Here is a 1153433-nt window from a genome sequence, read left to right on the forward strand (position 1 = left end):
TGTTATGCTTTTAAAGTTTAAGTAAAACGTATTTTAAAGACTATCTTAAAGAAGAAAAGATGAATCTGATATATTTAGTACGTTAATATCCTCATATATCACCTTGATTGGAACGTGATGCAGGATAAAACTTCGAAAGGAATGTAAGACATAAATTCGTTACCAATATTTAGATCCACATTTGCGATGATAATGATTCTTCATAATCCTCATACACGTGCCATGAATTAAATGCAATCACATACTCGATGCTGATAATTAATTACAGACAATATTACATAAGAATCATGAAAAAAGTCGATCCCTGCTTTTATGCCACATATCTTAAAATATTTCATTTTCAATATAATTTTATTATATTTTATTACACAGTAAGAATAAGAATATTAATTCTTTTTTAATTTACCTGCATAATTTTTAAATTGATACAATTTAGAAGTGACAACGTATCTCTAAGATTTATAGAAATATTTTCGTTTCTCTCATGCTTTTGAAGCGCGGATGAAGCAACAACTAATTGGAGTTAAATATTAAATTTAAAAAGTTGTCTTTGCTACAGGATGTATCAAAATAAAAATAAAAAGCTATCATAAAAAATTAACATGTACCTAACGAGGAGTTCATATTTTGTATAACCACTTACCCTACTTTCACAGTGGATATAGAAGAGTATTATTCAGATAAGAATAGAGCGACTTAGTCATCCCGAATCTCTGCGGCAATGTCGAAAAACTTTCGTCTGAGTTTTTCGTGACAATTTTGGACGATGATTCACCATTTCGAAGAATTACAAATGTTCCAGTAAATAAATTAATATTTCATATAAAAAAATTAATATTTAATTTTCAATACTAAAAGATAAAGAGTTTATATAATAGACAATGTTTAACTACTATTTATATATATATATATATATATATATATATATATATATATATAACGCAAATGAAGTATTTTATATTAAATTAGATACATTTATTAAGGATTATTAGAATTTTTAAAAGAACTTAAAATTAACTAGGAATTTATAATATAAAAATTGTATATTCTCTTCATGTTCGATAATATTATATCTGGCGCAATTATATGCAATTTATAGTATGGCAACTCGATTCACATCTTAAAAAAAGAGTAAGTCGTATTGTTTACAATTGTGAAATTATTTTCGAAAATCATTGTTATATAAATCGTCGGTTATTTAAATAATTCTTGCGTATTATTTTAATAATTACTAATTATGTTAATTACTAATTATGTTTATGTTTATGTTCATATGTTATGTTTTATGTTTATGTTATATTAATAATTATGTTTATTACTATAACAAATTCAAGTCTATTCTTAATCGCAAAATATAAGTGATAATGATAGAATAAAATGTAATTGTATCCAATTTTGATTTTCTCGGCCAAATGCAGTTGCATGTTTTAATAAATTTTGCAACTTCATCTCATTAGTAAGAAGTTTCTAGCGATCACTTAAAAAGCCACCTGTTGACCTCTTCCTGAATCTTAAACCGATGTGTTCTCTATAATTATATGCGAAATGCGTATAACAGGTGTGGAATTGCAAGAAACAGTCGAAAATGTTATAATATAGGACATGATATTAATAAAATGGGACATGATATTAATAAATTATGACAAATTCAAAAGCATGTCTTATGTGCATTTTATTACTTATTGTTAGACATTAGTATTCAGATAGTGAACAAAAGAATTTTATGTAAACACATTTATAGAATTTATCAGCTTAAATTTGTTAAAAAATTATTTAAATATTATTTAAATTCTTCTAAGCGCAAAAATATTTTAATAAGAGGAGAGAAGTATTTCAGTTTTTATTATAATAATAATAATAATAATAATAATAATAATAATAATAATAACAACAATAAAGAAGATGTAATCACATCAGAATAATACGTTATAAAATGATAATTATCATATAAAATAAAGAATTTTACGACTTATTCTGAATGAAATAATAAAATGAGCAACATATAATCTTAGAATGACAAAGCAATTAATTCCATCAGATTAAGATTATAGATTGGTGTAAAAATAAAAGCAATGCAATTATAATAAATAAGGTAATAATTCAATTCAAACTATTTCACAGACGAGTAAACGATAACACTAATTGCAAAAAAAAGATGTAAAAATAAATGGAAAGAAGAGATCAAATAAAAATATTTAATAATATAGTACATAAAATATATAGATTTACTATTAATTTTTTAAGAAATGTTTATAAATTTAAGAAAACTTTATAATTTTTTGTAAGGAGACATTTTCATATAAATAAACTAGTTCTTGTAGTCGTGTAAAAATAAGAATATATTCTAAAGGCTCAAAGCAGATATGACTTCACATTTTTAAATATCATTGACTTGCTCCTTAGTTTATAAATGATGTTTTCATTTAAATCCTAAATAAACAAAAAATTCTCTAAATAACTCTCTAGGGTATCATTTTATCATTTAAAAATACTTTTTTACTGCTTTTATTAAAAATGCCTTATAAGTGAACATCTATATATTTATTCTTTTAATTTGCATGCATCGAAATACAATCGACATATAGTCTTTTTAGCAGGTAGAAGTACCATATTTATTGTTCAATGCTATATAAATTTCTATCCTCAGTTTCTTAAACAACTAATTTGCTCAGATCCTAAAATTACCTCGAATTTTTTTATTCCAAATTTAATTTAAAGTAAATATTACAAATTTGCACCCCTAAAAGAATTAATAAAAAACTATATATGTAAATAAATAATAAAATTAGAAAAATATTACATATAAAATTAATGTTACAAATATGAAAAAAAGAACATAAAAAAAATAAATATTTGTTTATAAATATAAATAAAAAATATTTAATAGGTAAATAAATTTCTTTACAAAAATAAGAACTATATTATTTTTAAATATCATATTGGGAATAGATAAAATAATGATTGAGAAATTTAGAAGGAAAAAATGAGGATGCGATTAGCCTCCTTGGAAAAAAATAAGTAGAGAAGAGAGAGTGCACACATGAGAGAGTTATTTTCGCGTTTGATCTGACGATGTGCTACCTCTTCTCTCTATCACCTGAAATTCTCCACCAGATCGAGCCACATACTCAAGAAAAGTGGTGGCGAAGGATGAGGAAGGGGATGAACATGCAGAGAAGGGGTCAATCTCAAATTACTGAGCTCCGGGCTAGGCCGACCAAGCATTTTTGCCACCATCGCCCGGCGACCTTTTATAGACACTCGCCGGTAGTGGGGCAAAGTGGGAGGAAATTGTGTGAAAACTGGCAATCCGACGGAAAAAGAAGCACCCGGAACGACTGCGATTTTGCTCTGACCGATATCAGAAAACAGAAATTTTATTGAAGCGCAGATATTAAAGCAGCATAAAGTAGTTTTTACTTTTTTTACTTTTTTCAAATTGATTTTATTTTTTGCAATAGAAATTGTAAAATAGGGAAAATCATTTCTGTATCGACGAAAATTGCATTATAATAGAAGAAAATTTTAAAAATATCAGAATTGAATACCTATAAAAATAATTAACAATCTCGTCAGGAAAAAAATAGAAATATAGAAATTATATATTTTTGTCTTTTTTTGATACGTATTTATTTTTTGTGATTTTACTTATTAGTTCACTAAATAAGAACAATATTTCAATAAAAAATTAAAATGTACAATTGTTTTACGATATTGGTTTTCTTTTTATATAAAACATAAAAAATATATATGTTACGATCTTTAATTATAATTTTATTATAAAAATGTTAGTTCATAAAAGACAATTCTAAGAGAGAAGAAAGAAAAAGAAAAAGAAAGAAAAAGAGAGAAAGAGAGAGATGAAATTATTTGTAATTTTAATCATCATTTTAATAAAGAATTAAAAAATTTCAATCGTTTAATTTGTTTAATTGTAGTATAACTGCTCGCCCGCGTATTCGCGTTTTTCTTTGTCACATTGTCAACAACATTGTCTGTAAATACCAAAATGTCTGGCGCGATTTTAGGTTTGCAAGAAGAGCAACAGGAAATTCTAACAACCTCATGAAAACCAATTAGTTAAATGCAGAAGTAAAATAATAAAGTTATAACTATTTTTGTAATTTATGTTATACTATTTTAATAAAATGCATAATGTAACATTAATTTATTCAACATAATATAAAAATTTATTATTAATATGAAAAATAAAATAAATTTATTTAAAATAAGTTTTTTTTATTAAAATATAATTTATTTCATGCTGTTATTAATAATTTATAGCATATTAATTTTATATAATAATATAAATATTTATTATTGCATACATTCTAAAGCATATTGTAAACAAACTAAAGCATATAAAATTATATAACATTTATTAGATATCTACATCTTAAAAAAATTTTTCTGTTTGTTTATTTAATCATTTTGCAATATTTATAAACATTAAATATTATATTAACAATCAACTGATACACATTTGTTTACCATAGGATTATTTTTAATTAAACTTATATGTTTATATATATTTGTACATATGTATACACATAAGTATATATGCTAAAAAATATATACTACTTTAAAGATTTTACAATTTTCGTCCATTTTCAATAAATGTACCTAAATATCCATATCGATTATAATGTACGCCACTGTAGAATTACTAACAAAGGAATCTCTGATCTAAAAATATCTAATATGTTGTTGTGATATTCTGGTATCTAAATGTTAAATAAATTCGATATCTTTTTCTTCTCATACGACTTCTCTACATCTTTAAGTAGATAGATCGTTGAATGAGTCGGCATCTCGTTTTATCATTGACTGAACTAAGAATATTCTACTAGATATATCTTTCTTTTCAAGTACACAATATTAAGTTAGTTCGGGCAATTTTATGCATAAGAATTCAAGAAACCACCTTTGGAAAATAGTTACTGAATGAATATCAACTTATAGGGATAAAAATTAATTTGAGATTATAATTGTAATTGATTAGAGTATTTTTTTTAAATAAAAAATAATTATATTTACCTATAGTATCATATGTGTAATAATATAGAATATCATATATTATATTTTTATATTAAACAGAAAATGAAATTTTAAATTATTAATAACATTGTCTGTTTTATATTAAACAGAAAATGAAATTTTAAATTATTAATAACATTGTCTGATAAAATTTGACCTTTTTTTTAACATAAATATGAATAACTTCTAAGATATATATTTTGCCTGTTAAACATGAATTTGGTTATTATAATTTTAAGAAAAATGATGTTAAATAGACAAATACATCAGAAAGAACTCTTTATATCCATATTAAAAAATAGTGTAGTATAATAAGTAACAAAAACTAAGTTATACATAATACAAATAGATGCATTTTAAATAATGTTCTGAAAATATTTATTAATAGGAAAATGCAAAACGAGCCTTAAGTTTAAGGACAGTGAACTGACATATACATTTATATTCTTTTGAGAAGAAGGACAGCAAATGGAGCGTAACTAAGGTCTCTTGTCACATTCATCTAAATCTGCCTATGAACGAAACTTTAGTTGATATATTTCCTGTGGATTATTAATCATTTTCATATTGCTTTAAATACTCAACTCTCCAAACACGTATAACCAATTATTTTATAATTCAATCCATAAACTATTTGGAAACACTTAAATAATAAAAAATTCTTTTCTAATACAATATTTTGGAATTCATTAGTAACTAGTAAATATTCAAAAATTAATTCAGAGAATACTGGAGAACGCATTCTTTAATAACATAATTTGAAACTCATGTAACATAATAAAGATCATAAAAGAGTGACATTCTCTACTCGATATCTTCGCCACCGTAGTCGGCCAAGCCGAAGTCGATTTGGCAACTACCTTTAGACAACGTGGGCGTCCAGCGTGGTTTAGTGGTTTCCTCGGCGATGATGAAGATGACAAGAACAACGACGGTGACGAACATGTTCACCATTTCTGGTGGGGATCCAGCATCAATGCGCTTGCGTCGGTCGTCATTTTGACGAAGCCATGGAACAGCCGGCGCGCCATACGAACGACGACGAGTCGCGCACTACGAGTAGGGCGCTGGTCGGCTCCGAAACCCCGAAGAAGAGGAAGAAGAAGACCGTAGAAGAAGTGGAGTGGACGTATCAACGATTGAGGCCGAGGCGATTTGACTTAGCCAGCGGAAAGGAAAACCGTTATCGGCGAAGGGTGTCCAAACTAAAAATCCACGAGAGGACTTGAGTCCCAAAATACGAAAAAGGTCAAAACATTGTTGAAGACAAATAGAGGACAAAAAGAGAAAAATGGCCTCTTCAGCGGTTGCTAAATCCTCTAAGTACACGTATCGCTCTACCGGTGGTGCGGGTACTGCCGATGTTAGCATCGAATATAGCGCCGACCTGAGCGCTCTCAGCAGACTCGAGGTAGGTTCTGCGAAAAAGCCTCTGATATAATGTCCTTCGGTAGGAGAGAGAACAACAGCGATGATAAAAATTAAAAATAATACATATTTTTACAATTATTTATTACCAACTTTTAAATGCTTCTAATTATATTTTAAACAAATTAGATGAAATTATTTATAAATCTATAGTGCCTTTAAAAAGTTAAATTGTCTAAAATTAATTTAAAATAATTAAAAATAAAAATTAATTCGAAATAATTATTGCTTCTTCAAAGAGGAAGAAATTTGGTAATAGTTTAAATAAACTTGACGAAATTAAAATAATTAAATAATCCGGAAAATTTATAACCAGAGATGTTTTAAATAAATTTGTAGTATAATATACTTTCAACATATTTAATATTGAATTTCAACGAAAAATTTTTTTGCACAATACGAAAGAGTTACAAATTCTCATATTTCACTAAAATCGTATTACAATATAAATATATTTAATAATCGTAAAAATCGGAAGTTAACTATTTTTCTAAAAAATATGGAAAGCTAAAATCAGAATTTTAAATGAATCAACAAGATTTGTCAGTCCACTTAATTGATATTGCAACGATTACATCTATGTATGATGACGAGGTGAATGAAAAAGAATTGTCTATCGACAGACGTTCTCCTGAGGAAATGGTCGCATCTATTAATCACTATATTTTAATGAAGATAAAACTTTCACAATAGTTTCCGTATGTCATAAAAACATTGACTATCAGTGATACGCAATGGATTCGAACAATCGCGGAGCAGTGACCAATCGCGAAGGTGGTGAACTACGAAAGTTCAGTGACCATAAAAGATGTTAGTGCCAATCCAACGAGGAAGCAAAGTGTACGACGTTCTGTAGCTATCGGATTGCTCGTGCACAAAAATAGTCGGTGAAATATCGGTCTGAAATGACGATCATGCCAAGGCGCCAGATCGATACCGCTTTGATACCGTCTGCCAATGCTATGCTAAGTCCACAAGATACCTTGGCCCATCTTTCTTCAGACCTAAGGATATGCTTTTCTAGGACGTATTTCATTTCAAGAAAAGTATAAAGGAGAAGTATAATAGTCGTCTCTACAATGACCAAGTAAGATCGTTTCTTCATCCCCTTACAAGTGGCCTGGCATTTCTTGGCGCAATCTAACGTTAATACGCGCCCTTTCTTGAAATAATCTCAGCCAAACAGTTCAAAGACGCGCTAAGCAGACATCGCGACGTCGTTCTCTCCTTCTACCGAGGACGAATCTATTCTACGGAGGCCGTCCGTCTTTCCGAAATATCGAGCCTCCACTCTTAGATATTTTCGTCGAATGATTACGTAAAGTGTCGACCCTCTAAAACGGGCGCCATGTAATATCCTCTAATACTTATTGCCTCTCTTTTCAGGACAAAATCCGCCTACTACAGGATGACCTGGAATCTGAGAGAGAGCTGCGTCAGAGGGTGAGTTCCATGAATGTTTTTATACCCAGTATTTGAAACTTTTTAATCGCAATGACAAACATCGAATGCCTGCTGTGACGTTTGATATCAAATTCTTCATAACGTTAGGATTATATTTAATGAAACTCTGCTATATATAAAAGCAAATAAATGATTGAATGATTAGATTAACTGTTTCATATACATTCTTTTATTGAAAAATTATAGGACATTAAATTATTTAGATAAACTATTACAGATTATATTTTTGTTAACATATAATAATTCAATTAAATATTATTTAGTTTGTTAAATAATTAAGAATTAACGCAGGCTCTTAATACATTATTTAACTATTACATCATAATAATGTCAAAATGTAGCACTAATAATAATTAATAAAAAAGAACAGGTTTTTATTTACGTTTATTTAAAAAAATACTTATTGAAAGAACAGTGTATTTTTTTATAACAAGTATAATTAAATGAAAATATCAAGGAAGCTGATAAAAATTCGACTTGTAATTTAAGATTTATAATATAACACCAAAATGTGCTTGATCAAAAAGTTATTTTAACCGTTATGTGCTTGATCGAAAAGTTATTTTGACCATTATGTTGATCGAACAAAATTACAATCTTATATCTCACTCTTCAGATATTCATTAATTGAAAATGGAAAGGATATAAGAATGTTAATTCATTGCAGAATGGATCGCAGTAGGTCGAATTGTCCAGCTCTTGAGTTACATCTATTTTTAGGAACGTGAAGTTCTTCGAGATCGTTCCCGCATTCCTGCGTTGTATTCAACACTGTTCGCCTACTTTCAGAAACGAGGAAAACTTTATCATACAGAATCTTTACAAAAATTTGAACGGTTTACAATTTAAATGTTTCAATCTTATATAGAGAAGAGTCATACAAATACAAACTTAAAAAAGAATACAAAATTTTTACATAAAATTTTAAAATAATTTAATTCCATGTGCATAAACAAAAAGGTAACTTGTTTCTTATCACAAATTAGAACTAATTTTTTTACTTATTAAAAAGTTTTAATTAATTAAAAAATTGTACGTAGTAAATTTTATGAAATTTCATACATATCTGAGATCATACATTACAGAAATTACATTCTTTAAGTATAATATTTATCTGTAGTTATTTATCTATAGTTACATATGTAACAAAAAGGGCACAACTTCAAATAGAGAATTACATTTTATAAGAACTTCTCAGATTTCATTGCCTGTCAGAATTCCATAGAAATTGGATTGATATATAACGGATGCCATAATACGTGTATTGAACAATTGCCAAAAATTTTCCTCGAGTTTCAAAGCTATAAACCTCGAAAATTGATATGACGGGTTACATCGCATGATGTACACTTTCAAAATACCTTAAAATATCTTTGTTTAAACGTGTATGCATCACATTTAAAAATTGCAAATCTTTTGAATACTTGATCATTAAACAAAGGCATACAATTTATTTAATTTTTTATAATGCACTTACATGGATACATAAATACATGACAATTTAATTTTATCATCAGATAGAGTACATTATATAACTGTAATAAAATTTCAAAGAAACAAAATTTTAATTTTCTCATACATGTTTTATATTAAATTAATAAGTGTGTTTTATATTAAATCAGTTATTAGCAAGTATGTGTTATTGACAATATACACACATTGTGTTTATAACTGTTAATAACAGATGACTTTATTAAATATCTGAAATAATTTTAATTAAAATAATAATTAAACAACTTCATGTAATATTATGATAGTAGTATCGTGATCTTCCTTTTTTTCGTTAAACGCTTCGTTCGTAATATGAATAAGACTCCCAATATAGACACGCCGCGCTCAAAAATAGATCGTCCTATTCACGATGTGAAGTAACCTGACGTCAAGCTACCACTTAAGATACCGTGGCAAAGTACACTGTCATGCAATTTCTTTGATCAAAATAATAACCATAACTTTATTGCATTTGTCACCAAAATTCATTCCTGATTTAATTTCACATTTAATTATATAACACATACGTTATATAAGAGAATATAAAATATAAAAATGTTTTTAAACTTTTAAAAAGATATACTTTGATTTAAAAATTTTATCATTTATTATTTATTTCAAGTATATACAGAAGAAGTAGTATAAAATAATATACATAGAAGTATAAAAAGTAATTATATCATTTTTCTGAATTTTAATTTAAACATTGTTTTTAAATGATTGTAAAACATGTTGAAAATTTTCTTATTTTGACGTCATGAAAGTCAGACTGATGACTTTTGACTACAAAATTTGTTTGTTGATATTAAGAATTAAAATAAAATCACTTTAGTTTTTGTTAACTTTTTTATGTGTTCTTTGAGTATTAGTAACATTATATCAATATTATAATTTGCTACTTAACGATATATAGATGTAATAAAATATAATACATACTGTATGTAATATTGTTGAGAAAATTATAGGTAATATTGGACTTATAATGTCACTATTACTTTATTATTCAGAAAAATATCCTCATTGCATTCTTATTTAATTAATAATTTATTTTGAAAGTTAGTCTCTTTTAAATATAGATCTTATATAAAATTTAAATTTATAAATTTAAGTCGTAAATTAAAAAATTATCTATTCTTTTTTTCATAAGATTTTGCAATCTTACAGATCGAACGCGAGCGCGCTGATTTAAGCGTGCAAGTCATCCAATTGTCCGAACGTCTCGAAGAGGCTGAGGGTGGCGCCGAATCTCAAGTAAGTTTGAATTTTACAAAGATAACTCTTTTGTTTAGTATAACTACAGTTAGAAAAATTAGTATTAAATAATTAAACATAAATTATGCACAAATTAATGATTTTCTTGCTTAGTTTGAGATTAACAAGAAGAGGGACACGGAATTGGCCAAGCTGCGTAAACTACTCGAAGATGTACATCTTGAGAGTGAGGAGACCGCACATCTCTTGCGCAAAAAGCATCAGGAAGTCGTCGTCGACTTTCAAGATCAGATTGATCAGCTTTCTAAAGCACGTGCCAGGTTAGTAATTAATGAAACTCTGTCCATCACTTAAATATTAATATAATAAGCAGCTAATATAATAAGATAACATAATAAGTTTGTTTAAAATACATTAATAATTTTTTAATGAATACTTAACTTTATTATTTATTAGATTCAATCAGATACATTTCAATTAAATATATCTTAAGCTTTTAAATTTAACGTTTCTATTAGAAATTAATTGATCAAGACCAGAACTCCGTACATTTCAGAAAGTGCACGGACACGTGTACATTCGCGATTACAAAGCAGCCGCAATGTAAACGTTTGTTAATCTTCTATTTAAAACGGCAGCGCGCATAAGCGTGTTGCCAGGGAACATCAATAAACAGCTGAGAACTGGCCGGAAATTCGGCGCGTAGCAAATAGCGATTTCATAAGGAAGCGTCTCGCAATGTGGAAAAGACAGAACGCTAATAGGGAGGAAGCGTAATGAATCACGATGTCACGTGGGTAATTATAACGCGGCTCGTCACAAACGAGAGTGACTATATGTAAGAAAGTTTGTGCGAATTATACAAGTCGCACTGGCCACAGTCCAAACCAGAAAATGACTCGCAACTGAAATACACGAAGATTCAGTACCTCAGCTCTTCTAAACATAGTCGCTTCTTCAAGACGCCGATTTTGTCATCCGTACAAGAACGATGACAGCCCTGGAAACACGCGTTAATTAGATCGCTAATTGGCCGCGCAATGAAATGTCCATGATCGCTTTTAGTTCCGCTTTTTTTGATAGCTTTCGATTAAAAATAAAATGGTAAACAATTAAAAATTTAAAGAAAAATAATTACTCTTCAGATAATCGCATGAACTGTCTGAAAGGCAAAGCTTCGTGCTTCGCCAATTTAAAAACATTCTAAATAATATTCTGGAATAAAAAATAAGCAATCTTAAAAACATGCATAAAATATTCTAAAATATAATTTTATAATTAAAAAATATAAAATAAATTGTACAAGACAATAATCGAAACTTATATAATTAATTGCTATCAATATTTAAATCAAGAAATTTTTGGTACTCATCATCCTTTTCAAGGATGCAGACATATTTAAATATAATCTTAAATTTTGTATACTACTATTTCCCACACACAGCACTTTATATGAGGACGTCCTTTAAATGTTACGTTTTTAGATATTACGTGAAAGTCTGAATTGTATGAGTTTATAACGAATTAACTTTGCTTCAAGTTATATAATGAATAAAAATATGTATATGTTTAAAATTTTATTACATGAAAATTGGATTGTTGTAACATGATTACAACCCAGAGAACATACTTTATTCAATGAACGTCCTGGGAACATCCTTAGGATCTAGGATGTTTTTAGAATATTCTTTGGAAGTTTGTGCTGTATGGAAACACTTATGTTATTGTGTCAGAAATCCTTTAAAAGAATACTGATTTTCCAGAATTTAATTTGAAACAGCGACATAGTTGCTAAAAATAATAAGTAATCAGTACAGCTGTTACCTCGTTTCAGAAATCCAACGACGCAAGTAGTATCAAATATACCTCGGTTACATTTTCTTCATGATTTCACTGCCGATTATAAATCATAACCCACGCAACAACATTGACAAAATTTATGAATATTGTAAAAATAGAAGAATCAATTTACAAATATAACATAGATTATTCTCTCAATAATTTTGCACGATATTTTTTGATAATTTTTATTCCAACTATTGTCATCTATTGTCATCCATTATTGTAATTTTTTTGTCTTTAATCAATCTTTTAAGACATTTCTTCCCAAAATTAACTTCTTTAAAGTGTCTTAAATATGATGCCATTTAAAAAGAAGAATTTTCATCTGTTCATAAGATAAACTTGTGAAGGATGTATGATAAGTCTCACTAATATTTTTTTTCTTTCTCAGTACAAAAACATACTGTCTTCCTTTATTTTCCTCATGCGTTTCTTGTTCTCTATCTCGCTTTTGCTCGCACAGCTTATGACTATTTTTAACCGTACGAGTTGCGCGGTAATCCACAACCCCAACGTTGGCGCGCCATATTAGTACACGCGACCAGCCAGAGAACCCCCCCTCCCTCCCCTACTATCTTCAGAATCGGCTAACTGACATCTTGCACCCTTTATGGCTTGTATAGGAGTAAATCCAGATTACCCAATTTTTTTCATATTTCTTCTAGAAAAATGGAATTGCTCATAATGTTCTTTTCAATGAATTACATATGGAGAACACGACAAGGTGTTGAATTATACTTTAAACATATGTATTATTATTACAATTTAAACATTTATCAAGTTTCTCTTTCCTTTTATAATCTAATGTTACTAATGCATTTTTCAATTATTTTTAACAAATTAATAGGAGTATAAAAAATATTACTTTAACGTCTTTTAAAATTGTATATATATATATATATATATATATATAATTTAATTATATACAAAAAAACAGCTGTTTTATATATATATATATATATAATATAGCTATCTTAAGCCGCGTATACATCTAACGAACAAACACCGAACAAATAGCGAATTACATACTGCACAAGTTTAATCATGTAATTATGTAATTTACAAGTATATCAATATTAATTGTCTCAAGCAAGATTACAGCGAACAGTGATCCGAATATCGAAACAAGATCGAATGGGTGTTCGGCCTGTGTTCGATACAATCGAGAAAAAACGAATGAACATGAACGCGAATGTTCGAATGTTCATATTTGCTATTCGTTTGGTATTCGTTCGTTAGGTGTATACGCGGCTTTACATGTTCATGTAATATGTAAATTCGTTCTCTTTTTCTTTCTTTCTCTCTTCCCTCTCTCTTTAATTGAATTGTATCGAATTGTATCGAAATTTAATGTTGTTTTTTACACAACACATACCTAACACAATACACATGACACAACAACAACACAACAACAACACAACAACAACACAACAACAACAATAACAATAACAATAACAACAACAATAACAACACCACACACACACATATACACACACACGTATAAGTATTATATTTACATGATAAAATAAAAGTTTAAAAATTTTCTTAGAGAAATTATTTTATGATTCCAGAGCTGATAAGGAAAAATCGAAATTTCAGCAGGAAGTGTATGAGCTCCTCGCTCAACTTGACAATGTTACTAAAGAAAAGTTGATGTCAATAAAAACAGTCGAGAAACTCGAGATACACATATCTGAATTGAACGTCAAAATCGAGGAATTAAACCGTACGATTGTCGATATCACTAGTCATAAAACTCGGCTGTCTCAAGAGAATATTGAATTAGTCAAAGAGGTGCAAGATCTCAAGGTAAAGCGATAGATATTTTACAATTTAGAGAATATAATTTTTAATCTACTGTGAATCTCTAATTACTCAAATAAAATTCTAGGTGAACATCGAGAACGTTACCTATCTAAAGACGCAAATCGCGGGTCAACTTGACGATGCTCGTCGTCGTCTTGAAGATGAAGAACGTCGTCGTGCGTTGATCGAAGCTTCTTTGCACCAGGTATAATATTATCGATTTCGACAATTTCCTTTAAAATGAATAACTTATCTTAAATGTTTATATAATCTATCTTAAATATTTATATGATGTATACAAGATACTTTATTTTAATTTTGCCAAAGAAATAACTTACTCCAAGTATCTTACATAAATTTATTATATTAATGTAATATTCTTTATAAAAATTAAAAAAAAATAGAAAAATTAACTATTAGCATTCCATTTCTTGTTGCGAATATTGAAAAGAATAGCTGAAATTCTAATTAATAATACTATTTTATTAATTAAAAGAAATCTTTTCTAGAAATAAATACATTTAAATATAATTGTCACTATGCATTATAGGTCGAAGTGGAATTGGAATCCGTTCGCGTCCAGTTGGAAGAAGAATCTGAAGCACGTCTAGATATCGAACGTCAATTGGTCAAAGCTAATGGAGAAGTCTCAGTATGGAGGTCAAAGTATGAAACCGAGGCTAACGCTCGTATCGAAGAGGTAATAAGCATATTTATCAAATAAAAATATACTTTTGTCAACTTAATAATTGCTTTCATGTACCACATTAATATCAAAATCAGAAATTACTAATAAATACTTAACATAATTTTACACAGGTAGAAGAACTTCGTCGCAAATATTCTGCTCGCATCCAAGAACAAGAAGAACAAATCGAAACCTTGCTTGTAAAGATCAATAATCTCGAGAAGCAGAAATCGCGCTTGCAATCTGAAGTAGAGGTCTTGATTATTGACTTAGAAAAGGTAAGATTTTATTATATTCCAGCTTTGTACTGACATATCTTTTCTGAAAAATAAACATTTTACGTTCTTAAAATAGAAAAATTTTCCATATTATAACTTTTTTCTTTAAGGCCAATGGAACTGCTCGTGAACTTCAAAAACGTGTTGAACATCTTGAGAAGATCAATATAGAATTAAAGACTCGCTTGGACGAATCCCTCGCCATGTATGAGCAAAGCCAGCGCGATCTTCGCAATAAACAACAAGAACTGCAACGTGTAAATGCTGAACTCGATAAGACTCGTGAATTGAAAGATCAATTGGCCCGTGAGAACAAGAAACTTGGAGGTATTATTTTTTATTTTTAAAATATACAATCTAAAAATGCAGTAGCAATTATCAGTTGTGAATTTCTGTTAATAAATTATTATATTCTGAAAATTTATATGTTCTTAACAAAACTGAAGTTTCTCTTTATATTATTTAATTGGAGCTTTCTTTTGAGTAAAATAAATATTTTTTACAGAGGGTAAAAAACAATTCACATAATTATTTAGATAATTAAATTGTAACATTATTAATATTTATGTAGATGACCTTAGCGACGCAAAGAATCAATTGGCTGACATGAATCGCAGACTCCATGAATTAGAGTTGGAACTTCGCCGATTGGAGAATGAACGCGAAGAATTAGCTGCTGCCTACAAGGAAGCTGAAGCAGTGAGTAACCAATCATGTATATAAATATCGTGAATTTTAATATTATTCTGATTATAAGCAAAAAGATCTAAGACTATTAACAGTAATATTTATAACCAAAATTTTTTAGATAATTTTATATTTAAAAAAGTTTTAAAGAATTTTAGTTTTACATAATGAAATTAATTTTTGTATTATTATTTTATTTAAAATTAGGATTCTTCAAATATATATATATATATATATATATATATATATAAAACTAAAATGGTGTTGTTTGCTGCAATATAAAAACAAATTCTTTTATTAATATTTTTTTTAAATATTACATTTAGTAAAATAAATATAAACGTTACTAAAATAAATCCAAATCAAACTTCAAAAAACAATTCATTAAAGATAGAATTTAAAATAAGAGTTCTTAGTAATAAATATTATTCTAAAATTAATTAAATCAAATATAACATAAATCATAACAAATAAAATACTAAATAAGGGAAAATTTGATATAAGGGCCGCAAAATTGAAGAACAACGTGCTCAAAGATTGTCAGCCGAATTGAGCCAAATGCGTCATGAATTTGAGCGTCGCATTGCTGAAAAGGACGAAGAAATTGAAATTATTCGGTAAGTTTTTAACAATAACTAAATTTTTGCATTATTTTTTTTCATGAAATATTAAGTTTAAAGAAATGAAAAAATTTCCCATACATAATTATATATATATATAATTCAATATATATGTTTACATATATGACGTATAAACAAATTTTTCTTTTTTTCTTCAAACTTAATTTTTATAAAAAACAATGCAAAATTATTTTTTAAATTCTTTTTTAAATATTTTTATTATTATTATTTATTTATTATTATTTTTTGTAATTTTATAAAAAAAACAGAAATTTTATAAAAAAAAAGAATATGTAAACATGTATGGTCATATACAAACATGAACATATATTGTACATAATTATATATATTTAAATGTATATATTTAAATACATTTTATGTATATTTATATATTTATACATATTATCATATAAAAAAATTTTTATTAGGTAATATTAATTAATTGACCTTTTTACTTTTTTTTATTTAATAAAGTTGCAACAAATTATGTTATTATATATTGATTTTTTATTACTATTTCTTATTACTTTCATATCTGCTATTCTCTGTGAAACATTCTTCAATTAAAATTACATACTTTTTAAAGAGAGAAAGCTATATTTCTATTCTATTAATTTAAAATAAGATTTACTTCATTCTCTAATCTGGGAAGAAAAAGAAAATTATTTTTAAATATTGTGCCAATGCGCAGTTATGTCGATATGAAAAAAGTATGTCTCTTTTGCTTAGGTAAGTTTGCTTTAATTTTTAATAAAACTATGTTATGCTTATATTACTTGCGCATGATTTTTATTGGGATTTTATTAGGTGTTGGAATTAATTCGTAGCGTTTTACAAGTGATGGGAAGTACTTTCATTAATGTATTTTTTAATGCTCATGTGAAATAAATAACATTCTTTCATTAAAAACGCTACGAATTAATTCCAACACCTAATAATTTTATAATTACATCGTATAATATAGTAATATAATTACATCGTATAATATAGTATTGTATTTATATAATGTTTAATTTTCTAATAATTACATTATACAATACGTAATCATACAGTAATGCAAATTGCAAAAAGTATTGTAATGTATGTATTACACATATAGTAAAAGGTATAAACGCTAATTGTATTATTAAAGACATATAATTAATTTTAATTTTGACCAGTCATCGTAAGTCGAAATGTTATTATTAACATATATAGCAAAATGTTGTTAAATTTATCAACATTCATACATTTAATGACGTAAACAATTTCTTTACACGATTTTTACTTGCCTATTATATATATAAACACAATTTATTTTAAAAAATTTCATTTTACAAAATCAGAGTAAAGATCACAAGAGAAATCGTCTATCTCTCTCTCTTCTACTACAAATTATTCTACAAAGAGTATATATTTCATATAAACATATAAAGTATGCTTTACTATACATATAACATTAAAATTTATTATGATCATTTATTCTGGTCGCTAACATTAACGCTGAAATAAAATGGATGGTATAATAAAACAGATCAGAGATTGATATTAATAAGAATAGATGATGATAAAATATATGACAATACGATTCTATTAATAAATGCAAGAAATACGATCAGTCATGATCCAATTATTGAGAGATGCTGATTGGTTGTTCTCGATGTGGCAATCACAACGAAAACTACAAAAGATAGCACCTAACTATCGACCCAATTTTTATCAACGATCTTGTTGCAAGTGTCATCATCATCTCTACATCTGTTCATAGAAAGCATAAAATAATCACATAAATGCATAAAAAAATCTATCACGCAATAATTTAGATTAAAAATCGGAAACTTGACAATATCAGAATATAATCAAATTGTCAAGAAACAAAAAATTTTAAGAGACGACTATCTGAAAAATTGTTTACGTCAATTATATTTTACTATAAATTATATTTTTCTATAAATTTTTAAGAATCAAAAATAAAACAAAAAGTGAACGTCTACAACTTTATCAAAAATGACAAGTTATATGCCACCAAATTATATGCCGTTGGAATCAAAATGGCGGCATTATCCAACGTACATCTACTCAAAAAATTACGGATACGGAATAAATTATTATCAACCAATGATTGATTATATAGATTCCAAGCGAATCGCTTCAAAATCATCTTTACCAGAACTTGAAAAAAGAATAGAATTACCTGAATTACCCTGGTCTGACAGCAAAGTTTTGTGGGAAGACAAAAAAGTGCAACCCTATACGAGAGATGATCTTATTAAATATGCAATTGACGCTGAGGACGAAGCCAGAGATCACCTATCTCGTTTTAAGGTACGGTATTAGCGAGAAAGTGTGAAGTTGATAAGTTTTTGCAAAGAAAAATTTTTGGGAAATACGAGGCGATCCGTTCTCCGAGTGCTGTGCGCTTTGGCGACTGTTCGACCTTTTCGGTTTCTAAATTTGGTACCGCGAGAGAGGTTGCTTCGTTTCAAGTGGCAATCAAAGACATGTGCATAGAAGCTGTGCGTAATCCGTGTCATTATTGACGTCGTTGCATTTTCTTTCGTAACATAACTTATTTTTCGAGCAGAGATATGCAATAACAACGTATTATTTTTTCTTTTATTTAATTTTGTAACAAATAAAAATTAATTGCGTAAAATTTGCTTCTTTGATATATTCGTAAATTTTCTTTTAAATATCATAATTTAATGAAACGACATTGGGAATAATATAAAATTTATTTACAAAAAATAGATTTTAAAGATATATAAAAAAATGTAAGAAATTTTATAATTTAAATAAATTGTACTAACTTATTTATTGCAATAATATAAATAAATTGTTTATTTAAACGCATCGTTCTGATATCTGTTGTTACTAAATAAATAAATAATTATTATATAATAGTATATATCTTGACAATACAATTCTTTTAATAATACGATCATATAATAATATTAATAATAAGATTATATAATAGTATATATCTAAAAGTTAAATATATAACAAACAATATTTATAAAATAAAGCAGTTTACTTTTGTATTTATACTTTTAAATGCAACCGTGCATACTGTCTTAAAGTATTCTAGTATAGTTAATATAGTCTATAATACAAATCATATCTTTAATAATATTTATAATATTAGAAATATCTTCTCTAAAAAATAATAATAATTACATTTTCGTTGAACAACTAGCATATTTTAGTATTCTTTGGAACCTAAATAGAAAATTTGATTATATTAGGTGTTGGAATTAATTCGTAGCGTTTTACAAGTGATGGGAAGTACTTTCATTAATGTATTTTTTAATGCTCATGTGAAATAAATAACATTCTTTCATTAAAAACGCTACGAATTAATTCCAACACCTAATAACATAATACAATCTTAAAAGCAATGTTTATATATCCAGAGAGGATAGAGTTTTTCTATACTAGCATTTAATAAAACTTTCCTAAATAATTCACTGCAGAAGTTTCCTATATCAGTTCAGAAAAACTATCCGAGCTAATATAAAAATATCGCGAAATACTGCACCGAACAATTTCTTGGCATCCTATTATTTGAACTATATCTCATAGTCGTGATTAAGTCAGAATAGTTTGCCAAATCGTACAAAAGAACAAAAATCCATTTCTGTTCCCGGACGAAAGGAACAGTAGGTGTTCGGTGCATTGGCAGTCGCTCTTGAATCTCTCAAGAGGGTCGGTCATGAGTGGCGCCGATTACTATCGCATTCTGGACCGCTGCGGCTAAGTTTAGGTGACCACGTCGCACAAGTGCGCGTGCACGACGGAAAACGGTGGTGCCCGTTAAATGTACGCACAGAAAAACACGAGCGATCAACGTGCGACATAAAATTGACGCTGACCATCTGTCTGCCTGACGTGCCCGAAGATAGCAAATCGCTCGGACTTCAGCCTGGCCAAGACCGTGCAGGCCAGCCGCGTGACCAAGGAGATTTTTCCACGTACTGGAAAGGACCTGAAAAGACTACCCATGCCGTTGATGTTTGCCAGCACTCGTGCCCGCAGCGAGATGAAGGAGATCCAGCAAGAAGCGATAAGCAATATTAAGCTGCAGGCGTTGAAAGATGTTCGGATGATGACCGAGGTGAATGACGCGTTGAAGCATGCTAAAAGTCTTCGTGGAAAATCTGCGAAAGCAATAGAATTTCATCTGAGGACAGAAGCGCTGAAGAATCTGTCCAAGAGCCAGGAGTTGGCTGATATCCGGAAATTTCAAAAGGAAACCGTGAATTCTCTCTGGGACGACACGGTACGCAGCAGATTGATGAACGAAAGGGCCAAGGTTCTAATTGATGAGGACAAGTTGACGCAGCCACTTAATACGCTCAGCAGAGAGCTGCGCGGATTCGAGCAGAAGTCCAACAATTATTTTCTAGATAAGAGGTATCAAGATCGTGCGAGATGGGAACTTTTGTATGGTTGTCGAGGATGCGAGTATTATAATGTTAAGCGTAGTAGATAGATAAGAGTTGTGACGTTATCGAGTTCTCAGTAGAAAAATGGTACAATATTTTAATTTTTAGAAAAGAATAAAAATGCGTGAAATAGAAATAAATGATTTTAATAATTGATATTTGATTTTATGTCTAGAAGAAGTTTATTTTTCTTGTAATAGTTTATTTTAATATCCCTTTGTTCCATAATATTATATTCTTTTATTATCGATTAGTATTGATTTTAAAAGACGCGAAAAAATTGTGTAAAAGCAGTCAAAAATTAAATCCCAGAATGGATAAAGTAAATCGATAGACACCAAATAACAAGTAGGACTACATATTAAATATTAGATGTATCAAAATTATTTGGAAATAGTAATCAACAAAATGTGTCCTTAAATTCCGAAGAATAGCACTGTGATTGAAAATTTAATTGTTTAAATAATATTTATTAAAACAGAGAGAATAAAAAGTCTATTTGATATGTTTACATCGAATGAAATTAATAGTAAACAGACCAGCATCGAAATCGAGCAGCTAAATGCCCGCGTGGTGGAAGCTGAGACGAAGTTAAAGACCGAAGTTCAGCGTATAAAGAAGAAGCTCCAGATTCAAATCACCGAGCTCGAATTGTCCTTGGATGTCGCCAACAAGAACAACATTGATTTGCAGAAGACTATTAAGAAGCAGTCTCTCACTTTGACGGTAATATCGACACTTACATTTGCCAATATGTCTAAAACTATAGCAACCATTTTATACGTTTAATTATTTTATTTTTCAGGAATTACAAGCTCATTACGACGAAATACAGCGCCAGTTGCAAGTAACCCTGGATCAATTGGGCATTAGTCAACGTCGTCTCCAATCATTGACGGCTGAGCTCGAGGAAGTCCGCGGTAATTACGAATCTGTAAGTAGAGGAATTGATTTGAAGCACTTAATTTGAAAGAGATTGATTACAAAATCTGTGTTTAAAAAGTTTAGTTTATCTTCCGGATAAACGAAGGTACGAATAAATACCACATTATATAAGCGTTACGTAATGGTTATGTATAAAGCATGAAATTGTGTTGAAGGCCCTGCGTGCAAAGAGAACTGTTGAGCAACAATATGAGGAATCGGTTAGCCGCATCAACGAGCTAACTACAATCAATGTAAACCTCGCTTCATCAAGGGCTAAACTGGAGCAAGAACTAGCCACTTTGGCTGGAGATTACGAAGAGGTCACTAAAGAATTGCGAGTTAGCGATGAGAGATATCAGAGAGTACAGAATGAACTCAAGCATACCGTTGAGATTCTCCATGAGGAACAAGAGCGTATTGTCAAAATTGAGGCTATCAAGAAATCGCTGGAGATTGAGGTAAAAAATTTGTCCGTGAGATTGGAAGAGGTTGAGGCTAACGCCATTGTTGGAGGCAAGCGCATCATCAGCAAGCTCGAAGCCAGGGTAAGAAGAAAGATAAAACTTTTTTCATTTTAATATTATGTCATTCTCTTACTTCAAATGTAACACTAAAAAAAAAAATGATTTTCGTGTTATCAACATAAATGAATTAGATAAAAACTATTCTATCAATTATCAAAAGTAAACTAACTTAAATTCACAGTCTATATGTCTTTGTCAAATAGCACTTGTGTCTTAAGATTTTCAAAAAGTGTTATAATATCTTCTATAGAAAGGGCACATTTAGAGTTGTATTATTTTTATAAAGAAAAAAAAGAGAATATTTTACAGATAATATTTAGAATTAAGACAAGTTTAATGATCAAAGTTAGAAGAACAAATTATTTTATTTTAAATTCAATTATTTTAGCTGATTAAAATAAATATAATAATTAAACAGTTCATGATATTTTGAGTTACATCATTTTTAATTAATTATTCCGGATAATTTTGTAAGATGTCGAGAAATCGCAATTCAAAAAGAATGGTTTTTTAAAAATTGTAAAATTAATTTTCTCTATGTTAAAAAATAGTTTTTTCCTTTCTGAAAAACTTAATTTTTTTAGTCATTTTTAGTCATTTTTTAAGTAATAGATATATTTTTTAATATAAATTTATAATTAAAAAATAATTTAATCTTTTAAAATACTATTTTATACAATTAAATATTAATATAAAAGTTTTATACAAAATTAAATAAATTTAATGTTTTGTTAAAATATCTTTTAGATTTTGTTAACAATGCTTTCTTGATAATATATGTAATATTTATCATTATTATTATTAATTTTTAATACATTTTGTTTCTCTAATTCTTGCATAGATTCGTGATCTGGAACTCGAGTTGGACGAAGAAAAACGTCGACACGCTGAGACTGTAAAGATACTTCGTAAGAAGGAGCGTAACATTAAGGAGGTAATGATTCAAGTTGAAGAGGATGCGAAGAACATCGCTCTGCTGCAGGAATCATTTGACAAAGCATCCCAGAAAGTTAGCATCTACAAGAGACAGCTGCAGGAACAAGAAGGCATGTCCCAACAAAGTGTCACCAGGGTCCGCCGATTCCAAAGAGAACTCGAGGCCGCGGAGGATCGCGCCGACACGGCAGAGAGCAATTTGAGCCTGATCCGCGCCAAACACCGCAGCTTTGTCACCACTTCAACCGTGCCCGGTTCCCAGGTATACCTCGTCCAGGAGACGAGGCAGGATCTGTAAAATAATCACCGTCATCTTACCCTTTGCCACTTCGAACGTCGTCGTCTTTATAAACGTATGTTTAGTATAAAATGTGATACATAAAATAATATAGAATAATTGAATTTTTTAATAAATAGTACCCAGATAATAAAAAGTGTCTAAAATCAGATCATAAGACGTTTTTTGCGCCTAAAAAACAACTTAAAGAAGTCTTATATCATAATTTTAGACTTTGTGTTGTTTGGATAATTAGTCTTACAATTGAAGAATAAAAATTTTGTATGACTGTCTAATATTAATAGATAACAAATTATATTTTGCAATTATTTTTAAAAAATAAGAAAATTTAAAATGGTACTTAATTTTGTCAGGCACAATTGAACATCCTACGAGAAAAGAAGAAAGAAGAGGATGCGATCAATCATCACAAAAAGGCCGAGAAAGAGAGAGAGAAAGAGAGAGAAAGAGAAAGAGTTTTCAACGGGCCGCAAACGTGTTATTTTCAAGGGGTTTAAATTGGAGCAACCAGAATACGCACCTATAAACATATGAATATCGATACGAATATAGTGCTCACTGTCACGTAACGACCCGTCGTAAATTCGAAATTACTTGGCCAACGAAATGCGATACATCGCAACGAAAACATTACATTAAAAAAAAAATTAATGCTCACTATTTAAGAGATTTATTAAAGAGATTTATCAAAAACGTTAAAATTATAAGAATCAATATATTGTTTAATAAATGATTAAATAAAATTTAACGATCTTCTCGTCCCAATTATGTGAATATAATCGAACGTAAGAGCAGAGAAAATATAAAAAGTTCAAGAAGAAAACAATGGTAATTTACGTCCTTCTATACGCGCGTGTCGCAATTGTATTTAAATGAATAATTTTAATTCTATTCTATTACTATATAGATAGGTAACTATTGCCCATATACATGACTCTCACTATACAACATACACAATAACCTGTGTCAACATTAATTTAATAAATAAAGTGAAACACGTACGTACGAAAATGTTTGTGTACTTTATTTTCCACGTTTCTAAAAAATATCCTAAAACATTTTATTAACTACTACTTATTTTATAATAAAAAAAGAATAGATCAAAAGTTTTTTTGAGTTTAATAATTCTAATATATTTCCTATCGAATATTTTGACTGTAAAAGCACGATAACTATACATATACTTGGAGAAAAATCAATCAAACTTTGAACCTCAATCATTTTATTGGTACTTTTGGGATCAGAAAGTTAATCTTATAGCTATATATTTTGAGATAAAAAGAACAGTACTGATTAATTTGCAAAAATTTTAAAAATTCAAAAAGAGGAGTACATTTTATAGAAAAATTGAACATCATATGAAGAAAACTGATATTGTGAAATCCAATTTTGAAAGAGCAAGTTGGAGCAGTTGGATGAAAAACGTATAATTTCTACGTCCAATTTATCGCAGAATATTGAATCAGTAGCATAAATATATTTTATTAAAAAATTTTATTAAATATTTCTCTATTTTATTAAAAAATTAGTCGGAGTATGAAAAATTGATGTAAATTCTGACTACTGTAGCAATTGTAAGAGTGTATCATCAGATAATGTATCAGATGATGTATTTGATGATTTGAAAAACAAATGTATTGACATATGTGAAGCATTAAAAAAATGAGCGCTGACATTTAATATATGTCATAATGCATTAAAGATATTACTGCATATTTTAATTTATTCAAAAATATCTAATATGTCTCAAGATCTTAGGACACTATTGGAAACACCAAAAACAGTAACTACTACAAAAATGGGAAGCAGACATTATTGGCACAATGAACATATTTGCTTTGAAAGGTGCTTATCATGTGAAAATTCGATGTATATCTATTTTAATATCGATGGATTAACAATTAACAATAGTTCAGAGTACAGTTTTGGCAATATTGTTTTTGATACATTATTTTAATATTATTTCTATGATTATTGGAATTTATTGTGGGGAAAATAAACCTTTAACTCCTGATGATTTTTTAACTTCTTTTATTGACATAATTTTAACCATTTCAAATAATGATATTATCATCAACGGATATAAAATTAATATATGCATTCGATTTTATATGTGATACTCTTGTCAGATCTTTTATTAAAGATAATAATCTACAAAAAAATTTGATTTATTTATTATTAAACAAATATAATGAATGAAAATATTTATTAGAGTAATTATGTGCACTCTGAACATTTTTATGTGCATTATTTTTAATGTGCATTATTTTTTTTTTTATAATTATATTAATTGATAATCTTCTTTTACAGTACTCTTAATTTTAATGGTTATAGTTCGTATTTAACTATGGGTGAATATTATGATAAAGAACCTCGAATTAGTTTTCCACGTATAGAGATGCCTAATTGGACTGATGCAACTTTTCGCTCTCCATAGTATCGATTTTGACCATCATAAAATGAATTCACTTTTGGAAAAACTTTATACTACGATTCTCGCAGAAAAATAATGAAAAAAAATTAAGAAAAATAAAATAAAAATAGATAATTTAAGGTGTCCCCTGTGAACGTCAGCGCCTGTATGCATGTTGCCCGCCCTCACGAGCCAGGAGGACCCAGGATCCACTCGGCTTATCTGCAACAAAGTAACGGACGAAAAACGTTGCTGCACACGGGTAGAAATACAGTCAAAATAATTATAATCTAGAATAATCTAGATATAATTTGTATGCCATAGCAAAGACTAACATAATCAGTTTTAGGATAAAGTTAGCATGTGACAGCAAATAGTCAAACAGACACATGCGTTCATTTATGCGGCTCTAAAATTATTACTTAATGATCTATGCGTAGTTCTGTAATCAGCGCATTTATGAATTTGCGTATATTTGTCCGCGTTAGTATACTTATACATATAATATTATAAATTGTAATAAGTTGTAATGATTAATTAATCTTTAAATTTGATTTAATGGCAGAAATTTTAAGTTGTTATAGGTTCAATTAAAGCAAAAATTATTTTTTAATTCTATTATCAATATTTTTACATAATTTTAAAATAAAAAATTAACTTTAATCGAATATTAATTACATGTGAAAAACATTCTCCGTTTATTAATTTATCTTTATTAGAGCATCACACTGTTATAATATGAGGTTGTGATCACTTCTTTGTAGCAAAATACCTGTGCAGTCAAAATGGATGTGACATTGTTTTCAAAATCTAAAAATATCATCCCATTTTTGCTGTTAATGTTATTGAAACGTTATAATGATGTTGTGGCAGTAGCTGTAATAGACAAAAAAACTGTGATTTAAGTTGCAATAATGTCATTGCAGACGTTTTAAAGCTTCATGTGCTACTTAGTGTATAATTGCATTCTATCTGCAAAGAATTAATTACAATGAAATCTTGCGTGAATAATTTTAAACACTTAAAGTATATTTATAAAAGTAAAGTATATTTACAAAAAATTTAAAACTTTTATTATTATCTTTTAAATTTCATATTATAACAAATAAAAACTAAATAATAACAACTGACAAATAAAAAAATAAACAAGGAAAATTTGTTGTTTAATAAAAATAGAATATTATAAATCCAACTTTCCATGTGTATATAATTTATTTAAATATTAACACCATTTGTGAGAAAATGAGTGTGATACATCCTTAAAAATCTGATATGATAAAAGGTATCAAAGAAGAAAAAACAAAGAAATACATTAAAGTAAATTTAATTTATTCGAGCTAATTATTTCTTTTTCGGACCACTATGGCGTTTATTAGTAGGATCCGCTTAGAAGCCAGATTTGTGAAGCCCTAAACGTATGAGAATTCTATTTCTAATCGTACATCATATAAATGCCTTAAATTTATTTTATCAATTTGTTGTTCTTGTTAAATCTCATACGTTAGGCTTCAATAATCTCGCATTTCCAATTAAAAATCAAGAATTAATAATTAATAACATTAGATACGTATATCTATTAACAATAGTAAGATCCATCCACACCGCCAGGCACGCTTTATACAGCGGCAGTAATTAATGGTTGTGATTTAACATACACGTCACCGGTTTTATTTTATAAATCGTAGAAAACTTGATTCTAGTAACGAATGAGCGTATCGTAAAGAGTCGTGGAACGTGATTCGTTATTAACAAAAAAAAATGAAAAAACTTTATCGAGTTCGATAAAGTCACTTGCTATGTTTGAGCCACGAGACAAGTGAGATACAGTATTGCGATAATTATAAAAAACGGTAACTCATTGGATCGATGTTCTCGCAAGTTCGTGGCTTCTATTAACGCTACATTAACGCATTGAACACTAAGTAACAAAAACATAAAATTAATATTATGATATATAATTTCACACTCAACAGTATAAATGTAATATAACACACGTTTACGAAACTGTTACATTATTAGTTGTGAAATTATAATATTAATATTATGATCCTGTTACCTTGTGTTTATAGATCGTTTTAGTTCAAGAAAAATAAGCATCTCAGTCTTTAGAATATGTATACCAAATCAAGCAGCTCTCTAATAAAATATGCCCATAGAAAGAGTTGTTGCTCTCCATTTTCTTCTTTTGTTACAATTCTAATTTGCGATTTATGTATTTACTTTTTAGTATTTATAGCACATTATTTCACGATGTTTGATATTTTACAAACAACTTCATTCGATATAGATTTTATCCCACAATATACCTCGTTTTGTATAAGTTGAAATTCTCTGATTTATTATTTTTTTATTCTTATTACATTACAAGCCGTTAACACATTTCGCAAATTTCTTTTATTTCGAGATAAACCTTTAACAGCAACAACCTTCTGTGACACTATATTTATCGCGATATATTTGAGAGTAGATGGAAAAATAGAGGAGACGCGACATACCCAATTACAAATAATCAAAGTTAAAACGGTATCATTCATTAACTCAATCACCCTGCTGTTACAAAAATTACAAGTGCGCATTCTATCCATATATAAGTTTTTTCGATGAACATTTACACCATTATGTACAGAGTATTATACAATAAAATGGGAAACACAGAGAATAGAAATTGTGATATAGCAATAATGAAACGATGAACTTATCCTCGCTAATAGTATTACTAATAGATATTTCTTTTAACATATTTATAAAAGAAACAAAGAATTGCGTCTACAAGCAATTTAATTTGGAAGCTTTTATATTCTCTTCTTTATTACGCATTTCACTTGCATCAAAATAAAAAAAAAATAATAAATTATTTAGACAACAATAATTTAGACAACAATAAAACGAAAAAAATAGACGAATTTGTCAAATTGTTACAATTTTAAATTTAGAAATTTACTAATAATGCTCAAGCTGATTAAACGAATATCCGAAATTTTGTATAATATTGTACATTTAACGTAATCGTAAGAGCTGATCTTTTAAAATGTAATATAACTCTGCAAAAGAACAAACAACACAAAAAAGAATAGAACAATAATTAATTACAAACAAAATATCGCAATTATTATTAGAGACTTGTTTAATTATATAGAGAAAAATAAATAGAATAAGAGCTCTTTGTTAGAGGTTGCAAAAATATTAAAAATTTGCGATATCTTCTCCAAACAAATGAAAAATATTTTTGGTCTATAAACCTTTAGCAATCGCTAATTAACTTATTTATATAATATTTATATAATATAATGCGTAGTATTATATTGATTAAAAAATCGCACTGTTCTGATTAAATTACAAAAAAAAAACCACTTTTTAATTATAAAATTCAGAACAGTTTTCGATACTCTTTTTCTAACCTAATATTGTTTAATTTTGTAATTGTATTATGCTTTATAAAAAACATATCCTTTTTCTATAAAAAAGAAAAAGGAATTTTTTGCAATATTTGGGGTATTTTAAATTAATTATTTATACATTAAATATTAACAAAATATGACAAATAACTTACATTAGTATACAATTGTTGCGTTTCATACTATAGAAATAAAACATTTGCAAAGATAAATTTTATGCAGTTGCATCACACAGCAAATAGAGTATAAACACTACAGTTAACATTATTCATAACAATTTCAAAATTTTCTGACTTTCTGTTGACTTTAAAATGGAATATCTTTAAAATATATTTTGTTTAATAAATCCTTATATATACCCAATATGAAATATCAGAACAATGCGATTTTCTTCGATAACAAGATTTTTTCTTTACACCGGTAATTGTTATAAACACTGGTATCGCCTAAAGCGTAAAACAAAATAGACGGTAAATCGCCTTTAAAGGTACAAGTTTCTTCCTACTAGTGGAATTAACGCTGGCATTGCCGCCTGTGCAACGTTCTCTTCTAATTTATTGTTACTCTTTTGTACAAGTGTGTGTTACGGTTCAAACAATACGGAGCGGAAAAAGGTGCAGAAGATGAAATATTATTTGGCAGTTCGGCATTTGTCAGATGTAAGTCAGACTGTTCGACGGTTCGGCGACCCAGTTATAATCTCGATAATTCAATTGACATTAAAATGAATTCGGGAGTGACGTCCATTTATCGTTGCCTGGAAATATAGTTGGCAATGGCTATATGCAGAGGAAGAAAAATATCTTTTTGTTTCAGTAAATTCAAATTTTCAATCCATCAAGTTAATATATGTAATTTAAATTAATTTATTAATTCTTATATTAAATGTATTTTTTACTAAAAACATGTGAAAAAATTGATTTAACTAAAATTTTTCTACAATATGTCTTTAAAGTTTCTTAATGTCCATCAAGTACTTATTTTGCTTGCAACTGGTGTAGTAATGCACAAGAATTTACATCAAAGATATTTTTCCTCGTTTGGGAACGAATATAATTCATGGAAATATAATGTATATTGTTATCTTGTCTCTGTCGTTTTAGTTAATACTCAGTCAGATATTGGCACAGAGAATTGTACTAGTAGTATGGAAACAGTTATAGGGGAGACATCAATCGAGCTTGCGGTATTACGCTGATAGGTTGCAGAACCGCAAAGCTTCACCGATATATAGACTATATTATTTATGTATGATAAATTAACTTATATTGTAACAGGAATGTATGAAAAGTAAAAATAAATGAAGAAACGTAAAGCTGTCGTTTCTTTATAATGATAATTTGTTAAAACTCGCATGAAGTACACCTATTGCTATCAATTTATCTTATAGCAAAAATATTCCAAAATCTTGATTACTAATTGTAATCAAGAAGTTAAAAATTTTCTCAAGAATAAAAATATTTGTTTAAAACCGTATTGCAAGGAAAAAATTTAGAAAATGTAGAAATATCTAAATAGCTCTAAGCTCAGTCTTTTTTCTATTTTCTAAATAACAAAAAATAGGAAACAAATAATTATTAAATTAATCAAAATGTGAATTTTCAAATTAATTCCGATAACAAAATATAAATAAATGTTAAACATGGCTCTCTTAGAAGAATAGAATGAAGTTACAGTAGCAATAAAAACAAGTAAAAATTTTTGATGCAATACTTATCAAAAGTCTGTTTCAATAAAAATATACAAAAAATTAAATTCAAAACGTTACAGAATTTATTTTATAATTTTGTCAATCAAAAGCAATTTAAAGATTAAATTTTAATAATAAATTATATAAAAAATTAAATAAAACTATTTTGAAAGTTAATATTAAGATTTCGATTAACTTGAAGGTAAGGGTAAATGTCTTCAATCTTAATTATGTATTATTTACTAATCGTAGATTCTCAGTCTTTCGGCAAATTGCAATATGTCTGTAACGTCACTCCAGAATAAATGAATCGTATTTACGATTCATCGTTTCGTCTTATTTTATTCGACTTTTTTAATAAAAGATATTTGTCTGTGCTTGCTAATGTAAAAAATTAATTTTTAAAAACATATTCTGCTATGCCTATTACATTATTACAGTGCTGATTAATCTTAATTTGCGATACATTTATTAAACAATGTTTAAAATTCCCATAATATTTCAACACTGAAAAATTTTATTCAACCGAGATAGTAAACTGAAGATTTGTTGTTGTTTTAGAATAAAATGTTAAATAGCATTTTTTAAATAAAATATTTGCATTACAAATCTATCTTGATAGCAATCTGATGTTATTTTTGTCATCAACGATGTTAAAGAAGTATAAATACTTATTTTTAATATTAAATATTAGGTGTTGGAATTAATTCGTAGCGTTTTTTAATGAAAGAATGTTATTTATTTCACATGAGCATTAAAAAATACATTAATGAAAGTACTTCCCATCACTTGTAAAACGCTACGAATTAATTCCAACACCTAATAAAAATTTTATTTAATATTATTTCAATAAAAATGCTAATAAATATTTTATTTAAATTGTTGGTATTGATAAATTTTAATTCTGAGAAAATATAAAAAATTTTTTGTTGTAGTTATTTATAATTTGCTCCTATTAAAGAAAAAATTCTCCTATGAAATTATCTCTAATAAAATATATCGTTTAAATTGAATTATGTCACAAATTAAGAATTATCAACACTGATTTACAGACATATATAAAGAATTAATAAGTATAGTGTCATCGTTATGAAATTATATAACTGGGTCGGAACGTTGCGATCATGTAAAAACGGAAGAGGAAAATTAGAAAGACATTCAAATCGACGTCATCGGTATAAAATAATATAAAAATATGATTATGTATTCAGGATACAAAGGATTCTCCGTTATTTCTTCTATAATATAATGATAATAATTGTAACCTCGCAAACTTTTACGTTGACTATTGGATGACGAAGATTCTTATTTTCCTGTTCTCTTGTATTCTATCGCACGCTTTGCTCGCTTACTATCTTTCATTCCAAATTAATCGTCATATTTCTTTCTCATTTTGTCAAAGAAATATACACTATACACTATCGATATAATCCATTATTCATTGAAGAAAAGAAGAATCCGTTTGCAGATAAATAAAACGGTTTCTCCCGTTCTTCGACGAAACTCATAATTATGTTTCAAGGAGAGACGTCCCATACGCATACTCGTCGCATTCTTATCTTACAGTATATCAAAGTTATATTTACCTCAAGCACTACGATTGCTTTTTAATCCATCGAAATACAGCGCGTAGATGTAAATTCATCTGAAGACTTTATGTTCGGAGTTTTTGAAAAAAGTTTATAAAACAGCATTTGATAAATGGATGAATTTCTTCAACATCTATTTAACATAAATATGATAGAAATTATCCAAAGAGCACTTGGACATAGTAGAGCCAGAAGAAACCAACTTGAAAATATTATTTCTTTATTTAATTTTTCTTAAAAATGTTATTATTCTCTTATATACATAATCTTATATATTATCTTACACTTACTGGTTAAGAACTACATTTTAATATTAAACTTTTTTAATATTTCTTTTTGGTTCAATCATATGCAGAAAATTTGTCTGCGGCATTCTCCATTATTAAAAAGATCGCGTTATTAAAAATGAAGTAACAAAGTTCAAGAAGTTGTCTCAAAAGTTTACAACTATATTAGTATCAGTTGATTTCTTCTTGCCTAACTATATATGCGTCCTCTGATATACACAATCGATCCCATCTTTGCTGCATTTCGTACTTTACTTTATTCCGCGAAAAAATACCCGAAAATATGAATTCTCCAATGATTCTCTTTTTTTTTATCAAATCTGTTTTTCACTTTTTCTCTCCTTCTTGTACCAATTCTAGTTCAATTCACACGTTTCTACATTCTCACACGTTTCTCATACCCTCTTGCGTTTTTTTTTTCACGATATACGCGTGCTTTTGAGCTTAATATCAGCCTCAATTTCAATGTCAGCTTTCCTACATTACAAAGAAAACACATTTCAAAAACCTCGCGTATCCTTACGCTTACTTTCCGCATGATCTCGCAAAAATATTCATCTTGAGCAAAACATTCGTATGTATCTACTATATTAAGAGTATACGTATAGGGTCGACAAATAAAACCGGACGATGTGCCAAAATTTCACGACATCTCACACACTGAAGGAAAGGTGAGTATTTTTGTTAACAATTCATTAAGACTGTGAATTTTGTCAGTGAATGCAAAAATTCACTAGAGAATTTCTCGACGAGAAGATCCGCCTTATTCAAATTATCACTATTGGATACGTCAACATTAGTCACTCGGTTGTCCGGTTTTCCTATCTACCCTGTACAATCATTTTTATCAACTCGGCACTTTTTTCAGAAAAATAAAAATAAAAAGACACGTATTTTCTTTGTATAACATGATGTATGGCATATATAGGCTCCCTATACCACACATGTAATCATAATTTTTGCATTAAAATAGGAAATTTTCACGATAACACTTTTGGAAATGAAATTTAAAAAATGTTCCTGTATAGCTTTCTTCGCTTATAATTTGCCAACACATCCAGTCGGAGCTGAATTGATACGTTTAAATCTTGCGCGACATCCTGATTACTTTCGGCTAATCGATATACTTTGCACGAGCATAGTGATCATTTCACTGAGGTAACTTGTTTATAAGATCATCTAAACAATAGATGGTTCGGTTAATCGACTCGATTATTCCAAGATAACAGGAATATATATATATATATATATATATATGTAATATATAATTATATACGTGTGTATATGCGAGTACTGTTCCTCATTATTAATCAATAAATGTTGCTATATAATAAATTTGTATACTTCATTATCTTAATATTATGGTAATAAATATGCAGCGGTTTGAATTCTTTTTTTTATGTGTTAGTGTTCGCGTGTGTCAATGTAAGTGGCGTGTAATTGAGCGATCGTTCGATTAACCGAACGCGTATTGTGATTGCCTGTTGATCCATTCAACAGAGTCATCGATCATCAGGTCGCGATATATTAGGGCTGAAATAATGTTTCCTATAGCTCGCACGCTACCCATCGAAACAATCAACACGCGTAAAAATCCATTCTATTTTTTATCTCTTACAATTCCGCAAAGCGATATCAATCTATTCATACAGTATTTTATTCGATTGAGGCCAATCTCACATAAGAAAGAATCTCGTAACTCCATTTAGTCTGTTCCAGATTCTTCTCGACTACGCGAAATATTTCTTCATCCTGCCGGAAGCTCTATCGCGTCAAATTTCAAAATAGCAACATTTGCATATATGATTCAATCGACTTTTGTCGCTTTTCTGTTGAAGAGCTCGGCAACAGCTTAATCTATTTCAGGTCGTCTATAGCGCCATAATTAGCGAGCGATTTCTTGATCCTGAGTGCGGTTAGCCTGGCGGCGGCATTGTGATACCAACATTCCTTCATTACTTTCGATATTACTTGCAAAGCCTATGTAAATAATAAATTATTAATTAATTAATTTAACTTATCTAATATTTTTTTAGAAATTAATTTTATCTTTACGGAAAAAACAGTTTTGTTAAAATATCTAAAAATTTAGCTAGATACAAATCTAAAAATAATTTTGTTGAACCATCAGAATAATTATGTAAGACAAACTGATTGCTAGAATGTCAAAACATTTTGCAGCGTTGCTCATCATGCTTGAGTTTCCTACATACAATTATTTTGATGATCTAACAAAATTATTTTTAGATCTGTATCTATCTAAATTTTGAGATATTATATTTTAAAAAATCATTCTTTCTGTACAAACTTTCTTATTGTAGTTTTAATAAAATGTAATTTTAGTTGAAATAATATTTAAATTTTTAAAGTAAATACTATTTTTTTTAATTCGTTTTATCTTTCATTGCTATGAATTGCATTTTATAATTATTTAATTATTATATTTCTCATTACACTACATTTTCAAGTCATGTGAATGTTAATATACAAACATAAATATTACATAAACAAAATAATTTATTAATTAAAGCTGTATGTATATATATTTTATTTCTAATTTATTTTCAAATAATTCTAAGTAAAATTTTTTAATTATTCTAAGTAAAATTAGTAATCTAAACTATATACTTTTGTTGTTTTAATACTCACTTCGATCGACTGCCATCGATTCGGTATCGATGGCCGCTGTCGATCAGTGCACACGACTTTCCGCATTTCCTCGATAGTTGGATCGGAAGGCACCAAGTCGTAAAAGGGCAACTGATACTCGTCGTGAATTCCACCGACATTACAACGTCTAGCAATCTCCCAAAGGATCAGACCGAGTGCGTACACGTCGGCCCTCTTGAATGAGTCGAAGTGGTTCATGTTTATCGTCTCTTCAAGAACCTGAAAGCAGAAAACGTTAGTATGAATTACCGAAGAACCGTCTTCCTGACTGACAAGAGTGCAAACCATCGCGTCTTATCTTTTATTGCTATTTTTATTGTTTAATAATAGTGTCCGACAAATTTAAATTTTTTTTGAGACCACAAAATAGACAAAGTAATTCTTATAGATCTTCTTTTGTCATTGAAAGAGAATCCGCTAATTGTTCAATCACATCACATTTTTGAGAAAATTCTACTTAAAAATATAAAAATGACATTTTTAAACAAAAATAATACAAAAAATTTTCAAACAAATTATATTTGATAATTTAATTTCTAATTCATAATTGACGATTCCTAAAACCTTATATACAAGATACTTTTATAAATAATTTTGCTTTTTATCTTTCGAATCAGAAGAATCTTCTTTTACATGGCAATATAATTACTTCAGGCGCCATGTATCTCTTCGTGCCGACTCTGTTGTTGAGCTGAATGTCGACGGTATCCGTGATTACGTCGTGCCTGGCGGCCAATCCGAGGTCGCCTATGGCGCAGGTACCATTAGTCTTCACAAGGATATTTTTTGACTTCAGGTCCCGATGAGCGATGGCCGGCTTGCCTTGCGTGCCGACTATTTCCATGTGAAGATGTGCCAAGCCAGTGGCGATCGACAAGGCCATCCTTATCATACCGTTCGTGTCGACGGTCGATCTGTTGAGGTAATCGAAGAGCGAGCCCTTCTCGTGATAATCCGTTATCAGCCATAGCTGTGTCCACGTGCCGTTATCTGAAAAGGAACAAAATGACCCGTCATTCCAATTCACAATTTATTCAGAAGACATAATTCGATCGTAATAGCTCTCAAGTAACGTACAAGATGATAAAATATGTAAAGAAAATCGATAAAGAGAGCCTTTGAATGTTTCATATCAATCTGAAGAGCTCGTCCGTGCGCTCGAAACATTTTCAGAAAATAAATTTGTTAGATAAATTAAACCAGTTAAATTTAATTTAATTTTTTTAAATATAAACGTATTTCTTATTAATAATAAATTAGCATGTTAACTTACTTTATAATTATATATTTTTTATTTTGGCACAGAAGGTAACAATGATTCGTATTAAAATTCTCTTTTAAATTAATAAAACAAGCGTAATAAATATCCTAAAAATCATGGAAAGTTGAAAAAGCAGTAAACTATTTTTTAAGTACGATTTTCGATTTCACTAGAATTTTAAATTAAGTATATAAAAAAAATTCACACCTTTGTTATCGGCAGCGATAAAACCTAGAATATTGTCATGCCTCAGCATCACCGTCTGATAAATTTCGGCTTCCCGGAACCAAGATCTCTCCTCTCGCGAGCTGAAGATCTTTACAGCAACATTTTCGCCGCGCCAACGACCGCGCCATACCTCGCCGAAGCGGCCTTTTCCGATCGTTTCTACCAGCTGAATCTGGCGCGCTATGCTCCGTTGTACCAGAAGTGGCAGGCCTACTTGAGAGAGGATGGACATTGGAGAACGTAAATTTCAGTATTAAACATGACTCACGCATTACGTGTTTGTGTACCATGCCTGACGAAAGACGAGGGTTAACGTGTGTACAAATACATGACTTTGTAAAAGAATCTATTAGTAAACAAATCTGAGTTATAGATTCATTTAGCAATTTAAATTCAATGAGCTAATTAATGTAATGATGCATCTGTATTTTTGTGTGTATGCAAAAGGAGTATACTTATATATAGTTATATATTGTTTATATTCATATATTATTTTTTAAGACTAATGAAGCAAATTAATAATATTTTATAAAAATTTACTACACATTTACTAATGTTGTAATAAAAAACTGTAAAATAACAACTCTCTGTATGAAATCTGTATAATTTTTAATAATATTATATATATATATATATATAAAATGTAAATTACAATTATTATAATTATCTGCATCTTAATCATTTGCTAATAAATATGTACCCATAATAACTATAACAAAGAACGACTAATATATTTCTATCAAAAGATTTTTCTTTTCTTAAAGATTCAAAAGATATTTACCTATTATCTTATCATTTCATACTAGTTTTAAATGATGAACTTTAATTTAATTTGACCTACCTGAGCCACTCCCACTCGTAGTCATCTCCAACATGTCCCTGATAGTGACGCCGCCCAGAATTGGTCGGTCCGGAGCCTCCAGCGAGTCATCCGGAAAGTGCCTAGCCGGCCTCTTTTTGGTCATGTGTATATGATAGATTGCCATTACGACCACGCAGATCGCGCATATTGGTACTGCTATCGTCAAGGCCATTTTCCAGGTAACCCATGTTGCGTCATCACCACTCGACGATACTTTCGGCAAGATATATTCAGTTATTATTTGCACGTACGAGCATCGACGGATAAACGCTAATTCAACTTCGATGACGCTGTATTGTACACGTTATCATACTGAAGGTATGATGTACCAATATCAGAGACATTCAACTTGTAACGTGTATTCCTGGATGAGTAAACTATTGTTTCAAAATTTACAAATTACATGAATGCAAAAAAATTTTCTTAAACGTAGTTTTAGTAATAAGAGAAAAAAATCTAAAGCAATTGTACTTTTTTATGCGTTATTTATTTTTGTTGATATTTAGTAATATTATTTGTTCACATAATTAAATAAATTGTTTCATAATTTTTTCAATAAATTATTTTTTAAATTTACTCTCTCTAAATTTACAGCACATGACGTCGCATGGACATTTCGTGATGTGTTTAAACGACATTAGACGTCAGTAATATAGATATCCAGTAGTATAGATGTTATCCATGCGACATCGAATAAATGTGCTGTGTAAGTTCATATTTATTTAAAACAAACGTTGAATATATCTCTGATCTTAGAAGCAAAAAAACTTCGAATAAAAATACATGAATTGATTAAAATCACTATTATGCATTGTTGATTCGAAAACAAGCAAATGTGAGTAGAGATTTTCAAAGAAAAAAGCTATGAAATGTAGGCGTTAAAAAAAAGCGTAAAGCAAAAAGATATATAACTTATACAGAAGACCTACGTATACCAAAATGCGAAGACATTATGTTACAAAATGTTAATAAAACAGTTAAAGCAAAGCGATTTCTATACTGACAACAGTTAAACAAACACATTTAACAGATATAGTGCAACGTGGACAGGATTTCGGTCTGATCATTTTAGTAATCAATAGCTTGGTTCATGGCTAAACCTCTGAAACTCACGGGATTGAAAGATGTTCTAAGAACCTCTTTGAAATTGAATGATGCATCAACGTACAACTGCGCCTCGATAATTTGCTGTTATTTTAATCGCTAATCTTTATTATTTTCAGTTACTTTGTATATCTTAATTGTTAATTTCAAATTTTAAATTTTAATACTAGTTTAAATTAAGTCATCGTATAAATCAAATAAGATATGCAAAACAGTCTTAGATTTTTTATTTTTATAATCTTTTGACAGATATTAATGATACAAACTGTGACTAAAATAATCATTATTTGTCGTAGTTTTTATCCTCATTTATATATCTAAATAATGTTTTTTTCCACTGAATCCCTAATCATAGAATGTTCTATGTATTGAATCCGAAGTAATCCTTATTCTACCGTGATATGCAACGTAGAACAAAGATAGACATTTCTAACATATCTCGAGACGTCAGTAGCACGTTAAATACAAAATTGACTTACCTGCGAATAACGAAATTGAAGAGCATTACAGTATATTCTTTCAAGTCACACAAATGCTATTAATCAATTATTTATCAAAATTCATCACACAAATATTAAGTGAAAATGGTATTAAGCGATGTCTGAAACAGCCAATTAAATTGTTATAAAATGCTGAGCAAAAACTATTTATTCATTTGAATAAATAATTTATTTATTTCAAATCGTGTTAGTTCAATAATTCACAATTTTATGTTTACAACAAAATAAATTATTGCAACAATCTGAAAAAGAACTAATCTACTGTAAAATATATTGATAGACTTATACAAAAATGTAGTATAAATATTATTTTAAAATAAATATTATTTTTATATTTATATTTATATTTTACTTATACATATATTATATATCTTTAAAGTTAATTTTTTAATATGAAAATATTTGACGTAATGTATCAAAAAATTGCGATAGTTAAGTAATTTTTAAATAAATTTTTATTGAAAGTCATCTCTATAAATCTGAATTACAAAATAGATAACTAAATCCAACTAATAAATCCAATTAATAATTTTTCAAAAATTTGTAATTTAACTTTTTCTGAATTAAAATTATAATAGACGTATCGATATTATTCTCCAGATATAAAAGCTTTGTAAACCAGAGTTTTGAAAGATAAAATTGGATATACGTAGATATGTAAAACAAACTATACATTCATCACGAAATCAAACAATCACGAAATTCAATCGACAGGATTATCGCGATGTGTAGATAGATAGGACGAATCACGATATAATTGGATATTGATTCCTGTGAAGATTTCAATGAGATGACAGGCAACATGGCGAGAAACGATTCACTGATGAATGATCGCACAGCAACAATGAATCTTCTAATAATAATGAGAGAATATGCATCTTGGTAATATTAATAAAAATATTATTTATAAAAAATATTGTTTATAAAAGTATCGTACGTCATTTAAATAATAATTAATGTTTATAGGCTTCTGTTTCGTCACATAATGTTTTTATTTATAATCGACAGAAAGAAATGTATAATATTGTAATGTTGATATTTTCAGTATTACAAGAAAAAACACTAGACTTTTAATATATATATGTATAAATTAAATGTTATAATAATATACTTTAATTGAAAAAAAGTTTAAAAGTATTAAATAATGCAGCAAAATAAAAACACTATTATTATATTTTTGTGTTATATTATTTATTATTTTTTTTATCAGTACATATGTAAATTTAAAAAATTGTCAAATTTAATAGATTTATTACCGTTCCATCTCTCTTCCCCCTCCCTGCAATATATATTATTTTATTTAAAAATATATAAAACTAAAAATATGAAAAAACATTTATTATCCAACGGAAGTGTTACACTTTTTTATTTAAATTTAATCAATTTCCGTTTAATTTACTTTTATAGAAAAACAGATACTTTTTAATTAAATAGAACCAAGAATGTCAAATATGACAGAGTCGTATAGAATTAATGATGCTATACGTTTCAATATTGATAATGTTATAACTACTGGTCCAATGCGAAAATATTTTCCATATGCTAGTAAATTCTCATTGGAGCTGATTAAACTGCCACGTGAATATCAAATTCCATAAGTGAACACATAACGTATGCATCTCGGGCTAGTATCGATCAAATCGCTGCTGCAATGATATCCGCCGATATAACTGGATGTCCTCGCGGATTTATTAGACCACGTACAATCGAATATCGCTTCCAGCCTGTCCCGTCATCCCTTTGTCCAAATCGTGTTGTGCACGCCTCGTTACTTTATATTCCGGGAGAAGCTATTCGTTTGCGCTTGGCAAATTATACCTTCGTTCTCAATGTCCGCTTCTATTCGCGATCGAAATCCATTGGTATATGTATAGATATCAATGATATATTTTCCAAATAGTTCTAGGCTTATATTAATAATACATAAATAATTAAATTAGAAATATAATACAAATAAATAAATAAATGATTCTATTATTGTTAATTATTCAACAATTTTATTACTAAAAATTTATGATAGTTTATTATATTGCTTTCATTTATATAAAAACATTTAGCATAAAAATAGATGTATGAAAAAAATTCGCCCACCTTTAAATATACTGAGATAAGATATAGAGAATACGAGTCTAGATTATTACATAACACATCAAATTGCAATTTCAGCTGTCTCTTAGCTAAAACTACTTATTTATTATAATATTTCGCCCAGTTATCCTTTATTACAAAGTTTTGTAATCATATGTACACATGTGCAATTATTAATAACTCTATGATTTTTTTATAAGGATGGACCATCATTAATTAATTATTTTAAGAAGCAACACAAATTTTTAATTTAATTTATTAGCGTTTATGCAAACGTTTTAATATAATTAATTAAACAGAATCTTTTTTAAAATAGGAAATTCGATTTATATAGCGATTTTTAATATATAATTGGAACAATTTCAACCAATTGAATTATGATCGGAACTATGTGAGATTATTTGATAGTCTGAATGTTATCAGTAAAAATATTACAAAATTTCGTTCCCATTCAACATTATTTCATGAAATTTTCATTAAATCAATTATTTTTAATATGTTTGTTAAACTTATTTATCTTAAGGAACAACTACATTTTTATTTCTATGATTTAAATAAATCTTTTAATGAATAAGTCACATGTGTGTGTGTGTGTGTGTGTGTGTGTGTGTGTGTGTGTGTGTGTATGTGTGTGTGCACACAATTGCATAATATATTTATTTAATTTAAAATACATGAGTTTGTAAAAATTATAAAAATATTTTAACAATTAATGCAATACCAGAAAAGTATTTTAAGGTTAACGTACTCTCAATTGTATATGAAATGATAGACTGTGTGGAATGTCCTCGAATTTTTTATCAAATTTTGTTCGCGTTGCAAAATTCACTGGCACGTGTATAATTGTATATACATACAGACAGACTAGTATTATCTTATCTATACGTAACGTACACAGAACGTACGTTATCTGCATCCCCTCTTTATTACGAACAGGAGATGTACGAACAGAAAATGACAGTATACATATATGAGTGCACAATTCAATAACGCTGTCGAAATATATACATACATTTGAAATCTAATAGAAAGTAATTTTTTAAAATTCACTTTTGCCATAAATAAATAATAAAACGTTTAATTAAAATAAAAAATAAACGTCTAAATTAATAATTAAAGTTAAATAATTAAGTTTAAATTTAAATTGTTTAAATTTAATTGTTATTTGAATCATTTTTATTTAACGTTAGAATATTAAAAGTTAAATGCAATAAATATACATAAGTAAATAATAAATTTAAAACATTATAATATGTTATATATGTTTATATAATCTCAAACGCTGTCTAAAGATAATTACGAATTGCGTAATTTATATCTCGCATTATGTAACGAAACAGTAACACTATTCTGTAGTAATAACAAAATATCGATTTTTATTTGATAAAATAATCGTTTAAAAACAAAAAACCACGACGAACGCGATCAGGATACAGAGAACTGTCGGTTGATGGCAGCCATTCTGTCCTTTCCTTGTCTTGTCAGTTTGGCACAAGCAAGATAAATGACGCGAGAACATGAAACATGGGGGAATACAGAGGAGAGAGTGGTGTGAAAAGTGCGCGCCCAGACAATTCACAAAAGCGTAGAAAATCGATAATCGATACCCCGCTTTTCTCATCACTGTCGCACGCATGCCTTACCAAGGTTGCCATCGGAAAAGTCTTTTTCCCGCTAATTTATAATTCGCAAAACAAAAAGCTGAAGCGCCGTAAAACAATGACAAATTTATATACGGCAGAGAAAAAATATTTATAAACTAAATTAAGAAATTATAAAAACAGAAAAAAATTGTAAAAGCAGTAAAAGACCAAAATGTAATTAACTTTGTTTTGTAATCATGCATTATACAAAAAAGGTATATGAAGGATAACAATAGAATTTAATCATAGACTGACTTTGGAATATATAAATCTGCCATTGCTTCTAAGTGCTATTGACATTAAAGCTTCGAAAAATTTCGCAGATTGCATTTGTCAGGATTCAATGGCAAAATATAAATTTATAGTTTTTTTCTTACTTTCCGAACTTTATTGCGTCATTGAATACGTAAATCAAGAGTTTTAAATGCGTAAATTATTACATAATTTATTACATACATTATTATATAAGTTATATATAAGTTATACAACAACGTGCTCATAAAAATATCATAAGAAATAGATAATTTAACAGATGAATTATGACTTAATTGATTATAAACTTGTCAATTAGTCGATTTAGAATAATTTGACATCTCAAAACGTCGATACAATTTCAATATTTTTTAAAAATAAATTTATCGTTCATGTTTTAAATGCTTAGAATTCAATCAATAATTCATTTACTTAATTTTGCTAAGTTATCAGACGCAATTATACGCGATAGCTGTTGTTAGTTATCCGTGTAAATCATTTTATTGCAACTCAACGATTACAAAAGCAAAACCTATCGCTTGCATCATATCACGGATGGCTGATCCATTCAGAACGGAGGACAAGGCAGGAAATGCATCCGACCATAAGTTGCTTTGTCTCGATAAACATATTACAAAATAATCGACATAAACTATTTTCAAAATGTAATAAGTAATAGTTAATAATTTTATAAAAATAGAAATTTAAGACACAATAAAAGCTTTACAATATTAAAATAAAAACGAATCATTAATTTATTAATAAAAAATTGTAAAAACAAAATATAAATTTTTAACTTAACATTCTACTTAAAGCAAAAATATTTTATTTAAAAATGTTAATGCAAGATATTTAACAGTTAAATAAAAAATTTTAAACTACATTTATTAGCAATAATAAAATATTAAAGATATAAATAAATTTTAATAATAAAAAAGAAGCTTTTAGCAGTGAATAGCAATTAATATTATAACAAAATTATTCAATCTTTTATTACTTAGATTATATTACATTCCACACTAAATAGATATAAAAAACTATATCTAAATTTTTTCATTAAAAAATGTAAAAGTTTATATCGTAAAATTGTAAAGTTCTAATATAATAAATCTATCATTACATAATACTGGTTTCTTCCCAATAAAATTGAATAGATAAAAAGCTGGAATTTAAAGACAAATAAATATAGTCAAACCATATTATTAATCTATTAAATTGCTTACCAAATATTAATAATATTTACATTGTGCTAATACGATTAATCTAGTAGTAATAATCTCTAATAAAAACCCCCTTTTTTAAAAATATATTTACTACAGAAAAAATATCTTTAAATAAGCTATAATTATATTACACAAAAATTAATACAACAACTTTATTAATAAACACAATATAACTTTCCGTAATCATTTTACGAATTATCTTTAACACGTATTATTTTAATAAACAAATTACTATCAATTTTTTACTCGAATCACAGAATGTTTAAAATTTCCTTTCAATTTTTACTTAAAGAACTTATTTCTTTTATGACTCAAATAAATATTCAGTATTTCCGCCATTGAATCCTTCGAATTTAATGATCATTTTGTTTTTGCCAGTATCTCATTCAGCGGAGAAATGAACTTTGTAGCAGGAGCAACCTTGGAGGCGAGGAATCTCGCGGCAGCCGCTTTAGCTGCAATTTATTGTACCTCCTTCGAGGTGGTTCGCAAAGTGAGAATTCGACCGACCTCTGGACTCGTAAGTAGGAAAGGAAGGCCTTAGATCGCGATTGCAGTAGTCAGAATGATCGCAACAAGCGATCACGAATTCGATGCCATCTCGACCGCGCAGCGTACCGTTTGTGGTGCACCAGACAGAGTACTCAGTATCCGGAAAGAAGTTCATCTTATTGTAACACCTGGGAAAATAATTTACATAACGAGTACTGCCGCGGACCAGACTATGGCGTTCGTATCGCCGAAAAGTGGAAACAATCCACAGCTGCCGTAAACTGTAAACTGATGTAATATCTTTATGGAAATATAGCGGATAAATCAGCGGATGTACCAGCAAATTACTGGAATAAGATTTTGGTAGGATAATATCCAATTGAGATAAAGAGGAATAAAGAGGAATACTAATGGCAGCATTTTAATTGGCTCAGTATGCTACGACGCAGAGTTTAATAAGCTGCAGAAAAATAATTAGCATACATTAGACTTGATTGCATTAGACTTTTGATTGTGATTAATCTATTTCCTTTTTCGTTTATATTACAACTAAAAACGTAATTTAGAAACATAATACAACTCAAAACTTGTAATTTTAGTTTGTAACGAGAAGAGTAATTATTAATCAAAAAACTAATTAATCGAAGCAGTCAATGCAATTAAATCTTTAAAAAAGTCTATATAAATTTAAAAATGAGAAAAAATTATAAAAATATTGTAGGAGAACAAAAAGCAATCGTAAATTTAAAAAGTTTTATATTTCAATAATAATAAAGTATATTCTATTTAAAAAATTAAATATATTTAATAAAAAATTGAAAAACATTACATTTTTAAAAACACATATATACATATGTGTAAACTAGTATAATAAGAATATATACAGCATTATATAACTTTTCAAAGTTTCATAATACGTGCATATATTATCTAACAAATTTGAAAATTATTTTCAATCTCTGGAGAGATTAATTAGATATTTTTTCTTTTCAGAATTCATGAATTTGTAGACATTCTTCTTCTGATGATACATCTTAAATTAAATTTTTATCTTAACAAAATCAATTTAATATAAACTAAAAAAGTTTTGAAAAATAACAAAACTTTATCTTTCAGTTTATTTTATACTTCATTTGATATTAAACACTAGAAAATTTTTGCAAATTTTAATTTTGCAAAAAATTAATTTTGTCGAATAATCTTGAAAAGAAAGATATAGAACAATAAATAAAATAAATTATTAAAGTTTATCAGGAAATTCTAAAGCTCGACGCAATTCTTACAACATATTGTACTTAAAATCCGTAAAAACATTGATTATATTTTACGCTTTATAAACAGGAAAAAATATAATCTATTACCCTTTTAAATTTTGTAAAAATATTCAATATATACAAAGATAATAAATGTAATATATAAAGTCAGAAGGCATGCAGAAAAGTAAGTAATAGTATTTCAATCCTATCCCAGGCAGAACACATATTCATAATATTATACGACGTCTTCACTTTATTTGCCAGTATAAGTGACAATAACTTATTAATGACTATGTTCTTATGACTTTTGTGTTCTACTTGAGATTTAACCTCACAATCTCAAGAAAATTTTTTAATAAATTATATTGTAAAAATTAAAAAACTTGACATGAGTTGCAAAAAGGTGCATTATAATAATAAAATTAATTAAAATGATTTGAAAATAAATATACCAATGAGGGAATAAAATAATCATAATGTTCTTTTGTACAAAAATTTCTCATGTCAACTTTTTAAATGTTACTTGATATGATAATAGATAAAATCATTAAGTATCATTATGTATAATATATTTTTGTTAACATTAATAAAGAAAACTGCGAATTTTGCAGAAAATCTGAAGGTTATTACAGGAGGCGGGAAAGATATTTACAAAAGCCTTTCTCATGTGGGTCACGCTATCAAAGTTACTTGGGACAATACTATCGTTAAAGAGCGCAGAGAAGAGAGCTATGACAACATGCTACCGGTCCTTTCCGAGTTCACTCAGGAGAATTTCCGGTATACGAAAAAAAAATACAGGAAAAAAATCACCTTGAAGCGACTACAAGCTCCGAAGGTGGCAAACATATCGGTATCACAATAGCGTCACAATAGCGTATTATCTTATCCAAATTCATGATCTTGTTTATTATCTCATTTTTTTCTTATAGATGTTGTTTATTTTATATTAATTTCAACATGAATTTAATTTTGAGATCCATTAAGATATAATTTTTTAGTTTACAATGCATCAAATGTAAATATAATGTAAATAATGTAAGTGTGTATTACATAGAAAAACTGAAAAACTAAAGAAATAATAGAAAATAATAAATGCTAAATAATTATTAATTATATTTTTCGTACAACTCCTTACTGCTGTAAAACAAGCTGTATCGTATTCGTTTTAATGGAAACAATTTACGTATTTATACGCAATATAGTAAGAAAAACGAAGAGAAATAATTTACACACGCGAACGTAACAGAGAGCATAATAACATGTTAATCAAATACTATTAATATTGATAATATTGATATACTAATGTAGTACTTTGTAACTGACTGTGATATTTAATTAAACATTTAATTCTTTTACAGTAACAAATGGAACTTTATACTTCATTATAGTTAAAAAAATCACAATATAAAAAAGTTCGTTTTACGCTATATTGGACGTAATAAACGGCGAAAGAGAACGCGCAAAGCTCATCCGTGAATACGCAAATAGTGCGTCATATATACGCGTCTACGTCTACTAGCGTGTATAACAGCGTGTCAGGAGCTTTCTATTCTTTACACAATATATATAGTGTACATGGCTTTGTACAGATATAGAAAACTAGACAATGTGCCAAAATCATCAGTTGATATTTTAGGAATTAAATTCTTCAACTAACTTTGAAGTAATCCTTGACTTCTGCATAAACATACAAATATTTTTTAATTTGTAAATAATTAAAAATATAGAGTTTAATAAATTAAGATTCAAAAGATAAATATATAAAAAAAATATCGTTTTCTTATCGAATATCAAATAAGTTTCATTTAAGGATCTCAATTGAAAGATTATTTAATATTAAAAAATGTTATTATTTGAGTTTTCATTAAAAAAATGACAGATTAAAATAATCTACTCTTAAAATATCATCAAATAATTTTCATATACATGTCGTATAAAAGTGCACAGATAACAGTAGCGGGAACGCGACAGACAGCGTGTCAGAGAGAACTCAAAATGATAATGCTCGAGCAAAATAAAGATATATGCATTGGCAGGGACCGTGACATAACACTCTATTCCGATCGTAAAAAAATAACTCACAGCTAGGCTAATTCTCCGTTAAGCTATATAAAAACACTCTAACCATTGCTCGAGCCGCTTCTGCTTTATCATAGAACAGAAGAAGCTTCATATTGCGCACAAATTTTTTTGCAATGTTAATATTACTTCTTTTATAAAATATTGCAAATATTATAAATTAAATTTTTATTGTAATTCTTGAATATTTATTTTTTAATGAATAAGTTAGCTCATTTATAAAAAAAAGAAAGAATGTAAAATATCGCTACCAAAAATAGATTAATATAACAATATTGTTCCTTTGATTGCAAAGATTTTTACAAATGATTAAATTAATTTATTGTGAATAAAATATATAACCGTATTATTGTTTTAAATAATATATACTTTGAACTTACGATTAAGCGATTACTGACAATGAGTACTCTTATGCAAAATATATGTCCACGAAATTTAATAATTTTATTAAACATAATAACTTATCTTATTGTAAGGTAGCAATCAAAATAAAATAGCAAAATAAAAAAACATAAAAAGTTAATTAGAACCATTCATTAAATTATATATCATTCAATTATATATATAAGTAAAGTCAATATAATAAAATTAATTGAGCGTATATATCTATGAAGATGACCTTAATAATTTCGAACGATAATAATTACTGCGAATAGAGTTGCCCCTTTAATACTTTAAGTAAATAGTTGCGTGGGATAGGTCAAACTAGCTTCTAACTTGGAAACAGTTTCTTTGTCACATATACAACTGTATATTCCGCTTTCACTCTTGTTGTCTTAGTTTAGACATTTTTAGAAATTTTTCCATATATATGCTATATCTATACATTACTCGTACTATTATAAAATAACTAATATCACAAATATCAAGTTTATAAATAATCATGCAACTATATGTGTAATTACACTGTACGACAAAATTTGATCTCTTTTTACGTCACGAATGTGAATAATCATTTTCTATGTATTTTTGTCTTGCACATGAATCCGTCGCTAAATTTAGCTGTCACGTGACAATTTTCAAAAAATATAGTGTAAAAATAGCGCTGTAGCACTAGCAACAAATTTTTTCTTTAAAATTCGTTATTGCTACGCGAAAGTATCAACTTTAGCTTTCAAATTAATTTTATTTTTTTTGTATGATTTTTCATGTATGTATGTAATACATGGAAAAGACATTTTATTCCATCTTAATATTGCATTTTATAGAAGGAAAAAGTGTCTTCGTACTTACATAATATAATTAAATCATACTAAATCAAAATATGAAATTAACAAAATATAATATGAAAGATTGTAACAATCTCATGTTGCAAAATGATGTTGAACAGTGTTATTAAACATTGCCGGGACTTATTGGCACAATTTTTACAATTAAACTTTTAAACTTGTGATTAAAACATATTGATATGATAAAGAAAACCATTTTCGACATTTCCAGATACGATTCTGTGTACTTATATTATGTAGATTTTATGTAGTTTTTATGTAATAAATGAAATACAAACATGCTACATTGTAATCAGCTTTAGAATGCCTTTATAATGAGATAAATTGATAAATATCATAGTGTAACTTATTTATATAACATTAAATTAATGACTTCACATTAAATTAATAAAAATATAATAGATATGAAAAGACAGACAATAGACATATGTTCTTGATAAAGATTATATCTTTTAAAGTTATTTTGTAATGATCACATAATAAAATTACAAAATAATTGTTACAGAATAACAAATGTAAATTATTTTAAATGTCGCTTACTCTAATTTAGAAATATTAAATATAAAACATTTTGTCAGAGTTAAGTTGTACTTTAACTCTGAGTGTTTACGCACTTTTCGTGCATGCGATGCAGCAAATCAAGTTAAATATGAATCAAAGCCCATCCTTACATACAACTAATTTCAATTAGTTTATTGTAATTTAAGGTTATTACTTAAAATAATATCTCGTATAACAATAGAAACTTTTTTTTAACTAACACTTACATTTGTTTTCTCAAACTGAAAAATATTAATGAAAAATATTAAATAAACTTTGAAATACTTAAAACTACAAAAATTTACTTGCCTTCTCTTAATAAACTTTTTTCTTTTTTTATTAAAATACTTGTTTAATTAAATAAATCCTTAAAAAAGTACTTATATTATAAAAGAGACATAGGGGTAACTATTTTTTTTCATTGTTTCTTTCGCCATAAATACATAAACCAATGCCAACTTGCCTCTTATGCCAACAAGCCCCGATCTTTTCTTAAATTGATTAAGCAGATTGGTATGGATCTATAGATAACGAAAAATAACTAAAATTCCGAATTCAAAATACAGCAAGAATATTTTACAAATTGTTTTGCAGAGATAGAGACATATAGAGAAAAAAAAAGAAAGTGAGAAAGGAGAGTTGCAGTTAAAGCCCGTGCCACCTGCAGAGTTTTCGTAACTTCCAGGTCTGTTTGGACTATACCTTCATTGTTGCTAGGGTGTAGCCGAGGTTTGAGATCCTTATTGCAAAAATCCTTACTGCAGCACTCGATGACGAAGGTCGTGTTTCGCGCTTCGCTCGTCATGCAGAAGATGCGCGGCTCGGGCTGCGACGCCGGCAGGTGTTTATTCACGCACCTTCAAGCCGATTTTGCACCAGTTTCAAAAAACGAGGTGAGGAGAACTCGGGATAGCGCGCACGACGCGTTTGCATCGAGGCACGAGATATCAAGGAAATTTGTATTATGCGGTTTCACGGCAAAAACGCAAACGGGGATCCGATCCCCTGGTAGCATGACAAAAAAGGATTAGCACGCTTCTAAGGCTGCGTTCTAAGCCTGTTTCTATTTATCAACATTACCGATTATCTTCTTATGTTATTTAATATAATTTAAACACATTAAATGACACACACAAAAAATGAAATGTTCACAAATTAAACTTTTCTAAATTTTAAGACTTTTTTATGAAAATACTGTACGTACATAATTAGGATTTTTTTAAATTTTTTCTTGTTAAATAGTCTTTTTCTTTCACTTTTGGATTAGTACATTCTTTTGAAATGTCTTATCTTTTTAAATTTCTTATTTCAAATTTCTTATCTTCTCTAAAAATTTTTAATATTTTGATTTAAATTATATTGTTTTATCATGCTACCGAAACTATTGAGAATTTCTCCCAATTCGGTCAAATCTAATTTGTTTGATAATACCGACTTTTGTTATATTATTTGCCTATGTGATGGCAATTTGTAGTTAATTATTATTATTCTTAAGAATTTTCTTTTTCAGTGTTTGAATAGAATAAATTTTGCTTGACTCTTGTAATAATAGGATATCAATGTGAAATTGAAAGTTTTGTTTAATGATTTAATTATTTAATTGTATAATTGTATATTTACATATACTATAAATTAAATGATAGTAACGCGATAATATTTCACTAGGTACGTGCACAAGTTGGGAAACGCACCCATTTAGTTATTCCGCGTCACAATCCATAAATGCGGATATTATCGAGGGAACAGGAGATCACCGAGCAAACTCCAGCAAAATTGAAAGAAAAATACTCAAAAAACCGGGAGAGGATGCGAGAGCGGGAGCTAGTAGTCGGGAGGAGCAAATCCGCAACACCGTGCAACTCAACACACTCTCGTGATACCTGACATGTGGGGGTAGCCAGTGGTAGCGTATCTTCGTGATTCCTGAAATTCTGCGACTCCTGTCGGGGTAGCATTGGGGGCGTACAATACGGCGTATATAACGCGGAGACCCGCGTCGACTCGCGACGCGAGTCTTTCTATCGATCGGGTTTGTTCTACTACAGTAACCCCGGCGAACTCGAGAAAAGGACAATCTCGGTTCGTCGAGAAACGCGTCAGATCGCCGGAAACGATCTTCAAAGCAGGCACATCTCGCACATTCTGAACAAATTGAACTCGGCACAGCAAAGAAAATGTGGGTTAGGGGCAAACGGTAGACACTACAATGCAATGTGTGTTAGTTGGATCTGTCAAACTTGGCTATAATTCTACGAAAAAGCGCAGTATTCCACATACTTATAAAAACTGTTATTTCTTTATGTATTCTTTATGTCTCTTGCACTTTTGAACTAATAACTATAAAAGCAACACACGTATGTATGATAAATTATTATTGTTGCTATAGTTATTAATATATGTTTAAGTCTTATAAATTATAAGAAATTTATAAATAATTGATTTATCTAAAAATTATGTTCAGCGCAGAATAAATAGGTAATAATATTGTATAAATTAATAATTACTCATGATATAATGAAATTAATCTAATAATCTAAATCTATATATAATATTTGAACACATTGTTCAATGTAAGTTTATAACAAAATCGCAGTCATGCTTTCATATTCAATTTTATTGCTTTTACGTTGATTTTTCATTTCCAGTATAATTTTATAAATATTTTTTAATAAAAAAATATAATTGATTTCTTACTTATTGAGTAATTCAACTGCCATTACTATCATATTGAACATGCTTTTTTACGTAATAGCTCAATTATTACTGGAAGAACATTAAATAAAACTATCCATTTTATAATGCTCGAAACAATTGCAGTTTCTTTAATATTTCTCGGATATAAATGTGTATCATTGTCACGTAAAATTTTATTCGTAATATATGTATGTAAATCGTACTTCGTCGCGACATGCGCGTCAAGGTGAGCTACAATACGCGTCGTGATTCGATCATCGTGAATCACTTGCGGACTTGCCGGGCACGAAATATCTCAGACGGTCTCAGTCGTCATACATATCTTACTGACGCAAATACTTGCTGATTTGTGTATTCGATCGCGTGGTAATTAATTCCACGAGACGAGCCTCCAAACGGCATTAGTGTGCGCCAGTAACGCGAGAGCATGGAAAACAGAGTCAAAAGTTGCAAACATCATGTCATAAACGTATGAAAAAATATCGACTTAAACAAAAATCAGAATTTATTTAAAGAATAAAAACAAGAGATAAATGTCATCTTAATCTTTTATGCATAAATTTGAAGAGTAAAGTTAATTCGATAACTGTTTAAATGTAAAAAAATATTAACATTATTGCAGTAGTATTTTGTGCAATAAAAATTATTTTAAATGTATAATAATACGATAATTTTTAAATCAGATTCATATTTATATTAAATATATTAGAAAGTATAATTCTACTGTTATTAAAAAAAAACAGTCATGCGGAATAAAATTGTTAAAAAATTGATAAATCTTATTGTACATTATATAAATAAATTAAGTGTATCTAATACTTTTGCTCATTTTTAATTGAAAACAAATTGCATAATAAATATAAATAAAGAAAACATATTTTAGTTAAAACATATTTTACAAAGGGTATACAAAGAGTAAAAACAACATACGATTATTATTTAAAAAAATAATTAATAATATTATTCAAAAGATTTTCTCATTACATTTTTTGTTGTCTCTATTTTCACAGCAATTTCGCAAAAATTGGTATATTGTATTTAGTTAATTATAATAAATGCCTGTGCATAAAAACAAATAGATCTGATTCAAATTATAAATATAAAACTTTTCTAAAGATAAACGTATTAATATAGACATGAAATCAAAAAAAAATTGAATGGCCATTCAGTTATAAACATATAATAAATATTTTTATCACGTTGTTATTTCTATAAAAAATACGATAATTATATTTTATACAAGGGCATATTTCTCAATTGCAAAAAAAATTCATTACCGATATGTAATTTTATTTATTTAGAGACGTTATTTTTTTCTGTCGTTTATTCTTGTTATTTTAAAAATCATGCTGTTCACTCGATTTTTGTAGGGTTAATTTATGACATTACATAGTAATGAATAGTTAAATTATACACACAGGTATACAGAAAGTAAAAATCCTCATTGATCGCGAACCCTTGGAAGAATACCTGAAGATAATTCAGACGAGTTGGGAGATAGTAAAACTGGGTATAAATTCAGGTTGCAGAGGTCTTTATCGCAGCAAATCCGCGAGAGATAGATGCCTGGCTTGCTGTTGCAGAAACGGGGTGCTTCCGGCGGCAGCCAGTTGCTTCGATCGAGGCACCTTTTACAACATCACAATCCTGCTTTAATCCGAAAAACTCGCGCATCGATCTTGATTGATATGCCGAAATTCAGAAATTATACATGTATAGAGACATTTTCTTTTTGTGAATGATATGTTACAAGTCTTGCGCCGATTAATTTATAGTTTAAATTTTAAAAGCATTAATTAACTATCTTTTACAGAAATATAAAAATATTACAGAAATATAATTTATATTAGCATATTTATATTATTATTAATATAAAATGAATTTTAATGTAAAAAAAACTAAGGTTTGGCTTTTTAACCCAAGAATTTTATTATTTCTTCCTCAAGAAACTACGATTTACTTATAATGTTATAAACTGCAAATTTCTGGTTTTCCTTTGCGTTATAATTCCAATTTTCTACGATATGCATATATTGATTTTACACATATATTGATTTTCTACAATGCAGTATAATTCTATATATTTATATAGAATATTTATATTTATTATAGTTTTTACGTAATAAAATGTCTTTAAAAAGTGGTATTTCTTGTTCTATTTTATTTATCTAAAAAATAAATAAAAATGTCTGCGACTCCCTCTTTGACTTTAATTTATTTTTGTTAGATCGATGTATTTTGAAATTTCAACACATACGACGCGAATTCGCATTTGCGACGCGACACGTCAATTTATTTTGCATTCATGCGATCGCATATAAAATTGCCTCGTGCTGCTTTCACGCTATGGCCGGATCAAGTAATCTCGGTCGCGCTATTTTCAATGCGATCTCCGGCCGAATTATCCGAATTATCCGTCTGGCGCATTAAGCATTTAGGAGCCGTCCGCACGTCTGCGACCTCAGATTGTCGCATTGGTCGGACTGTCTCGGTCGATCCTGTTTGATTTTAAGAGTGCATCGTTTTCAAATCGGGATCTTATAATTTTGACAATTATTAAAATATAAATCCATATCGCGTCTTCGAGATTCTGTCGGAGTGTGTAATGCGTTTACAAAATTCAAAAGTACACACGATTGACAGATGAAACAAAAAATTTCTCGAGACTAATAAGTATCAGTATAATTAAATATTTATTTTTGAAGAATAAACAAAAATTAAATCAGAGAAATTATTCCAAATGTAACAGAAAAAAAATCCGAGTAATAGTTCCTATTTAAAAAGTCAAAGATATCAGAAATAACTTATATAAGTCACAATAATAACTTATATAAGTCATTATTAGTTATTATTAAACTACACATTTTAAGAATAGAATATGTAACTATTTTGACAACAAATCTTATGCTTTGTAAAATCATAAAAAGATACTGCAATAGAGAAGTTGAATTTTATATTAAGTTCTTATATAAATTATAAACTTTCTATATGTACATAAATATAGTCTCATAAAAACGCGTATAAAAAATTTTTTTATTTATATAAAATTTATATCTTATGTATTGATAGAACGTTTCCAGAAGTAACTGGTAAACAATATATCTAAAATCAAGAAAATATTTATATCGTGTAAATACAATGGGAATAGATTAAAATAATATACACTACATCACACTGATTTTATAAATTACACAACATATTTATATAAACTATCGATTTAAAATGGAAATTATAGAAATAATAAAAATGATGAAATTAAATGTTTAATATTTCTGAAATGATATTGCGAGACTTCTGCATAGCCACACAATATATTAATTACATATCCTCTATAACATTAGATTTTCGTCCTATATAATATACCATCGAGCATCATCCATGATAAAGAAAATGTCGATCTTCATAAGGTCGGAGGTCGAGTTTGCAGTATACTTCAAACACATATTGCGTTATCTTTTCAACTGTTGACCTTTTCGATCATGGCGAATGTTTGCAAGCTTTTCCAAAGCTATTGTAAATTTAGATAAATACACTTGTACATCATTTGCACATAAAGATACCAATAAAATTGCTCTGTAATGTCAGATGATAATAACGAATAAAATTGCAAAGCTTGAGAATTAACTTTTCATATTTGTAGAATTACAGTCTTTGGTATATTACACAATTTTTAAAGAGACAGAATTTTAAATTAGAATTGCAAACATATATTATTAAAATACAGATTTAAAAAGCTTAAATGATGTAGTTAAAGATAATGAACATTTAAAATATAATTCCACAGACATAATCCTGTATAATGTTACAGTGATTTTTTTTATAACAAGTACTTTTCATTATAATTGTTCCAAATAAAATTTGAAAGATTAAAGAAAGGTTATACAATACTTTTGTCGTACAATACTTTTATCTAAGTAAAGTTATATTGTCCTTTTCTTTCTTTTTTATCATTCACTCATAAATGTTTATTTCAGAATAAATTCAAATTAGATATCTATATAAAAAGTTTCATTTTAATATTTCGCATAAGTATTATAATACTTCTTTTTTATATTTATAAGGATTAAATTTATATAAATATATCAAATCATATAATTTTTATAATTAAATTATATGATTTGATATTCTAAGTAATTATTCTCGGTTTGTCAATTATTCAAGTAACAATATCATCAAAAGATCTTTTTTTCTTCACTTTATACTTCTTAAAAAAAACATTAAATTGCATTGACTAATACGTGTCACATTCGTCATAATAAAAATTCATTCATCCATTATAGTATTTAAATCGATATTTGGAACAATTGTTGAAAATGCATCGTATAAATTTCATTTTTAGAGATACCCATTCGTATTTTCTATAATGCATTTAAAAAATGACAGCCTCTAGTTACAACAGTGATGCAGTGTCGTCTCATCTGTTTGGATTGAATTGAAATTTGTATATGGCTACCCCCACGCTTGCGCGTAAGAAACTTCCTCGACGTATTCGAAATCGATACCGCGGAAGTAGGGAAGGTAACATCGAATTTCGCCCCGAGTTTGCCCTGCGATCGATCGCGACCAGAATTTCCTTGGCTCATAACAATCGAACTTAAAGTTTTGCCACGCATCGCAGCATTCTGTAGCGTTACCAACGCGACGACTAACCGACAACAATAATTCGTTTCCGCCGAAAAGGGCGCTAATCATGGCCCGGGCGAGAGCGCGGAGTGGAAAACCGGCTAAATGTTCATTCGTGGAAACCAGAGGGCATCGATCGCAATGTCGAATTAAGTGAAACCACCGAAGGCCGTCGTTCAATAGATATGCTACACGGAATTTCTCACGAATGATCAATGATCTGAACCGTTAAACGCATAAGTTTCATATGTAATAAACATTAGCGTAAGAAAATTCTAAGTTAATACTCTAGCTATTTAATATTTCGATAATGATCCATCAATCAGACAGGTGAAGATGTCTCTTAAGGATCGTTAATTTAAAATTTAACAAAAAAATGCTAAAACGAACTAAGTTCTATCGATATAATAAAATTTTAAAAAATATATACATATATATATATCTATATATATATATATGTGTGTGTGTGTGTGTATAATGATAAAAAATAGAAATTTATAAAAATAAGAATTAAAAATACATCATTTATATTCATGTGTGTAATTTTTTTTGGGATACGCACGCGCGTGTATATTATCTATAAATTTAAAATTTTGTAATAAATTCTAAAAGAAAAAATGTTTATAAAATATATTTATAAAATTCTCGACAAAATATAGAAATATATTTTGAAGGTAAAAAAATCTATTAACGCGAACAAAAGCTTATGGATGTATGAAAACATAATTTAATTAAAAAGGAATATAATTAAATGTCAAGAGAAAATATGTAAACATTTAAAATAAATTTATGCATTAATAAGTTAATAATTGTAAAACAAATAAAATAAAAAAACAACTTAATAAGAAAAAACTTTTGAAACAATTGCATATCTAATTACACAATTTTGTAAGTTTTATATTTACTTGATTGTACAGTGTTGTCGTAATGTATTATAATCTATCAGCTTATACAATAAATATTGCAGATAACGCGAAGAATCCGGATTTGTTTTATTGGAAAAATTTAAAAAAACCTGCGCTAATATTAGTGTCATTGATCGCTTACTAACATCGGTCCAGACTATTCGATTCATTATATACCATCAATTTATGTCAATTATGAATGTGTTGAACCTTTTTTAGAACGAATTATACAGGTTTTGCTACTAATTGATATTGTAATAAATCATTTTTTTAATATTCATAGTCTGACCTTAATTGATTAATCTTCTGAAAACTAACAAATTAAATAATAAGGTTTAGTAGTGGAGAAAATAAATAATTTATGGAAAATTGGAAGAATTTGCCGGTGTCCATCAAATCCTATTTGATTGACAGCAATCTATCGGTGATCAAGAGATGAGCCAATAAAAAAGGATTTCGAATGTAAATCGCGTATATGCTTATAAATAATATTAACATGCAAATACGTTACCTTCGAGCATACGAAATGACGTTATTTTTCAGGCTCGTACTGGCAAAACAATAACCATCGGTTTCGCAAGTGTAATTTGTTTTCGAGCATATATCGCAATAGCACTTCAGATTTCCTAAAATCAAAAGAAATGTATTTAAGTTGTATAAAATCTAGGAAAAATTTTAATTATCTTATTTTCTTATATAAAAAATATATTTTTTTCAAAGTTTTTATTATTAGATTAGATATCATGCTTTTCCATAATTTTCAAGTTTTTATTTTAAAGTTAAGTAGACAAAACGTTAGCGATGCCAATAATATTAAATTAACAACCGATTTGGGACGGTTACGATAACTGTGATTAATTAGTGGCCCCTCAAAATAGAAGTTATTTTTGAAAACATTTTTAATAAGGAACACCAGAAAAATAGTAAAATTCCATAATCAATATTTAATTTAATAATCATAATTCGATTTTATCATCAATTTGATAATAATTTTTTAATAAACAATGATTGTCGATTAAAATGTTCTGGCAGTTATTCAGGACATTGACCTTGACAGGATATATTAAGACTCACCTTATCTCTCCCCCCCCTCCCTCCCTTGCTATGGGGCGCACGACTTTCTACGCGAAGCGACTTCCATCTCCTCCCCTGTTACGGGGTGCACGACTTTCCACGCGAAGCGATGATTTTTTTGGTTTATAATTGTTAGTTATTTTAATATCTATTGGTTAAAAAATTTTTTACTATTTTTCTCGTATTCCTCGCTAAAAATGCTTCCAAAAATCACTTTTATTTTGAGGGCCATAGTTATCGTAATCGTGTCATGGATTTGATTAAACTAAGTATTATGAATAATTACATACTTTACTTTTTTTTTAAAGTTTGTGAAATTATAACTTCAGAATTTATTTTAAATTAGATATTACCAAATAGATATTACCAAAATTAATTTCTTTTATTAATTGTATTTTTTTAAATTTCTTTTATAAATACACGTACAATTATTCTATGTCATAATTTGTTCAAATATTGTTATTGGTTTATAATGATATAATCACATCAATAAATATTAATGTGATCATAAATGTACATGGATTAATATTTTCCTATTTTCCTTTTCTGACGTAGACTTTTGCTATTAAGTATATATATTATTTGACGATATCGAATTCTAGAAGTGAAATAACTTTCGCGAAAGAACGCTTGCATAGTTCAGTATGGAATGAAATAAATATAGAAAGAAAGATATTCTCATGAAACGCTACATATGGCACTTGTCACAATTGAGAGAGGCAGTTTATTTTACGATAATATAACATCGTGAGTTTTGCAAATATTGACACACAAATTTTAAAATACATTAAATACTTATCAATTCAAGTTACCCTTTGAGATAAATTTAAAAATTCTTACAAGCAATGTTTAGTATGTAGTCAATTCAAATCATCAGAAACATTTAAAAAGGAGGATACTAAAAATCCACAAATTCAAATACTGAAATTATTGAAATTTTACAATAATCAATTTGAAAATTGTATTATGTTTAATTTATATACAAAAATACGCGTTTAAAATATAACAAACTATAATATATAAGATATAAAAATCGAACACTAAAGACAAAACCAAGAGATTTTTAAAATATAGAAATTTCAAAAGAATATAGAAATATATATATATATATATATATATATATATAAATTTGACAATATTATATCAATTGATAGTCTTGATACTCTTTATATGCTTTTTGCTTGCCAAAATGAAAAGAAGAAAATAAACAACGCGTAAAAAATAACAGAGAAGAAAACCTTAAGAATAATTACATATATATTGCTACTTTATAGAAATTAATGTACATCTGCAATGAATGTGCGAAACTTTAGCATTATGTGTTATCATAACTTCTATTTGTATAATTATAATACGAAATGTAATTTTTATATATAATAATATATTAATATTCGCATATTATATTTATTAATTTTATATACACGATATAATAATAGATACTGTTATAAGATACATATTTAAACAAAATTTTATATGTCAAAGTTTAAGAAATAAAAAATCTAGTCAAATTGTAAATATTCACACACACGCGCACATGCAATAAATTCCTATATACATATCTTAAATGTGGTTGAAAGGATCCAATACATTTCCTTCATGAGTATATATGTTATTTACTTTATCATAAATGAATTATAATTTCTTTTTGTAATTTACTAACGCAAAATTTAATTATTATAAAGAATAACAAATGCTATCTGCATTAGTACTAATAAAAAAAATATAATATGCGTTTTAATCCACAATTATTGTTTTTACTATCAATTAATATAACAGTTTTGTGATAGGAAAAGTACTTTACCTATTAATAGATAATTAATTCAAGTGATACATAATTAATTCAATATGGTCGTGTTGCCGTCACACGATTTTTTTAAATCTAATTTACAATTCAGCACTTAATATAAAAAAAACACTGTCGCAATCTTAAATTCCGCACTTATAAAACGATCGTGTTTGAAAATGCAAAATAATGTTTCTATGCAATGATGTTCATAAAATTTTGAACTTTATATTTAACATCAATTGATGACATTAATATTAATTTTCTAATTAAATATTGATATCCATTAGAACTGTTTAAAATTTTATTTAAGTAAAATAATAATATGCATTGTGATACATGCACTCAATATTTTATGCAAATATGAATTGTAAACAAATTTCTCAAAACTGAACATTAAATAAAACAGTAAATAAAATCTCTTACAATTACTTTATATTATGTAAAGAGCAATGTAATTATTACTTTATATTATGTAAAGAGCAATGTAATTATCACATTTTTAATATTAAGCGACAAAATAACTACAGATTTTGCAGAAGAAAACCGGTCAATCGTACAGAAAGTGTCAATAGTAATGCAATTATCACGATGTTATGCAATTTATCGTAATAAATTCTTTAATGAAACTGAAATTATATACACACACACAAACACACACACACACACACACAATTTCCTGAAAACTTTTCGTAATATTCTAATTTTTAACATTCAATATAATGTTAATTAAATATAAGTTAAAGTTTAATTATTATTTAACTAATTTTAATTTGAGATAATTATTTTAATTCTTCAAAATCTTCCTTTATTTTTTATTTTTAAATCTGATTTAATAAATCAGATTTAATAAATCTGTAATTAAATTTGTTATCAAATTTTTATCGAAAAAGTGACAGAAAATCTACTTTATATTTTTCAAAGAAAATTCTAATTAAATAAAAATATAACATCTTTGTGATACAGTATGTTAATTTTTCCTTCTTAATAAATTTAATTTAACTAAGGATCTTATTAGAGACACTATTGAATAATAAATTATTCATCAATATCAAAAACATAAATTATAGTAGAAATAATTTGTTACAGCCGACAACCTTTTGTGGAACAATTTTTGGAATAATATGTATTTTTATTATAATGTCTCATGACAAGAGAAATAGGGATGAATATTTTTTTCGCTATTTGATATCGATCGAAATCGCGTCATTTAACCTCCCTCGTAGGAGAAAATATTATAACTTCGACGTTTTACTAGACAGTAAGTTGACGTGCTTGTTAAATATTATCTACGTATTGCATTCGATCACAGATTACAACTGAAAGATGTATATGCATGTATATGATAAGATATATATATATATACACATATTGTTGAGAATATGGCAACATTGTGCAACGTATAACGGTATTTATCAGACGTTTTGCGCTAATATGGTTTGATACGTTACTATAAATAATAATTGTTTGTCCTAGATTTTACAATGCTCTTACAATTACTATTGTATAAAGCTAAAAATCACATTTAAATTTATTTAAAAATGTAATATATGTACACTCTGTCACATATACACATAAATAAAATAATAAAATAGAAACTTTAAAATATTATATATTATTTATATATTATTATATTATAAGTATTATATTATTATAATATTATTATGTTATTTTATTTTGTTAAAAAATTTATGAATTTCCTTTATGTTTGGCTCATCTACAGCTGCTTTTACTAAAGCATCTTCTATAAGAGACATTAGTCAATATTTGCGTTTACATGCGCACTGCGTTAGGTCATTAACATCGTTACAACGATAGCCAGTCCTTTCCTCGAATCTTATGATCATTTTATCAAACAACCTGCAAACGCTAATGACCCGTAAGAATCTGCGGAATAACAATGCATCGATAGAACGAAGAAATGACTGTGCATGCCGCTTTGACTATCACTTGCAAGAACATCAGAGCGTGTGCTGCTTTTTTAATGAGATTTCAAGAGCTTGATTTACATGCACGACAATTACCAAACATTGAATCCATCAAAGTGGAACCGAGCATTGTAAGAGGAAAGAATATAACGAATATACTAGAGAACGAATAAAGTATGCGAGGGATGATTCAGAAAGATGAAAAGTATATATACATATGTACTTGCGTATCTAATTGTAAGAGATATAGAAACATGACAAGAGCACCTTTCATTATATCATATTGTTAACTCGAGAATGCTTCTGAACGAGATCTTTCTTACTGCAGCAATATAAAACAAGTATCAAGCATTTTTTAATATTATTTACATAATTCATTACTTATTTATATTAATATTTATTTAGGTAAATACTTTCTAGTTAAGCAAAAAGAAATATATTCTTGTTAGTAAATTGTGATAATAAAAATTCTTTAAAAGATTTAAATTAAATAATTTAATTATTGTACTATGGATAATGTAATTATTATAGTAAATCAATTTGATCGTAATAAATTAACAATATTATAATTAATGTTGAAAGCAGTAAATTAATAAATAGTAAATGTTATAAATTAATTTCTTTTCTCATTATACAAGCCTCATTATAAATATTAAAGTTGTAAATGGTATAAATTTTTTTCTGATTATGAATATATAAAATGTATACAAATTCAAATTAATTATATTCATAACAAGTAAAATATTAAAAATTAATCTTATTATTATAATATACACTTCTAATAAAAGTAGCTAACAATCTATATTTATGATTGTTAAATAAATATAATTAATTCACTCTGTGTTTCAGAAAATATAATTTCTCACGTGTCGGGGAAATAATAATACACATATCTATTAGATGCTGCTTAAAAGTTGGTTTACGAATACAAATAAAAATTGAATAGTATTTTCCTGCAGATTTGTTGATTAGAACTAGACAGCAAAAAAAGCGATGTACACAGATCTCGGAATATATCTTAATTAAATATGGATATGAGATACGAATGCAGATGAGGTAGCGATATGTACATATATGATACATAAATACGTAATATAAATAAATTTACGTGATCGCTGAGTTCACATTTCAAAAATAAGTTTGCTGAAAAATAATTCTCATTTGTCATATAATTATTTAAAATGTTACGTATCTACAGCAAATAATTAAATATTAAAATCTCTAGACATGAATCCTTTCTTAAATTCTGTCGTAAACTTAAGCAATATCACGATTGAATATCTTGATGATAACAGTACGATAACAAAATATCGATATCAAATTAAAAATATATTGTTTATACTTTATTTAATGTATTTTGTGTGACAAATAAGAGACTTTAAAAAAATTTTTAAATTATTATGATAAATCTTAAAACCTCTAGACATTAACCTTTCCTTGAACTCTATCTTAAACTTAAGCAATATCGTTATTGAAATACTTTGAGAATATATATATATATATACATACAAAAACACATTGCATTAACAGAATTTCGATATCGAATTAAAATTGAAAATAAATTATTATTCATTTCATATAAAAAAGAAATTATCATTATCTAGAGTAATTTATATATATATATATACATATATTAGGTGTTGGAATTAATTCGTAGCGTTTTTTAATGAAAGAATGTTATTTATTTCACATGAGCATTAAAAAATACATTAATGAAAGTACTTCCCATCACTTGTAAAACGCTACGAATTAATTCCAACACCTAATATATATATATATATTTTTGCAGATATTTTTAAAATAAAAGTAATATAACATATAGAATTTCTCTGACATCATATTTTAATTATTTTATTTTTATTCTCTTATTCATTTAAATTACCAAATACATTAAAATAATTTCAATATAAAATGACGATGTTGATTTTATATTACTTAAAAAATGCAATTTTAATTTTGAAATTATTTTGCAAATATTCTTTTGTAAATATGTTATCTGAAAATTTAAGAACACGCAGTACAAAAATTTAGCAATCTAAAAATTTCAAAGATTATAACAATGCTCACATACAATAAAGAATAATGGTTATCTGGACAATAAATAATAGGTCCAACTGCTAACATGCTTAATAATTCTCACGTCGGAATGAACACATGAGGCAGTTGTTTAACATAGTAAACAAGAATAATTACGCGAGGATAACCATCTTATCAAGCAATTCTATTTCTGAATTAAATAGATAATTAAGTCATGCAAAAAACAATATCTTTTAAAATACAAATTTTTCATTGGAATAAACAATTCTATTTTTTATAATAATTTTGTATAATTGATTCTGCTACTAATTTTGATTTTTATTTATGTTAATAATTAAGAATTAGTTGTAAAAGATGACAATTTTAATCTTTTTATAGTTTGACAAATAAGTCAAATTATAAAGATAAAATGCATGTACTATCATAATAAACAAATTTTACAAAAAGAGAACATCACATAAATGAAATTTATAAGACAATATTGAAAAAATGCAAAATGTAATAAATCAAACAATCATCATCTTAGAATAATAGAATACAATATGATTGGTTGGTAGCTTTTATTTTTCTTCTTCTTATTGTAAATTTCTGTTGTAAAACGAAGCATTATGATTTGTAATTATATTATCCAGTTATCTTAAGATTTGTTTTTGTTTTTCATTCTTATTTTAATCTCACAGTCGAATAATATCTTTCTACTATAAAAAGAAATTCTCTATATTATACTTAGGATCCGAGAATTAAACCTGAATCTTTCTTGATTGGTGCTTGATAGACTGCTCTATTATTAAGCTATCCAACGCCCCCAGTATACCGGAACACTGAAGGGGTAAATCGTGCTCCGATGCGGCATGGCTCTTGAAAACAGGGTCGCGAAGAACGTAAGAACCGAATGCACCGGCTGCTCACCCTTCCGCATGCTTTTCAGACCTCGTGCAGCAACGAGATTAAACGGCCCTTCTGTACATCACGGCGTGGCACGTTACTTACGCAACGTTATGTGCGCGCCGTTGAAAGGGAGAAAGAGGGAGACGAGCGAGATGGAGAAGCGAAACGGTGACTGGAACGGAGGGACAGAGGAAGAGACAGAGACGCGCGAGCTACATAGAGAAACGATAAAACGAGTACGAGAGACGAGGCTCGAGAAAAATATAGAAAGAGAAAAGAAAAGACTTCACGCACACACGCACGCAGAACGCACACCGTGGCCGAAGAATCGTCTACAAAGTACAACGCGTGGGACAAACAGAAGTGCGTCAACAAAGAGGCTCGCCGAAATCATTATGTCTTTTCTTTTTTAACATCGTGATTTTCCTTCATTCGTATTGTCTTCCAAGCTGACTTTTAAACGTGACTTAAAAATAACTTTGAATGCAAGTTTAGTTGTTCAGTAAAGTCAAAGTGTTCAAGTATACACATATTCAATTCCTTTTTTGTCATAACAGTGACGGTCGACGATCTGAGAGTATATATCGAAGGTTAACAAGAATCATTTTTTTAGAATGGATGTATTCCTTTTTTATTATACATTCCCCTTCCTCAATTTCAATACTTTTAATTTAAACTTTAATAAACTGTTTAAATTAATTCGTACAAATGTTATTAAGTTTTCTGAAACTGAATTGAACGTATCTATAATTTTTAAGTTATAAATAATAGAAAATAAAAAGTTTTTAATGTAATAAGTATTATTAATTTAAATTAAGAATTAAACTTTTTAAAATTTTTAATTAAAGTTTAATTACTTCTTAAAATTAGCGTAATTAGATGTTGCACAGAATATAAAATATATAATATCGAAAGAGGCATGAGTTTACGACTTAAAATAAATAAAAATAATAGAAGAAATTGTTTTCGTATAAGGTCTCGTTTTCAAGAAAAAAAAACTTTGAAAGTTAATCAAGTACGTATGCACTTGACTTATATTTAACGTAATAATATGTAATGTGATAACAGACGTACTGTATAGTTTTTTTACTATCAGAATTAACTGATTAAATTAGTTGACTCTTAGGAGCAGTTAAGTGAATTTGTGTCAAATGAAGAATAATTTTTTTTATTTCTTACACACTTATTTCTTATTTAATTGAAATATTGTTGAAAATGTTGGCCGTTGATATATGAAGTTGTTCTATGAATTTAATTAGAATAGATTGTTTCTCTCTCTCTCTCTCTCTCTCTCTCTCTCTCTCTCTCTCTCTCTCTCTCTCTCTCTCACTTATTCTAACATTTTTTTCTCCTTTTAATTCTTCTTTTAAACGTAAGAATAATTTTACATTTGATTAATTTTAAAATTCTTTTCCTCGAAAACAAAATTTCATTTGAAAAACAATTTATTCTAACTCTATTATTTCAACTTATTTTAAACTATAAGTCATTACTAGCTGTACCTCCTGTATAATATTTTGACTAAGTCATGTTATTTCAATTAAATTTTGTCAACATATTTTTTGCTGTCAAATTCAAATTTTATAAAAGACTTTATAAACAAATTTTCTAATTGGCATAAACAATTACAATTTTCACATCTTGAATCTACATTGTCACATTAACGCATTGAATAAACGTGACTTTGTGTTTAAAACTATCGCGTTCAAAATATATTAACTATGAAAACTCTTTAATCTCTGACAAAGTATTTTTACGAGATAAGAATTTCCACTTTTCCAGTGAGAAGAATATATACCTGCACCGTTCACAGGATACGACGCGTGGAGCAAATAGAGGAGCGCCAGGGCGAGGAGGCTCGCCATGCCACCGTCGCGGACGCCTCTCATCTTTCCTGAGCTTCCGCGGGAGCAGCCGGTGGTCCGCCGTGGTGATCGCGCAATCCGCTGTCGCGGATCCGCGAGGAATCGTTCTTGCGACCGAGCGTCGAAGACCGCCGGCCTTGGCCGCCGCGGCTCAACGTCGATCGCTGGATCGCGCGTGAGACTCGCGGACGGCGACGACCGTTGCCGCCGGCCACGGTATCATCCTCCGGCGACCGCGGGGGTGAGGCGAGGTGCCGCCTCGCCGATGAGACACTTGTCACCGCGGTCCGTGCCACTGCCGATGCCGCTGACTCGTGGCGCTCACTCGCATAAGAGCGCTCGCGTGAGAGCACTTGCCGCTTCTGGGAGCGAGCGCGACTCGCTATGCGTACCGCACGCACTACTCTGCCTTGTTGTTTTCCTGTAACCGTTGTTGTTCGAGCGTATATCCCGTACAATCTGTACACCGTTCATACATTGTCCGGAGCGAATGTCACTCCGGCCACACCGCTCGCGATTACTCCGCCAATCGAATTATGTGCGGAGATTGTCTCGCTTGAGACATTAAAAAGAAGGCGACGATTTTTAAAGATTCGGAGCGATTATTTCGCACGAACGACGATTTCTCAGATACACCACGTCGTTCGACGTCGCCGCTGCAGAAGGCGCGCCGCCATTTTCCTACCGACAGGCCCGGCCTATTGCAAATTCTCTTCGACGAACACGCCGAGAAACACGCTCGTGTAATCAAAGAATTTCACTAGTAATCCACGAGAATATCACTGATAATCGTACATCAACAGACTTAAAATTTGTGAAAACAACGCTTCGTCGTGCATCATTATCGCCGTCGTCGTTGTCGTCGGCACTTCGCGACTTCGGCGCAATCTCGACACAACTGTCATGCGGATCGCTCGCTAGAGCTCTTCGAGCTGATCGTTGGACAGCGACTCGTGCTACTATTGTCGCTACTGCTGTTGCTCCTAAAGCATTTCATGAAACACGTCACTACCTTCCTCAGATTCGTATATAGCTGCTCCATTTTCGTAACTTCATTTTATGGGCGTATTGAAAATTAAGATAACGCGAAAATCGAATGAATTTTGATTGAAGTAATGACAATAATTATAAAATCTAAAGAAACATCTTCTATCTATTATATTATAATAAACAAAAATATAATATCTATTTGTTTCGAATTGACAATTCTTTAAAATATCGTAAAAATTGTACTTCGCGCATAGTTTGAACATTGGAATAATAAATAATTTAAACTAATTAGAAATACAGATACTCTAAAAACATTGTTAATATTTTATAATTTGTATTGAAATGTACGAAAAGTATAAAAATGCGCACTTAATTTTTTAATCGATCTGTATTACAATTATTAAAAAATTAAAGATAAAATTATAGATATAAGAAAAAAGATATTAGTTACAATTTTAACAAAAATTATTAAACAATCTGTTGTTAACGATTTGATTATCAAGCATAAGTTTTCACACTTTTCTTTTTACAATTTAAATTGCAAAGCACAATAAATTTACTTTTCTATCAGAAAATTTTTATTTTCCAACATAGAAAATACGAATCTAATTTGCAGATGTAAGTTCTTGCATTTAATATTTCAATATATTTTATTTCTTCATAAAATATGCCACGTTAACAGTAGGGATCATCGAAAAATTGATACATCACTGCCAATTTGCGCATGCGCCTTTTTTAAGATATTTTCAGTTTCATTAACATCAAAATTTTGTAATTTATAAAATAAGATAATTTGACGTTTGTTTCTTGCAAAAAATATTGTTACAAATTAAATATTTCTAAATAAATTCTTCAAATATTTTTAACTTGTTATACATATTTCTTAAACTGTTCAGAAAGTATAAATGGGGAAAAAAATGTGTACAAAACAAATTTGTCTCTTAATTCTCCTTTTAATAAAATTTTTTTCAGTTAGGTGTTATTTTTTTTAATGATTATTTGATAAATTAAACAAATATGAAGAATTAATCACATCAAATGACTTTTCTAAAAATGTATTTATAAACTTTTATGCTATATACTTAGAAACTATGCACAATGTATGCACTTATATTAGATGCAATTTACATATGTATAAATGTGAATGTATGATTAAAACAACATTGGAACTTTATAAAAAGTAACATTTGTTAATTATTATAATATGTTTATAAACTAAAAGAAATAATTCTTTAATAATTTCAAAAATAGTGTACAATATGTTATGGTTACGACACATTTATAGGAAATATAATATTAAAATACTTGATTTATTACATGCATCCAACTTGAAAAAAACATTGAACTTAAATTGATACATAATACTGCAAACAAATTTAATAAATTAATGAATATAAATTCTTTCCAAGTTTTATTCAAAATACTTTTCATGAATTCACGTAATCTGTATTAATAAATTATTTCGTAAATATAATAGAGTAAATATAATCAAATATATTCGAACTGACACTTCAAAAATGTATTACAAATTTGATTATCACAAAATGCGTTTCTTATAACGTAGTTAATATAATAGTAGTGATATGGAAATAAAAGCTGTAACAGATATATAGATTATATATAGATTACAGTATATATAGATTATAAAGAATTTAAAGCATCGAACAAACAAGATATGTAAGGCAAGATATTAATACAAATATTTATGTAAAAGAGTTTGCAATAATTATATAATGTAAATATAATAGATACAAGTCTAACTTATAACGATGATAATAATAAAGTAAATGTTTCTTTATTATATATATTTTTATGTCTAAATACGCGTTGGAATAATATGTATGGAATATATTTTTATTATAGTTAAAATTAAATTACCATTAAAATAATCATTTATAACACTTTAAATTCATCTTCATTTGATCGCAATTTGATATTGCATACATATTCTTTATTCGATAATTAATTGTGTTGAAATTAATATATAGTATATCTAAATAGATAATTATGGTCATAAATAATCGGATGAGAATTCAAGAGATTTCATAGTGTTTCTTTTTAGGCAATAATGCAGTCGACTATAATAAAATTGGAAATCAATTACAACATTCTAGCTAATTTTAACACCGAAACATTATAAACGCGACGGAACTCTTTGACTATTACCAAAAATGTAATTGCAATTTCTTTATAAATTAAAAGTTATTTTTAAAAAGTTGATAAAGAAAGATCTTAATAGTACTAAAGGAAATATGATTCTATCGTATCTGCGATAAAAACGTTGCTTTAATTACGTACGTTGAAGCCCGTTATTAAAATGATGTGAAAGTCAATTATAACAATTATACACTTTATACCAGAGTTGCAATTTATTTCTAGTTTAAAATTATTCAGTGCCGCATATCTATTTGTCTTACGTTACTATTTAATACATTTGTTTGTCATTAATTATTACTAAACAATTTGCTTGCCTTATACTTTTTCCTTTCAGAATGGATTATTCTAAGAAAGATATTATAAAATCTATTGAGATTTCACACTCATATTAATAACATATACGATAAAAGAAGTTAAAATTTATACAATTTTATATTTGATACATAACTATATGAAATATGTAATATGTTTTCTTCATATAATCTCTTTTAAGTATTCTAAGAGAATTAAACATAATATTTAAAATTTAAATAAGACGTCATAAAAAGATCTAGTTTTTCTTGGAAAGAACTTAATTTTATTTAAAAAAAGATAAACTTATAATGGCTTAATAATAATAAATAAAAATGAATAATAAAAGCTAAGAGTCAAATTTTTCGTATATTTAAATTCTTAAAAAATTATTCTGGCTAAACCTTCACATTGAGGTATATGTACAATAATTTTATTTATCACGCATACTTTAATATCGTTGTCAATTAAATAAGGATTATATAATATATACTAAGAATTTTGAATATAACGATCATTCATTGTCAGATTAATTTTTATAATCTATGGTATTAATTTAATAACAGAATGTGTGCTTGCACAATTTTACGGAATAACTCTACATGTTCAACTAATTTTATTATCATTATGGACAAATTGCGACCGATAATAATAGAAGAATGTAACTACGAAGACTGAAAGCATTGCATTATTGCGACTGAAAAGAGATATGAAGAAATAGGTCCACCTCTTGTGTAATTATAATTTGCAGAAATTGTATTTAACAGTTTTATTTTTATTAAATTTGCGTTAATTTATGTGTACACTGAGAATACAAATAAATCGAAATGTATGTGTTTTTAAGAATTTAAATATACGAAAAATTTGGCTCTTAGCCCTTCTGTTATTGATTTTTGTTTATTTAAAAAATTAAATTAAATTATGATAAACAAATACCTCAAATATATAAAATATTTTTGCAGTGCAATCTAATTGTTGTTTGTTGTCCTTCTAATTGTTAAAATATATTTCTGAAAAGACAAATTCCATGCCATGATATTTTACTTTTTTCTAAATTCTTCAATTATAGAAAGTAGTATAAGATTATATTTTAAAATATAATAAACATCATATGTAAAACTGAATATTATTTGCATCACGATGCGCAGTCTATATCGATATGTCATTAGGAGACAAACGTATCTATTCGTTAAAAATTAAAATAATGAAATTCAATAGCTACGTTTTACAAATGCATCTATGTTTTTGGATTAACTAAAATTATTGCAATAATTGTTATCATTTTTTATTAAATTAGAAGTATTGCTTGGTCCGTTTTTTTTTAAATTTGTGTCTGGCTACCCCATGCTCTAGAAATTCCTGATCTTGTGCGTTTTTTACCGATAGTTTGAACAATAAAACCGATCTTTTGCAATCGATCAAAATTCAAAATATTCCTTCCGTCGAAAATATAGGCTGGCTTCATCATATCTGCATAAATCTGCGTGTAATCTAATTCCTAAAAATGAAATATTTATTAATTCTTTCTTTACGTTATATATATATATATATATGTGTGTGTGTATGTATGTATATTAAACGTATAAATAAATGCATAGAAAAATTAGACAGCATTAAGGATGAAGCCATTTTTATTATCTAGACAACACCCTCTTTTCTTACTTACGATAAATTCATCCCATTCGGTACATAAAACTATAGCATGAGTATTCTTCGTGGCGCTGTAAGCATCTTTATAAATACTGATTCTACTTTTTACATCTTTAGGATCGCTCGTTATGCTTGGATGAGTCAAGTCCTGAATAATCTGAGTTTCCTCAACCTGTGAAGCAGACAAATTGTACAAGAACTGTACACTCAGTCTATTACTGAATTTTTATTAAAATGCTTTTTAATTTTTATATACTAAGTACAAATCATTATCTGGTTTAAGAACACAACAATATAAAAAGTACAAAATACAAAGTTTATTGAATGAGGCATGATTCTTTTGTAATATTATATAATTTTAATGCAGAACAATTATATTCGTATTTTTTATTAATTATCAATTCTCTGATAAATTCTCTACATCAACTTTTTCAAAAATTTAAATTGCAATTTTTTCTATTATAATGTTGAATACAGAGGAAATTTAATATTTCTGTAAATAAAGTATATATAAGAAATATAATATCTATTAAATTAAAAAAATTTATCTATTAAATTAAAAAAATTTTTTTAATTTATATTAAATTACATATTTTAATAAAGTCTAGTTTTTTAAGTTAAAATAAGTTCTTTAAAAAAAAATTTTTTTAATTTATATCGAAATTAATAAAATATGAAACATAAAAAATTAATAAATACAACTTATGATAAACTGTAATGAAATTAAAGTATCTGTTATTAAAAATAAGTCTGATAGATCTTCATTTCTTCTATTATAAAAAAGAGAAAGAGCTGACCTTGGGATCATAAATGTGAAGAACGGCGCCTTCATCTAACAACGTCTTGGCGACATGAATTGCTGGTGATTCACGCGTATCTCCTGTATCTTTCTTGAAGGCAAAACCCAGCATAGCGATCCTCTTGTCTGTCACGGTGTTAAAAAGAGATTCTATGACCTTTGCGGAAAATCTGGACTTCTGATATTCGTTCATATCAATCACCTGTTGCCAATATGCCGCTACCTCGGGCAAATTTAAACACTCGCAAATATATACTAAATTTAGAATGTCTTTTTGAAAACATGAACCGCCGAAACCGACTGATGCACTAAGGAACTTGGAACCGATTCGAGAATCAAGTCCGATTGCTCGAGCGACCTCGGACACGTCGGCACCTGTAGCTTCGCACACTGCTGACAAGGAATTAATGCTAGAGATGCGCTGAGCGAGGAAAGCATTCGCAGCCTAAAATCAAATGAATATAAATGAATATTAAAATTTATTGTTGTACTTGAGATTATTCAAATTGAATTTTATTTGTAAGTTGTAAATTATTTAAATTTTTATATACAGGCGTATACCTAACATAGCACGTATGACATATGACGAAATAAAAATTCATTATGAGTCAATACTTGAACATACTACAAATACGATGAAATCATAGTTTCCTGAATATCTGACAACATCATTAAAATTATTTTTCTCTATTGTTCATTTTTATTAGTAAATATCATTTTGATAAAAATATTTAGAACTGCTATTTTCGTTGTATTAAATTTAAGTGTAAATAAATTACACTTAATGTGTAATTTATTTACACTTATACATAGTATGTTATGATACAATGCAATGAGAGATTTACACAGTTTATTTAACGGCACTGCTATTACTATAAGAATGTGAAATGTTCCATTATTCACCAGTTTCGACAGTTCTGAACTCCATGTGTTAGTCGTTAAAATTTTTTCTCTTGGAATCCAATGTTCATAAATTTGACATAATTCTTCGATAGCCACCTGCCCTTCTGGCGAATTTTCTCCGCCAATCAGTACTCGATCCGCGTTTACCAGATCTTCTATAGCAGTTCCTTCAGCTAAAAATTCCGGATTCGAAAGAATCTAAAAAACAATTATCTTAATATTCGACTAAATATAAAAAAAGACAAATCTCAACAAAAGTGCAAATTGATTATTACAATATGCGATAATAATAACAAACACTCGCTTGAACAAAAAATCGTGAATAATCGTGCAGTATGAAGCGAGAGCTTATCTTAACTGAACAACATTAATTTAAGTAACTATTAAACTATACGATTGCTATTGGCGATTTGACAATCTGTTAATTATAAACATAGCAAAAACGCAATAAAATTTTTAATACACTTAATACAATTGCAGATGTGTCGTATTGAATGTATTAATTTCAAAATTGCAACTTTATATTTTACAATTTCTACGCAACGTTATGTTGCAATGTCAAGAATATTTAAATGAATTAAAATAAAGTAAATATATTGAAAAAGATATAAGAGATCATGGAAAATAATTCATTCTAGAAAAGACAACTAAGAATTGTCACGTTTTTATATTTAAATTACAATTGTGAGAAATAAGTAATTACCTGATAAGAAACACCTGGCTTGTGATTGGCGCGGAGAATATTCATAATACTCTCGGCTGCTCTTACCGGTACGGTACTTTTTTCCACGACAATCTTATCTCCTGTTGCAACTTGCGCGATCATCCTGGCTGCACTTTCCACATATTTCAAGTCAGCTGCTCTTCCCTTACCATTGCCGAAGGTTTTCGTCGGTGTGTTTACCGAAATGAATATCAGATCAGCCTCCTTAATCGCTGTATCAATGTCAGTGGAGAAGAACAAATTCTTTCCACGACATTTTCCCACTACTTCGTCCAAGCCCGGCTCGTATATTGGTAACTTTTGTGAATTCCACTGCGCAATTCTTTCCTTGCTCTTATCAACAACGGTCACTTGAATTTCCGGGCACTTCAGTGCAATAACGCTGCAGGTGGGTCCACCCACATAACCAGCTCCAATGCAGCAGATTCTTCGTATTCTTGTCATTTTTGAATTGACTGTAATATTAATTGATAAACTCATTATAATTATATTTGAAGTTGTACATAAACAAAATCATGATTATAAAATATTATCATTAAAAATCTAATCAATTTTTAAATAAAAAAAAGAATGTACAGAATTACTTATTTGATTACCTCTTTAACTTATCTGAATTATTGAAGATAAAATGAAGCAAAAAGAAATAAATAACTTTTCCAGAGAGAATTTATCCTTCCTTCCCTTTACAATGATTATGTAATTATCAAATGGTAAATATACTACTTTTTTAGTATAATAATAATTTTTTATTATAATAATTTATTATATAATATTAAAAACACAAATAAATAAAATTACATGGCTCTATAATTTCAAATCATATAGTATTTATAAATAAATTAATCTTGATACATGCTTTGATAAGAGTAAAAGATAATAATAGAAACGTATGTTTTGATAAAAGTAATAGATAATAATAAAAATGTTTATAATATATAAACATTTATTTCACATTAATTTCACATTAAAACATTAACTCAAAAATTAATCACATAAAACAATTTATGCTAAACAATTCTTTTACACAATACAATATTAAATTAGATAAAAAAAAAGTATACAAGACAAGACTCCATATAAACCTAAAATAAAAATTACATTATATAAACATTATAATTACATTATAATGTTATTCTTGGTCTAATAAAATTCCAAGCTCCAAAAAAAGCTTCTTTTATCTTCATCACAACACATAAAATAATCTAAAATTTCATTATCCAAACGATACAAATGTCCGGAAGCTGATAAAAATTTATCTGCCTTTTTTTGATATGTGTCAAAATTAATGTCAACGAAACATCAACAAAAGTTTAAAAATTTTATCCACGTAACAAAAAACATTTTGTACTTGTGTTAAAATTCTTATTAAAATATTGTTAAATTTATAACAAGCATTAATTTGACATAACATGATGATTCTGTTATTGAAATATGCATTTTGTGTGAAATTGATATTCAACGGTTCCTAGTGTTATAAAATAACACTATAATATAAATAATATAAAAATAGCATAGTTTCGACACATAAATTCTAGGATAAATGAATAAAAGATAAATGTATGTGCTAATTTAACAAATAAAAAATAAATTTACTGAAGAAATATTCTACAATTTATTTCCAAGTTGTATTAAAGTGTTATATTTTTGTGTTAATTTTTACATACAATAATTGTGTTACTTTTTAATATATTCATCTTGTGTTGAATTAACATAAAAATTTGAATATACCTTTTAAAATACGTAAAATGTATTAAATTTAACACACAAATTTTTCCACTGTACACTTACATTTTATTTACTCCAATCATCATTTGGCAACGTCAAGAGTCTTTCATTTACATTCTTAATATTCAAAATATTACATATGGATTATCATAATACACAAAAATATATTCATATTTTTTAATTATCAGAAGATTAAAAACTATACATTTAGTTGAATATTGAAAAATAAACTGAAAAGTATTTATTCCTTTATGGAGCGTTTCGGAGTAGGATTGCCTGCTCCGAATCACTCGGAATGCTCCAAAAAAAGAATGAATATACTCCGTTTTGTTACCTGCTTAACTAAAATAATGAATAATTTTCTGATATTCAGCAGAAACGTGGCATGAAGACGGATGCAATGCAGAAGACAATTATAGTCTATCACAATCAAAGGGTAACTTCTACGATGGAAAAAAAATTGTTTATAAGAGAAAACCGCAATATGATGTTAAGTCGCGTTGCACAAATTTTTGTTATTCCAGATCCTCTGGACACTGTACATCCGTCATTTCATGATATCATACTATGAGAAGGAAACGTTGAGGCCGCAACAAGGCCGCATCATTGTGACCACGTTGCCATTTTAGAACATCACAATGGCGCATGCGTAAGTAAATGGCAACGCTGTTTCTATCCGAAAATCATTCGTCATGAATGATCACGATCATTTACAAGAGATCATTTTGAAAATATATATATATATATATATATATATATATATAAAAGTATTTATCAAAATATGAAAATTTCATTAATTATTACGTCTGAGTAACTTTATAAAATTTGAACTCTTTTATTGGTTTAAAAGTTTTTTAATTTTTTTTGTTTGTCTTGATTCTTATGTAGTATTGCGTTTTGTAGTAGATGCTTATTTGCAAATTTCATGAAAAAATAATTGCTATGTAAATCAAATTTATATACGTATACTAATAAAGCTCTGATTAATATATTTATGCAAAATTTTACGTTAGTCCAGTTATTCGTTATAATTAAAAGTCATTTAATTAAAACTACAGAAAAATATGATTATTGTCATATTTTTATTTTTATTTGCATAAGTCATTATCAAGTCAAATCAATTATTTGTTGTTTTGTTTTTTATAATTGATTTCAGAGCGTATTCACGATCAATATTTTTGGCTGATATTAGTTTTTTTAATTGATTTTTTAGCTGATATATTTATTTATCTGTTTATCACTATAAGGACCGATTATTCTACCTTTTAATAAATTTTACCTGTTGGGTAAGTAACAAGATTATCTAATCACATTTGGCACGTATTGCCAGATTTACCTAATAGGTAAAATTTACCAAAAGGTGGAACAACCCTAAGTTTAAAATAGTAATTTAATTAATCAATAAAATGTTAGACATATAAAACACTGTTAAATTAGTTGTTAAATAATATGTATAATATAAATGAAATATCAGCTTAATAGGAGATACTGCACTCAACATTATCTCAAAATAGCAAAACAAACATACATTTAAAGGTCCCTAGCCGATGATTCTTTTATCTCATATAAGGAAACGAATTTTCTTGTTAAAATACAGAGAATGACTGCATTTGGCAGAGAAAGCAGTTTTGCAACTATTGTAAAATTCTTCGATACGATATACATTTAGATCCATAAGAAATAAAAAGTAAGAACCAATCGTATTGAAAAATTTTACAATAGTTGCAAAGTTGCTTTCTTTGCTGAATGCAACTAATGTCATCGTCATCTGATTTTGTTACAAATGTTTCAAAGCATTTTTTAATTGACCAATTAGTAAAATTCTTTCTTTCGATTGGTCAATCAAACGCTGGGAAATTTTAGTATCAAGTAGACCTCTTTCTATGAATACGCAGTATGGACACTCCGTATTTCGGAGCCACTGTCACTGGCCGTTGGGATCCACCTCCGATCAGCTGATATTTCCGCACATTTGTTTTTCAGCTGACTCGTCCCCGGAAATCGGCGATTCGTGCGGGGTTAAAGGGGGAATGGAGCTCCGAACAACGGGACTTATCGTTGTTGGACTATACGAATTGTCGGCATTGTTCACTTGACGATCGTTTGCTCGACGCACAAACAGTATAGTACGACAGCAGCCTGAAGAAATTTATCTAATACGCTCGAACGTTGTTCTTCATCATCGTAATCAACAGAACAGCATCACATATTATATTCCTCTTCGTTGTATGCAACATGACTGTCCGGTATACTGTTAGTGATTTTCCGAGCATAAATTGAGCCACATCTAATCGAGCATAATCGCAATGGATAGCGTGATAGTGAGTAGACTAACCTCGTGGACCATGCGCGTTCCTATGTATTTTCATCCACCATAATCTTTGTTGGATAATCGGTATCTCTCTTAATAGATATCTCCTCTGTCACCATAAACAAATTAAAAATTTTCTTTCTTCTTGATAGAAATAATTTTTGTAAAATCATAACAATAAATTTAGATAAGCATTTTTTTGACAGAAGTTATTTAATTGTTATTTTTTTATTCAACTTTCACTGATTGATAACTGAGTTTTGAGTTAAAATTTTTTTTAACAAAGTCTACTCAGAATTAATTATACAACAAAATTTTTTGTTTCGTTTTAATTGCTTGTTATTTTGTTATTATCTAATTATGAAAATATGTGGCATTGGAAAGTAAAATTGTATTAATCATAATTTTGTAAAATCACAATATTTAATAAAATCATTATCAGAAGTTAATTCAAGATTATGATATTTCTAAATACATTTAAGATAATACATGTATTTTAACTCTTGTTATTGTATATAATTAAATTAATTTTTTATTTTCAGGGAATAATTTATGCAATATGTCGAGGCTTTGTAGACAGTTTGAAAGGTACCATTGTACTTTTTTACATGGATAAGCAAATTAATGAGAAATTGATTGAAAAAACTTCCAACCGAGCAGAGCTTAGGAAGAGAGATGTAGTTATGTCGAGTCCCTCCAAGCATAAGCAACGGTATCTTTATTATTTACAAGGAATGTTTATGAGAGACAATTTTAATAACAAAAATTTATTAGTCCATTCAATTTTAGGGAATCTAAGGTATTGAGAAGAACTCTACAATGTTGTGCATTGAATGGTGGAGTGTTTTGGGCTAGTATACTGATATTCGATTTTGGACTTCTGCCATTTGTTAAGTACTTATTGACTGTTATATTCGGCCATTCTCCTGGTATGGGTCTTACAGTATGGTCATGGATCCAACCATTTTTATCTCTTACATTTGGTACAATATGGGTGCTACCACTGTTCTTGCTCAGCAGAATAGTTAACAGTTTGTGGTTTCAGGTACAGTTTTTTATAAAATATAAAAAATGGTTTATTAAAACACTGAAAATTATATTGGTCTGCGATAAAAAATTGTTGTAACAATTGTAGTTATTTTTTAAATATATTTTTATTTGCTGAACATGAATTTATTTTTTAAATGTGGCAAATTTTTTCAAAATTGTGATCAAATTTGGAAAATGAATTTGGATTCATGTTTAATATCTAAAAAAACCTACAAGAAATAATTCCGTTCATTGATTCGTTCTGTCAATAACTCTAAAATGTATATTCGCAGACTAATGTTACCACATCTATGTATAACATAATACTAACAGTGCATTTGCAAATATATATAGGACATAGCCGATAGTGCTTACAGATATAGACAGGGGAGACCATTGCTTTTGTCAAGTGTAAGCAAGTTGATAGCTGACACGCTTTTTAGCGTATTAGTTCAAGCATTATTCTTGGGACAAGGAATGTTGGTGTCTAAAGTTCCACTTCCGCCATTAGGGGACATTCTTGCCCTTGTCCACATGTGCCTTTTATATGCTCTCTATGCCTTCGAATACAAATGGTTCAACATGGGTTGGGAATTGCATAGACGATTGACTTTTATCGAAGGCAATTGGCCATACTTTTTAGGCTTTGGTATGCCATTAGCAGTACTTACCCAAATGCCCAACTCGTACTTTGTAAGGTACAAAATAATTCCTACAATTGTTATCTTCTAAGTAACAATATCTTTAATGTTTAAAGATAGATGTCTATTTTTATTTAGCCAATTAAAAATCTCTTAGTAATTAAACTCCAAAAAAATTAATATTAAAACTTATTCAATTAATAATTTTTTTAAATTTTTTATCAGTAATACAAAAATGACGAATAGAATTTATATTCATTCAAACTGCGATAATTTTATAAAACCTATGAATTTATAAATAATTTTTTATTTTTTTAGTGGCTGTGTTTTTTCCATTTTATTTCCACTGTTTATTGTAAGTGGAAACGAAGCAGAACCTGTAACTGGAGTATGGTATATTTCTTTTATATTATAAAATATATATTTTATGATATTACTTATAATATTTAATTATGATTTAAATAATTGTTTCAGTGATTGCCAGCTGAAATTATTTTCTCCAGTAATTGCAATTGCAAATACGTTATTTAATAAAACTATCGGACGGGTCAATAAGCGGTGATAGTAAAAACAAAACGGAAGAATAAATGCCTAATTTATATTATTTGCATATTAGGATATGCATACCATTTACCAATTTGTTACAGAAAAGCTCATATGTGCATTAGTAATAATTATTTAAAATAATTATAAAAATATTTGGGTATCTATCATTCTTGCAGGAAATAATATTAATTTTATTATTTAGACAGATTACAAAGTGTTCAGGAAGAATGCAAGAGGGGTAAATTTATTTTTTTTATTAAATAAGATTATACAGTTAAACTATAAATTTTTTATATTTCTTTTTCTACTGATCGTTATGAAATATGAAAAGAATATTTAATCATTTTTTAATTGAAATGTAAGACCAATCAGTACAAATATTTATTTATGCATATGTAATAATGCATATATAGCTTAATTCGTACATACGATTTCCTGTATTTAATAATATCACTGATATACAAACGATATTACAAACCTGACTATATTTCTCAATTTTTATGAGAATTCATATTTCGAGCTTTTTATGCTGTAACTAGTCATTTTTCAATATCAATTTGAGATCTCTCATCGGCGCTGTGCTGTAAACGTATATTATAAGCATGTGCTGTAAAAATGATGCATTGTGTATGGCAGTTGATATATTTAAAAAATCTAGTGATGAAATAATCTTTATATAGAGTAGTTGAAATATTACTCCAACATTAAGGTAATTAATAATACAGTGCTACCATATATGATTTTTATATTCTTCCTTAGGAGTGTTGTATTTGAAAAAAATTTTTTTTAATTTAAGGGTACATTATAGATAAACGCCAATAGAAACATCTCGATTCTTAATCAATCTGTTGATTCTAATTATATATATATTGTGCCATACATATCAATTATATAGAGGATTCGTCCAAAAAATTCATGTAAAGTAAAAACGAACGAAAAATATCTATAACTATATGATAAATATTGCTAACAATACATGTAAGAATATTTCAATTTTGTATATGGTTAGGAAGGTGCACAAATGGTTACAGATTTGTCATATATTGATCATTTTATACATTACAATTTAAATAAATATAATAAAATTATTGAAAAGCAATGTTTACATTAGTAATTGTTGCAGTAAATATATTCGAACAAAAATGCAAGAACTGTTAGATGATTTCACTATTAGAGTAAAAGAAAACTAATAAATTATAATATAATAATTAATAAATATTTTGACTTAGATATTTTATTGGAGTTCTAATCAGTTCCAATCGAGGATGCGTTATTCGCGTATCGAATTAAGACGGTATTAACAAATTATCGAGGAAAAAGATAAGTTATTCAAGTTATTCAACATTAATTATTTAAATATTTTATAAAAGTTTAATTAATTTGCAAACAATTTTTGCATTTAGAATGCCTATGCATTGATCTATGAAATGTTTGCAAGTTTGTAAATTTTTAGTAATTTTATTCAGCATTGCATTTTATTTTGCAATTATTTTTGTAATATTTTCATCTTTCTTTCAATTCGTTGAAAAATATAATCATCATTTTAGGATTAATACAAATAGATTGTTTATATTCTATCATCTTTACTTATCACGACTCGTCAAAAGTTTCATACCCTATAACATTTTGACGTTTTACTATGTCACCAATATATTGCGGCGAAAAAAATTGCAATCAAAATATTAATTTTTATGAATGTCTTGTTAACTTTTTATTTTAATACAAATTGTTTGTTATTTTATATTATACTAATAACTATGCGAGGAGATCTTGAAGTGCTAATAGATCGTGATCTGAAGGTTCTTCTTTCACTCTATAAGAATTCAAAGCATAATGCCTGTGTAATGCCGCAAAGCCTAATCCTGGATCAGTTTCTGTTTCTGTTACTGGACTTGTAGCTCGATCAACATGCAGGTGATGATTTTTGCTTACCTATAAAATATAATTTCTGAATAAACTGTTTTAAATTTAAAATTTTGCAAAATATATTATCCTAAGTTCAAAATATTTCTTATCAAAGTTTTCCTTAAATTTGAAGTGAATGTATTACTTAAGAGAGAAATTGATAAAAATATTTTAGATTTAATTATTTCTAATCCTTTATGGTTAAGAATAAATACAATAATTTTAAAATGCTATGTACATACTTCAAAACGTTGTTGTTTATACATTGCCAATTTACGCGTTCCTGGAGAACTTTGGATTAAATTTTGTATAGTAGGATGAGAAATTCCAAAAAAATCCGCACCCTTTGGCACTATCGTACAAAGCACTGGAGAAATTGCTGCCAGTAATTTTAAGTGACATTCGTCAGGACTGGATCCGACTAACGGTTGATCTAGATCATTATCAGATACTATTTCAAATCTATAAATAACAAAATCATATGTTTGTATATCTGTATAATTTCTTTTAGAAATAATTGTTTTTAGTTGTATGAATAGTTTCATATACCTAGGTTTTGGACCACCATCTAATATCTTGCAGGTATATAAACTCTTTGTTCTTGGATCTCTCAAATTTGCGTATACTCTTGTACTGCAATAACCTACTGGAAATATAAGTTCTTCTGTATGATATGCGATTCTGTCTGATACCACATCACCAAGAGAATATATTGTAAGATCTCCCAAGGCTATAGGAAATAATGGCCTTCCATGTATATCCAATGGAATCAATTGCACCAATCTTCTGGCAGTTTTGTTATACCTTTTTGTCTTATTTTTCGATTCTGTGATAAATTCAAATTATAATTCTTATGTAAGAAAGACTTATACTCACTGCATTATAAATAATCCTTATTATATAAATGCTTAATACATAGTGCTAACATTGACATTATCAACCTTCATAAAGTTAAGGTATTAATTTTACAGCTAATAGTTATAGAGAAATACCTGATCCATCTGTGGATGCTCTCTTCTTTACTGTTTTTTTGGGCGTAGTACATTCTGGATTAAGTGATGGTGAATTTGCATTACTTGTTTGTGAACGAGCTAGACTTGTCGAATTAGATTCCATCTCTCCTTGTTGTTGGCATAATTTACGTAGAAGAAACAGCCTCTCCTCTTTAACCAACATCAAATTTTCTTGCATATGTGCAACTTGATCACATAGTGCTGCGTTTTCCTGTATTGGAATTAGGATTACAATCCTATTATACTTATATGCTTATACATTCAATTAGATATCAACATCTGCATATATCATATGTCAAAATTACAATATCAAAACTCACAAATACGGTATTTTTCACGATCCTCTTAAGTTTTCGGTATTTTTTCTTGTACTTTAAATTTTGCTGTAGTTCAGCATTTTTATGATAATCATTGTAATAACTGTCATATGCTTGGGCCATATTACATTTATTATTGTTAATAAAATACTGTGCTCATAAAGATTTTATTAAAAAGATCTTATATTGTATTGCTTTATACATTGTAAAGGATCATCTACAATGGTTACAGTGTGGTTAAAACGAAATTACCACTTATCCCTACCAAAATTATACAAAAATCCCTACAATTCCCTAAATAAAACGAAGTGAAGGGAAAACTGGCGCGAAATTTAAAAGTAAGTGAAATCACCGACGAGATACTATTAAAGACGATCAACGCCTATGAAAGTTGTATGACTGTTAAAATTTAAGTGATTAAGAATAAGAAACTGATAATATGATACTAATTTCATGATTTATTAGTTTTGTAGACATGTATATATATTTAATTCTTAATAATACTTAATTTTTATTAAAAACTGTGATTTAAAATGTTATCATATCCGAATTTGATTATTAATTAAAGAGATAATAATTGCAAAGAAAAATTGTAATTCTTCGGCAATATATAAGATATTATAGTATTAAAAGTATACATATACTTATTTATACAGCATTTATATTATAATAAAAAATCACGAATTTAATAATAAATTATCGAAATATTTAGGTTAATAATCAAAAATTTTTATTAATTGTCGATATAATGTTCTTCAATTATCCCCGAGTTCCTGAGGTCTTATTGATAGTCACGAAAATTTGCCCAGGGCCAATGATCTTTAATATAGTATCTCGCACCGATGAGATTTTTAATTAATTATTATTAATTAAAATTATAAATTAATTGAATTAATTATTATATATTAGTTATTATTTTTGGTACAATATATATTTTATTACATTTTTCAAAATTTGATAAAATATAAAATTGTAGAATACCATTTAATTATGTGCTTAGATTCACAATATTTTATTAGGTGTTGGAATTAATTCGTAGCGTTTTACAAGTGATGGGAAGTACTTTCATTAATGTATTTTTTAATGCTCATGTGAAATAAATAACATTCTTTCATTAAAAAACGCTACGAATTAATTCCAACACCTAATATGTAAAATTACATAGAAAGTTTAAAATACATAAAGATCGAATAAATACTAAATTCAGATTGTTCAGTTTTTATCGGATACAATTGCTACTAGACTTTAAATAAACATGAAAATTTTCTCAACAATTAAATATGTATGTATTTTCAATCTGATCCATTATTTATCTTTTTATTAAGAATATAAAATATGACGGAATTCAGCAACTCAAAAGTAACGAAAAGCAGGGCATCAACCTTTTATTAAAATGTTGTGTACACTGCGCGGACTTTGTGTAATATAAAGTTATTACAAACTAATAATCACTTATTGTGACACAATTGAACCAAGATATTCATAAGCTGTGTGAATGCGTAATGAATGTAAGAAATAAAGCAAAAACCGTGCAAAAATGCAAAGAATATATTGTATTATTTTACTTATTTTGTAACATGCGCGTAATATTTCGACAATTAGACAATTGACGCGCGGCCTTTAGGACCTTGGGAGTTTGTTTTACGGAAGGGAGGGTAGACGGCGCGTCATGATTACGCACAGTTACCGCGCAGTCATTTCACTACCGAGATTCGTGCATGTAGGTAGCCGTGCCACTCTTCTTCGTGTGAAACATCGAGAAACTTTCTCTTTGAAACGTACTTACAAGTACTTACAAGTAGGTAATGTCATACTTTAGATTTCAAAAACTTACTTAAATAAGAAATATTAAATTAAGAATTATTAAATAAGAAATAGTCAGAAAAAGTTGTTTAAAATAATTTAAATATAATTTACCTGTTACCTTTCCCGGAGTATGAATGCGAAATAAGACATAAATAACAATTAAATGAAATCAAAGTAACAAAAAGTCACAATGCATCAATGCATTTTGTTAAAAGTATTGCACACGTATATTGTACGGATTTCGTGTAACAATAAGTTAATACAAACTAATAACCGCTTATTGTAAAACAATTTGAAATATCTAAAAGATGAATTGTGTGCGTAACGAATGTAAGAAGTAAACCAAAAACCATGCAATAAAACCTATTAATTGGAGAATAAAAATGTAATAAATGAATTATTTTACTTATTTTGTAATATGCGTTAATATTTTTGCAATAAGATGATCGGCGCGCGGCCTTGAAGATTGTTTTGACGAAAGGGCGAGCGGCATGGGATGGTACGGGGTGGCACGGGGTGGAACGGGGTGGCGTGACGCGTCACGTTAATGCGAAGTTACCGCGCAGTCATTTCTTTACCGAGGCTCGTACAGGTAGGTAACTGTGCCACGTGCCGCTCTTCTTTTCTTTTTGAAACGTTATCGCGAAGAATGCTAAATATAATACAACGTTGTATTTTGAATACTCACAGAGTACACGATTGTTAACTTACACGATTAATTATTCATAAAAGGATTGAGATGATAAAGATAGTCTATCATGGAACAGATATTTCGTACGATTTATTCGTTTGGCAATCAAAAAGTGATGGAAAAGAATTTATTACCATTTCGCGATAATTACGGGCGACAATTATTTTTGTTTAACATAAAATTTTTTTCCTCTTGCTTGAGTAATAATTCTCGATTATATTTCGAACGGTATCGTACGAGTTATAAAATAGCAATGTTAATAAATATTCTCTAAATATAAATAACGCAATTTATGTGATTTTTACTTTCACAATTAATATAGTTTTTATAGTTAATAATTTAATTAATTTTTCTTTTTCGTGCACCTTTCGCGATATGATAACAAATTGAGCGTAACTTTGGAACTACTTGTCGGTAATAAAAGACATATTCCTCTTTTTTTATTAATCTATAGCTCGTTCTATTGATTTTGATATTGTATCTTACAAACATCGTAATAAGAGATTTAGTCCTTTTTTATATAAATTCTCTGAATTTATTTCTCAATGGTAGCAAATTGATATTCATTTCTAAAAGTTAACCGACAATTGTGTGTGTGTGTGTGTGTTGTGTGTGTGTGTGTGTGTGTGTATGTGTGAAGTAATAAATAATAGTATATTATTTTTTTCAGATGATATCTTCCCTCTCACGAGTACAACCTTAACGTGGTGAGAGAGCTCAGATACCCAGAGGATATATACGAAAAGAACAGTTTTCTTTAAGTATCTAAAAATTTTCAGATTTATCTGAATATCTAGGCAAATTTTTAGATATTTGAGTAAAATCGTTTTCTTCATGTAAAAATCCAATGACCAAATCCAGGGAAGCTACCCTCGCTGATTAAATTGAAAGGAAACGAGCAGCCGGTTCGCGCGTTGTGTGTATGTGTGTGTGTGTGTGTGTGTGTGTGTGTGTGTGTGTGTGTGTGTGTGTGTGTGTGTGTGTGCTTCGGGAGTGTCGTTGAAGTTATCGGACTAATAAACTTTTTATAAAATCCATTTGATAGAATTCTAGTTCGAAGTGAAAGAAACTTTTCTAAATAATTAGTCCGCGCGCGATTATAATGTATTATTCGCGAATGTTTTACGTGAGTGTCCTGCGCGAGAGGATGTCAACCCAATTCTGAGAGGAAGAGGAGGTCTGGGAGAGATATCGGGCACCGGCGGAGCAACCTTGCAGTAAATATAATTTTTTGCTTATGTAAAATCAATATCTTTTTTTTGTTTATTCTTGAGTTGCTTTATTTTATACTGACTTAAAAATGATGATTAAAAAAAAGAATGATTTCAAAATTATTTTAAAATTTTATAAATATGTATTTTCAAGATCTTTCTTAATGCTCGAGAAAAAATGTTTCATATATAATTATATATAATGGTATATAATTATATAAAATTATATCAAATTGGATATATATATATATATATATATATTTATTTATATGTAATATGTATATTTTTTTCCATTATGTAACATTTTATCCCGAATGTATAATTATTTTTATAAATATCTAACTGAATGATAAAAAATGTAATGCTTATAAAAATTAGATATTTTGGAGATTGTATAATTATTTTCAAAAGAACTTTGCGTTTAGTAAATATTTTTAAAAATATTGATTGATTTTTTCTGTTTTGTTTTAATTTTTTTTTTTGTTATAGAATCATCGTAGCAACTCCGCTGTTGCGCATCAGATTGGTGAGTGATAAATTAATGTTTTTATTGAGATAACGGATGTATGATTAATTTATTAATATACTATATGTATATCTAAATGCATATATGCATCAATTTAATAAAAATATACGGATAAATGTATGTATAGTATTCCATACATTTTTTACCTTAAAATGGGTAAATTATAACAGATTAGGATAATCCTAGCTGGATGCCTTTCATTACGGAATTTATCGTATATGCACTGTTAAATTTATAATAACACATTATACCCAGTTTGAATTATTTTTAATCATTTTTATAAGTCGCCACTGCTCAATATCTTGTTAATTAAATTAAAACAATAGAGTAAAATTATTTAATTTAAGATAACTATTAAAGACTCAAATTTTATTTACTAATTGTAAATTCGTAATATTTTAATGTAGCGTACATATCATACAATTTTTTGATCTCGCTTTTTTTTATAAAAAACGTTTTATGATTATTAATTTTTGCTATTTATCTCAATGCACTAACTTTAGCCTAAACTTTTATAATTTATCCATATGTAACGAGGTTTTAATTAAAGTAGTAATATGATGTAAGATCTAATATAATTTTGTCAAGGAATAGAAAAATTTTATCTCGTGATTATTTTAAAATCAGAATTTTGCATCATTTAAAATATTTAATTTTGAAATAATAAATTATATTAGGTGTTGGAATTAATTCGTAGCGTTTTACAAGTGATGGGAAGTACTTTTATTAATGTATTTTTTAATGCTCATGTGAAATAAATAACATTCTTTCATTAAAAAACGCTACGAATTAATTCCAACACCTAATACAAAAAATAATTCTAATAATTTACAAAATAAAAAGAAATATGTCTATTGATGTAAGGGAAAATTGTCCCTTTCGGATCTTATATCATTCATCTGAATTTCTCATCTTCTTTGAGATGAGATTCAGCAACGAATCGTTCGAATCCTCAAAAATGGGCCTTGAATTTTATTGAATGGTAATTGATTTAGTAATTTTCAGTTTATTTTTAAATTAATGTTTAGATTGTAAAATTTATATTAAAAAATTTTATCTTGTTTTATAATATTCGAAATTTTCGAAATCAAAACATTAAAAATATTCTATATAAAGATTTTTTTATTTAGATTTTTATTTTTAGTCGAATATTTATATTTTTCATTTCCAATAAACACGAATAGAAAATAAACGCGAAACTTATTTGTATATTAATTTGTAGAATTATTATTATTACTATTATTGATAATTGTTCATATTGATATTTAATCAATTTCATATGATGGCCTCTTCGCGACGCGTTCGTGTTTCGCGCATGTCATACGAAAGTGTAAAATCTTATTGCCGGCGATGTTGTCCGGCAGCAATCGGCAGTAAAAAGGAGTATTTCTCCTTATTGTCGATTTCTGGCACATGAAGTCAGAATATTACATACATGGCCAGGAGCAACGAAAGATTAAGAGTTTAATGTGGCCAAAAGAAAGAAGAAGGTCTATATGAAGTAGGTTGGTAATACCAATCTAAATTTTTAAAAGGTGTATGTATAAAAAGATAGAACTAAATATTCGGGAGGGTAACTTGCTCGCAAATTGCGAGTTCTTATATATTTTTTAAATTATTGTTTATATAAAATACAAAAATAACCAATAAACAACAGAGTTAATCAGAGTCATCGCAAGTTTCACAGATTAAAAAATCTACAAAACTTACGTTTCATTATCCGCTGACTCTCATTAACTCTGTTATTTGTTAATTTTATTACATTTTAAAGATTGAAATTATTATCTATTTTAATTATTATTATTTATTGCCTATTTATTTAATATAATTAGGTTATTCCGCTGAATTTATCAGTATGCGGTAGGACATGGTTAGGCATTAGCTGCGTTCAGCAAAAAAAGCAGCTTTGCAACTATTGTAAAATATCTCGAAATTCAGATTTAAGAGCACATTATATATATATATATATATATGCTAATATATTTCTTTGAAAATTCTAACAGATTTTCTACTTTTTTAAAGATTCTTTAAAGATCAATTAAAATTAGAATTAAAAGGTAGGACTGAGAGGATACATAAATTTATAGAACAAGATTTATTTCGAAAATACGATTTATTAACCTGTCGAACCTAAATTCTGTGACGCGCGCGCTCACACACGCATTTACACGCGTACATCTCGCTGTCATACATTCTCACACACAATATATAAAATCTAAAAGTTCGCTATGTATATATACATATACATATATATGTATATATATGTATATTTACTTAAACACCGTGACTCGTAGCTTGTCCGATAAATGTTACACTATCCTAGAAGTTGTGTTAATTACTATGTCGATGCGAGTTGCTCGATCATGTGCGATCGTCACCATCGTTACAATGATTACACAGAACTCTGCAGGACACCGTGATAGTACATACATTGAAGACACCCAACTTTCACTTTGCGACTCATTTTACTCATACTCTGTTTATCCTAACTTGTTTCTCATTTGTAAAAAATGTATATCATCGATAGCCCATGATCTTGATCGTCAGTGGAAATCTTATAAAGATGAAAAGAGAAAAATGTATCATTGGAAGATATTATTTTATAAACTCTAAATTTCAAATATAGATAACGATCTGAAATACATATAATATATCCTGAATTTATAAAAATTTATTAAAAATATCCAAGCGCAAATATCAATGATATGATATACTGCTTATATTATAATTATGGTAATAAAACTTTAATCTTTTCAATTACTAAACTGACATTCAAAAATAATGTAAATAGCATTTCTACTTATTATTTTAAAAAGAAGTTATTAAGGTATAAGCTGATTTTTGTACATTTTTCTATTAATAATTGGCTATATATATTTTTTTAAACTACATGTTTTTTTTCCACGAACGATCAATCTTCTCTCAATTGCTCGAGCGATGCTATTTCTAAAGTCCAACGGCAGATTTATGGATGTATAAGATATAACTTAATTTAATAAATTTACAAATCATAATTAATAAAGAGATTTTTCTTCCAATATTTTACTTCGAGTTAAAAATTCTTTTCTAAATTGGTATTTCTTTGTAAAAAGTGCATTTTTAGTAAATGTACTTACTAATATTTCTTTGCAATTCTGTAAAATGCTTTTGCAATTATTTTTGAACTCATGTTCATTAAATTGCCGTAAAAATTATTGCGACTGCAATATTACCTTGTAACTATGTTAATTAGAAACAATAAAGGCGAGTCTGAAACATCGATATTATATGTATATATAAAATGCAACACACACCAAAAATTTAAATTATTTTAAGTGTTTTGCATTTAATATAAGTGCTAGATGTTCGCGTTTATTATTTATAAAACATAGTTGTCACGAATGTTAAGATTATAAAACAATCTTTTTATTAAAGCTTAAAAACAATGAAACCATAAATCTGACGTTGTCGAAAACATACTACATATATGTGCGAATCTTTTATTATCACCCGTGTCAGCGTAAATTAAGCTAATCTAGAAATTTATTTTCCGACCTTAACAATCTCGCTATCAGAATAATTGTCTTGAAACAGAAAAAAAATCTATACACGCAAATTTATTTCTATTTGATCGAAATTACTCGTTTACATTTTCAATGTAACTTTCTTGATTAGGCTGCATCATTTAGGCGAATTTTTACAAACAAATAAATACAAATTATTGAAAAAAACTATGCCATTCAATAACGTGTATATAATCGAATTTTCATGAATAATAAATTCTTCATTACTTACAATAAACTGAAGTAAAATTAATATTTGTTATGGCGACAACAACAATTATAATTTTCCTTTATTAAATTTTATTATAAATAAAAATAATTTTTTAATTACTTCACGAATCCGCGCATAAATTCTCGAAAACATGATAAACTTTTTAATTAATCAAATCGTTTCAAATGTTACGACGTTTATAAAATAAAAATTATGTTTTGTTTTTCATCGAATTGATTAATTCGCGTTTTCTTTCGAATCAACCGAAATTACATAGCTGACTTTACAAGTTAATATAGTAATATTGGGTGAGTGCAAAAATTTGTACCCTATTTATTATTCAAAATTCAAACAGTTGCTATTTTTATTAAAAATAAAATAAAATCTAAATCTTATTCTATCTGATGAGAGAATTTAAGAATCTGTTTTTTAAAATTGTGATGGTTTGACGGAGTTATGAGTAATCAAAATTAAAATATTGTTTTTATTTAATTCGCAACAACTTAGTAACACAAATTTGTGGAGATATTTTTTAAAAACGATTTTATAAGGAAAACTTTAAACTTTTACAGTAACAATTCAAAAATTTTTGCAAATTTTTTGGACATGTGTGTGTGTTGGCCCATAAAGTGAAGAAAAAATTTCCCGTTTTATTTAATTCGTTTTCTATATATAAAGTTTTCTATATATAAAAATTACAAAACTCACATAAATTAAAAAAAATATAGTAACCATTCGAAAGTAGAAATTTCAAGCTTTAAAACTCTCTTTTTAAATTTAAATTTCAGTTTATTTTTAACAAAATTGTGGCAGCTGCTTGAACTTTAAATAATAAATCTGGCACAAATTTTTGCACTTGCAATATATAGAGTATATTCTAGACACGAGCGACGATAGAAAACAAATTCATACAGATAACAAAATAGTGACAGCATATGTTTAATGAAGAAAGATTTTTAATCGTTTTAAATATTAATAAATATCTTCTTCTTAATTAGGAAATTATGAATTGAGGACGTTATAAATTGAAATATTATACTTTCCAAAAGAAGGGGAGCGCCATTACCTTATCGGTTAATTAATTAATATAACTAATTTAATTAACATAACTAATTTAATTAACATAACACACATCTATCCAAATTGAATGTTAATTTATGTTTACATCTTGGATATATTTGTATATATTTGTTATTTGTATGAGTTTTGTCCACTTGCAGTCTAGAAAGAACCCTTATCATAAAAATCGAACATCGAGAGCGACACACATTTCAAAAATGGTTATCCTTGATTCCGGTTAGTCAAAAAATTTTTAATTGCAGATGCAGTTATTTCCTGATTATAATATAACTCTTTAGACGTCTAAATTAGCCAAATTCACCAAAAGTGAATTATGTTTAAGCAATGCGATTAATAATTTGTCGACGGTTATCGATAACGAGTTTCGTCGTGTTGTACCTCTTCTCCGTCGATGAACGTGATTTGCAAGATTCAAAGAACGGTTTGAAGATACACTTCGGGATACAAAAAAGAACATTAACGTGTTAACGTCGTAATCTCTCTTTCTATATGTATAATTCATTGTTTATTCTCTTATATGGACGTCGAACATTCACATATGAACCAATAGTCTGCGCAGAGAATATACAAAGTGTATTGTGAAGTAAGATCATAAAAATATTTTTCAGTAAGATGCTTGTTGCCGATAGAGGAAGTTCTACATAGAAAAAAAAATTAATTTAATATTATTTAATAGTTTGACTTGGATATCCATTCTGTGATAGATTGATATCAAAACATGTTCTTAAATAATATTTTTTTCACTGCTTTTAACACTTTTAGAATATTGATAGAGTCACTTTACATAGAATATTTAGTTCTAAATTACTACTTTGCTATTAAATTAAGTAATAGTTATTATATTTATCGCTAAATGTGGCAGTTCAGTTTCAAGTTTTATTTGTCTGAGTGTCGCATTTAATGTTATTACAGACTGAAAATTATATGACCACATTTAACACTAAATGAAGCACGAATACGAGCCATAATTTGCGTGAGTGACGCTTCAGATATTCTGCACGTAGACTATGCGTAGACTTCCAACACTCCTATATGCTTCCATGCACCCACCCGGGAATAATCGTTGACGCGTGTACACAGTGGCGGAGTTCCGTTAAAGGCGGGAACGCGCATCGTGGTCCGTTAAACGTTGCTATTTACAGTAGTTACATGGACTCTCTACAAGTTAAACACGTAACATTATGACTGGTATTTACATGATAAGAGTAACAAACTCAGCAGCCGTCGCTAATTTGTTCCAACCGATGCGTCGATGTTCAAAATTCTTTTGTTAAGTAGGGAACTATATCGATAGAGGATGTAATTATTTAAGAAATTTTTTTTATCAAGAATGCGCTAGAATTCTTCTTAATCACAATTTCTTTAAAATCTACCATGTCACAGTTAAAGTTTGAATTCAATAAAAGTATACACTTAGTGTACTGTAGTCTGATAGTCAATGTATACAATTGCTATATGTAAATGTATACATTGTTGACTAATAAGTATATATATTTATTAAAGTTAATACTTTGACTGTGACATATACAAAGAAATTAATTGCTCAATTTTTATGAAAATTTTATTTTGGATAATCGTATAATAAATAAAAGTAATAAATAGCCTCGTTTATCACTTCTTTATTTTTAAATAATATCATTAATAAAAACAATTGCGCTATTATATCTAACATTTAAAAATAAATTCGTAGAAGGATCAAATTAGATATACATTTCTAAGAAAATTTAATTAGTGAAAAAGATTAAACAAGATTAATATTTTATCATCATTTAAAAGGCAGTTTTTATTTATTCTTAATATATACGTATATATGTATCTGTGTAATCATTTAATAATAAATAAAGAATATAATATAACAAAAAAGAATTGTAATTCTGTAGGTTGATTTTTTGTGATTGTATTGCATGATATTCACAAAATATTGATGCATTATAATCCAACAAGTTTATTAAAATTAGTTTATTAAGATTGGATCTGAGCATCGGTCTTCTTTGCGCCACTGTGAACACACATTATTTTTCACAGAAACCATGGCAGACCATATAACGATACAATAATTCGCTCGGAATTCTGCTGCGTACAAAAAATATTCTTACAAACTAGGTACGGTCTATGTACAGTTTATCTACTAATTCGTCGAATGATTGTTGCGGGTGTGCGTGCGGATTCTGTACGACTCATTCTCTCTCTCTTTCTAGAGTGAGTGACGAAAGAAAGATCACAACTTGTGCATACTCATGTAGTCGAAGGCTTGACACAATCAAAAAAGGTTGTTAATGTCAGAAAAGGAATCCTAAAAGAAATTATATGATTTGAAATATTTTTGTATTTTGTTTATTTATAAAAATTCCTTTTACTCTCATTTTGTACTTTACGAATGTTCTTATCAACAGCTACAGCTTTTGCAATGCTATTAATATGTCTTGGCACGTAATCTTCCGTAATGAAAGATAACTTTCCAAAAATATAATTTATAGACGTTTTTTTATGTCAAGTCTCCAATATACGAGTGTTAAGTGTTGAATTTAGATTGCATCCCAACTTGAAGTAATACTGCTTTCAACGTCGAATGAATGCATTATAGGAACTTAATAAAATTTGCTTATATATTAACATAATATATATATATATATATATATATATATATAATTAAAAATAAACTGAATATAATCTTATATGTAATCTCTCTCTCTCTCTTCTCTCTGAAAGTCGCAAAAATAAAATTGTTTTCTGAAAGCAAGCATATTTATGTTTATTTGCACTAAATGATCATTTTACTAATTTATATACAAAACGTATATAATATGTAAAAATGACAAGATTATGATAAAAAAGCGATGTTCCCGGTTTTAGCTTTTATTCTGGTCAAGAAAATATCTAACAAATATTTTCAACATCACATTATTAGATTAAAGTTGAAACGATTTGTTTCTAAAAAAAGTTTTTAAAATCAATTATTTAAATCAATCATTCAAACGTTTTTACTTTTCATTTTTATGTCTATTAATCATAGTGTTTCGATTCTTGATATTTATATATAAATGAAACAAAATTGTGTCTGTAACAATCGTATATGTAAACGAAAATATTTAGATAAAAAACGGTGTAGAAAAAGTAAATTTTTTTATTATAAATTTTACGTTTGAATAGAAATCAAGCCAATATAAATAACAGATAAATTAAAAAAGTAAATTGAAAAACTAGAAGGATGACATACATCAAATGACATTGAAATATGTGATTCATTCTGTGTTTATTTTAAAAACGCTGTGCGTTGTATATCTGAACGAAAATAACGAAGTATTTTCAAAAAAAGATTTCATTCCACTGATAATCCGTAATCAATTTCAATTCACTGATAATCCATTCTTGAAATTGGCATAAGAAGTTAATCATGTGATATTTGAAGCCACGTGAACCAATAGAAATTAAAAATAATGGTTCCGTTTTAATATTTATATTTTCTTTAAATTTGTCGTCTTTCAAAATGGGATTTGTATTTGTTAATAGACAACTCCGCGTGAATATGAAAAAATTAACATGTCATACGACATTATATGAAGTTATGCTGCATAAAAAATTTAATTATTTGTATATAAAATTTCTTTTATTAGTTGTATTAGCATCTTTAGGATATGCACTATACATATAGTTATTTGCAATGAATTAACCGTCTAAGTTAGATACTCATTATGAAATTTCACTATTTGATGTTACAATTGTTAAATCGTTATTATCGCGATAATATTTGATAAATTATATTTGAACAAATTTAATTATTACTTTAGCCACTCATTTTTTATTAGGAGCACATTATTCATTTATTCATCAACATTTAATTTTTTAAATTTTGAAAAAGGTTTTGTCATTAAGAGGTTAAAGTAAAATTATAATGTATGTATAAAAAGTCAAATATTTTGCACAATTTTTATATGGCTTCCCACTAAAGCAGTGATCAAATATGGTAGTCAAGAAATCAGGATCACGGGAATGGTAGTAAAGCGAAGAAAAAACTTAAAACAACAAAATAAATATATATATTGTTATTTTCAACATGCTGGTTGCATTATAGATTAAACAAAACAGAAAAGAAAATATATTTAAGTATATTTAATGATATACGCCGACGATCTCCGTGGTTTCGCCATCGACCATTTAAAATCAAACAATAGTAATTAAAAAAAAAAGGAGAAAGAATAGAGAAAAATAAAAGAACTGAATGAAAAAGAAGATTAAGAATAAACGCAGAACGGCGTTACACACGGCGATAGAAGGCGAATACCATCGCATACGCACATTCACATCATATGTATACATATTTTGTACGTATACAGAGATGTGTACACATAAGAAAAACATACATTTAATGCCCGAACACAGATGCACTTTCATACGTGCTACGTACATACGCGTATTCGAAAAAACTGCCAATATGCATGTAAGATAATTACAGCGATGAGTCTTAATACTCTGTTCGCAATTCGATCATTCTTCGATCATTAATAATTAAATTGATCTAATTAAAAGAGTGGAATTAACGCGTCTGTCGGAGTATCTGGATGATCTTCGTAAATTTACATATCACATAGATGTTATATTTAATATCCATTCGGAGTGGAAATTTGTCTCTCATGTATATTTTGATATAATTATTGACAAATGGGTCAATTATTTGAGAATAAACATGAGAAGTTATAAATTTATAAAAATATCGGTTTAAAAAATTTGTTTTGTAATTAATTATCTTTCATATGATTAAGTACTGCAATTGTTTAAGTACTGAATACCGCATCATTTGCCTAAAGCGTTTAACATGTTGAGTGATAAATACAAATTATTGGAATACTGACCGAATTTCGATGTTCTACATATTGGCATACGTTACTCATGAATCGTATGAATACATTTTTGCTATTATCAAAGATTTTAATTAGCCAACATTTTAGTTAAACCAACCATTAATTTTTTTCCTGTGATTAATTCTGTTTTCCTTTTGTCCATAAAATTAAAATAAGACTTCAGCAATGTGTTTACATATAATAATCGACACTCAACATATTAAAATCAAGAGTACAGATTTTATATGCATTCAATTTGACATAATTCATCATCTCGACAGCGACACATTCCCATCTTTTAATATAAAATACATACATTTTGTTTCAGACGGAGAAACGCGGTGGACGAACAAATTAAAAAAAAAACAAAAATTTAATTTATAGCATATAAGAAAACAAAAATAAAAAAGCATGACAAAAGATTGTTAACGATGCAAATACCGCGTATATTCAACAGTATAACATTAATCTTACAAAATAATAACTCAAACATTTAAAAACAAAAACATATTCTACCAACAGAAATGTAAATTACACGCATAATTGTAAAAATCGAATAATAATAATTCGGATAGACGGTTGTCATTGAAATGTTGGTCGAATAGGATCACAGAATTGGTCGGCTCGTATGCGAAAGAAAAAAGAGAAAAGAAAATACTTATATTATTAATGCGACACGAAATTAGTTAAGTATTATTTATAATATTTTCATAAAATAAACAATATAAAAATAATGATAATTGTTATATAATAGTTAAGAATAAAGACTGATATTAATAATACAAAAATTGTCTATCTATTCATTCACATTTTTTAAGATACAAAAATCTTTGTGTTTATATCTCTTATACAAAAAAATAATAACATTTTATAAGCTTTGTTACTGAAATTTGCAAGTACTTGCAACTATTTTGACAAATGTTAAAAAACATTTCGTTTTTGCATTTTACCAACCAATTAGTATTCAATTAGGTAAATAGCATAATAATATAACGACTATAAGAAATAAAAATAAATCATTCGTTATAAGTACATTATACCGTACTGTTATAATAGAAACTTTGTTTATGGAAATAATTATCTCAAATAAGTGATCCTTATTTGACCATTCATTAATCGTATGCGATTCGTTTTTACAGTACATAATTCTTTATATATTAGCGTCCTGTAAAAACGGACATAAAAGTATTTAGATGATTCTGACCTAAACTGATAGTCTGCCATTGTTGTACTAAATTTGCGAGCGATCAATATTAGCAACAATAACAATAAGATGATAATCACGATTGCTGTCGCAAAATGCTAGTAATAATATATATAAAAGTAATAGAAGTCATAATAATAATAAATGCCAATGTAATATCGCCGTCATTGGCAGAAGTAGTAATAATATAAACATATAATACTAGTAATAAAATAATAATGACCATACAGTAATAATAGAATAGTAGCAATAATAAGAATTCTTATAATAATAATAATAATCAAATTAGAACAGATATAACTAATAAAGAGATAGACATAGCAATAATAATAGCCATAATAAACGTAGTACTAACAACAACGCACGTGCTGAAGAACAATGATGAAAATGATACGAACATAGAAGCATCTTTCAATCATTAAACGATATTTGTGACTAGGCTCTATTTGTATATACGCACAAAATTAATGTGTACGCGTGCTCATTTCCTATTGTTAGTTAATCGATTATTGATTAGTGTTAATCGTCTACGCTATTTAAGTTTAAATGTTAAATATCAAATTATTTCTCTTTTTATAAAATTTATAATATTTTACATATAATTTTGAAATAGTTATACAGCACAAATATTTAAGGGACATTCTAAAGACGTCCAGAATATGTCCTACAGCCTGAGAACGTCCCTAGCATATCCCTCAGATGAAGTATGCTGTATGGGATATATTTGCTATTTATATGTATAGCAATCATTTGTACGCATATCAAAAAACTATTTTGAAGCTTTATGTGGCTTTTGCCGATTGATTTATATACTGTCTGAATAGTTTGGAATTTATGATTTATAATTTCAAATATTTGTTAAAATTTATACTTAAATCGATTTAAAATATAACAAAATAATTTTTTAATTTTTAGCATTTTTATATATATATTAATAAAATATATAATTTAATGTTTTATGTTTTTTAAATACACATAATTCAATAATAAACTTAATAACTTGAATTTATCATTACATATGAGGCAATAATACGATATTCTATACGTAAATAGTTCTTATTCAAGCGTAGACATTTAACACTGGCTTGGGTTAATCATTAGCATTGTGTAAGTACATCAATTAATTAAAGACACATCTTTGGTAATCTGTATGGAGCACGACGTTGTCCACTACTCAAAGATAATAGCAAATGTTAAATAAAATTGTCCATTTGCATACGATTTACCTGTAATGACGCCAATGCTCCGTTTATTTGGTCTGACGTATGTGTGCATATTAATGTTGTTGATGACAAAACAAGACTATGTACACTTAATCGTAAATGACAAGTAATTATAATGCGAAATAACAGAAATTATTCTGTTTTCCAGGATATCTCAAACAATTATATGTAAATTCATCTAATATATATATATATATATATAATATAAATGATAAATGAGCTGTACGATAACATTATTCTAGCTCACTCATTATTCTAGCTATAAAATATTTCAAAGAAAAATATAGTGCAATATACAACCATTATTTTCAATCGATAACAAAAATAGTTACTGTCATTTAATAATTTAGTGTACGCAAACTTGTTTTGCTTAATATAGACAAGACTATGCGAGAAAAAACAAATCAAGGGCTATGTATTTTGTCAAAGTGAAAGTTGGATTGCAACTATAAAAGATGATGATAATATAGTACGAGGAAGTTTCATAAGATAGTAGATAACACAGCGGGTCGCTTGGATAATGTAGCGGACAAATTCCAAAAAAAAAAAAAAAAATTAAAAGTCTGAAAGATAAAGATATTTTATAGATGTTTTTCAGTAGTTTTTAAATTTCTTTCTCTCTTGTTTCGAATGTGTTTTCTATAAAATAATTAAATTTAGCATTTTATGAATCATTTTTATGAATCTCTAAATATTAATTGATCAGAACTTCAAGTAAATAAATTTTTTATAACTTAATATTATTTAAAATTGGTTACAAAACTATTTTAAAGAATCAAAATACTAATTAAACAACTTGAGTACAAATTTTGTTTATTTATATTTTTATCATAATGAGATCCAAATAAATAAAAAAATAATACTTTCAAAGAGAATGAATCATATATGAGAGAAGAAATTTTAACTCAGATTTTACAAAATATTAATTCTTAATATGTGATGTAATTCAATTACACATGATCGGTTTAAAACTGTCTGACATTTTAAATTAATATCCACGAAGACATTTTTAATGCCAATATTTAAATTAATTTTTTTTATAATCATCAATTCTGTATATATATTCTTGCTATGATCTTGATTTAATTCATTCGAATACAATCATCGTACAGTTTGTCATGAAACCAATTTTCGTGATGTTTGTCTAACTAAAAATAGTGATTTATCACGTTGAAAATATTTCATTCTAAATTTATATCTTATCTGCACTTAAAAGCAAGCTTGTAAATCTATTTTATTCAAAGTCAATTGTATTAATTGCAACATAAATATACATTTGTCTTCTTTCGATAAGTTATAATAAGAATTGTGATCATCGTTTTAGAAATAATGCAAAAAGAAATCTTACATAGAATCATGTTTGCTTGTTAATTCTTTTAATTATTCAAAATTAGTAAATCGATTCATGATCGATAGAACTTCCAAAAAAATCAAAATATATTTCTGTATACTTCCAAGAAGCAAATTCATATTCAATGTCAAGAATGAATTATCTTAAAATATCTTGCGTGATGCACTTATTCGAGTGCGTCTCTTCCTTCTGATTGCGAAATTATTTCGCAATTATTATAGCAATTCATTTTGTCTTTTCGTATTCAGATATCACTTGATAAGAGACTTTTACTTCGTTGAATCAATGCAGATAACCTGTCCGATCGATCTCATATCTAATTTTTCCTAAGATTAATTGCACAAAGTGCAATTTATTATTTCGACGAAGAAGACGATGCAAGTGTACGGTCGGGAAACTCGTCCGATATTAAAATTTATTAAAAGTTTGTCGCATCTTCTGTACTTGACTATATTCGTGAAGTGTCTTGATAACGATATAGAATAATTGAATGCACAAATGTGTGACGCCTGATGTGTTTATTCCTGAGCGATCCGGCCCAGTTTCAGTTTGAGACCACGGTCCCCTATACGATACAATCTTATCACAAAGTCATTACTACAAAATGTCTCTTATATTCGTTTCTTTGCTATCTATCGGTTTTTTTTGTTTAATTCTTTGTATCCGTTTCGTTTTTGGTATATTTGCACGATTTAAACCTAAGAAATCGCACGCGCGTCGGTCCCGCACGATCATTGTTCGTCCTTTCGCGTTTCCCTTTCCGCCTCCATCTCTCGTGCTTCTTCATACATATATTATCTCGTTTACACGCCCAATTTGCCGCGATACATACGCACATATGCATATGCATATTTATGTATAAACAGGCGCTGCGACAGCGATCCCGATAGTAGAGCCGATAAAAATAGTTCTCAGTCGATAATTCGATTTATGAACATGTATGTATAACTATGTATATGTATAGTTATGTATAAGAAAAATTTCTCGCACAGCTGATTCGCCACACATTCCTCGCTTGTCCTTTTGTCCGCTTTCACCGTGAAACGTAGAGCATCGCCTACCGTTAATTAACTATAAGAATCCTCATTGCGCTCTCAAACATACGCACATATCATACACACGTACACATATATGTGTATGTACATATATGCATGATATATTTATATATCTGTATATACATAAAGGGGAGGGGAGATTGGACAGACAGTTAACATAGCGCGTTAGCTTCGTTCGAGGAACCCTGGTCGGTCGTCGGTGCATCGCGTCCTCCTTTCTGTTCCACTTTCTCAGCCTTCTTCATCGCGCTCCTCCACATTTCATGTGCACTTTCTCGGCCACAACTTTCATTTGCCCAGCACCGTGAATTCTTCTGCATGTCCGAGGATTCGTCCAATGTTTTACATGCGCAGCTGCGATCGGGAGGCAAGCAATCGCTCGGTGCGATCGTGAAGTATGAACGATGTCGCGACTTTGTGGATAGGCGGTATGGGCGCAAAAGAGGTTGAGGAGATAAGATGAAGAGATAGAGAAGAGGTCAACAAGGCGGAGGATCTCACGGCAGAAGTGAGAGCGCGTGGGCGGGTGTTGTTCTTTGTACAGGCATCGACAGACACAGATAGACTGATCGAGAGACTGACCGGGGAATCGTGACTGATCGATCGACCGGTCGAGCGAACGACCGATACTGATTTGACTGAGACTGACATGGCACGGCGACTCCGATCGAGAGTACACGGTCACAACGTCACAGGCCACCTGCTGGCACACAAACAAACACACGGACATGTTAGTCACCACCACACACCAGATATGAAGATTCATCCCCGGGCAAACGCGCGCGGTGGCGGTTTTTTTCCGAGGTCCCGCAAAGACCTACCTATGCCCAATTGTCTTTGCAGACATGCATTTTAGATAATGGATAACAACAATCACATACGAATTTTTAATTCCTTAAAAAAGATTAGTTCCTTAAAAAAAGAGAACTTAACAGATTAAATATGTCATCAGAAGCTAAAGTTATAATTTTACTATTTTCTACGAAATGACTTTGAAGTATTGCTTTATTGCGTTATAATAACGCTTCGACAAAATATTTCACAAGCTGCATGTCTGATAAGAGAATTGCACACAGAAACAGAACGACGATTAGAATACATTAAAAAGTATATACATTTAAACGAATTATTTGCGGGACCTCCAAACCAATGACACCGTGCATCGTGTACACAGGTACTTTGCCGAATCGTCCTTTTAAAACACGAGCAACGAGCGTCCACTTTAATTCAGCTTGACAGACAGTCACAAGGAAAGAGAAACAAAGTGTTCGACAGCGCATTTGTGAAAACTCGTTGCTAATGTAATTAGTGAAATTCGCCAATGGTTTCCAGATTCAGATTACACAAAACGACTGTAACAATCATACAAATTACACATACAGTATTTTTTATAGCAATTTTATATTCAAAAGTTGTTTGTCATCAATTATACAAAACTTAAATCATGAATAAAATAATAATGAATAGAATGTTTGTATTGAACATAAATTACACTTTTTTACTTTCATGGAAACGATTGACTTCACCGCCTATGACGATCGGTTGCATATATTCCTCCCCCCTCCCCCCTCCCCCTCCCCCAAAAAAAATCACATGGCAATGTTAGTATTACTAACTAATAAAGCATCGTAGCGTGATTAACCATAGAAAAACTTAGTGATATTATTATCACGTGAGAACGTATCGAATTCTGTGCGTCTCGAACAATAAACGAAGGAGATACACGCGATATAATAGCTGCTGACATAATTACAATGAGTGAGATATACAGTTTTTTGTGTTTATCGCTCGTATTTGCTGGTTCAATTACCAGCTCAAACTACTATTATTGATATAAAGACCAAGGTAAAGAAATTAAAAAATTGAAAGAGATAAATTACAAAAAAATTACAGAAAGAAAAAACAGAGAGAAAAGTCAAATCGTCAAATGGTTACGAGGTACGGACTTGAACGCTGCGTGAAAATTCAAAGCGAACTAGTCTTACCCTCCTAGGGGAAAAGCTACGTTGTTAGTGAACTTCACGTACGTAATTTCACTTTGTGCAACAGTAAGTTAGCACAGAAAGCTTTACTGGCAGCCTTTGCAACGAAATGTAGTTTGATTGCATCATCTAGGAACGTGCCGCCAGGCTTGCACCTTCGAGATTCGAAGAGACGAATATATTTTCGAGATCGTGCGATAAGTACAGGCAGATATTACGGGTGAATATTTGAAAGATCCGTATTTCATTATCATTGCGCATTTAGCGTATAGACGTGGCTATTCGATTTCCACTGTGTGCTTATATTATATATATGTTCTTCGTAAGTAGATGAACCGAATTTAGAAGTGAATGAGCACGTTTAACGCTAAATGCGCACCGCTAAGGCCATTCCTAGGATAAGATTTTAACCCGACACAAACTTTAATCCGTAAATCGAGTTAAATTTAAACTCGAAAAATCTTTATATGTCTCGGTATAAACGAAGAAACGTCTAGAGCTGTTCTTTTTAAAAGTTAAATACGATTCTATATTTTGTGACGGCAAAAGTCGAATTAAGAGATTCAAAATGAATAGATATTTCACAATCACATTATGAAGCTTTTACATGCAAATTTCTGTCTTTTATGAAAGCGCAATAAAATATTCGCATATTCTTGCATGCAAAATCCCTTTTTTAACGAGAATATAAATAATACTCAACATATATATCAATTTTTTATAATACGCAAAAGCGCTTTTAACATAAAAAAACATTTCATTTAATTCATAAAAGAATTGGTTGCAAATGTTACTATTAATTTTGATTAATTATATCTCGTCAGATTCATTAAATCTGAACGAGCTCTAGAAATACCGGTCATAGTCTCTGAAATCGATCATCATTGGTTACGAAATCAAATGATCCGATATAATAATAAACTAATACTAATTCGTTAATCCTATTCCGTCTCCTGTTAAAAATTATTGAAATGGATTATCAAAAAAGCAGGATATCTATGTATATTTAACTCGGCACTGGAAGAGTTAACAGATGATATACGATTGCAACGTGGCACGGACGTGAACGGAATAAACAAATTGTTGGATTAAAAATGTACTGAGAGAAAGTATTCACACATGGGCGGACCGGCAGGTAGAAGAGAGAAGACAATTCGGCGGGACAGTTCGCACAAGCGACACGTTAAAAGAATAAATTACGTTCCTGCACCTCGGAAGAAAAGTCAGTCCGATGGAGACAAGAGAGTCTTCTGGATTATCACAGCCTCGTTTCGATAGGACGGCGAAGGTGTCGAGCAGCGACGTCTCCTCTTCGGCGTCCGAGAACGCTCGATTGTAGCCCGTTAACTCGCTACCTTCGTGGAAAATACTGCTTGACTAGAGAGTATTGTGGAATACGGCCACCTAATACTTTCGCTTGTCTACCTAGACCTATCGCTAGACGCGATTCCGCTGCGGAATAATCAACCATCGCGGTTGTTAATTAAATGCACGAGCGTCGTCCAGACTAAGGACGTCGTCGAGCCAAGGTGTCCGAGAAGTCCTTGGTATCTACCTACGAACGTTCTGTGACGTCAGCTAGTACGGCTTGCAGGCATCCTTGGACCGTTTCAACTGGACCTTCAGTCGCTTCATGCCAATCTGGAAACCGTGCATCGTTTGGATCGCCGCTTGCGCGCTCGACGCATTGTCATACGATACGAAACCTAAAACAATATTATAAAATATATAGATTTTATTCATATTATGTCGTTTCACTCGTATTCATCACAAAATTTATCTGTATATTCAAATATTCTTTTGTTATTCAATATTAACTTTTTTATCAACTTACCAAAGCATTTACTCATGTGCGTGTGCTTATCTATGAAAACTTTGGCGGATATGACATTGCCGAAGGGCAAAAAGGTAGAAATGAGGTCTGTATCGCTAAATTCTTGCGGTAGGTGATATATAAAAAGGTTGCAACCTTCGGGACCCTCGATTTGCTTGTCCGTGCTGGTGAACTTGGTCTTCTGCGCTGCCGCCGCCGCAGCGGCTGCAGCCGCCGTGAACGCGGGGAACCCTGAAATCCGAATATGTTGGTGATGCTCTCGCTATATCATCAATCGCGGGGAATACAATCCCAGTTGTATATTTTTTGAAGTGATATAAATCACATATTAAAAACTTAGCTAAAAACAATGTATATTTTTAAATAAATAATTTTAAATCAGATCTTAATTCTACTAACTATTTCTCAAAACTCGATTTATATTACTTCATGATGAACAGTTCCTATTCAATACAACTCTATACATTGGCTTGGCACGTCCCAGCTTACAGAGACACACCAAACAGACTTTGATTTGAATTTTATCTGATCACTTCAGTCTACTCTGAATATAATGAGTAAATAAGCACATTATAACGATAAATAAAATGAGAAATTAAATATCCAATGATTTATAAAATATATACAATGTTATATATATTAATATATATAAGATGCAATTTTATAAGCTCTCCAATATTTGCAACCGTGATGTTATAACGCACACATTTTCACTTGTTCAATTCTCCCGAGTGTATCTTGTGCGCTGGGATATGTGGATATTTCAATAGGCACATGCGAACCTATCGGTTGTTTTTCTTTCAAGCATTCATTTGGTTCACTTCCATATTCCAATACTTCCAGCACCTAATTTGCTTTAATCGCAAATTAATTGGTCGGTTTTAAAATCTCGCATATCCGTATTGATTTTATATAATGTTCGATAGGAAAGGTATAAAATTATATAATCCGAGCTGATGCTAAATGTGCAGATATTAAATGTGCGAAAATTAATATTAAACGCAAAAAGCTTCTATTTTTTATTTAAAAAGATAATTATTACCTCAATATCTCTTTCTCTTTCTCTCTCTGAAATTTTCTCAAATTTTAATATTATAATCGTATTTCGTAACGTTAATCAGATTGTCTTGCATATATTGTATGATAGTTTCCTATCGTGATACACAAACACATTAATGCGAAAGTCAACCATATGAAATACTTGACACTAAAACTTGGGACAATCCACAGAAATATATATTCAGGCAATCTACTTATTACTCACTATGCAACTCTTTCTTTTCCACGGTCACCGTCGTCTTTCCAATGAGAGCTTTAATGCGCACAGTTTACTTATTAGAAAGTAACCCTTTGCATGTTCACACGGATGCAGAAAAGCAGTGTGTGGACTGCGCTTAACGATTTTCTGTGTACATTGAAAGTTGCTTGACAAGCCAAATAATTACCTGCATACTGTTGTAAGCTAGAATAAGCGTTGCTCAGCGAATCCTGAAGTCCGTTTAACGGGGTTCCCGTCAAGGAATTGAGCGTGAGAGATGTTACAGGACTAAGACTGCCCCCGGTAGACCCTTGAAGACGAATACATATTATTTTTTATCTTTCTTAATTATTAAATTTCGATACGCAAGCTTAATTATTTCTAAGGCACTTCTCACGTGCTGCGACATCGTAAAGACGTCAGTCGCTCTGAGTTTGTTATTATTATTAAAGGCAGAAAGCAATGTATTTGTGCAATATAATATATTAATTCTATCAAGTATTATTATTCGGTATTTGTATGAAAAAATTTATTTAAAAGAGAAACAAGATCAATTTTATTCAAAGATATACTCCTTATGATAATCTTCCTCCCTGTCTATTATATTAATTAATTTAAAAAATTGAATTTACAGTTAAAAATTTAAAATTTTAATTATAAATAATTACATTTAAAATTAATACAATAACGAAACTTGTAATAGCAATTTGTCATACTTTTATTTGAATCTTAATTAATTAAATTATTTAAATAGTGAATAAATATTCATATTTTTAAAGTTATTTTTAAAAATAGGAAATATACAAAAAGAGTTATATAAATAATAATCGCAAAATCAGTGGACTTTCTTTGGTCCTGCTAGTTTAAAACTGAATTGTGTATCAAATATCTTATGATGAGACATCAATTACAAAACAATTTCAAGTTGAGACTAGAATTAGTTTAAGAGATAAGAGGGATTAAAGTTTATTAAAACATTAGCCCACATGCTTTGAAGCATGAATTTTTATGTCAGTTCCATATCTCTTAAACTAATTTTAGCTTTAACTTTAATTTTTTTGTGATTGATATCTCATCAATAATTCATTTCGACACATAATTCATTTCCAAAATTGCACCAAAAACAAGCTATATTTGCGAATACTATTTAAAATATGCATAAATGAATAAATTTACAAACGTTTCAGTATGACATATATAAAATACTTCGTTTGACAGGAACTTAATTAATATTTTAATAGTTTAAATTTTAGGGAGCAGAGTGTCATACTTCTTCGATAAAAATTCGCTACGTAACAAGATATTAATGATTTAAATATATTTTAAAAGTATAATACTTTCATGCACGATAATATATAAAAAATCACGCGCTACTATACCCGGGTTAATTGCGATAAGCGTTTTATAAAAAAATTGCTCTTCTTTTTTATTATGCACAGGTATTGTTATCGATTAAATTCTTATTATGGAAAATCGTGCACCCATTAATTGTAATAAGCGTTTGTGCAAGAATATATTCCCAATACATCTCAAATATACACACACAATAATTTAGATCATATATACATATTGTTAAAACTACAATTAACGATTGATAGAGAATAAAAATCTGTACGTTCCTAAAAGCACTGACAAAGTCCCGCCAATTAATGTATTAATTCAATATGTGAACATTTTTACAATTCAATGTGCAGTACCAATCAGTTACTAATTGACTCGATTATTCATATTCGTGGATGAAATATATACATATGTACAGGATGTATTCATAGAACTATCGTTGTACGATTTTTCAACTTACAAAATTCAATAATTTGACGTTCATTACAATTTGCTTTAGCGATTTTAAACGCTATTTCCTCATTATTTTAAAAAATATTTGTCATGTAATATCTTCTGATTTGTATTTGAATTAAATTTTAAAGTAAAATTCACAATTAAAAATAAGAATTTACCATTGTTTCATTTGCAAGCATTTTTGATCATAAAAATTTATAATTTTCAATTACATGAATTTATTTTAATGCCATAAATAAACAGATACGAGATTCCTCATACATTGAAAAACTTTTTTAAACTTTTATAATTCATATACAAACACTATGATGTGTACAAAATTCAAAATATTGCTTGAAGTAGGAGAGGCTCGTACGTTAATGAAATCTACAGCCAACAATCAATAATTATCAATATTGCATCACAATATACAGAAAACAATATTAAAAATATATAAATGAAATAGAAAGGGAAAACGACGAAAAAGGAATTCGAAAGGAAGATATATAATGTTGCGATATACGATAAAGAATGCGAATCAACCAAACAATTTCTCTTCCTATGAGTATCTCACCTGTATTTCCTGTTTTTCCCAGAAGAGCAGCTACGCACGAAAAAAAAATACGCAGCGTTAAAATTGAGATGTACATTCACATAAAAGAAAATAAAAAAACGTAAAATATGCAATTATAATATAATTTGTTATGACATATTTAATGTGATAATAATAATAGAATATTTCTGCCTGCAGTTAAGATTATATTGTATACAAATTTACATAATAGCATAAATATAATACAAACTTGAAAGTTAAACAGCAAATATCAATTTCTTTGGAAAAATATCATACAATATGCTCTTATGTAAATTTCTAATTTATGTGTAATATTACTATAGGTCCAACTTTAATCTATCATTCTTTTTCTTTTCATAGAATAAGGTTGGATTAAAAATATGTTTAGACAGAAAGATGTGTAGCTTTACAAAGCACAAATAATAAAATCAATTTTCAAAAAACTCGATTTTCATGGATGTGAAGATCATTTTTTAAAATGGAATTATATGATTTATTTACATATAATAATATTCTAATAATTGTTCTACGAATAAAAGTATATTAAGATAGAGAGATATTAAAAAATGAATAGTTAATGAGATATATATTTTATAGTTTATTCTGGAATATTCTGGGATATTTTGAAATAAAATATAAAATATTTCTATAAAATATAGTAAACTATTAATTTTTTAATAATCGTATCTTAATATTTTTATGCGTATAATAATTAGATAAATTAATTGATAAAAAAAACATATAATTACTTCTAAAAAAAATATGCAATTTGCAATATGCAATTAGAGGAAGGGAAAGAGTTACAAAATAATATTTTATTTTATTAAAATAGTTCAGTAGATTATACTTAGATGATACAATTAATTCTGTATAAGTTTTATCATAGGGTAGAGTGATACTAATTATACATATATGCAGAAGTTCTTATATATTACAGATATATTATATATAAATTATAGATATATAAAATTCTTATGCATAGAATAAAATAGAATACACAGGCACAATTAATTATTATCAAAAAATTAATAATTAATAGGATATTTTATATTTCATGTCAAAATGTATCAGAATAAAATATAAAATATTTTGTAAAGTATTGATTTTTTTATATCTCTCTATCTTTATATGCAGAATAATTAGAGAAATCATTATGTAAAAAAATCGTACAGTTTTATTTTAAAAAGCTATGATCTTCATATGATTATGCTAAATCGATTTTTTCGAAAATTAATTTTATCATTATTTGCATCCCCTCAAACCATACAACTTCTGTTGGAATATTTTTTATTAGACCTAGTTTATCATGCAAAAATAAAAGAGATAATAGATTAAAATAGGACACTGTATACTATGATTTTAATTTTTCGATAATTGTATACGTTTAATTCAATTATATTAAATTTACAAAATAAAAAACGTCATAATAAATATTTAACATTTTATGATAGGCTCTAGAGAAAGAAATCATTAGTAACAAATAGATAAGAAACTATTTAAAAATTTTTGACAGAAAAATTGATTATTAAAAATTGATTATTAAAAATATATACGTATATTCGATTTTTAATATCTGAAAATTTGTTATGTATTTAGTTCTTTATCGTAATTAGCTATTAATTATAGTCTTCAAATTTTAGAATGAATATCACTCCAAAGAGTGAAATCTCACTCTTAAAATTAAGCCACTTTTTTAAAGACTGGTTCGATTTTCACTCTTTAGAATGAGATTTCACTCTGATGAATTTAAAGAGTAATTTTATTGAAATGATGCTTCGATATCTCGAACTCGGAATAACCTTTAAATTACATTATAATCATACAAGAGAATCATAATCGAGTTCACATTTACCGTGAAAATTGATATGAAGATAGAAATAGAGAATATGAGGAAATTCAAGAAATGAAGGACAAGGGAGGGAAAGTGTAAGTACGTGCACATGCGCGCATGTGCACGTACACTATTAAATAAGCGAAATGGGAAAATCAGACCATCAACGGGATTAGGGCCCCTTTTGCGTGATCGAAATTAATTTAGTAATTGTTAATACTGTACCAGGCAATACGACACGTACATAGCGACATACCTGCTGTCGAATTCGCCAGACCGCTTAATGCTGAAACACAAAACACGTTCGCGATATTAGCAAAAGCAGAGTCGATAATATGTATACGATATGATCACGAGAAACACTTCGAAGCAGAATTTTTCCGATGATGGTGTTGATAATATTTTTAACTGCCACTAAACAATTTTTACAGTCAACGGCTTCACTTGTATCAAATTAATATGATGAATCAAATTGCAAGGTGAGTTGGATACGTCTGCAAAAAATATTTATAATCTTTATCTTTTGCTGCTATAGTGTAATATTATATATTACATAAGCAATTTAGTATTTGAATATTTTATTTCTAGGTAAAATAAGCCTATAAAAGCAATTTTGGATACAATAGTTGCAATAAATTGTGATAAAATTGACATTTAATTATAGATTACTACTATAATTTAGAAAACACACAATAAGATTTAATAATTTTTTAGCAATCATATTTTTCAGTATTTTCCATATTTATTATAATTTAATGTCTGGTTAATAAATAATTAAACTGTTATTAATTAAAAGATCTTATACACGATTTATTTTTTTGATTATATACTATATACATATATATATATATATATATATATATATATATATATATATATACACACACACACACACACACACACACACAGTTAAATATAAAATTAATTATTGAAAGAAATGCAAGAAAATACTTGTAATCACATTTCTGATCTCTTATTTTGCAATATTAAGATTTACTAATTCTGTTGACCGGATATAACTATTTGAAAAACTCGTTCCTGTAAATAACATTCTCTTTATGAGTGAAACGCAATGAAGCAACTTGCTACTTGACTTACTTTGTTGTTGACTTTACATAAATCATACAAAAAGCGTTGTAAGCATGCAAAATAATGAAGCTGTGTTTTCTTGATATAGGTGAGAGATAATTATGCAATTAATTACAGAAACGTACATCTTACCTGGTTTTCTACGTTTATGCAATTCAATATACACACATTGTATAGATTATTAAAAATTTTGATACAATCAATATCCTATCTTGGCCAATTTAATTATCATATTTAAATCACAAAAAAAAGTGATTAATCCATTCTTTCTTAATTTAGATTTAATCATTGAATTTGCTTAATAAATGGAAAAAAAACAACCAAATTTGGATATTTTTAGAGTATAATGTAAAAATAGATAACTTTTAATATATGTTCTTCTATAAATTTGAATTAAGTTTACTTATATATTATTTAAAATATATATATACAAGTTAAATATATATTGTTTAATTTTGTAAATATTTAAAAATTTAAATTACTTGACTTTTTCAACAAAATGTGCTTATATTAGACAGATTCGTAAATTTTATTCGTTTATTTGTAATTAATGATTAAACCTGATATATGTATAGTGTTTTCTTTGAAATAATCAACAAATATAAATGATATATTTTAGTATAGGACAATCGGAATATTATATTCACTTACTGATAGTATTGATATTATTGATATTAAAATGATACTTATAACATGATAATTCCGATAATTTCGTTGAAATGTCGTATTAAAATCTCGTATTAATGATTGCACCATCGTTTAATTAGTTAACCAAATTTGCTAAATATTATTTCGAAATTTCCTATTTTTCAAAACATAATACTTGTAAATGTGAAATTGAGATTAGATGTTCATTCATAGAACATTTTTTTCTCTCTTGACTGATTTTCTAGAACAAATTGTTTATTGTTTAATTATAGGTATATATTCTGAAAACACTTTACTCTTATATATAGTACCATCGTTATGATTAAAGGCTGTTAATACAATTTGCAAAGATACATGTACACGCAGTTGCGTTATTACTGCCATTATAATCGCGACACGACTTTGGCCGCTTTACCATGCATACCTATAAAAGCGTGGACAGTTCACCCGTTCGTCTGGAACTTTAACAACGCATGCAATCATTAAACTTCAACTATGCTCAAGCGGATTTACTGTCTACTGCAAGTAACATACGTGACGCATAAGCATACAGGTGTTTTGTACAATTGGTAGAAGGACAATATAATGTGGTCCGAAGTTATGCATATAATTTGAAGCATCGGACAGTTCCGCACGGAACCTACAGCTGTACATTAATGTACGATAATGTGTTCTGCGATTATGCGTCTCGTAAAATTCTCTACTCACTGTTTGGCGACACCTGGAGATTGCCGTTTCCGCCGGTCATAGCTGCCAGAGTGACAAGGTTCTGCATACTCATTGGCGACACACCCGCATTTGCTGCAACATAATCAAATATCAGAATTTATTGTAGAAATCCTCAATTCTCTAGATTTATATACCGCGATGATGAATATAGCGTACTATTTAATAATTCGTAAAAAGAGCTTAAATTTTGCCTAATTTGAAATATTTTAACAACACATAAAACAGTTTTAATTTTTCTAATGGAATTTTTTTTAGCAATAAAAAAACCAAATTTTGCCTAATTTGAAATAATTTAAGAGCACATAAAACAATTTTAATTCTTCTAGTAGCTTTTTTGACAATTAAAAACATTAATATTAATATGTTAAGTACAAGCGTCTTGAATATTTACTTTATTTAATTCATGTTTTAAGTTCTCTCTTCATGTATAGTTGAAAGTAAATTATACGTCATTCTATGCGTTTAGTTTGTGTATATATGAACTCATTGCGTGCGACACTGAAATGTCATCAAATGACTACGTTCAGCAGCAATAACTAATAAATACATGTGTTACAGTAAAGTTAATGATAGACTCGTATTGAGGTATGTATATCATCAACCTGGCATCTTTCTCGATCCCATTAAACGAAGAATTTTTATTTTTATTATTGTCATGGTAAACTGGTGCAGAACGTTTCGTTATAACTTTCGAAAAGATATGACCCATGGGACGCGATCATACGCGGTGGAAGTTGGAGAATATAAGCGTGAAATAATATAATTTATTCTGACATTGATATGACTGGCGCGGACGAGTAATTTTAGTGAAGAAACGGATAAAGTTTCATTTTGCTCAAGCGAATCGATCATATTCTATGATATTTTACGTAGAAATTTGATGGTGCGCAATCGAAATATTTTTGAACAAAAATAAATTATCTCTCAAGAGGAATTATATATTTAAATTTATCCGCGCTCAAGATTTACGTTTTTAACTTGTTCACGAAAATAGGTTTTCTATAAGTATCGGAACATTAGTATAGAGTAGGGTCAAAAGGTGACGCGATGAAGTTAAACTTACATTGAAAGGGATAAGTTTAAAGATTGCACACGTCAGTCATATTAATATTAGAAATGTGAAAGAATTGACGTAATGTGTGATATGAATGTAAATGCGTTAACGACTAGATACAGTCGTTAATGCATTTACATTTATATATCGCACATTACATCAAAATTCTTTCACATTTCTAATATTAAGATGACTGACGTGTGCAATCTTTAAATTTATCTAATTAAAGATACTTTTAAGAGTATTATATGATGTAAATCTTTTATTATTAATCATAAAAGTCCCTATTCATGCAAAATATATAAATAAAAAATGTCAGTAATACACATAAAAAGAACAAAATAAAAAATGTTATCAACTTCTGCAATATCATAATATAATATTTCATAGAATTTTCTTGCTATCTTAAAATAAAAAAGTAAAAGAACATGTAAATCTGTCATTACATAAATACTCACATAAACTAGCGCAAGACAATAGAGATTATAACTATTTATCAATTTCAATATATTTATATACGTACATACACTAACATTTCACCTATAATTCAATAAAAATTTTTAATGATCGTTATAATAACGATCAATACGATGGATAATATTTTCAATAATTTATATTTTGAAAATCATTATGTTGAAAATATTTAATCTCGTTTCAAGAGAGATTGGATTTCTACTGATCTTATTTAAATCGTCAACGAAAATTGGAAATCAAATAAGCGCAAATAAGCGAAAATAAAAAATTAATAATCGACACTAACCATACTCACCAGCAGTGTTGCTCAGAGACGCGAGGGTGGCTAAACTTTGCAAATTTGCAGGGTTGATTTCTGCTGGACTAGGTACAGCGGGGGGTGCTGCGTGTGCAGGTGTTGCCGCACCAAGGCCAAGGTGTTGTTGTAACAGTAACTGATGTTGTACATTCGACAGTGCATTAGCCGCTCCCGCGTTCGCAGCGACCGGAGTCGCGGCACTCGTCGTCGCCTGCAACTGTTGCAGAAGCTGCAACGATGCAGGCGCCAAAGTGTGCGCATCATTCTATGAGTACAAACGTGAATAATAATCATTAATCACAGTCGCTGTAATATCTCATAAATTCATCGTATCCATTTCAAAATTTTTATAAATTATTTGAGAATATCCCATTTTAATTCTACCATAATTCTAGCCATTAATTTAAATATAATTAGTATAAAAACTTTTATTTCTACAATTTAAATATTATTAAACTTTTAATCAAGCTTTTTATCAAATTTCTACTAAGAAAGGATTGACCGCAAATTTGCTAAAGGATACGCTTGTAGAGCTTTATGCAAATCTCATGAAACGTTCAATAGAAACAAAGCTTTGGTGTAGCCACTATACGTATTCGAAGAATACAGATCATGTTCCTCAAAAAAACGTCTGAGTTCTTTTTTTAAATATATTTTGCATAACAAAATTGAGATTGCTATGTAGAAAGTCACAAAGGATAGATAATGCATACGAATGTAAGGCGCTCAAACGATAGTGCCTCGTGAAGAGTTCTCGTTCTCGATGCAAATGGAATCTTTGATATCAGCCAAAGAGCTTTTATTATAAAATATTAAGTACACGTACGGCTAGGTAATGCGGTGTGATGTTGACTCCCGCGATGTTCCAGAGATTCGACTGAAGTTGCTGCATCCTCTTCTGGTCCTTTTCCTTTTGCGTATCGGCGAATTTTACGACTAATGGCGACGAACAGCCCTGAAAATTGCACAATGCGTTAATGCTGCGTAAACAATATATAAAATATAAGAAATATAAACAACGTTGATTAATGTCACAATTAAGATTTGATAAAACAAAAATTATAGACAAAAAATATAATGTATGCACACAGTAACAAATATTTAAACTATATAGAATTATTTAATAGACTGTCATTGTTTTAAAAACGTTTTTCATTGAATAGCTTATACCATGATCTATAAAAAAAATTTTGGTGTTATTATTATTCTTATGTATAATATATATTATTTTCTTGTGTTATTATCAATTCAATCCTAAAAGAATTGGGAAATTTATAAAAATAAATCTTGCCGTGTCATAATAGCAATTAAATATTTCAGAGTTCCAATAATATGATTGATAAAATGATTATGATTTGAATGAAAATAAATAAATAATTATTTTTCTCATTTAATTTCTGTTGAAACTCTAAAAAAATATTCATATCTCAAAACTATATTAATATTTGTGTGATAATGCCTTGTTTTCTGTCAATCCAAATTCTTGAACAAGCTTTTGCTATAATTTGACATTCCTTTCGTTAGTTCAGAATGTTAGCCGTATTTCGTACTGAGCATCGTTTTACACCTGAATCCGGCGTTGGTACATACATTATTGGTTCAAGTCCAAGTTCAACATTGGCGTGAGAACGGGATTGCCGACGATCGAGTATTACATTGGTGGAAAGAGAAACTCATTCGATGGTACGCGAGATGATATACACACGAATCGCGAGGTCGATGCACCATGTACAATGCGCCTGCAATTGGAGACGCGAAATCGGCGTGCCGGTTGTGCCGGTAGTGACGAATGAGCAAGTTCGAAGAACCTGCAGCCGGAAATATTCGTAATATTAAAGTGGAATTGCCTTCGTGCCCGCATGTCTTGGCACACTCGCATTTACCATCGAAATAGTACATTGCAAAGGCGTATCGTCACTAAATATATCTCGTGAAGTGATTAATGAAGTTGTTAAGTATTTCTTATATTAATGAAACAAAATATTTAACAACTGAATACCGCAAGGCTACGTTAAAGGAAATATCTTGATATTAATTAGATATTATATAAACAGATAATTGATATTATATAAATAGGTGAATCGAAAACTTTATGTTTTACTTTAAAATAAAAAAAAGTTATGTATCATAATCTATAGCGTAAAAATATTCGGAGAAAAAAATATGTTAACATATTTATGTGGAAAATGAATTAAATAATATAGTGAAAATCAAGTATAATATTTAAAAAAGTATCAGTTATACTTAGAGAAAATATTTATAAATTTTTGAGAAATCACAAATCAATATAGAATTCATTGTTTCCTTGTCAAAATTTTTGTAGAGACTATAGCAAAAGGGGCGGGAATAGAATATTCTTCTTATAATTTAATTATTATATTTTTAACATATAAATAGATAATATCACAATATAACATTGACAATATCGGTTTATGGTTTTCGAGCAATGCTCTAAGGAGATTCGATAATTTATCTGTCCAATTCTCTCTCTCTCTCTCTCTCTCTCTCTCTCTCTCTCTCTCTCTCTCTCTCTCTCTCTAGCGTTTGCGAAAGCTTAGATAGTTGTAGTAGTAGTATGGAGCAATGAAAGAAGGGGGAATAGAAAAGCTTGGCGAGCTTTGAATCGCCAAGGTGTCAACCAGTTCAGTCGTCTTTACTCTCTCGCTCGGTTTTAGTTACTCCGAGTTAAATCGGTATATTTCACTAAGGTGACTAGTCGGATTGTAGATGCACATGGATGTTTCGTCGAGTGACAATGGCATCTAGCCAATACATCTGACGACTCGGTTGAATTGCCATGAAAAGAAACGAAGACTTTGTATGCGACCCGCTTTGTGTCGTCATCTGCCCCCCAAGTCTTCCCGACACTGTTTTCTCCGCTTAAAAGATCGGAGTCCTCACGACCCAGTTCTTTCTTGCAACATAAATATGAGAGCAGATTGCATGTCCTCATGGATTGCTCATTATTTCCACAAGCAACTTTTCAAAGAAGTTTTCATTATTACCTTTTAGTTAATTGTAGAAAACGTAGATGCAAAAAAGTTAAGGTGGAAGAATAAAAGATGAAAGATGATTATCATTGAATGATAGATTAATAAACGGTACGCGATTAAAAAAGTAAGTAAATGAATAAAATTTGTCATATTCTTATAAAAGCTGCATCATCCCTGTACGAAAAGTTGCCACTGTATTCTCAACTTTATAAGAGATAGAATATTAGATGACGTTATTGCGATTATTAATCAAGATGTTATAGTAAAGCTGTTAAAGTTGTAGTAAACTATCTAATAATTTGAACACTAGTTACGATGCTTTACGCGCAAAACTTAGAAATTTCTGACATCAAGATTAACTTCAGTACTTTGATATATATATATATATATATATATATATATATATATATATATATATACATATAATAGATTAAATTACATTAATTATATAAAATTCATAATTTTTATTCATCAAAATTAGGAATATTAATTACAAAATTAATAACTCCAATCATTTTAAGATTAATAATACTAGGATCAAATTTTTATTTAATTTTCAAGTATAGGGTTGTATCTAAAAATATTATATAAAATGTCTCCTTCGTTTATAATTATACTCACCTCCATTGTCTGAGAATGATGCAGAGCTTTGATGGCATTGATTGCGTACTGCTTACTAGCGAAGGTAACGAAGGCACAGGCTTTACTTTTCCCGGTGCTGTCCCTCAGCACCGAGCATTCCTCGATCATTCCGTAAGCGCTAAACATGTTCCTAACATCGTTTTCTGTGAATTTTTTCGATAGCATCCCAACGAACAGTTTGCGCTCTGTAATGATAAAACATAACTTCCATTAGCAATTATTTGCAGTATCGCGTCATCATAGAATCATTATGAAAAGTGACGTATTTCGTTAATAATATGTGCGATCTTAATAATTCAATAATAGTACCCGGAAGACGACCTTAAAGATAATATATGATTATTCATCCTTGATATGATTGTGTATTTAATTAGTTAGTGAGAAAATGTCTGACTGAGTAATCATGCAATCGAATGATAGCTATAGTCAATTGTCATTAACAGAACGTATACTATTACAGAATACTATTACTGGAGAATTACGTAGTGGATAAATTAAGTGCATTACTCATTCTTATTGCGCTTCTTATAACTAGATAGTTCAATTAACTGATATTTTTCTATAATTACATGTTTTTATATATATATATATATATATATATATATATATATATACACACACACATAAGATATATATATATATGTACATGTACATATATATATATACATATAGATATACACATATAGATAAGATATATATATATATATATATACACCTTTAAATAATCGAAGACAATTCAAAGATATAATCTTCTCAAAGATCTTCTTTCTTTTTCTTATATTTATCATGACTATAACAGTTAGGATCATTATTGATTATTTCACAAGTAGCATCAGCACTTTACATGTGCCATTATGGTAATAGAGTTTGCATAACATCAAAAGAATTAGAATATTAAACATGAAAAAAATTTTTTTACCAAGCGTTACGTAAAACTAACTATTTTCCTATTCTTTATACCAAGTTCTGGTTATCTAAATTTTGTTAGCGAACTCATTAAAACTTTTATAAATGACATTTGTGACCAATTATTATCATTCGTGACATATTCTATGTCATGAATGAAGGAAGAATTAATATTCTGCAGATTAAAGGTTAACATCTAATTAATTACTATCTAATATATTCGGCTGCGAGCATCATCGATTAATTGAAAAAAAAAAAAACTATTTTAATCGTATAACGTATTTTATTCGATATAACGTTCTTAAACTTTGACTCACGTCGTCTCGAGCCGAGGTCACAAGTGACATCATGATTTCCCATTTCGCCCACCGTTTAATAAGCGTTTACAGATAATGCGGACAGTGGCTAGCTATGGGTCATTTGACGACGGTACAGACCACTAGAAGAGGTGACCTGGTCAATATTTGTTTAGGACCGGGAGAAAAGCTTCACCTAGAGAAAAGCCGCTTATGTAAATTCGGCATCGCGGGGGATAGGCTAGGCAAAATACTCGAATATATCTCTCGAGTCTATCTTCGCTTCTCTCATCCCTGTCACGTGTATTCAATTCTCTTATGGATCTTCTCGGTGTTAATGCATCGCTTATTCTGCGAGAACGTGGTGTACATTAAAAAAATCGAAATAACAAAAAATTTTGAAATTATGACGTATTATACACAATGCAAGTTTTTTTTATTTTTAAACTCAGATGATGCAGGATACAAATTTTTTTATCTTATTATTAAAAAGTTTGATACTCAAAACTGTGAATTAATGAAGTTGTATGCTTTAATTAATAATTTTATATGTATACATACCATATATCCAAATAAGTTTTAGGAATCAATATTTGCTCAGTAATTATAGAATCCATGTGATAATAATGTTTCGTTTTGTGCAATCTATTAGCATATGTGAATTTTTTTATTGCAAAGATTAAACCTGGCTTTGTATTATCATTCCTGAGTATTCACTTTTGCATAAATGCTGCGTGTATTAGATATGCAACAGTAACTCGCATCATATTAATTAATATTTCAGTGCCCTAATAATGTGGACTAATGTATTAATATTAATATCGAACTATGCAAATTCGCCGGCCAACAAGAGGGCTAAACATGACGAGTATTAATATGTGAAAATTGTGGCTCCCTGTCAAATGTTGCTATCCAATTCGCGCGATATCAAAGGAACTCGATGCTGCGTTTCAAGCTATGCGTAGCCATACTAGAGCGAATTGAAATCGAGAATACATCGATTTATAGTGCGTGGAATGTATCCATAGAAGTTGATATCAAATTCACGGTACAATTGCGTATGATCGTGTTTCCGGAAATCACCAATACGCTTTATGTGCAAATAATTACGGCCATAATGCTGACAAATAATGCCATGACTACATTTTGTAATGCTTACTGTACAATGAAATATAAGAGATATTAATAATATAAAATGTACTGCTTTGAAATTCATTTATTACATTTAAACAATAATAATAAGAATAACAATTTATTTTTATAATAAAGACTTGTACTAACAAATTATACGATAATATAAAATATATTGTTTTGTGAAATTCATTATTACATTTAAATAATGATAATATTATTAGTTTAATATATTAGTTTTTTATAACAAACTTTTTCATTAATAAAAGCTATAACGTTATAGCTTTACATGCCAATTATTCCCGATTATTTTTACGGTATTTTATAGAAGCGATACTGACACGGCGATACCAGTTTTCGAGTAACTGTAAATCCTAAAACAAAGCCTTTTGCTTGAAAAATTTGATTCCTACATCAATTCAATCTATCCGGATAAAAACTTCCTGTGACAATGATCCTCTTTGCGTTTAACGAGACGTATTTAAGGGGTTGTGTCTGACCGAAACGTCCGAAAAATAACAAAAAAAATATATATACTGAGACCAGGGGATCAAGGTTTGTCCAGAGGTTGATCCGTGCCGCGGGGAAGAGCAGAAAGGACGAGAAGAGCACTGAATATATCGGTCCAGACTACGGCAAACTCGTCTGCAGTTAACGATTTAATTAATTTCGCAGCCCCTAGCGACCGGATACCCGTGGTTGCCAACGACGGATCGGATTTCCCGCGGAAATCGAATGAAAATTTTAAGCCCTTTCCCTTCGCGGGGGAAATACGGTGTAAAAAGGCAACCAGTTGGGGAGGGGAGGGGAACGGAAGACAAATTCTCCTCTCTTCCTCACCCCTCCTGCGTTCCAGCGAAACTGCGGCTTTCGCGGAATGTTTATTAAATACCGAAGGTGCTGGTTTATGCCCTCCCTTTTTCCTTCTAAACGGACCGAAATTTTTCGCCCATTGCTACCAAGAGGGTTGGATATTATCAATGTGCGAAAGTCAGCGTAACGAATATTTCGAGATCGAGCAAGGGTGGAGTTATGATCAAATACGAAATAAAGAGGCAACCCGAACCAATTGCAATCGAATTCGTTTTAAAAATATATCAGTAGCTTTAGAATTCTTGGAGCTAGAACCTTATTAATTATATCGAAACTTCGAAAATAGAGTGCTAATTTCATAGGAATTCTACACACACACATACACACACCGCGCGCGCGCACACGAATACGCATACACACACACACACATATATATGCGAAATATCTCTACAATATAGCTATAACAATATATAGCTAATCCTAGATAATGCTTCTCCTACTATGTCGTCGGGATACTGTCGAGCTTATTGTAATCACATTTAAGGCTATTAACGTGGGAATAAAATAAGAGCGTGATACGGAGCCACTGGTCTCTGTAACTGCATTTGTAATGTAATTCACGTGCAAACTAGATACGACGCAACGTCGGATCATGCAGGCGGATATGAGATGCAGATCGCGCCTGCTGGAATGTTTGCATCGCACCGAATATTCCGTTAGGATGTCTGCAGCACGTCGTCGCGGAATACGTGCATCAAAGTATTGCGCATAGTCTATCGATCGAGCTTTATAAGATCTGCATAATAAACGAACACAATAATATTATAGAAGTCATTATAAATTACAAGTACCATGCAGCTTTTCATGCTGGCACAAAATGGTTTGCACAATTGTTCGATTATTAGTTAGAATTTTTCGAAAGATATGATATATATGTAATTTAAACATGTTTTTATGTAAAAAGCAATCCACAGAGAGAATACAAACTAACAGTAATATTACATCAATGTTACAATTTCCTATTTAACTATGTAATTATTATGTGCAATATGTGTTATATTACATTTACATTGTTGAGTGAGAAGTTATAATATTGATGTAATTACTATGAGTTTGTTTTCCACAGAAATTAATGCACTATTCAATTTTTAAATTCAGTTCTAAATTCATCTTACCTAAAATGTTCATAAAATTTAAAATAACTGAATAAATTTTGTATATTTATACGTTTGTACAAGATAATCTTACAAGTGTTGAGTAAAATGAAATTTATAATATATTTATGTATGATAAGAATATCATATAGATATAGATTATTAAATAATCAAATAATCTTTATCGTTATCAAAGTCAGCATCGGAGAATTATTGCTAACATAATGTTGCTTTTACTAATTTCGCTAATGAAAAGCAATTGTTTACATTCCGTACAATTAATCAGCGTTAATGATAACTTACTCGCATCCGCGAGGAAGCGTTTATTCGATACAAACAGGTGTCTGACTTCCACAAACGAAATGCTTGTGGCCAACCGGTGGCCAATGCGGTCACTTGTGTTCGATTCGATCTCCTTCTATGCATCTCACGGGCCCATTTACAACTTGTGCAATTAAATCGCAGCCTGCAAAACGTGATAAGTTTTCCAACGAATTCCGAGCCAGGCATTTCAAATCGATCGTCGTGCTCCGATATGCAACCAGCAACCTTCCACACCGTCGTTCCTTACTCGATTTCGCCTTTTTCGCGGCACGATGCGCCGAGGCGCGAGACGTTGCGAATGAACCAACGCTCTTACAGGCCGGAAAAAAGACCAATGCGAGATTAAGATCATGCATGCAAATGCGGACAAGCGAGGGAGCATTGGAATTTCGCGTTGCAAGACGTTTCGATGTGCCTTTTCGAAATGCGGAAGAAGAACGAGTTGTTGCACGCTATGCATCACCGGAAGCGCAACGTGTTCTTTGATTTTCATTAGAGCTCATTTTTAAGACTAAAGCTTCGTTTGTCGAAGTTCCTGAGTTATCACATCCGAATGGAATTTCAAAATTAAAAATGCTGCAGAAATGACAGTGAAATCGTCAAATAATCCTTAACTGTGTCCGAGAAATGTTACTTTCAATACTGGAAAAAAAATTGCATAATCAAATATGATTTAATCGTATCTGATAAAACTATTTGTTGTATAGATAGAATATATTAAAAAACTAGTCATATAACTTCCAAGAAATAAAAAATCAACAAATTTGAATTTTTTGTTTTTTAATTATTTTAAAATTATAATAGTTTATATTATAATAGCTAACTAAAAAAATCAAAATACATAAGATAAATTCAAAATCACTGAAAATATAAAATGTACACATCAGGATATATCTTTAAGAAATTCTCATTATCTCGGGTAGCCGATTTAAATTTGGAACATTCACTTTAAAGCTTGCTGGAATATCTGCGAAACGTATCTCGAGATTATCTCTATGGTGACTTTTTACGGCTACACCTAAAGCTATTCAGAGGAAGAGAAAGTTTGCAAAACGTGAGTTTTAATTAAAAACATTTTTCTCGAGTAGCGTAATCGTTTGCTTCTCTATGAATACTGATTATTAATAATCATTAAACCTGGCTTCTTGCCACTAAGGAGGATTAGATTTGTCTCATTGCTGGTTTCGTATTCACTGTGTAGTGTATAGCTTCGCCAGGAATATTCTCGCCCTCTTAGCGATACGGCTTTTAGGCCACGTGTTTCTTTCAAGAAATGAGAATTGATAACGTTAATTCACTTACAGATTCACATATGCCAGACGCATGAACTGCTTTCTATCGGTAGAATAAGCTACGGATTAGCTCTCTATGAAATAGCATTTGTGAAGTTATGAAGATAACTATCTGTAGAGGAAAAAGAATTTTATAAAAACATGGATTTAAAATTTTTTAAATAGAATTAAAAAAAGAGAAGATCTATATATTAAAATGAATTAAAATACTGATAAATTATGATCAGAACGCCTAAAAATAAATTATTAAATCGGGAATTGAAAGAAATTCACACATCTTGAAGCCAATCTGGCAACCGATGTGTCGACAGGTGTATCCACCTCGCGTTTGGTCACAATTATGCGGTCATTAGTATGTCGCAGACGAAGTTCCCAGGAAATGACGTCAGAGATAGGTAGCGATTTATAGACAGCTTGGAATTCCGATTAGCAAACACTTTGACGGTTGCAATAATAAAACTAAATTATGTTTTACGATGTACGGAATTACAAAGGAGACAATTATTGTTCTGTTTTATGGAGTGACATTTACGGACAGTAGTCATAATGCAGTGATGCAAACTTGGTCCAATGAAAATACAAACCAATCCTGTCACAGTGATTAATACGTAGACAGTGACAAACGAGTCAGTTAGAGAAGGCACCTGCGAACGAAACTGTCTTAGCATATGCATAGTGTAGCCTGTATAACTGTCCTCATTCCCGTTTAAATTATTTGCCGGGAAACCAGAGTATTATTTTTCATTTCAACCATGCGTAACATAATTTGCAGTATTATATTGAACTTCGCATTCTATTTCATAGCACATTTACTATCATATGAGTATGTTTAATTTTTTATTTACAAATTAGAAAGCAACACAATATGTTTCTTATAAAACACATTTCTATTAAGAAGACACGATACATCTGTTTTAACAATTTAATTTTTAAATAAAGCGAATCATTTTCTATTACGAAAATATATTTAGTTGTAAACAAACTTTTATGCGAATATAGAAGGCCTAACAATAAGTAGTTCTGTTCAAGAAATTTTTATAAAACAATCAAGCAAAATTAAGTTTATCAGAATGAATTTTACGAAGTTCTGAAAGAGCCGAATTCCCATTCTGAATCTTCTACTAGAGACTAACATACATTTCATGGAAACCCTTGTCACCCTCGTGACCACCAAATATCTTCCTCGCGATCGCACAACCGCCGGTGAGAACAAATGACGCCATAAATCGTGGATCGCGACTGCGAGAGCCAAGTATCATCGTTAAGGACGTATACGAAGGATACGAATGATGCCTCATACACGCCGGAATAGTAGATGAAGTTCATCAGTACCGCATTTATCCCTAGCAGACTACGAAGACCCATAAGCGGGTACATTAATTGGGCATTTGTATGGGATCCGGTGTCTCATGTTGCTTCCGGTTAGTTCCTGTAGTCAAAGCCATTGTGCTATGCTTGTCTTCTTGCACGTCCTTTCACCGGAAAAGACTCCCTCTTTCCGACATATAATTCGTTCTGCTTACCGCTTCTTCAAAGTTACCTTCTTTGTTCTTCTTGTAAAAATGTTCGCTTTTTTTTATTAAACAAGAGAAAATTTCTCTATACATATATTATACATATTTTTTTAGAAATAATCTTTATTAAAATAATTTAAAATGTCATTTAAAATAGAATAAAAATTTAAAACGGTGCCAAATTTTTTTAATCACAAATTTAAAATGTTTAAATTACATTGTATATTATTCTAAATGCTTTAAATTTGCTTAATTTATTATGTTATAATTATTTATTTAAATTATTATAAAGTCATCTTATTATCACACAAATTACGTTGTAAGCTACGTTATTCATAAGTCATTTTTATTTTAAATTTTGTTTATTTTAAATTTTGCATATTATAATATTTGATAACATTACATCATTAGTATTTTATTTTGTCTTCTAAGAATATACTTCTGCTCATAAAATCATCAGCGCATACATATTTGCCCGTTTCTTTTTATCTGACGAAACTCCGAAACGTTCTTTGCATACGAAATCGTCTACTTTCAAAGGCTTCAACAAAGACGATTTCTCGAATACCGAAATAATTTTTTGTGGCTTATTTTTCTTTACCGCTATTCATGCCGTTGCAATTACGTAAGTCTTGTTTTAGATATCACTCCCTTACTTTAAAAAATACAATTAAAAATAATTAAGTTTCATAGAAAAGAGGAAAATCTGTTTTCCAATTTGATAGAAAGTTATTGACTAATTAAATAATATTGACAAAAGAAATATATTTTTAATATGATCAATTGTTATTTTTGTTATTTTGATTTCATAATTTTTAAGAAATGTCTTTTTTTAAGTTGTAACAATTTTGATGATTATTTATAAAACTAAATTAATTCAGTTTTTTTTAATAGAATAATATATACTTAATTTATAATAATATTCGAATATCATGTTTTTGAATAATGTCATTTTCGAAGTGAAGATTGATATTTTTATCTTATTATTTTGCTTCTCTTTCTTCATTTATCTTTTTATCAAACTGAAAATGTAACCTAAATTTCTAAAATCAATGCACAGTTAGTTTCGATTAATCATATTAAAGCGAAAATACATGAAAGTCTTTTGAAAATAATAGATATATAAACGTATTTTGTAAATCAAATCTGTGACATAATTACAGAAATTCTCGCTTTCGATGCAAATACTATGCTCTATGAGCATAGTACATAATTTTCTCGTCATAAACTTAATTTTCTTGTTACTAACTTAATTTACATAAATTTGATTTTCGCAAACTCATAAATTTAATTTTGCTGATATAAATATCATTTATTCAATACGAGTAATAATATGCAAGTTTAATATTATTAATGAAATCAACTTACATTTATAAGTTTAATCGGATCTTTTCTATCAATAGTTGACGTTATATAAAAATAATCGCTGGAGTTTTTAAAGAGAATGGTATTACAATCTCAATATCTTAGCAAAGATTTGCATAATGATTAATATTTACGACATTACTCGATCTCCATAATAACAGTATCGATTATTTATGGTTACAAAAATCATTGATGTTAATTCCAATCTTATATGACAAATCTTAGAAAAATGTATTTATTTTAGAGACCATTATTTGAATTTTATTTGAATTCTTTCCAATAAGATAATTTCTAATAATATGCATTTAATATAAATAAAATTATGCAAATTTAAATAATTACTTAACTACATTGTTCAAATATATTAAATTCTTAAAATAACAGATATATATATATATATATATATAATAAAAAATAAGATGGTGCTTGTATAGAAACTGATTTATCATTAAAAAAAAGATGAAAAAATATTACACAAAAAAAAGCGTATTGCAAGTAATAACTGGAATCTACAATTGTTGTAAAATTAAAAATTCAGTTTCATGAGATAAGACCACGTTTTTCACTTTTATTAAAAAAAAAATAATATCCTATGTTTTTACAAGTGCAATGATTGTTTTTGCACAGTCTGCAGAGTTCTTTCAGCTGTTATTACGTCTGTAGGATCATGCAGACACACAGTGGACATTAATCTCTGCTTACTTATCATATGCATGTTGCTATGCAAAACCTTTATGAATATGTAAAACGTGGGTCAACCAGTACGTTCTTCGCAGAATGGAATTGTCATGAGAACAGCAGTGGCTGGTTTCGTGGCCACTCCTGACCTTCGAAATCTTCGTTCTCCATTTCTCTACTTTGCTCAAACCGCGAACAAGAACTCGACCGCCTTGATTACCCGGTAATCATCGGTTCGATAATCGTGTAATTATTCGACGCGTTTAACCGTAATCGTTCCTTAGTTGTTGCAATAGACGCATCAACGTGTTGCCACGTTGCATGCAAAATATGCCATCATCAAAAATCGTGTGAAAAAGCTTTTCCTACTTTATTTTTTTCCATCTTTTAAGGCTCCTGATCACTTACCACCGATCTTCAGATTGATGACGTCAGAGAGAAACGAGAAAACATATTTATAATAGAAATTCTTACAAAAAATATATTAAAATAAAAATATTTTTCAATAAAATGTTTGTATTTGATAGAGTACACTTGTAAAATGTATCAAAAACTCTCCTTTTATTTCGGAATAGAATAAAATATTTATTTCAATTCGACAGCTGTCATATAGCCTGTTTCGTTTTCTAGATAGATATAATTCAATTTCAAATATATGATTATTTATTGATTACTGGAACACAAGGGAAGTTTTACAATTCTATTCTATCGATTGCAAATGTTGTTTTATTAAACAATCCTTATATTTTAATATAGTTTGCAAGAATTTTCTTTATGTATTTTTCTCACTTCTGACATCACAGTCCAAGATGGCTTTAGTAAATAGAAAAAAGCAAGAGTCTTAAAGGAAAAAGCATATTAATAATAATGCAGCAGAAATAAAATCTTTTGTTATATACGTGAAGAAAATAACAAAAATATATTTTTACTGTCGTGTAATTATGTTTATGTATTTATTAGCATTTATTACAGAATCTAAATAACAAATAATTATGCTATTTCAAGCTTAATTAAAATCAAATTAACATAATCATCTGAATGAATTTACATGGTTCTATGATCTTCAACATTTTATTATAAATTACCATTAATGAATGTATAAAATATTCAAGATTCAGTGTCTAGCGAAAAAAAAAAACATTCAAATACAAAGTCCGAATATTATGCAATCCTTTATGTCCATTGCAACTATAATCGATACATCAAAATCCATGATTTACAATTTTTAATAAATTATATCTATTTTAAACATGTTTTTATTCACTAACGTCATTTAATATAAATTTACAATTATTTGATATATTTTGTATGTAATTATTCAAAGAAATATTATGTTTAATACTCTTAAAATACTTATAGAGCCTGTATTTTTTGGAAATTCGGAGATTATGAAGTTGATACATAATACAAATTACTACAATATAAAAGTATATAATGAATTTTTAATTTGTAAGACAATATAGAAAATTAAAGAAATATAATATCTTGTAAATTACATAAAATTATTTCGTACAATATGACAAACTAACACATTGTCTACCTAGCAATTAATCAATAATAGTCATGCGAATATAAAAATTTAGTGCTGCTATGTTACACATACAGTTGCAATGTAATGAATCCTAGCAACATAGATACCTACGTATGAATTCACAGCGCACTTCTACTCGACGTGGAAGCTAATATTCTTCACGGGCGGGCGAACATATGCGGCGCAAATGAGCACGTTGAAAATAAGTCGCGTAAAGTTGCTTTCGCAACGACTCGACAGACGACGGACGAGAAGGTACGCGCCTATATTGCAGTCAAAAGATAACGGCGTGACAACATTACGTGGCGCATTTATGTCCGTTGAGATCTCTAAATGATAGCTTAAAATCTTCTATACTTAAATAACTTTATACATATTACATAATAAATAATATAAAAATATATGCACACAGTACATAAAATTATATTGTATATTAACAATAATATATTTATACTACCACTCAAAAATTTGGAGCATCTCTAATTTTGGAAAAAAGTTTAATTCTACATTGCTTATGTAGAATAATGTAGGATTTCGCTCCAACATTATTATCTTAATTTTTATTGTTTCCTTTAATGATTCCTAATTAAATAAAAATTGATATTCTGTACACTTTTTAAATACAGATAAATAAAAAATAATTTTTTACATTGTAAAATAATTTTTACAAAAAATGTGTATAAATAGCATTCATTTATATATTTAATTTTGTAAGGTGGGGATGTTCTGGAAATTTCACACGAGTAATAAAGAATTAAATTCAACTTTAATTATTAACATTGTAAATGTATCAAAATTTATATTCAATCATAAATTCTATTCCGATAGTATATATTCAAAAATAAAAGTTGATATATTTTTAATAAAATAATTATATCACTAAAGAATAGTGTTTTTATTTAAAAACTATGTACGAATGCTTCAAATTTCTGAGGTAGTATACATCAGTAATGCCAACTAAAACTAACCTGATGAAATATAAAAGTAATTAAAAGACTGGATTGACTCCATTGAGATAATTTTCAATTATAAATTAAATAATTAATGAATTTTGTTTATTTATTCGTTAAATTTAATAAATTTGATCAAATTTAAAATGCAGTGTCTGTAAAAAATTATCATATAGCTTTTCGCTTTATTAATTTCAAATTGTGCTCGATGTATTTGAGACTAAATACCGAGCAATGTCGAGCCGGTAAATGAGTCGCTACAGGTAGCTGTTCCACGCATAGCTGTGTGCACAGTTGTGTACGACGGTATGCGGCTATTCCATCGTACGGTACCATCGTGCGGGACATACAGCAACGAGTCGAGAGCCTAACCAAAGAGTAATCACAATCTTGCGCAACCGGATAGCCGCTGATTTCTGCGAAACCGTTTGCCTCGTCGTGCAAGACAAAAGAGCAAAGCTCGTACCGGCTGACTCTCCTTGATTTGGCTGAAACGATTCGTTAGTATCGCTGGTATTCCCTTAAACGAAATTCCCCGATTGCATCTCCGAGGATAAAACGTTCCCTTTTTAGATATCATCTGAAGTTCCTTTCGTGCACGCTGCTTTTTATTTTCAAGACTCGTGCCATTATTATCTTCGACTTACCCGTCGATATTTTGTCGACCAGAGAATTATCTCAATAATTTTACTAATTACTTCCGCGATCGTGATAGATCTGTGTATACAGACTCTACGATCAGATTTGAAAAGTTCAAGATGTAAAAAAAAGATTTCTATAAAGTAAAATTTACGATTATTATGTTTCTTAATTTTATGAAAAAAATAAAAATAAAAAATAATTTCTTCAAAATTAAAAAATTTAATTACTAAATAATATACTTTTTTTAATATTTTGAAATTTGATTACTAAAAGATATTTTTATTGTTAATATGTTCGTTAATATTATTACTTTAATCTTCAGTCTGTTAAATTATACCTGATAAATTATATTAAAATAAATTTAATAAAAAATTCTTATTTTTATGATTACATTATTTCTTTGAATATGTTTCATTAAAATTAAAGTCGTTTAGATCAAATAGAGTTACGTTCGCTTATGAAATGCGAGTATCTTAAATATTTCAGGGGATATAAAGTCCTTTCCGTATGATAACATTTTTAATATCGAGACCGGTACGGCTACCAATTTTACTCGCGACGACTAAAATTACTTTGGAATATCGTTTACATACCACGACCATACTTTGCTTCGCTGCGATCATTAAAACTCGACGTACCTTTGAAGGATACGGTTTCGTCGTGACTTCAAACATGATTCCTGCGATGCATTGCGCAGATAGGTATGGAAAAATGTCACACAAGTTTCTTCAATATATATTTTGCTGCACTTTGAGTCGTCCGATTCTTAAATATTTTTGACCTACATTTTTGTTGCACAAAAGAAAGAATGTACGTTTTACGGTAAAGAAAGAATGTTGAATATATTACATACATAGTATTTCATATATTTTTGTCCAATATTTCGAGTAGAATATTTCAACCTTATAATTATTATTAAAACATTTATGGAATTTCACAAATTTAATTTAAATGTAACCTGTATGTAGAGAATTAAAAGTATTCGTAAATTGTATCAAAAAATAAATAAAATATGAGATATTATATTTAGATGTATCATATTTTATTTATAATATCTTTGGTAAATAAAAAATTAATTATATAATTATGAAATTTCTTTATACAGTTATAATCTTAAAAAAATCGACTAAAAATAATAAACGCTGTATATATTTCTGGATAATTATCCAGATAACCATCGGATAATCAGACGAGATATTCTTATAATTGTTCTACGAATTGCCGAGATCATGTCTGTTTCGCGCGTGGCGTTACGCAAATGCCTGCAGGTGCGTTGTTTCGCACAGGTTAACCAGTGTTATTACGAATGAATGTTCAAGGATAGGCCGTCAGTTTCGTGCACTTCGAACGGGGACGTAGTGCAATAGCATTGCGAATTCTGGAATCGTCGAATAAAAAAAAGGAATGATGATTCGTATACATCAGCACGGGCAGATAGAACGGAATGATTACCTTCCGTGAAACAACGATTCATGATTACTGGTGCTTGGCTATTTTCGGAACGCATAATCGCACAACGCGTAAACTAACTGCATTGCGTTCCGCGATACCGTTCTACAGTCAGATCCTCCTCGATATCTGTTTGAGAATTGTCTATACATTTGATTCTGGAACAATATGTTTTTGCTGTAACATCTTGTGAGATGTTACAGATATTAGAAAATTCAATTCCTGTCTTGTTCAGAAGAAATAATGAGCGATAATTATATATAATGTAATTCTCAAAAAACAGTATAAAAAGATTTCTTTGAAGACTTAATATGAAGCGGCGAGTTCAAACATTTTAATCTATAAATACTCGAGAACCTCGCGTCATAAGTAATACGAAGTCGTTAATCGAGTTTGATTGATGATCGATTGAATGTCTCTTTTCAATTATACTTCTGCTTATGACACAGAAGGGAAATTAATTAACCACAGATTAGTGTTAATTTACATCAGCGTAACCGATAGAGTACAGTAAAGCGACGCAGTCTCTCGAATGTAGACCTCAATAAACGGTGCGCGATAATATACCACGTATCCTGGAATTTCACACTAACCTAAGCAAGGAGGACGCAAAGGAAAAGCAATGTATACTGACGTCCATTTCAAGGTTGACGTTATCGTACAACTAAGATTGCAGTTTCTTCCATCAGCCAACGTTACTCGGCAGAAGGATTACTTGCGTAACGAAAACGACACGTGAATGCACGCAAGCGCGCGATATATACACGATGCCGACATCCTCGAGGATCCTTTTCTCATTATAATGCGAGCGTAATTAACGTCCTGACGTTAATTCGGCCTTCACCTGTTTTCAATCGCAAGCGATTGCAATTTGATTAGATAAACTGGGTCTGACGGTATTGCACTCACCTGCAATTTGCGCGTACTGCGTTACGAACGAGCGGGTTGTGCCGCGTTTATGCGACCGTGATCGCGAAATGTTGGCGGCCGTCGAGTTGAAATGCCGGGTATTCGTTATTGGGTCGATCAAATGAACATCCACGCCAGGCTCTCGTGTAATTTCTAGCTATTAGTTGCTACGTGCCTGTGGACGCGACTATGAGGCAGGAAATAGAGACAAAGCAAAGAACAGGTAAAACTGATACACAGCTGATTAGAGTTTAATTCTATATATTCTGATTTTCTTTGCATAAAAAGATGAATACTTATACTTCCAAAACACATAGTTAATATATTTAACCTATGATATGTTTATACCTATGTATATATATTGTTTATGTTTGCATCAAACATTTAAATGTGAAAATAGATGACAAATAATATAATATAAATGTAAACTATCTCATTGTCAGTACACTTCCAAACTAGCAATATTTTGTTACTACAAAAATTTTTTCGTTATATTTTACAGCAAAATTCATTATAAATTTTATTATGTTTAGTAATAAACGTGCAATAATTTGGCAACCTATTAAATATTATCGGGAATAAAAGGAATTTTTTAAATATATAACAAATATTTTATAAATTACATAATAAAAATTACCAAGTAATTTATAAATTGTTTTAAGATAAAATATTTAAAATTAACATCATCAAAATTTACATATTACATTTTAATACAGATTAGCTGTCATTATATCATTACATATAGGAGATATATCTTCCAGGAAATGTCCAGAATTTCTGAATTAATTTTTGTACAAAACTAAAAACTGTAGTACTGTTAAAATACATCTCTCATTTACTTTCGTCAATTTGAATTTTGTCGGTTTAATCTCATAATGTCTTTTATTCTATTCTATTATTAGATGATTTTATTTATATGAAAAATTGAATTTCGCTGCATCCATTTATTAGCGGTGTCATATAAGATTCATAGATAAGTAACATTAGTTTTTTTAATAAAAATAACAACGTTAATGAATATAACCGGCTACATGGTAAAATTATCATGAGCAATTAAGTGAGGGATTGAAAATGTTGTACTATATTAAATGAAATTTATATACTTATATATTTATTACTGTTTGGCAATTCTACTCTTTAAAAAGAATTATAAATTATTTAACATATTTTAAAATTATATCAAACATATTTTATATTTTATTAATATATTATATTTATATTTATACATATTTCATATTTGAGAAAATATAATAAATCAGAGAAAATCACACAAAATTCTTCGAAATATCATGTTATTCTACGATTACCTTTTAAGATAAATTCTAAGAGAAAATTCTTTCTGTGTAAAAAATGTGGAAAACTAGATCATTCAATTCATTTAAAATAAGATAATTAGATATAAAATATTTAAAACATATATTTAATACATAATATCTCAAAAGGTATAATATCAAATAGATAGTTGAATTATACATAATTAGCTGCATACTCGTACATTTATGCAACTATTTAAATCATTAAAAAGATTATTTAACTGCAAGTTATGATATTAACATTTATTTTAGTAATATAAAGACTAGAATGTAAGGGGAAATAGAAATCTCAGTGCGATACTTAGTGCAAGTAATGGAAATAATAATGGAAATGTTTATACGTCCATTTTTAATATAAAAGTATAAAAAATTCGTATAAAATCTGTACGCGTTTCGAGTCATTACTTCAAGTCATTCTCAACAATATTAATATAATTCTAATTCAGCATAAGTAGTGCATTAACCATGGTATCAACCATCCAACATCACAAAGAGGTTCCTTAGTTTCATCCCAGTTTACAGGCCAAAAAGAAATAAGTAATTCTTATAAAGTGAAGCGAATTGATGCAATTTTTGCGTACATACGCATTAGTCAATCCCCCTACTCAGTTGAATATAATATTAATTTTAACAATTAGATGAAGTAACAAAAGTGATCCAAATAATTTTTCCGTCAAATAAAAAGAATAAAATGTAACAATTATTCACTCTTTGGTTACATGGAGATAAATAAAAATTTATTTTAGTATTTACTTATACAAAAAATTATTAAAAATTTTTTTAAACTGATAAACTTTTAAAACGTATTAACAATGCATTTAATATTTTAAATATTTCGAAAAATTTATGACGATTTGATTCTAAATAAAATTAAAACAGCATATCAAGTTTTACAAGAAAATAATACAATAAAAAACTTGAGATAATTATGTTTTTCTCTAATATAATTTACATTATGTGTTTTACACACATTAGCTATGGTTCAAAGATTATAGTAAGATTTTATTTTTCAATTTTAATAATCATTCAATGTTAGTAATCATTCTCTGTATCGTGAAGTGCATTACCATGTAAACGTTAGACGATTGCGTTATTTATACATGATATATGACGCGAATATATAAGAGACCGTAAATATCTAAAGATCGGCGCATGTCATGGTCGACTTAAACGCGAGTTCATTAACTGTTATCGCTACTAGACTGGTATTTCTATATTTAGCAAACCTTTATCAACGATGACCCATTTAAGGATAACAAATATACTATACATGCGAATACACTCCCTTTGAGTATATCAAGATAAATGTCCCTTCGAGTATATTATCAGGTATTTTTACATAATTGCTTTACTAACCACGTATAGTACAAAAATAGCGACGAAATGCTAGAAATAGATCAAAATTTCTACACGCAAGATAAAGTTGACATACCAAGAATTCATTAATTATTCTTTGAAAAGAATTTTTCTCTTCTTCGCTATTTAAATTCCAAAGCAAATCACTGTACGTTCTTTATTACAAGATATATTTCTAAAAAGCTTTCAAATAAACAAATACAAATAACAAATATATCTATCTACATATATACAAATATATTTACATATACCTATGTCGTCGATAAATTTGAACATTTAAATTAGAGATGTATCTATATCTATGTCACAAAAAAAACTCAAAGCATTATTAAAACTTAAATAAATATTCGTACCAAAATTTTATTTGGCGTCACTTATTTGTCTAAAAGTTACGTATACAAATATAACAAAATATGGTAATTCCATTGCATAAATCATTAAAAATCAAATAATGTATCGTATTGCTTTTTTTCAAGGCGTATTTATGACAAAATTTTTTTACTAGTATTGATTGATATTTTTAGGTGATTTTTAGAAGGCTATAGCATACAAAAAACTTCAGCAGTAAGACGTAAACAGAAAACAGATTAACATTTTGGATATGTTATTACTTAGTTATTGCTTTACGTTTCAACTGTGATTGATCAATTCGCTAACTAATTATGCCTTATTACCTTACGATTTTTTGTGTGCTACACCTTGATATTTTTAGCTGGTATTGTATAGTCAAAACATATTTAAAAATAATCTTGAATATTTTTCTTCGTATATTATTTATCTTCGTATATTATTTTTCTTCGTATATTATTTTTATATAAAAAAATAAAAACAATTCAATGCAATATTAATTAACTCAAATTATATACTCAATATTTTATATCAATTTATTATGATTCTATCGAAAAAATTGATAAAATTCGTATATTATATACATAAAATTATCCGATGTAAATGATTTAGTATCTTTATTAAAATTGTAAAAAAATAATGACGATAACAAAACGTTCATTCTAATAAATTTGTACATCATCAACTGAAATGGATTTCACAAGGCCTTCAGTTTTTACTAACCTGCTTTATTAAGTACCCTCTCTCTTTCTCTCTCTCTCTTTCTCTCTCTCTCTCTCTCTCTCTCTCTCTCTTACGCGCGCGTAATAACGGTCTCCATTGATAAATTTCTGGAGCCTGTTAGCTGCAACTGTTGACCGACCACAAAAACAAGCATTACATACAAACGCCGTGCGGAGAATTATTTTTTCTTTTTTTCTTCTTCGTTACTCCCTTCTATCAAAATTTTTTGTTATAGATACATCATTGATCATCATTGAAATAAACTAATGAAAACTCTACAAAGCTTATACTGAGGAATTTGCGTCATATATCTAATGTTAAATATGAGTATTTAGTTTTTATCTCATATGTTGCAGATCTTTCATATCGCGTAAATAAACGTTAAAACTGACCTACCACATATTTAACGTTGTGCTGTTAAATAAAAATGTAAATAAAAATTTAATAAATGTTTCTTCTTGTTATTAAAAGAAAGAAAAAACACATAAATCTTTTTTATAAATTTTTATCTGCAGAAGATTACTTTGATCATCAAAAGCATAAATAAATAGTGCATTATTTATTTAAACATCTCCTAAAAAGTAATAATAATTTACTAATAGATCAATTTAGACTAATAGATTCAATTTAGACAAATTTTGATATTTTCTTTGTAGAAAAAATTAATAGTATTTTTTTTAACAATATATTTTATTAAAATTAAATTATCATTTTTATAATATAAATTCTTAACAAATGATTTTAAAAATATAATTTTGCTTATAATGAAAGATTGCCATCGAAAGCCGAAAATACGATCATGCAACATAAACTATAATCTATAAAATATGTTATAGATAAGCTGAAAATTAATGAATTCATAGCATTAAACGCGACAAAGAGGCGAATTCAATGCAGCAGATAAAGCGGAATGAATTATTACACGATCGAAATGGTTGTCGAATAACAGATGGAAATTGAAATTGCTATTTGCGATGGCTTGGAATAGTAAAAAAGCATGTCTGCAGAACGCTCTATTTTTCAGTGATTTAGTCGAGCTTGCTGGGTAGGAATTCACCAACCGTAACGAATTACGTGATTTTTCAGGGACGGCACGACTAGCGATACGAGTGAAAGCGGAACACGCATTCACATGTGAGTTAACGTGCAAAGAAGTGTCACAAGTGAAATCCCTCTCTACTACATCAGTTCGGATCATTCCCTCGATTATTTTATTTTCTTCGATGTGAGCTCCATCGATTTCCTTCGATTACAAATCGTTCAATATATGATAGTTCATTAAATTAATGTTAGTTATATTTGATGATGTGACAAAAAATAATTTCTTTTAAATTTGAATTTAAATTTAGGAAAATTATTAGCAATCTCATAAATATAATACGACATATTTTTTCCAACTATGATTCAATTAAGATACGTTATAGAATAGAATTTTGAATAAGAGATATGACTTTGATTTTTTTTACAAAAGAACAATTTTCAAATAGCTTTTCAAAATAAACTTGACTATATATCGATACGATTTTATCTAAACTGTAAGACGTGTACAGTAAGATATATCGAAATAAAAATTTTACAATAAGAATAAATCTTCACGGCTATATATTGAGAGTTGAAAGGGAAATTGATTAAAATTAGAAAAGTAAATGTGAAAAGTTAAATATGAAATAAAATTAGGTATATGTTATTGAGTTATTTCCTATATTACATTTCCTACAGAAATTTAACCAAGTTTATCCTTATCATTTGCATAATCATCAAGTCAAAGTCACAAAACAGACAAGGCACTTTAATCAAATGCAGCCGCTTATCGCACACGAGCCAAACGATGCGGAGACTGGGGCCAATGACCACATCTTGATCAGCTGAGACTAGGTCGCATGCAAATCGTAAAGCAACGAGGCGCCTTCTCCCTGTCATTGCCAATTCATTTCTCTGCGGAACGCAACCGACGAAACCGCGAAATTGCCGTGACTCCAACATTGACCTCGACTTTTAATTGATCGACCTTACACTCTCATTATCGTTAATTTTGAATTCATGAATTGACCTATGATACAATACATAAACTCTCAAATTGCGCAAGTTTTGAAGTAACAGACAATTCTACTTATTTAAGTATCTTATTACGTCTAATAATTGAAGTAAAAAATGAAATTATTGATTTATATAGTATATATTACTATCATTTTTTTAAATTAATCCATATGTTGCATAAGCATCTAATTAAATCAAATACATACAATAAGTTAGATACAGACTGATAAAAATGTGAATATACTTGTACATAATATACATATAAATATATATATATATGTATATTATACATATATATAAATTCATATTTTTATTTTATGTCTTATTCATTGTTTCTTAGAAATTGCATAACACATCAAAATTTGATTTATAATTTATAAGTTACATTTATATATTATATTGATATAATTACATGTTACATTTAATATGTAATTACATTTTAACATATAATTTGTATATGTACATATTCTACTTTGATTTCGTAATTTCCATTTGCTCTCAAATGCTGCAAATATGGACTATTGATAAAGAGAAGATTGAAGAGATCTAAGATCCAAATCGTGATAGCGAAGGAAGTCGTATCTTGCGGTTACGTTTAAATGCCGGGTAAGAAACTCGTTTCGTTGCCGGTCTACTGACACACTGACGCGATGTCGTTTCGCATCGCACGAAACCTTAACTTTCCTGAGTTCGTAAAGTTGCACTTTTGAGAGAAACGCTCGAGGGCTCTGTATTTCGCGGAATAGAAAACGACGTTGCGCTGCTGTAGGAAGGACACGATGCGAAACAAAACGATGTCTCGCCCTACCGCGCACGAGAAAATTAATTTTTTAACATCACTGAAGATATATGTGAATGCATATTATGTCCTGAAAAATATTATGACCGACGTGTAACTTCCTCTAAACATGAATTTGAAACACGAAACAACGTATACATACATATTATATAATGGAATGCAACAAAGTTACTAACATACATTAATAAGTGTAAAGTTACATGTAAAAAAATTTCCGAGTATGGATTTTTAAATGAGAAATTTTAGAGAATGTAAAAAAGGCATTTCTGGAATAAATATTCAATAAATTTATGAAAAATTTTAATCATTTCTTTTTATCGTAATATACATAATTTCAAGTTATATATTATTACGACTAGTTTAATAAATACTTTAAATTTCTATTATATGTAACCATATTAATTTTTCATAAATAGATAACGTGGATTCAGCTCTCTTAAGTAAGTAAAAATTAGATTAGGTATAATGTACTAGACAATGGTAGACTCGATTACAAATTACGGTATTGCGTCATGCTCCAATGTCTCAATCAACCAATTCTCAATTTTTTTGATCGCCTTGAGCGAATGGGACGTGGCGAATGTACTAAGTAGGACTGCGCAGTCTATATAAACGGAGTTACGGTGGAAGAAATATCGCGCCACTATCGCTGCTTGCTAATGCAACCAAGTACATTAGAAACGTGCAGTTTGTCAAGCATCGACGTACAACCGTAGCGACTCGTCTCGCTTACGCAACCCATTAGCACACACGTACGTCATACATGTACCTGACTATACAGACTATACTTAACTCTTCGCTAGTCGCCTCATCGCTGATGCGATCGCAAAGGATACAAGCAAGTCATCACAAAAAGTCATCATAAAAATGGCGCATTTACGATAACGCAATTCATTGTTCTTTAGATATTTGCGTTCATATTTTTTTGTTACAAGGCTACTTCCTCAGGAATATTCTAGTTCGTATTATGAGTCAATAAATAAAAATGATATTGACTGGACAACTTATGTAACAGGAACTTAGCTAATTTCAAAAATTCTTATCTTTGCATATAGAATGATTGAATATTAAATACATTAATTAGAGTTGATATTTTTAGCAATGATAAAAGTTCTTTGCAGTATTTTATTATTAGATTATTCGCATCATTATTAAATTGACGATCAATTTAATTTGTAATATTATTATTTCAGTTACAGTTTATGATTGCGTTTCAACTCTGACAGTAATCTGACAATAATAGTTTATTTAATTTTAAAAGATGTATTTAATAATTTATTTAACTTTAAAAGATGTATTTAAAATTTATATGGAAATATTATTACGGACTAAAATCTAATTTCGATTTGGCGCTTCTTACTTATTTATGTTATTCATATTGCAGTTTAATTTAACTTATTATTGTTGCTTTACTTAATTATTATTATACTTAATGTATATATATATACTTTATTATTATTATACTAAATTATTAAATAGATTCCAATTTATATTAATGAATACTATTGTGGGCAAAAAGTATCGATAATTTCAAATTTAAATTTCCCGGGGTTTCCGATAGGGACAACCGAATTTATTTTGAAATTGGCAATTCTGTCAGTGACAGCTGCGCCAAGGTACACGTCAAAATAGTCATTAGTGTTTGAGATAAGCGTCTGTTTGTAAGCACGTAAAAAGTGATTTATCGTTTTTTGAAATGTCTGAAATTATGGAACAACGAAGTGCGATAAAATTTTGTGTCCGGAATGGAATTTCTGCAGCCGAAACGTTGAGAATGTGTCAGAAGGCGTACGGTGATGGCGCTTTGTCACAAGCAAGAGTTTTTGCATGGCACAGAATGTTTAAAGAGGGCCGAAAGAGCGTTCAAGACGAGCCACGTGCCGGACGGCCATCCACATCAACTGATGTGATTCACGTCCAAAAAATCCGAGATTTGGTGCTCGAAAATCGTCAACAGCCAATACTATTTGGGTGTTATGCGTCGTTTGCGTGATGCCGTGCGCCGAAAAAGACCAGAATTGTGGGCCGACAACTCTTGGCTCCTTCACCACGATAATGCGCCGTCGCACACATCACTCGTAGTTCGTGACCATTTCGCCAAAAACTCAACTCATATCATTCCACAACCACCGTATTCGCCTGACTTAGCACCATCTGACTTCTGGCTGTTCTCAAAACTCAAAAGGCCACTCCGTGGACACCGTTTCGAGACGATTGAAGAGATAAAAGAAAAAACGACGAGTGAGCTGCGGGCCATACCTACAGACGACTATGCGGCATGTTTCGAAAATTGGAAAAAGCGTTGGCACAGTTGCATTGCAACCGGGGGGGACTACTTTGAGGGGGATGATACGAATGTGGATGAATAAATAAAGAATTTTTGAAAAACAAACAAATTATCGATACTTTTTGCCCACAGTAGTATATTATCAAGTAAATAAGGAAAATATTGTATAATAATTGTACATTTTTAAAAGAAAATTTGAAAAATCTATTTCTCTATTTCGCACATTTGCCATCAGTTCTTATATATACATATATATATATATATATATATATACGGTGCGTGTGTGTGTGTGTGTGGGGGGGAGTGTGTATATGTAGAGTGTCCCGAAACTCGCGACACGAAATATTATACTAAGAAAATTTTTGAAAAATTAGGTAAAAAGTTATTTATAAATTTTTATTTTAAATAGTTTGACTCTTTTTGTTCAAATACAAGGACCTACTACACACTACGTGTTTCAATGGTCGCCTGTGAGAGTTAGCGAGCGTGCCGAAGTGCTTATGTACCAACACTCACTAATATTAACGTACGCGTGACTCATGAACAGGTGATCATGTAAACGTATCATATTTAAATTTATTTATTTTTTCAAAATTTTTCTTGCTAGTATAGTATTACATATATATGTATACGTACATCAAAACTGTTAACTTATATTGATGATGCGATTTAAATTTGTGAAAATGAAAAAGAATTATTGAAGCAATAAAAGTTATATTTTATGCTGATATCTTTTATAACCTGATTTATATTAAAACTTTTACGAGAACTATCTACATAACTAGTTTGATATCTCGCATTTATAAGTTTAATGTGAAGTAAACACAAATTTTTTAAATTGTGATTCAATTGACACAAATTTTCAAGAATTAATTGACATAATAAATCGTATATTTTGTCTCTAAATTTCAATCCATACCATATTTATTATAATATTGATTTTATATAATCGTTTTTAATTTGCACTTCTTATTTCTTGATTGAGTTTTATTTATTTCAAGTTATAATTTATTAATGATTTTTTATTTTCAATCAAACAGCGATGACATGATTAAAGAGAATAGTTGGTATATTTTAAATTATTGTAAATCTCCTATCAAATAAACTTAAATTTATTTAAAAAATATGTAAATTTAATAAATTTAAAAGTATTGAAAATTAAAATTAGGATATTAAATAAACAAAATTTCGTTTCACTAGTTTTTATATTGGGCATTACAGAATTTTCACTTTATGCTTAAATATTCAAAATATTAAGTTTCAAAAATTTTAAGAAATGTTTTGATATGCAATAGAGTAATAAAATTTTCACGGATATCAATGATAAAAAGAGTATTTTTAATAAATCATTAAAATTGATAGTACGTGACTTTATAGTACGCGTAGTCCCTGTATATTTTACAAAATTTACAGATTTTACTTATGTACATAGCTGAACGCGTGCATTTTCCACTTCATTCCGCAAAGAGCTCATTAGAAAGATTTCAGATAAGCGACGATGCCATCGACGATTCCTCAAAGGAAGATTTCTAATTCCACGGGACACAATCTGACGTGACAGAAACATTGACAAAGGATTCTGTTACACGGTGATATCTCGTCTCGTTTTCTTGTCGTATCCTTCTTACTTGCTTTGCCGTGACTCGACGGGTTTCATTACGTAACTTCCCGCGTGCCTGCATATAAGGAAGTCAAGGATGTTTGAAAGTGTATTCGTTATTGTATTCTCCTCCCTCGGAATTCCATGCAATTCTCATCTGCACTTTCCGCCTCGTATACGACACCTGTTATCGATTATTTTGAATCGATGCATCGAGCCACGACATTGCTAACGTTCCCATTTATTCCTGATGAAAATTCTTATTAAGATCGAAGAAATTTATGTGGATCTAGAAGTTGTCATATTTTTTTATTATTTATATGAAATCTAAAAGTATCAATCTTTTCTTAATAAATATTTAATAAAACAATTTTTTTTATTAGTAAGTTTCTTTTAGACATCTCAATGAACACTTTTGATTTCTTCCTCTACAGTTTAATTACTTCTTTTTATATCATCTTACCAATAACTACCTCATCAAAAAAATTGCATGACAGTCATGCCTGTTGAGTTTTATTAGTTGAAGATACTCACGTTGCTGCAACCCGATATCGCTTGCGTTGACGTACACAACGCTATCGTTTTTCAACGTGGAGTTTGTTATTGTGAGACATATGTGCTTACGTTAGGTTAGAAGGTATCCGCAATATATTGATGAAGAAGAAGTCTGATTTAATTACATCGAAATTGCTATTTTATTTTATCAAAGTATCGAAATTTAATATTTTTAGGTGCAATATTGTTCCTCAATAACAAATAATTCATTGGTAAATTTATCATAATATTTATTATTTTTCTAATATAAGAAATTGTTCATTTTTTGTTGAAAAAACAGTTGAATATTAAATATTAATAGAAACTAGACTCAAACAGACCATATGATACAATTTTTGAATTTACTTTTGATATTCAGATAAACGATGTTAAGAGATATTTGATAAATGTCAAAGACATTCTTTCAAATGTTAATCAGAATTTCAAAATGACGAAACGATGTTCAAATGAAGCATATACGAAATAGCAGCAAATCTCTTGAAAAGTCACACACTACCAGCTTATTTGGATAACGGATGCCCGTCGAATCTTGATTAGCACCTTGTAAAACGCGTTAAATATTTTTACCTTGCGGACATCTAACAGACATGCTATAAGAATATTTATACGCAGCAGTATTTTTCCTTTCGCGACTTTATCCATGCAGAAAAGGTCAAAGACGAATTTAGTGGGCAATGCAAAAAAATTATATTAATATAGATAAATCATTAGTAATAGAATTAGTGGGCAATGCAAACCGTTGAAATTGTAATAATGTAGATAACTCGTTTGCAATGATTATTTAGAGATATGTGCATATACAAGCTTACGAAAAATTTCTTGTATGTCGTTTGACATATTAATTGAGTTTGTTTTTTCTGGTTGAACTTTTGTAACTTAAAGTAAGATAGGTAATATGTTTAATATTTAGCAAAAACAAGAAAGAGAATTCTAGTGCAGTGTAGGAATAAAAACGATCTAATGATAGCATTGAATTTGCGTGATTTGTCGAACAATTAGGTCGAGTTCAGCACATCTTTTTGCGTTTTTATGGAACAATCGATAGTCGATATCGAAATTGTATTTGGCTTCCTATCTTGTTTCGTACATAAAACTTTACTAGTAGATTTTCTGATTATTCGCTTCTATTTTAAATATTTGCGAATAAAGCGAATAAGACATATTCAACATTATATTAGGTGTTGGAATTAATTCGTAGCGTTTTTTAATGAAAGAATGTTATTTATTTCACATGAGCATTAAAAAATACATTAATGAAAGTACTTCCCATCACTTGTAAAACGCTACGAATTAATTCCAACACCTAATACTAAAATAATTCTATAGATTTATGAAGGTAAACTAAATGTGAAAGTATTTTTTCTAAAGTATTTTTGTATTATGCATTTCCAATTGCATTTCTATTTATCTTTTAAATAACATCACATTTTTCTAATATTCAATACACATGCTTTATATTACACAAAGTACAAGGTGTATTACTACAACAAAGATGGAATGAAGGATTCATTACTGTATAACAGTTGTTGAGTGATATATTGTATTCTGTTTCACATTGTACACAAAACTTTATGCGCGATTTCAATTTCCTAGCCCTTTGACTGACTGAGCGGTATTATAGGACATTATTATAATTTGCAACTGTTTCAAGGATGCTTGCATGTACGTAATACCAATGCTTAAGAACTAGGACAATAATATCATTTGACTTGGAAATCAAAGAAAGGAAATATTATATCTCAAAATGTAGGTCATATCGTCATGTTGTGTGTGTGTGTGTGTGTGTGTGTGTGTGTGTGTTTTGGACTTTTTGAGACATGCAAAAATGTTAAAAATAATATTTTTTTGTCTTTAAAAAAATTAAAATTAGCATTTTATTTTTTTTTACAGCGTACCCATTATAGTGTAATAATATAACAAGCATGACTTTTAATTTTTTTTAAGATAATTTGGACGTAAAAAATGTTAAAAAGTTTTTACGATTCTTATCTCCTGTATACATTACATGCGCAATTATATTTCATTATAGGGAGTAGTAATGGCGTAAATGGGAATTGTAGATATTGTCAAGGTCAAAAAATAGCAAATGGGTTCTATAACGTGCTTGAAAGTGAATGATTAAACTTTTACGTGTTATTTTTCGCGCTTATATATCGCTGTATATGTGGAAGCACCGTAAATTCCTTAGACGATAGCGCACGAATAACGTGTCGACAAATCATTGTAAATTATCTTCATCGCCGGGCAAGTCGTAAAGCGCTTCTGCTCGTGCAAAATCTATTGTCGAGTAAACGCTTGACGAGAACGCCCACGTGTCTCAAAGCTTCGAGAAATGGAAACTGCAAGAATAAAACGCTTGTTCTTTGCTGCACACGCTATGTTTGATGTTTGACGTTAAAATCATTACGTGTGATTCATGAAACTGTATTACTAAATAATCTCGAAAACACTTTGCCAATTTTAAAATCAACCAAATCTTTTTTTTAAGTCTATTCTTTGACTTGTCAATGTATTGGAAAATTAATATCCGCAAATTGAAATACGAGTTATATTATAGAGTTTGAAAAAAGATAATTGTTAGATAGAATCATAAAACATCACAATACATATTCAAGCGTATTATTCACTCCAAGCTAATAAAAGCAAGACGAAATATAACCTGATATCAAGTAGTTATTAAAGATACATAGAAGATTATATATGTCAAAGTACAATTTACAAAATTAAATATCATTCCACTTATTATAAAAGATGTATCAAATAAAATACACATAAAATTTAGAATTTATTATTTGGAGACAAACTTACATTTATAAAATTACGGATACAAAAGTATCACACATTTTCCTATGTCAAATATTTCAAGATTCGAATTAGATGGATCAGGTTATGCATTTAATATTTTCAGGCATTGAAATAATGTGTATTATTTCGATAATTATGTTAAGCATGAACAGCGAGTATGTGTATGCAGTCGATCAAGTTTGATGAACATGACCTTCTGATCATATTATGCGCACGAAATCTACGGAATGAGTAACCTCGTTTAGTAGCGACGTGATCAGTAATATAGCCGCTTTGCAATGACTGCTTTATAAGTGTGTTATAAACACACTTTTGCTCTTGCTAAATTCACGCTATTGTTTTAGCCGATTCTGTTAATATCTCCATGATTGTTTAACAATGTTGTTATCTTCCAAAAAAATTGACAGACATGAGCAATTTTTTAGTTGTGAATTTTCCGCCATCAATTGAGTGATTGGCATTCGTATTTTCTAAAAAGCTTTATTTAAAAAATTTAAAATTTTGAAGCTATTATTGATATAAAGTAAATTTTATCCTATACAGAATGTTTAATTTACAATTTGTAGATTAATAATGACACCTTGTTCTTTAATGATTTTAAAATCTATTTTTTCTAATATTTTTGATTATCTATACATTATTACCTAACATACTTCCTTTTGTGTGTTTTTTTTCTCTCATTTATTTATTAAGCAATAAAATTAAAGATAGCGTACAGCAATAATTAACAATTATTTGTCTAAAATAGAATTTAAAAAACAAGAAACGGAAGAAGCAAAACTCCTCTTTATGTTTATTCATAAACTGAACGATTAAAAAAATATGAGCATGTTAAGAGTGTTAAAGGGTTCAAATGTCAGCGATGAATGTTGCCATTTACGATCAGCTGAAAATAGCAAGAGAGGATACCTTCGGACATCTCGGAGGGACGCGGATATTGACTGGCGGCGCGCTGACACGTACATGTCCAATGCAGTCGGGGGATACCTTTATTTTATTAATAGTGATGGCTCAAGCGGTACACGCAACGCGGTCATGTATATTTATGCAAGTACGTATGTACTTATTCATTCTCCTCGACGATTCGCAAATCGCCTCTGACTATTCATAACGTCATCGACTTTGACGGACTGGTGTCACCTTTCCGAGTCTACCTGTTTCCGAACTGATAAATTAATTTCATGCCAATGCATTTTGAACGAATTGCATCGTGAACGAAAACCGTTTTCGGTCATTGCCATTTTCGACAGATAATCATTATCGAAGAGGAAAGTGACTCGAGATAGACGATTATTGCTTTCTCGGACTTGTATAGGCCGGGCTGCATTAACTATGCATGAACTTTGCGTGAGATGTTGCTTTCGCTAAACATATTTATATACCTATTATAATAATCTGTTGTAATAATTATTGTCACAACACTGACAAGATATTGAAAATATTAGTTGTAAATAAATCGCGAATCTATAAACTTATATATAAATTACATACACTTTAAATAAATTTATCTGAAAAGATATTATATTCAAATTCAAGTTTAAAACTTGTATAGAATCTAGATAATGATATCTTTTTTTTTCTCTCACATGTTAATCAATATGATTACGATATATCATTAAAACCAAAAAGATAAAAAATAGATAATTTGAGCGATAAGCCGTATCTATCGATAAAAAATTTTTTTCTTACAAATAAAGTATAATATATATTCGAAAAGTTTCCATTTCAAAATAAGTCAGATATATTATACAAGAAGGTAAACGTATTTTATTATATACCTTCATGTTAATGAAAGCACGTCAGTACTTAAATTTAAATATAATTTGAATACAATGGTAAGATAAAAAGTTTTTATTTTTGTCAATATCTTTTACGATGAATTCTTCACAGTGTATCTTTATCAGATTATATTTATTTTACATGATTCTTTTGATAAAATTGTTATTCATTGTGCCAACGAAATTAGAAGAGCGCATTATAATCACGTTATACAATGTAGATCACGTGTTCATATAAGTTAGCTCATAAAAAGATTCGGAGCACGTGGTCGTGTTTGAGAATCTTGGCACGGATTACTAAATACAAAGCTTCGGTTTATATAATTGGCATATTTTCTAATATTATATGAGTATAATAATAATGTTAATCCATATACCATGTTGCTATTTTTGATCTAGATAAATTATTGAATAAATTTATCCGCAGGAAAATTACGATTTTATATTATTAATTAACAGACACAGAAATTACATACAGTAAATATAAACTATAGTAAATACAATCTGTATGTAATAGCCATATTGTTAAACCTGAAGTTAAATCTTTTTATAAACACATTTAATAAATATAAGAAGTTCAACTATCTTAATATCAATTTTTCTAAAAGAAAAAAAAGAATTTTATTCCGAAGAATTTTATTTACAATACATTTATAATGTTTCCTCTGTTTGAGAAATTAAACTAATTATATGAAATATGATTAGTTTATCTATCTTTTTTTATCTAATAACGATTATTAACGAGGATAAAAACATGTTTATTTTTTAATGAGTCATTTTTATTTTCGATTAATTAGCTCTAGGTAATTGTTAATCACTGATAATTATATAATATCTATAGCATAAATATGAGTGTTCATTTTCAAAACAATTTGAAAGTAAGTTAAAAATTTCTATCTTTTAATTCAAATATTTTAATTAATCACATCACATTTAATTAATTATATACTCAATTTTACTAAGAATATTTTATATTCTTTTTTATATTTTTTTTGTTCATTACATTTACACTAAAAGTCTCGATCTTTTTTTAAAATTCAATGCATGGCATTATATTGAATGTAAATAAAAATCATAATTAATTCAATTTGAAATTCTATTTGTATGTATAGCTAATGTGAGATATCTCATTGCATAAATGATTCACATCTCATAAAACTTATTTATGAGATTTAAATACTATAAATAACATTATTACGAGTTGAAAATTGGATAAATATATTTGGTGCTAAAAATACAAACTATTGAGTACAACCTTTGACCTCGTATGATGAACAAACTAATCTTGGAACTCCTACAGTTATTCTCGTTTGATGAAACTAATCCCAAAGAACAATCATTCGGGCAGATTTATATGTTATCTGAAATTGATAAGTCAATACCTGGAACGGAGTAAGGTGCGGTTTGTGGCTGCGGTGCCCAATAAGCTTGGCTGATAGCGGGATAATGAGTTTTAGAGGAGCCGATGGTGGTACCGGTGCCATGCCGGTGTTTCTGGCTTTTCATTGCCATCGTGAATCACTTTCGGTGTCTTCGTCCTCGAAGTTTCCACTTCGCCGACGTGTTTTCCGTTCTGTAGATACTCTCAGATTATCGTCATGTCACAATCCATTAGGATTATTTTTCCTTTTCTTAGATCCCACGAACTTTTTATATGATAATCGGTTAGTTCGAATTTGAATAATAAAATTCAATTTGTTTTCACAACACGAAAGAACGCAAGAACACGCTACATTTGTCGGTATTGAAACTCCGACAGACTCCAGATCGAACTGATAAATATGAATAGGAAACCAAAATGTCCTACGTAACGCATACTCATTTCTTCTCGTATAATTATATTCTTCTTGAATAATTATCCTGAATTACCGATCACTATTAGATCATTATGCAACCGGCTACCATCCGGCAGTTATACAATCTCGATATGCGCACGGCAATTGAGATAACAATAACCGAGCATAACAATGGTAGAGACTATAGATGATACAGCGGTCTGTCCAGTGATTTCTATCGCCTGTGGTTTGAAATCAAAGCTTTACATTTATTCACGTTAACAAGCACTATGATGATTCTTGATAAAACAGGTGGCTTCACTATCACAGAAGGTGCAATTTCTGTAAGTGACACAACATATACAGTAACAGCAAAAGTTATGGACAGGAGAGTCAAGAATAATGATCTGTAAACTCCGAACGGTAGTCGGAGTTGTTCGACGAAGACTTTACCGTGTCGCCTTCACGTCGCACACAGGTATAATTCATCATTATGATACGACTTGTCTTTCATATCACGATGGGCACACGCTCGTCGACAGTTGCGCACGGTTGGCGCGCCGGCGGAAATTCTCTCGCTGGCACTCGAAAATAGCTGCGCCGCCTTTCCCGGAAGGCTCTTTCCGCGCTCTCTCGTGCTCTTTTATTATTAATAACGTAATACTGTCGTGCATACCGCCGTTACCGCCGTTCGTGTACACGCGCCCCGCACGCTGTTCCGCCTGCGGTCTGTCGAGTCGTAGAATCGTCGTATTGTGGTGCGCGCGTCGGTCACACGTGGTTGCGCCGCGTGTATACGAATCCCCACCACCTCGCGCCACCCCGCGTATCGACTTGACCGCGCGTGTTTAACCCCTCGATGAAACGATTCCCGCGACCTTTGCGCGTGTCCGCCGCGACGGGGTTCACCACCAAAGTCCGAGCGACCGCGTCGTCGTCCGCGGGCGATCCGTGGACTCTGCTCGTCGTCGTTGACTCGCCGCCGACTCGGCGCACTCAACAAGTGAGAGAACCGGCGCTGCCGACTCCCGAGGCTCGGGCCTCGGCCTCGCTCAGCCACCCGCCGCCCGCTCGTCACCGCGCCGCGCCACGCCGCGCGGCGTGCACTCGTGACTCCTACCTATTCGCTGCCGCGAACACTCCCTCGGAGCTCCTCGTAGTGTTTTCATTCTAACTCATATATAGCCGCCTCCTTCTGCATGTATGTGTGACTACGCTCGCACGCGCGCTGTCCCCTTCTACCTCCCACGCGTCTGGCATCAACTTTGAGAGAGTGTGCGTATTCCTTTCTTTCTCTCCTGCTCTTGTCTCCATATATCTTTGTCAGACCTGTCGGATTACTATGTGCCGAGTCAGCTTATGCACGTTTGCGAATAATAATCAATAATTTCTGATCTATCTGTTCCTAATTGATATTCCCGTTTAATTTGTTCGATTTGTTTGGTACCTGTTCCATATCTGTTTGAAATTTATCCGATAAAACTTTCTTACTTATTGTGAGTATTGTTTTAATGATTAACCTGATTAGTTGACAGCAATTTGAAAAGAGCATTAAACATGTTTGATCTTTATTTTCTTACTTGATTCCAAATTCGATTTGATGCCGTTTTGACACATGTAAATTTGTTTGGTGAATACTGTGTGCAGTGGTATTGATTCAATATTTACTTAAACGTTTTGACAGTAACTTTGTGTCTGTCTGATATTAGTTTGATAACCGTTTTACTTTTGAACTACCGTTCTATTTAGAACTAAGGTCATTGATCGCTAGATTTGGATATTAGATTTGCATTCGATTCGATACCAATTCGGTAGCACTCGGTAACCGTATAGTCGATCCTTCGCTTGGCAACTCGGAATTTCCTTGGAACGCACCGGATATCCGCTTTGTATGTTTCATTCGGGTATCTGTGATTCAGCGAATCCAATCTCTCTCACTCTCGCTCTCTTTCTCTCTCCCTTTGTCACAATTCATGCACTGTTTCGTTCGCTTCCGAAGCAGCACGATGGATCTTCGCAAATGGCAAAGGCTCAGCCAGCTGATCACAATGTAATGTACACGTGACTATCTTTGATGTAACGATCTCAAAGTTACACAGAATAGTAGAGAGAGAAATTTAATTTATGTTAATATAAATCCATGATTGTGCGTGTTTATTCAGTTTTTTCTGATTTTCAAAGTAAAATTATAAAGATGTAATTAGCACATTAAAAAGATTTCTAGTTGTTGTCAAATATAATATTAGATTGGGAAAAAAGTTTTTAATACGAAATTCGAAATTCAAGCAATTGCAATTTCACTAAAAATGAACAAAATTTAAATTAAAAAACGTTTTAAAAATCTCTACTTTTGAGAAGTCATTATTATGTTCTTTGAGTTTCTATGAATTTGGTAACTTTTACATATAGAAAACTAAACTGGACAAAATTTTTTCTTACTTTATGGATCTATTACGTGCCTCAAAAAAACTTACGAAAATTTTCGATTTTCTAATCTGAAAGCTTAAAATTTTCCTACTATTTTAAAAAAATATTTCTTATATTTTTTGTTATTGAATTATTCGGATTAAATAAAAGAAGCATTGCTTTTTACTTTGATTACTTATAATTCCGTTAAAAATCATCCATAATTTAAAAAACAAAATTTTTTAAAAACTTTGCTATATCAAATGGTATAATTACCAAATTAAAAAAAATATTTTTTAAAAATTTATAGACATGATAAATAGAGCTATGAACTTTTGTTCCAACTCAATAGTTTACCTAATATTAATTTATATTAGTATTAATATTACATTAGTTTGTGTTAATATTAATATAATAACAAAAACTAAATAAAATTACGTAAATTAATTAAAATGTCTTTTAATAATGAATATCACATCCATTATTTAGAATTATGAAATAAATATTCCAGCGTTAAGGAAATTTTTTTAACATATTAAAATTTAATAAAAAATTTAATTAAGAGTAAATCTATTAAATAAAATAATTTTATTTTCGATCAAAGTAGATCTTACTGTCCACTATTATCAGTATAATATCTGAAGAATCAAGAGGTTCAAACATTGGCTGAGATAATATTTTTCGCAATAAATTATTTATAGATTTTTAAGATACTTATTAGAGCATCATTATAATTAACGATCAATCTATTTTTAAATATTAATATTTCAGTTTCAATTTGTGATTGCGTTTCAAATTTGCGGCAAACTGAATCGACACACAGTCTATAAAAACCAAAAAATGTATTTACAAAAATTTATATATTAGTATTATTAAGCACTAAGATTCATTTTAAGCTAAAAATAGGATTATTTCTCTTAATTGATTTAGATATATATTCTCGTCAGTCAAATTTCGAATTGTAATTGTTTAATCGAGAAGGAACGGATTTTTGAGTGACCTTCGATCCATTCCCGTCTCTGAATCGAATGACAATTTGACCTCGGTAAAGCCGACTGTAAATTTATGGCATTCCGTCGTAACGCATCGCAACGAGGCGGACAAACGTAGCGTCGCGGCTCGCGTGCGCGAAACAATAGTCACTAGAGTGCGACGCAGCAGCGCGTACGTTTCGCACGTACGCGTACGCGATGGAAATCGTGAGTCAGCCAGACACGGAAACGGGAGATCTCGCCCAACGACGAAAATGACGAGTTCGTGATCGGGATCACCGAAAGAGCGTACTCGAGGTATTGCGCCTGGAGCACGCGCCGATGATTCGTTCCATTCGCGGAGGATGCACCGACGTGATGCACGTCGAACGACCATAGTCACGTCCGATAGGTTGTAATTCGCCACCGATCGAGTTGCGTGATTCGTCAGCGGGCCTCCCGTAATCCATCAAAGTCTTTGACGCGACAACTTTGATTATCATCCGGTACGATCGTCCGACCGCGCGATCTGATCACTGCTAACACGATCGTAGTTCTGACACAAGATAATTTACGCGCAAAATGAAACCAATATACATTGCAACATTGCCATTAGCGCATCACACGAGGAAGCAGATAATGATCGATAGATTTGAAGATAATGTAGACTTATAATATTTGAAAATTGAAGCAATTAATAGCGTGCACTCTAAAAGTAACATATTTTTATGTAAAAATAAATCTATAAAGAGTAACTTTATTGAAAATATTTTTAATTTTCATTCAATACGTTCTTGGCTTTATTTCTCAAGTAATTGCATGATACACTTGCTTCAAAATGCTGCAAAATGAAGGTTTCTAAATTTAAATTTAAAATAAAATATAAGAGAGGGAGGAAGAGAAAGAGAGAGAAACGATCTTTCCGAACATATATATAAATATATAAAATTTTATTAAATAAAAAAGATAATCTTACTTAAATTCTTTAAATACTGATAGCTGAAATGTCAACAATGATAGAGAAACTTTAATTGAGTTAAACATAACGAGCGCTAACGAGGTACACGAAAAATACAATTCGGGTCTAATCATTCTTATTGGCGAGAACCTCACGGTCCAACAGTCGCCAAACTTCGATTGCTCACGAACACTGTCGATTATCGTGAGTAATCCTCTGGGATATTTATTTGTTGCCCGTGGCGGCCGGATAGTCGCTTTGTTGCCGGAGGAAGTTGCACCATCGTCGAACCTGACGGAACTTTTCCCGAAACTGGTGGAAAACCTAAATTCCGCTCCGTTCCGCTCCGGTAACAAAATAGTTTCTCGCCTGTTGGATCATGTTTGGAGTTCACGACCGAAGCCAAAAACCGCAGATCGACTTTTACCAAATATTTACCAAATCCGTTCGCAAATTCCGTATACATACGGAAATAAATAAGCTCGTTCGAAATATGCATATGTCACAAATATTATTTATGAAATATTATTTATTTCATAAAATGACATTTTAAAATTAAAACTATAATATTTTGAACAAAGAAATAACAGCATTGTACGAAAAATTGAAGATAATTTAAATTATGTGTATGGATGATGGATAAATCGTTTCTTCATTTAATCTTAATTGTGCTATTAAATAAAACTGTATTTTTATCGCCTTCCGATTTTTCAATAGCTTTTTTATTAAAAAGCGATCTTTGCTTCGTCTTGTGCAATGCAATTCTTAAGACGTGGTATTGGATAGCTCGTGCCAAATATGCGTCATCGTTACCACGGCGTTTGCAAACAAAGCAAACATGTATGTTGTATGCGTGCAACATAAACAATTGGCTAAACATTGCGGCCAGACAACGCACTGTTTTTCTTGGTTTTATGCAAAAACACCGATAAATTGAATAACGGGATGCATAACCCTGTTTTTAGACGTCGCAATATTCCGTAAATTAGTTTCGATTCGCGCTATTTCTGCGTCAGTTCGCGAACTTAATGCACGTGCAAATTCTGCCAAAACTCGTCCACTTTTAGCCATGGATTTGCATGCCAGTCACGCTAAAATCAAAAGTCGGTTAACCAAATTTCATTCACGAGGTGAAAATATATCGATATATGCAACAGCATGAACTATATCAGTGAAAGAGAAACAACTAAATGACTAGAAATGACATGCTATATCATTTTACATTATCGTTTCGAGTTGAATAAAATAAGTGACATAAAAGATTAGCCTATTTTTAATATTTTTAATATTTAGAATAAATAAATAAAAGAAGAGAGAAAAAATATATGTTGATTATATATAATGACTAGAATAAATTCATGAATTAATTAAAACATGAATAAATAAGTAGAAATATGGATAGGTAGACAACCATATTGAAAATGATAAAAGATTTAATGGTCAATATGTGTAATAGTTAATATTTCCGTCACAAATATAAATTAACTCTTTCCCTATCATTTTCACTTAGAATTCGTAGATTTATAAAATATCCCAGATTAAAATGATAAATTCAAATGATTTTAATAATTGTTATTATCTCCATAAATTTATTTTTGAAGATGAATAAAATATACATTAGTCATTTGAATAATAGAATATTTTATATAATAGAATATTTTTTTATTCTTCTCAAATATAAATTTTTTCTGCTCCTTTTAAAAATTTATTTCTTGTATATATACACATATATGGTTTCATATTATTCAGTTCATATTATTCCCAGCGTTTCCAATTATCGATTATTAAATAACATCGTGTTAGCTTTTTGCAAATTAAAAACAGTGTGCAATATTAATTTTATTTCGCCAAGAATATCTTATGCCGAACTAAAAAACGATAAATTCGTCACAATATTCTTTACATGAGTATTTCTAGAGGCGACGAGCATTGAACGATAACTACCGATCCACGAGTGCCACGAGGTCATCGCTGCCATCGACGTTTCATGGATATTTGTGGGCTGCCTCCCTCGAACGACACGATGATGCATTATTTATACGCGCCCGCATATACTACCGTCGTCATGGTCGTCGTTAACCTGGCACATAATCGATGAGAATCCTCGCGTGCATTGGCGCGTATGCAAGCAACCGCGTGTGTTCGTCGACATTTGGAGAAATCTCCTTTGAATTTCTGACGCTGACTTCCATCGATCTCGGTTTCCGTCGTTCCAGACGAATATACATATGTGAGATCGTCCCAAGAAGAATTGAACCGTTCATTGGTATTCCATTTTGTATATCGCGAGATTACGTGCGCCAGACAGAAATTTTAAAAAATAAAATAATCAAATTTTTTAATGATTTTTATCAGCTTCAGATAAATAATATGATTAAAGTTAATGTAAATCTAACGTATTGTTTGTATTGTTAAATTATTAAACTAAAATGTAATACAGTTAATTCTCTTTCTTCAAAAAGTATATAAACGAGTTGTAAAAAAATGTTTAATATATTCGAGATTAAAACTCTTGAATCATATACATATTATTTCAGATATATTTATAAATTAAGCATCTCTTGGATATTATTTAAATATTATAAAGCTGATTTTAAAAGTGTGAATAAAAAAATCTTATAATCCGTAAATTATCGTAAAATAGATGATATGAATAACAGGAAACAAATAATTTTTCTAAGATAGAGCTCACATCTAATTTGTTGCAATAATAAGATAAATATAGCTATATTTATAAAAGTTGCATAAGCTAAATATTATTGCGGCTAAAGATTTAAATAAATAACAAACGGTTTTATAGCAATCTTTAAAATCTTATGTTTATATTACACGTGTATTATACGTGCTCCATTATTTCCGCTTGTATTATACTTCGGTATTTTAGAGTTTGTAAATCCTCATTTTGTCTATCAAATAGCACAGCGAAAGTAGACGTCAAATATCGTGAGCTGTGGCAATCGATACGAAATGTCGGCGTTTTGACACAAACAGTATTGGTCGATGCAATTGCTGCATCTAATTCCCGCTCCACCCCGCTGAAATGCCAGCGATTTGTGTTTACACGCACGTCGGAGTCAATAGCAACGGCAAATACCATATCTAATATACGTCTATGTATACTTTCTACCTCGTTTCACATTAAACCAATTTCATGACGGTCGCGATACAAACGATACCATTGGGACCTGCCGACATGAATATTAACGTCGGCGATTAATTTCTTGTAAATAGGTCGCATGTCCGGTTAGAGACTATTACAGTCGAATGGATACTGTTGCTTTGAATTACAAGTGCATACATAAAAACTTTTGTTACTGTTTATACGATTACAAGAAAAAAATGTTCCTTTAATTAATATCATTCTCGACAATTACACATTGATTCTTTTACTTACTACAGTAATAATATATACATTTACTTTATTTCGTCTATTTATTATCGCATTTTACCTATTTGGTAAGATCTCTCATTTCGCTATAAAAAAATTATTTTTTCTAACAGAGAATATTTGCAGATAATTCATTGTTTTTCATTTTTATTTATCTTCAGTAAAATAATCAGTCATTTATCAGATAGCAATGTTATCAAAATATCAGCAAGATATTATTGTTAATCTTTTTTAAACTTATATTGCATTAAATATATTACTATTATATCAGGCTGCTCCTCGTCTTGATGAACTGCAACGTTCACGAAACGTTGCCATTTCAAAAATGCATAGACATGGAGATAACACGGAGATAGCTTCTATATAGGAAGTATCCGTGGAAACTTCAACAGTATTATATTCTATTGTTTTGAAGAGAGTATTAATCTTTTCTGTGTTAATGATTGCATTCAGCAGGTAAAGCAGCTTTGCAATTGTTGTAAAATTCTTTAATATGATTGATCTTGACCTTAGTTCCTTATTGTATGTAAATATATAAATCAATCTTAATAAACCTATTCTTTTTAGCTGAACTCTCTCTTCTTCCTGGAGAGAAAAAGAAAAAAGAAAACTGGTGCAAAAGTTCAACCAAAAAAAAAAACAGGCCTATTATGATTGGTTTATATATTTAGATATAATAAGGAACTAAGGTCAAGATCAATCATATTAAAGAATTTTACAACAATTGCAAAGCTGTGTTTCTGCTGAACGTAACTAATATTTTTCCGATTTCTTATGCCTATCAAACGGATATTTTCGTATAGATCTTCGTGATATGTGTGTTTCGGAATTCCCCACTGGATCAAAGAAGACGAAAGACGGTGATGTAATCCGTAACCACAGCCTTACGCGGGAGCACGCGTCATGGCAACGAATGCAGTTCCTTCTACGCTTTGTACTTGGCAACGTTTCACAGTCGTTGAGCCGCGATAAACAGAGACGTAGACGAGTGTTGGGTTACCGGGATTCCTACCATGTTATTCGCGTCGCTATTTCCTCCTGGCAACACCTGCTTCATTAAGCCTCCATCTCCAGCATTCTCACCGGTTAACGAAATCCCGGAATCGAGATCGTCATTTCATGCTCGGATTTATGGTTGCTCGATAAAGGAAGATTACGGCTTCGGGCAAGTTTCATGTCGTCGTCGGTCTTCGAAAGGTCGTTAAAGGAAGCTCAAGGGAAGCATTGGAATGGCTGTTCTAAAGAATAGATTACGTCATGTTTCTCTAGATTAGACAAAAATCGCGAGCTTTTTTATGTTAGTGTAGAGACTTAATGAAATTGGAAAATAAAAACCTCGAAAAAGATATCCAAAGAATCTTGTTTATAAATTTTGAAAATTGTAAATTCTAGTAGTAATATTTAAAAATTTAAATTTCTCAATATTTTGGAAGAGATAGATATATAAATTCTAATAAATAAATAATTGAAAATTAGAAATTCATTGATTAAAAAGAATCAAATATAAATAAAAATATTTACATTAAATTTTTCTATTACAATTTCAATCATTAAAAGAAGTTACGAGATGAAAAAATTAACAGATCTCAAAGATTGCATATGCCTAAAAATCCAAATATTTTAAGAAAACCTTCAAAAATTCATTTAAAAAAATAGAGTGTACGTTAAAATACTTTTCATTGCCAAAGTAAAAAAACACATAACAATGTTACTTGATATTCAGAATTTACTCTAATATTAGGTCATTTAAAAAGTATCCGCGGTTTTTTGTTCAATTTTTGAATGAAAAAACTGCGGATACTTTTTAAATGACCCAATACATACATAGTTGTAAAAATATAATATTATTCTTATTAAAACTGGCAAATGAAAAAAAATTCTTTTAATATATTCTATTTTCATTATTGTTAGTCTTTATGTTTTTTCTGTTTTATATCATATTAATATGGAATAAATGTACAAGATATAAAATAAAGCTTACAATTCTATATACTTTGCAAATGTGACAAATAGAACAAAAAATTGCTTCAATTTATTTTTCAATATTGCTAATATTGTATTGGCAAGACTAGTAACTAATTGAACTTTCATGTGAATGTATATTAAAATTGTTAATCCTAAAACTCTTATATATATATATATATTATATGACGTATACAAATTTTGTAAGTAGCATCACAGGATTTCATCAAGAGTATTATTTATTCAATGAGATTTATATTGATTATTTTTGCGATTCTATATTTCTACATCCAAATATTTTTGCAGCACATTAAATGCCAGCTTTGTCAAAATGAATAATAATTCCGAAATGAATACGCCGTTAATATTATGCACAGTCAATATCCACTGTTTAAATGGTCAATCATTGTCGAGAGAATATATATCCGTCAAGTATAATAAATAAAATCAGTTAATACTCTTTAGTCAGAAGAGGATTGCGAACGATTACGAGAAATAAAGCTGGTTTGTATGTATTTATTGTAGGAAGATTATTATGTGAAATGGATTTTACATGTGCAAAATATATATAATTTATAACAATTGAAAGCTTTTCTCTGACTAAAACAGGATATAACATATAATATTTCTTTTTATTTTTTGTTAGATTAATAACAAAATAAATATTGTTTAATATATTAATCTGTTACGTAAACAATTAACATACAGGCTTGTCTTTGATTTAAAATCTTATTTTTTTATAGCTTATTTCGTTTTTAACTTATATAAAATATATATATTCTTTATTTTTTTTATGAATTAATTTCGTGTATATATATATATATGTGTGAGTGTGCGTGTGTGTGCAGATAGTTTAGTTACCTTTTGAAACTTTCAGAACATGGCGTAATTTATTAGCAATGCATAAAGAGCATGTTTGTCATTCGCTGGATGATGTACATGGATCTCGTGGTTAGTGATATTTAGTGTCCCGATGAGAGACGATTTTATTATGCAGCAAGCGTTAAACGCGCAGACTGTAATATAACGCGAGCATTGAGAGAAGGTGTTAGTAGACACGGCATATATAAGTGATTGGCCTGGTTCCAGTCGACTTGCTAAGCTTCTCTCTATTCCCGAGGCATCTGTTTTTCTTACACAGCTTGCAAAGCTAGCACGCATATATTCCTTCTGCGAATACATGTCGCATACAATAGATACACCATCAAATTGGTGGGGAAACTTAATCATCAGTGTTAAGAGATGAATCTTTTCAAATACATAAATATTGAGAGTTCGCAATAATTCAATAACTATGATCAAATAAAATTATGATATAAGTTCATGACTCCTTTATATTCTGTATACATGTAATAAAAAATATGTAAAGGGATTTAGTATTTACGATAAGATATCTTTTGAGAGATATTCCGAAAATATTTTTGACATGTTTCATATTTGTTAAAATGTTTACTCCGGGATATAACCAGTGACAGGGTTGACATCCTAGTTGCAGTACACCATTCGATGTACGAACGTAACAAAAATAATCTATGCTCGAACGATCAGAAATACCACAAAAAAAATCGTTGCCGCGTGATAAACCGGTCTGTTTTTATCAGCAGTGCGATATTTGTGTTCGGAATTCCGCTCTCCATTTTTACGCAGGTTTCTATTGGCGCGTCGAGTCATTACGGCGATCCACGCGACGTTATGGCAACGCCAAAATATTTCTCTGTGCGCGCGAAACGAATGCCAAACGCATATCCGAATCATAAATGCGTGGACACGCATTGTCGATCCGCAATAGGTCACGCCATTGCATACAACCATCGCTTTTAATCGCTTGGTCGGATTACCTGTTATACGGATTCAATGTGGTTCCCGATGTGCACACGCATCGTCAAACGCATTGCTGCGTATTATCTCAAAAGACATGACCTGCTAAATTTATCATTACAATTTTCATTAAATTTTTGGCACTTAAACATTTAACGTTTAACATTTGAATATTATATGCGAGGATAGCCTAAACGTGCCAAATGTTTTTTATCATGCGACCGTAGATTTTTCAATAAATTTGGAATTGAATTATCTTTCGTAAGTATAGAAAACCAACATTTTTATAATAATTTTCGACATTAATTCAAAGTCTAACATTTAAAAAAATTCAGCATTTTCCATCTCTATGCATACGTTTGTTTTTTTAAATATTGGTATTAAAATATATAAGATGGTATTAAAATATATAAGAACAAAGCATTCGTTTTCTTAATATAAAAGAAACATATTAAAATATATTAAATATATAAAATTATCTTTTTTATTATAAGATTTTTCTAATATATTATTCTAATATATTATTTAACAAGAAAAAAAAATGATAAAGTAAGAATAATATACGATTTTAAAGATATATTTTAGAATTCGAAAGTATATTTTAACACATTTTTATTAATTGACGAGGTTGCAAATCTACTTAAACTGTAAAGCGCAAGTGACTCTTGTCAGATGTTTTAAAATGATTGAGGTTACATCAAAATTCAATATTACATCAGAATTAAATATTCCAAATTTAATTGCGTTTGAGAATACATTCAAAATATTTAACTTTTAGATATATACCTGTTAATCTCACAAAGTAGGTATGCGACACTGTACATAAACTTCGATTCAAAGTCGTGATTCAAGCTAAAGTGGATTCTATTTACTCGGTGATCCTCGTGATCTACTTTCCAGCACTTGGTACGTTTCATATGCATATTCAGGAGTCCAAATACAGTCTCGTTAGCGCCAGATCAGTGGCCGCTGTGCGTACTGCTCCGAAGCGTTTAGAAACTTCAAAGCGATTGAGGTAACCGGTAAAACTATCCGAAAGACCTCGAAAAGCAACAGCCGAACAATGAGAAAATGTTTCACCATAGAGATTTTTTAGCCATAACATACTAATTGTTATACCGTTCTGTAACAGTTTATGAACATGTGTACGCAGACCTAAAGAATGAGAATTATAAAGCAGCTTTATTTCACTGTACGAGTAATTACAGACAGTAATTCATTCGTTCTCATTATAAAGTAATTTAATTTTCATATGTCAAATTGAATAAAAGCTTTATATTTTTCATAAAAATTGAAACAATGCTTAGCACAAAAGAAATGCTAGAAGATGATATGCGCTTTGCCTTGCATATTAATGTATAAAATTAAAGCATTTTTTGTAATATATTAAAAGTACATATATTTAAAAAATAAGATTAATTGCATTTGAATTTATCGATAAGAATTGTAGACTAAAGAAAAATAATTAATAATAATTATTTTTTTTATTGAGAGTATTATAATTTTTATATTAAGTAGATATTATGATAAATAGATAATTTCTTTTGAAAGAGAAATACATAATACAACGAAAATAGGATTTTCTCCTGTTTAAAATAGAAAAAGAGATCTTATTATATTTTTTCTAAATAATATTCATATATATATTAGGTGTTGGAATTAATTCGTAGCGTTTTACAAGTGATGGGAAGTACTTTCATTAATGTATTTTTTAATGCTCATGTGAAATAAATAACATTCTTTCATTAAAAAACGCTACGAATTAATTCCAATACCTAATAGATTTGATGCACTTTAGAGAGGAAAAAAATTAAACAGATCATATATGTTAACAAATATGTTAAAAAGTCGTCTCCATATTTTTAATAAAATAAAAACTTAACAAAAATGTATTCATAGATCAGTATTATTACAATATTCTCTCAAGACACATATGTCAAGAATTATTCATAAAAACAGCATATTTGAAACAAGACTTTGTTAAATTTTTATGAATATTTATAATTTATCACATACTTAAATGTAAAACATTATATATCGTTTGATATTAATATGAGCTTCTTCGTACATTTATGTGTTCATTTATACGAATATTTAATGTATAAGTCCGCTAGATACTTAAATGTGAAATATTATATTGTCATGTTGATATTAAATTTTCGTCTTTCCGTATATTTTGCATTTAATAAAACACTAACATTAACATATAATTATTATTATTATTATGACAATCTAAGTTTAGATTATTAGCCCAATACTAAAATTATATGCAATATAATTTTAATATATGACTATAATATAATCAAATAATTCCATTTTATAGTAATGAATAATATTAAAATTTCGAACATAGTACATTTGTGTGTATCTTTTCTTCCTCTTTTTAAAGCTAGATTATTTTGATCTTTGATCTTTACGTTCTCAACGAAATATATTTTTTTAATAAATATACAAAATACTTATTTTAAAAATGTTATAAAAAAGAGAAAGAAAAAATATAATCAATTAAATTAGAAAAATATTATCTTGTATTAAAGAGACTATAAAAAGAATTGTTGTTTGTGTTTGAAATTGATATCGCGAGAACTTTCAATGACAAACGAGAACAAAGTATGTTATAAGTTCCATCCGGTTCTCTCCTTTAATGCATGTTACAACAACCGCTCTTTTGCAAGTAGAAGCGTCGATTCGCCGGATGTTTATCGACCATGTAGTAAGCGCAGGAACACGTTCGAGAACGTATGCTTAGAAACAGCCGCTCGCGCTCGAGAGAATCTGTTCGTTGAGCACTTCTTTGAAGACGTTATCTCGAAAGGCTTAAAAATATTACTCGCGTCTCTCTTCTCTTCTCTTCTCTCTCTCTCTCTCTCTCTCTCTCTCTCTCTCTCTCTCTTCTCTCTCTAGCAGCGTAATGCAGCACGTGCCAATATGATTCTCAAGCTTGTGCACGCTTCATTGACTTTTCATTGAGGAAAGATAAACCAGCGAAAAGTTCTGACTCTCTAGAGAGAAGGCTGTTATCACTCAATGACCAAAATGTGGTTTGCTTCTGTATGTAATATTAATGCTAAGAATATTTTTGAAAATATTCTTGATATACTTAACGAAGAGACTTTCGCATTCGTTCATGAAATATTCTGCTCGGCAATCTTTATAATTGTTCTTAATACAAAACAAACCTCCAACATTCTCGATTCGTGAAGAAATAATTTTTGTTTGGTGTATTTTTCTATAATCTGGGATACTAACAAAAGTGTTGTTCAAGGCGTAATTGTAAGAGTATTTTAATATAAAAGTAATTATATAAATTAATTTATACTAAATAGCAATAAATTAATTAATAATGACAAAAATACGGCTAACTAATAGCAGTGTATTATTATAACATTTATAGCTTTTCGGAAACATTCTACACATTATATCGATAAATAATCAATGTGTACCTAATTTACGTAGAAAGATAATAAAATTTGCATAATCCTGTAAAGTATTTCGAGAAATTAAGAAAAGTATCGGTGCTTGAGAATGCAGCGACGAAGCGAAAATTCTGCGAGCGCTTCGTCTATTTCGCATGCTAATACGATTCCAGCATCGAGAACCGCCATCGCTGCAAATGCAAAACGTCGTGCCATACTAGGTTTTTGCGTGGATGCAATAAACAATAGATAAGGTATTCGACTGAGGTGAAAGACGAAGTACGATTACGGCAGGTACGTGTCTTACTTACGAATCAGCTATCGCTGACTCACTGAGCTTCTGTCCGATAAGATAAAGCTTATCACCGATAGTTGCGGTGCAAGACTAACCGCTTTCTTTGCCTCCACTTCACGTTGTTATTTTCCGCGATCGCAGAAACGTTCCTTGAAACACGTTTCAACTCGAACATAGCTAGTTGCTCCATAGAATCAGCAGTTCTTAATTTATTTCTTATTGATTGGTACAATCGAACGTGATAGTTTGCCAAGATAAAAGTTGATTAATTGAAAGCGTGTAATTATTTGTATAAAGAATTTGCTATCGATTAATTGTAAAATTTTTTTTCTAATTTCGTTCATGAATAGTGCTTAAGAATATATTTCAAGAAAAAAACTTACACAATGATTGGTATTATTGGAAAAATAATCAATATAATAACAATATATTTGTTTATAATAATAATATATTACTACAATTTAGAGAATGAGTCTGTTTTAAAGGTATGTTTTAAAATTTCGTGAACATGTTATAGAATAAAAAGGAAGAACAAATATTCCTACGAATATTAGGTTGCAAATGCTTATCGAAATAGTGGACATAAAGTGATACAACTGAATGCGCCAATCATACGTATTTCGTATTCAGATATATGTGAAAAATAATGGATGATATTTTGAGAATCTTTAATAAATAAAAAGATGTACACCTGAAATTTTAAAATAAAATCATTATTTGATACTACTGCTTCCATTACTTGTATCCATTATTTTGATAACAAAGCACATGCAATTTAATATTCATACGAACATTTCGTTCTTGCTTTTTATTTCGGAACATGACCACAAAATTTTAAAACTTACTTATGATGCTTATGACACTCTGTATAACGAGCAATTCAGTTCGCATGTGTAAAAGATGATGTAGGTACGTAACATTTCGTCATGTTTAATAAACGTGAATAGCGCAAAAAATAGTGAGTTGAATGCATGAGAATGACATAAATTTCATTACCACAATGTAGCACCGAGCAAACTATAATTTACGAAGCTATCATTTTCTCAATGAATCTTTGAAACTGGCAATCTTCGCTCGCATTACAGACAATTTCGACTTTAATGTAAAATTTTGTTGGCTGAATTATGAAATGTATCTACATTAGGATAATTACAGAGATAGAATTACTGACGAACATTGAGGTCGCACAAAACGAGATAATAAATAATATCAAAAAGATTTCCAATTAGACAATTGCATAAAACTCGAGGATATATATATCCATCCATTATATCCATCTCTCATCTCGTCAATGAAAAAGCTAGAACCTTTTATTAGAATTATACCTGGCTCAAAAAATAATCAAATTATTCGTCGCGTAAAAGGATAATAAAAAATCAATCGAAATGATAGAAAAATAAAAAAATGTGATATAAATTAGCTGATTAATTGTCATAATAACGTCTTAATAAGAAAATTTAAATTTGTTTAATTAAACTGTTTCTTCTTTCTTAAAAATCTTTAAATTCGAAACAAAACATATAAGAACAAAATGTTATAGACTTTAAAAATAAATTATATTCAAACAAATTTTTTTTATGAACGTATCAAAATCATCATAATTATTTTGATATTGTTTCAAAAATTCAAATCAATAACTCGTAAAGTTTATTTTTGTGTACATATCGATTGATAGCAGAATGAAGATAGAACACGTTGTATCCATGGTATCAGGTTCAAGCTAGAGGAATAGGCTGAAAAGTTTAAAGATTGAATTGCAGACAGATGCGTGTGTGTATAGTGTTAATGTGCGATTATTAGCGTCCGGTTATTAATTGTTTTCCATGAAGAAATCGACATCCAATTTATTTTCGAGGCTCATGTTTATTAAGACATTATGTAACCAATGACTGAAACAATGTCGGCATGAAATGGGACTCGTAAGGAAGGAATCAGCTAGAACCGTTACTAGCTAGAGCCCGGAGCAAGCCTAGTCTGTTAGCCAAAATAAACAGAATGTCACGGATATAAATAAAGCTTTCACTCTCTTCGTTCTTCTTTTCGTTGAGCTGTCGCACTTGACGTTGTGACAGAGGTCCGTTGATTGGTGTGCATCGGAAATACCACTAAAATGGTCCACCCATCGCTTCGTCATTGACAAGAATAATTATAGGACAAGACATTATGTTCGTCCTCCGTTCAGTAGTTTTCTCAATTGTGAAATTAGCAGTTTTTTACGATGTTAGCATTAAATAATATGAATTGGTAAGTAGAATCGAGTTTCACTTACATTATCTTGAAAATCTTATAGAATTATTTTTGAGAAGTTGCATTGATCGAACAGAAAAAAATTCCATCCTAGTGGAAACGTTCGTTTCGTTCATCACTTGTTGACCCAAATTATTTGGAAAAAATGCTATACCTCAAAATTTGTGACTGTATCTTAAAATTTGACTTGATGGAATTTTTTTGATGGCAGACTCAAATTTAATGTCTCAAGTCTCAACATATGTTAAAAACAGTTGATTTCTTTTCTCATATTTTAAAATTTATTTAAAATTTTTTAAAATTATTTTATAAATATATTTCTTTTTATTATTAGCCAAAATATCAAACGGCCTAAAAGTCCAGCATGGGTCATTGGTAACTCATGCGGCACGAACGTGATAAATAATATTCTACAACTACTATAGTTGCTATTTAATATCACTCTTCCACTGGAAGTTCATAAATTCATGCCGATAAATATCGGAAATTCATGAACAATGTTTCAAATAATTCACAATAAAACAATTTAGTTATATAATATCAATGTGCCACGTTTTCGAGAAAGTAAATTTTCAATTTCAGATTAATTTTGCGTTTTGTACGCAAACTTGCGAGTTGCTTTATCTGAATTCGGTTTATGTCAGTTGCGGTGTTCATGAGAGTCACCTAACGACAAGACAACTATAATACTCTGATACCAGGAAACGTTCTCTTCTTGTTTACTATTTTCCCGTTTTACTGGGATTTACATGTAGCTACGGCACTATTCATGTCGGCCGCCATCGCGCACGTTCTGCATCCTATATAGAAAAATCCTTTTCCGTATTGCACGTGCGCGTGGTTACGAATAGCCTGATCTCAGTTTCGGTTACACCACGTCGTGTCTATTCATTTTTATATATAACGGATGTTATGTACTTGTACCCCAGTTCCGTTCGTTTTACTGATGTCATAAAACGAAATTTTGCTGCTTATCAGTAATTCAACAATAATTCAGATAAATCAGATAATTATCATTATTCAGATCAATAATAACTAAGATAACCAGATCTTATATGATCTAATATCCATTATATTTTATAGAATTATTTTATATCTTTTTTACGATCATTCTCATAGATTTGTATGAACATTTTAAATTTAATTTAAAACGCATGAACGTTAATTCCGTTGGCTATTCTTGTGATATGTTGCAATGAATTTTTTAATTCTGTCTTCTACATTGTATTTTTAAGCGTCACATCCAAGTATTATACTATACATTTTTTTATCATTACACCTTTTAATAAATTTTAATCTCTGCATTCGTTATATTTAATTTTTTTCCCAATATAATAGAGACAATAATATATTATTCTTTTTATATTTCGTAATTTACAGATTTTCAATGAAAATATGAATGTAGAATAGAAAGCTTTTTTTTTTTTAAATTAAATGTAATAAATTTATATTATATGATCTAATCGTAACAATGATAAAAGTTATAAATTATTAATATATATATTTCCTACAGTCCTCAAGTTTCATTTTTATTATTTCGAATTTACAAATCTCTTTTCTCTACTTTTCTATGAATGATATTGTTATAAATTTTAATTTTGTTAGAAAATATATCATTTCAATAAGAATTACATTGGGAAGAAAAAAGAAAAAAAATCTACATTTACACCATTATGAGATAAGATTGTTTTTTGTTACAATTTATTCTTTTTTCATTCGTGTTATTATTTTATTTGTTGTTATTGCACTTTATTGTATTCTAATAATGCTCCATTTACTATTATGTATTTTAATACTTCTCTTATACGTTATTATGAAGAAACATATTTAATTGTATTAAGGAATTTTAGAAATTGTTCGTAAAATATAGATTTTATTTTTAATTGTATGATCAATTGGATTTCTTTCCTATGATCACGCTTTCATCATTCAGAATTATCTTTGCTAATTTGATTGAAAAATTAAAGCAAGTTCAACTGCGAAGCCGTGGCAATTGAATGGTTAACCAATGAAGTAACTTCTGTTTAACGCGTAACTGCTAGTAAACAAGATCGAGCGTCGGTCCATGTAACGTGGTTACTTGATCCAGGATCTTGTTCATGCAACTGCGCAAGCTCGACCGTAACAAACAAAGTGTCAGAATCAGGTTTCGGTTAACGCTAAACGCAAGGTGTAAAGCCGCTTGAATCTTGGCGTGATTACAATTTGGCATGTCATTTGCACACAGGCTGCGCCTGAAACGGTGTTGCGCTTCGATGTAAAAAACGACCGCGCATGAACATCCTTCGAGGGGGGGAGGAGTTCTTATGCGGCACAAAATAAAAAAAAAAGGAAGATAAACGAGATGAGTAAAAAGGGGGAAAAGGAGCGTAAAGGGTAAAGCATGGAATGAGAGAGTGAACGATCACGCGAGAGAGAGAAAGACAAGAAACAGAGAAAAAGGGAGAGAAAAGAGAGGAACCGAGCGGTCCAGCCCAGCGCAGCACGTGACGGGTGTCGTTAATATTTCATTAGCATTCGTTTTGCGTCGTCCCACCGACGTGGCCGGTTTTATGTACGCTTTACGTTACACCCCCGTCCAGCCGGTAGTCGAATTTTTATTGCTAACGCGGCGCAGTTATCCATAAAAAAATCGCGCGTTTTGCCACGTTCGTTGGCTCTCCTGTTGGTTTTCGGAGTACTATCCGCTGCGCTTTTCGACGTTCTCGAATTTTTACATGACCCTTTTTCGATCGATGGAAGAAAACTCAAAGTAAAATTACATGAATATCTAATATTCACGAGGGATGATTATCTTTCTCCTACTTTTTCAATCACATTTTTCACTTTTGATAAGTTGTTAAAAACATTAAATTGAAGTTGTTAAAAGTATTAAATTAAGTTTTGTTTAACTTTTCATTAATTCATAGTACATATATATTTATATCTAAAATGTATATAGCAAATAGAATTTATATTTTGAATTTATAAAATACGCGGATTTTATGGAGTGACAGAGAAGAATTAGTGTTAATTAATTTTCAAATAGTTTTATTCTTGTATCTAACTGTATCTAGTATTCTAGTACTCTTATATCATTCTTGTATAAAATACTGATTTTTCTGAATGGAATATTTAAATATTATCTACGTATTTAGAATAATACTTAGAGTAATATCTGGTATTATTCTGAACAGCGCCTATTCTCTCGAACCGTTCAATTTTTTTTTTATTGTACTTTCTATTTCCCTAGGTGAGGGATCGTAATATTTAAAATTTTTTAATATCTGGTATTTTTACAATATCTGTGATTTATCACGACATTTATGAACATACTATCCAAATAAATTTGTCAATGAAAAAAATCGAAGATTTAAAAAATCAAGTAGAGAAAGAACATGCCACATAAGAATTCGCTTGCAAATCGATTCTTAGTAATTATATGTTGTCGGCAAAATTTGTTCGCCTTTGCTCATTCTCACAATTCTCTTGGCCTACCTTATCATACTACCACTTCATAGCTCGCTTATGTCTTCTTTGACTATGCAATCTCGACAAGCCCCTCAATTCAGCCAATTAATTAGTATCTAATGAACGTGCTTTGAGCTGCATTCTCCGCCGAACGAAGAGAGTTAACTTTATCTTCGCGACCGTTATTGTTATCTTCTCTTTCGGTTATACCGTCATGCCACGTTGCTCGAAATTCCATCCTTAATCGTGCCAGAACTTCGAAGCGATCGAATGATCAAACAAGATATTCGAAAATTATATTTGATATTAAAAATTTATCTCTTCCTAAAATTCAATACACACGAAAAAAGTTCGGAGTTTGTTTCTAATGAAACGGATTGGAAAAATATGTAAGATTTGTGAAAAATATATTTGACGCAAGATGCTACCACATCTTTTGATTTCCTATTAAAATTATATGCTTTCTGTTGCTGTAGTGTATTATCACGCATTTTGCTTTACATAAATCGATCGATACAAACAGATTGTTACTATCTCAATCTTTGTTGAGATATGACAATAAAAGTGCAAATTTTTTTTCTCATGAACAATACTTTGGTTTCCTTGAAAATTAATTCAATGTCATTACTTACAATGCGGTCTGAGTATGTCGCAATATTAAAAATTTAATTAGCAATCTTAGCGCGTTTCAAAAAAATAATTAAACTTTTAACTCACCATTCCGATTCTCGCTGTCGGCTGGCTTCATTTGGATCGGATGGCGCATCTGAAAATAAAAGAGACAACGATATAGTTTTGCACTCCCGCATCTTGAAAGTGTCTGGACATACGTAATAAAATGACATTTATTATTGATAAGACTGCCGATATCGTCGGCGTTAGAGTGCGGGTTCGAGTGCAAAGTTCGTTTCGCGCGCTTTTTGAAAAATGCAACGATGAGAAGCCATTTTCCGCGGTTTGCGGTTTGCTCTCGTTGTAGTTACATAGAGATGAGTGTGAATGCAATTCGCCTGGTCTTATTCTAAGGATTCTTTCCTATTTCGTACACGAGACTGAAAATCGAATGCGATATAACACCGGAAATCGTTGGAATATTTTATAAAACGTCATATCATCACAAATACATATGTGTGTCGATGCAACGCGCTGTTTCCGGCAGGATTGAGAAAATTACTTTGTAAAAATAATTAATTATCGTTATACATTATTCTGAAAAGTATTACGTTACTACAGTTAATACTTAAAAAATATTGAGTCGTTACTTTTCTGTTAATTTTTTGCACTACTATTTTAAATACAAGATTTAACATACATTTTATATTCTAAATTATTTAAACACAAATAAGAGATAAGAAAACCATTGGGTCTGTTATTTTATTTATTATATTAAATGTTCAAATAAAGTAATTACAAAATATTATTCTTTAATTAAAAAAAAAGCATCTTTGATTCATTTTATACGAAATTATCATAAAATACATTTCATTAATATTTTTAAAATAAAAATTTAAATATAATTTATAATTTTAATAATTAATATTTATAATAATTAAATTTAATAAGTTAAATTTAGTAATTTATATAAAAATAATAATAAATTATAGTGCCTGCAATAGCGGTTAAACTAGGTGTTATAAGTAAATTTAATTAATTAATAATTGATATTAAAAAAGTTAAAAAAATTAAATAGAATTATTTTAATAAAACATTTCTTTATATGATGAAATATGTAAAGATTTAATTAAAGAATTATTTAATATTAAAGATAAATAAATTAGGGAAAGAAATTAGGATTAGAGATACCCTATTATTATAATTAAAAAGAATATAATTAGAAATTAAACATTGAGCATTAAATTTAAATAATTTGGCGGTAATTTAAAGAGTTAGAGGAACTTATTTAATAAAATTTTTTTCATATTTTTTAATGCTGCATTAGCGATTAAATATTTATCTATTTTTTAAATGAAATCAATGTTTAATAAATGTTAATATAAATTAACGTTTAATTGTCAAAGAATTTGATATAAGAATTTAAAAAATAGAGAACATTTAATGATTTTAAAAAAATTATAAAAATTCTAATATAATGTACTTTCCTGTAATGGCAGATATTACGATAGCGGTGTCCGTTACAACGATATATTGAGAGGTCATCGAAACAGGCGATTTTTTGGGGTAAACGATATTTATGAGTGAAATGCATGGAAATCGTGTTTGGAAAAGTAGATTCATGACCAATCGCTTGTGTGAATATGGAAATCATTTCGGCATATTCGTTCGAACGTGTGCAATGAGATTTTCTGCGCAATGAATTGATGACTGGCTATGTGCTCGCGACAAATACACTAGATCTTCATAAACAGATAAGAATTGAGAAGCATCAGTGCGTAGTAGTGCGATATACGTATGATTATTTATTGTTCGTTGTATTAAAATCGATTTGCGTCAAATTTAATTGTGCGGAATTTGTTGCGGGATAAAATTCATTACAAGTGAATGTTTTGGCGATTGAAATAGAATACATACGACTAAACGATTTTCAAGTAAATGAATGTTATCGTGATAGAACACGTGTGTAGGCTCTCATATATTTTTCTGTCTACGTTTAAAATACTCATATTATTTCAATAGTGTCAAAAAATTTTCGAATAAAAAGTGCGGTCAATTAATCTTTTTATTTTTAATTGCGATACGCGAATATAATAGCTGAGTACAATAGTCAATAGATCTCTATATCGTTTACGATGCTTTGTTCTGTAAATATCCATAGAGTAATTATCGATAATATTTAATTACTATGTATTGCTTTACTATAAATATATTTCTTAAAAGATTAAAATTTTTTAATGTAACATTCTTTATTACATGAATTTCTGGATATATGTATATCGTTTAACAGCTGCAACTACTTGTCTTATAAAGACTCATAAAAAATTAGTGAGGTGATTATTCTTGGCAAATAAAAATGCAATAGCTATATCATAAAGTTAAGCTCTTCCAACCAAGATGATGCATTATTGCGTCATAACAAAATAACTGCATGTAAAAGAAAAGAAAGAGAGAAAAGAATCATGAAAGGGAAACAGAAAGAGATATCATTTATAGGTATATTGTGAACCTCCCTTTCGAGAGAGGAAAATGGCAGCTAGTCTAACATTCCCATTTATTATGATGGTTATTACATGCCAGAAAAATAAGCCATCAATTTTTACGACGTTTGAATTATATCGATCGAGGAATTTATACTTCAACGAGAGCGATGAACAAAGAATTATGATCTCAGCCACTTTCGAAGTCCTTATTTTTAATTTAATTATTGGACTCGTTAAATTTAACACCGTCACTAAGTTCTAACGTCGATGAGAAACGACGATGAGAAAGCTCGAAGGAAACATTCAAGAGATCCTCGATGTGCCGCCAGTCGTAATGAATGACTCACGGCATTGCGAGAAACGGAACAAGTAGAGTATACTCGATCAACACGCCGTTGCTAATCTATTAAAGACGAGCAACCATATAATCATATCGTTTTAGAATGACGAAAGATACTGTGAATAAAAATAATCGATAAAAAGATATATTTACTAGAAATAATTGTAAAAATGTTAACATTTGATTGTTTAAACATAACATACATATGAATTAGTAAATTAGTCTAAAAGGAAGTTTCATTGTAATAAAATATTATTTCTCTCTTTGTTCTTTATACACTTTATTTATAATCCATTTACAATTCTTGATACTCTTTATTTTGTAAATCTCTCAATTGTACAAATGTTTATTGTGAAAGCTTTCACACTCTTCTTTAAATTTTTTATTATAATTTTTATCTAATAAGTCAATACATATAAAATGATGTTAGTTCAAGTATTTGTATCGCATTATAAATATTTTATCATATATTTTCGAATTCTCTAGATTTTGTATCCATAGTATAGACTTTTAGATTTCCATAAAATATCTGTATCAAGCTCAAATCACAAAATGTTTAGTTTTCGATCTTTCTGACATTTACATTTATAAATTCTTAATACTATAAATTTTCAATTTCATGAGCAATTGTTCTGTTCTATCTAGATCTATGTACATTAATATATCTAATTCCATCTAATTCTATTAAACATTTATATGTATATTCTTTTTCCCTAATTCATAATAATAATATAATAATAAAGATATATTCCATATATTTTTATTATTATAAAGATTGTGAATTATACGAACCTTTCCACAGATAATCACATTCATAGACAGTCTAATTGCGTAGATAGTCATTTTCATAATTCCTTACATTTGATGTAATCCGTTGAGCAATTACGATCGTTTTTAGTAGTGCACGGGTTAAGACTTCCCGCAGAGCACCGTGTTCTCTGAGAATTCCTGTGCTCATTTGCCATTCATTCCCGAAACTGGGTTGCTCGCAATTGTGCCTCCGGTTCTATCTTGCAGCCGTCTGTGTCGGGAAGGATCACCCCAAGATTCGAATTCGATATCCGTATCGACTAGTGGGATCGATATGCCAAGCCAGGTATAATCGGCCCACTAGCCACGATTGCGATCGAAGATTATGCGCATCGACTAACGACCCATATACCACAACGATGATGCAATCTGGAGGCACCAGATTCGCTATATAGAGTAGTAAGCTCGTATACCAATACGAAACATAACAGAGTACTATGCAATAACTTCAATATTTTAAGTATGTTATCTTATTGAAAAATTTAAATTTTCAATTTTTGATAGTTGACGTCGGAATGACATTTGATTAAAAAATATACATTAATTTATGAAAGTTAAATATTTTCAATAAGTAGTTTTAATGATTTAAGATATTAATTAATTTAATTTTTTAAGATTAATGAATTTCTTAAGATCTTATTAATTTAATTTCTGAAGAATTATGATATTTTTAACAATAACTTTCTCATAGTTTTCATTGTTGATTTAAATTGTGTGTTTTTGGAATTGTCCATTTTTATGATGTCCTCTAAATATTTCATATTAATTAATTGATAATTTATTAAAATATTTTAAACTCTATAATTAATATATATTTCAAATTTTATAACACCTTATATATATACATACACAGAATTTTCTCTTCTCAAAAGTTCTTTCAAAATATTAAATATTAACGTACATCACAGATCTGATATTTTATTTTTAGAAAATAATACAGCCAGATAATGAACATATTTTGCTTGTATGATTTCAAGACGTGTCATAATAATTTTTCGTTAATCCTTAGCGTAGCTAGCGATATAAATTAAATAATCCAACAGATCAAGACTATATTACACGCTCATAAATAGAGCATTGGATCGCTCAACTATGTTGCTTGGAGAAATGCCTGTTAGCCGACCTCTTAAATCAACGTGCGGAACGCTCGTAATACCGAAAACCAGTTGTGTAACTATCATCTGCAAACCATCTTTGAACGTTTGTGAATGTTTTAGTCTAATGGTCCAAATTCACGAAGCTTATATTTAGAAATTAACTTTAACATTAAAAAAATATGTAAAATAATAGTATAAAAATCAATTTGAAGCTGACATAAATCCGAAAATTCGCGAGATGAATTATAAGAATTTAAAAAATAGTTTCTAATATCGTGAAAAATACAGTATAAAAAGAATTCTGTCCAAGAATAAGACGAAGCATCCCGTTCAGGAGTGCGCGCTATCTTGTTGCGAGTGAGTTCAGAATATTCTATTTGCGAATCTCCTCGATACTCCGGACGCGAAAGAATTTCTCGTATCGCACTGTGTGAGAGCCAGCTTGAAATTCATATCTATGCTAAGCGCGTGGCGCGTTTGGGTTTAGTATCTTCCGCATCGTACCTTTATATTGCGGCCGATTCGGTAATTTCGTGCATAGCAATCCTGCTTAAAGTCGACGGATGGTTTGATCCATAGGCGAGGATAAACTTCTCCTGCTTGATGAGATTTTTATAGAAGCCCCCGTAATTTCGAGAAGCGCGAATTTCGGTGAGAAACACCGAGAATATTGATGAGAAATTTGGGAAAGCGTGGAACAATACCGCAATATCCGGCAAAAAAATTAAAACCCACAGGGTCTAAATGTTCCTCGAACCGTTGATATCCTTCGAATAATAAAATATCTAGAATAGGTGAAGCATAATCGGCTTTTAGTCTTCCAAACGTAAAATCTCCTTCTGACGGACTGCAATTCTCGATTTTTAATCTAGAGTCTTCCCAAGAAATGAAGTTCAACAGTTTTCGTGTAAAAGAAGGAGCCGCCAGCACGAGTTGGAGTTACACTCCTGAATTTCTGCCAACGTTCATCCTCATTTAGGAAGTGCAAGTTTTCTTTCGTAGAAATTCTTTTTCCACATCATAAGTCAGAGGCCAACCTTTTATCTTGCTAAATTTTAATCCAACCATATTAATAGAGAACTCTTGAAATACTCACAATGAATTGTAATATACATATAGTAGATTATACGAGTAGTACATAATTGTTTATAAAACTAAATTATTGTATTTAATCAATATCAAATATTTTTTTATTGCAAAAATAATATATAAATTGATTTATTTTATAGATAATATTATTTTACAGAAATGTCTCATTTTTTGATAATAATCGTTTTGAAATATTTACCATATTAAGTTACATGAATATATTTATAGTTTTTATTATCGTAATATTTAATCAAAAACTTTTGCACTTTTATATAGGAAATAATATTGTATATTAAAAGTTCTCTGACAAATAAGATCTCATTAATGATTTGTAATTTTTTCCAACTTCTGATTTATCAATATACTCCATTTTTCATGGAAGTCTTTTTATTTTATTTCGTTGCTATTTTTTTAATAATTCATTTGTATACTTATTATTTTTATTATATTCTACTTCTTTACATATATCAACAACATTTTTTTAAGATATTGAAAAAAAAGTAGAATTGTTTGGTTTCAACTATCTGTGTATCTCTTCCGTTTCGAAAGGAAGACGAAGGGAGAAGACTCGATTTAAAGTTACACCTCTGCTTACGTATTCTTGCGTCTCACTCATTTCTAGGATACGCCGAAGCTCCTTTTATCCTTCTTCGCTCAATCGCGTCCGGACTACGAAAGTAGCAGTTCCGCTTTCCTGCAGGAACGGTGCTGTGCGTCGCGACGCTCGCTGACTCTAGCTTCGTGACTTTTAATCTCGACCCATTGTGAGGTCGACGAAGGGTAATTTTTATAATCTTGGTGCAAGGATGGGGGGGATAGTGTGACGACTGGATTTAAAGTTGCGCCATCCTCTCTTATCCATAGCGTCACACTTAAAAAAAAAACTTCTTCACCTGATCTACTAGTCCTTTCCTTTCCTTTAGTCTCTCTTGTCTTCACCTTGAGTCACGTAAATTCTACCATCATCTTGACTCCAATCTCCTTCCTATGCTTTAATCGTCGACAAAATTACAAAAAGTGGTAGTCCGGACTTTCGCCATTTGCTGACTCCGACTTTTGCGACTTTTAATCTTCACCACTTGCGTGTTCGTATCAGAATGGTGATACTTTCCATGATATTTATGTAAAGATATTTAAATGATATTTATTTCATTTATTTTTGTTGAGATGTTTGAGACGGTTGAATGTTTTGTATGGATATAAAATTTTAAACAGAAATAATCATGCTTAAAAAATATAAAACAAGTCTCGGTATTTATAAAAATAAATATCTTTCATCATTTTATAATACATTTTCGAAATTAATAAACTAAAAATGTTATATTATTTTCTAAAATTATTCATCTGTTTTCATGAAAACTATTACTTTGCAGGAATATTTTATTGAATCTAGAATATGAGATGCGTACAAGTGCGGTTTCATATATTTTATATTTATACAGTTTCAATCTGTATCCTGTACGCAATAGTCGATTTTTATTTCAACAATATACAATAATAAATTGTGTATCTATTACTTGCGAAAATTTTATATAAGCACACCAGCACTTTTTATTTATAAAATGTAGTTTTTTGAAAAAAATATGAAAATATTTATCTATGCTCTAATTGTATATTTTTAATATGGTGGTCAAGAAATTTTACAAACAACATTGTAGTTGCAAGTTCAAAAGAATATATACAATATTTTTTTTCATTTACAATTTTCTATGTAAAAAGTCATGCATATTCACTGCATATTTTTAGAAAGTTCAATTCTATCAGAATCAAATATTTTATTTGTTTGATATTTTTATTTTGAATGCATGTTTGTTGCTTTTTGCGACTTTAGATATTTGCACATAGATAGCACAAACGCACTCATACTATCAGGAATATGAAAACACAAAGAAATATTTATAACCCATACTGTAAACTTTTTTATCTAACGCACGGAAAAACTCTCATATACATGCTGCAAAATACAAAATTGTCAACTTTGAATACTATCGGCAATGGCGATAGTACTCTCGATCAAGAAAAATTTGCTTTTGTTCATCCCTGCCCGCATATTTCCCACCAGATCTCTCGACTGTGCGGTATAAATTCAATATCCACACGGTAAAAGCCGATCGGCCAGGGTGCGCTTTGACATTCGAGGGGTTGCCGAAAGTGACAAGGGCGTGTAGGAAGGGGTGGTTGGGATGCGCGGCGTAGGTAGCGGGTATTAAAATCGACGTATTCGACTCAAGGGCTCGGCCGTCGTATCGCCAGTTATAAATTCGTTTCACGTACCGCCACGTCGGGCAGCGTCGACAGAATGAAAAAAGGCCACGGCGAGAGGACGGCGGGGGAAAGAGTGGCTGGCCGGAGGGATGCTTTTTTTCCCGATGGTTGGCGAACGCGCGCACAGCGAAGAGAACCTCGTGAAAAATCTGCATGGATTTTAGCGACGACGCGACGCGAGTCGACGCGGCGGGGAGAAAAAAAATGCGGCCGCCACGTGCATCCGCGCGAACCGACGCTTGGCGAGAAGGGTTGGGCGCCGCGACACGGCGAAACCGATGTTCTCAATGAAGGGAAACATGAAATACGAGAGCGCCGCGCCGATGCTCTGGCGCGGCAACCTGGAGTGAGAAAGGATCAATTTCTGGTCGATTTTGCGCGACGGGAGCAAACATGCTCATCAAATTTATAGCCACGCGAGTTTGGTAATTCTGTCTCTCAAGATCAATTTCATCAATGTCATTTATCATCAATCCCATTTCCCTTGATTCTTTATATTCCTGTAGTTTAATTTTTATAAAGAGATTTTGTACAAAAAATTGATCAAATTAATTTCAAAATTAATCAAGATCGACGAGTAAAATGACAATTGTTACAAAGAACGGTTTTGCTAAAGTATCTAAAAATTTAATTAAATAGATGCAATTTTGTTGGATAATCAAAATAATTATATGGAAGGATTATATCAAGTTTTATGTGTGTGTGTGTGTGTATGTGTGGTGGTTGCAAAAATGTTAAAACTAGAAATGTTGAGTTTTTCGCACAATTATTTTATGTCCAACAAAATTATTTTTAGATCTGTACTACTTAAATTTTTATATACTTAACAAAATCATTTTTTTCCGTAAAATCTTACTTAATAATTGAATCGGTTATAATATACAATAATAATTATTTTATGATAATTATTATTGTATATTATAACCGATTCAATTATTAAGTTAGCTTACAAATTGTAAAAAAATCGAATTGATATTTTACTGCGATTATTAAAAAGAAATAGGGTAAAATAAGAGAGAACATAACTGAAGATTTTCGAAAAAAAATTAATTTAATTCCGTGTTTCATCAAATGTATGAATGATAACTTTGTAAATGTTTCAATATTAACAAAATTGCGATTAGCCTTATAGTTGTTTCACGAATATTAAAATTTATCTGCTATCATTGTGCCGAAGTAATAAGAAGAAAAATAAAATATGGAAAAAGTTGTCTATGTAAAACAGATATAACCATTAAATGTATGAAATGTATGTTTGGTAATACAATAGCTTAAAACTCAATTATGATAACATTAGCTCAAGTATTTTACGGTCAGTGAGAATTGATTCTATACTGTAAGTATTGGAATGCTGCATGTGGTGGAACATTAATATTTTTTATTAACAAGTAGAGACTATTTTTGGACCAAGGATGTGCGGGTCGACAGGGACAAAACCAACGTTCTCAATGAAGGGAGGAATGAAATACGAGAGGGCCAATGGCGTGACATACTGGAATAAAAAAGAATGAAATGTTGGTAGATGTTATGATAGGAGCAAACGTGCCTATCAAATTTATGAATAATGGTTGTTTGGTAATGTAACCTGCCGAGGAGATGTAGATAAACATCAATATAGATTATAGATCATCAATTCAGGCATTTGCAAAAAGTGGTCTTTTAACCCTTTGCAACATCACGCACGTTATATATAGCTCAAAATAAATTTCCTGTAGTAACAAATAACAAAAACGATTTTCAGCCAAAATACACAATAAATCATACGCAGCACGTTTATTGGAAAACATAAATATATGCATTTATAAAACAGAAATTTATTTAAACATTTGTCAGACTTTATTTATAAACAGTTATTTAAATACCTATTGAATAATCAATCAAATTGTATGATTAAATATTACCATTAACTAGATTATAAGCATAAAGATTAAAATTTAATTGCTAACTGGTCAATGATATTAATTAATAAATATATATTGACATTTACATAAAAGGAATAATATCATTTGGATGCTGTAAAGTTATCGTATTATTTTACTTCTCGAGAACTAAATTCTTATTTCCGTTACATAAATAATTATTAGTTACGAAATCGTTTTGAAGCCACAAAAATATACTTTTTAGATGATTTTGAAGACCGATGCACTATTTACGAGCGATCAAGTGCACCAATACATATACGGGAAACGATATATTATCACATTTTGTGTGCCGCCATCGCTCAGACGTATTTCAGCGCCAGTCGCAGAGAATGCATAAATTTTTATCGCAACACGACGGCGGCGTCATCGTTATCACGACCGGAGACCCCGGACGAACACCGACGGTTTCCGGCGTAAGTTGTAAACGACGCGTCGTCATTCAATTTCCGCTACGCGGTTTTCTTCAGGGAGGGAAACCTCTTTCAAACATTTGGCGTGACCGTGAGTTTTTGAGAGTTTTCACGACTTATCTCGGTATACGATCTCGTCTTCATTTCCGTCGCGCGTGTCGCCGGCTTTCGTCGAGTCGCCAGTCCGGAAAGCTGGGGATGTCTGACGTCTTTTCATGAAAAATTAGCGAATGCACCCGTTTTGTCGAGCAGTTCGTAAATTCGGATGGATCGATTCGGTACACATTTGGTTTTTGCGACTTTACTCTTTCTCTCTCGTATTGAATGAACGGAAATTAAATGATACTTGCGGATGATATATTGAAAATAAATCCGTTTACTTCAGACTGGCAGAACGAATTTAAATCCACTTATATGTCTAAAATAAAGTGCGATGTAATAAATATAATAAAACTATCGATTAAAGTTCAAATGTGGGAGTTACATATAAAATTTATTTTCTTCTAAAACAATCCTGATTAGAAAGAAAATAGCTTGAATATCAACATTTTTTAAAGAATTCGTTTCGAGAATAATTTTATTTTTACTTACTTTTTAAAAGTTTTTCTACGCAATAGTTTTTTTTTTGCATAGCAAGTCACCTACAAAATTGGTACAAACTCCAGTCACAAATCTTTGAACAAAGCTCTATTCTGACGTACATCGCGTAAATCTTGATGCCCATAGCTAGTCAAAGGGAAGTGTTCCAGAAAATTGTAGGTATAATAAAAGCTTTATGTCTTCCGTGAGAGAAATAAAAAAATTATGGTCCCTACTCTTCATAGAAAATGCAGAGAATAGTTACGAGCCATAATTTAACGCGAAACGAGTGACGCGTGCAATCGAACCCGTTGTAGCGGATTTTCCGGATTTCCTATCGATTTTATCGAACGCGCGCGAAAAATTTTTTAACAACTCTTACGTTTACATTGGCTGGCCTATTCGTGTAGTACGTGAATAATTTTATTATTTGAAATATCAATCATCTTTTTTAATAACAATTGCAAAATGTTCGTGAAAATCTGAGATTAAAAAGGTTAAATTTTTATTTTAAAACGTACTTTCATATTCGTAATAAAACATGAAACTCACACTCTTGAACTAGGTCATTAAATAAAATTAATTAATAATTAATTTTTGTGTAGTTATAATTGAGAGGATAGGCAGAATAAAGGCACAATTCTATTAACTTAGGCTCTTTTTCCGGTAATTAGCTTTTTCATGTATTGATCGCAATAGAGAAGAAGTACTGTAACATATAACTTCTTAAAGACATTACATAAATTCATTTGATATTGTACCCATTTGCGTGTGATAAAGAAGTAGCAAGTTATTTTAATTTTTATTAATATCAAGATTTTGTAATTAGGCCTTTATTCCACCCATCCTCTCAATTGTAAGTGTATCTCCAGCATTCTATACATATTTCGCACTATTGAGTTACAACAAAATTGAAATGAACATAAATCTTAATGATTTGTATAAAATGTTTAGGGATAGAGAATTGTAAGTATTAAAGATTGATTTTTTTGGTGAGGATCATTCATAAAATAAAAAATTTAACATACTTTTGATAATTATGTTGATCGATATTTCAAATATACCGTAATATTTTGTCACAAATATGATTTTGCCGCAACTACTGAATCGATTGAAATAAATAATTAAAAATTGGTTCTTTTTCTCCGCATTTCGACAGCTAATCTTCTCACGCACGATTATAATTATAAACTTACAATGTAATTTAACGTTCAACAATTGGCGCGCGTTGCAGTCGACTGGCCGAATTTTCCAGAATACCAATAGGACACTAAAAGTGATTAAATTACTTGGCAAACCAGCATTCGGTAAACCAGGCGGTGATTGATACGCGTGGGTATGTGCGTGTGTTGCGCACGAGCGACGCGTAATCATTTATGCGTGACTGACATCTGTTTACTTGTTACAGATTTACTCCAGCATTGTAGGATCGTCCGGTTTTCGTCAGCGGTCTAGACATGATCATTCGGCGCGAAGGGATGTATCGGCGAGAATGTTTAAACAAGAAATGACTCTCCTTTTTCCCTCCGACACGTGAGTTCGTGTACATACGAGTCTTTTCGAGATTGTACCAAGATCTTCTTGCTTGATCAATTATTTTGTAAATAAACGGTTTTAAATATAATGTTAAATAACAGTTAAACAAAATGAAGTATCAAATTTAGATTAGTGAATCGACAAAAAAAACTTTGGAGAGTTTCAATTTAAGTTTTCTCGAAGCCTGATATAGTAAAACGATTTTCATGATTTCGATTCAGCACGTCAAAAATTATAAGAAACATTTATTCTGATTAGAGTTATTTGACCAAAAGTTCTTTATCAATCAATGTAATTAATGAACAATGAATAGAAATTTCTAAAATTCGCGAGATATACATGCCACATCGATCTGATTGTTATAAGGCACATCAAAGAAAGTTCCAATTAAATATTGCATTTGTTTGTCGTTTATATTATTTGTTTGCTCGTGTTATCAGCTAGTAAGTATATCAATTTTATATCTCTTCCTTTTCTCTCTTTAGTCTCTTTCTTTTTCTTTATTTATCACTATTTCGATTTTTGCTTGTCTTTCTCTCCTATTTTTTTTATAAGTGCGAATGTATTGCGGGTATCGTATGCGCATCACTTCTCGTGACTCTTATATTAAAACTCAAGAAGTTCACGACTCGCAATCTTTTGCTCGAAGAATACAATTGCAATTGATTACCTTCGCGATGACTTTCGTAGGAGCTCGTTTCGCGCTCGCGCTATCAATTTCCATTCCGCGATTCTATCCAGCATGGGCGGGCGTTTCCGTCAGCGTGCTGCATTTCTCAGGGAAATGGGAATCGATTTGAAGAACGCTGTTGCGAAACTGCAGTTGGCAACACGCCCTCTGCCTGTATGTCCCCGAGCGCCATCGGGTCATCCCTCTGGTGTCCCATTCCGGTGGATCAAACCTTCGCGCCTTTCTTTCGCCATCCCGATCCCCTAAACGTGCACTTTTTCACTGTCCACAAAATATCTTTACGACGGCATGTGCGATGTGTCGTTACCTTCCCTGTCTTCCTTTTTCTGTTTATCGCGATCGGAGAATTTCGATTATTCGATGAGCAACGGTTCATAAAGCGATATAATCGCAAACATAATAAAGAAAATTGTCATAATGCATTCGTATATTAAGCGATATTAGATTTTATAGCACATTACTGCAAATCTCATAATCCTCATCATTTTTGGTATATACATAATCGATACATGCAGCTCCATCGAGAATAAACAGGTTAGTACATATATAGATACAAATAGTAAAGTCAAATAACGATGACAGCAAGTAAACATGACTTATACAATGTTGCTGTTTAAAAAATGGTAACCGAAATATTTAGTTGGAAATATTTCTTTCAGCGAATACGTTTTGTTGAAAATTTTTATCGGATAAACATTGTTGACTGGACATTTTATCAAGCAGGCATTTTATTCAATGTTTATTCAATTTTACATCCTTCTTTCCCTTCGATTTGACACGCACTATATCGCGTATATATATATATATATATATATAATACATAATTCACAAGCATTATCCAAAAATCAGGCCGAATTTAAATTTATCGTACACTGAAGGAAAAGTATTTGGTATTTGTGACTATAAGTGCAAAAATAATTATGTAGACATAATAAAAATAATAAAATAATTATAATTTGAAGTTCTATTTTATAGTTTTTCTGTTGTAATGTTATTAATAATAAATATGGATATATAATTTAAAAAAAAAATATATATATATATATAATTAGCAGAATGAATAATTATAAATTATAATGAAATTATAGTAATTGCAGCCATTTTTTCTCTCAGTATAAGGAAATTTATATTCCCATTTTCTCTTAATTCTCTTATAACAATGGCTCGACGTTGATACTTTATCAAGAAACATATTACGGTTAAACAAGTTAGTATAACAAAGAAGACGGATATATGCAAAATAAACAGGATGTCTTGCATTCATGTCGAGATCGAAAAGTTATGAAAGATCGAGCGATTTTCACGGAAAAGAAAAAGGATCGATTGCCTGCAGGCTCAAGGAAAAATACTCAATAAAGCCGACGTTGTTGTATCACGCGTACTCGATGCTGCCCAAGAACGATATATCCGGAAATTGAAAGTTTCCTGCCGAGGAGACAGTGGGAAGGGCTGGTTCGCGAGCGACTGCCAGGAAGAAAGATTTGTCTCACCGTGTCACGGGAGATCACTGTTTCTTTATTTCGTCGCCACTGCGAGTGGGATAGGTCTTCGTGGTCGACGGGAATATTCGATGACTCGGGATAATACACCGCGTTATAATATCTCTCGGGAATTGGATTGAGGTCACAACGAGGTAGATGGGAACATACAGACGTATACATATATACCCACATAAATGCTATACAATTGTATGCGCTCATCGCGAGACAAATCGGTTATTCGTGGATCGTCGTATGACTAATTGTTTCGGAATCAGATTTTTGCGGGAATTGTGCTCGCGGATACTCCCACTCTTTCCGCCGAATAAGCGCGGAAGTAATCCCTCTCCTGAAGCGATTTCATCCCCCGTGTATTTCCATTTGCGTCCGACTTAAGCGTTTCATTTGTCATCGTGGAGTTGTAGTATACTTCCATACGGACGTTCTATGTTTTCGATTTGCTGCAGCTTACGCGGATTTCATGGTCATTAGAGATTTTCGTAAAACTCAACTTGAGGTAGCAGATATAAGTGTCCGGTTATGATTAATTCATCTGTTAAATTCATTGATAATGTAGAATTAATGAATGTCATATTTGAAACAGCAGTTCTGTGAAAGAGTATTAGTGGAACTGTAATGGAATTGTGAAGAAGATTATTTTGCTATCTTCTTTTAAATTTCAATTTTGAATATTTTGATAATTAAACTTTAATTTAAATGCCAGAGTTGATGCCGAAATCAATTAAAAGTTAAGTAAATATTTTACTGTTTTTACGTATCTAAAACTTCGCCCAGCGTTCTTTCATTTTAATATTAAATAATATTCTACAATTAAGTCTCTATTCTTGTGTGGGTGCATACACAACATGCTGCATATGCATGCAAACGCACAAGTAAAATTGATTGAAACTTTATTAAAGAATAGTCTAGAATTATTTTTGTATATTTAAAAGTTTAGAATAATTTATTGTATGTTTGAGTTTAGAATTATTTTATGTAATTTTTGTTCGCACACGAAACATAATTGCAAATTATCGGGTCAAAATCAACCACGGGAACACTTGTTTTACTGCGGATATATAATTAAATTAACGTGTTTCTATCTGTATCGTGTTGTTACACGTGCGTAACACGAACGCTATAGGAAAGTTGCTGACCTAGTTGCGAACTAAGAGATCGATCGAGGAGGAAGAACAGAGTGTCTTCTATGAAATTACATTCAATTCTAACAAAGGAAGCGGAGTGCTATTGCCGCCATTTCCGAGGAAAATAAAAACGCGCTGTAAAAACAACAATTGTCGGTAAAGTGCTCTTCATTCGTCAACGGACCAATAACGAAATAGAATTATCAGTTATTGTTGCAGCAATTATAGATCGCTATAATGTCATAAATTACTAATGCAATTATTTGAAGCATTCAATAATATTCAGTAATCGCACCGGATTATTCCTACAATTGGATCAAATAATTGTTAAGTTTGATAATTGGACTGGGATTTGACTTCACATATGAATAACAATTTTCATTCTAATCCACAAAAAAAATATATTCTAAATTTTTAACTTATTCGAATAAAAACTAAACAGATCTGTTTGAACAATTTTTTTAAGGTAAATTAGATTCCTTGATTTCCAACTTGCCGTTTGTATTTTAATGTATTTTTTATATTGTAGTTTCAGGAGATTAATTTTAGTAGAAGAAGATTTATGAAGAGATATATCTCTCCAATTCTTTTTCCTTAAAGTACCTCTGGTTTATCCGCGTTTCCAGTTCATTCTCATACGCAGACACGTGTGTACCTCTCCTCCCTTTCTCTTATACAATCTTCTTTTTTCCAATTTCTTTCCAGCAAATTTATCCGGTACTTGCTGTCTTCGTGTCACTCAGTCCAAGATTACACGACGTAAAGCCTAGCGGGAGTGCAGGTTCTCTCCTTTCTATTTGTGCGAAGAAATCTCGCGGTCCAGCTTGGCATGGAGACGCGACGCGACAGAACGGACGTTCATCTCATGCCAGGCACAACAAATCTTTCACAATGAAAAATCATCTCGAGGAAATGGGACGGAATTTTTGCTTCTTACGATTTATCAATGATGATATTGAAATGGACAAGTGAACGGATAAAAATGTCTTTCGGCATTGATATCGAGAGGCTTGAATTAATACTAGTAGAACTATTTTTTAAATTACTAAAAAATATCCTCGCACATTATAACTGTTTTTTATATATTTCGATTTCTTGGTCATAATAGTTTGCTATTAAAAGTTACCAAAAACAAGATATTAACTTATTTAGACGACTCCTAAATGCTTTTTTTGTTTTAATCTTTGTGATGCGATTTCTAATCAGAATTTTTAAAAATTAGTTTAATTGATTTACAGATATAAAAAATTATCTTTTTTTAAAAACCTAGTTGACAATAAAGTTAGATATCTAGAAAAAAATGTATAAAAGTTGAAAGTGTTAAAAAAAGTAAGTGATTCTTGCCTTTTTACTGACGAATAATAAATAATTTCTAATAATATTATAGATAATTTCATCTATCTCTCTTTGAATAGAAATAAATCAATATAATTATATTATTTGAATGATTTAATAAGAATTACGAATTCAAATGAAAGAAAATGTGAAAGAGGATGAAAAAGAATTTTTTCACTCCCTTGAATCCGTAATTTTTATTATGGATCAATATATTTTATAATGGACTCAAATAATTTTATTATGAACTTAAATAATAATTACATCGATTTATTCTAATCAAAAAGATAAATGAAATCATTTATTAAAATATTTATCAATAGAAAGATAGAAATCATTTTCCTTTTTATCTTTTTTTGCACTTTCAAGCTTTATATCTTTTTTCCAAACATTCTATCGTCGTTTAGATTTTAGATAAAGCAATCCTTAAATACGAATTACAATAAAAATTTGATTATGATCCTAGTTACAAAGATTTAGAACAGTAAAGCATGTAGAAGTTACTTTTTAATAGATACCTGAAATTAAAAATAAATTGGACAGAAAATCTTTTTAATTTGAACTTTTATTTATTATGACATAGTTTATCGGATGAAATTATTATATAAATACATTAAATTATAAAAAATAAAAAACTAATACTAATTTTATTTCTTTTTTTTATTAACAACAATATCAATCTTTAATCTATTGATGATAAGAAAATTAAATATTATATATTTATATAAATTTAAGACATTTATTCCGAAATAAATTGAATTAAAATATTCGAATAAAAAAGTTATTTTATAAGACGACGAGTTTCTTATTGCGGTATAATCACATTCTATATATTCATCTTTAAAATATTTAAATTAAAACAAAATTTTCTTTTTTTCGAAATATATCAATATTGCCAATGTTTAGTGATAAAAAATTCAATTTAAAAAAAGCAAGAAAATAAATCCTTATACATATATTCAAACAAAAGATACTTCACGATGATGTTTTCAATAAACCAATTTGCGTGTTATTGTAAAATTGTATCAGAGAAATTCCATTAAAAATAACAGAACATAGAAATCAGTATGAAATTACAACTGCAGTTATAACAGCGTGCAAAATAAATATTGCTATACAGTGCACCTTTGAGAATACTAGCACCATTTCCTAAATCTGAATTAAAGCGTAATAACACATAAACAGACATTGTCTTAGAAAAAGTATTTAAAACTAAAAAAAAAAAAATTACTTAAAATTATCTCAACCAGAATATTCTTATATTTTGTTTTGAGGGAATATTTCCATTATTTTCATTCATCTCTTTTCAATTCGCACGGGTGTAACGAGCAATCAACAAACTTCCCCACGAGCGCCGGCTTTGTACAAATCGATACTGCGAAACGTTAATCTCCAAAAAGCGAGCACGTCAATACCACGCATTTAACGACTCCACTGATAACAGTTACGGCACCTGCAAGCGTTATCGCCGTACCGGTCCAGTAAAAATCTCCCGTTCAATTCGCTCGCGGCCTCGCCAAGTCCGAGTAGACGTAATCAAACTGTCGCTTCGCGAGTTTCCTTTCTCTGTCTCTCTTTTTGTCTCATTGATTTCGCATCAAATGTGCCATTCGCACGTGGTCATGTCACACGATACGTCATACCAAGGTTGATGATCGCGTATTCGAAAAATCGGTCGGTCCATGCCGCGACATCGACATCGACATCGACGCCGTCGCCGTTGCTATCGTGGATGCTAAAGCCACCATCCGCAGCGAGGCAAAAGTCATTTTGGCCGGTAATTAGTTGCCCGAGCCGCGACAAATTGAAAAAGTTGCTGAGAAATGGGACGCAATTTAGCTCGCGGCCGCACGCGCACGGCCGCGCGACGTTTTCGTGACGATAATCGAGCCCGCTGTTGCTGCCCGCATAGCACCGCGACGCAAATCGAATTCTTCCGCGTTTCTTTTTTCGTTGCTTTCCGCCTTTTATTTATTTATTTTTTTCTCACACTCGTTAGACCACCTACCGACCAACTCGCGAAAGTTCACGCTACGTCTTGCAATCCCACCAGAATGTCAGGCAACTCGTTGCCACCTTCCATGATGAAATACTGACAATCAACTTTTAAACGTATAATTTTTCCTATTTCACCAATGCAAGCATTGGGTGCAAGTTATTTGATGGAATGAAAATTATTGAAAAATTATTGCTTGTGAGATATATATATATATATATATATTTAATTCTTAAATAATAATGCATTGAAAACTTGAATATTATTTTTCCCTCCATTTTGTTATTTCTTGCTTGCTATTTTTAGTATTCTGTATTTTAAATAAAATAAGTGCATGTTTTTGAGTAAAAAAAGTGATTCGCATGGTAATTTGCGAATACTCATAGCTATTAATTAATTAATTAGTGTTAATTAAATGCCTCGCAGAAGTGATTGAACAATTATTTATCCTATCCATTCTATCTTTTCTATTATTTATTTTAAAATTATTTTGCGATATCTAAAGATTATTTGTTGATTATATTATATTAATAATAACATTTAATCATACAAAAAATACAGTTTAATTTAGCAAAGTATTTTATATATGTTTTATATGGTTTGAGTAAGGGCTGTATTATGTGTGAGTTATACATGTTCAAAAAATTAATTTCACAAAAAAGCAAATTTGTTGTAATTTAAACAAGTTTTTAATTTAGATATTAATACACCTAGAAATAATCATTATATCAAGCATGATTATTTTGTATAATAATAATATCAGAAATGTTTAAACTAAATACCTCGAATTGAGCTTTGAATAAATGAACTAATCTCTTTCTTAAGTTTATATATTTTTAAGTTTGTAGTCTCTAGATATTATGCACTAAGTAATTAATAAATTCCGTTAGGACAGTTCTGTCCTAATACATCCCAAATTTTAAAAATCACACAGACGTTTCTCTTTTCCTCACCCGATTCAGTGTTGAGCGAGAATTTCGTGACGAGCTCGAATGCACAGTCTAGCAAAAAATCGAAACGATCCCAGGAACAGCGCGATTGTCGTTGGCATGGGCGTTTTCGCCGATCGGCATTTTCTTTTTTCTTCACATCCATCCGTCGATCGTCGTTTCGCGCTTCTCTTCCACCTGCTGCCCTTTCTCCTCTTCATCCGCGACCATTATCTCGGACCGATAATGACGTCCATTATTTTTTGTTACTGCAGCGTGCACAGGGTAATGGCAGGTCGAGGGTTGGAGTATAGAGGGTGTTCGTTAGCGCCTCGGAGAATCATACGATGTCGTTATGCGATTACGACATTCGCCTCTGCGAAGTGGAAGCGCTTCCGGTTCTTTGCGCCCGCACCAGACGGTCGATGACTCCGTTTTTCTGAGCCAACAATTGCGTTCGGCGTCGCAGAAGGACTGCGAACAAAAAAAAAAAAAAAAAAAAAAAAAAAAAAAAAAAAAAAAAAAAAAGAGAAAAGGCACGAGATAAACCGTTTAATTGGCGACAAATTATACACGCTCGGCCCGTCATCTTTCTCTCCAAGGTGCGACCGAATGCGACAGAAAGGTATAAAAAGCGTATAGAACGAAGAAGTTAATTATTCAGTTTACGACTTTTTTTACATTTATACGCATCTCATATATCTTCATTCTGATGTTTAGTACGTTTTATGATTCAATTTTCTTCCTTTGGATTACTGAACAATGAGATCAAATCATTATTGTCACATTTCTGAATTTGTGATGCATATAAAATTTCTGATTTTGTTTATTAATTAATTAAACTTGTGCAGAATGCTGTATGGTATAATATCATGTATGTATGACAACAAAGAGTAATAATTTTCAACAATTTCATTAATTCACGCTTTTAGATTATCAAATTTTCTTTTAGTTGTAAATTTTGCAATCATGACAATTTAACAATATAATTCATTTCCTTGGTGACTATTGATGGAAATTTATAATTCATTAAATTTTTGATTTTCAATATGAAATATTTTTTTAAATTAAGCATCAATTTATAATACAAATATTCATACGTTCCCTTATTGATGAATGTCTAATAGCAGATGTTAGTCGGTAGTGAAAATCGATTTCTTGGCACAGAAATGCATGATGGGTATAACGATTGAGAAACCGACTGACTAAAACCATTAGTGTTATTTAAGGCGGATATATGGGTCAAGCCTTCTTTCGTTCGCGTGTTATCGCCTCTCTTGTTCCTTTGCTTCATCTTTGAAGCTTTAAACAAAAAAGACATAGAAACAGTCAGAGTCCCCGTTACTTTACGAACATAGTTGATTTATTTTTGATTACCTGCTGGGCATTCGCTAATACTTGAGTCTGTCCTGTTTGTAGGTTTGTACCATAGTCATAAAGTCATATTATTCAATTGAAATATATTGATTGTATACAGTAAATGTCCGATTTAATTGCCTGGCAGTCGTGCTTCATTAAATCGCATATCCGACGAAATCCATGTGTCAATAAATCAAAAATTGACGATTAAATTGCCGCTGTTTATTGACTAAAATTGGATGATAATTTATGCTTAATATTCGTTAATATACGTAAAACATATTTTTCATAATTTGAAGTTTGCACTTGTAACTTTGAACTGCAGAAAATGTAACGCTCAATTTTTATATCACTTAAATATCGTAGTTTATCTAGTACAATTTATAATGTTAATTAAAAATTGGCAATTTAAAAATTATTATACATATAAAATAATTTGTTGTTAAATAAAATTTTTTATAAATCAATATTTCAAATATGATGTGAATACATAAAAAAATGAAAGAGAGAGAGAGAGAGAGAGAGAGAGAGAATTATTTGAATAATAAAATTTTATTTTGTAATACACTTTCGCGATTAATAATATAATAGTTAATTGCTTTATTTTTTAAAGTTGTTTTTGCGCACTGAAAAAAGTCTGGTAATAGCTATTAAATGTATTTTGTTTACTAAATATTGCAATATTTAGTAAATATTACTAAACATAATAGCAATCATTCAATAATTAAAAAAGTAAGATAATATTTAGAAAAACAAAATTAATGTTTATAGTTGGTTTTGGTTACATTAATCTGAATATCTAATTAAAATTATTTTACTAAAACTTTAATAACTATTTTTTACTAACCACCGAGGTTTAATTATTATTACAGACTTTTTTTCAGTGTGACGATAAATGATAAAATTACTTTGAACTGCTTCTAACCGCACGTGATAAAATAAAATCTATGGGTAAAAGTTTTGTGGATGACCAGGTGACTACCCAATCATATCTTTTTTCATTTATTTTTTATTGCTTGATTTAATAGATCAATGTAAGATTGTCCAATTTAATTCCTCGTTTCCGCGAAATAATATACAGTACAGAATATCGATATTCGAAGATTGCCTCACCGAATGTGGCAGGTGTCGTGAAATAAGCGGAGTCACCGCAATGCTCGCGCAAAGGCTGCATCGATTACCGTTATTTTACGGAAAGTGTCACAGCGTGACTCATCGCGTTATCGCGACAATACAGCTGTGCACGCATCATGCATATATCTGCATATGTGCGATCGAGCGAATGGACTGTATTATTAATGTGAATTATCGAGTGTGTCATAGCGGTTTATTGAATTTCCCTCTTGCTTCCTCTTTGTCCTTCTCTCAGTCGACTCTTTCAAACCCATACAACATATAGATGGTGCATTTCGAATTTCACTAGACACACAGTAGACATTCCATCGATATTGATCGTTAATGTCCGGCTGACTTCAGGGTTATCTTGAATATTTTAGAACCCTCCATACGAGACTGGTCGGCGTCGAATAAGGAAGGAAGGCTACTTTCGTTTCCGCCACCAACTTGGATGTCTTTTTTATTTTTCCATCCTGATCTTGATAGTTCTTGCAGACTTATTTTTTATTTAGAACGTTCTATGGAACCAAAAACAATTTCTAATATTTATAGAAATTAATAAAAGATGCTATTAAATTGCGTCTGTTTTATGTTAGATAATTAGATAATTATGTTCATATTTTTGCCATTCTTACATCTTTCAAAAGAATCACTAGTGATGTGTTAATATGAAAAATTATTTTTTTCAATAATTTTTTTTAATTTATTAAAATCTTAAAGAAGTATTTTTCCAAAATGCTAATTCAATTTCTTCTCAATGTTCTTTAGTGTATTTATCTAACGACTTCATCTAAATATTGAATAAAGAATGTAAAATTAGGATAACAAAATACATTAAATTAGTATAACAGAAGTATATTAAAAATATAAAATTCAATATATTTAAATATAAGAGACGTTTACTCAAATGCAACTGATATCTTAAAAAAAGAAGCTATTCTCTTCCACATTCCTATGTAAAAGCTGCAATATTTCTTATTCTTAAAATTCACATTCTTAAATTTATAAATCTTCCAAAAGAATGATTGATACGATCGATTACAAAGAATTTTCTGTTCACAATTTCCGCGTATTCATCGATCGCGACGGAGCGTTCATCGTATAATAGTTTCATTTTCCATTTGTACCTTGCCTACTAACGCTCCAATATCTCTCGTCCCGTCGCGCTTTAATAATATTACGCATTGTTGCGAGGGCGGTATGCATGCTTGTAAATTCGCCACGGTTTTCCGCCAATTTCGCGGCTGCGAGCCAGACGTGCTCCTCCCCCTTCTTTGCCGCAAAATCGCCACGGGGTACTACTCCGCTATTTCAATTATAGACGTGAATATTTTTTTCTCATGCAACGTAGATTTACACGCATGAAATTTTTACTCGCAACGGAAAGGTGGCAAGCAATATTTTTTTAACGAATTTTGCGAATATATGAAATAGAATTGACATTGAAGGAACAAAAATAGACAAGGATTTTTACAATGAATAATAAAACATATTTTTTCGAATACGATATTCGAAGTATTTCGAGTACAACGTGACATTTGAACATGATTTTGAGCATTGTACAGCAGATAGATATGTAGTTCTGAATTGTAAACCATTGTACCTAAAACTATCACAATACTATAGAAACCAAAATCTGCCTGAATCCTGTGTATGGGAACGACAGGATCTCTCGTTAGTTTCTGTACAAAGTAAATCTGCCGTTGGGCACTAAATAAGGATAGCGTCGAAACGCATTGATGCAGTTGGGTGGGAAGATTGCAAAAGAGTGACTAAAGGAACTAGCGGTGAGCGGAGAAAGAGAATGAGGGAGAAAGAGAAAGAGAGGGGAAAGGTTTCGCAGTCTCGAGTCATTTCTCCGAGCCAACACAGACCTCTCAACTCGACGCCACTCGTGGAAACGAAATCTGATACGAGAAAAGCTAAACTCCTTCAAATGCACAAGCCGTTCTCTATTCGCCCCCTATCTACCTTCTCCCACCTATACCACTGCTTCCCTCTTCATCTCTTTACCCCCTTCTCCACTCATTCGGAGTTTTCAACCCCCTGAGCGTCCTCCTCGTTCCGCCGCCTCTTTCGACTCTTGCTCCTTTCAGCTACCCACTTATACTCAGTCAACCCTTTTCATTGCGAAAACGTCGTTCTGCAATTCACCATTTCTCTTCCTTCTTATTCCTCTTTCTCCTTTCTTCTCATTCCTCCCTCTCCCTCCCCTTCGTCTTTCCCCTCCCTCTTTCTTCTTCCTTCCCCTTTCCTTCTTTTTAATGCGTCGTTCAAGGACGTCCCGCTTCCTTGTTTGCGCTCTCTTTTTTCTCTCTTTTTTTTTTTACATCAGAGAAACCCCTTTCTCCAAGTTTCTTTTCTATCACTCTATTTTCGATTGAATATTGCCATCGCGCGCTCTTTCTCGAAGAGCAACTGCTTGACTTCCGGCTATTTAATCCCCTTAATTAACAGCCGGCATAAGAGTCTCAGATTTGAACTCTTTCATGGCACGCGACCTTCTTTGCAAGGAAGCTCGAGTGGAGCCCATCGCGTTTTACTTTCGTGAGTAGATCGATAAGAAGTATTTTAATGTATAAAACATCGAGTAAACTGAACGAGTAAAATAATAAATAATTATCTCTAATATTATTCTTTATACATCTTTATCTTATCAGCATCTCTTTCTTATTTCCCTCATTATATTCTAAAATTTAAATGTAATAATTATAGTAATGTTTTTTATGTACTTACAATATTGCACTTGGAAATTGCAATTAGTATTTTATATTATTTTATATTGCTAATATTGTAAAAGAAAACGTCTGTTGGAAAAAATTTAAATATTATATGTAACTGCAATTAATTTTTTTTTTAAATAAAAAAGAAATTTGTAAAAAAGGTACATTATAAAAATATTACAATATTATTACGATGGAAAAATATACTGGCAGTTTTTTAGGGATTTTAATGCCATTGTAGTACAACTATTGTGTATTTATAGCTATTGTATTATAATCACAAAATTTGAAAGTAAAAAGCCTTTTTTTAAAGATAAGAAAAATAAGAAAATGAGCATAGCCTGTTTACTATTTCACTCTATTTGTACAAATTTATGTGAATCTTAATCTTATTCTTATTATTCGTATTCGTTTAAAAAAAAAAAAAATAAAATTTTACTTCAATTTTTGTCAACTATTTTTTGAGCTATTACTCATAAAAGTATGTAAGATTATATGATGTGTATGTGTGTTCGTAATGTATGAGCTCTACATATGGGTTCACTAAACTTGACTATAGAAGAAAAGATATCTGAAGCGATGCCAAGATGATGCTGCCGCCGTACGATGTGTAAGAAAAGCTTGTTGTTTCTCTTCGCTCGATGGGTCAATAAAATTTTTTTTCTTAAACATATTTTACAATGATGATTTCAAATTATTCGCATGTTCAAAACTGTACACGTAAGAAATGGATTTAATATGTGAAGTATCCGAGAATTCAGTAAAAGAAATTTAATATTCGTATAATAAGAGCATTAATTCAGTAATTTATTATTTCCGTAATTAATAAAACATTCCATTAACTTAATATTTCAAAAATTTTTGTTTTAACAATATACAAATGCTGAGTTAATCATTTTATGTGAAATATAATAATAATAATAATAATCATGCTCTAATTGTAACTACCATATTACGCACTGCAAAGCAATGTAATGAAATATGCTACATAAAAATGTATTATTAAAGTAATAATAAAAAGATCATGCTCATGGTAGATTTAAATAAATTACATGCAGAGTCTCTTAGAAAGTATAATATCCATAATTTACATAAATATACATACATAATTAAAAGAACAACTGCTGTGCATTGTTAAATTCATGCTGCTAATAGAAAGAAAAATTTTTAGATTTAATATAATGAAACACACACACACACACACACACACACGTACGCATGCACGCACGCACGCACGCACGCACGCACGCACGCACGCACGCTCACACACATATATATGTGTGTATGTAATTGATGCAATTTATTGCGATTCAGCCACATTTAACATATCGAACATTATTAACGATCCGCACGTGGCTTTGCAGGGATCGTCACACATTCAACACGCCCTTTCGCTCTTTCGATCGATAATAATTATTCTCGTAAATTCAGGCATAAGCACACGTATATGAGAGTTACAGGCTGGAAGCGGGGAGGATAGGAAGGACAGAATTGCCAGGCCTGCTCGGTTAAATGCTCATAATGACGTCTCGTAATTGCATCGAAAGTTTCCAGGGAAACTGTAATTATCGTGCAGGCTCACTTCCAACGATATCTTTGGCCTCCGGTCGCCTGTAATCGACGGGATGCCAAACCTAAAGAAAGGAAAGCTGCTTTTCTGACGGAATATTTTTCCAAGCGGGCGAGGACGACGTTATCTCGAATCGAAAAGAGGATCGAGAGCTTCATAATGGAGCCTGCCAGCTTCGGATATTCGAAAAAGAGAGAAGCTTAAAAATGCGTCATTTAAAATTTTCTCTAATCCATGTTCCAGTTAAATCAATTAGCGTTGACGAGAGAAGATTGTTCAAATTTTCTCATTTGTATACACTATGGTCCTTCTGTTCTATTTAAAATCGCCATTTTTAATACCAGATTTTATTAAGCTCTAGCACTCATTTTGCAGTTGATACCGTGCATAAATTTCGTAGCTTTACAAATTATTACTAGCTCTTAGTAGCATCGTAATGACGAATAATGATCATTTATAAATATGCAACATTTTAACATTCATTTGCTTACAAGTCTTATTCTTGTAATTTTAATTGGTGTTTTTATCGCACTGATAAAAACTAATAGAAACTAAAAAGAATAATGATAATTATAGATATGATTTTTCTGTCACTAATTTAATTTTACTTTATTTTTTATGTAATTAAGATTCCAGAGTTTTGATTTTTGATTTTAATATTGAAGCAATTACATTATTTTATTTTAGATCAAGGAAAGAATGTGTCGATTACTTAAAACAGACATGATTCCAATAATATAAATAGACATTGTTTGCGACAGACTGTTCACTTGTAGTGATAATTACTCGAAGATTCATCGAGCCGCCAGAATGATTTGAATAATTTATTCGAATGATCAACTATATTAATATTCATTATTCGGTCAATCATCAGCACTCGGATAATTATCTGCGTAAACGTTCATTATTCAGCTAAGCGAATGCGTCTGGCAATTGATTCGGTACTTGGCATACGTTGAAGCTATCTAAACATTTCTATCGTCAACAATATTGATACATGCAGCAACAACATGATTTGTGATCAGAGGTGACTAAACTTGCGTTTGGTTTGAAAGATAATCATCGTGAAGCCAACGCACATATTTATAATACAGGCATTGTAATACGTATCATAACTATGTTTTATAATATTCACTCACATTGCAAAATAATCGTTACGGTTCTTTCTTCACATTAAATTTGTAATTAATTTGCTACACGTAAGTTTTAATAGTTAAAAATTTATTGTAAATTTTATCATATTAATTTCACTCTTTGTTTAAACTTTTAACAAACTCATGCGCACGTGTATATATTTATAGTGATCTAGCGTTTTTTAATTCGTTATTTACTTACCCCACTGAAGGTTTTGACGTTATGAAGAGCGTTCTGTGCTGCCAAAGCCGCTTTTCTAGTGTAAAAGGTTACAAAGCAACATCCTGTAACAAAAAATTGATATTTTCGATTAGATGAGTACTTAACAAAAATTTTAAATTAATTTATCTCATTTCACTATGTAAAAATGCTAGCAGAATTTTATGCGGTTAAACTTTTAACTTTTATTCGAAGATTAATTATTAGTCATTTTGTCCTTTGTCTGTCAATTTATTTAATAAAGAAAAATATATTATTGAAAGATGTATAAATTTTCGTTTACATTACGATTAAGTTGACGCAAAACTTTCACAATGTGCTGTAAAAGAAAAGAGACAACAATGTTATCAAATCTCAAATGCTACTTTCTGGCAGTAAGCGAATGAAAAGTTCCGCACTTCGGGTCATACTCGATGTGGCTATCAACAAGAAACTATGATAGACACGAATGGTCGCAGAGTTCGTGTAACTGGTGACAGATTCGATATGGAAGAGACGATCGGAGGGGAAAGACTGAAGTCGACTCTCGGGGACCTCATCAAGGACCTTCCGTATCCCTCGGTTGTCGAGACTGGACACCATCTAAGCTTCAATCGATCGATAGTTACGAGTTGCCAAAAGTTTGATATGCCGTTCTATCGCTAAAGATCCGCGCCTCTTTCTCTACTGACTATTCAATCTCTGTCCTTCTTTGGTACCTTTAAATCATCCCGGATGAATCATTAGTTCATCTATAGACAAAATAAGAATTCTGCATTAAACAGAAATCAAAGGATAAATACTGTAACTAATCATTCAGTAACGTCTTAATACATAAACCTCATAACCAGATTCCATGAAGTCAATAGAGAAATCAAAAATTTATAGAAATAGAGATATTGCACTAAAAAATTTTGCTATTAAAATTGATGTAGAACAAAAATGTTTTAAAATCAAAATTTGTTAGATTTAATTTTAGTATTAAAAATTGAGATGAACATAAAAAGCTATCGAACTGAAAAAATGTATATAATCAAATAATATAGAAATCTGTAATATAATAAAATTTATATCAATTTTAATTATATTACACATTCATTTTTAATGTACAAATATGATAATATTTTCAATAATATGAATAAATGTACAAATCAAAAATGTGCAAAAATAAGTATCTGCGACGATTTTTAAAATTAAAAATATCTGACATTTTCTTAATAATTGTCAGCACATAAAAAGTAAGATAAGTAAATTATATTAACTGTAAGGGTTTTTCAAATATATTAAAATGTAAATATATAAATGTAAGAATCTAAGATTCTTTTTGTAAAATAGTAAGTATTAAAGATAATTAAGATATCGTAAAGTTAATGGCGTCGCAAGTTAATAACGGTCACGTTCAATTAACAGGTTTCCTATTTATGGCGTGTACGAAATTATGATAAACCTGCAACGCGGCACTGAGCATAGAGGGTGTAATTATAATGCGATCGCGGTAATAGTTTCGGTAACAAGCCTTCCAATTACTCGAGGAAATCCCGATATTCCGCAATGTTTTGTTTGGTAACGTGATATTCAATATCGCATTGAATAACGCATGGTACCGCGTTGAATGCATAATTGCGAATCGTGCAACCCGATACATAACGGAATGGTCTGGAATGTTAGAACCAACGTATTAAGTTTGTCTAATCAAAAAAGGAGTCTTGCTTCAAGCACAACTGCATATAATATTTCATTTTAAACCCCCATGTAACTCGAGATATACAGACTGAATCTTTATTAAGGGAAATAATTAGCGGAATAATTTTCCAAAGAATTAAAGAAGATAAAAATAAACGGAAACAAATCGAATACATGAAATTAATTTTTTTGTATGTCTCGTATTTCTTTACAATATAAATTAATCAATTAGATATGTGCGTGGTAAATATTAAACAAACTGACAAAAATTAATCTCTTATGTCGTTAAAGGTAATTTAGGGATTTTCGGAAATCGAGGTTGTTTTATTTGAAATAAAGTTTCTCGCGTGCCTTCCATACACGCAAACGAAGGAAGTGACATTCTTAACATGTTGCCAGCAAGCTTCTGTAAATTATAGCATGAAGACGCAGTCGGGAGCCGGGAAATTATGTTCCGGCGAGTAAGTAATCTTAAGGCATCATCGCTTCATAGACCTTTAAATCACCGTCTGCAAACTGCCCCCACGCATCCTTTCGCCGTCCATCGACCGGGTCGCTGTAATGTCTGTGTCTACAAATGACCTCGTTCGTCAAGGTGCTAACGTCAATCCATGTCTGCTTCCACATTATCACTGGCGAGTTATTTCGTCCCTTTTCGGAATCGATTTTGAAAATATATGTAGAAGATGTCTTCCGATTATTAAAACTATCGATCATCGGGAAATGTGATGACGCGCGTTAAACATTTATAATTTATTTAAACTGTGACTAGATTCATGAATACTACTTTATAATTATTAACATTTTCTAATTTTGTATTTAATAACTTTTTTCAATTAGATTAAAATCATAGTTTATAATTATTTTAAAATTTTAGCTTTAATTTAAATTGATTGTTGCAGCGATAACTATGCAGCTAGATAAGAAAAGCTATAAATATTTTCGTAATTAATAAATAAAATAAAATTATAGCAATGTACCAAATAAAAAATGAAATAATTTCAATAATTTGCCAGAACCAATGCACGCGTGAGACACAATGTAATTGTCGCGATTATTCCACACGTGTCGTATGCGAATTGAGATTAATAATTAATAAGTAAATTATTAAGCTCCATGGTAACACGCCCGGTATTCCCAAGTGTATCCGTAACATAGTCCGAATGGCGATAGTTTCTACGACTGTGTCGAGTCGCAAACCAGTGTAATTTCCTGAATTAGTTTAAACAGCATGTTTTATTCAAAGTAACTGCTTTGTCGGATCATTTTACAGAGACTTCATCAAAGCAAGTGACATTGTTAAACTGAAACATTATTTTAATATCTCGTAATAATACAAAATAAATAATAGCGAAATGATATCCGTAGCGCACTTTTATCAGACATTTTCACGATAAGTATGTACTGAAGTGACTAGTTTGTAATATATCGATACTTTTAAAAATTAATGAGACTACTCTCCAGTTACAGAAAGCTTACTCGTAATTCAGAAAATATAATAAAATCGAGGAGAAAATTAAAGAGAGATCTCGAAAGTAGGTTATAAACAAAATATCAAACACAAATTGATACGATACATATAATACGAAATATGCAATATGAATAGCCACACGTTTAATGTCAACCACGTATGCGCAAATCGAAGAGAATTATTCATAGGTTTGAACAAAATGATCATTGTTAGGAGATTTAATGCTAATGCCAACACGATATAGATTGTAAACCAATGCGCCGAATTATTAACCAATTTATACGTTAATTCTCCGTTGTTCTCTCCCTCCAACACCAAGGATAACTCACAATAGCAATATCCAAATCATGCGGAAGACGAAAATTAGCTTGAGTTTTAAATTGAAATACGACAACATTTTTTTCCGTATTTCGTGATTATGATTGCAGCTAGAAACAATCTCAAGAAACAACAAACATACAATATCGAGAGATAAAACGTAACTTAAAATTCTTTCAATTCGTGTAAACGAACGAATCGTTAGTATAAGCGAGGAACAAATTTAATTACAGCTTCGAATTACGCCGTCTACAAAAATCACGGTGAGCGCAAACGAACGAACGAACTAACGGGGATACCTACCATTAGGAATTCCCAATTCACGCCGTAATTATCGCTAATTGGACTCCGGATTATACTCGCGCGACATTCGTCGTGTGAAATGCTCGAGTCGTTCGAGACGCGAATTATGCATGCCCCATACGTAGGTATTTCTGATAGCTACGAAGGACATTGTGGTGCCGAAAGGCTGCATGGAGAATTGTAAAGGAAGAGTCAGTTTCTTATATCAAAAATAATCGTTCGCACACTAAAAATTTAAAATAGCTATTTTAAATTTTAAATAAAAAAAAAACTTATGAAAAGAAGAGCAAAAAAAAAAATAAATTAAGTCTTTTCATCGAAATTTTTTAAAATTTTCTCGAAAGTACGAGAACATATATTTTTTTTAACTATAAGCAAGAAAGAAGGTATGAAATGCATTATATGGTCGATTGATCGTCGGTAGCCGGAAACCTACACTACCTCTCCCATGAGCTTGCGGCTAATACCTCGATGCCAATGTGTGATTAGTGTCCGCGGGGAAATCTACCGCGGACATGTTTGAGAGCTAATGCTCGTTTCTGCCTCAGAACCCCCGTGTGCTTTTCCGCGCCCAATACGAATGCAACTAATTTCAACGCGATCCGAATCAATAGTACTTCTCTAAAATTGTCGATGGTCATTGCGAGTAAAGATACTTCCAGTTATAGTACAATTCCTGCATTCTCATCGATAGTACCGGCTGCTGTCAAAACTTTTTATTTCAGGTCCGGAATGAATTGGATTTCTTTGTGAAGATGCGGAACATAGGATCTAATGATACTGACTAGATGATATCTGCCATTTTTTTCGATGGGATGCTAGGAGGTAAGAAAAGCACTTGACGAAGCGCTGAATCAGTGAATTATGATGCTATGTTCTGCGGTCTGTAAGTTATGACAGCCCGGGATAAATTAGAATAGCCACCGTATTCCCTTCAGAATCATGGAAATATTGAGACTACGATGGATAATTTTATAGAATCTCGGAAAATGTAAAAAATTTCACATTTTAAGAGGAAGAACTATGATCACGGTCGAATTAACTTTCCTTTATTTAGATATTAGATAAGTCTTCTGTTATGAGAAAAAAGCTTTTAAATTTATTAATTATTGCAGACTTATTATTATTTCTAGAGATAAATTAACTCCAATTGAAAAATAAGAACAGCTAATAACATAATGTGTCGTGCATCCTCACGTGATGTAAATATCGAAATAAAAAATTTATCGCAGAAATAAAAGGAATGGAGGTAATTTGCACGCAACCACTTTGTTAAATGTCTTTTCGTTATATTAGTACTGTGTTATAATTTCAGTTTTTTTACTGTTTATATTCATGAAATCGATGTCAGTTGAATCGATTTCTCAATGGAGTAAGTAGTACAACCATATATCATAATCTACATAAAATGATTACTGTAGGGAGCAAAAGGCTTAATAATTATTTAGATACATAAATGTAGAAGGATAATAAAAAATGAATATCGAAGGAACAGGAAAGTATAGCAAAATGTAAGTGCTTAGCTCTTATACTATTATATAATTCTTATATTTTTTTTTGTTCAACTTGATGTTTTGTATATCCCACCTCAATGGAATATACAGTATTTTTAGCGGGCGAGATTTATGCCCAAATAAACAAAGATATAAATTGTTTAATGCATTAAATGCAATAAATGTGTTAAATAAAAACTCAATATAACACTTATATATACAAAAGATTAGAATTATTATCTATTACTTACTATATATATTTATCATCCTTATTCTTTAATAAAACTTTGTAAACACATTTTACATGTTATCTTATTTCTAAGCATTATTCGTACATTTTTCCTGAGCCGTATATTATACTTCTAAGAGATATACGCTAAAAATGCAAAGATCTTAAAAAGATTTTCTTTAAATATAAAAAAATATTACCTTTCTAATGTGTTGTTTATAGCAGTAAACAGTATAAAATCTTTATTGATATAGTATATTTATCTTATAATAATACTTAATAAATTAAGTTTTTAATTGGTTTTTAATAGGTGCATCATATATACCAAAGTTACCTTATAATTCATAATTTAATCAAATTGTTATGTACCTTTTAAAGCATTTAATAAAAAGTTAAGATAAAATATATAAACAATCTTCAAAAAATCATTTGTGTATTAATTATTTTTCAATTAGCTTTCAATAGTATTCTAATAATATCCTATAATACGATAAATCATAATATAATGGATGTGGATTTAATGTCAAATAGCGGAATTTGAATAAAACTTTTCCACTATGGTTACTTGGTAGAAATAAGTTTTATCGATAAAATGTGCGGTTTATAATACGCAAAGTATTTTCAGCGCACATACCTGTGCCCAGAAATAAAGACGGAGTCATGTTGACCAAAGAACATTCGCATTCGCGTTATGCGCGGAATTTATCCACGTTCCGAGGTAAAATACAAAGATTTTTAAATATTTTTGCTCTTGCATTTGTTACACAATTTGATACACAACTTGAATAAAGTTATGGAACTGAGTCACAGATTTGTCAAAGTGGAATATGTACGTAAAATGACCGATCGCAACAAAGAGGACTGCAATAATTTATTCAAGTTCTAATTAAAAAACTTCAATTGACAGTTTAACAACAAAACATTACAGTACAAACATTGTACGAGTAAAATATTTTAATATTTTACTCGAAAACGGTTCAAGGAAACATATTATGATCTAAAAGAGATTTTTAAAAACTTATTAAATTATTAAAATTTAATAGCAAATTCAATAAAAAAATTATATCTTAGTGAGATAAATATAATATATTCTCCAAAGATATATAGTACAATCAGTACTGTTTAAATATTCTCAGAAAAATGGTATATGGTGGTACTCGGATTACAATTTTATATTTTAAGAAATATCTTTTGATTGAAAGCTGTTGAAATGGTCATTTTACGCATTAAGTACTAAACATGATATCATGTTCGGTACTTGGTGTTACTATCCGAGACTCAGCCCGCCTACCAGGTATGCGTAAATTGGGTTTAACGAAGGAAGATAAGACTGAGTTATATCCACGGTTATCTCATGGCCACGTCGTACATAATGCTTGACCTTTGATATCAAGTGGGCGTCGCTGTGAGGTGCAAACAGCATCACCGATACCGGTACTCTGTCGAACTCAGGTGTGTGGGTGCGCAAGAGTGTGCACCCCAAGTTGCACGGCTACCTTTGACCGATCAAGCAACGTAAATTCTATGATTAGACCGAGAACAAAGCCGAGTCTCTAAGGAACTCAGTTCGATCACAATCAACTGCAGCTGCGTCGAAACGATCGAACTCGGATCGAAGAGAGAGATCCTTTTGTGATACAAATCTTTCGATTCAAAATATCTCTCCCATGCACTCTCCTACAAAAAGTATTCTTAGATTTGATTTGGAACAAAGATCAAACAGAGATGTTGCTTCCAAGATATTTCTCATGATGGTCAACATTTGTAGAGAATATATAATTGCTTTGTGTTCCAGTATTAAACAATTTTTATAAATATTTTGATAATTCATGTGTGTATATCTCAATTTATATCTTTCATAATTGAATTGTTATCTTGTATTATGTAAGTTATTTTAATTATTAAGTTTAATGATTCGCGTTATCAATATAACGTATCATTATTAATTATAAGTAAAATTGCAACATAGAATTATAGTGTAAATGATCTTTGATAAATAACACAAATAACAAAAAATTTAAAAATTTATATTTATAAATTTATTCTCGCTACATTTCATTCGCATCAAATCAATAACAATTGAAATCAATAACAATTCAAATAAAAAATGTTGAGTTGACTTATGATTGTTTTCATTCGTAAATCTCGGGAAGAATCAAACATATTATCACTCACGTACTGATTTCGCATTCGATAAAACTTCTTTGTCTACTGCACATTGGTTTCCGGATTTCCGGTGCTAAAGGGATAGTTGGTCAAGATCGGCATCGATTTGCGATAGTCTTTAAGAATCGAGGTTTCGATAAAATCTAATCCTTGTATTGTCGGTCATGATAACTATCTGACCAAGAGGGACGGCTCAGTGGCGGAAATAGCGTAACCGAGAACTACATAAGAAGACGACGACATCGGTAGACAGGACGGGCATCATTGTGACAAATCCGAGAGCTGCGATTTCTCAGCAATCCTAGAGATGCAATCGCGAGCAATGCAACCAAATTGCAACTTAGACAAGAATATTGGGTATTTCCGACAGAATATTTTACGCAATAAATCCTTAATGGATACGTATACTTCACAAGCTTAATAAAATAAAAAATTGCGGCTAAATAGAATAACAAGCAAAAATATTGGAAATTCTCTGACAATTCTCTTGGATAAATAATAATGCATTTATTAGGTCAGCAAAAATTAATACTAAAACTATTGTACACAGAAAATTATTTTCTTATATCTATTTACAATATACTATTTAAAATATAGTCATAATCATACACACACATAAATAAATAATTGCAAAAAGTATTTGGAATTACGATCTTCTAAAATATATGATTACATATTTAAAAATATATACATGTTTTTTTATTGTAGTTATACTTTATAAGTTTAATTTAACAAAGTGTTTTATAATTTAATATTTAAGCATTAAATAAAATGTAAATTTTTAATTTCGTTAATTTCAAAAACTTTTGTTGCCTATTCTATGTAAATTTTCGCGATAATTATGTGAAAATCTTTAAATACATAGTTATTTCTTTAAATATCTGTATAAGGATTACAGTATTATTTAAAGTTGATTGCATTTTTTTAAATAAACGAAGATTTCCAATGTATTTCAAATTACATCTTGTCTCGTTAACAGTGTGCCAGTTGCGCTCTGATGGTGCAAAATCGGGCGAATTGAGGCAATCAGGTGCGTCACGTGGGATTTTGCAGAGTCGTACGTGTGGAGGACACAACTCCCATGAGACTTTTTGTGTATCCGGTTTGCTCGAGAAACGTGAGGCTCTTTTTGCTACAAGATTACATACACGCCGCAACGTGCAGAAATATATATATATATATATATATATATATATATATTTATACATATATATACATATTTATATGTAGTGTATATAGTCGTGTGTGTGTATATCTAAGAATATAGATATATACAGGGTTACTTATACTTATACCCTGTATAAGGTGTTCTAAAGTTTCTCTTCTATACATACAATGCGAAACAATAGCAAACCAAAGTTATGATATTTATTCAACGGGTGCAATTTAATTCATAAGCTTAATTGCTTGTAGAAATAACACGTACAATCGAGGAAGTGTTTAATTATAACAGAAATTAATTACAAGCTTTTAATATCATGGATTTTCATTTATTTTCTTTTATTCATGGATCATTCAAAAATTGTCATCTTTCGAGAACTTTAGATTTAATATTGGAAAGCTGTCATTACGTTTGTGATCATTTCTTAATCAATATTAATAAAATTATGTTTATTATATTAGTAAACAAAATTTTTGCTTAACCAAAGTTTATAAAACATTTCATTTATTTAAAGAAAGAATGGTATGCATCTATCTTTTATAAATGCAAGCATTTGTTTTATGATATTTACGTATTATCTTTGATAAATATATACATATTTAACATGCATGAGCACAAGAAATATATTCATATTATAAATTCTTTTAACATAAAAAATAAAAGGAAAATGTAGCCACAGTTACTATGCAGCGCTTCATCAGAAACATCCGCTACCATGGTAACTAATTTAAAAGCACCCTATAGATACTCGTATGTAAATTCTGGGTTCCCAATACGCATTTGTTGGCTGGATAGTATCGCGATATACTTTTATCTGTTCGTCATTGATATTCCAACCACGTAAAAGATGGCTTCCTCCCACGGGATAATATCCCTCGCAAAGATCCGCTTGCAGCGCTCTGTTCCGGCCGCTTTCCACTCTGTTTCCTTACACGGTAGCCTGCTCCTGTCTATTCGTGCGCTTCGTCGTGCACGAATAGCAGGTCCAGCCTACAGTCGATAAGATTCCTATTTGTCGCTGGACTTATTGCGATAAACCGCTCGATCGTTTTGCCGTTCGAGCAATAAGTTCGCAATTGCTCGGAATCGATAACGCTTGATGTTGCCGATCTCGCACAATCAAATATCGTCTCGATAAGCCTCCGTACGATCGTTTCCACAGATTCGTTTCTACGGACGCTCATTCTACAAACCATGTTTGGGACAAAGCAGAACAAAGTACGGTGCAGCGAGTGCTGAGAAATGGCTAGGAACGGTGCGGACATTTGAGAGTTTAATTTAGCGGTCAGCTCAGGGTCCAGGAAATATGGCGGTCACAATTTTTCCTTGGCTTTTATCGGGATTTTTATTGCCGTTTGCAATATGTACCCTTATATACCCTTATTGGTATCAACCTAAAGCTTCTGAACTTTTATAGGGGAATATAAATCGCTTTATCATGTTATTTCAATAAAAACAGTAATTAAAATTAATGTTGCAAGCAATTAATTATACAATTAAGTATTTACTTTCATTATTATCTTTTATCCTTTTTTTTCCAGTCCTTTTCTTTTAATAATATTAATGTTTTTGAAAAACGAACTGCTGTATGCTGAAGAACAATCGAAATCCCAATTTAATACTCTAACACAATTGATTGAATTATTTTCAAAACTAATCGATAGAGATCAACATAAAGCCAATGCAGGTTGAAATAGCCAATAGAATATGTTCTTAAAGCGCAACATTTTAAAAAATGTGACAAAAAAATATTGTAAACACTATTTAAATAATTGTTAGTTTAAAAATAACATCAATACTATCGTTTTCAAGTTAAATTAATTGCATTATAAAGATTCGAGCGTCGCAACTAGCACAATGATTTTTCAGGAAGGGAGAAAGTACGTTTCGTAAGATACAAATATACCGGACTGATCCCAGAAAATCCCAGAAAATCGTGTTTACTCTAATATACGCGCGCGTTTCGATTTCAGGACTACCGGGAAAATTAATGGCAAGACTCCCCACAATCAGTATAGCGAAGAGAATAATCCAAATTGCTAGCAGCCAGTTAGTTAGTCGGCGCTCCCACTAATCTTGATGATATTAATTTCGTATGCGTGTGGGCACGCGTACGTACATCCTTGTTGTAGTCTGCTGCAAGGATCCTGTGAGCAAGTAATGCGAGTAAGCGTTAAGGTGGACCTGCTGGTGGGATCGCGTGATGATCAAGTGTACGGTATAATAAACGGATCTGTCGACGTCAACGCCAGAAGGGACCAGGAAGCAGGTGTCCCGTTCGTCCTGCGAGGTCGAGGATGGAGCGACTGAAGTTAAGATGTCCAAGATAACTGCACGCTAATCGCGTCTTTAATATTTCGTTACGAAATCGATAAAATAAGAAGAAAGTATTAGATAAAAAATAGGTAGCATCAATATATATTTATTTCACAAATAATATTAATTAAAATTAAGAAAATCGGCTTAATAAAAATCCTGTTAAATGATTAACTTATTTAAAAAGTCTAAGCAATATGTGATATTTCTAATTATTTTACATATATAGGAATATTCTAAGAATTCATCATTTTAAAAATGTTTAAAAATGTTATAAAAGAACTGTGTCACTTTAAAATTATAATATATTAGAGTTTAATGAAATTACATTAAAATCCTATTTTAATGTAATCTTATACTAAACACACACACACACACACACACACACACACACACACTAGATTAAAAAATTTATATAATAAAATCATTAATAAAATTGGATCATAACTGGATTTCTTAAATGTAATTCTACGCTATTGCATCAATATATATGGTATAAAAAACAAATTATTAAATAATAAAGAAAATAAGATTATTTATCTGTCTGTTAAGAAATATCGTAAAGTTTTTTTGATAACTTAAATATTACAAGATAATCAATAAAATTATCATTAAATTCGATGAGTTAAACAAATATATTATATATATATATATTAATGAGAAAGTTTATTTGTGTCTACTATTTTACTTTAAATATATATACGTATAAATGCGGTTTGATGTACATCGGAATATTGCAAAATAATGCATTATTATGTTCTGTTTATTATTATACGTGCCGTAAAAGATAACGTATGAACCATTTATAGTATAATAAACGAATCAGTCTCCGTCAACGCTGCAGAAGAGTGCCGAGAAACAGGTGTCCTGTCTACGATGTCGCGCGTAAATAAATGATGCAGTTCGTTCATTCTGGAGACCAAGTTTCGTAATATTTTCTTGAAGTTACGTTTTAGGATAAACAGCATTGTTTATAAAATCAATCGACTGAGAATTTAAAAAAATATCGTATTTATAGTTTTAATGAGAATATCTTACGTCACATTGTGTTCATAATTGATGTAAATAATAAAGAAATCATAAGGAACAAAATATTAAAAAATTAACAGTAATAAATAATAAAATGCCAAAATTAAAATTAAAGTATTAAATATTTTTTAAAAATCAAATAGGAAAACTGAATAACTTGTTAAACGTGCAATTATTTTCGTTGTGAGCAATATATAAAATATATCGAAAATCCAACATTTTATTGAAAAATTCAGACTTGACATGTATCGCGATCGTATTGAAGTGATTGTCAGTATCAGAATTTTATATCATTTTTGCAACGTATTCAAAATTTTATTAATTTTTATCCTGAAACAATCATTTATTTCTATGATATTACGTGAATGATCCCGTCAATTAAATCATCAAATTGTGCAATAAATGATTCATGCAAATTGAATCATGCAATCATATATGGTTAGTTACATATTCTACGCAATGTACCTAATACTAATATTTTATGATATTAGGTACATCTAAATCACGTATCCGTACAGGCACACACTCCGAGTAATAATTATCACTTAGAGATTGCATGGACAGAGACAAAGCTTAGATACATGCTGGATGTCTCGGCGCAGACATTTGTTATCCCACCTGTCACTTGACTCACGTCGCGACTCCTATCTGGCTCGTCTATCACCAGGATAGATATCTCGATTATGCTCCCTGAATGCAGCTCCCTGTATGCGGGTAGGTTTATGAGGCAAACGCGTACATGTGGATTTTGATCACACCGTGTGCGAAAGATCAATGGATCTATTCTATTTCGAATCCGTCTCTACGCAAAGGGTATATATAACTCTTGAAAAGGGTGAACTTTTGAAAACGTCCAACGCCCGATTATCATGAAATTTGATAGAAACACTCCAAATGACGTTAAATGAGTGCCCTTAAATGGATTTTCACTGACAAAAAGGTTTAATGTCAAAAATGTTTAAGTAAAGTTATATACTACCTAAATGCATTACCGTTACATAGCTCGCTGTAATAGGGCGTGTAATAGGGCCTGAAGCAAGGGGAAAGAAGAGTGAGAAGAGAGAGAGAGAGTCGAAGGCGAGAGTCGTGCGCCCCTTTGCAGGAAAGGAGGGGAGGTGAGAGTTGAAGATATTTCATCTTAAAAGATTGTTTAGAGAGAAACTACTGTAGTGGCATTTTGTTCCAAATAATCGATTAATGGGAAGTCATTACATTATAATGGTGCAAGTGGCCCATCCTTCCAGAAAGTTAAAATATTTTTTTATAAAGAAAAATTTGTCATATATTTTTAAATTCATCATCCATAAAATATATTTTTTAATTGCAATTAAGACTTCACTTTAGATTTGCTCAAATTCCAACTTTCTGAGAGTTGTCAATTTATAATGAATAAGTGAGTCAAGTGATAATGAGTTATATACTTTTTCAAGGGATAAACTTCCGAAAATGTCCAACGCCTGATTATCATGAAATTTGGCAGAAATATTCCAAATGCTGTTAAATGAATATTATAATAGCTCCTTTCTATACCTTGATTACGTTTCAATATTCGCTGCAAATGTTGAAAATTTATGATGAACATATATACTACAAATTTGTACTGACAGTAAATATCGGAATATAACCGTAGATTATTAGGTAGTTCTTAATTGTTTTGATCTATACTTATTTTGAAACAAAGCTGCGGTTTTTGAATCGCATTTCACGGTTGAATTATGCGATTAGATAAAGAATTGAAAAGGCATCTTTGGGCACATATATGAAAAAAATGTTTAGAAATATGTTGATGAGTGTGCAAGTATTACTATTATATATATATAAAATAAATATTGATAATATCACTCTTTCTTTTTATTGTTACAATCGTTATTTTCTCCCTTTATTAACTATTTTATTTATACATTGCTAATTTTTCTTTTAAAACGACAAATTCTTTGTAAGTTTTTCCGTAGTTAATCTTTCTTCTTTATTTTGTCATTTTTAATAATTATATTTTATTATCTTTGCGATACAATATTATATTTTGTCACAAAATGAATATTGTATCATAATAATAATAATAATATAATTAATAAAAATAACAAATGTGACAATATATACCACAAATTAATTTTCTCGACTTTCGAGAAATTTCTCTATGGTCACTATTACTTAATTACATACATATATACTCATCGTTCTCGTAGATATACGAGAATTGTAATCAAGATTAACGAAATTAGTTTCTAGGGCAGCATCATTTTCCATATTCTTCTCGCTATATTCTCATTCTCGGAACGATAATTGTGCGCTTGGAATTTAACGCGAGAAAAGAAGATAGTGACTCCATATCCGAGTGCGCAATTGGTCGGCATCGAGAGAGGTCAGCCAGACGACGGATAAGCACCAATTATTAGAGTTACCAGGACGTGTATCGTTCGTTATCCGATTAAGGTGGCTGAAAAGAAATCCGATAGGAATCCGATGAGGCTCGCCGGTCGGAGGTAAAGCCATTACCGCTGCGCGGCATCGAGAAACGTACGAACGTGGCTACTAGTGCAAGAATGTTTCAGTATTGGTACAGTAAAGTGCAATAATGGCGTTCAGTAGAAGCATTTTTAACATCCTGTCGAGTTTTTCCTCTAATGTTCAGCATTATGATATACGTATGTTCAAGAAATTTAATACGCCTCTAATGATATATCCCTCACACCATGTCAAAACAAACTCAAGTGGAAGGGGTATAGTATGTAGTTATTTATTTTGATTATATGACAAGAAGAAAAAGATAATTGTTTATAAAAATTTTTGACAACTTAATATGTAATATATTTCTCTAATCTTCCGATGAGAAGACGATAACAATTATATAAATTATTTTAAATTTTATAAATGTAAAATGTTTAAATCGTCATGTCAATAAATAATATACTTGTATCATTAGATTCACATTAAAATTTATAGATATTAGCAGGTTATTCGAGATATTCGAATTTGTTAAACTTGATCGTAAAATATAACGAGAAAAAACAATCACATCATACAATTACCTCGCTATTCTCAAATAAATATTTAAAAACATATTATAATGATGCAATTATTGTATTTACGTAGTTATACACGTATAAGCGCGTATAGCACTTATATCTTACAAATGGCATAATTAATCTGCGAATGAATATAGATATACCGTCTTATAGCGCCATAGCTAGATTACAGAGTATGCAAAACAGTAATACAGGGAAGTTGAGTTGGAAGCATAACACAATTCAGTGTACAAATTACACAAAGTACAGTCGTTAACTTGACAAATGTAAACGTTAATAATAACGTCAAAAACAAGTCAAAAAATATTCGATTTAACGTTATTTATTTTCGATTCAAATGAGATTAATATAATTTTATTCTCAAATATGTAAGTATTATCAATTATATATTACTTAAAAATATCGTATATCCTGTACAGCATTTAAAGAACATAAAAAAGCTATCAATAGAAAAAGAATATAATTTAAAAAATAGTAATTCTATTAATATAATAATTTGATATAAATTTTGATGCTATTTAAACATATCAATTGCAGCATCTACAAAAGTATACATATAGCTCACATTATATGCCATGTAGGAACGGTGAAGTAAGTATACGATAACATTACACGTTGTATAATCGATTCACGCTCACAAAGCTTTCGCCGCAAAGCTTTGGGATAATTGCTAAAGTCCCGCTGCCGTTCGAGCGTGCTTCAGTTTCGATAGAACGACGTTAAAAGCACGTTTTCTATCGGCGAAATTTGTAGCCCACTTCCTTGCGTCTTCCGCTTTTGTGGTTCCGACGTTTTCCTACGTTCTGTGCTTTAAGCAACTTCCATCATACTGTACTGGCATCGAAAAGTCGCCTCGAGAAAAGCCGGTCGGAAAAGCAAAGCGCAGACAAGAGCGTGCTTTGCTTCTGATTCCTCTACAACATCTAGTAGCATTGATTTCAGACCAGAAAGACGTTTATTGTTCGTTTCTTTGAGAGTTGGAAAGATTGTGGATACCAAAAAATAAGGAAAAATATTGTAGAAGTAATGATAACTTTATGCATACATTTTTTAGAGGACAAAAGAATTTTAAGATAATTTTCAATGTGTACAAAGAATAATTAGTGAATATCAAATTATAAAAATTACCGCCTTTTTAAATATTAAATGATATTAAAATTATTTTTCATAACAATACATAATTGCTCTAAGAATATAAATCATATCTCATCTAACGTTAACTAAATATTTTTTATTTTACAATGAGTTTACTAATTTATGATTATTATGACGATAATGTAATAAGATAATGTATTTTGTTGAGCCGTGATTCTGCACAATATTTATCTCTTAACACGTAACTTTCTTACGCTATGCTAGTTTAATTAGTACGATGAATGGGCGAAATTTATTACGGCCGGAAATAGTGGGTTAGGTAAATTCAGTGTAACCTTGTGACGAAAATGCGACTAAGAGTTAAATAATTTGTAACATTTGATATTCCCTAATTATATTTTTTATTCGGCTTTACTCTGTATTATTTCCATTTTGGCAATTAGATTAATGATTCGATATATATAAATTAATTTTCACATGTGTAATCATAAAGTTTTTTATACAATGTGGTTATAAAATTTTTATATATACTTTCCTTCAATATTAATCAAAAAGGAGTATATAAGCCAACGCAAGGTTTTTTTGCGAAAACAATCTTTATGAAATTCATTTCAATCTTTATCTTATACTTTCTTTCAATCTTAAAAATAATTCTAGGTGTTGAAAAAATTAAGTATGCCTGTCCATTTAGCAATGTGTTGAAATTCCTTAATGAACGTTTCAAAGCTTTCATGACATTTCATAATTTTAAATAATCGGTCTCATAAAAGAGAAAAAACGACATTAAACATCATTGCTTAAAAGTGTAAAGACGGAGAAAGTGCGAATTCTCGTCAATGTTAATACAAAAGCAAAGAAGCTCGTGAGAAAATAGCGTTTATTTCATTTTAAAGAAAGAACGCGAGAAAAGAAAAGAAGAAAATAGAGAAAAGGAGGAATAAGGAGTCGCTTTCTCTTTATTTTCCCTAAACGCAAAACCGCGCTAGTAAAAGAAAAGAAAGACGGTTATAAATCGTAACCTTGCATGAATGTGTGAAGGCCTTTGCGGCACGGTAGTAAAACGAATCTCCCTCTTCAACCTTTAGATCGTATTCTTCTTTCCCGTTTCTTTTCTTTTCTTGTTAGTCTTGTTCCTCATCTATCCTAGAAGCATTGATCCTTGAATTTATAGAAACGGCAAATTGACAAATGTCTCTTCATATGTTTTGATATTTTTTTAAGATATCACTGAATGAATAAAATAATATTACATATTTTTTTACTATTTATACATAAATTATATTACATTTATTACATTTTTCTTTTATGATATACGGAATGTCTGTATTAAAAAAAAAATTACTTTTTCTAATAATTATACACACGGCTATATTGCATAAAATATCATTAATAATATTTTGTTATTATTTTTGCATTAATAACATTTCAAATTTAGAAAATAATTATTATCTCAAGTATCTTATGACAATACCATGCACTTATCCCCCATTCTCGATGGTAAATGTAAGTAAGCAAAAAGATATCGGATTACACGACTAGACAGTTCGAGTGCTTCGGGTGTTTGCAATAGCACCCCGAAGTGTGCCGACCGAAAAGCAAGGGCAAAATGGGCGAGGGTGGCCAAGCGGAAAAACGGAGGGAGCGAGCTGCCTCGCGAATTTGTTAGGAGCACATGCAGCGTGACTGTTTCACTTCACCCCTGAAACTTATTCCCAGAGGGAGGACCACGATGAAACGAGCAAACACCACGGAAAGCCGCGGACGGTTATTGCGCTTTTCGGACGCGTTGCATTTATCAGCCTCAAGATCAACTTTTTATTTTCTCTTAATTCGTCGTACAAAAATAACTACTTTTATTTCTACAAAAATAACTACTTTTATTTCTACATTCCATAATTAAATTCTTTCTTAAAGTCAAGTTTTTAAATTGTCAAAAGATTTTATAATAAAATATGAAAGGACAATAAAATTATATAGAAAATAATATAATAATATTTATAATTATGTAACATATTTATATGTTATTGCACATATATTTAATATGTATATATAATAATACATTCATAAAATTACAGTTAAAATCAAAAATGTGTTTATATATATATATATATATTTTTTACTTTTCTTTTAAAGTTATTTAAAACTTTCATATTTAATAGGCTAAAGATAAATTAAAAAAGAATAAAATTCGAAATCCTATTCCTATTGATTTTTCAAGTCTTCGCAATAATTGAAAAAAATTATAAAGAACACAGATAATAAAATTAAATATACTGCTAGATCATACGGGCAAAATGGTTCGTGTGCATCGCAAAAGTGCCGACGTTGCGTTCCTGGAGTAAAACTGCCATTTCTTTCGCGACCGTAGAGAATAACGAGCCTGCGGACGCAAAAAACAGTAAAGACACGGTAATGTCTGAGGTGGACCAAGAGCTGGGGGGATCTCGAGCGAAGGAGAGACAGGATCCTGCACAGAGAGAACGGTGGAAGAAGGACGGCAGAAGGATGTGGCAAAAAGGCACAAAGGAAGAAAACTGGGCCGAGTGCACAAAGGGACGTGCAATCAGCTCGCTGCGGTTGACGAACGTGACTTTGGTTTCTTGCTTTTGATAGGAAAGAGGAAACGATTTTTCTCTAACGAGATGTTACAGATTACAGATCCTTCATAATCTATAGAAAAATCTTACGCGTGAATAAATTTAAAATTTAATAAGATTACATAGGATTCAGATTACTCGAAGAATCGTATTGTTGTTTGATGAATGAATTTCGTGTATAAATACGAGTATAAATTATATCATTATGTGTGCAAATTTTAAAAGATAAATAATTAAACAGTTCCAAGAATTCATTCTGAGTTCTCATAATTTTATTTACAAAAATGAACAAACTGATTTAAGAATGTAAATGGATAATGCAACTTAAAAATGTTAAATATGTACTTTATGCAAACATAATGTAACAGTTGTAAAAGTTTGGAAACTAAACTTTTTATATGCATTTCGAGTTATTCGAGATATATAACATATTTTTGTCGAGCATAAAAAAGTGTTCTAATGATAAATTCTCTTACTTCTTTTTTAGGAAACTTTTTAAGAAATATTTAAAAAATATGTTTAAAAACATCATTATTCTTTTTTAATAAAATGTATTAATTTAAATTTACCGACACGAAATCTATTCATCTTTCTTCATCGTTTAATTTTCTCATTAATACTTACAGTCTGTCCTCCATTGACTTTCAAAGCGTTTAACTTAAATTCAAATTCAAATTTTCAATTCAAACCTTTTATAATGTGCAGTGCGATATAGTTTATATAGTTGGATATTAATATGATATGATTTCATTTTAATGGTTTTTACGTTGGCATACAATGATTACATTTTCTTATAATACGTATTATATATATGTTCTCTGTTTTATAATTAAGCATCAACACATTATACATATGCTAACGTAGAAAATAAAATTGTTTTATAATCCATTTTGTATAAAATTTATTTTCTAAAATTTTCTTCATTCATGTATATAATAACGAAATATATTTTTATAATTACCTATTTCTCAGAAATTTTTATTTTTAATATTAAAATAATTCTCTCGTAATATTTCGATTTAAATTTTTTCGAAGAAAGAATTTCGTATTTGTAAAAGAATACGATAACGTGACGTAAGTTTTACGAAACCAGCCGGTACAAGATACATATGCAGCATTTCGTTTTATGTCGCAGAAAGAAATTTTAGACGGTAAAGTTAGGTACCTCATTCTGCGTATTACACGCTGGAAATGTAATCTCTCCTCGCTATCCTCATGTCATGAGTTTTGTAAGAGATTCACAACAACCTCGTACACTTTTGTATCTATATATGCACATAAATGCTCGCACAAGTGTGTATGATGAGACGCAGGCGTTTTCGATTTATATACATGCTCCTGTGTGCGAATTCGCACATATATACAATATATTTCGTACAGCCTTTGGCTCGGAGCTATTCGAAAGCTTTATTCGAAGAGACTCGCTTTTAACCCGCCTAGGGAAACCCGACGCCGGAGAAGCGCGATAGAATGTTGAAGCTCATATTACTGGCGCGTTTTCGATGCCAGTTTCGACGCAGTTGATCAGGAAAATGGAAAACGGATCCGATCACTCGTACAAGGTTACTGGGAGAAAATTTGAATTTTGAATTGTGGTATAACCTCGATGTTGCGTAAATTTGCCGCCATTAACGATAGCGAATGCATTAAATGAGGCTGTTACTGAATGTGATAATTATGCGGCGATAAATTTCATACGAACGCGAATATTCATCAAGTATCTATTATATATAGTTTTACAAATTTTCTATTCTTCCCATTACAAAGAAAAAAAATTAATAATAAATATAGCTTCTTGCAAAAATTGAACTAAAATCGAGCTAATAAAAGACAGCGATAACTTGTTTGTTTAATATTAAAGCTTTAAAAAGATATCCGAGTTACTAAATTTGGAAAAGTTATATTATTAGAATCATATTATTGAAAAAGTCATATTATTAGAAAATAAATGGAAATTCATATATAATATATATTTATTTTATATGCATTCTGTTATGAGCAATCGTTAATATGGCACATGTAAATAAGAAACAAATTCATATTTTAATTTTCTCGAGCAAATTTAATATTTAACCTGTTAATTAATTAGGCCAGTTGTCCGAGATTTTCAGCAGTATGATGGCAAATGATAATTGGATATGGACGGGATCCGCGTGAGTGAGCATTTGTTTTAAATTACTTGCCTTTCCGTGATGCATATTTAAATAACCTGCAGTCCGTATCATGTAGATTTGCGCTAATTTATATCATGACTGTTTCACATTAAAATAATTATATCGATTGAACAACGATCGGCAAGGTTGAATGACAATTAATAAATTGATTTTGACGTACGCTGTTATATTAATTTGTATATGAGCAAACGGATATGAACATATTTAAGCTTTTACCATAAAAATTGTATCACTAGTAATTGTACGCGCGCGTAATATATTATTTAATTTAGCTCCATCCCGCAATGAACAATTATAATGATATAATTATACAAAAGCCATTTTTTTGCATTTACACTTTTGTATAATTTGGCTTCATTATTTCGCAAAATGAGATAATAAATTGCAATTATATTAAATAGCTTTATAAAAATTGCCGACTTTGTATTTTAATATTGTAATAATCTGAATCTAAAAAATTTATAATAATTTCAACGAGCACTTTAATTAAAGATTTGCTTATATCCATTATTTTATTACATTAAAATAATAATTCTGGAAATAATCTATAGACATACACATACAATCATATGTATAAACATTATTTAAAAATTGACTGAAAATTTATTGAAAATTCATCAAATTGTTATTATGTGTATGTCGCGCCATTTCAATTGAAGGATCATTAAAACTTCATTTTATTACAGCGATAATTTAGTTTTCGAGCTTTCAAGTCTTCGACATGTCGTAGATCATGATAAGAATACAATTTAATTTTCTGTAATGTTAATTTCGACGATTGCTGTTTATTTATTGATTATGCATTTTTTACGTTCTTTTTTATAAAGAAAAACAGTTCTTCATTGAAAAGAAACAAAGAAGAAATCCAAAGAAGCGGAAATTGACAAGGTTACATAAAAAGTGATAATAAGGTTTTGAAAAGTAGTAGAGATGAGAATAGCTGTCCAGGCTTTAAAAAATAAGAAACGCAAGTAATTTTTGTTTCTTTTCAATCTTTTTTAATTTATTAAATTTTTTTGTGAGAAATATAAATGTTCATGAGTTATACAAGAAAGAGAGATAATCAAAAAGAGACTGCCGAAAAGATGTAAAGTATTACATTAAAAAAATGGTTGCAGAACAAGATCTCTGTAATAAAGCAGAAACGCAGCAGATGGCAAAAAAAAATGTGCGAAAACAATGGATAACGCTCGCAAACAGAAAGAAGAATGCGCATTACAGAGCAATAGACAGACTGACACAAAACAGCAGGAATGGCCGTGAAGAGGAAACAAGGGATAATAGAGAGGAAAATTCATTTTTGCTAATGCCAAAGGGAACGGCCAGGGCAGGCAAGCGAAGACAATCTCAAATCTATGAAGAGAAGAGACGAAGGCCGTGAACAATGATGATATTAACTTCCTTCAACAAAAGCAAGAGAGATGGGATACGAGGATTCTTTTGTCAGAATGAGAAAACGTAAAGTGAATCAGCAAAAGAGTGTCTGAAAACGTGGAAAATAAATGACCAAAAATACTAAGAATGGTTAAAATAATAAACTTTCGACACACACTACAGGATATTAAAGATGGACTGTACTTAATTAATTCTTATCATTCCGTGACTTAGATTCTAAAATTATATGCGGACGAGTATTCATCTTGACTCTTATAACTATAATAGTCGAGAAAATAATTTCTAGTTCAATTAAAAATACATATGTGTGTTGTTACCTCATATTATTTGGATTAAATATCATTTAATCCTAATAATATATGAATTATCTAAATAATACTTAATCCAAATAATGAGACAACATTTAATATTATCCTACCATTAGTAGAATTAAAAAATATAATATAATTGGAATTTTCTCTCAGTTATATTATTATATCTTTTTGTAACTCTTACTCTTTTCTGATACTCAAAAAATAACGTAACATGAGCAATACTAATGTTTTATTATTAAACAGTACTATATTCGTATATATTAATTTAGATTTCATAGCAGAAAAATGGAAGCTTAAAAAAATGGAAGAAAAGGGAACATATGATAAAGAATGATATAAATTACAAACAGAGCGAATCAGAAACTGCAAATGAAAAGAAGGAAAATAGAGGAATAATGCAGATATTCCATTTTATAGGGAATTTAATTAAACATTCAGCCAATATCTACATATATGCGCATGTTCATACGCGTCTGATGTCATTCACTTTGGCACATTTCTCACTTCAATGCGACGAATTCAGTAGATGAGCGCGGCTTTAGAGTCTATCTTGCGTGCATTCTCTGCATTCACATTGTCATTCTTGCCGAGTATTTCGTGTATATTATCCAGCTATGCAGTGCCTCGATCGAGCATTTACCAAGTCATTTGGGAGTGCAAGTTTCAACGAGGCGTCTGAAATATAGATCCATGTGCGACGTCATGTAATCACGACAAGAACTTTGCGTTAATAATCTAACTTAGCAAAATTTACTCTATCGATATTGAAATTCACGAAACTTATGCCATTTCTGAGTATTAGCAGTTGCATCACTCATATCGACGATTTCTAAATATATTTTTGATGGTCCGATCTCTATTTCGAGATATTTTTAATAAGTTTAAACTGTATTTTTTTAAATAATTAAAAATTTAATTAATTAAAATGTTATAATCAATAACTTCCAAGTTATATAAATAATTATGAATAAAACTTTTCATGATTTAAATTTCTTGAATTCAATTATTAATAAAACTCTTTGTTGATTTAAATTAAAACGAATTTTGCTTCTTTCAATTTTTTATTCATTCTATAATCACACATCATTATTTTTATAAATTGCAGTATTCGACATTTATTGTATCCACAGATCCAGTCTATCAGAATATATTTAATCATCCGATCAGAATTACAAAGCGTGTTAATCGAGTGAGCGGCAGTAATTAGGTGTTCAATTATGACCTACACTTAAATGTAGGTTTTCATCTCAAGAGACGGAAATCGATCGTGGAAACGTGCGAATTCCTTCAAGTTTGATCTCAAATTTTGGATAATGTTGATACATGTATACATATATACATATACGTATATGATGTCTCAAGATTTATCGAACAAATTAAGAGAGCATATTCTATAAATGAAAATAAGAAAAAATATAATATGATGTTTGACTAAAAGTGTTTTATTGCAATGTTATGAACAAATATTGAAACGGAACATGAAATAGGAAATAACAGATTTTTCATTGCGCAGAATATGAAAGTGTACATTTCGTGTATGAAAAGGTTGAACATTTATCGTGTGTATATTCACATCATATTTATTATCTTTAAACGATTCAGTACCATTTCGATCTGTGCGTGAATATGATATTCGTTCAGTCCTGAGACAATGCTATGCTATACTCGAAAAGAATAGCTGTTAGATTTTTATCGTAGATTTTTGAGAAATAATAATTGCCGTCACAATGCTAACATTCTACCAAAATGTTCTGTTATAATATTTGTGTACGATTTCACAATAAAATATTTCTAGTCAAACTTTATGTAACATTTTTTTCTCATTTCTACTTGTAAAAATATGCTCCTACAGTTTGTCCATTAAATCCTAAAACATTCTATATTCTTTCGAAAGTAGAAATTTTAAGCTTCGAAAACCTTTTTTAAATTTAGATTTCGTTTATTTTGAACAAAAATATTTCAATTTTGAAATTAATAGCACTACGAAAATTTGTTCCGACCCAATACATGTATGTGTGCGTAGGTAGCAATATATATATAATATGATATAATATATAGAATTTTCAGTCTCGCGAGCGATCCGAAAGCCGTAGGAAACAACTTTACAGTCCATCCAAGCCATCGGAGCACCGTAATCTCGTGAATTGTCTATCCAATCGAGAATTCAATGTACATCGCGAGATTTCGACAATGCTTCGCGTAGGTTCGGCTGCGTGCCGGAAGCAAGGGCCGACGTGAAAATGCTTCCGGAGTCGAACGGAGCTCCGGAGTCGACGAGCCCGACTTACGAGGTAATTTCGCGGAACAAGTTTTTAGTTCACGACTGGCAGTTACTCTGGGACACGAGTTAAGAAAGTTGCCTCCTCGAATCTCTTCCGGCATACGCGATGGGAGGAGAGTTTCGTCTCTTTCTAACGAGATTACGAAAATTTTTCAAATTTTCTAGAAGTATGCGCTGGCGCTCCGGCGTTGATTTTCACGCTAGTCTCTTTCGGAAAGGAAGGAAAAGGAAAGGAATCGATGAACACCAGTGCCAATTTATACTGCGAACAATATCTCGACAATGAAGCGACGATGCACGTTATGGGAGAAGTTAGAAACGACGAATAGCACGTGCGCACAAATGTTCAGGGAATAAACGTCAGAAAACTTTTTAAATAGACCATAGCTACTTTCTTGTGCTACGGCTTTTATTACGATTATTTGCTCGTAGAATAAAGCGAGTATTAAAAATGATTGTCTTACAAAAATTCTTCGTAAAAATTTTTAATAAATTTTAGAAAATTGTCAATGCTTTTGTTGTTCGAAATAAAATGAATATTGTTAAATGAAAAGATATAGTTCTTTAGTTTAAGTTATTACCAAATAACATTTGAAACTATATTATATTTAGTATATTTAATTTGTAATAATAAGACAATTTTATAAATTTAATAATGTAGCTTAGAGTGTCATTATTACATAAAATTGAAATTATTCTATTATATGATATATTTATCTTCAATAAAATTCGATTCCCAAAGTCAAAGTCGCTTCCATTAAAACTTGTTAAAATCCCATCGTTCCATTTTCAATTTTTTTCACAAAGTCCAATCTTCCTACGTTAATATTGCCATTACCTCGAATACGTTTTTCGGACATATGCTTCAAAAGTTCTCACCGACAAGCTCATGCTATCTTTTACAAGGTCTTTCTTCTTTTCCATTTCACCTCAATCCCTTCGAGCGATCGATGTCACCTTGTCGAGTACGCTTTTTCTTTGTAACGCAAAGGAACTTTTATGTAACTTCGTCGGGGCACGGTGCAGATGCAACTAAGAAAGTTTAATTACGTGTCTGCACTTTTCTTAAGAGCAAGAATTATAGGTCGCCTGTTTGGCAGAACATTTATGCTCTCCTTGGCCGAAAACGAGCATTTAGGATTAACACAATTACGTCAAAATTGAACTTTTTAAACTTTCCAATGAAGTTGAATTATTTACGTCATACTCGAACACTTTTCTGACTTTTTTTCTTACTTATTGACCATACTCAGAAAACTTATGCGGAAGTTATTATCGTCTTCAATTTACAAAAATTAAACTATACTACTTTAACTATTTGCATATTATTGTAATAAATAAATTTTTTATTTCTTTTATGCAAAAATATAAAAAAAACCGAACTTGTTTTTTTTTTCCTACTAATTTAAAGCAATTAAACAAATTAAAAATAATTTTATATTTTAGAAAATTATATAATATACGTATATAACAACAATAAAAATATGTATTAATGTTATTAAAAATGTACGGTATAATAAAACTAAAGAAATAATGTTTATGAGAGACGTTGGGTATTTCATTATTGACATTTTGTAACAAACAAGCATGACGATTGGTTTAAAATAATTAAAGGAGCTTGGTGGAATATGAAAATTAATTTCAACAGATAGCCGCTATATGTCCGACGATAATTAATTTGATAATTTAACGATGAAGAAATTAACGATGATGTAATTAATTTCGAAGATTCGCGTGAGTAATTAATGCTACGACGGGTGTAATGCACACGCGTCGCGTGCAAAACCGACTTCACGCCGAGGTGCGCATTTGGTTCATCCGTTCACATTAGATTATTAGTATCTGATTACTGTTGTAAATTAATTTCCGCGAAATAATACTATTCGATTGGCGGATTATCAGCAAATTCCAATATGCAAAAGTATATCTTCCTCTTGCAACTTGAGTTATCGAGATAAAATCTGCTCTGCGATGAGATTTTTTCATACGATGAGATTATATCTTCTTTTTATAATGGTCTTCTTTATGCTTTTACGCTTGACTTAATAACCGAACTATAACATGATAAAATGTCGATTCTAAGATAAAAATTACATTATGGATTAAATCCTGAATAAAGATTGGCTTTGCTACCAATAAAAGACTGTATCATTCAGAGGAAGTTTACAAATTACATATTTAGATTATAACAATAATCTTTGTTTATCTTTAATGCTTGTTTATCTGCGTAATGTATATTAAAAAAAATACTGTTTAGTTGCCTTTTAAATTAATTGCTAATTAATTTATTTTCTACATTTTTATTCTCTTTTGTTATTCAAAGAAATATATTCTTAGTATAAAAATAGATTGATTTCAAGGAAATAATTTCTTATTGCACATAATATGCAATTTAAATGGGATTAAAGCGATGTTTCGCATGTAATTATCACTCTCCTCATATTCATCGATTACTTTCGTCTATGATTCAAATAGAAATGAGATCTAATCCGTTCATGACTACAGACGTAGAACGATGAATACACTACCACAATTATATATGCTCACTACTTTAATATTGGCAATTTGATGTACAAGAGTTTTTTTTATCTGATATTATGAATTTCTTTTAATTAGTGAAAGATTTTAAAGATTTTATCCTCAGTACAAATTGATTAAAAACTATCATTTGTTGCAAATATTAATCGTCAACATTATAAAAATGCCTTAGTAACTAAATTCTGAATATAATTTAACTTTCCTTCTCTCTCTCTCTTTCTCTGTTAAAGTTATTTATATAAAAAAATAAAAATTTTATTAAACTTAATATTATATGCTTTTGTAATTTTCAATGATTTTACATTACACTATTGTTTTTTTCTGCTTGATAACTTATTGTTTGATATTCTGTAATTTCGAAGAAACATCTTGTAGGATAATTTATATATTCACAAAAAAAGGAATTGAAAAAAAAGCATAAGAGAAAAAGAAAGAGAGTGAGAAAGGCTAACACTAGTTGTGGTAATGGCGATGGCGATAGCGGGTTACAGAAAGGAGAAGGAACTTGGGAAGGGGTAGACCCGGGAGAATTTTCAAGCACGACGTCGCAATTACATCGGATCAGAGTGGAATATTTCATCCGGCACCCTTCATCCGACGAAAACGAGAAAGACGAGGTTGTGCAACCAGCCCCTCTACTTCTATCCTTTCGTTTTCCACCCACACCCACCCTCGTACGGATTATTAACGGGCAATTTGCTGCGTCTGCTGCTGACTGTATTGTCTCTCTATTCTCTGGTCCTCCGTCGGTCGGATGGCAGGCCGTCTTTCCTCTTTCTCGCATCCTTTGCCGTCTTCCGCCCGTATTCAGGCTGTCTCGTCGCCTCCACGTCAAGTGGTTTTCCCTCGTTCTTCCTCCAATCGACCTTTCGCCGTTTCTCCTATCCTCGTTGCGGCGCTTCATTTTAAGAGCGGTTCGAAGTTCGTTAAGATGGCACGAGCTGCACGAGGTTTCGGTCACTTGGAATCCCTTCGTCTGCAGAACCCTTTTTGTAGTATCTCTTCGAGGACATTTTCCGTTTCGTCCTTGGCAGGAAGACAGAAATTGAAATGGGAAAAGTGTAACTGATGCATCCGAGAAAAGGCGTTATTTCGAAGAAAATGATGACAATTGATAGGCGCAAAACACATAGCATTTCTAAATTATTGATTTATAACTAAATTTTTATTACAGCTGTATTTTAATTTATACATTAGTGATTTAAGCTGAAACTTTATAAACTCAACTCGTCTTTCAACAGAAAAGTTTTCTTAATAAAACAAGAGTACACTTTTGTTTTCCGAGACATAACATCTAACTAAAAATTCAAAATCTACAAGAAACGTTAAGATAACGAGGAGAGTCGCAAAACATAACGTTGAAACTTTACAAAAGATGATGAGTGACCTTATTACCAGCAAGCGTAAGTACAGCTTGATACATTAATGATCTAAGAGCTAAAATAACTCAAAGCAAGTTTTGAGTATATACATTGTAATTATTCTTTTATTACATTTTATAAAAAATATTTTATTTATTATAATGCAAAATATAAATACAAAAATACTATCCTTTTTTCTATTAAAAGAACATGACAGTTTTTATTCTAAAAGTTATAAAATGATAAATATCATTTTTCTTACATCAAAGTATTAATTTATAATAATTTAATTATATATATATATAATAATTTCTGAAATTAATTCATTTAAATGAATATATATAATAGTTCAACATCTTAACAGTCAGATCGTAGAAGCGCTTCGTATTTAAAGTAATATATATATGTATATGTATATATATATATATATATATATATATATATATATATATAGATACATTTACTATATAATTTTGTGTAATTTTGTAATAATTAATAAAAATCTATAAAACACATTTTCATTTATATTTATCTTTTAATAACGAAAAGGAGAAAATAGTTCGTCCTTTCAGGCAGAAATATGTAGATATACTATTTGCCTTTCTCTTCTTTTCCGCCAAAATAAATGTCAGAAACATCGGAAATAAGTGAATACATTTAAAGAATGTAATATTCGTGTTCGTTCAATTCAATATTGCGTCTTTAATATTGTACTATATCTCAGAGAAGATTGCGTCTCCACGTGCTTCATTTGCAAGGAATTTCTCCCACGACCGTGCCTAAGAATGTAACCCAGGTGAGAAGACCACTAACGATTTCTCCCTCTACCGACAATTATTTCTCGTAGGTAGGTAAACCCCTAAGGAACGAAACTGGTACTCTGGAAACGCTCTGCGGCATGACACCGGTAGATACTTGTATTTACGAGATATTCGCCGGGTAATATCGGACCTACGAACTCGCGTGGTGATACACGTGTGCGTAAACCCGAGAAAGGCGAGCAGCCCCTGGCACCACTAGCAGCGCTCTGGTTCCGACTGCAGTCAGTAAGCCAGTTAGGCGGGGTATTTAGGAGGGAATTTGGTGGTCCTGAAGTTGTACATTATACTCCGTCTACTGCGGAGAGAGAAGAGAGTCTGCAGCCGGTGTTACGCAGGCCGGCTGCGGACCCAAAATCCACCATTTCCCTGGGGCTGGAATTTGTGGCTCGGTAAATTTAATAAGTCGACAAGCAACACTCTCCCTTGAACTTCCACAATACTCACCACGACACAATTTTGTCAATTGTTCTTCAAGATTTCTTCATTAATCAAGATTTAGATAAAAATACGGAATTTTTTCCAACAAATTACAATATAATATTTTTCATCGTAAATGATTACAATTAGATTAATGCTGAATTAAAATTGTTACTATAAAAAATTAATATTTCATAATAAGACATTAATGTATTATAATTAACTCAAATTTTTTTATTGAGTAAATATTTATTTATTGTAAGTAAATGTTTTGTTAGTACTATTCAAATAAATATTTATTTATTTGAATAATAATAATTTTATTTATTAAAACTTAATACATTTTTTCTCAACGTGGATTAATACAACTATTATAATAATTTGAAAAAATATTGCGGCGTACTAAATCTTTCTCATCGTTTTTCATTCCAACTTTTTCGTACTCATCGAATTTTTTATTCTTATCCTCTTAAGACAAAATTTTGAATTGTAAATTTTTGTCATAGGCTAAATCAACTGAGACGACTACAAAGATGAAAGGAAAGAAAAAAGATCGACTTGATTTCAAGTAACTTACTTTTCCGTTTCGCCGAATCGTTCTTGCGATCTTAGTGCGCCGTTGAGTTTGCTACAAAGAGCGTTGAAGTAACATAGTTCGAGATTCCGTTCGTCACGAGAGTTTGAAATCACTCGCCTGGTATTCGCAGCTCGATGATGTAGTTGGAGATACAATCTTGAAGCAAGGAGAGACTACCGTCTTGTTTGCCTCGTCTTCAACGATACGTGAATGGCAGACAATGGCTTTTCGATGATGAAACGAGAAGCGAAACTTGGACGTTCATTGTTTAGTTGACTAACTCGACAGATAGCATTATATCGATGAAGCAACATGTGCATCTGCACGACAGATCGAACATTAAGATTGTTGTTGATTTATATTATCATGGAATACACAGCATATTACTCAGTCACAACAATGTGCCATATGCTTACGGTGACTATATTTTCTTAAAGAAAATAAACGACAAATCTGAAAATTTTAGGGCTTTGTTCTTATACGTTTTCAAATCAATTTGTGATTGTCAAGAATCTGTGCATTAAAATTTCATTGCATAGTATAATCAAATTGAAATAATGCGCAGTTTACTCTGTATAGTTTGAAACTGGTTCGACAAACTGTATTAGAACAAACTCTTGATCGGAAATAATAAAAGGTTTGAAATAAAAATAATTGTATTTGTATACATGAAACTGTAAAATATTTTCCGTAAAAATTTGCTCATTAATATAATTATATAGACATTTTATTATATAAACAACGTTAGTTAGAAAAGAATGTTCCGTAATTTCGAAATAAAAGACAATATTGGTGAACAAGAGACAAAATTGAGTTTTGAAAAAACAAATAAATCTAAAGAACAGCTATCTAAAATAAAGGATTGCCCTTTACAATAAAGAACGTATGGTCACGTACATATGCTGGAAGTTATATATCATCGAAAATTGATTTCTTGAAAATACAAGTCTTCTTATCAAATAACTATATACAAAATGCCTTAAAACAATCGTCGCTTGTTATTTATATTACATATTTATTTATTGTATTTTATATTATATTTCGATTTTTATAATATAAACTTTTTCAAAATTAATAATTATTCAATATATGATACCAAGTAAAAAAAAATAACATTTATTATTTTTAAAGCTATATAAAGCTTTATAAAGAGATTTCGTAGATTGATAGAGTAGAGTAGAAAATGGAAAAAGATTTTCTTTTATTGCACAGAAATACGGGTAAGATCAGATCGTTTCAATTAAAGGTCTTCACGAGAGAGAAAGAGAAATAGATCTGCTGTCTCCATTTTTGCCGAGTGAAATGGACTTTCCCACCTCGCACTTTCCTTTACATATTTCACGGTACAACTCATTCGGACACTGACGGAATAAAAGCGCCGGCGCGCGAGGGTTGGTTACGAGCGGTCAAACGTTTGCAGTACCGACAGGAGGGTAACTACGAAGCCGAATACCAGCGAGCCATTCTACAAAGTAAACACGATGAAGCCAGCCAAGGTTTATCCTCGTCTGAATGCAACAAGCTATTTCTACTCGTCCAACCCTTCTCCTTTCATTCGAGCTACTCTCAACGCTCCTTGTGCACAATTCGTGACAGTGCACTACGATAGTTTCCGGTACACTTCCTCGTTCCCCATAAAAGAGCCATAAACGAGTTAGCAGTTATTTAACCATAAATCTATATTAGGTATAAAGCTATATTAGAATAATATCTAATATATATTGTATAAAGGACATTTAAAAAATATAAAAAGCATTTCTAAAATTTGTTTCAATTATTGTATAATTCATAAAAAAATTTATCTTAATACATATATCAATATTTCAGCATAAATATCTGTTCTTCCAAATAAATTACAGCAAGTAATACACAGTAATAATGATGTGTAGAAAAGTCGCAGCATCCAAAACTCATGAAAAATAAATGACATTACGGTATGTATTAGGTGTTGGAATTAATTCGTAGCGTTTTACAAGAGATGGCACAAGCAGTACACTATTTCGTTGTTACCTATAGTTCTGTATACATTGTAAACATCTATCATAGGACGTCATTTGCCGTACATAACCTTTCTTGAAATCATAAATAACAATACTGTATAATTCATTGAATATGTCAAAATTTGTGCCAGATAAAGTGTTTTTGCGGGGAGTTTTGCTTCATTACTTTAATATGAACAAAAGTGCAGCTGAAGCTCATCGTATTTTAGTGGATGTGTATAGTGAACATGCTCTGGCTGAGCAAACGTGTAGGAAGTGGTTTGCACGTTTTAAAGCTGGTGATTTCGACTTGGATGACAAGGAGCGACCTGGTCAGCCGAAAAAATTTGAAGATAACGATTTGCAGGCACTGCTCAATGAAAACTCATGTCAAACACTTAAAGAATTATCTACGTCATTGGAAGTTGACTTCTCAACAATAGGAAAACGTCTTAAAAGTTTGGGCATGATCCAGAAGGAAGGACATTGGGTCCCATATGAATTGAAACCAAGGGATATTGAGAGACGTTTTCTCACGTGCGAACTGCTGCTTCAACGGCAGAAAAGAAAAGGTTTTTTGCATCGGATTGTTACCGGTGACGAAAAGTGGATCCATTATGACAATCCAAAGCGCAGAAAGTCATGGGTTAAGCCCGGCGAACCATCAACATCAGTGGCAAAGCCCAATATCCATGGCTCAAAGCTCCTGCTCTGTATTTGGTGGGATCAGAAGGGTGTCATATACTACGAACTGCTAAAACCGCATGAAACCGTTACTGGAGATCTCTACCGACGGCAACTGATGCGCTTGAGCCGTGCATTGAAGCAAAAACGGTCGGAATACTTCGAAAGACACGATAAAGTCATCTTGCTGCACGACAATGCTCGCCCACACGTTGCAAAACCGGTAAAAACATACCTGGAAACACTTAAATGGGAAGTGCTACCGCACCCGCCGTATTCTCCTGATATTGCACCTAGCGACTACCACTTGTTTCGATCATTAGCTCATAGCTTGTGCGAGCAGAAGTTCACATCTTACGAAGATTGTACAAAATGGTTCGATTCCTGGATTTCATCTAAAGATGAACAGTTCTTCCGACGCGGTATTCATTCACTGCCCGAAAGATGGTCAAAAGTAGTAGAAAGTGATGGGAAGTACTTTCATTAATGTATTTTTTAATGCTCATGTAAAATAAATAACATTCTTTCATTAAAAAAACGCTACGAATTAATTCCAACACCTAATATATTTCCGCGGATAAAACAAGCGGCTACCATTTTGCGCTATTGTCGTGCATCTCTTGCTCGTGTATGCATGGAATTTTTCAATGGTCGCTTCTCGAGCTGTTACCGGAGAACAAGGGTAGACTATCACTTGTATCATGATAACTATTCTACGTATCAAATTTATTTCATTCATTAGCCATATCGCGCCTTCATCAACCGTAATGCTATTGATTGCAGTTGTTTTAAAGCAAAAATTTTGCGTTATAAAGATGTTAATCCAATTTATTTAATAATATAGCGACAACAGAATGCGTCTTCAACTTAAAAAAAATATAATAATTTACTCTTGTAATTATGATTGATGAATTGACTGATTCTCGTGTTGTAAATAACAAAAAAGTATAGTGATGAATGTATAGTAATAAAGCAAATGAAAAAAAAAAAGAAGACGATATTACATATAACCACAGATTTTTAAACACGCTTTACCATAATTCGAGAATATAATTCATACTTGGTACGCTGCTCTGTTATTATGACACGCGTATTTTCATTCTCCTGCGAACAATTATGATTTGTCCAACTGACCATATCATCCGCTGAAACTGCAGTGACAATCATTCGCGATTTACATTGCTGATCGAACCCAACTATTATAACGCTATGTAATGATCAGATGCGTTGAACGACAGTAATATTACAACGGAGCAATAAATCATTTCGTTCTACAATAACAATAATTTTTGTTCTGCCATGAGGCAATTGCGAATCGCGCACATAATTGCATTAGTTTGCACATTCATTGTACAAGATAATTCGAAGAATTTTGCATTAATCTACATTTTTTTGTAATAAATTTGAAAATGATTCTTTATTAATAATATTTCAATACCATCTTATGTATACAATTTTAAACTTTTACATATCAGATTTTTAAGAAATTAAATATAAAATATTTATATATAGTTTGTTTAAAAAATTAATTAAAAAATGAAACATTTTAGGACCTTATATTTTTTAATTTAAAAAAGAAGCACAAAAAATTAAATAAATCATTAATTACTAATTTATATGTTACAAAATAAATGTTAAATTTATTTAAAAATAAATTTTTCATATTTTATTCAAACTTTATTAAATTATTTCATTATTACATAGAATAATACAATATTTTAACATTTGGTACGAATGTAAATTTTCTCTCCATTAAAAATGTATAATAACTTAATAATTTATTCAAGTACTCCTACTACATGATTATATATCTTTACTATATGATTATATGTCTTTATTCTCCGTTATATTAATTATTATTAGAACGTACCTTACTAACAAAAATGTAAGGAATAGCAATATTTTAGTTATAGAATCAAATCGTAAATAATATGTGTATATATATATATATAAAACGTTAAAAATATATATTTCATAAATTTATTTTGTAAATTGCTTTTTCCTAAAAGCAGCCTAAAAATTCCTAAATTACACATTTAATTATTGAGCAATGACAATTTTAATGACATCGAGATACAGTGTGAAAATATGGCTTTCGAATTACCGAAACCACCATAAATTTCAGCGTTTCACAGAGGCTTTGTAGAGCATAATTGATTTATATCGTGATTTATGAGACATTCCCTATACGAGGGATAGACCAGCCCTTTTCAAGAGAAAATAAATTGCTCTTAAGCACAATCCCGTAAATAAACAAGCGTACCATTTAGCGTATATCTCCAGTACCCATAAGAGCTATTAACTTCAACGATTTGGTTGACAAAAGGATATAAAGGTAAATGGCACGAGAGAGAATAACAGATCATGAACAATCACTGCTGAGGTAAATGAACAGTTTAGAAAAGTCAATATATTTCCTATTTTCGATAATTCAATAAATTTTAATCCTATCCATAACATATATCCATATTATTTTTAATATATTCCATGGTTTGCTTAAAATATTTTCTTGTGCAGAGTTTATTTTCATTGTGTTTCTTAATCAATCATATATAGTAACTTAAAATATAAAAGAATTTAGCAAATCAAGGATTATTATTTAGTGAAACCAAAAACTAGACACTAAATAAAGATTTATAATATTCAGATGTGATCTTTTCTTCTGTTTCATATTCCATTTATTCTAAGTTCATGATCTGAGTTTTCTCACCGACTGGAATATAGTACTCAGCAAAATCTTTACGTATTCTCGGAATTGAAAACTAAACGGGAAAGCGCGCCACTCAAAAGATAACGGGTGGCTTCGTGACTTTTTAAAGTATCATCTTGAAGTAATAGATGAGAAGATCCTCGCCTGAATTTATAGTCGCGTTCGCGAAGTTCAAAGTTCTCGCGAAGGGATTTTCTCGGATCATAAGTTCTTGAAATATGCGTGTAATAGAAAAACGCGATTGAAGATCTTTACGAGAACTGGCAGTCCGACGGACGAGCTGGCAGCAGACTTTTAATCCCATCTTGTTTCTATGCGGAATTCCGCACTGGAAGTTTCCCGAGAGGATGTCACGAATGAATATACGCGACGGTGCCATATCTACATCTCTCTACATTTTATTTTCATATAACTTGCTAGATCATTATTTTAAGATAGTATACAAAAAAGAATAAATATCGTGTAAAAAATGGAGATTATTTAAAATTAAAATCTTTGCTATCAAATAAAATCATAACATATAAAAGCATTTTTCTTTGCAAAAAAAAAACAGATGCAAAAAGTTAGTTGTACAGTCATGCTGTACGACATTCTCCATAAGAAATGTATCTTTCCTCCTTCATACACTTTTTTTAATTAACATAAATATATATAGACAGGATAATATATGTATACAGGATGCGTTTTCATCAAAATCCGCCAAAGGTTGTTGTGGCGTCCGAGAAAGCCTGATGCTTCTAGTAAACAGTTATATTCTCAAAGTGACCGCGATGTTGAAACCAAGTGCGGAGTATAATCCAAGAACCGCGATCATCGAAGACCTTCGCGCTGGGCACTCAGCAACGGAAATAATTCGGTTCTTTGGATACCCGAGATCAATCGTTGACGTGGCAAAATATACGGCTTTAGAACAGTCCAACGGAAGTTTCAGTATGCTACCAAGGAAGAGTTACTCGAAAGAACATACCACCAGGGCCCTCGCAATCGTTGAAAGAGCTCAAGCGCTGATTTTGGATGACCAGGGCAACCGTTGCGAAAGCATCGATTGTTGGTGTGAGCCAACAATGCGTCGAATTGTCAAGGAGGACTTTCGATACAAATCGTATACATTAAAGATACGACAAATGCTCTCTGAGACTGCCAGGACAAGAATGGAAACCGAGTTGCTAGCCTCGGCTCTCATTCTGGCCTCCTAACAGCCCAGATTTAAATCCCTTGGACTACGTATGGAGCATAGTTGAAAGAGTCACAAACTAGTCTCGGCATCCCAATGTGACGTCGTTAAGGACCCCTATTGAAGCAGCATTCGTTAGCATGGGCAGCGCTACATTACAACGTGCGTGCGAACGCTTCAAATCGAGAATAGAGGTCATCATTCAAGCTAATGGGGGATATATCGAATAATTGTGGTTCACAGGGATCCTCCAAGTGCCATGTAAAAGAATTTTTTGTAATATTTAATTTTTCATTAAAAACATATTGTTTAAAGAAATTGTTCGATTTGTTCGGATTTTGATGATGCACCCTGATGATAATTATATGTAGAATCTCTCTTAAAATCACGTCATATTATTTTTGAATATTAAACAGAAATTGATTCATAAGAAACTCAAATATTATTTCATATTATTATTAATATCTCAACAGAATACATACGTATACATTTAGAAATGTTAAAATAAACTTAGAAATGAAAAATAGAGTGAAATTAGAACGTCAATTAAAACTATACAAAACCTTTATGCATGAATAATTTTGAATGTCAATTTAATATGTAATAACACTAAATCACTTATTTTTAAATTTACAGACAAAAACAGATGAAATAAACGTCAGATCATTAAACAGTTCCATTCTTTTCGAAGAAAACAAAAAACGGTTAACAGAAATACATAGTTTTTAGCAATTGTGTTTGCTTTCTTCAAATTTAATTTGCTGATACAAAATTTAAATGCAATTACTAATCTGTGTTAAATGTATCCATAATTCGATATCAAATAAAAATGTAGCTAACGAATTAATCGTATGTAATATTGCATTTACAAAAAAATTAGTTTATTATCGAAAGAAAAAGTCGTTTATTTAATAATAAATAAATTTTAGTAATCATAAAAATTAGTTACCGCAAAGCACGTTGTAAAGCGACGACGTACGCCGATCACAATGGTAATAAAAAAGAAAGAAAGAACTACAAACTGATTCTCGAGTATAGCGTGTGCCTCTCCAAGCCACTTCGGTGTCGACTCCCGACTCACGTATTCGACTCCTCTTATCGCGAGAGCGGCCGCATGCAACCCCTCACGCTTCGATGCGCGATAAAACCGTGCCGTACCGTCTCGGGACGGTAAAGGCCGTCCGATTTCACGTGCCGTTTAGCGCACTTTAATTCCATTAAAAGGACATAACGACGGAGATCGAGCATAATTTCTCGCTAGCAGGGATAAGAGGAATCGACTTGAGAGAGACAACGAGGAAAGGTAACCGTGTGTTATCATATTTCCGGCCCTCATTGCCGACGGATATGAATTCATAAGAACGACTAACGGATAATGGATATTCGCGGCTCTGCTATTTCCACTGGAGTTTTCAACGCGTCCGAGAAATTTAAATAACGCCCATTCCTCTCGCGCGCCGGTATCGCGTTTTGTTTTACGAGCGGAAAGACGAGATATCTCGTCGCGTGATTCCATGAGCTCGTTTCTATGTTAAAGTTAAGACATTGCGAGATAAGACTTAACGCGAGAGATTATTACAAGCGACACTGCCAATTCTCTCGGGCACGCCTATCCCGTTATTAGTTCATTATTCCGTAATGCGATACGTTTTATCTTGTACTAAATGTAACATTACTTTGTACTTGTCATTATGACTACATTACAGTACATCAAATCGATGCAACTTTCCAATTAACCCTCCACCGACAATATGAGATCTTCTAAGAAATGTCGATTCTTCTATTATGAATTTTAAGGAAACGAATAGATATCGGAGAAATGAATCGATATCATCTCCTAAAAAAAACTTGATAATGTTGAGATTATGTGTAAGGATGTCAATATCTAGTTACTTATTTCGTAACAAGGACGAATAAAAACCGTGTTTGTGCCGTATGACTCACGTAGATCGCGTAAGATTTGGTGCAAATAAAAATTTGGATTCTTTTTCATGTTTTACGTCTTTTTAATGCAAAATTCAATAAAAATATAAATATAATTCAATAAAAATGTAATTCAATAAATATATAAAAATTTTACTTTTAAAATGGATTCTTTGGTGTTATCATTTCTTCACTAATTTAATTACAAAATCAACGTTTATGAAGATATGTCAGACATATATAATATAATTCATGAAATGTTCAAAATTGGAGACGAAACTTCTCCAGAAAGATTTGTTAAATTAGAGAAACGTAAAAGATTTTCATATTATCATAGACCAAATGATAATGTTATGCTATTGAAGGATTAACTAAATATGCAATTCACTACTTATAACTTTCTTTCTTTTTAATGGCAATCTTTTACGTTTCTCTTAGAAAATAGCGGACTTGTACACGCCTTCTTGTCTCGCACGGAAGTGACCCAGAGTCATCACTCTCTCTACCGTCGTGCTACTACGCATGTACATTCGCGAGACGACTCTCTCTCCCGGTAATGGGACTTATCATGCCGGGACTTACAAACTAACATGCGCGGGCGCGGAGCGCTTACGTCGAACGAATGAATAATATAAATAGATATAACTAACGCGCTAACACACCGCCCACCATGATTAATCAATTAATCTTCCTTTATGGAATCATTCACTGATAACTTGCAAAATTTGACAATTGCATGTTTAACGATACCAGTGGCCTTGCGCACCGTCGCGACGCGTATTAAATTGCCTTGCCAGGATGAACTTCGGTGACGCGTCCAGTTCTCCATTTTAACAGTGGAAGATTATCCTCCTTTAATAGCATGAGATCGTTAACTTGGAGATTTTTCTGGTGAGTTTTCCACTTGACGCGGCTTTGCAAATTGGACACGTATTCGGCCCACCGTTTTCAAAACTCTTGGCCCGAGCGTTGAATCTCCCACCTATCAAGGCAGTTGATTTTTATATCAGCTAGATCGTTGTCCGGAAGACAGGTTAGTGGTTCTTCTATAAGGAAATGTCCTGGCGTTAAAGATTCCAGATCGAAAGGATCAGAAGATAGGGATGACAATGGCCTCGAATTCAGGCATGCTTCAATCTGCACGAGAGACATTGCCAATTCCTCAAAGATAAACAAAGTATTGCCCATGATTCTGCGGAGATGACCTAACTTCTCCGTTGATGGATGTGCGGATAAAGGCGTAAAGCTCCTGCAACTCGCGTTTAGCACTCACAAAATTGGTGGCATTATCGCTGCAAATCTTTCGAATCTCGCCGACTAATGAAGCGACGTAAAGTGGCTAGGAAAGCCGTCGTAGATAACTCACTTGTAGCCTCGAGATGAATGGCTCTGGAAGCGAAGCATATAAATAGTGCTATGTAGGATTTGCATGTTTTCCGACCTCGTCCTTTGTTGAGGATAGTGATTGGGCCAGCAAAATCGACCCCGGTGACAGCGTTCTGGATGGCTGCACTCTATCGCGGGGAAGGTATCCCATCACTTAGATTAGTTCTCTTGGGTTATGTCTAGCACACCAAATACAGGAACGGCAAACCTGACGCACCGAATTTCTTGCGTTTAGCCAGTACGCTGGCGTATTGATGCCAACAATTGTGGACTAGCATGCAATAGAGCGCGATGTTCCCTTTTGATCAGCAAACGTATGATCCGCATTGCGCGGACAGCAAGATGGGATGTTTTCTTTCGACACTCCAAGGCGCCTGAAGTCGTCCGCCCACCCTGATTATACCATACTCGTCTAGAAATGGTATAACTGAAGTAATGGGCTAATTTTGTTTAATTTTCGTTTGTTTTATAGGCATTTTTGCTCTTCCAGGAAGTAGACACGTTGCAAATATTTGAGTATCTCGCGTCTTGATAACTCCAACTTAGGTAGGATCAATTTTTAGGGATAGTTTTCTGTCTTCATGTCTTTTGCGGCAGTTATGAATAAATCTAATGCAATAGACAAGTATCCGCTCAATCCTTGTGAACATTGAATAGTTCGTAGTGTGTTGATTGTCTCGTTGGAAACCAATAATTGAGGTACGCTGAGATTGCAAATGATTGCAAACTGCAGTTGCTTGATTTCAATCTCGGCACTGTATACGGCATCCTCGACAAATTCCAAAGTAGAATTTCCTTCGCTTACAACGAGACGAATATATAACAATCATTTAGGGCCATTCCATCATAAGAAATTATCCTTCAACTGAGTCGGTGAAACTCCTCTTGAGATCAGATCTGGGGGATTCTCCGAACCTCTTACATGGTTCCAATGAATAGCAGGCAGTATTTCGCCAATTTCCGACACATAGTTGGATACGAAAGGTTTCCAATGACGTGATACGTCGCCGCGAAACCAGTACAGCACGACCATGGAATCAGACCATGCCCATATTTCATCGATTTCAATGTGAATGGCGTGTTTTACATTATTGATCAACTTAGATAGTAACAACGTACTACATAGATTTAACCTAGGTATAGATTGCTTCTTTAAAGGGGCTATCCTCGTTTTCGTGCATAATCTAATCATCGTTTCTCCGCTAGATTTGCTTACCAATGTATGTATGTAGATATATGCGCCATGTGCCTTCTCGGACGCGTCGCAAAATCCAAACATGGAATATCGACAATTCTTTGACGCAACTACAACTAATCGAGGGACATGTAACTCGCGAGGGACATATAACTCGTATTATTTGCTAGACAAGTGGAAGGAATCTCGGAATTCCTTCCACTTGTTTAGCACCGAATCCGGAAGTGGATCGTCCGTTTTGATTTCCCAAAGACCTTGCATCAGGATTTTAGCTACAGTTAAAATGGGGCCTATCAAACCCAAAGGATCGAATAGATTACCAATTGTGGACAGCATCTCGCGCTTTGTGGACGCATGACCTATTATATTTGTCGTAAATTGAAGTCTGTCCGAATTTGGATTCCATTCGAGCCTCAAAGCTTGAATAATATCATTCGCATCAATCTTGAAACTAGAATCAGATTCACAGAGCTCGTGCGGAATTCCTTTCAATACGCCGTCAAAATTAGAACACCATTTGTGCGCTTCGAACCCTCCTTCCCGTAATAATATAGTTAATTGTTCTTGCAAAGAATGAGCATTTTCAATCGTGCTAGCCCCAGAAATTATATCGTCGACGTAAGTATCATTCAATAGAGTATGGGACACAAGAGGATAACTCTCTTTACCTTCCTTACCTAATTGTCTCAAGCAACGTACTGCCAGTACAATGCACAGATTTGGCTGTACGTAACAGTATTTAAGCGATAATCCTCTACAGGTTGCTCAGGCGAAAATCTCCATAAAATTCGTTGAAAATCACGATCGTCTTCCTGAACCAACACCTGGCGATACATTTTTTTTTCTATAAGTCGGCAGTTAAAGCGATTTTGTAAGTATGAAAACGAATAATTATGTCGATTAAGCCATCTTGTAAAACGGGTCCGAATCAGAAAAGCGTCATTTAAAGATACGCTTTTATTATTTTTAGTGGATACATCAAATACAACACGTAATTTTGTATTACTACTAAATTCTTTTAACATTCCATGATGAGGCAAATAAACTGCCCTTTTGCAATCGTCAAGTGAAGATTTCAAGTCTGACATGTGATCTAACTTGATATATTCTCGCATGAACTTAACATAACGATCTCGCACGATCATTGTTCTTGAGTGCGCGCTTCAAATGCATTAAACGCTTTAAAGCTATTTCTCGGTTATCGTCAATAGGTAAGTTTGCATCGTGAAAAGATAATTTTACCATAAATCTACCATGCTTGTTCGCGTAACGGTTTGCTCAAAATACTGCATCTTTTCTCGTCTATCGATAACGCTCTTGTTTTATCGCTGTCGTAGTTTTCCAATTTCCAGAATCTTTCCAGATATTCCTTTAACACATCGCAAGACTCCATCGAACAAACCAAGGCGCTTGTCGCTCCCCCATCGATGGTCGAATTCCTGCATGCCGTTATCGGAACGGAACCTGCTATGATCCATCCAAGTTTCGTATTTTATAAAATTAGCTGATCCTGCCCAAGCTCGATTTAACTCACGTCTAACAAGTCAAAGAAATATTCCGCCCCCAGCAGCATGTCTATTGGACCGTTATTGTGGAATTTCGAATCAGTCAATACAAAATTACCCGGTATCTGTAGTTCGTCGCGATCTATATTCATGGACGGCAAATTCTTGGTAATTTTGGGCACGATCAGACATTGGACACTAGCCTCGAAATTGGAGCACCTCGACATTACGTGAACTTCGTAAATACTATGAATCTTGTTTTCAACCTCGTTTAGACCGATCACAATCTCGAAAGCCCTATTTCTTTTCAGCCCTAGTTTGTTGTACGCAGCTTGAGTGATAAAATTTGCCTCACTGGCACTATCAAGAAGTACGCGAATCGGAATTAGCGAGCCATTGCATCGGGTTGCTTCTAACTTTGCAGTGCCATGAGAATTCGTCGCCTTTTTACCTTATGATATGCGAGATTAACCGCTACGTTAGCAGCTAATTGATGATTATTGTCCTGCGACTCTGATTTTGCTAAGTCCTTGTCAGCTTGTAGTTGATGATATAGTGTATTGTGTCTTCCATTACATTCTCGACAGGAACCCTTTTTTGCATGCTTTTACGTAATGGTCGTTTCTGAAGCAGTTTATACATAGCTTTAGACGCTTAACCTCCTTGATGCGATCGGCAACCGACAAAGCTAGAAATTTCTCACAAATAAATAAGAAATGTGATCCATCCCAGAGGTAACACTTACCCGTATTCAGAGAAGAGGTTAGAGAACTCGTTTTGAGATTTGCAACACCTTTGTTTACAGGCTGCAATTTAGAGTGCTCATGAGAGCCCTTACTACGCAGCTCCTTTTCCTTGAGAGTCTTGTCATTCGACTCGATACGCTCTAGAATGAGACTTCTATTTTTTAGAAATTCCAACATCGTCGTTTAACGTCACTGTCTCGCTAGACTTCATTTCCTCTTCCCATGATCAAAGTATTTTCACGTCGAACTTGTCTTCCATCATGTGCATGACTAGATCATCCCAAGTATCGGTAGGTAATCCTAGAATCTTTAACATGTGTAGGTGCCTGGAAGTATAATCAATTAACTCGCGAAGAGCCTTCGCTGACTCTTTAGCTACGATGGGCATTGTGAATAAACATTCAATATGTTTTTTCTTGAGCGACCTAGGATCATCATATCTACTTAGCAGTAATTCCCAAGCCGTCGAATAATTTTGACCCGTTAGCTCGATGGACCCAATAATTTTAGCGGCATCCCCTGAGATTGACGAAATTAAATACTGAAACTTTTCGACATCAGACAGTTGCGGTCTGGCGTGTATGATTGATCGAAAGCTGTCAGAAGCCCTTCCAATCCTCGATTTTGCCATCAAACCTCGATAGTTTGATGGTAGGCAACTTTATCCTAATATCTGTGCTAATTGTTCGCCACGCGGTCAAGTATGTCGGTTTGTCGCGCGAGAATGGCCGACGACGTCTCGTTATTACTATGCGGTGCCATAACGTCCGCGCCTTCGTGCTGAGCATTTGTTGCATTTGAGCTTGGTTTGCTATTGCAACAACCGCGTCTGTTTCTCGCGTTACAGCGTCTAACGCCGACGATAGCTTCATGCATCGCTTTAACAAAGATTTTACCTCAAAATACCTTTCTTTGAAACATTCTTGCTCTAGTGTGTCCTCGTCGATGAATTCGCCTTCTTTTTCTAGTAATTGCTTTTGTATGGACTCGAATTCGCTATACGTCTCTTTTAGTTTCTCCAGCCTTGCCTCTACTTGTTCCTTGTCAAGTTCAATGCCTGATCCATCATTAGCTTGTTCTCAATCTTTGCCTTTACATAGCCTTGTGCTCGGCGAAGATCAGCGATCTCCGACATCTTTCAAATAGTCTCTTTATCGTAACCTCGAGATTCGTTGATATTTCGTTTTATTATTAAGTTACTCGAACGTAATAATTTTGCGAATACTAGACGTAATGGCCAGATGTGAGATCCGGTTCGAAAGACCAAATATGTTATGCTATTGAAGGGTTAACTAAATACACAGTTCACCACTTATAACTTTCTTTCTTTTTGATGACAATCTTTTACATAGAAAATGGCGGACTTGTGCATGCTTTCTTTTCTCGTACGGAAGAGACCCAGGGTCACTCTCGCTACCGTCGCGCTACTACGCATGTACACTTGCGAGACGATTCCCTCTCCCGATAATCATGCCGGGACTTACAAACTAACACGCGCGGGCGTGGAGCGCTTGCATGTCGAATGAATGAATAACATAAATAGATATAACTAACGCGCTAACAGATAGGAAAACTTAATTTATACTGTATCTTATAAATCGATAATTTTAAGTGGTTATCAATAAAATAGATTAATTAAAAATCTATGTTTTTTGTAATATTAATTTTAAAATAAATAAAAGAAAAGTAAAATATTGTATATTATATCTTTTAAAATACAATATACAATAATAATAATAAAAATAATAAGATAATATCCAACGAATCACATTTTCGATAATTTTTCAGTCATTGAAGAATGGCTAATAAGTGCGAGTTTCAAAAATAACAGTGGCCGTGTAAGCTTATCCACGTGTGAACGCAGGTGCTGACTTTGTCATTACTGTGCGTGCGAAGACGACGCAGACGGTGACAATCGGGGTAACATTTTACAAGGACGTGAGGAGCTTTAACGAGCCGGCAGTTGACCTGTCTGAGGGCATAAAGACACGTGGTCCGCGAACAAATTACGCGCGTGGTATAAACCGCGCGCGGTCAAAACTTCCCTGAAACTTCTCGTCATGGCGTACGTGACAAATCTGATGTCACTTTGTGTAAGTGCATACAACGTGCTCGGGGCGTGTAGCAAGAGAGAACGGTGACGGTGAGATCCGGTAACTCGGGAACATTTTGCGGCAATAAGAGGAGCGGAGGGGATTAATGAGTAACAAAGCAGTATCCGCGTAATGTTAGGGAATGAAATGAATCGATTAAAAAAAAAATAGGATAAATATAAAACTTTCAAATGTAGTAGTTTTAAAAAATTTTGAAAGAGAAATTTCAAATGTTTTGAATCAATTAAATAAGAAAACAAATTCTATTTTCGATCAAAACGGACTGAAAAATGTATTTGCAAATTTGTAAATGAACATTGTCGAGCATCAAGATTCGCTTTAATCGAAAAAAAAGGATTCTTTTTTTATGTGATTTATTCTTATCGGTCTAATAAAAATGCATACATAATTGATTTAGTTAATATCTTTTTAATGGTTTTAATAGTATTGTTAGCAAATTCTATCTGCCAGAGCAATTCAGTGTAGTAGATAATTATCCGCGTTTTCCAAGAGATCCGAAATAAAAATGGATTATTGGTAAAAGCTGTCTCGTTATTCGCACGTGCGGCCGTACGCAGCTTAACGATCATGATTTATCGAGGGCAGAAATCGAATGACGAATCTGACATTATGCCACGATGCAGCAACGATGCGGGAGTGGATAATTTGACCGCATTTTGCGGCGACCAAGGGATGGTTAACGATTACGACGGGGAGGACCGGCAGTTGAGGCAGGCAGTTGGGAGTCGTGTAGAACGAGCCACCCGCGCCACCCTAGGTAACGATAGTTCGCGTTAACGACCACCGAGTACTACAAGCTTGCAGCTCGGAAACCGGACGGCGAGAGAGCAGCGTGCAGGACAACACGAGGCAACGTGAGAGAAGAGACAAGATGAAACGAGACGAGACGAGATGAGACGAGACTGCCGGTAGGCCGACAGCCCTAATTGCTGGCCAGGGATTTACAGGAGGATAGGTGCCAGGAATATAAATATCCTCGCAGGATAGCTCGCCACCAGGAATTTCCACTTGCACCACGGCTAGCCAGCCAAGCCAGCCAGTCGGCTGTCTCGCCTTTGCCCTCACCAACCACCGTTCTTCTTCGTCAAGCTTGGTAATCCCACCAGGGATTTTCTAACGTACCATGAATTCCTGCGGCACGTCCCGCTTGGCTGTGACCGTTTGCGACACGAGTCCGTACCGCGAAATTAAAAAGAATCTGTCTTTGTCGAATACATGGAAAGTGTCGATTCGGTCATGTGCCGACGAGCGTAAGCGCCACGCATCCCCCAAGTAAACCGATTCGCTAAATTCTATTGACGTGTATAATAAACGCGTCTGTGACGAGAGCCGTTCTCTAATAATCTAGCACACAAGGGAAATAGAACAATTTTTCTTTGTTTAATTTAGCTGATTGCGAGAATACACAACAATAGATATCAAACTCACTTTTATATTTTCTAATATTCTATACAGATTAAAATAAATGAGCGTAAGACTAAATTAAGAAGAACGTATGAAGAAATATAACTTTAACTTAGATAGACATAAAGTAAATAATGATAAATTTCAATTAAATTTAATTTCTAGCCACGTTGACATTTCGTTTGTCGTATACACTATGTGTAATAAATAAATATTGGTGCCGCGCGAAAATTCTAGGATGCATACTTTTATACCGCGCAATTGTTTCGAATACAGCTGAACAAAAACATTTCATGGTGCGTTTAAACATGCCGTGCAAAGCGCGAGATTTTATGCATCTACCACGCGCGCATCGGTCACATCGGTACGGAGATGTAATTTCTGCAGGACACGAGCGCATTAAGCACTGTTGAGAATAATCTACGGCACGCAATCACCAACGGGCCAATGAAAGTTACTGGCAGATCTAGAACGTTGCTTCGCCATTATTTTGCGGAACTGATGAGTATCGCTGTCTTTTTTAATAGTAAGCAATTAATTATTCATTTGAAAGTAATTATTTATTAAAAGTATTCCTAAATGTGTAAAAATACCTCCCTTCTTTTTGTAAATATATATATATATATTATATATATATATATATATATATATATATATATATATATATATATATACCTATTCTGTATAGCTAATAAATATATTTACTTAAAATATAATATGTACCCTATTTTTTTTACAAAAAAATCTAGAGTATTTTCATTATTTAATACAATAAATTCTATAAATTCTTAATAAAAAAGAATTGTATCTATGTTATTTTATATATTTACATATTTATGATTTATTCTTTATTATATTTTTCAATAGTTTATATTTATAGTTCTATATTTTTGAAATATTTTTCTTTGTAACTTTTGTTTATATTGACTGTTATACAGCTTTGCCGTAGATGATATATGTTGTTTGTTTTATAAACATGCCACTTCTAGGTTATATGATCGGTCGATGTATTTATGTCCTATGAAGCTGACGTTTAAAATGGTCTCTTACGATGTCAGAAATGAGCAAATGGCTGCACGACTCGATGCACACGTGAGAGTGTAAGGTAGGAAAATATCCCGTGTCGAGGGACAAGTTTTACGTGCGCACACCTCGTATATCGGTCACATTAATGCCATATAATTTTACGGTCCACCTACAGTTCCGGTGCCCCACCAATCGCTTAGCACTTTGATAAAAACTGGGACGTGTGGCTTGGAACACTGGAACACGAGCTTGAAACGATGCTTTGACAAAAAGCCGAGCGGACTGACGGCAAAAAATGAAATTTGAGAGGTTGAATAATTTTATCACAATTCAATAGTTTTTCGAATACGCGGAAGACAGCACTTAGTTTGAAAGTTTTTATTCTATATTCGCGATATTTCGTTCAATGATTTAAAGACATTATCTTTAATAAGCCAGATTACTCCATTTAACGCAATTGTTGAATAGTGCTTTACAAAATAATAGCGAAAGTAAATTGTAGCATTTTCGTAGAGATTTTTTTAAAAACATATGAATAGATATGTCCTAAAAATAATCTTAATATTGGCAAAATATAATGTCTATTTTATTTTCAATAACTATTTTTAATGATAACGATTGTAGGCTGTACAAATTTATAAGTTGATAACGAAGTTCACGATTGTATACTTAAAGGATTATTTCCGGTAAATCAATATAGCTGCGATTTTTATTTTCAGAGACATAAGGTTTTCCGAATTAATCATCTAGCCAGAGAACTTCATTAATTGAAAATGTTATATCGTAATCTCGTCTTACAACGACGAGTAAAGAATCATTTTACAGGATATTTCATCTAGGAGACGATGCACGCGATAAGAGGCGAAAGATACGAATTAATTACTTCGATGTCCTCTCGAGCAACTGGAGGTTCAAATTCCCTTAGGACAGTAGTTTATCTTGATTACCTTTAGTCCTTTAGACCTTAGTCCGGGATTAAGAGGGATGATTGAGTAGTCCGCAAGGGCCACGTCTGGCTTGGGCTTCTGGTGTTATATGAAAACAACCTGTCACAATGATTTGTTCTTATTGCATTAAAGTAGCAAGATTAAAAAGTGTCTAAAACTTGCTTTTAATAATGTATCCGCTTCTTTGCTTGGATTTATATAATCGTCAAAAAAAAAAAGAATATTATTCTGAACTTTTTAAAACAATCTTTTTACACGTATATTATGATTTAATGTTACGCTGACACAAATAATTACAATTAAAGAAAAGATTATATCTGCTTATTTAAAAACTATAAAATGGAAATATCTTGTAACACTATACAATTTTACCCCGTTTATACCGTGTTAACCCCCTACATCTATGCCAGCAAACTCAAACCTTAACTATCGACTTCCTGTCCGGTGACCAATCATCGAGTCCGCTTGCAACCACGAAGCGAAGCATCACGTTAAAGAACTTTCAGGAAACCTACTTTGGGATCCTTTAAAGGATTATCTTCGTCGACGTGTTCAAAGTCATCTTCAGAAAACCATTCAACCACCCATTCAAGTCAACCGATATTTGATGAACGTATGTTCTAAAGTGCAGGACTTCAAAGAACCGGCTTTGCGGAAACGACAAAGTTTTTGTCGTATTCAGCGAATCGGTTTCTTTGAGAAAGCTGTGTCGATTAATAACGATTTATCGCGATGAGCCATCTTACTCGAATACATCGGAATTATTAAAAGCCTTTCAAGGATGTATGTGTATGCTGTGGCGTCGAGTGCTTTCGCAAATGATTAATTATTTCTGCGACATGAAGTTTTGCTTAGACGCGCGATAATGGAAGCGACGAAAGCTTTTGTTCGTGTGACAGTGATAAAAAAGTTTAATCTTTGTGTATTGCACATTTAAAAAAATATTTCTTGCAAATGCAATCGGTCAAAAAGTTTTCAAATGTAGATAGTAAAATAGAAGATAATTTATCTGATTTAATGTTTTCAAAGAAAAAAAAGTACAAAATTTGCCAAGTAGGTTAAATATGAAATTGTAAAGATTGACACACAAATTCCGCTCGCGCGGAAAGTCTAATTTTAATCAAGATTGAACGATCCACGAAAATTTGGTTTCACGAAAGCTAGCTTAATGTTTCGTATTATACCTCGTGATGGATGCTACTCGTTAATTTTATAATTTTGCCAGTGAGCGGCATGATAATTGAGATAGAGTCGAATTTACGTAAAAGAAAAAAAACAAATGAAATTAAGTAGACAAAAAGAATGCGAAGAAGAATATAAGAAATGATAAAAAAAGAGAATGTCAAGTAAAATGGCAACTCCAGAAGAAAGAGTGGGAAGAAGAAGAAGATAAAAGAATAAAAAAGATAAAAAAAACGGAAAAAATAGAAGGAAGAAATGAGAGAGAAGTCAAAGAACGAAAGAATAAAAGGAATGCACAGGTGAGAAAGCAGGAAGAGAAAATGAGTAAGGGAGATGAGAAAGGTCGGTGGATGATTGGCTACCCGAGCCACCCCCGGTCGCGAAGTACTAATATCGGGTTGGGTGGGATATACTCTTACAAATTGTCTGCCGGCGCGTCGTAGGGGGTCGCGCGCAGAGGGGGATTTGTCTCCATTAAAGGGATTGAGGTTTTGTCGTACTCCACTTCCACACTCTCCTTTCTACACTCTTTCTCTCTCTCCGACAACGCCCTACTTATATTTCGCGCCTGCTTCTCGTCACGCTCTACCGTTCCTTTTTCCGGCGTTCTCTCATGCCTCACCATACACACGCTGTCTCATTGAGGCGAGCACCAGATTGGAAGACGAATCTTTCACCAGCAACAAGCTTCTTCGCAAACCCACATCCAGTTAGCGAGCGCGAGTACTTTGCTTTTTGCTTTTCAAGAGACGCAACCTAGTCAAACATACTAAATTCCCGCTAATGGTTACTTCTTCGTTTTACGGTTTCTGTATCCTGCTTTCTGTGACTTGTAAGTTCGTAAGGTGCTCTACATCTTAAAATTAGAAGGCTTATTGGATACTGTATGTCAAACAGAAACTGTTAAGATGCCTTACATTTTGAAATTAAAATATTTTTATAAGTTACAAAATTATGTTTAAAAATCAAGGTAAAGAAAAATAGTATATTTCTTATTAATTTTAATTAAACAAACAAATTTAATTTTAAAACAATTAAGTTATAAAAATACGGATAATGTTACTAGTTGAAAAAATGTAAAAGATGTTATTTTTATTAACTTTTTATTCAATAAAGAAAAAGAAAAATTCTAAATTCATCGAAAAATCTGTACATGCAAGAAAGATTCTGGGATGTTTCGTGTAAGAGGTCACAAAGAGACACACTGCGTGGCACGGCTTATGTCGATTCGATAAAAAGAAAAAGAAAACATTGACTCGATATTATTTTATCGGATAGTTTTCGCTCGAGACCGACTGAGGAAAAGAATGGGCCACGTAAGAGCAGCTGATCGAATTGATCTACTGTTTCCACTGTGGAATCGGGTCAACCCCGTTTTCGCGTAGGTATATCATCTTTTTCTTTATTCAAGCGATACCGTTACCATTCGCGAGAAAGGAGATCTTATAAAAAGTGTTGAGAGAATGATGCTGTACTATTTGCAAAATGGAATTGAGTCATTTGTCACAACAATTCACGGAACAGGAAAACAAAACTGATTAATTATAATATCTCGAACATATTTTTAAAAATTTTGCTTCCAAAAATACATTGAAATATCTTTCAAATTCAACCTGTATATAATAATTTTAATAAAGCTATATACGATGCCATGCAATATTATATGTATATTATGACAATTTTTCAAAAAAGGTCGGAATAATAACAACACTTTAATAAATTTAAAAAAATACAATCTTCCTTTAAATCAGAAAAAAAATACAAAAAATGAATATTCAATAACAAAATAAATGTCTGTAAATTTTCAAATTAATAATACTTAAAAATATTTGAAAAATTAAACAAAATATTATAAACAGAATCTCTTTTTTTTTCTTCTTTTTGTCATAATGCATATCTATTAATGTACATATTTATATAATTATTACTGTTATTAAAGTAAATTTATAATAGAATAATAGATATATAAAAAAAAAAATATATATATATATATATATATATAAATGAATAAATATCATGAAGAATTTCAATTCAATCTTAATGAAATTTTCTTTATTATGGTTCCCCCACAAAAAAAATATATCTCACTGCTTTTGTATTCGCATCACTTCTAATGTAACACGTTTGTTAATATCTGATTTAATTTTTGAATCGGCGAAACATGACAATGATACACTATGACAAAAATACGAGTACATCTACATGACCTTTTCGACATGTTATTTTAACCAGAAAAAACAAGTACAATTTTTCTACGCTTTGTAGTGCGTTAGATTTTATCGGGTTGACCGTTATCCATGCATATATGTGTATGTGTATTTGTATTTATATTCAGTACATAGAGTCACACTTGACCAGGCGAAAAACGTGTGATAAATCTGCGCAATTTGTTACGCCGGTCACCGTGCGATCTCATAAATTTAGAAAGAAGATCTTATTGCCCGGAAGATTCTGATATATGTCATAATGGAAGATAATATTGGGATCCATTCCAAGCCATTGTATCCGATGGTTCTCTTTGTGGATCGAGAGAAATATGGTGCAGTACAACTTTTATCGAAATATATTTGAATCGGTAAATAGGAAAATATACAGCCTCTGAATTTTTACAAGGGAGAAAAAAGTCTTCGTATAAAAAGCTGGAAAAAACATTGTGTGAGAGAAATATGCTCTTAATTTTATTAAAATAATAATGAAATTTCCTTTTGATAAAGATTTCCGTAAACAATGTAATTTCTCAAATAGAGAGAAGCTACCTGAAATAAACTTTATATAGTACAAATAGAATTCACCAAATTTTTTTCCTTTTATGAAAAGAAATTTGAATGTAATAAATTTGGATAAAACTCCTCCCTCTTCCCCCCCCCCTCTCTCCCTCTCTTTATATATATATATATATATATATATATATATGTGTGTATATATATATATATATATATATAGAAGCCCCAATCACTTTGACTTTAATATATATATATATTGTCAATAAGGTCACAATCATTGATATCTAGGGCTATGTTCAGATTCCCACCCGAGTGCCACACAGATATCATCTATCTTTATCGTTTACCGAACAACAAGGATAACATGATACTCGGGAACCATCTGATGGAAATCATTTGAACAAGCTCTAGAATGGACTACTGATGGGGATAGAAAGATGCGTAGAGTGAGAGGCAGATAAATAGATGATCCATTTCTCTGCCTCTCATTCTATGCATCTTTCTACTTCCACCACTGCCATCAGCAGTCCATTCTACATGTCGATGGTCATAACCCTTCAAACATTCAAAAGGTTTTAATCATCGTTCGTAAAATTGTATAGAATATATTATGCTCATATCAGTGAGTAAAATATTTCATCAATATATACTGAGGTTTTAAGTACAATGCATAAAAAAAGGAAGAAGTTAAAAAAAGGAATAAGCAAAATTTAGAATATTTCACGTCATAATTTTTGCTAATATGTACATTACAGCTTTACAAAAGTATCCCTCTGATCGTACACGTACGTCTACAGTTAAACAAAGTACATCTGCTCGTAAATATAAACCAATAAACCTGTTTGTTTGGCTTTCTCTAAAATAAGTAAGTATAGAAGGAATTCGAGGCTTCGAAGTCATTACAAAAAATCAGCATATTGTTGAATGCCAAACAAATAAAATCTCGCTTCTATCAAACTTGCATGTTCAATAAACTTTTTTACTAAATATCGATAAGTACTTTTTTGCTTAAATACTTATCTCCAAAAATGAAAAATTTTGAAAGAATTTTTTTCTCTTTAGAAAAAGTAATAAACATTTAAAGAAAATTAGCTTTTTCCTGCATTTTTATTCTAATTAATTCATCAAAAATAAAATATTCAATAAACAGTGACATTCGATAAATAAATTACAAAATCGTTAAATATTTCATAATTTTTTCAGATTTTTTTGAATACTTTAAGATAAGAGAAATAGCGTCGAATTTGACAGATTCATGTGTTCTGGAAATATTTTTTAAAAAACGTATTCACTCGGAGAGATATTTATATACACTGATATTGTATCTTTAATTATATTAAATATACCACAAAAAAAGTAGAAATTTGCATGTTAAATGTTATATTTTATAACTTTTAAATTTCATATAATTTTTACATTCGACACAAAAAAGCGTTTTCAATTGGAAGACTCAATTATTTATATATAATATCTCAAAATTTTGCATTGACACGCCAAAAATTGAACATAATAAAAATTACTTCAACAAATCGCTGCCAACGTGACATAATTCTTTGTTAAATATGCGTAATGGACGGAACTATATGGTGCCCTAGCCATAGCCGGATATCTTGAAGTCTCGAAGGTAGTCGACACCTGCCGTGGTTAGATAAGCTCCGTGCAAATTTACCCGACTTACTTTCAGAATCAGCCGAAATACGGTTACATTGCACTCTAGCTTGTACCTCTCTTTCTCTCTTCTCTCCTGTCTGCCCTCGCAGAAGCGCTCAAATATTTGCGCAATCGATGGCAGTTTTGCCGCGGCGTAATGGCAAGAGAAGCGAGAAATTTCCGCGGTCCTATATTCGAGAACAAAGAGACGCGAGAAGATAGAAAAGAAGTGAAGTGGCGAAAAAGGAGGGAAGAAGATGAACGGAAGTTAAGAGCGTAACGAAACTCGGGGAGACGGAAGAAAGAAGACAAAAGTACAAACGTAAAGTAAGAAGAAACGAGACTTTTGACAAGAATTCGAGAAATTAAACTTCGCAGTGCTCCTTGTAATCTTGGCTGCTAGCCAAAACTTTTGCCACATGCTATATTTATTGTCAGGCATAAATTTTCGCGTTCAATACTTGTAATGTAACAAGAAAATTATCACTATTTTATATTAATTGACAAATATAATTTGTAAAGTTTCGTAGCCGTTGCACGTTAGTATTATAATAAATGTGAAGACTTTAATCACGTATTTTTCTGACTACATGACATGAATGGGTATTATTCTATATTTCACATTAATCAATTCCTAAAAAAGATGTGTACAAAATTCTTATTAAAAATTTTTTCTTAGTATTGCAATTTTAAGTTCTGATTAAGAAAAAATAGAAATGGAATAAATAAATAATTAATAAGTAAAAATAATAAAAACCTTTTATTAAACTTTTAACTTTTAACTTTTTTACTGATATTTATATTTTTTCAGAACATATGCATAATCGAAATGATTGAATAGAAATTTAAGAATTGAATTAATAACCACTTCTTTTTGTAAAAGTATATTTCAAGAAACATTATCCGTTAACAATGTCGACGTTTATCAATGAAATTTTGAAACTGTACCCACTAGTAGTCGATGCCATGAGTTCCACAAGATTACGGGGATCAGGAGCCGTTTAGTCGCAACTCCGATGAGACTTTAACTGGCTTTAGTCAAAGTCGCGTAATTCCCTACGACGAAAATGTAACGAGTTCGCGGCAGGAGGATTCCGTAGGGGAGAACCGCCCTCGTCGTTGGGGGTAACTTGAAAAGTAAAAGTCTCAAATCCCGTACGCAACTTTAAATTAAAGCAGTTCGTTTTGTCCGCCTTTCGTGTTTTTATCATCCCGCTAGTTGGCATTTTCGTGATCCGCAGGAAAGAAATAAGAGGGAGAAAAGAACAGGATATTCGAACGCGTATATAACAACTCCTTTTCCTACAGGACCGCTACAATAAAATGAGAATTTCTCAAAGTAGAGAAGTGATAGATTTTATAAGTTTTTAAATTTGGTATTATATGTTTGTTAAGAAAAACACACACACACGGTCAGTTACAATTTTTGTCAAAAAATATAAAAATAAAAAGATACTCTCTAAATATCTCGTGTAAATATGAACCTATTTCTAAACAAATTTATCTATTTGCGAAAATAAACTATTTTAGAAAACTTATTATTTTATTCAAATTCTATAAATTAAATTGAAACAACACACTCCTCTCCGTAGCAAATTGACGTACATTTGTGTCATTTAAATGTTAAAAGAATAGTGAAAGTTATTCTAGAGATGCAAAGCACGTCACGAAGATTAATTCGCGCGAGATTTACCAACCGGTCTTTGTATTTACACGCACTTGCAGCACGGATGGAATCCTGAGTAGGATTCAGCACGAGGGATGAACAAAGGGCAGAAGGCGTCATTAAGGCTGAGTGATCGACGAGCGGACGTCGGAAATACTAAGCAAGTGCCGTTTGCCGACTAGAAGCACGTGCCAGTTCTTGGCGCGGGAGCAGTTTGCCAATTAATTAGAGCTGTTTCCGGTGGTGTCATCAGTAGGTATCGTCGATCCGCCTCCGCAATTAATTTCGGCACCGCAAACTCGTAAGCAAAGATAGAGCGTAACGCAACAGGGAATAAGTTGCATTAATCGTTAGAAATTTCATTTCTTCATGCTTGCATTGCGCAAAGTAAAATTAGATTATATAGTACGGGTAATTTTATTTGAATAAAAAAATATTTTTTGAATCTATTGAGTTAACACAATTAGTAAGTAACGAAAGGATTGTAAATACAATTTAAAATTAACAAATTATTTACACTGCAGCAAAATTGCAATTGATAATTTGTTAAAATAATTTATTTGTCACATTTTTACAATCAAACTTGATTTAAATATTGTTCTATATAATCTTTCAAATGTAAAAATAATTAATTTTATCGAAAAAAATATATTAGTTGCTCACGAAGTTTTTCTTTGACATTTTAAGAAAAATGATATGGTATCCTCGCGTTTTGAAATCCCTGTGCAATTATCTAAAGCTTTTTGACTTGCGATATATATGGCATACTCAGTTATCAGCTCGGCAGTGCCGTTATGGGACTTCAAAAATTTATCTGTCTTCGAAAAGTCCGTTACTCTCTTGCGAAAAGAACCAACAACTACCTTGAATCCAGCTTGCTCATGTTGGAACACAAGCTCGCTTGGAAGCAGCTTTGCGATACTTCCGCGCCAGAGTTTCGTTTAAAGTTTCTCGCGTAATCCTAAAGTGCACGGTGTACGACGACTCCGGCGTTCTTCACGATTTCGCTAGCCTTTGAAAAAGTTCGAAGACAAAGAGACACGAGAAAATAACCATTAGGCGGAAAATAAAGAATTATGACGGTATTGTTCGAAAAGACATATTTCGAAAATACAAAAATAAATAAACTAAAGAGATTTATTTTGTGAAATTTAGTAGAGGAAAATGGGAATTCCTATCTAAAGGGAATTAATTGCTATATATATTCTAAAAAATGTTGGTGAAATTTACCATCCATATCCCGTGTCTATATAATTCTTATCATGTTGGTATTAATTTAATATTGATGTGAATTTCATATCATAGATGTATAGATTTAAAAATGGTATTATTATATACGTCTTTTAATTGTTATTGTTTATTGAGTTAGATTAAAAAGTCTTCAAATAATCTTTTTCATATTAAATCAGTTAACAACTGGTAATTATGCGTGTATTTTGAAATGCGGTGTCTATATAATTCTCACTGTATTGATGTTAAATTAATATCAATAGTGTTAAATCCACACCATGTTGATATTAATTTAATATTAATATAGTGAAAATTATATAGATGTTGCATGGTGTTAAGTTCACTCCGCTATTTTTTTTAAAGAGTGATTTTTGAAGTTAAAATCGATATAAACGAAAAAAGAAGTCATAAACATTCTTCTACTATTATGCATTCTCATATTAAATTTTTCATTTAATAATATTGTATTTGGTAAAAAGAAAAAAAGCAAAATTTAAAAAATTTCTCACACGTCGAATAATTATACGTATGGATTTAGTAATAATGCGTAAATTAAAAAATTGTTGGAAATGAATAAATAAAATGAATATTTCATGGAACGTTAATAAGGAAATAAGAAAATATATTTATAAAGTCAATATTAATACAAGATTAATACAAATTTTGGAAAAATGATATAAAAATTGGAAAAATTATAACTGAGTCTTAGTTTAGACGCCTTGACAGACGCCAATTATTTTTACTTGTCTTTTTTTCGTAATTATGAGGTATCTAAAACAATACAAAGAAAAAAATAAAAGAAATAGTATTGTATATAGTATATGCAAGACGGATAATTGTGTGCATTTCAAAATCATGCGCACAATTACCAGTCGCGAAAACGCTTATTCGAAAAAACGATTACTTAAAGACTTTTTAATCTAACTGAATAAACAATAACAATTAAAAGACGTATATAATAAGACGTACTTTAGTACGTCTAAGATATATATATATATATATATATATATAAGATTAAATAAACAAATAAAAAATATAGACTTACTGTCTTATGTTCTGAACGCCAAAAATTACTTCGAAATACATGATTTCACTTTTTCTCATATTTGCCATTAATTACGTTTTTTAATAATATAGCCTATAGTAATATATATCTTAAAAGAACTATCTCCAGTCTACAAATTTCGGTATCTGTATTTATCAGAGGAGTTTCCAACTATAATGCGCACAATTATTTGCTGCGTACAATTACTTGCTGCGCACAATTATCCTACTTTTCCTTACTGATTCCTTTACAATTATATCCAATCATGAAGGTGACCTATTGCACATATGGCGGAGCTCCCATCACGTAATCTGAAAGCTTGATCAATCAGAAATTGAACTCAGTTCAATAAGTAATGTGGATTTCTGCAAATGTGTTCAAAACTTGATTGATTGACAGATCCCCCTACTACTTTCAATCTATTGTGTCCGTAACAATGGATCGCCTTATGTTTATACAGCACAGATTTCCAGGAATATTCTTTAGAAATGTTCTAAAGACATTCAAAAGGTCTAAACAATCTACAAAAATGTCTAAATTCTAATGACATTCCTAGAAAATTTATCAAATAAAATGTGCTTTGTTGGACGCATCTGGACCTCTTCTATTTTTCTTTTTACATCAATATTTTAAAAAAGCTCTTTTTTCTCAATGAAATATTAAACAAATAATTAAAGTATAAAAGAACGCGTAAAAATAAAATAAATGCATCCTTTTGTATGTAAGCTGACTCAGAACATCTCGGAACATTCAGTTTAAATATTGAATAGATGCATTGTATTTAACATGCAATGCTCACGCACATCTCATTTCATTTCTTTAAATTTGATAAATAACAAAATAAGTGAAATAGGAACCCTATAATGGACGAGGGTCATCCGAGATAATTATCCATGAAAGGAGTACACACAAGATAGGTACATACATGTATGTCTCAAGTATACCTTCTCCATAATTTTTGGTTAACTTTGTGTAGAGACGTTATTCTGTAGGTCGCTATTTTTTCCGTATACGCCCACTGATAGTTATTGGTACATATTTTGTACAGATATTTTGTATGGTAAAAAAAGCTATGCAAAGCACATACAATTCGATAGGCGTGTACAGAAAATTATTATTTAAAGCCTTCCAGATACACTATTTATTACAGTTTGCGCCAGTTTTGAGTTCTTGCCGAACAACTCTTCGATTATCTGGTTTTCCATATTAATAAGTTATTTTTCTCTTCCATCAATTATATATTTGTCTTTATCAGTCTTCATCGTATTTTTTATCAAAGTCACCAGTCTCATCGCAATTCGGTAAGTCAGTTGTCAGTTACAGTTGTTCTTAAATCTTTTTCATACTTCTCTTCAGTTTTATTTTTCATTATAATATCTTATAGGACCGTATATGTGAGAATGCAACTTATTAATCAATGCTCTAACTGGATCTGAAGTGCTTAAGATTTTAAAACATTTAAGTTTTTAAATATTTTTATAATAAATTCAATAAAAGTATCGTTATAACATAATGATTAAACAACACTCGCGGACACATTTAATCTCAATTGAGCATAACTTTGATTTTTTTCATGAAATTTAATGCTATTTGTAGTTTAGTAGAGTTTGCGTTTCAAGATCGAAAAATTATTTCGGCGCGCATTTTAAAGGACTACATACGTAATATATAAATTCTCATAGAATCATACAAACACTTAAAATCCAGCTAGACCGTTTAAGAGATCATAGATTTTCGTAGGTTTTTTTTTCATATCGAGCCATCATTATCTTAAAAAATATTAGGTGTTGGAATTAATTCGTAGCGTTTTTTAATGAAAGAATGTTATTTATTTCACATGAGCATTAAAAAATACATTAATGAAAGTACTTCCCATCACTTGTAAAACGCTACGAATTAATTCCAACACCTAATACCATTTAATAATTTTACTGTAAAATCACATAGAATCATAAAGTAAGATCAAAATAAATAATTATAACGAACGTTCATAAATCAAGCATATAAAAAGAGGAGCATGGAACCACAGCACTGGATGTTGTTTGTGAAATTTAATAATTCATTACATTAATAAAAAATCTTTAGATGTTTCGGCCACAATCTGACTATCTTCAGTAAAATCACAAATATTAGTAAAACGCAGAATTTACATATCTGATATTAAATTCAGCCGTCGTATAATATAAATATGTATAAACGTGTTCTTTCATCTTGTGAAGATGCATCGTACAACATCGTTGCAGCGCCGATTATTATATTGCAAATTATGTAGAACAAGAATTTCCAGATTCTAATTTAAAAATTAAACTATCGTTAATATCTTCTAGTCAATTTTATGAGAATTAAATCGTTAACTGTTTTATAAACAAAATGATGAATCTTAAGCACTTTCCTTACGCAGATGGAAATTCGTCGTGACATTGTGTATTATTATTTGTCATATCGTGATATGTTACTGTTATTTGTGTGTATGTCAAAAGTTTAGATTGTTCTAGAATTATTTTTAAGTATGAGAGAGATCTTTCTTTAGAAAAGGCAGATAAACATTAGGCAAACCTTCAGTGTCACTTTATTTATTAATACTATTTATTTAGCTTTTTATGTATATATCATTTCAGAAATTTTTCTTTTAAATAATGATTATTCTGTATCTAAAATTCTAATATTATCCCAATCCAATTCGTGCATTTCATTCACTTGATGGCGTGAAACCACTGACAGAGGTGGATCTTCTTATGTCAACCTTATGTTCTTCGATTCGAGTTTTTAATTTCCTTTTTGTTTGGCCAGCATAAGAAGACTCATAATCTAGACAATTTATCTTATATAAATCCCTCCAATGGTACTCCTTGCATACACGATCTTTTTCAGTTTTAATAAATCTATCTATCTAAGTTTATTTATAGGTTTGTAAGCAATATTAAAGCCCTGACTATGTGATAATTTTTTAAATTTTTCCGATATTTTATTTAAATATGGTATTACAAAAAACTTTTTCCTTAAATTGGAATTTAAATCGTTTTCATTATTATTACACTCACTATTTTTATCCAAATTCCATTCATTTTCTTTTCTATTTTTTTCCAAGTTCCATTTTCTAAAGTTTTAATTCTGTTTTTTATTGTTGAAAAAATGAATTCAAGAGGATAACCATTCATTAATTCACAGAGTGTGAACTAAGTCTGAAATATTTTTTTCTTGAAATTTTGAATGAGATAAAAACAAAATTTTGTCTAATTACTTAATAATTACATCTCTTTTATGCACCAATGGATGATTCGAATAATAATTCAAATATCTCCCTGAATTCGTAGGTTTTTTTTATAAATATCGAAGATAATTCTTCCTTTTTGTCTCATTAGTTTAACATCTAAAATATTAATATTTTCGTCGCCAAAGTCTACTGTAAACCTTATCCTTTCATGGTACGAATTAAACAATTCCAGAACATTCTCACTTTATCTTTATGCACGGACAATACAATGTCATCAATATAACGGAAATAAAAAGACGAAACAATATTATTGGTTATAATAATTTTTTGTTCTAAGTCTTGTAGAACAATATTCACTAATGTAGGGGACAATGGAGAGCCCATTGGCATGCCAAAAATCTGTTTAAAAATTTTTTTGTCAAATTTAAAAAATGTAGAGTTAATTATAATCATAATTGAAAAAAAATTAATTAAAAACTCGAATCAAAGAACATAAGATTAACATAAGAAAATCCACTTCTGAGATGTCAATGGTTTCACGCTATCAAGTGGATGAGATGCACGAATTGAATTGGGATAATATTAGAATTTTAAATACAGAACAATCATTATTTAAAAGAAGAATTTCTGTACATAAAATGTAATGAAATGATGTACATAAAAAGCTAAATAAGTATTAATAAATAAAGTGACATTGAAAGTTTGCTTGATGTTTATCTGCTTTTTCTAAAGAAAGATCTCTCTCACACTTAAAGATAATTCTAGAACAATCTAAACATCTTTGACATACATATAAATAGCGGTAACATATGATGATATGACAAACAATAATACACAATGTCACGACGAATTTCCATCTGCGTGAGGAAAGTGCTTAAGATTCATCATTTTGTCTGTAAAAGGTAACGATTTAATCCTCATAAAATTGACTAGAAGATATTAACGATAGTTTAATTTTTAAATTAGAATCTGGAAATTTATTCTACAATGTAATAATTGACGCTGCAACAATATTGTACGATACACCTTCACAAGATAAAAGAATACATTTATATATATTTATACATATTATACGACGATTCAGATATCAATTCTTTTTTATTAATATTTATTTTACTGAAGATAACAAATCCAGAAACAAATCCAATGATGATTTCATGCTCCTCTTTTTATATGCATAAAGTAAGATTTGAATATTAGACAATTAAAAAACATTAATTCCGAATTAATTCCAGAAACATTAATTTCAGTTGTTAACTAAAAGGATCATCTACAGATTCAATATGAATAGAATACTCCCGAACAGAAACGTTATAGATCATAATAATAATATTATTCCAAATAATGCGAACGACAACAACGCTAGACAAGATGAGCATAGACGAAGACAAAATGAGGAAAGACAACACAGATTAGACAGACTTGCTTTGGAGGAAAAAGAAAGACGACACGCTGAGGAGAGGCGAAAATGCTGAACGGTCGATTTATCGGAACCTGATTCACTCTCGAACAAACGACTTTTAAAAAATATATATAAGTTTCACGTATTTTCATAAAATCTTTTTAAATTAAAATCGTCCCAAAATTTAGATAGTATCATTATTAATCTTTTATTGAACATTGAACATTATTCATTTTTTGCATCTCGTATCTTATAATAAGTTATGCTTACTTTTCTATAAGAAAATATTTTTGAACATTTAATATTATTTTTATACTGTTCATTATGAAAATTTTCTTTTAAAAAAAAATATATAGCTAAAACTTGGTGTTTATACTTTAAATGTTTCTTTTTAATTATTTTAAGCATTATAAAAAAATTGTTGGCAATTATTTACAAATCTATATATAAAAAAAATAAAATCACTATTGCCATAATGACTTCTTTAATTTTAATCCAATTGAAATCAAAATTTTTAGATGTTCACAATATATTTTTATTTTGCAGAACAAATAACAGAAATGTGAACTTTTCAATTTTTCTCGTAAGTAAGAAACTTGGTAAAAAGATAAAAATAAATTTTTTTAACTTTTACCATTTTTACTAAAATCAATTTTTTAATTTGATTGTAGACAAATTATATTTATGTATATTAATTATGAATTTAAAATTTTTTGTTTCAAATAATTTCTATTTTTTAATCAAATAATTTATGGCTTTTAAATCGTGGTAACAGTGAAATATTTTTCAACATTTTTACTTGTGAATAATTGTTAAAAAATCTTTTATAATGTTTAAAAAAATTCGTAAAGAATATTTAAATATCAAAGTATAAACGTACCATGTTTCAAATATATTTATATAGCTTTTATATTTTTATTTAAAAATAAAATTCTTAAAATATGATAATACAATAAAAAAATATTTCTTTAAGACGTATAGATCTTCTCCAACTATTTCTAGACATTTGACCGATGAATAGTACACAACCGAACTTTAGCGATTTTTAAAGATAGTCATGTCAACAAAATCCATGAAGGTTTCTTTAGTGTGAAAGAGCGAGGTATACATGGCAAATCAATTAAAGATTAATAGGACTATGCGATTAATAGCAGGATGTACTTCTGGGCATATCAAGCAGTTGAAGGTCGATTCGCGTTTTCGTTTAAGACAAACAAATTCTCCGAGCGATCTACGCGCAGAGTATTCCGGTGAAGGAAGAAGATCTTAAAAATCCAAGAGACAAACGTTACAATGATACCATATATCTACACAGAGTAACAGGAAACTTGTTGAAGAAAAATTCGCAATCGACCAGGAAACACCGCCGCATGAGAGCTCTGTTAATTTAACTAAAACATTTCCCGACGTCTTTTCGCCGACGAAATTCCACGCGGAAAATTGTGTAACAGAAGACGGCAGTCCGTCCTTCCTATTTGCAGAGAATCCTTATTATCATTCTTGTTGTTTTCATATCGTGTCTCACAAAGTAGCGGAGTATCGAATTCCGCTACTTTGTGACAAGAAACGGCGCAGTCGGACACTTTCGAGATTCCGATATAATTGGTACCACAAAAGTCTCGAAAGTCTTCATTGCGAACACGATTCCGCACTTGTTTTCATCGGGCATAAAAGGAGTTTGCCATGAGTTCGTTGTCTCCTATTGACCCACTAAATTAAACATTTCATGGATTGTTCGCTTCTGATAGATTTCAAAGCAGATGACCGTTTAATCTGTTTCGTATAAATCTCGAATTTAAAAAGTGAATATATCTAGATTAATATGACAATATCTAATTATGTTAATGTTCCGTGAAATTATTTTAGGATAAGATTAGTTTAATATGCATATTGCAGTCGAAAACTATTAATGATCAATATTACAAACTGATTGTAAATATGATGATATATTATAGATATGTATAAAATAATTCAAAAAATGGAATTATTATGTATTTCATTATAAATATTGTTATTGCAGAGTTATTTAATTTATTAACAATAAAGAAAATCTATTTCAAAGCTGTTAATAAAGTTTTTGGTCTTATTTCTGGTCCTCCTCAATATGTAATGTAACTGATAAATATCAATATAATAAGTCTGATGCAATTAACATGAAATAAAATTCTACAAAATAACATTCAATGAACCATTATGCATAAGGTTATGAAAATGCGTTAAGTTTCACAGAATTCAGTAAATTAACAATTAAAATCAACAGCAACTATACTCTTTCTATATTTAAAACAAATAGATTTTTTTATAACAATTATGAATTAAATTCATGTCTTGTTTAATTATTGACATCCCCTCTCTCACTTGAATTGTAAGCGGAGATATGTATTGAAAGACTCCAGTAACATGTTAGTTCATTCCTTATCAATTGCAAGGGTGATTCACATAAAAACACAGAGTGAATATGATCCTATTCAAATATATGTAATTTGATTAATCAAGAGTGACATTTAAAAGAAATTCTTTTAGTTATATTATACTGCTTATATTATTTAATGCTTTCTATATTTAATTTTAATTAAAATATTTTTTATCAAAATAATAGTTATATTACAATTGTGGTTTTATAGAAAGCGCCTAAAATAAATGAGGATTAAAGTATTATAATTACCGATGGAACGGCCGAAGCAATTTTTTTCATTATGCGACATTACGAGTATTCCTGTGAATAATTTAAACTTTAAATTTATCCTGGCGTAAATCAAATATATTCCACAGGTACCTCTTGTTAATTTTTAGTAGAGCTCATACCAAGCTTGGCTCCGCGGCTTAATTAATATAGAATTTCTGGATTTTAGTGTTTTATTTCTACCGTCGAGATAAAACGCCTCGATGCACTGTGGAATTTACCTTCTGACTGTTTGGCCAGCGACAGACGAGCAAACTCACCCCATGTCGAGTTATTATTCCGGTATACATTTTACTTAAGTATTATAATTTATACCGACTGTGTGTGTGTGCGTGTGTGTTTTTATTGCTTACAGATGAGATTCTATTAAACTCCAGTTATGATTGATAAACTAATATAAAGTGATAATCAGTTCATTTTAAGACATTCTATATAACATTAATTGTAATTTAGTGAGGAGGAGATTGCCTAATATGACGATTTTCAACTAAAAGTTAATTGGCAAACGGTAATTAGCTCGTTTTATTGTAAAATTGAAACTCCACGTTGACAGAGATTTCGAATCTAAAATGCGGTGCATTAAACAAACGGCCCGCGAGCGGGACATTAATTCACCATTACGTCATGGTAATCAAGTTAAATTTTCACAATGGGGAACGAATTTCATCCCAGTTGTACTGCCTGCCGCCATCAATTTTGCAGGTGCGCATGACGTTTACAATTCGCTCACATTAATTATTCCGGAAGTTCTCAGAATCCTAACATTTCGCGCCTTCCGACTCGGATAGTGCATCGCGTACATTTTACATATAGATCTACTTATCTACGGAAGATTTCTAAAGAAAATACATGAAGAAAATTCGTTTAGATTACCAAGAACTACGAAATAACATATATTTGGCAATCGATTATTTTCAAAATTTAATATATAGAATTTTTTAAAAGTTAAACACACACACAAAACACGTATTATTTAAAAATTAGTTGCAAGGAAACGGTTGCTGACTTGAAATATTGTATCGTATATAATTAATAATTTTTTAATTAAGGTAAGGAAAGTAACTTTTTTAAAATTTCGTTGTCTGTGATCAGTGAAATTTAATATATTTATAAAAACCTAATAAAATTAAATATACAATTTCTTTAAATTTCTAGTATAAAGTATACTTATCATAAATCTAATAAAATTTTCTAAAACGATATATTGCTAAACGATAATACAATAGCATACTTCCTTTTTCTGTTCATACAAATAAACTCTACAGCGATTCGTAATTATACTTGGCAATCTCGTATCATGGTGACAGTATATCCTTTGGTCGTCTCACTCAGAAATCGATATTCCTAACATACACATTAGGCAATCAGGTTATCACACAATACCTAACTTTCACATCGGCCGCAAATTTGAAGTCATCTGTACAGTGAAAGTAATTGCATAAACTTTCACTAGTGCGGACGACGTTTAGCGAGCGTTAAGGCTCGTTATTAGAGAGCACGTGTATATTTCAGTGACAGCCACGTTACAAGCGCGCCTGTATTCCGACGTGGGGAGATATAAGAGGATCCCGTAGGGTTGCTTTCTCGTCCTCCGATCAATATACCGAGAAAGGCTTATAGCAATAACTGTTTCTAACTATATATTAATTGTATCCAAATTTGCCTTTCCTTATTTCCTTTATTTGATGTAAATATTTGTTGAAATCGATGTAATTTTCTTTCAATACTATGATCCTATTAATCCCATAAAAAAATTTTGAAATTAATGATTAATATTCTGAAATCATCATTCTCTTGTTATTTCTTTTCATTTATACTTATCTATTTCTATATTCATATTTTCAATTTAGAAAATTTGTAATACTTGATAAAAATTAAATAAAATTTATTACAATCATTATTTAATTATGCTGTATATAATTAATGTGATTAATAAATAGAATGGAATTTAAAAAAGTCAGATTATTCAGAATAATACCTAATTTCAGCATGCTCTATTACGAGAGTATATCAATAATAGTAAAACGCAACAACGTCAATTATAATGAAAATTCGATATAACGTTGAGGGATCAGTTTAATGGAAAATATGATTTCCAACGAATTAACCTATTCAGTGAATTTATTGGCATAATTCAACTTCAAGAACAGTTTCAAAAATAAAATAAATTGGAATTTCAATTATTTGATAATTGAATGGTATTATCATCATATTTGTCTCCTATACATAATGCGTATAAACTTTATGTATATGCACATATAATAGCATCTTCATAATGTATGCTTATCATATTATCGTAATTATATCGCAATTATAGCTGCAGGAAGTACGAAACAATAAGATACAAAAATCCATTTATACCTTCTATAAAGAGATATATTTAAACATATAAAAAAAAGGAGCATGAAACCACAGCACTGGATGTTGTTTGTGAAATTTAATAATTCATTACATAAAAAATCTTTAGATGTTTCAGCCACAATCTGGCCATCTTCAGTAAAATCACAAATATTAGTAAAACGCAGAATTTACATATATTTGATATTAAATTCAGCCGTCGTATAATATTGCAGAAATATTATTTCATCTTGTGTCATACAACATTATTGCAGCGCCAATTATCACATTACAAGTTATGTAGAATAAGAATTTCTAGATTCTAATTTAAAAATTTAATCGTTAATATCTTCTAGTCAATTTTATGAGGATTGAATCGTTACCTGTTTTACAAACAAAATGATGAATCTTAAGCACTTTCCTCACGCAGATGAAAATTCAGATATTCAGAAATTTACATATATTTAATTTATCGCAGGAACCGAATGTATCCAGAATTAATCTTGATCTATAATCTTGATCATGTCTCAACATTTTATCATTCTTTCTGATGTCGTAAATGCATTTTCCTAGATTTTTTCACTCTTTCCGTAATCTTTTACATATTTATTTTAACATGTTCTGTCAACTTCAAAATGTCAATTATCGTGATAATGTACATAAACCGATTTTCGTACTCGATTCCATTTTGTCATATAAATGTTGAAAAATGGAAAAAAGATAAAAAAATAAAAATTATACACAAGTCTGCATTTTCTATTCATTCATAATATAAAAAACAATCAAAGAAAATTATATTTAAAAAAGTAAACATAATGCAATAATCATAATTATCAGTCATCTTTTGATAAAAAAAAAAATGTATTATAAAAGTATTTTTCACACTTATAAAAGAGAATATTAAAAAATAATAATAAACTGATTAAATAAATTGGTTAAAAAATATAGAAATATATTAATATTATAATTTTTCTAATAAATACATACAATAAAATATAATTTTATATTCATTTGTTATAATTGAAAACTGTATAAATAAACTTCAACTAAAATAATAAAGAAATAGAAGTTAATTTATATCTATTTTTTTATTATTATTCCATTAAATACAAAAGTTTATTGCAACTAGACAACTTGAAGCATATAATCGTAAATGTGAAGAAGCTCAATCACTCACCCCTATGACTACCGGTGATCTTGTCCCGCAGGATATTTATCTGATGCACTCGACCATATTCCTCAAACATCGTCCTCAAATCATTCTCGTCCATATCGTGAGGAACCTGCCCCACAAACATCTTTATGTTGTCTGGATCCGGCTGTTCTACACTGTTGTTGTTCATTATGCTGCAACATGAAAAGAAAGTTTATGTTGTGTATGCGGTATATTAAACATGCGTGCCTGGAAAAAACAATATGCCGTTATTAATATGTTAACAGGTCAAAGACTTCTGTGTGCATTTTATCAGTTCGTACTCATGTAATTTATCGTAGTCGCGTGGATAATAGCAGAAATAATTCAATAGGAAATAGCTCTCTTTTCCATTCAATAAATAATATATATTCAAGGCAATGGTTCACGTTTGTTAATTCTAAAAATAATGAAAATAAAAATTCATACACAAATTATTATAAAATGACTTTGGCAAGAAGAGCTTTTAGTAATTTTACGAAATAAATTGCACTTATAGGCTCTTATACTCAAGGATTACATATGTTTGCGCAATAATATTTATTCATAAAATCGATGAATAAAACGATTTCGTGAGCGGATTTATTCAGTCGACTATTTCGCGACCCAGAACCCAATCGACTATTTTGATTGGACACGTTGCAAAGCGCGAAATATTCTCACGGGCATCGCACTCGTTAAACGAGCGATTAAAATATTAAGCACTTTATCTGTGCAAAGTGAAGCGGAGGATGATTTTATTGCGGCGACATATATACTATAACCGCGAATGGTCGCAAAGTGAGTTAGAAGTTATCATATCTCGAATGGAAAAATATTGGGCCGAATATTTTGTAGCATGTTCCCTATGAATATGATTTATTTTATATACAGACCATGTCATCGTTATTGAATATCGTTTCAGCTCCAGGCTGACAAATTTGAAGTCGATTTGCCGTTAGCAATAATTTCATGAAAATCCATCATCGCTGGCAAGTTTCCAACTTTCTATTTTCGATACACTTTCGACATACACAAATGTCAAATTTTTGTTAAAGTAACGTCGAGAAGAAACTATTTTTTTATATTATAATGATGACTATTTATCTCTGTGGTTAGTCAAGTCCGAATTGAATCGCATGAAAAAAAAAATGCGAGGAGAATATTTCTGAATATACGAACATATATTTTACACGTACTTATATTTAACCTACGTTACCCGACGAAATTTTTCGCAGTGAGGCTCGCGTGCTCCAGCCGAACGGCCGGATTAACGGCTGCATTTTGCGAGGCGTGGGCTGCATGCGACGTATGAGTATTTTAGCACATACAGCTGTGAGCGCGTTGCTCACGTATAAAAGACTACTGGTGTGTTTGGTTACCCCAGAGTACATATTTGATCGTGCACAGGCTCGTTCGCTTTCGAAACTTATGCACGGAGCTTTTCACCGGCACGCAGTAATTTCGTCCGGATTATGCGTGTTTGAGGTCCTACCCTTGGGACGTACATCGTTCCCGCGATCGCGTCACGCGAATTTTCCGTCGATTCATTTGATGCTGGACAGCTCGCACGCGCAAGTTTCTTCTAATTTTATTCTTCGCGTGAATCTGCCTTGTCGGCCAATATTTTCACGAGCTCTTGATTAAAGTCTGATACATAGGTCAATATTTTGCATTCCGGGCGTTTTCCCCACGGAAACGTATAAAACATTACTCTCGACTTTATTTTACAATCTCCCTGATTATTCCGACGGATGCGTGCACAACCATACAATCTTCTAAGCGATTTAGCAGGAGATCTAAATATCCTGCTTTGGTTTGGAGAGCGAATCGACGTAAGTGCGAGCTTACAATAACATAAGCTGGATGCGGATGCAAGCTTTTGCTAATGATTTGGAAACTATTCGTTAAATTTAATAGCGGAAGGGAAGCTTGTTATCTGTTAATGCGCTAAACTTAAGCGATACGTAGGTCTTTATAAAATTTTTTAAAAGTTACTTCATCAATTATCTAGCTGGATTAGTGTAACTTGCCTTGTGCATTATTATTATATATACCAAAGTTATACATTTAATAACAAGTAAAAACTGCCGTAGTAGAGTGGAAATAAGATAATTTATTTATATTTTTTTAAATTTTGTATTTTGTTTAAAATTAGCTAAAATGTGTGCCACAATAATAATATACAAGCATAAGAATATAAACTTAACACATCAAATACGCAAGCATTATTAAAAAGCAACATTAGTGTTGGATTACTAATAAAAAAATTCTAGTTCAAAATGATATTTCCAAATGCAAAAAGCGTTTCAATAAAAGCGCACGCGGAACTTTTGCTTTTTCACATATGCTCGCACGTACAGGATGCATATCACTTTAGCGGGCGGTTAGCTGTCTCGCGTGAATTATGCTCGTTGTAGAATGCGACTGGTTGTATGAGTGAAAAGCATTACTGTTTTACTGCGAGCGTGACAGTTTGTTGCGCCCTAAAATTGTTTGCATAAAGTTTGCCGGTTGAAATGGTGACCTGACGCACCGTTTCGCCAATCGCGGTTCTTTTCTCCTGCGTCTTTCCTTCTCCTCTTTTGCGCTGCTATAAATCATCTTAATTTTAATAATCATCATTCGTTTCACGGATCAAAAGTTGTAATCGATCACAACGGTACGTGCAAGATAGTTAATTACATGCGACCTTGGTATGTCGTGACTACCTCGGATCTCGTCGTGACTCGTATCGTTGATCTATTTGCTCGTTACGAAATTCCAGACATATCGATCGTGAAGGTGGAAAGGAGGAAAACATTTACCGTTTGCGGGATAAAACGAAGTTTACACAAAGCCGACCGTCCGAACGGCAAATAAGGAAATTTCGGAGCGCCGTCCAGCGTGCACCCCACGGGAAGGGAAAGCTTTTGCGATCCCGATGCGCGATGGAGGGAAAAAAAGAGTTCGGGAATTTCACGAAACGATAAGAGAAAGTTAATATTAGTCGGCGCGGTTTAAAGCGATTTTCCGACCGAGCGATCGCTCTCATCTCAGTCTATGGAGTGTAGGAGATCCTGTAAAGAGTAAGGGAACAGAAGAGATGGGGGGGGGGGAGAGGAGAGTGTCTACGGCAGGAAACCCTCCAGGGAATTGCACATCTCGTCGCCTTGTCTATCCCCTTTTGCGAACAAAGATGGGAATGGGTTAACTAATCAAAGAAGCGACTACGTTAACTAAACGGGAAGGTCTGTCCTGGAATCGAGCGGCGATTGGCAATCGCTTCTTCGGGGTCGGTCACGCGCAGCATCCGCGCGATGGCTCCTCGATTGGATTAATCGAGATTTATCGCAAAGTTCCGAAAGGGGAATAGTGGCTTCGGCCGAAATACGTAGATACGTAGATACGTACAACTGTATTTGTCGGATCTACCGCACCAATGAAATTGAAATGCATGTAATTAAAGTAACACGTTAAAATATTGCGAACGTGATAATATTATATTACGACGATGAAGAGGCAGATGATCAATTAAATTGTCGTCACTCGATAAACTGTTTCGATATCAGTCGGAAAGTTAGTCGGAAAGTTAGCCGGTGTCGCTGCAATAATTATAAACTGGTGGTGAGCTTTTACGTGAACGCGCTAGTAATTAAAACATGTTCCGCTTCGAAATAGAAACAATAAATAATTGCTAATTTTCACAATGGTGCTAAATTTTCATTATGCAACGTAACTAATTGCAAAACGCAAGCGACATTTTCCTTCGTAACAGCGAATTACAAATTAGTAGCTCAGTTTCTATTCAATTATTTTCGTCGTTTTTATTCAATTATTTCAATCGTTTTCACGTATGGTTTTCACTAAAAGTTATAGAAATAATTTTAATAAATTATGAGAAAAATAATTTAAAAAGTGAAAATTAGGTGAATTTTACACTAAATTAAAACTAAAATAATTAACATTCATAAATGTCAAAGCGCGGTAAATGCTTTAGATGTTTTATTACTGATTCATTTCAGAATCTAAAATTCTGCGCGCGACCTTCTTCACACAATTTGATACAAAGATTTATTGCAATTTATTATTTTTTAGCTCTATAAGAACCGGTTTATTTAATTTATATTCCCTCTACACATAAATCGTTAAAAAAACGACAATCTCTACAATATCGTATTTAATCTTTCGCAGAAAAAGTACATTGTTTTCACTATGGCTTTGTAAAATCGCGTCGATCCGGACACTTCCGGTGATTCCGGCGTGATTTGTGGGTACCGCAAATTGACCCTGGTTACGAGCAAGGGCGACCAACAACTCGTAATCCCGCATCGACGTTACTGTGACAGTAACGGCTGTTACGTATTTCCGGTGTCCAGCGTTCGCTCAATTATCAGATCACCGCGCGGATTAGTGCCAGTGGGTGTACATATATCGCGATCAGTATCTTATCGGTAATGGGGAATGCTACTCCTTCCTCGTCAAGCTGCGGGAAGGTGAATAGAATACAAAGATAGGACAGAGAGAGATGATATCCCATCCTGCGAGAACGAGATCAGGAAGGAAGAGAGGAGCGCGACCGTTTCGCTCTGATAGGCGAGGTACATCAAAGAAGAGCATTCACAATACACTTTGCTGTTCTTCCTTTCCAGCCGTCTCTATTTCTTCCTTTGGATACCAAAAATCTATCAACGTGCGATATTTACGCCAATAACGTAAATTAATAGATGTTTCAAAGCTATGATTACAGAGATAATGTACTATTGAAGATTTATAGTCGCCTTCCTCACTTTAATTTAAATTGTGATACTTTTTGAGAAAAACATTTCTAATTATGTACAACTTAAAGATTAATTAAAAAGATTAATTAAAGAATATATTTTCAAACAATAAGTGCATCGAAGTTTTACAATTTCCCAAATTTTGTTCGTTAGAAATAAGAGCATATCTTAATGATTCTAGATATGTGGTAATAAATAATATATTTTACTTTTAAATAATTAAAAGTATAAAAATTTAAAAGTATTAAAAGTAAATATATGCAAACTAAATTTTATTTGTCAAAACTAAGATATCGTAACAGTTTTAGGTAACAATAACAAATATTTTGCTTGCAAATAATTTTAAGTATCAAGAGGAAAAATTTCAAGAAATATTACGCGTATTAAAAATCAAGAAAGTGAAGATAGATAATGTCATAATAAAGTAAGGAATTATTCGTGTTTGAACATAATGTTCCTTTCAAGAACGCACCATTTACCACCTTTAGTGAGATGAGTGATGACTATAGAACGAACCATTAATCATAAGCAGTATAATTGACGTGTCGATGATTCACCGTTACAAACGAATTGAAGGCCAGAACGCGTATAGGCTAGAAATTAATGGTGGATACTTCACATTCGAAGTCAGCATTTTCGGTGATTGGAGCGGAGGTAAGAGATAAGGCTTAATATACTGTGGTCCCCGATAACGGTCGACAGTCACGCGAAATATTACGTACGAATCGGCGGAATGAAATAATTCAAGGAATTATCTACGAGTTCAACCGTGGTAGAAAAAGAAAATCACCGCAATTCCGCTGACCAAACCGCGTGTAACGCGTTACCGTAATCGATCTCATCCCTCGGTCCTTTCCTTTGTATTCCAACGTGCAATTTAGCTCAAGTAATATACCGTCAGGACGTCTCTTTACACATCACTAATAGCACGAGAGGGAAACAAGCAAAGCACTCGACGTAATATAGCCGTCAACGTAAATGAATATCGAGTACAGGTTCCGTCATGGCAACGACCTCTCTTTTTCTCGATTAATTAATTGACTCGGTACCGATCGAAGGAAGAATATTTGATGGTCATCACTTTATCAATAGACATACAGCAATGCAAACGTTATAATACTGTGTATTTTATGTCTGTACTATTATGTAATGAATACTTTAAAAATTCATACAGCTTTGGCCATAAATATACAGCACTTTCAATTTAGTGCATTTTCTTTGAAAAAATAATAAAAGATAATAAAGTTAATAAAAGTGAAACTGTAACAAAATATTAAAATTATTATAAATAAATATTATTTTTCAATAAAACTGTTTTAATTTATTTTTCAATATATATTGATATAGAGCGTTTACGTGTCAATGCTTTGTGCTTATAATACAGCCAAGGCCGAATACATTCAAACGTCTTTTTTTCGTATAATTTAAAAATAAATATATTTTAGTAATTAATAAAGAATAATTGAAAATTAATTTAAACTATATTAATAAAATGACTGATTTCATGTCTCTGAAACATTATATCTTTAATATTTGTTATTCTGATTTTCGAATTTATGTTATAAACATTCATTAATTTATTAAATATTTATTAAATTCGGTTTGCGAACAACAATTTACGAGATTGATGATGTTTACATCTACTAAATAATTACATATAAAGAAATAAAAAGAATTACACAAACATTATATTATTAATTATATGTGCTTTCTCGATACTTTATGGATGATACATCGTGGAATTTTACAACGATATATAAAAGATGTTTGGTAATTATATTTTATTTGACATTTTTAAAAGCAAGATATAATTTTAATAGAATCACGTCGCTATTGAACACACGATAAAAGCAGATTGGAAATGACCGTTATTGGCACCCACTAAGGTACCTGAAAAATGGTAGAAAGACACAAAGTTAAAGATACCTAGAGTGTCGCCCTTCGCCACTCGTTCAGATAATGTATGTGGCGATTCCGCGAAGTTACCGGCTTTGGCGAACAATGGTCTCCGGGAGTTTCGCTTCATGGCTCTCGAGGCCCGCTACTTTCGTAACTTCGCCGATATTTCAGAGGCCGTAGGGCTGAATTCTCTGACGGTGTTACACTACTACGGACGACCTTGTAACGCTATCTGGCTACGAACGGTTTAACTGTCCCGAAGATAGAGTGTATTGGAATCGTCTAAAAGAAGACGCACTGCGCCATTTCTACGGACAAGCCATCAACTTTACGATCGTAAATTGCCGAGCCATGCATATATTTTTTAGTCCTGGATCATTTCCGCTTTTTAATTTTTAAATAAATTATTCATTCGATCTGTGACATGAAAAAATGCTAAGTTATTTATTACTGCATATATGCACATATCTTGAATCATTTATTAGCTGAATAGCGTTCGGGCTTTTTTGGAATTATTGATACTAAAAAAAGAATACAAAAGTATGTGGTATATGATACCTTTGAAAAGTCTATTTTATAATTCATAAAACCTGTAATAGAATTTTAATATTTTCATTCTAGACTAGATTTTAGACTAGAATGCAGTGATACCTTTTTCGATAGACCATTATGTAACGACATACTATTATACGATCATATTTAATCGAATTAATTTGCATATTTATGAGTGATACAATTTTCACAAAATATGCTTATGAATATATTTTTAATTTACGTATTAACAGCTGTTTGTTGTATACACTCTATCAAAATATGTGTGTGTGTGAGAGAGAGAGAGAGAGAGAGAAAGAGAGAGAAAGAGAGAGAGAAAGAGAGAGAGAAAGCGAGAGAAGGGAGTTAAAATTTACATTGATTTCGAACATATGTGATTATATCATTTAATATAGTAATATACTGTAATTAAGCAATCAAATATTCGTATTAAACACGTTTGCAAAGAGGACCTGTATATTTATAAAATATTGTACACGCAATATACCGCAATATATACAATATAACTGAAACTAATAATTCAGTAAATTCATATTTATATTAATAAAATTATTAAATTTTTTATAACTTTTAAATTTTTAATAAATTAAAATTTTGTAAATTGTGTTAAAAATTTTTCTACATTTAGACATGTGTGTAAAATGTTATCTCCAAATTTTTTTATAAATACAACATTTTTACATGATGTACTATACAATGATATTTACTCGGACTTATTCAAATGCGATATAGTTTTGTATAAATGAACAACGTAAAAGCAACAAAGGATGTGTGCGAAATGTAATCCAGTTTATCGAACAGACTAATTAGAGGGCAAGGATGCGGCGAATGGACCCTAAGGGATGGCCGAAGGGCAAGGATCGACTGCAGACTGACGTTTTCGTCCTTAGAGCGTTCTAATTGGTATAAGCGTTCAGAAATCGGACGCTTGCTCGTACACGATATTGCCGTTAATTGAGATGCCATCGCGCCGTCACGTTGGTTAAAGTCACGACGATTGAAAATAATATGTCTACATGGATAAAGAGAATTCGTTTCGCGCGAATCAGTCCTTTGTACTTTGTATTGTGACTTGAGAAAACACGGCATTAAATGAATTCATCGATGTATTATATTTATTTTGTCGATGAACGCCCTCCGTCCAACGGCAGTGAAACGAAGCCAAAAGAGCGAGAGGAATGGGTGTCGTCGAGGGCAAAATATCGCTCTGCCTTTGGAATTTAACGAGGGACAAAGGTATCGCTCGACCTCCGACGTTCCGATGGGAAAGTACTGGGATTCAAGCACCCTCAGACGGGTCCGTCAATTTCCGCGCTCGTTAGGTGGGTATTTATTCTCGCTCCTTCTACCCGTCATGCACCTTATACCGTACCCCTTCATCCTCGCTCCGCCGATTGATTTTAATTATTTTTCCATCTCTCAGCACCCGCCCACGAGCTTCCGGCGTACACGCGATTTGTTCAACCGACATGATTAATTTTAAAAACTCCTAAAATTTTCGTATTTTTCACGTAATTTATATACACAATTCTTGCCAGCTTTTTATTCAGTTTTGCTGATTTTTGTAGATTTCAACTTGACGTAAATGTACACTATCTTATGTTATACAATATTAATATGATATTGATATGTTTAATCCGTAAAAGATATTATAAATAGTAATGATACAAAGTTATTATCTTCTTATTGCTTAAAACTGATTTAACTGATGCAAACAAACTGATGCAATGGAAAGTTCTCTCCCGTTATATTTCTTGCAATACTTTTTAACATCCGTAACTGTATAAATGTTAATTTACTGTAAAATAACATTTTCTAAAAAGCCAAATAGTTTCTTAAAATGATTAACTTTCTATTGTCCTAAATAAAACATTTTTAAATAAATTATTTGTCAAGTACATAAAAAAAAAAAAAAATTATCCTTCTCATTATGTTTGTCCTAATTCCACCAGTACATCCTAATCTTCTCATGCAACTTTGATTCCACCGTGTTTTTTTCGAGGTGATTTAAAAAATCTCGACCTAGTTTACGCCCTAGTAGTGAAACAGTCGAGTTGTAAGCTTGTAGTTTGCTATTGGTAAACCGTTTTCCACTTCTCTTACGATGAGTTGCACCGTGTTTCTCAACATCTTTTCCCTTGTACTCTCCTTTCTTCCTTATTTCTCTTTGCCACTCTCTCCTCTTTCTTCCTCTCTCATCTCTCTTTCACTATATCGACCGACCCTTTTCATTCGGTTGGCAACTTGCGCAACCATCCCTACCTAGAACGGCTCTGAGTAAACCCTCTCGCTTCGGCGATTAACTCGAGTTTTGAGTGTTTGAAATGTCGAGTGGGTAAACTGTATCCAGTCACGTGCGCAAGAGGGTAACTACGAGATGCAACTGCTGTACGCAGTGCATTCCACGACAACCATTGACAGAGTTATGCCTCTTTAAGGACAGCTCGTGAAGTAATTTTTCGTATTTTTCCTGAGTGCAGCTTTCATCCAACGTGACAAAAAACATCACGCCTATGTGAACGCGAATATCCTTCGAATAATCAAAATTTTTTTAAATTATACATTTCATTCAGCTAAATTCAGGTAAATTTTTGGATATTTCTGTAAAACTTGTTCTTTCTGAGTACTCATTATAGTAATGTACATTATCGTTAGTTTGTTACATTGTTAAGCGTCAATTTAGAAAGTAAAGTGGTTTTCTTATAAAAAAGTACGAAAAAGGAAAATGGTAATAGAGCATTAGATGGCATCTCTCTCATTAAGGGTGACGACGTCTAATTGTTTGCTTTGTCTCAGCGACTTTGTCAGTTGTTCGTTTGACGAGAGAGTACCCTCTTTCGTACAGCATACTGTAAAACTAGCCGATCTGAAGTGGAGCTTCCATCCCTGACTCACACACACTCTCGCTCTTATTACTCCTAGCCTGCTTTGTCGATCCTCTTTATTCGTTTCTCTATTCGACCTGTCAGGGAATCGCTTCGTTCGCTCAATTTATTTGCGAAGGTTCGCGCTTTATGCCCTCTGCCGAGTGTTCAGTATTAATGAACATGCTAACGAATCTGTTCGTAAAAAAACGCAGCGTGCGACATTTCATTTTGAAAAAATGAGAAACGCAAAAAAAGTCAAAGGTATTCAAATATCCAAGATCCGCCTTTGTCTTATATTAATGGATTTTATTTATGAGATAGTATGTTTAATTTTTTTATGTTATGCTTTTTCGTTATAAACCTAGTATCTATTCAAATATATATGATAAAATTATAAATATAAATAAAACTGTTACAAATACAAATTTTAAAATATAGGAAGAATATTTTATATTTGTAAATTTTTAGAATTTTTAAGAAAAGATAAATATTTTCAAAGATTTTTCACGAAATCTAAATGTACGTATATATGCATATGTATATTATAGTCCGTACAGTTGCAAAGAGTTTTTAAGGCCAGGATTTTAAAACAAGCTTTTAATACCATAGGGTTTTGTTGAAAAATTAATTGTTCGAAATTATTCATTAATCATGCCCGCGATAATTAAAGAAAGCACCATTATTCTTTTGTCTTCATCGAGGTTGTCCTATTTACGAGTCTTTTCATACAACATCACATTTACGTGGTCGGTTCTCTAACATATTCACGAGATACGTTTGCATAAGTATCGTCGAGCTTAAAGGCGGTCCAGAGAAAAATTTGAAAGCCTTTCTCAAGTGAGATTTCCATGACTATAACGAAGTTTCTGCATCGTTTATGGTCCGCTTTCCAGGTGATCCTCATTTGCATTCGGTGAAAAGGAACCATAATTTTGACTTACAGACGGTGACAAATTCAAATTATTATACCAAAAGTAATATTATGACATTTTGTGAACAAAGATCTATATTAAAGCTAACAACATATTATAAAAAGATTTTAAAATGTATGATAATAATGGATACTTCAAAAACTTATACATGAAAAATACATTCTGCTTATAATTGATATAATCAATCCGTAAAAAAATATTATAAAAGTAGCTCGTTCATACTCTATTGCCGTTGAAACTATGTTCCCGTTGAAATATGTAAACATTGATCGTTTTACGTATTACGTTGAATCACAAAATAACTCTCATGCAAAAACAAAAGAGAGTTTATTGAAATGAAATAAACGAGTGTATTTGCTCATCTCGCATTCACGGATTCATTTTTAATTCGGAAAGTTTATTTAAACAACAATTTGCATTTAAAGGAATGCATATCATCACACCGTTAAAAATAAATTACAGTTTTATTGATAAACGAGAATTTCTAAACATTTCGTCTGCAGCAAGAGAATATGTACACATGCAGGTAGAAGCATAATGGACAGGTAAATGCAATGCAGAAGCCGCAATCACAGCTGTACACAGATCATACTCAGAAGGGTAGTTCTGGGGAATCCAGGACCTATACCGTACGCATGGCGCCTGGGATTGACGTGAATGTGTTTCACGAAGCGTGAATGATGCGCGAGAGGGTCAGGCGCGCTATGCTTTGCCGCAACTTTGCTGCAACCTCTTCATTTCGTTTTTCAAGCACTCATATAGAAACTTTTTTTTTATTATATAACAAGAATTATAATTTTTGGTAACAATTTGTATTCTATTAGATTGGGGAGAAAGTAATCCGAATTTTTCGCCAAACAATTTTGTTAAAATAAAAAAATGTTCGAAAGATTAATATTTTCGATTAAAATAATTGCCATTTGAATCGACTATTTTCAGCTATTTTTTTGGCAAAAGTTTTCACGACGATAAAAGGCCCTTTTGCGACAAAAAATTATTAAGCTATTACAAAATTCGTTGAAATCGTTTGTTATTGAAATAATTGTTTAAATTTTAACATTATTTTATAATAATAGTATCATATCATTATCACAAAGATACTAAGGATGATTTAATTAAGGTTAAAACATTATTTGTAATATTAATCGTCATCTAAATATTAGCAAGTATTAAAATTCAGCTTAGCTTTTATGTTCCTATTTTGTATTTAATCCTTAAGTCTACTTGTTATTCATTATTTATAAATAAACCTTTCAAACAATATTGTTGTTTGTAAAGAATATCTAAACAGTTTGTTATGACTATAATAAGACATGGTTATGGAAAAAAATAAATATTTTGTACAAATGAGTTAAGGAAGGAACGAGTATTGAAAAAGTGGAATGTTTCATTCGTCAGATTTGCGCGGTGGACAATATTGTACGAGATGCGATGTAAATCTGACAATTCATTCGTTTTTATACTACTTAACTTTTATGCGGGATGAGTATTATGCGAGGTATGAGTGAAGCACGCGGAAGCTTTGACACGCTCGTTTCGCTGCACTACTCCACTCTCGGCTGACAAAAAAATCTCTGCTGCGGGCCCAGCACTCTCAAAGTGCGATTCTATCTGCAAAACCGGCATTACTAACGAACCATCAGCAGAGTAAAATTTCCTCTGTGCACCGAGTTCAAAGTTTTTCGCGGACAGATAAACTCGTTGTTCCACTTTTTCCACAGTCGTCTACGCAAGCGTCCCTAAATACAACTCCGTTAACCGCGTTTGTCTGCCCTCCTTCTGCTTCTTTTCCCATTTTTAAACGTTTGCATTTTTTAATCATATAAATAAACCGTTAAATAGTATATTTTTCAATATACTTATATTATTATTTCATATCACCAGTGCACAAATATTATATAACGCCATTTAATTTTCATGTAAATCTAAATGTTATGTAAATCTAACCTAAGGTACCAAGCAATAAAACGTGCACAACGACTTCGGGAACAATCAAATCGCGAATCTCCTTTCGGGACCTACCGAAAATCGTTTATCCCTCCTGCTGCCGTTCTTCACGGAGGACGTTCCTCTTGCGGATAAATATGCAAAGCACGAGGTGTGTTCCAGAAACGACATCTGCTTTCGAATCGAATGCTCTCCGTCACAATGTGCAGAGACACCGCTCTCTGTTTCCGTTCCCTTTTCAAACTCCCGTCTTTTCGAGCTCACCTCCCTCCTCTTAACTCACCGTACATGATACATGAAGCACATAGCTCTGCCATCCGATGGCATGACACTCACCCAACCACCGTCCCGTGAAATCATGCCCCGTGATCCCGTGACCCCCGTAATATGCCTTCCCTTTCTGCCCGTTTGGATTACCCTCTCGTTGCAACCCTCTTCTGTAACAGTATCTACGATAGTAGCACGTCTGTGCGCCGTCAAATGCAATCTTTCTACTTAAATCAGATACAAGAAACATTAACGAATATGGCTTAATAAAGTATGTAAAAACGTGTAAAAAATCATATAGATTTTAGATAATAAATATATCAAAGATGTACAAGTGTGTACATACACAGTTACTTTATTACATAAGAAATTTAATATTAATTTCTTTTCACTAATAATGATTAAAACCAAGCAAAAAAGAAATAAACAGTACAGATATTTTTATATTCACTATAAATAAGTAGTAAGTAGTTACTCTAAATAGTAATTAATATTTTAGAATATTATATTTATATATTGACATTTAATAAATTATTATTGTTTTAAAATTGAAAGAAGACTAAAAAAAAGTTCAAAGATGCAGGCGTTTCTGTAAAAGACAAGACAAAAGCGTGAAAGTCAGAATTGTCGGAAAAATTATTGAATTCCTCACAGAAGACATCTTGAAGTTGTGCTCACGGGGGGGGGGGGTAGTAATTCAATTTTGTTCGCGGAAATTCGCAAAGCTTAACCACGTGAAGCCCGCTTCCGTCTTTTTTCGATTTTCTGTCTCTCCACTTCCATGCCTGTTTTCTTCATTTTTAGCGTAATAACCGACGGCCGGATCTTTCTCGTTATAACTTTTGAGTGATTAGTCGCCGTCCGACGATTGGCCATCTTATAAAGTTTGTTTGCGATTTTTCGCAGGCTGTTTCCCGCGAAACCACGGCCCTTCCGCCGGACGTTAACGAGTAACTTAGCCATCTAACTGTCGGAACTTCGTTAAGAGTTCCAATAAATCGTCGAGAACTCTCGCTTTGCGGTAATGGTCCTGTTGGGTAATGAATCGGAAGACGTATCGAAAGATGAGAGATTACACGGACCTTTACTCTTTCTGTGTGTTCAAAATGAACTTTAAGATACATTAAATTATTGCTGCTTTGATATTTGAAGGAATGAGTGATGAATTATATGTATTATTTTGATAGATTAAATAAAGTTAGCTTCACTCAAGGAATCTATATTACTAATACGTATTACATGAGTTTCACTATTAACTTATAGTTCTAAACTTAGTAATTTAAAAGATTAAAATCTCATTTGACATCGGTTAATGTAATATGCTCGATCGATAAAATCAAGAAGTTTGACAAATCACACGTCAAATGTATATCGCTTGACGCGATATTTGCATCATACATTTATTAGTATTATGGCTATCTCGTTTATCTCGCGTTGACATTCGACAGGGTCCTGACATTAGATCAAATTCCGGGATCAGACAGACGCGACGAGAGTCAAATGGCAAAGTGTCATTCATCTGTATCCATAGAATGTTATATTTTCACACTAAACGAATGACAACGTAATTAAAACCAGACAATGCAATTTAGTGCTGAGCATATAATATATGTTTTGAACTAAATTATTAAAAAACGGAAGGTACGAGCGAGTAATCGATTGAAAAGTAACTGAAGAATGACTTGACGGCGGAAAGAACGTTACGTGCGCGTAGAGTGAATGGAAGTGGTTGGCCGGTTTCGAGAATTGCATCCCCTTGAGACGACATCCGACAAGACTTCTGGTTTCGCTGTCGTGCATACGCCGGAATCGCAGCGGGACCAAAAAGTATCGCGGCTACCGGCGAGGTATCGTCGCGCACGTTCCGACGTCGTGTCGTCTTGAAACGTCGTATGCAATTTTACGGACGAGTACGACATGAGATAAGAGCGCGAGAATCGTTGCGGAACACGAGTGGAACATATCAAGATTTAGATTTTCTTTTTGAAATAGCGTTGCGTTATTGTCGATAATGTCTCGTCAAAAACTTGTTGAAGTTTTAATTTTTTTATGAATAGCGTGACTATAAAAAAATAAAAAAATATATGTTTTAATATATTTTTTCTATTTCGCAGTTATATTTTTAATGGATAAAATGCATAAATAAGAATATTATTATATAATATGCGAGGTGTTTATGAATTGGTGATCCAAAGAGGAAGAAGATAATTCTATATGAAAAAATACGAAAACAATTTGATCAATGAATAAAATTTTTTTATACAATATATGACTTTACTTGCGAGAAAATTAATTTTAAACAATTACAATTACCGATTTTGAATATGCACCGTATGTATTTCATATCTCGATTTAATAGATTCTGCTCTTCGAAGTGAATTTCAATAAATACTTTCTAACGTATTGTGTTAAAATTTTTCAATTAAATCTATATATCTTGGCGAATATATTTAAAATCGATTTCCTTCAAAACAAAGTCTCATGTAAAAATTTTATTACGTTCTTGGATTATTTTTTTCATATATAATATAATTACTCTCTTGTATCACCAGTTCATAAATACCCTGTATATTAACTTTGAAAACTATAAATTTTGTTTCAAAATTAGATTCATTTGTATAAACTTAAACACGAACAAGAATATTTTTGTATTTTAACAATTTAATTTTGATGAATGAAATATCTTTTTTCAGAATAGTTGCTCATCAGGAGTTAAAATATAAAAAATAACAATGATAAATTGAGAAACAATGATAAATCGAATAAAACATTTTTCTATTTTGATGCTAACTGCGGATTTAAAAAATTTTAATTAAATCAAGTTGATTTGTCCCTAATTTTGAATTAAATGTTGTTTTCATTATTCGAACGTAGCGTTTGATGTAAATTGAGAGTTATTTAATGCCATTTCAGGAAAGTCTAACCCTCAACCCTTATCAAAGTCATCAATTGATTTGTTTGCTGTTCATCTCAGACATCTCTTCGATATCCAAATTTTGCTTCAATTGAAAATATTTCGTCGATGGGGAAGTTGTCAATCGATCCTGGCCCCGAGTGGCATCGAGGGTGAATGAAAGGAGACAGCAGAAAGCACAAGCCTTCTTGTGAAGGTCAGCCCGGCTAATAGACTGCCGGTGCTCCGAAGCGTGATTATATGCCGAAGTGACATTGAATTGGCAGAAGAGATTCCGAGACGGGAGATGACGGTCAGCGGCTGGTCCGGTAAGCAGGAGACATCAAAAGCATCGAGTCCCCATTCAAATCTTAGATGGTCGCCGGCTACCACGAATAGAGCTGCCTCTAGAGACGTGTTCTGTGATCAAAGATGTCACGAGACCCGGCGTGTAAGGTTGATGGGCACAGACTTGAAAAGATGGCGAGCTGGAGATAGAGTCTAGTAGATAGAATGGTTGTAGTTGTAGACACACTAACGTGGAGGAAGAGGTAGGACGGAGCGTAGTACAGTGGTGGTAGGACCTCCTTGAAAAGAGGAAGCGTCGGATAATCATTTCGCTACTGCAGAAGTGGAAAAGCAGCGCGGGAAACGGAATCAGACTGGAGAAAAAAAAGTTTCCACGCTACGGAAGCCTTTTCCGATTAGTTTCGTCTCCAAAGAACTCGGAAAAAAGTCACTTCCGCGAAAATGCATAAAGGCATCCGCGCCGCTGGCAACAAAAGGCGAATCGTAAATTCCGTCAACGCTGGCGCCGAAATTGCGCTTCTTAATATTATTCCCGGTCCGGCGTACAATGCCAAAGAAACGAACCGAGCCTCAAACGTTGACGTTTTAACGCGTACAGTGACAAAAGTCTAATTTCTCTCTTGCGTATTTTACAAGATTGGTCGTCGAGTCACGACAGCCATGAAAAATTTTCGAAAAAAGCTTGAACATAAAAGCGAATGATGTGTTAAATGGACCTGGGATTTCCCTGTTGGATCGTAAATTCCGAGATTATCTCTGATTTTTCTACCTTTTTATTCTTTAACTATAGGTGCAAACGAACTACTTACTCATTTTAATATATTATATATGTAAGCATAAAATAAAAAACATATTATCTTATTACATCGTAATTATTATATCATGGAAATTCCTAAAATTCCTCCTAAACTTACGTACATATATACATATTGTACATACATTTTTCTTTTAATAATGTATAAAAGTGTTTCATATAGCTCAGATAGACAAAATTTTTTTAACATCTCACATACATTTTTAGTATTTTTTTATTTTTCGAATATTAATTACAAAAAAACCTTTAGATATAGATTTGGACTTTCAGTAATAAAAATAGATATTTAAGTCCGTTACAAATATGTATAATGCACTTTTTATTGTTTCAATTTAGAAAATTATCATTTATAAAATTCCTTCAGACAGTTTCGTTTTATTGATCGGCAGTTCCATCTTTAGCTCATTAATTCCCCTCGCGGAGACTTTTACAGAAAATTGAAATCTTTCCGATAGTTAGTGCGTAAGTTGGGGAATGAGATAAAATACGGAAGTGGAGACAACACCCGGAGAACGTTATCGTCAGTAGAATACAGAATAGGGAGTGGATATCGCGGTGGGGCATGCGACGTATGTTGGATTTCCCTATCGGGTCGTACGTTTGGAGTCATCCCCTGCTTTCCGATGCTCACACTAGTCGCTCTCCCTGCATTTCCTTCGCCAATGCTTTCGCCCCCGCCCTTCTCTAGTCCCCCGGCGGGAGCTGCATCCATTAAAGGCAGTACAGGCAGTATGATGCAATGGTGTGCGTGGAATTTGTATGAATGGGGAGAACTTGAGGATTTGCATTGACGAATAGTCACCAACACGGCAGTAGATACCGTATAAATGACTATTGCGCACGAGGATCATCCATTTTTTTTAAATTACTATAGAATCGCACCACTAAGAGAAAAGTGTTCGAACTTATGTCTGCATGATAAAATTATTATAATTAGGAACTCTATTTTTATATTATCATTATTGTTAGTTGTAATGTTAGCAATAATAATTAGGGAAAAGTATGAAAATTTGTTAATTCCTAAAGAAGAGATTAAATAAAGCCGACGATTATTTGTCAATTAATAGAAGTTTTAATTCAAAAGATACTCTTTATTTTAAAAGATTGTCTTTATTCTAAAGATAATTATTTGACTCTACACTATATTAACATATTATATGTAAATTATCAATATATAAACTATAATTTTAAATAAGAAACAGAACTCTCGTCGAATGAAATTACCCGCCACTACACTGGCTGGCTTTACATAATATAAGAATCATCAATGATAATTAATGACAGCATATCGATTTTATATTCTGACGTTACAATTCAATGCGTTTAACCATACGGTGCATTCAAGCAACAAGCAAGACGTAAGAAGCGACTGATCGGGATACGGTCACGTAGATAAAGAAAAAAAAATATGTCGTCGGTGGCGCGCCGTGCATAATTCAAGCGGATGCGGGGTCGTTAAGGAAAAGTTTCGCCATTACAAGCACGAAATATAAAGCGTGCACTGGTGAGAGGAAACCAGCGGGGTGGCACGCCGAAGGAACAGGGAGAAAGGGGGCTACACGGAAGCTGTCTTCTTTAAATTGTATCGCAAATTGCCCGCCGCCCGCTGTGCTCGAGACACGACGCGAACGAGGCAACCGTTGCCGGCAGTAATGGCCTGTTACGCAACGTCGAGCCCACCGACGACGACTGAAGATTCTCACTCGATTCTATTTGACGTATGTATTTCCGTCTTACGAAACGAGAGCGGACGTGCATGCGTAAGCCACAGTTTTTTTATGTATTTGTTAACTATATATAAAATGTACCTATTCCTCCTTTAGTAAAAGTCACGATAACTCTGATTCTTTTTTTATTTTACATAGAATGCATATATAAGCATATTTCATTTTATATCACATACACTCTGAAAAAAAGGGTCTACACCTATGCGTACTTTTTTTTTGAAGAATATACACACACATACACACACACATACACACACACACACACACACTGCATATATAACTAAAATAACTTTTAAATATAAAAATAAACAAGAAATATATTCAAATAAATGTTTTATGTAAAGAAAAATGTTTTGTATAACATATAAACAAAATTAAAAACGTGATATAAAAAGACCATGCATCTTCAATTGAATGAATATACTTATTGGCGAATTATTTTTCAAATTTTCCATCAAAATATGGTATATATAAGATTTTGCAAGTGGAAGAATATAAAGATTCAATATAAAAAATAATAAATATAAAATCTTTAAATTTTTTAAAATAATATAAAAGAATCTGTTTTTATAAAATACACGTTTTTTATAAACTACATTTTTATACGTGAAATGGGATAAAAACTGATTATTATATCTTCTACATACGCGTTGGTGTAGTATTAATTGACAAGCAAGGTATCGATACGCTTGGTGCTGTTTTCAGTAATTATAATTCGCGAACGATCGATACGCTCAGTGGCGACATTAATTATTATGGTTTAATTTTATAACGGGCGATGTGGACTCGCGATGATATCATTGAACGTTGTCAGATTCATCTAAAATTTTTTTATAACCAACGCATAACACTATAATTTAGAATTTAAAAACAATATTGCATTTTTATTTATTTTTTATTAAACTATTGCAATTTTCGTTTTATGGATTAAGCTACTTTGATCATGAATGCATATACATATATACATATAGTGATGAAAATGATATAGAATTAAAAGTATGTTAACTTTTATTTGCAAAATGGTGCAGCTAGAATTGTATGTAAATTTTTTATGTAAACTTACAGAGTTACGCAATTATTCTTTTTTAACTTCCATTTTTTTATTAAAATAAGATGCTTTTAAAGTTTTCTACTCCAAAAATATCATCATCATATAATATACTTATCGGATAATTTGAAATCAATTTAAATTATAAAATGTCTCAAAATAAATAAATATGTCAAGATAATCAGATTTACTAAATAATTAATAATATGGTCATAATAAATAAAATAACATTTTGCATATTACTTTTGGTTTTGTATCATATATTTTTTCGGTATTTATTGAAGGAAAGAGGAATGCGATGGAAATTTTCATGCTTTGCGAACTCTTGTTGTACGTAATACGGCAACATTCTTGTCACGAAATAACGATGTCGGGAACGCGCTCAGTCATAATTTCGCCCATAATTTTGGACGTTTCCAAATTACGATGTCTCTATGTCGATCGGTTTTGCGTTCGCAACAATCATAAGGACGCTCGCGATAGAGTTGTAAAGCCACAACGAGGGCCACCATGGAAGGGCCGCTTAATTTGAAAGCACCTTCGATAACGACGTCGTCCACCCCCGCACCGCGCTCTGGCGTCGTAGACGTCGGAGCCCATCGCGAGATTGCCGAGCATAAACCCTAATCCAGAATTAGAATTTCGCTCTTCCCTCGAGACGATTTCCCATCCTTCGCTTCTACGATCTATCTCAACTTTAATCCTCGTCGTAGCTTCTCTGGATGTCACTTAACAAGTAACCACAATGACTCGTAACGTGTTAAAAGTGAATGAGCTTGGAAACTGATGTAAATATGTTTGCGCAAGATTAGAAGTGATATGCTAAAAAGTGATTAATAGCATAAGCTATACGAACTTCTATTGATATAAAAAATAAGATAAGAAAAGTATTATGTAAAAAATATTAGTGAAAAATGTTACACAGAAAATTGCGATATTATCGCAGCATTAAGTTAAATACAAAGAAGTTGAAGAAGCGATAAAAAGACAAATTAAATTTGCTACTTATAATAGACAACGATAAAACAAAATACTGAGCTGCAACAGTAAAATTTAAACGAGGTATTAGCACGAAACTCAAGATAGAAATAAACGTTTGTTTTTATATCTTTTATACCTGAGATTATCTTGCAAAGTATCATTACAATTGCAATGTATTACATCTTGCCATAAATTTAAATATAATTTTATTCGAACAATAATTTAGTTTATTTATTAATGTTATAATTTCTTTCTTCATAAATATAAAGAAAGTCATTGTGTTCATAAAAAGGCGCGATATTCACATATGTGCGCCAAGTGAAATGACACATAGTTGCGTTATAAAAAAAAGTTGCCTTGTAATACTATTATATTTTCCGTCAAAATAGCGCACCTATCCGATGAGTCATATTCGTCTAGTAAGAGTCCGATTTAGGTCGAACCTAAGACAACACGACGCTATCTAATGGAGAACACGGTACTGCGGTTGTATGCTAACGTGACTCATCGTATGTCCACTGCTTCGATCTCGATACCCTTTAGCAAACAGGGGAAGTTTCTTGCACGAGTAGTCAATAAAGGTTGATATTTGTGATAAAAATATTCATGTATGAGAGGAAACGCCAATTCATATTTTTACCATAATTTAAGTGTAGTATCATGTACAAAGATGTTTGTAACATACTTAATGCTCAATGAAGCATTAAAAAAATGTATATATGTAGAAAATAATTATGCAATTCTGTAAACATAAGGTTAAAAATATTTCAATATTTATTATTATATTTAGCATTTTTTCAATATTTTAAATTTATCATAACTTAATGTTTCAATAAGAAAATCAAAATTTTGTTTACTTATTTTATAGGTAATTAATTTATCAAAGTTTCAATAATTTTTTAATTTGCTAAAAGTAAATGCTAGCTCTCTCTCTCTCTCTCTCTCTCTCTCTCTCTCTCTTTCTCTCTCTTTCTCTCTTTCTTTTTACATATGTACATATTTAAATATGACGTATGACGAAATGAGATAAAAATTCATCTACCTTATTATATAAATATGTTTATTTTATTTTATATTATATTATATATACATTTAATAATTTAAACTCTTATAAACAATATGTTTTCTTCATATATGATACAATCGATATACACAAAAGTTGCATAAAAACTCATTTTAAAAGGTGATAATGGATTGATAATGGAGATTTTCTATATCCTTTATTCATGCATGTGTACACGTGTGCATTATTATATCTACATAAAAGAATGAAATTGAAACAAATAATTTTTGCGCCTACAAATAAGTCGGATTGACGTTATTTAGTTAGTTTTAATTCGTACTCCCTTTGTGTTCCATTTTACTCTTGCTCATATTATCTCAATGCAAGATCATTGGAACTGCACACGCGATTGTTTCATATATTTTCTATATTTTAACCCATATACTTATATAATTTATACCGAACATTCGTACATGTGACAATTTTAATGGAACAATACGGAGTTTATTTTTGATTCTGCAATTGGGAAGGGCATGAAGTTCATGGAGCTTGTGCAAAATTGCAGGTTTAGGTATTCCTAGTATTTAAGTGGCACATAAATATCAGTCGATATCGAAAATACAGTTCTGCTTTTCCGATATTCGATAGTAATAATGATTTATCGTACACGTTAAATATACAAAATATATCATTAAATTTCTACCGAACATATATTTAGTTATATAGATATATAAGACTTCTGTGAACTTGGTATATCATTTTTAGATATTTTCAATTGATAAAATTCTGAAAAATCAGAATTCTTTAGATAAGAGCAAGATTCTATTAATTATATCTAAATTCTAAAAATAAAGATAAGTAATCAATCACAAGATTGATTACTTATTAAATTTAAAATAATAATAGTAAAAGAAAAGCAGTACAAATCTGTCACTATTTTAATATTTGGTATTTATTTCAAAAAGATTAGTAATATCATTTTACAGAAAATTTGATGAAAAACTATTTGACATAATTTAGAACTAGCCATCTATTAATAACAAGAGTAACAGCAAAGTCGATACCCGGCACTTTGCAATCGTGAGAGGTGAGATTTATGACCGCTGTTGCCACTTGCCCCCGTTACATCGAATTCCATCTCCGTTTTTCATATATTATCCATTATGCCGCGCTTTAAGTGATCTCCGATAGTTTTTAAAATCGAGTCAAGTGTTTGCGCTGACCTGGTTGCAAAATTCAGCTGCTTTGGATATTTGATACTTATTTTATTATTTTTCTATTTTCTATATTCTATTTACTTTCATCATATACATATAAAATGAGCAAGATTAATCGTCAAGTTCTTCATTTACAACTTCTTTAATTGATCAAAATTAAATTTTTATCAATAAAACTGCAGACGTTATCCATATTATTTGCAAAGGAAAAGAAAAAAAGAATAGCAAAAGAGAAAGAGAGAGAGAGAGAGAGAGAGAGAGAGAGAGAGAGAAGGAGTAAGAGTCGGAAAAAAGGTAACTATAATCCAAAAAGATGTAATAAATCTTTTAATATAAATAATTTTAGTTTTCAATAAACTTTTTCAAATAGCTCCTTAACTTGAATATTTTAATTCAAGATTAACATGATATACCTATAACATAATACAGATGTATAAATATCTAAATACTATTTTGTATCTGTTTTATATACTTATATATAATAAAATCGTAATTAAAATTAATTTAATTACTTTAATTTGTAAAAAATTATTACAATTCGCTTTTTAGTCATGTAATAAAATAATGAGTCATTAATATGTAGCCATCTCTTTTCTGTAATAATAAAAGAATGGAATTAAATAATCTTATATAAAAAATGGGATTCAACTAAATTGTTCCTAAGAAAAAAAATCTGCAGACACAAAAAATCTTGTGTTTCACATTAGATAGAGAATGTATAAAGAAAGAGTTGGTATTTCCGAGACACCTTGTATACATAGGTGAATGCGTATCTCTTGCGCGAGTGCTGCCAGCAGATTACCCGCCGTTGTATCGCCGGTTAATTAGCTTTATGCGTTCAATCTCGCAAGACTCACGCCTCGTAGCTGAGGTAATAACGCGGTGTACGCTGGTATGCTGGTACATACACCGGATTACCGAATGAATGCGCGTCCTTCGTTGAACTTTGCGACGTCCATTCTCGTGGGTGAGTTTAATGAATCGGTCGGTCTTATTCATGAAGCAACAAGACAAGGCCAGATCCGTTAAGAAATTACAACATAGTAAAGAAATATATATAATAAATATTACTCTTATTACTCGTCTAATTTATTATTTAAATATCAATAAATTTAACAAGATTGTAGTTGTGTAGTTAGAAAGCAATGTTAATAAATTTCAATAAAAGAAATTTTATTAGAAAGTTATAAAATATTTTTTTAATTCTCCAAAATTACCATTTTCATTTTGTTATATCTTATATTTTATTTGTTTTCTGCTTATATCTTAAGGCTTGTTCGTACCGATTGGCATCAAACTAACTTTTTCTTTTTCTTTTATAAAATTTTTTATGCCGATTCGCACAATAGGTTTTGATGGGAAGAAATCTCTCGATAAAGTATAGGAATGAGAGAGAGAGAGAGAGAGAACATTTTTATGTTTATAAAAAAATTAAATTTTAATAACTATCATAATTTTTCCTCTTACCTTTTTAAATAATAATAAACTTATATCGATCTACTTTCTTCTTTCTTTTAAAAAACTTGAGCAAAATTGCTTCACTTATTAAAATAATAAGTATAATTATGAGAGAATAAGGATTTATTAACAACAATTTTGTCTTAAACTACTTTTTTTTAATAAGAGTAAGATTTTTTTTAATAAGAGAAATCATTGAAATTATTCCTCAAGGATGAGACTCTGAAGATGAACTCTGAACAGTCTGAACATGTTGCAAAATATCAAATAAATATTGGACCCATATTTTTGCTTATCTCAAGATTTTTCAATATCTCCTTCCAATTCTAGAATCAAAAAGAGATGAGAAACAAGTTGAACCTCAGTTAAGAATTAATCGTGAGTTGTGAAACTAGGCCTTAGGAATTGAAACAACTCTTCAAAAATGATGAATTTTTTTATTTTGGACATTTTTGATGAATGTGAATACACTGTTATTAAGAATAAATATACAATACCATAAAACTTTTGTATAAAATATTTTTTTATATACCTCACAATTTCGAAGATATTTGCACTAAAAAAAGAAAATCCATTATATTTGAGGGATTGTTTTGATCATTAAACCTTGAGATAAGCAGGTAAAAGTAGTGTGGGTCGTTTCTTTTTATGCTTTACAAAGTCCACAACATATTCAAAGTCCATCAAAATGTGATGGACAGTTCTGATGATTCCTTTGTAAGAATATAGAAAAAGTATCTTGGTACTGCTGATACTGCTTTCACGTAAATTTTGTGCAAGACACTTAGAGTACCGCACTTCACTGTAACCTGCGATGTAACGTTATACTACGGAAGAACTCGCGATCACATTACTCTTGTGGTAAAGCTCGACAAAACAAGGAAATCAAGGAAATTCCGCGATAGTGAGAACCTCGTGACCTGCGGGTGGTATGGCATTGTTCGCCAGCCGGTTGCCGAATAGAGGCGGAGGGTAGTCGCCCCGGGTATCGAATTCAATGCGCATTGTTATCAAAGACGCAAAGATGCGACTCAACCGCATTGTCTCGCCGGATTAGTTACAGCCGGCGACATAATTAATCGTTTGCGCGCGCCACATCGTTCGTTCCCTTTCTTCGCCGGACTCTGTTACGAAGACCAGAGGAAAGCTCGCCGAGCGTACCAAGCGGATGAGGAAGTGAGAGATAGGAATACTATATTTTGTATCGGAAAACATCACCGTTTCCTGGTTACGCAGGATTTGGTTATCGCCGTCTATCGAGCTCGCGGAAAATGGAATTCTCGAGGTGTACTATCGTCGAGAACGAAGTCTCCACTGCATTTATCAAAAGAATGAATTTGCACAAGGAGCCGCTCGATTTACAGGGAGAATAACGGACGAGGAAATAAAATTTTTCCACGACTTCGAATGTCAATTTGATTCAATGAATCGATGCAACGATGCCGATCATTACCTTCTATCCCGTATGATTTGAATCTTGGTCAAAGTAATTGTTTACGCCTTTATCCTTTCTGATTATATTATTGTCACTTATAAGTATAATGATACCATACGTTTACCATAAAAAGAGTCGGTGAATAAGAAATAGTAAATTTACTGACTACGTAAATAAATTGGAACTCTGTTCATAAATTCTATCATTATTAATCAAGAAATTGCAATTTTTCAACGGTAAAATAATACTATGAGACAATCTAAAATCTTGATACAAGATTGCGACAGTTCAGATCGTTTTACCTGGTTAACAATTTCCTTGGACCGATATGTCAATAGATTCACAAGAGGATTTTCTACCTCCGATAAGATTAAAGCGCGGATATTTACTTGGATTATTCGGATAGAATGTAAAGAAAATAAAAAGCGGAAAGCATAAAAAGAAAATATTTTCCAGAGGCTTCCTTCTTCTTATTTATTATTTAGATTATTACAACTATTTCAAAGTATAAGAATGTAAGCTTAAATTTATAAATCATTTAAAAGACAAAGTCGTGAGAAAAGCGAAAGCTTTTTGTTATAAATAAAATAAATAAAACATAAAATTTTAGAAAATATATTTATATTGCAAAAGTTTCAAAATGATTACAATAATTTTGCAGATGAAGAATTTCTTTATCTTAAAACCATTCATAAACTACTAAACGAGAAAACAAACTACGCATGATAAACACACGAAATCCGAAAAGTGAGAAGATATATAGCGACATATTGCATGAAACTCCGCGATCGCCAACGCCAGAGAAATTCAAACAAATAGCTACAAATAGAATTAACAACGGCATATGAGACACGCTTTATCGAACCCCCTGATTTCCCAACGGAGCAAAAATGCCATTTAGGCAGGAGGCTACAGAAACCTGTGAAACGAAGCCAGGATGCAAAATGCAAGGGTCCGCAAGTATTTTCTCCTAACTATTCTCTCATACCAGTCTTTGAATAATACAAACTATAATTATTTCTGTACACTAGGTAATTTGACTTATTTATAATAAATAAGCTCATTAGCTTACATCTATCTAGCTAGTCCTCCCCCCCTCACTTAATCAAATCTGAATAAATAAATTATATAATAAAACGCTATTTATGTGCTCTTAAAATACGCAAAAAAAAATTTTTTCTAGTTAAACGAAATAAGCGCAAAAATTTTTGTTTGTGGATATACAATATAATTGTATATACAATGTAATTTATTCATTAAGATTTGATTAAGTGGTCCAGCTAAGCAGACATTACTGGCTTATTCATTTGAGAATATAATTCTTATTATACATAAAACAACAAAAATATTTTTTATTAAAATCATATTAATTAAATTTGATTAGGTTTTTTAACAATTATTAGAGTTTATATTACAGTAACAATTGTATCTCTTAGATGAAAGGATTTTAAAAAAATAAAAAATGTTAATTCACACTTTTTTTTTTAAACTAATAAAGGAAAGAAACATACAAACTACTGATACATTCTATACTCTGAAAAGCGTAAAAACTTTTAACTGATGAAAGCAAAGCTATAATACTCGTATTACAGATAGGTATGTATCTTTATCCGCAATCCAGGCTGCATCGAACTTGCTCCATTTCTCTCGAAAAGTCTCTAAGTTCGATGAACGTGTCGCCTTTAACTCTACTCCGCTTGCTATGAAACAAGTAAACTTTTTCTAAGATGGGAAAACGAAATCTCATTGAGATTATCTATACCCTGAAAAGAATAGCAAATACCACTTCATATTACAATATATTATACTATTATTTTTTAAATCTTCTTCTAAATAGTATTAGGTGTTGGAATTAATTCGTAGCGTTTTACAAGTGATGGGAAGTACTTTCATTAATGTATTTTTTAATGCTCATGTGAAATAAATAACATTCTTTTATTAAAAAACGCTACGAATTAATTCCAACACCTAGTAGAAATATTTAAAAAAAAGAATCTATCTTCAAGCGTTTGATTTAATAACGTGGCAAATAGAAACTATTTTCTGACTATATTCTATCTGCTACATCTATATTTCTTCGGCTGACACATAAAACGCTTTCGAATGTGTCGTTGCTAGGGTGAAAATGGAATTATAGCCCTTACATTCACGCGTACAAAACGCGCCGCAATTTGTGCATTTTAGAGTTACTTCATTATTCTCTCCCCGTTTGTATAAGAATCATTTGATCGTGTGTAGGTATATTGGTAATGTCGTTACTTGAAAAGCGATTAATTTACCATGTCAGGGAATTTATATTCCCACGTTCTTAGCTCTTTTTCTCTCTCTCTCTCTCTTTCTCTCTCTCTCTCATCTTTTACAACTAGAATTGCAGTGGAATTTCGAACATTTGTATTTTTGTCGAAGATAAAATGGAATCCGTTAGGAGGAAAATTCTTAAGCTACAGAGAAGCATGATATTGAGCATCGTTAAGAATTTATAGGTTTGGTTTGCCTATAAACCTCGATCCATGCGTTATAACACGTTATTCGGCGAGCCCTTCTTACGAACAAGATTGAATCGATATAACAATACACCATAAAACGAGATTATTAGATCGTTGTCATATTTCTTAGAAGTGCTTTTTCTCTTTTTTGATCATCGCACCTCGGAGTCTGTCATTCAGGAGAACAAGAAAAAATACATTTGCGCGCGTCACATGGCCGAATTTATGCGCTCAGGTAGCCATAGACCGTTCATTCTCGGGTAACGTTCTACGTCTCTGTTTTATGACGCTCTTTGCATTCTACCACGGTTCGCGCAAAAACCATAAACATGGCATGCCATGGCACTACATAAATATCGGACAGGCTGGCCGTGGACATTCACTTTGCCGCAAAAGCAACGACTATTTTATACACTCGCCAGTTCTCCAGCCAACCCCCATAACGAAATATTCACTTCCATGTTCAACTTCTATACGCTTTTGACGTCTTTCCCTATCGAGTATTCATAATTTCATTACTGGTGATCGGTATTATGTGCCCAAAAAAATGCCATTTCAAATTAATACAAAAGTTATTTGAATTTTTATGATTTCGTTTTGTTAACAGAGAGTTAAATATTTTTTTTTCTACAATTTATTGTTTTATATAAATTTAATTTAACTTTCCCATTATTTTATAAAGTTTTATCTATTAAGCCATTCTTTTTTTTCTTAATTTGAAAAGATTATATTTTCTATATCAGTCTAGAGAATTAAATTAAATGTCTTCAAGAATTTTAGTTTTTGAGAGGTCTAATAAAGACCTCTCATAAAAACTCTTGTTTTTAATTTTCACATAAGATTGTAAAAATATTTTATCGGTGAACCAACGTGGGACTTAAGAAGAGCAAAGAGCTTGTTGCGCCCTTGCAAAGTACCGCAACCTGATCCAGGCTTCCTCCCCTTACACGCTGCGGTACTTTAAACTCACCTAACAAGAGAGCGAGAGTGCTTTACACGATGCGAGATAACTGCCGTTGAGAATAACAACTACGATCCCGTAAGACACGTGAACAGCTATAAAGATATAATAAGGAACTATACTAGCACTTGTCTTAATGATACTGCGCCGAATCACGTGGAGAAATTGCATGACCATCTTTCCGGCGAAAGTTACACGATAAAAACTAACTTATATAACGATCTTTTGTACTTTCGAGTTTTAATATCTACATATATTACATAGAAATTTTTCCACGTGTGTTTTTATATCTTCTTCAAGATACTCAAGTTATAATAAAAAAAAATCGTATTTAAAATCGTAAATGCATTCAGAAATTAAATTACAATTGGCATATATGTTCAAGAAAAAAGTATGCAATTTATATTTAATTTTTTATAATGCACCCTATATAATTTAATCTTTTTCCACGAATCTTTTCTAGAAGCTAACATAATATTAGCATATACGGGATGTCCCCAAATTAAATGGCAAAAAACTTCGAGAGAACGTGTAGAAGATCAATAAACTAAAGAAAAAAGTCGTTTTAGAGAAAATCGCAAAAAAATAATTTTAAAAAATGTTTTTATTCAAATTTTTTTTACTATATATCATCCGAAAGTGTTCAAAACAAATTTTCATTTTTTCATTTATTTATTACTTATTTATTTCCATACTGCCACTTCTTTAATAAAGGTATTGTCAAAAAAAATTTTGTTCGACTTCATTCTTATGTAAAATTGCGTTTTATGGTACTTATTTGCAAAGATGCAAAGATGAGGAAGTAGCATTACGAATTAAATCAAATTTGTTATACTAATAAAATTCTAATAATTATTCATGCAAAAGTTCTTTTGTGTGTGTTCGTGTGTGTGAATTTACTTACTCGTTTAAAAATTTACCTAAAACTACAACGAAATATTTCTTTCTTAATTTTAATTTCCCTTTAATTACAAACATACTTTATATATAATGTTACATACTATTATTAACACATCCACAAAACTATTATTATATATCCCATAAAATTTCTTGAGGGATACCAATAATATGTACTGTTTTATGCGCTGTGGTCAAAGTATCCATTATAAATAATGACAAAGAAAATCTATCGGTTCGGCGAGACAATTCATCGGTGATGAATCTTTGCGATCGAAATCACTGTACTCTCCATCAAGGAGGGCTACACGTAGAGTGACCGATGTAAAAGCTCACTGCATTAGGTGATTGCTTAAACCTGTCTACGTCCAAGACAAGTGGTAGCTTCGCGATGAGAAAAAGAATATAACGTTCACGTCCTTGCAAGTTTTATAGAAAGCGGAATCTCTGCGGCTCTCTTCGTAGACTCTGCTATTCCCGTACCATCACCACTCCTCTCGCCACCGCGAAGCATTCGCTGCGTGCAGTCGCGAAGGATAGTTGAAAAGTTAAACACAGATTGGAAATTGGTATTTCTTACTCTGCACGATGAAGTTAACGTAGCACAAAACTTTCACAATTCACCCTGATGCCCCGGGGTGCCGCGAATTCCGCCCTGCTCGTGAAACGAATTCAAATTCAAAATCGACCGTGACGCAGTAAAATATCGCGTGGAAGAATGCATTATATGTCCGCGCTTATTTTTTTTAATATTTAGTTAATGAAAATCTTATGTCTTTTGTAATATGGAAGAATTATATCTTATATTGTTAAACAATTAACTAACATTACAATCCGAAGCGCCACTACGGTCTAAGAATTAAGATGTTGAACTAATATATATATTATTCAAACGAATGAATTAATTTCAGAAATAATAATTACGTGTCGATATGGTTATCGACATTAACGCAATTAATCTGAAATATAATAATCCCCCCAAAAAACCGTAGTGGCGCTTCGGATTGTAATGTTATTTAATATAAACGGTCTTGTTTCCTATCTTATTGTAAACAATTAACATTAAGTAAAATAAGTCGAGAAATGTTTAAACACAAATAATAGGAGAAATGTCATATTCGGTCATAACAAGTCTTGATATTTTGTAATATATGTATTCATATGTAAATATACAAATATAATTATCAATTCTATAACTGTGCGCCAATTCGGTTTGTCGGACTTCAAATATAATCATGAATTGAAATAATAATCTCATAATTAAATTAATTGATTGTCAATTTGATAATAGTGTTACTAGCATTTCAAAGATTAAATAATTTATTGCGAAAAATATCATTTCAGCCGATATATTTTATATTATATAAAACATTTAAAAAATGGATTACCAGTTTTATGATATTCCTTAATTTGTTATTAAAAATGAATTATTGAATTAAAAAAACATTACTAAATTTTAAAAGAGAAATTTAATTCTCAGATAACTTATATAAACTTATAACCTTCTCCCCCAGATATCAATTTATCTAACTACAAATCTTCTCCTCTCGCATTCTATTTAATTTCTTTAAAAATTTCTATGATTTTCATATCCATTAAATAATATAAAATTTTTTTATTATTTCTCAATTTTTTTCAATTTTATACAATTAATATAATTCATTTCTGATTAATTTTACAATATTAATATATATTTGACATAACGTTAATACGTGTTTATTATTGAAATTTATACGATACTGTAGTCGCATAATAACGTTTAATATCGTCAAATAATTATGATATACAAATACATATTTTTATCGAGACAAGTATGAAATAACTTTAAATTGATACTTTTGCGAGAAGTGCGAAAATATTATTGTTTCATAAGTTCATTAAATTTCCATAATCAATTCAGCGCTCGCCGGGAATTCTTCCGTAGATGTAAGTCGATTACCAGCGACTTCCAATTAGCTGCGGCTTATGTTTATCTAAGTTTCATATATACCCACCCGAAAAATCCTTTTATATGTTACGAAAGTGTTATCAAAGATACTATTCTTAGATGTCTCAGCATAAAGGCTGTATCTGGGCCAGATCTACTGTAATAATCGTTAGCACGATAATTGGCGCCGAGTGAGAGGGGCGATAATGACAATAAACTCAGGCGATTGCGTTAAACGAAGTCGAGCGAGAATCGCTGAAAAGCGCCCTACGGGGTGCTACTGTCGTGCGTCTGCCTGACGGCAGGGTGCGAGCTGCCAGTAGCTCGACATTTACATACAAATAAGGCTGGTCCGTTGATATTCCAATCGAGTTTATCTACCAACTTGAACTATACTGCCGGCAACGGTAATCGGCTGCTAACACGACGATACAATCGTTCGTGGAGATTATATATTGGTATCTTTTGTCGTTACTAATAGGAATAACTCGTTTATAATTAAAGTCGGCTTTTCACGATATATAATCCCACAGGAACATTTGTACAGTCATTTTATAATTGTACAATGACTAACAATGTTAAATCATCCGTATGATTGCTCATCGTTTGCACATATATGCACATTTCTAATTTTTGTTTGCACACTTTTTTTTCTAGTAAAAACGTTATGAATAAAATAATTTGAGAGAGAAAGAGAGAGAGATAACTTTACACTAGTCCTTCTCCCTTCCCAATTACGAGGTAATTACAGTACATTAAAATATATAGCATTAATAGACAGATTTTTGTATATTTTCAAACAGGTCGAGTTTTCATTTGCACATTATTTAAAAAATTATAACAATTAAAATATATATATAATTTTTAAAATAATTATTGGTCGTAGAAGTAAAATATAAAATGTTGTCCTTTCCTAATTTGTTCTATTCTTAAATAAAAGAATAAATTAATAGACATAATCAGTTAAAACAAATTTATTTTATATGTTTAATTTTATTATAGTATAGATTTTTTTATTATCTCTTAGATTATATTTTTGAGTATCATTGTAAAACAATACGCATACAGGAATAAAATTACTGTATTATGCAAAGCTAAAAATGTTAAATTAAAAGTGGAATATTTAATAACAGGCCATTTTTCAAGATTATTTCTGAACGCAACAGTTTAATCCATAACCCAGTAAAAAACCATTATCCTATTTTTAAATGAATTTTTTACTCTATGCTTTTTTGACAATATGATCAATTTTAATTGTTAAAGAATAAAAAAAGTAGACTAAATTATACTAATTTGCACAGAAAATAATTTACCGTATTCTTGATTATTCAAACAAAATTAAAGCATTATTAATAAATGTAAAAAATATTTATGCGAATAAGCAAACAATTAGATAATCAAACGCTCGACAATTTTTTTAGATTATACCCATGAAACCTAGTCATATATAACTCGACGTTCGATCGTTTATCTCGTTGAACGCGCTTCTCAGTTGGCCGCGTTACTCGATTTCAGATTAATACTAGCGTACCACTGATTTCAATCGGTGCGCCGCGTTTCCTTAATTAAAGCCACGGGCATTCGCGCCATGTATACACGCACGTTCAGGACACGTGCTAATCATCAACGGGATTCCATGGCATCATCAGGATACGCGATGCCGCGTATTCGTGGCGTCGCGTCGGCCATTGGTCGGTTGGTCACGTATCTGCCAAAGGAATTTCGATTCTCACCGGTATCATTAAGTGATTCGAGTCGCAAAATGGCCCGATTGGAGAGATCCAGTCAATCCCTTTTTATTCGCGATTGCTCAGGATCGACGTGGTTCCGGATAGACGAGTATGACAAGACGCAACGTCCTTTCAATTTTATGTAATTTCCTGAAGGCCCGGAGTCTCGATCCGATTTAATAGGAGTTCCGTTCATCAAACGAGCAACAGGAACACCAGTTTTCCCCGGAGGTTATCTATATCTTGTCCCTCCTCACTCAAATATGCTTTAAGTAACTTGAGTTCGTTTGAGTCACAGTCGAACGACCATTGCAAAGTTTCTGTCATATCGCTGCCTTTTTATATTCTAAGGAGATAAAAGCATTGCATGATGTTTGGGATATTTAGAGGCAATTGTGGAAAAGACAATCGCAAGCAAAATTATATTTATCTCATTTATATCATACTTTTATAAGATTTGTATATAGTCTTAAATCTGTTATCACATAAAGAATTGAAAGAAAGAGAAAGAGAGAAAGAGAGACAGAGAGAGAGAGAGAGAGAGAGAGAGAGAGAGAGAGAGAGAGAAGAAAAAAGAAAAAGATTATAATGAAGAAAAAAACTGCTACAAATTAATAAATATATGTAATTAATATTCATACCCCATTAAATATCTAATTGTATGTTCTGCAAGATATTTTATTAAAAAATGATATTCAAAGAAACATAATTTGTATAATTCAAGAAAATAAAGTTTACTTATTTATTAACTAATAACATTATTAGTTAATAAAAATATATATTAATATACAATATTTACATGACAATTAAGTTATAGTTATTTCTTGTAACATAGATTTGCAAACGTCAAACGTCAAACGTCTTTATATCTATTGCAACATTCTCATTTCAAAAATGCACATTTATCGATTTAAAAAAATTATAATTTAATTTAAGACAAAAAGATATATAAAAATATAATTAAAAATGAATAATTTATCTCTACGTTTAATGTATATAAACGTATCGTATTGCTAGTTTTCAGACCGATTTAGAGAGAACACTTTATCGAGTCGATGCTTTTTCCGCAAATGTGTCGCTACGAGCGACACAAAAAGGCTGGATAAGGTAGGAAGGAGGACTTTAGCACTCTTTTTCCTACACCTATCCTATCGATACCGGTCGCGGAAACAAGGAAGGGAGCGTCCAGGAACGAGGTGGGGAAGTGGATAGGAAATTGATATCGAACAGACGCCCGACGGCTCGTAGTGCTCAGCAAGTTTGTTCGTAAATCACGATACATCCACCTCGCTCTCTACCCGCCTCGGGGCGAAACCAGCCCCATCCGCTTTGGCCCCCTCGTCGGTCCGCTTTCACACCGTTCCGTAGCCTCGAGCCGATCCGCTTCGCTCTCTTATCCCGCGCTAGAAACTGACGCTAAAAACGGGCAACGCGGGGAGCTAAGCCGTTTCAGACTCAGCCAACTTTCGTTTTACTCGTGAATTTTAATGACTGCGGTCTGCTTGCGCGTTATCCGCGAAGCTGGTTATCGTGCTCTTTTTCCGAAAAAAACGCCACGATGAAGAGCAATAGGCAGTTGCAGTCTAAGATCTGACACTCGACAAAGAGAAATTCCAGAAATATACGAGCGAAAAATGGTAACGCAAAAGTAAAAATTCAATGATAAATTATGATTTTTAAGTTATTATATGTTAGATGCGCCACAGAATGTTAGAATGAGTCGAAAAATTCAGTAAAGAACACGTTTAAATTGAAAATTTTTGCTAATTTTGTACATTGAAAAAAATATTCTAAATTTAAATAAATATTTATTTGAATAGTCAAACTTAACATTTACTTACATTTACGTAAATAAATATTCACTTGATGAATAGAAATTATTGTTAAATCAAAGTAATATTTTATGTATCTATAAATAAATATATCTTTACATTTAATAAATATTTAATTAGCACTTCAAATATGTAAATGATTTATTAAGATTTAATATTTTTTTCAGTATATATATGGGATATTTTCTATAAAATAGATTCTAAAAAAATATTCGTCTGGCATTTCAATTTCGAATAAGCAATTAAGGAAAGTGAAACTCTTAAAATATTTCCAATTTCTTAGACTACAAGAGATAGCGTATCTCCCAATGTTAACTGCGTCCAAAATAAATCCGGAAAAAACTGGCGGGATAAAAACTTTCTAATTAAGACAATTTTGCTAGTTAGCCGTTAACTATCCCCGAGAGACAGTTTACTAAACCTTTTGGAAGCTTGACCACCTGGATAAGTTCCAGAGGAAACCACGAGGATGGGGTGACTAGAGGATATGCTGGAGGGTGGTTTGAGGGGTAGGTCGTAAATCGACGAGAGAGTCCTGCGCTTTCACGGGGCTCTTACAGATATTATAGGTCGCGGAAAGTTTCGCGCGTAAAAATATCGCGGATTTATGAGGAAACTTGCCGGATTCTCCTCGTTGCCGTAGTAATTGTCGAAGATGTATCGTTGCCCGGTGAATTTTATCTGCTGGCAGGTTGAACGGTGCTGCTTACTGCCAGCCGCTATTTCACCCCTGAGACTCGAGATTCCTACACGTGCATCACGCGTATATACATATGTATTACACATGGTACCTGTTGTGACATTCTTAGTCTCTTTTAAATAATTTGATTAAATTTTGATGAATCTTTTTCTTAAGAAGAATTTATGTCAATCAAATTTTATCTATATATAATATATTTCCAAATTTTTTTAACTGAATTCTAAACTTACATTAAAAATCTTAATAAATGAAATTCAACTAAGACTTCATTAAGGATACATTGAAAATTTTATTTTAATTATACATTGAAAATTAAGTAAAAAAGATAAAAAAAGATTTTTACTTTTTAATTCGAGATGTAATAATTGATTTTCTTTACTTGCATATAATTCAAAAGGTAACGATGCTTTGATGCTTTTATTAGATACGTTAAATTTTACGTAATTAAAAAAATCTGCTTCCCAATTGATCACAGTTTATGAGTTTACGAAGTAAAAGTTGATAAATTAGATATTGGACACCCTATACAGTGCTGATGGCTACCCTCGATCGGTCGTAACAGGAAATTGCTTCGCCGCCTGCGGCGTTCCCGCGTTTAAGTACACGCACGCACGCACGTACGCATATTTTTCTTACTAGTATCGTCGGCCGTATTGCGACCGAGATGATAAACGAAGGTAATTCAACAAGGATTTTGACGAACGCGCAATTTTGAGCAACACTTCCGACACAATACGCTCTTTTTATCGTCAATATTCTGTACTCAATTTCTTACTTGAAGATATTTCGATTATAGAAGATTAATAACTAGAAATGAAGTTCTTTTGTATTTATCTCCTTTTTTAAAATAGGCTATGACGGGCTTCTTTTCTCACTAACATAATTCTTTAAGTTAACGAAATAATATAAATTGGATACATATACAAAACACGTATATATTATATCTACTAGCCATAATTATAAAATGTAAGCCCAACAAATAAAATAATAATAAATACGATTCTTAAATTATATCATATAAATATAACAAATAGATTAAAATTATTTATATGAGATTAATTTTCATTATTCCAATTATTTTCATTAAATTTTTTTATGTAAAAAATATTATGTTTTTTTACATGTAAAAAATTCTATTCTGAAACACCCATTTGGATTAAGATTTAGTGGTATAAAATAAACATATATAAAGGATGTAAAGAAAAAGAAATTTACATAAATTATCACACAATGATCAATAAAGATCCATCAGAGATCAAAGCGAATTTGGTCAGCAGAATTATATGCGCAATATATCTCCATGGATATTATAATAATTAACCAAATGTGTCAATTAACCGTACGTGTAAATGTACACATTAGGAACGTGAAATGCTTATAGAGAAGCGAACTAATTATCGAGTGGAACATACGCTAAACTTCTCCAATATTTGACAAGAAGCACGAGGATTTCGAACTAATAATGAAATAAAAAAATTGATAATAAAAAAGTACGCAGTTGACCGCGAGATACACGCGAAACAATCCAGCTGCTTGGAGGAACCCGAGGGTAGTTACCCAGCCTCCCTTCGACTTGTTCAATGTAAATTCCGAACATAGGGGTTTTGGGCCACCAGTTATGGCGGTGGTCGGCTGCGGCCATCAATTTAACGGTGTAAGTCCGTAATATAGCACGAGCTAGCTACGCGTACCGGCTACGCCAACCCCGCCGTAACTGCCCGACGGGGTAAGAGGATTAAGTGCAACTCGCGCGAGTACCACGCGAGCTCCGTTTTTATACAACCTCCCGATATTTTAGCCGTTTTTGCCGGGAGCCACGTTAATCAAGCCGAGAAATGAATTTAATAACCGCGAGGGCTCATCGGAGGCACGGCAAAACGGCTCCCGCGAAGGAAAAGGTCCCGTTAAGTACTTTATAAACGGAATATTTTTATGATCCTCAGAGAGTAAAATATATTTGAACAATGGAGAATATTAATTAGTCCACTTCATTAAATAAACGCGATGAATTATTTTTTACGGCATAAAAATATATTCATCTTGTAATGTGTGTAATGATTTAAACACAATCATCATATTTACTGATATCTATAGTCGTTATGTGAATCTTATTGTATATCGAAGATAAGTTAGATACTCAGAATAAAGTAAAGTTTAAATAAATTACGAAAAATATACTTGGCGCAAAATGCTCTCGCGTCTTTTAATATTTTAAAACAAACAAATTTATTTCGATTAGAAATCAATCAAGTGTATTCAGTGTACTCAGCTTATAAGAAATCTATAACGTTATTAAAATGTTGTATCTCTTGCAAAACATTCTGCAATATTATGTATAGGTACATAATAAGAATTATTTTTTATTTCTAGCTCTTTCTCCAAGTTTCCCTCCCTTCTTCTTTCGTTTTTTTTCTTCTTCCTCCTTCTCTTTTCTTCTTTTTCTTTCTCCCTCACACACATACATACACATCACTCATTGCTCTTGAGATTTTACATTGATAAATATTATTACTAAAGATAATAACGTAATTTCCCTAAATATTTTATAACTTTCCAATCAAAAAGTAATAATAAACTTTACTTTTCAAATAAATATGAATTTAATAAATTCAGACTAAATCTCAAAATAAACTTTATTCAAGTTTTTCAATCATTTAATTTTAGCTGAGTTCTTCTGTAAAAACAATTATGTATATTATTTATATCATTAAAAGCATCTTGTATTCGCTATTACAATCCAATAACTAGCCGTCATATGTACAGGATGCGTCTAAACCAAAATCCAGACAAATCGAACAATTTCTTTAAACAAAATGTTTTCAATGAAAAATTAAATATTACAAAAAATCCTTTTACATGGCACTTGGGGGATCCCTGTAGAGCACAAGCATTCGATATATACCCTATTAGCTTGAATGACTCTATTCTCGATCTGAAGCGTTCGCACGCACGTTGTAATGTAGCGCTGTCGCGTAGCCATGCCGACGAATGCTGCCTCAATAGCGGTCCTTAATGACGTCACATTGGGATGCCAAGACTTGTTTGTGACCCTTTCAACTACGCTCCATACGTAATAGTCCAAGGGATTTAAATCTGGGCTGTTGGGAGGCCAGAATGGAAGCCGAGGCGAGCAACTCGGCTTGTCCTGGCAGCCTCAGAGAGCATCTGTCGTATCTTTAATGTATACGATTTGTATCGAAGGTCCTCCTCGGCAATTCGACGCATTGTTGTCTCGCTTACACCAACAATCGATGCTAATTTTCGCAACGATTGCCCTGGATAATTCGAAATCAGCGCTTGAGCCCTTTCAACGACTGCGAGGGTCCTCGCGGTGCGTTATTTCGAATGACTCTTCCTCGCTGGCATATTGGAACTTTCGTTGGACTGTTCTAAAGCCGTATATTTTGCCACAACGTCATAAACGATTGATCTCGGGTATCCAAAGAACCGAATCATTTCCGTTGCTGAGCGTCCAGCGCGAAGACCTTCGATCGCAGCTCTTCGATTATACTCTTCACTTAGTTTCAACATCACGGCCATTTTGAGAGTATGACTGTTTACTAGAAGCATCAGGCTTTCTCGGATGCCAACAACTTCTGGCAGAGGCACAATATAGCGGAAAATTTAAATTGAAATTTATCCGGATTTGGTGACGCACCCTGTATATCTCGCGTGATACTTAATGCATATTATTAGCTCAAATTCAAATAAAAGTTGCCAAGTTATTAAATATCGAATATTTCATTGCATAAATTTCATTGCAATATTGATACCATTCTCCACACAGCAGAAATATTCCGAATATATCATATACGGATATCTTACATACGTTGTCATATTTTTAGAATGTTCGTGTGATATAATTTGAACATTTTTGCTATATAGATCTACGCTAGATATTACATTAAATTTCTCAAAGTAAAAAATATCAGTATTTAATGACATATTTATCAATTCTGTGCGCCTGAAATTTACATGCTTGTTCTACAAATTTTCGGCCAGATAAAGTTGATGAGTTCCGAAAGTGGGTCGTTAACTTTACAAGTCGAAATGAATGCAGATGCAGGCATCGTGCATTGTAAGTTCGATCGTATGCACGTGAATTATCGAATTCCGATTAATCGATCGACCGATCATTGAAAGTGCCACCGCCCGCTTGAACTATTAATAAAAGAGCTTCATGTAACGAAGAAGATGAGCTTGCTTCTCGTTGAAAAGCAACGAGAATGACGGCGACGACGAGCTTTCGTCAACTTCACGAAAATGAATGGACGCGAGAACGCGTCTCACACAAAAGGACTGGCTGACGCCTGCATTTCGCAAATTTTTCTCACCGTTGAGAGGTCGCACGGTTCTTCAGTCCCGATCCTTTATTTTCTTCTTTCTCTTCGTGAGTCGCCATTCTTGCTCGCCCAGCCATTTTTCCCTTTGACTCACACGAGAACTGCGCGCGCGGATGCACTCGTAGCTATCGCAATTTCTTAGAATTGCAAGTATGTATGCGCAACATGTGTGCGTGAACGTGTATTTCTCGTTTACAAGCGAGAACCAGCACTCGTATTCGCGACAAGTAGACAATGCCGAGCCGAGGAAGGACTGTAAACGCTATTCCGTTTTGCACAGACGTGAGTAATTGAAGACTAAAGACATAAGGTCTTGAATGCATGATCCTAAAGATCGGAAACAGTCGACTATAACCAAACGATCTATCATGATGATATATTTGTTCCCACCAAATATCATATAACATAAGTCTAATTTATCGGTCGTTTATATAGACTGAAGCACTCTAATCATATCTATCAGTTCGATAAAGATGATAACGAAAGCCTAATATGAAACGTATTAAAATGTCGTATCGAATCAAATTATCTATGTATGAATATTTGCATATTATTAGGTGTTGGAATTAATTCGTAGCGTTTTACAAGTGATGGGAAGTACTTTCATTAATGTATTTTTTAATGCTCATGTGAAATAAATAACATTCTTTCATTAAAAACGCTACGAATTAATTCCAACACCTAATAAATAATAGTTGATTTAGATATAGAATAGTTGGTTTAGATTTTCTTCCGTTATGTTTTCTTTGTTCTAACAGTGAATACATCTATGATCTTTCACTAGTGAATATTTACGAGTTTATGCTCTTGTGTTTTATGTTTAATAAAATATGTTTAATAAAATATGTACTTTTATATTCTATTTATGTTAAAATTCTTAGAGGAATAAAAACAGAGTTTCATAAATAAAATAAAATTAGCATTTTTATAGATATATAAAATTTTTATAAATTTAAACAATAAAAATATAAAATAATATATTCACCTTATTATTAATTCAATTTCAAGAAGATTAACTTTTAATTCGTTCGTTCAACTTAGATGTGGCTGATAAAATTTATTATTAATCATAATAGTTCTTCTTTGGTCGCTTCATTAAAGATTCCAGTGGATTGCTCAGCGAGAGAAGATAATTTCCGAGTTTATTTTGGCTCGTCAGCGTGGAAATGCGATTTCGTTGCCCGTTACATCGAGATTCGTATCGCTTGCGGCTATGTATACCGATATTAGAGGGTTCGATGTCCCCGGTCCTTAACTATCTTCGAACTTCATCGGAAACTTGAAGCATGTAATACCTTGCGCAGCTGTGAAAGTCGTGCAACATATGTATAGTTTATAATTCAGATACTCTCCCCCCTCATCTTGTTCTATGTATCGAAAAAGACTTTGCGTGTTGGAGATTGAAAATGTTATAGAATCTATCCAAACGCGATAGAGTTATAGATATATTTTATCAATTAAAATTCAATAGTGGAGTAGTTAAATAATATAAATTTATATAATAGCATTTGTTTTTTTTTAAATTTCATCGTTTTATTCATTTTCTATGTCTCTTTTTCTCGCAATCTTAACGATTCTTATAAATGCATTAACTATTAATTATCTAAAAAACTTAATTATCTAAAAATTATTTAATTCAACTTTTGTATAAGAAACTATTATAAACCCATGATTTGTATAACAACTACGCTAATATATATAGATCCCAAGACATTGCATGTGCTTTTGAAAAAAAATTAGATTACGTTAGATTCTCTTGGATAAATTGATTGAGTAGACCTATTGAAATTCTGCGTGTATCTCGTCCAATAATTAAGAAAAATCGCCCGGGGCTAAGCAAAGTGCGTCGCTTCCTCGCTTCGATATTGTCAAAGTTACTTAATCCGGAGGGTTGTTCAACTACATTGTGCGCGAGGACAACTACTGCGTGTGTTTCGGTGTGAGATGCGTATGTTCTTTCATTAGCCGCAGGAAATTAACCGAGAATGGCCACGAAGACCTCTCCATTCTCCGACCCTTCTCTCTATAGGACAGACTCTGGAAGCGTCACAGCGTGACGAAGAGTGAGGAATAATCGGCGAGAGGTCGAATTTCGAAAATTTCGCCGTTTCACGGTTGTTGCGTAGCGCTCCGGTGAAAATGACAGCTGGACTCTCTCTTTTGAGCGGCGAGGCCATTTTTTTTATACCTGTCGCGACACCCCTCTTTTGCACGGTCGTGCAACCCTTCACGCTCGCGAGGCGAGCACATTCTACTATTCTAAAGCGTCTCATCGGTGACAAGGGTGAATGTGACAGTGGAGCGGAGACTGAGAAAGTAAAAGAGTTGAATTTGCATAATTGTTTTCAGTTTACAGAGGTGCCTTGTGTTAATAAAGAAAAATACGATATGGTCTACTAACGCGATACGATAAAGTCTCGCGATTTTTCTACCGTTGTAAATATACATATATTTCGGTTGCTCATTTCTCTTCCTTTTTTCTGCATCCAGTAAATTTAGCCGAGCTTAATTTAACTGTCTTCACAAAATAATTAACTAATAATTTAAAACCGAGAAAATAGTTCCAAAATAATCAATTACTTATAAAAGAATGTAAATTAGCGATACTTACAATTTATAAAAAAAATTATTTAAATACATTGAAGAAGCAGAATTCTAATTTAGAACATAACAATCGTTATTTCTCTATATACAATCGTAAAACTAGTTCATTTCAATAATATATTTTTAGTTTAAATATTTTATTGAAATATGATTTCTGTACTACATATATAAAATACTACTTTAGCGTCAAAATTGTTTAATTGCTTGCCCTAGCAATCATCCGAATAACATGATCCAAGCTGTCATTACAACTACACATCTCGACACGCGAGAAATTTGATCTAGTTACAAGTTTAAAAATGTCGACGAAACTGCTATCCCGATGATGTGAGCGAATGTTGATAGAATAAGTTCGAACGGATATCATGAGAAAACTAATCATTCGAGAGCGGATCACGAAGAGCATTGACCCGAGCTCGCGGAACGTCAAAAATCGAAAACATTTATCGATTTTGCCGTCCTAGTGGCGGATGGAACACGACACGGATGATCACACACGTTTCAAACCCTCGAGCAGTTAGGCCAGTCACGTGTAGTGTCCGCTGATACGAGTGCTGCATACAAAAGTTTTTCGACCTCTATTTTGTGGGCCGCGTTCATCCTCGCCTCGACCATCTGAACATATACTCACATCACATCGAAACTTATACGTACTCTCACGTATATATCAGAAGTTACCATCGCACGTATACACATCTGTATTTCACGTCTACACTTATATCTATCTATTCACATCCATAGCAATATCTTCACGTCATGCTGGTATGGCTTATACCATCTCATACTTCAAGTTTTCGCCATATCTACAGAGAAAATAAGCTTTGCATCTACGCTTTACGTCCTACAACGAGCATACCACTACAATTATACATTTCTGTAGCGGCAACTCTACGTCATACTTAACGTTCTCCCACGCCTCCACATTTTCACCAAAACTTTCTCCTATATATATATATCTACATATATATATATATAATATATATATACAATTACTCGTTGTATCTACTTTATGCCTGCACATACGGCTACACTTGCGCTGTAGAAGCTTCAGCGTCATATAGCGTTTCAACCCTCTCATACATGCCAGCACGATGTCTTCGTTCTCGGGAGTGGCAGCTGCTCTGACACCGAAAAACAAGGAAAAGCTCCGTGAGCGGTTGGAAGGACACGTACGTGGTATGCTCTTGCAAACAACACTCCAATGAGAAGAGATACTCAGCTCGCCTGTAGACCCGACCCCTGTTGCGCTCACGTCGGACGCCATGCCACGTGGATATGTCTAATTCGTTTCGCGCGTCTCGCCACGTCGAGTGTGTAAAGGGAATATTTTCTCGCAAAATAATTTCGCCATGGTCGATGGTTTTACGCGATGTATATGTATAATTTATTCCTCCTATTTTCCTCTATGCATTCGTTGTTACCTTCTATTGAATTTCAACCAGACAGATTAAAGCTTGTAAATGATCCTTCTTAAAGATTCTATTAAAGATTCTGTTAATTGTGTACGTATAAAAGTCGAGACTGTTGTATGTAAAGCTTATCGGTGATCTAATTGTAACGCAATAAGAAAGATAGTCAGAAAAAAGATAAAGAGATCTAAGCGATAGGCAGGAAGAGTGCATTATGCGGTATACTTCAGTCTCGAACGGTTGTTTTTCGTTTGACAAAGTTGCTAATGAATAAACATGGACTTCTTATTATTTGTGATAGTACAATTTAACATATCCTAACGAACAAACTTTTTGCCTTTGAGGCAAACTAAGTAAAGTTCAAACAAGACAATTCTGATTTTAAAAAAGTGCAGTATTTCATAATAGTCGAGTAAGTAATAAACAATTATGCGGTTTTTAAAACCAAAAGTCAGAAAGAATTTGTAATGAGTTAAATAATTAAATATTCAGTTAGCAAGATTATCTTATCGCATTGTTATTTATTAAATATATTAAAGGTTTGTTTTCAAATTGCGATTCAAATAAATTAAATGCACAATCTTATCTGTCATATTTCAATATGGTTAAAGAAAAAAATCTAATTGTTATCTTTATCAACAAGCATGATATTCTTTTTTAATCATTCTTATCAAGTAATCAATCCTAACTATTATTTCAGATGCAAATATTATCGATTCTACTTCTTATATTCAAAATACAAAGACTTATGTAGACTAAGATAAAGCATAATTTCAATTACAAATTCTTATTTTACACATTACAAAATAATGGTACGATGCATAACTTAATCATGTATCGGTCAAAGATTCGCGGGGAAGTAACTAGCAGATAGGTATGTCTAGCAGTGTCCAATTACCCATCAGTAATTGAAGAAGAATTTTTGTTCAGCTCAAATTTTACGCATCACTGTTCGATCTGTCTCTACGGTCAATTGCTGACTCCATTATTCTTGGTTAATTAAATCGATCAACTTCGAGCTTACGATTACAGAATATTTTTACAATAATAATGTGAAATTTGTCAAATTAATCAATAGAGTGCATTACGGAAAGTATTACGTAAAGTTGCAAAAGTTAATGATAAATTTAATTACCTTTAATTCCGTTTATAAAATAAGTTAAATTTCAAGATTTAAAAATAATAATAATAATAATATACATATAATAGTAATTTATGTGTATTTATAAAAATTACATAGTCTCTTTATTGAAAGAGAGATACTTTACATAGCACTTATTTTTCTTGAATAATTTCAACGCATACGAAATGTTTCATCTGCACTGTGTAATATTCTACTAACATATCCAGCATATTCTCGAGTTAGAATCGAATTAATTAGAGTCGAAGGTTCTAATCAATCATAGCAGTTTCCAAATTACAAGTGATCAAATTTGATCAACAGTATCGCATAAAGTTTGAGCACTCAGTTCCGTTGCTGTACTTACAAGCATACCGAACTGTTACGTTATTTTCATAACTCGGGTAATATTGTTTGATACATTCAATCGACTTTACTTTTAGTTTCTTATGTAAAAATTTACATAGTTTATAACTAATAAATTAATATTAATAAATTTATTATTAATAGCAAATAAATTATTATATAAAATTATTTTAATATTCCGAATGTTACATATTATCTATAGAAAAATATTTCTTTCTATTTCCATATATTTTTAAAATAATTTTGTATTTTATCAACATAAAGTGATATAATAATTATTACCGTCACTTTAATTATCAAATTTTAATAGTAAACTTTGAATTATAAACATGCTATGCTACTGATTAAAATATTTAAATGCGGAATTAGTTATCTGTACAAACTAATTAATGATTAATTCGGACTCAACCTGTTACACACCTATGATGTTTCGTCAATGATTGAAAAATTGAAAAATATCAATAACTTTATTCTAATGTTGTCTCATGTATGACACAATTAATAAAGAAAAGTATAGCTTTAATAACTTTAAGCTTAATTAAGATACGAAAGGTCATGTAAAAGTAAATAATTGGAATTACATACGCTTCACTCACACATAGATTTCCAAATCGTGGTTTTTTTTGTACTTAAATTACTCAATGCAATGTTTCTCGTATTATTCTGTGCTCTCAATTCGAAACTGGTAAATTACATTTAAATTAGTGAGGAATTTAAAACGTGATGCAAAATATATTTAAATTAATGCATCACTAGAGAAAATTAATTACAGAGAATTAATTTAATTCGTAAATATCATAAAATGATAATTTATAATTTCAATTTTTCTATTATGCTTTTATTTCAACCGAATAAATTACGCAAAATATCTATTTGGCTAAATCATCGATACCCTTATTATTAATTGAAAGTATTAATCGTGCGAGTTCATTATTGTTAAATAGGAAATTATCGCGTTTGCTTCTGGTATTGACGCGATCACGTCTCGAGGGAGAACAACGACACAGTAGTGGGAACAGCTCCCGCCATTGCTCGATTTTCAAGAGTCGCAAGTCTTGCGAGTGATATCATGACTTTGTGTACATAACTGTATACAAAAAATAAATGTCGAATGCCAAGCACTGGTACTAAGCCGACCACAACATATTTAATGTATTACAAAGCAAATGTATACCAAATATTTATTTATTACGTTTTAAATTAATTTCGATAAATAATTGTTATAACATACATGTTATTTGAATATAAAAATTCAAACAGCAAAATCAGCTGAGCAAAAGTTACCATTTGATAAAAATCAAGACTAAATAAACGTACGAAATAATATAGAAATATAAGCTACATGTAATATTTACCGATTGCTCACAATTCTAAAAAAATATTGTAATCACAATTTTATCTAAAGTTTTCGACAAAGTTAATCTCCATAATATGTTATTAAAATATTCCATGGTTATGGTTATGAGAAACACCATGTAGATTCATGAATTTTTATGTTACCTTGATATCTCATGAGGTTTGAGAGATAATAGAAAGATGATTGAGAAAATTTCAAACCATCTATATATACGTATATACATATCTAGCTGATATATAGTAAATTGTGGTGATCCACTACGAAAAACAGTTCGTCGACTGTCCCAAAAAGATAAATCCAAGACGAGAACAGCTCACATAGGGAATTCTCTTTGAGCTTGTACCCGTCTCTAACCACCGTAAGACACTCTTCTTTGCGTTTCCGTTTCCCTAATTAAGAAAACTCGTCGTTCTCCCGGTAAGTATGACGATGTCGTTCGCTTCCTTGCGGACTTTGATGGCCATTAAGACATCTTAGAGCATCTTAATCCACGTCGGCAAGAAAGTTTGACGATCATATTCGAGAATTCGTTCCCACGCGCAGAGATGATTACATTGTCTCTGATTATGACATTGTTACGCGAATAATTTTAGAAATGTGTATTAAAACGTTAGCTTTTATGCTACGTAATTTTATGCTACGCTTTTATGCTATGAAATAGATATTATAAAACTCTTTAAAAAGAAGTAAAATTTTTTGATTGTTAAATTAAAATATGAATTTTTACATTTTATCGATTTATATTGTAATTTGTTATGTTATGTAACATAAAAAAATGTAAAATATTATTTTTTAATTTTGGGATGTTACTTTCTCCAATACTAAATTAGTTTATTAAACGTGTTATACATATCATATTTTCTTTGTGTTTACTAATATTGGATATTATAATCAAGCTTTTTACGATAAAAATATCAGTTTTATATTGTTTTAAAATTCTGTTGTCAAAAAAGTAATATAATAATGGCGATGTGTGTGTATATTGTGTTAAATAAATGTCAAATATGTTATTTAGTCATAGATTAAATTCATTTCTTGTAACAAATTCTTTATTGAATGATTTCCTCTTGCAAGCAGGATATTTGTTGTTTAATATACAAGCCTTCCAGTTATTTCATCCTATCATCAAGATATTAATGGTTTCGATTTTGTATAACATGAGTACACAGATTCAATTCTAGCGGTTGCTTGAATATTTTCGCAACGTGTGGGTATCCAATTAGTGTTAGCTACGCTCTGATGCCGTCGGAGTAATTATCCCATAATTGATACACTGCCGCCGCACGTAATCAAACAAAACGAAAAATATCTCGAATTAAGGAACGCTCGTGCTGGCGTGCTCATTCGAGATAGCTGAAAATTATTCCCGAATCAGCCGTTTTGCAAACCCTTCTCGCTCCCTTCCTCCCCCCCTCCCTCCTGTTCAACTAAATGTATGCGCGACGCTTAGGGTGAATTTGCCACGCGGTTAGTGTTTCGAACTGGTTGCAAAATGTTCCTTGCTGAGTGTATAACTCGGCTACAATTTAAGCGTCGCATTATCGTCGTAGGCTGAAGTCGGCGGATAACCACCGACTTCATCCACATGGGATTAGTCGGACATTCACATCCTCACATTGCTCTTCTGCTCTTTCTGGTTGTTACTTAATTGCACCAGATATTTAAATGACACGTTTTTACAAAGATAACAAAAACATAATTTTATCATGTATTTGAACAAATATGAAATTGATTGTTCGTCCAAATGTTTGTTAAGAATATTATTTATTCTAATATTTTATATTTCTTATAAAATTAAATATCTTTGTACTAATAAATATAAAGTTAACTTTTATAAGATGTAAAAATAAAAAATCACTAACTTAAAAATAATTGATTATAAATTCACTTTTATTAAATAGAATTTATATGTATGAAATTCTTTCATATTTTTAAAATTAAAATACCAATTAACATTTTTGAAGACAGAAAGATTATTTTATATATTTAAGTAAATGTATAAAATATTTATATATTTGAATAAACTTGTCTTTATAATTAAAAAAAATATATATAAAAAATATATAAAGAATTTTTTTAAATTTGAGTAAATAAATACCGATAATATCGATTATATGTAAATTATTTTAATCAGCATTTATAAAAAATTTATAATTATTTGCAATTTATTATGAACATAATGCAAATTTTATATGATATCTTTTATTACATTTAGAATTTTTTAATATATTCAATAAACCATTTTAAATTATTACGAAGAATAAAGATGCACGGAAAATGTACGTTATCGGAAAATTATTCAGGGACTCAATAGTGGATTTTCATTACGTAGAGCATAAGCTTTTGATAATTCCATTTCGCAATTCCTTTCTACGATTTCATCATCGGAATGGGAGATAGCGATGCAAAAAGCTTCATTAGACATTCCGTGCGCGAGGACGCGGTCGTATGTTGCAAAAGACACCGTACGGTTATAGTACGCGGCCGTGCGTTTATCGCCGATAATTAATCGTGGAAGAGCGGCCGAATCAAAGGAATCAAAGGAATGAGTCGATTCGGCACGAGCGTGGATTATACGAGGGGCACGAATTTAATTTCCTCCCTCTGTCTGCCAATATACCGGAGGGATTCGTAAGCGAACTAATTATTTTGCGAACCATCTACCCAGTGGATCGGCCCGATGAAGAAAAAAGGAGAGCGGAAAAGAGGAGAGGAAAACTGGAAAGAAAGTCATGGATGCCTCATATAGCCTTTGCTTAAAAAATTAACTTCATTTTTAAATCATTCATTTTAAAGATTAAAATATCAGTTTTTTAATACGATAATAATGTCATGAAGAAACAAAAAAAAAATATAAGATATTTGAAATTTAGAAAAATTGTACAAATAATGGACTTATAAAAGACAATTTTAAAATATTAAATTTACAGTATCATAATAGCATTTTTTTTTAATCAACAATTAAATGATCTTTAAATTTACTTATTTCATAAGCAAATGCAAATTAATTGCATGGCGTCATCGTAACATTGAGCTTATCAACGAGTTTAAAATATTAATTTACATTATTATTTCGTATTTCATTTATACGTTCGAAAAAACTTTTTACAGATTTAGTTATAATTTTATTTTACTGATATTTCCAAGGAGAATGCAACAATGGAAATTTTGTCGATACGATCCCGCCAGAAACGGATGGGCGATCGAACCGCGCAATAAGCGAAAGTTATTTTGCCGTTGCAAACTCGCGGGAGGGAGAACGCCAGCGATAAGCGGTTATCAGAGTGTAATTCAATTACTGGATCTTCACAGTGCCCCAAGCACTATTGTCCCGTTTTTCCCCTCTCCATTCCGATCCCTCTGTCCCCATAACGAACCTCTGACTTCACTACTCTACTCACACCCTCACGGGCATATAGGCGCTGATTCGTTATCACCCTTTACCTGCCACGACACAATGGCGTTAAACAGGAGATAACCAAACTGATATTGTGGGTCTGCCCTCGAGTTCATCGCGGTGACGACAACTTCGTTAACGTGGTATAAAAGAGAGAGAGAGAGAGAGAGAGAGAGAGAGAGGGAGAGAGAGAGAGAGAGAGAGAGAGAGGGAGAGAGAGAGAGGGAGGGAGAAAGAGGGGAGAGAGAGGGAGGGAGAAAGGGGGAAGAGAGAGAGAGGGGGGGGGAAGGGAGGAAAGGGGTAAAGGAGGGGAGAAGAAAACCGTCCACATGTTCTTGATAATTAACCGATTAAATGCACACTTATGTCTCAAGTAAAGGCGCATTGTCCACGATCTGAGCTAATTAATGAGAAATAAAATCTTACAACACACATAATGGCATAGTCATCGTGTATCGGATAATATTAAATAATTATTGGATATTAGATGGTTGAATTATGTAGATATTCAACAGTAATCAACGACTATATTCATTGTAGGTCGTATAGCGTGATTTCTTTCAATTATGATTGAACGCTGATTAATTTTTTAAAGACATAAACTTACTTTTAGACTGATCTTCAATAGTTTTTATTATAATCAAAATTTAAGTAAATAAGTAATTTAAATTTAATACGTAAAAATAAAATAAAATAAAAATATATAAGTGACAATATCATATTTTAACACTTAGAGTTACATAAAAAAAAAATCTTTTCATAATCACGATTATTAAAATAATTTCTTAAAGAAACCTTTGTCACATTTTTGTTTTAGCGCACTTCATATTTTATTTTGTCCTATTTCTACTCTATGTTGTCTTTTGAACAATGAGATATTAACTGGAAAATAATCAAATTGATAGATGCTTGCAGCCTTGCAAGTTAATGTCTGCTACCATTGCAATTGCTTAATGTAAGCGAGCTTTGAAGAAGAAAAGAGACGAGAATGGAATGACGAAATAGAAAGAAAGAAAGAAAGAAGAAAGAGAGAGAGAGAGAGAGAGAGAGAGAGAGAGAGAGAGAGACAACAAAAGTTGACCAAAACTTGATGGTGCGAAACTCTTTAACGACTCTTGCTCACGACTTCTCCTTCCACTAAAAGTATATAAGAAAGGACGGAACACTTAACGGCAACCGACGATTATATTATACGCATATTTTTTGCTCACAGCTCTTCGAGGGAAGATTTATTCTATAGGCTGAAATATTTCTGAACTATATATATAACCAATAGTTGTTTAATTCTAATCTAATCACTAAGAAAATGGATACAGGTGAATAGGTATAATGCTTAAAATGTGTAAAACATTAAAAATTAAACAGTGTATATCAAGAATAATTTTTTCTAATAAATTTTATAACGGACATCAATTATATGGTATAAATCTAATGCTGTATGTAACATTGCAAATTTAATATAAAAACAAATAAAAAATTTATTAAATTTATATAAAATTAATTAATTAAATTGTTGATAGCTTCATCCGCATTGATTTTAATAAGATTTTATATTGATTGTAAAATAAAAATCAAAGATGTTTAATCAAAATAAAAAAGAAAAAAATAAAAACGCTTTTAATCTAAAACATAAAAGCATTTAATTCATTTATATGAATATATATGTTAGTTCAACATCTCAACATTCAGACCGTATTGGGCTTCATATTTAAAGCAATGTTATTTAATATAAAACGGTCTTGTTTCCAATATTATTGTTTGTACACGCTGAAAAAATGCGTAACTCTCTATACATATCGGTTATTTCGAAGAATATTGCTAAGGTCTCGGTAGTCTAAAGGCTCAGGATGCTCGCACGGAATGCAAGAGATCCGGGTTAGGCAATATTTTTCGCAATAAGTTTATTACAGTTTTTAAGATTACTTTGGGAAATTTGGGGGGGATTATTAATATTTCAGATTGATTGCGTTGAAAATTCGATAACCATATCGGCACGTAATTATCATTTCTGAAATTAATTCATTTATATGAATATATATATTAGTTCAACATCTCAACACTCAGACCGTTAGTAGCGCTTTGTATTTAAAGTAATGTTATTTAACATAAACGGTCTTGTTTTCAATCTTATTGTTTATACACGCGCGTTGAAAAAATGCGTAACTCTCTATACATATCGGTTATTTCAAAGAATATTGCTAAGATCTTGATAGTTTAAAGACTCAGGACGCTCGCACGGAATGCAAAGAAATCCGGGTTCGACTCCCGGTCGAGGCAATATTTCTCGCAATAAGTTTATTACAGTTTTTAAGATTAATTTGGGAAATTTGGGGGGGGATTATTAATATTTCAGATTGATTGCGTTGAAAGTCCGACAACCATATCGGCACGTAATTATCATTTCTGAAATTAATTCATTTATATGAATATATATATATTAGTTCAACATCTCAACACTCAGATCGTAGTGGCGCTTCGTATTTAAAGTAATGTTATATAAAAGCATTTGTTTTTAATGTAACGTTTTTATTTAATTAATAACAAATATATAAAAAAGAAAACTCGCGATAAAAAATACGTACACATGAACAGGATACATTTTTTTTTCAAATATTACGTAAATATCCACAATATCTATGCAAATGGGAAAAGCAAGTCGATTAAAAATTTGCATTGAAAAAATTCTCGATGAAAAGATACCGTAGCATTTTTTGTAACGTACTAATTGGCTAAAGGGCCACGATGCTAGGCGGGTAACCAATTAAAAAGAGCTGAGCGCAAGGAAAAAAAGCTGAGCGCGAAAGTTGCCTTTATAATCGATTCTCTCAAACGAACTCGGTAAGAGCAAGAAACTTAAGCGAGACTGTCTTCGTTATTAATTATTAATTATCTCGTCCGTTTATTGATGCAGTTTTGCATTAAGTCTTTTATCCTACAGCTACTTTCTGATAAAATATGCTTTATAAAAGAGAAAATATATCCTCTGTCAAAGAAACTTTTAAATACATTAACTAGACTATTATATTAATTTTTAGTTAATTGTATTTTAAGTTTATCGTTATATATTATTATTCATTTATTTATTTAAGCAATTGAAGATTAGCTTTCGAAAAATTATTTATAAAAATAATTTAAAATCATTTTTACTACAGATACAGAACACAATTTTTAAACGTTAAATAAATAAGATGGTTCTACTATTTTATCAATGGATTACTTTTTCTAAAAAAGAAGAGAGCTACTCTCTTCTTTCTTTTTCTATTTCCCCATTTCTCTCTCTCTCTCTCTCTCTCTCTCTCTCTCTCTCTCTCTCTCTCTCTCTTCCTCCCCCTTTCTGTCTATATAGAACTGATCGTTTCAAAAGAATCAATTCGTTTCAATCATTAGATTTGATCAAAGCTTATACATTTTAATCAAGCACGTCACAATTCTAGAATAATCAAAATTTTCTGTTCAATCTGCTGTATTTAATTACTTTTACTAGTAAATGAGAAAAACGTATAGTTTAAATTAAAATTGAAATAGATAAAAATTGAAAAATCAATACATAAAATAGCAATTTTTTGTATTTTATCGTTGTACGTTGATATTACAGTTAGGTTCTAATTTAGTTGTAACATCAAGCGGAAATTAAAACACAAACCATAATATCTTTTTCTGTTCAATTGTATTCAATATATCTCATGTTATTGCTCTGTGTGTCGTGACCCAATCATAAAATAAAAATCAATGCGCGAGGTATACACAAGTTTTATATTTATCGATCTATACGGTTTACGATATTGCTACTCTGTTTTGATTAAAATTATAAAGTTAAATAACAATTTGGTGTACAAATATATACATTGATAAAACAATGTTAATTAATATTAACTGCAATCCCACTTTTTATAAGATTGCAGCTAATGTTAATTAAAATTCTGTTAAATTATGATTGAAAGGCACGTAGTATCTTCTTATCAGTACATCCGTTTCATGCTACTACCATTATCACTTCGATCCAGCTGCATATGTAAAAATATGAGTGATGTTCTCTCTTACCGATCTGGTTGCTGCGACACGTCGCTATTGTTGTTATTCTGATCCAACTGCATTGTCCCACTAGTGAACAACTTATAATCGAGCATAGTTTCCGAGTCTGTCGCATTCAATGGTGTGCTCGACGTCTGCACGCAGGACTCGAACATTGATCGTTCTTTCTCGAATTACACAATGTGTGCTGCAATCGATATAACAAAAAAAAATCTTCAAACATTTAATGTCAGTGATATCGATAACCGCTGTCGTTCGACGCTGCTCGTTTCGCCGCCAATTCGCGACGACGGAATTTGAAATTCAAATTTTATTAACTGGTGAACCTTATTGGAGACGAAGAGTGACCTGTTACGTTTAATTAACTTGAATGAACGAATTCGATGCGATATCGACGGAGATCTGACGCAAAGGACTCTTGCATGATCAATATTGAAGCAATACGCTGTATTAATAATATTAACAGAACTTCGTTATTTAAATATTAATATTACTTCAAACAATTCAATCATGTTGCACAAATCCCTTTCTCTTTTGTTTAACAAATTGTAAAATAAAATGGATTGAAAGAGAAGAAAAGAGCTCAATGAAAAATGAATATAAAACGTGAATTTAATATAATCATAAAAATATCTTAAAAAATTTATATTTATAATTTAATTAAAAATAATAGAAATTGTATAAAGTTAATTTATTTGGCATGTTATTGTCAAAGACTTATCAGGAAAAATATTTTAATTGTGAAAGAAAATTATCAATTTATAAAATTATATATATAATAAGAAATATTTTTTATAATTATTCAAATATATAATATAGACCAATTATATAATGCTACTTTTAAGTACAATATTAGATGTACAATATAAGTACAATATTAGACAATATATTAAGTTTCGAGAAGAAATAACTTTAGAAACAGTACATTATCTAAAAATGATCAAACGTTCTATAAAGAATATAGAGTATTAAGAATCATTATTAAACTTGCAAGGAGACTGCTTTAAGAAAATTTTAGTTATTCGATAAATCGAACGAATGAATTGAAGTTCTTCTACTTACCAGAACCAAAACACACTACTGATACAATCTAAATCGCGCAGCACACATAAATACTTGGATTTATTAGAACTGAATATAAACGATGCTTAGGAAATTGATGAAGATGTAAAACACAATGATGAAGGATCAAGCTTGAAAAGCTGTGTATCGATCCACGGCACGAGTTCAACTGTGGACTATTTTGGATATGTCCATAAACTAAGGTCGTAGCGTATTGTTATCTGCTGCCAGGCAGATCGTGCATGTAAACATAAACGAAAAAATTCCGCGTTCTTAGACAGAAATTTATTATCGTAAATACCTTTCCAATGTTACACAAGATGTCCTTGTCTTTGCTTCTATTTTATTAAGTAAAGTATTGTAAGAAAATGTAAAATTAAATATACAATTAATGTTATCTTATTATAGGATTTGTATTAAGATAGTATTTAATCTAGTTGTACATTCTCTATTATATTATTCTTACATATTTCACTATAATTTATTTTTTTGTAATAGTAAAAAATCATAAATTCAACATTGGATTATTTCCAAATAAAATTCGTATTTAGAACGAGAAGAAATTTATAATTGTTAAAGAGCATTACATTTTCATTCAAAAATATACAAAAATTATCAATCTGTATTTACATATGATACTACGTTACATAGTGTAAAATTTTAAGTCTTTGAGAATATCTTTAAAATAATTTATTATTTATACGATTACATCATTATCTATAATGAATAATACTTAATATTTATGATGTTTAAGAAATATCTCTTCAATTTAAAAATTTTACACACACATATAAAAGATAAATCTAGAATATTAGAGTAATAAAGTAATAAAAATGGTATAAAATTATAATAAAAGTTTTTAGGATGACTATAAGAAGTACATCTTTTTATATTTGAAGACAGATTGATATAAAAATTTCTCTTGTAGAAAATACGCAATTTATCAATCGATAAACTTCGAAACTTTTTTTTATAATGTAGTAATATTGTAAGTTTTTTAAATATTTTAAAATTTTAAGATGCTTAGCACTATTATTAAATCAACGATCAATTAATTCGTGATGTTATTTCAGCTTCAGTTTATAATTGCGTTTCGACAATAATCAGCGTACAGTTTATATAAAGAAAGACATATTTAAAATTTAGAAATTAGGTATCAAGATTTAGCCTTGATCAAATTTAACGCCTATTTACTTATTTATGTTAATCACATAACGATCTAATTTAAAATAAATAATTATAACAAACGTGGTTTATAAATCAAATATATAAAAAAAAGGAGCATAAAATCACAACACTGGATGTTGTTTGTGAAATTTAATAATTCATTACATTAATAAAAAATCTTTAGACGTTTTGGCCACATCTGACCATCTTCAGTAAAATCACAAATATTAGTAAAACGCAGAATTTACATGTATCTGATGTTAAATTCAACCATCATATAATATAAATATGTATACGATGTCAATACATAAATATGTATAAGACGTCAATGTATCCCTTGTTTTTCAAATTTTTTAATAAATTGCTAATTTCCGTTATTATTTTATTAGTGGAATCTTTATTTACTAAAATGTATGTGCTCTGGTCATAAGAATTTCATATATTTTACTTCTGTAACTTTCGTGATTCATAATTACAGTTGTATTACCTTTGTCAGCTCTGGTAATTAGAATTTCAGGATTCTCTGAGATGAATCGTTTTACCTCCCTTACACCTTCTCGTATGATATCATTTTCGTAGATTTAATCTCGCAGTTATCTGATTTTAATATTTGAATTGCTTCATTCTTTATCGTTTTACAAATTTCATCATCAGTTTTGAAAAGGTTACACTCAATATGTTTAATAAATTCAAGCATACTCTTTTCTTTACTGATGACATTGTTAGGTAAATTAAACTGCTGACCTAATTGCAATACAACTTTGGTTTTTTCTGGAATCTCCATCTCACTAAGATTTATCAGCCATTGTTATTCATAATTGCAAAATTTGTTTTAAAATTATCAGGGCAAATATTATTATATTATTGTAAGTAATTTTTCGTTCATTAGCCGTAATCTCTTTGGTTGAAATTTTTTGTAACATCAACGATGCGTTTAAGGTATCGCAATTCATCTCAGAGTCTAACGAATGCATTATATTCCAGCGAATATTTTTAATTTTTGTTCTTTCTTTAATTTTATGACTAGCTCGCAAATTTTTAATTTTGTTGTTAATCCTTTCTTGTTCCTTTATCCAAATTCTTAAAATCGGTTTCTCTCAGATACAGAATCAATCATTATTTAAACGAAGAATTTCTAAAATGATATACATAAAAAGTCAAATATCATCAAATAAGTATCAATAAGCAAAGTGACACTGAAGATTTGCCTGATGTTTATCTGCCTTTTCTAGAGAAAGATCTCTCTCACACTTAAAAATAATTCTAGAACAATCTAAACTTTTGACATATATATAAATAGCGGTAACATATACGATATGATAAATAATAATACACAATGTCACGATCAATCACAAATTTCCATCTGCGAGAGGAAAGTGCTTGATCAATATTTTGTTTGTAAAACAGGTAACGATTCGATCCTCATAAAATTGACTAGAAGATATTAACGATAGTTTAATTTTTAAATTAGAATCTGGAAATTCTTGTTCTACATAACTTGCAATATGATAATTGCGCTGCAACAATGTTGTACGATGTACCTTCACAAGATGAAAGAACACATTTATACATATTTATATTATACGATGGCTGAATTTAACGTCAGATATATGTAAATTCTGCGTTTTACTAATATTTATGATTTTACTGAAGATGGTCAGATTGTGGCCGAAAAGATTTTTTATTAATCTAAAAATTTTTTATTAATGTAATGAATTATTAAATTTCACAAATAACATTCAGTGGTTTTATGCTCCTTTTTTAATATATTTGATCTAATTTAAATTTAACTTGGTTTAATTTAATTAAGAGACAACATTATTGCATGAACACATACCGCATGACTTTGGTCGAAACAACTAATAGAATATTAATACGGATATTTAAAATAAAAATCTAGAAAAGGCAATATTCAATGTCGTTATTTTAAAGAACAGAAATAACCTAGAACAAGATATCGATACTTTTATAGTATAGCGAACTATCGTAAGATTTTTCCTCTTGCACGTAATTTAGCGATGGGCGCACAAAAGTGGAACTGAAACACTCGCAGTTTTTATTGGTAACGATATCGGATATGCCCTCGTGTTGTGCGAACATGGTGGGAGAATCTTTAAAAGATCGGCACGAGTAGGCGGCCATATTCTACAAAGGTAGAAGCTAGAAGAAGTGTGTTGAGAAGGTTCCGCGCGTAAACTGATATTCCGTTCGGAGCACCGAGGCGAGAAAAGTGTAGCCTGAGCTTAAGAGGCACAAAAAAGCGCTTTCCACCTTCGCGAAGTAAGCAACGTCTCTCTGGCTCGTTCCTTGGAAGAGATGGAAGCGCGAGAGGGTCCGGGGATTGGATTCAAGGACTGAAGAGCAAGTGGCAGAACGCGGAGGATCTTATTTACCGGTGGAGGAGAGTCAGTTTTTCTACGGATACATAATCTCTCTCCACTGGCACTGTCGACCGTCTGCGTCATATTTCATTCCGAATATAACTTCAACTTTGACACCATAGGCATATATTTCTTCAGAATATAGATACCTTATTCTGCCTCAAAAAATATTTTGGATGACAGACCAAAAATATCTGTCACAATGGGATCCTTGTTGAAATTTTTTATACCTTTTTATATTCTTGGATATAATATATCTCACAACTCATAACATTCTCTAAAACTGAAAATATAAATTCGATCATTATAAATATTAGGTGTTGGAATTAATTCGTAGCGTTTTACAAGTGATGGGAAGTACTTTCATTAATGTATTTTTTAATGCTCATGTGAAATAAATAACATTCTTTCATTAAAAAACGCTACGAATTAATTCCAACACCTAATAATTATGTATCGACTTCAAATTATACTGAAGAACGAGCACATTTACGTTCTATGTCTATAAGAAGCACGGAAAAATGTGAGAATTCAAATAAAGTAAAGAAGGAAGAACGAAGGAATTTAATTCACGAGCTATAAAAGAGGCAAAGGGCAACAATGTATAATTTGCATAAAAGGTACATGTAAATTTTTCTACGGCGTATACATTATACAAGACGTATTTTAAGATATTTGAAATAATACAGATTATTCAATCGGGAATGGGAATTATTTACATAAAATTGTTCTACAAGAAAGGTACATAGAAAAAGATTAATTATTGAACTTATGTATATAATAAGTAGCTGAGGGATATTTAGAAGGTAATTAATATTCTCGCGTGAATAGTTAAAACATATTGACACCATCCACCTCACATAACTTGTGCCTCCTCATCTTGCTACGAGTAATTTCCGCAGTTCAGTACTTCAACATGCAATGGCGCGGGAATAAACTTTGAGGGTTAAAGAGCAAGAGCGGAAGCGAACGACCGAAGTACGCAGTCTTCTTTCCTTCTTGTTTTTTTTTTATTTTTAACTACAGCTCTCCGCTTCATGGACGAACTGAGTCTCGACATACGTAGTACGACATCCTCCTTGCATCGCTTCAGTTTTTAAGTATTACGTGGCGCACTTGACTTCTTAACTTCTTCGGAAAAGTTCTCGACAGTGCTCGAAAGCGGAATAAGGATAGGGCGTTTTCATTACATAAAATGAGACATCATGTTTGGAGTGGACGTATGCTCTCAAACTTGCTTTTTCAATGGTGCAGATTCTGTAGCAGTTTCTTTAATTAAATTACTTATAAATAAAATAATATAATATAATATAATATAATATTTAAAAAATCTCTTATTATTATATGCTGAGTAATTATATCAGTTATTTATAAAAGAAATAAACCTATCAATAAATATAAAAAATTAAACAAATTATTGATATAACTTGGCATATCTTCCTTTCTTATTTAAATATTATAACATTTATCTATTAATTATTCGATAAATAATATTTATACTAAAATGGAATTTTTTAAAAAGTTTTTTTCTATGTTGTTAAATTGTGATAATTTCTCTAATAATTCTGTTTGTTTATTGATACTTTAAATAATTGATTCCATGACATGACAATATTATAGCTTTATGAAATATTGCACAAGAATATTAAAATATATTAATTCAGAGGGTGTTTACCTAATTTTATAAAAAAAATTCCCCTGAGAAAATTGGAAAATTTTTAATGCAACTTTGAATTAAAATGAAGTACAAACAATGCAATCAAACTATATATTATAAGTTAGTAGAAGGGATTCCACGAAATTATCTATCGTTTTCTACAAGTTCATTTTCTATGAAACTTATAGAACAGTACAAAGAAGGTTTTTATCAATGAGCTGTTTTGTTCTACAGAGTATTATCTTCTATTGTCAGCTTAATTTTCTTTACAAAAACTTTAAAAAGAAATTCCAAAAATTTCTTAGAATACCGATAAAATTCCATAAAAATTTCTTATTTTTTCGATAGTAAAAAGAAAATCCTCTGAGAATTCTAGGTTTTTTTCTTCAGATTTATTCAGATACCCTGTAATTGTATGAGAAAATTTAACATTACATTTTTGCTTTTACTCAGCAAAGTTGTCATTCATGGTGACGAAAGAATAACAGATGGGAAAACAATTCAAAGTTTAAAAGGAGTAAAGCAAATGCATTAGATGTGAAATATCAGAATATTGGGTCATTTAAAAAGTATCCGCGGAATTTTTTCATTCAAAAATTGATCAAAAAACCGCGGATACTTTTTAAATGACCTAATACATGCAGTGACGAGAATCTGCTTTTTACACATAAGTTTACCCAGACTTTCTTGGCCGTACAACAAGCTGCACTAGTCAAGCTAATTTAGAATTACAGTTTTAGGTAGCGAGTACCTCCCTTCCTTCACCACTTTTCTCGTTCTTGCGTTTTTTTTTTGCCTGGTCGACTATTTTCCTGTCCACCGTCGCGCTTGTCGCGAGCCAACTTGTTACAAAGGAACCTACGTCGCCAAAGGGCGAACATAAAATTGGCTCGAGGAAAAGTTTTGCAGACGCGATACGGTTTTACTAGAAAAAGAAAAACGCGAACCATTAACATTGGGTTGTGCCAACTCCGCTTAGCGCTACCAGCGAATATAATTTTCTTTCTGTATTGTAATGGAAGTTATAATCCAAAGAGAAACAAAGAATCACTAATGAAATAATTATCAAAAGAAACGAAACAAATTTTCAAAGTATCAGTTTCAGCAATAATTTTCTATTTGAAACTGTCATGATTGAATCAGTTCATTATTTTTTTCTGTAATATAATTTCTTGGCTAAAAGAATCAATAATAAGTATTTAATTATCTAATAACAACAATAATAATAATAATAATCGAAAAATTAATTTTTCTAAAGAAAATTAATAATCTTTATATGTAAACAACTAAAATAGAATAAATAATAAGATGTAGACCAGAAAGATATACTCGTGAATATAATTTACATTCTTGCTGCTTACGTGATGTGATATATGTATTAGTATACTTTTAAAAAAATGAAATTTTATGCATAGAAAAAGACGCATAAAGAATGTGAATAACTCAGTTACGCCTTTTTGATTGACATTGTGTTTCTATTCGTTATTCGCATGTGCTAGAAGCCGTAACAAAGTTAGATAGACCGTGAATTTTCAGTAAATTCGCTAGGTAATTATTTATTATGCTTACGCGCCGTTGCGCATTCCCCCAGAACATAGAGACAATGATTTATTGTATAATGAATGAAATCATAGAATAATCATTTCGGACGCAGTGACACGCGAACTTGGACTCGTTACAGTCGTTACATATTCGATTACAGTGAAAAGGTTATATAATTTGCAGCACAGTTCAATTGTTGCCTTTCAGAATTATGTAGTGAGTCCTTGAGTACCGATGAGTATTCGATCGACGTGCTGTTTTAATATTTCAGTGCTTCCAGGAACTACCATTGCTTTACTATCGTGCATCATTGCGACACGTAAAACAAATGGGAACCTACGTGAAGAAATGAAGTACGTTTCAATAAATTTCACCCAACCATAGAATAGTAAAACCAGACGTGGTTCGTCATTTCGATCGCGGTAACACACAAATTCGAGCTTATTACAGAACTGCGGTGAGCTGTTTCGTAATTATGACAGAGTTGGCAAATAATTTAACAAGACCTCAAGCGGGATCCCGAAGTTTGTGAATTCAATATTTTCTACTTTAACACGTTCCACTTCATGAATCTTTTTATTATCATTGTTTACAATTATTAGTATTAATTCTATTTATTATTAATGTTAAACTTTATTAAATGTCTAACGGTAATTTATTATCTTCTATCATCTAAATTATTATCTTTTCTTATTTTTAATTATTTCATCAATTTTCAACTATAAATCTGTATAATCGTACAAATTCGCATAAAACTTTTCTATTTTCTCACGATACAAGTTTTAGAAAGTTTAGCAGAACAATGTATTAAAAGATAAAATCGTATTGTAGAGAAAGAAATAATATAATTTCTAAAGATATATATTAAATTACATTGCCATTAAGAACTATATTTTAACACTTCTTGGAACACGCGTGCGATGCTTCGATATGCGTATGACACACAAAAGCAAATGTCAATACAACTGGCGAGGAACATTGTGGAACTGTATACAATATACTTTCGTAAATGTTGCAAATACATATCATCGACTGAAAGCGAGTGCGAGTGATCCAGAATTTCATATTTGCAGAAGCGGGCAGCGGAACGCGCGGATGTTTCGCGCTAGGCATAAATGTGAAAAAAGAACGAACGCGCCGAGCAAATGCATTTGATTAATTACGACGTGGACGTTTTTCAGTCGTAAAGCAAATAGAATCCGTCCCTGGCGTCATTCCGAGCCTGCCGAGCACCGGCAAAGCCCGGTACGTGTAAAGCCGGCGAACAATGAATAATATTGCGCCTGTTTGCATTTCATCGCGCTCGCACACATTACTAACGCCCCGTCTGAACCGGTCCGGTCTTTTCGATAGGGCCGCTCGGCTCGAAGGTTGGTGTGAAATTGCGGGGGTTGGACGAACCGTACTGGGCACTCAAGTAATAACGAAATTGACGCAGGAAACGCGAGCGCGTATTCGAGCGCGCGCGCTTATGTAAATGCGAGTGATAGCGGTCGGGGAGAGGAGGAGGAGAGGGAGGGGGGGAGGGGGTTGTAGACCAATTAATTTGCTCGATGCACAAACGCGCGGCGTGCGCGAGACTGCTCTTCTCGGCAACGATGATCGATCGATTTGCATACGTTATTCGTGAATGATCGGCTATGACGCAAACAATGTAACGTCAGAGTCATTCTTGAGAGAATTTTTGATTTACCAATAAAACCAGCCATAAAAATTACATGGAAGAATTTTAAGATCAACTTCAGAGCGAACTTTTACGTAACGACAATTCAATTAAACATTTTTAATAGCCTTTTAAGATTTGTTACGTCTCCGTTACTTATAGAAAAAACTAGTTTTGCATACATAGGTGAAAATTTTATATTAATGAGTTTTATATGTAGAATTGATGTACGTCGTTGGATAAAATAATATAATTATAAAGAACATTTATTCAATTATATACATTAATTCTACATAAAATTATAGTTATTATCTAGAGATAGACTGAGACGGATCAGATCACAGGACGAATCGTATCAATATCAGTTTTGAAATAGTTAGTCAACAATTGTCGTTAGTACTGTTAGGTTTTTGTTTCAAACGAGCTATTTTAGTGTGCCAGTTTCCGCGCGCATCCTCTGCGCCAGAAATAATAGACGACAGTTTTGTATTGCGTGTGATTCAGTGTCAGCTGACAATTTGAGCGCAGAGATCGCGAGGGTACAAAAAAATTTTGTAACTCACATAAAATCATGATCTCAAAAAATCATTAATTTTTGACTTTGTAACATAAAAGTATGTTAAAACTTACGCAAATTATAACGATTTTTACAGTGTATATATAGTTTGCTAAATCAATCTAGTAAACTTCACTTTGTCCCTCAATTTGGCATTGTCTCATAATTCCCTCTCTTCTTGATTTTTACGTTGTGAAATAAGAAATCCATGTGTGTATGTGATATTTTTTTTTATTACAAGACTTAAGCCAAAATCGAGCGTAAAGATTCAAAATGTATAATAAAATTTCAGGACATTTGTTTTCGATTACCAATAAAAAAAATTGATTTAATTCGCCTTGATTTATTCTGTATGATTGACTCTGTATTTTTCGCTGAGTGTATATTAAGATTTTCTTCTGAAATGAGAAAACTATTTAAAATTCAGTAAAGAATAAGATTACAAAAAGGCGTAAAGAGAGTAAATCATCTTTGTTTAAAGTATAAACCACAACATTATATGACAACATTTCTGACTACGGTACAATCGTATATATATTTTGCGTCTCCACAAGTGTACCAAGCGCACAAGTGTACCAAAATATTTTCGCATCTTGTTGCGTTTACAATTAGGCACGATCGGGTCATTACGCCGCGGCTCCGCGGGTATCACGCGCGGCCGTTTAATCACGCGTCGTTTCGTGCATTAAGTAAATCCGATTACCGGACAATGCCGCGCAAATTCGATTCCATTGCTGCCGCAACGTAGGAAAATTAATGTACGCCACCCGCCGCCCATCTACCCGCCGGCAGGTCGTCGGCACGTTCGACGTGACGAAGGAAACTGCTGGCGCAGAGGTCGAGGAATTTCCTCCGTTTTTCTGCTCGCCAAGTAGGTCTTCCCTACAATCTCTTTCTCTTTGTCGACGCGGCCACTGCCTTCCTCACTTCTCCGACGAGCAATTCGCGTTCTTACTGCTGCGAAGAAAAAAAAGAGAAGACTATGAGGAGCAAGGGGAGGAAGCGATAGAGAACGGCGGGTGCCCCCTTATTTGCAGGAGCTTAACGATAGATCCGTTTCGCGAACGGAGCAAAAGGTAATTTACATTCAATTCAGGAAATCCCAGATGTCTATTGGCTAAAGGACCGGAGAAGAATACCCGACTACCTACATCGGATATCCGGTATCTGCATAATTCTGGCTCCATTCTTTCTATTCCGCTCCAAACCCATCCCGGACACCACCACAGATCCTCCCCGTCTTCGCTCGTCTCTTCGCTCTTCATTGAATCGAATCGAACGCTTCGGGTTACCTACAATCTCTTTCAGCTACCTCCGTGCGCTTCTTTGGTGTCAGATCTTATCGATTAAAGACTCTCGGCCCGTTTGGATCGCAACCGTAAACGTCCAGATACGGAGGGATCGATCGAGTAGGTCCGAAGAGTACACGCAATTAAAGTTTCATTCCTCCCCTCTTCTCTCCTTAATTTCCCCCCCAGACGACTGGGGAAATCGAGCCACTCTCTTCGTTGATGTCGGAAAATACGAGGGAACGAAGTATCCAGGACGCTTCTATTCAAATGTTTTTGCTCCCTACTCTCTTCTTCAAGTGAAATCCTCTCATAGCTTCGCTCTTTCCCGCTATGCGCTTCTTCGTTTGCGTCGACCTTTTTTTAAGGTCTCTTAAAGGATTTTATCTGCCAAAGCGTAGAAACTTCCCGCCCGACGGAGATGTTTAACTTGGAGACGGCAGCCGCGTTGCTAAAGGTAGTAATATGATATCGATTGGTTTCACAAAATATGGCGATATCACACCATTTTCCGAAGCATTTTCGACGTACTCTGTTACGACATGATGTTTTAGCAAGGATTTTCAATTATTGAAAAACTTCTCAAAGCTTCAATTTAGTATATTTTTAAATCATAGAAATGTGTAATAATTACAAAGTGCACAAATTTATTAAATAATTACATTTATTTGTAGAATGCAATTTTGAAACTATCATTAATGATACGCGAGCACATATTTTACAAAAATGATATGATTCTTGAGTAATTTTCATTTTATATGAAATTATACGAAACATTTTACAATTTTTATATACATTTATAAAAATTGTCGTGAATAATCTATTTTGTTTCTTGGTCATATTTAGCAGAAGAAGATAACATCGAGAAAAATATATTTTCTTCATCAATTCATGTCAGTTCAAAGATAACTGAGAAGTTATTGCAACTAAAAGATCTGAGACAATTCTAGAAAAGTTACAAATCCTTTTCTGCAAGAGAATAAATTGTTTCTCAATATTTCATCTCTTTGCGCTTTTATCGTGTAAACTGCGGATCAGACAAAAGCTCAGGTATAATGAAAAATCGCGGGTCAGGTGTAAGATTTGTTCTTTGTAGCACGATATTTTCGCAGTCATCGTAACTTGTTTCGCGCGTGTATAATAAGCCGAACGAGATAAATCGAGTAATTTATTCCTGGCGTAAAGTCATACTTATTTGTGCGGATAAGTCTTAATGGCTACGGTATAAATCTCACGTCATAATTAGTAGGGTGGAACGAAAGTGGCTTCTGGACCGCGGGAACTTTCAGATTTATGTCCCCTTATAGAAGACCCCCTCTTATAGAAGAGAGTTATATTACATCCGTGTATCTTATTATAGAGGGTAAGAACGGTGGTGTACGCTGTAAGCCAAAAACTTATACAGACGTCAAAATAGTTCGTCTCACGGGATGCACAATGGCGAAAAGCAAGCAGTTTTTCAGGTACTCGCCGAAGAAGAATCACCGCGAGAAAGTCGAGGGAACTTTATGATTTGCGAAAAAAAGAGAAGTCGAGAGGAAGATGGAACAGAGATAAATCGGCTGGTCGAGCGACGAGAGGAGCGTGTTCTCCTTCTCTCGTTCCTTATGGTTGCGTCTTTTCCTCCTATTTTTTGTCTTTTTTTTTCCAGGAGACAAAAGCATCACGCGGCACATTCTAATTAGAGGGACTTCTATTATACCGCTGAAGACAGATAATGGAACCTACAGTGTAAAACTCTTTGCGTGCGATCTCTCTTCCCCTACGACGTAAATCGCGGTCTCTGCCACTCTTGTCTTGCCCCTTCTTACGTTAGTCGTGCGACCCACTTTCTTAATTGTTCCTCTATTAAAATACACTCTAATTAATATCCATTATGCCTGATATATATTACTCCGCTAGTAGCGCGCCAAGCAAGAGAGCGGCTTTGTACCTTACGAATATTTGAGGAAATCGCGTCTCAAGAAAACGCAAACTCTACCGTAACGGAAGAAAAGACATTTTAAGATGGGGAGAAATGATTTAAGCAAATCGGTGTTATTCCTTCGCAGACCAATGCATGATAAAAAAGGAAATTTATATTTATAAATAAAACAAAAAAAAAGGTTATTATTTATAAAATTAATTCTAATTAATAGTTTTATAAATATTATACATAAATACTAATTAACTTTAAATTGATATTTCTTATTCCAACAATGATGATAAAGAAGAAAATTAAACGAACGTTATCTCTTCATGTTAAAAGATGTCAGTTCAGTTAGCTTGAAAATCCGTACAAATTCTGAACGTAATACTTTCTGCGGCACGCATGTCATGTTGCGAGATTGTAAGATTTTTCTGTAAATGTCACATCAGCAACAAAATGAATCATCGTTACGTTTACGCGAAAGAGACAAATTGCATCAGGGTTGTACTTCAACGAGATACCCTGAAGACAGCATGTCTTTCATGTAACAGGAAATCATCGTTGCAATTATATATGAGCTATTTGCTTGGAAAATGTGGTAAAATAAACAGAATTAAAAAATTTCTTTATATCAGAAACACTATGACAATAATAAAATATGTAAAAAAAAACATTTTTTTCTTCAAATTAAAAAAGATAGATATTTCAACAGATTTTTATCTGTATATGATATAAAGTAATTTAATTATAAAATTTATTTGAATTTTTTAAAAATTATTTTGTAATGTTTCGTAGTTTTGATAAAACGTATAGTATATCAAGAGAATTCTATTATTATTGATATACACGTTCCAAAGATTACATTGCATTTTTTTTACATACATGTTTTTGTTTATACACAGTAAAAAAACATTTCATATTTGTGTTAAAACTAGTCCTTTGTAAAAACTTTCATGTTGAATTTTTAACATTCAAATATTAATTTAATGTAATTGTATTACTTGAATGCTTTGTGTTAAATTGATAGTCAATAATTTTTAGTTTAAAATAACACAATTTATGAATAAGTGAATAAATAATAATACAATAAGTGAATTAATAACGTATTAAACATAAATTCTAAGATAAATAAATAAAATGTGTTAACTTGACATATTATAAATGTTAATTTTACTAAAGAAATATGCTTACAAATTGTGTCGGTGTTACATTTTTTGTGTTAATTTTTCACATAATATTTTCATTATTTCCTGACATATTCATCTTGTGTTAACACAGAAATTTGAATAAACTATTTGGGGCATATAAAATATTAAATTTATTGTAACATAAATTTATACGTATATATTTATGCTAAATAATGTGTGAAAAGATAAAATCCTTCGATAGAACGCTCTACATTTACTATTAATCCTGAAACATAGTTACGACATCCTGAAAATAAACAGCTCATATCACCTTTTACTTGTCGGCGTACTTTCGCGTTATCCTTTCTTCCGACCTGTCGGCGCGAGATTACAAGACCCAACTCCAACAGGAAATCGGTTTGTGTGGCCTCGTCGGTTCGTGCACCGTTCTTCCTCTCTCTCTCTCTCTCTCTCTCTCTCTCCCTCCACAACCTATGCAAACCCGTTCGAGACTATGTAAAGCAATGCTAATCCGCCGATAAAACCCTTGCCGACGAGCGCACCCCGTGCGGCACATTTTCAACGACGTGTCCTTTCCCCGTTCATTCACTATCACATGCATGTGTGGCGGAGTGCACCGCAATGTAGCCTATCTTACTGTGTAGTCACTCCTGACGTATTTTCACGTAATCCGTGAGGACACGCATACTCTACGGTAACTCTATTAGATTCTTGCAAAAGGTTTATCCTTTGCTCTCAGCCATTTGCTTCTCCTTTTCGCTGATATGCTAGTAGCCCGCAAACCGACTAACCGCGACTCAGACGCTTCTGATAAGCTCTTGCAGTTTCGCGTTTCAAACGCATCTACGAACGTTGGATACGCTCACGAAGCGGTTAAGCTAGGTTTCGATAGCGGTTCCATCGGTGCGCCGAGGTTACCCAAACGACATGAATGATAAATCGTTCGCGTGCACTTAGTGGATTAAAGCGGAATAGACGTTTGTTTCGTGTGCTCTAAGTACTCTAAGACATTCGGTAGAATAGAAAAGTATCAAGAGATAGAATTAGAGTATATCAATAGTAATTTATAATAAGTAGATTACAGAATTATTCAGTATCGAAGAAAGTAATCACAAGTAGATAATGATCTCATGGGTCGATAGTCAAACTTATTGTGTGTTCTCTAATTTAATACAATTATTTATAACAGTAATAAAATATTTAGTATGAAATAATTTATAACTAAAGAACTTCACCCATTTTGAGATAATCGCATACCAATTGTGTACTATTTTGTAGATAATAATGGAATATTAAAAATTAAATAGTTTTAGATCCTCTGTAGAAAATATTTTTAATTTTTTAAAGCTGTCGTATTCGTTCAGTATCTCACCAATAGAGCTATTGAAGCTGACAAATGTGTCACTAATATCCTTATAGAAGATATCAAGATATTTGGCATATCTTAGATATCAAGTGAATAATTAACATAATAGAGACAGCATCTACATCATTCTTACATGTACCATCACTACGAGATGCCTTCGACAAATATATCTTGTGAGACAAATAAAAAACCATCAGTCTTTACTCAACCGAATATATAATCAAAAACCGTCAGTTACATTCAAAAGCTTCCTTACAAGCAAAATAGCGAAATCAATGTACTTTACATCACATTGATGAAATCTTATACTCTTCTATGATCTTCAATTGTTTTAGTTCTTTTGGCACTTAAGTTCTAATTTGCTCTTTATATATAATACTATACAATTTAAAGTATTATATATTACGGCTCATCTCTGTACGCGGATTGCTCTAATTTATATATGTATAAAATGAGCAAAATTTGTTTCGACATTCTCTATATATGTGTATATTATTTGGTTATAAATAATTTTTAATATCCGATATTTTATTAAATATTCCTGTACATGTTTGACAGATCAATTTATTTTTTAAAAGGATTAAAAACACAGAAAATTATTTTTAAAACGTTTCTCTTTGACATATTTATACGGACAGAACGAATTTGCTGAATCATCTAAAGCTAGATATAAATCTGAAAATAATTTTGTTGAATTATCAAAATAATTATGTAGGAAACTCAAGCATAATGAGATATACCGCAAAAAATTCTAGTAGTCAACTTGAGTATGCATAATAATTATGAGTATTTAAAAAAAATTATTTTCGGATCTATACCTAGCTAAATTTTCGGATAGCAAAATCTCTCTTTCTATATTTATTCATATTTATCCATAATTATTCATCCTGATATATTGCTACTATTAATGGCACATCTAAAATTTTCCTCAATTCCTGTTTGTAAATAGTGCTTAGCGGTAGGTTGAAAGTAATACGATTATTCTCTAAAAAGTTTTTCCCCTCGTGACATGCTGGTATAATCAAAATCTAAAGCGCGCCTTGAAGACGAGCGAATATTTTTGGCGGACTTTATCACGATGAAAGGAAACGAACCGCGATTTGGTGTGCGGTGCGACGAGAAGTTATGAACGTTTTAGTTGAAGCATTAACGAAGACGGCATTTAAAAGTTGAGACCCGCCTGAAGTTCCGACGCGTAAACATTAAAGTCAGCCGGCTAAGTGGCACCGTTACTTCTTCGTCGAGGAAATAGCTGCGCCCGGCCCGAGACCGAGTTCGTTCTTGATTACGGTATTTCTAGCCCGCGCTTCCAACGAAGCTTTCCCTCCCGAAGCGTGGATATGCTCCGGGAAAAATGTTAGTACTACTGGACGGTCGTTTCCTTCACCGGGTGACTTCATGCTTATTTCCGCGGAAGGAAAAGAAATCGCGTCAGCTTTATTCCGTTCTGAATACCCATGAAGAAAAGTTTCAGCGCTGAGAAGACAAATCGCTCTTGCGTCGTGTGAAAAGCGCTTTTCTCGATGTCAATTTTTTTCTCGTAATCGTTCTAATTCAAGTAAGTATTGCGTAAATATTTGTCGATAAATTCTAGGTACGCAGACATGTTCTTTTTACTTATAATTCAAACATTAATATCAATTTTGTATCATGTATATACTGAGAGTATCATCACCTTTTTGCGACCTCTTTTTCTTCTCGTGTTCTTTCAGATTTTCTTTTATCGTAAAAACGGAGAATTTTTTTGTTGCCAGTCGACTTTCGTTCAAGGTACGTATCGATTCCTTTGTACAAGACTTTCAAAGACATTTACGCAGCATTTTTTATTTTATGACATCCGCAGAGCAGACATCGAGTCGCGGCTGGTACAAAGCATTTTCTCTCATTCCATAGCGCGCCATCGGAATTTAATAAAACTCTCACTTGGCATACATACGCATTCAAGAGACAGAAATGCAGAGGCCTAAACGCATTCGAACGTACATACAAATCAATACCTCAGAATTGAAAGTTTTATTGGAATTTAATCGGTCAATCGCTCGATTAATTTTGCCAAGGCGTGATTATTTTTTAAGCTATCTAATAACAAACTAATTAATAAAATAATTTTTTTTAATAAAATTATAAAATAATAAAATCCTTCACTATTTTATATTATGAGTAACCGCGTGAAACGTATTACAAATTACGGGAATATCTTGCAATATGGAACAATTGTAATGAATTCAACTCGTGATATTACTGCGGTAGTTTAGTAGAGTTAACGTTTTCAAGACCAAAAAATCATTTCAGCGTGAGTTTCTGAGGACTACGTACGTCCATAAATTCACACAAGAATCATACAAGCATTTAAGCTAGACCCTTAGCATTTAAGACTTTGATTTCTGTAATTTGTGTTATCACACATATACGGTCCTATAATATATTATACAATTGTAATGAATTTATTGGTAATAAAGATACTTTTGACACTTACAGCTAAACGTTTTAAAGTCAAATTAATAAGATATACGTATTAATTTAATATCCTTAATTAAAATATTACAGAGAATAAAATGGACCATGTTACTCTTTTTTTTATAATTTCAGAGTGTATGAATTTATTATATGCCCGTCTAATTGCAAATATTCTATTTAAAAAAGTATCATTATCAAATACATATAATATAAAAAAAGCTGTTTAATACATATAACATGTAATAATAATAATAATAATATAATGTAATGATATATATATTTTCAAAATATTATTACATATATATCATATGGAACCATAAAGCAAAATACCTGATATGATGAGAAAGATCCGAGAAGAATCCGAACACACATAAAATTGGTCATCTTGGGAATTAAGGACGCGATTTAATGGATGGTTAAAGCGTGTTTCAGTTCATACCGACCGAGGATAGAATAACGCTGTTATGTTCACCGTTAACGTTTCACGGATTATAGGCTTGAGTTTTAGAACCTGTACGATCGTAACGCGCCGGAAAGCCGGCTGTGTATAAGTACCGCGACGACCAACGATGAAATCCGTTTTTCAACACCATTGCGAGTATAACACGGTACGAAATAAAGATCATAAAACAGCTCCGCGGTCGCAAAAGAAAAATAGGTCATCGAGCGGACAACATACGTCTAGTAAAAGTTCATTATCCCATGTGTACAAAATTTACAACTGCAGACAAAATGATGTACTAAGTTCATATATTTTGAAACTGAGTTACAAAAGTATTCCCGAAAAATATCACATGCAAGAACATTATTAGAATAAAATTTTAGCAGAGAAATAAGGAAATTGCTAAATATTCACTTGTTAAAACAAAATTAATTTATACAAAAATATTAAGTATAAAGTTAATTTAAAGATATTTTAATAAAAAAATATGTTTATACTGATCATTCATGATTATAGCTTCTAAAATCCTGCGTTATTTTGAATAATATTTCTTAAAAAATGACATTGATGAATAACAATGTTTGCATATTCGCTAAACATTTCAAATTCGTGTTTATTAATTTATTAGAAGCAATATGACTTACATATACAGCTCCCACAAAAGACTATCAATGATGGAGTAACTTACCTGAAACAAAAAATAACGTTATCATTAAAATGTGTAATATATATATATTTTTATATTATTCTAATCATTATTCCTATACTATTTTCATTCTGTTCATTTCTCTACACTAATGTATGTATTAGTATATTACATCATGTGTATATTCTCTACACTAATGTGTGAAATATATTATTCAGTATTCGATACAATTTTCGTTTACGATAGACGTAACGATAATGTTTAAGATAATCTGTTGGTACGTTCAATCGATCACTACTAGAGACGTGAAGCTGCTTGGAGTTTCAGCATAATGAAGAGTAAGAACTTTATTTTAACATAAAAGCAATGACGTGGTCATGACATGGCTTTGTTCGCGCGGGGCCCAAGTTTCCTCCGTAATCCTACGAAAGGATAAGGAAGGAGAGGACCTACAGAGCAACAACAACAACGCGAATCCTCGTTGGGGTGTGGAGGTAATGGTGGAGATGAGTTCGAGTTGTGCCGAGAAACTAAACCGATATATCTGGTGTCTGCGTAGTTTCCAGAAGCGAGCCGGCACTCTATCTGATAACTGCGTGCGAAATTAATTAATTAATTAGTTAATTAAGATTCGTCGGCTGCAACGACGCGGGCTTGCCCGCCTAGACGCGGCGCCTTACTTTCAAACTGTACACGAAGGATGGAAGGTAAAGCTGTATTTCCCATCCGAAGGGCCTGCGCGACTTTCTACTTTCTCGACATAATGCACGATACAGATATAACGGCAGATTGTCTCGGAAGTTCCTCGTTGGAAAAACCACATGCACTCAGGAATGTTCGTTGTTCGAGTGCGGCTGAGTCGAGGGTGGAGTGGCAGACAAGCCGTAAGAAGTTTTTAGCATGGAATTATAGTGGTGGACCAGGTGTAACGACGGAAAGTATAGCGGATGGCGATGGGTGCCGGCGCTTTCTTGTTTCGAGAAGATCTGATGCATTATAGATGAGCACGGTATATTTCTTAGTATTGATCGGATGCATATTTCTCTCGTGAACATAGCAACTACAATGTCACACGAAACATGCGGGAAAGCTGGATAATTCAATATTAATTAATAGGTAGAATAACATTTAATTCAAGTTAAATTATTTTTTATAAATTTAGTTAAGTTCTTTCTTATATTTATTTCTCCTTATTAATAAACAGATAACAAGAAGAGTATATTCTCTAAAACTTTTAGAGTGAAACTTACTCTGTAGAATGAAATCTCACTTTTAAAGATTGAAAATTGAGCTATTCTTTGTAAGACTGGCTCAATTTTCACTCTTTAGAATGAGATTTCATTCCAAAAAATTTAGAGAGTGACGATAACTTAATACTACTTGTCGATGTGCATCATTGATAGAATTCAAATTAAACATAAAAGACAATAAATAGAAAAACTTCATGTATTAAAAGAAAATTTAATTATCAATTAATTTTCCTATACAGAAAATTTCTGCAATCACATAATTAGTTAAGAATTTAAATTACAGAAGTAATTAAAAGATTCAATTAATATTTAATATTATGACGCAATTTTCAAGCCAAAATCTTTTTTCTGCTTTTTACTACATCAGCAGAAAAGAATTTTATATAAATATTAAATATATAACTTATTTATATAAAATACATTATACGTATATATAAAATATATACATTCAAATAATTTAAAAAAAAAACTATTTTTTCCATTGCAATTAGTATAAAAGCATTTAATTTACTAAGATTTTCAATTTTTAATCCAATGAATATTTGTACGTAAACAAATGTTCTGGAAATGGAGAAGCGAATGAATAAACCACGAACACCACAAATATCCGCTGAAACGCCAAAGTGTGTATATATATCTTTTTTCAGATTAAATTACTCTCGCGGGCAATATCAAAATAAAACGCGTCATACAACACGAACTACGTTTAAAAAAATGTTCTAAAGCGCATGTAGTTATTTAATTTAAAATTGTTACGCACATTACTGTAAATTTCCTGCAATAAGAATTATTGCAAAAACGTAGATTTATAAGTGTCTATAATACAATATCGACATCATCATTGCTCATATTACTTTTTTATAGCTTTTTATAAAAAAAAAATTAATTAATACTAAAATAAATAATTTAGTAATTATTAACATTAAGATCATATATCTAATTAATGTTAAAAGAAATTACATAATTTAGCTGTTTGCTATCTTGTGCAAATATCTCTAACTGAGAATATTTTACAAAAATGCCGAGATTTCCTTGCTTCCTGCCTTTAAAAAGTAAAAGGACATTAGTTCGCTGATCGAGGGTTCGCTAAATGCACGCTTAATCAACGTCGATTCACGCGTTTACAGACTATGAAGAGCGATTATCGGCTCGAGACGCGTAAGTGTTCGCCGGCCGAATCTTAATTTACCTGTCCGTCCTGGTTTCAATCGATTCGACCAGTCAGACACTTGCACACGCATCGAAACCTCTCTCATGCACCTCCATCATGCACGCTCGTGCAGAAAGGTGAGCTTGATTGTGTGATGCGCTCTCTTTTTCTCTCTCTCTTTCTCTCTCCCTCTCTCTCTCTCTCTCTCTCTCTCTCTCTCTCTCTCTCTCTCTCTCTCATTCTCACTCTCGTTCTCTTTCTAGCACACATGCTAACTTCACTCAAGAACTCTTTCATGACAGCTCGTTAATTTTCAACCTACGATCGTATTTGGCATCGAACGAGAGTCGGAGGGAGAGGGGTGTAAAGAGTGATAATTGAAAACGTCAAAATCATCAAAGGCTATGCGTTTAACGAGCAATTTCAATGGAACGTGTTCAGTAAAATTCATGACGTTTAAAAAACTGATGAATAGCTCAGTCTGATAATATTGAAAAGATCTCCGATGTTACTTTACTTTTCTTTCGTGATATTTTTTCCGCAATATGAACCAACAAGCGTTGGCATTTGTACGAGGATGCTTATAAAGTACTCATAACAGTCAAGTGTTTTAACCCTTGCGCTCAAAAGATTCTCTTCAGTCAAACTAATATGGATAGGGATTAAGTTGCCCCGTCTTTAGATGTTGAAAACTCATAGACCACCACAAATATGTTTTATAAAGTACATACATTTATTTTTAATTATATTATTATACGAATAAATATATCGTTTTATATTTAATTATATTGTTATATTCATGAAATTCGCATAAAGAATTTTTATTTCTTTATAAAATTCGTTTTGTGTAATAATAACAACGCGATATGTTATTATTATAAAAAATGAATTTCATAAAAGTTGTTTTCGCAAAAAGACCTTGCGTCGGCTTACATACGCCTTTCTAATTTACATTGATTCAAATATTTGTTCAACTATATAACATTTAATTGTGGGTAAAGATTTTTCATCTTTCGCGAAATAAACAATCGGCATTGATAAAGTTAAGCGAAACAACAGCCTCTCGTTGGCAGAATATCGAGCGTGTAAATATGCCGCGGCATGATCGCCGCTCAATTTCGCGGCCGCTTATTCATCGGTGGAATTCGATTGGCCGCATTCACGTGTACGAAATTTTAATTAACGAACCTCCGACCTCCCACCCCCGTATATGCGCGCGCGCAAAAACGTCCGAATAAAGTTACGGTTGGTGAAAGGCCATTAACCACGCAAAATGCCCACCGCGTTACGCTACGTAAAAAACTACGCGTCTGTTGGTGTACTTTTCTCTCCTCTTTCTCTCTCTCCATCCATTCAAATTCATGGAGAAATTAACATAAGGTAATTATCGACCTCGGAGATATCCTATCAGATGATAAAGAGTGATAATTATACGTACAATAGCAAATAAAAATTCTTTGTACGAGAGAAAATCAGCATATTATCACAGTTCTATATCGCGAATACATCAGTGCAAACATTGCATTGATACAGAACATGCTTTAAATTTACATTTTAAAATCATAACGTTCAATACATTGGAACAACATTGCTCAAATATAAATTCGAGCGACTATTTTATTTCTATTCAGAATACACAGTGAGTTACTATGTTCCTTTCTACTTATTATAACCTTTTTCTCGAAACAACAAAAAAACATATTTCAGAATTTATTAGTTCTTTTATCTTACACAAATATTTATTATACAAATATTTTTTATAAAAGATATGCGAGTATAAATTGGAAAATAATACGCTATTTATGTACGAGATAACAAGTAAATGTACGATATATTTTCCTTTAACTCACCGCGTACACACACACATATATATATATATATATATATATATATATTTCGCTAGACAGCCTCTTGCGCGGCCCACAATGCTTTCTTCAAGTTTGCCGTAATATATCCACGGCTGGTGGAAGAATAAGCCGTTAAAACGGACAATGGATCTCGTGTCCGGAACTCCACGTACGAAATCGTCGGGAATCAGGGCAAAGATGAGGCGTAGGTGGGTGGAAAACTTCGATCGCTACCGCTTGAAGGCTCGAATAAACCAGCGATTCGAATAAATCGCTTGCTCCGCAATTCTCTCGTCTTCCTCTCTTTACCCGCTCTTTCTCCGGTCACTATGAAATTTCAGGATCGGGGCTCTTCCGGCAGAAGCGCGCTCATACACCGAGGAATCTGATATAGGGCGCACGGGAGGTAGCTCGGACAATAGCCAGGTTTGTTGGTAGCGTTGGCTGCCCGCCAGGTACATTGTCCGCGGATTGTACGTTTAGTACAATCGAACTTCACCCCGTGTGTATGTATGTACACCACACGTGTGCATATATTATACGCGAGAGTAATGATAGAGAGACCACTTGGCAAGCGTGCTCGGTTATCCCTACGTAATAGAGAGGCGAAATTGTTTTCGCAGCTTCTATACAAACTGCATTTTCGTAGGAAAAGTTTCCGGCTTGAATCAATGTTCCACGTTGATCGACGCGATAATCGTACTGAAGAAGAGGTACTCCCGTGTGGAACGCGCGATAAAGTCTCTCAACTCTCGATCATAATGTGATAAGAGATGCCCGATTCATGTATTAAAGATCAATTTTGAATCAATTTTGAAATCAAAATGACTTATAAAATTCAAATCACTAGAGCAATTACATTGAAAAGATCGATCCTATAAAAATTGATTCGGAAAAAGAATCAATTTTTATAAGATGATATGCAACATGTAGAAGAAACAATAGTTATTAATATCTCAGGAACGGTTGAACTTTCGACCTTTGTTCACTAAAGATTTTTTTACTTACAATCAGCATTGTGTTGTATTATCTATCATATAAATGCTGAATAGTTTATTTTGTATATCCTATATATTGTATTGCGATATCAAAATTACGAGAATAATCGCTTAAAGAATACACGATAAAAAGGCATCGTAATATATGAGAATGTACTGGGTAACAATAGCAATAGTTATTATAATTATCTCTAAGTTTCATTATATATCTAACACGCGATGTATACACGAATTCGTATATGCGATGCTTTAGAGACTCTCTCGCTCGCTCGTATTTCTAACAAACGGTAGCGACGGTCCGTTTGCAACTAAACAGAGGCTAATTTATGCGGTAATCAAGGGCCACCCGTGGGCCCTCCATTTTCGTCCTTTGTAGGTATATGCCGCGTACTGCAGCCTGTATTTCTCGGGTTATACAACGACTCCTTTCTCTCAACTCCTATACCATCCCCACTGCTTTTCCTCTCTCCTCCCTCTCTCTCTTCTCCTCCTCCTCTCGTTCATCCTTTCTCTTTCTCTCATAGTTTTGTTGTCCTGTATCCTTGCCTACCCCACGCGCAACACGACGTATCTCCACCCTTGCGCCACCCAGGACATGTTCCCAATCTTGCGTCGCATTTCTATGAAGCAACACCCGCCGTGAGATCGGGGACACCTGCCCCTCCTGCTCTCCCGACTATCCGCACCAGAGCTCCATGAGCATACTTATGAATACGATTACCGTGCGGCGTTTATACGGACGGCGGGTCGATCGTAAATTTTAGATTCCGCAGTTATATGGCTGCGCGCGCGAACGCTTTGGACGAAAACGCATAGAGACGATCCCGGTGGTCACGGTATGTCGCTCGTAGGTGAAAACTTGGCGTGAACGGTCACCGGGTTTAATGCCGTGGGAATAGCACCGTCTTCATCCGCCATCGATGCGCGAAAATGAATGTATTCTAACAGGGGAAACGGTTACGTTCGCTCACATTTCAATTGCTGCAGGAACAGAGAAACTTTCTGAAGAAAATTTATTGATCACTAAAGTGTCAAGAGAATTAATAATTCTTCAGAAAACTAAAAGAAGAAAGGTAGGTACAAATATATATTTAAGAATTTAAAAAATAAATTCTTATATTCGTCGCTTATATATTTAGCACTAAATTTAGCTACATATAAATGAATAAATTTTTCAATATATCTTCATTAATTCGTATAGATATTAGAGGTCGAATTTTATAGATGCGATAAAAGATTTTATCGCTTTAAGAGTTTTTGACTTCAGAGACATATCAAGTTGTTGAGCTAAAGTAAAATGAAATTGTAACAGAAAGAGAGAAATGGAGATAGAGGGGGGGGAGAGAGAGAGAGAGAGAGAGATATTATAATTAAATAAACAGAAATTCCAACGTAAGTCTAATTAAATTTACTAAAATTAACTAAAACTATTTAGGTTCTTTTACACCAAAGAGAGTAAAATGAAAAAAAACTTCGTTTCTTTTATTTTATTCCAAAAAAAGTCAAATAAAAATTAAGAATCTTCTTACAGAAATAATTCAATTTTGGGTTCACGAATATGGTGGATTACTTGGTCGTGCTTTAGCGGAGTTGAGTATTTCGACGGACGAATAGACGTCCTCTTATATATTCTCTCCTAGTTGAGAGATCCGGTCCCTAGACGCGCTCACCGCATACCACGATTAACTAACTGGCAGAGTAGCCGCTAATTGCAAGGCTCCTTAATAATTCGTGGCGCGTGTTCGCTATCTCAGGGGAGCTCCACGCTCAGCGGCCGCGACGTGCAGCGATGGTACAAGAAGGGAAAAACGAGGATTCGGGTGGAAAATACGTGCTCCGTCACGACAAAATCTCAGAACATCCGAAAGTTCATGGCTACCATCAATTATAAGGGTCCGCGGAAAGTACTAATTCGTTAGAAAGGTCTAAAGCGCTTCGAGCTGTTTCGTGCTCGTTTTTAAAAAATATTAAAAAAATACAAGCATAACATAATCACGGGCTCTCGCTGCAATAACGCAATGGTAGTTTCCGGTTGACTATATTTTATTCTCGCGGAAATGTGGAAGTAAAACGTTTCAAAGCGATTTTCGCGAGCTTTATATTCTCTCTTTGTTGCTGTGTGCTCAAATGCGCTCTTAATCAACTTTGCGAACAAAGTCGGTACCTTTCGGGGTGTAAATTTTCCGATTTCTTGCTGAAGTCACCGTCAGCATAAATACAGGGGAAAGTCGACGGATACAAATCTCATTTACCGTCGCTTTTAAAACCCACGCGGTCCATCTTATGACAAAGGGCGGCGTGAGATCAGTATAGGTTCGAGAACGCTTTCGGAAGGTGCTTTCGTGGGCTCAGCCTGAACCGAGATCGCGGTGGGGTCGCGCTATCAGCACACCTCGCAGTAATTATCCCATCTGTCTACGGTGGAGCTCGGGGTGTCAGACACTGCACACGTAAGGGAAGTACCTTACCTCGTATTCCCGCATCTTCACTCACAGCATGCCAGGTATCCCGAAAGCTGTCGCTGTCTAAGACAAATTTATTACGTTCGTATCTTCGATAGAATTAACGAGCGTGTTCTTACACGCATTACGACTCGCGAAACCCTCATGGTTTTTCATGACACGGCATTTCAGTTTTTGGGGCAGTGGATTGTTTCGCAAAAGTTTTTTCGGAAACTGCATAAGGATTAGATAGGGGATCTTTCTCTATATTTTGTACGTATTTTATAGTTACGTTTTTAGCAATTTTGTTCTAAATAAGATTTGATTTTAAAATTAGCATTCTCTTAAATATCATGTATCAAGAAAGCACGGATAGGAATTAAGTAATCACCTCTATCCTAACTTTTTGAATAAATCTCTGGCTGTCTGGCGGACGAAAAATAAACTTCAGTTAACCAATTTAAATTTTGATATTCTTTTCTTAATGCAGTATATAGGTCACATTTAAAAACAGTACTAAAAATATAAAAATTTAACAAATTGTTTCATTATTACGTCTGAGTATCTACATAAAATTTGAACGTATTTCTATACTTGGCTTAAAAAAGTTAATCTTTTTGTTTGTCTTGATTCTAATGTAAAATCACATTTTATGATACATATTTGCAAATTTAATGAAAAAGTAATATTAAGAATTAAATCAAAGTTTATACATACTAATAAAACAATAATAAATATTCATACAAGAATTTATTTGAATCTATTTACTCGTTTAAAGGTTATTGACTTAAAACTGCAAAATAAAATATGTTTACTTTACTGTATAAAATCATTATATCAAATTATTCGTGTTTCATAGTTGGTTTTAGAGCGTATTCACGAGCTAATATCAAATAATATCCTCCAATAGGAGGACTATCGATCTCCAACGGAATACTAATCGTAAACTGATACTAATCATAGAAATAATACGTTACTTGTAACGCTATTATTGTTATTTTTTTCTAATAGTCCACATACTGAATTTCAATCCCTGTTTCCTTTAGTATTCTAACGTAATTGACAATCGCATACTAAAATTTATAAAATATAATTTTTATCATATTTATATTACGTTACTCAGTATAAGACGCTAAATTATCGAATTGGAGAAGACGTTATGCAAACACAGAAGTAAATAGATCAGTTTCGCAGCCGTAGCAAGCAGTCAACATACCAAAGCAACACTTCGCAGGCCGTTCGCGCGCCACCTCGTCGCATACCAATGCACTCCGGCAGGCTCGGCAGCTGGACATACCGGAAGGCCGGATACCGGATCCACAGACATCCGGGCAATGTCTATCTTTCCGGCAGACAGACCTCCGACAGACAACAAGCTGAGGCTCGCTTGTGGAATCCTAACGCTACATCGGTACTGCTATAACTAGCAATCGGATTGACATGTGTGCGCGCAAAGTACAAGAATAACTAGATAAATCGAGCAGTGCAAAATTGCAAGAAAATTTGACGATATAATAAATTGTGTAAATTTCTATAATTCTATTATATTTTTCATCTAGAAGTTTTTTAATCTGACTTTTACAGTTAAAAATTTTCATGGCAAAACTGCTTAGTGATGACATTATGTACATAATTTATAATTTCATTTATATCACAATTATTTATACAAGTCTTCAAACGTAAATTTAACATTCTGAATTGCAAACTTCATTGCCAAATTTTTTTGTTAAGAGTAAAAAATTAAAATAAATCAAAGTCTTTATTATAGAATTAATATAAATTTAATCCAATTCGAAGAAGTTTTTTTTTAATACTGGTGGTTCAGTATATTTCTCTACTCCACATAAGTGACATAAGACTTCAATAACATATATACATATTACATAGAAATAAACAAATGCTAAATATATCTCGATATATTTTTTCGAATATCATGTATCTTGGAATTATGGAAATGATTTATATAAAACCATCTCTTCATTTTGATTATCTCATTTCTTATGCAAATTCTTCTTAACTTCACTTGAGTGCTTCATTCTCCGGTTCTCTCTGTTTCACTTTTAAATTTAATAAAAATCAATGTGAACGATTTATATTATAGAGATGTCAAGTCTTATCCTCGAAATATCACCGTCAAATTGATTTGTCATTTCCTCTAAGCGGCTAATGCCTCCTTGTGACGTGTCTTCGTGCCAAAATGGGAAAGTCGAATCTCTCGGATTTTACGAAACATGGTCTGGCTGTTATCAACGAACAGCACGCATTCGACTGGGCTCACCTCGTCAAAAGGGATTCTCTTCCCCACATCGCGTACATCCCATGATCCAACACGTCTATCTCGAATATTATCTCCAAATTCTCTCTTACAAAATTTGTCTATGTATTCATATTGCTGAATAACTATGTCGCTATGTTTTCATCCAGAATTTAGGAAATAGAATTGGTAAAATACGTTTTTTTTTTCATATAATTTATTTTACTAGCGACGAACAAAATGAAACTTCTTTCCGATTATTGAAATTAAATTCTGCGATAAATAAACAGAATGTGGTTATATATAACTTAACTAAAACTTCTAGTAAATACATAGAGACGAAAGGAGGCGATTATGGAATATCACAATGGGGAATTGTGGAGTACCACAATATCTTGTACAGTTTGCGCTGCAGTCTGGGGACGACAGTCAAAATTACTTCTTCATAGTCTGCTTAGATGTTATAACATGGCCACTGGTCATTAGTGCACTGTCGTAAAAGCTACATTTCAGTTTCGCAGATAATCTGCAGTAGCGCATTTACATAAAGACTTTTAGGCCTGAAGCTTTAGGACGCAGAAGCGTACCAAAAAACTTAAAAAAAAATGATAAAATCAAGTAATTCAAACAAGCGTATCTGTGATGTAATTTTATGAATTGAAACGATAGACAACAACTGTCGTTGACAGTATATATACATTTGTCACTTATGCCGTCGCCTTTTTAATAAGATATAATTAATGACATGATTAAGATGATTTGTCACAAAATACTATTAATAATCTCGTCAGTGTATTTGTAAATCTAGTCAAAAGCATGCAAAAAAAAGGAGTTATATTAGAGAGAAGGGTTAGATTAAAGCACTCGAAAATTATAAGATCCTGAGCGCGACTTTGCAGGTAGCAGACAGTTTTACAGATGTGTACTCTTTATGAAATTTTGAAAAGTATGTTGGTTTTGAGAAGTAATTTTTTGTAACTTCAGTCTATCTACAAAGCCTTGTATGTGGCTTTCAAATGATATACGTATAATTGAGCTAAATTTTAACGAAATGTGTGCGTGTCTCTGATGCATAAAGTTTTACTAATTTATTTATTAATCGATAGCATTCCTTCCTTCATATTCCACAATTACAACTTTTTTCTCTCTCTTCAGTTTTTTATAAATTACGTTCGTTCTGCATGCCCAAAGAACTTCTACCTATATAATAATTGGTACCACTCTATGACTGATAAACTTATACCAAGAGAACTTATGTCACGTGAATATCTACTGGTTGTGAATTATTTCACGATAAAACAAAACGATATTTCATGTAACTCTCTGCTTTCCTCTACTCTTAATGATGAAAACAAGGACGTTTCTTGAATACACGTGTTAGAGAGAAATTTGACCGCTGTGCACATGTGAACGTCCGTAGCAGATGGTATTAATGTTCCTGTGTATATACAGCCACAATTTAACCACCGCTTTATTTTCACTCTCCCTTCAACCTTCTCTCTCCAACCTTCAATCACGCAGTCAGACCGAGCTCGTGTTTTAATCTAGGGGTTTCTCGGTTGGAGGGGGCGACAGGGAGAGAGGAAAGAGTGAGGGAACGATTGAACGAATGGCGCGGAATGTTTTAATCTAAGGTTCGACGTTATTCGGCAGGTTATCGAAAGCGAATGTCGGGAACAGCAGTCCCGGTTCATGGGTTTCCAAACTGCCGCAGGGACAGCTTCATCGTGCTGCGGCCGCAAAAAGCGCGTGTAAAACGAATCGCGCCTCCATTTATAATTTGTAACATCTGACAGTTGATGCAGAAACATCTCACATTTATTAAATTCAAAATAATGTTGGAAAATAGAATTCAAGATTAGCGCACAATTAATTCATACTGCATATTTATCACAAAAAAAGATTATAAAAAACAGGAGATATCTAAATTTCTTTAACACAATTTAATTTCATCCAGTTAAAAGCTTTTCTTCAAAATGAAAGAAAATACTAAACTGATTAATAATTCTAGATTCCAAATTTGATTTTTACGGAAAGATATTTAGAAGATTGAAATAATTTTGCTTCAGTAGGTACTTTTGAAAAATTTCAATATTATTTTTCAAACTCTCCAAGAAATATATATTTGAGCAGAGGATCTTCTTGCGGTTTACATAAAAAATTTAAGGGTATTTTCTGTTCAGTTACCGGAAGGGATCTTTCGATTTGATGATGATGTCCACTTACGCGAGAATTCTCAAAGGGCGATAATATTCTGGAGCGAGTCTATTATGTCAGATGTCAGATCGAGAAGTGTAAAACACACGAAGCGGACCCGATCATACTCAACGATGCATATAAAACGTTGACGATAAAAATCTTATGTTATGAGCGATTGTATTTCTTGTTCGCTCGGAAGGAGGATGATTCTAACAGAGAGAGCTCGAATAACGAAAATGTTCGGATTCAACTACGCGCGCGTAGTGTGGTATGGAAAGCACAATCCGCATTGGCGCTGGTAAAGCACCCGTCCGTAGAAAAGAGTTATCCGTATCCGATAAGGTTGAAAAAAAAAAAAAAAAGTTACGACGCGCGGAAACCGCGCCATAAATAATCGCAAATTTTTGCACGAATGCCGCCGCTGCCGCCGCTGCCGCCATCGTTGCCGCCACCATTGCCGCGCCGTAACCGTGAAATATGTTTGAAATTTTAATACGCTTCGGGGATTGGAAAGGGCGCACGCTCGCGCGATACGGAGGTAAATTTTTTAATCTACAGGTCGACGTATTCCGGCGGTTTATCGGATGCGCCAGACGGAAATATCAGGCGGCTTTTGCGCTCGGGCTCGCCCCCGCTCGCTCACTCGCTCGCTCGCGTTCGAAGCGTTTTGGTAGGTCGATGTCGCTTCTAGGAGAAAAGAGCGGTTTTATCGAGCACACACATACTCGTGGTCTATGAAGTCGGACGAGAAGCACGCGAAGCTCGCCGTAAATAACCACGCGCGTTCCGTCGTCGTCGTCGGGCCGAGACGACTCTGCACGGCGTAGTCGAGCTTGCAATCGAGTTTTCGACCGCGCGTGTTTCACATCTGTGCTTTCGCCAGCACGCACACGCGTACGTGTACCACGTACGTGTACCATGCACGACACATCGATAAATCATGACGGCAAAGGTAGAGATACGTCAACATTTGCGATGTCCATTTTTGATAAATTCTCGTAGCTTGCGAGAGCGTGATCGTACGAAATTCTAAGGACAGTGCTACAGAAAGTTGAGGAAAGCGTGCGGTATTAAGGGTCAAGAAAATGTCGGAGGCGTATATCGCATCTGCTGCAACATTATAATTTTAAGTAATTTCTTTTCTTTTTTTTTTTTTAAATTTCAGCTTCCTTCGTATAGCAAAAATACGCGATACATATATACGCATGTCATTGAGCGCTCCCTTTATTCTATACTTCGTTATTATTTCATCGATTCGGTAAACAACAGGCACAAATGTTTGCTAGAAAGCTTATGCAAATTTAATCGGTCGATTGGCGATGTCGCTCTGTTACTGACGCAAACGATCCTGAATTACTTTGATACACGCCTCGCGACACAACATGAAATTACAATGGAATAATAGATTATCGATCGTTTGTATCACATTATTTCCCGGCAAATAACTTTCTCCTACTGTCCTGGTTATGTCAAATACAAAGCGTTAGTGAGGGAGAAACGTTCAAAAGAACAGGATATCGATTTTTTCACTTGACGCAACTGACAAGAATAAGATTGAGATGCGATACAATATTTTTTCAGTTTTTGAATATGCTTGCACTGAGACACTATATATCTTGGCCTATCAATAAACTATGCATGTTAATCAATTATCTTTTTCTTGTTTTCTTTCATATTATATTATACGTATAATAGATATTATACATAAAAATTTAAAAAAATTTCTTGTAAAAAATGTTAATGTATTATTATTCTCTCATACTCGTAGATCTAGAAGTTTAATTCATTCACATTTATGATTCCATTCTCTTTAAAAAAAATCATATAAATTATCATATAAATATTATTTTATATATAGTATATAATTTACAAGAAAATTAGAATTATATGAAATTATTTCAATAATTTTATTAATAATAATATATACAAAAGAATTTTCCGTTTTAAATTGTTTAGGAACTTAAATTAAATGAATATTGATATTATTGGGTTCTAACGAACCACGTCAATCGATTAATTTTGCACAAATATTTAACGCTTGACAGTTTCATCTTTCCTAAAAATAAAGAATGCTTTAATTTCCAACATGAATCTCATTCTGGTTTTAAAAGCATTTTTTGCACACGGAAATAACGATTTTACTAAAGTATCTAAAAATTTAGATAGATACAGATCTGAAAGCAATTTTGTTGGATCGTCAAAATAATTATGTAGGAAACTCATATATGATGAGTAATTCTGCAAAAAGTTTTGATATTTTAGCAACCAGCTTGAGCGTCCTCTATAAGAGATTTTAAGTTTTAATAGCCTTGTTTAAATTTAAATTTTGTACATTTTTAACAAAGTTACAACTATTCGAATTTTGATGTTCGTAGTTCTACGAACTCTTACTTCAATCCAACATTATTTGTAAATAAATATTGGTTTCTTTTACTTGTAAAATAATATTGCTTTCTTAAATGGCACGGACATTAATTTATTGAGAGAAAGAGAGAGAGAAGCGGGGGGGGGGGAGAGGGGGAGAAGAAGAGAGACAATGTGTGTAGCAAATATATTATAAAGTATAATATAGAAAAGTAAAGTAAGCGTGTAAAAGTGAAATGAGTGCATAAAAGTATTTCTTAAACGTTCCCCTAAGGGTAGAAATGAAACGAGTAAAGTCACTTCCTCGAGCGTTGCTATATTAGTCGCAAGTCCAATTAACTGGGAGTCTTGTAATACACGCGCGCATCTAACGCAAGATAGTCATAAATCACGAAGGAATCGTCGCAGGCGAGAAGTCGCATCTGCACTATGTTGCTCAACGATATTTTGCATTTCTGAGTGGAATGCACAAGAATAATTAAAAAAAGAAAGCAATTAGCAACGTAGAAGATATATACATGCTTGGACAAGTTCAAAATTAGTTTTCTCTTAGCATAAATTTAATTGGCGCTTATTATTTATCAAAAGAGCATTGTTTCTTATTGTTTTCTTACTTTAGCATTTTAGATGAAATAATACAATTATTAAAAATATAATAATTTTCCGCGCGACCTAAAATAAAATTCAAAAGTCTCTCTTGTAAAAGTTCATATGAAATGAGATACAAAAAAAACTTTTCATTAGTTTCTCGGCGTTCAATTTTACAATACAGTTTTCATTTTAGCTGGATGATCCGTTCCAACTGGAGCGCGTTTTAATTCCTGCTAAGAACAGGTTGAATTTATCCAAAGTACATCTCGGATTACCGGTTTTCATTCTTTCTAGGTCATCCCTTTATGGGCATCGCCTAGTCGCCCGATTTCACGAACAATGAACCGAGATGTTTGCAATTCGACATGCAACGTGAGAAATACGCGTTGAGCTTCGACCGTTATTCGCGCTCCCAATTATTCAACAAGCTTCGTAATGCGTATGCAATTGTTGGATAAGTAATGGCATATTGCGCGAAAGCATAAATCGCGTGTACATCCGAAATAGCGAGGCCACAAATCATCGTAAATACGGTGATAGTTTTAGAACTTGCTAATGCTTCGTATCATACATATATGATAATTTTGATTGGGTGTTATCTATCTACATTAACTTCTCTTCGAATAATTGATGATAAACTATTACAGCTCTGCAAACTATGAAATTTTTGTTCAAATCCTTGACATTAGATTACAGAAAATCGTTACATTTTCACTGATACAAAAAATTTTGCTCGATATTATACTTTCATAACAGAATTTCAATTACCTCAAAACTTTTATCTATTATAGATTCATTAAATTAGATAATTAATACGCAATAATTTTTTCTAAGACCATAAATTTGCGTCTTTTTCGATAATCTTTCATTTTTTATAATTTCTTCATAATAAATTGTAAAAATGTTGAGACTCCAAAAAGGATCTTCTATGCCATTTATCTTTTAGTAAACAAAATCGAAATGACTAAAATTTCTCATCATAAGCTGCGACAGCGAGCGCACGTCTGTATAATAATCGTATAGCATAGAATAATCACCTGATTCGAGAATTACGCGCATCGTATGCTTCTAATCCGAAAGAGATTTAACGGCGAGCGGAGCAACGCCGCGTCGCGCCGCCACCTGTGGGAACTAGCAGGATTTCGCGTGCACCAGAATTACGTATTTACGAGGCGAAAGTCGGAGGGTTCGGATAATGTCGTTTAATCCCAGAGTCCCAGGATACGCAGGAGAGAACACCCCTGTGGTACGATTCCGTTTCGCGGGGTCGTCGGCGCGGCGGTTCCGCACGAGCAATTGGATTCTGTTACCCCGAGGGTCGTGGGCGAGCGTTTTCAGGCCCACGAAACACCCTTTCGAAAGCTGTCGAAAAATATTGATAACTCGCCGCGCACCAAAGAGATTCCTATTTTACATATGGATTTCCGAAGGGATTGGATTACGCGTTGTATGAAGTTACGAAACGAAAACGGCGGTTTCGACTAAGATCAAAGACGCCCAATCTGATTCACAGTGAAGGTGTTACGTGAATAATGTACCGTATAAAGAAATTGTTGTCGCACGTGGTTATGCACTTTTCTTTGTGTTGCCGATGATAACATTGGTTTGTGATAATAAGAAATGAAAACATGATTTCTATTGACATGGAAAAATAACGGCATTAAAAAAACATTTTCGAAATTTATAAGAAAGAATATGTTTAAAAAAATTATTTTTTGAAAGAAAAACGTAGTTCTATCTAAATAATCGAAAATTATTATTATAACATGAGTAATTCTTAGTCTTTATTTTTAATAATTAATAATTAAATCATTAATTAAAATTTGTAATGTATAATAGTAAACATAAAATGTAATTATTGAAAAATTAATTGTACTATGATAATAATATTAAAGCTAAGAGAGAGTGAGGGTATTGCACGGGATAAACGCGAACAATACTCTATTGCAGTATATTAGAGAACCTCTCACTTCACGCACCCAGTTCAATATACGCTTAGTGTCACACGATAACATATGTAGAACACACATGTCGTTCAAGATAAATATATTGCATGTTTTCAACGTTTTTGACACATAGAAGAGTGGGTAAATTGCAAATAACTAAAGAAAGTTATATACAGCCGAAAATTGTTAGTTATGAAAGTTTTTATTCAATGCACATTATCATCATTAAACTCTACAATAATTAATATTCATATATTCATTATCAATATAAACTATAATGTTGAACACAAAATCTTTTTCTGTAGTTTAAATTGTGACGTGACGTGATAAAACATAAAATTTGAAAAACGAATTCATATTTAGCATCCAAAATTAGAAAAAATAATTAGTTCTGATGTTTAAAAAAAATCATTTTTTATCGATTAGTGTAATTGATAAATAATCGTCGGCTCTTTTATCCATTTTTGTATTCTTGTAATAATCTAATCTGTGAGAGATAAATTAATTGCATGATAAAGAAGATATTTCTTCTATTCATGTAGTGGTAAGATAGTTATACTTCTGTATACCCTCAGAATTTTTGTTCCGTACATATCAACACATATTTTACGGCACATAAAATACTAGATAAGATGGAGTTCAGCACAAAATTGGAATTCATTGCCATTCCCCGAAGGTGTCTTTATATTCCGAAACGACATGACAAAAATGTCCTCCGGAGTTCGAAATCCGACAGGGCGCAAGAGGCAACGTTAGTATTACAACTTCAGACGTGAAGAGCATTAAGAGTATGCAGAATCGCAGTCGTGCTAACTTTCAAGAGGAAACTTCAGAACACCGATTTTCTTCATCCGAACAATATCAAATAACTTGCTGTATTTAACGAATAGTAGATGAGCTATCTTTGAAATAAAATTTCATTCCATTCTGTAATGAATAAAGTAAGTGTGCCAATAGATCATTTGAATGAGAGCACTGAATTTTATAAAATAATTTAATTATTCCATACTACTAACTGTAGGCAATTACTACTATTAGGCTTCGAGTGTATACGCATTTATTCTGTAATTAACAAAGGTTGTATATTGTATTTTAATACCATATATTCTCTCTAATGAATAACGTCATATTATTTATATGTATCAATAAATTAGTATCAATAAATTTTATTTAAAAAAGGTGGTGATGTACATATTAGTAAACTTAATAATCAAGCAAAGCTCTATAATTTTTATAAAAGCATCTCTTGATAAAACTTTTAAAAAAAATAGCAAAACCAAATTTTACTAAATTTTTCTCTTTTTAAGTATCTATCGCCAGAGTATTTTTACAAAATAAAAGCTTCATATTCCAACTAGACTATCGCAACGATATCGACTACGAACCGCGTGAGGGCATATAAAATCGTTTGGTATTTAGTTCAGCCGGAATCAAATGGTTACTGTTATTCTCTCTTTCCATATAATCCGGAATTCGTATGAAATTAACATTATTACGGCATGGCATTGCGGCCACTCGAAATACTGTCGTTTATTACAACACATCGAGCGTTCATCGCGAACGTAAATTTCGACGGACACATCTCGCTGACGTTACACTGCATTGAGATACAATGGAGGTCTCGATTGATATCGAATCGCTCTAATAAATTTTAGCGCACGACACACTGTTCTCAATGCTGTCATACGCGGATAAGCGCGATTCATGTTGAGGTGATTCGCGTCAAATGAGCGTGTCAGTAATACAAATGAAATCTTTGATAAATCTATGCTATTTTTAATAATAGCAATGTAACGTTAATAAAATACATTAAAGGAAGAAATAGAATTTACTTTCTACTCTTGTGTGTTTAAATAGAAATATCTTTGAATCCTATAAAAATAAATTTCTTAAAATATTAAATACACGATTTAAAACGTCTTCAGATGATGTGGCCAACGTATGCCAACATTAACAAATATACACATACATACATGGTGTACATAATTATCCATGTAAGTGTAGTTAATATTTAGCGAATGTGTGTAAAGTTGAGATATACATTAGCCATTATCTAGAAGCACTTTAAACAAAAGCAATCCAATCGTTTCCACCTCCATGATTGAATATTAAACAATAAAAATGATTTATAAAAAATGAATGGAAATAAATATTGATATATATAATTCAAGATTTTTAGAATAGTTCTGGAATATCATCAAAGAATAGCGAAAAATCAAGTAACGCTAAATTGTGGCTATTGTAACGAGCTGTTTTAGTGACATTTTTCGGAGCACTCCGACAAAGTAAATCCGGTACAATGTGACAAAGACGTTCGAGAGGTAAAAGGATTTCGGTTAAATCCGTATTCGCCGGGGACCATGTGAAAGCTCAAAAGTAAATATTTCTCGACGCGTGGATTTCGGGCCATGCCATCGAGGCCTTGAATTTTATAACATAAGGATCTTCTTACGAGCGTTTAGAGCAAAACGGTAAAGGCATATGATTTGATGTGAACGAAGTAACGTACATCAAAAAAGATTGGTATAAAATTTCTGCAACAAAATTCTGCGCATGAAAAGCACTGCCAAAAATGCGAAAGTATATTTATTGTGATATTCGTTTCAATCACAATTACAAAAATTCGAGGTTATTTGCTGCAATTTAAATTATTTAAAAAAAGTCTGTCACTTTGCTAAAGATGTACGTACAGATATAACATAAGAAAATATTACAATAAACTATTGCTCTAATATCATTTCATAATAACATTATTTGAATATTTTACATTTAATACCTAAGCATTTTAATCGCAAATTTTGCATGTTAAACACAAGTTCTAAAAGATCACTTCTAAACACTATTGCAATTGTAGAACTTTACTATTGTACATTTAGAGATTTAACGGAACTACAGCTTTTGTTTTAATGAATCAGCAAATCCAGAATTCAAGAGGAACAAAAGCAACTTAAATTTCTATAATCGTTAACACATTCTAGTAATAATTAATCATATTTATGTGGTCAATAATACGTTTGATGATCAAAGAGATTAATATTTTAATAATTTACAATATTATTATTAACAATAGGAACCATCGATAGCACAATTAATATATAAATAGCTTGAAAACAATCAGAATTGCCATGCCATACATATGTTACTTTACATTGCGTTAAAGCAAATTTCTTCGAAAGTGAATCGGATCGTTTTCGCAAGGAATGAACGTGCCGCGCGTGAAAATATGCGTGACGATAAAATCTACATCTCGTATCAGCGTGTTCAATCGTGCACTCCCTCGCACTTGTGTGTCCCACGAAATTGGTGGCTGTCAGAGAATGAGCTACACAACGAACATCGGGACTCTCATGGGAGAGAAGGAAGGAGAGAGAAGAGAAAGGTCGACAGGGACAAAGCTGACGCCATTATTACTATTTTTTTTTACACGAGCCGTATTCCCAGCTGGAAATTACGCGGACTTCCGTCGACGATGCGCCGCGTCGCGTCATTCCCTTAACACAGAACGGCTTTCGTTTACGAATTGTGCGCTATTCCCATTCCGTTCCGCGCCATAGCCCGAGTGAAATTCCGCCGCGATTTTGGACGACTGACGAAAATTATGCCCTCGACGATTAAGTCTCGACAGACACGTTAGGCACTCGATTTCTGGTATTTGCGAAGGCGGGACGAAGTCAAATGGAACAAGGGTGCGAGGGGTTGAAATACCGAGTGATTACTCTCGCGGGGTGAAGGTTAATGATACCGACACGTGCGGCGACAAGTAGTATTAGTCTCAGAAAATTTGTATCAAAAATTATCTCTGCTTTGATTTTACGTGAATAATATACGAATAACTGAATAATATTCGTGACATTTTTATAAAATTTAAATAATTTATTTAATAATTTTTTAAATAAAAATTGATATATACAAGTTAACTTCAAAGGAAGATAATGTACTGCTAATATTCTCTTATTAGAAATTCTTCTAATAATACTTCTAAAAGTTTAATAAAATGATATCATCTTGGCTTAAATGATATTTTTCATAATAAATTCTTTGCAGTGATTTAAGATATTTATTAACACTATTATTAAATTGATGATCAATTTAATTCGTGATTTATTGTACTGTTTCAACTTCAATTTAGAACTACGTTTCAAAACCAACTAGAAAATTTATTTGTATTAGTCACATAAATGGTCAAATTTAACTTATTGTCAGAGTAATCATTACATACCATAAAATCACAAATTACATCGTTTATAACCGTCACTGTAATCGTCATTATAATCATTATAATCGTCATTATGACTTTCTCATATCGCATATAATCGCCATTTCATACAAAAAGCTCATTCTACATCCCACCACACATACTGTCAGGCAATAAATTTCCTGTTGCTGCGGAGCGTTGTAAGTTACACAGGCGCAAGGGTTAACGTTGCAAATAAATCACGACAGAGGTTCGATGAAGGTAGGGGATTGTCAGGACGAGGTAATATCTCCGCAGGCCAAACTGTGGAACCAAACATCTCGGACGGTTGCGCCAACTCGTTAGTTCGCGCTTGGATAACGCATAGCAAGCCCTCGATAAGAGTGGTGAGGTCGGCGGCCGAGGTTATCTCGGTGCAGTAAACTCGGGTGGAACAACATCGGGGAGCGGCGAGAAGCGTAACGGACGGGGGTAGGGAGGAAGCGAAATAAAGGACGAGGCTAGAGGGAAGAGTCATGGAAGATCCCCGTTACCTTGGTGTCGGGGCGCGATTGTTTGCGCCACCAAAGTCGGGCGCTCTTACCGTGACGCCGGAACGGAATATCCGGTGCGATCGATTTATTGATATCGATGTTTGCTGTTCGTCCTGCCAATGTACGGAGAACAGGTGACAGACCGACACTCGGCATTGCCAGATAAGATTGGCGGTCTGTGGTAACGTTTACACATGACATATCCTATGGCGCATATCGATAACATATAATAGACGTATCGTGAATAATCAGATGATGAACGTTATTATGAGAGAATTAATTTTTTTTCCTAAAGAAGCATATTGCTTTTGTCACATATCTATTTCAGATAAAATATTAGATAATGTAATAATATGTGATAATATTGAAAGAGAATATATTAAGACTAAGCATTATATTTATATTATTTATGAAAAAATATTTACACGTTTTTTTTCTTTCATAAAAAATTTGTACATATAATAATTAAAAGCCTATATGTTTTTTGTAAAATGATTATTAAATATTACGCGATCTCTATTGTAAAAATTAACAACAAGCATAGAATGAATGTAACAATTAAATAAGCTTCAGTAGTCATTCATTCGTTATTTATTTGTAATATCACGTCTATTTTATATATATTCATAATTTCATATAAAATGCTTAAGTAGAATAAAAATTATCATAATTTTTGCCACTTTATCGAATGAAATGTGGAGACGCAATTTTAACATTTAGAAGCAATTTTATGGACGGTTACATATCTTTTAGATTTATTGCGAGCGAAAGCACATTTACGACAGGATGGTCGTGAACGCAGATAATATAAGTGACATGAGTTTAACTGTTGCATTATGATTCTCTCTCTCTCTCTCTCTCTCTCTCTCTCTCTCTCATACACTCATCTTTCCTTGTGATTTTATGTGACATAGAAATGCAAACTGTTGATTAACCGCGTTTTCGTGCATCGTCTCAACATTATCAAGTTATATCTATAAATGAGAATATAAATCAGATTAAAACGGCACATGATATTAATTTCATTTATACAATATCTTAGCTGTCTTATAAGAAGAGACACTTCTATACTTATTTTATCTTATGAGACTACACGCAATATCCGGAAATAAAATTAAACGATATTTATCCTAAAAGAGGAGATTTATTTTAATTAAAACTTTCAAATACATAACTGAACGGTAAAGTAGCACGAATTAAGAAGTAAAGAAATTTAAACAATGTCCGAATTTGTTAAATATTAAAAAATATTCAAATTTTTAAACATTTAAAAATATTACAGCTAGAAAAGAAAAATCCCAAGATATAAGTGTATAAATATAAGTATATAAATACTTTAACGAAGTAATCCGATTCGATCAATATCGCCCAAATGACAGAATTCTTTTGATTTAAATAGCGGCCAGATTGAGCCTGTTTGTACGTGCAAATTAATAGCTCAATAAGTGGCTCGCAGTTACTCCCACATTCGATCCGGTAAATCTCGGTAAGAAGCAGCCTCTGTTATTTGCATCTGTAATTTAGTTAGTCTCTCCCTCGGTCGCAGCCCTCTGATGCAAAGTGGCATTATCGGCACGAATTTGCGTTACCTCTGCGGGTTGCGTTCTATGCCCGACTGTTCTGGTTAGACCTAAACTTGCAGGAAGTATCTTGTAACTATAACTATCAACATACATGAATATTAATGTGAGCGCTTTGAATAATAAAACACAAATGTAGCTGCATCGTCTGGTGAGCATGACACACAAATTTAATATAGCCATACATGATCACTATACACGTAACAGGCTGAAAGTATAAATCCTACAGTCAACCATTGACAATAAGTGATATATTCGAGCTAGGTGAGATAAAATATCGATACCGAGATTTATCTTCAATAAAAACAAATAAAACAAAATGTTCTCGTTTCAACGGGTTGAAATACTCGCTTCTCGAAATTCTCTAATTTTTTCTCGAGATTTTCGAGATTCTATCGACTATCTCATCGTACATGTTCATATATAAAGAGAGAGAGCACATTATTTATGACTAACACATGGACATGAAAAGAAATAATAAAACGTGCAATAATCCTTATTATAAAAAGCAATGCTAAAACATCGTGTAAAATATGATCCTTATTGAAATATTATTGAAAATTTTAAAAAATTTCTGAAAATATCTTTATCTTTTATCAGATATAACATAATGAACAGAAGAGAAGCAAAAAGAGTTTTTGTTCTCAACAAATTCTATAATTTTCAATTTACTTATAAAAAAACGTAATATAAAATATAAAATTCAAAATGATAATTGTAACAGATTCTATACTAATCAAAATAAATCTGTAATTTATTGGATCGGCGATCAGAAAATGCATTTATATCTGAATACCGTGAAAATCAACGTAAAATTACAATTTTTAAATTATATACATCTAAAAAACGAAAATGAAGATGAAAAATAATAGTACTAGTGAAATGAGACAATATCTTTTAAATATGTTTATTGTCATATTTATGATTTGGATGAAAATCAAAATTTACATCATAAGAGACATCCCTTCCTAATACAATATGTCATTGAAATGTGATCATTGAAATGAATAAAAATTACATTTTTCATCTATATTTTTAACTCTCAACCGCCAACGTTAGACTTTAAAATGGATTTTTTATTGTAAATTTATTAAATAAATTTAAATCTCTAAAAAAAAATAAGTAAAATAAACAATCCAACTTCTGCGATAGTAAAAATTCGTTAAAGTTTTCACATACATAAATGTAAGAACTTTATTAGATTTTTATACAGTCTGGAACAATATAAAAATTTGCACTAAAATTCGAAAACCCAGTTTGCGGACAAAAGGTGAAATTTTTATATTGCCGGTGGAGCTACAGAGAGTTAAACGGTGCATTATATAAACAATCTAAATCCTATATAAAAAAAGAAATCCTATAGTAAAAAAAAAAATTTAATAAATAAAATGATACGAAAACTAAGATAATTATTTTTTACGATACGCATTTGATTAATTTTGCATTCTATAATTCTTAATCTCTCGAGGCATTTTTAATTTTTTTTTTTTTGCTTTCCTTCTTCATATAGATCAAAACAAACGTTTATTCGATTTACGGATTGATAATCAAGTATTTGATAAAATTTATACTGTCAAAAAACAAAGATAAATCGTATCAAATTGAAATGTTATATTCATTCTGCCGAATGTGACGTAGTGATCCAATATATAAAAAGAAAAGTAGAAGATTGGTGCTCCGTTATTTTCGCTGTTTCTTTTTTAGCAGGAATTGAGCAGAGGGGTAGGCAAAATCCGGGCGGCGTGAAAACCAACCGGAAATTCACGCTGGTAGTACGCAGGGTGGAGTGTGCAAGCGGGAATAAACGTGTCGCAGCTAATCCTACTTATTTATTTACTGCCATAGAGGCCAACTATACAAAACTGCACGAGAATGCGTCGAATCCAACCGATAGGAGAGACAGAGCCGGAAATAGGACCGCACGAAGTAGAAAGAGCGCGAAAAAATGAGAAATAAAACGAAAGAGTGAGAACGAGAACGAGGGTGACACTGCGAGATACAGGTGGGAGTATAGGAAAATGTATACCGAACAGCGAGATCACAATGGAAGTTCGACCACGATAGAATTTCGGAGATAAAACGAGAGAAAACATCCGCGACATACGATCGAGGTCGGCTACGGAAAAATATATAGGCGGATCGATAGAATATAGGAAAGTAAAAAAAGAGAAAAAAAAGAGGATGTTGACATTTTAAAAGTTTTGAAAAATATTAAGATATATATGAATAGATGTGAATAATCTTTTATGGTGAAATTATCTGCGAAAAATGCGAAATTATGAAGAATAAATAACTGTTATGATAAAACTGGTAATTTGTGAAGAATTGCTTCGTAATTTTTCATGTGATTGTTAACCTTTAATTAGTCGCATGGGATCGCCGTAATCCCAAGTCATTTTGTTTAACAACGTATTTTCACGCAACTAATTAAAGGTTAATAACAAACAATTTATCAAAAAATAATTGTTGCCTGCACATAAAATAATTATAAATAATTAATTCCAATAACAAATAAAAAATAATAATTTGTCGCGATGGTTGCTTCGCTGACGCTCGATATATCCGAGGTTTTCTCCTCTTCTTAAATTCATTTAAATCCGTTCGTTGCACTCGACAATGTAATTTTCACGAAAACGTAGTTAATTACGATCGCGCGATGTCAATCGCTAGAATAGAATAATCATGTAACATTTTATGGGACATTTTCAATGTTGCTTACACAACGGGCACTTTATTTCTACAATACATTGCGACGGAATTTCATCGAAATGCGAAAATAACGTGAAAAAGAAATGCGAAGATGATCGAATTACGTTTCAGATTACTGAAAAATTAAAAGCACAATGTGAGATATTCGAATCTGAACGTTAAAAAAAATCATTATTACCGATACAAATATCATGACAAAAATATCACGACTAATTACATTTCTATTCCACGAAATAATTTCTTCAATAAATGGTTAATCATGAGAGTTTATTAATACTTGTAGTACATGTCTCTGTGTCGATATTCTAATATTGTTTATGGTAAATCAGGTAAATAATTGGGTTTGATGTTGCTTTTGATACTTGTCGTGATCGCGAGGAACGATATACTTCAATACACGAAGGTGTGTTCGCAGGCACCTGCCTGCCCGCTCGAGTGTTGCCACATGAATGACAGCACGGTGACCTTGTGTAAACATAAAGCGTTGTAGATCAAAATAACAAAGACCAAGGCCGCTCGCCAGCAGTATTGATATCGTTTTGAAATATTTCATGCGTTACCACATAAAATCACGTCAATAAATCATGTAGAATATTTTAAATATTCTATCGATAAATAAACTATTATTGCCAATATTTTATAAATTTATTAGAGGCGCCTAAAATAGAGATAATAACTAATTTTCTTCTAGAAAGTTATTGAATAAAAATATTATTATTGAAAATCCTAATTCGCGAAAGTTTGATCGATAAATATACATAAATATATATAGATTATTGGTAGTAGCAGATACTTTAATTGTTATACATGAATTATCAAATTCTTATACATAATTTCATAATTTATTCATAATTTCAGATGATAATTTAAGTAGGTAATCTATATTACATTAATTTTTTTCATTTAAAAAGGATTATTAAACTGATTACTTGAAAAATATAATTTATCTATATTTAAATCGAAAGATTTCCGATTAATTAATTTATCGTTATTATTTTTAGATTTTTATGCAAAAAAGATTAAAACAAGAATATTCGAGTTTCTCGATTAAATCGCGATTATAAATATCAAATTGATTCTCAAGATTTAATAAACCGTGTTATATTTCAAGATTAGATGTTAGCAGAATTTCGATAAATAAATATAATTATAAATGAATTCTTATAATTACAGAAGACAGAAATTTTTTGCTGTTTTCATAAAAAGTAAATACGTGCTTAATAATTAGTATATAACTATAATAGCGTATATCAATATAATTATAATAGTGTCTACAAAAATCGATTTTCATGATAAATTTCATGATAAAATTATTAAATGCATATTATCTTTCATGAAAAACTTCTTCTGTTGGTCAAAACAAAAATCACGAAGAGCACGGAATAATCATCAAAACAGAAAACTCATAGAAATACCCATATCACGATAGAGCTTTAACAATAATAGAATTTCAGCGGTAAAATGCAAAGAACACGTACGCGACATACGATCGAGATCGTGCATAAAATAAAGTACATGAGGGAATAGAGCATAGTGCGAATGCAGAATGAAGTACGGACGTAAAAAAAGAAGTGATGGCAAGGCTGTGCGGGAGCGAGTCGGACAGCGGATAATTTCTCGGTGAAATTATTACAACGGAACTCCGTTATGCCGAAAATTACTGGCACGCGCTTTACGTTGCGAGAAAAAAATTCTTTCTCGCTCAACGAGAACGTTGTACAACACTTTTCGACTGAAATTTCAATGAAAGTTTCTTTTCTGCCGTTGATTTTATTAACTCGTCAAAGATATTTTTAAAGCACCAACATGTTAGACATATTTGCATACATATTTGCATATACAGAATTTTATATATATATATATATATATATATATATATATATTTAATTCACGTAAAAATTAAATAACAAAATTTATTATTGTAACGAATAAGGATTGTAACATTACAGTATGAAAATATTACAAAATTGTGCAATGCACAATTAAATATTAAAGAACTCTACACTAGTTTCTTCAGTAAAATAACCTTTTATTATTTTTAACTGCCAGTGTGTCAAAATGTAGATATTATTTTAATTTCAAATATACGGTTAAAAAAAGCGACCATAACTAATTTCCGGTAGAATTATTCAAAGTAAACAGCGTTCATATTAACGTATGCATATAGTAAATAATAAATTAAATTTAAGTCAAATTAATACATTTCTTGAGTTAAACAGTTTCACTTCACTATTTTAGTTAAATCAACGCATATTGAGTAGGACTAGTGGCAACCTATGAACAATTAGAAGTAAGTGAAATAGAATTTAATTTGAAATTATGAATTTAACATCGTAGAGTAATATTTAAACATTTAAATAAATTTTCCATAAACCTTTCTTATTTATAAAGTATAGAAAGTTTCAGTTTACGCATTCAGCATATGTTACCTTACAACAGATGTCCAGAGAATAAGATTTTCGTATCTAGTTTCAGAAATTCATAAAGAACTTGTAGAATATTTTTTCTCAGCGGAAATTTGGTTGAACGTTATCCTCCTTCACAACTTTTGCAATTTCAATATTAAGTCTTGGCGAAACTAAGCTTCAAATTAAAATTTTATTAAAGTAAGCTTTACTTGGTTATTAAACTTTTCTTTTTTTACTGCCATTAGGAGATTATTATTCAAAGCTCTAGAGAGTTTTATTCATCAGAAGTCTTTAATTCCCAAGGTTAAGTAATTACGCCTCTCTGTTTAAGGTTTAAAGCAAAGAGAAAACTGACTTTATCGAAGATTACGTCGTCGATACTTATACGAATTTCGTGTAAAAGTTTATTCAGTTTACGCATTTTTGCGTAACTTGCGTTAATATAATCAAGAAAGAATAACAGATATTACATTATTCTATGAAAAACGATTAAAACGAATAGATTAACATAATGATGTAGAGATCAATTTTTATTCGTTAATCATCTCACGAATAATGTGACGAATGCAAGTGAACAATTATGAGAGTTTCTAATCCTGTGCGGAATTTTTGGGAAGGAAACACAATTGGGGGCATTGATGTGGAATTCCAATCGATATTAAAGAGAAAGAGAATAACTGGGAGGGTTATTGAAGGCGATTTCAGGGTCGAATATAATTCTTTGCGCGCGCGATCAACATAGAAAGGTCGGTATAAAAACACCGGACAGAGAAAAATGGCTACCGAAGAAATCATTCCAAGAATAATAGGAATAGTCCAATGATCAAAAGAAAAATCCATTATATATAGTAAGCAACAATCAAATATTTGTCATAAAAATGCTTTTCATCATGTCGTATTTTCCATTTTGAAAATTTCCAAAAAATTTGCAAAATATAGGTAAATGTTATAATATTTTTATAAAGCTTTTCATTTTGTTCAAAGAAGAATAATTATTTAAAAAATTTTATGTAGAAAGATTTTTCATCAACATATTAAATAATAATGTGAAATTATGAGAATTGCTGAAAGTAGAAATTATGTAACGTTTCAATATATAAACAGTAGATATATAGAACAATATAAATATAAGTTTTAAAATTTGAAGAATAAATTTCAATCATCTATAATAACGAATTATAAAGTTATAGTTGATTCTATATTTAATCATGCGTGTAATATAAATATAACCTTAATCAATAATTTTTTTTATTCATAATATGAACGTCGATCCTTTTTAATAATATGATGCTTCTTAATAGTAATTTTATGTATTATTTACAATATAATACACGTTAAATGTATGCAAGTCAATTATGCAATTTTAAAATTCTTTTATTCATCAAGAATTTGTAAAGAGATATGAATAAAGTCTTTCAGAAATGTAAATGATTAAAAACGGTAGATGAAAAAGAAGAAAAAGTAATGCACGCTTATTGAGGTAGTACTCGTGGCAAATAATATCCCATTGCGAAAGTATGGCGGATTGGAGAAAAATAAAGCATTTTGATAGACCGGCGTAGTACAAGGACGACAATGCCGATGACGAAAAAGTCGAGAGGAATTGACAGGAGCGAAATGTCTCAATAATCGAAAGAGATTCTTAAGAGCAGACTCGCAAACCTAGCGATCTTAACCATACACGGTTACATATATATCTCGTGATCGGCTTACGTGGGATAGCATCCACGGCGATATTTTATTTCGTTCAGGGTGGTTTGTACGACTGCTCGGAGCGGCGGTCCTCTCCTCCTTCCCATCCTCCCAGTACCAGCAACCATCGGTTATTTTCCCGATTTCTTCCCAAGATAAATTCCAGATTCCACGGTCGTATTTTTAGAGTAGTCTTTTATACTGCGGGACGTAATCAAGATGATCGATTCGCGAACGAAGTATATACACGGGGCGTACTGAAAACACGACGTGCGATCGATCCCTCGACTGTCGGATACGAGCCAAATACCTTCAATAAAGAATGGATCCGACGGATTATCCGGGGCATGTAGCATCGATACGGGATTCTCCACTAAAATGTTTAAAACGATATGCTATTCCGGGTAACCTCAGTGAAACCGAATCCAATACGCTCTCGCGCGAGGGTTCAACAACCGCCGTTAATAAATAACTCGTACGACTGAGCGAGTTGCGCTCTAATATCCCTTCCAAATAGAGATACACTATGTGAAAATGAATTCTGCCTGGTCGCCAAGATGGAAGTAGAGATTTTCAGCAGTGGTAAACTTCCCTCACACTCTCATTAAGATAAGTAGGAGCGGATGAGTGATGTGAGTGAATGACAAAAAGAGAGAGAAAGAGAGAGGCGGAAAGAGGAATGTGAACGGGGAGCACTAGCTCGTAAATATTACCAGCAAGATCTACGACATATCCAGTACGATTATCGGTGGAAGACTGCACCCCCGAAATTCGCGTAGGTTGGGTCAGGAATAACCGGTAATATTTCGTGGGGCCACCCCCGACAATGGTATCGGCCATCCTTTCGTGCCATCTCCCTCACTTTACCGTTCCTGAATTCGTTCCTCGCGTCTTGTCTTCGTCCTTGCGCCTCGCTAGACGATCTTTTCTCTCCGTTTCATCCCCGTTTCCGCTCTTTGTTCGTCCGAAGAAGAATAATGGTTTTTCGTTCGATCGTCTTGTGTTGGCCAGGCAGGCGGAGGCAGATTGAATTGAAAATATGCGATTTGGTAGTGTGTAAAGTCGTCAGACTTCCCCGCGATTCCCACCACCGCTCTCTAGTCCTTCGTCGGAGAAATCCATTGCTTCTTATATGCTACCGATGTAGGCTGAAACAGTCTTTTCTCCTCGCGGCTGCAGTGAAATAGCAATCTCGTATCGAGGTCAGAATTTAGACGATGTATTTTTCTCTTTGTGCAAAATTCGAAATGTGATTTGAAAAAGTAATATTCTAATCATGAAATATAACTCTTGATAAAAAAAACTAATCCGACATGCTATTGGCCGATATACCGATGTAATATTGTTAAATATTGTTACGAATAATATTGCTAAAGTATCTATAAAATTTTAGCTGTAAATACAGATCTAAAAATAATTTGGATCATCAGAATAATGATATATAGAATTTTCAAACTGATTGCTGAAATATCAAAACTTTTTGCAGCGTTATTTAGCAATACATTCTATATGTAATTATTTTGATGGTTCAGCCAAGTTTTCAGATCAATACCTAAATTTGTAATTAAATTTTGCGATTCTTCAGCAGAACTCTGTTCTTTCCGCTAGTATTGTAGTATTGCTTTGTAATATATACATTTTTCGTATTTTTTGATGTTTCGTATTTTTCATGCACTTCGATCTCTTTTAACATATAATATTTAAACACGATGTTTACAGATATTTATACTTCAACTTGATCCAAACGAAGATGCAATCACTCGTTAAGTTTGCCATTTGGCAGCAAGTCATGGCGCCAGATGAGTGAAATACTCTGCAGTCTTATTTTTAGAAGATCGATATCCAACGAAAACGTCAATTCAGTCGCTAAACTATTTCCAGGAAATCAATAAAGAAGTGTCACCAACGTGCCAGTTAGACGAGCACTAAATCATACGTATCTTTGATGCCAGCCAAACCGTACCATTTTAGCGATGACCAATGTAAGAAACGCTTGCATTCGCCGATAGTCACTCATCAGGCTAACGTTTGCCACGTGTTTGTGCTATTCATGAAGTGTCTGACGGAATCCATCAAAGTCTCCTGTCTGGATTCATTATATGAATACACAATGCCTGCAGTATTTCACGGGTTGATTTTCTCGGAGAAACAGGTGAGAAATTTTCTTTGAGGGATAACATTTAATTTAAAGTTCCTCTATGACGCAAAGTCCAAAAATATTAAAGTAGGTCAGCACTTATAAATTGTATTGATTATCAGCAAATGCAAAAGTAATATGTATCTAACCGTATATTATATTAATTAAACATGTTCGCATATATGCATTTTAATTAATCTAATGCGTTCAAAATTATTTCAATTTATTGATATTATTTGTATACTTCATCGAGTGCTCGACACTCGTTAAGTAGTTAAATAGAGTCAACTGACAAATGCCAGTCATCACAATATGTTTACTCGTATGATATTCTTGTGTATGTCAGTAAATGATGTGCGCAACACGTAAGGTGACTATACAGCGTCATTCGAGTTACATAACTAATAATAAGAGGTTCTTATAATTGCTGTAAATTTCGTTTAATTTTTTTACTAATATATTTCTCTAATTAAATTATTGCATAATTTTTTTACATTTTATATACAAAAAAATAAAAAATATACGAGTTCTTCAACATTCATAATATAATTTTTTTTTAAATTTATATTTTTAATAGATTTTTTAATTAACAGATCCATCAAATCATTTTTAGAATGAAAATTCAGAAATATTTATTTCATGTTGTAACAATTAAAAAAATTATACTTATTTAATAAAATGATACCTTTAAAATATAATTCATTAAATGTTTTTGTAATATTGTTTTTTCTGAAATTCTAGGATATATTTAGTATCTAAATATAAAAATAATTTTATTTTATTATTAAAGTTCTGCTTTTGATTTAATACGGATCACTTCAAATCTTTTGTTTTACAAAACTATATTGAAATGTCCACAGATATTTCCAGTAAAGTTCTAAAAAATTATACGATTAAATTAAATATTAAAACGTATCACAGGTAATTCAATGATGTAACATTTTATATATTTTATTGTTGAAAATTCCAAGTATTTAAATCGAACGCTCAACAACAGTGTTAACTATTAAAGAATTCTCACAAACAGCACTCGAGCGATCTGTGAATATTTATCGGTAGTTCTCCTTCTCTCGCCGTAGGCGACGGCGTGAGAAAGTGAAGCTGGCTAGCTACATCAGAGATGGACTAAGGGTTGTAAGCCAATGGGGGAAGAGACGTGCAATGTGCAGGCAGCCGCGCAAGAGTCCAACCGGACCGACCGGAATTGAATAGTCACGAGTTCGAGCAGAGCCCGAGGCGGCTGTCACGTGCAGGTAGTTCACCGGTAATTCAGCACGGACGTTCTCGTGAACGCGTATATACCGATTCGCGAAGTCCAGCAGAGGCGGGGACCGTACGCGACCATCAAAATTCAGCCCCCCCGGGAATGCAGTCACATGATCGAAAGATCGTAGGACAGCAAGCGGCGAATTGGGTCAGTGGGTTTGCGTATGTATCTGTCAGCGCGACGTAGAAAGGTTTATTAAATTCCGCGGTCGCGCGCATTTCCACTCGCACGGTGATTCCGCAAACGATCGCGTATAATAATTGCGAGCGAGAGCGCGCGCGCGCACGACTGTGCCACGTTAACGTCAGCGGTTCAGCAGTACGTTAACGTTGCCATGTCGGCTGCGTAATCTGCCGGGACGCTAATAGCGGCGGGTGAGAACTTGCCGCGATAATTTCTAGGATGTCGGGGAGAATAATGCCGCTCGCGCGGAACGACTCGGAAGGAAATAGGAACTTTCTAGCTGGATAGGTACGCGGGCGCGGGATGCCGAGCGGTGACGCAACCGGCAACTGGGTTAACTCGCGCGAATCAGAGAATTTATTAAATTCTCGGCGCGCGCGTTACTCGGTGAAGTAATTTGTGCCGGCGCTACATATTGCTGGGTGCATTCGGGTGGAACGTTGCAGAGTCAGTGAGTGCGTCGGTGACCCCGGAAACGCGCGAAATCTTTAGCGTAGTAATTAAAGTCAAGGCCCAACAAATACTGATATTTCGCTGTTATTTAACCGTCGTAGCGGAAAAGGGTTGATTAATCTTGGTTAGATGATTACTTCGAGATTGGAAATTATAAAGCTGTATATAGTACATTTTGCGCATTGCAGAAACTCATAAAGTTGTCTACTGTATACCGCAAAATATTATGATTTGGTCAAACACCTTTGAATAAGAGTTGAATAAATTGAAACGAGCTTCATGAGCTCATGCAAAATTATCGCTCTGTAATGAAATTAAAAGTATGTCAGAAACATTAAATCAACGCAACATTCGGTTTTTTTTTATTGTTGTAGCTGGTAATCGACACTTCTCGGTAGAATACAAGAAATTTTCACAGAGAACATATAAGAAGCGAACGCAGCAGTTACAACAACGAGCGCACGCCACACTTGTTGCGTCGTGCAACGAGCGTACATCCCTTTCTCTCACTTTTATTATTTTCTTCTTTTATTCTGTCATGTGTAAGAGAGGATGTCATAGCGGGTACATCGTCAGCCATTGCTGCCCGTCGTATCCCCAGCACGAAACCGGTCCATTCACGCTTAATGCAGCATTATGTCGTTCCCTAGCAGGCAGAGAGTTCTGATTCGGTTGACTCCAGCATGAATACCGACGAAGGAGACAGTCGATGCTGGAACTTCATATAGGTAGTTGGAACTGCACACGTTTCTGTGCACGTGTACGCCCGCGCGCTCGTCGTTTTCTGCTCGCTTTCGAGCACGTCGCGTAAATTTTCTCCACCGACGCGCCCACCCCCTCCCCCGTGTTCAGCCAAGTTTGCGGGTAAATCATCGCAGCCCCGTGCATACATTCCTGGCGACCAGTGTACGTGACAGTTGGCGCCACGTTCAAGAACCACCACCGATCACGCCGATTCCACGGCGACCGTGTTTTATCGTGTACGAACGACTGTGCTTTATCCACCTCGCGTGTCAAAGTGATTTCCGAAGTTCCTGCGACAACCACAAATCTCACTGGCAAAGTAATTTCGCCGATCTGACGGGTTTCTCTTGCTACAATGGCTATCTCGGTCTCCGTGTCCTTTGTTGTAGACAATTGTATGGGATGGAGCATGCAATATAGTAAATTTCTAGGCTAAATTTGAGCATTAAACTTGGCGCACGGTCAACTAAATAGATCTTTTTCATGAAATTACCATACATATCACAGAAGATTAAACTAATTATTCGCCATAATAACGTTTACGTGCCACAAAAAGCACATTCATTCTATCTGCCAACTTACAGTGCAGAGCGTGCAATTTTGGTGATAAGAATGATATGGAATGTTCTGATGCAGCATTCACAGTTAAAATTCGTACCTTAAGTCTACGCAAGTCTAAAAAGACTTTTCAAGTTAAGATAAGCATAGAGCGAAGTATTAATAATTTATTTTTGTTTCAAAAATTTTATCACTTTATTATTATATTATTATATTTGAAATTGAAACGTATGTGATAAAATTTATGAGGCTTCATAGTTTTCAAGATTCGTTAGAAATGAAAGATTGTAAAACATTATTCTGGCATATTATTCCAGATAGCAGGCTTCAAGAAATTTTAAATTCCAGATAGTATCGACGAACTGATGCAAAGAATTGTCTTTTTAAAGTCATATTTCTTCGGAATCTCATATACTTTCCAATACAGATTCATAGCCATATCGTTTTCCAGAAAGTATCGAGTGTAGTTTACGCGAAGTTTCAGCATACCATCGATTCGACCAAACTACATCTCTCGCGATAACCGTTACTTCTTCGAGTGATATGTCAGAAATAGTCACAATAATTGTTGCTTTTTATAATATATCGTTTTTCCTATAAAACTACGGAATTTACAGTTTAGAACAAAAATTATTGTAGAATAAATTTATTAAATTACATTTATTATATTTATTAAATAGATATTATCGTTATATTAAATTAATTATAATCTATATGTATAATGTGTGATGTACCTATATTGCGAAAAATATTATTCATATTATGAAAAGAGCTTTCCTAAATATATGACCTTCTTTATGGAATTCTCGTTTCAGATTTTTTCTCGTTAAGGAAACTTAATATGAAAATGGAAGCGTAAAATGATAGGAGGGTATATATAAGCACGCTATACATATATTTACCGATGTATCGAGGTCAACTTAATCAGACGAAGCTATATCGGATCTAATCTAATATCACCATCATCTTCGAAACAAGCGATATAGACAACTTCGATTATGTAAGATGCATTTGCATAAACAAATTTCGTCAATGCAAGCAACGTCGCCAAGTACAATATTATTTAGAGCTGGCTAGCATTGAAATCTGCAAGTAACTTCGCGTTAACTTCTCTCTGAAGTTGCTTCCGTGTCTACGAGTTGCCTATTTAGGAAGTTCGCGGTAGGAACTTTCGAAACCGGTTCGACAGTATAAAAGAACTTTCCGTTCGGGTAAACGCTTTTAATGAGAAAATATGATGCGGCGCCTCCCTCAACGTAACCCACGATGCCAATTAGAGGAGAATAGCTTTCTCCCATTCGCCGATACAACGAGCTCTTCTCTCACCCGTCCTCGCAACGTCCTCCTATTATTACGGCGAGGACGCGCAGTAACCCGGTTGGGTATTCTGATGAAAATCGTAATGCAATAGGCATGTAATACAAAAGGGGATAAAATACACCCCGTCGAAGCCCCTCGATAAGACGATCGACCCTTCTTATTCGCGTGCATAACTACGTACTTCGGATCTGATAGGATGGTCGGGGATTTCCATCTTCGGGGGCCTCAGTCACAAGGGGTCGATACGTCCCCGGTCGCGACAAGTTAATCCTTAGATCTCTGGAAAATAATTTTCTGACGTAGATGACAGACGGTGAATGAAAAAGAAGATTCAAGAGATTTTCATAATCGTGACTGTAAACGTTCAAGAGAAATAAATGTGCAGTTAGATATTCATTTAAAAAAACAATTCTTTAATACAGTGACAAAATTTTATACAATAGACTTGCCATATCATTTATTTTGTAAGAATCATATCTATATAATTGTATAATAATTGGAAATTTAGAATAATTTTATTCAGTGTGTTTTAAAATTAATTATATCGCTTAAGTGCAAACTCACAAACGGAATTGATAAGCTATTCATTTCATGAAAATATATAGTTTGAAAAAGAAATATTTTTCCAAGTTCCAAATTACTTTTCGCAGGAATAGAAATATGAGAATCGCTATTGGCGAATCGTGGAACATTACGAAAGGGAAGAGAACCAACTCGATCGGTAGTTATAAATCAAGAAGGACACGCGAAGCTCGCCACTCTTTCTGCCCTATCAGGATGACCCCCTTCCAGAAGCGTGCTCCTACAGTATCGATCGACCGGATATAAGAGCGACCAAGAGAGAAAATTATTCTACGAATACAAACTAAGAGAAAATTCTGCTCGCTTGAACGTCAAATTTACGACGGGAACACTCGACACTTGCTACGATCTCAACACAAATTGTCAGGTTTCGTAGAAAAGAGGGATCATCAACTCGGGATTCAATCAAATGGGATGGAATCAAATGGTAACACGAGCACGGAGGAACCTTCTAATGAGGAACTTAACTCGAAAGCTTTTCAATTAGAGCGAGAATAATTGCCGCTGCCGAAAAACGCTGATTCGTCGAATCAAAGTCACTCAGGAAAACAACGTTCCTACCAGTTTTCTCGCCGAGATCGGAGAAAAAGCTATCGCGTCTAATTGATCCTCATTATGGATTTCCAATTCTTTTTAACAAAAAAGAACTATCTACGAATCCATCGACTTTTCACGTTAATTGTTATGACCGGTCTTCTATTTGACATTCTCTGTCATCATCTTCATCATACCATGCATAGTTACAAGGTAACAACATGCTCGACCGAGCATAGTAATCAAAACGTTTAATTAATCCGATGTACAACGCCAGCGCGATGCGGCATCGGGCGGTCCAGAAGTCTCTTGCACGCCACGCGGTATCCCGAATGCCGGATCTGCGAAATTGCGAATCAGGGACCCTCTGCGGCGATGAAGCGCGTCGAGTTGCCGACGACATTTTAGCCCTGTTATTAACTGTATCCCCGCCAGCGCGGCAACACGTCCAACTCTCCCTCGTACCAGGCCGCGTGAAGCGGCCTGCGTGTCCTCCTTCACCACGGGCACCGACACACGTCGACGATAACCATTCGGGTACCCATAGTCCGACGACAGTGACACATTACCGTTCCGCTTTAACCTCGCGCTATAGGCCGGGTTAGCGCGCGCCCTCCGACTCGTATACCATCGACGCATAACTGGTAATTACGCGAGCCGAGCGCCATTACCGCAGCCCGGGTCTTCCTTTATTGCCCGTACAGACCACGGGTGCGGAAACGGCAGATCAGACCATTGAAATACTATTCGTTCGTACATACACCGGAATCGGCCAGGTACCGGTCGAGAAGGAACGAGCCACTTGAATTCGCTCATTCTCCTTTCGTTCACCTGCGACCTCGTACCAACGGATGTAAAACATCGAACGGGCGGTTCGGCGAGAGAGAAATGGACACGATGCAGTTCGTGAGATAGTATTGCGTTTTAAAAAGCGGGGTGTAGCATACTTGCAATTCGATCAGTTCAATAATTTGTAACCTAAGCTGATTACTTAAAAGATATTCGATTTTTGATAAGATTGAAAAAATTAATGGAGCGATTCGTCTTGACATTAACATGAATTTAATATTACATTATTATGTCATTTTTGTGTTTTGTATTCTCTAGTAAATCTAAATTTAAATAAATTAACCTTCTTATGTGTATATATACAATACAACACTTCGCGTATTGACCCATATATTCTTTCCATATATTCTTGTAATTCTAAAATGTCGCTTAAAAACTTAACAACCAGAACAGTTTAACCTTGTTGGTTTAACCCTGTGCTAAACGTCAATACAACACGCTGCTCACAGTTGGACTTAAATAAATGGACTTAAAATAAATCAAAAAGTCAACTGTTACGCGGAAAGAACGGAAGGTTCTTTTTTGCTAATTAAAAGTTGCTTATCTAAAAATTTAACTAGATACAGATTTAAAAATAATTTTAAATTAGAATATCAAAATAATTATATAGGACGCTCAAACTTATTGCTAGAATATTAAAACATTTTGCTGTATTCTTCATTATGCTTGAACATCCTATAAAATAAAATTTACGCCCAACAAAATCATTTTCATATCTGGATCTAATTAAAGTTTTATAGATACTTCAAGATTGTTGCTTTAATTATCCGCAACTTTAATATAACAGGCAGAGGTGTTACCTCATTTGTGTTCTCGTGGATCTACTTGAGGCTTACATAAGATACTCAACATATATTGTTTTTCACTTTTTCATTCAAACTTTTTTTTATTGACATGATAAATTAATTATGCAAAATCACATGTATTTTCTGAATTAAAGAGAGAGGTAAATAAATAAATTATCAACAATAACGGACATTAAGTGTTTGAATGCGCGCATTGGCGGATCAACGCGGATTACCTTGTCGTGGTACACCATGAGATTTCCAATTACTGCGTAGTCGGTGAGACCGGTGACGTTTCAGTGGCTTCTAAGACGTCGATGGTCTCCACATGTGGCACCATATACGTATATACCACACGTGGACAGAGGCAGAGAGATCTGAGAGTGAGGACAAGGGATGTAATTAACGCGACCAGCTTACAGCGAGACACTGAGGTATCTATCTTCCTATCCGCCTTGTGGCGCACGGATGGTTATCCTTCTATCTTTACGTAATACGCGTCACGTAAGACCTACAAACGAGAATATACTCATCCGCGCAAATATACAGATTGTCCAATGACGTTTCGAGTCCGCAATGCAGTTCGCGATGCACTTGGGAACTTCCGTTCAGTGACCTAAAGTCTAGCGACCTAAAACATGTAATACAGTATGCCTTTTTCTTCAGAGACATGATATACATTCGTGAAGTCTTTTAAATGCTTTCGTAATTTATTGAGATTAATGAACATTTCGATTTAATAGGTCATTTTCATTCGATCTCTACAGACATCTCAATAATGGATAGAAGCACTTTGATTTTTTTTTTTAATTTAAAACAAATCGTTACAGACGTAATATAGATCATGTACTATTTATCTTCTTAAAGTTATTCAAAATAAAAAGAAAGCGACTATCGCAAGAATATCAAAATTTGTACAGACGATTGAGCAACGTGGTCGAGAGTCTGTGAATTGCGAACTTATAGAATGGCTCCGCGCGTTGGAATTTTGAAGCATAATGAAGAGGAGTTTATGCAGTATTTTTCCGCGACCATTTTCACAAGACCGTCCGAATATGCAGAATTATTCTTCTCGAAAAGATAAGCAAAAAGTGTGAAGTGCGGCGGGAACATCATTGAGAACACCGGTCGTCGCGCGACTTAATCTTCAGATGGACGATACGCCATCAAGGAAGAGTTTTACCTACAGCCTTAAAAAAAAAAAAGGAAACGACGTGGCACTCTAAGGGGAACGGGAGTATTAGGCAGCTGGAATCTCATAGAAATTGCAAATACGCCAACGTATAATCCTCAATTCGCCCGGAGATACGGATTACCGCGACGAAGCTGCGTATACAGGGAGAACTCGTGAACTCGAGAGTCATGAATGTAAGACGTTCTCGACGAATCATCAGGACCGACAAGAGCTAAAACCCGCCGATTCGATGTCAGCTGTAACTCGCGGCTCGCTCCCTCGTCTTACGCGACCACTATAAGAGACGTTATTACACGGAGTTACGATTACGAGTCGAACGCTCGTAGCTTCTTCATCATTTTGGAAGTTTCACGTTTGCAACCATCGGTTAGAATTCGTCCATTTGGCGACAATAAAAATATTGTTCCCCTCGATTTCTCTCGTATATTATCTCAAAGAAGTAAGTAACGAGCTATGAATTAATACTTTTTTCTATTTCTCTTCACTTCTTTACTTAAAAATTAAAATGATTTAAAAAATGTGAAAAATATTGACTTTCTCCATAATATATATATATATATATATATCTTACGTATAATTATATATATTTAATTCTTTACAAATAATATTATATTTATAGTTGTTATTGTATTAATGTTATACACAAATTATATATATGTAGATATATGGGTCATTTAAAAAGTATCCGCGGTTTATTCAAAAATTGAACAAAAAACCGCGGATACTTTTTAAATGACCTAATATATAATACATATATATGTTACATATATATGTTATATATATATATATATACATAAATAATTTTTTAAGGAACCTATTACTGCTATATATAATAATTATCCGAGATAGTCACCGCTACATAAAGCATCGCATTTTAATTAAATTTATGACGTAACGAGTAGCACATAAAATGGCATAAAGATATTACTCAAATGCAAATGAGATTTGAATTTGTTCACATCTAATTAATCATTTTTCTGTCTAACTGTTATTTGAATAATATGATAAATGATCGATCGCGTGTTAAGTCCGCTTCCTATTTCGCCATGTGAATATGAACATTACGAAACGGAAACGCGTACCGCAGCTGATGTACATACATAAATGTCATGCGAACTTGATGCACATGTCTCGATCTCTAGCAAAACCAATCACGCCACAGGTGTGGCCATAAACTCTGGAAAATTATTGCGCTTTGGTGAAAATGGGAGACGACGTTGCTGCATGTTATGTTGATGTTTTGTTACATGCCATTGATGATTCACATTCGTAAATCAGTTTTCCACTAGTTCAATATAGAATCGCAACATAACTATACGTATTTTTATCGCTTTTCTTTAATGATCAAAAATTGTAAATAGAAAATCTGTAAAAAATCTTCTCTAAATCACACTTATTATTAATTAAAATTTTTTTCCCGATTAAATTATTTTTATTTTATTTACTAGCTAAAAAGTGAACGTTTTAATATCGAATTTATTTATTAACAGCTAAGAATCTTTGTCAAAAATTTAAAACGAAATATAAAAAAAAAATGCTTTATTTTGAAATTAATAAAATCTATGTAGAAATAATCATATAAGTAAAAAAAGCTTATAAGAATGAAATAAAGTAATTCATGTTACTCATAAATATTATCTAAATAATTGTCGCAATGTTTTTTTAATAGAATATTTGATATTTTTAACAGATTTTGAAGAGATTTTTAAATTACTAGATGGGGTGAAAAGTAACCTCCTTGACCGCCAGAATGCGCCACTACTGCAAAAAAGTTTATGGTGCCTTGTAGTCCGTTCATATTTAGGCAGACATGCCAAGTGGCAGTGCGATACTGCCCTTAATTTTGTTTTGAGAGCTGATTGTTGTTGACGTGTTTGCGAAAACGATTTTCGTTCTCTCATAAAACATTATTTTTTGAGAGGCAAAACGGCGAAGGAAACAAAAGAAAAGTTGGATAAATATTATGTGGCTAATACTCCGTCAGATTACACCGTCAAATATTGGTTTCGAGAGTTTCGTGGTGGCCGCAACTCCACTACCGATGAAGTCCGCAGCGGCAGGCCCTCCGATGCGGTTACCGAGGAAAATGTCAAAAAAATACATGAAATGGTGTTGGCTGACCGGAAAGTGAAGGTGCGCGAGCTAGCAGATGCTACAAAGATTAGTACTGAGCGAACACGCCATATTTTGGGCGAGATTCTGCATAAGAAAAAAATTTTTTTCATTCCCAAGGAGGTTACTTTTCACCCCACCTAGTAATACTACAACTAATTCAATCCAATGATGTATAAAAAAGATTTAAGCAATTGATTTAATAATTTAAAGTTCAAAGATTCTCTTCAAATTAACTACTCTTATTAGCTTCAATTCGCAGCGATTATGATGTAGTATTAATTCCTGCTGAAGAAGAGATGTTGAAATTTCTTGGTGGATAGGATCCTGCTATTGGCATATGTCTCCTCTCGCGACAAACGCTTTATACGCGCATAATATTGTACAGGGTGAGCAGAACTGAACTGATGCATGTTGCACGCGTTCTGAAATGTTGGCACACAGTAAGATCGTGGGAGTGGTAGACTCGACATTCTTGGAAGCTTGGACGGTAATTTGCGCGATGCAATTCGAACTTGGAAGGAATTTCTCGAGAATCGTAGCTACTACCCTACTCTTTCGCAATGCCAGAGTAGGGTTGAAACACAACGAGCACGCGGGCGCGCGCGCATGGACGCAAACTTGGTTGGAGGCTTGCTAGCAGTGGCACCTGTCGTGCCCGGCTAATCTTGAACACGTGTTTCCTTGTGTTAGCTGGCCCCATGCCAATGCGCAGAGAATGGTCATTGTGCAGTATCATGCCCTATAGGAACGTGCATGTTTGCTTCGGACCTCAACCGTTATGGTCTCGCAACCGTATCCTTGCACGCCCTCTCCATAACGTCCAAAATTTCTTAACGGTCTATAAATTTAATGCACATAGTGTGTAAAAGCGCAGGAACGACAAACAACTGATAAATATCTTTCGTGAAATATTGCCGAGCGCTGTTAAAGTAGCGAGATTATTGATTTCACAAAATGCCGAATAATGGGAACCATCAGCACAGGTTCCCATTATTCAGCACAAAAATGAAAAAGACTGTCGAGACCGTTCAATGTCAAAATAACGATTATGTCAGATTAACGATTATTACTAAAATTGAACAAAATTTCTATGCAAATAAAAATTCCTTTAATAAATTACCGTAATATTAAAGTTTTAACTTTATTAACGTTTGCATGCTCGATTTAAACCTCGCAATTTCGCAGTTACGTTAATAACAGGAAACATTCAGCGATATATTCATCAAGTTGGCACTAAAGGCACATTCATATTGTACACACACAACTCGTTAGGCTGATGATATAGCCGGAACGTATGCGTGTTTCTTTAATCTTGAATGTTATGTTCATGCGATTTAAAGCTGTACATATGTTTTACGAGCTTCAAACTCGTAAAGCCCTCGCGTCTAATTTCAACGCCATATATTTCGTGAAAGTGTTATCGATGTCTTCGTTTCGTATATGACTAGAGAGAGAGAGAGAGAGAGAGAGAGAGAGAGAGAGAGAGAGAGAGAGAGAGAGAGAGTTAGTGTTAAAATTAACTAACCGCTTCGTTAGAGTTCGGCGAGCGAGCGACTTGTCAGTGCGGCGCGGCGCGGCGTTATGAAACACGCAGCGGGTCGAAACGCGTGCTGCGACGTAAATATAGGCACACGCCGTCACGTGTCAGGGAATAGTCATTAATGATGTAAGCGTTTGAAGTTTAATACTCAACAATTATCTTGCGAACATGACGTTTCAATAAAGTCGCGCTGTCGGTAAATGAACTAACAAGCAATCTGATATTTTTATATCGCTTCATAGGAGCCACCCTCTGTTGCCTACTAATTTCACCAGCGTTAAATGAAACAATGCCGTTTGAAATGTTTCCACAAAACATTTCATGTATTTGGACATTCAGTTTTCAGTTTTATAACCTTATAATAACTAAAATTTTTAAATGTCTTTTTAAATATATCAATGCAAACAATAATTGTTACATTTCAAAAATGAAAGAGAATAAAAAGGAATAAATTAATTTTATTATCTATTTGCTGTTCAACATCATTAAATAATTGTTATTAAAATTAATTAAAGCAACTGTATTATTTTCGGCAATGTAACAGTATAAATAAAAGCAACAATTTTGAGAAAATAAAGCGAAAAATAAGAAAACATATCAATATGTGCTACAAAACCAGCGATATTATTACTTTCTATAACTTAATATTATCAACAAAATTTTCTTCACAATTTATTTAATATATCTGAGATTTTATTTATAATTATTAAAATCAAGTAAATTTTTAACATGTTTCTTCGAAAAAAATTAGTAAACAATTTCTCTGATTAACACTTCATAAAATAATTATACATATTAATATTCCGAATATATAATTATTTCAAATACATAAAAATTGCATTGCCTACAATAATTATCGTAAAAATTATGCATTTAATTGCATCTGTACAAGAATCTATTACATCTTGTTAAATTGAAGAACAACAAGAGCAATTCACGAAGAGTAGATAGTAGATAACATACATGATTGCCTGGAGGGTATGCAGAATTCGCTGTTCCTCGCGTTTCAGACTTGCAAACTATTCTACATGAAATTGCCAATAAAAGTGTATTCTGCAACTATGATACTGGCCTAGCAAAAGATGCAACTCCATGTGTTGCAGTCAAAGTAAAGGAGATTTCCTTGCATTTTTCTAAAGAATAGCCATAACTAATAAGAAAAAATTATTATTGATGCTATCGTAAAGACATTAATTAATTCAAAAATACTTTAGAAATGGTGTGATTTTCACTTTGAAAATTTCATTTGATAAATAGGATCTATTATAAATTCGATTCAATTTTCCTTTAGTGATTTCTTTTGATATATTATATACAAATTCATATAATAAAATTATTATAATTATGTTATTAAAAAATTCACGTTTTCAGTTATTTTTATTTAATTACTTAATTATGCTACGTGTTTCACATTTGATCATGCATAAATGAAATAAACTGATTTAAACATTTGATAAAGGCAAACAAAACAATTTGAGCAAATGACAATTACCTTTTTAGCAAGGTATCCATCGTAATCCTTTTGATTTTACTAGATCAACTTATCTAATAAATACAAAAGTCTAACAAACGCAGTCAGACTAACGGTAGCGTATAGTTGGTTGGTATCGCAACCAATTTCTAGCGAGTAAAATTACTCGAGGTCAGACCACGAGGCGTAAAGCAGTAATTGCCATTTACCCGGGTCGGCCAGTGGGCACCGAATATTCCATTAATGATTTAGGGTGGCACTTTCACCAGCACAGAGCCCACTCGTCGAGCTACATTTCCGCCACGATAATTCATCGAGCACTTAACGATCTTTCAATAATGAGTGAGTCAGCAGCCGGGCAAACGAAACGTGTAATTTACGTTAATGATACGCGCGTGCTAATTAATTAGATATGCGATTGCATCGATTTTTCCAACATTCACACATTAAAACAAAACTACGGTCGTCTCGTCCATGAAGATCGTAAATAAAGACTCTAAGCTTTCGATCGATTGGAAGATTTGTTGAAATTAGTACTCCGATAATTTGTATAATTTTGCAAACAAGCTAGCGCATTATTCATAGTACAACCTAACGTGCACGGCTCTTTCTTGGATTATAATCTTATAAGATTAATATTGAGCAGGTATTTTTGTATGTAATAACTAGAGACGAAGTTCTACATCAAATCTTATCATTATTTGATAACTGATAAATTTGACGTGAAAAATTCCACGAAGAGCGAAGTGGTTATGCGATAAATGTTACCTAACATAAAATAATTCTCGTAAAACATTATTAAACAATTCTCATAAAAAAGCGAAGAACACTCCATCAATGTAATACTTCCTTCGCTCTTAAATTCAATTAATATATTACAATATTTAGATAGAGAAAGAGAGAGAGAGAGAGAGAGAGAGAGAGAGAGAGAGAGAGATTCAAAAGATGAGGACATATTATCGAAATAAATACGAAATGCAAGTCTATTTTTCACATATTGTTAAACTGACAACCAAACATCAATGACAATGAAAATAAAAGCGACAAGAGGCACTAACTGACAATAAATGACTGATGAGTAAACTAAAATGGTCAAGACTATATAATATTTTATTATATAATATTTTATAATTACGTGTATTAAACAAGAATTACAAATACAATTGCTTCTTGAAGTTTCCTGTTTGTTACAGTTTATGCCCGAGTTTGTTTGAAATTGTCGTATATTATAGATAGATATTATAACGCATCTCTCTCTATTCATATAATATCTCGAAATTTGCAAAGTTGCACGTATAAGATGTCATTACAAGGAACCAGCATTCATATTCCAATAAGACGCAAAACAATTCGTACGTTACAAACGGTTCTCTTTCGCGTAGATTAAGGGAGGAAGTGCTCGATGAAGGTGTCGTCGCAGGGCTCTGAACGCGTAATATCGTAAGTTAAGACACGCCGGAGAATTGGTGTAGAACTTCGTGAGCGCATACTCACACAAGCGAGAGGAGCGTTGTAAGAGCAAAGGCGCTACGCTGCAACGGTTATTCGATTATCCTATCTCGTCATCAACCCTCTGTCGTAACCGTTCTCTTCGTCTTCCCTCCGTCTACTGCCTACATACCACTTTTCATAATAACACTCCCCGCTGGCTGAATTCGCCGACGTTTAAGACCGATTTTTGCGGGCATTTTGTTCCACGCGAAAACCAGGGGGATCAATTTACAGGCGTCAGCTCTTCTTCCTTCAGAGAATTGATACTTTCTACATAGAACGCTGCAGTGAGTACCAACAAGAGGATAGAATCTTCATAGGATCGTTCGGTGCCTTTGGAAAAAATGTACGATAAAAATCTCAATAACTATCTTTTCATTAAATCCGATCGATTTAGTTGGTACTTGATTTTCATGCTTGATTTTCATTCATATTACAATCTATAAATTACAACTCATAGTTCCCTAAATAATCCTCTTTTTTCCATAATTTCCTAGCCCGCTAGAGAGGAAATGAAAAAAAGTGACTGATCGATCTCACCGTAGTGACATCGGGCAATGCATCTTTCCTGTAGGTGAGATGCAAAAGGCAAGTCACGCTGGATCAGAGAAAGAGGAAAAAGACGAGGCAATGGCACAGCAACGAAAGGAGAACATAGATAAGGATGAGGATGGAAAAGGAAAATATGGGACGAAGATGAGTAGGGGTATGGGGGTTAGACAGACCCTCACAAAGGCAAGTTAAGAATACCTTCGCTATGCAAGACCAGCTGCGTTCTTAAAAGCATATTTGGCTCGGTATTTCTGCTACGGTCGTGTATATAGAACGCCTTCGAAACAACTCGAATTTCTTCGCGCCGCAACATCGTTAGAATCCTCCCCTCAAGAAGATCTCGTCAGAGAAATAGTAGGCATTGGTACATTCGCCATTACAACCGTCTACCTAGCAGCAATACTCAAATTGAAGGTGTAAATTCCATTTCTTCCTTTCTCTCTTCAAATACAATTTAATTCTATTTTTTTAAATGAATAAATTATAATTTTTTCTTTTTTTTTCCATTTGCAATATAATAGTAATTTCTATGAAACAATGTAATCCTATTAAAATAGCAATATTAAAATAGAAAATGTAATCTCATTGTCATTAAAGCAAAGAAAATAAGACATATCATAATATCCAATTAAAAATATTTTTAAGCTAATATCCAGTTTTTTAATCCAGTAAAGTAGAAAATAATAATGAACGAGATAGATAATGATATAAAAATACTAATAATAATAATCATAATAATAACTATAATAATGATGTAACAAAACTTAAAAATGTTCGATTTATTTCTAAACATATCGCGTATATACTATAATAAAAAAATATATAAATAATCTGTATACATATACTGTAAACACAAATACACATATACACAATCAAATTATTATTTAGAAAAAATATTATTTAAAAAAAATTATTATCAGAAAATCCATTTTATTATACATAATATTTATTAAAATTTCTAGAAAATATTAATATACAGCAATGTACATTCACTTTATACAATATATGTTATTACAAATACCTACAGTAATATTTTTCTGAAATCTGCTTCGTTACTTGACTTATATTCATTTTTTTGTGATATCTTAAACTTGTACTTCAGAAACAAAGCATCTCCACATTCATGTACGTTGCAAACTTTTCTCATTATTTCAGTTAGTAAAACACGTTGGTAAAGTTAGAACTAACATCGTAGAAATATCCTGCATATTATAATAAAGCGCCTGCTGCATATGCTCAATCAAAAAAGTAATTATCAAAGGTAAATGTTAAAAGCCACAGTAATTTAATATCTCTCTATATTTTTCAAACTATGTATTCTAATAATGTTATATCTGAAAAAATATAGAGAAGAACATTATATATTTAAATAAATATGATCTTTTGTCAATATCTCACAGAATAATGCCTTCTTTAACAATTAATAAATATTATATATGTAAAATAGAAGATATACATAGTAAACTTTAAAAGTAGATATTAAAAAATCTAAAAAGAAAGAAACATATATATTCTATGTGGCACTTGAATTTTAGAGCTATATCATTTTAACAAAACTCAGAATCAAATCAGATCTGAAATCAAAATGTTAAAAAGGCGGCTGCACTTGTTGTGTCAAATATGTTTGTCGTTTAATATAAAATAATATATAATTAAGTGTGTGTTACATTCAGCAAAATCAAAAAGACAAACCCGAGCATATTTATGCAATGTCTATTTCAGTTACTAGTAAAATTCTCACTCTCATGTCGGTGCAGCCGCTATATGTTTATTTATCTTGCAAATGTGCCAACATGTGCAACAGAGCATTCGTATTTTGACATATATCGCTCAGTATTTCTGTGTCATATCTCTCAAAGTGAGTAGTGAAAAACAGAAGAATGAAAAATAATTAGTGAAGTTGATGACACCGTTAAAATGACATTCATCCGAAATGACTTTTGAAAATGTCACGCACATTACTTATTGCAACGGATTGACGTTATCTAATGTGGCATTAAAGTAGTCTTTTTCTTTATTGCAGATTAAAAGTAGTAGATAAATATAATATAATAGTTATAAACAACAAATATAATTCTTCAACTAATGATATCCCTAATACGGATCTCAAGAAAATTTAATTTGGAAAAAATCATATTTAAAGCGAATTGTACGGAAAGAATGGTTTTGCGTTGAAGTATCTAAAAATTTTATTAAATACAGATCTAAAAATAATTTTATTGAACGATTAAAACAATTATGTGGAACGCTCACAAATTAATTCCTAAAATTATCAAACCTTTTTACAATGTTACTCATTGTGTTTAAGATTTCTATATAATTATTTTAATGGTTTAACGAAAATATATTCAGATCTATATTTGGCTACATTTCTAGATACTTCAGCAAAATCATTCTTTTCTTACATCCTCTATTCACGAAATCGTCTACTACTAAAATACTCAGTACATCAAATAGCATGACTGTTTCAGCAATCGATAAAATTAAACGCTACAATATTTCAATCGTCAGAACAAAAGAAAAAAATTGCATGTGTGATGCCGGTACAGCTTTGAAAATAAAAGACGAATACAGTGCGTTATCTGTGCGATCCGATGTGGCCGGTTGCGATAAGAACCAAATGCATGGGCGTTATCTTATCGTCCCAGAGAACACATACGGATCCTGCCATATGCCATTAACGCCCCGTCGTATCACGCACGGTGGCCGCGTGTATGAAGAGTTATCGGGCGATCGTAACGAAGTTACCCATACGTCAATGTGCGGCCCGATAGCTCTCGAAATTTTTTCCGAGCGCTTCGCCCACCCAGGAAATCTGCGTCGCGCGGATCCTCGCATGACGAAACGGATCATTGCGTCCGGTTTTATCGGCGTAGCGGCGATATAAATCTGTCAGGATGTTCGAGGAAGTTATATCATACGTGAGGCTCGCGCTCCATCTCCTCTCAACAAGGATCCATTGGGATCGAATGGTGTTAAAATATCGGTGAGATACGTGACCCATTTTAAACACAATTAAGAAATCTATATACATCGGAAGTAGTAAGTTGAAGTAGTAGGTCCTAATAAAAAAGTATATGATTAAATCAGATTAGTTCAAATTATTTTAATTAAATTAGAAACTCAAAAGTGACTTATATTCAAGAATTTATGTTAATACCTATGTTGAAAAAAATTTTTTTAAACATATATGATACATCTATGTATATAATCTAAAATAGAAATGAATAGAAAGGATTATGTATATATCCTAGTTTAAATTAAATCGGGTTAATTCAAATTAATTTAACTATTCAAATGTTTTCATTAAATTTTAGAAATTAAGAGAATATTAATTACTGATAATATTATGGATCAATAACTGTATTAAAAATTTTTCCAATTTAAATCTGAAAAATGTCAAAAAGTTTAACACAAGTTAAAAAAACTCTCATTCATGTTTATTTAAATATTTTTCGGAAAAATAATTATCATTTTTAGATATATTGTAATATTTATATATAAAACAAGTTTCAATCAGTTTAAATCAGTTATAATAACAAGCCTTATAATTTAAAAAATTGAAAAATACCAGAGTGCAGCAACTATTAAAATTTTGTACTAAATTGAATTTTCTAGATTAAAAAAGCTAAATTAAATTTATTAAAATTTTTATATTGAGTTTTGAGAATAAAATAATTTAAAATTTAACATATTAACTAGCAATTTCACATAGGAAACCAACCCTGCTAACGCTGTCGATATTTATAGTCTTGGCTAGATGGGCTTTCATTAGTCGCCACAATAAACTTTTTTCCAGCTTACAAAACGAGTGATATAACACCTGATATTCTCTAACGTATCTGCTACGAGAGTTAGTCGATGCGGTTAAGGTTTATCGAGAACATAAGAGGATTTAGGAAGTCACCCTTACTTGCAACTAAATAGAACACACAGGAACAAAAATACCGTGCGCTATTCACTTTGATGATGTAGTTCTCGAGATAAGTACAAGCAGAGAACATGAAACACAGTACCCGCATTTATGTCGTGCATATCTAAAGTTTTGTACCAAAAACCAGCAACAATACATGAAGTACTAAAGCAACAATTAAAATGTTGAGCCAACAGTTAGAACATTAACGAATAATTTTTAAATATAATACAATTTTTATAAATAACAATTTAATCATTTTTTCTATAATATATTTTTCCATAATAGTCGCATAATCAAAAGTGATAAAATTCAAAAAATATAATTTTTGAGTTATTACTATGAATGAATTAAGTAAACATTGCCTAATCAATCATTAAAAGTAAACTTCTTCATAAAGAAATCATTTATAAAGAAATCAATAAAGTTTAGAAAAACGATAAATTTTTTAAATCTTCAAAAATTGTCACAACTTAAAAAAAGGTTTTAAAGGTAAAACAAAAAGGGCAAAAATAACATTTGACTTGTTAAAAATATATTCTTTTTATCAATATTATTTTATTACTTAATATTTTCCGTTAAATTGAAAAATAGTTTTTCTTCTTTTTTGGGAAATTTAATTTTTGGAGTTGTCTGACTTTTAAACTAAAGGAACGATATACTAAATATATGCAAAAGATAAAGTTTTTAGATAACAAAATTTAATTGAACCACGTAGTTAAGCTAGTTCACTTTCAACTAATCTTTTCTTTTCCTCATCTGTCGTCATGCAAAGTTTTGATATATTATTTAACATAAAAGCTCTTTTGTATTCTTTCATTTTCATGCTTTTCAGCACCGGACCTCCTAGTCTATATTTATTATGCTTCTTTATCGTGTAAAAGAAATTAATCTCTCGCGTTTAAAATATATAAATTTAAAAGTATTTTTGTGAGATGCCTCATACATTTTATGTTCCCTAATATAAAAACAAAGATGTCCTCTTATAATAGAGCGGCGAATCTTCTTATAGTTAGAGCTAAGTTTAAAGTTATTAAATTTCGATTTGATCAGTTTCAAGAAATCGCCAACAGTATATGGCCTTGATCCAAAAGGAAGCGACACAAGCGATCATGTATTCAAGATCGTTGCGGTCGCAAGGTACATAGAGAGGCGAACGTTAGCGGAGGTATTAACGTAACCGACGCTCGTTACTTTCTACTTAGGTGGTCGAGAGATGCGCAAGGAGTCTCGCTTTGGTTGGAACGACGAGCTTTCCCCGGGCTTGCCGGCTTCGCTACCATCCTTTAGCCTCTTCCTATCATCTTCTCTAACCATCTTGAAGTTTCGCCCGCATCCTGTACTCTTCTTCCGAAAAGTCGCTTCTATTATTTCAATTATTAAAACGCGCTGCACTGCGGCGCTCTGTTGCCTCTCTCTGGTATTTCCCAACGCTTTTAAGCCCACGCTAGTAGTCGGGGCGTTTTCCGATCAACTCCCCTTCCCTCCTCTTACCCTTCACCTGCAACTGCCATTACTATCTGCCGAGGTCGAGAATCGTGACGGTCGAAACGGTGAAACTTTTGACTCAAACGTTGCCGGCAAGCACGGAGGACATGACGAGTCTGTCCACGTGAATAGTACTAGGAACCAGTGAAGGTTTCGTGATTGTCGGCAATAAAAGTCACCGATTGCCATCTAAATGTATGCGAAAACGTAGCGGTGCTTCTGTTGTTCGATGAAAGGGACGAGTGCCGGTGACGCAAGTTAACTAACCTCGGATCAGAAGCAGAAGGGTGCTTTTCGACTACGTGCTTTGCGGTTACGTCGCGTTACGTTAAACGCGATGCACGTAATATTCGGCGATTACGAGTTAATTACGCGGCAAGGCAAAATTATCTGCCATTATCGCCGCTAATGAAGCAATTTCTGACACCTACTTAATTGCGCTCGGATGAATGAACGGGCGAGTAGATTTGGGTGTGCGCGGCCGCGGGATTTCTCGCGACGACAGTATAAAGCGACGCAATTTGCGGAAAATCTACGTTACACATTGCGCGCCACATAATTATAGATATTAATATTACACATGAAAGGCTTGTAAAGATAATTTAAAATAAACTCTCTACTCGTATCAAGAGGTTATGTCGCGTAAATAATATAGTATATTGCAATAATAATAATGATAGTAATAATAGTAATAATAACTTCTTGTATATACATAAGATTTATATGAAGGAAAAAAGAACAAAAAAATTATATAGGTACGCAAATGATGAGATCATTAAAACCTATTGTTACAATGCTTATTACATGGAAAGATAAAGAGATAATAGTTAATTAAACGTAAGAGAATACACGCTAGCAATATTATATACATTCGTATCCTACGCTCATATGCACTCATATGTAGGTATATGTATACAAAATCAGATATTAAACAGATAATGAAACTAAACTGTTACATAAGTAAGTATGAGCAACAAAAGTTAACTCAAGAATCGAATATATTATTTAATAAGAATATGCGGAAATAATATAATGTAAAATATTTGTACAATGGTAGATTGTTAAAACAACGATATTCCTCGAATTATAATTCAGTCAATTCAAGGTTTCGCGTCAATTTCGAGAACTTGTATTTATTTTTATTAATATAGATATTATAGATTAACTTTAATCTCGGTTTAATTCACGAGTTACTTATTTTTTTATCTTCTCTAGTTTTAAGAATTAGAAAAAGTTAAAGAATAAATTAAGAAAGACTAAAGTTAATTACATCATTAAAGACAATTTACATTAATCTTAGAAATAGATCTTAGACAAATAACAAAATGCATTAATTTTGAATGCAATTGTCTTCAATAAAGCTACTCCTACTTCGTTAAAATTTTGTTTTTTTAAATTTACTCTTTAAAAAAACATTATTTGCATAATATTATTAATTTTTATATAATCAAATAATAGATTAATAAATTCTTGAAATTCAATCATCGAAAATAATTAAATAAAAGCAATGAGAGCAATAAAACGAAGCGGTAATTAGTGTGCCATTAATAATCAATATATTAGTGTAATTACATTCAATATAGATATAAATGGGCAGATTTGTCGTTTCGGCTTAAAGAATAAGAAAAGTATGATAAACTTGACAGTTTGTATCTATATTAAATTAATTACATCAATATATTGATTATTAATAGCGTACTAATTACCGCGTCGTTTTATTGTTTTTATTGCCCCCATTTAATTATTTTCATTAATTTTCATATCTCAAACACACATTAGGTATTTTAAAAATAAATAACAATTGATAGTGCACGCGCCATGTGCAAGTCAATTTAAAACTGATAATAATTAAATTGAAATTGATTAAACATAGTTTAGCTATCTCAAGTTGTTTATTTGAATGTTCCTTTTCTGATGAAAACAGTTGTCATTTAGAAAGTACTGCCTCGCGACGCTCATTAGCATTCGATTTCCAACTACAATCGTCTTCGTGAGTCAGTATTTTCGATTGTTACGATGAAACGCGACTACTATGAATAGATCGTGGTAAGGACATATATGTACATATCCCGGCACACAGTCGAACCAGAAGCATAGGGGAATTGCTCCCTAATTTTGGAGCTGCCCGGCTTATACTCTCTCGCTCTTCTAATGACTATGCCTCACGCCATGCGATTACCATGGGATTTTTGGGGGTGAGCGATGCCATCGATTCTGAAGTCAGAGTATAATCCGCTCTGCCATCTAACTCGTGTCTGTGCGTTTCCATTTACATGTCGTAGACATACACGGTCGTCTGTGTTCAGTCAAAGTATCCAATGTAGTAATATGTAGTAATACTATTTTCCTGAGAAATATAGTTCTCAAAATTTGGTTTTCATAGAAATTAAATTATCAATTGGCAGATGTAAGTTATTAATTAAAAATAACATTTCTGAAGATAAAATTACAAATTCATTTCTTATTGCATCAGTTTATAATATTTCTGTCACAAAATATATGTTCATAAATATTCAATTGGTTATTTCAGTTTTGTACAGTAAATAATTTTTCAATGTTAATAAAATTATTCTGAATTTTTTCTATATCACATCTGTATACACCTTCAAGTAAATCGTGCATTAGATTTATCTTATATATCTCTTGAATATCTCTATCGTAGATATAAAAATGTGTGATATTTTTATATTTAAAGATTGCATAAAAATTAATGCGTATCTCTTTACATCATTGAAAATTATAATAACATAGAATAAATATGTATAGAGCAACAAATATATTTTTTATTTTGTATATACCCGCGTATTGTACTCGGCAATGTTCAGAGATGGCCGACAATGAAACTGTCACGGTGCAATATTTTCCCGACCCGTCAGTCCAATATCGCGCGACACGCACAGTATTTAATTCCCAACGCCGTATTTAATGCACATTGCATTAATTGAAATTTTGCGAGTCCGACGACGTGTCCTCAATTTTAATGTCGTTATCGCAGTAAACGCTATCGTTACGAAATCTGTATTTATCCTGACGCTTTCCTGCTGCACCATTAATTAATTTTACATTACAACACTAATCTTTCAATTACTTATAATACAAAATAATATATTATACACATTTATTACATTAATATATATATTCTTTTGTTTCAAAAGTAATACAACTCGAAAAATTAAGATTGCCAAAAAAGAAGAAACATTATTTTTTAACTCAACAGAAAGTTATTGACTTGGAAATAATATTGACAGAAAGAATATTAACATGTCATTTTGTCACTTTCATTTCACAACCCTCGAAAAATTACCTTTTTTAAATTATAACAACTTCGGCTTTTTAAATTACTCTTTTTAAGTTATAATGATTTTGACGGTTTTTGAAGAATTAAGTGAGTTCATTTTTGATAGAGTAAGTTTACTTGATTGTGTATGTGATTATAACTTAAAAATTACATTTATTAAATTGTATCACTTTTGAAGTAAGAAAGTGATATGTATAATTAAAAAAATCTACATAAAATTATTAAAAGCTATCATTTTTTTTGTAATAGAACAATATTTGCAATTTATACATTATGAAAAATTATTTTAAAAATTCAAAAAAAAACGAAAAATTTAAAAAAATCAATCTTGATCTAAATAAAAAAAATAAATTGTACCTCTAACCAAGCTCGCTAACATGAACGCGTAGAACTAATTTTACTCGTCGCTCACAGCGTCATCCGTCACTTGAAATTGGCAGATCGCAGTAGTAACCGCCTTCTCTACTTAATTACGTAAGCAGGTTGACATTTCTCGGTGACTTCACGACAGAAATATTTGGCCGGTAATAGCATACGACTCAACGTCGTTTTACATTTTACTGTAGATTGCCTCGGTCGAGGATGTCTATCAGTTCAAATTAAAATTTAATTATTTCACAGTACTTGAACGTAGTTTAACAGACGTTTGTATGAAGACAATAACAGTAGGCGACAAATTAATTTTATCAAAATTTATTTGAAAATGTTCAAATTTTCGTTCAAGTGCTTTGAAACTCGAGACGGGTTGCCTGCACAAACCGTCGAGTTTCTTGATTGAAATGTGAATCTGCTGGTAACGGTGTCCATTCCATTATTGTCATAAAGTCATTGAGATGGAGAAATAGATTTGTTAAATTATATTTGGAGTTCTGAATTATATCTGTTTAATAAGCAAAAATAAGTATAATGTATTCGTTATATACATAATTTTGTGCATACGTGTGTATAGAATAAAACTTAGAAGTATTCTGGGATGTATATTAATAGCAGATGTTAAAGATATATATTATCTTCCCAACGAATCTTATGCAAACTAAAAAGTAATTCATCATTCTACGACAAGGCAGAGATGAGAAAAGAGAGGTAGAAAAAAAGAAGATCGAGAAAGATCTCAAATGAGATGAAGACTTAATGCATATAAGGAAAAAAATAATAAGCAATGTGTAAAATGCTATAAGATAAATGATATTATCTATTACAGAAGATCAATATAATTATAAATTAAAGTTGCTTATGTAAATAGCAAGATGAAACATGATGAGGATATATATGAAGAAAATTTTGCAAAATTAAAGCAGCAGCTTCGCATTTTAAAGTAGAATGTACAATGCTACGTTAAAGGCGCTCTTCAAGCATCTTATGGTGGCATTGTGTGATATATAACCGACGTAGACCTTTCGAGAGCCCCGTCACGGTCCTTAGAAGCCAGCGCATAAAACCTTGGTAAATAGAACATAAATTTCTTGCCGGCGATGGGGAGACGCGTTCAAATAAGAGAGCAACGAGCGCGTCGTCGACCAGCCAACGTTATCTTCGCTCGCGCGTAATGTCGGCAAATCTGCGCGTGCACTCGTCTCAGTTCCCGGTACATTCTGAGTATATCCAGGGGATGATAATTCCTAGCAGTCTGGCAAACGATCAACATCGCACGCGCATTCGACGTATATCTCGTGTAAACTCGTCTGACTCCCGCTGGGGCTGCGATGCGGGCGGAGACAGATAGCACGGCAAAGGATTAGACTGGTACAGGTAGTCAAATAACTGTTCCGACAGCTCTCTCAACCCAGGCAATAAGTCATTTGCTATCCGTAAATTGTTTAGAGGAAGAGAAAAGTGTTCTATAGCAAGAGATCTGAAATTAATGTTCTTCCCGATTGTATTGAAACTACTTCCCAAGTATAACACATGTTGGTTTTACATTTTCTAATATGTATATGTCTTTTAATGATTATGAAAACATTAGATACGTTCAGAAAATGCGTTTATAAAATATACAAGCCAATACACGTTATCTGAGTTAGGAATCGCTAAGTAGAAAGAAAAGTAGAATTATATATATATATTTTTTTTTAATATTAAAGTTTTACCTAAATTTTTGTTTTATCTTAATTCTTAATAAGGTTCTTATTAGGAATTCAACATCTCTAATGATGTAATTCATTCGATATCTAAAAAAAAAACATTTCGTAAATAATTAAAAAAATTTAATTTAATTTTTAGAAAATTAAAGTAATTGCATTTTCATATTACTAAATATTAAAAATAATCCAAAAGAAGTTCGGAAGAACGATGCAAATCTTCTACGAAATATCCCAGAAAAGATTAAACTTCTCCGAGATAGTGAATTCATAAATGTAATCCTGTAATCGGGCTTCGTAAATGCTCTTAATGTTTAAGTAAAAGTAAGTGAAGTAAAGGCATTAGCATCAGAGCGAAAATTGGAATAGTTAATGGAAATGATATAAATCTAACTTATAATAAAATTAAATTAATATAACAGCTTCATCAGCGCTTTCTACACCTTTGATATATTGTATAATTTATTACTCTCCGCGTAACAAATAAGATATACAAGTACGAACGCTATTGTGTAGATTAATTAATAACGTTTATTGCACCCACGTTAATGTAGCCTGAAAAGGCCTAAATAGATCGTCGCGGTATACATCAATTGCACTAATTTAACGCGTTTCCCTCATTACGAGACTCGCGCGACATCGTAACACGGAACATAAGTTCGAAGGAGCGCGTGCAAAGCTGGAACGCGGTAAATGCAGCGCGACATTCTAGAACGACTGTGAGGAACGGGCGCGCAACTAATTGTCCTGATTTATGCACGTAGCGCGAAACGCTTAAGCAGCATCGGCCGACACCGCAACCACGCGAGGGGAACGCGATATTCAATTATATGGCCAGCTGGCGACCGTCCAATCGTACTTCGGTCGCTTTGATACCATTCGTTCGATCATCGGTCGTGCGCGCGGCTCTTCTCTACGCTACGTCGATAAGGGCGGACTAAGCGCGACCACGCATGAAACTACCCCATTCCCTTTCACAAGCATAAGCCTGCGAACGCGGAAGCTACATATACCGCTCGTGGTCGATCGATGGTATCCAAACGAGTAGTAAATGTACCTAGCCCTCATGACTCTCGGATTTTTTCGCCAAATTTACATCTTGCGTTACAAATTAACCCGAATAAAAAAGGGAATAGCCAGAATAAAAAAGTTGTTTCATTCAATTATTTTTTACCATGTAGGGATAAATTTTAAAAACTATTAATTAAACGATGATAATGTTAAAATCAGATTCTGTGTGTATCTATTATTTATATATCTTTTAATCCATGTATGCAATAATGTTCGAAATAATTATTATGTATAAATTGCGTTCTATAAATTCTATTCTATTGTACATATAACGGTACATAAGTGCGTTAAAAGTTTGACGTACTCTACTGCTCTTGCGATTCAAAATAAAAGGACGGTGCACAAACATAACAAAGAGTCATCTTGATATGCTTTAATAATTTTTGTAATAACGCTTTGCCTTTTTAATCTCCCGTTTACCTCCAATTTGCAAAAATATAAACACTACATATATCGAAGCTTAAAGAAGGAAAAATAAAAATAGTGACAATAAAATTGTATTTAAAAATGGTATTAAGTACGTATACTATTTTTAAATATAATTTCATTGTTGTTACTAATTTTGCTTTTTTTTTCCAAGATTTGATATAATTTACATTTTTGCAAGAGCAAATTGGAGATAAACGGAAAACTAAAAAGAACAAAACGTTAATATTGCAAAAATTAGTAAATCGTATCAAGATGATTCTTTGTTATGCTTGTGCACCGTGTTTTTATTTTTAATCGCAAGAGCAATAGCACGGCAAAAACTATTTTAACGCAACGAGCAAAACAAAAGCTGCGTGAGGTCATAAATCGATCTGGCTAGAAAATGTTGGCGTAATGACCGTGCTATATCTTACGGCCTCGCGTCTCCCTTTTGTGGTTGGGCTGCGCAGTTGAGGATGGCAGTTCCATCATTGTCACCTGGGGGTAGCGAGGAGCCAGTTTCAATGTAATGTCATTGCGCGTCTATTTATCATAGAGACGTACATATTTTTCTTTAGGACGTTTGCAGTATCGTGCAGCTTCATGAGCAGGGATTCGATAAAAACTCTGCTAGATTATTTCCGGAATCCTTTAATCTCTTTCCACGCCAGTTCCGCTGAAACCCATCGCTCTCCCATGGGGCGCCATTTCCTTATATCAGCAAAGCGCGTTGTAACTTCGGAGTAACGTTTCGTGTACTATATATAAAGGTTTGTACGCTTTTTATCATTACCAGCAGAATGCATTTTGCATTAAATGCAATAAACGTCAGTAAAAACTTTACGTTTTGAATTAAGGTTTTCAATCAATCAAGAAACATTTTTAATCTCATTTCATAATTCTTCATCTGAAAGAAACTATCCTTTTTTGTAAAGAAATGCCAAATCTACGAATATAACTAAATTAATAGAGCAATAATTAATGTAAGAAGATAATACGTTTCTGTTTATTTCTTTTATTTTTATCAAATATATAAAAAATAATTTATAATTTGTCTTTTTTTTTGTAAAATTAAAATATAAAAGAACACATTGTACATTACCGTTGTATTTTAATAAAAAATAATTATGTTTATAATTATATTATAATTCAATATTTATTACCGTTCAGAATACGTTTCTCTCTAATTGCGCGATTAACGCGTTCGTGCGAAAATCATTTAATCCACGATGAACTCAAGGAGAAGCACGTCAGAAGATCTTCGATGACATCAAAAGCCCTATGAAAGGAGCGTACCTTATGTACCATGTACGCAGACATGTGCCTTTTCACACCGTGAATTTCTATTATCGGAGATGCTCCGAATTACCGCATACCGGAAAGGATGCAGATTGGTACCAGTCTATTCCCCTTTTCCGCGCCTCTTTACTTACCCCATGTCCTTCCTAAGCGGCATCCTCTCATTCTCTCAAGCATGAACCATCAGTTTAGCTACCAAGAGGATATGCGCTTGAAGGATAAAAAAGGAAGATCGAACGAGAGCACTGGGAAAAGAGAAGCAGAGAGGAAGAGAAGGTTGGAAATGTGTAGATGGTTGAGAAGAACGGTAGGAGGCTAAAGTTGACAGCGGAAAAATTGGAAAACGTGGATTAAAGGGCCTTTTACGTGACGGAAATACCTCTGTTGAGACGACGAGATTCAAGAACCAAAACGAAGATGGCGTCCGATTCGGCGGTGTTCGGAGAGATCGAAAAACGGCCGGGATGGACGCGCGAAGCCCTACGAAAACGTCGCAGTTTGTTGGCATCCGTCACTAATTGGTACCATCAAAGCGCGACGATGAAAAGCCTAGATCGTTGGAACAATGAAGTATTAATCGAAGTTAGTAAAGTAGAATGCGCGTCATCGCGACCTCGCGATCCCAAAGACGTTTCGAAATTGAGACTCTATATGGAAGTCCGAGTTTTACGGTCGACGCGGGAAGTTCCTCATCGTTCTCTTTGGACTGCTCCACAGGATTAAGCTCCAACGTCAAGCGCATATACAGGGAAGTTGGGCAGCTACCGAGCCGCGGCACGGGCTTCCTTACTTTGCCTAGCTTGGGAAATTTAAAGGTGAACTCGCGGCCCCAGAGCCGCCCTCGGGGGTGGAGCGAGGAGTCGGCAAAGTTCATCGTCGAAAAGAAGAGATTTCGAGGAGAAACTTCGACTATGAACTCGGCCGCGGTACGCGTAGTCGGATTATCGATCATCTCTTCGTCGATGCGCCTATAATTCTTTTGGGATTATCCAACGTCCTCGATGGCCCGTGTGCGATAAGTTGGTTGTTTCTAATTAATGGAAGTATTACAAGCAAGTTAGTTCAAATGAGCTTCTCGCTTGAGTAAATCGAAGTTAATTTCAACATACAAAGTTCGTTAATGACGTCATCATATTAATCTTCGGTAAAAGCTGAAGAGAAACGTCAGCAGTAAATATAACTTCCTACTTTCTTCATATTTGTCTTAATTAAATTATGTTATAAAATGTTTGTATATTAATTTATAAACATTTCCGAATATTAAGTTTTTCAATAATATAATAAATAAAATCTATATAATAAATAAATATATTAAAGATATGTTACACATATAAAAAAATTTAAATAATTATGAAAAAATTCTCTATATTATATTTAAAAAAAAATACAAAAAGTTTAGCAGCAAATTGATTTTAGAATCTGGGTCAAAAATTGTTTCAATAAAAAATACACGTTTTTAAAAAGTAATTAAGATAAAATAAAAAAAAGGTCATTTAAACTATAAAATTGTATTATTAAATATTGACCTTATTAAACTATTTCATATATACATATATAACATTCATTTTTATACGGAAAAAGATAAATTTCCTATATACTTTACTTTTTGCAGAAATTATAAATATTACTTTAATATATTTTAATCTTGTATTTGATAATGCGATCAATACTCGTATAATCCTCGCAAAGAGAAGAAATTATCTTATAAATAAATATAATTTTCATATAATATATATATCATTAGTTAATAATATCTTTCAATTACCGTTTATTAAAGTTTAACAATGCAGAAATTCTAGAAATATCTCTCTCTCTCTTTCTCTCAATTTTATAATTATCGAGATTTAAAAAAAAATGGTACTTAATTATTTTATAAGAGGAATTATATTAAGGAACATTAAAATATACATAAAATCTTTCATATTCTTTTAACTTCGAGAACTTTCGAAGTTGATGTATTTTTATGAATGTCTGGCAATTACAATCGTATTCCTGTCCTCGATAAAATTTACCACAGCCAATAGCAAAAATCGTATAGCGTACTTGCGGCAAGAAAATCAATAGCAATCAGGAGCCGCAAGATCGGTGCGACAAGCGCCCGATTCTGATACGCGAACGACAGGTGGGTTTGCGGACGGCGACGAGTTCCAGGCCATTACTACTGCTGAATATTTCAGCAATGGGACGCGACAGTGGGGTGGTTGCCTGAAGGGGCCACCAAGGGAACGGACCACCCCCGCCTCTATTATTTATTACGTTACTCGAAGAGAGAGAGCGAGGCACTCCTCCACTCGTAGCACTGGCCAGATCCTCCTACCGTTTCCTTTTCCCCCTGCTACGACTCTAGTGCATCATTGCACATTATTCATACGACGAAATTTGAATTATACATTCGATAGGACGTCGCGACGTACGACACCGTCGCATTTCCAGTCTGAACGTGACGCCACGATGCTAAATACCTTGCCCGTTGCGCCCCGCGTTTAAGGAGCAATAACCGACAACGACTTTGAATGTTCGAATGCAACATGGTCCTTTATGAAATGTAAATGCTCGCAAATCTGCAATAGATATGCATTAAATAGATAAGATCTTTAATATAATGGAACTCTTAAAAATGTTATCTTGTCTTGTAATTGTTGCTTGAAAAAAACTGAGATATATAACTAGAAAATTGCTTTGTGTAATAATAGAAACGTTATTTAAAAAATGATCATAGGTATCGTTATTTTCAATTTCCTTTTCCTTCTCATCACAAAATTGAATTTAATAAATAATCTAATATATATTAGGTCATTTAAAAAGTATCCGCGGTTTTTTGTTCAATTTTTGAATGAAAAAACCGCGGATACTTTTTAAATAACCTAATATAATGTGTTTCTACATTTTGTCCTATTTTAGTATTTATTATTTTCAATCTTCTACTCACTTCTTAAAATCATTAATTAAAAATCAATAAGAAAATAATTATAGATTCAGTATAAAAACCCAATTCTTTTCATGTATCACAACTTTTTTTTAACTTGTCTCGCTTTCATTTAGCGCTGACTCTTATATCATGCGAGTGTATATTTGATCCTTTTCTTTCTGACAGAAAATATTGAGATTTATTTAGTTAAACTTCGCAAACCAGTCACTGAAAGAAGAGAAACTGGTATTAAAAAGATGTGATTGTCTATACGCGAGTATAAAAAAAAAGAAAAAATATGAATCGTTCCCTCGTAAAACGAGTCACGTGCACGCGTGTACCATATATACAATCGGTCGTAACGCGCAGTAGTCCGGCAATCCGGAAATTGAATCTGGCAATAGACTGCCTGTGCGAGTAATTTTTCCTCCTGCTCGTGTTGTGACACCAGCTCTTCAGGTATATTTACGCGAACAATTTTTTACATTCCTCCCATATACTGTCATTACCGATAACATTATTTCGGCAAATAATTTATCAATATTAATTAATTCTCGCTCACATACAATAATACAATATATGTACAATAATCGCATAAAAAATTAAACAATTTCTGTAAACGTAGATTTTATTAAAAAATGTTTCGTTGGTAAATAAGTGATTAATATATATAAAATAAATTTACTAATAATTTAAATCGAATAATCACAACAATGTGAAAAAACGATGTAACAGCTAAAGCTTATTTTGTAAAGAATTTACAATATAATAGATTATAGGAAAAAATAATAACTTTTTTATTCTTTGTTCATTTGATGACTAGCTAAGATAAAGAGAGTAAAACCATGATAATAAAAAGTACATTAGCACACAGGTAATTATAGCGTGAAGGAGGAAGAATAAGAGAATAAGAACAGATAACTGTGAAATTCAAGCGCACAGGTACGCATTCTAAAGAAATGTACATCAAAGTACCATTGGGATTCTTCCCTAGGGACGAAAAGTGTGAAAATCCAGAAATACTATTTTACACCTTTAGAAAGGACTCTCTAGAGATATATAAGGAAAGGTTAGTCGACTTCCTTTTAAATCGACATGGAATTAATCTGAAATTAATCTGAAATTAACTATTGTATAACCAAGGATTAAGCTATTATGTTTCTAAATAGTCGACTTAAAAATATAACGCTTCTTACGCTTTTTATATAAGAAATATTCCAATAGATGTAAAGTAATGAAAATTAATATTTGACAAAACATATAAAGAGACAATGCTTCTTATTAAATTAATAAATCAAAATTGAAGAAAGAGTTTTATGTAGCCTTTAAAATTAGATTTCATTAAAAAATAATCAAGCAAGATATTTAAAATTTGAATTTAAGAATAATATTTCTTCAGTAGGCTGTAATTCAACAAATAAAAATACATTTAAAAAATTTAATTGTTTTATGTAATATGGAAAATATATTTATATTCAGCTACCGCGTGATTAAGACATATTAATTTTATATATCTGAAAATATAATTACTATTAAATCGAATTTATATTAATTATAACAAAAACAATCGTCTTTTCGTGACGAAATAATTGTAACGTCTCTTTTGACTAATCGGATTTTCTGGATATTTTCCCTCTTCAGTCTGCAATTGAGTGCCAAGTCGTAACGATTAAGCTACTATTTTCTTGGCGGCACGCCCATCGTTTCCTTTGAACTTACAGCTTTCTAGCTCAAAGTGTAACAATTTCGTCTGGAATATACGCGCTGTGCACACGGTAACTTCTTTCACACTATCAAATGACTTAATGAAAATATCTACTGATAGAAATATAGAATGTAATGATTAAAAATTTAACTTCCGAAGTAATTAATTACACAAATATTTTTTTAAAACAATTATAGAATTATTAATAGTTCCGATTGATCGTGATAATAAATATTAGTAGCTAACGATCTACTATAAATTGCAAATTCCGGAACAGTCGTCTCTCAGCTCACGTTAGCTTTGTTTAAACAGAAAAGAGCGCGATTTAAAAATTCATAGGAAAACAGTCCGTGTGAGCGCACGAATAGCTCGGCTCTCACATATCCGCCATAAAACGGATCGCGTGTACCTATAGGATAGAAAGCATACTTCGACCGCCGGTCACGGTTCATCGTTGATCCGGAAATTGGATCTGCCAATAAACTAGTTGTGCAAATAATTTTTCTTCTTTTTCCCTTGTGGCGTCAATCAGAATTGTTCGTCCCGCGCGTGCATTCATGCGCTGACAATTCACGCTTTCTCATTTTGCGTGTCCCTAGAAACAATTTTCTTCCCCTCATCTCGCAATTTCCATGGGAAATAAAGTAATTTGAAGAATATGTCAGTAACAACTTAAAATACGTTCTAAATGTGTACAATTTTAGAATTGTTCGTTAATTTTCAATATTAATGCAAACTTATATGACAACTGACATGAAAAAAAAGTTGAAATAATTTATATGGAAATAGCGTGGCGCCCAAAAGACACGCAAGTTGATGCACGCGAGTTTTTAAAAGTAAAAGTTTTTATTAATTTGTCGTAAAAATGCATGTTTTTGAAAGTTCCAATGTACAAGACATTGCAATCATTTATCTATGTGATAAATTTGCAGTGAGTATATCAATTACTGACTAGAACGAAATGTTGTACTGTAACATTTCTCCATTTTTTCAAGACTTATTTTTTAATTAGATTACAGTTAATTTTACCTTATAAAATTGATTAAATACTTTTATAAATCTATTAATGTTTTAAATTTCAAAGCAATCCATTCTTACTATAATATAAAAGAATCATTTATTCTCATTTATTATTAATTTAACATATATTTAAATAAATAAAAAATGAAAGAAAGAAATATTTTATATTATATTAGATGTTTCGTAGTATTATTACATATACATATTACATATACGTAGTATTATTACATATATATATATATAATACATCAATTGAATAATTACTCACGATATCCGAATAGAAATAACTTCATTAACTTTTATTAAAAAAATAGATAATAGAGAAGAAGTGAATGAAAACATCGAAATTGTAATATTCATTTTTCTGACTATATGATTCATATTAATGTTATTATTGACTTACTAATATTATAATTAGTAAATCGCTAGCACAGTTTTAAATTAAAATACAATTAATTGTGATTAAATTAAAGATAAACGCAATTGCTATATATTATTTGTTGAAATAGAATCTATAAATTTTATGTCGTATATAGTAGAAATTTAATTTCATATGTTATATGCATATGTAATAAATTGCAATTAACATAAAAGATAAATATATTTTTGAAATAATAACTTTGTTTCAATTCAGTTTAATTTAATCTTAATTTATAATAAGAAATCAGCATTTTCTTAGTCGTATTACTAATTACCCAACATTCTCAATCTAGAACAAAGTTTGCGCTTACGTAGATAATTCCTCTTAAGGAATTATCTACACAAGAAATGTTCTCTCTGTGTTTTTCTTCTCAGCAGGTGCATTCAATCCTTCTAAGTGTTATAGTTCGAGAAACCTGCCTTTAGTTCAAGAAACTTATGTCAATAGACAGCTCAAAATGAAACGAGCGAAGCGTGAGCTCGACTATTAAACGAGACGGAAGAAAAGGGGAAGAAGATCGAAAAAAAAAGAAGAAAAATCGTCTTCTCACTTTCTGACTTTCTGAAGACGTGAGGAGAGATCAAGCCCTCGTTGTGTCGTGTCTGCAATGAATTACTTCTCATAAAGCAACTCTTTAGTACCTGCTATTCTAGTGGCTGTTCGTCTCTCCTCAGGGAACGGAGAGGTTTCCTTGCGCAAATAACAAATCGCCGCGTTTCTTTCTCCAGTTTTGAAAAGTGCTGCCAACGAGGAGTTTTGGCTTCTCTGGAAGGGACATCAAATGTCAGCGGAAGAAAAAGGCGCAGCGAAGGAGAAACAGACGGATAAGTTTCTTTTTATTTTTGCGGGGAACAGAGCGAAAAGATTGAGCTCTTACGTGTCACATGTCACACCCTCGACGAATTACATCTCGTAAAGTAACGTTACCACGCCGCGCCCTCCTCATCTTCCATCTCTTGCCATTGTTTCCGGCACCCTCTCTAAGAAAATGCTTCCTTTATTTTGAAGAAATCCGAGCAATAAGGGAACCACAAGAGCTTCAAGTTGCTCCAGGTTTTTATGAGACAGGGACTTAAATGCCGACTGTGCCGAATTCAACGCCCCTTCTGTTCCGACGATAATGAAAAAAGACGTTGCTGCCGCAGAAGGCAACGAAATGAAACGTTGTCCTAAACAAGTGCTATAATTTCTTATAATTTGTTTCTATCGATTTAAATATTTGTTTTTGGAATTATTGCGTTGTATAACGTAATAACAATTCTGGATAATAAACATGTAGAAAATAAATATTATAAATAAGATTAAAATCATGTATAGCAATAATTGTAATTATACAATTAATGTTGCGACGATATTTCATCTTAAAAAATTTTATTACTTTCATCAAATTGCCAAATCGGATTATTACATTATTCAAATACATCGATTATTCAGACAAAAAGAGTAACATACATCTGTTATCAACCATACCCGCAAAAATTTTTAAATAAACATAATTTAAATTACAAAATTTTAAATAAATATTTAAATAAAAATAAAAATAGAACATGCTTTAAACAAATAATATAAATATATAATATAAATATATAAAAGTATAATAACCACATTGTTTTAATATAAATTAAAAGTTTTTATTTACATATTTAAATATTCGAATATCGATTGAGAGATTCAATATTAAGATAATCGGTATTGGAATAATTGTGTTTTTATTGTAGTGTGTTAGTTATTGTAATTGTGCTTTATTTAATCATTTGATTGTATTGTATTATATCACAAAAGAAAATAATTTATTGGAAATATTTTGAAGATTAGATGTTAATTTTCAATCAATTTCAAATAAATAAACGTTTAATTAGAAACATAATTATCAAAACATTTCGTAGTAACGGCAATTTATAATAAAATTTTCTTGAGAAAAGATAAAGTTATTTAATGATGTTTTATATAATAGTAAAATTCTTTTCTAACGCAAGATATTGATATTTTTTTATACACATTTAAATAGAACTTTGATATTCCAGTAGTTGAAATAATTAGATCTATTTGTTTCTATTCAAACTAATATATATGATTACGAGAAATTGTAGTCTTAAAATTACGAATAACAGATTAAAGTGTACGAGAACATTGCGTGTTAAAACGATCGGTTTAAAATTAGAATAAAATCTCGAAGACGAAAACGCATATAATTTTATATCTATTCCTTTGCATCACAAAGAATAACTATATTTCTGCGCTCGTTTATAACGCAAAGATAGCGTAATGTCGTCGCTCCATTAAATTATTCATTTCCTGCAAAGAGAAGCAGTACACAGAAAATTAATTTATGAAATATATACAGCTACCTCATTATGTCGTCTAACATTATTGCACTCCGATGTTGTAAATTGAGAGGAAATATAATATTTTCCTTCGTAAACAAACATTATCTGTAGCTACAAACATTATCAAACCTTAGAAACTTTCAGTTACGTCGCGTAACAACTTTTACTTACTTTGCTGTAATAAAGTTAAGGAACGAAATGTCTATTTTGCGATACTATCGATCAAAGTATTACTTAACTAAATAGTATATTATATGATAAAAAATGCAATATTTTCTAAAACTTGTTAGAAGATTATCCATATATGTTTCATATATATCTGAATTTTTTTGTAAAAACTTTAGATTAAATTTACTTCAATTAATTTGAAAACAATTAGAAATTGATATGTCAAATTCATCAAAAAACGGCAGATTCATTTTTCCCATTCCTGTATTTCACCATATTGAAAAAGTAATTGGCTTTAAATTAAAAAAAAATTGTAACAAATATTTAATGATCATATGATGCAAGAAATGTCATTACGCGTATAGTTTATTTTTTATTATATCATAAAATCATCCTTTTGAAAAATAAGATTTGATTTGCAATCAAATTTTGAAACTATCACGGATATTCGACATACAAAAATAGTATAATTGAGATATAAACCGCAGATGAAAGTGATTTAATTTGTTTCGAAAGAGAGAATACTATGAATTCTTAATTAAGTCGGTACGCAATTGCCGCCCTCTTGGCAGTTCATACCAACTAGCTTCAGCTCATTGAGACACTGCGTAATATATTGAAACTTGGCCAGACTTCAACTACGAGTGATTGGGACGAAGGTAGCAGCGTTATAATAGCAACGGTTGCGTTCTCTCGACCCATTTTGGATCGGTGTGCAAATAAGTGAGAAAGAGATAGGAAGAGGAGAGAGAGAGAGAGAGAGAGAGAGAGAAAGAGAGAGAGGGGGGGAGGGAGGGAGGGAGGGAGGGAGGGAGGGAGAGAGGGAGAGAGAGAGAGAGAGAGAGAGAGAGAGAGAGAGAGAGAAAGCGAGAGAGAGAAAATTTTGATGGAAACGACGCAGGTACCATTCCACGAACGATAAAAACGCATTGAAATAAAAAAGGACAGAGAACTGTCTGGTTCGTTCGAGGGCGATTGTGCGAATGCCGTGAAGCGTTTATATTTCAAATTTTACAGCGGCATCGCATGACGTTTCGAAAATACAAATTTCGGCCTCTCGCTTGGTCGACATGCAGGGTTTCTCTCTCCGCTAAAAATCTCGCGCACTCACTAAATGTAAATCTATAGAAAAATAATAACGTCGCGTAAACATCTCTCCATACTTCGTGTGAGCAAAAAGAGAAATATACGTTTTGTACATTTACAGCATTATGCAATTGAATGTAAAATCAGCGCGTATTGAATACCAAGAATCACTATTCAATTAATAAAAATTTAGGTATTATATTTATTTTAAAAAATATATAAATTATTGAAAGTTTATGTGTAAATGTTTCGTTTTTCATATATGATTTATTCATATTTTATTATCGTCTCTTCATTATGAGTAATATAATATATTCAATAAAAAGATTACATAATTTCTTTAAATAAAATTCTTCTCAATTCGTTATATTCAATATATTTAGCTACCAATACATAAAAATGTAAATTTTTCTTTGAAATGATTGATATTATTTTATATTTCAATAAAGGCCAGTATTTATACAAATTCTAGTAATAGAAATGTTGAGATATGCTGTTTGAGATATGTCAAAAAATATTGCTTCCGCGAAAAAATACACTTTCATTTGCGCCTTAAATATCCTAAAATATCTTTGATGTCTATACCAATATCCGCAAAATGACGTACGTATGTTGCAATCGGTTTGATATCAGTTCTGTAGTTCGCTTTTGTCAGCTTGCACACGAACCGCAAACGCGATTCACGCTTGTACACTTACGAGAAGTTCCATTCGAGATGGCCGCACGAGTAAACGCCTTTCTGTCGAACAACATCGAAACGATGAAATCGGGGGAATTTCTATTTTCTCCAATTCTGGTGTTGGTTGCACCATGTTTACGAGATCTGGCGAAAGAAAAAGGAAGTGGTCGGCAGAATAAAGTGCTGCCGACTCTCACAGAATAGTGAAGGTGAAAAGACTAGTTTTATGCAGCCTGATTTTTATACGAAATGCATCGTGCAATTGATGTGCAACAATAGGATTTTCAAATATTTCAAAAATATAATTATTCCATTTGTAAGTGAAAAACCGAAGAAAAACACTATCTTATCACGTTTTATAATAAAGAAGACTATCATTACTCATTTTATTTATACATTATCTGATCAATTGACAAAATTCGATTTGGTTTTCTCGAAAATTGAATCAGCTATCCTTTTCCAATATTTTTTTAAAGTATTAGAACAGCAAGTATAAATTAATCAAATTAAAACTTTGACATGCGTGCCATTTTCAAAATATATGAAATATATCCTCAGAAATTATGTACTCTCATTAGATTTTTGTATACAGATTAACTTTGAAAGAAAAATATACAAGTATAGCTTCAGTAAAAGTACTAAAAAAATAGGTGTTGTAGCTTAAAAGATCTGGATGTGTTTCATGTTTACGCTAAGATGGTAATTTGACACTTGGCTACTCAGTGCAACGCTATTTGAAGGTAAGAAGGAGAGAGACATATATCTCACAGATTCTAAAGTCTAAACATATTCCCTGTGAAAGAGCGAAAGGGAGTAGACGAGGACAAAACGAAGACTCCTCAATGTGGCTGTGTTACGCGTTTCTCGCGTTTCGAGTGACTCAACTGCAGTGTCTCTCGACTAAAATAGTAAGGCTCACTGCATAATAAATAGGGTGCGTTAGATGCATCATGGAGTTCTCACAATTCTAAACTATCGGATTATTGTGAAGATATAGACATTACAACTAATTTATTAAAAATAATTGCGATATAAACAAAGCGTAAGAAAAATACTCGCGCCAAGTCAATACAATAATTAAACAATAATAAAATACCTCATTGCGCACATATCTCATACAATATAAAAAACTGTTAAATGTTTTTTAAAATAATATGATGTCAATTTGAGAAATGCTGGGCAATTTCTGCATGCGAAATACTTTAATATCATCATTTTTGAATAAATAAGTGTTACTCGATATAACGTGGAAAACAAAAATATGAAATGAAAATAAAATGAATATGGAAATAAAAACTATGACCCTGAGTGACTTTAAGTCATAAAATTTATTTCGTTACTTATAGTTTTATATTATGTTAAAAAGTTATAAACATATAAAATTAACAATAATATATGTTTAACTTTAAAATCTTAACTTTATTTAGTATAAATACCTCAACATTTGCATATTTATATACTTAGACGGGAGAGAAGAGTGATTCCGTCTCTCTTACTTTACTTCCATCACGAAAAAAATATAACTTAACCCAAATCAAATTTTAGTTATAAATTATAAATTGCTTCGCATGGCAAATCGAAAACCCATGTAGAACAGTATAATTCTAAACTCCGTTCCTCCTACAAGCGAAGAAGGAAAGTAAAACGATACTTATTTTGCGTGGAAAGTTGTAACAAACTCATAAGGAACCTCGCTTCGCATTGTAAAGTGTATATAGGGTACGTAGTAAATTTTACTTCCCCTACGGGAAGCTCTACTACCAAGAAATTAGACACATAGATTTGGGTTGAACCCCTCACTTTGTATGGGTTTTCAATTTTCCACGCAAAGTGAGGTTCAACATAAATATCTAGTTTGTTGGTAGTAGAGCTTTCTATAAGGAAGGGGAGAGGGGAGAGGAGAAGAACCTGTATTCACGCAAACACAATACAAAGCGAGGTTCTACAAGGTTCGTAATGTTCCACGCGAAAATATATATAGCGTTACAGTTTAAAATATCAGAGAAAATATTTAACTTTCTAAAAGTTATATTAGTTATTAACTTTAAATGTTTATAATTTTTTAATAAACAATGAGCGACGGCTAAAACCTTCCGAAGGTCATTCGGAGTCAAGACCTTGATAACACATGTCAAAAACAAAATTATTGAGGCTGGTTCTATAATAATTATCCAATCCTAAAAAAAGATATCTTAGATAAACATGTTGTAAATAATATATATATATAAATATATATATATATATATATATATATATAAATGCATTTATTTCAATCTGTTGTTAACTTCAGAATGTAACTTCACTTGCCATGGTGAAGTACCCGTAAAAATTTATGTGCACACCATTTCTCTTCATTGGCACTTTATTGGGATTTTATTCTGGTCGGAAATACAACAGTAAACGACGTCGATCCGGTCGGACTGTGACATTAAGCTGCTTCTATTCTCTATTCCATGTGCAAATGAATGCAAATACGAAGGAAGCGGTTGCGCGAATTTGTCCAATGGAGCTGTACTGAACTTGGCCGTATATCTCCAAAATACCAACTTCAAAAGTTACGGATATCGGAAATATTTTAAAGGATTACAAGATACTGAGCAAATTTATATTCACTTTTGCATACACCTACAAATTTACCGTATTAAATTCTAATGCTCAATTAGTTTAATTTTTAAAAGATTTTCGTGTAATAAAAACATTATTATCATCTTTAAACACTTTAAACACTTTAAAATTTTATTTTCATTAGTTTTTATTAAATAGACTTAAAATTAGTTAAAAAATAAAGTGGAAATAGACTATACTTTATGGTATAATATTAACGTTTTTACAAAAAATATATATTTTGCAAAAATCTTAAATATTATACAAGCGCTTTAAATATGCAAATCATCTAAATACGCGATTAAAACTACGCTACTTTCAAAATATTTTATAGATATATATAAAAAGTAACTAACGAACTCTTCACCATCACTTACGGAAATATCAAATGCAATATTTATTATATTTTTGTTGCAGTCGTTATTCGAGCCATCGGACACTACGATCACGGGATGATGTATGGTAGAGGAATAAAAAAACGGAGCGATAAAAATGTGCAATGGAATATCAACGTCGCTGTATGAATTATATGACGCCATGTGACGCGTATATCATATACTATTCACTCATTGAATCTTGTATAATTCAATATTTTTTCTCATTTATTAAACGAATGCCTATTTACTGAGTTTATACGCGTCGCATATTTTTCAGTTACATGATAAAATGCATTTTAATAAAACGCATCTCATCAGCTCCTGATAATCGATTATGTCAAATTATTTCAAGACAGTTTTTGCAAAACATATAGACAAATCGCCGATCTAAATAAAAAGTCGCCCATAATCTTAACTTACATTAAATGCCTGTGAGTTAAAATAAATGTTACACATTTAAATAAGATATTTTAGTTATATTATTATTCTACTTTAAGAAGAATTTCGACGAAAATCGCATGTTTAAAAAATTTAAGAAAGTATACAACTTTATATATATATATATATATATATATATATATATATATATTGTTTAAGAAAAACATTGGGCAGCATTATGATTAAAATGTAAAAAAATTAGAAAACAATTTAAAATAATAAATTTATGAATCTATATATTATTATTAATGAGAACGCGAGCACCGAATTCAGTTTCTGTAACCAAATACAAAAAATATTTTAGTACACAACTCAAAATTTAGTTCAGTTTGTTGCATTAAATACAAAATCATTGAATTCATGTTTTTACTTTCAAGGACTATTGTTGTAAAGTAATATTGCAGTTACAAAGTAATTCGCTTTTATAGTGTTGCTTTAGAAAACGAGGCATCGTCATCGCCGCAGGCCGTCGCTACGATTGTACTATTGCCGATCATAAAACGTCGATACCAGCGCACTTCACAGGTATAAAACAACGCGCGAACTGTCGCGAATGGGAAAACGTAACATGAAAGTTTTACTTTACTTCTCGCCTGCACGTCCCCGTCCGCTTTCCCATCTTGCATTCTCGACACGTTGGTTGAAAGAGGGGTTAGCGCCTCTTGACTGGACTATTAAATCCCTCCTGACGTTACAAAACTGTCAACCCCTGTTCGTCAGACACGTCCACCCTCTTTTCCAATGCGATGGCACCGGGGGCGTGACGAGGAAGGGCAAATCGCTCGTTAATGTCATAAGATCATTATCTTGTCGCGTTAACGAATTTCAAGTAGTTACATTCTCGAAGAATGGCTGTCATCGTAATTAGCCGTCAAATGTAATTCTTTTTGCCAGAAATTATCCTTACGTTGCAAAAAATTTCAATAAAGAAGTTACTTTAAAAAGAATACATCGAAAAGAAATAATTCATGGCAAAAAATATATATTTAACTTAATATTAAATATTTCTTTTCACGATAAAACTTTAAATTTCAAATTTAAATCAATTCAAATTATTTGAGAAATAATATAATTTTCTCCCAAATTGTAATATTGATTTAAAAAAATTGTAATACAAAATTTATTTATATCTTTTAGTTTTAAGCTTTAAATTTTATCAAAGAGTCATTAAATCAAAGAAAGATAGAGATATATTTCTGCAATAGTTATTTCAGGATATTACAAGTTACGTAATGTTACACATGTGTATTTTCTACATGTATACACGATTCAATCAAGAAAGCACTCAACCTCGTTGCTCTCGATTCGATTGCAATACACTCGTAATGAGATTGCGCTACTAAAGGTAGGCACTCACTCATAAATTTCATGCAACCCATATTATTATCATTACTAAACATTAATAAGTTCAAACAATAAATGAAATTTGCAGCGAAAGTAAAAAAAGGATTGCTTTCAATGAACTTTGTTCGAATAAAGCTCAGTCGTTGACATTATTAAAGTAAATGTCACTTTAATTGTTTAATTGCATCTTGCTAATTATATAAGTGCTTGTTATTAACGCTCAACGATCTTCCCAAGTGCCATGTGTACTTAGGCGAAAACCACTATGTTGGTGGATGCTTAAGATCCAATTATTGTTAGAAAGTTTGAGAGACGCAATAATTCGCAGCATACATATGCATTCCAACTGAGCTTAATGGAAAACTAATGGGGTTGAATCACGATGGAATTAAAGACATTTACGTTAGCCGTCATATTTGTTTACAACTTTTATTATCATTAATATAAATCGATGGTAAGTCTCAACGGTAGTGAATAATATTCTATGAAACACGATTAATAAGCTTTACGAACTGTAATGTAAAGGCAACAGCAAACAGAGAGTAAAGTAAATTAATAAACAATTATTACAAAACTACATATGAGATAAAGAAATTTTATTAAATATAGTTATTATATGCAATAACTTTCTAATTTCATTGTAATTATTTTGGTATAAATACGTCTATAAAACTTCTTGTAGTGCAAATGATTTTTCTACTTGTTTTCCATTGCACGTTAACGTAAAATTTAAATATACACATAGATAGTAAGACGAATCTTAAATCGATCATATTTTTTCATTATCAGTATTGTTCTCGCAACTGTTTCGTGCGATATGCTTGATTGTATTCTGTTTCTGTCCTTCTGCACGCGTTGGCACAAATTTACCCGTTAACGAAATTCAATCCTGCCATCAACCCCTCAATCCCCTTTTCACTTTCACATCATGACAATCTGTGTGAGCCATAAAAATGTCGGTCCATTCGATACGATGATATATTCTTACAAACGATCGCTTATTCTCTTGAAGTATGTATGTAGCTTATTATTGGAGGATACATATGTACAAAATTGTGTCAAGATGGCTATACTTCACAAAATCAAATTTTGTATAGTGTTGAAATAACTTTTATTTAAGAAGAAGTTAATTGTGCATTATCTTTTTTTCCTCATTTTTTTTATGTTCTATGGAATATGTCTTAACAAAACTAAATAAAATCTGTTTAGTATTAACACTCGTAAATGTTATGCAATGTTATACAATATAGACAAAGAAAAATAAATTACAAAAACAATTATTTGATCTTTTTTGTAATTTTATATCCAATTTAATATTCATTTCATGAGAATGAAAAGTAGAGTTATATTTTCGTTTAGCTGAATTCGGATATCTAAACTTTTCTAAAATAATTTCACGTAATACGCGATAAGTTAATTTGCATAAATAAATGATAAATTTGCATATTTAAAAAATGAAGCTTGCTAATTCCATCTCTTTTCGCATTTTCTTGACAAATGGATGTATCAATTATAATGCATGGGATGTTTAACACAACTTCGACAGCTGCGTGTACTTTTGATCTGTGACAACGTTTGACGTGCGTTCACGATCAAGTCGATTGCTCTTGCCATCCAATTGGCATGACAGTATTTTTCCAGCTTTCATGTATGAGCTTCCAATCAAACAATCCTCGTATGCGTACCGCCCATTGTTTTCGAAATTTTTCTGCCGCTTTTAACGAATGGCCAGTTAGTCCGGCAGATAAAACAGAAGCACGTACGTGGATGAGTTTGATAAAACTAATGATTTACGAAGCACGGGCGAGATCACGCTTTCCCTCTTATTTTCATTTGACGGCAAAAATAATAGAGCTAAATGCAAATTTATAAAACAGCGCACGGTTACTAAATCCTTTAGCGTTGATTAGACTTTAAACAGAAGCTGCGCGAGAAAATCTTTATATTCTCACTCACCCATTTGCAGGATACTTAAAATTTTCATCATAGTATAAACAATATTCGAGTGACTTACCTGTAACATAAAAAAGGTTTCATACATAACATACGAACAAGTAAAAAATTTATATATCATATATGTATAAATACATATTTAGCAAATAAAAATAAAAAGAAAGTTAAAAATATTGAAACTGTACAGAAAGAATGGTTTTGCTGAAAATTTAATTTAATAATTATTAAAAAATTTAATTATATATAGATCTAAAAATAATTTCGTTAGACAAGTTGAACCATGAAAATATAATTATGTAGGATGCTCAGACTGGTTACTAGAATGTTAAAACTTTTTGCAGTCTTGTGACCGCTTATATAGAAGAGTATTATATTAATAATTCAACAAAATTATTTTCAGAATTGTGCTAAATTTTTACTTTTCAAATTATCTAATCATTTTTCTTAACTAATTATTCATTAATGTGATTAAAATAGCAAGGTATGCAATAAGATCTTTTTATTATTACAGCACAGGTGCCGCGTTGTTTCCGTGAACCATCATTTTCTAAGTAAAACAATAGGTTTCTTTCTCCCCTCGTTTCCTACTTGCAAGTGGATTTGTACGGCACTGTCATATCCAATTCGCGTGTCTGCCGCTCGTGAAGGCGTTCAATCCGTCTATGAAAGTGCTCTCGACGTTTCATGGGCAACGTAGCGACTATGTAGCATGGCAGAATTAGGGGACTAAGGTAGCAATCGCGGATTTTTATAGCCCTACCGATTTACCATACCACGAAAGTATCCAAAGAGACTAATTTGCGGTTTCTTGAATTGCATGTCGGCGAGCTCTTTTCGCGGGGGCCAACGTTCTTGCTACAGGCGATTTTAAAATAATGGATCTTTTCTAGTTTAAAGATGATAATTTCTCGAGATAAAGAGTCTGTGCGAAAGATTCGTAAATCCAAAAGTGAATTAAATTTTTGCACTTTAAATTCGAATAAAGTGCAAAAATTCAATCTTCAATCAAAAAAACAAATGATTCCAAAAATATTTGTGAGATTAAAAATCTCTAAATGATAATTAGTGAAGCAAAAATTTATAGAATCATGACACAAAGAAAATATTAAGAAACATGCACAGCAATTCTAAATGTATGCCTACTAGCTGTTGATAAATAAAAATTCGATTGAACGTTAATTTTCTCTTTTCAGTCTCTTTTTTAATGTCTTAAATCTTCAAATAATTTGAAATCAACACAATTCGAGGCTATGGCAATTAATATTTTTATCATAAAAGATCTTCGCACTTTAGATAGCTTCAACGCTTTTTAATTAACGTACAACTGAAACGACGAAGTGTAATACGACGCTCCGAAATGTTCAAAGTATCGGCTCATTGCCGAAGAGCCACGGAGAACCATGACGAAGCAAAGGCATAGCGAGCAATAATGACAAACAGGATGAAAGGCAGAGGCAAAGGATCGTAGGACATCGCGTGCTTTCAGGCTGAGGGTGAGGAAGAATGGAAGGTGCAGACAATATGGTGTATATCTGCAACACTGAGTCGCTGAAAGAGAACCGGGGAGTGCGGTCGTGTTCTCTTGCTTCTGTACATTACTTCACGTACATTGCTCTTCGTTTTCCTGTGTTGTCCTCTTTCATCTCTTCTCTCTTCCTCACCCAACGTCTCTGGATTCCTCACCGAGGCTTTGTTACGTTATTTATTCGTTTAATTAACTCTCTATCCTTCCCCTGCTCGCTCTTTGCAGATTTTAACACCGGCGAGACACGCGACACTGTCTGCCAGGATTAAATCCGGTCGCGATTCATTTGTGACGTTACGATAAAAGAAAATCGCACGCCTGTTCGTTGGAATGTTTATTTATTAAAAACGCTGCAATACTTGCAAGTGGATAATTTTGTCTGACGCTACTATACTTTCGCGACAATTTTCCTAATTATCTTTTCTTGCAGCTCTTTCAGTTTCTTTGTTACTTCCATTTTAATGGATAAGATATGTTCAATACAATGCATATATTAAGTGCATTGAAAGCATTTAAAATAAAAGCACATTAAATCAATGTGTCAATTAATGACATTTTTTTCTTTCTAATATGAAAATAGTAAATTAATTATTATAGAATATTTATGTGAAACTGTGACTATGTCATAATATGATCTTACAGATTTGTATATATAAAATAAAGATTTCATTATTATATTTTCTCATTCAGTACTTACAGCTAAATATTGTATTATTGCCATATATAATGTACATACTTAACGAAATGAAATGCAACAATTATATTCGATACAATTGAAGGGCTTATCAATGGGCATAATTACTTATGACATATCGAACATGTAATATTGATAGAAATGGATGAGTGACAGAGCCTCTATTTACGCTTTAGAGATTTTTACAAAATATGAGTTAGTCCATTTCATATAAGCCTTTCAAATATTATCGCTGACTGTGCGCAAAGATATTCAGTATTACCTTCAGCTACTTAGCTATCTATTTTTTCTTGCCCTTTTAATTATAGATAAGTATATAATTATAGTGTATAAAGTCACAATTTAGTTTCCGTTAAATCTGGATCGTCAGCAAGTCAAAAAAAATTGCTCAATAAAATTCCTCTATTACTTTTCACCCGGTTGCCGTATCGTTGCCGCCAGAGGTGACGATTAACCCGAAGTAAACAACCGCCCAATAACATGCTAATGTGAACGGGTTCCCGGATTGAGCGTAGGTGAAGTCGATGTCAATGGATAGGGTAGAATTCGAAGGGACTCTTGGTAGGGGGTTGGAAGGGTAGAATTCGAAGGTAGAATTTGATACTATCGCGGTCTGCGACCCAACCGCATTATTAGCCCATCGAATAAATTTCACACCGATACTCACGAAACGTGCCGGTTAGAAACAGACTGCTCACGTATGATATTCCAAAAAAATATCACACTCCACCGCACAGAAGTATCGATCTCATACATATCATTCAATGGAAATATTATAAAACGATTATGGAAACTAATAATACGAATATACTATTCGATTTAAATAAAATAGACCTTACGAAGAAAAAGAAAATCTCTCTAAAAAAAATATTTAATTTATAAGTATTAAAGCTAAGATTTTACAAATATAATAAATATAAATAGACACTAAAATCTTATTTCTTGATACAATAAATACTCAACATATTCTTATTACGAAATAAATTAGAAATTTATTACCAAAATAATTAATATACATTTTTAAAGATCCGGAAAAAAATTAATCTGCATTATAATTTAAAAAAAATTAAATTCTTAATTCGTGAAAAATTATAACTTAATTTTTTATTTTTGGCATATAATTATATAATTTAATTTTTTTTTTACAAGTTTTTAATTTGTATGAAATCAATATTGATTACCAACTTTTATCTATGTATTATATGTCCATACAATATTGAATAAAGACTTTGAAAAGATTTTATTAACCACACACATAACACTTTTATTAATCATTTATAATATCCACATTAAATATCACAAAAAGAGTGATTAAATTAATCTTCGTTTAGTTCTACTTATTGAGCATCGTATTTGTGAGTTATCGTAAAATCTGCTACAATGGCTTTGTAAAGAACGGCAAGTGAGATGGAAGCGAATCGAAGAGATCTAATAGCGCAGCTTCAAGAAATACTTCCTAACTGGATTACAGACATTCCTCTACATTTCTCATCGAATCAACCGATACACAGTAAGACACCTGGCAGTTAAGGAAAATGAAAAATTACTTCGTAACTTAGTTTTCGCTAAGTGGTCGGAGTGGACTTTCGTGTAGCTGCTTTCTGTAGGAAGACGGATCTAAAACAAAAGGATAAGTTCTAGAAAAAATATCAAACCATGAAGTGCCTCCCTTCTAAAGCCAGTTGCTTATCTCGACCGAGGAAAAAGAAATACCAAAACAATGGCTCATTTTATTCCTGTATAATTTTTGATTACAGACTAAAGTTACAATTATCAAATAAATAATCAATATGCAAAATGAATAACTATGCAAATAGTATATTTTCCATGTTAAATTAATAAAAAGTTAAATACGTAAATATAATGCATACAACAAATTCCATAATTTATATTAAAGATAAATCGATTTCTTCGTAATTATGTCAACCGTAACATTCCCCGGGTTATCTGTGTGTGGGTAAATAATATATGGCAAAGATGTAATCGGAAAATATTATTCGTACGAACCGATTATTCATGATTACGTTAATGATGTGTTATATCATTACAAGAACGCGAATAGCTCGATAGGTCGGAAAGCTTGCGCTCGATCGATCATTCTCGTGTTGCATGGGCACAGTGCTAATCGAGATAAATTACGTGATAGTCATTATCACTAGACCTCGTTTAACTTGACCAGTAATATTTTGGGAAATGTTTAAAATAAAATTTAAATATATTTTCAATAATTCAATACAACATAAGTTGTGTTGCATGCGACGTGATAAATTATAAAAAATATACAAAGCTTGACAAATCAATACATGCAAATTATTCTAAACCCACAAACCCGCCAACTCTCTCTTTTCAATTGAAAGTATTAAAAATTAAAACAAAATATAAAATTTTAATATCGAGATTTTCATGGTTAAAATCATTTAATATTTGATAAATTAAGGCACACGCATTTTGTACAAGTATAAAAAGATAGCTTTCTAGATTCTACTCAGTTTCTTTCAATTTCTTTTTGTATAATAGAAATCCAAAAAAGTGTACTTTTATCTAAGTAATAAAATAATTATTTTTTAATGTAATTATTTAATATTTGATAAATTAAGATGATGGTAAATTAAAATTAAGAACACACACTCAATACACGAATGTGGAAAACTAATTTAATTTTCTCTAGATTTCACTCAGCTTAATTTAACTCATGTAGCAGAGAAAGAGAGAGAAGGAAAAGAGGGACAGAGAGAAATCTGTAGTAAATATAAAATTAATTTTCCAGAACTGACGCCAAAATTTGTAGCACGGTTGCTGGTGCTAGATCTATGACACACATTTCATTTATGTTGACAAAAAGATATTAATTAATTTCAAAAAACCAAAATGACAGAACTCGTACAAAAAAAAATAAATATTAAGTTTATTTTAATAACAATAATTTAAATTTGCAGACGTAACGTAAAGAATATAATTGAATCCAACAGATTCACCGACTCAACTCCAGAAAATTAAATTGCAAAAATATTTATTGTCGAAAAATTTACATTGACAATCAAGTTTCCTTCACATTGATTATAATTAAGTTTAAAAAACCAAATTGTCATAGAATTAAATTCGTGTAAATTAGATGTGGCCTAATTTCGTAGTGGATAGATTACATCCAAAACGGACGTTGAAGTAGGTGATAAGAATCCTTTCGTGCAAGTGGATATTATTCCTAAATGGAAAAGGTAGGTGAACTGCGAATCGATCGATCGCGCGAGGAATCGCGTGTCCTGGGAATCAAGTTCAAGCACTCTCTATGCGATTTAATAGACGGCTCAGTTGCCGAACTCGCGTAACGCGGGGAACGATGGCGCCGAATGATCCTTGTCGGTTCGTGCGTTCGTCTCGCGAGATAAAATTCAAGCTCGCGGCACAACGTTCTGGAATCACGGTAATTGTTACGGAGGTCAAGGGCTTGAGTCGCGGGAATAATTTACGAGTGCTACGACTACGGGAACTGCAGGCGTGCACTTTAATTTTACACGAGATCGATAGTACGTGTCGGCACGTGTTTACAGTACGTACGACCACGTACGTGCGCCGTCTCGACGTATGTTATGCCCTTATCCTTTATTCATACGGCTCCCGTAGCGTGTAAAGTCCTAATCGTCAAAGAGAAACGAGAACGCGCGGAGGCAGAGGCCGTTTTTCCGATACGATGAAATGCCGCTCGATGGGGCAGCGAGAGAACCGGGACAATAAAATCGTGTTAAAACGCCTCACTCCGCGGATACCAGTTATCCTTATCTCATTACACGTGATACTCCGCCTTCGCTTATCTTCAACGTCACAAAATCGAGGCTATGGCTCGTGGCAATTTGCTCTGGAAATTCATGGATTAAGTACAATGAATATACGCAAACGTATATTCGACCAATTTTTATATATCCTAGTAGCAAAAAGATGTAAATTGCTGTAAAATGGATATTGTTTAACATATTTTTTTTCTGTTTTAAACTTTTACTTAATAACTTTTTTTTTAGAAATTCTTAAATATCCAATTCCAATATCAAAATCCCATAATACGAAAGCGTTTTATTAATTAACATTTTTAATAAAAAAAATAATAAGCTACTTAATGTGTTTATTCCGTTAGTATGTAATAATAATGATTTTTAATCGGAATGTGACTCCAAGTGATCGTTCATGTAAAAAAAATAAGATGACTACTCAAGAGTTAAATATGAAATAGCATCAAGTATTGTAGGCTGCATAGTTCCTAATTTTTTAAAAATCATGTAATTTTACATTTTTTTACAGACCATTATATATCAATATCATTTTCACATTTCCAGTTTCCCTCAGATAGTTGCGGCTTTTTCCGCAATTGTTCGCACTTATGCATCACGATCGAACCATCACGCTGTAATTTATGCGTAGCTAATTGTGTCTCTCGCATAGTGGAGCTTCCATTTCTCTCACGATAACACGGGAAGAGATACCCATTGATACTATATACTCTGCGATATAGAACGCCTGTGGCAGTGGGGTGAACGCCGCTCGATTATAACAACCCTTTTACAAAGAAGCTCCTTGTTCGTTTGTAAAGGACTGTCGTTGTAAACAACGCCGAGCTTGAGAACACGAGACGAGTTGTCGGCGACAAACGCGATAGATGAGAAGTAGGTCGCTAGGACAAGTAACTTTTCCTTTCAACCCCCGCAGGCCTGCCTCGGAAACGCGTTTTACTGTTCGAGCGATTCCTAGCACGAACGCGGCGTTGATAATGAATCGAGGCAATGCGAAATGCGACAGCATCGACGGCTGTTACAACAACCGAATTCTACCGCGTTGCGAATTTGCACATTGTCGTTTCGCGAGTTTGTCAATGCATTTACGCTTATCGCGTAAATAGGACGCTCAAATGTGCGGTAAACAGTTGCGTTTTCCTTCAACAATTATAAATATTACATAGACAATTTAAAACAATGTTTCTAAATGTTTAAAACAATGTTTAAAATAAATTTACATACAATTTAGCGTGCCCAATAAGTTTAAATTTAAATTGTATACGATGCATTATCACAATACGTTTAAAAAAGTTAATGTTTTTGCTCGCGAAATTTATGCTTCCCTAACATTTTCCTAAAAATGATTCATTTATTCATCGATAAATTTGTAAGAATTTTTATAATATATGAAATATATTTAAATGCTTTTTCTCTCTCTTGCAACAGTTTTTTTTCTCCATAAAGTAGTATTTGTTTAAAACAATATTTATAAAAATGTAATATTTGTTTTAATAAATAATCAAATTCTTACTATATTCCTGAAAATTTTATAATTTGATTGAAATGATTCTATCCTATCCTCCTTCACGATTATTCTTGTACTTACAATTAATTCGATAATCTATCACTGATATAAAAATATTTATATAAAATTATTAAACGTTGTGTGCAATATAATTGTATCACTTGATTTGAGTTATATATACGTCATCGTCATATATAACTCAATGACATGAACAGGTGACAGTTTTAATTAAAATTTAATTAGCACTGTATAACAACGTTTGCATAACAGGACATGTAATTTTGTTTCTATAATTAATAAAAGTACTCGTTTCCCTTTAACGCGAGCACATTAACCAGCAATACGCGTTCGATGTAAAGTATAAAAGAAATAACAAATGCATATGAATATATTTAACAGAAAGAGTCCGCATTTTTGGACGTTTCGACAAATAAATTTTATTTTATCGTGACGAAGTCGCTTCAATTGATATTGCTTCTGTTCTAACGTTTAACATTGTTAATTTTAATTTCTATTGTAATAATACGTTCTACACATTTTATATGTAAGCTAACATAGTTTCGAGAATTTAATATCGTTGCCACAATTATGTTGTAATTTAAATTATTCTATACCACATATGTAAGTTAAGTAAATAATAAAAATATTGCATATTGCAGCAGAAGCTAATAACTCTTATTTCATTTTTACCAATAAGTCTTCTCTCCACATTTCTTAATTATTTTTGATACGATTGATTCTTCCACAAATTTCATTGATTATTTGAAAAAATCTCGAAATGTTTCTTATTATTTATATTTACGTAAAAACAATTCAAGATCTTAAATTGTATCCTTAATAAAGAAAGATTTCAAAAATAAGATTAATAGTTAAATTATTTGCGCGACGAATAAAAGGGAAAAGGAGAATTAGTTTATAATTCAATTTTACGATGTCAAAATGGCGAAGATGATGACGATGGGTTAGCACAATGGAAATATGTTATGAGTTATGAGTCATATTACCGCGCGCATAATTTGAATGGATGCTTATCCGTCAGTGGTTACGCTTACTTCGCGGTCGGTTTATAGATCCGACAAATTACATTGTTGCAAATCGACCTCCACCTTTCGCACACCTATTTCCATACCTCACTCGCAGTCCCGCTCTTTCGCGATTCTGTACCACGGCGGCAGCCAGGGAGGCTAAAAAGATTACCGTCGACAGATTACCGGATGTTAAAAGCGCTCCCGCGGACGAACCACCCCGCCGGAAGCTCGCGGATTAGCGAACAAAGTAACGACTCCGTTATCCGCTTAAGTAGATTCGTTGATAAAATTTTGCCTTCCTTCGTGATGAATTTGATCGGTTCACCGAAGGCGATGGAGGAATTGAATTATGATGAACGAATATCCGGTAAGTGTACTGATGTGGCACGAGCGGATAATAGCTTGTCATTGAAAGCATGACTAGTGACACGACGCTACACAAGATTCAACCATTACTCTGGAAAGTATCCTAAAGTGATGTAAAACGTATGTGGTCTCATATATCAATTTCAAAAAATTATTTAATTTAAAGCGAATATACATATATTTAATAAAAATATAAAAAATTAGCATCTTTGAGATAATGAAAATAATTGATCGTAAAGAACTAACATATTGCTTGGAAAAAGACAAAATTCTTAATATATTGGTTATATAAAAGTATCATAACTGTGAAAAGGAAAGAAATTTGTATAATTCCACAACAGCAGTGTTCGAATTTGGAAACTTCATGACATAGTTTCGACGAATTCATTATAATAATTGAAACTACAATATGGAAATAAAGTAAAATTATGCATATTAACTATCTTAATTCAAATGTTCCAATTTAAAAAGTATTTTTTAAATACTTTACTAAAATTCGCTTATTTTGACTTATGTCAATTTTCCATCAACATTTCCGCGATGATATATAAAAATAATTATTTAATATTGTATATATAAATAATTCAAAAAATTGAAAATTGTAAATTATTCAAAAAACACTGTCAAGATATTATCATAACATATTTCAGATCGTAAAAATATAATTTAAATAAATTAACAGTTCAAAATTTAATTAAACAGTTTAAGTAAACAGGTCTATATAATAACATTTTAGTAACATTTACAATTATAAGTGAAGAATTTGTACAATTTCAATAAAATCTTTTAATGAAACATACCGAATAAATTTCCTACATTCTAAAAGATTATGATCAATGACAATTTATCTCCCGATCCATTTTAATGTAAAATTCACGTAAACAATTATAACATAGATAGTTTAGAATATGCTATAACAGAATTCTATTATGAAGCAGTCACGAACGATTTTTTTTTTTTTTAGTTCAATCGCGCTCATTCTTACATTCTATGCTTTCGAACGTGCCGTTCCGATCGTTGCACGGTAGAGACGAGAAAATGAAAGAAGAAAAAGACACTGCAAGACAATGCCGTCAGCTCGAAAAGAGGAGGAATAGCTGGAGCGTGTCGGATATTATTGTCGTCGGTGTAAATGGTATGGGAAAATCGAAGGTGGGCCGGAAAGAGGAGAAGTGCGACCAGACGCACGCAGAGGAGAGTCGTCGGTCGCACATGCACCGCAGCGGCAGCGACGATACAATTTGGAGCTTTGCACCGGAGGCATGTGACAATATCACGGCTACGTGCTATGTGCCTCATGGGCGACGCCATGCTTGGGAACTGCTTACGCTTACAAGGAGAACGCAACCACCGACACGAGTAGAACGCCAGCGTCTGCACACGTGCCAAGGTGAAGGAAATAGATGGGTTGGGTGGTGCGGCCGGATGCGCGTATAGGAAGGCTAAGGAAAAGGAAGACGGCGTATCTTGAAGTGGCGGATAGGCGCGTGCTCGGCAGGATTTTCTGTATTTGGATTTGTCGGATTTGTCAGATTTTTCTCAGACGATGCCTCCCACCGTCCTTTCCTCCTCCAGACTGCTATCCAGCACTCGAGATCGCCTCTTTCCCCCGACTTCCTTATGTCTCTTATTCGTACGCTCGCCAGAAGTGCATGCCGAGCACTTTTGAAAAGATTTAGCGGAATTTCGTGTTGACGAACCCCTTCCGGAATACATAAATAAATCGAAAGATGAAAATCTGGAACTTTTACGATGTCTGATAATATCTTAATTCATATTTTAATAAATCTCACATAAAAGGACATGTATTTATTATTAACATTTGTAACACAAATTATTGTAATTTAATAAGGAACAATAAAATATATGTCCTATTATTATTATTATTATTATTAAGATTTATACAAAATTCCAATCTCTTTTACCAGAAGACATAATTACATATTGTGTTTTTATTCGCTTTTCTTCTTTCTGCAACATCTATCATATTTATGTAAAAATTATTTAATAATATACAGTTTGTATATTGATTGGACTTTTTTATTATTTTTCCAAAAAAAAAGAATGACATCGGTTTTATTTTATCAAAAATGAAAGCTTCAAGTTTCATACGTGTGTTATCCGTTTTATCTTTCTTTCGCAATCCAAAGAACGATCACGTTCGTCGCTAAAACGTTAGTCAATGCGAGAGATGCTGAAGTACCGAAGCCTAACAATGGTAGACTCTCAATGTCTGATGTCTTGATTTCTGTTAGTGGCTTTAGTAAATCTTTCCAATTCTTCCGACAGGATTGCACTGTCGTAGCTTCGCACAGATTTTAAGCGTTTCTCCCATTTCTGCTTTCGACAGAGCGCGACAACGACGATGTCTGTCGCGTACGCGCGATCGATTTTGTCGCGGGTAAAAGTGTGGAAAAGAGGACTCGGACTTTGCGTTCGACGCTTCATCGATACGGATTTAATTTTCGTGAAAGCGGACGCGACTAGCGAGTATGCGAGCGATCCGAATAGCCCATGGAACTTGCTACGAAGGCAGAATACGAGAATCTACGGCCAGGATACGTGACCGGATACGACAACTCGAAGATAGAAAAATGATCTATCGGTAAAGTTTGTTGTAGGAGGTGCCGATAGGAAGATGGATGGCGTGGTAATGCTGTTTGCAGAGAGTTCCAATTCCTGTTGGATAATATAATTTCCAATCTCGCAATGTTACTTTTGCGCCACAAGTATTGCAACCTCACGAATTAATGGCATGTGAATAGACGTGTGTTAATGACGTGACAGATCGAGATATGATCGATGTCACTAACAAAAGTCGGAAAAGCAATATGTTTTTGTGAGAGACAATCTGTATCTGTATTGCGAATTTATAAAATGACTAAAGTAAGTAGCGATGATGAATTATCAAATTAAATGTTTACAACAATCAAATGAAGTCAAATAACATGCAATTTCGGAATGCTTATGATAGCACTGCGTTGAAAGAAAATTCACACATCTTAAAATTAGCAACTTTTCGATAGAGCATTTTTCAAATTCTAAATTGAATCAACATTTTTAATTAAAACAATGAACATATATCTTTACTTTTTTCCATAATTTTTACTTCTTTCTTTGTTATATTGTATTTTTAATTATACATAATCTCTAAACTATATATCATGAGTTTTACAAATTCGAATGCAATCTTAATGCTAATTTTTGACGTGTATTATCTGGAGACACTGATAGTGTCTTGGCGCTAAGCTATGGCGCGAGACACTGACGTGCCTCCTTTGACTCGCGAACCGGCGAGTTGCGTCAGATCGAGGTTATCGGAAACTCAATAAGGGCTGAATCGATCAAGTTCTAAATATGTTCAATCGATTGCAACCGCTCGGAATATATAATGAAAGTGTTTTTATTTTTTCTCCACGTACCCTACAAGCAAAGATATCGCGACGCAAAGTTCCGAACTACCACTTTTCATTATTCTATCAACACGGCAATAATTTTATAATTAATTTCTATTTGTATATATCATTATTCTAAAAATTTATGTTAAGATCTTAATCTTAGTATCTATACATGGTGTTATCTTTCTTAAACGTATTATTTGATTTTATACAAACAGATTTTTAAATAAAAATATGTACATATTACGTAAAATATGATATAAAATAACAAGAATATTCGGCAAATAAAGCACGAGAAAAAAATTTGTGTCTTTCAAGATGGTGGTATACGATTTGATAAAAATTGTTATCAGCGTTTATCTAGATACGACGCGATAATACGACGAATGCGCGTAAATCTAGAACACTATTCACGTTGCTCGAAAGCGACAAATATTTACGTAATTTACAGTGAGTAAACTGCACAGGGTATCCTAATCGTTCTCCGAGGCAAGCAGATAGAAATCGTACCTGTCGACAAGTAGAAATTAATTTCTATGTGTTTCCCACGCAGTGAAGCATTCGAATGTAGATAAAGAGACCCCCGTACGACCTTTAGGGTCCACAGCGACCCTTTTGTTAAATGAATTCCTCCCTAGAGTCGCACATATCACTTAAACCCTACAATTGTCAAGGAACCTAGTATACCGTTAGTGTGTTAGTATACTGTTAGTGTGTGTGTGTGTGTGTGTATGTGTGTGTGTGCTCTTGTAAACTTATGTAACAATTTAACTTACAATCGTCCATCACATGATTTAGAAGGAATATAACGCGTATTGTTTATCTAGATAAAATTATTTATATTATTGTATTGTGCACCGCTTATTAAGGTAAACGATGCAATCGAGTTGCTCATTGTGGCAATACATAGCAGATAATGCTATAAATAATGCGTCATATAGCAATATCGACACATATATTTACATGGCGTAAAATTAAAATAAATATCATATGTCGTGCGCACATCGATATATCATTTATTTTATGTTACCAGCAATATACGTAACAATACGTTATGCTTTCTATTTAGCGATACTATTTTATATGATTTATCGGCAGCGCGTTAAATAATTATATTAAAAAAAGAATTTATCTCTGACAAAGTACTGTTACATTCGGCCTATTCAATAATTTACTTTTATTATTGTATGATATTTTTTTTCTATTTTGATAGCATACGATATAAAAATTTAATTTCATAGGAATAAAATGTATATTATTCATTTAATAAAAAATGGGTATTATTGGCATTAATAATTTAATATAAGCTTACTTTTTTATTATTTTTTTTATTACTTTTTTATTTACGTTATACAGAAACTGAATACGTTACACGAATGATTTACGAGCGTTTCATTCAAAAAATATGTTGTACTTGATAAATGGACACTATCAACTTTTTTTTAAGGGCCCTCTTTTGATGAATAATTTATTATTCACCGAGTACTAAGCAACTAGCTAATTGAAAATAAATGCATTTTAGTGTATATAATTCAATTTTTCGGTTTTACAGATTATTCGAATGCATTCGTTCATTATACTGAAATTTTAGCGAGTCTCAGCATATCTAAAGGAAGGAGAAATTCCGTTCTTCGAATCGCGCTCGTTTTACATAAGACGGGTACATATTTTAGTGACATTCACTCGGCAGGGGGTAGATGAAAAAGACTTAGGAGCAGCGATGAGAAAGGTGAAGAATGGCGCAATGTCGCACCGAAGGTTGAGGGAGAGGATTTAGCCCTCTCACATCGAGGAATGCCAGCGAGTTATTTTAGGCCTTCCCAACTTCTTTCCCATTCTACAGAGATGCGTTTACGTGACGTAACAAAATAATGAAGAAGAGCCCTTTGTCGCCGCGACAATACTCTCTTGACTTTCCCGTACTGAGAGAAAAATGTTTGGTATTTGTAATTATAATTATATATTACTATAATTATGATTATTATTATAGCAGTAATAATCATAATTATAATAATATGTAATTATAGTTACAAATACAAAACATTTTTCTCTCAGTGTGATGATGAAAAAAATCTTTTCCCTACAAACATTCCCTTAGCCTTCTTTTTTTTATTTTTTTTTTTTACACCACCTCTCTCTCTCTCTCTCTCAGTCTCTTTTATGATTCTTAAAAGAATAGCAGAGCTCACGCGCTAAAGGAAATACTTTTAAATACGATGATGAAGAACGTCGCGACATTTTCTGCACATAAATACTTTTTCCATTAAAAAGGAACATAGAGTAGAAACATGAACCCTTGTTCTAGGAGCCTCTTTGTCCTCGTAAACAGACTTTTTAAAGCCGTGCTTATGAAAAAGTTACGGGTTATCTATGATGACATAAGCAGGTCGCATTTTCGAGCGCTTTCTTGAAAGCCGTTGAGATGCAGTTAGTAGAATTTGGACCTCTACGTTGTTTATTTTAACGAAATCTTGTCTTTGTTGATCAAGATGTTCCGAAGGATTCTTGACTCGACAGGAAGGAAGGGGCAACACGCTTCAAAGCGTAATGTTTCTTATATATTGTGCCTCTAATATTATATGCTTCCTTTTCTCTTCCGTTTGACTTTTCGTTACGAAGGAAGTCTTGTATCCGATATTCTTATAGCACGTTTTTTTCTATGTCAAGAAGTATCTCATTTTCAGTTTTCACGAGCAATGAAATTATGGAAAAAGGAAGCGAACAACAAACGGTACAGAATAAGCGTTAAATTACATTTTCCAGTCGTTCGTCACGAATTAAAACAGAGAGAAAAATAGAAGTCTAAAGTTAACGATTACTCAAAACGCCACAGTATCTTCTCAGCGAAAATAAAAGAATTTTCGCAATTGTTACGACAGAAACAGCATTCTTTCAATCTTTTATGAATAAAAATGTCATAAGATATAATGAAAGTTTTCTTTAGAATGATACAATTATTATATAAACGTTATCATACCAAATTAATTAAAGTTTTTTCACAAAAACCGAACAGAAGGTTAAATTTACAGAAAATAAAAAAACCTATTCATGTTTAAACTGTTCGTTGCATAAATATGGTAATTTTTCTCCGAATATGTAAACGAAGTGTTAGACTTTAATCAATAATTTAAGTGAATCCATTTAAAAAATCTTTAGACTTGTTTGGCGGATATTTTATATTTGTTATCTATTTACATTTTATATTAAATTTTACATTTATTTTTTATAATATTTTTAATAATGATAAAATAAAAAAAATAGTATTATTTAAAATATACAGAGAGAATTTTCTCTTAGAATTTGCTTTGAAAATCACAATAATTAGAACAACATGGTTCGAAGAATTTTATGTGATTCTCTCTGACTTTATTAATAATCTCTAATTCCTGGAAGTTGTATGTGCTAAAATGTATATAATAACAATTAATCTTATTATAACATTAAAAAATGTAATTTGTAAATTTTACAAAATGCTTTGTAAATATTTTGTATTAGAGCAATATACAATTTTTTTATTATATTATTTATAAAACATCTTTTGCATATATTAAACATTCCTATCATTATCAATAATATTTAAATTGTCAAATTGTTCTATTTTTATATCACTATAAACACAATAAAATTTTCGATAAAATATAACAAAAATTTCTGTACAAAGCAAAAAAATTTTTTTAAATATTTATTTGAAAAATTTTATAAACTCTTAACAAAAACATTCTTTGCAAATATTAAACGTTTATTTTCCTGTTTTCTTTTGCTGAAACATTTGATTCATACTGAAACAAAATTGTTCACTATGTGACGTTACGAGTATGTGACGTCCGAGTATGTGACGTTATTAATAGAGAAAAATTGAACGTCATAATCCAGATAAAAAAAAATTTATTTGGTTCTTATGGGAAATCCTTCAATTGTATCATGATAATTTAAGATATAAGAGTATTTTTAATTTAGTACTTAGTTTTTTCCAAAAATTAGTTCATTATTCACAGTTAACAGTTATACTAGAATCAAATGTAATTTAAATTAGTGACGTAGCTCAAATTCATCAATAGCAGAACTGTTTCTCGCGTATTAAGTAACAATTGTTGGATATAATAGTGCTAGTGCTATGCTATGCTGTGTTATGTTATTAATATAAAGTAAGAAACTTTCAGTTATATATGTTACGTTAATATTAACATTGTTGCAACCACCTCTTGAATATGCTAATTAATTGAAATTAGGCGTAACACGGAGTTCTGTATGATATACGTAAGCTATATTAGTGTAAACAAAACATTTTAACAGATTGCTATGAGATTTGCCGATCTAGGATAATGTAGAAATTTTCCTAGCCTATTATTAGTGTGAAATGAGTAATTGCAACATGTGGGCGACCTACTTTCTGATATTAGTCAGTAATTATTCAGCAATATACAAATAAACATCATAGAGTTTTGTTATTGCAATTAACAATTTACCTCAATAGGAAATAATCCAACGTTATCCTTTATTGTTATATAATATTATAATATTTACTGAAAAACAATGATTTGCCCAATAACAGTTTATTCCTCAACTGTGAAAAATGTTTGAAAAAAATGACGAAAAATAAAAAAAGATCTCAAAAATTATCAACATGCAAATGTATGTGTAATTACACATTAGTATTTACAGTATTTACCAAAATTTAATAATAAAACGAACAAAATACTATCGACTATCTAAAAATAAGTTATCTCTCTATTATTCTAAAAAATATGATTGTATTTAACTTAAAATAAACAATACACAAAAATCCTTTTTGTAATTTTTTTTTGGACAACTTGCAATATAAAAACAATAGAAAAAAAACTCACGTATTTTCCTTTTGGTCGCCGTTGGCAGAGTGCGACGGGGACGGCTGGGTCTGCTGTTTGGAGTAGGGATGGTGATGCACGTTGTTGTTATTATTGTTGTTATTATGCATATGCACCTTGTTGGCGTTGCTATCGGTAGGAGAGCCTGGCGAGATTTTACCCGCCAGAGCGTTTAGCGACTGTAGCATTTTCATGGGAGTCCGTTTGGCAACCGGATGTCGGTGCCTCCTTCGCTCGGTTTCGTTTATCCTTGAGGAAGACAGGATTATTGTACGCTTGCGGTTTGAAGGCGTCAACCCTCAAACTCTACAGTACGTGCACGAACAAGCTACTTCTAGGGTTTCGGGCGAACTACGAACAGCACAGGACACTCTCGATTCACGAATCACGTTCGCGCTCAGAAACGAATTGAAATCTTAACACGAGGAGCACACACTCATCACGTGGATTAAGCACACCAACAACACGAAAGCACGCGGAAAGATTAGTCCCGTTGAAGTCTTGTTCAATTCGTTCCAGCGGTGACTGATAGCGATCGATATCCGACCTTTCGTTTCGTATACTTTAGAATCCAGACGGATATTGGAGCGTCTTTTGAGATCCGTTGCAATACGATCCAGCTGTGGGTGCGAATACGAAACCCTGTGAACAAGTATCGATGACTGATAAGAATCATATCTATATTCACATAATTGTATGTGATTATATTATCAAAGTGCGTCGTTAAATTTAATCAACGACTTTATACCGCAAGTTTGCTTTCAATTTAAGATTTCTTCCCGACTGACACAATACAATGTGCAATGTTACTAATACGGACTAATTGTTACAATAATAATTAAAAATATAATTAAATCATATTATGCATTTATTTTTGTTTTCACTTAATGTATTTTAATTCTCCGTATTATTTTTAAAGCCTCGTATTTAGAGATCGAATTAAAATTAATTTTCGATGGAATATATAATATTATTTTTTTATGCAAGTCATCAAAAAATTCATGATCCATCTTTATTCCCATAATATCTGCTTCTTAGTTTAATCTAACCAAATTTAATCAATCGTAGGTAAAAAAATTTTATAATTATATACAAATATTTTAAAATAAAAATATATCCACAAATATACTAAAAAAAAAGAAGCAGAAATATACTTTCCTTTATTCATTATCCAAAATTTAAGTGAAATTTTATTTTATTAAACTACTAAATATGACATATATAAATGTTAGAAATAATATAACTCATATAACACTTATTAGAATAATGCAACACGTCTTAATGAATATAATATTCATAACAAACGTGTAAAAACTTCTGTCAATGAATATAATATGTTCAGCTACTTTTCTTAATAAGATCTTGGCATATTATCGATAGCAAACTTCGGCATTGTGATCCATTCATGCGGTAAAACACGGTAAAGACGAGGGAAACGCGGAGACAAACGTCGAACTGGAGAACACCGGGACGACACCGTAGAGAAAAACTGGCTAAGCGGGCGCATGCGTTGTAAACTGCTTTACAACGAGTCAATTAAAAGTTTAAGTTTAATTAGAAACTCGAGTCATGTGCGATGCGCAAGCGAGGATGGGAGAGGAGGCTGATTTCGTTGCCCGTTCACCGCCCAGTTTTCGTCCTTCTCCTCTTTCTATCTTTCGCTTTCTCGCCTTCGCAGTCGCCTCACCTTTCCCATCTGCGTAACTCCCGAGTCCCAAATTACCGGTCCACGAACTCCCTTTTGTTTCGCGCATGTCTCACAGCAGGTCAAGTCCTTAGAAAGTCCCGGCGCGCGGAAGAACGAAGAACGTGGAAGATACGCGCAATAGGAAGAAATGGATAGAGCTCCAGCGAAACGATACGAATCCGTCGCCTGAGAATTCGAATTAGTTTCCGACTTGGCGAAGGAACATTTGCCGATTTCCCGTTGCAATATAGAACGAAACTCTATGGACGGAAACGTCTTCAACTTCGGCAAAATCAAAGCGGGAAAACTATGAAGCGAAAAGATGGATGGGATTTAAAATATTTAAATGTGTCAGATATCAGGAGCGTGTTTTTTAGAATTTGCATGATATATCGTATAGTTTGACTATTCCATTTATAAATGATACTCGTAACTTTAATCCTACAAGTATGGGTCATTAGTGACCGAGCGATTCCTGTTCGTGCAAGTTTCTTTGAGTCTTTCGGTAATTATTATATAAATTATACTACATTTAATTATTTTCCAAAATGTAGTTCCAATATTTATTCTAGAAACTTGAAAGTATGTTGGTGAATTTTTAGAGATTTCTTTTGAGCATTCTAAATAGATGAAAAAACGGACAGATCTAGTGACCCCCGTTTGTATGGATGAGGCACCAAATTGTATCTTATACGGTAAGGATTAATATAATTAAGAAGAAAGATCTAAAATTTAATTTAAAAAATAGAAAATAAAAGTTATACTTTATTTATTACTTATATACAAATTAAAGTCTACATAAATTTAAGAAAAACATAAAATTTTAAATATTATTGATTGTGTCTGACTTATTATTAAAAAAGACTGTTTGCGGCTTTGTAGGATTTTATCAAAAATAGATAATCCAATTTTTTATTTAATTGGAGCACTATATTTGCTGTTTTGTAGCTAAAATTTAATTAAAATTTAATTAAAATTGATTTTTCAATCTCTAGCAAGCAAAATCATGCAGAAATACGAAAGGAGAGTCGCTTTACATATAATATAAATTCACAACTTTTCTCAATCTATTATATTAATCGTTTTAAATTCAACATTGCGAGCGATTTAGTAAGAGCGTTTGTATGGTATTAATCATTAATTGTGAGATAAAAAAAATTTACCGTCGGTTGTATAAGCGAACTGAAAAAAGATTCAGAGTTAAAGTAATTCAAAGTAAAGGTTCGCGTCGGTTTTACTAGGTCTGTTCTTATAAAACCAAGAGAGAATTGAATAGGTACTTGCGAACCTGCCACTACGCAACGCGGAAGGAAGAAAAGTCGAGTCGACGCGACGGGTGTAAGAACTCACGGTGAAGAGATTTTAGCTTCTTGCGGATTACATTTGAAGGTCCGTCGAGGGCAAAAAGATGAGGGCGCAGAAATACGTTAGTTTGAAGGGAGCACGAAGTGGAGTAGTAAATTCGTGGTGACGAGGGATATAATTACCGGAACTACAGCGGTTGTCGAATGTCAAAGAGATCACACATAATTTAACACATGAGGCGGAAGCTGTACAAAGAGCATGATGCGGTGGGCGGAGAAGATAGGGAGAATAGAGGCGAAACGGGGCACCGTTCGCGGCTTGCGCCGTAAGCGACAGCGAAAAAATGAAGAGAAAAGGAAAAAAATGACAGGATGGAAGGAGAGCGGAGGACAGAGAAACCGTATCTTGATATGCTACACCTAAGCCTTTTGTCCTGTACACATTTTTGCCTCTCCAGTCTCCTCTACTCAACTTTCCCCTCACTTCTTCTCGCTCATGCTCTTCCGCGCCTTCAATGTACGTCGACGTTCTTTGTCGCCGCCCACTTAACGTGCTAAAGCGTCAAATTAAAAACTCGAAGTACCCTGGAAAACAACGATTAATCGCTCTCGCGGCATTGATTGCCCGTTACCGTTCTTGCTTCGTCGTTGCGACTTTATAGCGCGTTTCCCTCGGTTTTTCTTCCACTGTAATCGACTTCCTGTACCTTTTGGACTCACGTGACACCACTGGACACCTGGACCGGAAACAACACTTTCAAGATACCTCCTTGGAGCTGCAGAATGATGCGCGAATCACGAAATTACTGCGACCTGAGCGGCGTGACGATCTCGTCGACGGCACCTGAGTACTATGACTGACGAGTCGACGAGCGCAGTTGCCGACCATCGTATCTCCGGATAAGCCTTATCGGTAACCAAAGACCCCACCCTTTGTCTGTGAAACGCATCCCTCGCGTGCCTCTTTTTTACAGCACTCGTGTATTTTTCTGCCACATCGATAACGAATCTCACATTTGCAATCTTTTCGCTGGCGTTGTTGTCGTGTGTTGCGTTTTTTTTTTTTTTTTTTTTTTTTTATTAAGATACACCCGAATCTCTCCACCTACGTCAGACACTATTAGACGTTGGACACGTAGTTCGAATACCAGCTTATCTCGGATTGTCGACGTGTTGATTTTTGGAATGGCATGTAATCGTTCATGCGCGATCCAAACGCGTCATGACGACGCTTGGTTTGTTTTGGATAGATGGATCGCGTTTAGGAACACGTTTCTCACGGAGTCCCACAATGATAATCATTTCTCATCCGCGATATCACTTATGATCCATGAAGAATTTGGAGTTGCGTCGATTTTACGACGTCGCCATGTCAATCGTCATCTGCAAAGAATGTTCACCAGTTAAGAATGCTACTTTCTTATTTTAATCAACGTCGTTGAAGTCGTCTGTTTGAAAATCGCAAAGTACATATAACTTTTATTTACCTCAATTAAATTGAGATCATTAAAAATAAGAAATATATTTTCATTAATAATGTATGAAAATTGTTGAGATTTTATTTCCTGAATATCCACAAAAAATTAAAAATTAAAAAGAATTTTTTAAAAAAAGATAAAGAACAGAAAGAATTCCATCGATTTGAGAATAAATCAAATCGGAAGAAACGAGAATTCAATCTAATTAATATTCTTATGTACATACGTAAATTGTAAATTACCAAAGCAAAACCAGATAGTGGGTCCTAAAATGTCTAACAGTATGTTAAGAGCAAAAGAATGTTCGTCAATATTTTCTCACTACCAGGCCAAAGCGATGAAGCAGACACCGACCGGCGTTCTTAGAGATTAGATAAGACGTGGAACGCTTCACTGCAGTGACTTGCACAACGACACGGCGACGTGATTGCCTTGTGAAGACGCTGCCATCAAGTAAAGCAGCGCAGTGCATTCGTGGGTGCAACGGCACAAGAAATATTTGACGTTTATTGTATAAGTAAGTGTCCGACAATATGCGCGTCAAACTGCTAAAAGCAGCAGAAATATTCAGTGGACGTACAGCCTTACATAGCCGTTGTCATAAATTATAACATTAGTGCTTTGACGATCGACCGAGCGACACTCGTTACGTGTCTTTCAAATTAAACTTCCGTAATCCAAGCAGCTTAAGATTTTGTAACATTGTCCGAGGTTATCGCACAATATTATATACGTGCGTCATATGATATAACATTTGATTGATAAGTATAACAATCAATGCTGTTGCGGCACCATTGAATTGTATTGCGTAATACACAAGCATAATAAAATTGAAATATTTTTTTACATCCTAAATTACAATTATGAATACAGAATATAAAACGTGATAATCTTTTTAATATTGATTTTTTGAAAAAATTAAATTAACTGTATATCTAAAATAACTACATAATGTTAATAATTAGTGATAAAAATTTAAACAATTGTATAATGGAAAATTAGAATTTTCAAATTAAATCTATTATAATTCTAGTTGAGATATACAATAAAAATTCTTTGATTAGAATCTTTTGATTCATTCATTTTTAAGAAAAATTTTTCTTAGTGCTAACTTCAAAAGTAATATAACATAAAAAAATTTAATTTTTAGCTTATTGCCATAAACGAGTTAAAAAAATATTACTCAATCAAATACCAAAAGAAAACTAACTTAATTTCATTAAAAAATCGTATTTTTAAAAATCATCAAAATTATCACAAAAAAGAACTTTTTAAGAACTAGTGAAATGAAAAAGACAAAAATGATATTTGATCATGTCAAGAATATATTTCGATATGATTTGAATAGTCAATAATTCTCTGTTAAATTAAAAATAATTTTCCCTTTTTCTACGAAACTTCATTTTTTGAATTGTGTCACGTTTAAAGCAAAGCAGCGATATGTGTGCATGCGTGCGCGCGCGCGCGCGCGTGTGTGTGTGTGTGTGTGTGTGTAAGTATATAAAATTATTACTGCATGATTTTCCTTTTGATCTTCTTTATTTAATAATAAATAGCTTTCGAGAAAGACATAAACAAGATTATTTCAGATCGGAATTTGCAAGGCGAACATTTCTGCATATTTTATAACTTTATTACGTCATTTGACAGGTATAAATAATAACAGATCGATGAGTAATATCAACAATCAAAGGTCCACAAAATAATGAAATGCGTTATAACAGAGCATTATTCAATATAGCAATTAAAAATTCGTTGCGATTGATATTGTGCTCGTTCGCATATATGATGTATTTTATTTCGAAATTATATTATAAAGAGGAATTGATAATTGTTATAAAGGAATTGTTGTCGAGCCGATAAATACAGTAAATACGAGTAAATTTATATATTTAATTATACAATATTTTCATCGAGACAAGCCCTCTGAAAGTTTCTGCAGGAATGGCCGTTACATTCTAGCGCCGCAAGCTTCTGAAACGAGTTTCGGAAGCAAAATTTGTTCGTCGAAAAGTAAAATAAAGCATTGTATTTCAACAACGAGAAATTTTACGTCATGCTTGAGTTGATGGAACGATTCGCTATTCCTTTGTATGAAAACTTTTCTAACTAACTATTTAGAGTAACTGTTTAGAGAAGAATAATGGTAACAGTCTATTACAACGACAAAATTTAATCAAATCAATAAAATTTGTAGAAAAAATATAATAGAAAAACACTTAAATTGGATGTTAAAGTATGTATAATTTAAAAATAAATGCCAATAGAGCGTAATGTATCATAATAATAGATGTACAGTTACATGATACGAATAGATGTACAGTTGAAATTATTACGAGTTTATCGATCGAGAGTTATTCCATGTAATGCAATGTAGAGACATATTTGAAACACGTTAGGCGTAAATAACTGACAGATATAAGCAGGTCTGTAAGCGAAGTGTGCGTCTAGTTCTCGTCCGAAATAACAATGCAGGCAGTAGGATAGTATCGTTATTGCATAGCTAAGCAACCATCACTTGTTTGCCAGAGCGAAACAGTCCCGTTTGCGAACCGACAAAGAGGTATTGTTCTTTCGAGGGATCTCTCCAGCACGCTTGGTTCCTCTACTATTTACACGGCCTAACTCAACATCATATTCCAAAGTTCACGCGGCTCTCCACGAATAACGTATTTCAGGACAGTCACGCTTCGCAAGAGCATCATATCTCTGATATGATTTATTTAATTTATCTATTTAGCTCAAACTTTATAGGTACAATAAACAACATTTGTCGTAAGACAATACATTTATATACGAAAGAACGACTTTGCTAAAGTTTCTAAAAATTTAGCTACATATTGTATAGATCTAAAAATAATGATGATTTTTTTAGACCATAATTGGGTAAAAGAAAATTCAAACATGACGAGCAATGCTGCAAGAAGTTTTTACTTTCTACAATCGATTTGAGTGTTCTACATAATTATTTTGATGGTCCAAAAAATTTATTTTTAGATCTATACAATATGTAGCTCTAAATTTTCCAACAATATCATTTTCAAATGTATACGTAGCTAAATTTTTAAACAATTTCAGCGAAATTATTCTTTGCGTGTAGTCTAAATAATACTAAATATGTAATAGAAAATAATACTAAATAGGTATAATAGAAAATATTAAAAATATAAATAATACAAAACGAAAAGAAAATTTCCATCTTTTAAGTTCAAAACTGAGTTTAAATCAATTAAAAAGTTTTATTATCTTTCCTTAATTTTTCAGTTGTTATACATACAGAATACGTATATATTGTTATTTAATCAAATATTGTTTTATAAATACTTGCAAAAGAATGTTTGATTAAAATCTATGACTTATTATTAACGTTAAAATATATATAACAGTCGGCATTAATAAAATATATCGCTGCAATGAATTTGACACACAATTTCTATAATATCAGTTACACATATAAAATGATTGAAAAACATATTATAAAGATATTTTCTTCATTATTTGAACACAAATCATCGTTAACTCTTTCAGCACCGACTTCAACAGAATCGAGTGCAGAAACAATGAAAGTACAAGAATTCGTGAATCTGATGCCATTCACGAGAACTTTCCGCAGAGTGCCCTAAAGTCCAGCGAGTCCGGATAAGTCATCGTCCTAGTTGAATCTCGACAACAAATCTCTCGGGGGTAACAGCGTTTTATCCAACGCGAAAACGAACTGACCCACAAGCTTCTCGAAAGTAGAGGAATTTTCTGAAAGTCGTTTGCGAAAAGTACGATGGTTCAATAAGCATTTGACGACTCGACCTTACAGGATCAGTGATTTCATCGATTGTAGCGGAATTCTTACGAGAGAGATGCAATTTTTATTCTATATATTATATAATAGTATACTATTCTATATAGTATACTAAAAATGATATAGTCTGACATAAAATCTAATATACAGAAAAATCTGTTCATACTTCTCGATTCATAATTTTCAAAAAATACCACTAATACATATATTACTAAATTCTTGCGCTATCTATTTTGTAATTATTTATTATGTATAAAATACAAATATTATTTAAAAAAGTAAAATATTCATAAATATATTGCGAAATATTACTGTGAGGTTCGATCTAAATAAGATGTATCAGAACAATTATTAGAATAAAATTATATTACGATATATAAATTAATATTAGATAAATAATATTAAATTAAAATCGATAATAAAAAAGATAATAAACAGCAAGTAGTGAAATGGTGTGTTATTCGAGAGAGCGAGCAGAGCATCAGAGCGTTGAATGAAACGAAGGCGTTCAGACACAAATTTTGGAGTCAGAGTTTAATTAAGTGTAATAAATACTTCTTTCGTTTCTCTCTCTCTCTCTTTCTCTCTCTCTCTCTCTCTCTCTCTCTCTCTCTCTCTCTCTCATTCTCTCTCCAATTACTGACTTGTTCCTTCGGTGTACCGGCTTCAACTCTACATTACTATATTACCCACATAGCAAAAGTTAATCTTAGGTATGTATCTAAAGAGATTTCTGAGTTTATCTTCTTAGAATCGTGGGATATTACTGAAGATGTACATTCGCTTATCTATATGATATCCATAGAAGTCTCATGAGTAGATATCATTAGGATATATTTACATAATAAAATTTAATCTTTCAACTATATTTAATGGATATCTCTGAATGTTTTTCGTGAGCTACTTTAAATATATTGATAATATATAAAAAATATATAAAACATATAAAATATAACTATAAGTAGTGGAACACACTAATATTATTATAGATTCTAAAAAAATATTAAAAGAAAAGATAATTACGTTTTGACCATTTCTTTCTGACGCTTTAAAAAAATTTAATTTAAATACAACTAATTTGATTAAGTGTAGTTTTTATCCAGTTTCGACAGAAAACATTGTTTGTACGATGATAAGTCAAGTATATATATATGTAGCTTTATGTTACACATCTCTAATTTGCTTCATACTAAATAAAATAAAGAAGTAGTACCTAATTAAAGCGAATAAATTAATAATATTTTTTAAACATAAATGTTACTAAAACAGAATATTATATGTTATTCATATATATTATTTGAAGTAGTAAATTTTGTAGTAATATGGTATATTAATATCGTTTTATCAGGAGGCAAGGTAGTGTTTTAGTATTAACATATAAAGAGAGTAAGAACATATAAAGATTAGTTCATATATATAAATATCTAAAAACTTTTCTAGTTGCAATTATCTAGAAAAAATAATAGTAAAGGTTCTAAAATTATAGAAATTGCGAAAGTAGATAATCCTTTATAATCTTTTTTCATTATATTATTTTTAAAACCGATTTTAATTCGAAATAGAACATAATAAGGATATTACATTAAATGTATCACAACTATAAATATTCTCAGATAATTTTATGGATAATTTTTTAATCTGAATCAATGAAATCATTTCGATCAAATTAAACCATCCTAAAAAGAATCTATACTATATAAGTAGTCTTAATTAAATTTTAATAATTGCATATTTAAGAGTTGAAATTTAGAATGTACAGAATAATTGCATATTTTAAGAGTTGAAATTTAAAATGTACAGAATAATGTAATAAAATCTATCTTAACTTTGTTAATAATAAAAGAATTATTCATCTAAAATTATCTTTAAAAGTCGTATAGTGTAATAAAATTTTCTTATAGAATCTGCATTGTAATAATTAATACAGTCACATAGTTATATAGTAGATCTATGAGAAGCACAGCATTTGTTAGAACGACGATAAAATTATAATTATATGACATTACATTTATGTAGAATATTACGCGCGTTATATTATTTCGTTTTTGTGCGTCGTAATAGCGCGTTCATTTTTCCTCGCTCGGGCAAAATTGCGCTCATCGCGCCCCATTTAGTAAATGCGTCTCTGACCCGATTACAAATATTCCCGTGATCGAATCTTTTCCACCAACGTACCGTTTAATACATTAAATACAAATACTCGTTATGCAACTCACATTTACGTCTGAACGCCATGCAGGAATATCGTATATTTGCGATTGTAAAAGTTATAACTGTGAATGTCCGCGAGAATTCCAATGCGCACCGGAAAAGATACTTCACCCGATAGAAATACGGTGGATGGTACGGAGAGGGATGTAGAGTGTGAAGATGAAAAGTTACAAGAATGTTATTACCGCCATGAATTGCCAAAGGCAGGTTGCGTTTTCCAACCCGTCGGAAATGTTCCCCTGCGGTTCGCAGCTCGCGGCATGCTTTTTGCTCTTCAAACTTGTTCCATTTTCTATATCGAAATGCGATGCAAAATCTCATCGAGAGACATGGACGTAATACCATATAAAAATAAATATATACGTGCATATGTAGAGAAGTATTTGTACTTTCGAAAAGATTGACAGAGTATATCAAACCAATGTAATGGAAAACGGTTTTATAATATAACAATATAACGATCAATAATATTTAAGAAAATGTGTTGTAACATATTTTTATCATGTGTTCCTACTTGAAGATATTGTATATTATATTAGGTCGGGAAAAAAGTTTTTTCATATTTAAAAAAATTTTTTTGCAAAAGTTTTTCATTTGTTGCGAAATTTTCGTTACAATTATATCATTTGCTAGAGCAAGTAAGTTTTAGCTTTAAGAATCTGTTTTTTGAGCAATCAAAGTCAGAATGCTCCTTTACTTAACTCGCAAATAATCCAGGAACAAAAAATCATAGGAACATTAAAAAAATATGATTTTGTAGGGAAAGCTTCAAGCTTTCACGATAGGTAGTTGAAAATTTTCGTAAATTATTTTTGGGCACGTAAGAGACTCCCAAAGTGAAAAAAAAATTTTTCTTCTTTTTCAGCTCGTAGTTTTTAAAATTTAAAAATTACCAAACTCACAGAAACTCAAAAAATATAGTAACCTCTCGAAAGTAGAAATTTCAAGCTTTAAAATTCTTTTTTTAAATTTAAATTTCGTTCATTTTTGACGAAGATATTATATATACAATTTTGAATTAAAAAATACAAAGAAACTTTTTCCCCGATCCATATTATTTCACAACATATTAGCAAAAAATAACAAAAATTCTATTTGTTATAAAAAAAGAAATTTTTACAAATAAATAGAAAGTTACATGATCACAGCTTATTGTTAATGCTTAATATTTTCTGCGAGAATTTATATATATTTTTTAATTTTTCAAACTGCAAATTTTTTAAAACTTTTTTTTTATTAATCGGTCTGATATTTAAAATTTGTGTATTATTATGATCAGTTATTTGTATGATGATGATTAAACCACGTTACTCTATTAATATACGATTCTCATATTCCTATAAATTGCAATAACTAATTAAACATATATCTCTATGTCACAATTTATACTTGCTAATTCATGTTCGGTAATTACACGGGAGCAATAATTTACGATCAAATTTAATTATTATATAATTGTTGTTTAAGATTATACGTATAGCAATTATAAGCCATAAATTACTTTAACACAGTATCATTTTCAATTAAGTATCACTTTGAAGATATGGATAACGATAAAATCGCGCATAAGCTGAAGATAACTAAAGTTCGTCGATATAATGGCAATTATGAATACAACCATAACAGGAATACCACAGACTGAGCATTATAGTTCCGGATATGTCGTTGCGGATACTATGTAGCAGGTGTGCCGCGCTATTCGCCAACTCGATGACGATGTGTGCTCGTTATTAGCAAAATTGCGTGAGCTAATTGACTAATTAGAGATTAACGATGAATGCTAGTTCTGGATATATTGATGGATTACTGTTTTGGACCAGCAACGAGCGGCCATTATGACGTAGTTTATCAATATGTCTCAACTGTGATATTAGAATTTTTTAAATATGTGCTGCACAAACAATGTAGATAATTAATGCAACAATATGATATAATACTATCACATAAACAATTATATCCTCGTTACCCATTATTATATATTCTACTATTATAAGTATAATAGTAATTTATGTATGTGTACTATGATATTCCATCTATGTACTCTATTGGATATTTGAATGAATATTGTATTTCAGAATCTTAACTTCGTTTTCATTAAAAAATGATATAATTAAATTTCTAAATGTTTATCAACATTGCTACAAATATCACTGCTACATAAAAAATATTTATGCAGATATATATCACCCGTTAATAACGTGTATAATAAATAACTTTGATGGGGATCGACTTTTCTCTGATAAACGAGATATATTCATAGGTACAAGCTACCGAATGACAGCAATGCCCATTACCGATGACACAACTAATTAATTAGTGATTAGCGACGAAAGCTCGGTCGCCCTCTATATTGATGGATTGCTGTTTCCGGTCCGCTTCGATCATACATTATACCAGCGAGTGTTCCAAATAGTCGTATGAGTTGATCGATATCAGTTGAAAGCATTTCGCTTCATATTCAATACTCTGTATATTATGTCGAGTTTCAAGAAACAAATATATATATATAAAATATTTTAAACTCAATCAATTAATTGATTTAAAAAATGGATGATTTTTTAAATTATCTGTATCGTATAAAGCAAGACATCATGTGTATTTATTTGGTTATAATCTAATTAATAGATCTTTGATTTATAGACGGCCAAAATATTTAAATAAGAAAATATAAATAATAATTTTCTTTAATACATATTTAGATCTTATAATTCATTTTTGTACAATGACAATTTATGTTACGTTATATATTACTTCAAAGATTTGTCTAAAATCTGTAATCAAGAATAACTTTAATAAAAATTAATATTATTGATAGAATATTCAATAATATCGTAGAAACATTAGTTATCGTTCAACCAATTGATGGCAAAAGTAAAAGAGAGAGAGAGAGAGAGAGAGAGAGAGAGAGAGAAAGAGAAAGAATTTAGAATACTTTAAATTAAATTCTATGAAGTGCGAAATACATCCTCGATAATACGCAAAAGTTTCGCGGTATCTTCATCGCGAGATACAATTATTACTGAAATTTCGCGCTATGGCAGCTCATGGAGCAAACCTGCTTGCACAATTTAAAGTTGACTTAAGTTGATATGAGGTCGTGCTAAAAAAGCAACAGCTTCGCAATGGAACTTTTACAAAGTAAGGCGAATCTGGTGAAAGATGTGGTAGTCTGAAATCAGGGAAAAAGCTGCGACGAAAGAACGTTTCTCGTGGGATTGATCTCGAATGGGGATAAACGTTATTGACGTGGACACAACGTTACGCACAGCCTTCTACCGAGTATTTTCAATCACGAGATTGCTCAATTGCAGCCTGGTTTTCCCCTTCTCGGCTACGTTGCTTCTTTCTTCGGGAACATCGTTTTCCTCTTATTTGCTAAAGCGAAAAGACCGAAGCCAGATTAAAAAGCGCGACTACGACCCTCCAGAATGATTATCTTCAGTACCGACAATACAGACAAGGTAACAGGACAAGAGGGATGGATGGCTTAAATGCATCTTCCGGCTCAATCTGATTGAGTACAGTCGGAGTGAAGTAGACATAAATGTAATGGTCTCTGATTAAAAATTATTGTACAACTATTTTTTAATTTATTTTTTGTAGTCCTAAAGAAGAATGTTTTAGAATAAAATAAAGATTTTACAAAAAAATATGTCAATTATCTCAATGACAAATTTTTGTAATACTAATTTGTAACTTTCAATAAATATAAATAATAAAAAATTTATTTTTAACATTAAAAAAATGTTTATTTAGCTACTAAATAATGTATCATATATTGTTAATATATGTTATATATTATCACTCAAAAGCAAAATCAATACTTTTGAAACATTTGGCATATATATAAAATTGCGGTAATACTCAATTTTAATTTCGGAATTGTCGGAAATATCACTCATTTAATTAGATTGCTCTAAATCGCTTAATAAAAGAAGAATTCTTCAGTTAATTAGCAGCTCGCCGTACCTTCATATCCCTCATCGAAATTTTAATCTCCGGTGGGACAAAAATGAACGTGGATACTCCGCTCAACTAGAACTTCTCCGCGGAGCCAGAAGAAATGGCATTAATGCGCCGGAACAATTGTAAAAAGTAGATTAAAGCGGACAGTCACGACCGCAAATAATTCCAGCTGCGTCCGTCGCCGGATATCATAATAGTCCTGTTATTTAAATGGACGTCATCAACGGGCACGTGACGTATCATTAAACTAGGACATTAAACTGCAAGCGTTAATCTTTTCCCCCGCGCGTACGCTTAAAACTTTTGTCCCGTGGGGTCTGGTAGCGTCCCTCTTTCTCTGATAAACTACCTCTCTTGCTTCTTTTTATCCTCTTCGATCCTCTCGGACTCACCCCATGATTCCCCTGACTGAGCCAAGTGCTCAGTGACACGACAAAAGTCACTTAGCTCGGTGATGAGGTAGGCTTTGGCGATTTCCACTGCCATTCTGGTATCTGTTGTCGCGTGGCAAGGGTAAATGAAGGTAAAAACTCTATAACTGGGAAAAAACCTTACAGAATATCTGACAACGAAGTTTATCAACTATCCCCGTTTCTAGCATATAAGTAGTTCATGTGCGAAACCGGTACGAAGCAGCAAAAATGAAAGGGACGTTGCAACGTATAAACGTAAGCATTCTATAGAACTAGCTTTATCATGCGCTTTGTAAAAACTGTACTACTTATTTTTATGAAATGCTTGCCATACTAAATATAATCCGCCACCGCATAATATTACCTCTTTTAGAGTAATAAGCCGCTTTTACTTTCCTATAGTAGTTATACGTGTACTGCTAGAATATACATGTATATGAGAAAGCCAACGCAATATTAAAAAATTGTGAAAATGTAGATTTGTCATAATAACATACAATAATGTTGCGTCTCATATTCTGGCTAGACATAAAATTTAATTTTTGAAATACTATGTTACAAATATTGTATAAGTATTTACGTTATGAGCTAAATATCTTTAAATATATTTTGAATTCTGTAAAAATAATAAATTATATTGGTTTATATTTGTAAAAAATATAAACCAGAAATAACAATAATAACAGATTCAAGACTACTGAGAGTCGACGCGGGAGGAAGTGCGTAATTATTGTAGTGTAAAATATAAATTAATTATTCCATAGAGATGTCCTGGGATTTTCTTTATTTAAAGTTCATGGACTCTAAATGAAGACTCCAGGACATCTATGTAGTAATTAATTTATATTTTACATTACAATAATTGCTCACCGTCCCTCGCGCCGAGTCTCAGTAACCTTAAAATTAGTTGTCATTATCATTTTAAAGAGAGAGAATCCTACCTAAACATATTTATTTACTTTATAAACCAGAAATTCATAATGCATTGAAACTAAAATCATCATAAATTCAGTATTAGTTTTTTTGTTATAAATAACTGATTTAGAGTGCGCATATTTTGGACTTACAGCATTTATAAGCATTATTTGTCCTCGTTTAACTCTTATCCTACTAGATACAGTTTGGTGCCTCATCCGTACTAACGGGAGCACTAGAATCCATCCGTTTTTTCACCTATTCAGAATGATTAAAAATATCTCTAAAAATTCACTAACATACTTCCAACTTTCTAGAATAAATATTGGAACTTCATTTTGAAAAATAATAAAATGTAGTATAATTTATAATTACAGAAAGACGCAAAGAAACTTGCACGAACAGGAATCGCTTGGTAACTAGTGGCTCCTACTAGTAAGATAAGGATTAATATTTGATAGATAACAAAGATGAATTGATGTTTACAGCATGTAAGCGTGAAAACGGAACACTTTAATAATTAACAATAATTAAGACCTAGAGATTAAAACATGAAAATACTAAAGAAATATATTAAATAATTAAAATCGTTATGTTATTGATATTATTAAATCATTAGACTTACAAATTTACATTAAGTATCTGATGGTTATACGGAAAATTCATTGGAAGAAATGTACCTTGTAATGAGAATACGATTTGTGTTTGCGCGAAGAGTTTCAAATAGCAAATTTCCATGATACAATAATGAGCCAAGAAAACTTCTTGTGTCTCCTGCTTTTCTAATTTGCTCTTAAGTTCAAGTCATATTGTTGTCGCAATTTTCTTGTAACGACTTTCATTCGAAACACGACTTCGCGGCACGTATTTTAAACTAGTTGAGCACTTTTTAACCACCGAGTTTGGACGAGAGCTCTCGTAACTGGCTTTAAAGTGCCAGATTTTTGTGGCGTAATAATAAAAGGAATTTTCATGTCTCGCTGTATTTCGCTTTGTATGCATTCAACATTCTGAGAGTTAAATGCGAATGGGAATGCTACCAGGACAACGTTTTGTATCAATTTCTCACTTGGTATTTTTTATGTCTGTTTTTATGTGTTATGTCTGTTTTATATCTGTATTTTTATGTTATTTTATATTTCTCGTTTTCTCGAAAAAGAATTTTATTTAAAAAATTTATATTAAAAAAATCTTTGCTATAATTATAATGGATTGGATAAAAAGAGCGATACGTAAGGATTAAATCAGCGCTATTTATATAATTAACATAATTAATCATGCAGATGTCTGAACAGTACAGACGTACAGTGTAATCAAAGTTATGTCTGCAATTTAGATCGCATCAGTGATATCTATATTTGATTCTCATTAAAAATTAATGTACAAGTTTTCTATACTGATTGAAATTTAAATTTTAAATCAACCTTTATTTAGCAAAATTCTAGTAGAAAATCCAGCATTTCAATAAATAGTTGAAAAAATACTAGCGTATTGTGGGTATATAAAAAATAATAAAATATTATTATCTATTTACTTAAAGCAAACGTTACTTTCTGATGAAAATTAATTCGCTAAACATTTCATTAAATTTTTTTATTAAGAATTGACTTAAGAAAGAGTGAGTCCAAATAGGTTTAGAATTAGAAATATAATATACAGTATGTTGTATAGTACATACAAAATTATATGTAGTATGTTGTGTAATAACGAAATACCTACATATTCTTTCTTTGTATATGCATAAGAAACAGAACATCCTCTGTATTTTGTCCGAACAACTTCATAAATCGCGTCGATACTAGAATGAGCTTAAACCAATCACTTAAAAATATCGATAGCCTGCCTAACTGCTTCCAGCTTAAAGAAAATTAAGTGCATTCAGTGGCACATAACGAAAGGTATTTCAAGCCGGAGTTTCTGCTTTAATCTCACGTTACGAGCAACTAAAGTTCCGCGGAACGAGAATCGATACGGCGACAAAGTACGCAAATAAAGAAGCGCCCGAGAAATAAGGTAAATTGAGAAAGTGAATTGAGCAACCGGTGATTTTCATCAACCGAGCTAGCTTGATTTGGCGCGTGCAACAGGTCCTGCTATTTACTTTGAAGAGTAAGGACTAAATCAAATTTTAGTGAGCGTCACCGAGAGTGCCTCCTTGTTTATATATCTTATTTCATTTACGCAGTTACATATATGCAGTTCATAATTGAATTTTGGTTTATGATATGTGAGAATCGCGAAAATTATATTTTGCATCTTTATCTAAACTATAATATATCACAATATTGCCAGAAACATCACGTTGCGATCAAAATTAATTGCATATAAATTAAAGTAAATTAGATCGCGTTAAATGACATAATTTTATGCAAACTTCCGGCAAATATGAAATCGTTTCTAAACGCGCACTGAAGTCATACGTAATATATTATGCATTATTACATATATTAACATGTAAACTAAGTTTTACTAGCATATATGCGGTGATTCGCAATATTACAATATATCCAGTTATTATTATAAATAACAAATATGATTAATAATATACATGCATATAATTATAACATGATATAGTAATATAAAGTTATACTTATTATAAAGTTATATTTTTTTCGTGATATTAATGATATCTAATTCATCAGAAAATTATTGTTTTCATTTGATAATATAAAAAAATTGAAGCTAATTTAAAGTTTTCGTAAAGGAAAAATCGATTTCAAATGAAGAAGCTACTGTAAAAAAAAGAAATATTATTTTGGTATATGTCTTCTATTTAATTAATTAATAATAAGGAATATTATATGTAAATATAACAAGTAATCCACTTGTAATTATAACTATATATAGATCCGATTCAACAAAAAAGATTGTTTTACTCTTTAAATTTCAAATTGAGTCGATACAAAAAAAATATATATCTTAGACTTTTGTATTTAACAGCATAGTACAAAAATAACATAGTATAAAAATCTGGTTGAAAAAATGGATGAATCAGAAATTTATAATATTTCTGGTAAAATCTAGAATTCTTATTTGAATACCAGAATAATTATATTAATCAGAATTCTAGTTATCTCAATTAGAATTCTAATAGACTTAACCAGAAAATTCTGATTCGTCATCATTTTCCACCAGAATTACTACTTAATTCAACCAAACCATTTTTCTCAGTATTGTAGCATGCATCAATTGCTTTAAAAATATATCTAGGAGAAACATGACATTATGAACTAGTGATCAATTCTGTTTTTGTCGCAGAAAATCTTTGCGGAACAAAGAATGGTCAGATGACATGCCAATATAACTGTCAACAAACGACATATAACTCCGAACGCGATCGTTCACATATATATTTTATCAATGAATGGTAAACTTTATCGGACTGTTTACAATGAAAACAGTCCGGCACATGTAAGCTCTGCAGTAGTTACGCATATGTCGATTCTATTGTTGATCCAAGCAACGTTTACTGCCTCCATAAGCAATTTTATCGCCAGTATGTGAAAACTGTCAAAATACGCGTTCGTAGGATTATGATGTGGTTCGTCAGAGTATTCGATGTAACAAACTTCTCATACCTTCCACGAAAAGGAATAATCAGAACAATCATTCGTTAACAACTATTAATTGTTATTATGACCCGTGTTCACTCACCACCACTATCTCGGATTATGACATCAGAAATGAGAAAATAAAAATGCACAATAAAAATTCTTGCAAAATATATTAAAATGGAAATCTCTTTTAATAAAACAACAGATCATGCATTATCAAATAAAACTAATTTGTAGAATACATCGAAAACTCTTTTTTTCATTATAATTAATAAATAATCATATGAAAATAAATTATCCATAACAAAAAGTAAAGTGATATCGCAATTATGACAAACTGTCAAATTGATAATACATAGAAATAAATAAAATTTTTCCCCAAAACAAAAAGAATTTTTGGTATACAATATTTTGTAAATCTAATTTATTGATTGCAAATATCGTTTCATTAAAAAAATATATCTATTCAAATATAATTTACAAGAATTTTTATAATATTTTCTCGCTTCTGACGTCATAATTTAAAATAGTAATAATGAGTAGGAACTTACGCCATAAAAATTTTCTGCTCGAATCCAAAATTTGCTTTCTCGTTAACGAAGTAATAAAATGAACAAAATGTCCTCTTATATATTAAACAATACACGCCGAAATAATTACACATTAACTGCAAAGCGAAATTCATCTCTAGCACTATCCGTTTTAGAAATCTCTTTTCCTCTAAAAAAAATCTTTAAAAAAGTTTCTCTCTCGCGTCATCGTTATAACATATTATCTATAAATTGTTAACCGTTGAAATTTAAAGAATAAAGCTGATTCTCATTTAGCATTATATTTAAACACGTTTGAACAATATAACTGATATAAACAAATAATAATATAAAATACATTATGCTCGTTTTCTAATTCTTAATTCTTATTACTCCATGCATTATACTACCATCACATAATATTATTCGATAAATAAGTCGGAGTGTGTCGCGGTACGTTTTGCTATTGCAAACAATGACAGAACATTTTCTTACGCTCGAATTTGAAGAGTTTCAAACAAATCCAATAACACAAGATGTACAAGGCGCCACCACGGCGGAGACCAGAAAGGGAAGTGCAACGTATCTGAATTGTGAATTCGCTCGGGGTCTTTTCCGCGCGTATACTCGGTTGCTCGTGCGAACGTGCGGAGGAGCGCAATGGGCTGCTCCATGTGTGCCTCACATGTGTGCCTCACATGTGTGCACCTGCGCCTGCATATGTGATCCATATGTACGGCACAGGCACGTGTCTGTCGCGCGAACATGGTGTACAAGGTGTCACACATACTATGGATTCCTTGTTAAATTCAGTGCCGAAGTTCAGTTTTCTCTCATCGAATAAAAGAATTCGATTACGGTAATTAACCGTAATCTTCCGTGATTGTTTTCTTCTGGAAATAACTATAACGTATTAAGAATTGTGTAAAGAATTTGCAAGAATCAATAACTAATTGAAAATATTTTTGAGAAATCAACAAAGCTTAATGATTTTTTTATTCCATTTTTTAATACTTTAATCCCCTTGCACATGTTTTTTTTATATTTTCAGATAATCTTATTGACTTTGCGACAGTTATTGTTCTTTTGAGTTTAGACGTTAGCATCCGTGATTCAATGAAAACACATAGAGCTAGGAACAAGTATGTTTTACGAAGCCCGAGTTCTATGAATGCATCTTGCCACAAACATGAATACTTATCAATGCTCACATGCTGTACCATCTAGCATGATCTATTCTCCTCGTCCGGCTCTCAAGAAAGATAGTCAGCTTTATGCTCGCGCACGAACGAGTTTTAGACGTAAGCCCGCTGCTTTCATCGGTGGATGTATCGCGCATCACAAATCCGTCGCCGTCACATCCCACGATTCCGCGAAACGAAGAAAGCGGGAATGCGGAGTACGTGTATGCATCTGCACGTATCCGTGCTTGCAATAAAAATGGGTCGAAGAAGATGGAGTAGATTATCGAAACTCTCTTCCATGATCGGTCTAAAAAGCATTGAAGAGCAATGATACGCTTCGAAAGTGGAACTCTGATAGAGCGGTAGAAATATTACCTGATAAGAACCAAACGTTTTCACTCCTAGTAGTATCTATCATCGTTTCATGAGTTTGATTTAGGTGTGGCATTGCATTATAGCGTCATAAAATACGATAAAATAATGTACGTGTATGTGTGTACAGGATGATTTTTAGTAATTAAAGTACAACTCTTTTTTAAAATAAATTAAAATGGAAAAAAAATGGTAAAAGAAAATCTTTCATAATAAAAAAACAGATTTTGATTTTTAAAAATAACATAATTCCATTTAAAAACATGCAATTGCGTTTGACAAATGCATTAGTGCATTGTTAAAAAAATATTATCATAATAGAATGACAGATCAAAATTAAATAATAAAAGATTTTATATACAGTATGTCTCCAATTTTATATACAGCATGTTTCCATTTTATTAAAAAATCCAATTTTTTATGTAATTTTTGTGATTTCATTTATTAATTATTGAAAATACATTCTGAAATAATACAATCTTTATAGTAAAATAATCGTAAAAGTTATAAAAATATTTCTAATAAACTTTTTTTTTAAATAGGGGAAATCATTTCAAAACCTCTGTATCTCACAATTTTCGGTATCGTGTTAAAATGTTATCCTTTCAGCTTCATTTTCAACTTGGGGAAAAAAGTAATCGCAGGAAGCTATATAATCAGGTGAATACAATAGATAGTCAAGCATCACCTTCGAGACTAAACTTTTTATCTTTGCTTTTTGTTCCATTATTTTTTTCAACAAGCCTTAAAAACGTTCTCTAATTTTTATGGTCACAACAAATAAATAATATAGTATAAAGAACGTAACTTTATAAAGTTAGAAATAAAGTTTCATGAAAAATAATTTCATATTTTAATAGATAGCTTTAATTAGAAAATTAATTAGAAAAAAATTCAGAAACTTTTGAAATAAACCGTGTAAGATTAATGTAATTTTGATTAAAATAATCAGTAATATATGTAATAAAAAAATACTGGATGCTACGTTATTACAAATAAAAGATGCTGTAATCACACTAATCATACATCAATATAAAAAAGCAAAACAGAAAAGCTCATATATTCCATGTATTGTGAAATGTAAATGTGCAATAGCTTCATTTTTTATATTAAATAAAAAATAAAAATTTATTTAATCTAAATTAATATTAATTTATCTGATTTAATTTGTTATTGGTGTAGCAAGCTTCGAGAAGTCTGACGAAGCGAGTTCAGATTTGCGAATTAATGCCTGCACCCCAGACACGCGTTTACTGGTTGCAGTGACCAAATCGGTCCTATCTGCGTACACGCGTGGCAGCGCCAGCACAATGGGGGAGATTACAGGGACACTACCCTGTACGCTACGTCGAGCACGAAGATGGCAAACCTGTGCTCATATGATCAGGATACGCCGAAAAAACTATACACATGGATTTCCATTTTTATGACCGCGAGTCGTCTCTTTTTGTCCTATAGGAACGCCATCTCCATCGAGAGGTACCGAACGGTCGACCATTTTCACCAGGCCGGTTTATGTCATTCTTATCTTAACACATCTTCTGGTGAAAACAATAGCAAACAATGTCGAACGGATATAAAATCAACCACTGAACTGCGCGGATCTATGTCTTCTCTTTTTCAGAGTGAAAGATATTGATATAGTGTATAACTGTAAGATGAAGATGAGTCTCTTTTAGCTTTTTCAACGTTCCTTATGCGCCAACAATGCAATGAAATTCTAAATCGCAAATATACATGTATTAAGTTAAATAGAAATATTAGTATATACAATACTATCGAAAATAAATTTTTCAGTGAATGTAAAGCTAAGTCAATTATAATACAAATTTTATCACAATGATTTTTATATAAAAGTATAAAGATATTCAATATGCATATATTAGAAATTAATTAATTAATTAATTAATTAATTAATTAATATGTCCAATAATGATATAATCCAATATTGCATATTTAAAATAAAAAATTTGAAATTGTAGAAAGCCATAAAAGAGAAATATGAAATAATTTTCAAAAATAGAAAAAAAAGACATTATTTGAGTACATATATATATATATATATATATATATATACTCAGGATTAAATAATTTTCAGAGATTTATATTTTCGGATAGATAATTTTTAACCAAACAAGTCAAATGTTATCCACTACGGTTAGAAACGATTATATTGCACGGATTTTCTGAAAGAAACTTTCCATTCAACGTTGAAAACGCAAAAAAGGCTGTAACAGTTCTTAAATTTATCGAAACTATCATGTTACAAAGTAGTTGGACGAATCAACTCGTATGGCCGTTGCACTTGTCACATGCAGGTGAGGCATATCTGGAAACCGCTGGTTCTCGTTGCATCTCGCACATAAAGGTAAAGAGACGATGCCGAAACGCGGATGCAACTGTCTTCGGTGAGAGTGCTCTCGAGACGTGTGTTAGAGGAAAAGTTTTAACGAGACAGCCAGAGATTTCTCAGCTGAGGAGAGGGAGTAAGTCGGCGTATCGCTTTTTCCTCAGTGCTGAAGCCACCGAGGAATGTAGCCCTTCAGGGTTGAACTCTGCCGCGCGGAACGACGTTTCGTGTTACGCAACGATCCTTCAACACGCTCTATTCATTGCGCAGTGCCTGGTACCGTAAAAAGCTTTGCTGATTTATCAAAAAATTATTATGGCTAAGCGAAAAAAATCTTCTTGAATCTCTACGTCGCAAAAATATTGTTCAAGAGATCACATTTGCCGTCTTAAAAATAACATTTTTTAAAACAGTATTACTTTCTATATTCCATAATGATAAATTTTATAGTGGTATTTGAGAGATCGTGCAGTGTTCTTGGATGATGTTTTCCTTTTTTTAAAATCAAGATAATTTCTAACTGAAGAATTTTTTTAAATTATCCGAATTTTAAAGATTTCGTTTCCTCATCACTAACCTCAAGTTGTATCAGGAACAAGAAAATATACAATAAAAATTCTTACAAAATATACTAAAATGGAAATGTATTTCAATAAACAATACAATCGATAGAATCGATTTATAAAATATAGCGAAAAAAATATAACCTTCTATTTTAAATAATTAATAAATAATCATATAGATATCTACAAATAAATTATGCATAATTAAAAACAAAATAAACTATGTTTACAACTACGATGATCGTCAAATTAATACGTAAAAATAAATATAATTTAAGTCCTTATCGAAACAAAAAAGTCTTTCAGTATATTTTATAAATCTATTCTTTATCGATTGCAAATGTTGTTTTTTTGAAAATATTTATATTTAAATATAATTTGCAAGAATTTTTATTGTGTGTTTCCTCGCTTTTGATGTCACAATCTGAGACAATAGTGGTGAGTGAACCAAAGTCTTAACTCAACAATATATGCATCTTTAATTTAATTGTTAATAAAATCATATTATATAGAATGCAAAAATACAAATTAAAATCATCTATTCGACAATTATCAAATTATTAAAAAAAATATTCGCGAGATTGTAAACACTTCTTATGAGAAATACCGATTGGAATTTATGTCAGGTTAACCTTATATGTTATAAGGACTTGGTTTGATTGAACTAAGTTAACCTTGAATAAGATACAGCTAAGAAAATCCTCATCAGGTTTGAGTATGATTGACCTTTGTAAGGTTGTATGTTATAAGAACCTGATCCTTTTGGTTGACCTAAAATAATCCTGAATAAGGTATATCTAAGATTTTCTTACGTTAGGTTTGAGTATGGTTGACCTCGTTTCTAATACGCAGCTACGCTACGAGATGGACGAGTTCTTCGTAAGAAGAAAACGTCCACAAGTTCTATAAGAAGGCGTATGCAAGTCGATTTGAATAATCTCCTAGAGATTATAAAGTTTCTTCAGAGTATGCCTCCTAAATCTCTGAAATATATGTTTTTTGCTTCTTTTAGAATATGATGCTAAATTAATAGCATTTGAACAATTCTCGACTTAAAAATTTATCCAGTGATTTTAGCAGGTCCTAGCTAGATTGATCTTATTTCTTTATCAGGTTGTCCTGATGAGGTTCTGATAAGGACCTGATGAGGCTATCCGGATGAGGATATTCGACTACTGTGCTGCATTACATGACGAATCAGGTCCCGATGAACTTACCTTATCAGGATCTGATAACGAAATAAGGTCAACCTGATTAGGTCAACCTGCTAAATTCCTTGGATAAATTTCTAATCGAGTAGTATATTATTCTCTAATTGTAAGATTAATTTTATTTTCAAATTGATGACAACGCAATAGAATAAATTTTCTGTTATCACACGAGGTAATGGACCATGAAATTGATAAACAGTTCGCTAAAAAACTGCAAAATATTCAACTTGTAGCGAGTAAACGGCGTCGCATAGCAAAATTATTTGCCGCAATTCGCTGCACACTCGCTGTATCGTGTAGACAGCTGTTCGTCCAATAAATGTGACATGCGCGAAACGATTACGGAAGCGACAAGTGATAACAGTGAATTCGTTTTGCCGGGCGTTTACATAAAATTGCAGACTGCGAATGACAATACATACCGATAAATGAAATTTTATGCAGAACGTCGCACACGTGTTGACAGCGATAGTTTACAAAGTTACGCGAATTGAGATTCATAAAAAAAGAAGAAATAGAAAATAATTCGTTTAGAAAATAATTATTTACTCAATCATTCGCTCAATCGGCTGCTGAATAAACAAATTAAATGCAACATAAAAAAATTCTTTAATTATTTATAAAATGTCTTTGAAACGTACGTAATAATTTCTATTTTCAGTCTTCTGTAGTATATTTTAATAAACGAGGGAATTTGATCGACATCTAGTTCAGAAAGCCCATAATACGGAATGTATCCCTCTTTTCCAATGAAAAGTAGAATTGATTTTACCATCGTTGCAAACAGCGTACAGTGTACCAAGCTTGTCTCGATTTTAAATTAAAATCAAATGGAAACCAAATTATACGCCGTGGAAGGGATACGTAATTTATCGCGGGGAAAGATGCTGTACGCCGCAAAGCATTGAAATATTTATTAACGAAAGGCATTTCGTTCCAATCGATGTACAAAAAAGTACAATAAATTAATAAAACCGAAATGAACACAAACGGAAATATTTTTATAAATAAATACTGAATAAAACACGATTGAGAATTTAATCGGAGATAAAAAAAAATTATTTGTGGCAATACTTTTACGCTTTTAGTCAATAAAGAACAGATTACTTGTTCGTTACAAAAAATATTGGCCATTTATAGCAAATGCACCCGTTGCGTAGTCTATCTTATACGTAATTTACAAGAACAAAGTTAATAATACATGCAGTGCTCTGGAACGATCGATGTCGCCACTACTGCGGTGCTTTCTCTCTTCTAAACCGCAAATGCGCGAAGTTCGCAGATCGGACGGACCATGAAAACGATCCCGCAAACGTGGCGTTTGCGCGCATCGGACTTGTTAATTGTTAATCGTCTCGGCCGCGCTTGTACGTCACGTATACGGTACAAGCGTCACTTTATCCGCGGCTGAAGAGCATGGGCGCTCGGTCGCATTACCGTGATTGCAACGGCAGGAAACGCTAATTCACTAATGCGTCATTTCCACGCTCGCATGCCACATCGTTGGTTTCGTACGCTATTGAAGATAGTTTAGGATTATATACGTTAACGCGACGCAGTTGCCTTTCTTGCACCTGGATACGTCCCGTCGATTAACTGTACTGGAGAATCTCCTTCGCTTGCACATTCTGTTTGCACGTGTTCTTGTTGCTCGTTGTTCATATTTGAATTGCGAATAATTGCGGAAAAGTTTTGGTTTCCGTACACGAAGTGATTCAAAGTTTCCTTCAAACTTTTGAATACATAGATTAAACAAAAATATCTTTAATTCTACTAATTAAAATGTTATAACGATTAAATGGTACGTACGTAAATATGTTGCTATTTTACTATATATATATATATATATATATATATATATATATATATTTCCGTTTTCCTTCTGAAATAAGTTAAGAGATAAATAGTAGAAGAAAATAGATAGTAATTCTCAAATTATATACTACAATATTTATATACTTTTAATGAATAAATACAAATATAACTGTGATAACTATCAGCAGTACCATGAGATGCATGTATGATATAAAAGGAAATATATATGACATTAATCAAATTTTGATCACTGTTTGCTCTGGTGTAACAATGTAAACTTACGGTGGTTTCCAATGGATGCTCAATTATGGAAAAACTTAACAAGCTCGATCAGTACATGATCGATTTTGATAACTCAAACATGTGCAATAATCGTAAATATTTTATAAATAAAAAATCTTTCAAAAATAATGCCTTTCATAAAAAATCTTTTATATATTAAATTCCTTTCTTTTTACTTTTTAATTATAGTAAAAAAAGTTTTAAAATATTATTTAGTAAAAATTTTATTTATATTAATAATTTAATGTATACAGATTAGTAATTAAAAATAAAAATAAAAATTATATCGTGTATTATTTCTGTCCCTCTGTATTTCTTTATATATTATTATATATGTAAAATAACGTTCGTGTAAAAATATTAATATTTATTGCTTAAGTTAGATATTAACATTCAAGAATTAATTAGATATTAACTTTTTAATTTCTTTTGAATACTCTCTTTTCAATTTTTCGAATAATTTGTTCTTCAAATAAATCACGTAATTTACGTGCAAATTATTGATTTCTCTGGTAAATGCGCACATTTACATTATTCTTTTTCTGTATAATAAATGCTTTATACTTTATATTATTTTTGTATATTTTACACATAAACAATACCATCATTTTTAAAACTTTTACAATGTTCGATTTTCCACGATAGGGTCACGATTGTAGACCTTTGCGCATCGATCGTGCAAACAGAGAGGCATGCATGAGTGCTTGTGAAAACTCGGCAAAAGCACAAAGTAACGGTGGGGGTGGGTTAAAAAAATGTTTATCGCTCGACGAGTTCGATGAGCGCAATTAAACCGCTGTCAAAGACTCGAAACGAGGCCCGGATAGCATAGTGACGCGCTATAATGACGACGAGGGGCTATAAGTTAATCAACATTAACTCGAAACTCGATCCCGCTATACTATGCGTGCCGTTCGCTCTATTGAAATTCTACGTTGAAGTGTGTCGTACGATCAATCAATTGCAACGTAAAATTTGGTAAATATCTATAACGAGCTGTTACTAAAAGCGAAAATTGCACGAAAGATTTAAATTATATTACCTGGTAATTTATATTTGTCTTATAGACCAAATTTTGATAAATATATAATTCTTTATACGATAGACCAAATTCAATTATATTTATTTACTTGTTAAATATTGAAAAATAATTTTGTTAAATTTATTGTTAATGAAAATTCTTAATAAACATAAAATTTTTATAATTTCTGTTTACTTTTATATTAATCATAATACAAATCAATAATAATATGTAAGTATGTATATATTTTATTTTGAGCAAACGATTTATAAGTAATCAAGAGTCGGAGGAGCTTATAAATAAAATTTAAAAGTTTATAGAAATAACAAAGATGTCTTAATTGTTGTAATTTGCTAGAATATATTATTGCAATTTTCTTGTAAAATTCCTACCTATATACTATATATATATTGTTAAGCTATATAAAAATAAATGCACGTACCTACATACAGACATTTAATGAGAATAGAAAGTGCAATAATAGGGAATGCACAGACTGATGACATTAATCTGATTTACATAAATCGACCATTCGTGCCAGAAGCTAATTTGTCGTTCCGCTTCATTCAATTGCCGTTCAATTTTATAAACGGACTACAGATAATTTTACGTTGTGACGTTATCTCTTTTGGCAGCCCAACATTATTTCAATTTATTATTTTCAATTTAAAGAAAATCGCAAAAAAAATTAATTATTCATTTAGTTGTCGCAAATTAAATTATCAAAACATAATTAATCACCATGGATCTTTAATTTTATTTAACAAAATATATGTAAATAATATTATTAATAAAAATTATTAACATGTTTATATATTTCAAACTTTTTATAAAATCTGCTTGTAACAAGGATTAAATAAACTTATGAATAAATGTTTGAACTAAATTTAGATGACAAAGAAAAAAATGTAAAAAAATAAGAACATAATAAAAATCAGAATTTTCTAAATTTATATTAGTTTTACTCGATGATAAATTGATAAATTAAGTTAGAAAACAGACAATTTAATTTAATCTAAGAGTGTTCAGTTCCTAAAATGCATTTAAACAAAAAAAGCTGTTCTTAAAATTCATGTATATAGATATATATAATTATGCGATACTTAAACGTATTATTTTTCTAACTTTTAAGCATAAACATTTGTCTTGATTATTTATTCCTATTTAATCAAATAGATAAACGTATTGACTGCCCATTTTTTTCATTCAATAATATGGATCAATTATTTCAATACTAAAAAACACAAAATTGAATCGTTTGGCCTTAACATTCTCTTTATCGTGTAACTTTATTGTGCAGATTTGCACAACACGATATTCAACAGTCTAATTATCGAAGGACAGGCGATATGCGCAAGCAAGAGAACTGACGGTTCAATGATCGTTTCTGAAAAGACGTTCCACGGCTGCGTTGCCATAACGAGGCGAGTTTCGTAGACGACGACGCTGCGTTTTCGTGCTCCGGCCCCTTTAATGGATATATGCATAACGGTGAAACCGCAAATGCTTCAATTATGAAACAATGAAATAGTTAGGGGTGCTGGGGTTCGCCACCCACTTCCCTCTTCTCCTACGACTGCGCCGCGTTGGTGCCAACTGACGCCAACTTCTCGCGCTCTAACTTGGTACCGTTGTTTCGTCGAGTTAACCAGCTAACTTTATAGCAATCCACTCTGCCGTTTTCCACCCTCCTCGCACACGCCCTACTTGTACTATTCCTTTTCTACTAGCTCTTCTAATCTTGTGCGTCCGCGTTTATCTTCAACCAAAGTCATGGCGGTCTGCATTCGAAAATGCGACTACCAGAGCATTAAAGCAGCTTTTTCTTTGAAAGGGGATAAAAATTGCGCTAAAGCGATAATAAAGAATATATATATATATATATATATATATATATATATATATATATATATATATATGCAAAAGTCTCATTGCACTAAATAATTCTAGTAAAAAATAGATAAATCAGAATTTCATAGTTAAATCTATTACAATTCTAATCGAGATAACCAGACGTCTAATTATGATGATCGGAATTCTGATTGATATGATCAAAATTTATTGGCTTATTCATTTTCAACCAGACTCATAATCAGTGTAATATAAAAAAGAAAAAGATTTAAGCGTGATTTACACGGAGCGACTTTTATTCGCTAGAAGCCGCGTCTAGAGACTTCATAGTGAATTCGCTACTAAAAACTTCTTTTAGACGCGGGTTTGTTTTTGTTAGCGTACAAAAAAAGTCGCGACAAAAATACCGCTTTCGACGCTTGTCGCTAGCTTGTCACCAGCTTGTCGCTAGCTTCTTGCTGCTCTTCCAGAGCGAATTTTTAAGTCAGTGTGAAAAGAATTTTTCCAAAACGTCTCGGCCACTCAGACCATAAGCATCAGAGAATAATCATGTCATCGAATGACATATTTCGAATCGCTGTTGTGCTTTGTGCCCAGCTATTCGCTTGATCACTAGCGATCATTCAAAATTTTAGTCACTAGCGAATAAAAACCAAGCATGTAGAAGAAACTTTCATCAGCGAATTCGTTGACGAATTAAGAAGCTTGCTTCAAGCGAATAGCAGCAGAATCGAGAGAATTCACTGACGAATTAATGACATCGGCTTCTAGCAAATAAAAATCACCCCGTGTAAATCACGCTTTAGATAGGATTGTGCAGAAACCATGTAATACAAAGATTACGCTATACGATCTTGCTTTTTCTTGATAAAAGAAGAATTAAATATTGATCATGATTTTCTATTTAATATTGTTAAAACTAATTGTTCAATACTGTTAAAATTAATTGTAACTTTTTAATCAAAATTTACAAGTATTAAGATTCTTATAGCAATTTAAATCCATATAAAGTATACTTATATATATATATATATATATATATATATATATATATAAAATATCAAAGTATTATAAAAAGATACTTTGCTCTCTATTTATATCTTTCTATCTTATTTTACTATCTAACAATTTTAATCTCTAAGATACTTTGAAGGTACAATACTTGACAATTACGGTAAGAAATACTTCTGGAAAATATTGCAGAAGTTAAATTGTACCGACAGAGATAATATAACATCGGCGCAAATAAAAATTTTTTATAATTTAACTAATCTAGAAAGGTCAACTAGTTTCAATCAACTAACTTCAATTTTAATATGTATTATAATTGTACTTATCGATTTTTTTCTTAGATATTAGATCCTATTTTTACTCTCATATAATACATGGTTCTTTCACTTCATAGAAAATTTTCTTTTATACGGCAAAGTAAAGCTTGTTCGCTAAACAGTTTCCTAAACCGATTTCGCTTCCATAAAATAATAAACTGTTCTGATATTACTAAATATTAGTTACAAATTCTTTAACCTTTATAAAGCGGGAGTTTATTTTTTAAATCTTTCAACTTTGTATTAAGTAAGATTTGATAATTCATTATTTCATTATATTCTTTATCTCAAAATATAACATTGTTTCAGCACTATTATAGTAGCTTACTAAAATCAAAATTATAGTGACTAACAAAGAGATGAAAATATTGTTAGATAAAATCCTCTTCAATTAAAATGAACTTACATTACTTACACTTTAATAATTAAAATGTATTTCCACTAAAAAAAATCTGGTTGCATAAATTTAATCTATCTGTAGATTTCTAATTTAATTATGCCTGTTAGAAAATATGATAGAAAATAAACCAAAATTCTTTCTTTTTTAGAAATTATCAGGTAAATATAATTAATTCTATTCTGGCCAATAATACCAGAATTTCTTAATAGTGATATTACATTTATTTAATTCGATTCAACATAACTTTAGTAAAAAAAAAGTTTAGTGACTGTAGGTGGAAGTTTTATAGACCCGACTCAAACTAATCCTAATAATTAAATCTATCAAATATTCTAGATATAAAACATCAAGTTCAATTATGATAATTAAAAATGTTATCCAACCTTATCAAAATGCAATATATCATCTTGGTCATAATCAGAATATTTTTCTAATATCAAAGTTCCGAAAAAAAATCAATTTTGAATTGTCTAAAAAATTTATTAAAATCAATATCGGATATTTTAAATCGCCTTATATTGTTAATCGCAATATCTCTGATAATTAATCGTCCATCTTTTATAACGTCCATAGTAGAAGCATCATTAATCAGCCGCTGCATTCTTTATATCGCGCGCATTATGCCTATACAATCAGCTCGATAATTATCGAGCAAGGTTCAATATGCCATACGCTTTTAGTAAAATAATCGTTTCAATATTGAAAAAATAATGTGAAAGATTAAAAAAATAATAACGAGAGACAGTACCGCATATATCTACATAATGGTGCCGAATGATACAGCTTAAGTGATAATATACCGAGCTGCACAATCCGCCCATATAGTCGCGATAAGGCACCCCCATGCTACATGCCGCAAACGCCCCTTTTTAACGGTAAACACCCTTCGCACGTTGATAGTTTATGCTCGCACATTGCACGCCGGCTTGGCTCATTTATCGCGCGTTATTTATCGGCATGGTCGCCTCGTTTCTTCATCGCTCGTATTCTCTCGCTTCGAATATACAATAATCGAAGTTATAATTTACTAAAATACCGGTTTTTTTTTATAACTTATTGAATTTTACAGAAACAATAATATAAACAATACAACACAAATATACATATAATAGTATACAAAATGTACATTTATTCATCTTTTTTATTAGAAAGCGCGCGCAATAAATATAGCTTAGTTCGAATAAAGAAGAGACCACAGAAATGTCATTGTATCAAGCATCCTGCGCTATTTATCATTTACAAAAACGATGTAAAACCGTGTTAAAGGCAAAAAGTGGCGATCAGTGATGCAGTATGACGTACGCATATAAGCTAATCTACCGGCAGTAACGTGTAAACGTAACGATCGGAAACGATAAGCGGATATCATCGTCGCGTGTGACGGATTGCGTGCGATACGTTTTCGCGCGGATACGGAGAGGCGTAATCCGTTCCAGTACGCTTGAGCGCGGCGAACCACGACCCGATCATTTATTTCTATGATCATAAAGTCGCCGTGTGATACGTGCGTTCTACCCTCAGCTGCGTGATATATTTTCAACCGGTCCGCAAACGAACATCGTAGATTTGTCTTTCTCGTGGTAATCCGATTTTACAACTAATCTAATTGCCATAGACTGCCGGACCTTGCTTCAGTTCCGATTTACACATACCTCGTAACAAAAATATTATGCACGATTTTGCTGTAGGAAGTCCAAAAATAAATATGAATAATAAAAATTTACCAGTGAGCGAGAGTGAATTATTGATTATTCAATATATAATTTGACAACCGTCGAAATGGCAGCAAAATTCACAAACACAGAGATAAATGTTGAATAATTGCGTTAGCCATATATTTCGGATAAATTAAAATATAAAATTATTGATTCAGATATCAGATATCCGTGTTTTGTATTATATTACTCACATTAATTGGAAAAGTCCAATAATATAAGCTTTCTTTGTATACATTTCCTTTTAGTTCTATTATATAGATTTTGGTGTATGAATTTAAATATTCAATTCTTATTGATAATAACTCAGATGTTTATATATATATCCAAAATTCCGATTTCGTTTATAACTCAGATTGAAATAATTGTAAAGAAATAATTGGCAGAAAAATCGATGCTACAAATAAGCGAAGCTTTAAAAGACATTCTAAAATCAACGTAAACTAATTATACATTCAATTTTTTAATGCAAAAAACTTTTTTCAAAGAAAATTTTTGTGCAGTGCACAATTTCTGTATTGATTTGCAGCATTTCTGCTTATTGTGTATATTACATCTTTGCATTTTCTTCAATGAAAAAAAACTTACTTTACTCTAAATTCGTTTAGATTTTCAAATGTATATATTGTACAATGGTTAATTTGACAAAATATTTATCGGTAGGAATGTGCATGTTTAACAAATAGCGAATCTTCCGTAAAGTAAAACGCAAACGAGCAATTCCAAAGCGGATTGTACGGGTCATGTTAAATCGAATTATAAACGTCACGACCTAATTACATCTTTCGTGCCGCCATGCATATGTAGTAAATGCGACACCGCAAAAACGAAAACACCACGTGCGAGAACACAACTCTACGCTGAAATTACGTTTCTCGCAACATCGTCGACAAAACGTTACATAAATATGCTTCGCGTATTCTAGCTAGTGGCGAATGGACCACAAGAGTCAGTTTTCGTAAGAAAACTTTTTCGATTTTTCGATGCTGCAATAGATATTATTTATATTTGTAGTATTACGTCAATATTTTTTAATAATACATCTTTCAAAAAGTGACTCTTTTAATCTTAATAGATATATTTGTAATATAACTTTTTTGTACATTAATTAAAAAAATATATTGTATATATAATATATAAGCAACATAATAAATTTTTACTATAATATAAACTTATATATTATATATGCATGTATATTATAATTATATAAATATGTATAAAATTTTATATAATGTAATGTAAAAAACAATGTGTTCTCTAAATATTGTAATTAAACTAAACATTCTGATTTTAGATAATCGGAATTTCGGTTTCGACTATATATTAAAAAAGATATTTTGTTAAAAGTAGAAATAATTTTAGAGGTAGATAAACATTACAAATAATTTAATATATATTTTAAGAAAGAAAAATGTATTTAACTGCGTTATACCAAAATGAATAATCACTAATCAATTTGAATAGTTTACAATCTCTCTAATTTATATACTTAGTGAATTAAACGAGATTAAACCGGTTAATTATTCTCATATTCTTGTTTTTCATATTTATGTATATTTGACCTTCACTAGCATTACATAACAATCTTCGCATGCTTCTCAAGAATGCATTGTGAGTATCACTATACATATCGCTTTAATTCAACAACTTTTTATAAATATTTTAAATATATTTAGAAAACAAGTAGAAATGTCATCATGTTAACAATCTTGAAGTTTATCATATATAAAAATCAAAAAATATATAACTATGCAATCGGCGTAGGCGATATCGCAAAAACGTAAATTAAAACGATCAACTTGCGTATCGACAGCCCTTAGTTATAATTCTCTTTGAACATCTGTTCATCGAGTAGGATTCATTGAGATAATTATGTCAGGCAGCCGCGGGTGCGTTAATTCTCATAAACTCAAGATCGATACTCTACTAACTATTATTTATCGCTTTAAAGACGTTTCTCTAATTCGTAACTGTAAATTACATAAGTCGTTAATTAACACCATTATCTGCGCCTATTTTCCAGTATCTCATAACGACACGTGCAATTTAATGCACGTGTGTCGTCGAGAAGCCTCAAGATAGTGAGCATTTTGATATGGAAGTGGAATGATAAGCATCAGAAATATAATTTTCGAATAATAACCTTACGTAAACTTTAAGGCCTTGTTAAGAATTAAAATGCCATTTATATAAGATCGCGACTGTCGCAAAAGTATATAACAAGTGTATTTATATAAATTTCCAAGAAAATTTCATTTGAAATTAATTTAACATATTTGATAAGGAAATTTAACTGAATTATGTTTAATACTAAAATAAATTATGGAAAATTTTAAATTGCAAATGAGAGATCTGAGAATATAATTATATATAATTATATATAATTCTGCAGAAATAAAAAATTCAAACACTTTATTATCGCACATTTGTTACAATAATAACAGAACTGAAAAGTTATTTTTTAATTGCTTGCAAAAAAGAACATAAACAGAAAACATACTTTAAGAAAACATAATTTTATTTCTCTACAATCAATTATTATACCAAATTTGCATCTTAAATTTAATATTACAAGATTCTAATGTTTCAAAATATTCAAACTTATTTTCTGGAAATCTTTATTTTTTTTAATTGTAGTAAATGAGTGACATCGAGTAAATTGCTTTTATAGAAACTTTAAGATAACGTTTTAATTTTGAAAAGTAATTGCAGTTTTGCGAAATATTAAAAAAAAATAAGAACGGTAAAAAGAACAGAAAATCTTTTTTTAAAAACGCATTTCGATTGCACACGGCAAAGATTTTTATTTTGTTATGTACAATGATTACAATGATTACACAACGTGCGACGAGTTGTATAAATTCCTGTCGCGAAAATATTCCTTCCGTTCGGGTGTTATTTTAGTACGAATTGCGTGTACGTGTGTACGCGTATGCATGTATGCCTGTGTGTATATGTGAATGCAAACTCGAGAAAATGTTCGCATCTCGTCCTCTCGACCTTACCGTTAAACAAAGTGGTACGTCAATGAAGAAAAGGCGCGAGTGCTTTCTCTGGTTTTATCGGTGACCCTTCAAATCACCGCTTGTATTTGTATCTACGTTTCTCGCCACGCGTGAACTTCTTTGCTGGCTTATTGTCGACGAAATGGCGCGGCGCCTCGAGTAAAAAACAAACAAACTCAATAGCGATGACGGCGACGTCGGCGTCGGCAACGACTGGCCGCGGCGCAAATAAACTCTCGTCTCGACGTATGCATGTGGCAGTTGCGTAATAATATGATAAAGTCGGACGTTCTCTTACGAGTTTAGTACCTCTCCAGCGTAGCTTCATACCGTCTCCTTCCAATGCATAAGAAAACAATCAGTCAGGCGCTGATCCGTGCATGACCTATTTTTCCTTTTTATAGAATAGAGAACTTTTTTATTTCAAAAGAAAGAGAAAGAGAGAGAGAGAGAGAGAGAGAGAGAGAGAGAGAGAGAGAGAGAGTATATCGTGAATACCGGATATTGGATCGTTCTTGCGTCGGATCGAGATGTATGAGCTACGTTAAATTTTAAACGTGACGTTTGATATAGATCGAATTTATCTCAATAGAATGTATATGCAAAAGAAAGCTACAGAACAAATTTACTTTTTATTTTCGTATAAGTAAATTTGATAACCAGAGCGTCTAAAATTCTATAAATTATATTATAGTATTGAAATAGCAGTTTTTCATTATTCTTGCAACAGCCAAGTAAACATTTTTTCATATAAGAATAATTATACATGTATAAATAAATGTCTGCCTATCTGCCCTCCCCCCACCCCACTTGATCTTAATGAATGAATATATCATAATGCGCTATTTATGCGCTCTCAAAATCCACAAAAACAATTTTTGCGCTCATTTTGTTTAGCTAAAAAAAAATTTTTGTGGGAAGACTGAGTAGACTGCTACCAGTCAGCCCTTCCATATTTTGGAAAATCAAATATGCAGGATTTATGGGCTTTCATGTTCACATAGTTTCAATTTTTGCGCTGCATCCCTTAAGGCACTTTCCTCTTGGAGCAAATAGTCGCATATTCCCTAAGTCGTTTAAAATTGCAAAATTACGCTATCTAACTATGCAAAATATATCTTCGATTTATGCGCTACTATTTCCAAGCAATTTCAATTTTTGCGCTGCAAAAGGACTTTTCTCTTGACTTAATATGAAAGCGTATAAATAGCGCATAAATCCTGTATATTTGATTTTCCAAATCGGTTATTATTAACACGTAGGGAGAGAGGGGGACAGCCTGGTTCCCCTAAAAAATTTTTTTTAGCTAAATAAACACCAAAATTATTTTTGTAGATTTTGAGAGCGCATAAATAACGCATTATTATATAATTTATTCATTAAGATTTGGTTAAGTGGGGGGGGGGGAGACGCGTATAATTATATACAAAATATGCTCATACATAAACTTTTTTCTCCTGTAAAATTATACTGTTTAATACAAGAAAAATAATGATAATAATAAAAAAGACTAAAAAATATTTCTTCTTGAATTTTTGAAGAACAAATAAAGTAAAAATTATCATTTTAATTACTTTTTGTTTCTCATTATTATTATTCTGCATGTACTAAACAGTCATTTTACAAAATAAAGAAGAACGTATGAGCACATATAAACATATTTCATATATAATTATATATGTTTATATATGTTTTTATATGAAAAATTTTTTAAAGGGAGAAATTTCATTTTTTTCTTTTTTTTTATAAAATAGTTACTTGAAATAAAATTCTCAAAAGTTGTTTTCTTCTTTTCTACAACGATCCTTTTTCTATACTAGTGTTAAAATTTAATTGACGTTAATAATCGATAGCCAACAATTCTTGCAAATTCCTGCAAAAATGCTTGGCACATTTATGGCTTGTAGGCATTGGAGGACGTTGAAATACTCCGCACGCGTAACGTTCAACGACACAAAAATCTCTCGGCAACGCAATGTCGGCCGCGCTAGAAATGTTTTCCATTTTGGATGCAACGTAATGACGACGCTTGATACGACTGTCGCGAGGAAACGGGAAATCGCGTTGCCGCGCGAACAATGGCGACGTAATTCCACGCGTGTCAGTGGAGATTCACGCACACACTGCGATCCCGCCGGAGGGCATATAAAAATTTCGCACCAGCCGTGAAAGAATCGCGAACACGCCGACGTGATACACGCCCAAGTGGATTCTCCTCGGCCGGACATTTAGTTGACCGTCATAAATTCTGGGCTTTGACGCTCGCGGGTAGAGCCCGGTAACGCGCCCGGGCTCTCCCAGCTCGGCAGTGGCCGAGATTTTTCGAGTCGCGGCTAGTAAAATTCTGCGAGAATGGATCCCGGAATGGGTACGGGGAATAAAACTAGGAGATGCAGGAAGGAAACGAAACGGGCCAACGTCGCGGTAGCTCCGGCTCGGTTCCTACTCGCAGGCACCAGGAGAAGAGGTGTTGGTGCAAGGGGACGTGCTCGTATCCTGCTGCGGTTTCATAAGCGAGAGAACATTGAAAAAAGTAGCTTTCAAAGAATCACTAAATAATAGAATTTTGTAATAGAAATGCAAAAACAAGAGGAAAATGGGCAATAGTGACGGAAGTAAATTGATTAAATACTATAAACAATACGGGAAGAGAAAAGTATTAAAAATATGAAATTGTATGTGTACAAAAATATAAATATATACATATGTATATATATATATATATATATATATATGTATACTTTTATTATTATGTATTTATATATAATATTATATATTTATTCTCTAAATCTCGTGGAGTGAAATCTCACTGGAAGAGACTAAAAATTTAGCCTGTTTTGAAAATATGACTCTTTGTTCAGTGACAGATTTTCACTCTTTTTTCAAGACAGGCGAAATTTTCAGTCTCTTCGAATGAGATTTCATTCCACGAGATTTAAAGAATACATGTACACAATAATTGTATAATAGTGTGTACTCTATTCTGTTTGGTAAATTCAATTATATTATATTGCTCGTACTTTTTTCTAATTTCTTTCATGTTCCTTAGAAAAGTATCTACGGAAAATTCAACCGACATTTATTTTCGTACTCTCGGGAATGTACTTGTAGTAGTACTTGGAGAGAGAATGTTCCAGTTCGTGCCGATATCGCACACAAAAATATCCCGCTGAAATCTCGCTGGAAAATTCGGACTTCATTGTAGCTCTGAAGACCACGAACGATGGAGTCGATTTCGACATGCTCGAATAAATTGCACACGAAATTCGCTTCTCGCGGAACAGCAGTTTACCGAACAAACGAATTTAATTTCTCGATTTAGAACATTTCTGAAATTATTTAAATTGTAAATCTCTGACACGATCTATGATATGTTTTTGAACATATTTAAGCGCACAATATTGTGCGTTTGAAAAGTAAATAAAATCTATCATTCCAAAGATGCGTTTCAAAAAATTATTCGGAAACTGAATGTGAGCGAATATGCTATACATGACAAAATTTTATCCTCGTTAAAATTTCAAGCTCCATTACAACTTCGAAAATTACAAAATTTATGCAAACGAGATCATTGTAACCAATTATGTTTTGATCACTTTCTTTGATTTAAAAAAATAATATTTAAATTAAAAAGAAATTTTTTCACAAATCAAAGAAATTTTCATTTAACCGAAATTTCTTTAAATCGAAGCAATCTTTTCTCTGGATGCAAAAGAAAACAATTTTCAAGTAAGACTGGGAATTGTTTCCCTTTGCATAAATTATAATTTATATTGCAACGTAGGTATACAATCATTCAACACAAAAGAATAATATTAAACCTTTTAGTAACGCTAAGTTAAATCCAAGGAAAATCGGTATACGTTTCAAGTTGTTTGACCTAAATTTTTCGACTCTTCGGTTTCTTTGAGCGGATCAAACAGTTGGAAACCACAAGTCGACAAACTGTAAGCGGAAAAGACTTGTCGGCTTTACTCATTCACGATTCGAATAACCGTATTCTACAAAATAAACGTCTAATATAATCGTATGAACAGTAATAACAGAACGGAAGAGAAGTGCAAAACATTTGTTCCAAAATAATTCTCAAAATAAATATGTCATTTAAAACTTGAATTATTGTATTTATAAATTTGGAAAAGTGTTTAACAATTAGAAACAAAAGATAGATATTACAAATGAAATTAATTAAATAAAATTCGTTCAAAGGAGGATCTTAGTGCTTAAATGTTTCTTGTAAATTTACATACATATCTGATTCTGTATACTGCGCGTTGCAATTTTTTTGTCGCAATATTTTTCGCAATAAATTATTCGCAGATGTTAAGATTCTTATTAACATCTGATTATTAACATTTTTATAAAAAGATATTTACTAGCATAAAAAAATTATTATTATAAATTGCTTGCCAATTTAATAAAGCGATATTATTATTTTGATTCTGCTCATGATGGCGTTTCAAGATCGAAAAATTTCGGCGCGCAATATGCAGAATCATGTATATATATATATATATATAAAAATTCATTTTCACAAAATATTTAAATACTAAAATCCTGCTTTGACCGAATATAAGAATTTTTATATTTTAGATTTATTCTCATCAGTCTAAATTCGTTCATACTATTATAAGTAAGTTTCGTTGTACTGCATGTTATAAATAATGCACAATTCGTATTAATTACACATGTCGATATCGTGACGGTCTATAATTAGATAATATTTTATAATTCAGACTTTATTTATATCTTTAAAGACCACGAGTGATGGAGTTGATTTCAACACGCTCGAATAAATTGCACGCAAAATTCGTTTCTTGCAGAAATATAAGATTTAAAAATAAACTAAATAAATAATATAATACGTAAGAACATGCAGAAGCTTGATCTTCCTTAACGTCTTATTTTGATCAAGTTCGTATAAAAATAAAACTATAATAGCGTAAATAATTAATTATATCAATTTTGAGTGACTTCTGATAAATTTAATATACTCGTAGCTAAAGAAAATTTTGTCATAAATGAATCTTTATCATATAAAATTATCTTTCACGATAGTAATATAAATTGTCATTGACAACGGAAATAACTTACGTGTGACGAAATTTCACAGTACTAGAATTTTAGAGAAATAAAGCATGCAGTCTCTGGGGTTGGTCTGACAAGCTACTTGGCAAGAGAGACCGCACCGATATTACATATAAACCCTACCAGCGGCATTTAGATATTTGCAATTCATATCACGTCTCATGCATGCGCGATGGAGTGACTGCTGCGACCGCTCCATGTCATCGGTCGTGTCCCGCGTAACTGGTCACGGTACGTGTAAAGCGATCCTCCCCTGAAGAAATGTACCGGCTTACCAGACCTCACCTCCGGTCCGTTTCATACAAGTGCATTCATTGCTTTCAGAACACTGAATCCGACCTACTTCCATTGGCACAACTAAGAGAAACGGTGCTACATATTCTTCATTGCTTTCCTAACTAATGCAGCCAGACTAATTTCGCGTTTTTCATTTTTCATCATGTCAATCTTACTTTATTTGATAATATATCCAAATAAAGACTCAAATAAAATTCTTAAAGGATTTTAGTAATTGCAGGACTTTTTTATAGGATATCACTTTACAAGATTAGAGAAATCAGAAATACAGTATTTTGAAATTTAAAGATTTATTCGCATAATCATCTATGACCGAAATATTCAAGATGTACAATTTTAACATTCATGATTCCAAGCATTTGAAAACTTATGGAAACATATGGAAGCAAAATTTTATTTCTAATTATAAGACTATTACGAACAAAACGTAATTGTTTATATTAATTGCAATCTTTGCAATCTTTGCGGTATTCTCTTTGAGGATAGAAAATCTTTGCATCTCTTAGTATCGATAACATCGACTAGCTCTATGAATTTCAATGCAACCGATATCATCAGCGCGATTGTGTGTTTGGGACTATGGTGTTTCAATTTGGTGCCATGTAACCAGCCAAAGTCGATGCATCGTTGCATTGGAAAGTCATGCCTGTTGATGGTTCATCACAAAGCACGCTACTGACGACCGATACTCCATAAAAGCCTGATCATCCGCTTACGATCGTACCGGCGTGAAAAACTATGCGTCAAAAATATATTTTCGCGGGAACGACACGACAGTAATGTCCACGACAGAAAATTGAGTGAAGCAGCACTTCAGTAAATAAATTGATATCATATTTGCATTGTCTACAAAGAGGATCGATACGAAATCATTTTTAATTGATTTACTAGCTGGACCCGAGTGAAATTAATCTTGTGAAACATATATTAGTACTCATTTGAACCCCCGAAAAATTGATGGTGCCCCTTTATTGAACACATTTCATAAATTACAAAAATAAAATATAATAAATTACGGAAATGGAAATTATAATTTAAACATTATTAACAGAGAAATTGTAATTTAAATATTATTAACAGAAATTGTAATTTAAATATTATTAATAGATTTTAAACATTATTACTGAAAATAACACAAATCATGTAGAGGACGCTTTGCAATTCTATATGCAATTAACATAGCATAGATATTTCCATTTGCTTTCGTGCGATATTCGACATAAGCGTTATAATTAAAAATTCGAGCAGATTATTAATTTTATTAACAACTAAGCGAAAGATTAAACATACAGTTATATGAGACCACTTGTATGGTAGCAGAATCACGAAGCGCAAACAATTTTGTTAACGAGTTCCAACTATTAGGCCCTATCCGAACTGAATTCTTGGTACAGATGTTCCCATGTACGCGGAACTGGCTGGTGTGTGCTGCATAACCGGCATTAGCCTGCGTGTCACGTGCGATCACCTCCGCCCGTGCGTGTGCACCTTCCATCCCCCGTATGAATAGCACGAATGGAAATGTGCTTCTCTTCTTTGAGTCGGACAACACTCGGGCATGCCGCCCGATAATAATGTTGCATTCGTGGCACGTTGATGTTTCAACATCACTTTCGTTGCGTGTAAGAAGAAGTTCGAGATTTATTTCGCGTACAAAACCAGCTTTATCAAAGTAAAGCCAATCAAGGTAATTATTTCACGCAATGGGAAATAATTTTTCAGAATCGATATGTAATGGATCAATATATCGATTATTATAAATTTTACAGTAATACAGTAAAGATATACAATAAAGCGGTGATTTCAGTGATCTTCAACTACAGGAGGAATTACATTTCAATTACTATAAATTTTATAATAATGTAATAAAGATATGTCACAAAAACGCAACGGTTTTAATGATCTTTAACTGTAACAAATAGCCAGGTTTAGCGAACGTATATTCGGAATAACCTCGTATTCATTAGTCATAACGGTGCCTAACAAAGCCTACTTTGTAATTCTTAACAACAGTATCGTTATCATTACATGCTATTTCTTATCATGCTTTATACTCATGCAATGTAACGATAACGGCACTATTTTAGTTAAAAGTTATAGAAATGGTCTACTGGATCGCGTTTATTTTTTTAATTTAATAGATCATACTTTTTTTTTATTTAAATAATAATTTTTGTTAAAACAAAGGAAACTGGAGGAATTTTATATTTTAATAATATTGCCTCAACGCACAATGTGTAAAACAGAATTTGAGATGTTAAAGTCGTATTAATTATTTCATAAATGTAAAGGCAAAAGATTAGGTGGCAAACTAAGCGAGGTTAAAATTATAGATGAGACAGCTTCGCGTTCGATCGAACAGGAAGGACGCGACATGGAAATGAGAGAAGGGCGCGTGCACGACTCCCCCGCGCAACCCTTATACGCGCGCATGCACACACACACACACGCACACAGAGTTGCGTACGCCTCTACAGCTTGTTGCGGATTATGTAGACTCTCGTTGCAACATGTGTTCGTTATATCGCTCCGACGGAGTTACCAACTCTTGACTAAGGCTTCCCTCGTCTCGACGCTCGCGCGCATGACGCGGCACGTTTACGTACACGCGTAACAGCCCTGCGGCCGTGTGCGCACTTGTACAATGTAAATATTTTACGTAGCTACGCCATGAATTAAGCGGCTTAAGTAGATTAAGGCTGGGCGAGGCGCGGCGAATATCCGCCACTGCGGTTGCAATCTTAACTCGGCGAGTGTCGAGTTGCTCGAATGTCATTTCTGGCACTCGGATCAAAAGATTATCGAAACGTTCTCAATACACGTTATTTGCATCTGCGCGATTTTCCATTTCTCCTGCTTTTTTCATATCTCAATATTCACAAAATCGGATAGTATTCCGATTTCGTTCTTGTCAATTCTTGTTTATCTATCTATATTCAGAATTATGAAGCACCTTTAACAATGTTTAACCTTTTACTCTCTAAAAGTAGCAATCAGAATAATATTGCGTACACATTTTACCAATCAAATTTCCTTACCATTTATAAGTCAAAACTGAAGGAAATTTTGAAACGTATAACTTCGATATCTACATAATATTATCATATTTAACTTCATATCTAACCACAACTATCTCTGACAACTTTTCAATCTTCATTGCATGAACTGCGAAATGTATTGAATCTTTTGGAAGATCCTAATATCAACTGAAAAAAAAAAAATTCAATCAATTTTTGCAACTTGTTCTGTTTTTTTTTTCGTCACTATTTTATCATAAATCTGATACTACGAATCGTTAACAATATATCACAATACAAGTTAAATGATCGTAAATAATTTGAATTCAATCGGATAATTTAACAATACGAACGTATTTTCAACGTCAAATCATGCTGAGAAACCATCCGATGAAATCTCGAAGAGAGAGGTACCCGAATCGTGTCTCACATACACACGATCAATCGATTTCTCGTCTCGTTAATCTCACAGAACGTCGCTTTCATCGAATCGTCGAGAGAAGGTATCTCGTAACGAACCAGGCAGCTTTCCGTTTGTTTGCCCTGAAAACGTTAATGGCGAGATCTGCTTCTCCGTGTCCCAGAAACTGAGCGCCCGAAGGATTGACGGTCGCCAAAGTAAACTCGATGCCCGTGAGTTTATCCCAAACCGTGCTGGCGTATCCCGAAGGACACAGCGCGCGATGGAAAGGATGCGAGTTTCCGGAGCACGTCGTTCTGCCCGAAAAGTTTCCGCTCTTACCGCCGAGACTTCCTTTTTTTACTTTCAACGTGCATCTGCACCTGACTACAATAGTAAATACTTTGTGAAGATGTCTTCCAGTACACGAAGACTGAAGCACCATTTTCAGAATGAGCTTCTTAATCCTCTTTACTGATCTATTCTCGATTGCGATCCTTTATAGAGTTCTAATTACATTTGGCGGCAAACAACAGAGAAGGAAAGAGAGAAAGAGAGCTCTTAGCTTATTTTAAACAAACTATAACTATATATCGCTAGAAATAGAATTCTATTTGTTTTATTTCCCGTATATTTTGATATAAATGCAGATTTTACTATACATATGTACATTTTATGTGCGTGTATTTTGATTTAAATATTCTACTTTATTTCGTGGCATATTATAAATAGAATTCTATTTTAAGCCTTGAAAATTTAAAGCTTAAATTTAAACTAAGCTTAATTTTCAATTATTTTATATCACAATGTTATATGTACAAAAACTTCCTTTTTAATAAGATCTCTCCCTTCCTCCCTTCCTCCTAAATCTCCCTCTCTCTCTCCCCCTCCCTCCTTCCCTCCTTCTCTCTCTCTCTCTCTCTCTCTCTCTCTATTTATCTATCTATATATACACTTTGTGTGTGTATATAGTGCAGTGACAATGTAACTCTACGTATAATATTATAATATAAAATATTTTTCTTGTATGTATACTTTTTATAATTCATTGATTATAGAATTAATATTATAACTTTTTTTATTAATTTAGTAAAAGTGTGTTACATTCGTTTCGTATTGTTCCCATGAAAACGTTTAGTTTCATAAAATACGACTATAAAAAAAACTTTTGTAATCTTATAATTTATCGTTATTTTCTTTAATTTATTCTAGTATAATCTACTTTGATATTTAATCTTAAAAATGTTACATTCATTCATATAAAATTCGTATAAATTTCGCGCAAATTTAAAAATAAAACGTCATACAAAAAATTTTCTTTTAATACCTTTTCAATATCAATAATATTTTTTTATTTATTTATGTTACCGGTATCGTATTACATTTTAAATTTTCTGTTCGCAACGCGTAAATTCAAAAGATCCAGTGTTTTGTGAACGCATATGAAAAAACGCGTGCTTAAACGTCAATGTCCGGAGAAGCGTCAAATGCCTCTTCGCGTTGGAATCAATTTCGAGGATGTACGCTCGCGAGTGCTCTCGCGAAAATTTTCGGCCGAGCAGTTTTCAACCGTTTTCCCATTTTCATCCAGATCGTAACTCCCTAGAGCGGCTTCGGCCGCTCTGCTATACGCGAGCGTGGTAATACTCCGCGCATGGATGTATTCTCGTTAATAGAAATAATACTCGAGCACTGAAAGTAAACAGGTGTACGGTAGCGCCCGGTTAATACGCCCAGTAGACATAATATACGACAGAAGTACGTGGGATAAACGACGACCAACAGGGCGAAGAGAGGTCGGGCGTTCGCCGCCGAGCGTGTATAATTTAATGTTCAGGAGCCCGCGATTATATAGGACGTTTCAATTTATCTTTTCTCAATAAAATATTCACATAATGTCAAAAGCCTACAAGTATAATGATATGTATAATTTAAATTTTAAAAATATATTTCAATTATTATTTTTTGATTTTAAAGAAAAAAATAGAAAAAAAATATTTAATAAAACAACTGTAATTTGTAATTGCAGAAATATTTAAGTATGAATGTTTAATAATTATTAATAATTACTAATTAATTAAAAAAAAACGATAGCGAGTCCAGTGAAATTGTTTCTAACAAAAAAAAGATTTATCACATATCAAGGTATTCATCGGGAGCAAATAAAAGGAAGAAATAGCAAACCTGAAACAATCTGTATACGCCGCAGTTTCATCTCCCAGCTGAAGCTGATAAAACGTGCGTGTCAAGCCGTGAAGTCGTCGGCGCGGTGACTTATATTTTACGCTAACCGTGTCGTTAAACATCCTCGACGGGCCTCGCCATCGTTCGCAGATCCTATCAAGAATGTTACGACCCCTATATCTTTCTCGTTGCTCCACGTTTGCATCACGTAGACTTGCCCTGTATAAACGTGACTTATTTTCGGAAATAACCATATTAACATATTTAATAACAAGTTGATCCTAGAAATTATATTAACATATTTAACACATCACCACTTTTCACATCTTCAGTCACTGGGTCTCTAAAGAACGTAATCAAAGTAATTTTTTGAAAGCAATAATTCTTTCGACAGTCTTTAAATTCAAATTTAATTCCATGTTATATCAAGATAAGAATGAACATATTTTAATTCTAAAATATGTTTTTAATATCTTATTTACTATTGTAAATAAGATCAACAGCTCAAGTACAATTGATTCAGCCTTCGAAAAAATGTGAATCGCACGATTTAAAGTGAAAAAAAAAATACAAATTGCGCTTTCGGAGAGATCACACAAAATGCCTCGATCAGCGTCTCGGGACACCTCATTCGTTTATCAAAGCCCGCAAGACCGAATGCAATTAAGCGTCATATAGAATCCGTCGCGCCGCGTCGCGTGTGCACGCTCGATAGGGCGAGAAGCGAGTTCGTTTCGTGAAACTGCCAATAATAATTAACGTCGGCACGAAGCTTCGTCCACACCTAACGACGCATACGCGTCTCTGTGCGCCACAGGAAGTGCCTATGGTGAAGAAACACACAGTATAACGAACTTTCGCGAACGGACTTTGGCTTCGCTGACCTGCCAATAATTATCGATCGACGCTCTATACGCGTATATTCGCAAGGACATCGTGGTGCATTGGATTTACGAAGCGACCGCATCCCTAGGAAACATCTTTAACCTAGACAGAATACTAATCGTCTGCATGTCGAAACAATGATGGCAAACCGATGCACAATATCCTACGAAATGACGAAGTCACATCTGATTTTAATAAAATACATTTAATTTTTGTTTTTCCAAATAAGTTAATTAATTAATAGCGATAACTGAGTGCCTCGAGCTAATTGCGTAATGTGACATCTTCTGATACTTCAACTTTTTCGATAACGAAATGAATTATTATTTATTCAAAAATTAATAGATAGTCGATAGAGTGCATACATTCAATTTGATAATTTTGCATTTGCATATTATTTGCAATACATAACTAAAGTATTTGCATTAAACTTTCATGAATTAGTCAAAATCAATTTACAAACATATAATTAGGTATATATTTCTGATGCAATGTATTAAAATTTCATTATTTTTTTTTTAATATATCACTGTTTAAATCAAGAACAAAACATTCAAAAGCGAAAATAAGGTAATAATCAATATTTTCAAAATTTTTAATAAAAAATTTATATTACATTCTTTTCCATTATATTCAAAATATTTCAACGTAAGTCGTTTAAAAATATTTTAAGTACTGAAAAAATAGACGAACGTTTGCTAACGTTTCTAGCTTGTAGAGAAAATCATCTGATAAGTCTAATTAAATTTTCCGCAGATCCTTTTAGAGCAATATTTTAATATCCCCTTGAGTAACGAGTTCTTTGTAATATTTAGAATAAAACAGATTTATACGTTGTTAAATGTACATGTAGATCGTATTGAGAGCAGGACCAACCGTGGCGAGCACAAACGCGTTCGTGTTTATGTCGAATATATCCAAGGCGGACTACGTATTCCATGGAGAGTTGTAACACTGGATTGCGCGGGCATCTCTGTACGTACGTACGTATATACGTGCATGTAGAAACGTGGAAATGGGTGAAGAGTATTTTATTACGATGCAGCAGATAATGCTGAATGTGCTTCGTTTCCCCCGCGTGCACGGTGTGCGCTATTACGGTGGATATCTACCGAATGCCCACCACGCGACCAACTACGTATATATGTCGCTCGATATGGAATCGCAGGGAAATGCACTTGCCTTTCTATATATGATATCCCATAATTGTCACCATACTCCTCATTCGGAATTTTTTTAATGAACGTTTTCAATTTATATTTTAACGAAAACATTTAATAATTATGAATTATGAGTGATCCAAAACAATAAAATCTTCTATTTAACAGCTTCTATTTAATATCGCATGGATGTTTGTGTTAATACAATCTTAATTTTAAAAATATAAAAAGATATTAAATATTAAAAAGTTAGTAAAGTGGAATTGATCTCATATTAATTTTTGCTCCAAACTTGCTGAAAATGTTTTTGGAGAAAGAGTTTATAATAGTTTGATATAGATTTTGATGTAAAAATGAATATTGCTCGACACGAACAAACATACAATCGCAAGCACACATCCGTATGCAAATTAGTATAATTAGTAAGCGTTTCTTATTTTAATAATATACTTTAATGTACTTCATAATTTAGTCTTTATTTATGGATTAACAGCAACATGCGAAGCAAACATCTTTTACATTTTAAATTGATTCGCAAGAATGTTAGTTTTTACCACTTTAAAAATATGAAAAATGATAATTACTTATTCAATATAATTATAATTTATTCAATCAAATAAAGCAGAAGCAGAGGCAGATAATTTTAAATTACAATTAACAAAAACTTTCATAAAAATGCAACAATGCAGTGACAAAAATATAAAAATATGCAATGATTTTATATTTAACTTTTGACACATGTTAATTAACAGAAAAATAATTTTATCCCTATATTTTGCAAAATTAAATATGTTATCTTTCGTATGCCTTTTTTAATTTTTAATTTAATTTAATTTTAGCATATAAATAAATAAATCAAATATTAAATAAGTTTATTTAAATTCGTAATTTTTAAATTTTTATAAATATACATTTACTTACTATTTAGCTATCTTTAATCCCTCAATAGCAAATTTGAACATTCACGCTTTGTAGAATAAATGCAATTTGTTTCAATTATTTTTTGCTCTATATACTTATACGCTGATAAAATACTTTGTTCCGAAAATACATAAATTTGATTTTATTACGAAGTTGACATTAAAAAGCGCGAAAAACGAAATTCTCGGCATTGTGTTATCCGTTGTGAGCTACATGTATAACGAAGCGGTATGACACTCGTTTGTTACACGCTCTCATATTAGCTGCGCGGGTCAGGGAGATGATTCACATGACTACACGTTTTCTGTTGATGGTTTCGAATAGGAGTTAAAAAATCAACGAGAGATCAGAAAGAATAAAAAATAAACAAAAAAAAATGTGAATTGGCATACATGAACGTTTCGTTCTGTATATGTAGATAATAGTGATATAAAAATAAAAAAAAAGAAACAGTAATAAATATACTTATTCAATATATGTGACAAATACAAACAATAAAAAAATTTCTAGAAGAAAAAATCCAGAGAGTAATAAAAAAATAAAATCTGCCATTTAAGTGAACATATATGTATAATTAATATACACGATAATTATAAAATAAAATTTATTATTAACATTTTAATTATTTATTATGTATCTTTAATCATTGAACGTTAAAATAATTTAAATAAAATAAAACAATTACTTAAAATAAACTCAAACTATTATTAATTATGCTATTACAAATATTACTAATTTTCTTTGACACTTCTTTTTCTTTTCACGTATTATGTGCAAGAAACTTTAGGTGTTATAAAGAATTTTACACTGCGTAAAATGTAAAAAGTTATTGTTAAATAAAGTCTGAGGAGAAAAAGAAAAGTAGCTCGCAGAATTCGATTTACTTGAATTTCTTTTTCCTTTGACTTTTTGATTCGAAGGTCAAATGGAAATGTTATTGTAGTTTCCAGTGGTTTTGAACATTCTCTCGAACCTGTATTGCATTCAGAGCAGAAGCAATGGTCTGTGGCAAATGCGAAACTCGTGGTTGCACGTACATCGGTGATTAGGTTAACGCAAACTCGATTTTTTTTTTTACAGTACATACGCAGAATTGTTTGGAAAAGCTGCCACTACACTCACAAAGTCATTTTTTTTCTTCGAACTCTGATATCTGCAGTTCTCTTAAAATATTCAAAATCGTTAACCAACATCGATATTACAAATACTTTCAATAGATATTACAAAAACTATAGCATCGCGACAATATAATACAGCAATGTAAATTTAAATGTTACTTTTAAGAAAATATTCCAATCACAAGGTTTTGTTAAATCTATCTAAAGAAAATTCACGATAATTGTAGTAATTGTTTTTTTACAAATAGAATAAAAGAGATAAATATGAATATGAAAGTACTTTAAAGTCAATTTACTACATTAAAGTTTTCAAATACAAAAAATCAACATTATATAAATACTTTTCTACATAAGCTATAAATATCGCTTTTCTATAAAATATAGAAAATTAATCTTTAAGATCGAGTTCCTTTCATTATCGAAAAGATGTTAATTTTTACTCCTATTACTTTTCCATCAACGCAGCAAACCGGCATATCTAAGCCTGTTTATTTGATATCTTGTAACGCAAAGCGAAGTCACAGAAAGGATATGCAACCGTGCAGAATTTGATAAATTAAAGACGATACAGACATGATAAAAAAAACTACGTAAAAAATTATACATAATATCGTCAATTAACAACTCGAGTATAAAATTTCACAAATATATTGTACTCGTACTGGAAAGAGAATTAATAAAATGTTTATGGACAATTACGTATAAATGGCAATACCTATAACCATTTATATAGCCAACGCAATATTAAAGATACAAACATACTGTGAATTGCGGTGACATGCAATTCGTTTTTATTCTCTACCCATTCTATTACCCACCATTCGTAAAAACTTGGACATTTTTGCAATAAGCCTCAAATACACGTATCGGTTATCCACTTTCGCACAATTTTGTCCTACTTCGCGCGACCTACAGAAGTTCATTGTAGCAACTTTAATCATGAACCGTCGTGGAAATTTCGTCTCACCGCTACGTCTCATAATGAATTTCTGTACAACATTCTGTCGCGAAAGAGAAAGCGTAGTACAGAATTCGTAACCACGGCGAAGCCGCTCAAACCTCGACTCGAGCAACGTTAGCGTTTTCGCGTAAGAAACGCTTGCGCGTGTAATCAAACACCAACACAGGAAATACGTGATATGTTCGCAATAACTGTTGATAACTGCAACATTTGATACAAAAAACGATTTTATAACCGCTCATATTTCGATTAACTTTGTACAAATCTACCGGAAAGATGCGTATGTATATAACGTTACAGAAAATAGATTGGATTTTGAAATAGTTCATATCTTGTTCAATTTGTTTTTCTATCGTCTATCAATAATACAATATATATCACATATTTTCATTATTATGTGCAAAATCCGAATGAACAAAAAATAACATTTTAAATTTATACAAAAAACAAACAGAGACGTATGTTATAGAATATCATTGCCATGTTTATTTTTGGAAAAAGGTCAATCTCATTAAAAAAATGTGGAAAACATTGAGCGGATTTTCCATGGTGGATTTGTTGGTAGAAAATTCTCTGTTAAACCGGCAGCAGCGCTACCGCGAATTGTGTTTTCGCGAATGAGAATTAAAGTTGAGGGCGGTGGAGTGAAATTAGTAACTACGGCTTCGCCTTCCGACACGAAACGACGTAATGAGCGCTTTCGCGTGGGAAACAAAGGGCGAGAGAGTAACGTGGCTTCGGTTTCGAGAAGGGAAAAACCAAACCGCGCGAACGAAGCGAGATAGAGAGTAAGGGAAAAAAGCGGGGAAAACTTCAAAAAAAAAAAAAAAAAAAAAAAACTCGTACTCCGCAATCTCTTCCCGAACGCTTCTTCGTCGCGGCGACGTAAGCACTTTCGCGTGGGAAGAGAAGTGGTTTGCTCGCATACGTAGCCAGACATCGGCAGTGGCATTCGCGTGCTCACAGATGCACTGTAAGCCGCCGTTGCTTGTCGCAGTAGGCACCGTTGCATTTTTCAGCACGCCTCAGCACTTTCTACACTTCGCTCTGATCTTCGCCAAAATCTTTACTGTACGGAAACATGAGTATATATGTGTCGTATTCATTGTTATATGTCTGTTGTATGTGCATTGCAATTACTTAGCTAATAGCTAAGTAATTGCAATGAGTTTATAATTGTGCAAAAAATAATTGTGTTAATATATTATTATCATGTATATTGTTATGAAATTATACAACTAATTATAGATAATATGTTTTGAATAATATCAATAGATAAAGATATAAGTAAAAAGGCTTGTCTTATGTTCATGTTAATATTTTAATGTCACATGACTTACGTCCATATGTTTCGTAAGTTTAAAATGTAAAAAATCGTAGTAGGTATAAACTACACATTCCTTGATTATGGTTCCTATGGCCTCGTTAGAAAGAATTGAGAGACATATCTCTCTTCAACTCAATAGATTAGAAAGAGAGAAAAAGAGACAGAGAGAGAGCAATTTCAAGCTACCTTACTCTTTCTAAACTGATAGCAAGAACTTTATAGGAAATCTATTCTTATTACGTCCATGGTTTAAAAAATATCAATTGTCTCGTAATATAACTGAATTAAGTATGCTAATGCCAGTTCAAATTGGAAAATATTTTTGAAAATAATTCAACTTTAAATGTATTTTTAATTATTATGTTAAATACAAATATAGTTGGCCACATCTGCTTATAAATCATTATTAAATTCTTATCTCGGTATTCTTAAATGGTATATTCGAAAGATATTGAAATACCTTTATACACCTTTATAAATCTTGCATTTCGAATGTACTATTTAAGAATACCGAGAAAAGAATTTAATAAAAATTTGCAAGCAGCATAAATATTTTCCGAATACTGTTACCGAAATATCAATGAGACATAAAAGATTCTTATAGCCGATCTATAAATTATTTGTAGTGTATGGGCATATAAATATAGAGGCGTCGCGTCGTTGCGCCCTGCGTACCTCAAAGATTCTCGTTGAAAAGACACGGCAGATGTCTCACTTTATGTGCGATAAAAACACTTATGTGCTTGAATTCCGCCCACGATGTTGTTTACGAGAATACGTAGCCGCATTGTGTTACGTTCTGGCGATGCTATTGTTGGCACCATACTGTACGCTCATAATAATTATCAAACGCGAACCACGATAGACAGTTTTTGCAATAACGCATGCTGGATATGGTAAACGAAGTCACGTGCAATAAATGGTAAATATAAATCCAAAAGGGGAACTGCAACCAATAATTAACCCTCATCCGATGCAGAGTTTCATCATTTACCGTATGTATATGCAACTTATAATATCATAAAAGATATTTCTTGCTAAATACTACATTTAGAGAGGAATGTACAAAATTTATATTATTTTACGTATATACAGTTACGTGCATAGATATTGTATCAGCGCATTTATATTTATTTAGACATGTTTCTTGTTAATCTCCGATAACGAATAAACATAGCATGACGTAATAAAAAAGATAAAATAATAAAAAAGATAAATAACGAGAAGAGAAACAAACTCTTCTACTCAGGCAAGCATTTCGCAGCACGTATCTCGTTACAGCGATAGCAAACTAAAAATCCAATGTAATATGTCGAAGGTAATACATGTATATTTCTGTATTATGATCGCATGATATGTAGTTTGATAAACCATAGGGAGAATAATTTTGTTCAAAACATTTACATAGATAATCGATCAGAGACATTTGTCTCGCTGGTAATTCCGCTATCACAGTCATTACAAAAAGAAATAAAAATGATTTATCGTTACATAAAATCAAGCAAAATAGATATCCTTACTTTACTTTAATATACATATCTATTATAGATCAACGTAAGAATTGAAATACAATTATAATTTAAATTGTCATTTTTTAATTCTATCTTTTTAATTTTATCACACATGATTATACTTGAATCTTTTTAAGTTAACTATTATAATACAATTAAAAATGGAATTAGTAAAGGATTTTTAAACAAACAAACTTGTTATATGATTCTTATAAACCAGTCTTTCAATTAACTGTTCGTTTCTATACGTCGAAAATAATTTCCGCGACGTTCGACATACATATTTGCAACGAGCGCTGATAGGGATCGTGTAAAAGCGCAAAACCAACATGGCGAACACGAGCGCTGAACGAGCGAATGCGTTGTAATCAACTAGCGACGTAGTAGATTGGCTGTCTCGCAAAAATTGCGGCTATCCGAAATTCCGAGATTAAACCAGGAACGGCTGAAAAACTGTCGAAATCGCGAAAATACAGAATGCGTCGCCGGACGGTGCCGCGGATTATTTCCAATCAAAACGAATCGTTTTAAATCCCGAATAAACCAATCGCGTGTCCACGCGTTCTATCCGATGTCCGAAAATGAAGACATCAATCGCGGTGTTTGCGTCCGGCAAAACTAATTAACTAATTCCTCACCGTCGCTCGTCTCTCTTATCGCCTCGAATGAGATCTAAATAGAGTTTTTGCCAGTTAATGGCGACCTGCATTGGTAAGGATTCAGTTTTCTTGGGAAATGTCATTAAACTTCAGTTACGTGCGGTGTACTGAGAAACCATAAGCTTGCTATTGCGATTTGAAATTAAATTCATCCTCTAAAAGATGATCAACTTAAATTATTCCACTCGCCTATATACGAAGAATTATATTCCAATTATTAAAATCATCAATTTTTAACGAGATTTTTAATTATTTAATTGATTGTAAGAATAAAAATTGAAGATATATTTGCCCAAAATAATCCAAGATTCAAAACATATTTAAATAAATATTTAATCATAGAAATTTTCTTGCAACAGCTTACAAGATATAACATAATTAAGGAACCAGACAATATCGCAAGCATGTTACATCGCGTTCAAACATCTTATATACTTCACAAACATATATTTTCTAATGATAATAAATTAATAAATACCTTAGTTCCTTTGGTTGTACATGCAAAAGTATTTAATAAATAAATAGTTATTTGTTTACTATAAAATTCCTAATGCTCTACGGTTTGTATATACCTATCCTTTATGATATCAAAACCTTTTTTTTAAACTTTTTTTTCTCTACTTTGTCTTATTTCGTTAGTATTAATTTGCACGTATACACAATGATACGCGCGATTGGCAAGCATACAGAAATTGGTTTTTAAATAGCGCTCTTGTTTTTTCAAGTGCAAAGATAAATATAGTGCGTACAGATGCTACCAACGTAAGCGTTATATACTCGTGTTCTCTTCAAGGTGCGTTTTATTTGCATTTTGTAACGATCAGACCAATTGCGTCGCACAATCCGCTTGATTTCCAATATGCGAGTGCTTCGCGAATCTTCGATTCAATCGTTTTATACTTTAAAACTGGATTCCTGCCAAAGACGTATGCATCCCGCAACATTTTATGAGTCACATTACATTTGCGTGTAAATAACACTTTAACATTTATACGAGAACACGCGTCTGGAACTATGAAACAAAAGAGAGCACGTGCTAAAGCACAACTATGAAATAATAAGTTATAAAAATAGGTTATTCTATACATAATTCTGACGTAATTAAATCCCATTTGCATTATTTTTTTATAAATTACTATGTTCATTATTATAACAATTATCTTTCTTTTAATCTTTTTCGCGTAGCAAATCTCTTATAGACATGCATCTCATATTAAATGGACACATGAGAAATCTCATTGTTATCGCCTATAATTGTTCAGATTATTTATAAGTTATTTATAAATTATTTATAACTTATAAATAACTTTAACAAACTATTAACATATAATCTCATAACATATAATCTCGTTTAACATATAATCTCGTTTTATATATATATAACTACAAAATATTTAAATTACAATTTTTTTTTAACGAAATTTGGTATGTATTAATGATTGATTTATTTTACTGTAAAAAATTTAGCAAAAATTCACACTATATTTGAATACATCAACTTGTTTTCTAGAACATGAGATTATATTAGGTATAAAATTAAAAAAGATTATTTATTCAACGCATCCAATTAATCTTCAGCAATTTGCAAACTAAAATAACTGTATTTCGCCTCGAGAGATTTTGCTTCAAACTGTAAAATATATTTATAAAATTTCAGCCTTATTTCAGTTTGTATGCATAATGATGATTGATATGATAAGAAATAACAATCCCAAAAATAAATATTTATACAACTGAAATTCTTACATTTATTCTTGTTTTACAGATTAATTTTATCATATATTGAATAGAAATTTTGAAATTTTAAATATATATAAAAACTTCAGCATTATATTTACTTATAACTGAAATTTCAAATTTAAAACTTTCTTGATTCAATTTATTTCATATAGTATAAACAAAAGTACATAAGCTGAAATGAAGTTTTTATCATCAAGTATTCGATTTAAGTATATATAACTTTTAAATTCACCTGTCCTTGCAGCATTGATCTAATTATATTGTTTATCACTGTCGTAATAAAATACACCTATCTTCTTACTTATTGTAACATTGATCTAACAATATCACATAAACTATTGCAATAACAAATTGATACTATTCGTTATTATGTGCTAGTTATATATATATAATAGATTAATTTAAACAAAAACTGGAAATTGGAAAACGCATTCTAGTAAACTATATTGTATATTTCTATTATATAGCAACGAAATGCATATATACATACATGTAATATATAACATTATCAGCAATATATCAAAAGAATTTAAGATAGAAAAACATTTTATCATCGTAAAATTTTGAAGACGTCTATATAAGAACGACCAATACGGATCACTTTTCACGATCCTGTAACCAGGCCACGGTCTAAACTTTGCGTTAACAAGACGACGGTGGTGATGGGATAGTTTCGCGACTTTATGTTACGTAAACTTATTCTGGGTTTTCTTTCGGAGAGGTCGGTAAATTCGAGCGCCTAATTATAGAGGTGCCAGAGAGAACGCCTTTAACGCCTCCACCACCCGCTTGCTTCTTCCCAAGAGAAACTCCGGCGGTGCAGTGGTGTGAAGGGCGCTGAAGGAGGCACTTGGCTCACCACGAACTAAGAAGTTTCAATTTCCGAACATAGTCGCGATACGATGGTGTTATTAATGCAATTAAGCAGGATTTCCTTCATACGATATGGTCTTATAGTGTGTGACATGTGACCGATAGAGAGTAATCAAGCATTGTCATGTCTCTAATGTAGGAGTATCAATATTAAGACTTTAAGGAAATTCTAACGTTAATCATTAAAATCATTTTTTTAATCTTGGATTTTAATCAATTTGTAATTCAAATTCAATTCGTACATTATTTGCATTTTAAACGAAAAATTAAAAAATTTAGAAATAATGTAAAAGTGCTAAAAACTGACATACATTTAATATGCGTTTTAAAAAGAAATTTTATTTATTTAGATATTTTGTTTTATGGCATTTTTCAATGTTTTTTTCATTAAATACATAAAAGTAAATGAGAATTCTAGATAATAAAAAAATATGTGCTCAAATAAATTTCAACGCAAATCATAAAAGAATGTTTGGACATTATAGCTATGTATATCGTATAGTTTGGCGAAATCACAATAATGCCAGTTTATTTTCCTTTTATATACATTAATGATTAGAGCATAAATGCGATTCTGTCCTCCATTTGCGCGCGTCTGCATTTATCTACTCTTCCACGTCTCTGCTCACTGTAATTTCAATATTATTACTATCATCTATCTGTCTTATTACATAATATCAAACAGAGATGTATAAAATATAATTTTTTCACGCATCGGCTAAGCAATAAATATAAATTACATTTTACCAATCGACATTTCAATTTACATGTGTAGACTAATAATTAATCACTGTGATGTACGATTTTGAACATATATATATATATATATATATATATATATATATATATATATATATAATATATATATGCGCGCGTGCATTGCGTATTTTTACAAGTTGTTTACAAGTGGCTTGTAAATTGTAATAAGCACAATAAATTGTAAAAATGTTTCATTAGTAATCATATATTCCGCTGTTTAAAAACTTTTTGACGCTTTTATTTTGTGAATTAATTGGTCTAATTTCCCAAAAATATTTCATATTTTTTATCAAAAAATATGTTTTTTATAAATTAAACCCATATACATTCCATATTTTACTTTTATAATTTTATAATTGTAATTGTCAAAATATCTACAGAATAAATGCAACTGTGCGTTTACAAAGGTAATAATTTATAATGCTAAACATGTTTCTAATTTGTGTATCTCGTAGTACGTTGATCTAATTATTATTTTGTAATAACATCAATATTATAGCAGTCAGAAGAACATCTTGTTCTTAATGATTTTCTAATGCAAACAGACAGGAAGAGAAATAAAAAAAGACTGAAAAAGAACGTAATGGGAAAAAAGTAGTAACTTCACAGAATTAATCTCACAGTGAAGAATGAATTAACTTTTTGTATAATAAAAATAATTGTACTCATGTGCTATACGCATCAGTTGTCTACCATTACACTCTCTATCAGTATAAAATTATTATGTATTATAATATATAAATAGTTTAAGCCTTGGTGTTTAGTGCAAATGCATTCTTGTATGTCGAAGCAATTAGTTTGATTTGCAAACTAACAATCTTTTTTTTATTCAAAGTAAAAAACTCAGATTCTTGCAAAGGTTCTGCAAAAAGGAGCCACGTTGGAGACTAGGACGACACCACTTGTTTTGGCGCCATTTCGCTAATACCGTCGAGCCCGTGCTCACCTCTTCGAGTTCGTGCTTCGTCTACAAAGTGGGAAAATAGTAGCTTTGACGGGGCTCTTTCAAGCCGAGCTCGTCCTATGCGGACCTGCTCTCAATTCGCACCGCAAACGCGAGAACGAGCGCGAGAACTTCCGCGAACAACAATTCGGTCTTCCACTTCGCCGTGTCGTTTCTCACTATCGAAAGAAGGTGCCGAGCAGCGAGCTATGCACAGACAATACCGGCGAGCGTGGTGACTGCCACAACTTTGGCACAAGCATCACGTGCCGTGATAAAGCAACGTGCCCGGTCGAGACGCAAGGTCGGTCGACCTACAATGCAATAGGAGTCTTTTTTGGAAGACTCAACACGTCGAATCGTATCTCGTGGATTTAGCCCTATCTGGTACGTGTAACGACTATATATGCGACGCTAAATGCTCGTTATAACACATTTATCGGCTATTCTGAAGATATTGCGAAAATTTCACATGAACTTTCATATCTATTGAAGTTAATTCTTACATCAACAAAATTTTCATTATTTATTGAAATGCAAATAATATTTGAGTTGAAGTAAATGTTGTATTAAAATCAGAACTATTCTATATAAATATATAAAATTTATTAGAATATTGCAAGTAGTCAACCACTTCATGTGTTATCACTTATTGCACATACAAAATTACCAAGTATTGCTGATGTATCGCTATGTATCGTTATATATTGCTATATATTGCTAGCAATACATTACCAATATTTGACAATATTGTGTGCTCATATAATAAGTGATAATATACGAGATGATTGATCTCGGAATATTGTTTATTTCTGAGAAAAAAAATCTAATATATATAATTCAGTTATCAAGAGTATTTATTATCTATATAATGTCAAATAAATACTTGCTACAATACTTATATATATATATATATATATATATATATATACTAAAATATATAATGTCAAATAATAAAGATTTATGAATATAATTGACTTCCTATTAAACAGAAAAGCTCATCAACTTACATGTTGCGACTATAGCCAGTAGATATACAATTCAACATATATACTGTCTATAACCAGTAACTAAGGATCTCACTATGAAACTTTCAGTATTGCGATTATCTTGGGCTGTTCAATATTTAATTAATAGTCTGTTGTAGCTCCTAACGATGAGTAACAACACAACAAAGGCGTCCATTTGCTACATTTATTAAACTTTCGAAATACGATTTTAAGAATTATAAAAATCACAAATTAAAACGAAATAATGTTTTTAATAATTAAATACATTTTCGTTTTTCATATATTAATAAGACAACAGATTTTCATTGCAAAGCGTGTTCACTTTAATTTCCATTCCACAAACATTTCTACAAAATTAACTGATGTTTCATTGATTACCACACGCCGGCCTTTATAAAGATTGAATTAGAAAGAAACAGAGAGTCAGTTAAACGTCAGATATATTTCTAAACTAATATTTATGGGAATATAATACACAGCAGTTAGATTACCGAAATGTAAATTATGCCAATTTCGAAACAAACGGCTTATAGATGCGTGTTCATCATGATGCCCGGCGTGCCTGATTCATGAATGCGTCGCATTCATAATTCTAACATTGTCGATGTGTACCGCGCGTGACGAGGTCTAATGTAGCGTATAACGAAGCAAACGATCTAGCGACGCAATCGATACGACTTTGAGTAACAACTAACTCGTCGAACGCTCGCTATCAAGTAGAGAAGGTCAACGTCGACGTTTGCACGAACAATTGCGCGACGTTTACTATTAATAAGTATTATATAAAGGAAGAAAAGAATATATGTGACGTTTCGACAGAATGAGGGCCTTTGCAAACAACTTAAAGACTTGAAATAATAGTAACACGTGCGAAACGCGCGCTGTCTTTTCCACACACTTTGCGAGCTCAAGGACATCGTACGCTAATAATCAATAGGTCAGCTCGCCGTTCATTCGTTCAATTTCAACATAAATTGTCATATTCCGATAAAGTTGCAAAATATTTCCGCGGGAAGATGACACTCGTGTAAACAAAGATATTCACACATAATCAGCGATTTTTAATCGCGAATGCTAACCGTTTCCTCGTTTATTATGTCAAACTTTCCTACAATAATGTGATGCAAAACGCATCGTCGACGCCATGCAGCTCCGATAATTTTCCTGCATGCAACGTGCGACATACATTTTCATGAATGAAAAGGTGTGTGTTCGGCGAGATATCGTCGAATTTAACCGTCAACTAATTTTCTGGGAGAGAAAACAACGGTACGTTTAAAAAAAAAAAAAGATGTGGCTGCGATGTGAAAATTAGGAAAATGATAGCAATCGATATCCGCTAAACACGAAGTAACAGTGTACTGGAAAAAGTCTGGATGTATTGTGAAATTGTAGTAGTTGAGAACATCCGAATTTTCTAGTTGAATCGATTATAATTTTTTTTAATAGTTGAGATAACCAGAATTCTGATTGATGCGATCAGAATTTTCTGGTTCGTTCATTTTCAACCACAAAATTTCTCTCAGTATAACATTACATCAGTATTATAATTTCCCACTCAACAATGTAAATGTAATATACATACACACACGTAACAGTTAGGTATATTGTTGAGGAATTTATAACATTGATGTTAGTGTAACTGTACGTTAATATATGTTTAGAGGGAATATATCTTGATTTTCTTCTTCCAACCCTCAATGTTCCTGCAGATTCACAATGATTTGCGATTGATGCAAATTTGGAAATTCATGTGTAACGGAGCGAATATACGGTATGCCACTTTGAAGTCACATTAGACCGCTAGCGTGAGCTAAACGCTGTTAAATGTCACGTGTCACGTAGGAAACCGTTGGACGAACATAGGGAATGCACGATGTAAAAGCCATGTCGCACATTAATAGAACGATATGGAATGTAGGAATTTGGATACGCTGAATAACTCGAAAACGCTTGCACTTCTCTCGCTGCACATGTTTAGCCAAACAGCTGTCCGCAGTTACGCTTATCGAATCGACTCGACGACTTCAACCACGTTTACTGTAATCCCCAAAACAATATAGAATCGCTAATAGCCTACCTACCCAATAGTCATAATCCAAAGCTGTTTTTCACTGGTAATCAACGAGCCTTCCCAGAGTACCGTCGCCTCCTTCGTGAATTTCTCCTTTCAGGATGAATTTCTCCTTTCAGCTCTCACTAGACGACGTATCAACGGCACATTGGCACGTTACAAATCATGTGATCACGTTTAGATGGGAATTCCAGCTCTTAATCCTCCACGATGATTATCTTGCGGATCAATCGATACGTTACTCGATTACTATCAGGATTATCGGAGCACCGTCGTGTCCTTCGCAGGGAGGATGACTGCGCAAATAGAACGATATGAACAACGATCGCAATGACAAACCAATATAGATACAGTTCGTCTTCGAATAATAATCTCTTCGTTGAATCGAAAACGAGTCGAACACAAAAGAAATTTGACTAATGGATCACCCGAAGAACAGAGCCGTGTTCTTCGTTGAACGATGATAGAACGAAGGTACAATAACACAAGTCAGTTGTGCACAGAGGACTTTATGTACCCTTCGGCGATTCTCCTATTTATCGTGGAACGACCGAGACATTCGAACAGTTGTGCTTTTCATCAAGACTTCAACGCGACGCAGGTCAATGAGTATTCTTCGCGATACCCTCGGATAATTCTCGCAGCTACGCGCGTGAACGATTTCGGAGTAATCGCGAGCACTTGTTTGGAGTGAGGGGGGGAGGGGGTCAACCGGAAGAGGGGAGGACACACTTGTCGTGAAACGCACCGGGGACTGCCCTTCGTGATCACGTCCGTCGACGCGAACAGGTGGGCACACGCTCGACAAGTCACGTCGCGCGCGGAACACGCGAATCTTCGCGAGTCCCGTGATACGGAAGTAGAACAGAATACGCACGCGTCGTCGCGACGGCTTGACGTCGACTGAGGTGGCACGGGTATGGCGCCTCGCGCCTGTCCGTCCCTGCTTTGCCGCCGCCGCCACCACCACCACCCCACACCCCCGCCCGCGCCGCCGACCGCGCCGCCGGCACGCGACAGCCGCCGCCGCCGCCGCGCCGACGCGCAGACGCCGCCGACGCCGCCACCACCGTCGTCGCCGCCGCCGCTGCTGCTACCACCACCACCACCTCCGCCTCCGCCGCCGCGACGTTGCCCCTCCAAAACGCAGAACGCAGACCATGACTCGCCCGCGGCGACGCCTAACCCCAAAGGTTGATTTTTATTCCCCGAAGTCGTTCCAGGCCGCGAAAGCTCCGATACCGCGTCATTCGGTGTCGCTGCGACCACGAGGGTAGACGTCGCGATGCGATTCGACTAATATTGTTTATGATGATAATGAATAAAAAAGAAATAATTTAACATAAAGCAATATTACATATCTCATCCTATTCTATTTTTAAGATGTCTATTTTTAAAGATGCATATAATAAATGAAAATATTCTCTTGTAGATAATAATTGACTCAAACTTATAAGTTTTTTTAGTAGTTTGTAAATGGAACTGAGATATTCTATTATGCGTTTAATATTTAAATTTTAATATTCAAAAAGTGTATTATATATCAAATATAGACGATTAAAAATTTTATCCACAAATGTTTACTTCTAACTTTACACTCGCGGCATATCTTCGGTTCTACAAAGCGCCTTGTTCGTATAGAAATTTAATGTAATGTGCTCAATATTTGAATTCGTTATTATTTCGTTGATATACTAAAGTTGATCAAAATTGTAGTCGAAATGTTTGTAACAATTATTGGTAATAATATACATAAATGTTACATCCTATCATCCAATGTCGGCTTACACTGGCTTGCATTTTTTTCTTACTTTGATTTATTATAATAATTTCTAATCTCCAATTTCTAAATGGCTGTGAAACTTTTTACATTACTTTCAAACATACAGTACAAAAAATCTATAATTTTTAAATAATTCTTCATTTTATTAAAAAATACGTGTAAAATACTCTTAAGACGTCTTTTAAATATTTTTAAGACATCTTACATCTCATTTTTAGATTTTTGTATTATATGAGATATTCAACTTTTATGTATATTTTTTAAAGCATACATACACAGATATAAATATTATTTCTCTCTCACATTATAATTATACCAATTTAATTATTTCAATAACTAATATTGTTGTCATGGCACTAATACTGTATTATATAATAACAAATGCATCTAAAACTTTTAATTGCGATAATTATTTACAGATGACACGTTATATATCTTTCTTTATTTTATAAATAATAAATATTTTATTACGTAATATAACAGTATCATATGAGACTGCTACGCGTTTATATGAATATGATAATACGGTTATAAATACGGATGCGATATTCCTACAAGAGTCAGAACGATATTCGTGCTATCATCGCGAATGCAAACGAGTTACGAGAAATGAGACGGAGTAAATGAAACCACTGCATCGTGCGGGAAGCGACGTTAGCGTTCTCGGGATGGAAGCCGCATGCTCGTCGCTTAGCTCCGCTACCGCATCATTCGTCGTCGTTACCGCCCGGAGGAAAAACGCTGACGCCACCAAACGTAGCAACATGTCGCGGTGACTCCGAACAGCAAAAGAATCCCGTGTATCCGTTCTCTCGACAGTTCTCAACCACGTTTCGCGAATGGTTCGCTTGCCGGCGCGGATAATTTCTGTCGCGACGAAAGAACGTCCAGTCACTTTGCATTTTATGACACAACTTTGTAACGAGGATGTGCGACAGCAATCGGACAAGAGGCCGTAACAAGATATAACTGCGCAGGACGATTGTCCGTATCCGCGAGTATCTTATCCGTATCCGCGAGTTGCTGGAGATGGTTACGTGATAACTGGATGTGGACCACCGAGAGAGATTACAAAGAACCGTAATTATGCGGTAGGCGGTTTTTGGTAGCGCGCACGAGGAGTGAGAGCGTTCCATTATGACGTTAGTATGCATCCACGAATGGTCGCCACTTGGCCATTTGTCACGACTGTCGCAAGTTCGCCCAGTTTAATGCATCCGCGCCCTCGAGCCGTTCCCGCTTTCACCTGGCGTCGCCTTTGCCGCAATTTTGGAGTGGCAACGCCGTTAACAGGCGGCGTTTCCTTGGGCGCACAAAGCAACAGCAGTCGCGTTCTGAGGTTCGCGGCCGAGCTTGACTGATGCCGAGTTCCGGGTTTGGCTGCAAAAGACGTCGCCGATGCCGTTCAAGCAAGAGCGATCGATTCGTCTCTTCGATGTTAATGCTTAAAATGAGAAATAGATTAGCTCAAAGTCTTAAATATTTTTTTTTAAAGATCTATCATATTAAAAACGAATTATTAATGTTGCGTGTAAGTACATGTGTATGTATGTGTAAAAGAAATATCTTTCAGAGTTCAGTTAAATACATTAAGGATGTGCATTACACGTATTCTTTTAAAAATTGGAATTTTTGAACAAAAATTATTAAAAAACTACAATTTTTTTTCTATACTGTAATTATACTTGAAAGTAACACGAAAAATTTGGCGGTCTTTTATAATCTGTAACAAAAATTATTTCAATAGAAATATATTTTTTTTAAAATCCTTTAAAATAATTAGGATAATAAAAATAATTGAAAGAGAAAATTTTCATTTAAACTATAAAGCTGTAAAATATATATTCTTAAGTATAAATATTGACCTTATTGAACTGTTTCGCATATATATATATATATATATATATAAAATATTCATTTTTATGAAGAAGGTATAAATTTCCAATTCCAGCAAATAGTTTTTTTGCAGGAACTAGGTAACATCTGATAAATTTTTCAACTTTTTATCCCTTATAAACATTTATTATGAAAAGTCAATTTTAATCATTTATTAATTCAAAGATTAATTTGTAATGCATTTAATCTATACTATGACATTGACAAAGACTCGTAAAACAATCACAATTTGCACGTAAAACTTATTCAATATTACAAATTTGTGTAAATGGATTAATGACTCCGAACCACTAGATTATCACTCCTAAATTATTGGCGGTAACAGTTCTATCAATGACTTACTATTATTGGTGGCTATTAAAGTGGTAACAATAAATAATCGTTATTCTATATTGATAATCTATTGTACGCTTCGCGTAAATAATAATTTTTCTTAGCATACAAACAAGTCATTCTCTTCGAGAAGAAGAAAATATGCAAACGTTTTCAAGAGGAACAACTCTTAAATTTGTGCGTGACTGGACTAACTGATGCTTACGTCGGTCAGATCATAAAAATGTACGAAGAATGGGAATTATGATGATTAATTCGCATACATTTGCATCTTCTTCGCAAACATAGATTTTATAACTTGCAAATCATAGAAACAAAGACAATGACATTATTTTTTTGCCAAGAGTATTTTGCGTAACTACGTTTTAAATTTCTGAGTGAGATATTTCCGCATTATTACAAAGTTTTCTTTTCTTCATTACACAGTATTCACATTAATTTAACATAATTTCAAAATTATTTAAATCATCTGCAGTTTGTAATAATAAGCGAGGAAACAAAAAGTTAATAAAATTTTATGTATTTTGTTTATAATTTATTTATAAATTGAATTACTAATTTTCAAATTGTAAAAAAGCTAGCAAAATTAGAACCAATAAATTCTTATATTCTTTTTAAAGACAGTATACTATAAAATAATACATAACGATGATATAGCACACACTTGTGTTTGGAAAATGAGTCAAATACTTATCGTGACTTCACGTAGTGAAGTCATCTTTGCTGTGCACAGTTGTGGTAAATGACAACTTGATATTGATATTGGCAACTGAGCAAAGCAGCTTAAATCGTGTCAGTCTGTTTATTAATGAAACATCTAAAAAATCGATCTGTAGAGGAATTAAGTAAACTGCACTTCTCTTATGGAAAAATTTACTGGATTTTACTGGATTTAAAAAGCGATTAAAAAGTAATTGGAAAACCATTCGTATTTTAATATTATACACTATTCGTTCCAGTAGTTTATCCGCTAATCTAATAGTATTTTTCTGCAAAAGTAATGCTTGTTCACTGCATTATCCAGAAGACAAACTACAAAGAAGAGTGAAAAAACTTCATTAATAATTTATGATCTTAAAAGCTTGAATAACAATATTGCTCTATGTGATTTTCATGTTGTTGATTATTAATCTTTTATACTTAAAAAATTTTTTATACTTAAGAGATATATAACGTATGAATTAACATAATATATATTGTTACTACCGAGAATTAATTATTTTATTTAAATAATAACATAATAATAATCACGTTCCATATTTTATTTCTCACATACATGTTACGAGAAAAGTGACAAGAAACAACTTAATATTTTAAAACATTATCAGTGTTAATAGAATTATTTAGAAATATCGCATTAAGTATCACAATTTATATACTTAAAAGAGTAAAAATAGGAAAGACATAAAAAAATAACGTACTGACAAAAATGTATGAGCAGTAAAGTAATGAAAGCATTATTTTTATTTGTTCTCTGTAATTGTGCGCATTCTCATTTCTAAAATTTGCAGTAATAATCGATAATATGTTGCCATTTCATATTTAGACATACCTATCTTTTCCGAGAAAAGAAAGTAGATAATTTTATAACACTTTTTACATTTTTCATCAATTTATCTATTTTCTAAATATAGAAGATAATACAATAACATTTGCGAACGCATCGTGTCATAAAAGTTTAGTGAAATAACACTTTTGATGGTCACGCTGTGTTATTTATGGTTTATGAAAGGGTGAGAATGCATGGCACAGTCCAACTTGAAAAACCGACTGTTGCATACGAGACTAAATAATAACAACGTTAGTTGCGGTATTATTTATGACTCACCGAACTCTCGCGAATAAACGCCGCGTAAGCCAGTGGAAAACTGGAGTTTCGAATGCGTAACCAAGCGAAGCGATATTTTCTCAAGTATCGATTTTATATAAATGAGCACATATATATACATATTACTAATATAATTTAGCTGATCACGCTTTATCCGCATGCAAACCTTTTAAATCTCTAAGAATGTGCCGTTGACGGCAAAGTTGCCGCCCTGAGAGTGAAACTTTTTAGAACTTCACAGCGAGAAGCGGAGATTAGCCCTCGAGAGGTTTAGTTTCCGCTCTGACAATGAGTAGAATTCAGAAAGATCTCATTGCGGCTAAAAAAAAATCGATCGCTCGTTTAGGTCTCCCGTTCAATGAACTGTAAAGATCAAGTAAAAAAAGTCATATCAAAAGAAACCGTAAAACATCAGTTAAAACATAAATCAAATATTTCTTATACACAGATCTGAATTATGAAAATAAAAAGATCATCGTTATGAAAAAGGATAATTTTTATTATTTATTTATTGTTATTACTTTTAAATATTTTTCAAACGTTTCTTTTCTGAATTTAATTGTTGCAACGTAACAATTATTAGGTGTTGGAATTAATTCGTAGCGTTTTTTAATGAAAGAATGTTATTTATTTCACATGAGCATTAAAAAATACATTAATGAAAGTACTTCCCATCACTTGTAAAACGCTACGAATTAATTCCAACACCTAATAGTATTCTTAAAAGTAAATAATTAAATGTTTTTTAATAAATATAAACTTTATTTAATATATTATACTCATATTATAATGTATTATAGTTTAATATATTATAATCGCTTATATATAATAGGGAGTTTGCATAATTTTTGAAAAATATTGCATTTAATAATTTTTATATATATATATATATATATAACTTTAAATGCAATTTTTTAATAATTTTTTAATACAAATTGTGTAAGAAAATAAGTAAAAAATTGCATTATTTGAAATGCCAAAGACGATCCGGATATGACCGAGCCTTCCCAAACATGCTATTACATCACACTGCAACAACGAAACCACAATTATTCAATAAGAAATTAATTTATTTTAAAAATGAGCAAGGGAAACACGTACAAAACGTGTTTTGTACCTTTGTGTAAAAGCACAACAATTAAAACATTGGAAAAATTGTTCTTTTATGTGCCTCAAGTGAAAAAAAGTGGTTTAAAAGTGCATATCGTATTGATAAATCAGAAAAATGGAATTATTTTTGTTGTGAAAATACGTACACTTCGATGTACGTATTATATAAAATATGCTCTTTAATTATTTTTTTATGCTCTTTAATTATAACATTTATAAAAATATTAATCATGTTCATGTAAAAATATCCAACATAACTTAAAATGCTAAAATGTAAGCTAAAACATTGAATGTCAAATGTAAAGATATTTTGGAAATTTGTAAAATTATTCTACATCTAAAATTATTTTAAAATTATAATTCATAATTAATAAAAAAATATATTTTCAATGTGTAAATGCCATGTTTTAAATATTTATAATCTTAAATTAATAGAATTTATTAGAATAACTTGCTTCTTTAATTTTCAAACATTTTTTCTTCTGCAAACATTATATGAAATTATCAAGTGGCAATGAATATTTTTAGTACAAAAGTTAAACGTTAACTGATAAGTTGATAATGTATAACCTGTTCTTTTCTATTGACAATGTATACGTATAAACTATTCTTTCCTCTTTTTCCTTTCTAATGTATGTTTCGACAATTGATTATCTAATTGTTTTGCTTTGGCTTGTTTGATTACTTTATAAAATTAGAGTTGTCACCTAAATTTTCAGTAGATTCAAAATTCATTGTCATCTCATTAGATGTAATAAATTTTTTTGAAATTGCAACATTAGACAAGACTGATTATCTCCAATAATATTCAACTTCAGTTGGAGATGTAGACTCATATAGTCATGATCAAATATTATTTTTGTCACTTTTATTTGACAACTCTTAAGGAAATTACTCTTTTTAAGTTATGATAATTTTAATCCTATAAACTTACAACAAATTCGAAATAATTCATCAAAAGTAACATTACTCGAAATATCAATAATTACATTTATCTCGATCAGCTAAAATGATGAAATTCAAAATAAAACAATTTTTTCTTCAAACTTCGATTACTCAATTTCTTAACTCTAAATATTCTCTCTGAAACTCTTCGTTTTATTTACAAAAATGACACAACTTAAAATGATGTCACTTGTAGAAGATGTTATGATCTCTTTGAAATTCTTAAGCACAATATAAGTGCTATTTAACTGACGGTTTGTGAAATTATAAATTAGTTAAACTCTTTTAATGACTGATAGAGTAGTTTTTATCATTAATTCATTTACGGTAATAATATACTCAAAAATCATTTCTTGAGTTGGGTCATTTTTGAATTAAGAGAACGATATTGTCACGGCATGTTAATTCTCAAATTCACCTCCATTTCATTGGTCTGATTTCCTTTAGTCTGAGTCGCTTTTGGAACTCTCAAAGAGTATTTGCGCAATAAGCATGCGGTTCTATAGTGGTATTAATCTTTAATTGCATTGTCATGTAGGTGTATTACTACTCGAGTAATAATGCCCACCAGAGCACGGACTCGTGTTTCGCATTCTAATTGGATTCTCTAGAAAGCTTACGAATTCTCGTTTAGCGTCCGCTTCATTACTTCGCCGTTATTAATATTTACTTTACTTCTGTTTGCTATCGTTTTGTCGCGACGGTCGTAAGAAAGCGTCCTTTGTACTTAGTTTCAAATCGTTTTTAGTAAGACGCCGCTAGTTCGAACGCTCGCCGGCAATTACGTTAATAATGCAATCTCATTTACGTCAGTCGGGAATTACATCTAAAATAGCTAGTGTAGAACATAGCTTAAATGCGAGAATAAGCAGATTAACCAGCAGCCCTTCGTACATCTTACATCTCATCAGACAGTTGATTTGTCTGCTGGTGTAGATAGAATCATGATTATTGTAATTTTAATGAATGATTTCTGTAATGGTACATCGCAATTCATGCGCAAACTAAAATCAAAATAATACATTTATCAGGGATATAAAACGTCTACAAACGTCCGCAAACTTTTCAAATCTATTTCAATTAATGTAAAAAGTTAAAAAATTTTCTGAATTATATTAGTGCATGAATTCATTATAAAGATGATCATTATATAATTTTAATGTATTTCTGATAAATGAGGCTGATTTATCAATATGTTTGATAATAGAGTAAAAAAATAAATTACGTCTGTTCAAACTTATTGTAAATTTTATATAGAGGATACAAATTCTCGTAGGTATACCTTCTTGAAAACAATTAACGATAATCGTTATTGGTTTCTTTTAACATGCAAAGTCAGGTTACGTATTTAAAAAATTATATTTAAAAAAATATTTATAATTATGTCTTTAAAATTTTCTTTCATATTTAATAGTTCTAATAAGTTAAAACTGATGCGATGGACCAATAGCATCAAAGTTTCTGCAGAAACTTGTCGTATGGTAAAAGTCGTCCTATTCTCGATAGCCACTAGCTGGCTTCTGAAGCAACGACTTCGACCAGCAGTGAAGTTCGGGTTATCCTCGTAGCATTAATTAACCCAGTCGTGGCCCATGGCAAAGGAACAAAAGGCTCCTTTTTCCGTCGTTGCCGGAGAGCGAAGCCACAGCTTTTCGTTTTTTCTTGCGCGTCGTTGCACAACATTGCTGGATATACCAAGTAGAATGTAGATAGACCAAATGGAATTCTTTTTCTAGTAGTCTTTTAATTCTATTGTAGTAATTCATTGTTCTGACCGATTCATATAATTCGGTAACAATTATAGGAAACAAAAGACAAAAGTATTCTCCAAATTTATCCTATCGTAAACGCAAATTACGACAGATACAAAATTATTAACAAAATTTCGATTTAAGAAATTTCTAAAAAGTTATACTTCAGTTATAAAAAAAAATTAGTGCATTATTGCGATGTGCCATGAGCACAAAACTATTACAATATAGCAATTTGCTTTAATATAACTTTACAAATAGCATGATCTCCAAGTACCAACGCTTTAACAATCCAATGTAATTGTGCAATTTAATTAAATTGTCAAGATATAAAAGTATCATATGTATTCAAATATAAATTATATAGATTAAAATATGTCTAATCATTAATTAAATATCGTTGAAAACTTGATAAATATGATGATTATATGACTATAATTATTATCAGGGATATTTAAAAAGCTTCGAGAGGAGGAATATCATATCATCGTGAGTGGAATCGTGCGTTCAACGCGCTTGAATGAATCTGCTTGTTTCTACGGAGAATCAATCTCGCGGCAGCGTGTACGCGGTTGCTTGCGAACCTGCGCATATATCGATATATAGATAGCGGCATCAGGCGCTTCTAGAGCCCACTTAATATTCATGACGTCTTTCCCCCTTGGCAACTCCAAACACATTTTAATAACATTTTTTACGGCGCGCTCGACCTCGACGCCTCAAAAGCGTCGCGACGGAGCACAGCGTCGGCCTTTCCTCTCCGTTCGCGTTTTTCCACGATGGAATATTCTGTCCATCCCCTGACCTCTCCATCACGCTCGAACATCAACCCTTTCTCCAGCGCATCTATTTCTTGCGAAAGTCGGCCACGAAGCATTCAACTTGTCCGAAGTCACGTTGCGAAATGAATCACAAACGCTTGCACGCTTCCGATTGTTTTCGTAACGCAATATTTTCGACGAGAAAAGGCAATCATACGTGAAATATATGAAAGAGAGCTTTCGCGCTTTATTCCCATCTTCATACCTTTTTTGAACCTTCTTGTGTCCTAAAACCATAAAGTAACGCACCTTGTGCGACGTTTCCAAGTCAATGTCATGAATATTTCAAACGATTTGTGAAACTCTCTTTATATATATTGATCTACGTAAGACATTTGTGCTTTTCTGATTTTTCTCGACATTATTGTTGCAATTTTCATGAAAGTAACTGTATTAAGACAATTAATAAAATATTACTTTAAGTTACAGTTAGAGAAAAGATTTCTTTTATAAAATATAACGTTTCCAGGAAAAGATGCACAATGCGACCTGAATGTCATAGTTAAATTATAATAAATCACATTTATTAATATATCACTTTTCTTATTATATCACTTTTCTTATTATTTCTAGTTTTTATATTTTACTTGAGTAGAAAGTTATAGTTAATATCTTCATTTCTTATTATCATAAAAAAACATATTACGCTGCTTTTTATAAATTAATTTTATTTTATTGTATAAAAATACTTTTGTATTTAATAAGTAAAGAACTGCCAAATATGGTTAAAGACCTGATATTTAATAACATTTCTATGTAAATTTTAAATATATCTTTCAATTACATAAATTAAAGTACGCATCAATTATTATCAGAGTTGAAACATATTCGTATCTGAAGTTAAAGTAATAACATCACAAATTAAATTACTCGTCAATTTGATAATTAACAAGCATTTTAAAAGATCTTATTGTGAAAATATCACTTTTACGTATCCTCTTTAAAATTTTTGTCTCTCAAAAAATTACAATCTTTTCTCTTCTTTTCTGAAAACTCTATATATATATATAGAGATCTAAATTCTCTTAAAATTACTAAAACCAAAGTTTGGAATTGTTACGTTTTACACGGTTACTTATGACAACGAGATACGATTCATGCAATGAAGATTACGAAAACGTATTTCCAACGAACGACGCGCACACTGTCGGAACAATGTTGGATTATCATGAAGCGGAATAATCCGATCTTACGACAAGGAAGATCTTACGCGCAGCAGGATTCCACACGAGAGTCGCGCCAACCGCGTTTTTCCGACGTATACATACACGGGAGTCAGGAAGAAAGGTAAATCGGTTTTACATCTCGACTGCATGTCGACGGAGAATAATGCCGCGCCGTCGGCGTAGCGCTATAAGGAGAGAGATGAGAAATTAAGTGAACCGTGGCGGATCGCATCGCCAACGAAGACGCACTCGCTTAAGCCGCTCCCAACGCATTCGAGCGCGTGCATTCAGTATGGAAAATAATATTTGTTCACGGATATGCTATTCCGCGCGTTCACCGTCGTCCTTCCTCGAATCTTTCTGCTGAATTCTCCATACCAGAGATCGCGCTTGTCTGACTGACTCCAACGTATCAAATCGCTTCTGATTTTGCCGGCAGATCTTTACTGTGCAATCGGAATTCGGTTTGTTCATCGAAATCTCCTAGAGATTGTGCTATGCATAGATCAAATTTTATTATTTCCACAAAAATGACGTAATATTCGTAAAATTGTATATAGTATGACTCCTGGCGATTCAGATCATTCAATATTAAAAGCAAAAATTTCATGAAAGGACGGTTTTGCTGAAGTAAATAAAATACATACAGATCTGAAAATAATTTTGCTGGACCATGAAAATAATTAAGTACGATACTCAAACTGATTACTAAAATATCAAAACTTTACAGCATTACTTTTGCAACATGCTCGAGATGCCAACGTAATTCTTTTGATAGTTCAACAAAATTAATTTTTTGTATCTGGCTAAATTTTTTAATCAATAAAATCTTTTTTACCTTTCACACGAGATGTTATTATATCTATAAGATTTCACACAAATTATAAGTATAGCATCAAATATTAATAAGTGTATTTCACATGTCATAATATAGAATTATAAAAGTAAAAAGCATATCTTAATAAAAGCACATCTTAATAAAAGCTACGCTATAGAAACGTTAGACAGTGAAAAACGAAGGTACTTCAGATATTAATGAGGAACATTGTTAATGCGCATCGCTAAGTATATCAGTGCTTTGTATACGTCTATCCCTATAACTATCGCATTATTTCGATCTGGGGTGACACACGGGACATCGTAATAAAGATATTGATCCATATATACCGTGACCAATCTCCATCGAGGTGCTGTACTAATATATGTAGAAGGGTTACAATACGTGGCTCGTATTTCCCCAAACCCAAATACCTTTCCCCTCATCCACTCTATTCTCCTGTCTCCATTCTAAATGTACCGTGTGGGACAACGCGGCGTCGATATTTATCGACGCGGACCTACGTAGGACTCATGCGACATCGGGTGACCCTAATTCGCGACAGTTGTGTGCGCGACGAATCGCTTTGATGGAACGGCATCATATACTGCTCGTTCTCGTCTTTCGTAATCACAGCGATATTATTTCACGAACGAACCCCTACGCATGTTTACATGGAAATCCTTTCACTGCAGCCCCATGTAGCTATCCCGTTTTTAATCAGTTCGTTGCTCTACGATTTCAAAGGACTTCGGATTCAACTCCTGCGACTCATTCTGAATAGGATACTCTGTCATGCAGATCATTCACAAATATCTCAAATTTTTACGTTGCAAACTGATCTGATATTAAAGCAAATTCTGTTATTTGCAAATGAATTTAACAATTGGTAAAGTTTCATTTTAACAATATTGATTTTTTCTTATTTTTATTTTATATATAGTACACAGAATATTCTCAGATTTTTTGCACAAACTTTGACAGTAGGTAGTAACTTTTTAATAAAACATTTCAAGACCTATATTATATAAATATAATATTATCTTTTTATTTTAGTTTATAAAACATACTATTAAATAATTAAGGAGAAAAGAATACTATCAAAGTTTATATGGAAAATCTGGAGACATCGTGTATAAAATGAATTTATAATTACAATTATAATTCAAAAATTCAAAAATTATGTCTTGAGAATCGCGGAATATTATACGTAAGCATGAATAAAAGTAGTAGATACTTATTTGACAAATTACATTCGATAAAGTTTGAATATATATTACAATAGATAATGATAGATAAATACAGACATATAGCAGTTTTTGTCTATTATTAAATATATATTATTCTATTAAAAATACGTATATTATTCTACATTAACTAAAATAGTAAAAAAAATTTATTTGACCTAAATACAAAATTTTATTAATAAATTATAAACTTCTCCCTTTATTTTCACAATTGTTTAAAAGAAAAAAGAATTAATGCTTTAACAATCTGTTTCAAGAAAGCAAATTAAGAAGCAATTTGCTCTAAATTTTGGTCTTACTTTGGTCTTACCTTTATAATTAAAATTGAAATGGGCGGTTTGAATCAAGCAATGTAGACTATGTAGTCATTATTGAACACAATAACCGTGAGATCATTGTAAACAGATCGTAATACGCTATCAATAACGTTCATAGCATTTCATCTTGAAATGCGATGTGAATGTTAGAGAGCTGCATGATCGCGTTCTCGAGAGCAGAGGCACATAATCGTGCCTATATATCGATCTATTAGCAAATTAGTAATGATACGAGACTAATTACCAACGACCGTATATGTATCCAAGATCAATGGGATCCTGGATATGTGCGCCGTATATGTCTACGTATATGAAGGTGCATTCGTGTTTACCCAGCTTCGTATTGAGACGGGAAACAGCGCAATACCCGGGAGATCCTTGGTAGAATTAGTATTTAATAGTGAAAGTTTCAAACGTTACCACGCAAGGAAACTATCTTTTCCATGGACTTTAGAAGCACCACAACTGGGGCATTATAACTATATAGAGAGAAGCAGAGGGAAAGGAGAGGGAAATCGACGTGTTTCTCTCGCGGATATCTACTGAAAGAAATGATCTTCCAAATGAAAGACGACTGTTATTCCCAGATCGGGTTTCTGTTTCTGTCGGGTTAAAACTTCGTTCGAGTCGTTCGACCAGATTCACATTAGACTAATTGCGAAAGTTTTTACGTTGATTACTAAAGATATAGGTTTCCACGTAAGAAACCAATAAAAGTGCAAATTTGTTCTTAAAATAGATATCCAATTTGGAAAAAAATGTAGCGCATGTTTTGTCACTTTATGGATTAAGCGTCTATTAAGAACATAACTAAAATATTGTGTGTATAAACCTACAATACATTACGTAGGTAGTGCATATTAGTGCATTAATTTTTAAATGTTTATGTCTTACATAAAATAGTGAATGAAGTTAAAATGCTTATATCAGAGATAGATTTGAACTTTATGCATCATTACATCTTTCAAGTGCTCGTTGCCAATATTAATATTAAAATATTAAAACAGAACTCCTTTAATTTATTTCAGAAAAAAAACTAAATCATTGATCCTTTATCAATTATTATCAATCGTATATGCAACATATACAAAAATATTTATCTTTATGATCAGTTTCGATAATTCAGACAAATCAAATCCAAATTTATTACACAAATCATTGAAATTAAAATTGACGTTTTGAAAGGTATTTTGCACGTTGCATAATAACGCTAAATAAATTAGTTATGTGTAATCACTATGTAATAAATTGCAGATTATTACTTATTATTGATTTATAATTTTGTTTCTTTCTCTATATCAGCTATTATTTCTATTTATGAATATTGCGATTATTATATCAATTTAAGATAATGGAGCGTTGGTGCGTAAACCACGGTTATGTAATTAAATTCGCACCGTGTCGTACACCGGCAATCAACGACGCCACTGCGCGCTGTAATTGAGTCAACTGTTAAAAGTGCAAGCAAGCTCGAAAGCCCGTTCCTGACTGCAAACCGCATATTACGTTACACTATTCAATTTGACGGTTGACTTCCACGTGTAAATACAAACTCTCGTTTCCCGCACTTATCACGTGCTATGTGTCACTTGTCAGTTTTGTCTGTGAAATCGTAATTGGCGAAGAGCATTTATTCCGTTATCACAATTCGTGCACCGCCATGTGCTTACACTCAATGAAATATCTCCTCTCACATATTTTTCAACCGCATATCGGCGCACTGATAATTCGTCGAAAAATAAATTCAGCTGCAACTGAAAAGTGCGAAAACCACGAATCTCAAACAATTATACAATTTGCGATATAACATCGATTGAAACAATTTGTATGTAAAAGCATGCCAGAATTTCTATCTTAAATTGAGACAGATAAATTATTATCAACCCTCTTTATATAAAAAAAATCATATTTTAATATATCAATGTCAGTATTTAAAAGTACGATAGGCGAATCAATAAGCAATTATAAGTAATTAACTCTTACACACACACACACTCTCTCTCTCTCTCTCTCTCTCTCTCTCTCTCTCTCTCTCTCTCTCTCTCTCTCTCGACTATCATTTATATCCTGTACGTTTCTTTTTCTCGAAACTAAGAGATCAAGTAATTAGTTATAATATTTATATACAATTTTTTAAAATACGCAAACTTATAAATAATTTCGAATAATGTTGAAGTTACATGTAAAAATCACTTTATAATTTTTGCATATTTGAAAATTACTTTATTGATCCAGAACATGAATGACCATCATGCGTACAGAGATCTTAATTTTTAATCTTAAGTTTTTCTTAAAAATCATAGTAGTATACATTAAGGTTACTTATTGACGGATCCACGTATGTTATATGAAAAAATTGCAACAATAATAATGAAAAACTTAATTTATGCTTGACTTACAACATTAATTAAGCGTCCACAACAATGACGATTGTTACAAATAGTAAAAAATTTTTGATATTTTGAAAGTACTTTTTTCAAAATATAAGACAATTTCGAAAATTTAAGTTAATTTAAACTTAAAGTTGTTAAAACTAAAATTTCTCCCATATAATATCTCTTCATAATTCTTATTGTTTATTTTCATAGATAATTGTTATGGTGTTTCATATTTCTTTCTCATTCAAAGACATCGATTCTATCAAGTGTTGTAATGTTGTTTTATCCGTACACGAGGAATATACGGTACACCAGAATACATTTTTAACCAAAGGCAAGATTGCATGCATACAGGAAAAAGAAACCCCTACATGTCGCAAAAAGGAAAGGACGAAATAACGGAAGAAAAAAGTAGTCTCATCAACCTCGGCCGATTTCCCAACGGACCCTCGCGCCGATTCCCCTTTGACGAACCCTTCCACGATGATTCCGCATTCGTCACCCGATCACGCGACTCTTCGTCACAAGCAAATATTTTCCAGTGTCGACGTACTCTTGGAGCGGTAAATTAAAGGCGGCTTCGAAGACGACGAAAGCGAGCGGGATAGTGCAACAAATGCACAAAGGAGCGATATGCACGTAATATCCCAAGGAAGAACGAAAAGGATGACTGCTGCGGCTCGCGCCAATAATACGCACACCTGTTCGACCCAAGTAATAGATGGAGTGTGGGTGGAGAGAAAACGGCATCGCGCGACCGCTGCCAAGATTCGCGTCACGCTTATATTTATCCAGGTTATAGATGCATCAGAATACCGAGGAATTCGTACTTTTGCGAAATTTACAGAGCGTCGTTCCTACATAAAGTGATCGAAATTTTGAACTTTTAAAGTTCAAGTTGTCTGATAAAGAATTGCAACACTATCATTTTCAAGATTGTAACATTAGCAATAATATAAACAAAATATGAAGATTTATTTATTTATTTATAAGATTAAAATTGATATTAGAGTATGAATTATCGTTACTTCATAATTCTCATAAACAATATCGCATAGATTACATATGTATATCTGTTTTTTTTTTCTTATTATTTACGTTATATTATCAGAAAAAAATATTTTCTTTCAGTCTACTTCTTTTTCTTTTCGTCTTCTAATTGTTACAGTAATTTTGAATTATTGCAATATATGCAATATCCGAATTAAATCTTTCGCGAAAAATTGTTTCATCTCTCATATATTTACAAACAAATTATAATTTTGAATTTTTAGAATTTAGAACATTGTTTATGGAAGTAAACTTTTGGCTGCAATATACACGATATTTATAGATCCATAGTGCACATAATTAAATATATAACTATATAAAAGAGTGACATATTCACTCGCAATTAATAAAATTGTACAAAAAAATCTATGAAAAGTCAGCATAAAATTATTGTTACTCAATAATTATGAAAAAAATACTTTCGAGGCAGGTGTTATTTCCACAGAAACGAAAATATTAAGATATATCCAACACAAAGGATTTGACCTTTGTATACACAATTTGAGCAGGTCGATTTAATCTTGGGCCAGGACCAGCTTTCCCATTTATATACAGAAGTCGTCTCATTCTCCGTCCTCGACCAAATCACCTTTTGGCCTAGCTTTTCTTATCGATCATCTGTTGCCTCCGTGCACTTACAGTGCACGGCATCTTGAAAAAGAGTTGGAAGTGATTGCATTCCCATTGACACAAGTTTATAGAGTAGCAAGAGACGCATCACGAACGGAGGAACGGGTATGATGCCGAGGGGATGACGTAGGAAACGAAGGAGTTCGTAGGGTCGGTGCCAGGATGGATATGGAGCGAGCAGGTGCTCCCCATTTTCGCCCTCTCGACGTACAATCCTTATAGATAACGCATCGTTTGTAACTGTCACCGGGGTGGAAGAGAAAGATAGGCGTCAGCTACGTAAGTATGTGACACACACGCATGTATATGTGTATGTATAGCCACCAAGAGCAAGGCTTAAACGGAAAGAGAGGGGGAGAATAAGAGGAGGGGAAGGAGAAAGGGGAAGCAACTCAAGGTACTATCCTTGGAAGCGAGAGGGATAGTTGATGCCGAAAGCTGGTGTGAGTGTGAATGCATACTAGTACGAGAAAGGTTGATTCTATAGCGACGTCTCTCGAAGTCCGCTATATAGCACGGCGGGATCCACCGGCCGGAACATCACTGTGTGTCAGTGGAAGCGTAGAGTGACTAATGTTACCTGAAGGTGGATTTGTATACCGGCTGAAATCGATAAGGACTCGAGACGCGTGACCGAAGGGCTAAAAGGAACCAAGTGGTGGATGAGTGACGAGAACGAGTAATGGGAGAGATAGCCTAGCTATGGATTTACTAAAAGGTGTGTCGTAATATAAATAGGTAATAAGAGATCTGTTTATGAGTACTTGATAAGTTTACTTAGATACGAGAAAAATATTTAAATAAAGCATGCAATAATTTAATTGTTTTTCACATACAGTGCTCCTTAATATGGGGGTTACATACGCGACAATTGTCGTGAATACAGAATCCGCGAATATGGAATGATTGAATGTATGATGGGATTTCCAAGAAAAATTAAATAAAAATCTTAGAAAAGACATTATTTTTATTTATATAGTATTATGCAATAATATGTAATATATTTATGTTTATTACTACATCAATATTGCACATACATATATGCAGTGCACAAATCTTCAGGTATATTTTTCTCTTGTACTAAAACTCCTAGCTCATTTCTAAAAGCACAATACTGCTTTTTCATGTAATCGCTAAAATGGACTAATGTTTTATGCGTTCACAAAACTTTTATATAAAGCAAATGTTACAAATTGACGGTATAATGTGAACCTATATTTTTCGTTTTTCATATGATCTATTCTATCCGTATCACGTTGTACTCTTATTTTAAAAAAGAATTCATAATTTTTTTTCAGTTATCAACAAAAAAGATTTCCTTATTAAAAAAAGGCAAAAATTAAAATGCAATTGCGTGCATATGCGATGATTTGTATCCGCGAATATTGAAATATAATATTTATCGCGTACGAAGAAATGTGGTCACAAACATGTCGACCGCAAATCCGCGAATAAAGAGTGTCAATTGTATAGTGTATATTGTATACGTTACAATTTTGAAAAAAATTAAAAAGATAAAAATTTTTAATAAAAAATATATTAAAATTTTCTAAATAAAATACGCAGATATTTATCTACAATTAGAACAAGTAGCACATAGAAAGCACTAAAACCTCCGTGCATTGAGACTTAACTGTACTCAATATATCGACATGCTATCTTAATAGATATAAGTAGCCATTAAGATAGCACGTCAACATGAGCAAAATCAAGTCTCAATGCGGAAGATTTAGTGCTCTTTATATATACTATTTTGTTGCTCTAACTGTTTATCAAGAAATCGATCTAATCTAAATAGTTGAAAAAGTTATACAATATATATATACATATATATAATAGCATATGAAAAACACATAATTTGCATAAAATTATTGTGTTTTTTTTATTAATATCATATATATATTTTTTCACTGAGCATTCTAACATTTTGAAAAGTTAAAATAAATCAATTTCTTGATAAACGATTAGAACACTAAAATCAGGATTAGAGCAACAAGTTAGCCATAAAGAGCACTAAATCCTCCGTACATTGAGACCTGACCATGCTCATATTGGCATGCTATCTTAATAGACATGGCGTTTATTCACTTTTACTTTGCGACACATCCGGTGAAGTTGAAATCAGCTCGACAAGGTAGCGCGCTCGGAGGAGCTAACATCCGCTCGGCAGAAAATATTCGGAGCCGTACAAATGACTGCGAAGTGATAAATAATGTAACGGAGCCGAGCTCTCGTGTTACGTGTCGCGGATAACGTATCGTTCCCATTATACGTCCGTACCTAACGTCACGTCCGAATGGACATCGTATGGCTCAAAATATAGTGTTAGGCTATTGCATGAAAAACAAGTACGCGTATTGTAGTAGTTGCAAAAAAAAAACGTATATCACTTAGAAAACACATTTATAATAAACATCTATAATGTGCAATAGAGGAGCACTTATATAAGCTGCTGTATTTATCTGTATGATCGCCAATAACCAACATAACGTCCTTCAGATTTCGTAACAAAATTTTGGCAGTCATTTCGATGCAATTATCTACATGTTTTGCAACGTGCTGTTATAATCTGTTCAATACGATTTTAGCAATACGTCACGTGAATATCTCCATGCATAGAAAGATCAACGATTTTCTAACTAAAAGTACAACAATAAATTTTACATAAGAATGGCTATTTAAACAAAAAAGATTACTGTATTATATATTATTACGATTAAAATTGTAATAATTAAAGATATAATTACATTTCTTTGAAATTATATATGTAAAGAACTATCTTATATAATATTTTTTTCAGAATGCTCGAAATATCAACAGCTCATCACACGCGCGCGTTTAAAAGAAATCTTTTACATTTTGTCATTTAAATGCAAATTTATAAATTAGTAGCAAAAAAACACTAGAATCGTCAAGTTAAACCAGAATTAGTTGAAAAAAAATTTTTTTACTTTGTACATGCAATATTTTTTTTCATTGTTTCCATGATGACACATTCAAAGCGTGCCATTTTCCTTTGTTATATCATAAAGTAAATAAATTACCAAACGTATCGCAATACGTTTTGTTTCACAAAATTTAATGAATAGTAGAATGGTTCGAAAGAGAGTTTGTTACGATATATCCAATTACGATAAAGACACCCTTGATTTAATAAAATTTGTCGAATAAATTCGAGCAGTAAAATTCGCCATTTCAGAGAGGTAAACGGTTTCCCTTTTCGAGACGAAATTGTCTTGCAGCCGCATTTCGCGTTGAAGTATTTTTCATGGTGTAGCAATCTGGCTACGGGCGACACAAAACTCTGCTGGCGATATATTTTGGAAAGGGTAGAGATTCATTACGGTATTACGACCATAAAGCCTCTTTCATATTATTCATTCTCGCGTAGCGACATTACATTTTACTGAGCTAACTTTGAGTAAATCATGTAACTTGATAGAGAATTTTTTTATTTTAATTCGTAGTTTCGAAAAGCTCTTTGCTATAATAATTTTCCAGATGTTTTATATTGAATAATTATATTGAATGATTTGTGAAATTTGTAAAATTTGTAGAATATTTTTAATTATTAAAAAGAGAGAGATGTACATATAACAGATTACAATACTTATTTCATTTAAATATACATGTTACAAAAGATAAAATGATTAACATAATATTTTCTGTGAAAATCTTCATATTACATTTCAAATTTAATTAAAATTTGGATTAGTAAACTACATTATTAATTATGTTAGTAGTAATATCCTAGAAGAAGTCAGACATGTGACATATTTTACCTAAATTTATATCAAAACTATAAATTAATCGCATTAAACATGTCCGTCAAATTCATAAATTAAACGGATGTGTTACACACAATTAGTTATAATTGTACACAATTTAAATCAATATATATCAATATATTTTAATTATATTCTTTTGATATTTCTTATTGCGTAAAGAATAGTTAATAAAATTATATAAAAAATACTACCCAACCTAACGATTTTTTTTGAATCTCTGCCTGATATACTTTCGATCGTGTATTTCTTGTTGCTTGTCATCGCTCGATAAAAATTGACTGGAGCTGTCGTTGTGCTGCATCTCTCGCGGTAAACAAAATTACGACAATATTAAGAGTCTCCGTGCTCGGAGCGAAGTGACGGTCGGCCGCGCTGCGCCGCGCTGCCAGGAAAACTTTTCTAGTGCTCGTCGTTACACCTCGCCATACCCCGTCAGACCCAGAAAATAATGTGGCGTGACTAGAAGGCTCTCCCTTGATTCCCTGCCAGATACGCAATTTACGGCCACGCCATGTAGACCGATGGAAATTCCGCACAAATTTGTCGTTTTGGAATTCGTCCCGTGAAAATTGACATTTGAATTCTGAAAGACGAACGTCTAAAACGTATGAAATATGCTGGCTTGCTCAAGCACGAATAATTTACTGGAGTTAATTATTACTGACAGAGATGAAGAAGCATTGGCTGCGTTATCAGACGTAGAGTAGTAATGAGAACTAATATATGCACAGAACGCGGTTTAAACTAAAGGTGCGTTTAAAAAGAGGGATTTTTAGTGAGGAAATAAATCGAAAGCGTAGAACGCGAAAATTTTTTTCGCAGAAATCTTCGTTCCTAAACTTGATAAATATTTATATTGTAAATCCTAGTACCGCCAGGGAAAGGATGAAAAGATATTTTATCAGCATTCTCGAAAAATCCACGTTTATTCGACAAGCACGTTTTTTATCGGATATTTTCGCGGCCGGCTAAGTCGTTCATTCTGTAAAATCTCTCTATTCAGGAAGCTCTTCCGGCGACTAAAACTTCATGTCGGAATCCGGAAGCGAGGAGCGAGAGAGTATCGAAAGCGTATTAACCATCCGGCTTTGGGCGAGCCGATGTCAATACAAGCTGGAACGGAATCACGAAGTGAAAACGACTCGGAGATACTGGGCAACCGGCCAGAACGTCGCTGATATTGCTCGGTATAAGTTTCCCATCTAAGTTTCCTTGGTTCCTGTCTGATCTGAGATGTTGTATCGCGGTTTAGCAGTGAATTGAGTATAATCGTCTTGCAACAAAACTATTGTGATTGCAAATATGATTCGATTGAGGAAACAAAAGAAATCAATTGCTACATAGATTAATTTATTTTTATAAAGAAGATATTTTCTATTGCAACTCATACAGAGATATAATAGCAATCAATAAAAGGACAATAAAGAATCTATATTACGATACAACAAAGTACAATTTTAACTGCCTATTGACTATTGATTTAGTATAAATTGTGCTATTTTAATCTATCATTATTTGTTATGGCAGATAATTAAATTACTACTCTCATAACATAAATAAGAATATTGCAATATAATTTTCCACTAAAAAATATCAACGTAATATAACAGATATTGTACATAACAATAACATTGTTAAGTCGAAAATTATAACATCGATGTAATGTTACTGTTAATTTGTGTTCTGCGGATAAAAATGATTGCTTTGACATTTTTAAAACTTAAATTGATTTTGGATAAATGAATCCGTTTCTTTTTCGCAATTAAGGCTATAATCCATAAAGTCGACTAAACCAGGTTTATTCAATTCAAATTGTTGCTGCAACAAAGCGGTCGCGGTTTATGATCATGTTTTATTTCAAAACATTCTGACAGAAACCGTTACAAAAAAATACAGAAAAGCCGATGAGAAGTATGGATGTACACGAATGGACATATATCTTTAACTTTTGCTATGCAAATCAATCGTAAAAAAAGGGAAAATAGTACAACTCGGATTTAACGTCCGATGGTGAAATGCCTGGTAAGCCGACGGACTCCGTCAGGATCAAAGTTTACCGGATTCGTGTCGGAGAGCCGCAAACTTCCCAACGGAAAAGTTGTGCACATAAAAAATCAATCGGCGGTATCGTTTGACAGACATCAGGAATGAAACCGCGCATCGCCGGTAGTTTATTGTAGTATCAAATCGCAGGGTGCTTGGGGCACAATAAAATACCGCAGCCGATGTCGATCCTATATCTTCAGGGTTCATCCGTGGCACGGCCAGACGCATAAACCATAAAGACACGTGCTACCTATGAAATTCTCCAGCAAACGTACGATCCAGTAGAATCCATCGGGGAGTTTTACATACGGTCCCTACTAAAGAATCCCTAAACGTGTAAGATTCTATCGTCTTTCCTCCCTCCTTATAAAATACGTAGGCAGAGTATATACACGGTGTTCCAGAAGCACGGAATGCCTTGGACAACAAATTTCTATTAGGCCAGTTGTTGAAAAGATTCTAATTGCTCGAATAAAAATATTCTTATTGTTCGCATAAAAAATGGAAACTTTATCGTTAATTTAATGCCAAATTGCGTGGTTAATAAACATAGTTAATTATCACAATCTAGATTTATGATTTTTTAACTGAATAATTAATGATTAAACTTTTAAATTAAATTATTGTCTACAAGAAGTAGAAGATTGTTTTAATATTTTGTATATCTGATTTTATATTCTTTAAAATATAAATACAAAATACAAGGTTCTAATTTTAACAAATAATAATTTTAGCAAATACGTTATATTTTTCTTATTTCTCTAAGTTCTTTGAAATAGAATTTCATTCTAAAAATGTTTTAAAGAAAATATATTATAATTTTTTTTTATTCAATTTGTAAAATCTTTTTAATAAGTATTAATTGGTAGTGTCTGCGGGCTACAATAGAGAAAATAAAGAATACTAACGATATTTATCAATTCTTATTTCAAGACCGTTTGGCTATGTGATTGATTTATGACATCTTAAGACTGTACATAAGATGATCTTAAATATAAGAATCGACTATAAATATCAGTCTATGAGATGCTTTATATAAGTAGAGCTATTCTAAGATATACAGATTTGATATGAAGAGGTAGTTATGATGTCATTTGTTTGAGAAACGACGCGAATTCGCGCCAAATGCTAGCCAAATTTTTCGCCACGATAATCGATGACATAGGCGAAGGTAATAAAAAGAAACAGCGTCGCGACGAGTTTGTAACGAGGAAGCCGATAAATGCGATCGTAAATGCTATCGTTTCCTTGTGTTTTTTCCGCTAGTCTGTTTGCCGGATCGTTTCGCACGCGAAGCGTAATTACTTCTACCCAGCGTTGCTGGTAAATTAAAAAGGATGTAGCGATAGAGAAAAAGATAAAGCAACGTACAGAGAAAGAGAAAAAGAAGGAGAGAGAGAGAGAGAGAATCCGAAGCGTAAACGTGCACAGAAATTCAGAGAATTAGCAATTAGTTACAGGCGATACGTTAGTGAGTTTGATACTTTTGAGTTTATTCACGGATACAGTTTTACATCGACAAACATACGAGTATTTTCAATCAACGTACGAATTTTTCTCTTTTAGACTGTAATATAGAATCAAAATTAATATAAAAAGATTTGAATCAAAAGATGAATAATTTTAATACAATTTCCAATTGTATATTAGACCTAATCTATATAATACCTCAATGTGAAAGCTTGAAATTGATTATTCGATTATTCAATGAAAATTTGATTGCAAATTAATAATGAAGGTATTTAATGTTAATGATTAAATACGTCTGGCATAGTTCCCAGGCTGTAAATATTATAAATAATTAACATGTATTATTTTTTGACTGGTCTAAATTTTGTCAGAAGGAGGTGTAACTCTAAGACAGTAAATATATATGATTATTTTCTGAATAATTACTTCTTGATAATTTTTAATTATGGATATAAGCTAAAAAAGAAGATTTGACTTTAAACCTTTCATTCAACTTTGATTCAAGACTAATTATCTTATATTCTTGTGAATAGATAAACAATGATTATATTACAAAAATGAGAATATTGTTTTCGTTATTGCAATAGTTCAATCACTTTGAGATGTACACTTGAAAAACTGATTAAATATTATTTAGGTCAACAATAAATTTCTTTGACATCTTCTAATTCAATAACTACTTGATAAGATTCTATCTATTAAAATATATTATACTAAAATGAATCAATGTATTAATAAATGAAACGTGTTACGTAATTCTTAATTATTATTGAGCTTCTTTTATTTTATAACTTGCATTTTGGCACTCAGTCTCCTATGTAATATACATGCAGCACGTGTCTAGGACATGTTTGACGACAGTTGAATTCGGTCGTTCGTCTCTTTCGAAAAATATGAAATTTAGCTCCCGGTGAACACACTCTCGGATGTGCAATGATATATTGCTGGCAAAGGTATACGCGAACATTTAAACAAAGACCATATTTATTTTATAAGATAACGCTCGTTCTCGTAAACGCTTTTATTTTTCTTGTTGCAATATTCACTCCTGCATGTGGCAGTTTTACGTGGTGGATCGCGAATGAAAGTTTCTATTCCCACGCGGGGCATATCGTCGTATCGATAGAGATATGTATCGCGTATCGACATCGCGAAAATATTTCCGAAACGCCGAAACAGGGTGTCCATCTGACGCGGTGCGCGCGCGAGAACGGTCGCTCCGAAAACATTTTCGACCATTTCGAACTCGTTTGTCAGCACTTCGCCCTCGACGAACCCGCGCACTCGATGGATGTATCGATCATCCGAAATGTAAACTTCCGACGCAGAAATATAATTCACACGCTGTAGGTACTCGTCCCACACGCCGAAACATGATATTTCAAAATGCAATGTAAAAATCGCCACGTCGCTTATTGTTTTCGTGCGCGTATACTAATAACGTTGCTCGCGTTCTCGCGCTGTGTCGTGTCGCGTGCCAAATACAAATATTTCCGGCGAACAAAAGTAATTACCGGCCGATAAACTCTCGCGTGGCAAATTTTATGCAAACGCATGTTTATCGCACAAATGCAACGAATGCTGTCATCTGTTGTTTTCACTACGGAAATGCGTCACATTTCTATGCGCAGGTCGTTTATAGTTTTCGTCTCAATACGTACATTGAAAAAAAAAGATTAGTTGCTGTAACAATATATAATATGGCACAGCATTTTTATATGGCTGCAACAATCAATTTTCGCAATGTCAGTATATGATTTTGATAGGCTAACGCAACTAAAAATTTGCTGCAACCAAAAACTGATTGCTGTAGCCATGTAAAAAAATGCTATGCCATATTTTACTATCTAAATTGTTGCAGCAACCAATCTTTTCTTTCAGTGTATACAATTGTAGATATATCGATACAACGAAAAATCAACTGACATAAGAATATATTTCAAGTAATTTTTAAAAGAGAATCAGAAATATATACAGAGTAATCCATTTGAATCGAATATCTTGAATATTTCGCTTATTTTTGATGATACAAAAAAATTCAAACGAAAGTTTGAAATGGTTTCGAGAGAGATGTATTTTGGTCATATTGTTTTTTTCTAGGTAGAGGCATCAAAAAGATATGAAGGTCACCTGCACTTTTTAAAATAAAATTGTATGATTTTTTTTTATACAATCTGATTCTAATTATTCTGCACCTCGTAAACTATTAACTTTTTGATAATTGTACCTTAATACTTTTATGAATAGAATAATGAGATGAATCAGTTAGTGTAAAGAAAACATATCGCTGCTTTAAAAAAATAAGTATGCAAAATGAATAATTTTGAATAATTTTTTTTTAAATATACAACTATGTATTTTCTTTCCACCAACTGATTCATCTCATTATTCTGTTCGTGCAAGTATTAAGGTATGATTATCAAAAAGTTAATAGTTTACAAATTATTTAATATTTTATGTCAATATATGTCAGAATAAAATATAAAATATCTTGTCAATTATTGGTTTTTTGATATTATTATCTTAATACTTTTATATGCAGAATAATTAGAGGAATATTATCATATTATGTAAAAAAATCATATAATTTCATTTAAAAAAGTGGAGGTAACCTTCATATCTTTTTGACGCCTCCACTTAAAAAAACCAACATGACCAAAATGCGTCTCCCTCAAAACCCTTCCACTTTCATTTGAAACGTTTTTTTATATCATCAAAAATAAGCGAGATATTTCAGATGGTCAATTTAAATGGATCACCCTGTATATCAAATACATCTTAGTTTTCATTTTCCTAAATAAGTATAACTAGATGATAAAATTTATAAATTGCTTATGCATTTTATAAATCGTATCATCTTGTACTTTTTAGTTCACTAATCGTCAATTAATAATTTTAAATAAAGAAAAGTAATACCTTTTGTATTATCTGCCACTTAATAATACTTCGATTGTGTATATCTCCTTATATTGAATTCAAAGCATGAAAGTGAGTTACCTGAAACAAAGAAAAGAAGCTTAGGTCAGAAATAATCTGATGTACAGAAAATAAATACAAAATATGAAAAACAATATACGATGAAAAAATAGTAAAAAATAAATATCCATCATTTTCTACTGTATTTCTTTCCGACGAATTTTGTTGTACCTATTTAATTGCAAACCGTAAGCAGAAACACAATATTTGAACGCGACATTTATCAGACTTTAATCTGGAAACTTTCGTCGCCTCGCAACTTTATCAGTTGCGCAGCTAGCTTCTGTTCTATAGATTGGACAAATTAGCGATATACATTAGCGAAATTGAACAAGCACAGCCATATATGTGCGTTTGTGTACATTAAAATGCATACCTATTTTATAATTTTTGTTGCACTTTATAAACTTTTCGAGTTGCTACATAACTCTTCTACTTTTCTTACTTGTGGATATTTGTTTTAAAAAGAAAATCCTGTCATAATTTAATTATTCATTGCGTGTGTATATATATATACATATATATATATATAAAATATATATATATGTGCATGCGTGCGTGCGTGCGTGTGTGTGTGTGTGTGTGTGTGTGTGTGTGTAAATATAATATATAATACAATTAAATAATATATAAAATAAATAAGCTCAATATATTATATATATAATAAGTATATATAAAAAATACAAACCGTAATTGTAATACAATACAATTTAATGATAATTAATTTTATTGAACATAAAATTGTTTATATTCCATTATTTAAGATAAATAATTATATTTTTGTCCTAACGTTTTATATTAGTTAAACACTGTTTAAAAATACGACATGATAATATATGTATTATAAGCCCAACTTAAATTGTTAAATTTATGCCTTTGTCTACAGAAAATTTTAGTACGTGTCTTAACTATGTGTTAAAAATGTGTAAAAAGCTCTTTTATGCTATGACACGCTGTGTCATAACATATTTGTTGGCATACAATGAGAGCGCGTTATATTACTTACATTTACAAAGTTTCGCAAGTAACGCGCGACATACCCGACGTAATAAATTACAACGGCCCGGTTATAATTATTATAATGGAGCAGCAGGTGTTACGCTGCTAGTAATTCCCGCGATACGTTTTAAGCAAATGAGCCTCAGGTTCAATTTGTCGACTCGGCGGTCTACAATCGGTCATTAAGGATGTGAACATCAACGCAAGTACGTTGCTTCTACAAAATATGAAAAATATTTTTAGGTTACCGAAAATTCGTTGAATTTTCTAACGTTCATTTCATTATTTGTTCGCTTCTTTTTTCTTTACAAATGAAATAAATAAGCTCTTTATGTAATAAAATATGTTGTACAAAATTCAAAACAAATCGAAACTTTTGTTTAACCATAAATTTTGTAAAAACAGTGAAACTGCATTAATCATTAATAGATGTTTAAATATTATTTAGTTAAAAATTTATAAATACTGTCATAAAATTAAACTGTGGATAAAACTCTCTGTTTTTTAAAAAATAATTGCAAGTGTAACTTATTCTACTAAATATTTTATTTAACATTTAATTATCAGGTTGAGAATTATAAGATAATAAATGATTACTTAAAATTTTTCTTAGGCAGAATTAGAATTTGTAAAAAGTAATTAAAAAACATATAGTATTTTAAATGACTGTGACCTGTATACAACCAGCGTGTGCACTGGCATATGAGAAAAGTCACCACGCTCGGCTATGAGCAGTAGGACTGAAGGAGGAGAAGGATTTTAAATATTTTTAATAATATAATACTAAGAAAATAATTATAGAATTTAAAAATAAACGTAAATTATACCTCTCATTTACCACCTTTTATTAATTAAAAACTTTACTTGCATTTTTACATTTGCAATCAGTACTTTTTTAATAAAGAAGAATTAATAATGAATGTCGTGAAATTAATAATGAATCGATCTATTTACTATATACTATACTGATCTCATATTACTTGCAAAAAACTGAAAAAGAGTCTAATAATATTATAGCTAGAAAATATTGAGTAAAATGATTTAAAATTTTTGATTAATCATCATAATTAAATAATTTTATTTTTCTATGAGTATTTAGTAATTATTATCAAACAGTTAGTTGCATATTATTACTAAACAGTTGGTTAAACGTTATTATATTTGGTAGTACTTACTACCAAATATTTCGGAAAGTAAAATTATTTTTGCTTATATTCTGAACATATAATTAAAATTATTTCATATTGCTTTTAACTATGTTAATAGCTATTACCAGACTCTTTTTTCAGTACAGATTGAAGATTCGATTAAAATTGTATTGAACAAAAAGAAACTGGATACCGATTAATGTAATACGACACATTTAAACAAACGACAGCCAAATCTGTTTTTTTACCACAATGCCGAAGTTGAGACACTTGTAAAGTCTCGTTCGTAATAATTAGGGGTGGCTAACATTACGCACGGTGCGGGCTCGTTTCAGTCCGCGTAGCGGCGGGGATAAATTTGGGGTGCGGAACGTAACAAGCGTGGCTAACGAGGTACGGCAGATTTTATGGCCAGATGGAGATGATGCGATATCCGCGATTGATGCTATACGCTGAGCGTATTTCAAGCAGGGTTTCTCTTTGGCTGTGAGATGAATTTGTGCTCTTCTCTTATTATCATGCCACTGTCACTGTATAATCGGCAGACAGACCGTATATTGTACACGTATGAAGATATTCAAGATACAATGAGAATAATTATTACAATAAAAATTTATGAACTTAGTAACAATTATTTCACAACTTTAATCATTGCAGTTGCTTTTTGCTGAGATAGAATTTTGTAAACAATTATTTGTTATAATTTTTTTCAAATTTCATGTTAAGTATATTCGATAAATACATAAAGCATAAATTAGAATTCTAAGAAGTCAAGATTCATTTATTTAAGTGGATAATAAATATTTGTTGTTTAAAATTGTATGTAAAAAGAAAACGAAAATTTTGGCGATCTTTTCAAAGTTAAACTTAAAAGTACTAGATTGCATTATGATATTAAAAAAAAATTTCTAAAGTAAATATTATTATAAAATAGCTTTTAAATAACAACAAACGAAATTATAAATTATAAAATAAAAATCATTTTATGGATATAATTATTGAGATGGACGTTCTATAAAAATAGAATATTGCATACTTTTAAATATAAATCTATTCACACATTAAAAAAACTAAGCTTTTAAATTGATAGTAATACATTATTCTATAGAAATATAATTAACTTTTTTAAACTCAATTTTCTATCTTTCATATCCATTAAATCCACAATTAGAATAATCTGAAAAAAATTTAGCAGTGGAAAGCGTAAAGGCGAAACACAAATTTGATACTTGGATTCAATAGTTCATTTTTTTTATGGATGCGATCTCATAAAACATATACACTTACACACTGATTTTTATTGTTGGAGAAAGTATATCAATGACGAAGGCACGATCCCCTCTTGCGTAGGTCGAAAAATATTGTGATCGCGAAGCGTAGAAAACTGAAGTCAGCTTCCACATCGAACAACGAAGAGCAATTTAAGACTGTTTATTGTAGGATGAGCGGCCAAAATGACTGCTCACGAAACAAATTATTTCTAAATCTGTGTCGATTGTGTCATAAAAAGTAACTGTTCTCCCATTCTATTTCTTGTGCAAATATTCTTTGGCTGGCAAATCCACAAGCATTGAAACAAATTAAACTATATATATATTTAGACAATTGAAAAATGTTATACATATATGTTAAGATGCTGTAATATGTTTAAAATTAATTAAGTTAAATTGACTTGTCATGAACCAAAATAATAAACTTTTGTATATAATGTCAAAATACGTCAAATTTTCCATTGAAAGATTAAAAAATTTATTTTTTTTAATAAAACAAACTTATTATAAAAAAAATACATAAAAACATATATGTATTTTAATCTATATAAAAAAATATTTAAATCTCTTATCTCTTAAAAAGTAATTAGATTTGTATAGCGCTTATAAATAATTTAAATATTTACATGAATTTCTTAATAGTTTATGTCCAAATAGTTATTTAAAATAACAATAAGATATGTTATTTTAAATCAACTGTGTCTATATTTATGATAAAATGTTGGAATTCGGTTTTCATGAAAATAATTTGAATAAAATTTGAAAAGCTTTTAACAGGCATCTGTACTACAAATATCGAAATAATATATTAAAAAATATAAAAACATAGTATATGCAGTAAAATAGAAAGATTCTTGCATTTATATAGAATTTTAAATGATACAAAGCAATAGCTTTTATTTTAAAAAGTAAATAACTTTTTCGTATATCGTTAGTTAAATAATTTTAATTTTTTAAATTAATTGTTCAAGAATTTATTACCTTATAATTCAGTTAAATATTAAAATGAGTAAATCATTTTTCTATTACTTAATATATATCTACTCTAAATCCAAAACGACATCTCGAAATAGGTTTAAACAGGTACAATATATAAATAACGATGCAATTCACTTTATTAGGCATTTTTACAAAAATGTATATTGAGAGCGAAAACTGATTAACTATCGAATAATTAATCATTCTATTTTACTCACAAAATTGCACAAATTCATCGGTCTCGTCGTCCAAATGCTCATTATTCCTATAGAGAGGGTAAGCATTTATTAAAGCGAATAAAGTACATTACGCAACATATGATATATATAGTAAAAAATGTATTGATTTTGTAAATATAAGTATGAATAAATATATATAGTAAAAAATGTATTGATTTTGTAAATATAAGTATGAATAAATGGTGTATTATAAGTAAGAGATACATATTAAATATATAAAAATGACGAACTTTTATTGTCGGTTCTATCGATTTTTTATTTACTCAACAACAAAATGCGTTACACACACACACACACCACATACACACAAAGAGTTTAATTATTTTATATAAAAATTTTATATAAAAGTTTTTTATATAAAAGTTTTATACAAAAGTAGATTCTAAAAATTGAGAATAATTTCATAAAAATTTAAAGATAATATAATTGACAAAAAAGATCCAATTATTTTATTTATGATTATTTTATTTATGATTAATCGTAATTCATCTATCAAGACTAATTTATCAAAAAATTATCAAATTTCTATGTTTTTTTACAATTTTGAAAATTTATAGAAAAAATATCAATTGTTCTCTTAGAAATGAAAATTAAATTAAGAATTCGATTTAACACACTAGTGCACATTAGTGCATATTGAAACGTTGCACTGATTTAATCTGAGTATAAAAGTAAAATGCAAATAATTCTAATTATAAAATAAATATTTGACCTAACAAATTGTATTGAGGATTTCACAATTTAATCCATTTCTATTTATATTAAATATACACTTTTACGTCAATTTGTGTACGATGGCTTTAATGTGCATCAGTACACATTGAGGACATCCAATCAAATTCGTTATATGATATAAAAGAAATGAGTTTATTTTACATAAAAAACGGCGCTGAAAAAGGCCGAAAAAGGTTTCAACGAGTTGTAACGAAAGCCTGTCATTCGACAGCGCGACGACGAAAATGAACTGTCACCTCGCAATTCTCTGGAAATCTACAGATATCTGCCGACTCGCCATTGTTGCAATGTCATGCGTGGCCGGCGTCGATCTGCGTGAGCATTAAAGTCGCACGAAATGCCGCCCGCTCTGTCACGTCGATTCGACGAGGGTCGGCCTGCTCGGGCGCGATATGTCCATCATCGTCGTCGGGCGTGAGTCCAACGAATCGGTGGAACTTACACGCGCCGTGCGCGAGGGTGGCTGAACCATGCAGGATGTCGAAAGACAGGGGTTTGGTGGAATGAGAAGATACGCAGTAGGAAAAGGAGGAGGATGAGTTTCGTCGACGTTAATTACCGGATCGTGCCTTTCACGAAGCAAACTCATTCGTTCTTTTCGCCATGGCCATTAATTCCTTCCCACCCTCTTTCCCTATCTATTCCTTCTCCTCTTTCCTTTCACTTCATCTATCCATCTATCTATCTCGTAGACTTCGCTCGAAGAAGCCAGATCTGTGAAAGAGACGAAGAATAAAAGAGTACTTATCAGATGTGTGGAAACAAAGGTCATAGGAACCACGGCTGAATTCCGCGACTAGACACTTTCAAAGGTGCAGAGATGTTGGTCTTCGCCTTGCAGTCGTTCTTGCAACGTCAAGCTTGAACTCGGACGCATTTCATTACATCTTTCTTTGTTCCATGTATTTCTCTCATCACGCCACTTTTGTTGCGCAACGAAATAAGGGCGCGTGATACCATGACAAAGGGAATGCTTGTATGTATTATGTACAATGTCTTTCCCTTATATTTACTTTTTTAACAGCCAATTTTACATTGTTATTTAATATATTTATTCTGTATATTAATATTGTGCATAAAATGTTATCTACATTCGATTTCAAAAACAATAAATAAATCACGTCATGCGTAATTAGACATTGGCTTTAAATTGAGAATAATGACTTGATAATTTGATAATTGGATAGTAAAAATTTTAATAATATTTACTAAAATCGAAAAATCTCTTAGACATCTTTACAATATAAATAAATGCCTATACAACTTGCAGCAATATTGCTCCAATTTTCAATAGAATAATTTGTGCTGTATGGGAATTTAACATCAGATTTCTAAAGACATTTAAATTTCTAAAGACGTAAGCATTGCTGATTAAATATTGAAATCCAATATTTCTCACTCATTTCATAAATGTAAATATAAAGTGACTAAAAATTTTCATATATTAACAAGATAAATACATGTAATACGAAAATAGATTTGAAAACGGACGAACGTGAATTAATGCTTATCGATCTTTCCAATTCCTGCGAAACCTCTTTCCGGCCACATTCTCGTTTCTCCGATATTGCCGACTTTTACCGCGCACGATGGATTCGAAACGAATCGTGGTCAGCTCGCTGTATAAACGAATGATTTCAACCAACTGCCATATCAACGTGAGAGAGCTGATGCGCAAAAAAAAAAAAGATCGATTAGGAGCGTTTCAGCCAAGCAGAAAATGAGGCTGCATGCATAACGACGAGAAGAGAGGTACAGAAATGAGAGGATTGGACACTCGAAGACTGGCTTTTAATGCGGATATTCGAAAATAATGGAAAGAATGCACGTCGCGTTCACGACGATAGAAAAATAAGGTAAGTACGGTACGGCTGACAAACCGTCGCGTTCATACGCGTCGTGCAGTGCTCTACCGTTCAACTGGAGAAGTTATGTTCATTCGGTTTTTTTTTTTTTTTTTTTTAAATGCATATCTGTGTACTCAGATGAGCGTGTGTAGTCGCATGTGTAAAGGGGGTGTGCAAAGCACGAGTCTCAGTATGTGTATCTAACCACTCCGTCTCGTCGGGGATGGCTTGCGATCAATCATATTTTTTAGGAGACAATGACCGAGTTAAGTAAGTACATACAGCGGCGCTGTCGGCAAAAGAAAAGCAGAACGACGTCGCATCCAATCTGCTGGCAGTGTACTTTCCATAGCGGAAGAAATTCAACGCTCGTCTCTCGCGATGAAGGATCGATGTCCTCGGAGCAGCGAGCGTCGACCGCTTCTCCATCTTTTCCTTCGAACAAGTCACTACGATATGAAATTTTAATACATTGTAGACTTTATTTCCATCTTTCAGCTTCGATCAAACTTTATTTAACCAATGAAGATTATTACGTGTCATTTTCTTGCATTACTTAAGTATATCAATTTAAACAAAATGACTTTATTCCTTCCATTTTGAAATATCTCAACTCATTTATATTCGCGGTTCCGAATCTACAGTGAACATTTAAAATGCTAGCCGCGCTACTTATAGAATTGAAAAATGTATTTGCAAATTTGTATATGAATATTATTAAGTAGGTACATATCAAGATCCGCTTCAAAAATAAGATCTCTCTCTTATTTAATTTATTTTTGTTAATATAACTTCCACTTATAATTGTTTAAATATTTAAAAGTCACATTATTAATATATACATAATTATTTAAAATAAAACATAATTATTTTAAATTATAAAGAAATAATTTTAAATCGATCGAGTGCAGTACAAGCCTAATACATCATCAATCCTACTTTTTTTTTCACATTCTGCCTCCCCAAGATGAGACCACCTTGAAATGACTATTGATTCGCCAAAGGGGTTCATCCCTTGTTCATAGTTTCAATGTCACGTGTCTCTCCAATTCGGAGTCGGTCGTGTACGGCAACCCTCAGTCTGATGTGCTCGCGTCCACGTACGAGCGACTGGACGAACCGAAAGGGGATACACTAGTAACCAGTTGGTCTAATCTACATGCGGCACGTTTCAGCGTTTCAATTTGTTTTTGCACGGTGGATTACTTCCTGACAGGGCCAGCTTTTGATTTTGACGAACCGATCGTGCTTGAAACACGCGCGCATTGCGCGTCTGAAAGCGCCGCTCCGACCGAATGTCCCGCGACGATCTGAACGAATTCATTATATGCGAAGAGAATCGGCGCCTAGAGACAATTTACGTTGATTAAGATTTAAATCGTGTAACTAAACGTAATTGAAAAAGTTGTCGTCAAATTATATCACGCGAATTGCAAGGTAACGAGAGTAATAATTATGTTAATAGCGCTCTGTGAGTTTGCAATGTGCTTTATAGAAAAATAAAGTTTTACTAAGTAAACTGACTTATCTTTTATTGTAGAGCATTAAATTAAAGTTAAACAGGAACGGATTAAATCTATTTACGTAATAAGAAATAACGATATTTTATACAAACCTTAGAAAATCTATTAAAATTGTACAACAAATTGAAAAATAGAGAGCGAGAAAGAGAGAGAGAGAAAAAGAGAGAGAAAGAGAGAGAGAAACCGAATATACCACATTGAAAAAAATGAAAAAATTTATAATTATGAAAACATAGATATATGTATTAGTTTGTAATACATTAGTTTCTATTACAATTTATTAGTTTACTACGTTATTCTTTACATCTTGTTAAGAGACTATCAACAAATACATACACAAATTTAATTAAGCTCCTCTGATAGTACTTGACGCGTCAAAATTATCTGTAAACCATTTGCGTGCATTTACTTCACTTTCTCATTCAATAATTAACTCATCAATTTTATTCGGACCGTTGAAATTTTAAAAAATATCCAATGTCCGAAACACATTCGTTCGAAAAGCGGTTTCTGGAAGGTATGAGAGAAATTAAATTGTCCATACAACGCGCGCATTATATATCGTATTTTCTGGCCGCGCGATACGGGGGTGAGATGGGGACAGAAAGCGTACACTCGTGAGTGCAAGCGAGTCGTCTTGTCCGTTGCCCGACAAACGTTCCGGGATCGTTTTCACCCCGGGGTGCCGGTAAATCTCCTCGCCGTAAACACGGCGAGCTTCGAGCATGCACCGCTCGCATAAATTGGGGACGTCGCCCAGCAGATCAGCCGCGGCGATAACCTCTCGACAGGCTGTCCTACGTCCACGAGACTATTTGCATATATTTGCGAAAAATTATGCGTCGCAACCTCATATGCCCCGTATTTTTTACTTCCACGCCGAAATTTCCCAACTGCGAAATGAAAATACGAATTAAAGAAAATGTCGATATTTCTGGACTTTTATTAAATCCAACATTTATTCAGTAATTTTTTTCTTTTAGAGAAATGAATGTGTAACCTTGATAACAGATAATCTTTGTCATTTTATATGTAAATATATATTTAGGTTAATATTTGAATTAATAAAAATATGGTATATTAAAATTTTTTTCATAATGAAAAAACGACATTAACAATATCATAATTTTTTTACATTTTTATAAACATTTAGTAAAATCATAGCAACTACTTCTAAGATTCTAACAACTTCCTCATCAGATAATTTTTTTAACTCAAACTTATAAATCATTATTAGTTAAATATCATTTAATTATTATTAACATCTAGAAACACAAATAAAACAGTTTATACTGTACAAGTTTTAAGATTTTAATTTGGTGAATGAAGAAGCTTATTACAAAATAATTTATATAAAATAAAATAAGAGCTACTGATCAATGTGCAAATCTGATAACGTTAACAGTTACTTTATATCTAGATGTCTCAACATTCTCTTTTTCACGGCGGAAGGTAAAACGCCTTATCGATCACGATATGATTTCCTGTTTCCCGACGTAGACAACATCCGTATTTGTAGTTTTCTTCGTCTTCCGGCAGTACGACTAACGCGCTTCGTAACTTGCGACCTTTCGCTGTTACGACAATAATGTGCTGTATGAATTTCAGTTTCTCTCATATTTTATGAATTTCTTTGTAATATGCATCATAATTGCATTTGAGCTATATATATGTATATGTAGATGATAAAAAAATACAGATAGAGACAAATATAAGTAAATTAAAAGCAACACTTAGATAAACATCTTTAAAATAATAAAAAGAAAACCAATCAAAAATATGTGTGTTAGTTATATAAGTTTTCGTAAATTTACGTACATTATCTTGATATTTAAATAATTTTAATAGATAATATACAGGATGTAATTAAAATAAGAAGATAAACTTATATCCGCAACAAGCTTCTTATCAAAACATAAAAAAGTATATATAAACTTATATCCGCAAGTTCACATAGCTATTGAAATACAATTCAGTATTTAATAGTCCAATGTTGTCCATACGTATATTGAATCAAAAGAGGGGACGTTTATTTGTTGTAATAAAAAAATTAAAAATAAATAATATCAAATAACGATAAATATTATTTTTTTCATTTTCCATTGATAAATATTTGTTTGAATTGTATTTCAGTAACAGTGGATTTACGGTCACACATATATATGCTTATATGAATCTTTTTTTCCATGCTGTGATATGGGAAATACGTTCCCGAAATTTGTCCCTTAGTTACATTCTGCATAATAAAAAATAAGTCAATATTAAAGTAGCTGTAATTAACTATAATTATGAAATGTTTCCATTTCTTCAAAATAGAGTCAAATTTTTATATCCTTTAAATTAATCCAATATATAATATATCAATTTATTTCTTTTTCAATTCTATTATAAAAAAATTAACGTTAAATATTTCGATGTACGACATGTGTAAGCAGTTTTATTCCAGAAATAGAATATGTATTTGGTTTTAGCGTATTGAAATATGAACCAATATTAATAATAAAACAGGAATTAATTATAAAAATATGTAAAGTGTTGGTGTAAACAAAGGTAAGCGAAAATATTAATTTCCCATTGGAAAAAATAAAAACGGCAAAAAATACATAAAAGAGACAATGGACAAATAAACAAAATAATCATTTTCATTATATAAAGAAAATATTGAACGATAATATTTTTTTATCTCCAGGCTATATATTGATATATTATTCTACTAACGTATTAAATTATAATCACGTATAAGAAAGGAAGGAATTAATTATTAAGTATTCAGATTTCGGACCATATAATTTTAATCTATAAAACGCATTAAATTAAAATAATAATAGCGATGAAAAACGCGTGAGATAATATCCGTAATGTCTTCGAAGTATTGATGGGAATGACGTAATGTTCAATAGCAGATTCAACCGGTAGAAGCTTCCACAAGCAACGACGGATATGCAGTCGCCTCTTCGTGGCCACGGAAGGAACCAATCAAGCGAGCGGAGATAAGTCTTCCGATAATGGAGCCGAACGAATGAGCGCTCTGTCGCGTACCGATATTACGGAAGCCTCAGTCGACGTCCTACAGTATCAGGATCAGTGCGTCCAACGAGGCATAAGGAAAGCCAGTAAACCCAAAGATAACAAATGCAACGTTGTTTGTCGCGGACGCACCAGCTATGCGGCAGCTTCTAATGGAGTGAGCTTACGTATACCTCGCGAGAGAAACGCGAGTGTCTGAAGAAACAGTTTTCTTTAACCCTCCATGATGGTCGAGCATTTCCCACTTGCAATCATCGTATCAAAGTTAAGTGTATTACCGCAAAAGAGTGATTGTTACTACAGGATCATAAATCAGATATAAACAAAATGAATGAAATGCGCGTGTTGAAGAAAATACGACTCTTCACTTTGTTGAGCGAATAATAGATCTGATACCTATATAGGTATAGCTTCCATCAAAGATAATACGAAGCTAAAATTGTCGAAGAATACGATCACAAAATATTAATAATAAACCAGTCTGTACTCGTGCTACATCAGCAATTAAGATTAATCGGCAGAAATCAACGCAAATTGATGAATCCGAGAAGAGTGGAAGCCGATAATTATGAATTTTATTTCAATCCAGCGACTCCATTGCGTTGATCGATTTTAATGGGTTCTTCTATTGGACACTTCGTTACAATTTCTATCGTCGCACTCGCCCAATTATTACGAATGGACGACAATTAACTGTCCGACGAAGTTACGGTGGTGCTTAATGAAGAATTAAATTTTCTTATCGCGTGTCCCTCTTTCCAACGTCGCGATTCTGAGCCTTAATCACGACTGACGAAATTTCGCGAAGAAAGTTTGACCCGAGGTTTGATGTGTCTCGTTAGCGAACGCTAAGGATAAGGAACTCGAATCGACGAGAAGAAGGAAAGGCAGCAGACAGAAGAAAGTTCTGTTCGAAGACAGAAGAGTCAAGCTGCGCAACATCAGAATAATAAAGTCTTCTGCGCCGCGATACATTGTGGAAGATCCTCATCGCGGGATTGTTTAAATGTCATTCATGAGCTTTCATTTGACAAAGCTATTGCGCGAAGAATTATATTTTACAGACGCAATTCTGACAAATGAATCTTGTTTGGATTATTTTATTCTCAAGTGTAGTATAATTACGGCTTATTCATAATTGACTCATTTCACATCAAATTTATAATTGTATTCTCAACAATTGTTCATTATTTTGAGACGTACTGATATTTTTTTGCAAAAAAAAAAAAGATTATTCTGCATTGAAGCAAAAAGTTTAATTTTAATTTTGTTTTGTTCGTCCTAGTGTAACCACAGTTATTTTATTCAACAAAAAGCATTAAGATTAAAATCCGCAGCATTCTTGATAGTAATATCAGAGCATTCTCCTCTATTCATTGTTGCTTTTACGCAAAAACTTACGCATTTCGAAATATTTTGAGAATGAAATGAGGTTAAAATGGTCTTTAAATGACTTCATAGAAAGAGATAATAAAGGAAAGAATTAACGGAGAGAAAGCTTAATGCAATTATAAACGAAGCACGGTAAATCTATCACAAAAAGTTCATAGATATCTATCCGGTGCTCACACAGAATCCAAGCTAATTAATTTTTATTAAACGGCGCGGCACAGCGGTCGAAAGTTTTTTAAGTACTTCTCAGCAGAGACAGTCCTTCTTAGAGACAGCCCTTTCCCTTGTAAAAGACAGATTGTTGCGAAAAGTTTTCCAAGAATAGCAGTTATGAAATCTTTATTGCGTACTTGTTCGTAATTTAATATACCTGTAATGTACTTGACGTTTCATAAAATAAGACAACTCTCTGTCAAAAGACGTAAGAGTGAAACAAACGCCTTCCGATAGTAAGAGTGCTTAATACAAAGAGGTATCTTTAATGGTCGCCAGTGATGACGGTTAATATCGATATTTGTCAGCTGTCCTGACGAAATTACATTGCCGGGCGTGAATCTGACGAGAAAAGATTAATAAAGAAGTTCGCGCGAGAGCGGCGCACTTTTCTATAAGGTCCTGCCATCCTTTACTTCATGACTTTCCATTATCATCATCGATCAATACGTAATTATTGATTCTCGTAACCTGAATATCTGGATCGGGTTATACATTCTCGTGACAGCGCATTTATAAAGCCCGTGCTCTAATTTCACGATCGAATTTCATTTGTAGCTCAGTAATCCTCGGAGGCAGATCGCTGTGCTTTGGATATAAATAAAATTAGATGAAGTTGATTTAAGTAAGACACCTGATACCGTTTACAGTGAAACAGAATGGCCATCCTTGGCCCTTTCGTGACATTAAATTTTCAATATCCATCCGATTCTTTCGCCCAAGCTTTGAAAAATGAATGGAAGATGTATAAATTATGTCGCAAGCAAAATAACTAATCAAATATTTTATAGATCTGCTAGACAATTCCAAAATTTTTCATTCTTAAATATCATGAACTAGTTGACTCGTATTGATACTCATCATTCTTCTCACGCGCCTGCGAGACAAGACAAATTCCCCCAGATCTTCAAACGTGTCGTTCTAGACCTCGTACTCGTTCACGTCGACCATTAGAGAAAACTGAATCCACGCTTGTTACTCAAGATATTGAGTTTCACGATACGCCCGTTATCCCAACTCTTCCAATTCTGTTTGCCAGACAGGTCGAACGCCTGTGCTCGCTCACGGTACTTTGGCTTCGTTAAAGGGTAATGCACCGACAATACAGTCCTCTTCCCAATTCTCTAATTCCTACACGAAGTTTGTACCAAGCACAGCGCGTAAAATAGAGGAACATCTTTGGTGTGTGTTACCGCTTAATACATTTGTCGCTTATTTTATCATGCAAGTAGATATTATAAATAAAACTACTCAATAAAGAAAAAAATGTTTCCATAACAGTTCTTAATTTTTAGATTTTTCTCTTAATGTTTATTAAATGGTCTCAATAATTCTGTTTGTAATAATTTTTAAATCCTTGAGATTTTCATAGAAATTTCATAAGTTTATAGAATGATTTACTTTCAGACAGAGAGAGAGAGAGAGAGAGAGAGAGAGAGAGAGAGAGAGAGAGAGAGAGAGAGAGAGAGAGAGAGAGAGAGAGAGAGAGAGAGAGAGAGAGAGAGAGAGAGAGAGAGAGAGAGAGAGAGAGAGAGAGAGAGAGAGAGAGAGAAAGAGTATCATAAAAAGTTAACTGATGTTATTTTTGCACTGATTGATTCAATCTATTGTATCACGAAAATAATTTTAAATTTGAGGAAAGAGTCTCATTAATTTTTTATTCGTCTAACATGAGTGCGATAATTCGATCGAATAACCTGCCCGATCATGTCAACGTTCTAAAGGACTGCAACACGAGTTGCTTCCAGCGAGGACGTAGCCGGATTTGCTCTTGGGAAGAAACTTTCAACTCGTGAAATCCCGGAGCGGTTATGAGGAGCGTCTTATCTGCCGACGAAACTACCGTCACCTGGTTAGGAAAAGTTATACCGAAAGTTCTCGCTCTTAGCCTAAAAAGACGTCGTGCCCCAGAGAAAAAGCATCCAAAGAATTTCGGTTGGCGGAGGTTACGAGTGGAATAACGAAGAACGGAACAATTCTTTTCGAAGCACTATTCCAAGCGGAACTGCGATGACGCATGCTATTTGTAATAGTGAAAATTTCGAGCTTGCAATTCGTACAAAGTAATTCACATAAAGATGTGCAACTTTATATTAACATTAATTGCTTAAGAAATTGTTAATTGAATTAAGTATAAACAATGTTATTTTCTGTATCACTTAAGAGAGGAAAATGCAATTTGGCAGCCCATTGTTTTTTTGTATATCAACTTATGAACATAAATTTCATCAACAATCCAATTTATAATGCATCGCACATCACGTACTCTATCTCTTCTCTTTGATATTACACGATTACAACGCGCAAACAAGTATAAATTAATTATATACGCTAAATAGTAAACGTGGCTTAGACGAACTATAAACCAACTTTAAAACAATTAACCGTGCATTGTTATCTTACGTAGAAGGATGCAGAGAATACGAGCGATAATATCAATAGATTAAAAAAGAAAATAGATATTTAAAGAACAAACAAATTGAGAGAGAAAGATAAAGTTTATATAATTGATCTTGTCGTATATTTTACATTGTATATTCCTCAATTTTTTATAGAATTCATATTTATCAATTTGCTTTTATCATGAAATGTTTTCTATTACAAAACTTTCAAAACTTATTTCATGTTTCAGAATTTAACAATAATTGCTGCAATCACTAACAAGATCATATTACAACCGAACTTTCTCACGTTGCTGCCTCACTGCTCGACAAGACGTTAGAGTTTGCTGAATTCAGTTGGTCAGAGCGTTAAATCAGAAGCTAAGACTCCTCCGAACATCTGACTAGTATGATAACCAACACGTCAGCCAATTTGGATCTTGCCTCGTCACTTTAACACGGTAAGCAAAACTCCTCTAATATCTATAGCACCATATATATATATATATATATATATATATATATATATATATACATATATAAAATATACTGCGTCATTATACTCCTCTTACTTTTCTTTTATTTTATATAAATTAGAAGAGAATTATATAAATATAACTTTCGTTAATAATTTGTGCTTTTTCATAGCAAATATTCATGATTAATTATACGATAATTATCTAATAACTAATAACGTAAATACATAGACTAATAACATAAATATGTAGATAAATAAATGAATATAATATAACTTTCAAAAAAATATTAATAGATTCTATTATTAGGTGTTGGAATTAATTCGTAGCGTTTTACAAGTGATGGGAAGTACTTTCATTAATGTATTTTTTAATGCTCATGTGAAATAAATAACATTCTTTCATTAAAAAACGCTACGAATTAATTCCAACACCTAATATATTTTAAAAGTCAATCATATTAAACAATTAAATTAATTATATGAACAGTTTTTTTCAAAGAACCAATTTTCGAACCAATTAATCATTAGTTCGTTTCTACGAAAACATATTTTATGAACAATTAACTCATACTCATGCATACGTACTTTGTACTTGTATTGCACGCACGCACGCACGCACGCACACACATACACATACACATGTAGGAAATGAATTATTTAAATAATATTAAATATTCGCATTATGAATACTATTCTTTTAAATATATGAATAATACAGGGAATTTGTCAGAAATGACGGGGCGCCAAACTCCGGACAAACGAAAAGTATAAAATGATAAAAGAAAAATGAAAACGCGACGAAGAAGCTCGTGGTAGTCGCGCAAAGTGTTTCGCTAGTTATGGAGGTCGAAGTTCGTTACCGGACGCGTCACGGAAATGGCGAAACCTTGTCAGTCAGCCCTCGCAGAAACACTTCGCGAGAATGAAAGACAGAAGAAGAGAGAGAGAGAAAGAATGAGAAAAGGATGAGAAAGAAAGAGAAAGGTATAACAGAGACAGGAGAGGAGAAATTGCACCAATATAAACCCCAAGTCGTCCGCATCTCCGCCCGTCCGAGCGAATTAATTTAAGTCTAGCGGGGCTCTAGCAATTTCCGCAATTTTTCTAGCTCGCCTCAATTTGGCCTGCAACCGATTTGTAGGGCTTCGACATCATCCGCATCTACTTTTTCTCGCGTTTCTTTTCCATTACGTCGCAGTTGAATTACGCGCGCAATGTAAGGAATATGTCTGACTGTGTATTCTTCTAAAGACATTTAATACATTACGTCATCAGCTGAAAAGAAATAGACTTGCAAACTGGACAATTATGAAATCGAAGATAAATAAAATTAATCAAATCGCATATTCATTACATATGATTATTTTAAAATAATAACTAAACTTTTTCGAATACAAAAAATATTTGCGACATCCTCAAATGTATAAATTTAATATTTTAAGACTTAAAATGTAAATCATCTTAATCAAGTTTAAAAAAACAATAAATTTTTATAATTTTTAATTTTAATAACAAAATAAATTAATAGTTTTTTACTTTAAAATTTTTTATTTTTTGCAATTTTTCCTTTTAATGCTCTAACATTCAGCGAAGTATTTAAACATAAATTTAATTGAAAAATAATAATAAATAGTATGTTAAAAATTAATTAAATTTCCAAGATAAGTGTAATTGTATAATATATAAAGTCGACAATAGTATTCCGCGATTGCTATCATGCGTCTTCAAAGTGTTACTTCGAGAGTAATTATTTACTTTTATGAGTTGATAAAGAAACTTTTACGCTCTGTGAAAGCGTCGTAAATTGTTATTTAAGTAAGTTCGGTGGCGAGTTATAGCGAGCTGTCTGATCCAACGTGTCTAAAGCTATCGTGTTTCCAACTGAGTCAAACACGCGTTCCTCCGGTCGTAAGAAAGTTTTCGGGTTTCGCAAGCGGCGGATGTTGGAAACTGGATCGATTATACGAAAACTTGGATAATGCGTTTTTAGCCATCCGATGGTCGCGATTAAGCCGCTCTGCTTTTCGATCGGTAACGAGGCGAGTGAAATTTGAAACCAAATCCTCGAAGCGAGGTGGAAATCTGAGAGCTTTCCGCCTCATCTTGGCAGACGAACTTCGTTCCTACGTACTACGATAGAACTTTTGCAATTTCCAATTGATCGATAATATCAACATTACACTGCAATATATAAGAATGCGCGCGTACGAAATTCGTTTCTTCAGATTTGTATTATACATAAAGATAAATAAAATTCTCGTTCATTATACACAACATATGTCGTATTCTCTGTAATCTGTTAATCTACATTAAAATAAATATTAAACATATGTAAATATTTAATAATGTTATGTTATACATGACTGTTATAAATGTAGATATTATATATTTTATATAATTATGTATACATGTTTTATATATATATTATATATATATATATATATATGTGTGTGTGTGTGTGTGTGTTCTTGTGTGTGTGTGTATAAATAAAATCACGAACTTTATATGCTATATGATTATATGTTTCTGAAACGGCTTAGTTTCTAAAATATTAGATATCAAAGTCAAAAAAAAATTTTGCAGTAAGTTTTTTCAAAAATTTTGGAAACACCACTCGAGTTGTATTCATGTTCTTAAAACATACATAAGGTTTGAAAATAATTCAAGAAGTTTTTGAAATTTTGGAAAAAACAAAATTTTTCCATCAACTTTAAAAGTCATCATATAAAAAATGACATAAGCAAAACCATAAGACTGCTAGACCAATAAATATCTTATGTAAATCAATATGTCGTATTTATGTCGGATACTCATTGATCCAGAGATCTTATGCTATGTTTATGCAGCTTATGTCATTTTGTGTGTGATGGGCTTTATGCCCTGTGTCTTTGAAATTAAATTGCAGTTACAAACATACGAGGTCATATGAGGTCTTGAATTTAAAAAAATATGAAGAATTACCCTTCCCCTAAAATCTTTTAAAATACTTAAGAATGTATATATATATATATAAAATTTTATGGAGGAAGGATAATTCTTCATATTTATATATATATAATTTATATTTTCTTCAATACAATCACAGTGCGTACGAATCATAATACAATGATTAAAATTATATAATATAGTTTCTAAAAGCTTTAAAGCTTTAATAACAATATAAATCATTTGGAATAACCGTACGATACCACTATTATAAATATTGTCACAATGAAGTAACTGAAAAAGATAAAAATCTTCCCATTAGATCTTATTATAGACAGCGATTTCCTACGCGTCTTCTTCTAGAAGACAATCTGAAAGATATTGTTTTAAATGCTACGTTGAATGTAGCTTTCTTCGCTTTTCATTAGCTTCTTACAGAAAGCTTCGCAACCGTTCTTGGACCGATCGACGAATCAACCAATCTGATGCAAACGGGGAGGGAAGCACGCGGCTTTCTCTCTCGCTTCATTCTCTAGAGAGTATTTAATTTCCGGACCGCGAGAGGCGATGGTCGCGCGCGCGAAAACGTTGCGACGCCGTCACTCCCGCGAACAATGCATGTCTCCGATAGACGGATAGTATCCAAGCTCCAGCGGTGTGCTAACTTCTCCCGCAACATTACGCTCAACCGCTCTAATTATAGAGCGAAGTGGGTGTAGATATCAATTCAGTCTCGAGGGAGCATACTTACTTATCGATTGTTAACTGGCGAAACGAGAACGTTTCAAGAAAAATGTGAAGGAGCAGTAGCAAAATGGACAGAACTAAATAAGAGATCTGAGAAGAATCGAATGATGCCACAGTAAGTGTCATTAAAATAAATTTATTGATTGCGGTAGATCAAAGTAAATATTTTGTATATCGAATATTTTAAGAATTTCGAGATAGATATTGTTAAATAAATGTAAATGTCGATTTTGTTTTGAATTAAAGACATTTTAAGCATTACTTACTTTCTTAATTAGAATATTTTAGATTATATATAACAATTACATTGAACATATATATCATATATTTGTTAATTTTGTATTAAAATTATGTGATCGACTATTGTGTGTGATAGATCGAAGAGTAATAGAATTGAATCTTTGAAAATTTGTTTTATGGGTACCTATTCGCAAGAAAGTATTAAGTTATCGGACAACTTGCAGTTAAGTCGGCAATTTGCAAAAAAATCGCCTCACTTATAAATACGTATACCGCGGTTCGTTATCGAGAAAAGGAAATATTAAGATCTGCGTAAAGTGACAAGTACTAAAATCTACGAACATGAAGAGCTTGAGAACTTCGGCCAACTTCGTTCCGGCTATGATATCAGTGAAAACTTTCCAATTTGCCGACAATAACACAGATGGATCGATATATCGTTCCTTTGGGATAGATGAGAACAGTTCTCTACAGACGAATATCTTCTTACGTGTACACGTGCAACCTACACTTGAACAATTTTTTCTTGAATGATTGCTTATTCAGCGTTTTTAGATTTAATTCAACTAAAATGCATTATTTTTATTTTCATATAATTAAATCTTTCAATAAATATTTTTTAGAAAGAGATGTTAGAAATTTAATTAAAAAACAGAAAATGTTATTATCTATTTAATTCCTTAAAACTTAATTTAAGATTCTTTAACATTCTTTGATAACTGAATAATAATATTTCAGTTTCAGATTTCACAGAGAATTTCAAATACTATGATTTTTCTAAGTTGTTCTGAGACACCGTTTGTATGTGCCTGTATATAGAAAATTCAGGGCTTTCGGCATTATGGGCGATACAAACAGTGCGTATTTTCCGACTTCTAACTCCAGCCTTGTTCAACGACAGGCCAAGCACTTTCGAAGCTTTATGAGGTGATAATTTATTAAACGCCGTCCGAATAATAAGCAAATCCTCACCATGGACGGCTTCTTTCGACTCTTCAAACTCGACGGCCTGTTCGAGAGACCGTGCTGTCCCTCTCGATGCGCTCCACCATCCACCGAACTAGATTTTTATCGCCGTCACTTCCACGTCGCGCTCCGGCAACGGCCCTTTTGTATTCCCCGACCGAGAAAAGTAATCGAGTGGACACTCGAGGGACCGTCGTCGTATCGGTCTCGATCGAGACGATCCCACGTAGGCGTGCGAAACGCGATTTAAATGCAAATTTCGTCGCTCCTTGTGCAGTCCTCGCGAAACACTTTCGAACTCTTGCCTCGTTCCTCGCTTCTTGATTACGCCAAGTTTTGATAGAGTCTTGTAAATTTCTCTCTTCTGAAGTACTGCGTCTGGATTTTAATCGCGACCTTCCGACATTCTCTTAACGGCGACGACATCGTCGATCAGTCGTTCTAGTGGCCGTTGCCCAGATGAGGAGCAAAAAATAATTGACCCATTTACTGTCCACTTCTTAACGTGACAAGATATTTTATAGATTGTAATCGAAAAACGAATATCACCCGATTGTATTACCTTTACCTTTAAATAAACTCATTGTTCACGTTTTTGGATCGATAATGATTATTTAATGGCAAATCTAAAAGTCTATTTTTAAAATATTCAATTCCATTATACGATCTAAAGTAATAATAATATTAATTATAGTTTATTGCATTATCTAAAGTAAGAAGAGAATTTTCGATGCTAATCCTAAAAACACCATCGTGATATCTTATTCCAATAGCAATTTGTTTAATATATGCATTTTAATAATATATGAATAATAAAATTTTAAATTTTCTTTTCAAGTTATTTTTTTAAATAGATTGTAACATTAAGATAACACATATAGGTATTGAAAACTTCAAAAGGTTTGCAGATTTATTGTAATTATAAATGTACTCTTCTAACAGAAGCATTTGGTGTTCAATCGTTTACCGAAGAATCTTCTTCATTTGTTTTTATTTCGTCTAAAGTTAATAGTTTGCGTATTCTAAGCATAGTAATAGTAGAGCGTAAGCTTCTTTAGTATTGACTCTGAAGTCGCAATCTGCAGCTTCGCCGTGTTTACGGATTCGCAAGCGACGAGATACGTATACGATGGCGGTGAATTCTTCGGCGTAGATTTAACATGCACGCGGATTTCATCTGGTGCAATCGGAGAACCAATGACGACGTCGACTTTATGTATTCCATCCACGACGCGAACGACGCGTCAGGACGACGGTCGTGAGATAGCGGGTGGCGGTGCGAGCGATGGAGAAAGAGAGATTTCAATGGCAAGCAAATAGCACGAAGCGTGCGACCAATGGGCTTTCCCTTTGATTAAATGTAAATTGTGCGGGGAACGCGATTAGTACTCCCAGCACTTCGCCACCGGTCTTCAATTGTCCTATACCGTGATTCTAGCGCTTCTATATCTCGGAATAGGTCTCTCGCCGCATTTTCCGAAATAAAGAAGATCAAAGTAGTCGACGTGATTGTAACAGAGATCGCATTTGTTTCGTCTAAAATGTCACTCGTAAAGCTATGTTCGGAAATATCATCTAATAACTTCATGTATATTATTTTATCCCTGTTATTTATCGTATATTAAACAAAGATAAAATAATACATAAGACTATTCGAATGGTGTTTTCGAACAAAGTTCAGTTCAGTTTACACTCGAAAATAATAAATATTTAATAAAAAGATTTCGGATCAATATTTGTCTAATTTCATATAATTAATAGTGAAACATTCCACAATGTATAATTATAATTACAATAAAATTAAGAATTTACCTATCACAGCTACTAAAATCAATTTATATTTAATAATATTATAACTAAATAATTTCAATTATTGTTTAGAACTCAAGAAAAGATAGAACAACATTATGTCGAGTAAAGAATTTTCTATCATTGTTATTAAAATCAATTTATATTTCATAATATAATATTAATGATAAATTATTTCAATTATTGTTTGTTTATTCAAGAGAAAATAGAATAATATCAAGAGTTAAGTATCAAATAAAGAATTACACTAAACAAGAAACTTTACAAGGTGTCAAATTTTTATTTTAATAAAACTTTGTACATATATTTCTTATGCGTAAATAAATGAATTTAGAAAATACTAGTTGCGCCTAATATAAATGGTTCATGTATTTAATTCATATATTGCCGTAACGCATATGTATATTAAATTTTAACATTTATTAAAATTTAACATTTAGCGAGATTTTCTTTGTAATTCATAATTCTCCTTTCTCTCTTTTTTCTTTGTTACAATTTAATTGTCGATTCAATGTGAAAAATCGATAAAACTAGTATCATTTCGATATGATTAAATATTTGAAATGTATGCAAAGCGTTATTAGAAATGTAAGCTTAATTGACACGATTAATCAGATTTACATATTATCCATTTAATTTACTATCTTTCACAATCTCGAATATCTCGAATATCTCTTCAATCTCGAATATCTCGAATATCTCAATCTCGAAGATCGTCCATGAGGCAACTACGCGATTTGCATCAGACAGTTATAAAGCACTCTGTGGGATATGTAAAGACTATAGCACGTGTGAAAACTGGAAAGCGTGAAAAAAAAGGCGAGGCGGGGGTTCGCATACACTTTCGGTTACCTCGGATTTTCCGCTCGTTCCATGTCGACATTCACGTCCTCCCGCCTGGAGCGATGCGAATCTGTCCGATAAAACAGCGGACGGACCATTAGCTAATCCTCTGGAGGGTAAAACAGTGCCGCGGGTGAAGAGAGGGACCTGAACGTGATGGCGAAAGGAAGGAGAGAGGGTAGAATGAAAAGGGGTACGGAGGAAGTGAAACGGGCAAACGAAAGGGCGTCGGGTGCCACTAGGGAGATTTCTGGGTGCGCAATTGATTGGCGCGCTGACGACGCCAACGCTCAACCGACGTCGACGTCGGTTGATTAGAATGAAGCAACATGGAATCCCTCTCTAACCGCCTAATGGCACGCCGCAACCTATGTTTACTGTGATCTCGGACTTGGCTGTATGTTGCTCGCGATTTGCCATCTGCAATGCCAATGAAACCGATCTCCGTGCTGCGCCGCATCGCGAGCGAGCCGGATAGACAATCCTGATGACAATCATTCGAACAGCGCGATTTCAAGGAGTTTACACTGCACCGAAGACGTAGAGTCGTTTTTGACGTTGATCGAATGCGAGAGTGTTCGATTGGTTATACGCGCAATCCCGACCAACAGCCAAAATCGCTCTTGTTCACGCTCTGGCCTTTTCAGCGCGGAAGCGTCAGGTTTGAGCTGAAAATGCTCGTTGCAATGCTAAAAATACTATAGTGTCAAAGTGACGTGAGGTGCTGACTACACTTGTATCAACGTTTTACTATTTTAACACACAGAAAAAAATCGTAGAGAAGACTATTTGTTGTTACTTTTTTTTTTAGAATTTTTTGTAAGTCATCTTACAAGTCAGGTAGATATTGTAAAAAGATCTATCAAAAAGTGTACACATGTATTAACTCTGGTTTCCTTTATTGTGGCTACCATGAGAATGTTCACAAAAAAATTTATATAATACAATAGATAGTACAAATACTTAGTAAAAAGGCCTTACTAAATTATAGGTTGAAAATGAAATTGTTTCCAAGTATAAACAATTTTGTACATATATTAGTACAATAATTATTGACTTCTATGTGTCGCATGCGGCATCATTCCAGTGTTTACAAATCGCGTTCTGAATGTTCTCATTCACATACATACTTTATAATGAAAGATTTTATCGGAAATCAGTAAATTGACATCAGTCAGACTGCAATTGGATAGTCATTATAGAAGATCACCTCATTAGATCTATAATTCTCCTAAATAGGCTATCAGATATACTATTTATCTCAATTTCTCTCTCGTGCGATACGTAGAAAGTAAATAGCCAATTAGGATACTAACAAAATTGTTCACATTTCGGAAACGGTTCGCTTTTCGATCTATGTTTATTAAGATTTTTTTATTTACATATGTATGACGTATATGTATATACCATATAAATATTGAGTGCTTTTTTTACAACATTCTGTATAATGCATGTGTATTTACATTATACATGTAAATTACTATTTATATATTTGCTTAAATTTAATTTTTATTTATTTACTTTCTACGTACTTTTCAGATTTTTCCTTATTACTGACACATTTCTTTCAAATTTTTACTTCCGGAGTATTTAATTACTTATAGCTTGATAATAAATTATAAAACATGATTTCTATACATAAATTTAAATTTTTAATTAGATATGCTCAAATAATATATTCTAATGTTCATACAGTTTTCTTTTGATAAAAGTTCTTTTGATAAAGTTTAATATTATATTATTCAATTATCGAATAATAAAATTAAATTATCTCAAAAACTTGCTAATGGTATTATAATGAAATAAACTACGTCTCTTTCCGTTATCAAATTACCATCTACTATCTATTTGTAACAAGGCTAGACGATTATTATCGATAAGAATAAATTATTATTGAGATAATCTATTATTTGCGTATAACGTTCTACATTTACTTTCATGAGAGACATGAGTACTATTGACATTTCATGTTTCTATTTCTGCTATTATCGGATAGATAATTCGTATGGATCATGCATAAAATTAATAAACTTTATGCAAAATAATTCATAAACTAAATCATAATCTGCCTGTTCCGTGTCATTCCTTTCGGAAAATTGGTAGATTTCCATTGCGCACGAATATTTAAATATTATATGACAAAGTTAAAAATGTATATAATTTATGAAAGCATATTCACTATTGTCATTTATGCATATGCACAAATCGAATTGTTCTTGTTGTTTGGGAAAAGATCAAAAACGTAAATAAAAAATTCAATGTTAGAGTAGATGAAAAATTATATGATAAATTTTAGATGCGTTTCAAAACCGGAAGATTACAATATAATTTATAAATAACATATAAATATATGTAAAACATATTATATATGTATATCTTTTAAATCTTTCCATACATTTTTTAAAATTTTTGTAAAAAGATTCAGATTTTTCAATTTTCTGCCAATAGCAAATAATTATTGCGCATTATTATATTGTATATTATATGATAATTATTTATATCACTTTTCTATTAAGTAAATTTTTTCAGTTCATGTGAGACTTTTAAAGATTTGATACATAAATTTGTCTTTTTTATTTAACAATTAATAATTATGTTAATTTAAAGAAAAAAATGTAATTTAAAGAAAAAAAAGTGCAATTGTCAATTAATAATTTCAAATAATTTTATCGTTTAGACTATAAGATGCATAATAATAATGCGAGCATCGATGCAAGTGTTATTAAAATTGGGAGAGAAGACTCAACTATAAATTACAGGCACAAATCGAACTTGCTTTTCGCTAGCTGTCGAGACTCTAGTTTCTGTACTATGTCTGGGACAAGGGTTCAAAGGGTTGTCGTCGAAGACAAGAACGCCGACATTAAATGGAATTATCGAGCTCTTCATTTCCCCGTCCGACCTTCGATCATTTTCTGTCCTCACCGCTGCTTTCCACTCTTAGAACCGGTCCAGGCAAACATCATCCACTAGAGCTCAATCTCAATAACAATTATTTCCGTTATTAGAAATTTAATAAAGGACTTGTGCGAGGTCGCAGCCGTCATTGCTCTTTGACGACAGGATCGCCTCAATAACCGTTTTCGCTCTCCATAATGCCGCCAGCGCGAAGAAGTCGCCTCCCTTCAAGGATCGCCCCGGACGGTGGCCGGAACGAAGACGAAGGAACAAAGCAAAGATTGCACGGCAAAAGCTCGCGACGCAGGTGAACGAATTGAGAGGACTAGTCAAAAGCTAACGGGGGGGAGGGGGAGGGGGAGGGGGATGTAAATGAGGCGGGAATGACGAAGAAAAGGGTAATACGGTGTGCTTTGAAAGGATCGAATGAGCGCAAAGGAAGGAAGATAAAGGACAAAGAAAGATAGATTCAAAAGGACTATATTGCGTCCATCGGTAGAATTCGAGGAAATCAAGAAACTGTTCATCGGTGGGCGGAATTGGAGATCGAGAATCGGGGTTGCATGGAAATTAGAGCGACCAAGCGTGGAATGAGCCAAGAAAATCTCAAGATTATCGTTCGCGGCAAGGATTGTGGTGGGTTTTCAGTTTTAACCGCAAGGAAACTTGACGGAGACAGCAGGTGAATAACAAAATTGAAAGAATCGTGAAAACGCGCGAGGTTTGAAATGAAAGGGCAAATGGGTGACGGAATTGAGAGAATCGACTTGCCGACAAAAGAGACTAAGGGATGCAAATGAGACAATGAAGAAAATGGAAAGGGGAGGTTATGCATGACGTTGCAGGAAAAGGGAAGAATGTGTAAATTTATAAGAGGAATGGGAAAGAGAAAAAGAGAAGAGAGAGAGAGAGAGAGAGAGAGAGAGAGAGAGAAAGAGAGAGAGAGAGAGGGGGCTTGAAATAGCTAGAGATAAAAGGTATAAAATGGAACAAAGAAGAAGGAAGATGAGGAAAATGAAGCAAGTGCGCGGAAACGAAGAATGTTTCGCGTTCAAGAAACGCGACACTCATTTCTTCTTCTCCGTCCTTTCGTAACCGGAAGCCGACCGAGAGATTGAAATCGCGGGCATAAGTGAAAAGTGCCGATGGATTCATCTGTATTCTGCGAGGCGAATATCTTGAGATTATCTCTGCATTGCGGGGTTAGACGAGCGTGACTTCGTCGAAGATTTATCTCGAGTCTCTTCCGTCGACTTATTCTTACAAACGCTAGAAAATGGAACGGCCTTTTGCATTTTCCCAACTGGATCCTCGTTAAGATTTGAAGTTTTGAAAATAACTGACTATATTTAAGATCAATGTTTGATTTTGTCCCTTCGGATCCTAATTTGAAATAATCTTACTATTAACACGTCCCGTGCCAACAAATTTTACATGATTTGTGTATTTCTCATGCTGCGTGTGTTACTTACCTGTATGAACATGATTACTGTACTTCTAAAACAAAATGTGAAAATGTGAAAATTGCATATGACCAAAAAATTACAAAAAGTTATTATAAGGGAGAAAGTTTAATGTATAAAATGCAGTGCAGAGAACAAAACAAAAATACATTTTATTAAATATTTATTAAACTAATATTTAATAAAATTATTTCATAAAATTGATATTTTATTAATAATTAAAATTAAATATTTATTAATAATTATTTAATAAATAAACATTTTTTTTATTAGAAACAATATGTCAATGTTTTGTGTTGAAGCAGAATAAATGTGAAATAAATTTGTTTATTACAAAATGTTGCAATTTTTATCGTTTCTTGCTTTGTTTGTGCTTAACTTATTAACATTTGTTGTTAACATTTTTTCGTAAATATCATATGAAACATGAAATTAAAGATTATAATATTACAAGTAGTATCGCAATTCGATATCACAAATATAAAAACTGATCGCAATATCGCGTGATCAACAGTATTAATATTGCATACTATAATTATGCATTTACATGATATCACATAATGCATTAAAAATTTCATAATTTCTCTTAATAATAAAAAATCTGAATGTGAGATCCGTGGATTATCGGTAAACTATGCAACACGGAACGAGTAAAAAACAGGATAATTCAAGAGATATAATTGAATATGTTTAATAATAGGAATTAACATTAAATAATAATTTTTTTATCATTGTCATTATAAACTATATTTTATAATCATTGTCATTATAAACTTTCTATACTAAAAGTTAAAAAATTTGCAGCTTATTCTTCTGTTCAAAAATTGGAAATTTTTAAAAGAATATAATTCCAAAAATGATTATTATGATAATCTAAGAAATATTTTAAAGCTTAAAGTCTGTATTTTTCAAATCGTAATTTAGATGACAGTCTGATTAATTTTTTACAGGGCTACACGAATACAAATGAGACACGTCAAAATTTTTTAAGAACTTTGTAAAGTTTCATAGCGTGAAAAATCGCACGCAAAAGCAGTTTACATCTTTCAAAAGAATGAATCTTTATCTTTAATTTGCATATCTATTGTAAGTGTTGTACGATTTTTTTCACCGAGTTATTCAATATCGAAGCAAAAAGCATAACTTTTTAATATAAAAGAAAAAAATTATTATTTAAACTATCGACCTAAAAAGTGAAGACTTCAAACTTTTGAAAGGTTTCTTAAATCATCTCATTATCGTCATTTTATATGAAATTACACTTTCTTGAAAATTATCTATTTTTTTAAGGATAAAATAAGTAATCCCTTAATTTTTTGACATAAGAAATATAACATAATTATTTTTACTAATGTCAAAATCAAATAATTATGCATACTAAAGCCACATAAAGTTATTACACAAAATAAAGTTATTATAAATCTAATGTCACAATTGTCCTTTGTATAAATGTTTGAATCGACTTGTCTGTCTTTTGCCAACAAGCAAAACTTTTAGCATTAAAGCGCGGTCACTGCATTCGTCAGATGGCAAGAAAGAAAACGGTGGGACAAAGTCCAGCTTCGGACGAGAAGAAGTGTACCTTCGAGGATGGATAGTCCTCTTAATTTTTCCAATAATGGTTCTGCCGCAGCAAGGGTCGGCTGTTTATCAAGGCTGCGATAGGTAGGCCGCAAGTCCTTCTACACGGGCTTCTTGCACGAACGCTCGCGGGCCGTAACAGGGGTGCACAAAAAGGGAAGAAACGAGGGTAGAGAAAAGAAGAAACTAATAATTCGGAAGCAGTTTCCGAAGCTGCAATGGTTGTCGATTCGAAGTCGTTCGATGGCTTCCATATATACAAGATCATGGTTTTTTTGGTCGTATTAGCGGATTGTGATAGCAAGCACATATTTTCAAGTAATTGTACAATATGTCTGTTAACATTTTAAAGAAAATAGAATTTGTTGCACCACTGGATGTTTCAAGTTAGGAAGAAAATAAAACACAAAATCTCCGATATCAAAGTATTTGAATTAAAGATTATTTAGTTCCGAAAATTAAATTACTTTTTGTGATTATAAATTGCGGTTTATATTTAATTATTCGCAATAATTTATTGATTCGCAATTATATCTGGGATAAATTGATTTAATAAAAGAATATATAATGTATTATTTGTAACATCCAAAATTAGACCGATCTTGGCTTTCTTTATCCTATTTGTTATATTTTATTTCTCAAGTAATTGTATTGTATTTCTGTGACAAAAAATAAAAATTTCCGCAAAAATTTTAATAAATCCGTTTAAAAACTGTCACATTTATTGTTAATAAATATTGGAAAACTATTCCAATTGCATGTTATGCTTATTATAGTTCCATAAATCTTCCAATATCTAATTACAATAATTACATCTTGAAGTATTGAGAATAAATCTCGTTAAAAGTGTCTAACTGCAAAATTAGCATTTTGAAATAATCTCTATATCATCGACGGTTCTTACACTTCTCACATGTCTATACTGCAATATTCTTAACAGGTTGCTTAATTTTTTAGGCGTAAATTATGTATTAATGGCTGAAATGCAAATCCATTTCCGCAAAAAAAAAGAACAGCTTAATTATAATAACAGATCGCAATTTTTACGAAATTAAATCTTTATCATCTTCTCATGATACAATAAATTTTTAAATCCGTTTAAGGATCAATTTTTAAACATTACAATTTGACTAGACGTTACAATTTAATTTTACGATTTTTAGAAAGCAATATAATCTAATATAATAACGTATCAGTTCAAAATATATAATACATAAAAAAAATTGAAATTGAAAAAAGATTGTTGTTGAATTCTTCCATCTATAGAAAATTATATATTATATTGTATAATCAAATAACATATTTATTTAACAACATATTTATTTAATTATATATATAATTATTTAATTTAAAATAACTGTAATATATCAATACTTGAAAGCATACGTAATAAATAAAATATTATGCTATACATAAGAAACATTTCTCTCAAGATTCAACCGCTTTGAGAAACCTTGATTTAATATTTAATGGCGACGGGAAAGATCAACAAACTTTGTAACGCTTATTGCAGATGTCTCGAGGCAGAACTACGATTCTTTCGCGCATTGCTGAGACAAGATTTCGAATCCACAAGGCTCGATTTAATAGAGCAGGGATTTCTTATAGCGATCTGAATCTAATCAAAGAATCCGCATTCTGCAGCACCTTTGAATCCCCCGTTTCACAACCCTCTGAGCTCATCTTTCTTCCATGTTTGATTTGATAAGTACAAACGAGGGGCGACACTTCAAAGGAACTGCAGCAAGATAAAACAAACTGTCTCCCATGATGTGGGTTTGTTATTTCAGCATTACCGACGAAAGCGAAATATGCCGGCTGCTGACTTGTTTGTCATAGAAGAATACCAGATTGGCGTTTTGCGTCAATTGTCGTGATACACTCCTCTTTCCCATTATAACACCGACAAATTCCCGTTCCGACTGTCATCGTACATGGTCTTATATTTCAGAAAGCATCGTAAATAATGATGTACGTTGAATGTCTTCAGAGAGAAAATAAAAAGGAAGTCTAACGTGGATCGTTACCTTCAAAATCCTTCAAAGGATTTCTACCTCATTTCGACAAGGGTCGAAGATTTGCGAGGATTTTATATCCTTCGCGTCTTTTGATTTGTCTCTCCCTTTCTGTACGTTAAAAGCAGGTTAAAATATGACTCGGCTTTGTATTGACAGAATTGATACAAAACGGTTTATAATGTATATAACTTTTCTATAAAATTTATCTAATAATTATATCTTTATTTTTCATTCAGTACTTATTAAATCTTTTTCATTCTGAATAAAAATCTGTGACTTTTGATTTTTAAGCACTGCTAATTAATTCTATTTCGACGTGCATTGTATTTTTAAATACAATCGTTCTTATATAATTTCTACAATATCTTCTACAGTTCTTATACATCTTCTACAATTTCTTTATTTTATGCGGTAAGAACAAAAAAATTTTTACAATAGTTGATTTTTACAATAGTTTGATTTATGAAATTATCACACAAAACAGATATAGAGTAAGATATCTATAGATTTTATATATCGAGAACATATACGTGACTGCATATTATGTATAAGCATTTATTAGTATATTCAGTAGAATTATCCAATGTGTAATTAATTTTTGTTTTCGAACAAAACAAGATAACATGTGCTGATCGTAGCGTTAAAAATTCAATTAAATATTACAGTAGTTCCAAATTATATTAGTATATAATAGACTATATAATAGAGCCTAATATAAGTACTTATTTATGTCAATAAAATATAAGAAATAAATATATAATTATAATTTTTATTTTTTATAATAACCTAGTATTTTGTTCGATTTTGACTCCCTTTGTTTATTATGATAACTCGCGAAGAAATATCTTTCATATATTTAGTTAAATAATGTTAATATATAGTATCATTCTTTTTCTTGTATCATAATTTTTATAACAACTAAAATATTTTTAAAAGATATACGTAAATTAGGAAGTAATTTTTTACATAATCATAAATTGATCGCGTAGATAATTAATTACTGTTCTCTCTCTCTCTCTCTCTCTCTCTCTCTCTCTCTCTCTCTCTCTTTCTCTCAAGCTATAATTAATCTTTTAATTGAAAAATAATCAACGCTTTGAATCGATTCTAAATTTAAAATGTTTTAAAAAGTATCATGAATTTATTCATTAAATTAAAAATGTATAAAATTGCAATAAATGTTCTCAGAACTTCGCATGACTGATATCGAATAACTTTAATGTGAACGTCGATGGAACATAAAGCGCAATGAAGTACATAATATATTGTGAATGCTTTGATGAAACTTTTTTCTATGTACGTATGAATATGAAAGATGTAGTGCATATTAAAAAAAATTACACATTTATAATTATTAATTCATCATTTTTCTTTATATTTAAATTTTTGGTTTTTGTGTATGTAATTAGAATTAAGAATGGATAAAGTTAAAAAATCAAATACATGAAAAAGCAAGATGAAGAAATAATAGAAGATGGAATAAAATCAGAAAGCAATGGAACACTTTATGTATAAATTATATATATATGTGTGTGTGTGTGTGTGTGTGTGTGTGTGTGTGTGTGCTTATTTATCCGTCTCTCTCTCTCTCTCTCTCTCTCTCTCTCTCTCTCTCTCTCTCTTTCCTTTCTTTGCATCCTAATTGAAAGATACTTAATACATAATGACGCAAGTACTCACGCGCGCGTAACTTCATCATGCGCTTGCATTGTGCAAATTTATTTTATTTCCGCTCCAGTCTAAAGAGAAAAGTTCAATGCGATCACATTTTCGATCTATTTCAAAAGTTATCGTGACGTGGGTTATATGCGTAACGCGTGGTGTCCATTTTGGTTGCCAAGCGAGCCAATAGCTGTTCGACGAAGTATCTTTCGCGTCAGTATTCGTGACTCGCGAGGGGTTGATGGATCGATTTGCGATCGGTCGTAGCGCGGGAAGAGCCCATCGAGAGAGGGTCGCAGGAGGGAAGCGCATTCGGAATACGTGATCGATGCGTCCATTCAGCCGAAGCCCCGCAGGTACGACGACTCGAAAACTTCCGGGATGCATAACGTTCGCAACGAATGTGAGATGGACAGATTTACGAGATCGCATGCTTGCGAATGTTCCTGTATGCGTTCAAGCGTGTTTAAACGATCGTAGAAACGCCACAGCGTCAAGTAATTTGCATCGTAAGACACTTCGTGATTGTATTGTAACTACGGTATAACTGTGCGATAATTATGAAGTACAAAAATTCGTTTGCTCGTCAGCAAATGGCATATTATTTTTATGTTTAATGGATTTTAATTACCACGGCGAGATAGGATAAAGCTGTCACTGTTCGAAGCGCATGAAATCCCTGGGTGGGGACGAGTAAAGCGCGTTTTGAGAGGGTTTATATATCCCAGGCTCGTTTAAATAAAAAAGATGAAAGCGCTCAACATGCAAATCAGACTATCCGTTTTGTTAATGCAAATATGTAAATGCATAGCCCGCTGTTGTTTACAGCGCTCACCTGCATTCTACGAACGCCGGAGAGAAAAATCGGGCGGAACGATGACGCGCGAGAGAGATCGTGAGACCGAATAATCGAGTCTTCTTCCTGTGCACTTTTCTTTGTTGCGGTATAACTGTAACGCTTCTGTAAATTCATGCGATGTAACCGTCGTGATGTAACGCCGCTCTCAAGACAATTCAATTTTATAGTTTCTTTTTTTTTAATTATTGCGGTACACAGCAAGCAGCTCGACGGATTTAAAGCACAATATTAATCAAATGACATTAAAATATTATTTATTATCATTATTTGAAATCCAAATTTCAACAGTTGTTCCAATATGTAAATTAAAACGTAAATCATATTTTAGAAAAATTAGAATGTATAAATATTTATTTTATAAAATGCATTTAAAAAACTGTATAAATATGAAATTAAAAAAATACGTCATAATAATGTGTCCAAATATTTTTTATCTAATCTAGAATAAAGGATAAGATTACTAGATGCTATATATTTTATGAGCGTTTATTTTGTAATGTCAGTTTTTATATTTGTGGTATACTTAATCCTATATAAAGTACTACGTAAATTTTAGGTATAAGTGAGCGAGGTCAGATTACAAATATTTTATTATTAAAAGAATAAAATGTATGAAAAACTTGTGTTATCTTAATTAAGAGTGGCCTATATTCTTGTACTTAAAATATATCGATAGCAATACTCAATAGCGATGGCATTCTAGGATTAAATGAATTTCATGATTGAACATGCAGAGAAAACGAAAAAGAATAAAAAACAATATCCATGGCATCATGCGGTTTTCAAAGTATTTCTAGAAATATAAATAAAAACAAGAGAAGAGTTGAAGATAGCAATATATAGATAGACAGATAGATAAATAAATAGATAGATAGATAGATATATAAATAGATATATAGATAGATAGATAGATAGATAGATAGATAGATACATAGCTAGATAGACAGATAGATAGATAAATAGAGAAAGGGAGAGAGAGAAGTTCTTTTTTGATAAATATAAAAGTTATCTCTCTGGGGATCGTATCCGACGAGATCTATTTTTCTTTCGCCGCGGCGGAAGTTACCGTAGTATTCTTACACAACGAAAAGAGGACAGTAATCCACGATTTCCGATGGTTGGAGAAGCACCGGCCAGCTTTCCAAGAGGGTTCTCCGAGGCGGGAAGGAGCTAAGGATACCAAAATTGCTGCAGCTTCGCTGATGCTTCGATAGCATTAAACTTTCATACATTGATGGTACGGGTTATTAACAAATTCAAACAAGTTTTATAGCGTTTCTCTAACGCACAATGAATTAAAAATAAACCAAGTTTTCTCTTTATTGTTTTAATTTTTTTGTTCCAATATATATGCAAAGTTGAAAATAATTATATAAAGCTATTAAAATGTAATCATATTGAATTATATGTGTTTGTAGCTTATGAAAAATGGAGTCTTTCAATCGCTTGTCATATGTTTTACAAAGCTTATAAATCTTATATTAACATAAAATGTGCACTGTCTATCAATTGATTAAAGTTTCGCAAGCTTTTATATTTTGCTGCATGATTTCTCCAATTATTCGGTCCTTTCAATATAAAATCGTGTATATTCACGTAGAAATAAAAAACTTTATCGGTAAATTTGCATTTGTTTACTCTTTATACTAGTTAATAAACTGTGAATAAAATTAATTTTATGCTATATACAGTAAATAACAACAAATATTTAAATATAAATCACGTAATTCTTATCAAGAAAGAGTAATAATTTTTAAATTCTGACTAATACAAATACAAATGACTTTTATGAAGATAGTCGATTTTCACAAAGATGAAAAAACTTGGACGTAACAGCGCTTAAAGATAAGAGGTATGCCACAAGAAGTTTTTCATTCTTGTAGTCTATCGGATATTTTTGTCTCTGTCTCTTTCTAAAGTCTCTTCGCCGGTCTCGACGGCTCCTATTTTCACGTGCCTTCCGTAAAAAGGTATCCCGGCTTGCTTTAAAGAGCCGGAAGGTGCAAAGTAAACCGGTACTTGGCGGTTTAAGAGGCCGTAAGAGGAGAAGGTAACATTTAAAATTTCGAGAGCTACGAGCTGCTACGCCACTCCACGTCTTTTCCGATACGCCATTCTTCTCAATTCACTTTTCTTGCTGCCTGCCGCCTTCGTGAAATTTTTACATTTCCTTTCGTTCTTTATAATTAGAAGAACGAGACGAATCAATGTGAGAATAAAACATACGAAAGAAGCTGGAAATAGAATCGTACTTTACGGCATTATAAAAACAAATCTTGAAAGAAAAGTACTCGAGAGGGATGCGCATATAGACGAGATTTCAAGATGGACTTGCCCGAGGCTCTCGTTCGAAATCGAATAGAAGCTTCTCGCGGATTACGTGCGTTCTCCTTCGTCGAACGAAACGCCGTACGTGTTTTCGCAAAACGGACTAATCCTTGTCCCTTTCACGGGGGTAAATCTACACTCTGTTATAAGTATATATGAAAGGACACAAAAAACAAAGTATATCATACATACTCAATTTATATATGCGTGAATCCTTAAGTAAAATTGTAAACGGAATATTTTATTTATATAAAAGAGACTCTACTTTTTTGTTAAATCCAAAAATGTTATGTTTTCAATAACATAAGTTTATACTTTTTATTAAATTAAGAAAAAGAAAAAACTAGATTTAAAACCTTGCTGTTCTATTTAAATTTACTATATTGTTTGGGTTAATATGATTAAAAAAAAAAAAACTTTAAGAAATCAAAAATAAAACATTTTTGTAGAACAAAAATCTTACGTTAACGAAGTTGTCAAATATCAGAGAGAAGAAAGTTTTCAAAAATTATTAGTAAAAAAATAAATAAAGTACATTTTGGATTAAATAAATTCGAATAAAATAGCACGATTAAAAAAAATATATACAGAGTAGTTAATTAAATTAAATACAAAAACTGATACCAAATAAATATATGATTTATCAATCAAATTATTCTGAAATATTTTTTATATCTTTCAACGAGTAACTATCGAAACGTTACAACAATATTGAAAATTTTTTCATAAAAAGTATTCTGATATTCCGAATAATGATAATAATGTAGATTTTATTATATTCAATAATGCACACATACATTAAATATCCTTTTTCATTTTATTAAGTTACGCGCGAGGATGCTTTTAATTGACGACCATGTCTGGGAAAATTCTATTGCAAAAATGTCGAAGAAGTAATCAACACGAGGCAGTGACGCTTTTTATCGCACAATTTATCAAGCACCGTATTGACCGATTTGACGAAGGCCGCAGCAATGGCGGAACGTATCGACAACGTCAACGTCGTTGTTAGGATACAAACGTTGTCCGGTATCAATTTGTAGAGGAGCTTGACGTTCGGACGGCGGTATATTTCGACGTAATAGAGCGCGTATAGGCGACCAAAAGCCGAGGCAAACAAGTTACAGAGCGCGAGTTACGAATTTCGTGTATGTCGGAAACCGGCACGCTGCTGGGACGCGCCGCAATCGCAAAGTAGTTTAATTGGATTTTCAGTGAGATTAAAGCGAATGCGGGGCGACTCTGCGCTACGATCACGATAGTCGCAAACGGACTAGTTTTGCCCACATCGCGATATAATAACTTTTTATGTCATAAATAATTCTATTTTTCTACATAACTCATAGTTTCGTTCTTGGTCGTATGAAATGTGGCTACTGTTTTTAAGATATGTTTAAAGTCAGCCAATAAAAATTGATCAATTTTAATAAAATTTATGTTATTGTGATTAATATTATCATATACCTCGATAGTCGAATTGATAAGACATTCGCATGAAATTCGAGAGAATTACAGTTTACTTGAACTAGAAATTGTATAAGTTCATAGGAAACATTTATTTATAACATGAAGATCTGCCTTAATCAAATATGTCATTTTCCACTCATTTATGTCTAATACTTCATCGATCGATTTTCACTTAATATTGAAATTTATATATCTTTGCCAATTGAATTACACCGATAAAATGGATTATATCATTTATCCACAAATAAAATAATGTGAATAAACAATACATTTAACACAACTGTAAAGCTCTAAAATTCTCAAACCAGGACCCGTGATATTTTATTGTGTTATTTTATTGTTAGTTTTTATCAAATAAAAAATTTCAGCAATTTTAGCAATTTTAACAATTTTATTTCTCCCAACAGTTGTCATACATTTCTTGATAATTATTAAATATTAAAAAAGAGCAGAAATACGAAGATGAGTTATAAAACTGAGAGAACAAAATTTGAAAAAGTTTAAAATTATTGCTTCATATATCGCAATTAGAACAGTTTTAATACAGCAATTATTCACTAATAATTATTGTAGGAAAATATTTTTGAATAAATATTTAATATACATTCATACTTTTTTACAACTATAGTAAAGTATTTCATAGGTTGAAAGATGCATTTACCATACATGCTAGTCGTATTCAAAACTGAATTGACACGAGTAATGTGGGCGAACATACATAAACTCGATTAACGTGTGATTGCTCTTGCCTCAGGCCGAAGTCATAAATAACCGTCGAAACGACACGAAGTAGGTCGTTTGCGATCTCCGTTCGCGGAAAACCGCGTTTCACTGGATTCCATGCCAGTGCATTTTAATGGTACTAGAATTAGACATTGCGATAAAATTCACAGTATAACACAGTAATCCTAGCCAACATACAGAAAATAGAGCAAATCTCATAAAAATAACTCATCACTTTCTTTGAGAAGTCAGATTTATGTTTATCTTATGAGAATTTATTTTATATTATTTAAATAAATAAATATACAATAGATAAAATATAAAAATAAAAGTATAATGGCGAATACAAAGGCATAAAAACGTTCCCTAAATAATAGGGAAATAAAAAGCATAAATAATTATTCCTAAATAAAACTTAAACTTAAAACAGTAAAATATAATAAAATAAAATTGTTGCAACTAAAATATTAATTTCTCAAAGTTAAGTCTTTAAAAGCTCGACCTAGCTTTGTTGAAGCTAATTGAAAGCAGACCCATTTCGTACGTTAAGAAGCTTATGCCAAATTTCCGATCGATTAATTACTATCAATGTAAAAGAAGAAGACCAGTGCGGTGGTTGCTTTCTAGATTTGAAAAGAATTAAGAAGCTTTTCAGAAAACCTTGTGAAGTAATTAACGCATTTTATAATAAATTAATTTATAAGTTAAATGCAGATGCTCTTAGGAATAAACCATTAACTTGAATTACCTAAATGTATGTATAAATCGATTTGTAATGAACAGATTTTACGACAAAATGTCAAAATGTTTTATTGTTATCAACGTACGAGTATCTAACAAAATATAACAGCCTTTAATATATAATATCCAATCTATGTATCCATAATATCTAAAGATGCATACAGCTTGTCAGAAATGCACAGTAATTGTCGTTAACACTATGATTGTAGAGGATGGTTCATGTCGGGAACGGAGCTTTCTATGGATCAGCATAAGTTAAGTCACTTTAGGGCACTCCGAAAGAGGCCGGACAAGAACAGGTTAGTACTACTGGCCTCCAAGGTACCATTTACGAGACATCTTAGAAGCGACCCAAAATCCATGGAAACGCGTCTCCTGTCAGTTCGCAGATAGTAACACGTTGTAAAAGCATTGTAACGCTCTCCCTAATTCTCTTACCAGCATGAATTCCCGCACACACGTAAGATGTGAAAATAATGGTACTACGAACTTAGAAACGTTATAAAATCGTTCAAACATTCATTTATAATTTGCTCATTTATTATATTATAGTTTGAAAAAATTTAAGAGATTTCAAGAGATTTTTAGTGAAGAATTAAATTTATCATTTATTACTTAATGATTTAATGTAATGTGCTCTGATATTTTGTTCGAAAATAAAACGAAAAGTACCAAATTTTCAATGCGTGTTTTTCTCAAAGATTTGACTTGCACTGCAACAATAAAGAAAATTCAGGAAACAATTTCTCAAAAAATTTTCTTCTTTCTAAAGGAAATCTATTCCGAATTTTGCGCTTCACAATTTTCTCTACATGGACAATGGATATTTCCTGTCAAAGCAAATCATAATAATTAAAAAGTGATCTATGAAGATCTTACGAATCGACGACTATCAGTAGTACGATTTTCTACAGTCTCTAATTACAAAAATTGAAGACGATTCGTCGAAAGGTAAGAAGAAAGAGCTTTTGAGTGTAGAGAATAAGATTCATACAAAGTAAATGAAGATTCATCGATTTTCTCAGTTGAAATGTTTTCAGAGAACTTCTCTCTGATAAACACCTATTCTTATCGATGCTTTAAAGCGAAACAGCAGTGTACAAATTAATCTTCTAAAAGCATCAACGACCCTTCTACTGCTAGCCGAACTCCAATGCAAGCTTGTATAGTTAAGGAACTTATCGGAATATAGCGAAAGTAAGGTTTTCGCTTTGACAGCATTTGCAGGGTGACTTTGACACCCTAAGATTCGCACAAGGACGCACATGGGACGGACAAGGGAATGAGGTAGACAAAGGCGGAAGTAGCAACTCCAACGAAAGGAAACGAATGAACGAGGAACAGATTCCTGAATTACTTGCCAAGGCGACCTATGTCTGCCACCGGAATGATTTGATAAAGTAGTCTACGACAGATGCATCCTACTCCCTTTCCATCGTTCGTTTCACTAAAAGATCGTCCCTCTCGCGCTTTAAGTAACCGTAAAAAACTTTGTAAATATAATATCTGGTCTTATAACAAAAATGTGTTATCCAATATATATGTATATGTAAATTTACACGACATAATTATTGTCAAATTCTTTAAAAGTTGAAAAAAAAATGAGGTCAGTTGATGAATTTTTCATCCTGGTATTAAATCAGAGCAATCTGCACTATTTTATTTCTATAATTAATTTGATTCATAAAACTACAAACATAAATTGATTGAAAAAATGAGAAAAATTATCAAATGAAGTTTCTAGCGTACGTTGTTTTTTTAAGAATAAATATGAATTAATGTCAAATACGTCAATGTCAATATAACTTTAAAGGCACATTAGTTCATCAAAAGAGTTAAGTACTATTTGCATTTCCTTTCAAGGAAATCGCGGCGTCTGATTATTGTATTGTAATTAGTGAAGTAGAAACGCGCGCTCGGACCTAGGAATATGTATATAAGCAAACCGACGATAATTAATTACGCGGCTTAACAGTGGTGTTTAAGTTAATGCCCGGACTGTGTGCTTACTGCCGAGTTTCCGGACAAACTAAATTTAATATCGTGCCTATTACAATCTACCGGATTATATTTTGGTATGTGGATGGCGCCTCATAGATACGGGAACTGCATGTAAATTTAAGCGTGTGTGCGTGCGCGCAAAGGTCTGCGTTACACCGGACCCGAGGCAGCGGATGTGGCCAGAATTCCGGTCCGGAAGGGCGGTTTAAGAACATTGTTTCGGTTGCCCCTGTTATACCCCATTGCGTCGATTTTCGTTTTACTAATTATTCCCTCCCAAATAAGACCGGTCGAAAAGCACGAACGTTACGCCGTGAGTTTGCTCAACTTTTGTAGCAGCCTTCGGTAATTACGCATTATAAAGCAACGGATGCACATTTCACATTTTCCACACTGCATTCTTCTTTCCAAAATTTAATCATATAATATATAGTAGAGAGAATGCGTATTCTCATGTATTTGCGTACCAACAATACGCTTTAATTAGCTAAATGCTTTTTCACAATCAATTTTTATAAAATAGAGGAGAAGAATGCGGATATTTTTAATTTATACTCTCGAAGAGAAATATTTAAATATTTTTCTATTTAAAGAAATATTAAATTTACTTTGCTATATAATTTTTAAATAAAGAAATATTTAAATATTTTTCTATTTAAAAATTATGTAGCAAAGTAAATTTATTTTATTTTATATATTTTGAAAGATCAATTATATAATACTATTTTGAATGGTATAAAACTATTTAAAATACAGTTTAGAATAGAATATTTAGGATATATAAACACTTTTTACGTTTCTCAAATAAAAGTTTAAAATTTTCTAAAAATTGATTTAAAAGACGGAAAATTCTAATTCTATAAAATTCGCTCTGTCTTTGCATTCTTATGTTTTCATCATATCCTCATAATTACTACCCAGAAAATAAATCGTAGAGCATAAACACGATTTACAGCTCGTTACGTGGAACGTGTTAGAGAGTTAGGTTACCATCGCCCTTCGTTCTTTCCCGTTTGCGAGCTAGTTCGTTTTCTTTGGTCCCTTTGCAAACGCCCGGCGAGAATTACGACCTGGTTCTAACAGAACTTTCGCCTCCAATTCGAACGACAAAGTATCTGTCTTTCTCTTTCTCTTTTCCGAACTACTCGTCGTTCCAACTCCTTCACGTATACTTTCTTCCTTCACAACTCTATCCTTTTCCTACCATTAACAACCGAGGAAAACGGACTTAATCCCAGCCAGCTGGCCAGTAGCGTATCTCGATGTCGACCGTTACGGAACCCCAGGGATGAAAATGTTTTTAAAACATTCTCCATTCGCGATTAACTAATTCCCAGCGCAATTTTCTTCTACCAGCATGCCGCTAATTGGCATTGTCCTCTTTCTTGCAACATCGTACTTAATTTTACGTATGTAATGTCGAGAATCGATAATTTTTGTCCCGCAGGACGTTAAACCCACAAGTTTGAAATTTATTTTATCACAATAAAGCAAAATTATATTTGTGAGACCTATTTTGATCAAATTCACTTGATATTAATCACAAGTATATAACTAAAATTTAATTTTCTATTCTCTGCATTACAACGAAAGATATAATTCAGAGATAAAAGTTGGTGATATCGATGTCAGTTAATTAAGGGTTACATTAATATCAGTTAGATCTCCTCCTAATTGACTAAATCCTCTTCTCTTTCATTTATAATTGAAGTTACGATATAGATCGGAATGCTAACCAGAATTAATTAACTAAGCCGATTGCTGCGATTCATTTCAACTTCAGTTCATACAGAGCCGGACTTAGGTGTATTCAACCATGCTTTAATGAGCTGCAATAGTCTGCAAACACTGACATTTGCAGAACTTCTGGAAATCCCGCGTTCATAGCAAAGAGAATGAAGTTCTTTGAGGAAACCTTATGAACCGAAGCTATTGAATACGATGCGTTCTCCAACAGAACGGTCGATATCTATTGCGGTGGGCTTCCAATCTTCCAGTCGATAAATTACACATCCGTTGATCATACCGTGAGGATTCCATTCGCACCCGTTGCGCGAGCCGACCGGAAAAAATTCACTGGCACCAATCAAACCGCGGCTATAAAGTATCGAAATGGTGTCACATTCCTCCTCTCTGTCCGATACGAGGATGCAGGACAATACACGAGATACGATAGGCGAGGAAAGGGATCGGTGACTGCAACATAGAGGTGCAACCGATAGGGGTTTGGGGTAGACTCTGGATGTGTCGGCAACAGCTGTGAAATGTTTATGAAGGCCCGACTAATTTATCACACTCATACACAACAAAGTCTGGGCACGCGTGCCGACTTTATCACACTTGCCGATACAAATCGCGGCCGCCATCGGCTGTTACAATCGATACACAGTCGAACAAAACGATAGTGCATCTATGAACTCGAAAAAGAAACTCCGAAAAAGAAGCTTAAAAAAGAAATAGCTGCTGCTCAGAGAGAGGTTAATTTAGCAAAACAGCCGAGATAACTTTGTTAATTCATTATAAGGATTGAAAATTATGAAATCAAAGATTGTGATCATATCTCATATTTCTAACGAGTTGAAATTTGGCTTTGTGACCTCGTTCATTCTTGTTATGTTTAAGAAACTTTTTGAGCCAATTTTGTTTCCCTGATTTTATGTATATTACATACTTAGAAAATATTAAGATAGATTGCAAAAAGATTTAATGTATCTTAAAACAAATTAAATTTATCATATTCGTAATAATTTTAAATTACAACATTGCCTTTAAAAATTTTTCATAATAATTTTCATAATAATTTTGTTTTATATATCTAATAAAATTTATAACACATTTGTGATAAAGTTTATAATACATTTCAACTAAATTAAGTTACCATTCGAATAGAGAATCTAAAATTGTATGACCCGGCCAATGATGTATTGTCTAGTTTATTTCAGCCATTTTTTACAAGCGGCAGGATGAAAGATTGTCGCGATTTGCCGTAAAATGGTTGCAACGCCCAAGGGCGACTGAGCGAAACGGCAAGTTTTGAACAAACGATCATTCGAGAGGACCGATAGCATCGATTTTAGAAATGTGCTAGCTTTGCTAGTAAAATATTATAGAGTTTATAAAATAATTTAAAATTATTTTTAAAATATTGAAATAATTACGGTAAATTAATTATTATTAATCTAATTCTTAACTTGTTATTTTCAAATATATATTCTTTTAAAAAGAGAGTTATAACATATTATAAACATTAATATACTCTCAAAAATAATTAAAAAATTTTATACATGCCATAGTAAGTCCAGTGAATTTAATGAGTATCTACGAACTGATGTATTTCGGTTGCAACAAAAATATTTTATATTTGAACTAAACTTTCTAGATGTTCTCTGGATAATCTGTACTACATCCATAGCTTTTGGCTAATTTTCTTCACTCAATAATAATGAATTTTACATGTGAAGCCAAATTCTAACCAAGCAAACAAACGCGAATAAACATAAATAAACATTTTGCGTTAGTGTAAAGAAACCACTATATTGGCGGTGCTATTTACATTGATTGAAACTAGTTGTTCATCCATGTTTACTTGTGTTTATTTTTTAAACCCAAATTCGATAATTTATCAAAGTATTAAATTATTTTGAGTTTAAAATTCTTACAAAAATAATAATTTCTATAAGAATTTTAAACTCAAAATAATTTATAAGAACAGCGTCAAGCATATATTTAGAGAGTGTCATTAACGTGATATATACGAACGACAGATACTTTCGATATCCTCTCAATTCATAACAACTTGATGAAAAGGAGGACTTGCCGACAGAAGAGTAGGCTGCTGTATGTCTGCGAGGGTGCTTGATGGACGTCTTCTACGTGGGCACATATAGCGTTGTGCTGACGGTTACATAGATCGAGGTGTTCTTCGAAAGCATTTGTGCCTTCCCACAGGTATCAAGGGATATACCGCGGAGTGACAAGGGACCAGGACAATAGGAACCATATGATCCACGTACGTCCGTCGTACGTGCACCTATTCCCCGTACAATGCATTTACGAACGGCGATCCGGTTCAGCGGTTGCTTTTAAACCGCACGTAGCCGAATAACAGGCTTACCAAGGTACTGAGGGGTGGTTGTCGGACTAAGAGGTGTCGCGAACTTTATCCCGCGTCAACGGCGAAAATTTCGTGTTAAGCCGGAACGAGTTTGTTCACGGTCAAAAATGGAATTTTTTAGTTAAGCCAGAAGCATAGGCCGAGCGAGTAGCCGAGCGATAATTCTAGCACGCCAAAGTGCTAAAGTTCTGAAGTGTAAAGTGTCAGTAAAGACAATTAACGAACACGCGAAAGGGCTCTTTGTGTAACAGATCGTTACGTATATTATGTTTCTTATTATCGCTCTTGCAATGTATATGCGTTCAACTTTAAGAATTGATATTAATTCCTTTACTCACTATTACTATCTCAAATTATAACGTCAGAGGCGAAAAAATATATAATAAATATCTGAGAATAAAAGTGAATTGCAAATAGAAATCGAAAGGTTAAACTCGTAAAATATATCCAAAATTAAATTTTGTTTTGAGAAGGAAATAAATCATATATTTATGAATATATTATATTAATTTAATAATTGTCATAGCTGCGAACATAGCTTATTTTGTTTTGGTGCATAATTCATTTTCAGATATATGGTTATTTATTAATTAATGAAACAAAAGGGGAGAGTTTTCAGTATATTTTACAAATAAATTATAAATGTATTATTAAAATATATTTTTATTTTAATATATTTCTCAAGAATTTTTATCGTGTATTTTCTTAGTTTTGATAACATAATCTGAGGTAGTAGTGATGAGCAGAAACCGTAATATTATTTTTCTCATTGTCTGTCATTTAGCTGACAAATTATAAAATTAGGTATTAAAAATTATCCTGAACAAATTGTGTATTTTGCAGATTCGCGAAAACAATAGAATTAAAAATTTATAAATATATAGTTATCATTAAAAAGTTTGAATTTTTTAGGCTTGTGTCCGAAATATTTTATCACAAGTATACGATTATAGTCGTGAACGATACCTATTAAGATATTATTATACTATATCCGTTTAAAAATAAAAGTTATAACAGGCATAAATTTAAATCTTAATCAGCACACTGTTAACATATAGGAGAGGTGTAATCGTATTTTATACCAACTGAATCTACATTGCACCTTTGAAACATGCATGGCGTTAACCGTATTTCGCCAGACACTCAATAATGTAGGTTGATTACCCTAAATAATGCAGCATTATCATTCGATCCGTCTCGTAATCATCCGATTAATCAATTATTAAATGCTAGCCGATAGTAAATGTTGCGGCCGCGTATTCACGAGGGAACACGTCCATGCGTTCGATGTCGCGCGAAGCGTTTATCTAGTTTTGCAATTCGTCACTCGACACGCCATTTCGGCGTATGAGATGGTTTTCGCGAAATGAGCATGATACATCGTCCTGCGTTACGTTAATATTTCACCGTCATCGCGAGATATCGATGAAACCCATTGAATTTCAAACGTTAAAGAGTAAATTACGTTAATCTGACAAATAGCCCGCGTATCCGCCGACATGATTTTGAGCACATGTCAGACTACTTCCGATTCTGCTGATTACTAGCAATAAACTAGTATCAGTTGTTCGTTTAAGGAATACATGTTCATTGCTGTACGATAATTGATCGGTGACTGATGTAAAATGGTATACAAATGCACGATTGTTCGTTTGATTAATTTCATACGAGATATATGAGCTAAAATTCTGCTATTACGAGGATCGATATATATCTACAATTTCATATTAGTAAGTTTAAAAATTAGTAAAATAAATTTTTATTAATTGTTAGTATAAAATTGAATAAAATAATTCATAAATCTCATAGTATAATTTTAACTTATAATTTTAGCACTATAATTGTCCTTCTTCAAAAGAATGTTAAGTGACAAAAACATACATTGTGTTTGCATTTTCAGATAAAATATTGTTTTTAACTATGTAAATATAATAAGCAACGTGGAATTTTAATTGGAAATCTAAGCTCAATATTTATTCTAGTAATTAATACAAAAAATATATTTAAAAAATGCGTATACGCGCACGATACATATCTTGTTTTTGTATTATACTTGAGAAATGTTTCAAATATAGCACGAAACGTTGAGGTTCCTGAAAGCTCGGAGATTTCTAGAGATAAAAGAAAACAAGTGTAACCTACAGATCCGTATATGCTTTTCCAGGCGACGAGCTATCTTAAAGTGCGGAAATTGAAAAATATATCGAAAGTTTGCCGATGTTTTTATGCAAATAATGCATTAGACTCCAAAGCTTGTAGCAACTGAAATAAGGTATGATTTAAAAGCGTGTGATATACATATATAAAATAAAATATGTGCACGTTTTTAATATCATTGAAATTGTTTCTCTCGTTATTAAAATTATTTATATAAAACAAATAAAACTTTAATAAAAACAAAAAACAAAATAAACAGAACTCACTTCCAGGAACAATTACATTTATTCGATTTTATCGTTCGTAACGGATCTTTTATATAGATGTCATACTTGCAGTTCTAAGTAACATGCAAGCTAATTATATTTCCTTGCTTTTACATAGAGACGCGTTTGCAATTTCAAAATTGCGAGATGCAAACACGCGAGCGTTCGACCAACGTGCCACGTAGTTTCCGGTGAAAATCGATATAACCTTTTTTCTCTCTTTCTACAATCGCGTGTACTATCGTAGGAGGCACAATGAAACGATCACAGAGCCGTGTCTATGGACACTGGCGAAGCGTGAGCACGATCAAAAACTGAGCATGCGTTTATGTAAAAAGCTTTAACGTCAGCTTGTTCACGGTAGCTCGTTACACGTTAATCTTTCCGCAGTAAATACGCCTGCTTTTTTCAGACCGTCCCCTTCCCTTCTTGCTGCAGATCCCCTCCAGCCACCACTCGCTTGCCTCTTTATATCCGCGATATTAGCTACGCAGGTCGGTCGCATGGAAAAAATGCTAATTTTCGTTGCAGACCTCACAACTGATCCCTCCCTTCTCCTCCCCCCTCCCCCTCCCCCACCCCCCGTTTCCCCTCACCTTGGTCCTCCGCGCTGTTTTGCCCATCCGTGCCTCGTGTAGTGGCCATACGATATTACGCCGCCTCTTTATAACGGAATATCTAATACGCTTGTTCTCAACCTGAATACCGGAAGAGGATGAGAGAGAAAGAGAGGAAAAGTGAGAAAGAAAGGGCAACAGACAGAATACGACAAAAAGGATGAGACGGCGAATAGTTTATAAATAACGCGAAGTGCCTTAATATCGAAAACAGCTTGGCTTTTCCGAAAAGCGATGACAAGGCATCCGTTACATGCGTGGCGCCAGATGCGCCCATCTTATTACGTATGAATGAAATTGCCCTTGCGCTTTTGTAATACGCCGGTAGCGTAAAGCGCAAGTCTCGGCGATTCAATTTTTAAAATTCCATTTCGTTTGCAATAGATGCATATAGTGTGTATAGGAATGAATGTGTTCGTGAGCGTGCTGCGAAAGCGCAAAAGGTTCGAGAAAAAAAAAAAGTGATACGTCCCTCAAAGGGTTTGGATTTCTAAAGTCACATGTACTTCCAATTACACGTGCATTATTGCTTGCCCAATGTTCTATGCTACGTCAATTACATATGTGTAGTATTTTGAAGCACGACTCATGTCGATTAGCTATATTTAATTATAATGTTATGATCATTGATTAAATAAAATTTTAAAGTCAATGAATTCAAAATACTAGACTTAATGTTTAACACGTTATTTGTTTATTCAATAAATCAATTAAATTATTAATAATATTTTACAAGTATCAATAACAATGTGTTAGTTTTCTTCTTGGTAACTTCAGAACGCAATGCTTTTATAATACTTGCGCGAAAGTTGCATTAAACGTTTACACAAGAAATTTTCTTCTCCCTCTCCCTCTCCCTCCCTCCCCTCTCTCTTCTCTCTCTCCCTCTCTCTTCCTCACCCTCTCCCTCTCACACACACACACACACACACACACACACACACACACACACACACACACATTGCTTCCAACTGCAACGAAGCGAAGCAAATTAACTTGGCGACCACGTTGACTATTCTAGACCTAGAATTACTAATTAAAGTTGTTACAAGAACGAAGGACAAAAATGTGAAGACAGGACCAGGCGTCAATTACGGATTACTAGTAAAAAATTACTTTCTAGTTTAACTCGACTATTGTATAAATTAGAGACCGTAACTCGGCCTCTGCAACGCACTTGGCAAACGGGTCTCTTAAATCTGCGTCGCGCCTTAAGATTTACGCCTTGCGTGTACGTCGAGCACAAGCGAGCTAATCGCTCGTCGACAAACGTGCCGGCGCATTTTCCTGTGAAATAGTGCAACGCGATGATGCATTATCGAGCGCGGACGGCGTTTTCTCCGCTTCGACTATTTAATGATAGAACGCCGTTTGAACTCGATCTTTCATGCGTGTTTCGTGTTAGCGTGGCGAAACGTACCTTTACATCAAGGTACATAAATTAATTATCACATCATACATTTACAAAGGAAGCTTCCAAAATCGCTTAAAGATTCGACAGTTTGAACAATTTAAATAAAGATATGCAGAATAAATAAAATATGAGATATTCTATTCAATGTCTACTTTAATTAATATTTAAATTGGAAAAGTTTAAATTGTTTATTTCTATAATTACTTGTGTAGTACACTTTCATAATTTCAATTTAAATCGTTGAAATAAATAAAAATATTTGTGATAAAAATTTAGAGAGTATTTATACACGTTACAAGAAATTATAAGAATTTTTTTAACTTTTGTTGTATTCTTTTCTGGAAAATGTAGAAATGATAAATATATAAAGACACATTTTTTTAGACTTTATAATTATTTTATAGTTCTAAACTATATATAAATTATATTTTTACTAATCATTTATATCAGTCATTTATAAAGTTTATTCAAACTAATATTGAAAAATCTATCGTATTCTGTTATTGAAATTTGAATCAAGGAATTATAAATAAAAATAGAAAATATCTTATAGATCAGATATGCGACCAATTAATTTTTTATCTACTGATCATAATAAAGAATGCAAATAATTAAATTAACAATAATCAAAAATTATTTCAGTATGCAAAAGCAATTTCTAGAATAAACTCATCACTTACTGAATTACATATTATAATTAGTACTAATCGATATTATAGTTATTGACTTTGAATAATAAAAAAGAAGAAATCTCGTGTGGTTTATAATAAACACACATACACACACACACAATTTTAGAGGTCACTTTCATTCTACACTCAATAATAATTTTAAATTTTGCATAGTTTAATAATGGCAAAAAGATCATTAAAAATTCTCATAGTTTGATATTTTTCAATTTGTATTGTAATTATTACAACTTAATTTTAAATTTGACTATTTATGTATGTGTTAAAAAATTAATTTGCTAAACGCTTGAGTAGAATATATAAAAAACATTAAACTTACTTTTTTAAAGACAAGGTCTAAACGAAATTGTATATTTATGTATATGAAACTCTCAAATTTTGATTTGAATCGTATCTCTATTTTCACAATGCAGGTATTAATTAATTTAATTTAATTTATATAAATTGTTGAAAAAAAATCTTAATGAACAAGAGAGTAAAAGTTTGCAAATAAACACGTTCTGCGTGTGGCACGAACTACTCTTCGCGTACAGGCGTATAAATATCCCTCCCGCCTTGAAGAAAGTTGTGGCGTGATCCGGTGTGATTTCTTTCGGCGAGAAGTTAACGTTCGCCGGAAATTACAAGCGACTTTATCCGATATATCACCACAGCACCGCGGCATGCTTCGGGTAAATAATAAAAATACATTATTCAACTCCCAACTTTATAACGAAGTGCTCCGAAGTTAGCGCAGCGTTTCGCTTTACTCTGACTCAGTCACTTTGCCTCTTTGTAAGCGACTTAACCAAGTTTTTGCAAACTATCCGTCGCCGCGTCGGCGTCACCCTCTTCGCCTTCCCCTTCCTCCGCGAAACGCCGCGAGTCGTTTCACGCGCATTGCCCGCGCAAAATATATTCTAGCTCTTGAGCTCATTTCCGTGATGCTTACCTAGCGTTGCGGGACAGCGAAGGGAACGACGAAGCCTTAGTCCGAATCCAGTAGTTATGTGCCTCGCTGCGCAGTCCGATGCACTGAGTACACTACACACGCGATCGCGATCCCGAATTCGACCGCGAACGAAGAAATCGCGACGAGAAGAATTACGAATTCGATACGCGTACTCACTTTGATTGAAGGACGATAAGGCTTACACGAGGATGACATAAACAACGATAACGGTCGGGCACTGTAACAGAAAAATAAAACCATTGATTAAGTAAAAACATAGAAATAAAAGACAAAAGATTACTTTCTTTCTGTAACAACTAATTAATTTTGAACAACTCCTAGTTACGCAAGTTTAAATAATTTTATTATTCTACTAACTTTTCTTAAACCAACTTAGATTTAACTCTGCTAGCAAAATATATTTTCTTAATAACATTAATAACAACTCTCTCTCTCTCTCTCTCTCCCCCTGTTCTTCTTTACAATTTACATGCATAAATAATTATTTCAATGCTCTTTATTATTTTAGAATTATAGACTATTAGTAAGAATATAAAAATGCTTTCAGTGAAACGCGATATAATGGTTCGATCTGATACAAAGCTTGATTTGATCTAGTATATAGTGTTTGACTTGATACCGTTGTCATACATTTCTATGATAAAAGGAACAATGCCGCGTACCCCGCTCTGTTACCAAGCAACAGTGCTGTCGTCTCGGCCAATACGCTACCGCCGAGCAGAATGATAAGAGCAAATTTAATAAAATCATTCCAGGCAGAGGGAGGAAGGAAAAAGGCCATACCAGAGCCTCTGTGTCTCTGATACTACTCGCAGCACTCGGAGAGGGACGTCTTCTTGAGATGAAACACGGCGGAAGAAAGAAAGGACTTGTATACATCGAAGAGGGTCGTCCGCCCTCTGTCCTGTTGCAGGTGGCTAAATTTCGCGAGAATTCCACGAACGAAGATTGCAATAAGAGCCGGGGCAACTAGTGAATTTTTCATGCCGGCGAACCGAGGCTACGAGCAAGAAGCAGCTACCGCTTGCAGCCGTGTATTTTTTATGTACATTCTATTTTTGCTTTTCTCTCCCCTCCCTTCATCCCCTCCGACTTCTATATCATTCTTCCTTCTACTACCTTCCGTTTTCCGCCCCTTTACTCTCACCGTCCTTTCTCACCCTCTTTCTGGATCCTCTCTCTCCTCTTAGCTATGATCTTGGCCGTCCTCTACCGTCTTTCTCTCGCTCACGAAACTTGGGCATCGAAGGTAAAGGAAATTTAATTTAGAGCGCCCGAGGAAAAACGAAGGAGAACCAGCGAGAATCGTAGAGATGCAAAAATAAAGTTGTAAGGTCAAGCCAAGTTCTTTTATAACCGGTTGATTAAATTGCGAAAGAATAATTCAAGATGGAATGGCAGTGAATAGTCTTCAGCGCGAATGACGCAGGCGGCACGCGGCAGTTCGCAGATCGACGGAACTTTTCTAAACGAGCTTTCCTGCTTCGTTTCATGTCGGATAAACTCTTCGTAATCGAAACACTTTAACATTCCTAAACATGATATAATTTCACGATAACAATACAGAATAATAAGAGTATAATTAATACATTTTCAACAGAAAGGAATTGATTTTGTTCTCGATAAATGTTGCACGGATAATTTGAAATAACAAGATTCTATTAAATTCCGTTAAATTTATTTTAACAGAACTTTTTTTACTAAAACTTTTTTTTTTAATAGAACCAGATTTTACAACAGTTTTATTTTTATATGCATTTTTATATAAATCTAATAATAATAAAGGTAATAAATGCATTATTATCAAAGTAATAAATACAATTTGCTATGATAATCTATGCAATTAATGTGTTTCTAATAAATTAACAATTCTAAATTATTGCATTCAATAAGAAAATTGTATGTCAACCATTTGGATTATTTCAGTTCCGTGCATCAAATTCTGAATAGATACCATTGATGTATGATATATTACAGAAATGGCACAAACAGGTGTTTAAAAAGGATTGAAACGAAAAGCTAAAAAATACGTCAAAGAACGAGCGAAACGGCAAAAGCGGAAAGGATAGAATTGAAGGAAGATAGGATTTGTGAATATTTCAGGCGTGCTAGGAAGGCGCAGGGAAACGGGTGGAGAGAGGATATTTTTCGAGGCGCCTTCGTAATTGGCGAGTTGAATCATTGATTAGCTGGCAGGCAGACGGCTTATGCCATACCACCACCTTTACCAACCCCCTATCTTCCCGACTGCCACCCTACCAGTCGGTGTGGAGGGTAAGACCTAATGTAGCCTAAGATATTACTCTGCCAGATTAAAACTCGCCAAGTGGCAGAAACGGCCGTCCTCGTAATAATGCAGAAATTTAATTAGTCCGCCGACAACGTGTTTTCACACTTTCGCCATTCCGACGCGGACTTTTCCGGCCAAGCAAGCCCAATCGCGTAACAATTTCGTTAAATGATAATGAATCCTCTTGGCAAACATCGTCTTCATCCTTTATTGCATCGGCTTACAAGATCGCAACGCTTTTTTCGACAGACTAAAAAAGTTTACATAATATGAATCGCTCCAATAACAAAACAATATAACTTATAAAACAGCTGATTTTTTTAATTAGAAAATTTTGTAAATGTAATGACAGACTTCTAAAGATGTTATAAAATAATAGGTTGTATTGTTTTTTTCTGTAAAAATTATATAACGCTTACAACTTTTTTAATAGCAAAACAAAAATGTTCTAAAAAATAATAAACACATATTAACTAACAGATCTTTGTCTGCAATCAATATATTAATTGATTTTTTTCAAGAAAGCTTACGAGGCAAAACGTCACGATGCTAACCTTGTAATCGCCCTGAGTACGATAACGAACCTGAGTACGATAACGAATTTGATAACGTTAAAATCCCGGAACTCGATAACCGCGTTATTCCAACGCGCGGTTCTTGCGGTCCCCAACCGAGCCGCGAAAATATTATGTTACACCTCCGAGGAATCGGGAAAAGTTTCGCGAGCGGCAGCGGCGGCGGCGGCGGCAGCGGCAGCGAACAAAATAAGATCCGGAAGAAAGTGGAGAGGCTGGTCGTGGCGTTCAAACGAGTTGCCAAGAAGTTTCATCGAAGAATGGAAACTCTCGTCGCCCATCGTCGAACGGGGCTCTACCACAACCCTCTTCTTCTCTCGACTTCATCCCATCGTACAACCAACCGCAACCCTTCGCCTAGCGCAACAATCCGCAACGCCCCTTCGTGGCCCCCAATCGGACCGAAGTGCCACGAAATAAAACTTGTTTTCGACAGGCTGGGAATTTCATTTGCCTCCACTGTGCGTGTTCCCGCAAACGCACCAAGGACACGTCCGAGTCGCGATTCAATCAAATCGATCGGCCGTGTCGGATAGTGAATGCGCGTAGAACGTGTTGGAGAACATCGAAAGAATGGCTGCTCTTTTGGGGAATTATTTTATAGGATTACGTAACGGCTACGATAAGAGGGTGACCCATCGGAGGGTCTTACAAAAAGATGGCATTATCACGTATTGAATTGTGAACAAGTCAATATAATGATATCGTGGATAGAAACGTATTATCTTAGAATGACCGAATTTTAAAATACTTTCCGGATAGCTTCCGGATTACTTTCTATTTTTCATCCGTTTTGTTACATTTTATTTAGCTTTAAATTACTTATCACATATTTGATAAATGTCATAAAATGAGAACAAGAAGTAGTGATTTCATGTGTTAATATCGATATTTTATAAAATCTTAAACATGTAATAAAAAATATGTGAATCAGATATATTATTAAATTAGTGAAATTAAAATAAATTCGTTTTACCCTATATTCGAAATAGATTTATCTAGATTTATCTAATAATTTATCTGCATTAATATTTGCTCTTTTCCAATATTTCTATATTTTAAAATTTTATTTTATAAAAAATATATAAATTGAATTTAATATTATCAGTTACTGTTGTCTAATTCTTATAGTTATTTTAATTTTTTTAATGAATTGTGAATTATAAGTTTAGTAAATATATATATATATCTAAATCAAAACTTTGTATTATCTCTATATCTCTATCTTAATACTCTTCAAATAATCAAAATTATTTTAACATAATTATTTCGATCTAATTTAAAAAAAAATTATATTTATATAAGTTTAATTAAATTTAAAATAAATTTAATTAAATAATAAAAGTAAGTTTAATTAAATTTATATAAGTTTAGTTAAATTTAAAAAAATATAATTTTTCGCGTATATTATTTTTTATTTATACCTGATTGTCTGCAATGGTTTAATTGATAGTATCAATTTAAATACATCATTATATTCTATTTTAAATTAGTTTTAAATCTATGGATTTAGCATTATTAGACTCGTCGAATCGCAATTATTTTATAACCAATATTATTGCCAATATTATTATATTAAAATGTCTAGACTCTTATCAGAATTTAACTTATACTTTGCATATTGGCAGCATTTATTTGCTTTTACATGATTAATGCTTACGCAACAGAGAGAAACAAAAGCCAGAATGATATAATCGTATGCCCAGTACAGCTAAATATCTCAGTCGTTATGCGTCAAATTAACTGTCTACGTCAAATTCTGTATAGTACGATACTAATGGCACAGTAACACCAAATGAATTATTCACAGATCCTACTAATATTGCGATATCGAACTAGTAAGCCGGCTAACCTGTAGTCTCTGGAGACTTTGAGATTTTGTATTAGCTCGCTCTGTAACGCAATGCTGTTCGCCAATTATACGCAAATATTTAATGACAAACTCACTAGGAAGAAGCTAATTCACGTCGATCAAGCGCGACATCAGTAGCATCAACCAATCATTAATCGTTCACAGAGATGAATTTTACATTGTAGTTGACTATTTATAGCCACGCCTACGCCGTCAAATCTTTTTTATAATCAGGAATAAAAAATTTTTGAAGAGAAGAGATTTTCGATCTCGCAAAAATTTTTTTAATAAATTATAAAAATGTTAAAAATTGAAAATAATCTAATAAATACAATACCTTACATTTAATAAACTGTGAGAACATTCTATAAATGAAAATAAGGAAAAAATGTTAATGAAGTTTGACTAGAAATACTTTATTGCAAAATTATAAACAAATATTAAAATAGGACATTTTGGTAGCATTTTCGCAGAATATTGACATTTTTATGGCAATTACTGTTTCACGACAAAAGAATTCTAACAGCTATTCTTTTCAAGCGTAGCCATCTCATGGTTAAACGAATATCATATTCACGCACAGGTCCAAATGATAGTGAATTTAAAGATAGTAAATATGATAAAATAATGAATATACTCACAAGATAAACACGATCAACTTCTCGGTACACGAAATGTATACTTTCATATGCCGCGCAATGGAAAATCTGTTATTTCTTATTTCATGTTTCATTTTACATTTGTACAATAACATTTGTACTTTGTAATAAAGCATTTCTTTACAATTTTTCCTTATTTCCATTTGTATATAAAATATGGTCCTGCAGTTTGTCTGATAAATCTTGAAACATCTTGTATAAATAAATAAAAATAGAAAACAAGCGAAGATGGAGATAATATGGAGACTATATTAGATAATATAGAGAGTATATTAAAAAGTAATTAATTCCAATTTTATTTTCATTATTAAAAGTTATATAGGTGGAACACCCACTTTGCAAAGTGCCTGTGTGCAAGTCCCTATAGACTAATTAAACTAACCCGACTTTTACGATGATAGCGGTGAACCAGAACGATGGACGAAGGTACGAGGTTGATTGATGAAAATAAAAATCAATTGGCTTAAGAACCTCTCGACTCGAAGTAGAGAGAAATTAAGCGGATTTCGAACGCAATTAGTCTGGAACTAATTTAGAGTATCTAGACCATCCCACTGAACAGTCAATAATACTCTATGTTTCTAACGGTTCGAAGTATTAAAAATTCAGTTATTTTATTATAACGTTATTTGGTAGTATTAATTTTACTAATTACGTCTTGTCAGCAATGTCAGACACTATTCTTTTAAAAAAAATACTTCGAAATAATACTTAAAAGCCAATCAGTATCAAATTTTGTCTCTTGTTATATTTTATTTTCCAAAGAAATGATATTTGAATTTATATATATTAAAGATTTTTATTTAACAATATAATTAAATAAAATTATAAAATATAGACTTCTTATTTAATCTGACTTGAAGTTTATTTTTTATTACAGTTAAAATTTATTTTTTTATGTTTTTCTTTATATCTTATTTCAAAATGCAATTTTTAAGAGCATTAACAATATTAACAATTTATTGTCCTTATGAAATGTTGTTTGTGAACATTTTTATATGCACGTTTGAAGCATATTTATAATTAAAGCTTTTATAAAATGTTATTTAAATTCATACGAGAAACTATGAGATTAATAAAAAGAATAATTGATATATATGTTCAAATATAAAATGTTGATTATACATATAATGGGTATAAATCTATAAAGAGCTAAAATAAACAGATAAAATAAATATGTTAATATGTTATTAGCTAAATGCAGAAGATTCATGAAATATATTTGTTTGCAACATATTCTGACTGCTTGATTGAGATAATTAGAGATTGCAAAGGCCTCATTAACGCTTCATACTAGAATATTGCATTCGCGAAAGAGGAATTAGCTTGATTGCCGCGAAATTCATCGAGGCATACCATTCAGTGAGAGCGGAAGATTCACCAAATTGGAATCGTGCATCAAAGCGTTAAAAGCTTAAGACGCGCGACGCATTGTTGACTGCAGCCGCGAAGCTTGACTTAAACGATCCGCTAATTAGACGCTAGAAATAACGCAAATGCTAGGATTATTGAGCTGCCAACATTTCAGTGCAGAGCGAATATTATCGTCATAGCTAAAATATGAGTATAAAATATTTATCTAATAATATATACATATATAAAATAATTAATATTTAAAATATCTTTTACGTTATAATATATAATTAAGATAATACATATTCCGCTGCTGATATTGCGCGCAAAATCTATCTCTTAACCAATTATAATTTATTATTAAAAATTAAAAAGTCTGTCAAAATTAAATGCTAAATAATGTTAAAGATAATACATATTTATTAATGTAATAAAAATGTGTATTATCACAGTTTACTAACAATATAAAGAAAATAATTAAAATGTTATACATATATTTAGTACTGTAAAATATTACAACTTTCGCTTAAAGCGATTAAGATCGGTTGAAATCTGTTAATATCTTTAATAGGAATTTATTTTCTTTTTTTACTTGTTCAATATCATTTGTTTTATATTTTAACGGTCTTTCCCGGCTATTATTCGTAAGAGATTCGCAAAGCTAAAACCGGGGAGATAAATGCACGTATTCGTCCGCCGCATGGTTGGATAACAACGGCGAGAACGCAACGGTAATTAGTGGTGCACAATTCAGCGCACGGACGCTCCACACAAAACGACCCGTAATTTTATTCAGGTTGAAGTGATTAACGCTCGGTGACGCGTGGAATCGGCATCATTTTGCGAACCAACTGTGCATAATGTCGAAATCGATAAACGCGCATTTAATCTATTGAAATAGTAACTTTGTAATATGTATTTCGGTCTTTGAACTATTAATAATAGCGCGTATAGGTATAGCAAAATCCATTAATTACTGTATTAGAAATGGATTAAGTTGTCATTATATTACTATATTTTTTACTTCTCTCTTGTTTCATTAAATAATATACTTTTTAATTTTATGTAAAAAGCGCAATAATGAGAGAGAGAGAGAGAGAGAGAGAGAGAGAGAGAGAAATAGTTGCTTTTAATATTTATTTTATAATATTTACTTATAGAAATGAAAAAGTGAACTTATACGACTCAATTTTAGAATTATAAAATAGAAAGAGATTTAATATTAAAGTTATATATAAAGTTATATATGTCGAGAAAATATATATATCATTTTAAAGTTAATGGGTTGAGTCGGCAATGTGACGTTTTCCAGTAATAATTAAAATACGTCAGTAAAGTGAAAATGATATTTTCTCATGGAAGCGAAACCCTTAAACGCGTGTTGCTACAAATATCGGATTGTCGAAAACCGAGCGAGAAAAATGCGATGTTTTTTCGATGTACGTGTGACTCGCGCTTTCCAAGACAATGACGAATGACCGTGAAAAGTTTAACCAAAGATTTCAATTGGAATCACATTTCTTGTTGGACGTACCTTGTCACAAACAACCACAGCCTTTTCTGCTTTTCGATGCAGAAGCGATGATGCGAAGTACACGCTCCTCCCCACAGACCGATGTAGCGGAAATACGTAACTCGAATTTTGAAATTGTGCCGAGACCGTCGATCAAAAAAAAAAATATATAAAGACTAAAACATACAAAAAAACATAAAATAAAATATCACTTGAATTGATTTTGTCACATGGCTTGACCTATTAATGTCGAACGATATTTACCACTCGTGTCCCATGGTAACGGATGTCGGATAGTCTATCGACCACAAACCGTCACGAAATTGGCGTTTGATACTCGATTGAACGAAAGTCGAAATTGTCTCATAATTATGTTTGATTATTAAACACAATATAATTTGTATTTAACCCAGATATTTACTTTCAGATATTAAAACCGTCTGAATGTGGTTATATTTTTTAAAATGTAAATACTTCTTTTCTAATTTAAATATAGATTTTGACAGTCACATTTAGAAATACATAATAAAATCATACTTTTATTTATATAAAATTTATTGTGATTAAAATAATATCTTTAATTCAGCACGCTTATAATATCGCTTTGAAAGAGTGAAACTTTAAGAAAAACTTTAAGAGAGAAAAAGAAAGAGAGAGAGAGAGAGGATTTAAAAAAAACAAAATTACTTGAGAATCGATTTCAGAAAGCAAAAAATCCGAAGTCTTAACTACTAACTTTTCCACAACTCTCAATTTTCTTAATTCCTAATCATTTTAACTTACAACTCTCGAAACTTTCCGTTTCCACAATTCACAATTTTTTCAGTTTAAATTATCATAATTCACAATTATCCTAACTTTTAAATTGTTTTCACGTACTCGTCCGTCATTTTTGAAAACTAAATTGATGAAAACTAAATTTTTACATTAAATTTGCATAAAATATGTTTGTACAAATAAAGCTTTCTTGCATAACTAAATCTAAACTTTACTGGAATGTGTCTTATTATTAGTAACATCAAATAGAAAATGATAGCAAAATATAACTTTCACGCGATTCGTAAAATCACTCAAAATAACGAATTTGTGCATAAAATATAAGAATATCGCCAAATATGGAAAGATTTAAAAATATTTTCAAATGTCAATTTGTAAAATGACTACGAATGTTAATAAAAATAAAGAGAATGTAATAATCGTATTTTCTCTTTGGCAATCGTGTTATTCAACTTAACGAAATAAGAATAGGTAATGAGAACATCTTAACGCGCGTTTAAGAGATTTACTTAAGACATTCTGTCAGCATAAAAGTCTCTTATTATGATAAAGTTAGTCGTATACACAATATATGCATAATGTAATGTAACATCGATGGCAATGAGATTGGAAGCGAGCTCGGAGAAGCGAAATGCTGTAAAATCGATTTAATTATTGCTACGCGTCGAAACCCTTCGAGCAAGTTACTGCGCTTTTCAACTGAATCTCATTTCCTACGTTGAACGAATTGTCTGGAAAAGAACGATTCGACGTATTGATCGCGCAAATTATAGCGTCATTTATTGCGTGCCTCGTGTGCAATTGAGTCTAGTATCAATAATCCATGAATTTTAGGGAAAACATGAATGCGCACAAGTAAAGTTGCTGGAGAGAGAGAGAGAGAGAGAGAGAGAGATCATATTTAAATATAATATAATAAGAATTGTATAATAAATGTAATAAGAATTGTATATACATTGTATACATTATATTTAAATATAATTCTTTTCATATTTAAATATATCGATCTCGTGTAATTCATTTTTGAGTAATTCCATTTATCTATTATCAATCTAAAAATACAGGAACTTACCTACGTATTATTATATTAGAAAAGTTTTCATTATTATGTTTTGCAATAATGCTAAAAGAGATAGTATTCTGTAAATAGTAGAAGATAATATTTTAGAGAGATTTCTAATATTTTCAGCAATAATGCATTTAAAAAATAAAAGTTTATAATTACAGATATTAATTTTTGGTCATTAAAGATAAAATCAGTTGTTCTCTATTATATCAATCTAATTTATTCAAATTGATTTGAAAACATTTAATACATTTTATATACTCTGTTAAAATGGATAAAGAGCCTATTAATGCTTCAAGATCAAGAACAATAAATTTTAATTTAAAAGAAGAAAAAATAATAAAGAGCATTATAAGAAAATCATACTTATAAGAGATATATTTCAATATATGTACATAAAACGAAAAATATCCCAAAATATTGTCATAAATATCAAAATAGACTTTTTCGTTTCTCGATACTCACTCTGACATTTTCCCCGTGGCGTATTTTACGCGGATTCGATTCGCTCGTAAAAATCGTGGCTTACATGTACCACGGAGCATGTAACGATCGCCTATAACAATGATATGCGCCGGCGTAACACGCGCACAATACGTGACAAGCAAGTGAACCGCAGCCAGAGCGCAATTCGATCCAATTAAGACCACCGTGTACGCCGTCTATTCGATGTTTCTTTCCTCCCCTCACTATGCAAATCCATCAATAACCCCGGAGCTATGGTCAGATTAGGTTGGAACGGTCAGTCTGCGAAATCGCTGGCAGATGGGGCCCTTTAACTTTCGAAAACGCGCTATATCAGAGCCAATTTCCTCTATCTCTCTCTCTCTCTCTCTCTCTCTCTCTCTCTCTCTCTCTCTCCCTCTTTCTTCTTCCTGTATATACACTTCCTCCCCCTTCCTCTCTTTCTCTCTCTATCTATCTATCTTCCTCGCACCTTCCTACTCTCCGGCGAGTTACCGGAATCTCGCCCGCAGCAAGCGTTTTACCAAGCATAAGCGTTTGCATAACCCAAGATTGACTTTAAGTTCGCTAACCACCCGCACCATCGCATAAGCGAACTTCGAAGCGCGACGACGTGCGCCTTGCGAGGAGAGCGCACATTAAGCCGCAACTAAGCGCAAACCCTTCCGTCCGTGGGGACGGTGGAGAGATAGAGAGAGTCGAGAAAGTGTTGGAGGGAAAGGGATCGAGCGATGCTGCGTCGCTACGACGGAGACAACCCCTCGGGCTGTGTCCTCTGTGTCCGCTGTGTCCGAATGTCCGCGCGCGTTACCGCACCAAACTATCTTCTGGGAATTATTAACAAATACGCGAATGCAAACGCCCGCGCCGTGCCATGCCGATGCGAACAGTAGCGACGAGCCGAATGCGAAATGAGTCCGGAGAGCGGTCCTCTCCTCAAGGAGGTTGCCCTGCGGTCCTCTTTAAAGACATTTACATTCGCAAATCGTTCACGCGTAATATACTGACCGTAGGCGACAATATCGCATCGAATTTTAAGAGTATTCTAACATTTTCAAAGATAACTCACCGTTCAAAATTCACAAGTAATGGCAGCCGATGCGGCGCGCCGCGCGCGTTGCACTTGTCTGACAGGTAGCGCAATAGTCGATTTTAAAAAAAACTGCTGCCAACAAAATGGAGTCAAACGCGCACTATATTCCCGCGTTTAACTAAACTAAATTTAACTTTTTATCCAAAGAGTAATTTAGCTGAAAAAGCGTCCATCATGTGCGAAACGTAATTGCATATTAAATTGTAAATTGTAAATTGACCGAGAAATGATCAATGTTAATAAATAGAGTTCGGTAAAATAACTGATATGACTTGATTAAAATAAATGTATAAAATAAGTTCCAGAAACTTACTTAAAATATAAATTTATAGGAATCGGTAAAAAAAAACTTGACATAACTTATTTAAAAAAATTAAAAAATATTACATAAAGTAAGCTCTGAAAAGTTATTTAAAATGCTAAATAAAAAATAGGTCAAATGAAGTTATTTAAAATAATAAATACTATATATATGTAATTTTTTATTTTTTATTTAAAATATATATTTTAATTAATTTTATTTTAAATATGACCGAGCTCTTGAACACTGAGAGAAAGGATTTTTGTTAATTTAGCAAGCCACCAGTATTTTTAACCGGTGATCGGTAAATATGTGACAACAAATTTTGTTGTTGTGATTAGTGCTAGTCTGCTATACCAACTATAAAATTATTAATAACAGAAGCAAACTATATAGAATCTAATTTATCTTTTAGATAGACTTTAGGTTCGTTTACATAGAATTCGTAGATGATCGTGGAATCTTAAGTCGTAGGAAACCGACCAACCACAGTCAAATATAAGGAGAATACTTGACTAGAATTGGTCAATACATATATGTATATATATATATATATATGAACCTCTTATTTGCTAGCGATACTATTGATTATTTGTTACATTGACAAATTAATTTGCAATCGTAACAAATCGATCGTTTGTTTAACAAATATCACATTTGCTTTCCCTTGATTTGTTTCTATAACAAAATCATTTCTCTCAGTAAAGTAAAAATATTATTATATTCGTCAAAATAAATTTTGGTACCTAATAATATTTTTGCATTGACTTACTATTTCCAGTTCAACACTGTAAATAATTTATTGCATGAAATATCCCTACAACCTGAATTCGAACTGCTCTACATTCCATAACAAGTGTCTTATCAATTATTGAGGCACGTGATGATATTTTTCGTAATAACTAATTAAATATTAAGAGAAAACATCTTCTTTAGACAATAAATAAATAGTAATAAATGAAAGCACGTAAATCAAAAAATTATCTCAAAAATTACCTCCTAAAATATTAAACGATACTTAAGAAATATTTTATCAAGCAATATGTATTTTGCAAGTCTTGTATAAGAGAGTATTGAGTTATGATATTTCTGTTTTAAGAAAAGAATATATTATTATTATCTAAAGAATTGAGCGGGACTGAGAATTTACACGCTCCCTCGAATAAATTTGATGTGCTTATTACATGTAATAAATTTGGAGATTTATTACGTGTGGGAATAAAAGTTTCGAGCAACGTAGCGAATTCGAAGGACCCGGAGCATTGTGGGCGCGAGGACATTCGCGCAAGATTACCCAAGGATCTATATTCCGGGGTTGGCACGGCGAAATTTAAAAACTTACCAACTTCATTTCACCGGCAAACTTTACCAACGAATATTCCCTCCGAAAGCGGCTTTACGCGCCCACCGCTACCCTTTCGCGGCCTTTTACTTTACTTCGACCTCTATCTACGCGCTCTCGACTTGAATCCACATGTGGATATAGACGTATGTAGCGCGCCAGATCTAATCTGGAAAGTTACGCCGTAAATGCGCCACGTGACTACCCAGAATGTTGAACTAACGGATTTTGCCCAAATGCACCCGACGTACGCGCATGTGTTGCAAGCTAATAGAGCTTGCGCTGTGTATAACCTAAGAATTACAGTCACGCTCAAGAAATTGTGTAAAGTCGTGTTTCACGAAATACTACGAATGACAAACAGCTCTATCTTGCAAATGCCAAATACAGATACATCTCTAATTCCGTAATATTTTCATCATTCCTGATGATTATCTCTAATTTTGCTGCCTCATTAATCCTCTTAGCTTATATTAATATTAATTTATTTAAATCATATTATGTGCATACATTTAATAGAATTAGGTATAATACTAAAAAGCAACATAATACTGATTTATAACAAATTTTCAATTATAATATAATTAATAAATACATTACAAGTTCCTAATGATACAATCAATTAAAATTGAAGAGAGAAAGAGAGAGAGAGAGAGAGAGAGAGAGAGAACTTATAGATATGTAGAATATTATTATTGATTTTTAACATCAATTTCGAGATAATGTGTTGTGTTTCTGTATATTTAATATAGATTCATATCCAACTAATTGTGCAGTTTTTAAAAATAAAACATAAAAAAAGTAATTATCATGTTACCGTACACTAATTGAAAAAGCTAGTATATGCATTGTAAATGCATTACTTATATTGATTTACTCATATTGATACTTATAAGTTGGTATTTGTAGCCTTATTTCAAGAATGTAATGAAGAAAAAAAATTAAATCATTTTCTGCAACAAGTATTCGAAACATTTTACAATATATTAAATGACAGCAAAATAAAACACGCAAAATGCGTCTATCTAAAAAAGAAAAAATAATATGTTTCGAAACCTTTTAAAACTCAAATAACGTATTTAAAACTGAAATATTAATTGCATTTTGAAACAAAACAATTAAATATCTAAATGTATTATCAGAATATATGTAAGCAAATTGCATCTGATCTGCATTCTTTTGCAATGGATTGTACTGTCTTCATTAGTTATGCGTAATGATTAAATTGTGCGCCATAGATGCGTTCTATCGTCAACATGTTCATTGGGTTATCGAATTGGTGGCGTTTGAGGATGGTTACGTTATAGCGGCATGCGTGGCCCTTGGCGATATTACACGGAATTTCTGGTTACACCCGGGACTATCGGTTGACTCAAAGCGTTGCTCAATGAATACAACATATCTGGAATAGATGCTGTTAATTGAAGAGGTATTAATGTTAACCACTGAACTATGTGTCACGCTAGGATACTCTTGGCAGCATAGGTTCACAAATAGAAACATTAAGCGTAATTAACTGAGAGATATTATACTAACAATAAGATATTACTGAGAAACACTTTACACTTTAATTTGACTTTGAATCGTTAACATTACTATATATATAATTATAGTTCATAATTAATTGTTATAATATCTTCTTTAAGTAATTTTTATGATATATGATATAAAGTTATACATTTTAAACCAAATTTTGTACTGCTTAATTTATTCAAAAATATTAATAAGAGACAATTTGAGATAATACATGTAGGAAGGATTGATGTGAGTGATGTAACGGTCAGTAGAAAGTATATACAGCATATATGTGATGAGAGAACTGATATTGTTTGTATTGAATCAGGATTTTGATGAAGGTCAATAATGTAATTTGTAGCAAACAGTGTGATCCAGAGATGACACGTGGACACAAGACAAGTTGGAAACAAAGAAATATTAAAGAGAACAGAACACAGGCAATCGAAAAGGTGAGTCATTAAATATTTCATGACTTGAATAAGAGTATCATCTTGAGCTGCCAAAGAGAAGGAAAAGTCGGTCGGTTGCGAATGCTGCGGAAGACGGCGGTGTCGGTGGCCGGTAAGTGAGAGGATGAAATAACGGTTAAATAAGTAAACGACAGCATACGTTGTAAGGCACACTGTCCGGAAAATGGAAACTCGATAGGGCAGCCACCGCTACTTCTCCATGGCGCTCCCTTATCGTGGAATTGACGGCCATGCTCCATCATTGATACGAAACTCACGAGAAACACGTCAGAAATGTCCGCCGAATAAGACAAGGGTGGCATGTCATTCTCGATATACCGACGTGCACGCTTCGATATGAGGCGAACAAGACCGTCAGAAGTTTTGCGTTTGCCATGATAGAAGGCTCAGAGTGAAAAGTATCTGTCGGATAACTTATGCCAGCGAATTGCGAGAGCGAATATTTTGCAAGTACATGTGGCTTTTTTTAAAGAATTACTTTTTTATTTGCAATCAACAACAACAAATACAAAATAATAATGTAATTATGGATTTGACATTAATTTATTCTTTTTTCTTATTATCCATACTTTTTGCAAAAGTATTGTATCATAAATAAAAAATTTGGAAAAATATTACAAATATTGCAAAGAGAGGAATAATTAAAATTATTCATAAATAATATATTATAATATTTTGATAATATATCATAGTGCGTATCATCTAAATGTTTTACATAGGAAAACATAATTCATTTTTCTACTAATTAAAGATGACTTTACTTATATATATATTTATATATATAAGCTTATACATTATCAGAACGTTGTACGCTTTTACTAAATCAAGATCTTCAATGCAATAAAGAAGTATGGAAAAATTTAATAATATAAAGATAGTTATACGGACAGCTCCGAATTACAAAGATGAATGTGATGACTTATCTATATCTTATTTCTCACGGAAAATACAGAATTTTAATAAAAAAAGATAAAAACAGACACGCGGTACAATGATAAATGGAATTCATTCGTGCTCCCGCAAGGCACGGAAGTCGTCGCTTCCGCAATGCAGTTGTAGGCGGCGTGTTTAACGGCTGGACACGCATAAAGAGCGCCACTTTGTTCTCGTTCTATTTTTGCACGATCTTCGCATGCGACACGACGAGAACAGCCTTCGGGCCGCTGACCGCAGGCGTTGCCGCCGGCAATTTGGTCCGTAGCGGGTCTCGTGCATCGTTTCACAGTATAACACCTGGCCTTTCTCCTTTCGCCCTTATTTCAAATTAACCGCTTCGTTTGCTACGAAACAGTTGGAATTAATGCACTATCGTTAAAAATCACATTCTTTATTTTCTGAAAATTTGACTATTCGTAGTGCCAATTCTGTATGTTTTTTTTTGTATATCATCGTTTTGTAATAAATATAATTTTGTAATAATCTCTAAAGTAAGAGCTTTTTCTTTTCAGAATTAAAGAAATTTAGTTATAATATATCAAACTATAGAAATAATCGATATCCTGTAATCGCAATCGCTCTGCAGAATAACGCTATCGATCTTTTGTGGTCTTATTGTTGGTTGGCGTGATGAAGAAAAAAATATAAGGCATTCTATATCTGTGCGGAGGACATAACTCGATCTGACAGGCGAGCTCCATTATCCTCCTTTCTGTAGAAGAAACAATACGTCTTCTTCTTGTGTTCGGCTTTTTCCTGCTATCCGTTGCTTACATCTTTTCCCCTTCGCACATCTTTTATCTATCGCATTGTCTATATTGTTAAATCTACTTTATCCCTTATTATTTATCTTGATAATATTTTCCAAAGAATATCTAAAAATAACTGTTATGATTATATATGATTGCTATGTATGTATCTATATGTATCTATTCGGGAAAAGTGCAGGAAAATTGTAAATATTTAAGGGAAAAGTTAAATAAAGTCGACGATTATTTATCAATTTTATATAAGAAAAACTTCTATTTAAAAGATACTCCAGTTTTTGTATTTGTTTTTAAACTACAAAAAAAACATGCATATATTACCAAAATAATTATAATCATAAACAAAAAACGAAACCTTTGTTATTCAGAGTTACATATGCAGGGCAATACTGAATTGAGTTTTGTTAAAATTACAGTTTATAATAAAAACAAATAGATAATTATTACAGTTTAAAGCCAAAATTTTTTTTTAATAAAGTTTTCTATAATTGATAAATAATCGTCGGAATTTTTTTTATTTAACTTTTCCTTTAGATATTTGCAAAAATTCTCTTCTTATCAAAATCATAGAAAATATGTATGATATTTATTTTAAACGGCATATGTTTTATGATTACGTTCAAGTGTAGTGCACTACTAGCGTACATCCAATTGTTACTCGATGCAATGAAAGGTTATCACTATTCTAATATACTGCAATAGTATCGCTTGTGCACGTTTATCTCATGATCACAATTTCCCCATTCTCTTCTATACATTCTATACAGATTAAACTCCACAAACACAATTAGACGGACACTCTAATTATACTATACGATTGCCGTATTGTGGCTAAATAATTGGCCAACATTAAGGAATTATTCAGTACATGACAAAAGTCGGTTAATAGTTTTCGTTAATTCATTTCGGGGAACCATTGTCATTAATTGGCCAGTAATCCGAATCAGATGAGAAATTCTAGCAATATAACACGATCCACCGCAAATCTTGATTTGCACAGAGTATCTCATTACGACTTTAATGATGTATATCTAACTCTTGTATTACTTCAAATAACAGTTAAAATTATTATGATAATTGAACTGCTCTTTGATGTGTGAAAAAAAGTACTATAACAAATTATTACTATTATGACTTTCTCTTTGTATTGTCGACTGTTCTGCGATTAGATTATCCAAGATAATTTGAATATAATCTTAAAAAGGAAAAGATAAAAAATAAGTTTAAAAATATGTAATGTAGATATTTGAATAAGGCTACATAAATATAAACTTATAAAAACAGACAGAACAGATCTGAGACCGTACACGTGTACCAATATGTACATAAAAACCCAGAAAATGTAAAAATCCAGGAAGTTTCTCGATGTTTCAATCAGCATGGATAAATCTACAAAATTTCGTTAACGGTACGACGAAAAATTATAACAGCCCGGAGGTTATTGCGGAAATAAAACGGATGGAACGTGGAAATTGCGTTCGTGGCTTGCACCACGGAGAGTACACGGCCGCACATATCGGAAACAAGTGATTTTTCGAGAATTCCGTCGGGTTATTCGAAAAATTTGAAATTACTGCATACTTATTACGATGCCCACCGCTGATCACCGATGGGGAAGGGGAGGGGAGGAGGGGTGAACGAGCACGTATCGCGAGCAATCTCGGATATATATTATACTTATTGCCTCGATAATATTAGATCCTTTGCCACATGTTTTCTTATAAAATGAGATCGAGGCATGTACTTCAAAGGGAATGCTTCGTGGCATGGTTATACCATACAGGGACATTATACTCAGAAGATACATAGTATAGTAAGAAACCGTGTATGCACACATATAGCCTCGTTGATACCATAAAGCTCATAAGGTGCATTTACCGATAACATTACCGGTTCAGAGATCGTCGTGATTGCATCTTGAGATTCGTAACAAAGTCTTTTGCGTGATTCCTATAGACTGGATTTCGTATGATCAGTCATTGCCGTGATAGAAGTTTACCAAATCTTATTTTGAGAAGAACGCCTGAAGCAGATAAGAGATGGTAGCGTTACAAAAGTCATGACATCGAAAAGAATCTTGCGAAATAAAGAATCGCACGGTAAAACTTTTGAGCACTTAGTTTTGATCTGAGAATTTGTAAGATTTCAGAACAATTTACATAAGATATTAATAAAATACTATTACGATATAACGCAATTTTTAAATGTACTATTTTTTGAAAGTTATTGGTTAAGATTAAGATCGAAATAAAATTACACGAAGTAAATGTTTGCTAAAATTTATGTGATTTTTAGCATTTTTTAATAGTAATATACAGTAATATACTGTTACATAAGATATTAATGATATACTGCACATGCAGACACATAGATATGTATATCCTATACTAGAAAATTTAGAACAATAGCCGTGTGGTATCAAAGTGACCTGGTTTGCAAAGTTAACTATAGCGCCAGTTTAACTCTGTTGTTCTTGTGAAAATCAATTTAGAGCGACCGAATGCGATCTCGATCCACCATAAATTCGCGCCTGCCGATTGAAATCGCGTGCACGTTTCGCGATGCATTCTAATGCATTTTCTACGTTGCGAGGACGTGACAGTTGTTACAGTTCGATTGATTTGTCATCGTGCATGAACTTCTGCATATATCATATATTATACATATATGTACGCGCGCGCGCGCGCGCGAGTGTGTGTGTGTGTGTGTGTGTGTGTGTGTGTGTGTGTGTGTGTGTGTGTAGACACTAATACAAGGGCGTACGAAGGAAAGCTTCGTCCCCGGCAATCTCGCTCGATCGAATAAATTTTGCACGATAATCCTTCATTGCATTCGTGTAGTTTCTCTCTCTCTCTCTCTCTCTCTCTCTCTCTCTCTCTTCCTCTCTCGACGATATCCTTCTTCGCAGACACGTTAGAAAAGCTTGAACGTACAGTGAATAGTGCAAATTGAGACACGTTTCGCTCTCGTTCGGTGATAGTAACAGATTGACGAGAATTTTTCATTACGTGAAGATATGTCGTTCGTGAGAAACTGAGAATATTCGAGAAAAAAAATTTATCAATTTGTTTTATCGTTTGTGTTCTTTCTTAGGCGTTATAGCAGCATCATCGCGTTCTCTTAAAATAAAATTACAAATAATACGCTTTTGACGCGGTCTATCATTTAATCCGCTTTCACGCTCTCCTTTACAATACCGCAATTAATGAACAAATAAATTTCGTAATATAAAAAGGGTAAGCTTCGAAGATTGACACATGCCAGCGAATTCGCTGCCCCCTCAAATAAATTTCACACGATAATCTTTCAATGCCCGCGTGAGCGACGGCCTGCCAGGCTGCATTTTCTTTCTTCGCACGTTCGCACGAGTTGCATCGAGAAAGTTTAGTCGCGCGTGCGTGCGGTGGATTGAATGCACCAAATTGGCGTGCTATTTGATTGGCACAAATCACCGACGAACTTCGCGCTCGTATCGGAATCGACGAAGGAAGCCTGAGAGAAAATCACTTTTATTCGTGCCGCGCGCGCGTATAATCTAATTCGTTCCGTATAATCTATTCTCATTCAATCCGATAAGAATAGTAATTTGCATATGCCGTTGGTACGATAAGAATAGATTCTACTGAAAATACGAAGCAACTTCTCTAAATATGTATTATTTTACTGTTAAATTCTTTTAAAATGCCTACTTAATATGCAAAATTAAAAAATAGCAATTACTACATAGATTAAATTACTACATAGTATTATATTTATTATTATATAAATATTTGGATATTAAACAATACCTAAATATTTATATTTCTTACACATTAAAAGAAATACAGATCTTATTTTTTCAAAATATTTTAGGTATTTAGGTATCAAATTTGCCTTTGGAATATATACTCAAAACCTAAAAACAATAGCTACATAAAATAAAGAATATATTTATTTGACAATAATATAATTATTCTCTCTATACAATGAAAAGTCTTGTCAGTCTTGTATCCCTAAATTTTATATTAAAAAAATTATTAGATGCGCAACTAAGTTCTCGCTGGTATTTTGATGAAAATGCCATCAAAATAACAGCGAGAACTTAGTTGCGCACCTACTAATTCATACAAAATTATTCCGTTATTTATCACTTCAATTTCCTTCAGCATAAACTCTAATTCTTGAGAATTGTCAAAAATTAGAATTTATACAAGTTAATTAAAAATATAAGACATTTATGTATACTTTAGTTATTGCTTTTGTATTATATTTAGAGCATTCTCGAAAACATTGTGTGAAAATTGAGATAAATATTAAATACTTACACATTTTAATTTATTAGATAAATATGTGCACGCAATTTCTTAAAACTATTATTATCTCATAAAACTATCTCTTTGTGTTTATTCTAAGAATAATTTTATTGTAGTAAAAATATAATATTTATATTTGGGAGTAAATGTATTTTATTAAATGTAATCGTATTTCTTTGATGGAATGACAGAGATATATGTATATAATCATGATACATGTAAAACTGGTTTGGTTAGCCTATCGATTTTATGTTACTTTTTATATTGATAGCAATGGATTGGCATTCTTGTTTAGAATTGATATTCTGCCTTTCACGGAATTGATATTTCGCTCAAGGTTCGTTTGGAAATCACTAACGAAAAATGAATATATATGATGCAAGTATAGAATATTTTCTACGAGGATACATCAATGTCAATAGTGAGTGCGATCATAAGATGCTAAAAGTTACAATTATCGACTTATTAAAAACATTTAATGCTTAATTATCAAGATTTCTTAATTATGTGTGTTTATTAATTAATGCATAAATTGTGTATCGGAAATATAATAGATATTATAATAGAAAATATTCAATATATTTTATATTTAACCATATAGTTATATACATTCTTTTTTTCTATCCTTGATATACACATTCGGGACTCCGTCCATATTTGTTACTTCTATAAAAATGGACAGGTTTCAATTAATTTTTTTTTCAATCAATGAAAAATTGATTAAGGAACAAGTCCATAATGTGTCGACAGAATTAAGGAGCTTCGAGATATATAGATTCAAAGAAAAAGAAAAATGTAGAAATACGAAAAAAAATCTTGATTTAACAAATAGTACTGGGGTTTCTGGGACCTTCTCTCTCTCTCTAATGTGTATAGCTAGGATTAAAAAAACGGATAGATAAAAATATAACATTTAAGTTAGAGATTATTTAATAGTGCCTTGAATTTGAGAAACTATTACTTTTATGACACCTTTGACATCGTTATTAATGTAGTGACTGTTAGCCAGCTGTCGAAGAACGTATAGTAATAATATATAGACGATTAAAATAAATTATTTATAAGTTATTGGATTTTATAGTATTAAATATTTTTGTTTTAAACAAAGTTAGATTATTAATATATAAAGACAAGATTAAATAAGATAATCTTATAAGCTTTCTTATAAGCTTATTCATATAAATATGTATAATATTTAATCCTGGAAAGCGTAAAGAAAAATAAAATGTAAAATTTTTAATTTTACGTAAAAAATATTTAAAAGTACGAAAATAAGGTAATATAAATAAAGTTTAACAATTCTTTCTAAAGTTCCGCTATGTTTTATAGATAAACACGTTACAGTATACACAAGATCGCCGAGCTCCGTGTTGTCATTTGTACGGGGAGACTCGAGTTAGTTAGTAGCGATGTGTGTGCAGCTTTATATATTATTGTATAGGAGGACAATAATGGAATTATGAAGAGAGTAAATGTGAAATATTTTTTTATAGAAATTTTTTTATTTTTATAGAATGATTAAGTTAAGTAAATTATTATATCAAATAAATACAACAAAGTCAATTTTAGATTTTATTATCCAATATTTATTATATAATTAATTAAAAGTAAGGAAAAAAAAATAAAAGCTGTGAGTAGAATATTCGAATATAAAATTGTAATTTGCATTTCTTTATGGTGTTATTTCATGATAATGACTGGAATAAAATACTTATGTACTTTCCATATATTATTTATACAAAATTGAAATAAATTATTCATAAAATGCAAAAAGAAACATTATTAATTTAATCATATCGTTTTATTTCTCTCTTTCTTTAAATGTCTTATTTTTAAAAAGATTTGAGATCTGCATTTGATCTCTTCTATGCATTCAGGATTAAATATTATATAAACTTATATACAGGAAAACAATATTTAAAAACTTTTTCGATATGAATTTCACAGACATAAATAACGGATTGACAGAATATATTTCACAGTCAGATGGAATATTGTAACTGTAATTTATTAATATATAATATATAATAAAAAATGATATACCGCCACTTGATTATTAATCATATTTACGCTTATAACAAGTTTTTATTCTATTTTTTCATTCTAATTTTATCCTTATTTATCGACTTTATTGAATAATATAATATTTTATTGTATATATATTAGGTGTTGGAATTAATTCGTAGCGTTTTACAAGTGATGGGAAATACTTTCATTAATGTATTTTTTAATGCTCATGTGAAATAAATAACATTCTTTCATTAAAAAACGCTACGAATTAATTTCAACACCTAATATATATATATATATATATATATATATGCTCTAATAAAAATTTAGTATTTTTTTTGTAAATATTAAGAATTCCATATTAGTTTTTCATATCATTGCAATGGTTTAATGACATCAACTTTCATAGGAGTAATCTATTTCTAATAATTAGCTAAATGCACTTTGTTGATCTCTAACCAAAATTTTATTACTAAACTGTCTGTATTTTTAAATACAAATCTTTATTCTAAATATTTTATTTCTTCAATATAAATTTTTTTGTATATAAGAATCATGTTGTGAGTATAAATATCATCTTAAATGTTACGTAGAAATGTAAAGAAAGGATATCAACGAAATATTTAGATAGACCGACGTAATTAAGGTCAGAGCACACAATAACTTTGCGCATACACATAGAAATATTTGCTTAACCTTTGAATTATGTAAGTATTTTACTTGAGATATTAGACAATTCAAATATTCCTTTTTTACAAAATATAAAAAATGATAAAAATATTCTTTTCACAATTGCATAAAAAATACCCCTCTATCTAAAGTAATTAAATAAATAACTCTAAAAGATCCTATATTTTCTTTAAAGTAAAAAGAGGTTCTCCTGTTAAGACGTTTAAACGTAGAAATTCCAAAAATTATTAATCTCACATTTCTAAAAAATCAAAAATAGTTTTTTTTATTGTCATTCCAACAATCGTCTTGTATCGCTTCACATTTATTCTTTTCACCACAATGACAGTTGGAGACTCGCAGTAACGAGAAATTTTCAGCGAATGTAATAGAAATAAAAGTGGTTATTGAAATTCTTCGAGGGTAGGGCGAAATCGCTCCCGCGGGCCTTTTTCTCTCTTTCTCTCTTTTTCAAGCAACTCCAACGTCGCTTAGTGCCATTCTTTCGACAGACCACGTGCCTTCAGGCTGGGATTGAGCCGTTAAGGTATTCCTGAAGTGAACAACGTGCGAACGTCTCTCTTGCTCGTGACTCGTTCCACTTCTACGGCCTTTTCCTTTGTATATGCAGCCCTTTTCCTTTTCTCTGTACCATCGCTGAGCGTCGGTTAAATTTATTCGTGAGACTGAAACTGAATCTACCGCAATGAGACCGACGGGATTTACCGTATCGCCGTAGAAGACAATCTGGAAAATAGATGAAGCGCACTATTCCACTTCGCATGATCTTTCGTAACGTCCGAAGCGATCGCTGTCTTAAACAGAAGACTGATATTCCAGTAATGTGATTTAATTTCGCTAATGGATAAATGTAAGTCTGTTAGAATTTGTTAGATTAATTACTTTTATGTTTTAATATTTCTACATTTTCAGCAGATTTATATTTTTTTCAAAAAAATACTAAATATTAAGATAAAGATTCAATGTATTTCCATAATAACATATTCTTAGTTATAATGTTGTTTTTGAATAAAATGGAAACATTTTATTCGATATTACAATTGCTTGTACAGTTTCCAACAATCGTATACAATCAGACACATTACGAAAGTCGTATGCTAAACTGTTTTCTGCATATTTCTTGCAAAATTCTTCGAAGATGGTAGAAAGAATTGATGAGGAAGCGCGACGGAAAGCGCGCGGCGCAATTTACCGAGATAAAAGGTAATTCCGATTATTAATGACACTATTCCTTTTGCGCGTAAAGAATTCTGCAAGGATTCCATGTTTCGCTCGATATCTTGCGGGATTAATAATACAGAGAGGCGGTAGAAGGGGACGGCGGAGGATGGCACAGAGAGGCAGAAGGGGAAACGATAAATTACTGTACCTCCGCACTTAGCCTCGAGATACCGGCGGAACTCCTCGCTACCGATATCCTAAATTTACATCGTCGACCAGGAAAATCTTTCGTGAGAATTTCATTGCGCGAATCGCGCGAGAGAGGGTCGGAGCCGGTCGGTAATTCACTTCGCAAGCACGAATCTCGAGAAGGTTATCTTATCCGCTTTAGCCCGAGTCGTTTACTCCCAAACACATTCTGTAAACGCTCCGGGTACATTGATCTCCAGTTTTCTGCTGAAGCCCGCCAGGCCAATGTAGTCTGACAATAAAATTTTCTTATCCTTTTAACAGCCTTCTGGTGAACACCCTTGTTGAGATGGAGATCCTTCCGCTGTTAAACGAATTAATTAAATCTGTAATTTCTCTACCGAGAATAATTGATTTTAATATTATCATCGTAATAATATCCTCAAAAATCAAGCGTTCTAAATTTGATCGAATAATTAATTAGCGAAAATTGTTGAGTCGCAAGATAAATGCTGCTTCAATATATAACTGTTAATTTTGTTAAAAGTCGTTGACAAATTTTTGTACATATTTAATTTAATTGCAAAATATAAATATGTCACTTTTTATCTGTAATTTGTTACCTGTCAACACATTTGATTCATTAAAGCTTAATTCATAAATCTGCTTTTGTTAATGAACAATTATAATTACTAACTAGCTAGAGGCCATCAAATGATTTAGACAAGATCGCTCATAAGTCCAATAGTTTAAGACGGATTTTCCAGAAAACCGTTTGTTGCGCAATATCTCGCAATAGCCAATTTGCTCTGAAAATGATGATGGTCAGAGAGAATAAGAGCAGAGAGATGAGAGCGGTGGAAGAATAGGGGGATTGTCGGAAAGAGAGAAACTCTATATCGGAGAGTAATCGTACAGAGCAAAAGCGAGAGACGGTGAAAGAGGATGTGATACGGAGAAACGCCTGCAGACATCCCTTAGGCCGCCTTGCAGTGACGGGATATGCGATACATACGCTACGCCAAATGCAATTTCGCTAATTGCCAAGGATAATGCCGTTGGTGCCCATCTATGTTCGTAGTTTCGCTCATGCATGGCGCATGGTATTCCACTTGTGTATTAAATGGGTCGTACGCAGCTTCCACGAAATTCAAAGTGGGTGTATCTCGCCTCGACAGATTAACTCTTTGTGACTCGGCAATATAAAGTCCGTGTTAAAATATAAATTTAGAAAACGAGAACGATATGTCCCTCGGAAAAATCGGAAATTTTTAATAAATGATTTCTATAATTAAAAAAAATTAATAACTTAAAAAAATAAATAGCATATGATATGACGCTAAAATTATTTCCATGATTTCCATGATGATAATAAATAATGATCTTATCTAAAATTATGTACGTGTTAAAAAATATGTCAAAAAAAACTTAAAGAATTTCGAATGTTTTAAAAAAAAAACAAAATGTTATTATAGTGAAAAACATCGTATACCTTACAGCAAAACTATTTAATGAAAATAATACGACATTAAATTTTATTTAACGTTTGGCATAACATTAAATAACACAAAAAAATATACAAAAAAATTTTTATATCTGGAGATTAGACCATGATAGCCTTTTACGCTCTGAAACCAAATCTAATGTCTAAATTGCTTTATCACGTCACAATTTTTTAATCAGCGGAAAATAGCTCGATTTTTCAGTATTTTTAATCTATCAACTTGTATATTACCAGCTTTATAAACTTGCATGTTGAACTTATTTTCTCTGTTTTACCTCAGATTGCATATTAAAAGCAGCTAAGTCATAAATGACTCTAAAACTATTGGAAAATCGAGCTATTTTCCGTCGATAAAGAAAGTTGTGACGTGATGGAACAATTCGAACAATGAATTAAATTGATACATAAAAATGTCATAGATATCAGAATTTCTGGATTAAATATAAAATTTTGTTTCGTGTATCTGTGTAATTATTTGACATAAAATCAGAGTATAAACGTTTTTTTCTATTATTAATTACAATAACATGTGACAACTCACCAAAGCATCAGATCTTATGAAAACGAATATTTAGAGTATATTAATTCTGTTGCAACGTGTAACAAAAATATGTAGTACGCAAATTTCATTGACGATCTAGGCAATCTTCTGCGATTCGATATTTCTAACGAGTTTCGTTTTACCTGTCATCTACCAACGGTGCGTGATGTATCATAAAAAATTACGTACGCTTCGACCGACTCGTATATTTGCTGATGCGGACAGCCCTCCTCGTCGGTTTAAAGGCTTGCAACATGATGAAAAACGCGACTATAGAATCCAGATAGCGCGTATATTTGCCAAGAGAATCCATTTGGTAAATATTAGATTTCGAGATTCAATATAATGTATCAATGGAATCAATTGCATTTATAATAAGTAAGTTATGCGCAGTGTTTCGACATATTACTTTTACTATATTATAAGTATATACATGTAAATATTCACTAAAATAATTTTAAAAAACTAAAAAAATTCTGACGTTAAATATTGATGCGATTGTAGAGAGAATTGATAAAAAGCGTTTTGTAAATATTCTAAGCTATACATGAAAAACAATCTCAATTATTTAAAACGACGTTAAAAAGTTTGGAAAAAAATGATTTAAAACATTTTTTAGTTCAAAATTTTTAACTTAAAACGGACAATAACAATAAAATTTATAATATTAAATTATAATAAGCACATTTATATTTTACAATATATACTAATTCTTTTATTCTATTTATTTTTGAAAGTTGGTAATAAATAATTGCCGAACATTCTACGTTCTTCAGGAAATAGAGATTATTTTCTCTGCGTAAGAAATGACAAATCCAGAAAGTAAATACAATACTCTCTAAGAAAATTAAAATTTAAAATTTTATATTTATCTACCTTTAATCTTTCCTTTATAGCTTGATTTTAATATTTATGAAACAATATTTTATTCTATTTTGATTCTGCATTAAACTATTACCTTTACATGATGGATATAATGCACTTAACAATCCATTATATCGTCAATAACGAAGAGCCTCTTCCAACGATCAGTTCAGGTGTCGCTCTATGAATAGTCCATGAATATCAAGTACATAGATCTTGTGTCGATCATCTTGATTCACTAGTGACCGCATGGCATTCTGAGTGTTTCGGAATTGTCAAAGCAAGTGTGACCAAATACACTTATTCGACGATCGGTATGTAACTGTTGAAGTATTTGAAGGATATATTCTTTCAAATAGATCATATGTAAAACAAAAACGTCCGTTAAAAAAATTCAGCACATTTAAATAAATTATGGTAAGTCAAATTAATTTGTATTTAAAGATTAAATAATAATACATTTTTTGTTAAAGCAAATACGTTGAAATATAATGCTATTAATAATAAAACGATCTTTATTATAACATTTAGTTAAATATGACTAAAAATAGAATTGTTAAAAATTTAAATACGGTTTAATTAAAATTGGTTAAAATGCAAATCTAATAAAAATTTAAGAAATCCCTGATTTTTTCGTGAAATCTCTAACGTGCGTTAAATTATAAATCTAGCAAAATATGTTACATGGCGAGTTATTTTCCATATCGTCCCGCAGAAACGAGAGCTATTCTCTCTCTCTCTCTCTCTCTCTCTCTCTCTCTCTCTCTCTCTCTCTCTCTCTTCTCTCTCCCTCCCTCCTCCCTCCTTCTCTCTCTCTCTTCGCAATCATTCATTTGCAATTTTTATCATTCTTCGTATTTAATGAGACAAATGCCAACTTGATGCGACATTATAATAACTCAGTAAAATAATAAAGTTCTCCGCTCGCACTTCGAGGACGAGCAAGTCTCAATAAGAGGAGATGCTGATAACCGTGCGCAAGTTTACACAACGGAGGGTCGAAAGGTCAATATTGCCAGCCCATCGAACTTATCTCCATGTCACAGGTCCTCACCTCCGGTGTGCGTACGTACGTATATAAGCTTCCAAGAGGAAAATTTCTGAGGGAGTCACCGCGCCGATGCGTGCGAAGACTTCCTCGTTGCGTTATTATCTTATCCGTGCACTCATGCGTGCCTACGAATCGGCTAAGCTTTATTATGAACCCGAAAGTTACACACGCGCGTTAGCTACGAAATCAATACATACGCGGCTTATCTTGCTTCCGCATATTATCTTGAACGTATACGGTTGGCTGATATTATTGTGGATTGCTAAATCGCAAATGATTCAGAATAAAGTTCAAACGTAGGCAAAAAATTTGTTTAGGCCGCAAACTCTGATATTACGGCAATGAGTTTATACTTTTTGATAAATTTTAGAAAAAATATGTGTGTATGTGTGTCAATAATTGTTAATTCGTAATTATATATAACTATTGAATGTTATATTTTAAATAAGTTTTTAATTATTATATTAATTTAAACAATTCATAGTATGTTTTACAAGAAGAAAATGCACTAATTTTCAAAAGTAAATTGAAACTTTACTAAAAATATTCCAAAAAAATACACAATTTAAACAATGTAATAATTTATGTTCTAATAATCACAGAAACAAAATATTAGGAAACATTTTTGACACAATTTTATACAATATGTAAAATATATTTTTACGTAAGCTTATACTTTATCTTTAATACTAAGCTTTATTTTTTCAAGTTAGACAAAATATATATTTCAATTTAAATAAACTCTAGGAATCAAGCAATTAAAAACAAACCTATAACACGTAACTGTTAATAAGATTTTAATTATGTATTTATATTTGTATTTTAAAACAGAATCAAAATATGTTTCTCTTCGATCGTCCCCAAACTGTTCTTCTGAATATTTTCCTTGGCATAGTCGGCATGCCGGTACAATAGACAATATTTAGTAACACACGCTACATGATATTGTGCGGATATAATAGTGGCGCAGAGAAATAATTGGTTGTGGAAGTATTTTAATAAATTAAACAAATTTAACATACAGTGCAATTTTTGTGATAAAATTTATAAGTACGGATTAGAGATGACTCCAATAGCACACTTATACCAATCTCATAAAGTATATAATAAAGAAAACGTCTTAGATTGGATAAACGATATTCATCCGATATGGCAATATTTCTCTAAAGTAGAATTATATACTGTAAAATGTAAAATTTGTAGCGAGATATGGTGTGATGTATATAATAAATCATGGTTAGAGGAACATCTGATACAACGACATTCACAATTAATAATTGAGATACGAAATAAAATTACAAGTACCTGGCTGCCGCTACATTTCACATTGAACACCGAAAATTGTTCTACAAATTGCATGCATTGCAATTATTCTATTAGAACATTTTACGGAATAGATGTGTTAAAAAACCACTTGAGACAAACTCATAATATATGGGATTACGTAGAAGAATTGGAAATTGTAATGTAGATGCAAGGACACAGCTATCTATATAAGCTAAAGAAAATTATATGACTATACAAGTTCTTATTACGATAATATGCTTTAGAAAATAAAAAAACTCAATAATGGTAAATATCGCAAATATTAATGTTTTTAATATTAATGTTTTATTGTTTAAATGATTAATATATAATTCTACTATTTATAAAAAATAGTTTGAAGTATTGCATAATATATAAAAATATCATCTAATATAGCATCTAATATAGCATCTAATATATAAAAATATAATATCCGTATAAAGTTATGTTTTAATAATTTACCATCAATATATTACACGTATTTTATAAAGATTACAATCATAATCTAATTAAATAATTTTAATAATTTTAATCATATTAAGTTCTATTAATTTAAATTTGCAGTGATCTATATATATTATCTAAATATTCGATAATTGATATTCAGTGAGGAGTTCCTGTACATGTATTATAGAATCCAAATTGTAATTGCATTTGCACATTTTTTTTTAAGAAATATGAATAATAGAAGTTTTGATTCTATAATTAAATATACATAATTGTAATGCAATATTGTAAATTTAATTACATTAATAATATTCTGGTTTCTTAATCACTCTGTGTATACATACAGGTCAAATTACAGAAGCTAACAAGGATACACATCCCTCGACAGAATCTTGAGGTCATATTGTATGTAACATTAGTAACAACAATGTTAGCTTGGACACTACATAATACATATATAAATAGACGTACTTGATGAGTAATTTCTCGCTTTGAGTTATTACGTAATGTAAAAAAAATCAGTTCCACGACTAAATCAACTATGTATAAATTTATGATTTACTATCTGCTTTATTAATTACTTATAATTTATTATTACTATACCTTTTCATTATATCACATGTTCATTTACATATTTTATATAACATTTTGTATAGCATATACAATTATATTATAGCTATCCATATATTATATAAGAGTTGTAAAACTTCTTGATACTGTAGCATTGGAATTGTTCAAAATAATTATTATCCGCTTATTGTTAGTTAAATTCAAGTTAAATTCATTAATAATTTAAGTATTACTATTCAGATGATATATGTATGTAAAATCCGGATTGTATTTATAATTCTGTAATCTGAATATTAATAATTTTAAAGTAATTATAAAATTTTTAGAAATAATTGTCAAATATGTCATAATTAATTATAATGTAATTATTTAAATATCATACATAAAACTTGCTTTGAATTTTATATTAGTATTTATACAAAAGTTGATAAATGTAAATAGATCATGATATAATTGATATAAAATAGACGTATTTTAATAAAAATGATTTTGATAAAAATGATTTTGATAAAAATGATATTTAAAAAGCATATTTTATTTAATCTATAATTAATTAACGGTAAATATATATAACAATATATATGATTTGTATATTTATATATATATATATATATATATATATATGATTTATTTATTTAGTTTTCCCTTTATTTATCAGCTTATTTATTAATATTAAACGTTTTGGAAAGAAAATCTTTTTCTTGATATAATATATTCTTAATATTTTATAAATTATTATTAAAATATATTTTTTAATATTAGGAATATTTGAAACATTTCTTTAGCAATCATGTTTGTAACTATATTTATATATTTATATATTTATATCTTTGAAAATATATAATATTGTATAACATTTAATATTTACATCACATGTAAAATATATTGCATAACAAAGTATATTTTAATGGACATTAAGATATATTTTTAATATATTTTACATATTTTTAAATTTTTAAAGATTTGTATAAATTATGATGTATACCTTTATTATATTCATATTTTTATTACAATGTAATATTATTATAGTATTTAATTTACTTTTTTAGTTTTTAAAATTCATAGTGAAGCATATGTATGTATGTATTTATGTATATATTATCTATTCCAATTTTTATTAACTAATAACTTTTCCTTTTACAAATATAAATATACGTCCAAGAAAGACTATATTTAAGTACATATAAAAGATAAAATCGTTAAAAACTTAAAAATTTCATTTTTATAAATTATAATATATCTTTTATATATATATACTCTATATATATATGTGTGTATATATATTAGGTGTTGGAATTAATTCGTAGCGTTTTACAAGTGATGGGAAGTACTTTCATTAATGTATTTTTTAATGCTCATGTGAAATAAATAACATTCTTTCATTAAAAACGCACGCATAATTCCAACCTAATTATATATATATATATATCTATATATATCTGTGGTACGTAATATATTTATATTACTAAAATAGAATATTATTATAATATAATTTTAAATTTACTTAGACAGTTTTCAAAATTTATAGTCAAGTATCTCAATTCCACACGTATCTCAAAGCAACCCCAATCGTCGGTTTTACCGGTGCAATTTGCATCACCCCGTTGACAATTGCTACCAGCAAAAGCTCGCAGACAACGCGTGACTCTCGTCGTCTCTCGAGACTATACGGCATACATCTCTCTTCAATCTGGGGATTTTTGAATTTCATATTCCACGGAGTGCTCACACTGAACCTACCCTTTCCTATGCCTTCCTATGCCGTATACAACCCCCGCAAACCAAGCCAGCCGGCGTTATATTATGCGTAATTCATACCGCGACGTAGCGTATCATTGTTCCGGGAAACAGAGGAATCCCATTACCGGTTGGCAGCTGAACTCTCTCTGTCGCGGGGCCACGTTTTAGTTGCGGTCGACGAAGCGAATCCTCGCGCTCTCGTTCGCGCGACCACCTCCCTCACGTTTCCCATTCGCCACTACCACCTTCCTCGACGACGACTCGATTGAAAGGACGAAGGATCTCGCCAATCTTTGTTCAATGTCGTCTAGCATGAATATAAGATATCACGAATGTTGTCATGAAACGATCGCGATGTTTAATAAGATATCGTTAGGGATAAAAAGTACAACACATTTTTTAATTGATTTCAAATATTGCAATCGTGTACATTTATACCCAAATTGGAAAATTAATAACAAATTGGTTGCATTTAGCAGAAATAACAACTTTGCAACTATCGTAAAATTCTTTAACATGATTATATATTGTATTTAGATCCAGTGAAGAACTAAGAGCAAAAAACAATCATATTAAAAAATTATTACAGTTGCTCACAAACAAAAATGCTTTTTGTATTGAACACAACCAATATATCACATTTATTATATTGTTTTTGATGCACCAAGACTAACAACGCTACAAAAAATTTTAGAGTATGATAATGTTTTATGATAATGTTTTTAATGCACGAGTGCTTATTATTTAGAAAGCAATAATTTGTCTTAAAATAATATTATATTTTCAACTTCATATGTTTTTAAATCTTTAAACAATACAAAAAACTTGATGTGAAGAAAATAAATTAAAGAGTTCTATGACCTAAATGTTTGAATGATTGAACGATAACAAACTTTTTTCAAAAATGTAACTCGACGAATTAATCTGAGTATTTTGTTAGAGAAGTTTGTCTCTTCTCGACATTCCTATGCGTATATGTAATATCAAATATACGGTCGAATAACATGTCAGTGGATGTAACAGTGATGCAACAGTTGCGGAACAATCTACGTCATTCTTTTCGCTGGCTTTTGTCAGTGCGCGAATAGCCGGTACGATTGCAACCTTTATCGTGCGTTTCTCCGAGTTGAATGCGATGAATCAGAGCGAAAAGCGAACAACTCGCTAGGTCACGCCAAACTAAAATATCTACTCGAGTATCTATACTTTATGTGACACAATTCAATTGTGGGAAATAATGGAGAAATGTATATAACGAAGCATACATAGCTAAAAATCAGTGTTAATAAATTGTTCAAATATTATAAAATCTCTTTGAAAAATAAATTATATTGTAGAATTATAAATTAATTACAATTCTAAATTTGCATTATCTCTCGTTTCAATTAATTCATTTAACACTTCACAATCTAAATCTTTATATTTAAAATCATTATACATGACAGTATCTAGAAAAAGTAATACCACTTCATTTTTTTTTGTATCAATCTCTCATAAAAACTGATTCCTATCATTCTACGATAGTCGACAATTTGTTTTCCAATATATCTCCCACGCAAAAACCCGATCGATGTCTCTCTCAATATTTTCGCACACTTTGTTACGTTCGTTTCTCCCTATCCTCGAGATTCAATCTTTCTAGCGTCGAATAACAACCCCGGTTGGACCATCTCAATACCATATCGTAGAATGCAAATGAGTTGCTATCCGCCCTGTCTATGTCCTACGAGAGAGGTGACATGGTTCCTGAGTTTTCTATGGAGCTTTCGTATCATAGCGCAGCCGGTTGTAAACTCGAAAAGGAAGACGGTGGAGAGAATATCTCGCGTCGACGCGCCTCCATACGTCTGCGTAAAATAATGGAAATTCTACTCCGTCACACACGTGCAACCACATTCGTAGCTCAAGCTTGTATTCTTGTATCTCACCTTGCATACGAATGCGGATAGTATTTAATAGTTTAACGAGATCATACAATACTTATCAACTTGCTTCTGACCAACTCAGATGACCTGTTGCTCGTTAAACATTATAATATTATATTCTACTCTAGATGTCTCGATTTCGTTCTGTATGCATCGAAACATCTCGACAATTTATAAGATCAAGTACAATTATAGAGGCAGATTCGTCGATTACAGGTTCAGCTATCAGGTTAACGAAACAATTAAATATGATAGTTCCATTTATAAGAGCAAGTAAAGTTTAATGTTTTTCTCTATTCTTAATAACTGTAATTTTTGAAGCAATGAAGTCAGTTGTAATAATTATGAGGGATGTATAAAATCAATTTAAGAGAATTAATTGTTAAGTGAAATTGAACACTTATCCTATTATGCAAATTGCAATGTTAAATTATATTATATGCAAATTACAATGTTAAATTATATTATAAGATGTTATAATTTATGATAATTAAAGTTTGATTTCGAGGATAGAATTAGTATCAAAATTAGCCGAATGTAATAATAAATAGATTTTATAAGAGTAAATCATAATGTTTATCTCAACTTAATTTTTTCAAAGCATTTTTTTTAGGCACTAAATGCGTAGTTTGAATTAAGTTGTGGTCAAGCACACATTATCAGCGAGAAATAACCGTTAATTAAACATCGAAATGACATAGAAATCATTATATCGATGTAGATTCGACATTATAATAAGTTATTTCTCACTAGCTTATACATTCTTAATTATTCATTTTAAATTCTTAGAATATTGGATATACAAATATGACTTTACGGATTTTTTTTATAAAAAAAAACGCATTTCGATCGTTTTTCCTTCACAGCTCGGTTCAAATGTATTGGTACCCTTCACAGTGATAGTTTCAGACTTCAATTTCCAATTGTGCATCTTCAAATTTTTTCGGCTTTCCATGCTCTTTATCATTCAAATCAAAATCATTGCTTCTGAATCATTTGAATCACTTTTCACACATGCTTACCGATGGAGCATATTCTTTGTAAGCTTCCACAAACAAACGATGACTTTCAGCTGCATTTTTCTTTAGAAAAAAATAATAAAGTAAGACTTCTCACAAATGGCATTTTTCCGGTACAAAATTTGACATTTTCAATTTGATACTTTCTTACCACCTATCTTGACTCATATTAGAAATATTTAACTAAATAATATCAGATTTAACAAAATTCTCCTTCAAATAAATATTGAAATGGACAGGATAAGTAGAAGAAAATATTTAATGAAAAAAATAAATAAAAATTAAATTTTTAAATTAATCGAGTTCCATATTTAGACTTTCAGTAATGTTTTAAGGAATTTTAATTTTAAAGTCAAATAACCATTTCAAACTAACATTTGACCGATCGAATCTATCAATATGTTCAATAGAATGAATACTTGTTTACCGCGATGAAAAGTTAAACTCATTCTGATCTCGTCTTATGGTTTTTCCAACAAATTCCATGCAATTTATTCGCAAACTATTTTGCAATAACACTCTACGCTCGGGATTAAAAGCTCGATAATATTTACACGCGTAGTATATGCAGCAATATACCGGAGTTCCTCACGATCTTCGTTTCGCCCGGAGCAATGCGCGTTAAATGAATTTCAACTTCACTTCGATTGCTCCAATTCTTGGCGCTCGCATTTTCCATGCATATGAATTAAGGCCATGGATAATAGTTTAAACGAGGCAGTGGCATTCTCTTACTATGAAGTTCGTGACCTGTTGCACCGTGTCGAAACCAACGAGTCTTACAACTACTTTATATGTGATATGTTACTTGTTTTATAAGATCAATCTTCAAATTATGTAGATTGCTAGAATTGGCATGAATAACAAATAAAATTATCTTACAACTAACTATATGTTTAAATTATATGATTTAAAATGTCTTATCAATAATAATGCCTAAAATAATTACATATTTTACAACAATAAATACCGTTATAATATAAAGTTAAAATAACAAAAATATCATGTAATTGATATGTTAATGTAATATATATTACCACGTAATACAAAAAATATAAAATGCGCAATTTAAAAAAGAAACAAAGAGATAATTGCATATTATTCTGTCAACATAACTAATCGCGCATGCATATAAATTTCTCTGAAACATGATAGCTTAACGACTTCTTACTAACGAATTCGCGACCTGTTGCATCAGTAGAAGCTATGGCATTTATGAAGCCTTAAATTTCTTGTAGGGCGTATGCTATAGTGCGCCGCTCTTAAATCAGTAATTCTTTAATGTAAGCAAGCTTTTCACATTTTTCCTTTTTTACGTTTATACTTTTGAATAATTAATGTAATTATTTATTGACGTACAAATTTAAAAAGAGTTATAGAAAATACGAAAATAAATGTATATAGATAGAAAAATTAATATTTTGCATTCTGTTTAATTAAACTTTATTTTTTATTATTTTTTAATTTTTATCTCATCATACGTTATTAATTTCTTAAATAAATTTTTTTAAATAAAATGAAATATTTATATATAGAATATATTTGTGTTACATTCTGGTGCACAAAATAATTTTCATTATAAATTGTAATAATTTTTCGATGTTTTTTCAAATGATACGATACAAAGGTATTTGATTTCAACTCAGACAAACATTTATAAAATACTGAAACGTATTGAGTAGCTTCGCATTTTAATTTGATGCTTTTTATTATCACGTTTCTCTGCTTAGTTCGTTCGCGCTCATTCCAATGTTTCGCTTATTGTTGGCAATTTGTATAAAGGCGATACATCAAAGCGAACATCATCAACGCGCGAAATTCGACGATTTCAATTAGTGTCGTTCCGAGGGCAAAACTCGCAATAAAAGCGGTCCGCGAAATCTGCCTGTCCCACGGATAGTTTTACATTTCGGCGGACACGAAAGAGCGCTCTCCGTCGGAGCGTGTCATTCGTTTATGCAGAACAAAACGAACTTTTGTTCGCACCAACGAAAGTATTGTCGTCTGACTTCACATTGAGGCAATATATGTATAAACAATTTATTCGACGAAATTGTTGTTAATTTTATTTTAATTTAAAGTAATATTGATTAAAACTTAAGAATTTAATGTGCAATACAATACACAGGGACACGAAGAAGTATTATTTTAAGTAATTTTTGCACAAAAAAATGCATTATTTTCAAAAATTTTTAGTGCAAATTAAGAAAATTATATTAATGTATCTCTTAAGTATTTTTTTAAGAAACGTGAATAGAATTATATATACATATATGTATTCATTTATTAAATTATATATATTGTGCATACATATTGTGTATTTATTATATGCATTTATTAAATTATATATACAGATGTAGAAAATGAAAGATTTAATATGTTTGCTTGATATTCTCTGTTCGTTTAAACCTTAAAATATTTATATTTGCTATATTTTCGAAAAGAGCTTGATGACACTATTTGTTTGATACACACAAATACAACAGCAAATCACGCACATTTCATAATAATGAAACATAATATAAATAAACGTATTGTTGTATAATTAAGCCACGGATTCGAGAAACGCAAGATCAATAGGTACGTATATCCAATATAACTATTCCAAGGCTACTTCAATTTTTTAATTAAAATGTATATTGATAACATCTACAATAAAAAAGCTCTATATAATATTTAATTTTATATCTTTTTATTTCAAACATTTATATTTAAGATATAGATATCTATATGATATCTACATTTTCAAATTTATTAAAATAATATTAATAATTTTTTTCAATAAAACTGTATGACTTAAGAAATATTTAAAATAATACAATTATTTTTATTCATAGTTAATATTAATTCATTTTTTATAATAAGAGAGAATGTAGGAATAATGCAACATGTACCATAGTGTACATATAAAAAGTTACTCTCAATAAAAAAAAAAGAACTATTCGCGTGTGCCTATATTGTGTGCATACATGTGTATACGTGTGCGTGTATGTGTACAATATTATTCGCCGAAGCGGCAGACCCGACTACGAAACTCAATCAACGAAAAATTTAATTTACCTTTACAATGTCTATAAAACCAGGAATATCATTCGTATCGGTCAACACGCACAAATCGGTGAGAGTCTCGCGATTATACGAGAAGAGAGATATCATATGATCCCAGATAAAAGCTTCGTGCACAAGGTTCGCACACCATTCCCCTCGATGCGTCCGACGAAACGCTTTGTTGCAATTAGTCGTGATGCGACGAGCTCTGGTACTCTGTGCTCAGCCAACAACAATCGGAATCGCATAGTTCCGCGGAGTTCAATCACGGCCGACATGCGAAAGAGGACTTGCGCATATTGGATCATCGCGTTCGAAAGTTGACGTCGTTTTCGCATGCACGATTCTACAATTTAATGTTTTACTCTTTGAAAAATATTTGATTTCTCTACGTATATAATAGACTTTTAAAAAATCTTTGATTTCTCTATATGTATTGATAGACTTTACATGTATATTATAATAAAACAGCAAATTAATCTCAATTGAACGATATTGTACCGTTTCCAAATTACACTCTTTTATTTATGCATTCAAAGATAAAAAATTTTCAAACAAGAAACAATTTTTTAAATATTGTATAATGCCTTCTATTTCTTTAATAAATATATTATTGCAAGAAAGAATGCATATCATATAAAGTGAAACAATAAAAGAATAAATTTTCGTGCATTTATTTTCAATATAGTCATAAAACTACAAGTATCATCAACTTTTTTATTGAAATAAAGCAACATTTAATAAAACCGTTTTAAATGATATTAAACAAAATATTTTATTAAAAACAAAATATGTAAAAATGAAAACTGTGTAGATTTAAAACTCTTCTGTAATATTCGAAAAAAATGAGTTTTATGTGCACAAACGGTGCATGCATGCCACCACGAACAGGAAAACAAAGATATTTAGTCAACGTCAGCAACAAGCTAATAATCTGAAATGTCCATCAATCACAGGAGCATAATTAAATTATATCTTAATTATTATCGAACTGTACCACAAAATGATACTTTTATACATTGCGTTCGTATAGGATTGTGTCGAAATAGCAGAAACGCTGGATTGCAACGCGAGCATTGTGAAAAGCACAAGCATGTCTAGAATTCCTGCTGAATAAAATTTTAATGGAGAAATCAAGTATACGTTTGATCTCTCCGTTTCTACCCGGCTTTCGCACAGCCCGAACAATCGCGGAAAGTATGCCGTGCATTTCGATAGTGAATTCGTTGCTGGCGTCGCACTGGATATCGGGCGCCGCCGCCACCGCCGCTCGTTGTACAGAAAAGCCAATAATTCAGTGAATTTTTACACGGTCGAGCACCACACTCCCCAAATATTCACCATCGAAGTCCATGCGAAAACAACGTAATAATTCATACCGTGCGCCAGTTCAGCGCGCTTTACACAGCAACCCTTTTTAATATACATCTCGATCAAACTCCTCGATTATAGCGCGTAAAAATTATTTCACATTTGTATTGAGCAAATTTCATTGCCAAGATATACTGATTCAAGTACAATACACTACGAATATATGCAAAAAATGGAAGATGCGAAAGAGAGAGAGAGAGAGAGAAAGAATTAATAAAAATCTTAATAAAAATTTTAGAATTTATGAATTCTTCTAATAATATTAATATGAAATGCATTTTTTTTCAATATTATAGTACGCAATAAGTTATGGAACATGTCATAACAATTCATTGTAGTTCTCGCAGTATTTGAATGATTTTTAAATACGAATCTTCAGTATCTTCATTTTAACAGTAATCTTCGTTTTAAGATATTATCAAGTATAAAAGATATTGATTATTATAAAAAGATTTTTTAAATTATATTTCGCTTTTATGACTATGTATTTTTTTATAATGTTTTATTCTTTTATTTATTTATTATTTACTATCATTTATTATAATATATCCTTCATTATCTTAAATAAAGATTGAGTAATAATTTAACAAAGTTTTTATCATATTTCTATACCTTAATAATCAATACTTTAAATTAAGAATTACTTGTTACTCATGTCTAAAAACCGTTCAAATAACTGCGACAAGTACAACAAACTGTTACGACATCACTGTCGTAAATTACACGCACGGTACACATCCGGCCTCAAGTCTCAGACATAGAAATTATTACCCGAAAGTCCCACGAAAAAAAACGTCGATATCGGACATTTCCTCGGTATATTGCTTCTCGCCTGAGGGTGCTCGAAGAGAGCGAGGCGACAGTATCGTTGGCTCTCGGGTATCCAACGATTCCCCCCGAGATGGCTACGAACTGCGACGTAACTCTTGTTTCGCCGCAGCAAATATTTAATTCCGCAGTCCTGGAAAAACAGGATATTGCCAATGTTCCTCCCCGCGACTTGGACACCCCGTACCCCGTCATGAACCCCATGGCCTCAAGAGTAGCTTGGACGTAGACGCCGCCGTTGGGAAATCTTATTTCGACGAAGAGCTAATTCGATGTACTTCATTGATACGTTGGAGGCAAGAAAAAAGCAATGACCATCGTATTCCGTTTCTGTAATAACTTTACAATTTCCCCGAGTTATCATTTCAAAATTATAAATAATAATTAATAATTACAGCTGATTAAGTATCAATTTTTTATCTAAAATAATCAAAGTCAAAATTTAACTTTGTGTTGAATGACATTCATCCTCAAGACTTACAAAAATGAGATTAAACAATAATTAAATTCAATAAGATTTTTTAAATTTTTCTTTGCTTTTATTTTAAATCTGGTCTGTAATAGTAGATTCCGTTAGCTAAAAGATTGATTATATAACAATAAGATAAAATCTGTTTATAGATAAAATTTCTCTCTCTCTCTCTCTCTCTCTCTCTCTCTCTCTCTTTCTTTCAGAGTGAAAGTAACAGTGAAAGTAATTCTTTTCTTTCAGAGTGAAAGTAATCCTTTTGCTCTTCATACGCATAAAGAAGCGTGGTTATTCGCGACCGAGTGTATCCGATCGGAGAAATCAACGATGCAAATATCGGCGTGTAACAAAGCGCCAATGGTTCGCCACATCACACGCGATCACAGCCGCCTGCGGGACATGTAATGTTCGGCCGATATTGTGCGGTTTCAGGTGTTTAGCAATAAAGAGGCGCAACGTGTCTCCAACATTCCGGCGCGTTGCTACGCGAATACTGAATTCTCAGAGCTTGTATGAAAGTAATTTTAGCTAAACCTGGTTCTTATCGCTTATACAGGATTTTAACAATAAAGAAAGATGCACGCATGCTTAAAAACATATGTTTAAATGATAATAAATTTTTTATTCATATATAGATAGTTCAATATGTTTTAATTATAAATATTTTAATTTTTATTATAAACAGTATGTTAAATTTTCATTCCTTTAGACTAACTATATTGCTTTCTTTATGTATTTTATTAATATATATTTTTAGGTTTTCTTTAAATTTATTTTGTAACGTTATATTTTTTTGACAAAGTAATTAAAATTTTAAAGGTAATAATAAAAAGTCCAATTAATATCAGGAATGTCATATAAAGTTTCGCGTTTTATTATATATTCTCTTGTTAATCATACTTTAATGATTAAACGTGTGATAATTAATTGAGACGATTAAATTTTATTTTCGTTTAATTTAGATTAAAATCATAATATTATCTCTCTTGAAATGTAAAAATTTGAATGAAATTGTATTCCAATTGAGTAAAATTATAAAGATAATAATAGGAAATTAATTTACAAGTATATATTTAATTAAAAATGTGATTTACTCTTCAAATAAATTTTATATATATTGTATATATATATATGTATGCATAGATTTAGTGTAAGATGAAATAATCTATGTATCAAAATTAATTTGAAATGTAAAGAACATAACATTTGTTTTACAACAAATATATTTTATATAAAAAAAATAAAAAAGCTTTAAATTTTTTGTTGCAGCAACAAATGGATAATTGAAATTTTTCCTTTGATTGATAATCGACTGACAAATTGCCTTTCATAACGTATATGAAATTACCGAACTTTTTTTTCTAACAAAATTATTTTGATACTATTTTTCTGTGCGAAAATATTAGCGATTTTATTAATCCGCAATTTTTATAAAAATCCTTTATAAACAAAAGGTATAATCAATTTTGTCTCTCCATAACTAAATTAATACTTTCTTGCGAACTAATCGATCGAGATAAACATCTCTGCACTTTTAAACTAGTTTGAAGCGCTGTAGTTTCAGCTTTTTGAAACAAAATCTCGCTGCGATTTTTCTGTATGAAAATATTGGTGAACATGTCGATCTCAATTGATCTCGATCAATTAAGAAGTCGATTAGCGCTTATACTTCACTCGATAGCGGCGTATCGTATTTCGGAGCACATGTACTACACATGTTTCGCACCTTTTTTGATAACCTGTTAGCGTACCTGTCAAATTACAAGCAAAAAATACGCACATTGTTCTTTCTTTCATACATCGTGTTCATGCTGGATTTTCAAAATATAATATAGGTCTGTTATTTATCGTTGCATTTAGTTATACTAAAAATTCAAATATACATATAAGTAGATTCCAATGTATCTATTTTATTTTAAGTATAATACAATAAATATATATTAATTCAATCAAGAAAAGAGACTTTATAATTCTACGAAAAATAAATGTAGTAACATGAAATAAAAACTAGTCTTCGTATTCCGCAACCGCCTACGTGAAATGTCTGAACTCTTAATATAATACATAATATATTTATTCAATGTAAACAATATATTTAACAAACAAAATGAAATAAGATTCCTCAATATTTAACAAATTACAGAACAAATATATATAGGAAAAGTCAACACAATAATTAGTATGCAAGTATATATAATAATAAAAATTTAATATATATTAACACAACTGTATCTTCAATTTCGTATGCGTTTCGACTTACTTCAAGTCATTCTTAACGAATTAAATAAATTATTACGCTCTCTTATAAACCGCGCGTGCAACATTCACTATATATATTTATTCTTTAATAATATATTTGCCTTGTGTAACGAAATGTATTTATTTTTAATACGCACTGTTGTTTATTTCAATTTTTATTACATCCATACATACAAGATGGATATTCTAAAATATTTTAAGGAGTGATTTCTCACACACAAATTCGAGACAAAAACTAATATATAAAAAATTAATTTATCAATTTCCACAATTTATTGAATTATTCACTCCCTTCTTCTCTTCGATACGACAAGTCTTCATGATAGTAGATCCCAATGAATTGAGATATGAAATTACTAACCGACACAATAATTTCATCAGTCTATATATCAGATCATCAGCAATTCTTTTAGTCATTTGAATTTTTCATGAAATGTTCTTCCATTGCTTTTTAAACTTACGCAAAATTTTCTAGATTGTCCTCTCATCTCCATTCACACATATTACACAAAACCTTATAGTTCAATTTTACTACCGCATAATCTAACATCCATGAAAACTTATATACGCATATACGATCACCACACACGAACAATCCTACAAATATATTCACATCTCATAAATATAAATATATATACTTTTATGTATAAAACTTAAATCTATAATTACGTAGTTTAATTTTAAAAATAAATTAGATTTCAGTAAATAAATTTCTATTATAATTTAAAATATTGTCGTATCTCATCTCTAGTTTCTCTTATAAGATTGTACAAGGTCCGTTCCTTGGTGTGTGTGTGTGTGTGTGTGTGTCATATAGATTTCTTGACCTAAATTTAAAGGATTGACGAGCACACTGTTTCATATGAAGTCGTAGCATGTTGACCTGCATGGACCCTTACGCAAGTATGCTCGACTTGCAACGTCAGTGCGTTGACCTGCGACAGAACATTCTGAAATGTCCTTCCATATACTCTGATCCCCACGTTTTTCAAAATAAAATATAAAATTTAATTTATTTTTAACTGACTCAGTCACTTCTTCGCATCGTGCATCGTTGCATTTAAAAGTGCCGCAAGTAATCGGACTAAAAAAACTTTTTTTAAAGCCATTTTAATTAATATCCTTTGAGTTCAAACTGTAACCCTCATTTGATGAAACTGAATACTTTATTGTGAGCTTTATAAACCTAAGTGCTATTCAGTGTCGTGCAAAAGACTATTATTAATCATTAGTCTACGTAATTATCCGCAAATGCTTTCGCGAGTGCACTCTAAGGAGAAGGCACAGAAGAATATAATCAATACCAATCTTGCGCTAAAGGAGCAACTCTGAAGCAAATAATTTATCATGTGAATATTATTAATTACTAATTATTTATATAATTATTTATTTAAATGATTTAAATAAAAATTAATTAGAAAAAAAGTTTTATATATGAAATTTTCAAAAATTACTTTTTCTTAAAAGTATTTTTCTTAAAAATATATATAACTTTGTCAGATTAAAGCAATTCTTAAAAGAGATCGATATTTGAAAAATAATTATTTATACAAAAAAAACAAATTTTTTATTTGTTTTCTGAGTAAATATATAATAAAATAGTTATTTTTTTCTAATTAATTTTTATTTAAATCATTTAAATAAATAATTATATAAATAATTAGTAATTAATAATATTCTGACAATGAGCTTAATTCTTTGCGATCTGCTGATGGCACAATGAACGTCTGCCTAACTGCCCCCTCTCCCTTCCCATTTAACCAAAATCTAATAAATAAATTATATAATAATGCGCTATTTATGCGCTCTCAAATTCACAAAAAAAATGTTTGCGCTCGTTTAGCTGAAAAAAAAGTTTTTTATGAGGAGGGGGAGGCTGAGTAGGCTGTCAACTCCCTCCCCTTCCCCCCACGTATTAATAACCAATTTGGAAAATCAAATACACAGGATTTGTGTGCTATTTATGCGCTTTCATATTCATATAGTTTCAATTTTTACGCTGCATCTTTTAAGACACTTTCTCTTCCTCTTGGAGCAAACAGACATATTCATCCCTAAGTCGTTTAAAAATTGCACAAAACACTTTTATATTATTATAATTTTAACATTTTTGCATGTCTCAGAATTCAGAAAGTCCATTATACGACTATAAATTAAAATTAACATTTTATTTTTTACAGATATACAACTAATATTGCATGTAATTGTTACAGATAAAAACTAAAAACACAAAATGAAGTACTTTAACTTTAACTTTAATAGATGCTTTTATATTAACACGAGTTTACGATATCGTAAAAAAATATGCGGTTTAGTTTGTTCATGGCCGTAGTTTGTTTCAGCCAGATGGTACCAGTATAACAATAAATACACTGACCGCAAAGTATTAATTTGGATCTTATATCATTGTGTGTTGCAGAATCAATATAGTCAACATAACGTTATTCTGCTATTGCTCGGAATGTGAGTAAAAAATTAAGTTCAATATAATATTTTATACTAAAATAACAAATATCTATGAAATAAAATTGCATTTAACATACATATATGCATCATATAGTTAGAGAAAGAGTGCCAATATAAAAATACATCTCACAATCTGTATATATTATCTTAAAATGAGCTAGGATAAATTTTAAAAAGTTGTATATTTAATCCTGAAAAAATAAGAAATTATTTTATATATATTATGTTTGCTTTTCGTGATATATTTTCATATATATTATAAGATATATTGCGAATAAAATAATTTCTGTAAAACGTAACGAACAATAATTTTCATGAAAGAAATGTTATAATCTCTAAAATCTATGGAAAAGCTATTAAATGTTATAATTTCTTTTTATTTTTTGTCGAGCACTCATAATGAGATCTTCAATAAACTTGGAAACACCATGAAAAGATAAATAAAACAGGTGAATAATATCTGTGTGATATCTGTGTGATAGAAGAAGCAGTATATAAAAAGTCTAAGTTCTCTTGTTTCATGTCTAAAAACTTTGGCAATTCGTTAATTTCTCCGGTTTTTTATACTTGATTGACTTTATTAAAGTTATGAATTTATAATATATATATAATTTTTTATATTCGCAAAATGAGATTGCTTCTTTTTTAAACAATCAATACTGTATCAAGTTAATATAATTTAAATTAATTAACTGTAATTCAATCATATTAATAACAAATTATATTAATAATATGTGTAATAATGTTGATTAATATAACGCGAAATTAATTAATATTCTAATCGATGTCTATAGACATTTTTGATAATTTTGTATATGGTCAATTAATTAATTTGATAGCCTCTTTGAGAAGCGTTTGTGGTTCATGCATCTTACAAAGAAATTAAAATTTTTGTACCCTTGTCTGTTAGTGATAAGAACAAACCAATAAATAGAAAGAAGTTTTTCCTTTCTTTCCAATTTGAGGCTAATATTGTCTGAATATGGCTAAAAGTGACAAAAGTTAAATCTATATTTATAAGAAAATTTAAAAAATTGTGAAGACAAATTTATAATAAAGAAGAATAAAATAAAGAATAAAATAATAGATTATAAGGTTTTTGTATATCTGTGAGATTTTTTATTGTATAATATCGCATTTTCTTACATTTGCTAGATTCACACTGGATCCGACGTTCTACAATTAATCAGAAAGCAGAATTTTATTTCGTATCGATGATATGAAGCAAAATCCTGTTTTCTGATTAATTACAGAGCCAGTATGAATTCAGCAATTATTCTCATATCTCAGATGATCGCGAATAAGTAGAGAATTCATCCCCTAAATCATTAGCATGTAGGGCTTCTTATAAATCATTTGTATCTTGTGATTATACGTAATTATTTGATGCATTAGTAAAGATATGTATAAGTAATCCTAATAATATTATTAAAAATTCTATAGTCATTCTAGAATTATTGCCATTCATGGCGTGTGATAAAGAATTAAGATTCTTTAAATGGGAAATTAAGCTAACAAAAACATTAATGTTTAGCTCACAAAAAAATTCGTGCTTTTAAAGCAGAGAAAATTTGTGTTTTAAAACAGAATTTGTGTTTTCAAAGCAGAGAATAGTGCATGTAGACAATTGAGCTGTAGGCGATAATATATGTACGCAAATGTAACTCCATTTATAAAAATTTTATTTGTGCGGAAAAGTGCATGTAGGTAATCGAGCTATAGGCAATAATTTTTGTGTACAAAGAAACTGTCGGTAAAAGTGATATAGGCAAACGATACTGTAGACAATCAATTTGTAGGCAAAAGGAGCCATCTCTATGGAGCATTTCCTTTGAAAATCTCGAAGAACGTAATGTCGATAAGCGTTATCTCGCAGAACATAATATCTATGTGCTAGTAATTAAAATATTCTTTTGCAAATGAAAAAAATTATTGAGAAATTTATTAACGATCTTTTTGTTCGCGTTATATAAAGCTAAATAAGTTTTATAATTGTAAATAGATAATTAAAGGTTTTATTCATAAAGTGTTATCATATACATTTCCGAATATTTTCATCCGTTTAGAAAACCTTAATAATATAACTTATTAACTTGATTATAATATTAAATTCCATATATTATTTTATAATTTTAACTTTTCGTAGCCTTTTCATCGAGCTTTTCACTTATGTGATTAATTAGCTTTTTATGAAACAGAACACAATAATTTAGTACAAAAATTATAAATAAATATTTAGCAATATTAAAGCAAAGAAAATAGCTTAGAAAATTAATCATATATAGAAATAATAATTATATTATACATATAAAATAACTATAAACGATATCTTAAGATATATTCAATTGACATACATTATTCTTTTCTACATACAAATGTACACATGTAACATTCTTAGAAGAGAAAAAGAGAAACGACGAGGTATATATGCCATTACAAATAAAGCTACTTCTCTCGAAAGGGTCAAATGGAAGAAGTTTTACGAGGGTACGTGTTTTTAAAGCGTTTGTCGTCCACTTTATATTGTACGTCTATTTCAGTGAGTGTAGATACGAAAGGTTCGGATAGTGACCTAGGAAGTGGGCAAACGATGGAGACGATTTTAGGAATAGAGTGTGACGCGAAACACTATGGCAGACACGAGCATCAACCGGTGCACCAAACACCGTCTGCATTTTATGACCGGCAGTGAAACAAACTGTAGCGGCCACGCCGGTCGAACAATTTCGATCTCGATGCGATTGTCCCTCATGGATACTGCGAGATAGCCAAAGTTTTTGTGTCGCTATTTGATACGTCATTTTGATTAATCCTCTGTCCTAATTTCATACTAAAATTACGAATATGTAATCCTCTATAAAATTAATTATTTACATATAATACATTCACGCACAATACTTATTTTTTTATAAATGTAATAAGCAATTCAAAGAATGTGTAGAAAATAACTTTGTAATTTTCAAACTTAAATATTTTGAGAGTTATATTAAATTACAATTCTGTTAAAGTATGTTTTTAATCGCGAACTGTAATTTAAAATCTTCTATTTCTAGTAACTGCAAAAGTTATTTTTAATTATCCAAAATTAGTAATGTAAAAAAAATCATTTGTTTTTCTTAAAAGTTTTTTTATTTTACAAGAAAATGAGAATCCTTATGTAAGAAAAAAATTTTCTTTTTCTTTTTTTTAGAACATCATTCACGAAGTGAAAGTATAATAGTAAAATCAAAATTACTCATAACTACATCCAGCATGATCTAACAAAAGTTATATTGCCTCGTATTTTCGGTTAGTTGTGTAAAAAACGAACGAGAAAATACATTTCTTGGCAGATTACATTTTTACGAAGATCTAGCTCTTACGAAGATCTGCTCTTCTGATAAAATGGCAACATCGTCTTCAAGTCAATTAGATATATTTCATCGTTATTGCTAGTACGTTTTATTGTAATCGAAGAATCTGTTCAAAGATAGCATCAAGATGATGTTTAAATGGTCACTTTTAATATAAATCGATCTGCATTTTACTGAAGCCCTTTCTCAAATTGATTTACACAATTGATTACACGTTACAAAGTAGCTACGTAAAGTTGCTGAAACCTTTATATCAGATTTTTTTCTAGATTCTTTAATATTGTAATCATATTTATGATAATTGTAAAATATTTTATTTTATTTCGATTGTAAAAACAAATATCATCAAATTATTAAAATTATATTAATCTAAAATTATTTATAACAGCAAAATATACATTTGTGTTAATAATAACAAGATATTTGTGCATGTGTACTTTGCAATTATAAATAATCGATTGCATAAGCAAATATTATCAAATTATTGAAATTATATTAATCTAGAATTATTTATAATACTAATATATATATATATATATATATATATATATATATATATTAGTATTTATAATATAATAACAAGATATTTGTGCATGTGTATTTTGTAATTATAGTAAATAATTTTATAGATCATAATTTAATGCAATTAATGCATACGATGATTCTGCATCTTTTACTATACATACGATCATTTGTGTGTTGAGTTAATTTTTCACTTTTATGCCCATTTCTACCAATGCAGTTTAATTTTAATTTCGGTTCAACTAATTTTTCATCTTTTTCTAATTTTAAGAATAAGAAAAAGATAACGAATAAGTTGTATCGAGAAAGTTAATCTATATTGGTAAAAATGAGCATTAGTTTCACATGGTTAACTCTTAACTTAAGCAACAACAAAATTAAGTGCCTGATTCTTACATATATTTTAACAATTTTAGAAATTAATAACTTTAGAATTTAACAACTTTAACAATTATTTAGAAAGTTGCATACTTAAAAAATTATATATAAATATATAACTACTCGATGCTTCTAGCATTTCAAAGAAAAGATAACCGCTATTAACCTTGTAATTCCCACCATCGTAAATCAAATTGGTACATAGTCAATAATTTAGTACTATTTTGTTATTAATTTGTTGAAAAAAAAGCGCAGGATATAAATAGCTCAATTATGTATACTACTTAATATACATATTTCAAATATATATTATTATGTATTAGATTGTATTGTATATTAAAATTAATTACTTTATAATCGAATGGAAATGAGCATCTTACAGTTGATAAAATCAATTTGATAAAAAATTTGATCAAACATTGTCCCTCATCTGATAAAAACTTAACTAAGCGCCAAGAAAACGCTACGTCATACACGTCTACACAAAACACATGGCGGGAAAAAGATGTCCGGTTTCGCACATGGTAAATGCGAAGTTTATGACGTGACCCGTTTCTGAGTAGCAGCAACGATTTAATCCTATGTAGTGCTCCGTAATGACATTAGTCGGATTACGCCGCGCTTGCACGTCCGTAAGCATAGACGGTAAACGGTAACGTACATCATAACTGTTATGGGAAAGGGTACTAGGCGAGTGAGATTAACTAAAGTTACGTCGTTTCGTTGCTATAAGGGTTATACATGCACTCGTTAGCAGTTATACAACTAACAGTTTACTATTACCTACACCGAGAAATGTTCAAGAAAGAATTTATAAGTTTCACAATACATTTACTTCTATACCATACTCTATTATTCATAAGCATTTCTGATTGCAAACACAATATATATATATGTATATATATATGTATAACTGTTTTTTTATATGAATTATTAGATTATATATAAAAATACACAATTCATATATTCGTATATTTTTTTTATATTTATACATTTTTAATCATTATCATTTATTAAACTCGTTATTTATCATATCTGTGAATTGCATTTTTTTCAAAAACATATCTCTTTTATAAATGAAACTAAAGAATTTTATAACTTTATAAATTTATAAATTTTATTAAATATATATATGTATGTACACACCTTACCTACTTTATTTTTAGGTTATTTATAAAGTTAAATTTTTCTCTTCTTCTTTTGCTAATGTTTTCATTTATTTATTATTTTATGTATCTATTATCTGTATCTGTGTTTTATCAAAAATTTGCTACAATTTATACTTCTTGAAATCTACAAATATATATATTTACAAATAAAGATTAATCTAAGCAATATAATCATAAGCATTATCAAATATCATTGCGAAAATATCTTATACAAAATTCAAAAATAGTTTTCATCCTCGAGTATGTAAACATTTCCTAGTTTTTATTTTGCATAAGTTATGTCTCACAGCATGTGGGAAATATGTATATCCGTTTTCCTTTGTTATGTGACCGAGAAAACAGTGAACTGTATAATAAAAATATTGTCAGAGAAACAGCAAATGCTGAAATATTTTGAACAAAGTAAAACTGACGAAAATTTAATCCCTAGCAAGGGTTAACTGAAGCTGGTTCTATCCCATATACTAAGTAGCACGAACCTGATACGGAAGACCTAAAAATAATCTCCCTTTGTCCTCGAGCAGGTAAATATGCTCAGCCACTCAAGTTGTTGAAGATGCTACATGCGATTTTTGCACGATAAAAATGCCGCCTTACTGCAACCTGCAACGTAAGTAGCAAAAAAGCTATTCAAATATTTAGAATTTAAAACAATGATATCACCTTATCAGTCCGATGTTGCATATGTAATCATCAACGCTTTGAAAAATATAAGATCTATTTTTTAAATTCTATCAATTCTCTTTAATTATAATTACGATTAAATTAAAAGTTTTCAAATTAAAAAATAAATTTAAATTTTTTAAATACTTTAACTATATAAAGATTAAATATATTATTTAATCAATAACTTTTAAAAATAAAGTATATATAGGCATATATATTTTTTAAATATATTACAGATTTTTTTAAAACACTTTAATAAAATTTATAAAATTATAAAATTATAAATTTATAACGTTATAAAACTCTTTAGTTTTTATTTGTTTTAAATTTAATCTCGTTTAAAAAATCTGTCCGTTTTTACAAATAGCACTTCATGACTAAAAATCTCATATTATCGTAAAATTTTGTTATACAAACTTCGTATCTGTAAAATTTTGCATTGAAAAAAAATTAAAATCTTAAAATCCAAAAAACATCAATAAAATTGGAAACTAATTGAAGCGATGCTGTTGTTGGCAATCGTATCAACGTGCTTTATCAGTGTCAACAGGCAATGGACACCGCGCAATGTCCCGTGCCAAAAAGCGTCGCGTTCGCTTAGAGACGGCCATCCAGTTAATTAACAGTCTAGAATACCAAGTAATGACGCATTGGTAATCTTGGTCACGTTCTATAGTAATTTTCCGACATGTGCCTACGGAAGACATTCTGGCAAAGCCAATGCTGTCTCGTTGTTACATTGGTCACCATGCATTGGCTTTAATTATATGAGCAGATCATTAGTCAACACGAAGGAATATTTATCGCTAGCTCTACTTTACAATCGTCCTTTGTGTCTCAAAGTTCTGAAGAGAATGTATCTCATGATATGAAAATTCTACTAAAGGCTCACATATCACGTACAGATATGCTTTGTATTGATATTAAACTGCTTAAAGATAGAATCTATTCTGATTGTATTCTATATTTAATATTAATAATTTTATTCTTTGTAATATAATTAGAATTTAATAGTTTCCTTAAAATTCTTAAAATTTTAAGAAAAGTATCATTAAATTTGTTGAAATTTTTCTTGCATATAATTATACTTTATGTACTTATTATCTACTAAAATATTCATTTTATATTTACAATATTCTATATATATGTGTGGAATAATGTAGAAATATCAAAACTATACACAACGTATTTAAAAAAAAAACAGAGAGCTTTACATAACATTAAACTTATACTTAAATAATTATCATTATTTACTTTGTCAATTTCTTGCTGAAGCTACGTAGCAAACAGCAACTATTGCTCATGTAACAGAAGATATCTATTTATACGAGCTCATGGTTTATGTTGAGAAGTGCTGTATGTACATTATCCTACACTATACTACCGCGTAAGCATGACGTCGTCATAGCCGTCCCGAATAACGTATCTAAAAGGGCAAATACGCGAGCGAGCCAATTAGAGGAATTAGCTTTGAATTGTCGGACGAAAGAGGCGTATTTAGGCAGGTTCGCGCATCATTCAATGATGTACTCCGAGACGACGGGAGACGAAGCAGTCGCCGTTGAAAGGAACATGAGAAGGAAGGGGATCGGAGGGGATAGGATGTTGCTGCCAGTATATCGTGCCACGATGCAGTATGTTGCGCGTCTAGGGTAACACGTCGTGAATGTGACATACGGGGCTTTCAAGCCACCTAAGGCAACGAGCTCGCTTGCATGCTAATAAGCTTGCGGATAGCTGAATACCCGGCTTTAGTTTGGGCATAATGGCAAGTCCATCTCGGGGGTGTGTGTCACACCCCCCCGTTCCCACCTTACCCTTTACGACTCACCAAACCCATCCTTTCCACGAATCACCTGATACATCCAGTTGCAAAACGTTTCGATGTTCCAACCTTGCAATTCGTCTAAAATGTCAACCGTCTCTGTGCATTAAAACTGCTTTTCCAATGTGGTTGCTGATTAATATTTTTTGCGTACCATTAATAAATTTCAACGGTGTTTCCACTGCTTTCTGACTGAAAAGATACCGCTGATGATATCGCCTTACTTCGCTTAGTGTGACGTTTAAGCAACAGGTGTACGCCATAAGATTCAGAGAAAGTCGTGCTTTATTGATCATCGAGATCACGTTATGCGCATCAATAATATTGTCTTTTTTCTTTGCTTTAATAAAATTGAGATTAATTTTTTTAACTTTTGAACACTAATAGGTTTTAATACGTATATCATATACTCGAAAAATTAAATCTCAATTTAATGATAAATTCTTTAAGAATAAAAAAGCTATGAAACATTTTAAAATAAAATTGCGGATTAAACTTCGGAAGTTCAAATATTAAGCTTCATTTTTCATTTATAAGTATTAAAATGCTTTAAAGTAGACTTTAAAGTAGACAATATCTTTAAAATAGGAACGGATAAAACTGATTTAATTTTGATAATAATGTTTTCGCATTATTTACATATAGGAACAAGAGCATAATGATTTTTTTATATACATATAAAAAAGGATATACAAAAAAGTAATGTATTGGCACTTATATATTTTTAAAAAATTTCCCAAAAAATTGATTTCAAATCCGTTATATGTATATGAAAATTTCGGTTACGCAATCGCATCTACACATGCAATATACATGTAACGTTACCAGCCTGAACTTATTCGCAGAACGAATCGTTTTGGTTTCTCTCGATACCAGAAAAGCCGAAACCATCCGGAACGATGATTGGTTCTGTCAGTGCAACTCGCAGTTATTTCTCGCAAACGGATTTCTTTCCGTATTTTTCAAACTGGAGCAGTGCATATGAAAGGCACTATCAACGCGGAATTACTCGGCATAACGAACTGAGAAATGAAGAGACCAAGAAAGTAAATAGAATTTTTTTAAAATCATTCTCTCTGCTATACACAAACACGCGCACATACATATACACATTGAAAGAATGTGGGCAGAGAGAAATAGAAAAAAACTGATAAATTAATACATAATATTGAAATATAGAATTAAGAATCTCTGAAATATTACATGTTATCTCATTAATTTAATTAGCAATATTCTTTCTATTCAGTATGAAAATAATTTGCTATTTAATTCTAAGATTTTTACAAAGCGTTCATCAAAATAATAATTAATAAAATTCAAACGCATACTGAAATATCTTACAAAAAGAACATGCATATTTCAAAAATTTGATATCGATTTCCAATTATAGATTGATATCTATAATTTAAAATGCATATTTCAAAAATCTGATATCGATTTCCAATTATAGATTGATATTTATAATTTAAAAAATTTAATTGCGAATTCTAACATAAATTATAAACTTTTATTTTTTGGGGGGTTTTATTAAATATCTATAATAGTATTAACTTTTTTAAATTTTTAATAAAATCTAATTAAATTTAAAAAAAAATAACATTTCAATAATTTTCTCAAATTAATTTATTTAAAAATGTCTTCTTATTGCAACGCTTGAATATATTTGCAATTTCCACTTTAAGTTTTTGAATAATCTAATCAGTAAAGAATATATTTCAGTACTGACAGTCACTTTTGTTGTTTTAAAAAGAATAAAACAAAGTAAAAAAAAACTATTATATATTAGCTATACACACAACACTATGTCTTATTTTACGAAGGTATAGTTTTCTTGTTGTGTAATGAAAAATGCTTTGCCTTCTCTCCGTATACCAGTGGTATTAGGAATGGATGCCGTTATTCGAAGAAAGCTTCCTAAAAGACGAGCTAGATCCATGATCGGTCCGGTCAGGGTCAACAGCAGCAGTTATTTGTCGCCGGGATATATCTCACGATTTTTTACCTTTTCTCTCGCCAATCGTTGTGCCGTCTTTCAACGCTTTAGCCGTAAGAATTGCCGTCTGCTGTAAATTTCGCTAAATCCCATGACCTTTTATTTATCGATACTTACGAGATCTCGATTAACAATACTTTTCGTTTTGCTAATACGATTCTCACAGCTTCCTAAATATCAAAGAACACCTCTCTTATAAATTCAGCCGAAGATCCTTAATAACTCAACGTTTAAGTACATTCCATAGAATCTGGGAACCATAAATCTTTCGATATCTAAATATCTAAATGCGAAAAATTAATAATAGACGATATAGATGTATCTTTTTCAATGAACATAAAACGACGCTAACCAAATCGAAACAAATCTGAAAGAATTACTTTGCATCAAGACCATGGATCTTTTGTAAAGATGTGATATGAATAAATAATAGAAAAATATATAATTTAAAATGCAATCCCTCCCTCTTAACAAGTTGCAAATGCTTTATCGACCAAAAAAGAATTTTTCAGAAAAAAGAATTTTACGAATTAATCAATCAAAGAATCTTCAAAACATTTGCGGCGTTAAATGGATCATATCTTTAATTATTATAGGCTAAATTAATGTAAGAATTTTCCTAAATTAATAGTACAAGTTAAAGATTTTCGTTTGCATTATTTATATAATAGCCAGAGTAAAGACGATATTTATGATGCTCAATAGTACTACATGTAATCGTTTTACAGACGAGAGCCAATCGCAAGTGAATCGTGTGCTCGGACCAGAGCATTAGCATCATTAATCGTGACCACGTGGCCAGATATTTAGCTACATAATTAAACGTAATGTTTCCAATACGTGCGCGCACGTATGGCCCGAGTGGATGCAGGTTAACACTGAATTCTTTATAGGCAAACGGCGTCGTTAAGGGAATCGAACGACCCAGATCGGCCGATTCGTTTTCGTAATGAGTTTGTGGCGTGGTCCTCGCGTCCGTTATCGGGACACGTGTCGCCAGCACGCCACGCGGGTCGCCTATATCGTCGACGTTTTACCCGATAAATTTGGTATTCAGCAATTGGAGGATAAAGTCCAGCCGTGGGATGCTGTCTATTGCTACCAATCGAAAATACTTCTCGGATAACGAAGGGATTCGTGGAATCAATAATATACCAAAATTGAGTTTGAAACCGTATCTAATCCACAATTCGTCTGAGAGAATTAATAGAACATTTAATACATATAGGAGGAGTCTAAAAACTGGCTTAGAGATTGTAGCTTTCCAAATTAAGAAAAAAAAGTGTGAAGCAAAAAAAATCTTTTACTATTTAATAATTTACGATTTGGTAATCATATTTTTTTAAACAAATCATTGATAAATGCAATTATAATTTTTTCGAATAGAATCATATTCTTTTTAGCATAAACCAATCGTAGTTATTTTGCGTATTGTGTTAAGGTACAAACAATTTTTTTGTATAATATATAAAAATTTTTTTATCAAGTAATATGTATATTTAAATTTATTTCAAAAAATAACATTAAAGAACTGAATGACTTATTCTAATCTAACGATAAACTTAACAATATTATGACAAACATAAAAGAGTGTATTAGAAAATATTTAGAATGTCACGGTGATACATTTGAATTGATAATAAAATAATTATATAATAAATCAAAACATTAATTTGAATTTGAAATTGATATTTCTTAGGCTGTCTATCTTGCATAAACAAACATAAATCTTCCTCTCTGTCAACTTGTTTTGCACGGTCGTCTGGCAACTAACGCGCTTTAGTGCATTTAGTCGATATTCTATATTTAAGAAACTATAAGATGTGAGCAACAAGGGGATTACTTTCGAGCCGTATAAAAGTAGGATAGAAGTGGAAAATTATCCGCCACAGACTTGAAAATTTGAAGGGCGTATAATAGACAAGGCTCCATGGGAGAACCAAGTTTTACAGTCTACTTTATGGCAATTACGAGCTTAACATTACATGCAACGAACTAAGACGGAACGTCGGACGTCGCAAGTATTCACGTTCAACGAGCTTACAACGCGAAGTGCGCTAAATATCCCTCGCACTATGAGGCGCATTATCGCTGTCGACGTTTATTAAGGAAGAAACGCGACGGCGATGTGGCGTGCCGTAATTCCAGACAGGGCTAAGGGCGAGTAAACGATGAGTCGGTAAGGCGAGGGTAAAGTGAAAGGTGCGAAGAAAATAAGAAGACGAAAAGGATTGCCAACGATGAAAAAACTTCTAATTTGATTACATTGCTCAGATACAATCGACTGAAAAAAACAATTAATGGATTATCCACTCATAAAGCATGTAATTAAGACAAAATTGTTGTCTATTTATAATTTTAGAACGCCTCTATCCGCGATATTAGCGCATGCGTGTTTTCATGTAGATAATTAACTTTTAACTCTGACGTCCAATAAAAAAAAGCGGTTATAAAATTTTTAAACATTTCCTTAAAAAATTATAAATAGGATAAGTATTGAAATAAAAAGTAAGAAATTTTAAAGAAAAATATTTATCAAATATTGTCTTAAAATCGATATTTGAAGCTCATTAACTGTTTTCCTGTACATTGCGCATCTTCTAACTTCGCCTTCGATATTCTATCAAGGCTTTTGCTCTATCAGACTTTTGTTTCTCACGCTGTACATAATCTCAAGCTGTGTTACACGAGAATTACCTAGTATGAATGCGCCAGAAATGCAACGCCCTCGAAGTTTTCCAGCTGCATCTACAGGTCACCATCTTGAGTTTTCTTTCGGCTGTCTTCGTTTAGTTCAGCTGTTACCAGTATGACACAAACTTTCTCCTTCTACGCGGTATCTCCTTATAAATTTACAAACAGGACACGAATGCCAACTCCATAATAAGGGACACGCCGATTATACTGTAATTGACACATCGGATATATCCGCGTGCAAATTAAATGCGGCCGCGTACAAGGAAACTTAGTCAGAGACATTGATTCTCTTGTTAAGACACGCCATGAAACGTTGTGGAGGTGAAACGAGAAGGTGGAGCACTGAAGAGAGGCCATTCCGGCTCGTATCCGCCGATAAAAACTTGAGAGTCGGAAGAACGGAAAAGGAGGAAGAGAGGAAATTACAGGAGGCGGAAGCGATCGACGGTAGAGAAGTGAAGCGGCGGCATAGAAGTACGAAAAGGCTGCTTTGAGATCAACGCGTGCAAAAGGAAAAATCGAACACTGCTGTAACAGGAAGTAAGACGTGAAGGGAAAAATAAACGGTAGAAATGAGAAAATCAACGGAAGAGCTCGTTGATTACCATAAGGAGATTTGACCACAACGTTGACCATCCAAAATGAGATTGGATTAATATCTCACTGGAAAGTAAAAAAGTAGGTAAAAATAAATGAGAAGTAGAGATAAAAAGACTCAGTGATAGATAAAGCATAGCTTGTAAGAGATACAAAACAATTATACATATTTCATAAAACTTATCTTTTAAAGTACTATTTTTTTTAAAGTACTATTTTGTACATTAATAATATTAATAATGTCAACAATAAATATGTTTTATTATAATAAAAAAAATGTAATACAAGAATATAACTAATCGAAACAATTAATTAAATTTATATGCGCTACTAAAACCAGTTACCTATTTAAAAATTTTTTTCATGATGGTAATGCCTTTCGTGTCAATAATGCTTTATCCTTTATTTGAAATTATTTAAAAAATGTTTATAACAAAAGGAAAAAATATATGTATGAGCTTTTATTTCTGATTTGATAAACAAGAGCAATTTTTCAATAATTTCAATTTCGATTTCAAGAAAGAAATTATTATTATATTCCGCAATATAAAAGCAATATGATAAGATACATTGTTAATTGTTGTAAATTCATTCTTACAGTAAATATGCTTGATGAAATGAAACGAAAACGAAGAATGAGAAATAAAGATTGCAGCAAAAAGATTGACAAACGCACAGTAACATTCGACTTATAACGCATTACTTTGTATTCTATCGTCTACAACTACACTGTAAGTATATAGTGTCGGTGGGGGAAATAGGTGTAAAGTGCTTTTAACGTAATCACTTGCTCGTCGACCGAAGCTCCTAGCCGGCAACTTTCGAAAGTGAGAAGCTATAGCGCGTGTCTGATGCGTACCTGGACCCTTACTACTTACGCCATGCCTGACCGTTTTGGTGGTTTCCACTTTCTCCTTTCGTTACTTCGCACGCGCATGACCGCGCATCTCTCTCTCTTTCTCTCCCCCTCCCTCCCTCCCTCCCTCTCTCTCTCTCCCTCTCCCCTCACTCTCTTTCTCTTTATCTCGCTCTTTTTTTTGCCCTTTCTACTAAGTATCGAGCACGTTCGCTGGAGCAGCGACCAGCTTACAGGAAACCATGCTTAAACCCATTAGTGGTATTGCCTCGTTTTAAAGCCGCATACAAGAAGACTCGACTTACATTGTTGCATTAGAATGGCTGAACCACTGATTAAATAAATATGATTAAAAATGTTAACCGAATCTCATACTGCTAACTATTTTCATCTGTATCGTGTATAATTCTCTGCTGTTTCTGTTCAATTTTATTTGACGTTATTTTTGTGTAAAATAAAATTTTAATTATTATTTTACAATAGTTTAGAGATATTGTATATATCATAAAAACAGCATACATATAACTTTTTGTTTATAGTGGGATGATATTTCATTTATAATAGAATGATATTTGTTTTATAAAAAGAAAGTCAATTTGTTAATAATAAGAATATTGTTGAAGATCAAAGCCAAATTTGTAATTCTTCATATTAATTCTGTTCAAATTTTGTTTAGAAACATAATCAATGTTTTATATTTAATATATTATATATATAATATATATGGTACACACATATATATATATATATATATATATATATATATAATATTTATAATATATATGGTACAAACTGCGCGCTGATTACTGTTAGATTTGAAATGTAATCTTACACTAAAACGAGAGCATCACAAATTAAATTGATAATCAGTTTGATAATAATAATGTTAATAAGTATTGTTAAAATTCTTTACAGTATTTAAGATGCTTATTAGCATCATTATTATTAAATTGATTATTAATTTAATATGTGATATTACTACAGTCTTCAATTTAAGGGAAAAACGTCAAGATAATAAATTAAAAAATATTATCTTTTTGCGTGTAATTGTATTATTAAAAATAAAAAATAAAAAAAATATCTAATACAAAAGTTTTATAATAAAATTACTTCTATTTATATCTATTGTATATCAATAATATTTAAAAAAACATTACATTGTATTACATGCAATATGTACCTATCTCATGTTACAATATTGCAATATATTTAAAATATTCAAATTATTATCTATTACACTTCGTATACATTTATTATTTTTATTCCTTAATAAAACTTTGCAAACAAATTCTATAAGTTACTCTGTCACTTTATGTTTTATTTGTAAGCACTATTTGTAAATTTTTTGTGAGCTGTACATCCCACCTATGAATAGCAATATATTCTACCCCTATGAAACGTACGACAAAACTCTAAATGTTTTTTTCTTTTTTTTATATATATATAAAAAATAAATATTCCGTATTTTTAATTCCTTTTATAGTAGTAGACTGTAAAAAGTTTTTAATAATACAGTATATTTACCTTCAATATAATAAACAATACTTGATAAATTAAATTTTCGATAGGAGCGGCATATATGTATGCCGCTCCTATCGAAAACTTAATTTATCAAGTATTGTTTACTATGTTTACTATACTGGTATATTACCCTATTATATAGAGAATCTATTACTACCGTGCGCATATGCTACCCTCTTATAGATCGAGTAATCAATATAGTAGTCTGTATACATTCGATTTGTTGTTATAATACATTCGTTTCAGTAACGGATTTAATTGATAGTATTTACTTTTATTAATATTCTCTATTTGTCCGTAAATATTTTTTTAATACTTTCGTAAGTAATCACGCTTACGATATTGCGCAAGTAAACTATGGAAGAGATATCTCACACACCGAACAAATATGAGAGTATTTGCCCATTTAGAACATAGAAGATCATAACATGTTGGCCACTGCAATCCAATTTACTCATACGATATGAAATTTACACTGTTTGCGAAGAAAAAGAAAATAAATCTATAATTTTTGGAACTTGAAGAAACCAATTTACCACATAAAACAAACAATTAATGAGCGCAACAAACAAAATAAACTAAATACTTTAATACAAATATGTTAAGAATCGTGAACAAAGCACTGTAAAAAAAACATAAATAATAATTTGTGAAATGAAGAAAAAAAAATTGCAATATATACTTATTTTTATTAACAATAAAAAGTTCAATTTATATATATACAGAATTCTGTTATAAGTTTTACATTGTAAGATTCATTTTTTACTTTCCTTGTCTTTTATTATTTTTTTTTCCTTTTCTTCCAAATGTGATTATCAGTTTTGTCATGTATGTACGTCTTGAAACGTTGAACATTATCACTGCACGTAAACTCATTTTCCGCGATCGAGGAAATCTCTCTCGTGCGCATGAAAGGGCAACAGGGCCAGTCACGTGAGGGAGAGGATCCTCAGGAGGCTCGACCTAGCTCTCCGAAATCCCAATGCAATGCCACGTGTCGCCGAAGGTGGGAGTACAACGATGAATTTTTGACTTCCCCATAGAAATCTTGGATCCGCGTCACGCCAGGTCAACAGAAATCCTTTTGCCCGCCCTCTCGAACGATCGTTTATACTACCTCACCGATTTTAGGCGGTGAACGGAGGTTGTCGGGGGCGGAAGGGAGAGAGATGAAACGAGCGGCAAAAGAGACGCGCGTTAGAGCGGGAGATCCCGGGAGGGTGGTGGTAGTGGTTGCCGGCAACGAGAACGGGGGAACGGCATGGGGAGAGCACGGGGGAGCGGAGGTTAGCGGCAAATTGAATCTCGCGCAAGACGTGACCGCCCCCGGGAACACCGGCGTGTCTGTACGGTGAAAATCACGACACGACTGCGGGCCACAATACGTATTACTCACGCTTCGTGAAAGTCGTGGCATTAGGCAACGACGTATTTCTCGAGTGCCGCCATCGTCGCCGCGCAGACGACAAGATTTCCGACGTCGAGGGCTCCGACTACTTCGGGTTTTCATCTTCTCGTACGATGCGACGGTCGCGGATGCTCGCACACCAAAGACAAGGCTGATTTCACGATGCTCGATGGAAACAATCCTTGTTCGCAAGAACATTAAAGGGACTGCAACTGCCTTAAAGCGACTGTCAATTAATCGCGTTACTTATTTTCTGCAAGCACTCATTTTAAATAAATACTATTGAATTACAGAATTTGTTAAAAGAACTGTTACATATTTTAGTCTTTGATTATGCAAGCTACAGATGATTTTAGTATAGTGATATAAGTTCTTTAAAAGAAATTAAAATATTTTTCAATGAATTTTCTTGTAAAAACATTTTTAATTTTGGTTTTATATAATTACTCATTAAATAAAGCTTAATTTCACGAGCTATCTATGAAAAGCTAGCATACTTTTGTTTTCTCTGAGAAAATCATGTAGCATTTGCTTTGAAAATTGAAGCCTTTGATGTTTATGATAAAAGAGTAATGAAATGATTTTATATATAATATGTAAAATCGTTACTACCACGTGTGAGTTATATATGCTAGATGAAGAAAGTGGCGTGAGAACAATGACGTATACATCTCGACGTGTTATAGATGTCAACGACGTCACCGTCGTCATATCCACTACGACGTCTGCAACGTTGCGTGACGTGAACGAGATTAGCAAGACGTGTCGCCAAGTACTCAAATTTTCATCCTTGTGAAGCATCAAGGCTTTAGGATTAATAAAAGATATCAAATAAAGCGATAAGAAAATTGCAAGAAATTCTGAATCATATAAATAATTATTTTGTTTTAAATTGATAATTTCGATATAGTAAAAACATGCATCTTTACAATATAACAATAATAGAATATTTTTAAAGTTTTAATATTAATAACATTAAAACAACATACAGTAGTTAGTAAAAATAATAACTAAAAATAATTTCAGATATACGAATTATATTATAAATATATTATAATATTCACGTTTAAAAATATATATATGTATTATTAATATATTAAATTTTCAATAATTGATACCAATTTCTGACACGAATACCAAATATCCGTTTCGAACAGAAATATTGTATAATCAGTTAACAAAATTTTCGAGTATTCCTTATGAATTATCAATTTAATAAAATATGTTCTGTTATATTTAGTAAAATCTATATTATTTTCTTTATAAACTATAATTATAAAAAAATAATGCAGAACTATAAGTAACCACATTTTACGATAATAATTTTTTATTAAAATCCATTTCAAATAGAAATATATGCAGTTAATAAAATTTATGTTTATATCTCATAAATTCGATTTAATAAAATATTTTATTTTTTATAAATCACCTATTTAATGAAATATTAGATGTTTTGTTACATTTAATAAAATCTATATAAGTAATCTTTAATCTTTACAAATTAAGATTACAATATAATAATGCAATAACTATTGTATCATAATTCAACTTAATCAAAACTAAATTTCGTTTTAATTTTGCCATCATACAGGAGACGGATAAAATAATAGAAACATTTAAGCAATATATTATTTCTCTTATAATATGAATAAAAGATTGATCTATTTTCTTTTAATACAGATTTTATTCTTCTTGGAATCATATAATGCTCGAATAGTTACCAATAATAATGTCGTACTATTCTTTTAATAGAACATTTTTCCATTTCTTATATAAGTGATGTTATATAAGTGCTGAAGAAGGAAATTTGTTCTCATTCTATTTTCCAAAATTACTCACTTATTCTTCAAAATTTTATTTTTTTCCTAGCACAATTACCTGAATTAAATATTATCAAATCGTAGTAGCAGCTTTGAAAGACAGAATGAGAAGAGAGCAAATTTTCTTCTCCAAATTTCTTTCTCTTAGAAAATATTCTGCTAGAAAAATGATAAAATATATTGCATTGATGACTTGATCTATTTGATCACATTGTGATGATTAAGTATTACCAAATATACTAATATAACCATCTGGCTAATAATAATAATTACTGAATATTTAGAAAATCAAAATTATTTTTAATTTTATTAATGAAATATTTAATTAAAATTATTTCACTTAACATGTGTTAACTATTATCAAATTCTTTCTTCTGTATATTCTTATTAGAATAGCATTATACAATACTTAATTACTATTTCACTCAACACTTTGTAATTATTACCAAACTTTTTTTTAGTGATAGAAAGTCTGCATTAAAGACAAATAAGCCAATATTTTATTAATAAAATAATTAGTGTGTTTTCCATTTATTCCCTATATATTATAAGAACTTCAAGAAAATTAAACAATTATTTAGATTGCTTGAAACAAGTTATATAAAAAAATGTTTAGTAGCTTTATAATATGAAATATTCATATAAAATTAATTGAGTAAAGTTTATTATCGTTTGACATAAATATTCATTATTGACGTAACTAATTAAGCTGAGTTAAAGTAATTGAAAAAAAAAACAGAAAACATTCTAAGATTTTCATCCAAATAAATGTATTCAATATTTTATTTACTTATCATTTTGAAATCCTTTTCAGGAATGTTTACCTAACATGTAAATATCTGTCATCTTTCAATTTTTCATTAGCATATATGTATACGTTTCATCATATATACATTATTGACCATCAATAATTTTATATTAAATTTCTAATGGAAGCAATAAAAAAATAGTGTCTTGTTCGTGTACGCTGCGTACAAGAATTACATTTTGATACGTACTTTCTCGTATATGAACGTCGAATAAATTACATGCCTTCCGGTGACGTCCATCCGAATGAGACAGGACGTACTTGCAACGTGGACGATTTTTCCTCCGATTTTATTAAGCGCGTACCTACGCAATCGGAGCAACTCGTGCGGGTGCACTGTGGGATTTGCACGTAAAACGTCGGGTGCCCCGCGGGCTCTACTACGCCCGGATGAATGGAAAATTAAAAACGCCAATCAGGTGGCGGAATCCAGCCTGGAGCAATGCCGTCAGTAGTGTCACTCGGAAGGCACGAAAATAAATTTTTCCTCGTTGCCTATACTCGCGCGATGCACAAATAATAAAACTTATATAAATTTGTATTAAGTAACTTATATTAATATGTTGCAAATAAAATAAGTATATGGAGTATATGGTAAGAGTTCATAATTATTAAAAAAAAAACAGAGTTAAATTGGAAAACAGAAATGATTTAAATTGTAATATTATAAAAGCAAATATAAAAAATTATTATCCTTTTGAGTGAAATTAATAATTAATAATTATTAATATTGCAGTACTCGATCAAAATTCAATAGAAATCCATGATATTATTCAATTTAATATAATTTGTACCATACTTTAATGACATTAGAAAGATAATCATTCGATCTTATGATAAAAAAAATATTAAATTGTACAACTGATACTAGATAAAAGATGACAGTAACAACATTATCAACACCTTTATTATGGCAACCTAAATCAATTCACTTATGCAAACATCGATCAATAAGTCTATCGCGTAAATTTCATGCATTGATAATGAACATCTTCAACCAATGTGATGCAAAACTTGCTGGAATATCTGAAGCGAGTGTATCACCCCAAACGGATCCCTGCTGTTCGTTATCGCGTCCGCCCTTCCGACCCGCCTACTTATCAAGACTTGCCTAAATGCAGGAACCACCCTAACAATTAAAACGTGCAAGCAACACGTCACGCGATCTCCGCAATTGCAACACCTCTGTCTAAATTAATTACAAAACAAGCCTACAGAGTTCTATGTGTTGTGCGCATTCGTGGACATCGTGTTGCATTCGCGATCGCATTCTGAATTGCTATGCAAGACATGATTTACATGGGTAACAAATCATTAAAAACGATTTCTCATTATTCCTGTGCGGATTAGCATTCGTTACGTATGTTTTCTATTAACAAACAAGGAATTATCGTTTTATTGCTTTTACTATTAACTGTAATTATTGTGATATTAATTATTTAATAATACAACTACATTAAGAATATTATTATTATTACATTATTATCATGTTTCAATGGATTCCACATATCACATTCGAATGTTAGTCACATAAAAATATAAAAAACGTATATAAAAAACAGAGAGCATGGGGAGTCAGAGAGTTTAATAATCAATAACAACTCATTGTGACATATCAAAGTGCTTACCAAATGAATTGACACGGCGTGTCAACGTCAATGCATAACGTATGCGCATCGATCGCATAAGATCAATATGGTCTCCGTTCTAGTTTCATTCGAGATTAAATCGTACCAATCGCGTTTTTCCAGGAATATTAATACTGTGACCTCTTTCCGCCAGTTTTTTGTCAGCTCAGGAATTACTTTACCATAAATTGAGGAATTGTACAATTTCAATCCAATTTCTTACAGATATTGATGAAATATAGAGAGTCTGACCTGATAAAAAAATGATTAGAAATTGGATCTAATAAAAATAAAAATCGCAATTTTTCGATCTGCAAATAGAACTGTGTTTTATCATGTAACATATTTATATTCCTACTACTAAAATAAAAGATGATATATATAAAAAATATATAATTCATTGCATGTGTCTTTAGATATTAAATAAAAAAATTTCAAAGAAATTTAACATGTATATTATACAAAAATTCTGCGTTTTATTATCAATCTAGTTTTTGCGGTAGAAAAGTGCAAGATGTCATGTGGCACTTCGACCAATTGAAAAACAAAATGTTTACATTTGATCCATTTTCGACTTTCAAATCTTGGGTAGTAAAGCAATCGCAGAGCGACATACAGCAAGTGCTTTTCTAGAATGGCAAACAATACAAAACGTTCGATTTGATTTTACCAGGGATTTACACGAAAGGATCGCGCCGAAAAGAGAATATGGTAGCGCTTGGCTGCTTGAAACTCGCTAATCTTGTTACAGCGACGCGCACCGATGCATCGAGATGCCATTTCTGAAGATTGCAATTCAATACTACATTCTCGTCGTACCGGTATCCGTGCAGTTATCGTTATTGTGACTCACGATATCGCTGAACCTTGGCGTTACCCAAGGCGCGCGCGCGTTCTGAACTTCCCGTAATCATCTAAAACTCCAGCATCGTATAAAGAAACGGGATCGTTAATCTACTTCTTTATCGTATACTCCGTAAATAGGCTGGCCATGTGAATTAAAGCGTTCAGGGCCGCCATGATATGTAGTTCAATATCATCAAGTCATATTTGTTGTTATAGTTATTGAATAAATTTATTAATATATCGATTAAGTAATAAAAAAAAGTATAAACTAATACATATATATAATAACTGACTGCAATTATCTAATTTTAATAATTTATGAAAGAAAGGAATAATTATTTAATTAGTAAGAACCAGTAATAAATAAGTTTCAGTAATGGAAAGGTAAAATATTAAACTGGTCTAAATTTATTTTTGTAATTAATACTAACGTTGTTTAATATATTAATAATATAAAATATGAGGTCTAATTTAGGCAACCGGCATTTAGTAATTCTTCCCTACATAATCGTGTATATAATTCGCGTTTTTACCATTTCAATAGATTACTTCGTACAAGTAATATAATTTTATTAAAATTAGAGATAATATCATAATAATTTTTTTAATGTTTTCTAACAATTTTTTATAATATGCGACACAAAAAATTCTATATAGGATTAGCTTTAGTTAAAGAAATTTGGAAATATTATAGACAGATAAATTTAACTGATTACAATTTGACTCCATACAAGCATTACCTTGTCCTTAGACTACTACTCCAAGATTACCCTTAGATATGGACAAATTGATCACGCTGTGCAAACGAGAACGTATTCGCGCTCAAGCGGCATTAATTACGCATGCACGCAAGTTGAGCGCGTAGCTACATAGCGAATCACCTGGCGTTACCGATACCCTCAAGCGCTAATCACCGGAATAATCTCGTATTTATATCCGGATTAGGCATACATTACTGTATTTTACACAACTGATCGAGCTGCATTTATTTATCATCTAAGCTAAAAAAAATAGTTTTCCATAAAATTAATAAAATTTTCAAATTATATAACCAATAAATATCCAAATATAATAATATTTTCACTTTAGATAAATATTAAATAAATATTATATAATTCGTATTTATTTTATTAATTATTTAATTGTAACATTTTTTATATATTAGATATTAATACAAGATGTTTAATGTAATTTTAAATAATGTAGATGCTAAATTAATTAAATAATGTTATTATAAATACAAATATGTAATTTTGATATTTATGTATGATCAAATTAATCATCCGAAAAATTAACTGTGTAACAAATTCACCAAAAGAATAATTAGAGTTTCTCACAAGACTAGTGCATTTTTTTCTATGCTATCATCACGTTATATAAAAAAAAGATATCAAGAATAGCTTGATCGCGGATCAGAAAACAAACTAACCTTTCGTAAAATGTATCCTATTGATTCTGTATGTATGGCAGGTGGAATGATATTTAAGTTAAATCCAATTATGTGTTTAAGACTGCAAAAAGCGATCACTGGCTGCCAAGGATACAATGTGATTATATTATATATATTGACTCTTATTCTCCGTAGGCTTTCATCCGTAAGACGGAGCAGACGGCACGAACATCATTCATAAGTTACGAGATTCGGTCGATTAAATTGTCTCCCGCAATTAGAAAAAGGAGTTTCCGGTACGATACGAAATTCCACGATGTAACGCTGCGGCACGGAAGCCCCTACATGTCTTGACGGTTCACCGAGTATAGTGAACCGACCAAAATCGATTCGTATCCACTGAATTAATTACGCGTCCATTTTCTATCCTCGTATTGAAACCCCCTCCTCCATACCTCCCTACTATACCATTTCCACGTTCATCGATCCACAAATCGAGTGCGCGGAAATAAGGAGAACTGACATCCTTCTTGGTCTGAAAGATTACGTAGAAACCGAATGGATGGCACATGTCGCACGTTAGATAAGCGATCAATAACAAATTTGACAGATTTTCATAGACTATTAAAATACGTATTCAATTATCTTCAAATAATTAGGAACAGTTCCTAAAAGACATCGTCTCGACATGATCCTAAAATATTCTCTAAATTTTCGTTATCATGAAAGAAGTGTAATTACAAATTAATTAAAAAACATTTAAAGTACATAGAAAGATTAGAAAATCTAAAAATTGTCAATCAAAAAATATAAAAAAAGATAATAAAATAAAACAACCATTTTTACTGTTTATGCGGAAATTTTTGAAAACTTACCACGATATACAATTGAGTAAAGATAATCTGTGTATAATACTGTATATAATAATAAAAAAAAGTGTACAGAGTCAGACATTTCAAAAACATCATGCATCATTTTTCTTACTAATTTTTTTTTAATTAACCTCTCGTTATATATATATATATATCATAATATGTAAATTAATAATAATAATGTTATTATGATACAGACACATTCAAGTACTTCGACAAATATATTTATGTTAACTGTTATACATAATATTATATAGTATATACATAATAGGTTACTAGCTAACGTATTTCCAAGTATAATATTTGATGGTCGACGTAATAACATTATTATTATTAATGTACATGTATTATTATCCATGGAAAGAGAAAATAATTACTTAATATAGAATCACATTATACTTGCACCGTGTCAAAATGGATATATTATAGCGAGAGTAGTTGAAAATAATTGAGACACTGGCGCGAACAAAGATTTGGAACGCGCCTTGGAGCGCGTCCAAGAGAAGCAAGCGTCTCGTTTGTCTTTGCAATGGCTCTCATAACGCTCATCGCGCTTTGACTTGCCGCTTTTCGGAAGACAGCCATCGAAGCAACACGATCCCCCGCATCACTCGAACTGAAAGTTATTTATGGATCTGCATACGGCGAACATCACATCTCGTCGAAATGCAACAATATCGCACGGCTGAGCGCGTACCCGCGAATTATTCGAGGTTGCTATTTCGCCCCCGTTCCTTGATAGAAGGGGTAACGGACCTAGCTCGCCAAGTTATAATAGTAATTCCATTAAATCGCGCGAGCCATTACCCGAACGCATTACATTACTGCGATAATTATACTACGCTTGCTTTCAAGTAAATAACGTGACGTGTACCATTCGTATGACCAAACAAGCTTTACATTATACCGACCTTGTTTATAGAAAATATTAATATGAAATGTACATTAAAACAATGAAAATAAGACGCTTTCTCTTCATTTATAATTATTTCTCAGTTTCATCGAATTTAACAGTTCAACATAAACATCGGTAAATTTTTCGCTGAACCTGTAAGTATAAATTCGGCATATGAATAATTCCCATACCCACATTATACACAATTAAACAATACAATGAATGCCTGTATTTACGCTACAGTTACGTACAGCTACTCCTTCATTGAATGTATTATTTTATAGGAATTAGCAGGGTGCCGTAAATAAACGTAGCAACGGAGCAACATAATGTGAAAATAACTGTTGACAAAGCAATGTTTGAATTTCTGTATTGTCTGCATTTCTCTCAATATATACATACGTATATATTGTTCTTTCGAAAGATTAAAAGTTTCGAAACTTTATTCTAGGTCAAACTTACTTGCCGCATTTATTTTATGAGTATGAATATAGACACGCAAACATCTTTCAATATCGTATGAAAGCTTGTCTTATAAAAATTACAATACAGTAAGAATCAAAGCAATCAAATATGTAAAATAAATAATAACAGTCACTTTATGTAGATGCTACATTTATAATATAAAATGTAGATCAATGACATATGTAAAATATTTGCAGCAGCAATTATTGTACCTTCTCCAATAAATTATTGCAACATTTTAAAACTGCAATATCAGTAATTTAATCATTTTAATAAATAATTTTAAGTTATTTATCTATTTATTTTAGAAAAATAAAAATCTATTAATTTAATGATGTAAAATTACTAAAGTTGATAATATTAATTATTTATTGTTAACAGTAATTACTATTGAAATATAATCACTGATCTGACGTGTATCAAACATCAGTACAGCATTAAAAACAAATGTGTACTAAAGAAAATTTTTAATTAAAGATTAGTAGAGAAATTTTAGCAAAGAGATCTTTGAAATACGTAGATAAAAATAATTAGAGTAATAGTTAGAGTGCATATAAGCGGTGCGGGCGTAGAGATGGAAACACGAAATGGTAGGGGAATCATATTTTCGTGGCATAGGTAGCAACCGCGGTAATTAGAGCCGGGCTTCAAATAAGATTACATAGTTCCGACAGAACGTTATCGGTCGGTCGTTGCTTTAAACTTCCAGCACGGTGGATACCAGTGCCCAGCGCCAAGCGTCATAATTATTAAACGCATATGCAACTGATCTCCAGAACAATGATATTTGCGAAATCAGGATCAGAGATGTATACAGTATTTGCTACTGTATTTGTTTACAAATTAAAATGAGACAATAAAATAGATTTATAGAAAATAAAAATTAACTTCCAATGCTTGATTAACAAAACATATATATTTCCAGCTTTAGAAAAGAATTCATTGCATGGTAGAAATAAAATTATACATCTTAAATTTATTACATTAGACAGCTTCTCATTAGCTCTAATTAAAGTAATTATTATTAATTGCTATATAATAAGTTAAATATAATTAAAGTAAAAGTTGGAACTCGTAAACTTCTAAAGAAATTTCTATACAAGATTTATATATTTATTTAATTATTTAGTGTAAATTTTCGAGTAGTATAGATTTTCGATATTTTCAAATGTCAGCTGATGTCAGTTTTAGGACGTATCAGTTCCCAAACATAGTTAATCGTACGTACTTTATGAAGGCAACTATGTACCTCTAATCTGCACAAATACACTTAAGAGATAGCCGTAAATATGGTGGGAGCTAACCATAAACTCTGACCATGGAATTACGGATTCATGGGCTCATGGGTTTACAGCTTCACTTAACTCTCCCTCAGTGGTAGAGCGTGAGGCTTTATAGTTACTGTAGATTTATAGTGTGTATTCGTCCTAAGTCTCACTAGTTAGTAGAAACGAGATGTTCCAACGTGTCCTTCCGGTGATATGAAACACACCAAATGTTAATGTGCGACTTTTAGAAGAATAAGCGCAAATATAAATGTTGGAATTAAAACGCTAGAACTACTAAAATAATCAAAATGACTGATCTGTAATTTTTTAATTAAATTTATAGTAAATTTTTTAAAATTTTTTGTGACTTTTATTGTAATATGTAAACGATTAAGTTGATTAATTTACTTTCTTTTTTATTTCTTTTTCACAAATAAAAGGTAGAATAAATAATCAAATTATTTAGCTCAAATTATCTATTTAATAAGTAAATCTATAATTAAGAAACTTTAAATTAAACTTGGTTTTCTATCTAAACGTGTATATTTATAGTACTTGAATCGATTTTTAATCAATATTATTATACTTTTACTGTAATAATTCTTTTATTTTTTTGCCAGTTCTAGGAAGAATCAAAAATGTCAGTCAAATTAAGGTACAATTAATGTAGACTTATAAAGCTAACTCTTGAACTTGTCACCAGTTTAACTTTATAATTTACGCACACATATGCTATCATTTTTGCCATGTTACGTAGAAGAGACTTAAGGCCACTGCGGTCGTTTCTTATTAAGGCTCAAGAGGCACTCTTACCATCTGCTTCCATTTACATTTGCAGCTACAAAGGAAACTACTCTGGGGCGAATAAAACGCGTCGTACCTGGCTATCGTCCAGTTTACTACTCCGGTTTTAGGTGGGCCGTAAACGCGAAAAGCTTTTTTCCGTGGGATTTGAGAGCACCACTTTTTCATAGTGTTCGGTATCGCTGACAAAAGGTCCGATAAATTCGAACTGTGTAACATGTAATGCAAAATTATGTGTAAACTCGCTCAGCATCGAGATCGCTTGTCATAACTAATAACGAGAAACGACGTGTATTCGGGCTATAAACGTCGATCGATCGTTTTATTGACGTGTTCTGCCGTATCTAGTATCTATCTGACAGTAGCGATGTTCCCCCGGCGTCATCGTCAACCAATTTCCATTGCCTCCATTGAAAAAGATAAGGTTCGTGTGTCATTACAATGAAATCTGGCGCACGCAAGATAATAATGCCAAGTGCTTTATAGCTATGTGCAGAGATGCATCGATCATGTCAGCAGGATTGTAATCCAACGCAAGTCTCTAACGTGCAAATAAATTCTGAAGCTGTATTGATGTCGATATATATTTATACTTCCGACCGAGTTCAGAGACGGTCTTCTTTTCCTTCAAACTTTCATAGCGTAACCTTTTCATCGTCGATCATGGAATTGCTCCCAACCTCAGAGGAAGTTTTAACCGACTTAACGTCAACATCGAGATCAGTAGGCAAGAGGTAATAACGTAAAACGGTATGTATTCGATCCATAAATGTCGGGTAATGGTAAGCCGGACTATAAGTTCGTCTGGCATCCATTCTAACGAGGCTTACGTGGCCTAAGCCCAGTTCTATTGATGCGGAGTTCAAGGGCGTATTTGCATTTCCTTGGAACTACCATAGCCTGGCTTGGTTGCCAACGTGAATCAATTTCAAACCCGTCACTTCGAGACGCTAGTCAAAGTTATCGATCGGACAGCTTCGATAGAAAGAAAAACAAACATTCGATAAAGGAAAATATATAAAGAGAGAGAGAGAGAGAGAGAGAGAGAGAGAGAAAAAACGAAGGAAAAGAGGAAGGAGAAAAAAAGAAAAACAATTTGGATTGCTCATATAACTGCTATGCTTCTAGAGAAGCAATAGTATCCATCAGAGGATTTGTAGCAAAGGCAATTGTTGCAAAAGAGAAACCCAACAAACATACCTAACATGCAATATAAATGAGACAAAAATTTATTAATCTGTACAAAACATTACGGTTGATTTAATATTGACAGTTTTATGATAATATTGTAGGAACAAAATAATAATTTAACAAGATTATACTAAGAGATAATTTCACATTACAGTGAAAAAAATTGCACATGTAAAAAATTGAAAGAATTAATCGACATCAGTAACGTTCTCATATATATGGAAACTACATTTAATAAATCAATTTTTTATAATTAAACATTAGATGATTTAATGACTGTTTTCACTAAAAACATCTACTCAAGAAGTACATCAATTCAAGAAAAAATGACTTTATTTTGACGTCATGAAAGTCGAAATAATATTTTATTACAAAATTTATTTCTTAACGTTATAAATCAAAATAAAGTCATTTTCATTTTTTTATTGATTTTTGTGTGTTTCTTGGGTATTAAATATTACAGTAAAAAAGTGTTATTGCAGTAAATAATTTTGCGAGTATATATATATATATATATATATATATATATATATATATATATACATATATATATATAAACAAAAAATGATATATTATAAAATGTTTATACAAATATGAAGAAAAATGAATCTTCATGATGAAAGCTACGGCATGAGTTATATGAGTGAAGACTTGCGTGAAGTAAAGATTAGATAACAGCTTGCATTCAGACTATTTATGGGTAAAATCCCCATTTACTCATTTGTTATTATCATAACTGCACTTTGAAATGTAAAATATCAATAGAGAGTTGTACGAATATTTTAAGTACTTCTTTTCGTCATTTATGTACATATTATATATATTGCATATTTAATATATTGCTCTAATACTATACACTTAAGTTATAAATCTATCTAAAATATTACAAGAAAATTATAATTCTGCAAGGTTTTAGACCGACAATAAATGAGAGACGGTAATACATCTGTGTTACCAAGTCTTTAAATACATATCAAAATACGCAGTTTATACATACAAATTATATATAAGATTTTTTTTTACCTATCTATGGCCCGGTTTTTCATTATCTGGTTAACTTAATGTTTCACCAAATGGACTCCATCCATGACAGATGACTCCATCCATCACAGATGAAATCCATTGGATAAAACATCAAGTTAAGCTTAATTACAATTAGTTAATCAGGTAATGAAAAACTGGACCTATACAAGACTATAGGAAACTAATATGCATTCATAAAAATGTGAAAATATGTAAAACTTCAACAATGTCTGTATTTCATGATTCATAATACTTAACCATATGACTATATATGATATAGTAAAAAGAAAAGATTAAAATCTTATAGCCAATTTATTTAGGGAAAGTAATCGAAAGTGATCTGAAATTAAGTGAGTAATAATCAATTATTGGAAGATTTTAATTGTTTCTCGGTTAGTTTACCCATCAAACTGTTCATGACAACTCACCAATGTGACAACAGGAACATGGGACAAGTCAGAGTAACAATAAGCTCAATTGTATGTTGTATCACTCGTCCAAGGACCTGGTTTGCTTTTCATAAAGCCGTCATCAGAGCAGGACGCATTCGTTAATTGCCAGCAACAGGTGACGTCGGTCATATCTGTACTGACATTTAAGTCACACACGGAACATCGTGATACACGCGTGTTCGTGTTCGTGTACCCACATACAGATAACACTTCGTTAAAAACAGCGCGAATTTCGTCTCTCGAACTCCTGAAACAATTAATGCCAACTAGGTTGTTCAAAATCACCAACGTAACACGCGATAAGCCACAACTGGGCAAAGAACTCTGGAGCATGTCACTGGCACAACGCGGCACTAATGCAGTATTATGTTGTTGCAAAATCAATTGGCCGTGCATTTATCAGGACGCATACCTATCGGTCCTTTAGGTTCATTAACAGCACACACGATACGACCGACATCGACATCGAGCTTATCGACGGCTTTCGCCGGCGACACGATTCATGGAGCCACCGAGTTTGCGACAAAATTACCAAACACGTAATCGTTGTTGAAAACTTCACGAGAACGAGCTTTCACGTCGACGATATACGTCCACTGCTCACACACTCACATGATACACGCATATACACTCGCGCGCGTAAATTTCTGCATCTTCCCGGCTGCACGTCGTGATTGTTTCGCGACACCGGCGTTAGGCTAGACGAAATCTAAACGGGAAGAACAGTAAGACAACGGATGACAGAACGTCAACACGAACGAACAAGGAAAACACTCCGGAAATGAACGGACGTAGACTGTTCGCGTAAGGCTGCACTAATTATAAGGCGAGTTTCACGACGTTATCGCGCCACGGCCGTGTGTACGTGTCTCCGTTTTCTACGCGTGTGATGCAAGTTTATCCCCCCTTTTCTACGCTTCTCTTCCACCACTATAGTCGTGTGATACGTCCCCGATACGTCTTTCTCCTCTTCTGTTCGTTTTGTTATCTCCCTCCTTCATTTCTCCACGAAGCATTTACTACCAACGAGGAAAGCGACACTTCCACGTTTTTGCCTTAACTTTGTTATCGTTTTTTATTAATGACTGAAAAAAATGGCAAGGGCAGAGAGAGAGAGAGAAAGAGAGAGAGAGAGAGAGGAGAGGGAGGCAATAATCGCAAACGCGTTATCACAGCCATACTAAACGATAAGACTTTGCCAATGACTGAACTCTCTCTATGCTCTGATAACAATTGATTTAACTAGAATAATTAAGAATGGCATTTTGGCTCCGCTAATTATTTCAAATGTTTTCTTTTTTCATTCTTTTCTGTGATGATTTATGATTAAATAAAAATTGATAACATTTTATACATTCTTAGATAAAGATAAATGCAATACTGTTTTAAATTGTGAAACGATTTGCGCTAAATAATATTTATAATATTAATAATATATATTAATAATATAGTACAGTAAATACCATTTTCTTTGCAGATTTGTGATAAAAAATATTTATTAAATAAAAACACAAGATGTAATTCTTTCTACATCCTGTACTTGTCAATAAAAAGTAAATTAAAATATTAAAAAATTTATGAAATCTTTACTAATGCAATTTTTATAATGACGCAATACGAAATATTAATTATCAAATTTTTATTTTCTTCGTATTTCTTAATATTATTATAATTTTAATGTAAAATAACTTATGAACTTTAATAGTCTACATAACAATATTTAAATTAATCACAATCATTTTCTGTGTGCTAGCGCATATATAGCAAGAATATTGATAATATTATCCACTCCAGTCGTTACTCGCTTTCTTTGCAGAAGTTGCAAATGTGCTCGGAAGAATCCGGATATTCAAATTAATCCTTCGACAGAAACTGAAACAAGGCGCATTGTCATGAGCGTGGCTTAGAGCCGTGAAACATATAGCGGGCGCAAGATAGCGAGAGCAATGTTTCTTGCATCAGAGGAACGTATTGGAGGAGGGGTTTTAATTTAAGGCTGTACATCCAGCGAAGTACCTTGCCGGCTGAGCTCTTTTTATCCGGAATAAATTAACCCGTCAAATAAATAACCTTATCCTGCCGGGCACTGCCGACTGGCTAGTCCTGCTGCCTAATTGGTATTATCCTTCCGCGTTACATTGTCTCGTGCTATTAACGGGGATACTTTTATCTGCTCGACTGGCCACCCTCTGTCTTATACGAACTTGGCGAGATTTGTTACTAGCCAACCGCGTTGTGGCTAGTTTGTTATAAGATGATTAAAACTGTTGCTACTTTAAGTCATACATATGCTCCCCAAGAAAAGCCGATTGTTCTTGAATTTCTTTGTGTCTTTTATTTTATATTTAAGCTTTTATTTAAAGTTTCATCAACTTAATAAATATAAATAGAAATCTATTAGTATCTGTTATGTACTATTCATATACATATATGTATATATATATATATATAAATTTTAAATATATGTATAAAATGAATAAAACTAAAATTTGTAATGAGGAAATTTTAATACTTTTTAATTTTCTTAATTTGATTATTAATCTTAACTTTAAAATCTAAATTATTTTATGAAAGCGCAAATATTTTTGTTTCTCTATAGAATAGTGTTTGTTTTCTTACATTATAATTATAATGTGAAATATCTAGAGACAATGTCAAATTTTTCTGTATTTTTAGGTACCTGTATTATTTCTTGGGTTACCAATGAGGACAGTCCCTATTAATTTTAATTTTCACACATCTCTCAGAGGAACTAAATTCAAAACACTGCTAGCAGGCAAGTTTTCCCAGAGGTACTTCGTTAGAGATAAGGAGATTCGTTGCAAACAAGTTTTCGCCATTCACTGCAATGAATTTTTCTTAAATTTGTATGACCGTCATAGAGAAGAATAATATTTGCGAAAGAGAAATTTTCTGCTAATTAAGAATATTGTTCAGATAATACCGGGATATATTATACACAATGATTAAGTGTAAATATGAAGAAGATTATTATCACATTAGACAGTAATTATTTACTTAAAATGTAAAATGGAAGATCATTGAAAGCAGCTATTAAATCTTTAGCTGTTGTCATATATACATTATATTCTTTAATATTTAACTTTAATTTCTAATTTTTAATTTTTTTATTATAAAAAATTAAATTTTTATTCTTTTAACAACCAAATATCCTTCTGATACTATAAATTATTGTAACGTTTTAAATATTGATATTCTGGTTCTCTTATCACATACAAAATCGGTGAAGTAGGCAGTTAGTTAATATATAGCAATCTGTGCAAATATTTCTGCTTCAGTGCTACATTTTAAGCAATACAATGTCGTAATAAAACCGCAAGACGCAGGTTGTGCCAAAATGTTTTGCTGCGAACGTAAAACGTATCTGACAACGTGTGGCGTGCCAGTAATAACTAATAACAATTGCCGACTTTCTACCCGCCATACAATCGATAGAAATATCCATTGGAGCTATTCTACAGCGATAAATTTTCGGAAATGCGATAAAACGCACCGTTTCAACGGTTGGATTCCATTTGCTGCCAGCAATGGATTTAATTTCTTGTTCGTTCCTTCTCTATCGCGTAAGTGCATTGGGAGAATATGAGAGACATTTGCGGCGTATCGTAATATTCAAACGCGAAATCTCACAGCTTTCTTGAGGGTTAAGGACAAGCGAACATCGTCGAATCGTCTTACCTTGCCAAATTCACATGAGAGAGTCTTTATACCTCTTATTCACGATACGATTGCTCTAAGTTAATTCGTAAGGAGGGATTAACCCGGCCGATTGCACATACAGTAGCTTTATTTAAGAAAGTCGATGAAGTATGTTAAGGACACATAAGAGACGTAATTAAGCATGTATATAAGTTCTATAATATAATATGTATATTAAATGTATAAAAATTCAATAAAATGCGCCATCTTCAGATATTCGTTACAAATTTGCAGTCAACATATTCACAATCTTAATCTAAAGTAATATGTTGGCTGCACATTTGTAACAAGTATTTGAAGAAGGCTCAATGAAGAAGCCGAAACATGTAATGTAATGCGTATATTTTATCGAATTTTTTTATACATTGAATATTTAATATATATATTATAAAACTTATATACATGCTTAATTACATTCTTTTATATACCCTTCACATTTCTGTATTGTTTTTTAAAAATTTAAGTGTCCTGTACTTTTTATTATTTAATTATGAAATATGCTATTAATGGAGGAACAAAATCGTCATTCGCACGATTGTTAAATTAAATAATTACATATACTTATGGTGTAATGCAGTTCATTAAATTATACTTGAAAATCCGATTTTAATTAAAAATTGTGTTCTACGAAACAAAAATGAAAATTTATAAAATTAACATTTTTTGACGGGTTTATTAAATTCTCATTAATAAATATTATTATATGATTTATTTGACTTGAAATATGACTTTTTCTCGATCATTTCTAATTTTTTACAATTTTGAATAATAATATAACTTTATTAAATTTTTAAGAAACGTTGCAAAAAATTTATTACTCTTTTATACTTATTATGATTCAATAGAATTTATTTATTATGTTATTATTGCTTTGATGTCAAGTATACACATTATATTACGAATATGCTATAAAATAATTAAATAATTTATACATACTTTGTAAAAGACACATGTCAAGCGAAACTTAAAAACAAAGAAAAGACGAAACAAAATTAAATTTCTTTATACTTTTTATATATTCTTTCTGTCTCATTTGACATAATTATCCATATTTAATTAGATTAAATAAATTTATATATTAAGAATACAATATATCATTTTTTGTAAAGTGCATAAAGAATTAAATAAAATGTTACGTTATCAGTAAATACTAACAAAAGGGATGAAAATTAAATAAAAAATATGTTTTTATTTGCATGTAACAATTAATTATATTAATAATTATAATTTGTGTAATTAAATAAGTTTTAAATAAATATGATAGAAAGGGATTTTTTCTCATATGCAATGCTAATAAAAAATGTCTGTGGCTAGTTAATTAAAAATTGTGGTAGAAAGAGGAAATCATTTGACATTACTTAAACATATAAAGGTGCACATACTTGCGGAAAAGTCGCTAACATGGGCATTAATTAACTCAAAACGTATTATATGAATCATGTATCTCTGGTATCTCGTTACGTATGCGCGATATAAATTTAATTTAATTACTATGTAATAATGTGCGATTAATATCGGCGTTCATGTAATAATCGAGATGTATTAAAACGCATTACTAATTGCCATTTAAATTGCACGCATAGCAATATTACCATTACAAAATTGAACCAGTGTGCGCAATAGTGAAAGCATACTCAAAGTTGAGAAATAAAAACTATCCAGTACAGCTGCACCCGCACAAAACCGACAGAATCTCGCGACCTTCTCCCGCAAAAATGAGTTCTTTTTGTCAACCATTAGCTAGTTGAACAATGATAACTCTTGTGGTTATCGCTAAGCAAGGCGGGAGAAAAAAGAAAAAAAATGCGGGCATTTTGCAATTCGCGTATAGTGTATCTACAGAATGTCAAAGAAGAGAGTTCACTTTTAATAGATATAACATTTATGTGAAGTAATAAAAATATATTATATAGCCGATAAGTCTTCGTCGAAGTAATAGATATTTAATAGATATTAATTTTAATAGATAGTATGCAATACGTTCTTTGTGTCTGTAAAAGAATCAATTTCAAATTAATAGGTATATGAAAAAATTGTTTTTTAGAAATAGAAAATGTAAAAGAACATAAAATCTTAATATCATTAGAATTTCAAAAATATTATATTTTATACTTTAAATTGTATTATTATAATTATAGTTATACTGCCAATTATTCTTGCATTGGCAATGGCGCCTACAGTTACAATTATTTGTAAAAGACTTTAAATAAAATTTTCTCTAAATTCTCATTGGTTTTAAATCGTACTTTTCAGCGACGTGTAGATATATTTTTTCCAATATGTCGTACAAACTGCCGGAACGAGAACGCTTATAATAAGAGCGATCGTGGCGAAAGGTTTATTGCGCGTCGTAAATCGCGGCGACTGATTGTCGCGCGTTCTAACCGTTATTCTCACGGAAATTCACCGAAAGAGACGCTTTCGAGAGTAGAAATTTTGGGAACATGAAAGAACGCTCCGGGATTTTGCGAATGAATTGACTTCAGCTGTCTATTGTTTGTGCGTTGGTGAAAGTGTCGCAAGAATTATCGTACTGTAACGTCGCTGATTCGCCAGAAGATCGCCGGTGTATAGTAGTGACATTGATTCAGTGCAAATGGAGCGCACCAATTTCACCACTTGAAATTAACAAGTAGAAAAAGCGTTAATAAACGTTTCCAGCGAGGATATATGTTTGCGCGGTTTCACCGCTAAAAATATTGCGTTGACCGGAACGTGGCCCCTGTTCTCGGGACAGAAGAGCTCACTTTAAATCCTATATTACTATTTAGAATATTTTTTTGTATTTGATTTTAGCGTAGATTTTTATTGCATTTGTTTACATAATTCCTAATAATATTTTTATAAATAATGTAAACATTATTAATAACATATTAACGCTCAAACAAAAATTTATTATAATACTGTAAGCTTATGCCAGAACAATAGTTTAATTGATAATACTTTCCACGAATACTTCGTATATAGAAGTTATATTTCGCGGATTATCTCCGTGTCTATATCCATTCTTGAAATGCCAACGTTTTGCCAATGTTTTGTGAACGTTGCAGTTGATGAAATGAACTGCAATGTTCACGTTGGCATTCCAAGAATATATATATAGATAATCCGCGAAACACATATAGCTTTTAAATAGATTTAGATAGAGAATTTAATTGAAATATTATATATTTAATATAAATATATATATATATACACATATATAAATATTTTTATTAGTTGTTTGTTGTTATTCTTATAATTTATAATTTATATATAATATATATGTACATAAATATATATAAAATAATTATTATGTAGGTATATATCGTTGACACGCGAGTTACACGATATTCTGCGTTCACGTGCATTCACGTCCACCCGCATGAATGTAGTATACACGCAAGGTAATCCCTTCATCGGCGCAAAACGGAAACGCGTACCGGCAGTAATCCGGCAGACTGGCTGCATAATCGACCGTGGAATTGAATTCTCTCTCTGTCCTTGTCCTTTCGTCCTCTTCGCGTCCTCTTTGTCTTTCTCTGCGTCTCTCTCAGTCTCGTACCTTTACCCTTTGCACCCCTTCATCCGCTGTCATTGCACCCAACCACATACATATATACAAATACTCTTTCTCTCTTTCTCTTATGTATTTAGTTCTCTCATACTCCGCTCTTTCTCTCGCTCTTATTCCCTTTCTATCTCTCTCCTCTCTCTTCGTACGTCCCATTAAGTCAGCTGGATATGAATGCAACGAGATTGCTATTAATGCATCCGAGTATATGCATTCTGCAGACTGGTTGCATAAAATCTCGACCGTCTGCGCGATATTTCGCCGTTAAGAGAGTGATTTATTATTCCATTTGGTGACGACGTGTACTTGGTCGCCAAAGCGCGCCCGGCAGTTGCAGGCGAGGACGAAGACGGAAGCGGCTTTTTGAAAAGAGCGCTCTGATACCTCTGTACGTGCGACGTCGAAGTGGACGAGTTAATTGAATTGGATTTATTCTGATGTTCTCTGCAGACGCGCATGACGCGACGCCTAATACTGTGAAAAATATGAAGAATGTAAATAACGTGAGGTCCGATATATTTTCTAATTAGATTCAGATTCAGCAGAATTTAAATCAATTGAATTCATTACGATTATTGTTATTACGATTATTGACTTTAATTTTATTTCAATCTGCCTTCAGATTCTTGTACCATTTTAATAGCATTATTCACAAATGGAAATGCGAAACTTTAACAGTTGAAAGAAATGATGAATAAAAAGAAAAAAATTATATTATATCGATTATGTGTCATTGTAATTGTAATTATTGTATACTAAATATGTGTTTCTTAACTTTTCAACCTATGCATAAAGCAATCTTTTATTGCAATTTATTATTTATCTTGATTTATCTTGATTATTTATCTTGATTTGTAAAATTTATAGAATAAATATTGTATAAAGTTGAAAATGCGTTAATATGTCTATTTCTCTTAAAGCACACGTAGTCAACTGAAGATATAAAGATTTGATGAAGGATGAAAAAATTTGTCGGATGAGTTTTCTAGCAAAAAACATCATTTCCTCTTAATATCATTTTTCTCTTATGTAGACACTTGATAAAGTTGCAGCAAATTTTTTCCTACGTATATTATAACGCGATATTTTCTAACAACATAGGAAGAAAAAGAGCAAGGAAAAAAAAAGAGGACCCGATAAAATTACGGACTGATCAGAAAACATTTGAACAGATCCACATAGAAAGAATCTCAAAAATAGAAAAACAAGAGTACTCATTCTTCAGATAAGGAGCCGTCAACGCGAAATGATGTCAAGTGCCTGACCTCACGGGAGTATTTGAGAGAGATAGGAAACAGATTTCTTCCCTCCTCTCTTCCCCCCCCCCTCCCCGTCCTGTTCCCGGTTACCCGCCACAGTTCCCCAGCTTAAGTCGCAAGCACACCATAGTTGCACGCTATATCCACGATCGACCCGCGGCTGCGAGCCGAACAATTGGGCGCTCCGCGGAGAGGAGGGTTAACGGATGTGACATCAGCAGGCGCAATTTCCCGTGCAAATAGCAGAAACCACTAAACCCGAAATTGTCCCGAATTGCGCGCGAGTCGTCTTACGTGGTTCATAACACCCCGTGGTTTAGCGTAATCTTGCTCGTACGTCGAACCTGCGCTTGCGATCATCGGGTATCGATCGATCGCACGGTCTAACAGGAAAAGAGGATTTCCGCATTGCAATACTATGACAGAATAATGGTACGACACGAATGTACATCGTAATCCGATGTCGTAGAGTAGTAACGATACACGAACTCATTTCATTACAATGATAAGAGTATATACTGAATTTAGCAGTTTTTTTTTAAACATGAACTCTGTAAAAATATTGAAGTAAACAGATACACTCATTTAATAATTTCAAGAATGAATATCACAAAAATTTTTATAAGTTATAATATAATTTATAAATCCTATATATAAATATTTTTATAATATTCTTTATACATAATTAAAAAATATTACGTTAAATTAAATTCTTTTTTGTTGTGTAAAAATATAAATAGTAAACATTTTTATATTAAACATATAATTACTAACAACGTATTCTTCTGCAATTATTACGTGTAAATCTAATCAGAAATTAAAGTATAGATATTTTGTTTCAATTATGCGCAATTAATGTGCTCATAATATAATATTTATCGCTTTCGCCATGAAAAGCAAATCGCGTCGCATAGAAGAGATTCGAACGATATTGGATGCAAGCAGTTCCTCCCGTTTTCAGTGAAGAACACGAAGAGTAGGTCGGCACTATTCTCTGCTACGGTACACACTTGACAAGACGAGAACGACGACGACGACGACGACGACGACGACGACGACGACAACGACGATGACAAGGGCGCCATGCGCTGAGAATCGCAGATTACACGCGATAGTCGCTGACGCAGTCATAGCCTTTTGTGGTAGGATTAATGTCGACTGTATATCTGAACATCAATTGCTATCGCCGACGTTAAAATCATCCTAGCTATAACGCAAAACTCGCGACTGATCAATGCTCCGATTGATCACATTTTTTTAAATATTGAAAAGAATGTACAGGTGTTCAATACAATTAAATTGAAAAAAATTTATTTGTTAGAATAAAAATAGAAGAATTGTAAAAAAATTTTAATACTTAACAAAAGATATATTTTCGAAAATATGCAAAATTAAAAATTCAAATATTTAAGTTATGCAAAAATTAATTTTTGTGATTTAATAGCTATTATGAAAGATATATATTACACTTTAAAAATTAGAATTTAAATTTTAAAATCTTTTTATTTAAAAAATTTATTTAATCACTTAAATTATTTAGATTTAATCCTTAAATTATCCTAAGAAATTTTTTAAAAAACATTTTATAAAAAATAATTTGCTGAACAAAGACTAATTATATATTTAATTATTTTATTGTTTTAATTGTTATAAATAGAGGAAAATATGTATTAATTATTATTGACATTAATTAATATTGATTAAAATATAATAACTCTTTATACAAAATCAGCAATTACAAATTACATCTCTGCCACTTGTGATTATTTTAGAATTACAAAAAGTGCTAATATTAAAAGTCGCTCAGTTCGCAGCAATAAAATCGCGAGTATAATGCGAGGAAAAAAAGGAAAAGCGTCATCATCTGGCGTGAATCCAACCGAGCGAGAAAATGCTGAATGTCTGCTGCGAAGTCTTCTTCCCGTTTATTAACCCACGAAGGATGCACCCTCGTGTTATATCTGGTTATGTCAAGCCTTCCTATCCGTCTGATATTATACGAATTACATTATTCATGCTTTTCTTTATTCGGATGCTTTTTCGACGAGGACGATGCCGTTGACGACGACTGCAGAGAGAGAAAAGGAAAGACAAAATAAGAAAGAGATGTTCGTGGAATATGAAGAGAAACCATGACGGCGCCTTCACCGATTTAACGAAGCAATTTAAGAGTCTCAGTTGTCCGTTCAATGCATTAAAAAGGTTGGCGGAAAAAGGAAGTATAGTAATAACGGAAATACCCTGCCAAGAATGGACAGAGATAACTCAAGCTTAGAAAAACCAAAAAGTTTCTTTCAACGCTTGTATCTTTCCTCTTTCTACGATTTTACAAAAAGACCGTATGATTTTTTTGTACACATACGTTGAACATTCCAAAGCTTCCATAATTTACAAAGCATGGCTTCGCACTCAAGAACAGATAACAGGATATAAACTTTCTGAATGTGCAAGTAAGCAAACACATTATTTTTTACTTGAGTTATTCTTTCTTGAAAACGTCTGTACAGTGCAAAGTTTTTTTTCCAAGAAAATATTCTAATTAATTATCTAAAAAGTATGCGATATATAAAAATAATGTTGACAAGGAGCAAACTTAAGATGTCAAAATGTCAAAAATAATTTATTAATATAACAAAATTTATTAATAATAATTATAAGAATTCTGTATGTTTTAAAAGTCTTCTTCAGCATTGATAGTATTCATAAAGAGTATATATAACATAGTGAAAATACAAAAACATAATAAAATACAATAAAACATCATAGTTAAGTAATAATAATAATTCTCATTAAACTTTCATTTGATTACATTTTATCGTTCCAATTTATTATGTCGTATTTTCATTATATCACTGCTGAAAAAGACTATATAGCCGCTATAAAAATTTTTATTATCACTATTGTATTAATAAATTTTATTATATGATAAATTATTTTGACATTTTACATCTTCAATTTCTATTGAACTTATCTTTACATATTACGTTGTATATTACGAATTACATTAATATACTTATTTCTAGAAAATATATTTTCGAACCTGTTAAAGATTAATATCACGGACAAGAGCTATTATCACCGGTTTTATTCACGATTAACGCTTAAATTCTTTCACAGGCGAACGTCTTCAACTAAATGTTACAGATTCAAACGTAGCTGCTTATCGCAAATGGCAAAAGGAGACGAATCTTCCGTCCTTTCTTCCCTTGCTGCATCTCGCAGCCCGAGCCATTAAGTATGCCGCGTCGTACTCAGCTCAGATCATTGTTCTACTTGTAATAACTGAGAGTGCTCATCTCGCTCGGATGATCTCAAGGAAGAGACTCGTATCGTTGATATCCGCCATTCGCATATACAGCAAAAGCGAATGAACTGCTTTAGACTTGCAGTCTGTATGTAGCTATTATTGAAATGCACAGACGCTATTCACGCCGCATACATCGCCAACCTAGTAAGTTTTGAATCTGCTTTATTTGCTTCACTTCAAATTTAAGTTGGCATATCAGAGTGTTACATTTTTATTTTCTTCATAACGATAAAACAGGAAAGAAAAAATATTGTACAAAATGCAGAATTGATTTATTAGGAGAATAAATAATTTTACACGAAATCTTTTGCATGAAATACAAAATTTTTTTATATAACAACAAAAATAAATTAAATAATTATAATAAAACTTTTCCAGTGTATGTTACATATCATAGTTATAATGTAACAAATTATGTAAAATAGTTCCTTTTTGCTTTAATTGAAAATTTCTTAAAATTATGATATGTGGAGCAATTCGAAAATCGGATTTATATTTAACGTTCAAGAAACTATGGAAAATAGTCTCGTTCTGATGTTTCTTTGTCGAGCAGTGTTATTATTATTTTTTTTATTATTATTATTATTGTTACTATTGTTATTACATCCTTGTTTTAAGCATTGATTTATTTGAAATAAATATTGATTTTTATTTCAAAAATTATTTAACTATAGTTATATATTATTTTGTGATCTTATAATCCTAAGTGATTCATTTGATAATTTAGTAGATACGTTTGCAACTGATCAAAAATATACCGACACTTTTATAGAATAAAATGCTTAAAAGCCAGAAGAGAATTACCTCGAACAATATTCAACTCGATTTCGAACAGCGTTTTATTTAACGGGATAAAAAATTTATATTTCCTGTACATTATATAGATAGCGCATTCTTCCATAACTTAAAAGGATGAATATATGATAGGGATCAAAAAACGTAGATAGAGATGAATGATGCTGCCGATGAATAATTGAAGCAATCTCATTGTTCCTCATAATTCGGGTCACCGAAATTACTGCAGCAGTTCGGCATACGTAGGGTTTTATTATGCAAAATGCCGGCAGTTGTAGGGATAACGAGCGATAAGCTTAAGATGAGGGCGAGAATCGACCTAGCACCTTGTTACTATCGCGATATTGGACCCTCTTCTTCACATCTTAGTAGTGAAAGATTATGGAGCGAACGCAGGGCTGGATTTAGACGGCTTGGTCGAGGATGTCCCACACGGGTTTTAAGGAGACGTTAAAAGCTTCCATTTTCACGGCTCAATTCTCGCAAAGCCCTTGCGCGAAGTTTCTCAACTTAATTAAGTGTTGATCAATGCCATGAGTCTGCACGTAATTATCACTAATTACTATTGCGGGCTGACACGGAAAATTTAATGAAAGTTGGACTAGGAGAGATTAATGGATTAAAGTCACCGATCACGATTGTCTCTATAATCTAATTGGCAATTCTTCATTCGATAGCGAATCTGCGATAAAAGAAAGATAAAAAAAGTAATAAGGATTACTAATAAAATATCGATCTGAAAAAAAATTCTAATACATAATCTAATTTTCTTATCTTAGTAATCTGTTTGCTAATAAAATAAAAAATAAGTATGAATAAATATAAATTATGTACTGTATATTTAATAAATTAAATACTATAATCACTTTATTTAATCATAATAGTGTTATCTTAATTTATTTTGGTTTAATGTGTTCAAGAAGGTAATAAAAGAGAATATATTAGAATTACTTTCTTCCAAAAGAGGTAACATCTATTAATAAATGTAAATATGTATGCATTAATCATATGGATATAAGTTATTTAAAAATGTTTTCTATAAAATGAGATGAATCAATAAGATTGATTTTTTTCTATGTTCAACAGAAAGTATGAAAAAAGTCTTTACACAAGAGAATGATACTTCTTGTTAAATGACAGACCGACATTTTACTACTTTGACTATGAATTTCTTGGCGACAAAGACCATCCGTTTTTTCTTATAAGTCTTTTTTCCAACACCTTTTAAGGAATGACAGAAAATTGCGACTGGTTGTTTACTCTGAGGACGAAGTAGCTTTCCTTCGCAACGGTACGCGACCGCGGACCTAAGAACCCAAGCTCAAAGACGTGCAGCGACGACCAGTCACGACGTCGTAGTCTAAAGAGAAATTATTGAGATTCCAACGTCCACGTCAGAGCACCAACAGAAAAAGATGTCTTCGATTTAAGGTAACCCCGTGAAACAGTCGCAGTGATACACTTCTTCAGTGATACAAGGAGGCAAATCCTTTTAAGTGAAACTCGTTTCCGCACCCGAATTCCGGAGTCCCATTTCATCCAGGAATGTTCCAATTTCAAATAACATTATATCATTTCTATTTAATCGCATCGCAATAATAGTAAAGAAAAAAATTCTTTTTTTAATTTATAATTACTGTTATATCAAAATACCAATTATTTGACATCTAGTTTTTATTAAGCTGTTATTTTATCCATCCATTATAATATTACATAATAAATGCTATAAATATATTTTTTGTTAATAATCAAATCTTATTTTTGTTGCACAAACTAAAATTTTATATTTATAAAAAGTATGTCTTCAGTAATGGCTTACTATTATTATGGATTATCAAATGACAGTTTAATTAGTTTTTAAAATGTTTTATGTTATGTTCAAAAAAGAGAGAGAAAGAGAAAGCACATTTAATATTAAAAAGCACAATTTAAGAAGTGTAGAATTTTCAACGTAAATTTTTGTACTCGACGCAAAAATTGTCGAGATCATTATGCATGCAATATTTGTGCGAAATATAATTCTGGCCTCAAATATTATGTCAAAGGACAGCGTAGGATATTAGGAATAATGCTGGCATGCGTATGCGTACTAGGAATGCATCGCCTGCAGCACGTTCGAGGAATTACCAGACGAATTATCCTTCGAGCATGCGTTCGACTCCCTTCAAAACGGAATAAACAGGAATAGCGTAATAACGAAACTTTATTAACGCAAATACGGCTGAAATTAAGCGAATATAAGCTTTCCCTTTTGCAAACACGCTTGCTGCGCTTGAATTCACATGCCGCAAATCCATGCGCTTCACGATAGGAAAAGACTTCCATAAACCACGTTTCAAATATAATTTCAGCAAACATGTAGCATATCAAACGTTTATAATGGGTGCCCCAAATTTAGTCAGGTTGAAAGCTAAATTAAAATTTGACTCGTTTCATCTGTACGAGCTTTCATAATGTATATTTATATAATCGATTTCTCTTTAACAAAAATTAAATGGTAAACTGACATATTTACTCAAATTATTTAACATTAACAATTTATATTAACTTAACTTAAAAATATATATATATATATATATTAATATAAAATGTTAAATATTAATAATATATTACTAATGTATAATCTTTTACATACGTTATACATTCGCGTTAAAAAAAATTATCTTTTGTTCTGTTCTACTTACTGTAGATGTTCAAATTACGTTATAAAATTAACATTACATTATTTGTAGAGTCTCTTTCTTAAATTTCTCTATCTAGTATCAGTTCCGCATTGATACTTTATTTTATTCAGTTTCTATTGCACACCTCTATTCCCAACTGCAACACTTCAGGATAAGTACTTTTGCGATAAATACTATCACTATTTCTTTATCCAAAATATGGCTTAAATCATCTTCATTTAATTTTCCTTTTACAAGCGAGAGGCAATCATTGTATTCTGTAACATTTCACAAAATCTTTTGTATCATTTGTTTCATCTTTGCCACTTAATTTTCGCCACGGTGTATCATTTCCCCAATCTAACCGTATACAAAAATATTTTTACTTAGTCGTATAAGTATATACAAATATTAATATTCTGCATTATCTTTAGTTTTACGTTATTTATTATATATATTATATATAATGTTTTTAAATTTAAATTTAAAGGATTTCAAAAAAAGTATCAATCCCTACCTAAAAATTCTCAGCCATTCATGGTTACGCTTCTTGAAAGTCCCGATGTAAACATAATAGTCACACAAAATTAAAATCTTGATGTTTCTCGGTTCTGAGAGATGTTAATTTTATTATTTTATATTAATTCTTACTTTTATACGTTGTTATATCAATTTTCTAACGTTTTCAAGTGCAGTGAAGAGTTGAACCTAATCCAGATTGGATTAATGACGTCACATATGTCTAGATCCTACTTTGGTTTCTAATTGGATACAGCTACTTTTGGGTTAACCAACCTGAGTTAGGTTCAAACTCACTGCACTCGAAAACGCTATTAGTGTTAATTTAACACATAGTTCCTACTTACTACCATCTGTGTATGAACATTTGCGTTGATTTTATATAGTAACGAACAGTAAGGAAATTGCGAACACTAAAGATAAACCCGATATTATTGAAATATATTAGAATAGACCTATTATTGACCTATTATTTCTCGCATCCAGTAATAGTTCGATATATACGCTTAGTGTGCCATATTATAACAACCATAGAACAAACGCACTGTTTAAAATACCACATGGTTTCGATGATTTCGATATAAGAGAAAATGGGATTATTGCGTATGTCTAAAAGAAAAGTTAAATAAAGCCGACGATTATTTATCAATTATAAACGTTTTTGTTAAAAAAAAAATCAACTTTAAACTATAATACATATATTATTAATATAATACATATATTATTAATATAAATCAATACATATATTATTAATATAAATCAATAATTTGTAACAGAAAACAAAACCATTTGACATTGTTGTACGTGACAGCAGATAGTTCCAAACGGCCAAAAAATTTTACTTTTGTTTAGAATTATAATTTGTATTGATAATATAGTGTATGATAGTATTGATAGTATAGAGTGTTAATTACTGTAGTTGTTTTAAACTATAAATAATTGGAATTTCTTTTAAATACTTTCAATTGATAATTTATTGATTGAATTAAATAATTATTAATTTTATTTAATTTTTCCCTTAGCTGTTCATAGTTCCTCACTCTTCCCTATATTTTATATGTAAAGCCTAAGAAAGGTCTATTAATTTTGCCAAAGACTTTTTTTATTAAAAAACAAATTATATATTTTATTGAAATATGTTATATGTAAAAATTTACTTAAAATTTACTTAAAATTATATAAAAAATAATAGGGTAATAGTATACCATGATAATCGTATGTGATAATGAAATTCTGCAATATACTACAGTCAAAAAATAAATATGATCTGTTAACTTAAGAAAAGTTTATAATGTACCTACTTCCATCTTTCGACATATTATTATTAACTAAAACATTTTTCAAAAAATAATAAAAGACATTAAATCGACAAATAACATAAGTAGAAAAATATTTTATTTAGTCTGCGCTAAATCTTCCTACTTGATAATATTACAATGTAGATTTATATATATATATCCAGTTCTGTAAGCTACGGGATAACTTTTTTTCGAAAAATATTTTAAAATAAATTATTCGTATTGCCAAAAACCAAATTTTCTTTGCCTTCGATCTGTCTGCAGTTTACACTGTCGTGTTTGCATTTCGACTTAGCTAGCCTGTTGCAAGCGAGTCGTTATAATTGACGTCCGTTGGCCCACGGTAATTGGCTGCTCGCAATATTGCTACGCAGATAGTGACTGAAAGGGAACGCACGGCTATATACACGTTGGCAGCTGCGTCTGGGGGATTATTCTCTGTACGCTAATGCGAACGTATGAGTCTCGGTTTACTATTCAATCAGAAACTGCTCGCAAAGCCTATCTCGGACTTTATGCTTCAAGCGCCTCTGATCATTAGAGCATATTCTGTGAAAATGTAAAGCGCTTACAGACGAATATCATGAAAATTTATCGGTACATTTCGTTGTAATTGACTCCATTTCTCTTAATATTATCATAATAATTTTCCAATCAATGTAAAAACACATTTTCTTAATGATTATATATTAATATATTATTATAAAAGTTTAATGTTATATATCATCAATATTTTATATTAACGTATAAAAAAACAAAATATTATATATAATAAAACTTAATATATTTATAAATCAAATTGGTTTAAAGTAAGATCTAATTTAATAAATAATTGAATTGAAAACCTTTAAAAGCTTTAAATATCTTCAAAGGTAAATAATATTAGAAAATTGAAAAATCTTTCTACACCCACATGTATTTTTCTTAAGGTTAATGACGTGATGCGTTAAATTTACGGACGACATTGTATGTATCCAAGAAAAATAAAATTGATCGCTTCCGTGACTCTCTTTCCCACAAACTCTGATTTCAGAGTGCTCATTTCTCTCGCGTCATACCTCGTTTACATCGTCGATGCTCCCCTTAAGAAAGATCGATCCTTCAGAATAAAATTTCGTTATGAGCGCTCCTTCTACGAATCTCGATTTGTCTTTATTAAGATGTCGGACGCGTTGTAATGGCAACGCAGAGAATGGCGGGCACATTTCTAAATTAATATTTAAGGGAGGAAAAAAATGTTTCTGTTATTTTCCTTTTATTTCAAAACGCAGACCCGCTTATGTAATGCGAAACCTTCCAGCAATGTTTAATTAAGAATATACGAAAAGATCTGCTTATGAGGCTCGAGCAGATATTTGCACGATGTAAAATGTATTTTTATATTAATTAAAAGAAAATTTTTTACACTAAAATATCTAAAAAATTGTCTACATATAATTTCCGCATTTTTTAATTTCAATTTTTTTGAGCTTATTATTGTAATTTTTATACAAATATGTATTTTTATCGTCTATAAATATAACTAATTCATGCAAACATTTATTTATTTTACTTATTTTAAGTATGATTATACCTTTGCATTTGTATATTAAAGTTTAAATTTTTTATTTTGATCCCTAACATGCAACATAAAAAATATTAAACTTATTCAATATTTATTATTTCCTAAAATATTTTTAGAAGATTGCAATTCGCAAATATATTTAAATGCATTGTAAAATTGGAACTGTAAAAAAAGAATCTTTATATTCATCTTTCACACGTCGACAACATGTCTGGGCAAAGTAATCCAATAGGAATTCGTTTTTTGTGTGTCAAAATCTTTATTGAATTTTTCTACACATACCGTCAAGAACATCTTGAATGGAAGTACGCAAATATACTTCGGCTGGTTTGACCAAAGTAGAATATGTGAAATCTCTCAAAGATGACGTTATCACGTCAAATTCATCATAATCTAAGTAACAAAAATTTATTTGACATTCTCAGTTATGCATCAAAAAATGAAAATAAAATTCTAAACATACGAGATAGTGAGTATACCATATCTAAAAATAGAACATGACTTATAAGAGAAATTTGCATGAAAAATCTGGCTGCTTAACCTATCATCTGACACGGCCATGAATCTTTCGACAGCAGCTTCTTTATCCAACATAGACGGAATTCTTTCAGGCGAAAGATTTCTATAGTCATCCATCATGTTTGCGTTTATTTTAAATGTATTTAATGCATTTTACGATTTTCAAGATATTTCAATTTTACTATGTTTACGTATTTACACATTTTTATGTATGCAATAAATAGAAATGGTTTAAAATGAAAATTGGATTCACTCTAAAGTTTTCTTATATTGCATCTTTGAAATTTGATCAATGTTTGACGTTAACGCTGTATGTTAATTAAAATTTTTTTGTACAGCGTATATTAAAGCAATTTCTTTTAAAGTATTTTTAAATATTAATTATTAAAAGTTTAATCAAATCAATCAATACTCAAAGTTAAAGTCGCTATTAAATTAAGGCTGTCAAATTATAAAAAATAAATAAATTTTAAGTTCATAAAATTAATGAAATTTATTTAAAAAGTGAACTTGTTAGAAATAACATCATGCATAATTTTTAATTGCTTTACCAATTAATTTCACATTGATGCTGTATAATAACATGATTATGGTAAGTATGGTTTGAAACAAATTATTACTAACATACTAGTTATACAAACATACACTCCAACGATATTACTTATTTTAAAATACGTCGGCGTACATAGAGAGCTTACGGGATGGTTCCCTCATTTAGGGTGGCCTCCGCGTAGAGGGGATTATAAAGGATTATTTTCCAGCGTTAAATGAATTCACCAGCGGTGAGTGCCACGGTAAAATCTGCTAATGGATGCTGCAAACCGCCATGCATGCGATAAATGTAAAATGTATTATCTGTCAATCAAGAAAGAATTGCAAATGTTATCACCGTCTGACGCGAGCGTCCAACGACAAATTAATTAAGTTTCAACATATGCTTTATCAAATTGCGCTCACATTTTTTAGTAGAAAAAGCAATTGTGAAAGTGATTTTTGTCAAGCGAAACATTTTCATATTGTTTCCAATGTTTAATTTTTACTTTCTTAAAAACTTTACAATATAATATTAATTTAATATAATCTATATTATATAAATATTTCCAAAATGCCTGATTTTTCAGAAAATAATTTAAACTAATTTTCTTGAATTTTTTAATATAATATTTCTATGATTACAGAATAGTTTGTAACATCAAACATTCGAAAGAAAAAAGATGAGATACGTACATATACAAATATTTATACAATTTCAAAATCCACGTGCATGTAATAAAGTATTCGTTTGTCTATTCAGTATTTTTCTTTTAAATATCGACACGGAACATACTCGCGCCCTCTCGTTCAGCCGCTCATCCCAGCTCATTCGACTGCCGCATTTTCAGATTTTCCATCTGCCGTCACGGGCATTACGCTGTACCCGCGAAAAATACCTCGCCACAAGTCGCAACGGTTTATACGGGATTAGTGTGGACGGTACCGAGTTCCTCCTATTCCGCGAAATAATTCGGAAAAAGTCCCGCTGACGAGCCCGCACGGGATTTATTCCGGCGGCACCACAAGAGGGAATGCGTTATCAGCATAGGATATGGTACCCGGAAGAGAAGGACGCAGTGGAAAGAAAAAAGTTGACCCGATGCAGTCGGACACGCGGCGTAAAATACTAACGAGCATGGTCTCATTCACGTGAGTACATTGAAGGCGGATATACATGACGTATTCTTGAATCAAGATGCATCGGCAATTCAGGATAATTAACATTGAATTATCCTTTTATAAATTTCTATATTTAGAAATGTGTGTGTGTGTGTGTGTGTGTGTATGTGTGTGTTATAAAGTGTCATTAAACTGGTAGCAAAAGAAAATTCGTAAACCAAGGCTAGTGTTAAACATAACATTATATTTTAATAATCAATTATTCTACGACCTAATATCAATAATCACATTGTAGAAGATTTAATATAGTAATAAATAATAAATTTTTAATTAAAGATTTTTAATTAAATAATTAGAAGAATCTTTAATATTTCGATAATTCTGGCAATTTAACATAAAAAGATAGGGAGAGTTGAAGATTAAGTATCAATTTCTCATGTTTTTATTTTACAAAAATTATTAATGACTTCTCTTATTTTTATCAGAAACTTATATAAGTTCTAATACATTTTAAAAGATCTTTTTTTTGCGGAGTTATCCAGAATATGTCAATTTTTTACAAAATTTCTAACTTATATTACATGAACTCTGGAAAATATGTCCGCCGCTATCGCCACTATTATTTCTGCCGTCATTGCCGTTAAAAAGTTTTAATTCGTGAAAACTTAAAAAATTTTTACACGGGCTGAAAAATAGCTAAAACTTTTCCATTTTTATCATTTCGGATACTAATTGCTGCTCTTTTTGAAGTGCGTATCAGAAACTCTTCAGAAAAGAATGAAAAAAACAATTAATTATATTCTTAAAATGAGATATTATGAACTTTACAGATATCATTGTCTTAAATATTTAAAACTGAACAGATTTATATAAAAGATTTATATAAAAAATATTGCACTAAATAAAATTAGCCAGCGTTTATAAATTAAAACAATAAATTATACTAGTAGATTTATAAAATATATTAAATAACCATTTAACATTAATATAAATAAAAATTTGCTTTTTTCAATGGTGAACGTTGATTAAGAGATGCCTTATCATTATTTATTAAAAACGCTCTATACTTTTATTTGAGAAGATAATATGTCTTTTCTCCTGTGCAATTTAAAAAGTCTAAATAAAAACGCGTTCATGTGCAACGCATTCACTTTGGCCAATTCATCCGGGATGATCGTCAAGAGCGAGCAGTGTAAATTCGCCTTAAGGCACCGCAGGAATAATTAACGGCTCTTCGGCCGGCAAAGGGAATCGGCAAGCACGGGACTACGAGTTCCGAGTTCTTGTGCAAGAAACACCGTGCGTCGACCCGTCGACGAACAATCGAATTATCAGGCGGTTGCGAGCGCAACGAGGGCCATTTTTCTGCTTCGTTTTTCCGAGGCCCGAGGGCACGCAAAAGTTTCAGTACACGCATACACCTTTCCCCGTCCATGGTCGATCCGACCGAACCGCGCGCGGCAATGCGGATCACGGCTGCACCGAAAAAGCGGAAAACACGGCTTCATTAATCTAACAAGACTGATACGCGGAACATATCTCGCCGCGGCATAATGGCCGCCAGGACCGGTTTATATAGTGTATGCAACGGTAACATTCCTCAAAATTTCGAGTATAATTATACAAAATAATTAAAGTGTAATTCAGGACTCAGAAAATTTATATTTAAACAATATAAAAATAGACATGCAGCACGAACCAGATATGTATATTATCTTTCAGGAAATCGAGTTTATAAAGTAAATTAAAAGGAAATTTAGATATTTAAGAATATCAGTTTTAATATAAACCTTACAGAAGGTGAATCATAATTAATTACGCATTATTGAATTATTAAAAATTATTTTGATAACGTTATAATAATTCTAGCGCGTATAGCACTGTTATTATTTACGTAAATCAAATTAACTACTATTTGCGAATAAACAATATTAAAATATTCATACGTATATAAATGTTTAGGTATTTATTATATTTTTATTTGACATAGCATATCTGAATAAAATGATGTTATTTTAAACTCTTGTTTGTTTGTGATGTTAATAAACAAAATTTATTATTAATTATGTTATACACAGGTAATCCGAAAATAGAAAGATGAAAATATTCTCTTGTACCTTAACATTTTCATCGAATTATACAAAAAGCCACAATAGATGCGCATCCGACCTTTGCAGTTTTGCATCAGATTGCGCAGCGTATAAAGCCAGGCCCTAATGAGCACCTTGCTTCGAGAACTCGGAAATCTCTCAGTCGGCCCGCAAATGTAATTCTATGTGTGTAGAATGATAATGGCCGGGAAACTTTCAGCCGCGCTAATGCGATAATGAATTAAATTACGAGGATGGGTTGAGGTAACGTGTCTACCACGGTAGGTAATTACTTGCTTACTTTTTTCCCATATTGTATTTCGCGATGTATCAACGGATTTTGTGCGATATATATGATGTATGAAAATCCGTTGCTCCCTCTCCAGCCGCGTGTCCAACATCAACATATTTGCATTCGAACAGTGCAACGCGCAACGCGTCAATGCGCTCTGTTAAATGTAAGCCGATGCTTATGATCGGCCTTCAATTACATTATTCTCGTGTAATTAGCATCCCTTGTGACGGGAGAACGTCAATATTACGGGTCGGTACCTTCGTCAATATTAAACAAGTTGCCGGCCATTGATGTTGCGAATTAATTAAAAGTACGCGAAAAGAGTCTTCCGTTTTTAATTAAAACTTTCTACATTGTCGGCTGTAATATCATGCGTACGCGAGTATGCAGCTCTGATATCACATTATTTCAAGTATTAATGCTATAAAATAAGCTTTTTTGTCTTCATATTACTTTTAAAGTGTTATTTGTAAGAGATTAATGTACTTTTAAGTCTTCCTACTTTAATTTTCTAATATTGATACCTGTTTAATGAGGAAATCTAAATTATTAACAAATTCCTTTTTTTTACTAATTAAAACAACATATTATTAAGAAAGTACAGTAAATGAAGATAGATTAATATAATTTTGATGCTTATTATATAAATCAAATCTTATTTTTAGTAATAAATTAAATTAGATGCGTAACATCGCTAGATGAGAAATAACTAGTGCCAAATATTAAATCTTAAGACTAAATCTTGGTGTCCATAATGGTATTTTCTTTTCATTTTCTATTTATAATAAATTTGAAATACATTTTTTTTTTCTAAACTGCGCGCTAATACAATCGTGAAAAAGCAGTCTTAAATTGAAATTGAAATAGTAACATCACAAATGAAATACATCATCAATGTAACAATAGCGATGCTAGTAAGCATTTTAAAACACTGCAAAGAATTTAAAAAGTGAAAAATGTATTTAAAAATTTACATAAAAATAATATATATCTTTGAACTTTTTTAGAAGTAAAAATATCATCATTAAAAACCTATCGCATAATTCTAAAAGATCTTTTAGATAAAAGAATAGCCAAGAGTTGAAGAAAATAAACTCTAAGCTCATTTCAATACTCGTTTAGTTTAAAATTTGATGTTTTTATGGCAGAACAATAAATTTCGAATAGTACCATTTTTGATATATTACGACGAATCTTTCTATCCCATATCGAATCCGAAAGGGTTTACCTCTCTTCGTAGTATATCGAAAGGGTTTACCCTCGGTTCGTGGCGCACCAAAATTGACTCGTTCCGAGGGATTAAACGTGCACCCCGTTATGCCCAGAAACCATACGTATTCCATCCAGGGAAATTCGTGGCTTCTCTCGTCGTCGAACGGATTCGTTGGCCCCGAAGTAAGCGACCAACAGCCAATATGTGCATATACGTAAAATATCTATACAGATATAACAGCGTCTGCGATCAATCGCATTACTTTTTGTAAATGCAGATTCTGCGAAAATAACGTAGACTGTTAATAATTTCTGAATATTTCCTTTCTTTTTTAATAGCTCTATATTTATAAACTACATACTTCCTGTCAAATTTTTTAAAAGTTGAATTGATGAAAAAAATCTTTTAAAAGTAAATTTATATATATATATATATATATATATATATATATATATTCACAGATATATAAGATATTCAATGTAGTAATCTATCAACGTTTCGATATGCCGATAGATTTCTAACATCGCTTATGTAACGTTACTGGCTGAAGTCCATGCATTTGCTATCGCAAGTTGTTAACTACATGTAACATTAAGTATTTCGGCGCTCGACCAACAGTCGTGTAACTGGTAGACCGTTTAGTATAACATGAGATCCCATTTCTCCTTTCCGTTTTGCTCATTTATCAACCATGAAAGAGCTTCGCGTGCGCAGTTTCAGTCGCGTGCCGCTCAGGGAATCATGGTCTCGTGCTAACGATAAAAGGCTTCATGAATGAAATGTTTATGCTAAATTATTTTTACAAAAGGTTTTTACAGTTTATAATTATTTTAGTTATTACAACGCAAACCTCTTTTTTGTAAGACAATCTGAAGTGACTTTAACCAGAGTGACTTTTCCATCTTCAAGATTCGATTTTCTTTCAAAATATTAATGCATTTAAACATTTGTTAGTTTGCATTTTAAAGTAATGCATATAAAGGCATTGTTAATTTTCGTTTGTTAAAAATATTTTATTATGAATTTTATTGTAACACACATACTCCTTTAGTCTGACTTAAATTATATTATGTATAAAATTACATGAGAAACTAATATTTTATTTTCAGTAATATCAGTAATATCCTCCAACGTAGCAACAATCTCTCTATTTTATAGAAATTCTATAAATATATTATTGAACATAAGCGTGCTTATGTCTTTTAAAAAAGTAATCCTCTTTTATATTATCTACATTTTACATTTAAATTGCTTCAATAAATGCATGAAGTAATATTTGATTATACATGTATCAACATTGCTGAATACAAAATATTATACAATCCTCACGTAATTCCACTTAGAACCTATTTAATAATATCTTTCTCATTTCTATTATTATATATTTATTATAACCAAATACAGATCCTGAATGAATAAATTAATAAGCCAACATGATTCAATATTATGTCTTCCGTGTTACATGCAAATATACGTTATGTTCTCGTCCATACATCATATTAATAATTCTATTATATTATTATTGTTGCCATTATAATTCTTATCGCTATTGTCATTATTACAGTTATTATTACAGTACATTGATGTTACAGGTCATCCGATTGTACCATGAGTTATGCAAGCCATTAATAATCCATATTAATTCGACCGTACAAATGTTACAGCGCATTCTAAAATTTCATTAAAATTTGATTTAGAAATATTTATATGCAGACTAGACCACCCACACATCACACACGCGCACGGAAATCTGACGATTTTCTAAATAAAATAATACGAAATGCATAACTTCTTGTTTTATAATAATACATTTAATAATAATAATAATATATAGATTCAAAAATTAAAGGTAAAAACCAATCGTAATAAAGAATCACTGAGCACTGAGTTTTGTCTGTCAAACGTAATTATTACTCAAATATACTTAAATGTCATTCTATTTTCTATTATTATATACCAAGAAGTTAATATTTAAATTATATTTTGTATTATTATTAGATTTCCGTAGCTCTTCCGATACATATACAACATGAATGTGTTAAATGTTCTTCGTTTATTTACATAAAACAAATCTCACGAAAATGCTCGTAATAGTACATGTTAATGTAAACAATTATTTGAGAAATTTTTAAAGTCACATTTTGACTCGCTGTGTAAAAATGCAAAAGAAGAAATTTTAGAAATCATAAAAGTTTATAAGCTGCATAGAAATAAAAAGTTAGAAAACAGCATAATAGAAGGATGATTGGAAGTCGAATCGTCTACAACTAAAGTCGAAGTTTTTAATTTAGGGGCATATTCTGTAATTCTTAACGACTCTAATGATATCGTTAAATTATCGTTGCGCAATTTTTTTACTGTGTGCAAAATCTGCGCAATGACAATGTAACGATATCGTTGCATCATTAAATATTACAGAATAGGCCTCTTATATTGATGTCTTATATTGAATCTACCGTGACATTGTAAACGCTTAGGTAACTCCCCACGATCGCCCAATGATCCTCTTACAGTTTCGACTTCATTAGGCACTGTAATCATGTGTGGTAGTAGATACCGATTAAATATATAGACATAGTGCGTGATGCGCGCGCGTTGTAATCCGCTTACGGGCGCAATTGTGCGTGTATTTTAATGTAAAACCATCATTGGTTGGTGAGTCATTAGCGATTGCAAAGTAATCGGTGGTGCGCGTGTTTACAATATCTGTAATAGTAGTATTTCACTGTGAAAGAGCACATTGACTAATAGAGAGAGAGAGGAGAGAGAGCGAATATACATATAAAATAATGAATTAAGAATATACAAAATATTCCATAGACGTAATTCCAAATTAATTGCACTGGTAGCTTAAATCCTCCTACATTATTTTTTACTTGTTTGATACGCTGCAAACCGAATTCATGAAAAACATTTAAATAACTATTCGTATATATAATATCTATATTTTTATATATAAAGCTAAAATATCTGTTCTGTGTTTTATATTTATGTATACCAAAATAAACTGATAGCTTAATATATATTAATTCGTCAATCATTTCCAAATTGCAAGTCATTGGAAATTTCAATAAATTCTTTTATTTATATATCGCGTTTGCGATTAATTTCACATTTGACGAAAACAATAATTATTCATAAATATAATTTTTCTGAGTGATGTCTGATTATAAAAAGATTACTGTGTTCTTTTAAATTAATAATGAATTCTCTTATTAAAATGTTATAAAGATTATATAAGGCCAAAGATTAAATCTGTGTACATTTCACAAAATTCATTATACGATAACAAAAATATACTTTGCTAACAATGTTTTTATGTAATTTCACAATCTACCGCTGTTGTATTTTATCGACATTTTTCAGGTACATTATGTATCTATCTGTTTAAAAGAAACTTCTTTACTATATATTACATTACGTGCTGCAAACTTACATTCAGTAATCTTGCACTCACCGGTTAAATCTGTACATCTTGGTTTATAGGAGAAACATATAAGTTGAGTATGGATAAACACTAAGCGTAATATTTCAATGTAGAACATTGCAGCATAAAAATACGTACAATGCGTTTAATGTGTATATGTATGTTATAAAAAACGGAAAAATTATTATCTTCAAAAAATATCAGAATAGTCTTTGTAGAAGTATCTAACATGTATTTTATTTTAATCGATAAAATTTTACAACTATCTTGTATATTTATAATTCACATTATTACAAGTTTAACAATATCTTATAAAATAACATAGAAACTTTCGATCAATATTGCATTATTGCACAGTTAGAAGGAGATAAAAACAGTATAAAAAGAATACTCGACTTTATTATATACGTCAACTGCTTTGAAGCACTACAATAAGTTGTGAATGTCTTTAACAAAATTTAGAAAATAATGTGAATAAAGAAGAAAGAAGAATAAGATAAGAATTTCTCACAGATGGAAAATACGAAGGTGTCATTTCTGGCGATTGCACCGTAGCGACACTCGAGCATTTCCTTCGAGACGGGAAGATGTCTTGAGAGTCTTACCAAACTCCGACAAATATTTGTAGAGCTTTTGTGCACACGTGCGCTACGCTTATTATTGTTGCCAACGCTGCAATGAGATCTACCACATCCCTTAAATTTTGATATTAGTTTAACTCTTTCGTTTCGTGTTATCTCTATACATAAATGACATCTTTGCAAAAAGTTTTCATGTCATTTTTTTGCGGTGAATTTTTAATTTAAGAAAAAAAGATACATTTATTGGAATTTAGAATTAAACTAAACATATATTAAAATAATTTTTGAATGTCCATAAAAAATATTACCATGTTATAAAATAAATAGGACACAATAAAACTATTTCCAAAGCCGTTCTATAAATTATTTTCTTTTTAATTACAAGTAATTATTTTTATCAAATACATGTGTTTTACAATATTTCTAAGTAATTTATGATAAAAAGATATTCTTTTAAACATATATATGGGAAGATTTCTATAAACAGTTTCTCAAAAAAGTTTAAAATAAAATTGTACTGTTCTTTAATTTATTAAAATAAAAAATGTCGTCTATAAGTTTTTATTATTCATTAATTATTGTAACAAGAAGCGGGATGTGATAAAATCTAAATTTTAATTTGTTCTGGTTGAAACGAGCCAAAAGAAGTGCACTTGCTCTTGTCGAGAACATCTCGGCGAATATTTTAAACAATCTTCTCTGTCTGCCTTTCTGTCCTCAAGTACGTCGTCAAACAGTCGACGAGTAATTGCGCAAGCATCACCATCGTCTAGTAATAGATAGTAAACCGTCGTTCAAAAAGTGCCCTTCGGTCTGCTTCGTATTCGTCTGCTCAAGAATCAAGTAATAGCCATTTGCATTTTATTCGTGTCTTCACTTTCCCGTTCCTCATTTTCTTTTTTTATTCTCTTCTCTCATTCTACGAGTCTATCTGTCGTCTATATATACTGTGCAATTATTACATGAAAAAACGTACAGTTCTTCCTCTTCTATAATATCTTTGGTGAGATGTTGGAAATTATTTTTGCTTCACTAATGAAAAACGATGATCCGCACTTTACAAACAACGATGTTAATAAATGTTTTCTAATATATTAAATGTGCTTTCTCTGTTGACAATGTTGGACTTTAAAGACACAATAAATTTAAATCTGTAAAAAAAAATAAATAAAATACAATCCACTTTCTATAATAGTAAAAACTTATTGTTAGCTTTTACAAATATGTAAGAAATTTTTTAAATTTTTATACAATCTCAAACAATAAAAAAATCTGCACTGAAGTTCAAAGATTGCGAACAAAGGATGACAATTTCAAATTGTAATTGCTGACAAAGAATTAGTATTTAAAAAGAACTTTGAAACACATAGTAAAAAATATAAAATTTATTTCAAAACTTTAATTATATAATATTTTTTTAATATCTGTGACTAAGTTGAATATAAATTGACAATATCATGAACATAGACATGAAAAGTTATTCAATTATCAATGGAAATTCGTACTTTTGTCACGGAGAATACTTCGTTCCATTCTACATACGCGTGTATGCGTACACAATCGCGAGCTCGAATATCGTGGATGTGAAGAACTCATCCGAATCCGTACCGGGGATTGTGAAGTTGTAAATTGGAATGAAATTGCAGTCGCTAATGCGCCGATTTAAATGTAAACGCGCGGAAATGGAGACGTTATAGCCATTCGCAACATCGAATCGAATAGCGATGCCGCCTTTTTATGACCGATTCCTGTAGTTGAGAAGAATACCTCACGCTGACATTGACGTATACTTTTGGGCAGTTACAACAATTTCCATAGAGAATTTCAAGTGCAATCGAATTCTACATTTGACTGCGCATGTAAAGCGTGTGCGCTACTTGAATCCATAATTGATGAATATTGACATTATTATATTATTATACATACACAATAAATAAACATCAAAACTATTCTTATTAAATATATTATATATAATAAATAAAATAAACATTAAAAATTATCATTGTATAGTGCATTGTATAGCCTATATTTATTTCTGAATGATTAATCCAGGAATCGTTATCTGGAATGTTTTACCTCAACAGCGTGAAAATGTAAATTGTTATAAAATAGATATTATTTAACATATCTTCTTTCCTTTTTAACTGTTCTATTTTTTACTTTATAAATATATTTTATTGCGGGTTTTTGATTCCATCAATAAATTTCAGCAATAAAAAAAACATTTTATTAATTAGTATCTTTTTGTAGAAATATTGTTGTAATAAATTACTCAATATACTTATATGTAATGTTGATTTGATTTTTAATTACCTTTCAAAAAATTGTGAATAAATCCATATCCATAATGTTCTCAAATACTAATAAATCAGAAAACAATCAATAATATCCAATATATTGTTAATAAAAATAATTTTAATTGGGATATAAAAGCTCCAGATGATCGTTTATGTAAAAAAAAAATAAAATAAAATAGCTATCGAATTAAAATTGATAATTAGAATTGAATGAATAATATTTTAAGAAATATTCTATTATGAATAATCTTAAATGATCTGTATATGTAAAACGTTTTACTCACATTGATACTTCATTACAGCATTGTTACTGTGTCTAAAATGTTACTGTGTATAAAATTTATTTAAGGAACTATTTTTTTTACAAATGCATTTCTTTGAGTACTGAGCCATTGCATTCTAAGATCGCATATACAATATTATTGGAGTCGAATTGGAATTTTCTACTAGACAATACAATGCAAGGCCATTATGCAAATCAGTTGAAGCTTATTGTATTTCTCCCAGCATGCAATAAGCGGTATTATAATGGCTTTGCGATAAGCGTTCAATAAAGCAGGTCTGTTTGTACCAAATAACGCAGCTGATAGGTAAATCATATATGAGTCGATTGAATACAATTCGTATTAACGTAACAAGACTTTTAAAATACATTTAATTTTCTGCAAAAAATTTTCATGACTTCTTATCAATTTTCTTCTATTTTTTCATATTTTAAAAATAAAAAAATCTTTATTCTAATTTATTTAAGCTTGCATTTTCTTAAAATTTTAAATCAAGAAAATTCATTAGAATTCATTCATTATTTCTTAGAAATAATAATTCACTTATTCATAGGAATACTATTATTGCAAACATGTGTATGCATATTTTTGTATATTAAATTGTTTCCTGATATATTAAAGATAAATTCAAACTTTGGATATAATTTAGTTACGTATCGTTGTAAAGTACGAATCTATAGAATCCAATTCTATAGAAATTCTGAGCAGCTTCGACGAACTGCTTTGATCGGGTTAGACCCGCTGCGTAACATCCCGAGTTCGCGATAATAACGGGAGTACGATTTAACTTGGTTAAAGTGCAATTACTCAGCGGTTAACCCGAACTACTCCTTCATCTCTGTTTACTGTGTACTCAAGAAATCAGTAGCTGAGTTTAGTCACCATGCTCAGAAATCGTGCGCGACGGTTTGTGCATGCATTAATTAATTGACTTCCCTGACTACGGGTGTTTCCACCGAAATTATAGGACCATAGTAACGACGAATACCGGCGCCGAGAAAGCATTTAATAGAAATATAATTTGAATGTTCTAAATTTCTATAATTTAACTTATATTCATAATTTTTAATCGACCAATATGTGAATAACACAAATGAATAAAAAACCACTTTATTCGATCAAAGCTGAATGTTAATAATATTTTCTGCGTAAATTTATATACATTTTTTCTTCCTCTGATAAAGTAATCATTTTATTAAATTGATTATCAATTTAATTTGTAATACTATTATTCAAAACTATTATTTAAAACGCTTTATATGTTAAAGTTACATATAATATTTAATAACTTAATGTATAAAGACAATGAACTCCGCCGTAAAACAAACAGATCAGCAGCAATGGTAATTGATGTAATACTTTCGAACGCTATCTCGATGCAGTTGAATAACAACGTGGTGTTCCAAGTAGGGAGTATTATTAAGAAATGTACGTAATATAATTTATTATTAACATTATAGTCGGAAAGGATTACATTATCTATACTTTAAAAAATAGCGGTGTGAACCATGTAGTATCTATATAATTCTCACTATGTTGGTGTTAAATAAAATTGCCTCAATATAGTATGGATTTAACACCATGGGTTTTAAATCCACATCGACATTTTTCAGAATGTACATAAAAATTCATTCAATAAATTTATGTAAAAAGTATTTAATAAATTAAAGTATTTAAAAAAAATCTTTCTTTCATATTATTCCTATGTGACGATTGTGACGTAAAGATACACGTCTGCTCTTTCAAAGATTCGAGTTCAAATCCAATCCAAATATGTCATTTTAGTCGATCATCATCTCTCGAATAACAATGATAAATCGAGGAACATTTTTACAATGAGAACTTCTTCTAACAGACTGTTCAGAATCAGCATTAAAATTATAGGTCTCTGCAAATATATGCAGAAAAGATAACTAATCTCTGAAAAAAAACTATAAAGTACTCTTACAATTAGAAGAAGAAGAACAATATACGATAATTTCTATGGCAAATTTTTAATAATTAGTATCTCATAAACTATTGTCTTTTGATATGACTTATATTATTGTGGATTAATGGAAGAGATATACTATTACGTAATTTATTAAAAACTATATGTTATTTAAAATACCTTTGATACATATCGAGCGGTTAAAAAAACTTTTTCGATCGCGAATCAAGTGATTAGAGACCTGATTCTTGAAAAGTATCAAAAAACTAGGAAAACCTATAATATGTACAATATATACTATATAGCATTTTTAATTACTATTATTGAAATTAATATACAATTTAAATCAATATATAATAGCATTATAAACAATCGGATGCTAATAAAATCTTGCACATAAAAATTAAATTATTGATTTCAATATTTTTAAACAACGTTTTGAATAATATTAGCTTCTTTGTTCTACAATAACAAAAGTAAAACCAGGTCAAACGTGCAAAGCACAAAGACAGTCATTTCAAAATCAGTATTGCATCGTTGGCACTTCAATGTTCGCAAGTTGGAGCTTCAGAAAGTTGGTATATGTACTAGGTATATGTACGATGTGCCGGGTGTACGGAATGCGCTCATCTTTATTAATACGAGGGTGGACCGGCGAGAGAGTTTTAAGTTGGCCTACCCGGAGTAGCTCAGCCAATATTTACGTTTCATTTTGTTGAAGCTCCACGTCCACAGCCGTTCTCATTCGAGGTTTGATGAAAATGCGTAGCAACGTTACAACATCACGGATGGTCATTCCTCGTATGGTTCTTGTTTGATCAGCATCATTCTCTAAATTTGCACTTTGCATTTATCAGATTAAATTTTACTTTATTTAATTGCTTACAATTTTACGTCATTACTTTATATTGTCTATATGTTATAATATGTATTTGAAACTTAATAATAAATATAAACAATTGTAAAGAAATTTCATCCTTATTCTCTTCTGATAATGTTTCCATCCCTTGTCTGAGAGAGCAATTAGTAGACAACAGATTTAATAACATGACCCTTAAAATTTCTCTTGATAATCATAGACTCCAATTTACGCTTTGGATATATTTACAAAATTTAAGGTGCATTTGGCTGTTTATAATTTCTATATTTATTATAACATGATAAGCATCTAATAAATGTTTAAAATCACTATATATACATATAATAAAAACTTTTTTTTTAATCTTTTATTTCTTTCTTTATCTTTTATTATCTTATCTTTATACAATTTTGCAATCAAAATTAATTACATTTTGTCTTGTAAGTAGACTCATCAACATTAAGGTTGCTTGTCATCCGAAGATGACATAAAATTATATTGAATATAAATTTTTTTATTAAAATCTATTTAAATTTTATTTAAATCTATTTAATAATATTATTTGATAATATATTAATAATATCTATTATTAATGCAAATAACAGTAATATGTTAAAATATATTCTAGATATAATACAATTTTACATAAAATCTTATTTTGAATCCGATCTATTGTGTGTCAGAACAGATGTTGCAATTAATATTCAAGAAATATGTTTCCCGTTGCTGTGCTCTTTAACAATGAATATTGCTCACGGTATCAGCACGCGCATCGTAGTCCGAGACGCGTCCAAGACGGAGTTTTCCAATTAGTGCGTTTATATTAAATTACCCGACGGGAGCGCAGATAATGGCCTGCCCCGTAATGAGATTGTCCCGTCGAATGCTCGCTGGTTATATCTCGCAGCAGATAAGGCCACAGTCCCTAACAACGAGACGGTTTGACGGGTTAGAGCCCGTAGAGAAGACGCTCGGTATTCGAACGATCTCGTTTCGGAATAACCGGGAGCGACAGCCGACGAAGTTATTGGAAATTTAAGAAGAGATATTCCTCAATCTACTTAATGTTGGATAAAATGTCTTTTTCTACTAATAGATCGGAACGATCTAATTATAATATATGCTAAGTTAAGTATATAATTTAAAATATGAAATAGAAGGTTCTATTCGCTTCGACTAGTTTAAAATCGATCAAAAGATTCCGATGTAATTACTGAATACATATATATATATATATATATATATATATATATATACTCCTTCGGATAACAGCTGTAGTGTAGAAAAAGTGATATAATAAATCTCTCAATATCTGTTATGGATTTAGCAGTCGTTATACCGCCCGAGGGTATCCTCTACTCCGTAAGGGAGATCGAATTGGCACATTTTGATTTATCAATTTTGAACACTCTTCGATTTCACCCTTCGGGTTAAACTTGCTCATTCTTTGCGAACAAAAGAAATTCCGATTGACACATTCAATTTTTTCTTTATCTGCAATATTTCTCCTTATTATAAAAATAATGATTACTGTTGTATTGTCTTACTGCGCATTGTTGTTATTATTATTATTATTATATTTATCAACAATAACAATTTAAATTATTAATAAAGAATATATTTTTTAACTTTTCTATTTTTATATCTTCATTAATTTTATGTTAACACTACGAATTATATATAACAAACTGTTAATGTTACACCTGATTGTAATTACATTACTTATTTTCTTAAAAATCTGATAAAATTTATTTATGATATAAATTTATTTAACAATATTGAAAGTTTTGTTTAACGATCTACATTTTCTATATAATATATATTTTAAGAAATAAGTCCATTTATAATATTTCCAAAATGATTAAGCATTCGCTAGAAAAACGTATAGCAGAATGACCATTCAAAAAGCAATGTAATTGATGTATGAGAGAAAAGATCGTTGCTCGTGTGCAAGATCAGAATTATAAAGTTATGGCGACCGAAGTGGTCAGCCAGTGAGGTCCGATAATCAAGAATCTCACTGGTCTGAATTCGTAATTCCGTAACACCATAACCGCCTGTATTTAGGAAGCGGCGTGAGCCGCTTTCATACAGAACCGGGATAAATTATGAGCGGCGACCGCTGGAGGTACGATTTATGATGACCGAGTTGTTTGGCGAATGTGTAATGCGTACGCCTGGTGATTCAATGTGCATCCACCGGCCCGTTTGTGCATTAACGTGTGCTGCTACCGACGCCGACGACGCCAATGATTTTCGTTCTCAGCGTGGCACGGTCGTCAAATTGTAAATCTCCCTTCGACGTTCCAATTTGGTAGGCTTCCGTTTCATAAAACATCCAACGGAAAATGTGAACAACGCGCAAAAATGATAGAATAATGTCCGAATTATTCTCACAAATGCTGCCATTTAGGTTTCGCGAGAGATTATTGACTATTGAATCTGATTATTGACTATCAAAAATTAATTTGCACATGCATAATGGTTTACATAAAACAAAATATAATAACTGATATTTTTTTTTACTGCACATCTTGCATTTCAATTTAAAGTGTAAATTTTTAACAAAATTTTTATGCAACGTTTTTTAGAAGGATATTACGGAAATATTTAATTATGATGCAATATTGGTACCTTTTTCACAATAATAATTTTTGTAGTATTTTTAACCATTATGAAATACATTTTACTTAATAAATATAGTAACACTTGCAAAGATGCCACTGGTAATTCACGCGGCATGATGGACAGTCATCTAAAATTGCTGCAACACATGTTAAACAAATATGTAATATTTAATCTGTATGATATATCAATGTCTTGTTAAAAACAATTTTGTTATATCACAGTACATATTGATATAAATGAAAATAAATGTAAAATTATTATTATAATATTATAAAGTAATCTTATAAAAGGTCTGAGGTTAAATTAAGAAATAAATAGATATTATTACTTGACAGTCGTACTATAAGAAGTGTTGAATTATTATTTCGTAACAGAAATAGAAAATAGTATGTGAGAGAAAATATTGCTATTGGTTACTACAGAAATAGAGCTTTTATTATTGGTCATGCACCAATAAAGAAGCTCCAGATATTTCACGTACTGCCTATGAAAACCTAATCCACGACGATAAAGCGCCGTCGCAATATGTTACTGTCGCAGAGTCCGAGCTTCGATACCTATATTACAGTTGTATTTCTCGCCTCATGACAGTGAACGAGTGATACAAATGGAAACGTTGGAAACTAATTTCTAGATCGTACAATTTCACGCAATTCCATAATTTTACTACATATATCTGTATTAATAAGTTTCGAGTACTCTTACTATATATTGCTACGCAGCATATAGATATAATTAACTTGTTGTATATATTTTATTTGCATATTTTTAAGTGATGTAATTATTTATTTTATTAATTTTATTAATATGTTAAACACGAATAATTATTGATATTCTCATTACGTTATATTATATTTATATTTATATAAATAAAAGGTTAAAAAATTTATAAAATGAGTAACAAATTCAATCCTGCTTACTGATTATATAATATTACATTTATTTACCACTACGCATCTTTAAAATATTTATCAATATGATTGTAGCATTCCGTAAATAAAATCAAAATTTGAAACATAAACAGCGCAGGATTAAATTAAACATAATAATTGGATTCGTTCAGGGAGATGCCATTTACATCTCATTCTATCTTCATCGTTTATTCGATGTAAAACAAGGATACGATGTCACAAATAATACTAATAATAGTACGCTTTCAAACGCGCACGTTATTAGTGGATTAGATTCTGTTAGAATTAATTGTAAATGTTAAATTAATATATATATATATATGTGTGTACTATAATAAAAATTAAATATATTATAAATTAGAAGAACTTATTATTATAATAATGTTCAGTGATAAAATAAATAATTATTAGTATAAAAAAAACAATACATTAAAAATTAAAACTCAATTTTTTATTAAGATGTAAAAAATACAGATCAATACAAAATTATAAATGCATGTTGAACATATTATAAATGTATAATATCTATTTTTCCAAATCTAGATATAATAATAGTAGTTACAACAAACAAAATAAATTTTAATTAGTGTAACATTTGTACATTTCCTTTAATTTACAGCTTTTAATTTGTGATAATAATAGATAGAAATTAAAGGTATCTCTCCAAGTGATAACATCACACCGTACATTCAGCAACGATTCGTTCGTGGTAGATGTACAAACGGGGCGTGAAGCGAGTCTTCGTGATCATTGACGGGAGTATTGTAAGTGGCAAAGACGCTAGTGCGGGAGGAACAAGCAAGGGAAGGCATTGTGGACTGCGATTTATTTCCCCCTTTGTCTCTAACCAGCTCCCGAGGGACTGCACCGAGCGATACCGGAGAATGAGAGGATTGTGCTGTTGGCTCAAGGTGGTCGACTTCTTTGGATCTTACATACTATGCACATATATGTGCGATCAGATATAGTGTATCAATGGAGTAGAGTCACTTTTTTGTTGAAAGTAAGATAGTAGATAGTAGATATATTTAGACCAGAAATTCTCCCCTATATACATGATAGCTTGTGCACGTCACTTCTATCGATGAAAAAAACCAATGGGATTAACCGAAGCTGAGGAATGTCTTATCACAGACGAGGAGCGGTGGGTCGATCTTTTTGAGGTCGGAACTCGTGACGAAATCTATGTCGACGTTTCCCTTTCGGGTGCAATTGGATACAAATGTATAAATATTTGAGATTACACTTGATTCATTTTATCTTTAAGACAAGTAAAATATTCATGCTACATGAGATGCAGGAAAATATTCAATTGTAATCAAACGTTAATTAAATAACAACAATAATAAATTAATCTTGGACCTCTGTATGAATAAATTAAGTAAGTAAAAAAATTTAATAAATTCTCTCAATCGAAACTAGATCGTGCTGCCTATAATAATATGCTAAAATAATATGTAAATTTTTAATTTACATATTATTTTCAGTTTATGATTGTGTTTCAAGTTCAATCGCACTTTATATAACTAAAAGATATATTTTTAATTAACATATAAAAATATTGTTTAAAACCAAGATCCCGACTGTATTGGTTCTTTTTTTATTTATTTGATAAATAACAACCTACTCAAAAAGAACGGTTTTGCTGATCTAAAAATTTAGTTAGATAGAAATCTGAAAATAATTTTGTTAAATTATCAAAATAATCATATAAAACATTTAAGTTATTTACTAGAATATCAAAATTTTTTTCACATTTTATTGCTCATCATGCTTAAGCTTCCTACATAATTCATTAAATTATTTTCAGATTAGCTAAATTTGCAAATATTTTAGCAAAATTTCCTTATACATTTATAATATTTTAATATATTTTGTCATATATTTTCGGAAACAATAAAAATAAATGTATCTTATTAATTTTAAAATACAATTATTTTAAGCAACTTCTTTTTCATTGGATATATAAATCATATTATGCAGAATTACGACTATGTTCATACGTTAATAATATCGCTCTGTTATTATAGCATGGCAATTACAAAACTTACGCACCATCCTAATATATTGCGGGGTGCGACTTAAGAATTCGAAGCGTCGCGCGTCGCGTGCGCCGTATACCCAACACACACCGTTCGACGCAAAACTATCTACGCGGTCCACGGCGTAACTCCCCTGGCATGAGCCTCTCTTGCCAAAACTTTCTCAAGACTAGTAAACTACCCGAAGATAAACGAGCACGGCGTAAACTACAAGAGGAGACGGTACGGATATGCACGTACGATGAGACGCGGCGGGTGTTCAAAATTATCGTTAGACGGAAGAAGAAAGACAAGAAATAAAAAAAGACGTGCGAATAGAAAGACGAGAGAAAGAAACGTAATAATTTGACAATAAGAATAAAAATAAGAAATTTGGAAGTAAAATTTAAACAGGAATATTAAACGTAAGAAATAAACATAGAAATATTATAGTGCGGACAAACACAATAAGAAAAGAACAATTTAATTGAAATAAAAATGTACAAATTTTTAAGATTAATTTGTGATTGTGATATGTATAGAAACGAATAACTCTTGGAAAACAAAGATAAATTTAAACTGTAAAACATTTTAATTAAACAGTTCTTTTAGAGAAAACGTACATGCAAATTTCACAAATTAGCATACAAAAAATATATGAAAATTTCTGTAAATGCACAGTTAAAGAATGAATAAATAAAAGTGGAATTGAAAAAGATAGAAAGGATATTCAGAGAATACCAGATTGTACACAGCGTCAGACGTGACTTGTGAAACAATCTGAAAAAAGATCATCCGAGCAACAGATGAAAATTGCAAAATTGTCTTGCAATTCTAGAGAGATATATTCGCAACCATGTATCTTTTTATTTTATACATGGCGGGTAATGGTGTTGAGTAGCATAATGATATTTGGCGCACAAAAAGCATGCATAACTGACTCGAAAAGGTAGGTCTGAACTAAAGATAGGTTTGAGCTACAGATAGGTTAATAAAAAAACTTCCTATCTCACGATCCTCCTTTTAAAGTTATCTACTGCTGTTGATTTGCATTTCTCATTGATTTGCAATTCACTCACATATTTTATTCTAAAAAAAAAAGAAGCATTTTATTTCTACAGTCAATGAATCACGAGAAGAGAGAGAGAGAGAGAGAGAGAGAGAGAGAGAGAGAGATGTAGATAAACTTAAAACGTAGTGTAGCGTTAAGTATGAGTGCATATATTATACAGCTGCCTGACATACGAGATATTATGACACAGTGTGCATTATTAAACTGCACCTCACTTTCTGAGTCATCCATGCGTATGCTTTCTGTTCGTTAAATATTATTGTGCTACTCAATTTGCACGCTGTACAATTTGCTTCTTAAGAAGAATACATGAAAACAAAATAAATCAAACAATAAAATCTACAGATATATGAAAATTACGAGGGTAGTTTGAGAAGTTCTCAATCTGATACGCATCTGTCTAAAATTTTAACAGTAGCCCTAGTGAAAGAACTTGTCTAAATTATAACAGTTTGATATTTGTGGCGTCATTTCTGTGTCGAGAACTTTTCAAACTACCCTTTTATAAAAAATACATAATTAAAAAGTTAGATACAAGAATATTGTAAAAGTAGCCATAAAATCATGAACAATAAGAAACATAAAGAGCAAATAAAACTATATAAAATGAGGATAAGCAGAAATATAGATCGCCGCAATTTGCATCATAAATCGCAATGACTCCTTAAACCCCGCACAGCAGAGCGTAACGTAAAAAACAGATCAGCTGCAATAAAATTTTCCACCGCTTATTTAATGACTTCAATAACTGAGCATCTTCTTTTGCGAACGACACCCTATTGTGAGTGTCCAATCTTTTTGTCTTCTGCGACTGAATGACTCCTTCGCATTTCTGAATTTCTCAAACTTCAGTCGTGAGGCTCACGAAACTTTATGGCTAATAATGCAAGTTCCATTTCACCGTTTCAGCAATTGTGCAGATATATTGTACAATTTTGCCATAAGATATATCTAAAACATTTCTATCTCAAGACTATTAAAAAATCATTTGTTACTTTTTAAATGCGACTTATTATTTTTTGTAGCTATATAAGATAAAATGTATAAATAAATTTTATAAATAATATAATCCTTAATTCTAAGTTTTAATGTTCAACTGTTTTTATTTTTTAGATTAATGAATTATAATAAATTTAATACAAGGAAAGAAAAAAGGATGTACGATGCTATTATTAATAAAGAAAAATCTAAAATGTTGATCATTTATTCAGTTGTATATTTTTTTCGCATTTCCTCTCTCATTGTCACATTTACTTTGATTACTTGGAAGAACTGAGAAACCAAAGAGTACTCATATCTCTTTAGGATGAGCTATGTTACAAGGCGTAGGAAATGGGTCACTATTTATGTCGCCTGTAGAGACAAGAGGCAAACATCGAGTCATGTCCAACGTCGACGTCACTGACGTCGTCGGCTGCTTTTTTCATGCGCACGGCTTTGTGCTTCTATGCTGTTACATGGCAGTTCTTTATGAACTAGGAAATGCTTTATGCACGCACGTTTCATTGCATACAAAAAATTTTAGCTAAGGCCGGATACTGTATATGTATCAATTTCTTTGCAAATAAAACTGTATGAACGAATTGTTGGCAATGTGATGGCATCAATCAGTTGGTTCGTTTAAAAAAATGTTTCCATTCGTAAAGCTTACTTCACATTTCAAAAGCAAATGGTTCAGCAAAATACAGGACTACGAAAAACATCAAAGAGCCAACGAGAAAGGAATAAATTCTAGAGAAATACGTGACCGAGTTGCTTTTTAAAATGAAAAATTGAAAAGCTCGCTATAGAATTATTATTAGAGTCTGTAATGGTCTCATTCACGTTTGACGGAAATACATAATCTTCCCACACATAATCTTACACAGTACACTTTATTCGATAGACACATCCTGAGAACGTTCTTAGAACGTAGTGATATCTTTTAAACATCTTTAGATCATTTCTTGGAGGTTCTTGTTATATAAGTTCTAACGTGAAATTCTTAAAATACAATTACTTATAAATACCTATATAATAAAGGAGAGCATATAACTACAGCTAAAGATATTTTTTTAAAGATAAATAATATATTCCTAATTAATATGTTAACATATAATATTGTATACGTTTCGGTCAAGATTTGATCATCATCAATACAGAACGTTGATGGCAATATATCTCAGTTTCTGTCAGAGTAATTCTTTTATCATCATATATTTATTTAATTTTCACAAAGAACTAAACTTTATTTTTAAAATTGTAAGGATTTTTTAAACAATTGATTAATCTGCTTATCTATTTATCTCCACAATGTTTAGCAAATGAATTAGAATCCATAAAATATCGAAAATACGAAAAAAATATTAAACAAAAGATCACGATGTATATACTCAATACAACTTCCTCAATATGATTTCTAGGTTCCTAGTTGATAAAGAAAACTACTAAGACTGCTTCATTTTCTTGCTACTGGGATGTGAAAATCATCTCATGACTAGAGTCATTATAATAAGAGTCGATACATGAGCGATTCGCTCTTGGGATTAGTCAGCGACATATTCGGGATCGTGCGATGTGTTAGTAAAAACGTGAGTTTGTATAAATATACTGTATACGTGTAAGTTGTGTAAACGACGTCCCAGCAAGGATGTCCTTCCGGTCTCATGTCTCGACTCTCATTATAATGATTCTAGTTATGAGGTGATTTTCACACCCCTTATTAGAGAGATTCTACTCATGACTATTCCTTAAATGAAAGTAATACATGTGCTTCTAATATATTTTCATTTATCTTTGTTTTCTAATTTTTGCCACGATCTTTGACTAGAATAAATATATGAACATCTCTTTTCTGCATCAATTAAGCGTTAACAGTATCACGTAGTATCGAAATCGCTAAGCTATAAAAATGCACGACGACTTAATGCCCGCGGCGTGCTTAAAAATCTGTTCAGCTGGAGCAGAACAGGTGTATATTTTGCGGACGCCGGTCGCTCGGGGGTAAATTACGTGTAAAGGGAATCGCGGTGGAAGTGAAACCTAATCGGCCGGCAGCAAGATTCCGCTCTGTCGGAATTGGATCCACGAAACTCGACGGAGTCAATTTACCCGGTCGGTTTCGCGTGGAACCGAACGTCCCTTTCGTAACATAGCAATCCCTGGTCCGCTCATATTCGTACGTGCTGGTAAATCGTAAAGATAAAGGATTTCCCGTGCCGCTAATTACATTTCTCGCGTTGCTTCGAAAAAAGAATTTTGTGCATATTAGTGATCATTTATCTTATTAGTATACAAGTATGTTAAGACTGATCTGCTTGTATGCGAATTAAAACTTGAAGCTTGAACGTGATGTATCTCTTCTTGCTATACATATATTGTTTTAATACAATATATATAACTTTTGATATAATATGTCTTTAATTATGAATTGATGTATGAAAAATGTTATTTCATATATACGCATTATTATTACAGTATTGTTTTGTTAATGCAATATATGTCATTAATTATTACATATATATTCTTTTGTCAACAATTTATTATTCATACATTTTAAACAAGCCATTAAAATACATACGTATATGTAATATTATTAATTCACTTCTTTTAGTTAATCTACTTTTAATTATATGATACATTGATATAACTAAAATTCTCTCTAAAAGTCTCTAAATATTAATTATTATTGATTACTTACTATGTAACGTTACACTAAATTATACGTCTTCATAAGTTCGACCCGTTCTGTATACAATGTGAACATGATGCTGTAGGGGTGAACGTATTGAGAGACTTCACAGGGCTAATTACGTTGCAAATACCTCCTGCGAAAGGGAACGTAATATGGCAAGGAGACGGGCGAATTCCTCAGATGAATACTTTGAAGCTAATTACTGATAAATATTTGCAATCTGCTTGTGCAGGTTGCGGATATCCAATTTTAATTAATTATTTGTTAGGGAGTATAATATAGTCGTAGACAGCTAAGATCAACTTTACTTTACAATACCGGTTGTGTTACGCAAATTTGAGATGCTGCGTATCGCGAGGATAATATAGATTTTTTCTGATGTAAGAAATATTCCGAATGCCTATATTGCATTTACAAGTAATAATTTCATTGATGAATGTAAATCATGCGTACTATTAAACAACTACGTATTGGTTTCATAAATTAGTAGTTAATTTAGGAATCAACAGTTTTATTAAGAACGGTTTGCAAACACGAAGTAAGATATATCTATAATATTCTAAAAAAATTGAAACTTCTATAAAAGAAAATAAATGTGTTATTAATAATGGTAATTTTTTTGCAAACTTTTTAGAAAATGATATTTAAAATAATATGATTAAATTCATTACAAAGATGTTTTGTTATTCATTAAAAAATATTCTATTATTTGTAACCATATTGTTGTTATACCTTTATTAATAATTTATATTATTAATAATAATAATAATAATATAAAAGGCACGAAAAGGCAGAAAGAATTTTATTTATCATTATATTTATTAAATTATATTTATTAACTTTTTTGATAAAGGATTTCACTTATTTACGTAAATATCATGAAATATGATAAGTCGTATCATTAATATAAGCTTTATTCTTTATTTACCAAGAAATTCGCGGATACGGTTAATTTTATTGTGAACATGTCCAAAGAGCCCGATTTCCAGTTTATTAAATAGAAGAGGCATCCTAATGGCGTTCGTCATATCGTCATGAAAACGCGATATAATACGCCGATGAGCAGCCGCGTGCCTGTCAGCATTAGTGACAAGCACGAAGCATTATAATGCTGCGTCGCCTTAACGAGACCTGTCCTTTGAAAAGTCCTCCCTTCCTTCCTTCCCTCTAGAAACCCCTTCTGCTGTCTATCAACTCTCGAGAGAGATCCCGGATTTAATGAAGCATCGTTTAAATTGCGATATGCTATATACTGGATAAAATGTACGAATTTTCATTTGAAAAGAATTGGCGTTTTTTGATACCCCTGCTGGACAATTACAAAAGATGATGACTTTTACATGATGCAGGTATTACAATACAAGCTTATATTATCTCGAAATAATTATATGGTATTTATATCCAGGTAATCGGAATTGCGAAGAGAAAATATTGCGCATTTGTCAGAATTATTATTCGCAATTACAAATTTCCATTAATATAAAAAAAGGTATTACAAATGTATGCACCTGTTTGAAATGAATAAGTGAAAATAAACGTGTTATTAATAATGGGATGATTATATATTTAAATATATTAAAGCTGAATAATTTTATAAAAGTCAAATTTTTACGTAAATGTAAAAATGTTTCATTTATTTGCAAAATGAAAAAATGTACGCATATAGTCTGAAAGTATACAATATTATCGCGATGCTTTCGTAAATGGCTTGATTCTAGCGTAGCCTCCTGGGAATCCCAACTATCTTAGGGGATTCCGGTGCGGATCCCATTCACAAAGACCTCGACAGCCGATATATATTAAATTTGCATTTTCTGCGTAATTGAGATTGCACGTAATATATCTTCACTCATTGTCGATTAAATTCCATTTTGCCACTCTGCCTCTCCGGCATGCGTGGCCTTGGAAACGGAACGAGACAATATGGTTTGCTCAACCACATGAGAGACTTGCTTACCAACTGCGTATCTACTTGAGTAACTAATGCAATGTTCTGTTCTATTAAAGAGAAGATACCAAGAGCGATGCAAATGTAAACATTTGGATACTTTGAAACATTGTCGTGTATACTGCTGTAATTTTATTAAACAATTGTATGCAACAATTAAATTTATAAAAAATTATTTATGAGAAAATTGAAAAAATTATAAATTATAAATTATAAACCACTAGTTTTCAGAACAAAAACTGAAACGTTTCTTAGGCTTTAAAAATATTTGACGTATGGAAACTTACTTAAGCTGAATTGTTCCACCTTTCGATAAATTTCAGCTTACTTGTTCTCGCTCATGTTCTCTCTCTTTTTCGCTGTTTTTTTGTTCATTATATAAATTATTACATAATTTAACCAAAGGGCTGATGGATCCATTAGCCCTTAGTAAATAAAACTTAACTAACAGATGTACAAAAAAGTATTTCAAGTATGTAAATTATAGCAGCTAAAGATCTTCTCTGATTTCATATTGTATTACCAATTATAATCTACTTAGTTAACTTTAAATTTATTATTTATTCGATTTAAGAAGCCTTAATTTTCATCCTTCACAAAATAGATAAAATAAATTCGCAAATTTTGAAATTATTATGAATATTGTAATACAATTCGACAGTTATATATTCTATTTCTCCGTTCTCTAATTTCAATATTATATTACCAATTATAGCCTGTTTAATTAATCTTTAATTTATCATTCGTTTAATTAAAATTTGAAGTCTCTCTCTTTTCGTCTTTTACAGAATAAGTAAAATAAGTATTTTGAAATTATTATTACGATTCAATTTGACAGTTACATATTTTATTCACTTGCATGCGAATTCAATTCATGACAAGGACGTGACACTGAGCGAGACATCTTCGCGAAATATGTCGATCTAATTTTCGTCTTCAGCAAATTTTTCTGTGTGGCATGTAACGTCGACAGTCTCTGTGGATGAAGTGACACCTTTCTTCCGGCTTTTCAACAGAAATCCTACTACGTAAATCAGCGACCGATTTACCGTCGATAAACGCGGCTAAAACGACGAAAGTGGATGGCAGTCTTCACTGGAGAACGCGAGTGAGTTCTCGTGGCTTCTCTGTCGATTTCCGGAACACTCTGCGACTCCCACGTGGATCGGGCGCGTCGCGCAAAGTATAACTCGTTGTCGAACGTCCGTCCGGAAGATCGACAGGTAGGTGCGTTCCCCTGTATTCCCCTATTTCATCGCATCCCCTAGTTTCTTCACATAGCGTAAAGATGTTACATCGTCTCAGAGCCGTCGGGGACCAGCTTTCGCAACGAAAGATGGGAGAATTGTTTTAGCGCCTCGGGACATCGTTCAGAGAACATAATTGTGTTTTTCAAGTGTATCGATTGTGTCTTTAGTTGAATTGTTACAAAAAAGTAAGCTTTTTAAAAAAAAAACGTCTTTCATTTGCTGTAAAATTAAATAAATCCAGAATGTAGAATGACATAAGATTAGTTTACAATTAAAACATATAAAAACTATAATTGCTTTACAACAATTACGAGTTTCTATTTAAGTTATTTTCGTAATTATATTATTTTTTATTAAATCAATCTAATTATATCATTTTCTTTTCAGGAACTTTTTATGCTTACACGTATAAAGTCTGATTAAAATTTGCTAAGAAAAATTTGTTATGATTGTAAAATTTATAATAAATTTTTTGTAATGTGTGGAATTGTAATCAACAAAGCATTAGCGTTTATTATTTATAGTATGTCAATACTTATAAAAATATCTATTTCAACAATTAAAACTATACATAGAATTAGGCACCAAATTTAATTACAAATTTTACTGGGGAGATTAGGAGGATAACGAATTTAATTACAGCTTTAATTACTTAATCCTTTGAGATTCGCTCGTTTCGCAAGGAAGCCATCTGCTTGAATGCTCAGCTCTCGTGCACTACTGGCTTCCTTAGAAATTCATACCGTTAGAGGTGTTACTTTACGTACAAACTTAGTCCTAGAAACTTGTAATCTTCTGCAATTTAATCATTATGGTTTAAAACTTGTTTCTCAACATGAAACTCGTTTATGCAATTTTTCATGCACATTTTTCGTAGCATTGTAATTTACTCAACGATTGTGTATATACAATGTGTGTGTGTGTGTGTGTGTGTGTGTGTGTGTGTATGTGTGTATGTGATAACTGGAATATATTAATATATTCAATTTTAAATGCAAGTAATAAATTTTTAAAAATATAGATTTTTATATTAAATGAATGTTGTGTTTCGTAGTATTATTCAATTTTTTAAATTAAAATCAGCATATCGAAAAAAGTGATAATTATATCTTGAAAATTAAATATTATTAAAATGTATACATTATGTTATAATACTTCTACATTACTTTCTCTATATAATTAAAATTGATACCTATTAAGTATGTATAAGTGGAATCGTATTAATTGCATTGCCTTAAAAATTTCATATTTTGAGAGGTTGTAATAATTATTATAAGATTTTATTTAATATTTGCATAGTATTATTACAGACCATAAAGGTTTTCTAGAATTTAAAATAAATTAAAAGGTGATCTTAAACAGGTGTAATAACAGACTATAAATGATAGTCAAAGATTAAAGATTGAATACTTACGGAAATTAGGTCACAAATAGACTTAAAATGTAAAAAGTATATTTAATAAATATTTAATAAAAGTTACTAAATTAAAATTCATTGCTATTACTAAAAAAAAGTAACTGCAACGTACAGTAACGGCATTGCAATCGTTTCTCATCTCAAATAATATTATATGGATTTAATTTCTTATCTGCGTAATAAAAAATATTAAAAATTCTCTTTAGCACTTTATATTTTAAAAAAGATTCATATTTTAAAGTATTCCAAATTTACAAATGATCACCGATTTAAGAATATTAAGTTTTAATTAGCAAAAAAAAGAATGTATTTATATTTTTCATTGTTTTTTTTTTCAAAAAATCATATTTAAAAAGACAAATTTTTTACTTATGTAAAATCCTTCAAAAAAATCAAAATGCCGCTCGTAGGATTGTTGAAAAGGCGCGACTAAATTTGTATCGTTTCCTTATCTCTTTTTCTATAAGAAATCGAGTTTCTCCATACTTGTATTGACTGTCCATTCAATAGGCAGAATGTGACAGAATCCGAGAACTTCACAAAAGGAGAGCAAAGAAGTGCACAGCTATTATCCCCTAATTTGGTTTGATTTCTGATTATATTTTCACTACAATCTTTTTTTTGTTTGCATGCGCAATATAATATGTACAGAAAGGACATATGTAAATGGGTTTTTATAAAATTTTTTCGATTCTACCATAAAACAATTATTTGCATTCAAGATGAAAAATTCTCCAGAAATTAACGTAATTATTGTAATAATCACGAAATTCTAACCGTAATCAATACTATCTTATTCTTTATTATTTTTACAAAAAATAAATAAGACATTTGAGAAATCAAATCACGATCAATAAAGATAGAATATATGGAAGAATTCCTGTAAAATCAGCGTAATGTCGTTGACCCTTAATATTCGTACATACTGGATCATTCGTATCTTGCACATTTCTTTTCTCCGAAAAGCTAGGAACATCAAGTAATTGGTATTTATATTTATACAATAATTTTAAGAGACTTTACTATTATAAATACTTTTTAAGATTCATGTAAAAAAAAAGAATTACTTAACTTTCGTATATTTAAAATGAAATTAAAAAAAAATTAACCCAGGATACAAATGATCCATTATGTGTAATAAAAAACCGGAAAATCATCGTGTTTATTAAAGATTAATATACGTAATTATAACGTCTACGTATATATAATATACGTAAGAAATTGGAAAGATGAACTCCATCCTCGTATGCTTCGCTGTTCTTCTAAATATATTCTTATATTATGTAAAAAAGTGTTGTTTGCAATGGGACAAGAGTAAACCGACGATCTTAATTATACTTGATGACTGGTTTCTGTACTTTCCCGCCTAAACGCTTTGACATTTTATGCAATTAGCGAACCCACGGAAACCAACGCACTTCAAAGGGCCTTTTTTCGGAGCACAGCGGTAAAGGATACGGCGTGACATAGGAAGGACGAGCAGAAGGGAAACGGCTCGTCTGGAAAATAACGTATCCTTCCCATTTGGCTGAATAATTGGGTCCCGCACTTTCTCAGTGTAGGCGTCCTCATCCTTTCTACCTCCCTTTCGTCCTCTCGTCCTTCCTCACCCGACTTCACCAACCTCGCTCGAAAGACTCTCACTTTAATGCACTTATTGTTAATGCGATTCCGCCGGGTTTTCCGCCTGATGGTTACCTACCTTTCGTTGACAACGCAACATCGTTTACTCCGTCGCTGCAGCGACGTATGTATATCTACATGCCTTTTTCATCTCTATCCATTCCAGGTCTACACACGCCAGAAAAATTGGATTTGGAATGTCGAGAGTTCAGATATTCACGAGAAAATTCTCAAACCGCAAGAAATTACGCCACACCCAGATTTTTTATTTTTGCATAGATAATATTCTCTAATCCAGTAATTATGTATATATATGTATATATATATATATAAAAACTTTGATTATTCTTTTTAAATAATTAAAATGATATAAAATTAAAGAATTAATACATTCTCGCTAAACTAATGTATATCAAAGTTTTTTGTTTTAAAAAATTTTTATTTTGTTCTTTACTCTTTTCCTGTGATTGCTTTTTCTATAATGTTACAGAGAAAAAGAAACTTGCACATGTTGCATGGTGAATTATACTTTAAATAAAATTACTCTTAATTTTCTTTAGCTCAGAAATTCACGTGACACGTCGTTGCAGTCGACAAAATCCTAATAAAAATCATAATGTTTTATGCGAGACAAAACCGACGATTGCCAATAATGGGGAAAGCCCGAGAACAAAGGCTCTCGTCGGAGCGAAATAACAACGACCAAGGTTTTCCCTCGGCCATTCATTTTCCATTTTATAGCCGGCCGCAACGGTAAACGCGCGCGTGCCTGCGAAATCCGAACCGCATAAAAGCACTCCATTCAGTCTATAATGCGCTGTCATGGTCCACGCCACCGCGAATTCAGCTGCATTGACGGAACCTTTTTTTTTTTTAGCGGAACTTCGGGGCGCAGTGGAATAAAAAAATGCGTACCCGACGATAGGTGTAAAATATGTAGCAGCCGCGTCGTCGGAATAGAAACGAATAAAACGGCAGGACCGACGAGATCCGGTGTAAAATCGTTGGTCGACGCGCGCTTAGTGACAGATAATGCGGGTATTATACGAAACGGACGATGCTCGCCATCGATCTCGATCTGCCTCGCGCGTGATTGCGTTAATCGGCTTAACGATCGCCTGCACGCCGGCCAAACAAATTGCCCGTAAGCGACGTTTCCTCGTACATCCTGCATATAGTCCTGTACGTCCCGACGCGACGTCACCGCGATACTGACATGGCGAAAGAGGATTTTCGTTTAGAGTTGAGTAGGAAACTTGTATACACGATTCATCGTAATGCAAGCGGTGCATCTTAATCCAGAGTATCTTTTGTATATTTTCCGACCGTTCGATTGTCGCATTCAAAGATAGAGTATGAACTGCATCATCCATATTTAAATATATTAAATGTGATCAACAAAAATGAGAGAAAAAGAGAGAGAGAGATATACAGAGAGAAGTAGCATGAAGATGGCCAATCTCCTCCTCTTTCTAAAAAATTATGATTAATCGAATAGAATGAAATAGACCTTGGCCGTTTTTGTTATCTCCATTATTTTTGTCTTTATGACTAAACACTTAGCTAATTTTTTTTTAATCAATTAACAGTTTTACAGCAATACGTATCAGTAGCAAAAAAATTCAATTTTTTTCTTTTTATTTTTCTGTAAAATTGAAATTAGTGTTAATAAATATTATTTTGTAAAAAGTGCATTAAAATTAAAATATGTATATATATTGAAAGTTAAATGGCATATTCATATTTGCGTAAAATGTTATTCAAGTTTGTTATTCTATAAATAATGTTCTGTAAATTTCTTTTATTACATTTTAATTAATATTGTTAAGATTTTAATTAATTATCAACATACTTTCTTTTAGGAGAGAAATATTATAAAAGGCACTTTTGAAATTATGTGTGTATTTTAATATTAATACATTTAATACGTTTTGCAAAATTGTATTTATATTGACTCAATCCTTGTATATAAGGAACTAACATTTGCGTAATTGGACTAATGTCAAACTCGAAACTTGGAGTGTTAGTTGTAAAACTCATTAGCACGGGATGCCAACTAATTTTGATAGAATTTCTTGTTAAGCGATTTGCTAAACGGCTCTCATGATTTATGTCAAAAGATTTGTATCAAACGTTTTCAACAAGATGTCACTTCAGCAAATATGATTAAACAGTAATTAACTGCTATTATGACGGAATTATAAAAATTGATTGGATTAAATTGTTTGGATTTTGATTAATTGTATGAATCTTGTTTTTTTAATTTTATGTAACTCTTCAGTTCGATTTCAAAGAAATAAGAAAATTGAATAAAACTAAAATAATATTAGAATTAGAACAACTAGAATAATTCCTTTTTTTTATTAAAACTAAGAGCACTTGAATAATTTTTGACCTCTGAACCGTCATAAAATTAAATATTATATTTTCTATAAATTGTTATGTCATTTTATGTTTTTCTATTGCATTTTTATCACAAACAAACTCAAGTAATAAATAACAAATTTTTTTATTTTAAGAACATTTAATAGTTTATCACTATAATATATATGATCATGGTAACGATTATATAATTTTTTCTCTAGGGCAGAAACGTGAAAAATGGAAAATTTTTCCATTACCTACAATAATAAAAATTTTCATTTTTCACATTCCGTTTCATGGAAAAAGTTACATAATCACTATCCAGAATCGTAATAAAAAAGCTACTATATTAGATTATATTTATAAATTCATTTTATATTCAGAAGTAATTAAATTTAAAACATTTATATTCTCGATTCTGTATTATCAAGCATACCGTTAGATGATCCTAACATTCCTAACAGATACTGCTAAGACATTTTGGTAAATTAGACCAGTAGCAAGGATAGTAACTGGATCCTTTATTCGTGTATCGGATGCAAAATCGAACGCAGGAGGATGGTGGCAATATTTTAGGTGCTGACGGACGACAATATGATTTTGAAGGTAATCGTTGTGGACAAGGTCCAGCGATACATATAGTAGGTGGTCTTGGCGGCGGCTCTGGTTTTGGTTTACGTATCTTTAAAAATAAATTCTGATATTGTAAAGAATATATTGTTATAATTTCTTTATGTCTACCTATGTGTATAATGCATCCTTCTTTATTTGATTAAAAGCAAGATAAATCGTATTATTATTGTATCATAAAAATTGTAAAATAAAAGTTATTTGCGTCGATTTTACTTGCACTATATTAATTAAATTCTATTTATTTAATATTTGTTCTTAAATTTTATTTAAGGCAATTGTATAAGTTATATAAACTATGTAAAATTCATGATTTTAATATCTTTAAAAAATCAATGTTATTTATACCAATGGGCACGAAGGTGGAGAATATTTAGGAAGTCTTGGTTTTGAGGACAAACAGTTATTGTTTATACAATAAAATTGTTTGCGGTGATAACACGGTGGAGGCAATGTACTTGGTCGTTTCTTCTCATTGTAAGCAGTGAAGCAAGACATTTTTATTTTTTACTTGAAAAATTTAGACATTACATTTTATCAAAATTTCTAAATATCTTTGTCAAATCGATTAACAATCTTTTGTTTGAGAAAATCATTCCTTTTTATAATATACTCTGTGTAAAATTGATTTTTAAGTATGATCTTAAAATAACTTTTTAGAATTTTCTAAATTAAAATTTTTTTATATTTTTAAATTAATTACATTAAAATACTTTATTTCCTTTCTTTCGAGATAATTTCTTTTCTAGATAATAATAAATTTCTCACCTCTGATATAATTATTAATTGATTACTTATAATTATTTTGACATGTTAAAACTGCTTTTCCAGTACAGTCAAACCACTTGAGACAACAGCATGTTACTTTCTTCGACAGGAAAACGACAGCGTGGAATAGCAGGAAAATAACAAGGCGAATAAGAGATTCTATAAAGAATAAGTAAATATGAAAATCGTTATAAATATTTTTAATTCTTTTAATTTTATATTATTTTGTATAGCCTTAGTCTATTTTTAAACATTATCTAAATGCATAAAGCAAAATTGTTAAAAATTTAATGCAGCTATCAAGCTATTCGCTTAATATAAAATGTATAAGAATTTTATGTAACATACCTGTCACAAATATATGTAAGCTGGAATTGAACAGCAGATCCATAAGGACGAGGTGATACGTCAAATAAATATTTCGGGCATACATAATCATTACGGCGTAATTTTGGAGAACATTGCGAAGGAAGACTAGATGGAAATTTTGCGAAAGCGTCCTCAAGATATGTTAATTTTAATCGTAATATGTTGCACTTTTCTACAATCTAATTATTTTTTGAAAAACATATTAATTTTAATTGGACAAATATCATATGTCAATGTCAATTCATATTGCAGCTTGTGGTTTTGCATTATCATGAATTTGGCGAGATTGCATATTATATCATAAATTAATAATATCCCAATAATTTATTTTCAACATGAAAAAAAGATTCTTTAATTAAACATAGAAACTGTTGTCATATATTACTTTCTTATATATATCACTATCTATTAAAAGCTATACTTAAAATATATAGACTATATTAATCTCTGTATTTTTAGTGTATTATAATTAATGCTGTTAGTAACATATGCTGTTAGTAATAATAATTTATATTATCAATTGCTTAACAAAGTGTATTTTACAAAATGTAATCTTTTAAGTTTTATATTTTAAGGAGGGACAGCATTAAAAAATAAAAATATCTTAAACATGGAGCATTAAATAAATATTGATACTTGCATAATTGGAAAGAAAAAAGTCATCTCTTCTTCATCTCTTGTGTAATCAGTATAAAGATAAATGTATATCGAGGAAATTGATGAGATCGACACCTCTCGTTAGAAAAGTGCATATTTTGTGAAAAAAAAGGAAACAAAAGGCATATTCATAATCACAACAGATATTATATAATAAACCGTATTTTTACAGTGGCAGATACAATGTAAAATGAACAAGGATACCTTTACGAAATATACACGCATTAAGTCGTATGTTGATCCAGGAATCGACCGGCGATACTATGTACAACACAACCACGTAAGCGTGCGCGATGTACCATCCAGCTGGCAGGCAACGCGGTTGCACTTTTGAATTTGGCACGCGGTGCATCTATTCGCCTATATCCTTGTCCCGGCGTCTCTCTCTAAGTACATGTACGTGTATATGTATATGTATATGTGTATGTATGCCACTGTTGTCCGCTTGTCTAAATGCATTCGCCTTCAGTCAAACGAGACACCGGAACGCGTCTTGGCTGATCTCCTAACTTCCCAGAAATGAGAAGAAAAAGACGTCTAACACATTGAAACTCGTTGATCGCTTCGATTAAAAAGTTATAAAAAAGAATTCAACCTCCAAATAAATTATAGACGTCGTAGATGTAGAGACTAGCCAAGACGCCGCTATCGCTCCTCCTCGATCCTAGTCAAATGAACCGTGTAAGTTAGCGTACATCGACTAAGAAACGTAAAAGGAAAACAATAAGTACATAAACGTAATGTTACAACGAATTATGTTGTATTATATATATGTACACGTTTTTCTTTTCATACACTTCCTCGGGAAATGTACGAGGAAAATAACTGGAGAAACGGAAGAAATGTCAGTCCGAAGAAAATAAAAAAAACAATAAAAGTTATAAAGATGAATAAAGGAGAAGACATCGACAACGTGCGTCGATTAGCAACGATCTCGCTAACAACGATCTACGTGTGTTAATATTTAAGTACATTGATTAAACGACATTTTTTTCATAAGTACCACAATAAGTACCTAAGCGATCGCTTCCTTATGTGCTGCTTTACAATTATTCGTTTAACTTCCTCTTCTCGCTTAACTTTATTCCTCCTTGTTACCTTTTGATTTTCGGGACGGACGGAAGGTGGCTCGAAAAACCAAGTCCATTTTTGCCGAACAACTCGCAATGAGGACGGCGATTTTTCTTATCGTAGAAATCGTATCGTTCGATTTACAATTGCCAATAATAATTTCTTTTAATCGGTTATCCAATTTAGTTAATTACAATCGAAGCAATAATACTTTAACACTTTGTCTGTATGGAAAAATAGTAATATGCTTCGATATTTAGCATGACTAAATAAATTACGTTTCGATGCGAGTTAACGACATCAAAAATCGCGCAATCAAAACGATGCTGCATAAATAAATTTGTATTGCGGAAATATTTACATATATTTACGTATTCATTTGTTAAAATTACTACGCGTGACAATCTAGTACTCTTAAAAATTATCCAAGAATAGAGACCATCACCAAACATATAATTTATATAACTTATAATTTACAATTTATATTTAATTTATAATTTACAAGTAAGCTGCAGATCTCTCTTTCATGATGCAGAATCGTAACATCATCGTCTCTCCATATCGTTTTTATAAAATTATAAAATACTATTATATAGTACAATTCGATTATTCGCTTCGATTGAACTTGAGAAAGAATTTCTCTCGTCTCATTGCTGAGTCGCCGGCTTAACAAATGACATACGCTCTCTAAAACTTCTTCACTCTCCTCACTGTCGCATTACATTTTAAATAACTAATCTATATACAATGCATACATACACGCCTCAATTATCCCTCTTGTAATATCTCCCTTGGCCTTCCTCGACGTTTACCCTCGATCCGTTTCGAAAAACCGAAAGTGCAGCGATTAACTTGAAAGACAAAAAGCTGCGAGGCGCAATACTGATATCTCACGGGATACTATCAATTACTATATACACGAGACTGAGGAAACTCCTTCACTCGCTACGATGTACATAGCTGAGCGCAATCAGATCGTAGATATGAACTCACACTTGAGAATCGGCTCGATAAGCGATTTTCGCAACTATTATTATTACAGAGCGGAAGCACCGTCTAAACTCTCGAAAAAGGTATTGTATTCCGCAAGCGATTCTCGTGCGAAAATTTCTACACGTCTTTCGTCATCCCGCTCCTCGGTCCTCATGATAAATGCGACACGATCGTATGTATAATAGACAACGATAGTGTAAGACATATCTCCGCTAGTCTTTAACAACTAATCTTAAGTAATTTACGGGGTGTTTTTTACCGGCTAATACGGGACGATAGAGTCTGTGGTACCCGAACTCACGATCACTCATTCTGTACTACCACGCGGTGCGATGACCTTGAGCAAGTTCCTCACGATACTTCGTAATCCGTTTGACCCTGTTCGCTTAAGTACTAGCCACTTCACATCAATATCACAGTCTCCTCATAGATGTTAACCCCTACTGCATACTCTACGTTCGGTAGAACATATCTATCCGTTTGAGTCGGGTGAGCTTGTCGGAAATGCAAGTCTTCCTGTGGAAGGTACGGTTACCTCACTTCGTGATTCAGGTCACGATTCGATCACGAAGTGACAACTACCCTATATATTTTTCTTTTCTGTTTTTTGAAAAAAATAACAGTAAGGGTGCAGCGTAATCTTGAGTGCATACAATTTCGTTTTTCATGCAGAACGACGATAATCGCTCAGTTTGAGCCTAACTCTACTCAAGATAATTAGAATATCCAATTATAATATCGCGTGATAGACATTTAAGTGTAAGATATTATCCGTACTGTCGGGAATTCTGCTTATACGCGTACTTCGCGACATCTATTGCTTCTATTTAAACGGCTGACGAGATGTAGCCTGTTATTATCGGTGCGTCAAACTTTGTGTCCCGTGTCACGTCACTCGGGCGTTTGCTTATGCGTATATGCGTGTGTTATTTTTATTCTTACTGAGGTCGTTAAGGCTGTGCGCGTATATACTTATCTATCTATTAAGTATATTTTACGCTGATATTTTGTGCTGGTTTAGTTCGCTCCTATCGTCGTTGCTACTAAGCGCCAATTTGACAAGAAAAATCTATGCGCTCCTTCGATCCAGTTTCTAAATGGATCTCACGATAAACTGAGGTGCAATCAAAAAGTTCCCGAACTAATGCTGCGAGAAAAAAAAACCATCGGTAGTACAGGGATAGAGTAAAGACCGCAGACCTTATAAGTCAATATGCCATGTAGTAATGTTGTAATTATTGAATATAATATTGCTCGCGATTTTGTTCATGAATTTAAGTGCTGTATGAGAGAGACATAAAATTGGAGCAAAGCGTATATAGCGCCAAGTTTTGCATGAAAACATCTCCAAATTTGTCAAATATTTATCAAACCATTCGATCAAATTAATCTATTCTTTCGTGAAGACCGTAAGAGAACTAATTTGAGAACTGTAATTTTTAAAATATTTTTAAGAGTTGTCTATGCTACACACAAATTTTTTTCTAGTGCTTTGTTTTTTTTTCCAAAGACTTATAGAAGCATTTAGATGATTTTATAAATATTTTTAGCCTCATGGAAAACTTCCACTTACACTGTTTCAATTAAACATCATCAAACGTTTCCTTGAGCAATTTTTGTTCGCGTAAAATGTCCATGACACTATAAATTTACATTTTTTTCTAGTGATTGTTTCTAAAAGTTTGTAGAAGCATTTAACACCTTTAACACTTGACATAAAATTTGCATGCGTTACTTCAATTTTCCATTTATCACCACAATTGCAGATAGACATTTAAATTGTCGAATAAAATTGGCAAACAGCATAACGCTCAATAATTGCAACATCATATTATTGGCATATTGACTTGTGAGATTTATTTCCATGTTCTGGAACATTCTTGTACTATTGCTAGTTTCCTATACTACCTAACCATTATACTGGTTTTCCGCCTTGCGATATCAGTTCGAAACTTTTAATGACACTTTGCATACCCCATTGCTACCCATTCGGAAACTTGATCAGGTCGAGGATACGCGACTCACGTGTAATACTTTCGATTGTGTGCAAGGTCGGAGCGCGGGCGGACGTGTTGCCGCTATGTGCTTGAGTGGAAATACTTGGCGACACTATTGATAAACTCCTGACGCTACAACTGCACTTGGAACGCCTGGGTCGCGTTCGGCATAATAAAGGGATTCGTCGTGGTTGACTGCTGCATATTTCTGGAAGCTATTTCTGCCCATTCGACGTCAAAGGGATCAGAAGGTCCTCTGGAAGTCAGGCTCATTGCAGCCGAACCAAGCGAATGTGCCCTGGTATGAAGAGGAGGTGCTCGTCGAGGACTAACAGTTACTTGCTGTGGTGCCGGTGATGGTACAGAGCCAGTTATACTACCCAACCATTGTTCTGGTTTCGGTAAACCAGCTGCTGTGGAAAGCGGTTGCACCTGTTTGATGGAGAAACTCGTGAAAGAATGTCTTGGATCAAAAATTTACGTTGAAATTTACGTTATAATATAATAAATAGAGCCAAGAAGCTGATTTTTATATTGACACAGTAAAAAATGGAACGAGAAGCTTTAAAAAAGTAAAATTCAATACATTAAATATCCATCTTAAAAAGCTTTCAAAGCATAATGTTCTTAAAGAATATAATAATACTGTATTTCAACCAAATTTTTTTGTTTAAAAGTTTCCTGTAAAAATTTAAATAATTTTAATAAGGAATTTTTACTGTATATTTTAGATTATCAATTAATATTATGTATATATACTTATAAAATATTAATTGATAAATAATTTAGAAAAGTATAAGTAAAAAGTGTTTATATATTACAGCATCGGATTTTTATTTAATCTTGTTAATATAAATTTAACACAACTAAAAAGTACTTAAATAAAAAAACTTATTTATGTATATAGTAAGTGTTTAACTTACTAAAGCCGTCGGGATTCCAGTTGCCGATGAGACTTGAGCGACATCAGTTGGTACCGCCGGGGAAACGGATGCTACGCTGGTACTAGGAGAACTTGTTTTTGGCGTCATCGCGGAATTTATTGGGATCGGCGATCTGTTCACGGCCGGCGTAGACGTATTTCCTAAAGAGGATGTAGAAGCCGTGCTGAAAGCAGGACTTGCTGCCGATGGCGGCGTGCCAAAGGCACCTACACTAGAGGAAACAGGTGCCGGTGTGCTCATAACGACTGGAGTGGGCGCGTTCGTCCTTGGAAGAACGGGACTCAAGTTGCTCGCCTTAAGGATAGGCGTGAGCCTGTGATTCGACGTGAGAACGGGGGATGCGGACTCTTGCCAACTGGACGCTACATGATTCAAATTACTGAGCTCTTCATTCTTGTCGTTGTTATCGTTGTTATTGATATTGGGACCATTCTGCAGTTTCATCTCATCCAACGAGTTGCTACTCGTTACTAAAAAAGGATGATAATTTATTTATAAAAATTACAATGCGTATGATCTCTTGAAGGCGTCGTCTATATGAGATTATTGAGGTAGAGGATGAAATAAGTAACTCACAATTTTGTTAAAAAGTCATACCTGGAGGAGAGTTAATAGTAGTGGTACTGGTGAAAAGCTGTTTAGCTACGGAGCTCGCGGCAGATTGAGATGACGGCAATGGTCCAAAGTCATCGCTGCTCGAAAGCAGAGAAAGTCCTTGAGAAAGCTGCTGACACATCGCGGAAACGCTGTCGTGATCACCAGGAAATATTTCTGGTATTGGACTCACTACGAATAAACAGAAGATATGACGTTTATTAATATATTCAGGACATCTCAAATTTTGTGACATGGGTGCTAGGACGCATTCTACAAGAGGCATGCTACAGGACACCTAAATGAATGTATGTTGGGTTATATAGTATAAAGTGAGAGTATATAGAACGATGTAAGTTATATATGAATATTATTTCAAGCACAAACAAAATAAATACACGAGAGGCGAATTCAAATTACAAGGGTTCTAACTACACGCTCGTATAGTGTCGTGATACCAGTTTATGTCTGTTAATTTAATTATACAATGAACCGTGTGCATGGAAAACGAGCATGTTCAAGGATACATCGATAAGCAAGCAACAATAAAGAACAGAATAAGGAATAATGACCTTCGTCATATCCTTCGAATTCTGTTGTAAGACAAAGAAGTACATCGTTATTTATTGGTCAGATTGATTTAAACTAATAGCACACAATCAGCGTACTTGTGCGTATCATATGTTGTAACGTATTCTCTCACTCGTTAAAGCTTAATTTAATAAAATTGTAAATAAAATGGAAATGAGATGTTTCAGTGACGTGAATGCTCACCTGGGGGCTTCGAAGGTACAACATGAGCTGAAGGCATTCGCGCCAAATCTGTTGGCTCAAGACTGTGACTACGTGTGCGTTCAAGAGTACTAGGAAGATCGTTGACTCGTAGACTGAGTTGCCTTTTAAAGGGGGATGCTTGACTTAGCTGTGAAAAACCTCGGAAGGAACCTTGCCGCTCCAGCATAGATAGAGTAGCGTGCGGCCTCTCAATTGCAAAAGGATTGTACACTTGCCTAACTGGAGGAATTTCTGTAAAACATAAATATTTTATGTAAATATTGAAATATCAGAAAAAAAATATATTGCCAATGAGCAACTTTTTATGATCTATAAAAAGATAATACGACATATTAAAAGCAAAACATTTAAAACATTTGAAACGTTGAAAATATATTTAGTTTTAATTTGTTCGACAAATTTAAACTTTTTTTATATCATTAAATAAGCGAATAAAATGATCTACATTACATTAATTATGCATAGATAATTATTCAAATCGTATATACGGGCCATTATCATTTTCTGTTTTGTTCAATGAGATGATGAATAGGAGAAAGCATTAGTTTAACTCACGAATTAAATTTTAGACAATACTGAACTTCGTGCCTGACAAAAAGTCCAGTACTTCACGCTTTTGAAATGTATAGTACTATGAATGCGTTTCGAATTACGTGAAGCGCATGAGATATCATTTTTTTTCTTCTTTATTCTTTATTCTTCGGAACAACAAAGACAAATGATCATACGCTTTGTGCGTAATTGCACCCTAGGACCGTTGAATCATAAAACCATTGAGCATCAAAGAAGAAGAAGAAAGCTTCTTTTTTTTTAATTTGTCTATAACTTTATTTATAAAGCAGCCAACACAACAGATGACTTTTAAAAATTTATATAACCCACCTGCTGCACGATCACGCGCTTCTTGTAACCGCTCCGCGAGATTCGGTTGCCTAAAGCTGCCACTTCTCGTGAAGATGGAAGTCTTCGAATCAAAAGTCATTGTAACTCCGCATTCTTTGTCTCTTCGTTGCTTCCTCTCCAGACATGCAGCAAAGGCGCAACCTACTGCATGACTCAATCTTTCTCCCTTGATGATAAAGAATAAGTCCATTAAGAAATGCCTTCATTATCCTCATGTGAAAGTCTTTTAAAAACTAATATGCTATTTATATTTTTAAACAAAATAAGGTAAACCAAGATTTAAAATATACATGTTATATCGTAAACAGAAAGATGTATGTAAATTTCGACAGCAATAGATGATCCTAATAAATAAATTAATAATAAATTATTGCCGAGTTGACATTAAACTGATCGACTCAGAGTTGATGACAAATTCGCCAGCAATAAATTCGTATTTTGCTAGCAAAACCTGCGTATTAATCAGACAGCAAATTGACAGTAATCGAGCAAAACTTTAGTTGGTTTTGCTTTTGGTCGATTCTTGTCGTCAATTTGCTGTCAGGCTGTCAGTAAGCTTTATAAGATTTTATCAATTTATTCTCATAATACATCAGCAGATATCTGTTATCAATTTGCTGACATTATTAAATATAATAGAATTCACATTAAATTTGATGCTTTTTGATATTTATAGCAAGCATTTAATAAAATTTGTTTTTGATACACTTGGTTGACTGGGATAGGACGTATTACAATGAATTACAATTTAAAAATTTTCAATTACACAGAATATCATATTAATATATTTTTAATAAATCTATTAGTAATTAAGTACGCATTAAAATTTAATTATATTGAATCCTTATGTTGTTATTATATCATATACTATCTGATGCTGTGCAATGCTATATTCGCAATTATAAAGCCATAAGAAAAATACTCTCATTATTCACATAAAAGTGTTTTAAAAATTAATATTATTTATATTTTTAATCTCAAAATATGACTAAAATATACACATTATATTATAAATAGAAAGATATATGCAAATCTTAATAGCAATATGTAAAAATAGAACATATTTTACAATTTTTACAAAAACTTTCAAAATAATAATTATCAATAAATCTATCAGCAATTAGGGACGCATTAAAATTAAAATATATATCTTATATTTAGCTATTTTAGGTTATCATATACACATATTTATGTTATCATCACCGCACCGTTTGATGCTGCATATATTCGCAATTCGAATCAATGAACACCCCTTATCGACAGAGTATATAGCATCCCTTATATATATTGAGGATAATTTTCTATTAGAATGAAATGAAATGGCATCTGACTTACCGATTCCTTTAATGCTAAAAATCCATGACACATCCATCGCCTTGTCGTGCCATCCCTACAAATGTAACTAAATCCTTTCTCGTGATTCCTATCCGGCGCACAGAACGACACCTTTTCGATTGTCTGATCGACAATCAACCCTTTCGTTTCGTCCTCAACAACACGCAATCCGTCACCGGATACATGAAGTATCGCCCGTACTGGTCTTCTTCTTGAGTTCTGAAAATTCAGTCACGAATTAACTCGGTCGTCCGAAGTTGTCCTTTGACCTTTACACCGATTTATTTTCAGGTCGCTTTGGTGTCAATGTCGACTCTTTATATGTAAGCCGTGCTAAATATAGTCGAGGCGAAAGACTCAGAGAATATGACGCGCTTGACTTTCGCAAGGCTTATAAAACTTCCTACAGAGCTTCTTGAATATTGGAAATGGAAAGTGCTTTATAAAAGAATAGTTCAGTTACTTTTAGAAATTATTTATTCTTATATACATAAAAAATTTACTGGATAAACTATATATGACGAATGATCATATGCTCGCGTGATGTAGATGGTTAATTATAAAAGTTAATGCTTTCAACTGATCCACAAACAAATCGTATTAATTTTTCAACAGAATTATTTTATATAAAATACTTACACGGAGAACTTTAAGGGCCTCCTCGCAAACTTGCATACCCCTCGATTCAAAAACTTCTACACATCCTAGATACTGTTAAAAAATCAATTAAATTATTTATCTATTAAAGTAGAATAATTTTTAAGCTTAAAGTAGACTTTTGTAAGATTTTTATTTAGGAAAATTAATGTTTAATATTAATGTAGCAAATTAATATTAATTATAAAGAATTACTCTCTCTATAAAATTATACATTCTTGAAAAAGAAACTGAATTAATAAAAAATTTAATTATTTTAAACATTTATAAGTAATTCTATGTAAATAATGATTTCTGACAATATTAATCTGAGAATTAATTAATTAATGATTTATATTTCTAAAGCGGAGAATTATTAAATAACTAAAATGTTAGCCATAATGCTGACTAAATAAAGAAACGCCAATTAATTCTGAATCCATTTTGAATAAATCCCCCATCTTTTTAATAAATTATCATAATAATTCTAATACTGATTAGAGATAATTACTATAATTAGTGCGCACACTTGGTGTTGTTATTAACTTTTACCTTAACATGAAAAGCGCATGTAGCTGAACGCACTGCACTTTCATCCGCTTGCCATTGATGAGGTTTACTAGACTCGGGCACATGAGGGTCTTTCCGCCGCCGGAAGCTATCTCGGAAGCTTCGTCGAAGCCGATCCATTCTTTTCCCCGGCGACCTCTCGCGCTTCTGTAATAGCGAAATATAAAAACGTTTTATTTCCTACAAGCTTTGAGCAATAAATAGTATATAACAAAGAACTTTTTCTTAGATATGACAAAAAAATGATTTGTCCACGAATAAATATAGAGTTGTCAGATGCTAATTTTTTATTGTTCACTCGCACAAAATCATTTAATATTCGCAGAGATATAAACAAGATATTAACCTAAAACATTAACAATATATTTATTATTAAAATAAAAATAAGAATACATATGTAATATTATATAGAAAATATACATTTACAAATCTAATAACTTCTTATCTTTATACAAATATTAAAAGATATATTAAAGATTTAAATGTACATATACATATTAGGTGTTGGAATTAATTCGTAGCGTTTTACAAGTGATGGGAAGTACTTTCATTAATGTATTTTTTAATGCTCATGTGAAATAAATAACATTCTTTCATTAAAAACGCTACGAATTAATTCCAACACCTAATAATAATTTGAAAAATTGTAAATTATTTAAATATTTTGTAAATATTTTAATATATACTTAATCGTTTATCAAAAGAATTGAAAATATATTTCTTAAATTTTGTACGAGTTTTAAGTTGTGTGATAAATATAGTTAAGTAAAAATGTCTTTTAAAAAAAGTCAAGTAACATATTATGATTTATCAAAAAAAATTTAAATAAGTTTTAATTTGGATACAAATGTTAATAATGTTGCTGAGATTACGTATCATTTGCTCATGCATTGTCAAAATTGTAAGTAATTAACAAAGATCAGTAGGGAAGCCAAGTCAGTAGGGAAATCTCGAAATTGGATCAAAACAGCAAACACGATGCCCACAAGGAACGACATTTCTGTCAGTTCAAATTATCTTTTAATAACATTCAACATCGACAATGTAATCAGTCAAGGCAAAGCCGCGAGTAAATTCTCAAGGGATGTGTTCAGGATCCACCCGATGAATCGTTAAGAGTGGAGCTTGAGAAAATGTCCAAAACGGCCACTGTCTGGCAACCGTTGCGCCGAATCGCCAACTTGACAAAGCCCTGTGATCGAATCTTGAGACCCGTTCCCAAAGAATCCTTTATATCGGAACCCTCCTTTATATCGAGTCTCCCCTAACACCGACCGCGGATCTACCCTCCGAATTGGCGACACCCCTAAGAGCTAGTCGACGGATTGCGAATGGAGACACGTTAAGACCTTTCTCATTCATGCTCTATATTCTATTCTTTTCCTTCGTCATCGACATCTCCCTCTGCCATGTTTCTCTATCTGACTTTGCAAGGTTAATTGAACGGTGTTATTGATCAGAAATATCATGACTATACCTAGATTTTCATATTATTAAAAAATAAATACGAATTAAAATAATCGATTTTAAAAACGTCCTATTTACATTAATACCATACGATATGATACTCATCCTGATCATCATTTCCAATTTTTCTGATCGAATTTTTAAAAATCATCTAGATATATTACAATAATTTAATTACCTCTTTTTCCCTTTATTTCTGCGAAAACAGTACACATACAGTATACATACATATTTTCGTAAATTATGATTGTACTGTATCAAATTAACACATGTATATATGCATTTGCGCGAGGTACTGTTCTAGAGAGTTCGTAGACAGACGATGATTAATGATTGGCTTAATTATCTACTTGTGGAAGATACACTACGCAGTAATAGGTATTTATTAAAGCATACAGAATATATTAGTTAGACTATTCATTTTCTCTCAGGATTAAATATCTTTACTAATATCTTTTTAATTTTTAAAGTAAATTTTTATTAGCCAAAACTAAATAAGAGTTCTTTATTTGTCACAGTTATTTAATTTTAACAATAATTTTTTTAATAAATTCTCAAAATAGGTATATATTAAAATATATTTAGATTAGCACAGAAACAGAATTTAAATAACTACTTTTTAAGTTTTAAAATTTTTGCATCTTAAATATTAAATATACAATATTAAGAGTGTAATTTAATTATTTTATAAAATGTGTGCGCGCGCGCGCGCGCGCGCGTGTGTGTGTGTGTGTGTGTGTGTGTGTGTGTGTGTGTGTCAATAAGAGAAAATGTCTAAACTTTTCAAAGAATTTAAAATAAAAAGAAATATGTTAATATACGAAATTCTCCAGCGTACTCTATATTTGTGATATCACTCGCACGTGTTTTGCACAACTGGTCGTATAGATAGGATTCTACGAATGACATCATATTAGATGACATGCACATGTATTCTAACTTGGCGATGGATGTCTAGATATTTACTCAATGCAGTTAGGGATGTTACTCATTAGAACGTAATTAGAACTTTATCGAATTAGTTAGCGAACTAAACTAATAATGCGAAATCGTGAGACTAAACAAACTCACACTTATACAAGTGCACATAGATACATACTAATTTTCGCCTTATGATCCTATTCCTATTTGAATATAATCGTAAAAAATCAAGAAGCACTTAAGTCAACAAACTTAAAATCGTTATTGAATATATGTATCATTATAGAATATTATGCAAATCTTGCATATGTTAAATTTATTATTTCACATTATATTATGTGAGATAAATTTCTGAAAATCTTATGAAAATTTCTGAAAATTTCTGAAATCTTATATATAGCTTCGATAATAAATTAGAAAAATCGCTGTCTTATCTCACCCTCGAAATATACCTATAAGGGCACGTTGACCCAACTTACGCCGCTCCAGATAATGAATATCGGCAAGAAGATCTAAATACGTCCCCTACGACCGCATCTCCTAAATAACTCCTTCTGGATATGACATGGGAACAGTTATTAAAGAAGACGCATACATTTTGGATTCGTTCCATTTAAACACGTCTTTTAACGAATAATTTTTATTTAACTAATTCAGACGGTAAGTAGTTTTTAAAAGATGATTTTAGTAATTAAATATATTAAATCCAAAATTACCAACTTGATATACGCAATAAACAGAAGAAATAGCAGGTAAAAGGTGCTTCAATCTTAAAATATTTAAATTACTTCTTTCCAGAATCTGTGTGAATATCATATGAATTGTTGAATTATAAACTAGGAAATATAAAGTTTAAAGTTATTTTTTAATTATACAAAATAACACAAGTAATTACTGATCGAATACAAATAGAAAACGCGTTGAAATAGTATTTTACACACAATAAAAGAAGTAATATATAATAACTATTATTTTAGAATCGAGGCCAGACATACGCAAGACATCTTCTATAAAGGATACGATCTGCTCGTAAAAGTCACTTTCACTTCAAAGACCGCATATTGCAATCATGTGAGTCTCCATCGGGCAATCGAAATAGAAATGAAAAGAATTGAATGTGAGGTAAAGTACATAAAATAAATTTAATCGGAAAGAAGAAAAATCTATATAAACTTTTATATATATATATATATATATATATATATATATATATATATATAGTAAATTCTGAATTTATGAAGCCAAACAACTATGTCATATTGTATTTAATAAAAATTACAGAACAAAACCATATAAATACGCAATCAATAGGAGATGTATGCCTTTAAATAGTTTAGCTGGATCTTAAGCTCTCTCTGTTCTCTCTCTCTCTCTCTCTCTCTCTCTCTCTCTCTCTCTCTCTCTCTCTCTCTCTCTCTCTCTCTCTCTCTCTCTCGTATAATTCTATATAAATTTAGATACTACGTGTAGTCCTTTAAACTGCACCCCGGTAATGACTTTTCGGTAATGACTTTTCAGTAAAATGACTTTTCGGTATTGAATTGCAAACTCCATTGAACTACCGTAATAATATCACAAGTTAACTAGCAATTTAACAACTCGATGCTTATAATCATCTTAGAACGTTCGTAATAATTAATAATGCTGAATATTAAAATCTGTAAATAATTTTAAAAACCGTATAATAATAATCTACTCATGTAAATTTATTTGATGTAAGAACGTCTTCTATATAAATAATAATAATTAATAATAATTTCTTTTTATTAAAAAATGTAATTGCACAAAGAAAAATTTTGTAATTAAATAAAATAAGAATAACATGTCATATAGAAATTAAATATATTAAATGTATTAAATATACATTAAAATATTTTATCTCTATAATAAAAGTCATTAGAGTAAAGTTGTTATTTTAATGCAAATTATGTGAACAGAATTGTTAAGAACTTGGATAAACATTAAAAAAATTAATATTTTATAATAAGCTTTAATAAAGCTATTATCATCATGGTTATATTAAATCGAGAGCTATCACGTCAAGGGAGACTAACGAAGGTACGATAAAGCGCAGTCCATCAAGGACATCAGTAGATTTTAGATTGTATGTCACGTGTCTCCCATGAAGGACCATCGAGGGAACAAACCGGCATTATCACGTCCGAGTAGCTGCATCCCAGGTTTTTTTTCGAAGCAACACTTCTCCGTGAAAGCGATCGCATCTGGGGTCTCGTGCTCGATTAGAATAATATCATCCAATGAAAATAATCAAACCCCCATGCAACGGAGCGATACCGGCCATCGGTTATCGCACGATAAACTACTAATAGCTATAACGTGCGAAAGCAAACTCTCAACGCAATCGGTTTAGCGAGACTGTTTACTTAGAACGGTAATAGGCTTACCGTTGCGCTACAGTAAAACGATTGCATGCTCTACGCACCATACCGTTTTATTCATCATTTCAACATCGTCTGTCATGCGAGAGTTGTCTATCGCGTCTTTATCAAGCGAGTGACGATCGAGAGGCATCATGTCGAGCGAACAATACCATCGTCTAGCATCGTACTAAACGGCTTTGATCGACTAAATTAGTCTGCGGCGTTGTAACGCTTTGCAGAGATTTAATTTAACTGTGTGACGACGCATTTGAATGCACGCATAACTGCTTTTTAATTGGCATGATGGGGAACGTGGCGTTTCTACAGCGTAATGGTTTTGTTGCTTCCTTAATATGATGATTGTGACATAGTAATTTAGCAATTTGCAAATTATGTTCTAATAATTATAAACATGGAAGTAGGAAATATTACTAACAAAATAGGAAATTTGTTTAAACTCATATTTAAACAAATTCTGTTGTATGAATGAAAATAATATTTTGAATTAATAATACAGCTTCTTTTACAACTTTTTAAATGTCAACTGTACCTCTAAAATGTTCTTCGATGATGCACGGAGAAAAAATTGTTTATTTGACTAAAGTTAGTTTATTTTTATTATTTTTTTTGTTGGAGAACATATGTATTTAAGTGAAACATATTTAATGCATTCTTCAACAAAAGTAATAAAGACAAACTGAATTAATTCAATCAACTGAATAATTTTTTTTCAGTGTATATACCTATATTTATAAATGCAATTGTGTCAAAATAATATCTTTTTTCAAATAGATAATAGACATTTCTTTATTCTGCTTATTTTTAAGAGTTATTTAAAGTTAATTTATACATAATGTGTCTATCATTTCTATGTTCTAATTTAAATATTACGGAACCTTGTTATTATGTCATAATTTATTTGTGACGCAGAAAATAGGTTATGCCACTCACGAATAATATAATATGCATTTATAGTATAATAGAATAAATATACAACTATAATCAATAATTCACTAGATAATTCTGAAATAATTGAGTATGAATTGAGCTAAATTAATTATTCTTTATGCAAAATTATAATTGACACAAATATATGCACCCTTCAATTATATCACTTACTAATACTATAATATTCAAAGTAAAGAATATCACATAAAGATATTCGTCTTCTACGTAAAGTACTTACATGGGATAACTTTATAAATGTATTGATCGCGTTCCTTTTTTTATTACACGTGGATATACATCTCCAACGATCAGGGAGAGATTATAAATATTCTGCGCAAACATAGTAGTGAGGTATCATCATGGACAAACTAGAACTGTGTGAAACAATGTTCAATTCCAAAATCGATAAATAAATTCACTACAATATAATGCGATATAAGTAATCGTTACAATCAAAACAATTGATCTTTTATTGGTACATGAAATCAGTTTAAGTAAGCATTACATCAATTAATTCCAAAATCAGTTGTGTTATTCAACGTATTGTGCTGAAAAATCGATACCATAATCAATGCGCATATACACTTTCGTATATTAGCTGTATTAGAAGAACCGATTTGAAATAAGTACATAATAAAAATGATATAATTATTAATTACTAAATTTTAGTAATTATTAATTACTAAAAAACTAAGTAAAGTATTAAAATAAATTCTAAAACATTATAATAATAAATTTAGTATTATGATATATAAATATAATGTACGTATGAATATATATATTTAGTGCTTATGTAGTATATAAATAATAAATATATAAATACGTAAAACATTAAAATAATTTATTTTTTAATAAAATGTCCCTTTTTGCATCAATAATGTTAATTTTCAAAAAAATAAGAATATAATATATTTTTCACCATATATGTAGAAACAAATTTATTATTACATGACTATATTACACAACATATTTTAAGTATAAAAACGTAATACATATACGTCTTTACTATCTTCTATTATGTAATATACTTATTTCATTATTTTATCCTTTAGTTATTTTATATGTACAGTTTTATTTATTATACATAATATAAAATTAGATGATAATTCAATGACTTATAAGAATATATATATGTTATAAGATAAACGTAAGGAATAATAATGTTCTTCGTGGAAAGGCATGACATCAATATAAGAAACTGAATGAATCACCATCTAAACTTCTCTGATATATTTTCCTTATATTTCGTGAGAGTACAGCTTTCTTTTCTTTTGAACATCGTAACAGTAAATAGAACGATGACTAAAGGTATAAGAATTTGAAAGACCCATGAAGTTTATAAAATTTATATTTATCTACCTTTTGGTTAAAAATTTATTGTATTAATTTTATTGTATTAGTTTTATTGTATTAATTGTCTATTGAGTATTTATCTAAGTTAAGATTTTACATGTAAAAAATTAGACATAAGCAAAATAACTAAAAAACTGAAGGAAAAATTATTTATGCTTATGTTATATATGGCACGACTGTGAAAATAAGAAATTAAACAGGAAAGGGTTAAAACGGGAAAGCGTAGGTATAATTTGCAACTATACCTACAAGATTATTGATTATATCGTATAACATACTGACATAGGCCGCTTTTAATAGAAGGCTGTCTGTGACGTACTATTTTTAAAGATGGCAGAACAAAAACATGAATATATATATTCAAACAAAGCCTTTGTTTCGATACGTACTTATAAAAAAAATGTTATTCTACACTTTCAACTTATTTTTTTACGATTAAAATTATCTTCTTCCCGAATAAATCATTTCTGTCCATCATGTGTGTATAAAGTAAAGAAATTAAAAGACAATTTCTTTCAGAGTAAAAATATAGAAGATATATATTAAATAAGATCCAAAAATTTCTGACCCAAGGATAAGAGAAGTGATAAAATGAAACGACTATTTCCATCTTTTCCATTTTCAATCAATTATTTTTATTCCAACACGTGTTTTAGAACAGTAAATTAATTTTTTTTATACTAGCACAAAATTATTCTGAATTTTTGTTTTTAAAATGATTGAAAACACTGCGGAAATTATTTTAATTTAAAAATTATTTTTTATTTTCTACATTTTGAAATCCAATTTACGTAAAAAATATTGATTATGAAGAAGTAATCTCCACAATATTAGATCATTTTAAAAACAAAAATTCAGAATATTTTTTAATTACAAACAAAAATTAATTTATTATTTTAAAAGATATATAAAATAAAAGATAACTATAAAAATTAAAAATGTTTTATTTTATCACTTTTCCTATATTCATGGGGCAGAAACTTTTTCATCTTACATATTTTGTATGCATGCAGGATATTTGATGAAAATTTTCCCGGAAAGTTTCATGTATGATAATCGATGATCGGAACCTTGAGGCGTGAAAGGAAAGATGGTAGCAAAGAATGCATCTTTGCATATTATATGTGCAAGTAACGTGTGCACAGCAAAAAATATGTAAATAAGTACAAATCTTATATAGTTTCTGCAAGTTTGCCTAGAGCTTCTTTACTTATCATATATTTTGAAAAATTTAAAAATACTATTTAAAATGTTATTTTATGACAATATGAACGTATTGCATGAAGACAATATACTATACTTCAATGTGCATTACAGAATTGCTCGATGAATTTTGTAACTACCATATGCCAGGTCTGCAACGTATCATCAGAGAATGATTCCCATTAGAGAATGATAGAAATCCGATAAACTAAATCAGAACTGTAGCCTGTTTTTGTCAAGAGTGCTGTAATATGAAAAAATACAGACACACTATAACACGCGCTCTAATCGTATTTTTTCAAAGAAGTTCATTTCAATCAGTACGGATATATATATCTCCTTATCTGGTTACAATTTTACAATATAATTTAATTTTATTAAAAGGAAAAAAATAATTAAACAATGTGTACATATTAAATTTAAATATAAATATAAAATTGTATTTTTTTCTTAATATTCTAAATATTCATTTTAAATGATTAGAACAATTTCGTGAATGGCAGTGATCTAAAACAGTCTGCAAATTTTTGGCACTGCCTGTTGAAGCTATTGGCCTATTTTTAATCATAAAGCTATTGACCTATTTTTAATCATAAAGCTAAGAATGTCTTGAAGCCAAAAGTCTTCGGATTATCGTAATCGAGAGATGTCATGACCTAAAAGAAGTTAGTGAAAGTAGGTACGCGGAAGACTACAAATCATTAGCTCAATTTTTACAATTTCGAAATTCTACTTTTTAAATAACTAATTATTATAATTGAATTGCTTTAATATGCGAGAAAAAGAGTCTTTCTCTCCACATTTTCATGCCAGGAATAATTTTGCATACTATATGCTTTCTTTGTAGTAATTGTAATAAGTAAAATAACGAATTTATAATGACCAGAGCTATACTACTTACACCGTGATATGTATCAATTTACATCTTAGTAGTGACGTAAATTGATACATATCATTTAAGTTGACTACATGATAAAACTCCATACTGAATTAATGAAGATATAAAAATAGAAAAGCAGATCGTAAATATGTAGTTTATGATAAAAGATTGTACCTTTTAAAATTATTTTTTAATGATCGAATAGTAAAATACCGTTATAGAAAAATAAATGTAAACTATTTTAAATGTAGCTTACTCCAAAAATATTAAATATAAAGTTTATCAGAGTTAAATTGTAATTGAATGTTCACATACTTCTCACGTGAGCAGTAACAGCAAGTCAATCTAAGTTTATCTTAAATACATATCAATGTATTCCATCCCCCTACGTAACTAATTTCAATTATTTTATTATAACAAATTATTGTATAAATAATAACACAAAATAACATTTGTATAGTAATGAAAACTTTTCTTTTAACTAATAATGCATTTAGATTTGCTTTCTCAAACTAAAGAATATTAATATATATATAATATATATATAATTTTGAAAATTTACTTGTGTCCTTTTACATAAATGACACTCTTTTCTCTTTTTTTTATTATTATATTTGTTTAATTTCAATAAAATTAAAAAAAAAAGTACTTATGTTATTAGGGACGCAAAAATAGCGTAAAATTCAATCTTATAATTACTAATTACTATTAAATACTTACGATAAAATTTCGATAAAATGGTAATTTATTGGTAATTTTGATAAAATTTGTTTCTTATAATTTTATGCACAAATAGACTGTATTTTCGTTCTTATGTATAAAATTTTAAAATTAGATGATATATATTTTTTTCTTCTATTTCTATATTTAATTAATTAATTTATTTATTTAAAATTTAAAATTTAATAACTATAAAAATAAAAATCATATGAAGATAAAAATTATTTGTTAATATCTTGTGATTTTTTCAAATTTACGTGGATTCTTTTGCAGTAGGGTAAAAATTTAATCGATACAAAGCCTCACTAAAAAAGTTGTTCAATTAATATAAATATAATTAATATATAATATTTTTATTTGATATATGTGATTATATTATTTTTGTTTTTACTCTAGTAAAAACATAATCGCTAAAAAGTAAAATAGCAAGCAAATAAAAGTATTATAATAAGTTTATAAGGTATGAAAAATATAATATAAGATTATGTACATAAAAAATATAAAATTATATACTGTCACACTTTTTGTTTTCAAAATTAAAAAATTTATTTAAAGTTGTTCTTACTATGTAGATTATAAATTTAGAAAGTATGAAAAATGTTAACTTCTTAACTTTTAAGAACTACTATAACTGTCATACTTTTTGTTTTAAAAATTTTAATAAAAAATTTATATGAAGTTTCTCTAGTTATCACGTACTTATATGGTTTCTTATTCTATCAATATGTAATTATGTAGTATCAAAATAAAAATTTAAATTAAATAAAATGTTTTTCAACTTTTTAACTTAATGACTAAATATTCTTAAATCAAATTACTTTATCTTTATAATTTTTTTAAATTACCATTTTACCAACCTCCATAAATTACTGACTAATTTACCATAAATTACCGAGTAAATTATCGTAAAATTTGGTCATTTTCATTTCTATATGTTATAAAAGAGATATTTTCATTATTACTCTTTCGCCATAAGTACATAAATAGAACACACAACGCTTCTTGTGCCAAAGAATCCCAATCTCTTCTATTCGATTTATATAATCGTCCAATTACTATACGTTAGATCAAGTAAAACTAATAACTCCAAAAATTGAAAAGAACTGTTAAATACGAATTCGTTATCAGTAATGTATCATAAGCGGTATACATTTATGTTTATCAAAATTCCTTACATAAAAACATAATAAATTGCAAAACAAATTTCCGAAACTCTTTTTGATATAATAATATGATTAAACATAGTTTTTTGTTTCGAAGCCATATATTTTATTTTTTTTTACTAGCTGTAACTGATGTAAAATAAATATCTGCAATTTTCTGTACTTTTATAGGGTAACTCCGGTATATACGTCGCACCTATCAAAATCTTAATTTATTAAATATTATTTATTATGTTTATAGCAAACGAACTATATCAGTAAAAACTTTGTACTATCTACTAAAAATATTAGAAATTTGAAATATTTATTTTTCATATTAAAAAATAAACTTTTTAAAATCCTTGCATTTTTGCCGTATATCCCATAAGAGTGATATATGGCTACTCATAGGGGAAGGGGGGGAGGTATGTACGGCTCATGAAAAATTTACAAATAATGCACATAAATAAGACACAAGAACTTATAAAATGTGATTATTGTTAAGGGTTTTGATTTCATTTATAAATATGGCTGATGAGAACTTAGTATGGTCGAAACATGAAATGATAATAATAAAGAATAATAAAGATTTATTGTTTACATCTTTTAAAGCTCGTTTATTGTAATGACCTGATAGAAGTTCCTTATTTTATCATAAAATGTGTTTATAAAGTTTTATTAAGGAATAAGAAAATGGTAAATATGAAGTAATAATTACAGTCTTTACACTTGTTGTGTAGCACTTGTATTTTGCTACACAACATGTTTTATTATTAAACGTACATATCACAAAATAATCACTAAGTCTTTTACATGTCCTACAGTACATTTTATGTAGATTATAATTTATGATGGCGTTACTTATTACAGTGACAAATCGATTCAACTCACAAAAATTTCATTAATATTAACAGTAAGAAGCTGAAATCATAACACAATACTAATATAACATAAAGGCATGCAACAGAGTAGTTGCGGGAAAATTACCCTCACTCCTTCTATTTTTTCTGACTTCTGCAGCGTAAATCCTAACGCGGCGTATTTGCCAGAGTTACTCTATGTTGCATACAACAGCAGATTTTCCAGGCCAAGAACTTAATTCATAAAAATACCGTTTTTATCAATACGTTAATAATAATGCAATTAAGATTAGCTATATGCTTCATAAATTTTAGTATAGTAATAACATTTATGTGATTATATGTTATATATGTGTATATATTTTCAATGAGATTGTCTGAAAAGTTTTGGATAGCACGGATAGAACTAAACCGAGCAACATTTGAAGTTTATACGCGACCAAAGGTAGTCCGATTATGAGAGCTTCTCATTGTTCGACGTGATGAATAGCAGGATTACAAAGCTCTCGCGCGAGGGAGCCATATCTCATATTAAATAACGTCAAGAAAGAGGAAGTTTATAGAAAAGATGGCGCATAGAAAGTGCGGGGTTCACGTAAAGACACTAAATAATGTTGTCATAATCAAACGAGAAAGAGTAGTCGAACGTTCAACAAAGAATACAAAAAATAACGTGCGTATGGAATACCAAACGATGGATATGCCTAGTTTACGCATCTCGTATAAATCTACTTTGAGTCCTTTCACCGCGGCAGGTGTCTACGCATACAATAACGGAGGCGGATACGCGCATACGCAGAAAAGTGCAACGAGTGGGCTTTCACGCGAGGCAATGTAGCGTGTTGTGTCGCCGTCCTGGCCGTCCAACATGGAAATACCAAGTGTAGGAATGTGTGGTTTTCAACCTGCGCAATCGATTTCCTTTGAATCAAAGCATAATTAAATGTTATATATGCTGCAGATCGATTAGCATGTTAAAAGATTGAGAAAGAGAATAAATGAACGCATTTTATTGACACTGAAAAAAATTAAAATAAAGGATGAAAAGTTTTTGCAAAAAATTTTTTTTAAATGTGTAACGTCTATTAAATATAATATATTTTAAAAATATATTAAGAACATTTCCATATCTATTATAACAAACTTCTCTCCCCTCCCCTCTTTTTTTCTACCCCCCCCCCCTCTTCTCCGCTGAACTAAAAAAACTATAAACAAATTTTAGAAATAAAAAATAAATTTTATATATATATATTTTTCAAACGTTCGAAGAGCAAAATAGATTACATATGTTGAATATTATGATCAGAAAGAAATTAATGTAGCAAATTCTTTTCTTTTAAATTTTTTAGAAATAAAAATTGCATTTTATTGTAGATTGCAGTGTCTATTTAAAGAAGAAAAGATCATTTATGCACAAATAATCGGCAGTAGCTTTGAACAGCTAGCGAACTCCTGGATCTCTTTCGCTTTATCGTTGAGAAGCAGCGCTGCATGCAGCACCAGTTATCCTTGAGTTCGATCCCCTCGATTCGATTGGACCACGAGTGTGCGTGACCGCAGGCGTACACGCATGCGAGTGTGGATTCACGCGTACGATTAGATTTATATGTGTTGACCGTGCGTAAAACGCGATTTGAATGTAACCGCGATACGCTGGCGGATCGGTTTAAGTTCTCTGTAATTTGCGTGCTGCTGTCCTCTTCCTTGAAATAAATTAGCTTGAAGTACCGTGTATATATGTATAACTACATTTCTTCAATCTTGCTAGCTAAATACTCTTTAAAACTCTTTAAAGTAAATCTCTGCACTCTGAAGAATGAAATCTCATTCTTAAAGATTAAAAATTAAGCCCGTTCTTTCAAGACTGACTTAATTTTCGTTCTTTAAAATGAAATTCCATTTCAAAGAATTTAGTTTTAAAAAAGTAATATTGTGTATTTTTGTAATTAGGCAAATAATTTCATTTCTAATTTAATATAGCTTGCAGATGGCATTAATTTTCGAGAAAAAAAGCATATTAAAGTTTTCAGCACTTTTAATTTCCGGGATTGTTATTATTCACTTAATATTTAATATCATTCTTTGTCATTCTAAAAGTCTTTTACCGATTTTTATGTAATAATCATAGAATTAATGAATAAATGTTTTTTAAATTCATTTCATTGTATATAATAAATTAATAAATATTATTTGTATATGTAGAATTGTTACGTGATTGCACGGACTTCGTAGTTCAATTCTTCACAATATTTTTTTCTGTTACGCCACGAGAATATTGCTGACTTCAAGATATCAACTTATTTCGTGAATATTAAATTGCTTATGCATCAAGGTGTTGAATAAGTGTAAAAGAACGATAATGAAGACGAGTTATTTGATGTCGCGACTAAATCAAATATTGCAAATCCACTCGGCAGAAACGAAATTTTCGCAATCTCGACGTAATCTACTAATTCCGCTAATTAAAACGCGTAACAAACATCATGTAATTATACCGCACGATGAATTCGAGGAAGTGCAGCATCCAGCCATTTCCATGACCACTCTCCCAAGCTTTAAATTATTCCACTTTCTAGGGATTCCTGCTTTCTAGGAATTAAATATCAACAAAGCAGCAAAAGGGGCAAAAGCTTTTTCATCAAAGGAAATGAGCGTCAAAGTCACCTCCCTCAAAAATATAATGTTTGTTTGTTTATTCCGTAATAAACACGTTTGCTTTTATAAAATAAATCCATGATTCTTTTCAAGAGAAATTTTGTCGGTTTTCTTCTATATGAAAATAAATATTTTCACTTCATGTGTTGTATCATATCGCAAAGCTGTCATGTCAAAGTAACAAGAAAGTATAATATTCTTTAATTTCATAAAATCTCTCGCTTTTATTTCATAAAATGCATTTATGTTTCACAAATAAATTATCAGTTTGGTATGTTGAAAATAAGATACGATTTATATGAAATTTTTTTGTCGATTTAATAAAATTATCATAGAATTAATTAATAGACATTTTACAAGTCATTTCATTGTGCGTATAATAAAATATTACGTGCACTTATTAAATCTATAAAAATTACATTTAATAAAGTTTTCAAAAAGTAGTAATTATATTAATACGTTAAAAAAAAGCGCTTATATGAATATCCTTATAAATTATATATATGTTTTAAATAAGAAACAAATTGCATATTTATATATTAATTAAATATATTTTTATAAAATTTAAATAATAACAGCAAGAATAAATATAACGAAGTTTACTGACTTTCCTTTTCTTATCTTTTTCTAAACTTTTTTATTACTTTCCTTTGTCGTGATTATAAATATACCATCTGTCTGCTTCTTAAGGCATATATAATTTATAAATATAAATAAGTATTTGTTGCAAAACAGCGTTATTACAAAAAAAAAACAAAAATTGGAATAAAAAGGGTAGACAATACATAAATATAAAGTATAAAAGATTGATTAAAAATGTTAATAAAAATTGTTAACTTTATTATAAATCTATTTAAAAAAAATAAATCCTATTAAATCATAAATTTGTAAATTTTATTAAATTTGCTTCTCGGATTTAATTTCATGAAAATCGTAGTTATTATATATTTGTTCATAATATTTGTAATAAATTATTTTGATATTTCGAAATTAATTTTCAATGTTTATATAATATTCAGCACGATGCAGTATTCACAGATGCAGTTTTTCGCAATTGTAAATTGAATGTAGCGTTTTCGGAATCCAATGGATGAAAGACTGATTCGGACACGTGCTTACGAGCAAAGGTCATTGAAACGCAAGCGCCAACCGCACCTCATTGTATCGTCATTTTCACTGTTGAAACGTCACGCATGAAATACGTCATTCCATCTATGAAATAGGGATTCACAAATGCAGTAGTAAGCTTACATAATTCGCATGACGCGCATTGATAGTCTCAGTGCGATAAATGAATACCAAGGATTTATGTCACGCGCAAAGATCTCCAAATGCTTGGGAAAAACTTGATTGTCACGAAAATTGAATTCTCACGTCTATAATGTTCGTGATCACACCAAAAGTCCAGCGCAACGGAAATAATATATTAGTCATGCTGTGACCAATGTGATTGACGTCATGCGTCCATGTTAATAAAGTTCCTCGTTACAGAAATACCTGAGACGTACAGTCAGCGATTTTAGGAATGCAAATGTATATATGTAGATTTTATTCCATCTTTATTCAGTCGCATAAATTGTTTAACAAGTTTATGTATAGAACAAGTTATATTCATTTTATTCTTAATTTTTAAAAAATTATCCCTATTTAGGAAATTAATTTGTACAAAAATAATACATTTTACTATTATACAAAATAAAAAGAAAAAGTATTTTAAATTTATCCATTCATTTCTTTTTTAAGTAGGTATTTCCACATTTGATAAACAAAGTTACTCACGGTAAAGTATACTGTCAAAGTTCTATTAGATTATAACATAACTCTTTATCATAGTATCGATAAACATTAAAGAATATAGTACTTATATAAATAAATATTATATATAGATAAATTATAGTACTTATATATTTGTTTACATATTTCTCGATATGAAGAATGTCTATTATTTTTTTTTCTTTTATACTTCAGATATGAATGCACACTTTAGATATGAAATGCAATAAAACAATAAAATTTAGAATTAAAAAAAAACAAGCATACATACGCGCGCACTTTTAATATCTAAAAATGTGTGAAATATATAAGTCATTGTATGTAGAAAATTGCGAGAGAACAAAATGAGAAATAAGAATGTATAAGGGGTGTGATCGAGGGTGAAAAATGGAAGTAAGAAGGGCAAACCGTCATTTCCGATGGCTGCAAATCTCGGATTTTATGAAGCGTGGAATAAACCTTTCGTGTACAGAACGTTTCGCAAAACGTTTAAGAGGAAAATGTTGATGGTCACGCCATGATATGCGATTTATGCTAATACTTGTATGAATTTTGTATATTGTTACATCGTAATACAATTATAAATATATAAGCAACAATTTTAGAAAGTACAAAAAATGTGATCAAAAATGATTCTTACAAAAATTCTTACAAAATTATTCTTTTGGGCCTTTGTGATTAATTTTAATATTTTATTTCGGTTTATTATAAAATAAACCGAATTGTGAAATAAAATATTAAAGTACATTAAAATATATATTAAAACGCATAAATATTAAAATATATATTAAAACGCATTCTGCTTTAACTAAATTAAAGATTAAAATTTTTCATTTATTTTCGCACTTTGTTTAATATTTAATTTTTAATAATTCCATACTTATAAGTTTTCAGAAAATAAATGCTAACGCTAAAAAAAATCCTGTCAATGGATAGGTACTACCATTGATATGCTGTTGAAGCTAAATGCTCTGAACAATACCGTATAATTACAACTGTCACACGTGTACTACATGCGAGTGACAGTTTCGTCTCATATCAGATGTGACAGAACAGCACACGCAAGTAATCGTAAACGTTACATTTGATGTAAAAACAACATCGCGACGTACCGAGAGGCGAAGACCATTTCCAGCATGACTGGTAGCCCTCTCGAGTGGCTGGTGGGCGGACGGGTGGTTTCCCATTTCTCTTGGACGGCGATGTTTTCACGACGAGCAATACCACTCGCGTCAAATATCCAAATATAACAGATCGGTGGCAGTTCCACGTATCCTTTGATGCACCATACGCGATGTCACTGACGTCTAATGACATCCACGCTCGGTGACACAGGTGTGGTCTTTATGTAGCACACTTATCTCTTGTACAATATGAGAGAGAGAGAGAGAGAGAGAACTTCACTTAGTGGAGTTTCTTTTTAAACACCTCATATACAAGCACCTCATTCAAATGTTGACAGATCTACTAGAAACACTACTTAATCCGTTTCAATTCATCAACACCAGTCGATCCTTAGATTTTTCCACTTTATTACGATGTAGACTCCAAATTCTTATATTATTAGTGAATCCTTTCGATGACATTCAGTAAACTTCTCACCAAAAATTATATCTGAGATATCAGCGTAACCACTCAGTGCAAGCACTATTATATCACGAAATCGAAATTGGTTCGGCCTCACGCAACATCCATTCACAGTTTCACACACTTGATGTATCACGACCGTTCATGCATCAGGTATTACACGCCTCACAAGTCGCGATCAGCTCCGAAACGCTCCACGCTGGAGCTAGCACTTCGCTCACGCGTTGATCGTAACCAACCAGGGTAATTTTAGTCCGGCACAACGGCCACTGAATGGATGCCGCGAAAAGGCAGAAGGAGAGAGCGAGAAAGAGAAAAAGAGAGGTAGGGGCAAACGCTACTACTGGTGATGGATGTCGCGATGCGTGGAGGACATGGCGGCGCAAGATGCTCTCGAGAGCCGGCCGGTAAAAACGTAGCCAGATAGAGGAGACTGTTGCCTTCTCCTCTTTCTCCTACTCTTCCTCCTTTTCTTCTTTTTCCTGGTCACTTTTTACCAGTGACCGTCCCGAACTGGTCATACGACTTCCTCCAGACTGACGTCAGAGATTCCACCTAGAAGAGTAGGATTCTGATCAGTCTCTCTCTCTGTTTCTGGTCTCGCGGCTAAGTCTCTCCTCTCTCCGAGTAGTTCACTCTCTCTACCTTGGACCTGCTGGTCGCAGATGTTGCGAACACCTCATGGATAACAGTGGAGAACCAAGTATTCCGCTGCACAATGCAATCGGCACTCTGTCTTACGTGATGTCTTACGATTTCTTTCTGTTATTTTTAAACGATGACTGTCTGTGCCCTCAATACGTTGCTACAAAGAGCACCGCAAATTCCAATCGTATTTTTCTCGCTCTCTAGCAGAGTTTATTCTTCTTTTTTTGACGTCGCTTCCTCAGAAAATATGACAGCTTCGTCATCAAGAATATTTTCAACGCAAATCTCACGAATTATAAATAATTCAATTGTGTAAATATCGGACGGACAGGGATATTAGATACTACAAGATATGAGACTAGAACCAGCTCCATTTAACTTTTAAATCTGACATTTGTGTACGTTCTATGGATGGACTTCTTCTCTCAGAGCACTTCCCACTCGAGGATATTACGTATAATCAATTAAACTAACTTCACACACTGCTTTAATGCACCAATTAATCACGGCCAAAAAAACTTCGATATATTTTACAAACTAGTTCTCATGTGAATTTCCGTAATTTAGATACAATATTTTCCCATCTAATCAACCGTTAAGTACAATATAATTTCCGACGAGGCAATTAATGCATCAGACACCAGAAAAGCATAAACAAGTTGATCTTTTCAGACGTTATTGCCTTTTTAAAATCTTTTTTGTACGTTTTCTTTGATGTAATTATCCTTCTTTATCGCTAATGCGAAAGATTGGCACACGATATCAGTGTAAAATAAAAATTGTCTCGCGACAGATAAAACCATTTGTCACAAAGACTATAATGCAATTATCCTCGAGATCGTTTAGCGTACGTCAACTAATGGAGCAGCGACGAAGCGCAGCTACGCGACATAAGTTCCCACGTTTTTCCGTTAGCACCGTCACCGTCACGCTCAGCTACTTCCGGCGACCCCACCGGAACTCAAAGTACGTTTAATCTCTCGCATGGAGAATCCAGTTGAAGCGTCCAGGATTTTGACACTCTTGTAGATCACTCTCGGAAAAATCATCTATCACTTATTTCCACTCCAGCAAGATTTATGTAATCAAGCGAATAAAAACGCACGATCGCACAGCACGATAAAGTTCTTCAGCTTATGTTGACGAAGAAATGATTAAAAAATTAACAAAAATATTCACGTTTAAAAAATTATTCAAATAATTGGAGTAGAAAAACAATTTTTTTATGTAATCCAACGGGCGGTGCCACGGCTTTCGAATGCAAGCATAACGTTTTCATGATCTGATGAACGCGCCATCTAGATTCACAGGTAACACAGGTAGATGATTCAACAATATAACAATTTCATGGAGGACGCGAAGCGTGATGAACACTTATCAATAAAATTCAAATTTAAAAAGGGTATACCGCCGCGCTGTCTCACTTTTGCCGTATAAAACGACGCAACGCAACATTGTAGCAACTTTCACCGAACGGTATCGATGAGAAGAGTTCGTTTGAAGGTACACTCTCGGGCTAAACGAGTCTGACCAGCGGATATACGACAACCCCCCCTAAGAGACTCTAGACGCGAATGCCGAGGGACCAACAGACCCAGGTCGCTCTATCCCACTTTGCCGTTTGTCAGGGACAGATCTAGATCTTCCAGGCCCTTCCTTTAAAGATTTTCTTGTAGTTTATCTCCTTTATATTTTCTAAACAAAGTACTCTTGCATGCGATATGAGTATAATAAAATTTATAAAATATATTTTATTTAAATTTATATATTTTTATACATAAGATTAAGTTTTTGTTGCGGGTTTTTCCTGATAAATGTTTTATACGTTTTTATAAAATCCATAAATATATATTTTTCCAAATAAATTTTCAGATAAAATTCTTCAATCGATAATCAATTTCGTAAAAATTATATATGTATAACCCATATATGTATACATATATAATTTAATATATAGATATATATATATATATATATATGTGTGTATATATACAACATACATATATTCAATTTTAATGTTTCTTAATTTTTTTATATACATAGGCTGTGTATAAATATGCTTTTTATTTCTTGAATTGTATAACAACAAATTGACAAAATTTAAAATTGAATTTTACAAAATTAAATTTAATTAAAAATTCTATAAAACTTCTTTGATTAAATAAATATTTTTTTCCGTTTATACAAATATACATTATACATATTTTATATACAATTTTAGGAACGTGTATATAGGAAAAGATAGCCCTCTCACTTGAAATCAGCCAAATAAAAATCCCTCCTCTTTCCTCTAACATGAATGTCTTGGCCTCAAGTCGGACCCAAGTTGCTTCCTTCTCCCTACCTTGCGAGAGTCTCAGGGATATAGTTAGATTTTATAGTACCCCGATCATCGGCTTCCGCTCGAAGTTAAATCGACGAAGCAAAACCGGTTTTTCACATGATTACGCATCGTTTGAAAGGATGACTCGGGCTTGATTTCTGAGCTGTATCAGAGAAATTTACATTGACGCTGACAATCTAAAGATCGCGTTACGATTTTGCAGACGTTAGATGACGTTGCCGAGGTGAAGAGTTCAGGTCAACTCAAAACGAAAAGCCGGGATGGATATCAGAAGTTTACGGTAGTGAGAGAAGCAGCTGCCGAGGCAAATGCTCGTACATCTGCTGAGACCGAGAGAAGTTTACCACGGAGTCTGACACATCTTTCAGACGAGAGAGCTTTCTCGTCGAGCAAAATCTGTTTTCTTTTAGCATATGAAAACTTGAAAAGTATTGAAAAACTATGTTATTTCCTACTATTGAAAATTTGTCGAAATAATTGACTGTATTTTGATAAAACTTTTTTGTTAGGTAAATTCGAAAGATATAAAACAATTCTCGAAATAGAACTACTAATAGCTTACTGATGGGAATTTAAATTTCACTCAACAGGATAGAATTTGCATATTTTTTTCTGATGAAATAACGGAAGACGTAAAGCAACTCATTAAATAATAATCTGAAACGAGTAATTAAACATATTATTGAAAAAGAATTAAAAAGCTATTAATTTAGTCAAGATTATTTAATACTCTATGTAATTCAAAACTGGAGTATTTAAAACAGGATTACATTCTTATTACGCAATTTTTATATTTTTATTATATAATTATAACTTTCATCAAATTGCACGGCTGAAGCTTTAATTAAACAAAATGTAGGTTGTAGCATCTAACGGAGCTAAAGTTCTCAATGATGTGCGCCCTTCAAGCAGCTGCAATACATGGATTTACTTTCCGCGTTTAAGGGCGTGCGATGAAAATGATGAAAGAAATCCAACATCTGCCTTTGCTCTCCTACGTCTTTCTATACTTTCCGATTTGAAAGCTAAACATGATATTAAATATAGGAAATTTGTTATAAAGATTTTTTACGTTTAATGAACGTACAGTCATATCAAATCTGAAAAACATCTAAATTCTGATTTAGAAGAAATTTAAGAAAATTTTAAAAAATGGCTGATAATTTAAGAATTAAAAATAATGTTTATAATTTTATTATAATATTATATATCATTAGCGCAAACATGATAAAAAATATGATAAAAGAAATACAATAGATAAAGAACATAGATTTAAGTACAGCATTTTTTCCTACCAGTTTATTTTCTTCGTAAAGTGAAAAACTTTCTGTTAATAATATAACAATACAAAAAACTATTTAAATAACTCGAATCTTCTTACACTAAGAAATCTTTTTACGTGTATTTCAAGAAACACAAAATATAAATGTAGAATTTTTTATTTCTACCATCGGTAACAAAAATAACTTCGACTGATAAAATTAAATGTCTCGTCCTTCTTATTTGCTTCAGCTTGACACCGTCTACGTATATTGCAGAACGAATGATATCATTATTTAGCACATGTTGTGATCGTGGCCTTGTCCCTTATTTCAGCATGCAGTAGAAATCTTTACGGCGGCTTTGAAAAAGGACAGGTCGTGAGCCGCAATCGTGCGTCGCCCAGCTGCGACTATTTCGGTCGAATTTGTTTTTACGTTATGCACACAGCACACTCAACTTACGAACAAGAGTTTCACAATACGTCATGGTACACGCACACTCGGAATACCGGGCGTTATGTATGAGCACAGGTGTAAAGAGTAACGAACGATAGAGGTGCACTTGTGTCTCGTGATCAGAGGGCGACTCCCAACATCTTCCATGAAACCTGCAACTACGGCTACGGTGACATTGACCATTGCTATTCCGGCAACACCCTTTATGTTAGTTACCCTTTACTCGTCATGCGAATTACTGAAGCTTTAATATCCAATTGACGTGTCACAATATTGTAAACTAAAGAAAAATTAAAAGAAGAATTAATATCAATATTAGAGAATAAATTATTTATGGATAAATTATTTATGAATAAGTTATTTATGGATTACATTTATTTTTTAATAATTGTACACAATATCTGTAATTAATTAGAATATAAAGTGTAAAAGGTATAAAAAATATTGCGTACCTGTATGAATAAATATAAAATATATATATATATACAAATTTAATTTGAAAGTTAATTTAAAAGTTAAAAATTTAAAAGTTAAATACACAATCCTAAACAATTCTGTGAAAGCATGCAAAATATCATAATACTAACTTTTTTCAAATTTAAAAATAAGAGTGATTATATTATATAGCTTCTAGTATCCTTTTACCGATATCGATAAATTTGATGAAAATACGTTCTTTCAACAAAAAGAGCTTTCGAGAGCAAACTTTTTAATATTTTCAAACTAACAGAAGTTTAAAATTTGTCGATATGTTTTCTCAGCGAGTATCCTATTACTATATTTTCATAATAATAATAATATTTTAATGATTATATCTACATGAGAATTTTAAGAAGCATAACGAAGATATTGTTACACTAAATGTATTCACTTACAAATTATAGGTGACTACGTACAAACGAGTTCAAAATACTCGCTCGGCACAAGTTATGGCATGTGACATGTCGTTGATAATAACCGGTTTCGAGAATACTGCGTACTATTGCAAAATCTATTTACTACCGTATCAACAGACGAATAATTACATTACTTTGCATATGCAAAAGTATATTACGTCACTTCAACCGTTGGTTCATAACTAGATTTATTACGAAGAATACCTCATTAGAAACATATAAATTTTCATAGACTGGGTTTGACAAAGTAAAAATAATAAAATTAATGATTTTTCCGCTGTTAAAAAATGAGAAAGAACAATATTTTTGCCGATATTAAGTTATTTATCTAACTTTAAAATAATTTTTGTTTAAAGTACATGACTTACTATATTATTACTACACAAGTAACGTTTGAAATTTACAAATACTGAAATTCATGTATTAATCTTTAATTATACTATAAAATATATATAACAATATATACAATATAAACAATATATACTATATAAAAATAAGAATTTTTTAAATTTCTAACATTAAAATATTTTATCATTAAAATATCGATCATTTTCATTATAGGTGTCAACGTACAATATATGACGGCTTGTCAGTACATCTACCGTTTAAATATTTTTTCCGTTGTGCGGAAAGAGCATGAGATAATAGCGTTCTATATAGAATGCGTCTTTTGAGTCTCTCTCGCACGTGCGTTCACGGTCGCGCCATATGGCTGTGACAAAACCACATGCCGGTATATTCCCATGCATATTGAGCTAGCAGGTACCAACAAAAGCATGTGTTTTAGCGTATATCACCTCTCCATGGAGAATTTCGAGTATAATTATCGTACTTCGGTAATTAATGAAGGTATTGTAAGCTTTAACAGTGAATTTCGTAAACACCTTTCCGCATGCAACGAGAAGATTATTTAAACTACAACTATTATTAAAATTTACAAGATATTTCTATTACATTCATAAAAAAATGGAATTATAAAATATCGATATTTAATAAGTAACTGAAAAAGTCTCAAAATTTCTAGCTTTCTTTTTAAATAAAATATGATTGACTAGTTATGTTATATAATTATGAATATTTCGTGTATTATATATAATATTTAAAATAAAATTAATTCCATTCGTAAGAATTTTTTAACGCAAACATTACTAGTAATTACATTATCAATTAGATTATACCTATATAATATGACGACAGTGATTTTTATTTTTAAGGATTGTAATAAATCGTAGTAGACAATGTTTAAAATTTTTGCTGTATTAAGTTACCAGAATTTTTCTTGAAACACGATAGGAATTCTATTCTTTTAACTACTTGGAGAAAAGCTACAATTTTATCAATATCGAAATTTTAAAAATAACTTCGCAAAAATCATTTCATGTGTGTTTGCACAAAATCCGATTAACGTTACAAATTGACGAAGCAACCATGGTAATATATATAAGTTCCAGAAATCGTGTTCTCAATTAAAATTTATCCATTATGAGTATCCGTTGACATACCGTTAAACAGATGAAAGCAATAAAATGCTTGATATGTTGAACACATTCGCTAACAACTATACAGTATTATGCATTTGTTTTCCAATTTGTTTAACAGTGAAATGTTAGCAAGTCAATTTAAGGAATTAAGCCGTTTGATTTATATATATTTAATATTTTCCAACATCATACGTCTGTGATAAATGATCAAATAAATATTTCAATTTTATAAATAAATTATTTGTTTTATAAATAAATTATTCGAAGCAACTAAGCAATAGTCTTTTAACATTTTCTTATTTCTTATTTAACATCTCTGTTTCTGAAATTTGTATAATTAAGTTTTTTGTTAAATTATTATATTCTTTCTCATTATTAACATTATTCTTATTATTAAAAGAAAAAAACAACTGAGTTTCTCCTTGTAAAGATATTAATTACATGAAAATCTAATGTCAAGGCTTGATAAGCATCATGTGTCATGGCGTAATCACATAGAACCTTAATAAAGAAGTTGTTCTTGCAACCAGAAAAATGCCTATTCGTGTTAATAATACTGTACAAATTACGTAACTGAATTAACGAGGCCTTATTCATCTTACTCGGTAGTTGCTTTTGTCACCCTTTGTTTTGAGCACGACAGTATCGCCGGTTAAGAGATTGCCCGTTAATGAGCGCTTTCTTCTGCCGTTATTCACTTCTTTTATGAATCAACTGCAATTCAGCAAATTAAGCATGACACAAATCCTAAACATTATTCGATAGAAAGTCATTCCAAATGGACAATGTATTCATAAGAATTTATCGAATTTGTGATAATCGGTATCGATTATTATAGGAAGACGGAAAAAATCGAAACTCAACAAGATATTAAATCATTCCTACATACATTTTTTTCTTATTTTATTGTCACTGAAAATGGAATGCAGAAGAAGATGAAAGATTTGTCATGGGAATTTTGAGTCAAGGCCCCATAACGGCCTCTTCTCTTTGGTATGTATGTGTGGTTCACACAATAAGTGCCGCGCAACAATGGAGCCACGAAGAGCATTGTTATTTGTACACGGGAATAAACGAGCATATACGTACGCGCTTAATCGCGACGTGAAATCGGGTTATGGCAATTAACGAAGCATAACGTTTCGTCACTGGCCTCCCGCGCGTTGTTAAACGTTGATTAGATAGAAAAACTGATCCCCAAACACATTCAATGAACGATCATTTCGTGGATATACGATAATCGACAGGATAACAGATGATTCAGTGTTCGACAAGCAAACAAATCCGAAAGACTAATATAAAGTATGCCATGTGCGTTCGCAGCAATTTTAACGGAAGTTATTAGACTTCGTGCTGGTGATTTAGTTAACCTGCAATGATCACTTTATCACCTCAATTAACATTAAAATTGTTGCTAAAATATTTTGTATCAATACTATGATAGAGATATTTAAGAGAATAATGAATTTTAGTATCCAGTCTGGTTAATTCGTTCTTATGACCTATAAATATTTGTTTAATTTTTAAAGACAATTTAATTTATCCAGAGAATCTCAGAATCTTGAATAAAAAGAAAAAAGAAGGCAAGAATATTTCTGTACTATGTATTAAAAAAAAATGATGCTACTTTTTATAATATTTTAAAATGTAGAATGTTATTCAATAAATGTAATATTTTATATCACATATATTTGTTCATATACTTTTAAATATTTGAATAAAAATAATTGTGTCATCTTTCCTTCTAAATATAAATATATATCTTATAAACATATTTTACAACATAATATTAAATATAAATATTTATTTCATCTTATTCAAATACTGTTTATTATAAATTACTGTTTATTATCATAATAAATTTAATTTTTTTTCATGCTTACCGATAACATTAATAAATTATTATATAACTTATAAAATTTATATAACTTATATAATTTAAAGACACATGAAATAAATACTTATATATAATTTTAAATATAAGTATTTATTTCATGTGTTTTGCATTCGCTATTATGATATAACGTTTATTATAATGTTTCTTAGTTTCAGAAAAAAATTTTATTATCTGAAAGTATATAAATAAATTAATGTCTTTAATGTAAATAGAATAAATTTATCATGTAATTTCCGAAATGTATTTTCTTTTAGAATATATTTTAGTAATGTTTTAGTAATAAAATCGATATATTAAAAAGCTTTAAATAAATTTTTAATTGATTCCTTCTTAATGTAAATTAAACAAATACAGAATCATCACTTATTATAAAAATATTTTTTTCATACATCATACTTTAATATAACATACTTAATTCATTAAAATAATACTTAATTAAAATAATTTAATTTGTGTGATAAAACACACAAATTTTAATATGAATTATTTTAATATGAATTATCTCAAGACTAATGTAGAGAAATTTAAATGTAAAAAAAAGTTATATTTAAATATAATTATTTTCAAATAAAGTTTAAAAAGAAATAAATAAACTTTAATAAATAATTTGTCGTGCGTTTAGATTTATATCATATTTACTTTTATATTTGCATGTTCCATATAGATTTGTATATTTTGTATATGATTCTATATAATCTTTATAAGAAATTATATACATATGAAATATACATAAACTTGCAATTCATAAGCACGAGATATTATACAACGTTGCATTATTTTTGCATTTAACTTACATCTCTATGACTTATGATCCTATTTCGTATATTTTGCATGAAGAGCATATGTCATCGATATTCGAATGTACAGGAAATGAATCAGAATGAACGAGCAGATGTGCAGATTTTACTGTCTATTCTATCACTATTTTATTCAGTATTTACATCCTTACAGAGAAACATAGGAGTAAAAATTGAAAAATAATAACAGAATCTAATATAATTTTCAAAATATGAGATGAAATAAAAATACAAATCTAATAACTTACCGAAAATTTTATAGTTTACTCCAGTAGTTTACGCTCCTTCCTAAAAAATAAAAAAAATTGTACAGTAAATATATAAAAGAATAATTATTGTATATTACGATATTATTATTAATACACTGTATAAAATTAAATGTTAATTTTAACTTAAAGACATATAGTGGACTTTCTGAGACATACAAAAATGTCTAACATTATTATATTAATTTTAACATTTTTGCATGCTTAGGAAGTCCATTATACGGTTTTTAGTTAAATTAACATTTTATTTTTTACAATGTATATATAAATTATTTCTAACAAAGATAACACTTAATTATAAATATAATATGTTATAAATAATTTGTATGTATTTAAAACTCATATATATATATATATATATATATATATATATATATATATACATGTATATATTCTTTTAACTTCTGCGAGCATAGGACCTCTAATGAGGTTTCAATAATAATAGATTTTTTCCGGAATTAAATAATTGTTAGCCTAATGTCAGCCCCCAGACTGGGGGATTCATATATATATATATATATATATATATATATATATATATATATATATCCACTGATATATATACGGAATTTACAATTTAACACCGAATCTGAATGGCGCTAGTGATTAAAGGTCTCTTAATCATCACCTGGAGTCATTTTCGGTTCCTTTCCTTAAAAAAAAATGTTTCAATATACTGATTAACTATTTAATATGTTAAAACACTTTTTCTTAAGAGAGTTAAACGCGAAAAATCGCATATGGGCACAGATGAGACTGAATCCGGATCTATAGATCACGAGACAATCGCACCGCGAACGACACTTGACGCCTCAAATCTATAATAATATATTTAGAACTTCTTTAAAAAAAATGTTTGCAGCTAATAAAAAAAGCAATTTTTTTATATGTGAACTTATATGTATATGCATATAAATATAAGTCATAAGTTATACAATAAGTTATATAAGTTATATAAATTATATAAGTTACATAGTAATTTGTTAATATTATCGGTAAACATTAAAAAAAATTAAATTTATTATGATAATAAACGTTTATTATTTAAATAAAAAAATTGAATAAATAAAGCTAAAATTGGAACTAATTAAAATAAATTATCTATAAATTAATACATAATACATTAGTAAAAATTTCGAATACGAAATGCTAATATAATACGTAGTGCACGCGTAATATATAAATGTTAGATTTATAGTTATTTTATTCGACTAATTGCCGGAAAAAGAATTTAATTAGAGAATGCTTTTGTGATGTCCAAATGTGTACAAAGTAATTTAATAAATTATCGTTGAATGACAATGCTTTATATAATAAATAAGGTTTTGATATCATTACTTATTGTACTATAACAATAATAATGTATCACTTTGTAAAATAGAAAAAATCAGACGGTTTTGAGTTATTATGTATTATACTGGAATTTTTGATAATTATCTGGCTGACGAGCGCGTACACGCTCCGTAAACTGGAATTGTATCTGTCATGATACTCTTTTTTGGAGGAGGGAAGAAAAATATATTCTCATTGGATTGACTCGATGCGCGACTCCCAGGCGAGAAGACTCGTCGTTGATTCGTTACAAAGGAATCCCCGAGCTACTTGAACGTATACACGTCCCATAAAAATGTGCGTGGCATTTTATATCGAGCGAGACCGTTCCCACGACACCCCGTGCGCCACTCCGATGGGAATATTTTATAGGGGTGAATTTGTACGTACGAGCGCAGATACATGCGTGTGCATGCATATGTGTATCTTACACATGCATATGTCTCGTGAGGCTGGTTCTAACGGTAATCAACGTGCTCGCATTTTCATCGGCAGTATGCTAATCTTAATAATACGTTTTGTTTTAGAGAGAGAGAGAGAGAGAGAGAGAGAGAGATTCCTATGCAACTCTATTAGCCAAATAATTGAACATATCAAAATCTATTCATTTTCTTTAAGAAAAAAGTCATCTCGATTTATTATTAAATAAAGTTAATATTATAATAAATTTACTTGTTAAGTAGTTTTAGAAAAATTCTAGATTTTTAATAAAAATTTATGATTTATTATAGATCTTCAACAATAAATTATATCATAAAATTACCAGCTTCGACTTCAAAATCTTTTCAATTCGTTAAGTCTGCAAAAATTGGACAAATGCGAAATTCAGTCAAATTTACTATAGTTCAAACGGCAGATCTTCGAAACTTTGATCAAAAAATGTCTTGAGAATAAATGAGTAGATTTCACTAAATATATAAATACAAAAAATGATCATAAAATTTATATTTACATTACATTAAGATAATTTAATTACAGTATATTCACACACTTTAAGATTGGCAAATTCAATTACTCATAAAAAATTATAATAATTTATTTTACAAAGGAGACTTTTTATATTAAAATAAGCAACTGCATACATCTACAGTATACCAATCGTGAATATCAATGTTATATTAGCAACAATTCAAGGATATGTGTATGTCTTACCGTGCGCGCATGTTACAATATGCAATCGCTCTACAATTGCCTGTCATTCTCCCATATTCAATTGTCAATAGAAATAAAATTTATTTAATACGTATTTATAATCCTTGCATTATTTATTTAAAATTTTGAAGTATGTTAGAAAATACATACTTATAAACCATACCTTTTGATATTAAAAAACTACAATTTTTAAAAACAAACTTAATAACTAAAGATGTGATTAATAAATAAAGATAATTAACTTAAATGACAAATATTACAAAAAACAATAGAATACAAGAGGAAAGTAAAATGATGAAACAAAGAGCGAAAGTATAAGATTAAAGGAATGGATATATACTTTATAGTATTATATATAATAAAACGGAATAGTACTCATTTATTTGTCAGGAAAAGAAATATTAATTACTACATTTATCTTGTATATATATATATATATATATATATATATATATATATATAAATCAATAGAAATGTACACTACTTTGAACTGAAATTGCCAATTTTGTTGATATTATGAAAAATTTACACATAATTAGCTTTATCGCTGTAAAGGTTAAAACGGAGCATTTATATGCATATGTTCCAGGAAAGAATTTTGTAGTGTTATCAAGAATATATACTGATCGCATCATGCATGCTAGAGTCTCAAATTCTTGCAAATCATAAAATATAATACAATTTCAAATAACGCAAAGAACTGTTATGATATATATTCATATTATACTCAATTTCTCTCACTAAAGTTTATTGCATAAAATTAAAAATGTTTAGTTAATAAAAAATAAATTGTTTAAATTTGTAGAAATATGTTACCAAGAAAAGAAATTAAGAATTCTGATGTAAAGAGAGAGAAAATAATTTCTCAAAAAATTCTTTCAATTTGTATCCAATTTTTAAGCAATACTATTTTAAAATTCATAATCAATCTTTTGAAATATTTAGAATTCTTTTATCAATATTTTAATTTAATAGGTGAACAATTTTTTTCAACATGTAAGTTTCCATTTCCAATCAATCTTCATAACATTAGCAAAATAATTATACTTTAGTCCAGAGCCCAGACAACACATATGTCTAAATCAGGAGATGAGACGATAATACAAAAAGATATCTTATTATCATTTGTAAAAAGTTTTATGTCCCTATTTTAGACATGGTGCTGTCTTATAACAGCTTATTATTAGTAATTATAGAATCTACAATAATTGTGTTGTAAATAATAAAAATATTGCAAATAATACTTATTTGATAAAATATCATTAAGCGTAAGATATTTTTATGAGATTTTATATATAATTTATAATATAATTTTTTATGAGAAATTGTATTTTAAAGTTTTTTTCTTAAAATTATATATCCCATTTATTATACAGAAAAAAGAATTTTAACAATTCCAGTTACATATTCATATATGAAAAATATCTAATCATAAAAAAAATAAAATTAGACGGAACATGGATTTGTAGTAATATATCATAAAAATAAATTATAAAATTTTCTTTTAAGTAATACATTTCGTTCATTATTACTATTTTTTACTTTGGCTAATTAGAGTAATTGCATATTGATGTAAGTACTCGCAGTTTGACAAGCTAATTTGCATATCGCAACGATATCTTTTACAAGTTGGAAGTGAATATCTTATATAAACGCGAGTTTTAGGTGGAAAAAAGGAGTGTTATTTCAGAAGTCTTAAGAAGTAATACGCAAAAGTTAGGACAACAATGACAAAAATTACAATTATAAATTGCATCATTGTAGCTGTTTGCGTAAGTTTTTTAATTCTTGAATCTAAAACAGTGTTATTTAGATTGTAAAAATTTAATATTTAACAAGAATTATAAAAACTTAAAAAATTTTATTTAATATCTATTTTATAATTTATAATATTTATATATAAATATATAAAGTAGCATTGTGTGTGTGTGTGCAAGTAAAAGTATTCTTCTGTTTTTCGAATATTTAAAATAATTATGCATTTATTATATATATATATATATTTTACGTATTGATTTTATGAATTTATTCATATAATTATAGATTTTTCAAACAGCAGAGGCAGGACTTCTTAACCCACTAGGTCCTCTATTGAATACTGTTTCAAATACAGTTGAAAACGTAAAAGAATTGGGAAAAGAAGGAATCCAAAATGGAAAGGAAACTTATGATAAAGTAAGATTTAATTTCAATGTGACTAGCTAAATATGGAAATATTATACAAATAAATATTATATGGAAATATTATACAAAAATATTATACAAATCGTATAAATTAGTCAAATTTTAATATTGTTTTATATTTAAAAATAAGCAGTTTTAATTTCAATCTTTATCACAGAGCAAAAATATTATTTCATCAGTTATTTTGTCAAATTAAATTAACAATTCATTACAATATATTATAGTAAACTTATTCTTTACTTAATAATATTTAATACAAGAAAATTTGAGTTTAATATATCTATATTAATTCTAAATGGTTAGTCTATAATACATCAAAAATTAAAAAAGCAAAAATATATAACATGAAAAAATTTAACTGTGATTAATGTTGATTAATGTAGATATTACAAATGAATTCATTAAATAACAATGAAAATACAAAAATAATTGTATGTTCGCTCTCATAATTTTGTAACATATTACATGATTGTAATTAAATTAATAGCAAAAAATTTATATCTCTTCTACAAAAAGTAAATCCATTTAATTATTGGTATTTTAAATACAGTTTTAATTAATTTATATTTTGGATCATTTATTTTAAAATATATACAATATATGTGTAAATATGTATAATATGTTATGTAGAATTATTCTTGCACGGAGAGAATTTTCTTTTAAAATTTACTCTGAAAATATAGTAGAATACAATATTTCAAAGATTTTTTGCACTTCAGTAAAATTGATCAAATTTATTTTATACTTTTGTAGTTTTATTAATGAATGAGAAAGATTTGCATTAAAATTCTTCGAAATACAATGTTGTCCCACGAGTGTCATATTTTCAGAATAAATTCTAAGAAAAAATTCTTTCTGTATATACACATACACGCGCGCGCGCGCGCGCACGCACAAAATTAATTCTCAATTGTATTATTTAAAAAATAAATTTTTTCATGGCAACAGAAAATTTTTAATGGCAATATTTTAAAATTGTATATTGCTAATTTTTGAAATTTCATATAGTTAACAGGACTTGCACCCCAAACAGAACTTTCAACATCTTCACCATGCACTAATGCGGACAATAATATTCAAGAAGCTGTCGACCAAGTAATGCAAATGTTTAATACATGCCTTATGAAAACTAATTCAACTTCTAAAATTAAAGAAATCGATGTAACCGAAAGTCTGCAAAATGTATCAAAAAATATTCAAGATGCTTTAAATTGTATTCACGATTCGAATATAACTGAATGCCTCAATAATGTAAGTATTTCAATTAATTTTAAATATTCTTTTTAATAATTTATAAATATTTCTATAATAATACAAAACTTTTTGGTAATGTTAAAATATACTCTTGCATTCTAATACGTAAAAACGTTTATACAAACTTTGATTAATACATTAAATATATATGTAACCTTTGCTTGTCTTTTCGACAATGTCGTAAAATTTTTACTATTAAATCCACATTTCGCTTAAATACTATTTAATATATTTAAATTATATAAAATTTTCATGTATTTATAGTACATTTATTATTTTCGAAATAACTTCATTAATATTAATTATATTTTTATTAAGAGTTGCAAACATTATTTTGTATATATACACAAATTTTATATATATTTTTTAATTTAGTAATACCGATCAATGCCGATCACTAATTCGGCAATGAAAGTTCAAATGTTGTTCATAAGTGATCAGCATATAACGTGTTAAATTATAATTGTTCAAAACTTTTTAAAAGAATTTTAATATATTTTTTTTTTTAGGTTAAAGGAAACATTTTCGAAATAGTAACAAAAATTAAAGATACGGCACAACAAAGTGTGAGAACAGTAATCCTACACATCAATGATGTAAGAGAGTGTTTGGTAACAGAAATTCATCAATTAACCAACCAGACTATGAGCCAAATCATTCAATACGTGAAACAATGTGTCCAAAGTTTTACTTTTACGCTACCATTTAAATTATAAATTATTTATGGATCAATATAACTCTATTTTTACCTGCATTACAATATATATCAATATATATGTATAGTATATATGTATAGTATATATATGTGTAATATATATTATATATATATATATATCGTAGTATAAAGACATAGATTTATTACATAATATATTATCACTGTGTGTTATATAAAAAGTTGATACTTTTTTCACATTGCACATATTTTTCAAAATATAAAATAATCAATAAATAATAACACTGTTGTGGCTATCTATCTAAATTTAAAAAACTAAATACATTATATAGAGCATCGTAATGTAAATCACAAACAATTATGCAAATAAAATAAATTTTAGATTGATTAAATTTTTTTAATGTTTTATTTTTATAAATCGTTTAAGAGATTATACAGGATGTCCTAGGAGAAAAAATATTAATATTGGTTTGGATAAGAGATTAATATTCCGAGATGATATTATTGATGATATCGGTCATTTTAAGCAAAAATATTCATATAAACTATGTTCCGAACAGAAAAATACGTTTATGTTATTATAAACTTCAAAAAATATTTTACTTGAACAATCAATTATTAGAAAAAGTATCTCTTTTTTAACAATAATTTTGCAACTATATATTCAATCCTGAAAATTATTTGAAATAAAACACATATTCATATACGAAAATTTTTGCTTAAAATGATTGATATTATCAAAATATTAATCTTTTGTTCTAAGACATTTTATATTCTAAGAAAATTTAATAAAGCAGAATTTTAAAAGATATATACAGTTATCAAAAGTAATAATAAAATAAACAATAGATACAATTAATTTTAAAAAACAAAATTTAAACTGCTTATATAAATTAGTAAATGTAAATGTGTAATTAATAAACGGAAAAAAAAGAGTAAAATGAAAGAAGAATATAAAAGTATCTAGAATAAAAAAAAGCGAGAAATGAATGAGAGAATAAGAAAATGAACAAGAAGACATTCAAGATAAAACTATCATGGGTCTGTGAACACTGCGTTTGACACAAAGCAGTGCATGGGTGCGGCACGACAACGGCACAACATATAAAATCGCCATTATAAGAAGTGACGAAGAACCGATCAATGTCACCATTGAATCACAACGTTCATACTGTTTTTGTTAAAAGAAGCTACACAATAATTAGAATTTATAAAAGAAAACATTGTTGTTTTACCGTGTTGTTTTGACCGTGTCAATGTCAATTAGAAATATATCGCGTTTCGACAAAATTTATATTTTACATTAAATTTTCTTTCCTCGCAAGACAATATTAAATAATTTTGCATGTATAAAAAGTAGATATCACAAACGTGGCGATTGCGTGCTGGAGCAAGTGAATCAAACACCACTACTCTCAGTGATTGCGAAACACGATTACTCATCAGTAACTATTAATTATGACATGTTACATACGACAGGAACAAAAATACAAAAAATAAAAAGAGTAATGTAACTATGCATCATAGAAAATAAACTAGAGAAAAGCGTGAAATATTGTAATATTAAAGTAAAAAATGATCTTGAAATCAAGTGTATACGATGTCACATAATTAATGACTAGTGATTGCTTATAGTCATTGTGGAAGAAAGAAAAAGAGATGACACAAGAAATTTTTCATTATTTTAACAGATTTCACCATTTATTATATAGAATATTTCAGGTGTATATATATATATATATATATATATATGTATATATATTTGATGTTATATAAATAAACAAAAATAAAAAAATATTATGTAAACATAAATTCATAGAAGATTTATTAAAAAGTTACAATAAAATAAAATTTTAGTGGTAAAATTTAACGATCTTGAAAATCAAGAGACTGCAGCACAAAAGGTTGTAATTGCATTCATGCTATACATTACAAAAATTATGTTTTATTAAGAAAATAAAAAAATTTTTGTTTCATAATTTTATATTAGTCCATACAATTATTTATCAAAAACAATCTTATTATTGCAGCAATTTTAATTTCTTCTATTTTTGTTATACAAGATGACTCGTATATTTAGAGTTAAACATAGAATGCATATAATATAATAAAAATAAGTATATACCTATTTATTTTTCCAATAAGATTACGTCTCTTAAATTTGACGTTTATATTTTCACAGCAAATATAATTTAATTACATGAATAAACATATTTCAAAATACAAAACAAAGCTCTTTGTTAGAGTTGCAGCAAGTAGTGACAACAAAGCAAAATATGAAGTTCGTCAATCTCTTGTTTGAGTCACTGCACAACGCCTTAGTACAATCAAACCTATTTACATCGCATCATAGGAATGAATGGTTGCCTATAATACAGGGCATACATATACCATGCCTCAATACATAAATAAACATTGCGAATTTATTATATAAAATATTTTATTTATTTTTCAATATATTACTTCTAATAATAAAAAGTTTTTATAAGCTTTTTTCTTTAATTAGATAGCGTAATATTTCAAGAAATAAAAGTATCTTTTCTTTAACTACAAATTTCGATTAAATAAGATTTCTTTAATTTAAGTAATTTAACCAAATAAATAAATATTGTAATTTAGCTGAAACTATTTGATGTCTGCATTAATAATTTTTAAAAAAAAGATGGTTCATTATGATGAGAAAATATTCTCTTAGGCATGCTTATATTCAAAGAGTATGCATTTTTCTTCTTAACAAAAATTGTATTTCAGTATTCTCTTTAAATAAAAGATACTAAAAATTCATATTTTAAAAATTTTAACTAGACATATACATATATCTACGTTGCGATATATATTTGCTTCCTTTACAACTGCTGAGTCAAACATCAAAGAGAAAGACCTGTTATCGAGGTTTCATATTAACGCAAAAATAAGTGCGCAACTGTTTGATAAATATTACAAACTTTCTGAAATAAATTTCATCAATTATATTACACAATTTGTAAAAATATGAAACATGTTCCACATTAAATTAATCTCAAATTTTATATATAATAATGTCCATATGAATATTCTTTTCCACAGAAAAATTAAATATTATTTTTAATTAATAATTTTTTATTTATAATACAGAATACAATACACTCCTATCTTAAAAAATAATATGTCATTTTTTTATTAAATTTTTTCACGAATGATGCACATACTTAAAAAAATATATAAGTTTTCTAGATTCTTTTAGATTCAATCTATTCTTGAAAAATATTTAATTTTGATTCTTTTCACTACTGCAAATCACCTTTATAAATGTTAAAACAAAGCACTATATACATACTGTCTGCACAACAGTTTTACGACATTACCAAGAACAGTCGCGAACAAGAATGAAACCGCAAATCCATGCAAACCACGAGATATGTGTTGCAAAGTCAGCGGAGGTGATAAAACGTAGTCAACTCGTTCGCTCTATGCAAATGTTCTATTAACTCTTGTTGTAATAATATAAAAATAGCAAAATAAACAAATAATGTATATTTTAATTCTTTATTTTGTGTATCTTTGTAGTATAAAAAAGGACGAGACAATAAATAAAATGACTACAGCTTCATTTATTTTTAATAAAGTTACACCTTCAATTTTGAAGTTCGCTAAACTTTTATTTATATCATACTAACCCAGTATTTCTTAAATTTCTATTTATTCAGAGATTTATCTGTCTAAATTTAGTCTCAACAAATCAATAATTAAAATCGATACTTCAGGTAATATAAAAATTGTTAGTTATTATTAAACTATTTACAATATCTAAGAAAAATAAGTCCTCATCAGTCGTAGAAATATAATTACCCCATATAACAAAAATTAAATTAACATATTTTAAGGCTCATCTCAACTTCAATTTTCAATAGTCAGTATAAACGCAACCATATTATATTTAGTCAATTTGTCGAACGATAAAACATAGTAATAATGAGTCATAATTCAACCAATTCGTCAGTTAACAGCGAGAAAGAGCAGTCAATGTGAGTAACTTTCTTTTTCACATTGACTGCCCTTTCTCGCTGTTAACCGACGAACAACAAGTTGACTAAATATAATATGATTGCGTTCGTACTGATTATTAAAAATCGAAGTTGAGATGAACCTTAAAATATGTTTTTGTTATATGGGGTAATTATATTTCTACTAAGGACTAAATATAGTCGAAACGTATCGGTGGTAAAATTATATTGTGAAATAATAAATTTTGCTTTATCACACACACATACACACACACACACACACACACACACATCTAATTATAGCTTGTTTAATTGTTGGGTACTACTTATTAATTTGTTTAAAAGTTATACGAGCGTTAAAGAATTATTTGTAATGTATGTTTTAATATTTATTAATTTTTATAATCAATTGTTTTTTCCTTATTATTAAATCAAATTAGACTATCTATGTGATAACTGTAATTCTTTACACAAAATTTTGTTACAAGTAAAAAAAGTAATTTTTATTATAGCGTTTATTTAAATCAAAGAATAATCGCTAATTTTTGCTATTGATTTTGTAAACTTGATCAGATAACAAAAATATTCAAATAACAAAGTTATAGTCGAATCGACCAGTGCGAATATTATTAAATCAAGTATAGTACATTGAAAAATTGAAAGAAAACAGATAAATCTGTGCACGTGACAGAGTTAGGAAAATACATTCTTATTTGTGGAATAGCTATTCATCACTCTTTTTGTTGGTAGCACATCTGATTCAATACATGTAACAAATTGTATTGATACAAACTACCTTCACATAATGCAGTTTTTTTTTTGGAATAAATATATACGAATAACACGAGACAGTGGCAAAATGTATCACTGGTAAATTGTGAATAAACAAGTAAACAACACTATCGGCATTTCAATTTCAACAAACACAATTTTGTGATACACAATATGGAAAAACCAGAAGCAAACAGATATATCTCATACGAATATTCCAATCTCAGAAGAAAACTGCAGGTCATTTCAAGATAATTCAAATGGTTCCCCGTAACGCAACTTACGGTTTCTGCTCATCTCATTATTATATCTGTCAGGAATTTTGTCATAAATCTCTCTAGAATGTAGTTGACGTGAAATGTGTCATAGATTGTCATCACCAGAGTTTTTGTATTTCACCATCATGCATTATTTATGTGTGCGTCTCTTTAAAAAACTACGGAATAAATTTTAATAAATTACTTAATAAAATTTATAATGTGATAGTAAACGTCAAAATAATAAATGTATCAATAAATGTCGTCAACAATTTAGAGATGCTGAAAGTCAAACGTAGAAGTAAATATCATTGCTAGAAGTAAATAAATATCAGGATATCTTTTGATTTATTTAAGCAATTTTCCTATAATACAGGCATCTTATTCAAAGCAGTCCATTAATATGTGCTAACTTATGATCTATATTCAGAACTGAATGAATTTAAATGAATTTAAGCTATAATATCTACGCACTATTCACGTAGACACAATCCTTGCAAAAAATACTAAGTTGCGCGCAGTTCTTGCTTACCGATTGCGCCCAACAGGTCATTTTAAGAGCAGTCGAATTCGACAGTTATTGTTGTAGGAAAATAAATTCACGCTTGAATGTAATCTTGATTTTTTTATCGTAATTAACATTATTTGCGGTAATGTTCTTTTTATTCGTTCTATTTCACAATTTACCCGTATACATTTTGCCTCCAGCTTTCTTGTATTATTATTCGATTCTTGTATTATTATTAATGTTTATTCATTAAAAGCTATAGTATCAGGTGAAAGTATTTATTTATCAACACAACACAAGCGTATCATTTGGACAAATATATTCAGTGAAATATGTAAGAAACAGTCTCTTTGACTTTTGAGCTCCTTTATAATATTTTTGCCATTTTATAGATTGCAGAAATATATTGCAGGATGCGATAGCAATGGGATTGCTTCATTCCATTAAAGATAGAAAGAAATAATATAGGAAACAGATGAATGATATAGTAATTTTATTTTACTATTAACTCATTTTCTTCATAAGAGCAACAATACGCTAAAAAAATAATTACAGTTTTGTTTTAAATCATATATTTTTCGCACATAAATAGATTCTTTTAAATATTTTATGTATGAAAGTATTATATAAAGTATTATGAAAGTATTATGAAAGTATTATATGCTCAAAAAGAAATATTTCATAAGATATATGAATTTTATATTTTATTCTAGCATTTTAATGTAGCGTAAAATATAAAATATCTCATAAACTATTAACTTTTTAGAATATCTTAATACTTTTATAATCAAATTAAAAAATTAATTGGTATAAAGGAAATATTGAGCTGGAATAAAATTTTGTAACGCCTAAAAAAACTGTTAATTAAAAATAAATTAGAAAATTTTTATCATATTAATTAAAATTCTGATTATTTCAATTAAAATTATAATAGATTCCACCAGAAAATTTTAATTTGTCCATTTTCAACCAGAATTTCAGTTAATGTAATTAAATCTTTTCTAGTGTACAAACTTCAAAATTCAAGCAGCTGTAACTTTGTTACAAATGGACAAAATTTAAATTGAGCAAAAAGATTTTAAAGCTTAAAATCTCTTTTTAAAAAGTCTCTATGTTTTACAAATTTTCGTGTGTTTCATAATTTTTATGTATAGAAAATTGCTGAACAAAGCAATTTTCTTTCCATCATTTTATGGGCCTGTCACGTGTCAAAAAAAATTTACAAAATTTTTTTACTTATTGACGTGAGAGCTTCAAGTCTTCCTTACAAATTGCTTTTTTTAAAATTATCAAAAAATTAATAGTTTACGAGGTATTTGATGTTTCATATCAAAATTACATGGTGTAAAAACTATATAAATTATATATACATACATATATACATATATAAAATATATATTATAAAATATATTCAAGCAATTAGTGAATTTATTATATAATTTACATATGTATACATAGTACACATATATCTAATATCTTTTGTATTGAATTCCTTCCGGTTTCATTCATCTTGATCCTGCAGAGATATACTTGCGCACGTGTATTTCATGAATGCAATTGTATAATGACTTCAACTCAACTTTGAATAAAATCTAAATTTTAGAACATTTAGTGAAATATTTCAGAAATTACTAATATACAGATTAACAAAGCATTAAATTTAATATATAAATAGAACATAAATAGAATATTTAAAAAATACGTAAATACATAAATAAAATATAATATATGTAATAATTAATTCCAATGATTTATTTATTTCTTTTAAAAGCAAGTATAATACTGTTTCGTTACAACAAAATTCTTGTACTTTATATATATATATATATTATATATAATATATATAATATATATTATATATAATATATATAATATATATATATGTATTATATATATAATATATATATTCTATATATATATTATATACATATATATATATATGTGTGTGTGTGTGTGTGATTTTCCAAAAATATTAAGCTATTAGATAAATTCTTTTATTCCAGAATTTTCATCTAATTAATAAAAAAAAAAGCGAATTTAATTTTTCAATAGAAATATAATGCCGAGAAGAATGGAATCATATAAACGCTTACATAAGCAATGCATGTGTTACAATCAGAAATTAAAATTAATTATCCCCTTTTTATTTTTTTATTTTGTGTATCCGGGATAGCGCGTACGCAGATCCCGACTACCAAAAATTATGCGCTCGATATACCCACGTTAGGAGTATTCGCAAGGGTCAGCCTTGCCGTAGTGCAATGGCAAGGCCTCGCCCAGGAGGAACCGCCTTTATGATCACGGTGTCCTCCGCGCCAAGTAAGTTATAGATTAATTTGCTCGGGAATCGGTTTTAATTGTATGCGTGACTGTTTTTTGCATACGAGAAACTGTTTATCAATAAGCGTCCTCTAGCGGTCGCCAAACGATGTATTACCATAGCATACTAGGAAAAACAAAAAATGGCAATAGTTGAATTGATATATTATAAAAGAATTAAAGATCTTTTATAAAAGGGACACGCTTGTTAATTTCCATATGGATTATTTGTATGTAAATAGCTTCCTTATGGAAGCTATTTAAATAAATATAAATAACCTAGAAATATCAGGAGCAATTCTATTCATTCATGTTACATGATAACAAGAATATGATATAATGCATTTTATTTTGGTTCTATTAGATCTAATGTCTTCCTAAATCATCCATACGTTACAGAAAAAGATATATGTCATAAGAAATGTAATTAAATTTCTACACATAAATCTACTAATTTACGATAATTGCTTGAATTAATCAAAGATCTTTCTTTAAAATAAAATTAAAATTATGTTGTTTGATTTATATATAGTAAATACTTTGTGGTCAAATTCTATTTTCATATAAAATTTTCCAATTTTCATAATTATTAAGGAAAATACAGAAAAATATAAACGCACAAAAACTCAAAATTTTGATTTGTTATAGGCATAAGAATGAATTGAATATAAAATTTTTTTATTGACTATTCATATTATGTGTTAACAATAAAAAAATATTTGAAAAGCTATAAAATATTAACATATACTTAAATCTGCAACCTGAAGCTTAATCCATCATCGCGATGTAAATTACATAGTCGTTTTGCAAGTATAACTTGAAAACGAACGAAAATATCGAGATATATATTTTTTTATTAAAAAACATTAAACTTTCTATAAAACTAACTACCGACATCTATATACTATTATTTATTTACATTTTACAGCAACAAAAAAGCATTTTATTTCTATAATTTTTTTGTATTTTTCGTCGTCATTTCGTTAATTTTAATCGAAATCTTTTTATTCAAATTTATTTGGAAACCATCCTAAATACAATCTCATTTAATTCAATTAAATATGTGATAATTATTGCGAAAAGGTTACACCTCACTAGTTGTTTTAATTTTCATATATAATTAAAGTCAATATTGTCCTGAGTTACACGGCAAATTCTTTTACTTTCTAAAATATGATTACTTCAAAGTTTTCTACTTTTCAAACTTAAAAATAGAATATTAAGTATATAATACAGATAAAGAGACTTATAAAAAGATCAAGATCAAATTCATGTAAAACTTCGTATCGCATTGAAAAGTGTATGTATGGAGGTGATGGGTTCTACTCTCTCTTTTCTATGAGGTAAAACTCCATTACCAAAAAATTAGACACATAGATTTGAACCTATGATTGCTTTGACAGGCAACGAGTTCTCCAAGAAATATACTTTTGCCAGTTCGCATTCTTGTGCCAGATCATTTCGGCTGTTTTAATTGCACGAGATAAACAAATAAACTTGGAGAGTTGAAAGCTATGACGCAAGAGGAAACAGAGAAACGATAAACGAAAACGTAACATACTCGATTTACTGTAAATATTTATACCATCAGTTCTTTATACTGATTGTGAAGAGTTTATTTACATCCTACTTCCAGTATAGCTATGTATAGAATAAAGAAGTTTCTCTTTTCCTTTCTTTTGTATTTAGAAAAACTTGCTGTTATTTTAACAAAAAAACCTAATCATTTTTTTCATCAGCATATTGTTGATGGAAAGTAGTAAAAAATATTTTGTACTTGCGTTAAAATTGGTTAAAATTTTGAATTTTTAACATATCAAAGTGTTAATTTAATATAATATAATTATGTTTTTTTTAATGGATGTTTGACATTTCTTAATATTAAAATAATACAATAATATTAAAATAATATTAAAGTAATACATTTTTTATAAGTAAAAAATAATATAAAAATAATGTTTTTTAAAAAAATTTAGAACATAAATTCTAAGATAATGTACGTGTTTGACATATTAAAGTGTTATCTTTACTAAAAGAATATTCTTTCACAATTTGTTGTCAAATCAAAATATTACATTTTTGATGAAAATTTTTACCTTCAGTAGATGTCAATCATTTTATAACGCATTTTTTAACAAAATAAAAACATGATAATATCCTTATATTAATATAAAAAAAAAATTCGAAAACTAAGATCAATATGAAATATAATTGTATAAAAATATTGTTTTTTGATGACTCAAGACGATAAACGTTAGGATCGAGTTCTCTCAAGAAAGCTTCTCGAGTTTCCACATGTTGCTGCGACAGCAGAAGTAACGTTTGTAGTTTCAATCATTTCTTGCGGACGAGTCTATTAAATTTCCTCGATCTTTGTAAAAAAAAGTTTATTAAAAAAGAAACTTTTCAAGTTTTGATTATTTGCAGAAAGAAAATTACTTGATGCAATATTATTTCTTCATTATATTAAGAATTTTCTATATTGGAAGTAGAGAAACACGCCTATATGTAAAGATTTTAAAAATTATTATATAATATAAGGAAAAATTTGAGAGAAACAAAATACCTAACGTTAAATAGTAAGACTGTTAGTTCCAAAAGATGGAAGAGGAGTAATCTAACATGAATTATAACTGTTGAATTAATTTGAGTCAAATTCGTACATAATCGCAATGTTATGCAAGAAAAGAAACGAGGTAATCTTGCGATAATCTTCTAATATTCAATGAAAGTAACGAAGCGTAAATTTTTCCGCTGAAAAAATATGATTTCAGCAAATTCGCGTGCAAGCACGTCCTTGAGACTCGCGACAATGTAACTGCTTAGACATTCGAGCCGAAGGTGTCTTCATTATTTAGTTTCTGCCTGCACATACTTTTATTGTATAACAGAGAGATTTACTTAATACCGGATCGCATGCCAACAAGGTCAATGCTTTACGGAACTTACGTTTTCATCATTCGTCAAAATCCGTCATAAAGACGATGCATATTTTATTTTTCCTTTATAAGGTGCGTGCCAAGAATGCAGAGATGAAAACACTTTGTATGTATGTACGAACTATGAAGTATAGCATACGTTAAATCATCTGCTACAATGTATAAATATATATATATATGTATATATACATATATATATATATATATACATATATATATATATATATATATATATATATATACACACACATGTACTTCTGTATAAATCTATAGTTTCAAATCCCACTTTACCATATTATCAAATCAATATTCCGGATTAAAGCCTGAAGTTTCATTCCCGTTGCCATATCGTGTCTGTTTGATCAGAATTACATAGATAGAATAATATTTTAGTGCACTCCAAATATCGACGTTTTTATATTCGTTTCATATTGGAAAAAAATTTCCAATTTGTATTTCAGTATATTTAATAATTATTTGTAATTTATTTAAAGACGTAATATTATATTTCTCAAAATTATAAATCATGTTTAATTAATGTGACGTTTTAAATAAATTACTTTTTTAAATAAATTAATAATGTTTCAAATAAATTACTTTGCCTTTTCTAAATTTCTCTGTTTTTATCACTTGAAATATTTTCCTAATATTCTTTCACATTATTTTTGTGTTTTAAATTAACAAACATTATTTATTAATTACATTTAACAAAGTTCTAAAAGTATTGAGATCATTATTAAAAATATTGCGATCATTATTAATCGTTCTATAGTTTTTATATTAATATTATATTTCTTACGTAAAAGATAAAATTCTGTGTGAAATTGTTTTGATATTTATGTCCTTTATATAACGAAATATCTGTTTTTCATGACTTTCTTTATTTTCATAAGAATTTATTTGCTTTGAGTAAGTAAGAAACATCAGTAGTTCTGATGTTAAAACTATATTGTGCAAAAAAATATAATTCAATTTCCAGTTCAATTTCGATTTACAGAATGTATACAGCACAAGACTGTGTCAACATTATAACTTGATATGTTGAGACATGATGATTTTATCCATGCGAAAGGCATACATCCTTATCAAGCATACCGCGCGATCAAGAAGTTTCAAAAGAATGCATTTACTATTAAATTAAAAATGTCGATATTCATGTTACGTGCTCCATATGCATATATCAGCCCATATGATATTGATTTATCGACGATTTGATGAACTTACGTTCGTGGTCATTCAAGAAGAGGAAAGAGAGAGAAGGACAGACGGTCACCCTCACATAGCTCGGTTACCGTCACGCTTTTACGATTAAGCAGAAATGCGAGAATGCCTTACGTAAACATACAAACGAATTGTAAATGTAAAATTGTAGGTATACGATAGAGAAGCCCATGTTATTTTTCGTGAAACTCAGATGACAAAGGGTGTACCGTATTCTCCCGGTTGAAAACGATAACGAAGCCAGTCAAAAATTGCGACAAGCATTGTTTGGTTCGTAATACACGTCAGACATGTAGTGTTTCACGTCGAAAACACGCAACATTTTCATACTAACTGCGCACTGCGATGCCATATGTTGAACAATCGTTTTATTATTTAAAGAGCTGTTACAAAAGTAGAGTAGTCAGAAAGCACTCTTGTATTTATGGCAAAAAAACCGTAGCGATTCTGTTAAGTTCGTTAGATTCCGGTTTAGATCTGTATCATTTTTGATATTTCGTGTGTTACATATGAAGTGTTATCGAGTTTCGAGAACAGACATACACTAAAACGATGATACTGCATTGCAGCGCGCAACGGATATCTGTGTCTTTTGACGCGGTAATATAGGAAGCATGTATGCAAAATAAATGTTACGTGTAAACAGAGATACTGCATCGCGTCGCAGACTAACGTAGCTTTGAAATTATTAATAAAATTATACACAACATTATCTATTGAATCGAAACATCTTTTTACTAAAGCAACACTGTTAAATATCAAAGAAGCAGTGGTAATTCAATTTCTTGAATTAAAACATTTTATTAACATTTTATTTTTTACTTTCATACATACATATGTCAAAATGTAAATCAATTCACTTGAATTGCTTACAAAATTTCAAAGTAAACAACGTCTATACTAACTCACTTAACACACAATTGGGGTCATTCGTATCCTGCACATTTCTTTTCTTCAAAAAATTATAGGAGCACATCAAGTAATTAATTATATTATATAACATTTACATACAATTTTTTTAAATCTACAACAAACACTTTCTAAAGATGTTATTTAAGTAAGATGTATATTATTGAATATATGTAAACATCACTTAATAATTGTTTTTATGTGTTAAAGTGATAAAAATTAATTTCCGGAATACGAATAATGTGTAGTAAAGGATAAAATTATCGTGTGTATGAAGGGTTAACGTATCTCTTGAGTTAAATTGTTTTAGTTCCCTTGTTTTAATTAAATTAGTGACATAATAAATAGGAGCAATAGCAATCTACAAAAATGATTAAAAATAACTTGAAATAGATATAATTAACATTACGAGTTATTAACATTATAATTTGATATAATTTGATATTACATAATTAAATTTTTATATATAATTTAAGTAATTTTTATGTAATATAATTTGAGACATTATGAATTTTCAACACTGAAAGTTTGCTTGCTAGATTGCTTCTTTCCGCTGATCAAATAATACGATAAAATAATTCATATTCAATATTAAAAATGTGAAGTAAAGAAATAAAATATGCGGAATATTCGTCTCAATTAAACGTCTGGTTAGTGCAAGCCACTGTAGTAGCTTCCCTCTAAAGAATCTTTTGTGACGACGACTCTTTTCTACTATCGATATCTCATCGTTATCAATGGCAGGAATGTTCCAATTGTTTTGATCTGCATTTGTTTCGTCAAAGAATGTTCGACACGGTGAAGAATGATGTATGAACAGTAGGCCAGAATCAAATTCTACAACTTTATTGTCCATACACAATACTGTTCCATATCCAGCATCCATGCTCGTTATTAGTCGATTAACCAAAGAGTTAATTTAATTAATCTATAATTTCTTTAATTTGTTTAAAAATTTTGCTATATTTGCAAAAATTCAATTATTATCTTAAGTATGTATAAAAAAAATATAAAAAATATTATATAAAATAATATAATTAAAATAAATAAAATAATATTAACTAAGATATACAAAAGATATTATAAGAATACTATAAAAATTATACAGAAATGCCAATTATTTAAAAGAAACAAAAATGTAATTGAAGTCAATAAATATTTTATCAATGTTCTTTACGAAAATTATATATATCGTAAACATTTTCCTGAAACAGTAAATTGAAGCAACACAAATATGACTTATACCAAGATAACGAAATAATAACGAAATAAATGAATGATATATATAAATAATGAGACGTTTCACTAAGGTGTTTTTATTTTTTAAAAAATATCAAATTCAATCACGTCACATAGATATTCTTTTAAATCTAAATTATAAAAATATTTTTTCCAAAATATTTTTATCATAAATATATATAAATATGTACAAGATTTAAACTTTCAGACAACCATTTTTAAAAAACGCCAAATGATAACTCATTGTTACACCTTAATTATCACAATTGCTTGATAAATATTGGTTATTAGCAAACAGAAAATACGTGCTGACAGTAGTAGCTGAAATCAATGGTAATTACATTGAATACAAAGCTCTTCGATCGTCGGCCGACAATCCAGGCTTAGATTATAGAGAAAAGGGAGTGCCTGAGTAAATGTAAACTTGAGATGCCAAGGAAGGGCTCCAGTCAAGCGTACAGTGATTTCATACGGAACATTGCAAAGTGTTGTTATGCCATCATGCTCTGCTTCATTTAAAAATTTTCTTTCATAGTATCGTCCTGTGTCGAGACACTTATTTTGTACGTGCTCTATCACTGATAAACGCTGATGGCGTCCGTCCAGACCAAGCTGGTAATTCGAAACTGATAAATATTCGTAGATCATAAAGATATAATTAAGACACTTCTTATGATCAAAATATTCAATATAAATTTTGTTATCACAGACTATCTTAATTCTTTTATCATTGACAAGGTTTAAGATATTTATCGTACATAAGTAAAATAATTACTTTATTCCGTGCCGATCAAGTTACATGTGAAGTGATTTCTTACAATCCTATGAAAATAAAAATACTTGCAAAGAAATTACTACAAATAAATCATTTAAAAATAACACATATACTGTGTTATTATAAGTTACATATATTGGTCTTTTTTACATACCTCAAAGAAAGTTATTACACACACAGTACAAATGTAAAATAACTATCATAGAAATATTGTAATATACAACTATCAGAATTTTGGGAAAAAGTTCTCCTTATAGATTGTTAAAATAATAATGTAACAGGAATTTCGGCAATTTAATTTTAATTCCAATAAAAGCTGCGAACTAACAACTCCTCGTTTTTTGAAAGAGCGGCGTGCATCACTGCGCCCTTCAAGGGCGAGCTTCACGCTCTTCGGTTCTCGCCTAGGACAACGAACCAATTGTTCATGGGGTAACGAACGTTTGCTTCGTTATGGACATAATTGTACTGATCGCCACGTGCCGGAACGTGCCTTTAACTACATTGAAAACACCGACACAATATTAATTCCTATATGCAAGAGAAAATAATCAATATCGCTATAGAAAAATCTTAGCTTTACTTTGACAATTCATTATGTAAATATTACAATTTAATAAAATATGAAGTATATGAAGTATATGAAGTATACTTTTGAATATAAAACTACATATGATTATTTTATAAACTAATTTTAACATTATAAATAAAATTTCGATCAACACTAAATTCGCGTGAATATTAGCGAAATATTAGAAAAATCATAAATATTATATAAATTTATAAAAGCAACAAATTAATTATATAAAAAATTTGTTTCTTTATTAAATTAATAATAGTTTAATATGTTTGGTATCATGTTGCTAGTAATATTTTAAATCGTAAAATATTCAGATATTATTAAAATTATTTTGCGCAATTTAAAACTATTCTTTTATTTTTTTTAAATTATTTTTAACGCTGGTGAATCATAATTGCCTCCGAAAAAGTCCGAAAAACATTATTTCGAAAAAAAAAACACTTATGAACGCTAAATTAAACACGATAAAGCATGAGCCTTGAACGTCGCAAATAATGCGCCTGTTAACTTGCAAATGTGGTAGCAGATAACGCCCTTCCTTGCTACCATCTTCGGTCAGATTCAAAGAACCTTTCTTTCGTAAGACAAGGCACCAGTGCCTTTCCCTTGCCGACTGAACACTCAAGAATTATTCCATGCACACCTTGGTGTGTGGGAGGACATCTTGCTTAATGACAGCGAGACTTCGTTTCAGACGAAGGCACACTCTCTATCTCAAGATGCATGCAAATACATCATTTCCCGGTAGGCGCACGTAATAAGCACATTAGATCTAATGAAAGTGTTGTAAGTAATATAGTTACACAATAAGTACAGAACTCATTATAAAAATAACATCAACATTATGAGCAGTAATCGATCGATAAGCCATTTAAACAATTTATTTCTCTTTGATATAAATTGTTTAAATGGCTTAGGTTTCAATCGATTGCTATACGATACGTCTAATCTCTTCTTAGATAATGCTTCTTGAAAAATATATCTTACTTGCAAAAATAAAATGAATGTTTTTAAATATTATCGAAACATAGTATAGTGCTAATTGTAAGCACAAGTCTACAGTCTACTCTTCCTCGATTCGTATCTCTAAATGTTTTATGTTGATTAAAAATAGGATTTATGATGTAATAAAAATGCATTATTTCGATACGATTATCGCTGAAATAGTAATGCAGAAGAGAGAGAGAGAGAGAGAGAGAGAGAGAGAGAGAGAGAGAGGTGTAAAAATAGTATATGTAATCACGGAATCAATGTTACTAAAGAAGCTTGTTCTTTTCAGCTAAACTTTTTGATTTCTTTCCTCTTCTTCTTTTTAGATTGGAGAGAAAAAGAGAAAAGAGATAAACTGTGCAAAAAAGTTCAGCTGAAAAAAAACAGCTTATTACTCTACGTGACGCTATAATCTGCAAGTCACGGAAATAATGTCAGAAAAATCCAATAATCACTCTTCAAAGTATCCGAAATTGCTTCGTGAAAAAGCTTGTTGTTTTATCATTTACTAGAACTGATGTGTTCGCGCGTAATATGTGGCTAGCATATTTTTATGAAAACTATTTTTAATATCTGTGTAAAAAGTGAGAACATTTAAAAATATTTAAATTATATTAAAGAAAATTTTTAAATATTTACATAATTAATAGTATCTCTTTATTCCCTATTTTAATTTTTAAGATATCACAAAATTCAATTTTTTGTCATGCATATGATATTACATAATAACTTGCTGCATTATTCTTTTTATATATTGTTGTGGAAACGTGCAATAATGAAATGAAAAGTGTTACTTCTCTTCTGTTTCAAATGATTTTACCTTAGTCACATCATTTAAATAAATATTCTAATACTTCAAAATAGTATTATATTATTCACTACATAGAAAAAGTTAATAACTGAAATCACTTAAATGTTTTGAAAAAATTGATATCCAGGAAAATACTGCAATGGCGTGCGACCTGGTGGCCTGGTCCCACCAGGTACGTATCCACATTTCCTTTTGTGGCACCGCTTTCCATGTGCAACCTCGCATTTGTTGAACTTCGCCGCTCACAAACACGATTGCACGTTCATCGTCGCACCGGCGCACAGTTCTACCTGCGATCGATAGTCTACAAGAGAGCCGAAACGATTCCCGTCGCAGTGATATATACATGCGGGCAACATGACGTCACGATGAAATAATCTACCTCGTCAAATCAAATTCGCCGGTATGAAGGCCGGGGTCCTTCACTGTCCCCGAAAGAAGGACAAGGACACGGCAGAAAGAAACAAGAGGTTCATTTCGATTGATCTCTCGGACGATATTCATCTCAAGACCAATGTAACTGAACAGCAATCATACCTTTAAATGGTATATTTAAATATACAATAGAGATAATTAATAAATATATCCACATCTTTAAGATTTAAAAGAATAGTCCCGGTATATTATTTAAATATATGTTATTTAAATATCAATTTTTAAATATCAATTTTTTTGTGGGAAAGAGATACAAAAATGAAAATAAGAACCGGTCTGGAATATTTTGAGCTGCGAAGAACGCAACAACAACTTAGAGACGAAGGAAGGAAAAAGATGTGCTTTCAAACAGGAATTAAAAATATACTGAGCGACATGCAGAACGACTAGCGAGATCAAGGTCGACGAGATCACGAAAAGTTTTGCGGCTAAATAAAAACTTAACAGTTAAATATGAGAAGGCAAATTACGAAGTAAGGAAAATGAGAAGAGATCCATTGAAACAATCACATCACCATAAAAATTTGGAGTATTCTCAATAAGCCGGCAATAAAGCCGAGTACAGAATAATGAAAACAAAAATATGATATTGTATCTTTTAAGAGCCGTCGCACGAAAGATACAATCATTATTTCGTCCGACGATAATTACTCCCGAAATTTCATTTCGCTGAGATCAGTCGATCAAGTTGGGAAAGGTTAATCACGATGCGGAGAGTACGGCATTAAGGATGACCTCGACTGCACAAAACTATATGCCTCCGTTATATGCTACACAATGACGCATAGGACAGAATACATGTAGTCAGCAATTTTTCATGACTAGGATAGTATGCTAATACTTATTGTTAGTGACACAGTGATCAGATAGTGAATCGTCTTTTCAAATACACTCATATATATCACTTCTATTAACTGAGATATTTTCAATGTAGTAAAATATGTTACTAGATATTAATTTTATTATATAATTAAATGCCCGATCGCAAAATAAAATGCAAGAATATGATATGAAGAATATGATATGTCTAGCTTTTATCCAATTATTCAATTAATCCCAATACTTCTATCGAAATAAATCATCAATTAGCATTAATTTTATCTTCGTTTCGTTCATATTGGAAATATAATCCGTAAAAAAAGTAGCAAATCGTGCCATCCCAGAATTAGGGAAATTAAATCTATTATTGCGGTGATTGCAGACTTCTGCAGTGATTTACAATATTACAATACATATGTCTAGCAAGTATGTACAATAAACTATGTTTCACTATATGAGTTTTAATTTTTTTTAATCTATCAATTTTAATTAAGACACTGCCTTATGTAAATCATTTTCAAATGTCTTGCTTACGATTTGCTGGTCTTTTTAGGAAGTACATGAGAATTGTCAGTTCAGTTTTTCCGAAGCAATCAAGACATGTTGTTCAAAATAATTAATGAAGATATTCAGTATGCACATATTGCAAGCACGGTATTAGAATTATAAAGAGCAAAGATTCGAGTGATTACAAAAAGGTGCCTGACCCAGCGTCCAAAATCGTTGCGAGGGCAAGCACGTAATATCCGGTCTTAAGTGATCTTAGCACGTTCGCTTGGGCATCCGCTTATGCTCAAGAAACAGTTATCTTTTTATATCAAAGAAAGAATTCTATCTTAAGCAAAGAAAGAAAGAAAGGAACAAAGAAAACGAGAGAAAAAAAAGAGAGGGAGAGAATACACTATCATAAAAAACTAGTTAACGGAAACAATAATTTACGCGATGACTGGAACTGCCTCATAGTAATAAAAGTATAATAAAGATGATATTTCAAAACAGATTGTTAAATAAATGTGCGTGTGAAAATGTATAAAGTATATTTTGTAATAGAGAATTTGTATCATTAAATAGTCATGCGCATCAAAAAATCGAATAATAGTTTAAACTTCATTCATTAAACTTGACATTAATTAAATTTCATATAAAGAGTAAAAAGAGATCAAAAATTTTCTTAAATTTATGATTAAATTAAGATTCTCTTACGAGTACGTTCTAATATACTCAATCGAGCGATGCGATCAATAATCGGCAATAATTAAATATTAAAAACAGCATTCAATGCACACTCTATTCAATACTTGGACGATAACGTTGTTGAATAATAATTTATATATGATTTACATATAACACAGTAAAATAGATATTTATACCCAAAATTCAAAAAGAAAAAAAAAATATATGGAAACAAGTGTAATATAGAAAATCACATAAACTAAATTAGCTTGCGATAACGTTAATTTGCGGTAACAGATCACAAAGAACACGTCATTTTAACAAAAAAATAAGCAAAGAAGACCATATTCGATCAAGGAAGATTTTAGTGCCTAATATTTTTATGTAAATGTTACAATTTCCATTTCAAGCAAACAAGGCGCCAATTATTTGTCAATATTAAAACAGTCCTAAATTGCAGCTGGAGTACATAATATCACAAATTAAGTGATAAGCAATTTAATATTACACGAAAAAAACGGTTTTGCTAAAGTATCTAAAAATTTAACTAAATAGAGATATGAAAATAATTTTGTTCAACTAGCAAAATAATTATGAAAAATATACAAATTGGTTGCTAAAATGTTAAAAATTTTTGCCGCATCACGTTTAAATTTATAATTATTTTGATGATTCAACAAAATTATTTTCAGATCTAGCATTTAGCTAAATTTTTAAATATTTCACCCAAAAAAATCCTTCTTTCCGTATACTAAAGTTAATGAACATCTTTAAAAAATACTGTAGATAATTTAACAATAAAAAGAAGATAATCACCTTAATTTCCTAAAATAGCAATTGTAACGAATTCTTCTCCTTTCGCGACAATCTATTGAAAGAAAAAAATACGCGGAAGACATCCATAAAGAAATCTCGCCGGCATACGATATTATTCAAAGTACAATCCAACCGGATAATCTCAATGAGCACAATCTCACGCGTGGCCGGAGCGTGTTGCATAAATCTCACGTGTATACGCGCGGGTAGATGTCATCGATCGCCGATTGAGCCGTACGTGTGCCGATTCAAGATTCGCGCTAAAGGAAAGAGAGACAGCGAGATATCTGTCAGCGGAGGGCGCGTTCATAGCAGAATCGATAACGGCGAGGAAGGTAGCGGCGTCGCGGGGAGGCCACGACGATCGCGACGCACGTCGCAGGTAAATGGGTCGCGTGACGTGAACCCGCGCGCGCGCGCTCGCGTTCTCCACAATTCAGCACTTGGCTGATGGCTCCGATTTTCGCAAGAGCGCTGAGAATCATCGCGACCGGTTTCCGTCGATACCCCTCGTGCCTCTGGCGAATCATAATTGTCGTCTCTCTTTTTTCCCTTTCTCTTTCCCCCCCCCCCCTCTCTCTCTCTCTCTCTCTCTCTCTTTCTCTCACTCTGTCATTCGGAGTTGCTACATGTCTCGCAACTCACCTGACTACACCTGTGCGCCGTTCTCCGGAAGCGGCGTCCACAGTCCGCGGGCGCGAAAAACGATCCGTGACACTCGCGGACTGTCAAACCGTAGACTTAGCGGTGCGTATCGCGCGTGTAAAAAGGAACGTAGAAAGGGGGAGGGAATAAGACGGAAGGAGGGCGGTGATAAGGGCCGACAAAGAACGAAAAGGAACGAGAAGGTGATGCGCGGAAAAGGGAAATGGAGCAGGGAGAACGTAAGACAGCGGGAAAGAGAAGCAAGATTAAATCGCGAGCAACACGCGTGCGATTGATTAGCGTGTAGTAATTAGCGGGTGAGTATCAGCGTTGGTCTCGCGAGTAAGCTTCTATCGATAAGACAGCCGACTCTTGTCACGGAGGGGGGCGCGACCAGAGCTCGAGGAGAGCACGCGCGGCTCTCTATCGCGGCGGCATTTTCACTGAGGAAACGATGGCAAGGAAACGAGAGAGCTCTTCGTGGCGAGACCCCCCCAGCCGGAGCCCCGTTTTCGTAAATGCTCGGATACCCTGCGCGTATCGGGAGCGACCGGAGCGGGATACGCATGCGCTTCCATTTACGACGGGCGCACGCGAACGTGCGCGGTACCTCTTATCAGCGACACGTCGGCGCGGTGCTGCGGGACGTTTTCTCCCTACCACCCCTCTTGGCTATTGTGTGTGGGAGGGAAAAGGAGACGGGGTTTCGGGGGCACTACGATGAAAGGAGAAACGCGAACGAAGCAGGAACGAACTGGGTTTCTAGATTACCCTGAGTTTTTATTAAATGTTAATTATTTTATGAGAGAATTTCTTCGGACACTGTGCAACCGTTATTGAGATTTAGACTTATTTTTTTATCCGAAAGAATAGTAAAAAGAGAAAAAGAAGAGAGAAGATTTCTAGAACGTGATTATTTTATCTGGAGCAATACTAAATTCAAATGACAAAGGGTTTCTTCAATTTTTCTTCTATACTTTTAACTTCTGCAGAAAAAGATTTCAAGAACTTTATATAAAAAGTTGTTATATTAAGAAATGTATAAAAATATAGTACACGAAAAGGAAATTAATCATCAATAAAGTATAAACAATTTAAACATTTAAAAAACAATCTCGTTTCTTCTTTTAGAAATATTTTTAAAACATCTCTTTCAATAAAATGTCAAAAAAGATGTTATTCATAAAATCATTATCTAAAATATGTTTATCTTATCTTCATTATTATTGCTTCCTTTCTTCCTCGTTTTAAGAAGAGAGGTATTATTACAGTCTTGTTATCAGTTTATCTCAAGAAACAAAGCTAGCGACAGTTTGTTTTCCTTATCTTTACTAAGTACTAAGTTGTAGAAGGAAGTAATGCGGTTTTGATGCATTTATGATCTTAAGAAAATATATGTCCCATTATTAATGTATATGTATAAAATAATTTATTAATTCTGTATATTATGACTTATACAATATAATATGGCATAAATTATCAATTTTCATTTAATTTTCAAATAAATTATCTATTTTCATTTACTGCTTCAAAATCGCAATAGATACATAAAATATTTATACTCTCTAAATTGGATCGGGTACAGGAATTTTCGGCATACGGCCTTCCATCATGTCATTTAGCAGTACACTGATCTCCTGGAAAAAAATAATTACTTTGGTTTACTTGTAATGCCTAAGATTAACAAATCTTTTACGCAAGCTAACATTTACTAACTATTAAGCAGAGTTAATGAACAAACAAACATATACCTCTTCCCGCTGCATTCTCAATCTATCGATAATAGGCTCGTTAAAGTTAGGGTCATTACTAGGATCCTCCAAAGTACTTTCGTCACTCCTCGACACTTGCGGTATACGTGAGACGTAGATCTGTTTGATAGTATCCAAAATTGCCGATGGTCTCGTTTGAGGGAATTGCAAATCGATTCGTCCGAAAGAATCCATGCCCGCCGGCATCATTAACGGTTTCTCATAATCCGTACACTTATCCTCCCTTGCGTTTCATTTCGTACAAAGACATAGTGTCGAGATGAATCACAATGTAATTTATAAAATATAAATAAGCTCTTGATAAATATTAAAACTTATTAAATCAAACTTATTATCAAAACTTACATAAATGAAGAACCAAATCCATAATGAGATAATAAATCTTTAAGTCGTCGTACGAGAAATTTATCTTTAGAGGAATAGTAATAAAGGCTCGCACCTAGATTATGAGCTATCGCTCTCAATATCTTTCCAATAAATTCTTTTTTATTCGAATCAAATTCCTACAGAAGTTAATCACAGAAAAAAATAGATAATACTGAAATAAATTGTTGTAAACTCTAAAATGTTACAATATTATAAAAAGTTATAAAATTTATGTCAGTTTTCTTTTGAAATATTCAAAGTTTAAAAAGAATATTAATAACTTATATGTACACTTTTTGAGTTTAATATATTAAAACTTTATAATTTTTTATAATATTATTATCATATAGCAATGAATTAAATTACTGTAACACTTTTTAATTTTATCTTTGTACAATGCAGGAAACGTATGTCTCTTTTCACTCTTCTTATAATTATATATACATATATATATATATATATATATATATATATATACACATATGTATTATATATTTATCAAATACCTTAAATTCATCATATCGTCCACCTATAATACATATTTTCATAAAAAATGGATCAACTCCACGTTCCAATTCTTTCTTTCTATCTGCTGCCCTCTTATCCCGTAATTCTTGAATCGTGTTAGTGTTGTAACTCATTTTCGAACCATTTTGTATTACAGAAAGGGCTTCCTCGAAGGAAGACCATAATTCTTCTGGTCGCGATAAATCTAGCATTATTAATAACACGGTGTGATGAGGGGAATGTGTTAATGTAGAACCTGTCATCGCAACAGATACCAAAGAAGAAGCCAAGTAACCCACTTCCCACACATGCACTATATTTTTCACCTACAGCAGTACAATATTTAGAAATTTAATTTAATAATAAAGTAACGAAAAATTTGATTTAGATAATAAATATACTAACATTTTTTATGATAAAAATATTACAATTATTACTAAATAATTTCACTTTTATAAACATATAAATTTATTTTCTAAAATTTGTAGCTAATATAGGTTTATAATTCTTCAGTGCAAAGAAATTAAACTTTATAACCCCTACATGTATTTTTGTAGAAAACTAAGTACACATAGTCGTCACTTACTAAACTTTTCACAGTTTTGCGACCAAATGAATAATCCATCGCTATAGTTGGTTTTGGTCTTTCATCTTTTTCAAGAAATCGATACACCATTGTTGTTTTACCCTACAAATGCAATTTGAAATGCAAAATACATCGCGCGATAATAGTATGCTCCTAATTTCATCACTTACAACTCCCTTGCTGCCAAGGATAATAATGGATCGTTCGTGAGTTTCATTTGGATCAATTTTGCGTCTATTTTCTTCTTCTACTGCGAGCCGTAATGCAGTTTCTCGCATAGATTCCTCACTAGAAAGTTCATTCTATCATAATTAGTTTTATAATGTTAAAAACATGTGATGTTAACTGCTATGAATAAATATTGTAAATAAAAAAGGCAAATAATTACAAAACTGAATTATATTCGTATTAAATAATTACAGATAGATTTCTTTAAATTATTTATTTAATTATTCTTATATTTATTAATTATTCTTCCAAAATTAGGAAATAATGAAAAGTATTTTTTAAAATATTACTCATCGATATAGCTTCAGATTATAATTATTTAATAATATATTATATTAATACATTTCTTTTTACAAAGCTGTAACAAATTTAATATATATTTATAATAAATTAATTACCAGTTTTCTGCAGTCATTTTTAAAACACAATAAAGAATGATACTGAAAACTATAGTTTTATTCGCACAATTCCATGTTTCTTCAGGTTATGGATATGTTTCACTTTGTATTACCATGGAGACGAAGGACACGAAGGTAAGCGCTCAGTTCATGGCTCAGCCACTCACTTGCATCACTTTTATATGACATATAAATTACTATAAAAAACAAATAATAATTGTATACCTACGCGATAAAAACCTTTTCGCATATAATATAGAGCAATAGAGCATATTCATCTTCAATATATAACTATTTATTATGTGTGATATAAATAATTAATTCTTATCAATCCAGTTCTCACTATGCAATCCTAGATTACAAAATTTGATAAACATTTTTAGGAGCAGTTTATTTAAGTAAATAACATTATACTGTTTCCAGTTAATGACAATTACTTTTTAATTGTTTATGTTAACGCTCAGAATACATCACGATAGTACAAGATATAATAATTTACACCTACGTTAATCACTCGTCTGCGTAACGTTTTAATTATATGCGCAATGATCTAACGGAAGATCTCATCAGTCTTGATAAAGAAATCTACAATGATATCTTTTGTAATCATCGACTCTGAACACTTTCATTTAGCTTCTTTGATTTCTTTGTGATATAAAAATGTTTTCAGAGCTTTACAACATGTTAATATGTCTCCGCTAAATCATGACGCGCATAACACGTGTACAATTCGCAAATTTATTTATTAATTAAATTAATTATTTTTTAATATATTTTCCTTGCATACATTATGTACAACTTGGACTAGATCAAATCAGGAATGGTGTATATCTTACAATCCGCAATAAAATTCAACAATTTATAAATTATTATATACGAATGAATAGTTTCTAAAATAGCCAAAACATTTTCCATCATTAGAAAAACATATTATGTTTCATATTTAATTATAATAACAAATTAACACAATTGCACAGGAGTCTCATTAGTTTATGTATATAAATTAAAAACATTAATATCATTATGCATTCTTTTTTTGCCGAAGTATAAATAAAAAGCACATATATTTTTATTACAATTTCTCTTAAACGTGGACCATATATTGTTACAAACTTTTATTTTTAATTAATTATAATCAATGTACAATTAATTTATATAATAATAATAATAAATATATAATAATTAAAACATTTGTCATTTTTAATTTGTATGTACATACATATATGAACTTGATTGAATCTGATTGATACTGATATAAAATTTTCATTATGAAAAAAAGCCTTTTAAAGAAACGTGTAACTTTAAAAGTACTGCATACGCAGTAAATCGCAATAAATATATATATTATACAAAATCTTACAAGTTATTACGTTTGGTCCTGTTGCAGCACCGTTATATACTGAAACGTTTGCGAAATGTAACATTAAATTACAAATAAATAGATGCTGTTCTTTCCTTCAATTTTTGTCTATACTTCTTTTGTCTATCCTGGAAAATAATATTTTCAAAGTTTCTATGATAGATATATGTATATTCTACACTAATTTTGTTTGAACACTATGGTCAGTAAAAGACTGCTTGAGAGAGAGGTGAACATATTATGACAGATTAGTTGAATGTATCCACAAAACTATAGTTTTAAATATGAACGATACCAAACAATATTTTAGTAAATTAATATTGTTTAATTTAATACAAAATCAGCTATAATTAGCGGCAAATTCTTTTTTCAATATTAAATATGTATTTTATAGAAACTTCTTATTTCTTTTCACATCAAACTAGCAAAGCTATGTCGTAATCTGCCAATATGTATAATTATTTTTTGTCATATTAAATTATCAATAGTTATTTAAAGTATTCATAATGTTCAAAATTTAACGCAAATAATATTTCTTTCATAAAATTCATCAGACAATCGAAGAGCATTGTTATTATATGTTTCATATTTTAAATATAATGAGTAAAGGAAGACAAATGCACTGATTTTTTTAGTCATCTTTTTCTATAATATTTCATTGCTTCTATAATGCAGTATATTACGCGCTCTGCATGTTATCTAGTCCATATGTCGCTCATCCAATTGTCATTTAACTCTTCATTCGGTAGAACTTTTAATTTTCTTAAGGCTTCAAGATAAAATGTAAGTTCTGATGTAACCACACCGTGTTGTGGGCCACCATTATTCACTATATTCATTTTAACTAGTTGTTCTCTAAGTTTTTCCTTGAATGATGAATTTACCGTACGGTAAAGAGATTGTACTTCGACAGTAGGCAAAATACCAGAAACAGCTTCATGAAGTTTCATTAGATAACTACAAATAAAAATAAAATTTTGAAAGACAAGAATGTTAGACATCATAATCGTTATAAATATTGAATATTTATAAACATTATCCAAATACTTACCTAGAAATGTTTCTGAAAGATTTGGATGGCACTGGAGGTCTTGCTGTCCATTTAGATATTTGTCCACCTAATAAATTATCTACAATAATGAGGATTTTTCCTTCAATTTCACGAACGTGTGCGCGAATATCTCTTTCAACGCTATCTAATAGAGCTACCCCTCCACTAATACCAGACATGCCAATGAGTCCTCGACTTGGATTTTGTCCCGTGAGTGCTGAATATATTAAATGCGTATGTAGAATATTTTTAAGTAAATCTTTTCATATTTAACGTTTTATTTGTTGCTAAATTTTATATGTTTTTAAATTATATTTAACGCAATAATTCAACATGTTAAATCACCTTGAAAATGTGCTTTCACGAAAGGCATAAACCACAATACAAGTTTAAGACTTCGCGCCGCCAATACGAGAATCGTGCTTGTAATAGTTTTCAAGCCTGCAACTTCCATTGCACCCGCACCCAAAACTAGTTGACAACATCGTGAATTATAATGTCTTAACAATTCGGCTAATTGTCTTCCTACAGTTCCAGACAAGGCAACTAATTCACTACCAGTCCTAAAAACAAAGTATGTCATATTATGAAAGATTTACGAACAATACTTTGTAATTTAGCTTTACCTGCAATATTCGTGTATCATCTGTATAAGCATTAGAGCAGTTCCAACAACAGCAAATTTTTCATCGCCAACTATGATGAAATTCCCCACGCTTTCATTCTTCATGCTGTCCTCGCACGTGGGTATTTTGAGTGGAAAATGTTTGTTCTCGTATACGTACGTTACTAATGACTGAAATTCTAATGGTACATCAGCTTGTTTCCATCTTTCAGATTCCAATAGTAGCGTCAGCTTAGTTTTGCGTTCATTATGAAAGCGATGTACAAATTTACTTGCTTGCGCCTGTAAAAAATATGAATTATGCATTGATAAAAGGATTATTCCATTTAATAAATAAATTTTAAATGACATGCACAAATAATAATTACTTTAAATGCCGATCGTAAAGCAGTACATTGTTTGCCGCAAAGTTTTTCACAGGTGTGTGTAAATTCTTCGACCATATTGGCTAATTGGCAAACTTGAGCGGCTGTTGCTCTCTCACTCAACCAAGAGTTCTTATCATTCCAAGTATGATAGTCTTTATCCTCTAATTTATTCTGTGAAACATCAGCAATTATCTTGTCCTTATCGTTGTGGAATTTATCCTTCTCACTTGCCCCAGCTGAAAGTAGATTTCCCATTCGCTCGTGGCAGTAATCACACACAGAAGTAATCATGTCACAGAGTTTAGTAATCACTCGCGAATGCTCTTCTCGAGTCAATAAACGATCAGGTACGGATTCATCAAATGAGCCATCGCATAAACGTCCTGCTGATAAATCCGCGGTGTCTTTCATTACATCATGAACTGCCTAATATAACAGAATATTATATAATCTTTCCTGTTAATTTATTATATATTATATAATAAACAGGTTTTATATAACACACGTTTCATTTATTCCACAGCGACACAATTAAAAAATCTTAATATGAATTTTAATGCTCAGTTACACAAGACATTTAATGTTAAAAATTAAAAATCCACAATAAATAATGTAAAGCAGAATATAATGAAGGAGAGCATAAGTATGTATATACATATATATATATACATAGAATTATTAAATTGATAGAATTATTAAATTGTTTACCTTAACTCGTAATAGAAGAAAAGTGAAAGATTGTATAGTATTGTGAAGCAAAGATAATCTTTCCGTCAATGAGAGACCTCCGACTTCGAGAGCTGCTGCTTGCTGATCGCTGCAACAATCACTCGCTGCCAAAGCTTCTATCACCCGTTGCTTTGTTAAGGCTCTTACAGTGGTCACAGCTTCCTCTTTGTATGTATCCACGAATTGAAAATGTTTTTGACGTAGTAGACCAGAAATGATGGAGACTAGTTTATCCTATTCATTAAGAGTGTATAAACAATCTTACTGGGAAGAGATGTATGGAGGTTTGTTTGCTAAAAACAAAGAATATAATGTGATGTAACATTATTTATGTACTTACACCATCTAAAACGGTATTCTCGCCACCTAATGGCCTATTGAGATCCGCTGTTGCGTATCTTTGAAACTCAGTCGACAGCATCTTATCCACAAGCTTCTCCATTTCGGTTAGTTGAGAACTTAAATGTCTAGATAACATTTATAACAAGTTGTAAATATTTCAATAATTTTTTATTAATAAAATAATAATCATAAATTATAAAAATAATTTTTTCAGAATTTCTATTTACCTAAAGCTATGTATTCCGTTCAGTTCTTGCAAGAGAATTTCTTGCGTCGTAGAAATAAGATCTAATGCTGCAACATAATCTGGCGTAGACAACAATAATTGTATCATCGGTTGACTTTGATGCACAGTTGCCATAAGTTTTAATTTTTCTTGAACCATTAATCTATTAGATCTAGCGCGCTCCAAGCTACAACCAAAAACAATAAATATCAAGTTAAATGTATAAAATTAAATATATAATTACATAATTATTTTAATAATCCCACATTATTTTCAAATCTGTATTTAGTAAAATTTATTTACTTTAGCAAAACCATTCCTTTCTTGTGTTATTAATTTATATTTCTATTTTACTTAATTTTATGTTTTTTTAAGAAATACTAATGTAGTAAATGTTTTAAATAGTTCATACGTTACATATATACAAACTTACCGTAAAATTTCTAAAGAATTCTTGACTAGATGCTTATCGACTTGATGAATATTTTTCCTAAGTGCCTTTAGAACCGTAATAGTTTGTGTGAGTTGTTCCATAAGCACATCATGAGATGTCATTGCATGGAAAAAGGCTTGAGATTTTGACGCAACCTGCTCCGCTATTCGGACTTCCACAACATCCAAATAGTGACTAAGCTGCAGCAACATATTTTGTATAAATTAAAAACAAATAATAAAACATCGAAAACTTCATTTTTATATATATTTGTGTATTGTCTAATTATTTTTATAATATAATAAACATTTAAATTAAGAAATACAATATGTCAATAATAAGCTTTATAAACTGAATCTGTTCTTTTCTTATGTTTATAATACCTTCTCTTGCATTTGCTTCACGTGCATAACAATATTGCATTCTTCAGTTAAGAGGCCATCTTTCGCAAACGGGAATACAGCATCAAAGTTATCTTTTTGTGAAAGATCTAAATTTGGAACTAAGAAGATCTTTGGAATATTAGTTAAATCAAATTGTAGCCGATCTGAAGCAAAAAATGTTGCAATTTTTAATGGTAAAAAGTTATATTTTATAACTAGATAAAAATTAGAAATATTAGTTATAAGTTTACATGACTATTATTATCAATAAAAATCCAAAATAAGATTACTTAGTATTAAAGCTTAAAAAACTAATAAATTAAATTTATGTATAAATGTATAACATATCTATGATTTTCATGTAAAACATATCTAATTAATTTCTAAATAAATTTAAATAGATTAAAATGTAATATGTAATAAGATATATTAAAAATAGATTAATCCTTTAATTATAAAAATATTTATCTGTAAAGAGTAAAATATGACACATGAAATAGAATCTAAATTCATTTCTTGCAAAAGTAAATTGTTCTTTTATATTTATTTCAAGATACATATATTCCTATTACTAAATTCTATTCTTCAATATCTTTTACGATATAAATATTAGAGAATTTTACCCAATGACTTCACTTTCTTAAGATTAGGAAAATTTTGGAGCAATTCATTTGGAGTGGTTGGTTTGTTGGCATTCAAATTCATACGCGAATGTTTTCGATATCTCTGAAAGAACAAATAGAAAGTAAATAAATTATTGCTAAAATAGTAAGGATGATGTAAATTATTACAGATAATATTTATGTAAATTATTACAGATAATATTAGATACTGTTGTAGTGCATGAATAATTACCCTTGCAATTTTTTTTAGATACATTTCAAAATGTTGTATGGTGACTTCAGGAAGATATGGACTTTTTGGAATATCAATTTTCTCCACAAATCCATCTCCCCAAGTACGAGTTAAAAAGTTACTCTGTTTTCCTTTAAATGGATCATTGAGAACAGCAGGTAGGTTTTGTGCAGCAGAATATACGGTCCATGATGAGCTTGCCTCAGATAAATCGCCATTGCTTTTTCGTTGCTGTTGCATAATTGCGTGCTTCATGGCATGCGCTATATAATCCTTGTCAGAAACACCTTCCACAGGAAGACTAGTGCATACCCCATTATAACCATAGAGACAAACAAAAGATCCACCTTCTCTGGAACAATGTTGATCTCTCAAATGCCTAAAACAAATTATAAAATAATGCACTGTCTAATATACTTATAAAAACATTAAAAACTACACTTATTAAAATAGCATATGTCATCAAAAATGTTTTACAAATATGTTGTTCTACAAATTGTTTTTCTGATTTATATAATATATCATTATTGAGAGAAAGAACATAGATGCTCATGTCATTTTAAGCTATGTCTCCAAACCGTTGATAAATTTAAAAAATGTTGTCTTGAAATAAAATCATTGAAAAAAACCGAAGCATCGTAATTGATCGATGAAGCAGATGGACTCACCGAACGAAGTCTTGAATTTGTTTGAACGTCTGATTAGTACAATGTTCGCACAACAAGACCATGGGCACCGAATCGGACCCTCTCACGACTTTCGCCATTGCCCCCTGTGTCACCTCAGCTCACCTCAGCTCACCTCAGCTCACCATTGCGTCGACAAGCGCGTTTCGAAGCACCAATTCACCCGGAGTCGGGAGTCCTTCGGTTCTCCGACTTTGAATACACAGCCACTTAGCGATTACACGTCCCCGCTTACAAATGCACACGTTTTATGATATACATCGATACACGTTGGCTAACTCAGGAACGGAACAACCGGTGCGGCGTGGCGAAGGTTACTAACTACTATTTCGTACATGATTGACATGATATCCATCGTTAAATAAAATTTGACTATTTATAAACAGTGCGTGTCTAGAACATGTCAGTGTGTCATCTGCTTCAATACATCACGTATATTTGATGACTCACAAATTATAATTCATCTCTCAACACGAAAGGTTTTTCTAATTATCCTGTAGACACGCGTCATGCGCAGACTAAACTGATGATATCAGGTGGCCTGAAATCTGAAATAGGCTATTAATGAATTTTACTCTTAGATCAGTTTCTTCAGAGGGCGTGCGGATCAAAGAACCACTGCCATCAACACTTTCCATTCTATGTTACTTCGATTTTCCTTGCCAACACGTAGTTACAAAAGATAAGGTCATTATCTGAAATATTCAGCACCGACAATTGCAAAATAAATATTCTGCTAAACACAGCCCAATATATTACTATCTTATATAATTTTAATTAAATAAATTTTGTGTGTTATATGTATAGAAATTTTATTATATATTTAAGAGTTGATTTAATTATTAAAAAATTTGATTTAATAATAATACAATTATTACTTATAATTAATATATCTATTTACTTTCCTAGCTGTTAAAGATTATAAAAATATTGAAAGATTAATCATTCCCAAACATTATCATAATTAATAACTTTTTTAACTATTTTACAAACAATAAATTTTATAGTAATAAATAAATTTGTTTATATATACAGGGTGTCTCGCAATTTTTTGTTAAGTGATTTTATATAAATAAAGCGGACTAAATTGAGTCGGAAAGTCCTGTACCATATTACAATTTTCGCAAGATATTAAATATTAAAAATCGCTAAATATAGGTTTTTAATAATTTTTTACTCAAATACTCTCAACTTTACAGAAAAAACAGCAAGAGATGCAAAAATTGCTTATTTTCTTCTCATAAAGTTCTGAGAATTTTTTCAGAATTTTTTAATACCATATTTTCTCATGTTGGCAAAAATAATTGCCTATAAGAAAATGCGCAGTACTAAAAAATTAATAAAAAATTCTTAGAGCTCTATGAGAAGAAAATAAACAATTTTTGTCTCTTGCTATTTTTTTGTAAAATTGATAGTATTTGAGTAAAAAATTATTGAAGATCCAATATCCCAGTCGATTCGACATTGGTTTGATGCTTTTGACGTCGATTTCATTATCATTTCTGACTGGGATTCGACAATTTTTAGTAATTAATATTTCGTTAATCAATTTTTGTGAAAATGATAAAATGATAGAGGATTTTTCGACTCAATTTAGTCCGTTCTATCTACACAAAAGCGCTTGACAAAAAATTGCGGGACAGTCTGTATAATCCAAATATTGAAATTTATTAATATCTTAAAAATATATCTGTAATATTTCTAATCTAAGATCTATCGATAATGTATTTACCTTATCAAAAATTTATGTTTTAAATTATTATAATTCAACAATACGAAACAAATTTAGGACAATAAGCATTTTATGATATATATGATATATATATCATAATATACGTATACGTATTACATCGCGTTTTTATATTTTACAATTTTGCAATTTTAATATTTTAACAATTTTAAATGGTTATAAGAAAATATATAACATTTTGTAGTTATTTAAATTTTAAAATGAAATAAAAGAACATTGTCATCTTACAAATTAATCTGTTTACAGTATTTGTTAAAAAGCAATTGTGTATAAGTTGTACAGTAGACATCACTATATCATGATTTCATTTGCATGATAAGTAAATGTCATAAATAAATGTAAACAACTGCACTTTATCGTATATGTTACAATTATTTATTTTCTGTTACATGCGGTATTGCTGCATCCATTTGCTTATATAATGTCGTCTTAAAAAAATGCCAAATAAATGTCTCTTATATGATCGATTTCTTATATTTATCACAAAGTTATTATCTCATAAAATTTTATTTTTATTTTTCGCATTTCATGATTTATTTTATCAATTGCTGTGCCCTTTTTACATGAACAATTATTCTAATTTGTATTACCATTCTGAGCTTTATTATTGCAATAATTAAATCAATAATCTCCAATCAATTAATCTCCAAAACAAAAAATGAATAACTTGTTTCATCGTTTATCTTAATTAATTTAATTATTTGAAATGGCACTATATATAACGTATGTATAAAATCGCAAAAAGATTCAATAGAAATATCTGCAGTATCAAAAAAGATTTAACTTAACAAAGAGAGGTAAATGGCAGTCTGAAAATCATATAAATATAATAAAATATTCTTTTTGTAAGTAGTCAAAAATAATCATTGCCAAATATATAAACAGTTTTCTGTTATTGACAATTGACCAGTTGACTTTCATTTTTCTGATTGCTATCTCATCTGGCAATAATCCAAAATTTGTATCGCAATAAAATGGAACAGATGTTATACATTTGGCTGATTTACATAATAATGCTATTTGGTATTAGCTGCTGATTATTATTATCTTTCTCATTTATTAGCGGGGTAGAGGTGGTGGTGTCGGTATAATTGGGCCGAATTGCGAAGTTTGCCTTGTTTGTTGTTGCTCCTGTTGCTGTTGCTGATTCCGACGAACTTCGTGTGCCAGTAACTTCTGACGCTTTTCTTCCATCAAGCGCTCACGGTGCTTGTGAATATAATCATATACATTTGGAAGACCCATAATCACACAGGCTGACAGTGCTGATCTACATATATTCATGTCTGTCGCTTCGTACCTATGTTTACAGTTGTAGGAATTAATATAAGTATTGTAAATATAATATATGCTTGAAAAATGAAATTTGTAAACTTGTTACTAAGGTAAGAGTTTTATACAAAATTTATTAAATCGCTGCTACTAAAATATGCAATTATTTTTTTGACTCTATATTAATCTTTTACATAAATTTTATAAAATTTAATAATAAAAGATTCATGCAATGGAATAATTACCATTCGTTTGTTTTCTCGTCGTAACATTCCACCTGGTATGTTGTAGTAACACCATTAAAACCACCGATAGCAAAAATCATATCGTCAATAACTTCGATGGCGAAATTGCTACGTGGATTATACATATCAGGAATATGGCTCCAGCTGTTTGTAGAAGGTTTATATTTTTCCCCACTGCACATCCTCGATATTCCGTTAAATCCTCCTTTATGAAAAAAATTATTAGCTTTCTCATAATTAATAAAAATAACAATGTAAAATGATATTGCAATGAGAAAAACAATTATAAGAGAAGTGAATAATTATGAAATAAATTAAGCTATCTATCTATATATATATATATATATATATATATATATATATATATATATATATACATATGTATTAAAATAGTTTTGCATGAAAAAGAATATTTTGAAATTAATTTTTTTATGTGTAAATGAGTTTATATATAAGTAACGCAAATGTAATGAAATTTCTCTTGTAACAAGTACATGTTTTAATACCAATAACATAAACACAGCCGTGATAAGATATGCACGACACACCACTCCTTCGTGACCTCATTGCTGTTATCATTGTCCACTGATTGGTGCTTGGATCATACACTTCGGCCGTATTCATACAATCATGTCCATCAAAACCGCCCGTAATATATATCTTATCTGTAGCGCATAAAAAATTTATCAATAAGTTTTATAATATTTTTTTATATGATATAATAGAAATAATGATTTTTCAAGTATTCAAACTTTAAAAAATTTATTACATATTTATATCTTTTCAATAAATAATTTTATTATAATGTGTATTCTTTTTCCTTTTTTTTTTAATATACATATATTCCAAAATTATTCGTACATACATTTATTTTGTTTTTATGCACAGAAATGAGATTTTTTCATGTTATTAAAAAATTCAAAAAGTTTACAAGATACCTTTTAAATTATAAAATATTTTAAAAATCTATCCCGTATAAAATAGAGATATTAATGCAGTTATAAACAGTGCTTTTTAGATAACTAAAATAAACATATCAGAACAGATTATAAAAAATAAAATAATACCATTTAATGTTGTTGCACTAGCGTCAGATCTCTGCACGTTCATTGACGCAATAAGGGACCATTGATTTGTCTTGTAATTATAGCGTTCTGCCGTTTTTTGCCGGTGGTATCCATCATATCCTCCCATTGCGTAAACCAGATTGTTTAAAACTGCCACGCTGACATAACATCTGCGACAATGAAAAGATTCTGATGCGAGCTTTCATTGCTAACGACATTATCAAGGAACGACATTATCTAGTCACTAAATTTTAGTTCATATTTATATAATGTTTGCGTACAATTTTATTTATGTTTTTATTTAATTTTCTTTTGTCTATTGTATACGTATTCTATTAGTGTAACTATACTTGTATATGTATAATTTAAAAATAATTTGAAAATATATATCTATTTAAAGGCAGCTGTAAACGCATATTTTGTATTTTAATACTGTTTCTTTGATTGTTTTTATCATAAATAAATCAATAATAAGATTAAAATTATCCAAATCACAGGAATAGTGACTAGCCCCTTTGAAATATATTTGACCTTCTAGCGTTCATGGGAGCAACCTCTCGCCACACCTTGGTCACCGCATTAAAGCAACGGCAGCTATTGAAATAATCGACGCCATCAAATCCTCCGATAACGTAGATATCAAAGCCAACTACCGCAAGTCCGTGATAAGCTCGCGCACCAGTCGGATCTGTTTCCTCGATCTAAAAAACTCAAGATTTTACACAAATAAATTGTTAAAATTTTATTGAAATAAAGTAGAAATATTCTTTAATTTTAATACAGCGTACCAGAATAATGCGAAGCTATTAATTAATTCTTTTTTTAAGGATTAGATTAAAGATTCCCAAAATATAAATAAGGCAATATAAATAATTAATTAATTTTCCTCGTCTTTTCACGTTTGTTAAAACTAGATAGATCGCAAATGTTTGCTGCTTTAAAAATTGTGTTACAATCGCGACACATGTTTAGGAAGCTCCAAACTGAATAAACAACAATTATTATATTCATTTCTATATTTTTTAATTTTTACATCTTACTTTTCTTTATCTTGTTGCATTACAAATGACAACAAGAACAAAAATCTAATCTAGCTATATCAATATTTACAGTTTATTAAAATTACGTTGAAAAAACTGTAAAGTTTCTAATACTACCGGAATCCATCGATCTGCTCTTGTATCATACGTTTCGATATAATTTGTTGGAGAGCCACCACTCCATCCACCAATGGCAAACAGAATCTCATGTGGGACTCTGGGTCGTGCAATTTCCGGTGTTGGTACTTCTCCATCTTTCTGAGTAATCATCTCTAAATCATATAAAAACTTCAGAGTTTCGATGATAATGGGTCTGCATGCATCATTGCCTACGACATAAGGATGATCCTTGACATTCTCCAGAAAAAACTGCGTGTCTAAGAGACCGAGTCTGATATTCTTCATTAGATCGACGATATAATCTTTTCTAGATTCTGGATCGTGATTTATCCATCTCAGAACTAATTCCCAAACTGTTTGTTCGCTTTTAACATTTAATTCGTCAGCGCCGACTAACGGTTTCAGTTCCTCAATAGGTAAATGTAAAATTTCTTCGCTTCTTTGTGACACCTGAAAGTAAGAGAAATTAGATTATGAAGAAATGATATACGTAAATTATTATACTAGCCGCACCTCGACAAAATGTCCTACAATAAAACGGTAAGCATCATTTTCTAGCTTCTTGCAAAAATGTTGACGGGCGAATCTCATCACTCCGATACAATTTTCCGGTGCTAAATTATCTCTTAGATAGTCACAGCATAAATCGAGTACACCTACAATGCTTAGATAATCCGCCGTGGTCAATAATTCACACACGTTTTCACGATTCACATCAATGGATCGTAAATATGCATATTCCAGCAAGAGATTCATTATTGGACTTGTCACACCTGGCAGAAGGACATCAGTTTTTTCACGAGAATGCAATGTAGTTGTAAATAATGTCCTGTAAAATTAATTTACTAATAAAGATTGTGACAGTAAATGTATATAGTTATTGTATAATATTAATAATTTTATTACACAAAAATGTAATAACAAATCTGAGTAACAAATTATTAAAATGTTATCGTTTTTTTATTATTTTTATAGAGTAATTATTTTTTTATTATTAATCAATTATTTTGTATATAAATTCGAATAATTTAATATAAAATTCAGAAGCAATAAAATTAAACCTGATTAAAATTAAACCTGAAATAAGTACTGCATGCTGAAAGTATAGCTCGATGAATTGGAAAGACACCACCATCTTCTAATCTTAATATTGCATCGCAAAGCAGATTATTCTGTCGGAAATCATAAAGCGATTGCATTGCTTGTGTGCTCATACAACGGCCACCACTTTCGGCTATCAAACGTTGGTTATTTATATTATATTTTTCGTTTTTTTTGTTACTGGTTGTAGGCTCTGCATCCATATCAAAATTTGAATAATTGAAGGGTTTAGCTCCCGCAAAAATAGCGATATGATTTATCACAACATTTAAATAGTTTAATTAAATTAATTGATTTCTTCAAGAACCTACAAAAAAACAGCTATTAAATATTAAACATAAGGTGTATTACAATATTGCGAAAGATATAAAAAGTCCAGAAATATTATAATTAAAATTAAATTATCTTACTGATTTGAATTATCTTATCTTACTAATTTGAAATTTCATGCTAATGTTGGAAGTAAAATAATATAGAAAGATACATTACTCAATGAATTATTAATAAATTACTAAATTGGTTAAATATACAAGTACAATATTATAAATATAAATACATTTAAACTACTTCAAAATTTGTCTATACTAAAATGCTTTTTCAAAAACTTTATCCTATATTTATTAATTTAGCTTGCATACTTACCCAGTAAGAATGTTTCCTAAAAATTTAGAGCAATCGCGCAGGAGGTTAACAAATTGTATTAATCGTGATGCAGGTTTAGTGACAATAGTTTAAAACTTGATAATTTTTTGATTTGGAATAAAAACGTGGTTACAACAAAGTCTTGTTTGATCAATTGCTGAGAACAATTAGCAATGGTTGAAAGGTACTGCCGTGTGTGTTCATATGTGCTGAGAATTTGGAATGTGTCAAAATTTTGACACGTGGGCGGGGGAGGATTGAAGACCAATTCGTAGACTGAAGAAATGCAGAAGAGTGTGAAGGGGGAACGAGATTGGTGAGGGAATTGTAAGAGAAATACAAACTATTTTTAATGATTTTAAAAGCGAATAAATATCGCGCTGGCAGTGACATGTGGTCTTACATGTCCGCCAATCAATCAAAGACTGCTGCTTGACAAAAGAGATCCTTCTATTCCTGTTTCATAGCGAGCTTGTGCAAGTATAAATTGTGTTAACTCATTTTAAGGATACAAATCGATAGAAATTATAAAAATTTAAAGCATGTCAGTCTTAATGTATCGATTAAATCAAGCAGTTATAATAAAACAATAGAAAAAAGAGAATTAAAACACATTTTACAAATTTCATTATAAGCGTCTATGTCCAGTATATCAAATATATATATAATACCGTATTTAAATTTATAATCATTTCTTTGTCTCAATTACTTCAATTGTGGAATTATAGATATACACTTTTCTAGCAAGTTTCTAACTTTAATCCAGCTCCAACTTTACGTTCTTAACGTAAGAACATACTTCAATTAAGCTACCTAGGTTGAGACTTACAATGACCTAGTAATGGATATCGGAATTTTAATACTGGCAGGCTACTATATGTCAATATTAATTCAATATTATCGTAATATTGGAACGTAATATTGGATATATCTGATTCAGTATTGATCGTCAACCTTATATCTATATTAGAAATTCGGTATTGCTTTAATATTAAATATATGCTAACACAATATCAATTAACAATGTAGAACCAGTATGACTTTCAACAATACTATCCCAGATAAGACAGAAAATAAAAAAATAATTTTTTTTTAATCTCTGAATTATGAAATCTTTTCCATCCCTTTCCATTTCTGATTCAGAAATATTAAAAGTTCCAAAAGATTTTCATTTTTGTATTCTAGGTCCAATTCTAGGTCCATATTCTGTACATAACAATTGTCGGTGTCGATAACTAACGATAACCAATGACAAGGGCTATCCTAGGAAAAAAGCGCGATTCTCGTTGGGTGTTGCTTACTTAATGATACAAATAACTCTACAGAATATGGGCCCTGAACTTTTTCGCAAGTAGAAAAGGAAATTTTTTTAATTTATATGAATAGATAATATGTCAATTAACATTTTATTTACTTTTATAATATTTCGGAACCCAGTTTTGAGGGCTTACCTTCAAAACATCATTTTATTGTCATTTTATTAAAACATAATAATTATTACATAATATTACGTCTTTTTATGTTGTGTTCTATCTTGTATAGTTTATATTTACAGAAAATAAAACTCTGTTTCATATGATAAGTATTAGTACAGTACTCATAGTTCGCGGCAAGATTCGCTACTAGTACTGTATTAATATAAAACTATATATATACATATTCGATATATCAAATAATTACTGTAAAATAGTATTATTAATACCTGATGAATATTCGACAAATAGAATTGCCAATATTACACTGGTATCATTCATTGGGTGTTTTATTGTCGACAGCAGACCAACATGCTGTCTTTTTTCTGATGTTTATAAATCCCACCTAAGAACTCATTCATTTTACGCGTTGTCTTGTGATATATTTATGTACACCCAATCAGAAATGATAACACAATCGACATCGAATCGATGTCGTTCGATGTCGAATCGACGTCGATTCGATGTCGATTCCATTATCATTTCTGACTGGGCATATCATTCCCATATTTTATAAAAGTGACACAATTCAAAGAATAAGTTTCCTAGAAGAAAGGAATTATTATTTTTCAACTTGATAGAAAGTTATTGAGTAATTAAATAATATATTCTTAACATAATTAAATATCATTTCTTGTATTATGTTCATTTCATAATCCTTAAAACCATCCTTTTTAGTAATGTTTTAATGCTTTTTTATGAAATTAATTAATTAAGTTAATTTACTTTTGACAGGGTATAATGTTTATCCAACTTACTCATTGTAATAACTCAAAAATCATCTTTTTTGTTGTGTCTTTTTAGGTAAGGGAGCGATATGTATATGCATTTGTCATTAATTAAATTAATTATAAGAAAAAAATTTATTTAAATAGATATTATCTTCCTTTTTTACATATATTACACTAAAAATATATATACACGTCACGTGCTAGATTTGTCAACTGCAGTAACATCAAATATTATCCAGATTTGAGACGTCAAGTACGTGTTGCAGATTACAAGTACACGTATTTATGATTACCTTAACATTGTCATAGTCCTTTCTTTCGTCAACATAGTCATCCTCCTCAACTCCTTCATCGTTTTTCAATTTTCTTTTTCTCTCCTCCCAACTCTCGAATATACTCTTGTGCTTCAACGCATTCTCGTACTTACAACCCGATCGTCTGCAGTTGTGGACCAAGCAGGCACTATTATCTGGCATTAATTGTCTGCTAATCGGCAATATAGATCCGACAGAGTATGATGGAGTAACAAAATTACTTCTCGAAATACTATCGAAGAATATGTTCCATTTACTAGTAAAGGATTCATATCCTTTTGTGGTATGATTTTTCGATTGCATCGTTCTTGACATGACATCCTCCCTCTTCGATACCTCATTTGGTTGTTCATCAAATAATCGGAACGTCCATGTGACTACAGCGAAAGTCGCCGCGTTTGTCGGAAACGCTCGAAGAATCGTCGAATTTAAACCTCGATACAAACAGCTATATCCTTCAGCACGTATAGACTTCTTAAGACAATCCAAAGCCCCCGAGTAACGATTACTACTTTCCGCTTGTATACGCGACTTGATAACATCGATAGGATAAGAAATCACCCAAGAAGCTGTACCAGCAAGTCCTCCGGCCAACATCATGTGAAACGTCGAGATCGATTGCTTGGAGGATGTTTTGGTTAGCATTTCGTAGGTCACGAAGTACACACCATAACTCGGTCCTTCCCTAAGGAATGTAATACCTAGACCCTTAAAGACGCCACGATAACCATCCTGCTTATAGATGTTCCTCAAGCACTGCATTGGTCCTTGAAAATTACCTTGACCCGTGGATTGCAATTGCAGACGTGTTTTTGCTAACTCTATTGGGCTTGAAACAGGAGTTTGAGCAAATCCGGCAGATGCACCAGCCAAGAAATACGATGACAATCGATCAGGTTCAAACAAGTTCCGCTGAGTATATCCATAAACACCGAAGACGATGGCGTTTACCACAGCTACCCCTGCGATTGGCGAAGTCATTCCTTTATAAAGACCAGTCACCTACACAAAAATATATAAATAACAATATTAATAGGTTTTACCTACAAATGTGAAAACGATTAAACTTTAAATCCAATTTGATGTAATAAATTACCGATTCTTTCGCGAGTATGGTTCGCAAACAATCCCAGGTGCCTCGATATTTTGGATTGCAGCAATCTTGAGTCTGCATGTGGACCTTGACCGTATCCAAAGGATATCCCACCATAATACCGGCACATCCTGAAGTTTATAAGATAAATTTTATTATGTGATATGTTTCCCAGCAAGCATATCTAAAAAATGTCTTTAGATAGAGTAATTCAAGTTATATGTATATGCCGTATTTACATATCAAAAACTTAATTTATCAAGTATTATTTACTGTTTAAGATAAATAAAATACATTAATCAATAACATTTTTATACTGTTACTATTATAAAAAAGATTGGAAATTCAAATAATACATCCCATAGGGATGGGAGTACAGCTATTCATGAATGAAATGTATTACTCATAAAAAATTACAAATAATATTTATAAATAAGATGTAAAATGATACAATAACTTATAAAATGTGTTTTTACAAAGTTTTATTTGAAAATAAGAATAATAAATATACATATACATATATAAAATAATAGATAATACCTTATTCTAAAATTTGTTGCATATATTACAAATGTTAAGATATAAGATATTAAGATATTACTAACAATTTAAATTACTAACAATTTAAATTAATGCAATAATTTGCATTTATTATTAAACTTTTTACTAAGGTAATTCAGCCAGGAACAATACGCAACACGACGGAATCTATATTTCTCATAAGTTAAATACTTGGATACAGCAAAAATCTCTCACTTCTTTTTTTCTGATTTCTATATATGTGGCGTAAATATTGATTGCATTCAGCAGAGAAAGCAGTTTTGCAATTGTAAAATTCTTCAATATGATTGGTCTTGCCCTTAGTTCCTCATGGGATCTAAATATAAACCAATGAAATATTCAAGAATTTTACAACAGTTGCAAAGCTGCTTTCTATGCTGCTGAACGCAGCCATTGGCTTTATCCTATCTTTCAGAGATGTCTAAGAGAAATTTTTATGACATCTTTATAACGTCTTTTACGCACTAATTGTCTGGATTGCTATATATTTTGTATTTATTAAAACTTGCCTGATGCAATAAAATGATTGAATGATTTGACAACAGATTCTTTTAAAGATATAATTTGTCGTTCTAACGTTATAAGTTAAAATATAAACTGATATAGCAGAATTATTAAATTGCGTCAGTTTGATAAAACAGGAAATTATAAAATTTTCTAAATGTGTTAGTCTTGATCTGTGATAACCAAGTCATATGATAATATAATTGTTTCTTATTATTGATTATTTTAACTCAATTCAAATTATACAGGATGTTCCACAGGAAAATGTTGAAACTAATCAGCTGTAATTCTCAAACCCTATATAGAAAACAAATAACTTTAACTTCCATTAACATAATTGAATCTTTTTATTTAAACAACTTAAATATCATATGAAAAGAATGATGAATTTCCAGTACTAATTGCATATTTATCAAGCGAATGACAAATTTTAAAAAAACAGTAAATAATTCTAATATAAATTAAATCAAAAATAATATAAATTATATCAAACTTAAAGAAAAACATAATTAAAGTTTAAAAAAATATACTTAAATCAGTAATTTTATTTGTATATACATAAAACTTTACCTCCCAAACATCCAGCAAGGAAATCAAGCGGGTAAGCCATCTTTGCCCTGTACTATCTGCAATAATCTTCCACTTGTAATATTGTCTGCTTCTATACGGCTCGTCTTCAAATCTCGTTCCTTTTAAATATGCATCGAAAATTGTATAAGTTGTAGATCGGTTAATTATAGAGGCCAATAAATTCGAATCCATGAAAGACTGATATAACTGATTCCTTTAAATTAAACTTTAAACAAAATAATATCCACTTGTTCCTGAAACAATTAGTCAACAATAAAAAATTTTAAACGAACTAAAGTCTATTTTATATTATAGAAATATTATAATTAATAATATAAACATTATTAATTATTACATTTAACATTATTTTATAATTTATTTTAAATATTATAAAATATTATTTATTTTTAAGTGTTTTAAATATTATCAAATGGTTTGTAAAAGTAAAATTATCGCAATATTTTTAATTAATTTAATAGAGTTAGATATTTTTTATTCCTTTTTACTTTATATATATTTTTTTCTAACACCGATTTAAACTAAGTATGTTAAATTTGTTTTAAATTTGTTATAAATTTGTTATGTTTAAATTTGTTATAAATTAATGTATCCATATATTTTGTTATATACATATTGCATGATTACTATTATATAAGGAACGGTTCACACTACTCTTAGTTTTCATGTTTATGTTTCAATTTTCGCCTCCTAGAAGCTGCCTTTACGCTTCTGCCATTCTTTTTTCATATTCAACTTATACTCTGATTTTTATTTTCCGAGGTTGCATTATTGTAATATATATATATATATATATATGAATATTATTAAAGCAAAAATTATTCATATATATATATATATATATATATATATATATACGCTTTGCTTTAATTCTCAGAGGTGTCAAAAGATCTATGGGTTATCGCCGTGTTGTGATCCATTGCTAATGTCAACGTTTCGTAAACAGCAAAGTTCAGAAACGTTGACATTGGCAATGGATTACGACACAGCAATAGCTCGCAAATCTTTTAGCACCAAAAGGAAATACCCGCGAAAGATTCAAAAGTATTAATAATTTGTTTTAAAACACTGTTTCATCCAAAGTTATACATAGTTTTTGTCAAAACTTCACTTATCAGACGATGTCAAATAAATTCTAAAGCATCACTTTTTCGTTTGTTTCTTACCAAAAATCACATGTACGTAACGTTTAAACAAAAATAATCGTTCTGCATGCTTCCTTTGTCGAATCTTCTTTCTTACTGAAATCGATACTTCTTCTTGGTGCACAGATAATGCTTGCATTATCAAACCACTACATATCTACACAAATGGTCATTGTAACAGTGTACTAAATATTGTTGAAAAATATGTTAGTAACATTTATACATTCGCAATAAACTACCATCGTTGATCATGTGAAGCATGGGTCAAGCATTCCACGATAAGACTGATTGAGTCTCAGTATTGCTCAGAATACATTTATTTCGTTTTATATTGGCATCATTTGCAAATGTCTATGTGATTATTACAATCAATAACATGATACTGAAAATAAGACGAGTTATTTTGGTCATTACAAAGATAAAACATGAAAGACCAAAATGCATAAATAATATGAATGATCTAAGATGGCAATTATAGTATTGAGATCTCTCAAAATTCATACAATAAAGTTAAATATTTTTTTATTTAATTAAAAAGGTGTGACATAAAAATATAAAAATATAAAATACATCTTGAAAACTAACGTGGTTATAATTTTGAAAACATATAAAAAGAAGAGCATAAAAAACCACAGCACAAGTTATAGTTTGTGATATTTAATTATTATTACATTAATTAAAACATTAAATGTTTCGGTCACAATCTGGCCATCTTCAGAAATTCAGTAATATTCTTAAAAAAAGTTACATATAGTTACATATAGTTGACAATCGGTTGTAATTAAATAAACGTGTTCTTTTCTATGTGAAGATGCTTCATACGAAATGTTACAACGCTAATTGTCATATCACGAAAAGTGTAGAACAAGAATTTCCAGATTCTAATTTAAAATAAATTTGTACATCATTAATATCTTCTAGTCGGAATATAAAGAAATAAAATCGTTACCTGTTTTAGCACAAAAAATTAAACGAATCTCAAGTACTTCTTTTACACAATTAGAATTTTGTCATGACATTATGTGTTGTTATTTGTCATATCATGTATTTTGCCACTATTTATTATATATATATGAGTTAACAGTTTAGAAAATTTTAGAATTATTTATTAAAAGAAAGAGAGATCCTTCTTAAGAAGAGGAAGATAAACATCAGGCAAACTTTCCGTGTCACTTTGCTTATTGATACCTCTTGTTCGTCTTTTTATATGTATCATTTCCGAAAGAATTTCCGAAAGAATTTCCGAAAAAATTTATCTTATTTTTCTGTTAGTTTTATTCGATACATGAAGAATTTATTATTAAATATTTACTTTTTCGTTAAATAATAAACAAGGCTTATCTCAATGAAACTTGAAGACATCCAAATTCTAAAATTTCTTTTTACAACGACAGGCATGATTTAGTAATAAATTTTCTACTAAATAGTTTTCAATTCAAGAGTGATAAATTCATAGTGGAACCAATAGATAGTATTTATTAGTTTAACCGAAACGTCGTTATCTCATATTAGGCATTTATTTCATAATAGGGAACTTTCCTCTACTAATTGTATACCTACAAGAGCTATAAAAGTGGCTTTCCCAACAGTCTAAAGATTAAAGTATATTGTTTGAAATGCAATATTTGGAACCAGAATTTATCTGATTTTCAATACTTATCTTATTTTCAGCTGCTATTAGTGATATCAATCGAAAAATTTTGTTATGAAGTAATTATAGTCATATATCAAATATTGAGATTTAGATATATTGTATCATATAAAATTCTTGTGAAATCTAACAAGACATCGTGCACATGCATATGTATGTGATTCAAAGCTTTAATTATACATACAGTTCAAATAATTAAATAAACATTTAATTTAATTTTTGTAAACTAATTATTGAAACAAATTATTATATCTGCGCTTTTTTCACAAAAATAATTCTATTAACTTAATTGACCCAAAGTTACTAATAATGATGGTTTTTCACAAAACTTGGATTGTAATTTCTATTGTTGTAAACAATCAAATAAACAAATAGTAATTTTTAAATATCTTATTTTTTTATTACAGATTACTTTTTATATTTAAATCAATTATACGCATAGGATTATGCAAAAATTAATTTTTTTTAGTATATGAAATTATGTTAACAATGTAAATTATTATTGTTAATTGTATCTATTATAAAATAATAACTAAATAATTAATTGTTTCTTTATTCTAAATTATAATTCTTTAATTACATTTTTTAAATAACTTTAGAAATAAACTTAATTGTTATATTATGTCTAATAAACATGAATCTTAACTGTTATAAACAAATTGATTAACAATAAGATCTTTTACTTTCATATAATAACTCATCATGAGTGACATCTTTTACGCTTGCAAGGTGACGTGTGCTAACATTCTTGCACGCATGACGTGTTAACGTGTGAGAACAATATGAGCTCTCACGAATATTATAGTTATATGACTATGAATACATGGTTAATAAGATAACCTTAAGTCTATACTTATTTCAAATAAGATATGTTTCTAAAACACAATAAGACAGTCCGAAAGATCGTTTTTGTCATGTGACAAGTCACATATACACAAATTTTACTGACATGATTTCACGAAGATCACAAGCAATATATCGGCAATATATCATCTTATTTATTATAGCAATATATCAAATAAGATAACTTTATGTGATTATGAAATATTTAATAAGATAACTTTGAGCTTACACTTATTAACCATTAAAGACCGCTTGTCGATTTTTTGACCAAAAAAAGTAAGTTAATTTGATCACTCTGGGATCAAAATTGACCAATGGTCGCAAAATTGACCACTCCCCTCCTCTGCCTAAACGACCAACCCAGAGTGAAAATTTTTGGCAAGTAGGCTCCTTAAGGGCGTAGTAGCTCGCCATTAAAAAGATTTTAAATTTTGAGAAAAAAAATTTATTTTGATTCTTAATGGATTAAGGCAAAAATCATGTATATAGATTTTGATCAAGCTTTGCTTATTCTCCAACTTTAATCTAAAGAGTGTCTTAAAACAAAACTTATTAACGGTCTTCAAAATAAGGACTATAAATATTATATAATCGGTTCTTATTTTAATATCTTAAGATGCTAATTCTGTGATTGACTTCATAAGACTGTACTTAAATATAAGACTCAACTATTATAATAATATTAATCTTTGATTTATATATGATATTTTAAGGTTGTACTTAAATACGGTCTTAAAATATAAGAATCTATACTATAAATATTGATTATAAATATTAACTTATGAATATCTATAATCGGTTCTTATTTCATAGTCCGTTCTTATTTCAAGTTAGTATCTTAAATAATGTCTTAAGATACTAACACGATTTTTTAATTGGTTCATACTATTTTAAAATTTTATTTAATAAAACTATCTTAAATAAAAGAGACCACTATGAATGTCGGCCTATGACATTTTTTAATACAAAATTGTCTCGCGACTGCTTTGTAGATCTCATAACTTATTGTATAATCGGTTTTTTATTTTTATTTAAACATTATATACTCTTATTAAACCTTTTTAATTCAATATTTGCTATACTTTTTCATAGTGAAGAATACCAAAACTATAAACATTTACGATTACTAATTGCAATACCAATGTAATATTTTAACAATGTAAGTGTTAACTTATATACTCCGACATTGGCTGATATTGGCACTTTTATCTTCTTTTTTTATTTGTTCTTAAAACATTTTTTATTTTCATTTGATTATTGTTTAATCTTGATGTCATAAACTAATCACAAAGTCTTATTTATTCTTAATAAGACAATCTTGAAATAAGAATGGACTATTAATATTAACTTGTGCACGCGAATTTTAAGACACCAGTATATATGATTAGCAATACGTAGAGATAAATAAGATTCATATAAAAAAATAGATATATGTATATTTATAAAAGATAAATGATTTCATAAAATTCGTAAATAATATTACATTATCGTATTACTTTTTTGATAACTCCTTGACCCTTTACGATGAGTTTACAACATATTTCATCGCAACGCACTGCATATATCAATTAATGCTTTAGTGTTTCACAAAGTTTAGTTCGTAACGATTCTTCTATTAAGAAACTTATTAAAACTGATAGCCACGCCGTTCCAAGCATCAGTTCTTCTGCGTCGTTGATCGAAGGACAACTGAATCATTTTAAAAGAAAGTTTACTAATTGTTTATATTTTTTAATTTTTAATAATAAAATGTACACGCAAACAAATCAAATGTTTAAGAAAATAGAAAATAGCAACTCAGCTTCAGATAAGGTAATTATAAAAAAATTATTATTATAAAATAGCACACACAAAACAAGATGTATTATTATTTTTTATAATATACTTTTTAAAATGAAATGCTAACTATTTTGTAGAGATAATTATTTTTTATTACAATGGTTAAATATTCAACTTACTTGAACCGAGAAGAATAGAAAAACATTTATAGGATATAAAACGTCTGCTTTTTATCATAATATAATTTTAAATATATGACTTTCTCTTAAAATATCTAATGCTGTGGTTGTATGCTCCCTATTATTTATATTTTGTATTTTAAGTACAACCCACCTCTAAAAGTTTAAGTTTATAGGATAATTTGTAAATAAAAGCAATCAAATTAAACTTATAACTAATAATATAACCTATAGAGAGAGTACAATATTTAATAATAAAAATATATATGCTACTTCTATACTGTATTGTATACATTACTTGAAATGTACATAGAACAGTTTATAAACAGAAACAATTTATAATTATTAATTTAATTTATAAGTATTAATTTAATATATAAATTATTAATTTAATTTATAAATAATAATATAAATTTATAGAGAAACAATATGAACTTATAAAGATATTTATAATATCGCGTGGTTTAAAATTTATAGTTTAAAAATATCGTGATTTGATATTATTGAGTGCAGAGAATCTACTAATTTTATTACATTCTAAAAATATGTTATATTTTTAAATACTATACTACGCTGCTTCTAATTGTAAATTAATATAAAATTAATACAATTTTAATAAAAAATTTTAATAAAACTTCACTAAAATATTTTTTAAATAACGTTTTCTAAAATAAATCAAATACTTTTGACATTGAGATTTCAATATATAAATTAGACAACTATAATTAATTATATCAAGCATTATGTAATGTTTAATGCTTTGTGTATACTTTACATAAACAGATACACAAAATTTTAAAGAACAATTTAATTTTGATTCAATATACGTACCATCGTATCGATCGATGTTTAAACATAAAAGATAATGAAATAAAATTAATTGTTGCGTGTTGGATTTTTCGAGAACCATATTATTAATCAAACAACGGAACCCTCAGTGTTGCGTACTTTTAAATAAAATTGTATTTTATAATAATGATAAGATTCTCAAGAATTTCTTATGTAGACTTTCTTAATATAATAATTATTGTTTTCTTATACACATAATTTATAAATGCAATAACAATATAACGATAAACGAACAAATAAGAATCGATTTTTTAAGAATATGAACGTATAAATATTATTAATTAGAGTTAAATACATACATAATAGAATCTAAAAATATTATTATATGTTTCTTATATTGAGCCATCTTCAGATATTATCCTTCTCTCTCTTTTTACATTAGTTACCATCGTCAAAGAGATAAAAAACATGATGTAATGTATTCCAATTTATGTAGTAATCTTGATGACTGTTATGTTGATGGAAGATGTCTGATACTCACAAACGGTTAAATAGTTGATTGTTATGGAATTTCATGATGTTCATAATCGCAGTTATTGTTTCGTATGAACATTTCGTCAAAATGATTTTAAAATGTATAAAAGAAATGACAAAAACATCAGTTAGACAATGATAATAAATATATCCACAGTCCATATGAAAAACAAATTAATTTTATGCAAAAAGCGAATCCTCCAAAGATATTATTTTGACATTCGATACAGCAGATCAACATTATTTATAAATGTCAGTGAAGCAATTTTTTTCATTTCAAGCAAATTACACAGAGAAATCAACCTTGATTTCAAAACTGTTCTCCAAAATGATGTAAGATCTTTCCCGGATTACAGTATACGAAATTTTTATGATTCTTTTTCATAATAAAAATAACTTAATTGTCTATAAAATGAGTTCTTGTTGTTACTGTTATAATACGTACGTCATACTATTTTTATCTACGGATATTTATACATTTTTTATACGTATGTAAAAAAACCATTATGTATGCAAAAATTTTGACATTTATCGGAATTATCATGCAATACTTGATCAGAACAGGAGGGGAAGGTTCTTGCTATATATATATATATCGTTTAATCATAGTTTTAATTTGTCTGCCGTTCACAGTTTATTATAGCGACACGTGAATATTATTCGAATTTAAAAACCGCTATTATTTAATCATAAAATGACAATTGTAATGGTACCAATGGTATATGTTTTTTAATAAACAAAATTATTAATTTTAAATCTACGTACACTTTTACATATTCAAAAGTATACGGAAAACTTTCTTATCATGTCTATCCATTTCCATGAGAATATTTATTGAATAAAATATTAGCTATAAATATAACCACAATATAACTCCTTTAAAATAATAATTACAATTTTTATCAAAACATTCGAAAATCATGAAATATCAACATATTAAAACGTTGACTTTTACGAATAGAGATATTAAAATATTCTTATAAAAGAAAGATTTATTTAACGCATTATAATTAATCTTGAATATAGTGTCAGCCAAAACTACTCTATGGCAGAAATTATATCAAGGAAGATAGAAATTCGGCCTTCACTTGCTTAATTTTTTCTCCAAAAGAAGAAGATGAAGTTGGATCGCTGGGAAAATATCTTCAGCTTTTCGTCGTAAGTGAAATTTCATTGATCAAACGTATAAATTTAAAGAACACATATGAGATTAAGGGCACACATTATTTTAGAAACACAAAGTGAATCTATTGCATATTGAGTCCAGAAGTTCTCTTCGACGACCAAACAACTATGAATTTATGGTAGACTGTGCACCGAGTGGTAATATAGCTTCTGTAATTGAAGCTTTACAAGATCAATGCAGCTATTTTTCGATAATCTCTAGGTAAGAGTTACATTTATATTTAAAAATTAATTGTAATATATGTTTCAATTTTTCTATTATAATGATCTTGTTATAAATAGCAACGTTGTCAAATTATTTTTTAATAATTTCGTTTTATTTATTAATTTTTATTATTAATGTTATAATAATTATTTGACAACTTTAGTTAAATTAATCTTAAAATTGACTTTTATCTCATATTCTTAAATTTGTTTTTTTTTGTAGTTAAACTGCTATCTATTTACTTGTAAATATATTTTCAATTAAACAAACATGTACCACAGGCAATAACTTCAGAATTATTTCAAGTTAGAAACAATTTTATTCTTATTAGAATAAAAAGTATTCACAAGTAAATAGCCAATACTTTAAGCATTTATATTATAATATTATTTAATAAAATAATTTTATTACAAATATTTCAGATAAATGTTACTGCCTTTAAATATAAATTATAAAAATAATTAACTTTTTATACAGATTGAGAATTATATAATTACATTGATCTGTTTTAAATTTTCACATTAATATTATTAATCTACTAGGCTAAGAATCTACTTGATAAGTAAAAAATATTTATTATTCATTTTTTTTTATTTATTAATTATTAATTACTTTGTTGTAATATATGAAACTATAACAAAAGTTTATTTAACTCTTATAGTCATTTCTTTTAATTCTCATTATTGCAAAACAAAAGATTTCAATCATCTCTATCAATTCACCTTCTTTCATAATCAATTTATGCGTTCTATTTCATCAAGACATATCGTACATATTTAAATTATTCAATATTTATGTAAACAATAAAATTGTGTATTACGTACATAATAATCCAACAAGCAGAACAACAAGTCACGATAACATCAAAATGATGTCATTTTGACGTTACCGTGACTTGTTCTACTTGGGAAAATTAAAAGTAAATTATTACATCTTTTTAGTGATCACAAAGATAATATGAATACTGTACCATGGTTCCCAAGGAGAATACGCGATCTCGATAAGTTTGCTAATCAAATTTTATCTTACGGTGCCGAACTTGACAGCGATCATCCTGGTTTTACGGATCCTGTATATAGAAAAAGAAGAAAATTTTTCGCAGACATTGCTTATCATTACAAACAGTAAGTCCTAAAGAACACACAAAACTATCAACAAAAAATCAAAATAACATCAAAATGACTTTACTTTGATGCTTAAAGCTCAATAAACAATTAAATTTTGTAACAAAAAATCATCACTTTGACATCAAAGTACATCATTTTGACTTTTTTTGATGTCATGTTCCTTGGGATAGAACAGGAGATTGAATATCGTATTGTAAAAATATATATATATTATTAGACTAGAATTATTAGAACTTAAAAGACAAAAATATTATATGCAATATATGTACCATATTTTAGCGGACAACCTATTCCAAAAGTGGAATACACGCCCGAAGAAATAGCTACGTGGGGCGTAATCTTCAAAAATTTGACTAAGCTTTATCCAAAGTACGCATGCAGAGAACATAATCATGTTTTTCCACTACTTATCGAAAACTGTGGCTATCGAGAAGACAATATACCCCAATTGGAAGATATATCCAACTTCTTGAAAGGTAACATCTCATTAACATTTTTAAATGTATGCAGCTGTGGAAAAGAAAGTTTTATAGTTAATTTAATTCTGAACATCTTTGCGATAGTATCCGACTTTTCGAATGCTTTTCCTATTGCTTCTTTATGATTAATACGTTCTTTATGAAAAATACGTACATTTAGTACCATTTCTTAATATTTGACGTTTCAATTGAAAAAAAATTTACAATATCATTCATTTTTATGAAAGTTATAAAAAAATCGAATTGGGTTGAGTATGCTATATGTCAATGTATTATTTTTATAGTAAGACGTTTAAGAATTTTTTAATTATATCAATGCCAGATAGCGTAAATTCTATTTGATCAATTTTTCTTTTTTTTTTATCTATATCACAGAATCAATTTTTCTTTTTTTTTTTATCTATATCACAGAAAAGACAAATTGTTAACTAGTTGACAGCGCAATTCAATGGTATAATTTTATTTTTGTAATCGATTTTCTACTTTTTAATCAATTTCTTCAGATTCTACGGGCTTTACACTTCGCCCAGTGGCGGGATTATTATCTTCACGTGATTTTCTGGCTGGATTAGCCTTCAGAGTGTTTCATAGCACGCAATACATACGACATAGCAGTAAACCACTTTACACACCGGAACCGGACGTATGCCATGAGATTTTGGGCCATGTACCACTCTTAGCTGATCCATCTTTTGCACAGTTTTCACAAGTTATCGGTTTAGCGTCCCTTGGTGCTCCAGATGAATATATAGAGAAACTTGCAACGGTATTAAAACATCTTAAATTTAAAACTTGTAATGTTTTATAGCCATAGAACTATAAAAATATACATAATCGATTATGGTGTAAAGATTTATGATAATTCAAAGACTAAAAAAAATTGTAACTATACTATTGTAAATTCGATTTTCAATAATATTAGAGTTTGTTAATAATATAAAAATAAATAAAAAAAAATACAAATAATATATCAAAAGTTACTTAAAAAATAAATAGTGTTAAATTTATTTAAAATATAATTTTATTTTTATAGTGTTTCTGGTTTACGGTAGAATACGGAATATGTCGACAAAATGGAGAATTAAAGGCATATGGTGCCGGTTTACTCTCATCTTTTGGCGAATTGGAATATTGTTTGAGCGGCAAGTCAGAACTTCGACCTTTTGATCCACCGAAGACTTCATTACAAAAATATCCGATAACAGAATATCAACCAGTATATTTTGTTGCCGAAGACTTCGATGATGCCAAGCAAAAGATGATGTAAGTATAAGAACAATAAGCAAATGTCGCAGATTTCGTTCTTATCTATCTTGCCCCATGTCACACTTATTTTCTTCCTATTTTATAGCGCGCAATATTGGCAATACAAAGATATAACGCATTTTGTACAAGATATATCGCGCTTACTTACGCATAAAATGTATCCTTGTTTGTTTGCAGTTATCATGTAAATCTACAATTTATGTAACAGTTCCAATTGAACACAAAAAGAATTGTTAATATTAAATAAAAGAATAATAAATTTTTTAATTTTAGAAAATTTGCTCAAAATATACCAAGGAAATTCGGAGTGAGATATGATGCTTATACACAGAGTATCAGCATTATTGACAGTAAACAACAAGTGGAAGCTCTTGTAAATAATGTAAATCAAGAATTACAAATTTTAACGGATGCGTTAAAAAAACTACACCATTAATTTTATTTTGTTATTTTTACATATGTTTTAAAATAATAAGTGTCACAATTTATGTATAAAATACTTATATAAAAGGATCATTTTTTTTAAAGAAAGAAATTAAAACACTTTTAAATCTCAATATATTAAATAAATATTGTACATCATATACATCTTTATAATTTTTGTTAAATGTAATAAATGTATATTAGTTATGACAACGTAAAAAAAAAAATTATACCATTAGGAACAATAAAATCTTGTAGAGACACTTCTTAAAAAGTAATTATTTAATATACACTTATTTCAAATGTTATTATGTGATACGAAATTGTCAATTATGCGATATTGTCAACTATATGATACGAAACTGTCAACTATGTTATACGAAATTATCAACGTTGCCAAAATTATTTATATCAATTAACATTAATTTTGTATTTCATATTCTACGCAAGCGTTTGAAGAATATTGTCATCACATCAATATGGACGCAATATGGAATCGTAATTTGATCGATTTTACTGTTTTTTGTTCTATAATGTTTTTTGTACATTAACGGTATTTATATCAAGTAATAATTAAAAAATGTTATAGCAATCTAAGATACATCTATATTATAATACATTAGATATGTATGAAAATGATAATATTATACATGTACATACCACAAAATATATATTATTTTTATCGCCATTAATATTCAAATATATGAATACACACACACACACACACACACACACACACACACACACACACACACGCACGTACGCACACCCTGTTTCGGAAAATATGGAGGTTGGTCCCTTCTCCGTTGACTTTGATAACATTTACTAGAAAAACAAATTCAATAAATATACCTACACAAGCGTGATGATTTCTTTCGATTGTAACTATCTCATTTATTATAAAAGTTTACAATTGTTTAAAACAATCAAATTATTCTCAAAAGATTATCAAAATTTATATAAAAATTTTATATTAAATATAGTATACTTTTACTTTCTTAGTAATGTTCTTCTTAATGGTATCCAATAAATATGTAGATTCTTTCATTATATACTCAATATTACTGTTACATATTATTGAGAATATTTGTAATTTTATCACTATACACAAACAATTAACTCAGTATCTTTTAAATATTTAATTATTTAATCTTTTTCCAAAATAGATATGTAATTTAAGAATCTATTTTTCTGTATAAAAATATAAATTACATTCTCAAAAAAAATCAGGTTAAGCAAAACGTAACAATTATTATGTGCAGAAAAAAAATATTAGTATCTGTAATTTGGAAAAAAAGTCATCAGACTTTAAATTAAAAAATTTTACTTTAAGTGAAATTTAAGTTAATGTTCCTTATCAAAACTTAATTCTTTGCAAAATCATTTTATAATAAATATAATTAATTTTTATAAATTCTGATTTTATGTAAAATACATATTTGCACAATAATACTTTGCTTTATATTGTCTCATATATTAGTTTCTTGAAAATAAAATTAATAAATAGTTCATTATATTTATGTATATAGAACTCTCTATAGACCATAGCACAAGAAAATAAAGATACAATTATAAACAAATATACAATGGTAGAGTGAGAAATAGCCAATATATAAAAACTTGTACACTATTGCACTATATCAAAATTCTGTCACAGTTTACATAATATTTGGCTGCTGCTATTATACAATGAACTTACTATAACTTTTTACAATTAGAATCTTTTTGTACACATGCAACATATAACATTTTTTACAAAAATTGCATCTTTCTCCAGAAGAAAAAAGAAAAAGAAGGACAAGAAAAAATATATGTTTATATTTTTTTTACATAAAATATTATCTACTGTTTTCTTTGTATAGTACATGCAATAAATAAACAAAACGAACTTAAAAAAACTTTGTAGAGTTCTACATTTAAAAAAAAGAAAGTTTTTGTTCATACAGTTAAAATATCAAAAATAAAAGAGAGTCTTTTTTAATTTTGCGATGATCTCTGTTGTTGATTTGAGGACGCCTCCATGTTACTGTAGATCATCTCGGCCTGTTGTAGACAGATCTGGAAAGGCACGAGACCGAGACTGGAATTGCTACCTTCCTGTTGCGATGACCCCTGTTGTTGCTGTTGTTGTTGTTGTTGTGGTTGTGGTTGCTGTTGCTGCTGTTGCTGCTGCTGTTGCTGTTGCAATTGCGAATGCTGTTGGGTTTGAATTATAGCGCCCACATTGCCATGCGTCGAGCCTGGTGACGGATTCACTTGTAAAGAATGCGAAAATAATTCCGTAGGCACTATAGGCACTGGTACGGTAATTGGTATGGGAAGCACATTTACGCCTTGTACACTGTTGGATGTGGATAACTGCACGTTAGTATTATTTGTATTACACCGATTTGCTTGTTGACACGGATTTGATGGATTATACGGTATACCAGCCTGAAATATAAATCACAAAAGATTTTTTAAGCAGATAGTTAAGTGAATAACTCTAATTTTAATGTTCAACACAAATAAAAAGTTTAGAAAGCAAAATATGTAAAAAGCATACAAAATAAATAAAAGCATGTCTCAAATAAAAATAATCAGTTATCCAAAAATTAAAGAGAGAAAGAGAGAAAGAGAGAAAGAGAGAGAGAGAGAGAGAGAGAGAGAGAGAGAGACAGAGAGAGTTAGACATAATTTCTTATTTAATATATAAATATATTTAAAAGATACAAACATTCAATAATGGCGTGAGAATTCCATATCGAGCGATAAACAATTGTTCTGAAACCCTTCTTAATTCTTCCTGCTGATGAACAATTAATTGCTGTAACTCTTCATGCTTCCGTTGCAATTCATCCTGTATTTGATTTTGCGCAGAAGTCATTACTATACCTTGCTGATGCAATATCTGAAAATATCGAGAATACAGTAAATAAAAATTTTCATAAATATAATTAAACTGTTCCAATTTATTCTCAATTTAATGAAAATTAATCAAAATACGATTGTATAATAAAATTTGTATTGTGTGTTAAAAATTGTATGCAATTGGAAACAGAAAATTGTTCATTTTATATAATTGTGCAATAAAATAAACGCAAACATGTAATTAATATTAAAATAAAACAAATTATTTATTTCTTTACCTCATGAGTAGGTACAGTTGACAGAATTGGAGCAGCAGGAGTTGCAAATTCGGTTGTAACTACCGATTGCAAATTAACCGTTGCATATTGCGTGGGATCCATAAAATTAATACATGACTGATTAACATCAAGTTGATGTTGTGGCTGTTGCTGTAATTGCTGCTGTTGTTGTGTTTGTTGCTGTTGCCTACTGTCAACCGAAGCTATTGGTTTTGACACAACAGAACTGCTTGCAGATGCTGCGTTCGATCTCGATCCATGTGTTATTTGCGAGTGTGGTGAACTTCGTAATGAGACAGATATTGAGGACGTATTGGAATCGTCACCGCGATGTCGGAGATTAGAAGCGACTGTCAGTGACTTCGATGTTCTCGATGATTTGGTTGACCATTGCGTTAACGGTGATTGACAAGATGCCACCTATATATGCGTAAAGATATAAATCAAAGATAAATACCTATTACATATACACACAAATACAATAAAGTTTAAATGAGAAAAATTTCTGGTTGAAAATGAACAAGTCAAAGATATCTGGCTATATTAATCAAAATTCTAATTAAGATAATGAGATTTAATTATGATAAATATAATTTTTTATATGATCAGAATCTACTGGTTCGTTCGTAGTTTTAACTAGAACTTTTTCTCAATGTAATAAAATACGTTCTGAAGCTTTTATTCTTTACATTTATATATACGCATTTATTTTATCTTGTATGATTAATATCGCAATAATTATGAAATATTCTATAATCGCGCGTCATCTGTCGTCTTACTTGTTTTACGGGCAGTAAAATATCTTGATTTTGCGTTTTGTCATAATCCCCCAATTCTGTACGCAATTTCTTCATTACATCGACATAACTGATCACGTAATGCGTGCACACAATGAATTCTGGTTTTGAGTTCCACTGATTGTAGGTAATGTAAAATCTAGTTTGTAACCAAATCCATTGCTGACCTTTCGTGAGGAATCTATAGTAACAAGACGTTCCTTCACCTTTCTGCATCACTAAAAGATAACACGATTAATAATCATCTGCATGATCGATTATATTTTTTTAATACTTACAAGATTCATGGCACGTAACTACATTATCTAAATCATCTACGTGATAATAATCGTAACCAGAAGTGCCTAAAACTTCAAAAGGCAGATATCCGATAATAGGCGGAGCTCTGTGATCCAAAAATAGAAATTTCCATTCGAGACTATGACGAGATGTGAATTCTGACTTCGTACTATCTGTCACGGATAATTCTCGAATAAGCTGAGGAGTTTGCAAACGTCCCGTACCCACGAAAACCAATCTGCAAAATTAAACGTAAATATATTGCTATGCGATTTTATTTTTATACTATGTATATGATTAGCGATAATACTTGTTATCTGATCCGCTAGTATTACTAAGTTTCTGACTTGGCACTAGATTGTCAACATCGCTATCCATAGCAGAACCTGTAATAACATAATATTCTTTAATAAAACTTAATTTTAAAGGATTTTTCCGGAACTAACGATGTGTTTATTAGATCCTCTTAATTATATCTTTTACGTTACATTTGCAAATTAAAAATATTATTATTAAAATAAACTTAGTATTTATTCTTTTTTATACGTATAATAATTATAAATTTTATCATTTTGAGATTAATTAATGTCTTTTAGTCAACATAGATTAAATGGATCAAACCCAGCATTGTAACTGTATTATAAATTTTGACATTAGCTCTAAAGTGTTAAATATAAAGTAATTTGATAAAGACAGATTTTATCACATAAAATTACTTAATAAATTTAAAATTTTTAAGATATTTTACTCACGAAAGTATCCGATAAACTGTACAATTTCGTAGATAGATTCTTCCCGAAAATCGAGTCCGCCTCTTTTGATATGACACGTAAAAGAAATTTGATCCTCTGTCAATATAAAAAATTTAATAAAAATCACATAAATTTTCTAATTTCTAATAACTATAAAAAATACCTTTTTTTATACTACGTCTATCTCGTGTGCTTCCGGGATTCAACAAAACATTGTATAAATGTGGTTGATCTTCTTGATATGTTATATCGTAAATAGACGTGTTTTCTAATTCATTTGGAAGATACCCAAGCAAAGACGTAACACTTTCAGAGACGTAATAAATATGTCCGTTTGAAGAGAAAACCATTATAAATCCATCCAACGCCTACATTTATATAAATGTATATTAGTAAACATTCCTAAGTAATAAATTTTCTAATAAATATTACAATATTGCAGAATTCATCTTAGTCTAGTTATCATCTTAGTTTTATCATCTTATTCATCTTTTATGACTTTGTACATACAATTTTACCTCTAATATAAGATGAGTAAATTCTTCATTAGAGAGAAAAGACGGTTTCCAGTCTTCTTGAATCTCATGTACTCTCGACCTAACTGCTATCTCTGAAAATAAGCAACAATATATTGTAATTCTAAAAAATGATATTTAAAAGTTTATCAAATAATTTAAAAACAAAAAGTAACTCGTTTACTAGAGTTTACTAACTCTTAATAATTTTAATTAGAAATATTTGAAAAGATATTTTGGTTTCAAATAGAGTATTGTAAAGAATATTGCGCGTACCATTATGGTTCTTTAGAAATAAAATTGTCGACTTCAACACCGTAGATTTATCCATTTTCCGCGCATTTGCACTAACCATACTACCGAGTTCGTTTACAAGCATGTTAAATTGATCCCTGCGTTTCTTTTCGCTGAGATTACGCGATTTTCTGAAAATATTTATACGTTTAATATTTATTATGACAAACATATAATAAATTGCGTAAGAATTTTTAATATGTTGTTACCGTTTTGTATCATCTTTATCATCAATATCATCATCCATGATGTCACTGAAGGCAAACCGTGTTCTTTAAGTTAATATAGTAAAATTTCTTGAAATAAAATTATGCAATATTTTACTTCTTATATGGTAATACTGCTTCTATAAAGAGGGAAGAGTGTTGAAATGTATTATTTTTATATTGTTATTAATTACTGTTACTTGAATTAATTACTGTTACTTGAGTTTCGCTAATTTATTTTAAATATACATTTCGTATAAACATACATCCAGAGAAAAAGTTATTTCGATTTAAAGAAATTTCAATTAAAGAAAAAATTTCTTTTTTGATTTGTGAAAAAATTTCTTTGATTTAAACATTATTTTTTAAAATTAAATAAAATTTTTTCATAAATCCAAGAAATTTTTTTCTTTAACTGAAATTTCTTTAAATCGAAGCAACTTTTTCTTTAACCAAAATTTCTTTAAATCGAAACAATCTTTTCTCTGGATGTATAATATAAATACTTAAAATGATAATTTATTTATAATTATTTTTCAACTTATAAAATTTAAGAACAAATAAAAAACAATATTTATTACTTTTAATTCATAAATAATATTTCATACTTTGCTCTAATAAACTATTTTAGCTTACATAACAATAATAATAAAAACATATATGTATATATATTGTGCTCTAAAAAAAATTATTAAATCTTAATACATATTTCTTTGAATAGTACTAAATAAACATTTACTTACAATAAATAAATATTCAATTGATAAAAAAATGATAATTAAATCAAATTAATGGTTTTTGTATCAAATAAATATATGTTTATGTTTAGTAAATATTTACTTAAAATTATTCGAAAATATTTATTGAAATTTAGTATTTTTTTCAGTGTACATAAAAAAATCTAAAATAAATAGACATGTGCATTTAAAAAATACACATTTGTATTAAATATTTATTAAAATGTTAATTGATGCAGTATATGTTATGCAATGTGCAAATATTGTCAGATTAATGGCGCTTACATCTCTTTTTGTATATTTAGATAAATATTTTTCCATGGAATAGTTTTCAAATACTATGCGATAATTGTAACAGTCATATAGTCATTACAGTCCACAATAAAGGAATAGTAAAACTCGTTCACAAATATTAAAAAAATATTTCAATCAGTAGATTGGCATCCAGATGAGGCCGAGATCAGTCTATAATAATGACACATGTACTAAAAAGTGTCATTAAATTTTACAATCACATTGAAATATCCACACAGAGAAACCCAATAAGACAATTTATATTGTAGGAAAATGATCGTCAGTAACCAAACGACTTTTAGCTGCACTGAGAAGAAAAATGTTTAAAGCTCTCCCTACGAGAACATCCATAACACATTACGTTACATTAAGTACTAATCGTAAACTGAAGTCTATACGTAACAGTAAATTTACATCATAAAGAAAATCATAACGTAACATTAAATATTACGTTATGATTGTCTTTATGCGTAAGTCGATATTTTTACTGTCACGTACAAGCTTCAACTAACGATTCAGTGTTTAACGTAACGTGTTACGGATCATGTTCTTGTACGGAGAGCCTAAAACATCTATCTATCAGCGAGAATCGAGGTGTCTCACCCACTTCGATTGAGAAAAGGGATATCCGTGTGAAACAGCCCGCCGTGCATCAATTATACATGCATTATTGCGCACGTATGCGCACGAGACCGCACGGAAATTTTCACGAGACCTCAAGTCGAGGAAGTGCGTTGGATCTTTCGAGTCTTCCGCCAATCGTTCCTCAATGTCGTATTCGGCCGCACAAGGTGACGTTTTTCGTTGAAAGCACCGCCACATTTTTCAGAAAAAACACTCCGCGTCACCATCCGTCGCGATGGTGATTGACGACGGTCGCTCCGATTTTCACAACGCCTCGGAGTAAATTACGCGATCACGCAGGACGCTGCAACGGATTGCCGACTATAGCGCCTTGCATCGTCACACTCAGGTTCATTAGCCGCGCTGCCGAGCCTAATCGATCGTGAATGTAATCGCGAGATTTTACCGCGATTCCGCACGGCGATTGCGAAAACCTATGCGGAACACACGGAGAGTAGGCCAAGTAGAAACAGACAAACCAGACCTGCCAACCGCCTCCGCAAAAGTCCCCTTCGCTCTGTGAAAATGCGCGCTGATGATGCTCTATTTGATAAGAGTTTATTGTTTCTCAATTAAATCTGTATTAATTACAGCTTCCCGATATCTCAATTTGTTTTCGCACCCGGTGACTTTAAAAATAGAGCATTAATATTTTTATTTCGATAACTGAAACGTTTTTGAAAATTGATGGAAGGTAGAAATCCATCCATTTCTGCTGCAGAGCTATTTTTATTTTTAAAGAATTAAATAAACTTTGTCTCTTTTTTTTGATAGAGAAATAATTGTGGCTTCAGAAAAACTTGAACTTTGGATCTTGCATTGAGAGTCGCAGTGATAAATGTATTAGATAAGTGTGTAGGTAAAACGTCGTACATTAAATACTTTTACTAATCCCCAGCAATAAAATTTAAATAAACGTTATAGTTCCTTTTTTCAAAATCTTTAAAATTTAACAGACTCAAAATACGCAAGCACACATATATTCAATAAAATTATGTATAGCCATTTTTTATCATATTTCAAAAGAGAATCTTTCAGCGCACCCACAATTTTTTCAGCATTTCATTTTGAAAAACAAATAATCCTGTACAATTTTCATTTTTTGTACATATATTTTTTTCTTTCAACGAAAAAAAATTGTTCAACAAAAAGAAAATCACATCTGTATTATCCATATCGAATCACGTCACTGTCGGTCTCAGGATGGATTTTCACGTAGCGAAAAATGGCAGTCGAGTTGTTTTCCCACACTGCGCAATCGCGGCTTTATCGCTTATTACAATCGTGTATTTGCGATGAATGCGCGTGGTATGTTACCTTATGGCGCACATTCGACCAGCCGCGATTGGCTACGACCTACGTGCATGCGTTTATTTCAAACAACGGCTTGCATGTCTGCACATGCATCCCGTTGCAGCAACGTCATTGAACGTCCGTAATGCAATTCGCAACGGACGTGATACCTCGTGAAATATCGTCCGCCAGTATAAATTCCACGACGTTCGCGCCAAACTGGTGGCATTGTTTCGCAAAGAAATACTCTAATTGTAAGAGAGATTGGCCGTCACAATTTGTCTCTGCCACAAGACAACGCGACTTTTTTTATTAAGATAAACGAAAGAGGAGGGAAAAGGGATGTATGAAATGCCTAAAAACTATCATATTTTTCATATATGTTATAGATTCAGCGACTGATTCAAAACCTTAATTTTTTATCTTGATATAATTTAAACTTTGAACTTCATCCATTTTTGAGCGTCTCTCGCTTACACTTATCAAGTGTATTCCATTTTGTAGATAATAACAGAAATATTAAAAATTAAATACGTAGTTTTAGATCCTTAAATCTTTGCAGAAAATTGTTTTGGTACTTTAAATGTCATTCTACTTCTCCAATTGATCATCATCAGAATTATCAGAGCTGAGAAATGTCATTAACAAAATATTCGTATGTATAGTATATTAAAAATCTTTGGCATATTCTAGATTATCAAATGTGTATTATGATAAGCGCAGCAACTTACAACAGGGCATTATTCTTACATGTGCTGTCACTGCACAGTGACGGCATAACAAGAAAGACCTTGGATGCAGAAATAAATCTTGTGAAGAAGAAACAGATGGATAAAAAAAAATAATATTTCTTATCTAGAAATATTTTTAAATATAATAAAAGATCATCAATCGAAACAGCCTACAAGCATAAGAAACAAAATGTGTCCTATACGCCGTATTAATAAAGTCGTAACACTGCAGCTATTATACAAGTAGTAATTGGCACTTACGCAGTTTTAATCTACTCTTTATGCAGTACATTTTTTTTTTGCAGTACTACTCATTTCTATACGGGAGAGGCCAAAATTTATATTCGAAATGGCTGAAATTCTTTATTTGTTTGATTTATCGCTTTTCTATTTTTAAAGTGACACTTTAAAAAAAATTAAGTTTTTTAAAAAAAGGAAAAACCTATTTTTGATAGAAAATTATTGACTAATCAAATAATATCATCAAAAATAAATATATTCTTGACATGATTAGATTGTTGTTTTTGTTTTACCTCTTAAAAAAAAACGACTTTTTTGAGTTACGATAAATTTTTTTAAACTATCATTTTTTAATCGTAATAATTTTAGCAACTTTTTAAGAAATTCAATTAATTCACTTTTAATGATAATAGAGTATAATATTTATTTAATTCATTCATAGTAAAATCACATGTTTCTAGTTATTTCATTTTTTAAAGTAAGGTAACAATATAACGGTAAAATCATTGATCAGTATCTGGTACGCGATTACATGTGATCAATGAAATTTTAAAATACAAACACAAATAATTATATTTATAATTAATTGTGAATTTTAATACTCATTTTACTACTCATTCCGATCTTTATTGATGTGTGATCCTCTTCAGTTAGTTGGATTCTCTTCAGCAAAATAAACACGCCGTTGAATTTGTTTATTTAAGTAATCATTGTTGTTAATCTTTATTATTAATGATTTTTCTGGTTTTATTATAACAGTTGTAAATTGCTATTTTAATCAATATTTTCATTCATTTTTAATATTTGTCGGTTTTTTCTGTTCTGAATTTAAATGCAATCTTATTTCTAATCTTTATTTTTTTACCTTTATTTTTTCTTAAAGTTTAGTCATTTCTTAAATTTTGAAAAGCTTTCGAGAAAGCTTTCTAAAATTATATTATTAAATAAACCATTTAAACTGTAGAAATTTAGAATAACTATTAATTTACTTAATTTGTTCTTCATTATTAGATATTTGGTACATAATGGATATAAGGTATGCAATAAGTGTGTGCACAGTATTCAATAAATTTTACATAATATTTATTATTTATAGTGTACTCAGAAATGTCGGGCCTCAACCAGTGGGCCTTCTTCTTTTGACATATTTGATCAATGAACATCACAATGTTAATTTTCCTCTAGTCCGTATAGTTACTTCTCTTCTCTATTAAAAACGACGCGCAATCTGCTCGTACCGTTGCGACAAGTTTTACGACAGTCTATTTGCATTGTACAAAATATTGCTGCGTGTTTGCTGAGCTAAATAAAACCGTGAATCGAATTCGCTCAAGGAAACGATGGACAAAAGAGGTCGTCACAAGCGGTCCTAATACAATAGTTGGACATGCGAAACTTAAACGCTGCAACGAGCGGATTGCGCCTCGCAAAAAATAGATATGTCCAGCTTCGCGACTCTTGGTTCTCATCCACGATTCAACATGCCAGCATATTCGTACAACAAAATATCGAATAACAACTGCATATAAAAACAAAACGAAAGGAAGAGGTCTATCTTAGTCGCAACTCGTCGTAAGTTTTGAATTTTTGTAGGACACATATTCGACAACCAATAATATCCGACAAGTATGTTAAAACACAACGTATTAGTAAACATTTTCTTTTTCTTTTTTTTTACGTATTACATTAGTCCTCGCAATTTACAGTCATTTTCTCACCGTCGGGAAACATCTCGCTTTATGGTGTCCATATCGGGCCGACACTCGAGGAGTTTCCAAAAGTGATGGATTTAAAAGTAGGAGATAAAGGGAGAGGAAGGCGGGAGGGAACGGGAGAGTAAGTTTTGACTTTCCTTTTCTTTTTTTTTTACTCATATTATAGCAGCCAACCATTCCCACTGTACACACACCTCTTTCTCTGTTCGATTCTTCATTCCTTCTGTGAACAATGAAAAATTAAGATACCGCACGCATCGCTTCGAAGAACGAAACGCCATAATTAAATAAGAAAGCTCCGACGCGCTTCATCAAAGATTGATTTCGTTCGCCGCGTTATCTCGATTATATCGTTTCGATCTCCGACGCGATAAATTGAAAATTCTCCGCAGGCCAGTCGTCAATAATTCAAAATTACTGAACTGCAACAGATGCGTTTTATCTATTATTTTCTGTTCCATTAGTATTGCCTAATTGTACTTTATTATAGGACGGGAACAACCGACACAGACTTGATTTCAAGTAATTGCCGAATTAGAGTTATGTTAAAAAATATTTTGAAATTAGAAGAGATAATCATGTTATCTCGTGGAAATTGTGTCTCTACACAGAACTCGGATATATATCTATCTGCAATAAAATATATTTTTATAACCTTTATACATCTACTTAAAAAATATATCATTTTTGTGTTTAATCTATTCTACAAACAGATGGCACAATTTTGCATCTTCGCTGCAATTCTTTATCGTTAAACAAAAAGACCAATGCATCTTCGGTATTTAGAATGCAAAATTTAGATTTGTTATAAAAAAACGTCAATTGCTCCCTGAATGTATAATGGAGATCAATTAATTATACATTAGAAGCTAATCTTATGACCGCAATTTCGGAATAAGCATAGCGATCAATTGTATTATTTATGTACGTTGTTGTTCATATGTTGTATATGTAAGTTTTATATGTGTTATATGTCATAGTGTGTATTTGTATGTTGTCTGCTTCCATATTTGTACGAAGTTGAACACGATGTGAGCTCGAATCGAATTTCGACGACTGGTCGGCGGGTGTACGCTAATAAATAGCGCGGAGGCGGCAGTGGCGCGAGGATACATTTAAGTTCTCATTATATAGGAATCGTGGGGGATCTCCAATACTCGAAAAACTTGGTAAAAATATCAGTGTGACCTCGCGCCGTTCAGCACGCCCGCCCGCTTCTGGCCCACCTTAATTAATTCTCTTAAACCTCCAAAAACACCTCGTCCAGCCTAGCGCTATACGAAATGATCGCGTTACGATACGATAATATATATATATAATATATATATAATATATATATTATATTCTACATTACATTACTATGTTCGAAAAATAATATTACAATATATATATAGTGTGTGTGTTGTTATGTGTATTATATCATTTTTGTTTATCTTCTTATTCCTCCTCTCCTCCACGATAGTTCGTCTCATTCTCACTTATCGCTTTTTTTTTTCCTTATTATACGCGCGGTAATACCTAAAATTTACAATTAGTTATATACGGCGGTCGACGCTGCTAAGAGGAAGCCGGTGACGTAAAATGGTATATGGTGGTTCAATCTGCATTGCTAAATCCGTTATAAAAAATTATGTATCGTAATGAGTATAGAAATGGCTTGATGTTTATGAAATTTTTGTGTAATAATAAACATTAAACTCTCTGGTAGGTTGATTGTGCCTGTTACCTTTTCAAAGAAGCAGTTTAATTGCTCGAGTCTCAGTTTCTACAATCAATGAACACAATCAATAACGTTGGTGAAACCTAAAGGTGTCATTTTAAAAAAGATAACTCTGATTTAAAGTGACACTTCCAGTTCCTTTGATTTTATTCGTACAAGGGAGTTTGAAGATTGAAAAATATATAGATAAACTGTAAAATTGGAATCTCTAAAACACTTGCTAAATAGATTTATTTAAATATAGATATAGTTTTTTAAAAATTACTCTTAATAAAGATTTCATTGCTTTCTCAAGTTTAAGAAATTACTTTGTATCTCTGTCAGAATATCGGCTGCAATTTTCAAATTGTCTTCATGTAAATTGATTACTCGACTCAAACATTCTCTGAAACTACAGAGACTATGACAAATCTTTGAAAGGCAACCTTCTGCTCATCGTCTACCACGGAATGCCCTATGAGATCGAGTCTCAGTTATACAGATCGGATTGCTCTCAGCAGCGTGCGCAGTTATACCAAATCCTTTTGGTATGTAAGTATGTGGATGTAAAACCGCTAGGCGCTTCTCTTCTCTCTTCCTCTTTCTCTCTCTTTCTTCTCTTTTTTTTAAATTTGAATAACAACCATTTTTTAATTTGTTTCACTAAATATATCACAAACTGCCGATGGCTAATGCAGCTCTCGAATTTTCACTAAACGCACCGATCGTCGTCATGGACGCCTCTAATGTCGCTCGCACGCTGCTACCGGAAACGAAGCGTTTAGTATCAATCTTAGAGCTACCATCGGAAAAATATAACGTTAAGGGATTACGTGTTAATAGTTACATCACTGTCGGAAGACGCAGTTATCCGAAGGATCGTCGGGACACTATCCTCGCGTCTACGTATCCAGAAAATCCTTCGTCCTCGTCCCCAACATACGGTTAGTTTAAGTGTCGAACTAGTAATTTTCCGTATATTATGCTGCCACAGAAGATTCTCTTTATTCTTAGAGTGTAAATATCTTTATAAATTCATGACCTTAAATATTATGTGATTTTTAATCTTTTTTTTTTGTTCTTTAATCTTACGGATTCCCAATAGGATTCATTTCAATTTAGTCTTTACGCGTTGTTCACTGTTCATTTTTTTTATTTTTTCTTTTGTTCTCAAAAACTTGTAGTCAAGGGGGGCGACCGTGTTTATTATGTTCAGAGGGGCATGACGGCAGGGATAGGGATCAGAGATCAAGCCATCTTCGTAAGATGTAAAGTAAATGTAACATTAAACCACACTTTTCTTTTCGATGATAAAGGCACCGGGAAACTAATATTGCAAACAAAAGTATATCTCACATCACAATATCAGGGAAAACGCTTGACGGGAAAGAAAGCGTCATAACAAAGAAAAATACTCGAAAGATTAATCGAGCAACAATAGTTGTCACTGTCGATTAAAGAAATTTAACGTTAAAGCTCATTTTTTTAAAAATATATATATATAAAATAGATTTTATAATTAATCTTTTAATCAACATTCTTTTAAATTAAATCACTTGCATCATATTTCATTAACTTCAATCATTTTCCAACAAATTACTGTAGAAAATTACAGGCCACTAAAATATTTACATACCCATCTTCATATGTATAATATAATAAACTTGACTTGAAACTAAATAAACGCTATTTTATAATCACTTTTAAATCGACAGCGGAAACTATTACGCAACTGTACTTACGAAAGAAAATTGTCAATGCAGCAAATAGCAATAGGTGACGACGTATCATCTGTTAAGCGAGCCGATTCTAACTACGCGCGCACATTCACAGGAGAATCCTCTATATACATACATATAATTATCCTTAGCGTGGCTTCTTGGATATGCGAACGTGTCTACTTATAGATGGGGTAAAACGTATTATCTAGGATATCATGTACGTGTATATGTATTTGTATACCTGTATAATAGTATATATTTGTGTAACTGCGGCATACATGCGTATGTGTGAATATGTGTTATGTGCGTGTTTACGCGCGTGTTTACGCGTGGGACCGAGGGTCTAAGAAGCATCTCGCAAGAGGCGCAAAGCTTACACACAAGCGGGGGAAGAAACACGCTCGATTTTAATCGATTTCAACACGGAGATGGACGACTCGGAGATAATAAGAGGGTGAAGAGTCGGATCATTTAAGTGTGTCGATCCGGACAAAACGAACTCTTGTGCTACCTTCTAATACGTTATACTTCGAAATCGTTGGTTAAAATGCAATTACAATTGTCTCGCAAGCCGTAAGTAATATGTAGGTATTCTCTATACGAACTAGTATTAAAGTTAACCAGTAATAGACCTCTTTACGTGGTCGGACAAACGGAGTATTCTAAGTGGTTAGGATGGGCGGGGCGGGGAATACTTTAGACGCTTTTTTTTTTTTTCGATTTCAGACCGAAGATACGTACGAACATTTCCAAGGTAGGATGTCTTCGGCTACAAGATCTGTCTCCAGCGAAATAGAGTATTTTCCGTGAGAGCGTGCCTCCTAAGTATAAGTTCGTTGCGAGAGCTCGAAAGAAGCGTTCCGCTTTTGTTCGTTTAGTGTTCCATCTTGAATACTCTACTTCATCTAAAGTCATTGTATATACGTACGTTCATGTACAATATTACAGAGCTAAGCGTTACTAACGCGAGCGTTTACTCTCTATCTCTATTTCTCTTGCACTCTCTTTCGCTCGAGGGTGAGGGGACAAGAGGGGAGAAGCCGCAGGGAGAGCATGAAAAGCGGAAATGAAGAAATAACGAAATAGCGGCATAAGAATGTCCGCGGGCTGCTCTTGAAATCTCTCATCGCGGCGAACGGAGAGAATCGCAGGGTGAATACCTGCAAGGGACGACCGTAGCAACGATAATTACTATCTACTAAAGCTATTAAGCTTATGCTGATACATCGACATGCAATTAGTTCGTTAATAAGACTCTCATTCTAAATCGCGGGCTATAATGTACCACTAGGTGTTAATAACCTAATTCAAAAATATTATAGTCTTCGTTAGCTTAGTCAAAAAGTTAATATCCATCAACATCGAACTACCAATGTCGAGGCTCTTTATCTAGAAAGTCGCGTAAATATTCTTTTTTTTCGTTTTCTTTTTACCTAGACAATTTCTCCCATTACGTTTGCAAATATAAGTTAATCGCTTACGGGGCATTCCTCGTTCTCGTTAGCAATCCTCAAAAATCGCTGCGTGACACTCGTGCGACTGGGGATGACACCCGCCGCTGTTCTTCATACCAAAATATGTTTTTCCTTTCCTTTTCCTTTCTTTTCCACGTTCGTGATCTACACACGCCAGCTGGAGGAAAATCGCCCACACATACTCGGGGAAAAAAGTCCGTATACATATATGCAATAGTACTCTGAATAAAAGGAACTCTCTTGAAGAATCGCGTACAGCATCGAGGGAGCGATTGCTCAATCTCAGGATGTGTTCACATACACGTAAACACGTATATACATATACTTGTATACGTAGGTATGTGTATGTGAAATAACATCCGGTTACATCTCCTTTATTCTAATAAAATTCATCTCGTTCCCGTCCCTTCTCTATTTTATACTTTCTCGTTCTCAATATATCACTTCTCCTAATTTTTTTTTTAATTTACATGACTTCTCGTTATGTACGAATCGTCATGTACCAACAAGAAAAACAACCTACGTCGAAGTCAAAGCGTTTCTGCAGAGAAATCCAGTAGCACTGTCGCAATTATCTTACAACACTCTTTATTCTTATATTATTATTACTAAAGTGTTGATTAAATGATATACAAGGAGACTATTTCCATTTAAATAGTCTCCATTTAAATATTGCTGTGCCATAGTTAAAATACTTAAAATAAAAATTGAAAAAATATGCACTAAATGCAATATGTAATTGTGATAAAAAATAAAAAGAACAAAGTATAAATAAGAAAATAAATTTTTTCCTTGGAGTTTTCATCAAACATTTAAATATAAATTTATATTAATTCACAATACAATACATAAATAATATCATATTAATTATTTATTTTAAGAAATTTTATAATTTCTATAAAAAACATTTTAAAACAGCACACATATAATTAATATTACTTTTATTATTAATTATTTTGTCCTAAATATTTTTCATTTACTTCATAATGTCGATATTACTTTATTGCTCGTTTACATTTATTGTATATTTATTGACACACTAAATATTTTTCATTATCAATTTTTAAATTTTTAATAAATTTTTTTTAAATAAACGAAAATTCGACAAAATTTTATTTGCTCAATATTAAAATTCTCTATCTAATAGCGATTAATCCTGTCTTATTTTACTCTTTTACATTTCTCGATTTTTTCCTAAACCATTGATTTAATACATCAGATAAAACATTTAGAAAAATTTTAAATTCTATTTTGTATTCCTTTACTATAACATTTCATTCAAATATCGCTATTTTTTATCAAACAGAAAAGAAAAAGAATATATTTGTATATACAGAAATCAATTTGTTTTCTTCGATTTCTTCTATAAACATCATAATTGTTATATTGGAAGATTATACGTTGGAATAAATGTTTAAAAAAGATCTTATTTCCATCTTCGCGAATATTTTTTCCAAATATTGCACAATAATCGATTGAATTTACGAATAATATCTCCATAAGTCTTGTCAGGATTTCGTGCAGGTAATTTCAGGCATGCAGCTGACACAATCGTCGATGGACAATCCGATTAAGCGGATTAATCGCTTAAACGTTAACAAACGCTCGCGTTTCGTTGGAATAATCGCGATTATCGCGACCATAAGTCGGTGCGCTGACTGGTTTCTCTGCAGAGTAAAAACACGTTTCGCACTTCATCGTTCTATTTCCTCTCTATCTCTCCCTCCAATCTCTAACCTTCTTTCTTTCTCGCCCTCCTTCCCATTTTCATTTCCTGTTCCTAGCAGAGTCAAAAATGCGTGGCGCGCAAAAAGCTAGGTAGGTACACACGAGCATATCCGGCCAACAAACGATAGAACGCATGAGAACAGAATCGATTATTTATTATTTTTTTTGTTTGCAACAATAAAAATTGCAAAAGAGAGACGTGTTTGAAAAACTGTCCCGATTTCATAACAACGCCGCAACAATTTTCGTTAATTCTCAACTAGTTGCATGCAGAAATAGTTGCGATACTTAATTTTATAACGGCACAGAACTCCAATTAAGAATTAACGTCCAGACAATGTGTGACAAATCTTTATCTCCGAGTAATCGCGTTTCTCATGCGATCCAGCAGACAATCGTTGGCCATGCGAAGCAGCATTCTGTTATTATATATAGATATATAAGCGGCAGCGTACATAAATCTCCCGCCGCGAATTCCATGCCGTTGCACAAGGTAATGCGTTTTCCGTCGGTTTCCTCTCGAAAACGTAAAGTCACGTGAGGTTTATCGACGCCAAACGACGCGACGTCAGGAAACTCGTGCGGGCGAACTTTTTACTTGATTACAAATAATTGTTTTGCTTTGTGATTGCTTGCTGCAGCAGCTAAAACCCTTGACTCAAGTTGGGAAGCTCAAACTCCAGTGGATTCGTCACAACGTTTTCACCGTGTTTTCATTGTCTTTTTATCTTTTCATTGTTTTTAGTTATCGCTTTTTAGAATGGCTCTCGTGGTATTTGCGACCGTAAGTCGGAGTAGCGCTTCGATCCTTCTTTCGTTTTTTTTTTGTCCGTCGCTTCTTTTTTTCTCATTTTGTGTTCGCATAATTATATTATTAATTATAATATTCGTTCATATATCGTGTATTTACTAGAGATTTTGGTATTAAAGGGAAAGACGGGTAGTACTGTCCGACGTTAATTTCGCGCTCTTAGATGCGTTGTCTGTATGTGACCGTTTCGTTTACCTAAAACTAATTCATCGTTTAGCGATTAGAGAGAAAAATCCATTCGAAAATAAGCCGAAGGCATCCCGGTCATCGTTTCTCTCGTTCTCGAGCGCGTCGGGATCAGGGCATACCTGAGCTTTAACGAACCGTACCATCGCGAGACGACACGAAAGGAGGAGTTATCGATAACTTCTCGAAGGACTTTGCTCGTCTAAACAGGCTGAGCGGCTGGCAGCGAGTGGGACGAATCTGAATATCGTTCCTGCTCTTGGTGTCTCTCCGTACAGAAGACATAGTAAACGGATCTAATTGCAATTTACCGATACCAAAGAAGAAGAAATATCCCGAAGACGAGGAGTGCAGACCCCGGGTCTCTAAGAGAAAGTATCGAGTATACTCTAAGTGGAATCACAATTGAAAATATTTCGCTCTCCTCTTCGTGGTGTCATTGAATCACTTAAATGGACATTCATAGATTATTGTACTTAATTTTATATAATATAACGTATGTATCTCTCTTTCTTTTTCTCCCTATACGTATCTAATTAAATCTATATACATACTAAGTATGGGCACGGAGGAACTCGCTCCTATATCTTTCCCTATTCGTTTCGATGAATTTACATGTATATCCCTCTTGAGTTACGTTTGTAGCCACCTATCACATACTCAATGATACTTTAAAGACGAAAAAGTAAATAAAAAATTACAAACGTACGAATTATCATGAATATTAAGAAGCGACAATATCAAGGGACGAAGATATTATTAAATGATTTCGAACACATGACTAGAATCACAGTGTCGAGAGAGAAGTATATTAATGAAAGGAAGAAAACGCGTTTGAAAGATTAACATTAAAATTTGAACGATTCGTCGCAAAGGAGTACATGCAAGTTATAAAACGGATTACACGCGTCTAAAACACGCTCTTTTCGATCGTCCGTAGATTTGTTTAACAAACAAATTTGAAAACCGATGACGTTCCTAGAATCCTCAGTACTTTTATTCTGTCTACTCTAAAACCTCGAGAGTTATTTCTCACGCATTAATACTATTTTATGTACACGAGTAATTTACAAAGTTGAACTTCCAACTATATTCGCCAGCCTCGGATCTTTCCCTTCTAATACCAAAGGTGTATAATCTGTTTTTTCCTTTTGCTTTGATAAGAGTGTCCTTTGATTCTTAAATGCTGTACAGGAACATTTACTTGCTTAACTCTTTAATCACTCGTTTAATTTTATTTTTATTTATTATTTTATATCCGTAGGCTTATTCTTATTTTGTCGTTAGAGTACTTTGTTATATTCCTAAATTTCGTTTAAATAATTATTTAAAACTATCATCAATGTGATCGATTAAACAATTAAACGATTAATGCATTAACTAAGTTTAAAAAAAAGAATATAATATTATCTAACAGTACAAAAAGGGAAGTTGTGAAGGATCCTGTCCCATCATCATGACTAGTTCAAAAGTGCATTTTTCATTTCGCAATATATTTCGGTATGAATATTCGATAGATCATATCGTGTCGTTGGTCGGGAAAGTTGGTGTAAGCCTCTCCTGGACGGTAAAATGTCTTTCAAGCATTGCCACATATTTGTAAGTGTTAGCATATGTAATGAAATTTTCAAAGTCTTAGACTGATGGCATACTTTATGAAATTAAACTCTGAGAATGACTCTCCAGAGCAAATTCTATCGAGTGAGCATCAGCCCACGAGATATTTTCAAGGAAATTAGATCCGCAAGCGTGCCTTAACATTAATATTTTCGACGTATATATGTATACCTTGTAAAAAAATATTGTTCGGAATATTTGTTTTTTTTTTCTGGACGCGAGAATGTATCGTTTAAATTTTTAACTGTGGAAAGAAATGAGATTCGCAAACGCGAATATATATATATGTATATATGCAAAGTGCACGCGTAATCGTAGAGAGTTACCTTCAAAGATGCAATTAAGCGTGCACGAAAGAATTATCATGAAGAATGCATTTAATGACGAAAGACTCGATCGATGGAGGGGGGTCCTTCACGGGAAATGAATAATTATTAGATTAAAGGATAATTAACGCAATAATTAAAGTAATTACGAAGGGTCGCGTATTTACGAAGACTGAAACAACGTATAAACTTATTCCCTATCAATCGTGTAAACCTATACACGCGATCCAGCGGATCGATTGTTTCATTTTTTTTTTTTTCATTTGTCTCGAAGAGCAGATATATAAAACGATTCCTCTCGTCTCTCTCGGCAGCTTTCGTACGCACCAAGAATATCTCGCGATATCTCCTCTCGCGATCGCTCTTGTTTTATACTTCCAACTCCCCCTGAAGAGAGCCTACCTTTAATTAAATATAATTTCTTATCGTATGCATATAAATTTGTCATATACATTTGTCGTAGTGTAATAATTAATTAGTGTTTACCAGCCTATAGAATGTGCGATTTTCGGCGTTTGCTCGGTTCTCGCGAATCAAGTAAGACGGTCGAAAGTCAAATAGCCGGTGTAAACCTCATTAAGGCTTTCTATTCCTCTCGCGCGAGAGAATTGATCGCTTCGCAGTTTCTGAAATTTCGACCATTTCCGACCATTACCTCACTTCGCCTCTCATCTAATTGCCGCCAATCAATCCGCCGATAACTATTATGCTCCTCTTCGAGCGAAATCGTTACACCCTCTCGCATATGCATACATATACATATACATGTCTCTCCTCGTACGTATATACACACAGGCGTTTACATTATTATCATAAAAACAAAATATAATTGAGATTTGTTATATACGAGTATAAAAAACTTCGTTATGCGTTCGCCGCGTTATATCATATCTCGTGTAAATTCTCTCATCATCTCGGTGATATTTTATCGTCGTTATATTTTGTATTATATACGTTTCTCTTCTTCTTTTTCTTCAAAATCAGTGTTCTTCGGTCATTTGTTTCATCGCGTTGATTCGCGGCCCCTAGCTAATCTACTTATGTGTGATAAGGTTACGATTTCTTTCTTACGCCGAAATCTGGCGTAAATATATAATATAATTATATGTATAATATTAATATACGCCTTTATAGAACAATATTTCGAGACAAACTCTCTTCGGATTTTCTAACGAGCATGTCTTGCATTGCGCGAACGTGCATCACACGTCACGGCGAAAGAAGACACTGAGTGCATGTCAGAAATTGGGAAAAGGAAGAAAATTGTAGATATAAGAGAATGTGAAGTTCTCGCAAACATAGAAAATATAAAATCTATTATAAACGTCATTCATATCTTTGCAAAACATAATGCAATTATTTCTTTCTATGATGAAAAAGAGATGAAGAAAGATCCTATACAATATACAAGACATTCCAACAATGTTGCATCAACGTTCCGTCAGTAATATTGTAATAATATTGCTAACGTTGCTAATGTTGCAAGTTGCTGTATAAGACAAGTGTCTTATATAGTATTTTATATATGACTCTTTCTTGTTTCTTCTATTTTTCGATCATAGAACAAAAATAATTGTATTCGAAATATCGATATCATAAAAGCAAGATTTCAAAATCGAGAATAAAACTTATTTCTTCAGCTTTTTGCTGCCCTCGAAAAAACTATTATTCATCGATTATTAATTAAGACCGAGAAAGGAGCTGATGCGACTTCGCCACGTCAATGAGAAGTCATAGAAACTTAAACGATACTGAACCGCGGGTCATTGTTCGCTAACTCGCTCGATCGCGAGAAGAATGGATCCCGATGTATTCAAGTTTCATGTTTACCCGCTGGGACAAAACGTTGTCATTGTTTTCCCGTCGATGCTTTACACTCGTTCCGAAAGACCCAGCGAGTTAACGAAAAAAAATAAGAGTATCGTGAAAGTTGAAATACCGCTCCGGTTTTACGAATTATTCCGAATCGTTTCGAGTTTATTTACCCTTACACGATGCGTGGGAAGCCAAATATAAATCGAAAGAAAAAAAGACGACATTAAGGAAGACTTTGCTCACTAGCTCGCTGCGTTTCTAACGAATACTTTGATGATACAATCTTCACGACGACGCAACGATTTACCGGATTACTCGGTCTTTCAACTTCCACGATCCAATCACCCAAAATTCTTTCTCTTTCAGTCTTCTCTTTCGGCAACAACGTCTCTTACATATGCAAGAACTTTCGGGCTTATATGTATTTTCTTCCTTCTCCGTTCCGACTTCATGCCGAACAGAAACCTCTCTTCGGCAACGTTTTCCTACTCTTATTCTTCCTACCGCGCGCTATTTCCCCCCTGTCACCTGAACGTGCGTTCGCACATTCGTGCGTGTGCATTATAAGCATGTACATCGGAAAGGAATGTCGCGGAGGAATATCGACGTGCTGTTGAAGCTAAATCGAATCGACGACAAGAACGGCGATATTCGGTGTGCCTCCATTTCTTCTCATACGCTTTGTTCGCCGGTGTCGCTACTGATGCCGCCTCGATGCACAATAATCCCGACATGTACGGAGATGCGTGTTCGCGCAAACTTATCGAATCTTCTTCCTCGTTTCCTCTTGCGGTCCCAGCGTTAGCCGCTGGCAAAAGTAACCCTAAGGCGAGGCAGACGATGCGATCGCCATCAGAGGCGCCGGCGGCAACGCGACCGGTATGTGGTAATATTTACACTGAGGTCGCATGCACGCACCCTTCACTGCGTCTCTGCACACCGTTACACGGTTGTCAATCACCTCCACGTTTCCTGAAAATTCATTAGAAAATCAGGTCAGTCGATTGTTCACACATATCATTAGTTAATTGTAAATATATCGTTAGTATTGGAAACACAATTCGATCGCGCTTCTTTCGCGCAGAGACTACAGTGTCAAAAATAATGTTCCATATGGAAAAAAAAAATAGTTTTATTATATCTAAAAATTTAGCATTAGTTAGATACAATCTAAAAATAATTTTGTCAAACTATCGTAATAATTATTTAGAACACTCAAGCTGATTACTATAATTAAAACTTTTTGCATCGTTGCTCATCACAATGGAGTTTTTATTTACATAATTATTTTGATGATTGACAACAAAATTATTTTTCTCAGATCTGTATCTATTTAAGTTTTTAGATACTTCAACAAAAATTGTTCTTTCCATGCAAAATCGAGATATTAATAGTTTTTGGGCTACAAATGTAAAAATTAAAATATATTCTCCAATTAAGTACAGCTATGAAAACTACATCTAATTGTGAGTTTTAAAGCATCCTGTTTAAAATACAAAATGTATAAAGTACAAAACCTTTATAAACTTTAGCAACTAAACAAAAAAGTTTAAATTTTTTTCAATGATTTAAAAATTCATAATACTAATCGTACAGAATGTACAATTATTCAAAAAATTTCGCTTTTGATTCAAATGAATCATTGCCAAGAAGGTTAAGTTTATGAAACTAATAAAAAAAGCTTTATCGTTCAAATTATGAAAATTATTTTAACAGAATTATAATTTAAAGTATATTATATACATAAATTTAAACATATTTAAACGTATAAATGCAATGAGTACAAAAAGATGCTTCCTCATACAAAATTATCTCTTTTGATGTATAACGGTACAAATTATTTAATATCCAGAGAAAGACTTTAAAGAAACTTGACATTGATTGCAATATTCATAGAGTGCAATGCATAAATATTCTCAATCGTTCAATGACATCAAAGGAATTGATGCAAATTTGCTGCGATAGAAATACATTCGTTATTCAAGTGTATATTGTTTGCAATTGATTGTGCAAAAAGTATCGCTAATTGTTTGGAGAATTGACGAGAAGCACTTTCTCGTTCACATCTTGAGTAACATTACTTGCTCATTATCGCGAATAGAATCTAATTGACACGGCAGCTTGACAAAGGGGGAGAGTCTCATTACACTCGCAAAGATCATTCGCATGCTAAATGTGAAAGCAAGACATGCTGTAACGATGGCTTCTAATAATACGAAGAATAATGAAGGCACCGATCGACACCGCCAACGACGTCGCAAAACGGAAGTAAAATAAAAGCGTAGAACGACAATCGGACTCCTTCAAGCGATAAAATCGCGAATGATTTATTGTACGTAATTGCGACGCGTCTCGCACGCAGAGAGAATTGGCAAGTTCGCGTAGAATCGATCGGTGGACGAAAGACAAGGCCATAATCGCCGATGCCCGCTGCTTGCGGGGAATAGTTCCGTCGTGGAGGAATTTCAATAGCCGAATTTCTGCCGTCGCTCGAAACGCTTACTTTACCGAAACTGCCGATTTTACCGGAAATCTCGTTACTGAAATCAATCTGTGTGACCAAAGAGAAATTTGAAAATCGCCAAAGCGCTCAATGAATATCAATTAAACGAGTTAAATGTTCTTCGAGATATTGGCTCGTATTCCCATTGCGCATTCAGCAGTATAAACGTAGTCGTATGATTTCGCATTTGAATTTTTTAATATAAATCTTTCAATCAGTGAAACGCATGAAAAGTAAAAGAGGTAAAAATATGAACACAATCTACAACTCAATATCAAAGATTAATAAATTTTAATTAAACGTATCTGAGAAAAATATAGATAATTAAATGTGACAACATATCGTAAAATATATGCAGAGAGAATGAGATTTTGTTAAAACATTCAAAAGTAGCTAGATATACAGATCCAAAAATAATTTTGTCGGAATCATCAAAATAATAGAAAACTCGAGCATGATGAGTAATGTCGTAAAAAATGTTTACATTCTAGCAATCGGCTTAAACATTTTATATAATTATTTTGGTAGTTTAACAAAAATTATTTTCAGATCTGTAACTATAGCCAAATTTTTTAACACTTTGGCAAAATCGTTCTTCCGTGTAACAATAAAAGATATGCCTTTATTGTAAAATTAATATTTTTTATAACATTAATTATAATCCCAACATGGAACATTTTCTCCCATAATAGTCTCCATCATTTCATATAAACTGATACTAACTTGTTTTTCATTTAAGCGTACATAATCAACCTGTACTTGCCAATAACGCGCGAATAACTCACCATCATTGAGATGAATAAACTTGCAGGCGGGACGGTTGCACACTTGTCGATTAAAATCTTGGCACACCGGGAGGGTGTCCAGTAACTGAAAGAAAATGTGCCAGATACTCTTATAACGGATGAGATCGGCGAAAGATGAACGATTTGCAAAAAAAAAAAAAACTTATAGTATCTCACATACACGCACACACACATGCACCCTTGCAAGATCACTCTCATACATACACACGTAATCTTATTTCACATATCATTCTTTCTCGCATTCTCTCTCTCTTTTATTTAGGATTGCTCAAAAATACCAGTATCCGATAATTTAATCCATCTCATGATCCAGCATCTCGAAATGAATTTGAGAAGTGCTACAACAACGTTATACATTTATTCATACTCGTTAATCACGAAATTAGTTTCAGACATGCAAGGCAGTCTTAATCATTGGATAAGTGAGGAATATATTATACATCAGCATACGATAATTCTCGATAATTCTCAACAAATAATTGTATTTGTTTGTGTACTTCATTAATATTGTCGATAAACTAAATATCAGTAAATTGTATTAATTGAGCTGTAAGGAAGCATCAAACAATACGCGTTGAAATCATGAAGTATCCATTATTCTTCTTTTTCTTATTTTAAATTTAGAATATTGATATGTAAGTTTCCTGCATTCTTAGTAATTAAAAATATCGGGCCTTGGTACATTTCTAAGCATTCCTACGATCACTGAGATCTTCCGCACAATCAGACACTTCAGATTCTTCAGTGTTAGAGCATATTCATGGTTCATTACATGCTCTAGAAGACCAGTTTGTATATGGATATTAATTAAGTGCTACCGATGTGCGAATAATCAAGCGATCAGATTAATTTGAAATGAATAATTTCTTAAATGACATATTTTCGCGTCGTGATCGATTTATTAAAGACAAAATAAAAGACAATCGCCGAGCATTCGCACATACGAATTAAGTGATAAATTTGCAGTAGAACTTTTGTTTTTTTTTCAAACAGGACATTTCCTATTTTAGTATGTATATATTGTGGTGTAAAATTAAAATAATTCTAATCGACTGCAACAGAGTCTTGCATCTAATCGTGTTAACTCTACCGAATTTACGGTTTGTCGGGATTTGCAAAATTGGCTTGACTTGGGCTAGAATCAAGGGAAGTCGTATTATGTTTATAACGCGTGCCGGTTGTGTGTGTGACACGTTCGTTATGCTAATCGTGATATTCCGGACACAATGTATGCAAGGAGCACGCCTAGAAACAAGGATATTTGATTCGCAAATTTCATCCGGAAAAATTATATCGTAAAGACTATGATTTCAACTAAAATTCAGCATAGTAATTGTCACGTTCGAATATTTATTATAATTTGAGTCATAATATCATTTCATGTATAATTATTTCGCAAAGTACGTAAGTATCCTATGCTGGTGAACATTATACAGAATTTGCGAATCAGGTTTGGAAGCCCTCTTCTCGGCGGGCCATATATTCAACACAATGACTAGACTGAAATTTTAGTATTAACAAAATACGCGAAAGCAACGGAAAGATCTGGCAGGAATGTTCGAAATTCTCTGCGCCTGCGCTCTTTTTCCTCTCTCCGTCACTCTCGTATCCGGTATCGAAAAACGATGCTAGACATCGACATAATATAAACGCGATTCGCGCAAGATAAGAACGATAATTACATATATAAATGTGTGTATGTATATATATAATATGTACGCATGTATCATGTGATTGCGTATATCGCCAAAACGCACCAGGTATCATCGGAGACAAGAAAACAGTTCGCGTTGAAGTCATATATTGAATCATAAGCGAGCAATATATATTTTTCGCGAGCATGAATATAATTCCACATTTAACAAATAACATATGGAAGAGAGAAAGACATAAATGCGAATCGCAGAACATTGGCCATCGAAAGAATACGAATAAAGTGGACCCAAGTGGAAGCGGAAACTCCACCCAGCTACAATTACTATCCGTTCCTTTTATTACCCAAAAGATGGCAAAAGATGTATGCATATTATATGTACACACACACGGAAACACACACGTACACTCGTATCTAGAAGAATTATTCGTATATCCGAAATATATATATAAGAGACAAATGCAGCAAATAGATTAAACATCAAATTCCAGAGTACGGTTTTCGTGTTAGCAAAACGTTAGGTCAAAGCATTAACAACCTACCAGACAGATATACGAAAAAATAAATTTAAAAAAAAATAATTAAAGAAATAAAGTATAATCACGCGAAAGTATACCATAGGCTCACCATAGAAGCGTGCAAAATATATGAAAATGTATCACGAAAAAATGTAACGCTAATAAATTATTTCATCATATAATTCTCGACAAAAGATTAGCCTGCGTACTTGTAATAATTGTGATAATAATAATGAAGTTAACACAAAAGTTGAAGAGAGAGATCTTAAACATAATAGTAATGAGAATAATAACATAGTCATAATAGCATTAATAGGTAACAATATAATAATAATCGTAATAATAACGCTAGTAATAAGTGGGTTTAACCATAATATTAACCATTATAATTATAATAAACAATTCTTGCAATTGCATAAGAGATAACTCGCTACGAACACAGAGTCTGGTCATGCAAATAATGGCCCGGGAGAAGGGGGATCGTTGCTTGGGTGATCATCGGTGTTACTCGAAAAGTTGTCCAAATACTAAGTGTGATTAAATGATCGAATCTCTGTCTCGCGACGGAGTGATGACGACGAGCGCGGTCGTGTATCAGCAATGATAATACAGTGTCATCACCCAAGCGTTAATGTGCTGCCAAAAGCCAGCTCACCGTCGATCTGGTTCGCGTGCGTGAATTACAGGACCGAAACACACACATCCACTCACTACTGAAGCTACGGAAGAAAAGAGAGTCCTCCGGGTGATCCACGCTAGCGAACCAAAGTGACAAGAGTGGCTGCAATGGCGAGAAAGGGGGGATTGGATAATCAGCGGTTATCGGCAATATCGTATAATATGGATGTGGGATGTCGTAAGCCGTCAAATTAATAATATTCTACTGCAAATAAGTTCAACACACTATGTCAACTGCGACTCCGCAACCATAACGACAGAGCTAGCCAAAAATATGGGTAAGAAACTATTGTCGATAGATGCGCAGCGATCGGTAGGTCCGATCAGTTTTCCGTGCGCAGGGAAAGCTTTGTCATAATGGAAAAATGATTACTGGTTCGAATAACGGTCAGACGTAAAGCTCGCACGCGCTTCTTTATTCCATGCCCATGTACACTATTTTCTGTGCCTCACAGTCGGAAGTTAATTGCGTCGAAAGCAATCAGTGTGCAAGCGTAATAGACACGTTTTTTGACCAAGTAAGCGGAAATGAGCGATTCAACTGAAAGCTGCGTGTATTTCTGTTCTAATTGTAAGTCATGACAAAGATTTTAACTCTCAAATCGGTCAAGATCGATCTTTCAAAGCAGACATATCCGTCCTTTTAAAATTACACGAATTCTCTTCACATCAGTTTGTTTCGACTCTTTGCGTAACATCACTTTTCGCGGCTATATGCTAATTCGGAAGGCAAGAGCACAAATACATTACTCATAAACATCCTAAATGGAAGAGTAGTGTTATACGTCAATGTCCCGTCAATGTTCCGTCACAAAAGTCAGCCCTTTGATTCTACATGTCGTAAATCACGCCATTGTCATTGCCCAATGAAAATGCCGACAGCTCCGACAAAATAATCTGCCAATTTCTTCAAAATTCGGAATATTTTGATACATCAAATAATTATAAAGTCGGCGAACTTTTGCGTACGTGCGACACATTTTTTTTTTTCGCGGACATTGCGGAAAATATTACGAATTTCGTGTGTAATATCATCGCGATGCATACGATACTAACCAGAAGATACGAGTTATCTTATAACTATACCTTTTAAAAAAAAAAAGATAGATTATAATTGCTAAGGCTCTTGTTTAATGTGACTGGTTTAGGCTGAGTTGTTCCACCTTTCGGTAAATTTCAGCTTACTGTTTTACTTTCTTATTCTCTTATGCTTTTACTTTTTTTACTTTTTTGTTTATCCAACATGTAAATTACCATATAGTTTATTTTGAAGATGGAACAACCAGTTCTTAGTTGGACAATTTTTACTCTGAAACAATAAAAATGCATGATGTTAAAATTGAAGTATAGATTTTTCACAACTCTCTCTCTTAAAAATCTCTTGACACAAAAAGATGTGATATGTGTATAAATATGAATTGTTTTATAGTATTATAGTACAATATATTTCATACTGTAAAATAATTTACAGAACGTATATATAAAGTAACACGATCCTTAGTTTATAAAAAAAAATATTCAGGAAATAATTTTAATTTTTAATAGATTTATTATAACTTAACATTTTTTTAGTCAAATTTTTAGGTACTTTGAACATTAAACAAAAACAGTTGATATCACTGAAATAAAAATCACCCAACTATGCAAAGCAATTTAGAAAAAAAGTGTGTTTAACAAGAAATATTAGCAAAATATTCATAATTTCCACATATCGATGACAAGTTTGTATAGAACTCAGAATGTATTGCATGCCCTCTGGTTTCTCGATATATACGCGCTCCCTAAGTTTTATAATATTAATGAGCATGCAGTATACACGCCCGACAGACATGTAACAGTTGTCCATAACGTAATTGCTACTTGCGATAAGATGCACTGCGAGAGAAAAAATAAACAAATAGATATTGAAGCGTACAAGGAAGTTGCTCTTAGACGTAGCATATTAGATTCAGTCGTAACGAATACAAAGAAATGTTTAAAAAGACATCCCGACAATATCCTCATCCACAAATAACGCGCAACGTTAATCAGACAAGCGGTTCAAGACAATGGCATGATAGATATATAATAATATGTATATGTATAATATATAGATACATGGCAAACCGTTTAATGGCAAAAGTACTAATCATAATATACTAATTACTGTATAAGAAGCGTGCATCTCTTTCTTCGTGAATAGGTTCGTTCGTGTGTGCACGTTGTTTATATGTATGAGTGTGTATGTCTGTCTGTATGTTTATGTGGGGGGGGGGGCGGGGCGGATCAAGGGGGACAGAGGTGACGACAACGCTTTCGAAATAGCATAATAATAATTATTGATATAATAATAATAATAGACAAACACCAGATAAGGCAGTGGTTATTCGCAGTTATAGTTGCGGTGAGCAGTCGTGAGGGAGATGCCCCCGAAAGCTACGTGTTAGCCAAGGTTACCGAGAGATGCGGATTATAACGTTTCGCTCCTCCGAACTGAAGTGTAAACGTCAAGTTTCCTGCTGCCTAAGCAGTGCACAAGTAAAAGAAAAGCTGTTCATTTATCCGAGCGATATCCGCGATAACATCCTTTTCCCTCGTTAACCTTGAAGGTTAGCAGCAATTAAAGTTCGAGCTTGCATCAGAGCGCGTAATATCCAATTTTTAAAATCCGAAGAACATCCCACAGGATCGATCTAGATAGAAAGAGACGAACGTTGTAACGTCATGTACGAAATTCATCATTCGCGCAATGTTATGCAGAACAATGCGTAAATGAGGAAAGATTCCCTGAAGTTCGAATCAGTGGAAATGGTTGTGTCTTCACTATTACGATCTTCAGAGAATTGCATGCCGAGCAGAGGAGTCAGCACGATATGCACGTTAAAACTTCTCTCACCCAATTATCCGAATTCGGCGCTTATGATGCAAATTCGAGACCGGATAAAAAACTGGTTACAATAATGAGTCTACCTGTCCGCAGCTGTCTGTGTAGACGACACAGTGAGCGTTTTGAGGGACCATTTGGGCCCCGACAGTGGCTAAGGCTGCTAAGGCGATCCACATGCAGCAAACGAGGCAGTGTTCGTACGGTATATTTTTTTCAAGTATCGGTAGTTTTTTTGGTGGTCATTCATTACCACAGTCGGTTGAATTCGGTGGAGAAGGCACCAGATCAAAGGAGACACGCGTGGAGCGTGTCCTCGGAGCATCCAGGTACATGTACGACAGTGAGATCGAATTCGTTTTATCGTTCAGTTCCAAAAAAATATTTTATACGTGTCATTCATTTAATTTTGAGTTATTATTTTATTTTATTTTATTTTATTTTTTTAAGCACTCCACGAAGGAACATGATGAGTCGTCGGTTAAATTGCGGCCGCAGCCGTTCGTCGTTCCCGATAAACACGCCGGTAACGAGTGAAAAAGCGCGAGAAAAATGAAAGCGTAAATTACGGAAAACGAAAGTGTAAATCGTCGGCTTGTCATCGCGCCCGTCGTTTTATTTATTTATTATTATTATTATTTTTTTTTTTCGAGTTCGTTTACACGCATGGTTGTGCAAACGAGAAGATTTCGGCGCGTTGGTTGCCACGCGTATTGGAGCGCGCGAACGTACGTGCGTATTCGGGCGCGCAATATTATACACATATTAAATTCGATGAACGACGGATGCATGTACCAGGGTGTGCCGCACAGACATTAATTCCGATTTTGTCCACGGGGGCATCGAGATTTGATGGGCGGGCATCGAAATAATGCGGCGCGGTGCACACATACCAAGCCAACGTTATGTATATATAAATATATATAAATATATATATATATGTATATATATATTCATTATAAATAATATATATATATGTGTGTGTGTGTCGAAAATAGGAGATTACATATAGACGTATGCACGGTCAGATAGAGGCAAAATCGGGAAAAATCAATCAACCAGTCGAATTGAAGCACGTGATAAAGCGTAGAACAAGAACGCAGTGTCAGGTCGCCGCCACCCATCCACGATTATATACGTCACGTGGATATATATATATATATATATATATATATATATATATATAATCAATATTATCATATCGTTTATTTTTCGTTTTATCATCGCGAGTCGCATGATGTTTGAATCCGTATGTCATTTTATTTCGTTCATTCGTTTGCCAAATATTTATCAAACGATTCAGCGTGGCCACCAACGAACGAAACGAGATCAGTGATTGTGAGAAATAAAAAAAAAAAGACAGAAGGGGGAAGAAGAGAAAGCACCGACAACCCATCACCACAGAGTTTCGTCGTATGATTGGTTAACGAACGCGAAAAAAATGATTGACAATTTTGCATCGAATTTTAAGTGGCGTGCGACCAACAATATTGACGATGCGTGCATACGCGTTTTGTTATTACATATTTATCGTTTATCGTGAGATGTACGGGATAATTTTACGGACAGATAATAAGTTTTTTTAAGTCATTAATTAATAACGTGACGGTTTAATATTTAGTTTGTCGCGAAAATTTTCGACGTACGAGCGGGAGAGTTGTCACACAATCGCCACATGAGTGTAATTCGATCGGAGCGAAGCAAGGATCAGACGGGAATCATCGTATAGATCACATGGATGTTTCAGGAGACCAATTAGAGGATTGGATCGACGTGGACCTCTCACAGGACATCGGGATTGCACCGGTCGAGTTGGGATCAAAGCAGTGGAAACGGTATGCACATGGTGAATTTTCGGTTGAAAGACGCGTGCGGTGGGGTATCCAGGCGAAGGCAAGCATGAAACAGAAAGTTGAAAGAGATACCATGAACGATCGCGCTTGAACATGCACCAGTGTGTGTATGTATATATACGTGTAATACATATATGTATTTGGCTGGCATACATTCATCTCGTACAGAGCCTGTCGTTAGAAGTCGCACGCGCACGCCGATTTATTTCTTGCGCTGCAAACGAATCAAGAGGTATATATGTATATGGCACTGCATAGTATATTAAACTATACATGTCTATGATATAATATAACTCGTGGCTTGACCCCGCGAATATAAGATAGCCACGGATAGCGAATCCTTCGAACGAATACGCTCTCGTGCATTCCTCTATGAAGCTTTGCATTTCAAGTACACCGTGTTCGCATGCGCTAGTAAGTGTCTATATCGAGTTTTGTCGAGGTGACAGTTTGACCAGGCAAGTAGGTACAGATGACTTCCCATTTGGAGCGATCGATGCATTCCCAGAAAATCGACTTCAGATCTGTGTGAATCAAAATCGCTAGCGAGCAAAATTAATCTGACATCTTTTTAATCTTAATTTTAAATTTTAAAAATCTCTGATTATATCTCATTTATTTTCTAATTTAAATTTTTGAGATATAATAATATTGACTAAATAAAAGTGAAGAGAGATTAATCTGAAAGTTAAATCTTTTCGAACTTTATTAATTAAATTACTCTTTCACAATTTGTTGCAATTTATTTGATCATTTTTCTCGAATTGCTGTGTTTTTTTTTTTAACTCTGTTAACCTATTATAATGAAAATTTTTAATTGAAACATTCCATTAATATCTCATCAGGATAGATTATTCATCCTGTTTTTCGCAAATATATCGCAATCTTTTCAGAAATTTAATTATTCTCTTATCTGTGTGTTAAATACCCTCGTTTACGAATTTGATTTTCACATTAGTCTCCAGGGAATGCACTTAGCACGCAAATCGGGGACTACTTATTAAACTAAGTATATATCATATGGAAAAGACACAGAATGTTGAAGTAAGCACATAAAATCCGTAATCTCCTATAATGTGATTCTGTGCCAACACTATAAGAAAGTAGTTCATTAAATATATTATAAGAATAAATACAGTTGAATGACGATGGAGAGCTAAAGCTTGCATATGTAATACAATAAAGTGCTACTGCGATACTTACATTGGAAAGAGTGCTGCATGTTGGTTTTTAATATCGGCGCAGGTATGCGGGTATGCAAGAAGCGTCGCTTGCGTTCAAATTCTTTAGCGCAGAAGAAGATAGACAGCAATATATTGATTATATTATTAAATGGCGAATAATCTGGTAAGGATCATGAAGATGGCTATATTACAAAAGCACATATAATTTTTATTAGCCACGGAGCGCAGCAAGTGACTTACTCGTATTACAGTACAGCAGAACTACTACTAGAATTTCCAGAAACCGCGGCTTCTCTCGGCATCTGTCGATATAAAGTGCTTTAACACGTAACAAACAAAACAAGCAGTAACTAGATCGCCGCCGTTCGACCATTAATAGTAGGAGAGACCAATCACGCTCTGAAATGTACTTTTTGCGCGTATATCCATCATTTGCATTCGCGTATCGTTCGTTGTATCCGAAAGATTAGAGAGCGGCAACAAACTATCGAATCGCCGCGAATATGGGATTGCAGATTAATTTGCTCCATGCGTGAACGCAGAACCATAAACTTTCGTTTACGTATTTGCGTAATTGCATTTGCTTACTCGACATGTATACGCGTATACGTGTACAGTCGTATATTGCATTCGTCAAATCGTCAAATTACATCGGCCATCCTGGTTCTTTTTTTTTCAGACCGCTGTGCTGTCTTTTAGCAGCCGCAATATCGCGGCTGAATACGATCGTTCGCAATCGATATCGGTTCGCCACACGGCGCGCGTTTGTAATCGCAGCGAAATTATGTCGACGTTATAAAAGAGAAGATAACCCACGTTATTTGCCGATTGCGATTCGCTGCGAAATGGCTCTGCTCGCCGAACGTGGCGAAAGCGGCAAACGAAGCGCGACTAGAAGCAGCTAGCGAAAATCATTTTGCTGCGATAAAGTACGAGGCTGTAACTGACAGGATAAATTTTTACTTTTTTATTATACACTGTATAGCTATATTTTTTTATTTTATATATATATATATATATATATATATATATATATGTAGCTATTGCTTTCTGCAACATTGTATGAACAGATTTTCAGGATTTATTATAACGCTGCCTCTCTTTTTCTTTCTTTTCTTTCTCCTTTTTCCTTTCTCTCCGTGAATTATAATAAATATATAATAATTATACAAAAAAAGACCAATTGTTGATAAAAATGTCATTTACTGCCTCTCAACTTATCACGCAGTTGCGTAGCATTGTTACGATCCGCGAAGATCAATAACTCCAATATCGCGATGATAAACTGCCTCTGAAATAAAATTTTATTAATATTATGCAAGCGATTTACGTTTTGGAGCTATGATCTTCAGCTTTTTCGTCAAGATTTTATATTTACAAGAGGCTTATTGTGCCAAGCATTATGGAAGAGCTCATTAGGCACACACGCACATTTTACGCAGGCTTAGCGATGAGTAACAAAGAAAGCTGGAGAGGAAGCGAAAGGAACGCAGGATGATGAAGTGGGAATATATCAGAATAATTGAAAAAGGTCGCAATAAGTGAAACGAGTCCGTTATATCACATGCTTTAATTATCAATATCGGAATAACTTTTATTTTGAACAATTCTCGTATTCTATTTTTTCAATCCAAAATTCCAAATCGTCTCCCGAAAATACAGAAGCCGTGTACTACGAACGTAGCGTAAATAAAATCGGATTTCATCAAGGCAACGACAACGCGAATTTAATTACAACGTAAAAAATTCATTCGTTTGTGATTACCGATCGAAGTCGACGTAAAGCAGAAAAACTTATACTGTGTTCCAGGATTTATTTTTACTCCACGTTCGAAATATACGACTTGCGAGAGCACGATAAAACGCGATAAGAGCGCCGACCTTCTTCTCGATGACGATCAACTATCTTTGCCGGGGAACGGAGCTTGATGTGGCGATTGTACAGAATAATGGGAGAGACCAGGAATCGATGTGTGGGCTCAGGATATATAAATATTAACATATATCGGATACATCTCCTCCGTGCCTCAAGAATATCGCAACTAAAGCGCGGGAAAAGCTGTGAGGGTGTGGAAATGGAAACGTAGGAGGTGAAGATTAGGAGAAAAATAGACGAGAAGAAGACAGCGAGTCGTATAGAACTCTTTTTACGGTGTTCGCCCATAGTAAAAGCGGCTAACATCTACGTGGTCTTTAAGAGGACTCGCGTGCTTGGCGTAATTCACGTGCTCTCGGCGAGTGAGAAAAATGTCGCGAATCGTAGAAAAAAATTAATTTCGCAACGATTCGCAGACGAGCAATGGATACAACGACGGCAAGAATTTTTTTCGCCAAGGGCACGCGACATGAGTGAAGGAACATCCCGTTTAAGGAGGAGCTATATCTGCAGGAAGAAATGTAATAAATTAACATAATAAATTGATCTGCGAGAAATTGCGATCGGCATGACGTTGCACCGATCGCAGCGGTACGCGCAAACAATATGATATGTAACATCAAAGAAAAATAATAATAAAAATTTAAATAAAAAGTTAAAGAGAAAGTGATTACGATACAAGCACTGAGTCGAATAGATTCCGAATAAGGGGAGATTAAAAACAAGGGAAGCAGGAAGCGAGGCTAAGATTGTGAGCAATAATGGGCGCAATATCGAATAATACACAAGTATATATATAATATATATATATGTATAAATATAAATATTACAAGGGATTAGCGAGTCTCGGGAAGTTCTGTTTCATTTTTTTTTTTCTTTTTATCATAGAAAGAGATGAAATAAGAAGAAGCATTAATAAAACAAATATTCATGCATTTCTCAAGCATTATTATTACAAATACTGGCTGACTCCTTGACAAACCCCGTGAGCGTGCACGCGCAAAAAAACGCATTCGAGACTGACGAGATCGACTACATCTCTCTATCTCGAGTCGGCGCAAGCTGTCGCGTTTCATCACTTTTCGTCGTGCCTCGCACGAGGACGATGTTAAAATCCCGATCGCATCAGCGCACACACATAGACGCGCGAGTACACACAACACTATGGTAATTACGAACGAAAGAATTCGGACAGATTCATTGTCAAGTAGATTCACGCGCGCGTACAATTACTGAAGATGCGCGCGGACTTTTTGTATCTACATTCCCGAGATCGTGCGTAATGTACTCTCGACATATCGATATTACATATGTGTGAGCTCTGGTATGTGTGTATATATATATATATATGTTTTACATACGTATATGTATAATAATGTACAATGAGAAGAATTATAAGAGACAGTACAGTACACAATAATAAATACTATCTGATGCGTGTATAGTTATAGTCGTAAAACGTTTTCCTCTTTCTCATCATAGTAGTGTATTCGAACATGTGTGTATGTGTATACCTGTGGTTATGTATATATACAGATACATAGTCCACAAAAAGAGTTTTTTGTATGTGTAATTAGTTACCTTGTGGAATATGTCCTTATTTCCTTTCCTTTCGTTGCATTGCGTTAACTTATATATGCAACAACGATAATATGTACGTGTCTGTGTGTGTGTGTGTGTGTGTGTGTGTGTGTGTGTGTGTGTGTGTGTGTGTGTATGTATATGTATATATATATATGATTTATCTTAATAAGGGTATATAAATATAATTATATATTGTGTAAGTTTCACTTTTTTCTTCTTTATCGTAATGCTTCGTTCCTGCGTCGCGTGTTTAAATAATGTAGGCATTTGTTGTATACGTGTTTCTCTGTGTGCAATGGTGTATAGAGTGCAAGGGGAAGGCACTTCCGCTGTTTTGCCGATGTCACACCGAGAACACGGGATTGCGTCTCCTACTTCTTCATTATCCGTGTACAAGACATCCTACATTAATACATATCCTTTAAAAGAATACACTCTCGTCTAGTAAAATATAATGAACATTCCTCTCATGGAAGTACGTAGTAGCTTTGCGATAAAACAATCACAGTTCTAAGGAAACATTTCGCTACATCTGATGCAACAACGGCGACGACTGATCGATCGCTTGGACTGAATCGCGTCGAGCCCAGAACGCGATTCCGGGTTTTCGGTGTGAATTTAAAAAAAAAAAATCAGCCACCCTTTCGATAATGTACGTATATAATTTGTAGACATCAAGTTCAGGAACCCTAAAAGTGTCGGTCCGTGATCAATATTTCAGGCTCGATCCTATCGACTCTCTCACTATTCTTGTACCTTATGGAGTTGTCGTTACGGAATCGGAACTTTATCGCGCGTTATCGCCAAATCCTCGGCTTGTCCAAGTTAGAACTTTGCTTATGGATTAACGTATTATATATCGTTATCTTCTCGAGGCCCTTTAGCGCCAATGACGTCACGTGTATGATAATCATAGTATCATAAGTACTGATCGTGAATTGCATGTTAACGCCATACAAGGCACTGAAAGGGCTAATCTTATTATACTCCAGTGCCACGCGCATGCGAGAACAGTGTGTGCGTGTACGTGTGTACATATGTATAAGTGTAATACAATTACATATTATCACATAGGACCGCCGCACGCGCGTTTATCGTAAAGATAGAAACAATTTCTTCCCTCCGGGACAGGTGTCTCAATAAATTCCCTTAGTCACTAATATAAAACGGCGCTCGAAGAGCGTTCTCGTGGCGTTCGTTATGGAAGACCCCATGATACCCTTGAGAATTCTCAATTCTGATTCTAAAGCGAGAACCATTACCTACTTGCAAATCTTAGTAAAAATCTATTATTCTCAAGGAAAAATAAAATATAACATTGTAAATGTTAATTATAGAATACTTCGTCGATTATAAATGTATAACTTACGAATGTTTAAAAAATATGTAGATTCGCCATTTCAAAAGAAGGACAATTACAGTTTACATCGTGGAAGAGATATTTATAAAATATTATTCAAATCGTCAAATTATACTATGTTCATCATTTATACAATTATATATAAAGTAAAAAAAATTTATAAGATAGGCAATAACATTAAATCAGTAGGCGAACGAGAGATATCTTTCTCTGAAATCTATAAAAGGGTGTTTTGTGTGTTGCTCTTTAAATTATGTGCAGTCCGTATAAATGTACGGCTTAAATTGTTTTACAATTCATTATTATTAATTAAAAATCTATTCTAAAATTATTATAAGACAATCTCATTCTACAATCTTGTGCGTTTTCTGAATAGATGATATTTCATGATCCCTTGGAAGAAGTTGTTTCTAATACCGCGAAAGAATCAAAGGAATTGTGAGGTAATGTACCTTATTCTCCATTCATATCCTCTTGAGCTTTTTTTAAACCAAGAGGAGACATACGACATTGTAATCCGAATAAAATTTCTTAGCAATTACAATTTGCTACGTCACGACCAGGACCAGGATTAAAACTAAACTTTTACGAGAGAGATTTAAGATACGTATATCGTGAACTTTTCGCGCACGAAGCGTTAAAAGTATTTCACTTGCATACGTGCCGGGATTCTGGGAAATACCTCACCTTGCTCTGTTCTTTCACGTTTTCGTGTACACAAATTTCTACCGCTGCACAATTCGTTCACTCGGTTTTTTTCATGAAAATTATGATACGACCGGCCATTTCGTTTCTTCTCCACTAAACATGCCAGTGAATGTTCTCTCCATACATATATGTATGTGTATGTACAATACATAATTATATATTTAATATATATATATATATATATATATATATATACAGGGTTGGCCATATTCGACGGAAAGATATTTTTTTTTTCAATCATGGGAAACGTCGTTATTCGATCTAACATCTCTGTCAAAAGTTACAGTGTTGCCAGATCTTTCCGTCGAATATGGCCAACCCTGTATATAACAGTGTATAAGATATCATATATTAAATATATATTAAATATATGATATCTTAATATCATAGATAATTTAATGTCAAGATATTAAATATATCATACATGTACACAATATATATATATATATATATATATATATATGCATATAATTTTAACATATACAACAAATATCTTCCAATTTCGTTCTGTTTTAAAAAAAATTATTTACAAACGCATGTATACATACATATACATATACATATGTATGTATGTTTATTATAACTATACATTTGGACTTAACAAACTTTCAAATCACTGGCAAACGCGTGAATGCGGACATACGGAAGAGAAGAAAGTAGATGTTAGTATGAATACATTTCTTTGTATTTTTTCACATAGAAATTCCGCTCTCTCAGTTAGCATCGCATAACCGCTTTCCTCTCTTACCGTTATACGCGCGAATTAATAAAAATATACGCAATGTGTCTATCATGTAAGTCGTGTGAGTGTCTTAAGTGTAATGTTTGTGCGGTCGTGTACCACGATGCGCATGTGAACTCGTTTTTTCTTCCCACCCTCGAGAGTGGCAATCGACGAGACGTTTCTCTTCCCGTCTCACCGCCTTCAAGGTTGGACCAATCATTTTTTTTACTCTCCCTCCTCGGTCTCCCTTCAATTTCACGTAAATACATCCGCATATCACACGGATCCGCTGTTTCTCTTTCTCTTTCTCCATTATTTTCTGTACTTTTCTCATTCGGCTAAATGCATAAGCTCGTAGGTCGCAATTGACGAAGTTCATTATGTTCAACAGACTCCCCCGAATTGAATCCGTCAGGACAGAAGAGTACGTTGTGTTCGAGCACGCTTATGCTAAAGATACGCTAAGTATAAAACAAATAACTATTCTAAATTCTATACGCACATTACATGACAACTAAGGGCCTACCGGAAGCGTCGCATCTTCCAGTCGAATTTATCGTCGATGTGCAAGGTGTTTTTAGGAAATATATATACGTCGCTATATGTAGACATAATATGTATTCTTATAACTAAATTTTAAAAAAGACAGATTAAGTCAATAAAAATGTTAAAACAATTTTTTTTAAATATTAACAAATATCACGCATAAGCCTCGTATAATTCAAAATATATCATGTGATAACGAAAAAAAAAAAACAGTTTTTTGAATGCACATGATACTAAAATGTTAAAATCAATATTGTGCGAATTCTTTTCATTTAACATTATTTAACTTTCTTTCGAAATGAACAAACAAAATAAAATTTTGAACATATTATTATAATATATAAATAAGCGAATCGTGTGCTCTAGTAAAATAATCCAACTTTGGATAATAATTATTTCAATAACTCTAAACGCACGAATGCTAATTAACACTACGGACTTAACGGCAAGTATCGCATATAACGTGACATAGGCCGAGCGTCGTTTTTTTTTTTCTTTGTTCCGGACGTTAGACGTTAAAATTTGGACGAATAGCTATAACACAAAAATTTATGTAATTTCGAAATAAAAATATTGCGACGCCGTTTTTTTTTTTTACGGCGGAAATTGACTTATTTACAATTTAGCCTATTAAAAGAATAAAACGGAGCCACGTAACGACACATAACATTTTCAATAGTTCTCTGCAGTAAAACAACGCTAATTATCGGCATAATTAAAAACTATCTCTATAAAGTATATCGCAAATCGCTATTACTCTAAAAAAAAAAGATCAAATAATAAAATAGATGATTAATGTAATTCGTGACTTCGGCCACGCATAATCGTAAACTCTCTCGTCTTCTCTCGAATGCAATCTTTATCGGCAAGTCAAAATTTCCAGTTAAAACATCCAGTTAAAATATTAAAGTCGAAATTAAATTTAAGTTTATTTCGACAGAAATAAGATCGGAACGGTAGTCACGTCTCTCTCAGTCATGCAAGCAGGTAATATGATGGGAAAAAATCCCGTACTTCCTTTACCGTTCTCTTCTCAATTGTACGCTTATAACGCTCCAAATGGAATCAGGTCAATAAGGCACTGTTCACCGACAATGTCTGACTAGAAAATGAATCTATTTTCGGAACTTGTTTTTGTATATCAGCATCTCTCGTCTCGCAATCGCTTAACTGAATATTCCATCCCTCTCGCGAACGAAGATCGATTTCTCGCTTTTTTAGCATCGGCGATGAAGGTTAATATCTTAGGACTGCACTTTTATTTTTCTGTTTCATCGATGTAGTCAAAGATTTAAATACGCGTAATTTTTTTAATATCGAATAAAATTAAAGCTAATAAATTGCAATTCGTATTATATTTTGTATATAGTATAAAGAATGTGTATATATATATATATATATATATGTATATATATATATATTAATTATATTCTATCTTTCTTTCTCTTTTCTCTTTAATACACTTTTATCAGCAAAATATAGAAAAATCAAATAACAACATATACATGACAAGAAGTTCACTAATCTTCACTATGTAATTTATGCCGAAAAGTATAACATTCTAGAACTAATTCGCACTGGGCATTATTGTAATTATTGTAAACTAATGTATCAAATATCCATTTAGCTCAATTTTATTTTATTTTATTTTTTTACTTCCACAAACGCTACTATTTCTAAACGCGTTTTCTCATTTCGGACTGAAACTACAAAACTACAAAAATACAATTGCGAAAGTTCAGAAACGTAATAATTTTTACAATTCATCCTTCATCCTCGCAATTGAATACTAATCGTAAAGGTACTCTAGAATTATCTAAAATATCACTACCGCGATCATCGGTAGCAGCAATCATCATCCGCAGTGACTTTCGCGGAATCGTTCGTTCGTTCGTCGCGAGGGAGAGAGTGGAAGGTGCCCGAAGGAAGGAACGGCACTTTTGTGAGAAGAGACGAGTCTTCCCGAGCCGGTAGATAAGGTGTCTTTACGATGTCTTCATCTTCTTGTACGGTTGCATGATCACCCCAGAACTGACGGGGATCGCTACCTGCGGCTGCGCCGCTATTGTCGCCGGGTTGCCTATCTGCGGTATCTGCGGTACACCTGCGGCCGCAGCCGCGGCCGCGACGCCTGCCGCTACTCCGGGTACACTGGCCACTGCAGGTAGAACAGCGTATGGATTCTGGACGTAGGGATTGGTTTGTACGGTCGCAGCACCGGGTATCGACTGAACATATGGATTCGGCAAGATCTGCTGCCTGATCAGAGAATATGGATTTAGGGGGGTCGCTGTGGGTGGCGGTCTGGAGTACGCCAAGATACCCGCGGACAGCGGTGAGGTCAAGGCACTCGGGATACCGGCCAGACTCGGGATGACAGGTCTGGGAGTCGCCGCGGTGGCTTGCAGATTGGCTGCTGCCACCGCGGGATTCCCGGCGGCCGCCGCGGCGGGATTCATGAGATTTTGTTTATTCAGAGCGACGCCAGTGTAATTAAGTGCGAGCTGACCAATGCCGTAAGACTGCGAGACCTGCGAGAGCTTAAGGGCTTTAGCATAGTTTTTCTGGGCGACCTCTTTGGCGAGAGTCGCTGGATCGAGAGGAGCTGGTAATCCAGAGGCCATTCCGAGACTGTTGAGCATATTTAGGCTCGCCATATTAGAAGCAGCGTTATAATTGCCCATTGAAGTGATGTTCGTTATCGATGACATATTTGCCATGGAGGCCATAGAAGCCATCGAGGCCATGTTCACCATACCAGGCATTGAGGTCAGGCTGGCCATAGAAGTCAATGGACTCATCGCTGGTGATAGCGCCAACTGGTTGATTTGTTGTTGTTGCTGTTGGTGTTGGTGTTGTTGTTGAGATACCTGCTGCTGCTGTTGCTGTTGTTGTTGCTGCTGCAGAGACGACGGACTCGAATGATTCAATTCGGGGGAGTTACGCGAATTTTCATCATGATTCTGCGTGGTAATCGGTTGCTTGTTATTGCCGTTACTATTGTTACTGTTATTGTCAGCGGTCGGAGGTGGCGGCGGCGGATTGTTGGGATCCATCAGCACGCCATTGTTGGCGTCAGCGCAGTTATTGACTGTTGCGCCAGCGGCTCCCTGGGAGGAGGAGGATTGCACCACTATCGCGTGGTGGTTGCTTTGCACGTTCGGGGGTTGCACGACCGATTGGTTAGAGGTTTGAGTGGGTAGGGGTGGTGTTCCAGTGTACTCACATGACACAGGCACGAAGGGCTGCTGCAGCTGCATTAACTGTTGATAGGTCGTCGCACCGGTAGGCTGATAGACCGGCACGCCGGACTTGTCGGCCGCCGGTCGTTTATACGGAACCATCCCTGGGAAGGCCTGCAAAAAGAATTGCAAAGAGATTCATGATTAGAATGAGTTTGTGACGCGAGCAACGTGGCCATTCGAGCGGAAGCTTCCTCCATGAAAGCCTCGACTCCGTTTCGGCCGGGGATACGATATATTGTTCTCTTTTGCGTGCTCATGAGTTTTCTTGATCCAGCTGTGCAGGGGACTGTGTCGGGTTTGACATTTTCCACGACGAGGCGGTCAAAAGACTAACCTCTTTCGTCAAATTCCAATCAAATTCAATCGTAATTTGTAATAAATGGTATTTTAAAATGAATTGATATCGATGTATTGTTACAATGATGATTCTGATTTTTTGTCTTCTTTGCAAAACAGCAATTAATCGCATATACCGCAGCCGGAAGGAATCATATCTACCTTTCAGCAATATCATCACTGTTTTAGAAAGAAACGATCGCTGCTATCTCGTTAAATCGATAATGCTCCATTTTAAGATTAAGATAAGCTTGCAAATTTAATGATAATTCAAAAAGAATTTTGTCAATAGAATTTTTATATCTTGCTGTAAGAAATAAATATCTCCTGGATGGAAAGAGATGAATATTAATCGCGAGTATAAATGGAATGATACGCACGAAGAAATGGATCATATGAATTATGATTCAATGTTTAGGTTCTGCACTTACAAAGTTCTCGTAGTAGAACGACCCGACAGACTTCATGTCCATCTGCAACAAAGACAGGATCGGTTTCAACTAATTTCGAGGACGAGGCGCGTTGCGTCTGTATAATTGGATTTTCGAGACGGGAAACGAGAGAGGGTCGTGTCTCAAAGAAATGGGGGAGGGTAGACGGTGGCGCGGTAGAGAAGGGTGTTGGACTGTGGTAGTGTGTAAAAGTTGTGCCGATGACGCAGCTTGCGGCGACGTTCCCAAACGACGACGTTTCGTTGTTGGATAACTGCAAAATGTTTCGTTCGTTCTTTCTTTCTTTCTTTCTTTTACACTTTTCCTCTGTTTCTACTATTGGGAGCGTGTCAGAAAAACCAGCCATTGTTAGTATCGAGGACCGTTGCGCGGCTCGATTAAAGAGAGACCGTCGCCTTATATTAATAAACGATCAAAATACCGATCGGAAAACTGCACTGTCGCCTTCCTATTAAGAATATTGCGAGAGCGAAGAAGCAGGAATCGCGCAGTAACAAAGTTGTCGATGCTAATGTCCGATCTGAAAGCTTTTCGTTCATTTTCGCGAGATAAATGTGAAGACAAATGAATCTTTCCTCCTTTGCGAGCAAAACGGAGAGACTGAAGAGAAAGATATAAAGAGAAAGATAGAAGAGAAAAAGAGAAAAAGAAAGAGCAAGATCGACAAGAGAGATATTAATATAAAAGGCGCAGTTGGGCTTGGCTCGGAGAACAAAAGGCTTCGCGATACCGACGCGATGCGAAAGTTGCACAACACGGATTCACGAAAGCTGATATAGGCTTGCGGTGATACTTGGTGAGCGAGCACTTTGGTAAGTCACCTGCGCGAAACAGACGCGTGCGCAACAAAGAGGGGAAAGCCAAATCAAAATCTCTATCGAGGTGTAAAACACGTTCGAGTTAGAAGCTGCGGTAGACGAGATGCAAAAGCTCAGAAGCTGACTTATAGTAAAGTGGCCGGGGTGAAACATAGTTGTCACAGCGGCACAGATACATACATATATGTATATGCGTGTTAACACGTGTTCCCGCGGTTTGCTCACCAACGAAACACTCGGAGTCGTAACGACGCACGGATATCATTTTCAAAAACCGCGACTATGCGTGTGAACGACTCCGAACTCGCTCCTTTGATCGCCTTTGATCGCCTTCGATGCGTTCACGACTAACGCAACAAAATAAATTCGTAATTGCGAACGTCGCCAGTAAGCGTGTGCGCGAAAGCGAGTCACACTGCGTTTTTCATTGCTTAAGAATGCAATCAGCTGGTCACGCAAAAGGCAACGCGCCTTTCAATTCTTTATCATTCGTATCGAATGTTGCTGTCTACTAAGCCTGCCGAAAATATATTGCGTTTTAAGTTTTCACCAGCAAAAGTTTTCACCAAATTTTTTGTTTCTCCGTATTAAAAATACCGTAAAAACAAAAGCGCTTTAGAATTAATGCGCTTTAAAATTAATACGATTAATACGTTTTACAAAGTAAAATATAGCATTGCTTTCTTAAATAAATTTAGAACCGTCTAAGCGCTAATCAAAATTTGACATAACTTTTAAAAATTGAGTATTTCTATCCAATTATGACGTATATAACTCACATGAAAACATTCATTTAAAGTTTGCTAAAAAAAATATTTCGTTATCTTTTTGTACTACAGAAAACTTTCAAATTCATCAAAGATCCGTAATTCTCATATCGTATAATACATTTTGTATGCGTACAGCGAAAATGCATTCGCATTTGACTGTCTCAGTGTTATCGCGTTTCAAAATTTTTGTTTTGAAATATTGATACATTTCTGCAACAAGAGTTTGCATTCTTATGAATTTATATGGATTCTATGCAGGCACTTCTTCTTTCTCTTCGCGTATTGAAAACTCGCGTACCGAAAATACCGAGAAGTTATGCGCGCTTTCTGAAGGAAGCCTCTATTTGTACAGCGAAAATCCATTTTCGTCCTGGAGCACGAAGTTAGAAAGTTGCATATGGATAAATTACGTTTCAAACCCGAAACAAATCTGTCGATCGCGCTTTAGATGCTGATTGACAGTATTAGCGACGGAGAGATAGAGAGAAAGAGCGAGATACGTATGTGATTATATATATATATATATATATATATAAAGAAGTAAAAGAAAGAGTAGTATTAAAAAAAGTAGCGAGTGTATGTAAGCGATCTACAGTGCTCTTTAGCAGACTCGACATGACTCTAACGAAGACTAGGGAAGCCGTCACGCGGACGGCAAATTTCGAAACGCGTCACGGCGATGACGGCCCGCTCGACGATCCTCCGCGACAAGAACTGCCAAAACTTCGGTCATCGTCCAGAGCGTCGAGGGGATGACGTTACGTCCACCATCACCTCGATAGTCGCTTAAGCACAACATGCATCATCGGCGCAAGCTCAGAATTTACACAGATCTAACGCTCCGTAGACGCAGCACCGCGGTATGCAGGATTCGTAGCATACCGCGAAAGTGCGAGCCTTTAGGGCCTCACGACTCGCCCTCTTTATTCTCTTTTTCCGTTTCGTTTCGTGAGGGGGTCCTGACATACGGAGATTAGAGTCGACGGTTTCCTTACCGAGCTCGCATCAAAACACGTGCGCACTTCCGCATCGATATTCGCGATTCCTTCACATTCACAAGAGTTCTTTTCCATTTTATTAATCCTTTAACGTTGAGTGATCTCCAGTTCTTTACTTACTCCTTTCAAAACTTTTTAATTCATTTTTTTCATTGCAAATCATATCAATCGTTGCTTCATTTTTTTTTTCAAATACCAATATAATTCTGGTGGTTAAATGTCTCGGACAAATATTTTGTTAAAACAAGTAATCAATTATCCACGATACAAAGAGTATATTAATATAATAAGAAAGCCACTATTCACGCACTCGCATAAAATATAATAAGGAAATAGAAAGAGAGATAACGCACATCGCGATCATATAATTTTTGTCAAACATTAAAGGATTAAAGATAGACGTATTTTCAAGTATATCATTTGCAATCTAACTGAAATTTTCCTTAAGTGTTTCAACAGTGCGTGCGTGTCTCGAAATGTAAGCGCGACCAACGAGCGGATGACAATCGTGATGAAAAGTGTAGTCCTTTCACGCGATCGTGGATCCGCTAATTTCATTGGTCGAGGAATCGCCAAGGGATAAATGTATGTTAAATCATATACTCGCTAGCCACGCTTAATGTTCCTCCGCATGGATAAAACTTTGATGGAATATGCACTTCGTGCACCCCCTACAGAAAGGGATCTCTTTAATATTCGTAACAATATAAATACGTGGCTAACGATTAAAAAAAAAAGTAGTAAGCGATCTATAAATACATTACGAGGCGTAAGCTCTGATACGAACAACATTGCAACGAACGACAGTGGAAAGCGAAACTAAGAGAAAAAAAAAAAGATAGTTTCTAGAATCTTTTACGTGATTATCTTTGAACAGAAATCGATGCGATATCGTATACAACCCGAGAACGATACGAGACTAAACATTTGAAATATAAGCGTCACAGTAGAATGGAATGTTACAATTTTTATATCTTGCAAATCCTTTCGTGCCGACTTGTACTAAGTAAGTTTGGGAAAATCTTTTTAACCAAAAAGAAGTTCACTCGCGTAGTCATAAGTGACGTTTTGTTAATATTATAGACTTGTTTTCAAACAAATTCTTTTTTCGTTATCGCGATTATTTATCGCGTTACAGCACAAAGGTTTCAATCGTGATCGCGCCTTACGTGACAATATCGTGAAGGTTTCTACAGTAATATTCTACAGGATGATACCGACATTAGAGAGGTTTCAATAATGATGCCATATACAAGGCTCATAGAGGTTTCAGTTATGGCGCCGTATATGATGTTATCGGTATTCTAGTACGCTTCAATCACAACACCACGTTGGCAGAAACGCGACATCTCGTATCGTTAAGCTTACACGCTGTCGGCTGTAAGGTTTCACCGAAACGTTTCCGTTTTTTCTTTCTATTCGATAGAGAAACAGCGGGACTCTTGTTAGAAATAAAAAATGGAAGACAGGAGCTAGAGCTCTAAGCGCGCTCGGCAGTGTATTCACAATCGCAATAACTGTACTCATAACTTAAAGATACGACTACGTGGAATCTCTGGAAAATGGCCTGGAACCGTTTCGTCGCGGCCGCCTAAACTTTTACCACACAAACTCCGTAGCTTGTAGCACGAGCCTGGCAGAAGCAAGGTCGATTACATTTACGACATAGAATGTCCGTCTAAACCTGTCCATTTGCAAAGTTTCGTGAATCGAGTACAACTATCAGCAAGTACGAGCAAACACCAGTTGGAAATTCTACAAGATTATATGATACTGCCAGGGATTAATTTCTTGCATTCCTGATTAACGATGTTGAAAATTTGTCAATATCGCGACTAGATAAACTAATGATAAACTAGCGACTAATGATAAACATAGCCAATGTCATAGCCAATATATAAATTTTTTCTAACGTTCACGTATCACGTGAATACGCATTCAAAATATCGTTAACATTATTTTGTTGTATTGTAAATTTCTTACTTCTCCGATATTTTCTTTTACATTACAAAAATTTGGAAAACGGTATGCACGTGTCGAAGGTTCTTGCGCGAAAACAGCCGCGAAAATAGACGTCGAGGCTACTTTGCCAGAGTCCAGCTACGAAAAAAAGGAAAGTGTACTCCATGCATAAGCCGTGGTACCATTAGCAGATCATCATTGGAGTCGCGCATCCGCTTCTTGCCGAGCTCGATGCTCGCCATACCGGCGCTCTGAAGTCCTCCGGGCATCGCAGCTGCCGGCACTCCTGATACTCCGCCAGCCAACGTACTCATTCCCGTCACGTTCGTCGGCATCGTCGCCGTCTGCGTTTTTTTCGTATCGTTTCGTTTCGCAATTATTTTTTTTTTTTCATTTTCACACGTTCGTTCGGTTTTTCCGATTTCACGTTTTTTTTTTTTTTTTTTTAATAATTTTTATACGTGTACACAGATTTCAGGTTTTTACAGCCGCATACACAGTTTTTCCGTACGTTGCCGTGCGTCGACCACATCCGTTTCCGTTTCGGCATTCCCGAGACATTTCCCAATCGAGACATTTTTTCGTTTTTCATGTGTTAGCATATTTATACATATTTTGTTGTGTGTGTATCGTTGCGATGGCGGTCGTAGCGATGGTGGCATATACATTTTTCCGTACATTTTCGGCACATGCGTGCGGTGGCATCGGTCGATCGTGCGTATTATTTACGTTGGTTTTTATTATTTGCGTTGATACAGTTTTTTTTTTTTTTTTTTTCCGAGTTTCGGTCAGCAATATTTCGCAGGCGTTAATTGGCAGGTAGCGAAGCGCACGAAGGTATTGTCAGCAAGCATGTAGAAGCATCGTCAGGCGGAAGAGGGCAAGATAAAAATCAAAAAAAGAAAAACAGACCAGTTGAGGCTAAGGCAAGAAACGACAGTCGCGATAATATTCTTTTTGACTTATGTAAAAAAAAAAAAGAAACGAAAGAACACATATTCTTGCGCGTGCGTGTATGTGCGTGTATACGTGTGTGCGTATGCGTGTGGCATATGTATCCCCGTATAAGTGTAACACGCTTGCGAGTTCACGCGTGACCCGCTATATCGCGTTTATCAAGCTACTCTCTCTCGTCCTTTGTGAGCCGAAAACGTGCGCGCACACACGGACAACACACGCGTAACGCACACACGCGCCACGCACGCGCACGGGATTTACAATATTTTTGCGTGGCCGTGCGATCACGCGTAAGACGATACGTCCGCCAATACGTTCCACTGCGTATAAATATACACCGCTCGAGTTACTCGCGTTAGTTACGTGTATCTCCGAATTACGTAACTGCTCCCGTTTATCACGTCGTTCAATCGCTTATCGTACGGATATCGTTCTCTTCTTTATCATTTTAATTTTCTACTTGTCTTTCTAATGCAAAACACGTTCGAACGAATTTCCAAGGTAGCCAAGGATAGAAATATTATAAATTAGATATTGCAAATTTTTATGCGCGACCCAGATATCTTTATACGTTTCGAGTAACATCGAAACTTCTGCGAGTGGAATTCCGCGAACGATTTGAATCCGACGCGCGATCGCAACCTTCTTCGTCCGATAAACGCGGCTATAACGATCATAAGTCCGATTAAACATTTATATTATTCTCAAAACTTTAAAAAAATACTTTTTTTCATTAATCGTTGTAATATCCATTTTAGTACATGAAATCACACTTTATATCAAAACGATGGACTTCTAATGATCGATAAATTAAGATTTGTTTAATACATGCGTATTTTAGCTAAATAACGCATTTTTCCTTTTTTTTCCACGTTTATCGACCTTCCACCGCGTTACTCTTTTAAAATGCATGTAACAACGCGACGCCTCGCAGAAGGCAAGTTTCTACGAGACAGACGCGAATATAAACATCACCGATTAATAGTAATAGCAATAATAATGCTGCTGCTGATAATAATAATAATAATAATAATAATAATAATTATAGCACGTTAGATAGGACCAACGGACGTAGCTGGCGTCAGCGTCAATCTGCGGGCTAATTGGCACTAATTCGTTATTTAATCGACATTAAGGAGAAAGACAGACAGAGAAGTGATATATCTATTTGACCGAGCACATTATCTATAGTGACTAAAAGAAAAGCGCAAATTTTAATAATACTGAAAAATCAGAATCGAACATAGAGCGTAGGGAAGCACGTAGATAAAGGGACGCGTAGGACGAAAGAGAACCGGTCCCACTTCATCGTCCATCGACATCGGGCTTTCGGCTGGCGTTTCTGACTGCTGCAACACCTGCAATAATCGAGGCACTCTCTCCAAGTTGATTAGTTTTGCGTCTCTGCCTCTCATAATCTATATTTGCGTGTGGACATTCATGTACAAGATATAAGTATATATATATATATATATATAGATATATATATATATATACACACACACACACACACACATGTATGTGATATATGACTCTTTGGCTTCTCGCTCCACTTTTCTCTCCCGCTTTGCATCAGCGTCCATTCGCTCTTCCCTTTCGGCGCCTCCCTTGCGAAATGGAGAAGGCGATCGAGAGAGAAAGAGAAAGAGAGAGAAAGAAAGAGATAAAATTATATATATAAATAGTAAGGAAGTGGAAAAAGTTACAGAGAAATGCGTGCAAGAGACTATGAATGAAGCAAAAGAGGAGGGTCATTTTTTTTTAGGACCCGTCCGAGTAGTTCTTGTCTTTCTATCTTTACAATACCTGAAAAATTTACGAAAGAGACATTGATTTAGTTAATCAGTTAATTTACACCATCTCTCGCGACATCCAAGTGTACGGTGTTCTCTTGTTCAAGTCTTCTTATTCAAGAACTCGCTGTTGTCGTCGGCATCTTCTTTAAGGAACAGGATAACGGTGTGTCGTGACAGTTTTTCTGGCATATGTCTGTATAATGTGTGTTTATATGTGTATGTGTGACAGTGTACATGCGCGTGTATATTTACATGTGCGACAATGATTTTGTTTTGTACAGATCGAGAATGCGCGAGCTTGTGTAGCTCGCACGTGTCGTATGCGGTTTCAGTGATAGATCTGCACTCTTACGTGCTTGGGAACTTCGTGTCGTACACTTGGTAAACATTCAGGTATGGTATATCAATTCCGAAGAGTGCATCACGTCGCGACGATGCGATTTAAAATCCGGCCTTCGTTGACGACGTCGTCAGTATAAGCATATCGAGGTTGATTACAAAATTTAATTGAAACTCATCATAATACGTTATTAAAATATTTCATATCGAAAGAATTTTAGAACTATCAAGCATACAAACAATTTGTACCAATCAAGATAACGAGACATTTTTTATCATATGAGTTTTTCTATGCTAACATGTAATTTATTATTGAGATAACGATGTTGAATTTTAACAAACAAAAGTAAGCCGTAGCTATACGTATAATACTAATGTCTTTTTTTAAATTTCAGAATTACTAATTTCAAAGATATCTTTAACCTTTCGGAGCTGATTGTATAAAATCCACTCATATTACAAATTTTTGTCAAAAATTCAAACAATTAAATTTTCTTGATATTACATCTAAAAATATGGATTATTCTTATTAAATCATTCATTTTTGTTATTTTGTCCCCTTAAAATTAGTTAATGCCTTTTAACATATATTAAACTCACAATGTAGCATCAATAATTGTTGTATCTATAATAAGCCACATTGCCTAAGATTTAAATTTTAAACTGTAAAAAATTAACCAATTATTCGACGATTATTCTTCTCACATTTGACTTTGGTCAATTTCTCATGGCGTAAGATTTAAAACTTAGATAATGGCTTATTGTAGGAAGCCTATATTTTGACGTCAGTTCCGGTAGGTTAAAGTCACAGGATATGTGGAAACTTTACCGAATTTAAAAACTAGAAACAAAATCTGCAGTTTAAATTTTCTCACGAGACGTCGAACCATCGATGGGCCATCTGAAAAAGGGAATAAAACTGAGAGAACTGGTAAAACAAACATTCCCCCCCCCCCCCCCCGTATCGTGGTCGTGTTTCGTTTTCTAAAAGATTCACGTCGGTCCGTAACCCCTGAGGCAAATTCGGACGGAGGTGATTCCGTCGGTACGCGGTATGCACCCTTGGGAAATTGAAAACCACTTTTAGAGAATGAGACTTCCCTGCCAACAAGCTGGTCTGCCGCAATCATCCATGTGAGACTTTTCCTCCATTGTGTCCGGGTGTGGCTGCAGATCTTCCGCGCGACGTCGCTGAAAGTCTTTCTCGCTCTTTCTCTCTCTCTTTTACTCCAGCTTTTATTTTTCTCTAGCCGTTACTTAGCTTTTCGGACTGTTTTTTTTCCCCCAGATAATGAACACGATCGTGTCCCGGAGACAAGTTCACGGATTGAAAACACGATGATTGAGTCTGCAGGAAACGGGGTATGTCCACCCCGCGCTGTTTACAAATACGAAATGACTTCGGAACGGTCGTCGTCCAGTTGCACTTTGCACTAAACACGTTTGCAAATAATCCTGATCCAACCAATTATTCGTTCATTAACCGTGATTGAACTCGTTAGTCAAATCGTTAATCTCCGACCCAATTTTCAAGGATACGAATAATTCTCCTTTTAATTGAAATAATAATGCTATAATATAAACGACAACGAAAGAGACGTATTTCCAGGTCAAAATCGGTTGAAGGACAACGACGGAGGAACGATCTTCTAATTTAGATCCTGCTTAATTGAATGAATCGAAAGAGCGAGTACGTCACTAACAATTCTTCATGTCATTCCGTGACTGCGAAAATTACACAATCTTCTCGTGCTTGATGCTAACGTTATCGCGATCGCGCGCGAATGCGATAATTAAGAGACAGATTTGACAACGGAAGTGGACAAAGATATTTTATCGCCTGGCCCACACACCTCCCAACAAACCCGTCGTATCTGTTCGTTCCTTCTACTGGTTTTTTTTTTTTTTTTTTTTCGTTTTCTATGTATCTTTCGGGGACTCTTAGTGTAGCGTTTTTGTGTGGGGCAGCAAAAACAGCAGCGGGGTTGATAGCCGGGTTTCGTGCAGCACAGCTTGTCAGCAGGGTGGTGTACGTGTCATTCGTAAGAGATATTTTTTCTCAACTACATCTTATTTACAAGAACGTGATCACGTTCCATTTCCATTTCCTCATTTTTTCCTCATTTCAATCCAATTGGATCCAAAAATTCCTCCATTAATGCGCATATAAACAATACATGGTTCGTATATGAATGTTGCATTAATAAATTCATTGAACATTATAAGACTTGATACAAATTGTATAATTTTATACAATCATTTCTCATTACTTATATGATTATCTAGTTATATTGGCCAATTTAAAATGCTACAATATATTAATGTGTATGTTCACTTGGATAGATGAAATATCAATGTACCAATAATACAAAAACAAATATTTAATAGTGTTTTTTTTATATCGGAAGGAAATGGAACGTGCACACAGCTGCAAAAGTATTTGTAATTATTATGACCTAAGTACCGAACAGGTGATTGGTGTATTGCAACTAGTTCTTTGCACCTGGATAGCTGCGATAGGCTGCTAGAAAGAGAGAAATAGAACAGTGGTGTTTTGGTGATGTTAACAAGAATTTTGCCTCGTGTACTACTCACTACACACTACAGAAACGGCTGAACATCATACAGGATATGTAAAATATGGACGAACACAAAAGCGACAAACATGGGACGAGAACTATACGATTGTTGGGAGAAAATCAAGTAATAATAAAAGAAAGTAATTACATTATAAGAAGATCGGGAAATAACTGGAAAAATTCAGAGGTAAGGAAAAAGATGTCGAAATAAACATCTGTATATGATAGTTATATAAGAGACGATATCACGCATCTTTTGTTTATAAAACTAAAATGTAAACTAATTAGATAAATGCGTGAAGCAAAAATATATTATTATGAATTATATATAAGTAAGGAAAAAATATTTGTTTTGTATAATATCATATGTATCATCATTTTAGTATCGTGATAAGTTTAATTAACAATCCACAAATGTAATATTTGCATGACAGATGTTATTAAATGACAAAGATTCATCGTTTCGTACTCCTAGCACAACTATCATATAATTCTAACACTGCGCAACAATTGGCCAATATTATTCCTCCGTCTTAATCTGCCTTCGCGCGCGATGACATCGTGTGTATAAATACATTCGTGATATAAATCGGCATTATGTAAAACTCAATACGTGTTCAATAGTGTGTGAAGCACGTAAAGGGACTATTGCTATCAAAGAAGAAGACCCGGCGATGTACATACTCGACGTAGATTGGCGAAAAGCAGCGCAGCAACGAAAAGCTTCTTTTGACGCAAAACTAGGAAACTGAAAGGGAGAGTGACGATAAACATGAAAGAAAAGAGAGAGAGAAAAAGAGAGAGAGAGAGAGAGAGAGAGAAAACTTGTGAGACTAAGAGTAAGAGAAAAGGAACTACGCTTTCAGGGGTATAGGAGAAACGAGATAGGAAGAAAACAAAGGTTGAAAAGGACAAGGGAACAATGTGCGGTCGAGGGGAACATGCGTGCACTTCGAGTCTTTTGTTCTTCGCGGGCGACATCCTTAGCCTACACAAAAGACTTTCCGAGAGTATCGCGCAAAGCGTATCGATATTCTCCTCTATCCGTTCGATTTCTCGAAATTTTTGAATTTTCGTCCGTTCAGCCGTATTTTTGATTGAAAAAAGTACAGTGGGACCGTTATATAATTGTAATCAAGCCATATACAGGAGATAGAAAGAAAGTGGAGATTATATAACAATGTGAGAGTATAAATGGAGCTACCCTGGTAAAAATATATGCATTTTTCTTAAACCCATTCAATTATACTGTCTAGTATTACTGTATTCTCGTTACGTTATAACTAAAGTACTACGTAGGAAATAAACAAGAATTTGATAGAGTTTTATTCAGTAGTTGAAGTATTTTCCTGATAAAAATAATATGCAATTTACGTAAATATTTATCCAGTCATTGTCTAGTATTAATAGATTATTATTAGTTAAAATAGCATAATCGATTTACTATCCTATTTTTATTATTATTTCATTTATCATTATTATTATTAATCTGTAGATGGATTCAGATTTTGCAGGTCTTTTGTGTACAATAGCTGCTAGCAAAGCGTCATATTTAGATTGAAATCCAAATAGTTTTACTTCTCAGTTACTATAAACAGAGTTAATTATTCAGTAATAATTAAAAAAAATGCATGAAATTTTTATCAAGGTAAAGTGATCAGAAATTATGTACGAATAAAAAAGAAAAAGAAAAAAATAGAGCAATTTTTTCCAAGCTTGTTAGGCAAAAGCGCGATGTATTTTTCTTTTTTTAGCATTTATAATTTCCGATTATTTCTTAAAGTGCGGAATACTTGTGATTGCGAATTCATCTCGTTTGTAATATTAAAGCTAAATTTAATGTAATGTAATATTTTTAACCAATCGCAAATAACGAGATAATAAGGATGAAACGTATTTGATAAAATTTAAATTAATTCATTCCTTTCCGATAATCAATAGTTATGTATCTTTAGATACAATATATACTGAATCGATATGTAATTACATTTGTATCATGTTCTACACATAATATTTAATTAATTTATATTCTTTCTCTCTCAAAAATGAATAGGATAATCCATTACATCATTTTGAGTCACAAAGCATTCACACTTTACGGTATAGATTTAATAATTTTTCTTAATGATAAAAATGCATTGCAACAACAGTGAAACCGCGATACACATCTCCGTCACTTTTCTTTCACGACAAGCGACATCAACACCACTGTACTTTGTTATCGCAGCCCAACAATGAAAAGGATAGAGCATCGGGCATTACTTTACCCTTTTTGACATCGACCAATTTCCAGCGGAAAGATAATTAAAAAAAAAAAATGAAAAAAGAGACGACACACTTGCATGAAGCACACGCCACATGGAACGATCTGCGAGGTCGAGGCTGGAAAGAGGCAGAAAGGCAGAAAAAGAAGAAAGTAGAAAGGAAAAAAAGATTATTAGTGTTCACGGTTGACCCATTAACATGAAGAATTTTTATGTTTAATCTTGTAACAGAACTATACCGAGGAAAAAATTTTTATAAAAACGACTTTTTTTCATACATACTATATTTTCATTTTTTCTATGTCAACATATAATGTATGAATCTAAATAACGTTTCCCTGTCAACGTTTTCGTAAAATAAATTCCGTCACAAAAACTAGAAGCCCTTATAAAACCATTTATATTCATGCGGATATTGTGTTTAATGGGACAATCGCTGACACTGAATATAGTATCGGTGTTTTGACGCCAGAAACTATACGACATCATGAAATATTTTCTTGAATTATATTAAATTGACAGCTTACTTTTATTTGTTACGTTTTTATTCAACAATAAAATAAATTTCTGTCGCAATTCACCGACAATTAAGATGAAGAAATAAAAAGAGAAACGGACAATTTGGATGTGTGATAAAGAAAAAAACAAGGAAATCCTCTGTGTCGCCTAAAGAGGATCTAAGAGGCAAATAGTATGGACTTCGTTAAGAGGAAAATGTTGGGCTCAAAATAGTCGTCAAATTAAAAGAAATATTTGGAAAGGACAGAACAAAAGCGCAAACAAAAATAAGAAAAATAAACAAGAATTGGGAATAATAAAAAAGAAATGTGAATAGTCGTGAGAATTAATGTATCAAGAAAGAGGAAGAAAATGTGAGAAATAAAAGAAAAAAAAAAGAAAAAGGTAGAAAAATAAAAAAAAAAGAGAAAGAGAGATAGATAGAGAGAAAGAGAGAGAGAATGCATTACCGCAATGCTAGCCCGAGATTGTGCGGCCTTAATGTGGGCTTGAAGGTGCAGAGGGGGGTGGAAATAGCGGCAGGGGTCCCGATTGCATCGGCCCTTGACAGCGTCCATGCAGACCGTCACAGAGCCGTCCTCGTTCGCCTGCACCGTCTCGAGGGGGTGCGCAAACCGGCACTCCGTCTCGCCGCGTTTGCACGCCCCGCGTTGAAACTCGCGACATACCTACAGCAAGAGCGAACACGCATGGCATGGCACTCTATCTATGTGGGCAAAAGGGGTTTAGGGGCTATAGGCTAGGGGCTGGCTGGCTTGGCAGGGCCGGGGCACAAAAGTCAGAGAGAGAGAAAGAGAGAGAGAGAGATAGAGAGAGAGAGAGGGTCATACGGTCATAAGGGAGAGGGCAGCTCAGGATAATGGGTGAGGCGATTGTTCAAACGGTCGCTGGTTCTCCTCCGATTACGATCGCATGTCACACTGTTCGATGGTTGCTTGGAGCTAGATGGATAAGACAGATGGATATATACATAGAAGGAAAAAGAGAAAATGAAACGGATGATCCTCTTGGTTATTTCTTAGTGATGAAAGAACGATGATATGGTATCGTGACATCGTAATATCATAAGTGCGAATATCTTATTGATTTGTAATAAACATTTGAAAGAATCTTACGTTTTATGACGTGTTCCTATATTGATAATAAAATTTTTAATTTTCTACACGTGTTTGATGATAAAAAAAAAATAGATTTTCGTTTAAATAGTTCGTTTAAATATATTCCTCGAAATATAAACGGAGGTACCTGAAAGTCAAATGCCCGTATAATAATTTATAGAATCATGTTCGAAAATAAGTGCATCAGATTATAATCATTCGGAAGCAGCAAAATACATTGTAGATCTATCGCCAGTGTTGCGATCGACATAAGTTTTCTTATCGATATGGCGATACGATGCACTTGACGGAAAAACTTCGTAAAGAATCGTATGAAAGGAATTCCGGACCGACTCGAATAGGACAATAGCCGATATTGAACAGGAAGTTGAGATTTTTGTGAACAGCAGATACACTGAGGAACATTGGCGCGTTACGGAGTGGGATTTTTCTACTTTGGCGAGGACGAGCATTGACCGTGGATACACGTTGCGGAACATGCGAACACGCAAAAAGTCAATTAATCACTGGTTGGTAAAGTAAACAACTTCAAAGCGTCACTGCATCGTAATTTTACGGCGCTCTTAAAAGCTGTGGTCTCCATGTAAAAAAAAAAAAAAAAAATCCTCTTGTCGCGGATTAACTTTACTGGCACAGAGCGTTAATTTATTAAGCAAACGAGATCCTTTACATCGTCGCGCATTCTTATTCATCGCGTGAGTTTGTATATAAATTAGTTGAACAGTCTATTTTAAGAGCAATTTAAATAAAATCCTAAAATAGTTGCTAAAATAGATGAATTACGTACATGCTTACTATGTACATGCTTACATTAAATAAATTCTAAAAACTGATTTACGCCATATATAAACTAAATAATTCTTGCAAAAGATAGAGGTATGGTCTATTATAAATTTAATTTTCGCGAGACTAATTATAACGTATACAAGATAGAATTTTAATAACGTGTATCCACAGTTGATACCTGGCCGCATAAAGACTACTGACTAGGCTTTTTAGTGTGTTTGGCAGCCACAGAGCTCGTGCCGAACCTGGCGAAATGTACAGGCGGGACTACGTCGTTCTTTTTACACAAGATGGATGTATACAATGAGGCAATAAAATATGCATAAAGAGGAGAGAAACTGAAGAGAAGGTAGGGTGGATAAAGAAACATAGAAAAAGAGAGAGAGAGAGAGAGAGAGAGAGAAAGAGAGTATTGAAAGAAATGAGAGTGAGAGAGTAATAACGTGTAGCTAGCAATTGGATCGAGTAATGCGAAAGAGCGTTCCGTTTGTGGACTTCGGGTCTGTTTCGGGGGAGGCGTTAAAAAGAGCCAACCTGACATTCCTTTCTATCGGTTATATAATTCTTTCTTTTTTCTGGCCGTTGGTACGTTATCATAGATGCTTTCTGACACTTTTCAATTAGCTTCGAGATTTTGTATCGCGTCTCAATTGATTATCTATGTGCCTTTTATTTTAATGAAAAGGATACCGTCAACGAAAAACGGTTTACGATACAAATGTAAAACTATTTGCTCACAGATACGTATATATCCGACGTAACGCTCATAAGAATTATTCTCTACTGTGAAAACACGAGTACTTTTTGCCAGGAGTGGACGAAGGGTTCGCGACACGGCCAGTCGACTCATATTACCGGGTTAATTTCGAGACACACTGGTGCTTACCAACGCCCAGAAAAGGGAGAAATTAGATCACTCTACTCTCTACTAATGGAGCTAAAATACCGTGTTCAAATCTGTCAAAGAGGCGTAGCACGCCGTTACTCGGTGCACCCTCGCCCCGCCCAATAAGGTCGAAGGACACGGGGTTTGGATGGCGATCGGGGAGGACAAGGGGTAATAATAAATGCCTCCACGAGCATCCTCCGGTATATTATCAATCGGGTTAATATACGCATGTGTTAAAGGAAACTGCACATGCATGTCACGTACCATTCCCTGTGTATTTTCGCCGAACCTCTCGTCGAGAGAAGTAGGAAGTTGAATAAAACCTCGAATGGTACTTGACAGATTCTTCTTAAAATTTAAGTAATTGCGAAGATTATTAGGGAAAAAAGTATCAATCCAAAAAATATTTTGCGATAACATAAAATTAAAAAAATATTCGTTGATGCAATATTAAATAATCAATAATTTCTGCACTGAGAGAATAATTTTTGTAACTATAATTACATATTACTGTAATTATATAATTATGATTATGATTGCTGTAGTATTAGTAATAATAACTATATTTTGAGATAACCATAATATTAATATAGTTGTCTTTTAACTATGACTATATAATTATAGTTATTTGCATCGTTTTTTATGATAATTCAACCATTTTTATAATTATAGTCATTTCGGTTGTCAGCTATACATATGGTTATTATTATTAATACCATAGTAGTCATAATCATAATTATAGTAATATCACAATTATAGTTACAAATATCAACAATTTTTCTCTCAGTGTAGATATCATTGCAGCGTCAGAGAGGATGAAAATCTACTTCTCTCAAAGTGTGAGACTCAGAGCATTCTAGAGTACCATGCACATTATAATTTTGAAATCTACGTTGTATTGTTAAAGCTGCGTTGTTAAGTATAGAGCACTATTCGTTAGTTATATATTTCCTGATCGAATCTTTTCTTTTTACCAGATTATCAGATAAATCTACTTCCATGTGCAGGCATCGCGCTCATACATGGGACATTTGTGTTCCAATGGCAGCGCCAGCAGGATAATAAGTGTAACAGTGCATCACGAGCGTCACATCCGCGTGCGGAGTGTCGCTCGCTATGTTTGCTTTACTTTCGCGCCTGCCTTGTTCGAGCGTGTTAATTCGAGTGCACGCATTCGGGCGCTCGAGTGTGAACCGCGAGTTAAAGTGCGCGCTTTCGGCAAGCTGGAAAGCTCGTTAGGAAACGCACACGTATACAGAACAGTGAACGGTTAACGAGAGAGAAAGAGAGACACACGTATATACACACACACATACATACATACTCTCTGCAATACATATGCAGACGACACACATGAGCTGCGTGCAAAGACATAAGATACGGTGACTTGTATAGGCAGCTACAGAGAAAGAGAATATAAGTGCGTATATATGTGTGTATGTGTGTGTGTGTGTGTGTGTGCGGGTGTATATGTATATGGTATCGCGAATTGTTGCGAGACAGATAGTGTAGTTGACACCGCGACTAAAGTGAGAGACAGGTGCGACGAATGGTCCTTTTGAGTTCCTAATTAACAATGCACGGTCGGCAAGTGGCACACACCGCGCGAGAGAATCAATTTCAAGTAACACTCGTGAATTTTCGCCCGAGGAAAATTACACAATAAACGCAATATGCTCTAGTTTGTACGTGAGCGACGTTTTGAAACGCGAGTGAAATCTTGGAGTTGTGCAAAAAATTATTATTATTTAATTTATATTCTGTCATAAAACGACATCGCACTCGCAATTTACGTAACAGTAAAATATTTCAGGATTTAATTAATTACTCCATTTGATATATATATATATATAGAAAGCAGTTAGTTAATTAGTTCAATTTCATCATTGGAAAAATTTCCTGTGTTTGCTTGCATTCTATAAATTAAATTGCTCTAAAATAAACTTTTTAACTTGTCGCAGTTACTCTTCTTGATAGAATTCCTATAATCAATTCTCGACAGAGAGACTGATCGATCATATTACTGATTATCTTTCAAATGTGTCTTTCAAATGAACCATCGCGCACAAATGATTAAATTCGTCACTGTAGAAATAACGTTCTTCGTATGTATGTTCCACGTATGCGTAAACCTTACTTGACAGGGATATGTGTAATTGCAATGCACAATGTTATTACATACTTTACGTTACCCGCGCTTCGTATATCCCACTTTTATTCATAAATCCGTTTACTGAAAATCTTCTATCAGAAATTTTTCTAAAACGCGCGAGAAAAGCAGTGTGAAAAGCAGTATTAACAGAACGAGTAGCATCGCGTGCATCGTTCCTTGCGAGAGAAATTCGATATAAAATATCGCTTTGTTATCAGCTATAAAAGACGTGAAAAGAAATTTACTATATTGCACAAGCGCACACGCGTAATACTACAGCAGTTGCAGAAAAACAAAAAAAAAATCAAAGAAAGGAAACTTAAAGTCGTGAATAACTGTATTGTGTCTCGTTGTGTGTGTTGTGTCGGTTGCATGTTCGTTTAAAACGTATGCAAGTATTGGTATACGTGTCCACATAACGACTGTCTGTTGTATACAAATATACATGTTATATGTAAATATATATATATGCGAATAATGCGCCAATAAATATCAAAAATTCGCATGCGATCGCATAATGTAAAGCACCTCCTCCTAGCTGTAAAAATAAACACTTAAATCGCTGCTGATGTATACGACAATTAATAGAATTAGTAAATAAGTGATGTGTTTGCGATTGCGAAGAACAGAAATCATAAGGTACTCTGGCGCTGAAAAATGAGATACACATGTATATATATATGTGGGTATATCGCACACTTTGTAAATTTGTACATATAGAAATGTATATATAGATATATACATATATATATATATATATAGTCGCCAAAAATTATATATTGCCGAGATACACAACGTGAGCTGTACGAAAAGCTGTAAAGAGCGCATTAGCTTTGTGCAATTACACCAGACTGACCGTGCACGCCGATTGCCATGGTCGGGCATGCGAATACGGTAACGAGGTCATTCCCGCGTTTATAATACGAAGTCAAACTACCAAACGAAGTTAAAACCGCTAGAAACATGCGTTTCTCTTCTTTCGCGCGAACAAAGCCGGCGTTCGCGCGTCCAATGAGGCATCGGCGTGACGGAAATCCGGCTAGCCAACAAAAATAAATGTATGCGTGTGTTACTACTAACAACGGAAACCAAATCGTTGAGACGCAAGAGAAAACAAAATTCGTAAGAGAATGAGGGGAAAAAAAAGTCGCGGTTGATTGGCGGTAAGAATTAAAGGAAATAGAACAGAGGGACCACTAGTTAAGTGCCGGCCTGTGAAAAAGAAACGATATGTATGCACAAAACAGTATCAGCTTTTCCGTTTGTCAAAGTATGAGTATGCCAGTGAGCGTATGGAGCAAGAGTCCGTTAACATCGAATAAAAACAGTTGAAATTAATGGACATCACTACTCGTCATTCACTAAAAGTCATTCCCTACTACATATCGTAAATGTTACCGAATTGCTTTCTACACTTCCCTGATTGGTCAAGCTTTTCGCGGCGTAAAAGTAAAGTGTGGTCATTCTCCAAATAACGAAACAAATTGAAAAAAAAGAGGCGATGGCGTTAACGTAAAATTTCAAAGGAAAAAAATGAATAAATAATAAAAAAAAAAATTGTTTCAACGTTTCTACAATTGTATTCATCAAAAGTAACTTTGGCCAATCAAGGTTATAAAATATTAATATACTAAACAGCAAAAATCCAAACGTATGTTTATATCGATATTAATAACATTATATATAAACAGGCAGCAAGCAATTAATTCAAAGAGCATTAATGACATATCGTCCGGGGAAGATATAGATCTTGCGATCTTTTTTTTCTCGCAGGTGCAAAGGGTCAAGGAAATGAGAAGGCATTGGCATGTCCAGACGGGATAAAATTTTAGAAAGAAATGGGTGAATTTCAATGTTATCGTCGATATGGACGGGAATTAGCAATGGACACAACGGAATATTCTCGCGAGAGGCGTTTATACGCAGATTACTTGACTTATAGCCGATTATTAGCACAATTCCGATCGAGTATCCTATTTTTGAATACGCAAGAAACTATTTCTCATTTGCAAGCGGAGTGCACTACAAAAGAAAGTTTGTATTCTTCAAACAGAAAAGGAAAAAAGAGTGATATACAGTTCTGGGCATACTTCGCGCAAATTTGTTCAACCAAAAGAGCAAAGGCAACAAAAAAAATAATGAGTAAAGAAAATACAAGAAGACTAAGGTAAGACATACAAAGCACACAAACTTTTTGGTCATTAAAAGTGAACTTGTAAGAATCAATAAACAGTCTGTGCATCGTTTCCAGTTTCAATTATATTTCTTTTATTTGAATTCATCATCAATAAATTTCACGTGACCCGAACTCAGTGCAAGTCATCGTAGTACATCACAAATAGGTATTGTTATGATTACTAATTATCATCGTTATTGTATGTTACCAAATATTATAATAAGTGTTACCGTAAGATCAATCGTAATTAGTTAATAAATCGATCATATATTTCCGACTTCTATCTGCAATATTTAATTAAACGACATTACATTGTGTATATCCTTACTCTTTTCATAAACGTTTCCTTTACTTAATCATAAATATGTGAAATCGATCATATATTTATCTCGGATGGGGAATAGAGAGGGTGCTATCGTTCTTACTATGGTGATGAAAGATGAAAGGAAGGAGAGGGTAAAATGGTGTATGATGTGTATAATTATAAAACTGATAAAAAGATCTCGTATTGCTAATTCGCGCCGAAATAATTTTTTTTATATTTCGCCCAGGCTGGAAATTCTGATGCGAGCGCAAAATTAATTTTCACCTAGTTGAAGAGCGATCGGGTCGAGCTTGCAATATCGATCGCTTAAAATCGATATATTTAGAAAAAGAACACCATTGCATAATATACATATATAGTGTCTTTGTTAAATGCAATACGAAAAAATCGCGATCTGTTGCAATAAATTGAAATAAAGATAGCAAGTTACATTTTCCGTCGATTTTATGCTCTACCAGTTTCTGCGCGATACAAAATACAATTAATTAATTAATTAATTTGTTAACCTACCTACTATGTACACATATATCACTATGTGCGTATGCATGGATGGACCGGCGCGTGTAAGCGTCATGTATCTGTATATGATTCTGCATACGTACATATATTTAGATTTTCGAACGCTATGAAACGTTCTGCATTGCAAAGTCGTTTTACTACATAAGTGCAATAACTCGCAAGAAATCTGCGAGATCTCCCGTTCATTGATCCTCTCCATTAATGTAACCAAGTTGTGATGATAAGAATTATTATCGGAATAATAATCACATACACAGACACGACGTACAAGCACGTAAATAATAAAACCAAACCGAATTGAATCGACATGGCTGTACATTCGGTATTTTCGATTTTTCTTTCCTATGTTCTCTTTTTTAACGATTGCGAATTCTTTAAATTTTTCAATGCGCCGTGATTGCCATCCTTTGTTGCTTTCGACTATGTGGATGTTAACAGTAGAATGGCTAAATCTATTTTCAAATAAATTTAAATAGTTTTTAAGGCCGGTATTCATAGTCGATACTCATAGTCGATTTTTATATTTAAGGTCGTTTTAAATACAGTCTTAAGGTGTCATAAGCCAATCACAGAGTAGTGTCAGCATTTTAAAACATTACTTAAAATGGTCTTAAACTTCTATTCAAAATTGATATTCTAAACAGACTTAGAGTTCAGCCGTTCTAATGTTCGTGATCTTCTCGCATTCAAATTATCTCTAAATATTGAGAAAGACATTTAAATATTTCTTCCTTTACATGCTCGATAATTTTTGATAATATAGTTTATGTAAGTTTTTTTTGAAATTACTTTATAAATTTTTTTAATTCGTTGCTATTTGGTTATACTGGGCATCAAGAATATCGAATCATAACGGAGCTACCATCTCCTCAAAAGCTTTTTATATCTTTTACCGGAATGTAAAATATAAATTTACTTTATTCTTTAATTCAATATTCCCGGTAAGCCGCGCCGTACGACCATGTTGGGAACAAGTATATTAAATCCGAAACATTTTACAACAAGCAGTTCATTATTTGCAAGTTGAATACCAAGAAACACCCCCGCAAACGAATCAGCACGAGTTTTCGCGCCGATATTGCGCTGCTATCTCGATGTTCGTTTCCACGCTTTGCAGAGACTACCTCGCACGAGAGAGGGCTGCCCTGTGAAAACCGACTCGCAAAACTTGTTAATTTCGCGAGTGCCGCCGGGCGAAACGAGAAAAGAGGCGATGACGGCTCCGGGGAAATCTGCGAACTCGCGCATTAGAAAACTCCAGGTGCACGCAGACGCGAAGTTTCACAGGGCGATCTTGTTATTGTTTCTGAAACGTTTCTCGCGCTCTCCAACTGGAGGCTCGCCTACCGAAGGCCGAGGCGATATTGCACGATATCGTATCTCGGATTTCTACCGAGTGCATCTTGCAAAGATTGCACTCTAATTCCGGAAAGCTTCGTCCGTTCTTCCCGAAACACTTACAGAAATACGATATTAATATTATACGCCAACCTACATTTATTCCTAAGTATCTTGTAACATGTATAATCTAAAGGAAATAATTAATTTAAGAAATAGGCATATATTTGATAGAAGTGACAGTGAATTTCAATGTAACCGCCAGAAGCAACTTCCTACGAAATAATCGTGTTGCGAGATAGGCTGCAACGGTGTGAACCGAGACGGAAAATAAGGCGAGTATGGCACATCTTCGTTTGAATCGCTCGATGACGTTTTGAAGATCCGAAAAAAACCAACGATAATGATTTGGGCGTTGAAAATAATTTCGATGATCATTTATCTTATCTTTCGTATAATAAGTATATCTAAAATATCGATAATTGTCGCATGTTATCATTAATATAACGATAAAAAAAAACAGTCTAATTTATTTTATAATTGATCATCGTCAAATACATATAACAAAAATAAAATTTATAATAAAACAGTCTGCAAAAAAATATTAACATTTAACGTAGTTTTTCTTAAAATTTAACATATTAGATAAATATTGATAGTCAATAAGCATTAATAATTGTTTTTATTTTTTTAATCTATAAACGCAATAACAATGGGACTGTAAATTGTCATACCAAACAAATATTTTTTTTTTAGTAAAGAATTAAGTCAAAGATATATAAGGTCAATAATTTCAAAAATACATCGTAATGCAATTATCGTGACAATTTATCGATGTCATAAAATAACATGTAGATGTTATAAAGTCGTATAAACCGAGATACGTTTTAATTTAAAAAATACTTATAAATTGCTAAAATATTTCTGCATAATTTAGAAGTCGGTTGCACATTTAGAAATCTGTCTACTTTTATCAAATCAGCCATATATATTCTATGTAAGTTAATCGTAATTATTCATCACGTTTCATCGTTGCCGTTATAGTTACCTGATTTCAGAATTTACATACTCTTGATACTTTTAGACCTTTGTGTCGCTTGCGATCCATAGGAATCTATTGTATCTCTACGTGCAGTATCTTAAATTAGATTTGCTTTGTCATCACACCTTACTAGATAACGATATATTACTGCTCGTCATTGCATCGTTTCATTTCCTGCCATCATTTCACACTACAAAATATACGCACAAAATCTTTGTCATTCTCGCAATTCGATTTCTCCTCTCTCGCTGTTCGTCACTTTCAGCATCTGCTCTGTTTTTCATAAAATTTACGATTTCTATATTTATCTATTGCAAATTATTCGCCAAAATATCTATTACACGAGATTAATCGCCACCAGTCGCTGTTACGATTGATTCCAAATCGATGTAAATCGCGATCAAGTCGTCATCGAAATCGTATTTGTTCACTAATCACCGACTACAGTTGCGTCTAATCTCGAGACTATCGTCTCTATACCGCTAGTAAGATACATATCTCTTTTCGTGATCGAACACGTGACATTAATTAAATGAGTGTATAGAAATATATAGCGCTTTGTAATTCTAACTAAACACTCTCAAAGTTTCTCCCATTATAATCTTCGTAATGTTTGTCATATGTTCTCAAAACGAATGTCCGATTTCCAGCCCAGGATCCACCATTACTATCGATCGCTGTCTCGAACGTAAGCCATTCGGCTCGAGTAATCAGATCGCCTTATGGATCCGCGCGGCGTAAATTACTGTAATTAGCAACGCATGTCTATATAACCCGCCTGCGAAATCAGGATATTCTCGGTGCCCGCTGCAATTTCATCCGTTGTCATCGTTACGCCGTAATCACCACGGGTGTACCGTTACGCCCTGGCTGATTAATCCACCCGACGCGTTACGTTTACATGAGAAAAAAATAGAGAGGGAAGAAAAACGCAAAGAGAAGAGGCGGGGGGGGGGGGGAGGGAGGGAGGAGGGGAGGTTAATGAAAGAACGAAAAGAAGTGACGCGTTGGCGCGGCGTCGATCTACCTCGTCGAACAATCGAACGTCATCGACACTCGGTGTGTCGAGTCGAGTTTAAAAGTCTATACGTTGGAGCCTCTCTAATAATACGCGTGAACGTAAATGAGATTGTGAATGGGATGATGATGGGCATGGGGATTGTGCAGAGGGGTGCACAGGGACGTCGTTGTAATGGTGGTGGGGGATGGTGGATGATTGACAGATTGCATCGTGGATACGGGCGACACCTGATTGGGGGGACCGGCCGGCACTTGGTACACGGTACTGGGCGCGGCCATCGGGCACCTTGAGGCCCCGGCTGCGCCGTGTTGGGCCCCATGCTGTTGTTGTTGTTGTTGTTGTTGCTGTTGTTGTTGTTGTTGTTGTTGAATGTAGTTTGGTGGTAGACATACCTCGAGGCGGTCGGTACGTGGCATCTTCTGCGGCATCGCTACTGTCTGCGGTACCACGCCGAGCGGACTGCCGACGCCCGTTGGGTCAGCCGGGCCCATTATCGCCGGCATTATCGGGCTGGGCGCGAAGTACGGGCTGTACGTATTGCTAACCTGCGGCATACCGGTCAGGTACGGATTCGTCGCCTGCGAAAACACACCCGGAAGATATCCAGGTAACATGGATTAGAACACACCTGTCCCTGCCTTCGCCCCACGCGTTTTCGATTGTACACGTCGCGACGCGCGCGATTTCGGGACCATTGAAACGCGTGCTTTATACCTAAATATTTGTATATACGGAGTATTGATATTAGTGGCCAGTTAAAACACATGATGTCTCTTTATAAAGCGAGTTGATTTGATTAAAAATTGCTTTTTTGTGGATGCAATCGTATTTTCAAATTATTTACTTCATAAAATTAATAATATAAAGGTAGGAATATAAATTTGAATACAAATTGCATGGAAAAAAAAAACTTTAACTCAGCAATTCCTAAATATTCTTAAGAAAGAAGTTACATAAATATTACAAACTATTACATCACATAACGTCAGAGAAGATTAAAATGCATCTAATCAATAAATAACTATTTATATATTTGACAAGAATAAAATCCGAACTTTTATTCTACAATTATAATGTATAACATATTATAAATATGTTGATGAAAATACATTTGTTCCACAATTTCAATAATAATTATTACAATTGAATATACAAAAATGTTTTCTGTAAATAATTTAAGAATGAGGAACTGTTTCCAAACAAAGATTTTCTTACGAATCAATTCTTACGAATCATTCTTACTCATTTCTAATTAAGCAGTTTCTTCAACAAGAAGTTAACGTTTTCCCGTTTGTGCCATCAATTATCAAATACTCTGTCTATGCAATCTACTATTTCTGAATGTCCGTGTAAATTTTGCCTCAAGGTGCGTTAAAGCTTTGCGAGCAATGCTCTCCGGTGTTTATCAACTTTAAGGCGTGCAATATACATCGCTTGGTTTACAAACCATCATCATACTCGCTTCAATTTTGGATAAATAAGCAACATCATTAATATCTGATGTAATAACAACGTAATGAAGGAAAATTATATATTAATATATTGAGAAAAAATTGATACACAGCTATGTTAAGCTGTTAAACTATTAATATTTATCCGCAAAACTCTAGGAATTTCGAATAAATAACATACACAAAAATATATAATAATAGCAAAATATGTAGATGGCAATTAAATTCAATGTTCGGATTATTTTATAAATATGAAATATAAAAATTATACATTTTGTCCTAATTCATTTTGAACAATTTAACTAAATAAAATTATTATTTAATTAATTAAATATCCATTTAAATAATTAAATATTCTTCAAAGATACCAGAAGATTTGCGAATGTTTTCATCTATTGCTATAATGCCAATATTTCGTGAATCTTATCGTTCACTTTATCAAGGCGAGGAGCGCACTGATATTAAAAATATATGAATTAAATATTCTACATTTTTCCAAAATTTGTTAAAAACAACGTTAAATTAAAATACTACAAAATTATTATAGAATACTATATATATTTAAAATTATATTTTATTTGTAATTATCATTTATATCTCAACATTATTATCAACATCAAAATTCGATAAATAAAAATATTGGTAGGGACTTTTAAAAAAGTGACTCTTAAAAAAATTCTACTGCAAGCGTGATATTGTATACCAAGAAGGGTTAATTCGGGGCAGTAAATCTGAAAAACGTGCTAACGACAAAAATTTGCAAAAAAAAAAAGACGTCTCGTTTACGGATCTCGCAAAGCCTTAATCGTCCATTTTCTCTTCTCTCGTGCCCTCCCCTTTACTTTTAACGACAAGCGTACGTTCCCACACGAAGCGTTTGGTTTTGCAGCGAGAGCTGGCTCCCAGAAGCGAAGGCAGGTAATTTCAAGCGCATCCGAACGAGCAGAATACTCGTTCCTTCTTCTCAAAAGCCTCTGATACCCTGGGAGCTTTCGTCGTTGTAAAAAAAGCTTTCGGAAACGCGGCCAGGTAATTGTTGAAAAATATTAGCTGAGCTATTATATGATCAGACGTCAGCTCTCTAATTTTTCAGAGTACATCAGGAAATAAAAATTTTATTGCTAATACCGAATTGAAATATTGTAAAATCGATAATATTTTCAAGACTACCCTGCCTCGCATCCTCTTTCTTCGTTTCTTTGACTATCATAAGTTTCATTCTCATTATATTTCAAAACTCTAACAATTTTTATATTTAAATATTTACTGTTACAATGTTAAACATAAAATATAAAATATTTCAAAGTGAAAGAGAAGAAACATTCGTCGTTTTCAGAGCCAAAGAACGCATAAATTTTATTTAGCCGCAATACTTCATGCTCCTCTCTTCTACAGGAAAACTTTACGAAAACATATACAAACAAATTTTCTTTCCTCAATAAACAAACAAAACAATTCGTAAAGCATGCAAATAAATTATTGACTTACTATGCGGCGCGCTCTTAAAATAAAAGTTTAAGCTTTCGTACGAACGCTTACTAATTACAGGCGCATCGCTTGAATAGCTACAGTGGATGTAAACTTATAAAAGTAATTCATTTGGCATAAACATATCGCAAATTGAAAATAAATACAGATTGTCATGTTTTCCTTTTACAAACTCATAAATGATCTTTACATCCACCGCTAGCCAGCGTGGCATTAAATTAACTAAAAATTAGTGGAAGCCAACCAAAACCAGGAGTTACCATAAAGGCGTGGGTAGCGAGAAGTTGCTGCTGGATTTGCTGTTGAAGGTGATGGTGTGGTGCCGGAGGTGCTGGTGCCTCCTGTTCACCAATGACGTAATTGGAGAACACACCAACAATCAACCACAACCACGTGAGCCACAGCGGCAAACATAGGGGACAGACAGGCAGTCATAGTATAGGGTTTAATGTCACGTAGCAACGAATATGAATGTATGTCATGAGTAAACAAAAAGAACAAGGAGGGCAAACGTTAATAACGAGAGATTTTTTTATTATTTCTTTAAAAATAAAATAATCTCGTGTATCGGTCGTCTTAGAGATGCACGTGAAACAGGGGAGTTCAGAAAAAAAAAACGCATATAAATTTCCTCAATCGTCGAAGGTTTATTCGAGTCAATCAAAATTATCCGAATGTCGTATCAACAACGCATGCGATGTTGCGTGAAATTTTAACGAGTTAACGAAACTTTTCCGCGTCTAAACGCTATTCTATCGTTTGGAAATTCGATATTGCACGATATTGCATTTCCCGTAATTAACGAGCCTCCCCCGTTAAATGATAAATACGAACAATACGAGAAATATTCGCGATGCGAATCTAATATGTCCACATCAAGGACTCTTAACTTGTGTTTCATGCAAATTTAAAAAAATACTTGATTTTGCAAGTTATTTATAAAGTTCTTGAATCAAAAATATATTTAAATATCTTGAATACATCATGTACTTGTAATACAAGAATAATTAAAATTCACGACTTGAGAATAATAATAAGAACAAAAATCACAAGTGTCATCATAATTTGAAAAAAAGCTGTAATAAAAAAAATAATAAGATTAAGAATATCTTACCGATCATATCAAAGAGATTCGATTCTGTAAATTGACTGTCTATCAAAACATGTGGATAAGTCAGGTTTTACTCTAGGAAGTAAGGATGACACTGACCAAGAACATGCGACGTGCTAAACTTTAATTCTTAAAAACTTTGTCTCTCGGTGCAATGTCCGTAAAGGGAACGCATGTAAATATGGACGGCGAAGTGCTGCGTTTATAATGACTCGAGCATTATTGGAAAAGTTTGTAAAGCGTTTTAATTTAAGATAATATATGAAATTGCGTACGCAAACATAGCGTCTACAGTAACAGCGTTTAGCTTCCTTGATACGATAGTAACGTGATAAGAAAGCTTATTATACACTACGCCGTCAATAATCTACGCAGCGTTGCCTATCGAATAAAATAATCTAGTAACCCTCGACTAAACACAGACAAAATCCAGATATTACGGTGTGGTAAAAGAAAGTGTGTGACTGTGTTGATAGCAGAAGAAGTGGTGCAACGATCGTGTTAATTTGTTAGACATACCACTGCGGGTACCTGCCCGGGCACGAGAGTCTGACCCGGCGTAAGGCCCTGCTGAATCTGCTGCATCAGCGCGTTTTTCAGCGCTAAATGATTGCGCCCGTTTATCAAGAGTTGGTCCTTCAGATGCTGTGGGGGATGGAAATACTTGCAAGGTGGCTTCTCTCGATTACACCGACCCTGAAAAAAAAAATGCAGAAAATCAGTTTACTACAGCTATTACTTTTTAAATAAATCAATTTACTACAGCTATTATTTTTTAAATAATTATAATTTTTTTTATTGATAAGTCGGAGTCAAGTTATTTTGAACATTATATTATGTAGCATACGTTAAATTTCTTCCTAGTTTGCTTCCATCAAATAATGCGAAATTATCTAGCGTTGCTTTAACAATTAATATTGAAAGCTGGATATCGACTATTTATAATATGTATTAATGAAATTGGACGAGAGATTGTATAATATAATACTCGATATTCATTGTCCTCGCGAACATAATGATCGGTGAGATATTTGATATCATTCGTATCAACAATTCTACATGATACGATATATAATAACGCGGATACTATTTTCGCGACGCCATATATATGATTCATAATATTCTTGTAGAATACAATATATATCAGACACAATGTTGTCTTCAGTAAAACAATGTGTAATACAAGCTTTCTTCTATAAGTTGGCTATGAAAAAAACATTTGCATATAAGTTATAGTCTATGATATGATATGCTAATATCAAAAAAATCCTTATTATACACCCTTCATATCGGATTTTCGTTCTCTCTCTCTCTCTCTTTGTTTCTCCTTTTTTCTCTCTCTTACTCAACCTCTCCCTTTCATAATTTGGATGTTGGGACGAACTGTAACGCGGTTTATGAGGTAAGTTGAGGGTGCAAGGTTGGAATACGGAAGTGGCACGAAGGCGGGAAAGTGGAAGGAGCATCGTCGAGAGTGCCGAGTTGGGCCTCGGAAAGAGGCTCGTGGCGGAGAAACGGAAACCCGCGGGAAATGAAGGAAGGAAGGGTAGGCGGGGCAAGAAGAGGTCGCGCTTGGTGTCGTGGTGGTACTAATTAAACCTTAACAATATTAGTTCAGGTAAGATGTCTATATAGAACCGGGTGGTAGCCACCGCCAGCCGCCTGTGCTTTCTTACGAAAATCCAGTGGTTTTCGGTAATAGCGGCTTGCGAGCGTAAACTCCGTCAGAGACAGAGGGGTTGCGTCAGTTGGATGGCCAAGGAAAAGCGGTAGGTCGTGCTGGTGGTAACGTCGGCGGGACGAACGCTCAAATATCGCCTAATTAAGCACATTCGAGAGTTTCGAGGAATAATGTGTAGGTACCCGCCACGAGAAAGTTTCGACCCATTGAGAGGAAACGCTCCATCCTCTTCATCGTCTTCGCCGCCGTTCTCCGCGCCGTCGTCGCGCTCTCCTGAAGCCAACCTCTCGTTGACACGGAGCGGTTTGAGCTCGACTAATTGCATGAGACAAGATTCGAGCGTTTGCTCTTGCACAAGGCAACATGGCAGGTATATACGCGTATCAATGTCTGCGGAAGTTTTGGCGTTGATAACATTTATTGTTTCTCAAGAATGATTTTTTTTGCATGTCTATTCTGCTTTTATTTTTTGTAATTAACTACTTTGAAGTGTACTTAATATTTTTGATATAATTAAATCAAAGTAATTCTTTAAGCTAGCCAGATAAAGGTCCTCATTTTCTGTATAAATCTGACATTAAAGATACACCAGAAATATACAAATATCAAGGAAATCCAAAATAGGTACAAACATATAAAAGAAAATAAATGAATTCGAGAACAAACAAAATAATATCCAATATTTAAAAAATTTAAAAAGTTAAACGTGCATTTCAAGAATTTAAAGAAAAAATAGTCCCTCAATAAATATATATACTCATATAGTAATAATCAGTAGTAATTTGTTCATCAAATACGCCAATAAATATCGTAATAATGAACATAAATATGATTTTGGGATGCTTAAACTGTACATTCTAGATGGTGCCAACTAGTGAGCGCAGTATTAAAGTTGATTTAAAGGGGCTACTGATAAGAAACAGCATTCTCCGGGGAGCTATGCGAAACGCTCCCCTCTAATTTTAATGAAACTTTAATGATATTTAGAGGATCCCTGGAAACGGATAGCTTCTCGTAAATTTCATACATAATGATGTAATATCTCACAAATCTTTTAAGGACCGAATTGTTTCATCCTTAAATAAATGTAAATATAATGCAAAAATAATAAAATTTATATCGTTCTAGACACTCTTTAAAAATCAGAATTATCAAACGTAATTGTGTGTTTCTCGCTAAGAATAAATACATTAAAATCAATTCACAATTTCGAGAAAGATATCGCGTACAATAATTATTGTCAAACTACAAATTCCAAACACAAACTATTAAATTTTAAACATATTTATATTTAATTATGATATAAAATTATGTGCACTGATATCTGAACATAGTCCTTATTTTATTCTTTAACATACGCATTAAATGTGAAATTACGAAATGTATAATCATAATAAAAATTGCAATATTCAGTTAAATTATTTTTTTCAATAATAAACATTAAAAATGTATCATCGAATAATGTACGCAATTATCAAGAAAATTTATTCACTATAAATAATTACAATTAATAATACTATAATAAATATAAAATAATATAATACTGATATCTTAGATTCAGACAAAGCTGTTATAAAAACAGCAATTTGACATTTTAAGTAACCAAGTAATTTATGACATTAATAGATACTCGTATGTTGCGAAAATTTATACAATACATAGATGATATTAAAGAAATCATTCGTCTGGTTCTAAAAATATAAACTAGTTTGAACCTGATATTTGTACATCTACCTAAGATAATAAGTAATATTCAATTTCATGTTATCCACTTAGATGAGTAGCCTAACATAAGGCAGCACACAAAGAAAGCTTTATTTTCACGCTGCCGATTCGTAGAAGGCTTATTACGTCCTGAAACGAAGCAATAACTTCTGAGTCACGTAGTAATAAATTTGACTCGTTTTAAAGTTAAGTATATATAACATTAGACAAACATATAGCTCAACTGTGTTCCCCCAAATTATATATTGTTTTCTTAATTCAAGGTTTGTATAGAATAATTATAGATTTCTGTAGATCTAAATTTGAAGTTGAATGATCTTCCTAAAAATCTTTTATAGAGATAAACCTCGAGATAAACAAATTCATTATTGTTATATGTCAATTTAATTACTGTATATATTATGCAAAAGTATCTAAATTAAAATAATTATTGTTAAAGTAATTATAAAAAGCGTACTTTTAATGTTATCCTTTAGAGCTATTTTTTGTTATTAAATTTCTATATATTCATTCATAAAAATTATGATATTTATACAACTATCCGTATAATTATATCATATAAATTCAATAAAATATAATACAATTTCTGCAAATATAATTTTTTGTTATAAATGGAAGGAATATGAAGCGTATTGAAAAGATTAGAAAGTGAAAAAAATTTAATCAATACAAAGACAATAAATAATCTTCAGCGGTTCGTCTCTTAATAACTCATCGGTGTGAAACGAGCAGGTGTGGTAAAGTCAAAAAATGCTTCCAGTCGACTCGTACGAGCGCAACGGGGAAACTCTATGCCTTCATTGTTTCAGTCTTCCGGCATTACAAAAGAACCGTCGTGGATGGAGGCGGTTGGAGGCTCGAAACCGACTCAATTACAGTCGCTGAGCGACGCGATAATTGGGATCAAGATTGATTGTCTTCCTTCCTTTCGCGCTGACCTCCCAACAAATACAAGCTACTACTAGAGACGTACATTTTCTTTTCTCCCGTCTCACATAAATAAACCAGCACAGAAAACAAAACGTTTCGTCCAGACCGAATACGGCTCTAATCAAAATTTTTTTGTTATTTTGCGATCAACTTTAGCATGAAGTGAACCTATATATTTTAAGAATTAAATATTCTGCAACAGAATTAGAATTAAATCAATGTATTATATGTTATGATAATGAATATCAAAAAGAGATTTTATTTTGACCTAAAGATAAATTAAAATATAATCATCAAGTTCATTAATTGATCTGTTCCACAATTACGAATGCACAAAATTCCATTTCAAAATTTTAATAAATATAGCTTAAAAATGAATTAAGATTTTATCGACAAGACGGATCCATTGATATTACATCATAGTTATATCGTACAAAACGACATACTTGTTTGATGTTAGCGTTATCCATTGGAGCCGAGCGATATAAAAAATTTTATTGGCATCAATATCCGGCTCAAAATTACGAGGATCACATATAAAAAGTACGACAGTAAACCACGCGATAATAATTCGTCGTCGCGTGAGAGCACTTGGATCGTTTTCCCCATCTAGCTGCGCGGAAAAAAACGCAAAGACATCCGCGAAAACGACTCGACGACGGGGCGCAAGAGGGAAAAAGCAAGAGGGTGGTGCTATAGGCAGGCTTGCAGGATGGTTGCTCACTTCATGGCGGCGGGAGGTCGATGTCGAGCAACCTTTTTCACCTCGATAAAGCCCTGTCGTCGAAGGTGGCCGACGAACACGATCCTTCAGACCCGGGCTAACCCCGTTTTATAACCTCTCACCCATCTACCCCCGTCAACCCCCTCTGTCGCAGTCCTGCTGCGCAACGAGCAACGAGAGCACGCCGAGAGGGAAAGAACGTGTTCTCGCTGCTGAAATGAGCATCGCAGACAGAATGATAGAGAGAAACTATGCAGACTGAGAGGGAGAGAAAGAAAGAAAGTGGAGAGAAAGAAATTGGGTGGATAAGAGGTGCGAAAGGGGCGACGGTGTCAACGGGTGTATGCCATCCGCCCGTTGAGCCGTTGCAAGGGCTGCAGGACGGGTGAGCAAGATTACTAGGATTTGCGCGTAGATTTGCATATCGATTTTCCCGGTGGAACAGTGTCGTACGGCCGTGAGGATACGGCCCGCACACGATTTGCCTTAATTTCGCTATGGGAGATATCTGCCACATTAGCCCGATGGTTGCAGCTTAAGCGCGGCTGTTTCACGACACGGCAATACTGTTTCGGATCGCACAGCTCGAAATTACCAGTGGTAACTTTCAAAAAAAACACGAGTTTACATTTGGTGTTAAGATGCAGGATTTTTTAGAAAAAAAAAGAGCATCTTCGCTCGCCCATCTAACATTTTATAGCTCTGACTTTCTTGATATCACAATCTTTTTAAAACAGATACTTATGTCTGTTTACGTTGCATTAAATTTCAATATTAGTATATATAATATAATTACACTGATTCAAGAGATTTCTATTTCTCAACCTGAATGATTATTATGTATTTTTAGTTGCTCAAAAAGAATATGAGATTTAAAAAATTTCACAGAATTTAAAAAACTAAGAATTTTAATTTTTGAAAGTATACATTTAAATAATTTACAGTTTTTTCTTTTATTTTATGAAGTAAAATACATAAAAAAAAATCATTATTTAGAAGTTAAGAAACAGAAACCTGAAATAAATCAATATAATTTTGCGACATTAAATGTGACCAATAAATTTTATAAATTATTTTAATATAAGCAGCTTAAACTTGTAATATATAAACAATAAGAAAGATTTTTACATCATCATGATTTTATTTTCATATATTGTAAAAAATATTTAAATTTCTTATAGACATATATTACATATATTAAGAATTTACGTTATTACATAAAATATTTAAAGCTAGTTTTTAAAAATTAGAAGATGTGACGTAATTTTTTTAAAAAGTATATCTTTTGCGTCAGTGTAAAATCTCTACAAGAAACATCTATCATATTGTTGAGAAATCAAATGTTGATCAAAATTTGTTGTGCAATGTTAGTTTCGATTTAACGATAATTTATTATGAATATACATTTACTATGAATATACATTTGTACATGTATAATTAAAAAACAGGATATTCTTCTACTAAGAATGAATGTGAATTAAATAAAAAGCAAACGAAGGCAACAGTGTTACAAAGCGAGCGGAACGGAAAAAATAAAAATAAACTGAAGGGAAAAGTTTCTTCCCGTTAATTAATTAGCTTCGGATTGTGAATATAACGCCGCATACAGCGTAAACTAGCTTTGTACATGAAAGTCTAACCGCTCGCTCATTCCACAATACCCTTTCACAGCGGCCAGTAATCGGATCAACGACGAAGGAACACTGACAACGAAGATATCGGGACAGGACTTCGGGACGTAACCGGCGGATATTGATGCGATGATAGGCCAGATTGAGAGGAACTTTGTTATCTGGATTACTTAGGGGAGTAGAAAAACATTGTTCCCCGATCAAATTTACAGTATCTATATATTTAGATACTATATATATAAAATATATATAGTATCTATATACATACATACATATATATATATATATATAAAAGGATGACCATTTCTCAAGGATAATCACAAAAGCCTTTTTCGTGAATCTTTTACTATTACGCGTCTCTCGTATTTTTATAAATATATATGAAATCAAATGTACGTACGTATAATTAATATAAATTCTTATTGAAACTTGTCAAAAGAATAATTTTATATTAGCGATCTTTGTACAGTTGCTTTGCGCAGCATGGCTTATGTCAGTCAGCAAATGTCTGATCCCATTTAATTCCCATAAGAATCTGAGGTAGCCGAACGGAAACTAGTGCATCAGTATCAGTAAGAGAGGAAACCGCCAACGGAAAGCCGATTGTGGGTCCCGCAAAAAAAGCTCGCGTCCTGGGAAAACGAGTTTTAGCGGGATTTCGCATTGCGGAGGATCGACAACGACTGCATACCTATGACGGGAGAGATGAGGGGGGATAATGAATCGAGCGAAAGAGAGTCGATAACGCAGTCAGTCGGTGGAGAAGACCCAGCGAGGTCGAAGTAGACCTCCATACGTATCCTTTCCACCCGAGTTTGTCACGCTCCGATCCAAGGCTTTGTGGTCGCGACTACCGCCGGTAAATCTCGTCTATACTCACCCTCGCTCGTCGCTCTTACTCGACGAGGTTCACAACCGTCGACCTCCTCGACGTTTCTCGTCCTGCTCTCATGGACGATGTGTTTTAGCTAAGGCGAGCCGGCCAGTTAATTCGAAAAGTGGCGTGACTCTCTTTCTCTACCTCTACGTTCCTCCACGCGCGTATCCGCCCTCTTCTCACTCCTCGCGACTAAGACCGTCTTGGAGAACCACCCGGATGTCGAGAGAAAGCCGGACCAAATGACATTAGGGGTCTCGTTTCATTACGGCGACGGACGTGAAAGCACAGCTGAGTCAGTGGCTATACCCCTGGTGTATAAAAGGAAGTCCGTTCTCCAGCCTTTGTTTTTTTTTACTCCGTCTCTTCCTCCTTTCCTCCTGTAGATCTTTACGGCGTTACGGAACAATTTTCTTTTTGTTTCGAGCATTTTCATTACCTATATCTCTCTTCATTGTGATCTCGGCGTTTGTGTTGGACGGAAGGCAAACGAGAAACTTCGATCTCTCTTCTCTTTCCCGAAGTATTATCAAAATCATATGGTGGAAAATTTTTTAAAACGTGTGATATCTTTAAAATTACAAAGAACAACAACTATCTCATTGTTAGATGACGTTAATAAATTTCAATTACGACCAACTGGAAAAAATAGCTAGTCATCATATAGCATTAAATATGAAAATTTTAAATAAATATCAAATTATTTTTCAATTTATAACAACAATTTAAATACAATGTGCTGACACAATTTTTGCGAATCTTTTCAAAATTAGAAATAATATACTTAAGTGTCTATGCATTGTAAAAAAAATTACATGCAAAATTTCAATAATTATAATGCATGAGTAATTTTGGGAGCTACTATATACTCACATTCATGTAAATTAAAATCAATTTACAAATAAAATTATTCTTCACAATTTACAAAAGTGTAAAATTTTTAAGAATTTCGAAGTTTAGAAATTGCCAAAATTTCTTAACTTCCAACGTTAAGTGTCTTCGCAATTACAAAAGTAATCTCGATTTTAATCTACAGAACTACCATTCTTCTTATAATTTAACATTTGTAAGTTAAATGAAATACATGAGAGAAACGTATGCAATTAGATGAGGTTTACTCGCAAAAGAAAAAAAGAAAAAAAAACAGTGTTGAACAAATTAATGTCTCCAGCTGACGTGATGCTTTTGCAGTCGTTTAATTTAACGTTGTCCGTGCGCCTCGCAATATGCGGCGGCATTTCGCAGAGTCGCGAAGTTCTATTTCCGAGACGCAGCGCGACAGTTAACGACGTGACATTATTAACGGCACTCGCTCGCAAACGTTGGAACGCCTCCCGGCTAAATTAGCGGACAACGCACGAGCGGACGCGTCTTCTCCGCGGACAAATTTCACCGCGATCGACGTTGACGTTGGCGCGTACTGTTCGCGTGTCATTCCGGTGGCGCTTTCGCACGGTACATATTAATGAGTAAAAGTTAATCCCCGATACCCGAGTGATCCTTTATGTAGATCACGAACTCTATTAGGTGTGTCTGTAGAATCTCGCCGTCTATATTAGTTCCAAGTCTCTTTAGAGAGCGCATCGTAGCCGGGCGTTCTGATGCAATTCTTAGAGGAACTTGAACACATTGCACGTATGTCATTGCGTTGGATGACATTACATGGAGTACATAGTAATAGGAGTGCCCGATCGGCATATGAAGTGCATATCACCGAGAACGAAGTTGACATAAGGATACGCATCTAATCTGCTTCGCGGACATATTACACGATACCTGCATTATAAACATCTGTGATTTATTATTCTTTTGGTTCCAATCAAAATTAAATTTAATGAATTACTAATATCTAATATATTATTGTATGTATCCTTTATTAAGATATCCCGAAAATTATCATTATCATTTACTGCGTCAAATTGATGCTCTCATTATTACACATCGCAAACAATATTAATATTTTTCACTCTTTAGAACAATTTTTATCTTAGCATCGCTTTTTCCTGATACAAATCAAGAGAATTTCAGTCGTTAAAAAAAATATGATTAACTTTTAATTTATAATAAATTATCTTGTTAAATATATTATTAGAAAATGAGAAAATATCTACAGTTCGATATAATAGATATCTCATATATCTTTCAATTTATAAATTATAAAGCGTCATTGATTGTTTCAATATCAAAATAATGATATTATTTTGACATCAGTTAATCCAATTGAAAATAATGAAATTGTGTGACCGTGTAATTCAGCACGCCACATTATATGACAGATGATCGTCGTTTCGACACGTCAATATCGATGCATGATTATAAATACTAATTAAGAGCGCAAGCGAATCTTGATGGACAGCTGTTGTGGTTGCAATTGCATTGGAAACATCATCTATAACGATCGATAGAAAGTGCCTGTGCATGTGCATCGCGTGATATCACGCGTATGCATGTAATTGAAACTCAAACAGCAGCACAGAAGTCACACATGAATCCCGAAACTGAATTCGCTCTGTGCAAGAGACAAAATTCGATTGATAATTTTTTAATGTGCGTAATCGGATTTTCCCATGCGTGTACGCGCCGATATTTACGATTTACCATCGTGTTACATATTGAGGGGACATAGTTCAAACATTTTCCCCGAAACGTTTTATTTTTTATTTGCGCTCATTGAGTAAGTTCGTGCTGCAGCAAATAATGACTGATATGGTCATTGAAAATATCAATGCAGGGTGTGTACTTCATAAAATGTAGTCGACCTCGAGTTTCACATGACAAATTGACAAAAAAGCAAATTCGTATAAATGGTATTTAGAAAAAAAAAAAAATTTTAAATACGATATTGAACTACCAAATATATAAATAAATTCTAATAAAATTAAACTATCGAGAACGCTTTATTCGATAAAAATTTAATAATCTCCTCTTAATATTTCTACTTAAGAATCCGCTGTAACATAATAATGTACAATACGCAATGATAAAGTATAAATCGACATTTAATAATAATTAGACGTATTTGTTAAGCATCTTATTCAGCATTGCGCATATCGTAACATCAATAATGTAATTGCATATATATCTTTTTTCTGGTAAACTAAAAGCACTGATTATCGTTCTCACCGTACCATTTGCGCAATGAATTTATTCGCTGGTCACGATATATTATATATAGTATTTCCTTCGCGCAATCCATGAATGTTGCGCTCTGATTGTCGTTAGATCGACAATTTAACAAGACGATTCTCTGAGTGTGAGTTATCGTTTAATGAACACCTCTTTGACTTCGGAGTGTTGAAGTGCTCTAGACTCTAGTGCAGCGTACGGAGCTGGTCTTACCACTTGAGCAAAGGGCTGCTAACCCTCGATTTTCCCACTCCTTCCTTTTGCTCTAGCATTCTCTCTCTCTCTCTCTCTCTCTCTCTCTCTCAATCTCCACACTACTGGCCTTTTCCTGCTCCTATATGCTTAGACCAACTTCTCTTGTTAACCAGAGTCAGAGGAATTACGATAATTTGCAGAAGAGAACAAAGAAGGAGAAACTAGCGGTTAGACAGAGAAAGAAACAGACAGAAAGGAGCTTGAAGGAAAAGAGAGTACTTCGAGGTTCAAGTTTTTAGCCGTTTGATTCGTCAGCACAATTAAACGAATTAATAGGCGTCACTTGGTTCGTTCAGTTTCTCGTTCTTTATCTATTCCAGCATTTAATCTGTTACCCATTATTACAATCCTTTTCTTTATAACCGGAAACAATCACAGTTTGCAAAATGCATTGACTGGCGATTCAAATGAATGGTTGTTTATCGAAAAAAATGGATTGGGATTTTAGATCTTTGAGAGTATAAAATTTGATAAAAAGAAACACAATTCATACAGAAAATAGGAGACATATATACAATATATATAATTTATTAGGTCATTTAAAAAGTATCCACGGTTTTTTGTTCAATTATTGAATGAAAAAACCGCGGATACTTTTTAAATGACCCAATATATCTCAAAATATTTCTAGTATGATATTGAAATGAAAATCATCGGTATTAAAATTGATTTGATTATCATAATAATGAATAATATATAGTTAAATCGGATTATATTATAATAACATAATGTAAACGCTGCAAAAATAATTTTCTCTCTTTACAAAAGTAAAGTGTAATGACTTTATTTTTCTTCAATTAACTTCATCCGCTACTCGCCAATTATTAAAAAAAAACTTTTTTTAATTACATACTTTTTAATTTCGAAAGAGATGCCATTTGTTTACAAAATAACAATGAAATGCTATGTTGACATAAAAAAATTTCAACGTGTTTGCCTTGGCAGCGACGAGCGACTGGTCCGTGACAGAATAACAATTTCGTGAATTAGACAGATCAAAGGGAGTAAAGTTCGACGGTGATCCAGGCGGAAAGAAAACCGAAAGGAAGAGAGAGAGAGAGAAAAGCAACATACGAGCTCCAACTCAAAGACGAAGAAAATTTTCCCCCGAGTTCTAAGTGATAGAAAAAAAGAGATGTTAGAAGGCACGGCGTGCCACTCGCAGCACTCGTTTCTATAACGTCTCCTCTTGCGTTGGCTCCCTCGCTCTTTCTCTCTCTCTCTCTCTCTCTCTCTCTCTCTCGCACTTACTCTTTCCACTCACTCGATTCTTCCTTCCGTCATCCATCGTGCTAAGAGTCTTGCTGAACATCAAAGGCTTTGCATGGCTCTCTCCCGCGTACACGATAAAATAGACATGATGTACCAAAGGCAAACCACTAAGCCTCTCCCGCTCTCCGAAAGCTCTGATTCAAATCGGGCTCGACATGACACGATAATTATTACTCGCTCTCCTGAACTTTCTCGTAAGAACGTCCCTAACTTTCGTGCGACAACTGCATGCAATCACACGAAACACTATATCAATGTATCTCGAACTCTTTCATATGTATAACCAAGATATCACTTTTCAAGAAAATTACTCAGATAATTCTTGTACAATTCCGACATATAATTCTCTTTTAATACATAGTCAGAAATTATAAAATACTATTTTAATCTGTTTTTATAAAATAAAATTTTCTTTCCTAAAAAAGATATGATATATGGAAACTATTATATTTTATTATAATAAAAATATTTTATCATGATAAAAACATGGTAATAAATAATATAACATAAGTGTACAAAAGTATATTGATATGTACTCAAATGCGCGAAACATTTTGGTATGGGAATTAAGAATTTATTGCTATTAGCAAATCGGATTTCAAATAAATGCGACGCGCAAAAGTAAACAAAGTGTATTACCCTCCCGGCTATTATCGGGGCCATTAATCGATAATGGAACGCATTACACGCGGCGTTACACAGCATAATAAAATTTTATAACGTATATTCATCGAATTGACCAACACGTCCCACACGGCGCAATGTAATTTCGTCGTTGCGCATAGTGCTCGGGGCTCTCGCGCCTGCACGCACGCACGCACGCACGCACGCACGCACGTACATATACCCGTCGCATATACACTTATAAATTCGCGACGTGCACGCGGCACAATGTCGCCTAATATCCATGTAAATCACAGCGGTGCGTAGAAACCGCCGCGCCGGTTGCGGTTCAATCTCGAGTTGCGGCGCGACTCGCGCCGTCCGCTTACAAATTCATGTGATTTTCTACGGTGATTACCACCGATGCCTCCCCTGCGAATCGGCCCATCATTTTTTATCGACGTCTCGCATCACGGATTATACCTCTCTTTCTCTCTCTCTCTCTCGCTCTCTCGCTCTCTCTCCGATAAATATTTAACGTATTTCAGCCCCGCCGTGCGCTTGCGGCCGTCCCCGAAACCGCGACGGCCGGTCCAATTTATCGCGTTAAACAATCGAAATTGTTGCGTCGTTCCGAGATAGAAGCGTACACGCCTCGAGCAATCGGCCAAACGCGAATTTTCGAATCTATCGGATCTACGCTTCTCTGCCGGCGTTTAGAAGCGCATTACATACGTTCGACTGGCTTCATATCGGCCCCCACGGTACATTGATTTAATCCTCGATTCTATATAGAGTTGCACGCGCGGCCGTGCGGCTATATCGCGCTGAGAATGGAAGGGAAAAAAGCGATTTCATCGCCGTTCGTTATTCGCCTTCGATCGAGATTACCTAATCGAAGCGGATAAATCTGACGACAAATCGCGAGTAATGAGCGCGCGGATAACAAATCTCTGTTTCGATAATAATGTATGCATTCGACCATCCACCTCACAATCTTTCCAAATTCATGGAAGAAGAAGCAATTGTAAAATTATATGAATATTTTCAAGAGTCGAATAAAAATTCTGTAATAAACGGACGCTAAATATGACGTACTTAATTTATTTCTTTGTAAATATTTCTAGTATAATTGTAATATAATTATTGCATGCAATATATTTAATTTTTATTTAAGAATTTATTTTACAGAGATTACTTTATGTTTCAAAAGCAAGTTCTTATAATTTCTATTCACGTTGCATTTATCATAGATCGTACCTTAATTATAAGCTAAAGTAAGAAAAAGTGGAATGTCATTAGTGGCACGTTTATGTTATAAATTTCTATGTTACAATACTTTGTGTCATCAAAAGTTTTTATCACGCAAAGTATTGCAACATAGAAATTTATAACATAAATGTACCGCTAATGACACTCCACTTTTGTAAAATAATTTTTTTCTGTTACAAAATAGGTTAAATAAAAAAAAAATACAGCTATTTAAAGTTTTCTCATTGCTCGAATCAAATATCAATGTCACTAAGCAATGAAACGATAATAAAAAATAAAACTATGTGTCGGTTAGCAAACAGAAATTTCAATTGTTTAAAATTTAATCACGACACTTGACATCGCGGTATGCGATTTTTGACGCGATAAAATGCGAAAAATTCCGAAATACATGAATCGTAACACGCCCGACTATTCGCGCGTAGCACAAACGAATAAAAAAAAAGGGAAAAAAGCTATTTATAAAGGTGTAATTCGATGCCGCAAAACTGCGGCTTTTATATTGCGATCACAACATTTCCGCTGCCATCGGATCAAAATCTGCCAGTAGGTAACATTTTCAACAAAAAGTGAGATTTAAACGTCATATTGGTGTCAATTCTATGAAAACTAAGTCACTTTGGCGATGATTAAGAACCACTTTTTATTTGTGCTGGATCGTTCTGTTCTGGAAAAACATCGTAACAATCGTTACAATCCAATACATCCTATAATGACATCCGGTTAGAGCTAATCGATCGCGAATGCATCGCATTTTGTAGAACAAAAGGCGAAAAACGGCGAAAAATTGACGAGTCACGTGAATGCTCGTTTTTCAAAATATACGGAGATTATCGCTGTCTACTTTGCAGAGAAAAATACGTAACATGATAGGCAAAGATATATTACACTCATCCGTGTGCTCTAATTTTTATCAAGATTAAACACAGACATTTCGACATTTCGACATTTAACAGTTTGATTTGTATACACAAAGCTTATAAATTCACGAATTAATAAACAGTAAAAAAAGAAATTTAGAATTCGTGTAAAATTAACGTTAGAGAAAAGAAATAATTTTAAAGCGATTGACGAATAGGTTTAAGACAGCTACAGTAAGTACAAAGTATACTTTTCCAGAAACGTTGGCGATTCAGTGATGCAAATAAGGACATAAAACGTCTGACTTATCAAATGGATCAGAGCGTCATTTTCGGATAATGAATAAGATCAATCTGCCGCGTCCAATGTGATTCGCTTCGATGGACGAATACTATGAGTATCATAAAATCAGACGGCAATGTCGCGTGAAAGCTATTCTTGCATAAACCGTCGTACCGTCATCTTGTTATCCAAAGCAATTACCTAATATCTATGCACCAGTATAATAATATAAGTGGGTTATCTCCCACTTTGGATTATCTCTTAAATTCGCGTTGAAAATCCAAAGATTTCCAGATTCTTCTTTCCAATTCTTCCTTTTCTCCTTCCAAACAAGAAAAATTATATCTATTTTATGATACTGATTATTCATAATTATTACATAATTAATTTTGTTTGAAGTTATCCTACATGCCGGTCTCTTACTTTAAAAAGTGACATAATTTAAAAAATTGTTTTTCAGAAAAGAGGAGAAACTATTTTTTTTAACTTGATACAAAATTATTATCAAATCAAATAATATTGGCAAAAGTAATAGGATATTTTTTTACATGATCAAATGTTATTTTCGTTTCATAATCTTCAAAAAAACCATCTCTTTTTCAGATTGCAATAATTTTTTTTTTTTTAAATAAAAATCGCATAACGATTTTGACAATTTTTATGAAGTTAACTCACTTTTAATAAGATATAATAATACTCGAAATAATATTTACTCATGATATAATAATTCGAAAATCGCTTTTTTTAGTCGTGTTACTTTTAAAGTGAGAGAGCGATAAGTGAAAACTGAAACCTGCATTAAAAAGAAGACCAAGTATTATAATTCCAAATTAAAGAATAAAGAATCTTGCAAAATATGTAAAACGTTAATTAATATCTTTTTACCATCACTATTGTGGGGACAATTTTTTACTTCTGTACATCCGTTTGTCTCACAACTAATTAAACAGTCAAGCTAATTATACTAAACTTGATAATCCCTTCTAGTAATATGTACAGTTAAAAATATTAAAGTAGATAATTTAACAGATAAGCTGTTGTTATAATTGCGTCTTATCTTAATAGACGTCATACGGTCGAAGACTTTAAAGCTTGCAATTTACGTCAATGAGGTAAGCGGTTTATGACAGTGACGCATTAACGATTTCCGCGAAGTCTGTTACCGTAACGGATATACTACAGTAATAACCTAAAGCTATGATGATAGAGTTCATCACCTGGTCACCAGCTGTTGTCCACTACTGCCTCGCCCGGGCAAATGCACAACACAAATAGCCGACCGAATTTTCGGAAGTTCAAGCTGTTCTCAGAATTCTGTGTACCAACGAAATTCTACCTCTGAGATTCGACGAAACAAGTCAGCAAAGTGCAACGAGTAATGTAATAACGTGGATTTAATATTTTTTTCGTGGATTTATTATTTTAATATTACACACGCATGCACGCACACACACACACACACACACACATACACACACACACACAGAAATAAAGATAAAGTTGGTCGACCATTAATACGCGATTATAAAAATAAATAATATTTTCGGAAAAATGTAATGTCAAGTGAACTAAAGTGGCTAAATATCACGATTTAATTCGGAAGAAATTGTAATTCTAATATAAGAATTATTCTTCTGTGGCGTACTTCAGTTACTATCTCTATGAGTAGAAGGCCGTGCAAATGTATAAATGTGCTGGGTACCCATGCGTAAAACAGCACTTTTGCATATCTAATTCATGTTGTGTACGATTCGCGACTCATTCAGTTTCCTATTCATATGCTGTTTCGGGGGGGAGAGAGAGAGAGAGAGATAGAGAGAGCACGACGGACGACCATTCTGCACCGGCGTAAAGTACGGAACAATCGTGCACAATTCGCCTACAAGAGATCCAGGTGCATGGCCACCTGCTGCTGTTGCCGCCGCTGTTACCCTCGAAATTCGCGATTCGCAAGACAGGCGAAACATTGCCGACCGGAAGCCGACGAAGAGGGGTCCTAGACAATGCCACCCCGTTTCCGGGAGCCGGCACGACTGCTTTAACACGCTCCGCTTTTGCTCCGTGTCGAGCAAGAGACAACCCGACCGTGCGCTGAAGATTTATTCGAACGTGTGCGAAAGTCGAGAATCGGGCCGGGAGATGTGTTTTTGAAATGTAAATATTGGATAAAACGTGTCGCCCGAAAATGGGAAAGACTTGGATTTTCCATGAAATATTACTCGTTATGTTTTTATAAAATTTCTCTAAATCTTATATTAATGTGAATTTCTACAATGCGATATATTTTCCAGAAGAGCGATACAATACTTTTTATAAAAACTCGAATTGAATTTTCATCGAATGTTCGATTAAATGTTCATGCAATATAAAAAATTACGAAACAAGAATAAATATTTCACATGTATCTATGTTAATTTATGTAAGTGAATTCTTAGGCATATGTTTCTACGTTTCCTTTATTTCAATAATTTAAGTTTTAATGTTTAGAAATATAAATAGCAATTTTCTTATTAGAAAATACAATAACATTACCATTTCGAAGTATATATTCATTGCTTTTGAAACAAAGTGATATAAAGCATAAGAAAGGAAGCAGTTTCGTTGAGATAGTTATGTTAAAGAAAAATAGAACAAGGAAAATAAAAAAGATTATTAAATCACAACTGCAATTATTGTTTTACTGCATTCATGAAATATTAATATATATCAATTTTCTTAACTTGAAAATGTAAAAAAATGATTATTTGAAAAAATTGACTATTTAAACTATGAAATTGACTATTCCTTGTTCCCAAATTTAAATATTATCTTAAACAATTTTTAAGGATTTTTGAGCCTTATAGCTCTCAATTGTTTTTAAGAATAATTAAAATAAGCTAACAGAAAAACAAATTAGATAAAAAATTAATATGATAATTTTCATTAAATAAAAGAACAAATCCAATTTATAGTCTAGGAGACGCCTATCTTAATCATTCATTGTTTTAAATGTTTTTTCTTGATTTTCTGGCAGCAAATGTTGAATATTTTCAATTGTATTTTTTTTTTGAATTTGGAATAAATTTAGAGTAAATTCGAAACTTGTGTATATTAGATTAGATACACTTAACATACTAAAAATAGAAATATATATAACATTGAATATCTAAATGTAATACTTTACTCAAAAACTATGTTGATAATATATCTATTGATAAATATATCTATTGAGTATATATTGATAGATTCTTCATTTAACAAGATATTTTTGAGTCAGTAAAAAATTTCGTAATAACAAGATATCGCCTTTAGAAGGTTCATCTCAATGCTGCCTTACATTACTTTACAATAATCGAATAATGTATATTCAGAGATATTTCCGGAAGAATCTTAAAGATGGATACATAATATCAACACATGCAGTAAACTTCATTGACGACACATAAAGTGATAATAAAATTGTTTCGCACACATGGGAGTTGTAACAGAAAACGGCATACGCAATCGAGAACATGCAGCTGCGAAATCGTGTGACTAAAAATGTATCGCTCCGACTGGGATAAGCTTCTCCACTACATATTGGGTGAGCCCGGTCGTAAGTCACATCGTGGCGTCATCGCATCGTAAAATATTTTCAATTCCTCGAAAATAACTCGGATATTCGCAGCACGCGTGGCATCGTCCTGGATACACTTTGTTCGCGTTTTATTCATGGCATCGTAAATCACCCGGGCCTGCGCCCGTCTCCCTCCCTCTTCCCACCCCTTGGCTCGTCCTGCAACCCCCTCAAACTCCCCCTTTCCCCCTTTGCAACGCAACTGCGTTACCATGTAAATGTTGTGCAATTAGTCATGGAAACTTTGTCACGTGTAAGTTACGGCGCAGTGTTGGAACCGTTCTTCAAATTTACGGGAGTTTCCGGAGTACTTGAAAATAAGGGAGAAAGCCGTTAAAACAAGGTTAAAGGCGACGACGAGTCTGTCGTGGCGAGATTTTAAATCGAATTAATCTAGAATGAGATCCCACTCGTCCACCAACGTCACTCGTCTGTCATCTTTTTTGACCGCAAGGAAGGGTGAAAAGGCCTGTGATAGACGGAAGAAGAGGGCAATGAAGGAAGGCACAAAATTACTAACGACACGTGCTGGCCCTCGACGAATGCTGGCCCTCGCCGAGAATATAGTCGGCGTACCTCTTTGTAAGAATCTCAAAAGAGAGAAGGGCTGAAACGGGCAAGTAAGCTTCCATTGTTTCGACGCTTCACCGCCTCCCGTCCACCATTATTCGCTTTCGCAACGCGAACAAATGTTATTGCTTATTAAAGCGATCACGTCTCACTTATACATGAAAATCTAGCAAATGAAAAGCATAGGTATACGCGTAGAGTTATGTTGGAATATGCAACTACAAGTTGAGGTATCTAGCAACGAAAAACGTAAACGTAAATGTAAACGTACGGCTTTGGATTATTCAGATATAGAACGAAATAGGAATAATAGCATTGAATATCTAAATATAATACTTTACTCAAAAACTATGTGTTGTTGATATAAATAAATATATCTATTGAGTATATATTGATAGATTCTGTATGTAAAACACGACAGATCATCTTATGTGATGTTTATTTTCAGTCTTTTGATCTTAATGAAAATAAACAAGAAGAGGAAGCACGGAGGAAATGTAAGTATATTCATTTATAAAATAAAACAAAATATTATTAGGTGTTGGAATTAATTCGTAGCGTTTTACAAGTGATGGGAAGTACTTTCATTAATGTATTTTTTAATGCTCATGTGAAATAAATAACATTCTTTCATTAAAAACGCTACGAATTAATTCCAACACCTAATAATATTATCATTCTTTTATAATAATTTTTAGACTTCCACGGGTATTTTCTTCAAGAAAGTTTACATAGTTTACGAATCATCTTCGTATCTTGATCATCATTAAATGTCAACGTTTCGTAAACTGCAATATTTAAAACTTTTTACGTATTTTGATTGTTTAACAGTTTTATATTTTACTGATATTAAGAAATAATCAATTTTATGCTTTTAATGTAATTGTAACATAAACAAATAAAGTTACAGAGATTATCTCTATGTTTTGATACATCGTTAAATGCCAGTATTTCGTAAATGAACTGTAATGTTTATGAAATGTTGGCATTTAACGATGTATTAAGATGTTACAGAAATAACCCGCATAACTTTATTTTTTAATGTAACAGCTAAATTAAAAGTATAAAATTGATAATTTTTTATATTAACAGCACATAAAATTATTCAATAATTAAACTAGAATATGGAAAAAATTTTGAAATAACTTATCTTTCGATATAGATATTAAAATATTAAAAGTACACAGTTTTAATCACAGGACGTTAGATCAACGCAAATTCGTAAAGAACTTTATAATTTTATTTTACTATAAATCGATTCACTTGTAAAATTTATACAATTCTTGAATTATTCGTTCGATCCACAAAGTGAGATGTGCAAGATACGAAGAAATTTCAAGGAGCTTTAAACTAATAAGCTTAATGGTGGACGAAGCAGCCATGTCCTTTGTGCAGAAGTAGAATCGGCAAAGTTCCACGTGGTACGACCGCACGTGGGGTTTCGTGGGTGCACGTAAGTACTCGAGGTAGATTGCGTCAAGGTAGGAAGACATTTGGTCGCCATAGTTCCGCTAGTCTCTAAAAGGGAACCAAGTGGAAAGGCTAGTTCTCTAGAATCTGTCGTGTGAGTGCACCTATACATTCTCGTAACTATACCACCTTATGCCCGACGACCATCCACCCAAGCTTCTCCCTTTCTCTATATCTATCTATCTCTCTCCCCTCCCCCCCCCCCTCTCTCTCTCTCTCTCTCTCTCTCTCTCTCTCTCTCGTTTTGCCTAAGCGCGAGCTATTAGAGTAGATCCCTGCGAATTTGCACGTGGTCGAAGTCGCAGGGAACCACGAAGTTCCTGCGAAAGCAAATCCGGAGTAAATCGACTGCTTAATCGAGTGACGTGAAATTTGAATAAAGTCTCGGGATCCGATAAATACGGAATGCGCCGTGCGAGTTTCCTCGTCGATTCGAATTATCGTCGGTGTGATAAGACCACTGATGGTAAGGCAAAACTAGAAAAAATTCAAAGTACGGTGTTCGTTCGAACGCGAACATCTCAGGAGGTGATTTAATTGCTTCGGAAAATAGTTATATATTACGACGACACGAATCAATCAAAAAGTGAATGAAACAGCATCATACAAAATTTATAACTAACATTTAAATGATTGAAAGTAATTTCAAAGAAGAATATTACGATAGCCCGATGAGATATAAAAAAATATAATAATTTAAATAAAAATAAAATTATTATATGATATATGTTGCATTTCTGCTCTTATATTTTCACATTGCGACACAAATCGCGAATTATAAAATTATTTATCTATTTAAACTCTATCATTATTATTATCTCATTAATCAATGAGCGCAAATATTGATTAGCGATCAATCTTTACTACGAATAATTATTATCAAATTATTCATGAGACTAATTATACTAATCTACTCTATTATGTGCCTATATCGACCATTGAAAATACATTTTCGTGATTCAGCATGAAAATAAGGAGAGACGAACGTAAGAGAAGGAAATAAAACTACAAGAAAAGAGAAAGTGAAACAAAAGTTAAAAACAGAATGTTATGTCGCATATATAATAGTTAAGTCATTTCCCATGCATTTTTCACGCCTATGAAATACTCACATAACAACGCGTACGACTCTTTTGAGAATATTGGAACGACCAACGAGTTTCGCAAAACTAATAACTTTAATGAACGCCGTCGCGCGCAGAGCTTCTTTTAGAAGAGAACGACGCGGGCAAAAAAGACATTTGCATGAGGCACGTCCGCATGTGAATTCGTGGGTACGCATTCGAAGTAGATTGCGCTCGAAGTACTGGGACATCTGGTGCTCCTCGCATCTTCTGCGTCGCAGAAACGAAGGTAAGCGACGAGGAGTGCCTGCTACGCGCATCGGTACGAATCCTCTCGAAAAGCAGCGAGAGCGAAAGGAGAGAAGAAAAGGTAGGAGGAAGGAAGGGAGGTGGGGAGCGTTTTGTTCTCGCAAAATACCGCCGCCTCTCTCTTGCCTTAAGAGGAGGAAGAAGCCAAAGAGAGTACTCGCTTAGTTCTCGCAGGTGTTTCTGGGCGAAATATGCAAAACCACACACGTGTCTGTCGTCCTAATGCGGTTGCTCGATGCGAGGAGACGTCAGCGAGGGTCCTTTGCAGACTCGCGCATCCGATATTACGAATTCTTTAATATCATTGAATCCCGGACGCGCGAGAAATTCTCAAATGCCCGGAATAACGAAGCGCATCGTATTTATTAATTTCATCTTTATAAATGTCAAGAGGGGTAAGATATAATATCTTTCGTGGTTAAATATAATTTAGCAATTCGCTTTGAAAAAAAAAAAAAAAAAAATCAGCTACTTGTATTCATATGTAATTTACATAAAATTTATGCTTTACATATATAAATCTCTTTTGTACTCGTATATAGATTTCTACAGAAATTTCTTCCTCTCTAGTATACAGATCTCTATATTTTTTTCTTTTTAATATTATACTAGCGAGACCAAAGAATCTTTCTCTGCGACTTCAACTTCTTCCCTCCTATATTTCTTGTATAAAAGCATCTAAAATTTCGGTAATCTAGTCTTGCAACGTCGAGGTTTGTCACGGCCGCATGTGAATTCTCCGGAAGGTATTCGAAGTTGATTGCGTCGAGGTAACAGGACATCTGGTCCTTTATATATGCTGAGCGTTTGCATAGACCGAAATTCCTTGAAGGGGAGCCAAGCAGGACGAGGTCTCGCGAGCTTAAAATGTCTCTATTTCGAGCAGGCATGAATCCACGCAGATGTTCCTTGCCTTGGATTATGCCAGTGCAACTGTAACGTTTTTGTTTTCTTTCTCCTGCGAAAAGAAGCCTCCTCGTCATTGTTACGTGCGACACAAAAAGATATACGTATTAAGAAAATTAATCGGATAAAATTACAAAAATTGATGGAACACTGTATTATCACTTCCTCACTGATTCTGGCAACAAAGCCTCAAACTGCAATTATATTAATGTAAAAACTCATTCTAAGTTACGTGAAATCGGATAATTTGTTTTTAAATATTATAGATGCCCAGAAAAAAAAAACGCTTCTATATTCTCTCTAAATTTCTTGCAGTGGAATCACATTCTACAAGCCAGTATTGAAAAAGAATGGCACTATTTTCAATCTTTGAGAGTGAGATTACACTCTTCAGAGTAAAATTTACTCTAAAAATTTTAGAGAGAATATATGTACATACTCGATGAAAGCTAATATTATCGACTCGGTCAATGATATGACAATTGCAACAATAATGTCGCATTAAAAATTGAGCCAGTATTGAAAAAGAATGGCTCTATTTTCAATCTTTGAGAGTGAGATTACACTCTTCAGAGTAAAATCCACTCTAAAAAGTAATTTAGAGAGTACATATGTATTGTATATAATCGATGAAAGCTAATATTATCGACTCGGTCAATGACATAATGTAATGATTGCGACAGTAATGTCGCATTATTACTCTCTACGCGCACTTTGTTCTTCTTCTCTAATAGATTATCTCTCTCGCGCAACATACCAATCAGCACGAATTATAGGTTACAGTAGATGTACATGTGCAGCATTACGTTCATACGCCAAGTGTACCTGATTACGCAATCCGCGTTCAACGATCTTTCTAAGATATCTACTGCCTGAGGTCTGCAGTAACGAGCTTCCTCGTCGCGAATGCAGAGATCGTATGTAGGTACGGAAGACGGGCGGGTAAAGTTGTCGAGAAAGGGTAGAGTAAGGCGTTTTCATTCCCCCTTCGATGAACGGTAAATCGCGACATATACGATGCACAGATGCATTTCCATTCGAGGCCGCCGTACAATTTCAACTGCGACTGCTGTCGGCAGTCGGATAACGCATAGCATTCCGGCATGCAACCGGTCTGAACTACACTATGCGACATGTAAATTTTCCTTGGTGACGTACGTGTAAGTCAAACTGTCAACAAAGCATGTGTGTTTATAGTAGGTTCGATCAGTTCAATTATACGAGTACAGTAAATAAATATTCTCGATCGAAGAAATGGTGAGATAGAGATGGTGAGATAGAGATGATTTTAATTTGAAACATAATTTTTGAATAATATGCGAAAAAATAGTTTTGTTAGAGCATCTAAAAATTTAACTAGATAAGATCTGAAAATAATTGTGTTCGGATTATCAAAATAATAATTATATAGGACTCTCAAATTGGCTAAAATGCTCCTTCTTGTTGTCAACGCCTTTACATAATTATTTTGATGATTTAATAAAATTATTTTTAGATCTGTATCTAATTAAATTTTTAGGTACTTCAGCAAATTCTTTCCGTATATAATTTTATAAATATTATTATATATAAGTATTATATATATATGTATTGTATATATACAATAAATACTATATTTTTAAAGCGCATGAAAGCTAAGATAAATCTCAATACTAAAATAATAAAGAAATATTGAGTAAAATCTATAATGTAAATTTCTAAATGTCACATAATCGCAGCTGTAGAATTTTTGATAATCAAAACTCCATTGGAAAGAGTTCCTTGCCACGTAAGAAATTCTTTGGATTTCACATGCTCACTTTATGCTTTCCAAATCAGATGTGAGCGTTTATTTCAAGCTCTCGTTTAATGTAAAGATCCCTATCCAGTAAACACGAGACAAATCGGATAAGCACACACGATGCCAAATGCGCTGTGAACGTAGTGATGAGACTTTTTCCTAGGTTGCGCGCTATTGCAATTTGATGGCGCAGTCTGATTACGAACGTGGCAAAGCGGTGATGAGATTTTAAAGTACTGAATGCACTTACACATGGACCCCGTTAGCGAGGCACGACGAAGACAGAGACGCGAGAGAAAGAGGTGGCGCGAAGGGGTGGCTGGGTGCGGACGGAGAGAGACAGAGAGCAACAGGTTGCAAGTAGAATTCGCGGATGTCAACCGGCAGGCCGCAAAAGAGCGATTCAAGGCGGCCGATGTAACTGACGACAATTCTCCTTACGACAATTTAAATTATCAACCCAGTCTGCTATTTAACTTTCGTGGCCTATTTCTAATCGTCTCGTAGCCACCGGGATCCGACGACGTGATCCGACCGATCATTACGGGATATCGGAATTATTCGCATCCCGTTTCCGTTTGAGGAGACACCGCTCTTGAATATTTCAATTTTCCATCGCACAGAGACGCGTCGTCGCGCAATCAAAAAGTGATGGAATTCGTGAGCAACGTGCCGGGGCGCACAACGATAGAGAGATAATAATTGGGCGTAACTGAATACACACACACACACACACACACATCTCCCCTTGTGTCCACTCGCATGCGTTGAATTTTTCAGAACAGGGTCAAATTATCCCGCCAAGTCGTATTGATTTGTCTCGACACTCATCTGCCCGCGCGTTTTCTCCGGTCCTTACTCGAGAGTATACTATATTACCGTGGGTCTTTGTGCAAACCCCTCGTTGGCTCAAAGCGCAGTATTTGCCTTGATTCAATTCGAGAGCCATCGTAAGAGCTCAATCGCTAAGTGTGCGTTTAAACCCTCTCTCTCGGTTCTACTGCGGCGGCAATGGCGACGACCGTGGGCGTCTAATCGTTCGGAATGGATTCTGATCGTTCTCGTAAAAGTGCTGAATTAATGAGCGCTTCGACGGTGCAGCCACGAAAAGCACCGAATGAAAGCGCGCGCGTTCCGTTTTCACTCTTTCACGAGTACCGCTCTTTGAGATCTTTGTGAAAACAAATTAATTCGCCCGGCTGAAGATTATCCCATGCCGCGATATGGCGTGCTGCGTTAATGACGTCGGATACAAGTAAATTGCGTACCCATACCCATTTCATTCATCAAGTTTCATTGTACTTAAATAGCTAATAAATTTAAGATCTTTCACGATCTTTAACATATATATTAACTGCCGGTGATCAGTAATGATGCTATCAAAGTTTAAAAAAAGAAATCTCTCACTCTCACTGGGAAAAGAAATGGTTCTATTTTTTATAGAATTATAAATATGATTACTGTTATTAATATTATAGCATAATAACTATAATTATAAAAATGAAACTCTTAATCATAATTCTTTTATTTTATCAATTTTATAGTAAAACTAAAAATTTTCATTAGTTTCAAAAATTTCTGCTATTATAAAATTCTTATAGGTGGTAAACTACAATAGCACGTTTGGCCAACAGAAAAAAATACGATAAAGTAATCGTTTCGTTAATGCACACACTTGTGGAGAGGAGTACTCAACCATCAACGAATGATTATCGAACATACACAACTCGGCTGAGTATTTCATCTTTGTACGAAAAACGATTTTCTCAAGTGGATCGACCTCTCGAAAGTTACGGAATTAACGAGCATCGTGAGACTTCAAAAAATACAAGGAGAGACGATGATCGCATCTTTCTGACCAAAACTGAATTCATTTGATTTAAATTCCGCTCGTTAAGCGATACTCGGCTATTGTTATGCGTTAATAATAACCACTTTCTGGTTTTCGCATTACAATCAATTTGTCACAAGAGCCGCTACCAAAATTGCACAGCTCGATTAGCCCGATATCAAAGCTAACCGGCCCCACAACTAATTACGGTGAAATCGAATTCCAAACATTTTGTGGAGAAAGTGGGATCAATTAAAGCGCAATATTTTTCTTCGGTTTTGCATTTCACAGAAAGCGTGTTCACTTTATTAAATTCTCAATAAATCTTCGATAACAAATCTTAAACATACATAAATCAATGAAAAAATGAAGCTCAAAAAAATAAAAAACCAACTATATACATAATAGTTAAAAATTATATTTCTTCTTTTCCTTTCTCAGCTTCTATTACTTATTGTTAGCTTTCACATAAACGGTAAATATGATCATTTATTCATTCAACATTTTATACATTTTCTAGTTTCTATTATCTAGTTAGAATAAATATAGTAAACACTCTCTTTCTCAGAATCAAAATAATCTCTTCCAGTAAAAGAAAGTTCATCAGTTTACTTAAAGGATCTTGCAACTTCTTCAGTTCGTTTCGTACAATAAACTCATACAGCGATCAATTAATTCGGACTGACGCAAACGAGGATCTCATAGAAATCACATCACAGGAGTATACATGAAAAATAATGCGTTTCCGCAGAGTCGCGCGAAAAAAGTAGCCGCAGGCTATATACCGCGCGTTTTCGTTCGTAAATTACAGCCGGGAATAAAAGTAACCGGAAGGGGTTGCCGGCACGCGTGCCACGCTCCGTAACTTATGAATTCCGCGTAATTAGGTGGGCAAACAGCGGCAGCAGCTGCGCGCGTGGATTTTGCCCGCGCACGCGAGACGAGGAGGGCGAGAAGATGGCGTTGGCGGGAAGGAAATGGAATATAGAGAAGGGACAAGGGAGAAGAGCAAAGGGATCGGAGGCAGAGAATAAAGCGGGTAAAACGACAGGGGCGGACGGCGGATGCGCGGGAGCGAAGTGGAAAAAGTCCATGCGGGGGTGGACCCCCAGGTGGATACAGCGGGGGAGGCGATGGAGTAAGTGTAGTCGACGCGGATGGGTGGCGGGGCGCGGCGGGCGAAAAGAGGGTTCAAACTACCTCGGTTCATTTCCATACTGCCGTAGTGACTGTCTGCACAGCCAGCGTGGGTGACCGTTTCATGGCGCGATGCAGGTAGAAGTAGATAGAGGACGAGCGAATAGCGAATGGGAGAGACGAGACCCAGCGAGTATCGTCAAGACATCTTAGAATCTAATTTACTTTAGTAATAAATCTTTGTTATCTGGATATCAAAGGAGCAATGGTGGTAACCCAATCCCTTGATCGAGTTAAATAACGTTTTATTACTTTGAACTTCTAACGTGCGTCAAAGTGTAAATCAATTTATTTCTATGGTTAGTTTCAAAGTAAAACAACGTCTATATTAATGTATGCACTTAGTAAATAAACTAAATTTAAGCTTTTGATACATTTTCTTGAGTTCAATTGTTTAACTTTATTGTTAAATTAACGGTATATTGAGTAAAAATCTGTGGCGACCTGTAAAATGATTAAAAAAAAATAACTCAAATTGAGTATAATTTGACATTATGAATTTAACGGTGATCGATAAATGAGTCCGACAAAATCAAACTGTAAAGTAGACCAATAAAAATCGAAGGTATAATCACCTCATTTATTTAAGTTTTAACGTTATTTCTCTACTAATTAAAATTGGAAAAGATTAAATGCAGCATTAATGAAATTGAAACAATTACAGGAATTCCTGACGCAACACTTTTAACTAGAGATCGCACTATTTTTCCCATCGTACTCTCTCGGTTTGCACTTGTTTAGCGTTACGGCACGTCGTTGCGTGCCACGACGACAGTGGAAGATGTATTAAAAACAGGAATGAGGGAAGGTGGAAGATGGTGGAAGATGGTGGAAGCGCGGGGGCGGACAGTGAGCAGAAGCCGAGGCGGAAAAGAGCCGCCTGTTAAATTATCCTTCCCCGCAATTATCACGTTCCGTCTCGTCTCCTCCAGCCCACTTCGTATTCCACTCTCGAATGTTCTTGAGCTTCCTTTCTTTTTTTTTTTACACCGCCGTCTTTCCTCCCTTTCCTCCCAACAATCCCCGCGTTCTACCGCGACTCTTTCAGACATCTCGAACCGCGGAGCTCTTTCCTCGCGGTAAAATCAGAACCGTTATAAATATCGCCTTTGAGCGCGTTTTCCTCCATCTTTTCCCCTTTTCTCCTTCCGCCAATTAATTGCAACATTTAAAAAGCACGATCCCACAGCACGATGCTAATCGCTCCGCGTTTTGCCAACCACTCGCATTTAAATTTACTACGTTACAATACCTTGATGATACCTTACAGTATCGTGTCATGTTTGTAAGAAATATAATTAGAGAAAGAGATATAATTTATAAGAAATAAATAGTATGTGTATTAATTTTATACATATCATTTTAATTCCTTATAAAAACTCTCTATATAAAATTTTCTCTATATAAATAACGTACGAAATATCTCTATTTATCGAACATATAACATTTCATTGATTCATTTATGTGAATTCTGCTATGACGCAATGCCAATAATCATACCAGTAATGTAATATGAAAGTAACGATCGTGGATTTTCAGAGACGGCTTCATAACTGTGCAGCTTGAAGAGATTAAATTACGGTAGATTTTCTACCGGTTACTCCAGATTTTAATTTTAATAATACGCTAACGGTTTATCACAGGAAATACGAGTCGCACTCGTAACTTTGCATAATTTCACTCGAGGAACGGGAACACAATTTTCTCTTCTACGTTCAGTCGCCGTCTTAAATGTCCTTTCTTCATAATGAGTAAAAAATAACGAATAATAGCGGCAACTATAATTCACTGTGCAATTTCAACAAAATTTATATTTTAAGTAATTGTTTCAGAAAACTGAGAAATCAAGACAAAATGGTAATTTGAGAATAAGACAACGAGAATTCGTATCATAGCGTTACGTTTAAATGTATTGATAATTGTCAATAAATGATTTACTTACATACAATTTCAAGTCATATGCAAGAAATATCAAATATTCGTTTGTATGTAAAACTTAAATTAATTAACAATAATGATAGAATTTAATAAAAAATTTATTTAAAAAAATAAAAAAAATTACGATAGAACTAGAGAGAAAATATATCGTAAAATACGCGATAATATCTAAATATACAAAAATCATCACGTCTTGTCTGGTCGATGTCGCATCGACATCAACTATAATATTCACTCATCTTTGTTATATCAATCTTGGTGAAGATTAATTCCAATTACACGCGCTACTCTGAAATTCAAGTGAAGGCTGAGATCGGGTTGCGCAGTATACTACAGTCAACAGCAATAGGAGATATTTACGATACGAGTAACGTGTTGTGATGCCGTGACGTAAATCGAGGGTGTGCACATGGTAACCGAAAGATAACGAACTATTAAGTTACTAACAATGCTTTTTCCTAAAACCAACAAAATGTACAGAACAAAGACGTACAAATAAATGAAATTACAGCTGGCAGGAGATTGCATTTAAAAATTTCAAGAGAGCCACGCGGAAATTGGAAAGAAGAGATAGAAAAAGGAGAAAAAGCGCGAGAGCGAAGAGAGAAGGTAAGCTCCACAATTCGAGGCGGCGTTTAAAATTGCGGAAGAAACAACGACCTAAATGTATTCGATATACAAACGACCAATAAATAACAATTCGCACCTCCTAGGATAATTTGAATCTCAGGCGGAGAAATAACGAATAGTAATTCGAGCCGCGCCAGAAAGAGGAGTAACGCACAATAATTCAAATCCCGGGCAATTTTTCTCAAGCGAAGCGGGGTAGGGTATGCCTGGCTATTTGTAATAAGGCAAGTAGAGATGAAGAAGGTCAGGAGAAAGAGAGAAGGGCGTGGGAGGGCACGCGTGCGTACGAGAGAGAGAGAGAGAGAGAAAGCGAAGGAGTGAGGAAGATATGGTGCGCGGGTATATACCCCAGGGGTGTGATAGTCGTACGATGTATGGTTATTGGGCGGCTGGCGGCATCGATTCTCACGACGAGGGAGCCACAGATCACCCGGAAACTGAAACTCCCGCCGTACCGCCACTCCTGCATCTCCTCCACGTTCTACACCCGCTGCCGCCGCCTCCTTCACTTCGTTCGTACGTATAACCATCCTCGCTGCGCTTCCATACGGTGGCTAAATACTTTATTAGGAAGTTATACGATTTTCCCTCGACGCGCGAGCATCGTAATTTCGAAAATGCCAACCGAACTGTAAAAATTTAGCTAAGAGTTACACGAGCCTTAGCAGTTAGAAAAATCGCGCGAGTAAATTCGCAATTCAACGAAACTTTCGTCAAATTAAATATCCTAATAATGTATCATTACGAAAAAAAATTCAGACACCCTCTATATGTCGGTTATGTTAAATTCTAAATTAAACCTGAAAAAAATTTCTGGTTGAAAATGGACGAATCAGAATTTTCTGATTGAATTTATTAGAATTCTAGTTAAGATGATTGGAAGTCTGGTTGATGCAATATTTCTGGTAAAATCTACTAGAAATGTTATTTTTATCAGAATAATTATATCAATCAGAGAATTCTAGTTCTCAACTAGAATTCTAGTAGTTTTAACCAGAAAGTTCTGATTCCTCTGTTTTTCAAAATTATTGTTTAATCCAACCAGACCATTTTTCTCAGTGAATGAATACTTGCTTCGAAATCAAAACTTGATCTATAGTTATGAAAGATAACATATACAGGGTGTTTGGAAAATAATGATAAATCTTTCTCATAGGGGCGGAATGGACTGAGAAGAAGAATCATTTTGCAATTTTTGCAATAGTTAATAAGATATTAATTGCTAAAAATTGCCGAAAATTGGTATTCAATAATTTTTTACTCAAATGCTATCAACTTTACAGAAAAATTGCAAAACATAAAAATTGTTTATTTTCTTCTCATAGACCTCTAAGAATTTTTTAAAGAATTTTTTCAAAATTTTTTAATGCCGTATTTTCTCACGTTCGTATTAAAAAGTTGATAAAAAATTCTGAAAAAATTCGTAGAATTCTATGAAAAGAAAATAAATTTTTGTCTTTTGCAGTTTTTCCGTAAAGTTGATAGAATTTGAGTAAAAACTTATTGAAGAACAATTTTCGGCAATTTTAAGCAATTAATAAATCTTGTTAACTATTACAAAATGGTAGAAGATTTTTTTCTATTCAGTTTAGTCCATTCTACCCCTATGAAAGATTTATCATTATTTTTCAAACACCCTATATATTCTCAAAATATATATTCTCGAAATCGATTCATCAATTTCAAACATATTCTAACACAGTACATTTTCGCAGTATTCCGCATGTATCATGATGCCCGACAAATAAAGCCCTCGGTCCCTCTCTAATGCAGCTGTGTAATTTTCCATCGTTCCACGTACAATTTGGCGAAATCTAATCTAATATTGCACGCCGTAATACCGGGGATATCGAGCCAATTAGATGACAATACGTAATTATTGTGGCGTAATGTTCGTTGCTATTTGCACGATGAAAAGCGAAAAGACTATTTGCGGTCACGCCATGCGAATTTCATTCCGATAATCGCGTATATAGCGTATTTATCTATATAACCCGTAACTATAATCATCTTTTACATATATGAGATTCAATTGTGGAACGCGTACTAATTTTTCTAAGAATATCATATTATATAATATCATATATAATAAATTAATGAAATAATTTAACATCAAACATTTTGTACGGTGTGGTATTTACATAAGTTTCACCTTTAATATAAACATCAACTTGTGTGAATTTAACCATAGTTCAGAATTTATAGCATTAAATTTACACCATGTTGATATTTATATCAACACGATGAGAATTTTGTTTAACATTCACACCTAAATTTTTTTGGACTGTAATTAATATCAAAATACTGTGCGCAAATATTGGAGCTAACGATAGAATTGCACTTAATAGCAGAATCAACAATAGGAATTGCATTCCAGCAATATTTTCATGTATTTATCAAATTACATCCAAAGATTGAACCGTTTCATCAATTCCAAATTGTTTTCCTGCTAAAAATAAAAACTATTTGGAAATAACCACAAAATAGGATATCGTGACAAATATATTTTGTAATTCAAATTGCAATGTCTGTCGCACCATCCAAATATCATACGAATATATCAACAATCAACAGCGTCACGCTACATTCCCAAGTTGCATTCGGTGTAACAATCTCACCAAATTCCGAACTGACGCCTGGTAAACAATGGCACAACTCCCTCATGCGTTCGCGTAATTCTAGAGGACAATTTGCCGAAATCTAATCTAATATCATACTGCATAACGCCGGGGGGGGGGGGATATGGGGTCAATTGCGCGGCAATATCTCCTCTAACCGTGTGTAGCGTTTGTCAATCTTCTCGTGTTTGCGCATCTGTAAGTAATGCGAGTGCTTCGCTGATTCAAGGGGTTCGGTTGTAACATTGGGTGAATCAATGATCGACACAAAGTTCACGATCGCTCGATCGGTCGTTTCCCTGCCATCAAATTGATCCCATCGCCTAATTGCACGAGACGTCGTCAGACTGTCCTGGATCGCCTTAGACCGGAATCGGGAAGGCAATTGGCTGCGACCTAACTTGTCCTAAATCAAACCTCGTTATTGGAATACTTAAGATCGATGCTGATCAATATTAGTATTCGCATCCGAGGATCTATACCTAATCGATCTAATCGAAGGTAGTGCCATCTTGTGTTAAATATGGCAAGATTGTCTCTGTCACGAAGTCGTCGATTGATACTGCCATATTGAAAGTTATCGGTTATTGATGTTGAGTGAAAGGTGTATTAATTAATCGCAGGTTCCATCTGCGGTAAATTGAATCGCCAGAAATTGGAAGAAGAGTATTTATCACTGATATACTGACTGACGATGATTTATCAAAGTTCAAAGAAGATTTCTCGAAAATAAAACACTCGAGATATACATGTGCAAAGAGAATTACACATTTATGTGTATAAAAGAAGAAACATAATATTCTGGAAAAAGTTAAACTATATTGAAAGAACAATTTTCCTGAAGTATTTAAAAGTAGACATCAATTTGAAAATAATTGTGTCGGACCAAATTTGTGGTCAAAATAATTATGTAGAATGTTCAAGCTGATTGCTGGAATGTCAAAACTTTTTACAGCATTACTCATCATTTTAAAAAATATTATATAATTGTTTTGATGGTCTAACAAAATTATGTTTAGATCTATCTAGCAAATATTTTAAATATTTCAGTAAACCGTTCTTTTCGTGTAAACATACTAGAACGATATATTTATTATTAAAATAAAATCCCAAATAACCTGCGATACTTAATAAAATTTGAAAAACACAGAAATTCGCAGTCGTTTTATCATGGATTTGTTATCGATTTATATTTGTATTGAAACAAATAGATTTGATCAGTTATTAGGCGTTTCATGGATTAACTTCACGTATGTTTGCCAAACATTAACTGTATATTCGATCGGTGAGGTAATGTAATTCAGTACAATTATAGTATCGTCGATACCAGCAGCACTCATTAGAACACGCTGTGTTCACCTGCCTTCATCAAATATATGTGCATATGGGGGAAGCGAATGATCAAGTATCTAATTACTAATTAATAAATAAATGGAATAATGCACGAAATATCGCGTAGTTACCATCATATTTTACTGTACTAATATTTATTTACATTGTTAGATATCAAAGGAACAATCCCATCTCTTGAGTTAAAAAACATTTGTTATTTTTAACTTTCATGTATATCAAGACACATAATTCAATTTATTTCTGTAGTTACTTTCAAAATAAACAATGTCCATATTAACTGTTTAAATGATAAATTAAATTTCAATCAAATTTAATATATTTTTGATAATCTTAATTATTAATGTACTTTTCTTGAGTTAGACTGTTTATTGTTTTAGTTAAATTAACGGTAGTTTAGAAACGGTAACATATATTTAGAAATGATGACGTAGAAATGATAAAAAATAATTCATATTGGGTACAGTTCGTCGTTATAGAATTTAACAGTATACGATATATATAACGTTTAGTATTGCAATTATATATTATCCGTTTTGATATTATTCGTACTTACTTCGCGTCGTTTCCTTCATCTACATAACTGTCACTTACGTATCACTTTTAACATGATGAATATGCACTCTTACCTGCAACAGAAACATAACAAAATGTAGATTAATGTCTTATAAAGTATTACAGTATCATATTTAGTATATATTAAGTATATATTTATTATAAATTAAGCTTGCTTAAGTGCATAAAATAAAATAATTTCCTTTCGTTAAACATCGACATTAACTTTTACTCACTATTTCGTTATTTTGCCATAACTTTATTCAGTACCACTATGTATAAGATGGCAGAATAGTCTCGTTTGAAAGTCGAGAGGTAAGCCGTTCAGGGAAAAATTCTCGAAGGATTTTCCTTCTTTTCCCAGCCGTATAAAGGTTACTAACAGAATCGCTTAAAGCGAGTATGCAGAAGTTGCATGGCAACCGGATACTACACTTCGCGCGCAGTTCTATTTCGCAACATAGCAGCGATAACGGTGCTTGTGAAAGATATAGATATTATTAGTAATGTCATTGTAACTAAATGCCTTGAATATTACTGTACTGAATGTACATATATTATCATATAGAAGCAAAGTAAGGAAATAGCAAAATTAGTACTTTCATTGCTAACAATATCTGCATCAACCACAAAAATGGTGTAAAAAATGAATTTCTATTATTACAAGATGTTTTTTGAGAGAATATCACACAAATTTAAACCCTCCTAATATTAACAAGATAAATATTTTATATATGTATAAAATTAAATCTAAAATTGTAAATTAATTGAAATAAGTTTGCATAATTAAAAATTACATAGTACGTACAAAGAACCATTTTTTAATTTCATCTATTTATAAAATATGTCAAAGTAGAAGCCATTCTTTTCATAAAAAGAGACTTTGTGAAAAGAATAAATTTTGCATTGATATAAATTTTATAAGTAGATGAAATTAAAACGTGAAATAATTCTCCATACACGCAATTCGATTAAAAAATTAAAACTAATTAAATTAATTAACTTATTTTGACAAGACATTTAATTTTAAATAGTGACTTTGTGTGTATTAAATTTTCACTAAAAAAAAAAATTGGTCCCAAATGACCGAAAGAAATATAGGAAAGGTGGTTCTCTGGAACTTCATCTTTGTTCTCTCGCGAGTAAATGTCGCTTGCAAAATGTATTCAACGACCGTATCGACATTCTAATCCCCGAAATTCTGCAGACCTATATAAACGTAATGACGCGCGCAGACTCAGCTCCCTATAAAAGGGCGAGCTAGCGCGAAAGAATAAAGAAATCCTCCAAGGACTCTTCCAACTTTCCGCACGGCGCGCGTTAACAGATCGCATAAAGATTACTAATGGAATCCATACGAGCGTATAAAAGTTGCCCCGAGTACGCCGGGCTGCGATGCTTCGCGGCAACGCCAGTGCCGCATTAGCGAGTTCGCGCGTATTCAACCGGCGATGGCCTTAGGTGGGAAAATACCAGTGGAAACCGGAGGGCCGACTGCCGAGGCGAAACTGCATTTTAGCCGCGGCAACGGCGGAGCTCGCCCTGGCGCCGACTGATTGGGGAAAGCCCCGGGGAGCCGTTTCGTCGTCTTCCTCACCTTCGTCTTTTTGGATTCTTATTCCACGTGCCGAGCCCGGCCATGCCCGATCCTCCCTGCTCGCCCGCCCTCACGATCGTTTTACGCGCCAACTACACACGAGGAAACGTGTGTAAATGGTGGACGTGGGTCCGTCGTAACCACCCAGGTACACTTTCCGCTTGCGCAGGATCCACTGAAAATTTTACAGCGACCTCGAAGAGACGAGGAGGAAGGAGTTAGACATCCGTGCTGGGGCTGACGAAGGTGGACGGAGGGGAAAGGCTCGAGAAGGTAGAAGGCTCGTTCGAATTTTCGTGTCTGCGACGTTTTAATAAATTACGAAAGCTTCGGGCGCACTTTCGCGGATAGCTCAACGGGGGATCGTTTACGGCGGCTTCGAAATGAATTTGTTATCGTCGTCGAGCCAGACGGCGAACGTGAACTTTCCGTTCTACGTGCCCGTCGATCATGCCAACGTCGAGCAACTTGTTAGTCGATCAGTTTCCCGAAAATAATGTAGGTAATACGAATGCGCATTAAATTGTTACGTATTTAGACAACTTACTCATAACAGATTTCATCTAATTTGTGTTAAATTTTATATTGTATTATTGTTATTATTCACGGTTATAATAATTCTATCACAAAAAGCAAGTTTGTACAATATTTTTCAAAAACGAAATTAATTACAGTCACAATTTAAATACAATTTAAAACACGAATTATCTACAATCACAATGTTAATATTACTTATTGATTATTTTCTTCAGGTCAATTAATTCAACAGTTATTTTGCAAAAACATCGTAATACTCGTTATAACGCGAATGATGCCTTCCCTTCAATTTGCGTTATCGAATTGCACACAATAACGTACACTTCTTGCACATTGCATACTGCATAACGTATATCATGTCAGAGAATCGCTGCATGTATAATCACGACAATGGCCAAATCGTCAAATCGTTATCTTGGCAACGATATAGCTATCCGAGAGAGGTAAATAATTTAGCAGCTCACATTAACACCCCAATCGGACAATTAATGAGAGACAATTAATGAGAGATCAAAATGACGCCGGTCTAAATGAACGGCTTAATCGAACTGATAGAACTGGATCGGAATTATTTCACCGTGTTTCCGATTACTTTTATGAGGTAAAGAGTTTTTTCATCGCACAATCTTAAATATCTAATTTCTTGGATCGATCCTTTCCTTCGCTTTCGAGATCAAAGGTAATTATATTTTGTAAGACTTATAATCATCGTAATAATCTTCTTAGTTTTTTTAATTAAATGGCCGATTTTCAAATAAAACTTGACGCATGTTTATTTTAAAGCTATAAAAATCATCAAAAATTTCCCTCATACAAGCAATTTTCAGATATATTATAAAAAGAAAAAAAATATTGGAACACATTTTGCATGTTTATTTATGGCATTTCTTCCTCCATTAATATTATATCGAGTTCATCCGGTTATGATATAATCCTCAAATAAGGACGAGCATAAAAAAGTGACTTAACGTAAGCCGGATAAAAGTGACACGGTGCGAGAATAGAGACAACCTTCTTCTTCGACACAGAAAAAAAATCGCACATTTTTTCATACTTACGAAACGAGCGCCCCTTATAGTGATAAGAAGCCAAAGTATCGCATGACATAACTCAAACGCCAACGGGCGGTGACCTGAGTCGAGGGAAAATGCATTCGATGATGCAATATAATAGCGCGATAAATATACCAAAGGGAAAGTAGAAAATACACGTGCAAACGCGCGCGCGCGCACGAATAGAATAGAATAGAACGATTGCTCTCGATTTCGCCAAAAAAGAAAGGAAGACAAATAGCTTAAAAAATCTCTTTGTTCATGCTGTTTCAATAAATCTCTTTGTCTCGTTTCCCCGCAGCATGACGACCAATTCCGGTTGGCGCTCCCGACTGTGACGAACGTAGTTTGAAAACCGGGCGGACCCCATTTCAGTTGCAGTTCGCGGCGCCAGATATCGTAATGATGGTACGCATGAATGGCGAGGAAGTCTCTATTGAGGGTCGTACAGGAAAAGCAAACGAAACAAATGCGATCGGGGCACGCCGCGCTGACTCGAATTCGAATCTAAACGAGAACTGGCGAAATTACGCGAATGGAATATGTGAACAGTGGATAAACGAAAAAAGAAGGAGAGGCCGAGTGAGTAAGCAAGCGAGCTAGCGAAGGCGCAACGGGGATCGGGAGAAAGAGAAAAAAAAAATGGCGAAAATAGGGTAATGTTAGATGGGAAAAACAGGGGAAGAGACAGATAGAGACTGTGGAATTGTAGAATCTCTCTTGACAGGACGGTAGGGAGACGGAAGAGAAAAGGGGAAGAGTTTTGGGAGGGTGCGGAGGTGGCATAAAAGCGAGGTAGTGGAAATCCGGACTGGCTGAAAGGAGCGATGCGGGATTACGAAAGGATTTATTTGAGATTTTCTGCTGCCGCCGCCGCCACCGACGCCGTCGTCGTTGCCGTATAGCACTGCAACAACTCGGCTCGGTTTGGTGTACAAATAACAAACAAAAAAAAAATAGGAACGGCAAGGGAGGAGTAGAGAAGGAAGGATAACTCAGCGTGCAGTCACTAGGGCGGACAATAAAATCATGCCGATTGGCGTATCGAAACACAACATGTCGCGATGTTGCATTTGCCCGTACGTAAATCGGATTGCTCCATGCCGTATATCGCGTACCTGCTATTGTATTTGCTAACAACAAACCGTCCGTGTCTTTTTCTAGAGCTTACGTCTAACGTCGAGTCTGACGTGAATAAAACTCGATGGCGTCACGTTAAATCATTTCAAAATGCACATTGCCTTCAATATTTTCATAAGCAATTTCTCCCTTTCGCTTTCTCATATATTTTTATTTCGATAACTTCAACAATATACATATTTTTAAATTTTCTTTGTGAGAGTCAAATATCCATTTTTTTTTTACAAAAGCATATCTGCGACAGATTATTATTTTTTTTTAATACTGTTGTAATTTTTCCTACATTGTAATTAAGAAATGGAACGCCAATTTCAATCAATGTACATTAAATATGTAACTTGAAAGATTTTAATTAATAAATTTTTACTTGTCTTAGACAATATTATCGCATATTTACATCTTGTCATAATTATTATTAATATTTATTTTTATTATAGATAATCTTTATTATTGTACAACACAAGTTTTTGCAAAATGGATCAAAATCAAAATTGAAAGGTTTCATAAATTCTCTGCGAACATCGGATCATTCGAGGATGGAAATGTCCGTTAAGAATGGGCCATCTCTATCGAGAAACCAGCAATGCCTTCGTTATAATCTGGCGAATGAAAGTTTTCGTACTATCGAAAATACGTCAAGACGTATCGGAATTCGAGCAAGATGGCATCATCGTTATAGCGGAACTAGCAGGTTGGGCGGCACCGCAATTAGTTTCGTTCCCTTTCCGTGTTCTCTCGCCTGTCAGTTCCAATCTTTTTACTTTATCTTACAAAAATGAGAGACCGCGAAGGCAGACCGAGCAGAAAATAACGAAGGGCTAACGACAAGAATTAAACGATCATCACGTTACAATTTAAAAGTATCGAATTCTATATTTTTAATGTTGGTTTGATGTTATGATCGACTGATTGACGTTTCTACAGTGATTCGATGTAATCGATTTATTAATACAGATATGTCTAATGAAATAGAAAAATAGAAAGAAAGAAAAAAATAGAGAGAAAAAGAGAGAGAAAGAAAGAGAGCAAGGGAGAGAGGGAGAAAGAGAAAATTAATTCAAGTCTCTCAGCTAAACACATAGTTTCAGAAATGATAAATTGACATATTAATGAAGTATAATGTATCACAAGATTTTGCGTCTAGTGGGCAAACTTACGCAAAACATTATCGGCAATACTTGATCTTTTCCTTTAGCAAAGTTTCGGGATGACTAATGATCCTTAGATAGCACTTGCCTCAAAGTACACTGATATGATAGTCTCACAGGATTATTAAGCGCCAGTAATCTCTCTTAACCGATAAAGTAATAGTAAGTAATAAAAATTCATGTTATAAATTAGTAATATATAAATGATACAACCACATCGGTTGATATTATTTTCTGTTGGTGTTATTAACTCTTATAGATACTTTTTAAGAAGAAATTGAAAGACGTATCCACTAATAGATTAAACAAATGAAAAAATTACAATTAAATAAAGTAAACTAACCATCAAATATTAATACCTTCATGTTAAAATGCTATAGATGTTGTCTTAAAAATTTCTCTTCAACCAAAATTTTATATAAATATATATACGCATAAAAACAATAAAGATAAATTATAAAAAATTTGTCAAAAATTCCAATATCTGAGACATAAATAAATTATTCTCATATATATATATATATATATATATATATATATATATATGAGAATAATTTATTTTATATATATGTATGTATATATATATATACACACACATACGCACACGCACACACACATATATACTAAGCAAAGATTCGTCATCAAAAGGTTAAGTCAAACTAAATCTTAACTGCCGTCGCGATCTGCTTAATAGCACGCCACAGTTAAGACAGGTGGATAAGCGTGGTTCTCAAACCTCGAATAATATTACGAGCGATGACATTCACTCCAACGACGACGACATCCGTAGTTAGAATAGAGTAAAGCACGACGCATTAGTCGGCAAGCCGGTGCCAAGGTTCGTCCGCGCGATGTGTGCGCCAACTTCGAAACAACGATTATTATCCGTGCATACCGAGATGTATGTATATTAGTTGGAGAAGCTACCGAATTGCCGACGCTAATAAAACCGGTGCAGGTGCAACCGCCGCGTTTGCGTGCACTGCATATCGTCACCGCAGCAATTAATAATCATTACATTAGGACGGTACTCCAGCATACCGAAGTACCTGCCGCCTGTAATCTATCCACTTGCAAATCCCCAAGAGAATGGGACAACACAAGTAAGACGTTTCAAACTTACGACGATATTAACTGTCTTATTCCCAAATTATACCTGAATACTCAGCAAAATACTTCCATACCTACTTAATCATTTCTAATACTGAATAATAATTTGGTTAATTTTCTTTAGAGTTACATAAATTCTAAACATACATTGCGTGATTATACATTCAAGAAATCATGTTGTGTGATCTTATAATAATCGGTTCTTATAACAACTGATATTTTCGGTAAAATTAAGTAATTTCGCAGAACAAACGATAGATGTTTCTTCAATTTAAATATTTTTTGTGCTCGGTTCATCTGACAATGAGAAGATTAATAGAAACCTGAAGGTTCCCTGCGCGCGTAATAAAAAACCTTACAGCACCGATAAATCGAGGCATTGCGTCGCCTTCATCTGCCTTCGTTCATGTCGACTTTTTGCTACAAGGGCGGTAACGTGAACAGCATCCCAAAATTGCGAAACTCATATTCGTGATTGATATTCCAATCGCATCCACGATGTAACCGATCATCCACGTTGCCACGTCTTGGTAATTGCATCTGGCTTTGCGACACCATGGCAGTAACTCAACACCTGACACGCTTGCTCTTAATAGAACACGAACTGGAAGAGACAGATATAATATGTGTCTCACGCCGAATAATCGCGACACAAATAAAATGCCAATATTTCGATCAAAATTAAAACAAGATATTAACAAAAATTCTAGGGGAAAGCAAAATAGAAACATAATCTTAATAAGATTTTGAAGATGTTTTGGCTGTATAATATCAGTTAATCAGTTAATCAGTTAAAAATATGTTAGCCAATATCCGTCAATATCAATCAAAAAATTTCATCGTAAATATGTTCTAAAACCAACTGCAAGAACAAAACATTATTTGACTTTTAATAGCTTGCGCAGTACGATTACTATCTTTTGTTACAGTTTTAAATAAATAACTTTTAAACGAGTAAGTGAAACCAAATAAACTTTGTAAATTCATTAAATTTATTAAATTTACAAATGAGTAATGTGAGACGCAATTTTATATTTAGAAAAGCAAACAAGATAATTAAATAACTTTTAAACAAGAGAATTGTGCTCAAATTTTACATAAATACTCAGATGTAATATTAGAACGATCTATAAAATATTCATATTTTCGGAAAATTTTCATGTTTTAAATTGTTGACACATACACCTTTAACATTCTCTTCAAATATTTCACAATTTAAATTGGCTTTATTTGCGGAGACTAATAAACGAAGTTAATATGTTTCTTTTTGCGTTTTATTTTTAAAATTATTGACTTTGTTAATTTGTTCAATAATTGTATAATTAGAATATTTCTAAAGTTAATGTAAAACAAATGTTAGTTAAATTTTAATTAAAAGATTACAACCGCGTTAAACAAATTAATCTAATGAAAAAAATGCAAAAACTAATGATTTACTGATTGTAAATATCTATTATTGCAGGATAAGAATTTCTTTCTTTTGTAGCATTTTTCCATTTACTAAATAAAAGAAAAACATTTGCGTCAAATTACTCGTTTCAGATACAATTACCACTGTTTATATGTCGAATTGTTTACGTTAAATGCTTTATTATGATATAATTCCACTATATTAAATATATTTTTCCTCATGGATTCAGAGATCGCGATCATTCTGTATCTACTCAAACCGATGCGATCACCGAGACACGACGTGGCGACGGCGACGTCTATCCCCCTATCGGTCGGTCGCGCGCGCCTAACTGTCCTATCGCCGCCTCTTCTCTCTCTCTCTCTCTCTCCCTCTTTCCCATTGCCGGGCGTTTCCGTTCCTCGGAACTCGCGTGCAACCGCGAACGCCTGGGGAAACCCTCTGGCGTTTTATACGACCGGCCAGGCGCCAGGACGGCTGCTTCGGGTCGCGGAAGTCGTCGCGCTGGCGGTTTTCTCTTTGCAAGTAGTAGACACGCCGCTCGTTTATGCACCCGCACATTGCCACTCTAGTCCCCTTTTCATCATTCCGTGACAATGTCGTCCGAAGTCATTGCTCACTGGACGACAGAGCCCGTAAATTATTTCTAGGTGAAGCGCAATCGTTAATAACCGCAAGCAAAAGTCACTGAACACATCAGTGTACAGCTGATGCTCACCCCACTCTGAAAGCTCGGTCGATGCGTGAGGTGGCTTACCTACATATACTACATACATGCGAGCAATTCGCGTAGTCATCTGCGTCGACAGAGGCATATACTAAGAAGTTTCGCCCAACAACATTTCCAGAGAGGACGATTAAAGGGAATCGCCTCTGTACGACACAGGAGTTCGGGGTTATCAAACGGGATACGGGGGTAGTTAGACACAAGACATGTGTATGTGTGTGTGTGTGTGTGTGTGCGTGTGTGTGCGTGTGTACGTGTCGCACTCGTGCGGATTCATGTGCACGTGTATCGGCGTGGGACGTACGTGCAGGCGAACTGCATCGTGTGCGAGCACGTTGAGGCGAATGAGGGTGGTACTGAGAGAACGAGGGGCAATAGGGGTTGGCGGTCGGTCCGAGGGGTGCGGGTGGCGGGCAATAGTCGGAGTGGCGCCGCGACTCCCGTGACGTCTGTCGGCGCGTCGGCCAATCAATAGCATTCCCATGGCAACCACAGATAACATCGGACACACACCGTGCCGCGCAACCACGCCGTCTTTCGGGCATTCGGTACTTCCTTTCCCCCCCCCCCCCCCCCCCGATGCTCAAATGAAGGCCGACGGCGAAGAGAGTCGCGGAGTCTAAGGACGTAAGACGGACGGAAAGATCGTCGGAAAAGATTTTTTTAGGGAGAACCCTCTCGCTTCTTCATTTCTTAAGTTATCCGAAACTGATCTTCATCCCCCTTATGTATTTCTCTTTCTGCCTATCTTTTTCTCCGCCTATGACTTTTCTATTCCGTTCCATCTCTTTACTTCCATCTCTTCTCTTGTCCATCTCAATCTGCGTGATCGGTCGCGCGATACTCGTTTCGTCGTTCACTGACGGCTTTCGCCTCCCTCCGTCTCACCACCATCTGCAAACTTCTCATGCCGCTTCTTCCGATCATCCCTTTAGTGAAAGGGTTTCTTCTTCCTCTCTAAACGAACTCTAGCGTCACATCGCGCTATCGCTCGACAACCTCCTACGCTGGTTCATTCGAGCACTGCATTTCTACATTTACAGCGTGTTATCGGGATACTTGTTCCACGTGCAGTGCTAGTTTCGTTCATCGAGATTGAAAATCAACGGAGCGTGGCGCGCATAAAATCGTGGACCGATCACGAAGACCTTGCTTCTATGTCTATCCCTACTTTGACCAAGCTATATACCTGTGGTCCATGATTGGATCTTCAAGAAGCGTCGACACCTACTAAGCCGCGGAGAGCCTTGCGAAAAATGAACTTGCCAATGTAATCAGTTCTACTCTCCAAGAAGATTCGAAACACGTAATTCGATCTCGTGAAGAAAGGAGAAAATACGCTTCGCGCATTGCACACTATCACATATGGCTTGATAATGAGAATTCTTTAGGAAGTAGAACAAGTTACTAATCCTCCCAAATCTCCTATGAATAAAAGACGTTAGTTTTAACTTTGCAATTGTTAATGTAGATTGCGCCACGCTGAGAATTCAGAAGAATATTGAAAAATGTAGATAAGATCTGTAAATAAAAGATATAGTTGCTCAGGAATTGAATTCAAAAATGGATTCACGTACACAATTGTATTCCTCACTTTAGTTATACATATATAATTAAATTGTCCTATGGATTAATGACAATTAAATGTGATTAAGTTGTAAAGTATCTCCCTTCGCCTAAATCAATATTAAGAATACATGGAATAAAGATAAAGCGAAAGGTAAAGGTTGACACAAATCGAAAAGAATCGTCGTAAAACTATCAGACGTATTATTGCATCCAATTTGAATATTTCACGTTTCAATGATCAATCGCGAAAAATGCATGACAGGCAAGATGGAAAACACATGTCAATTTGAACCAACTCGCTCGTGCAAGATATTTGAAACTGACTCTACGCGAACGTGTGTTTTCCTTCAAAACGTATTGCTGCGCAAACTGTAATGGAATATGCAATAACCAAACCTACGGTGTTTACGGTGTAAGTGGTGGCCCATATTAATCATTCGACCGTGTAGAGCTCCGCCATCGCCAAAAATGTGCAACCGCGGCTTTTCCAGGTCAAAACCATAACTACATAGGTTAGTGCCTCTCTCGATTTTACTCTTGATTGTGATATCTGATATGCGAGAACTATTCGGGCGAGTTCCGGACAAATTATGTCATTTAATCTCGTTTAATCGTGAAAACTTTCACGGGGAGGATCGGCCTTTTCATCGTCATTATGAGCCCCTTGTGTCGCGCGGAGACACACCCAAGTTCGCTCATTGGACATAAGCTCGATGGACTATCGTCGAGAGTATCGTTGACCTTCCATCGAATGTTTGCCGAACTCTACACAAGCTCCGCAGGGCATAACGAGTGCTCTGTTTGTTCTGCGGTGAGATACGCGACCCGAAGCGTTCTTAATGTCCAAGGGGAAAGATTTCCGCAAGGCCAGCCCTCCTTATGAACTTCCACGCGAATCCTTGCTCGACGTCACCTCGCAACGAATATCGTCTTAAGGGGATGATTTCTCCGCTGAGAAGGTAAATTATGTTCCGCAATGCAGGTCGGGCTGCTAAATTAAGGCAAAATTACTTCTGCTGACTAGAAGTTAACAATGCGAAATAGTTTCTACGGCTTTAATAGTTGCGAATTTCGGGAAATGAAACAAATGAGTTGTACATTTGGAGAACCACATACGTGAAATAATTCGAGTAAAAAGTACCGTAGAATTATCGCTCTTAAGTAAGTAAGTTAATAAATAATAAATAATTATCTTCTCCATTGAAAAGTGTAATTCGACAAACAGTATTTCATAAAAAATAATTAAACAATGAAATCAAATGTTTAAGCAATGAAAATAATAGTAGGTATTAATTTTTCGCACTAGAATACAAAAAAAAATACAATTCGTTCTTTTAAAGAAGAAAACATTTCGATTCGCTTCGCAAATAAATCGAGACAATGGTACGGAAGGTAAATTAAATTCAGAAATTTCCAGCTTAAAAAGAAAAGAGAACGAAAGAGAAAAGCGTAACAGAATATATAGAGAGAGAAAAAAGACGACGGCGTGACGCAAAGTGGTTTCCCTGTTTTCAAGCGTGACGGAAGTGAGCATCAAGCTTAAGCGAGAACGCACCGCCGAAGGGGTCACGGGCGGGGGTGTGATTTAACGAGATGTTTTCGTGAATTGTGCCTGCGCGGTGGTAACTAATAATTCGATTTTACGAGCGGGCGCGCGCTTCGCCGCGAGAGAGAGAGAGAGAGAGAGAGAGAGAGAGAGAGAGAGAAAGAGAGAGTCGGCGACGCAACCCTATCCCCTCGCCCTCCCAACTGGAGAACATCGAGCAGCCGGGAGGCGTCGCGGCGCCACTCGGACGGGAGCCCCATCCCCGACGACGCCTTCTGCCCTTCCATCTATCCATCCGTCCGTCTGACGGTGGCCGGTCAGTCGATCAGCTGGCCGAGAGACCGTCGGGATTCCAGAATGCCTGGACTACGTCCAACCGGGTTACCGCACTTCGCTCTCTCAATTCCTCCTGCCACCCTCTCGTGCACATCGACGTTCCACTTTGAAACCTCCATGCTGGTCTGCTCCCATCCTACCAACCCTTTGCCCTACGCAGAAAACGGGCGTCGTCGTAAACTCGTGGCCCGTTATGGTTGAAAAGTCGGTCGTCTTCGTGGAGATCTCTTTATCTCCCCTCTTCTCTCTTTTTTTTCTTTCTCTTAATATCATAAAGTTCTTCTTATGTTTTTAATTTTTATTTTTACTCGTTATTTCTCAACTTCATGTATAATCTTTTATTTTATATCTATCGTTGTTTAATTTTCTGCTCTCGTTTTTTTATATTCTGTTATCTATATATTTGTATTGGTATTATTTTTGCTTTATATTGTTTTATTTTATATTATTATGTTCTTAAAGAGCTTGCAATAGAGTATCAATAAATGCCTTTATATATTTTTATATATATATGTCTTCTCTCTCTCATCACACACACACACACACACACACACACACACACACGCACGCTCGCGCGCATCTTTTGTAATAAATAAATTTGGGGCAGCCGGTCAATTGGATTGATGTATCTGAATTTTCGCGGAACGCAATTATCTCGCATAGAACAGTTGCACGGTATGCATGTCCCAATTACTCTAGCGACGTACCCGGCGTTGCAACGCGACGAAAACGTTCGTTGATAGATGACCCCGGTCGTGTAATAATTGTATTACTTCGCGCGTGGATTTTGCGGTACAATGACAGAGTACATTGCGGAAAGAGAGATAGTGATCGAGCTATCGGCATAAAAAGGACTGTGATTATATCAATTATATGTCGAGGTACTTGCACCAGATTTTGCTGTTTACGCAAATTACTGTTATAGAGAAGCATTGTATATCCCTTTCATACATCGCACAAATAATAATACTACATATACATAAAAATAAATTATATTTTTCATTAATGTACAAAAATTTCATTTTAATACTGTCTCATATGTAATACTAAATTTATTAAAAATTATCAAGAACTAATGTTAATAGGTGACAAGGAATTGCAATTAAGTAATTTTTTTATTCTCAATCGATTTTCGCAATTTATATATCTCACATAATTATTAAATCTTGAATCAAAAGTGTCAAATACATAATGTAATATCAATGTCAATGTTATTGATTGTGCATGCATTAAGCTTATTATTAGTGCAGCTGTCGGACATTGCCGTAAAGTCATAAACCGATAGGATCGATTTAAAAGTCGGCCGTCAACGTTACGTTAATAAATTTCATCCACGAAAGATACGACGGATAGTATCTGGAGAGTTCTGCTGTACTGTCGTAGCTGCGGATACGTAAAATTTTCATGTCGGAAGTGAATGTCAAGTCAAGTTTCAAAGTGGATGAACAGTATGCGGATATTCGTGTCGTATAGCTAGAAAGTCCTAAAGATCACACGCAATATTGCAATACCGAAACAGCCTTCACGAATTTAACGGAAAGATCGTAAAGTCAGAAACACGCTCATAAAATTGTACTATCTCGCGGTCTTAAATAACCTTTTTAAATAATTAAACGTGTGTACGTTAGCATATTACCATACAATTTTTTTTTTATAAAGAATTCTCATAATATTGTATGAAGAAATATATTCTCACAAGTATTGGAAGAATCGCAAAGCCAAAACAAAATTCTACAATTTTGAAACATCACTAAGTTATTTTTTAATTAAATATCTCGTACGTTATATGATTTTAATATACAATCTACGTACTAACATACAATTTCATAAAAAGTATTTATTCGTCAAACACAAATAAAACACTATTTATTTTATATGTAGAAAAAAATCTCTTCTCTTTTATACGAACAATCCATATCGTTAACGTAAATTTTTAAAGCTAATTGTCGCGTAAAAAAGTAACGACATTAACCGACGAAACGGAAACAATCGACGTCGGAATACCAAAAAATCATTCTCTTCAAAAGCTCGCAACCTCGTGGTAGCAATACCCGTCACGCTCGTCAATAGTTATCGCACGAATAGTCGCGACAACAGATTTTTCATCCATGTCTCACGGCTTGTTTTATTCGAAAAAAATGTAGAATTGAAGTACCTTCGTGCTAAATCGTAGTCTCGAAGTTTATATATGAAGCGTATCGTAACATCAAACTCTATTGACAGTTTCTTTGCCGAACTTGAAAGTGATTTTTTTTTTGGATATCGTAAATTTTCAATTAATTAATTAATTCCAACAAACTACTTCAAATTTTGATTTCTTATAAATTAATTTGAGACTTTATTTTAATCAAAATTTATATTACAAAACTTAATTAAGGGAATAATTAATAATCCATAAGAAAACTGAAACGTAGAGGAGAGTGGAGGAATTGCGAACACGGGACAAACAAATGATACATGTATTAGATACATCCATGAGAGTGATAATCTCTCATTTCTCGCATCCAGTGATAGTCCGATACATGCTTAGTACATACCATAAAACCCACACGCTATTTAAAAAAAAATAAATAAATAAAGCCAACAATTATTTATCGATAATAGAAGTCTTACTCGAAAGATATGGACTTTAAACTACAATATATAATTATAATAATTACAATATATAATTAACATTTATATATTATAAATAAAAAATATAATTTTAAACCAAAAACAAAATCGATTCGATATTGCCTCAGGTGATGTAATTCCGGCAAAGGTTTCGTTTTTTTTTTAATTACAGTTTATAGTTTATATTAATTATACATAAATATTAATTACTACAGTTTAAAGATAAATAACTGGAGTATTTTTTGAATAAAGACTTCCATGAATTGATAAATAATTGTCAGTTTTATTTAACTTTTTTTTTAAATGTTTGCAATTTCTCCACTCTCCTCTCCACAATTTTCAAGCACTTCGACGAATTGCGTTGAAACGCTAAATTTATTAGAGAAACGTTAAAATTTGACACGATAAAGGTGGAATATCTTGTACGTACCGCTGTCCTTTATTCATTCGAGCACATCGTTCCGCAGCGAGTCTAGGGAAATAAGATGGGAACAAGGGAAACAGGGAAGCAGCGAAGCGAGGAAAAGGATGGAAGAGAGAGAAAGAAGAGCGGGCTCGAAGTCGACGCGGTCGTTTCCGCAGGGTAAAACTCTCCTTGGTAAAATTCCAGAATAAACAAAAATGGAGCCCATCCTGTGCTTTATATCCCCGGCGGCTGACGTGGAAAAGAATCCAGAAACGCGAGCAAGCTCGTAAATCAAATGTGTCTGCACTGCGTATACGAGAGTCGAATCCGCGAACCTGGTGGCCCTTTAATCCCGCATCCATTATTGGTATGTCACGGATAAGAGGGTGCCTTCAAGAACGCACCCCGACCGGCGCAACCACCGTCACCGTGAGGGGTGGCGGAAACGGGAAGAAGAGCGGGGGGAAGAGGATTCCCTTCCCTTGCTTCCTCGCGGCCACGCATTATTTCCTCGTCGTGGCATTCGATGTAGATGGCCCCGGGCATTCCAAACGTTTGATTGAAAATTTCTTGAGACGAGAGAATGGCGGGCGCAATGCGATCGGTGGCCGCATCGCGGTACTTTACTCGGAAGCTTTATCCCAGCGTCTTGGCATAGAGAAAGAGGAATCCATTTATTTAACATGTAGGACTGTTTGATCCCTCTGGACGACTCGACGTTCGTGGCCATTCGTGGTTCCTACACGTTCTACGTAATCTACATCAAATAATTCCGTCTTCGGGCAAGTCGAGACGTGCAAAATCCCGCAAGAAAGATATCCGACGTGAAGGACGCGCGTAATGCCCGATAAAAAATAATGCTTCACTATTCTTTGTCAAACGTGGAATGATGTGCGTACTCATGTCGTGTCGTTGGTTCTCATTCGCCAGCTCATTTTTATACTTTTATCTCGCTTTTTATGTGCTAATCTAACAAACAGTATCTATTCGTAGCTTTGTAGATATAAAAATAAGATGCAATCTTTGTTTAAATTTTTTTCGATATCTTTCATCGTTTGATAGTTATTCCGTCAAAAAGAAAAATAAACATTTTTTTTTAAGGAGTAATTTCACTCCCTCAAACTGTAACACGGCATGAAAGATAGTTCTGTGTTATGAATGAACTAATCTTCTTTGTCAGTACATTAAAATTAAGTAGATTTCAAATATCAGTTTACTTTAAATGTAATTATTGAAACACATTCCATAATATCTATATTTAAAAACTGTGAAAAAGACATTTATAATTCTTTTCAAGGAAAGATTATTTTTAAAATTCTCAAAGTACATTTATTCCTGCCTGAATTTCTTGGATCTACTCTATAAATAACATTTCTATGCAGTGCTCGATAATTTTCTTAAAGTTCAGAGCAATTCAATGCAAAGGTTAACGAGAAACGTATCATATGACCAACCGCTGTGCAAACGACATATATATGAAATGAAACATACTTGTAGTGCTCGGCGGTAAAACATGATAATGCAATAGGAATCGTAGAAAAGCAGGATCGTAAACTGCAATAAAGAAGGATACCGGGGGCTGAGTCGTCGGTCGATAAGTCGACTTCTCCGCGTAAATGGACCGCGTTATATATATATATATATTTTTTTCTTCTCTTCCACATCCCCTTCGTCTTTTCCCATCTCACTAAAGCTCGCTTCGATGGCGGAGTGAAAACGGCGTACCGATCTTCGCGTCGAAGTTGCGCCAAGTTATACGAAAAGTTGAGGCGGAAAGTGGTGTGTGGTAGAAACTACAGGAATTACTGGCAATTACAGGAATGATTTATTAACTTTGGAAACTGGCTATCTCGAACCGCACTGCTGGTACCCCTTCGCGGTTCTGGGTGGCGCCGCGTCGAAATATTCTAATGAACGCTGCAATAACCGGCTTTCTCGCACGATGGTAGATTGCCCTATATCGCTCGCAATTATGGGAATTAAAAAAATTCTGCCGCACCCTGAAAATCAACGATGGCTCCCCGATGAATATGAGTTTCATCGCATTGCTTCGTTCATTCTTCGGAGAATCCGTTGCGAATAATAGTTAATTTATTATCCTTTTTCACTTAATGTCTCACCGTTTCACATAATGTTCCATTTTAATATAATTTTCTCATCCGTACATCATAAAAATACCTCTTGGAATAATCTTACGATATTCTCATTAAAGAATGCATTTAGCTCACGTTTTATCGACATTGCAATCACTTGTCTACGCACAATTACTTTTCCATCAAGGCGCGGCAAAAGCGCCGGTAAAAAAAATTGTCACCAAATTAGGGCCGATTTAGTTGAACGTAACGCGGTTAATCATCATGGTATGTACCTTCCATTATTGGCGCCGAGGCAATAATAGTGCCGATGATCGCAAAGCAATCGATCTCCACGCTGGCGTTAATGGAAAATGAAATTGTGGTCGGAGTATTATCCCGAGAATTTGGATTATCCTAGCGCTTAATAGAAACTCTATTAATAGCCGACATATTGTTTCTACCGACGGACAATGCCGAAGATTGCATGATCCACGGTTAATGACGCATTAACGATCGCATGTGCGCACGATCAGATCAGTGTAAAGTGCTGTACCACGAATCGGCCTTCACTTTAGACACTTTGTGATGTACATTACGTTACATTGACGTACAATGGAAAATTATTCTGATTATTAATAGATGTCTATTAATATATACATTAGATTGACTTTCATACTAACTATATTCGAGTTTCTCAACATAATATCATATTGTATTTTAATATTTCTTACGTTTCTTAAGTAAATAAATAAAAATAAAATACGCTTTTTACTTATTTTTTAAAAAAGATAATTATAGAAAATATTCTTTGTTTAAATCCAAGTGACTGCTATAAAAAATAAGAAAAATATCATAGAGAAATAATGGAAAATTATTCTGATTATTAATAGATGTCTATTAATACATACATTAGATTGACTTTCATACTAACTATATTCGAGTTTCTCAACATAATATCATATTGTATTTTAATATTTCTTACGTTTCTTAAATAAATAAATAAAAATAAAATACGCTTTTTACTTATTTTTTAAAAAGATAATTAGAAAATAATTAGAAAATATTCTTTGTTTAAATCCAAGTGACTGCTATAAAAAATAAGAAAAATATCATAGAGAAATAATGAAATAGTTATTACTCTTTTGTCATTTCTGGCTCAATGCAAATTGAATTTTATATCGTGCTGTCAAATAAATAGCGTGAAACATAGATTAAAAAAAGCAATTTTAATGACGCTAAGAGAAATAATCTATCGACGATACTTGTGAAGAAATACAAAGTTCAAAGGCGAAATACTTAATCGACAAATGTTAATCGCGACCGATTCACGAGTCGAAGCTCGACGAGTCCGAAATCAAAACTTTTCCTTGAGATACCAACTTGCAATTCGTGTAAATCGTTCGATGGCGGAGGAGGGGAATTAGGAAAAAAGTGTTACGAAGTGATGGATTCCGTTGGAAAGTTAAGCGAGTTTCAGATCCGTTTACAAAATTCACTCGACTGACGAAATTACCGGTTGTTCCGCCGGTAGTCTCGCGATACCGACGATCAAGGGGTGGCTCGATGCTAAAACCCTCTCGGCCCTGCCCAACCCCTTTTCGGAAAGCAATTCCTACCCGAAAGTTCCGTTCTCTCAGTACCAATGCAGGTGGTACCGTACCAGTCGCGTGTTACTACTGGCGTCATGTTCGATATCCGGTATGCCGCATACTACAGAAACGTTCGGATATTCTTTTATTTCTACGGTCGTAAATCTTTGAACTTGGTCTTATTACGATATTACCATCACCCGATGCTCGACGGGCTGATATTTCTAATTTAAACATCGCAATTGATTAAAGACAGTTTGACTCTTTGTACAGAGCAGTGGTAAGTATATGTTAATAAAACTAAATGATTTTATTATTAAAAAATTGATCTCAAGTTTTTGTGCATAATAATAATGAATTATGACGTAAAAATTTCAGGTTTTTTTTAAATAAAATTGTAAAAAAGAATACTGTAATAAATTAATCATAAACGTATCAATATTTTAAAATTAGGAAAATTTTATTTTTATTATTCTATACGTTCATTATTCTATAACAATGTATTCAGAAGCAAAAAGGAGCATTTGAAGATTTTAGATATTATTATATCATATCGTATTCTCTAAAGTCTTTTTGGAGTGAAATCTTATTCTGAAGAATAGAAATTCTGCCAGTTTTAAAAAAGAGTGGCAGAATTTTCAATCTTTAAGAGTAAGATTTCATTCTTTAAAATGAGATTCCATTTCAAAAATTTAAATAACTAAAAAAACACAATCGTTCATAAAATACCTAATGTAGATTTAATATTCTTCACAAAAATATTTTTTAAATTTTATTTGTAGCAAAAAAGCGAGACTATTTTGAGATCTTAATAAAAAATGCAAATGGATATAACGCGTAAAAGCGTGTATACACTGTACCTCGGATGGCTTAGACATGTTATTGTCTTCCAAGCCTTTCATTTATGTTTCGAAGCTTGAAATTCTAAAGCTTGAGATCAGAAAACAATAGGTCTTTGACAAAACTCGCGAGTTTTGGGAGCAAGTTTGTACTACTGAAAGTGAACGTGATAGTCTGTACAATCCTTAAACTATTTTAGAACATACACGCATATTGTGCAATAAATAGAAATCTTTTTCTTCGTTAATTTACTAAATTCTATGTTGCATTAAACTTTCTCTCTTTTAATTCTTTTCGAATAATCAGACAATTCGAGTAATCAGACAATTTCAATAATCGAATTATCGGCTGTGCATTATTAACTTTATAGCAAACTACAGTATCTATTATTTTCATTTTTCAGTGTTCATTAAACAATCACTTATTTTAAACTTAACTCTACTTTCACTAATTGCTCGTTTTCCTCTAAAAAAATTTCCGTAATAATGTTTAATTTCATTTAAATTATTGAAAGCACGCAACTATTGTACAAGAAAATTAAAGCTTTCATATCGTGCCAGCATAAACCATTTCGATGTTTTTGATTATGGAGCAGCATGGTAGTGGTATATTTTTCGAAATAGGATAATTTTAGAACACCCTTTCGAGTGGCAAAATGTGTGAGGGTCGCTCGCAACGCGAACGACAAGGGAGTGAAAACGAAGAGGGTAGACCAACAGTCCTATCTGCAATTGCAATCGATAGTAAACCCGCCCTGAAGTCTCCGGCGGCGGCTACGATATTTAAATGTCAGGCACATAACACGCGTTCGCCACCTCTGTAAGGGATAGGGTATACCCTAACATTTATACTTCACCTCCACCCTTGTATACTCCAGTCTCTATGCGACGACCAACCCTCCTTTCTCCTCCTCGTTCTCTGTCGTTCTCCGTATCTTGCAGGCATGCGCATGAGCGTGCACGGCGAGATAGTGAGAAAAAGGGCGGAAGGAAGGACAAAAAGCGGATGAGAGCGAAAGCCCGGGAAGGGAGAAAGAAGGCAACATTATTAAGCTCAAGGGTTTTTGACTTTCTACATAGTGGGTAAACACACGACTCTATCTCGAACCGTTACAATCCGACGTGGGTATCGTTGGCAGTGATAGTGGTCATGGTGACGGTGGTCATTTTGTATTCTGCGAAGCTAACGCGGATATTCCGGCCGACACCAATGGACCAGATCCAATTTTCCCGGGTATAGTCACGAGGCTGTCCGTTCCCTTTGTGCAGACACGCGCGAGAAAACCGTCGGCAGTAAAATCTTTGTTCGACCGCGGATGTTATTAATCCAAGAATGGTTACATTGGTGGGTCGAATGGCTTCACGTCTCGAATCTTGCTGGAGACACAATAACGCCAATGGCCATGCAACCAAAACGAAACTTTTGAACTCGCTTAGTGCGTACATATTTGCGATTATATTACGTAATCCTTACGAATGAGCGAAGCAGTTAAACCGTACCACGAGGTAAATTTACACATCTTTGCTGGTAAAGTGGCATTAGCTTCGCTATTGTCCCATTTAAATTGGGTCCCATTTAAAAGAGTTTAACTCCGTTTAAAAAAAAAAATTATATAATATTATTCCTAATAATAAATATTTTGTATAAATACAAAAGAAAAAAAATTAAGATTTCAGACAAAAAGCGTGTTTTTTAAAGAAAAATATACAATAAATTTTCCAGACACATTTATTTTTATATTTCTGCTTTTCTGTTCTCTTGGGCACTAACATTTCTACTGAAGTGGTGGTCGAGACATTAGTTCAAAAGTGCGAGCGTTCGCAACGAAAAGTTTCCGTAAAACTGGAAAGAATGACACGGGTATCTCGGTAATTCGATCAGATGGCGAACGCACGTAGAGCACAAAATTTTCAACTTTACGCTAATAGAAGAGATAAACAGACCCCCGTCGTACTTGGCATTAGATATTCCAAGAAACTAAGAGAGAAAAAAGAGAGAGAGAGCAAAAGGGCGCCCACCCAATTTTCGTCGCGACTCGAATATCCCTTCACGTCATGACGTGCGAAACCTTAACATTAAGATCTTTTTAGAGGCGCTAACGTTATTAATCCGGGAATGGTACGGTTATATCCGGCACACCCTCGCGACTCTCTGGAATGTCGGAGGGTGACTCGGTCTCTCGCGGTAGTGGAGAGAAATAAATGACGTCACGCCTCGGGAAAAGTACTTCCCTGTGGTCTGCTATTCGACGACGAAGTTCGAGACAAAGAAGAAGAAGAAGAAGCCGCCGTTCGTGCCAAATGCCGTTGCTGCCGGCTGAACACCCGTCGAAGCTCGTAAGTCCGGGCATAATTGGATCTCGTATTTCTAATAAAGAGTTAAACGACATTTTTCGATAAGAAAATTGAACTGCGCGTATTAAATTGAAAGTAGGAACATTGAAAAATATAATTAAACCATCGTGTCTTTAGAACGTCAATGTCAATAGATTTTTTCTGAAAAAAAAAAAAGTACTTCTTACTCACAAGAGAAATAGCAGTTAAAAAGAGATATCTAAATACTTTATAAGACGGATTGTGTAGTTTTTCAATTTTATGAATCTTTAAACAATCACAAAATATCGTCCAATATCTTCATCTCGAAATAGAATTCGTGCTGATTCGTATCCCTTGTTATAATGGGACACGATTATAATAGAGATAGTCATAATTGAAAACGTCCGTTCTTTATTGAGCGGACGCGCGCATGTCGACGTGACCCGAAAGTGAGCCAATGTCCTCGCGACAAGCGAAGCCAGATAGGTAGAAGTTTATGACTAATTCCGCGTAATTTATGACGAGCACAGCAGATAGTATTGAATAGGCCATAGTCACGCGCTCGCTTCGTCAACGCTCGGTTCGTTTCCGTTATTAAAAAAGTCGCACAAAGAGAACAACATTTCCTCGGTGCAGTGCATCGAGTCTTTTTTTAATACAACAGAATTGGAATGGCAATGCGTCAATCTATTAATACGCCAACAGCTGCTAATCAACATTCAGGTTTCGCAAATATTATAAAGAACAATGTACAATAGAAAACTGAAGAAAAAAAAATGATTAACAGTTTTTGTTTGAAACAACTCAGGTTAAAATTTTTCAGACAACGTCTATTACGCCTACCCATAAACAACATACGTCTATCATAAAGTACATCCCTGAAATATTTAACGCAATCTCTTGAATATCCCCTGTATATATACCCTCTCCTTGTAGCGAAAATAACGAAAAATCCATGACTTGATGGAAACTTCGACTGACGAGTAAGTTCCGCTATGCGAGCTCATTGCTCTGCATACCCATGCTCGAAAGCGCGACGCAGACCGTCGAGCCTTTTTACCAACGTGCACGAAGTGATTTATAGTTGGCTAGTTTTTCCCTATTTCCTACAAAATGACAAGGGAGCTAATTAACTCCGCTATTGTTGGCCCCGACCCCGATCCTTCAGCCACCCGTTCACGGGAGTCGCAAAACTATTATTACTCACGCCATGTTACTTCGCGGTAATTAACGAACATGGCTGGAATATCCGACGGCAGAGGGGGAGAATTCGCTTTCGACTGCCACGCAACTTTCAGCTTCGCTGTCTCTTGCCGAGCACCTCCCATTCAGATGAGATGACATCGTGCAATACGACGTTCTGTCAACCGGAGAAAGAATTTTGCTCCTCCGGAAGAGCGTGATCGAGCGTGTTGTGTGGCACACAAATTTCGAGAGTAATTAACTTACTTTCTGTCGAGTCACTGTCAAACCGATGACTTTCATAGAAATTGGCTTTCTAGGATACACAAACATGCTTACCTGAAACAGAAAAAAAAATTGCACATAAACATACATACTTATTAACGAAGTATTACAGTATTAATACAAAAGATAAAATGAATCAGATTGAATATTTTCGTTAGCAATAGAAGTACCAACATTTCTTACTTAAAAATACCAAATAAATAAACTACATGAAAATAACAGGCGTAATGAAAAATTAAATATTCACAGTATGAAGAACATAATTATTGAACAGTCGAAAATTTCAAAATCCTATCAATCCTTTATACAAAAATCTAATATTAATCTAAAAAATAGAAACGGTCAATAAAGATTCTTCTATTGTTAAACAAAAAATATTATCTGATATTTAACATATAAATATATAAAATATAAAATTAAATATAAAATTAAATATAAATATTTAAAAATATTATCTGATACCTGATATTTAAAAACTTACGTAGACACAAATTCAAGGAGCTAATTCGTCGGAAACGAAAATATGACTTTAAAGTCAAAATCAACACGCTGAAGTTGAAACAAATGGGTACATGGCTGAGGATGAACGGCGTAAATTTTCGTGTAACGCAGAGTAAACTTGTGAATAATTAATTAGTAATACGAGATGGGGGTTGCTAAGGGCCGGTTGGCTCGGACCATCCTTTCTGGGCCGCCTCAACAACCACGGTGCTCAGGTTTGAAATTGGAACCTCCTTCAGCCAAGGGGGACCTCCTGTTCCCTGAGCCCGTCTTCGAATGAGGCACGCGAGGCGACGTCGACCATGTACCCTCGCTCACCTCATTATGCTAATTATTTAAATCCCCCAACGTCACATTATGTTAAGCCCCGGCGCACTTGGCAACGTGTCTCGCGTATGTGTATAAATCATCGTTATATCCCGTAGCTCGTTAAGAAAATAAAGAGGTTGTTGTACAGCTTGCAATGCATTCGACGATAATATTATTCGATGAAACATAATTAATTTGTGAATATGTTGTTAAAGGTATCAGTTTACTTCCAAAATCTATTATTCTACACGATTAAATGCATGATAAAATGAATTGATATCAATAGTAATAATTCTTTTTTAAATTATAACTAATACAATAATTATATTTGATCAAACTTTTAATAAATCTTTTCCATTTACTTCTCCTGTAAGTTTCAAAATCAAAATTTATCATTTTGGCAAAAATCTAAAAATCTAAGAATATATAACCTAACATTCATGCGATATTTAGAATATATTACAGCAGAGCAAGAAATGTATGTAATGTTTTACAAAATGTATGTAATACTTTACTTAATGTTTTACTTTGGAATTAACAATTTGTTTTACTGACATCGATCAAATTCAACTGTTGTTTCAGCGTCCTCTTAAATGTGTTAAATTATAGACTACGTTTAGACGATTACCTACAAGTATTAACGAGAGCATTGAAGTACGCGCTTATCAGCGTTCATTAATATTATCGCACGCGTGACTCATGGTGGCATGTAAACATGGTCTGTAATCTAAGCTACATACATTTAAATCCTCATTATCTTAAAAAAATTACCGCTTATTAAAATAAAAATTCATAAATAACTTTTCTACATAATTTTTCGAGACTTTTCTTATTGTTATATCGTATTGTAAGTCAGGAATTATAGGGCACTATGTAAAAGTTCCAAGATCACAGAAAATCGTGAAACTAAAGGTACTTCAAAAACGTCACAAAGGTGTTCGAGCGTTTATCGGCTAAGTAAGCAAACAAGACGAGGCAGGAGAAAAATACATTTGCCAACCGTAGTCACGAGAGCTCGCGTACGATATATCGAGGCGAAACGTGAGAGAGATACACGCCGAGGGTCAGCCCGCCCACGACCTTAGTTTCACATGCCCGGCGCATTTCGGAAAACTCGAGTTCAGCCAGGCTTATAGTTGAAGTTTGATACGACGTTGACGGTGTGCGCGTTTAGTGAAACGGGTGGGAGTCCCTGCGCGGAATGAATAAAACATTTTTAGGGTCGTAAACCGTTTCCTGCGTTTTTTAAAGGGTCACCTCACCTCTGGTACCGACTCGTGCTAGCGGCTCCTGCGAAGACGCGGGCGCACGGCCATTAGTGCAACGGGCGATGACGGCAAAACGAAGTGTCGCGATAGAAATTGTGGCAGCTGGTTGCAGCTGCACGCAAGACGCAAAACGCGAAACGCTAAATCGCACTTGAATGCCCGAGTGACATCGGGCTTAACGATTCGTTGTTCCGTAAAAACTCGACTCGCGCGATGTTGATGACTGTCGATGCAGGGCAAGTGTTCGATGGTGACGTCTTCAACCGTATGACACGATAATTTATGACTAGGCATACGAGTATTACTGTGAAAACATTTGATATTTTAAACTTATCATTTCCAATTGCGCTTGAATTCTATTCGGAACCAACAATGTTAAGAGTTCCATACAGCACAGATCATTCCAGTAAAGGCCATGGCACATAAAAAAACTTAAAACATAAGACAAGCAGTAAGTAAATCAATGAATCACAGTAGAGATTGTAAGACCATAACGTGAGCAATAACGAATGCAATATATTGATTTCTTCACTGGCTTAAGTATTTTTATGTATGAGAGCCTTAATAATTACAGCAACATTGCAACGTACATTTCTAGAAATATAATATTTGCAAACGTTGCTGTCATAATGTTGTTCCTGTACTGTCTCATACACTTCTCATATACTTGTAAAATAGATTCGATAGCATATTTTCAGACGATCCAATCCGCTTATGGTGTCTTGAATTGCAAATGATACGCTCGAATGCAAACTATGCTGATAACGCATAGTTCAATGGCGCGTGTAATATGTCGCTATATCGTTTCTACGTATCTGATGCAAAGTTTTAGGGGAAACTTGAAACGCAGAGTTACATCGGGAATCACAATAGAACGCATGCGCGTTCTTCGATGTTGCAGCTGCGGAGAAACATGATGAATCAAGCTAAATAACACCGAGCGAAGCACCTGTTTGCCTACGTTGCAGTTTCAAACGACCCACTGTAACTTGCGAAATTGATCGTAAGACATTATTATATAGTTTACTAAAATAAGACGTCTTAGAAAAGCAGTCTGCTAAGATGATTTTAAATTAATGATCAGACTTAAATTTTGCCAGCATAAACAGACAAACGTTTCAACGTTGGAAATATTTATTTAGTTGTCATTTTATTCAGTTATCACATTTATTGAGATAACCGGAATTAAACTTTACTATATATTATGATGAATTATAATAATTATCCTTTTTTTCTTTTTACAATACTTTAATTTAAATTGCTTATAAGATATTTAAAGAAACTACTATTTCATTTTATCCGCATGAATGCGGACTAGTTTATTAAATGCTCAATACTTTTATCCAAAGTTTATTAGGTTCTCACGCATCTACAATTTTCTTTAGTTAAACTTTTTTAATTATCTGCTCTTCTCTTATATATCCGATCTTTTGCCTAATTACTGAAGCAATCTCAGCTGCACGCTGCACAAGGTTAAACAAAGAAAGGCAAGAACAATCCTGACGGGATATTTATCGAAACCGATTGCTTCCATTTCCATCGTCGATTTCCTGTCCGTTATCACGGTATCGCAATGAAATCATAAAGTTCGTCAGTAACAGCAATACGCAAACTTATAATAGAAATTATACCTGGCCGGCCGCCGCAGCTGCCAAGAAAGAAGGCGAATCAAACTTAATTTCGTCCGGACACCTGACTACTAGAACGGCGTCCATGCCTATAGCTGATAGTGAAATATCATTTCGCAATTTTGTTTAATTAAAATCTGATTCAAAGTTCACGAAGAACAGCCATCGCGCCGCTAACTCGGATGGTATCTCGTTACACCAGCTGCGGTTAATGCATCAGTGAAAGAGTTCGATTCTGTTTCTTCCTTCTGTCTCCCTCGTTCTCTATCATGCCCTTCTTCCTATCGTCACTCATTGTCTTTCCTCGTTACGGAAGGTAAATGATATCTTAACAAAGATAGGTTAAGTTTTGTTTGTATTCACAATAACAAGTGATGATATTATATTCAATCTCAATGTAGTCATTAGAATTCTGACAAAAGTTTGTTGAAATAATGCATATTGTAATAGAACGAAGTATTCAGAAACATGTGTAATTGCTATCTATCCCTGAGTAAATTATTAGTTATATAATTAATGCATTTAATATATCAATTTTGTATTTTCTTATTGCTCGATTCTTAATAAAGAATTAAATTCAACTTTGTTCTTATTGTTCTTATTTAAACATTAATGAGTGTCTTTACAAACCTTCTAGGTTGCTTTGTCATGTATATCAATTGACAAAATTATTTGTAAAAATAATGCACATTATTTATATAAAGTTCATTCGGACAATAAGATCTCTAATGTGTCAAAACGCCAAAATTGGAAAAAGAGCTACTTTAATTTAATTAATGCTTAATGCTTAAATTTGATGTATTTGACATTATCATAAAACCGATGTTTATAAATAAAAGTTTCATTTGTCTAAAAATTAAAATAGTAATCCAATTCTTTTAAAGAAATTCAAAAATCTACTGTAAGAGAAATTATAAATCACATAATTTTATTAAAATGAATTGATGTACGATAACACTATGTGTGTATGTATATGCTCGATCTTCTTGTTAAAAAAATTTGTTAATTGCACTATTGTTTAAAAATATAAAAACATGATATAATTATAAAAGATAAATTAATTTCGCTTTGAATCTTTGTATACGCGTTTAATACGGCTTTTGGATGTCGCCGCTTGAACTCCTTTTAGTCAAGCTCCTAAGTTCAAAAAGAACTTACGTAATTTTCTGAAATTGAATAGTTGAATATAAAAAGTCCCTAACTGAATCTCTGAACGAGAGCCATATACGTACGTGATACAGACTCCTAAGACGGTACTAGGACGAAGCCCTATGAGATACCTGAGATGACGTCCCGCATTACTGATAATACTACAAACACGCCTCCCTTAAGAGATGTCCTAAAAGTCTCGCGCAATAAAAGCCGGTACCCATAAAATATCGCCTCCGTCGCCCTTCTCCATCCTTTCTCGCACCGCCCACCGCCCCGTCGGTTATCCATCCGTGGTCCCCGGCCGAATGAGACGTAGGTACATAAAGTGGGTACTCTGGCGGATTGAAATATAACCCCGAATATTTCTTTACGCCGACGCGACGTCCGATACGTATACTTACGATATGATACTTTCTTACGATTACACTTTGACTTTCATACGGTGCCGCGTCGACGTTTGACGTAATAAGGTCGGCCATGTCGCGCTACTCCGCAGGGACAGTTATTAAAAAGATATGTACGTCGTAATGTACCTATCATCGACACGTCGGGGAACTGCGGATTAATATTAATATGACCGAGGCATCAACTCGCTGGGGAATCAAAGGAAGTGGTCTGTGAAATTTTGAAGCTCCATTTCAACGATCCTAAAGTGAGGGAAAATTGCATTCCGCGCTTTTGTCAAGTCCCATATGAATCGCGAAAATCTGTCGCCCATGGGAGTCTTCTAATTAAAATTTCCGGCCGGTGAATTGCTCTTGCACGTTTAGAATTATTAATTAATTCAGGCGTGGTTCCATAACGACTGATTGCACACAAGTGCATGTACAGAAAATATTACTCACATTACATAATTCATCTCTTTTAATAATATTTTTGATCAAATGAAAATATCTATCAAAAGATTTCGAAACAAAGAAAGAAATAAAAAAAAAAAATAAATTCTTCAAATCATACGTCCAATATCGAGACGTGTTAATTCCTACTATTCTCACTAGTGAAAGAGTTCACAGTGCAAATTCGTGTGAACAAAGATTTTTCCCGATAGTAAATTGCGCATTTTCACACATATACGTTAAATATTCTGTCCTGGGGCAGTGGCTTTCATGGAATGGGGACGTATAATGCGTTCTACGAACACGATTTACAAGCAGCATATAAGAGTAAGCGGATGGGGTTCGGCTACGATTACGAAGGGCAAGTCCACCTGGGTATTACGGCAATAATCGTATAACAAAGAGCGGGGGAGACCGAGTAGGGTCACCTGATGGTCCTTCCGGGTTGAGTATGGGTGTGGTTTGTTAGCGACCAAGTTTTTCAACGTGTCAAGAGGAAAGTGCTAAAGGGGACAGTCCGCTATATGCAAATTTATATCACAAGAAAAATGATTACATTAGGTCTCGTAAAATAAAAAATTTGGATATAAAGTTTACAGAAACGTAAAAATTTATATATTCTTATAGAAATAATAAGAAGCGTACCAGGATAAATAAACCGATACATAAATAACAAATAAAAACTAAAAAAAAAAAAATACTACAAATTCACAATTTAGCAAAATGTCAATCAAGAAATCATAAATTTTCGCGTCAATTATGCAGTCCAAATCGAAAAAAGAAACATCAAAAAGTGTGCAACATGGATACAATTAAAATATTCGCTTCATCTGAAGCGCGATTTAATAATATACGATTTAATAGTATACGATTTTCCGGGACAAACCGATACAAGCAAAATATTTAACCAGACACACCCAACACGTGAATAGGAGGAATCGGAGTCGCGCTGTGATATCTATATAACGCGCATTAATTAACTTAATGAAACACGGAAATGTATACAGTGTAACGACAGCGAATGCATAAGCATAACGCAATATGTTGAACAATACCGCGCCCGGATAACTTTGCGTACGAGATTACACCTCCGTGCACCATTTATGCTAGGTTCTCCACAATCGAGCCGACGGCACAGCGAAGTTTTACCCGCCTCTCTCCGGAGGTAGGAGCTGGTACTTGTCCGAAATGGTTAATACAGCAGGACGCGGCACTAAATATAAGCTTGATTTATTATCGAGGGGTTATTATTAAATTCGGTCAGACCATTCTCCCGTTTAAACTAAGTTTAAATCTTTCACTTTCTTTCTCCTTCCATCACGTTCGTTCGGCTCGAATAAAAACGAAGAAAACAACATCGATGGAAGAGAAAAAGAGAGAGAGGAGGAAGAGGAAAGGGAAGGAGAGCCGATGAGGGAGAAAACGTTCAGAAGAGTAAAGCAAGCCGACGAATTTATTAACTTTAAAAGCTGCCAGCAATGCCGTTCTGTTGGAGGCGCTTTCATGGCTTTACGACCCGGTCCACCTCATCCCTCTACAACCTGTCTCACCCCCAACTTCAACATATAGCTTCTGAACCCCTCCCTCTGCCGCCGTCCCGTGAGCCGCGATGCGCAACTTATAATTTTCTTTGAAGCTTCGCGGCTTATCGATCAGGTTCTCTATGATTGGAATTTATAATAACCTTCGATCTGAGTGCCGTTTCACTGCGCGGTCGCCCGAATGCAACGAGAGTGACGGAAGAGGGGGTTGCACTTTCCGGGTTTCATATCGTCCCGACCATCGAGGTATGAGGATCCAATAATTGAGTCACAAAGATTTTTCTACTTTCAGTATCTTCCGTACTGCGGTAAAAGAAGAATGATAATTATCGCCATTACCGTCATTATATTTCTTGATTATCGATCCTGCAATCTTGCGACAAATAAAATTAATCTGCAGTTTTGTTTATTAAATTTATTTTTTAAAATATTGAAATAATTTCTTCGAAATTCAGAAATTACAGAGTTAAAATATCTTTTTTTTCATATACGAGATTCATTGAGACTAATTCGGAGTTGCACTTTTGCATAATGAAACAACTAAACTGCCAATAGTTTGTTATTCTTCACAGAATAATATTGATTCTTTTATTCTTTTTGTCACCATGTGTTCTTTTTTTAATTCCTTGCTTCATCATTCCTTTTCGATAAAATTTCAATTCTAATAAAAAATTTATCATAAAAATGTATATGTATATAAAATTAACATTTTCTAAATTTACTTACTTAACAAATTCTATTCTAATAAAATACTTATTAGAAAAAGATAACTATAGAATCAGAAGATTCTTTTGTACACAACCGTGACTGGTAAAATAGTATATACGCTTGATAACCATTTTGCATAAAATGCAAATACGAAGACTCAGAATTGATTTGTTTCGATGGATAAAGATAGGGCAACTGAGCAGTCACGTTCCTAGAAGCTATAACATTTTACAACGACTACCTATTTCATTCTTTCATCGAATAATCCTGTCGATAAATCGAAGAAACTCCTTTGCGCTTCACAGTAACAAATGATGCATATTTTGTAGGTAATATTTATCTGTTATACGATTCTAGTAATATTTTGCGATTGTTTATTGTAATTTAATATATTAGTAAATATTTGACAAATTCAATCTTTAACGTTAAATAAATTAAAATTGATAAATTACAATCAATAATTTGATATTACTAGATAACAATGCTTTCAAATTTATAGATATAAAGTTTGATGAATTTTATTTTTAAAAATTTATAAATATATTTACAGTTATTATTTTTAACATTGTTGTCAATTTTTTATATTATCTGGAAATATTTATACAATATTAATATGCAAAAGATGCAAAAGTTTATTTTTAATAATAATATTAATAATATCGCGTAGAAATTGTTCAATATGTTTTTGTTTATCAAATTATTAGTACATTTATTTAGTTATAATATCATATTAGTATATCACAAAGTCAATTATATTATTACTTACTATAGATAAAATAACCAGTATTTGCATATCGATTCTGCTGAAATTATCGATAGCTAAGTGCCGCACGATGCGATAAATACTGCTATCGCGCAATTATGATAAATTGCGATCTCATCGTTACCACTAGCCATTTATCGAATTTCATTCCGCGCACAGATACAGCTGTAAATAATGAGCCACGAAATTTTGGGTCGGAAAGATAAATTACAGTTGTCACGCGTTGGAAGTTCGGGTGCGCCGCACCGACTGGGGTAAGTTTACCCCCAAAGAAGATTCCTAAAAGAAAATATTACGTCCGGTTGATCCGAATATTTTTCACAGCGTAAATGAGAGATCTCAATGTCAAAAAGACATTTAAGAATGTATTAAAAAAATACTAATCTAACTTATTTAGAAAGAGTCATACATAATGATGAAAAATTAAAAGAAATTCTAAAAATGAACAAAAATACAAACAAAAAAAAATACAATTAATGAAATATAATAAAAATATAATCTCAGATAAATAATAAATTTTATATATAGATAATGAAGTTTATACACATGTAATATATAAATTTTCAATTATATATGAAGATTATAATAAAAATATGTAATCGCGAAATTGAATTGATGAAGCTTTCTTTTGCTTAATAATAAAACAAAAATTTATTTATCATATATATATGTACCTATTGCTTTTATAAATAGATTAATTCACTGCATATGTTATTACATATGAAATAAACCAGCTCAATGTATGCATTATTGACAAAGTTTGAAACCAAAAGTATTTCATTATTCCACATTCAAAGCTATTGCCAAATTTGCAATTAAATATGTTTCCAGCGACCACAAAATATACCGTGTTAATGCCTCGTTGTTGACACTACCGAGTTAATTGCTTCATTATCTCATTTCCCTCGCGTAAAATATTCTGCAATAATTATTTCGGCAATTTCCGTATGTGGTTCTAATTAAACCGGATTAATTTCCGGCGCGAATGTATATGTTTTTCAGAAACTATGGTTTTTATCGAATTAGAAAAAATAAGAAACTAGGGAAACGACGGAATGGCGTTTTTGCAAATTTCGCGTTTAAGATATCCCGAATCCGGTGGCTAACTATTCAGTACGACGTGGCGCGATGTTTCACGCAAGACGAATTGCAGTTGTTACGTGGCCAAAGTTCCTGCAGAGAGAGCGGACGACCGCGGTCAGCCGCACTGGAAAATGAATCCTCCAGGAATATATTACACCTACCTGTTCTGCCGCTACTACAAGCACTAAAATCCCACAGCAAGCTGTTAAGAAAGCCACGATAAAAAGTACCGGTCACGAGACACAACGTACAAAGGATTGTGACTTATTGCAAGAGAGTTGTAACACAAGAACATCAAATTTTTCAGTAGAAATGAAAAACGCAAAGTTCCTCACTTGCTGCCACAAATACAGAGTCTTTACGACCCTAGAATTCTACAAAAGTCTCTTTTTACCGAAGGTCTTTTGTATAAAAACTGCTAATTGCATAATAAACTCAATTTCTTTTCCATTGAATATCTTACATAAATTTAATAATTTTATTGTTACATAATTAGTATATAATGCATTCAAAAACGTTAAGATTAATTAATTCGTTAAAAGATCTCTAGATGTATGTACAAATATCTCGAACGAAACATCAGATTAGCTTATTATAATGTACAATACAACGTCGTAGATACAAGATAAATTGCAGCAGTTAAGTGATAATTTCATAACGTAAACGTTAATACAAACGTATGACACCCGCATGTCTGGCATGAATCTCGGGACAGCAAAACAATGGTGAGTTTCGTTTGCTGGACTTCCGAATTCAAGAATAATGGCCTTGTGAATGGTGCTTTACGCAAGACGAATTGCAGTTGTCACGTCGCCGAGGTTCCGACGTAACGCGGCGCAACGGTTCCGTGGTCAACGGCGCTCGAAAATGAATCCTCGAGGAAGATATTATATCCGCCTGATCCCGATCCATTCCAGCGGACAAGAGAATGATGTAAGGAGGCACAAGGGGTTGCCGGTGTGCTGTCATAGGGCGCGAGAAGGATGGAGACAGGAGAGGGCCGGGAGGAGGTCGGCTTTACGGGGATACCGAGTAAATGCCCCATGAATGAACGATGAGCCTTGGGGCCGACCATACTCCTCCCCTCAACCTTTGCCCCCGCTTGCCCTCATCGCTACCCCCGTAGGTTCGTCACCCCCCTGCGAATTCGAATCGGATTTCAAGTCGGTGTCTCGTACGCTCCGTAGAATTGCGATTAGAAGCATCGTAGGACTGGATCCATATTACATTCTCCTGAGGACGACAATCTCCCTCCTCCATTTGCCCCAACGTCTCGCAAGCCGTAATGAGATTGATGAGAGAAAACGAAAATAGATGCGCGAACGAGAGCAGTCCAAGCAAGGCGACACCATCAGGTCGTCCAAGTCACGAGAGTCCTCGATCTTCATGACGTAGAATTAACTATGGAAAAATCGACGTACACAAGATTCGCCAAAGACTGAGAGGCTAAAGTGTAAATATTCGTCGCACGGCTTGATTAAATCGTTCACCAACGTATTGTTTCGACTCGTGCACCGTGGTTCATGACGCTTCACTATTAATATTAATATTAATCCGCTCGTTCCATAACAGACAATATGCGAATGAATATCATAAATTATGAGTGACATTATAAATTGTAATATCGCGATTATACAGACAGGTTTATATAAATATTTTAATTATATGCAATCAGCAAAAGCGCCGGTTCTGCTTTTGGGAATAGTCGAAAGGCTGCGAGGTCGAGCCTGATAGTTTACCGGAATGAAGCGTGATGTTTAATTGAGAGCGACTTTTTTTAGCTTCCTCCGTTGGAATGGAATGCTCGCTATTTCTTCCATTATGGCACCGGAGTAGCAATGTAAAACGTAAGGCTCAATAACGTCTGAATAATTCAGAAGTCAACGAGATGTTGCACTTTCGTTATTGGAGCAACAAATCCGCGACGCATTAGCAAACAGAAATAGACTTTTACGGGCTGTTGGTTCTTTTAGAGCGTGCAAAGGAAAAACTTTTTGTCCCTCTCCAAGATTTTAAAAATACAAGCCAAATAAAAAAGATATCACTCGACAAAAATTACAATGTTAATGCTAGCACACATAAAATAGATAGCAATTTAAGTAATTACACCAATGTTTAATATTGGTCAACTTCCTACACGTTACAAAAAAATAAAGTTCAATTCAAGTCCATTAATTTCAATTGTAAAGAAGCGTTTAGAATTAGAAAAGCTTTATGTATCTTCATTAGATTTTTATTCTTCCACAAATTCTTTAAATTGTATCATTCTAAATACGGAGCACAAAATTAGCATCGCAAATTTTTTTAGCAATAATGAACCATCTTATATAGCACGGAAGCAATTACTAGCAAAATCACTTCATACGTGAGGGAACATTGCTTCGCGTAATGCAACACGAATTACAGAAAACAGAATTAAATTGAAAGAAATAGTCGGAGATCAGCTTTACGCGTCAATCCCCATTAAACTTCAATTCCCTTACGAGCGCGCGAGGTAAGTCCAAGCCTATAAAAATACGAAGCGAATAGGGCGAAGAAACCAAACGTGAGGCAAGCAAAAGGGGAGACACTGAGTACAAGAAGAATAAGAAATGGATCACGAGAATCGCTACGACGCGTCGGTAGGATTGTAGCAATGGTGCCGGCTGGAATACGTTACCCTAGCGATTGACAGATTCTGCTGACTGATAACTCGGAGCGTCGGCTCGCTGGGATTTCCACAGAGCAACGAAAGGCAACTTGGAAGTGCAGAATGAGAAGGAATAGAAGAAGAAGAAGAAGAAGAGAGAGAGAGAGGAGACGTGGGTAGCTAAAAAAGTAAGGGACGAGGAACGATTGACGCATGAAAGATTCATGGCCTGCACCGATGGCCACATCAGAAATGCCACGAGGCGAGTCTCGGTTCGATTCTCCTTTCCTTGAAGCTGCCGAAAGGTATCTCGAATTGCTGGCCCAGTCGTCTTTACTCGCTGCCTCAGTTAAACGTCCTGGGCCCGTTAAATCCGTTTAGGTAATCGTGCCGCGTCGTCGTCGGCTGATTAGCTGTCCGGAAACGAAAATCGCAGCGGAAAGAAGGGAGCGGAAAAAGGAAAGATGGAAGAGAAAGAGAAAAAGATAGAAAGAAAGAAAATTCGGCGAGAGGAATCAAGACGTCTCTCCTTGCGCTGTTCGTGGCCTCTTATCGTAGAGAACGATACACGTATATTGGTCCCAGGAGAGGGAACAAAGTTCGTGTACGTGTGCCCAAATGCCACTGTGGTGGCCGAAGTTGCATTAGTGTGAGACTGTGTGTACTATCGTCGTGTTTCTCCTGGAGTTACGTGCGGGGCTTTGAAAATGGCCGACGCTCTTATGAATTGGCATTAGAGGATAATTACGATGGTGATCCCAGGACGACGATATATTATGCTGTAACGTAACACGAGTCCGGACGGAGGGTTCGGAATCAGGGACAATAAACGTGTAAGAAGTCATGACGCCTTCAAATTGATTTAGGATGTATAGTATTGATATAGTGAAAAAATTTTATATTATATTATTTTATTTATAGTGAAAAACTATTGGAAGAACTTCGTTAAAAATATTAGAATATATATACATGGTATATTTCAATTCTTAAAAATTAACATTTTAAACTTCTTTTGCTTTGCCCTACATTACTGAAAATCTCATTTGACCTTTAACTCACTTACAACTGATCTGATTTTGCCTCAATGGAGTTAAGATCCTTTGATATTTATTGTCGGAAACAAAATTTGAAAAAGTTTAAGTCATTTCCGAAAAATCTTGTAGATGGACAATTGGACGAATGGACGTGACATTATGAAACTACAAAGTAGTTTACTACTTAAGAAAGTAATATCGAAGTGCAGCATGTGTGTCGCTATTTTTAAAGCTATTCACATATAAAAATCTTGCTTTAACAATCCAACTTAAAAATTTGTGTATTTTTGGCACAGTATTTGTGAGATTTGAGAAATGACCATTCTTTATCTTCAACGATGCAATTGCAATAAAAATTAAAAATAATTACATAAAAATATAAACTTTATTTCTGTTGGAATAGCGTGCTTTGAATTCAAGTAGTTCATTGATTTCATCGTCGATTGATCACGTTATTTTCAAGTCTCTTTTACGATAGTCTTTCTTCGAAGATTTTCATTCGACCCTGAAGCTATCTATGCTTGACGTACTCACAATGCAATAGTAGCGCAAAGAGCGAATAAGAGAGGGAGGAAGAGAGAGAGAGAGAGAGAGAGAGAGAGAGAGAGAGAGAGAAGAAAAGGGGGAAAGAAAGAGAGAGCAAAGCGTAATGGTTCGACGGTGATTTGTGGAGGGCGCAAAGTTGATTCAGGGGTGAGAACGGCACAGCTTTCGGCCGACGAAAATGAGCTCTAAATCAGGGATCCCTGGGAAAACGGGTGTAACAAAAAGACCGGCAGGAATACGCGGCCCGTGAGATAGCGAAGAAACGAAGGAACGGGACGAGACTGAAGGAGAGAGAAGTGGGATGAGTCGGCGAAAAGGTGGAGACGTGCATCCTTCGCAGCAGCGGAACCCAAAAGGATTTGCCACTCGAAAATCGGCGCAAGTAGAAAATAGAACGGAGAAAGATAAAAAAAAAGAAGCGACTGAGAGAAAAAAAAGAAGACGAGAATTGAGAGACTAGTTAGAGCAATGTGGCTGTCAGTAAGCCGCATCGAAGCGAAAAATACGGTTTTTATCTTTAAGTAGGACCTGGTAATTGCGTAATTAATTACGGCTTTTATCCCGCGGCCAACGTCGTCTCGCGCGAGACGGGGGTAACTTACCTACTTTGCCGGCCGGCACCTGGGCGATCGTGATTTACGTTCACCTCGGTAATTAACATAGATAGAGACCGGTGCCTCGTACCACCCCCCCTCTTGACTCCTGCCCCCTGCTGCTATTTCCCTTGCCTACCATTGCCCATCCTCCGTCCACCATCATGGTCTCCTTATCAGGCTGCACGACATCTAAACCCCAAGATCGTACCAGACTTCTTTCTGCGAATGGAGGAAGTCATTCTAGAAAGCTCTCGGAGCTCTTTTCCTATGCAATTGTACCAAGAACGATAGCCAAACTATCTCCAAACTTGCTCAAGCTCTCCTTATTCCACTTGAATACTTTTTAACCGATTTACAATGGTGCTTCCTCAAGAGGTTTACATCAAACTTCAAAAGTGCGCTCTCCAACAGTAATCATTACGAAAAAGAAGTTAATTTATCAGGATAATTAATTGATTTACATTTAATTCATATCTATTGATAAAATTAATTCTAAACAGCTCTCTTAAATTTGATAATTTATAAATAAAATTCATCAATCATATATAAAATACATTTATATGAAAAAAAAAAAAAATTAAAACAAATAAAAAATAATAATGAACAATTTATAATATTATACACATTAAATGATTTCTTACAAAATTTATAAGCATCCTCTGATATATTTTCATCCTGTTTCTTGTCTCAAACTATTCTAATTTTCCACAACCCTCTTCTTCAACGCAATCCGGATTATCGCGAGATAGGAGCGTCAGTAGATTAACATTACGGCAAAGGAAGAGGCCACGTAGAACGTACTTTTAACAGAAGATCTCTCGGGTAAATTTCCGGCGAGAATTCTCTTCCTCGCTCGACCATACTTCTTCGTAAGTATTCATACGAGAGAGTCCCCGATCCCCGAACATTCGGTAAAACTTTCATTGTTCCTCATCCTATCGGTGTTCATCATCGGCAGAACGATGAGCACTAGTGCACTAGGTGCATATATGTTCCTATTGGTGCGTACGAGGGAAAAGTGCAGACGAATGAAGTAGGACGACCGAAAGTTTTGTAAGAAAAACGACGCGGTAGACTTGAGTAGGCGGACAGTCCGCTACGTGTCCGAAAAGACTTCCAAGAGAAAGTTGGAGTCTTAATGCCGACGTTAGATCTCTTCATCTTCGACAAATCCTCCGAGTCTTGGAGAAGACATCCGGCAAAATTTCGCCCATCGCAGATGATCGCACGTCGAAAGAGTCGTTTGTAACGTTCGCGACCCCATTTAATCCACGACTGAAGATGCACGACGACGAATGGCGCGATCCGAACGAAAGGAATGAGATTCGTGAATAATCAGCGCGAAAAAAGTGAAAAATTCTTATTGATAAGAAGACTTATAAAAGAGATAAGATAAAGGATGAGTAAAATTTTGTAATCGTCTGTGAAGAATGAAATAAACTCTTTGCAAGAATTTGAATATAAGTAGGTAGTACAACCTGTATTGTAAAGAACTTTGTTAAAATTAACCTTGACATTTGAGACCCTTTATAATAAATTAATTTAATTTATACTTTGCCTCGGTGGAGCTAAGATTCGTAAATAAATATTGCCGAAACAGAATTTGAGAAAATTAATCTGTTTCTAAAAAACATTTATAGCGAATAATGGGACGGACAGATAGACAGCCAGATTACACTGTGAAGTTATATAGTTTGCTATGCTGCAATATTTAATAATATACAGAAATAGCAACAAAGATAACAGCAGATGGCAATTGAGGTTACTCAAACATTCACAAGTTTACATTTTGGTAAACTCATCGGGGAACGTTACTCCATTTGCAAATTATGTTTCTGTGAGCTACATGGCTTGGTCGTATGACCAATATTTGAGAAACATTCAAAGGCAGTCAAATTAATCACTAATTTAACCTATGAACTTATGAAGCAGTCTGGGAGGTTGAATTGTATTTAATACGATGAAATTACGAAAGACGCGACCGAAAATCTCAGACACAGAATTTCAATGACAAATCGGAATTGAAATCGCAATTAAAGTTTTCAAAGAAACTCAGGCATCTTCTTGGAGCATAGTCTTGGACGTAAGTACTTGTCGAAGTACTTACGTACACAAAAGACGTCTAGCGAGAATAAGAAAGAGAGAGAGAGAGAGAGAGAGAGAGAGAGAGAGAGAGAGAAAGAGAAGTAGGGTCAATGTGAATGGTTGACGTTCAATAACTGAATTTCCCCGTGTCTCTCCGATGTTTCCTTGATCGATCGCGAGTAGATGGTCGAAGATCAAAAGTCAAAAAATTCTCGCCGTGGATGGGCAAAGTCCTAGTCCCAATTTGATTTGCAAGCAAAGTACGCCATGGAACTGCTCGACGAGAGAGATCGGCAGAGCGGAGAGACCGGGCGGAGGAAACCCGGCTAGCTTAGGAAAGAGTGAGACGCAAAGAGGACAGAGAGACAACGATGAAAACGGGAAAAAAGATCCCGTGTTAAAAAACGCGAACGAGGCAGAGGTTAAGGAGAGCTGCACGCGTCCGAAATCTCAAGCAGATCTCATCGTCGTCTTCGTTCGTCTAACAGTTAGCTTCGTTTGTAGTCGTTTAACTCACATCTGCCTCTCTATCCTCCAACACCCGCCTGAACAATTCCCGAGGGTACATCCGTGACCACTACGTCTTAACCCTGGCACTTGAACTCGTCCTCTCACAAAATTCTTCTTTATTTCAGTCTCTCTGGCTCGACGCCCGATATGATTTTACAACGTCTCGATGAGTTCGCGATAAGAGGTAAGGTGGCTCGGCTTTCGTTCATTAGTATTCATTACAATGATATATACGATGTTAAATTAGAGTTAAACGACTTTAGAAATTTAATTAACGAAATATCCCATTAATCCATTAAGTCCTGGGAGACCTCTCTATACGTGGTTTTTCAATTAAATCCTTAGAACTTTAATTTTAATCAAAATTTTTAGTTTGTAATTAAATAGTATTTAAAGGTAATTAGTATACAAAGAGTTATTCTTTTCGGAAATCTAATGGGTGAGATGTCTAGAAAAAAAAGATATAAAAAGATATAAAGATTAAAAATGAAAGAAAAAAGAAATAACCCTTGTCTTTTTTTCTAAATATTCATGAAAAAATGACTTCATCTAGCTTTTTTTCGATATAATTATTGTAGATCAATCAAATAAAATAAATATATCGATTTATTATATTCAAAAAAGATAGAGAAAATCATTTATTAAAGAATATTTGTTAATAAAAAGAGGGAACATTTATCTTTTTTACCTCCATTTCCAATCTTTATATCTCTTTTTCAAATGTCTAGCGAGTCTAGCCTTATCACTAATTAGATTTTCGGAAAAAGCAACACTTTTTATCCGTAAATAATAATTGAGGCCTAAAGATTTTGATTAAGATACGAGTTACAAGAATTAAAAATGAAAAAATGTGTAACACTGTCAAATTATATCCAATTTGACAGAGTTGGGTAAGTTAATTTTTTTTTTAACCAAGTTAAGTTAAAGTTAAACCTTGAAAATTTAACTTAGTTAAGATACAAATTAATTTATAATAAAATTAATTGAATTAAAAGTTAATAAAAAAAAATAATTAAAAAGTTAAAGGTTAAATTTGTTTTTTTTTTTATTTTTTAAATTCATGATTCCAGGATTTCAATCTTACAAATAACGGAAATGACAAATATATACTTCATTTAGAAAATACTTTATATTTTATTTACATGTTTTGTTTATATATACTGTTTAGTATATAATCGACTATGAATACTGACCTGTGATATGACTAAAGCTTCAGACACAATACATGGGAGTAGCGATAGTAATAAGGAATAATAGATTTCAACCTATCAGAAACTAGATACATCGAAATACACAGTTTCTGACAGATAGAAATCTGGGGGTCGATTGTGTAATTTTGAAATGAGGTGAAAATTACAAAAGTGAGCAAATTCACTAGAATATTTATAATTTCATTGATCAACACCTAGTAAATTTGTTCACTGTTACAATTTTCACCTCATTTTAAGTTATCGCTATTGCTGCATATTATGTCTGAGATTTAACTTCAAAGAATTAAATAAAAAAATAATAGTTACGGATAAAATGTAATTAAATAAAGTTAAAAAGTTAAGCGTCTAAAATGTAACTAAGTTAAATTAAAATTAATTAACTTTTTAACTATTTAATTTAGCACTATTCAACTCTGCAATTTGAAATACTTTTAATCGTTTGGAAGTTGTCATTGCTGCTACTCAATATGTTAATTTAACTAAAACAATTTAGCTATTAAGAATATTAAATTTGACACATGTATAGAAATTAAAAAGTAATAAAATATTATTTCTTTAATTCAAGAGATTGAATTATCGTTGCTCCTTTGATATCTAACAGTATAGAAGTCTCTTGGGACTTGGGTAATAAAAAATTAAGAGATATAGAGTCATTCTAGATTCTTAAACTTGTTGTTAAAAGAGACCGTCTTTAAGTTTGTCAAACAGAATTCGACAGACTTGCGTATCACGTATGTAGTGATATATAGCAAAGCGATAAAGTCGGAAACGCGTAGTCTTCGTCTAAACTTACTAAAAAGACAAGGAAAGCTGTTTGTATCCAGTCCGAGTATGGCGTGTGCCACTGAATCGAAGATAAGCATTAGGAGCGACCTACTCAATATCTTATGCTGCACACATGCACATGGCAAAGAAGTCCGATTCGCGTCACGCGTCCGAAACTCTCTTAAAAGTATTGTACTATCCTCAATCCCGTTTCTGCCCCTCAGTACGTTCTCGCCCGTATCGTCAGTAGGCAACGGCAATCCTCGCGACTTCGCATGCGAGAAAAGTTATCGGGGATAATAAATTCCTCGGCGGGACAGGGGTTCGGGGCGAAATCCTGGACGATCCGAAACGATCAGCCTAGCCTAAGCCCGAAACAGTTCAAAGCCGGAGGAAAAGCATTGAAGAAGAAACGAGCATAATGCGCTCATGGGGAGGGAGATGCCGGGTGAACGAAAGAGGAGAGACGCAGAGAAGAAATTACATCGTTTGAATACACGCTCCATATCACCGAGAGACTTTTAGCGAGCTGTGATACGGAAGGGGCTGCTAGTGACTAGCGTTATCCGCCGAGCGGACACGAGGAGAGCGACGACGTCGCGTGCGTGAGTGCGAGACAGCAAAGAGGAGAGGAAAGGAATGGGGAGGAGAAGAGAGTTTGGGGAGGGGCGCTTGCCACTTGTGCCTAGGTGTATATCTTGGCCGAGACATGAAAAATGCATCTAACGGCCCTCGAGGCACTTCGCCATTCAAGTCCACGGCTATCCTCCTGCCAACCTGCCACCACTTTTCAGATCAAAAGTTACCTGCTCGCGTAACTTTTCCGTCCGCCGTCTATTCCACACACCAACACATACTACCACTATTATCAGCATCGCCGCCTCCTCCCCATCCGTCCAGGAAAAGCCTCTGCCTACCTCTCGCTTAACAAAGCACGCGAAACTCTATTACACACCGGCGCATCCCCGGCTTATGTATTTACCCGATGCGACGTTAGGTACGTACCTACATGGGCGTGAAACATTCTCCGCGTTCGACGTGCCGTAACCGCCTACCGACGGTTACGTGGATTACTTTCGCGGTTTTAACCGAATATCCCGTGTCGGTCACCAAAAACCGACGCATTCCGTCATGAATAAATGAAACTGATTATTGCCCTTTAGTGTTTTATGCGATATAACAAATTACATATTAATTCCGAACAATAACTCTCTGTTTATGTAACTTTTGCAGCAAATACGCGCAAATTGCTGACACCAACGTGGATAATTGCTGGCAGCAATTGATGATGGCAGTTTTTAAATGAAAAACAAATTCTATATATATCTCATTCCCCTACACTGAGACAAAAATATAGTCAATTTTAATAAATATTTAGTTCAATATATTGCCAACTAAACATTTACTTACAGTAAATAAATATTTATTCGGTAAAAAAAAAATAATTGTTAAATCAAATATTTAGTCGGCAGTATTCAACTATTAAAATATTTATTAAAATTGACTATATTTTTTTTCAGTATACAATAAGTAGGTAGGTACTAATGACTACTGTAAACTTGTACGACTTCTGTTGATTTTTTTCTAAAAATTACTAATGCGTTTTCTAGATACCGCCACGAATGATATGTATAACACTCGTTTTCGAAAGAATGAAGAATTCTTGTGGAAGAGCGTGATTAAGCGAGTTACACGTCACGCGAAAATTTAAGAGTGATTAACTTACTTTTTGCTCAGTCACTATCAATCTTCAGCTTTTGAAGGAATTAGCTCCTTAGAAAATATGAACACGCTTGCTTACCTGCAACAGAAAAAATATCGATATGAATATATACATATATATTGTCAAATGACATTATAGATAAAATGTAATAGAATAATGTTATAAAAAATTAATTTTTACATATGCGCGCGTCAAGATTTCTTTCGCTCCATTTATTAAATTAAAATCTTTTTAAAATTACATTGGATTTTATATAACATGAACAAAATAATAGAAAAGATCTTTATACATGTAAAATCTATAAAACGTGTTAAAGTATTTTTTAAATGTAATTATATTAGAAATATAGCCGCATTTCACAGAGGTAGATTCCACAACGTGGAATCTACTATTCTACGTTATATAGATATTCGAAAAATTTTACATATACTAAGCCACGCAGTCAAGAGAAGGTAGCATTTACTTGCGGATTTCCATAGAATGCAAATTGACGAAATCCACCCAGTTCATTTTCACATTACACTCTCTTTTTCTTTCTTCACTGTTAACGCGAGAAAATACGTTGTTACGGCGCTCCCAGTCGCTAATTTTTAACAAAAGTGGCTTTTAAGACCAACGTGTATCATTACAACGTACACATTACGCTAATGACACCGGTCATATGCATTACATAATTAACAACAGCGCGATACGTTTGTTCATCGTTGGCGCTCTACAGATAACTGATGGAAGGAAACTAATCACTATTTTAAGCTATTATTCGCAGTCTGTAATTTACTATGTATTTAACCAATTATTTATTAGATTACTGTTGTAAGATTACTGCTATCATTCCCGCCGACTTGTATTCATTCAATAGAATGAAAGATAATGTTTCAATAATATCTCTATCATATTATTCCTTTCATTTTTATTCCTAAAGAAAAAAATCTAACAATAATGCTCACTTTATCTTTTTGAGCTCTTAAATATTACTTTTAATATATTTTTAAATTAATTGCTTACATACATATATATTAATACGTTTAATTTGGATTTATACATTATAGAGTTTAAAATGTAAATAATTATGATGTATAATAAACCAGTCTGTAATAAATCTTTCGATAACGATCAAAAGGACACCAGCAAGATTAAAAATCTTAATTTTTTAGATTTATCTCAGAAGGTACGTTAATTAATTGCGTACACGCTCACGAGAGAGAATGCTAATAAGTCTCTTTTTGAAGATCCGATAAACGGCAGCTTCGTAACGCGGCCGAGAAAAATTTGGCCGCCCTATTCAAATTTTTCCACCCGGCAACTAATTCGAGACCATCATAGATATACGCGCATGTATCACGACGGCGGGCCGGCGGTTACATACATATATATCCTCGACAATGGGAAGCGGAGCCAGGTTATCTCGGTTCTTTGTATTCAAATTGCTGCGGAAATACAGCCGGCAGATTATGTGGAATAGGCATTTATCGTGGGATTATGAAACCCCGTATTGTAATAATAATGCAACGTTACTCTCGCCGGTTTTAATTACTTTTTTATACATTCCCTTAATCGATGACAAAGATTATAAAACCAGAAAAAACGGAATAATTACTGTTTCGTCGTGCTTCACGGCGCATTTAAGCGCAGCTGTAATTATGCTTAGAAACAGGAAAAAGAAAATGCAGTCGATAAGTCCCACGCGAAAAATGTCAATGTATGACGACTCATTGCGCAATTAGGAATGTTTCCGTTAATGAACTAGTTCTTGTACAAAGTTTCATTGCAATTGTTTCGTTTGCAATTGTGAATAGAATAAACACATTAACGTGTTCGTATCAAACAATTTTATTATCAAGCTCATATTAAAATAACTTTTTTTTTCTTACATATTAAATCTTTATAAAAATGAACAAAAAATTGACTAAACTTATATTGAGAAAAATCATATCAGAATTCTGATTATCTCAATTAGAATTATAAAAGATTCAGCCAGAAAATTCTAATTTGTCCATTTTTAACTAGAATTCCAATTAATGCAACCAGAATCTTTTGTAAGGATATTAAAGTAAGATTTTTCAATAAAATAAATCGTAATAACTGAAATTGCTCGGGCAAGTCTAAATGGCACAGACAAAAATGCCACAATATACTCGCCGTTTAATTGCCTATAAATTTCTGGGAATCTTCTCGTTTCTTATAATAAACGACAAAAGATTCGGTAACTAAGTTATAAGGTGTTATTAACGTAGACGGTACAAACGCAAGGACTAACGCATGATGAACGATAATCCTCCTAAACGTTATACTTGTTGGCTCGTTGATTGTTGCTGTCGACGTTAATGATTCATGGCATGCGAGAGATTTAACGATAGCGAATTCGAAGGTACATTACGCCGACTGTCAAGCACAACCGAATGTTTGTCAGTAGAATCAAAGACTTTCATGTGGATTAGATCGTCTAGACGTCGCGAACGAAAAAGATTTCATTATTGGTGAACGACGTATTACACAAGAAAATATTCGGATAAAATATGAACGGATATCAAATTGGAAAATATATTGCACAAACAATATGGTAATATTTGGTTACATACGTATAAGATTATATATGTCACAGAAGATAATAATATAATAAATTCGCTCCATATTTTTAAATTTAGCTACTATTAATTCAAAAGGTTTTCATCTCGTATGTAGAAAACTTTTAGAAATGAATGAAAATATCGTGGAGTAAACATATATGTTTAGATTTTCTCGATCATTAATGCATGGGTGACAATTATTCGTCTTCAATACGTTAGCTTTATCGAACAGAAACATTAAAAAATTTAAAACTTATATGACAATATAAGTTTTAAAGAGAATAGACAGTACACAGTCGAGATTCAAACCCTGACTGAGGTAATACTTCTCGTAATAAGTTCATTGCAGATTTTTAAGATGTTTATTAGAGCAATTAGGACATTGTATTAAACAACTATCTCGTGTTTAATGACCAATTAAAAATGATGATGTCCATAGCCTAGCGATATTCATGAGACTTCGACTTGTACGCGATTAAAATTCATGAACCGATTATCCACACTAGGAACATAAGTGTGTAAGAACAATAAATAAAGATATTCGCTCGTTCATCTTCTCATTCTACAACTCAACTTTTTATTTTAAAAATGTATTTCAGTCCAGACTATTTGTCCTAAAACGCAAGAGACGCATTATAAATATAAAAACATGGGAATACCAGCAATTACGAAGGAAAAGATAAACGCTAACGTCGACTGAGGTTGCAGTAAACTTTGTGGGTTTGTTAATTATAAAAAATACGTTTGTGCCGAGGCTAGTAACCCAAGGATGCAAGAAACTACGCGTCAGCTCGGCGGGTTTATTAATTAGAGAGGAAGAGGTCCACATCGGGATAAAATGCAACGGTGGTTACGCGGTTGCTTATATCCAAGGTTTGCGGCAGAGATGGCATATTTATTAACTGAAGAAGAGATTAAAAAAGCGAAGGAATGCCAGAAGAAAATAAGGATGAAAAAAAACGTAAGTATCGAGAAAGTATTTATTGAAAAAAATTTTATTCGAAAGCATTATTGAATCGAATTCCGCATTCAATAATCAAAATAAAACAAACAATTTCCGTAATAGAACGAGTGGTTAGCTTGCTTGTACGTCTCGCACGAGCCTGTTAGCTTATTGATATTACTTCCAAGAAAGGGCGCTAGGAAAGAAACGAGGAAGGGAGAGAAGGCTAATAAAAGAGAGTGGGGTAACTGAAGCAAAGCTGCACTTAGCAACATCGCGCTCAGCAAACCTCATGACGACGGCACAGTTAACATAAGCGCACGATCAGGGTCAGGCGACACTATCTGATTACGGCAAGTTCGTTAATTGGCAAATTGCGAGCATGAGTCATGCGTCGGGTCGGGTAGGTAGGCAGGTTCGGTGAGTCACGTGAAATTCTGCGCTCCCTTTATGGTTCGCACGCGAGTGCAACGCGCGCCGATCGGTCGGACAGCCGGTTACATGCACGCGCCGTTCACCGCGATATTCCGACAAGCATGTAACAACGATCAGGTACATCTCGTTCCCTCCCGACGTCCATTCCCCATTCCCTACACCTCCACGGTTAGGTAGATTATATATTTCTGGACGACGCACGTGAATTGATAGTACGTGCGTATTATCTCCGCGTCAGATTTTCCGCGATCGCCGGCGTGATCTGGCTGTAACGTGCACTTTCGAGACTGGCATCAACGTTTGAACGCGTTCCAAATAGAGTTGTAGTTGCTGACTGCTCCCAATAAAACGAAACACACGATAACTTACCTACCTACGTTGTTTCAAGGTAATACAGATGTTTATTTTATACGAAATAAATTATTACTATTAGTGAGATCAATTCATTGTAATGATAAAACTACTGGAACAGTAGTTCAAAATAACTGGTAACTTTTGTAACTTTTTATTAAATTTATAGTACTACACATTCTGAAATTTCTCGTGATTTTTATTGCAATATGTAAATGATTAAGTTAATCGCATTTATTTCAACGTTTCATCCCTGTTTCAAAAAAGTATGTATAAAAAATAAACGTTGTGCAGCAGAAATACGTTAATCATCAATAATTCTAGTTAATTATTATTGCTACATAGTGTGCAATTTCCACTATGTAGCAATAATTTTTTAAATAATAAAATTTCTTTTTATAAAATTTCTAGAATTGCTGACGCAAAGAATTATATGGAAAAAATGTTTTGCTGAAATATCTAAAAATTCAGTTACAGATCTGAAAAAAATTTTGTTAGACTATCAAAGTAATTTTGTATGTAGAACGTTCAAGCTGGTTGCGAGAAAATCAAAACTTTTTGCAGTATTGTTTATCATGCTTGAATTTCCTACGTAATTATTTTGTTGGTTCAACAAAATTATAATTCTGTTGGACCAACAATTTCAGATCTGTCTGTCTAAATTTTTAGATACTTACTTCAGCAAAATCGTTCTCTTTTTAACTCTATTAATTAATAACTCTAGATTTAATTTATCTATCAAATATAGATTCACACAATGATTTCTACGAATAAAATAAGAAGTGAATTTTTTAATTATTATGCCACTCGAAATACTATTAGGTGTTGGAATTAATTCGTAGCGTTTTACAAGTGATGGGAAGTACTTTCATTAATGTATTTTTTAATGCTCATGTGAAATAAATAACATTCTTTCATTAAAAACGCTACGAATTAATTCCAACACCTAATATTATCTTACGATCTTACATGATCAACAACACAAAGTACACATGTATAATCATGAAGAAATTTATCTTGTAATTAATTTAAAACAATCTTATCATAAAATATAAAAGTTAATGTATAACTAATTATAGAAGATATTTAATATGATTAATTTCAAAATGGTAGTATTAATAACATTGTAACTAACTAATCATTAATTACGCTTTTATTGTATCTCAAATACAATTACAAAGCAACGTTACGCTGAGAATATAATTATATAAATATGAGTATATGAAAGAGATAGCGGAACAAGGCAATCAACGTAAGTCCGGGCTTTTCTTCCGCCTTACTGCTCGCTAGAAGCATGTAAGTAAAAAGTCATTTTCCTTAACGGAAGACACATTCCGGAAAGTCCAACGAATCTCCACGCAGAGACCACCATTTTGTACCCGGACCGTGAGAGAAATAAATGGCCGCCGGGCAAATCGTATTTTATTTCGCGCTGGTAAACACGGTGAAGTGAGTTTACGCCTGACAGGACAAACAGTTACGTGTAACGATATTAATCCAAATGAACGTTTACTTGTCAGCATATTTCTCTTGCTCCTACTCGCGACAACAGGATTATTTTTGGGACGCGCTCCGCGAATGCAAAGTTAAACGTCGAGCACGATGAAATCCACCAAAACGACGACGATCGATTTTCCGTCGGAATAACAACAAAAATAAAAAGAATCGACACAGTGACGAGTAAAATGACGAGAGGATCGTCTGATCTAATTTACGAATGTCAAACGTGTATGCTTTCGCGAATTATTAAGATAAAGTTACCATCGCGCGATGATTGGCGATTCGTTTGAGTTCTATAAATTAAATGTGTCATCCCAGTCTCCTTTGGTGATAATTAGTGCGTTGTACAAGCTACCAACCCCGACGCGTTCAAATTAGATTCGTGTTTACACGAACGGCGACGCCAGCAAGAGCGTCGTGTCGCTAATCAGAAGATACATCTGATTAGAGAGTCGATGCAGCTCGTTAATTAACATGGCGCGCTTCTGGAAACTGATCTTATACGGCAATGAAAATTTAACGCTGTCGGATATTAGAAGTACAATTATTTCGGGTTTTATCCTCCAGTCGATCGAGACAAACGCAGCTGAAAGAAGAGAGAAAAAGACTTTATCTCGCGCTATAAAAAAAAAAAAAAAAATTAACATTTATCGTGCGCCCGTAATTGAGAATATAATGCGTTGCTTTTTTTCCCCTGGTAGGAGTTTCTCGCGCGCGTGTCGCGGAAAATATTTTCAGGTAAAGCGGAAAAACAGTACAAATGCCAGCAAACGGATAAAAACGCGGCGAGCTCGTCCGCTTTCGTGCAACGCATTTGTTATTTTAATAATCCCCTCCCTCGCTCCGCTCGCATTCTTATTTATCATACTTTTTTATTTTAATAACTGCACCTTCTCTCTCCTTCTCGCTCGCGCGCGCAACCTGGCTCGAAAACGAGCCAACAGCTAGCAGTAAATAGTCGGAAAAATGAGAGTCGTCGAGTTTCTGGTATATCGCACAGTTAGGTGCCGACCGGGGGAAACACCGCGAATTGTCGTAAATATTAATAATCCGGGAGTCGTCGACGGAGGCGGATGTCGGCGGTACGTAATTAGTGCTCCCTTCTTTTCGAGAAGCCGTTGGAAAATGTTTATGCCACGTACTAACCACCGAGGAAGAAATTACGCCAAGATCGTCGGTACTAGAAATTCTAGTTGCTTGATTAATCGTGCCGACCTTGGTTTAAACGCGGACAAGAACGCGAGATGGGACGAAGAACGAAATATCCAGAGTTAGTGCGGAATATTCTTGATTAGAATATTATCTGACAATTTCGTAAATTACAGTTAATAGCTTCGTCCAAGTGTATATGACCTAATGAAATCATAATATATTATCACAATTATCGCAAATTTAACGCATCATTTTGATAATTAAGATTAGTAAAGAGATTAATAAATTAATAAATAAACAATTGTCACTTGTAGCATATTTAACTTTAACCTTTACAGGACGAGAGTGGCGCTATTCTATTTTTCATGCAATTTCTATTCTTGTTCTTACCATTAATACTTGTTCTATCGCACTCCTAACATTAAAATTAGTAGTTAGATGGCTACATATACACACAAATAAAAATTTATATTTTTTTATATACTTAACAAACTTTATTCGCGCTTCACCGTTTGTGTAGAATACATGCCTTAGTCGATTTTATTCCGTACATTCTCAAAACTATATTTTTTTCGATTTACTTTTTTTTACATCAAAAACATGTTACAGTTAAACAATATTAAATGAAAATGAACTGAGAAATGTTTACCATAACTAAATAAAGAAAGCGACATTTGACGCTGATTAATATCGATAATATTATATTACTTGCCAATTTAATTTGTGATATTATACACTCCAGTTTCAGTCTAAAATTGAGTTTCATATTATTAGGCACTAAGATCCATAAACATTTAAAAAAAAAATTTTTTTTTTTTTTTCAGTAAAATATCAATTACAAACGTATTTAATATTAAGTACTGAACAGTCTCTGTAAATTAAATGATTAAATTGTAAATAAATAAAAAAAAATCTTTCTTACTTAATTTCGAGCTTATTTAATAAATCTCATTTAAAATGTAATTATTATAACACTCAGTATCAAAAAGTAAAAATTATGTATCTAATGACTTTTCACCAAAATGTCTCAGTGATAAAGTTTCCTTCCTTTTCACAAATTAGTTAGAGGATTTATCAAAAATTTAATATAACTGTATGTTAATTCTATTTTTAATTTATTTTTTTAATTAATTTTTTTTATTTATTCATTATTTCATAAATATACAAACTATGTTATTAATTCAAAAATTTACCGAAGAATATTTACGATCAATGTTATTCGGTAGCGAAAAAGTAGAAAATTTCTAAGATAAATTTTCAACAATTAAAACGTCGGTTCGCATGAATTTCCTTTTCAATTACTCTTCATAGCATACCGAAAGGACAACGGTCAGCGAAAAACGCAACACGAAAAAGACTCAAATAAGAGAAGGTAGAAATTAAAGGAAGAGACGCCTTCAAAGAAACCGGGAAGGAGAGATAAGTAGCTGCTGCAGCGGAGCGTGCTGTTTACGGAAATTAGCAATTCTAATATTTAGGCAAAGCGAGACAAATTTATTAATTAAGTCTAAAGTCTGGTCGTGCGTCGTAAGATACTTTTCGTTCACAAAAAGGGATAGTCAGGACAGTAATGGGAAATGAGAACGCGTAGATGATGAAAAAGGATGGAAAGGGGGAGAGGGAGGGAGGGGGAGAAGGTCAGAGAAGAAAAAACGAGAAGGTGGAGAACGTCGGACACTAGTTTGGAGAACGAGGAAGAGAGAGGAAGCAGGACGACAGTGTCCTCGGTCGTGCGTCGCTCAGCAGGAAACTTTTAATTCCGTAACTCCCGGATTAAATTATCACGCCGAGACGATTGTCCCAGGAAAGATTAAGAAAGGAACCCTGGACTGGCTTGGCGACGACGTTGTTCCTTCGCAGAACCACGCACAATCGCGCTATAAAGACGAGAGCGAGAGAAAGGTGGAATATGGTAGAAGAAGAAAGGAAAAGAATGAGAGAGACAACGACGAAATCTCTTTTTCGTCTGCAGGACTGGTTGTTGCGCTCGGTTTAACTCGACTGCGACTCGTGGAGAAAGAGACATAGGGCGGGGATAAGAAATAAGGAGACGAGAATGCGAAGGGCAGTAAAAAGCTGAGAGTAAGTCTATGGAGTGAAATGAAGATGCGACGTTTATATGGGAGGAAAAAAAAAGAGGAAGACCGAAAATTCACGAATGGAATGAGAATAGCTGGGAGAGAAAGAGGCAAATGTAAGATTCATTATGCAGCAGGGGAAAGGAACGATACATTGCAGTCCGAGGATCGACGGAAAGTACGGAGAGTGCATCGAAAAGAGTAAGTACGGGATTCACGGGAGTCAGTTTTAAGTAGGTCCCCTTTGCGAGGTACTTCGATACAGGACGAGAGTAGAATGCACGTATCTGTTCAACGAAGGAAGGAACGCTAAGGAAGGAACGAGGTATAAGTGAAGCGAAAAAAGCAAATGTGTGGACGAGCGAGGATATAAAAACAGACGAAGCTGAATAATTGATTGCTGAAACGGTCGAAACGAACATTTTACTTCACTTAAGCTATCTTCTGTGATGATATAATTATCGAATATACAAAGCTATGTCAAAAATCGAAAACTTGCGTTTTTCGTAATCGATAACGATGAAATAAAAGTTACGACTTCGTTCTAAATTGAAACGTGAAGAAATGGAACACAGAAACGGAAGTGAACGAGGTACGATCTTCGTTCATCTCCTTTACTTAGACTAGACGATAATGGAGAGCAAGAAGAGATGAAGTTGGGAAATCTTTCCGAGTCTCGGGACGGCGTTTGGGTTTTGATTAACTTGTAGGTCGGTTTGAATACGAGATCGAGCCGCGCCGGAAATCCGTCGCGTCGTGTTGCGCGAAAGAGAAACGGACTTATCACGTTTCCATCATCTGTTTGATTTACCTGGCGTAACACGGCAGCCAGTTACGTGTTTGCACAGATTCTCGCCGCCCGCGCGTTTCCAAGAGCACACTCGAATTTAATATTATTATTAGCCGCACGTGCGGGCGCTGTATCTATATATCGTGGTAAAACGAGAAGGAGATCGAGATTGTACCACGGAATACATGATACGACTCGACTCTCTTCAGAGCAAAAATCAATCGCTGCTCACATTTACTTAGGAAAGTATTAATCAAATTCGAGTGTAACTCCTACAGCCGATGTTCCTTTCATCGCAAATTCGTGCGGATGGACGTGTATCGAAGCGTGAGGGACTATCGAGTTTTTAAAATGAGCAACACATACAAGGAAATCTGATATTAATTATTTCAATAAAAGTTTATAGCATATTTTATAGAAAAAGAACGAATACTAAAAAAAACAATCTGTAACTAGAAATATTGAATGAAATAATTTTAGTTAAATATTCAGTTGGTACAATTAACATTTGATTAAAATTTTTTCTACGTTTGATATCTATTACCTAGATTAGATTCAGATATCAAGCGTAATCTCATCTTGAATCTCGGTAATTGCTTAAAAATTGCATATTTACATTTTTATGAGTTATATTTTTACAAATTATATGTCTCAAATACATTAAAAATTTGAAAAAAACACAAATGATGTCTTTTGAATTATAATAATTAGGAAGAAAATCTCGTTTTTCATCACAAAAAGGTATTCGTGAAACAAGCATCATTCAACGAGAAGAAAACAAATTTGTACACGTTAAAATATTTATCACAATATTAATTATATATATATATATCGATTGCGAATTTCCCGCGCGTTTAACGTTGAACACAACCCTTGTATTTATTTCATGCTTATATTTCATGGAACTAATAAAAATAGAATCAAGCAAATAATTGACTATTATTCACAGCTAGCATAATGATATGACATGAACCATCACGCAATATATACAAGTTAACATTTTTATGTTAAATACGAGGATCTACTATGAGAAATGTACTAAAAATCCTAAGAAGAATTGAATTTATCGAAACTGTTCAGTCAATCGATTATAAATGAATGACATTTTTCTTCTCTCAATGACAGATCAGGTACAGTCCGGAACTTTCAGACGCAACATATGAGACGCCGAAGAAACAAACGGCGTCTGGAAAAGCGAAACTCCCTTAAAGAATCCTCAACTTGAAGCATAGCCCGAAGGAATCGGATCGTATCGACACGAACGAATGGTCCGAAGAGGCTTCCAGGTTCGCGAAACGTCACGAGATATTGTTTGCCGCAATGCCGCCGGGAACGCTCGTCGTAGGTGTGAAGGGACTGCGAATCGAATCTCGTCCCGATCATAGAGTCTTTGAGTGTACTTCCGCGCGACTTGGCACACGGAATTGTTTCGATATCGGGCTCGCGAGAGGAACGACTGCGGCAATTCGTAATCCCTTGGAGCCGCACAAGAAGGTGCGTATAGCATTTCGTAGCTTACACAGTCGAACAAGGACATACCGCCCGACGAATGGTGGAGGAAGGAGAAAGGTCAGAGAACGCAACGATGTGAACAGAAGGCGAAGAAAAGGACGCCGATAGGAGAGACGGAGGAACTCCTACCCCCAGAGAAAGGAACTCGATGCATCCGAAACAGGGATTTCGTGGAAATCCTCGGGCACGCTTGACTGAGCAAAATATCCTTCTTCGTTGCTATTCCCTGAGTTTCGAGGTCTCTATGGCCGTCGGGACGCGACATTTTAGGGGACGGAAGAGAAGGCAGCACGGCCCGCTGGAGGATCTAACTGGAAGGAAGATCGAGCGTCGAGGATAGAGGGAGAAAAAACGACGGAGAGTAGAAAAAAGATAGACAGATTCCGAGAGAAAGAGAGAGAGAGAGAGAGAGAATGATGGAAGGGAAGAAAGGGGGAAGAAGAGAAAGCAAAAGCAGGAGAGGTCCTGCATTGCGACAACTAATGAACCATCTTGGAACGGACCCCCAAAGTCTCGTGAGACGTGACGGCGCAATGCAGTCACTGGCAAGCTAGCAGTGGCGACGGCGACGGCGACGACGACGTCGGCATCGTCGTCGCCGGTAGACTCTGACGATTTTTTGCTCTCATCATCCAGCACCACCCTACCAATTTCTCTTCGCCGCTTCTATCTCCGGATCCTTCTCTATGGTGAACTCGTTCCAGGAGCTCGTCTTATTCCCTTAAAACGCCCACGTTTTCCGTCGGATTCTTATTTGAATTCCCTGCTTGGTCGGCGGAGCGACCGACCCCTTGCAACATTTCCTTCTTTCTGATCTCAAGTTTGACCAGAGAAGCAGGGGGTGGGAGGAGACTGGCCAACGTGGTGAAACAAATTTACGGATGAAGGAACGACGAGTAGAAGGCGGAGTTCGGTCCTTTACTTAGGGCAAAGTTACTCGGCGAAGAAATGGTTAAGTCGTCAATTATCTGAGCACCTTGTAATCACGTAAATCTTACTGTTGATTCGGACTGAGTTTACACTGGTAAAGAATTCGTTTCGGATGTGGTAAAACTGAGTAACTGTTCGACATTAAGAAAATAGAATCGATTCTTCTAGTTTTTTTAATTAGTTGCAAAAATCTTGAAATTTTTATCAAGTTTTAATTAAAGTCGATCATGTATAAATTACAACAATAGTAAATGATATAAAAAAAAATTAATCATAAAATTATAGGGTTCCGTTTGCGTTGTAAAATTAAATTACGCATAAAATAACAATTTAAATCTTTTACACGCGTATTAGTACAATATACAAATTATAATATATAAAAACATTAAAACTTGAGACGAAAGTTTCAAAACATTTTATTCTTATCTTACCGTGTATTCCTTTCTATAATTATTTATAAAGGAGTCCATAAAAAAACTAACAACGTCTGTACGTAAAGGATCACGCATTATAAATCGTGTTTGGACTTCCGTCTGACCGCACGAGCGTGACGGTCAGACATGCGACATCCCCTCGTTCGACGGAAATCGACAAAGGGACGCGAAACAAGGTGGCGAAACAAACGTGGCGGATCAAAGAAGAGTAACAGCGACGAAAATGCGCTACGAAACTCACTTTTTCGCCCTTCCCTTTTCACTTCCACTTTTCTGCGCGAAGCTAATCACGTTAAAGCGGACGTGCTCGAAACTAAACTCGATCTATCTGATCCTTCGCAATTAGAATTCCGCTTTACACAAAAGTTCGAAAGACCTTGACTGTTCCATCTAACATTCCTGCCATGCTCGGCGCCGCCATGCTTCACTATCTTAAGCAGTTTGACTCCCTTCAATTCGGCTTTCTTCGGTATTTACTTAACTCCACGAATCTCGTAGTGGCTCCGTATTACAATTCGACAGCGACGTACAAATAGAGGAAACAAACAAAATTCTAGATGAAGAGATTCCGCAGGACGCAAAAAAGTCGCGTCTCCATCTCGCTATTCTTTACCTCACGGCCAAGTAGTAATTACGTTAAATGGAACAGGATTCTGGTAAGTTGACTGAGGATAATCTCTTCCTTCCGTCACTCCGCATCAGCGTCCTAATTCCCTTGAGATGTCTTTACGAATGAACCATTCGTAATTCCGTTTTCCTTCATCTTGCGAGTATTTTCATTGAAACGTGCTCTTCATTTAAATTGTGATGCACTCCGAGCGATGCGACGGTACTCGTCAACGGCCATCAAAACGTAGGAAAAAGTAATCAATTGTAAGATCAACGAAAATGTCGAAAATGTACGACGGAAGTCTTAAGAAATTTTATCCTCTTTTGCTTTCTATGTCTCTTTGATTCTCGTAAAAAAGACAAAAACGATGAGTAATCGCCACTGATATTTTTCAGATCTCTTTCCCGTCCACTCACATCACCGCTTCAATCTTTTCGTCCTTTGCAGCTTATCCACATCGGCTATTCCGACTCTGCGTTTTTCTTCTCTTCATCAAGTCGACTTTCTCTCTCATCAGTCCCTTATTTAAATTTAATTACCATGCCGACAAAGGGCGCGGATTCCTCGCACGACCTAACTACGATGATGTGAGGTCAAAGTGCGCTCGCGCGACGTTGGCAGCATCGTGGAAAAATCCCTGCGAGAAGAACAAAGAAACGAAGGTGCACAAAGAATCCTTCGTAGATCTTCTCTCCCCGCTGTGTTTCCAACCCCTCTAGGCGTGGAACGGCACGAGGCGGTAATTGCATTAAAGTGGACGTGGGTTACGCAAGAGCCGCCCCTTCCGTACGCGGAATAATAAATTCCCAGCGGCGTGCAGTAACGAAAGTTAGGGCCTGCAGTCTTGTTTCCCGGTCCGTTAGCGGCCAAGATTCCTCCTCACTTTCCAGTTTCCGCCATCTTCACCATTTTATCTTTTTTTTTTCCTTAGCCTTGCGTCCCTCTCGCTCGAAAATCCTCGAATCGATCCAGGCGCAATAATTTACGACCCCAGCCCTCATCCGTGTCGATTACCCCGTACTTGTTCTTATTTTATCTCCGGCAACGTACGAGTGAAGTTTCTGAACGTCATTTTTCTTCTTTTTTGTCTTTTCCACAAATTGAAGGAAATGTATAAGTTAATACATACTGTTAACGTTTCTACGATCAAATATCCAACTGTTAAGTCTAAAAATAGTTGAAATAAAATTCGGATGATCATATTTAATCGCATAAAAAAATCGAATTGAATAAAATCTGTCTACAGTTGGAAAATTTGTATTAAAAACAATTTCACAACATTTCACAAATATCCCGAAAGTCCACTCAAATTTTATGTTAATTTAACATAAGATAAATATCTAGAAAGTAACAGGAATGTTATGTACAAAATTAACACAAAAATGTAATATAATTTGTAAACAATTTGTGGAAGAATTTTTTTTCGAAAAATCGACATTTATGTATATTAAATTAACACGTAATTATTCATTTATCTTGAAATTTACGTTTTAAAATACATTATTTTTATATTATTTGTTCACTACTATCATAAATGATATTATTTTAACAGTAAAAAATGTTAAAGATCAATTTAACACAAAATACTCAAACAACACAATTACATTGTGTTGTGTTAAATTAATATGATATGTTAAAAATTCAACAAGATAAAAATTGTAACAAGAATTGATTTTCACACAATGTTTAAATACAAAATATTTTCTACTATGTATTTATATACCGTGTATATAAAATAGGAGGTAGATATACACAATGTTAAAAGGCGAAACAGCGCGCAAGTTAGGTATTTAGTCCGCAAGGACTTCCATAGAAACTGTCCTTTGATTTCAGGCGCAGTTAAGACTATCACGTAACACCTCGAATTCCCATAGTAACAATCCAGCCATCTCGGCCAGAACGGCGAATTTACAGAAATTTAGTTGAATATTGTTTGACTGGGGATTCGCGCTCCAACGAGCAGCGGCCATAGCCGTTTGCTGGCTCCAACGATCTTGTGGTTCTCCACTCTCTAGTTGCGTACCCGAATTAACGCGGGTAATGGGAGGGAATCGAGCGTATCGTATTTTCAAGGATCTGCCATCGGCCAAGTAACGAAGTGCCAGGAATTTGAGGAGAAACGAGAGGAGAAGCCGCGCGGAGTAGAAAGGAACGCGATAAGAAAGGAAAAACGGTGCGAAAACGGGAGACGCCCAAAGAATGCACTTTGCGAAGTAGAAAAGAACAATATCGAGACAAGGTAGAACGGATCACGTATTGGATACCAGGCGTACATACCGAAAAGGAAAACGGAAAATGTCACGTAGCGGCGGATCGCGCGAGCGTTCGCGCGCGATGGTGGGATCGAACGCGAGAAAAAGGGAGCTGAGAAAAATAAGAGAACGCGCATTTACGTGCGTGGAAAACCTGGAGAGGTATCGGGAGCCGCGGCCGCTACACGGGAACAGGGAGGACACCGGGGAACAAATACAATAAAGAAAGCGACGCGACATGGCGCGAACGACGCGGAATGGACAAAGAGCGGCGTAAGCGTCGAACGGGAAGGAAAAATGAAGACGACGGAAATAAAAGAGAACGAAGATTCTGCCGCACGGGGCTAGGAAGGTAAGGGAAAAAGAAAGGAGAAGTCACCAAGCGCGGTGCACGAGGGCAAAAGTGGCGTCAAGTAGAATGAAAAAGGGAATAGAAAGAGATTGAAAAACGAATGGAAAGGGAGTATGTGAGGGAGGAAAGAGAGAGAGAGAGAGAGAGATAGAGAATACGGAATATGTACGGGAAACAAGCGCGAATGAGAGAAAACGAAGAGCTCGAATCTACGCGAGAGAATGCGTTCGTTCATGAACGGAAATGAAAAGAAAAACGTCAAGATGTAGAAGGAAAAAGGAAGGTTGAAAGTAAAAAAAAAAGTTACATGGATAAAATCCGCGGAGGAAAATAAAACCATGAGATGATGACCTATACGCGCGCAAATATAAGAAGAGATGTTATCAAATGAGATTTCATCTCTGTTCAAAAACAGAGAGCAGCTAACAAGAATAAATATCGCAGAGTATATATCGAATGTAAAGGTGATCACAGAATAATGTTAGAAAAAAATTACGACGGCAAAATAATCTAAATAAGATCAAATATTATGCAAAATAAATATCGTTCTTTTATCAAAGATTTTTAAATATTAAACTGAATAACAGTGAGTTGATTGAAAATATACTTTTTCAAAAGTATTCTTTGAACTTACTCCTCATGTTTTATTATATATTACTAAACATCGTCTTTCACATTTCGAACTATTTTGCTTTAATCCCAAAGAAAATGTACATGTAAAATAGTTCATCTATCATACGACTTTCTATTTTTTCAGTTTCGCAGTACCAAAATTTAGTCGCCGAATGAATGGCAAAGAATCGCGTTGGTTTCTCACCGGTGTTATAAATCGCGCGAACGTATGAAAATTCAATAGTAGCGGAAGAGGATTCGGCGGCGCAAAACGCAAAAGGACAATGCGGAGAACACGCGGAGCGGAACGGAAGCGCACACGTTCGGCCATGTACCACGAGAAACGACGGAGGAGAACGTTCGAGAGTAATACGGAAAATGTATTTCGCGAAGGACGGTGAGAGGGAGAGACGTGGCCGCTCCATCGTGCTGCGGCACTACTGCTGCCGTTGCACAGCGACGCTATATAACGGACAAGCCGTTTCACGCTACGTTTACCATTTTATTTTATTTCGAAAGGTATATATATTTTTAGATTTTATTACGGCCTCCCGAGAGAGAGAGAGAGAGAGAGAGAGGGGGGGGGGGAGGGAATATATAGTGACCGCTCGACTGATATATCGCGAATTCTTTTCGTGTTCAACGATTTTCCACAGGGACACCGAAATCCACGTAATTATATTATAATAATTGTCAAAAGCACCTTGATTGCTGTATGATAAACATTTTTCAATGGAATTTAATTTATCAACCAATTTTACGTCTCTTCTTTTTGTATGCCACATATGATTCGTAATAGAATTAAAAAATTACAGATTATACATTTTTTTGTCAAATATAAACGTCTGAATAAATATTATTTCAAAATAATTGCAAATTTCAAATCGAATTATTAACAAAAATGCACATTATGCAAAAAATACACTCCAGAATCATAATTTATATTATTTATCAAGATATTCAATATATAATATATATATATGTCCATTTGAAATATCTATTTTATATCTATTGATAAATATAAGTATCTATAAATTGCGATTCTACGCGAAAAATGATATGCATTTTTTTATAACACTTTAGAATTTGCAATGATTTTTTCAAATAATATTTATTCGGAGACATTTAAGTTTGATAAAAGATTATATAATTTGTAATTTTTAAATTTAGATTTAACGTCGTGAAATCATCGTAATTTAATTAGATCATGCAAAGTCTACATCCAGCAGTGGATTTTAATATTAATTTAAGAGAGGAAAGTGTTTAGGAATAAATATAAAATGGTTTCATTTCCATTTTCAGACGGCGGCAACAGTTACGTCTAGGAAGCGTCCTCAGCCGCGAAAGACATCCCCGCCAAGCACGTTTTATTATCTTGAAAGCTATTTTGCCGTCTGCCTACTCGCTAATAGGATTGTCATCTCGCGTGCCTTTTGCTGGACTACGATAGCGGATAGTTCCAATTCTCGGTATCGCGAACCGTCGACTACAATTCAAGATATTCCAGGTCGCGCCCACCAACTTCGAGTCTCATTATAAGCTTTCGGTCCTGGAACGCACCTTCGTGGCAAAAGGGAGAATAAACTGTGGAAAAACAGAACGGCCTGGAAAAAAGAACAATCCGAAGACAGTAATGATTGCTCCCTTTGTTGCGTCCTGTAAATTACTACCGTATGGACAGCCGCGAAGAAAGACCGGACCTAAAAGAGAAAGGACATCCAGAATTCAAAGCACGACTTCTAAACTTTTTCGATGGCTCAATTTCGCGAGGAGACTCGACGCGCCCTGGCCACGCCCGCCTCGCTCGCGCGACAATTCCGCCCTACGCCCTCTTTGTCTCCGAAGAGAAGAACGAAGGATACGGGTTAATGTCGCCGGGCTGAAGAAGAAACGGAAAAAAAGCAAGAAACTTGCCGGCCAATTCGCGGACGTGCCGTAGACTCTAATATGTTTCGTATATCCTACTTGGCCGTTTGTTCTCTCCTTCCCGTACCGCGAAAAAAGAACAAAAGACATAGAGAGTTGAGGCTCGAAGGGTGGAGCAGCAGAAGAGGAGGAGCTCGAGGTGCTGTGCCAGCATGTTTCACTGTAGCACTCGAACCCGATCCCACTTTCATAAGTTCTCTAAGTTTTGCGGCAGCTAGTATCTAATAGTCGGCTTTTCTCTTCCATTCCCTCTTTCTTTCTCGCAGTTATACCTTTCCTTACTAATGTTAACGCTTTCTCACACTTCCTTTCACAATTTCTATCCTTTTTTCCACATTTAAAATAATTAATTCAACAAAAGTCACGTAGATTTCCATTATGGAAACTGTTCATTTTTCTTTATATATATATATATATATAATTAAAACAAATATTACATTAACTCTTGTAATTTTTTATGTTTTTTTTGGAGAACTTGTTATTGTCCACAGATTTCAAATTAATTCTGGCACGGAATATTTGTTAATATTATGGAATATTTTAACATATAATAATAATAAATTACTGAATCACACATATATATATATATATATATATATACACATATTGTGAAGAAAATAATATCTGACACACATTACAATATGTGATGTATCATAATACATTGCAAAACATTTTCCATAATATTTAGTATTTTGAAATTAAAGAGCTACAATACAGTCATTTAAAATTCTTACGCATTTTAATAATGTAATATAAATAATACTTAATAAATTATCACTTACTAAATTATAAAACTGAAAGAGAATAATATTATTAATTAGTATTATACACAATAAAAATGAATTTATTAGATATTCCATTTAATATTCCATGTAACACCTGTAGCGTAAAGAATTCCTGCTATTTTTTCTTTATGAGGTTTATTCTAGTTAATTAGAATCCTTATGGATGATTTAAAAATAGATTTTGATATTTTTCTTTCATAATGCAGATAAATATCTGGGTTAGTCGGTCAGTAGTGCAACTCCATGCACGCTCCGTCTTTTCATTGCGCTTATTCTTGCATATAAAAGCATCCAAACGGCAAATATATATTTATGTCAAAAATTTCTACAAGAATATGTATAATTATAAGTAAAACTTGAAACAACGTCAGTGTTTTCAAGCATTATCATACGTATTTCTTTATAAAACTATGCTGACGAGCTGACGTAACTATCGCGCAGAATTATTTATGTATCGTTGTACATGGTAAAATTTCAAATCACATGTAGTTGTTACTGTCCAACCATAATTCACAAACTATTTCGTAATAACTTACGATCGCAGTCGCGCGCGCGCGCACACGGATTCATCTAACTTCATCTGAAATTCTACGTACCATTCTTCCCCGTTTTACTTCTTGTTTCACTACTTTTCGTTCTTCCGTTTCCCTGTCTTCTTACCATCCTTATCTGGCGACGCGATATCGCCCTTCGCGAAACTCGGAAGTGAAGAGATAGGGAAGAAAGCTCCCCCGAAGCTTCCACTTGACATCGAGTAACTTTTGATAGTTCTAAGAGGTAAGACGAGGAAGAAGTCAAGATGGTAAAATTACCTTCGAATACTTCGTGACAAAATTCCAAGATTAACCTGGATGCTGGTGGCAACGCGGTGACAAAGCAAACTGTTATTATAAAAAATAAAATGCATTTAGAACCTTATAAAATGAATACCTACTTGGAACTTTAATGTCATTTGAAATTTTGTTCGCGTGATATGATACAAAGAATATTCAAGAGAAATTATGAAAATCATATCGAAGAAGAGTGATCGATTGAACGATGATAAATGATGGGTCCATCAACATTATATTGGAATATCTTACGGGATGGTTGTCCACATTTACCCCTCGAATGCAATGTATTGTTACCATATGGTATCGAGAAAATCATTACTGACGAAGACGTCAAACTAGCTCATGCAGGAAAAAATTAATGCAGTAGCAATGATGGAAGTTTGCAAAGCCATCTGTGCAAGATTGAAGAATAACGCAAACAATAAGCGACCATTAAGACGTTGAACGTATTACTAATATATTTTATTCTTCTTTGCAAAATAAAAGTAGAGTTTATGCGCTAAACAAAATCTAGTTAGTTCATTATAATATATAATTCATATATTGTTAAATTTACATTATAAAATTACAATTTGAAATATTTTCAATCATTTTTATAGGTCATCAGATCGTCACTGTTTCTATTTAATATGTCATTAATTTAATTAAAACAATTGAGTTAAACAATTTAACTCAAGAATATTAAATTTGAATGCAAAATTTAGTTTATTTACTAAATGCATACATTGATATAAATATTGTTTGCTTCGAAACTAACCACAGAAATGGATTAATTTACATTTTGATACATATGGAAGTTAAAAATAAAATGTTATTTTAATTTAATGGATTGAGTTATCATTGTTCCTATGATATCTAACAGCAGTGTGTATTGTATAAAAAAATCCACATATATTTAACACACACAAAACACACACACATGCACACACACAATTTTTGAATTTGAAACCATTTTTTATTTGACAAATGAGTTTCTTCATAATATGGAATCGCAAACTCTGCGAGATCACTAAAATCAAAAGTGTGTTATATTAAAGTTACTCACGTTAAATCGAATTACCTATACATTGTGTAAACATTGAACGAGGATTCAAACTTCATTATAGCGAAAATTTCACTTGTGTGTATTCAGTGTAACAGAATTTCACTGCAGTTTGTTCATTAATCACGGAACCTCAGTAGAACTCTCGGTAGGCAGGGAATATCTTTTCCCTTCAAACATTTTGGTTCATAAAGGAGATTCAATAAATCTGAGACGATAAACGAGAAACACGGAGAGTTGCTGCTTTTGATATCATAAAGTACATACAGTCTATTATCATCCTTATTTGGTCTTTCTGTCTAAGAGCTTACTCCATTTTTTTTAAAATAAAATCCGCTGATATCAACCTGAATGCCTCGAAACGCATCCGTCTACTTTTCTTTTCGATCTTGATCAACTTTCTATTACGTCTGTACAATAAATCGTCTAGTCATCTCTGACATATCAAATCCCAAAAAAACTTCACGTTAAGAGGAGGATTATGAAGCCATCGATCGCTAACTAAGGAAGATTAAGTGACCCGAACACTGTTTATAAAGCCTCTCAACTCTCTTCGTCGATTTCAACATCACCAATACTCTTTCAAAAATGAAGTCTTTATTATGACAAAAGACGTTATCAACGATTAAAGTTAATGTCAATATGTTTAAATAAATTTTCTTATACGTTAAAACACAATGTTTTATTTTGCAATTATGTTAGAATGTTTTCGAATTTCAAATTTCCTTTTTTGAGATTTCTCATCATTATCAGCCTGCAAATTTAAATTAAAAATAACGATTTTCGGAACTGTATTGCAGTAAATAATCAATTTGTTTTGCTAATGACTATAAGTACATCATTAACGACCGCGCTTAATCGAGCGGGAATTTGTTTTCAACTGGCCTAATTACGCGCGGCAACTGAAATGTACGGCCAGAGTAAATAGATACACGAATCGAAATCGACAGCGTTCCTAATTAATCGTTCGTGTACCGCGCGTGGCTACCGAAATACGTTTTTCCAATTTCGTGGTGGTGCAACATTATAAGCAATAATACACACAAATCAACAAAACTCATGACTGGCATTCAAATGGCAATAACGCAAGACTGTGTATGTATATATATATATATATATATATATATATATATATGATCGCCAGCAATTTTCTTGCGTGCCATAAAAAACCTCAAAGCTAAAGTCTGCACACTGCAATATAAAAAGTTTTACGTCACTATATTCAGAGAAAGTGAAAGACATCGAATCGTGTAAAATATAATACAAAACCATTCAGTTCGTGCACACGTACGTAATATTATATAGTCGCATGATCTCCGTGTTCTGAGAATTCAACAATTCCCGTCAAATAAAAAGAAGAGACAAAAGAGATTGTGGATATTAATTCTTTTCAAAATATATTCTGTATAATTTGTAACAAAAACCTTTTATATTGTTACCATAATCAACTGTAAATTAAAAACCTATTAAAAAAAGCTTTTTGGTGACCCATTATTCGCTATACAAAGTAATTCTAACGTTCTTTTCTAACAATAAGTCAATATAGAAAGAAGTAAGAGGAATATCTTTCAATGTTCATAGTGTAATTTACGTTATATTTCTTTCAACACTACACCGATATACTTCGAAGATGCAATTACATTTTTTAATGAAATAAATTGATTCTTCTCATTATTCTATGTATAATATAATTAGAAAAATAATCAGAAAATTAATATCAGGCACTCTGATTACATATATTATGTCGACATTACATCATTACATAAGATTGCCCAAATGTACCATCGTAACATTCTAATTATTTTCCAATTTTTTATAACAACATCATATTGATCATTAATATGTAATAGTAATCTAACATTAGAATAAGCAGCTTGTATATAATTCATTCTCTAAAATTATTTTCCAAAATAAAATCTTCAGAATATTTACATGTCATCGTACAAAAACTATATAACAAAAATGAAACTAAAAAAAGAGTGCAATTACGTCTTATAAGCGCATCAACGTATCGTTAAAAAAAAAACAAACTAATAGATGACAAATCAGTGAAAAGATTTTATTCTACCATCTTTTTCTTCTTAACTTTAACTTATTTGTTTTGGAAAAGATTTATAACCCAGTAGTCCAGTTACTGCAATCACCATACATAACTACGTCAAACCTTGAACTTTCACATATATATTATTAGGTGCCGGTGCGAAGAAAGAAAAGGGACAACAAAGCGACAGAGAAAGAACGTTATTCTGTATGCAGCATGTTGCCGCGTAAAAAATCCGCGAGACGTGATGGCATATGGCAGATATAAAGTATGGGTCCCCAGACCTGGCCATTTCGCAACAGTTTATTAGATTCACGCTCGCGACGTAGGTTTGAACGAAAAAGTTCGTTTGGAAGGAGCGACCGAGTGTTCGCGCGAGACGCGCGAATACGTTTGTATTCGGTTGATTTGTGCCCCGGTATACCTCTTATTTCGCGCTGTGCGCGCCGTGTATTCTGACGAGAAAGCGGCAGTCCGTGGGCATCACGTAGCGCTGCAGCCGAAACGTGCTTCAATTTTCGGCGGCGCGGCGCGGCGCATCGGGCGGAACAATGCGCGGCTGCATCTATTCACGGGGAAGTTGGGGAAATGTTAACAACCGCCTTTCACCGACTTCTCGCTGAAATAAAAGCGCAACCAACGACACGCAACGCGACTTCCATCTCAATTCCTAACCGCTCTACCACTACGATCCATCGTCGTCCTTCCGTAATAATATTACCAGACTACTTCTCGCGGAGACAAAGCGCAGAATAAAATAAAGCCCACATTAAAACTTTTCCCACTTCACGTGTTCTAAATGTCCTTCTATGTTCTAGTTGCGGTCATTGTTCGTCGTTTGTTAAGTTATTGTTGCATTTAACGGGTGCTGTCCATAAAATCGAGAATCAATTAGGTCAACAAGAAATTAATTAAATTTTTTATAATAATTCATAATTTAACGTTCAATTAAATGCAAAAAAATGAGGAAACACAAATCATTTTTTCGTGTAATAAAAAAAAATCTCCGTTCATACAATCACACAAATTATACAAATTTCAAGGTTTGATAAATCGTTAATTAATCACCGTACAAAATCTATATATGAAAAGAAAAGAGAGAGAGACAGAGAGAGAGATGGTTTTTTTTATAACAGTTCAAAAGCGATAACTTTAAAGTACCTTTTATGAAGATATCGTGATAAACACATTCGCTTTTAAGTAGCTAAGAAGCACATAAGTATAGTTCTGAAAAAGTTTCGTAAAATTTTAAACAGACCTTACATTCTGTCCTAAAAAAGGAGTTTAAGCTTTTTTGAGGTATTAGGAAGCACCGAGGTAGCGAGAAAGACGGCAAGGATAGACGGGGATTTCAAAAAGTAATTTCGCAGGTTTGGTTGTGTCACGCGCGTAACATTTCCCGCGGGACAAGCCCGACTCTGGTACATAAAAAACATTTTTCCCCGCGACGTGACACGACGTTACGTGTTATTCGAAACGAAAGAGTAAAAGAGGGAGGGGGGGGGGGAGAGAGAGAGAGAGAGAGAGAGAAAAGAAAGAGAGAAGATTTCACGTGAGTCTATTAAATCCGTATGCATATGCTGCGTGAAAGTTATATCGTAATAGATTTTTTATAAATACATCAAACTAGAGTGTTATCTAACCAAAATATGCAGTTAAAATATAATTCATTGAACAAATAATATCGTGTGTACTAGATTTTTTTACAAAGATAAATATAATATTAATAGAAACAATATCCTTGATAAATTTGAACTTTCTTTTTTTCAATATTATATAAATTTGAAAATAAATATATTTTGTACAAAGAGAAAGAGAGAGAGAGAGAGAGAGAGAGAGAGAGAGAAGACAAGATTGTTTTGAATAACGATAATAGCTTTAAGTGCAACAAACATTTAGCTATCAACAAACTATTAGGTATTAAAAATTAAAGCCTTGTATTCATTACAGTAGAAGTAGATAAATCGCTTCTTTTAATTGCATATAAATAATTATGAAGGATTTACCAATTTAACATGTTTTCAACACAAAATAAAAAGCGTTAAATAATGTATGTATCGCATGAAATATACAGAATCATATCGAATATACATGGCAACGTAAGTGCGGCGATATATCGTATCCAGTTAATCGTTACAAGATCAACTTTAATCAGTGGTGTTTTAGCACACGTTAATGAATCGCGTCGCGTTAAAAGCCATTACACGAATTTCGATATCTATACAACATATATAGCGATGTATTTCGTGCGTGACATCACGCGATTTCGAGAAAATCAAAAATATGTTCGAATCGCAGTCGAACAGTCCATCAGAGTGGAGGAAAAATAGAAATATTTCCTATTATAAACGTGATATCGGTCTCATACATCTCGTAGCGAATCGATGATGTTCTAACGCATCGCTCGCACTTTTCATAGAAAAAACACGACCAATTAATCAATATAGGATGGTCGAGCGCATAGCTGTGAAAATAAAAGAAGAGCATGATGGATATATGATCATACGGATACGTGATAAATTTAAGTATATCGTCGTGTCCACAAATCACTCGCAGAAGATCACGTGGCATTATTTGCACTTAATAGTAAGGATACAATCAAATATTATGTGGAAATTATTTCCACATTATTAGCTAAGATACATTTACACTCGAATGTAAAACACACAAGAGAAAGTATACATTGCATTAAAAAAAAATTACTAAATCTCAATATACATTTCTTCGAATAGTAAACATTTACTTACACTAAATGCGTTTTTACCTAAATAAAATTAATGATTTTTGTACAGCATATGTTAACATTTAGTGAATACTGACTTAGAACCATTTGAACAAATATTTATTAAAATTTAGTATTTTTTCAATGTATATAAATGTAAACAAAAACGATATGTCAAAAGTATACGAGTACAACACCTAGACATTTATGTCTGAAGACTTCACAGTGATAGGATGCACAAAATATATGGAAGGGAGAAAAATAACATGCAGCCGGCAAACAACATCGTTCGAAAACGTAGTAGTTAAAAAATTGTTGAGGGTAGTGATAGTGGCCGCACGCTAGGGATGAAGTGTGTGACGTATAAAATTCAAGCCATAAAAAATATCGGCGGAATGCACGCGAACGGTAAACAGCACCGCGGTCGCTATAATGTCGAATAAACACGCGTATGCACGGTAAAACGCGATTAAATTGTGTCAGATGAAGCGGATCGTGGGAAGAGGAGAAGACAGAAGAGAAAGGAGGGAAGAAGAGGAGAAAGACGGAGAGATGGAGAGAGCGAAAGGAGAGAGAGAGAGAAACGAGCATCTCTTTCACAGGACGTTTTCCCCACAGCACGGGCGAAATATTAGCCGTCCTCGCGAAATGAACCATTCATATCGTCTATCCAGCGATTTTCTCCTCTGCTTCCATTCGCTTCATTCCGCTCTTCGCTGCTCGCCTTGCGCGCGAAGTCGTTGCACATTAATCGCGAAAATGCACGGTACAATTTGTAAATGAAGTTACCGGGTAGCGAAAGTTGACCGTAGTGTAGGACTGTGATACTTTATTGAACATGATATACGTCCATGTCGAATAAATGTCGACCGCTGTCGTCGCCGCAAATAAAAATAGATCGCGATTGAAAAGAATCTGTTAAACGACTGCTACCTAAATATTGGAGCACCATTGCGGAATTTCCGACGATATTTTTCTTTGTTGTTTCTTTTTTAATTATTTATATTTTTCTAACTATTTTAATTCATCTTTGATCGACAAATCTGATATTTCTTTTTTAGAGATTTTTAGAGACAATTTTTAGGTAATATATAAACTTGATAATCAAATGTTCGATTGAGATTCAAATAATACAAATTATCATTTGTTATACATCATTTGTCAAGTAATAATATATTCACAATGATTTAATGTTTTTAAGATTATGTATTAAAACTTCATATTAAGTATCAGACTTAATAATTATGTATCAGTATTTACAATATAAATTCAATTATCACTAATTATACAAATAATCAAATTGTATTAACTTCTAATTTCATATATAATGTGTGTGTGTGTGTGTATGTATGCGACATTTTATTATCAATTGACACTCGGATAAATTCACTTTGAAAATCGCAGTATATCCAATATTTGATTCAATTACATGCTTGATTCCGCTATTGCTCGTAATTCGTTTGTCATAAAGAAAGAAGTCTCTTGGAGAGCTTTTGTCAAAACAATCGTCTTAAACGGCGAATCTTACGTTCTGTGAGAGATGATAAATCACCGCAATTTCACGAACTGTCGTCCGTTCAGTTGACGGACCAGTTGAAAACGATCTGCTCCGACAATATGCGACATAAGCACCAGCTAGACAATAAGAAAAAGAAGAGAGGTCTGCTTTCGAGGAATCATGCGAATCGTTTAGCACGCGCACATTGTTTACGTGCCAACGACGATTTCACCAAACACGGTTATCGATACGGTATATACGAGAAGAGGAAGCCACACGACGCCAAAGAGATTTTCTCTAATTGACTTCGAGTCCTCGTGTCGTTAACTCAACTGGAATGCACCGGAACGCTACCCTATTAAATTCATCCGCGATGGAAAGACTACGCTCTCTATCTGCTACCCCGCTTCACTCCCCTTCCTCCCTCTTATCACCCCTGTCCGCGGTTTATACCGCCACTACGGCTCGCTCCTTTTCTCGTTCCATCCCCTTTTCCTACGCCGTCTCTCGTCGAGCCTTTCCCACTTTCGTTCTCGCCCATGCTGACGTGGTTCAATATTTGCACACAGATCGATAACAAGAAAAGGGGGGGGAATGAGGGGGAGGAAACGGAAGTGGGGGAGTAGACAATACTTTCCTTCGGCGGCATATCAGAGCTCCTTAGATGGCAAAACGCGGGGAGAGGAAAAGGAGAAGGTGGTACCACCACAAGATGAGAGCATGGGGTACGGGGAGGTGGGGAGGGGGAGGTCGCTGATAGGTTTGCACAATATTGATTCAATAACGGGTGAATTCTTTGCCGCTTTACGGGCAAGCAGCACGCTCTTTCAACGATCGGTAACGAAAAAGGCGGGAAAGAGAGGGATAAAGGATAGGAGAATTCGCGGCACTCGAGGTTAAGGTGGAGACGATATGGTGGCGGGATAGAAATACCGGTGATGGTGGTGATGGTAGCGGTGATGCGGTGGAGAATGGCAGGAGAGAGGGGGAGGCGGCAGAGCGTGGTATTTCGGCTTCATTTCATCCTTTATGTCGAGAATGAGAGAAGGCAAGGGGCAGGAAGGTCACGGAAGGATGGAGAACGAGGCACGTTGAATTACAAACCCTTGCGAGATACCGCAGAATTCGCATTTAAGATTAAATGAACGTAAGTCGTTCCATTGTGTAGCATTTAACAAGCTAGCTCTTGCGCTATAGATGATGCGACCTCGTGTGTATCATCATGTTTATTTACTGATACACCACACTGTTTCGTTCTCTCATATTCTCGTGAGGTAATCGTTTTCATCCAACTGACGTTAGAAGGGTCTTCCAGATCGGTACTGTAAATATCAAATACTAATGACAATAGAAACTAATCCTTATACGAACAGTAAATTTCGAAAATTTCAGAAAAAAAATGTATTTTAAAATAGGAATATATATATATATATATAATTATTCCGCATTGTGTTTCAAAGAATTAACGCTCTTCCTTTCAACGGCTACAAATTTTATAATTTCCAATCAATTTTTTCTTAAAGAGATCGAGAATGTATAAAACAAAGCAAACAGTATTTAAGTTTTACATAATAAAATTTGACGTATTTTACATATATAAAAAAAATATCTTTTTCAACATTTCATATATATAAAAAATTAAAATATAAAAGAAAGTAAAAATATTCGATTATGTTCTATTTTTTATGTTCAATTATCTAAGGATTTTAATTGTTGTCTCGTAATGTTTCATCGATATTTAAAAACGCAAGTTTACGATGTTCTCGAATAAAATGTAATATATTTGTACATAAGATCGTAAATGCGCGAGAAACGAGTGCGCTTTAAAGGTTTAAATTACTAATCTATATAATTCGAGCACACGATATGCACACACAGGTAGAAGTAAATTCAACTAATTTATATATACGCACTGGAGCCCTCTCTCTCTCTCTCTCTCACTCACTCACTCACTCACTCACTCACTCTCAGCGTATGGCAACGAAGAGGGTAGAAAACGAAGAGAGACAAGAAGGTTAGAGAGGAGAAAACAGAGGTGAGGGCAGACGGTGAGGAGGATGGGTGTGCAGTTAATCTTCTTGGTCCACTAGACGGCAAGAGAATCCGGCAATTAGTTCGTATCCACTGCATTGTCTTCCGCCGCTCTCATCCTCACTAATACTTCATACACGCTCTTCCGGTCGAGATCTGACAGTGTGTGCGTCGCGCGCAGAAGGCGGCTAATGTCTTTCCGACTGTATGTAATTAACAACGAACATCCTCGACGACGGTCGCCTCTGTTTCTTAAAGTCTTCCTAAATTTCTGCGCCGTCATTTTGTGACAAGTTGACATTTAAATTAATTCTCGAAGAAATGATATAAAAGAAAGAGTATCAGAGAAAAATGAAGAAAAAAAGAGGAAAAGATTGTGATATCCAAAAAATGGACACGAATTTGTAAAAATATTACAAATTTAATTTCAAAATTACCTTAATACAGGCGAAAAAGCCGCACGTAAGAATTGCGGCGCTGTACGTGTTGAAAAGTAGAACGAAATTAATCGACTAGAAGAAAAACAATTAACATTTTAACGAGCCAAAAGAACGAAATTATTCCACTTCGTCTCGAGTAGCACGAAGATCAGATTAATGAGCACGGTAAACGAAAGAGAAGAAAGTAGGAGAGGAAGAGAGCACTGACTTCGACGTGTCACGACGAGTTTTATTTTATTCCAGACGCATCCTATAAAATATTCAGGATGAGCGATATCAACGGCCGAGTCCTAACGTAAAGTACATCCCAATACCACCGCAAGCCGTCGCTACTACGACGACTGTGCAAACAGCGGCATGCGCCGTTCGTTTTTTCACCCTACCACCCCCGTCCCTCGTCGCGTCTCTATTTTTTTTTTTTGCCCGACCCCGTGAAAGATGATAGCGCTGAGAACGGAATGCCATTAGCATTTCTCATTTCTGCTTTTTGCCGCCCCTTATCTGCCAACGGGCGCGACCGCGCTATCGCCACCGCGGATTCCGCGGCACGTTCGGCAACGCGGAATATTCGCGGAGAAAATATACATACCCAGTCGCACCCGCAGTGTCGCGGTTCTCCATTTTTCCGGATGTCCTCTCTGTTTCTCTCGCTGCCCCCCGCGGCAAAAATTATTCGGTGCCGAAACGTGACGCGTCGCGCGTAATTACGAGAAACACACCACTGGAATTACAATCACGTCTCCCTGTCCCTGTCGTTATTCCTCTCCGCGATTGAACTTATCGTACTTTTACGTAGATAATAAAATCATCATAGATTTTGTATGTCGACGTAATTATCTGATCTATGACGCCATTCCTTCACATTTGCATTTAATCTCTTGATCTCTGCACATTTACATTTGCGTTGGTTGAATTCGCTGTAATACTACGTACGTTACATTGTTAAATTCGTAATGTCAAATTATATCCAATTTTATTTTTTATCATTTCTTATAAGTCTCTTTGTGTTATTAATTCAACTTCGTTATACAACAACGAAACAATCTAATTAAAAAATATTAAATTTGACTAACATTTAGTTTATTATTTACTAAATGCATACAGATGTGTTGATACAGATGTTATTTACTTCAAAATTAACCACAGAAATGGACCGATTTACAATTTGATGTATATGCAGAGATTTCTGTTAGAAATAGCAAAATGTTATTTTAACTCAAGAAATTAGGTTACCATTCCTTTCATATATTTATTTATATTTACAGTGTATAAGATAATAAATATTCCCGCATATAATTACCCGAATCGTTTCAATATATTTGTATTTAGTGCCATCATTATATTATTATAAGATCAAATCTCTCCATTAGTGCTACATATAATATTAAATACGTTTAAATAATAAGTTTAAACAATAAGTATTATTTCATCATTGAAACTTGTCTGAATTAGTCACAAGTAGTCTAGTATTGACATTATTATTACTGCGAAATAATCACACTTATATTACAAACCAACTTTATTATTATAAACAAATTCTTACTATATAAACTTGCATAAGTTTCGTTTCTTCTTAAGAGATTTCTCACAAAATCGCTTAACGGAAAACGAGAGAATTGATAAAACCGCGTGAACGCGAATCTCCTTTCGAGCTTTCACGAAGGAACAACTAGCGAATTCGGTTTCTGTATCGCCGAAGTGCGCGCGGCTGCAAGACGAATCCCTCTTTCGGAATTATTCATTATTCCACTCTCCGACGTACCGCTTCCTCCCGTTCCCTCGTCGTCCCGGCACTTTACGTCCACCCACTAACGGTCCTCTTCCGCAGCCATTTTGCGACTCTGCCTTCTCAACTTCATCTACTCGAACCTGGTGCGACTGTTGAAAGTTACATCGAGAGAGAGAGAGAGAGAAGAGGAAGAAGGGGAATGAGACTCGGCACAAAAATTGAATAGTTAAAAATTCATTAAAAATCCAGACTCACGCCCACGGAAATGGAGACGAGTCCGCGGCGACGCGTTTCAGCAGAAACTTGCATAACGAAGACGCTCCTGTAAATAGCGCAGTGTCACGAATAATAAAGAAATTATGATGGCTGAAATTATGAAGGCAACTCGTATCAGAGGAATGTATCAGCTATCGTAAAATAAACAGAACTACATTTTTATGCAAAGAAAATTAAGATTTCGTAAATCACGAAAGTTTTAAAAAAAAACTTATACATATTTAAATATATTCTAAAGTTTGAGATGTAAAAAAAATTGCAGGACGTACGCGTGAAGATTTATATTTGCACAGAAACAAAAAAAATTATCAGTGAATCGGAAACTGTCTTTTAACTGTGTACGTACATACAAATTGTTGTCAACATAAAAATAGAAACGTAATAAAAATGATCACATATTATTTCATCACATCGTATTTCGCTTAAAAAGTTTCTTTTTAACTTAACTCAGCACAAGAGTGTTTTTCATCAATTTTCCAACAACAGCTTCGAAATTCGAATTGAGAGAACAAATATAGAAATCGAATGGTTTCCGTATCAATTTTGAAGGACATAAAGAGTCATAACCATTGAGGCTTGCAAATATCACCGCGACTAGGACAAACGGTAGGTAGACGACGGATTTCATTGTCCGGGTATAACGAACGACCGTCGCTCGTCACATTCGGTCGACCGTTTTTGGAACAAAAAGTTTTTACGATCTATTTGCACGTACGCGATGTAACGTACGCATTTCCAGGTGAGAGCACGCGAAAGCTGTCCCACATGGGAATAGAAATAAAATAGTCGCGACAGAGCTAGCGACAGACAAAAACGTCGGCATCGTCAACTTACAGGATCCCTTATGGTTTGAAGTTGCCTATAAATGATGGACATGAAATGATCAGATAAACCCTGTAACACACAATGCTCGCTTTGCGGAAAATTTACATGTTTAATGTTAAAATTAATGACAAAAATCTCTAGATTTCGGTTACCCATAGTTCTTAACATTCGGTAATGACAAAATATTCTATATACCGATAAATTGCTTATCGTTTTGGTATAAAATTAATAAAGACAAATTCTAAAAGTACAATATTTTATGTGCGAGACGTCGAGCAAAACGTTGACAGAGATATCAGCGGAAGAAAGTATCAAAACTGGTAAAGATCCAAAGATGCACGACCGAGCGCGAGTAAATAAACCAACATGGATCGACAGATAGATGAAGATAAATACAGATAGATAAACAGATAGATAGGCGAGAGGATGGAAAGACAAATAGATACATCCATCTTTATTTCGCGTTAGGAAGCGGTGCCCGGACACGTGGGAATACTATAAGCGCCGGAAGCCACGTTTCACCATCGCCAAGAATCTCAGTACGTTGCACGTGCAGAAAAATTATCGTTCAATTCGCGACCCGAAATAGCGTTAGAAATCAGGAGACATAACTGGTCCAACGCATTCGACGTTTTATCGATACAAAAGGTCTGTGGCGAGACTTTTGTGAATGCCAAGGCCAACGAGACAAATTGCAGTCCTCACCATCGATGTCATCATCCTCGTCCTCGTCTTCGTTCTTATCCTCATTCTTGTCCTCATTTCAGTCCTTGTCATCGTCGGTGTTATAGCAAGCAAACAAAATATCATGGTATAACGGGACATGGGATACGACGCTAGGGGTCCCAGACCAGGAAAATCTGAGCAAGTGCTCGAGCAAACAATGACGGCGAAGCAGTATTGTTCTCCAAGTAATTGAATCCAGCCTACCATCCCTTCAGCCATCCGATGCTCGGCCGACTCCGTCGGATTCTACTATCCGCTTCATTGCATTCTCTCTCTTTCTCCCAATTCCGTCCCGCTCGGTCCCTCCTCGTGCCCTTCCCCCCCCCCCCTTACAGCCCTTTTGTCAGAGTCATCGCGCCCTGCGTCTGCCATTCTGTCCTTTCGCTAAATCCCGACAATTCCGCGAAATCTTCTTTTTCCATTTCGCCTGGAAATACGCCGGAAGATCTGTTTATCGCATCGCACACACAGACATTGGATTAAATTGGCCCTCTTAACACTTTGTGACATGCAAGTGTTCATCGAGCATGTCAGATCTCTTTATGAGGAATGTTTAAAAAATATACACGTAGAAATTTATGTAAAGAACAAGATACAGGGATCAATAATTTTTAATAGTCACGTAAAATAGATAGCTGCGTGATAATTACTGACATTAATTATGCTTGAATAAACATCTCTTAGTGGTTACAACCGGGTAACCACATCGGGTAACCAGGTATACCACTAAATTGAACGTCAGTTAATTATGAATGTATACAGCAGCGGACAAGATTTGAAAGATCATCTCCGTTGACGTAGAATTTTTATCTTGAAATGGCAACAACCGTGAAAGTTACCGTATGCAGATTTTTCTTCGTCCAGAAGAAGTCCTTGTATCTATTCCAGTCACGTCCGGCTCTTGGAAAATTCTTTTAGGTCATTTAATATATTAATGGACGCTCGTTATGTAAAATGGAATTTGTTCCAAATAGAGCGGAAATTCTAAGCGATAAAAGTAAATGACGGACGCGCGCCCCGCGGCGGAAACGCGAATGAAGCGACGTGATAAACGTGTTCAATATGCGAAAAAAGACGTGGTCACACCGACGATGGTATTCATATAAAATAATAGTACCGGACGTTAACCCAACGCATTGCCGCGGTTCAATGTCGTAAACAGATATTGATATTGCTGTCATATTTGCACGCGCGGTAGGCAATTCCTCCACTGTTTCTGTTGACCAAATGCACGTACAGGACAAGAGTACCACGAAACATTTACCAACTAAGTACTTTATCATGGGCAGACAATCGCATCTACTCTCATCTGAGCGTACAATTTCGGTACATTGAATTCTACATTTCTCTCAAAGAACATTGTCTGCTTGGAAAACTTAAAAGTGATTGTATCGATAACGCGAAACGGCAAATTTCAAACTTGCCATTCATATAAATATTTTATAATTTTGACAGAATAATTAATAAGAATAAATTACTCCTTAATCAGATTAGATTAAATTAACGGTGATTCAAATCGTTTGTAAATATTTTGTTACATATTGAATAAAGTTGTATTATCGGAAAATAAGCGATTAAAAAAAAAAGTAGCTTTGTAACTATTGATAACTTGTCGAAAACAAGTTTGGTTTCATCAAATTTCTTTTTTGCGCAACCTAACTAATAAACACAATTTTTACTTGGCATACACACTTTTGCAACACCCCGTATAGATTTACACGACACGTCAATTCCTTGCGACTACGCAAGCAAACGTAGCGGAGACCTAAAGCCCATCGGGTTGAGTTTATTGTGCATCGAGGGTTCCCGCGAACCGACAGTCGGTCCTTTGCTTACCGAAGGCGTGTGTAATGTCACATATAGACGTTCTTTTGTTTGCCCGAGATGAACGCGGCACTATGCAAAAGAGGGGAGAGTGAGTTTGCATTCGGTAGACTATCGAATTACGGCGCGCTGTCCGCTCCGCTCGCTGCGAGTTCCGCCAACAGCTGCAGTCGCAGAAGCTACGTCACACCCATTGTTGAAAACGAACGTAACTACATGTAAAATCGTCTTCGGTAGCCAATGTATGGTGTATGTTCGATTACATAAGCTCATGACCAATGTCGAGCACACGCGGGCACGTGGTCTCCCATCGTAAACCGCTGTCACATGCATGCGGTACAAGTTATCACTAAATTAAACGGTCAGATCCTTTAATTCAAGCATATAAATTCACTTAAACATGGTAGACAATTTATTAGCGGATTAACGCTATGACATAATATTTGACAGTATAGTTTATTTTCCATAAAATTCATGTTCTCCTCCTTAAAAGGTTTATACGAATGAATATCTATTAATAATTCTAATATAATTGAAATATTTTTATATTTTATATAGAGAGATATATACGTTTATCTCTGGATATAAATAATAAAATAAAGCTATATATTGATAACCGAGCACACTGTATTTTTCTTCGTATAAAATTTACTTATTGAGATCTTTAATTTTAATCAGCATTCTCATTAATTCAAAAATAACGTTCTCTTCAAAAGTTCTCTCTGAAAAAATTAATTTTTCAGAAAAGGTGAAAAACATTATTTTTAATTCGATAGACAATTGTTAACTAATCAAGTAATATCGACAAAAAGAATATACTTTTAGAAATATGATCAAATGTCATTTTAGACATTTTCATTTATAGGACGTGTATTTATATTTACCTTTATCAGTTGAAATGAACTAAATTTAAAATAAAACAAAAATCTACCTGTTGAATAAATTTTTCTAAGCTCATCCATCAATTAAAAAATATCATTGAAATTTACTATCATAAAAGCATTTTAAAATATAAAAAGTAAATTCCAGTAAACTTTTCACTAAAAATTCAAACTATCTACCTAGCGGATTAGTATCCCGCTGAATTCTAGAGACTGAAAAATACTGGTCTGTTCCCGTCGCGTCGAGCACTTTGCACGCCAGTTCGAGTTTTACTCGCAATTACGAGTCGGCTACGGACACATCGTTGAAAGCGGACAGTCCGGCCCGCTCGTTTACTTCGTTTATTTACCGAGGTACTCGCGACTTGAGCTTTACTCGAGTAATTAGACTCGAAGCGCAGTGCTGTCTTCGAAAGCGAACGAAATGTCGGGTCTGTCCCCAAAGCTCTCTATCTCTATCTTTCTTCGTCTTCTACCTTTTCCTTTCTCTCTTTCTTTCTTTCTCTCGCGCTCTTTACTTCCCACGTTATCCTCTCGCTCCCGAGAGTTCACTTACAATCAGGATAGAAGCTTTCGAGATAACGTTGTAGGAATGGAATGGACGGAAAGACTGAGTATGCCAACGCGTCGTCGCCGTCCGGTCTGTCGCGGATTTACTGTATCGGGTTACCGTCTGCTAGCGCGTTGCCGTATCCGCTTAAAATTAAAGCCAAAGCGAGACATTATCGTAGATAATAAACAAGGCGCAAGTGGAAGAATTTCGAATGAACACGCACGTCGCCGCACAGTCTGCGTTGGGATATGAGCTGGCATGAGCGAGTTCATGCCGCATCAATGCGCGTACGAACTTCTGCATGTCGCGGAATTCCGCCCGAAACTATGGTAGATGTTCGAAAGCGTATCCGGCGGCGTTTTTGCTTATCCGATAGGATTTACACTTCAGCAGTAATGGCTGATTGCACCTACATCGCTCATGGCGGATTCGCGCGAAACCAATAGCGAAGCATGCCAAACGGAAAGTTGTCTACTTTTCTTTTTTCAAAAGCAAATATACGTTCTGCCAAATGTTCATACAATAAACTGTTGTAAATGTTTTGAGCAAAAATCTAGGTAAAACAAAAGACTGAAGAATTATATACGCACGAATTATATACATGTAACAAATAATTAAGAATATATATGAGATGTCAAATCAATGAATTTGTAATTTTGTGTTATCTTATAATATTATTTCTATGTTAATGTTCAAAGTTTTACATAAAATTATATTTATGAAATTGATAAAATAAAGTATGTAGAAAGTATGAATGAATAATGTAAAAATTAATGTTTCTAACAATTAAAAATATTTTATTATTTGATAAAGATAAAGGTACGAGTTAGAGTTAAATAATTATATTCAATATATTAATATAATAAAATGTGAAAACATTTAAAAATAGTAGATCTCTCTTGTGCTATTTCAGAATTCATTTTCTAATTGATTATTATTACTTTTATAAGGTAAACCGTGTTTTTTTTTCACTTATTTATCGTAGTTCTAAGTTACAGATAAAAGAAAATTATTTGGATTGACATTAACTGATATCGATAAAACAATTGACATTTGTTTATCTATTATTAATCAGCACTTTTCTTTACAGACTTCTATAATCTTAATTGTGTAATATAAAAAAAATTAGTTAATCGCAGTTAAATGTTAATGACAAATTTAAGAATTAGTTTCTTATCAGTTTCGTTAAACTTGCCATTAGCGTTTCAACTGTAATTAACTCAATTTTTAAAAGTTTATACATACATATATATAGGATATAATTAGAATTATAAAAAATGCATAGCTGATTCATGATAGATAAGCAAATTTATTAATAAATCAGTTAATCTCAATCCAATTAATTCTCGTAAAAAAAAAGATAAGTATAACAAATAGAAATTAAAATAAAAATAACTTTAGACTCATTATTGTACTCAGTCAAAGGGCACTTTTTGAATAAACATAGTTTCTGCATTTTGCATTAAATTTAATCAATTAATAGATAACTTCTAAAATCTTTGACCTTCAACAAATAATTATCATTTCATGCACGAAATAGCAGATAACATTTTCAAAATATTTAATTTTCAAAGAAAATCAAACATTCAGTGCTATCAGAATTTCGTACTCTTAAACAATATTCAATTTTTTTCGCAAAAATATGCGACGCGCCAACATGTCGCCGATTAATTTATCCCATTCGTCCTCCTCGCAAATCCGCTCCCGTTTTCGCTTGCATGCTTGTCGACGGCAGAGATGCAAATTTAGAAATACACGGCGACGTTGTGTCTAGTGGCTTCGACGCACGCGACCTTTACATACTGTTGTAATAGGCATCGCGTAGTCGTAGATGGGTATTTTTGTAATTGAAAATGATCGATCGTACGGCGCCTGCAAGTCCCGCAATATCGAGTAATAAGATTACCTACTACTTGAAATGGCGAGATGTATGTATATCTAAATAAACAAATCATCAAGAAATTAGGATTGTTACATATTTATGTAATTGCCAAATTAATGATAAGCAAATAGTGTATAACATTTGGTATAAAAAATATTTTTATAAAACAACATTATATAATAGCATAATACAAATTTCGAATTCAGAAAATAAATTAAGATATGTATTCATTGAGAAAAATTAGATTAGTAATATAATTTATAAATTTAAGAATATTAATTAAAGGAATTGTGCAATATATATATATACATATATATAACTTATAATTAGCTTCATCACAATTACAGGCTACAATAATAATATATAAATCTTGTAACAATTTATAAAACTCTTTATCTTGTGTCAAATCGCAATTTCTTGATATAAGCTATGGAATTATATGAGCATTTACTCACTCTCTGTTCTTGATTAACGTAGGAAGGGCAACGTGAAAGTACTGTTACATACCTGAAACAAAAAAAAAATAACAAGTCAGTATCAGTCATCAAGCGATTCGGACGTTTTTATTACCCCCTTCGCGCGTTTCATTTTGCCGGACAATCGCGACCCCAATGAAACTTATGGCCGACAGCGATAAAACTATATAGTGCTTCAACGCGACTCTACAACACTCTATAAAAGAGCGCCCAGTAAGGTCACGTATTTAATAACGCCATACATCGGGCGCACGCAGATAAATTGGATACGGCACGTATCAAGATTTACGCTCTTAACCATCTCCGCTACGGGGCCGCAGCTTTTGATTCTCAATAAGACACATTTTTTTGTCCTCTTTTCGTGAATTGAACTCCACTCCCGTGCGATGAAGTTTATTGAGATAAACATGATAAAACGTGACATTACGTGGCTTTAATCGATGTGCCCTAGTGTCATTTAACATTTTTCCTCTTTGTGCGATGCAGCACATTCTGATTTTTATCAATTTAAACCAGGTCAAATTGGATATAAATATTACAAGCTTCAAGATTAAAAATCTCGAGATTAAAATAATAAAGAAATCACTGTTTAGGTTTGGATAAAGTCACCGTAAAAAAAAAAAAATAGAAATAAAAATATGTATTAAATTGCAATGTCTGTTCGTTTCCCTATTGCTCAATTTTTTATTTAACTATTTTCCTGCGATATCAAAAGGAAGCAACTATCATTATATTGCATAAATAAACGGAAAAAATAGTCGGTTGTATCGTAAATTGAATTCGGATATTGGTCGACGCCGCATGCACATGCAGTTACATCAAATCGCATATTTAATTCCGATAGGAATATAAGCTGTGCATCAAAGGAACCTTTGAGCATCAAAGGACATACCCGGGAGAAGAGCCAAGCATCGACTGTCGCGATCTAGTTTACATTCAAGCAACCTCCGGCTTTCGAAGATGGAGCCAAGGAAAATTGTCGGTAGAATATATGCAATATCATTGGGAAGAAACGATCTGGAATCTTTGTGAAATATTTCTCAATGTAAAAATATTTCCTCAAAATTCATAATTTGCGCAAATTTAAAATAAAAAGATCTGTGTTCTTAATGCTAAATAAAAAGACGTTTAACAAGCATCGTCAAATTCTCAATTGTAAAGTCTCAAATTTAAATTCAAAGATTGTAAGATATCATATAATGTTTCTAATTTATTCCTTTCTTTTATAATCTTTACTTATAAATTTATATTTTTACAATAAAATATGAAAAAAAAAAATGTAATCTCAAAAGATGTTTTTTTCAATTCATTAACGTATATAAAGCCACTTATAATTATAATTATAATTAAATTGCCGCTATCGCAACGATCGTACGAAATTCAATTGTAACAGTTCAGATTTAAATTTAGAAATAAAATCTATTTCGTAAATGAGTCATTTCAAAGTTTATGTGGTGTCTACAATTAGGATTTAACCGGAGACCGCGCCACGTAAGTGGGTTTACGTTGGGAACCTTCCTGAAACGTACACATACGATATAACCAGTATGAGGATTGCTGTCGAGGAAACGTTACGTACTTAGTTATCAAAGGTTTGCAAGGGCAGCAGGACCCTCCTCCAAGTTTCCTCTGAGGTCTTAAAGGTGTCCCGCGCGTTGCACGCGAATTTCTCAAGTTATGATTTAGTATCCGGTGGGTGGTCTGACGCGAGATCAGAGAGATACATCTCGAGGAATAAGCTCGAGAGAGAAAGAAAAAGACAAAGAGAGAGAGAGAGAGAGAGAGAGAGAGAGAGAAAGAAGCAGAGAAGCGGAACGCGAAAATACAGAATATACCCCATATCAACTGTGTTTTTACCTACAGAATCATTTCTAGAAATTTAAGTCCGTATGAATAACGAGAGGAAAAAACTTATCTCGTTTAAAATAATATTCATAGTATTTTCTAAAATGCAATTTACTTATATTGCTATTGTAGAATTCATTAGCATAAGAAAATGCGCTTGTTCACAGACACCCATTGTAATAAATGCAGACGGGAATGAACAAGAAGCGAAGCAGGCTATACATCCAGTAGAAAACCAACACGAAAGATGGTGGACGAAAAGTGAGGTAGAGAAGAAGAGCGAGAGCAAGAAATATGTATGATACAATAAAGAACACGAAGAAAGAGAAACGGCAAATCGTACAACGAGAAAAATATAAGTGGCAGTCGGACGGGAGAAGAAGCAGACGGTGCAGATCGTGATGAAAGAGGAAGGGAAGAGACGAAGAAGCGGGATGGGAACAAGGACCGGAAGAGAAGGAGCAGGTAAGGGAAGGGAGGATGCGAGAGGTCGAGAGGAGGAGTAACTTCCTAACAAGGCGGTTAGTTGCGGCTTAGCAACGCTATGAACGCGAAATATTGCAAGCCGGCGGGTTCCCCCGCTCTGGTTGCCTCCTGCCTTCGTATCTTTCCGTTGGCTTAGTCCGGTTGTCTGTGTGCCACATGGTCGTCTAATGCCGAAGTACTATGCCGGATGCGGTAAAATTTCGATATGCCGATAATCGATCGCTCTGCCGACCCAAAACACAAAGGTCTTCCACGGTCGCTAATGTCTACAACTAATACAATGGATATGGATAACGGAATGCTAGCAGTATCAAAGAATTCATTTCCTTACGTTGCGTACACGGCAAATGTATCCTATGTTACAAAAACGTAGTTCATCATTCATGCCTCTACATGACATATAGGTAGAATTTGAATTTATCGAGATTGATTTCGAAGAAAATTTTGATATGTAGTCGGCAATTTATGTGAACGGTAGTTTTTTTTTTTTTTATTTAATTTTAACTCAAGGTGATAAACTATAATATTTTATTAAATTCCTACCAACTCGCAACAGTTAAAAAGCTAGATGATCGTGCAGATTTTTCGCCAACACCTGCAATTCTGCATTGTAATTATCCGCATGGTTGGTTGCTGCAAACGCAAGCAGCAGGTTCTCCATGAAATCGACAAGTCGACAACGTACACATGAAAATTTCATAAGATTGAGAGAAATTGTTCTATGTGTTTCGCATTATAATAAATAAAAGTTTTAGCATCACAGGATGTCCAACAAAGTTGAAGCTGTTCCAAGTAGAATACTCGACATATTTTTGCCAATTTATAGCAAAATTGGAAACAGTGTGTGTCTATAAATAGAAAAACAGAATAATATGCTATTTATATTGCTAATTTATATATACTGACGTCAATAGATTTAACTCAAAAAATTTCTTTTTAAAGAAAAGTAATTTCGTTCATAATTCCATTTTTTTTTTACGCACTTTTAATCTATTTTTTTTTGTTCAGTGGCCTACTTCCTGTCTAATGCGAAAATCTATTACAATATTACGTTTTGTAGTATCGATAAGTTTTTAAGTTATAAATGAATAAGAATTGTACGATCGACTAGTTCAATTGTGAGTTTGTTGGACTATTTCCGCAAGCCACAAACAGTCGAGCTCATCTTAATTAGAACGTAATTTGTCAGCGGAGATCTTAGCATCAAGATCAAAAGGTATAATGAAGGCCATTGGAAGTTTCCGCACGAAACACAACTTCTTTGAGAAAGTTTCGCGAATGATTCGATTAAATCCAAACGGCATGCGTTCTCTTTGACGTCGCGATCTAATTATTTCCTGTCGTTGTAATCGGCACAACGATTGAGAGTAGAAGCGGAAACTTGTTTGTCTTCATTCATTCACTGCGCCTAGATATGCTAGCCTTAGTGTGCCTGTTGCACCGCGATTTGCATAGATGCAGCAAGTTGAACCTGCCAGCTGCCGTCGAAATCCCGTCATTTTCTTTGATTATAACCTACAGCCCTTTTAAGCCTCTGTCAAACACGAAATTACTACAGTATGTACATTCGGCTTATAAGGAAATAATAATTTTGATCTTAATAAACATTTATGGATAGATATTTAATATTCATGGACAATCATTTCGCTAAACTAAAAATATTAATTCTTTATCTACATGCAATTTAAAATGCGCTGAATATTCGCATAAATTTCACCAGTCACAAATCACAAAAACGAAGATCGGTAGAGATCATATTTGCGAAATAATTAATAGTATACCGTGCGTCTTTTAATAATGCACATAAAAAATCACACAAACTTTGAATATTCAATAAAAATGTCATAACCAAATATCAGTTACCGGATTAATATTGTCCATCTATTAAGGTACAGCTGTAAATCGCTACATCGTATAAATATCCGAATAGAAAATCACAGCGCAAACGATGGAGGCGATTGATTTAATCGGCCATTTAGTTCCGTGAGAGAATCAGTCGGCGTGTGTGCACCATAACATGTCCACTCGCGTTCCACCGGGGATGGATATAATTTTTATTTATTTACACAAGGGTCGACTATCGCCCTTAGCCTTCGCATCGGATCGCAATAGAGCGACTGGTTTATATTTTATTCATCCCCTATTGAATTCAGGCTCAATCTCACGAAAGTGTCTCTACCATGGCCACCCGGTCCTCGTACTCTCTTTGCTGTGTCTCTTCTGACTCGGATCAGGGCTTCCTTCCCACCCCCTTTCCCGTCTCTTCAGCTTCTCTACGTGGTAGGTATTCCAATCTCACTATGCTCCGCCAGACCTCCTCCGTTTCCTTCTCCTCCTACTTCGAGAGCACCTCCTTCCTCGTTCTTTACTCACTTTCCGCCTGTCCTCCTTTCGAAGACCACCCGAGGCTCTAGGTTCTCTTTAAATCTGTACTACGATATCTTTGCGTTCTCTGCGACTTGACAATCGTTCGCAGCCTTCGAGCAACACATGTCGTTTATCGAGAGCGACTTCGTGTACTGCTTTTGTATGCGCGAAATTCTTCGACTCGAAGGTGCTCACCAGCGAGCACATTCAAAGCGATCATATACCTATGATATACATGCACATGAGAGTGATACATGACTTCAAAAATGATTTGTTTGTACCGCAAGTAAAAATATTGAATGCAAAAGAGCAGATTTTTAATTGCGTCAATAAGAAACAATGAGGAACTGTTTTCTTCATAATGCACTTTAGATCGCAGTCAAGCTCGGTGTAATCATCGCCAGACTTCATGGTAGACAACGGACGAATTCTTCCCGCCTTCCTTTCGTCTAGTTTCCGCACTGCTCTCGAATCCTTCACGCCTTGCAATTTCAGAAGTGTCGAGACAGCACTCGTACCCAGACGCTATTAAATATTGAGAAACTCCGTACCCTTCGAATGCTCCGCCACGCCCAGCATCTTACATACGCCTCCGTATCTCTATCTGCCTGCATACGTGACAATGCGTGCAAAAGATCTCGCATAGCGACACGCATGCTGTTGCATCGTTATAGCTTGAACTTCAGTTTCCTCCCGAAGTAAACAAGAAACGCAACAATGATCGTACACACAAGATACGAAAGATTGCACACATGATACAAAAAACTTTTTCATTTAATTATTTTACTCGTAACAGACTATCAATAGTTATATCAAATACAATAAATAAATTGTTAAAAAGTATAAATGCAATAAATATTTCGCTTAAAAGTTGCTATATACAATCATTAAAGAACAGAAGTTACTGAACTTGTTACTAAAAATCTGATTTCACTTACACGAACATCTTAATTATACATCTCTACATTTAATTTTATTACCTTGATAATTGATGGCTACATTATAATTTAATTACTATATTATGATCAAAACATATACATCAATCAGATATGGCTAAAGAAATACACAACGCGTTCATTTCTTCTTAAACTCGATCAGCGCAAAGCGTTGTTTTAACGCTAATTTCGGTCGAATCAATTTTTTTCTGTTCCTTCTTAATCCAGCTGTATCCAGAAAAGAATAGCAAATCGCCTTTATCAGATAACTTAAAGTGTTGAACTGTGAATTATCCACAAAGAGCTCCAACACATGAAACACAAGAAAAATCTAATAAATCTCGACCCTGACACGCAATCGAGTACTTCAGTGGTCTGGAGAAAGGCAGAAACTTCGCATCGGAAACCGCCACGGAAGCGTCGCAAAAGCGGGTTCGATGCAACAACAAGAAAGTCACGAGGATAAGACCGGTTTTCTACTACGACGAGGAATCCGTGTCACGCCTTCAAGAACTAAACGTGCCACACAAGATAAAACGCGGCGAGACCTGGCTGCGTACGACGTACGTGTGTAATTGTCGATCGGACGTCTTACGATGGGTACATCCGAGAAAAATGCGGGTCCGCCATCGTAATTCGTCGAGTCTCGAGGAAACGTGTGTCCTGAGCGCGAGGTATATCTTGAAGCAGACTTCGATAAAGTCAAGCGTACGTGCCGCGGCCGGGAGCCGCACGAATAATCGGAGTCGTTTAGCTCTCCGGCAACCGGCCATCAGCCGAAATTTACGATTTCGTTGTTTATTCCACGGAACGTAAAGTAAAACAATCCCCCGTATAATGGCAAAATCGATTGCTCCCACCCCGCGGTAGATATATATTCAGAAAGTATATGAAAAAGGTGAGAGAAATCGTCGCGTAAAAATTTTTTAATGACAAAATTACAATTGCAATAGTAATCAATGAAAAAATAACAATACGACTTTTATAATCAGAAGCATCCGAGGAGATCAAAAGAAGTACATTTACTTGAATGAATTTGAAATAGAGACATAAATAGAGACATAAATAGTTCTCTATAGAAGAGAAGGGGAAACGTCAAGTTTTACTCGCTTAATCCATATAATCATTCGTGCGTTAAATTTGCATAAATTAAGAATAATTTCCGTGTGCAAGGTACAATGAACAAATCGGTTAAATGGAGAACTACTCTTACCGGTTTACACTCGCATCACTATTATTCTCTTCTCGCTACTGCGCAAAACCATTTTCTCTTAATGACACGAGCTTCCTGAAAATAGGCTTTGTATCACGCGCTTGTACCCGGTTTCCTCTCTCTCTCTCTCTCTCTCTCTCTCTCTGGTCCACGTCAGCGATAGCACAGGCGCGTACGACGCACCTAACGACAGTGAGTACCTTTACGAGTACGGCCGGTCCTTTCGCACGCGATAATTGCACCATATTCTCGTAATTATTCGAGTCCGAATAATTTCTCTCCGCGTGCGAACAAAGACCGAACCGCCGCCGGATGTCCCTGTGAAACGGCGCACAGGTTCTTCTTTCGGCTCACTCGTCGGACGAAGACTCGCTTATTTGCAGCGTACGTATCATGGCGTTGAGCTTCGTACATGAGAAGTGCCGAAAGTACGGGGAGCATACACAGACGACCATGTATACCGCAATTAGCAAACAAGACTCGACGCTCGTGTCGATGGTAGGAAGAGGAGAGAAGACCGTCGTAGAAATGGAGGTAAGCGAGGAAGCGAACGAGAGGCTGAAAGAGAGAGAAGAAAATAGGAGAAAGAGTCCAGATGAGACGAATTCCAAAAGAGATGTGCTTTTAATTATACTAACGCCTGGTGCCCGATTAAATGAACGAAGGAGCCAAACTCACGAAGCTTGGTGCAAATTTAATTATAGAGAAGAAGAGAGCACAAAGTCTGCAGACTTTGCGTGTGCCGTGAAGAGAAAGAGAGAAAGGAGAGAGAGAAAGGGATGTGATCGAGCTTGAGAAATCTTCAAGTATGTATATGATGGCAGTTTGTTTAGGCTGCTTATTAATGAAACGGAAGAGAATCGTTGTAATTAAGGAAACCCGGGATCCAGTGGCACACAGACCGTCCTTCAACGATACGGCTAAGCAAGTTGTCGCGTACCACAGAGAACGTCGACGTCTTCCTTTTCCCTTCCGACTCTTCCGTCATCCCTTCATTTCTTATGCTCCATTATTCTCTTTTGCTTCCCCGCGTTCTCCTCTTCTTTATAGTATCGTTTAAATCGGTGCGCGTCTCTTCCTTCGTCTTCGTGCAAATGTCTGAAATGTCTTTCGGCAGGAAACAAAACGTATTCAACCGTCGAAGGAACCTTCATCGTTCGCATCACCATTGCTCCCTTCGTCGTTCGCTCATATTTACCATTCGAGAAGACGTCTTGAACAGGCTCAGGAAGAATGAGAGAAACTACCGCTCCATACGCGCCCATTAAATTAACGTTATGCAAATATCTCAATGTCTGAACGCGCCTCGCGAGAGAGAATGGCAATTAGAAAATTATACTTTAATTAAGTACAAACAAGAACCAGTATGCGGAAAAAAAATGATATCGGTTTAAGTAGAGCTAAATTTTAAATCGCTCGTTCAGACTCGCATCATGCGACTGCATCCATACATTGAACAGATGCATTAAAAACTTTTTATTTAAAAGTACATCTGATGATATAATCTATAATACTTGAAACGATAATTAGTTTTAAATTATTATTGAGAAAATATTCTATTATACCGATCTTGACAGTTTAAATATTTAAATATTTAAGTCAACGTCTCAACGCTAATATCATATTTTCAGTCAATAGGAAATTCAGTGAGAGAGGAATTTTCTCCTGTTCCTGTCCATGTGCGTATCGCCTTTTAAACTCCCATCCCGCGGAAAAACAAAGCGTATTCAAAGCAACGTACTGTCATTTATATTCATACGACTGCACCCTTCCACGTCCTTAAGTGTCTCGCGATGGAATAAAATACTCTCATTGTCTCCCTCAACCCCTCAAATTTTCTCGATTTCTCTCTCATTGCCACCCTCTCTTTCTCATTTTTCCTTTTCCTTTTTCTCTCTCGTTCTTATGTTTTTTTTGTTCGTTTTTATGTTGTTTGTCAAACAAAAAAAACGAAAGTTCATTTTATTGTCACAGGATATTCTTTCAAAATACTGTCGTTTTTACAACGACACATGGTTGTAACATATTCAGTGTTTAAATAAATAAATATACTCAAGCAGCATTAACTGTGGTCACTCTCGTTATATATTTATAATTAAACAATACCGAATAATTAAATCAAAATCTCAACTATAGATATTATACATGTTACATGCGACTTGCTTAAAGAATCAGTTTTGATTACCTATTATTCATGCAAATAAGTTTGTGAACAGTTTCAAATTTTTTTTCACATAAGTCTTTTAAATTTGTAATAAGAAGATAAAAAAGTTTATAGTTAGCGAAACAAGACAATCATCAATTATCTTTATACAAACTTTATCTTTATACAAATGTCATAAAAGAAATGCGAACAGATGTAAGTTTAGATCAGTAAACAAATCATTAAACTTTAATTTACAATTAAGTCGTGTAATATAAATTAAATATCAAGACTATCACAAAAACAAGGAGAAACAGAATATGTGATTTGGAATTTTTTTATTACATTTATCTGTTTTGTTTCGAAGATGTGATAATTTTTATAAGAGCATCTTTAATTCTCCTTTCAATGTTTTTATATAAAATAAAAAACAGAATACGCACAGAATCTGCGGTGCGACTAAACTCTAAGTTTCGCTATCCTGCTCCCGTTTTATCATATAAAGTTTTATCATATAAAGTAAAAAAAAAAGCTAAGTGAGGAGAATTCGATTAATAAAATGCAAATCGATCGAAATTTTTCGTCTGCCTTCATTCGCACGCATCAATCGCAACCAAGCAAATTCCTATCTCACGTGGAATAGAACGCGGTCGAAGGAAAAGCGAACTGTCGTCTATATGCATACGCAGTCTCGTCCTTAAGTGTCTCGCATCGGAATAAAATACTCATAGTATCTCGCTCCTACTCATCACCGGAACCGCTCTTCCTCATTCCATTCCGCAAAGAGAAGAGACAGTGAAATGGGGACGAGGGAAGGGCTGAAAAACGGAATTCGTTTAACGGTTACCGAATACATTTCTTTCGACAGTAGACGTCAATTAACTGCACCCGATTCGAACTGACGTTAAATGGGGACACACGAAGAGAGAAACGATGAAGGGCCTAACGAAGGAAAGGGACGAATAAAGCAGGGTGAAGTCCACAGAGAGAGAGCAAGAGAGAGAGAGAGAGAGAGAGAGAGAGAGAGAGAAGGAAAAAGAAGAGAACGGGGAGAGGAGATGGATTTAGTCCGTTCAATTATGTGACTCGAGTGGAAAAGGATGGTTCGCTCAACGTCACGTTTTGCTACGCCGACAGTCGAGATAGAATTTCAACGCGAAGCGTTTATTTCGCGTCACTCGATTAATTAATCGCGCATTAAAACTCGATGGGATCTGCATACGCGGCGCAGCACATCGTAGCGCCATGCGATCAATGATGTTTTAGGACGAAAACTGACGATATCGATGCACCGAATACGGACAAAAGAACGTAGAAGATCGCCTCCGGAAATCAGCTGTAAAGTCAGAATTATGCACGTTACGTGCACGCAATTGCTAATTAACTGTCGTAGAGAGAATCACAACTGGTACTTGAAGTGAATATCTCGGTCGTAATTACACTTTAATTCGTCGGGGTTATTTTAATTATATCTTCCTCTCTACCGGGCATACAACATCGCGCGCATAGCGGTGCGTTTCATAAAACTCTTTAAAAAAAAAATACACATTAAATATATACAAATAGTATACGTCAGCTGCATTACAGAATGCGAGCATTTAATATTATAATGTTATTAGAACAATTTTACGCCTAGCGTGATAATTTTCTGATTAATTTATGTCTTTTTTATTATTTACACTTGAATGCAATGACAATAATAAATTGCGAATTGCAAATTACAAATTAAAATGTGAAATTTAGTGGCTATAAATTCCGAGAGGCAAGTATATCGTATTTATTTAAATAAATGCCAAATAATCTCCATTAATTCGACGGCCGAATTACTCGGAACTGCGTGATTTTTGACGAACAAACGGCAGAATTAATCATATTCGGTGCTTGACCGAAACGTGCCGTCGCAAAATCGAGGCTATGGCAAACGCATAAGTCATGAATATGTACGGCATGCTGCACGATCATAAAATTTTAACGACGCGATTCGCGAGAAAATTCAGAATATGATGATACCTCAAAAATCGCTTTTGATTAAAAACATTAAAAGAATTAAAATCGAGAAATGCGAAGTAGTAGTTAGAAAGAAAAATTGCATTTTTTTTTAAATGGATAAATAAATGATAATATATTTCACTAATACGTATATATAAAATTTTCGGTTATATTCCGTTACAAAAAATTGGATCATTGTTTTTTTGTAACAAAATATGTATATAAACATCAATATTTGTATAACGTAAGGAAGAATACACAATCGGCGTGCGATATAAAAATTCAAGTTTTAAATATCCTCTGTTATTTCAATTCTGACGAGATTACTTCATCAGATATTCTCGTAACCGTATATAACCGAAGTATAAAAACAATATCATATTTCAATCCGCCTGCGCATCGCTCGTATACGTCAATTCGCACAGATTTAACCGCGCTCGCTTCGAAACGCGAAATGCATTAATTCGCAATTAATGGAAGGGTGGTAATTATCCGATAGCGATATCTAATCTGATCAGTCGTACGGACCGAAAGACGCGGGATTAACGATACTGTGCCAAGGCTTGGCACACACGGCGCCGATTTAAAGCAGGCAGTAACGATGCATCACGGATGCAGCCATCCGAGCGTGCATCCGTGGGCGCAGCGGCCACTCCCGATACAAGTTTTAGAATGTAATCGTGAATATCTGCAATCGCGTATGCACCGACACTCGTTGTTACGTCCTTGCAGATTACCATAATCGCTCAATGATAAATGTGACGGATCGAATTTAATTCCCTTTCATTTGCCAATGGGAATGCGCAGCAGAGAAGACTTGCTTCAATCTGCAATCGAAAGTACTCGACCGGTGCACCGAGATTAGCCTTAATCCGTTCAGATGGATCAGTATGCTCACGATTTCTCCCAATCTGAACGATGAATTTCTTTTTTTTAGTTGCAACCAGCGCGTAGTTAAATCTGTAAAACTTCAACCGAGATGTAGTCGATATTTTTAATTGTTAAAAATTACACATAACTCACATTCGTATTTCACCTAATTTGGATTTCACTAATTGAATTTTGCCACATACGTGTTTGAATATTCAAATATATTTGTAAATTTAAATGAACAACTAATTCCAAGTAAAATGCACTGTACGAATGAAGAATTTTCCAAATTATAAAACTGAAAGTAGAATATTAATCACAATCATATAAAAAATGCAATATAAGTGATACAAAATAATCACTCTATATTATAAAATTATAAAGATAAGAGGAGAGTAATACATATAATAAATATTGAAGTTCTTTGACACAATTTATGACTTCTTTGCATAATATTTAGAAAAAATAAATATTCCCTCGTAAGTAAAAAGATAAAACTAAAAAAGCTTAATGTTTCTAGACTCTACGTGAAAAACTTTATCTCAACGCCAACGTTAAAGAGCGAGAAAATTAATTGCAGGCGTAATAACGGAGCTAATATAGGAAACGATCTCGAGACGATTTCAGTGTTAGGTGTACAAGCAAAAACGCAAAATTGATTAACGCATGATAAAAACGGGATAAAGGAGACAGCTACGATAAGTGAAAGGACTTTGACCATGTTAAGGTGCAAAGTAAACCGAAGTTATAGGACTTTGGACGTAATATTCCTGCAGAACGCAAATATTTTGACTGTCCAATAGCGAAGAAAATTATGCATCGTAACATTGAAGCATTAACTTGCTACGAAACGGACGTACCCATGAATTCTAACGTTATTTGCGTTCAACCCACAGATAGGTTATCGTAGGCGACGCACACATAGTATCGGTAGACTTATTCCAACACATATTTCCCCAAGGAGCATCCCTCCCAAGAGAGTCCGGTTTATTCTCGAGGAAACATGATGTGATGAATTTCTAATTGGAAAAGCGAAAGGTCTCTCTCTCTCTTCATAAACACGTCTCCTTCTTCAAAGCGTATTGTACGTAAGATTCATTAGCTTCCGCTAAATTATAAAGAATACTATTCATTAACAGTTTATTAATTGGATATAAAAACAGTATATCACTAATTAGTAAATCGCTAATTAGAATTTCTCACAAGTACAATGCAGCTTTAAGTGATTACTTGAATCATGTGACATGTATATGATATTTTAGAATTAAATAAAATATTTATTAATAATAAAATATGTACAAATTAGAGATTTATCTTAATTTTAAAATTAAATTATTTATGTAATGTACATATTACATAAGTAATTTTTAACTTTAAAGACAAAATTTAAAATATAATACACTTAAATAAAACTGATATACATAAATAAAATGTACACATATATATATCTCCATTTTAGAGATTTGCACAATAATTAAATTTAGTATTTCGATTTATTTAAGTAACTAATTAATAATATTTCTTTCAATAAAAGTTGATCTCATTATACATATGTATGATGGAATAATAATATTTAACAAAAATTTAGAAAAAAGAGTTATTCATTTGTACAAAGCTAAGGTTTCTGATTTAACATATTTCTGAAATTTAATATTTCTAAATGTAACATGCGCTTAGTCATCATTGCTTATTACGAACTCACTAGTTACATTCAGGGTCAAACCATGTCAGATCAGTACTCAATATTGTAGACCGTTAAGAACTAAAATTACTTGCAACCAAAGCATGTAAATTTTCCCAGAGTGTATGCACGGGTGCTTAACCCCATCGTCGGCAAAAACTCTCAAGGACGTGTTGCCAAAGTACTTAACGAAGAGGAAGTTCGGACGATGACGACGACACGACGAGAACTTGCCAAAAGTCCCCTCATACAACGATAGTATTAGTGTATATATATATATGTATGTACACCGTTCCCCATTAAAACGAAATGCTGTTTCGCTATTCGCGGTGCGCCATTAGGTGTATGGAAATGGCACATAACCAGGACGATAAGTGCGGAAGGGGTTGAGAAATGAGGAAGTTCCCCCACGGTAACCGTCCTGGTTCTTCAGCTTATCTTGTGTGACTCGTCGACATACATGTCGTCCTTATCTCCTTCGTACCATATTATACGCTATGCACAACGGTGGCTGGCTATTTTCGAGTGAGAAACCGGGTGGGTACTCACAATGGAGAGCCGAGACACTTTAAACATAAAGGGCCTTAACTTCCCGGGAGATTAGATTTTTAAAGCCTCCACGCTCTCGTGATTCTTGGCTCGTGCTAACGCCTCGTCCATCATATCTACGATTGTGACAGCGCAGAAAGAAGAGCGAGATCTTACCGATATTTTCGACTGAGCAATTGATTAATTATACTAGTGATCAAGATTTTTTTAATTCTGCAAAATTGCTGACATCATTTTTCTAATATCATTCAATTTTATTAATATTTATATAATAGATTCATGAATGTGAATCATAATAAATTACCTCTCGTTTTTGCATGATTATATTGTACAATGCGTAGTTGTGCAATATTTCAATACTTTAAATCACATAGAGCCTTTTAACATTCTGGGGGGGCTGAGGACGTATCATTGATCGCAAGTCGCGCCCACGACTCGGTCCCAGCGGTCGTACTCAACCGTGAAATTACAACGGCACAGTGGCAAACCCGACGTGTCACCGTCTTCCGGAGTGCGAAACTGGCGAGATTACTTCCAGTCGGTACTCAAGTTTTTCTATGCAAATTCACAAAACGCGTCCGTCGACGCACCGTCGCGCGCGCTCCGCGCTGCCCGTCTTGCATATTGTTCGCTGCATAGAAAATTACTTTAAAATGTATGAATGTACTTATTTAGACGCTTTTCCTCTTCGTGATGCTTTTCCGATTCGCCCTTGTGTCAGCAAGTTCGTCGTGCGATCCAATTCACGACAATGACTTGGCAGAGGAAGAGCGAGAGCGCGAGTAAGAACCGCATAACGCTAATAGTCGCATGACTATTTCGTCGACGAAAAGTATAGTTATTCCGTGTCAAATAAAAAAGTATCATCGGGCATATTTGCGGGGTCGGAACGACGTGGCTGGTTCGTGCGAGACGAACCTAGCTGGTCTCACGATTGCACGATTGCCTGTCTGCACCGGTAATGACTATCGACCGAAAAGTTTCCCACAGCCGTCTTTAGCGCTGTCTGCGTTTATATCGTGCCCGTATTTCCTGGTAGGAACCAGACGAGTTGCAGCTCGTGCAACGCGCTGGTGAAATCAAAGCGGCCGAGTTATACCGCCTGGTAGATTGTCGTTTAGAACGCGCGAGACGTCATTTCGCGACATCGATCATTTCGCGCAATAGTCAAGGCTGAAAATAACTTTACGAGCAATATTTCGCGAAATATCGTGACGCGACATTTCACTATGGCGTCGATAAATTTAATTATATTTATCAAATTTCGTGGAAAGTATTAAAAAATGTGAGAAAATTGAATGATTGAATTAGCAACGAAGAAATCCTACATCTACAATTTATGATACCTTTAGACGATGAGAGCGTATTTCTAAATTTTTACAGCTTTTCCTTAGATACGCTGAACAAAATTTACTAAATCTTAATACATTTTTATAATAGTACTGAATTTATTTACGTACATAAATATTTACTCAATACAAAAATGATAGACATAAATTAAATTGATGATACTTGTAATAAATAAATATATTACATTTAGTAAATATTTACTTCAAATTCAAACAAATATTTATTAAAATTTATATTTTCTTAAAAGTTGTTATGTTTTTTTCAGTGTTTGCTACAATTTATTATTGCATTGTATTCTTTGTCTCATGACACTATACCCCTACAGCTTTTCTGTTAAAAAGTCAAAAGTTCGATAAATATTAATTAACATTTTCTAAAAATGTTGCTAATATATATATATAACAATAATTTAGAACGATAAACCACAAAATTAATTCATAAAATCGGATCCCTTCAAAGTAGGATTACGTTAACGCACCGATTCGCGAAGAAACTATCCAAAAATTGATAAGTCTATAAAGCGTTAAGTTATTAAGCTGTAAAGCCGCTTCGCAGAATCGGACCTTGATCGATCGAGAAGTACTATGTCCACATAACGCCACAGTAGCTTCCATCCCGAAACGAGATTGTGCACGTAGTAAACGAATCGCTCGATTAAGCGCCGTAATCGCGAGGCACTACGAATCAGAGCTTGTGATGCACATAAAGGGATGTAAACCTACGCGATTACGTACGTACGTGAACTCAATGGGTACACAGAAGGGAAAAGGAACAACGTGGCTGGGAAATGAACCAGTGCGAGTCTATACGAGCGTGTGTACGTGTGTGCACGTGTGTGGTTTTAACGAAGACAGAGAAGATGAGGCTGGTATGGGAGGCTCAATGTCGGATAGTGCGAGCGAGTTAAAACCACGTAATTAACATAGGTAATTGCGAAAGTATAGTGTCGTACCGACCGTCAGTCTGTCATGTCGGTTTCGACTCGCCCACGCGAGGCACCTCCATTTGCGGGATGATTCGGTTAAACGATCCCGCCGGAATCGTAGTGCCTGAAGCGAGCAAAAGCCTCTCGTTGATCGACGGCTAGGTGGATTATTTTACGAACGACGAAACGATTATGCCGAGCTTATTACACACAGTCGCTTGCACGAACAGAATAATGTGGTAGTTGATTTAACGAACTCAGAAGGAAACGAATAAATGCTAAAATAAATTTATTACTAATTTGATGCAGTTAATGAGTATATATAAAAAGAAAATGAAAAATAGATTCATTATTTGCACGCGGAAAATAGTCGTGCTCTTAAAAAGATAAATTTATGAACAAAAAAGCGTATCCAGAATTTCTATAAATAAAATTACAATAAAGTAGATTCCTTTTTAGAAATATCACAAAAATGAGAATAATTATCATATGCATAAAAAAACTAATATTATCCTTAGTTGGCAGTGGTTGACTCATTCAAGACTGGAAGGCGTTTATTAATTTTCAAAGAGATTACTCATATCTTCTTTACATAATAAATATTTTTAAAAAATCAAATTCTAAAACTGCAATTTTTTTACTACTGCTTTATGAATTATATTTATATGTGAACTTTTTCATTATCTAACAGAATACGAATCAAAATGACCAACTAAGAAAAAAAGTTGGAATAACATAATTTAACTGCAATTTATAATTATTTTTGATGCTGATTCCATTTTTTGTAAAACTTATTATTCTTACTAATATTATAGCAGTAACAACTATAATAATGGAGCTTCTAATCATAATTATTTTACCAAATAATTTATAATCATAAAAATCACTTTTCTAATCACAATTATTTTATCATACAATTATAGTCATAAATACCAAATAGAATTTTTCTACTAATGCAGTCATAGTTCCCCGAAAAAGATATATTTTCCGAGATGTTAAGACATCTCTTAACAAATTTATAAATATTAGATGTATATAAAAAAAGATCTATCTCTCTCTATATACTCCGTAATAAAATCAGTTTGCAGAATAGGAAGGAAACATAAAATTGTAAAAAATTCTTATTGTGCGCACATCTCGTACGTCACACTCAGCTAGAGAATTCAACGGCCATGAGCAATCGCATAAATTGCTCAACGTGCGTGCTACGCATTCGTTTACGGAGCTTCTCGTTGCAATGCAATTAATTCGAGCGAACTAGAAATCCCCGAAACCCGCACCCCTACCGATCTCTCTCTCTCTCTCCTCCCCCCTCCCTCTCTCTGTCTCTCTTTCTGTCAGAGTGTCTGCATCGATTTCGCGCGCGTAGGATAAACCTGATCACGAAAGGGCTTGCCAAACAAGGGTTGTGAACATCGGGAGAAGTTGCGCGACTGCCGACGTGTATAGGTTCCTCTAAACTTCTGTAAGCCTGAAATCGGAGATTTCTGTAAACCGCCGCATGACGGAAAACCTAGACGGAGTTTTTGTATCTTTCACCAAATCGTTCGATACTGTGATATGGGATATGGGATAGGATATAAAAATAGGATGTAGAATTTCATCAGATAATTAGTATTTGTTAACAGCCATTACGACGATTAATTTATACGAGAATATAATCATAACTATGAATTTATGTCATTAAGAACTTTACGTATTTAAGAGATAATTAAATAAATTGTTGGATACTGAATAATAAAGTTTATATAGCAAAATTGATTTTCGATAGTAACATGGAAATACAATTGTACTTTATCCAATCGTCCGTATACAATCATATTTTATCATTACAGCACATATTCATGATCATTGATGCAAAATAAAAGTATTGATATACATGATCATCGATGCAAATAAAACAATGTAGATATACATCACATCGATCAGATTTATATTTTACATTGTATAATGATTTTTATCCTCACAAGATATAGCGGTTTGAAATACATTGATATTGTGCAAAGATATGTGAAAGAGAGAGATGGGGGGGAGGGGGAGGGGGAAGAGAGGGAGAGAGAACACAAAAGATAAACTTACATAAGCGCTTCGGTATCGTTTGTCACGTTGGCACATCTGATATTTTTGCAAACTGCCTCGGACGGGAAGTCGATAAACGTCATACATTATTTTCAGAAATGCAGTAAGCTATTGTGCCACAGCGAAGACGATGTAAGTTTTGCATTTTTATTGCCTCGCCCAGCTTCGCTCGTACGTATTGCGCGAAGTATATGCGTACGCGACGTGCGAAGTAATAACCGCGAAACATGGGTATACAAATAATATAGACATATGGGTCACGAATAAAGGCGAAGGGTAAGAGGAGAAAATTTGTCGCGGGAAAGATAAAAATCTCCGCTTATTCCGATTATGTGCAACTCCTACAAGTATCTTCAGTCAACTGCATTTTCTTTTATTCACGGTTGCGAACGCTGTCCGTAATAACGTTAAGAAACAAATGAATCATAAAATTTCCAGCAACGTACTGTAAGCGTAATCCAATTTTGCGGAAAGTCGATTCCGAGGATCGGGCGAGCTGTCACGGCTGTGAATGCAAATAAGCTAATGATATTATACAACTTGTACCTGCCGCTTCTAGAGAGAAGGTACTCTACAGGACTGTAGGACCGGCGCCTGATCAGGAAAGCGTCCTATGTATGCCCCGCGGATAACACTGGCTCGGTAATTCATTTCCGAATGCATTACACCGACATAGCTTCAAAGCGCTTTCCGTTAACAGGGGTCTCGTACGCGGTACTGTAATTGATTTACTCCCTGTAACCTTAACGGATTGAGTTGTATTACTCCGCGTGTCGTATATTCGCCGCGAGCGCAAAAGAAAGATGTGCAAACAATGAACGTGGACCAACTGCCCGCAAGGCAACAGCCAAGCATCCCTATCGCATACGAATATACATACACATATAATATATGCATCTGTATGTAACGAAAAAAAATTTTCTCAATTTTAATACATATTGTTTTGAATAGCACTAAGTAAACGTTTACTTACAGTAAATAAATATATATATATATATATTCAGTAAAAATAATAGTTAAATCACACAATTGATTAAAACTTTTGTATGAAATAAATATATATTTATATTTAGTAAATAATTAGAACTATTCGTACAAGTATTAAAATTTAGTTTTTTTTTTCAGTGCATGTACAATATATGTAATACACACATTATATATACTTACATATTATATATGTATGTAAATGTATACATGTGTATATAAAATATATATTTATCTATATCTATGTGTGTGTGTATGTATATACTCTCGTGCCCTGTGCTATTGGACGCGTCATTTCATAAAGCTCATTTTTTTTCGCGTTAGAGCGCACACACCGATCCATCGATAAAAATTACAGTATCCGCCACCGCTGTGCGTTCGCGATTGCACTTCGCTGGGGTCGCGTAGCGTGACAATATGGGAATTTAATACCGCAATGTGCCGGGGAAAGGTGGCCGGAGGGGTTGAAATAACGCTGTAATAACTGCCTTCGGCGGCAAACAGAGAGGAGAAGAGCAGACGAGAGAAAGAGAAAGACGGAAGTTGACTCGCCCTCTCGCATCCTCTCCGGTACCCTATCGACCTCGCGAGAGACGAGAGGTGAGAGGCGAGAGGCGTTGTATCGCACTGGCACGAGCAAACGGAATTTCGTTAATTTCCCTCCTGCCCGCCCTTCGCGTCGACACGATGTAGGTGCTCGGCGACGGCGCATCGTAATTTCCCGCGCTCGCGCGTTTCTCAAGTAAATTGCCCGTATTATAATGTCGAGCGGACTGCTTAATTATCGTTAGCCCCGGACAGAGTAACCTTCTTGCCGCGAAACATTCGCGGTGATAATTTCGCTAGATTGTGTACACGTTTCGCAAGAATGAGAGCCATGCAATTCACATTATAGGAATGAAATCTCGAATCTTTCATTTTATGACCTGAATTGATAACGCGAAACGATATATAGAGTGAAATCTATTCGTGTAAACTTCTTAAGATATTCGTCAGATTAATTATAATTTTCAAAGGAAAGAGCTTTCATTTCTTTTGTATTAATGAGTTATGTTTCCTCTCAAAGTAGGAAAAAGCTATAAAAGCTATTAGTGTCCGAGCATTATTTAATTATTTTAATTAAAAAAGATGAAGACGTAACCCCGATTTATAATGTTATTATAAAATAGTTAAATTAAAAAATATATATTTGAAATTAATGAAAATAAATCAGTCGAATTATCGCTCTATAATATTATTACATTATATTATTTTATATATGATTTTCATTGAATATCTAATTCGCAATAATGATAATGCTTGTTATAAAAATTTCGTATAATTTAATCTGTATTTATATTACTTTCTTAAAATAACTTGATTAACATCATATTTTTTTTCCCGAGGCACCCCGTAATCCATAAAAAACTGATTACAGATTTTTAAGATATTCCAAAAAGGAAAAAACGGAGCACTTCATTCCGTCGGATCAAGGACAGCAACTTGGTCGTCGTAGGATGTGAAATTGCGCAGGAAGGGAAAATATCGGGGTTGTATTCTCTCGACCGCCAAGCTTCTTCCTTGCGAGGGATCTTAAATCGGGCGGCAGGTGCGCGTGATAGCAGCAGAAATTTAATCAGGTGTATCCCGCCATTACATAACGGCCATGAGCGTGCAATAAAGAATTTACACTTCTAATTGACAGTTTCGTTGCGCGTGTTGTTGCGCTCGCACACGATCTATAAATATTTCCGCACTTTCTGTGCGATGTTTAAATAAATTTCATCATACTTTTACTTCCATTTATATAATACCGGTAATATACTGGAAATGTTTCTCGCGTCCATAATCGCAATTAATTTTCCATCGCAAGTAGAGAATATTCATTTAAAATATAAATATCTCGGCACTTGCATTTTATTATTCTAGTCCACAAATATCAATTTAAATTACAAATTATATTCTTCAAGAATAACTGGAATCCTCGAAGAAATATGTGTCAGTAAAAGCAAGGCTTGTAATATCACGAAAAGAAATTCACATAAATAATGACTTACTATTCAGTATTGCCACGACGATATTTAATATCAAAGAGAGATGCGTGCGCTCGCAACAGAATTTTAATCGGTGCACCATAAAAACTTCCTTCTCGATTCTTGAAGATCCCACCCAGAATGTTCACGCGAGAGTTCAGCACTCGTCTTCACGGCCGTTAAAATGCAAATCGTGCGAACACCGTGCGAATTCCCGGTATCGAAAATTTTAATATTACAACATTCACGCGCGTGATTGGTCGCCCGTTCGCGCGAATACATCGAGGCAGTTGAAGGGGCTGCAGAAAATGCCCGCCGGAGAAGAACAGGAGGATACCGAGAGAAGCGAGATTGCGGTACTTATGGAAATTAAAATCACTCCCCGACAAATATTCGCAAGGAACAACTTACGAAACTCCGAAGTTTAATCTTGAATTTGATTAAGCCAAGCCCGTGCCCCCCCCCCCCCCCGCCGTCACGAAAGTCGCATTCACCCCCTCCGGCTCTCACCGCGTCTTCGCGAATTAACTGACCGTGCTCGGGATTGTTCGGTAATAAGGTAAAAGCGCTTCTCGTTTGTTCACGCCTTTACGGCAGCCGATATAAAATTAATTTCCGGCATGAGGAAGTGTAGTAAATTGCATGGCGCATATAATCAGCCGGGCGTATCCCATGTCTCTGTGATTGAATAAGCTAATCGAAAGAGATATCATCATTCGAAAATGAGCTTCTCTCTAAAAAAATTTTTGATAGCTCTATCGTTACTTCGCATGAAACTAATGAGTAACATCACATTATCATATATAAAGATAATGTTCTGCAAATATTAATTAAATTTTACACATTTTTAATGATTTTCTTATTTAACACAGTTCTCAGTATTCTAATAAGGAGTGTCAGCAATATAATACAAAACTAAAGGATGTATATAAGTAGCATAATACAATAACACAAAAATTTTGTTTTTTTTTTAATTATAATAATTAAGAATTAAATAGTATAGATATAGAAATTACGTTGTTTTAAACTCGTCAATTTCTTAAAACGTATAGATTTGCGCAAATTAAATATCGTCGCATTTTGGGATGAAACGCGTCGATCAATTAAATTATTCAGGAAATGTTATAAACGAGAGCGATTATATTAAAATATTAGTTCGACATACTCGTGTTACCAGCGCATTAAATTATTAACGTACGCTTTGTGTTTCATCCAAAATTAAAACCGCATCGCAGAAATTGCATCAATAAATATATCGTAAACATGTTTGCGAACATGAATATAATTAGATGGTTTTTGCTATCATCTTAATAACAAAACTAATAAATAACTTTCATGGCAGTCTTTATAGAAAATAATTTAATGACATATTCTATATCATTGTATTAATTACATATATAGTACAATGAGCTTTAATTTATTTAATAAAATAATTATGCTTATTTCGCTTAAAATTTATTAATAGATACGATTCTCATATAACGTGCAACAACAAAGTAAATTTTTTAAGGGACATTTTTTAAATTATTTTAATTGAAGAGAGACATAATTTTTTTTTAATTAAAATGAAAATGCAAATCATAAATAAGAAACGATAATGTTGATATATTAATTATGGCATAACGCATATATACAAGCGATATCTCTGCGTGAGACTTTTTACATTAAAAGCACTCATTAAAAGAAATCATTTGAGAATAACATAAGTTTATCAATTCATTACGGCATTGTTTCACCTGGAAAGGATTCTTCATGAGAAATCCGCCGAGACAGCTAGGCTAGGAAATATCCGGTTTAAGCGACAGGTCGGTACAGCCGGTGTCGCGAGTAAGCGAAATTATCTGAAATTTCAGCGTAATCGGAAGCACTGGTTGGCTGGCGACAGGAATAGGACGAGCGCGGAACAGACGGAATAGGGATAATTTCGGTTCTCGCACGGCAAAACATCGTGGTTAACCCTTTACGTAATTGACGTAACACCGGTGTTTATAGCACTGCACTGGACGTTGCAGCTAGCGTTCCGTGTGCATCCGTAGTATTTGTCACGAATGCACATACATCGCGTGCATGCGCATACATCATATCCATCCGAGAGCGATTGCAATACAATTTTTTTCTACGTCCCTTCAATTAAATTTTTCTTCTTTTTTTTTGCAATAGACGTGTTCAATTTGGTACCACTTACAATCATTTTTTTATTAAATTTTATTACAGGTTTTGAGACGTTTCATATACCTCGATAATAGAATCTTATTATAACATATGTACATGGAAAAATAGTTTTGCTGAAGTATCTAAAATTTTTAATTGAATATAGACCTGCAGAAAATAATGTTGCACTATTAAAATAATTATATAAGATGCTCAAGCATCTGATTGATGTAAAACTTTTTGCAGCATTGCTCAATATATTCTTTTCTACACAATTATTTTGATAATTAAAAAAAAATTTTAACAAAATTATTTTCAAATTTGTATTTAGCTAATTTTTTTTATAGATACTTCAATAAAATCATTTTCTCCATGTATCTGTCATCTCATGAATATTACAAAATTTTGGAAAAACTATGTATGAATTTTAAAAAGTACAATATTATTTTAAAATCACAATTTCAACATCTGTCGGGATTTGTAACAAATAACAAATTCACGTTAATTTGTTGTTAAAAAAAACTCTGTACATTAAATGTACAGAGTTTGTAGCGGAGAATACTATTTCCAGATATTATATATACAATGCATCTCTCTGTTTCCGCGAAACGCATGCGGCGCCGTGTTTACCCAATGCGTGAGCGAGACGTGGTCTTGATCCGTGCAAGATACCGTGAGAGTTACGCGAGCCGCAAAACGCGAGACCTCCGGGTACATTTACGGTAAACGTACCGAGACGAGTTGTACTCGTAGTCGCGCGCAAGGGAAATGACCCGGAGGAGCTGAAAGTTAGCGCGTTAGAGTGTCGCTCGTGCACTTCGTTCCTTGCGCGTGTATCGTAAAAGGTGTATTTTTTACGCGCCAGAGCAAGCAAGCGTGAAGAAGTTTGTTGGAGAATTTACCTGCAACGGACGCGCGTATTTTCCTAACGCGAAATGTTCGCGAGTGAATAGAACCTTCATCGATATAATCTGAACATTGTCGCAGTTGGAATTTATGGAAAATGTAAATTAACGAATAAATTAAGACTCGCAATGCGGAAATAAAATAAAATTGTTACGATTTCGAGAGTTTTAAAAATAAACACAATTCAATAAACGGAATATCGGAGAAGAGCTCGAAACTAGGATGCAAAATATGCGATGGAAAAGAGAGACGATTATGTGTATTATTAAATTTAACATCGATGTTGCACAAATAATCAAAATAATTATTTAAAAATGATTGTTTTTTTTTAATATTTTAGAAAAAAATTTCAAAAATTTTTATATAGTCGCTTTTAAAATAAATTGCAGCATTTCCAAATGAGCTTTTCAAGGTAATACTACTTGATAATACTTCGATTCAAAAGAACCGAGCCTGAACGTGTCGGGCAAAAAATTTGGACGCTATTAAATGAATACACACAGGAATGCATCGTGTTGTAACGATGCATACGAACGCAAAAGTGCACGCATCTGCCTAGCAACATCGTGCACATCTAGGAGCATCGCTCGACGGGCGCGACGCATCTGTTCGTTCGTTGGTAATACGCGTCTTCACGAGGTGCTCCAGCATGTAAATGACGAGAACATAGTGAAGAGAATGGGAAGGGATTGACGATAGCGAGAGGAAGAAAGAGAAGTGACCGCATCAGAAGAGGAGAAACGAAAGGGCGAGGGAATACGATCGGGGGCAAAGGGCGCAGAAGCGAGACAGAGGGCGCATTCAAACACTGATAAGAGACTCAATTATCGAACTATCACAGGACGGTCGGTTCCGTTTGCATTTCCAATTATTTGCTGGGAAACGGTCTGCCAATACCGTACCGGGTACTCTCGATAACGTGGACCTCTCTCCGCATCTCGGACACCGTTGTCTGTTCCCCACACGCACACCGTTTTCCACGATACTCCATCCTCTATCTCTGCCTTTCCCTCTCAAACCCACTGATGGTCTAGTCTAACTAACCCCGAGGTCATGATTCACTGTCGCTTTCTGGATTAATTACGGTTCGCAGATATGCGAATACAAAAAACTGTTTGGTTTTTAAAAGTTAAATATTCAAATTTTTTTATGATTATAGGAAATTAAACAAAGGTAGCGTGATAGGACAAAATCAAGACAATATGATTTATTAAATGTAAATTTTCCACATATACAAAAGTAATTCTCGATTACATATAAAAAATTCATACTCAAATAAATCACCTGAAATAAAATATCATGGGACTCTGTATTCAAAATATACCCGAATATATTCTAGAAAACTATGTAATAATGATAAAAAAAAAACGAACAAACTAACTAATCACAAGAAACTTTCCCCGCAGAGACTCTGTGAAAACTTAAAGGACACACTTTCATGGATTTTCTTTCAACATTCTAAAGATACTCCAAGGGCTATCAGATATGCGACGTATCATCGACAAGAGCAATATTCCGAAAGCAGAGATTGCTTCGAGCCATTACATAATCTCTGAGGAAATCATTGCAGATCCCGTTCTGCGTACACCATGATGTCAATGGACTGACACGCCATAGATTACAGACTACTTGATTGCAAACTCGAATCCGTTAATCTGAAGATAGGGTGGTATCTAGCGCGATCATTATATCAGTCGCGCGCTTTGAAGCATTAGCAAACGCGGGTGAATACGCCTCTACGAAGAGCAAGCGCCAATTAAAACATCCACGAAGCTCCTCGCCGTTTCTGATTCGTCAGTGGAAGAACCCTTTGAGCCGTTTCCACAGTAAAGCTCAAGGCAAAACACTAATATTAAATGTTATTTACACTGCGCACAATGGCTCTCGTAGCATAGGATCAAGACTGTTAGGTGGAAGTAGCTAACGGAAAAGCATAGCTGGTACCTCGGATTTACGCTTGTATTCGGAACAGAGTGAACATTATGCGGTGTAAATTAAAGCGGCGAGGTGGGTGCTAATTTATTAAATTTATTTCCTTCCTCCGCTTTTACGCATTAACTTCCGCTTCGTAGCTACATAAAAAACGCAGGCCATGTAACAATTAAAAGAACTTGATTGGACGATTGTTAAGCGTAGATATTACCATTAAATAGTAAAGACATATGTACAATATATACACAAAGATATATAGGTCATTTAAAAAGTATCCGCGGTTTTTTCATTCAAAAATTGAACAAAAAACCGCGGATACTTTTTAAATGACCTAATATATATGCAAAAGATACGTATAAATGCAAAAAGATTGAAAATAAAGAAAAAAACAAAAGACTAAATATATTCTAAATATATATGTAGTTATACTTTTGCATTACAATGTTACTGTAATATTATTTTTTATATGCACATGTGTTGCAATATATATTATGTTAAATGTGTAAACAAAAATTTTATATATCTTTATATAAGCATTGGAATAATTCAGATTAATTCCTATTAGTGTTAAATAAAATAAATTTGACATAAATCAAAAATCAAAATATTTTTTTCATTTAACTTCGATTACATTTAAAATAACATAAGAAATAGTTGGCAAATGTATTCATAGCCAGATAAGAATTAACACTATCGAACGTGATCCGCATTCTTTCACCCTTGACATTTCTCTGTAACTCGCAATTCGTTTGCTGGAGTCCGAGCGTTCTTTCACTCCAATTCTCGCTCTCACACAAGAGTCATTAATTTAAACGGTTAGCCGCGTCAGAAGCGGCTAAAGAGAAGGGAGCTGCACGAAGCAGGACGAGCTCAGAGAAATCAATCGTCGAGGATCAGGAAAATAAATCCTGAATCTATAGAAAACGATCTTATAACTTTTTCACGTCACACCGAGCTTTCAATAATTGTTTTCACTCTTATTCGCGAAAATTAAGAATATAGATGGCAAAATCCTCGCAAAATAGCGTAATACGCGATTAAAGAAACTCTCCTTTAAAAATGTATTAACGCGAATACTCCGGTCTGCGGTTAAGACCGTTACAAACCGATCAACGTCGTAACGGATAAAGGCAAAAACGTGCTTACAAAGACAGAGCGACACCGATTACGTCAGCAATGAGGTCGTGAAACGCCATAGTGCGCATGGGGAATCGATGAAGAACAGTAGAAAGGGGCAAATCCCAAGAGCATACGATGATCGATTGAAACGTTAACGAAATAAAGCAGCGCATCAGTCGCGAAATCTCTCCGCTCTCCTCTCCATTCTCGGCCTCCTCTGAAGGGATGATTAAAATTCGAAGAGGGGGTGCGACGTGGACACACCGATGGACGAGACCCCCAGATGATAAGTCAGCGGGCCCTCCTCTATCCGACAGCGGACCGTTAATCATGCGATTTGACACGGAATGACATCAAACGCTGATTTACAATAGGGTGAAAAGCTCCTGGATTTCTCGTCGGAAATCGGTGAGAAATTATCCCAATTTTTTGGCACTTATTGTTTCTGCGTCGAGCGAGAGTCTTGTAGAATTTCTGAAATTAAAGTAGTGAGATGAGGAATAAAATAGATAAATAGTAAGATTAATAATAAGAATAATAAAAGAAGTTTGATAAAAGTTGGCTTTGTGTAACATTTTCAAATAAAAATGATTAATACACAAAAAATTAAGTATCATTGGATCAAATATGTCGATTCTTTGTATTTTTTTATATTATTAGGTGTTGGAATTAATTCGTAGCGTTTTTTAATGAAAGAATGTTCTTTATTTCACATGAGCATTAAAAAATACATTAATGAAAGTACTTCCCATCACTTGTAAAACGCTACGAATTAATTCCAACACCTAATATTAAAAAATTAAACAGTGAATATATTTTTTTTTATTAAACATCAATAATATATCAATAATCATACTTAATAATTTTTATTTGAAAATTTAAGTAACTTTCATTAAACTATTTTTCATAAATTATTTTTATTACTAACACAATTTATCTATTATTCCTTAGCCTATTATATACTATTTTAATTTCATAAATTCTATGACTTTCAATGCAAAAATCATAAATTGTCAAAATTGCTACAATTTCTCCTCAAATATACTACGCACAAAGCAATCGATTTGAACTATCAATGATTATATAAAAAAGGTGCAATTAATCGATTCAAAGTGACATGCTTATATACGATAAAAGAAGCATCGAAAATTCTAATAAACTTGATAGAAGTTTTGTCAAGCGATTCATTCTATTCTTATCCACATGAACCCGTCATCCCGCATTATAACATGTATATAACACGCGATGATTCGAACCGTCCATAGGATATTCATGAGTCACCGTCTCGCATTTACGTTGATCGCGATTTTTTTCACAGACTATGAGTAATAGCGGGCGCCATAGATGTTATTTAATGCAAATATTCCAGAAAGAAAGAAAAAAAGTCAAGCGTGCAATGAAGATATTCAAAGAACGGCGGACAAGAGATACTAACTTATAGTATAACCACTTCAAAAGATGACACGCTGTAGATATGACATACTAAATCAATAATCTAATGTATATATAACACAAGTTTCTTCAATTAATATTGTAAATATTATATTTGAAACTTTATTATTATTTCATAATTATTTCTCTGTATGCCTTTCCTGAAACTTGTACTTGACTTGTAGATTTATCCATATGACATTTCGTTGTATCATAAACAATACACAGAATGTATTCTATTTAAATAGATCCTGTTCTAGACTTTCTCGACAAGTTCTTAGTCATTCAAGGAAATAAAAACCTGTTTTGCTTAGCTCCATAACTATTTATTTCTTAATTTATTTCTTAATCTTAACATATAATTATAACAAAAATCACAACAAGATCAACTGTTATTTGTACAGAATTAAATGCGCCTCGTTTAGAATTAAATCGAAAATGAAGCGAGATGTAACTTTGGACAATAGTCGAAAAATCTTTCCAATGTGCTGCGTTAGGCATCGTGAAGTCCGGAATTCGAAATCCGTACGCTCACCTGTCCAATGATCCTGCTCGAAACCATGCTCAACTTTTATAGGTTTCGAACGAGGGTCGAGATCAGAGCGTGATATAAAAGTTGGTCAAGCGTGGGTGTTCTTTCTTCCTTGCTTTTCTCTAAGCGTAACGCAGACGATATTAACTTTCTTTTCGCAGCACGTCAATTCTATGTTGATAAGGCATGGTATGAACGTAAACGGAAAAACGCGCCCATCCCACCTGAAATCTCACCCTCCCGCATCTGTAAGGAGAAAGGGAAGTGCGGCAAAAATTCGCAAAGAAAAATGTGATAACTTTTGATGCACGCCAGTGAGATTTAAAGCGACCATTTGGAACCGCAAAGACGCTTGCACAGACGAGAGCTTCTCAGAGAAGATTTATCTGCGTCACGCTGAAAATTTAAGTATCGACGGTGCCAGCTTTACCTTAATTGATATCCATACTTCTAGAGTTGAAAAGAATTCAATTCATAGATCAGAAATTCAAGCAGCAATAAATCTTTAAAAAATCAACCCAATAAGAAACGATATTTATTCATAAAAAAAAAAATTAATGGTATGAGAAATTATCTCAATATTGGAAATTATTTTGATATTAATTTTTTCGAAAATTAATCATGAAACTTGATTATTTATTCCATTATTTCATATTTTAATCGTCATCGGTTTCGAATTGGATACAACTGTAATTGTTTTTGAAGAGCAGCTGTCATTTCAAGCACATTAGTAACTAAGAAACAATAAAAGATAAGAACGAGGGAAACATTCCCTCCACATCCTACTATCTTTGTCAATTAGACGATAATTAACTTTATTTCCCGCAAATTCCAGAGATATTGATTCCGTTTCGCTTATTTTCTCATCAATGGGGAGGTCTCGCGAAAGCAACCGTTGTAACGTAACTAACTTGTAGACGGGAGGAACACGAAGGGCTGCCGGGTAGTAATAAGATGGCGCCTAATCTCAGTTAAGAACAGTAAATAATCAAGCCGAGTGAATGACTACCAATTTAATCAAGCGCTACCCGAGATTACGAATCCAAGATTGTTCATTTAATTTAAGTAGCAACTTCCAGCTTTTATGCTTGCTAATTCGATAAAAAGGTATTAGCATCAATTTGTGCCGCAGAGAATAAACTAAATATATATCAAAGATAAATATAACTTCATTTATCAACCATCTGCTTTGTTTAACAATCTAAATACTCATATTTATCAAGAATGAGAATTCAGTTAGATATCAGAATCAAATGCAATAACTGTTTTCTCCTCTTTTACATAAAATAACAATTTCTATAAATTCATTTAATGCGTATTTTCGCGCATCGGAAAAAGTGGAATACAAAATAAAATCGTTCGTCGCTTCTGCGAGGCTTTCGCGTAATTTTACGCTCTGCGAAAAAACAATCCACGCGCGCGCGCGCGCGCGCACGTCACGCAGTAAAGCGTAGAGAAGCCACGTAGACGTAATTTTATATTCAACGTCACATAACTTTGATATCAAACGTGGATTTAATTCGCTCTTGCACCCGTTGTACAAAGATTCCGACTAGGCGACAGGAAAAGTATACGCAGTATGCTTTACAGGGCGATGGTGTATTATCATTTCACTCACGTTCACACGGATTCCTCTTGATATTCAGATTGGAATCACGCTAATTCATACCACGCTACAGAATCGCCTTACACGCGGCGACCACGCGGACAGAAAGATCCTTCGATATTCAAGACCCTACGTCGAATTTGCATTTAGATAAAATACAGCGTCAATATTGGGCGAGACCGTGATCAGGTACTGTTCACACGAAAACCTAACATAATAAACAACGGCAGTCGCCAGATAATTTAATAAACGAGACAAGTATACAGGCAATGTAGATTAAGTCTTTTGAGCAAATCGAGCGATAGCCTACAATCCAAGATTTGCATAAATATATAGTATTGAAAATTATTCAAATTGTACAAAATAATATTGCATTTAACATTTACACACGCAAACATATTTTAGTCGTAACATGAAACTCGTGCTTTTCCTAAGCATAAAATCATTCGATTGTGCATTCCACAAATGCGACAATCTCGCTTGGAATGGTATAAAAAGATTAAAGTACGGATAAGTGCGTAATTGCGGAGCTCGAGTTAGCTCATGCACGAAGATGAAATCGGGGTTATCGCCGCGCCAAAACGGCGAGACGGCTCGAGATCGAAAACAATCGAGGTTCGTTACTAGAGCGGTAACTCGATAGCCGCCGCTTAATGAGCGTTTTCAGCAAAATCCTAAAGAGGTATTTGCACAAAGCTCCACTGTTAATCGGAACCTAATTAAGTGAGGATAGAGCGGTAGAGAGAAGATAGCGCAAAATAAACGGCAAATTAGATAAATAACTGTCGGCGAAAGATCTGCGGAATCTTCATTCGCATATATGCACTTTTTACACGATTTATTTTTGCTACTATATAATTCAGAAATCCACTAATCTGGAATTGAAAATCGTCGACGATCTAGATATTTCCAAATTACATTTTAAAATATTCTGTCAAAGTCTTAGCTCATTTTTCTCTGTAGATTCTATATTATAAACTTCATCATAACTTGTGTATTCTTTCAATGAAAAAGTCTATTTAAAAAAATGTAAACATCAATATCAATTTATTGCTTATTTCATTCGTTAGTCGTCATATTTTTTATATAGCATTACTGCGAGAGTTTTAATTTATACTTATATCAGAATCTAAAAGTACGCTTAAAAGAAGTTGGAATTTTATTGGAACTGATTTACTTAGATAATCATTAATTGCTGCATCTCCAAAAACGTAAGATAAATATATAATATATAAACCATAAATAAGTATAGAAAGTCTTACTAAACGTAAGAATTTTTCTATTTTTCTATAATTAAACAAGAAAAAGCAACTAAGAATTCTATAAAAATTGTGACAATCTGTTTTCAAGTTTTCATATAAATATTTGATAAGAAATAGGGGCATGTCTAAGATATCATTTTTAAGCCCAACGGCTTTGCATTTCCCAAAAGAACGTATGAAAAATAACCGGTCACGATTCGCATTATCTCGTTTCATCGCTGCAACAATGAATCTCTTCCCGTCCCTACGAGTCTCAGACCCTTAAAACAGACCTTCCCAAATTAGGCGGCGAATTCTCAACACCGCCTACCGGATCCTTTCTGCTCTCGTGCATGTGGAACAAAGTCAATGACCCGTTATCACACACAGAAATCAAGAATCAGTCGTTGCCAAGATCCACCTACGCTTCCCACGATTCTTTCGATTGTGTGGTTTATAAGCGAAATACTAACGGCAATCATTCAAAATATTATCGAAAATATTGCTTCAGCTTTCTTATAAAAATAAATTCTTAAAGTTATAGTATTCAATAACAAAAAATATTTTCAAAAAATAATTTTTTCTAATAACATTAATAAATCTGAAGTTTCAAACATGTACATATCAGAATAATGTATCTCAATTTAGTCTTTTGTTACTTTTCATTGTAAATCATAAAAAAAGATCGTCATATATTTATAATTTTTTGTAATAATAATATCTACATAAAATCTTTGATAACCAAAAAATAATAAAATAAAAGAGACAAAATATTAAAGAAATAATCACAGAGGATTATCCTCTTTTAGTTTCTCTACATTGAAACAGAAGCGAAGAATTTTTATTTCTTTCCACTTGGTTTCTACGTAATCGAATGTTTCGCGAATGTTAACGATGCTCAGCACGCATGATTTCGGGAGCGAATTTAGAAGACGTTATTTTCCCGGATCATCTCCAAGTCGCTCATCTTCCCACGTTCTCGCCGATCGGAGTTTCCATGGCGCGGCGGAGAAGCGAAGGAGGAAAAATATTGAAAGTCAGAGCGCGACGCGCGATTCTGTTGTATCGCCAGGTGACTCAGCAGTCCCAGCACGCTCTTTCGTGCTCGTTCGAGAAATCATGAACGGACATACGAAACGGGAAATGGAAGGAACCCGGAGGAAGAAATACGCTTATCATGTCCCAACAGTGAAAATACAGGGAAAATAAAATCTGCGTGGACGTGAAGCCTAACCGTACATGACTGGCAGTGCGCGTGAAGTATAAAATCGGATTGACATTTACGTCTGACTCGAAAGTACACATAACCGGACAGAACGTAAAGCGCTATGATATACGATCAGGTATCTTCGATTGTATGTAATCATGGATTGCCATCATCATCATTTTACTCATAACGTATGCATCGAAATTCATTCTGGAATATTTATATTGCTATTTTGTATTTATTTCTGTTTATATCCTATTGTCGTATATAATCCTTTTTTGTATACCTTAAAGATTCTTAAAAGCAGTAATACTGCTAACATCTCGCCAATTGTGCAGCTTATATATTTTTAATATATATTTCTAATTTCTATGTACGCCATATTATTGCAGATAGACAATCCAGTTCATAAATTTTTAAACAAAAATCATATAAAATAAAGAATGTCAAAAAGATATTTTAAACATTTTTTTTATTCAAAACATGATCTTGTACAATTATTACACCGCTGTGATCAATCTTTGCATCATCGCTGAATACTTTTCTTTTGTAATTGTCTTCAATTAATTAGTCGGTCACAGTAGCTTATATTTCTGGAATATCGTCGAATGACTTTCAAAAATCTTGTAACCTTACTTCACTCGTTCTATTAACTTTATCCCTCTATCTATTTCTTGTTCCCAAAATTGAAATTTGCAGTTAAAAAGTCAAAGATATTTTAATATTTCAGAAATTCAAACCACTATGGCGACTGGCGATCAATTAATTAAAGACGACTTACAAAAGAAGAGTACTCAATGCAATGTAAAGATTGAAAACGAAAAGACAACAATATATTGATTGTAAAGAATTCTATTTTAAATAGAAAATATTGAAAATATTTTTTTAACGCATCTTTATTTTTTATATAATTTTTTTATTTCAAAACTTTTATTAAACTTATCATATAAGCGACCACATTGTGTGGACTTCTTACTATATGATCTATTATGAATCCTTAAGTTTCATTTTAATTAAATGTATTAGAAAATAAGAAAACATATATATACTCTCTATGTATCATACATTATCTTCTTCCATTAAAATGTAGCTTATACTTAGATACAAAAATGTATAAAAACGTGAGAACGTAGCTGGTAGATTATTCTTTATGTACGAAATGACGCAGAAATGCATCACTATCGCCCCTATATGCGATGTCGCGTTGTTGCTGACCAAGAGAAGGGTGTTGGGTTCCACGATGCCACGGAATTTGAGTGGGGCGCCATGGTGTCGCCGCGTCGCGTTTTTATCGTGACCTCCCGATGGCGTCTGTGGCGACCGTATGGTCCAGGTGGAGAGAGAGAGAGAGAGAGAGAGAGAGAGAGAGAGAGAGAGAGAGAGAATAATCGTGTCGCGTGTGCACACGTTACGCGACACACGGGCGACGTTGCGTAGCGTGATTTGTGAGCGGGTAAAGCGTTACGCCGCGATTCCCGTCATTCTGTGATGCATCGCTGCGGCACGCGTCTGATGACACAGCTACAACGAGGGCAACGAGCGAGCGAGCAAGTGAGACAGAGAGAGAGAGAGAGAGAGAGAGAGAGAGAAAGAGGGGAGAAAGGCAAGGGTTGAAGGGCCAAAGCGCTCGCTATGTGCACACAGTCGGGTGCACACGTGCGCGATCACGAACACAGGGATGCACACCCCGAGATCAGGTAGAATCATCCCCCGTCATTCGACGGAACAGTTTCAGAGATCGCGATCGGAACCATCGATGAAAGCTATCGGCAGACATCATGTACGTTGGTCTCGCTTCGCACGTAACGTTTCATCCGTTGTCATCTCGTTTACGACACCCTATCCATTCCACGCCGATTTCTGATGAATGAGAATTGCGAATTCCAATTCTTGCTTTTCGCCAATTTCCATTATATAATACACGCGTAAAATCGTCGCTTCGGCCGCCGCTGAATAAAACGTTACATTCGACGGTATTCTGTGTCTGTTACAGGTGTTGGTTTTCAAAGTGCGGCACTAAATTAGCACTGCCAAAACGATCTTTTCATAGGTCCTCTATTATCACGATTCCGTACGCGGGCTTTATATAATTGCATCGCGCAGAATCCATTTATCCTCATTCTATACTAGGTTGATGACTGGGAAATATGTTAGTGACGTTACGAGTTTCTATTTCATAGCACTATTTATAAGTTTATTAGTCGCAAGTTATCATTATAGCTTATGAAAGCATGTGAGTAATACGCTCATAAACAGCGCTATGAAATGGCAACTTGTAGTCGTCGTATATCGTACATAGGTACCTCAATTGTGATTTTAATCCGCGCTCGTTACGAACAAAATCCATTCCGAGGCTAATGATATAACTTATTACCGAATAAGCCATGACTTAATCTGTATTTACGATATTGCACTGCGACAGATTTCGTTAGCGGAACAATAACGTGAAAAGTTAACGATCAATCTTCAGGATCGCCAAATGTGATTCCATTCCAGAGAATGGAAAGTTAGTTTTAAAAAATAACTAGTTAACATCACTCGTTACCGAGTGAAAACAGTAACTATAGTTACCGCGTTACTTCCATTCCCTGGTGATATCGTGTAGATTGATAAAAAATTGAACAAAACCTTTTTTTTTTCGATTACTTCAGTGACAGACACAGAACGATGTTGCTGCATTTGTCCGTGAAGAGAAATTCACACTTAATTGCTCTGCCATGTAGAACCGATGCCGACAGTCCCACGAGTGCGTCTCCGTTGCAGCAGAATCCGATGCACTCTTCATTCTCCTCTTCGTCTGAGGACGATGTGCCCTCGCGATACGCGAACGCACCTGTTTCGTGAAAATGGGAGAACCCGGGCAATGGCGCCATGGCGCCATGGCGCAATGGTGCGACGGAACGCGACTGATTCAATTCGAAACTGGTATGCATCGCGCGCTCAAGTTGAGGACATTCGAGCGGAAAAGGGAATTCGCAATTCGCGTCGATTCGTGTTCATCCAGTGGTTAATTCTTGTGTTAGGTAGAGAAGCGCGGCATCGCCGGCGAGCATCGAAGCGGACGCATTCGCAGATTGAATTCAGGTCAAATTCTGCCAAAATTAAAGATTCGAAATTATGGATTTCGTCATATCGATATGAATGCAATTATGACTTTTTTCTCACTTGGTGAAATCTCACTCGAAGATTTCGCCAAAATTCCTTTGCTTTTAGACAATATTTGTCATCAATGGCATTATTAAAATAAATGTGAATTTCGAGTAATACAAATATTAAAATTCTAATATTAGCACATTCGTGTTTTTATTACAGAAACCCTTAAAAAAGACCTCGATCACCTCGATTAATTCTTTACCAGTAAAAACGCTTCGTTTTGAAGCAAGGACATCATATATGCAGCTACCCGAGAGATATCAAGGTCAATAAAACGGTAAATATTTGCTTCAATAAAATTACTATTTGAGTAAAATATTACGTCCTGAATTTATAGAAGATTTGAAACGAATTTCCCGAACAAGCTTATTAGAACGTTATAGACATATATTTGCTAACTATATTTTCTCACTTATATATCTCAGATGAAAGGAAGTAATCACATTTATCTATCCTACTTTCGCGTTATTCGTACTTTTCAAACTCTCTCCCTACACTTATCGAATTATACAGAAACGCATTGTTGCAACGCGCAGATACTGCATAAAAAAACAATACTAACAGAATAATAATGTCAGCTTTCTGCTCCGGTAAAGGAGTTTTTCGCGCGTAACCGCGCGGCTGGATAAACAGGAAGCTGCTTATGTTCGCGGACGCGATATAAACCGCAAGTTACTATGGTATATAGATACGGTAGACATTTCTCCAATCGAGGCTCATGATCGTCTACGAGTACTTCGTAGTCTTAACAACGACTCGTGGGAGGAAGAGAGAGTTAAGGTTGGACGATGTGATTACTCGAATGGGATAGAAAGAAAACGCAATACTGCTTTGCGATCATATATACGATAACATACACGGTGTCCCAAGAAGACTGATGTACATCCTTATATACAATGTTCTTATATACAATTTTTACGAACAAATTGAAGGAAATAGCAAAACAGTCTGTTTAGAAAGTATTAAAATCTGAAACATTCTTTGATTAAGATTCAAGATTGTAAACGTAAAGTATAATTGTTTTATTAACTTTAAGTAGATTTCACTATAATAATATTTTTATTTAACGTATAATTGCCAAGAAATTTAGCAATAATTTATTCTTTATTTTAATTTAATAAACATTTATATGATAACATTATATTTATACAATACAGATAATACATAAAAAGAATTTTATATAAAGGAATGTTTAATTAGTCAAAGAAATCAAAGTTTCAAGACACCTTGTACTTTAATGAATAACGCGATATCGCAAGTCCGAGTCAAAACGTATTTCCACTCGTCCCTCCCATAATGCCTTTAGATTAATCCTTTTTTCTGGAACCCATGTACCATTGCTTCTTCTTTAATTCGCTCTCTTCCAGTATAATTTCCTCGCCGCGTTAGAGCTAATAACATAAAGTACTCGGTGCTTTTCGTACAGACGCTGATGCATCTCCGGCCATCCGGTTAACAGCGGGTAAGATCTCGGAGATATTGCCGACTCGATTATACGCGCGGGATGTTTCACAGCGAACAAAATAATAGCTGTGCTATATTACAAGAGCCGCCAAAGTATCTCGCTTCAAGTACGTATTGTTCGATGAGAAATAGAGCGGAAAAAAAAAATATATACATGTCGGTAGAGAATAACTGTAATGGATTCAACACGTCCATTTGAAAAGCAAAGCTAAGTAGCCTAATAGTTTTAATCTCTTTGACTTTTAAAATAAATGTGAATTTATTCTTTTTAATTTTCTTCCTTTGCTTTAAAACAATCTTCAGAAACAAGTCGAAAATTGCAAATATATCATTTTTTTATACTGACTATTATAAATGTCAGCGTTAACAAAAGAGAGTTTTGCTCGTAAGAATTCGAAAAATATTTGAATAAAACAAAATTGTCTGGAGTTTCGTTTTTTTTTTTTTTTTTTTTTTAGAAAAATTTTGACGCAACTACAACAAACAATTACGACAATCTACATGAAAATGCAAGCGAATAGATATTAATTTGTAATAATTTGATTTAAGATTCTTTCGAAATAAACATCTCGTGTCTCTTCTATTTTTTTCTCGAGTTGGTTATTACATTACCGTATTATTACTTTAGCTCTGAACGTTGGCAAATATTACAGTCTAAAGAAAACTGGAATAGCCAGAAATAATTAGTAATACTACACTCCCAGCAGAATTAATTTCAAGCAAAGAAGTAATGAAGGTCATAAAATGCAGCTGGCAGAAGAAAATGCATATTATATATATATATATGCATTTAGAAATGTATATAGAAGAACGATGGTGAAAAGTTAATAATAAATTGTTTTATTTCCTTCCCTTAGAAACTAATTTATTACTCTTTTCTTTAAAGAAAACTTATCTTCACATTGATACGAAGCCGTATTTATAATGGAAAACTGAAAGCATATTACTTTAGATAAGATAAGCGGATTGTTCACATATTGCGCGATATATACGCTCCATGCTACCTACGCAAAATCGTTGTCCACGAAGCCTACATTCCCTATCGATTCGTGGACGGTGTCACGGAAAATGCCGGCATACCAATACCCGAATGCGATGGCGGGGGCGAAACGGAAGGGTACGCAGACTGGCTTGCTGGGTGTGCAAACTATGACGGAGAAATAACGAAGAGAGACAATTGAATAAATGGACCACATACATCCAACTTTATATTAGTTATTGATTACCGTATGAAAAAAATAAAAGCTCCAAAGTCACGTTAAAAAGACAGTACAAAAAATTCTTTCTAAAAAATTTATAAACGTATAACTAAAAGTCAATACTCCTCCACGAGTAAATCTCGAATTAAAATAAATAGAAGTTAAAATATATAAAAATACATAAATCAAAATATCTTTCTTCAAGGAACGATTTATTTGCAATGTATTGTACAAATTAATTCCTTAAAAACATTCCATCTGCACATATTTCGATGCATCTACGTAAAAAGCTAAATTGTTTTTAATATTATAAAAAGATACATATTTAGAAGTAATGAACTTAATTGATGTAAATGTGCAGACGTGGACAATGATGCAAGTATATGATATCTCATGTATACAAGGAAACGTTGATGATAAACAGACCGAATAAAATTGGATGATGGAAATTCATAGTGGCGAGTGGGCGTTTATTAGTGCGATCTAGCGTAAGTATGCTTGGATGCCCGTGGGACGGACGGCCTTTTAGCGTAACGCGATCGCAACACCGTTCAAAATCTCCATTTTCCATACTGTTTCATTCACGGTGCGTTCTAATTACCCCCGCGGGCCGGCCGAGTGGTTTAAACATCGGAAACCATACTATATATATATATATACGTATGTATACGCACGTATGATGCTTGGCGACGATACGAACGAGATGAGGTAAGGTCGGGGCGCAAACGACAAATCACATGGGAAATTTATGACATATCACAATAGTAGCTGTAATTACCGTCAGATATAGTCGTTAACGCTTTATGAACCACTAAAAGAGGTCAATGCTATCACTGCAGATATTGCGCTCTGGCATGGCCGCATGTGGCCGAGGGAGACAACCAGAGGTGGTGGCGGAAGCGGTGTATCGTATTGCAGAGACGTATTGCATTCGCGCCCACCGATGGCACCGCCGATATTAATCAACGATAATAAAACGCACCGTCGATGTAACGATTGGCTGCGATTACGCAATATCCCTGATTCCGGATGACTGCTATATGCAATTATCAAGATTCCCGAAAACGATAACCGTGCGGATGATTACTTGGGATGGCCTGGGTGAGTTAGGGTGGTAAGCGTTAAATCACATTACCGGCTTAAATGTAAAATTCATGAGTATACACTTTCTAGACAAGTCAGATCGTCCCGTCAAATTTTTATTCCACGTTCGGTCGATTTATTACGCGAGATTGCGCATTCCGAATGGCGATAGCACTCCCGGAAACGGATAATGCAAAGATCGGGCTAGCCCGGACTTACGTCCGCCAGAACTATTTGAAAACTACTCCGAACTGTCGGCTCAACTGAAAGTATGTGGCGGCGGGATTGTGCCTGGAGAACCAGTACATTATTCATGGGGTAAGCATTACGAATCTCCTCCCGAGAATAATGCAAGGACGTCCACGGCGTGAGCGGTGTTATAAGATTAACGGGAAACTTATTGCGCTCAGCAAAAATGTATATCAGACCGCAAGAAATATGTATCTCTTTCTCTCAGGCCGCTTTCGCTCACCGCTCGAGAAAATTTCATATCGTTAAATTCACACCATCCACGTACTTTTCCCGCCGACATAATCATTGTACGTGTATTATAAAAACAATGGTTGCTTGACACAATGCACGTACGGAGCAGGAAGCGCGGAATTATTTCATCCGACTACGTTAAGCGTAAATTATTTTAAACGTGATATATAAATGTATTCGCCTTTATTTCAAAAAATTAAAGTAAAGGAGAAGATTTTACAGTTAAGAAGACGATTGTTGGAAAAGCGTGGTTATTACTGAATAGAAGGTTACTTTTTGAAAATTTTCTACCCTTTCTACCTTTTACGTCGTCAATTTCGTAGTTTCGCAAAATATGAAAAAGAGGGAACGAAGTTGTACCATTATTAAAATAGCGTTTTCAAATGTAAAGTACATTGAACAAATATCTTCCATGGCGAAACGAGGCAGAGTGGTATATCGCACGATATTACGCTATATTTGTTTTGCCATTTCCTGCAGTACGACGCGCAATGCGTTTTACTTGGGCGAATCGATGTAACACGAACGTATCGATACGCATTTTTGCATCTGTCTGCCTACGGTTACTATCGAGGCTGCCAGGTAATCTACGATAGGTGTATACCTTCACGAAATGCAGACCAAGAAAAATGTCAGCCATAGAGACGCTACGACTTTCTGTATCGTGAGACTGTTTCACGATATACTCACTTTGCGAAAATTGCCGCAATCATACTTGTTACAATATATGTTGCCACAAATGAAACACGTGCAAAGTATTCGATAACATCTGATGCTTGCCATATTTACGATGATAATCATAACTATTAAACGTTGATGGGAGATAATAAAAAAGTGTTAACAATGTATACATAATAAATACACGACACATTTAAGATAATTGTAACTGCTGTTAATATCAGCTATAAAGGATATATATATTCTGAATGATGTTAGTATGATTTACTTTTTTTCTAGATGTGGGCAGTGATTTAACTAAACCAAGAAGTGTTTCAAATCCGTCATAGCTAGAAAGTAAATTCGCAAGTAACAAGTTTTCTTTTACAAATTTCATCGTGGTGGTCTTAGATTTTCAAATTAAAAATTTTTAACAACTTCGTTAATTTTACTAACAACATTGTGTCTGTATATGTACAATAACGGTGGAACTATTTGATTAAAATTATGATTGAATTATAAGTTTTTCTAGGTTTAGCCAAGTGGCTACCAACATCTAGAAAAAAATTAATCAAACTAATACCGTTCGGAATAGATGAAAGGTTTACGATAAAAAACATATGATAGTTCATTAAATACGCAAAAAACGGGTTGCAATAATGTCTACTATGCATCCTTTACTCTTTGATGAGACACTAAGCAGTCTGTTTTAGAACTTAATCAATATACATGCGGCGTGAACTAACAGCCCTCCAGGAGCAACTCTTAGTGAAGCGTATACGTAAAGTAGATATCGACTGTTCTACGTGTACCGTAGTTGTTTACGAAGAACCCTATAAAGAAAGGTAGAACAACCCGTGTAACGGGCGCACAAACAAAGAGAGAGAAGCATCCACAGAAGGAAACTATTCAAAGTGAAATGTTTCTCTCTGTTGTTGGGGAATTTCTGTCCGAAAATATCGTTCAGATCGACGTTACGCAATAAAACAGAGATGAGAGAAAACTGACAGAAGGAAAGGGAACAAAAATGAGACGATGCCACAACAACTACAAAGAGCACACGAACAACTATGAATTAGAGGAATGAAGAAGACAGACAAGACAGGATCGAGTGAAAGTGAAGAAGTGGGCGAAAGCAGGGAGAGCAACGAAGAAGCAAGGAGAAGATAACGAGAAGAAGAGAGACAGAAAGAGAGATCGGTAACCTCCGAGTCAGGTATATAACCCCGGATTGCCCATTTCCAGTTTACTGCTAATTCATTCAAATTGTATTTGTTCCCAAATATACATTCTATTCTCCGAGTTGCCTCCTTCCATCCATTCTCCTATACGAATATGTACAAGGTGTTTCAGGTTTCGTGTAACTTCTTTCATGTAAGAAACAACATGAAATAGATTTTCTCCAACAATATTGATATTGTACTCGATTAAATTGTATGTTGATTAAAGCAACGTTTTACTTAGTTTTATAAATAGACTTTGTTTTAATGTGATTTTAATTCAAATAAAAGTTAATTGTGTATCTATGAGACATTTAAAAATAATTGTAGCCAATAGAAAATGTGACATCCAAATTTTATAGCGGAAAAAAAAATTTGTAGAAGAAAAATCGCTTCCAAGAAATCTAATTACGAAATCTATGGATGGAAAAGGAGATACGAGAAACCTAAAACACCTTCTACGCTGTTACTTGAACGTGCGCGTTGGAATAGCGATGTGTGTAGCGTATTATGCGACGACGCATGTCTTGTTCTGTAACAAATTGCTGCTTCGTTGCACATTTCGTAGAAACGAACAAGTGCACGAGAACAAGAACAGAAGGATGATGGCGGCAAAGCTTTACGAAGTGTGAAGAAACCTCACCAAAATTTCGAAAGTTACGAGAGTCCACTTTCGTCTATTGCATAGAGAAAGCATAAATGTATTCTATTTCAACACATATGAAGATTCCATGTCCTAAATAACGTATTTACATCAAATATAATCCATACAATACAACATACACACACATATATATATATATATATATATATATATATATATGTATAAAAATATGTAAAGAATAACAAACCAGATATTACATTGCATATACAATAACGATGACAATTACAATTACAATAATGGAATCGATCAGACATAGAAAATACCAATATTAAAAGGCAATAATTAAGACAAATGTTTAATGTCAGATTATATATTTGTAATTTTAGTTAAATACGTGTGATGTTCATTAAATGTATGACTCTTAGCGGTAGTCATAAAATTGAACAACAAATTTGTACAGACGCAAACAGCTAACAATTTATAGAATAATTCAAATGTTTCGTAATAAATGTAGATCCATTTGTGTGATACAAAGTAATTATTTTACATTAATTATAGTTTGCTGAAAATCAATTTCCCACTTCGACATCGATAAAATTTCAATACTAAATGTGTTATACAAGTCCCATGTTACAATGCCATTTACATTCCGTTTCATAACAGGAAAACATTAGCAAAGTCTTCAACAAAATTAGCAAATTGCTGCCGTCAACGTGTTAAAGCATGCTGCGGATGAATACGAAACGAAATGATGAGCAAGGTAATCTCCTGGCAGGCAAATGCTTGTGTCACGAAGACGACATGCTGAATGACGCAAGTCTCGGGAGCATTTAGCGCTATGAATATTTCGGGAGCGCAGTTGTATTGTGAACGTCAAGAGATGCTTCCAACAGCAACGGAAGCTCATGGTTCGCGCATTTGATACACCGTTAGAGCCAAGTGATCATGTTTGTTGCACCTTACGAAGCGCAACAGCTGTTCGGTGATACATGCACATAGTCGATCAAGGGACTACTTGTAAGAAATTGCATAGTCGTCTTATGTGGACGACCTGTAAGATCAGTGTCTACATAAACATTCGACAAGTATAATATAACTTGAATTTTTATCATGCTTACACTGCCTGAGCGAATAGAAAATTATATGCTAAAAGGTAGAACAGATTTGTTCTTTTCATGTATCTAAAAATTTAACTAGATACAGATCTGAAAATAATTTTGTTGGACCGTCAAAATAATTGTATAAGATTTAATAAGATGCTCAAATTGATACAATGTCAACTTTATGCAACATTGTCAAGTTTAAGCATCCTACATAATTATTCTGATGATCCAATAATTATTTTTAGCTCTCTAACTAGCTAAATTTTTAGATACAATCTATATTTAATATTAAAAAATATTAGACTGGTAGAGAAAAGTATTATGTGCACACTCTTTTCTAATATATAAGTATGTATATAGTGAGTGATACATCAGTCCTCGCATAAACGGCAATAAGTCAAGCTTATCTCTTCCCTTCGCTCCCCAACTCACAATTCATCGGTTATCACTCGCCAGTGTGCACGCGGTCTAAGATGAGCTTGTCAGCAGAGATGGGCTTTCGGAGTTGCACTCAAGCGGGGGTGTGGTTGTTGTTCGGGACTGGAACGTTAATCCCAGAAGATCGGCGAGCTTACTGCTTTCTTCACTACTGTTCGTCGTCACTTCGTGACGCAGATGCGAAGCGAGGTTCTGAAACGACCGCCGCCCTTCGTAGAGGAAGTATCAACAGATGATCGACGAAAGAAAGACTGAGAGTTTCGTTAATTTCTAAGGAAGGGAAACTTTTTGGCAGCGGTGCGAGTGGAACGAGCGAACCGATAAATTGCGCGAGAGTCCGGAATTGACGCGTATGAAAAGTGTAATTTAATCCAACGAAGCGAAAACTTCGTTGGTGAAGCTATTGGTAAGGGCTCAAATGTCGGTAAGTTATGCGAACGAGGATAAAAAATGGGGCTAAAGAGACTACAGAACCTTATTTCATGCCATAGATACGAAGGATCACAATAGTGAGATGAAGTTATGGTAGATCTAAATCGAAATGTGCACAAAAATGACAAATGAGATTTCCTGGAATCCGAGGAATTTTTGGGAAGAAAACGATAATAATACGACGAAATATATTCTCTTGCCAATTTGTGATTCTACGAAGGAAAAACTCAATCTCGGTATTTTTAATAAATAAATTTCAAATTTGAGCGTCATACATTTGCTACATTCGTATGATTATTATACCATGATTTTCTGTTATCATAAAGTCTAAGACAAACATAAACTAACTCAAAGCTAACATCTGCACTGTCTATCGTTTTCGTTTTCCATTCCATCGTCTATCTACCTTTCAGCTATCCTACATCCCATCACTGCGCAACACAATGCGCGCGCCTCATTGCTCTCAGCTTTTGTGCGAGTGATATTTATATTCGATCAACGAGTCTGTTTCGAGTAGATCCATCTAGTCCGTTTCTAAAGCATCTTAACGTCGCGAAGCGAGTCGACGAAGAAGAGGAAACGATCTTGCAGAATAATACACCACACGTCGAGAAAATACCGGCGGCCCTTACAGAGCCGGTTACAAATGAAACTTTCGAAATGGAAAAATCCACGGGACCCGAGTGCTTTCCGTATCGTCGCCACGATCGATAGGAAGTCATCGAGATTCCGTTAGCATAACAATGCTCTCTCTTCGGATACCGAGGGCCGCCAGTTCCTTTCGATGCGGGCGACATCGAATCAATCAGAGGCACGTTCGACGTCGCCCGAGAGCCGGCCGCGAAACCGCGTGACAATCGATATTTCATCCCGATCACCAGCTCTTGCGGGACACCAACACCATAATATGGAGCCAGATTACACCGGTTAGGCATAACTACACTCCGCGGTAATAAATATTGCAATGCCATTCAAATGATTTAATTTAAAAATAGTACAAAATTCAATCATATCAAAAATACTACATTCGAAACATTTCTATCTCATCGATTTACATATTATTCGTATCTCAATAAAACTCACGGTATTTCGAAATTGAATGAACTACTGCTTTCAAAAGAATCCATTCGTTCAACGTCGACTGCACTAATGGTATGAGTTAGTAAGTCTATAGATTTACAATTTGCTATCCTTTTCTAATAGTTTTATTTACAAAGTAAATACAGAAAGAAAATATGAACAAACTTGCAACTCCTCTACGAAGATGATTCAAATAAGTCTTAATATTCAAGAAAATAATTAATTAAATTTAGTTCTGATATTTAACCAGATAATTCTTTACACGACTAATTAATCTCGTAATCAAAAGATAATTTCCTTTTTAGAAACTTTTCTGCTGCAAACTTACTCCGCCGATGCAATTCTAAGCGCATCTTATGATACCGCTGGTGCCAAAGCCCGAGAGACGTATGCATGCATGTAACTCGGTCTCGCAGCACCAGCGGAGAATCGTAAAGACGTTTCCACTCGCAATAAGATTCAGTCGAGGGTTACGAAAGCGAAGTCTTGCAAAGCGGAAAAGGTAGCAGCACGTGGGTAGACGGTATGGAGTGTTGTGAGAGGAAACGAGAAAAGGACGAAAGGAAGGGGAGAAGTCCCTGGACGCGGCAGTATGAGGTGTTCCGCGTGCTCTCTTACGGATTTATGGATTTCATTATTGTCGGCCCGCGGTTGGTTACGGAGGCTGACTAGGGCAGCCTCAGGCTGTTGGGATGGAGAAGGGCGAAAGGGTGGTAGACAGAATGGGGGCGATGTGAGAGGAGAGTTCGCGGAGGGGGCTGTCTAAACTTAAACTTGCCGCCCGTTTGCATTTTATGAGCAAGCAGCAAGTTCCTACGGGTCCGTAGGAATCCCGGCGGCGCCCAAAAGCGAAGCCCATACATTCATCCCCGCCGTGCTCGCTCGATCCCTCTCGCACCACGAGCGTTTTCCTACCTTGCGCCGACCGAACTCCAAGACCACCAACGTATTCCCGCCACCAGCTACCGGGAACCCGGTCAGACCGCCCATTACACCCGGGCATGTAACCCGAATTACCTCTCTGTTCGGTTGCGCCTTCTCCACCCGACTATATCGCACGCCCCGGTGCAGAATAATGACACTAGCGGATCTTAAGGGCTTACAAAGGGTTACCTGCTGGCGCGTTCCAGAATACGCGAGACTTCGACCGACTTCCAGCTCTTGGAGTACGATATGACAAACTGCAAGGTTATTCATATATATCCGTACTTCATTTGTATCACGGTATCGTAACTAATTTAGAATTCTAACCGCAACACGGATTCCACATAGTAGATTAAATCGTATTTGATTACCGACACCATTAACGAGCTATATCGTGCGAAAAAGATTTTTCTTTGTATGCGACTAGTAATCTAGCGTTATCGCTTTGTTGTCACGAGACCATGAAAAATTAACGCGTTTCCTGCCGCTAACGTTTCATGTTGCGGAAAGAATTTCATTCCCATGCCTGTTGCTAAATTCGTAATATCTCTCATCGTAATTATCACGTAACACGGTTGCTTCTAATTAAAGCTCTGATAAGTTTTAAAGTAGAGTGTAGCAAAAATCGACAAGAGAGCAAAAAGAAAATTTAGAAAACTCAATTCAGTAAACAACTTGTATCAACTGGGTCATCGTTGCAATACTATCTGTTCAAACATATCTACACTCACCTTTTTAGTTATAAGGGCACATCTACATCACTGTCAATTACATTTGACGTACTCCAATTATCCTTGATACTAAACAATTCAAAAGGTCTATGAAGGAATCATGAATTTAACCCTTTCATGTACATATTATTATTGCACACAGACCGCCGTATGCCAAACTAAAGATACTTTTGCAGAAAGAGGAAAGAGGACTCGGCAGGATTCTATTATACAAATCCAGAAGATGCAAAGATTCCCCTCCCTCTCTCTTCCTTTTGCGAAATCTGAGAAATAATTTATATACAGATACGTGAAACACACTCGCGCTATCACACATAGACCTCTCCATCTTAAGCAGAGAGGTAGTCTACTTTGCGAGACAATAACACGCGGAGCAGGATTGAGCCGAACATAGGTGTCGGAATATGCGAAGAAGGTAAGCCAGAGTGCAGTATTCAATAATTCAATGCTATAGCGGCGTCTAGTCTCTTCTCTTTCTCTCTCTCTCGGCTTGGCATGACACATTCATCTGCTGCACACGATTGTACGTCGGTATGGAACGTCTAAACGTTCGTGAAAAGAAGCATATTATGCGAAATATATTGAATATATTTGCAATAAACAAATTCTTACAGGCAGAACTTTGACAGAATCAGAGTCAATATACCAATTATTGATATCATATAGAAAATAAGAAAATATGTATTATGCAAATTGTGTATATCTATTTAAACGAGAAGAAAATGCGCATCGTATGAAGAATGTACTGCTATTGCAAAAAGGAAAAATTAACACCTCTGTTTAACCTATAGACGTAATAGATGTAGTTTGCGCATTCCTTGATCTTATCTCTTATATCCATTGTTAGAAAGAATTGAACATATCAATATCTCTCTTTGATACTTGAGAGAGAGAGAGAGAAAGAGAGAAAGAGTGAACTTTATAGGCTACCTCACTCTTTTTAAACCGATAATGACAATTTCATAATAATACGCAGTCGATTTTTATTGCAGCTTCAGTTTAATCTTAACTAAAATGTCAGCATGTTCAAATTCCAGACAATATCACTGAATGGTACACGCTAATTTTTATCTGCAAAATCTACAAGCTTTATAATGATGCATCTTTAAAATACATCCGATATATACTGCGTCTGTGATGGAGAAAAGCTGCTTTGGCAAAGTTCTTTAGAGAGCAATTAAAACGTTAATTCACAAATTGAAACAGAATTTCTAGAGAAGAATTTTAAAAAATATTAGTTAATTATTGAATTATTAATTAAGAATTATTATTACCCCTGTCATTATTTAAACTAAAGCACGGCATTTTAGGTACATCCTTACGTATCCTTTGAAATTTGAAACCAATGGAATGATTCCTGTGAGCGTACAAAATCACGTTACGCGCATCCATGTAGAAAGGATTTCAAGTTCTAGCGACATAATATTGCCAAAGGACGGACGCAATTAAAGCGCGCACGCGATTACGCGTGTGTAATGTCTCTCAAACCGCATGCGAACGAACACGAATGAACAATTTAGTTTCGCCAACAGAAGCAACATCGTTCATATCCGTATTGAGGAAAATTGTTCACTTGCGTACGTTCGCAATTGTCGCAAAGGTCCAGATCCGACCTAATGCACAACGACGACGACGACGACGACGAAGACGGCGACGTCGACGTCGACGTCGGGACGCGCGACGTCTTGCATTCGTATCTGTCAAACCTTAGCTGCGAAACCCCTCCGGGAAGGGAGGTGGCATTCGGCGATATTTTGTCGTCGACGTCATACCGTCTCGTGCGCGTCACATAAATAACCGGTTGGCTCGACCAAGACGGCTCCGATATGCGTTGCTCACCTACCTGAAACAAAGAAGAAAAGAGAATCTGAGAGACTCTGACTAGGATATATACGACCGCGAAGTCTATAAGTAACGCGACCAGCCGAGCGTGTTAAAGGACATAGACGAATCGGTATGCGTAGCGGTGGCGCATAGGATTTATACGATTACGATAATAGTACAACGCCTGCGTGATAGTCGTGTGAGTGGGATGTCCTTCCTTCAGTAAGGTATCTCGTCGGATAACCGATTATATACGGATAATCGGAATGCCTGAAATAGACCCGAATCCCAGATCCGATCGAATCAACGTGTGAAATTCGGATCATTCTTTTAACACCCGAATATCCGAACATTATTTCGCTCTCGTCATTATTAGAGATACAATCTCAGTATCATTATGAAAATATGCTAAATAAATGGTAAATGCAATTATTTTACAATTTCGAGATTTTCCAAAATATGTTAATTATCGCTAATAATCAGCCACTTATGTATGCATAACAAACAATTTAGCTGCAACGAATTCTTCAGCGCACAGTCGCTTCATTCGATTATGAACTTCGACGAAAATTCCGAATTACGCGCGACCCATATTCGACAGGTATACGCGCTTGCGAGCGTAATTGCAGCTGTCGAAAAACTTTTCGCCAGAAGCGGTATTCTTTTTATTTAAATCGCCAACCAAGGCCGCCCTCGTTTCCCCTCTCGGAACTACCCGTCGAGTCTACTTCGACGCGTTGGTTTTCGAACCGCCTCGATGAGAGCAACGGGAACTTTAACGGGCGAAATCCATTCGTACTCGTGCCACACATAAATAAGAAAGTTGCTGGAGTTAAAACTCGAAAGAAGCAAGGGCCGCCATCCTCCCCGCAGGATTTATCACCTCGACGCTCGCGAAGGGTGGCGGCGTCGTGTTTTTTTCCTCCCGCCTGCCCTCGTTTTTGTTTATTACCGACTTGTCATGCGAGTTGTTGCGCTCGATTCCGAGTTAAACCCTGATTTACAAAACCAATAACGTCTGGAATTGATGAGATTTGAATTCGTCCCAACGATAGTTAGAGAGAAGGGGGGGGGGGGGGGAGGGATTATTGAATGGTAATTAAATTCATACTAGAAAGAATGAAAGCTCAATTTATTTTGCGCAAATGTTCTTGATATAATTTGTAATCAAGACTAATATCCATCTTTTGCCGTTAATGATATTATGTTAATACTTATTAATATTTCATCTTCCTCTTATCGTTGTATATTTTAATTATAATTTTTAAAATTTTAAATGTAAAAAACTGGCATTAAAAGACACGTTACGTATTGCATATACATGTATAATGTGAAACAATACAGAAGGACATTCATTGGCTTCTCCAAGATATACATTTTTAATTTTTATTTATTATTGCGCGCAGTGAACATGCAAATCGAAATACGTATTACAATGTTAACATGAAAATTCCCGACAAAATTAATAGAAGACACTGCAATCGAAGTGGCTAATTAAAATTCTAAATCCAGCGATTTTACCTTCCCATTTCCATATGCTGATTTATAAATGGAATTGCAGATTCATCTCGCTATAACGCACATCGTCAATACAACGAGCACATCGATCCACATCGGCGTGCAACACGAAAATAGATCTCGCGTACGTGCATGATACGAAAATACAATGACGAACGTATTCGTTGCACGCGATCGATTGCGTACACCGCGCAAATTATGAAATCGGCAAATGATACGTACACGGATACGTGTGTATATTCCTCATTTTAAGCCCAAATATTTGGTAATGAATATCACTGCGTACATGCGCGAATAGACGGCTCGAGGCGGACGCGAAATAGGCGGAACGAATTTTAATACTCTTGATTGGAAATCTGGGGCCTAAATAGCCACCCTCGTTCGTCCGATTTCGTCTCTCCGACGAGACTATCGTGACCGTGATGGGCAATCATGAACAACGGATATTAGAGAAATATATCGCAGAATTTTATGAAGTATGAACAAACGGTATCGCTCCTTTTTCCGGTTCCGCTCATGAAATTTTCGCTCTTTCCTTGTTCTTTTCCTCCCATCTCTCCCTTTCACCCTGAAAAGCGATCGACACGAAATACTATAGCTGCACGATATGGACCACTCGCGCCACGATATCGATCGCCACATATACACGACAAACAAGCGTATTATTCCAGCGTCCAACAGCTCTCTTTTAATAGAAAGTAACGAGACAAGGAGTGTAAGAATGTTTGTAGATTAAATGTAAATTGACCCCCGACCCTTTCCCTTGAATCGCCATTGTAACGTTGCACCGTTCTCATTTGCTTCACCAAGGTGCCGCCCTCGGAGGCACGATGGTAAGATTTTAAGTTAATTTTTCAGGAGCACGAAGATAATTCAACGGTGAAAAGTCTCGTTTTATATCGCCTCGGAAAAAAGAAATTTTCATTTCCGTCTTACAACGACGGTCGTTTAATGAAATCGACCGTGTTTGCGCTGTTTAATTTCGCTACAAATTTAACTCTTTATCGCATAATATTTATTTGTATTTTTCGTATTCATACATGGATATTTTTTTATATTTACAAATACGCTAGCTCTAAATTTTTTTAAATTATTTTCTTTTTAATACGATAGTTCGAACAACAGCTTTAGGATTTATTTCAATTAATACATCGTTGAATTTATGTATTAATATTTTGATAATAAGATAATACATTTAAAATTACAGACCACGCGATATTATTCTATCATTCATCATCCACTTTTGTCCCAGATATTCGTTTGCAATATTTTTACTATAAATATAAAATACAAGAGCTTTTATTAAAACATTGTTGAGAAAATTAAATACCTCGCGTTAATGTACAACATTCAAAGACATTTCAAGATAAGACAAATCATAGCAGCAGAGTAGACAAAGAAGTGCACGAATTTGTCGAATCATTTATCAGAGCGTTCCAATACGACGCCCAGTTCGTCGGTGCGACGTATTCTCTCGTCGAACAATCAAGTCTCAAAGTGAAGGGTCCCGACCTTTGACTTCGACTCTGTTCTCTTAATTCCTTGTCAATTGTGCACGATCAAACGATCGCTGTACGCACGAAGAAGTCGCTCGGGTTCAACTCGCTCGGACGATTCGGATACTTCGGACGATTCGAAACGTGCCGCGAATATTTGGCCGAGGGGTGTCGTGCTGAAAATACTTCGACAGCATCCGAAAGAATTCGATCGACTTTCATTCGATAAAACACTTATCACTCTCATCTGCTTTGGCTTGTGATCAGTCGTCGTAAATTCTAATCATTTCACGATTTTAACCTTTTGAAACCGTCGTATTACTTCAAATTTCTTCAGTTTTCACTTTGAAACATTTATTATGTTTGTAACGCCAAAGTGATATCTGTAAAGTCAAAAAATCAGCTTCTCGGTTTCTAATAAAAATATTAACAATCGCAAAAGAATCTGCACAAGAATATTTGTATAATCGATCATGTTGAAAAAAATGAAACCAATCTTTTCCATTGTCATTAAAATGGTGAGAAGAACATAAAATAAGAAGAATATAGTTTGAAAAAAGTTAATTTTTTATTGATTATTATTCGTGTTGAGAAAAATTTCTAATTAAACATAAACGAACCAAAAAATACTGGTTATATCAATCAGAATTTTGGCTATCTCAACTAGAATTATAATAGAATGGAAACAGAAAATTTTATTTGTCCATTTTCAAACAGAATTAATGCAGACTCTTTTTCCTTTTTCCAGTACACATAAGTATTTTTGACAGGCTCATTTATTTTGTATTAAAATCCTATTAAATTTATTTAAATATTTATTTAAATATTTACAAACCTCTGCTAAATGTTAGATAATTTTCAATATAAGCTTTTCCGTTCAAAATGAAATATCATTGAAGATATTAAACAGACCAAGGCCGAATTCACCCGCGCTTTTCATTTCATTAATTAGCAGCTTATCGAATCGATATCGACAGCGCGAAAAGGCTGTGCACGGTACTCTCTCGACAATTTTTTCTTTTTTTTTTTTCCCCAGTCATCGTTACTGAGAGCGCATCTATCGATGGATTGCCATGGACGAAGTCAATGAGAATCACGATCCGGATAGACAAACGCGCGACGCGCCAGTCTGTTTATTCCTTCCTTCCTATTTTTTCCTTCTTTTTTTTTTTTTACTTCTTCCATGAAGTTCATGGTAGAACGAGCAGTAAACAAATGACCGAGTACGACTCTTGGGCAAAATTGGCAAGCGAATACTTCGCAACGCATGCAGATTTCGCGAACCATTTGTCAATCCAGCCACTGGGCCTGCCGCGGTCCTGACCGGAGGGGACACTTTAATCGACAATCATTTACTATCCGACCGTCCAGTGGTACCTCCGAGTACCGCATTGCTCATTCACCTCTTCGTCCTTCGTCCTCCGACGCTTCCGCTCCGGGTATATCCCTCTGACAGTTTCTCTTTCTCTCCCCACACGCGTTTTCCTCTAACCCACACTTTCAACAGTAAAGGGTGCCGCGATTAAAACACCATCTGTTGATATTCCACCGTTGTCACCCTCTCTCGTCCCGACAGATTCAAATTTAATGCACGCTCGTCAGTCTATACGAGACACGTCTTTTTCACAGGCATAATACATCGCGCAATCATTCGCCGAGAGGAAAAAACAGATTTGTGAAAAGATTAATCCGTAATCGATGAAAGTAAGAAGGGATAACAAAGTTCCAAACTAGAAATCGTCTTGCTTTAATTCTATTGTTCAAGATATAAAATGACATATAATTATGTAAGGATATATGTAAAATTTATTAAGATTCACAATAATAATGTCTTTCAGTTTGAAATATTTACGTGAATATTAGATATTAACAAACATTAAAGCAACCGTTCATGTTTTTCATACAAGAACCATTTTTTATGTATAACGCTGCAATCTACATGTTATTTTTCTGAATCTTTAAGAAATTCAGGAGAAATCTCTCTCTCTCTTGAAATTGATGGACGCCAAGCAATCGTGCGCTGATTCTTTAGTAACTTTTTCCTGCTTCTTCACGATTCATGATAGATACTCACTGAATTTACGAAAGCACTTTCCGAGCGACTTATCGATAGTGATGTGAAAAGATACGTTCCGTCCGTAAATTCGCGTTCCGACATGTATTTTCGCGAAGGACCGAGTGTACCGAGCAGATGGAGTTAATTCGCGTGCGAGAGAGTAGAGCTCGGAGACGAGCGTTTCGATTTGCGATCAGTTCGTTACTTCGGAACGGACGGGTGCAGAAGCTGCTGCACTCGCGCGCAACGGAAAAGCATCGGAGACGAGCCATCCGCGTAATTTTGTTTGCTCGTGCCGCTCTCATCGGCCCTTTGTTCGCTCCTGCGTCGCGCGTCTCGTTTCATTACATCGATCCCCGGGATCGATACCGACCGATGACGCGATTGCGAGACGAAATGCACGCCCACGTGGAGCAGGATCTATTAACGCTCGCCCGTGTTACGAGGATGCGAAGGAAAACCAGAGAGATTTAATTCGATACCGGATGTGCCGGCGAAAACGCGTAACACCGGCTAAAAATTGTGTCGCGTCGCGCAGAGAATAGTTCGTTACACCCAACGAACGGCCGTCACGCCGTGTTGAGAAGGACGAGCGAGAAGGCCTGCGTTGATGCGACTTTTTGTTTGCTCGCTCCGATCTATCATCTGCTTTATACGGCTCCATCGACCGATGGAGAAGAGAAGAACGAATTGGGACACGGCGAATATGTTTGTATCACGTATCGCGTAGGCTGCGAATCATTTAACCCTCGAACATGTGGGTGGAAACAATATTGTGTAGTCTCTCTCTCTCTCTCTCTCTCTAGAGACAGCAATACTCCGATATTACGAATCGATTTTGCATTTATGATCCTCTATCGTAAATTCTGTAAAGTTCAAGTAAAAAAACTTGCAAATTCATTTCCAATAAGACCAAAATTTTGACATGGAAAGAACAATTTTGTTAAATTACGTAGGAAATTCAAGCATGATGAAGAGAATGCTGTAAAAAGTTTTGACATTCTGGCAATCACGAGCATCCTACATAATTATTTTGATGGTCTAACAAAATTATTTTCACACAGATCTGCATCTAATTAAATGTTTAAATACTTTAGCAAAACAATCCTCTCCGTAAAAAAACTAAGATTTCTGAGTTTTCGAGAGATGCAAAAAAGTACACTTAAAATATTCCTTTATTATAGAATATCTACTTGTATCATTCTTGCTGAGGAGGACTCCAAAGAGAGTCGAAACGTTCAAAATAAAGAAAACATCAATCTAATATCCGAGTATTGATTGTTCACTAAATAATTGCGCCGTTTATCGTTGCTGACTCTCATTAGCCTATTATATTTATTTTTTTGTATTGTTTAAAATTCGAGAATCCTAATATAATCATTATTATATGTTTATAGAACATCATTTCGTTCTTTTCACAATCTTGCTAGACATGAAAAATATAAAACTCCATTCTTTGATAATTTGTTTTATATTTTTCCGATTCACGAATATCAACGAACTTACGGATCGTGATAAATTTATGTCGGACAAGAGTAAACTTGAAAAAAATAATAAGCTCATGGTACGGCAGAACTCGAAAAAAATTTTGGACGTAATCGGTTCGTCCACTCGCTAGACTGTACGGTCCGTTTGTTCCGATTTGCAATTGATACCAGTGTCGACCAATGCGCGTAAATGTAGAAAGACTAACCGTGTTCAGCAATACCTGTATGCTCAGCCAGGCATCTCTTTCCCACGCAGACGAATCGCTGAGCAAAAGCGTGGATGGCGGAGAGCGAGTTAATTTGTTCACGGTAATAGTACATATTCGGTGCGTACCAGGCAAATGAACTCCATACCGCGACGCTACGTAGAAAGATAAATGTGTCGACGGGGAGAAGCTTGTCATTCGATAACAAATGTCAGTTGCGGAGCCGCGCCCGTTGCGTATTTATCGCAACGAATGGTTGCAGGTGCGCATCATTTTTTTCCAAACGTAGTCTACCACCGTCTATTTTCGAAAATGTAGTAGAATTGAGAGCAACACATTACCACGCGTTATATTTCTGCATTACTCTTCGGGGATTTGAATGAGAGAATCACAAATGAGATATGATAATTTGAGGTATTTTTTTAAATATCAACAAAAAAAGAGAGAAAAGGGGAAACATAAAAGAAAAGGAGAGAGAGAGAGAGAGAGAGAATTATTTTCAAATTTTACGGAATATCTAAACGAGCGGTTGTTATTAGCGAGAAAAGAAAACAACAGCAGGCAATTTCAAGCGGATAATTAGATGACGCGTCGAGGAGTCGATACGTGCGGCATATTCTGTTCCGTTGAAGTTTTTCACGCCGTCAATCAGCCTCTGGGAGAAACTCATCGCAGAGAAGCCGCACGGATAATAACGTCTTCCCGGGAGACCAACCAGTAATAACTGAGTGGCGGCTAGAGATTGGGGGTTGGCGATGGTCGAGGAGTCGAATTAGAGAGAGGGTAGGAGGTGGCGGTTGCTGCGCGCGCGAAGAAGCTACCAAGTGGAAAGCGAGTTCTTCCGAAAGGGCCCGTCCCATCTCCTTACCCCTTTCCCGTAGCCGCAAAAGAGGAAGGAAGGAAGAGAGTGAGGAATAACATTCATTATTCTCCGGAGCTTTTGGTAATTCGTGATCGGGGCTGCGCAGATCCCGCTCTTAGACCTTCATCCTAAATTACCGAACGCCGTTACATACTGGAAAGTCTACGTTTTTTCTCTAATGTAATTTTAACGACTTAAATTTCGAGTGGCTGCGAGAGAAATAGGTTCGCCGTGACCTGGAAGAAGAACCCGACGAAGGTTACGAGACGCCGAAAGAGCTAGAAGCGAATAAAGAGAAAAAACAAGAGCTTTATCCAAAACTTAGACGCCATCATCAAAGAACATGGCGTTGGAAGAACGAAGAAGTCTCGTTGTTCGCGGCACAGACAACCACATATTGCCTCTAAAAATTACCACCCCACTGGCACGTTTTTAATAACGCCTTTACGTGACTTTACTTCTCGGCACTCTTTCGACTTTCCCTCCGAGATATATCGTACCAGATATACCAACCAGTTCCATTCTACGATTTACATATTTTTGCGTGCGCATTCGAACGCAAACGTGTTTATGAGCATCATTATTGTATTCAAAATATTTAAAAATCAAATAATAATCATGTGTAATAAGACTTTTTAACCCTTATGATGTCAATGTATGTAACTTAAAAACAAAATTTCAAACTTAAAAATTTCAAAATTAAAAACAATTTTAATAAACTTTAAATATAGAAGACATCATGACATTTGGAAAAAACTTTATATTTATTAATTCTAACAAAATTCCATGTTCTACAATTTTTTTAACAGAATTTTGCTATTTTTTCAATTTTGATTTTTTAATATAAAAATGCAGAACTCTTTTTATGAGGAACTGTAGAATTATGAAAAATGCTACTGGAACTGTCATTATTTTTTGTTTGTATTAATAGAATATCGTACTAACTTCAGAGATCTACATAAATTTGGATTATGAAGTTAGCATACCATTCTATTAATATAAAAAAAATAACAGTAGCATTTTTCATAGTTCACAGTTTTTTATCAAAATAAAAACAGTTCAGCATTTTTTATATTAAAAAATCAAAAGTAAAAATATTGCGTGCTAATTTTGCGAATCTAGCACGACACTTCCTCTCTAAATTACAAAAAAAAATATTTCCACTTTTTGCTACATATTATCAAACATATTGTTAGAAAAAAAAAACTATTTGCTTTTTTGAAATAATGTATCTAATACAGAGTATGCTAAATCTCTGATATTTTGAAATAATAAGAAATATAAAAATGAACATATATAGATACATATTTCTCAGTATTTTTATTGTAAAAAACAACTAAAACGATTTCTTACAAAAAAATTATTAAACTTCCACATAAACATCTTTAATAGCACAAAGGACATCGAACAGGTATTTGACTTTACGCCAAATGTGCTGAAGTATATCATTATGGTGCCAATGGTGACTACAATTGCACAAAACACATTCAGTATAATAAACTATGTCTTTGATATACTTTCAGAAGAAGAAATCTAAGGGAGTAATATCAGAGAAACAGCCAGAAAATGGAGCCTCCTCGTCTAATCCAATAATCTGGAAAAGTCACTAAAGATACTCATGTAAAAGCTTCGTAATTTTTTATAAAAAACTTTTGCTGTTGTTTAAATAAAAATAAACAGAAATATGTATGAATGTTTGTTTGATTTCTCATCATTTCAAAATACTGGAGATTTATCATGTACCTTGTCAAATCTGATATATATATTAATCTTAAACACATTCATAAAACTGTAGCTTAAGATTTGAAACATCGATAGTTTAAAATGTAACTTAAACATAAAACGCATGAACGTATTTAGATATTTTACTTATTGCAAGATAAAGAAAAATTAAATCTCTGAGAGACAACTAATAGAAAAAAATGTAGTCATCTTGTTTTTTAATAATATTCAACCTCATCGTTTCTGGTTTCAAATTCAAGCTCCTTGCAATATTATGCAATATCTACGTACACATTGTGCACTTTGTAAAACATTCGTAGGATAACGAGAGATGTTTAAACAAACATGCTCTCACATATTTACTGTATCTATACAAACGCGTTCGATAATATTGCGGTCGCGTTTTAACCTCATATTTTCGTTCGTCCGAAACGGTATCTAACCTCGAATGGCGTAGAATCGCGAGCATAAAAATTCAACGACGGCGTAATAGCCGGAGCATCTAAATCCGTGCCGGAAAATACGGCGGTTACGATTAGATTACCGTAACTTAGGCCGTTATCGCACGGGTTATCGCGAAAATTCGGCGGCGCCCGGCGCGAAACAGCCCCTAATTCGCGAACGTATACGCGTCCCGCATAAAATCGCGGTTCCGTAATAACATGCGAGCCAAAAGTGTATATCGGCTAAACGGGGGTTTATATATGATGCACAAAGCTTATCCCCCAAAGCTCGAGCCCTCCTATGTAACCCATCACCTCCCGCCGCGCGCTCCGCATTTTTAATTAAAAATCTGAAAAAGCCTGCGCGACAAAACGACGCGGTGGGAAAATAAGCGGATATCAAAAAAGAATCTGCATTTTCTTTTTGATGTCGAGCATGCAGTATCATATTGCGAACCATTGTGAGTCGTTGCGCCTTGCCATAATATTATACCGTTTGTCGAATTCTCTGGATAAAATGCTCATTGTGTTGCAAAGAAAAAAATAGGAAAGTCTTTAATTCGCAATATTTATGGTACACAGACTTACAAATATATTTTAGTAACGTTTTCGATCTACAGTCTGTTCAATAAGAACGTGATGCTCATTATGTTCAATAAGAACGTGATGCTCATTATTCTACAAAGAGCGACCGTAGCGATATCTTCCTGAACTCGTTTGAACCTTTATTTCGTGCTCTTTTGCGCAATATATCCTACCAGCACATTGTGTAGTTTACGTCAGCGAATTTATTATTTTTACAATGAGTGCCAAATTCTTGAAGCGGTACGAGGCAGTGTTTTTAGTGAATGGAATGGCCGGCAATGTCCCCAGATGCTAATCCCATTGAAAATGTGTGGTCGTACATGAAGATGAAACTCAAAGGAAAGCCAGTGTACACGATGGAGCAGCTGTCATTTCAAATTAAGAAGATATGGCGATCTTTGCCAAAGAAATATGCAGATAACCTCGTCGAAAGTATGGAAAAAAGGTGTCATGCAATAATCAGTAATGGAGGTGATTGGACAAAATACTAGGGTAGATAATTGCGCAATAGCTAATAATGTGTACTTCAAAAAAAAAAAATAAAAAACTGTCTAAATGTTTATAGTTTTTTGATTATGGCAGATACTTTCTTATTGAACAGACTGTAAGTAATCCAGTTTTACCTTTATTTACATTTATATTTTTGAGGACAGAGCGACCTCCCAAAATTCTAGTAGTATACATATCGATGCGCTAAATTTTTGATCGTTAGAAATTAACAGATACAATATTCAGTTGCGTATACATATACTATGTATATGTATATAATAGCATCACACTATATAATAATATTAATTATTATATAAAATATTTAATTAGCTATGTGTGTAAAATTATTAATTTTTTTCTGTCCATACGAAACTTTACAAAAGTTAAAAACAAAGTAAATGATTATAAACTGCAATCTCTTACTAATATAATTAATTAATTAATCATCAATTAATGATCAATTTGATATAATTTTTTTATAATAAATTCTTTTCAGAATTTTTTCAATGGATCTAGTCGATTTCACAACACTATAACAAGGTAACAATGTAAATACCATCGAATCAAGTCTCCAAGGCTTCTTAATGCGCGAAAAATTCACACGAAATATCTTTTTAATAGTTCAGCTCTCGTATATTCAGGCCACAGTGGCTCGCCGTGACACCCAGTTCTTCCCTCCTCGTTGTCTCCTTCTCTCGAACTTGTCCTCCACGTTTTTCCTTCCTTACGACGCTATCTTCTCGAAACTCATAAAAGACCCATTCGTTTGACTTACGTCGTAGCTCGTTTGTTATTACAGCGCTCGTTACAGAGTCAATTCTGGCACTCGTATTCGCGTGTACATCCTTTATGACCATGTCGTTGAAATACACGACGAAGGACAGAGAAAGGATCAGAGAAAGGCTGACAGAATCTGAGACACAGAAGAGGATCGTAGTCTTGTTGTCGTTAAGACTTCCTTTCGAAGGCACATTCGAGCGAAAATATATATTTGTTGTTTATTTATATCGCTTGCGTAACGTTCCGTTCGCATCTACGCGAAAAATTAGTCTTCTTGCCTTGACGGACCTCGGTTTTACGACCTCCTCGGCAGATTTTTATGCTACGAACGACACAGCCGGTACTTTAAGAGATAACGGAGAAACGCGGGAAACGCGTAACACGGATTATTACTTCGTGTCGTAATGCGACAGATAGCAAGGTAACTTAATGTGATTAATACGATACGAAACTTGTATAAAATGGTATATTACACAACATCAAAAACCAATGTCATTAATGTGAATATTATCCGGGCGTTGTACGCAATTGTTGAGACTTTAGAAACCCTCGATTTACTCGCGTTAAGCACTGAAAATATCACTGTGCGGATGAAACAGGATTAAAAAAAAAAAAAATGGTCGAACGAGCACACGGGATTTAAAAGGCTCTTTCGCATGGCTGGAGAAAAAAACAGGGTTTAAAAATGAATTCCCTCCGAGACGGAGAGTGAAATCATCTGAGCGCGTCCCCGCGAAAAGAGCGTTCGCCGACAGGTCTGTGAGCGAAGCAGAGATATTTCCCGTATGACATAATATCCATTATAGTCCATACAATGGAGTGAACGCGACGCTTAATATACCGGGAATGCGTATTACAATTACCATTGTACGATAGAAAGTAATTAGTTCATTGTACCAATAAATCGTTCGCCTCACCGTCGACATATGTCCTATATAGTAATAATTAATGAGCGCGACAATGAGCTGATCCTCCTCTATATGTATCATTGGAATTTATATTATTTCATTGAGAACATTAAATTATCAGCATATATAAACAGAAATCGAAAATAATATCTGTAAATCATGAGACGTATTTAATCCGCTTATTACAAGATGTGTCTTCATTAGCAGTACAATGATAATGATATAGACTTATAATCTAACGTCTCTTTTCCTTTGTTCATATTTTTAAAATTCAACTAGCATAAACTGTAAGTCAGTGCCAAATAATTTTACAAATAATAAATTTTTGTATAATTTAATGACTAATATAATCAAACAAATTTTTTTTTTTATAAGAAATACAAAATCTAAATTTACAAGTCAATTAGCTGTTTAACAAAACTTTAACTTTAACAAAGAATCATTTCGCAAGCCCCGTTCGAGAAATTGCTATTCGAGGCAAGACTTAATGGACCTTACTAACGACTGATTTTTCATCTTAATTTGCGGCGACAAAGTCGGGAAACAAACGACATACAAATGTTTCTGAAACTCTGTAAGATTCACCAGTGAAAGAAAGCAGAGAAACGGAAAGAAGCGAAAGAAACGGTAAAAATGGAAGGAGGAGAAGAAAGAAGGTAGGATTGGGGGACAAGAAAGAAAAAGTCGAGGATGGAGGACGACACATTGACGAGACTCGAGGAGATAGTTTTCCTTTGTCGTGACTCTCGCCACACTCTTCAGAGGACCCTCGCGGCCGGAAATAAATTACCACTCGAAATCTCCGAAAGCCTTTTACGCGGGGCCCGAGATCGAGTAGTCGCGAGGAACAACTTTATTGTATTTCTAAGATGGTACCGAGGCAGAGACCGGATGGTACCGGATGGACCGGAAGAGAATAGAGCGCGAAACGCCACCGGAGAATTCGAGTGCGCTGACGATATAAGCTTATGTCGAAGGGGACGAACGGAAGAAAGGCGGTGCTAATACGATCGTTGCGGTCGCGTCCGATGACGCGTGCTAAAGAAAACAAGCGGAAAATAGCGGAGAAGAGCGGAAGAGCGGAGTAAAGCAAAAGAGCAGACAGCCAGAGCCATCGTTAACTCTTAAAGGGCCAGTGACCTTTCAAGACGACGGTGTTCCTTTCAAAATTGGATAAAAATTTCTTGATTCAGTTTGTGCTTTCTAATATCTTCTCTTATTGTTTTTCCTTTGTCCAAATAATTTTCATCAAAATTTCATCAAGACATTGGAGATATTAAAGAATTATTACTTATATTAATTATAAATTACTTTTCTTAATAACGTTAGTTTACTAAACGTTAATTGTTGACACATACGCTATTAAAAAACCCTGTTTCGTCAATAGAATTGCTGAAAAAGATTTATATTAGGTGTTGGAATTAATTCGTAGCGTCTTTTAATGAAAGAATGTTATTTATTTCACATGAGCATTAAAAAAAACATTAATGAAAGTACTTCCCATCACTTGTAAAACGCTACGAATTAATTCCAACACCTAATATATTTATTGGTTAAGTTGTATACAGTATCGTTTTATTTTATCTTTATTTTATTTGTACTAAAGTATGTATTATTCAAATGATAAATATTCAACTGGCAAAAAGACTAATAATAATAATTTGAACTAAATAGTCTCCATACTTCTAAGAAAAGATTACATTTTTCTATGCAAAACAAAACTTCTAATAATAATTATATATATATATAGACTCAAATGATAAAAATTATTTTTGTAATCAAAGTTAAAAGTCACAACTAGATGACGAGTGTTGGAAATCAATCTAATATTTATTGATTAAATTAGAGGTACATAAAGACATATAAAAACATAACCATACGTTTCAATATCCCTATCGGATCATTCTCAATGTACAATTTCATAAAAACTTAATTTTATAAAAACTTGCGATTTAATCGTCGACATAAATATAACGGCTCTATCACATATTCCTATTCAAAATTTTTGCGATGTTAAGGCGATTTTACTATTCCTCCTCAAATATTTTATGTCCATATCCCTGATGATATTCTTCCTTCTCCATTCTTCGATTATTGCAGACAGTCATGCAATTCAAATTCACCCATTGCAATTTCAAGAATTAAAATTTCGAAATTCTAACAACGAAATTTCTAACTTCGTATCATTCTCTTAAATTTCCGTCTTCAAGGATTTATTTTTTGCGGAAAAGTTTAAAAGCTATGAAGTATACAGTTCGTATAAAACGATTTGGAGATATGAATTCTCGTAAGTCCTCCCCTCTGGACACGATGCGCACTGTAAACGCAACTCGTCAACGAACTTAATACGATTGCGGCAAACCGGGGTGCGGTCGGTGATAAACCGATAGAAAGAAAGAACGAATGAAGGAAAGCTAGCGGAAGCGAAATGAAGGCAAGGGGAGAGGGTCAGAAAAAAAGGAAGAAGTAAAATTGTACGTCGTGCGGTTCAGGAAAGGGAGATCCAGCCGCGTTTCCATTACTTCATTTCCGAGGCTGAAAGCCACAGGACAATGGGGCGCCCTCGAAAGGTTGACACGACCGAGAGCCACGGGATATCCCGATCGTTCCAAATACCGACGGTAAAAAGGAGACGAGTCGATCGATAGACGGATGTGGCGCTCCTGCGAAAATTACTCGACCCGCCGGTAATACCAATCGATCGATTACATTTCATTAATCCGCTCGACCTTAAATTATTTCCGACGCTTGAATAAAACTGTGAAGATGAAATCCGTTTAAACTATTAGCCAGTGAATGGAAACTCGAAAAATATAGATGGCATTCTCGAAACGTGATTAAATATCTACGATTTGCTGTTTCCAATTTTCTTAATTAATAGTATTATTTTAGAAAGTTAAATAAAAAAATGGAAGTATTGAAAACTTTGTCAAATGTTAGCAGTCAACTTCATTAATATGGACAAATCCATTACTATTTTTGTCTAATTCTCATGCTGAAATTTTACGGTTCTTTTTTTTATTCTTCCTATGGATATTTACAAATCTATAATTACTTCAAATTACTTCAAACTTAATTAATGTAAACTCTCGTTATTTACCTCTCTCTACGATAATCTATCAAATCACTTTAAGAGCTGCAGACTATATTTCGTCGAAATGTAAAATTCTCAGCTCGATACGGTTTATTTACAATCGTGCTCGTCAATGCGACACAAATAGAAATGCATTAAAATACAACATACGTAATACAACTCGCGTAACAAAATATATTGCTACACGTGTTTCCTCCACGTCCAAGTATAATAGATAATGTATCGAAAAATCGTTTACCACTCTCGTTTGCCACGAGTGTTTTTCCGCGCGACATGCGTCATTATGGTGTTTATTATGCATTTATTTCACAGCACGAGCTCGCTTATGCTCCAGAATTACCATGTCATGACGCGGCAATTGCATGCGATGGTATCTTCGCATTCGATTGTTACTAACTCGCAAAGTGTTTACCACGTAGAAATGCAAGCTAAAATTGACCGGTATAATGAGTGCGTTTAATAACGAATAAACCTTCATTGCGTCCTAATTAGCAATGCGGAGATACAGCTGTTGTTATGCTAGATTGATCAGTTTAGTAGATCAATTAATAGTATCGATAACACATCGACAAGTACGAATTACGAAAACAGAAAACATTTCTGTCCATGAACAGTTTTCCTAAATAAGAAAAAATTCGTCCTATTTTTTTTTTTATAAAAAGTACAATACTTTCCAACCAGAATATTGCAATTCCTATCACAATACAGATTCAATATTTTATTTTGGAATTTTATTTAAAAAAAATTATATTCTTATATTTTTTCTAACATTGTCATCTACATCGTCACCAATTCAAACATAGTTTAAAAATAAAACACGCTATAACGAAAATGGTTTGGCCAAACTAAATGATCGGCAATAAAAATGCATCGGAATGTCATCGCTAATATTAGCTGTCGTCGGACGCAATTTTTATTACTTACGACATTGGGGAAAATCGAGTTCCGCGATCCTTAAGAGATTCAGCGATGCCCTGGTGTAAAAGGACGAAGCCATCCTTACACCGGGCACAGTATATCATTCCGGAAGTGAAAAATGTTCCGCTTCTATCCAATTCTCCCTACTTCGCAGCTCGCGATAAGAGTATTACCCGATGATATATCGTGGCGCGTGTTTACGAGGATATTAAAATTGTTTAATAAAGACGAATAACGTATGGATGACAATTAATTGTGCATCAACAAATAATAATGACAATCCGAGAATTTGAACGTGTAATTTTATTTATTTAGCAAACATATTGCCACGCATTTTGCATTATGCACTAAAAAGCAATATTGAAATATATTACAGTGGAATTTCGCCCTGATATTTGAATTTTTTAGTAAAAACGACATAAATTATTCTGAATACATCATAAGACCAAAAACACGGACGCGATAAGTGCTACATATATTCGTTAACATTTATTGAAATATTCATAAGTTGAGTAACCGTGTTTTAACGTTCAAGCTCGATTTACTTTACGTAACATTTTAGAATTTCAATACTGCTTTCAACGCGCATAAATTTTTTCATATCAATATTATCCTAATATTGAATTTCAACTTAAATATAAGCTTCTATCGAGTAGTTTGATATAATAAAGCATAATTGATATGCAGGAAAAAAAAAGAAAATAATTTTTCAATCAAATTGAAAATAATACTTTTGCTTTTTGTATTTTTACAGATACTTTTCGGTTGAAAAGGATAATTTTTTTTAAGAAAAATAATGATACTTCAAATCGTGCAATCTAAAAGTACCTACTTTGGTACTGCAATTATATAAATACATATATGCCATACTAAAAAAAAAATATTTCGCCATATTAAAATTTGCAGATATCCAACAACGTGTTAACGGTCTTTCTTTTCTTGTAGAATAATTCTGTTCCTATCGGCGAAACGAAAGCGAATGAAATGACGCAATGGCGCATCCTGAAAGAGAAAATCACGGGGGAAACATACTAAGAATGTTGGTACCAGCAAAAGCACTATCCTGTGGAATTTTCAAACTGGATAAGTTACGCTACGACCATCATGGCCGGTATTGGCCGCACGTACCGTTGTGGAAAAGCGCTCGATGCGATTTTGTCATTATTTTATTCCGCTCAATGGCCCCTGGAATATCTCGATGGTCCTGGGAACACATGAGATGTTCTCTGCGATGCGGAAAGCGAGGAAGAGGGAAGGGGCAAATAACCGTACGTTTACTTATCACTTGATCTCGCATTAACCTTGCCTGGCCGCAAATGCGCATTCCGCCACCGCGAAAATAGAATGGAGCGAAAGAATTCGCGCGACGCACATTGCGAAGATTTATTCCCGAGAAGATGTACTCGGCCTGATAACTCTTGTAATCACAATGTGAAGTTTTACGTTTGAACGTCGAATTAATTTGATTATGATGAATGTAAAATTGTCATCAGATTAAGTTCGCCAATGTTTTCCATTACCGTAATATTGTTTCAATTTAATAAATCTATTATTTCTTGGGATTACAAACGAAATTTGTGGCGATTATAATGTCTTAGTTTTATTTCAACCGAAGTCTCCCGTCGAATCAGCGTGTATATCTATATATATAAATATATATATATATATAAACCGCGTAATCCATTTAATCTAGCGAAACGTCGTTGGTACTTTGAGAATTTCTCAGGAGCGATGAAGTCGGGATATTGCGCGATTGGATATCAGAAATGTCGAAACCGAGAGAGAGGTATCGGCAAAGCGCCGGTTGCAATTTCATCATTATTTAATTCCACTCGATGGCATTCCAACATCTCGGTAGCGCCAGCAACGCAAAGTGTTTTCTTACCGCGGAAAGAAGAATAACCGCGTGTTTGCACAACTTTGATTTCGTTCGATCTTGATCTCGCATCGCGGGCGAAAAAAACTTCTCCTCAACTCTCTTGCTCCGCTCCATAAAATCACCCGCCGCATTCGCTCGCGCGAATTTTTTCGTGGAATATTAATTTCCCGCGATATCTCGCGGCGGAATACTTCAAGTTGCTACGAAGATAACCCCGAAGCGAACGGGCAAAAGACTCGATTACACTCTCAGATAGGTAACAGAATGCGCCCAGAGCGGAGGGACATCAGCGGAGTAAAAAGGGTGAGTGCCCTGAACTATGTAGTCTTTAAATGTTGGAAAAGCGCGGAACTGTTTTAAAAACTGGGAAAAAGTTTTGTTCCCCCGGCACCTTAAACTCTTGCCGCACAAGTTCTCTGCACCTGGACCCTTACAAGGAAACTTTCTTATTGAAAACTATTTGTTTGCTTTGGCCGATCCGCGACATGCCGAAGTCGTAAACGAAAAATAATGCGATCTAACAATCTTCGAGATAATGAGCATCACGCGTCGCCGTGGCGAGGCTTAAACGATTAAAAGTTTTACTTGAAATCGTCTTCTGTTCGAGAGAGAATACGATTGTTGAAACTGGGTAATAATGACAATGTCGTATTGTCGCAGTAAGCAGTATCTTGAAATGCTGCAACTAATTTACTTTAGACAAACTATTTGAAGTGTACGACTTGCGTTTATCTCGGTTTTAAACGGTTTAGTCGAGAAACGTATTATTACGTAATAATGTGGTACAAGTAACGAAGTTAATTTTGCATGCCTGGTCATTAAAATCTGGCAAACAGTCGAGCACACTTTCAAAGCGGACAGTACTATGTAATTGGGAAAAATTAAAAAACAAAACAGCAACCACTTTGGCAGAACTAACAATCACATATATGCTGCACTTGTCAGATGGAATAGAAAGTGTTTCCAGTAGACGAAGAATTATTTGGAACGTTTATTTATTTAATGATGGCCCTACTGGCATGCGAAATCGAGTAATAAATCATTCACATAAGAATTAATACCTGTAATACAATTGTATTACAATATTAATCTTAATTTTTAATTGTTTGCATAAAGTACATATATGTACGTACTTTATGTAAACAATTTAAAACTAAGGTAAATTTTATAAAAATAAATATATAAATATATATTTTTTTAAATTATTATACCGTATTTATATATATAGAATTTCTAATAACATTATAAGTAGAAAAAGTAATTTTTTAATAAATAATTTTTTAAAATTACTTTCTTCTTCTAATTCGTTTGGATTAATCGTATAATCATTTCATATCTTTATATTGCAATGTTCCGACATATAATAATGTATTACGATATTATAATAATTAAAAATATATAAATATATATCTATTTTTTAATTATTATTATACTATAATACTGTGTGTGTGTGTGTCTGAACTCTGTAATGTAAAGATATGAAATTATTGATATATGAATGATACTAAACAAAGAAAATTTTTGCTAAGCTAAATTCTGCGTGTTTACGTTCGATTGCGATCGAATGATGAACAATTTATGATCAACATCGCTCGGAAGCGTCTAGCAGAAATTCATTTCGCCCTAGGGACGACGCCGATAAAATATAAAATACACGAAAAGCGAGGATCAATGTAGATAATGGAATGCCAAGCGATGCGCGTTAAGCACGGACACAAATTGGTGCGTCGCACGCGCAACAGGGCTTTCGGCCGTAAAATATTATGTCATAAATATCTCGAACTCGGATTAATGTAATCACCAAAATACCAGTCGCCGTGCGGTGCGCAGTGAGTATATTGGGCTTTCCAGATTTATCGTGACTATATAACTTCTCGAGCCGCAGATTCTTTGATGTCTGGAGTTAAGCTTTTTGTTAACAAAAATTTTCGCAAGGTATCATCCGTCACGAAATTTTTTATGTACATTAAATATCACGCGACTTTAACAAGAATTATTAAACCTGCCATTTTGGATAATAATTTATCTTTATTTTAATCGAAACGCTATTTTATGTAAATTATTTTAATTTATTATTATTATCCAAATATGAACTAAAATCGTTATTGCAAATGTGTAATACGTATTAAATTCTAAATTTCAAAATTAATTTATTAAACCGTATTATATCTTAAAATTAGTTTTAGCTGAACTTTTTACCGAAACGCGATTATAAATATCGTCATAAAATTTGTCAATCTGTTTTCCATTAGAAATATTTTCTTGCTTCACGATGCTCTTAAATAACTTATATCAATTGTTAAATAAAGTTTCGAAACAGAATTCATTTAATGGCGAATACAGCCAATTCATTTAATTTTATTTTTATAACGAATATAATGTGGGTCATTGATGGTAGTGAATTTTTTATATCATGTTAATACTTGATGAGGTCTTAATATATGGGGCTGCTTTTCAGTTTTATACTGCTGCAGTTCAATCAAATGTAATATTTACTTTATTATTATCATTATTATATATTATCTGACCGAAAATAATACAAATAATAACAATAATTCCGTGTTCCACACGTAATACATTTTGTACGAATAAAATTATAAAGCAGTTTTCGAATTTTACATATACGTATAACGCATATTTGAGAGCAAAGTGAGAGAAAATTAGATTTATTTCTTTTTTTCTCTTATTTTATAATATTAATATTTATTTATAGCAATAGTCATGTAGTAACTAGCGATGGTCGGTATTATGCGGGTGTTAAATAGAACAGCCGTACGATCCATTATACTACAGCGAGCTTAAACTGTCGTTAACGACTTTCCGCGCCATGCCGTTACACAGAATCCTCCGGTCTTCTAAGCCCGGAGCTTGTAACGGACTCTGTGCTTTATCTATTTTTTTTAATACCTGCTTATGTCGACCATCCAGCACTATCGCAATTCGGCTCGACTATTACGAACGCCTCGTTAATTGCAATGTTACCGCACTGCGACCTGTTGTACACCACTCGAGCGTAGCATCGTTACTTTCTCTTGGTCGTTTTACTGACTTACCTGAAACAAAAAGAAAAAAATCGTTATATCAACGTACGAAATATTCTCTCATTCTCTAGATTAAGTTTTATCGAGGAATTAACGAATGAAGAAGACTTAAAGTCGTAATGAATCAATCATCATGGAAATGATATAATATTTAGTAAACATTCTATAGAAAGTAAAGAAAACATTTTTTTATTCACTTTCTTGCTAAGTAAATTAAAATAGATCCTACTCCTAAGAATCTGAATTATACAGGTATTCTGTAAAGTATAAGTACAAAATTAATTTTCGTGTGCTAAGCAGAACAATTTTTATTAAATGGTTCAAGTAAATTTCAACGCGAAAAAATATTTGAAAGCAAATTTAAAAGTTATAAGTTTCATGCAGATCTCTTTGAGTCGTTTAATAAAAATATCAGTGATTAATTTTTTTTCATCGTGAGCGTTACCTTGAAAAGCTATAATAACGAACTAAGTTTCCCTAACACTTAGCCTCTTTGATATGCTATTAACAACGTATAATGGCATGTTCTTACCTGTCGTAACTAAAGTTTCTTAATTTAGCACTTGACAGATTCGAGAGTTCCCACCTTTATTTAACGAAATTGCGTTCGGTTGGCAGAACTTTGTTATGCCAGAAATATCTGCTAGTTTCATATTCATGTGATGAAATCGGAACTATTAATGTCGCACGCTCTAATTTCTATGAAGACAGACCGGGTGAAGACCGCAGAACACAAACTGGGAGAGAAAATCTTACAATAAACTAGCATCGAAAGAAATTATTTATAATCGTCACATTAATTTCCCTTTTTCTTTATATATTTCTTTCATTCCCTCACATTCTACAATCGAATTATAATCCTTAAACTGAACCTTGTAGGAGAATAATTAAAAGGATTGGCGTCGTTTTTTACTTATCTTTCTTAAATTGTTTTTATCATTCCTCAAACTGCTAAATATTGGGTCATTTAAAAAGTATCCGCGGTTTTTTCATTCAAAAATTGAACAAAAAACCGCGGATACTTTTTAAATGACCTAATATTATAATGGTATGTATCAGAAATTAATACACAACTATTCCGAAGAGATCGCAATCGATTGATCGAAATCGTAGACGAACTAAATGGCACATCAGACATGCAACATAATTGCGGCAAGGCTGTACAAGGTAGATTTTGTAAAGGCTGAATATATTGATTTCCGGATTCGATTTTCAGAAATACGAATCGTACTATCGAACGACGGGGCATCGCGTTTCTATCTTGGATCGAAACGGGGACTGCCGATGAAGCGAGGAAAAATCACGAGGGCGGATCCCCCATACACAACACGTCGCCGCGCCATACCGCGCCGTGCCACGCCAGTAACCAGATGCTTCCGGTTTCATAATAGACGGCTCGTGGTTACTGGCGCGAAATGACACGGAAGCGGCAGAGCGCAGCTCTTCCAGACGAGGCGAGCGCCCGTAGCGAGTCTGGTTGCCTTCGTGCTTCGATGCGCCGATTCAATGCCGACGATAATTTGAGAGACAGCAAAGAATCCTCGAGAGCAAGTCGAGGCAGTTGTCCCGCGGCTAATATATTTTACTTGTACTTCGTCTTTTTTCGCTAAACAAATCGGAACGCTCTATTATACGTATTATATTTTTAATACTAGAGATATTATATATTTTACTCTGCTGATACAATCGCTTAATTATAATTTTACGAATTAATATTATAGTAGTATGATGTTAGCTTTGAATATTCCAAGTAAATATTTATATAAAATTTTCTCAAGGTTTCCCCACTTATTGCGTTACTATGAAACTTTAAATTGTCCACTTGCGCGACTGAGATAAAATTTCGCGCTCTACTAACTCGAGTACTAATTTTTATCTACTGTTCTTTATCCACAATGGACGTTAGGGGGTCAAGGAAATATCAGTGCGATACGGGTCCGCAAACAAATGTCCATCCTCTGTTCTCGTCGAGTCTTTCCCTTTCTCCACGATCTCCTCATCGTTGAGGAAGTCCTCAAAACGTGCGTTACGGTGCACCGCGCAAATTTACTATGCAAATTAGCAGATGTATTTTCCGTTCCCCAGCGAAAACATCGACCGGGGACCGTCGACAAAAAACGCATCCCACCGAGACGGTCGAACAAAATGTCCGTCCTGCGAAGAATAATTACGTAATCGCTGGTGAAATTCATCGTCGAAAAAGAATCGAGAAAATCCGTACAATCATGAACGGAGATAGATTTTTTATTTAGAACTTTGTTAAGACATCTATTTGAAAAAAGCATTATCGCAATTAACCTAGGATATCTTCACATATTTGTTACTTTGAATGAATGGCTATATAAATTCCTATGTAAGTTTTGAAAATATAAATTTCTAGCCGGTAAAAAATTCCAGAATACTTTTCAACGAGAGGAAAACTGGAGCATTTTCTGTGAGGACAAATAAATTTATGACTTATACTGAAATTTTCATATTGTATTTCAAAAAGACTAGCTTGAACATTTTGCAAACACGTGAACACTAATTGTAAGAAAGAATTAATAAACTACGAAATCCAGAGATATAAACAGATATGAATTTGTACTTGTTGAAAAATCCACAAATGATTATACGCTTCACTCGCGACGCTCATGAAGCGACAAAGAAGTATCATCGTGCGAGCGTCAGCTCGCTCCATCCCCTGTGTTGTTCTCCATCCCCGAAATGCGAAAATTCATGAATACAAGAGCGTCAGGAGCAAAAAGGGAAATGGTACGCGAGCAGGGTGGCAAAATGTGAAGTCTTGTAAGTTTGTTGGTGTAATGGAGCGACGCGACGCGCGACAAGAACGAACGATGATATTAGGGGCGGCGCGATTTCGGCACGATACAAATTTTAAATTACAACGCAAGTCACGAGAAGGAGGAACGGAGTAGAGAGACGAACGGCCACCGAAGATAATATGCAAAAGAGAGGCTTAAAAAGTAATTACCGCTGAAGAGCGCGGGCTGGTTAAAAATTGGCGTACATAAAAAGTTTTCTAATTTCGGACCGGTTGAGGACTCCCGTAGTCAAGGGGTAGATACAAGAGAGAAAGAGAGATCGCTTAAGCCACGTAGTTACGTGCATCCCGGTACGTAGGGATGCTAGCGCGTTAAACGCGCCTGACCACGTAAAGTATGTGCCAGAGAACACCCAAGTACAATATGAGCAACGTAGTCTCGTAGATTAGCAGTTCGAAGTACTCCCGACTAATTGAGAACTGCGATTTTATGCGATAAATTTCACCGTCGTTCTCTTACATTCTCGCGTGAGCGAGCAGAGAATTACACGAGCGATCAACAACTTATTATTAAAGCTGCAGTTTTTCAAATCTTCAATGTATGCATCGTTATTAAGTTTCAACATTAATTAAAAATTAATTATCATGTCTCATTATAATCTAATTTTAAATCGTAATAATAAAGCTCTTCTCGATATATCATGAAAGAGAGAAACTTCTTTTTTCTCTTTTAAATAATTTTTCTCTATTAAATACACTGAGGTTTCAATTTTTCAACAGGACGCTGCAGAGACGAAATTTTCGAAATAAAAGATTAACCGAAATACATGTATAAATAATAACGACAGTTTAGTAAAAAAAAGAAGAATAATTTTTCTCATTAAATCTTTTAAACAATTTTACAAACAGAGAATAACAATAATAATCCATTACCGTTATTTATTACAATACTGCATTTAGTTGAAAAGAATTTATTCAAACCCGCCGTTTTATTTCAGCAATAATATTAACACAAGCGAGAAAGAACTTGTTTGAGGAAATAATAACGTGGCAGTTTCAAGCGAAATTTTAAAACGCACCGAACAACGCGTTAATATCGCGCGAGTGTTGAATTTAAAAAAAATTGCACAGCGCAGTGTCATTCCATTAACCTAATTAGGACCGGTTATTATCACCGCAACGATTATACAAGCAGAAAGGCTTCCGTTGAGAGCGTATTGTCGAGCCGGACTATCCGAAGTGCAAACAGTCGCCGGTGTTTTCTCACCCGTGTAAATGCTAATACGCCATTAATGCCAGAAAAAGATATTCTGGCAAACGAAAGTAAGATGAGTGACGCTGCCGTAATTACCCGCAAAGCAACATGTCTTTTACTGATATTAAAACATTATCTCATATCCTAACATTCACTCATCATTATGTAAGTAATAATATTTTTATTTCGTATACAACGAAGAAAAGGATTTTCTTTCATATTCACGCTAATATTATACGAATATTTTTCATCATTCCATATACGGAAATTTAATTAAGACTCAGTATCGATATCAAAAACGATTGTAAAAAATTAAAAATTAATTCTATGATTAAAATTGCTATAGAAAAAAGTTGTCGATATTTTGTTGCAAATCTCTCAGATATACCTACTCTTATATAATATCTATTGGCATTAAAAGAATTAATTACGTTAATATATCGAGAAGTAAAGCCAATCCGACTTTTATTTCTTGCCTCATTAATTATCTGATACGAATAGTTTTACTGTAATTGTAGGTATTGCAATAATTATGCTAAAAATTGAAAATAATTTAGAAATGTTTTTGATGTAAAATATATTCATACTCAGATCTGGTCCAAGTCGTAAATCATCGGTACATGGTTTCTTCCACCATGAATCAGTAGCAGTTGAAAGTTAATAACAGATATTAGCACGTTCTGCGTTTGACGACAATTCGACCGTTTGAAATATCAAGAGTCGTACACACTGCAAATATCGTTGCATTAGCAAGTATCCGTCATCCATGCGACGAGCTCACGGAGAAGTAAGTCTAATAAAGTTTAACGGCGATCTTCGACGTCGCAAGTCGAGATATAACCTACACGCAACACAACGTCGTTTCATTAACACATTCGCCTCGGCTCGTTATCGCGAATTTTCAAGATTCCGCTTACGCACGTTTCGCAGTACTTAGTTCCTAGACAGTCAGGATTCCTTTCTACGTCGCTGGCAAGACGCCGAGCTCGCGCGAGAGTTCACGTTGAAATTCTAATTATCGCCTGTCGACGATTATTTTACATAATAATTCTCAGCGTGCACCCAAGATGCGAGTTGCAGGGTAAACCACTGCCTGTCGGCCTCGCTTTACACAAACAATAAAAATGACTGAATTTGCCATATATCATAATTATCATAGCGCGCATTGAAAAAAATTAATATTATACAAATTTTATATATATATATGTATAAAAATTTTCGTCACTTGTTCCTCTAATTTTTAAATTCTATTCTCTTCAATATGTTTGTTATTGTTTATTTTACCTTCTTTTTAATTTATCAATTCAATCTTTAAAGTTAATTTTAAGTCCTTCATGTTTGTTTATTATGGTCTTTCTCTATTTTGCATTTTAATTCTCTGTGTATTAAAAATCACTTACACACCCACACACACAGACAAAAAATTATTCCAAAAAGTAATCTGTTCATTTTCTCTCCAATTTGCCCATTTTATTGCCTATCTGTCTTCATTGGTCAAGCCCTGAATTCCACGGGTAATTCAATCTCAATCTGCCATACGTAACGCGATACAATCTGCGAGAACGTCGTTAAAAACGAAAGTCGTTCTAACGAAATCTCTCCCAGTATCAGAAACCAGATGGACAACACGTTCTCTTGTCAATACGGAAAAAGCCGTGCATTCAATACCTCAGTTCCTCGCTGTCTGGCGGAGCATATTTCACTGGAAGCTTTAACAACAGCTTGCGGAATATTACTACAGGGCCTTTACTGTTGTATTCTGCTCTCCGTCTCAGAACATGACAGCCGGCACTAGAGAGAGAGATCCTTTCCCTTTTCTCTTCTGTCCTTATCGCGTCTTACATTCCTTCATTCATTCCTTCCTTCCTTCCTTCCTTCCTTCCTTCCTTCCTTCCTTCCTTCCTTCCTTCCTTTCTTCCTTCCTTTCTTTCTTCCTTCCTTCCTTCCTTCCTTCCTTCCTTTCTTCCTTTCTTCCTTCCTTCCTTTCTTCCTTCCTTCCTTCCTTCCTTTTTTCTTCCTTTCTTCACTCATCTTGTCCTTCCTTTATGCATCACATTTTTCAAATGTGTCTTCTCCCGGACAAAAATCTGACGGGGTAAGGAGATCAAGTGATCTCACTCTATCCGCCATTGTATAAAATCCTCACGAGCAGACCATCGGTTCCTGGATACACCACGGTCACGTTCGCAACGAACCGAAGTGATGTTGCGTGCAGGTGCCTCATCATTTTGGTCGCTGCATATCTCTAGCATACAAGGCCAAAAAAAAACAGATACCTTTCCTTCCGCTAACGTGATCTAACATACCATCCATTATTAAGTTACGGTTGTTAGAACTGTCAGGACTTCGAGAGAGAGATGAAGTATTACCGATACATTTAGATAAAGCTTCCAAGCAATTTTCTAAGTAATTTCCATTTTCTCTTGATCAATAGATAAAAATACATAAATATATTTTCTAAAGAGCACCACATATTCTAAATAAAAATGTCTAAATTAACAATCTTATGCAACCGCGATGGACAATTTTATATCGATTACTAATTTATTACTAATTATATTAATTTATTACTAATTTTGTACAAATGGATATATAATTTTGTTTAAATAAAATAGAATTCTTTAGTATTTATAAAATATTATTTGAGAAATCTCCTTCAATGGTTATTTCAGCTCTACGAACATTGCTCCAATTACTTGGCCATCATACTATGTAGCTCTAATTCAGATTTAAATTAAACGTTACTGTGAAAAACTGTTATTCGATATAATTTACCTGACCGCGTTTCGTATAATTAGAATTGTACTTTCTAATTCAAATTTCATTATTTAAATTGGACTATTTAAGTAGATTTTTTTGTCAGTCATCGGAAAATCAAATATTATCCATCTTTTCAATGTACGTTTACATTTAACATTAACCTAAAATTAATAAAATCGATTAAGTGCATTAAAAGCGAATTTAAAATCTTTATAGGTATTGATTGTGGGCATGTGACTTTCATTAGAGCGCTACATGTATAATCACTCAGCATAAATAAATTTTAACACGCACTGTCGCGCATCCCTTCGGTGGACAACGCACCCTAATAATACGTTCGTTACGAAATTTAAGGGCCCGACTGCTACCAAAGCTGTCGTGCATAAAGTGGGGGTCTCTCGGTGAATAGCTGCGACTCAACGGTCGACTTTACTCGAGTTAATTAAACCCAACATTGCCGGAATAAATTCACTTAACTCCGAAGCGACGGCTTAGTCATCGGTAATGTGATATCCGTTCGTGATCGTCATTATAATTATCCGAAATATTATTCAAGATAGAAATAGACATTACGTTAAGCATGTTGTTTTTCTTCACACTCGTAAAAGAAAAGTCTACTTGAATTCTTAATTCCCATTTCTGATTTTATCTATACATATATATATATATAACGATATAAACTAATTTGTTTTCAAAATAAAATAAATCAATATAAAAAAGTAATACAGCCAGAAAGTCAAATAAATCAAGTCCTGTTTCGCTGATACTTTGTTAATGTTTACACCTGAAATCTTATTTAAAAAAATCCTCTGAGAAAAAAATTTTCGGATATTCCAGGTTCTTTTGAATTTAAATTTCAAGAATTTTCAAATTGGAAAGTTTAAAATTAATTAATGCGCAAGCAACGCAAATAAACTATATTAAAAATTAATAAAAGGCAAAAATTCCACGAGAATATATCTATCATTTTCTACAATTGGAGCAGCGAAATCTACAGAAAAAATTTGTTACAATGTATGATGAGCAGTTCTCTTCTACCAAATGTTGGCTTCTACTATTTTACCGATTTTTTAAAATAAAAATTCAAACACGAGAATATACATGAATATATATGCAAATGTATGTACTTATTGTTAATAGATTAATATTTTGCACTATCAAAAAAAAAATAATCAAAGAAATAATGTTTTCAAAAAGAGACAGAATTTAAATTTAAAAGTAAAATTCCAAAAATTTTACTGAGTGCCGATATTCCATGAAAATTCTTGATTTTTTCAAAAATAAAAAAATCTGAAAACTCCAGGTTTTGTAGATTATTCCAGATAGTAAACAACCTGCTTCTTGCTATTAATAATAAACTATTACATTTTCGAAATATTCAGACTAAATTAGTAGGTTTAGGTTAAAACCGTGCAACAAAAGTGACAAGATGAAGAAAAAGGAGGAAAGGTGGTGGAAAATTAAGAATAAGTATCTAATAACTGAAAAATGTGTCCCGGTATCCAGACGTGGGAACGGAAGGGAAGAGCAGAACGTGCGGGGAAAAGTCAATGAGGGGATGGCGAGTCGACGACGCAGAAATGAGGGCCGTACGAGAGGAATGACAATGGTATGGAGAGGGTTTAAAACTTCAACCCCTCGTGGAAAATTTACAGCGAGTCGGATCCGGCCGCGTCATTAAACACGTTGTTTCATAATTCACGCTACGATATATCGGCGTCTCTCACCCTCTTGGTCACGTGACTGCTCGTTAATTCTTCCGTTCTGCGTTCCTGTCGAACAAGTGTTGTATGTGCAGCGCGTACAAGCGTTTCAAGAAACGCCAAACCCAAATTAATCTCTCATTCTTCGTCGACCAAGTATCGAAAGATAATAAATCATTTCCACACATTCTAAACTTTGCAATAATATAATCCAAGTTCCAATCCTCTCTGCTATTCTCAAACTAAACTGTACGTGCTCGACAATATATAGTTGAGCTTTTAAATTCGTGTGAATTTCTCTTAATACAACTTACCTCGTTTTGATATTAATTTAAATATATTTTATTTTTAATATTAATTATATAATATATTAAGTACATGTACAATAAGTATAACTAATGCAAATAATATTAAAAAATGTTTTGATATAAATGTCGAGATAAAACAAAAATCTACTATATTATTAACTAATCATTAATAAAAATTATAATAGTCTTATACAAGATAGTCATATTTTTTATGTTTCCTGCAATTTTCTCTTTGAAATAAATTTTATGGGCTAATCCCAAAGCATTTAATAAGTTAATCTCTTAATTGTAATGCACTCTGTTTCTATGTAATAGAATTATTTCGAGAACGCTATGTAATAAGTAAAATGCATGTCTGCCTTACATTACTCTACACAATAATAAACATTTCACATAACATGTTAATAAACAAGAATAATTATAACTTATCACTCACGCACGCAAGAGAATTCTTCGTTTTCACTTTGCAAAATATTTATTATATAATCACAAAATATAAAATTTTTTAAACTTTTCTTAATTTATCTTAATATTACATATAAATTTACTTAATTTTCTCTGAGAATAATTATATCAATAATTTGTATACTCTGTGAGAGATTATATATTACGTTATCGAAAATATAAAACAATATTCAACCAATTTCTTGAAATAATGCATACAGCCATGTGTCATATTTGTTATTTGTTTAAATATTCAATTTGTTATGCAATTTCTCACGACTAGTATTTATAGTAATTACGGGCAGTAATAGAAAAGATTTAGGAATCAGTAAACTCCCGTAAGTTCATTTAGTGGCAATGTAATTAATCGCAGACGGCGCGACGCGTTCAAGACCGGGATTATATTAGCAAACGTACAAAATGCATGAGCACTCGCAACGGGCCGAAAAGTTGTGCAGACGCGTATTTATATTTTCACAGTCGAGCCGAATCGATGCAATTTAACGAGGTGAATTCGTAAAATATTCCATTTCAAGGAGGCGTGGATTCATCGCTAATTCGTCTTGACTTTAAGCGCCGCTTAACTTACGGAACGAAAGTTCGAACGCATTTTGATCTTACTCGCGCTTGTCAATGAAATAAAGTTAGTTCGTTCCTCTCAGTCGTCTATGTATACGCAAACTAAACTGCCTGTATACCAATTCTGGTGCCGGCTCGTCAAAATGAGACGAGACAGATTGCGATGAAAGCTTCGAGATTCTCTCGAGACTTCTCTCATCGCGCCGACTTCTCTCATAGCTGTCGTTAAAAATATTTAAGTATACAGTCGAATAATAAATACACAATTCAGAATGCGATAACACATAGAGTTCGATTAATAAACAATTCCAATACTCGCAATCTACTTACGCGAGATTAATCGATAATTCAAAAAATTACATAAATTACAAATTCTACGCTCGAAATCAATCTTTTTTATAAAAAGGAATCAATGCAATATCACCGTTAAAAATAAATAATTTCTCATCTCAAATGTTAAAACTTTGCTCTTATTTACATAATTTTGCTTCATTTTTAATCATACAATTTTATATAACAAAATTACCTACTTGAATTGGCAACTTCTAATATACCGTGTGAATGACTAAAATAGTTGGACGGTATCAACTTGGTAACGCCGGAAACGAGGCTATCAGAGGGCGAACGGCATCAGGAATCACGAGGACATCAGAAGCTACAAATTGCACCGATATCTCTGATAGTCAGGGTGACCTTTCATAAGACGCCTTGTCGGGGGTATGGTGGCTTTGCGAGGCCACTTTAAGTACGATATTGGGGGACACGGGAGTCCATTACGAAGAAGTTGCGGTCTACATTGCCTCATCAGGAAGTCGTTAACCTAGCCCACCGGCACCCAACATCCTCCGCACACTCTCCTTCGCTTCTGTAACGGTTACCCTTTCCTAACTGCGAAAATCTTTAAACACTGTTTAATGTATATAATTCGAACATAAAGCTTATCTTAGATACAATAAAGAACCCATATCGCAAACACTTTTTTTTTAATTTTCCCCACTTGTTACTATTTGTTGTTGATTGTTATATGAGGTTTTTTTGTTTGCAATATATCGTATTATATTATTCCTTCCTAATCCTTTCATTGCTCAATTGCTGTAAAACGCATCTGTAAAAAGTTTCTGGTATTTAAAATGCTAATTGTACGGAGCTTGAGCATTTAAATTTAAATAATAATTCATTATTTTGTTACCATGTATTTCTCAACAAATCACTATATTTTTGCCGACGAGATAAAACATTATATCGCAATTTCGACAAAGTGATTATAAATTGAATCGCCAAACACATGCACGTACAAATCATCTTCAAGTATAGCATTCAAAACTGTAATATTGAATTGATGCAGTAAATTTAATACCAGAGGTTTTTAATCCACTCATATTTTTTAGACAATTTAAAGCACAAAAGAATTTATTTTCAACAATAATATAGTAAAATATTAACAAGTACTCATAATTAAAAAAAAAATCAAACTTCACTTTGTCGAAAATTTTGACCATTGGAGGATTTCCAAAATCAAATATCTGGAAATTAGAATACGTCTTGCCTAACTTATTTCGCGATGCAAATTTTTCGGTCCTCAATTTTATATTTTTGCGGCGAAGCATGCACGCATCAAAAAATATTCTAACCGAAAGTATACACTTCGAATTCCCGGTTGACAAGCATGGAAAAACTCTCGCGAGGACTCACGTCAAAGAAAACTGAATTCCACCGAAAGTTTTATCGATGCAAATATTCTTTTTGATTTAGACTGTCCCCGGCACGCATCACACTCTCGATCCCTTCGATACGAAACAACTGGCCCTCAGTGGATCCACCCCCATGGGACAACACCTCGCAGATAACTGAATTCCAAACTCGTCTCTCGAACTTTCATATATTTTTCCCCGCGATGCAGTGGAAATGTTGTGCGCTCGGTGTCCCAGGACGATATTATAGGAAGATACGGAAATCCGCGCGCGTGTTACGTCGAAAATCGCCAAAGCCATTCGTTGACATATTTCTCTCATCTATGCACAGATTGTTTCTCAATAGATAACGTAAAACAAAGATAAGAATTAATTCGTGTCATAAAATTGAATGGAAACTGTCTTAGTAGACATGTTGAGGCAGTGGAGCTCAAAAATATAATTTTGAATTTGGAAAACTCATAGATTCAAACTTTTTAATTAATTCAAGAAGAGTTTTAATTAATTCATAAAAAAAGCGCATTTATTAATAAATGCTTGATAGTACTAACATCTATTATAATTAAAGCTACATCCACGTGATTTTTCTCTTCAGAGTTACTGTCAACAAAAAATTTTTCGGTAAACATTAGAAAGAGAAATTATCAATGATCTCACGTTTTTGAAAGTTGGTAAGAGAGCAAACTATATACTTTTGAGACACAACCGCTATCCTATCAAAGACATTGACGATCGCGTGATGTAAGCGATGACATAAGCATAAAGATCGCCTACAGCCCACCCGATCATGCCAACGGCCGACAGTCCAGCTGACATTCCGTATTTCACTGTCAGAAGTCAAAACTTAGAACGCAGCTGAGGTGAAATAATGTACGCTCTGAGGTTATTTATGAGCGCGTCGCAGAAGCAATGGCGTTGCCAGTGCGAGTTGTGAAGAGTGGAACTACCAATGGAGACAGAGAATTCATCCCAACGTCGACAACGACAACGATGACACGACGACGACGACAGCGACGACAGTGACGACAACGAAGATCATGGCGACCGAAACTTCTTATACTTTCCCAACACGACTTTTTCATGGCTGAATGTCGCAGCTCCGTCGTACCAATTTCTACGGCTATTGGATTTTTTCGTAATACGTGATTAGGATGTCAACATCTCAATGCTTTGATAGTTCATTGATTGCCTTCCAACGAATTTCTGAGTGATTTTGACATATTACGTTAAAGCTGATAATAAAGGCAAGCATTAAAACTAGGTAAAATAAAATTAAAAATAAATATCGAGACCAACAAAATTCAATTTCACATTCTCCGAAACTATGCTTGTTTTTCCGAAGCACAATTCAGATCAAGATAGTTTAACAATTACGATGATTTATGTTGCTGTTAAAAGAACGCGTAAGTGGAACTGAAATAAAAGTAGCGAGTTAAATTCGCTACGATCGTACAATATCATTCTTGAGTGTATCAGAAAACTGGATTCCACCGAAGAAATTATAGTGACAATGATATACAGCAAATGTTGATAACTTCCTTTGCCCGCAGGCACGTCGACGTCATCCAGATTTGGCGCACGTAAAGTAAACTCGATGTGATGTCACCTGCTCGTAGTCAACTGTTATAAACAGTGCAATATAATTATATCTGCGAGAGAGAGAGAGAGAGAGAGAGAGAGAGAGAGAGAGAGCAATTATTTCACGTTGAAAATGTCGATAGAATATATCACAGTCTTACGCTCGATCTTCATGATAACCACATATAAATCACATACGGACATAAAAAAAATCAATGAATACGTCGGCTAGATGGAGGAAAAAAGAAAAACTAAAGCTCGTAAAATTTTACGAGCGCGCGTAACATTCTTGTAGGAGATACGAAACGATCCGTAATATTCGTATCGAAATCTGGAGATGCATTTTTGAGCAAATCCGAAAACATAACATTTCTGCAAAGCTTTAAACGCTCATTATTATTTAAGAATTGAAGATTATCTACTATACAGCGCATAGCAAGACCTTCTTTAAATTTTATTCTTCAATTCAATTTTAAGTACGTCTTATTTAATTTAAACGTGTAAATATACATTCCATATTAAATTCATCTTGAAAGAAAATTTAATCCGGATAAAAGCTTATTTCTTAAATTTAGATTTTATTCTTTAATTCAATTTTAAATATATCCTATTTAATTTAGAAAAGTAAATATACTCTATACATTAAATTCATCTTAAAATTCATAATGAAATTGGACATATGTACACCGTGAATTTTCGCCGTCGCCCGTCGCCGTCTCTTCGACACCTTTTCTCAAGTGAAATGACACACGTTAGAACGAGCGTGATGTCACGGGTATGCAATTTGCACGAGTTGTCTTCTGAGAACCGCAGTAGAGAGTGCGACAAGCTCAGAGAAAACGCTGTAATTCCGCCCGAGGTCGACTGTTGTCCCATGTACACGGTCGTGCAAACGTAAGGATCGCCGTTTCGACGTCGCGTAATCTCGCGTAATCACGCTTCCTGAGGTAAGTACGACCGCTTTCGTGAGCTTTCGCTGGGACGCGATCACGCCGGATATCAGGGATATCACGGATGTAATCCGCGGTCAGTCCGGTGTCTCACGCGCGACGAGCATTCCGCTCGTTCACGTTGCGCATACAAAACTAACGTTGTCGGTATAAAATCGAGAGAAAGAAAGAGACGCAAACAGGGGGAGAAAGCAGCAATCTTCGGCGCAATCTGGGGCAAGAAAAGACCGGGGATACTTGTACTACGGTAAGCCAACGGTAAACCGCCGCAGGCGCGAATTCGACGGTGCCTGCTGAGCGCTCGATAAGAGACGAGTTTACATACGTCTTAAGGAACACCGTTACCTTAACGCCGATCACACCTACGACCCATAAAACATAACGTCCATGAGATATATGTATAACAACGTAGCAACGTTCGATCGCAACCGCAATTTCTATTGCGATTGATGTATGGACCACGGATGACGGGAGGATGTATCTCGATGGCAACTGCACAAAAATGATTTTCGATTTATCACGATTGGATAGAGTGCAGATCAAGTGCTCGTTATGAGTAATGCAGTTGAATTGTAGTGATGGATGGAAGAGATTACTTGTAACAATATTTAATTAATATGTAGTATTAAATTAACACATTTTGAAATTCTCCAATGCAATTATGTTAAATCATGACTGTTTTAATTTGTACCGCCGGTCTTGAAGACTTTATCTCCGCAGCAAATTGAATATTGTAATAGTACCTATTTATTAATTCATGACGCATCAGGTTAGAATCTTTAATGGCTCATGCTAGTTGCACCTTGAATCGTTATGTTTTTAAACTAAGCTATCAATTCTTATGCTTGTTCTAATATATTTGTCGACTACGTGAATTGTAAATTTAGCGAATTTTTTTATTTTATTACTGAAACGACGAAATTATTCCTAAATAAAAAGTAGGTAATAACAAATGCCGGTTATTTATTAATTTCTAATATCATACTTATCATAGTAAAATGGAAATTAACAGATGGGTGTTTTAGATTAATGTTTTGGACCGTGATTGATGAATTAACCTCGTTCCTAAGGAATATATCTGTTGCATTTAAAGTAATAACGATAAGGATAATCGGTTTGTCCATTTGCATACATGTACAAGCAATTTATCAAGTTCCACTGGGCTGCTTTCTTAAATGCGCCGTACAGAAAAAAAACGGAGAGCAAGATCGACAATTAATAGAGCCCATTTTGTAGCGCAATAGAAAACGCGCTATGCCACGAACGACTTTTAATTACTCGAGTAATATCACGCGTTTTTAAAGAGACATCACGTTAATCCATTGTCTCTTGAATTCCCGGGTTAAAAAAAAGGCGATGGAAAAAGCCTTCCAAGAATAGAGATTGCACCGTTAAAGGTGGTTGATTTTAATTTCACGGAGCGCGAACCTTCGGTTACGCTACGAACATGCGAGCCGCCTAAGTGCCACCTTCCTGTGCTGTGTTCCAGCGTGTGTGCATGTATATGTATAAGACTATATATCCTGTGTACGTTCTCACACATACAGGCGTACGGAGCACGCCTCGAAAAAGGCGTATACCATTTTGATGAATAACGCCGCCGGTAGAAAATTCGTTCCGTCTTCGAAGTTGCGGCTCAAACTGTGTCAGCATTTTTAACAACGGCTGACACATTAAGATTCATTGTTTATCCCTAAACTCGATCACGCTTGAATAGTATAATGACACTTAATGAAAAAAAATAAATACGTGCAATTTACAAGTATAATAAGAAATTCTCTATCTCGTATGTTTTTCATCTTTTTGAAATGTAAATTTCTAAACACAACAGCACGGAAAAATAAAGTAAATATATTACAGCGGAAATTACATTCTGTGGTATTTTCTCACTATTCTTCATCGTTATTACGAACGAGAGATATCAACGATAATTTAAAAGATACAGGAAAGTATCTTGTTTATGAAAATAGATAGTTGCTGATTTCCGTGAAAATGTCGGTTACCTCGCTTTTCGCGGTGATGCAACAGAGATCTATATGTTTCACGCGCTCGCCAATGCTGGTAACCGACTCCATAGTTTAAACTCTAGTACACGTGCACGCGCGGCCAATGATAGGAAGAACGGAAGGTAAGCGACGGAGGAGAGCCTGTGGGAGTGATCGATGGGACGGCGTCCAAGCGTGTCTAAATAATTAGCTGTCTCTGTTCCGACCCCACACCGTTTGTAGTGGCCACCCTATAGATAATACAGCGTACACTACGCGGGTGTTCGCTGACTACGTGGTCGCAAGTACAGACGAAAAAGGAAGAGCAGAAAGAGAGGAAGGATAAAAGAGAATACGAATACGCTATTAGGATTCACCTGAAGTAATAATCATCGATATGCGGAATACGCAAGATTCGCGAGATTTTTGCGTCGCGCTGCGATACGATCTCTCTCTCTCTCTCTCTCTCTCTCTCTCTTACACACCTGTACTTTCGTACTTTTACTACGAAACTTAGCGAACGCGTTTCCCTCATAAAGGGAGAAACTTCCATCGGAGATCATTCGCGCGGACCTCACGTAATCTCGTAAGATTGCGAAACGTGTAAATATTTCATGAATCAATGTAATCTTGGCGAGTGAATTTAAGTGGAAACAAGATTTTATAGACACGAGTGTCTAAACAAGTTTTATAAAAGCTCGTTCTGTCAAAATGACTCTGTTATCATGTTACTACAAGGTGTATGTTTGAAGTAAGACTATATTAGCAGAAATAATTTTGTACTAGAATGAAAAATAATTTTCTAACTAGTTTCAACGAGTTAAAAAGCAAGAAAGTTTTCCAATTTATATATTATATACAATCAAATATTTACAATAATAATAGAAATTCATTTCTGAAGAGATGTTTTGAATGCAGTGATTGAAGAATTGACCAATTAAAGTAAAAATCTATTCTCTAAATCTGAATCAATGAATGATCACTAATTATCCAGTAGCATACTTGGCATTGATAATCAGTAAAGTTCAAGGTGTATCAGTAATGTTCGAGTATTATATAACTAAAATACTGATATTTGCATTTAATTTCAATTTTTCAATACCATATTCATTGAATTTAAGCACTAAAACAAGGTTAGTTAGATCATATAATAAAGATTAACTGGGTTAGGGATCTCATATTTAATTCACTGATTATCAGTGGCATAGTTGGCACTGATATCAGTGATTATCCACTGATTTAGGAAGTAAAAAGTGTACATGCATGTAATAAAAAAGCTACATATAAATAGATCAAACGTGCACCCGATATCATTTTGTTGTTTTCTGCTCTTAAAGCTGCTCTTACTGCAGCAGAGAGATAGATCGTGCACTTACATTGCACAACGGCATTATACGTCGAGAGAACGTCTTTATTATCCGTTAACGAGCTCGTAATCTGTTTTTGTCGTTATTAGCGCGCAATGGATCATATACATTAAACGTATTAACTGTTCGATAAAAGAAATGCGAAGACATCGATTCGCCGATTAAGTCCTGCAACCGCTCTAAATTCACACAATCGAAAATTAATTTTACAATAATAGTTTCCCAGACAAATTGATTTACATCGCGCGTACTTTTTATTAGCATTTGTTTCGGAATTATTGCTTTTTTTTTTCTCCATCGTTTATCGTCGCTAATGACGAGCATTGCGCGTGCGTTATGCAAACGCGAATATAAAATTTGCCAGGCGTGTCAACGTGCGCGCGGCAAATTGTCAAATAATTATGCAGTTAGAGTAGCACGGGAGTTAGTAATTTTAATTAAAATCAACGCGGCGCGCATTCGCTCAACGTTCCAATAGTGTCGATGGAAACGCGACCGGCGGCAATGCTAATTAACCGGGCAAACGCACTTTACGATGTTTTGTATCAAACCCGCGAACAAAAACTGGGCCGACAAAGGGCCTGCAAAATTCTCTTCCGATTATACAGCGAAAATATCAGAACTAATTACGAAATAATTCGGATCTATTCATAGACGGGCGGAACGGGTTTTCACGTTTCGTACCCAGGAAATTATGTGAAATTGCGTTGCCATACGTAATGACGGAAAATTTAACTCCGAAATTTCGACGCCACGAACGCAAGCGGATAAATGACGATAAAAACGCATTTGCATACATCACCGTATTCGTCTGAGTGTCTGGCACATCGAGTACGTATAAGTGTACGTTATTCAGTTTTTATGCACGCACAAATGACGTAACGTTATAAATATTAAACGCTCCAGCAAATCCATGAAACGGCAATATGTTTAATATCGAAATATTTCGAGCGATCAGAACGAAATCACATCGCGTCGTGTCCACCAATAATCACATGGTCTCGTAAATATTGCGAAAAAATTCGCTTCAGTGAAACTTTTTTTTCCGTAAAATGCTCTTTGGATAATTCTCTCACTTGCGAGAAAATATGCCTTTAATTTCGAAATAGCACACAAACAGTAAAAGATTATTAATTAAATTAATTTACATACAAACCTTTACAAACATCTCATTCAATGAGAAGCTTAATAAAATTATGTATAATATTTTTTGCACAACATAACTGGATATATTATTACGTCTTTTAATATTATTTTGATCATATTTATTTAATACAATACATAAAGCGTCCTGTTTTTCTGTATGATTATCTAATTTATAATCCCAATAAATATAAAACATAAAAATAAAATTAAATAATAAACTAATTTTGTTATTTTAAGTTGTGCTTTTTTACATTTTTTTATATTTATTATAGAATTGATTGCATGCTCGTGTACTAAAATTAAATAAAATAGGAAATATTTCTTTTTTTTTTTTTAGAGAAAAAGAAAAGAAGAGAGAAGAGAAAGAAAAAGACTAAGAATCTTCCTAGAATATCTTAGATCATCGCATAAATATCCGCTGGCGCCTTTTCACGCATTAGGAGACGAAATTTCGTCATTCTCTCGTCAGTAACAACTGACAAACGTGTCCGTTCACAATTTCAATTCACGCCACGCCACGCACGAACACGCGCACGCATACACACTCACAAAATGTGCGTCACGTTGGCATATTTTCGGGCTAGCGCGCATCAGAATACATGCACAAGCGCGAATAGTTATTTACTACGACTCTCGTATATACGAGGCTGGTTATATCGCACGTGAGCCGCATTTAATGCCCTGACGGCCAATAGTTTGTAAGTGTTTTACCGTGTAGTTTTACGGCCGTCGGGGCCGAGTATTTCGAGCCACCCCCGAAAAACATTTAGGAGAACCAGCCCGACACTCGTCAGCCGGGTGCGTAGACGGCAATATTCTTGGCTCGATAGAAGCCCATTCTATTCGAACACCTCTCTCTCTCTCTCTCTCTCTCAGTAGCCCGCTCCTCCTTCCCCCATCGATCTCCTCCGGCAAGATTTCTTCCCGTTCATATCCCTTTTTTTCTGGACCATTTGCCGCTTCGTTTTTCGACGCACATATCAAATTCGCGCGGCCCAATGGGCTTGTTCTTAAATAATCCGCAAAGTTTTGCCGAGAACCGATCTAACAAGGAAAGCATTTTCGTTCGAACACGATTGCTTGAAAACTTGGAAACTACTTTTTCCCTCGCTATAATCAATTTTCGTTCTCCAAATCTATCTTGGAGACAGATTTAGAACATCTAGATCAAACTAGTTTGATATCTTTGGTAGGTTGAAAAACTGCTTTATATTCAAAATTTATGCTGAATTTTGATATCTCTCTCTTACTTTAAAACTGACGCAACTTAAAAAACCGTGATTTCCGAGTTATTACCATGAATAAGTTAAGTAAACATTATTCTATCAAATCAACAAAAGTGAATTAACTTAACTTCATAAAAAATCATTATAATTTAAGGTCGTCGAACAAAAATGACATTTGATTTATATAAGAGTATACTCTTTTAGTTGATATTATTTGATCAATCAGCAATTTTCCGTCTAGTTTTTCTCCTTTCCTTGCAAATTTAATTTTTTTAGTTGCGTCATTTTTAAAGCATCTTTTTCTGCTAATCGATAAATTGCCTTAAAAAAAAAATAAAAAGTATTTCTCTCCAAATAAATAACAATTCTTTTTCATATAGAATTAATTCAATAATATTCACGCATGGGGGCTAATCGCGATATTACTATCGTCCTATCCGTGGCAATGCCATACGGGCATTCGTAATTTAAGCTTATGGTAAAATTGTAATGTGATTCCCATTATATTTCATCATTGCGCAATACTGCGTTACTTCGCGTAATAATATCATTAACTACGTCGCGCGTGGTATAAAACGTACCATGCATACGCGGCGCGCGCGAAATAATATGCAACGGAAGAGTATTATTTCCGTGCAATTTGAGTACAGGCACTACAAAGTGAAATACGACCAGTGACCTGGATTTAATCCACGTGCGAGAAAAAAAAAAATGTAAAACACAGCCTTCCTTCGTGACAACAGCGAGAGAAATAAGGACGAATCTCAGTTGGACTTTCCGAATTAAAAGCATGAAAGACACTGAGCCATGAAACATCAGTTAGTTGTCAGATATCGTACTCCATCCTGCTCGTATATACGTGTAATCAGACGCGAATCTTTAAGCGACTTCTCCATTAGCAGCTTCCGGTAATGAAAGAGACATTCTCTCGCACGGAAATCTCGATAACATTTTCGCTCCAGAAACACAAATGATATTTCCTTCATTTCCTGATGAAATATTCGTGGAAGTCGCTGAAATATTTCAAAGAAAATCTTCCTGGTATATATATTCGCCAAGTACAGAGAGAATATTTTCTCGTAAAAGAGTTTTCTAAAAAAGAGTCTGGTTGTATTAATTGGAATTCTACTATTTCCGGTAGAATTTTTTGGTAAACTCTCTGTCATAATTCTAATTGAGATAACGAAAATTCTGATTGATATGATCAGAATCTTCTGGTTCATTCGGAATTTCAATCAGGAATTTTTCTCAGTGCGATTGTTCTAAAATTAAGTGCATTAAACTCAAGTAAATCAACGCAGATTCCCTGAAAATCTTCCGTGTCTCCGAGATACAATGAACAGTCTTCCAAATATATCTTTGAAAATGACGTGAGTTCTAAACAAATGTTAAAATTAAATTAGGACACGGATAAACCGGAAATTACCAAAATAACATGAATCTTGCGTGCGCAAGCACTACGAATAAAAGCAGGCTCTATTTCCGTGCGATCGATTGCTGCAACCAATTTCCACGCGCGATTACAGTTTCTATGTTATACCGAGCAACGCTACCGCAGTTGCGTGTGCAAGAACTGCTCGATGAGAACCGGGTGTGTTGCGTGTCTCGCGCGGCGCGAAAGAAACTTGGGCAAAACTGCGTCTCGTTTCGCATACGAACCGGCGAAAACCTCCGCATCTTACGACAGCACGTCGTGTTTATTAGCGGAACTTGGCAGAATTGCGAAACGCGTCTCTCTCTCTCTCTCTCTCTCTCTCTCGCGGACGATGTATTGATATTCCTCACGCCATGTACGTCGAGTCGAGAAAATTGCGCGAAGGGTGGTCCCTTCAAAGCGCGTTCCCACGAAACAAATTACCGAGCGACAAGCGGAGATGCGGCTAGGCATGTGCGGGCGTAACGTGCATTTTGAGGAGCCGCGTACGAGTAGTCGTAAAACTACTTTGCACAAGAGACGTCGAATTCGCAATGTGCAATCCTCCAGCAAAGTACAGTGCGATGTAAACATCGATAAACCTGATGAAATAATTAAAGTTCTATCAAACAGCACACAAATTCCAGTAATTGATATATCAGTCTTTTAGTGTATTATATATATAATTATCATACATTATTGGATTATATCATTTGGACTACGTAACTGTATTTAGCAATATTTCTCGTACTGTCTTTTATTATATTTATGTAAGAATTTCTACAGCTTGCTCTAGAGTTTAGACAAATTTCCTTTAAAAAATACGACCTGTACCGTTTGCCCCACTATCTGCGTATTTTTCTAAAAAAAAAATTTGATTTGCGAAAGGCAGTACTTAGACGCACCCTCTATCTTCTGTCGTTTTCTTCGGGACAGAGGTCGACGTGCGAGTTAACGCATATACGCGCGCAAATTCACAGGCGTGCGCGCAGTACAAGAGACGCGATATATATAAAATATATACTTAATCTGTATTCGAGGCATGAGCGCCTCACCGCCCAGCCGACTACCTCTAGCCGGCGGAATACAAAATTCCCGTATTCAGATGCCCCGCGACAGAAATTGACTTTATTGAAGTTTATTGATCCGCAATATTGTGTTCCGCCGCGCGCGGAGCGCCCGCGGGTGCTGGTTCTTCGCCCGCGATCGTACGTGCACCAGGTTTGCACCCCCGCACGTGTATGCACGCATACACACGATATTCCGCACGTGTATGTAGAGCACTTTCCCCGCTCGCCGTAGTGTCTGTGTTCCCGGAGGTGCAGGGATTCGAATTCACGGAATATGGATACTTTTACTCAGTCAATGTCGAATACAGAGACCACCGATATTAGTCAATATTTGCTCTGAAAGCATGGACACTTTGAAGTATTAAAAAAGAAGTGTTTTCGCGAGAATAAATTACTATTAAGACGCTTGTATATATTATTACGTATAATGCAACGACTTGTATTTATTTTAAAGATATATTGCGAAATATATAAAAATACTTTATACGGTGCTTCTGTGTATATTCTCATTGCTTCATTAATATTGCTCGGAAATAAATGCGCGCGTCTATATGTACAAATGGAAAAAGCTCGGCTCTAGAGAATCTAATCCAGAAACACGTTTGCGCAATTCACAACTCGATCTCGCGAGCGCAACTACGGATCATGTATTTACAATTAGAACAAATGTCTTCGGCTCGAATGCGCCCGGATAGGCAAACGAGAGAATCTTGATAGTATATCGATCGAGACGAAGCCGATTTACCTTCTTCGAGTAGATGAGACGTACATATATTTGTGTGTATATATATATATACGTATATATCTATATACGCATCACGATGTTGCTTCAGTATGTGTTTAGAACGAGAGTGCTTGATGATGTACCAAACATTTTTTCACATGATAACGCTATCGATTCAAGAACTGATGAAATAGCAAATGCGTAGTCAGATCGAGTTTTCATACAAATCATAAAATAATGTATCACATTTACTCATCTTTACTGATAAAAATTTGTCTAGTGTCATTAAATGCGTTTTCTTTTTCATCTAAAATTCTCTAGTAATTCATTAAATATAACCCTGATGTATAAATGCACAGATCCGTTGGTTCTTTGAAAAATATTGATAAAGAACTACATTTCTTTCTTAAGTGCGCGCATTGAAAATCACAAAATGCATATCTACAAATAAAGACATCGCAATACGACGCAACGTCAATCTTGAACGCACTCCCAAGCAAATTACTTATGTAATCTGCATCAATTATTGAGCGGTGTGACATAAGTCATAACGCAATCTCAATCAACATTATTTTTTACGATCGCGTAGCAGTCATTCGCGCGACGTTATGATATTTTTTCTTTCACTCCTGAACGATGCACTGATTAGCGAAGAACGAGATAATTTTAATTAATCTCTTTGTCACAGCAGGTTGTTTGCCATTCGTTGGGATCAATTAGGTCACCCGGTATATATCGCCGTGCTCGAACAAAGAAGACGATCGAGCACGGAACTTGGTCGATTTCGAGAAGCCACGGGTTCGGTGGGTGAACAGGTTTTAGTTCTCACAAAAGAGAACTCACCAAGAAGCCGCCATCTATGCCCGTAATATCGCGATGGTCAAACGTAAATGTGCTAGCATAACGACGCGTAGTTATAAGCCGCGCCGAATTACCGCATCCGAGATAGGCATCGCAAATCGCGTCGCAATCTTCCACGTCAGCCATTGTCGCTTCTTTTTTGTTTTCTGCCTTTTTTTTTATGACCTCTGCACTCCTGATTATCGCAGGCAATTTCGACGATGATAATTTTAACGTCGATTTAATATTACTGATGGAATTATATAAACGCAGCAGGCTCAATGAGACTAAATTTTCGCACAAAGCGAATTTCACTTGACATTATGAATGCCGGATTACCGGTGCGGCGACAAACGAACACAATGTCGAGTAAATTGCGAGTGGCAAGCGCGAATATTCTCGCCGGACTGCTTCCAGATACGTGACTTCAAAGTGCGTCATAAATTTTTACACCTCATTCGCGACGGGCTATTACAAACTGCTATTACAATATAATTCTGCGTAAAATCGAAAAAGGCTTCTTTAAACATTGCTTCATTATTATATATGATTGGTAATATAACTGGTGACCTTTACGTAAACAATTTCTCCCATTTTAAACTGGGCATTGCCCAGTCAACGAGGAATTTCGATTAATTCCTTATTGGTTAACCAAGTGCGATTATGAAATAAAATTCGGCCGACACGACGGGCGAGGAACGGGCGTTTTCACTAATGCGATTATATCCAGCGTTTCGCTTTCCAGCGCGAACGGCGCGACGTAGCCGTGCGACATAATTTATTTCCGCGGAGGGAAATGTACAGTCACTTTTTGGCGCGGCGGCTGAAGTTTCTCCTGGTAATAAGAAGAGAGTCGCTTACTGGAACGGAACCAAGTGGCGCGTTTTCGCGCGCGCGACAGAGGGAAGAGAACCCGCGCGGCACGTAATTATCCACTTCGAAAACTCGGCGCCGCGCCGAGTTCCGCTTTAAACGCGGAAGAACGGCGGAGATGCGACTCGGTGCGGTACGAGGCAGTGACAAAACACGACAAATTAATGGTCGGAATGCGCTGATGTTACACGTACAGCCGACCGTTTCGAGCTGCAATACATGTCCCAAGAGGAATTTCTCTACAGAGTATCCTGTTTCCACTGCGTTACCTCTCATCCACGGACGTGTTAGACAATTCAAAGTCGAGTCTTGCCCGATAAAAATATCTGGATAATTCTCGAATTATCAACCAAAAAACAACCAGAAACGAAGAGCTTGATAATTAAGCTGAAAATAGTGCAAGTCGGTACTGTATAGTGAAATATCAGTTTTCATCATCTTTTCAAGTTAACCCTCCATCGATATGAATTTTTATCTCTCTTTCATCAATAATAAAGGTTTTCGAGAAACAGAGCAAATTTTTTTATTATTCCGGATTATATAAAAATTGGAAAAAAATGTAATATATTTGTCAAAGCTTTAACTTCAGTTTTTATCATCATAAAAATCAGATATATTTTACTTATTTTTCACACACAGATTTAAATTTATCTGCTTAAATTTCAATCAGATCCATATAAATTTATGTATTTCTCTAAATTTTTTCTTTAGAGTAGAATGTCACTCTGAAATGTGAAAATTGAGCCTTGAAAAAGAATCGACATTTCGCTCTTCAGAGAATGACATTCATTCTAAAAATTTTAGAAAGTACTAAAATTCAAATAAAATCAAAATATCGATAATCCTTTAAATACTCCTGTCGATGAATTCTATTTAAGCTAAAAATTTTTACTGAGAAAAATTTGAGTCAACATTGATGTAATTAACGCACGAGTAATTGGCATTGCTCGATACTCGACATAAAATTCAAAGAAATCATATAATATAATATCACGTATATAATTATCACTAATAATTTCCTTCTAATTAACGTCAACGATAAAAATAAATGCCAAACAGATTGCTAACAGCACACGCATCATTACTTCGATAATACCTCGGATATTTTAATGCTATCGTAAACATCCCCAGACTGCATACAGTCGAGCACGTATTGTGCGTTTTTTACGAGCGCTTGGCGACGTCTCATGAGTCGTTTCATTGCGATGAGATACTTTCGCGGCTCGGTAGTTCGTCATTCGACATTGGAAAAGAGAAAGGTTTGGTAGTCAAGGAGGTAAATGACATAAAAAAAGAAAAAATACCCCAGTCGGGAAAAAATGGGTTACTCGCTCTTCAGGGTCTTTTAAACGCCTCCCGTTGCGCAAAGCTGTGTTAACATGTCGTACACCCACGTACCACGGTCGTAATTGCAATATCCGCGTCAAGTAAACATCCGACTGTCGTATAGAGAATTTGTAATCGTCAGCTAGTCTTCGCTCATTTCCAAGCAACAGCGAAAAAATAAAATTGCTCGCAAATAAAATCTCACAAGTGCATTTCAAAGACTAAAATGTGTGGGGATGGATGAAAAGAGATGCGAGAAAAACGATCTCTGTTATTTTGATTTTTAGATGAAGTCGAAATGATCCATCTCTTAAAAAGAAAAAAAGAAAGATATTACGCAAAGCGTTTACTTGCATAAGCTTTTAATTCTTCGCGTTAAATCTTGATGAGCTAATCTCACGTTTCACATTAAAGTACCGTCAACTTGAAACTAACTAAAGAACAAAACTTTATTCTTCATTAATTACTTATTTTAGAGCGCTTTAGATACCTTAACAATTAATTCTTCTAGTGGTCATTAAAAGAGAATCAGAATTTTCAAAAATTCTGTCATTAGCCAAAATTGTTGAAACAATTACATCAAAGTATTATTATTTTCCACTTCCCATTTCACTGTTGTAATATTCGATACGATGTGAAACTGCGAGTATGAGACATTAGGTTCCCGCGGCGTGATGTATATCATTCCCTTTTCAAAATTCGCTCGACAGAATCCCTTTTATCCTTAAAACAAATATAAGACTCGCACCCCCTTAATTCCTAAATATTTTTTGCGATACAGCCCGGAGCTCAACTTGTTGCGCTTTACAGGCCCGTCACCGCCCGCTGAAATTCCTATTTGTTCCAGCAGCGAGGGGCGCAATAAAGGACGAACTGCGGATATGGAGTAGAGAGAAAAGAGGCTGAAAAGAGAGATGAAGGAAGCGACATACGTATGGGAGAAGATATGCGAATTGGAAAGAAGAGATTCTCTAAAGTGATTTGTAGAAACGTCTTAGTACACATAGAACCATTCTGTATTACTCGGTTCAATTCAAAATGCAGTTTCTTCTCAATTATATTTTATGAATCATCAAAAATAACCTTAACAGAATTCAACGTAATTTATTGATTTTTTTTATTATATATTATAAAAAAAATTGAATAAAAAAATTTCTTTTTTTTTATATATCCCTCAGAGGAAAATGATACAAGATGTACATTTTTGCCAAATATATAAAAAAATTTTTAATATTAATTCATAATGTTGGAATCATCAAATATGATGTTACGTGTGGTATGTTTCGCTTCGAGTCATCTGAAATAAATCGTAGAAATATAATAAAGAACGATCACATTTACGAGAAATTTGAATATACATATAATCCACTTTTCTTTTATTATAAATGATTCATTCAGAATAACTATCAAGAGTGAACCATGTAAATTTCCCTTTAACAAATTAGGAGGAGGAAGGAAGAGTAGGAGAATATGGAGTCTCTCAAGGGCGAATCCGGCAGTACCGGTTTAAAGGCAAAAAGAGAAATAATAAGGGCGGGGCCGTGACGGAAAGCGGAAAGAGAAGCAGGAGAAGGATGGAGGAACCGTCGAGGGACAAAGAGGAGGACGAGAACGCGAGAACGAGGACGAGCTTAGGGATGCGCGAAACAAATTGCAGGAAAGGGGAGCAAGGGTGGCGAACGGTAGGGATGCTTAATGATAGAGAATTGCAAGTAATGGCGAGTAACGCGGCCTATTTAACACCCCCGCCTTATCCTATCACACGAAATAACCTCTGTGTCCCCGTTAATATTTTCTTATCGTCTCTAGGAAAGGCTACTCGCCGTGAAATAGGTCTGAATCAAGCGAACAATAAATACGAACTTTTGTCCCTATTACTACATTCAATGTGTGAGTGTATACGTTGCATTTAAATAAATAAAAAATGTTATAAATAATAATATTGAGATTGAATTTTCAATCTCAAGTGAATATATACAGAATAAATAATAAAACTGAATACGCTCTGAATGCACAAGCAACCAAAGTCCATATTCGCTATTCGTTCGTTATTCGTTTACCGTATATCTATCTTTACCGTATATTAGGCTTCTCTACTCTTGGGCGCCATCTTAAAACTGCTCGGCCGAGCAAATTATTACGCTCCCAGGATGCAATTTCTCCCGCTTTAGAATAGTGTAATAGTGTTTGTCCCCCAGGCTTACGAGCGTATCACGAAAAATCGTCGTCGCGCAGACATTTTTCAACTTAATCGACGATGCTTAAAATGTTTGTCCCTGATTCTTAAACGTCCAACTAAAAAGTTGTCTACTGCGTGAAGGATAAAAGATGAAGACTTGCCTGAACTTTTATGAAGAAGATATAAAAACATGATTTTTACCAAAAGGTTTTAAATCAATTTTTGATAAAGTCGTTTCTCTTACAGTACAAGAGAGAAAAAACATTGATGATCGTGAAAACTTGTGAGCAATTCGCTGTCAATGATTTGCTTTAAAAAAAAAAAAAAAAAAAAATGTCCACTGCATTCACTTTAGACGTGACGATCAGAATGAGCCATACAGTATAAAATCAGTTTTGATCGGCAGATCAACGGTAGCACTCGAGAAGAAATTGATGCAGAAGCACTTGAAGCTGATCAGTTACTCGTCTGCGCCCTAACGAGGCAGTAATGCTGCTATTACGCAGCCGTCATTCGTAATTTCGTTTTACGAGCGAAACGAGTAATCGGTTTAGTTGGCCGAGCGCGTCGGAATAATTGAACGTTGCGAAAAAAAGCGGACATCTCGATCGTAGCGCAAATTCCCGCGTGCACGGATACACACCCGGCTTTTTTTGTGATAATTTAATCCCGTGAATTCATCGCCGCCAAATCGCGGATTTGACGAATTTACCTTGCGCCGTGCGAGGCAAATCAAAACACCGACATCAATATTCCGTCTCGACGAGATGGTCGATTGAGCGAACTGTCGAAAACCTATCCGTCGACGATCTGGCGTCCCCATCGAGTAATCATAAACGTCATTTCAATAAGCATGTCTTTTTGATCCTAGAAACTCTAATACTGCTGAAAGCTAACTAAACATTATTTTTGTTCGTAATCGGAATTTCGATTGTTAATCTAAATCCTTTTCTTTAAAAAAATATTAGTATTATATTTCTATTAGTATTATATTTCTATGTTGTTTTAAGGTAGAGAAATAAATATCTCCAATAGAAAAATGAAAAGGGCAAAAGAAAAATCCTTATAAATTTTCAATCGCATTTCTATAAAAATCAACAAAGTCCATTGAATCCCGATGGTTCAATTCGAAGTTGATACGAGTGAGGTCTCAAAAAAATCCCCGGACAAATCGCGAGACTATCGCTCCTCGAAAATCGCTGCGAGATCCTAAAATCGCATTAAGGGGCCGAGTTAACGAAGGTGAGCGGAAACTAGGTACGAGAAGGGCGAGTTGATGGACGAGAAGAGAAAGAGTCGGGGGAAGAGCAAAAAAAAAAGAGGCGGGGAAGAAAGGTAGGGAGGGAAAAGGAAAGAAAGGAGGGAAAAAAGACGTTGGCTTCGACGTCGAGTCCAGGCGCATACTCGAGTCAAACCAAAACGAGGTCCGGTCCCATGAACCTTACATAAACCAGCCTTGTCTACTCTCTTCTCTCCCCTGTCTTAAGCTGGCTCTCTTTATCTTCGCCCTTATGGTTCTCCATTCTCTTCGTCCTTATCCTCCTCCCTCATAGACCGTGAGGCACGGTATTAAGCCGCGCTCACATAAAACGCTTTTAATTTCGTATTTCTTTCTTCGGCACGTATCCCGTCGGTGCGCGGCGCCGTAACAACCAGTTTATAACCGGAGTCAAATGTGCAGCGCATGATATAAATTATTTATTCCCGTCGAAGCGCTGTCGCATAATTCCGTTGAATTAACGGTACGCGATGTGCCATAAAGAGAATAGTAGAATAATAGTTATTTCCTTTTTACTCATTTCACGGAGACTGTAAGAAATTGATGTAGTAACAGTGCTTTCAAATGCTTGAAACATTCAAAATAATATGTCATAGTGTAAATATCTAGCGAATATCCAAGATGACAGATGTATTTTTTTTTCTCCACAAATTCTATCACAAATTTTTTTTTTCCGGAACAAAAATTCTGGTTTCTCTTTTTTTTTAACTATAATTTTTAAGTGCCGTAATAACCAATTCTTATATATATTAAAAAATTATTTATTTAAAATTAAAAAGATTAAACAAATTATATTACTAACGAACTATAGGTTCATCTTCGAAGATACGATTATAGAAAATTAAACTAACTCATAGTATAATAAACGATTGTTCTGAAAACATTTTGTTTCAACCTGCACTAGTTATTTTGAAAAATGCCCCTTCTATCCTTAATATTTTCTCTCTCTCTGCCATATTTCTGAGACATACCATTAAATAACGTTCATGTAAAACGCTTGTAATTTCATATTTCATCCTTCGGCATATTCTCCGCCTCGAGAGACCACATTAAGCGCTTTATAGTCTGTGTCAAATATTTCTTAAGATCCAAATTTTACAGCACGATGACTCTCATGGGAAGAATTATTTTATTAAAATATCTAAAAATTTAGATAGATGTAGATTTAAAAATAATTTTGTTGAACCATCAAAATAATATTAAATGTTCAATTTATAGAAGCATTATTATTATGCTTAAGTGCCTTACATAATTATTTTATCTGTAGCTAACTAAATTTTTAAATACTAAAACCATTCTTTTTATGCTCTATCATACTTTATTAATAGTCTTAACTGAAGGTAAAAAAGCTGAAGTGTATTTTAACTGACATAATTAACTCATAAAAAATATATATAAGTTCAGTACGTATAAATAAAATTAAGAAATAAAAATACATTTAAAAAACTAACATTTAACAATACATTTTTACAATATTTTTAAAACGTATCCATATATAACACAAACAACAAAAATTATTAATCAGAAAAAAATATTAAGATCACAAACGTTCTACTCCGTATATATGAAGAAAATATTACTCCGCGAGAAGATACAACGACGAGAGAAGTTACGACGCGAAACTTCTGTTACGCGGGTCAGAAAGTGATACCTTTCTCACTTTTCTTTTTTTTTTCTTTCACTCGCGTCCGCAAAGCAGAAGAGCGAAGGAAAATGCCGTTGAAAATATTCGATTTCCGCAGGAAACCGGCGAGTTCTCGTCTCTGAAAATAGGCAGGTCCCTTAAAGCATTCGGCACGTAGAAAACCGGGCAAAACGATGCTCAACTTCGCACGATCGAAGATATCTCTCACCCTCTACGATCGTAGCTACCGATCATCCTCATCTTACCCTCTTCTCCATTTAACTTCTCGTCCGCTCTTTTTTCCCTCCTAATTTCGCGCAATCGTCTAATTTGCAAATTGAGTAATGTTTTGGTAGAAGAAATCGATATCTAAAAATCGGATCCGTAATGTCATGAAAGATTTCATTAGATATTCGAGGCAGTTTCTGAAGAAATCATTCGGCATGCTATCATTTGTCGAAAAATTTTTATCTTTTCGATATTTTTTATTGCATATCAATTAATATTAATTGCTAATAATTGTAAATATAAACCGAGGAAAAACAACAATTTGTTGTCTTCTAAAATTAGAACTTAATAGAACGAGTGCTCAAAAAATCTTTAAAGCCTATATAATTGCAAAGTGTAAATTTAAATACTTATTGACACTCGTTGACATTCGTTAGAGATGTATTCAATTACAGCAATCATTACCATGACTAATCATACATACTACATACGTATTATAAGTATGTATATGGAAAAGATTAAACGGAACTTGAGCTATTAATAATTTTGAGCTAGTAATAATTTTCTTTTATCACCGTAATAAATTTTAAATGTAGCAATATATTTAATCATACGCTTTCTTTAATTCGAATTTGAAGATTTATCTTCTTTTATTTTGAAGATTAAAATAATTATATACGCTACATATAATTTTATAATTACAGTAATTTATAAGAATAACTAACCCGACAATTTTGACAAAGTTCAAAGGTACAAAAGAATATTCGAGCACGGATACAAAAAGACATCCCAACACAAGACCGACTTTAGCTTGATGGAACAGATTCTATATATCGTTCCGATGCAAAGATCGAGAACCACTGTCGAAGGAACGAAGCCACAATGCCAGCCGATTGATTTACGTTGCTCGTTACGCGGTCCACTGCTCCGAAGAGAGAAAAATAAATTGATAGAGGAGAGGTAGAGGAGCGGAAGAGGAGAAACGGAGGTGGAAAAGAGCAAAGGGATGAAGGAAGGATGGAAGGGAGACGGGGAAGCGCCGAGCGAGAAAAGAAAAGGATCGAGAAGAAGAACGTCGGCCCCGAAGAAAGAGCACTTCTCAAGGAAGAGAACGCGAAAGAGAGAAACGAAAGGGGCACGAAAGAACGAGCGGACCAAAGAGCCGCATGATGGGAAATGCAAAGTAGAATAAGGCTGCTTTGCGCGCAAAGAAAAGGAAGGTTCTTACCGAGGTCACGCTCGTGCGTCACGTTCGCTCGACTAATCGCAACTTCTATTACTACTGCTCGCTGATTTACTTCCGATCGCCGGAACAAGCGGCGGTGGGATTTCGGCTGAATTACCGCGAACCCCGTAATAAAGCACTCCCTCCCTCTTTCTCCCTCCCTTCCTCCCCCCCCCCTCCCGCCGATTTGGCCCATTGAAAACTATCACCGGAAGATTCGTACACCAAAATACGGTCCGTCTGTTATTCTCCCAAACGTGCTCGCCACGAAATATTCTTTTAATCTGAACAAAACGCTGAAAATCTATCCTCTCGTTTAACTATCAATATACCAATATTTTTAATATAATTTTTTTCTTAATATCACGCGGATTTTCCTCAATATTATCCATAAATGTCAAGTTGTCAAGCTCATGTTTCATATGTTGCATCTATAATTCATATAATGAAGTTATAAAATTTAGTACGACAATAAAATATAAACAAAATTAATTTTTAAAACAGATACAAAAGATGTACATCTTTTTACGTATAATTATATTTATATCTTATATATAATAATATACTTTATTTATGTTCTAGTTACCGATTAAGAGATTACTTTTATACTCAATCGCTTCATCTTATAAAAGAATTCTTAAGATTTATACACACTTTACTGTTATATTAAATAACTTTTTTCAATGGTAAAATTCAAAATTGTCATCTCATATGGATAAACAAAATTGAGTTGTATGCAAAAATTGCCGACATGAATTCGCAAAGAGTAAAGATTGCGCGAGGAGGTCCGAAAGAAAGAAGAAGCGCACGTAAAAGGACACGGCGAACCGACGGCTCCAAAATGGCGCGTGATGGAAAATGCAAAGTAGAGCGAGATATATCTTGGCGGCGAATAAGAAGATTTCTACCGAGCTTGTGCTCGCACAGTCACGTCCAACCCATAGAGTTCAGGATCCGTTAACAGTGTCATTTATAAGATAAAAAGTACAGACTTGAAAATTGGAGTTATTATCTGTACTTTGTAAAATATTTGCATATCACAAAATGCAGATAATTTTTAAAAAGCAGTGAAACATTTAGGAATAGACGAAATGTGAGAGGTTAACATTATTATGCAAACGTGTATAATTATCAGTTACGGGAATATTTCATGTTCATAAATGCATAAAAAAACATGCACAATTCAATAACTTTGTTTTCAATATATTGCTGTATAAACAAATTGATTGCCAAGCTGTTAATAAATCAGTTGAAGTAAATCTGTATTTGCATTTCAATAATCTCATTTTTTTTAGTATGAGTAAGTATAACACGACAAATGTGAAAGAAAAATAAATCAATAAAAATAAATTATATAAAATGTACGTAAAAGTATCTAAATAACGTAGTCAATGTTGTTTGTTACCATTTTATGTTAATTTCCGTATTATTTAAAAAAATTCTTGAAATAATATTTAATTATTTATTAAGTTTTGTTGCCCTTATTACTTATGAATATATTAAACTTTTCGAAAATCCTGTCACGTTGTACACAAAATATGTGCACAAAAGCTAATGCTATCAATTTTGCAAATTTGCGATTTAATACTGATATAATATGGCTTAAATTGTAAATTGATTTAACATCCAGAAATTACACATATTTATCAGATACAATGTGGAAAATAAATCCGTATTTAAAAGAAAATGAGTTGCATCGTAAAATATATATATATAGCTTAAAAAGTCTTAAAAAATCAGAGTTATCGCCATTTTTTCGCTTCTTCTCATGGGGCGTTGCCTCAGTGTGTATCCTGCACGATGCTTTCAGCATCCTTTTCTTATCTAAATCCGGCCGATGCAGCGTGACATGACTCCCACGAATCTCAGACGAAGGCGAAAAGGAAGAATGCGCGAATGAACGATACCTCGGTTCATCGATATTCGTCGCGGCAGCACGCGGAGCATCGAAATCGAAAAGAAATAGAAATAAACGAGGCACGGAGAGAACAAGGCGGAGAGGAAAAGAGAAGATGCAATATCTCTCAAGAAGTAATCCCAGTCATTAGCGTCCTGATCGCTTCACTCCGATCTTGCCTACTCCGTGCTCTTTCACGGACCGTTCCGAAACCGATTCCAGCCCGCTGCGAGGTGACTAATGGATTCGAGAACTGCGCCCGATTGTAATTGCAGATTCAGCCAGTACATACGAATGTACACAATCGCTGTTCGGGAATACGTATCGGTGTATCGTGTCAATTATCCTCCCATACAAAGTACAACGAATACAATAGTGATCTTTATACCCTGCATAAGAGCATCCTTATCTCTGTAGAGGATGAAAAATCTCTAATTCTACTATGTTATTTTTTAAGAATAATTTATTCAAATAGAAATAGCGTTAAGATGTATATATTCGTAATACATATTGTAATACAGTAATAGAGAGAGTAGTGTGTGTGTGCATATATGATGTATCTTTTTTGTTTATCTACATCAATTTATGGGGAGTTTGATACATTCAGTAAAATATCTGTAGTATTTCAAGAAATGAAATAATAATACTATCAAATCAATTTGAAATAAAAAATCATTTATCGATGTCGACAGATGCGTCGTGTATTTCTACATTTCGTATTAAATATCGACTAATAAAGTTGTTGCCAGTAAATAAATTGGAATTTCAAGTTTCTCTCCTCTGCTCTCGTCTACTCTATCATCCAAACGTTGCATTCTTGTGATGAGCGTATCACGAGCAATCTAGGAAATTCCTCTGCGAGTTTCGCTAAGAGGAAGATTGCGGCTGCTGGAACCTCGATGGGCGTATCGATAGCGTCGCCTGCACGTTCCATTCCCCCTTTATTATCGTCCAAAAATCCGGTCGACATTATTAGCCAATTTTATGGTTGTGAGGAAAATAAAAAGGAAACGTCGCTTCACGACGCGTCGCATCGCGAACGAGCGCAAGAAGCAGGAAAATCCCGGCAAAGCGAGCAAAGAGAGCAAATGGATATAAGAAGGTCGATGTCGAAGTAACAGAAGAAGAACAGACAGACAAGAAGTACGCGTGCACAGTAATAATATATGAAACGAATGCATGGTTCGCCGAACAACAACCACTTTTACGATAGAGAGTTGATCCTTTCCCTCTTTCTCTCTCTCTTTCTCTTTCTTTTATTTGTAGATATCGTGCGGTTTCCGAGTATCCAGCAGATAGCTAAAAAGAAAATAGAATGGAATGACTACGCAGAAGGGAGGAAAAGGTGTAGCAGAAGGAACGAGCGAATCGAAAAGGTGGCCATTCGCCACCCTTTCGTACTATGCGCGAGTTAAGACTACGACATAGTCCTTAATTTGTAAGCGAAACCGAAAAGGGCGAAGGACGCGACGCAACAGAGATCAGAAGACAAAAGTGTCCGTGTGTGCTTTACGAGCCATAGAACCCTTCCTCCATCAACAGAGAAGCTACATACGGCTCTTTTTACCAGCCGTAAATTTAATCAAGCCGCGATTGACGCACGAGGTGAGATAGAGGGAGGAAGAGGGTAAGCGCTTTAGGCCGAGGCTTTCAATCAATGTCTAGACCGTCCTCTTGTCACGAAAACTCGCACTATATAGTCCTGATGCATCCCGAGGCCAGGATGGAGGGCAACAAGAGGGTTAAAGAGGAAAGAAATTGATAAAACGTTACTCCCCCTCCCCCCCCCCCCCCCGAGGTCTCAAGAGGCAACGATAAGAAGAGGGACACCTTGAATACGATGCGTGTCGTTACGTTAGCCGTGGTCCCTCGATAAAGTCAGAGCTTGCAGCAAATATGCGCGTTCGATATCTCCCTCGTGATTTATTGCGGCGAGGTGTTCGTGCTCGTGATACACAACGGCGCGGTATTTTCTTATTATTGAATATTTCCCGGGAAATAAAGGTATACCTCGCGAGAGAGAGAGAGAGGTACAAATCGTCGAGGAGAATGTTAATTAAATCTTGAGGCGTGTTACTCAATTCTCGATACTTTCGTTCTTTCAATTAAATTTACGAAAGTATCTCTTCGACGACCGGCCGAAATCGAAAGAGATTGCAAAAATGCCAGAATTCTTAAGTAATAAAAACAAATAAGTAAAATACAAATAGATATAAATATACGGATGTTCGAACGCCTACATTTCGAATGAATAACTTCCAGTATTTGATCGCAAGTTTATCTCGAGCTAAAATAAATTTATAAGAGACACTGGAGAAATAAAAATCATTTTAATAATTGATGAACGTCGAACATTCAGCAGAATTTGATTCGGTGCGATAGAAATATCAAAGATTTGAATGAGTTTGAATGAGTAAGGATTTAACTGCTCGGCGCAGTTGTGTAATCTTGACGGCGCGACGCCGGCAAAATTGATGAAGCGCGCGAACGCGCGATTATTAGCGGTGTACGCGCGCGAACGTGGGACGATAATTAAGAAAGCGGTATTACTATTAGGGAAATTCTGCATTAGCCCCGGGTACACGGATAAGGAGTCGCGGGAGTTATTCGATTTAACCGGGTATTACGAAACAAGCTGTGCCGCGAGATTATCCCGTAGTTTGCCCTACATATAGAAGCGGCGGACTGATCGCGGAACCGCGATATCTGTCGCTCCGTGCAATTTCGAGGCGCCGCAAGACGGAAATGTAATGGTGGAAAATCGATGCCCCACCCCTCGCCAGCTAGCACCTATCGTTCCCACCCCCCTTCTGCCGTGCCGCATTTCTCGTCGCCCTTACCATCCCGACGTCTAGCTTAAACTCCCTCCGCGATATTCGAGTAACTTCCGCTCCGACGAGGCAACGCGAAACTGCAACGACGTGTTTGGACGTTTGACTTACAGGCTCGGAAACTTGTTTATTCGCGTTACGAGGCGTGCGCGCCGGCGACGTAGGAAATGTATGGAATCGTCGGGAACTCTTACAGACACCCTGCGCGAAAACGGAAACTTCCGCGGAGGCTGCGCCCGCCAGCGCAACGGTGAAATAAGAATCGCAAGTGGAAACGGCATAAGTCATCGTCGCTATAAAAATACGTCATCGCCTGGATAGTTGCATCGCGGTTTCGTCGATATTCGCGGGTTTGTAGTAGAACTCGGCGCGAACTTGGGGAAACATTTCACGTACAACTTCTGAGCATGAAATGCCTCGGAAATTGCCGACATCCCAGAATCGCGCCACGTTAACGTACTTTTCCTCAAGGAAATCAGACACTCGGCTGTTATTGAAAGAAAAAAAAAAAAACAACCGTCTGGATAAAAATACCGACGAGCAATGATAGTTCTGACAAACAATACCGCAAAATAAATTGTTTGGGCGTAACGAATATCTGGCTCATATGCCACTCGATGGATTGGATTGAAGGCAAATTTCATTACGAATTTCGTCCGTTCTTCCGTCGATTGCGATTTTGTCCCTGTTCGTTACGCGATCGTTGGATTCACGCCAAATTGCTCACGTCTTTTCGTCATGCGGTTACGGATTCACCGCCAAATTTTTCACGTCGTAGGGTAGACGAGGATCGATTACTCGCGATCGATGTGCAAACTAGCGCGGTGTCTTGAAAATGAGTATTCTTAACGTTGGCCGCGGAGCTTTTCCTCGCCGATAAGACACTGATTTATTACTCCGGCCCCGTTGTAGAGTAAACAGTGCTGCGCAACATCGAGCATTAATCTGTAACCCATTAAGCGTGCGCCGACTTTTAATTAATTATTTTCTCCGGATTTATCCCCCTCCCTCCTTTGGCCGGAGCCAAAAGCGCAAAGCACCGAAAATAAATGCGACTGCTGGTCTTTTTACTTTTCATCCCCCGTCATTGATCCCCGCCGTGGCGCCGATGGTTCACCGACGATCGATCGCTTCTCGTCGCCGTCGATTCGAAAACTTCAGCTGGATGCGTAAAGTAGAAATTTATAGGATTGCTAGCGTCTAATGGATTCACTTTGCGTCGCGCGAACGCGATGAATCGCGAATTTTACGAGTCACGATCAAACTAAAATTTTAAATCCCGCGCGTTACGAGGTAACATTTCATTTTTTTTTTACTCAAAACAAAATAATTACGCAACTACGATGTAATTCTACGTCTCAAATTGTAATAAATAAAAATCACATTATTATTGTACCAAATTGATCATTAAAGTCAAAACGATTCTCCATCAATTTTACATTTGAAAGTTTAAAAAAACAAAACAATGTTAAATAAATGTACCCTAGGTTTTCTTACTTTCTGCATGTCATAATTACCATGACTTGAAAAATTATTACATACACATACCTCATAATGAATTTATATATAGTATCTCTCATATCTCTAATAAAAAAATTCCATTAAAATTAGACTATAACCTTTGAAGAAAAAGACGATTATTCACGCCATCTATAAAAATAAATATGCATTCTAATAAGTACGACTCTTCTAAGGTATGAAATTAATTGTAAGGCATTGTAGATATTCTGCGGGGATATTTCCATTTCCTACGCACAATTTCGTTCTCTCCGCGAATTCCGCTTTCGTTCGCGCTTTTTGTCCGTCCTATGCTTTAAACGGAGAACGTCAGTCCGTCAGCTTTAATGCCTATTAGCCACGTCGGAAATTGGACACGCCATAAAAATTTCAGTGTGGAGAGATGACGAGGAGAGAAAGAAAGAAAAAAAAAAGAGAAAGAGAAAGAGAAAGGTGAGATCAGGGGAACAGAAGAGACAAGAGGATGAAACGAACGAACGGGATGGATGATACGATAGACGAAGAAGAAGAATGGAAAAAGAAGAGTCGGAATACCTGAGAGTGTCAGAAAAAAACAACTATAATGTGAGAGGCGAGAAAGAGGCAAAGGAGAACATGAATGTAGGAAATCTCGACGAAAGCTCGCTAACAAAGACGTTTCATATTTTTATATTTTGGGGTAGACAGAGGAGTATTCCGAGCAAGGTTTATGGTACTATTACTCTGTTTGTTATTGCGGCAAATGTTACTATCGCGAAGTGTACAGAGCCGAAGGAGAGTCGTCCCCGCAAAAAGAGCACGTTTGCGTGAAGACGTGTACTTTGTTGGATGGGCAAATATGATCTGTCGTCTACTTTCTGCGCGAAGCGTTGTTACGCTAGACAAACTCAAAACGACGAATCTTTTACAATACAAGAAATATTTCTCGTGCACGTCTAATCTTCAATTTGCTTTTTACGCTCAGCACACATAAATTAACAGTTTTTGTCGAGAAGACAACAAATCACCAATACTTAAACTCACAAAACCTATACAGTATTAATATGTAAAATGTATATTGTATAAAATTAATATAAAATATTAGAATTCAATAAATTGTCTACATATTGTATTAACGTGAAAATAAAGCGTCTATAACTTTGAAAAACATTAGATAGAAAACGAAGAATGGAGCAAAACTACAAGAATTTTTCACAATAAGTGCAGAAAGAATAAAAGAAGAGCCAGAAAAGGGGAGTAAAATAATCGTAAGGTAAAATGTTCGTAACTAAAGAGACCTACAGCATAGCAATGAAAAAAGACCAGCTTTTAATGAAAATCCGATTCAAAAAATCGATGGAGAAAGGAATAATCAAGTGAGAGACGAATATCAGTCCTAAGCGCAATAAACGATAATTGGATGCTTAAGATAGGTTGAGAGTTATCACCGAAGAAAAGTTAAACGCCATTCGTTGAAGACTGCTGCAAACAATATTGGTAAAATAATCCAATTATTTCCATTTCTAATTGAATCGCGTGACCAGAAATATATTCCCCTAATTGAATACATTCATTTCCATTCTCTGATATCAATATTTCTATATATCATAATAAGTATATTCTACATGAATATTGTAATTTCACGACATTCGCTGATAGAATCTTAATCTTAATAATAGTGAAATATTAAATATCAAAATAAAGATAAGATAAATAAAAGATATTATTATGACTTTATTTTCAAATTTTTTATATTCCTTTGAATAAATTCATCTTCACCCTCCCACAATTTCCTGATATTAAATTTTCCTTTAAGCATATCTTTTTTTAAATATTGTTATATTACAACAGAAACTTCATTTAATGATTATGCTATCTCTCTTTTATAATCTTATTACCATAATAATAAAAATAAGAATAAAGATAATGAAAGTTTTTATTAGAAATAGCTGAGTATAAAATGTTCCTTCTTTCTTGATAATGTTAAAGTTAAATAAAACGGCATACAATTTCGAATGTTCGCACGTTAATTCTTCAAGTTGATTATCGTTTTCGATCTTGTTTCACATCACTTGACAAGCGACAATCCGATAAATTTCATTATTGGATAAGCTGAAGCTACGATATAATCGTATGTAGAAGCAATCTCGGAGCGATTAATGAAACTTCTCTTGTCTCTTGAATTTCGTCATAATAGAGGAATCTTTTTTCGATACGCGAATAGAGTCGATCGCTCGCTCAACAAAACTTTTCAAGGGTTATAACCCTTCCACTTTCATATTTTTATACGGTCTAATAAATATCTTACCTTCATCAAGTATCGACATTTTATAGCTAACAGACTTGGGCCGCGGAAGAAGCATTTGCGACGATCTAGAAGCCAGAAATAAATGAGAGTCGAAAATCCTACGACGTCGATAACAGACTCTGAAATTAGCTGGCCGTACCGAATTCCCAATGGAGATTGAACGGGCTCGTTGCGCCTCTCCTATCGTGAATAACTACGTTTAGTACGCCAAGCGGTAAATGGGCTCGCCGGTAAATGGTCGAGTGTATACATATATAACCGTCTATAGAAAATCCCAGTAGCCCGGAATTGCGAGAAAACACGTGATAATTAAAGTTACAAAAATACGATGGTTAAGAGACCGTAGATTTGAACGAGAACGAGAGAATGGAGAACTGCCGTCCAACGGCACTTTCATTATAATTATATCTTTGTAATTATCCATTACTACGCAACAAAGAGAAGAAGCGCACAAAGAGTGTTTGTTTTTTACATTAAACAAAAATATCTCAAATGTATACTGATCTTCCAAGTATGCCTCAAGTTTCAGAAAATATTCAACAATACTATGGAGCAAAACGCTATATAACTAGCGAATTAATCGAAATACTTGCCGTCGTCACTCCCTTGTGCTTAAACGTTATTCCAATGCTTTCAGGAATCTATCATTAAAGGATACAGACTGTCCAAGATGATAAGTACTATCTCTAAACTACAGGTATTAGAGACCAAACACTGCAGAATAGTTCAGCGAAACTGCGAATCAGATTCTGTCAAAGTTCAACTTCAACGATTAAACCGATACTTTTTCTGATAAATTGAAAATGTAAATATAACAATAAATCTTATTCGTCGTAGAGTCTTAAGTTAACTTAGTTAAGGTAATTTTATAAACATAATTTTAAGAAATATCAATACGTGATAAAAATTCTAATAAGTATAAATAAAAATTGTCGCTTAAATTAAAAAAAAAAACCTGTGCAATAAGCAATAATATGTTCATCTACTTCTCTAAAGTAAGACTTCAAAATCTATTTCAACAAACTCAGCTGAAAGTGGCGAATTTAAACACGCGCGAAATGCAATAACTTACCACCAAGCTTATGGGTTGTACCGATACGTACGATCGATAGTCCGCTCGAACAGACATATTCACGAACACGAATCTAATGCAAATCTAAGAAAACGTCGCGAGCAGAGAGCGTGATTGTTGGCGATGCCAAGAACTCATCTATGAAAACGTCGTAAGCAAGGGAAGAGAAAGAGAGAGAAACACGCTTTTCAACGTGTGCAGCATTTTACGAAACAGCGGCAACCAGACATTGGTTATCGATTGAGAATGACTTTCACGCAAACGTGTCAGAAACGAGAATACGATAAACGTGATAAGAGGTACGCGACGATGTTAAAGAAGGGCGAGAGAGAAGAAATGAAAGGCAGGAAAGAGCCACGCGAAGAGAGCCTTCGCTTCAAAATTACAGTCTTCTGCTCGCGGCGACGATCGACGTTCTACGATAAAAGAGAGGGAACGACGACGACGACGACGACGACGACGACGACGACGACGACTACGACGACGACGACGACGACGACGACGACGACGACGACGACGACGAAGGCATCGTCGCCTCCGCCAAAAACGGCCGCGCCTGTTTCCCATCAGTTACCCGCAGGAATGGAGGACAAGGGAGCACTGAAAAATGGGGAAATAGAATTTAAGAGCGAGTATCGAGAAGAACGAAAATATTCCTGGATCGAAGGCGAGGGTGACTCGCGATAATTGAAAGACATCGCGCATGTAACAGAACATTGCGACGTGAGAAAGAGAAAGGAAGAATTCTGAAATATATCGCCTTTCTGACCTACATTCGTATCATTTTGCATATTCGGTAACATGGTTAATACGTTATCTTTAGAGCAAAATTTATATACCGATTAAAGTACAAATCCACTTTTCATATCGCGATACAAGGCCAGATGAAATAAGCGGGTTGTTGGGCAGAACAAAAATCATAATTTAGTAGAACGAAACTGCGGGTGAGAAAACTTGTATGGGTGCGAACTTGAACAATTATTGCAATTTATTAATATTGATTCATATATGTATTAATTACAGTTTACTGTTATATATTGTATTACAATTTACTAGAGAACTACTACTTCTCTCCTCGTAATACACATTTACATCGTTACATTCGTTAATGCTGAAAATCTTATATTCTTAATAAAAAAAATTATTCCTCCAATAAAAGAATGCTAATAATTCTATTTTAAGAAACAAACATCATTCGGAATGCTCATAAGAAGTTTTATTATGGTTTTATTAATGTAAACTATTTTGCATCCGGTTTCAGAAACTCCGCCAAGTTAAGAAAGCGATCAACAAGCAAAGGAGTCCCGTAAACCTTGAAACTTATTGATTACTTTCTTAAAGACTCAACATTGTTAAAGCATTTTCCTTAGCATAACGTAAACTTAATCCCATGGTTGATACCATATTACAACAGCTTACGATATTAATACAAAATATGATGTGTTTAATAAAAAATTTTTCCTCTGGTCTTGTATTTGAATTTCTTCCTCAAATAAAAACTAAAATATGATTTTGACTAATTAAATTTCAACATGTAACTAGAGAATAAAATCTTAATTTTTAATTCATCCCAACTTCCAATTTATATATTAACAAACTTTTGCCTTGAATTTTTGTTACCTTGAAGTTTTGTAACAGATTTTCTATTTAGCTTCAAAAAAATTGCGAAAAAAAAGAAAATAGTTTATTCAGCTCAGTTAAACATTCTCCGCGTTAAAAACTACAAATGTAAACTCGTAAATGAAACAAAGTCTGGAAAGGAAACAAAATAATACTAAATCAAAATTGCGAAATAGAAAGCGAGAGACCGTAAAAATGCAGTCTCACATGGTGAAGAGTGACACGAAAGAGAGACGGAATTATTCGCCACCGGTGTCCCGCCTCTCGAAATTGTATTCCTGAGCGACTGGCGATAGTAGTCGTCGATAAACGAACGACGTTTCTCGATAAACCTCGAGAGAACATCGCTTTCGCCTGCCGATACGGTTACCCTATCTACACTCGCCTTCTCAGATTCTCAGGTCGTTTCTATTCTCGCCGGACGAAATACGCGTCCGACCGAGCATGTTCATCGTCAGCCGTAAGAATTCTGTTCCTCGAGGACGGAAAAGCCCGAAAACGGAAAACTCCGAGGACAACCAGCGGAAGATGTCTTCTCAGCAATCAGGAGGTCGTTTTCCGCGAGATGGACGAAATCCGACCTGACAAGCGTACCTACGTTTCGCGCACGAAGACGAATCGGAACGTAGCAGAGAAGCTGAAAATAAGCGGAGGTAAAGAAAAGAAAAGAAGAAAAAAGATGGAGTAGGCAGGGACAGCCCGTAGGGAAAAGCAAGGGAATACGTTTGCTTCTGTACCGGAATCGGTGGATAGACATTTCGTTGTGAATCTTCCCTCTCGAGATTAAGGTATTAAGTAAAAGTAAATGAAATATTTTTGTGGTTTATCCAATTTATATAGAAGGTATCAAATAAGATTCAATTTGCCGGAGGTTGGTTCTAATATAATTACTAATATCTTTCGTTTACCTTTATTTCTTATATATACATTTATTTATTATTTTGTACGTTTTTATATTAATAAAAATTCACCTAACGATATTCCTTAGAAATACATTTACTAAAATTGTACGACGATTGTAGTTTCAACGAATAAGTGTGAAATCCTACTTTTTCATTAAAGGCAATCGTTACTTTCATCGGATCGTACGCTGGCCGGAAGAAGAATTTTCGTTTCGTCATCATGCCTGTCGTTTGTGCGCCCGTAATAAAATTCACCGTAGCCCCGGGACCGAGCACGGGCCAATCAAGTTTGCAAAACTCAAATCTGATTACTCCGGCCTTTGAATCAGGAACAAAGGATGGAGGAGAAAAAGAGAGGCAAAGTTTTCATCTGAGCCGTGAGATCTGAGAGCGAATAACAGATCCTATGTGACGAAGAAGACTCTTGGTTCCTTATAATCATAAAGATAAGCTGAAGAAACGGTGCATGCAGATACGATTCTATACAGCTAGTGTTATTGTATTTTTATTCCCAGATGAAAAATTAGATTCTCTCGTTCCCCCCCCAGTTATTTGTCGTGTCAATCGCTTTATGTCATTTATTTATGTCTCAATTCTTTGAATTTCGAAAATTGAGTTAATTTATTTGCAAAGGTCCGCAAACTCTTTTAAATCTCAACCTCAGTTATTACCATAATAAACTGAATTACTTTTATAAATATTTAAATGTGAGATACCAAAAATTGACAATATTTAATCTCGTCAAGATCATAATTGGAGCGCCCAAACGACAAAATCGGTTTCTCTGGATTTTGGCAAGGGAAGAAGAGCAAACGAGGCACTAGCAAACGAGGATGTTACACGTATAACTTCTTCGATATTGAGTCTTCCTAGCGCGAATGCTCCATCGGCGTTGAATTACTTGCTCGCCGCAAATTCGACGTGCGGCATGCATTCCACCGAATTCCGACATGTTACGTCGATATTAATGAACCGCAACCATCGGTCGAATACGACCGGGACTGAATCCGTGCTAATGCCATTTAATGAATAATGCTTTTCGTACTTTAGAGAAATGGAAATTCGCGATTCGATCCAGGAAGTAAAAGCTTTCGCTAAAAAAAATTATTATAATAAAATATTAGTGTAAAATAATTAATTACATATATATAATATGTATGAGTTTTTTCTACTGAAAAGATCCTGAACGATTACATTACTATGAAATATAGCTTATCGTACATCTATCTTTCCATTTTATAACGTTAATAATTATATTATTAATACTATTAATAATTAAGACAATAGCAATCATATATATACCATAAATATTATCATATAAATTTTTTAATATAAATTTTATGGATTTAATAACGCGTTGTAAACTATATAAAAAAGATTGTACAGAAATGACAAAAAATAGTAGAATAAAAATTTAGCATTTTTATCTGTAGATTCCAATTCTGTTTTACAATACTGAAAAAAAATATAAAACTTATCTATTCAAAGTGTAATCGATATATATTGCACATATTAATTTTTCCCCGCTTGGTCAAACTATTCTCCTGCGTTCTTCATTTCCATACTGCAAACAAACACCAGCACCAGCATCGTAAATAACAAGAAGAATGTCGGTATGATATCAGAATTTTAACTATATAACATCATAAGTAATATGCATAAATTTAAATTGCACTTTGTGCATCTGCAGTGATTTCGGAAGAGACAGCGCAAAATAAATGCAAACGCCGCACAGTGTCCGTTTAAAACTCACGAAATAACTCATGCAAATTAAAGAACGATGAAAAAGAGCGATCCACAAATGCCAAAAGGCGAGAGAAACGAGACCTAGAAGGCGGAGAAATCGTAGCTAGTTAAAAGATATAGGCGCGCCTAACAGACGCTGGTAAAGGGGACCAAGGGAAAATTGGAGTTACTACGAATCGCTTCGTCGGTTCCTTAGACAGAATGTCTTTCCTTGATCCTGTCTGGCAATGTTCGTTCCGCCTTGCTTCCATCCCATATTTGGTATTCTCACGTTTTATTCTATTCTCTCTGTTTTTCACACTTTTATTTAAAAATTTAAATACAATATCTTTTTGAGAATTCATATCATATTGTGTTTAAAGAGCTATCGATATACAAGTATAAACAATTTTATTTATATACATAATTTATATATAAATTCTATATAGATCGAACAAATGAAAGATTATCGCAAAAAATAAATAAGGCCTTAAATTAAAATCTCGTGTGATCTCAAAGTCAAAGGAATTTTTCAAATCTTTTGACAGACGCGCTATTTATTTTTCTGATAATTAGCAGAACACATTTAATTTCAATCGGTTTGTCTACAAAGGAATAAACAGCGCGTTTAGTTGTTTAAGTTTTTGCCGGGTACGACGAGAATATTGCAATCCAGTGGGCCGTCAGAAACAACCAATTCGAGTCGCGGCATTTCCTTACTGTCCGTCTTATGTTTCTGTCAGCGACGGAAAAGCCGTCTCTCCCAGTCGCGAGGCCTACTTCGATCTCCAAGAGGAGACTACTCCGACTTGCACGAGGTTCCGCAGAAGCGCCACAGAGGAAGAGGGTGGATATAACGACGTTTGCAGGACCGTCAGACGCACGCGGCTCCATCGCGATTGTTCTGCCGCATTTACCTTCGATTTGTCGGCGTTCTATCTTCAACAAATTACCCGCATCTCTCCTCCACTTCCCCACTCTACATGTTTCTACTGCACCTGCACCGGGTTCGCCTATGTTATTGACCTGGCAACACGCTTTCCTGATTGCGTATTCGTATTTTGATTACATCAGCATTAATGAAACTGTCTAACTTACAACACTACTACGTAGAGATTAAAAAATCCGTCGACGTATATTATATCAAATACAAAATTTTGGAGAATCGTGAATTTCGATTATAAATGCGATCTCGAGAGGAATCTTATTCATAATTTTATGGAAAACGATGCATGGATAGTACTGACCCCTTTGAATCGCCAAACAGCAACGGAACATCTTAAAGCATCCAGAAGTTCTCGAGTTTACTACGTAAATAGTCTTACCGGAGAAAATGGAATTCGTTTTCCCCGAATGATTCCGAGTAGGCATATATACAGGAAGGGAAGTAGTGCACCGACGGGACAAGGGAATAGTTTATACCGCGATATCCAAATGCGATCGAAGAAAAGGAGGATCCTCGTTCGCGCAAAGGAAGGCGAGCGAGAGATAGAAAGAGGGCGAGGATGGTAGAATGCCGTCAGCCGTACGTTCCCTCATAGGCCGCGAGACGCGAAGAAGATACCGAAGAAGGGAAAAGAGTAGACAGTAGTGGTAGTGGCAATAGTAGACACCCGGAGGAGTACGCGAGGAGAACTGTCTGCGGAAAGAGGGAGAAAAGACGACCGGCCATAACTTTCGATCCCTCGGCAATCTCGGTTTATAGGGACCGCCTCGCATGACAATGCGGAACGCTTCGGTTCGGCAGGTGCCGCGTACTAGAAGCCTAATTCGACCGGCGGCACATGCCGCTCGTAAACCAGACCGCTAGACCAGACCCTACCGGAGAAAGCCCAAGCCGGATGAGACGTCGCCGGTATGGCTTTCGTCATTTGTGCACACGATGGACGCCGTAAATGTAATTTGGACGAGCGACAGTGGCGATACGAGCGCCTATCTTAAGACCCGAAGAGAACGCGGTGCTATAAAGGTAAACATAATATCGGCCATTTCTAGCGAGAATACGAGGTGTCAATTACTTTGCCGTTCTGCGTAAACGCGGTATAAACGTCAACAACTGAATTACATTACTTTGTCGACGCAAAGCAAAATTTATTTACACCGCTGTACAAATGCTCTGTTCTCTTCAATAATATATTTACAATACGTGATATGTTCATTTTTTTTTAAATAATCTCTGTCTGATTCGTTCCTTCTTTGAAAGAGGAATTATGTAAAAAATTGTAAAAGTCTAGCTCCAATTACAAATGTATTTTTCGTAAATATTTTTCGTATAAGAAAACAACATAAATTATCGTAGTTTGTATAAATAAAAATTAGCTGATAAAAAAACTTGTTAATCGATTTGTCCTTCTAAGTAGGAAAAGCTCATGGATATATACGTATATAGGCTGAGACGTGTGTATACAGTGCCAGACTGCAGCAGGGTAACGTGGTCACGGAGATAAATAATATAGTGGCAAGCCTCGCAATCAAGGAGGGTCGAAATAGATGCCTAATTCGACCAAATTCGACCTGAACCTAATCGGATCAGCTCGCGCCGCTCGTAAACTACAAAGACGGCCAGCCGCAGCGGTATACGATCCATCATTTTGCACAGGATCGAGCTTCATAAATGTAATTCGGCAAACAGAGATACTGCAGAGTATAAGCTAACACATAACGAGGAAAGGTTAATGAGAAATACGAAAAGAGACATATTGCAATAATAATCGGATGACGTAGTTAATGCCCACTCATTGTCAGTTTAATATGGACGCGACCACGTTTGATCCTATTTTTATCTTTTTGTGCTCGATCGTATTAAACTAATCGAAAAAGTAGCAATACGATAATATATGACATTTATCTGGCGAATCTCCGTTGCTATTTTCGTTGAAAATCGGTTCAAAATCGATATTTTATTCAATGATAATTAAACTGAATATGCATGCAGAACTTTCGTAAATAGCCAAATCATACAAATTTGTTTTAATATAGAAAAAGAATAGTAAGATCTAAAATACAGAAACATTAAAACTCGTGTTTTTAATATGTACCGTTCCGTTAAAATCAATTTTATTTAGCCATCATAATATAATCCTCCTTTCTTTTTGTAATTAAAAAACCTATATCAGCAGCTAAAGCCAACTGCAAACGATGTTACAGAGATACGTCAAAGAGCGACATTTAATTTGACTTCACCCACTTGATAACCCCCGCAGGCGTTATAGCGAACGTAAACTCAATACTTTGCTTGACGAATGGTGCGAACTAATCGCACGTAACAGAAACGTATGAAAATATAAAAAAAGATGCGTTTCATTCAACCAACAATTATAAAATTTTATCTACATTATTTATATTTAGTTAAATAAAATTTTTATAAAAATAAAAAAAAAATCAAAAAATATTTTTCATATCATTGACTGTTTAACGATATTTACTCACGAGAAAAATTAACTTTCTATTTTATATTAATTTATTGATATTATAAATTTATACTAATGATAATGAGGAATAAGGAGAAACAAATTACCATAAAAAAAATTAATGGTCAAAAACCAAATTAATATTTAATCATCTAGCCATGTGTACGGAAACATTCTATACGATCTTCTTCAAGGATTAATTCAATTTCTCTCGTCAGTGCTCATACTTTCTCGTCCTCGCAGTCGAGCACTTTCGTCCTGACCGCTTCGGTCGACATCAAGAATCGTTTCAAGTACTATCCACGTACCATGGGCACGATTAGAAAGTTCGTCATGCGGGAGGACGGCAGTCCGTCGACAATTTGTCGCGCGAAACTTCAATTTCCCGTGAACTCTGCGACCCTCTCTGTAACTTTATTGTCGCAACGTCTGCTAACAGGCAGAAGGGAAAGGAGAGCGAATCGGGCCAGGGATGGGGCAACGAGCTAAGTAAGAGGCGGAAGAAGAAGAAAAGCAGCATCCCTCCCGAAAGCTACGGTCGCGCGCGCGTTTACCAGCACTCAAAGACTTCGCCGAGCTCGCTCGTTGGAAGAGCCGAGAGCCCGAGTCTACAATTCTGTCACGTACGCGTCATAAGTCCTTCGCGCCTTTAAGTAAGAAGTAACACCATGCCGTCCCCGCTATTCCGTGTACTCGTGTCCCTAAGTATATCTACGCGCAAGCTACGTATATATATATATATATATATACACGTATATATATGATTTATCACAAGGGCTGCGAGAGAAAAGTGAGACTGGCAGGAACGTTAATGCCACATGGAAATGTTAAAAACTTGCGATCGTACGTGAAGAAGTTTCAGAATTAGCAATACTGAATAACTCTGTTATTCAGAGTTTGTCCCGATAAAAAGCTGACACAATCAATCGCGTGACAGAGCAGCTCGTAAATTCACGCCGGAAATGAACATCTTGATCCTGTCGTCGATCTATAGGTATCAATAAAGTATGCGCACGTGTGTGTTCGAAGAAAGTCTTCCCTCTCGATCTCGTAAAACCCCCAGCTTACAGCGGAGCTCAATCGGAGCTCGAATTGACCCAAAAAATTCTGGCCGGGGACGTTCTCGCGTTGTCCGGCAATCGCGTAAAGTTTCCGCTTCCGTCCCGAGCTGACTCGGCGTAGTCTGAAACTCCGTTCACGTGCGCGTCATAAGTCCTCGGCGTCTTTAAGTAAGAAGTAACGTCGCCGTGCCGCCGTACGCTCAACGAGCACCACGAGCGCCTCTCTAAGTACTCTCGGGGAGGCTTGGAAGGTGTGTTGTGTCCCGCCCACCTACCCGCACACATACCTTGTCGCACGCTCCTCAAGAAGTCGCCTAGATATAGGCGTGAGTAGTGAGGTGGTGGTGACGGCAGCGGTGACGACGACGGTCGAACGGAGGCACCGAAGGTGCTAGGAAGTTCCGGGAGATTCTGGTCGGGAGGTCGGCGTAGAGGTGGCGAGGTGGTGCAGGGTGGCTTGGTAGCGCCTTACGCCGGAGTTCACTTGACGAGGAGGTGGTGTGCGGCGGTCAGGCGTGGCCAGCATACCAAATCCGTGGGGTATTCTGGTCATGTAGTAGGTACGAGGTCCTAGCTTTTCCAAGAGAGCGACTTGCCTACCTCTCTGCTTTCCTCCTTCTCCCTCTCAGTCTCCTGCATTTTGCTCGTTCGCAAGCTACCTCTCGGTAGAATGGGTGGAGGAGTATTAATTGGCTTACGAGGCGACACTCATTAGCACTTTGAGTACGAGGGGTTGAGCGGACAAGGGAGGTGAGAAACACCCTCCGGAGGCGTTGCTCGAGGCTACCTCGCGTCACGCGCCTTCCTACAGACTCTCTGTCTACTACCCGTTCTCGTCGAGAGAGCCGTTCCTCGCCCCGAGGCGAGGCAAAGAGAATCGTGGTAATAATATCATAGTCGAGCATTCGATATCAGCGAGTCATCTTCGGAAAGAGAAACGACCCACGCATAATTAGACAATATTTTTATTTTTAGACAATGATGAATTCTCTCCGCGAAGAATATTTATGTACATTGGTGCCAATTTGCGATCCTACTATGGAAATAAAGCAATACGTGGAACTTGTTATTTCAGCCAATAAGAAAGCCAATAAGAAAAATCGAAAGCATCGATGAAGAACAGATTGGAAGACTATCGAAACGGCTATCATCCTTGAATTGTCTCTGGCGTTCTTCGTTTTATCGATATAACACTCGTCGGACCACTCGGTGGTGTCTGAATGTAACAGGATGAAAAACGAAACGATCGATTCCCCGCGCTCTTCCGGGATCGTTCTTGATTAAGTGTGATTCACTCGACGTTCTAAATACAACTCGACACGAGATAATCGAAACGAACTTTCAATTTGTTCGTTATCCAAGCAAGATACTCGATTTTTTTATCCAATCTATACGAGTACTTGTTTTCCGTGTTCCTCCAATTCCCGGAAAACATTCCTATACGCAGATCTCTGATTAATATATATTTAATCGACCGTACGTGATATCAGAAGCGTAATATCTCAAACAATATACAGTCAAATTATCATATGTAATAACAGTTTTACTTGAAAAAAATTATTCTCGTTGAAGCTCTCTCGAGAAGTGCTTTTGCAGAGTCGGTAATATTCTTGGCATAATAATAATTCGTATTTTAGACGTCGGTCCGCCAGTTCGCAAACCGCTCTCGCTTCCCATTCTGAAATCCTCTTCTTCCCGCTGTACAGTCTTAATTCGCATGAGCCGAGACGAAATTATGCAGAATCTCGGCGCGCAACGGTGCAACGATCTGCATTTCGGCGAAAAGATACAGGGGTGAGATGCACAAGGCAGAAGGGAAGAGGAGCAGGAATGAATCGCGAGGCGGGATTGCGGCCACGGAATATTTCGTGGTCGTCCGTGGATTTGCACCGTTGCGGTCAACCCGATACTCCGAACTCTCTCAGTAGATCCAATTTGATCGGAAGACCGCAGCATCTCTACGACCGACCTTGTGTAGAAACGGACAATGTGTGTACGCCATGCACGAGATAAACCCTCGAAATGCTCAAACTCCCGTGCATCTCTGCTCTCGCAGTCCTCTATTCTTGCAACACCGCTATCCTCGTCTATCTCCCCCCCCCTTCTCTCCTCCCTTCCCCTTCCCCCCCCCCCTCTCTCTTTCTCTTTCTCTCATATATATATATACATCTCTGTCCTGCACATACTCCACTCCCCGACTCACTCACCCGATAGTAGACAATGTTGCTCGATAAGGCATTGTTCCAGCGCGGTCTCGGGCTATACGAGCCTCACCAGGCTACATTATCATCCCTTCGCAACGTAACTGCCCTAAACTTCGCTCGTCTGGCACTACCTGGTCATACATATGCGCATCACAAACACGCACTTTCTTTCTGTCCGCGTGTAAACGTTACCACTTTCGTAAAACTTGACAAAATAGAAACGAGATAAATATTACAACGCGATTCTACAGTTGAACAAATTTTTGACAGAATTTTTCAACTATGCATATGTCGATATTGAATTGGCATATTTTTGTAATAACAGATAACTCTCTATTTCATAAAATTTACATTACGTAAAATACAAAAAGAAATTTGTCCGACAAAACTATTCATAAAATAATAAATATTTATGATGTGCGTTTCTGCAGAGCAATAAACATTTTTTATCTATAGTTGATAAATTATAATTCATTTGTTATAACATCAATTCTATTACGATGATAAATAACGAGCGTTGCTTTTGTTGAGTTTATGAAAAGAACATATGCCAAGTTTGACAATTTTAATTTTTACCGCACTTAATGTGTTACAAAACAACATTGTAAACGTTCATCGACATTTAATCGTCACCCTGTCAATCATTCTGAATTTTGTGAAACTGTTCACGCACACGTATGTCATTGAGTTTCCATGCATCGTGTGTTATATCACGCCCTTGCCTCACTTAAACGTAGATTCACAATTCATTCCCTTTGCTGGCCAAATCATTTCGTATATTGTTGCTCTGCAATAGGGCTCGACTACGGCAAATTTTAATGTCGATAGAAGCTTCCCACTTCATACATATGTATATATGCGCGCATCGGTATGAATAATCCTTCACATTGGCTACAGCTATGACCGTAGAGGAGCCATCATCCATCGTCATGTCGTTAGAATAGTAAAGATAACACCTGTCAGTTCCATCACTTCCGAATACATTATAATGTATGATCAAATTTTAAAATTCAATTATTATACAATATTCTTAAATGTTGTCACTCTACCTTAGTTTCCATTTTTATTATCTGTTTTTCGGTTCCAGGTCAAAGAGATATTAGGTAAGACAGTAAAAGTGAAAATATTCATAAAAATTACATCTAATTTACGCAAACACACAGTGTCAGTAATTGAAGATGCTGGCTTCGTATAATAAATAGATTGTCCAAGTTACTGATCATGTAAATAACAAAAGTCAGTACTGTAAAAGTCGAGTATCTGACCATCTAATTCAAGGATTAGCTACTGTTTTAGCAAGCTGTATATAGTCGTTCGTACCGTGTGAATCGGGCTTTAAGATAATAATTGCTAAATCAACCTAGAAAGAGTAAGTTGCGTTACCTTCTGGCGCGCGATTTGCATTCACGCACTAGAATTTGACATCCGCTTGGAAACGACGCATACTATTACACGGTCGACGTGCAGCTCGCATTCGTAGGTAATGAACTATGCGTAAAGCTTGGTGCTCACATCCTCTAGGCCTCCGCTATTCAACGTAAAGTGGAAGACGGAAAGGAAGAAATCGCGCATGATTATAGAAATGCACGGAGATGACTGGCGAGCAAGCAAAATACTTTCCCGAGTCAAGCAGGAAATTCATGTTCGCAGCTGCACAAACGTGAGCATGCACGCACGTCATATTATTTTCCATCGACGTATCACCGATGCCAAAGGCAGCATCGATGTATACGCATAATTTTTCGATTTACCGCCGGAGAACCGCTGCAATCATGCAACGCGCACATGATGTCCGCCTACAACAATACTCCGGCCTTCATAACGACCGTATATCCGAGAAAATGACCCAAGAAACATTCGAGATAGTATCGGCAATAATCGCAATAATTTCAAATTGTAATCATAGATCAACAAAACGTTAATGAAGTTTCCGTTAAGTCTTCAATGCTCGTAATCGAGGACGATTTAACATGCACCAACATAGCCGCATTTATTCGTATTCTTATCAAGAGCGGAAATGCGGCTCGTTGAGGAAGGAGGCTTTACGAAGCGTTGATAAATCGAGCTCGCCTGCACGCCGCCGCTTAATGTACGCCCCGATATGGAGGCCCCGAAGGCAGAGACGAAATTGGTTTTGCACGACGACGACGACGACGACGACGACGACGACGACGACGACGACAAACTGGATTTCCCTCGACAAACAAAACAGATGCATCGATAAAACTTTGTCGAGGGCGTATCGCTCGATATTTTTAGCGTCGAACACGTTGCATGTTAGCCCAATAAATACCTTCGATCCTTATTGCATTCGCCTCTCTACTTGTAATCTGATATAAATATTTGATATATTAAAAATTAAATTGACGGCTGTGTGAAAAAAACTTAACATCTAAAATTATTTCATAAATAATATACGCAATTTCATAAAAATTAAACTATTAAAAATCAAATCATTTTAGATTTCACATTACAAAGCAAATTTTTGAAGTATCTAGCATCAAATGCGTTTGACATTTTTGTGTAATACTCAAATACTAACATTTCCGAAAGAAACACGATAATCATAAAAAATTCTGCTTGCATGTCCACAGTACTGAAGCATCCAAAATATTTGCCCATAATCATATCGGTTCTCGTATCAAGAATCGTGGAGTACCGTGTATTTACAGGGTCGACCTGTCCCACCGCGGTTTGCTCGACGCGTCCACTGAAATATACAAGGTCGGACAGAATCTTCTATTCCACGTAGAACGGCCGGACGAGGGTGGCGGGTAGCACGCGGGTTTTCGAACATTACATATTGACGAGTCTAGAAGGTTTCGTGAGCAAGGCATGGATACAGATAGAACGGCATGACGCTAGAGCGGAAGTCCAAGGAAGCTAGGGAAAAGAGAGAAGAGGTGGAAAAGAGAGGCGACGGTGGAAGGAAAGTCGCTCGGCCGGAGAGAATCTTCTGTAGTGCGGCCACGTAGTCGCCGTTTGTCGATCGTACCGCAATAATTCCTTATTGCTCCTCCAACCCCTAACCTGACCCTAACCCTAACTCCTTTTCTTTCTTTCAACGTTCCTCCTCCACCTCCACCTCCATCTCCTCCTCCTTCGTCTCTTCTTTTTCTTCTTCGACATTTTTCCTTCTTCTCGTCTCGCGTCCTCTCGTTTCTGTCTCTACCGCGTTCTACTACTCTCATCCACCTCACGTCCAGCCACCCTTCCGCATCCAATCCTTACCACCCCTCATCATCTTCTACTTTCGAAAGGGTTGCGAGGATTAACGGAAAACCATTAAATCTGGCACGATCGAAGGATCAAGCGGACAAAACGATAACGTGCCTCGTGCCATAACGTGCGTTCTAGTTCATGAGTCGCCATACTGTTAAAAGTAATAATCTCCCGAAACGAGTTATATGCTTCCAATTCTGAGGGTTCATTTATTTCGAACCATCTCAAACATAAAATGGATTTCATAAAGATAATTTTTCTATATATTTAGAAATCTTATACGATAATATCTCTTCGCTTTTATATCAGCATTCAAAAAAATTGTATCATTATCAATTAACATAATTTAAAAAATCGTTTTCTACAGTGTATCATTTCCTGATGTATAATTAGGACGCTATAATTTCTCTTATGCACAATTCTGAGATACTTTATATATATATTCTAAAAGATTGTCTACATGATTAACTCAGAGATATTTATATGAATATTGAAGGATATTTCATTTGCATGCATATTAAAATTAACGTGGTAGTATCGCGGTCAATCATTGAATTAGTTAAAAGGCTGTTAATGACACGCTAATAACCAAGCGCATTATGACATATTGATCGTAGGCGTGGATCCATAATAGCTTCCTACGCCATACTGCTACGCGCCCGTCAAACACATCAAATGTGAAGGACAACTGGACTGACACTGAATGTGGAATCGAACCAGCAATTATTATCATTTTCGCAATTTTTGAGAATAATATTGCCATCTTTGCTCAAAGCGAAGAACATTCATTTGAAATTCTTATGTCATAACAATTCGAAATAAACGATAACGTTCGCAAAAATATAAAACATACAAATATAAAAGATACAAATTTCAAAATGAATAAAGTAAATTAGATCGTTGACTAGAAAAGAGATACTAAAATTCATACAATATAATTGATTTTCAATTCTAAGACTGAACCATATAAGCGAAAATGTATTTTATCTTGTGACATAACAACACATAAGTACTATCTTTATATTTTATAATTCCGGATTTAATTCATTCGCACACGAAAAATAACAAATTAATTATGGATTGGATACTAATTTGGTATTTTATCGTTTTATGTTATTGACAAATGCTATTTATATGCTGTATCATTTAATTTAACAATTCTAATATTAAAAATGATAATCTTTGATATCATATTACGTGATTTACCAACATAATAATTATACTGTGTTATACTATACATATTAATTAATAATTGTGCTTTATTAAAAACTTTATGTTTTATTTAAATTGATATTGGCAACCGATAAAAACCTAGTCAGGTTGCATTCTGCATTAATTGTATTAAAAATATACTGTTATTTATATTAAAATATCTACTTTTTCATTTAACGACCTTATTTTATCTCATTTTTAAATGCAACTTTTACTTACATTAGGATAGGCCAAATAAATCAGATGTCAACTCACCTGTAACAAAAAGAAATTGATATGATTAGACATGTGTGAATGATGTGGACCCTTTAATTAAAATAGAACATCGCAAAAAAATTCGTGTGTAAGGATATCATTATTTTCAGCAATACATTAGACTTCAATCGAGTCACAACAGCTATATTACCGAAATTTAATCATATATAGTCAAAGTCAAAAATGAAATTTCTCTAAATTTCCGTTGTTCGTTGTCTGCTCATTTTATTTTACACCCGCTTCTACAAACTTAACCCGAACGTGCTGGAAAGATGTTCTAAAGTTATGGCGAAACAGCCGCGAACACTATCAAGGATGCCGTGGCGTATGTTACAACGAAGCAATGTAATTACAGTCCGGGCCGATATTTTCTCATAAATGTCACTTAATGCTCCGTAGCGGCACCGTTTGCCCAACAAGGCCCTCTCGAGAAGCGTGTGCGACGTCGGTAGCCGCTGACTTTGTCGATGTTACTGGCTACATTGGCACTGGGTAGAGCTTGCCAACCATTAAGTCGCCGTACAAAACTTATTCTCCGTTCTATTCGTAAATTAAACACGGGATCTCGTACGATTCTCGCCGCTTCGCGGGAACTCGTATGAGATATCATTCGTTGCAAGTAAGACAGATGCACTCGCCGTCGTTTATCGTTCGCATTTGTCAATATAAGTGCCGGAACGTGACAAACAGCTTTTAATCTCAACCTGCAGTGCTCTCCACCAGTTAAAGAGAATATGGTATTGGGCTGAAAAAAAGTTCGTACCACTACTTCAATGTATCACATTTATATGTTCTTTAAAAAATATTTTTAAAAATTTGAACAATTATATATTATGCGATAGAGCAACATTTCAGCCTTAAGAATTTGTTTTTTTTTTTTAATTGCGGTACGATGATTTTTAACAGAATTATGAGCGATCAAACTCAAAATGCTCCTCTTTTTATTCGCAAGAACTCTAAGGTAAGAAAAAATAAAATTTTTGAGAACATAAAAAAAATAATTTTCTAAAAAAAACTTTAAACGTTTATGTTACAATAAAAAATCAAATATTTTAGTAAGTTATATTTTAGACACGTGACAGGCCTACAAAATAAGAAGAAAATTTCCCATTTTGTTCTCAACTCATAGTTTTCTATATATAAAATTTACTAAACTCACAAAAACTTAGAAGACATAGTGATCTTTCGAAAATAGAGATTTTAAGCTTAAAATCCTTTTTATTCAAATTTCATTCATTTTTAATAAAATTACAGTTTGAATTTTGAAGTTTGCAGCGCTTCGAACTTTTGTTCCAACTCAATATTTTTGACTGTGCTATAACGCGAGATTGGCGCGAAAACTGCGACATTTTCGTATCGGACAAAAATGTTTACAAACCCAATATCCTAAATTCGTACGTATTATTGGAAAATTTGACACTTGCGGTATTGTAAAATTTGTAAATAATTGACTTCGTTGCAGACATCGTGCTATTTCAGCAAAATTTTTGATCGCCGCTTTTATTAACACCGCTTTTCAAAATAGCACACACAAACTCAAGTTAAGCTTGGCGAAAACGACGAAAAAGAACGCGCGACAGAAATAAATGCTTAAAGGGCGACAAGTGAATTTTTCTTCGGTCGGTTATTACTACATCACTCGAGAAAACAAACGCGTCTAACCGCACGACAGTTAGGTCACGTTGTCGTCGTCGACGGAAATATAGATGATAAACTCAGAAAATATGGCTGGGATTCTTGCAAATTGCAAGTTACAATAACAAAGTAGCTGTTCCAGCGCGAAGCTCATAACTACACTTCAAGCAAGCATTCCCGCCAGGTACGTTGTATTAAAAATACAAGCGTGATAAGTCGTGACGAGCGCGCACATATTACATTATCGCGCATCTGTGTTCAACAGCGAACTTTCAAATTCCTAAATGAGCGATATTCAAGGAATTTTTTTTATATCTGAATAGTGTAATGTTAAAATTTTCAAGAAACAAATAATATGCTGTTGAATTTATAATGTCAAATTACATCCAATTTGTATTACTTTTGATTATTTCTGTAGGTTGTTACAATTCTTACTTAATATATCGTAAATTTAACTTAATAAATTGAATTAAACTAATTTAATTCAAGAAATGTATTGAAGATTCCAATTTTTAGTTTATTATTTACCAAGCGCTTATATATTATATAAACATTGTTTATCTTGAAACTAATTGTAAGCAATTCAATACAACAGAAATTAGTCAATTTACATTCTGATACATAAAAGTTAAAACTAACAAATTGTTATTTCATTCAAGAGATTGAATTACCATTGCTCCTTTGATATCTAACAGTATAAATGCATAAAATATCTTTTAGATATTTGAGATTGACTTAACGGGATCAAGAAATGCAAATCGATCATTGCCACAGAAAAAAAAACTGTTCTTAAATCAACCATAATATACTCATATAAACATAAGCAAAAAAATTGTTATCTTGTTTCAAAGATTTTAGTGTTGATTTGATTGAATTGATTGCATTTTTAATTAAGCAAGTCTTGAATTGAGTGCATTGAGTGCAAAGTATCTAATACTTGAATCAACACAAATTCAATCAAATAAAGACTAAAAATCTTTTAAGCAAGATTACAATATTTTTGCTCATATACATTTTGAGCATATCATGAATTATTTAAGAATTTAAGTCTTTTTTTCTGCTGCCATGGCTGAGAAAGATGCGTCGCGCCCAATACGGAATTAAAAAAAAAAATCATAAAATCATCGAAAACAAAGTCGCACGCAGCGTGGGCGACGGTATACTCTTTTCCTAACAGATAAATTGCGTTACACTTCAGGCAACTTTGCCGCGAGCTCGATTACGTAACGATGAAACATTTTATCGCGCGTGGGTACGGGGAGTGCGTCATGTTCCATATCCGTCCTAACAAGGCTGGCCTTTATGTTGCCCGCGTTACGGCGGCGGTGACGAGCACGTTCGATAAAAATGTTCAGTGAGATCGATACCTGTCATCGCCACGTCGCGCAGTTGTCGATATCGGCGACCAGCGCCGATGGGTATTTGGGAAGAATTGACATTTTGTAAAAATGATCGCGCACATTCCGCGCGTACCCGAACCGCCATACCGCTAGCGTCGTCTCGAAAATCGCACTGTGATGATCAAAGTTTAAGTCGCAATACCTGTCACTTCTCTTTCGCAAAAGAACGCACCGACGTCACTCGACATCTCCCGACTTAATTCTCAATTCGCAATAAACCACAATACGCGAAACTTTCAAGATTTCTCAGACCAAAGTAGTGGAATGGTACGTGTGCCAAATAAAATTATTTATCTTTTTATGTAAAACTTAAATAATCAACGCAAGCATCGAATGAAGAACGAAAGTAAAGGCATCATTGAACAATAGAATATAATCGATCATAAAACTATAGTATAAGTAAAACTATTAAAAGCGTTATTGTGACGCAGCAGACAGTTACACGAATTGTCGTAATATGTTTTACGTTTGAGCACAAAATAACTAACAAGCGCCAGATTCGATTTTGTAATACAGCGAATACTTCATTCTGACGGCCAGCGTATCCATTGCAAATACTTGGATCACCGGTACAGAAAACCTAGCCAAGATAGCCATAATACATTAATCACATCTACATAGCAGCTGACTATATTTATAATTTATCAGCCATACTGTGCCGTGCGGTTCACCAAGAAGTATGTCGCGGCAGAGGCACATTCGTCACAATTTTATCGCTCGTTACACTGGCAACAATGTCTCATTAATATGTCAACTCGTATGGATTGATTGGGTGGATCGAAACTATATAGAGAGGTGAACGAGGATTCGACAGTTCTATCGATGCGCAACGTCTCTATTAACAGTGCAAACAATGCCAATGTGTGCCATTATCTTTGACTAAAACTAATTGCTATCTAATCACGGTGACAATATTATCACCGCATCCACATCTGTCGATCAATAGATCAGCATCGGGCCATTTCCCATTTGACTGTTAGATATTTTGAGTTTCCACTCAATAACGCAAATTGCTAAAAGCAACGTGTCTTGTTTATGTACACTTATTTGTAAATGAAACAACCCAAATATCTAAACATTAAAAAAATTTAAGTATATAAAATATCAGTGTCTCTAAAGTCCGATAAATATTCATAATTGTTTAAACAAATAAAGTTGGAAAGTGATCGGCTCCTACAAATATCTTAATTTTTTAATATTAAAAAATCAGGAAAGCAATGTGTTTTCCATCTTCCTGGATTAAATAAATGAAGCACGATTGCAAATCGATTCCTTATATCTCCACCAGACTGCAGCACGAACAAGAGTCAGACTTATAGAGAACGACAGGTTCTTCATTTCTTATCGTACAGCAAGTTAAGAGAAAAAGAGAAAATTTTGTACACAGGGAAGAAGGAATTTCGACAAACAACGGAAGCAAAAAGCGAGATAGTGAGGACGATGGCGAAGAGTTGATACAGTAGTGGCATTGCCGTGCCATGCCATTACAATTTGCAATTATTACATTTCTCGACAAATGGATTGTGCTCGTGACTCGTTGCATCCTAGGAAGGAGAAGCAACGGACGTGATTGCATTGGGGATTTCGCGATACGACTTTACGGTCCCAGATATGATCCCGACGAAAAATTCGTCTGATGGCCAATAAAGCTAAGTGGCATACGTGTGAGTGTAGCATGTTTATACGTGGGCATTTTTGTGGGGGTGTGTGTGTGTGTGTGTGTGTGTGTGTGTGTGTGTGGGTGCGATGCGAACATGTGACGAGTCCGCACAGTATACGTTAACGAAACAGTAGCGCGCTGGATGAGTTATCGGTATTACTTTTATCGTTCGGCCGGCAACTTTGCCGCACGCCACGCTACAGCTCTTTATTGGAGGAAAGTCCGGGAAAATGAAGAAAAATACAGTCCCAAAAGATTACCTCCGAGAAAACACTGAATATCAGCAGCAAACAGACAAAAAAGTAATAACCCGAAAAAATACTCTAATATGTATAACATTTTTAAAAAATAATATTAAATAATCAGTCCAATCATATTACGCATTTCGTGAACACTCGTCATTACGAATACACATTATGTATTTCAAACGTTAAAAAAATTAATAGCTATAATTTTATACAGTATTTTATTTAAAAAATTTTAATATTGATTTATTTGACAATAAATGTAGTATTAAAGATTAATAATTATGTAAGCAAGTTAAAAACGTGTTTAATATTGATTGATTTAATTTAACAATATAATTACATATCATATTATTTTCTTTTATTTTTGCACAAATATTTATGTATTTTAAATATTTATGTATTTTAAATTTTTAGACTTTAGACTTCCCTCAAATATGATACAAAAGTCTTGAATTTTTTGTAAGTAACACAATAATAATCAAGATCTATAAATATGCATTAAATAATGTACACACATATGTACACAAGTTAAAAATTAGTTGAGCAATTTAATATCGATAAAAATCAGTTAAGCAATAAAAATTAATATAACCATCGGTACGCGAATTATGCGTATCACTTTGAACGCGTAAATTCTACTCTACTGCAAATGTTTAACTTTAATTTCTTATAATTCTAAAACTAATACCATAACATCCATATTTCCGCGTTAGAATTTTCAACTCTATTCTATCCAATAAAAAATATGTAGATCAAATATTAAACATTTAATATAGCACGATTCTATTTTGCTACTTCTATTAACATAACGTTATACAAAAATACAATAATTGTAAGTATTGTATCTGTTTATTTTTGCGTAGGATATTAAATACTTGATTGTAGGTATCACCCACACACAAGTTCTGTTGCAGCAAATCCAGCTAACTCGCGAGAGGTTCGCAGCCCTCGCTTCGGTCGACTCGCAGCAAATTAGATTAACGCGAATTAGCGAGCCGTATTCCATGCCGCCGGCTAGATTCCAGCGTCAGCCAGTAGAAAAGGGTGGCTAGATTACGAGCCACCTACCACCATTGGGACGGCCTTTACTACCACGCGTATACGCAACGGGACCCGGATGTTGCGAGTCCACCCCGTTAACATCATCAAACTACAACCCAACGGCATTGCCTCTACTCCCGTTACTGGCGGAAAGAGCGAGAGAATACGAAATGTGCGCGCGTGAGCAAGGATGTGTAATTACCACGTGACTACGGAACTTCCTCATCCACAGCTTTTGTGGCGGACGAAGATGCCCACCTTAAGAAAAGATCTCACTTCTCTTCGTGGATAATTCGTACGACGCATAAGAGAGTTCGCGGTTAAAGACCGAAGCTGCAGCACGAGAAAGAGAGTATGTTGTTATCTCGAGGAAGGAGGAGGCGGGAGACACATTATATGTGCGAAACGAGCGGAGAACGAGCGAGAAACGAGCGTTATCGTGAACGAGGTATGCGCGAACAGTCGCTCGTAAAAGCAAACCGCACACGAACCGTATGTACTCGCATTGCAGTTAAAAATAATTAAAAACTTTAGGAAATAATAAACAGGCTAAACAAGAGAGCGCAATTCGCCGTAGAAGATGACACAGCTATCACGAAATAAGAAGTACAGTGATTTATGAAACGTAACGCGGGGAAAAATAATGTATAATATGGACTTTCTCTACACATGAATGAAAGCCAATTAATTATCACGTCAGCCGTTTGTTTAAAAAAAAAATGTGAATCAAATTATGAAAATTTTATATTCGAAAATATATCGGATATTGGGAATCTATATGTTCTTTTTAAATAAAATAATAAAAATAATCTGTTATATTCACGCAGATAATGCGGAACGATATCTGAAAAATAAGGGAATAATGTCTACGTACAATTTAACACGATGACAACGCGATGTAATTTTATGCAGAAATCAAATGTTACTAACTTGGAAATATTTGGCGTTATTTATTTTATTGTATTTTATAATATCTTTATAATTATGAAAAAGCTTATGATAAAAAGTCATAAGCAAAAATCTTGAAAAATAAATGAAAATATTTCGTGAAATAATTTCACGATTATCACGCATACTCAAGTAATAACAAGATGCACGAAAGCGAGCGAAGGTGACACCCCAGCTTCGTGGTTCCGACAATTAAGAGAGTCAAGAAATAATAGAAAGGGTTAACGAGAAACGAAGGCGAGCGGAAGAAGTGCCGATGGTACGCAAAGGAGCAAGGAAAGCGTTTGAAAATGAGAAGGCAAGGAGGGTAAATTCAAGTATCTGTGGAAAAAGGATAAAAGCGGGAAAGAGAAGAGCGAGTGAGGAGGAGAGGAAGAGGGGCAAAGGAGAGAGTGAGAGTTTCGCTGAATCAGTTGATGGAACAGGCGGAAATGGAATGTAACTTGACGCTACGATTCTTCCTAATAACGTTTCCAGTGTTTCCAACGCGTTAAACGACTGCTACAGTGATTTTTATCACGCGGGCTTTATTTCGTTCGTTTGCTCGTTGCGCGAATCGAAGCGCTAATTGCGATCGCCCCCGCGCGTCACGTTTCCCACCCAGTCGCTCTTCCTCTCTTCCTCGTTCCTTCATTTTTTTTTAACCGGCGACGGGATGACAGAACGACGAGTGCAATAAGTTGAATTTTCACGAGCGTTGTGAAAGTTGAATCAACGGCGATCGTTAAACACGTCATTAATTTTAACCGTTCGCGTCCTAACGAATATCAAAAATATCCTTCATTGTTTGCATAACCAAGCAAATATATGAGTACGAGTTAACACAATGTGCTGTTGTGTGATGTTATATTATGTTATATCGTTCAACATAAAAGATATCAGCAGATATCATTGTAATAAACTGCTGACGTTTGGATATACATCTGAAACATTCGCTTACTGAAAAGTACAGATAAAATATCGAGATCTACTATACATGTGTGTTTACAGAACGTACAATTTATAGCTTGAGAAATAATTTTTCATAAATTTTTCACAAGAAACTTATTGATTTCGCAAAGTGAATGAGATATCACTTAAATATGTTTTAATTCTTTATTCTTATCAGCAATCGCGCATGAATTTAATCGAGCATCGGGAATGCTTGATGAATGAAAAATAAGAAAAATACGAGGTGAAGGAAAGAAGCAAAGTATGAAGAATAAGGTGAGTAATGCGGACAAGCACACTGCGAACATAATCCACCTAGTTTCTTACTTCCCATAGTTCCGCACATATTTGAACCCTTTCATAAAATCAGCGGGTGAAGAACAAAAACCGGGAATACGAAGAAGAAAGAGAAAAAAGTAGAGAGAAAGAGAGAGGAAGAACAATGTAAATGCGCGCGAAAGGGTATGAACAGCCATCTCTCCGTTCTTTCCTGCAAGTCACGTCATATAAACCTTCTCTCACCTGCGTAAACTTTCGCGGGAAGTTAAAACAATCAGTTCTCAATCTCTGTATGAAAAACTGAAGAGAATTAAAAAATCAAAAAGTTAAAAAGAAACATTCGATTTCTCGGCGAAGATAAAAGTGCGCAAAAATGGGCAAACGATTCAAATGAAATTTATACAATCCTGTTTCATACGTTCTTTACCTTCAATATTTATCTTGTGAATCTCTGAAAAAAAAAAAAACATTCTTTTTCAGACACCTCTCTCTATATCTGTTTCGCAACATACTTTTTATAATGTTCAGTTTCAAGATTTTGAATTTAGTGCGCTCCAAACAGGAACATTGTGTTATTTTCAGGATATATTTCACCGTATTTATGTCCCGTTTTATCGCGTTGATCTGATAATTCGCCGAATACTTCATCCAATCTAAAAAACGCAAAAAAAGAAAGTGAGCGAGCTGCGAAAAAAAGATGAAAAAGGTAGAGGAGGTTACAGCGAAGAGAGGAGGGAGGCACGAAGAACGAGATAAGTAACATACACCCCAGTACTCTCGGCGGCATCCAGCCGGTTTTTGCAACGCTTAGTCCCACGCGCAGAGACGCGCAAAAGAGGCAGAAAAAGAGCGAAAAAGCAACGGTGACTGCGAAAAAAAGCTCACTCGGTTATCCGACGAGACGTTTCAGTACAGTACGGCGTGTGTACATAAAATGTATCAAAAGCCGTGCATTTTCCCTTAGTCATGGAATCCTCGACGAATTAGGAGTCGAATCTTTTTAGTGAAAAAAAAAACCTTCGTTAAGCATATAACATTTACATATTTACGATTTTATCATGCTTAAGTAATTTATCGACTAAATAAATTAACACTAAAGTCGCAGAATTCTTGACAAATTGGGAAAAATCTTTTTGGAGCGAAAAAAGCTTTTGTTAAAAGCCATAAATAACATATACATATTTACGATTTTAGAATTCTTACGTGATTTATTAACTAAATAAATTAATATTAAAATTAATGTTGAACAGTTGCGGAATCTTCATCTTCGATGAATTAAGAGAATTTTTAGAGAAAATAAATAATCTTTATATACGTTTTCTCGATTTCGTAATTCTCAAGTAATTTGGCAACTAAATAAATTAATATTAAATTAACTTTCTGTCAAAAATAAGTCTATTTAAAATTTTTCAACGGATAAAATGGAAGAAAATAATAAAATATTCTGTTATTTATTTATATTTCAAAAATCCTAACTCGTCAAAAGGCTTTAAACTGCGATGAATACAGTACCTCAATATACGATCGATCACAGAAAGATTGCAACATTTTTTGTTCACCAGAACGATTGGTTCTTACTTATGGATTTAACCATTTCAATCGCTCTAGAAACAAGGCTGAGTTCCGAAACACATCGAAAAAAGATCGATTGCATCTTTTCTATGAGACTCATCTGAATTATATGTCGCATATATAACCTAATTAGAAAACCTATATTATTCAAACGTAAGGTAAACATTAACTGTCTTACACTTCGGAAGCATCATCAAACGCACGATAAGTGCGAGTCATTGTCATTATATCAATTACATTGTGATGCCCGAGAGTAATAGCACGTTAGATGAGCGCGACTGAAAGTAGCACTGACAGATAAGCAGCTCGTCGACATGTAGTTACGTGGATAATAAGAGGTACATGTTGATGCCAATGAAGAAACATCACCGATTTAACCATCACGTAGTTATATATAGTAACTTTCAGCGAGTATCTTACATAAGCGGCCTATATTCCTCTCTCGGTCTTTTTCTTCCTCGTTGCATATTCGCGTAACACCGAATGTAAAACTCATCTGATGACACGTTAACGGAAGCTGTTCAAACATCATTGATTATATGAAGAAATTTAGTTAATATTTACTTGCGACAAGTGATGAAATAATATAAAAAAATCGTCAGAGATCGCTTGTCTCGAGAGGAAAAAAAATGAAACAGATATTTTTAATTGTTCGAGCAGAAGGTACGAGAAGAGAAAGCGACAGTTATGAAACCAAAGCCTTTCGTGCAGAACCAGACTCTCGGCTCTTCGACCGTTTCCTATATGGATGATCTCATTAGCAGCCAATGAGACGTATGCTCGTAACGTACCGCGCGCAACGTGACGCAACGCGCATGAATTAATGAGTCAATTGCACGTTCGCCGGGGATAAATCTTCTCGGATCTTCCACAATTAGTGTCAGTTAACCAATTCTCCGACGAGACCTGCGTTCATACGAGCGATATATACTTCGATCTCTCCGACATGTAAAAGTAACATCAGACGGTTCATTAGAAAAATTTAATTGCGCGCCAACGCTAAGCGCACAAAATCGTCTTCCATGTATAAATCCGAGATATTCGAAAACGCTAAAAATTGTTTTGTTGTATAAATTAAAGAATTATCAAATAATAAAGCCAATTCTCTTATCCAAAGAGACAGGATTGTTTCCAATTTTACAAAAGCTTTTTCATTGGGAGGAAATACAAGTGTGTGTATATGGAACACTTGGAATATAAATCTATTATAGAATTTCGAAATCTCTTGTAATCGATGTGAATATACAATATATATATATATATGTGTGTGTGTATGTGTGTGTACATTAATCAGATTATTATTGTCAATGGGATTAGTAATTATCAATCGCGTTATTCAAACGCACGGATTTTCAAGTTACTGGATTTTGCCAAATTATACGATACCTCAAAACACCATCATGTCTGATAACGTTCGTGTCATAGTCCATTTCATTCCCTGACTCGATCCAACCGCGAAATTACTTTCGGGAACACCAGTGTGCCAACGTGCGCGCGAATAACGACGAATCAGAACAAAACCCGCGAGTATCTCAGGCTCGTTCGCTTTCGGAGGGATGGTCCTCTTTCGCAATGCGGTGGAAGGGCGACGGGACGGTATTTTCTAGCGCGTTGTTACCTCGGATTATGGCGCGCGTCTTCAACCCCGAGAGGTTATACGGCTGGAAGT

At 32.8% G+C, this 1153433-nt stretch overlaps 18 protein-coding genes, 9 long non-coding RNA genes, 1 other non-coding gene and 1 pseudogene across 82 annotated transcripts in view; 12 read left to right on the forward strand and 17 right to left on the reverse strand.

The window, feature by feature from the left end:
* Positions 1-6053: 6053 nt before the first annotated feature.
* On the forward strand, positions 6054-24673 carry LOC105149448 (paramyosin, long form). 2 transcript variants are annotated; one of them, XR_015544645.1, is made up of 16 exons: positions 6056-6448; positions 7852-7908; positions 10585-10671; positions 10786-10952; positions 14046-14283; positions 14366-14485; positions 14831-14980; positions 15100-15246; positions 15357-15573; positions 15818-15945; positions 16438-16550; positions 21508-21703; positions 21783-21911; positions 22078-22449; positions 23270-23717; positions 24016-24673. XR_015544645.1 is itself a non-coding variant. In XM_087404820.1 (15 exons), the coding sequence occupies exons 1-15, from the start codon at positions 6329-6331 to the stop codon at positions 23660-23662; spliced, it is 2634 nt and encodes an 877-aa protein (XP_087260946.1). In that variant the 5' UTR covers positions 6054-6328; the 3' UTR covers positions 23663-23716. The 2 variants fall into 2 exon arrangements, 1 of the variants encoding a protein (XP_087260946.1); XM_087404820.1 differs by lacking the exon at positions 24016-24673 and having other exon boundaries at positions 6054-6448; positions 23270-23716.
* Positions 19930-21588, forward strand: LOC105149444 (uncharacterized). The gene has a single exon (XM_011061871.2). The coding sequence runs from the start codon at positions 20533-20535 to the stop codon at positions 21022-21024; it is 492 nt and encodes a 163-aa protein (XP_011060173.1). The 5' UTR covers positions 19930-20532; the 3' UTR covers positions 21025-21588.
* A 2710-nt stretch (positions 24674-27383) lies between the features above and the next one.
* On the reverse strand, positions 27384-69240 carry babo (TGF-beta receptor type-1 babo). The gene is made up of 8 exons (XM_011061865.2): positions 68197-69240; positions 59200-59314; positions 45339-45547; positions 38037-38270; positions 37175-37408; positions 36356-36696; positions 35686-35925; positions 27384-35016 (listed from the first exon to the last, which is right to left on the reverse strand). Exons 1-8 carry the CDS (start codon positions 68285-68287, stop codon positions 34894-34896), a joined length of 1587 nt encoding a protein of 528 aa, XP_011060167.1. The 5' UTR covers positions 68288-69240; the 3' UTR covers positions 27384-34893.
* Positions 69241-70186: 946 nt separating this feature from the next.
* Positions 70187-79498, reverse strand: sgl (UDP-glucose 6-dehydrogenase sgl). Of its 3 annotated transcripts, XM_011061863.2 has the most exons (7): positions 77837-78138; positions 77566-77619; positions 75757-76232; positions 75054-75251; positions 74149-74595; positions 73368-73523; positions 70187-73199 (listed from the first exon to the last, which is right to left on the reverse strand). In XM_011061863.2, exons 3-7 carry the CDS (start codon positions 76219-76221, stop codon positions 73023-73025), a joined length of 1443 nt encoding a protein of 480 aa, XP_011060165.1. In that variant the 5' UTR covers positions 76222-76232; positions 77566-77619; positions 77837-78138; the 3' UTR covers positions 70187-73022. The 3 variants fall into 3 exon arrangements, with proteins under 3 accessions (XP_011060165.1, XP_011060166.1, XP_011060164.1); XM_011061864.2 differs by lacking the exons at positions 77566-77619; positions 77837-78138 and adding an exon at positions 79378-79498; XM_011061862.2 differs by lacking the exon at positions 77566-77619.
* A 116-nt stretch (positions 79499-79614) lies between these two features.
* On the forward strand, positions 79615-83128 carry tank (EI24 domain-containing protein tank). Of its 2 annotated transcripts, XR_015544352.1 has the most exons (7): positions 79615-79823; positions 80356-80525; positions 80603-80858; positions 81197-81540; positions 81802-81876; positions 81958-82738; positions 82826-83128. XR_015544352.1 is itself a non-coding variant. In XM_011061861.2 (6 exons), the coding sequence occupies exons 1-6, from the start codon at positions 79809-79811 to the stop codon at positions 82043-82045; spliced, it is 948 nt and encodes a 315-aa protein (XP_011060163.1). In that variant the 5' UTR covers positions 79615-79808; the 3' UTR covers positions 82046-83128. The 2 variants fall into 2 exon arrangements, 1 of the variants encoding a protein (XP_011060163.1); XM_011061861.2 differs by having other exon boundaries at positions 81958-83128.
* A 587-nt stretch (positions 83129-83715) lies between these two features.
* Positions 83716-85525, reverse strand: LOC105149439 (transforming growth factor beta regulator 1). 2 transcript variants are annotated; one of them, XM_011061859.2, is made up of 5 exons: positions 85268-85525; positions 84927-85158; positions 84484-84760; positions 84177-84396; positions 83716-83961 (listed from the first exon to the last, which is right to left on the reverse strand). In XM_011061859.2, exons 1-5 carry the CDS (start codon positions 85385-85387, stop codon positions 83785-83787), a joined length of 1026 nt encoding a protein of 341 aa, XP_011060161.1. In that variant the 5' UTR covers positions 85388-85525; the 3' UTR covers positions 83716-83784. The 2 variants fall into 2 exon arrangements, with proteins under 2 accessions (XP_011060161.1, XP_011060162.1); XM_011061860.2 differs by having other exon boundaries at positions 84927-85183; positions 85268-85519.
* An 894-nt stretch (positions 85526-86419) lies between these two features.
* Positions 86420-91773, forward strand: LOC105149438 (uncharacterized). Of its 2 annotated transcripts, none has more exons than XR_015544356.1 (3): positions 86420-87066; positions 88432-88978; positions 89462-91773. It is a non-coding gene; the product is annotated as an uncharacterized LOC105149438 (long non-coding RNA). The 2 variants fall into 2 exon arrangements; XR_846600.2 differs by lacking the exon at positions 86420-87066 and adding an exon at positions 87082-87662.
* An 11263-nt stretch (positions 91774-103036) lies between these two features.
* LOC105149436 (CUGBP Elav-like family member 1-A) lies at positions 103037-665331 on the reverse strand. 21 transcript variants are annotated; one of them, XR_846598.2, is made up of 17 exons: positions 507207-508145; positions 447017-447692; positions 443319-443960; positions 273111-273280; positions 203246-203328; positions 175143-175191; positions 121164-121369; positions 118376-118504; positions 117538-117814; positions 115703-115795; positions 113502-113543; positions 111427-111456; positions 109264-109386; positions 109083-109130; positions 107819-108049; positions 107195-107690; positions 103037-104702 (listed from the first exon to the last, which is right to left on the reverse strand). XR_846598.2 is itself a non-coding variant. In XM_011061851.2 (17 exons), exons 4-17 carry the CDS (start codon positions 443510-443512, stop codon positions 107563-107565), a joined length of 1803 nt encoding a protein of 600 aa, XP_011060153.1. In that variant the 5' UTR covers positions 443513-443960; positions 447017-447692; positions 587239-587476; positions 664409-665318; the 3' UTR covers positions 103037-107562. The 21 variants fall into 21 exon arrangements, 19 of the variants coding, with proteins under 19 accessions (XP_011060153.1, XP_087259937.1, XP_011060151.1 ...); XR_846599.2 differs by having other exon boundaries at positions 103037-104705; XM_011061851.2 differs by lacking the exon at positions 507207-508145 and adding exons at positions 587239-587476; positions 664409-665318 and having other exon boundaries at positions 103037-107690.
* On the reverse strand, positions 239911-251428 carry LOC147910268 (uncharacterized). Its single transcript, XR_015544438.1, has 2 exons — positions 247310-251428; positions 239911-247188 (listed from the first exon to the last, which is right to left on the reverse strand). It is a non-coding gene; the product is annotated as an uncharacterized LOC147910268 (long non-coding RNA).
* Positions 264227-273104, forward strand: LOC147910269 (uncharacterized). The gene is made up of 3 exons (XR_015544354.1): positions 264227-266413; positions 266478-266693; positions 266762-273104. It is a non-coding gene; the product is annotated as an uncharacterized LOC147910269 (long non-coding RNA).
* Positions 375633-388115, forward strand: LOC147910270 (uncharacterized). The gene is made up of 2 exons (XR_015544498.1): positions 375633-381367; positions 385129-388115. It is a non-coding gene; the product is annotated as an uncharacterized LOC147910270 (long non-coding RNA).
* On the reverse strand, positions 389833-418481 carry LOC147910271 (uncharacterized). The gene is made up of 2 exons (XR_015544410.1): positions 412012-418481; positions 389833-411925 (listed from the first exon to the last, which is right to left on the reverse strand). It is a non-coding gene; the product is annotated as an uncharacterized LOC147910271 (long non-coding RNA).
* On the forward strand, positions 542600-554046 carry LOC147910272 (uncharacterized). The gene is made up of 3 exons (XR_015544355.1): positions 542600-550983; positions 551553-551762; positions 552498-554046. It is a non-coding gene; the product is annotated as an uncharacterized LOC147910272 (long non-coding RNA).
* A 48267-nt stretch (positions 665332-713598) lies between the features above and the next one.
* LOC147910273 (uncharacterized) lies at positions 713599-719578 on the reverse strand. The gene is made up of 2 exons (XM_087404933.1): positions 718144-719578; positions 713599-717847 (listed from the first exon to the last, which is right to left on the reverse strand). The coding sequence occupies exons 1-2, from the start codon at positions 718291-718293 to the stop codon at positions 717623-717625; spliced, it is 375 nt and encodes a 124-aa protein (XP_087261059.1). The 5' UTR covers positions 718294-719578; the 3' UTR covers positions 713599-717622.
* Positions 719579-719716: 138 nt separating this feature from the next.
* numb (NUMB endocytic adaptor protein) lies at positions 719717-785694 on the reverse strand. Of its 3 annotated transcripts, XM_011061843.2 has the most exons (11): positions 785150-785694; positions 757347-757386; positions 729410-729574; positions 728861-728932; positions 728222-728440; positions 726866-727052; positions 725963-726214; positions 725761-725781; positions 725192-725380; positions 724574-725064; positions 719717-724082 (listed from the first exon to the last, which is right to left on the reverse strand). In XM_011061843.2, exons 3-11 carry the CDS (start codon positions 729545-729547, stop codon positions 723783-723785), a joined length of 1869 nt encoding a protein of 622 aa, XP_011060145.1. In that variant the 5' UTR covers positions 729548-729574; positions 757347-757386; positions 785150-785694; the 3' UTR covers positions 719717-723782. The 3 variants fall into 3 exon arrangements, with proteins under 3 accessions (XP_011060145.1, XP_011060143.1, XP_011060144.1); XM_011061841.2 differs by lacking the exons at positions 757347-757386; positions 785150-785694 and adding an exon at positions 746843-747159; XM_011061842.2 differs by lacking the exons at positions 725761-725781; positions 757347-757386; positions 785150-785694 and adding an exon at positions 746843-747159.
* Positions 747025-749279, forward strand: LOC147910274 (uncharacterized; annotated as a pseudogene).
* LOC105149435 (uncharacterized) lies at positions 761504-764351 on the forward strand. Its single transcript, XM_011061844.2, has 4 exons — positions 761504-761620; positions 761892-762023; positions 763041-763283; positions 763796-764351. Exons 1-4 carry the CDS (start codon positions 761576-761578, stop codon positions 764000-764002), a joined length of 627 nt encoding a protein of 208 aa, XP_011060146.1. The 5' UTR covers positions 761504-761575; the 3' UTR covers positions 764003-764351.
* Positions 771642-771805, reverse strand: LOC147910275 (U1 spliceosomal RNA). The gene has a single exon (XR_015544696.1). It is a non-coding gene; the product is annotated as a U1 spliceosomal RNA (small nuclear RNA).
* LOC147910276 (uncharacterized) lies at positions 774978-782321 on the forward strand. Its single transcript, XR_015544685.1, has 2 exons — positions 774978-781807; positions 781945-782321. It is a non-coding gene; the product is annotated as an uncharacterized LOC147910276 (long non-coding RNA).
* Positions 785695-786632: 938 nt separating the features above from the next.
* LOC105149432 (cytoplasmic dynein 2 light intermediate chain 1) lies at positions 786633-789266 on the reverse strand. 2 transcript variants are annotated; one of them, XM_011061839.2, is made up of 7 exons: positions 789007-789266; positions 788551-788668; positions 788381-788482; positions 787794-788120; positions 787267-787424; positions 786901-787144; positions 786633-786786 (listed from the first exon to the last, which is right to left on the reverse strand). In XM_011061839.2, exons 1-7 carry the CDS (start codon positions 789021-789023, stop codon positions 786715-786717), a joined length of 1038 nt encoding a protein of 345 aa, XP_011060141.1. In that variant the 5' UTR covers positions 789024-789266; the 3' UTR covers positions 786633-786714. The 2 variants fall into 2 exon arrangements, with proteins under 2 accessions (XP_011060141.1, XP_011060142.1); XM_011061840.2 differs by having other exon boundaries at positions 788551-788682.
* A 156-nt stretch (positions 789267-789422) lies between these two features.
* Positions 789423-796612, reverse strand: scat (VPS54 subunit of GARP complex scat). Its single transcript, XM_011061838.2, has 13 exons — positions 796047-796612; positions 795379-795757; positions 795147-795249; positions 794524-794687; positions 794141-794340; positions 793709-793894; positions 793480-793606; positions 793119-793373; positions 792411-792836; positions 792044-792324; positions 791763-791980; positions 791418-791634; positions 789423-791323 (listed from the first exon to the last, which is right to left on the reverse strand). The coding sequence occupies exons 1-13, from the start codon at positions 796142-796144 to the stop codon at positions 791062-791064; spliced, it is 2916 nt and encodes a 971-aa protein (XP_011060140.1). The 5' UTR covers positions 796145-796612; the 3' UTR covers positions 789423-791061.
* A 1554-nt stretch (positions 796613-798166) lies between these two features.
* klhl10 (kelch-like protein 10) lies at positions 798167-805477 on the reverse strand. The gene is made up of 8 exons (XM_011061837.2): positions 802636-805477; positions 802072-802387; positions 801556-802008; positions 800930-801099; positions 800399-800568; positions 799838-799996; positions 799332-799536; positions 798167-799114 (listed from the first exon to the last, which is right to left on the reverse strand). The coding sequence occupies exons 1-8, from the start codon at positions 802860-802862 to the stop codon at positions 798874-798876; spliced, it is 1941 nt and encodes a 646-aa protein (XP_011060139.1). The 5' UTR covers positions 802863-805477; the 3' UTR covers positions 798167-798873.
* A 135-nt stretch (positions 805478-805612) lies between these two features.
* Positions 805613-810023, reverse strand: LOC105149429 (mitochondrial basic amino acids transporter). Of its 2 annotated transcripts, none has more exons than XM_011061836.2 (4): positions 809731-810023; positions 808547-808800; positions 806915-807042; positions 805613-806820 (listed from the first exon to the last, which is right to left on the reverse strand). In XM_011061836.2, exons 2-4 carry the CDS (start codon positions 808584-808586, stop codon positions 805729-805731), a joined length of 1260 nt encoding a protein of 419 aa, XP_011060138.1. In that variant the 5' UTR covers positions 808587-808800; positions 809731-810023; the 3' UTR covers positions 805613-805728. The 2 variants fall into 2 exon arrangements, with proteins under 2 accessions (XP_011060138.1, XP_087260513.1); XM_087404387.1 differs by lacking the exon at positions 809731-810023 and adding an exon at positions 809192-809343.
* A 3749-nt stretch (positions 810024-813772) lies between these two features.
* On the forward strand, positions 813773-820857 carry Hn (phenylalanine hydroxylase). Of its 2 annotated transcripts, none has more exons than XM_087404744.1 (8): positions 813773-814015; positions 816511-816642; positions 816717-816871; positions 817816-817998; positions 818281-818477; positions 818984-819246; positions 819514-819743; positions 820020-820857. In XM_087404744.1, exons 1-8 carry the CDS (start codon positions 813953-813955, stop codon positions 820180-820182), a joined length of 1386 nt encoding a protein of 461 aa, XP_087260870.1. In that variant the 5' UTR covers positions 813773-813952; the 3' UTR covers positions 820183-820857. The 2 variants fall into 2 exon arrangements, with proteins under 2 accessions (XP_087260870.1, XP_011060137.1); XM_011061835.2 differs by lacking the exon at positions 813773-814015 and adding an exon at positions 816089-816202.
* A 1108-nt stretch (positions 820858-821965) lies between these two features.
* Clk (circadian locomoter output cycles kaput protein Clock) lies at positions 821966-828276 on the reverse strand. 15 transcript variants are annotated; one of them, XM_087404739.1, is made up of 13 exons: positions 827887-827976; positions 827163-827362; positions 826144-826280; positions 825917-826065; positions 825644-825735; positions 825289-825493; positions 825126-825221; positions 824684-824759; positions 824373-824611; positions 824077-824312; positions 823298-823717; positions 822886-823059; positions 821966-822602 (listed from the first exon to the last, which is right to left on the reverse strand). In XM_087404739.1, exons 3-13 carry the CDS (start codon positions 826179-826181, stop codon positions 822147-822149), a joined length of 2181 nt encoding a protein of 726 aa, XP_087260865.1. In that variant the 5' UTR covers positions 826182-826280; positions 827163-827362; positions 827887-827976; the 3' UTR covers positions 821966-822146. The 15 variants fall into 15 exon arrangements, with proteins under 15 accessions (XP_087260865.1, XP_087260866.1, XP_087260857.1 ...); XM_087404740.1 differs by having other exon boundaries at positions 827163-827342; positions 827779-827911; XM_087404731.1 differs by having other exon boundaries at positions 827163-827478; positions 827670-827908.
* A 12932-nt stretch (positions 828277-841208) lies between these two features.
* Positions 841209-856216, reverse strand: LOC105149423 (uncharacterized). Its single transcript, XM_011061826.2, has 3 exons — positions 852261-856216; positions 846441-846525; positions 841209-844124 (listed from the first exon to the last, which is right to left on the reverse strand). The coding sequence occupies exons 1-3, from the start codon at positions 852351-852353 to the stop codon at positions 843976-843978; spliced, it is 327 nt and encodes a 108-aa protein (XP_011060128.1). The 5' UTR covers positions 852354-856216; the 3' UTR covers positions 841209-843975.
* Positions 856217-857999: 1783 nt separating this feature from the next.
* The window catches only part of LOC105149425 (uncharacterized), a 375771-nt gene continuing 80337 nt past the window's right edge, over positions 858000-1153433 (reverse strand). For 3 of the 10 annotated variants that reach the window (XM_087404726.1, XM_087404721.1, XM_087404720.1), the window contains 7 exons: positions 894980-895156; positions 893610-893690; positions 890803-890988; positions 879494-879712; positions 870752-870934; positions 866022-866063; positions 858000-865365 (listed from right to left, as the gene is read on the reverse strand). In XM_087404726.1, the coding sequence (XP_087260852.1) occupies positions 863995-865365; positions 866022-866063; positions 870752-870934; positions 879494-879712; positions 890803-890988; positions 893610-893690; positions 894980-895045 (2148 nt within the window). In that variant the 5' untranslated portion in view covers positions 895046-895156 and the 3' untranslated portion in view covers positions 858000-863994. The remainder of the gene's footprint in view (positions 865366-866021; positions 866064-870751; positions 870935-879493; positions 879713-890802; positions 890989-893609; positions 893691-894979; positions 895157-1153433) is intronic. The other 7 variants (XM_087404722.1, XM_087404723.1, XM_087404725.1 and 4 more) reach the window with 7 other exon arrangements.
* On the forward strand, positions 988146-999061 carry LOC105149424 (uncharacterized). The gene is made up of 2 exons (XR_846597.2): positions 988146-990915; positions 991699-999061. It is a non-coding gene; the product is annotated as an uncharacterized LOC105149424 (long non-coding RNA).
* Positions 1142916-1153433, reverse strand: part of LOC147910277 (uncharacterized) — a 67435-nt gene continuing 56917 nt past the window's right edge. The window contains exon 2 of the long non-coding RNA XR_015544630.1: positions 1142916-1153433. This exon is cut by the window's right edge and continues 32080 nt beyond it. This is a non-coding gene — a long non-coding RNA (uncharacterized LOC147910277).

Source organism: Acromyrmex echinatior, chromosome 3, assembly GCF_024713525.1.
Source record: "Acromyrmex echinatior isolate Ae372 chromosome 3, ASM2471352v2, whole genome shotgun sequence".
In the NCBI taxonomy this organism is placed as follows: domain Eukaryota; kingdom Metazoa; phylum Arthropoda; class Insecta; order Hymenoptera; family Formicidae; genus Acromyrmex; species Acromyrmex echinatior.

Bases quoted from the DNA above. Each gene is read 5' to 3' on its own strand.
- LOC105149448 (XM_087404820.1), top strand. From the start codon at position 6,329: ATGGCCTCTTCAGCGGTTGCTAAATCCTCTAAGTACACGTATCGCTCT. The intron at 10,672-10,785 runs GTAAGTTTGAAT...TTTCTTGCTTAG, and splicing joins AGGGTGGCGCCGAATCTCAA to TTTGAGATTAACAAGAAGAG. The intron at 14,284-14,365 runs GTAAAGCGATAG...ATAAAATTCTAG, and splicing joins AAGAGGTGCAAGATCTCAAG to GTGAACATCGAGAACGTTAC.
- LOC105149444 (XM_011061871.2), top strand. From the start codon at position 20,533: ATGCCGTTGATGTTTGCCAGCACTCGTGCCCGCAGCGAGATGAAGGAG.
- babo (XM_011061865.2), bottom strand. From the start codon at position 68,287: ATGAGAGGCGTCCGCGACGGTGGCATGGCGAGCCTCCTCGCCCTGGCG. The intron at 45,548-59,199 runs GTAACGTATTTG...TTATTTTCCCAG, and splicing joins GTCATTTCGTATGCTCGAAG to GTGTTACAATAAGATGAACT. The intron at 35,926-36,355 runs GTAATTATATTG...TTCTGCTTTCAG, and splicing joins AGAGATACATGGCGCCTGAA to GTTCTTGAAGAGACGATAAA.
- sgl (XM_011061864.2), bottom strand. From the start codon at position 76,221: ATGACAAGAATACGAAGAATCTGCTGCATTGGAGCTGGTTATGTGGGT. The intron at 75,252-75,756 runs GTAATTACTTAT...ATTGTTTTTTAG, and splicing joins AGCCAGGTGTTTCTTATCAG to ATTCTTTCGAATCCGGAATT. The intron at 73,524-74,148 runs GTCAGCTCTTTC...TCTGCTTCACAG, and splicing joins TTCACATTTATGATCCCAAG to GTTGAGGAAACTCAGATTAT.
- tank (XM_011061861.2), top strand. The intron at 80,859-81,196 runs GTACAGTTTTTT...AAATATATATAG, and splicing joins TTAACAGTTTGTGGTTTCAG to GACATAGCCGATAGTGCTTA. The intron at 81,877-81,957 runs GTATATTTCTTT...TAATTGTTTCAG, and splicing joins GAACCTGTAACTGGAGTATG to TGATTGCCAGCTGAAATTAT.
- LOC105149439 (XM_011061859.2), bottom strand. From the start codon at position 85,387: ATGGCCCAAGCATATGACAGTTATTACAATGATTATCATAAAAATGCT. The intron at 84,761-84,926 runs GTATTTCTCTAT...AATTTATCACAG, and splicing joins AGCATCCACAGATGGATCAG to AATCGAAAAATAAGACAAAA. The intron at 83,962-84,176 runs GTATGTACATAG...TATATTTTATAG, and splicing joins ATAAACAACAACGTTTTGAA to GTAAGCAAAAATCATCACCT.
- LOC105149436 (XM_087403812.1), bottom strand. From the start codon at position 443,512: ATGAAAATGCTACAGTCGCTAAACGCTCTGGCGGGTAAAATCTCGCCA. The intron at 273,281-443,318 runs GTGAGTTTTTTT...TTCATGTTGCAG, and splicing joins GGCGACCAAAAGGAAAATAC to CATAATGAACAACAACAGTG. The intron at 117,815-118,375 runs GTACGTGTACTT...TTGTACTCATAG, and splicing joins TCACACCGCATTACCTAGCC to AATGATGCGCACACTTTGGC.
- LOC147910273 (XM_087404933.1), bottom strand. From the start codon at position 718,293: ATGTCTTGCTTCACTGCTTACAATGAGAAGAAACGACCAAGTACATTG. The intron at 717,848-718,143 runs GTATAAATAACA...TTATTTTTAAAG, and splicing joins CTCCACCTTCGTGCCCATTG to ATACGTAAACCAAAACCAGA.
- numb (XM_011061841.2), bottom strand. From the start codon at position 746,917: ATGGGAAACCACCCGTCCGCCCACCAGCCACTCGAGAGGGCTACCAGT. The intron at 729,575-746,842 runs GTACGTCGCGAT...TCGCTATTACAG, and splicing joins GAAATGGTCTTCGCCTCTCG to AAGCGCGAGAGGTCGCCGGG. The intron at 727,053-728,221 runs GTAAGTCAGATG...TTTATCATCAAG, and splicing joins TTTTAGCATTAAAGGAATCG to GGAGAAAGATTGAGTCATGC.
- LOC105149435 (XM_011061844.2), top strand. From the start codon at position 761,576: ATGACAAAAATTACAATTATAAATTGCATCATTGTAGCTGTTTGC. The intron at 761,621-761,891 runs GTAAGTTTTTTA...ATATAATTATAG, and splicing joins GCATCATTGTAGCTGTTTGC to ATTTTTCAAACAGCAGAGGC. The intron at 762,024-763,040 runs GTAAGATTTAAT...AATTTCATATAG, and splicing joins GAAAGGAAACTTATGATAAA to TTAACAGGACTTGCACCCCA.
- LOC105149432 (XM_011061839.2), bottom strand. The intron at 788,483-788,550 runs GTAAGTGATGAA...TTGCATTTGTAG, and splicing joins TCCTTGGCAGCAAGGGAGTT to GGTAAAACAACAATGGTGTA. The intron at 788,121-788,380 runs GTAAGTGACGAC...GTACTGCTGTAG, and splicing joins GCAAAACTGTGAAAAGTTTA to GTGAAAAATATAGTGCATGT.
- scat (XM_011061838.2), bottom strand. From the start codon at position 796,144: ATGGCGAAAGTCGTGAGAGGGTCCGATTCGGTGCCCATGGTCTTGTTG. The intron at 795,758-796,046 runs GTGAGTCCATCT...AATTTGTTTTAG, and splicing joins CAAATTCAAGACTTCGTTCG to GCATTTGAGAGATCAACATT. The intron at 793,607-793,708 runs GTAAATAGAAAT...AATGTTATCTAG, and splicing joins AACGGAATACATAGCTTTAG to ACATTTAAGTTCTCAACTAA.
- klhl10 (XM_011061837.2), bottom strand. From the start codon at position 802,862: ATGGATGCAGAGCCTACAACCAGTAACAAAAAAAACGAAAAATATAAT. The intron at 802,388-802,635 runs GTTTAATTTTAA...TTAATTTTACAG, and splicing joins GCATGCAGTACTTATTTCAG to GACATTATTTACAACTACAT. The intron at 799,537-799,837 runs GTATTAAAACAT...TTTTTCATAAAG, and splicing joins CGGCTGTGTTTATGTTATTG to GAGGATTTAACGGAATATCG.
- LOC105149429 (XM_011061836.2), bottom strand. From the start codon at position 808,586: ATGGCTTACCCGCTTGATTTCCTTGCTGGATGTTTGGGAG. The intron at 807,043-808,546 runs GTAAAGTTTTAT...TATAAACTTCAG, and splicing joins CCTTGCTGGATGTTTGGGAG to GATGTGCCGGTATTATGGTG. The intron at 806,821-806,914 runs GTAATTTATTAC...ATTTTTGTGTAG, and splicing joins CCATACTCGCGAAAGAATCG to GTGACTGGTCTTTATAAAGG.
- Hn (XM_087404744.1), top strand. From the start codon at position 813,953: ATGTACACGCAAACAAATCAAATGTTTAAGAAAATAGAAAATAGCAAC. The intron at 818,478-818,983 runs GTAACATCTCAT...CAATTTCTTCAG, and splicing joins TATATCCAACTTCTTGAAAG to ATTCTACGGGCTTTACACTT. The intron at 819,744-820,019 runs GTAAGTATAAGA...TTTTAATTTTAG, and splicing joins GATGCCAAGCAAAAGATGAT to AAAATTTGCTCAAAATATAC.
- Clk (XM_087404730.1), bottom strand. From the start codon at position 827,824: ATGCACGGCGGGCTGTTTCACACGGATATCCCTTTTCTCAATCGAAGT. The intron at 826,066-826,143 runs GTAACAACATAT...AAATATTTTCAG, and splicing joins GATAAAGATGATACAAAACG to AAAATCGCGTAATCTCAGCG. The intron at 825,494-825,643 runs GTAAAATTGTAT...ATATAAATGTAG, and splicing joins TTACTCATCTTATATTAGAG to GCGTTGGATGGATTTATAAT.
- LOC105149423 (XM_011061826.2), bottom strand. From the start codon at position 852,353: ATGTGGATCGCCTTAGCAGCCTTAGCCACTGTCGGGGCCCAAATGGTC. The intron at 846,526-852,260 runs GTAGACTCATTA...ATTTTCTTTCAG, and splicing joins ACACAGACAGCTGCGGACAG to TTACTGGACACCCTCCCGGT. The intron at 844,125-846,440 runs GTGAGTTATTCG...ATGAATTTTCAG, and splicing joins GTTTATTCATCTCAATGATG to GAAACGTGGAGGTGATTGAC.